The following is a 1,153,433-nucleotide window of genomic DNA, read 5'->3' as shown; positions in this document are numbered from 1 at the left end:
CAAACAGGGTGAATGTTAACGATTTCATAGATCACTATTTCCAATATTCGTCAGACATTCTCGACGCAGTTGCTACGAAACAGCTAAAAAAGACTCCCTTGTAAAACATCCAAACCGTGGTTCAACTGCAACCTTAATGAATAAAGGCATACTTTAAGATTTGCTGAGAGAATCTTTCCCTCCCTCTCAAGCATTGAGGTTGACTAGAAGTGCTAACAATAAACACATTCAAAGATCTGAAGCAGATTACTTTAAGAAACAACTAGATGAAGCCAAAAATTGACCCAAAAAACAATTTGAACCCACAACTCTAAATCCTATTCAGGAGATAAGGGATCATCACATTGTGGAAAGAACGTCTCTGCCCATTGCATGGAAAATATCAGGAAGGTTGAATCAGAACTACTTCTTGCCTCCCAACATCTACTAAACCATTCCCTTTCCAAACTCCTCCCCATTAAGCAACTGGGGAGTAGCCCCAATCCAGCTTCTCTACAAAAAACAATGCTACCTAAAATGTCTTCAAATTTCCAGGTAAAGTCAACATACTCAACATAATAATAACGCTAACAAACTCAACATAATATTATCGCTTAAACCCTCCAACCATGTATTTGATCCTTTGCCCTCTAAACTTACCAAAGAGCTGAAATTCACCATTGTAATGCACTGGATGAGGATTACTAAAACATCCCTATCTCAGAGCCAGATTTCAGACTGTCTAAAAATAGGACGGGTCACTCCTATACTCAAAAAGCCCAATACAGATCAGTATAACCTCACCACCTTCTGTACAATTACCAACCTCCCCACTTTTAGCAAGGGCCCTAGAAAAGTCTATGCAATTGTAACTCTGCAATCATATCCAAAAGTGTCATCTTCCGGACGATTGCCAGTCTGGCGTCAGAAAGGGACATAGCACTGAAACAGTGCTAACACATATTGTTAATGATACCCTGAGACTGCTTCATCAGAATGAATCATGCCTACTTATACTTCTGGATCTATCCTCTGCATTCAACACGGTCAAACAAGACAGCTTGATCGACCTTCTGGGGGCAAGGATGGGGCTATCTGGACCTGTTTCAAGCTGGTTTGTGCCATTTCTACATAACAGATCTCATAGAATAAAGGTCAATCATTTCTGACTCCACTCCGGTCTATATTGGAGTACCTCAATGATTCACGCTTTCTCCTATGCTATTCAATTCATTTATGGAACCCCTCACTAAAATTCTAAAGCACTCAAAAATTCTTTATCACATGTATGCTGACGGCACTAAATTGTCTGGCTCTGGAGCAATACAGATAGGAAGGGGGATGGAGCAAAGGGATGCCCTGTTGCCTATGCTCTTCACTCTCTGTATAGAGTCATGGGCTCAAGAAGTGCCTCCTAAGGCTCCCCACCACAACACTCCCATTTTCCAGGCCAATAAACTAGAATTTTCATGTGGTAGACGCTCCGTGAGAAGTGCCAATTCCCTGAAGCTCACCAAAAAAACAGCATACAACTATTCATTCTTTGGCCTAGCACCTAGAATATGGAACTCACTACCATCCAAAACCAGAACCAACCCCTTGACTACCGCCTTCAAAATAGAAACAAAAAGATTTCAGATGAATTAATAGCTCTTTTAATAACCCTGATTAATGATTCGGGATGACTCTAATGTTGATAATATCTGATCATGATTCAACCTGCTACATGGATGCTAGATGAATGCTCTGCAGTTCTAGCGGTTCTTTCTTGGAACTGTTTGCCATTTACTTTGTTTGCATAACTTGTCTGTGATTTTATCAGTGCACATATAACCAGATGGGTCATGTCTGTGCTTCATAAAGCTCTTAAAATAAGTACAAATTAATAAAGTAAATAGAAGTGCTTACTTAGCAACCATCAGAACCCGTCACTAATATGTAGGAACGTTTATGAAGTAGGATTTGTGGATTTAAGAGCAAATCTATGTGCATTTTATGGGCCTACATATAACCACACCGTGAAGATTTAGGGCAGTAATTTATTCTTAGAGCTGCTGCTGGAAAGGCCTGGCTCAAGAATCGTTTTCTGTTCAGAGGATTAGTTTTGCATATCCGTTAACAAGGTAATACATTGACAAACATGACTAGTACAATGTGCACTGAAGAAAGAAGACCACATTTCGGAACAATGTTTTGAACCTGCTTGTTAACTCAGTCCTGGCAAACTATTATGTTTTATTTGGTGCACAATCCCATTTTACATCTTTGCACATCTTTCGGAGAGAGTCCTGCAAAAGATAAATGCCATATCCACTACATAACCCCTTGTAACTGATATTAGAAAGAGATGACATTGTCTATGCTGAAAATAGTTTGAAGATTATAGCAAGGTAAAGATGCATGTTAAAGGAGTACATCATGGGCTTTCCCTATAGCTTAACCTTACTAATTTCGAATTGAATGTGTTAGATACTATGGATCCTGCTGGTTTGGAAGGACCAGATGGAATTTATGCACCCTGAATTGTACAGAAAATGTCAGATACGATGTTTCCCCTTTTGCTTTCGATATCAAATCTAGACCAGATGAATTTTTTGCTACTTGGGCGCAATCTCATGTCACTTGGATAATATTGTGTGAAGCAAAATTACCACAATTACTCTGTTACTACATATAGAGTAATTAGGTACCATCTGCTGCAAAGAGTTAGTGCAAGCACATGGCTCAACCTGAACAATCAGAATACAAGTGGCTGCTGAATGTGGCAGTTATGTTTTGCATGAAGTGCATCCTCTCATCAATAAAGTACGCAAGCACACATTTTGTGTTAGAATATATCGCCAAATATCAGTCTGGCTTTTTGTGTATTTACACATAGTTTCATGTAGTTTTTCAAACATTTTACACACTCCTATATACCTTTAAACAAATCTATTACTTCGTGATCTCTCCAAGATGTAAAACGTTGTTTTACAAATCTGCTACTCTTAGTGCTATTCTGATAAACATGTGTCTGTTGCAATAACATCCACAAGTAACACAGATATAACTAGTTTCCCCAGCTTAAAGACCACACTCATTGTCAGTGAAGTAAAGTAAAGTTGCTAACTCCAGCCACTCCCTGGAGGAAAATATTTCCAAAATTATCAGAAGAAAACTGTAGATAACAAGGATCAAAATTAGCTTCACAACTACTCATCTGGGGTAAAAAACCATTAGCAGTGGTAACCATTACAGGATCTCCAACTGTTTGGAGGTAATCTGCTGATGGAGGAGATGTTATTTCCTCCAATAATTTTGAAGTAATGGGCAATCTAAAGACAGTTTCTTAAAGGTACACAATAGCATGCAAATACCGATTTTGAACGAAATATTTCAGGCTCCAAAAACATTTTTTACTCCAAATTAACACATACACCAAAATCAGCACTTAGGCGTGCTGTCATTGAAGCAGATTGAGTGAAGCATCAATATTACATTACATATCCACCTATATGCTAAATTAATACGCAGTTCAAAGATCCTGGCCATTGTAGGACTCTGGGATATAAAAGTGAGTGCTTCAGTTTCAAGCATAACTGAGGAGGGGACTTAGTTCTGTTGCTTTTATGAATACTTCATAAAGGAATCATTTTTGCACAGTTGAGTACTCTTTCTGTGTTCACTGGGACTGGCTAAATGAGGAATGCTCAGTTTCCAATGCAGTCCTATAAAACTTTCATAGGAAGAAGCCAGGCTTTTCAATAAACATCATTATCATGGTCAGGGAGAGTCACACATGGCTGCCTGTTTGTACTCCCAACATGGTCCCTGCTATCCTAGCCTGGTGTTGAAGGAATGCTGGGAACAGAGAGAAAACATATTGCATTGTGTAGTTGTGTTCGCTTGGGGAAGCAAGTGTTACTGCCTCTATGTAAAGGTATACAAAGGTACAATTTAGCACACTTGGGGGCATATTTATAAGCCCCTACCACCACCACAATGTCACTTTTCATGACTTTGTGATGGCGCTTGGGGCTTCGCCTTATTCACAAGGCAGAGTTAAGCCACTTAATGTGGCGTAACGCCACTTTGTAAATAAGGCCCTCTTTCACACTATACTTAAGAGAGGAAGGAGTAGGCAATGGGTGTTGTGGTGGGCGTTCCATTGTAACACCTTTGATTTTGACGCTGCCCCATATTTATAAGGGCGGGGTAAACATGGGGCAGTGCCAAAATTAAGACCAGTGAAAAATTGGTCTTAAACCGGCTCACAGAGGAGAAATGTTTCATTTCTCCTTGTTTTTGCTGTTTCTATGTGTTCTGCATTGTGCAGCACACATAGAAACAGCAAAAGACCATTGATTGTTTATGTGCCAGAAGGGAGACCTTTCTGCACATAAAAAATGTTTCCCTACAACCCAGACATTATTGTATTATACAAGGGTGTCTGTGTTGGCACTAGGTAGCTAAAATTAGTGCCAGCTCAGCGGGAAACGCAGAGCTGGACAGTATCCTTGTAAATATGGTACAGCCCTGCGTTTTGGAAGTGGTGGAGGGCGCCAAGGTTGCTAACGCCGTGCTCTTCCACTTCCTCTTTAATATGCCCCTTGGTATAATTTAAGGCCTTCTTTTGATTGTGAAGATAGGTTTCCTCAAATTGAGGGGTGAGAGGTGGGCACTATAGGCTATGGGATCTTGGGGAATACCTGTAGAGAAGAGGCTTGAACCCTTCTTCTACAAATTGCTCCTCCCCGGTGCTTGCAGACACCACTCTGTGGAAAAGGGGCAAAACCTTTGGAGATCTCATCCCCCAGGATGTGAGCAAAGGGCCCCATTGGTCACCTGTCTCTCAATCTAGGTGGCCCACTGATTGTATCATTTTTTTATATTTAACACAGACTTTGTCCACAGAGTGATAATATAAGTGTTTGGTCCTGATGAATGCCATACGCCTAGAAGTAGGATATTAGATTATAATAATAATATGAGCATTTGTAAAGTGCCTGGTTATACCAGATGGTGTGTCCCCGCGCTGTGATGAGAGGCTGGAAACAAGAGAACCTGACAACAGAAGCACCTGAACAATTCAAGAGACCCTACAAGCGCTGAAAGAGATGAGTTTTCAGGTCTTTCCTAAACTTAACCTCCGAGACCTCAAACCTAAGACTCAGAGGAAGTTTGTTTCAGTTCTGCAGAGCCAGACGATGAAATGACCGACCTCCCATCCTAGCCTTCTGGACCCTGGGAACAAGTAGCAAGCCCGTCCCACAAGATCTAAGTAGTCTTGTTGGTAAGCCAAGTATGCGGGACCCATTCCCTGGGAGATGCGATGACATACGCAAAGTTCCTTAAACAGCACCTGTTCCCTAATGGGAAGCCAATGAAGGGTCGCCAGAGCCTTCCTTGAGGAGGCCCGCCTTGGCTGCATGAGGACCAGCCGTGCGGCTGCGTTCTGTAGACATTGAAGTGTATTCAAACATTCAGCCGTAGCGCCCAGATACAGTATATTTCCATAATGAAGGCGAGATGTCACAAGGGCATGTATCATAGTCTTCCTAGCAGGAACAGGCAGCAAACCCAAAGTTTTAAGAAGGCCCTTAAGGACCCCAAAACAGGTCCCCACCACCCGCCTAGTTTGGTGTTCAAAGGAGAGCTTGTGATCCAGCCACACACCCAGGTTCTTCACCTGATCGCTAGGCGTAGGAATAGGTCCCAGACTCTGGGGCCACCAGGCCGATGACCTCACTGACGGGGCTCTTCCCACAACAAGCACCTTGGTCTTATTGCCATTCAACTTCAGGCAGTTATTAGCTATCCAAGATGCTAGTTCTTGCAAACATGCCACGAAGTTGAAGGCTGCCGAGTCCGTTCCTGAGTCAGGGAGACCACCAGTTGCGTGTCATTGGCATAGGACATGACCCCGATCCCGAAGCCATCTGCTATCTTAGCTAAAAGTGTCACATAAAGATTAAACAGGGTACAGCTCAGGGCCGAGCCTTGCGGCACCTCCTGTTTAAGCTTGATGATTTTATAGTAATGGGAGCCTTGCCTCACCTGAAAGCTGCACTCCAACAAGAAGAATTTCATCCACTTCAGTGCAGGGCCTGAGACAATGCCTTTATTCAGACACTGCAGCAAGGTGTGATGGGCCACAGTGTCAAAGGCAGCACTTAAGTCCAACAGGATTAAGGCCGCTGTCTGCCCGGCATCCACACACTGCCTAATAGTTTCCGTGGCAAAGAGCAAAGCAGATTCTGTTGAGTGCATGGCACAAAAGCCTGACTGGGAGCGGTGTAAAAGATGGTGTTTCTCAACATGCGCCATGAGTTGTTTGTTCACTACTTTCTCTGTAACCTTAGCAAAGTAAGGAAGGAGAGATATTGGGCGCAGATTTTCGAGTTGTTCGGGGCTGATATGAGGTTTCTTGGGTAGTGGGAGAACCACTGCTTCTTTCCAACTGCTAGGAACTGTGCAGGTCACAAAAGACAATTCCAAGAGGTGTCTAATGTAGGGCTCAATAGTAGTAATGCTCTCCCTAAGTACCTTAGGGGCAGCCGGGTCTGTAGGAGAACCCGACTTAACACTCAGACAGGTTTGGATTAGCAGCTCTGGCGGGGGATTGAGAAGTTACACATCTCTACTCACTCCCATACCTCTCTAGCCTTTATTCCAGTCTTTTTAGCTTCCCTAGCAGACTCAGGAAAGGTGGAGTAAATTTTGTCAACTTTGTTTGCGAAGAAGTCCGCTACACTGTTGCAGTACTCTACAGATCCCGATACCGGAGGAGCTCTGGTGGCCAAAGAGGAGATCTCCTTATAGATCTTAAACAATTCTTTAGCTGAATTCTCTGCTGCCCCAATTCTTTCCTGATAATAAGAAGCCTTAGCTCTCCTAATGAGCCCATGATATTTTTGAAGCATGCATTGTACTCCCTCCTCCCCTGGTCCAGGAATCCCTTCCTCCATCGCCTCTTCAGGCGTTTGCACTCCTTTTTAGCCTCGCGCCGTTCGGGGTTGTACCATGGGGCAGATTTTTGGCCCTTCCCAGATTCTTTCTCGGTGCCCAAGGGGCAGTACTGTCCAGTGCCTCAATAATGCGCATATCTAAATTGGAGCATGCACTTTCAACATCCGTGCCCCCTGGTGGTCCTCCCTGGGCCAGGGCGTTATTAAATTTTTCTCCAGAAAAGCCAACCCACTTCCGGCAACTAACATCCGGCATTGGTTTTTCCCAGACCCTCGGCTCTGGCACCCATAATGCAAAGGGGATCAGGAAGTGGTCAGACCACGGGACCGGGAGAGGGGCATCGGCTACTATGTCCCCCCAGTTAGCAAAAATGGGGTCAAGTAGATGTCCTCCCTGATGGGTGAGGAGTTCAGATATGAGCCTTAGTTGTAGCGTCACCAATTCCTGGCGTAGAGCACCCGCCCCTCCACTCAAGAGCTCCTCAAAGTGTAAATTTAGGTCACCGTGCACTAAGATTTTGTCGTAACGTAGTGCCCATTGTGTGAGACACTCAATCAGACTAGGTGAGAACCGAGTCGGAGGTCCCGGTGCTCTATAGACCAGGAGCCCCTTCACAATGTAATTAGTATTTACCTTAATCGTAAAAGATCCCACCTCACTATCAGCAATGGTGCTATGTTAAAGCGAGCATTGAAGGGTGTGTTTAAAGATGTGTGCTACCCCACCTCCTCTACCGGTAGACCTGTCAATTCTAATAATCGCATAACCGTTAGGTAATGCCTCTATAATCTCTTTCGCGGAGTCCGAGTCCAACCAAGTCTCGGTAAGGAACAGCACATCAAGCTGACCGTCGGAGAGTAGATCGAAGATCTCTAATCTGTGCTTCCTAAGAGATCTGCAGCTCACCAGGCAACAGTTCAGGCGTGCGCTCATCTCCTTCATCACCCTCCCAGGAGAGGACTTAAATGAGCAATGTTTACAGTTCCAACCCTGGCTGTCACCTAAACTGCTGTACCTGCATAGCTCAGCCAAAGGGGGACAAACGGCACGCAATTTTTGAGAGCTGAACTGCAAGACCAGCCCAGGACAACCAGAGGTTCTGGCCCCAGGCCCCGGACGGCCGCAGACAGGTGCAGACGGGCTAACCTTTGGTGCGCCTTTGGCGCCCCCGCTGCGTGCGGCTGCTGCGCGGCCGTTTAAGCATGTAGCAGAAACATGTTGATCTGGGTATCAGGGTTGAGTTGAAGTCATACCACTTTTGGTTTTTAACAACCTTCTTTGGGAGAACTAATAAGGAAGCAATTTTTACTCTGCCAAGAGATATTTTTTAATTTATCACATTACACTCTGCTATACCCAAACACACTTAATAGCTCACATAAGGTAAAAAAAAGCTGAAGAGCTCCTTCCCATAACTGTTTATAAAGGTTTGTGAGGAGGGACCCTCTGATGAAGCATTCCACCATATGGCGGGTGAAGGTTCTCATCCTTAATATTTTTTCAGGATTAGAAGACTTATGTTTAGGTTTGGTGAACATACTGAAATACCAGTTGGTTTGCCCCCAAATCAGACAACCAACTAAAAGAGCTAGGTTTTAAAGTTCTCACAGATGCTCCGCTTCATATAGCAGCTTCATAGCTGCAATGTAGTGGAGTTCCATAATTTCCGAGCTAGGAATCGGAATGAGCATCCACCCATCCAGGCCCAGTTATATGTTGTAACTTAATGTCAGTAGAAGTTATGAGGAGGTAGTCACCTGGTCGGGCAGTAGGGACTAGTCAGATGTATGCGGTATACAGGACCAGATTTGGATAGTGTACTGTAGGTAAAGCAGAGAGCCCTGATCTGGATGAGCTTAGCAACTGAGAGCCAGTGAAGATCCCTTTGCTGAGCAGAGATATGAGAGCACTTTAAGATGTGGGGTCCTTGCTTACTGTGTCACTGGAACCAAGCTGTACCAAACAGATGAGCCCATAACTCAGGCAAAGTTGGTCCTGGGTTGTTTGTATTCAAGTTCAGGTAGGACCAATCTCAGAAGTTCAGGCTGGACTTTTCCCATTGGAGCAAGGTCAAGACTGATTTGCATATATCTGGATCCAAATTGAGTTGAAAAAGACCTGTTTACACCTCAAAGGCCCTTCTTTGAGGTAATCCCCACTTCAAAAGTACAACTGTGAATAAGTACTGGGTCCCTGACCCTACCAAGAGAGTACACTACCGGATCTGTGAAGAAACCTGTCAAGAAAAAGATCTACAGTGCTGCTACAAGTACTGACACTCTGCTGGACTGCTGCACTGGAAGAACTGTTTTTCTGCTCTGATGTGCTGCCTGTTACCAACTGCTTGTTACTCCCTGCCCTGCTGAGGAAAGGACTGGACCCATCTCACTTGAACTCAGAGAGACTCTAAGGGCTTGTTGGTTTGCCCACGTTCTAAAGTCTCAGGGCCATCAAAGACTTCCTTCAACCCTGCAACAGCACATGGACTCTGCTGTCTGTAAGTCCTGCCTTCCCAAGTAGTGTCAATCCAGTCCTGGGCCCTTGAAAATGCTTGATTTTGTGCTGACAATGCAGAATCCATGTATCAACGGCTTTGCGTGGATCGGAACTGATGCATCTCCCTTCAACGTTGATGCAGCTGCTGCCTGATTACATTGTTTCAACAGACTATGCATCTTGACGATGACGCATTGCTTGCTTCGCAAAGGGGTTCATCGACAATGCACAGATTGGAACAAATGCATCGCCTGCATTCACAGGATTGTCAACTATGCATCATCTTCTCTGCTCCTCTCATCGGTTCCTTGACATTGACGCTTCCTCCATCTAAGGTGCGTTTTCAACAGGACCTGCGCCATTATGTTTTCCACCTTGTGGTCGGTTAGTTTATTAGCGCTTTACCACCCTGCGAGGCGGGTATGCGCTCCGACATCTATAGGTTATCTGATTGTATGTTCACAATCTTTCCCTGTGTATGATGCCTCCAACAAACCCCCTCTGTCCGTGGGGATTTTATTGTTGGGTCCCTTGCTATAACAAATTAATTTCCCTTTTGCTCTCAAGCGCCTTTACCATCCTACGAGTTAGGTACGCGCCCCCAGCCCCGGTATATTGATTGCATCCTCATGAGACACTGCATGCTTTATTAATCATGTTTTTATTGTATATGTGGTGACTGTCTCTTTGATCATAATGTTGCCACAATGTGCATTTGTTTATCCAGCCACGCAATCTGCACACCTTTGATGACACTCACACGCACCTTTGCAACTGCCGGTGCTCCCTTTGACACATTACTCTCACCAGAAACTCTGAGACAGTTTGACTAACACATCCATCCTGAGTTTCAGTCTTTCTTCCCTTCCTTCGCATAGAGCATGAGCACTACTTGCACGAGCGCCTGAAGTCGTCAGTCTCTGCTTCATATACGGCGCCTGTCCATCGGGTTCCCCGCTCGATTCATTCCAGCCTTGCCTCTGACCGATTCATTCCTTGGTTCAGGTACGTCCCGCCCTTCCCTAATACTCCCGCTGTTGTACACACCAAACGTGCTTGGGTTGGCGTGTAACTCCTTTTCCCCGTCATTCTTGCAGAGACCATGGTTCTGCCGACCGCGCACTAGCGTCTCTACAACTCCATTATCGAGGACATTGCAGTTTCCTTCTGTGAGTTGATACCCCCTCTCTTCTTGTTCCAAGACTCTTGTTTGACTCCATTTTCCCCCCATTTTCTTACAGGTCAGATCCTATCTCTCTTTCAAGGACACCAACACAGTCTCCCTGTAAGTTTTTAAGTTTACTCGCTCCTTGCCCCGCTATTATTGGCTGATCATTTTCCGGTTTTTCATTCATGCCCATTTTTTGGTTAGAGATTTAATCATGGTCGCATACGTTGCCCTTGTCTACGTGTGACACTACGCCCACATGGTACACATTTATTTATTTATTACTCCATTGCCGTTTTCCACCACTTTCAGTTTTAATTGGAACCCCTTGGGACCGCCTTGACTGTGTGTTTTCATGTTTTTTGCATTAGGAAGCTTGCCCACCACCGCCCCTGTCCTGAGGAAGGCCCATCCATAAGGGTCCACCTTTACCTACACTTTCCTTGGTGGAAACGTAGACAACTGTCTTCACTGTCAACTTCTATCCCCAGCACGAATTATACTGCTTATTCTAGAAGTCTGGCTATTTGAACTGCATGATCATTCATTGTATCAATGTCAGGCTCTCTTTTGAAGCCATTTGTGAAGTGTTCCATTTCCAATAAGTACAGTTGACTTGTTTCACTGTCCGTACCTTGCACTACCTCCTACCACTTTCACTTCCCTCCCCATTGGGCACTACGAATTTTGATCTTATGAACCCATACTATGTATGTAAATATGCTTGTTAGTACTTTGTGATTAAATAACAAAGTTACTCTGAAGTTGAGTCATCTTTGCTATCATTTTTTGTAATCCAGTTTCATTATTGTGCTTTCCCCCTGTTCCGGGACCCCTTTTCTTCTGTAGTGCTACATACCCAGGTCCCAGTAACTTTCAAATGGGTTCACCCTTCTTTTTGTAACATACAGTTAAAAAGACAGCTGCTTCTTAGTGACATTTAACACACAGCGGTGTTGAAATGTAAGCACAGTGACAGTCTATTTAAAACTCAGGCATTTCAATGCAGTCAAATCTATCGTTCTATAAAGTGTTTTTAGTTCTAGTTCAGCAACAACTGAATTCACTCATATGATGTGAATGCCTTTAAATATCCAATAGAATGTATCTAAGGAAAATGCTGTAACATTTTGTATTTTAGTTTATGTATTGCAAAACACACAATTTCGTTTTTGAGGCCTATTTTATTCCTTTTTTTAAAAATGTTTTTATTTTCATTGCAAGAGAAAGACAAAAAACAGAAAAATTCATTCAATCTAAACACGATATTAAGCATCTCATTGTAAGTTATTAATACAGAGGTATCCATTATGACAATAATTTCATAAAATAATAAAACAGATATCCTAATTGCCTAATTGTACTAGTCTTAACACTTTTTTTCCTTTATTTCCCTTCCCTTCCTTCCCTTTATTTCCCTTTTTTTCCTCTTTCTTCCCTTTTCCTTCTCCTTTTAATAAAATAAATTTTTTAAAAAGTCATAAATTCATATAAACACTCCCCAAATTCTCTCTTGTTTTTTCAAGGAGCGTGAGCCCCTTATCTTTGCAAGTGCTAATTCCATGGTGTAAGTTTCATTGACTAGAGTCCACCACTCCAGAACATGCGGGGGTTTCGGGGAAATCCAGGCCCTAGCTATTATCAATCTTGCACAAGCAAATAAAATAGTGTTTAGATCTTTATGTGGGCTATTTACATCCTGTAGATCTAATAAAATCAAGTGTGCTGAAAGAGGCGGGAAGATAATTTGCTTCTTGATAAGAACCCCTTCAGTTCCTTTCCAAAACTCGACCAAAGCGGGACAGGAAAAAAAGCATGTGCTCCAAATCAGCAGCCACCAAATTGCATTTAGGACATTTAGTACAATCACTAGATAGATTATTTGGTAACCAACTGGAAATTCTTTGAGGAGTGTAATATAATTGACAAACAGTTCTATATAATTGAAGTCTTAAACTAGAAGACTGAACCACCTGGTTAATTTGACAAAGAGACGCAGATATCTGATTTGGTGTTTTATTAAATCCCATTCTAGTGGTCCATTTGGCAGATAATTTACAACAATCATCCACTTTCGTATGGATTAAGTGTCAATAGCCTTCACTAACAAGTGATTTGGTCCGGTCAGAATAGAGACAATTTAAAATATCAGAATGACCAACTTTGTTAATTTTTATTTTCCGGACTAAAAAGTCCCGAATTTGAATATATTTAAAGTACATACCGTCATTTAGTTTGTAAAGAGATTTAAGTGATGTAAAATCCAGTAAGCCATCAGGACCATAAGGATCACCTAAGTATTAACACCACAGCTGGTCCAAAAAATCCCTGCACCGTCCGGAAAAATTCCAGGAAGTCCCGGATTCTCCCAAAGTTGTAATTCTGTGTGAAAGAAAGTGATCTTACCATAAATCATAATTTGATTCCAAATTCTAATGATATCCCTAGCAGTCTTGAACTTAACCCGCTTGAAATAATTTGGATCGTTGACTCTAGCCAGGAATTGGTTACAATCAGGGCCCAGCCTAAACTGATAAAGGAATAACACATTTTCCGTTTTGAGCAAACTTCGAAGACGACCAAAAAAAGTAGCAAAGAAGTATAATTTAAAATCAGGGAAGGTCAGCCCTCCTTTTTCAATTGGAAGTTTCAGCAGCTGGGTCGATCTACAAGCTTTTTTGTACCCCCAAATATAGCTACTGCATATCCTATCAAGTTTTTTTTAAAAAAAGGCTATTGAGTCATAGGGGAATTGATCTAAATAAATAAAAAAATGTAGGAACTATTTTCATTTTAATTAAGTTAATCCGTCCTATTAAGCTAAGTGGTATCTTAAGCCATTTTTTTAATGAGAGTTACTTATTTCAATAATGAATTGTAATTAAGTGCAATTAATTCATCAATATTTGCAGAGATTTTCACTCCCAAATATACAGCATTTGCACATATGCCTTGTACAGGGACTGATGGTTTATAATTAACAATGACCTGTGTTTTATTGAGGTTTAATTGGTAACCGGACATACCCCCAAACCTTTTTTCTTCTCTAATTATCCCCAGAATAGCTTTAACTACATCAGCTGTGAAAATCGCAGTATCATCCGTGTACAAGGTTATTTTTAAAGTGTTCCTACCATGTTGAAAGGGGATGATATCAGTTCGAGAGAGAAGCGCATTTAAAAATGGTTCCATAGAGAGAGCAAACAACAAGGGTGACAAAGGACACCCTTGCCGAGTGCCCCTCGCTATTGGAAATTTAGATGAGCTCATGCCTGCATAGCTAATTATAGCAGTAGGCTGATCATACAGTGACCTACTCCAACCAAGATATTGTCCCTGAAAGCCAAAAGCCTTGAGTATTGCTCATAAGTAGTCCCACCCCACTCGGTCAAATGCTTTCTCAGCATCAAGCATGACCATTCCAAGTGGGGTGGAATCAATTGATGCAACATCAAAGGCAGTAATAGCCATATTGACATGGGTGGTGGTATCTCTCCCAATGACAAATCCATGCTGTTGTGTATTAACCAGCTCTGGCATATGAGGGGCTAGTCAGGTAGCCAAAATCTTCGCAAATGCCTTAGCGTCCACATTTATTAATGAAATAGGTCTATATGACCCACATTCATCTGCAGGCTTTTGTTTTTTAAGAAAAAATACGATTTTAGCAGTGTTCCACGAAGCAGGAGCCTTCCCTGTTTCTCCAATTGAATATATAACTAAACTGAAAAGAGGGAGTAATTCCTGAATAAAAATTTTATAAAGTTCAATGGGAAGCAAATCTTCCCCAGTAGCCTTACCAGAGGGGAGAGAAGCAATTGCTAACCTTATCTCTGTAGGAGTAATATTTGCCTCAAGTTGAATAACTCCTTCTCTATATCATGGGGCAGTATTGAGATATGATAGTATATGATCATTAATGGGAGAATTTTCTGGAGTGTATAACCTACTGTAAAATTTAGCAAATTTATCAAGTATCTACTCGGGCTGATTATAAGTTACGGTGTTAGTATCTTTAATAACCTTAATGAGTGTTTTAGCCTTTTTATCAGCTACCTTGTAAGCTAATACTTTCCCAATTCTATCACCGCTTTCATACTGTGATAGATGATACTTATGGAGTTTACCACTATATTTCTCCCTTAATATCTTCTTAGTAGCTGACTGTAAATTCACCAATTCTATTCTTATCTCATCAACATTAGATTCACCTTGCCGGAGGGCCTCAGCCAACCAAATTTCCAGAGACAAGATATTAGAAGTCAAAGTTGTAACCTCTTGCAAGCGTTCTGAATTCTCTCTAAAAACATATTGTTGGGCAAAACACCTTATACTTGCTTTATGGAAAGGGGCGACCATTCGGTCCCCCCGAACGTATGGCGGAGTACCACGATCCCCCCGGGAAGCCATCTTGGGCGGGAGGCGCGTCTCGGCTAGTATGCCCGAAGCGGCGTAGCCGGGGCGCGCTCTTTTCCCGCCCTGGAGTGGGCTGGCCTAGACACTGACGCGGCCGGCCACGCCCTTTGGGGCAGGCGGGGGCGGGTTTACGCCCGCCCCGAAGACGGATAAAAGGAGCAACAAGTCAGGAAAGCATCCTCTTGTTCCTGTGCTCTAAAGCTGCACCTCCTCGCTGCACGTGAGCTCGAGACGGAACGAAGAGCCAATTTTGAGCGTGGTAATCTTTCTTTTTGTCTTACAGATACTCTGTCGGAGAATGCCTAAGAAAGTCGGAAAGCGAATGACTACCGACCAGATGCTGCGTTTACTCATGAAAGAAGTGACCGATCTGAAGAAACGGATGGCGGATAGAGACGGGGAAGAGGGACCGAAACGACCCTTGGCAGGAGCTGCTCCGGGAGGAAAAGGCAAGAGGCCCAGAAGGGGAGCAGCTGGGGGGGACATCCCGGTTCCCTGTGCCCCACTCGAAGAGCCAACTCCGGTGCCGGCAGAGGGGAATCCGATTCCCGTGGTGATCACCCCCGTGTCCGGGGAGGATATGCCGCCCGAGCTGGCAGCACAATTGGCAGCGTGGTTGGGAAAAGAAAGCGAGGGCGCCACGGCTGACAACGCACGGGTGTTGATGAAGCAACTGCGTGAGACGAGGGAGGCGGCGAAGGCATCATCGCCAGTTATCACGCCGGCTGCGGCAGTAGAAAAAACACCAGGAACAGGTCCAGCCGCAGATACAGCTTCCGGTTCAGGTAAGCGGCCATTGCCGATTGCGAGGGACGAGTCTGCACCTTCACGAAGGGAAAAGTTGGGTCAACATGTCCCTCTGGCTATTAGGGAGAAGATATGGGCAGATGAGTATGTAAACATCTTCTCGTTGCTTACCGATCATTATGAGATGGAGCATGTTAAGAGCCAAAAGGAGCTCATGCATCCGAGTGTTTGGCGCGCAAAGATGGCCGCCTTTAAAGTTGATGAAAACATTGGCACTTGGGGGAAGGCGTGGGGAATTTTTACCTCCATCGTGGGCGAACGTAGACCTGAGTTGCTGTCCGAATTGCCGATATACCAGACACGGATCATGGAATATTCCGTATCATATGGGGGCAATCAGTGGTTCTGTTACGATAATATTTTTAGAAAAGCAAAGGAACACGATAAAAACTTAACTTGGGATTGTTACGATTCTGTTTCATGGTCAAAAATGGAGAGTACTGGTATGTTAAAAGTACCATTAGTAGGGAGTAGCGGGGGTGAATCCTCCCGCCAATATGCCGGGACCCCCTTTCGATCAGGTACAGGTAACGAATACAACTCGAGGCCGATCGGCAACACAGGTAAAAGGGGGATTTGTTGGAACTTCAATAGAGGTAAATGTACGAGGCCCCAGGGGTCATGTAAATTCCGTCACGAATGTGGAGGGTGTGGGCAGCCATCCCATCCGGAGTCCATGTGCAGAGCCAAAACGGGTGATAACGGGGGGAGAGGAGGCGCCAAACAGGTCTAAAATAGTCCGAGGGGCGCCTTTACCTACTCCGGTTGATACCATGGCAATGATTCCTTGGCTCAGCGAATACCCGGATCACTCTTCCGCTGGGGTGTTGAGGAACGGGTTTTCATATGGTTTCCGCATCCCAGTGGGGGAGTTTCGGGGTGTAAGAGAATGTAAAAATCAAATATCGGTCTTGCAACATACGACCGTGGTACAGGAAAAGATTGGGAAAGAGGTTACTCGAGGTCGAGTCGCCGGTCCATTTGATGAGCCACCGTGTGCTAACTTTGTTTGTTCTCCTTTGGGGGTGGTCCCTAAGAAGGACCCGGGTGAGTTCCGACTGATACATAACTTATCAGCCCCACGTGGTCTGTCCGTAAATGATGCAATAGACCCGGATGTGTGTTCGGTGCGGTACGCATCTTTCGATGAGGCCGTGGCCATGTTGAATCGCCTAGGGCCCGGGGCGCTGATGGCAAAGTCAGATATTGAGTCAGCGTTCCGGTTGCTCCCGGTACACCCAGACGATCAGCGTCTCCTTGGTTTCATGTTTCAGGGTCAGTATTACATGGATAGATGTATGCCAATGGGTTGCTCTATTTCTTGTGCATATTTTGAACAGTTCAGTTGTTTTCTGCAATGGGTCTTCACAAGGAAGACGGGTTTACAGCATGTCATGCATTATCTCGATGATTTTTTGTTTCTGGGGGCGGCCGGGGGTCCCGAATGTGGACAGGCTTTGAATGAATTTTGTATTTTAATGAAGCATTTCGGTGTGCCATTGGCACCAGGTAAGACTGTGGGTCCCTCGACTTGCCTCGAGTTCCTGGGGATCGAACTCGACTCTGTGGAAGGTTGTTTTAGATTACCTAAAGAGAAGGTGATAAGATTCAGGGCTGCCCTGGAAGCTTGTATTAGCGAGTCCAAGGTCAGGCTGCATCAGTTGCAACAATTGGTGGGACAGCTGAATTTTGCCCTGAGAGTCATGCCGATGGCCCGCCCCTTTTCCCGCTCGATCGCTCAAGCCATGGTCGGCCTGAAGGAGGGTCATCATCGCACACGGTTATCGGCAGAGGTTCGTCAGGACATGCGCATTTGGTTGGCATTTCTGGCGGATTTCAATGGTCGAATTGTCTGGAACAAACCGGCGGTGTCCTCCGAGGAGCTGGGGCTGTGGACAGATTCGGCAGGGAGCACTGGTTTTGGTGCCATATTCGGCACACGATGGTCGGCTCAAAAATGGCCGTTATGGTGGCATGAGTGTGGACTGACAAGTAACATTGCCTTTTTGGAACTTTTTCCCATTCTTGTGGCCCTGAAAACTTGGCCCGAAGGGTTCAGAGATCACTCTGTGGTGTTTTGGTCTGATAACATGACCGTGGTTGAGTGTATCAACAGCCAGGCAGCACGATGCAAATGGATTCTGAGATTGCTCAAAGAAATTGTGTTATTGTGTATACAGTTGAATGTACTATTCAAGGCAAGACATGTGCCAGGGGTAATGAATAAAGCGGCTGATGCGCTTTCTCGTTTTCGTATGCAGGCCTTCTGGGGTTTTCTGCCCACAGCGGACCCGGTGGCGGCACCCTTCCCCGAAGCTCTCTGGTCTCTCGGTGCCCCGAATTACAGAACCTCGTGGGAGAGAGTTTAGCACCCAGGACGAGGAAGGCATACCAAGGGGCGTTCCGATCCTACTGGGCCTTTGTGGGGGATGCTAGGAGGGAGCTTTGGGGTCAGGAAGAACTGGTAGTGGATTTTCTGCTGTCCCTACATCAAGCAGGCAAATCAGTGGCTACGGCCCAGAGGCATTGGGCCGCCATTTCCTTTATGGCAAGGGCTCATGGGATCCAGGACCCGACTGCGTCTTTCGTTGTGCAAAAAGCGCTACGTGGGTGGCAACGCCTTGAGGGTCGCAGAGTAGATGAAAGGCGCCCGATAGGTCTGGATAGGTTGGCTTTGTTATTATCTGTACTTCCTGCAACCTGTTCATCCCAGTATGAAGCAGTGTTATTCCGAGCCGCTTTTGTGCTAGCATTCCATGGGGCTATGCGGGTAAGCGAACTAGTGGCAAGGAACAAGCAGGATACCATGGGGGGACTGTGCCGAGAGCACGTCCAAGTCAGGGGAGAGACAATGACTGTCTCGTTTGTCAAGTCCAAGACCGATCAGGGTTCGATGGGGGACTGCATAATGGTACGAAGGATTCCCGGGTCGTCCATGTGCCCGGTGGGTTGCGTTGAGGAATATTTAGCGCAAAGGGTGGCATCATGGGGGGGGACCTTGTTGAGACACGCTGACGCCACCCCACTGACGAGGTTTCAGTTTCAGCGGGTGCTTGCGATGTCGATTTCTGCCGCGGGCATGAACCCCGGCGAGTTTGGGACCCATTCCTTTCGGATAGGGGCTGCTACCGAGGCTACAGCCAGGGGTCTGAATGTCGATCAAGTAAAACGTGTGGGGCGTTGGTCCTCGAATTGTTATAAAAGGTATGTGCGGTTGCACATGTTGTGAAGCGGTAATGATGTACTCACGCTTCTTGTTTTTGTTTGGTTTCAGTTGCGCGAGCCTACGAGGCGGGGCGGACTGTGCAGTCGACCCAACACCGGGCCAGCGGTCAGACATCACCGGCTGTGAAAAAGGAGGTGTGGGTCGTGGGCCACTCATACGTGAGGCGTGCCGCGGACGTATTCAAAGCAGGTGACATGATTCACGTGGCTGGAGAATACGGGTACAGTGTGTCCTTCTACGGAAAGGGCGGGCTCTGTATTGACCAGTTTCGATCACTTTTCGAGGGTTTGTTAGGGCGGACAAGGTCACCGCCGTCTGCAGTCATAATACATCTTGGGGGCAATGATTTGGTGACCACTGGTAGACGACTTCTTCTTGAGGCGATGCTTTCCACGGTAACTTGGTTAGCGAGAAGAGTTCCAGGGTGCACAATTGCATGGTCCCATATGATCCCACGGAAAGTGTGGCGGGGGGCTCTTTCGGTCTCTGCTCTGAATCATTCAGTAAGGAAAATTAATAATAAAGTGAGTAGACTGTTCCGTTCAAGTACACTGCATTCTATTTCGCATGGTTGTATTAAAGGGGACAGTATGTATTTGGGGGATGGTGTTCATTTGTCTCGAATGGGGAACGAGTTACTCATAGGAGACCTGATAGCTTGGTTGAAAACTTTAATACATGACCTTTAGGCAGGAGTGTTGTGGGGGGTCCGGATAGCCGGTCAACTATCCGGCCTGTGGCGGTAAGGTCATGATCGGTGAGCAGTAATTGGAGGATCCCTATTGGTGGGCGTCACCCATTACGGATGGGAGCGCTCAAGGGAGGTGGCCATTGGCCCCTCAACGGGGAGGCGGTACCTTCCAAGGATGGGCCGCCGAAAGAAAAGGAAAGGCGGTCAAGGCCCCTTCCTGGGTAGGAGGGGCTACAGCCCCCTCCTGGGGAATTTCCCGGGGCCAGGACATCTGCGACGGCAGATGTGGTAAGTTGTGTGGGGTTTGGGAGGGGGTCTACGCTACCTTCTAGATACCTCACACGTGTCCTCGGACGACCTTTAAATGGCGTCGAGTTTATTGGGGCCCCCGTCAAGTCAAGGGAAATTGGTAAATGCACTTGAGGTACACCTCTGTGCGGTCGCCCCTCACAAGTGAGGGGGATATGTCTGGTTTAGGGATCCTGACACCGGTTACGACCTTGCCATTGGCCCTTAAACGTTAGGATGTACAATTTCAAGTTAAATGTTTTGTAGGATGTTAGTTCGGCTAGGAGAACCTTTGTATTAGAGAATATGTTAAGGTTAGCCAAACATCGCAATGTGGAAATGAAATTGTACATTAATATGAAACTGTTATTTTAATGTTTTAATTTTGTTTCATATTTTAATAAATACGGCCGGGAGGGTCACTCCCTCCCGTCTTCCAAAAGTTCAGAACCGTTTCCGGTGTCCCATCCTTGGGGATTGTGTTGAGAGGGGGTGGCGGGTATCTCAGCCATATGGAAAGGGGCGACCATTCGGTCCCCCCGAACGTATGGCGGAGTACCACGATCCCCCCGGGAAGCCATCTTGGGCGGGAGGCGCGTCTCGGCTGGTATGCCCGAAGCGGCGTAGCCGGGGCGCGCTCTTTTCCCGCCCTGGAGTGGGCTGGCCTAGACACTGACGCGGCCGGCCACGCCCTTTGGGGCAGGCGGGGGCGGGTTTACGCCCGCCCCGAAGACGGATAAAAGGAGCAACAAGCCAGGAAAGCATCCTCTTGTTCCTGTGCTCTAAAGCTGCACCTCCTCGCTGCACGTGAGCTCGAGACGGAACGAAGAGCCAATTTTGACCCACCCACCAGCCCCTGAGGACAGCAAGTTGTTTTGAATAAAGTTTGATGTGGTAACGCTAATTTTTTACAGGTTGTGACGATTGTCGTGATAACTTTGAATATGCAATAAAGAATGGTCAAATTGTAGTTTGTTTTGCAAATAAAGTAATGATGCACTAGTGTTGATCAGTAATCATGCCTTTTAATAAGTGGTAATTGTTACTGTTTTTTAGTAATTTAGTAGTTTAGTAGTTTAGTTAGAATTGTCGTATTTATTTTGGTCGGGCGGTAAGGTCATGATCGGTGAGCAGTAATTGGAGGATCCCTATGGGTGGGCGTCACCCATTACGGATGGGAGCGCTCAAGGGAGGTGGCCATTGGCCCCTCAACGGGGAGGCGGTACCTTCCAAGGATGGGCCGCCGAAAGAAAAGGAAAGGCGGTCAAGGCCCCTTCCTGGGTAGGAGGGGCTACAGCCCCCTCCTGGGGAATTTCCCGGGGCCAGGACATCTGCGACGGCAGATGTGGTAAGTTGTGTGGGGTTTGGGAGGGGGTCTACGCTACCTTCTAGATACCTCACACGTGTCCTCGGACGACCTTTAAATGGCGTCGAGTTTATTGGGGCCCCCGTCAAGTCAAGGGAAATTGGTAAATGCACTTGAGGTACACCTCTGTGCGGTCGCCCCTCACAAGTGAGGGGGATATGTCTGGTTTAGGGATCCTGACACCGGTTACGACCTTGCCGTTGGCCCTTAAACGTTAGGATGTACAATTTCAAGTTAAATGTTTTGTAGGATGTTAGTTCGGCTAGGAGAACCTTTGTATTAGAGAATATGTTAAGGTTAGCCAAACATCGCAATGTGGAAATGAAATTGTACATTAATATGAAACTGTTATTTTAATGTTTTAATTTTGTTTCATATTTTAATAAATACGGCCGGGAGGGTCACTCCCTCCCGTCTTCCAAAAGTTCAGAACCGTTTCCGGTGTCCCATCCTTGGGGATTGTGTTGAGAGGGGGTGGCGGGTATCTCAGCCATACAAGCATCCCAGACAGTTCAATCAATCAATCACAAAGCTTTATTCGATTTTAAGAATTAAAATCATAAAAGCATACAGACAAATACCACAATACATTCTAAAACATTTTAAAATAAATCTCATAATACCTTTAGATTGCACAGTTAATGCATTAAACATACTTTACACAACCTTTAGGCAGCGTTATAGGTCACAGTGTTCTAAAAGATTTAATATTTATGACACAAAAAACTATTATACGACGGTTTGGGACAGTTAAGAGCCACTGAAAAACTACTGCCATTACTTAAATGGGTTCCTCTGCCCACTGGGATGTTATCAAAACCCCGGGGACTAGGGGAGAGCATATAGGGCGTATAAGGGTAAAAGTCATGTAGATCCCAGGTAGAAAGACCATCTCCATTTTGAGGTAGCCATGTCTGCAAGTATGGCACAATGTGTCTGCTCCTAAAACGTATCAGGATCAAATCCCCCAAGATGTCTTTTTTAAGGGGTCCAAGCCATCCCACCCTCCGGACACTTATTATTCGGCCATCAAGATGGTAAGGCAGAGGTCTGTTTTTTGATAGCCAGAACTTGACCTTGTTCATAAGTTCATTGTGTCTCTCAGTTTTGCCTTTTGTTAGTTCAGGGACTCCTGATAGGACTATTACAAAAGGCGCTGCTTCTGGCGGTAAGTGTATATGGGTGGTTCGCACATGTTTAGGTGGGATGTGACGTGGTGTTGTCACTTTCAGGGGGCCTTTGGGATTGGTGGGCAACAAGGAGGTGGTGGTTGGGAATTGAATAGGCGCCGCTTCATAAGGAGTAATCGGGTTAGGTAAATTTGTAAGGGCGGTTGTCGGCGAGCAATCAGTTGTTATGACATGGGCTGATGGTTTCAGGAAAGATTCAATGGAGTTCTCCAGCCCCGTGAGCTTATTCTCCAGTGTATTGATTTTGTCCATCAAGGGGTGTATTAAAGATTTCAGCAAATGCTCGATCATGGTCAAAAGGGCCTGATGGGGAGATGGTGACAAATCGTCCAGACGAACAACAGGTGGCACAGTAGAAGGAGAATTAAGTAAAGGTGGAATTGGACTTAAAGAAAGTTTATCAGATGTTTGAGATTTAATAGGACTCCCATTGTCTTTGTCCCCCTCGATCTTCCTTTTGGCAGGCGTGACCCTGAGAGGTATAGATTTTGTATCAGGAAGAGATTTCAGCTCCCTTGAAGATGATAGTGAGCTGCGGCATTTTCGCGTGGGGGAGAGTGCTGCTGGAACATATTTAACCTTGCACAGACTATTTAAGTCATCCAGCCAGGGACACTAGATGGAGAGTGTGCAAATATATCATCTGGGATTGTATTGGGCAGTTCCCCTACTTTGGGCTTGGGCATGTATTTAAGGAATACAAGTCGGTAAATTACCTCAACAAACAGCCATGAGGGGTGGCCCGTCCCCGTCCTCCTATGTCCGATGAGGGCCGTAGAGGGCCCGCCCTTGTCCCGGGCTTCTCCCAGCGCCGACCCGCGCGCGATCCCGCGACGCGGGGAGTAGGCGTGCTTTATTGCGCCTCCTGGCGCTAGTCAGAGCGGCTTCCTGCCGCTATGGACGCTGGGGACTGTAGTCCCTGTGGCGATCTCGGGCGCCGTTTCTGCTGGGCTCTCTCTGGCCAGCCCCCACTTTCCCCACCAAGCAAGCAGGGCTCCGGCCTCTCGGTGATGTGACCCCTGCTCCACCGGGGGTAGGCGTTCTTTATTGCGCCTCCTGGCGCGAGTCAGAGCGGCTTCCTGCCGCTATGGACGCTGGGGACTGTAGTCCCTGTGGCGATCTCGGGCGCCGTTTCTGCTGGGCTCTCTCTGACCAGCCCCCACTTTCCCCACCAAGCAAGCAGGGCTCCGGCCTCTCGGTGATGTGACCCCCGCTCCACTGGGGGTAGGCGTGCTTTATTGCGCCTCCTGGCGCGAGTCAGAGCGGCTTCCTGCCGCTATGGACGCTGGGGACTGTAGTCCCTGTGGCGATCTCGGGCGCCGTTTTTGCTGGGCTCTCTCTGACCAGCCCCCACTTTCCCCACCAAGCAAGCAGGGCTCCGGCCTCTCAGTGATGTGACCCCCGCTCCACCGGGGGTAGGCGTGCTTTATTGCGCCTCCTGGCGCGAGTCAGAGCGGCTTCCTGCCGCTATGGACGCTGGGGACTGTAGTCCCTGTGGCGATCTCGGGCGCCGTTTCTGCTGGGCTCTCTCTGACCAGCCCCCATTTTCCCCACCAAGCAAGCAGGGCTCCGGCCTCTCGGTGATGTGACCCCCGCTCCACCGGGGTAGGCGTGCTTTATTGCGCCTCCTGGCGCGAGTCAGAGCGGCTTCCTGCCGCTATGGACGCTGGGGACTGTAGTCCCTGTGACGATCTCGGGCGCCGTTTCTGCTGGGCTCTCTCTGACCAGCCCCCACTTTCCCCACCAAGCAAGCAGGGCTCCGGCCTCTTGGTGATGTGACAGTTATTACAGCAGCAGAATTCAAATTAATCTCAATGAATTCAGTGATGTGCCCCTTAAGTTGAGAGATAAAATCTACATCCGAAAAAAGGTATCTAGGAAACGTAAATTGCCTCTACCCCTTGTTTCCTAGTAGAAATGTTAAATTCTAACAAAACGGGGTTATGATCAGAAGTAACTCTTGGGCACAATTCTATGGTGCACCTATCCAAAATTCTGTCTGTAGCCCAAGCCATATCTATTCGAAAGCACAATTTATGGGGCGCGGAGTAATAAGTAAACCCAGCTATATTAGGATGTATTGTATGCCAAATATCTTTTACATTATGCGGACGACTTAGTTCCAATATAGCAGCTCTGATTTTGCGCATTCGCAGATAAGCACCCCGCCTAGTAGTATCTGCATCATAGTTCACAACACAATTGAAATCGCCCATGATCAATAATTCTCCCTCCCAACCTAACAGTTCTATATTTAGCCAACCATACATAATTGGTTCATCCACATTAGGACCATATACCACACAAAACACGTATTTACATTGTTCAAATTCAACATGAATTATTGTCCATCCATCCCTCGGATCAGCAGCCATTCGAGTAATTTCGATAATTAATTGCTCATATCCCAATTTACTCAATAATTTCCTATCCTGAAATCCTATATGTGTTTCTGAAAGCATAGCCAAGTGAGGTTTATACATATTAAGCTCTTCTTGAACCAATCTCCTCTTATTCTTATTGTTCAGACCTGCCACGTTCCAAGCTAGGCATCTAAAAAGATATATCTTCATAAAGCAAATAAGTTACCTTCCTCTGCATTATAGAAAGCCATGATGTAGATATTCTACCTTGATTTCTTTTAACAATTCTGACTCTTGCAATGAAATTTTCATCCCGTTTAACCCAACCACCCTTCAACCCACTCTCTGTCCCACCACCCCTTAGTCCCTTCGGGAGAACACCCCTCTGTACCTTGCTGCCGTTTGATAGGGCAGCACTGCAGAGTGGGAGCCGGGAGGCTACAACCGGCAGACCCTACAAAAAAAAACCCTAATAATAAACCATAAGGGAAAAGAATGAAGGAGAAAAAAAAAACATTTTTAACAGTAAGGAGAGTATGAGGAAGGGCCGAAAAGTAAAAATTAATAAAGAAAGTTGACAACAATAATCTCACCACTAGTTATGGTGAATATAGTAAGCACCATCAATGTGTTTATTCGTTTCTAAGAAAGAAAAATAAGGAAGAGAAACCCTCCATAGGGCCAGCTAAACACATCCTTTAGTCTACCCCATTTTAATTCCTATGCAGGCGCTTCCTTATATATATGACTTAACTGACCCACTCCCCTCACTACAACTACCAATTGACCTACAGTTCATATTCAAATTCAGGTGCTTAACTTAGAGAGTGCCAACTCTGCTTCTTTTAGATCTGTGAAAAAATATACATGGCCACCCTTAATCACCTTAAGGCGGGCCGGTTCTTGCAAATATACATCAAAGCCAATAGATTTAAAGGAATCAATTAACTGACGAAGCTTCCATCGCCTATCCATAATACTTCTGCTTAAGTCAGAGCGAACAAACATTTTTACATTTTCTACTGTGACAGGAGTATTGGGTCTAGCTTTTAATGAGACAGACTGTCTCAGTAGAAAATTACCAAAGTGTATCAAAAGAGGACGTGGAAACTTTGCTTTCCTTGTTTCTTTGAAAAAGGGGCAGTCTATGGACTCTTTGTAATTGCGAATCCCAGTCCCAGTCCGAAAGATCTATAAAGGCCTTCTGAAACAGTTTTACAACATAGGCCCTAGGATCTGCACCCTCTGACCCCCCCGGAACCCCAAAAAGTCAATGGTTTTGCCTTCTTGATCAATTTTCAATATCTTCCAGTTAGGTTTCCAAATTTGTTATTCGCTCCGCATGTTGATTGATAAAAGATTCATTGCGATCAGCCTCTTCCTCCACATCGGCAACTCTTCAATTTCTTGAGTGACCCCACCTAATTTTCTAGACAACTCCAGTAAGGAATTCTGCAATTTGTTGTTATCTTCCCTCAACTGGAGAAAGTGTTGTTGCCCTTCTTGTCGCTGGTCCATGAGGGTCTTCAAGATTAAATCCAAAGAAGAGGTGGGATGATCTGAATCCAACAATCCTTCAGGAGCTAGTAGCTCTTTAGTAAGCGGACTGGCCAAAGTTGGAATTGAGGCATCAGCAGTAGTAGACAGATTGGTGATTGTGATCGAATTTACAATAATAGCTGCAGTGCTGCTGGCAGGCTCACATATTTGATCCGTGCAACTCGATTTTAAACCGGCCTGGGCAAGGATCGGAGACGTTGTACTATACAACAATGGAGGAGTATTTGTTCCTTCTCTTAAGTTAGTATCTTCCACTGGACTCTCCTCTGCCTCTTCTATAGTTAAGTCCCCAGTTTCAGGCATATCGGCAGTTTCACTGGGTTGTTCCACTCTGCCCACGCCAGCCTGCACAGAAAGATCATTTATTAATTTCTTACGAATGCCAGATGCCTTATTATTGTCTGAGCTAACCATTTTCGAGTTCACAGCCAAATCCATACAACTCTCTTTTCTTTCCTCCGGTATTAAATCCATTGCACCATCTGTTTCCACTTCAACTGTGCTTTCACCCGGGTTAGCTTTCCGCGTCATTTCACTTGGCAACTCTGTTAATATAGGAGGTATTTTGCCTCTGTCACTCGCAGTGTTAACCACTCCTACTACTCCAGTCACTGCTGAATCAACACAGCCAGTCACAGTTAAAATATTACCCGAGCGTCCCTTAATGGGAACATTGTTGCCACCACTGTTTCCCAAGTTACCACTGCAATTCGGGTCTGCAATAACAAAAAGCGGAGCACGAATCAGTTGCTTACCCGCTGAGGCCAATGTCTTGTCCACAGTAGAAGACTCTATTATATTGGTGGAGGTTGATTTCGGCGTTGGTGTCTCCGGGTTAGCATTTTTCCCCCCGCCCAAGTAGTCCTGGTGTTGATTTTTGGAACCATTCTCATCTCCGACATTAGCCTGACACTAAACAATCCCAGTTGTAACGGCAGCCGCGACTCACTCGTCTCTCGAAATTCAAAACTTGGCGGGGGTGTGAGCAAGGTAAGAACCCCCCAGCGGATCAGCGGACTGCAGGGCTGCCGAATGCTCGATGATCTCAATTGGAGCAGCCGCAGCCTACATCAACCTCCGACGATACGGAGCATTCGGGAGATGATAAGCTCTGTGAAGGTGACAAAATCGCAACAGAGACATGTCCGAGACCCCTTCTCTCCCTCTCGGTCTCTTAATTCAGCCGAGTCCCTCTCTCATGATATCCCAATGGTAAGGAACCAGGAGCCTCCGAAACTGCTTCCACTCCGTCGCGGTGTCAATCCGCCATCTTGGTTCCCCCGTCGACGAGGCCTATTTTATTCCTATTCATTGTGATTTCTAATTTCATCTTTAGCATTGTTGTAATTTGCACACATGTATAGTGTCTTACTCTGTCGATTTAATAGTAACATGCAGCTATTTAACATATGTTATATAATTCATTTCTGGATTTTTATTTAATATTCATTAAATGACAATTTGCGTAGCAGCAAAACACACAAACAAACACATTGAGCTCATTTCAGACATTTACAGAAGGGGGGTCATACATTCAGAACACACAATACAGCTTCTCAATAGTAGCCCAAAAGATTGCACAAGAACAGCCCAAAGACTGTTCCATTTTGAAGAAGCCAACATACACCAAATTCACTAGTTTTGGCTGTCAGAACACCAAAAAACACTTGCATATTACCATTTATAAAAGTGCGCAAAATAGGATCCTTTTTATGTACATATTTGAATTCCAAGGAGTACTTTTTCACCAAGGAAGAAATTCCTTTTTATACCTAAACCTATTTAGGTATCCCCTCTAGGGGAGCCGGCTGATTCTATTCACATCTTAATATAGTACCTTCAAAAAGCAACACATTCTTCGATGTGCGCTGAAACAGGCATGCCCAAGAATATTGTAAGATATACAATACTATATAGCATTGGCACTTAACACAAAGTGTGCTGTTACATATAATTCACAAATTAGAGAAAAATCTCCTCATTCTCTGCCTACACAAATTGCAATGTACATATTTTCTCACATTCCTATCACATATTGGCCAATTTCCATTTCCATATCACTTTGTATCACTTTACCACTTTGTATCACTGTATCACTTTATATTGCTCTATATCACTTTTTATATCTCACTTTACAACACTTATCTCACTTTATATCACTTTAAAGCTCACGTTATATCACTTTAAATATCATTTTGTATCACTTATCCCACTTTATATTACTTTGAATCTCACTTTAAACTCTCTCTTTGCAGCCGGCGCACTTCTCTCACTGTCAAGTTGTGAATGAACTAACGGTTGGTTTTAGAATACTCACGCCAAAAAGGTTCTCAGTCAGGAGCGGTAAACATGTGGAGGATCAAAATCAGGAAGACCAGAAATATACTGAGTTGCAGAGGCAGAGAATCTCAGTGCTCAGGGTACATCCTTAGTAGATTTCTGTCCTCCTCAGTAGATTCCTGTATCCTGTCAAGACCACTCCCTTAGATAGCTGCTTCTGATGAGGTCCACATTGAGGCGCCATTTGTAGAAAATAGAAACCTTCTCAGGGTTCTCACTGATACACCTTGCTGCCTGTTGGCTGGGAGCTTCTCCTTGGTTTGGCTGTGCACTTCATGCCAGTGCCTCTTGACCTCCTACGGTGTCCTCCTCACCACTCCGAATGCATTGATGTTGTTGACAATGGCCTGCCATATTTCCATTTGGGTTGACAGTGCCGCAGTGGAGGTGCCGAACAGTTGTTGGTAGTGTCCTATGACTTCCGTGACGATGGTCCGGTCTTCCTGCGGACTGAACCCCGTCTTCCTCTTCCTCTTGTCCTTGCCCGTCCCCGAGCACGAGGTTTCTTGCTGGTCCTCCGTGGGGCTTGTGGGGTTCGGCTTGTCCTCTGCACTCGGTCAAGGTGCATCCATGGTGCTACGCAGTTTGAATTTAATGTTTTTTTTTCTCTTTCTTTTATAGTGCATTTTCCCGCCAGACGCATGGAATTAGCAGGCCTGTGTCTGGTTTTCTCCAATTTGTGTACGGCGATTGGCCTCATCGCATGTTTTTTGCGTTCGCGTTTCACATTTTTGCGTTGCGGTGTAGGTTTTCATGCTGATTTTTGACTCGTTATCTGATGACTATCGCATGCTACCGCCTTGTTGTGAATTCCACGTTGACACAGGGTTATTTTCCCGCGATAGGCTGCGATGTTGAAAGGTGCGTTACGCTACTCTTGCGGTAGTTATCACACGTTATTGTGAATATACTCCACAGTTTCTCAAAATGTTGGGTGTGAAGTCGTTTTAATGGCTGCAAAGAAAGACAGATTTACATCCACCAGCTGCCACCACAACAGTATGACTTAACATTCTCCATCGAATATAATAACCTCAGCTCACAGATTAGAAGAGCTGAGTTTAATGGTTGATTTTGCCTCTTTTTCCTTATTCTTACTCCTTCTGCAAAATAGTGGTGCTACAACCGGTTCCGACGTTTGCTCCAAATGTTTCTTCACAGTTCTCACTGTGATGTTTTTCAAGGTAAGCCTAATCTGATTGCTCCCCATACCCTAGATGTTCATATGGTTTTGTTTATCTAGCTGAACAACACCAAGGACATCAGAACTTCCAATGCCTTTTTGTGACATATGGGCGAGCAGAGTGGAGAAAGAAACCCATTACTATGACCCTGAATTGGTGGGTTTACTTTGCACAATATGACACCAGAATATGGAGTAGTTTACTGCCACTCAACAAAAATATTGGAGTCAAAATATTCATGACAAAAATTTCCAGAAGGTAATTATATATGGTTAAGTATAAGTCTACTAAACTCCTCATCTATGTGTTCAGTAATACATATGTATCATTATAGTACATAGATGTGGAATTAAGAATGGTAAGTCTATACTTTACTACAGATTTTGGTCATCTATACTCTGGCTATGATACTTTTGTACTATGATATTCTGCTAGCTGCTATTCTCACATGCGACCCTGCTGTCGTTCAGCAGGCTTATCGAAATGTTGGTGATTTGCGCAGCAGCACACACACTGGGGCATATTACAGCACATCTCCATATCACCGGATTTCATCGCTTAATTAGCGCGCAATTATCAATGCGCATCAGGCAGGCGATTAGAAATCCGGCGAGAGTCAGTGATATGACACATTATAGGTAATAGGGTGTTCCCACCTCCAACCACATTTTACATGTGGTTGGATGTGGGAACGCCCACTTTGCATGTCATTAGCGATGTTTATCGCCGACATGCAAAGTGGGCTCGGCCCAGGCTTTAAAGTCCCCTTGGTAATAGGGCTCTAGCTGTATCGCCGCTTTCTCAGCATAATTCGTCGAGAAAGCGGCAATACTATCCCTTGGTAATATGCCACACTATTACTTACACTTTATTAGTTCATGTTTTGTTTGAATGTGCGCAGTCCTCAGGAGAAGTCATTCGGTTGAAGGGTTTTGACTGTTCTGTAATGCTAATGTAGCTAAAGTTGAGTTTCAAGGTATTTAGCATTAAATACGAGTTGCTGTCTTTGGTGCATTGTTAATTACCAAGTGGTTTACATTATCATTTAACTTTGGATTGGAAGGAGTACGACAGATGAGGAGGTAATGGCCGATTATTTAGTGGTAGTCCTCATTACTCTGAATCGTCAGTCTTCCTCATCCCATTTCTCTTCCACCCTTCCTGTATGTTATTTTTCTTCCAGACACAATGCCAGGATGTTGTATACTGGTATAGGTGGCGCTGGGTGTATTGAGATGGTATCAACAGGAAGGGAGTCTGTTAAAATGAAGGGTCAGTTCTTTTCCATAAATAGAAATAAAACAACTTTAAGATCTTTCTTCAATCGGTTAACAGTCTTCTTTCCAATAATATAGCTTTTGGCTAGCTGTCTCGAGGGTGGGGTTCCTCCCTTATGTATAGAATGGGACGAAGATTGGCACCAGCTGAAATGGTAAGCAATTCGACAATGTTTATTGTTTTTAAAGTTCTCTGGCCAATTAGGCAAAATAACTCAATATTTTCATCTTATACTATGGATGAACTTGAAAACTCCTGCTGTCAGAAACAAAATACTGTTACAATGATTGCCCTTCTCAAGTCGAAGCAATAGTCCATCCATGTACTTGATTATTGGCAAACAAAATCCAAACAAGCTACAAAGAAACAAAAAAGTCACAAATTACTTTGTTCTCAACGTCTCATATTTGTTTGACATCTTTTTTCATGTGTGGAAACAAAGTTAAGTCAAACAACAGAAAACAAAGTTTTACCACAATCTGTAAAATCGTCATGAGCATCTCTGGAAGCAATATTATCGTGCAGTCCTTGTTCTCTAAACGCCCATCAAGCTGTATCTGTGGAAAAAGAGTCACAGGTTGGTGGTGTTTGTTGCGAATTCTTGCAAGGCGAATTCTGTCTTATAAGTGCAAAGCGCAGCGTAGACATAACATCATTTTTGACTAGCTGGATAAAACCTAAAAGGCTTCCCCATATGTATTTTGCAAAGCATCATATTTCCAGCATAATGAGAAGTGTTCGCCTTGCTCATTTAACTCACATCTATATGACATCTGAGTGCACTACTCTCCACGCGCTGCTTTGCAACTATACTCTATGCAGTTCTTTGCTTCACATTTCAAAGTAAGGATGAGCCGGGACATTGCAGGAATTTTGATGTGTTTTGTGATAGAATCAGACTATTTTGAAGATTGTTAGACTTGTGATGTTCAAAGCAGCGTGAGTCTAGCTGAAGCCTGCCGGGCGAGCTCAATATCTGTCAGAAAACTAAAAATCAGTCCCATTTCTTTGGTGATGCTCTGTATTTGATCAGAGCAGTCTCCAGCTGTGCTATACCATAAAACTGTATAATCAACCACAGCAAGGTCAGCGCTCATTCACACCTTCCACATTTTATTGTAATGAATCTTGCCAGACGTCTGTGGGAGAAACAAAATAAACCATGGCATACAAAGCAGAACGTTCGAGAAAATGTGTTCGGTCGGTTCTGAATATTTCCTCTCTACTTATGGGCCGATTAAGTCAGATATGTGTGGTAACCCCTGATACAGCATATGTAGGACTATGGGCTTTTTAAGAAATCACAATTTAGGAAGCGCAATCCCTTATGCATGAAGGAATCGCAACAAATTTGCGATTCCTACACATTCTTAATTGTGACTTGCAAATTGCGATCGCAATTAAGGAATTGCTTCCCATTAATTCATATGGTACTAAAGGCCTATAGGAATTAATGGGAGATTGCATGCGCAATTCGCGAGTACCAAATATGTACTCGCAAATTGCGCATGCAATTTGAAGGGTGCAAGGGGGCCAAAAGGCCACCCTGATGCACTCCCAAAAAAGGTAGGTATGTACTTGTGGTGCACACACATGCCCTTAGGGCACGTGTGTGCACCACAATGCACTTTCAAAAATGCATTTATTTTCATTTTTCATAGGAATTGCAAATTACCATCAACTTGAAGTTGATGGTAATTTGCGATTCTAAATTGCAAAAACGCAATTTGCGATTGCATAATGCATCGCATTTAGGGATCACAATTTGCGATTTCTTAACTGCATTAGCAATTAAGGGAATGGCAAAAAATTGCAATTTCCTGAATTGCGAATTGCAAAAAAGGTTCATGCATCTCAAAAGGCTATTTTGCAATCGCAAACGGACGAATTTTGCAATTTGCACTATTTGCGATCGTAAAATGGTTTGATGCATGTGCCCCTATGACTTTTATGTTAGAGCAATGTCCAACAGGCATTTAGGGCCTGTATGTTTTACTACTTCCAAAACTATCAGGTATGCCGGTTTATTTAGATAAAAAGAAACCAATGGGTAAGAAAATAACTTTCTAAATATCTTAATCTAATCCAGTTGTATTTAAATTTTTATATTGTGAACACTGCAACATTGCACTATGAAGAGCAATTAATAGGAAAAGGAAAAATGAAAGTTTCAGAAGCTACAGTAAACTATTGCTTGCTCCTCTTCTACCGAATGTCAGTTTGTAAGAAGATAATCCAAAAACACTTGGCTGCCTCTTTCAAGAAAAGGAAAACCAGAGGAGGAGCTTAGTCAGTGAGATTCTGGGTGTGTGAATCTCATATTTCCCAACTGAGAAAGCAGTGGCCTGCAGGCTAGGGGGTGAGATGTACCTAGTTCAGATGGGCTGATTCCATGAGGAACAAAGAGAGTGGAACAGTGGGTGGAAAGCAAAGTGTTGGAATAATACCCTGAGCGATTTCTACTGGTTAAACTAAGTTGCAAGAATTCACCCTATTCCTGTTTGGGTGTTTGATTGCCAGTGGTATGCCTGGAAAGTTGAGACTGGTGGAGCTTTACAAGCCTACTACAGACAAAGTTTGTGAACACCAGAAAGTAGCACATTTGCACCAGTTCAAGAGTGCTTGTATAGGTACAGATTTCCTATTTCTTGGTAAACAAATTACTATAAATATTTAAGATAGTGATCCAAAAATTGACAAGTTAAAACATCTTAGTGATATAAGAATGGCAAGAAAAACCAACACAGATATTGCAGACTCAAATCAGGGCCACCAAGCGCTCGACTTGGAATAGCATCTCTGACAAGGACTGGAACACTGCTCTGAATCCCCACTGACCCAAACATAGCAACAGCCTCCCCATAACCATCAAGAATGTAACAATTGGATCACCTCCTGTGCCGTCTCAGTGCCCCCCCTCAAACCAAGCACTACAACAAGATCCAAACCCCAGGGCAGTTGATACACAGAGGAACCCAGACTGATGAAACACCACTGCAAACAACTAGAGTGCAAATTGAGAATCCGCTAGGAGATTGTTAGCAAGGATGCTCAAATTCACTAGAAATTGTACCCCCAGTGACCCTGACTACCAAAGGAGCTGTTTTTGGGATTTCAGTAATGCCAGCACCAACAGAAGCCGCCTCTCTCAACTATTCAGAAACACAACCACCACCATTTACAGCAACTTCAGCCCACAACTGGACCCGACAGGTGTCACCAAACACCTCTAGATATTATCCAAAGAACCAATGCTAACCACATGACAAGTCATCATCCTAAAAGAAAACTACCACCACTTAAGGGCCCTATTGGATCGCTGCTCCAACCACACCAATTCCAGAGGACTCCAATCCATAAAAAACATGTTCACACCCATTCTGAATGCCTCTATCTCTTTTGCAACATTCCCTGATGCCCAGGGCAGTTGATACGCAGAGGAACCCAGACTGATGAAACACCACTGCAAACAACTAGAGTGCAAATTGAGAATGCGCTAGGAGAATGTTAGCAAGCATGCTCAAATTCACTAGAAACTGTACCCCCAGTGACCCTGACTACCAAAGGAGCTGTTTTTGGGATTTCAGTGATGCCAGCACCAACAGAAGCCGCCTCTCTCAACTATTCAGAAACACAACCACCACCATTTACAGCAACTTCAGCCCACAACTGGACCCGACAGGTGTCACCAAACACCTCTAGATATTATCCAAAGAACCAATGCTAACCACATGACAAGTCATCATCCTAAAAGAAAACTACCACCACTTAAGGGCCCTATTGGATCGCTGCTCCAACCACACCAATTCCAGAGGACTCCAATCCATAAACAACATGTTCACACCCATTCTGAATGCCTCTATCTCTTTTGCAACATTCCCTGATGCTTGGAAACATGCAGCTGCTCTCCCATTGTTGAAGAAACGCTCTGCAGACCCTTGAATGCTTGCCAACTACAGACCAATCACCCATTACCATTCCTCACCAACGTCTGAGAAAAATTCATTGATACAAATCTCACGGAACACCTCAATGACCACCAACTCCACAAACTCCTTGACGTCACTCAGTCTGGTTTCAGACCCAACCACAACGCAGTCACTGCCCTTATCATTGCCATGGGTGACATCTGCATGACTATGGATAGAGGAGACAAGCGCCCCTCATTCCCCTGGAATTTTATGCAGCATTTGGTGTGGGCTCAGACCCCATCCTCATCAGCAGCTTACACAAGACTGGCTTCCAAGGACCCACTCTCTGTTTGATCCGGGCATCTTCCTGCACAAAAGCAATCCTAACAGGAATTTAACCACAAGGAAAGAAGAACAAATGAGGCATTCATTGACATTTCAAATCCAATGTGGCACCCAGCAGGGTGTCCATTATATCCTCTTCTATTTGCTCTTATTATATAAGCCATACTTGCAATCATTACACATGAATGTGGGCATCCAGCCTTTGACTTTTGGAGGATGTGAGCTTAAACTGACTGCATATGTTGACAATGTTGCTATTTTGACTTTAAATCCCTTACCTTCACTGGGTCATATTATAAAGGAGGCTGCTAATAAGTTTGGAATGTTTTCAGAGTGCACACTGAATGTAGGCAAAACACAGTTGATGCTGAATTATAAACCAGATGTCCCAACTCAAGCATTAATAAAATTAATATACTACCTACATTTTTATATTTGTTCAGTACAATTCCATTACAGGACTGTAGTGATGACGCTCCAACCGAGGTGAGGTTATGTAGGTTTATTCGACAGCTACATGGTACAGGAACCCAGACTCATTTTTATAAGACTGGAAAGAGCTATTGGAAGTTTCATATGGGGATCTAGGCGTGCAAGTTCTGCCATTTGTTTATTAAAACTCACATATAAGCAACGGGGGGTCACATCTCCCCGATTTAAAGTTATATTTCTGGGCTGCATTTGCTGGACATCTGCTCAGTTTGTTAATGCCGGCAGAGCCTGATTCTATGACTTTTTGACTTGAATTTGCACTAGGGTCAGGGTCAGGTAGTCTGTGGGATCCCAACTACCACAAGCAGGTCCAATTTAAGCATATTATGGAGGTTATTCGCATATGGAAGAAAATATGTGTGAAATACTCTATAAGAATACTGGACAAATACATGCCGATATGCAATAATCCTATCTTTCCACAAGTATTCCATGACCCTGCGGCAAGGCAGTTGTTCTTCATTCAGTCGGCGAAGCTTATCATGCATGTGTGGAAGTTGGCCATGGAGGTGGTAGGGTTATCAGTGAGGGAGATGATGAGTTAGGTGTGATCTGCGTAATATATTATGTGGAGACCATGAGATCAGATAATGTTAGCCTGTGGGGTCATATGCTTTGAAGAGAGTAGGGCTGAGGGATGAGCCCTGGGAAACACCACAGATTATATCCTTGGAATCAGAAGGGAAAGGTGCTAGACAGACTCTCTGTGTCCTTCTCCTGAGGAAGAAGGTGATCCATCTGAGCATGTCCCCATGGCTTTCAATCAGCGTGTGGTGGGCTATGGCATTAAAGGCAGAGGATGAGAAAATTCAGGGCTGCTGTCTTTCCTCGGTCAAGGACAGTTTGGATGTCATTGATGGCCACGATCATGGCAATCTCAGTGTTGTGATTGCTGCAGAAACCTGATTGGGAGCATCGAGTAGCTGGGTCTGCTCCAGGTGGGTCATGAGTTTCTTGCTAATAGTCTTTTCTAGTACCTTGACTGGGAATGGGAGCAAAAGGATAGGCATTTTGGAGTAGGGGTATGACTTCAGCGTGTTTTGTAGGCACCTGAAAATGTTGCAGTGGTAACTGAGGTGTTCGACAGGGGGTGACTTCCTGGCCGATCCTTGGATTTCCAAGGCTGAAGATGTAATGCAGGCATGGGACAGTAAGAGTGCCTGAGTGGATGGATTTCATGACAAAGGTGGTGTCCAGGATGGACAGCTGGTTCCGGGTGGTCAGTCTGTGGTTTGTGTTGGTTGCGGTGAGGGTATATCGGTTAGGGAAGTCCATGGGTGTAGGTTGAGGGTTGAAGTTTATGTATGTGTATGCAATCTTGTCAGAAAAGAGGTCGGCAAGGTTGTTGCAGAGCTCTTGTGATGGTGTGATGTTGTTTTCACTGTCAGTCAGGTTGGACAACTCCTTAAAGATGTTGAAGTCACTGCAGTCAGTGGTGGAAGTTGAGCGAGGTCTTGAAGGGTGCCCTTTTGGGAGTGTCCTTGCCAGTGTGCCATCTCCTCACCAGCTTTTGCTGTCACATTTAGCTGTTCTGAGTTCTTGAGTTTACCAGTTGGCCTTTTTGGATGATCTGCTCTGATTGATGGAGGCAATACGGTTGTCACAGTTGGTGATCCAGGTGTTGAAGTTCTTAATTCCCTGCTCCAGGTTATGGGTGGCTGCTGGGTTGAAGGTGTTGAGGCATCCATCCAGTGGGTCTGTGAAATTTTTCTTCAGCTGCAGAGGGATTTGCTGGCCACCTTGGGGGTGGTGAATTGGGGGCTGGAGATGCTGAAGCGGAAAATAGAGTGGTAGTTCCAAGTGAGTTCTATCACATTGCTGTATTTGATGCAGTTGCTGGAGGTGAAAATAGGGTCCAGCATGTGTCCCACCTTGTGTGTGGGGTTCTGAAGAGTTTGATTCAGTGGAGTTTGCTCATCAAGTAGCTGACTGTGTTATTGTCCTTGGGGTTGTTGAGGAAGATGTAATCCTTGGAGTCCAGGCTGAGGGGTACAATGATGTCTGGGAAGATGTTGCAGGAGCTGGAGTGCAGGACCAGGTATCGATCTGTGTAGGTGCCTCTGATGGTTGTATTTTCATATGTGTGCAGCTTGACATTGGGGTGTTCCATGGGGGTGATGGTATTGTCGTTGGTGGTAAGCATGGGCGGAAAATCCGTTCCACTCGCGGATTTTGCAGATTTTCGGTAAATTCGCGATCCGCGAACGCTCGCGAATTTACCGAAAATCCGAAAATTCGCACGCAGCAGATTTTTTATTCTTGGTGATACAATTTTGCGGCGTGCGGCGTAAGTTCGCAATTGCGAACATGTAGGTGCGGCGGGCAGCAACAATCTCGCACTCGCGAAATTACAACATTTGCAATTCTGCACAAGAAATCCACTGGCAAGCAGCATAGACCTTCTGAAAATGATGATTTTTATCAGAATAACTCCTCAGGTTGACATTTGCCTGCCCTTTTTTGGATTTGAGGCCTTTTGACTTTCTTTGGATCACTTTTGGATTAGAAATCAACTTTCACAAGTAAGTTTGTTTGGGGCATTACATTTGCTGTTCTGCAGAAAAACGAGTTTTGCTAAACTGAAAGCACTCAGCAGGTGCAAAAGTTCAAAATCATCATTAGTAGCCATTCCCTGTAGTGCTTCCTGACTGGGGCCCCTCCAGAGTTCAGTTGCTAGTTGCAACAATTGTATGACCCTGCTCTGACCCTCACAGCCGGATCATAGAATAGCTACAAGTAGGCCAAAGGTCCTGGAAAAAAAAATTGCACTGCAACAGAAAGCAAATTACAGATAAGGAAGCAGGTGCCAGACTGGAATTTTACAACAGTGACACATTAATAAATCAACCCCAAATTAATTCATGTCAGTTGAAGCAGGGCAGGTGTGCTTGCTTTTTCCCCCCATAATCTACAGTGATGATGATGAACCAGAGGGTGGCATTGATGTACCAGAGGGTGGCATGGGTGAAACAGAGGGTGGCAGTGTTGAAACAGAGGGTGCTGTGAACCTGTGATGATGAACCAGACATAGAAACAACAAAGTCGCGACCGTTGTGTGCCGACAAGTAAGTTCGCAATTGCGAACTGGTACAAAATCCTCGTGAACTGGCAGAAACCCTTGCGAACACTATAAAAACAAAAAAACCCGCAAATTCGCGAGAATTTGTGGATTTTGCGGATTGCGAGTTCGCAAATACGCAAATTCGCGAACGCCAGATTCGCAAAATTCGCCCATGCTTAGTTGGTGGTTGTGCACTGTATGGTCTGTTACAGATTATAGCTGTTCCTCCTCCCAGCTTGTTGGTGTGGTATTGGTGAATGATTGTATATCCTGTTGGCAATGGCTGTAGTGAGGCCAGGGGTGGAGAAAGGATTGAGCCAGATCTCAGTGAGGAAGATGATGTCGGGTGCGAGGGTGTCAATTAGGTCCTATAACTCGATGGAGTGCTTGCAAATAGAGCGCTAGTTGAGAACCAGGCAAAGGAGTCTTTGGGATTCTTCTGGTGTGGCTTGGCAAGAGGTCGGCGTGGTGCTCTGCGTTGTGATGTGGTCACACTGGTGCAGGAGAAGTGCAGCTGGCACATGCAAACAATCTTACCATAGAGTGCGGTGTGGGGAGGCAGCAGTGTTCATTAGGTTTCTGGTTTTCAGGACAAGGAGAAGAGTGGCGTCCTACCTGCGAGTGGGCTGGGAGTTAGGTGTCCAGGCAGTGTCTGTTGTCAAGGCATGGAGAGGCACAGATGGGCTTGCCTTAAGCATGCCTTTGGGATGCCGGACATGTGTCCACAGCGCGGCATACAAGTTAAGAGTGCCACAAATGTGTTTTAAGCAAGCAGTGGTCCTGCTGATTTTCTCACTATCATGAGAACAAAACTGGGTCTTGACTCTTAACCAGCAAGGCTAAGCCAAATCAACTGAACCAACGACACAACTGCCAGTACTGGGCTAACTTAATTTCTATTAACCAAAGATCTGTTATGAACAAAACATATCAGTCTGTTGTAACTTGCGTTATTAGTTTATTTTAGTCATTTTTTTCACTAGTCAAAATATTTTTCATTTTTAAAGGACATTTCTAGTGCATATACAAAATATATACAAATATGTACAGATTAATACAGATTTTACAATGACAAACAATTTCTATGTAACTATACAACACATCCACACCAATCCTTTCTCACTACATACATTCAACTCACATTCAAGGAAACAAACAACATATACCTCTGAGGTATAGGTCAATGTCAACAAAAGAACTTCATTAAACCAAATAATTTGATGTAGCCTACAATTTTTTCTTTGATTTATAGGTTCAAAAACACAAAATTAGTCAGAATAGATCTTATTATGTCCTAACCAAGTCCTTCTAATTTTTATTGTTGACAATGGACCCAAAAGGTCGACGCGTTTCAAACCCCCTATTGCGGGGTTCTCCTCAGGACCAACAAGACTTCTACAAGACAAAAACACAAATATACCAGATTAAAATCCCTAGTCTATCTGAAAACGTATTTTCGCTTAACACAACCGCCTACCTTATCAATCCTGTGTAGGGTGTCTCAAGGGACGGGTGTGGATTTGTTCAAATGGTCTAAACATTGAAGACAGAAAAGGACATACTTATGACACACTGTTCCTGCAAATATAGCATGCCCTGTATATGCTATACATGAGGGCTTGGACTCACCTTACAACCGTGGTGCATTTACTTGGGGTGCCTAAACAAAGAGGAGTAGAAAAATATTTGGTTGGTGTCTAGACATTACAAAGCACACTTTGCTCATTGAAAAAGCCTGACTGCACCATGCTTACCCGATCTTCGCGTTGTAATCGCTGAGCCGGGCTTTGGTGTTTAGGAGGGCGTGTCCTTCCTTTAGCAAACAGATTTCCGAAACTCCTAGTCGAGTACACTGTGTCCTAGGAGAGTCAAAGCGGAGACTAATGTTACATCCATTCCGCGAGCGTGTTAATTGAGAGAAACAGTTTGTGTTAAAAGCGCATTCTTACATTTTCTTACAGCGTCTTCTGGCACGGTCCATGCAGCGAGTTGACGATCCTCCCAACACGCCCTTCTTTCTGAGTCTTCTCGTGGTCATGTGACCGCACTGGCTCTTAAGGGGAACACGCCGTTGAATCGTTTCCCAACTTTATTAGTGGTCCCGCTTAGCGGGCACAGTGTGAAATCAACCGACGGGTGGAAAAGGCAGATAGCTAGCTCTCATAAATGGGAAAACGTCCCTGCTTGGTGAATAAAGCCTTGTGATTCTTAAGTCATCGGTAGATGGAGTTCCATTTTTATCCCTTGGGAGGACAAATGGTCCTTTCTCGGGGGAATGTTACCGGCGCAAAGCATTGTGGTATTGTTAGTTTCAAATGCATAATTTTGGCTGCATGTAATAGTGTTGAGGTTGCGAGTCCTAAGGCAATAGATGTTGGTCCTAGCTTTTGGCCACAGGTTACATACATTCTCCAGGTACGTTTGTATCAGTTTTTTATGGGATGTTAATACTAAAAACTTTACAGTGAATGGCCCCTAATGTTGGATGTCAGGTCATTGGTGCTGGATCTAACTTTATTTCATTTTGTCATGGAGTGCCTTTGTAGATTTCTGAAATTTCATTTAGACCTGTCGTGGCAGTGTTGTATTTCATTATTAGAAAAGCTTCCCGCTGTGCCAATTTGGGCTCAATATCCCGTCCTCGTGGATCGTGTTCAATTTTCAAAATGATTGTCCAGCATAGGTCATTCTCTTTGTGTTTGTGCGAACTCCAGTGTTGTACCAATGGTGCATTAGGTACCTATCTTCGTATTCTTGACTTGTGCTGAGTAATTTTCTGCCTTGCTTCCTGCGTGGTTTTTCCAATATATAGTTTTGGAAATGGGCACCAAATCCCATAAATTATATTCCTTGTTAGGCAATTAGTTAAAGTCAAGTGTTTCCAGTGTATTCTGTCAAAGGTGAAAACTGTCCCTTCCTCTGTTGATTCACAACAAGTGCAATTTCCACATTTGTGGTGTCCCACCACTGGAGGTAGTCCCATCATTCCTCTTAATGTCGGCTTTGGTTCCCGGGGTAAAGCTGCCCGCACGATGTGGTTCACCATACTTTTCTCCTTTTTGTATGAAAAAAGGGGTAAGTCCAGTAAGTCGCAGTGCAGATTTTTAACCAGATGCCAATTTTGCATTATCATCCTGCGCAGTTGGTGTGTGTTGGGGCCCAAAGTGGTGACACACGATCCTTTTTTGTTCCTGTCGTATTTTCTTTTGTAACAATGTTTCCCTAGGGACCCACCATGCCCTTCTTAGAGAGTGTTTTAGAAGTTTTTTGGAATAGCCTCTTTCGAGTAACCGTTCCATTAGGCCATTTGCATGTATGAAATATTCCTCCTTGCTGGAGCAATTTCTCCGTACTCTTAAGAACTGTCCAAAAGGCAAGTTTTGTTTAAGGCTCCTAGGGTGGTGGCTAGTATAATGTAATGCTTTGTTCCTATCCGTTGGCTTCCGAAACAAAGTTGTACCCAGTGTGCCTTCTGTTGCGTATACTTGAACATCCAAAAAGGTGATGCTCTTATTAGATGCAGTATGTCCTCTGTCCTCATATTGAGTCATGTGACAAATTCTTTTAATCTGTCCTGTGATCCCGACCAGATAAAAAATACGTCGTCAATGTATCGCATATATTTTGTAATATGTTCAGCAAATAGGTTATTGTTATATATGAATCTGTTTTCATATAAACCCATAAAGAGGACTGCTAGCTCCGGTGCGAAGGGGCAGCCCATTGCTACCCCCTTAATTTGGTAGAAAAATTCAGTATCAAATTGAAAATAATTTTTCTGCAAAGCAAATTTGGCAAGGAAGATGATGTCGGGTGCAAGGGTGTCAATTAGGTCCTATAACTCGATGGAGTGTTTGCAAATAGAGCGCTTGTTGAGAACCAGGCAATGGAGTCTGTAGGATGCTTCTGGTGTGGCGTGGCAAGAGGTCGGCATGGTGCTCTGCGTTGTGATGTGGTCACACTTGTGCCGGAGAAGGTGCAGCTGGCACATGCAAACGATCTTACCATAGAGTGCGGTGTGGGGTGGCAGCAGTGTTCATTAGGGTTTCTGGTTTTCAGGACAAGGAGGAGAGTGACGTCCTACGTGCGAGTGGGCCGGGAGTTAGGTGTTTAGGCAGTGTCTGCTGTCCAGGCATGGAGAGGCACAGATGGGCTTGCCTTAAGCATGCCTTTGGGATACCGAACGTGTGTCCACAGTGCGGTATACAAGTTAAGAGTGCCACAAATGTGTTTTAAGCAAGCAGTGGTCCTGCTGATTTTCTCACTATGGCAGGGGTAGCATCCTCTACCCAAACTACAGGCAGGCGATCTTTGGTTCTGAATCCACTTCTTTATAGAGTAAAGAGAAATCTGTCAAAACGGATCTGTTTTCAATTATCTCTTATGCAGAAATTAGCCTTTTCTAAACAATTAGCCAAGCTCCCTTCAGTCAGTCCTTTGAAACAGAAAATGCGCCAATGTAACCGTGTTGTTGTTGCATTTGTAGACCTCAGAGTAAATTAAATTAACTGGCTTCTTTTGCTATACACAATTCAGAGCATATTACATCTTGTTGACATATGGGTAAAGTAACAGTTTTCAGAAAAATGTATGCTTGATCCACAAGTCTTCATAATGTTCAACTTGGATAATTCTCCAAGGATGTCCTTGTTAATATCATGTTTTCCTAGATTATAATGTACAACAAAATACTTTCTTTTTATGAATGCATGTGTATGCTATAAGAGTTGTTTCTTTGGTTGCATAATTATACTGTGCCAAGTCTGAAGCCAAGATATCTTTTTGGTTAAGGATGATTTAGCTGCTCCATAGATTGCAGGCCTAACTTGCAAATCTCCATAAAAAAATGCCTCTTTTTGCATGGTTACCCCCTACCTTCTTGCCAGGTACCTGATGCCTACTTGACTGAGTGTATGCTAGGACCCTTGCTAACCAGGCCCCAGTACCTGTGTTTTTTCCCAAAACTGTACCCTTGATTCCCATGATTGGCACACCTCTGGGCCACATGTTAGTCCCTTGTAAAAGGTACCTCTGGTACAAAGGGACTTGTGACCAGAGAGGGCCTCTAAGCAATGCAGCATGTATTAGGTCACCCTCAGAGACCCCTCACCTTAATACCCACAAACTGAATTGCAGGCTGCATGTTTTGGGCATGAGTAAGTCACCCCTGTAGCAGGCCTTACAGTCAAGGCAGGGTGCACTACATCATGGGTGAGTGGCATAGCTGCATGAGCAATATGCCCCTACAGTGTTTGTGCCACTCACAGACATTGTAAGTACAGTGAAGACATGTTTAGTACATTGGCTGGGAGGTTGTCATTACGAACTGTACACCTCCATGATGGCTTTACTGAAAACTGGGAAGTTTAGTGCCAAACGTCTCAGCATAATAAACCCACACTGAGGCTAGTGTAGGATTTATTATAAAATGCACCCAGAGGGAATCTTAGAGATGCCCCCTAAAAAAGACCAACCTTTAGTGTATTGTCTGACTGGTCCCCGCCAGCCAGCCACCTTCAGACAGTTTTCTGATCTCATGGGGGAACAGCCTTTTTGCTCTCAGAGGTTTGAAACAAGGCCTGCTCTGGGTGGAAGTGCTTTGCCGGTGCACCATCTCCTCTCCAGCTCTGGGTGGAAGTGCTTTGCAACTCTCCCTGGCAGGAACAGCAACATTTGGCTGTGAGGCTCAAAGGCTCCCACCTTGTGATATGCTGACCTAGGGAAGATGCTTGCCCTCCTGTCCAGGCCCCACTTTTCACAGCTGGACAGATGGGAAAATTAGTAAGCAGAGCAGGAGTGTCCACCTTAGCCTGGCACAGCCCCAGGATCACCAGGAGCTGAAGTGAACCACTCTCTTAGAAATGTCCCCTCTTGAATTGGAGAATTAGGCCAAATAGGAATTGAGATGTGCCCCGTCTCCCCAAAGGGAAGAGGCTCCCAAAGGGTGTAGTCACCTTAGGGGACAGTAGCCATTGGCTACTGCCCCTTACCTCAGTAACTTTCTTAAATCTAGTATTTAATGGCTCCCCTGAACTTTGTTATCAGATTGGATGGACCAAAGAAGAAGGATACTGTTTCCAGACCAGGAACAGAACCACTGCAGACAGAACCCAGGAAGAATCCTGCCACCCATTGCCAATTCAACAACTGGACCTGCTGTTCTTCCTAAAGTCCTGTCAGGCCTCTAAGAATCCCCTGAGACCTTCCAGTCTTCACCAATCTCCAGTAACCTTCCTTTGGGCTAGAGGCTCTAGTCACCTGCGTCCACCAGTACAAGAACTGCAGTGACTGAAGACCGACAATTGTGTTGATGTGACACACCACTGTAAGGAGAACCCCCAATACCGCAACAGTAGATGACTGACACTTGTGCTGACGTGACTCCACCCTGCGAGAAGAAAGCACCACAGCTGGATGGCGGCCTCTCCGAGACAACCCAAATTGGCGAAACTCCTCCAACCCCTGAGCATCTCCATCCCCACGAACACAATGCTGGCCTGGTGGTGCCTCCCTTTGACCTACAGTGACTCACTGATGATGACCGCGACTGTACCGGGGTTGGTGGCCTACTAACCCCCATTCATTCCCATTCCTGTCCATCTACTGCAAGAGCCAACATCCTTGCAGGTACCAACTGCTGCGGTGTGGATACCGAACTCCGCACCTCTATGAGTGTCCCCAGTCTTCATTGACTAGCTTTAGGCTTGGCAAATCCTGCACTTGACTGGCCCCTTGCCGCTGGTGGTGCAGTGCCTACCTTAAAATGACCCTTTACCAGGCCGGCCTTATATTCAAAATGACTGAAAAGGTAAGTTGTGGACCTATCTGCTGGTGCATAACCCTGTTTCCCTTCTTAGGAGTGCACTGCATTGAATCTATTGCATATAACTGTCTATCTTTTTCAAGTACTAAAGTGACTGTTTCGGATTGACAACACCGAAGTATTTCCAAGACCATAATTCAACTTGCCTTTTGGAATTTATTACCTACCAGAAAGGTTTACTTACCTGTAACTAAGTTCAAATTGGTTCCTAAAATAAAAGTAACTAAAGTAATATTTTTGCAAGACATTGGTCTGGAAATAGTCCTTGAGTGTGTGTTCCTGTCTTGTATGAGTGTGTACAACGTATGCATTCACACTACCCTCTGATAAGCCTAACTGCTCAGCCCAACTACTACTAAATTGACAGTAAAGTATTATCTACTTTAACCTCCGCCATACATTTGGGGACTTACTGGACTCTGTGCATACCGTACCTCTCTTTGGTATAGTATATACAGAGCCGGATTCCTACAACACCTGATCAGGAATTTAGAAGGACACAGCCTCACTTTGATCCCATGCCCCATGGCCTTGGTGGGAAGGTTGCAGTGGAACTTGGCATGGTCCATGCTACTATTACCATGGGCATGGGTTTCCTTCCCTCAGATCCCACAAGGTTTGTTCGGTTTGCCACAAGGAGTTACGATGTTGGTCCTGACTTTGTACACATATGCACATCACATGCCCAATTAGAAGTCTGTCTCAGCAAGTCAATAGACTCCTTCAAGTTTCAGAAGAGCGGTGTGCTCCCTCTAGTTTCAAAGGCTATGTTTGTAGCCAGCAAAAATGTCCTTGCTCCACAATCTTCTATACATTCTGTTATATTATAGTCCAGTTGTTGACAGCCCCCAACTGGTCTTCACAATGGAGGGAAAAAGCAAAGTCACCAGTGACATTTTGTCTGCATATGAGGCCCATGCAATTTTAAAACATTGTCACTAGTGGATGGCATGGAACAGTGTTTCATCACATAGAAACGTCCTTTTACATATTACCTAGGTGTCCGCTAGCCATGCCTTGTAAGCAAGTGTGCATGGCCAAGTACCTAATGTGTATAATTGGTGAATTACAGATATTACATAAAGAGTGTACCCACAGTGAAAAGTTGTAAAACAATGTTTGCAACTGTGTGGGTCAACTTACATTTTCCATGAAATGTAATGAATTGTAAATATTATTTTCATTTTAAAATTCTGCCTGGAAAAATGTTAGACTCTTTAATAAGCTGCAAGAAAATGGTATTCCACTTTGATTCGAAAATCTAATTCCATACCAGATGTTTTAAATGAGAACAACCTTTTGAACTTTGATTTTTTGCTTCTTGTGAGTACTGGAACTAAAATAGTTCTATTAGCAGCCTGCCATTAGTAGCTGCAATTAGCATCCCTAAAAGGTGTGAAGTGCTGGCCAGAAAAGGAACAAAGAAGGCACTTCTTAAGACAGAAAGGCTTTTTGGTGTGAAGGCTGATCACTTAGGGCCTCATTTTCATGTCGGGCAGAAAGCCATCCGACAATTCGTCTGAGGCTTTCCCTCCAACATCAAACATCAGTGGTTTCCATTTGATCACTGTATTATGATACCGGCGGTCAGAGGGAAACCTGTGCTGGAACTCCGCTCTGATTCTCACGGGCTTATGGAACCCATCATGGTAGCGGGCAGAAAGGTAATCCGAAAATGGTAGTAGAGCTCTGCCTTTGGGATTTTACTTTCGGCCTTCCCCCAATCATGGAGGTCCAAACGCCATGAAAAGGCATGCGGAAAGTGTCTTTGGGAGCCCCTTCCCCTCTGGCCATCCACTATGAGGCCTGTGGGACCTGGGGTGCCTCTCTTAAAATACCTGCATTGTGCCAGCCACACAGTGCAGAGATGTTTAAAAAGTGTATATTTCCCATTGTGACTTATGCTGCAGCCCACATCCAAGCCGCAATAGAAAAAATACAATTTCCGACCACTGTGGAGGCATCATAATACAGAAAGTGAAACTGCTGACTCCTTGTCGGACGATCCTGTTTCCACTACAATGTCAGTTGGGTGCTCCTCTGACCATCATTGTAATAGGTCCCTTAGTTAGGAAGAATCATCTAAGGAGACAGGAGCGTATGGTAACACAAAGGACAACCACAACAGACTTCCTTTTCATAGGCAAAACCCAAATGCAGGCTAAAGTGGGAGAAACATACTCAACAACAGCAAAAGAGTAAGCTTTGCCAAGAGCACATAGACCAAGTTTACACTCACCTCCATAGGGTAGCTCTGGAAGAAGACACCAAACTCCTGAGGGTGGGCAAAAGAGATTACTGTTTGAAAGATGGAGTACTAAAAAGGGGATTGACTTGTGCTGTGAATTCTGACATTAATGAGTACATGTGATCGCATATCAACTGATTAATGAAAAAATAAGAATTCAACATCTCAACACATCTTGGAAGAAAAACACAACATTAGAATAAATTGGGACTCTTGAGTGTAGGAGGATGCAAGGGCAGAAAGGCCAGTCTCACCCTTGGAGCTGTAACGTGAGAGTTCCTGACAATCACCAGGGAGACTGAAATCACTGGTGTGTACTAGCATGAAATAGTGCTGACTGCCCTGACCTTTCTAAGACAAAGTAGCGGCTGAATTGGGGTAATGCAAACAAACTTATAGTGACTTTCACATCTCACTAGAAATCTGTGTCTCTGGTTTTCCTAATCTTTTTTTAATAGGTTTTATGTCATGTTCTCTGTTGCATTGTATTTATAATTCTAAATTGGTTAAGGAATAATGTTGATTTCTGTTCTTCTCTTTAATATAGTTTTTTTTTTTTCATATAGCGCAAACTCGACCTGAAGATATCAGGTATCAGAGCGTTTTACATGAGCACCAGTTTTGTTACAGATAGATACATTTATTTTTGTAAGGCACTTGGAGATCAAGTGATTTGCCCAGAATCACAGGATGTTGAGCGTCCCTACCGAGACTCGAACCCGGTTCCCCAGCTTCGAGGTCAACCACTCTGGCCCTTAAGGCTACATCCTCTCCCCAGTGTTTAAGTCTATCTGTCAGGGGAAGTGCCCGTTGTTTTTGCCAAAGCTAGCAGAATCTAATTTGAGTTTCTCATTGAAATGTAGCGTGACCTAACCAGATTGTGTTCATTCAACTCGTAGGTGTACTCTCTAACCAAACTAAATCACCAAATTTCTGATACTTTTTAGATGAAAGAACTCGAGTGGTCCTCAGTATCCACACTCGCCAATCATTAGTCGACCTAAGCCATTTAAAAGTAGCTGATGTCTTTACAGTGCAATTGAAACCATGAATTTAACATAAAGAATGCTAGTTTGCAATTTATTGTTTCTTTGATTGCACCTCAACACAGTGTTTAATTTTTGAGAAATTAGTGTTGTGCCCTTGTCAGGACGCCACTGCAGTCTGCACCACCCACTGCCCCTGCCAGCGCTGCCAATGACAGTACCAACACAACTACTAACTATCGCACTCCTCCAAGTGTAACAGTTCAGACCATTCCTGGATCCCAAACATATAATAATGGTTTGGAAGGCAGGTATTAGCCATTTTTTGTGTATATTGAATCAACAAAACAACTGCTATTGTGCTTATCTCTAAATTAGACAAACAGCGCCACCATGTGGCAGACTATCATAAGAGCCTGTGTGAACAAATAAGCGCCTGTTAAGAGTACCAGACACCACCAGCCTAAATTAAACACTGCCTTCATTCTTTCAAGCTACTTCTATGTGTTAAGGTATGAAATGAACAAATATAGTTTAATGACTTCCTATTATACTTGAAGAATGTAAGAGACAGGCAGGAGATGGTCAAAAAAGGGTGGTGGAGCACTCATTGTTAATTAGCTCCCCGCAAATTGAATCTTATCTTTCCTTTTATTTTACTCAAGCCAAACTGTTTTACTTGATTAGGTTCAGGATGGGAATTGCTCACTTGTTGGTTTTGTACCCAAGTGATGCATATTGTGATGCCAAAATTAGATTTGTGTCCATGTAACTCAATTTCTGCACAGAGCACTCAGCGCTTTATGTTTTTCTGTAAATTTTATTTTAACCCAAGACGCACTTTTTTAAAACCATTACTAAGATTTTTAAACATTAGAAAGTGTCAACCTGCATTATGCCACCTACTTCATTTAAATGATGAATTCCCTTGTTTTATGGTTTATAAGTATATCTCCTCTACAGTTCCGCTCCGTAGTATTGTTGGAAAATGAACACTTCGGTATTGATTATGTTGGCTAAAATGTTATTATGTTCATTTTTAGTTAAACAATGTTTTATTTTGCTCTCCTTTGGCTAATATTTAGCTGAATAAAACCCAGAGTTAAAAAAGTGAAAATTTAAACAGTAAAGAATTCAAGATATTCCCACAAAAATTAAGTTCAAAGTGAAACCCGTCTACTATGTGGCTTGCTAAATGGTGACATGCCTCATGTTCAGATAGTGTGCACAATTTAAAATTAAAATCACCCCCCAAAATATTACATAGTCCATTTTTATCTCCTCAATATGCTTCGTTGGTGCAGTTTCTAATTCCTGGATAATGGTAATATTTGCGCTATTAAAATTATTATGATAAAAATTAATGACCACAAGGGTCAGATTTTTCCTAAACAAAATATTAATAATCTGGAAATGCGAGGATTCCAACTGCATTTTCCTAACTCTGCCATTTAATGTGGTGGAAATCAGAGTTAATAGGCCTCCTTTGTCATGACCACCTACAGACGTTCTGGCTGGAGTGTGCACAGAATAAAATTCACTTATGTTGGCTATGTTACGCATCCAAGTTTCCTGTAAGCAAACTATACTAAATTCGCTAACAAACTCTACCCAATCTTTAATGCTAATTTATTTGACAAACCCGCTGTATTCCAGAAAAGACTGCCGTATATAATTACGCTGGTATAAGAGGTGTACTCGCTCGCTACGTGGTCAATGGCTATGACATCACCTACTGGCAGCCTATTTGTTAGTACATTAGAGTCTGGAAAACTAACTGATAGTACATCAGGGTTTGCTGGCAAAGGATCTGACATACCATCACTGATTATATTATCAGGATTAGAACCTGTGAGATATGTCAGATCTAAGATACCAGCCTAGCTGAGATGACAAACACCATTACCCGTTTTGATGTTAAAAAATGATGGTGAAGTTGCTATAGGGGCATGCTGACTATCTCATTCTCTTTTGACAGGGACGTGCAATAACTATGCGCATATGGAACCACCGATATAGTTTCCACACACTCAGAGAATCATCCAGGCACTACCTATATTCTCAGGGAATTACTTAGGCAGTATCTATGCACTCATCCAATCACCAAGGGAGTATTGTTGTACTCAATCATGAACACATGAAGTTACAAGTTTTAGTGAGGAATATGCACTCTTGTAGAACCATCTGGTGAATTATATTTGTAACCTGACACACTGTTTGCATGTACTCGGAAGAATTTGTGAGCTATATGCTATGATAGAGATTAATGCGCAGATTTTTAAATGCAGTGTTTGCCAAAAATTAAATCTGATGCATCTATGTAGAAAAGTACTGAAACACTAAATCTACCAGTGACACAGTGGTAGAGAGGCACAGAAATAGCTCTTATGATGTGTTTTTGGATTTACAGTATTGAAACACTGTCTGTACTTTAAACTTTGGTTGATGTTTTTTTAAAATTCACTACAATAGAGATACTTTGGTCTTTGACCATGTATAAGTGGGAACTGAGATATGGTTCAGTTGTGTTGTAGGAGAGGATGCTATAATATTAAAAGATAATTAATACATTTAGCTTCATGTTTTGCTTTCTGTTTGGTATATTGAAGTAAGCACTTTTAGTTTTGTAGCTTTTTTTTATTGGAATAATTTAGGTTTGCTATCAGATCTGGAATACAAATATCTCTATAACTCAACACCTAGAGCAGCTTACATCTATACTCTACCAAAGGTTCATAAGAACATCACCAAACCTCCCGGGAGACCCATCATCTCCGGAATTGGTGGGGCTACAGAACACATATCTGAATATATTGATACATTCCTTAATCCACTGGTCAGACAACTTCCAGCTAAGGATGTCCTTAATAAAATGGAACAATTCTGCTGGTCTGAAGATTTCATGTTGGTTACTCTGGACGTCAACTCGTTATACACGAGCATACCGATTGAGAGGGGTATGGAATCATTAACTTTCTTTCTCTCTAAGAGGGATGCTTCCCTCTATGAGCATGCCAGGATGTTACTGGAACTCACAAAATTGACACTTGAAAATAACTATTTTCTGTACAATTCTACTTGGTATAGACAACACTCTGGAGTAGCGATCGGGGCGAAATTTTCGCCCTCATTTGCCAACCTCTATATGGGTTATTTTGAGCTTCACCACATGTGGAGAGATTGTCCCCATGATCTGACTAATAACATGATTTATTGGGGACGATTTATTGATGATGTCCTGCTCATCTGGTCTGGCGATGAGTCCTCCCTGGTGGATTTTGTCAAATTTCTCAATACTAATGATTACAATTTGTCCTTTACTCACAACTATAGTAAATCTAGTATTGACTTTTTGGATATCACCTTATTTATCAAGGATGGCATTCTTGAAACAAAACTTTATCGAAAAACTACCGCATGCAAATCTATATTGCATGCGACCAGTGCCCACCCTCACATGCAGATACGGGCAATCCCCTTCAGGGAAATGACCCGTCTCAGGAGAAATTGCAGTACTGAATCGGATTTTGAGAAAGAATTGAGTTGCCTCATTTCACGCTTCCATATTAGGGGCTATAGGACTGGAACACTCAAAGAGGCTTGTTCTCGTATTCGCAAAAGCAAACGTAGTGATCTTCTTAAAACTAATAAAAGAAAAAAAGACAGATCATCAAAAAATCCTAGAGTAGCATTTGTTACTCAATACAACTCTTACGGTAATGAGTTGTTTTGTATTCTACGCAGACATTGGCATTTGTTGCAACTAGATTATGATCTCAACTCCATTGTCAAAAGTAAACCAACAGTCACTTACAGAAGAGGGCGTACATTGCGTAACATATTGAGTCCTTCAACCATTATTCATCATACCAGTGATAATGTTGCTTGCTGGTTACCATCTAAACCTAAAGGGTCTTACAAATGTTCCATGTGCAATGTGTGCCAGTTTGCTTGCAATACAATTAGTAGCTTTTGTTATAATACACCAAAGACACACCAGATACATGAGTTCATCAACTGTAACACCAAATTTGTTGTCTACTGCATTGTTTTTCAATGCAACTTGATATACGTAGGCAGCACTATTAGACCGCTCAAGGAGCGTATCCAGGAGCATGTAAGAGCCATCAGAAACAATGACTCTAGTTATCCTTTGGCTGAGCACTATAATACAGCTCATAGAACAAATGATCAAGTGAATATCAAATTTCATGGTATAGCCACCTTAAGAAATGACCCTCGAGGAGGAGATAGAACACTGGCTTTAAGGAAGCTGGAAGCTAAATGGTTGATTAAATTAAGAACAGTGGATCGCGGATTAAATTCAGACAGAGAAATGCATGTATTTTTACGGTAACCATACAATGACAACATAATAACTAGTCCAGATGGGCATAAGAATGTGTTGTTTGAAAACCCTGCTTTACTTGTGTCAATCATTGTTAACAACCAAGTTTACTTTGTCTATCAAATAAAGCTGCAACTGGTACTATGTAAGATTAATTTCAGGTACATAGAATCATACATGACGCTAATCCACGTACCATATATCCTACCAGAACTCATTTCTACAGTGACTTATATCATGTCTTTTGATTATGTTCTTTTACTGTTGTATATATTGAGTTTTGTTTTGCTTATTATTTTAAGATGTAACAATTGCTATTCTGGACTCTTTTCAGGTGTATTGAATGACAGCTGCTATGTTAGATTTATTTCAGGTATATGGAATCACATAAGCCGTCAGTCCAGTTCTTTATCTCAATAGAACTCACTACTGTAGTGACTTGCGTTATATTTCTTGATCATGTTTCTTCACTGTTATATACAATGTAACCCAGATATATAACTGGATAGTCTCTTTTCGTGCCTCGTGTGGTGCAACAGCCTTGAAATTTTGCATGTTACCCATAGTTGCTAATACTCTTTCTATGTGGCATGATTTACTGTTTTTAAGACAACTGTAAATGTTAAGCCTGTTATTGTATAGTTTTTTTTAATTAGATCAAACATGAAGAATGAATAACTAACTACAAAATGTGTTATAATGAAGAGATTAATTATTTATGAGTTATATGTTTTCTTTTCATATTTCATGCATAAGCTGTATTCTCATCTCTATTGTGCAATGGGGTCTATTCTCGCTATTTTGGCCTTTCTCTTTTCATCCATTTCGTGCTCTGTGGATTTATTTACGGACATCCACACATTTGGATACATTGCCGATCTACTAGGAAGCCGGGTAACCATGGCTTTTCTCGTTTACTGTTGTAGCTAGTCTGCTCGGTTTTCAATATTTTGGTCATTGTAGTCCTTTTTTTGCTTTCATTATAATGACGTGGCACGTCATCTGTCGTCTTCCTCCTTCACGTGACACTCAGTTTCACATGATCACGCCTCATAGTACTTTGGGTCTATTTAAAACGGCGCGCGCGTTGATTACGTTCCTTACATTCTTCGTGTGGGATGCCGTTTTTCTAACACAAGGTGAGTGCAATAGCCTCCACGGGGACTGTTTGATGCTTAGGACTCTGATTATTCTAAACGTGCTATAACTCAGCTTTTATATATTTTTGCAGCTCCAAGTTATCGGATACGGTTACCCGGAACTACACGGAGCCACGAGATGTATATCGGAGTGGTTACATACTTTGCCACTCTTTATTTGATTGGACTTTTTTAGCGCTTGACAATAGGTAGAACTGGCTTGGCTTTCATTTCTTTAGGCGCTTAGTACATGTGTTTTTCAGCCACTTATTGATTGCCCATTAGTTTTCTACTGTGGAACCACATACGGTCTACTTAAGGGGTACATGGGTTATTTCATATGTTTCAAATGGCTCTTTTCACCGCTTACACTTTTAAAACAGCGAGAGCACGCCTCTATTGTATTTAACTGTAATTTCAGTGTGCTCTATAGCCTCTTCTCCACCTATTGACGTGCTCTTTGACTTCCAATATTATTGAGCTTATATATCGACTCTTATTATCTTTACCTTTTGTTTATTCACAGCAATCGTCCTGACCTCGTGGATGATTAACCTACAGATATTTATTAGTTGACGTAACTACATATGGTGCATCTTTTGGATTTAATATTGAGAAGACTTGTGAATATACATCTTTTTAGTCTCCTTGGTGAGCAGACTTATTTTATATACTTTGTTTAGTTGATTAAGGGCCCTTGTACTAGACCTACCCCGTATAATTTTTCATTTTTTATTAAATTGATATTGTTTAGGTACCTCATTACATTATGGGTTTTTTCTACTCCTTTCTATGGGATATAACCATCAATACCCATTGCTGTACTTATTTATTCATGACTTTATGATATTATCACCCTGGCAGTTTATTCTACTCTGCCACTGCCCTGGTTAGACAACAGTGTTTAATATACCCTTGCTGTATTGACTCACATAGTTTTCATTTACTTACATTATTAAATAGTGAGAGCACGTTTCTAATGTATTCAAATGTTGTCTCAGTGTGCACTATAGTTTCTTCTTCATTCAATGACGTGCCTTTTGACATCTAATAACATTGAGTCTCTATATTGGCCTTATTATTTTCACTCTTTGTCTATCCACAGTAATCGTCCTGATCTTATGGATGATTATCTTACAGACATCAATAATTTGACGCTACTACATTTGGTGCACCTTTGGATTTCATGTTGTGAAGATTTGTGAATTTACATCTTTTTAGCCTTCTTGGTGAGCAGTTTCATCCTATATACTTGGTTTCTTTAATTAAGGGCCCTTGTACTAGACCTACTCCGTACAATTTTCCATTCTTAATTGATACTTTCTAGGTGCTTCATTTTTACTATGGGTTTGTCACTCCTTGCTATGGGATGTAACCACCTATACCCATTGTAGTACTCCTTTACTTGTGACTTTGGGATATCATCACCCGGGCAGTTTACTCTACTCTGCCACTGCTTTGGTTAGATAATATATCTTTTTCCAATATACTTTTGCTGTATTGACTTATATAGTTTCATTTACTTTTACAATTTACTAGGAATTACCCGATTTTTTCCTCACCTTCATCAGCTTGTCTTCACAGCAGATATTATCTATCTTCAGGTTAGTTATCTTCTTGTAGGTGACTTGTTACACCATTCTTGCATGTTGCGTCAACTTTGTACACGAGGTGTTTGAGTTCTACTACCATCTAGGACATCTATCTATTGTTTTCTTAATAGATGATTCTTGTATGACACTTTGGGTTATTGTTCACTCTTTTTTATCTTGGGTCTTTGATTTTTGGTAATTCTACTCTCACTCTTTCTTCTCTTGGGTTCGGCGTTTTCTAGTTCCTTACACCACAAATCTTTTACTCTGCTTTTTAACTTTTGTGATCGATCACTTTTTCTCTTGTCTTTCAGACATATTTTTATATGCTTACATTATGAACTGTGTTTATATTGATTGTTTGTATCTTATGTTACAGCCTTGAGAAAGTTATGGTACCTATCTAGTACCTACGAAACACGTGTCGGCTGTTTTCATTATGATTATTTGAAGAATAAAAAGAAACAAAAATTCTCAGATTCTGAAGGATTTTGACAGATTGTTTCTGTCCTGTATTATTCATTGTTAGAAAATATATTGCTTGATGGTGATTACTAGATTCCCTAATTTTTTTAATGCTATTTAGGATGGTGCACGCTTAACCCAGTTCTCTTTTGACACTCAGAGAATCATCCAGGCACTACCTATATTCTCAGGGAATTACTTAGGCAGTATCTATGCACTCATCCAATCACCAAGGGAGTATTGTTGTACTCAATCATTAATACATGAAGTTACAAGTTTTAGTGAGGAATATGCACTCTTGTAGAACCATCTGGTGAATTATATTTGTAACCTGTCACACACTGTTTGCATGTACTCGGAAGAATTTGTGAGCTATATGCTATGATAGAGATTAATGCGCAGATTTTTAAATGCAGTGTTTCTCAAAAATGTAATCTGATGCATCTATGTAGAAAAGTACTGAAACACTAAATCTACCAGTGACACAGTGGTAGAGAGGCACAGAAATAGCTCTTATGTTGTGTTTTTGGATTTACAGTATTGAGACACTGTCTGTACTTTAAACTTTGGTTGATGTTTTTTTAAAATTCACTACAATAGAGATACATTGGTCTTTTACCATGTATAAGTGGGAACTGAGATATGGTTCAGTTGTGTTGTAGGAGAGGATGCTATAATATTAAAAGATAGTTAATACACTTAGCTTTGTGTTTTGCTTTCTGTTTGGTATATTGAAGTAAGCACTTTTAGCTTTGTAGCTAGGTTCCTCTGTAGATTAAAAATTCCAACATAAATAAAAACTGTTTTTGTGTTATGTGTAAGTCAGTAGTAAAGTAGTTGGTACATTGGCTAGAATCAAATTAAAATATACTTATTTTTTTACAGAACAATATCTACATAAATACAGACATTTAGAATACCGACAAAAGCTTGGAGGAAAAAGCAACAGAAGCAACTACAGTATCTATGCAGAACTGAGACACAAAAAGTGCAAAATGAAGAAAATGTGATGGAAGAAAAAAGAGTTTGTAGTAAGAGAACAAAGTCATTTCTTTAAAATATATGTTGACATTTGCAAAGGTTACAAAATAATGAAAATAACATTCAAACTACAGGAAAGAACAAGAGTGGATAAAATCTATATAACAAGAACAGGAAAAAAAGTAACAATTGATGGACACACCTAAACCAAGAGACAGAAGCAGTTTAAGGAAATTAGAGCCAAAATGTTTTGTAGTAGAGTAGTTGTAAATCTACTGAGAACTATGAAGAAGTATAGAAGAAGGAGAGAGACACTGTAACAGAAAGAACAAGTTGAGAGAGTAGTTGATAAGGCCTTTACTTTGAAGAGGAAGAATTTCATTTTGATTATAAATCGAATAAAGACTCTTGACAAAATGGTGTTGTGCATGAGGAGACAAAACCAGAAAACAATATTATTGGATAGAAGTAACTTTTATATAGTTTTTAGCTGAGAATGAATACATACTTCTAGTACAAAGACTTTCTTTAACGAAGAAAGCTATCTCCAGGCTAAGAGATTAGGTCATGCTATTGATGAAAGAGGAAGATGTTATGGAAGGAAAAAGTGCATACGTATAGTGAAAGAGGTAATGGTACCTGGAAATGTAGGACACAGTATTGCAGAAGATGTACAAGGAAGGCATCTGTATATAAATGGAATTGTAGTATTGTTTGCAGTCTTCAATAGCAATCTATTGCTATATTACAGAAATTCCCACGTATCTTTCAAAGATAAAGTTTAAAACACAAAATAAGCACTTTACAGGGATTGTTTGCTTGCAAGGTTAGAAAGCATACAAATTTGCAGGGACACTCACTAGCTTGTTTATCAATGATAGTGTGCCATAGTACCATTCATCATTTCAGGATGATAGCTGTACACCACTCAACAATGCAAACTTTAGTTGGGAGGATGCACTATGTGAAAACTCCTGCTTTATGTGTAGGAGAAATGAAGAGAGCACTTTTGCATGGTACTGAGGCAGACATAGAAAAGGTTTGTGATGAGGTGCAGTTTTGTTTTTTGGTCCTGAGCATGACTATAGGGAAAATGAAGAGTTGTTAACAGGAGGAGTTACAGACCAGGACAAAGATATTATAGTTGATAGTATTGAAGAAGAGATTACAAAATGTAACCGCATCGCTGCGGCGGCTTTTCCCGCTGTGTGCGGCTATTTTCAAAAAGCCGCGTTACATGACGAGCTCAGCTCGTCATCAGCATACGAGCGCCGTAGCTGATGACGAGCTGAGCTCATCATCAGCATCGAAGGGGTTAACACAGTTGCTCTGAAAAAACAAAGTATGTTTGTATAAGTTGTCGTTGCACTCACTACAAGATTCAAACATGGACTGTTGACTTGTATTTAAAAAGCGAAAAAGAAAATATGGATAACTGGCAAAAGTTAGCTGTGTACTTATTTGTAGAAGAACACTTTGACTTGTCCATACAGCAAGATATATATAAATATGTAAGTACTGTTACAATAAATTAAAAGATAATACAATTCCTGCTAGAGTTCTGCATGACAAGTTACAACTTGTTGCCATTCCTGAGGTGCTTCAAGGTTTAAATATTTATGATTCCACTCTTATCCAAAGTATACATCCATTTCAGTCCATAGTCCTTATGGAGCCAAAGATGGGCAAGTTGCCACCAACAGAGCTGCAGAAAGGTCTAAAAGGTAGAGTAGGGTACCCGCCATTATGTTTCAAAATATATTGAAACTGTAGAGGTAGATAAAGATTTAGAAGAAGGACTTGTAATGCTTGTAAATGGTGTTAGTAGATTTTACCAAAGGTAAAAACAACTCTTTATCTGGTGCAACATAATGTTTACTATAGAAATGTAGAAATCCTGCAAGATATCATGCATATGGAGGATCAGACATTTCCATCAGCAGGACAGATTGAGAAGGTGGGTCTGTCCAGAACAGAAAAAAATGTATGAACACTATAGTATTCACTATTTCCATTCTAAAGAGGTTATTGGTGATGCCATTGATCTGTTTCAAATGAAGGAGGTGAAAGGAGCTCTATTAAGTGTGTGGGTGAAAAGTTTAGAAGCTCCGTGTTCCTCACATCTTTTTCCTACTAGAGTAGGTGGCATGTATGACGACCAGCCTTTGCGAATACCTGCAGCTGAATATATATCTACTAGACTTCATTCAGGAGACCCTAGATGTCATCAGTGTATATATTTCATCTATAATTTGAGAGTGACTTTTCTGGTCTCTCATGTGCTGTGAATCATATTGTAAAAACTGGAGTTAATTTGCAGAATATATCAGCAAGAGGATTTCAGGAGAACGTTCAAGAACCAGAGCATCACTTGAAATACAATTTAATAAACCTAACTGCATGTTAATGTGGGACTAATGAATCTTGGTATCGACATCATGTGGAACTCAAGTGCATGTTGAGGAATCTTGGAGCACCGACTTGGTTTCTGACGCTCAGTTGTGCCGAGTATGAATGGGATTACCTTCTAGAATTCTTGCAGGAAACAAACTCAAATATAAAAGACATTCATCTGAAGACGCCAGGTGAATTGTTCTCACTAGACCCTGCAAATATTTTCGAATTTCGGGGGTCCCTTTACAAACAAACAAAAGGAGTTAGCATGGGAGCCTCTTGTGCTCCCACTATTGCTAACATTTATGTAGCATTCTTTGAACATCAGCACATTTTCAAAGAGGAGGCCCCCTTTTTTGAAACAGTCCATTTTTGGTCACGATATATTGATGACATCATTTTTATTTGGAATAATGACCTACCAGTTTTGCTAGAATTCACACAATGGCTTAATCTTTGCGATGAAAATCTGCAATTTACATCTCACTATAGTAATGTAGAGATTGAGTTCTTGGACATCATGATCAAACATGAGAATAGACAGTTGTATGTAGACCTATATACAAAACCAACTGCTCGCAATACTATCCTCCATTATACCAGTTTTCACCCACTAAACCAAAAAAATGCAATCCCCTTCGGGCAATTTCTGCGATTGCGCCGGAATTGCACCAAACTCTCGGACTATGATCGGAGAGCTGAAGAAATGAAGGCCAAATTTGAAAACCGTGGAAACCCTCATCGAATTATTCGACATGCATATACGCGAGCACGTTTTTATGATAGGCAACATTTACTCTCAGGGAATTCGAACACTACTGATCAAAATCTGGTGTTTGTAACAAGACACTCTGTCCTTAACGAAAGGATAAGACAGGTTATTTGCTCTAATTGGCATTTACTAAACATCAACAAACAAGCCACAGAGGCCTTACAAAAACCTATGTTTGCCTATCGAAAGAACAGAAATCTCAAGGACATAGTAGTAAGATCTCGAATGCCAAAAGACAAACCACTTCTCCAACGAAGCATTAGCGATTCACATCCAGTCAATGGAAACTTTAAATGTGGAAAGTGTAAATCTTGTCCACTTGCCATAGAGAGCAGATCGTTTTGCCACAATGGAATAACTGTTGAAAACAAGGGTATGACAAATTGTAAAACCAAAAATTTGGTTTATGTGCTTCTATGTCCGTGTGAAAAGGCATATGTGGGGGAAACCTCTCGGTGTATGAATACCATATTGACTGAGCATAGATCGGCTATCCGCACACAAAAAATGGCTGCACCATTGGTATGCCACTATGTAGAAAAACAACATTCACCAGATGACATACGCTGGTACATACTGGAGAAAATTGTACCGACAGCAGGGCTCTGCTGTGACAAAATAAGAAAAAAACAAGAGGTTTACCATATATTCATGTTTAACACTGTTAATAATGGACTAAACTCTGAGATCCCATGGGATCAAGCGATCATCTAACATAGCAGAAACATATGTATGAATCATTGTTGAACATCTATGTCCCAATATTAAGAAACCCTAAACACCCTTAGAATTAAATCAATATATATACTCAGCAAGAAATTCTGTATGACCTATACCACACAAATATCATGTATGAATACTATGGGCCCGATTCACAGAATGAACTTAAGACTAAATCCTAAACTTACTACTATTTGGTATTCAAAGAATGCACTTACTACTTTTGGGATTCACAGAGTGAACTTACTACTTTCGGGATTCACAGAATGAACTTACTACTTTCAGTATTCACAGAATAGATTTAAGACTACTAACTTTACGTCTGCACTCGGGACGTAAATTCTGGCCCGGAGGTGGAGTTTCCGGCTTGGGGGCGGAGCTTACGGCCCGGAGACGGGGCTTCCGGGCCGGAGGTGGAGATTTCAGCCATGGCTAAATACCCACCTCCGAGCCAGAAGCCCCGCCTCCAAGCTGCAAGCTCCGCCTCCGGGCCGTAAGCTCCGGCCCCAAACCGGAAACTCCGCCTCCGGGCCGGAATTTACGGCCCGAGTGCGGACGTAAAGTTAGTAGTCTTAAATCTATTCTGTGAATACCGAAAGTAGTAAGTTCGTTCTGTGAATCCCGAAAGTAGTAAGTTCACTTTGTGAATCCCGAAAGTAGTAAGTGCATTCTGTGAATACCAAATAGTAGTAAGTTTAGGATTTAGTCTTAAATTCATTCTGTGAATCGGGCCCTTTGAGTGTGGGGCTTATGATAAATAGCAAACTTGAAATATATGAAGGACTTGAGTGACTCAGGGACATCACATGAGAAATATACATAGTATCTAAATAATAAGGGTACCGTAGGGCATGCTATGGTCATAATTGACAACTAGTTTATCAGTTTACTTGTAGGGAATAATCTATTATGATTATCCATATTTTGTAAGTCTTTTAACACAATCATATCGGGTCGACTGTTCTTCATCTCATCTGGCAGAGCAGTATGCTGTATTTATTTTCTATCTAAATCGTTAATATATAATCATTTATTTATTCCCCTTTGCCAGTTTAATATTTCACTTTCCATCTTAATTACAAAACAAGGACAGTGTCAGTCGACTGATTATTCATTATTTTTTATTTTCTATTATTATTGTTTTGAAAAATAATTTCATGTTTCTTTTCCCATTTCTGAAATGTAAATTTTATTATACATTTGTCTGCTCTTCCTTTATTTTCATTTCTATCCCTGATCGATTGAATTACATTATATATCAGTTTTTTACTCAACATGTCTTAAACACTCCTACTAATCCTTCATTTATTTTCTCTATTTTCTTTGTTCGTTACTCCATCTTTAACTCTCAAAACTCATTCACTAGTAATCTTTTTATTCTTTCCTCCGTCATTTCATCAACTCTTTGATTCGTCCAAAAAGACATCCATTAGTCCTCCGTCTATTTCCATCTATTACTTTCGAAACACAGTATTAGCCCTCTTTTTATGTATATTCCCTTCCTCTTCTTAATTGATATCACCTGTAGCATATAAGGTGGCTTACTCTCAGGAGGCGGCTATTTGTATCCAGCGTCCTCAGTCACAGGCGGCCGTTTCTTCTAAATTCCGGGAGCTAGAAACCTTCAGCCATTCTCAGCAGGTGAGATAAAATGTTTACGGCGTTCCCCTCTCTTTTCTCTTCCAATCTGTCGGTTTATCCGTTTGTGCTTGCCATTTTAAATTTATAACTCTATACTCATCCACGCTGCATTTTTTCGCGTTTAAAGGCATGCGCAAACAACAACTTGTTTAAATATATGAGGGCATCTTTAAACTTATTTAGCCACCACGAAGCTCTCAATTTGAGCTAGGATTAGCCAATATTATATGAATTGGCGCTTATAATGATACAAGCACATCTCCATTCGTGTGGCACATACGATGCTGTATATATATATCTGTTTCATGGACTTTTGGAAAAGTGTGTTGTTCATTGCATTCCATATATATCCTTATCCACAGATATGGCAATATGAACGTTAATTATTACACGGATCCCAACTCTCGGGAAGCAATTTTCTGGCTATCCCCAGGTAACCTGTACCCTTTTTCTGTTTTATACGATAAGCATATGTAACATATTCACAGTTGTCGCTTTCTTAACAAATTGACTAAATATATTTCTGTATATATGTCTCATTTCTAGATAATGAATAATTCCTTTGATGCTACTATCGTTTATCTTCATCATCCACTTGCCGTATAACTTAACTGTGAAGGTACATACATTTAAGACTGTATCCAACATCGGTCATATGTATTTAAAATCAACAGAGTAATTTGTTATCGCCTTCTTTTCTTTTCGGGCAGAATCTTCATAGACATCTTTTGTTTTCCATGTTCAGCGAGTTCATTCCTATACTACCCCCAGTGCCAATAAACTGTAGATAACGGACAGGACCAGATCTAGTGACTCCTAGGTAACTGTATGATATTTTCCCTTTTGATTTCTTTATCATATATCATTTATGGGAACATGCATCAGTAATACGTGCTTATTATTTAATAGATATCACCCCCATCCGTCGACAACTACAACACATATGTTCTTCGCTCTCATCTACCTGTGTTTGAAGGTATAACAATATATCATTAACTACTCTATTGTGGCACAAGAAGACAGGCTTCTTAGAGAACTGTTTGTCCCTAATTTCTAATTTGTAACTTTATCCACATTCTAAATGTTTAGAGCCATTATATCAATTAATGCTCTGTTATCCTACATCTATAGATATCAAGAAACCCTAAATATCGACTGACCTATCACATCCTAGCTAAGAATTAGGTCTGAGTTTGCACACATTTTTGTAAGTATGGGTCAAGACCAATTGTTGTAAGTATAGTAGAGTAATCTCATATGATCACTATAGAGTTGGTATATTATGTATCTCTTTATCTTCAAATGCTGCTGCTAGGCACTTATCCACACTATTACTCTGTAATCACGATATGTGTTGTTGCAAAAATCTTACAGGTTTCTGCTTATCTAGGCTTGGTACTATTTAGCTTTTAGTCATAATATCATTTTCAGATCATGTCATGTGATGTCCGTGGAGTTTCCCAACATATTCATCTCAACTTATGTGATAAGCAGCTTTCTTTTACCTTATAGCTTTGCCACAATTAAAGAATGCTATTTTCTAAGGTCACTATACAGAATAAGTTCAGGAAACTGATCAAGTTATGAATGTTCTCAGAATTGACCAACATGTTTCTCTCATTACTTTTTGAATAAATGATTTCGGGGTTTAGCAAAATTGTCATGTATATTAGATAACGCCATTCGCTAATGTCACTATATAGAATATGCTTGTGAAAGTGATCAAGTCAAGTGATGTTCTCCTAATTTACTGATATGTTTCTCTTATGAATTGAGAAAGTATTTGTCTGGTACAAGTATGTTACAATTAGAGAATGTCATTCAATATTAATTTTTTTGGGAATATGAGTTCAGGTCCTACTGCAATTGTCATATCTAATAAATGTTCATTCATCATTTTTTGATATACAGATCATGTAATCATGTGAATATGTAAATAAAAAGACAATATTCAAAATGGTCTTAAAATTCAAATTTGATGGAATAGATCTATATTTGAAAGACATACTCGTTAAATAATGCTCTTACCTTGCTGCTTATATGAAGACACATAGCTGAATAAGTGTATATATTATGTGCATGTATTTAAGTCCACTGTGTATAATATGTCTGTCGTGTAAATGTATTGATATATGGATATATGTTTTTTTACATTTTATAGAGCAATAGACGGGAACCTGAAGAAGGCTCAAGAGCCGAAATGCGCGTTGTGACATCTACAGCTTTGCCTTCAACATTTTGTTCAATCTCATGTCTTTTGGTTATGTATTTTTTTTGTATGCTTTTAACTGACTTTTGTTATTTTGAAAAACAACTATAAGAAAAGAAAAGAAAACAGAAGAGAAAAACACTAAAAGAATATAAAATATGTAAATCTTAAAAGAATTGATAAATGTATATAATATATACCAATGAAACCAAATGAGAATATTTCATTGTTTGAGATTATCTATATATAGTTGGACTTTCCATTCTCAATCTCATATGTAGGCTATATCAACCATGATCTCCATATAAACATATTTTGATTATGTCACTTGGCTATAGACCTTCCTTAACTCACAGGACCACTGCTAACCAGTACTAAAGTGCTTGTGCTCTCGCCTTAAAACATGGTAGAATTGGCTTATACAGGATTGTCAAATTTTATTTACTTGTAATTCCTTAGTAAAGTGGCACTACATGTGTCCTGGGCCTGTAAAGTAAATGATACTAGTTGACCTACATCACTGATTGTGCCACTCACTTAAGTAAACCTTTAATTATGTCTCAGGCCTGCCATTGCAGAGCTTGTGTGTGCAGTTTAAACTGCTATGTTGACCTGGCAAAGAATACCTTTTGCCTGGCTCAAACCTTCCCCAATGGTAGGGTGCAATGTATTTGAAAAGTTGCACATGAAGTTTTAAGTAATACATTTTCTGGTTGTGGAAAACTCTTTGATTTGTTTTTACTACTGCTAGGCCTGTCTCTCCCGTAGGATATAATTGCAGTTAACTAATTACATTTTATGAGTGGAATTTACAAATGGGAAGAGATAACTGGTTCTTTTTTGGTGTCACTGGAATCATAATTTAAAGTCCTAACTTATGATGAAGTCGGATTTTAAATTACAATTCTGAAAATGCAATTTTTAGTAAGTTATCATTTTCTTGCCATAGCCATTTGGTGCCTGGAGTCTGTCTTTGGTTATATGACTGGGTGCAATTGGTAGTTGGGCTTTGAATATTGTTCTAAACAGCCACACACAATGGAAGCTTACGTATGACTGGATGGGCCATCACTTTCAGGATGGGAAGGAGGAATTGGGCCTAGCCTCACACCTGAATCAGCTGTTTCCAGTTCCCACACAAAAGACTTGACAATCCTGCAGTGTCATTTTAGAGAGCTTGGATCCAGAGCGGGATTGGCAGGGAATTCCATGCACTTCAAAGTTAGAAGCTTCTTCCACTTTCCAGAACCAGGAAACAATTGTAAAAAAGAAGGACCTCACACACTGTCCATTTCAGTACACTTATGGACCAGTGGATACTCTACCATGAAGAAGGTCTGCTGTGCTGCACATGGACTGCCACTCTCCTGGACTGCTACTCTAAAGGAACTGTTGCCTTGCTGTGCTGAGCTGCTGCCTGCTGCCATCTTGCCTGAGGAGAAAGAACTGGATTTGCAACTCTTTCTTGAACCCAGGACCCCAGGGTGATTCAAAGAGTTAGTCTACAGGCCTCCTGATCTGAGCCTCATGAACATAATAGGCTCCTCACAGCTCCTGGATGCATCTTCAGTTAGTCCATGACCCCCAAGAGGTACCTCTTAGGTCCTGAGCTCTTGGTGTGGCTCTACAGTTCTTAAATTCAAGCTTTTGGTGTCTTCATGACGCAGAATGGGGCAGGTCAAACTGGAATTGCGTTGCGTGCATGGAAAATAAGTGCAAGCTTCAGTAACTTTGTCTCTTTGTACAGCAATCATTTATTGTGTGTGTAGACCACCAATGTGGGACTCTAGACCACCTGTCCTCATAACATGCTGAGGGCCTCCAACTATGAATGCCTTGCTCCTGGCAATCTTCCACACTAACAGTACCCTTGGCACAAACCTGAGAATGTAAACCTTCAGTGGATCTAAGCTGGGACTTTAGCCTATCCACGCTTCATCACGGTTGGCTTGAACACTTCAGTTAAGTTCAAAAATCAAAGTTTATTTAGGCAATTGCCCTTAAATAGATAAAACATTTAAAAAAACAGTTCAATGTTACATAAAAACTTTAAAACAATACATGGCTTATAACTCATTAAAATGGATCGAACACGGCTTGAGCTAGTCAAAATTTATAATTTGTTTAACTTTTTGCATATATCTCCCCAGTGCACAAGTAATATCTAAATTCATCATTTCTATTAGGAGGACACTTGCAGCAAGTCTATTATGTATGCCGTATTTTTTAAAAATGGGACATAAAATCTCTTTTCGTGGTTCTAAAAGCTTTGTACAATCCAATAAAATATGCATCATATTGCATGTAGTTCCCAATATACACTTACAGTTTCCAATGCTATCTATCATCTCCAATTTTACTCTGGTATTACAATAATAAGGATTCAATCCAGATCTTAGTCTTAGAACTTCTGTCCTCAGCCATCTATTCGGTAGTCTATCCATATAAGGAAAATGTGTGTCTTTTAGCCAGGCCTGGGCCATAAACTGTACCGACTTTTTCATCGCCAAGTAATCTTGGTCCTCGGCTCGGGATACTTCATATCCTACCTCCCTAAGAGCCTTCCTTGTAAGTTCCATTTGGAGGGTCACAGGACTTACATCCAGTCTCAGCAATTTACCAACAATCTTGAGGGAATTTCTAACCCCTTTAGCCCATGATCGTTCACTCGTCAAGGCTTCCCTCCTACACCATTGCGAGACTTTTAGATCTTCCTCCGTGCCCAAGCGCTGCCAGAATCTTACTAATGCCATAGAGCCTGTAATCCTCCAAGAGGTTACACATGTTTCTAACCTTACAGCTTGCACCATTGAACATTTAGGGAGTGAGAATAGATTTTTCAAAGCTTTTCCCTCCCCTACGTCCCAACCATGTTTTCCACCCAATAACAGTAACTCCGCCCCATATAGAAATTGCGGGGGCACCATAGCTAGATATGCCTTTAGTACCGGCCTTTCAGATTTTCTCCATAGCTTCCATTACATTTCTTAAGGCAATTTATTGACGCTGCTGTCCTTGTTCTACATGCATCTAGGTGGGTTGTCCATTTAAGATTTTTCTGAAATTACATACCCAGATACCTGTATTCTTCTACAGTTTCCAGCTTCTCAAGGCCTAGGTACCAGCTATATCTTATTTCCCTTCTCCCAAAACATAGAATCTTTGTTTTGTCCATGTTGACTTTTTCGACTTACAATACTCATAGAAACTGTTCATTTTTCTTTGTAACCCGATCTCAGTTTGATCAAAAATTACCAAGTCATCTGCGTTTAAAAGACATGCTATATGTTCCCCATTTATCTTAGGGCTTGCCCCCCTTGCTCTACCTAAAATTGAGGGTAGGTCTGCTATAAAGAGTGAAAACAGTTGAGGGGCCAAAACACACCCTTGTCTTAGCCCATTTCCAATCTCAGTTTTTCTAGATATACTCCCATCTGTGTCTAAAATAGTCTGTGCCCAGTTTGCAGTGTGCAGAAGTTGTATCAGGCTCAACAATTCTCAGGGAATATCATAGCCAATCAGTGTCTCCCACAGCTTCCCACGGTCCACTAAATCAAATGCCGCATGGAAGTCCACGAAGCAACAGCACAGCTTACCATTCTGCTCCATGGACTTCCCGGCAATGGACCAGAGTGCGAAACAGTGGTCGACCGTCGAATGGCCCTCTTTAAAACCCTCTTGTTCTGGAGGTACAACATGATTCCTCTCTGACCACTCCTTTAGTTTTTCTAAGATCAATTTGGCGAAAACCTTTTCACCTATATCCAACAAATTGATGAATCTGTAATTTTTAGGAGAATTAAGGTCACCTTTTTGTGAATAGGTCTTATAATTGCGCCTCTCCAATTTTCAGGGATTTGGCCTGTTGCAAGTATCCCCTGGAACATTTTTGAAAAGTAAAGAGCCCACCACAACGACCTCTTTTTTAGCACCACCGCAGGGAGATTGTCAAGGCTGGCTGCCATGTCAAATTTAAGTTAGACACAATATTTCTGACATTCTCAATGGAAACGTTATCCTCCATTTCTTTAATCACTCCGCACCATACTATTGAATTTAAGCATTCAGTTTCATTCCAGTCCCCATAAATTTCCCCCAAGTATTTTGCCCACTCATTTTCAGGAATCACACATTTCAGGGCAACCCTTTCTTTATTTGAACTTTCTTGCACAAATCTCCAAAACCCTTTTGAATCTTTGGATTTTATTGCGATCAGCAGTTTATCCCAACAGCTCTCTCTAAAGGATCGTTTTTTGTTCATCATCAACATTTTATAGAGCCTCTTTTGCCTCTGGAGATTATGCCACAATTTCACACTATATTTTACCCTTAATCTTTGTTCCTATTGTCTGGTTAAGTTTTTAGCCTTCCTACATTCCTCGTCAAAGCATCCCCTCGCTGTCTTATGCAGTATACTTTCCCTCTCACCTCTGGGGTTTCTACTTTTATTTTTACCCTCAGAGTTTCCACTAATACTCTAATTGAGTTCTCAAACCAGGAGCTGTCGTATACATTTGGGATGTCTTCTACCAGCAACGTCTGTTGAACAGCTACCAGTTTTTCCAGATATTCCTCCGTAATCCTAGTTGTGAGTCTTCTGGGACACTCAACTTGAACCGGCAACACTGTCTCCCTTTGTTTTTTCTTTTGCTCACATATTTCCAGCCTCAACGGGAAGTGATCACTTCCGCCTTCAGATAACACCTCAAATTTTTTGATCAACTCAAAGTTCCAGGCTTGAGTATAAATATAATCAATTGGGCAGAGTTGCTGGCCTAACTTAAAGGTTTGCTTTGCTGGTCTATCTACATTGAATCTACCATTTGCACAGATCAACCCCAAAGCCCCCAACATTTGGCCTAAAGCCGAGTCATGTTCTGACATTGTCTCTCTAGGAAATATTGCATTCCCTATTTTATAGTAGTTCAATTGCTCCCGACACCAAGGATCAATCCTTGCAGGGTTTAACTTGTGATTAAAATCACCCAGCACTAGCATTGCATCTCTTGGGTAATTCTCGATCATAGCTGACAGATCTTCATTTAGTTTTTCTATCTCTTCCTTGTACGACCGCTGTTCCCCATTTTGAATGTACACATTTACAATAATAAAACCGTCAAACCGAGGGTCGGGGTTCAGCAATAACACTCTACATCCTAAAACCCATTTACATTTTACATTCAACAAAACCACTTCTTTGGCAATTTTTGTTGATACCAATGTCGCTTGCCCACCCGACGGCCTACCAAAGCGTCTTCTTACTGCTACCTTTGTCTGCTGAGCAAACCCTACCTTTACTTGGGTATCGTCACACAGCCAGGTCTCTTGCTGGTACACAATTCCACAGCTATCAATAATATTTTTTTAAATGTGCCTGATTTTCTATTCTTTTAAACCCATATACGTTCCAAGATAACACTGTTAGGCTGTGCAACGACCCAGATACCTAGTCAATTTCATTTAGGCTCCTGTTTATATCATAATCGGGAAGTGCCAAAGCTCTATATCTATTTCCAGCTAAAATTGCTTCTTCCTCTGACTCCTTATCCATATTTCTTATCGTGATCTCTATATTATCCTTTTCTTCCCATCATTCTGACTTGACTTTGTACCAGACATGCATGGTTTATTAGAAATGGTCTCTCCTGTGTGGTAGACCCTTGTGTTTCTAACTTTTTGACCAATCTAATACATTCCTTAAGTAACTCAGGTTCCGCTCTGATTAATGCAGACTTTACCAATTCGGAATACAGCAGAACCTTAGTGACTACGGTCCCCTTTTAATTTACAGAAAACCCCACTCTTTAAGGTCTGCTGAGCTGATGCCACATTAACTTTTACAATTAGCAAGAGAGAAAAGCAGTTGGGATCTATTTAGCGGTTTTAGTTTCCTCACCTTTTTTCCCCCAATTCCCTGGTTACTCGGCTCAAAAAATAACAACAAGTCTGAGTCACCTTTTACCCCTAGCTCTCGGGAAATCCTTAATGGGTCCCGATTGCTTAAGTTTCTTTCAGGGGTGTATTCGAGCTAATACTTTCACAGCTTGCGCTCTCGTAACCTTCCCTTTATTCCATGGTCTGGTGCTATACTTTGCTTACCAGGGTCTTCCTTATTCTTAGGATTCTTAGGATTTCTATTACTTTTTTACTTGTGCCTACCACTTTGGGCACATCAGAGGCAGTTCCTTTACCTTGCTTATTTTCCATTAACTGGGCCGTCCTTACTAACTCTTTTTCACCCTCTCGTACTTTATCACAAGTTCCATTTATTAGCCGCTGCTGAGTCGAAGGTTGGGACTTTCTAAATTTTCTCTTACCCTCCCACACTCGTGGTCGTGCGATTCGTAATTTTAAGCCCCTCCTCTCACTCATTTTTTTATAATCATTGGGTATCTCGAGATATACACGTTTGGTTCGGGATTCTCTAATGGTATATTGGGCGGCTTGCTTCCCCCTTCTCGAAGATCCTCACCAACCGGCATCATCATAGTGGGCATAAGATCTTTAATTTGTTTTAGTTCCCCTATCATAATATTAAACTGAACCCTTTGAGCCTTTATGGCTTTATTATTTAATACTGCTACCTCAAGTAAACCTTGCAAAGTATTTTGTAGTATCATCATCGCATCCAACATTGAAACACTAGTTGCCCCCGTAACCTCTAAATTGGACACTGATGGGCTGGTGGAGTCAGATGTTTTTTCCTTATGGATTTCCGCTCCATCCTTCACCCTCTCATCCCGATATTCTTTTGTATGGCGAAAGATTCTTGGATGCTCCTCCTCCTCTAACCCCCTTTCCTTGCCTCCCCCCCTATCTCGTGAACACTTAGCGAGGCATTTGGCGAGGAATATAGTCTTGGCAACAGTCTTGGGGATAGGGACAGTCTTGGGTCCAATAATGCTCCGAAAAGATTAAGATCAAACAACACCTGTGTGTTGTGTCCTTGACTTACTAAGTTGTCAGAGATTGAACATGCTGTTTTTGCTGAGGCTGAGGCTGGGAGATTCGTATCCATAATTAAAACCCCATCCTTCAAGGTCTTTCCTTTATAATATTTCCCCACAAAGTCTTTAATTGATTTTATAGCTGAAGAACTGCCCTTCGCACTCCTTGGGCGGGGCTGCTGTTGTTGAGTAGTGTCCTGGTTTATTCGTTCCTTCAGCGGGGTTTTTTATGTGCGTGTATCTTGCCTTGTGTATCTTTTGTCCCATCCCTGGCCAACACATTGCCCCTTTCTTCCATAACATCCTCCGTGACCTCTTCTTCCGATATGCTGGATCCGGGTTTTGTTTCTTCTTTTTTTGTATACCTTTCCCGGCTCCTGTTCTCCTGGGGACCATCACCCTCAGTGCCCTACCTAGCTTATACACGTCCTTAAACTTTGTACAAGCGTCAGCTCCTTTAGTACTCCTTTGGTACTCCCACTGTCCAATTAGTGGTCCTCCTTCAAATAGCCACAATTAACCACAACTGTGCACACACTTACCTCTGTTCCACAGCTACATGTTACATGCTACACGCTGACTGACTGCTGTTACCGTAGTGGGGTCCAGCAGGGCTCAGCTTCCTGCTTCCCTATGCTACTGGAAACAAGGACTCTTCTAGTGCAGCTCGGCTCGGCTCAGCTAGGTCCGCCAACTCCCCTTCATTTTGATGCCTTTTGGCCCCTCCTCGGTAATAATTGCGGCCTTTTCTGCGTTTTTTGAACACTTGAATTTGACTTGGTCCAGCGTGACCTACTGGACGCTTTATGCTTTTATGCTTTTATGTACTATATTTTTTTAACTGAGTTTTATATAGCGCGAACTTGACCCAAAGGTATTGGGTATCAGAGTGCTTTACTTTGTACCAGTTGTGTTACATGAGGACACATTCATTTTTTTCTGTTCAGCACGGGGATATTAAGTGATTTGCCCAGAATCACAGGATGTTCAGCGTCGTTGCCGAGACTCAAACCCAGTTCCCCAGATTTAGGTAATTAAATTAAGCCCTAATTTTCACACATTCCCCCTCCCCTTCATTAATGTAACCCCTGGGTGGGATCTCCGGTGCTTGTAATTATTGAATGAGGCCCGGCGGCCATTTAGTTTTTTTGATCCGGCATGAGTCTTGCGAGAGTGCAGCATTTTCTGGTGATTTATTTACTTCTTTGGCCCCAGGGGAATAACTTTGCTTCCCCCATGGGGCTTAGGGGGTCAGGGTATGCCTACCCTGCCACCTTATACAATTATTTTCAACATTTCAGGACAGGGGATCCGTAGCTCTGGCGAGAGTCTATCGAAACTCCTGCAGACCTAACCACCTACATATACAATTATTTCTGACCCTACATTGTCTCAAAAATGACTGAGCAGATTAGATCACATCACAAAACCACAATCTGTGAACCAAGATCTAGCTTCCTGCTAAATATGGTGTAATTCAGTTCAGCAGCTTTTTCTATATCAATCATAAAGAAAATGCATGAGGAATTTAACATTTTGGGTCCTCTTTTTTCTGTCAGCCCCCATTTGATGGATCACTTCAAAGCTATCCAGGAGGGGACAGAATTGGATGAACATTTCTTTGAGAAGGTTTTGAGAAGATATGTCTGATGGGGCCAAAGTTATTAGCAAACCAAAAAATGCTCTTTCTATGCAAAAGAGGACCTAACTTTAACTACATAGTGTCAACCGCTGCTAGGTAATATACATATATATATTCACTGAAAAAACCATAGGTTTCAGGTCATATATAGTTAGGAATTAGCATTTAAAAAACCATTGAAATTGCTCCTATATAGTTAGTTGAACTAACTATATTTCGCGCACCCGCAATCCACTGCTGATGATGTCACATATTACATCATTCATGACATGGTCAGTGACATCACTGATGACATCACTGATGACATCTCAAATGACATCACTGATGACATCACTGATGACATCCCAATTGACATCACTGATCACATCACTGATGATATTATTCATGTGATAATACGATGCACCTCTTCACACTCTAATATAACCTTTCATACACCCAGTGTTAAACACAGTAGTGATTTTTAAGGAATATTATTGTATTTTAAAAGTTGACACAGAAACTTTTTCACATAGAATCACCAATGTTATCCTATGGGAGGAAATTCACTTAGCACGTAAGTATGTTATCGTTACATTTTCTTACTCAGTGGTGGATCCTAGATATAGCACTGGTGCATCTCCTGTAAACAGTTAAAGTAGGGGTCTCCAAACCGGTCCTGGAGGGCCGGATCCATGCCAGATTTTCAAAATAACTACATGTATCTCAATGGGGATATCCAAAAAATCTGGCATGGATCCGGCCCTCCAGGACCGGTTTGGAGACCCCTGAGTTAAAGAATGCGTTTAAGTTATACAGGCGATTTTTAAGGAACATTTGTAGTTTGTGAAAACAGATGCTTAGAAACTTTTCTTGTGAAAACCAGACAATAGATTCCTATAGAAAGAAATACAAGTTACTGGAAAGTGCGCTTAGAATTACTTTTCACGGTCAGTGCTGGGCTAAAAGATGCAGCACTGGGTTCTCTCCTGATAACAGGTGAGTAAATTGCAATTCGTTGTTTGAATGATTTTAGGTGAATATTTTAAAGTTCGAAAACTCAACACTTTGAAATTTCCAAGTGAAACCAGTCAATGTTAGCCTATAGAAGGACATTCAAGTTACTGATAAGTACGGTCAGAATTACTTTTCAGGATCAGTACTGGGCACAAAGATGCAGCACTGAGATATCTCCTGATAACAGGTGAGTAAATCAGAATTCGTAGTTCGGCTGATTTTAGAGGGTCCCTAGGGTCAGAGTAGCCCACTAGGTACCTCCAATAAGTGCCACAGAGCTGTGTTGCAGAGAGTTGTAAAAAGGGGTGTGGCCTCTGAACACCTGTCTGCAACGCAGCTCCCTGGCGCATAGTGGAGATACATGTTGGGCTATTTGGCTCTCAGGGACACTATTGAAATAGAATTAATTCCCCAACTTAAAACCTGCAATAGGGCACAGTGGTGAAGGAAGGGGACGTGGCCTGAGGTGACATGTCTGCAAACACACCCTGTGGCACGTTTTAAGTTAGAGAATTAATTCCTCCTCAATCCTGTGGGTCCCTGGTGGCCAACTAGCCCACCAGGTACCTCCAGATGTTCAAACATGTGGCAATCAACTGTGTATAAGGGAAGGAACTCGCACATCAACAATAATGTATTTATTTTAATACACGAAAAAATAAAAAAAACTAATAGCATCTTTAAAAATAAATAAGGATAATAGGGGTTTATGATAGAGAAGTGTATTAAAATTGTGGACAGAAACTGTACACAGTAACCAATAAATATACTTGTTTTAAAAAATAAATACAAAGGTATTTATTTTAATACTCGTATAATAAAAGAGAGAAAGAATTAAAAGAAAAAGAAAGAGCGAATACGTATGAGGGTATAAAATGAAACAAACTGTTTAACAAGTTTCACGTTTACAAAAACACGTGCGCAAGTTAAACAGTGGAAATGTGGGCACATCAACAATAATGTATTTATTTTAATACACGAAAAAATAAAAAAAACTAATAGCATCTTTAAAAAAAAATAAGGATAATAGGGGTTTAGGATGGGGAAGTGTATTAAAATTGTGGACAGAAACTGTACACAGTAACCAATAAATATACTTGTTTTAAAAAATAAATACAAAGGTATTTATTTTAATACTCGTATAATAAAAGAGAGAAAGAATTAAAAGAAAAAGAAAGAGAGAATACGTATGAGGGTATAAAATGAAACAAACTGTTTAACAAGTTTCACGTTTACAAAAACACGTGCGCAAGTTAAAAAGTGGAAATGTGGGCACATGTCAACTGAAAAACGTGAAAAAAAAAATGGGAGGAACACTAAATTGGTTCCATAGTGACTTCAATAACCAAAACATATATAAACCACACCCGTAGGATAATTACTTTTGTTTCTGTGATTTAATTACTAGTGCCCAAACTACCAGCAAGATAAAGTTTACGATTGTCAGCTTCATCTTCAGTTTATCGTCCATTTCCTCAGAGGGAACATAAAGTTAATGTATATATTGTATTATATAAAACATTATGGGCCAGATGTAGGAGGCCATTAACCGACCGGTAACGGCCGATTTCGGCCGTTACCGACCGGTAAATAGGTATTTGTGATGTAGGTGGCCAATTTTACCGAATCGGTAAATTTACCGATTCGGTAAATTTACCGAATCGATAACATACAGAATCGGTATTTTTACCAATTTGGTAACTGACAGATGTAGGTGGGACTCTTCTGAGTCCCAAAGGCCTTACAGATTCGGTATTTTACCACCCAATCCAATTGGGTGGTAAAATACCGAATCCAGGTGTGCATGCACATGTGTGCATGCACACCTATGCCATGTGACAGACAGACATGCCCTTAGGGCATGTCTGTGTGCCACATGGCACACATGCCTGTATTTGGGGTGCTAGAGGGTGTCAAAGTGACACCCCCTGTACCCTTGCAGGATTCGGTAATTACCGAATCGGTAAATACCGATTCGGTAATGCCCATTGATTCCTATGGGCTTCAAGGCCCATAGGAATCAATGGGCATTACCGAATCGGTATTTACCAATTCGATAAATACCGATTTTTACAGATTCGGTAATTCAATTACCGAATTTACCTAAATCTCCCTCCTCCAATTTTACCGATTCATAAATACTGATTCGGTAAAATTCGGTATTTATGAGTCGGTAAAATATACTTACCTACATCTGGCCCTATGTCCCCTCCAGAGGAGTTGGATGTATGTCGACGGAAGGAGGAAAGAATTTTAAAGAGAGGTAAATTAATGGTATAAGTTTATGTTTTATATATTTTTCTAATGCATATTATTATGATTTCTAAATGTAGTGTGTAAAAGTATATTTGTACTTTAAAAACAAAATGACTTAAGAACAGTTCATGTATTATTGTCGCAAATTAATAATACTACGAAGACACAGAAAAAAGAAGGTTTGAAATATGTAATTCTCTTTTTCTTCTAGAGTGAAAATGGGTTCATCAGTATGTATATTGTTTAGTACTGTGACGTATTTTCACTCATGAAGAACTGGAGGTTTATCGTTACAAGCAGTAAACATTAAAACATATTATTGTCAATTAACAAATAATAAAATAATCCTTTTTAACAGTCAAAATGTTTTCAAAAAGAGTAATTGAAAAGAAATGTAAAAAAAAAAAAAGATGAAGTAGTGAGGGAATGTTTGTAGTAGCACTTCTATTCTACTTTATCTGAAAAAGTAATTCATGCCCTCTTATATTAATAATATAAAATTAATATAATAAAAAAGATTTGAATAGAAAACAGTGTTTGCGGAGAAAAAAGGGAGTGTGTGCATATTTATATAGCGCGTAGTCGACCCAAACCTATATCAGCAATATACATGAGCACCATATTTACAGTACATTTTCAGGCAGGTGTAGATTCTGTAATTTCTCTTGAATAACAGGATGTGGACGCGAATCAGAGGCTCGAACACTGATTTCCAGCACCAAGTTCGATAGTGTACCTGAATGACCACATACATATATATATTATCTGCCCTTCATGTGCCAAAAACTGCATACTAAAGCTTTCATAGCCCTGTATTACTACAGCTACAACACTCCACTGAATTTACAACAAATATTCATATTCGCAGAAATACGTCGTGTCCACCATCTTTTATGTGTGCAACTATGGATGAATATAGGGTCAGTGATACCCCGTATCTTCCATGTTGTCCATGCTGTGGTACTTTACAGATATAATGACACATTTGCGTTTAAGACCCGGGTGACATCAGCACTACAACACAGATACCCGAATCAGTTGATTTCTCATATAGCTCACGACGAAACCACGTCCATAGCTCCAGAATCATGGTTCACAGCCTTGCGCAGCACTGGCATACGTCAGTCCAGCCCACTCCGCTTACGCTTCCAGGAAACCACAACAAATTTCCTAACGCTAAAGCGACGATAATTTTAACGCTGTCCTTGTCTTTTTTTTTTTGTCCTCATATTGCGAAGCTCTATGTGTTCGGAGTTTCAGGTGTCTACCTCTAGTTTTTTGTTCTTTTCCGATTCTGCCCCTTGGTCTCTCTTGTCTGTGGAGTTTATCATCTTCCGGATGATCTTTAGAGGAGTACCCTTAGGCCGTCACATATTGTAAACTCTGGTTTCGAAACGGGGGGAGCTAGCCACTTTGGCTACTCAACAAGTACCATACTTGTTCGCCAGAAGTTGTTTCGCATTAATCATAGGACCGATGTTTCTACCCTGTATTAGGATTTAGGTGGTTTTCAAAACTTTCCCAATACTTAAATCTCTTACAGATGTTTCCCTTTCTATCTAGTTTATTAATCCTTACAGCCGAGTTCATCCACTCTCCATGTGTTGGGGGGGAAGATCCAACCCATTTAATGCAAATCTCCCTCCTTGCAAGTACAATTAACACAAAGAGTAGATTTTCTTGACATTTTTTTAGACCCCCTCCATCTACTGTATCTTCGATCCCAAAAAGAGTAAGGGTAGTACTTACAGTTAGTTGTTTGTTCATGATTATGCTCAAGGTCTTACCAACTTCATTCCAAAATTCTTTTAGTAGGGGGCAGTTTCTAAACATGTGAATGTCATCTGCCTTTTCTTCCCCACATTTCGGCCATTTCTTTGCTCCTGCGTTTTAAAATTTGGACAGCTTTTTTGGCATCCAATAAGCTCGATGTATGGTGTATAGATGGTTTCTTTTCAGTGCCGCAGATTTAAGAGTCGACCAACATTTCCCCACTGACTTTTCGCAAATTAAATCCAAGTCGGCTGTCAGTAAGTCTTTTCCCCAGATTTGACCTTCTATACTCGTGTTTCTATCTCCAGCAGTTATTAACGCCCAGTACCACTTTGCCACTTCTTTAGGTATCGGTGTAATCCTTACCATTTCTTTTTCTAATTTTTAATTTTCCTTGTTGTATGTGGGTATCGTTTTAGACCAACTTAAGATTTGATAGTATTTAAATTTGGAAATTGAATTATTAGTCATCATTTGAAGTCTGACCATGTATTCAGAGTTGAACCGTTTAATAGCTGTCCCCAGTAGTTGATGTTTGCTAGTTTCAAAGGAGTTGCCGATGAGTCTTTTAGGCATTCTGGAGTTCCCGGTGAACCCCAGATGGGGGCTATTTCGCTATAGTACGGGATGTTTAAAGTTACTCTGATTTGTGCACACATTTTTGCTGCCTCCCTTGAGATCTTCAATTTTATTTTTTTGAAATACTTGGGATGTCCGAATTTAAATAAGAAGTGGTCAACTGATTCTGTCGTTACTTGTAGGTGCTTTGGATAGTTTTGATGACTTTTTAATAGCACTCGGATGTTTTTGAAATGAAACGCCCTGTGATACTCCACCAAATCTGGGCTAGCAAGTCCTCCATCTTGCTTCCCCCTCCTAAGTTTTTTCCATGAGATCCTTGTGCCCTTCGAGGCCCATATGAAACTTATGATTTCCCTCTGTGGTTTTTTTAACAATGATTTTCCAAATTCCAAAGAAATTGTATTAAAAAGGAATGTGAACTTTGGTACAATTAACATCTTGATGATGTTGGATCTTCCTATCAAGCTTAGTGGTAAAAGTGGACCATACCTTAAGCAGCTTTCGCACCTCTCCTGCTACCTTGTTTAGGTTGCGTTGCGGAATCTTCCCTAGATCATGATTCACTAAGATTCCTAAATATCTTATTTCTTTCTTAATGTTTGGGCTTTTAAACTGAGTGTTCCAGGTCATAATTTCCGTTTTTGTGTGATTTACCAGATAACCAGAGACCTTCCCAAACGCCCTTATGGTTTCTTAAATCGTTTCCTTAGCTTTAAGATAGTCGTCCGTAAAAATCATTAGGTCATCCGCATATAATGCTATTTTCTTCTCCCATGTTTGATACTTAAATGGAGTGATTCCTTTAGCATTTCTTAGATTATTTACAAGCGGTTCAATATATAGGTTGAAGAGCAGAGGCAAAAGGGGACACCCCTGCCTCGTTCCTCTGCCTATCTTCACCTCATCTGTGAGACTGCCATTGATTAAAATTTTGGATCTTGGTGTCTTATATATTTGTTTCACAACATGCATGAAGGGCTGGCCAATGTTGTTTTTAATCATGACTTTCTCTAAAAAGGCCCAGTTAACTCTGTCGAATGCCTTTGCGGCATTGACAGTAAGCATGGTAAGAGGGGCTTTCTTTTGCGTGGCTATGTCTATTGCAGTCAATCAATCAATCAATCAATCAGTGACACTTATATAGCGCGCTACATACCCGTAGGGTCTCAAGGCGCTGGGGGGGGAGGGGGTGCCGCTACTGCTCGAACAGCCAGGTCTTCAGCTTCTTCCTGAAGGAGAGGTGGTCTTGGGTCAGGCGCAGGTCGGTCGGGAGGGAGTTCCAGGTCTTGGCGGCCAGGTAGGAGAAGGACCTTCCTCCTGTAGTCGCTCTTCGGATGCGAGGGACGGCGGCGAGGGCGTGGTTGGCTGATCGGAGGTGGCGTTTGGGAGCGTAGAAGTTGATCCGGCTGTTGAGGTAGCTCGGGCCTTGGTCGTGTAGGGCTTTGTGTGCGTGGGTGAGGAGGCGGAAGGTGATTCTTTTGTTGACGGGGAGCCAGTGAAGGTCTCTCAGATGTCCGGTGATGTGGCTGGTTCGTGGGATGTCGAGGATGAGTCTGGCTGAGCCGTTCTGGATCCGCTGGAGTCTCTTCTGGAGCTTGGCGGTGGTACCGGCATTAGAGGGCGTTGCCGTAGTCCAGTCGGCTGGTGACGAGGGCCTGGGTGACGGTCTTCCTGGTCTCGGTGGGGATCCACCGGAAGATCTTCCGTAGCATGCGTAGGATGTTGAAGCACGCCGAGGAGACGTTGTTGACTTGCCTGGTCATGGAGAGGGAGGAGTCCAGGATGAAGCCCAGGTTGCGTGCATGATCTGTCGGTTTGGGTGCGGTGCCCAGGGCGGGAGGCCACCAGGAGTCGTCGCAGGCGGAGGGTGAAGAGCCCAGGATGAGGACCTCCGTCTTGTCAGAGTTCAGTTTCAGGCGGCTGGTCGTCATCCACTCGGCTACCTCTTTCATCCCTTCGTGCAGGTTGGCTCTGGCGGAGGCGGGGTCGTTGGTCAGGGAGAGGATCAGCTGGGTGTCGTCGGCGTAGGAGATTATGCTGAGGTTGTGTTTGCGTACGATGGCCGCGAGGGGGCTCATGTAGACGTTGAAGAGGGTGGGGCTCAGAGATGATCCTTGAGGGACGCCGCAGATGACTTCGGAGGCCTCTGACTTGTACGGTGGTAGGCGGACTCTCTGTGTTCTTCCGTCGAGGAAGGAGATGATCCATTCCAGCGCCTTGTCCTGGATTCCGATGTTGCTTAGGCGCTGGACTAGGGTGAGGTGGCAGACCGTGTTGAATGCCGCGGAGAGGTCTAGGAGGATGAGGGCCGCTGTTTCTCCATTGTCCATCAGGGCTCGGATGTCATCGGTGGCGGCGATGAGGGCGGTCTCGGTGCTGTGATTGGCTCGGAAGCCGGACTGTGAGGGGTCGAGGGATCCGTTCGTCTCGAGGAAGGCGGCCATCTGCTTGTTGACGGTCTTCTCGATGACTTTGGCTGGAAACGGGAGGAGCGAGATGGGGCGGTAGTTCTTGAGTTCGGTGGGGTCCGCTGTTGGTTTCTTGAGTAGAGCGCTGAGTTCGGCGTGTTTCCAGCTCTCAGGGAGGGTGGCGGTGTCGAAGGATGTATTGATGATGTCTCGCAGGTGGGGTGCGATGACAGCGTCGGCCTTGTTGAAGACGTGGTGAGGGCAGGGGTCGGTCGGTGATCCGGAGTGGATGGAGTTCATCGTGCGGATGGTGTCTTCGGTGCTGATCGAGGTCCAGGCGTGGAGGGTGGTGGTGGGGGGTGGTTGTTCGGTCATGGTGTGCGTTGGTTGGTTGTTGAAGCTGTTGTGTATGTCCGCGATCTTGTTGTGGAAGTATGAAGCGAGGGAGTTGCAGAGGTCTTGCGATGGGGTGATGTCGTTGTTTCCTGCGCTGGGGTTGGAAAGCTCTTTCACGATGTTGAAGAGTTCCTTGCAGTTGTGTGCGTTGTTGTCCAACCGGTCCTTGAATGCTGTTTTCTTGGCGGCGCGGATCAGCTGGTGGTGCTTCCGGGTGGCAAGCTTGAAGGAGGTCCTGTTGTCCGGTGTAGGTTCCCTTCTCCAGACTTTCTCGAGGGCTCGGCAGTTCTTCTTGGAGCTCTTGAGTTCGTCGGTGAACCACGGGGCTTTCTTGCTGCCGGGTCTGCTGGGCGGGGTCCTCAGCGGGGCAAGCTCGTCCGTGCAGATGCTGATCCACTTCGTGAGGTTGTCGGCGGCCTGGCTGGGGTTCGCTGAGCTGGCAGGAGGGTGCTGGCTCAGGGAGGTGGCGAGCTGGTCTGCTGTGATCTTGTTCCAGCTTCTGCGGGCGGCCTGTTGCTGGTGGGTCGTCGTTCTCTTGAAGGTGAAGTGGACGCAGCTGTGGTCCGTCCATTGAAGCTCTGTGGCGTGGCTGAAGTCGATGTCTGTGCTGGAAGAGAAGACTGCGTCGAGTGTGTGTCCGGCGAGGTGGGTGGGGGTGGACACCAGTTGCTTGAGTCCCAGGTTGGCGAGATTGTCCAGCAGGGTGGTGGTGTTGCGGTCGTTGTTGTTCTCCAGGTGGAAGTTGAGGTCCCCCAGGAGGATGTAGTCAGAGGAGGGGAGGGCAAGCGGGCTGACGAAGTCGGCGATGTCCTCGCTGAATTGTGTGCGTGGTCCAGGGGGTCAGTAGATCAGGGTGCCTCTGAGGGTGGTGTTCGGGTTGGTGTGGATCTGGAAATGCAGGTGTTCGGCGGTGGTCAGGGTGTTGTCGGTGCTGGTCGTGAGACGGATGGTGTTCCTGTGGATGATGGCGATGCCTCCTCCCATCTGGTTGGCGTTGCCGTCCCTCCGGACGATCTTGTAGCCCTCTGGGATAGCGATAGCGATGTCGGGAGCTGAAGAGGCGTTCATCCAGGTCTCCGTGAGGAAGGCAACGTCAGGGGCTGTGGTGTCTAGGAGGTTCCAGAGTTCGATGGCGTGTCTGTGGACGGAGCGGGTGTTGAGCAGGATGCACTTGAGGTGGGTGCTGCTGGTGTTCGACTTGGCGGGTGCTGGTGCGAGGCAGGTCCGGATGCAGGTGAATTTGCAGGCGTGGCAGCTGAAAGGTCCATGGGTACGTCGTGGAGTGGCTTGATGGCATTCTGGGAGTCGGCCGGTGTTGAGTGCGATGAGGGTGGCGGCGGAGTACGTCAGGCGGGTCGGTCGGGGTCTTCGGGGGCCAGGGGTCCTGGCGCTGGTCGCGATCCGGTCGCAGACGGGCGCAGACGGGCTTACCTTTGGCGCGCCTTCGGCGCACAATCGGCGCGCCCGCTGCGCGTGACCGCTGCGTGTTCGCACGGTCGCCATTTAAGGCGAAGTGCGCGGGTGGGCGGAGCAGCTGGGAGGCGGGAGCGGGGAGGGAACAGAAGAGAAAAGGGGCGGGGCAAATGGCGGTGGCGGGAAGCGGGAAGCGGGGAGGGAGAGCGGAGGGCGGCGAGGTAGGCGGGCAAACAGGAAGGAGACTGAAACACGGCACAGAGGTTACAATCAATTAAACAGGCACAAATGGAGGGCAAAATGAAAGGCAAAACAGGAAGGAAAACGAAGTTACGGCACAAAAAATACAGGCACAAATGGCGGGCAAAACAATGGAAAAACAGCTAAAGAAACGAACACACGGCACGAAAAGAAACAAGCACAAATTTAGGGCAAAACAACTGGCGAAAACCAAAGGGGAGCGACCAAGGCGGCAGCGAGGCCGGCGTTGAGGCAGAAGGCAGGCAATGGGGCACACGCAGCAGCTGGTGGCCGTGCGGCGCGGGGGTGTCCCACAAGTGTCCCACAGTCAGAAGCTCTTGTGTGACTTCATGCAGTTGTCTCCCCTTGATAAATCCTTTTTGGTCCAGGTTTTAAGTTGCGGCAATATTTTTCCTAACGGTGCTGCCAAGACTTTAGTGAAGATTTTATAATCCGAGTTTAGCAGCGATATCGGACGATATGACTCGCATCTAGCAGGGTCCTTACCAGGTTTTAGGATGATTGTGATTATCGCGTCGTTCCAGGAATCTGGTATACTACTTTCTTGCTTGAGGATCTAGTTTGCCAGATCCGTGATATGTGGGAGCAGGGTATCTCTTAATTCCATGTAAAACTCATTTGGTAAAGCATCAGGGCCTGCTGCCTTCCCTTTCTTCAAACTCTTAATAACCTCCTCTACTTCACTTGCTAGTATCTCCTTATTTAGTTCTCTCTTGTCTTCTTCCGTTAGTGTTGAGGATGGAACATCCTCAAGATAGGTGTTGATCAGGGTTTCTTGCGGATTTGTATCTTCCGTGTATAGTTCCTCAAAACAATTCCTGAATTCTTTCTTGATTATGTTTTCATTGGTGCTTTCGGCTGTTTGACCTTCCTGGTGTATACTCCTTACTTTATTTCTGGTTAGGTCTGTTTTAAGTTTCCACGCCAGCCACTTTCCACATCCCTCCCCATATTCATGTTTTGGTAGCTTGCTTGACTCCCACTTTTTTCGCACTCTTTCTTCCAGGATGCCTTCAAGTTTTTCTCTCTTATGTTGTCTTTCTTGCAGTAATTCTTTTTTTTCTACTCGTATCTTGTTCCCTTAATATTAAAGTATCTATAGTGTTGATGTTAATTTCCAGATCTGTGATCTCTTGCTTTAATTTCTTGTTTTTATAAGCCACTAGACTCAGCAACTTCCCCCTTACCACGGCTTTATACGTGTCCCAAGTTATCTGTTTTGTGGTGCCTGTTTTGTTAAGTTCAAAGAAGTTTGTTGTTTCGATTTCCAATTCCTTTACAATCTGCTGGTCTTGTAATATAGCCCTCTCTACTGTAAATCTTCTTATCGTTCCTGTTGTTTTAACCTGTAGAGTTAGTTGTACAGCCGAGTGGTCTGATATATGGGCTGGGAGATGGGCTACACTTTTTACACTTCCTGACAGATCTCGGTCGATAAGAAAATAGTCGATCCTCGACCTGTGTCCCAGTTTTTTATTGTACAAAGTGAAAGGTTGCTTAGTTTCTCCTTTATCCCTCCAGATGTCAATCAGCTCTAGGTCTCTTTTATAAAAGCCAATCCACTCTCTCATTTTTGGCAGATTTGCCTGTCTCCCTGGTGGTGACCTGTCTAATCTGGGATCCATTACTAAATTAAAATCGCCTCCCAGTATTATAGGTGAAGTGGCTAATAATAACTGCGAACAAAGTTTTCGTAAGGATCTGCATCATCCAAATTTGGGCCATAATATCCTGCAATCGTGAAAGGATTATTTTCAATCTTTACTCTGGCAATTGCCCATCTTCCTTTATTGTCCACTTCTACTGAGTCCATGACAGCTTTTAGTGATTTTTTTATAATTATCGCAATTCCTTTGATATTGCATTGTTGTGTGGTACAAACATATGTATCTACCCAGCCTAGGGTCTTTGTTATTTGAGCCCATTCTTCTTTCAGGAGATGCGTTTCTTGCAATATTATTATTTCGCTTTCTGATGTTCTAATATACTCTAAGATTTTATTCCTTCTACTCTTCGTCCTCAGTCCATTTACATTCCAAGAGAGTATTTTGATGTCTCTACTTACGCTCCCCATTCATTCTGTTCCTTCTGACACTTTCCCACTTCTGCACATAGCTTATGTCATTGTTTATGAAATGAAACTCCGTTTTGTTTTTACTTCTACTCCAGCGTATGAGGATTTTATTTTCCCTATTTTGCTCCCCACCCTTTTTCTTTTTTGTGATGTTTTTATATTTTCTTTTTTGTGTTTGTATGTTGCCCTCCCCGGGGAAGCCTCCTTCTTCTTTTCCTTCGGTTATCTTCGTAACCCTTTGTGACTCCCTACCCCGTGACTCTTGACTTTGTACATAAAGAAAATTATTGTTAGCCTTACACCGTTATACTTTTAATATTTTATCCAGTATTATGTTTGCAAAGGATTTCTCGTTAGCTCAATGGTTCTTCTGACCTTGTTTGATCCAGCATTAGTTCAATGAGAGATTTAACCTCTTCCGGATCTTTCATGTTTCTCATTTTGTTCCTCCACATTATCCTAAGTGATGGTGGAAATTTCATCTGTACCGTAGCACCCAACTGCTGAAGCTCTGAAATTAAGTTTCCTAGTTCCCATTGCCTGGTTTGGGAGGCCTTCGACATGTCAGATCGTATTTTGAAGGTCCAGGTATCTTTATTAAAGTTACCTTTTTTCAATGCCTCTCCCAAAATGTTGTCCTTTAGCACGTAAGTTTTGAAGTTAACAAGTATTTTCCTTGGTGTTTTCCTCTCTTTGTTTTTCCCAAATGGGTCTCTATGTGCTCTCTGTATATCTTCTTCTAGCAATGCCTCGTCGGCCCAAGGGAAATATTCTGCCAGTAGTGCTACCACATACTTCTTCATGTCTGGTCCCTCTTGATTTTCCGGAACATTCAAAATCCTGATATTGTTCTTTCTTGCCTGGTTTTCCAGTGACTCCACCTTTTCATTCATTATCTTACTTTCTTGCCTCAGGGAATTTATTTCTTTCCGGTTCTTTTCCACCCTTTTATCCAGACTTGTAAATATGACCCCAATATCGTGAGAAATACAGCGAAAATTCATGTTCGCAAGTGAAAACCTTGTTAATATAAGAATGTGCACCTAACATATCAATCCACCTCGCATATTAAACATGTTTAAGTCTACTTCAGAATAGATGTTAGGATCCGACATAAAGCGCAATTAGCAAGAGTTCTGGTATCGGTCCTCAAATCCAAGCACCCCTTGAAACTATAACGCTGTTGTCCTACCTCCCTCTTCCATGTTATATTGTCATAGGAACACCTACCTTGCCTCTAGGAACACCTACATTGCAACTCATTGGAAATACGAGGTGAGCCCTTAGCAAACCGGCTGCTAACATGCATTAATGCATCTTAGCGTTACCTAGTAAATAGGGCGATATATTTCTCACCACAGTCTAGATTTTTTTTAAATTGCGGCGAGAAAGCACTTGTTAATATGCCCTCAAGTTTGCTTTGACACAGCAGGAACCTCAACTCCCATCCTGCCATAGCAAACAGCAGTGTCCCAAGGGTAAGCACCCTGAGACACAGCAGGAGCCGCTCCTGAGAGGCGGTGTTCCCCAAGGCTTTCCACTGCTCCAGAATGGAGACCACGCGGTCCCCCTCCCAAAATATAAAAATCCCCGAAGGGTGGTAATCCCCGGGGTTTAGACGGACCTTTGAGCTCCCTCACCCAGTTATTTTGTAGCAGGAGGAATTACGGTCCCTGGGCTACAGGGCCCCTCTGCACCACCATCAAATGTAATATTTAAGACCCCGAAATTTGACCACCCCAGGTATCTAATTTTTAAATAAGAACAGGATCCCGCGCTTCGTTTTTATTTTTTTTACGGCGGATCCATGCACCCAGCGCACATTTCTACGTCTTTTAAAAAAAAAATCCTTGTCCCACTCATTTGTAGACCCTCGCTTCTACCGAGGCACAAAATGGCTGCCAACACTTCCTGGTTTTGAATGTTGACAACCACTTGACAGCTAATTAGCATTCAGTACGTGATTGGGACAGTGCGCTTAGTGTATGCGCAAGATACGTGCATCCACCGAGGCCATAGATATGTATGTACTTTCACTTGGAATTTTCTCCGAAACACTTGAATGTATTTACACCATTTAAGCAAAAGGCACGAGTCTGAAACGAGGACTACCTCTTTGCCAAACTTGGTATAATTCCGTTTAACCATTCGGGCTGTAGCCGCAATGAACGGTTCCTATGGAAAATTGCATGGGGAAAACAGGTTTTGGGACCCCTCTTTTTTCTCTGCCCCCGCTTCAAATTCAATATTTTAGACCACGGGATTGGTCCTTCCCAGGTTGCTAATTTGTAAACAAGCACAGGAGCCCGCGCTTTGTTTTTATTTTTTTATGGAGGATCCAGGCACCCAGCGCACATTTCTCTGTTTTTTCAATAAAAAGGGGGTTTTGGGGCCCTAGGCGTCCTTGTGGGACCCCCTGAGCAGTTCTAGAGGGTAAAATTATTTCTTACCTGCCCCCTTTATACATTTTGAACACTTGTTAAACTAATTTCTAGATCCTCGCTTTTACTGAGGCACAAAATGGCTGCCAACACTTCCTGGTTTTGAATGTTGACAACCACTTGACAGCAAATCAGCTTTCAGCGCGTGATGGGGACGGTGAGCTTATAGTCTGTGCAAGATGCATGCATCCACCAAGGCCACAGATACATATGTACTTTAATTGTCATTTTCTCAGGAACTACTGAACACATTTACACCATATAAGCAAAAGGCACTAGTCTGAACCAAGGAATACAACTTTGCCAAATTTGGTGTAATTTTGTTCAGCCGTTCGGGATGTAGCCGCAATGAACGGTACCTATGGAAAATTGCATGGGGAAAACACATTTTGGGACCCCACTTTTTTCTCAGCTCCTGCTTCACGAATCACCCAAGACTTCCAGGATAGGAGCGGATCGGAGAGCCCCACCAGTTTTGAATATTTTGCGAAGATTCGTCAACCAGCGCCAAAGTTATTCCAAATAGAATGTTGCGGATTTCCTATGGAAAATACGTCCTAACTGTAACTACCTACTGGCAACCACCAGTAGGTAATATATATATATATATATATATATATATATATATATATATATAACCTACTGGCGGTCGCCAGTAGGTAGTTATAGTTAGGATTTTTTTCAATGCAAAATCTCAAAATTCTATTTTGGAATAACTTTGGCGCCGGTTGATGAATCTGCCTCAATTTTCCTCAAATTTGCCTCGTGGAGCTCCGGTCCTTCCTTGAAAGTTTGGGGGGGATTCGTCAAGCGGGGGCCGAGATAAAAGGGGGTCCCAAAACGTGTTTTCCCCATGTTAATTTCCATAGGGCGGTCGAACTCACTTTTAGCTCGAACGGCTGAATGGTTTTCCACCAAACTTGGCAAAATTGTAGGGACTGGTAGCCCGATGTGCCTTTGTTATGTCTCAAGATATGTGCTCCAGTGGATTTTGAGTAATTTAGATAAAAAAATATATATATATCTATGGCCGCGCCCCAGTACGCGCACCGGGGAGCGCACCGGGCGCGCTACGCGACTTGTGCGTGGAATTCTGATTGGCTGTCGGGTGTCTGTAAACATTCTAATCAGTCCGGAGCAGCCGCCATCTTGTGTCTCGGTAGGATCGAGACACAAGAGGTGGCAAAAACAAAGGGGGAATTGACCATAAGGGGGCAGAGTGGACCCCCCTGATCCCATAGGTTTGATGTGGGGGCTATAAAAAGGCCCCGCGGGGCAAAAAAAATAATATTTTTTTTTTCGATTTTTGCGGGGGGAGCGCCCGGTACGCGCACCAGGGAGCGCACCGGGGAGCGTACCATGGGGAAAAAAGAATGACAGACTTTTCAAAAATTGTATGTTTATTAATTGTTCTTTTTTTTTTTTTTTTTTTTATTTAAGTACCAACATGTAGGTACCAATGCAGAGTCTAAAATTTAATATACACCGTCTCATTTGTAGATATCTTGCATGTTGTTACAGAAGTTATTGTGGTATAAGGAATTCATACCATAGTCTGTCAGGAAAGCAGAAACAACATGGAGGCAGGAGATGATAAAGAGATGTTAAATACACATTGGAGATAATATAGTGGGAGAAAGGAAGTAACTATGAGCAAAATTACTATGTAACATAAAAAAGTTGCATAGTATATTTTAAGTCTCACTTTATATTATATCTATTTTGGTACTATTTCATAATTTACATATAAAAAAGAATAATGTCTCAAACAATTTTTAATTATTAAATAAAAATTTATTGCTGTGATTTTTCAAAATCTAAAAGAATTTCTAACATTAATTCGTCAGGTATGTCCTCATTTGGATTCCATTATTCAATGTATTCTACACAATTAAGTAAGTCTTGGTCCAGAGACTGATCCAAAAAGTCTAATTCATCATTGTCTTCCTTAGGATTGTTTTCCAAATCAATTTCAAATGAAATATTAATTTTATTTTGTTCTCCTTCCATTTTCTTGCTGTAAATTGCATACAATTTAAATATATCAGTAGAGATAAGGCACTGGTGGGTTTAAGTTCAGACAGGTACTTGTGAGTTTTTAACAGTGAAGTTATCTTTGTGCAGTGTATGGTATGAGGTAGGAAGTAGAAATATAAAAAAGTGTATGTGTAGAAGCCTAATATAATTCATAATTATACCAGAGAAGCCTAATTCAATCTATAACTATAACAGAGAAGCCTATCTCAATCTGTAATTATAACAGAGGGACAGTAAATAACTGTCAGAAAACGTTTTTACAAATGAACTTAAAGTGCCCCTTCACAAATTTATAACTTACCTTATAGAAAGGTGATGAAGATAAATGAGTAAATCTTTTAAAGATGTATCTCAGGTAGTTGTAGTCAAAATGGCTGTGTTTCCCTCTCATTTTTCATTCATATTCATGTACATAACCAATCAAATGTTAGGAAAAAAAAGTAGGAAATGAAAGTAACATTTTAATTGGTTGTAAATTCCAACACTTTCATATGTGTTTTTGTCATGTAATTTACCTCAGGATATTTAGACAGGGCTATAGTAGGGTCTATGCTATATTTGGTGAAAGTCTGTCCAGTAGTTTTTATGTAATTTCGTTTCCCACATTTTTTCGGGGAGCGCTCACCGGTGCGCGCCCCGGTACGCGTACTGGGAGCGCTACGGGAGTCCGCTTTTTTGTGTTTCGGTCGAATTGAGACACAAGATGGAGGACAAACAACGTTGGGAATGGGTAAAAGGAAGGCCTGGACTACTCACAATCTGGGTTCAGGCCAAACCACAGCACAGAATCAGCCCTTCAAACAATGACCAATAACATCAAGATGGCACTGGATGACGGCAGCTCTATGATTCTGGTGCTGTTGGATCTTTCCGCCGCTTTTGATACGGTGTCTCACACGGTGCTTCTCAACCGCCTAAGGGAGGTAGGCGTGGAAGGAGGGGCTCTGGCGTGGATGGAGAGCTTTTTGTCTGGTCGATTTCAAGAAGTTAGGCTGGGCTCCCATAAATCCATTCATAGGGAGCTCAACAAGGGAGTGCCACAAGGCTCTTGTCTAAGCCCCACACTTTTCAACGTGTATGTGGCCCCCCTAGCCAACTTAGCAAGATCTTTCGGGTTCACCCCGGTGTCGTACGCTGATGACACCCAACTCATTTTTCCCTTCAAAAACCTTACACCTGCAATAAAAAGATCTGGATGTCATCAAACTGTCTGCAGTGTAACGTAGGGAAAACCGAGGTCATGCTGTTCGGGCGAGCGGCAACACACTGGTCATCTGACTGGTGGCCCCCAGAGCTAGGCCCCGTCCCCATTCCCAAGAGCACGGTTAGGAAACTGGGAGTGCTACTTGATCAGCAACTTACATTTAAAGATCATGTAAATCAAGTTGCCGGTACCTGCTTTCGGGCTATTGGGATGTTAAGACGAGTCTTCCCCTACTTACCGGACCATCATAGGAAAATGCGTGTACAGGCTCTTGTCATCAGCAGGGTGGATTACTGCAACGGTTTGCTCCTTGGAGCAAATGAGGAACAACTTAACAAACTGCAGGTAATCCAAAATACAGCAGCAAGGATTGTCCTGAACGCTCCACCAAGGACTCCCTCCTGTCCCCTACTGACCAGACTCCACTGGCTTCCAGTGAGGAAACGAGTCCAGTTTAAAACTCTATGCACTATCCACAAGAGTATGATAGGGGAGGGCCCTAAATATCTGACTGAAATCTTCCAGCCCTATATCCCCGGGCGCCCTTTGCGCTCCAGTAACCAGCAGTTACTGCAGGTACCTAGAGTAAAGAAGACCAGACAAGGTGGCCGTGCGCTGGCCCATGCCGGACCAGTACTCTGGAACTCTTTGCCCCCAGAATTAGGATCTCTTACCAGTCACCTGATTTTTCGGAAAACCTTAAAAACATACCTGTTTCCCAGTAACTAATTGCCTCTCTTGCCTAAACATCACCACTGGATACACCGCTACATAACACTCCCTTTGCAGCAACAGCACGGAGATACCCCTTCGGGGGTCTATTCTGGCGCTTTACAAGCATATAAAATAAAAATAAAATAAAAAGGAGCACAGTGATGGCGTGGCCAAGATGGCGGCGGAGTAGGACGTGATTCTAGTCCCCTCCGGCGCCAGGCCCTACGAAGCATTGTTTAGCGTAGGCCCCGGGAGTCCCCTTGGGCTTCTGGTCGCTCTGGAGACCTTATAGAGCGGTGGCCAGCAGTGGTGTGATCCCCGACGGCGCAGGAGCCCGTCTTCGCGGTACCGGAGCTGGCGGCGGTGCCTTAGACCGGAGTGGCGCTGAGAGCTGAGGCGCACGGTGGCGGTCCAAAAAGTCCTGGTGTAGTGCGGAGAGCGGAGGCTGGCGAGTCCGCCTGGGCACTGTGGTGGGGTGCCGCGGGGACCTACCGGCGGTGCCTGACCGACGCTGTGTCCTCTGATCCCCGGGCGGAGGCGGAGCCTAACATTCGCGAGCGCCCAAAACCACAACGCGGCCGGCTACCTAATTGAGGCCATGGTCTGCGGCCTGGCTCGGGGAGCGATCGGCGCTGCTCCCGGGACCCGCGCGAGTGAGAGGAGACCTGGACCATACATTGGAGCTGGACCGGCCTTCGGGGGAGTGCAGTCGGCCCCCACAGGAGTGTGTGGCAGCTGGAATGCGGCGGTGAGTACGGCGGCCTTCGGCTGGTCCCATGAGCGCCTGGTTGACTGGGACATTGGCTGGTGACTGAAACAGGGGCACAAGACGGCGCGATGGCCTAGGCCCCCGGAGGGAAGCAGCGCTGCAGAGGAGTGCCGGTGCGGGCCGCAGGTGAGCGCGGCCACTGCCACAGCTATTTGGGGGGTCGGAGAGTCGTGCAGAAGGACATTTGCCATGGGGGGGACCCTATTGGCACCATAAAGGAGGCATTCAATGCGAGCTGATTTCCCCTCCCCCCCCTTCCTCCAGCGCGGGAGCTGAGACCCTGCTAAAGGACAGGAGCAAGCGGGATCGGACTGCTGAGTGGGACCGCGTGGACCCCCGAGGAATGTGATCTGGCAAATCGAGGCACCCGCCAGCGTAGGGGGCCACAGGGGTAGATTGGTCCCCTAGCCTTTTGACTTTCTGGCTCCATTGCGACTGGTGCTGCCGCAACACCCCTGGCTGTTGGAGTGGGGGCTGGAACTGCGGAGGCTGCCTCCACTGGACCTGGTCTACCTACGCCATTGAGTCGAACAGGGGCTGCACCTGGTGACCTGGGCAAGGGCCGAGGGTGTGCGGCAGGGGCCTTGAAGGGATTCTGTCTGGTGGCGGGGGGACACCGTTCGTGGTGTCTCCCAGGAAGTCAAGGGGGGCCGCAATGTCTACCATTTTGCGCAAGGGGAAGAACGGTAAGGATGGCCAACCGAAGAACACCCAGCAACCAGCGTCCCCTGGCCCGAGTTCCTCTCCTAAGAGGTCGGATGACGAGGCTCCAGTTACCAAAGCCTTCATGACTGACCTCTTTAGGTCCATCAAAGAAGACATCTCTGACCTCCGAGCGCAACTGACGTCTGATCTTCGGGAGGTGCGGAGGGACGTGGACGCAATGGGGGAGAGAGTAGCCACGCTAGAGGATCACGATCTCAGCATGGGGAACGACGTCCACCAGTTGCAACAAGACGTTCTGAGGCTCACTGAACAGAACTTGGACTTGAAATCCCATGCGGAAGACTTAGAGAACCGCTCTCGAAGAAATAACATTCGCATACGAGCGGTGCCATGGGATGGCGAAGCGGGTGATCTGCGTGGCTACGTGCAGGACCTCTTCCTTCAGATCCTGGGCAAGGAGGATGTGCAGGAGATTCGGATGGACCGGGTCCACAGAGTTGGTTTGCCGCGGAGGGGCGGAGGGCCGCCCCCTGATATCCTCGTATGTGTCCATGATTTTCAGCTCAAGGAGATAATCCTTAGGAAAGCGCGAGACGCTCCTACTCTGCAGTTCCGTGAACACCGCCCGCAGCTCTATCAGGACTTGGCATCAACAACTCTTCAGAAGCGGCAGGAGTTTAGACCAGTGACGGCGTTTCTGCGGAACCATAACATTCCTTACTCATGGGGTCATCCATTCCGCATAGTTTTCCGTTGGCAGAATAAGCTAGCGCAGATCTGCTTGCTGCAGGTGGCAAAGGAACTCCTGGGCATCGAGGATGAGTCTCCAGCTTCAAAGGCGGGCAGCCCATCTCCGAGACGGCGACATCAATCCTCCTCTTGGCACAGAGTGGGGTCAGCATCGAATCGCGGGCGGCCTGATTGAGCAACCAGCTTACAGGAGAGGGGAGATGCGGTGGCCTCCGTTGTTTCAGCGACACTGATGACTTCACAGCAGAGCTCCGGGGCGGCCTGAATGGAAGGCTGCGGGCCTGAGGGCGCCGGAGGGGCTCATGTTCTCCGGTTCCGTGGGTATGCAGGTACTTTGAGAGAAGACACCCCGGACCGAGGCCTTGGGAGTCCCACATGGAGTCTCCCGTCCCCCTCCCAGTGACTACACGGTGCCCTGCACTGATCTGGGACTCTTCGTTGAGACTGCTAAGTATCTCTGTTTGTTTTTGAATTGGGGTTTGGTTTGGGGGGAGGGACACAGGGGGTGTTGTGGAGGCCTTGTCGGGAAGGGGTTGGGTGGGACGGGGGGTGGTGGTGCCTGGTATGACTGTATGGTATGCTTTTCTCTTTCTGCGGCTAGATTCCTGGGGCTCTTGGGTGTCGGGCCTTTCTGGGAGATTATCAACTGGATGGATGTTGTTTCTGATCTTGAGTTATCGGACTCTGAAAGGGATACAAGGTTCTGTGGGGACCTGGTGGTGAGGGGAATGCCGGGCCAAGCGAATTTGTTTCCTAGGGAGTGGTGGGGCGGGAAGGTACTTGCATTGACTAGCCGGGGGTGGGTGTTGGAATCCCCTTATGGCGCTTAGTATTGGGACATGGAATGTCAAGGGTCTTAACTCCCCACAGAAGCGCCAAAAAGTTTGGAAATATCTTATTGATCATCACCTGGATATTGTGGGACTCCAGGAGACCCACCTGGTGCGTAAAGATGAACTCCGGCTGCGCCATAGACACTTCCCGCTGATCTATAGGGCCTCTGCCTCCACCAAACATAGAGGGGTAGCGCTTCTCTTTTGAGCGTCTCTGCACTTTCAACCTTTGGGGATTAGCTGTGACAAGAAAGGAAGGTGGCTTATGGTCAAGGGGATGCTCGGTGGAGTGACATGTACGTTTGTGGTGGTGTATGTCCCCAACTCGGGGCAGAATGCTTTTCTCCGGGACCTGCTGGACAGGGCAGGGGACTTTGCTGAGGGCCTTGTAGTACAAATGGGTGATTTTATTATGGTTTGGGACGGGGATCTGGACAGCTCTCGGGCACAGAGGGCAGGAGCAGGAGTATTTTCCACTGAGACTCAGGGAATGATTGGTGAACTTGGTTTGGTTGATTGCTGGAGATTCCTGCACCCCCAGTCGCGCGACTACACGTTCTTCTCCCATGTCCATCACTCCTACTCCAGGCTTGACCATATTTTTGCGAGCCGGGCACTCCGAGGGGACATCCGAGATTCTAGCATTTTCCCTCTGTCTGTATCGGATCACAGCTTACTGGTACTAGGGCTGCGCTGGCCGTCTGGGGGGGATGGCATGAAGACTTGGTATTTTCCGCCGGCGCTTGTCAGGGATGACAACTCCTGCAAGGAACTACGCAAGGCTATAGGGGAGTTCCGGACTCTCAATCCGGCATCAGATACCTCCCTCTTTAACACCTGGGATGCATGTAAGGCCTCCATAAGGGGCACATGCCTTCACCTTAACGCCAACCTCAATCGATTGAGACGGAAGGAGTGGGAGGAACTTGAGACGGAACTGGCTGCTTTGGAGCAGGCCCACAAAGCTAACCCGTCTAGGCTTACTCTCAGACCATTGACTGCAGTGAGGGGTAAGTTGAAGGCCCACTACGCCAACCGTGCCAAGTTTACCCTGCTCCGACTTCGACGCACCTCCTACTCCCAGGGAAATAAGATAGGTAGACATCTGGCGCGCCAACTACGAGATAAGCGGGAAAGGGAATATATAGGTGGAATCCTGGACGCTTCAGGAACGCTTCACCACAGTGATGCAGATAAGGCACACCTCTTTGGCCGGTTCTATGAGGCACTTTACAAGGGTGACTCCCTAGACCAAGCAGCTCAGGATCGCTTTCTGGCTGACCTCCCCATCCCAAGGGTATCGAAAGAGTGGATCGAGCTCCTGGCGGCCCCTATCTCTAGAGACGAGGTGATGGAGGCTATCAGGGACCTTAAGCTCCACAAAGCTCCCGGCCCGGATGGCTACACGGCGCTGTTCTACAAATCCTTTGCTACGGAGCTCTGCGAATTTTTGGTACCCCTCTTGAACGAAATGGCGACCACGGGTCGCACCACGGGCTCCATGGCCGAGGCCAGGATTTCGTGATTCCTAAACCGGGGAAGGACCCGTCCCACTGCTCGTCCTACCGCCCGATAGCTCTACTCAACATAGATGCCAAGCTATACTCCGCAATTCTTGCACGTAGACTTCGGGATCTGATGCCGGCCATCATTCACCCAGATCAGGGTTTATTAAGGGGCGTCAAACGCACGATAACCTGAGGAGGGTGATTCACCTCATTGAGAAGGCCACAAGGTTTCGTCTTCCGGCGGTGCTGGTGGGGTTGGATGCGGAAAAGGCCTTTGATCGGGTGGACTGGAACTTTATGTTTCGCACCTTGGAGGCCTTTGGATTCTCGCACCAATTCATTACCATGATTCGCGCGAACTATAACACCCCATGCTCCAGGGTGATGGTTAATGGACATCGCTCCGCCGGTTTTGCTCACACCAGGGGTACGAGACAGGGCTGCCCTCTTTCGCCTTTGCTCTTTGCCCTAAGCATTGAGCCTCTGGCCATCGCGCTGCACGAGCAGGAGCTGATAAAGGGGCTTCCCTTTTCGGGGGAACAACATAAGATCTCCCTTTTTGCGGACGATGTGCTCCTCTCAGTAGGGGACCCGGCGCAATCTCTGCCACACATACAAACTCTGCTGTCCAACTTTGAAGACGTAGCCGGGTTCAAAGTTAATTTTGATAAATCTTATATCTTGAACTTGACGCTCCCGCCGGCCGAGGTAGAGCGATTGCGGTCGCTTACGCCGTTGGCGTGGGCGCCGGCCTCCCTGCTCTATTTAGGGGTCCGACTGACACCTTCTGTTGGCTCCCTGTTCGCAGCAAACTTTCCGCCTATGTTATTGGCTGTACGGGGGGAACTGGACAGGTGGAAGCCGAAATACATTACTTGGCTGGGCAGGATCCATGCCATCAAGATGGTCCTCCTCCCGAAATTTCTGTACCTTTTCCAAGCCCTCCCCATACCAATGGAGATGGATTTCTTCTGACGGCTGAAGACCCTCCTCCTGAAGTTCATCTGGCAGGGTGGACGGGCACGCCTCTCCTATGCGACTCTGAGGCGCCCGAGGGAGGAGGGAGGAGTGGGCCTCCCGGACCTGCACCTGTACTATAAGGCCACGCAACTGCAGGTCTTGGTGGAGTGGTCGCAGCAAGAATCTGAAAAACACTGGCTGCACATGGACAGGAGTGTGGCTGGGAGGTCGATCTGGGACCTGGCCTGGAAACCCAAGCCGGACAGGCCTAGGAATGCATACATCAGCACTCCCACAGGCACTGTCTTAAAGGTGTGGGACACGGTATCAGGGAACGAATGCTGGATGTCGTTCCCCTCCCCCTTCACTCCTCTGCACTTTAATCCGGCTTTCCCGCCGGCGCTACAGGAGGGACCCTTTCGGCCTTGGAGGGAGGGCAGCTGTAGGGCCCTTAAGCATCTTTTCCATGGCACAGAGCCCCTCACCTTCTCTAATTGCATGCGGGACTACGACCTGCCACCCACGGAACAATTCCGGTATGCCCAGCTGATCCACTGGGCAACCTCGCCCAGTCTGAGAGAGGCGGCTACGAGACCACCCTCACCGTTCGAAGCTTTTCTTTTATGGACTGCCACAATGAAGGGAACAATCTCCTTTTTATATAAGCTTTTGCTTGACACAGTGGTCTCTCCTCGTCTCCGCTATATGGACCATTGGGAAGGTCAGCTGGGTAGGGACATAGCGGAGAATGAATGGAAGGGTCTCTGGCGGGACATTAAGAACCACAATCACTCGGCAGACCTGAGAGATGCCCATTTCAAAACCATGTTTGATTGGTATCTCTACCCCTCAAAACTTCATCGCATATTCCCGACGACTTCGGATCGCTGCTGGAGGGGCTGTGACTTACTGGGCGACTTTCGCCACATTTGGTGGGACTGTCCAGTCATTAGACCTTTTTGGACCGAAATTCTATCACATATCAAAGACATGTTGGGGTATCCGATTCCGGATTCCCTGTCCTTTGTTGTCTTGGGTCTCCGAGATCCGCTATTGGAACATCAGACAAAGGCAGACAAACAAATTATGTGGCTGTGTTTGGGGGCGGCTAAACTAACACTAGCTGTGGCTTGGAAAAAACCAACGGCCCCAGCTATGTCATTATGGCACGCAAAGTTATGGAGACTAATGAGCATGGAGAGAATGGAAGACATCTTTTTGGGCAACTTTAAGAACTTTTATGTTCTGCTGGGGGCCTTTGGTCAGGTTTTTGTCGAACGGTTTACCATCTGCTGTCTGCCCATCGGCCCTAAGAGCACTTCACCTTTTCCAAGTCTAATTACCCGAATGATATGAGTGAGTAGTAATGAATGAGAATGTGTGCTGGCGCCACCACCTGGGGGGGAGGGGGGGGCTGTGGGGGGGGTGGGAGAGGAGCATAGTTGGGGGGATTCTGTTCTTGTTGCGGCACTGCAGGACTGAGGAAGGAACTTACCCGCTCGGATATTTCCCGTGACATTTTGTGTAACTGGTCTACCCTTCCTCAGGATAGTTTCAGCAGAGACATTGAGTAATGCCTGGCGGTTGGAACTCTTACCCGCTGCTATCATCACAGACTCCGCTTAGTGTGGCTCGCTGGTGCTTGAGGCTTCTAATGGCTGTATTGGATGCTCCTGCAGGGCTCATGTTTGTACTGCTGCAATAATGCCGCTTGTTTTCCTTTCTGTCTGTTCTACCTCTGTTTCTTCTTTCAAATACAATAAAACCAACTTTTACAAAAAAGGAGCACAGTAGACACCCCTTGACCCTCTAGGTTTGCTGAGGGGAGTTTCGGAGGGGCATATATGTCAATATCATTTTTAATTTGGCGGGGGGAGCGCCCGGTACAATTCCTCTATGCAGCAAAATCTTTTTACCAAGCATTATCAAAAAACATGACACAAACCAACAAGAAAGAAGCTCAATCTGTTTCCTAATCTGAGGTAATGCAGATGACATCATTGTAAAAGGTTCAAATATATTTATTTAATGAGGGAGACACTATTAATTCCTTATGAAAAATATAAAAGCCATTCAATTACCCCAAAGTCGTTTTTAAAATTACATTTTAGAAACACAGCACAGGTCCTATGTACAAGCATTCAATTTCACTACTGAAACTTCACTATTTCACAAAAGACAATTTCTCTATGCAACAAAATGTTTAAACCAAGCATTATCCAAAAATATGACTAATCTGAGGGAACATAGATGACATGATTGTGAAATGTGCTAATATATTTTTTGAATCATGCACATACTATCTAATCAACCTTTTTCTTTGTAATATTCTAGCCTTGAGTTACTCCCTATTACACCTGTTCTCTGGTTTATACCGTCTCTCTTTCTCTTTCTGACTTTTTTTCTCTCTTCCTGTTACACCCTCTGTCTGACCTATTTCTTGTTACATCCTGTCTCTGATTTACTTCCTCTTACACCCTCTCTCAAACTTACTCTCTGTCTCTTCCTTTACAGGCTTTCTCTGTTTTAGTCTCTTTTACAGCCTTTTCTCTTCTAACACCCTCTCTCTGTGTTACTTCCTGTTACACCCTCTCTCTGTGTTACACCCTGTTACATCCTTTTTTTGACTTACTCCCTTTTTTGACTTACTCCCTCTCTCTATTACATCCTTTTTCTGTCTTTCAACATATTATACATTCTCTTTGTCTTAGTCGTTTTGTATGTTTTACTCCTTCTACCTGTTTCTTTGTCTGAGTCTCTCTGTGTTTTTGTGTTACTCCCTCTAGCTGTTTTTCTTTGTCTTACTCCTAGTTATATAGTTGCTGTGGTATAAACTTAGATATGTTGCAGATTAGTGTTTATATCGTTTGCTTATTGTCATTGCTTTGTTGTTTGCTAATAGTGGTCTATAATGTGTTATTTTTTTCTTTACCACAGATTGAAATCAACATTTGAAAAGTAAGCAAAAATGCCGTCAAGGCAAAGGAGAAGAAAAAATACAATACGGAATACAACAAAATCAGCAACGGAATTAAAGGAATCCTCTACAACAAGTACTTCAAAAAACACCAAAAAAGCTCCTGGTAAGACAACTAAGTCTTTTTTTCGCAACATATGTAGAACAAAAACAAATGTTATCAGTAATGAGAAGATCCAGAAGGAGAGAGCAAATTTGAAAAGGAAGGAGAGGCCCTCAAAAAATGTCTCTACTGGAGCAGGAGAGAAGAGTATGGATAGCAATAGAAGGCAAAATGTATTTAGGGACATTCGTAGACGAATGTTTCGCAATAGGGTAGTTTTAAATTTGCTAAAAAATGAAAAGAAAGGTAAACAGAGAGCTGCTTTTTACAAGAAAAAGAAAAGTGTAGAGAAGATTGTTGATCAGGCTTTTAAAGTTAAGAAAAATGTATTTATTTTACTAATCAATAGAATTAGGATACTTAACAAGGCAATTGATGTTTTCAAATCGAACAGTAGATGGAAAAGAATAATCAATCGGACTAATTTTTGTGAAGCATTTTCTGGAGAATGGATGCATAGTTCAAGTTCTGAGCCATTTACTAATGAGGAGAGTTACTTTCAGGAAAATGATTTGGTGCATGCAGTTGACACCAGTGGTCGAGCATAAGAGGTGAAAGATGGTTGTCCGATGGAAAAAGGAAAACTTGTGTCTAGAGATGCAGAAGAGGTGTTAGCTGATGAAGTTTTAGGGAGACGTACTAAGGGTCCAGTGTATACATGGAAGTGCAGTAGTATTTGTAGTGTGCGACAGGATTCAATCGATTTGCTTTGAAATTTCTTACGTACATATAGTAAGAAAAGTGTAAAACAGAAAGTGAAGATCTTGCAAGAGTTAGATCCTTGCAGAGTGAGAGAAAACACAGGTTTGCATGGGCATTCACTGGCTTGTCTTTCTAGAAAAGTATGTCAGAGTGTTTTTCACCATTTTAGGATGTTAGCAGTGCATCATAATAAGGTGAGGAAATTAGTAAGAAGGTTGTATTATGCAAACAGTCCAGCACTTAGCTTAAACAGTTAAACAGTGCTCTTTTGCATGGATCTGAAGTAGATGTGAAGACTATTTGTGAAGAAATTGAGTTTTGTTATTTTGGGAACAAAGAGGACAGTGTAGAAATGGATATAGTAATCGATGGTAATGTGGAAGACAATGTACAGATTTCAAGTAGGGGAAAAGTTTGACGAGGAAATTACCAAGTTTAAGGTGAAATCAAGTGAAAGGCCTAATTTAACGTGTGTGTTGTCGATGGACTCATTATAAGATTCAGACTAGGTTAGTTGATTTATATGCAGAATGTGAATTGGAAAATAATAGTGAATGGAAGGATTTTGTAACTTATTTGTTGGTGGAGAATTCCTTCGATTTGAGTTTCGATCAACGTATTTGTACTTATTGTTTGAAAAAATTAAATGAAAATAGAATGCCTGCTAGAGCTGTTCATAATAATCTTCAGTTGATAGATATTCCTACTGAATTGATGGATTTAAATACTTATGAATCAATTTAGATTCAATGTGTACATCCTTTACAAGCTATTGTTCGCATGGAGCCTAAGATAGGGAAATTACCTCCTACAGATTTACAAAGAGGATTAAAAGGAAGAGTTGTTTATTTGCCTCTAGATGTCAAGAAAAATATTAATACAATTGGTGTAGAAAGAGTAGAAGAGGATCCTCTGGTTATTCTAGTTAATGGGGTTCCGACAAAGAGTAAGAAAATCTGGCAAGATTTAGTGGATGCTAGGAAAGTCAAAAAGGCTACGTTGTAATTGGTCAAAAACAATGAGTACTACAAAGATGTAAGGGTTGGAGCAGAGGAAACCGCTACAGAAGAAGACAGCGATTGTTCAGTTGGCCAAATTGAAAAAGTTGATGTGTCTAGAAGTGAAGAAATATATGAACATTATACTGTTCATCCTTTATTTATTTATTTATTTATTTATTTTATTTAATTTCTTGTATAGCGCAAGAATCGACCCCGGTCGGGGTATCTCCGCGCTTTGCTTGCTAGGATGGTGAGAAAACAAGGGCATTACAGATGAGCTGAGGTTACTATGGTGGCCTTGTCTGGTCTTTTTGATTAGGGGGGGTTTTAACAGAAGTTGATTGCTTGACCGCAGATAGCGGTCCGGTTTGTAAAGCTGTAGTTTTTGGGTTAAGTAGTTGGGGCCGTTTCCAAACAGGCACTTATGGACAGTACAGCAGATTTTAAATTTGACACGTTGGCGTATTGGGAGCCAGTGAAGTTCTCTCAGCAGGGGTCTAGAAGGTGTTCTTGTGGGAGCGTTCAGAATCAGTCTTTGCCGCCGTGTTCTGAACCACCTGTAGTCGATTAATGGCATCCTCGTTAGATAGTATCAGGAGCCTGTTACAATAGTCTAATCGACTTATTACTAGGGCCTGTACAAGGGTCTTTCTGTAGGTGTCCGGTAAGAGAGGAAAAACTCGTCTGAGCAGGCCAATGGTGCGGAAACAAGCTCCTGCAATTACGTTTGCGTGTTCTTTTAGGGTTAGATTTTGGTCCAGTTTCACACCCAGATTTTTGACAGTCAGTTTTGGGGAGGGTACTGGTCCTAAGTCCAGAGGCCACCAGTCGGGAGACCAGAGTATGCTAGCTTTCCCAAAGAGCATTACCTCTGTCTTCCCGACATTACATTGGAGGCAGTTGGAAGCCATCCAATTTGAAACAGCCCTCATGCCTTCAGCAAAATTTTCCCTAACATTAGAGTTAAGGGCATGGAAAGGGTAAAGGAGTTGAGTGTCGTCGGCATAGGACACTGGTGTGAATCCATACTTCCTCACAATCTCAGCAAGGGGGGCCACATACACATTAAATAATGTGGGGCTTAGGCATGAGCCCTGTGGCACCCCCTTCGTGAGCGCCCTGGAGATGGAACGGTAGGGGCCCAGGCTGACAGATTGTGAGCGTCCGGAGAGAAAACTTTCCAACCATGCAAGGGCTTGACCTCCAATGCCCATTCCCTGCAGCCGGCTCAGCAGGATTTTATGGGACACAGTATCAAAAGCGGCCGACAGGTCTAATTTGCATTCCAAAGAAGTAATGGGGAATGCAATTGACTTGTTTCAAATGAAAGCAGCAAAAGGAAGTCCTATTAGTGTATGGGAAGAAAGTTTGGAAGCTTGTTGTTTTCCACAGTTATTTCCAACAGGTCGAGGTGGACGATATGACGATCGACCAGTTCAAATTCCTGCAGCTGAATACCGGACTTTAAGATTATATGCTGAAGATCCAAGGTTTCGTCAATGCATTCCGTATTTATTTCATCTACTGTATGAAAGTGATTTGTCTGGGCTTTCTTATGCAGTTAATCATATACTGAAAAGTGGAGCTCATCTGCAAAATGTTTCGGCGAGGGACTTTATGGAGAAAGTCAATCTGCAAGACAGTATTTTGGAATCTCAGCTAATCAATCTCATGGCATGTCAGCGTGGAACAAACGAGTATTGGTTCCGTCGTCATGGAGAATTGAAATGTATGCTAAGAAACTTAGGAACTCCTACATGGTTCCTTACTCTTAGCTGTGCTGAGTATGCATGGGACGACTTACTTCAATTTCTACGAGAGGCAAATGGAAACATACAAAATATAGAATTTAAAACATCTGGAGAACTGTGTTCTTTGGATCCAGTGAATGTTTGCAGATATTTTAATCATAGATTTGAAGCTATGATGTCTTTTATTACCAACAAAAAAAATCCACCCCTTGGAGAGGTTTTGGATTTCTTTTGGAGGAAGGAGTATCAAGCGAGAGGTGCTCCTCATATACATATGTTGTTATGGATTAAAGATGCACCCAAATTTGGAACTGATTCGGATGACACAGTGTTGAGTTTCATTGAAGAATATTCAACATGTGCTGTTCCGAAAACTACTGAAGAAAACAGTTTAAGGCAACAAGTTTTACGTTTTCAATCTCATCGTTGTGGAAAGTACTGTCGTCGAAAATTTAAAACAAGGAGAAATTCTACACGAAATGTCGTTTTGCGTTTCCACGACCAGTGATTTCTAAAGGAAGAGTAAATAATTTGATGTCTTCTCTGCGACATACTGTGACAAGGAAATCACCAAAAAATACATACAATTTAAAAAGAAACGAAGAGTCCAAGTATATCAACGACTACAACCCAGTGATTTTGTCTTTATTGCTGTGGCTCGATAGGTGACGTCTTACATCACAAAAAAAGAAAAGACTGAACTGAAGGACATGTGGGAAGACATTTCACATGAAAAGAGTGTAAGTAAAAAATTATACAGTTTCAGTCTGAAGATGTTGTCGCATCGAGAAATTGGAGCATATGAATGTTCTGATCGGTTATCATCAGCAAGTCTCTTTGCCAAATCAAGAACAATCATTTGGGTGAGTCTAGGTCTTGCTGCAACACGAAGCTGAGTTTTGAAATCTGTACAAGAAATGTAATATTTGGCGGAGAAAGAACCAAACAGTATAGATATTTTGACGACAAACATGTTGGATACATACTATCCAAATTGAAGTACTCACCTTAAGAACACTTGTTTGTATGAAGTTCTGCAAAACTACAGTTATAAGAGGAACATCACAGAAGATATCAATAATGGAAAATATGCTGTCATTGGGTATGAAGGATGTCTAGTGAAGCAGAGAAAAGGCCATTTGATTAATCATTGAAAATTGAGTTGCGAAGCTCCAGACAAAAGAGAATTTTACTATTTAGCTCTTTTGCAACTCTTTAAGCCATGGCGTACAGAAGAGGAACTACTTGGAGATTTTCTCTGTTATGAAGACTCTTTTAATGCAATCAAGGATACCATAGAATGTCCTGTTTTTCCAAATTATCTGCAAATGTTGAACGAAGAAATAGAGCAAGAAACCACAATTGCTGAAGAGATTGCTAGAGACAGTTCTCAAGACGGTCAGAGTTCCACTTCATTGAGTCAGGATCCAATAGATGGACCAATTATCCAAAATGAAGATGCAACTGCCATGGATGAGGTGGAAAGAGCTATGGAACAAGCTCAAGAGGATGTAGTTAACTTAAAAGATTTGGTAAAGCAACTAAACGTTGAGCAGAAAAAGGTATATGACGAAGTCACAGAACAGATTGAACATGGATTCAGACATGAGAAAAAAGTGTGCTCATGTACATCATTTAAGCCTGTCCGACTGTACGTAAGTGGAGAAGCGGGAACAGGAAAAAGTTTTCTGATTAAAGCCATTGCTACTTATTTGCAGAAAAGGACTGAATCACCGCTGTCTTGTGTTGTAACCGCTCCAACTGGACTGGCAGCACATAACATTAAAGGGATTACTCTACATCATTTACTGATGCTGCCAGTTGAGCATGATAATAAATTGCATTACAACAAACTATCTGGAGATGCGTGTTCTGAAGTTTCCAGAGTCCTGAAGAAAATGAAACTTCTTATCATTGATGAAGTAAGCATGGTCTCAAATCTAATGCTTGCTTTTGTGCATTTGAGAATGCAAGAAAGTCTTAGAACAGAGTATGATGTGTTATTTGGAGGAAAACACATTATTGTTTTTGGAGATCTACTTTCACTCATTTTCCTTTTACTTTCTTCTCTTTCCTGATTTCGTTTTGGTATCTCACATTCTTTAAGTATCTTACTTACCTTCAGTAATTTGTTCTCCTTCTATTTCTTTTTCCCTCTACATTAATTTATTTCTGTTTCTGTATCCTTCACTCTTGCTTTATTTCTTAGTACACTTTTTTTGATTTTTTTACCTCTGGACCTGTTTTTTCTATTTTAAAATATATATTTTACTAATTATAACTTTTTTTTTCTTTTGTCTTTCACAGATATAAAGTGTAGTTTTAACATGCAATTAAGTTTTCAATAATTATATGGTAAGTGTGACTAAAAAATGTAATTTTTCATCGCCCTTTGCTTTAACCTCACTACTTTTCTCTCACCCTACCTCACCCCTGTTTCCTTACTCTGCTTCCCTCACTTATTCTTATCCTCCATGTTGATTTCCCTTTTCCTTACTTTCCTACCACATTCAACTTCTTTCAGTCTTCCTGCTCACCCACACTCTCTCACTTGCCTTTCTTTTCTGGTTCACTCAGTCCCTTTCTATTACTCCTTCCTTTACTCTCTCTGTTCTTCCTCTCTGTCACTCCCTATGTCTTACCCTTATTCACTTTTATCCACCCTCTTTCACCTCTCTTTACTTACACTCACTGTTTTTTCTTTCCCTCCGTCACCGCTGTTCCTTTTCTCTGGTTCCGTCACTACCCGTCATTCCCCATCCTTTACTTTCCTTCTTTTTACTTTCATCACCCATTCACATTCTCCCAGAACCTCTGATTTAGTCTTCTTCCTCTTTCTTCTCTTCTTTTGGTCCCTTAATCATTTTCCTTTTCTTAGTTACTTCCACTTATGTCTTTTCTCTGTTTTACTATCTATTACACAGTCCCTCTGTGTTCTTCCCTCTAGCTCTCTTCCTCTTTACACCACTGTCTCTGTCCCCTTTGCTCATGCTCACTCCTTCATTATTTTTTTTTTTTTTTTGGTACGCTCCCGGTACGCGCACCGGGAGCGCTCCAGGGTAAAACATTAAAAAAAAATGAAAATACTTTCAAAAAAGGTATTATATTAATATACATATATATTCACTGAAAAAACATATGTTTCACATCAGTTATAGTTAGGTATTAGCATTTAAAAAACCTATGAAATTCACTGAAAAAACCATAGGTTTCACACCAGTTATAGTTAGGAATTAGCTTTTAAAAACCTATTAAATTCACTGAAAAAACCTTAGGTTTCACGCCAGTTATAGGTAGCTGGAAATTTTACTGACATAAGACCATTGAAATTCCACGTTATAGTTAGTTGGACTCACTATAACTTGCGCGTGTAATGCACTGCTGATGACGTCACATATTACATCACTCATGACATGGTCAGTGACATCACTCATGACATCACTGATGACACCATCTTTGTGACAGAGTGACAGACCTCCTTTCAGTGTAATGTAACCCTTGAAAAACATAATCAAAAATAGAAACTAACATTTTCAAAAAAAAGGAGATACCCATACCAGTTACAACAACCAATTCAGTAATTCCACCATCTATATACACATCCTCTCATTCAGCAACAGTTCTATATAGTCACTCATACATATACTCACTCATCATATGTAGTGATATACATATACATCCTGTTACACACCGACAGTCATCCAAACGTTACTCACACATGCAAATAAACTATTGAACATCAATTTATTTGAATATACAGCTATACTCTACCAATATTAGAACTGGGGGTCTCTAGTCGGCAGGGGTAAGTACCTTACACCAAGTAGGGACCCTTGCTTCTAGTCAGGGTGAAGGAATAACCCTCTGAGATAACCCCTGCTCACCCTCTAGGTAGCATTGCGCGAGCAGTCTAGGCTAAACAGAGGCAATGTGGATAACATTTGCACTTAATTCTTTAATGGTTGCATGTATGTAGGAAGTCTCTCAATAAAAATGTAGTCTCTAGTCTCTTAGCTCTATACAACTGCAACTGACTAAACACATTGATCAGTTTGATCTCCTCAACCCGCATCAATCAGGCTTCCGAGCAGGACACAGTACGGAAACTGCTATGACCCACATAATTCACGACGCCCTTCAAATCCCAGATCAAAATGATACCTGCCTCCTCATCCTTCTTGATCTCTCTTCAGCATTCGACACTGTTAAACATGACAATCTACTCAATCTCTTGAACTCAAGAATGGGTATATCTGGGACTGTTCTCAAGTGGTTCTCCTCCTTTCTACATAACAGGACGCAGAAATTCAAGAGTAACAACCTGATGTCCTCGCCAATACCTGTTTCATTAGGCGTCCCCCAAGGATCTTCCCTATCACCAACTCTGTTCAACCTAGATATGGAACCTCTCACCACCTTACTACAAGCATCCAATGTACTCTTTCACATGTACAGAGATGACACCCAACTATATCTCAAATTACAATCCCCCAATGACATTTCACTCCTGAACTCAACGATCAGAAACACCCAATCAATGGCTTGCCAATAATCATCTCAAACTCAATGCTCTGAAAACAGAGTTCCTCCTGATCTCACCTCCCGCGAAGATCTCTACCACTCAAACTTGGCTTAAACAGCTAACTGCACTCAATGTCCAGCCCCCCTTAGTGGATTCAGCAAAATCTCTAGGCATAACTCTCGACTCCAATCTCAACATGCAGCAACATATCAGCAAGGCTACTAAAGGAGGGAACTTCCAAATCAACACCCTGAGGAAACTTAAACCCTTCCTGCCAGCCAAAGACTTCCAAACTGCAGTACAAGCAATCCCGCGAATTGAATACGGCAGCATCGCCCTCTGCGGTCTCCCGCTAACGACTACTGCACCCTTAAGAGCTTCTCTAAACGCTGCAGCGAGACTCATCACGGGGTCAAAAAAACACTCACATATCTCCCCTGACTTGAAATCCTTGAACTGGCTGCCGTTTGAAGCCAGAATACATCTGAAAATAGCCTGCATGACACACAAGGCTGTACACCTGAGCTCCCCCGGATACCTCACTCAGAAGCTGTCTATCTCGGGCGGCTCTAGAAACACTAGTGGCTCAAACAATCTTCTGCTAAAACCTCGAAGATTCCGGAAGGAAAAAACCTATAAACGCTCTTTCTCAGGAATGGCACCCAGGATCTGGAACTCACTCCCTCCTGAAACCAGGCTCATCTCCTCCTTCACACTTTTTGAGAAAGAAGTAAAAGCTATCCTCATGGCCAAATACACTTGACCTATTAATGTTGAGCTGTAAAGATTCTGCACCAATTTTTATTATTCTGTTCGATTCCTATGACTATGTGTTTTACCTGTACTATTGGCTTACCTGACTATCTGTGCACACATTTATCTGTAATATTTGCTTTATTGTTGTATCGCTGCTACTTTACTCGTTAATGACCTGTTTTTCATTCTCTTGTTGGTATCCCCTGCATTGTAAAGCGCTCTGATATCTGCAAAGATCTTGTTCGCCCTATATAAAACTTTCAAAATAAATACACACACTACCACCTTACTTCTAAGGAAACTTACACATACTTTCTCTCTTAAACAATCACTTATAGAAACACATACTTATTTAAACAGGAACTCTTTCAATCTCTCACTCTCGCATATACTCACTTATATACATTAATACTCACATATACTAGATTAAAACATATGTAGTTACTGATAAAGGCACTAGTGAGACAGTCATTCACTCACTAACACACACATATACACACACATCCACCCATACAGTCCAGCACATATGCTGTCTTCAAAAGACATAGAAACAGTGAGTCAATCATTGATGCATCTATGTGTTAAGTAACACCCCCACCAAACCATACAGACACTCATACTGATACTAAACAAAACCATCTAATAACCCATATACACACACATGTAGCTACTCACCAACCCATGCAGCCACTTATACACAAAGTGAAACACTATTACAAATATTTAAATATTTAAACAATACTAGCTAACAATAAGCCAGTTAACCAATCAATTTTCTTTTTATAAAACATCCATTAACACCCTTATTTAAACATTTATTCGTCCATCGACCTTTACAAATACATATATAAAACATATTGATTTTTCAGAAAGACACACATTCACTGGATGGTGTCATCAGTGATGTCATGAGTGATGTCACTGACGATGTCATGAGTGATGTAATATGTGACGTCATCAGCAGTGCAGTACACATGCAAGTTATAGTGAGTTCAACTAACTATAACGTGGAATTTCAAAGGGTTTATGTCAGTAAAATTTCCAGCTAACTATAACTGGTGTGAAACCTATGTTTTTTTCAGTGAATTTAATATGTCTTTTTAAATGCTAATTCCTAACTATAACTGGTGTGAAACCTATGGTTTTTTCAGTGAATATATATATATATATATATATATATATATATATATATATATATATATATATATATATATATATATATATATATATATATTCCATTTTCACCTTAATATCCAGCGCGTCTTGAGTGCGAGTAGAAGAACAGCACCACCAACTCCTGTGTAATGAGGTAACTCGTTTTTTATTTTTTGAAGTTTCAAATGGCCTCCATTTCGCACAGGGCCATCACAAGCAAAGTGCAAGAGTGCATACAACTAGAAAAGATGACCTACGCATTTTGACTTGTGCCTTCTACCAAATATATATATAAATATATATATGATGTCATTTGAGATGTCATCAGTGATGTCATCAGTGATGTCACTGACCATGTCATGAATGATGTAATATGTGACATCATCAGCAGTGGATTGCGGGTGCGCGATATATAGTTAGTGCAACTAATTATATATGCGAATTTCAATGGTTTTGTGCGAGTAAATTAAGGTTTTGTAAATGCTAATCCCTAACTATATATGGTCTAAAACCTATGGTTTTTTCAGTGAATTTTCAAGGTTTTGTAAATGCTAATTCCTAACTATATATGGTCTATAACCTATGGTTTTTTCAGTGAATTTCAATGGTTTTTTAATAGCAAACATCAAAAGCTGTAAAATGTCAAGTACGTGGTAGGTAAAAACATTTTCGTATTTATGCACGCTGATGTGCTTGAACGCTGCCCCCCCTCACCCCCTCCTCTTTTCTTTTAGGAGTATTCTCTCTTTGCAGATAGTGAAGGGTAGGTAACACAGGCCTTTGCCCCCGTTGTAATCCGTCGTGCCTGCTTCCCTCTCCATTTGATTGATTGTTATCCTAGCATTTATTGTTTTGGAATTGGTTCTCTTTGGTTCATTCTCTATTTACAAACAAGCACAGAGTCGCAATACTCTGCTTAGTCTTTGCAGATAGTGAAAAATCGTTAAAAAACAAAAGGAATCAAGCAAAATCAGTAGGCCACTAATGGGATCTCTTTTTGACCTCGCTAAAATAGAAACATTATGAACAACCCCTCATGACAAATACGAAACTAGTTAGAGGAACTGAGCTCGACACCATGATGGCTGCAAGACAGCTCGGCTCCGCCGCCCACCCCACCCATAATAACGACAAACACTATGCAAATATTATAAATATATACAACACACCAGCAAAGTAACAGGGTAAAACGTTTTATTAAATAACTATTTACATGGCAGCCTGCTGCAACATCGATCCAAACAAGCCTTTGTATTTGGGACTAAAAAAAAACAATCAATAGTAAGATTTTCATAGGTGAGTGTAGGTTCATGGTTTTCCATCCACAGACTAAAAGCCTGGTGTGGGAGTGAAAGAACAATAAATAGGTAAGAAGGAAAGCAGAGGCTGTGGGAAGGACTCTGGATATGGTATGTTGCTTGGTCCCTGAGATTATTCGATGTCACTGCCTTGCACAAATGACATAAGTCCTGGATGTTGGGTGCCATAGTTGAGGGTTCGGAGCAGCGCTTGTAACACTGTCTGAAGCTTATTTGCACCTGCTGCATTTTCACTATTCTCAAAGTAAGTGGGGGCTGTTTGTGGACCTGAATGCATTGGAAAACAATGTGATGCGGTGCCTCCCTGAACCGCTTGACGGAGGCCCCCGAGATAATTGCGCCTGCTCCACACCTTGTCCCACAATCCGTTTGACCTGAAGACACGTCCTGCGGTGCCCTGGTCCGACCATCACATATACCTGCGCCAGGAGATGGCGTGGGGTGCAGTAGAAGGGAGAGGCGGCGCGAACGAGCCTCCCCCACCTCCCGAGGTGGAGGTTTCTCAGCTACACCCCAGCGCTTCACTCGACCAGCTGACTTGCGCCCGCTCTTGCGACACAGTGCCTCGCTCGGCCAGCTGAATTGCGCCTGCTCTTGCTATTACAACGTCTCACCCGCCATCCAACGGAATTGCACCCAATCTTGCGGTATAGCGACAGGCGGCTGCTACGGAGCTCACAAAATGGCGGTCGACTCCACAGACTTGGACCTGGCCTGCAAAGATGGCTCTGGGCAACCGTGGAACTCGGACGCTTGACTGCTAGGGCATGGGCCCCATTCCCAAAAGAGTCCCCTCAGCCATGAAGATTCTACAACAGTCACCGGGACCCCCGACTCCCGTAAACTTCCGGTGGGGAGCGATTGCCATGATTGCTCGCGGAATGGCCACAACGTAGCCACGAGATGGTGGTGCTCTCATGCTGACGCCAGCTTCAATCTGAAACATCCAGAAACACTGTAGACTACCAATTCGATCAGTTCCGGTGGAGCCCCAACGTGACCCAGTAGAGAAGAACTTGCCCTCCCCTCTTTGATTGATGGTTTTTGTTGCCTGTCCCTTCTCTTGTCATTTAACAGAACTTTTTGGACTGCTGAAAGGGGTTGTGTTCCGACTGCTGGTTGGTGGAGACATTTTGACTATATTCTGGACCTGCGTTGTTGCGTAATGCGTCATATGACGCGCCGCGTTAGCGCACCCGGAAGTGGTCCGGTGCGCGAGGCGCAGCTTCCCGGAAACGATCCAGAGTGCGGCGCGCAGCGCGTAACGTAAGCATAACAGGTCATGTGACTTGTTAATAAAACTTTTCATTGGTTCATTTTACTTTTGTTATTCTAATGATGAAAGGCTTGGTCATATGAACTAAAAATAACTTTTCATTGCTTTCGAATATTTTTTTTTCCCAAATGATAAAAGCCCCACCTTTTTTTTTCTCACTCTGACTTGTAAAGCAAAGGACCCAGATGCATTTACAGTTTATCACTAACAATGTTCCAGGCTAATGTATTTTCCCGGGAAATTTACAACTGTCCTGCAAGTAAAATATTCCTATTTCGAGAAAAAGGGCGTTTCTTCGTCCCATGAGGGATCCGTTGAACATAAGAGGCTCGGCCTGCTGTCTTAGTCGCTGATAGGCATGAATATTGGATTCTTATCGATCACTTTATGTTGCAGGAGTGGAAAACACAACAGCCCTTGACCATTTATCCTTACTGCGTTCCTGCGTATTATACCTTTTAACCGTCATGTAATTGGACTGCTTTATTTCACTTGCCTTTTACTGATTCGAAAACAGTGGCTATTATTCAAAACTTTACCAATGTAGGTACGACTACCATGTTTTGTTTTAAAAACCTTTATTGTGAAAATGGCAGTATACAAATACGGGCCTATAACCACGTGGGCCGGCCACGGAGCAAACTGGAATCGTATATGATGAGGGGACATTTACACTGTAGAAGAACGTAACGGGCGACCCATTAGGTTGCAAGTACTAAGGTGTCTAACATTTGCGGAATCGGTGAACGTACATTTTATAATTAAAGTAGGATAGGGCCAGTTACAATAAAATTATCTAGATATACATTTGCGGGCAAGTACCATGGGTGACGTTAATTCGAACTTTTAATAGTACAGTAATCAATAACACATCAGAACTTAATATCAATAGGGATGTCCAAATGTTCAATCAATTCTCGTCCCCGCCCGCCATGTGCTTCAAAACTGCATACGTATCTCGTGATATCAAGGTTGGGCAACCAGTACACAACAAGGAGTTACGAATCCCATTTATACCGGCGCCATTTTGGGCGAGGCCGGGCAGGTCCAGGATATAGTCAAAATGTCTCCACCAACCAGCGGTCGGACCAGAACACCTTTCGGCAGTCAAAAAAGGTTCCGTTAAATGACAACAGAAGAGATAGGCAACAAGAACAATCAGTCAAAAGAGGGGACGCTTTCGTGAATGGGGCCCATGCCCTAGCAGGCAAGCGTCCGAGTTCCAAGGTGTCCCAGGGCCATTTTAGTGGACCAGGCCCAAATCCAAAGAGCTGGCCACCATTTTGAGAGTCCTGTTGCAGCCGGCTATCGCTGCACCACAAGAGTAGCCACAATTCAGCTGGATGGTGGGTGAGTCACTGTACCGCAAGAGAGGGCGGAACTCAGCTGGAAGGCGAGTGAAACGCTAAAAGGCGCCCCACTGCAGATGAGGTGCCTCCACCTGGGGAGGAGGGAGAGGCCAGTTTGCGCTGCCTTCCCCCCCCGGGCACCCCAAGCCGTCTTTCGGCGCAGCATTGTAGGATGGCCACACCAGTGAAACTTGCTGGACACCACCTCGGAGCCATCCGGATCTCGGCGCGTTCGAGTCACTGTACCGCAAGAGCGGGAGAAACTCAGCTGGATGTCGGGCGAGACGCTGTATCGCAAGAGCGGGCGGAACTCAGCTGGATGGCGAGTGAAACGGTAAGGGGCGCCGCACTGCACATCAGGTGCCTCCACCTGGGGAGGAGGGAGAGGCCCGTTTGCGCTGCCTCCCCCCCCCCCGGGCACCCCACGCCGTCTTTCGGCGCAGCATTGTAGGATGGCCACACCAGTGCGGCAACTTGCTGGACACCACCTCGGTGCCATCCGGATCTCGGCGCGTTGTGCTGCCTTCGGCCTATTCGCACATCGGTCCGCTACTGACGCCGCCTCACAGGCCAACGGATTTTGTAGGCTTTTTATAGCCCAAAGCCGCATAACAGGTCATGTGACTTCTTTATAAAACTTTTCATTGGTTCATTTTACTTTTGGTTTCCTAATGATGAAATGCTTGATCATATGACCTAAAAATAACACTTTTCATTGGATTAAAACATTTTTTTTTCCCAAACGATGAAAGCCCCACCTTTTTTTTTCTCATTCGGCAATCCAAAAAGGTTCCGTTAGATGACAACAGAGGGGACAGGCAACAAGAACCATCAGTCAAAAGAGGGGAGGGCAAGTTCTTCCCTACCGGGTCACGTTGAGGCTCCACCGGAAGTCATCGAATTGATAGTCTACAGTGTTTCTGGATGTTTCAGACTGAAGCTGGCGTCAGCATGAGAGCACCACCATCTCGTAGCTCCGTCATGGCCATTCCGCAAGCAATCATGGCAGCCGCTCCCCACCGGAAGCCTGCGAGAGTCGGGGGCCCCCATGACTTTTGAAGAATCTTCAAGGCTGAGGGGACGCTTTCGAGAATGGGGCCCAAGCCCTAGCAGACAAATGTCCGAGTTCAAATGTGTCCCAGGGCCATTTTAGTGGACCAGGCCCAAATCCAAAGAGCCGGCCGCCATTTTAAGAGTCCTGTGGCAGCCGCCTATCGCTGCACCGCAAGAGTGGGCGCAACTCAGCTGAATGGCGGATGAGGCACAGTGCCGCAAAAGCGGGCGCTAAACAACTGGATGGCGAGTGAAAAATAAAAAGGGGCGCCCCACTGCAGCAGTGGAGCATCCACCTGGGGAGGCTCGTTCACGCCGCCTCCCCCCCGCCCCCACGGGGCGCCCCACGCCGTTTTTCGGCACAGCATTGTAGGATGCCAAGACTAGTGCGGCAAGTAAAGGACATCACCTGGGTGCCGTCCAGATCTCAGCGCGTTGTGCTGCCTTCGGACTATTCGCACAACAGACCGCTACTGACGCCAAAAACAGCAACCCATTGTTGTTTTGTTTAAAAAAAATTTTTTTAACGTGTTTACTGTTTTTGGTGCTTTGTATATATTTATAAGTTATTAAAGTGTTATAATCCTACTACTTTGTTGGAGTGCTATATATTTTTAATGTGACACATAATTGTGAAGACTTTGATGTACAAAAAGGCATCCCTGGAATCTTCCGCTTCAGGCTCGGTCCCACACACCCTCACAGTGAGAATCCCCTCTCCAATCACAATACAGGATCGTTATCAGATAGTAGGAACGTGTGTGGTGTGACGGATCTCATGGGGTGGGGGCCTTGATCTACTGTAACTCCTTTGAAGGGTTGCGATTATTTACAGTTGAGGCCATAAACTACATCCGCAAGGTTAGGTGATAGCCTGGGACCAGCCTAGACAATCGGACACAGAGGAAGAAGAGTGTCAGAGGGTGCGGTAGTGAATAGGGTGAAAGGGAGGTGTCAGGCGGGCACGGGGTGTGATTCTCAGGGAAGAGCAGCGCAGATGGGGGGAGGTTTATGGCCCATGCATGAAAGAGAGAGCGGGGGTGACCAGTGCGTGGGGGAGATGCTTGCGAGGGTGGGGAGCCATGCTGAGGATCGGCGGCATGCAGAGAGTGGGTCTGGTCAAGGCATCTAAAATGGCTGCCGTGCACGACAAAAGTGTGGCATTGGAAAAAAAGCAAGATGGCGCAGACAATGTTTATCAATACGGATTAATTTATAACAATTATTTTTAACAATATATTTACTCGCAGTGTCAAAATGGCGGTCAACACTTCCTGATTTCCTTCGAATCGAACGTTAACAGACGTCACGCAGCAAAAAAAACGCTCACGCGCAGCCGCTGGAAGACAAGTATCAACATATATGAGCATCCTCAGCCACCCTCAGAAAACATAGGGGGTCAGGATACGTCTCCCATACCCCCTTATACCCATTTCTCACATTGTTTTTCCTCCATCTTGTAATTTAATTAAAACGAAACACAAAATGGCGAATTCCCGTTTCGCGTCCCGGTTCGCTACCCAGTTCGCGAACCGGGAAGCGCTTCTACCGCAAAAAATCTAATTTTTTTTATTTGCCCCACGGGACCCTTTAATAACCCCAACATCATTCCTAGGGGGTCAAGAAGGGTCTACTTTGCCCCCTTTCATTAAATTCCCCCTTCGTTTTTCTCCTCCTCTTGTCTCTCGATCCTACCGAGAGACAAGATGGCGGCCGTTCCGGACTGTTTAGAATGTTGACAGACACCGGAGAGCCAATCAGCTTCGCTTCGCAAAGTTCCGTTACGCGAAAAGTTCCAGAACCGGAACGCTACCCGGGACGCTGTCACAGATATATCTGTTTTTTAAAACGTTAATTTCTCAAAATCCACTGGAGCACATATCTTGAGACCTAGCAAAGGCACATCGGGCTAACAGTCCCTACAATTTTGCCAAGTTTCGTGCAAATCCATTCAGCCGTTCGAGCTAAAAGTGAGGCCAAACGCCCTATTGAAAAATGAATGGGAAAAACGCGTTTTTTCTCGGCCCCCCCTTGACGAAACCCCCCCAAATTTCCAGGGGCTGCTCACAAACGAAATGTGCCATTTTCCCAAAATTTTCAGCCGATTCCGTCCACAAACGCCAAAGTTATTAGACATAGAATTTTCAAAAGTACCATAGAGAAAAAATCCTAACTATATATACCTACTGGCGACCGCCAGTAGGTAATATATATATATATATATATTCACTGAAAAAACCAAAGGTTATACACTATATATAGTTAGGAATTAGCCTTTAAAAAAACCAATGAAATTCACTAAAAAAAACCATAGGTTTTAGGCCTTATATAGTTAGGAATTAACATATAAAAAACCATTGAAATTCCTCCTATATAGTTAGCTGGACATTTTATTGACATAAAACCCAATGAAATTCCATATATAGTTAGTTGCAATAACTATATATCGTGCACCCGCAATCCACTGCTGATGATGTCACATATTACATCATTCATGACATGGTCAGTGACATCACTGATGACATCACTGATGACATCATCCAGTGACTGTGTGTTTCTGTAAAGTTTAAATATGTTTTACATATTGAAGAATGAGTGGATATATAAGTGTGTGGATGAAGGATTTAGTAGGTGCGTGACTGACTGAGCGAGTGAATGAATGTGTCTTACTGAATGCATGGGTTAATGACTAAACTGTCTGAAAGTGTGCATCAATATGTCTGTTGTTGTGCAAGCTGCTGCATGTATTGATCAGTAGCTATATGAGTGGCTATATAGCTTATTGGTTGGTTGCCCAAGTATTTGTATGGAAGACTGAGTGTGTGTGTAACTGGCTGGGAGGCGAGTGACTATGTGCAGATCAATGTGTACTCGTATCAGTAATTGCATAAGAGAGTAAGTATGTGTTAGTATATGTTTGGAAAAGTAAGGTGTTCTGTGTTTAACTGTATAGATGAGGAAATCGAAGTGTGATTGATTCTTTACAGGACTGACTAGGTGTGTGAGTAACTCCATGGATGAGTGGCAGTGTGTGAGTGTCTGCATAGGTGTATGAGTGCATATGACAGTGTTGTAAAAATGAGTGACTGTATGTACGAGTGATTGTATGGGTGAATGAGTGAATGTGTGCGTAGACGTAGGAATCAGTGAGTGCATATGTAGTAACTGGTATTGGTGTGTCATGATGTCATCAGTGATGTCATTTGAGATGTCATCAGTTATGTCATCAGTGATGTCATTTGAGATGTCATCAGTGATGTCATCAGTGATGTCACTGACCATGTCATGAATGATGTAATATGTGACATCATCAGCAGTGGATTGCGGGTGCGCGATATATAGTTATTGCAACTAACTATATATGGAATTTCATTGGGTTTTATGTCAATAAAATGTCCAGCTAACTATATAGGAGGAATTTCAATGTTTTTTTTATATGTTAATTCCTAACTATATAAGGCCTATATATATATATATATATATATATATATATATATATATATATATATATATATATATATATATATATATATATATATATATATATTACCTACTGGCGGTCTCAAAATTCTATTTGGAATAACTTTGGCACCGGTTGACGAATCTGCCTGAAAATTTCCTGAAAATGGCCTCGTCGAGCTCCGGTCCTTCCTTGAAAGTTTGGGGGGGATACATCAAGCGGGGGCCGAGATAAAAGGGGGGTCCCAAAACGCGTTTTCCCCATGTTAATTTCCATAGGGCGGTCGATTTCACTTTTAGCCCGAACGGCTGAATGGATTTCCAGCAAACTTGGCAAAATTGAAGGGACTGGTAGCCCGATGTGCCTTTGCTATGTCTCAAGATATGTGCTGCAGTGGATTTTGAGTAATTTAGGTTCAAAAAAATATATATATCTATAGGCGCTCTCCGGTGCGCGCACCGGGGTGCGCTCCAGGCGCGACACGCGACATGCGCGCAGGAAGCTGATTGGCTCTTGGGTGTCTGTAAACATTCTAAACAGTCTGGAGCGGCCGCCATCTTGTGTCTCGGTAAAATCGAGACACAAGGGGTTTGAAAAAAAAAGGGGCAAATGACCATAAGGGGGAAGAGTAGACCCCCTCTGACCCCCTAGGTTTGATGTGGGGGCTAAAATAGGGTCCTGCGGGGCATTACATTTTTTATTTTTTTTTTCGTTTTGCGCGGGGGAAGCGCATGGTACGCGCACCGGCGAAGCACGGGGAAAATCCAGGACCATATTTATGAAGGCCTTGCGCTGCCAGTTTTGCGCCGCCTGTGCGTCAATTTTTGTGACGCACCAGCGGTGTAAAAAAATGCGCATTGTTACGCAATATTTAAAAAGTGACGCATCTATCTAGATGCGTCACTTTTTAAATATAGTGCAACGAGGCACATTTTTTTACACTGCTGGTGCGATGCGTCACTTTTCTGTGCGCACTCCTTATGACATTCCAGATGTGTCATATTTAATGTATGACGAATCATGTTGCAAGGAGTTACAGATACATCAGTATTTCTGACATATCTGTAAACATAAAAGTGACGCGAGGCAGGCGCAAGATTTTGACGCAACAGCATCCTAAAAGTGACGCAGAGAAATCTCATAGATTTCAGTACGTCGTTATTACCAAGCTTTTTGCGGGGGAATGCCCCCTCTGCATACATTATACCTGACGCAGATATAATGTGGCGCAGAGTTTTAAAAAGTGACCCATGTACCTAGATGCGTCACTTTTTAAAAATAGCGTCAGGTATAATGCATGCAGAGGGGGTGTTCTCCCGCAAAAAGCTTTGTAATAGCGACGCAGTGAAATCTTTGAGATTTCACTGCGTCACTTTTAGGATGCTGTTGCGTCAAAATCTTGCGCCTGCTTTACAGCAGGTGTTAGACTGACGCAAGACCTTTCACATGGTGCTTTTTCCATGTGAAAGGACACATTACTGGAGTTGCGTCACTTTTGTGACGCACTCCAGCAATGCGTTACTTGGAATGTCATAAGGAGTGCGCACAGAAAAGTGACGCATCGCACCAGTGGTGTAAAAAAATGCGCCTCGTTGCGTTATATTTAAAAAGTGACGTATCTAGGTAGATGGGTCACTTTTTAAAATCAAGCGCCACATTATATCTGCGTGAGGTATAATGCATGCAGAGGGGGTGTTCCCCCGCAAAAAGCTTTGTAATAGCGACGCAGTGAAATCTTTGAGATTTCACAGCGTCACTTTTAGGATGCTGTTGCGTCCTTTAAATATAGTGCAACGAGGCACATTTTTTTACACTGCTGGTGCGATGCGTCACTTTTCTGTGCGCACTCCTTATGACATTCCAGATGTGTCATATTTAATGTATGACGAATCATGTTGCAAGGAGTTACAGATACGTCAGTATTTCTGACATATCTGTAAACATGAAAGTGACGCGAGGCAGGCGCAAGATTTTGACGCAACAGCATCCTAAAAGTGACGCAGAGAAATCTCATAGATTTCAGTACGTCGTTATTACCAAGCTTTTTGCGAGGGATTGCCCCCTCTGCATACATTATACCTGATGCAGATATAATGTGGCGCAGAGTTTTAAAAAGTGACCCATGTACCTAGATGCGTCACTTTTTAAAAATAGCGTCAGGTATAATGCATGCAGAGGGGGTGTTCCCCCGCAAAAAGCTTGGTAATAACGACGCAGTGCGTCACTTTTAGGATGCTGTTGCGTCAAAATCTTGCGCCTGCTTCACAGCAAACCTTTCACATGGTGCTTTTTCCATGTGAAAGGACACATTACTGGAGTTGCGTCACTTTTGTGACGCACTCCAGCAATGCGTTACTTTTGTGTTTACAGATACGTCAGAAATACTGACATATCTGTAACTCCTTGCGAATTGATTAGTCATATATTAAATATGACATATCTGGAATGTCATAAGGAGTGCGTCCAGAAAAGTGACGCATCGCTGTTTTCACGTAGCGATGCGTCACTTTTCAGAAATGAGGCCTCCAGTTTATTCACTGTGTCATAACTTTCTTTTTTAACACTCACCTTCTTTCATTCCTCCTACTTCACTTCCTTTCACCTCTCATACCTTTCTGTTCTTTCTTACTCATTCTCCTTTCAATTATCAATGCACTATATTTCACTTACTCTTCATTTTTTTAAGAATATAGCTCTTTGATGAGAATTGGAGGTAGTTCTGAAAAGAACTTTTGGTTTTCTTCTTTTAACTGAACAGGAACAAAAACAGGGAATGGAAACTGCTCAACAGGAGCAAAAAGAAAACAAAAAAATTAGGGGTGGGAAGGGCAGCGATGGTTCTCCAATGCTCGAACCATGAGCAGGACACTTTGCTCCCCATAGGTGAGGAGTTGATTGCAGTATCTGCATTTGACGACCCCATGGTTAAATGCAGGTTGTATGTTTGGCACCTGCTCCTGCGATTGCTCTCTCCCAGAAGAAGTTGCTCCTCCGGTTGATGTAGAGGCCCCATCTCTGGGAACCTCTTGTGCCAGAGCCCTGACACTTTCCCGGGCAAAATTCTGGGGGTGCCTCCTCTCCACATGTCGGATCATGGTAAAGTTCCCAAAAGAGTACTTTTTTGGGGGGTTACCCCGTGACAGGACCTGTTTGCAGATCCTGCACTCCACTTTCGGTGCATTCACCTTTTTCTGGTCTGCTGGAAACTTAAAAAAATTCCAAATGAAATGCTCTTTCACCTTTGGTTGAGAAGGCTCTTCATCGATGAATTCAGGCTCATCTTCACTGCTGGATGGTCTGGCAGCCATGATTAACCAAGAAATATGCAAGAGCAAAAAGGCAGGTCTTTCAGTCACAAAAGTGAAAGAAGAAGTGAAGGAAATGGGTGGGGATTTCATTCATTGTAAAAAAAACTGTTAGCAACCAATGAAAAGTGTTATTTTAGGGTCACATGACCCGACGCGTTTACGCTGCGCGCTCCGGAGCACTTCCGGTGCGTTTACGCAGCGCGATCGTAGGCGCTTCCGGGGCGCAAACGTGGCGCAATCGTAGGCGCTTTTGCGTGCGTTTACGCGCCGCGAACGTAGGCGCTTCCGAGGGCACTTACGTTGCGCGCCGAAGTGACGTCATCAAACTTTTACAGAAATGCATAATCATTTTCCTTATTAAAAAAAACTAATTTTATTTGTATGGTACGAAATGTTTTGCATTATTATTAACTTTTCATTCATATTTTTTCTCACGAACGACAGTAGCGCTCTGGGTGCGCTTTCAGATGAGCTCACGGAAAAGCTTACCGGAGAGCTTAGCTGAAAGCTTCCCGGAGCGCGCACCCAGAGCGCAAAAGAAAAAAATTATATAAAAAAAATGAATACTTAAAAAAAAACAGCAAATTGTAAAAAAAAAAAAAAAGGTTAGAAACTCGATATACAAAGGAATTAGCATTTTAAAAACCTATGAAATTCAATGAAAAAACCATAGGTTTCACACCAGTTATAGTTAGGAATTAGCATTTAAAAAACCTATCAAATTCACTGAAAAAACCATAGGTTTAACACCAGTTATAGTTAGCTGGAAATTTTACTGATATAAAACCATTGAAATTCCCACGTTATAGTTAGATGGACTCACTATAACTTGCGCGTGCAATGCACTGCTGATGACGTCACATATTACATCACTCATGACATGGTCAGTGACATCACTCATGACATCACTGATGACATCATCCTTGAGACAGAGTGACAGACCTCCTTTCAGTGTAATGTAACCCATGAAACACATATTCAAAAATAGAAATTAACATTTTCAAAAAAATGGAGATACACATAAAAGTTACAACAACCAATTCAATAATTCCACCATCTATATACACATCCACTCATTCACCAACAGTTCTATATAGTCACTCATACATATACTCACTCATCATATGTAGTGATACACCTATACATCCTGTTACACACCAACAGTCATCCAAAAGTTACTCTCACACATACTCACACATGCAAGTAAACTATTGAACATCCATTTATTTGCATATACATCTAAACACACACTACCACCTTACTTCTAAGGAAACTTACACATACTTACTCTCTTAAACAATCACTTATAGAAACACATACTTATTTAAACAGGAACTCTTACAATCTCTTACTCTCACATATACTCACTTATATACATCAATATTCACATATACTAGATTAAAACATATGTAGTTACTGATAAAGACACTAGTGAGACAGTCATTCACGCAGTAACACACACATATACACACTCATCCACCCATACAGTCCTGCACATATGCTGTCTTCAAAACACATACAAAGAGAGAGTCAGTCATTCATGCATCTATGTGATAAGTAATACCCCCACCAAACCATACAAACACTCATACTGATACTAAAAAAACATCTAATAACCCATATACCTACACATGTAGCTACTCACCAACCCATGCAGCCACTTATAAACAAAGTGAAACACTAATACATATATTTAAATATTTAAACATTACTCACTAATATATGTATTCACTAACATACACTTAATAAGCCAGTTAACCAATCAATTTTTTTTTAAAAACCATCTATTTAGACACTTATTTAAACATTTATTCTTCCATCAACTTTTACATATACATATATAAAATATATTTATTTTTCAGAAAGACACACATTCACTGGATGGTGTCATCAGTGATGTCATGAGTGATGTCACTGACCATGTCATGAGTGATGTAATATGTGACATCATCAGCAGTGCATTGCACGCGCAAGTTATAGTGAGTCCATCTAACTATAACGTGGGAATTTCAATGGTTTTATATCAGTAAAATTTCCAGCTAACTATAACTGGTGTTAAACCTATGGTTTTTTCAGTGAATATATATATATATATATATATACATACACATACACACACACACACTACTTTGTGTCCAAACCATCAACTTGTCATTTTCAGTAAATACACTGTTCGTCCCTGTCTGGCTTTCCACCTAAAATAATTAGTAAATTTCCTCAGAAATGCCCACTTATTATTTTTGTAACATGGCAATTTTTACTGTTAAGACATCTTTTTGATTTTTAGTAAATAGATTTTGCCCCCATACACATTATTTTACAAAATACAATGCTGTTAAAATTATTTGCTTGTACATTTCAATAAATTTACTACTTTAGTACCCACAAACCAGCTTGTGATTTTCATGAAATACCCCTATTTTGTCACAGTATTCTGGCTTTTTATTTTTAGTTGGGTCACACTCATTCTGCCTCATTCACAAATATTGTAAATTTGCAGTTGGTCGTAAAGACATTAGCAACTCTGTAGACTCAATTTGTAATGCAGAAAGATGTTGCAGAATCTCAACAGTAGGTGCCACGCAGAGCTTCCATGCACTTTCGCTGCTCCGCTATTTTGCTCCGCTATTTTGAATAATGCCCTCATCAACAACCTTCAACAGTGGAATTCGAAGCAGAACGTTATAAATGGTCCTAGGCGATTTGCGTTAGGAATACACAAAATGCAATTCTGACAAAATTAAGAAGGAAAAGGCACAGACTTTTCACTACTGAAACCTATGCAGAAACAAACAAAAATATAAAAGTAATCCCGCAATTGCTGACTATTACTGAACCCTACCTGTTGATAACCGTAGGGTAAGAGAGAGTATGTACAGTCAAAGGTATGCCGAATTTCAGTATCGACGATAAAATGCATAAGGTTTAGGTTTTCGAAGGAGGTGTTACTATAACCTCAGCCATGAGCTGCATGGAACATGACATGCAGCACTTCCAATGCATGTAATTACTCTTAGACCGTCCTTAAAAACACTTAAATATGACTTATTTTCTTTCTAAATACGGTTGGACCTATTCGCTAATATATTTTCGAATGTTAAAATAGATTTCCTGCCGAATACAACATCTGCAAGGAATTCACAAAAAGATTCCTGGCAAGTTTAAAACTGCTTCACTACTGTGGATTTCCCTTCCCTTCAAGAATGTGGGGAAATCCCAGGCAAGGGGTGGGAAGTTGGTGTTAAAAGGTAGGGATAGCTTGTTCGTTTGTGACTGTGGCTGGAGTAACTGCTCTTTCAATATGGGAAAAGGAATGGATGTTTTGATATTTGTTGAGTGTAGTGGAATATGTTTTCTCTGCAGTTAAAAAGAAACGGGAAACACGAAAAAGAAACGTGTATTTGCGATATTAGCTCCATTCCTCCTATGTGGAAATCTTCCGAACGATGGGCCAATCCCAGCGCGGCCCTGAGGCGAGCCCCGCAATGACGTCAGAGCTCCTTGACAAATCGGAGCGCGGCTCCTTCGCCGGCCCCGCCCACAACCAGTCGGCGGCCATCTTAAGGCAGCTCGGGCGGCGGCGGTGATCTCGGGGGCCAAAACGAGGGGTGGGCACCCTCGAAATTAAAACAAAAACATTAAAATGAAAGAGACAAACCCCCCAAGCCCCCCCCAAGCCCCCCCCCCAAAAAAAATCGCGAAAAATCGCGGGGTGCGCGCACGCGTTCGCGCTTATAGATATATAATTGATTTCTCTTTTAATTTTCTCAGGAACCACTGGAGGGATTTACACAATTTTACCAAAAGCGTGATCTGCATACCAGACACTACCATTTTGACAAGTTTGGTGTAATTCCCTTCAGCTGTTCAAGCTGTAGCTGAGTCTAAAGGTCCTATGGAAATTAACATGGGGAAAACACGTTTTGGGACCCCCCTTTTTTCTCAGCCCCCACTTGACGAATCCCCCCCAAACTTTCAGGGAAGGAGCGGAGCGGAGCGAGCCATCTTCTTTGAGAAATTTGCGAAGATTCATCAACCAGGGCCAAAGTTATTCCCAATAGAATGTTGGGGATTTCCTATGGTAAACCGTCCTAACTATATATACCTACTGGCGACCGCCAGTAGGTAATATATATATATATATTACCTACTGGCGATAGCCAGTAGGTATATATAGTTAGGATTTTTTCTCTATGGCACTTTTGAAAATTCTATGCCTAATAACTTTGGCGTTTGTGGACGGAATTGGCTGAAATTTTCAGGAAAATGGCACATTTTGTTTCTGAGCAGCTCCTGGAAATTTGGGGGGGGGGTTCGTCAAGGGGGGGCCGAGAAAAAAGGGGGGTCCCAAAACGCGTTTTTCCAATGTTAATTTCCATAGGGCGGTTGGCCTCACTTTTAGCCCGAACGGCTGAATGGATTTCCACGAAACTTGGCAAAATTGCAGGGACTGTTAGCCCGATGTGCCTTTGCTAGGTCTCAATATATGTGCTTCAGTGGATTTTGAGAAATTAACGTTTAAAACAAGATATATATCTGTAACAGCGCTCCGGGCTGCGCTCCGGTTCGCGTACTTTTCGCGTATCGGAACTTTGCGAAGCGAAGCTGATTGGCTCTCCGGTGTCTGTCAACATACTAAACAGTCCGGAGCGGCCGCCATCTTGTCTCTCGGTAGGATCGAGAGACAAGAGGAGGCCAAAACAAAGGGGGAAATGAAGGAAAGGGGGCAAGGTAGACCCCTTCTGACCCCCTAGGATTGATGAGGGGGATATTATAGAGCCACGCGGGGCCCCAAAAAAAAAAAAAAAAATCCGATTTTTTCGCCGTAGAGACGCGTCTTGGTACGCGAACCGGGCAGCTAACCGGGCAGCTAACCGGGAAGCTAACCGGCAGTGTAACGGGAGTCTGAGGAGTAGCTGATAGGCTGTCAACATTGTAAACAGTCCGGAGCGGCCGCCATCTTGTCTCTCGGTAGGATCGAGAGACAAGAGGAGACCAAAACAAAGGGGGAAATGAAGGAAAGAGGGCAAGGTAGACCCCTTCTGACCCCATAGGATTGATGAGGGGGATATTATAAAGCCACGCAGGGCCAAAAAAAAAAAAAAAAATCTGATTTTTTCGCCGTAGAGACGCGTCTTGGTACGCGAACCGGGCAGCTAACCGGGAAGCTAACCGGCAGTGTAACGGGAGTCTGAGGAGTAGCTGATTGGCTGTCAACATTGTAAACAGTCCGGAGCGGCCGCCATCTTGTCTCTCGGTAGGATCGAGAGACAAGAGGTGGAAAAAAAAAGGTGTAAATGAATGAAAGGGGTAAGGCAGACCCCTCCTGAACCCCTAGGATTGATGAGGGGGCTATTAAAGTTCCCTGCGGGGCATAAGAAAAAAAAATTGCGATTTTTCGCGGTAAAGGTGCTTCTTGGTACGTTAACCGGGCAGCTAACCGGCATCGTAACGGGAGTCCGACATATTGTGTTTTTTAAACGTTTGTGATATGTGCACGTGTGGATTTTGTCTAATTAAGGTTAAAAAAATATATATATATCTTTAAGCGTGTTCTGGCGCGGTTACGTTTTGGGTTTGGTTTGCGCTGCAGAGACGATATGTCACGGTTATGCGATGCATCATGAGGCGTCTCACGGGCTACGTGATACGTCACTTAATAAAGAATATATTTTACAGCTATAGATATTAGCTTTTAAAAAACCAATGAAATTCACAGAAAAAACCATAGGTTATAGACCATATATAGTTAGGAATTTGCATTTACAAAACCTTGAAAATTCACTGAAAAAACCATAGGTTATAGACCATATATAGTTAGGGATTAGCATTTAAAAAACCTTATTTTATTTGCAAAAAACCATTGAAATTCCATATATAGTTAGTTGCACTAACTATATATCGCGGACCCGCAATCCACTGCTAATGATGTCACATATTACATCATTCATGACATGGTCAGTGACATCACTGATGACATCACTGATGACATCTCAAATGACATCACTGATGACATCACTGATGACATCTCAAATGACATCACTGATGACATCACTGACATCTCATTTGACATTACTGATTACATCACTGATGATATCATTTATGTGATAATACATCTTCAGACTCTAATATAACCTTAGATACACTCAGTGTAAACAGGCACTCACAGACTGTCACACATCCATGGAGTTACTCACACACCTAGTCAGTCATGCAAAGAATCAATCACATCTCCATTTCCTCAACTATACAGTTATACACACCTTACTTATTCAAACATATAGTAACACATATTTACTCTCTTATACAATCCTTGATACAAGTTCACAATGATTCATACAGCCACTCACACATTCACTGGCTCTTATGTTCAGTTATTTTTATATGTCAACTCTCACATGGAGTGTGTTTTACATATGTACTTACTTTGACATGTAGCACTGAGATATCCATTCACTCACCAATATACTCATGCACACAGTCAACTGTCCATACAGCTGTTTCTACATGCACTTTTGAACCCTTACACCTAGGGAATCAACTGCTCACACATCTATGCACAGAGTTATACACCTCCCAGCCACCCACACACATACTCAGTCTCCCATACAAATACTTGGGCAACCATTCAATAACCCATATAGTTACTGATATAGCTACTGATTTAAACATGCAGCAGTTTACAGAACAACATAAATAATGATTGCCAAATTAAGACACTTTAATCACTAACCCATACACTCAGTGAGACACATTTAATCATTCTCTCATACAGTCAGTCATGCACCTACTAAATCCTTCATCCAGACACTTATACATCCACTCATTCTTCAATATGTAAGACATATTTTAACTTTACAGAAACATACAGTCACTGGATGTTGTCATCAGTGATGTCATCAGTGATGTCATTTGAGATGTCATCAGTGATGTCATCAGTGATGTCATTTGAGATGTCATCAGTGATGTCATCAGGGATGTCATTTGAGATGTCATCAGTGATGTCATCAGTGATGTCACTGACCATGTCATGAATGATGTAATATGTGACATCATTAGCAGTGGATTGCGGGTCCGCGATATATAGTTAGTGCAACTAACTATATATGGAATTTCAATGGTTTTGTGCAAATAAAATAAGGTTTTTTAAATGCTAATCCCTAACTATATATGGTCTATAACCTATGGTTTTTTCAGTGAATTTTCAAGGTTTTGTAAATGCAAATTCCTAACTATATATGGTCTATAACCTATGGTTTTTTCTGTGAATATATATATATATATATATATACACACACACATATAAATATATGTATATATATATATATATATATATATATATATATATATATATATATATATATATATATATGTATATATATATATATATATATATTTATTTATATATTCACTGAAAAAACCATACATAGTTAGGAATTAGCATTTACAAAACCTTATTTTACTCACACAAAACCATTGAAATTCGCATATATAGTTAGTTGCACTAACTATATGTCGCGCACCCGCAATCCACTGCTGATGATGTCACATATTACATCATTCATGACATGGTCAGTGACATCACTGATGACATCACTGATGATATCTCAAATGACATCACTGATGACATCACTGATGACATCTTAATTGACATCACTGATCACATCACTGACGATATCATTCATGTGATAATATGACGCATGTCTTTACACTCTAATATAACCTAAGAAACACCCAGTGTTAAATACAGACTACCATTCTTGAAACCATTGACACACCAATAACAGTTACTACATACGCACACACTAATTCCTAGGTCTACACACTCAGTCACTCATTCAAATAAGGTTTTGTAAATGCTAATTCCTAACTATATATGGTCTATAACCTATGGTTTTTTCAGTGAATTTTAAGGTTTTGTAAATGCTAATTCCTAACTATATATGGTCTATGACCTATGGTTTTTTCAATGAATTTCAATGGTTTTTTAATAGCAAATATCAAAAGCTGTAAAATGTATTCTTCTTTTAAAGGAAAAATATATTTTATTTGTTTTTAATATAATATTTTTATGTATATAATATTTTTTTGTAATTATTTTTTTTGTTTCGCTACCGGTTCGCGCACCGGGTAGCTTCCCGTTAGCTCAATTTGGTTCCGCGACCCACTCCGCGCACCGGGAAACATTCCGTTAGCGGAACTGCCGCGTTCGAAAACAACATTGTGACGCGTCGCGTAAGCGCAACGTATCGCGTTGCCGCGTAATGCGTCTTATGACGCGCCACGTAAGCACACCCGGAAGTGCTCCGGAGCGCGAACCGAGGCGCGAAGCGCAGCACCCCGGAAGCGCTCCGGGTGCGTAGCGGGACGCGTAAAGTAAGAGTAAAAGGTCATGGGACCTGAAAATAACACTTTTCATTGGTTTAGAACATTTTTTTTCCCAAATGATGAAAGCCCCCACCTTTTTTCCTCACTCTGACTTTCAACTTTGTGAGAGGAAGACCTGTTTCTCATTATTCAGTGATGGCATCAGTAGTAGCGGCAGCTGGTGGAACCCCACCACCTCCACAACCTCCTAGGAAGGAAGGACCACCTACACAGTTCCTTCCTAACCCAGAGGAAGAGGAAGAAGAAGAGGAAGAGGAGGTACAGCAGAGACAATTCTTGCCTGAACAGCCCCGGCAATCCCACCACAAAGAAAATTTTATTTGGCAATTTTTTTCTTTCCCTCATGGCCAAAAAAAGGTCAATGCCCGACCTGTGACATGCCTCATTTGCAAAGCAGTTCTGTCCCGAGGCACAGACAAAAAGTATAGTTTCGGAAACTATACTATGCACCGCCACATGCAGAGGTGGCATCCAATTAACTACAGTGTTGCTGAGGTGCGTCACCTCCAAGAAAACCCACCAACTCCTGTGGCCAGTACCTCGTCACAGGAAAGTCTATCGGGACCAGAGGCGAGGGAGACGGTCCCAAGAATTCAGAACAATTTTGCGCACATAAAGCTAGTGTGCATTTATTGTGGTGCACTACTTTGTTATGGGGAGAGGAGTGTCAATTTAATGAATAGAGCATATGAAAATCACAAGTGCTCTAAACGCCCTAAAAAGTAATTTTTTTTTTTTGCTCCTGTTGAGCCCTTTCTAATGCCTGTTTTTCGTTGTTCCCCCTCAAAAAAAACAAAAAAAATGTTCAGAAAAGTAATAAAAAAATATAAAACAAAAACAATAAAAAAAAGTTCTTTTCAGAACTACCTCCCATTTATAAAAAATTGCTAAAATGTTTAGCACTCTAGGAATCTCTTTTTTTTGATTCGCTTCCCGGTTCGCGCGCCGGTGCGCGAACCGGATGCGAACCAAAAAAAAAAATAAAGAGTGAGTATAAGGGAAGGAGACAGAGAGAATAATGTTAAAAGAAAGACAGCTAGAGGGAGTAACACAGAGATACTGTATAATAGATAATTATACAAAGAAAAGATGTAAGAAGGTATAATTGAGAAAAAGAAAATAGATAAGGAAGTGAAAGAAAAAAAGAGAGTAGAAGAATAATAAACACGAGTTACTTGGAGAATGTGAGTGAATGTTCAAATTAAAAAGAAAATGTGTAAAGGATGTGGAGTGAGAGGTAGGGATAGAACCGGACTAAAACAACAACCCTGAGGGAAGGTGTTAAAAAAACAGTGAGTGAAAGTAAATAGGATTAAAACAAGGTGTATGATAGTGAATACGGTTAAAACATGTGGAATGACAGAGAGAAAAAACTGAAAGAAGAAAAGAAGAAGTGACAGAAAAAGAATAATTGAAGCAGCAAAAAAATGTAAATAAGATAGTGTACTTGAACTACAGGGAGAAAGCATAATGAACAACTAGTAAAAGAGTGAAGAGACAGAGACAGTGAGAGTAAGAGAGACGGTCTGATTGAAAAGGAGTGAGGAACTGTGAGAACAGAGGGACTTACAAAAGGAGTGGAAGGAGTGGAGTAAGTAAGTAATTGAAAAGGAATGAGGGAAAAAGCAAAGGAAGGAAATTGAGGGTTAAGGAAATAAAGCAGTGGAACTAATAGAAGTTGAATGTGATAGAGATGTAAGGGAAAGAGTACTAAATATAATTTTTTTACTTTCAATCTGTGAATGAAAGAACAAAAATTCGGAAAATATTAAAACATGTATTTAAAAAATAGAAAAGACAAGGCATAAGGTTGAAAATCATACAATTTTACAAAGAAAGAAAGTTAGAAATAAACATTCAGAAAGGAAAATAAAGTAACGGTGAAAGACAGACAGAGTCAAAAAGAAATAGAAATAGAGTAAATTACTAAGAGAATAAAAAGGAGGATAGATTCAGTGACAGAAAAGAAGGATAGAAGAGAAAAATAAACTGAAGATGTGTAAGATACTAAAAGAATGTGAGTAAGGTAAACTAAATAAGGAAAGGGTGAATAAGGAAAAGAGAGTGAGGGAGAGAGGGGACAGAGAAAGTGAAGGAAAGAGTGTCAGATACAGACTGAGTGAAGCAACAAAGAAAGATAAATGAGTGAAGGTGAGTTATACTAACTGATTGCAACAAAAAAGGAGAACCCAAAAATATTTAATTTCGAAAACAAAGGGAGAAAAGATGGAAAAGAGAAACAAAGCAGAGGGTCTAAAAGCTAGAAAATGGTGCATGAGAGAAAAGAAAAAAGCAGAGTTGGAATAAGGAAACAAAGGTTGAAAGATAAGTGGAGTTAGAGAACAAGGGTGAAAGAGAATAAAACAAAAGGCAATGTGAGTATGTAAAGAGGATTGATATAAGGTAGTAAAAGACAAGTGAGCATGAGACAAGACGAGTACAAATTAAAAATCACAATACAAAATATAGAATTAATTATACATGTTAAATGGTTTATTTTTGCTGTTCTCAGAATATATCAAATTTCACTAAAAACAGTGAGTTGACGGTATTCATCATATAACAGCGGGGAAAAAAACACAATCAAAATGATTGTGTTTAAAAAAACTCATATAATATAACAAATCAGAAATCAGGACTCATCAAAAGTACACTTACTTTCCATGACGTTGAATGATATGCTATCAACAGCTTATACTCTGTTGTGCTCTATAAAATCCGTGCCCGCCACTTTCTGAAAGAAAAGCTCTTTTTTTTTAGTAATATGTTAGAAACAATAAATGACTTTTCGCTCTTTACCGCACTTCTCCTCAAGGCCAAATCGTGCAAGAGCCATTTTAAACTCTTCGAATTCCTCAAAGCAAATCCCGTCATTTTCTTTTTCCCCGACTTTCAGAAAGAAAACGTCCAAAATCACTTTCACAATCTTGTACTAATAATATCTCCCCTTCTAGTTTACTCATGTTTCACATTTCCTATAACATTGATACCACTTACCATGAGGCACACTTACACTACCTCTATGACTTTTCCAATTGTTTCATTCTCTTGATCTCAGTTACTAACAAAGCAATTTAAAACAACAGAGTAAATCATATCAACTCTTTGAATAATTATAGGCCAGTTATGTACCTCTATGACTACTTTACATTTTTATTTATTATGATCACTCTAATTCACAAAGCAATTTAAAACAGCAGACTAAAATTTATCTACTGCTCCAATCTTCGTAGGCCACTTTCCTTCCCTAAAATTTTGGTTGTAAAAACACTAGGTAAGAATTTTTTAAGTCAAATGGTAAACGTTTTTTGAAAGTTAAAACAGAATCATTGCAGAATGACCAGCCGTTTCCAGATTTTAAATAAGCTGTGTAATGTCCTGAAGTTGTTGAAGGACCGTCATGATATATAATTGCTGCAGTTACAAAAGTCCTTCCTGATATTGACAACTGCGAAGCCACAACATTTTTAATTAAAGTTGTCAATTTAGTTCCATCAGACCTACATCGTTGGAACATTAAAATGACATACTGGCCATAACTTCGTATAAATAATGTGGACATCATTGCAGACTTACATTGGCTACACTCCATGTTTTGATCAGCTGCTTTTACTAGCTTATTAAAGGACACTGATTTACTGTCAGGCAAAGTTAAATATATAAATCTTTCTGAGTCTACACTAGTAGTACTTGATAGCCTACAGTTCTCGCAGTCATGCTGCCATTGATAAGAAAGGCCAAACAGATAATCTACATCTACACCTTCGGCTTGCAATACATCAAGCATATACATTAAAAACTCCTGACAATGCTGCTGAATATTTTGAGAGAATTGCGTTTGACCTGAACATTTGTCTAAGAGATTTCGAATTTGAGACACACTTTCTATTTTTCTTCTATCAGTGCTACATTTCCCTAACACAGAATTTAACAAACAGCAAAATGTTTGATCCGAATTGACCACAATCTGTTCTTTTAATGTTTCTAGAGAAAATACAACATTAACCACTACATTAGCATAGCAGTTGACACCAGAACTATTTTGAAATTGAAAACCAACAACATCTTGAACATCATCCATTTTCTTTCTGCTTACAATTTCGGGTTCATCGACTTTTCGTGTTTTTGCTACAACCTCCCTGCTATTGGTTACATTTCTTCGTTTCCGGCCTACCACACATTTTTCAAACAAAGGATATTGAGGCAAATGTGGCGCATACACTCTTCTTAACCTATTGTATTCCTTTACACAATCTAGATCTGCACAAATGTTTGTCTCATCACACTCAATCAAGTACAATCCAGATAAAGTTCTGACTCGTGATAATGCCACATAAGCCATACCCTCCTTGAACACAGAACTGCCAATATTCACCAAATCACTGTCTACACTTAAACCTTGCGATTTATGGATTGTCACCGCATATGCCAAGCAAACAGGAAACTGCTTACGGCGAACATATAAGTCTTTAACAAGCAAAAACCTAGCAGAGCAACGACCAATTTGCTGTACATCCTCAATGCCATCAAATTACATTTTTAAAAATTCAATTCCATCTCTATTTCTGTATTTTTCAAAATCAACAACATTACCCATTGATCCATTTACCAGACCTCTTTCAACATTTAAATTCCTTCTCAAAATAATACGGCAATTTAAGCACACATTCAGAGTCTTTTCAAAACCAGCAGTCTTAGATATAGTCTTCTCTAAGGAATCCAATTTAGATTTCAAATTTTCAGACAAAATAATTGTTGCTCCCATATGCTCAATTCTGTCAATAGCTTCCAGTTTCACTATGTCTTGGTTTTCTATATTCAACATTTTGTTGTTGAAGATGGAAGATTCTTGCAGAGTTGGCATCAAACATATCCCAGATTTCTTCTCAGTAATTTTCTGAAAAATATTCTCTGGCAGAACGTCTTCATCTGGATACAAATTTGACAATAATCGTGCGTGTAAAGCTTCCTTCCCATGCTCGGTCACTTTTCCGATTCTAACATCTTGTAGAATATTCTTATAATCTTCATCCTTCGCCTGACGCATATTTTCACGCAGTTCAGCATAATTGAAGTTTAACCATATATTAACGTTGCCAATGCTCCCTAGGCACTTCCTGGTATCTTCATGCGTATGTAGTTTAAACACTGGTTGTCCTTTCACTGGTGTTGGCTGCAGAAGATCACCGAAAACAATGATGTGTTTGCCACCAAATAACACATCATACTCTGTTTTAAGAACTTCTTGCATTCTCAAATGCACAAAGACAAGCATGACATTGGAAACCATGCTTACTTCGTCAATGATAAGAAGTTTCATCTTCTTTACGACTCTTGAAACTTCACAACAAGCATCTCCAGATATCTTGTGGTATTGTAATTTGTTATCATGCTCCACTGGCAGCATCAGTAGACGATGCAAAGAAATACCTTTAATGTTATGTGCTGCCAGTTCAGTTGGAGCGGTGACAACACAAGACAGCGATGACTCAGTCCTTTTCAGCAAATAACATGAAATTGCGTTAATGAGGAAACTTTTTCCAGTTCCTGCTTCTCCACTCACGTACAGTCGGACAGGCTTCAATGACGTACATGAGCACTCTTTCTTCTCATGACTTAATCCATGATCAATTTGGTTGGTAACTTCGTCATATATTTTCCTATGCTCAACGGTGAGTTGTCTTTCCAAATCTTCTAAGTTAACCGCATCCTCCTGAGCATGTGCCATGGCTCTTTCCACTTCAATCATGGCAGCTTCATTTTCGATAACTGGTCCTCCTAGTGGATCCTGACTCAATGAAGTGGAACTCTGACTGTCCTGAGAACTATCTCTAGCAATCTCGGCTGCAATTGTTGCTTCCTGCTCGATTTCTGCATTTAACATTTCTAGATATTTTGGAAAAACAGGACATTCTATGGACTACTTGGCTGCATTGAAAGAATCTTCATAACAGAGGAAATCTCCAAGCAGTTCCTCTTCTGCACGCCAAGGCTTGAAAAGTTGCAAAAGAGCTAAATAGAAAAACTCTATTCTTTCAGGAGATTCGCAACTCAATTTTCGATGATTTACCAATTGGCATTTTCTTTGCTTGACCAGACATCTCTCACTTCCAATTACAGTATACACTCCTTTATCAATATCTTCTTTGATGTTCCTCTTGAATATGTAATTTTGTAGAACCTCATACAGACAAACATTCTCGAGGTGACTGCTTCTATTTGGATAATATGTATCCAACATGTTGGTCTTCAAAATATCTGTACTGTTTGGCTCCTTCTCCGCCAAATACTCAATTTCCCGTACAGGTTTCAGAACTCGATTACATGTTGCACCAAGACCAAGACTCACCCAAATTATACTCCTAGATTTGGCATAGAGACTTGCTGAAGATAACCGATCAGAACATTCGTATGCTCCGATTTCTCGATGCGACAACATCTTTAGACTGAAACTGTACAACTTCTTACTGAGGCTCTTTTCATGTGAAATGTCATCCCACATATCCTTCAGTTCTGTCTTTTCTTTTTTTGTGATATAAGACGTCACATACCGAGCCACAGCCATACAGGTGTCAGCCACAAACTGTATATCCATGTTAGCATTCCGCATAGACAAAATCACTGGGTTGTAGTCGTTGATGTACTTGGACTCTTCGTTTCTTTTTAAATTGTATGTATTTGTGGGTGATTTCCTCGTCACAATATGTCGCAGCGAAGACATCAAATTGTTCACTCTTCCTTTAGATATAACTGATCGTGGAACCCCAAAACGACATTTTGTATAGAACTTGTTCATGTTTCTGAATTTACGACGACAGTACTTTCCACAACGATGGTTTTGAAAGCGTAAAACTTGTTCTCTTAAACTTTTGTCTTCCTTTGTCTTTGGAACAGCACATGTAGAATACTGTTCTATGAAACTCATCACTAAGTCATCCGGATCTGTTCCAAATTTGGGTGCATCTTTGATCCATAGCAGCATGTGTATATGAGGAGCACCTCTTGCTTGATACTCCTTTCTCCAGAAGAAATCCAACACCTTTCCAAAAGGTGGATTTTTCTTGTTCGTAATGAAAGACATAGCTTCAAATCTATGATTGAAGTACCTGCATACATTGACTGGATCCAAAGAGCACAGTTCTACGGGTGTCTTGAATTCGATATTTTCAATGTTTCCATTTGCCTCTCGTAGAAATTCAAGTGAGTCTTCCCAGCCATACTCGGCACAGCTGAGAGTGAGGAACCATGTGGGAGTTCCTAAGTTCCTCAGCATACATTTTAAGTCACCATGACGACGGTACCAATACTCATTAGTACCACGCTGACATGCCATGAGATTAATCAGGTGAGAATCCAAAATACAGTCTTGCACATTGACTTTATCCATAAACTCCCTTGCCGAGATATTTTGCAGCTGTACACCACTTTTCAGGATGTGGTTCACTGCATAAGATAGTCCAGACAGATCACTTTCATACAGTAGATGAAACAAATAGGGAATGCATTGACGAAACCTAGGATCTTCTGCATACAATCTTAAAGTCCGGTATTCAGAAGCAGGAATTTGATCAGGTCGCTCATCATATCTTCCTCCTCGACCTGTTGGAAATAACTGTGGGAAACACAGAGCTTCCAAACTTTCCTCCCAAACACTAATGGGACTCCCTTTGGCTTGTTTCATTTGAAACAACTCAATAGCATTCCCCATGACTTCTTTAGAATGCAAAGGATGAACACTATAATGTTCATAAATTTCTTCATTTTTAGAGGCATCTACTTTCTCTATTTGTCCAGCACACAAATCGCTGTCCTCTTCTTCACTTAGTTCCTCTTCTGCAACACATACATTCTTGTAGTACTCATTGTTTTTCATCAAATACAACGTTGCCTTTTTGACTTTCCTAACATCCACTAAATCTTGCCAGTTTTTCTTACTCTTTGTCGGAACCCCATTAACTAGGATAACCAGAGGTTCCTCTTCCACTTTGTCTACACTAATTGTATCAATATTTTTCTTCAAATCCAGAGACAAATAAACAACTCTTCCCTTTAATCCTCTCTGTAAATCTGAAGGAGGCAATTTCCCTGTCTTAGGCTCCATTCGAACAATAGCCTGAAAAGGATGGACACTTTTAATCAAAATAGATTCATAAGTATTTAAATCCTTCAGTTAAGAAGGAATGTCAACCAATTCCAGATTATTATGAACCGCTCTAGCAGGCATTCGGTTTTAATTTAATTTGTTAAAACAATAAGTACACATACGTTGATCTGATCCCAAATCAAAACAATTTTCTATCATCAAGTATGTTGCAAAATCCTTCCATTCACTATTGTTTTCCATTTCACTTTTTGCATATAAATCCACTAACTTAGTCTGATTCTTATAATAAGTCCGTCGACAACACACACAAGTGAAATTAGGCCTCTCACTTGATTTCACCGTAAACGTGGAAATTTCCTTGTGAAACTTATCTGTACTGGAAATCTGTACACTATCTTCCACATTACCTTCTTCTACTGGGTCAATTTCAACATTGTTCTCTTTACTAGCAAAGTAACAAAACTCAATTTCTTCACAAATATTCTTCACATCTACTTCAGAACCATGCAAAAGAGCAGTGCTTAATTGTTTAAGCATAATTGCTGGACTCTTAGCATAATACAACATTCTAACTAATTTCCTCACTTTATTATGATGCACTGCTAGCATCCTGAAATGATGAAAAACACTCTGGCATACTCTCCTGGAAAGACAAGCCAGTGAATGACCATGCAAACCTGTCACTTCTCTCACTCTGCAAGGATCTAATTCTTGCAACAACTTCATTTTCTGTTTTAAACTTTTCTTATTAAATGTCCGTACAAAATCACAAAGCAAATTGATGGAATCCTGTCGCGCACTGCAAATGGTACTACACTTCCAGGTGTACACTGGTCCCTTAGGACCTCTCCCTAAAACTTCATTACCTAACACCTCTTCTGCCTCTGTTGACACAAGTTTTTCTTTTTCAACTGGTCAACCGTCTTTCACCTCATATGCTCGACCACTGGTGTCAACTGCATGCACCAAATCATTGTCCTGGAAATAACTCTCCTCATTAAAAAATGCCTCACAACTTGAACTATGCATCCATTCTCCTGAAAAAACTTCACAAAAATTACTACGATTAACTGTTCTCTTCCATCTACTATTTGATTTGAAATCATAAATTGCCTTGTTTAGTTTCCTAATTCTATTGATTATCAAAATAAATGACTTTCGCTTAATTTCAAAAGCCTGATCAATAATTTTCTCTACATTTTTCTTTCTCTTATAAAAAGCCACTTTCTGTTGACCTTTCTTAATATTTTTTAACAAATTGCCAATTATCTTGTTGCGGAACATTCGTCTACGAATGTCCCTAAACTGTTTTTTCCTTCTACTACCATGCACAGAGTTATCTCCTGCTCTAGCAGTAACATTTTTGAGGGGCCTTTCCTTCCCGTTTAAATTGTCTCTCTTCTTCTAGACTAAAACATGTTCTGTAGTGATACTTTTCCGTCTGCAAATGTTTCTTAAAAAAGACTTTGTTGTCTTACCTGGAATTTTTTAGGTGACTTGTCAAGGTTTTATTGTAGAGGACTGCTGCAAAGGTTTACCAAGGTGGAGTGTAAGTCGCTTTGCTTCTTTTCTTGTTCTTTGCCTTGAGGGCATTTTTGAATTTTTCAAAAGATCTTGAGTTGAATCTGTGGTTAATTTAAAAAAAAATGTTATTAACCACTATTGCCAAACAGTAAACCAATAACAGTAGGCAAACAATTAACACACTAGTTGTCAATTCTACCTAAGGTAATTTAGCATTATAGAAAAATTCTAAACCCACAAATAGTAGCAATGGAATGGAATACTTCTACAATAATTTGCTTACTGGATGTGTTTAAAATCGTTTCTTGAAGTCACTTAGGTTTCAGAATATGTACTGCTAGAGTTTCATAGCCAGCATGGGGCATATTTACAAAGCCTTTGAGCCATTTTAAGTCAAAAAACACATTTTTAAAACACATCAAGTAAGAAAATTATTCTCCCAGATTCATGGGGGAAGTGACTTAAAATGGCCTAGCACACATGGGGGCGTATTTACAAGGCCCTTGGACCACTTTTGCGTCACTTTTAACATGGCGAAAATAATGTGAAAGTGGCTCAAAGGCCTTGTAAATATACCCCATGCTGGCTTTGAAACTCTAGCAGTACATATCAAGAAACCTAAATGACTTCAAGAAACGTTTTTAAACACATCAAGTAAGCAAATTATTCTCCCAGATTCATGGGGAAGTGACTTAAAATGCCCTAACACACATGGGGGCGTATTTACAAGGCCCTTGCACCACTTTTGCATCACTTTTAACATGGGGAAAATAACGTGAAAGTGGCTTAAAGGCCTTTTAAATATGCCCCATGCTGGCTATGAAACTCTAGCAGTACATATCAAGAAACCTAAACGACTTCAAGAAACGTTTTTAAACACATCAAGTAAGCAAATTATTCTCCCAGATTCATGGGGAAGTGACTTAAAATGCCCTAACACACATGGGGGCGTATTTACAAGGCCCTTGCACCACTTTTGCGTCACTTTTAACATGGGGAAAATAACGTGAAAGTGGCTCAAAGTCCTTGTGAATATGCCCCATGCTGGCTATGAAACTCTAGCAGTACACATCAAGAAACCTAAATGACTTCAAGAAACGTTTTTAAACACATCAAGTAAGCAAATTATTCTCCCAGATTCATGGGGAAGTGACTTAAAATGCCCTAACACACATGCGGGCGTATTTACAAGGCCCTTGCACCACTTTTGCGTCACTTTTAACATGGGGAAAATAACGTGAAAGTGGCTCAAAGTCCTTGTAAACATGCCCCATGCTGGCTATGAAACTCTAGCAGTACATATCAAGAAACCTAAATGACTTCAAAAAACGTTTTTAAACACATCAAGTAAGCAAATTATTCTCCCAGATTCATGGGGAAGTGACTTAAAAAGCCCTAACACACATGGGGGCGTATTTACAAGGCCGTTGCACCACTTTTGCGTCACTTTTAACATGGGGAAAATAACGTGAAAGTGGCTCAAAGGCCTTGTAAATATGCCCCATGCTGGCTATGAAACTCTAGCAGTACATATCAAGAAACCTAAATGACTTCAAGAAACTTTTTAAACACATCAAGTAAGCAAATTATTCTCCCAGATTCATGGGGAAGTGACTTAAAACGCCCTAACACACATGGGGGCGTATTTACAAGGCTCTTGCACCACTTTTGAGTCACTTTTAACATGGGGAAAATAACGTGAAAGTGGCTCAAAGTCCTTGTAAATATGCCCCATGCTGGCTATGAAACTCTAGCAGTACATATCAAGAAACCTAAATGACTTCCAGAAACGTATTTAAACATATCAAGTAAGCAAATTATTCTCCCAGATTCATGGGGAAGTGACTTAAAATGCCCTAACACACATGAGGGCGTATTTACAAGGCCCTTGCACCACTTTTGCCTCACTTATAACATGGGGAATATAACGTGAAAGTGGCTCAAAGTCCTTGTAAATATGCCCCATGCTGGCTATGAAACTCTAGAAGTACATATCAAGAAACCTAAATGACTTCATAAAACGTTTTTAAACACATCAAGTAAGCAAATTATTCTCCCAGATTAATGGGGAAGTGACTTAAAATGCCCTAACAGACATGGGGGGTATTTACAAGGCCCTTGCACCACTTTTGCGTCACTTTTAACATGGGGAAAATAACAAGAAAGTGGCTCAAAGGCCTTGTAAATATGCCCCATGCTGGCTATGAAACTCTAGCAGTACATATCAAGAAGCCTAAATGACTTCAAGAAACGTTTTTAAACACATCAAGTAAGCAAATTAATCTCCCTGATTCATGGGGCAAGTGAAATATTTGTTTAAAGAAGCAGACACCATTTTTTACTTCTCATAAATTTAAAAAGCATTCCTTTTCCTTAAAAACAATTTTCAAGTCATAATTTGAAAACACAGCACAGCTCCTATGTACAAGAACACCCTGTCAGTACTAATACTTCACATTATCTCCAATTACAATTTCTCAAAGAAACAAAATCTTTTTGTAAAACACTTGACACAAAGCAACATTTTAAATACACAATTTGCTTCCTAATTTTCTCCCTAAAGCATACTAGTCTCTATCTAAATTAAATGAATCATTTCTCATCTTAGCAAATGCTTTTTGAATTTCAAAACAGTCTCAGACACACACTAATTTTTCTTTAGCGGAGCAAAGGGTATGCACTCCAGAGGCTGCAACCAACAATGGCACAGAAATGCTGTAATTCATCACACATATCTCTCATGTCACCCAATCAAAACTCTTCCCTCACTTTTTTCAAATCAACACCCTTCCCCCCTCTGCCCTTTTTGCCTTTTTTCCATAGTAACTAGCTCCTGACAGACCTCTCATGTTTACAAGTTCACACAACAATGTTTCAACTGAACTCTGAACTCTCAGTACACCTGCTTATCCAGTGCAATGTTTTCTTAACCATTCGAATTACATCTTTCAAAGAACACATCCATGCACCCTAACTTTCTGTTTTCAGCAATCAAAATCCACCAATCACTGATACTGAATCATTAGCACTGACACTCCACAGTTTTTTTCATTACAAACTCCTACTGTTTCAACTGCCATTTCATTCCCACACTTCATCTGACTGCAGCAGAACTTCCTCTCACCATGTTTTCTGTCTGGATTGTTGGACATAGTTACATCCACTGGGCTCACAGGTATGCTGATAACAGGAATTTACACAACCTCAATTTACAAAATGTGGAAATCAACTGGATTGGCCAGAGAGGATTGAGATGTCACCAATTGATACCATTGGTGAAAACCTTTTTGCATTTGCCAAACCCTGACCTCATAATAGTGCACTGTGGAGGAAATGATTTGGGCACTTTGACTGGGGTAGGTCTGGAAATGCTTTTAAAGGACACCTTTGAGCAATTGATGCCACTTTTTCCTCAAACTGCCTTGGTATATTCAAATATATGCCAAAGACAGAAATGGAGGTGGTCCAATCAATTTTGTCCACAAATTGAGAAAGCGAGGAAGCATGTAAATAAGTCTGTTTCAGCTTACATGAGAGACCATGGAATGGGCTCCATCTACAACAATAACTTGCGTTACTACATGCAAGATATCTACAGAGGAGATGGTGTGCACCTCTCAGATGAGGGGAACAGAGTTTTCCTCCAGAATTTAAGACTGTGTATTGGTACCTACTTATAAGTACCTAAATCTTCCACAGACCCAAAAGCTCTTTTCAGAGCTACCCTAACTATGATCACTCTAAATAAATTTAAATTGTAACTTTTTTTTTACTAATTTTCACGATTTACGCTTTCCGGAGCGCTACCCGGTTCGCGCACCGGGCGCTAACCGCGCAAAAATTAGATTTTTTTTTTGGGGGGGGCATATATGGGCCTCCTCATCCACACTCACAAAACCTAGGGGGTCAGGATATGTCTCCCTTGCCCCCTTTTACACAATCCCAGCATTGTTTATCATCCATCTTGTGTCCAAATTAGATGTTAACGCAAGATGGCGGACTCCCGTTACGCTACCGGTAAGCTACCCGGGTCGCGTACCGGGTAGCGCTTCCACCGCGAAAAATCGGATTTTCTTTTTATTTTTGTTTTAATAGCCCCCACATCAATCGTAGGGGGTCAGGAGGGGTCTACCTTGCCCCCTTTTATTCATTTCCCCCTTCGTTTATTTCCACCTCTTGTCTCTCGATCCTACCGAGAGACAAGATGGCGGCCGCTCTGAACTGTTTAGAATGTTGACAGTCACCGGAGAGCCAATCCGCTTCTCCTCGCGAAGTTCCGTTACGCGTCTGGTAAGCGAACCGGGGCGCTAACCGGGACGCTGTCACAGATATATATATTTTTTTGAACCTAAAATACTCAAAATCCACTGGAGCACATATCTTGAGACCTAGCAAAGGCACATCGGACTACCAGTCCCTACAATTTTGACAAGTTTCATAGAAATCCATTCAGCCGTTCGAGCTAAAAGTGAGTCCAACCGCCCTATGGAAAACTCAATGTTAAAAACATGTTTTGGGACCCCCCTTTTTTCTCGGCCCCCACTTCACGAAACCCCCCCAAACTTTTGGAGGACGCTCAGAAACAAAATGGGCCATCTTCCTGAAAATGTCAGCCAATTCCGTCCTTCAACGCCAAAGTTATTCAACATAGAATTTTCAGAAATCCCTATTCAAATAAATCCTAACTATATATACCTACTGGCGACCGCCAGTAGGTAATATGTATGTATATATATATTCACTGAAAAAAACATAGGTTTCACACCATTTATAGTTAGCTGGAAATTTTACTGACATAAAACCATTGAGATTCCCACATTATAGTTAGTTTTTTTTTTTTTTTTTTTTTTGTATGTTCTTATATAGCGCTCGAATCACCCGGAGGCATCTCGGCGCTTGCCTTGGGAACCCGTCCTGGCTTTTCCCTGTGAGATAGCCCCTAACGGGCATCCCCAAGGTGAAAGCCAGGCATCCCGCCGCGGGGGGCCGTTGTGGAGATTAAGCAAGCTTAATGCCCAGAGTTGCAGAGTGTGAACCCATGATTAGGTCAGGCACCGAAGCGAGAATTATCGAGTCCGTGGACATTTTGAGCTCAAGACCCTGCCGCGCCGGGAATTGAACCCTGGTCCCGGGTCTGACCTCTGCTTCAGGGTCTGCCTGCTCTAACCAGTGAGCCACACTTCTCCACTCACTATAACTTGCGCGCCTGCAATGCACTGCTGATGACCTCACATATTACATCACTCATGACATGGTCAGTGACATCACTCATGACATCACTGATAACACCATCCAGTGAATGTGTGTCTTTCTGAAAAATAAATATGTTTTATATATGTATTTGTAAAGGTCGATGGAAGAATAAATGTTTAAATAAGTGTGTAAATGGATGTTTTTTTAATAAAATATTGATTGGTTAACTGGCTTATTAAGTGTATCTTAGTAAATACATATATTAGCGAGTAATTTTTAAATATTTAAATATATGTATCAGTGTTTAACTTTGTGTATAAGTGGCTGCATGGGTTGGTGACTGACTCACTGTTTGTATGTGTTTTGAAGACAGCATATCTGCAGGACTGTTTGGGTGGCTGAGAGTGTATATGTGTGTGTTAGTGAGTGAATGCCTGCCTCACTAGTGTTTTTATGAGTAACTACATATGCTTTAATCTAGTATATGTGAGTACTGATGTATATAAGTGAGTATATGTGAGAGTGAGAGATTGTAAGAGTTCCTGTTTAAATAAGTATGTGTTTCTATAAGTGATTGTTTAAGAGAGTAAGTATGTGTAAGTTTCCTTAGAAGTAAGGTGGTAGTGTGTGTATAGTTGTATATGCTAATAAATGGATGTTCAATAGTTTATTTGCATGTGTGAGTATGTGTGTGAGTAACTTTTGGAAGACTGTCGGTGTGTAACAGGATGTATATGTGTATCACTACATATGATGAGTGAGTATATATATGAGTGACTATATAGAACTGTTGCTGAATGAGTGGATGTGTATATAGATGGTGGTATTACTGAATTGGTTGTTGTAACTTGTATGGGTATCTCCATTTTTGAAAATGTTAGTTTCTATTTTTGAATATGTGTTTCAAGGGTTACATTACACTGAAAGGAGGTCTGTCACTCTGTCACAAGGATGGTGTCATCAGTGATGTCATGAGTGATGTCACTGACCATGTCATGAGTGATGTAATATGTGACGTCATCAGCAGTGCATTGCAGACGCGCAAGTTATAGTGAGTCCAACTAACTATAACGTGGGAATTTCAATGGTTTTATGTCAGTAAAATTTCCAGCTAACTATAACTGGTGTGAAACCTATGGTTTTTTCAGTGAATTTAATAGGTTTTTTAAATGCTAATTCATAACTATAACTGGTGTTAAACCTATGGATTTTTCAGTGAATTTCAAAGGTTTTTTAAAAGCTAATTCCTAACTATAACTGGTGTGAAACCTTTGGTTTTTTAAGTGAATTTCATAGGTTTTTTAATAGCAAATTTCTATATCTATGAAATGTAATATTTTTTATAATGAATCCTATAATGTATATTTATATAATACAATTTTTTTATGTCTATTTTTTTATTTTATTTTATTTTTATTTTTTTGCCCTGGAGCGCTCCCGGTGAGCGCACCGGAAAGCGCAGTCTTGCGGTGCATCCCAGGGCGCGTACCGGTGAGCGTCCCTTTAGCGCTTTTTCCGCGAACGAAAACATCATCGTGACGTATCGCGTAGCCGCGTCCGCGTGATACGCACGGCGTAAACGCACCCAGAAGCACTCGAGCGCATACGATCGCGCAACGTAAGCATCCGACACGCTTACGCGACGCGCCCCTGGGCACGCGTCGGGTCATGTGACATAAAAATAACACTTTTTATTGGTGCAGGACAGTTTTGGTTTCCAAATGATGAAAGCCCTGGTCATGTGACCTGCAATTAACACTTTTCCTTGGTTCAGGACAGTTTTTTTTTCCTAATGATGAAAGCCCCCACCTTTTTTCCTCATTCACACTTTGTACTTTGAGTGAAGAAGACCTGTTGAAAGACCTCTCTGTACTTTTTTGGACTGAAAAATGGCTTCAGTAGTAGCAGCAGCAGGAGCATCTCAGCCACCACCACCACCACCAAGAGGACCACCACAACACCACACTGGTGGAGATGAAGAAGAGGAAGAGGGGGAGGAGGAAGAGGAGGGGAGGAGGACATTCCTGCCAGAAGACAATACCCCATATAGGCCAAAGCCACACATTGTATGGGAGTTTTTTTCCATCCCAAGTGGCCTAAAAAAGGTGAATGCGCCAAAGGTGACTTGCCTAATCTGTAACATGGAACTTTCCAGGGGAAACCCTAGCAAAAAATACTCATTTGGCAATAACACCATGATTCGCCACATGCAGCACAAGCATCCCAACAACTATGCTGCGGCAGAGGTGAGAGAACTGGCCAGTAACCCTCCTCAATCTTCACCCAGCACCTCAAAAAGAAAGCAACCCACTCCATCGGGACCAGAGACAAGAGAGATGGTCCCAAACATTCAACCCCAGTTTGGGAAATACAAGATCACTTGTATTTTTTGTGGGAAAACCATCACCTATGGTGAGCAAAGCATAAAGCTCATCAACCGTGCTGGTGACAACCACAAATGCCCCAAAAATCCATAATTTTTTCCTGTTTTTTTTTTGCTCCAGTTGAGCAGTTTTCAATTCCTTGTTTTTTGTTTCTCCCCAGAAAAATAACAAAAAAATATAAAATAGTTCATAAAAGCCAAAAAAGTACAAAATGTTCAAAAAAACATAAAAAGAATATAAAACAACAAAAAGAAGAAAAAAAACAGTTCTTTTCAGAACTACCTCCAATTTATAAAAAAAAGGCTACATTTTTAAAAAACTCTGGCATTCTTTTTCCCCCATGGTACGCGCCCTGGTTCGCTCCGCCGGTGCAAATTGAAAAAAAACAAAAAAATGTTTTGCCCCGTGGGGCCCTTTTATGGCCCCCACATCAAACCTAGGGGGTCAGGGGGGTCTATCCTGCCCCCTTTTGGTCATTCCCCTCTTTGTTTTTGCCACCTCTTGTGTCTCGATCCTACCGAGACACAAGATGGTGGCCGCTCCGGACAGTTTGGAATGTTTACAGACACCCTAGAGCCAATCAGCTTTCCGCGCGTGAACTCGCGTAGCGCGCTTGTTCGCGCCCCGGTGCGCGCACCGGGGCGCGCTTATAGATATATATTTTTTTTTTAACCTACATTACTCAAAATCCACTGGAGCACATATCTTGAGACATAGCAAAGGCACATTGGGCTACCAGTCCCTACAATTTTGCCAAGTTTTGTGGAAATCCATTCAGTCGTTCGGGCTAAAAGTGAGGTCGACCGCCCTATGGAAATAAACATGGGGAAAACACGTTTTGGGAACCCCTTTTTTCTCGGCCCCTGCTTGACGAATCCCCCCCAAACTTTCAGGCAAGGACCGGAGCACCGCAAGGCAAATTTGAGGAAATTTTCAGGCAGATTCCTCAACTGGCGTAATATATATATATATATATATATATATATATATATATATATATATGAGGAGAAATGGAGAAGAATTTTGATGAAACCAAAGAACGATTTCTACAACGTGGATACAAATACCATGATATCATGAAAGGAGAAACAAAAGCCAGAAACAAAACAAGAGCCGAAACTTTACTATCAAAACCGGTCAGGCAGACCGAAAATGAGACAAACATACAGACCGAACCTCCAAGGATGATCATCACGTACAGCAAAGAAAGCTATAAAATACAAAAAATACTTAGCAAGTACTGGCATCTGATCCAAAAAGATCCGGACATAGGTAAAAATGTTGGAGAACGACCACTAATAACCTATAGGAGAGCTCCTAACCTTTCGGATCATTTGGTACATAGCCACTATGAAGACAAAAAAATGAACAACTGGCTAACCGAAAAGAAAAAAGGATTTGTAAAATTCAACACTTGCAAGGCCTGCAAGATAGGAAAAAACACCTAGACGATACAAGATCCAGCAAAGAAAACCTACACAATTAGAGAGTACATAACTTGTGAAACGAGTTTCGTAGTCTACATGCTACAATGTTACTGTGGTAAGAGGTACATTGGGAGTACCGCCTGTCCTCTGAAAAAAAGAATTTTGGAGCACATCCGTGCTATACAAAACAAAGACTTTGCCTATGCCATGGTGAAACATTTGATAACTCACAACAACAAGACATGGAAGGACATTCAATTTTTTGGACTGGCAACGATCCAGCAGCACGAACGTGGTGGTAACAGAAAATTGAAATTAAAGAGACTAGAATCGAAGCTAATCATGCGATTCAAAACCAAACAACCTACTGAATTGAATGGGGATGAGGAACTTTATTTTCATCTCTAATTTTGTGTACTCTTAACACTGCCTCATACCTAAAATTACTAACAACCAATTGCTATTGAGAAACAAATCAATGATTAAAAATAACATCTGCTCTTTTTGATCGGTGCAAATGAACAATGTTGGTGTTTATCAAATGGCAGTGGCAAGGGCACTCAGCCCGAGATATTGAGACTGTAAGCACACATTAATCATGAACCAACTGGGGAAGTTCATTCCAATAGGACCAACCACTTTCGTCCATGTGCACAGTGAAATACACTGCCGAAACACCAAACAATAGTGCTATCAGGACATGTTGCTCATTAGCGGACACTCAGCCGCTAAACAAATAACACATTCTAAAATAATGTAAATATATACATGTAGTAGTGTAATTTGAATGCGAAAAATGCTTTTTTGTAACAAATTAAGGCTCAAAACTGCATGTCCCATAATGCACTTCCAGTTGCACAGATACAAATATCAAAAGTGAAGTAGGACAACTGTGTAACACTGCCGTGAGAAGGAACCATCAGGTTCGAAACGCGTAGGCTGTAACAGTGTGCTGAATAAACCTAACTGCATCTAACGAGCGGAGTGCTGTATTTCTTTCGTGTGTGGATATCTATATATATATATATATAAATATATATATATATATATATATACATATAAATATTTATATATATATATATATATATATATATATATATATATATATATATATATATATCTCCAAGGAAAACCAAGTTCGTTTTGCGCTCTCAGGTAATCAGACAAAAGAATCCAAAGTGTAATATAAGCAGTTTATTACACAACGCGTTTCAGCATAGAAGCCTTGTTCACGTGTAACACAACACAAGTGACTCCGGTATTTAAACAAAAGTTTCAGCGTGGTCAATTTTCAACAACATAAGTGTAGGACTATTGCACAAAAATTATGTAAAAGACTGGCAGACATGTTGGAAAGGTGCAATCAACATCCTCACGCTCTCTACAGACTTCGTATGTACAAAAGGAAATAACTGTACAACACAATAAATGTATAATACATAACGTCAACTCAAAATTCATTGTTAGGTGCTGTATCCTGGCTCATTCATGGTTCTCCGCTGGGCGCTCGCCAGGGTTAACGAATAATAGACATAAATTGCTGTCTAGCGTAAAACAAGGTTTAAGCTATATGTTCCGCAGAATCAAATAGATACTTCAATATAATCTATGGGGGATCGGCCGGTATCATGATCAAATGTAAATCCGACAACAAATCATTAGTCGGGAAACAGGTTACCTATATATAACTCTGTCATAGGCGAAGGCGGGACCTCAGTGGAACCCTACACATTCACAGTAAAATGCACGAAACTATGGTACAGTCATCAATGACAGATGAGAGCTCCAACCCACGTATGGTTGATAAACAGTCAGCAAAGTGTATCTTGTTCAAATGACAGAATGTTGACATGTAATAGCTAGAAATCTATGTCTATAGATGAGCGTTGCCAGGCAAGTACACTGAAGTTCCCACTTATGCATGATGAAAAAACGCTAGAATAGGCGCTGATTACCCGGAGAGTGATATTTCAGCAAAACGTGTGTCCCAAAGTGAAAACAGTGATTCCTGGAGTGCAAAGGACGACTAAGCCTGTGCTAGTGAATTCAATGATAGGCCCAACCTTTCCTCCTGTGGAACAAAACAACATAAACAAATATATGTAAAATAAAATAATGTAATGTATCATGGACAGAAGAAGAGTCATGGCTAAAAATCATGGTTAACAGTTCGGAGAGGTCAAAGCACAACAAACACCAGTGAGTAAAACATCAATTAGCTACTCTCTCAAATGGCTTGCCAATTCCTCATCAATATTAAGCCCTCCCGGGGCTTTCGTCTGGAACTCTATTATGAGCCTGGATTCACGTTGTCTGAGGCTCAATACCCTGTCACCACCCCTCGGGTTTCTGGGAACATGTTCCAATATGAAGAAATTAAAATCTGCAATATTGGAGAAATGTCGTTCGTCAAAGTGGCGTGCAACAGGATATTTAGGATCATGATTGGCAATGGCCCTCTGATGTTCAAGTATCCTCTTTTTGGCAGCACAACTAGTACTGCCAATGTACCATAATTTACAGGTACATTCGATGGCATAGATCACAAAGGTGGTGCTACATGTTAGGAACTGAGTCAGTTTTTTGGTTATGCCCCCATATTCAGCAGAGCCCCTGTACTTACTATGTTTACAGGCCTTACAGTGGCCACAGGGGTAAAAACCTTCAAGCCCATGTTCAGAGATCTTGGGGTATAGAGTGATGTCATTTCTGACTACTAAGTCTCTTATGTTTCTGTTCCTCTTGTAAGTGATCAAAGGCCTATCTGGTATACTCTTGCCTAGGAAAGTGTCGGTTTTAAGGATCCCCCAATTTTTTGCGAGAATCTTTTTGACTCTATCTGTTTCAGAGTTGAAAGTAAGTATGAGTCTAGTGGACTCATCATTCACACTGGTGTCTGTGATAGGTTGTTGCTCAAGAGTCTGTGCTCTCTCTATGTCATTGGCTCTCTCTTTGGCTTTTTTGAGGACCCAACCAGGGTACCCTCTATCTTCAAATCTGTTCACTATGTTGTCCTGCTCTCTCAGGTATGCCTCAGTTGTATTGCAGTTTCTCTTTGCCCTCAGTAGCTCCCCGTAGGGAATACTCCATTTGAGTGCCTCCGGGTGGCTGCTGTGGGCGTGGAGAACACTGTTACCTGCAGTGGCTTTGCGGTACAAGGAAGTACAGATCTTATGGTTTTTTATTTCCAATTGTACATCCAAGAATTCAGTTTGGACATTACTGATATTGCCTGACAAGAGGATGTTGTACTTATTGCAGTTTAACTTGATGATAAAGTTTTCTGCATCAGTTCTGGATCCTTTCCATTTGATGAAAAGGTCATCAATGTAGCGAAGCCACACGATGACCTTCTCAAAGTCCCCCGCTAAGGTGGCACTACTGCGGATTTCTTGTTCCCAGAACCCCATAAACAGATTAGCAAAACTTGGGGCAAAAGAAGACCCCATTGCAGTACCGGTGATTTGCCTGTAGAGGGCGCCATTGAAGGAAAAAATATTATTGTTCAAACAAAATTGCATCATTTCCATTATCATTTTAGAGTGTTCACGATAACATAATAGTCTATGGCTTAAATAGTGATCACATGCCTCTAAGCCATGTTGGTGATTAATTATCGTGTAAAGTGAGTGTACATCTAAAACAACAAACATGAAATCAGATTCCCAAACAATGTTCTCAATCTGGCACAAAAAATCCGTTGTATCTCTGATGTAACTAGGTAGTGTTGTTACAAAGTCTCGGAGAAAATGGTCCACATACTTGGAGATGTTTTCGCTAATGCTACCAATAGAGGATACTATGGGCCTTCCAGGAGGGTTGGTAGCATGTTTATGAAGCTTGGGTAGCAAGTATAGGATTGGGAGTTTAAGAAAGTCTCTTTTCAAATAGCGATATTCCTCCCAAACAAGGAGCCCTTTGTCTTTCCATGTTTCTAGTTGTTCCCAAATGTATGTGATACTCTGGTTATATACATCTGTACTAACAGGTATGTAAAAGTTAGTGTCATTCAGTTGTTTATGAGCCTCATCAATGTAGGCCTCACGATCTAAGATCACAATATTTCCGCCCTTGTCTGCGGGGCGTATCACTATATTGGTATCTTCATATAGTGTTTTGAGTGCTTGTCTTTGGGAAAGAGAGAGATTATGTTTGAACCCCCTATACCTGCTGGTGTTTTTTTTGTTGCGTAGACCAAACAACTCCTTGATAATACAGTCATGAAATGTGTCTATACAATCGTGAGGAAGCATAGGCATAAAGGTCGATTTGACCCTAAAGTTGGATTTAGCTGGTATGTCTTGTGTCAGGTTCATATCATCGAGGCACTGAGTGGCACTGGTGCTCTGATTGTCTGATATATTGTCATCAAGATTGGAGATCACAAGAAGGGTGTCAACATCGCTAATGGCTAAATTGGAAGAACCGGGTCTCAGTTTGTTGGGGTTATTGTTTGAAAAGAGACTTTCTTAAACTCTCAATCCTATACTTGCTACTCAAGCTTCATAAACATGCTACCAACCCTCCCGGAAGGCCCATAGTATCCTCTATTGGTAGCATTAGCGAAAACATCTCCAAGTATGTGGACCATTTTCTCCGAGACTTTGTAACAACACTACCTAGTTACATCAGAGATACAAAGGGATTTTGTGCCAGATTGAGAACATTGTTTGGGAATCTGATTTCATGTTTGTTGTTTTAGATGTACACTCACTTTACACGATTATTAATCACCAACATGGCTTAGAGGCATGTGATCACTATTTAAGCCATAGACTATTATGTTATCGTGAACACTCTAAAATGATATTGGAAATGATGCAATTTTGTTTGAACAATAATATTTTTTCCTTCAATGGCGCCCTCTACAGGCAAATCACCGGTACTGCAATGGGGTCTTCTTTTGCCCCAAGTTTTGCGAATCTGTTTATGGGGTTCTGGGAACAAGAAATCCGCAGTAGTGCCACCTTAGCGGGGGACTTTGAGAAGGTCATCGTGTGTCTTCGCTACATTGATGACCTTTTCATCATATGGAAAGGATCCAGAACTGATGCAGAAAACTTTATCATCAAGTTAAACTGCAATAAGTACAACATCCTCTTGTCAGGCAATATCAGTAATGTCCAAACTGAATTCTTGGATGTACAATTGGAAATAAAAAACCATAAGATCTGTACTTCCTTGTACCGCAAAGACACTGCAGGTAACAGTGTTCTCCACGCCCACAGCAGCCACCCGGAGGCACTCAAATGGAGTATTCCCTACGGGGAGCTACTGAGGGCAAAGAGAAACTGCAATACAACTGAGGCATACCTGAGAGAGCAGAACAACATAGTGAACAGATTTGAAGATAGAGGGTACCCTGGTTGGGTCCTCAAAAAAGCCAAAGAGAGAGCCAATGACATAGAGAGAGCACAGACTCTTGAGCAACAACCTATCACAGACACCAGTGTGAATGATGAGTCCACTAGACTCATACTTACTTTCAACTCTGAAACAGATAGAGTCAAAAAGATTCTCGCAAAAAATTGGGGGATCCTTAAAACCGACACTGTCCTAGGCAAGAGTATACCAGATAGGCCTTTGATCACTTACAAGAGGAACAGAAACATAAGAGACTTAGTAGTCAGAAATGACATCACTCTATACCCCAAGATCTCTGAACATGGGCTTGAAGGTTTTTACCCCTGTGGCCACTGTAAGGCCTGTAAACATAGTAAGTACAGGGGCTCTGCTGAATATGGGGGCATAACCAAAAAACTGACTCAGTTCCTAACATGTAGCACCACCTTTGTGATCTATGCCATCGAATGTACCTGTAAATTATGGTACATTGGCAGTACTAGTTGTGCTGCCAAAAAGAGGATACTTGAACATCAGAGGGCCATTGCCAATCATGATCCTAAATATCCTGTTGCACGCCACTTTGACGAACGACATTTCTCCAATATTGCAGATTTTAATTTCTTCATATTGGAACATGTTCCCAGAAACCCGAGGGGTGGTGACAGGGTATTGAGCCTCAGACAACGTGAATCCAGGCTTATAATAGAGTTCCAGACGAAAGCCCCGGGAGGGCTTAATATTGATGAGGAATTGGCAAGCCATTTGAGAGAGTAGCTAATTGATGTTTTACTCACTGGTGTTTGTTGTGCTTTGACCTCTCCGAACTGTTAACCATGATTTTTAGCCATGACTCTTCTTCTGTCCATGATACATTACATTATTTTATTTTACATATATTTGTTTATGTTGTTTTGTTCCACATGAGGAAAGGTTGGGCCTATCATTGAATTCACCAGCACAGGCTTAGTCGTCCTTTGCACTCCAGGAATCACTGTTTTCACTTTGGGACTCACGTTTTGCTGAAATATCACTCTCCGGGTAATCAGCCCCTATTCTAGCGTTTTTTCATCATGCATAAGTGGGAACTTCAGTGTACTTGCCTGGCAATGCTCATCTATAGACATAGATTTCTAGCTATTACATGTCAACATTCAGTCATTTGAACAAGATACACTTTGCTGACTGTTTATCAACCATACGTGGGTTGGAGCTCTCATCTGTCATTGATGACTGTACCATAGTTTCGTGCATTTTACTGTGAATGTGTAGGGTTCCACTGAGGTCCCGCCTTCGCCTATGACAGAGTTATATATAGGTAACCTGTTTCCCGACTAATGATTTGCTGTCGGATTTACATTTGATCATGATACCGGCCGCTCCCCCATAGATTATATTGAAGTATCTATTTGATTCTGTGGAACATATAGCTTAAACCTTGTCTTACGCTAGACAGCAATTTATGTCTATTATTCGTTAACCCTGGCGAGCGCCCAGCGGAGAACCATGAATGAGCCAGGATACAGCACCTAACAATGAATTTTGATTTGACATTATGTATTATACATTTATTGTGTTGTACAGTTATTTCCTTTTGTACATACGAAGTCTGTAGAGAGCGTGAGGATGTTGATTGCACCTTTCCAACATGTCTGCCAGTCTTTTACATAATTTTTGTGCAATAGTCCTACACTTATGTTGTTGACAATTGACCACGCTGAAACTTTTGTTTAAATACCGGAGTCACTTGTGTTGTGTTACACGTGAACAAGGCTTCTATGCTGAAACGCGTTGTGTAATAAACTGCTTATATTACACTTTGGATTCTTTTGTCTGATTACCTGAGAGCGCAAAACGAACTTGGTTTTCCTTGGATACTGATTAACCGGACTGCTTCGCCGGTATTTGCGCCAACTCCCATGGGTCCCAGCACCCCGGAAGAAGCGTTTCTCTTTTTCTTATATATATATATATATATATATATATTACCTACTGGCGGTCGCCAGTAGGTATATATAGTTAGGATTTTTTCTCTATGGGACTTTTGAAAATTCTATGTCTAATAACTTTGGCGTTTGTGGACGGAATCAGCTGAAATTTTCAGGAAAATGGCACATTTTGTTTCTCAGCAGCCCCCAAAAATTAATGGAGGAGTGCACCGGACCGGCCCAGTGGTGATTTTCGCCGATATTGTGGATTTTTGCGAGTATCGTAACGCATCACCTCACGGAAAAGGTAAGCCGTGCCAATTAAGTCCGTCCCTTGTGTGTGAAAAAATTGTGGTCAACGGTCGGCGGACCGTGTCCACAAGGCTTTCCCCGGGGCAGCGGCTGAACGGCGGGTTTTCCCGATCTGTGAGGCTCCACACGAACTTAACCGAAACTTTATGATTGAGCAGAAGTACGGTTATACACCTTTGAATTCTATCAAGAAGGGCGCTATATTCAGACTGTGGCAGGAGTAACTTCCCATTTCCAGGGAAGGGGCAGCAGACAAAATTGAATCCCATACGAATTTACCATCTGCAGTTTTCTAAATAACACAAAAATGTCGGAAGAAGAGTCGGGGAGAAGAGCGGCTGCTCTCGCTCTCTTTAGCAGGAAACCGAGCAGTACGAACACTGGCAATGTCAAAATATCGGAACCAAAGGGCCAACCCATTGAAGAAAAAGTCAAGAGATTGGAAAAGCTGAAGCGTGCTGAAGTAGCCAAATGGTGGGAAGCTACCTCGCTTCAGAACTATGTAGACCAGTCCATGGTGCCCCGTGGTCTGAGAATCTTCATCACACCCACATACGAGACACCGAACCCGCTTATGCTAACAGAATGGTCAGAACATTCAGCCAGTAGTTCTGAAGGGATGTTAGAAATTCTCATTACGTATGCCTGGATAGACAGGGAGACACTGCTAAAAGAGATTGGAGATGTTATCTCGGAACTATCCTCACTTATGGATGAGGAAACACTCAAATAAACCCTTGAGAACATGAAGGAAAGGCTATCAAAACAAGAAGAAGAAATCAAACTAAGAAAGCAACGCAAAATGAATCGCGATTATGCGTACTATGACTACGGAAGAATACTAACCTTTAGCCGCAAGTACGACCATCTATACAAAAAAGATATTGTTGCATCTGGCTCTGCAAACACAAGTGAAGTGACCAACAACAACCAAACCATCAGTGATAACGAATCGGATACCACAGTGGAAAGTGCATCCAGCGGTGAAGTTGTACGTAGGAAGAATTTTTAGACGAGTTCCGGGTGATGCAGGAAAATCGACAAAAACAGCATCAAACGGAATATGCTTCCCCGAAACCGAGAGGACGAGGACGGGGAAGGGGCAGAGGTCGGGGAAGAGGAGAAACCGCAAGAAAAGAATCCGACAACGTCGGGAATATCGACAAACCAAAGGGCGCAGTGGGAACAAGAAAGACACGCTCAAACAAGGACTACTAATGGACCTCAAAACGGTAAATAAAACTGTCATTAATTTATCTAAAAGGTTCATATCGGATTCAGATAAAAAGACATTGTGCTTAGGTCTCTCTTTCTGCCCCACTACTGGCTTCAATTTCACAGATACCAGAATAGAGGTTTTTAAATTTGTGCGTAAATTAAAACTAAAAAAATGGCACAAATTAAAAAGATTGGGTCAGAATCACAATAACCCCAACAACCTGAGACCCGGTTCTTCCAATTTAGCCATTAGCGATGTTGACACCCTTCTTGTGATCTCCAATCTTGATGACAATATATCAGACAATCAGAGCACCAGTGCCACTCAGTGCCTCAATGATATGAACCTGACACAAGACATACCAGCTAAAACCAACTTTAGGGTCAAATCGACCTTTATGCCTATGCTTCCTCACGATTGTATAGACACATTTCATGACTGTATTATCAAGGAGTTGGTTGGTCTACGCAACAAAAAAAACACCAGCAGGTATAGGGGGTTCAAACATAATCTCTCTCTTTCCCAAAGACAAGCACTCAAAACACTATATGAAGATACCAATATAGTGATACGCCCCGCAGACAAGGGCGGAAATATTGTGATCTTAGATCGTGAGGCCTACATTGATGAGGCTCATAAACAACTGAATGACACTAACTTTTACATACCTGTTAGTACAGATGTATATAACCAGAGTATCACATACATTTGGGAACAACTAGAAACATGGAAAGACAAGGGGCTCCTTGTTTGGGAGGAATATCGCTATTTGAAAAGAGACTTTCTTAAACTCCCAATCCTATACTTGCTACCCAAGCTTCATAAACATGCTACCAACCCTCCCGGAAGGCCCATAGTATCCTCTATTGGTAGCATTAGCGAAAACATCTCCAAGTATGTGGACCATTTTCTCCGAGACTTTGTAACAACACTACCTAGTTACATCAGAGATACAAAGGATTTTTTGTGCCAGATTGAGAACATTGTTTGGGAATCTGATTTCATGTTTGTTGTTTTAGATGTACACTCACTTTACACGATAATTAATCACCAACATGGCTTAGAGGCATGTGATCACTATTTAAGCCATAGACTATTATGTTATCGTGAACACTCTAAAATGATAATGGAAATGATGCAATTTTGTTTGAACAATAATATTTTTTCCTTCAATGGCGCCCTCTACAGGCAAATCACCGGTACTGCAATGGGGTCTTCTTTTGCCCCAAGTTTTGCGAATCTGTTTATGGGGTTCTGGGGAAAAGAAATCCGCAGTAGTGCCACCTTAGCGGGGGACTTTGAGAAGGTCATCGTGTGGCTTCGCTACATTGATGACCTTTTCATCATATGGAAAGGATCCAAAACTGATGCAGAAAACTTTATCATCAAGTTAAACTGCAATAAGTACAACATCCTCTTGTTAGGCAATATCAGTAATGTCCAAACTGAATTCTTGGATGTACAATTGGAAATAAAAAACCATAAGATCTGTACTTCCTTGTACCGCAAAGCCACTGCAGGTAACAGTGTTCTCCACGCCCACAGCAGCCACCCGGAGGCACTCAAATGGAGTATTCCCTACGGGGAACTACTGAGGGCAAAGAGAAACTGCAATACAACTGAGGCATACCTGAGAGAGCAGGACAACATAGTGAACAGATTTGAAGATAGAGGGTACCCTGGTTGGGTCCTCAAAAAAGCCAAAGAGAGAGCCAATGACATAGAGAGAGCACAGACTCTTGAGCAACAACCTATCACAGACACCAGTGTGAATGATGAGTCCACTAGACTCATACTTACTTTCAACTCTGAAACAGATAGAGTCAAAAAGATTCTCGAAAAAAATTGGGGGATCCTTAAAACCGACACTGTCCTAGGCAAGAGTATACCAGATAGGCCTTTGATCACTTACAAGAGGAACAGAAACATAAGAGACTTAGCAGTCAGAAATGACATCACTCTATACCCCAAGATCTCTGAACATGGGCTTGAAGGTTTTTACCCCTGTGGCCCCTGTAAGGCCTGTAAACATAGTAAGTACAGGGGCTCTGCTGAATATGGGGGCATAACCAAAAAACTGACTCAGTTCCTAACATGTAGCACCACCTTTATGATCTATGCCATCGAATGTACCTGTAAATTATGGTACATTGGCAGTACTAGTTGTGCTGCCAAAAAGAGGATACTTGAACATCAGAGGGCCATTGCCAATCATGATCCTAAATATCCTGTTGCACGCCACTTTGAGGAACGACATTTCTCCAATATTGCAGATTTTAATTTCTTCATATTGGAACATGTTCCCAGAAACCCGAGGGGTGGTGACAGGGTATTGAGCCTCAGACAACGTGAATCCAGGCTTATAATAGAGTTCCAGACGAAAGCCCCGGGAGGGCTTAATATTGATGAGGAATTGGCAAGCCATTTGAGAGAGTAGCTAATTGATGTTTTACTCACTGGTGTTTGTTGTGCTTTGACCTCTCCGAACTGTTAACCCTGATTTTTAGCCATGACTCTGCTTCTGTCCATGATACATTACATTATTTTATTTTACATATATTTGTTTATGTTGTTTTGTTCCACAGGAGGAAAGGTTGGGCCTATCATTGAATTCATCAGCACAGGCTTAGTCGTCTTTGCACTCCAGGAATCACTGTTTTCACTTTGGGACTCACGTTTTGCTGAAATATCACTCTCCGGGTAATCAGTGCCTATTCTAGCGTTTTTTCATCATGCATAAGTGGGAACTTCAGTGTACTTGCCTGGCAACGCTCATCTATAGACATAGATTTCTAGCTATTACATGTCAACATTCAGTCATTTGAACAAGATACACTTTGCTGACTGTTTATCAACCATACGTGGGTTGGAGCTCTCATCTGTCATTGATGACTGTACCATAGTTTCGTGCCTTTTACTGTGAATGTGTAGGGTTCCACTGAGGTCCCGCCTTCGCCTATGACCGAGTTATATATAGGTAACCTGTTTCCCGACTAATGATTTGTTGTCGGATTTACATTTGATCATGATACCGGCCGCTCCCCCATAGATTATATTGAAGTATCTATTTGATTCTGCGGAACATATAGCTTAAACCTTGTCTTACGCTAGACAGCAATTTATGTCTATTATTCGTTAACCCTGGCGAGCGCCCAGCGGAGAACCATGAATGAGCCAGGATACAGCACCTAACAATGAATTTTGAGTTGACGTTATGTATTATACATTTATTGTGTTGTACAGTTATTTCCTTTTGTACATACGAAGTCTGTAGAGAGCGTGAGGATGTTGATTGCACCTTTCCAACATGTCTGCCAGTCTTTTACATAATTTTTGTGCAATAGTCCTACACTTATGTTGTTGACAATTGACCACGCTGAAACTTTTGTTTAAATACCGGAGTCACTTGTGTTGTGTTACACGTGAACAAGGCTTCTATGCTGAAACGCGTTGTGTAATAAACTGCTTATATTACACTTTGGATTCTTTTGTCTGATTACCTGAGAGCGCAAAACGAACTTGGTTTTCCTTGGATACTGATTAACCGGACTGCTTCGCCGGTATTTGCGCCAACTCCCATGGGTCCCAGCACCCCGGAAGAAGCGTTTCTCTTTTTCTTATATATATATATATATATATTCAATGAAAAAACCATAGGTTATAGGCCATATATAGTTAGGAATTAGCATTTACAAAACCTTATTTTACTCGCATAAAACCATTGAAATTCCATATATAGTTAGCTAACTATAAGCGCTAACTATATATCGCGCACCCGCAATCCACTGCTGATGATGTCACATATTACATCATTCATGACATGGTCAGTGACATCACTGATGACATCACTGATTACAACATCCAGTGACTGTATGTTTCTGTAAAGTTAAAATATGTTTCACATATTGAAGAATGAGTGGATGTATAAGTGTCTGGATGAAGAATTTAGTAGGTGCATGACTGACTGTATGAGTGAGTGATTAAATGTGTCTCACTGAGTACATGGGTTAGTGACTAAACTGTCTTAATTCGTGCATCAGTATGTTTGTTGTTGTGTAAGCTGCTGCATGTGTTGATCAGTAGCTATAAGAGTAGCCATATGGGTTATTGATTGGTTGCCCAAATATTTGAATGGGAGGCTGAGTGTGTGTGTGGGTGGCTGGGAGGTGCGTGACTCTGTGCATAGATGTGTAAGCAGTTGATTCACTAGGAGTATGAGTTCAAGAGTGCATGTGGAAACAGCTATATGAGCGGTTGACTGTGCATGGGTGTGTTGGTGAGTGAATGGATTTCTCATTGCTACATGTGCAAGTAAGTACGTATGTAAAACACAATACATGTGAGAGTTGAGATATATAAATAACTGAACATAAGAGCCAGTGAATGTGTGAGTGGCTGTATCGATCACTGTGAGCTTGTATCAGGGATTATATAAGAGAGTAAATATGTGTTATTATATGTTTGAATAAGTAAGATGTGTATAACTGTATAGTTGAGGAAATGGAGGTGTGATTGATTCTTTGCATGACTGACTAGGTGTGTGAGTAAGTCCATGGATGAGTGACAGTCTGTGAGTGTCTGTTTATACTGAGTGTATGTAAGGTTATATTAGAGTCTGAAGAGGTTCATTGTATTATCACATGAGTGATGTGATCAGTGATGACAAATGAGATGTCATCAGTGATGTCATTTGAGTTGTCATCAGTGATGTCATTTGAGATGTCATCATTGATATCATTTGAGTTGTCATCAGTGATGTCATTTGAGATGTCATCAGTGATGTCATCAGTGATGTCACTGACCATGTCATGAATGATGTAATATGTGACATCATCAGCAGTGGATTGCGGGTGCGCGATATATAGTTAGCGCTTATAGTTAGCTAACTATATATGGAATTTCAATGGTTTTATGCGAGTAAAATAAGGTTTTGTAAATGCTAATTCCTAACTATATATGGCCTATAACCTATGGTTTTTTCATTGAATTTTCAAGGTTTTGTAAATGCAAATTCCTAACTATATATCCACTATAACCTATGGTTTTTTCTGTGAATTTCATTGGTTTTTTAATAGCAAATATGAAAAGCTTTAAAATGTCAAGTACGTGATAGATAAAAACATTTTCGTATTTATGCACGCTGATGTGCTTTGAACGCTGCCCCCCCCCTCCCCTCTTTTGCCTTTGTTAGTACTCTCTCTTTGCAGATACAGAAGGGTAGTTAACGCAGGCCTTTACCCCCGTTGTAATCCGTCGTACCTCCTTGTCTCTCCATTTGATTGATTGTTGTCCAAGCATTTACTGTTTTAGAATTGGTTCTCTTTGGATCATTCTCTATTTACAAACAAGCACAAAGTCGCAATACTCTGTTTAGTCTTTGCAGATAGTGAAAAATCGTGTAAAAAAATAAAAGTAATCGAGCAAAATCAGTAGGCCACTAATTGGATCTCTTTTTGACCTCGCTAAAATAGAAATATTAGGAACAACCCTTCTTGAGAAATACGAAAATAGTGAGATGAACTGAGCTCCACACCATGAGGGCTGCAAGACAGCTCGGCTCCATCACCCATCCCGCACAAAATAATGACAAACCCTATGCAAATATTAAAAATATAGACAACACACCAGCAAAGAAATAGGGTAAAACATTTTATTAAAAAACTATTTACATAACGTTGGTTTATAAGATGATGTCAGTAGTGGACCGATGTGTGAATAGATCGAAAACAGCACAAGGCTCCAAGATCCGGATAGCAAGCTCCTGGATGTTGGGTGCCATAGTTTAGAGTTCTGAATTTCAGCCTTTTTCAATGCCTGTGCTTTGTTGAATCAAAATGGCGGCTTGACACAAAGCTGACTCAAGCGTTGTTACTGATGCTATGCAGACCAAAACTGGTTTTCAGTTTGTACATTTTTCTAGATTTTTCAATCCAAGTTTGGTTGACTTTGTAGAACGATGGCTTCAGATTTTCAACATACGGTGTGGTGGCGCTGACTGGGAGGGGGCGCTTCGCTCCTGCCCCCTCCCCAAGTAAGATTTTCATACGTGAAAGTACGTTAATGGTTTTGGTCCCCGAGATGCTTCGATGTCACTACCATTCTCAAATAGCATAAGTTCTGGATGTTGGGTGCCATAGTTAAGAGTTCTGAGCAGCGCTTGTAACACTGTCTGAAGCTTATTTCCTCCTACTGCAGCTTCACTATTCTCAAAGTAAGTGAGTGTCGTTTGTGGACCTGACTGCATTAGAAAACAATATGATATGTTACCTTCCTAAACAGCTTGACGGAGGCCCCTGAGGGGCGCTGTGATGGCCATGGACTCGGAGAAGACGCTTGGCTCCGACACCCTCCCCAAGTCTTATAGCACTGGTGTAGCCTGAGATCGCCCCCGACATAGGCGGCCGGCTCCCGGGGTCCGGCGGTACTTTTTGCCTTTTGATGACTCTTCAATTCTGGACCTTGTCCCACAATCCGTTTGACCTGAAGACAAGCTGTAGTGAGGCGCCCCTTTATCGTTTTAGTTGCCATTCCGCCCGCTTTTGCTACACTGTGCCTCTTCCGCCATTCAGCTGTTTTCCGCCCGCTCTTGCGACTACAGCGTCTCGCTCACCATGTAGTTGAGATGCGCCCGCTCTAGCGGTGCAGCGATAGGCGGCTGCCACAGGACTCTCAAAATGGCGGCCGGCTCTTCGGTTTTGGGCCTGGTCCACTGAAATGGCCCTGGGACACCTTGGAAGTCGGACGCTTGTCTGCTAGGGCTTGGATCCCATTCTCGAAAAGCGTCCCCTCAGCCGTGAAGATTCTACAAAAGTCTTGGGGGCCTCCGACTCCCGCAGGCTTCTGGTGGGGAGCGGCTGCCATGATTGCTCGTGGAATGGCCACGACGGAGCTACGAGATGGTAGTGGTCTCATGCTGACGCCAGCTTTAGTCTGAAACATCCAGAAACACTGTAGACTACCAATTTGATCAGTTCCGGTAGCGCCCCAACATGACCCGGAAGAGAAGAACTTGCCCTCCCCTCTTTGACTGATGGTTCTTGTTGCCTGTCCCCTCTGTTGTCATTTAACAGAACTTTTTGGACTGCTGAAAGGGGTTGTGTTCTGAACGCTGGTTGGTGGAGACATTTAGACTATATTCTTGACCTACGTTGTCGCGTAATGCGTTTTATGACACGCCGCGTTAGCGCACCCGGAAGTGATCCGAGGCGCGGCGCGCAGCGCGTAACGTAAGCATAACAGGTCATGTGACTTGTTAATAAAACTTTTCATTGGTTCATTTTACTTTTGTTAATTTAATGATGAAAAGCTTGGTCATATGACCTAAAAATTACGCTTTTTATTATTTTCGAACAATATTTTTTTTTCAAACATATGTTATAATATTCCAGGCTAATGTACTTTCCCGGAAAATTTACAACTGTCTGGCAAGTAAAATATATTCCTTTTTCGAGAAAAAGGGCGTTTCTTCCTTCCATGACGGAGCCGTTGAGTAAAAGAGATTCGGCCTGCTGTCTTAGTCGCCGATACGCCTGATTATCAGATTCTTATCGATCACTTTATGTTGCAGACATGAAAAACACAACTGCCCTTGACCATTTATCTTTACTGCGTTCCTACATATTATACCTTTTATCCGTCATGTAATTGGACTGCTTTATTTCACTTGCCTTTTACTGATTCGAAAACAGTCACTAAAAGTAAAAACTTTACAAATGAAAATACTACTACCGTGTTTTGTTTTAAAAACCTTTATTGTGAAAATGTCAGTATACAAATACGGGCCTATAACCACGTGGGCCGGCCACGGAGCAAACTCAAATCGTATATGATGAGGAGACATTTACACTGTAGAAGAACGTAACGAGCGGGCCATTAGGTGACAAGAACAAATGTGTCTAACAGTTGCGGTATCGGTGGACGTACATTTTGTAATTAAAATACGACAGGGCCACTTACAATAACATTTTCTAGATATACATTTGCGGGCAAAGAGTTACGAGTCCCATTTATACCGGCGCCATTTTGGGCGAGGCCGGGCAGGTCCAAGATATAGTCAAAATGTCTCCACCAACCATCGGCCAGACCAGAACCCCTTTCGGCCCTTTATGTTACAAGATGATGTCTTCCATTCAGAAAATATTGGTGGCAGCATTTTGAAAGGAAACAGAAACAGCCGTTCTCCTAGTGAGTTTCACATTGTTACATTTAGGAAGAATGTTGAAGAGTAGTATGTGGAAAATCTGAAGCCATTTTTCTACAAACTCTCAATCAGACTTGGATGGAAAAAAAAACCTGAAGAATGTACAAACTGAAAACCAATTTTTGTCTGTATAGCACCAACAGTAACGCTTGAGTCAGCTTTGTGTCAAGCCGCCATTTTCATTCAATCAATAGCGTCCCCCTGCACACATTCAGGGACCTGGTCGTGTCTTCAGATGAAACGCATTGTAGGAAAAGAAGCAGAAAGGAAAAGGAAAAAAGTTCCGCCGGACCTAGTGAAGCTGCAGCAGGTGCAAATAAGCTTCAGACAGTCTTACAAGCACTGCTCAGAACTCTCAACTGAGGCACTCAACATCCAGGACTTGCCATTCGGATCTTGGCGCCTTGTATTTTTGTTTTGTTTTTGATGGAAGGGAAAGAACAAAAAACAGACATTGAAAAAGGCTCAACAGTGCAGGGCGCCTTGTGCTGGTTCCGACCTATTCACACATCGGTCCGCTACTGACATCACCTCATAAACCAACGGGGCACCCCACGCCGACTTTCGGCGCAGCATTGTAGGATGGACACACCAGTGCGGCAATTTGATGGATACCACCTCGGTGCCATCCAGATCTCGGCGCGTTCATTCATTCAATAGCGTCCCCCTGCACACATTCAGGGACCTGGTCGTGTCTTCAGAAGAAACGCATTGTAGGAAAAGAAGCAGAAAGGAAAAAGCAACAAGTTCCGCCGGACCTAGTGAAGCTGCAGCAGGTGCAAATAAGCTTCAGACAGTTCTACAAGCACTGCTCAGAAATCTCAACTGAGGCACTCAACATCCAGGACTTGCCATTCGGATCTTGGCGCCTTGTGCTGGTTCCGACCTATTCACACATCAGTCCACTACTGACATCACCTCATAAGCCAACGGGGCACCCCACGCCGACTTCCGGCGCAGCATTGTAGGATGGCCACACCAGTGCAGCCACTTGCTGGACACCACCTCGGTGCCATCCGGATCTCAGCGCGTTCGAGTCACTGTGCCGGAAGAGTGACCGGAACTCAGCTGAACACGCCGTCTTTCGGCGCAGCATTGTAGGATGGCCACACCAGTACGGCAATTTGCTGGACACCACCTCGGCGCCATCCGGATCTCGGCGCGTTCGAGTCACTGTACCGCAACAGTGACCGCAATTCAGCTGGACACGCCGTCTTTCGGCGCAGCATTGTAGGATGGCCACACCAGTGCGGCAATTTGCTGGACACCACCTCGGTGCCATCCGGATCTCGGCGCGTTGTGCTGCCTTCGGCCTATTCGCACATCGGTCCGCTACTGACGCCGCCTCACGTGCCAACGGATTTTCTACGCTTTTTGTAGCCCTATGTCGCATAACAGGTCATGTGACTTGTTTATAAAACTTTTCATTGGTTCATTTTACTTTTGGTTTCCTAAAGATGGAAGGCTTGGTCATATGACCTAAAAATAACACTTTTCATTGGTTTAGAACATTTTTTTTTCCCAAACGATGAAAGCCCCACCTTGTTTCTGGATCATTCAGACTGAAGCTGGCGTCAGCATGAGAGCACCACCATCTCGTGGCTCCGTCGTGGTCATTCCGCGAGCAATCATGGCAGCCGCTCCCCACCGAAAGCCTGCGGGAGTCGGGAGCCCCCAAGACTTTTATACAATCTTCACGGCTGAGGGGACGCTTTTCGAGAATGGAGCCCAAGCCCTAGCAGGCAAGCATCCGACTTCCAAGGTGTCCCAGGGCCATTTCAGTGGACCAGGCCCAAAACCGAAGAGCCGTCCGCCATTTTAAGAGTCATGTGGCAGCCGCCTATCGCTGCACCGCAAGAGTGGGAACAACTCAACTACATGGTGAGCGAGACGCTGTAGTCGCAAGAGCGGGCGGTAAACAGCTGAATGGCCGCCACCTGGGGAGGCCCGTTCACGCCGCCTCCCCCCCCCCCCCCCCGGGCCGCCGCACGCCAATTTTCGGAGCAGCATTGTAGGATACCAAAACCAGTGCGGCAGTTTACTGGACATCACCTGGGTGCCTGTCGTACATGTTGTGTCAGCCATGTGACACTGGACACAGACCGCTACTGACGAGGCCTCCCCCCGCACCACCCGGGACGCCCCACGCTGTTTTTCTGTGCTGCATTGTAGGATCCCTAAACCAGTGCGGCACCCAGGCGACATCACCTGGGTGCCGTCCAGAACTCTGCACGTTGTGCTGCCTTGGGACTATTCGCACAACAGACCGCTACTGACGAGGCCTCCCCCCGCCCCACCCGGGACGCCCCACGCCAATTTTCGGAGCAGCATTGTAGGATCCCTAAACCAGTGCGGCACCCAGGCGACATCACCTGGGTGCCGTCCAGAACTCTGCACGTTGTGCTGCCTTGGGACTATTCGCACAAAAGACAGCTTCTAACCATTGTTGCTTTTTGTGTTAATAAATGTTTAAATGTTTTTAGTTTTTGTTCTGTTCATTATCGTTAAAAGTTAATAAAGTTTTATAACCTTACTTTGTTGGAGTGTTATCTATTTTTTGAAAAACGGGTGAATGGGGCCTTGAATCGGGTTATTGTCATGTGTGGGCTTTGGAAGTGTGCTGCTGCAGGATCGGACATTTCAAACTCAAATGCACGTTCTTTTTCTTACCTTTCCGAAGCATGGAGCGCAATAGCAGGCAGAGAAAGGGTGATGCACGTGTTGAACACTACCTGACCTGGCAAGTTGCTGGCAGTGCCCCCCCGCCCGCTCCTGAAAGAGGGCACACACACACCGCCGCCCCGAGTACTTCAGAAATCTTTAAAAGACCATGCGCTTGTTCATGAGGCTTAAATGGTTTATCACCTCTTCTAGAACCCCTACATCGACCCTCTGACGTTTCATGGAAAAATTACCATGTAACACAATACCAAGCCCTATCAGCTGAAACCCCCAAGGAATCGTGGGGCATATTATCAAGGGGGTTTATCTCTGCTTTTTTGGCTTTAAAAACCATGAAAGCGGAGATAAAATTATTTCCCTATTATCAAGCTGTCGCTAACACCAGTTAGTGACACCTAAAAGGAGATAGCGACCATCTTGGGCCCGGCTTTGCATGTCAGTGATACTTATCACTAATGACATGCAAAGTGGCGTGCCAAGATGTTAGCGACTGGAAACAGTCCCTAACATCGCTACCTTCTATTACCAACTTTTGGAGATATTCGCACTAAGCGCGAATATCTCCAAAAGCTAACACCTGCCCTGAGCAGTTCTTAGCCATGTTATCCAATGGGAGGTGGATAACATGGCTAAGAGCATTAGGTCGATAATACATGAATATCGCTGACTTTTCTGCGATAATAGCAAGGTTTATCTGCGATAAAAATCGCCGATGTGCGGCGATAATTTTTGTCTCTAAACAAGTTATAGACAAAAATTATCGCTAGTTGTTAGTAATATGCCCCCGGGTTTTTGCTTGCAGAAATCGGGAGGCGGGAGACTAGCACTGAAATCAGTACTCACACGCCTGAATCAGGAGAATTGGCATGTCTGAATTCTCTACAGCTGGGGCCATAAACTACATCCGCAGGGGTAGGTGATAGCCTGGGACCAGCCTGGCATCTAAAATGGCTGCCGTGCACGACAAAATTGTGGCATTCGAAAAAAGGCAAGATGGCGCAGCCGCTGGAAGAGATATATCAACATATATCAGCCTCCTCAGCCACCCTCAGGAAACATAGGGGATTAGGATATGTCTCCCGCACCCCCTTATACCTAGTACTTTAATTAACGAAGCACAAAATGGCGAATTCCCGTTTCGCTACCAGTTTGCGGCCCAGTTCGCGGCCCGTGAAGCGCTTCTACCGTGAAAAATCATTTTTTTTTTATTTTCCCCACGGGACCCTTTAATAACCCCAACAACATTCCTAGGGGGTCAAGAGGGGGATACCTTGCCCCCTTTCATTAAATTCCCCCTTAGTTTTTCACCTTTTCTTCTCTCTCGATCCTACCGAGAGACAAGATGGCGGCCGCTCCGGACTGTCACGCAGCAAAAAAAAAAAAAAAGCTCACGCACAGCCGCTGGAAGAGATGTATCAACATATATCAGCCTCCTCACCCACCCTCAGGAAACATAGGGGATTAGGATACGTCTCCCGTACCCACTTATAACTAGTAATTTAATTTACGAAGCACAAAATGGCGAATTCCCGTTTCGCTACCAGTTCGCGGCCGCGCTTCTACCGTGAAAAATCATTTTTTTTTTATTTTCCCCACGGGACCCTTTAATAACCCCAACAACATTCCTAGGAGGTCAAGAGGGGGATACCTTGCCCCCTTTCATTAAATTCCCCCTTCGTTTTCCACCTCTTCTTCTCTCTCGATCCTACCGAGAGACAAGATGGCGTCCGCTCCGGACTGTTTAGAATGTTGACAGACACCGGAGAGCCAATCAGCTTTCTGCGCGCAAAGTTCCGATAAGCGAAAAGTAAGCGGACCGGATCGCTGCCCAGAGCGCTGTTACAGATATATATCTTGGTTTGAACGTTAATTTCTCAAAAACTACTGGAGCACATATATTGAGACCTAGCAAAGGCACATCGGGCTAACAGTCCCTACAATTTTGCCAAGTTTCGTGCAAATCCATTCAGCCGTTCGAGCTAAAAGTGAGTCCAACCGCCCTATGGAAAACTCAATGCAAAAAACGCGTTTTGGGACCCCCCTTTTTTCTCAGCCCCCCCTTGACGAAACCCCACCAAATTTTCAGGAGCTGCTCAGAAACAAAATGTGCCATTCTCCTGAAAATTTCAGCCGATTCCATCCACAAACGCCAAAGTTATTAGACATAGAATTTTCAAAAGTCCCATAGGGAAAAAATTCTAACTATATATACCTACTGGCGAACGCCAGTAGGTAATATATATATATATATATATATATTACCTACTGGCGGTCGCCAGTAGGTATATATAGTTAGGATTTTTTCTCTATGGGACTTTTGAAAATTCTATGTCTAATAACTTTGGCGTTTGTGGACGGAATCAGCTGAAATTTTCAGGAAAATGGCACATTTTGTTTCTCAGCAGCCCCCAAAAATTAATGGAGGAGTGCACCGGACCGGCCCAGTGGTGATTTTCGCCGATATTGTGGATTTTTGCGAGTATCGTAACGCATCACCTTGCGGAAAAGGTAAGCCGTGCCAATTAAGTCCGTCCCTTGTGTGTGAAAAAATTGTGGTCAACGGTCGGCGGACCGTGTCCACAAGGCTTTCCCCGGGGCAGCGGCTGAACGGCGGGTTTTCCCGATCTGTGAGGCTCCACACGAACTTAACCGAAACTTTATGATTGAGCAGAAGTACGGTTATACACCTTTGAATTCTATCAAGAAGGGCGCTATATTCAGACTGTGGCAGGAGTAACTTCCCATTTCCAGGGAAGGGGCAGCAGACAAAATTGAATCCCATACGAATTTACATCTGCAGTTTTCTAAATAACACAAAAATGTTGGAAGAAGAGTCGGGGAGAAGAGCGGCTGCTCTCGCTCTCTTTAGCAGGAAACCGAGCAGTACGAACACTGGCAATGTCAAAATATCGGAAACAAAGGGCCAACCCATTGAAGAAAAAGTCAAGAGATTGGAAAAGCTGAAGCGTGCTGAAGTAGCCAAATGGTGGGAAGCTACCTCGCTTCAGAACTATGTAGACCAGTCCATGGTGCCCCGTGGTCTGAGAATCTTCATCACACCCACATACGAGACACCGAACCCGCTTATGCTAACAGAATGGTCAGAACATTCAGCCAGTAGTTCTGAAGGGATGTTAGAAATTCTCATTACGTATGCCTGGATAGACAGGGAGACACTGCTAAAAGAGATTGGAGATGTTATCTCGGAACTATCCTCACTTATGGATGAGGAAACACTCAAATAAACCCTTGAGAACATGAAGGAAAGGCTATCAAAACAAGAAGAAGAAATCAAACTAAGAAAGCAACGCAAAATGAATCGCGATTATGCGTACTATGACTACGGAAGAATACTAACCTTTAGCCGCAAGTACGACCATCTATACAAAAAAGATATTGTTGCATCTGGCTCTGCAAACACAAGTGAAGTGACCAACAACAACCAAACCATCAGTGATAACGAATCGGATACCACAGTGGAAAGTGCATCCAGCGATGAAGTTGTACGTAGGAAGAATTTTTTAGACGAGTTCCGGGTGATGCAGGAAAATCGACAAAAACAGCATCAAACGGAATATGCTTCCCCGAAACCGAGAGGACGAGGACGGGGAAGGGGCAGAGGTCGGGGAAGAGGAGAAACCGCAAGAAAAGAATCCGACAACGTCGGGAATATCGACAAACCAAAGGGCGCAGTGGGAACAAGAAAGACACGCTCAAACAAGGACTACTAATGGACCTCAAAACGGTAAATAAAACTGTCATTAATTTATCTAAAAGGTTCATATCGGATTCAGATAAAAAGACATTGTGCTTAGGTCTCTCTTTCTGCCCCACTACTGGCTTCAATTTCACAGATACCAGAATAGAGGTTTTTAAATTTGTGCGTAAATTAAAACTAAAAAAATGGCACAAATTAAAAAGATTGGGTCAGAATCACAATAACCCCAACAACCTGAGACCCGGTTCTTCCAATTTAGCCATTAGCGATGTTGACACCCTTCTTGTGATCTCCAATCTTGATGACAATATATCAGACAATCAGAGCACCAGTGCCACTCAGTGCCTCAATGATATGAACCTGACACAAGACATACCAGCTAAAACCAACTTTAGGGTCAAATCGACCTTTATGCCTATGCTTCCTCACGATTGTATAGACACATTTCATGACTGTATTATCAAGGAGTTGGTTGGTCTACGCAACAAAAAAAACACCAGCAGGTATAGGGGGTTCAAACATAATCTCTCTCTTTCCCAAAGACAAGCACTCAAAACACTATATGAAGATACCAATATAGTGATACGCCCCGCAGACAAGGGCGGAAATATTGTGATCTTAGATCGTGAGGCCTACATTCATGAGGCTCATAAACAACTGAATGACACTAACTTTTACATACCTGTTAGTACAGATGTATATAACCAGAGTATCACATACATTTGGGAACAACTAGAAACATGGAAAGACAAGGGGCTCCTTGTTTGGGAGGAATATCGCTATTTGAAAAGAGACTTTCTTAAACTCCCAATCCTATACTTGCTACCCAAGCTTCATAAACATGCTACCAACCCTCCCGGAAGGCCCATAGTATCCTCTATTGGTAGCATTAGCGAAAACATCTCCAAGTATGTGGACCATTTTCTCCGAGACTTTGTAACAACACTACCTAGTTACATCAGAGATACAAAGGATTTTTTGTGCCAGATTGAGAACATTGTTTGGGAATCTGATTTCATGTTTGTTGTTTTAGATGTACACTCACTTTACACGATAATTAATCACCAACATGGTTTAGAGGCATGTGATCACTATTTAAGCCATAGACTATTATGTTATCGTGAACACTCTAAAATGATAATGGAAATGATGCAATTTTGTTTGAACAATAATATTTTTTCCTTCAATGGCGCCCTCTACAGGCAAATCACCGGTACTGCAATGGGGTCTTCTTTTGCCCCAAGTTTTGCGAATCTGTTTATGGGGTTCTGGGAACAAGAAATCCGCAGTAGTGCCACCTTAGCGGGGGACTTTGAGAAGGTCATCGTGTGGCTTCGCTACATTGATGACCTTTTCATCATATGGAAAGGATCCAAAACTGATGCAGAAAACTTTATCATCAAGTTAAACTGCAATAAGTACAACATCCTCTTGTTAGGCAATATCAGTAATGTCCAAACTGAATTCTTGGATGTACAATTGGAAATAAAAAACCATAAGATCTGTACTTCCTTGTACCGCAAAGCCACTGCAGGTAACAGTGTTCTCCACGCCCACAGCAGCCACCCGGAGGCACTCAAATGGAGTATTCCCTACGGGGAGCTACTGAGGGCAAAGAGAAACTGCAATACAACTGAGGCATACCTGAGAGAGCAGGACAACATAGTGAACAGATTTGAAGATAGAGGGTACCCTGGTTGGGTCCTCAAAAAAGCCAAAGAGAGAGCCAATGACATAGAGAGAGCACAGACTCTTGAGCAACAACCTATCACAGACACCAGTGTGAATGATGAGTCCACTAGACTCATACTTACTTTCAACTCTGAAACAGATAGAGTCAAAAAGATTCTCGCAAAAAATTGGGGGATCCTTAAAACCGACACTGTCCTAGGCAAGAGTATACCAGATAGGCCTTTGATCACTTACAAGAGGAACAGAAACATAAGAGACTTAGCAGTCAGAAATGACATCACTCTATACCCCAAGATCTCTGAACATGGGCTTGAAGGTTTTTACCCCTGTGGCCCCTGTAAGGCCTGTAAACATAGTAAGTACAGGGGCTCTGCTGAATATGGGGGCATAACCAAAAAACTGACTCAGTTCCTAACATGTAGCACCACCTTTGTGATCTATGCCATCGAATGTACCTGTAAATTATGGTACATTGGCAGTACTAGTTGTGCTGCCAAAAAGAGGATACTTGAACATCAGAGGGCCATTGCCAATCATGATCCTAAATATCCTGTTGCACGCCACTTTGAGGAACGACATTTCTCCAATATTGCAGATTTTAATTTCTTCATATTGGAACATGTTCCCAGAAACCCGAGGGGTGGTGACAGGGTATTGAGCCTCAGACAACGTGAATCCAGGCTTATAATAGAGTTCCAGACGAAAGCCCCGGGAGGGCTTAATATTGATGAGGAATTGGCAAGCCATTTGAGAGAGTAGCTAATTGATGTTTTACTCACTGGTGTTTGTTGTGCTTTGACCTCTCCGAACTGTTAACCATGATTTTTAGCCATGACTCTTCTTCTGTCCATGATACATTACATTATTTTATTTTACATATATTTGTTTATGTTGTTTTGTTCCACAGGAGGAAAGGTTGGGCCTATCATTGAATTCACCAGCACAGGCTTAGTCGTCTTTGCACTCCAGGAATCACTGTTTTCACTTTGGGACTCACGTTTTGCTGAAATATCACTCTCCGGGTAATCAGTGCCTATTCTAGCGTTTTTTCATCATGCATAAGTGGGAACTTCAGTGTACTTGCCTGGCAACGCTCATCTATAGACATAGATTTCTAGCTATTACATGTCAACATTCAGTCATTTGAACAAGATACACTTTGCTGACTGTTTATCAACCATACGTGGGTTGGAGCTCTCATCTGTCATTGATGACTGTACCATAGTTTCGTGCCTTTTACTGTGAATGTGTAGGGTTCCACTGAGGTCCCGCCTTCGCCTATGACAGAGTTATATATAGGTAACCTGTTTCCCGACTAATGATTTGTTGTCGGATTTACATTTGATCATGATACCGGCCGCTCCCCCATAGATTATATTGAAGTATCTATTTGATTCTGCGGAACATATAGCTTAAACCTTGTTTTACGCTAGACAGCAATTTATGTCTATTATTCGTTAACCCTGGCGAGCGCCCAGCGGAGAACCATGAATGAGCCAGGATACAGCATCTAACAATGAATTTTGAGTTGACGTTATGTATTATACATTTATTGTGTTGTACAGTTATTTCCTTTTGTACATACGAAGTCTGTAGAGAGCGTGAGGATGTTGATTGCACCTTTCCAACATGTCTGCCAGTCTTTTACATAATTTTTGTGCAATAGTCCTACACTTATGTTGTTGACAATTGACCACGCTGAAACTTTTGTTTAAATACCGGAGTCACTTGTGTTGTGTTACACGTGAACAAGGCTTCTATGCTGAAACGCGTTGTGTAATAAACTGCTTATATTACACTTTGGATTCTTTTGTCTGATTACCTGAGAGCGCAAAAGGAACTTGGTTTTCCTTGGATACTGATTAACCGGACTGCTTGCGCCAACTCCCATGGGTCCCAGCACCCCGGAAGAAGCGTTTCTCTTTTTCTTATATATATATATATATATATATATATATATATATATATATATATATATATATTACCTACTGGCGGTCGCCAGTAGGTATATATAGTTAGGATTTTTTCTCTATGGGACTTTTGAAAATTCTATGTCTAATAACTTTGGCGTTTGTGGACGGAATCAGCTGAAATTTTCAGGAAAATGGCACATTTTGTTTCTCAGCAGCCCCCAAAAATTTGGGGGGGGTTCGTCAAGGGGGGCCGAGAAAAAAGGGGGTCCCAAAACGCGTTTTTAACATTGAGTTTTCCATAGGGCATTTGGCCTCACTTTTAGCTCGAACGGCTGAATGGATTTGCACGAAACTTGGCAAAATTGTAGGGACTGTTAGCCCGATGTGCCTTTGCTGGGTCTCAATATATGTGCTACAGTGGATTTTGAGAAATTAACGTTTTAAAAAACAGATATATCTGTGACAGCGTCCCGGATAGCGCACCGGTTCGCGAAATTTTCGCGTAAAGGAACTTTGCGTAGCGAAGCTGATTGGCTCTCCGGTGTCTGTCAACATTCTAAACAGTCCGGAGCGGCCGCCATCTTGTCTCTCGGTAGGATCGAGAGACAAGAGGAGGAGAAAAACGAAGGGGGAATTTAATGAAAGGGGGCAAGGTAGACCCTTCTTGACTCCCTAGGAATGATGTTGGGGTTATTAAAGGGTCCCGTGGGGCAAATAAAAAAATATTGATTTCCGGTTCGCAAACCGGGTAGTGAACCGGGACGCGAAACGGGAATTCACCATTTTGTGTTTCGATTTAATTAAATTACAAGATGGAGGAAAAACAATGTGAGAAATGGGTATAAGGGGGTACGGGAGACGTATCTTGACCCCCTATGTTTTCTGAGGGTGGCTGAGGAGGCTCATAAATGTTGATACTTGTCTTCCAGCGGCTGCGCGTGACCGTTTTTTTTTTGTTTTATGCTGCGTGACATCTGTTAACGTTCGATTCGAAGGAAATCAGGAAGTGTTGACCGCCATTTTGACACTGCGAGTAAATATATTGTTAAAAATAATTGTTATAAATTAATCCGTATTGATAAACATTGTCTGCGCCATCTTGCTTTTTTTCCAATGCCACGCTTTTGTCGTGCACGGCAGCCATTTTAGATGCCTTGACCAGACCCACTCTCTGCACGCCGCCGATCGTGACGTCTGTTAACGTTCGATTCGAAGGAAATCAGGAAGTGTTGACCGCCATTTTGACACTGCGAGTAAATATATTGTTAAAAATAATTGTTATAAATTAATTCGTATTGATAAACATTGTCTGCACCATCTTGCTTTTTTTCCAATGCCACACTTTTGTCATGCACGGCAGCCATTTTAGATGCCTTGACCAGACCTACTCTCTGCACGCCGCCGATCCTCAGCATGGCTCCCCACCCTCGCAAGCATCTCCCCCACGCACTGGTCACCCCGCTCTCTGTCTTATGCATGGGCCATAAACCCCCCCCCACAATCTGCGCTGCTCTTCCCTGAGAATCACACCCTGTGCCCGCCCGACACCACCCTTTCACCCTATTCACTACCGCACCCTCTGACATTCCTCTTCCTTTGTGTCTGATTGTCCAGGCCGGTCCCAGGCTATCACGTAGCCCTGCGGATGTAGTTTATGGCCTCAACTGTAAAGAATCACCCCTCTTCAAAGGAGTTACAGTAGATCAAGGCCCCCACCCGATGAGATCCGTCACACCACACGCGTTCCTACTATCTGATAACCATCCTGTATTGTGATTGGGGAGGGGATTCTCACTGTGAGGGTGTGTGGGACCGAGCCTGAAGCGGAAGATTCCAGGGATGCCTCTTTGTACATCAAAGTTTTTACAATTATTTGTCACATTAAAAATATATAGCACTCCAACAAAGTAGTAGGATTATAAAACTTTAATAACTTATAAATATATGCAACGCAACAAAAACAGTAAACACATTTAAAAAAATTTTTTAAAACAGAAGCAACAATGGTCAGTAGCTGTCTTTTGTGCGAATAGTCCCAAGGCAGCACAACGTGCTGAGTTCTGGACGGCACCCAGGTGATGTCACCTGGGTGCCGCACTGGTTTTGGTATCCTACAATGCTGCTCCGAAAAACGGCGTGGGGCGCCCCGGGGGGAGGGGAGGCGCCGTGAACGGGCCTCCCCAGGTGGAGGCTCGTCTGCTGTAGTGGGGCGACCCTTTACCGTTTCAGTTGCCATTCCGCCCGCTTTTGCTACACTGTGCCTCATCCGCCATTCAGCTGTTTATCGCCCGCTCTTGCGGCTACAGCGTCTCGCTCACCATGTAGTTAAGTTGCGCCCACTCTTGCGGTGCAGCGATAGGCGGCTGCCACAGGACTCTTAAAATGGTGGCCGGCTCTTCGGATTTGGGCCTGGTCCACTAAAATAGCCCTGGGACACCTTGGAACTCAGACGCTTGTCTGCTAGGGCTTGGGCTCCATTCTCGAAAGCGTCCCCTCAGCCTTGAAGATTCTACAAAAGTCTTGGGGGCCCCCGACTCCCGCAGGCTTCCGGTGGGGAGCGGCTGCCATGATTGCTTGCGGAATGGCCACGACGGAGCTACGAGATGGTGGTGCTCTCATGCTGACGCCAGCTTCAGTCTGAAACATCCAGAAACACTGTAGACTATCAATTCGATGAGTTCCGGTGGAGCCCCAACGTGACCCGGTAGGGCAGAACTTGCCCTCCCCTTTTTTGAGTGATGGTTCTTGTTGCCTGTCCCCTCTGTTGTCATCTAACGGAACCTTTTTTGATTGCCGAGTGAGAAAAAAAAAGGTGGGTCTTTCATCGTTTGGGAAAAAAAAATCTTTTAACCCAATGAAAAGTGTTATTTTTAGGTCATATGATCAAGCCTTCCATCATTAGGAAACCAAAAGTAAAATGAACCAATGAAAAGTTTTATAAACAAGTCACATGACCTGTAATGCGGCTTTGGGCTATAAAAAGCGTACAAAATCCGTTGGCCCATGAGGCGGCGTCAGTAGCGGACCGATGTGCGAATAAGCCGAAGGCAGCACGACGCGCCGAGATCCGGATGGCACCGAGTTGGTGTCCAGCAAGTTGCACTGGTGTGGCCATCCTACAATGCTGCGCCGAAAGACGGCGTGGGGTGCCCGGGGGGAGGCGGCGCGAACGGCCCTCTTCCGCCTCCCCAGGTGGAGGCACCTCATCTGCAGTGCGGCGCCCCTTAGCGTTTCACACGCCGTCCAGCCGAGTTGCGCCCCCACTTGCTGCTACAGTAGGCCGAAGGCAGCACAACGTGCCGAGATCCGGATGGCACCGAGGTGGTGACCAGCAAGTTGCCGCACTGGTGTGGCCATCCTACAATGCTGCGCCGAAAGACGGCGTGTCCAGCTGAGTTTCTCCCGCTCTTGCGGTACAGTGACTCGAATGCGCCGAGATCCGGATGGCACCGAGGTGGTGTCCAGCAAGTTGCTGCACTGGTGTGGCCATCCTACAATGCTGCGCCGAAAGACGGCGTGTCCAGCTGAGTTGCGGTCACTCTTGCTGCTACAGTACGCCGAAGGCAGCACAACGCGCTGAGATCCGGATGGCACCGAGGTGGTGTCCAGCAAGTTGCCGCACTGGTTTGGCCATCCTACAATGCTGCGCCAAAAGACGGCGTGTCCAGCTGAGTTTCTCCCGCTCTTGCGGTACAGTGACTCGAACGCGCCGAGATCCGGATGGCACCGAGGTGGTGTCCAGCAAGTTTCACTGGTGTGGCCATCCTACAATGCTGCACCGAAAGACGGCGTGGGGTGCCCGGGGGGGGGGGAGGCAGCGCAAACGGGCCTCTCCCTCCTCCCCAGGTGGAGGCACCTCATCTGCAGTGGGGCGCCTCTTAGCATTTCACCCGCCATCCAGCTGAGTTCCGCCCGCTCTTGCGGCACAGTGCCTCACCCCCCATCCAGCTGAGTTCCGCCCGCTCTTGCGGTACAGCCGGCTGCAACAAGACTCTCAAAATGGCGGCCAGCTCTTTGGATTTGGGCCTGGTCCACTAAAATGGCTCTGGGACACCTTGGAACTCGGACGCTTGCCTGCTAGGGCATGGGCCCCATTCACGAAAGCGTCCCCTCTTTTGATTGATTGTTCTTGTTGCCTATTTCTTCTGTTGTCATTTAACGGAACATTTTTGGACTGCCGAAAATGGTTCTGGTCCGACCGCTGGTTGGTGGAGACATTTTGACTATATCCTGGACCTGCCCGGCCTCGCCCAAAATGGCGCCGGTATAAATGGGACTCGTAACTCCTTGTTGTGTACTGGTTGCCCAACCTTGATATCACGAGATACGTATGCAGTTTTGAAGCACATGGCGGGCGGGGACGAGAATTGATTGAACATTTTGACATCCCTATTGATATTAAGTTCTGATGTGTTATTGATTACTGTACTATTGAAAGTTCGAATTAACGTCACCCATGGTACTTGCCCGCAAATGTATATCTAGATAATTTTATTTTAATTGGCCCTGTCGTACTTTAATTATAAAATGTACGTCCACCGATTCAGCAAATGTTAGACACCCTAGTTCTTGCAATCTAATGGGTTGCCCGTTACGTTCTTCTACAGTGTAAATGTGCCCTCATCATATACGATTCCAGTTTGCTCCGTGGCCGGCCCACGTGGTTATAGGCCCGTATTTGTATACTGACATTTTCACAATAAAGGTTTTTTAAAAAAAACATGGTAGTAGTACCTACATTGGTAAAGTTTTGAATAATAGCCACTGTTTTCGAATCAGTAAAAGGCAAGTGAAATAAAGCAGTCCAATTACATGACTGTTAAAAGGTATAATACGCAGGAACGCAGTAAAGAAAAATGGTCAAGGGCTGTTGTGTTTTCTACTCCTGCAACATAAAGTGATCGATAAGAATCTGATATTCATGCCTATCAGCGACTAAGACAGCAGGCCGAGCCTCTTTTGCTCAACGGCTCCCTCATGGGACGAAGAAACGCCCTTTTTCTCGAAAAAGGAATATTTTACTTGCAGGACAGTTGTAAATTTCCCGGGAAAATACATTAGCCTGGAACATTGTTAGTGATAAACTGTAAATGCATCTGGGTCCTTTGCTTTACAAGTCAGAGTGAGAAAAAAAAAGGTGGGGCTTTCATCATTCGGGAAAAAAAAAATGTTCGAAAGCAATGAAAAGCGTTATTTTTAGGTCATATGACCAAGCCTTTCATCATTACAATAACAAAAGTAAAATAACCCAATGAAAAGTTTTATTAACAAGTCACATGACCTGTTATGCTTACGTTACGCGCTGCGCGCTGAGCGCCGCGCGCCGCGCTCTGGATCGTTTCCGGGAAGCTGCGCCTTGCGCATTGGAGCACTTCCGGGTGTTCTAACGCGGCGCGTCATATGACGCATTACGCGACAACGCAGGTCCAGAATATAGTCAAAATGTCTCCACCAACCAGCGGTCGGAATACAACTCCTTTCAGCAGTCCAAAAAGTTCTGTTAAATGACAAGAGAAGGGACAGGCAACAAGAACAATCAGTCAAAGAGGGGAGGGCAAGTTCTTCTCTACTGGGTCACGTTGGGGCTCCACCGGAACTGATCGAATTGGTAGTCTACAGTGTTTCTGGATGTTTCAGATTGAAGCTGGCGTCAGCATGAGAGCACCCAATTCTAAAACAGTAAATGCTTGGATAACAATCAATCAAATGTAGAGGTAAGCAGGCACAACGGGTTACAACGGGGGCAAAGGCTTACGTTACCTACCCTTCACTATCTGCAAAGAGAGAATACTCCTAAAAGAAAAGAGGAGGGGAGGGGGGGGGGGCAGCGTTCAAAGCACATCAGCGTGCATAAATACGAAAATGTTTTTACCTACCACGTACTTGACATTTTACAGCTTTTGATATTTGCTATTAAAAAACCATTGAAATTCACTGAAAAAACCATAGGTTATAGACCATATATAGTTAGGGATTCGCATTTACAAAACCTTAATTTACTCGCACAAAACCATAGAAATTCGCATATATAGTTAGTTGCAATAACTATATATCGCGCACCCGCAATCCACTGCTGATGATGTCACATATTACATCATTCATGACATGGTCAGTGACATCACTGATGACATCACTGATGACATCTCAAATGACATCACTGATGACATCTCAAATGACATCACTGATGACATCTCAAATGACATCACTGATGACATCACTGATGACATCTCATTTGACATTACTGATCACATCACTGATAATATCATTCATGTGATAATACGATGAACCTCTTCAGACTCTAATATAACCTTAGATACAATCAGTGTAAACAGACACTCACAGATTGTCACTCATCCATGGAGTTACTCATACATCTAGTCAGTCATGAAAAGAATCAATCACTCCTCCATTTCCTCAACTATACAGTTATACACACCTTACTTATTCAAACATATACTAACACATATTTACTCTCTTATACAATCCCTGATACAAGTTCACAATGATCCATACAGCCCCTCACACATTCACTGGCTCTTATGCACAGTTATTTATATATGTCAACTCTCACATGTACTGTGTTTCACATATGTACTTACTTTGACATGTAGCACTGAGAAATCCATTCAATCACCAATACACTCATTCAGACAGTCAACCGCCCATACAGCTGTTTCCACATGCACTTTTGAACCCATACATATAGTGAATCAACTACTCACACATCTATGCACAGAGTCACACACCTCCCAGCCACCCACACACACACTCAGTCTCCCATACAAATAATTGGGCAACCAATCAATAACCCATATAGTTACTCATATAGCTACTGATCAACACATGCAGCAGTTCACTAACCCATGCCCTCAGTGAGACACATTAAATCACTCACTCATACAGTCAGTCATGCACCTACTAAATACTTCATCCAGACACTTATACATCCACTCATTCTTCAATATGTAAGACATATTTTAACTTTACAGAAACATACAGTCACTGGGTTTTGTCATCAGTGATGTCATCAGTGATGTCACTGACCATGTCATGAATGATGTAATATGTGACATCATCAGCAGTGGATTGCGGGTGCGCAATATATTGTTATTGCAACTAACTATATATGCGAATTTCAATGGTTTTGTGTGAGTAAAATAAGGTTTTGTAAATGCTAATCCCTAACTATATATGGTCTATAACCTATGGTTTTTTCAGTGAATTTTCAAGGTTTTGTAAATGCTAATTCTTAACTATATATGGTCTATAACCTATGGTTTTTTCAGTGAATTTCAATGGTTTTTTAATAGCAAATATCAAAAGCTGTAAAATGTATTCTTATTTTTATGGAAAAATATATTTTATATGTTTTTAATATAATTTTTTTATGTATATATTTTTTTTTTATTATTTTTTTTTGTTTCGCTACCGGTCCGCGCACCGGGTAGCTTACCCTTAGCTCAATTTGGTGCCGCGACCCGGTCTGCGAACCGGGAAACGTTCCGTTAGCGCAACTGCCGCGCTAGAAAACTACATCGTGACGCTTCGCGTAAACGCGGCGTATCGCGTTGCCGCGTAATGCGTCTTATGACGCACCACGTTAGCGCACCTGGAAGTATTCCGGAGCGCGAACCGAGGCGCGAAGCGCAGCACCCCGGAAGCGCTCCGGGTGCGTAGCGGGACGCGTAACATGTGACTTGTTCATAAAACTTTTTATTGGTTCATTTTACTTTTGGTTTCCTAATGATGTAAGGCTAGGTCATGTGACCTGAAAATAACACTTTTCATTGGTTCATTACATTTTTTTTTCACAAATGTTGAAAGCCCCCACCTTTTTTCCTCACTCTGACTTTAATTTTTATGAGAGAAAGACCTACTTTCAAAATTTTGAAAAATGGCAAGTGTTGTAGCTGCAGCTGCTGGAGCCACTCCACCACCACCACCACCACCACCAAAAAAGGATGGACCACCTCCTCAGGTCCTCCTTAATCAAGAGGAGGAAGAAGAGGAAGAAGAGGAAGAGGAGCAAGTGAGCAGGCTGTTTTTGCCTGAACAGCCAAGGAGGTCCCATGTGAAAATAAATTATATCCGACAATTTTTCACATATCCCCTGGGCCAAAAAAAGTAAATGCCCGTTATGTCACATGTCTGATCTGTGACAAAGAACTATCCCGAGGGACAGAAAAAAAGTACAGCTTCGGGAATTACACCATGCATCGCCACATGGAGAGGTGGCACCCTATTAATTACAGTGCTGCACAGGTACGTGACCTGCAGGAAAACCCCCCTCCTGTGGCCAGTACATCAAGCGAACTGGCAGTGATGGGACCAGAGGCCAGGGAGACGGTCCCAAACATACAGATGAACTTCCGGAACATGAAGCATACCTGTATTTTTTGCGGCAAATTAATTTCCTATGGGGAGAAAAGTATAACTCTAATCAACAGAGCTTATGAAATTCATAAATGTACAAAACGGCCCCAAAAGTAAATTATCTTTTTTTTTTATTGCTCCTGTTGAGCCCTTTATAATGACTGATTTTCGTTTCCCCCCCCCCCAAAAAAATAAAAAAATATATAAAACCGTTCTTAAAATACAAAAAAAGTAAAATAAATTCATAAAAATAATTAAAAAAAATTAAAACAACAAAAACAGTAATAAAAAAAGTTCTTTTCAGAACTACCTCCCATTTATAAAAAATTGCTAGAATGTTTAGCACTCTGGCAACCTCTTTTTCTTTTGATTCGCTTCCCGGTTCGCGCGCTGGTTCGCGAACCGGAAGCGAAACAAAAAAATAAATTTAAAAAAAAGGAAGAGTGAGTATAAGGGAAGGAAACAGAGAGTAATGTTAAAAGAAAGACAGCTAGAGGGAGTAACACAGAGATACTGTTTAATAGATCTATTTTCCAAAGAAAAGATGTAAGAGGGTATAATTGAGAAAAACAAAATAGATAAGGAAGTGAAAGAAAAAAAGGAGAGTAGAAGAATAATAACAAGAGTTACTTGGAGAATGTGAGTGAATGTTCAAATTAAGAAGAAAAACAGTAAAGAATGTGGAATGAGAGGTAGGGATAGAACCGGACTAAAACAACAAGCGTGAGGGAAGGTGTCAAGAAAACAGTGAGCGAAAGTAAATAGGAATAAAACAAGGTGTATCATAGTGAATAAGGTTAAAACATGTGGAATGACAGAGAGAAAAAACAGAAAGCAGAAAAGAAGAAGTGACAGAAAAGGAATAATTGAAGCAACAAAGAAATGTAAATAACATAGTGTGCTTCAACTACAGGGAGAAAGCATAATGAACAAGTAGTGAAAGAGTGAAGAGACAGAGACAGTGAGAGTAATAGAGACAGACTGAGTGAACAGGAGTGAGGAACTATGAAAACAGAGGGACTGAGAAAAGGAGTGGAAGGAGTAGAATAAGTAAGTAATAGAAAAGGAATGAGGGAAGTAGCAAAGGCAGGAAACTGAGGGTTAAAGAAATGAAGCAGTGGAACTAATAGAAGTTAAATGTTATAGAGATGTAACGGAAAGAGTACTAAACACTTACCTTATAATTGTCGTTTACTTAGTCACTTGTTATTTTTATACTTTCAATCTGTGAAAGAAAGAACAAAAATTTTAAAAATATTAAAACATGTATTTAAAAATTAGAAAAGACAAGGGAAAAGATTAAAAATCATCCAATTTTACAAAGAAATAAAGTTAGAGATAAACATGCAGAAAGAAAGAGAAAGAAACAGTGATAGACAGATAGAGACAAAAAGAAATTGTAATACAGCAAATTACTAAGAGAAAAAAAAGGAAGATAGTTTCATTGACAGAAAAGAAGGATGAAAGAGAAAACTAAATTGAAGATGTGTAAGATACTAAAAGAAAGTGAGTAAGGTAAACTATATAAGGAAAGGGTGAATAAGGAAAAAAGTGTGAGGGAGAGAGGAGACAGAAGAAGTGAAGGAAAGACTGTCAGATACAGACTGAGTAAGGCAAGAAAGAAAAATAAGTAAGTGAGGGTGAGTTATACTAACTGATTGCACCAAAAAAGGAGAACCTACAAATTTTTAATTTAGAAAACAAAGGGAAGAAAGATGGAAAAGACAAGCGAAACAGAGGGTGTAAAAGCTGGTAAATGGTGCAAGGGAGAAAAGAAAAAAGCAGAGTTAGAATAGGGAAACAATGTTTGAAAGATAAGTGCAGTTAGAGAACAAGGGTGAAAGAGAATAAAACAAAAGGCAATGTGAGTATCTGAAGAGGATTGATAGAAGGTAGTAAAAGATGAGTGAGCATGAGAAAAGATGAGTACATATTAAAAATCACAATTCAAAGTACAGAATTAATTATACATATTAAATGGTTTATTTTTGCTGTTCTCAGAATATATCAAATTTCACTAAAAACAGTGAGTTGAAGGTATTCATCATATAACAGCGGGGGAAAAAAAACACAATCAAAATGATTGTGTTTAAAAAACCCATATAATATAACCAATCAGAAATCAGAGCTCCTCAAAAGTAACTTACTTTCCATGACGTCAAAGGATGTCCTATGAACAGCTTATACTGTGTTGTGCTGTTATTATTTTCTGCCCGCCACTTTCTGAAAGAAAAGCTCCATCGTTTCAACAAAAATGTGACATACAATAAATGACTTCTCGCTCTCTACCGCACTTCTCCTCAAGGCCATTTATAACTCTTGGAATTCTTCTAAGCAAATCCCATCATTTTCTTTTTCCACAACTTTCATAAAGAAAACGTCCAAGATAAGTTTCACAATCCTGTACTAGTAATATCTCACCCTTCTTGCTCACTCATGTTCCACATTTCCTATAACACTGATACTGCTTACTATGAGGCACACTTACACTACCTCTATGACTACTACAATTATTTAATTCTCTTGAGCACTGTTAATCACAAAGCAATTTAAAACAGCACACTAAATTATATCAACACCTAGAAATAAGCTGTGTAATATCCTGATGTTGTCAAAGGACCATTATGTCATATAATAACTGCAGTTACAAATGTTATTTCTGAAATCGACGACTGTGTAGCCAAAACATTTTTAATTAGAGTTGACAACTTACTTTCATCCGGTTTATATAGTTGAAATTGTAAAATGACATTTCACCCATAAGTTTCTATAAATAATGTGGACAGCATTGCAGACTTACATTACCTCTACTCCTTGTTTTGATCTGCTGCTTGAATTAGCTTATTAAAACAAACAGTTTTCGCTCTGTACTACACTTATCCACAAGGCCATATAGTGTAGGAGCCATTAGAACCTCTTGAAATTCCTCAGAGCAAATCCAGAGATTCCTTCCCTAAAATTTTGGTTGTAAGAACACCAGGTAAGAATTTTTAAGTGAAAAGGCAATCTTTTTTTGAAAGTTAAAACAGAATCATTGCAGAATGACCAGCCGTTTCCAGACTTCAAATAATTTGTGTAATGTCCTGATGTTGTTGAAGGACCGTCATGATATATAATTGCTGCAGTTAGAAAAGTCCTTCCTGATATTGACAACTGCGAAGCCACAACATTTTTAATTAAAGTTGTCAATTTTGTTCCATCAGGCCTACATCGTTGGAACATTAAAATTACATACTGGCCATATCTTCGTATAAATAATGTGGACAGCATTGCAGACTTACATTGGCTACACTCCATGTTTTGATCGGCTGCTTTTACTAGCTTATTAAAGGATACTGATTTACTGTCTGGCAAAGTTAAATATATAAATCTTTCTGAGTCTACACTAGTAGTACTTGATACCCTACAATTCTCGCAGTCATGCTGCCATTGATAAGAAAGGCCAAACAGATGATCTACATCTACACCTTCATCTTGCAATACATCAAGCATATACATTAAAAACTCCTGACAATCTTGCTGAATATTTTGAGAGAATTGTGTTTGACATGAACAATTGTCTAACAGATTTCGAATTTCAGACACACTTTCTACTCTTGTTCTATCAGCGCTACATTTCTCTAACACAGAATTCAACAAACAGCAAAAACTTTGATCCGAATTGATCACAATCTGTTCTTTTAAAGTTTCTAGAGAAAAGACAACATTAACCACTACATTAGCATAGCAGTTGACACCAGAACTATTTTCAAATTGAAAACCAACAACATCTTCAACAGAATTCATTCTCTTTCTGCTTACAATTTTGGGTTCATCGACTTTTGGTCTTTTTGCTACAACCTCCCTACTATTGGTGACATTTCTTCGTTTCCGGCCTACCACACGTTTCTCAAACAAAGGATATTGAGGCAAATGTGGCGCATACTCTCTTCTTAACCTATTGTATTCCTTAATACAATCTATATCCCCACAAATGTTTGTGACATCACACTCAATCAAGTACAATCCCGATAAAGTTCTGACTCGTGACAATGCTACATAAGCCATACCCTCTTTGAACACAGAACTGCCAATATTCACCAAAGCACTGTCTACACTTAAACCTTGTGATTTATGGATTGTCACCGCATATGCCAAGCAAACAGGAAATTGCTTACGGCGAACATATAAGTCTTTCACAAGCAAAAACCTAGCTGTGCAACGACCAATTAGCTGTACTTCCTCAATGCCATCAAATTTAATTTTAAAAAATTCAATTCCATCTCTATTTCTGTATTTCTCAAAATCAACAACATTACCCTTTGATCCATTTACCAGACCTCTTTCAACATGTAAATTCCTTCTCAAAATGATACGGCAATTTAAGCACTTATTCAGAGTCTTTTCAAAACCAGCAGTTTTAGATATAGTCTTCTCTAATGAATCCAATTTAGATTTCAAATTCTCAGACAAAATAATTGTTGCTCCCATATGCTCTATTCTGTCAATAGCTTCCAGTTTCACAATCTCTTGGTTTTCTAAATTCAACATTTTGTTGTTGAAGATGGAACATTCTGCAAGAGTTGGCATCAAACATATTCCAGATTTCTTCTCAGTAATTTTCTGAAAAATATTCTCTGGCAAAACGTCTTCTTCTGGATACAAATTTGACAGTAATCGTGCATGTAAAGCTTCTTTCCCACGCTCGGTCACTTTCCCGATTCTAACATCTTGTAGAATATTCTTGTAATCTTCATCCTTCGCCTGACGCATATTTTCACGCAGCTCAGCATAATTGAAGTTTAACCATATGTTAACGTTGCCAATGCTCCCTAGGCACTTCCTGGTATCTTCATGCGTAAGCAGTTTAAACACTGGTTGTCCTTTCACTGGTGTCAGCTGCAGAAGATCACCGAAAACAATGATGTGTTTGCCACCAAATAACACATCATACTCTGTTTTAAGAACTTCCTGCATTCTCAAATGCACAAAGGCAAGCATGACATTGGAAACCATGCTTACTTCGTCAATGATAAGAAGTTTCATCTTCTTCAGGACTCTAGATACTTCACAACAAGCATCTCCAGATAACTTGTGGTATTGTAATTTGTTATCATGCTCCACTGGCAGCATCAGTAGCCGATGCAAAGTAATACCTTTAATGTTATGTGCTGCCAGTCCAGTTGGAGCGGTGACAACACAAGACAGCGATGACTCAGTCCTTTTCTGCAGATAACATGAAATTGCTTCAATGAGGAAACTTTTTCCAGTTCCTGCTGCTCCACTCACGTACAGTCGGACAGGCTTCAACGACGTACATGAGCACTCTTTCTTCTCATGACTTAATCCATGATCAATTTGGTTGGTAACTTTGTCATATATTTTCCTCTGCTCAACGTTGAGTTGTCTTTTCAAATCTTCTAAGTTAACCGCATCCTCCTGAGCATGTGCCATGGCTCTTTCAACTTCAATCATGGCAGTGGCATCTTCATTTTCGATAACTGGTCCTCCTAGTGGATCCTGACTCAATGAAACAGAACTCTGACTGTCCTGAGAACTGTCTCTAGCAATCTCGGCTGCAATTGTTGCTTCCTACTCGATTTCTGCATTCAACATTTCTAGATATTTTGGAAAAACAGGACATTCTATGGACTCCTTGGCTGCATTGAAAGAGTCTTCGTAACAGAGGAAATCTCCAAGCAGTTCCTCTTCTGCACGCCAAGGCTTGAAAAGTTGCAAAAGAGCTAAATAGAAAAACTCTTTTCTTTCTGGAGATTCGCAATTCAATTTTCGATGATTTACCAATTGACATTTTCTTTGCTTGACCAGACATCCCTCACTTCCAATTACAGCATACACTCCTTTATCAATATCTTCTTTGATGTTCCTCTTGAAAATGTAATTTTGTAGAATCTCATACAGACAAACATTCTCCAGGTGACTGCTTCTATTTGGATATTATGTATCCAACATGTTGGTCTTCAAAATATCTGTACTGCTTGGCTCCTTCTCCGCCAAATACTCAATTTCCCGTACAGGTTTCAGAACTCGATTATGCGTTGCAGCAAGACCAAGACTCGCCCAAATGATACTCCTAGATTTGGCATAGAGACTTGCTGAAGATAACCGGTCAGAACATTCGTAAGCTCCGATTTCTCGATGCTACAACATCTTCAGACTGAAACTGTACAACTTCTTACTGAGGCTCTTTTCATGGGAAATGTCCTCCCACATTACCTTCAGTTCTGTCTTTTCTTTTTTTGTGATGTAAGACGTCACATACCGAGCCACAGCCATACAGTTGTCAGCCACAAACTGTATATCCATGTTAGCATTCCACATGGACAAAATCACTGGGTTGTAGTTGTTGATGTACTTGGACTCTTCGTTTCTTTTCAAATTGTATGTATTTTTGGGTGATTTCCTCGTCACATTATGTCGCAGCGAAGACATCAAATTGTTCACTCTTCCTTTAGATATCACCGAAATCCAAAACGACATTTGGTGTAGTACTTGTTCTTGTTTCTGAATTTACAACAATGGCTTTGAAACCGTAAAACGTGTTCTCTTAGACTTTTGTCTTCCTTTGTCTTTGGAACAGCACATGTAGAATACTGTTCTATGAAACTCATCACTAAGTCATCCGGATCTGTTCCAAATTTGGGTGCATCTTTGATCCATAGCAGCATATGTATATGAGGAGCACCTCTTGCTTGATACTCCTTTCTCCAGAAGAAATCCAACACCTCTCCAAGAGGTGGATTTTTCTTGTTCGTGATGAAAGACATCATAGCTTCAAATCTATGATTGAAGTACCTGCATACATTCACTGGATCCAAAGAGCACAGTTCTCCGGGTGTCTTGAATTCAATATTTTCAATGTTTCCATTTGCCTCTCGTAGAAATTCAAGTAAGTCTTCCCAGCCATACTCAGCACAGCTGAGAGTGAGGAACCATGTGGGAGTTCCTAAGTTCCTCAGCATACATTTTAAGTCACCATGACGACGGTACCAATACTCATTAGTACCACGCTGACATGCCATGAGATTAATCAGGTGAGAATCCAAAATACTGTCTTGCACATTGACTTTATCCATAAAGTCCCTTGCTGAGATATTTCGCAGTTGTACACCACTTTTCAAGATGTGGTTCACTGCATAAGACAGTCCAGACAGATCACTTTCAAACAGTAGATGAAACAAATAGGGAATGCCTTGACGAAACCTAGGATCTGCTGCATACAATCGTAAAGTCCGATATTCAGAAGCAGGAATTTGATCAGGTCGCTCATCATATCGTCCTCCTCGACCTGCGGGAAATAACTGTGGAAAACACCGAGCTTCCAAACTTTCCTCCCAAACACTAATGGGACTCCCTTTGGCTTGTTTCATTTGAAACAACTCAATAGCATTCCCCATGACTTCCTTGGAATGCAAAGGATGAACACTATAATGTTCATATATTTCTTCATTTTTAGAGGCTTCTACTTTCTTAATTTGTCCAGCACACAAATCGCTGTCCTCTTCTTCACTTACTTCCTCTTCTGCAACACATACATTCTTGTAGTACTCATTGTTTTTTATCAAATACAATGTTGCCTTTTTGACTTTCCTTACATCCACTAAATCTAGCCAGATTTTCTTACTCTTTGTTGGAACCCCATTAACTAGGATAACCAGAGGTTCTCTTCCACTTTCTCTACTCCACTTGTATTAATGTTTTTCTTCAAATCTAAAGGCAAATAAACAACTCTTCCCTTTAATCCTCTCTGTAAATCTGATGGAGGCAATTTCCCTGTCTTTGGCTCCATTCGTACAATAGCCTGAAAGGGATGCACACTTTGAATCAAAATAGATTCATAAGTATTTAAATCCTTCAATTCAGAAGAAATGTCAACCAATTCCAGATTATTATGAACCGCTCTAGCAGGCATCCGGTTTTGGTTTCATTTGTTAAAACAATAAGTACACATACGGTGGTCCGATCCCAAATCAAAACAATTTTCTACCATCAAGTATGTGACAAAATCCTTCCATTCACTATCTTTTTCCATTTCACTTTTTGCATATAAATCCACTAACTTAGTCTGATTCTTATAATAAGTCCGTCGACAACACACACAAGTGAAATTAGGCCTCTCACTTGATTTCACCTGAAAGATGGAAATTTCCTTGTGAAACTTATCTATATTAGAAATCTGTACACTCTCTTCCACATTACCTTCTTCTACTGGGTCAATTTCAACATTGTTCTCTTTACTAGCAAAGTAACAGAACTCAATTTCTTCACAAATATTCTTCACATGTAGTTCGGAACCATGCAAAAGAGCACTGCTTAATTGTTTAAGCATAATTGCTGGACTCTTAGCATAATACAACTTTCTCACTAATTTCCTCACTTTATTATGATGCACTGCTAGCATCCTGAAATGATAAAAAACACTCTGGCATACTCTTCTGGAAAGACAAGCCAGTGAATGACCATGCAAACCTGTTACTTCTCTCACTCTGCAAGGATCTAATTCTTGCAACAACTTCATTTTCTGTTTTAAACTTTTCTTATTAAAATCACAAAGCAAATTGATGGAATCCTGTCGCACACTGCAAACACTACTACACTTCCAGGTGTACACTGGACCCTTAGGACGTCTTCCTAAAACCTCATCACCTAACACCTCTTCTGCATCTGCAGACACAAGTTTTTCTTTTTCAACTGGACAACCGTCTTTCACCTCATATGCTCGACCACTGGTGTCAACTGCATGCACCAAATCATTGTCCTGGAAGTAACTCTCCTCATTGAAAAATGCCTCACAACTTGAACTATGCATCCATTCTCCTGAGAAAACTTCACAAAAATTACTACGATTAACTACTCTCTTCCATCTACTATTTGATTTGAAATCATAAATGACCTTGTTTAGTTTCCTAATTCTATTGATTACCAAAATAAATAACTTTCGCTTAATTTCGAAAGCCTGATCAATAATTTTCTCTACATTTTTCTTTTTCTTATAAAATGCCACTTTCTGTTGGCCTTTCTTAATATCTTTTAACAAATTGACAATTATTCTGTTGCAGAACATTTGTCTACGAATGTCCCTGAACTGATTTTCCCTTTTACTGCCATGCACAGAGTTATCTCCTGCTCTAGCAGAAACTTTTTTGACGGGCCATTCCTTTCCCTTTAAATTGTCTCTCTTCTTCGGCACTAAAACATGTTCTGTGTAGTGGTATTTCTTTGGCAGGGAATTCTTTTTAAAAATGATTTCATTTTCTTACGCGGAGCTTTTTTGGCGACTTGAATCGATTTTATAGTAGAGGACTGCTGCCAATCTTTACCAAGGTGGAGTGTAAGTCACTTTGCTTCTTTTTTTCTCCTCTGCCTTGAGGGCATTTTTGAATTTTTCAAAAGATCTTCAGTTGAATCTGTGGAAATTTTTTTAAAAAATTGTTATTAACCACTATTACCAAACAGTAAACCAATAACAGTAGGCAAACAATTAACACACTAGTTGTCAATTCTACCTACAGTAATTTAACAACATAGACACATTTTAAACTCTCAAATAGTAGCAATGGAATTGAATGCTTCTACATATGACCTGTGCTCTGTTATATGTTAATCTCAACTAATTTTGAGACTCTATTTCACAGTTATATTAAAGACACTTCACACAGGGTGTTTTTGAAAACTTTTATATAATTTTAATTCAACATCTAGAGATTGTTCCTCATCTAGAGATTGTTCCACATCTAGAGATTGTTCCTCATCTAGAGATTGTTCCTCATCTAGAGATTGTTCCACATCTAGAGATTGTTCCACAACAGACATTGTTGATGTTATTGTTATTGACTTAAAATTGCCAAGCACACATGGGGGCGTATTTACAAGGCCCTTGCACCAGGGGGAAGTGACTTAAAATTGCCAAGCACACATGGGGGCGTATTTACAAGGCCCTTGCACCAGGGGAAAGTGACTTAAAATTGCCAAGCAGACATGAGGGCGTATTTACAAGGCCCTTGCACCAGGGGGAAGTGACTTAAAATTGCCAAGCACACATGAGGGCGTATTTACAAGGCCCTTGCACCTGGAGGAAGTGACTTGAATTGGCCAAGCACACATGAGGGCGTATTTACAAGGACCTTGCACCAGGGGGAAGTGACTTGAAATGGCCAAGCACACATGGGGGCGTATTTACAAGGCCCTTGCACCTGGGGGAAGTGACTTGAAATGGCCAAGCACACATGGGGGCGTATTTACAAGGCCCTTGCACCAGGGGGAAGTGACTTGAAATGGTCAAGCACACATGACGGCGTATTTACAAGGACCTTGCACCAGGGGGAAGTGACTTAAAATTGCCAAGCACACATGAGGGCGTATTTAGAAGGCCCTTGCACCAGGGGGAAGTGACTTAAAATGGCCAAGCACACATGGGGGTGTATTTACAAGGCCCTTGCACCACTTATGCGTCACTTTAAACATTTACAATGTGGAGCACCATGGGGCAAAAACGGCACAGATGCGTCATGCATCTGTTCCGCAAAAGTGACGCATTGCAGGAGTCACATCACAAGTAAATAAATTCTCATCAATTTAAAAAGCATTCCTTTTCCTTAAAAACGATATTCTGGTCATAATTTGAAAACACAGCACAGCTCCTATGTACAAGCACACCTTGTCAGTACTAATACTTCACATTATCTCCAATTACAATTTGTAAAAGAAGCAAAATCTTCTTGGAAAACATAATGGAAACACTTGACACAAAACAACATTTTAAATGCACAGCTGGCTTCCTTATTTTCTCCAAAAAGCATACTAGTCTCTTTCTAAATTAAAGGAATCTTTTCTCACCTTAGCACGATTTTTAAACACATCATGTAAGCAAATTAGTCTCCCAGATTCATGGGAGAAGTGACTTAAAATTGTCTAGCACATATAGGGGCGTATTTACAAGGCACATGCACCAGGGGAAAATGACGGCCAAGCACACATGAGGGCGTATTTACAAGGCCCTTGCACCAGGGGGAAGTGACTTGAAATGGTCAAGCACACATGACGGCGTATTTACAAGGACCTTGCACCAGGGGGAAGTGACTTAAAATTGCCAAGCAGACATGAGGGCGTATTTACAAGGCCCTTGCGCCAGGGGGAAGTGACTTAAAATTGCCAAGCACACATGAGGGCGTATTTCCAAGGCCCTTGCACCTGGAGGAAGTGACTTGAAATGGCCAAGCACACATGAGGGCGTATTTACAAGGCCCTTGCACCAGGGGGAAGTGACTTGAAATGGCCAAGCACACATGGGGGCGTATTTACAAGGCCCTTGCACCTGGGGGAAGTGACTTGAAATGGCCAAGCACACATGCGGGCGTATTTACAAGGCCCTTGCACCAGGGGGAAGGGACTTGAAAGGTCAAGCACACATGACGGCGTATTTACAAGGACCTTGCACCAGGGAGAAGTGACTTAAAATTGCCAAGAACACATGAGGGCGTATTTAGAAGGCCCTTGCACCAGGGTAAGTGACTTAAAATGGCCAAGCACACATGGGGGTGTATTTACAAGGCCCTTGCACCACTTATGCATCACTTTTAACATTTACAATGTGGAGCACCATGGGGCAAAAACGGCACAGATGCGTCATGCATCTGTTCCGCAAAAGCGACGCATTGCAGGAGTCACATCGCAAGTAAATAAATTCTCATAAATTTAAAAAGCATTCCTTTTCCTTAAAAACGATATTCTGGTCATAATTTGAAAACACAGCACAGCTCCTATGTACAAGCACACCTTGTCAGTACTAATACTTCACATTATCTTCAATTACAATTTGTAAAAGAAGCAAAATCTTTTTGGAAAACATAATGGAAACACTTGACACAAAACAACATTTTTTATGCACAGCTGGCTTCCTTATTTTCTCCAAAAAGCATACTAGTCTCTTTCTAAATTAAAGGAATCTTTTCTCACCTTAGCACGATTTTTAAACACATCATGTAAGCAAATTAGTCTCCCAGATTCATGGGAGAAGTGACTTAAAATTGTCTAGCACACATAGGGGCGTATTTACAAGGCACATGCACCAGGGGAAAATTACGGCCAAGCACACATGAGGGCATATTTACAAGGCCCTTGCACCAGGGGGAAGTGACTTGAAATAGCCAAGCACACATGGGGGCGTATTTACAAGGCCCTTGCACCAGGGGGAAGTGACTTGAAATGGCCAAGCACACATGGGGGCGTATTTACAAGGCCCTTGCACCAGGGGGAAGTGACTTGAAATGGTCAAGCACACATGACGGCGTATTTACAAGGACCTTGCACCAGGGGGAAGTGACTTAAAATTGCCAAGCACACATGAGGGCATATTTAGAAGGCCCTTGCACCAGGAGGAAGTGACTTAAAATGGCCAAGCACACATGGGGGTGTATTTACAAGGCCCTTGCACCACTTATGCGTCACTTTTAACATTTACAATGTGGAGCACCATGGGGCAAAAATGGCACAGATGCATCATGCATCTGTTCCGCAAAAGTGACGCATTGCAGGAGTCACATCGCAAGTAAATAAATTCTCATAAATTTAAAAAGTATTCCTTTTCCTTAAAAACGATTTTCTGGTCATAATTTGAAAACACAGCACAGCTCCTATGTACAAGCACACCTTGTCAGTAGTAATACTTCACATTATCTCCAATTACAATTTGTAAAAGAAGCAAAATCTTCTTGGAAAACATAATGCAAACACTTGACACAAAACAACATTTTAAATGCACAGCTGGCTTTCTTATTTTCTCCAAAAAGCATACTAGTCTCTTTCTAAATTAAAGGAATCTTTTCTCACCTTAGCACGATTTTTAAACACATCATATAAGCAAATTAGTCTCCCAGATTAATGGGAGAAGTGACTTAAAATTGTCTAGCACACATAGGGGCGTATTTACAAGGCACATGCACCAGGGGAAAATGACTTAAATTTGCAAAGCACTCATGAGGGTGTATTAACAAAGGACCTTGCACCACCTTTAAAGTCACTTTTAAACTTGGGAAAATTAGGTGAATGTGGCTCATAAGCCTTGTAAATATACCCCCATGTTGACTATGTAACTCTTGCAGAACATATTGTGAAACCTAAATGACTTCAAGAAACGAGTTTTTAAACCGACAAACAAGCAAATTATTCTCCCATATTCATGGTGGGAAGTGAAATATTTATTTAAAGAAGCAGACACCATTTTGTCCTTTTCATAAATGTAAAAAGATTTTTTTTTTTTAAACGATTTTCTGTTCATAATTTGAAAACACAGCACAGCTCCTATGTACAAGCACACCCTGTCAGTACTAATACTTCACATTATCTCTAATTATAATTTGTCAAAGAAGCAAAATCTTTTTAGAAAACATAATGAAAACACTTGACACAAAACAACATTTTAAATTCACAGCTGGCTTCCTTATTTTCTCCATAAACTATACTACTCTCTATCTAAATTAAATGAATCTTTTCTCACCTTAGCAAATGCTTTTTGAATTTCAAAACAGTCTCAGAAACACACCAATTTTTCTTTAGCAGAGCAAAAGGTATGCACTCCAGAGGCTGCAACCAACAAAGGCACAGAAATGCTGAAATTCATCACACATATCTCTCATGTCACCCAATCAAAACTCTTCCCTCACTTTTTTCAAATCAACACCCTTCCCCCCTCTGCCCTTTCTGCCCTTTTTCCATAGCAACTACCTCCTGACAGACCTCTCATGTTTACAAGTTCACACAACAATGTTTAAAATGAACTCTGAACTCTCAGTACACCTGCTAATCCACTGCAATGTTTCTTAAAATCATTTTTTCTAAGCATGGGCTGAAAATCCGTTACGCTCGCGGATTTTGCGGATTTTCGGTAAATTCGCAATCCGCGAGATTCGCGAATTTCCCGCAAAATTCACAAATCCGCGCGCTGCGGATTTTTTGCTTGTGTTCGCACTGCTCGCGGCCCGCGGCACGGGCAGCAACAATCTCGCACTCGCGAAATTACAAAAATTACAATTGGGGAGGGGTGAAGGAAGGAAGTGGCCCAGTCTCCAACTTCCTGTTCCTGTCCAGCAAGCTCCTTCCATTGGGGTGGGGTGAAGGAAGTGCCCCAGTCTCCAACTTCCTGTTCCTGTTTCCTGGCCACTTTGGATTCGATCTTGACTGGGAAGGATTACTTTTTGTGGATGCTGCTGGATATTTGGATTTGAGGCCTTTTGGATTACTTTTGGATTCTAAATTTGATTTCACAAGTAAGTTGATAAGTTGATGTTGTTTGTGGTGATTTTTGTGTGTGTTTTTCGACTTTTGGGGTGGTGTTGGGGGCTGGCTATGTTGGTGGTGGGGCCATTTTGAGGCATGGTCCTGCAGGTCCTGGCCATGTGGATGGGGTCAAGCAACCATTTTGAAGTCAGGCAGTGTGCTTTGTGCCATAGGCCCACCCAGTCTGCTCTGATTTCATTCATTATGCACAGGGGCCCTAGAACTACCGCGGATTTACCGAAAATCTGCAAGTTTGCGAGCTGCGGATTTTTTTGCTTGTGTTCGCACTGCTCGCGTCCCTCACTGCAACAATCTCGCACTCGCGAAATTGCACAAATTACAATTCTGCACATGAATTGAAAACCATCAGCAGGCACCATAAGGAGTCCATTTTGTGGGGGTGGGTGGGGTGGGTGGCCACCCCCACAAAAATGGGGTGCCATAGGCCTGCACCCAGTGTGCTCTGATTTCATTCATTATGCCCAGGGGTCCCAGAATCGGTCTGTTCGCGGGTTTTGCGGGTTTTTCGCCACGTTCGCGTCGTGAAGCAACAATCTCGCACTCGCGAAATTGCAAAAATTGCAATTCTGCACCAGAAAACTACCAGCAGGCAGCATAAACCTTCTGAAACTTGATGGATGGCATTGGATTGTGGTGATTTGTGTTGTGTTTTTTGACTTTTTGGAGTAGGGGTTGGGGGCTGGCTATGTTGGTGGGGGCCATTTTGAGGCATGGTCCTGGCCATGTGGATGGGGGTCAAGCGGCCATTTTGAAGGCAGGCAGTGAGCTTTGTGCCATAGGCCTGCACCCATTTTGCCTTGCTTTCACCCATTGTGCCCAGGTTGAGTCAGTGGTACATGAAACTACAACCCTCTCTTTGGGCTCTCTTGGATCAATGTTAAATTCCTGTTTCCCAAAAATTTAGCAATTCTTATTTTTGATATTTCCATATTGTGGTGTGCACGTGTGTATTCATAAATGCCTACTTGCAAACTATTAATTGAAGCGCTACATATGCAACATATATTTAACTGATGTTCCTCTGTCTTCGTTTGCTTTTAGGTGCACAAAGTCAAGAACTCCGCATCATCGTTGAGCATCAGTGCCAGGAAGAAGTCCTGCTGCGGCCTGCTGTTCCGACATCTGAAGAAGATGGGTCCAAAAAGAGGTGGCCGTAGCTCCTCTTGCAAGAAAGATGTCTCTACTAAGGAGAAGAAGAAGCAAGTGGCACCACTTACCAAGGAGACTGGTGCCTCGACCACTAAATTTTTGTGGAAAAATCAAAAGTCCACCATGAGTGCTGCACAGGTAGCCTGTTTAGTGGTTGAATCACCAACGACCAGTGATGTTGGCTCATCGCAAGAAAGTAGCAGCACACAATCAACACAGGTTATAACTCATCTCACAAGTACTAATGAACAACCAAAGCCACAACAACAACTGCATGGGCTACTAGTAGAAGCACAAGTACATGCGCAAGGAGCTGGCCGAGAAGGAGAAGGCCGAGAAGGAACTGGCCGAGAAGGAGCTGGCCGAGAAGGAGAAGGCCGAGAAGGAGCTGGCCGAGAAGGAGAAGGCCGAGAAGGAGCTGGCCGAGAAGGAGAAGGCCGAGAAGGAGCTGTCCGAGAAGGAGCTGTCCGAGAAGGAGAAGTCCGAGAAGGAGAAGGCCGAGAAGGAGAAGGCCGAGAAGGAGAAGGCCGAGAAGGAGCTGTCCAAGAAGGAGCTGTCCGAGAAGGAGAAGGCCGAGAAGGAGAGGTCCATGGAGAGTTGCAAGTAGAGGTCAGTGAAGAGGCCCATGTAGCGGCGCATGGAGCGGTGCAAGTGGCCACAATGGTTGTTCTTCCAGAAGTAGGGGCACAGGAGGAAATTGACTTTGGAGCCGGGGTATCATGTCAGGAAGACAAAGCCACTCCTCCTGATGATTCACTTTCTCCCAGTTCCCCAGCAAGGAAAAGATCAAGGAGGGTGTGTAGAAGTTCCTCTTCAAGCCCCGCTCCATCAGATGATCTGGATCTAGAATGGCAACCATCTCCGACGTCTGAGAGGGAGGCACACCATGAGTTGAGAAAGGTATCAAATGTTAAAAGGAAGGGCCCCGGAAAGCTCATACTTATGGATCCGAACGTCGGACTTGATGAAGTGGTGCATTCTGATGTTGATGAACAGGATGACAGCAATGACCTAGTCATCACACACGTCATTCCAGCAACACTGGCCATGCAGCAGACAGACATTTATACCCTATCCCGACGTCATGCTGAGCGTGACCCTGGCGACGTGGCACTGGTAGCACCACCAACGCAGTCAAGTAGTACAACAAGGTCAACAAAACCTACAGCTCCCATATTTTCTCCCCAGAGGGGACCTCCATCCAGCTCGACTCCCTCAAGTAGGGTTGCTGCAATAATTGCACAACCCAGTAGATGTCTGCAAGGCTCATCCACCACTGCTTCATCTGGCATTGGCAGTATCACCTCGTGCGGCAAAACCAGAAGTTCCAGTCCCCAGTTTGGAACTTTTTTAGTGTCCATGCAAAGCATGATAACCTAGCCATTTGTTCCATTTGCACGACTACAGTTAGCCGTGGTAAGATTGGTACCAACTATGGTACCAGAGGCCAGATAGGTCATCTTGAAAGAAGGCACGCTGTCGAATGGTTTGCGCATGTAGCAAACATCAAGGGAAAGCAATCCCAAAGGGCAAGTGGCCAAAATATACCCGTACTAGGTGTTTCATCTGAAGATGACGGGGAGGTAGAAGAAGCGTCAGACATTTGTCCGGTTGCACCCAGTACCCCTGGCAGCAACACACCCTCCGGAACACATAGGAGGCACACTGAGAGTCTGGGAGACACACCAATGCGGAAAATGTCAACACTGAGCAGAAGTGTGTCGAAGAAGGCATCAGCATCATCCAGTAAATTTGTCCAGCGCACCATTACAGACATGTTCTCCGCAGATGCGCCATTTCAACGCAACCACCCAATTGTGCGCCTGTATAACACTAAGCTGGCTAAAATGCTAGCGGTGGACCTTCTCCCTTTTTCGTTTGTCGAAGGTGTGGGTTTTCTTGCACTCGTGGCAACACTGGCCCCTAAATGGAAGGTTCCTAGCCGGTTCTATTTTGCCAGGGTTGCTGTTCCAGCACTACATAAAGAGGTGCTTGAGTTGGTTGGGGCAGCTTTGCACAAGAGTGCTGTTCACACTATACACCTGACAACAGACATGTGGACCAGTTGCCAAGCCCTTGATTACATGTGCATCACTGCACACTGGGTCTCTTTTTCAGGGGTTGCAAAACAGATAAATGCAGGTGGTGACTTGGTCGAGATTTTTAAGGGTGCTCGTAAACATGCAACATTAGCCATGTTTGGCATGGAGAAAACTCATACTGCAGACAACATTTTGGATGACTTTAACAAAAAGGTCTTGAAATGGCTGTCCCCAAGAAATTGCAAGGTTGGTTATGTTTCTACTGATAATGGCAGCAATGTAGTTAAGGCCATGGCGGACGGTGACTATTTCAGAGTGCCGTGTTTGGGGCACTGTATGAACCTTGTCGTGCAAAAGTTCTTGAAAAAATAACTTGCAGTCGACAAAATACTGACCATCTGCAGAAGAATATGCACACATTTCAACCATTCTTTTAAGGCCCGGAAGGAGCTGAGGCGCCAGCAAAATGTACGTAGAATGCCAGTGAAAGCACTTATCCAGGAGGTGGCAACACGTTGGAACTCAACCTTCTACATGCTTGAGCGTCTGCATGAGCTGTTTCCAGTAGTCAATGAGTATTTCTACAACCTGGGTGGTGATACGACAGAAATGATGCTAGCGGTGGAGCAATGGCAGCTAGTTAAAAGCCTGACAGACATGCTTCGTCCTTTTGAGGTCTTCACGCGTGAAGTCAGCAGGGAGGACTGTTCTTTGAGCAAAGCTATCCCATTGTTGCTGAAGCTCGAGCACCAAGTCAAGGTGGTGTCTTCAGAATTAAAGGATGCTGGAAAGAATGAAGCATATGAGTTGGCGCAGAGATTATTACAACGCCTAGTTAGCAATAAACGGCTTGTAAATATCAAGAAACAACAGCACTACATTTGTGCTACTATTCTGGATCCACGTTACAAAAAGCCATTGTTTGGCAAAGTATTAATTCCTTTTGAAACTTCAGATGTTACAGAGTACAAAGGTTGGCTAGCTCAGTCAGCCATTCGTTTTGAAAGAGAGCGGAAGGAAACTGTAGGAGAAGACAGTACTAGTGAATCAGCAGGCCATCAGGCGCCCCAAAAAAAGCACTACTGTGCCTGTGGCAGAAGTGAGTGTCTTTTCCTCTGAGCCGTTAACCACACCAGCAACCGTATCATCTGCACCAGGCACAGGCAATATGTCTGAAGAGGATTGACTAAGTCAGCTAGGGTTTCCTTGTCCCAGAAAGGACACAGAAGTGCAAAGTACAGGAATCCGGGAGAACATTGTTTCAATGGTGCAGGCCTACCTGGATGACTCAACAGCGGTCAATATTACTGAGGACCCATTGGCGTATTGGCATGGGAAAAGAAACATATGGCGAGAGCTCACCAACCTGGCTATCAATTACTTGTCTTGCCCACTCGCAAGCGTGTCTTCAGAACGTGTTTTTAGTTCTGCTGGTGGCATTGTGACTTCCAAAAGGTCCCGCCTCTTGCCCGCAAATGTGGAGCGGCTCACCATGATAAAGATGAACCAGCACTTCATACCACCAGATTACAAAGTACGAGAATGCACGCAGGAAGAAGAGGACACCAACCTACCTGAGGAAAGTTCTCCTCAGTTACCAGAAGTACTACCGACTGAATTTGAAGAGTATGAGGACGAGTTCTGCTTCCCTGACAGCGAGTTCTGAAAATGAGTCAATGATTCATTAACTTTATTTTTTGTCCTTATTCACTTCTATTCCTGTGTGTCTGTCTTTCTTTGTTTAGCAAGTGCTTGATCCCATTCACAACAAAACTGTAATCACCCAATCAAACAACAAGCCCATCAGCAGAACTGTCTTGATTTTGATGCCGCAGCATTCCTCAGGTTCACAAGTTAGTTGCCAAGAACTCAGTCCTGGTCGTCTATCCTCCTCCTCCAGACTCACCCTATCCATTTCCCGTAATGCTGATGCCTGGATTCCGCACAATGAAGAAACTTACGTTGACGAGTCCCCTAAAGAGGTACTGGAAGTAGTGAGTCCTCATTTAAATACATTTTGCTAAGTGTGGCTTTTTTCCCGGATTTGCTTTTTGGCTGTTTGGGGGGTGTCAAACTTGTTTGCGCTTGGGTTAACGGGTCTTGGCTGGGCCATTGCTGGCAAGGTCTATTAGGGATGAAATTGGTTAGGAGGAAATGGGAGGTGATAACGTTTAGGCGTTATTGCTCGCTTGCCTTTCATAGGGTTGCTGTCTGTGGGGCTTCTAGGGTTTTGGGGTCTGTGAGCACGGCTGCCACATTTCTAATGTTGATTGCTTTTGTTTTGCAGAAAATCCACGCCGGGAAACTCCAGTTGGGGCCCTGCTGCAGAACGCTTTAGGACACTGTGAATTCCAGGTGGAGACAGCCCTCAAACACAAATTACAGATAAGATAAGCGTTTGGATGGTAGGTAGTATAATGGAGTATTAGGAGAGGCGAGAGAGTGACAGTGGTACTAGTAAAGTCCTAGGACTCTTGATTTAAGAAACTCTGTGACAGGCATTTAACTTTGGAAAACATTTGGCCAATTACACGTGAACGTTTAGGCGTTATTAATGCTCGCTTGCCTGTCTTAGGGGTGCTGTCTGTGGGGCTTCTAGGTTTTTGGGTGTGGGTTTTGGGGTCTGTGAGCACGGCTGCCACATTTCTAATGTTGATTGCTTTTGTTTTGCAGAAAATCCACGCCGGGAAACTCCAGTTGGGGCCCTGCTGCAGAACGCTTTAGGACACTGTGAATTCCAGGTGGAGACAGCCCTCAAACACAAATTACAGGTAAGATAAGCGTTTGGATGGGAGGTAGTATAATGGAGTATTAGGAGAGGCGAGAGAGTGACAGTGGTACTAGTAAAGTCCTAGGACTCTTGATTTAAGAAACTCTGTGACAGGCATTTAACTTTGGAAAACATTTGGCCAATTACACGTGAACGTTTAGGCGTTATTAATGCTCGCTTGCCTGTCTTAGGGGTGCTGTCTGTGGGGCTTCTAGGTTTTTGGGTGTGGGTTTTGGGGTCTGTGAGCACGGCTGCCACATTTCTAATGTTGATTGCTTTTGTTTTGCAGAAAATCCACGCCGGGAAACTCCAGTTGGGGCCCTGCTGCAGAACGCTTTAGGACACTGTGAATTCCAGGTGGAGACAGCCCTCAAACACAAATTACAGGTAAGATAAGCGTTTGGATGGGAGGTAGTATAATGGAGTATTAGGAGAGGCGAGAGAGTGACAGTGGTACTAGTAAAGTCCTAGGACTCTTGATTTAAGAAACTCTGTGACAGGCATTTAACTTTGGAAAACATTTGGCCAATTACACGTGAACGTTTAGGCGTTATTAATGCTCGCTTGCCTGTCTTAGGGGTGCTGTCTGTGGGGCTTCTAGGTTTTTGGGTGTGGGTTTTGGGGTCTGTGAGCACGGCTGCCACATTTCTAATGTTGATTGCTTTTGTTTTGCAGAAAATCCACGCCGGGAAACTCCAGTTGGGGCCCTGCTGCAGAACGCTTTAGGACACTGTGAATTCCAGGTGGAGACAGCCCTCAAACACAAATTACAGGTAAGATAAGCGTTTGGATGGGAGGTAGTATAATGGAGTATTAGGAGAGGCGAGAGAGTGACAGTGGTACTAGTAAAGTCCTAGGACTCTTGATTTAAGAAACTCTGTGACAGGCATTTAACTTTGGAAAACATTTGGCCAATTACACGTGAACGTTTAGGCGTTATTAATGCTCGCTTGCCTGTCTTAGGGGTGCTGTCTGTGGGGCTTCTAGGTTTTTGGGTGTGGGTTTTGGGGTCTGTGAGCACGGCTGCCACATTTCTAATGTTGATTGCTTTTGTTTTGCAGAAAATCCACGCCGGGAAACTCCAGTTGGGGCCCTGCTGCAGAACGCTTTAGGACACTGTGAATTCCAGGTGGAGACAGCCCTCAAACACAAATTACAGGCAAGATAAGCGTTTGGATGGGAGGTAGTATAATGGAGTATTAGGAGAGGCGAGAGAGTGACAGTGGTACTAGTAAAGTCCTAGGACTCTTGATTTAAGAAACTCTGTGACAGGCATTTACTTTGGAAAACATTTGGCCAATTACACGTGAACCAACACGATGACAGTGTTCAGTAAAACGAACTTACTGCAAAACCACCACCCACCAGGCTCAAAAGTAGTAAAAAACAGGTTTGCTCAGATAAAGTTTGAAAAAGTATATTTTTATATCCCTAACAAAATAATCTCCCGCAAGACCCTCCCTAACCCCAACAAATAAATAGTCCTTCAAAAGTCCCCAAAAACCCCAACTCCCAATTCCCACCCCCCAAAAGTCTCTAAAAAAGGGGCAAGGGACACTCTAGGGATGCATGGTGTGGACTTTGGCCTCCAGGGCATCATGCCTTAGGGCCAGGGCATCGTACTGCTCCCGGAGGATGGCGTGGTCTAAGCGGAGGCCCTCCAACAAATTTTGATATTCTTTCAACTTCCGGACCTCCGCCTCCAGGTCGGACACTCTGTGCATTGCACGGCGCAAGCGAGCCTTTAGAGTACTGTGAGGGGCAGCCTTTGCTGCTCGGCGGTGGCGTCTGCCAGCCCGGCTCCGTATCGCCGGAGCACTGCGCTGACCGGCAGAACGTGGGGTCACGGAGGAGGATGCAGGTGTCCCATTCGATGTACTGGACTGCGTGTCCTCCCCCTCCAGTTCCACCAGCCGCCGATATTGGGCAACAGTAGCATCCAGCCTCCGTTGCCGGGCCAGTAGAGCCTTCATACTCCTTGATGGTTTTGATGTTTTAGTATTACCAACTATATGAAGAAAGAAAGACATAATCTGTAACCAATGCTCTTTAAGAATATGATTAACACAAAATGATTCAGCAGAAAGTTGTGTCACAGTACAACTAGCAACTAGCCAGCGCAGTACAAAACTATTGAGGCCAGTATCATGGGCGTCCGCACGGAGGGGCAAGGGGGGGCGCTTGCCCCCCACCCCCCCCGGATCGCAGGTCCATCCAGTGCTGGCCCAGTGACAAATTACAATATGGTAATTACAGTAGGCTGGGACCGACAGACAGATAGAGGCAGAGACAGGGACAGAGAGATAGAGAGGGAGATGGCGAGGGAGAGAGAGAGAGGGATTGAGACTGAGGGTGATGGAGGGAGGGAGACAGAGAGGGAGACAGAGAGACAGAGACAGAGGGAAACAGAGAGACGGAGACAGAGGGAGACAGAGAGACGGAGACGGAGGAAGACAGAGAGAGAGGGAGACGGACAGAGTGAGTGAGACAGAGGGAGAGAGAGAGAGGGGGAGAGAGAGCAAGAGAGGGAGACAGGCAGAGAGGGAGGGAGACAGAGAGAGAGAGGGAGGGAGGGAGACAGAGACAGACAGAGAGACACAGACAGAGACAGATGGAGGCAGAGACAGGGAAAGGGGCAGACAGGCAGAGACAGACAGACAGACAGAGAGGGAGACAGAGGGAGGGAAACAGGGACAGATAGCGACAGGGACAGACTGACAGATAGGGGCAGAGACAGGGACAGACAGAGAGGAAGACAGAAGGAGAGAGAGAGAGGGAGGGAGCCAGAGGGTGACAGAGGGAGGGTGAGGGAGGGAGACAGAGAGAGAGAGACAGCGAGGTAGAGGGAGACACAGGGAGACAGAAAGAGGGAGACAGAGAGAGAGAGAGAGAGGGAAACAGAGAGAGGGAGGGAGACAGAGAGAGAGGGAGGGAGACAGAGAGAGAGGGAGGGAGAGAGACAGAGAGAGAGATAGAGAGAGAGAGAAAGAAAGATGTGTGTAATGTGTATGCCAGGTCTGGTGGCTCAGTGGACGAAGGCATCCGCTGCAGGGGCATGAGTTCAACCTCATGGTCATAGTTTTTTTTGTTGCTCTAGATCCACCCCCCTCCCCCACTGACCCTGCCTCCTTCGGTGCGGCCCTTGGCCACAAACCACACTGTCAATTTGGCCACGAGAGAAAGTTTGTGAGGACCCATGCTCTATAACCACATCCTCCTGATTTAGATTGAATTGATTTTTCTGGCATTTTTTGTTTTTCCCTCTGTTTTAATGTAGTTGCCAGGTCATCTGCTGTGGTGCTGCACAAGATTTTTCTCTTCCCCCTATGGGGTTCTTTGTTTATTTAAGCTCTATGTCGTGTTAGATTTAAAAAAAATGTATGTAATACTTGTGCTCAATCATGTCAGGACTCAGGAGATGGTGATGATGTTGCCCCCCCCCCGGAAACATTTCATAGTATTTTCGTAGTTCATCCAGTGACCATCTACTCTCTGTAGATACACATCATATGCTATCTAAGAGTCAGATAGTACCATGATCCAGCTTACCTCTACCCGCCAGCACCACTGTCTGTTTCCTCACAGTCTCTTCTTTGGCCACTTGCGCCGCCTCCTCCCCAGAGTTGTCCTCGGACTCGGAGTCGACCACCACCACCACATCCGAGCTGGCCCCGCCACCAGATGTTCCACCTACAAAGTAGATTTAAGAATGTTAGATTACACCACTCACTAGTATTTGGTCTAGGAATGAAGAAATGTGAAAACAACAGAAAAAGTAATTGACTGTCTACTATAGTCTAAAGTAAAAATGTCCCTCCTTCCACGGAAGGCTGTTGTCTTGCTGCACTTTTTTGTCACAATTGATGAATGCTTGCTTAATTTTAACACACACCATTTTTCTCTGAACAGACAGAAGCTGGACTTCTAAGGACAAGAGCAACATCAACTTCAAACCAGGTGAAAGCTCGGCTCGACCACAAGAAATGTGTTCCATTACTCATCAACTCAGCACCAAGCACTTTTCCATTTCCAGCTAACTTAATTTTAATATATGTGTTTACTTTTACTTTTAATAAAGCTTTTAAACTTGAATAGACTCTGTGGTTTTTGGTCCTCCAGACTAGAGTGACTGAGCGAAAGGTTTTGCAAATTTTGGCAAGGAGGAGTCCGTGCCGCTGACACTACCAGGTTTATACAGTGTGCCAAACACGTGACGCATATGGGAGATGCATCCCATTTCAAAGCCCTGCGCCATAAGGGAGCGTTCCAGCGCAAGGGAGGGCATTCCTGCACAGGAACGCATGCTAAAAGTGGCTATGGGGAATATATAAAATTTCAATCAGTCATTTAGGACAATGATGCGTCACTCAAACCCTGCACCTGCATGAAGCAGACGTACGGCTTGACGCAGCATTGCTGGAGCTGCGCCATCGTTGTGACGCAACTCCATCAATGAGCCGCCTTTACGGCACCGATGCGTAAATGCTTCGGTGACGTTTTGGGACCATGGTGTGTCGCATTGTAAATACGGCGCACCATGGGTGGTGCTGGCGTGCCGCACACTTCGCAGGGATGCGCAGGTAATTACAAATCTGACACTTAGGGGCATACTTACGAGTTCTGGGCTGCACACCTCCAGAGGTGCACCAGAACAAATGCGTAACGCCAAACTAACCTTGCGTCACGGCAGATGCGCCGCAATTACAATGCGGCACACCCTGGCGCAAGGGTAGGCAGATGCGTGACGCATCTCGTGACGAAAGAGGGTCGCATCTCTAGAGTCGCGTCGCAGGCGCTATGCAACTCTAGCAATGCTCAGGGCTGCCCAATCCTCAACATACCGCATCAGTCCTTACGCCTGCTTCAAGCAAGCAGGCATAAAGAATTGACGTAGCAGCGTCGCGGAAGTGCCTGCATTAAATCTTGTAGATTTCACGCAGGCACTTTTGCGAGGCGCACAGCTGCCTGACCGCCCCCTCCCCCCCTGTGTGGGAACGCACCCATTGTGGCGCAGGCCCAGGCCTTAACGTGGCGCATCTCCCTAGATGCATCACGTTGTACATGACTCGCAGGGATGCGCCACGTTTACGTCGCTGTTGCGTCAGGTAAGGCAGCGTAAACGTGGCGCAAGGGGATTGTAAATCTGCCCCTTTGTGTCTAGCATTACGCAGTTCTGTAAAGTACACTCATACATTACTCAGCCCAATTAAATGAACACAAAATAGAAAACAAATAAGCAGTGGCACCGCCACAGAGAAGGAGAGCAGTGCACCTGAAATGCACAGAAGATTTTGAAATATTAATTTACCTCTACTATCAATGTAATCGGCAGCATTATTGCTCTTTGTAAAAAAGTTAAAACAAACATTTGCAATATAACACACAGAGCAGGGGAAAAAACAGAGTAGAGAGTGATGAAAAAATTGCTACTACTACTCACCAAGCCCGGGGACCTCCACTCCCAGCAGGTCGAGCAGGTCGCGCTCCCTGTCCAGGATATCCGTCCAGCGGTGGGTCACCTGGTTGTAGGTGCGCTGGACCCCCGAGATGTCAAACAGGGCCCGGCACACCTGCTCCCACCGCTTCCGTCGCTCCTGGCAGTTGGTGTAGCCAGCAGCGATCCTGCCGCCTGCCGCGATGGTCCTGGGGAGGCGGCGCTGTACATAGAAAACAAGTGCGCCCACCTCCTCATGGCTGAAGATCTCCCTGGGCACCACCATTTCCACCCTTAAACAGCCACATGGGAGCCGGGCACGGGCTGCGGGGCCCGTCTTGGGCAGCTTCACTGCTGGCTTCACCATGGTCTGGGCAGGTGGTAGCAACAAGGAGAAAAACATGAGAAAGAATAAGACTAGGGAAGAAGAAAATAAAAGTTTAAAAAAGTAGTTGAAAAGTAAACAAAAGTAGCCTAAAACACAAAAATATAAAGCTAGAAAACTAGAGGGATAGATAATAATTTAAATAGATTCAAAAAATATTATAACAAGCAAAGGATGGCAGAGATATAGAGAGGATTAGAAACACCACCTAGCCCAGACACAGGAATGAATGAAAAACAAGATGGCGGCCCGATCACGTGAGCGTAAGTAAGTTCGCACGCGATTTCTCTCGCGAACTCGTGCGAACTTGTATTTGCAACGCGCTCTTTCCGCGAGATTACACTTTGCGGGCGGAAACGTCACGCAAACAAAATGGCGGCGCCCATACTCGACCTTGGGGTAATTCGCACGAGTTCGCGGCTTCTACGGTCGATTTCGCACGACGCAGCGCTCGCGAATAGCGAATAGCGCAAAATTACAGAAAAACGATTTTTGCAAAAGCTATGAGCAGGTGCAAAAGTTCAACCTCATCATTTGTAACCATTCCCTGTAGTGCTTCCTGAAGGGGCCCTCCAGAATTCGGTTAGGTTCCTGTTAAAAAAAATTACATTGCAACAAACAGGAAAAGGAAAGGAAAGGGAGAAGACAAGCAGGTGCCAGCCTTCATTAATGTCAGTTGGGGCAGGGCAGGTGTTGTTGTAATTTAATTTTGCAAAACTTAAAGCACTTAGCAGGTGTGCTTTGCTTTGCCACAATAATGTACACTCACTGGTCAACCAGAGGGTGCTGTGATGACACCGAGGGTGGCATGGGTGTGCCAGCCAGAGGGTGGCATGGGTGAACCAGAGTGCCAGTGTTGTCAGAGGATGGCAGTGCTTTGCTTTGCCCCAATAATGTACACTGGTGAACCAGAGGGTGCTGTGATGACACAGAGGGTGACATGGGTGAGCCAGAGGGTGGCATGGGTGAACAAAGAGAGTGCCAGTGGTGACAGAGGGTGGCAGTGATGAAGAAAGGCTTGCAAACAGGCTGGACACGTAGAAACAACAAGTTCGCAAAACTGGCGACCTGACAAGTAAGTTCGCAATTTGCGAAATTGCACAAAACCCTCGCGAACTTGCAGAAACCAGTGCGAACACCAAAAAAAAAAATACGCAAAATACGCGAGGATTCGCGGATTTTGCGGATTTTCGCAATCCGCAGATTCGCAAATCCGCAAATTCGCGGATTGCGAATCCGCAAAATCCGCCCATGCCTAATTTTTTCTTAACCATTCAAATTACATCTTTCAAAGAACACATCCCTGCACCCTAACTTTCTGTTTTCAGCAATGGAAATCCACCAGTCACTGCTACTGAATCATTAGCACTCAAACTCCACAGTTTTTTTTCTTTATAAACTCCTACTGTTTCAACTGCCATTTAATTCCCACACTTCATCTGACTGCAGCAGAACCTCCTCTCACCATGTTTTCTGTCTGGATTCTTGGACATAGCTACATCCACTGGGCTCACAGGTATGCTGATAACAGAAATTTACACAACCTCAATTTACAAAATGTGGAAATCAAATGGATTGGGCAGAGAGGATTGAGATGTCACCAATTGATACCATTGGTGAAAACCTTTTTGCATTTGCCAAACCTTGACCTCTTAATAGTGCACTGTGGAGGAAATGACCTAGGCACTTTGACTGGGGTAGGTCTGGAAATGCTTTTAAAGGACACCTTTGAGCAATTGATGGCACATTTTCCTCAAACTGCCTTGGTATATTCCAATATATGCCAAAGACAGAAATGGAGGTGGTCCAATCAATTTTGTCCACAAATTGAGAAAGCGAGGAAGCATGTAAATAAGTCTGTTTCAGCTTATATGAGAGACCATGGAATGGGCTCCATCTACAACAATAACTTGCGTTACTACATGCAAGATACCTACAGAGGAGATGGTGTGCACTTCTCAGATGAGGGAAACAGAGTTTTCATACAAAATTTAAGACTGTGTATTGGTACCTACTTATAAGTACCTAGAACTTACACAGAACCCAAAAGCTCTTTTCAGAGCTACCTTAACTATGATTACTCTTTAAAAATTTCGAATGCACCTTTTTTCACAAATTTTCACTTATGTTCGCTTCCCGGTTCGCTACCCGGTTCGCGTACCGGCAGCTAACCGCGCGAAAAATTCAATTTTTTTTTCTCGACATATATGAGCCTCCTCAGCCACCCTTAGAAAACCTAGGGGGTCAGGATACATCTCCCGTGCCCCCTTATACCCTATCCCAACATTCTTTATCCTCCATCTTGTGTCTAAATTCATCCGAAACACAAAATGGCGGACTCCCGTTACGCTGCCGAATAGTTTTCCGATACGCTATCCGGAACGCTACCCGGTTCGCGTACCGGGTAGCGCTTCTACCGCGAAAAAATCAAAACTTTTTATTTTTTTATTTTTTGCCCCACGAGACCCTTTAATAGCCCCCACATCATTCCTAGGGGGTCAGGAGGGGTCTACCTTGCCCCCTTTCATTAATTTCCCCCTTCAATTTTCTCCACCTCTTGTCTCTCGATCCTACCGAGAGACAAGATGGCGGCCGTTCCGGACTGTTTAGAATGTTGACAGACACCGGAGAGCCAATCAGCTTCACTTCGCGAAGTTCCGTTACGCGTCAGGTACGCGAACCGGGGCGCTAACCGGAGCGCTGTTACAGATATATATATTTTTTTGAACGTTAATTTATCAAAATCCACTGGAGCACATATATTGAGACATAGCAAAGGCACGTCGGGCAAACAATATCTACAATTTTGCCAAGTTTCGTGGAAATCCATTGAGCCGTTCGAGCTAAAAGTGAGTCCAACCGCCCTATGGAAAATTGCATGGGAAAAACGCGTTTTGGGACCCCCCTTTTTTCTCGGCCCCCCCTTGACGAAACCCCCCCAAATTTTCATGAGCTGCTCAGGAACAAAATGTTCCATTTTCCTGAAAGTTTCAGCCAATTCCGTCCACAAACGCTAAAATTATTCAACATAGAATTTTCGGAAATCCCATAGGAAAAAAATCCTAACTATATATACCTACTGGCGACCGCCAGTAGGTAATATCCCAAAAGACGAAATCCGGCAAAACAGATTGTCCGAGCCCACACGATCAATTTCAGCAGGTAATTTTATTTCGCAAAGCAGATAAGGACGACGCGTTTACAAACCATGTCCGTGGTCTTGGTCACATGACCTCCGCCTCCATTTTACATTTTTTCAAGGTGCACTCTTGAAATTTCATCCATAGACATAGAAAAAATAATAATTACATGTTTTTTCGCCACATTTTAAATTAAAATAGTGCCAAACAGTGCAAGTGCCTAAATAAAATTAACTGCAGGCTGACCAGAATTAAGTGCATATTGTATTGGTATCATTGACTGATTTGGGAGTAGAATACTACTTCTTTTGAATGTTCAGTGGAAGCGACCTGGTGTAATTGCTCATACCATTGTATTGGCATCTCTCAAGAATGAGACCTGCATTTGAGGGTCTAGTGCCCTTTGTGTGCTATTTAGTAGTGCGGAGAGGTGATGTATTGTCTGAACAACAAATTGCACAGTGACGGTATAGTACCCTATTGTGATGTGTTCAGCTATATACGTGACTTGGAGCTGATTAGGTGGCTGCCCAGGACTCTGGTGCTCGTATCATTAGCATTGACGTGACCTTTCAGTGATGGGCAGCATCTCTCTTCTACGGAAAAAACACACAAAGAAAAACCTTTCGAGTTACGCATCCAAATTCAGTGTACAACACATGTTGCATTTATCAAACAATGACTATTATTGAAAGTTTGAACATTCATGTAGTCTTCAGTTATATATATATATATATATCACGCTCCAGCTCCACCTCTCTGCCTCTCTGTGAAGCATTCTTGGGCGGGTGCTGGTATGCAGCTGTTAACTCCGCAATAAATTAACACTCAATTTTCCCATATAATAAAGACAATCTGCACTCTTGGGGCGCTTGAAGAATTTTTATTCAGCAAGCTAGCAACAAACGCATTTCAGCAAACTGCCTTCCTCGGTGTTACTACCACACCGGAAGTGGACATTTTCATTGGTACATCACAATCGAAAAGGGACAAGCGCCTAAGCGCAAACGCAAATGCAGTTTACATTTTCAGTCTTAAATACTGTTCTGCCGCTATCTTCATACTTGTTTTTCAAAATTTACATGTTTATACAAAATCTTCAGTTTGGAAGATTAAAGATTTAGAGACAATGACATTTTATGGCCATCCATCAGTCCCTAGAAAAAACAGTACATAGTGGACTTTAATTCATTTGTTCCTTATTTTGCTCTATTTCAGACTACAATATCCATCAGCCTCATATACATCAAAATATATAAAGATCCACACAATGCCTCAAAGATATAAATTCCATGTAGGACATATATTATGAATACTTTGAAAGCCTTTACGTTTTCATTCCATAACAAATGTTTGCATTTAGATTAGCATCACAATTTTCTGCTTGTAAGTCACAGTATGTGCTATGGGTCATTACCCCAGCAGACCCTGGCCGGCTCAACACCTTCCAAAACAATATATCTATGTATATAGTGTGAACAAAACTAAAATCTTTCAAAAGAGAAAAACTTTATTTAAAATTCATAAGATAAAGCTGTGGGTGGGAAGACATCAGAACACACCGTCCATATATAGTAAGTAGATCAGTTCTAGAGATGGGAGGCATAACCACTGGTTCCTTCAAGGACCAGTGAGAGGTCAATCATAAATAGTTTGAAAAGGCACGAGCGCAGCACACCCTCCTTTTTTAAGCCTTGTTGAGAGTGGATTTTTCTTCACAGAAGGGAGCCATCTCCAAATTTGTTCCTCACCCATGTTTGAGTGTGAAGTGACTCGATGGCTCTGAGCATGTGTGGAGGGATGTTCCAAGTATTTAGCTTCCTCTAAAGGGTCGCTCAAGTTACATAGTCGAAGACTGATGTTTTGTCAGCAAAGCATTTGGTCCAGTAAATTGGACAAGGCCCAGATGTTATTGATTGTGCCAGAACCCCTCCTGAAACCAGATTGTGTTATCGGGATTATTCGATCTATATATGCCCAGGCATTTAGGTCATCTAGAACTAGAGATGTGAAGTATTTTGCATCGCGTTATAGGCGTATAATGAGGTAGTAGTTTTCTGGTGAGGTTTCATCTCCTCCATTGTGGATTGGGTGATACCTGTGCCTTGTCATGAATCAGGTATGACGCCCATGTGAACTAAGTTAGAGAAGAGAGGAGTTAGCTTTCCTGCCCAGTACTGTGGATCTAGATTGTAAATTGCTCGGGGTATTTCATTTGGCCCAGGAGCACCGCCCCTCCTGCTTTTGATGATGACTTTAGCAGTTTCTTGTTCGGACAGTTGTACTCCTTCTAAATAGAGGGGAAAATGTGGATTTGTGTCTGGGGACAGTTGAGCATGTGGGCTGTGGCCCCTTGCCAGGTTTACTTGTTGTGTGTGCCCCAGTTAACATGTTGATCTGCTACTAAGATGACCACTTGCTAGGGATTTAGTGCTGATGAGAGGTCTTTACAGGGAGGGTCTGGGTTGTCTAACAGTGACGGTGTAGAATATGCCTCTAAGAGTGATGTGGACAAGGAGTCACTTTCTGCTGAGGAGTGTTTCTTGAGGAAAATAACGCAGCACTCTTCTTTGATAGGAGTGTTCCCTAAGGTCTGCTGCTGTTGGTTGAGGTTATGCACGGTTGACCAGACTTTTCTTGAGTTAGATTGCCTAGAGTCGAAGAACAGTTTGGCCCTGAAGTTATTCTTGTATTTTCTGTTGTCAACCCAGACCAACTTGGTGTATTCTTTTTTTGTGAACCTTAGAATGTCCATTTTCATTGTTCGTTTTAGTAATACCCTGTCAAGCCAGCCTCTAAGCCTTGTTTCGTTTTTCCTTTGCAACATCACAAAATAATGAATGACAGAGTGTTGAGTACTTTTTAAACACTAACTCCCAGTCACAGATCTGGGTTTAATCCATCGTTATTTTGCTTGCCTTGTCAACCCAGTTTGGACCCAGCCATATCCAAATCAGTCTTGCCCTACTTCCCATGGGAACGGTCCAGCTCAAACTGCCAAGCCAGTTTCTCCTAGGATAAGAAACAAGCATCCTGGGACGAGTTTCAGGGTATTCATCAGCCAGGCTAGCTTGAATCCAGTTGCACGGTTTATGGCCAGGCAACAAGCTACTGATCTCTTTTTGGGGTTATGGCAGTGACCTTGCAGAGCTAAAAGGTATGTTCTGGGCGGGCTGTTCATTTTGCAGTTGTTATTTGCAGTAGTTCAGTCGTGAATTTTTGCCATGTCGCTAGTTAGTGTAGGTGTTTTATTTCAATTTCCTTTAGGCAATCTTCACTACTGATGAGTCAGACAATTTCAATTTCTTATAGTTTGTGGTCAATTGAGAGCAGAGCTTGAGAGGCCGGCTCTCAACAACCTCTCTTCTTAGGTCTAAGACCAGTGATTGTGGGAGGTGGTCGCCCTCGCAATGCTACACAATTTAGAAAGAGGGAACAACAGGTAACAGAGAGATCTATAGGAAGGCATAATCAATAATGGATTTAGATGTGGTCCAATGTAATTGAGATTTGCTGGGCAGTCGTCCCGTGATCTACCATTAAGGTTCTCTCCATTTTTGCCCTTCCGGTTTCTGGCTTTTGGCACCTTGGGGTGTATATCCCGGTGATTGTTCCTTTGGTTGAGAAATTCGTCATTTGTTCCAAAGCTGATCAGGTTCATTTTGAAGTCTCCTGTGATGATGAAGTCAGGTTCCAAGGTGTGGCTCACCTTAAGGGTAATCTACGCCGGCCGAGCTGACCTGACCTGAGCTTCGCTGAGGCGTACCGGCAATCCCTTGTCGGTGGGTGGCGGCCGGGCTTTGCTCCGCCGAGCAGCGAGGAGGACAGTAATCCACATCCTGACTGGCCGGGCTTGGCTCTGCCGGTCAGGACTTCAACCCCCAGCAGCCTTGAACCTGGGATGCCGCCCCCCCCGTCATCAGCCAGCGCTAGGAGGCGCATAAATCAACGAGTGCACCCGAGGACCCTGTGGCTCACCTTAAGGGTAATCTACGCCGGCCGAGCTGACCTGACCTGAGCTCCGCTGAGGCGTACCGGCAATCCCTTGTCTGTGGGTGGGGGCTGGGCTTTGCTCCGCCGAGCTGCGAGGACAGTAATCCACTTCCTGACTGGCCAGGCTTGGCTCCGCCGGTCAGGACTTCAACCCCCAGCAGCCTTAGACCTGAGACGCCGCCCCCGTCATCAGCCAGCGCTAGGAGGCGCATAAATCAACGAGTGCATCCTCGTCCCGCGAGGACGCGGCCGGGACGCGCCGGGCAAAGCCCGGGCAAAGGGCGGGCCATCTGAGGCCCTCAGAGACCGAAAGAGACTGGGCTGGGCCACCCCCCTTGGCTTTGTCATCATACCAACAAAGGTAACCACCCCCCACGACCGAGTTTAACCGGTAGTGGCCAGCCATAGCTTTGATGGAGGCCAAAAGCAGGGCCATGGCCAAAAAGACCCCTATGCATACACGATCAGCAACTAGGAAATTACCATTGGCGCCAACCCCACTACCTACCCTAACCGCAATTGACAGAATGTTGCAGCAAACAATTGGGGTCGTTGTGAATGCGATTGAAAATACTGAGAGACGACTATCTTTACCACCTAGCATGTGCCTAATAACCCAATCGCCAAAAGTAGTAAACTCACCTGCAAATATCACAAACGTAACAACATTATCACATGACTCGATTTTATTACAATCTTATGCAGGTCTGCCAGGGAATGAGTCGATTCAGGTTGATGCACCGCAACTTTTAGAACCTACTGTGTTTGCTGCTAGGGAGAGCAGATTATCATTAACTCCCAAACTGCTAACAAGTGAAATACCCCAACCCCCAACAGTGAAGGATGTGCCTAACGTTACAGTGGAGATGGATGGCTGTGACATCAATGACATTATTCCTATTGCTGATTCAACTAACACCAGTTTGTTAAGTAGTGCGAGCTATAATGGGTCTAACTGGCCCAAATTTAAATCCGCTCAGAGTAGGAAACTGTTGGTTGCTAATAGGCTGGGCAAAAGATATAGATGCAAAAGAAAGAAAGTAACCCAAATAACATTAGATCATGGAAGGGGGGGAGAGGCACTGCAACACAGCGGAAACAAACGCTCAAACGAAAAACTAACCCCAATTAATACAGAGGGACTGGCGCAACATTTAGAGAATATGATAAAATCCTACATTGCACCAGTGACTGTAATGTTAGAATCCCTAAGTAAAAAAATGGAGAATTTGGAAAAACTGGGCATAGCCAACTTAGATATATTAGAACATCTGGGCACGCAAGTCAAGTCATCTATAATTAATGCACCAACTGGGAAACCCAGCAAAAATACGCCAAGCAGTGCAACTAGAGTTCCTAGTATCCCCACCATGGTAGCTACCCCGGTAGCAACCACAAGTGGACCAAAAAAGCTACCCACCATCGCCCCAAATATAACAACGGGCCAGAAAGTCGATGTGGGACAAAGGGAGACAGGCGGCCTCATTTACAACAACAAGAATCTGCCAGCACCTAGGCGCCACACTAACAATATCATCCCTGCTACGATTAACCTCCCACCAGAATGTAGACCGTATGTAGCTATCCTTGCTAATGTCCCTAAACTGAAGCCTACCTAATTTGAAAATCAGGAAACCCTGAAAAACAAAACCTTGCACTGGCTCGTGAAAAACTGTGGATTCCCAACACGAGGGGCACATCAGATTATTTCCACGCAGAGAGTAGGATGGGTGGGACCAAGTAAAAAGGAGATAAATGGGGACTGTATAGTTATTGACTACAGGGCTACCGAATGGGCAAGAGACTTTTGTACAACGCTTGCTGACTCCAGAGCTGGCGCCTCCTTGCTGTCCTGCGGCCTGATCAATGCCAGGTCGCTCAGTTGCCACAAGCACGATGTTTATGACCTCCTCACTGATAAACATCCCAACCTGCTGTTCATCACTGAAACTTGGCTAGATGCCAATTCTGATCCTGATGTTGTCCAGGCCTTACCAGACGACTATCAAATGGTGCGCCTGGACAGACCTGTAGGCAGAGGAGGGGGAATTGCGATCGCCTTTAAACAGCAATGGGCCTGCAAACTCGAACGAGTCAATTTGGCAGGATGCGAGGCAGGTGTTTTCAGCATAAACATTGATGGGAGCACGACGATCAAAGGTCTGCTAGTTTATCGCTCTCCAGGACCTATGTCCAGATTCAAAGGCAACCTTTTAGAGTGTGTCACTGAATCAGCGATCAGGAGGGACAAGTTTCTGTTGTTAGGAGACTTAAACACACATCTGGATGACTCCTTAGATAAAGGAGCGGTGGAGTTCCGGGATGAACTTCACACCCTACAGCTGGAACTAAAGGGGCTGCTTCCTACACACAATCGTGGGCACTTGCTTGACCCAATATTTGCTAACTGGGAGGATGTCTCAGTTGCTCCCCCAGTGCCCCTGCCTTGGACAGACCATTTCTTGGTCCCTTTTGCCATCTTCCTGCCTAAATATAAAGCTAACGCCCCCACCCCTCTCAACTATCCTCGGCGCAGGTGGGCAAGATTCTCCCTGCAAAAGTTTAATAGGGCCCTCACCGCGGAAGGTCCCCCAGGAGGCAATGATGTGAATACAGCGAATAGGTTGCTCAATGACGGTATTACTGCCGCTCTGGACTGCACAGCCCCGTTGGGACGACCTACCAAAGGGGTTCAGAGACAAAGAACGGCTCCCTGGTTTGGCGAGGCGCTGCGTTGCGCCAAAAGGGACTGTAAACGTGCAGAAAGGCAGTGGAGAGTGGCATACGATGACCGGATGAAAGAGGCCTATCTTGCTAAGAGACGCACCTATCACAACAAGATCCGGATAGAGAAGGCCACATATTATGCTGACAGAATCCACGAGGCAGAGAACTCGGCTAGGGAACTGTTCAGCATATATAAAACTCTGGCCACCCCAATAACCTCTACCTTAGAGGAAGATCACTCAGTAGCAGCATGCAACCGCATTGCGAACTACTTTGGGGACAAAGTGTCTAAAATTTACTCTGCTTTTCCCCACATACCTCCTGCAGCGGAAATGCCAGCGGACTTATTGAGTGATGAAGCCGACCAAAATCTGCTACTTAACTTCACCACTCCTTCACCGGTGGATTTAATTAAAATCTGCAGATCTGTTAAATCTGGCTCCCCTCGGGATCCCGCCTCCCCTAAAAGGTTGGGAGACAGCCTGGAAACACTAGAACCTTATATCAGACACTTGTTAGATATCTCCTTCTTATCCAGCTCCATACCAGAGGACTGGAAACAGGCCGTGGTGCTCCCCCTACGTAAGAAGCCCAACATTAGCTTTGAGAAGTTAGATAACCTTCGTCCCATCTCCTTGCTGCCTTATTTCTCCAAGGTAGCGGAGAAGGTGGTAAATAAGCAGCTAATGAAATTTGTGGAAGAAAACAACCTCCTTCATCCTACGCAATTCGGGTTTCGGCCTCGTCACTCTACGGAGTCTGCCCTTCTTAGGGCCACCGAAACCCTTAGGCAAGGTGCGGACGAGGGACAAACCATGGCCTTAATCCTCCTGGACCTCAGTGCGGCGTTCGACACTGTAGCACATTCCATCTTGCTACCGTGTCTGAGCAAAGGGGGGGTAAGAGGGGCAGCACTGAAATGGATTTATTCATTTCTTGCAGGCCGAGGCTTCCAAGTAAGGCAAGGTGACCAGTACTCTGAGCGCATCTCTTTGGATCAAGGGGTGCCGCAGGGCTCATCCCTGAGCCCAACCCTTTTCAATCTTTATGTTGCCCCGATCGCTACCTTAGTAGAGAGTTACGGCCTTCGAATGGTGTCATATGCCGATGACACGCAGTTGGTCATCTCCCTGTCACGTACGCCCGGCCCCTCGGCGGACATCTTCAGAGCGTGCATGCAAGACCTAGCGGCCTGGATGTCCGCCAACTGCCTCAAGCTCAAAGGAGGCAAGACCGAGGTGCTGGTGGTGGGGGGAGACCGATCGGCGTGGACGTCGGCGTGGTGGCCGCCGTGTTTAGGTCCAGCGCCCACCCCTTGCCAGAAAGCAAAGAACTTGGGTATCTGGTTTGACTCTGACCTTACCTTTGGCCCCCAGATCAATCAGGTGGTTGGATCATGCTTCGGGACCCTCAAAAGTCTCAGGAAGGTATTAAAATTCTTACCTATCAGAGCCCGCCAAACCCTGGTACATGCACTAGTCACGTCAAAGATGGATTACGGCAATCTTCTCTACTTAGGAACTCTGGAGAAGAATCTGAGCCGTCTACAGGTTCTCCAGAATGCCGCTGCCAGACTAGTGCTTAGACTACCCAGAAGAGCAGGATCCACAGTGGCCCTCCGGTCTTTGTACTGGCTCCCGATCCGAAGCAGGGTGGTATTCAAAGCACTGTGCACGTGCCACCGGATCATCAACGGGAGATCTCCGCTCCCTTTGAAAGGATTGCTGACACCCTATGAGCCATCTCGATCCTTGAGATCTTCCGGCTCAGGACTCCTGGCAATTCCTAAGGTGTCCAGAGCCCGGATGGGTGGAAGATCTTTTAGGTTCCTCGCAGCATCAAGATGGAACAAACTACCTATGGCCCTGCGATTAGAACCTTCAGAACCAATCTTTAGAGCCAAGCTGAAGACTGCTTTATTTGCACAGTAGTTCTTTCCGCACTTGTAAGTTCCAGCAGGTATTAGCTCCTTAGCGCGGGGACACGCCGTTGTGCGTCACCAAGCGCTCTATAAAACCCCCTAAATAGAAAAATAGAAAATAGACTCGATTTTGAATGCACCTATACCATCTAATCACGAACATAACACCACGTTGTTCCCCCTTGACTATTTCTATAGGAATCAGTTAGGAAGACAAGTCACAACGCAGACTTTTAACCATCCTAGAGCTGTACACCTTAACCATCCTAATGTACCCCATGTACCAGCACCATTGTATAATGTATATGACAATTTCACAATCCCGATCTACAACAGATTTCAGGTGTTTAATTCACTAGAGGAGAACGACTGACTGAAGGTATCATCCATGGTTCCACATTCTGAAACTACTGTATCTGGTGGAATAGCCACAACTGAACAGGGGCTAGGGGGTCAAATTGGGGTAGAAGATGTAACTGTGTTAAATACAACTAATATTGAACAATGTAAAAATAACGATATAATCATGCCAAATGTAACCACCCTTATAGATATAAACCTGAATGTGAGTCTAGAAACACCGCCATTGATTGATCATCCTGATGTTCTACAAGGCAACCCTGTTGACTTTTTCAAGGTCACTACTTGGAATATAGCGGGAATTGCTGCTAAATTAACTACTCCGATCTGGGATAATTTCATCATGCAGGGTCACAACATAATATGTCTGCAAGAGACGTGGCATAGAGCACAAATTCAAGTCGAAGGATACACCTCCTATAGTGTGAATGCAGTAGCATCCCAGGCAGGCAGAGCAAAGGGTGGTTTATTGACTCTGGTATCCACTAACTTAACGGAGTTCAGTACTGGTGGATATGTGGAGGTGGGTCAGCACGCATCAGTTTTGCGTCTGGTACATAGCAAATGTAGGGATCTAGTTATTGTGAACTTTTATAATAACATTGTTGGGCCCAACCGGGGTATGATTGTATTGGACGTAGAGCGGGCAATAGAAGAAACACTTGCGTTATCAAGTAAACGCCCTGTAATACTCTGGGCAGGAGATTTTATTATCAAAGCATGTAGTCACGCTCAGAAGGGGATCTGTGGACATCGAGAGGAGTACTCTGGTAGTGACAACACTATCTTTAATCATTTCCCCCACAATAATTACGGAGGTGCATTGAACAATCTGGTAGCCAATTTAGACCTGGAGTTACTAGAATGTACAAAGAATAAAAATAACGAGAAGTGCCCAACATTTAGAGGGAGAGATGACCACTCAAACATTGATCATATCTTGGTGTCCAATGGTTCTGTCTATTCTAATGTCTGGGTAATAGAACAGCCAGTGAGTGATCACAATACAATGTCAATAGAATTAATGGGTTGGGGCCCAAAAACAAATGTATATGAAAGACCCATCCAAGGGAATAGGGCTGAGAGTCCAAATGGCATGAGGATCAAGTGGATCAAAATAGATCCCACACAATTTATGGTGGATATAATCCATAAATGCAGTAGAGAGGTAAGCTATTGCTTAGCGCCTAATGTGATCCCGTCCACTTATCTTTCTAACTTTTTGCAAATAACTAATACTATTGAGAATTCCCTGGTAGCAAAAAAATAGAAAGCCGAGGAGAAATAAAGCTGTGTGGTTTGAAAAGCACGGTGCCCAGTCAATAAAAAAGCTAAAAATAGCGCTCGATGTTAAGCCGAGAGATAAAGATAAAATTAGAGAAGAGCGACTTAACTATAAGACTGCCTTAGCATCCAGAAAAAAATAGTTGCAAAATGAAGCATGGCTGAAATTGGATATGACTGCAGAAACAAAAGACCACAAATTATTCTGGGAAATTGTAAATAGCCCTTTTTAAAGAATGATAATATCCCTGAAATTAGTTCACATGTCAGTTGCCACGCATGGATTTCCCATTTTACTGGGATTTTTAACTCTGATTTTAATCCAGATGGGTCCATTTTAAGTGTTGATACAGTACAAGTATATTTTTTTGAACGTTAATTTATCAAAATCCACTGGAGCACATATATTGAGACATAGCAAAGGCACGTCGGGCAAACAATATCTACAATTTTGCCAAGTTTCGTGGAAATCCATTGAGCCGTTCGAGCTAAAAGTGAGTCCAACCGCCCTATGGAAAATTGCATGGGAAAAACGCGTTTTGGGACCCCCCTTTTTTCTCGGCCCCCCCTTGACAAAACCCCCCCAAATTTTTATGAGCTGCTCAGAAACAAAATGTTCCATTTTCCTGAAAATGTCAGCCAATTCCGTCCACAAACGCCAAAATTATTCGACATAGAATTTTCAGAAATCCCATAGGAAAAAAATCCTAACTATATATACCTCTGGCGTCCGCCAGTAGGTAATATCCCAAAAGACGAAATCCGGCAAAACAGATTGTCCGAGCCCACACGATCAATTTCAGCAGGTAATTTTATTTCACAAAGCAGATAAGGACGACGCGTTTACAAACCATGTCCGTGGTCTTGGTCACATGACCCCCGCCTCCATTTTACATTTTTTCAAGGTGCACTCTTGAAATTTCATCCATAGACATAGAAAAAATAATAATTACATGTTTTTTCGCCACATTTTAAATTAAAATAGTGCCAAACAGTGCAAGTGCCTAAATAAAATTAACTGCAGGCTGACCAGAATTAAGTGCATATTGTATTGGTATCATTGACTGATTTGGGAGTAGAATACTACTTCTTTTGAATGTTCAGAGGAAGCGACCTGGTGTAATTGCTCATACCATTGTATTGGCATCTCTCAAGAATGAGACCTGCATTTGAGGGTCTAGTGCCCTTTGTGTGCTATTTAGTAGTGCGGAGAGGTGATGTATTGTCTGAACAACAAATTGCACAGTGACGGTATAGTACCCTATTGTGATGTGTTCAGCTATATACGTGACTTGGAGCTGATTAGGTGGCTGCCCAGGACTCTGGTGCTCGTATCATTAGCATTGACGTGACCTTTCAGTGATGGGCAGCATCTCTCTTCTACGGAAAAAACACACAAAGTAAAACCTTTCGAGTTACGCATCCAAATTCAGTGTACAACACATGTTGCATTTATCAAACAATGACTATTATTGAAAGTTTGAACATTCATGTAGTCTTCAGTTATATATATATATATATATATATATATATATATATATATATATATATATCACGCTCCAGCTCCACCTCTCTGCCTCTCTGTGAAGCATTCTTGGGCGGGTGCGGGTATGCAGCTGTTAACTCCGCAATAAATTAACACTCAATTTTCCCATATAATAAAGACAATCTGCACTCTTGGGGCGCTTGAAGAATTTTTATTCAGCAAGCTAGCAACAAACGCATTTCAGCAAACTGCCTTCCTCGGTGTTACTACCACCCCGGAAGTGGACATTTTCATTGGTACATCACAATCGAAAAGGGACAAGCGCCTAAGCGCAAACATGGGCGCCATTTTGTAATACCATGTATTCATACATTTTCGTCAAATGCCGTTTACATTTTCAGTCTTAAATACTGTTCTGCCGCTATCTTCATACTTGTTTTTCAAAATTTACATGTTTATACAAAATCTTCAGTTTGGAAGATTAAAGATTTAGAGACAATGACATTTTATGGCCATCCATCATTCCCTAGAAAAAACAGTACATAGTGGACTTTATTTATCTCCCCGTGGATCGGCTATTGTCCCTAATTTTCATTGCCTTGTGAATTTACTATTATGGCAATGCCTTTAATAACAACTTAAAACCATCAAGAAACCCCACATTTTGTGCAAATTTGTACATGCTCAGAGCTAACACATTTCATCATGCTGTATATCAGCCAATATATTCAATTTTGCGCCACAGAGTATGCTGCATCTTTTTTATGTATGGCCCTAAGGTGTTCCAGTATTCAAATTTTAAGGGGGTTAATCATGCTGCCTATATAATCCAGCCTACAACCCCCCCAAAAAAGGTGCAGCATACCCTGTGGCTCGTCATTTTTTCCGAAAAACATTCTAGTGAACTACAGTTTTTTGGCTTAGATTTTGTACCATTAAATGTGAGTGGAGACGACAGGACCCGAAAATTGCGCAGATTAGAGTTGCAATATATCATAGATCTGCAGACTAAATTCTCGAAAGGATTAAATTGCTGGGAGGAATTGGCCTCACATTTGAGTTTATGAATTGCACAACTGTTGAAATTGAATATATTGGCTGATATTAGCTTGGAATTCAATGCCATGACATGTTTCAACACCTCTCAGGTCGTAATTATACAGCAATATGGAACAGGTGAATTACTTTTCTTTTAAAAGGTGACATGTATAAACAGTGAAAATAGACTTTGGGTGAAATAACTTTAACACCAGTTCGTTTTTGTGCGCTATAATGACATTGATGTATATAAATGCAGTGAAAATACATAAAATTACAAATTGTTGTTAATAATGCTGGTTTAATCCTTCTGCTTTCTTTTGCAGTTCCCAACAAAAAAATTGTTTTCACAGATAATTCATTTGTTCCTTATTTTGCTCTATTTCAGACTACAATATCCATCATGCAATGCCACTAGTGCATATTCGTCCCATTATACTGTTCGCTTAAAATCTCCAGCCTCATATACATCAAAATATATAAAGATCCACACAATGCCTCAAAGATATAAATTCCACGTAGGACATATATTATGAATACTTTGAAAGCCTTTACGTTTTCATTCCATAACAAATGTTTGCATTTAGATTAGCATCACAATTTTCTGCTTGTAAGTCACGGTATGTGCTATGGGTCATTACCCCAGCAGACCCTGGCCGGCTCAACACCTTCCAAAACAATATATCTATATATATAGTGTGAACAAAACTAAAATCTTTCAAAAGAGAAAAACTTTATTTAAAATTCATAAGATAAAGCTGTGGGTGGGAAGACATCAGAACACACCGTCCATATATAGTAAGTAGATCAGTTCTAGAGATGGGAGGCATAACCACTGGTTCCTTCAAGGACCAGTGAGAGGTCAGTCATAAATAGTTTGAAAAGGCACGAGCGCAGCACACCCTCCTTTTTTAAGCCTTGTTGAGAGTGGATTTTTCTTCACAGAAGGGAGCCATCTCCAATTTTGTTCCTCACCCATGTTTGAGTGTGAAGTGACTCGATGGCTCTGAGCATGTGTGGAGGGATGTTCCAAGTATTTAGCTTCCTCTAAAGCGTCGCTCAAGTTACATAGTCGAAGACTGATGTTTTGTCAGCAAAGCATTTGGTCCAGTAAATTGGACAAGGCCCAGATGTTATTGATTGTGCCAGAACCCCTCCTGAAACCAGATTGTGTTATCGGGATTATTCGATCTATATATGCCCAGGCATTTAGGTCATCTAGAACTAGAGATGTGAAGTATTTTGCATCGCGTTATAGGCGTATAATGAGGTAGTAGTTTTCTGGTGAGGTTTTATCTCCTCCATTGTGGATTGGGTGATACCTGTGCCTTGTCATGAATCAGGTACGACGCCCATGTGAACTAAGTTAGAGAAGAGAGGAGTTAGCTTTCCTGCCCAGTACTGTGGATCTAGTTTGTAAATGGCTTGGGGTATTTTATTTGGCCCAGGAGCACCGTCCCTCCTGCTTTTGATGATGACTTTAGCAGTTTCTTGTTCGGACAGTTGTACTCCTTCTAAATAGAGGGGGAAATGTGGATTTGTGTCTGGGGACAGTTGAGCATGTGGGCTGTGGCCCCTTGCCAGGTTTACTTGTTGTGTGTGCCCCAGTTAACATGTTGATCTGCTACTAAGATGACCACTTGCAAGGGATTTAGTGCTGATGAGAGGTCTTTACAGGGAGGGTCTGGGTTGTCTAACAGTGACGGTGTAGAATATGCCTCTAAGAGTGATGTGGACAAGGAGTCACTTTCTGCTGAGGAGTGTTTCTTGAGGAAAATAACGCAGCACTCTTCTTTGATAGGAGTGTTCCCTAAGGTCTGCTGCTGTTGGTTGAGGTTATGCACGGTTGACCAGACTTTTCTTGAGTTAGATTGCCTAGAGTCGATGAACAGTTTGGCCCTGAAGTTATTCGTGTATTTTCTGTTGTCAACCCAGACCAACTTGGTGTATTCTTTTTTTGTGAACCTTAGAATGTCCCTTTTCATTGTTCGTTTTAGTAATACCCTGTCAAGCCAGCCTCTAAGCCTTGTTTCGTTTTTCCTTTGCAACATCACAAAATAATGAATGACAGAGTGTTGAGTACTTTTTAAACACTAACTCCCAGTCACAGATCTGGGTTTAATCCATCGTTATTTTGCTTGCCTTGTCAACCCAGTTTGGACCCAGCCATATCCAAATCAGTCTTGCCCTACTTCCCATGGGAACGGTCCAGCTCAAACTGCCAAGCCAGTTTCTCCTAGGATAAGAAACAAGCATCCTGGGACGAGTTTCAGGGTATTCATCAGCCAGGCTAGCTTGAATCCAGTGGCACGGTTTATGGCCAGGCAACAAGCTACTGATCTCTTTTTGGGGTTATGGCAGTGTCCTTGCAGAGCTAAAAGGTATGTTCTGGGCGTGCTGTTCATTTTGCAGTTGTTATTTGCAGTAGTTCAGTCGTGAATTTTTGCCATGTCGCTAGGTAGTGTAGGTGTTTTATTTCAATTTCCTTTAGGCAATCTTCACTACTGATGAGTCAGACAATTTCAATTTCTTATAGTTTGTGGTCAATTGAGAGCAGAGCTTGAGAGGCCGGCTCTCAACAACCTCTCTTCTTAGGTCTAAGACCAGTGATTGTGGGAGGTGGTCGCCCTCGCAATGCTACACAATTTAGAAAGAGGGAACAACAGGTAACAGAGAGATCTATAGGAAGGCATAATCAATAATGGATTTAGATGTGGTCCAATGTAATTGAGATTTGCTGGGCAGTCGTCCCGTGATCTACCATTACGGTTCTCTCCATTTTTGCCCTTCCGGTTTCTGGCTTTTGGCACCTTGGGGTGTATATCCCAGTGATTGTTCCTTTGGTTGAGAAATTCAGCATTTGTTCCAAAGCTGATCAGGTTCATTTTGAAATCTCCTGTGATGATGAAGTCAGGTTCCAAGGTGTGGCTCACCTTAAGGGTAATCTACGCCGGCCGAGCTGACCTGACCTGAGCTTCGCTGAGGCGTACCGGCAATCCCTTGTCTGTGGGTGGCGGCCGGGCTTTGCTCCGCCGAGCAGCGAGGAGGACAGTAATCCATTTCCTGACTGGCCGGGCTTGGCTCTGCCGGTCAGGACTTCAACCCCCAGCAGCCTTGGACCTGGGATGCCGCCCCCCCCGTCATCAGCCAGCGCTAGGAGGCGCATAAATCAACAAGTGCACCCGAGGACCCTGTGGCTCACCTTAAGGGTAATCTACGCCGGCCGAGCTGACCTGACCTGAGCTCCGCTGAGGCGTACCGGCAATCCCTTGTCTGTGGGTGGCGGCCGGGCTTTGCTCTGCCGAGCTGCGAGGACAGTAATCCACTTCCTGACTGGCCAGGCTTGGCTCCGCCGGTCAGGACTTCAACCCCCAGCAGCCTTAGACCTGAGACGCCGCCCCCGTCATCAGCCAGCGCTAGGAGGCGCATAAATCAACAAGTGCATCTTCGTCCCGCAAGGATGCGGCCGGGATGCGCCGGGCAAAGCCCGGGCAAAGGGCGGGCCATCTGAGGCCCTCAGAGACCGAAAGAGACTGGGCTGGGCCACCCCCCTTGGCTTTGTCATCATACCAACAAAGGTAACCACCCCCCACGACCGAGTTTAACCGGTAGTGGCCAGCCATAGCTTTGATGGAGGCCAAAAGCAGGGCCATGGCCAAAAAGACCCCTATGCATACACGATCAGCAACTAGGAAATTACCATTGGCGCCAACCCCACTACCTACCCTAACCGCAATTGACAGAATGTTGCAGCAAACAATTGGGGTCGTTGTGAAAGCGATTGAAAATACTGAGAGACGACTATCTTTACCACCTAGCATGTGCCTAATAACCCAATCGCCAAAAGTAGTAAACTCACCTGCAAATATCACAAACGTAACAACATCATCACATGACTCGATTTTATTACAATCTTATGCAGGTCTGCCAGGGAATGAGTCGATTCAGGTTGATGCACCGCAACTTTTAGAACCCACTGTGTTTGCTGCTAGGGAGAGCAGATTATCATTAACTCCCAAACTGCTAACAAGTGAAATACCCCAACCCCCAACAGTGAAGGATGTGCCTAACGTTACAGTGGAGATGGATGGCTGTGACATCAATGACATTATTCCTATTGCTGATTCAACTAACACCAGTTTGTTAAGTAGTGCGAGCTATAATGGGTCTAACCGGCCCAAATTTAAATCCGCTCAGAGTAGGAAACAGTTGGTTGCTAATAGGCTGGGCAAGAGATATAGATGCAAAAGAAAGAAAGTAACCCAAATAACATTAGATCATGGAAGGGGGGGAGAGGCACTGCAACACAGCGGAAACAAACGCTCAAACGAAAAACTAACCCCAATTAATACAGAGGGACTGGCGCAACATTTAGAGAATATGATAAAATCCTACATTGCACCAGTGACTGTAATGTTAGAATCCCTAAGTAAAAAAATGGAGAATTTGGAAAAACTGGGCATAGCCAACTTAGATATATTAGAACATCTGGGAACGCAAGTCAAGTCATCTATAATTAATGCACCAACTGGGAAACCCAGCAAAAATACGCCAAGCAGTGCAACTAGAGTTCCTAGTATCCCCACCACGGTAGCTACCCCGGTAGCAACCACAAGTGGACCAAAAAAGCTTCCCACCATCGCCCCAAATATAACAATGGGCCAGAAAGTCAATGTGGGACAAAGGGAGACAGGCGGCCTCATTTACAACAACAAGAATCTGCCAGCACCTAGGCGCCACACTAACAATATCATCCCTGCTACGATTAACCTCCCACCAGAATGTAGACCGTATGTAGCTATCCTTGCTAATGTCCCTAAACTGAAGCCTACCTAATTTGAAAATCAGGAAACCCTGAAAAACAAAACCTTGCACTGGCTCGTGAAAAACTGTAGATTCCCAACACGAGGGGCACATCAGATTATTTCCACGCAGAGAGTAGGATGGGTGGGACCAAGTAAAAAGGAGATAAATGGGGACTGTATAGTTATTGACTACAGGGCTACCGAATGGGCAAGAGACTCGATTTTGAATGCACCTATACCATCTAATCACGAACATAACACCACGTTGTTCCCCCTTGACTATTTCTATAGGAATCAGTTAGGAAGACAAGTCACAACGCAGACTTTTAACCATCCTAGAGCTGTACACCTTAACCATCCTAATGTACCCCACGTACCAGCACCATTGTATAATGTATATGACAATTTCACAATCCCGATCTACAACAGATTTCAGGTGTTTAATTCACTAGAGGAGAACGACTGACTGAAGGTATCATCCATGGTTTCACATTCTGAAACTACTGTATCTGGTGGAATAGCCACAACTGAACAGGGGCTAGGGGGTCAAATTGGGGTAGAAGATGTAACTGTGTTAAATACGACTAATATTGAACAATGTAAAAATAACGATATAATCATGCCAAATGTAACCACCCTTATAGATATAAACCTGAATGTGAGTCTAGAAACACCGCCATTGATTGATCATCCTGATGTTCTACAAGGCAACCCTGTTGACTTTTTCAAGGTCACTACTTGGAATATAGCGGGAATTGCTGCTAAATTAACTACTCCGATATGGGATAATTTCATCATGCAGGGTCACAACATAATATGTCTGCAAGAGACGTGGCATAGAGCACAAATTCAAGTCTAAGGATACACCTCCTATAGTGTGAATGCAGTAGCATCCCAGGCAGGCAGAGCAAAGGGCGGTTTATTGACTCTGGTATCCACTAACTTAACAGAGTTCAGTACTGGTGGATATGTGGAGGTGGGTCAGCACGCATCAGTTTTGCGTCTGGTACATAGCAAATGTAGGGATCTAGTTATTGTGAACTTTTATAATAACATTGTTGGGCCCAACCGGGGTATGATTGTATTGGACGTAGAGCGGGCAATAGAAGAAACACTTGCGTTATCAAGTAAACGCCCTGTAATACTCTGGGCAGGAGATTTTATTATCAAAGCATGTAGTCACGCTCAGAAGGGGATCTGTGGACATCGAGAGGAGTACTCTGGTAGTGACAACACTATCTTTAATCATTTCCCCCACAATAATTACGGAGGTGCATTGAAAAATCTGGTAGCCAATTTAGACCTGGAGTTACTAGAATGTACAAAGAATAAAAATAACAAGAAGTGCCCAACATTTAGAGGGAGAGATGCCCACTCAAACATTGATCATATCTTGGTGTCCAATGGTTCTGTCTATTCTAATGTCTGGGTAATAGAACAGCCAGTGAGTGATCACAATAGCATGTCAATAGAATTAATGGGTTGGGGCCCAAAAACAAATGTATATGAAAGACCCATCCAAGGGATTAGGGCTGAGAGTCCAAATGGCATGAGGATCAAGTGGATCAAAATAGATCCCACACAATTTATGGTGGATATAATCCATAAATGCAGTAGAGAGGTAGGCTATTGCTTAGCGCCTAATGTGATCCCGTCCACTTTTCTTTCTAACTTTTTGCAAATAACTAATACTATTGAGAATTCCCTGGTAGCAAGAAATAGAAAGCCGAGGAGAAATAAAGCTGTGTGGTTTGAAAAGCACGGTGCCCAGTCAATAAAAAAGCTAAAAATAGCGCTCGATGTTAAGCCGAGAGATAAAGATAAAATTAGAGAAGAGCGACTTAACTATAAGACTGCCTTAGCATCCAGAAAAAAAGAGTTGCAAAATGAAGCATGGCTGAAATTGGATATGACTGCAGAAACAAAAGACCACAAATTATTCTGGGAAATTGTAAATAGCCCCTTTTTAAAGAATGATAATATCCCTGAAATTAGTTCACATGTCAGTTGCCACGCATGGATTTCCCATTTTACTGGGATTTTTAACTCTGATTTTAATCCAGATGGGTCCATTTTAAGTGTTGATACAGTACCATGTCCTAGATGGCAGAAAATGCAGTTATCTGTGACCTTAAATGAGGTTACGGAGGCAATCAAAAATAGTAAGGGTGGCAAAGCCCCTGGGCCTGACGGGGTACCCATGGACTTTTTTAAACATGAAATGACTCTATGGGCACAAATATTGACACGTTATTTTAACGCGGCCATAGAAGATAGGCTAACAATAACATGGGGACAGTCAATCATTGTGCCGCTCTATAAAAAAGGTTCCAAGTCTGAAGCACAAAATTACGTCCTATCTCACTCCTGGACTCGTCAGTCAAAATCCTTAGTCGAGTCCTATTAGTGAGATTGGAAGCCTGGGTTGAGGAAAATGACATCTTATCCCCAGTGCAGTATGGGTTCCGTAAGGGGATGGGAACAATGGAGCAGTGCGTGAACCTGGAACTAATAGTCAGCAAGTACACTAAAAGCTAAAGATGGTAATCTATTCTTGTGCTTTGCTGACTTGAGTTCAGCTTCGATCTGGTGAAACACGCACTGCTCTGGCCTATCTTGCTGGCAATGGGTGCCCCAACTGAAATCATCCACCTCCTGGCCAGGCTGTACGACAACCTGTCCAGCAAAGTCAGATTTGGAACAGATTTTTTAAAAATTAAGAGAGGTATCCGACAAGGATGTGTACTTGCCCCACTCCTGTTTTCCCTTTTTATAAATCAAGTAGACCAAAATTTAAGACAAACTAATGCAGATGCACCTATCATTAAAGGTAACCCAATTCCAATCCTTTTATATGCGGATGACGCGGTCCTTCTCTCCAGGACCAAAAATGGATTGCAACAACTGATTAACAGGTTTCATATATTTACTGAAAGTAGGAAGTTGAAAATTAATAAAGGAAAAACCTTCACAATGACATGTGGCAAGAAACCAAGAAAATGCAGGTCCTTTTTTTAGATGCGGAGAAATTAGAATCCGTTAGGAGTTTTTTTACCTAGGCATCACTTTTTCATGAGATGGGAGATGGGCCAATGAACAAGATAGTGTCCATTTTAAAATGGCTAGGAATGCAAGCTGTGTTTTTAGATTTGCTGCTAAACTAGGGGGTCGCAGAATTCATGGGATGTTGTCAATATATAACTCAAGATGTATAACATCAGCCATATACGGGGCCGGGATATGGGAATATAATGCCCAGAGTGCTAACTTGATTCAGCACGAGGCGAACGTGTTTTTAAAACGATTACTTTGTGTCCCGGTTACGGCCTCAACTGAGATAGTACATAGGGAACTTGGCATAAACCATGTTAATGATCTAATTGCTTTACGCCCCTTGTCCCTACGGCGCTCAATCTGGGCAAAGGAAGAGACTAAATTTACCCCGGATGAGATTACTGATTGTTTAAAGCTCGACCGCCGCTCAAATATCCCCTGGTTATGCCACATACAACACTGGTATAAGACACTGTATGGTTATAACATCTTTAAAGATTTAATAACGGGGTCAGTGTTGTCGAAGTGGGAGCTCAAAGTCTCATTCCTTAAATATACAGATGGGATTAGAATGGAAAGATATGTAAAACAAAGTACGTTTAATCTTTATCTGGAATATAACATCAATGAAGGCTTTCAAACTTACCTTACCGTTGTTAGTACCAGTTCCCACCGTTTTGTACTAACCCGTTTACGGTTGGGAATTGTGCATCACCTAGTGGCATTCCCTACAATTAAGAAACCCGGGACATGTTTTTGTCCATGTGATGGTAAATCCAAACAGAGTAGTTGTCACTTTTTGCTATTTTGTAACTTTTATACTTCTTTTAGGAAATTTTATCTGAAACCCTTCTTTTTAAAATATAATATGCGTAGTACAAAAACAGCGATGCAACTGATGTTTAATTTAGAGACCCCAGATGTATGTTTCCATGTGGCCACTTATATTTGAAAATGTATTTTTGCACGGAAATCAATTATCGTATGAACTCAACCAATGATGCATTTTATTGACGGTTTTATACTCAATCAAATTGTTTAGCATAGTCAACCTTTACATATGTGTAGAAATTGAGTACCTCTACCACTTACACCACTTATAGCACTTTATATTGCGAATTTGCACACGTTCTGTTAGTAGAATGCAGTGAGAAACATTCTTAGAGCGTCCGGACAAGTGCTGCTAAATGTATATCGTACCTCAGGAAGGATGGTACAGTCACTTTGCACTTTATTATGCTAGTTTGCACATCTACTACTAGACGAATGCACTAAATAGGCACCTTAAAAATGCCGGACATGTGCTGCTAATGTATATTGTACTCAGGAAGGACGGTATAGCCACTTTGCACTTTATTTTGTTACTTTGCACATGTACTAGTAGAAGTATGCACCAAATAAGCACCTTATTAATGTAGGAAACTTGCTGCTCAATGTAAACTGTACATTTGTAAGGATGGTATAGTAAATTTTGCACTTTATACTGCTAATTTGCACAAATACTAGTAGACAAATGTACTAAAAAGCACTTTAAGATTGCCGGACATGTGCTGTTAAATGTATATCGTATTCGAGTAATGAAGGCATTTGGCAAACCAAAACTGACACAAATGTACGCTGTATTTATTTTTTATGTTTGTTGCTATATGGTTGTATTCATACATATCGAATAAAGCATTTTGAAATTGAAATCGTAGGATAAAAAACAATTTTATTTATTAGCTTTTTGCAATATAACATCAAGGCTTGCAGTACAGGCAAAATATTATTCCCATAGTGTTGAATATACAATACCAGAGACATTCAAACAGAATTAAAGATCGATATTGATTCTGCCCCACTGCGCCCCCTTTGCACACATCACAGTAGTCATGAGAGTCAGAACATTACTGCAATACATCAATCAGCGTGCCTCCTGGCCCTCAAGTTACATACTTTCCAACATACTTTACTCCAGGACTGCCAGTGCACCCTCAGCTTCAGTTCTAAGGTGTGCGGTGAAGGGTTCCCAAATGTCTGCTGGTCTAGGGCACTCAGGCATGAGTTCCCAGTATTTATTGAGCTGTTCCTTATAATACGTGGTGTCCTGTAACCATATATTGCGCGTGGGATCTGGGTGCCGGCCCCAATGCATTGCTACTCTGCACTTTGCTAGTAACAGTAGTACTGCCACCAGCCAGTGAGACACCACAGGTACCTTGTCTATATACCCCAGCATGTAAGTTGCAGGGTGCAGCACCAGTGGAGCCCCATAATGCCACCAATTGTCTCACACACCTTCCCCCAGTCTAAATGGAGGAACAAAGCATCGTTCACAGTTCAACAGGTACAGTTTGAGGTTTCACGGAGCCCTATTTTGTGTAGTTGCAGTGGTGTGTGATATAATTTGCTGAGGTACTCGAAATGCATCAGTCACAGTCCGTAGTTAGGAGATAGCCATTCTGTCTCCCCACAGCAGTACGCCCATCTCTCTTCTGGGTTTTCGTCACCCAGCTCCCATGCCTCGCTCACTCGGGAACATCCTGTTGGGTGGTCCGTATTGTAATTGAGTAGAGTCTGTTTACTAGTTTCCTTGGGGATGCATTAGCACATAGGTGCTCCAGCACCTGCCATGTCAGGGGGGTTCTGGGAAAGTGTAAAATGCCACCCTACAGGTTCCCTGCATTTGGTAATAAAGGAGTGTATCTAGCGCCGTGACCGCCTATGTGGCAGGACTGGGTAACGAGTTGAGAAACTTTCCCCTAGGAACAAGTCTGCAATAGTCTAAAGCTCCATTTCCATGGCCCTGCCTACCACCCCTTTATCCCGCGGGGGATACAGTATTATAGGATAGCTGGGCTGATGGGGCGTGCAGGACCAGGATGCCAGCCTGGTGTCAGAGTCCAGCCTACTCCCACCTCACACATTCCACGGAGTCTATTTCGCCCTGTGGCACCTTATATTTGCTAAACAAGGCCGTCTTCAATGGCAGCCGTGCCGCTCGATCTGTTTCCACCATGAGGCTGAAAGGGGGCAGGATACCGCCAGTGATGCAGGTAGCTCGCCGGTGCGCTGAGGGAATACACCTTCAGGTACAGTGCTCCCATCCCATCCCTCACTAATGGTTGCGTCAGCACCTCATATCGAACCCTGGCTGACGGCCTGCCCACGCCAACGTCACCAAGTTAGACTGTAGTCTTTTAAAAAACCTCTCTGTGAGAGGAATCAGGATGTTTATAAAGAGGAAAAGAAATTTTGGGTGGACCACCATCTTCTCATTTGCGATGTGGCCAGTAAGGGACAGCGGTAGTCTATTCCAAATCTGTATGCGCGATTTAAGCCACTCAACAGAGCGGACAAAGAACACTTCAACAGAGCGGACAAAGAACCCTCCAGAACACTTCCATATCTTGGCTCAGCCAGATTCCCAGGTATTTGACTGGTTCAGTGGCCTACTTATAGGGATAGTCTGTGGGGCTGGGGGTAGTCGACTCAGTGAGATGGAAAAGTATCAATTTGCTCCAATTGATTTTTATACCTGAGTATCCTCCATAACATAAGACCTTCAGCACCATTAGATAAATATTAAAGCAGGGATCTCACATCTATAGTCTTATGTCGTCAGCATATAGCAACAACACTAGTCCCCAAATAGTTAATCCGATCCCGCGCTCTGCATGGTATTGCAGCAACTTGGCAACCAGAGACTCCATGGCGGCGCCGGAAAGAAGAGGAGATAGGGGGCAGCCTTGCCTGGTCCCCTGGTGACAACAAATTTCTCTGACATGTGCCCATTGAGGCTCACCCGAGTAGCAGGTTGAGAGTAAGGAAGCCAGATCTTCTGCATGAAGCCGGGGCTGAATCCCATTTTTGACAAAAGAGTGAAAAGGAATGGCCACTCCAGCGTATCAAACGAATATATGATGTCAGACCGCAGACAAACATCCCGCATACCATCATACCGCAAATTTGATCCCGCAAGTACTATTAGGCCGCAAATAAAGAGAACGAATACTTTTAAAACAAATATGCCTTTAACACGCATGCCTTTACAACAAAAAGGCATGCATATTAAAGGTATACTCGTTGTTAAAGTAGTTAAGGTAAGTAAGAGTACCCTACCCAACCCTACACTACACTGTAATGTAGTACCCCTGCACCACCCACCCTTGACACACAGTCCTTTTCCTACATTTACACAACCTAGCACGACCCCCAACAATACCATAAAGCACTTTACTTCCCTACACATACACCATAACACTACCTTAATACACTACCCCCAGCATGACCCTACACAAACACTACAATACTACCCTGAACCTCTACACCCCAGCATGACCCTACACTACACAAACACTACAACACTACCCTAAACCCTAAAACACTACACCCCAGCATGACCCTACACTACATAAACACCACAATACTACCCTAAACTCTAAAACACTACCCCTACATGACCCTACACTACACAAAAACTACAACACTACCCTAAACCCTAAAACACTACCCCAAGCATGAACTTACACTACACAAACACTACAACACTACCCTAAACCCTAAAACACTACACCCCAGCATGACCCTACACTACACAAACACTACAACACTACCCTAAACCCTAAAACACTACCCCTGCATGACCCTACACTACAACACTACCCTAAACACTATAACAGTTCCCCCAGCATGACCCTACACTACAACACTACCCAAAACCCTAAAACACTACCCCCAGCATGACCCTACACTACACAAACACTACAAAACTACCCTAAACCCTAAAACAGTACCCCCAGCATCACCGTACATTACACAAACACTAGAACACTACCCTAAACCCTAAAACACTAACCCCAACATGACCCTACACTACACAAACACTACAACACTTCCCTAAACCCTAAAACACTACCCCCAGCATGACCCTACACTACACAAACACTACAACACTACCCTAAACCCTAAAACACTACCCCTGCATGACCCTACACTACACAACACAAACACTACTACACTACCCAAAACCCTAAAACACTACCCCCAGCATAACCCTACACTACACAAACACTACAACACTACCCTAAACCCTAAAACACTACCCCCAGCATGACCCTACACTACACAAACACTACAACACTACCCTAACCCCTATAACACCCAAGCACGAACCTACACTAAACAACCACCACAACTCTACACTACACTAACACAACACTACACTACACAATAACCACCCCAGCACAACCCCCACCCCTAAAATATTAACCCAAAACCATTACCTCTCTCGTCATCGTGGTTGTCAAAACGCAAATGCATTTACCATACATGCCTTTACAACATAATTTGTTGTAAAGGCATGCGTGATAAATGCACATGCGGCATGATGGTATGCGAGGTCAATGTCCTTGCGGGTAAATGGTATGCAGCCTGAAAGTCCACGGGATAAAAAATGCGGGATAATGGCTGCTACTGCCGTCATATTTGGGTGAAGGAAGTGCATGACCGAGAAGATGGTTCGCAAGTTTTGTGAAGTCCCTCATCCTGGTATGAAGGCAGGCTGGTCTGGGTGGGCTATCAGGGGCATAAGTGTTTTTAGACAGTTTGCTATTAGTTTTGTATATATTTTGGCATTGATATTTATGAGGAACAGAGGCCGGTATGAGTCGCATTGTTCGGGGGGTTTGTCTGGTTTCCAGATAGTTACTATTAAGGCCTCACGTAGCGACGGTGGGAACGGCCCTATCTCCAGTGACTCGTGGTACATCTCAATGAGGTGTGGGATAAGCAAGTCTGCGTAATTTTTGTAAAAAGCGGGAGTAAGCCTGCCCAACCATGGAGCCTTGCTAGTCAGCAGGGCACCAACAACTCTAGCAATCTCTTCCAGGGATAATGGAGCAACTGAATAAATATTCCCTGTGGCCTGCGTCCAATAACAATAACTCAATAGTGACAATGTATGCCTGTAATTCGGTTTCAGCTTCCTGATACATCACACTCAGGTATGGGGGGGTTAGACTATCCCAAGGGATCTGGCAGAGGGTACTCCCTCTGTGCTTTGTATAGCATAGGTAGTTAGATAGGATTATAACCATATAATCACAGGGTAATATTATCATGGTTGAACTGTTTATCTTTTCCACCGTTCTTGTAATGCTGTTTACAATGCTTTGTTTCTTCTACCTAATAATTGCCCCACATTATTTCTATACAAGAATATAATTGTTTCAATAAAAGTTTGAAAAGCAATTTTTTTTATTTTCTGTGTTTACCTTGGGCATGAAAAAGTAAACAATGAAAGGGTAGCTCTGTTTCCACTTTTTTCTCAGGGAGTAAAACACTGGTCGTGTTCAAGGATGCTGATACCATCTTGTACCCTTTAAAGGTTAGGGGTTCAGATGGGGCACTGTGAACTAGATAGACCCCGGGCCAACAATGTATAATGATATGTGTGAAATAAGTTACCATATTGTGAAGTTTATGTTGGCCAGATACACAGTCCTACTTAATTCTTAGGAACTGTATACTACTGGGTAAAAAAAACTCGGGAGAGCCATGCCACACACCAAACACTGGATATCCCTGGGTGTCTAGTTTTTAAAAAGGAACAGCTTTGCCAGGTTTTACAAGGTGCAGACTGTGCTAGGGCCCAAAATCCACAGCTAGCCACATTGTTAAAAAAAGGTCAGCTTTTATTGAAAAATGGTGATGTGTCCTTGGTGCAATTTGAGGTTTTTCCTGTCACTGGCACTAGCCCTACCCACACAAGTTAGGCACAATTTTTTGTGGGAGACTTGTGGAAATGTTGGGTGGAAGGAAATCTGTGGCTACCCATAGATTCCATAAGTTGTCCTCACAGAAATGTGAGGAAATGTGTGTTTTTATTCAAAGTGTGAGGTTTGCAAAGGAGTCTAGGTAAGAAAACTCTCACCCTCTGAGGCGAAAAGCCGGAGGTTCTCCCGCTCTACCTTTTTGTACACCAGCAGCGCTTCGTTACGCTTGATTACAAAGCGTTTTATGCTCATTTAACTTGCGGGGTATTTTACCTTTAGTTGTTTTTAAAATTAGCGCTTACACTGTGGAATTGTCTCCTCACCTCCCTCTGTTGTCTGGGCCACTCTCAGCTGAGTATCGACGCTGAGAGTTGGTCCCGGGGAGGCGAGGGCAGGACAGCGGCCATATTGGGTCGGGCTGCGCCGTGACGCGCTCCAGACAGTTTAAAAGGGGCTCACTTGTAGAGAACAGGTTAGCTCTTTCACCCTCTGAGGCGAAAAGCCGGAGGTTCTCACGCTCTACCTTTTTGTACACCAGCAGCGCTTCGTTACGCTTGATTACAAAGCGTTTTATGCTCATTTAACTTGCGGGGTATTTTACCTTTAGTTGTTTTTAAAATTAGCGCTTACACTGTGGAATTGTCTCCTCACCTCCCTCTGTTGTCTGGGCCACTCTCAGCTGAGTATCGACGCTGAGAGTTGGTCCCGGGGAGGCGAGGGCAGGACAGCGGCCATATTGGGTCGGGCTGCGCCGTGACGCGCTCCAGACAGTTTAAAAGGGGCTCACTTGTAGAGAACAGGCTAGCTCTTTCACCCTCTGAGGCGAAAAGCCGGAGGTTCTCACGCTCTACCTTTTTGTACACCAGCAGCGCTTCGTTACGCTTGATTACAAAGCGTTTTATGCTCATTTAACTTGCGGGGTATTTTACCTTTAGTTGTTTTTAAAATTAGCGCTTACACTGTGGAATTGTCTCCACACCTCCCTCTGTTGTCTGGGCCACTCTCAGCTGAGTATCGACACTGAGAGTTGGTCCCGGGGAGGCGAGGGCAGGACAGCGGCCATATTGGGTCGGGCTGCGCCGTGACGCGCTCCAGACAGTTTAAAAGGGGCTCACTTGTAGAGAACAGGTTAGCTCTTTCACCCTCTGAGGCGAAAAGCCGGAGGTTCTCACGCTCTACCTTTTTGTACACCAGCAGCGCTTCGTTACGCTTGATTACAAAGCGTTTTATGCTCATTTAACTTGCGGGGTATTTTACCTTTAGTTGTTTTTAAAATTAGCGCTTACACTGTGGAATTGTCTCCTCACCTCCCTCTGTTGTCTGGGCCACTCTCAGCTGAGTATCGACGCTGAGAGTTGGTCCCGGGGAGGCGAGGGCAGGACAGCGGCCATATTGGGTCGGGCTGCGCCGTGACGCGCTCCAGACAGTTTAAAAGGGGCTCACTTGTAGAGAACAGGTTAGCTCTTTCACCCTCTGAGGCGAAAAGCCGGAGGTTCTCATGCTCTACCTTTTTGTACACCAGCAGCGCTTCGTTATGCTTGATTACAAAGCGTTTTATGCTCATTTAACTTGCGGGGTATTTTACCTTTAGTTGTTTTTAAAATTAGCGCTTACACTGTGGAATTGTCTCCTCACCTCCCTCTGTTGTCTGGGCCACTCTCAGCTGAGTATCGACGCTGAGAGTTGGTCCCGGGGAGGCGAGGGCAGGACAGCGGCCATATTGGGTCGGGCTGCACCGTGACGCGCTCCAGACAGTTTAAAAGGGGAAGGCCCTCTCCGCGTAGCGGACGCGTTGCGGACGCGCCGGATGCCCGCCGGAGTCACGCCAGAGTCCAGCCCGTCTGCGCCCGTCCGCGCTAGGCCGGGCTCTGGGCTCTGGCATAATCTAGTTGTGGTGAGCAAAGCAATCCTCTTCATCATGGTCATAGCATATTCCTTTGATGAGCTATATGCATTACGTAATACCCCCAATACCAACTGTTCCATATACCCTTTCCCCCCTACCAAGTTTCGCTGTTCCTTCTGCAACTACTCTTTAAAAAATCCAACTATGTGCAGATCCCTGTGTCATCATGGTAGACGAAATAGACAGGTAACCCCCAGGATAATCCCGCCCCGACCCCCACTAAGTTTTTGGAGTATAAATTGTAGATCCCTACCGCAACATAGATACAATATGCATGATTTTCTGGTTGAACATCAACCTTATGCAATATTCCTGACCGAGACTTGGCTCAGGGACTGCTCGGGTCCGGATATTGCAGATGCCATTCCCTCTAATTATGCTATTCTTTGCCAAGATAGAATTTCTGGCAGAGGGGGTGGAATTGCAATTATCTATAAGAATATATATACTTGTAAATTGGTCGACGCCACCCAAAAAGATTGTGAGTCAGCTCTATTCCAACTGTTCATAACTCCTCAACTTACGCTGTCAGGTTTACTAGTATATCGTCCCCCCGGGACAGCCAGCTCATGGATAACTTCATTACCAGACCTATTAGCCCCAGTCTTGCTTAAAGCATCTAATTTTACTATTCTAGGAGACTTAAACATTCATCTGGATGATAATGAATGCTCTCACAGGAATCAGCTCCGCTCTACCCTGGAAGCCTTCGACCTCCAATTACTTAATACTGGTCCTACACATGATGCTGGACATTTACTTGACCCTATTTTATCTAATCTGCCCTTAGACTGTTCCCGTGAAGCTTTACAAATTACCTGGTCCGATCATCTAGCTGTCCCTTTCACCTTAGACATGGCTGATACAACAGCTAGACCTGCGACAGTAAAACTGGGGCCATCTCGGAATTGGGGGAAGGTTAGCATTCCAGAACTTAATAAATTACTGATAAAAACTCTCCCGTCTATTGATGCATCGGTTACTGCTCTTAATAGTGTTACTGAACTTTGGCTTACCAATGCTGTAGAACGGGCGTTACCAATGACGTCAAAGCCCACTGTCATACATCATCCTCCAGCCCCATGGTACTCGGAACAACTTAAGAGTCTTCGCTCACAATGCAAGATCTTGGAGCGTAAATGGAGAAAAGGCTACTCTCCTTCTCGTAAAATCATATATAAGGAAGCCTTAAAAAAGTACCATAACAGCTGCAAAACTGCTAAAGCAAACTACACTACAAAAACAGTGACTGATGCTCAAAACTGCCCTAAGGTGGTATTCTCTGTTGTGAAGAAACTGACCGGTGTAAATTACATTCCCCCCCCCCCCCCCGGCTCTCGATGTCGTCCAATGTCAGTCCTTAGCAGATTATTTTATAAAGAAAGTGGATCTCATCTACGATCATTTTTCTCCATTTCCAGAGACCACTCTTACCCCTCCTAATACGGCCAAGGAATTAGTGAATACCACCACTGATGCTATTATTACTACCTGGCAGCCTCTAGATGCCACTTCTTTTGTGTCCTGCTTAAACAGTGTGCGATCCGGTTCCCCACGGGATATGCTCCCGGCCAAAATCTTAAAACAATTGGATCCCCTTACCCATCCCACTTTTATTAAACTACTTAACACCTCTTTGAGCGAGGCCCAGGTCCCCCAACCTTGGAAACACGCCATGGTGGTACCTTTACTAAAAAAATCAGGTGCCGATTCTTCAAACCCCGCTAACTTCCGCCCGATATCCTTGCTGCCAATCTTTTCTAAGATATTAGAGAGACACATTAATTTCCAGCTTTCTAAACTGGTCGAAAGCACCGCCTTTCTCCATCCTTCTCAGTCGGGTTTCCGGCCTAGGCACTCTACTGAGACAGCACTCCTGGGGGTAACGGAGAGTCTGAGGCACGGTGTTGACCAAGGTAACACCATGGCGCTCATCCTATTGGACTTGAGCGCAGCGTTCGACACCGTGTCACATTCCATTCTTATTGACTCTCTGAAATCTCTGGGAGTGGGTGGCCAAGCTTTGGCCTGGCTGGTGTCTTTCCTCAATGACCGAAGTTTTCAAGTGTTCTCTCCTAAAGCAGCTTCCACCATCTGTCCATCTGCTCGCGGTGTCCCTCAAGGCTCAATCCTTAGTCCTTTATTATTTAATATTTACGTTAAACCCTTGGCATCCATTGTTGAACAGGCTGGTCTTACCCTGTTTTCTTACGCGGATGACACCCAGATTGTCTTCTCCCTATCAGGAAGAGACGAGAACAACATCTCCGCACTCAAGTCAGGCCTCACTCTTGTGGCCGACTGGATGCGGAGAAACTGTCTCAAACTGAATGGGGAGAAGACCGAGGTGGTCATTCTGGGCCGGAATAAACACCTCTGGGGTCCCGGCCACTGGCCCATTGAATTGGGTACAGCGCCAACACCTTCCACCGCTGTTCGCAACCTGGGTGTCATCATAGATGACAGATTATCTATGAGACAACAGGCCACTAAGGTTGCGGCCATCTGTTTTTCAATGCTGCGGTGGCTCCATAAGATCCTGTGGATGCTTCCACTCTCTTCCCGCAGAACCGTAGTCCAGGCGCTTGTAACATCTCGCCTGGACTACGGCAATATTCTTTATCTGGGCGCAGATAAAGCCACCCTACAGGTGCTACAAGTAGTGCAAAACGCAGCTGCGCGCCTGCTAAAAAACATCCCTAGACGCTCCTCAGCCAAGGCCGCCTTACGTGACCTTCATTGGCTGAGCATCCCTGAACGTATCAAATTCAAGGCACTTTGTTATATGTTCAGGGTTAAGCAAGGCACTGCCCCAGCCTACCTCCAAAGGCTAGTCACACCCTATAGACCTTCACGGCCGCTAAGGTCATCAGACATGGGAAATTTCACCATGCCAAGATGGAAGCTGACAAAAATGGGAGGTCGTTCCTTCGCTACCTTGGGTCCCAAATATTGGAACTCACTCCCATTGACTCTAAAATTAGAGACCAATCTGTTTCGCTTCCGCAAGGCTGTAAAGACATTGCTTTTTTCTCAACGTGCCGAATAGCTTGCCGTTGGCTCAGTTAGGTGAAGCTGCCTCCTTCTTCTTCAGTCTATGCCTAGCGCCGGGAAACCCACTGTGGGTAGCTGTGCGCGGTACAAGCTTAAATATAAATAAATAAATAAATAAATAAAACCTGTTGAGAGTCATGCAAGTCACCCCACCCTGGACTCCCAAATGTGTCTAGTTTTCAAAAATGTTGAGGCTTGCTAGGTTTTCCTAGGGGCCTGCAAAGTTAAGGCCCAAAATCAAAAGCTACACAAATTGAAACTTGGATAATATTTTATGGGCCAAAATTTGATCTGTCCAAGCTGTCTTTGAGGCCCTTTATTGTCACAGGCACTAGGCATATCCACACAAGCGAGTTGCCATTTTTATCGGGAGACACATGAAAATGCCGAATAGTAGACCATTTGTTCTTCCCAATTGTATTTCAGTGGATTTTTGGCTTCCAAATGTAAGGCAGTGTGTAAGAAAGAAGACATTTTGATAAATGCCCTCTGAATCACATGGTAGTATAGATACCTAAATTTTCAGAGATGTACAAAAGACCACTACTCATAAACTCTGTATCTGGGGTCTATTTCATAAATACATATGTTTCTTTAATACCCCTTTTTCACTGTTAATATTTTACCATGTAAATTGCTCTTTTCCCGGTACACAATGAAAATCATTGTAAGGTGCAGTTCAGTTGTTGGCTCTGGGTACCTTGGGTTCCTGGAGGACCTACAAACCCTATATATCCCCACAACCAGAAGAGACTAGCTGACACTATGATATATTTCTTTTGTAAATTGACCTTTGTGACAAGAAGTTACATATAAAAAAGTTATCACAAATGGCTACTTTTTTTCAATAATATTTTATTTCAACAGTTAGGGACTGATTCACAAAGGTAAACTTGCACTTTCGAGTAAGATTTCCATAGTTTGGTATTCACAGAGGGATTTTCTTGTAATATATTTATGAGTTCAGAGCTGGGTCTTATTATCTGTGGAGACTCCACACTCATGGATCCCTCTGTGAATAGCATCAATCAAAAACTTACTCGAAAGTGTACATTTACCTTTGTGAATGAATACACAAATGAACCCTTGCTGAATTCACAATTTTGTTTTCTTTTCAGAAATCTATAACTTTCGGGGATAACCCACAGGTTTGCACCTGGTTTCAACAAAAAAAACATAAGTAGGTTTTTAAGCACAATTATTAGGAAAAATGGACTACATCTTAGAAAAATGTCCAATCTGTGGTAAATAAACTTTTTTAATCATCTTTGAATGTTCCTGACAGCTGGTATAATGGTGACTTTAGCACACATCTTTAGTTGATACTATTTTTAGAAAAAAACAGACACTTTTCTAGGGGCCCTTTTTCCTATTTTTTCCACACTCAAAATTCTTTTTGTTGAATTTTAGCTATTTTCTCAGTCTCCCCCAAAGGAATACACAAACCCTGCGTACCTTTGCAATACCCAGGATTTGGGGATATAGGGCACAAATTTGACATGGATACCTTATGTCGAAAACAAAGGTATGAAGGCCTAAGCGCAAACTACCCCCAAATAGCCAAAAAAGGCCTTAGCATTCTAGGGGGAAAGGTCTAGCACTGAAAATGTTGAACAACTCTGCAAAACAAATTAAAAATAAATAATGCACAAGCAAAGTTTAATACTAACTCAACCCTATTTTAATCATCTTTTTCTATTAGGATATGACGTGGTACAATGTTGTGCACTCTAATTATAAATAGTTAATCGACAGATTTAACACAAACATGCTCTCTGGAAGTGTTAAGAAAACCTTCGTTGAATTTCACATCTTACTAAAATAACATAGTGGAGTTTCCACTGTGGTTGGAATTCTATTTGCGTTCACAGCATCCATCACACAGAAAGCAGACGATTCAGACCAAATCCTGTTTGCTCCCTGAGGGACTACGCAACACTAAACCCACTCTGTTGAGGCAGCTGCTGTTAATGCATAGAGCCTAAGCTCAGTAAAGCCGGGGATCACATTTTGAGTTTGTTATCCACTAGTTAGGCTGAGAAGAAGCAAAGCAATTGTAAGTGGAAATGTGAGTTGGAAACTCCATTTAGAAAAATATATTTCAACTGCTTTTGACGTTATCGTCAGTATTTCACTTCATATGTATCTGTCAATATTCACTGCAAGAATGCAATGCTGCATCCTACTTCCACCTGAAGGTATATATTGTGGATATAAAATCACTACAACACTAAAATTATTGCACCAGGCATCGGTTTTGAGGGTCATATTTATGACCAGGTTTGCGTCACATTTGCATCACACAACGTGGTACATGCGCAAAGCAAACCTTCAGTGAGATTTCGGAAGCCACGCAAGACCACTTTGCATGGCCCCCAGTGGCTCTACAAATCTGGAGTAAAAGCAATGCAGCGGAAATCCCTGCATTGCCTTACTCTGCCCAGGAAGGCATTCTGTGGGTGTTGCGTGGGTGTTCCCAGGCAACGCCCATGGATATTTACCAGAATAGGAAAACCTAGGGAATGCACCAAAAATATACTCCTTCCCAATGAAGAGGAGAAATATCTTTATTTCTCCTCTTTACTTCCTTTTTATATGTGTGCAGCATTCTGCAGTACCCATAGATAGAAGAATGTACCTCTCAGGATTGTTTTTGTGCAAGAAGGTGCCCCTTTCAGCACAAAAGCAATCCTGCATGCACCAGAGGCATGCTTGCACCACAGTATAAAGGTGCCTGTGTTGGCACTAGGCTGTGAAAAGGGCACCAGCTCAGGGGAAAAGGCAGGAATGCACCATATTGACTTAAATAAGGTACATTCCTGCCTTTTCCCTGTCATACAGTGCAACACGTTGATTTGCGCCACACATACACTGCATACATTTGTAAATCTACTTCTGTGTTTTTAATGTAATATGTACAAAAGGTTTTAAAAAATGGGGTGTAATGTGTCCATATGAGTTTTGCTTAGAGCTGCGTAGCATTGCCTAACCTCTTCCTTGTGTAATACGCATCATTTAAAAAAAAAAACGAAAGGGCATATTTACCAGAATTATGGCACAGGGCAGCACAGCAGGTTACCTTGTTGCTCTGCCCTGCATCACAGGTAGAGGGCAGGAATGCACCGTATTTATCAAATGCAATGTATTCCTATGCTTCCCCCCAGTGCTTGTGCCTTTTCAGCAGTCTAAAGCCAATGCAGGCACCCTTGCACTGTGGTTCAAGGGTTCCTGTTTTGTAGGCAGGAGTGTTTTGTGCAGGAAGAGGTACCTTCCTACTCACAAACATTCCTGAGAGGTGTGTTCCTCTTTCTATGTGTGCTGCAGAATATTTAGGAAGCAAGGATGACGCAAGGCTCTCATAAATATGTCCCTAGATAGATTGTGTGAAGCATGATTGTATGTTCATTTGCATGAAAGTGTGAGGAGCCTTGTCTCCTTGTTTACCAAAATCAGGGAGAGACCTGCTAAGTGCATTTTTTATATAGGAGGGGTGAACTAAAATTCAATCACAGTACCCTGTGCTATAACCTCTCACTCCCTGCTAGCAGCAAATGGTCATCATCCCTCATCCCTGCAAACACTGTCAGTGGCTACCTGGAATTTCAGGCTAGCCATATTGCATGAGAATTTACTCTAAAGACAGTAGCAAACTTTTTGTTGTTAGTCAGTACTTACTTCAAACCTCTGATTCTGTAAAGTGGTTTACAGGCACTCCTTCTTTTGGTCCCTTGTGTATGAACACCATTTTGAAAAACTGGTCCCAATTAACATTTTACGTCAGTTATTATGATTGGACTACCAGCTGTTTCTATTTTTTCCTTTATATTCTTTCTCTCCTTCATTTTGGCAGTTTGCAGGCAACAATGTGCTCAAATAACTCAGGGATTTGTTTATTCTAATTACCCTCATATGGCTTTAAATAGAGAAAAATGCCATAGCTGTTTACCTGGTTTTCCTTGATCAATCCCTGAGGCATTTCAAGGAAGGATTGTCAACATTGTCTTTGAAATACTGTGTTTTAGTGATGTCTATACCTTTCAAAGGACTATACTTAATATTTTTTCTTAAAATGTATTCTTGACCACAAGATGACTTCTCTTCCTCTAATCATGGCTATACCATAATCCTATATTTAGATCCTTGTTTTCCTGAGCCTTCTTTAAATTTCTTATTGTGTTTGATGTCAGATGTGGATAGGCCTATCCCTTTTTGTGCAGAGTTCTACGCTCCAACTATGGAGTCTCCACAGTTGTAAAGTTACAATACATTGTTTGTTTGTGAATACTGAAAAAGAGTAAACTTGCACAAAACTGTAAGTTTGCCTTTGTGGATAAGATCCTCAGAGTGTAAATTACTGAAACACTGCTTCCTGCGGGTAAACGGAAAGGTGCAGTTCAATTTCTGATATATTGCACATTGATCAGGATACAGCCCCTGGGGCCTTATTTTGATGCTATTTTATGCATTGCAGCAGTGCATAAGGGGTATGTGCTTTTCTTTTTTCATGTATAGCGCATACACTAACTTTAAAGATCTCAAAATTATGCAGAAAACAGCACCATTATAGGCATTTGGTGGAGATAATTCTTCAGGAAAAACTCCTTTGTGAGGCAGCATTATTTTTGTTTGCAAACGTTGTGCTCTGTGGAGGTCAAACATATCATAAATGCCTCAAACATCAGGCTCTTTCATGGCCCTTACTATCTGAACACATACATACGACACTATACCATACCACCAAACAATCCACTCTAGCAGACAGCATCACTGTCAGCACCAACACAAGCAAATACATCTTTACCATTGTGAAGATTTCACCCCACCAGGGGCTGCCTCAAATCGATTACCCTCTAGCAGGACCCCAGCAACAATCTCTTGCATTACTTTAGCAAAGAAATCACTGCCTTTCCAAGAAGTTCAACCCCAAAATGAACCTGACCTTCCCAAATGCCTCCCGATCGTATCCAGAGAACCACTGCTAACCACATGGCCAGTCATTTCCTCAGAAGCCACTGCCACCATGAAATTTATCCAGTTTGGTGCCCCATGTGACCTGTGCCCCCAATATGCCTACTCCGGAGGACTACAACTCATAAGCGTGATGCTCACACCCATTTTGAAGGTATACCTCTTCCATGATCTTTACAGATGCTTGGAAACACACACTTGTCCTCCCATTGTTGAAGACACCTCCCCCGAATCCTTCAATGCTTGCCAACTGCGGCTGATCTTCCAGCTACTATTCCTGGCCAAGGTCTTATAGAAACATCATCAACAGACGCTTGAAAAAGCACTAGCTCCTTATCACCAACCAGTCTAGTTTCAGACCCAAAGATAGCACAGAAACTGCTCTCATCACTGTCACCGATGGCATCTGCATGACTATGGACAGAGGAGATATAGTTGCCCTCATTCTCTTTGACCTCTCTACAGTGTTTGGCACAAGCTCTCCCATCCCATCCATATGCAACACCAACATGACATCGGAATGCAAGGAGGTGAACGCTGATGAAACTGCCCCTTCTGGACTGGAAGGAGCCAGTCCGTCAGCCTGGCACCATACACCTCAGACAGCTGTGACCTCATTTGTAGTGATCTGCAAGTATCCTCACTGAGCCCGACCCTTCAGCATGCATGCTCCATCTAGCTAGCATCATCATCTCCCACAACATCAACATCCTCTCCTATGTAGATGATATACAACTCATTCTCTCCCTCACAGACAAGACACCCAGTACCCGGATCAGGTTTAATGCCTGGCTGACTGAAATTTGCCCACTGGATGAAGACCAACTGTCTAAACCTGAAAACAGACAAGACTGAAACTATGCTCTTCAGGGAAGAGCACTTCACTCTGGGATTCCTCCTAGTGGCCAACAGAGCTAGGACTTACGCCCAACCCCACCACCTACGTCAATATTCCTAGGATTCACATCAACATGAAACACAACATTAGCACCAAAGTCAAATCTGTCATCCCCTTATGCTTCCATACCCTGAAGATGCAGAGCAAGATTTTCAAATGGCTCCCAATCACACCTGGAAAACTGTCATACACACCCTGCTCACAAGCAAGCTGGAGTACGGAAACACCCTCTATGCCCAGATTTCCTCAAAAATCTCACTAGAGGGTTGCAGCTTCAGAATTTGGCAGCCGGAATCACTTCCAACCTCCCATGTCACACTGACATGACACCACACCTGAAGGACCTCCACTGACTCCTCATACACAAACGAGCACTATTCATATTACCCACCCATACTTTCAAGGCACTACGTAGCACTGGCCTAGCATACCTGAACAATCGGATCTGCTTTCACAAACCTTTAAGACACCTTAGCTCATCCAGACGTCTAATTGCACACATCCCAGACAAACATAAAACGAGATCCGCCAGTTGAGCCTTCTCCTAAATTTCTTCTAATGCATGAAATGACCTGCCACTCCACTTAGGATCCTCTTCCTCACTTCTTGAACTCTGAAGGAAGCTGAAGACCTGGCTTTTCGAGTACTTCCACAAGGCTCTTGGTATGGCTGAACGCACACCTGCTGTGTGCCAAAATAACCTGCTGTGTGATAGTGTGCTCAGCAAATCCATATAACATAACAAAACATTGATTTCACTGAATTTAGGAAAAATGACATACTATTGTTTTCTGTTAGCCATGAAAAATCTATAGTCAGCATTTTGACATGATACTCTAATACAGCTGTATACACATTTGAATTGTTTTTTATTAAATGCTTTCATTAGTTCAAACTTTGTTGTATATGATGTCTCAATACATCAGCTCACGTGCACTAATATATTAATGTAATCCTAAGCAATATTAGTTGAATAACTTTGGACCTGATTCAGGTGGAAAATCCTGCTCCTGATTTACAAAATCGGTACAACTGGACATTTATGCTTTCATAGACATAACATGGGGGGCATATTTTGGGGTATTCATAGGTAGTTTGTAGACCCTTTTCTACCCAGTAAACATGCACAAATGTATTTCCGTAATGAACACAGGTAGTTACTGATTTGACTTTGTGAAAGGAAAGATGACACCCTGATACATCTTGGGAGCAAGAGGAAAGGTGTTTCCAATAGGAACAGAAGTCATGTCTAGTCCGAATGAGGAAGTAACCCGATGCAACACCCATGGATTTTGCACTTCCCCAGATTTACAAGAGCATGTGAACCTGGGGAAGCTCCAAAAGCTTACTCCTCCTGAGGGGAGGCATAACACGGAGAAATAGCTTTATTTCTCCTCGTTTTTTTCTCTTTCTATGTGTGCTGCTTTTGCCTGCTCAAATATAGAGTCTCATTTATCGTGGCTTTGGCATAGGGCATTGCAGCAAGTCACCTTGTTGCACTGCTCTACATCAAAGTGAAAGGACAGGAATGCACCATGTTTTGGCAATATAGATGTAGGTAGCCCAATAGCGGTGGGTAACGGCCGAAAATCTGTATATCTGTGTTACCGACCGGTATTGAGCATTTGGGATGTAGGAGTCCAGAAATCCTCCGAATCAGTAAATTTACCGAATCTGTAAAGTTACCGAATCGGTAAAATACCAAATTGGAAAATATACCGATTCGGTATATTTACCGATTTGGAAAAGTTACAGAATCGGTAAAATTCCGAATCGGTAAATAAGAAGTGGTAACATTGAATAATGAGATGTAGGTAAGCACTGAAATACCGAATTTGGCTCAAATTCTGTATTTAAGAGTCGGTATTTACCATGGATTGGAATCAGGTGGTAACCAGGTGCAACCCATAAAAATTGACCCAAAATACAATTCTTCTTGCACAATGGCGGCATTTTATGTCATTGCAAGACGGCTACGGCTACAGGAGGAAGGAGAGAGGGTATGGCAGAGAGAGGAGCAGGTCTACAGAGAGAGGATCACCCTGTTCATGCTCACAGACGCAGAGATTCTCCAGAGGTACAGGTTGGACTCAGACACCATCTTGGACCTCATCAGGGACCTCCAACCACTGTTGGAGCACACTACCCCAAGGGCACACGCTATCCCACCACACCTGCAGGTGCTGTGCCGCCTACACCTGCTTGCGACTGGTAGCTACCAGAGTGTGGTTGCTGCGGTAGATGGGGTGACCCAGAGCAGCCTGTCAAGGTTTTTCCACAAATTCCTTGACGCCATGTTACAGAGGATGGACCATTACATATCTTTTCCTGCAACCCATGCGGAACTGGTCCAAACAAAATCAGACTTTTACCAGATGGCACGATTCCCCAATATCATTGGCTGCATTGATGGGACGCACATTCCCATTTGTCTCCCTGCTGCCACCGAATACATATACAGGAATAGGAAGTCAACGCACACCATCAATGTGCAGGTGATTTGCAATGCAAAGTGCACCATCACTGACCTTGTGGCAAAATTCCCTGGGAGTACCCACGACTCCTATATATTTCAAAACAGCGGCATCTATGCACGGCTGACTGCAGGGGAATTTGGTGAAGGAAACCTCCTAGGTAAGACACAGTGTGCGACCCCCATAACACCTATCGCATTTAGAAGTACATGTATGCATGCAAGTAATGTATTTCCATTTCCTTTTAGGAGACAGTGCATATGCCCTCCGCACCTTCATACTCACCCCCTACCTCAACCCCTCAACACCCAGCCAAAGGAGATATAACAGGGCCCACAAGAGCACAAGAAATGTAGTGGAGCGTACGTTTGGTATCTGGAAAAGCAGGTTCAGGTGCTTGCACAAGAGTGGAGGTGCAAGGCAGTATACCCCCATCACCTGCTGAAAGATCATTGCTGCCTGTGCTATGTTGCACAACCTTGCTGTGAAGAAGGGTACTGAGGTGGAGGTGTCAGACTATGAGGATCATGACGACGACATTGCTGTGCCTGAAACACAACCTGCTGGAGTGGCAACACCAAGTGACGGCAGATACAGACGTGATGAGATTACATGCAACTATTTCTGAGTAAGTAATGAGACACAGACAGGTTGTGTATGGGAACCACGTAATTTAATGTTGCCACAACGTTCAAGCACGGAAGTGCAACAAAACAAACATTATAAACGTGGGGACTGTATGTCCCGGGATAATTCACCCATGCCCGGTAAAGTCACTTGCGCCCGCGCTTCCCTGAGCCACTAGGATGTTTCTCGCTCTGGTCGGCATTCCCTGCAGCCTCAGCTGGGCGCCTGGTACTCCTCCATGGCTCCAGAACAGCGCTTGCCATGCTGCTCCGGCTGCTACTGTCTTCAGCCTCTGCCACGTCCAGGGCTGGATTCTGTGCAGTGTGTGAAATGAGCATAGCCTCTAGTGCACTTGTGATTCTGGCCATGCCCATGGTGACCTCAGCCGTGTTCTGGGTCAAGGCCTCCTGCATATTTATGCCCCTACGGCAAAGCAAGGATGTGGCAGTGGCCAGACAATTGATGGCCGTATTGTGGACACGGGCCTCCATGCGCCTTGTGTGGGACAGACTGTCTGGTTTTGAGCAGAGCTGTGTAATTGAGTTGCTCATCTGCTGCATCCCAGCTGCAATACCCGCATTTGTTTTTGCAACCTCCCTATTTGACGCAACAATGTCACTCATGCCCTTCCCCATGTCTCCTATTTTCTCATTCAGGACTCTGAATTGGCGATGGCAGGCTTGGATGGATCTGCCCTGCATTCGTTGTATGCGCACCATGCTCCCCTCCAGCCCACGGAACACAGTGCCATCTCCACATCCCCCTGCACTGCTGGGAGTGCGTTGTGATCTGCGCGCTGTGACTGGCTCATTAGTGGACTGCAGTGCTGCAGAACTCACATGTACATTGGTTTGAGCCTCACCCTCACCCTCTGCTGACTCCATGACTGGTAGTGGGGCCACGACACGCCTCCTGACTGGTGGGGTTGCAGAAGTGGGCAGGAACAGTGATGGGGAGGTTTCTGGTGAGAAAATCAGGGGAGGGGATTGTGACAGCTGTGGGGAGTACAGCATCTCTGGGGTCTGTACTGTCTCATCTTCTTGGGAGATGCCAGTCGTGTCACCTTCCTCCTGCGAGGAGGCCTGTACTTGGCTTGGCCCTGCTTCATCACTCTCCTCCCTCGCTGGTGCAGTCCCTTCTGTTGCTGTGGGTCGACTGGCTGATTTTGCACCTAGGTATAAATAAGCGTATATCAACTGTGTGCTACTGTGTCACAGTCACTACAATAAATGCTTTACACATTTCGCTTTCATTTATCTGCATTACTTTCAGTGACTTGCTGATGTCTGCGCAGTTACACACGGTCTGACCTTAGCTGACTACATTTCCCATAATGCATTGCTCCTGTATAGTGCCAGCAGTACTGGACTGGGGTTGGCTTGTCCACAATGAGTAAAGGGAAGCAGGTTGCTATGGGGAGTCATGCTGCACATGCGTCTTACCTTTTTTTGTTGCTCTGGCTGAGCTGTCAACATCTCCAACTCCCGAGACGTTCTCTGGCTCAATGGTTGTGGCCACCAACTCCTCCAGGTCAGTCAGGGGGGGCGCTGGGTTCCTGCCTCCACCGGTGACACCATCCTGCTTCTGTATTTCAGACATCTTCTTCTTGGTGAGGCTCCTGATGTCATAAAATCGTTTTTTTAAATCCTCAATATTCCTGGGTGTGACTCCCACTGCATTGACTTTTTCTGAAATTGCCATCCAGATTTTTCGTTTGGCAGACTCAGGAACAGTGAGGGAGTGCCTGCCAAAAAGTTTGTTGTGCACTTTCACAACCTCCTCTTTCTTTCAGCCTTCTGACTTTCACTGCTGCTTGCCATTTTGATATAGAAGTAGTTTCAACAACACTCTCACTGCTGCTCTGTGTCTCTGCTCTGCTCTGACTGCCTCACCAGAACCTTCTAATTAGTTGCAGCTGCCTGGGTAGCCACTTCCTGGTAGGGAGGGGTAGGGTGGTAGCACATGATTAGCTGTTTTCTTAAGTTTCACTTTTGTTTGCTTTCCGATTCGGTATTTACCGATTCGGTAATTTCCGATACGGTATTTCCCATTCATTCCTATGGACTTTTTGGCCCATAGCAATGAATGGGAAATACCGATTCGGAAGATACCGATTTGGTAAATACCGATTCGGTAAATTCCGAATGTCCGATACCGAATTTTATCGATTCGGTCAATGATACCGATTTTTCCCCTACATCTAATTTACCGATTCTGGAATACCGATTTGGTAAAAATTGGTATTTAAGAATCGGTAAAATGAAGTTGCCTACATCTGGCCCATAGTGCATTCCTGTCCTTCGTCTGGTGCAGGCGCCATATCTGCAGCCTAGCACTAATGAAGGCATCCTTGCAGCATGCTTCAAGGTTGCCTGCATTGTTAGCATGATTGTTTTTGTTCAAGAAGGGGAATCTCCATGTACAGAATCCATCCTCAGAGGTGTTTTTGTCTTTCATGGAAAGAAAAAAAAACAAGGGGAAATACAGTTATTTCTCCTTGTTAAGCTTCACCTCAGGAGGTTTAAGATTTTGCACTTCCCCTGGTTTACATGCTCTCATAAATCTAGGGAACTGTCAAAATCCATGATTGCTGCATGGGAAAACCTACTGCACCATCTACGGAATGCATCCCAAGAGCAGAGTAAGGTAATGCAGTGATTTGCACTGCCTTGCCTTACTCCATATCTATGAGGCCATTCAAAGCCATAGTGGCTTGACATGACCTCATAGATATGATTTTGTGATTTGCCCCATCAGAGCATCACAGAAAATTATGATCTAGTAGTGCAAGGGGCTCGTAAATATGCCCCAGAAACAGGAAAATACCTCTTAAGATTGTTTCTGTGCAGGAAGGTGGCCCTTCCTGCAGAAAACAATCCTGCCAATAATCCAGGCATCCTTCTCTCCATGGTGCAATAATGCCTGTATTGGCGTTAGGCTGCTGAAACGGCACCAGCAGAGGGGAAAAGTACAATGGATGCACAGTATTGTATTGTAGAAATACAGTGCATTCCTGCCCATTCAATTTGAAGTAGGGCAGCCCCAATGTGTGTTAAGGAAATCACTAATGGCCATTATCTAAGTGTATTATGATTTTTGGGTTTGGACTTTCATGCAAAAATCACACTTTAAACCTGCTCACAGAAGTTTCCAGGTAACAAAAAGAATAGTTCCTCACAGCAGATAGGGCACATATTGAATCAATTGTAGATACACTTAGCAATTCGAATAAATACATCACATATATTTTCAGGCTTGTTAATATGACTAGTGAAAACATGACGCAGTACCCATGCATGAAAAACAAACTGAAGAAGGAACTATTGTGCCTGTGATTTAGGTAAGTGATAATTCCTATTGCTTAGGAGGCCACAATACAAATAAGTATTTGTGTTTGCACGTTTCAGTCAATAAACTGATCCAAATGTTCTTTCAAAGACTGCATTTCAAGAAAGAGGTTAGCTGAAATCAGAGGACAGCAAGAAGCATTCAAACTGGTGATTTAATGAACCAAGAATTACAGGGTTCTCGAGCAGTTTCATCTAATCTAAATGCCAGGTTAGAAATAGTCCTTGCTTCAATGAAAACCCATTTAAGGATGGTTGTTGTGAGGGGTTGGGACCTCTAAACATCAATCTTTGGGTATAATCGTTAAATAACTCCCATCACTGGTCTTAAGAACCTTTGATCGTCGACAAGGAGAAGTAAGGAGGAAACATCTAAATAGGAATTAATCATTAAAATACTTTCTGTTAAGTCAGTAAAGGTATTTTGAGTGAGTTAAAGAGTTTTAATTTCAAATATTTTAGTTTTTTATCTGTTTATTCATTAAATATCAATCTTTAGATGTCACCATTATAAGTTAATGTAGTCCATCAATAGATATCTGATTATAAAATGGAACAAAATGTTTATTAGGTCCACAGTTAAAATAGTAATAATACAACAAGTGTGTTCCATCGAAGAAACTCCCTATTCTAAATAGGCTGGAAAAATAAGGAAAAAGGTGTCAGTCCAGAAATCCAATCAAGAGTTCTGACGAGAGAAAGAAATATAGGCTAAATATGAAGCCTTTGCATTATATGCTGGAAAGTGTTCTCATCGGAAAGATGTCGGCAGACAATTCAGCAATGTATAAGTAAGACAGTTTCTTGTGAAGACAAGGCATAAAAAACTCAACAGTGAGTTGCCGGTCAGACAGTTGGGGAAGGAATCCGATGGCTACTCTAGGATCATGTGCTAAAAAAATACACACATGCTATGTTCCAACAATATTTCCTTCCTCTTCTGAGTCCTCTAATAGAATTTCAGGAAACCTCTAGCCAAAAGTAAACTCCCCATTTTTCATGGGTGCACAATAGGCTTTCAGACATGGAACCTATAAGTTAAATTGTTGCTATTTTGCGGCCGAGACAGTTCTTCCCATGAATTAATGATCTGGTTATCTCCTCTTCTCCCGGTGAGAACCCACTATCAGTTATCTAATACATAACAAATTCATTGTCACTAGCCAACAGAAGACTTCTGGAAAAACAGAGCATTTGAAAATAAAATAATTGCAAACAACTATTCTATATGGAAACACAGGCCTTACAGTGTTAATTCATAACTTTTGAGTTGACATGGCCCCAAGAGGCTTACATAAATAACACTTTTATTCATTTGCAGCACTATAACATTTAAGTTTGATTACTCACTACAAATTTTCCATTAAGCATTTGTTTTATTTAAATGAAAACTTTCTACATTATTAGTAAAAGCATTTTGTACACAAATACATTTTGAAATTGGGTTACTGGTTGAAGGTGGTGTAACCGTTCTTAAACAGCAGCCACTATTTCTGTTATGTTGAAGTCAAAAGAAAACCCCAAATTAACCTAAACTTCACTATTATTATTATTATTAAGGGAGATTTATAAAGCGCATGGTTACGCAAAAGCGTGTCCCCGCGCATTCTCTGGAAGCTTACCAAAAAAGCAGTCAGGCACTTAGAGGCAATGTGTAGAGTATTTATGCAGTACTTCTTCAAACAGTAACAAAGTGAAAACACAACACAAGTCAAATCCCACACCGAATTAGAATGATAGAATAAAATGTAATACACTATTTGACACCAAAATGAAAAAAATTCAACCAGTAGAACCGGAGATATGTAATTATAAAGATTTCAGTTCAGTCAAGCACCCGAAAGCACAAAGCACCACTTGCAGTTGTCTGGTTAAGCAAGACAAGTTCAGGCTGATTGCGAAGTCGTGCAGGCCAGATACAGGAACCAGATTAGCCCTCCTGAAAGAGTTAGATTCACCAGCCCTAAATGAAGAGTTCTGTTTATGGTAGAGAGGGCCGCGAGGAGCAGGGAGAGCTTCGCAGATAGTCAGCGATGTAGCACCATAAATCGGCCGGGCGCAGTAGCGGTCGGTGGTGGGAGTGCTGCCGGGTGGTGATGTGGGGTGGGGGATAGTAAACTACGGAATACGGCCTAAAACAGGTAAGTAAACATATAAATAAATAAAACTAATTTTGTTGCATGGATTGCATTGCCAAATGCGATGCAGTGCGCGCAAAAAAAATCATTTTATTTATTTATATGTTTACTTACCTGTATTTGGCTGTATTCCATAGTTTACCACCCACCTCCCTGCCCCTCCCTCACCCCATGTCAACACCCGGCAGCACTCCCATTGATGGAGCAAGTATTTGCATGTGACGCGACTTGCTTGTATCAAGAACCTCGGATAACATTAATAAGCTAATTCAATATGTTTGTCTTACTAATATTGCACTTTTACACTACACAGGGGTGTCCCAGAGACGCTTGCCTATGTGTTTACTAAAAGTAATGACGCTTGCTTCTAATATGGTCGCTGGTTTGCAGGAATCTAGTCTGCGCATGCGTCGGTCATACCCACGTGATGTGAGGCACTCAAAGTTCTGGAGGGAACTTGTTGCTCATGCGCAGTATTGCTAAAATGGCTGCTTTGTTTTTCACATGCTCCGTGCTTGCACTGCTGCTTTTGCAAAGCTGTTTGTTCTGCTTAACTCCTAATGCTATAGTTATTACAAAGTAAGGGATGTTGTATAGCCATTCACGGTATACAGTGTATTCATTTTTTCCTGTGTTTCTAAATTGTTTTCGCTTACTTTTCATGTATCATCCTCGGGGGGCATCTCTAGAGCTTAGTAATTCACTTCAGCAGAGGAGGCTCTGACAGGTCCAGCTGCAAGTCCAGGCAGCAGGACAGATGCCCAGTTGCAGGGAGCCTAAGGAGCTTTGTTAGAAATGGCCCTTTTTTCAGGGTTGTCCCCAAACTTTGAGCTTTTTCCTCCTATTTTTTCATGACCTGACTGTGTTGGTTTTAGGACTCTGGGAACTTTAGCACTGCTGATCAGTGTTAAAGTGCAAGTGCTCCTGTTGTAAATTTTTATTATGGATTGGTGTTTCCATGATTTGCATAATTGATTTACTAGTCAGTCCATGGTAAGGTGCACTAAGTGCGCCAGGGCCTAAATCAAATGCGACTAATGGGCTTGCAGCACTGATTGTGCCACCCACATGAGTAGCCCTGAAAAGGTAACCCAGATCTGCCACTGCAGAGTCTGCACAGAGTTTGTAATTGCCATGTCGAATTGGCAAGTCTACCTACTTGCCAGGCTATACCCTTCCCTTTATTACATATTAGTCACCTCTAAGGTAGGCCCAAGGTACCCATGTGGGAAGGGTTCAGTGCATGTGAAAGGTAGGCCGTGTCCTGATGTGTGTGGCATGTCCTGATAGTGAAATACTGCCAATTTTGTTTTTAACTATTGAAAGGCTATCTGGCCCATAGGAAAGCATGAGAGTTAATTTATAACATCTTATAAATATAACTTCCCATTGGGACTAAAGAATAAATCTAAAGATGCATCTTTTAGTAAAGGAGATTTTTACATTACAATCCTACTTTTAGAAAGTAGGTATTTTCTTGTTTATCCATCCTGTGAGCCTGTGCTAGGATGTGGATCGGATGTTTGGCTTTGGAGTGACAGGGGCTGGGGAGGAGCAGTGGCTCTAAAGAGTCTGAATGGGTCAGGGTTGGGCTGAAAAGACCTGGGCAGCTTTTAGACTAGGTCTGCATCTAACAATGCTGTCTCCACCTCTTGCCAGAAACCTGCACCAGAGAGGACAGAATGGGTTCTCGCTGAGCAAAGACACTCTCTGCCTCCAGTGAACAAACTATTTTGTGGTATAAATATTAGGGCCCAGACCCCAGAACTTTAAAACTCCTTTTGGACCAAGAAGACTGACAAGAAGAAGAGCTGGAGAAGCTGTCAGGAGGAACTACTACTTTGCTGAGTGCTTTGCTGTGTTGGCCTGCAGGGGCTGCTTCTGTATTGGGCAGTAAAAGGACGGGACTGAACTTTCTGCAACCTCTTTATTGAGTATCTCCATGGGCCTGAAATCGAGGTTGCCTCCTGTTCTGAAGTCTCAGGGACTGTAAAGACTTCACCAACCTCTGGGTGCCGCTTCTGGGACCGCTATTTCAGCTGTCACAGAGAAGGGAAACGCAACCGACTCTGTCACCGACTCTGTCACTGGCTCCGTGAAGGCACTGCAGACCACAACCCTGGTCTCATAGACGATGACGACTGATGCTGGCACCACCGAGCCGCTACGTGCACCGTGACCTGTAGGCACCGGGTTCCGCATTGCTCCACTATGCCATCTTGGTCTCACCTACGCAATCACTGCTGCTGGCTTCAACACCCTTGACAGCACCGTGGCAAGGGGCACTGCTCGTAAGTTTCACAATGCACCACCTCGTCCCACACAGCCGTCTGGGCCACCCGACACCAGCTCCCACTAACCAACTCTGTCCCCTGCACTCCAACCTGCCCGTACTGCATCAAGCGCCTTCTCACCCTGCACCATAAGCCTTGGTCTCACCGACGCCGCCTGAGCGATCGTCACTGAACTGCTGCCTGCACCGCATCGAGAGGACACCGTGCCCTGCACTTCTTCCATTTTGCAATGCAACCGCGACAGTTGCCACGACCGGCTCGCACCACCATGTCGGCTGTAACAAGAAAGGTACTGTTGCCGAGTCTGTTCACGCTTTCGTTGGCCCGTAACGATGCGGTCAGCTGGAAATGTTAGACTATGTTGTTTTCAGCATTGTGGTAGCCCCGGACGGAGCTACCGGCTCGTACAAAATGTGTTTTTCAAGTATTCTTGCAAAGTATGCCTTTTTAAGTACTGCATGGTGGATTGTTATCATTTTGGTCGTGTTTTAAGTATATAAAATATTGCATTTTTTTCTAAAACTGGTCTGGTGTCCTTTTGTAGTGTTTTTACTGTATTACTGATGGTTTTGTGCAAATGCTTTACACACTGCCTCTAAGATAAGCCTTAAGCCTGACTGCTCGTGCCAATCTACCAAGGGGGTGAGCAGGTGCTATTTCAGGAGTTTAACTCCCTTTGACTGACTAGAAGGAAGGGTCCCTATGTGAAAAAGGTGCAAACCCTTGCCAACTAGAGACCCCCATTTCTAGCTTGTAATGTACCTGTAGCTCAGAACAAGAGGTTATTCAGCTGACTCTTGGAGTCACTTTGGTCTGGGATAAAGGGTGCAGATCCAGACTTCCTTCATAGCAAGCTGGACGGAAGTCAGCAGGGCAGCAGAGCAACAGGGCAGAAATATACCCATCCTTCTGGTAGCAAAGCAGCACAGCAGCCCACAGTTTTAGAGGCATGGTGACATTTTGGGTCTGAGGGTCTATTATGTATCTCTGGTGCCCACATTGTAGTAGGAGAAGATTCTGGAAGTTTTTCACCCCAGAGGTGTTTGAACTTTCCTGCCTCCCTGCCCTGGCCCCAGCGTGTCTGTGTCACAAAATACTAGTGTCAAACCATTTGTGAGTATGTTGAATAGAGCCTTTGTGATGTGTAAGTGTGCTAGGTAACAGATCCTCCCTCTCATCAAGTCAGAAATTCCAGCTAATACTCCCCTTTGTCTCAATGTCTGGGAGCAATACACAAATACCAACTGTCAACTACACCTAGTCATATGACACAGGAGCAATTTCCAGGCACCAAATGGTTAGGACAAGAAAATGCCAACTTTTAAAAAGTGGCATTTTCAGAATTGCAACCTATAATCCAATTTTACCATTAAATAGGGGTTTCAATTACAATTCTTTAGAAACCAAACCTGACCTTCCTACCTGCAGCCATTCGAAGGTTAACACTTATTAAATGTGATAAGCTAACCCAATGTTATCCTATGAGAGAGGTGTGCCATGCAGTAGCGAAATAGTGAGTTTTTCACTACCAGGGCATGAAAAGTTAAAAGTACACACCCAACTTTTTTAATGCACCACACCCTGCTCTATGACCTGCTAAGGCCTGGCCTAAGGGTGACTTATATGCATTAAAAAGGAAAAAAAGGAAGGGTTTGGCCTGGCAAAAGGTTTACTCTGTCAGGTTGAAGTAGCAGTTTAAAACTGCACAGACAGACTGAAATGTCAGGCCTGAGACATGTTTAAAAGGGCTACTTAAATGAGTGGCACAATAAGTACTGCAAGCACACTTGTAAAAACAACAGTTCATGGACAGAATGCAGAACAATGTCATACATTCACCCCAGTACAGAGATCTGGGCCTAAATCCATTGTTTTTTGCTCACCATGCCATTCCAGTTAGAACCCAGCCATATGCAAATCAGTCTTGACCCTGTACCTCATGGGAACAGTCCAGACTGAACTGCCAAGCCAGGTCCTCCCTGGACTGGAAATAAGCATCCTAGGACTGGTTTCGGGGTTTCACCCCTCTTCAGCCAGGATAGCTTGATTCCTGTGGCATGGAGAGCACGGGACTCACGTCTGAGCATACCTGTCCCACTCGGGGTGACAAATGCAAAAACAACAGTTCATGGACAGAATGCAGAACAATGTCATACATTCACCCCAGTACAGAGATCTGGGTCTAAATCCATCATTTTCTTGCACACCATGCCATTCCAGTTTGAACCCAGCTATATGCAAATCAGTCTTGACCCTGTGCCTCATGGGAACAGTCCAGACCGAACTGCCAAGCCAGATCCTCCCTTGACTGGAAACAAGCATCCTAGGACCGGTTTCAGGGTTTCCCCCCTCTTCAGCCAGGATAGCTTGATTCCAGTGGCATGGAGAGCACGGGACTCATGTTTGAGCATACCCGTCCCACTCAGGGTGACAAGTGCAAAAACAACAGTTGATGGACAGAATGCCGAACAATGTCATACATTCACCCCAGTACAGAGATCTGGGCCTAAATCCATTGTTTTTTTGCTGACCATGCCATTCCAGATTGAACTCAGCCATATGCAAATCAGTCTTAACCCTGTGCCTCATGGGAACAGTCCAGACAGAGCTGCCATGCCAGGTCCTCCCTGTACTGGAAACAAGCATCCTGTGACCGGTTTCGGGGTTTCACCCCTCTTCAGCCAGATTAGCTTGATTCCAGTGGCATGGAGAGTACGGGATTCAAGTCTGAGCATACCCGTCCCACTCGGGGTGACAAATGCAAGTCCAGACCGAACTGCCAAGCCAGGTCCTCCCTGGACTGGAAATAAGCATCCTAGGACCGGTTTCGGGGTTTCACCTAGGCCTGTGCGGCAAATTCCGTTCCACTTGCGGAATTTGACGAATTTGGGGAATTTCGCATTCCGTGGAGAGCATGCAATGTTTTGCTTGTTTGCGTTCTCAAATGTGTGTTTGTGAGATATTTCTCCCAGAGCACGCATCAGCGATTGCGAACAGTAAAAAAGCATCGCAAACAAGCAATTCCACGTGTTCGGGGACTTTCTGCGTGTTAGCGGAGAGTTTTTTCCGTTTCGCAGAGATTTGAGTAACGTGTTTGCACAAATTCCTCCCACCCCTAGTTTCACCCCTCTTCAGCCAAGATAGCTTGATTCCAGTGGCATGGAGAGCACAGGACTAGGGGTGGGCGTCAAATTCCGTTCTGTTCCGTTCGCAGAAATTGCGATAATTTGACATTTTCGCGTTCCACGGAGAGCGCAAAAATGCCCACATTTCCACGATCTGCAGCATACTGTAGATTTTTTTCATGCTCGCTCTTTGAAAATACGTTCTCGCACGCGCGATCACCTTTCCGGGATACCCGCGTTCGCCAGCCATTTTTCCTGATCCGGTCGCGTGCTCCACGAGATGTTAGTAGCTGTTTGCGCTATCTCGCGCTAGCGATCACGTCATTCATCTCGCGATCATGCACCTCGAGAGTACGAGATCTTACACACATCATTCTCCACCGCGAGCGAGAGCGTGAGGACGTGAACACCTCATATCGAACGCGACAAGGAGCGAGAGAACCCGAACACGTCATATCCAACGCGAGAGGGAGCGAGATTACATGAACAGGTCATTTTGGACGCGCCATCGACATCCGGTGGAAGTAAGGTGAAGCTCGAGTACTCGAACATGTAAAATTTTTAATCTGTAGAAGAATAGCATAAAACCTTCTGCAAATGATGATTTGGATTAAAAAACTCCTTAGATTGACATTTGGCTGTCCTTTTTTGTGCAAGGAGTCCTTTTCTTAAATGGGGGAGAGGGAGGAAGTGCCACAGAATCTCCAACTTCCTGTTCCTGTCCAGCAGGCTCCTCCCATTGCTTTGTCCATTTCCTGCTCATTCTGCCTTTGGATTTTGAGCTGGAAAGATCACTCTTTTTGTCTGCTGCATCATTATCATTGGATTTGAGGATTTTTGAATTGGATATTTTACATGTAAGTGGTTGTTGTGTCTGTTTGATTGGGGGCATTGCAGTTGTTGCAACTACACGTTAATGTTGGTACTTATCATTCCTTTTTTTTTTTTTAAATGTTGTGGGTAGTATTAGTCAGTAGGCCCAGAGCTAGTCATGGGTGTTCCTTTGGTGTGTTTTGAATGTATTATTGTTGTGGGTAGTAGTAGTCTGTAGGCCCAGAGCTAATCATGGGTGTTCCTTTGGTGTGTTTTGAATGTATTTCATATTCAAGCATCATTTAGGGCATGGATGGCATTGGATTGAGTTGGCAAATGTGTTTTTTTGGGGTGGGCTTTCTGTTGTTGGGCCTGGCCATGTGGCTGTTGGCCATTTAGAAGCCTAGGCCTGCAAGCTTGTCGGGCCTTGTCTGCCAACAAGCCTGCTTTCATCCAGTAGGCTCAGAGCAGGTAGCCACAGCTGCATTAAACAAAACACTTTGTCCTTGACTGTGCTACTTTAGCACTAAAGAGGACTTTCTTTGAGTTCAAGGGGGCCCTCTTTCTACAAATTGGGGGTACCTCTATGCGGAGCACTTTCGCTCCTAGCGTAGCCGGACTATATGTCTTCGACTTTGAGAAAAAAATAATTTTAGGGGAAGGGAAACCCTTTGGAGAACACATCTTGTTTTGGAAAAGGTATATCGACAACGTCCTTGCCATTTGGCAAGGACCGGTAGACACCCTTAGTGAATTCATCACGTGGATTAACATGTACAACAATAATCTCAAATTCACCCACTCATGTGACAGTAAAAGTATGGTCTTCCTGGATCTAGTAATAACAAAAGAAGACGGGGGTCTACAAACCAGAACCCATCACAAGCCCACAGCTAAAAACAATGCCCTGAGGTATGAGAGCTTCCACCCGAGGGCACTGAAGAAAAACCTTCTGTACGGCCAGTATCTCCACCTGAGAAGAAATTGCAGCAAACTAGAAGATTATCAGAGCCAAGCGAAAGAGCTGACTGAAAAGCTGTCAGATAGAGGCTATCCTAACCATATCCTGAAGAAAGGCCAAAAAAGAGCCAGAAACCAACCTAGGGACGCTCTACTCGAAGAAAAAGTAAAGGAGGACAAACAGCCACCTCTCACGTGTGTCACCACATTCAACACACTGTCAAACAAAATGACGAAATGCATCAATAAACATTGGAAGACATTGAACACTGGGAATCTTCACTGGGAAAACCATTATTCTCATTCAAACGGGCAAGAAGTATAAGAGATACACTTGTACACACCCATCCTAAACTAGGTAGGACAAATGAGGAAACCACAGTACTGAGCGCATGGGGCCTACCTAAAGTCACTGGGCACTACCCATGGGGCAATTGTAGTGTGTGTCACCTGTCCACTGCCACCAAAACCCTCCAATTAGAAACAAGAAAAGTTTGGACACAGCGGACCCATACCAATTGCAATAGTCAAAATGCGGTCTACCTAGTGACCTGCCCTTGTGGCCTACAATACGTGGGCATGACCAGGAGAAAAGTAAAACAACGCATCTGTGAGCATAGGAGCACAATAAGGTGCAAAAAGGCGACCACCAAACTTACAGAACACTTCCTGGCGATGAACCACACCACGAATGACATGAGGTGGACCATAATTGAACTTGTCCAACCAGGCGGGAATACCACACAGCGTTTGTTTGAAAAAGAACAAAGATGGATCTACAGACTTTCCACCAACACATCTTGTTTAAACGATAATATACCCTGGAACACGGTTAGACAGAGATGACCCTTTCACCAACTAATGTGTACAATTTTGAGACTAACCAACACAGTATGTGGCCTCTATCATCATGCCCTTCTAGTAACACACATTGGTATGAACCGTATAGACGCAGACAATTAGCCAAAACACTGTACAGTAATTAATCGTCCACAATATTATCCCCCCGTGAATAATCGCACAGAGTTACCTATTACGCATGGGACCTCAGAAATACAATGTGCACGAACTCATGCTCCTACTTTCTCTGCCATTTATGGGGTAATTACTCCTGGTCCCCCGGGCTTATAGTGTATATAAGCTCTTCCTTAAGGTTGTCGTACAATGGTTAAAGTCGGGCAAGCAAAACAAAACTAATAAAGACTGATCAATAAAGTTTGAATTGTAACTAACACTTCACTTTTTACATGCCCCCTTATTATTAAAATAACCAGTAACTAGATACTTGATCCCTAAAAATCGCTGTGCGCACGCCTTTCGAGCCGCAGTCACCTGACGAGAAACCACACACTCCGATTGGCCAGCGTTGATCAAATCGCATGACACCCTTTAAAATACCCGGAAGTACAGCTCGCACTATCCTCGAGATGTCGTATGGAACGGATAGGTATCTGACGGGCCACTGCCTTTTGACAAGTAAGTTTCGGTAGCCACAGCTGCATTAAACAAGTGTTTCTGTGTGGTCTGTTGAATTTTAGACATCATTTGGAGCGTGGATGGCATTGGATTGAGTTGGGAAATGTGTTCTTTTGGGGTGGGCTTTCTGATGTTGGGTGTCTTAAAGGCATGCTTTTGTTGTGTGTGTCTGGTGTGTGTTGGTGTGCAATGCATGCACCCTGCAGACCTTCTTTGGGCCTGTGTATTTTCGTTTTTGCATTGTATTGCATTAAAAAGGCAGAGCAGTGTTTGTTAGCATGCATCCTTTTCTTGTCTTTTATAGGCCTTTTGTCAGCTCTTGGTGTTTACCAGGCCCCCTACTTGTTGCTTGTGATTTGTGAGTGTCCATGTGGCTGGTGGACTTTTTTTGTGGTGGGAGTTATTAGTGTCTTGCTTTGCCATTTAGGCCTGCATGGTTTTCCTATTGGCTTACTGCTTGCATCCATCCATCCCCTTTGCCAGCAGCAGCTCCATGAATGATGTGAGGCTCAAATAATTTATAGCAAGTAGGGTTCACCCCACTTCCATTACATTTTTATTTTGGTGGTTCTTATTTTCTTTCCTATTCTTCCTGAGAGTGTAGTGTGTACACAGTAGTATAACATAGCCCTTGTTGACAAAGTCTCAGAAATGGCTAGACTATATGTTTTGTTTATTTGTTTGTACTAGTACAGTAGTAACTGAACCACAACAACAAATGCAACATTTCACTGATGTTATTCTCCTGGCTTATTTGCTTTTAGGTGCACAAAAAGCCAGAGGAGGAGGTGTCATCATCATCACCCGTTGTACTCTCAGCCAGACAGAAGTCCTGCTGTGCATCACGTCCTTGTGTGACCATAACTTGTGCACCTGCTTCAGCAGATACGTGTGCAGCAGCAGCCACAATAAGAACAGCAGCAGCGGCAACAACAACAGCAGCAGCCTCAAGAACAGCAGCAGCCGCAAGAGCAGCAGCAGCCGCAAGAACAGCAGAAGCAGCAAGAACAGCCCACAATAGAAGTTATTGCTCCTAAAGTAGAGGCATTCAGGAAATAAAGCTTCCTGCAGACAAAGGGGAGCAAACCACTGTTTTGGAAGATCTATTGTCTTCCAGACCACCAGCAAGAAAAAGGAGGCTTAGTCCATCATCTTCTTCTTCAAGCCCCGCTTCTGATGATCGTGATGCCACTTGGCAGCCACCAACTCAGTCTGAGAGTGATGCACGTCACAAGACAATGCTACTGAAAAGGAAGGTTCCAGAAAAACTTAGAGTTATGGAGGTAGATGTACAAGAGGGGGATGATGTTGATGAAGACGAGCCAGTCATCACACACATCACTCCCGCCCCAAAGGGGATGGAGACCAACATTATCAACCTATCCAGAAAGACTGCTGCTGAGCGGGATGTAGCACGGATACCACCAACACAGGTTACACCACCATGGCTTCCAGCTGCCATATTTTCAAACGCCTGGCAGGGACCTACATCCAGCTCAACCATCTCAGTAGGTAGTGGTAGTAGAAGTCACAGTGTAGCTGCACAGAGTCACATTCCAAGCACACCATCCAGTTTATCTGGTATTGAAAGTGGCACATCCAGCAGCGCCAGAAAGTTCTCCTCCCCAGTTTGGGGCTTCTTTTCAGTTAGCACTAAGGAGGAGAACGTTGCTATATGCTCAATTTGTCGCACAGGTGTTCGGCGGGGTAAGCTTGGTACGAACTATGGTACGGGAGGCCAAACAAGTCATCTCAGAATACACCACACTATCGTGTGGGAAAATCACCTACTTCACTTACAACAAAGTAAAAAAAATCAGCCCATCGATGTTGGGCATGAAGAATCAGGGAACAATATTATTGCTGTGGAAGGTGAAGAAGAGGGAGGCATTTCTAGCCCTGTCCCCAGTAGTGTAGTGGTACCACCCACATCCTCCTCAGCAAAATCTCAGTGGCACCGCAGTAAGAGCCATACTCAGAGCCAGGCTGAGACATCAAGGAGATGCAATGAAACAAAGTGCGTCATTGAGCCTAAGTGGGTTGATGAAAACAACAGCACCACAAAGGAAAGTAATCCAGCCTACCATTGAGAGCATGCTTAGGTTGGAGGGGCAGTTCTAACGCAACCACCCAATGGCACGGTTGTACAATGCGCAGCTGGCTAAAATATTAGCGGTGGACCCTCTCCTACTTGAATTTATGTCAGCTATCTGCCCCAAACCGAAGGTTCCCAGCCGGTCCTATTTCGCAAGAATTGCTGTTCCGGCACTACATCATGATGTGCTGGAATTGGTTGTACAAGCTTTGAAGCAGAGTGCTGTTCACAATATCCTCCTGACAACAGACATGTGAACCAGTTGCGAAGCCACAGATTACATGTGCATCAGTGCACACTGGGTCTTTTTTGTGGGAGTTAGAAATAAGCTATCTGAAGGAGGTGCTCTTGACACAGCACAGATTTTTACAGCTACTAGGGAACATGCAACTGTAGCCATGTTCGCCATGAAGAAATCTCATAATGCTGTAAACATTTTGGAAGAGTTTCGCAGCAAGGTTTTTGAATGGCTGCCCCCAAGAGGGCTTAGTGTTGGTTTTGTTTCCACAGATAATGGCAGAAATGTACTTAAGGCCATGGAGCTTGGTTCCTATTTCAGGGTTCCGTGTTTGGCGCACTGCATAAACATTATATTTCAAGACTTTCTGAAAAAAGAACTCATAGTCAGCAACTTACTGACCACCTGCCAAAGAATACGCACTAATTTCCGCCTTTCTTTTAAAGCTCAGAAGCAGCTGAGGATCATTCAACGTGACTATAAAATGCCAGTCAAAGCACTCATTCAGGAGGTGGCCACAAGTTGGAACTCAACTTATTACATGCTTGATCGTCTGTTTGAGCAGTACATTCCATTCAATGAATATATCATGCGAAGAGGGGATGCTACTATGAAAGGCATGACCCTTCAGATGGACCCATGGTGCCTAGTTAAATGCCTGACTGACATGCTTCATCCTTTTGAAGTCTTCACACGAGAAGTCAGCAAGGAGGACTGTACTATGGGTCAAGCTATCCCATTATCGCAAATGCTAGAGCATCAGCTGAAGGCGGTGTCTGAATCATACAAAGATGTAGAGGGAAAAAAGAAGCCTATGAGTTGGTGGACAGCTTAGCCAGTCACTTAGCTGACAATACAAGGGTGCAAAATAAGATTTTGTCGCAAGAACATTACATTTCAGCCACAATTCTGGATCCACGATCAAAATTGGCACTGAAGACATTAATTCCTTTTTCAGAGATGGATGTGTCCCACTACAAAACTTGGATAGCTGAGGCAGCGAGTAAGTTGGAAAATGAACGGCTGCTAATTAAATTTAAAAGCCCGCTAGATGAACCCACAACAAGTACTGCAGCAGGGCATACGGCATCAAGTGCAACTTCGGAGGCTAAGGGCAGTGCGTTTGGCTCAGAACACTAGACATCACTATCGACAACAGCAATAACTGGATCATTCGGCCCAGTAGAATCTTTACAGGATTGGTAGTTAAATTTAGGCATTGGTCAACACAGTGCTGATGCACAGAGAAAAGACCCGGAAAAAAGTTTAGCACCCCTGAACATTGAGCGGATGGTCCAGGCCTATAAGGACAACCCAACAGAGGTGTACATTGATCAAAACCCATTACGGTATTGGTGTGGGAAAAGGGCCCAATGGCCACTGCTCAGCAGGCTGGCGATAAGCTATCTAGCTTGCCCTGTCGCAAGTGTCTCTTCCAAACATGTTTTCAGTGCTGCTGGTTCCATTGTAACAGTGAGAAGGACCAGTCTCTCACCCAAAAACGTGGAGAGGTTAACAATGATCAAAATGAATCAGCACTTCATACCACCGAATTACACAATCCATGAATCAAGGGAGGAAGATGAGGACAGCGGCTCAGGTGACGGAAGTAGTGTGTTACATGGTGATTACCTACTTCTGGTTGAACCACCAGAGTTTGAGTATGAGCTATACTTCCCTGACAATTAGGCTTGCAGTTACTGTCTTCCTCCCTGATTTTCCTTTATGTCTGTGTCAGTCTTTCCGGTTACAAACTTTGAATCACAACAAATCCATCACCACTGTCTTCTACTCTTTATTTCAATATACGAGTTGCAGCTCTCTGCATTTCACAGTGCAGTCCTTTGAATCCAACTCATATGCTCCATCCTCCTGAATCTCCATAAATGTATTGCCCTCAAGACAGATGATGATTGGATGATGCAAAATAGAAGAAAAAATTAAATGTTTCCTAGTCCCTCCAAAAGATGTGGAACATGATGACTAAGCTATCCTCCTTTCTGAGAGAGACTGCCCATTAACTGAAAATGAGATGGAACAGGTAATGAATGATGCCATGCATTGGACGCAGACTGAGTGATTTTGTTGTTGTTTGTTTGCATGAAGTTATTTCATTGTGCACTATTTGTAATAATCATCATTCTATACACTAAAAGTAACTCAAGGAAATTTTCCCCTTCTTGCAACAATTTTTAATAAGAAATTTGTACTTCTTCTGCAGCTTGATATATTGCTTTTGAATGAATACAGGAAGGGAACTCAATTTGTGCACACTGAGTATGACAACAGCACCGTCCATGATGATGATGGTGAAAGAGACGGCCCCTTAACTTAAGATGACAAGGAATAGGTAAGGAAAATGAATGGCATGCATTGGACACCTGACTCTGAGTGATGGGTGTTTGTGTTTTTGTTGTTTGTTGTGCATGAAGTGAAGTCAAAGTGTACTAGTCTTAGTGTACACACTAAAGAGTGACTCAAGTCAATAACATTTCTAGTGATGTTTAATAACAAAATTGTACTTCTACTGCAGGCCGATCTTCACAGTCAGTCAGTACAAGTATCGGAGATGATTGATGGAATAATAACAAGTCAGGACGTTTCATGAGTGGCATAAAAGGTAAACATGTCAACAACAACCACAGCAGACCTAAATGTCTGTGTTGGAGTGGAGTCCAGTGTAGCGGTGGTATGACTGCAGTGCATTGATTTAGTCAATTAAATTGTAAAATGCTTTGTTGCTGGATACATATGTGCTTTGTCAAACTCTTTAAAAAAATGTACTCTGTCTAAACGGAGGATGTGCTAAGCGACGTGCCGTCACTGTGGGTCTGCTTTGTCCTTTTGCTATTGTAGGTCAATGCTGGAAATGGACTATAGTAGAGATGATGCATACATGCCGCCTCGGAAAGTGTTCTTGTTGCACTATACCATAATTTGGGCATTTTTTTCAAATTTGTTTCTCAATAATATCCCTTTTGTTTTTCCATCTACAATTACAGGCCAGGCCTTACCCTGTGCTATACTTGGGAAAACAATGCACACTTACCTTACCAATAAATCTACATCAGGCAGGCAGTGGCGACACCCAAGATTGATGGACGAGAGGACCAAGAGGAATGCTGAGATGCAAATCCACATTTTTGACCAGGATAACACAGTAACGGTATCAACTTTCATCATCTTTCACATAATTTGTTTCATTTTTTGGTCGACAATCTTTACAACAGTGTGTGTTCTTCTTCTTGTTGTTAATATTATAATTAGGTTTGCTCTCTGTTTATGATTCATCCCTACCAATATTTACAAATTGTATTTGCTATCTGTAAAAGTAAGCCCAAAACAACTGGACAAAAACTGTATGTAATCCGGGTCTCCTTATCAATCATCATCATGCATGCATTTCCTTTTTCTCCCTTAACATATTGATATGGATATGGTAGTCTACAGAGTTTGTTGTTTGTCCATGCGTACTGTTTTTCATTTCAAACCTTTCCCAAAACCCACCTTCCCATCTATTCAACAAACCCTAACCCTTTTTCCCCGGGCTGTGTGACTTTTTGAGGTGTGACTAAATTAAATGTACACCAATAATTTGTCACACGCTTGCTGGGGCGGATGTGGCAAAAGCAACAGTACTTCAATTTCAAGGCAGAGCGAGGATCTTCTTCTACTTTTCCACCCATGAGCAGTATATTTTAGAGGTGATTTGTATTTACCAAAGGAACATATTCATCCGCATTGATTGCCGTCATTGATTGGGTTTGTTGTCATCCTCATACACAGCACTAACTGTTACACTTGTGTTGATAGTACTGTAGGCCTAGTCAAGTGACTCGACACAACTATAGTTTGTAACTCTGTCTAGTAGGCTATCCCCACCACCATTATGTTTTGTTTTAAAATATTTTTGCATATTATTGTTGCTCGGTAAGTTCTGTACTGTACTTCATTCTACTACTCCTCGAACAGTCTCTCTCAGGTGACTGACTGCTTCATTTTCTTTTTTTGCAAATGCTGCTACCCTGCCAGTGTCTACTACTACTGCTTCCACCACCACAATCATGGCATGTTAAGAAAGGAAACCATCATCACCATGAAGCCATCGCTGTGCCTAAGTTAAACATCAAGCAAAGATAAGAGAAGTTTGGGGGAGTCATAATTATTAATGGACATGTTTTTCATCAATTCACACACCCCTTTGAGTCCAGTTAAAGAATGTATAGACTAGAAGAGAGAGACTGACAGTACTAGTAGGAGAACTCAATCAGTTAGGGGTGCAGCATCTATCTGTTTGTGTCTTACACAGTCAGCCAATTATTTAAATCAAATACTGGCTATGGGTGGACCTGCACCAGCAAGGAAACAGTGTGATGTAAAGCAGTAACCCCACCCACAATACATTAACAACATTGTATGTAAAATAGAAATATTGACTAATATAGCCCTAACAAAAATTAACTATGTAAAAAAAACACAAAATCTGACCCACCCCTCTCCCTAACCCCAACCAATGTCCAATTGTCCAAAACCCCAATGCCCAATTCCCACCCACCAAAACAATAAATAAAAAAGGGGCAATAAACAGGGTCTCCTATGTCCGGCGGAATTGTCTTTGGAGGACACACACTGCCTTCTCAAGTAGGGCGACGCAGCGCTTTAGAGAGCGGCACTTGCAGCCACAGTGGGGGGGCACCAGTGATGGAAAGGTGGCGGCGGGTAGCTGACCATCAGACGGTGGTCCTGTACCGCTGTAGGGTGGGGGCTGGGGCCCGGGGCATTGGAGGAGGCTTCCGCTGCTGCCGCCTCCTCTTCTTCCAGGACCCCCAGCCGACGATATTCCAATTGTATGGCCTCCAGCTTCCGGCGCTGTGCCTTGGCGGCTAACTCCTTCCGATCCGGTTTGGAAGGAGTAGTTGTATATCAAATAGAAAAAACAAGACTATTGTAAAATATACTCTTAGAAAAACAGTAAGACAAGTTAATTATACACATAGTGGCATGGTATTACTATAAAGCACAGAACATAACATTTGTGGTATGTATCTATCTGTCAGACGAAGTCTTCCTCGGAATCTGATGTGATGATATAAAGGCCCACCTCTCGATACCTCCAATTCTGATTGTAATAATTACACAGAATGTTGAAGTGATCAAGCGAGGGGAAAAGGGAGTTGGGAAGGGAACAGCTGGGAGGGAGATCTGAAAAGGAAAAGTTAAACACACACTAATACTTAGCTACTTATAAGTCAGTAAACTTTCCTGAATTCAAGCAGCAACTTAAGTATGGAATCTTGTAATCCTACATACATTAATATAATATTTCACAATTAAATCTCTTGCAATTAAAACACTTCACTAATTATAGTGCAGGTGCTAAACAACCTTTTTGCAAATATACTTTCCTTACTTCTCTGAAATTTCTCACTCAGAAAAGATATAATTCACATTATACTTCTGTAAATTATTCTCTACTAAATAGCATCAAAAATGATAAACATTACTTGCAAAATCAAAACTGTGTGTGTGTATTTTGTCTTTTAAACACTCGCATCATTTTCTTATACATAATCACAACCAATTTGCATTTATTAAAATGAATAAAGCTTTGATCTTTTTTTTGTATTAAAACAATTTATCTCTACTCAAAGATATTGCTGGGTTAACTTTCAAATTGAAAACAGCATTAAACTCTTCCTTTTAATATCAAGAATTCTTTAAATTCAAAAGAAACTTAATTTTTGTATATATTTGCCTTCATACCTTAAGAGTACGACCTACTCGCAAGCTATAGGATCAACTGCACCTCTGGACTCCAAAAGAAAGAATTCCACGACGAAATTCTGTCCAAAAAAAACGACCTTCTCAACTGCTGCCAATAAAACTGCCACCTCAGGACTCCTGCATGAAGGTCTGCTCCAGCGCGGGCAACTCGAACTGCTGAAAGGGTTAAAAAAGGTTCCAAAAACACAGAGTCTGCCAGGAATCAACCTCTCTCCTCAAAATCCTAGGAATAGTGAGCATAGAACCTTGGGTGTGGTCACGTACATCAACGTAACCACACCCGCGTATTTTCCCTTCTTGCGGCGTCACCGGGAAGCCTTACGCATCTCGCGGATGCGACAGCATGCCAAATTGCACGCATCTCACGGACGCGGTTGCCAAAGTGCACGCATCTCCCGTACCCTGCCAAACCTCACGCATCTCGCTGACTATAGGGAAACTAAAGGGAATTTAGGGCAAAATTACAGTTTAAGTGTTTAACCTGTCTAGGCCCTATAACAAAGCAGCCACCTATGACCAACTGAGGGAGACCTATGTACCTTCCCACATAGGTGTTTTGGACATGACCGAAGACTACTCTGACCACAGTTGCTGAATGGGGCGGGCCCTAGACCGCAAGCCCCCCTGGGTCTGACACTATCCTCCCACTTGCTTGGGCTTCAACATTTGCGTGATTTTTTCAGGCATTCAACCAACCATGCATCAGATTCCTATCAGCCAACTTTGTAATTTGCATGCTTGCATCACACGTATCCTTCTCTCTGTCAGTCATAAATATTAAATCTCACCCTTCCTTCCTTTTACCCGTCTTTCCCTTTTTAGTTCAACACCAGGTGATCTGATCTGACTTTTAGTCTTCTCCTTAAAACTTTCAAAGCAGGACTTGAAATCAGATAGAAGAGGCCATTGGTTACTCAATACTCCTGCCCCTAATGCCTTTACTAATGCCAAATAAAGGGTGTCTTCACTCTTCAAACGTTCACAACAACTCTTACTTACTTACTTACTTGGGCATCATTAGGATGGCGGGCGGACCTTGTCCGCCCACCATCCTCATGCTAAAAGGTCCCATGGGGGCAATTAGGATTCGCCCACCACAGTGGCGGGCGCATCCCGTATTTTTAACATTGCGGCCGGCGGTCCTGAAATCACCGCCCGCCGCAATGCTAAAAATACATGTTGTGCTTTTCAAAGTGGTGCCTGCCACGTTGTGCTTTGAAAGGCAGGGGGGTAACATAAGTACCCCCCCTGGAGTCCATGGGAGCCCGCAACAGGCCTCCCAAGCATACTTCGCATGCCTTTCCATGGCGGCCATGCCCCCACGTAAAGGCATTCCAAAATGCACATTCTAATAGGTCTGGCGGTGTCTTTCAGACACCACCATCATATTGAACTCTTTTCCGTCCGGTCGACATGTTGACCATGCAGAAAAGCGGAGGGCAGTCTTTCCTTCTGCCGCGGACCCCCCATCCATTGTAATATGGTGGGGGGTCTTTTCTACAGGGATGGCAGGCGGTTTGCCCCTACTGGGCCAGTGGTGACTACTGCCAGCCCGGCGGGGGGCAATCTGCCCGCCATCCTAATGGGGCCCTAAGTCTCAACAGTACAGTATACATACAGTACACCCTTGCAGTGAGTGTAATGTCAATATTTAAGGATTATGAATCTAACTTACCCCCGCCCGTCACTGGTGCTGGCTCGCCCCCTGCAGCTCCATCCGCAACTGCCGCATCCTCACCAGCCGCGTCGCCTCCGCAGCTGGCCCCAGCACTGGTGATCGGTAGTGGGCCTAGAACAAACATTACACATTTTTTAGGTGTCATATACACCTCCCCCTATTGGTCAGTAGCAAGATAGAAAAATGAGTATACAATACATCACTAGTGCAAATCAGGTAGTACTTGAGTTGACACTAGTAGTTATATGGTCCCTAGGGTCATTTGAGTCTTTGCTTAGTTAGCCTGAGCCATGCAACCCTTTTACCTTTGTGTCGTTTATTTTTCCACACGTGAAATTACCTCGCAGCTTGTTGTATAGACACCTTTGAGCCCACATGACCTCATATTGCTACTGTCTAAGCGCTGCGTACAAGGTCAATCAAAACATTAACAAGCCACTTTTTTATGAAGTTTTGGTGTTAGTCTATATTGCTTATCCATAAAAATGCTACACTTTTTGGCACGGCTGAGAAATGCTTGCAATATACTAACACGCACCATTTTTCTCATTACAGAAGGAAGATTACCTTCCCCGAACCAGAGCTTTGCAGAGCTTATGATGTAACAACTACCAGTACTAGTTTCTTCTAAGGTGAGGGGTCCCCAGAATTCGCTCAGAGATCTTCATTTATAATTTTATATAAACTATATTCCTACCAAGGGGATGGTGGTGCTTCCACCACTGTTCAGTTATCATTATTTCCCTTTTTTCCTATGGACTTCTAGTTGTTGTAATGTAAGTAAGTGTAACAATGTTTATTGTTTTAATGTTATGCAATTTCCTGTTGGTGCTGCATTATAGAACAACGTAGATAGCTTGTCAATTCAAAATAAAACTTTTGAACTTACATAGACTCAGTGGTATTTGGTGTGGACTTGCACGAATGAGCGAGCGAAAGGAAGGGTGTGCATGTGCATTGCTTTCACGACTGAGAGGTCGGGTGTGTTATGTTCTGGGTTGTCTACTTATGAAATATCTTGGGGGAGGGTTTGGAGAGCTAATAGTTATATGACAAGACACTACTATAACTAGTCGGGCAGGGGATTGTGGTGGGTTCTGAACTTCTGATTGAGGTGTGAGGAAGGTCCAAACTCCCATCATCAACATCCTATTTTCTTGTGCAAAGTTCTGTATGTGCAAAATCTCTACAACAGTAGTGGTATGTCTTATCCTATCAAAATAGTAATAAATCTGACAGAAAAAGCACGGTAACTGTTTAGGTTTGAGCGCACAGCAGGTGAAGGAATGTCACAATACAAAGTTTAAGTGTGGTGCTCCAGATGAAACGAGTCGGTTACCACGACAAGATCAAAGTGCTATCAGGATAGCTCAAACAAGGCAATTATTTTCATCGAGCACTCAGAGTCCTGTTGTAAATATATAATTTACCGTCTTAATTTCTATGCAGGTAAGTACTTAATCAATAATAACTCAATCGGAAAGAAAGAAACAGAGTCCGTGGTGTTAGAGTTCTTAGGGGTTTTATTCCTTAAAAAGGAATCGTTCCGGAACTGGATATCAGGTTCCTGGCACCACACAGGGTCCAGGAAGGGATAGAGCAATATTTTATTGACAATACATAGCTTATATACTTAATTTACACCATAGGAAGCAATATAGGAGGCGTAACAGCTGAGAGAAGACAAGATAACAGCATCCACGTGTTACTAGTACGTAATCAGTAGGCGTGGACTAGGCGTGAACTAGAGGTGTGTGCTAGAAACGTCACAGGTAGGTGTCACATGGGGGTGGCACTAACAGAAATGTTGCAATGTCAGCAGAAATCAGAGGCTTGGATGCGCGCGCAGCTGCATGACGTGTGATTGACGTGAAACTGGAGGGTGCAGGGGACTTGACATTTACACTGACGGAAAGAGACAGAAGTCTGGCATGTCAGATCAACTTGTACTTCTATCATATCTAATATCTGATGTTTGGGAACCATATTATCAGAACGGCAAAGGTCTCTGGGGCAGAAGCTATTCTATACTGACTGTGAGTGCGTGTATAAGCGCCTGAGTGTCTGCATGAGAAGCGTGGGGGCATGGGCCTTCCATGGGAGCATGGTAACAGAGGCTATGAATTACTTGCACGGAGACAGGCCGGCCCTTTGGCTCTGCAGCTGGGGGGATGTTTACTGAAACTAGTAGGCAGGAATGTATTTTCGAGGAGCGGAACAGATAATTCGAAGGTTGTAGTCAGTCTTGGCAGGCAGCAGGCTGAGCTAAGCGCGGTGGGCCGCGCTGGAAGTAAGTCAGAGTTCACGGGTACAGAGGCAGCCTGGGCTGAGGCTTTCAGAGTCAGAAGCCAGAAAAAGGCTCGATGGCAGAAATTCAGGGCCTACTTTGCCAGAGCTGGAAAACGTGTAAAGTACACTACAAAAAGACGTTGGCATAGCATACTTAGGAACGGACTATTCAACCCATTCAGGGTGGGTCTGAAAGAGGACATGTTAACGTTGGACGCAAATGTATTTGCATCTTCATAGCTGGCACAGGAGGGAAGTTACATGCACTTTAAGCTGGTACATGGAGACGGTGGGGTACACGCTAGGGAACACAACTTGACCATAAAATTTATATTTCCTCATTCCCTCCTTGTTCCCTACGGACCCTTCATGATATATCGATCCTCATGAATCGATCAGTTTGTTCTTGTAACATCATTTGCTCTTCTTTCTTTCTTTCACATTTTGAAAGAAAACTGGAATGTTCAATGCACGATGTGGCACACAGTCCACAAATCGCTGGCCCACACTGTAAGCACAGGCAGCAACTGAATACTAGGACTAGGCCAATGCCTAGGAAGGATAGGATCTTCCATCCCCAAGCGGTTAACGTTGTCCAGAACCAACCGGACCAAGTCCAGGTGCCTGGATTCTGATGTATCAGATTTGCAATTTTATGAAGACGTGTAATAGCTTTGTATACAGATGGCGCGTTTTCTGGAATGAAAACACAGCAACTTGACCCGATGACCTTACAGGCTCCACCTCTATCTGCCAAGATGACGTCAATAACAAGACGATTTTGAAGGACAACAACCCGCATGGCGGACTGCTCTTCGGTTAAGTTACCTAGGGCGGAGGCAGTTTCATTCACTACTGCTTCAAGTGTTCTAGTTAATCTGCGTATTAGTTTACTATTTTGGACAGGACCTAAAAAGAAAAAGAATCCTTTATTAAAATCGGTGTATTGTTCCCATGCCGTTTCTGTGTAGTCGACAAGCGAGAGATCTCTTCTGAGTCTATTCTTTACTAGATTCGTATTCCTGTGATAATCAGGAGGAGCTAGAAAAACAGGTGGCAGAAGGAATGCAATATAACAGGTACCATCCCAATCTGGAGGTAAGCGTATGTATGCGGTATGACCACAAACAAAATAAGAGTGACGGATAGCTTTAAAGGACGATTTACCATGATCACTGAATTCGACCACAGTAGTACATTCACTATGACCTAAGTGTACTGAACCTTTCTTCCTGATACATAATTCACCAGTGACTGGTAATACTGACATAGCGGGCAGAACTGGTGCAGCTTCGGATTCAACAGTGAGAATCATAAGGTTTATTGTGTAGTTACTTAATCCATATACTTCATTTTCTAGATCAGTTCCTATTCTAGTGGGGAGTCCCTCCTTATCAGGGTAACAGACGTCGAGCAGAACTAAGTTCAAGTTTCCCCAAACCCAGCTCCCTTCGAAAACAGCAATATCAGGATCTAAGGAATTAATTATTTTGAACCATGCACCACAGGAGCCATTGTGAGCGAACGGGTACGGAAAGAGGGGCAGAGCTCCCTTGTAATTCTGGTAGGGAGGGAGTCGGCCACATATCCAGCAATTTGTAGCATTATTAGTCTGATGGGAATGATGTAACATACTAATGAATGTGTTGTTGCGCAGCGCAAGTCTGTAAGAAAGTTCAGGTGGAGGTAACTCGCTAAAAGAATGTTCAGCAGAAACATTGGAAGCAGATTGTTCACGCTTGAAAATAGGGCAATAGATAGGAAGGAGTATACTTGCAACAATAATTAGAAGACTTAGAAAAAACATTATTAACAATGCCACTATACAGTGACTACGCAGTGATTTGCAGTATGTACGTTTCTTGAATTGTCTCTCTCTCTCTCTATCTCGATCTAGGGGATACATGTCAGAAACTATTTAACCGATTCACCTAGGGGAGGACTTAAACAATTAAACTGTCTGACTTGCTAGATCGAAGCTTGAGTTTATACTCCTCTTGGGGAGTTTTCTCTCGTTCGGAAACTTTAAAGTCACTGGGCTCGATACAGTCTTTGGAAGGGGTGGACGAGCCTGGGTCTGGTTTCAGTTCATTGCATAGTTTGATATGGCTCGTGTGGATCCACCCCTTTCTGCCCTCCACTTTCACCGCTGTCCTCGTAGTAAGTAGAACGGTCTTCGGCGCTTTCCAGCGGGGCTCCAGCGGACTTTTCCTGTCAAAGTTCCTTATTAACACCAGGTCGCCAGGACGGACATCATGCGGCTTTACATCAGTGTTGTCAGGGAAGGCTGCGGCAACCTGTGAACGACATGATTGGAGTGCAGACATCAAGGAGGCAAGGTAATCTGTCAACATATTGCAATCAACATCAGTAATTTTCTTAGGAATGGGCGTCCCCCACATATTCGGTGGTCTACCAAAGACCACTTCGTACGGGGATAGTCCTGATCTCGAATGGGCAACCATTCTCATATAGAACAGTGCCACTGGCAGGGCGACTATCCAGTCGACCCCTTTCTCTTGACATATTTTACCAAGGCGGGTCTTTAATGTCTGATTATGCCTCTCTACAAGGCCTGCGGCTTCGGGATGTCGGACACAATGGAATTTCCATTGATATCCTAGCAGCAAGGAAACTTGCTTCATTAATTCGGATGAGAATGGCTGACCGTTATCTGAGTACACGACACGAGGCATGCCGTACCGTGGGAAGAATTCACGAACCAGCTGCCTGGCAGTGGTCGGAGCAGTGTAATCTGGGACTGGATATGCTTCGGTCCAACGGGACAGTGCACAAACAATTACGAGGACATATTTGAATCCCCGACAATGGTCCATCTGGATATAATCCATCTGGAGGACTTCAAAAGGGTGATCAGGAGGATGAAATCCACCTTGCTCTACAGGAACGCTTTTACCTGGATTGAACTGACAACAGATCATGCAAGTACGCACTTTCTGTTTTGCTGCTGCTCGTAAGTGTTTGTTGCTCCAAAGATTTTGTAAACTGTCTAACATCGCTTTCTCTCCTAGATGTGCTGGACTATGTGCTGTATTGATCATGACTTGAACTATAGAATCAGGGAGAAACCATGTAGATTTTCCCTTCGTCATCCAACCTTGATCTGTCTGGATCCCTCCTAGTTCAATTCATTTCTTTATTTCATCTGGGGTAGCATGTGTCTGAATATCGATAACATCTAGTGTGGGATCCCTGACTGTCATACAATTTGTCGGTCCTATTGTCTTTGTCATGTCAGTTGTCTGAGTGTGCGTTAATGCTGTATGTTTTGCTGTCTGGTCTGCCAGGTCGTTACCCTGGGAAACAGAATCTGTAACTTTAGTATGTGCTTTACACTTCATGACGGATATGCCTGAAGGCAGATGTATTGCTTCTAACAGTGCTTGAATGAGGGGACCGTGTTGGATCTTGGCACCATGAGAGGTCAGAAAACCTTGTTCTTGCCATAACATTCCGAAGTCGTGTACAACTCCGAACGCATAACGGGAATCAGTGTATATGTTGACATTTCTGTTCTTGGCTAGTATACAGGCTCGGGTCAGAGCAATAAGCTCTGCCGCTTGAGCAGACAGTGTGTCAATACGATGTGTTTCCTTAACTTCGGTTTCAGTGGTCACTGCATATGCGGCCACTAATTCTCCTGTACTTGTTCTCATACATGAACCATCCACATAAAGTGTCAGGTCTGGATTTGTCAGTGGAACATCTGTTAAGTCTCGTCGAGGCTTTGTTACTGCATTAATGATCTCTATACAATCATGCGGGGCTGGATCTGTCATAATTGAAGGTAACAGTGTTGCGGGGTTCAGAATGCTGCAGCGTCTGATTTCTATGTGTGGCTGGAATAGCGTTAATTCGTAACCTGTCAGTCGTGCTATAGTCAAGTGCTGAGTCTGGGTTCTGTTTAAAAGAACCTCTACAGAATGTGGAACTTGTACTGTTAACTGATGGCCTAAAACAATTGAATCGCTCTGTCTGATTGCTAATGCTGTTGCTGCTACTGACTTTAAGCACGCAGGGAGTGCCTGGGCTACTGAATCCAATGTACTTGAAAAATAAGCGCAAGGCTTATGTGAACCTGCTTGGTCTTGAGTGAGGACAGACAATGCTGTACCATCACGTTCTGTAACAAAAAGTGTAAACGGTTTGCTGTAACATGGTGTCGCTAAAACTGGTGCTCGACATAATGCTTTCTTTAATTCCTCAAAGGCTTCTGTGTGTTCCTGAGTCCAAGGGAGGACAGTCGAAGTCGCTGCCTCCTGTGTCGTTAACTGGATGAGTGGTTTGGCTAAAAATGCATATTGAGGAATCCATTGTCTGCAGTACGAGGTGAGGCCTATAAAGGCCCGCACTTCCTTTTGTGTCTGGGGTTGTGGCATATTTACAATTAACTGAATGCGATCGGGAGTGAGCTGTCTCCCCACTTTGGACAGCAAGTGACCCAAGTACACACCTTGCTGAACACAGAATTGTAGCTTCGAAGGAGACACCTTGTGTCCCTTGTCGGCCAGAAAATGTAAAACCGTCAGTGATGCTTGTTCACATTCGGGCTCACTTCGTGCGGTGATCAGCAGATCATCGACGTATTGCAGTAAAGCGGTGTTAACTGGCATTTGAATACAATCTAGCTGTCTTTTCAGTGCTTGACTATAGATGCTGGGGCTTTCTGTGAATCCTTGAGGTGCGCGGGAAAATTTGAAACTTCCTCCATTTAAACTGAATCCGAAGAGATATTGGCTCTCTGGATCAATAGGTGCACTAAAGAAAGCGTTCTTGAGATCAATTACAGTGAAGAACGTTGCTTCAGAATCAATAGCAGTCAATAGGGAAGAGATATCAGGGACCACAGGGTACTGTGGTACAATGCATTTATTCAGCTCTCGCAGATCAATCACCAGCCGATATACTGGCGGTGCATTGGGATCAGTACGTTTAAGAATTGGAATGATGGGTGATTTACAGATATTGGAGTCGGTCTCTACGACCACTCCTTGGGCAATGAGCTCTTCAATGATTTCCAGTAAAGCCACTACAGCATCGGGTGGTAATTTGTATTGTCTGATTCGTGGTAATACAACTCCTGTCTTGAGTGTAACACGGTATGGTGTGATATGCATACAACCTACATCAGTTGGGCCTCTTGCCCACAAGTGATCTGGTACCTTTTTCAATCTGACGTCAAACTCCCTTAAAACGTAATGACCCTTGAAATCCCGCAGAAAGAGTCTAACTCCCTCCGGGGAACAGCAAATTATGGCTCCTAGAGCCTTCAACGTTTTTATTCCTAACAGATTTTCTGGACATGATTTCGTAAGTAACAAGTCTGTAACTCGTGATAATGGACCCACAGCCAGGGGGACTGGTTCTGATACTTCATTTACAATGGGCTGTCCTGAAAAACCAAGGGAAACATTCTGTGAGCCTGAGAGGGGTGCCCCTGGGACTTCGTCATGGCTTATGGTGGTGCGGCTTGCCCCTGTGTCAATTAAAAACTTTCTGTCTTTTCCCAATACTTGACTGTGTACATAAGGACCTTCTTGATCTACAGGAATTTCAATAAGAGGCAAACCCATCTCCCTCTCCAGGCTGTTTCATGCATATCGTTGGTAATCGGGGTAAGCAGCTTGGGCATACTGGTACATCTGTTGGGAAACTTGTTGGGTCGCGGCAATGGGCTGTGGCTGTGATACCGCTACTGTCTGTGCTGTATGGGATGAAGCATGCATAGGCTGTGTGTTCTGCATGGGCTGTACGTTCTGTGAGGTCTGTTGCTGGGCCTGATCTTGTCTTGGTGGATGCGGTCTCTCCTTAGTTTTACCTGTTGATATGTTATGTTTCAGAACTGGACATTCATGTACGTAGTGACCTGGCTGCTTGCAGTAATTGCATGTCCCTTTAACGGGAGCTGCGGCGTGACCTGTCTGGGTCGTACCCTTTCTGTGGCCGTCGGTTGGGACCGACTGGGCTACTAACATTTTCATTTTCGTGTCTTTCATACGTTTCTGTTCCTGATCCTGTTCTTCTCTAATTCTGTTCTGATGGTATTGTAACATTTGTAACATCTGTGATGGCGTATTTGCTTGCCATGTACTCTCAACCTTGTATACACGGTTTTTAACTGCTAACAGGGAATTCTCAACTAACTTGGATACAAAAAGATGCGGGTACGACTCGCTACTTGGTTTTAGACCACTATTAATAATAAAGCATTTCTCGAATCTTGAATAGAAGTCACTAGTATCTTCGTCGGGTTTCTGTTTACATGCTGAGATTGCATCCCAGTCTTCCTTTCTTGTTGTCAGTAATCTTGGCAGAACCTGTACTATCAAACCTGGTAATGCTTTAGTTTTGTCCCCAAGGCCTACCCCTGGGACACATTTGTTCTCTTCGTCTTCTATTTCTGCCCATACAATCTTTTTGTCTCCCACCTCCCACTCTTTTTCCTTTAATTTCTCGTAGATGCCCGTGGGCAGCAGTACCTTTAACATTTTCATGATATCTTCATATGTGTAATCCCCCATCAGTAACATGTCTTTAAGCTCTCTGTGAAAACCTGCAGGGTCTTTATCATGGCACGGGACTAGTTTCTTCATTTCTAACAGTTCTAACTTAGTCAGTGGCGTGTGTACATACACACGTTTCAAGGTATGATCCTCACCCATAACTGGGTGCACTTCTCGTAAGGGGTTCTGACTTTCAATGCCATTCAGACGTTCAATATGATACATTTTTCTTTCTGGGGCCGGAGCGGGAACATATTCGGAGCTTATAAAAGTGTTGTATCTATGTCTTTGCTCTAGAATTATTTGTATTAACTTGGTACTTAGACCTCTCCATCTATCCATGAGTAATGCTTCTAATGTTTCGTGTAAGGGACCTGGATCAGAATGTTGGTTTCTGTATTTCGTGAGGAGGTGCTGAATCATGTATACACCTGCTAATTTCTGCTCGTCTGGGGAAAGGTTCAGGAATGTCTGCGCTACGGTGTCATCATTGTATATATCCGCATTTTCAGTCCATAATATGGCTGACCGGGCTAGTTCTTGTTCATCCATAGAATTGAGTACATGGTACCCCATTCTCTCTCGGAGCCTTTTATCAGTCTCCTGGAACTGATGTTCAGAAGAATTCGGGTTTGTTAAGGCAGAGAGAAAAACTCTCTTGCTTTCTGGGCGAGTGCCTTTCCTAAGGTAAGTTCCCTTACCTACATACGCTATAGTGTCTGTAGTCTTTTCTGGTTCTCCAGGTTCTTCTTCCCCCTCGCAGGAAGCCTTTTCTTTCTCTTCTTTGTGTATGTCTATCACTGTCTTTCTAATTTTCTTGTACATACTGGATATGCAAGTCCCCTTGTCGTGTTTTCCTTCAGATATATTTTGACCCCACTTGTTGAGTGCATCTAATTCACCCTGATCTGTCTCAGGCCTGTCTCGTTCTCTTATTAGGCAATTTATTAAAAAACGTAGTATCTGTCCTTGAACGTCAACTTTCTGATGCTCCATGGCATCCTTAATACTGTCAGGGTCTTTCCCAGTCTGAACGAACTGATATATTCTATCTAGGCGCTCCTTCATTCCTGCAAAGTACAGCAGGAAATCAGTAGCAGATCTTAACCGTAGTGATGCCATCATCATTCTATCGTCTTTGCCGGGTACTGGATCATATCTGCAAACTGAAAGGTTTTCTTTGAGTATGTCGAGGCGGGGTGATTTGAACGTGAAAGGACTCTGCATATCCCTGAGGTTTACTCTGTGTGTTAATGGCGGGGTCCTGAGACCCCCCATCGCACCTCCTGAGGCGGAAGCTTGGACATTATCTCTCTGTGGAGTCTGTATCTGAACTTGAATTTGTCTTTTAGTAGGGTCAGGTAGACGTGGTTTCGGTAGATCAATTTTAGGTACGGGAAGTGGTGGAGGTGGTGGAACAGGAGGAATCTGTTGTGGTACTGGCGGAATATGATCTTGGGGCGGGTTACCACCCCCGTCCCTGTCGTTAGGCAGGGCGCGGACAGGCAGATTGGTGTAAGCGGGTGCTACATCCTCTAGATAGGAATTCAGGAATATGTCTTTAGTGGTCCTGTGACTTACTTTAGTTGGAACCAATGGTGGCGGCAGATTGTTCGGTATTTCTGAAATGGCCTCAGGCGAACCCTCGGCCGCGAGATACATACCGTTTACGAGATTGTTTCGTGCGCGGTCTACTTGCTCTGTTTTTACTCGGATCCCTTCAGTAACTAATTTGTTTTCTTGGGCTTTATCGAATTCTCTAAGTCTGTCTTCTCTACGTAGTTCTTTTTCAGCACGCTTATGTGATTCCTTACGCCAAAACTCTATGGCGTCTTTCTGAGATTGTCTGGCTTTCTTTTTCCATAGTGCTTCCTCTACCTTCATGATGCACTCGGCATCCCATGTTCCTGTAACAGGCCATCTGTGTCTTTCATCTAGATGTTTAGTATAATCGGCCCATAAATCTAGGTATAATATGGCATCTATGCCATGCTTATGGTACATAAAATTTCCTGGAGTGTCCCTAGGGGGGATAGGAATTTCTTCCTCTAGTATCCCTTTCCTAGTTCCTATCTGCTTTAACTTGTTGAAAAACGGCATCTTGTTTACTTAGTACGGAATGCTCAATCCTTGCTACTTAATACTGGATACAGCTAGTTATACAAGAACACAATAATACACATTAAAAAACAGTCACACTCATACCACGACATTAATCACATGAAAAGACATTTGAGACATATATCACTACCCCCTATACCGGATGTACTGCTAAACAGCACAGATACACTGCTAAAACAGTGCAGAAACTTGAAATAACGGATGTACTGCTAAACAGTACAGATACACTGTCTGAAAACAGTGCAGACCGGACTTGTGTACCCAAACCCGTCTAGATACGTCCCAGCAATGGTACTCACCGGGAAGCACGGAAACAGATGGCCTCGGAAAACTCGACTGGACTGGACTCGACTCGACACGTGGATACTTCGGAAAACTTCGGAAAACTTCGGAAAACTGGTGGGCCTCTTGACACCTCGGACCTTGCTTCTTTCGGCTAGGCTCTGGTCGGGATCCTCCGCACTCCTCACCGCCTCGTCTGGGTACTGATCGCAGTCTTCGTCACCTCCGTGGGCCAGAGGGAGATGCAGGAAATCCTGCCGGTACGCGTAGTTTCCTTCTAACTGATGGCAGGGGACAGAGCTTGCAACGCACCAACCGGCGCGTGAGGTGGGGGAGGGGTCCCTATTCGGGTGCCAAAATGTTGTAAATATATAATTTACCGTCTTAATTTCTATGCAGGTAAGTACTAAGCATGAGCGAATTTTGCGGATCTCGCGTTCGCGAATTTTGCGGATTTGCGGATTCGCAATCCGCAAAATCCGCGAATTCCCGCAAATTTGCGGATTTTTTTTTTTTGTGTTCGCCCGTGTTTCTGCCAGTTCGCGAGGGTTTTGTACACTTTCGCAAATTGCGAACTTACCTGTCGGGTCGCAAGTTTCGCGAACTTGTTGTTTCTACGTGTCCAGCCTGTTTGGGACACTCTTCTTCATCACTGCCACTCTCTGTCACCACTGCCACTCTCTGACTACTCATGCCACCCTCTGGCCCACCCATGCCACCCTCTGTTTCATCACCACACCCTCTGGTTGTCCAGTGTACATTATTTTCGGCAAAGCAAAGCACACCTTCCCTGCCTCAAGTGACCTGAATTAATTTGGGGCTGATTAATGTGTCACAGAATATTTTTTTAGCTGGCACCTGCTTCCTTAGTGCGCCCTGATTAGTGATCTTTTGCACTTGCTAAGTGCTTTCATTGTTGCAAAATTAGTTACAACACCTGCCCTGCCCCAGGGGATACCCGGTACCCAACCGCAGCTCATTTGATAAGAAATTCTCTTGACAGAACAAAACACACTTTCAGCTATCATGGCATAGATCATATAGAATCAGATCCCAGAGGGGGTAATAGGATACTTACACTTAGGAGGAAGGAAGTAACATGGTTATTTAAACTGAAAGCTGTAGAAATGGGTCTTAATGTTGACCATGAGTATGAATTTTTCTTAGGGAATGAATAATTGTATATTTATCATGAGATGACCTGACCTACTGTAATGCTTATTAACCAGCAGCATACTTAAGTGTAGTATGTATGTAATCATTACATGTAACGTGTTTGATGGTCTTATTTACTGTAATGCCTATTAACTAGCGCAACATGTTAGATGACAGTAATAACTAGACTTATTCAGAACAGACTGTTGAAATTGTTTTTAGTTGCTGTCAACTATTGTTGGTTATACTGTATAACTTTTACATGACACTTATGTTTACATCTGTTGTTTCTAACACATTCTGAATATGGTACAAAAGGAACCTAAGGAATCAATGATATACTGAACTCGCTACCTCCTAACTTGAATCTCCTGCATTCTTGCATGTATTCCTTAACCTGATTCTTTGCGACTGGATAGCAAGGCAGACTGCTAGTGTCCCTTCGCTTTGCATAAATAAAAAATAAAAAATAAAGAATAGATATTAACTTAAACTTACAATACAACAACTAGTAGAGAAAGAGTTAGGGATGCTCCATCTAGTATACGCGTGCTGTACGAATATATCATAACATTATGAAGAACCTACTCGAACAGTGTATTAGTTGACTAATAGTACTTCATAGACGTACTCGTCGTAACTTAGTCTTAGATTAAAACTGAATATTTCGTAAGCATGGTTAAACAAAGCCCAGACCCTACTAGAGATCGTCTCTCATTTTTGACCATCTTAAGATGGCGACTCTATTTTACAAATATATGCGCCCTACCATGGATTGGTGACAGGTACCGTTACTCTGAGGAGAATTAAGAATAATAGTTAAGTGTGGATACAGTCAATACCACATTAACAATACAATTTTGAATAATACGGTCTCTATAATTGTTCGTTTATGAATTAAGATACGCGATCATGATCCATAAAGCCTTGATCTTACTTGAGACCGACTCTTAATTTGACCATCATAATATGGCGACTCTTGTTTACAGACATGTGCGTTACCACGCTTTGGTGTTATGTATCTTTTTTCTGAGAAGAACTAATAATAATAGCTGATTGTGGATATAGTCTTTATTGTATCAACATAACAAATTTAACAACTCGAATTTTACAACGGTTCGTAAATTCTGAAAAACATGGATGTATATACAACTGTATACATCTACCCTAAATACTTTTGAAAATTAGAGATACACATAGTATAAATAGAGAGGTGACTACTAGTCCTAAACAATAACAACAGTTTACACAATATTTACGTGTTTACCAAGATGGCGCTTCCCGCCTTCATTAACGTATAAAAAGGACTAGCAAGATGGGGCGATACTAGGACACAGACACGGAGATACGCGTTCCGAAGCACGAGTTATCTTTTACGAGGTGAGATTCCTTTGAAGTTATGAGACGGTAACATGAGACTGCGTATATAACGTAAGGAATAGTATCTTTAACACGGGTTCTCGACTTTCTAGGTGACGGAAAGCGACACCTTGATACTACAGCCCGTTACACTTGGGAGATTTTGCGAAGGAAATAGGAAAGAGAGCCAATTGGCTTACTATTAGCGAACATTTACTCAGTTGTACGAAATACAGAGTGCTAGTCGAGAATACCATTAAACTAGACTACTAATGATTATGGAAATCTTTACAGATTGAAGTGCAATACGAATATTGGACTATTTGGGAATTAGAATTAAGCAACGTGGAGGTATATCGGTAGGAAGCCTTGCAGCATGGTCGCATCTTTTACTTATACTAATCCACTATAAGTGACTATATTTAACGGATAAAGAACTAATAAATTAGGTGGAGGCTACATATCCCACCTAATAACAGCATTAAACCTGGGTGTTTCTAGCTATAACTTGGTGGTGAGCAGAAAACTATGACCTATATTTCTACTTTTGAGCACATGTGTGTTTCTGGGATGTATCCCTATGATATTAGGTTACATTTTCAAATATTCTTGTCATATTGAAGGCAAAACAAGAATGTAATGGTGTTACTATACTTTGTTTGGGTTGCAGCCCTGAGGAAGTCTTTGGTCGAACTTGACCAGACGAAACACGTGTTGGCTGCACTTGGGTTGAAGATTGTATTGAAGATTGTTTTCAATGTAGATGAGAATTGAAACATATCAAGAATAAAACTAAAACTACCTTACTTGAAAAAGAATTTTGTGGACTCTGAGTGCTCGATGAAAATAATTGCCTTGTTTGAGCTATCCTGATAGCACTTTGATCTTGTCGTGGTAACAGACTTGTTTCATCCAGAGCACCACACTTAAACTTTGTATTGTGACATTCCTTTACCTGCTGTGCGCTCAAACCTAAACAGTTACCGTGGTTTTTCTGTTGAATTTGTTTTTTTGAGCAGCCGCAAAGGAAACATGAATAGAGATAAGGAAGCTGAAGAACTCTTTAGCAACTTAATGGCAGGTGGATCTATAGGATCATCAGTTAGACCATCTGGAAGTACCAAGAAAGAAGGGCTTAGTGCCAAGTTTAGAAAGCTTGAATCACTAAAACGTCAGGAGCTGAATAAGTGGTGGGATGCTACCACTCTTAAGCAGTATATTACATTGAATAGGATACCCCGTTGCCGACGCTCGCAGATAATACCTGCATATGAAGACTTAGAACCTGATCTATACAATATCTGGGAGAAGGAACTTAGTGACAGCTCACGCAATTTAATGAAAATACTGATAGATAATGTAGATAGGAAGATGGCAAAACTCCTTATTGAAATCCAGAAAGTTGAAGATGAGATTAAATTAATGAACCTTCCAGAAGCTACAATAAAAAATTATACTATAATGGATGAGATTTTGAATGAGGTACAACTAGATATAAAGAGAAGGAAGGCTCGTAAAATTCAAAGAGATGAAAATGACTATCGTTCAGGGAGAGTATACACATATGCGAAGAGATTTGACTACCTGATAAAAAAACACCAAGCAATAGGCAGACAGGCAGCACTACATCACTTAGTGAGACAGAAGCATCCTCTAGTAATATATCTAGTGATGAGAACGAGGAGATACCGGTGACAATAACAACTACCCCCACACCAGAAAATATTTTTTTGGGAAGAGGTTCAATGTCTATGGAGGGGGAATCGAGATACGGGAAGAAATCGGAATACAATTGCAAGAGGACCAGGAGAGGCAGGAGAGGAAGTGGGAGATCCAGGGTCAAGAATAAAAAGGAGTCTGAGATCCTGGAAGCAACAACCTTAAGAGATGATGGAGAAGTAAGTGACATTGAAGTTATTAATTTATCAGACTATCAGCTTTCTAATGATATGATTTGTATACTTAAAAATGCTTAGGCTTCTGTCCAGCTAGGAGATAAGATTGGGTGATGACCAAAATTGATCTTTTTAAATTTACCAGAAGGCTGAAACTTAAAAAATTATTTACCAATACTCCAGAGAAAAAGGTAATACCTGCAACTAGAGGGCTGAGTAACCTCACGATACAGGAATTGAAAGAGATGCACCTCCTATTGTCTTTGACAGAAAGTGATGATGATGCTGTAACGATATCCAGATTAATGGAAGATCTAGAAGTAGAACGTTACTTGACAGAGGGAATTGGTCTTAAGTTACGATCTAAATGGACTCCCCGACTCGCAAAAGGTAACACGATAGATGTGTTCTTTAGAGCAGTCAGCACAGATATAGACAAGGAACTGGATCGTCAACAACAGAGATACCTAAACCCAAGAGAGGATAGTCTATTACCAGGAGAGAGGAAAGCTCTTAAAGAGCTCATGAATAATAAGGAAATTATAATACGTAGAGCTGACAAAGGTGGTAATCTTGTAATACAAAATACAACAGATTATAAGAATGATGTTCTATCACAGCTTAATGATAGACGATACTATGTCAAACTAGAGACGAACCCTATGAAAGATCTAATGAAGACCATTAACAATAAGGTTAAGGAATGGTATGACCTATGTCTAATAGATCGTGAAGAATACCTTTACCTTCAAACTACCTATCCTAAATCACCATGCCTTTATACTCTACCAAAGGTCCACAAATGCCGGGACAGACCGACAGGTAGGCCGATTGTCTCCGGCATTGGTAGGCCTACGGAACACCTATCAGAATACATAGATAATTTTTTGAGAGAATATGTATATAACTTACCATCCTTTGTGGAGGACACTAAGTTTATACTGAATATACTTAATGACATGTTATGGGAGGAAGGGATGATACTAGCTACGCTAGACGTAGTATCCTTATACTCCAATATTGATCATGACTTGGGAATCAAAGCACTAGACTTCTTTCTGAGTAGGAGATCTGCTGAACTATATGACCACTCACAAATGTTACTTGAAATGACAGAATTGGTATTGAAAAATAACGTCTTTCTTTTTGATGGAATTTGGTACCGGCAACAACTCGGGGCTGCGATGGGAGCCAGATTTGCTCCGTCATTTGCTAACCTCTTCATGGGGTGGTACGAGGCGGAGGGTATCTGGGGCCTGGGCAACAGTGAATGGATCCAGTATATTCATTACTGGGGTCGATTCATCGACGATTGCCTCCTAATCTGGACGGGATCGGTAGAGCAATTAAAAGGATTTTTTGACTATCTAAACGATAATTTGTATAATCTACAGTTTACAACTCAGTGTGATTATAACAAAATCACTTTTCTAGATATAGAGCTATTTGTAGAAGAAAGTCATCTCAGAAGTCGGATGTTTAGAAAACTGACAAGTTATAATGCATTACTTCACGCCAAAAGCTGTCACCCAACCAATCAACTGAAAGCAATACCATATGGCAAAATGGTGAGAGCTAAGCGTAACTGCTCCTTAGACTGTGATTTTGAAAAGAATCTGAAAGATATGTCAATGCGTTTCATGAGGAGAGGGTATGAGAAAAAAGTGATTGATACAGCAGTTACTAGAGTTAAAAAACTCAAGTGTAAAGATACGCTAAAAGTTAAGTCAGACAAAGCGAATAATGATACAGAAGTTAAAGTGAGAATGATTACACATTATAGTACAGAGAGCACTAAATTGTACTCAATCCTTAGGAGACACTGGCACCTACTGATGTCAGATCAAGACATTATACCATACATTACCCGATATCCTTCTGTAACGTTTAAGAAAGGGTTGACACTGGCCAACATACTTAGCCCCAGTTACCCTAAGAAACTTGTGAATAAAGACTGGCTATCCAGATTTAGAGGTTTCCACAAATGTGGAAAATGTTCTTCGTGCAGATGGGCAAAGAAAAAAGTAGTAAGTTTCAACTATAATGGTACGGGTGAAAATACCATAGAGAAGTTTATTAACTGTGAAACAACCTTTGTTGTTTATGTTATTGCATGTAGCTGCGGAATGATATATGTTGGGAGCACTAAAAGGAGGCTCAAAGATAGGATGTCAGAGCACTTTAGAGCAATCAAACAGGGGGATACCCGGTACCCAACCACAGCTCATTTTATAAGAAATTCTCTTGACAGAACAAAACACACTTTCAGCTATCATGGCATAGATCATATGGAACCAGATCCCAGAGGGGGTAATAGGATACTTACACTTAGGAGGAAGGAAGTAACATGGTTAATTAAACTGTAAGCTGTAGAAATGGGTCTTAATGTTGACCATGAGTATGAATTTTTCTTAGGGAATGAATAACTGTATATTTATCATGAGATGACCTGACCTACTGTAATGCTTATTAACTAGCAGCATACTTAAGTGTAGTATGTATGTAATCATTACATGTAACGTGTTAGATGGTCTTATTTACTGTAATGCCTATTAACTAGCGCAACATGTTAGATGACAGTAATAACTAGACTTATTCAGAACAGACTGTTGAAATTGTTTTTAATTGCTGTCAACAATTGTTGGTTATACTGTATAACTTTTACATGACACTTCTGTTTACATCTATTGTTTCTAACACATTCTGAATATGGTAAACGAGGAACCTAAGGAATCAATGATATACTGAACTCGCTACCTCCTAAGTTGAATATCCTGCATTCTTGCATGTATTCCTTAACCTGATTCTTTGCGACTGGATAGCAAGGCAGACTGCTAGTGTCCCTTCGCTTTGCATAAATAAAAAATAAAAAATAAAGAATAGATATTAACTTAAACTTACAATACAACAACTAGTAGAGAAATAGTTAGGGATGCTCCATCTATTATACGCGTGCTGTACGAATATATTGTAACATTATGAAGAACCTACTCGAACAGTGTATTAGTTGACTAATAGTACTTCATAGACGTACTCGTCGTAACTTAGTCTTAGATTAAAACTGAATATTTCGTAAGCGTGGTTAAAGAAAGCCCAGACCCTACTAGAGATCGTCTCTCATTTTTGACCATCTTAAGATGGCGACTCTATTTTACAAATATATGCGCCCTACCATGGATTGGTGGCAGGTACCATTACTCTGAGGAGAATTAAGAATAATAGTTAAGTGTGGATACAGTCAATACCACATTAACAATACAATTTTGAATAATACGATCTCTATAATTGTTCGTTTATGAATTAGGATACGCGATCATGGTCCATAAAGCCTTGATCCTTCTTGAGACCGACTCTTAATTTGACCATCATAAGATGGAGACTCTTGTTTACAGACATGTGCGTTACCACGCTTTGGTGTTATGTATCTTTTTTCTGAGAAGAACTAATAATAATAGATGATTGTGGATATAGTCTTTATTGTATCAACATAACAAATTTAACAACTCGAATTTTACGACGGTTAGTAAATTCTGAAAAACATGGATGTATATACAACTGTATACATCTACCCTAAATACCTTTGAAAATTAGAGATACACATAGTATAAATAGAGAGGTGACTACTAGTCCTAAAGAATAACAACAGTTTACACAATATTTACGTGCTTTACCAAGATGGCGCTTCCCGCCTTCATTAACGTATAAAAAGGACTAGCAAGATGGCGCGATACTAGGACACAGACACGGAGATACGCGTTCCGAAGCACGAGTTATCTTTTACGAGGTGAGATTCCTTTGAAGTTATGAGACGGTAACATGAGACTGCGTATATAACGTAAGGAATAGTATCTTTAACACGGGTTCTCGACTTTCTAGGTGACGGAAAGCGACACCTTGATACTACAGCCCGTTACACTTGGGAGATTTTGCGAAGGAAATAGGAAAGAGAGCCAATTGGCTTACTATTAGCAAACATTTACTCAGTTGTACGAAATACAGAGTGCTAGTCGAGAATACCATTAAACTAGACTACTAATGATCATGTAAATCTTTACAGATTGAAGTGCAATACGAATATTGGACTATTTGGGAATTAGAATTAAGCAACGTGGAGGTATATAGGTAGGAAGCCTTGCAGCATGGTCGCATCTTTTACTTTCTACTAATCCACTATAAGTGACTATATTTAACGGATAAAGAACTAATAAATTAGGTGGAGGCTACATATCCCACCTAATAATAGCATTATACCTGGGTGTTTCTAGCTATAACTTGGTGGTGAGCAGAAAACTATGACCTATATTTCTACTTTTGAGCACATGTGTGTTTCTGGGATGTATCCCTTTGATATTAGGTTAAATTTTCAAATATTCTTGTCATATTGAAGGCAAAACAAGAATGTAATGGTGTTACTATACTTTGTTTGGGTTGCAGCCCTGAGGAAGTCTTTGGTCGAACTTGACCAGACGAAACATGTGTTGGCTGCACTTGGGTTGAAGATTGTATTGAAGATTGTTTTCAAAGAAGATGAGAATTGAAACCTATCAAGAATAAAACTAAAACTACCTTACTTGAAAAAGAATTTTGTGGACTCTGAGTGCTCGATGAAAATAATTGCCTACTAATAAATCTGGCTGGGTATTTGTTGGTGGGAATTGTTGAAAAAGAATAAAAAATACTCAAGATCAATAAGACTAGAAGTAGTGCAAGAGGACAACCCAAAGGACTGGACTCAATGCATAGAGCTACTGGTAAATCTGAGCTTAATTTAAAACCTTTTAAATAAAGAGGGACCAACTGGGCAAGCTTAGCTACTACAGACAGACTAATAGTAGTAGTACAGAAAGTCATCATAGCAGAGGCAGTTAGAGGCAGGGATAACAAGAATTTCGAAACAGATAATACAGATCGAAGGATAATTGTTGGTAAAAAATAGCATTAGGAAATGGAAACAATAGTTCCGAAACAATATGGTGCAGTAAAAGTTCTGGAATAAGAATTATTAATATTAAAAACAAGAAGACTTACTAGGGCCAGCAGAAGAGCCCTCTTCAGTGTCCTCCTGTTGCTGCTATTGTGCTCCTCTCGCCGACTGTGACCCTGTGTGCCTGCCCCTGGGTGCTGAGCAGGAAAGACATAAGAAAGAGGCAAACATTGATTATTGGTTTGAAACAAATAAAATATTTTTAAAGGACGGTTAAAAAAACATTTATGTAAAAAACAACTGCAATAAATAAATTGACCCATCTGGTCAACAAGTAGTATCGGGGGATTCGCAGATCGACTACTTACTATTTATCAACACTAATCCAGTCTTCCATTCTGATTCCAGAATACTAACTAAGCCTAATTAGTACGTACCACCTGACCTAGCCCACCTATTCCAGGCGTGCCAATTGTACATTAAGTATGCATTTCCACTTATTTTAGTCCTCATCAATGCAGATGGTCAAATGGAGGACACATGACTACATTTTTGTATACACCAAATTTTTGGTTGATTGATTGATGCTGATGTTCTGCTAGTGCTAAGCCTATTACCACTCACTGCACAAACTAAAAAAGGTTCTACTAAAGACTGGGGTACTAGCAGCACGTGATGTAACAGAGGGGGCGTCACGCATAAATTGTAAATGGATACTTGTATAGCGCACTACTCACCCGCAAGGGTCTTAAGGCACTTGTACGAATACCGCTGTGAAACCCATCCTGGCTTTCCCTGTGAGGCGTCCACTCCTGGGCACCCCCAAGGTGGAGGCCAGGCATCCTTAGCATTGTGGGGGCCGTTGTGGAGATTAAACAAGCTATTTCCCAGAGTTGCAGAGTGGGACTCCATGATTGGAATAGGCACGAGGCGAGAATTATCAGGTCCGTGGAATTTTGAGCCCAAGACCCGTCGAGGCGGGGAATTGAACCCTGGTCCCGGGCTAGACCTCTGCATCAGGGTCTGACGCTCTAATCATTGAGCCACACTTCTCCAACATACCACAAAAAAATTACGAACTCATACATAGTAACTAAACCTAAGTATCAACCCGCCCCTATCTCTTAGCGACAGGACAAAGTAATGACTAGAGTCACTATATCATTATAAAGAAGCAAGTCGGATGGTGGAAACTTTCTTACCGGAGCACCTGACCACAATAGCCAAAATAGTATTTTCCCTCTAAATACAAAAAAGGGAGTAGTGTGCACACTGAAAACCACCCACCATCACAATGGCGGTTCTGTACAGAACTTAAGATACAAATTGTAATTTTAAGAAAGGTGCGCCACAACAAAGAAATGTGCAAACTAAGGTCTTCTAGTTTGTACACAAGAGATATCAAAGAATACATATGGAACAATTTTTTTTCAAAAAAAAGTTTTTCTTTATTCACTCCAAATGTCAAAGGACACAGCCGACGCGTTTCGTCCCTGAGGGGACTTCTTCAGGGCAAAGTTAATCGTTGAAGCTCCTTGGACGCGACGATATATTTATCAAAGATGCAAAGTTGCAAGAAGGATGACTGGTTTGTATTCAGTCTCAGGATCTCTAGCTCAAATCCATAGGGTATGCAGATCAGTATATTATGTAGGACGTTGTTCTGTTATGAACAGTAAGGGGACCCAAATTCTGTGGGACTAGCATCCATAAGTTGATTGGAAAATTCGGATGCGCATTTGTGCTGGAGCATCCAAAGAAGCCAGTTCGTGCAAGGATTGCGGCGAGTCAAGGATCGTGCTGAGCCCTTTATTAAGTGGCTTCAATCGGCAGTTCCTTTTTTAATTTATGACAAAGTACGTGGTGATTCGATTTCAGCGGCCAACTCGCCAACTATGGGATGTTCCCAAATCATGCGCGATCCCCTTCCCGTCTGGACCAGTTCGTATAGAGCCTGGTGGGACTATAGCATTATGTAACTTAATTTCTCTAAAATAAACTCATACATAATCACGCTAAGTGAGGGCAAACGCAAGGATGCAAACAAGTAAGATTAGTAGCGCAGATGAGCACCTGTGTCATCATAACAATCAAAGAAGACTTTTAAACGTAATTTACCTGTAATGTAAGCAGCAGCATTCTAGCTGGTTGGAGAAAAAAAATATTCGCAATATATAACACAGAGCAGAAGAACAGACACAAAGTAGTAATAATTTCATAGTTACTCACCAAGACCCGGGATCTCTACTCCTAGCAGGTCCAGCAGGTCCGGCTCCCAGTCCAGGATATCGGACCACCGGTGTGTCAGTTGGTTCTGGGTGCGCCAGACTCCAAAGCAGCGAAACACTGCCCGGTGCACCTTCCCCCACCGCTGCCGACGCTCCCGGAGCCCGTACCTGGACCCAGGCCTGGCACCAGCTGCCAGGGTTAAGGGGAGGTGGCGCTGCACAAAGAAAACCAGTTCAGCCAACTCCACCTCCCCAAATAAGGCCTGTGCCTGCACCCCTTGTGGGTGCCGCTTTCTGCAAGGAAGGTGGTCGCGGCTCTGGCTCCTGCGTCAAGCCCTTTGACCCTTCGACATGGTTCTGGGGTAGACGGGGCGGCAAAGAAAATGTAACAATTTTTTAAAAGTAAGTAAAAAAATGAAAACGGCAGGCAATAGAAAAAGAGTGAAAAGGTAGTTGAAAACACACAAAAAGTAGACAAAAACCAAAAATATAGAAGCAGGAAAACAGTCAGAGAGATAATAAATAAAAAGGATTAAAAAAAGTGTCTAGAAACAAAGAATTGAAAAGATAGAGGGAGGATTCAAAAGCATGCCCTAGAATCATAGCAATAGTGTGAAAAACAAGATGGCCACGCCTATTGCGACCGCGTGGGCAAGTTTGCGCAATATTTTCTCCCTGAGCACACAAAAAGCATCACAAACACGTAAAATTGTTCCCGAACTAGAAATATGTATCGCGAACAGGCACGAGCATGCAGTGCGCGACCCGGAACAGGAAATAAACATCGCGAGTGGGCTGGACAAGTGAAAATAAGATGGCTGCGCCCATAAGGGACCACATGGGCAAGTTGGCGAGACATTTTCAACGCGATCACGCAGAAAATATCGCGAACAGGTGGGAAAAAAACTTCTGCATCTTTGAAATATTTCCGCATGTTTGCGAAGATTTTTGACATTTTCGCAATGGTTTGCGAAAGTGAATTTAGCAAATTCCGCCTACCCCTACACTGGACTCACGTCTGAGCATACCCGCCCCACTCGGGGTGACAAATGCAAAAACAACAGTTGATGGACAGAATGCAGAACAATGTCAGACATTCACCTCAGTACAGAGATCTGGGCCTAAATCTATCGTTTTTTTGCTCACCATGCCATTCCAGTTTGAACCCAGCCATATGCAAATCAGTCTTGACCCTGTGCCTCATGGGAACAGTCCAGACCGAACTGTCAAGCCAGGTCCTTCCTGGACTGGAAAAAAGCATCCTAGGACCGGTTTTGGGGTTTCAGCCCTCTTCAGCCAGGATAGCTTGATTCCAGTGGCATGGAGAGCACGGGACTCACGTCTGAGCATACCCGTCCTACTCGGGGTGACAAATGCAAAAACAACAGTTAATGGACAGAATGCAGAACAATGTCATACATTCACCCCAGTACAGAGATCTGGGCCTAAATCCATTGTTGTTTTGCTCACCATGCCCTTCCAGTTTGAACCCAGCCATATGCAGATCAGTCTTGATCCTGTGCCTCATGGGAACAGTCCAGACCGAACTGCCAAGCCAGGTCCTCCCTGGACTGGAAACAAGCATCCTAGGACCGGTTCGGGTACGCTCAGACGTGATCCCGTGCTCTGCATGCCACTGGAATCAGGCTATCCTGACTGAAGAGGGGTGAAACTGGTCCTAGGATGCTTGTTTTTAGTTCAGGGAGGTCCTGGCCTGGCATTTCTGGCTGGACTGTTCCCATTGCAGGGTCAAGACTGATTTGCATATGGCGGGGTCCAAACTGGAATGGCATGGTGAGCAAAAAAACAATAGATTCAGGCCCAAATCTCTGTACTGGGTTGAATGTATGACATTGTTCTGCATTCTGTACATCAATAGTTCTTTTTGCAAGCCCACTTGTAGCATTTAATTTACAGGCCCTGGGTACCTGTTGTACTACTTTACTAGGGACTTACAAGTACGTTAAATGTGCCAATTATATGTAATCCAATTTCAACATGTTTAAAGCAGAGAATGCACACACACTTTGCCACTGGTTAGCAGTGGTAAAGTGCACCGGCTCCTAAGGCCAACAAAACGAGATTAGCAAAAATGGAGGAGTGAGGCAGAAAGTTTGAGTGAAGAACACCCAAAGGCCGACAGGTCTAACAATAACAACTATGATTTGGAGAAACCTTCATGCTACTGAGACTAACCATGCAGCTGTATGTAAAGCCTTAAGAGGAGCCAGTGACGTTTTGGTACATCTACCACTACTGTATTTCCCTAGTCAATCTTCAATTGACTTCAATAGCACTAGGGATTGTGCCACTAATGTAAAGCCATTGGTGCTGCTGAGCCAAGTTTGCAGCCTTGACATAGATGACAGAGGCTCAATTTGGTGTGCCTCCCGTCCGGAAGGCTACCGAAATCCAGACTGACGCATTCCCAGGGGTGTTGTGGCTGTGGCTCAACGACTATGGGAGCTTCTCGTGGTGTGTCCCCTGTGACTTGGCAGGCTGCACATTATCTCACCGTGGCCTCCACTAGATCATCCATAAGGGGAAACCAGACCTTGGTTCTTAGTCGGGATTTTGTTTTCACCATACCCTGGTGGCCCACATGAGCCAGCTGTACCATTCGGACCGTCAGAGAAGATGGTATCAACAGTCGGTGGCCTCGCAGCAGACATCCAGTGTCATCCTCGTTGAGTTCCTCACGCACATGGTATAGACTTTCCAGGATGCGTTGTGCTTCTGGTGTCAGGATCTTCCAACTTTCCCTGGCTCGGCGCCAGTTTCCGCTCTGCAGGGCTGCTCGGGCCTTTTGCAGGTATTCATCCGCCTGGGTGGCTGCAGCAATGCTCTCCAGAGACACCGGCATGGGGCAGGATCTGGCTGTGACACACTTCATGTAGGCTTCTGTGTCCGCCGCATCTTCCATCTCTTCCCTGGTCACAGCTCTCGGGTGTCGGGATAGATAGTCCGCTGGATTTCTTGATCCTGGCTGATACTCCACTCGGCAGTTGTAGTCTTGGAGTTGAAGCATCCATTTCTCTATGCGCGGGGGAGGCTTTGTAGATGTGCCTGAGAAGAGGGCTACCAGCGGCGTGTGGTCCGTAGCTACTGTAAATGGCTTCCCATAAACATACAGATGGAAATGCCGGCACCCCCAGTGAATCGTTATTGCTTCCTTCTCGATTTGCGAGTATCTTTGTTCAGTCTCGGTGAGAGAGCGACTCGCAAACGCTACTGGGGTCCAATCTCCATCCGCCCTTTGTCTTTGCATCAAGACTGCTCCCAGCCCCACTGGGCCCGCATCCACGGCGACTAGTGTTAGTTTCCGGGGGTCAAAGAAGGCCAGTGTTTTGGCGTCTGAGAGGGCTTCCTTGATGTCATGGAATGCCTTGGCTTGTTCCGGTCCCCATTTCCATGGCGTGTTGTCTTTGGTGAGGTCTCTCAGCACAGTGTGAGTTTGGCCAGGTCCCGGATGAACCTCCCGCAGTAGTTGACCATCCCCAGGAAGCTGCGGACTTCAGTGACATTTGTGGGGGGAGCAGCAGCTTTAATGTCCTTCACCTTGTCGGGATCTGGGTTGACCCCCTCGGCTGAAAAGGTGTATCCAAAAAATTGCAGCTTGCGTTTCAGAAACTCACACTTCTCACGATGTAGAGTGAGGCCCGCTTCTCTGAGTCTTTTAAACTCTTGTGCTAGTCGGGCGTTGTGTTCCTGTACTGTGCGGGCGTGGATCATGATATCGTCACTGACGTTGATTACTCCAGGTATGTCAGTGATCAGCTCCTGTATCACGTTTTGGAATACCTCCGCGGCACTGGACACGCCAAAGCTGAGGCGCGTGTATCTCCTGAGTCCCACATGTGTGGAGAAGGTCGTGATGTTGCGCAACTCTTCGTCAAGCACTAGCTGGTGATAACCAGATCGGAGGTCAAGCTTTGAGAACCAACTTGCTCCCGCCATTTCACCTATGAGATCGTCAATGGTGGGCGTTATGTGACGCTCCCTTTTGATGGCGACGTTGGGGAGTCGCATGTCCACACAGATTCTGACAGCTCCTGGTTGCTTCGGTTTTCGTGTGACCACTATGGGAGAAACCCAGGGAGTGGGACCAGTTACCTTTTCTATGATGCCCGCTTCGTCTAGCTTTTTGAGTTCCTCTTCCACGAGCGGTCTGAGATGAAACGCAATCCGGCGATGTCTTAAAGCTACCGGCTGGACAGTGGGGTCAATGTGGAGATGTACCTTGTTCCCAGTGAATTTTCCGATGCACTTGAATATGTTGGCAAATTCTGTGGTAAGTTGTTGGAGGGATTCCTGGTGCACCCCAAATGCAAATGTGACAATCCCCAGGTCTTCGGCCTCCCGGCACCCAAACAGCATGCCTTGCCCGTCCTCCGCCACAAAGATGTTGGCCATGATGGAACGATCTCCGTGCGAGATGGACGTCTTGAATTTACCTCGAATTTTCAGAGGGGTGTCTTGGCCGTAGGCAAAGACGGTGATAGGTGACGGGCTGAGCATAGGGGGTGGGTCCATGGTCTGGTACAAAGAGGCCGCCAGGAGGTTGATGGTCGCTCCGGTGTCTACCACAGCCATAAGTTCCTGTTCTCTCACCTGGATGCCACATTGCGGTAATCGCCTGGTCCTGCTGACGGCCGTGCCAATCATGTGTACTCGGTGGACGACCCTTTCTTCTTCCTCGTCGTCGTCCATGTCGTTCTGACTGGGGTCTCCCAATGGTATGGTGTTCACCACTTGTCTTGGTCTCCGATATTTCTTGGACCGACAGACTTTTTCAAAGTGGTTGAAGCGACCACACCCGGAGCACAGCTTCCCTTTTGCCGGGCACTCTGCTGCTTGGTGGGGTGATCCTCCGCAGTATCCGCAGGTCTTTCCTGGTGCACTTGCTGTGGCTCCTGTGGCTCCGGTGCCTTTCTTGTTCCATTTCGTTGGAGGCTTTATGGTCACTTTGTTGACTGGTTCAACTTTCACCGGGGCCTGGAGGGCTGCCTCCATATGGGCCGCTCGGGCCTTCGACAACTATTTGGTGCGCCCTAGGGTCAAAATGTCCACCAGGGGCTTTCCTGATTCTTCCAGGATGCGTTCTCGGAGTTTAGCTGGTGCGAATCCCTGGATTATCTGTCCCCTTATCTCCTCAGTGACGTCCGCGAATCCGCAAGTAAAGGCGAGGTTCTTTAACCGGGCGTGGTACGCGTCCAATGACTCTTCTGGCAGCTGCCGCGCTTGTCTGAAGATGAACCGTTCATAGTCCTGATTGGCCATGGGCTGGAAATACTTGTTCAAGGCTTCTATCAATGTGCGGTGAGTCTTCAGTGACGCTTCTGCTAGAGTCTTTGCGATGTTGTGGACGTCTTTACCCCCAAGATGCAGGACCATGGCCCTTTTCTGATCCTTGTGAACCTTGGTGGCCTCAAAGAAGATTAACAACCTGTCGACCCAGTCTTTCTATTTTGGAGCAAGTGACGATGGCGAACCTTCTACTAGAAAGGGTTCGATCGGTTTTTCGGTGGTATCGTGGCCATGTTCGTTGTGGTGTCGCGCTGATTGTTGGATGTTGTCGGCGCTGGAGGCCTTGCTGGGCACTCCCGGGCTCCCTCTTTGCGGTTTTGCTATTGTTGAGGATTGACAATGACCAATGCTTGTTGGGTGACTGCGGACAGACTCCTTGATTGGAGTGTAGGTGACCTTCGGCGTGAGGCGCCGTTGTGCCCCCGTGTAATGAGGATGTTGTATGGCCTTTTACTTATTTTCTTTAATTTTCCTTCTTGGTGCTGCCAATGCTTTATTATTATTATTTTTTGGTATGTTATTCCTTGGTGAAGAGTCTTGCCACTTCTGCCTGTGGCCTGGTGCTGTGCGCGGTGACTCTGTAGGAGCCTGTTCTACCCCTCCCTGCAGCAGATCGTCACTGGGGCCCTCTTCACGGGCAGCGTGGAGGAGAGGGGAGCGTGGCAGTGGCCTTGTGGCGGCAGCGCGCTTCAGCGCGCCGGCTCTTCTGCCGAGATACAGCGCTGAGCGAGTTCGGCGGGGATCCACGTGCTGGGTCAGCCTGAGAGTGCTGGTGGGCCGTTCTTGAGGTGGCAGCCCTTGCGTAGCGATGCACGCACTGCCGGTAGGCACGGCGGGGCGCCCTGTAGGCTTTTGTGCACCCCGGTCGATGGTCCGGGCGTGCACACCCCTCCCTGCAGGCGCGGCGGCTCACCTTGCGGGTACCAGTGTTCCCCGGTCGACGGTCCGGGCGAGATGCTGAAGAGCATCCGGGACCCCAGGGGCACGAGCGCCGCGAGCCGATGACAGAGCTCGCGCCGCCCCGCAGAAGGATGCATGCACACACACAGCGAGAGTACGCCCACCCTCGTCGCCAGCTGTTGTGTAGTGTGGGGGTCCACGGACAGGGCAAGGTGGCAACCTACTCTCAGGGGCACTCTGGGCTACTATTTAATAGGCACGTGGCACAGGCCTAGAAATGAAGAGACGGACACTGGGGGCTACGTTTAGTTGCTGTTCACGTCGTCGCCAACTGGCGTACGTACGCTCGCAGACCCCTTTTTTTTGCAGGGTCACGTGGGTCTACGCTGTGCGCCTATTGTGCCACAGTCGTAGAACAATTAGAACACAACACCTGCCTCCAGGATGCTGCTCACAGTGAGAGCACATGGCAACTCTTCTTCCCTGCTTCTGGTACACTACTCAAACCATGAGTCCACTCAGTAGCTTCCCTTTCCTGCTGCCAGGCCGTTGCTGAGGTCACTGCCGCCTGCCGGTACTCCCAGTGGCTCTGCTTTAATCCTTATCCGGTGAGTATCATGTGAGTATTATCCTCTTCTACCAGGAAGCAGCTTGGGTCACTGGTTCATTTCTGCATTCCAGTGGCTCTTTAAATTCTGTCTGGCTGCTTCTTTTCCCTACTGTAGTGATGCTGCTCACACCGGGTGTCCGCCTTGCCCTTCCCCTAAGCCACTGCTACTCTTAAGCATACATGAAGGCTCCTTTGAGCTGCATACAGACGTTGGCAATCCAGTAGGTGTAGCTTGTCAATTACAATGTGTGCCAGACCAACCGGTTCTGCAAATGTTGGTTTGCAATGCCTTTATCCATTAGCATAACACAATATTTTGATTGTACGTTCCGCAAGGGAATTTTTTGGTAGGCTGGGTTGCCAGGCTAACATAAAAACACATTATTTATACAGGCATTTATTTTAAGCATTGCTGGTTAAAGTTTTTATTATCATTATTATTAGGGAACAAATTGCTCAAGATTTGGAATGGTAAGTAAAGCTGTGTTGTTTAGTGGCTTGAAAGCAGAGGGTACAGTTTGGCCCGAAATTATAGCATTAGGATGTTTTGATTTCTATTTCTGTCAAAGTCCACATGCAGAAACTTTATTAAGTCTTACCATGCTTCACAGTTTGCCCAAAGGTAATAGAATAATAGTCAAGGATTTTCAGCTGTGTTGGATACCAACTAGGTGTGCAATTTATTTGAAAAAAGCATCATACATGGCAATCATGTCGAATGAAGTATATTATTTTCGGATTAGTGTGCTCCGACTGTTCTTTTTATGTTTCATAGTTTTGCTTATGCTATTGAAAAAGACTGCTTTGTGGCCTGAAGAATATTTTTGAAACATTACAGTTATTTCAGCAGAACCGCCATCTATGGGATTTTACATATTCTTTTCTTCAAAAGCTTTTGAATCACTAAAGTGTGTAACATGCATGGGAGTGAACATCGCTGAAAATAAAATTAGAAGAGCTAAATCAACATGAAACAAAAGAAAAAAGAAACTCCACTTCAAGAAATTAGCAGTTTGGTTCCCCCCTGCATCATCATTTGTAAGCACTCGAGGAGGGGGTGGTTTAACGTCATCATCCAGACCTACGTTTTTCAACATTATTCTAAGCAGTTCCAATTTACATGTAAACTGATTCGTTCTTGTATTGGTAGCCAGTGCTTTCAGCTTTTTTTGCTAACTTTCGTTTTTTACTTTTAAAAATTAAGGAAACATTGTTACCCTTCTTTGCTTTAAATATGATTTATAACAATTGAATACAGTTTAGAATGCTAGAGCTTTCCACTTTTGAGAAGAGCCGTTGTTTTGCATGATCACCCCCATTTTGCTGACCGGTTTTCGCTTGTGTATGTACTGTGACCCCTAAAACACGGTAATCATGGATAATCCCCAATTGACATGTTTAAATTTCCAGTTAGGCCGTACTATATGTTACAGAAATATACATGAATGGATTAGAATGTTAAGTTTCACCTGCAGGCTGCAACACATTTTACGCCCTCCACTAGGCTCAATAACTACAAAACTCAAATTTGCTACACACCTAAGAAAATCTATTCCTAAATAATTAAGGCCCCATTCACAAAACTTCACTGTAGGGGGACTAACCAGTATAATAACCTAGTCCAAAAAAACGGATGTGTTTAAAGCACATTTAAAAAACAGAGTTGTACTAGGTGGTTCATGTTTTCAGCTAGATACATTTGGGGTTGCATCACTTAAACTACCACCATGAGCCACTGGGTGATAATCCAGCTAGCTCCTGCTTCCTCTCATTGGCGGAGCTCCTTATTGCTGAAGGAACCCTTAGAGGGTCCCACGAAAAAAAACAAAAAAAAAACACTACCCTTGCTCTGTGTTCCAACTAACACCAGGGGAAGGGGTAGGCCACAGACAACCTAGAGTGCTCACTGAATCTAAAAAAAAAACACCTACAATTGTGTGCAGGGAACTAAGCCAAAAATAAATTTAATATTTCAGATGGTGGTGGATGGTTAAAAACAAAATCGCCTATTCTGACCAGCAATTATGAAAGGCCCACATGTTTCTTTGCCACTAAAGTTTAAGGCAAATTCATCGGGATTAGAGGGACAGGATGACACCCATTTTTACACCACACCTAGAGCAAAGAAAAGGAAACAGAAACAGAGGCCATCTCGTTATAGCAGCAGAATGGAATTGCGATGTCAATGCACCTACCTAAAAACTATTTAAAAAAATGTATTGTTTGCAAGGGAGATTGTATACAATGAGAATGATGCAATTTATGTGGTTGAACAGAACAAGGTTATTATAAGAAACTGAAGGCAAAAAAAACGACCTCACACCAATGGGTGCATAGATACCCACCAAGAGCGGCTTGTATCGGGGAAAATAGACGGGGCGGGGGAGGAGGGAGACTAACAGAAAAAGAATAAAGCAAAACTTACCTGCTGCCCTCCAGCATCATGAAAAAACAACAAGTGATGGACTGAATGTGAATCAATGTCACACACTCCCCCAGTCAAAAGATCTGGGCCCAAATCCATCGTTTTTTTGCACTCCACACCACCCTGGGTTAGACAATGGCGATATGCAAATCAGCTCTGACCCTGTTGCCCCATGGGAACAGTCCAGTCCGAACTACAAAAGCCATGTCCTTCCCAGAACGGAATCAAGCATCCAAGGACCGGACCGGTTTCGAGGTAACACCTCTCATCAGCCCGGCTAGCTTGACTCCAAATGGTGTGGAGTGCCTGGGACCCACGTCTGGGCATCCCCAGCGCACTTAGGGCGGCAATTGCAAAAACAACAAGTGATGGACTGAATGTGGATCAATGTCACACACTCCCCCAGTCAAAAGATCTGGGCCTAAATCCATCGTTTTTTTGCACTCCACACCACCCTGGGTTAGACAATGGCAATATGCAAATCAGCTCTGACCCTGTTGCCCCATTCGGTCCATCACCTGTTGTTTTTGCATATTCCGCCCTAAGTGCGCTGGGGATGCCCAGACGTGGGTCCCAGGCACTCCACACCACTGGAGTCAAGCCAGACGGGCTGATGAGAGGTGTTACCTCGAAACCGGTCCGGTCCTCGGATGCTTGATTCCGTTCTGGGAAGGACATGGCTTTTGTAGTTCGGACTGGACTGTTCCCATGGGGCACAGGGTCAGAGCTGATTTGCATATCGCCATTGTCTAACTCAGGGTGGTGTGGAGTGCAAAAAAACAATGGATTTGGGCCCAGATCTTTGGACTGGGGTGAGTGTGTGACATTGATCCACATTCGGTCCATCACCTGTTGTTTTTGCATATTCCGCCCTAAGTGCGCAGGGGATGCCCAGACGTGGGTCCCAGGCACTCCACACCTCTGGAGTCAAGCTAGCCGGGCTGATGAGAGGTGTTACCTCGAAACCGGTCCGGTCCTCGGATGCTTGATTTCGTTCTGGGAAGGACATGGCTTTTGTAGTTTGGACTGGACTGTTCCCATGGGGCACAGGGTCAGAGCTGATTTGCATATCGCCATTGTCTAACCCAGGGTGGTGTGGAGTGCAAAAAAACGATGGATTTGGGCCCAGATCTTTGGACTGGGGTGAGTGTGTGGGTAAACAGTCATAATATTGATTCCAAAATATAGAATGGACATAATATCGAAATAAAAATATAGAATGGACAAAATATCGACTGGACACAATATAGTGGTTAAAAATATCGAATTTAAGGTAAGTAATATCGATTTTCAAAATATAGAAGTCAAAATATCGAAGTATACAATATAGGCATTAAATATATCGATTTTTTAATAATATAATTTTTTTTAAAGTGTTTTGTATGTTAGTAAATGTGTGAAAAGTGTATATTAATTTTTGTAATGTATGTTTAATATATTTTAAGTAATGAATTTTATGTTATTTAATGTTTGCATAATGTAATTCTGTAGCGGGTTGTGGGTTTATAGGGGAATAGGGTGGGAAGTAATTTAATTATATTAAATTAAATATTAATTTTTACCAATTATTATTAATTTTTAATTAAATTTTGCTTCTTAGTTCTGTAGCGGGTTGTGGGTTTATAGGGGAATAGGGTGGGAAGTAATTTAATTGTGATTAATTAAATATTTTTATTTATTTATTGGTATTCATTTTGAATTTATTGTTATTTTTTAATTGGTAATTAAGTTTTTATTAATTGCCAATTAATTTGTATTAATTGATTAACTAGTAATTATGTTAATTTTCTAAATTTATTTTCTGTAGTGGGTTGTGGGTTTATAGGAGAATAGGGTGGGAAGTAATTTAATTGTAATTAAGTAAATCATTTTTTTCATTCATTGGTATTGATTTTAAATTTATTGTTAATTAATTTTGAATTGGTAATTAATTTCTTTTTGGCAATTATTTTTTATTAATTGGTAATTATGTTGTATTAATTAAATATTTGATAATTATGATAATTGTATTAATGTATTTTCTGTAGTGGGATGTGGGTTTATAGGGGAATAGGGTGGGAAGTAATGTAATTGTAATTAATTACATGTTAAAAATACTTTTTGTGTATTGATAATTAGTTTACTGTTAATTTTTAATTGGTATTAATTTGTATTATTAATTCGTTTTTGTTATTGAAAATTAATTCGTTGTTAAATATTTATGAATAGGTTATGAATTTTTTAATAACTAATATGTACTTGTATTTCTAATGAATTATTACATAATATTAAATTGGTTATTAATTTCAATTAATGTTTTATTGGGATTGATATTTAATTTATTTTTAATAATATATTAAATCATTACTTTCCCTACTGTTAAACTCACTGGAGTGGGAATAGTATTTTTTACTCCTACGCTATCCAACGCTTTCCCTACTGTTGCACTCTCTGTAGTGGGAATAGTAATTTTTACCCCTACGCTATCCAATGCTTTCCCTACTGTTGTACTCTCTGGAGTGGAAATAGTAATTTTTACCCTTCGAATATCCAACGCTTTCCCTACTGTTGCACTCTCTGGAGTGGGAATAGTAATTTTTACCCCTACACTATCCAATGCTTTCCCCACTGTTGCACGCTCTGGAGTTGGAATAGTAATTTTTACCCACCCGCTATCCAACGCTTTCCCTACTGTTGCACTCTCTGGAGTGGGAATAGTAATTTTTACCCTTATGCTATCCAACGCTTTCCCTACTGTTGCACTCACTGGAGTGGGAATTGTATTTGTTACCCCTACGCTGTCCAACGCTTTCCCTACTGTTGCACTCTCTGGAGTGGGAATATCAATTTTTACCCCTACGCTATCCAACGCATTCCCTACTGTTGCACTTTCTGGAGTGGGAATAGTATTTTTTACCCCTACGCTATCCAACGCTTTCCCTACTGTTGCCCTCACTGGAGTGGGAATAGTATTTTTTACCCTCCCGCTATCCAACGCTTTCTCTACTGTTGCACTCACTGGGGTTGTAATATTAAATGTTACCCTCCTGCTATCCTACGGTAAAATATTGTACATTTTTTATTAATAACTTAAATTAATTATATCTTAATTTTAAGGTTATTTGAGTATTTTTAAGTATGTTTTAGTTAATTATATTTATTATTTCATTAATTTTAAATTACTTTTAAGACATTTAAAAAAAATCGATATTTTGACTGACTATATTTTTTACAGACTATATTTTGGATTCGATATTTTTGTACTTACCTGTTTGTAGATAGGAATTCGATATTTTGGCATTCTATATTTTGGTGACTATATTTTGGTAAGTCTATATTTTGTCATTCTATATTATGTCAGTGATCCGAGTGTGTGACATTGATCCACATTCAGTCCATCACCTGTTGTTTTTGCATATCGCGCCCTCCAGCATCATGTCACGCTCTTGTGCTCCTCTTCTTTGCCGGCAGGCACAGGCTCCCAGTCTGCCCTGCAGCCAATTCTGAAGCTGCTCTGATGCCAAAGAAGCTTCAGGATTGGCCTGAGCGCCAACGATTTGCGCTCCAGGACAGACTGGAAGTCTGTGCCTGCTCTCTCTCCAACCCATCAATGCAGCTGGGCTGGAGAGAGCTTCACTGCGCATGTGGGTTTGGCCAGCCTGGGACCGCCAGCCAAACTCACATGACCTGTAAAGGAAGTGCCCTGCACTCCCCACCCTACCTGTCACCACCCTGGTCCAGCCACCAAACCACAGCAGAAGAAAAAATAAAAGGATAATAACCAGAGTTGGAGATCTGTGGTCTCATATAAAATATCCCCCTCCCTTGCACAGACAAAATTCTGGTTATTACACAGGACCTTCTGGACCACGGCACGCCTCCACAAACTCTCCCTAAGAGAGACTACAGGTTGCTGGAACTGTAACCAGCCTACGTGAGATCTCCCTCATCTCCTCTTATACTGTAGAGCGGACGGTCCATTTTGGGATTAAGCATTTAGCTCTATTCACTCTATCTGCGGAGTCCATTTAGAACAACCTTTTTTAACACTACTCAAGGGATTTTTAGATCCGAACATCGGATCCCGTAACAACAGTCTACTAATCGATATCCTTCTTTCTGCGGTCTGCAAATCCATTTTAAATACTGGAAGAACACAGCTGCCACCACCTTAAGCATCTGGCAAAACTGGATCTCCTTTTTGAGAGGAGCAGATAATACCTCACCTTAAAACTCCCCTTGAATTATGCGAAATACATCTATCTGGAACTCTATTGATAAAAACTTCGCCACCTCCAAACCACCATGATTCTCAATTTCTCACCTCTTATACTCCCATATTTAGAACTGATATCACCACCTTCCAAAAACCTGGGCGTAACTGCTAGATAGGGTGGAGCATACTATCTGGAATCCACCTGCACTTATATGATTTGAGATCTCATTGGTCTTTATCCACTGATACTTGTGTCTTGACCCTATACCTATTAGACCATTCCTTTTCCCCTTCATCTTAATCTTTTTACTTCACTCCCATCACTTATCTTTACGCCAGATCACATACCTTGGGGTTTATCTATTCTCCACATGTTGTTTTGTTCTCACTTGCCAACTGTTACCTGGATTTGCTCTGTATTCTAGACACCCAGGTTATGACAAAGCCTCTAGGACTCATTGCATCTGTGCTGTATATCTAAAATTGGACCCTTGTGTGCTCTGATTGTCTTTTTTCTCCCTGTTGATTTGTTCTTTGAAAAATTGCTTAATAAAATGCATCCTGATAATAATAAATAAATAAATACAAATAAATTACATAATAAAATGGGTTTTAAACCTGCTTTATTATGGTTTTATTTTTCAATTTTTGTTTAAGTGCTGGCAGGTGAGGTGACACTCCTCTGCCATTGCGGAGGAGCAACCGCTGATAGTCACTGTTTGAATATTCACATAATTAGGAGGTTTTATTCAAAAGATAAAGTCTCACTGGTTAGAGGCGGCAGACCCGAGTGCAGAGGACGGCCCGGGACCAGGGTTCGATTCCCGGCACGGCAGGTTTCTGGACCAGGGTCAGCGGACTCGATAATTCTCTCGCCTCGGTGCCCACTCTGATCAGCGATCACACTCGGCAACTCTGGGCATTAGCTTGCCTCATCTTCACTAACGGCCCCACCAGACCGCCGGGGATGCCTGGTCTCACCCTGGAGATACCCATTAAGTGACCATCTCTCAGGGAAGCCAGGAAGGGTTTTGCAGCGGTCGAAGCGCCTTGGGACCCTACGGGTAAGTAGTGCGCTATATAAATGCCTATACATTTACATTTACATTTACACTGTGTCTAACCTCAGTCTGGAAGCCCAGTGCTACAGAAAATTCACCCCCAATTAATCGCTGAAATTCAGCATCAAAAGACTGCTGTTCAGGCCCAAGAAGTGCCTGGCAAAGAACACTGGTGAGGCAAATCACTCATTTGAGGTTTCCTTCAAACGCCCTTCCAACTTACCTATGATGCAGTCTGCTCCACTCTGTTCGAGATCCATACTTCAGCACAAATGCCACACAATAAATGAAGGTGGCTGACTGACTGCAACCCAAAAATCTTCACGGTCCACTAGATGGGCACTTTATAAGATGCCATCTTGAAGTTCGTTTTTGCAACAAAAAGCAATGTTGCGCTGGAAGCCAAGAGGCTCATCATGGCGGATGCACTCGGAACATGCTCTTCTGGCCTATACAATATCCTTCTAAAAATCCTGCCCACCATCGCTGCACATTACTTCCCCGATGATCCTTGGTGCCCTCCTTGCCTGGATGAGCAGCTGGGGCAGCCCAGGGTCCCGTGGTGTGATCGGCGCGGCTTGGACTGCAGCTGGCCAGTGCGCTCGGTCGACCAGGGCCTAGCGGGAACAAAGAAAGACGGGAGATGCTCCAGAAATCCCAGGCTTCAGAGCTGGGAAGCTGACCCTTTTGTACTGGCTGGTTGTAAGGGGCCGATAATTTAAAGAGAGACAGTGAGCTGCTGCTCTGGATTGTTGGAACCAGGGCCCACAATAAGGCTGATACTCCTCGAGGAGGCAGGAAGGAGCACCCTGTGTGGCCTTGGTGACCTCTATTCTGAGGGATTGGCACCAAGGAACCACTGAGGGACCCATACCTGGTACATACAAAATAAGGATCAATAAGGCCTCACACTTTCCTAGACGATTACTGGGCCCTGACCGGACAGCTAGAGGGGCTAAGTCTGCTGTGCTGCTGCACCCACGTGGTTTGCCGGAGACTGTGGCACAGATCCCCCATTAGAGAAAGCTATACCATGTCCCAAAAAAAGGCACCTGGGCTGGGCCCGAAACAGAGCACAATGGACCGTTTTACGGCCACGGGTGCAGTCCACTAAGATGCGGTCACAGTGTCTGATCCTCCTGATAATGTGGCCCTCCTCGTGACTATCACTCAGTCCAATTGGGCACTGGAAACCCAGATCAGCGCGATGGGAACTGTTACACTCCTTCAACAAGACCTCTGTAACACAGTCGAACAGATTACAGCAACTGAGATAAAAATGGCAGAGGTTGAAGATGCCGTAAATACACTACAACATAAAGTTACCTCCCTTGAACAACTGAGCAAGGGACCTTCTAGTGGAAGATGCAGAAGGTTACATGAGGAGAAATAATCTCCGCTCATGGGTTTCCCTGAAAATTGTGAGAGCAACGACGTAGGATAGTTTCTTACACAGTGGCTTAATTCTTGGATCCCGACTGAGGTCCTTTCGCCGTGCTTCATGGTGGGGCGCGGCATAGGGCCTTCAGCAGAAGCCTCCGCCGAGGGCCAAGCCTCCATCCATGATAGCACATATTTAACATTTCCGGGGCTGGGACATCATCCTGCAGCATGCAAGGACACTGACAGATCTTACTTATGAGTCCTAGCAGATCATGATATTCCTGGACTCCACAAAAATGGTTCAACAGGAGCGCCAATCATTCACCGCAGCCAAGGCATGTCTTCGTGATCTCAGATCCCCTACATGCTCCTGTACCCTGCTCGCCTACATGTGGTTTTGAACTCTCGCACCATCTTTTTTGATACCCCAGAGGAAGTCTTTATATGGACGGATTGCTTTATTCTTGGATCCCGGCGGACGTCCTTTTGCGGGGCTTCGTGGTGGAGTGCCCACACTGGGCCTTCAGCAGAGACCTCCGTCGGGGGCCAGGACGTGCTCCATGATAGCACATCTTTTAAATTTCCTGGGCTGGGACATCATCCTGAAAATGGTTCAACATCAGCTCCAATCATTCACCGCAGCCAAGGCACATCTTCATGATTACTGGATCCCCAACATATTCCTGTGCCAGGCCCACCTGCGTGTGGTTTTTAACTCTTGCACCATCATTTTTGAAACCCGGGAGGAAGTCCTTATATGGACGGATGAACAACAGTCTTTGAATCCACATACCCCACCGCAGAGATTCCAATTTCTCGAGTGAGGATTCAACCAGGCCAAAGACTAAGGACAAGCGACGTCACAGGTCCCGATCCACATGGCGTTCCAAGAATAACAAACTAGATGATGAACACATGGTGTCTCAACAGAAATAAGTTTATTTACTATGGGATTTTCCTCTATTGTGCATTCACTGGTGTTTAGGATGAAAATGGGCCCTAAATATAGTCTAGCTCATGTCCTCCCAATAGAATCCAGGGTAATAATAATAATAATAGTAATAAACGTGATAAAGCGCATGGTTACGCCATCTCGGCGTGTCCCCGTGCTAAGTGAGAGGGAGGTGACTGAATACCGATAACAGAAGACCACCTTGCGTTAAATAGTGAACAGGTGGGTTTTCAGCATCTTTCTAAATTTAGTTTCAGAGCATTCAAGCCTAAGTTTGATAGGAAGTCTATTCCAGTTCTGAGCAGCCAGAAACCGGAAGGAACGACCTCCCATTTTGGCCTTCTTTACTTTGGGAATTACCACCTGCCCTGTCCTGCTGGATCTAAGAGACCCGCTAGGAACATGCTTAGTAACTGAGGGGCATATTATCAAGGGGGTTTATCTCCACTTTTTTGGCTTTAAAAGCCAAGAAAGCGGAGATAAAATTATCTCCCTATTACCTAGCTGTCGCTAACACCAGTTAGCGACAGCTAGTAGGAGAAAGCGACCATCTTGGGCCCCACTTTGCATGTCAGAGAAATTTATCACTAATGACATGCAAAGTGGTCGTGCCAAGATGTTAGCGACTGGAAACAGTCGCTATCATCGCTATCTCCTACTACCAACTTTTGGAGATATTCGCGCTAAGCGCGAATATCTCCAAAAGCTAACACCTGCCCTGAGCAGTTCTTAGCCATGTTATCCAATGGGATGTGGATAACATGGCTAGGAGCATTAGCTTGGTAATGCCTGAATATCGCTGACTTTTCAGCGATATTCATGCATTGCGGCCATTTTTTTATCGCATTTGCGATAAACCTTGGTAATACCAAGGTTTATCTGCGATAAAAATCGCCGCAGGTCGCGATACATTTTTGTCTCTAACCAAGCAATAGCGATAATTATTGCTATTGCTTGGTAATATGCCCCTAGGTCTCTTAGATAAGCCGGGCCCACATTTTGCGATATACGACGAAATGTAAGGAGCGCTTTGAACATCACTCTTTTCTTGACTGGGAGCCAATGCAATGAGTCAAGAGCCTTTTTTGACGCTGCTCTCCTAGGCTGCATAAGAGCCAACCGAGCGGCGGCATTCTGTAGGACCTGTAGTCTCGCAAGGCCCTTTGTGGTGGCTCCCAGATAGAGGATGTTTCCATAGTCAAGACGAGATGTAATCAATGCATGTATCATCGTCTTCCTAGCACCTAATGGGAGAAGATCCAGTGTTTTCCGCAGTTTTTTTAATACCCCAAAACATTTCCCCACTACTCATATGAGAGAGTAGTATATGGAATCAGAGTTCTGCCCCTCCCCCCAGTTAGGGATGGAACGCTGTGCTTTCCATGACAGATACTTCAGTTGTTACGAGGTATCGGGTTGGGTTAGGGAGGGGTGGGACTGTTGTGCGAGTTGTAGGTTATATTGTTTTGTTTTATGTATGCTGCATAGTTTGAATGTCCCTGGGATCACACTTTCTTGGTCTTGCTAATATACCACATCATTTTCACATACAACAATGGTGACAAACCTAGCAGGGCCCTCTCCATGCCAGATACACGTTGTGAGCTAGAATACAAGGGGTATGTTGGACTAGCTTAAGCGGGGCAGGGTGCTCCACCATGCTAAACACATAGGTGTAGATGTCCTTCTCTTACAAGAGACACATAAGTTTGGCACAAAGGCCCCCTGTCTTGCCAGATATGGTTTTGTACACGCCGTCCATGCAGGATTTGAGAGGGGCTCCAGAGCTGTTGCTATATTGATTCATTACCTGGTCTCATTCACACTGATACAAAAATGGATGGACCTACATGGTAGATATATTTTCGTACATGCAGAGGTTGCTAGGGAGCAGATGGTATTTGGCAGTATCTATGCCCCTCCACCTCAGGGCTTTCTGGATCACCTGGTCGGGACATAGTGTGGCATGCCAGAGGTTCTGATAGTGGTGGGCAGGGCCTGGAATGATGTAATGTTCTCCTCGATGGATAGGTGGTGCCCTGCGGGAACCACGACAAACGCTTCTGATTCTAAATTACGTAAATTACTCTGACGATGCCCTGATTACTGGCCCTGCTGTGTTGGCTGACGGCTTTGTCGACTATTATCGAGCGCTACATACAGCCAATGAGGTCCTTGATCCCTCTGAAATAGAACAATTATTTATCGATATCCCGCCGGTGGCCCTCTCTGAAGAGGTCCACGAATCACTTAAGGTCTCCCTGTTCTTGGAGGAAATACCCACCGCAATGGCCGACTTACACTTGGGTAAGGCACCAGGTCCAAATGGTCTTCCCAGCAAATGTTATGAAGCCTTCCTAGCCCTGTTAGGCCCTCACTATCTTGAGGCCGTACATGAGGCCACTGAGACCACTTGCATGCCCCCTGACTGGCGACATGCCAACATTGTGGATGCCCTACAGAACTCCACGCATCCTACAGGCCCATTTCTCTTTAAAACGTAGAGGCACAGCTGCTAGCAAAAGCACTTGCCACCAGACTTTTGGCTCAACTACCTGATTTGATCCATCCAGATCAGGCCAGCTTTATGCCCCGGCGGGCCACGCAGCATAATATATGCAGGGTACATAATGCAGCCTTCACCACCCTGCCAACCTTCTGTTAGCCGATATTGATAGAGCATTTGTTTCGGTCAGCAGGGCATATTTATTTATTCTCTTAAAGCGCTTACATTTTGGCCCAAAGTTCTTATCACATATTTGTCTGTTATATCCCGGATTTACCGCCTCCGTGCATGTTGATTGTAGGGTGTCTGTACCATTCCCAATCAGCCGAGGCACTAGACAAGGATGCCCACTCTCCCCTTTGTTGCTAGCTCATTCTATAGAACCGCTAGCTGCTTGGATCCGCTTAGATGCTCAGGTCAGTGGCTCTGAGTGGACCACCGAAATCTCTGACCAGATCACGTTATACGCTGATGACGTCCTCTTCTTAATGACAAACCCTCATAGGTCCAGCCCCCAAATTCTCCAAACCATGTGTATATTTGGCGAGACCTCTGGAATCTTCATGTACATAAACAAATCTACGCTCTGGCCTCTGCGTGGGACGGACAATGATTATAGATGGGCTGGAGACCTCTAAGACCTGAGAGGGCCTTAAAAATGTTAGGGGTTTTCATCACGGATAGGCAGGATATGACATGGGCCTGCAATCTAGACATGGTCCTCACCAAGGTTAAAACAGAATTGAAATCCTGGACGGGCCTACCCCTCTCTCTATATGGGCGGTTAGCAATATTTAAGATTATCTCTCTCACCAGGCTTCTATATCAGCTACAGAATCACCCCATCCCATTCCACAAATGTGGTTCAGACATATGAATTCCATGTTAAATGGGCTTATTTGGGGAGACAGTGAGACAGGCACTCTGCACTTGGTTTCTTTCCTCCTATTGTGGTGGTATTGCAACAGCTGATATGCAGTCATACTATGCGGCCACCCAGCTATAGGTGCTTAATGACTTGTGCTACTGCCCAAGAGATGAACCTGCATACATTGTCTAGAGGTGGCTTTTAGGAGACCCATTGGTACATTAATTCCCAGATGATCGTGCTAACACCCAGGCACTCCCTTCGGCCACAAAGGTGGTTCTCGCAGTGTGGTGGCAGTCTCTCTGCGTATCGGCTGGCTAAATAGGCACGCAGGCAGGGCCCCACTATGGTGCAACCGCCTTCTTCCACAACTACAATGCTTGCAGGGCTTTAAATGATGGGACCAAATTGTGATTTCTACACTGGGGGAAGACCTACAGGGCACTTCTTATAAATCTTCTCAGACATGCAACAGGAATATTCCAAGCCACGCACCCAATTTTATACATATTTACAATGCAGTCACCCACTCCTCCTCTATCTCAAAAATCTCACAGACATTCCCGAATTCGGTCCACGGGTGGAAAACGTCTTGTAGGGTGACCTACAAGACCACAAAATCTCTAAAATATATCAAACCCTGGTTACCCACAGTGCATCGGCCCAATCGATAATGATGACTGGAGGGAGGCTCTGTAGTCCCCCCGAGGATCTGCCATCTCATCACAATTGTGGCTTATAAAGCTAAAATAATTACATGGAATATATTATATACAGGTACAGATTTAAATAGCCAGGCTTATTGTGTCCCCTACATATCTACGCTGTGGTACGCAAGAGGCCACTTTTCTGAAATTAGTGTGGACCTGCACAGTCCTGGACGAGTTCTGTAGGGGGGTTCATAGATGCATATCTGAGGTATTGGGATGGACCATAGGCAGTACACCACGACTAGCCCTAATTCATATTGCAGAAGATATTGGGGGCAATAGGTGTAAGCACCACTTGTTGTTCCTAGGATTAACACTAGCCAAACGATACTGGAAAGCACCCTCTGCACACCTACTAGGTATCTGGAAACGCCATCTAGATTTTTGCATGGGATTTGAAGAACCGGTCTTCAACACCCAGGGCTGCCCTTAGAAACACACATGTATCTGGCAGCATTGGGCGGACTAGGGAGGAATTGAACCAAACCCTCCGACTTCACCACCCACCGTACAGGATATGGAGGTGATTCCCCATTCATAGCGCTGTTTTATATGTACTTCCGCCAAATTACTGACTGAGTTGACAAGCCGAGACAATATCCAGGGACTCAACCATCTTGCAATGATTAATTCCATTCTTCCTCGATCGCAGCTGGTTCTGTGTTTTGTGTGATTCTGGTTTGTTAAATTAAGTAACTGCAATTTTTTGCTAATACATGTCAACATTAATTTTGAACAATGATTGTATACTGTGGCTCTTGGAGCATGATATTGGCAAAAAAAAACTCAATAAAGTATGTTTATAAAAAAAAACAATGTTGGGCGATGTTTTGTAGGGCCAAAATATCACCTTAGGTGAGGGGCATGCTATACCCAGGTACAGATTAATCTATTTGTGTATAATTAACCCCCAACACCTCTACTGAGGCCCTCGCACAGTTTATGGATACTGTTGTGGAACATAGGGGGATATAAGAGACAGTTATCCCAAGACCCCTTTAGTGAAATGCTGAGCAGTTATCAAATATTATGTTTATAGGAGTCCTGGCTGTGTGAGTTACTCGAATCAATAGATGTTTTTTTTATGCTTTCCAACGAGGCAGTACGAATGAATTTAGGGCACCCCTCGGGGGTTGGTATCATCAAAAATTGCCAATAGAGTAATTAAGTTAAAAATTTACGTGGCTATTAGCTAGTCAGATAAAGCTCTATAGAAGTACACGGGCAAGAAGACAAATAATAATATTTTACATATATACACAGCCAGGAGCTATACAAGACTATGAAGAGCAATTAGGATTGCTAGAGTAAGATCTGGAGCTTATTTGTACAACAAAGGCATCACATCCAATACTGATCCTAGGAGATTGTATTCACAAACTGGACGCCTCTACTAGCGATAAAATATTTAAAGACCTGCTAACCACAGCACAGGTACCCCCAGCAACTTTTGCTCGTGCAGGTGGCTATGCACACGATAAATACCTAGCAATGTTTTTGGGATCCATAGGGCTATTTTTTGCCAAGGGACGGGTGAATACTGGCTGCCCTGCAAGAAAGACCTTTCGCATAGGGATTCAGAATTGCCCAATCAATGCTTTTATAAATGCTTGGTAGGTTAAGGACGTACAACGATTTGAGGTATTGCAGAGCAAAGGCAGTGACTACTGGCCTCTACAATTACTAATGAAAATAAAACAAGAAAACAGAGAAATGGTGATACCCTTACAGATAGAACACCTTAGATGCAGTATAACAGAGGACAGCCTGAAGTTGGTTAATAACTTAATATTTGATTATTTGTCGGTTAAAAATGTGGGGCAAAGACGAAAGCCAAAAATGGTATGATCAGGCAATTGAGTAGGTGATAAATTGTCTAAAGATACATGTAAAATCTGGGGCCACATACAAGGATAAAGAGGGAACACATAGTTGGTTTAATAATGAGTGTAGGAATTTGAAGTTGAGAGTAAGAAAATGGGAAAGACAAGTAAGAAAAAGACAGGACAATGAAACAATAGAGAATCTTTGTGTGGCTAAACTTGTGTATAAAACAAGGCTGAGAGAAAGGAAATCAGAATATGTGTCCAAAAATTGGCAAACAATGTTGGAAGTGATAAACACAAATAACACAAAGTTATTTTGGCAATTGGCAAAGGAGGGAAATGTACAAGGGGAAATGTAGTGTTTAGTGGGAGAAGATGATTGGGTTAACCATCTAAGTAACTTGTATTATGGTAACAGGATGAAGAAGACCTCAGAAATAAGGTCTAAGGATGTAGAACATTTAATGCCATATTTCTCTCTTCAAAATATAAAAGAAAGCATCCGATCCCTAAAACTAACGTAAGCCGCAGGGCCAGATAACCTACCAGCAATTATATTGAAAAATGAATACTGACTGGTGGGCAAGCTTTCTAAATGTGACCTTTCGAAATATTTTAACTTCTGGAATTTTTCCAGATAGTTGGAAGGGGGCCATTGTCAGACCAATTTATAAAAAGGAGGATGCCACACTGCCTCAGAATTATCGCCTTATAAGCCTGTTGGATGTGGAGGAGAAAGTATTCTCTAAGAAATTGCTAGGCATGTTGAAGTCCTGGGCAGAACAGTACAATTTGATATCAATAGAGCAGGGTGAGTTCAAGGAGGGCCACTCACCCATAGACCATTGCCTTAGTTTATGGGCAATGGCAAAAAAGGCAATGGAAGTACGAGGCAATCTGTTCTGTTGTTTTGTTGATTTCCAAGCCGTCTCTGACTCAGTAGATCATAATCTGCTATGGACTATGCTAGCAATGCTCGGAATTACCAAAACAGAACTTTCACTAATTCAGGGAATGCACTAACAGAACTGGGCCAGGGTAATTTTGGATAACATGGGAACCATATCTAAGAAAATACAGATAAAGAATGGTTTACGGCAGGGCTGTGTGTTGGCCCCATTGTTATTCTCCTTGTTCCTCTCTGATTTACCAAATATACTGAATAAAGCTGGTGGATTAAGCCCTAAAATGCGGTGAACCCATATATCCTGTCTACTTTATGCAGACGATTTAGTGATACCAGAACCAACAGAATTGGGCCTGCAAAAAAAACTGGACACTTTTTACGATTATTGTTTAAAAAAATGCCTCACAGTTAAAATAGAAAAGACTAAAATAATGGTGGTGGGTAAAAGGAAAAGCTCTTTTTATTGGAAACTGGGAGAAGTCAGAGTCGAAGAAGTGGACAAATATAAATACTTGGTTATGTGGTTCGACAGTAAGTTAGAGTGGAGGGATCACCTACAGTCACTAAAAGTAAAGGCTCTCTCTTCAATGTGGGGCCTCAAACAATTTAAGTGGAAGTAAGGAGGCCCCTCCCTGCGGCCCATTTTATCAGCTTTTAATGCAATGGTCCGCCCACAATTCCTATATGGTGCAGAGGTCTTATTCTTAGGTGGCCAAGTGGATTGGAATTTAGAAGAGGGTAAATGCATGGAACAGCTTCCTGGTTTCCCTCCGTCAACTATGATACAGCCTGTAAGAGTAGAATGTCAACTTGCAGCATGGAGTTTACGGAGATTGCAAGCTTCACTGAACTTTTGGCAGAGAATGAATAGAGAAAGGCCCCCCAAAATATCAAACCTTTGTAAAAGAGAATTAGAAGAAAGTGAATTGAATTGGGCGCTCGAAGCTAGACATAAGTTAGATAAACTATGTGCTAAACTCTCTTTAGAACCAGATAAATGGAAATCAGGGCAGCAGATTCCCAAGCAGGTGCTATGGGCTATTATCAATACCAAAGCCAGAGAAGAAAATCTATCAGCCTGATTCATGATCGGGCCGTTTTGCGAGGCTCAAATAGCGAATCATAAGGAATCGCTATTTGAGACTCGCAAAACGGTAATCATGTAGGAATCGCAATATTATTTGCGATTCCCACTGATTCCTTATTTGCGATTAGCTAATTGCTAATCGCAAATAAGGAATAACTCCCCATGCATTCCTATGGGCCAAAAGGCCCATAGGAATGCATGGGGAGTATTCCTTATTTGTGATTAGCAATTTGCTACTCGCAAATAAGATAGCGATTTAAAGGGTGCCAGGGGTGTCCAAAGGACACCCTGTAGCACCCCTTAAATGCAAATTGAAACAGGTGTTGCGCACACACATGTCCAAAGGACATGTGTGTGTTCAACATGCAACTTAGAAAAATGCTTTTAAAAGCATTTTTCTAAGTTTTTGCTATTTACCGAGAGGTCTGACCTCTCGGTAAATAGCGGCCCAAAATTGCATTTTCGCAATTTTCAAATGCTTCATGAATTGCATTTAAGGAATCTCAAATAGAGATTCCTTTAATGTAATTCCTCGCAATTTAGCGATTTAGCAATTACCGATTTTTGCATTTGGGATGCTGAATCCCAAATGCAAAAATCGCACTCGCAAAGGGCCGGATTCTCAGAATCCGGCCCTTTGCGAGCCGATTTAGCCTTCATGAATAAGGCTGTATGTTATTTGAGTTCTTGGTAAACGGGTGGACTAATGATTACATGTGCCCTTATATCAAGGCCATGCCTAACCCGAAGCATAGAAATTCACTATTGAAATTTAGACTTGGCCTGAACCGATGTAACGCTGATTGGAAGTTAAAATCTGCAATGAAGAATGAACAGGGTCTGTGCACATGTGGATTACAAGTAAAATGTAGTGGCCCGCATATTTTAGTAGATTGTCTGTGGTTCCTAGAAGAACGGAAAGTATTTTTAAAACCTCTGTTTATTGCCTTTAAAATTGAAAGTAGGGAACAAGCACTTAGCTTATTGATAAATATGACTTTTGTGTTATGTGCAATACGAAGATTTGTAATTGCATTACACAAGCTGGTGAATGAACTGGCAATACAATTTGAAATTCGTATGGGATAGGAAAATGATTTTAATATATGACTTGTGAATATCCTTGATGAAGCAGAAAATAGATACAGTATTTAGTTGGATTGTCATTTTGTCTGTTTCAGATTTTGTGAAAACAAGCACCGGAGAGGTAGGATGAGTTCTTCCCCCCTTTTCTATTACAAAGTGACACAGCTTTGGTCGTCTGTTTAGACTGACGTCTGTCTGTCTTCTCATTCACAGCTACGTGGTCCTGAAGAGAATTCCCTTGAATAAAGGGTTTTTGAAACGCGTAGACCGTTTTTCATAACACTAGGACGTTCTAAAAAACATCAACGTCTTAAAACTAATTGATTTGATTACCTGTGTTGTTTTTGGAATTTAACTGTTGTAAATAGCTTTTGTTGTAAATTGATGTCAATTGATTCTATGTTTGCCATGTGGATGTATGGTTGAATGTTTGTATAGAGTGTTAGAAATGTTGGTGTGAATATATGTGGAGTGAAAAAAGTAATGTACATAAATATGTGAATTTTGTATAATATATGTTTTGACTCAAATAATTAAAATTAAAATAATTGATTTATTCTGGACGAAATAGTTGTTCTTAAAATCTACTGTTTAATTCAGTAGGTCGTGTGGTCACTTTCAGGCCCCCATATTAAGTCATTGGCAATATTGGTGCTTTTTTTGGTTGTTGGACAATGCAAAATATAGGCATTGTGACCGCCATGGGGTCGGTCACATCGAAATGCTGAACGTGGGACCACCAACAGCCTGTCGGACAGCTCCAATTCTCAAAAGGGTAGTCCCTAACCGGGCACTTAGTGTTGGCATGTTCCTACAGTGACTAACCTATGAAAGCTATTTTCATTGTAGAATGGTGAAGCTGGTCCTATGAGGAAAACAAAAGTACAGTAAAAAATGTAGTTTTGCTAACTGTGGTTTGGGATGAACTAAAGGAAAGAGCCAATCACTGTTCTAATATTTGCTGCATTCTAATTCAAAGGTTGTTTGATTTTCAAAAGGTATGTAAGAAAAATATTTTTTAAAGCTTAAACTTTGATTGCCTGAAACTTCAGTAGTCTAATTAGCATTATCTCGCCAGCAGCTGATACCTGCCAGTGCTTCCCTTTCATAAAGTGTAAAAACTGCTCCCTGAGCAGAAACAATGGCTTTGGCATTTTGGCAAGAAGGTCTGGGAATGAGGTTTGTGACTCTTCTGAGGTTAGGAGAGGAAGCTGGGGAGGGTAGAGGAACTTAATTAGCTTGAAAGGGCATATCGTGGGGCATATGCATTCACAATGGAGTCTAAAGGGAGATCTGAGCAATAAAAGTCTTTTTTTAGGTGCCAATGGTAGATAGATAGGCACCAACCTGGGGGAGAAAAAGCTGATCCCAGATCCAGTTGGATGTAGTTGAGGAGAAGGGAACTGATAATTTCCCTAGACACATCCTTGCCTAGGTCACCAGGGGCGGAAAGGTTCCGCCACATTGGTTTTACTCTGAAGAGTGCACTGTAGGATAGTTTGTGGTAAGGCCAACAGGATGTCCTGAAAAAATGAGAAGGCTTATCCTTGAACTTTATTTACCATTGCCAAGAGAGTGTTTAGGAGTCACTCTCATCTACTGATGATTGAATCCTACAAAAGTGGCACCTCATTCTCAGCAAATGAGATCAGGACCTGTTGAAGAACAGAACAGGACTAGACCTCCTGTCTGTGATCTGTTGGGAGATATGAAGGGCTGGACCTGCTCCCACCTGTACTCAACTGTATAGCAACTGGACCTGGACTGAACCCTTCTGGTGATCTCTGCTTGAGTGAGTCCAGACCCCCAAGAATTGTCCCTAAGATCAAGGCTGAGGGGAAATGCTTCAGAAAGCCAGAAATATTAAGACTTCTAAGAGCTCCTGAGCTTCACCAGGACCTCATGTCAAAGGTGTCTGCCTTTGAGAGAACATCTTTAGATACAGCTTCCAGACTTGGCCAGCTAGACAATCTCGAGTTTCAAAAAAGAGGCCAAGTTCAACGACTGAAATCGCAATCAGGTGAAGGTGTGAAAATGATTTGACCAACTGGAGCTTGCAAAGCTGCCCCACTTAAAAATCTCAAAAACCATTTGAGATGGTAAAATCTGTGACTTAGTTTCTTACACCACTGACTCCAACACTGCAAATCTGCTCACATGGCCAAGATAGGAATATCATGTTGAAGGTATTTACATTTTCCTTCTCAAAAACCTTCCTAATGACCAAATTCCTCCATTAACTTTCTGTTGTTGCACATTGCGCATCTTTCACGGCTTTGGTTTCTGTGCATAATCTCCTTTAATGCTTGGCTCTCTCTGTGTACCAATTCCCACTCCTTCTAATGTACTGCCAGCTCTCTCCGCCATTGGATTTCTTTTGGTTCGCTCAATTAAAATTGCTGGTTCTCCTTCTATTGCCGACATGTCGCGATTTTTGTACTGTACCAGTTATTGTATATCACCCTAGCCTTTGTCCTATTGTAGTCAATTTCTTTACGCCGGTTTTGGTACTGTAGTGATTATTGTATATAACTAGGGCCTCAACTTATTGTAATCAATTCCCTTCCCATCCTTGTATTTTGCCTATGACTAACCTGTACACTGTATATACCATGTTTATCCCTGTAAAGTGTTCTGATACCCTAATGGGTTATGTTAGCGCTATATTAAACCTCAAATAAATAAATACAATTACACAAAGGTGCCTTTTTCACATCTTCAAGCAAATCTTGGTAATCAAACCAGGTCATGGTTCTTTTGGGGGGGTTTGCTATTCAGGGAAAAATTGATATGCTATGTTTGCATGGATTGTGGTCCATATAACTGCCTAATTATTATAATAGTGTAAATAATTATTGGTAGTGATTTTAACTGTGTCCTTAACTCTAATCTGAATTCTACCAGTTGTCGCATGCCAAATCATATCTTGAATATCTGCAGGGCTCTTTTTAGAATAATAGACATTATGGGCAATGCTCATGAATCAATAAGTTTCTAGTGTGGGATTGTATCTAATATTTCAATAGATATTTGTTCTAAGGACTTTTCTCACTACAATCAGCTATGTACTGATATTTGGTCCCTCAGTAATCTAAGGAGTATCCCTCAGAGGATATCTGGGAGAATATTGCTGAAGGGCTGGAATATCATGTGGAAATGAATAAACATATTAGGGAATTTTTAGATATTTGAGTTGAATTAAGTGATATAGCAACAATTGGGATTCATTGCTAAGGTGGCGGGATGTCAAGGTATACTGATATAGAATTAGTTAAAAAAATAGGCAAAGAAAGCTGTAATTTATGAATAGGGATTTACTCTGTTTGAAAGTTGAACATGTCAATGGTATATATGTTGAACATAATAAATACATTCAGCTTAGAGTTTGGGAGGAATTCCTCCTTCAACCAATACATTTAAGTGTTGCTACTGCTTTATTCACTGGATGGCAGAAGGTATATGAATTGAGCCAGACACTAGACAGGACACTGTGTAAGAGAATAAGAGAAGATAAGGTTGTTGGGCAGATTGAGTTAAATAAAGCTGAAAAGGTAGAGTTTATTTCTGATCCATTAGGGATTTTGGCATAAATCCTGAAGCTTTAGTGGCATGTATATGTGCAAACAAGCTGTCCCATGAAGAAAGAGGTTGTGGTATATAGACAGATGCATATTGTGTAACAGGATTTACTTGCCTGAGTATCTGCAGAGCTAGATATTGCAATATCCTTGACAGTAATATGGAAGTCTTTATTTTTAATTTTTTTTTAAATGTATTTTTGCATTTTCAAATACATACACCATATGTGCTATGCACACAACAAGTAAACCCCCAGTGTGACAACAAGAATCATTGTGGTTACATTATGTTATCATACAACAAGAAGCATTGCATTAACCCATACCATTCCACATTAGTCAAATGAGCTTTTAGGGTGTGCCTCTGACATTTGCAGCATCTTGAGGGTTAATCAGTAGGTAAGTCGTTAGTGGGGACCAGACATCCTTGGGCCTAGAGGGAGCTGGAAGTTCCTCAGCATAACGTGCCAGTTGATCCCTGCAAAATACCAAATCATGCAGCCAGTCTCTAAATTTGGGGGCTTTTTTGCTGTCCCATGTTTGTGCTACTTTCCTTTTAGCCGGTAGAACCTCTATCAGCACCAGTAGTCTATTCTTTGGTTTGAAACGCTTCACCAGCCCCAGCAGACAAACCCAAGGGAAGCACTACACTTCCTCCATTATTATGTCTGCTAAAGCTTGTATGACCAACACCCAGAATTCCTTAATCCTGAAACAATCCCATGCAAGATGAATAAAATCAGTCTTTTGTATCCCACACTGTTTACATATAGCTGTGTCTTGCAGGCCATATCTCTTTAACTGAAGTGGCGAATAATGCAATTGCTGTAGATATTTGAAGTGAATTATGCACAATTTGCAGTTTGCGGTCAGCTAGTTTGGTCTTCAAGCAGCAGAATTCCCAATCCTCTTCAATGAGAGCGATAGCTAGAGCCTGTTCCCATCGCTCTCGTGCCTGGCTGAATACAGGCGCAGTGTTAGATTGCATGTTTTATATAGTCTGGTGACCAGCCTATCTCATGAGGGATCTGCCAATAGTGCCTGCAGGGAACTCAAGGTGTCTGGTGCAGCAGGGTGTTTGTTATTGAAGTCCTCGAGAGCCTCCCGCAATCTATAGTATGTAAACACTGACATTAGCGCTCCCTGATGCCTATCGCTTATCTGTGCTATTGTGATGAAGGTGCCCTCCAGATATATATCACCCATCGTAACTATATACATATCCGCCAGGATCTCCAGCGCCCATTTATCCTGAGTAAGCATGGGCTGAAAATTCGTTCCGCTCGCGGGGTTTGCGGATTTTCCGCGATCCGCGAATCTCGCGAAATCGCGGTAAAATCCGCGAATCAGCGGATACGAATTTTCAGCCAAGCACTTACACGGTTACAGCAGCAGGTGCAAAAGTTGAAGCAAATTTTTTGTAACCTTTTACAAAAGGGTTACAAATAAATTAACTTCAACTTAGGCACCTGCTGCTGTAAGCCTGTAAGTGCTTGCTGGTGCCTCGTTGCCTACTTGCAACTATTCTCTGACCCTGCTCTGACCCTTGAAGCAGGGTCAGAGAATAGTTACAAGTAGGCAATGAGGCGCCTGTCACGAAAATTAAACATCAACAGGAAGCACGGACAGATATAAAAACAAGCATTTGCAATGCAATAGGTCTCGCTTTAGGAAATTTTGAGCTATTGGTCTTGTAAATGACAATTTTTTTTATTTATGTGTTGGTTTTGAAAATAGCTAAATTAATAGCTTTGTCATTTACAATGCCAATAGTTACAACTTTTACAAATGTGACACCTATGGCATTTGTAATGCAACATGTTTTGTATTTACGTGACTTATCTGTATTGATATTACAAATTACAATGGCTTTTAATTTTTATAAATAATTAATACTTAAATAAAAGTGATTTTAATTTATAATGGCAATAGCTTAAACTTTTGTAAATAACTTTTATGAAGATTATGTTCAGTGTATTTTTTTGTGACGAAAATCCAAGAACAGAAGTGAAATATTAACATCTTTTAGTGACATTTGTAATAAAGTTTGAAACATTGAGAGAACATATTTGAACCAGTTATTGTTGAATGGTTGTGCAGATTGATGCTGGGGTGGCGCTGAGTGGTGCTGTGGTGGTGCTGAGTGGTGCTGTGGTGATGCTGAGTGGTGCTGTGGTAGTGCTGAGTGATACTGGGATGGTGCTGAGTGATGCTGGGGTGGTGATGAGTGGTGCTGTGGTGGTGCTGAGTGATGCTGTGGTGGTGCTGAGTGATGCTGTGGTGGTGCTGAGTGATGCTGTGGTGGTGCTGAGTGATAATGTGGTGGTGCTGAGTGATGCTGTGGTGGCACTGAGTGGTGCTGTGGTGGTGCTGATTGGTGCTGTGGTGGTGCTGAGTGATGCTGTGGTGGTACTGAGTGATGCTGTGGTGGTGCTGAGTGGTGCTGTGGTGGTGCTGAGTGATAATGTGGTGGCGCTGAGTGGTGCTGTGGTGGCGCTGAGTGATGCTGCGGTGGCGCTGAGTGATGCTGTGGTGGTGCTGAGTGGTACTGTGGTGGTGCTGAGTGATAATGTGGTGGTGCTGAGTGATAATGTGGTGATGCTGAGTGATGCTGGGGTAGCGCTGAGTGATGATGTGGTGATGCAGAGGGCAGAAAGGCACAAAAAGCAGTCTAACAAAGGGCAGAAGGGCAGAAAAACGAGTCTAATAGAGGGCAGAAGGGCACAAAAAAACAGTCTAACAGAGGACAGAAGGGCAGAAAAACAAGGGAAAAACGAGTCTAACAGAGGGCAGAAGGGCACAAAAAACGAGTCTAACGGGGTAGAAAGGCACAAAAACGAGTCTAACAGAGGGCAGAAGGGCACAAAAACGAGTCTAACAGTGAGCAGAAGGGCAGAAAAACAAGGGGAAAACGAGTCTAACAAAGGGCAGAAGGGCAGAAAAACAAGGGAAAACAAGTCTAACAGAGGGCAGAAGGGCACAAAAAACGAGTCTAACAGGGGGCAGAATGAATCCCGCCCTGCGTGTTTGTCAACGAAGATGCCACCTTTTTGTGCAATACCTCTACTCAACTGGAGTACTTTCTACTGTCTAATAAGTAAATGCTCCCTCGTTGGCTAAATGTATAGGGGCAGATTTACAATAACTGGTGCATACCCCGGGATGCTCCAGTTATTGTGCGCCGCAGCTCGGCCACCCATGGTGTGCCGCATTTATAATGCGGCGCACCATGTGGTAAAAACTGCACAGATGCGTCACGCATCTGTGCCGTAAAAGCAGCGCATTGCTGGAGCTGCGTCACGCTTGCGACGCAGCTCCAGCAATGCTCTGGGGGGCCCTATCTCCCCAATGCTGCATCAAGCCTTGCGCCTGCTTCATGCAGGCGCAGGGTTTTGACGCAGCATTGGCCTAAAAGTGACTGAGTGATATCTTGTAGATTTTACTCAGCCACTTTTCAGAGGCGTTCCTGTGCAGGAACGCCCTCCCCTGCGCCGGAACGCCTCCTGATGGCGCAGGGTTTTACAACTTGACGCATCTCTCAGAATCGTCACGTTGTTAATACCCAGCACCATGGCGCATCTTTTGTGCTGCCGCTACGTCACAAAAGGTCTCGGTAGAGGGTGGCAGTGGTGAACCAAAGGGTGGCAGTGATGAACCAGAGGGTGACAGTGATGAACCAGAGGGTGGCAGTGGTGAACTAGAGAGTGGCAGTGGTGAACCAGAGGGTGGCAGTGCTGAACCAGAGGGTGACAGTGGTTAACCAGAGGGTGGCAGTGGTGAACCAGAGAGTGGCAGTGGTGAACCAGAGGGTGGCAGTGCTGCACCAGAGGGTGACAGTGGTTAACCAGATGGTGGCAGGGGTGAACCAGAGGGTGCTGTGATGAACCGGAGGGTGGCAGTGGTGAACCAGAGGGTGGCAGGGGTGAACCAGAGGGTGGCAGGGGTGAACCAGAGGGTGGCAGTGGTGAACCAGAGGGTGACAGTGGTAACCCAGAGGTGCTGTGATGAACCAGAGGGTGGCAGTTGTGAACCAGAGGCTGGCAGTGGTGAACCAAAGGGGGACAATGCTGAACCAGAGGGTGGCAGTGGTGAACCAGAGGGTGGCATGGGTGAACCAGAGGGTGGCAGTGGTGAACCAGAGAGTGGCAGTGGTGAACCAGAGGGTGGCAGTGCTGAACCAGAGGGTGACAGTGGTTAACCAGAGGGTGGAAGTGGTGAACCAGAGGTGCTGTGATGAACCAGAGGGTGGCAGTTGTGAACCAGAGGGTGGCAGTTGTGAATCAGAGGGTGACATTGCTGAACCAGAGGGTGTCAGGGGTGACCCTGAGGGTGCTGTGATGAACCAGAGGGTGGCAGTGGTGAACCAGAAGGTGGCAAGGGTGAACCAGAGGGTGGCAGTGGTGAACCAGAGGGTGACAGTGGTAAACCAGAGGTGCTGTGATGAACCAGAGGGTGGCAGTCGTGAATCAGAGGCTGGCAGTGGTGAACCAGAGGGTGACAGTGGTGTACCAGAGGGTGGCAGGGTGAACCATAGGGTGGCAGGTGTAAACCGAGGGTGGCAGTGGTGAACCAGAGGGTGGCAGTGATGAACCAGAGGAGGGTAGTGGTGATCCGGAGGGTGCTCTGCACATGCACGACCGCATGGGTAACTTCGCCAAAAAGCCCAGCGAACATGCAAAAAAACCCGCGAACACTGAAAAACAAAAATCCACAAAGAATGAATTCGCGGATTTTGCGGATTGCGAATTCGCAAATTTCGCCCATACTCAATCCTGAGTCACCGAAAGTTTAGGATGATGAACTATTGGAAGAGCCGGGGCATAAACAAGCTGTCTACCTGCAGGTTTCTCCATAGCAGTCACGCTTCTGCAGTGCAGTCCGAAGAGCACATGTCTCTGAAGCGATAGGTAGTGTGCGGTTTCGAGATTAGTGCACTAGCAGATCTGGCGCCATGTCATCCACCTCCACTCCCATGTGTGGGAGAAATGGTGGAGGAAAAAAACAATAGTAGGCAAACTGGGCCTGTGCACATAGATAATAAAAGTACATATAAGGCCCCGGAAACCCCTCCTGTGAATATGGCCTTGTAAGGATACTCCAGCTACACCGGGATTTCCTACCTCCCAAGACCAGACCCAATTTAGTCGAGTGCAACCGTGTGAAGAATGCCCACGTTAACTTGATAGGAACGTTAGGGAAGAGATATAAAAACTGAGGAAGAATGACCATTTTTGTAACCGCTATTCTGTCTGCTAGCGAGAGAGGTAAGCCTACCGATCTATTCACGTGTTCTTCCGTGAAGGTCGGAGCTCTACCAAAGTTTTCTCTCAGGACCATCTCTGGGTCAGAGTGTATCCACACCCCCAAGTACTTGACAGGGTCCGACGACCATTCGAATGGGTATTCCATTTGAAACTGCGGTGTACTAGACGTGAGTGGAAAGACAAAAGATTTTCTCCAGTTAATTTGTTGCCCCGATAAATGTTCATATTTAATGTATTCCCGGATGAGAGGATGCAGATGCACTACCGGGTCTCGGATATACAGAATCATGAGAGGATGTTGAATAAGTGAAGGGCCGCATTCACGTATCTCTGTCGCATAACACATGCCAGAGGTTCCATTACAATGGCGCATAAAATAGGGGAAGTGGACACCCCAGTCTGGTCCCTTTGTGTACGTAAAATGATTGAGAATGGTAGTTGTTAATGCGTATCCTTGCCAATGGTGCTGTATAATGAATCTCTATCCATCTAAGGAAGGGACACGGCAGGCCCATCTTCTTTAGAGTGTCAAACATATACCCCCCTCGGACCGAATCAAAAGCCTTAGCGGCATCCAAAAATACTGCCACTGCTCCGTACTCTGGGTCCAGCTGGTGTAAGACCGTAAACAAAGTGCGCAGGTTATGGGAAGCGGACAGTGATGGTACAAAACCCGACTGATCCGGGAGGACCAGAGCGGGCAATAGTGGATGCAATTCAGTGTCAATAATTTGACCAATTATTTTAGTGTCAATATTCAACAGTGAGAGGGGACAATATGACTCACTGTTGTTTGTCCACTTCCCTAGTTTCAGCAAAGTCACTATTAGAGCTTCCCGTAGGGTGGGGGGGAATTGACCTTTCTTATATGCCTCGCTACATATATTAACTTACTCCTTATAAAATTCCCTGGGCAGTCCATCTATGCCCGCAGCCTTGCCAGATGGTAGCTTATGTATAGCGTCTTTCGCGTCTTTTACTGTGAGAGGTTGCATTAGGTACTCCTGTTGTCCGTCTGAAAGCCAGACTAATGATATGGTCTCAAAGAAGTCCCCAATTTCTTCACCATCAGTTTACTCCCCTGATATATGGGGTCTTATGGTAAACTGTCCCATTCGGCCCTTCCAATTCCATAACATAATCTTGAGTTCTCACCCCTTTTAGCTTAGCTGCCAGGGTACGGCCTGGGTGACCCCCCTCAGCAGAAGCCCTAGCCTTCCAGCGTCTAGACAGATGTTGTATCTCTTGCTCTGCTGTCTCGTTGTATTCTGTTACTAATGTCCTAATCTCTGCTAGTTTGGATGTATTCGAAGAAATGGCATACTCCAGTTCATGCCGCTTTATCTCAGTCTCTATATGATGCAAGCGTGATATCAGTGCGTTTAGAACCCCAGACTGAATCCCAGTACAGGTACCCCTGATGGTCTCCTAGAAGGCTTCCCAAAGTGTACCTGCATCATCCACTGTGCCCACATTTTATTAAAAAAACAATTCATTAGCTTGGTGTATACCTTCCCCAAAGACCAGATCTATGAGAGACAAGGGCTGTAAGCGCCATTGAAATGGTTGATGATGTTAAGTTGGAATGCTAATGTCTAACATCACTGGCGCGGGGTCTGAGGGCGTGCCCAGCATATGCCGCTCCCCCATAACCCAAGACGACATTGGCTCCGAAAGGATGGAATAGTTCAACCTGGACCACGATTTGAGGACTGCAGACATAAAAGTGCCCTCCCTTATATGTGGATGTTTGACCCTCCAGATGTCCCTCATGCTAAATACTTGCATTATATTGTGTACCACTCTGGTCGAGGGTTTATCCTGCCACAGGAGGTAGCGCTTCTATCTGCATAAGGATCTAGATAAGTGTTTAGGTCACCCCCCATATCACCAGATCTGATTGCAACTGAAATATTTGTGTTTTGAGGCATGAATAGTAGTCAGGATCGTCAATATTTGGGCCATATGTGTTCATGATCATTAAGATTGTTCCTGCCAGGTTCCCCTAAACCAATGTGAAGCGTCCCAAAAGTACTGAGTCTATCAAAAGTAGTTTAAATAGCGTCCCTTTTTTAACCATGATTATAACCCCTCTAGCATAATTAGACTATGAGGCGGCAGCCTTTGCCATCGCCCAATGACCACTGATTCTGTCCTCCCCTGCCCTCGTCAAGTTAGCCTCCTGCAATAATGCTAGCTGCACCTGCTGCCTATCTACGTACGCAAACACCTGCCTGATCTTCTTAGGGTTCTTAGGGTTAATCAGTCCCCTCACGTTCCATGTCAACATACGAATGTCACCCTCTTTTAGCCCCATAGATTAAAACAAAACTTTGACATATATACACTTGCCCAGCGAACAATAGACCTGACTTCTACGATCTTGTTGTACCATTTGCATCACACAACTGAATAAAACTAACAAACCCCCACCACCCCCTCCCGCTTCAGCATCCCAATCATGCCAAAGACATATCCCAATTAACATTGCAAAAAAAGAAAGCAAACATCTTGGGTAGCACCCTCTTGGGGGGAGGCCAGGTACCCACAACCCACCTTAGAACCGGTGTCGCCGGGCCGAATCATCTTTGATCCGTCTACTGACAGTTCTCTCTTACTTAGCTGACCAACACCGGCTGCTTATAGCTGATTACCCCTTCCATTATTGACATAACTGTGCATGAACCAAACCTAGGAGAACAATGCCCCCTATGTTGAACATCATACCTTATGAACATGAGTGCAGCAGATGCTACAGTTCCCTCCCGCTAGAGCCACCTTTCAGGGAATCCATAAAAGTCCTTGGCCAAGTGCCATCAATATCCAAATACTGCTAAATCAGGACACTTATTTGCGCACTACCTCTCAGTGTTGTCCATGAGACCGTATACTAAACATAAATTGGAAACCGACTGACTCCCAACCCTTGTAGCCAAACAATTGTCATGATTAGCACCCCCAGCATTCTTTGGGTACACTGAGATATGCACAGAATTACAGATATGCCATGAGGTGGAGGGAACTCCCCCCAACAGCAAAAATAAGAAGTCACCCTTGCAAATGATGTATAGTTGCAAAAACATAGTCCACAAATGGTGACACCAACAGAAATATATACACCATATTGTGATGGGGTAAGCTTTGGTTGCCACAGCTACTTGCAGGACATATCCCCCAAGCAATGCAATAATCTCTGTTGAATGCTAGTCCCACCACTTTCTGTTTAACCCCCAATACAGAGTCCAGGTATCCATTTACATGAGAAGAGCGGAATCCCTTACCATCCTGCATGGCAATCCGAATGCCCGTGCAAGTATGCCACCGCCTTCGTTATTTGCCTCCATAGGCCCTGTAGAATCTGAGCCTCTAGTGTGTGAAGCGTTACCTTACCACCTACCAAGATTCGTTAGGGAACAGTTTGTGGACCGCCATCATGCTTTATTCCTCTGAATCAGATCCCACTGAGGGTGTAGGTGACGTAGTACTCCGAGTTGCTTTCCTTTTCGCATGTACCTGCCTCAAGAAGTCTAGAGCTGCCTTGGGTGATTGAAATATCTTCACCTAGGCATCCATTGTGATCTTCAGCCTGGCGGGGAATAGCATGGCGTATGGTATCTCCAACGCTCGTATCTTTTTCTTCACCTCCATGTTTGCCCTGCGAGCCATCTGCACCGCTGCCGTAAAGTGAGGCACTGATAGCACGTTTTCTGGTTTTCTCTTGCAAGTCAGAGGACCGTGTACTGGTCTCTATAGTTTATTATCTTGGCGACGATGGGGCACGGCGGCGCACCACGGGGAGGCCTGGGCACCAGCGAACGATGTGCCCGCTCTACAATCAGGACATGTGAGAGGTGTTCCACTCCAAACAGGTCCCTCAGCACGCCCTCGATGTAGTCCTCCAGAAGACCAGTGTTCGCACTCTGGGTTTACTCCAGTAATGTATAGGTTACTCCTCTGAGAATGCGCATCCAGGTCCTCGCTTTTGGCCATGATGACCTCCAACAGCTTCTCCATCTCATGGGATTTATCCGCCGTAGTGTGTGACTCATGTTCCACCGCCAAGATGTGTTGTTCTGTGAGCCTTTCACACTGCTTGTCCATTTTTGCTCTCATGTTATCCATCTTGAGGGGCAGGTTATCCATCTTATTGTCAATGGCCTGAAAGCTCTGGTGTATCACCTGTAGAGTGGCCTCCAGCGTGGTGGATAGCGATTGGGGCTTCCACCTCCGACTCAGAGCGAGCACCTTCATGTTGGTTTGCACGTTGAGCTTCAAATGAAATTTTGGTCTGTTGTTTGTTCATCTTGCCCATGGTGGCATGACAGAGGGCAAGTAAGGAGGGTTGGCGTCACTGTGTATTCCTTCTATGCAGTCCAGTAAGCGTTGTTCAGCAGAGGAGTTTCAGGGCCTGCACCACCACATGAAGCTGTGCTAGCCTGTGCCCAGTGGCACTATTTTACCTACCTACTATATTGGTCAAGCGCACGTGAGCAGTATCACACCAATGTTGTTCCAATTGCTTGCTGTCGGGTGCTTCCACTATTTCAATCCAGGCACTGAGATAGGCCGGGCCCCTGACCTGGTGATCACCCCGCAAGGTGCCCAGCTGACTCTAAAATGCAGGCCAAAGCTCCGACTCCAAGGAGATCAGCGCTGCCTGCCTTCCAAGTAAGTGTCCATGATTGAATATCACCCCGGTTCCTTGCAAAGCCTCCGGTACTTGGCTATTTCAGGGAACGTGTGGAGTTCCCCTGCATGTTAACCTCACTGCCGGGATACTACTATTAGGGCAATGCAGCTACAGGTACAGAGCATGCAACGTCCCTTTCTACTCCAGAGCGCGTTACGGTCCTGTCATGCCGCCATCTTGTGTGCCCATGGGGTCGCGGTGAAAACACGAATGTTGCAATTCTGCCTTCACTGTTACGTGGCCTGACACTGCTGCTCTCGAAGCGACTCCCTGGTGATTCAACTTCAAAGCACAGTCATTGTTGGGGCTTGATGGTCAGCGGATCTGCAGATATTTGACGGATAATTATCCCAGCTGGCCGAGCCTCACTACTGTGCAGCCATCTTACCTCGGGCTCGCTCTGCCCCCCCCCCCCCCATTAATATGAAAGTCTATGAAAGCACTTCTAAGTGGTAAGGCCACAGGCGCTGACTATTTCAAGGGTGTTTTATATAGTATTAGCACCAACTTTGGTACAGATAGAATGCTGTGTAAGCTAACTCAGTTGAGCTGCTGTGCTGCAATAATGAACTGTTCTAATATATTTATCTCAGGACCTTTGCAATAATGGAAATGATATTACTGTGGTAAATTTCTCCTCTAGCCAACACTTTCTTCAGGGAGTTTGTCAATAGGGTCTCACAAATGGACATGCTTGTTCCAGGTATTTTTTGATAATGTTCATTAATTTACAATTGGGGTTTACATTCTTAATATTATATCATTATATTGCTTGATATCTGTAATAACTATACCACTCCCCCTATGAAAATCAAACTCCTCTTTACTAAGATTATGCTGTGTTTTTAGAAATGACTTAGAGATCCTTTATGAACTGCAACGAATGGTTTCCTTAAATGCAGCTGTTTTAGATTTAACATCACCAGGCCAGGTGTAAGGATTGAACGTGGTGTCAGCATTCGTTTATAATCTTCTATTAACTTTTTTTTAGGTCTTTGCATGAAAATGTATTTAGATGTATCAACAAAATAAAGAATTTCCTATACAGTTCAAACCTATTAGCTCCTTGTGAGGGTAAAAATGTTAACTCGTTAGATAGCATAATCATGCAATGATGATCTAAGAGGAATTCAGAAAGAAAAGAGTGATATCATGGCTATACTCCAATAGTGTTGTGTCCCTGTCTTCAGGTAGAGTTGTTGATGATCTTGATACCATCTCCTTCCTTATATGCAGAACTTGCTATGTCATCCGTTCTGTTGCTTGTTTAAAAAATTAACAGAACCATGGTTGATAGTTCATATGTTATCAAAGGTTTCCTCCTTCTCCATGTAGGCCATATTTTCCACCATTCTAATCAACTGTTCTAATGTGGCCTCATCTTCAGAGTCTGAGTAAAAGGTACCTGAAAAGGTGACACCATTTCTTCCTGTCAAGCATCTATTTGAATAAGAAGTTGTTCCACCTAAATTTGACTGTTGATAAAACAAACTTGAGCTGGAAATGAATAAACTCACTCATTAGAGAAAAGTTTAAAGTCTTTTTTGAGTTTATCCAACTTTCTCTTCATTAAGAAGTCATTAAATATATCAATTTCTTGTTTTATTTTGTGAATTATTTTCTTTATCTAGAGTGTTTGAGGTTATTATTCTTTCTCCAAACATTTCTATCTCCTTATTGAGGATAACGACTATCTCTGTAGCTGTTTCTATTATTAGAATCATCAAATCCTGAGAACAATAGTTGGAAATCAGGGCCGGCTTTTCTTGAACTTTCCTTATTTTTACAAAGAATATTATGGAACAGAGTGGATAATACCCACCCATACAAACTCCAGCATGAAATCCATTTTTAGATTTTTTGTAATTTCAACTATTCTTCTTTGACTACATTTGTTATAACTAAGGGCTTTTTATGGTGAGGAAGAATTCCCAATCAACAAATGAATTGTTCATCCAGGGATCCAAATCTACCTAAGTAATCCATGCTATCCGGCTTAGGACAACAACAAATAATCAAAAATTGAATCAAATAAAAGAAAAATACAAAAGGAGGACAAAATAAACATCAACCAAAAAGAGAATTTATACAATGGAACACATTAAAAAATATCACACAGAAGTGCACATCGAGGGCTGCAGAAACAGCAGTACTTACACACTAACATATACTAAAACAGGCCTCAAGTCAAATGACTGTAACATTTACACCAAAACCAAAAGGAGTGGTACCCCAACAATGATTTTGTTTGGACAGGATTGGGAGCAGTAACTAACTTAACCAAAAAGAAGAAATAACCACCAATTTAAATCAATTACTCAGAAAAGACCCATTGTATTTTGTGACACAGGTACATATTGCAAAACATTTTATTTGAACAATTATATACAATTATTCACTTAATTATTTTACAGAGCTAACAACATTTTATTTAATTTCATAATGACATTTTCAACATCTTATATACGTTGCACTCCTTCAGAAATCAATCTCATATCCCTCAATCACATACACTTGCACTCTATAGCTCCCTCTCTAATGCCTAATAATATTTTGAAATTGATAGTCCTTTACACTTTTAATCAATCTTGAAAAAAAATGGTGGTATAAAAACATTGATGCAAATCTCAGAGGCCCAAACAGTAAAAAATATGCCATCTCCATCAGGTCAGTATCTTACATTTATCTTCGATATCAGCATATCATACAAAAACTATGTAAGATCATACAGTTATTGAAGTTTGCAATAGCGCATAACCCACATATGAGTTCATATTTCTACAGAAGACTCTTTGAGTCCAACAAGTTCTTTAGAGTTCTTAATCCCTATACTATGCTGCACCTTGAGAATTCCAATAGTAACCATGAATAACTAACCCAACAAATGTTGCTGGGAAATGTTTTCAGTGTTGGTGAGGGTATTTTCTAATATGCTTCTCTGTCTTTTGCATTTTACTAGTCATAGGTGCTTGGTTCTTAGACTTTTTTTAAATGACCAATCGAACCTGCATACAGAATAAGAGAGATATTGAACGTTAGAAGCCTTCTAATAGAACGAATGGTAATTTGCAATATCACTCAACAAAATATTATTCATGTATTTAGATACGCTTAGTTGGGTAATGGAGTGCATAAAATCTAATATCTGGCATCTATTAAAGAAAATCGCCCTCAAACAATTTGTAAAAAGTCTGGATAATAATAATATTAACATGAATGGGTAGTAGTGGTTCTGTTTAAACTAGGTCCTGTATTGCTACTGTCACTTATCATACCTTGGTAACTAATATTATAAAGAAAAAGAGTTACTGATGACTATAAGATATGTTAGAAATTTGGGAGGCTTTTCTTAATTCGGGCAACCTCTATATCTATTCTCTGTCCCAAAAGGCATTTTCTGTATCTACCTGCTTTAGATAATGACTTAATTTTGTCAAGCTGCAAACTCAATTGAAACTGTACTACAAAGGTCCTGCTAACTTTCGACCAGTTGTACTTCATGACCTTCTAAAAAAGATGATAATACAACTTTTGTTTCCTCAAGTCTACTAGTACAAAGTTGCTGTACTCTCGGAATTCATAATTGAAGACAATCATCGGACTGTTTAGATAGTTATGATGGATTAGGAAATGTTTTAGACTTAATGTATAACATCCCAGTACCCTTGTAGTAAAGGATTTTGAATTTAAGCTATAGTAGATGCATAACCAATATTTGACTAAAGACAACATAGAATGTCAGCTGACACTGCAAAGTCAGTACATGCCGGAATTCCAGCTAAGCTGATTCATGCATAACAACAAAAGGGATGTTCAGCTCTATACCAATAATGACAGCCTGATGATACTTACCCACAGATAATAGGGAGTTAGACACCTGGGCAGGAATTTGGAAGATCACTCACACTAGGCAAGACCTGGATAGGGAACGCTAGGCAGGAGTACACTATATACAGTACATATATGCCTGCATATATTCACTACCTCTGCACAATTTTGAAAATGTTCATATTTTCCACTATTCTTGTAATGCTAATTACTCAGATCTGTATCTTTCTATTGAATATTGAAGCACACTTTTTTATGCAAGAATCACAGTGCTTCAATAAATATTGAAACGCCTTGCTGAGCATTTCTTGTGCACTCGTTGGGTATGTATGCAAAGCCAAGCGTTCTAGATCTGTTACCACAATGTCCTCAGGGGATCAAGGTTGCCATGTTCTGAGGTTGCACACACGTTTGTTACCCTGTAGAGTTAGAGGTGCAGATGGTGCACTGTGGGCTAGCAGGGAGACAGCCCAACATATCCTGAGGGTGAGCTTGGAATCAGTCTGGCTCAATCTTGCGGTTTATGTTATCCAACAAATGCACAGTGTTACTGATGAGGTGGAAGCCGTAGGATATGGCACCAACATTTTAGCTTGGGCTCTTGTGTAATGGATCGCCTGAGTATTTTTCTTTTGTACACTCGAAGACCCCTACTCACCTCTTAACAGGAGACGTCCTTGGTGTTAGGGAAAAATCCTCCTCAGCTGAGTAGGTTAACCCTATGTATTGTATGTAGGTTGCAAACAGTGACAGTACATCCTGCAAGGACTGCTCAAACTGCACAACTACAATTGGCTACACCAAGCATTAGTCCACAGACCATCATGGCTGTTACGGGTAAAATTCCCAATAAATGGGAGGCAGTTCCATTCTGGATTGCACAGAAAACAAGTCTGCTTGAAACAGGTTTCCCCACATGGGATCCCAGGAAAGACACAGAATTCTTCCAATATGCTTGCAAATGGGGATCGCTCCCCCTGTGGAGGAACGCGCCACTTGGGGCACAGTCTTCGCTGCAGTATATACCAGGACTCATGGTACAATCTCATTAGCTGTTTTGCCAAAGGTGCTTAAAGAGATTAAAAATTAAGGTAGATCAGCCCCTGCCATGAGTTTGGGGATGACCCTGATGGGCAACTTTGCCACAGTATCCACTGTTATGTTGAGTAACATTAGAGGGGAAGCAGCAGTTTTGGTGATACACCAAATACTGACTAACTAAACTCTAAGAGAAGAAGAACGAGAGTTGCTAAAAATTAGCCAAGAAACCTGTGCATATACAGGCAAAGATAATTTGGGAACAAGACCTTTGAAACCAAAAATTAGGAGTAATTTTGAAAATGATAGCTCAAAGGAAGCACTTGATTCTCCTAAGTTGTCGGGAATAATAAAAAAGGCTCAGTCGTTGGGCTAATTTCCTCAACAAGAGGCCACTGAAAAGCGCTATAATTTGTTTAACCGTGATAATATTAAAAAGTCTGATACCTATCAGGATACTTATACATGTGCAACTTTTTTTTTCACAATACATCCAAAAAATGATTGGAGAGAGGTGAACGGTCAGAACGCAGACCAGAGGAGTATGTGAAACTGAAGATGGAACGATCGTGGGGGTGGGAATGCACACCTTGTTACTCCAATTTTTTCAAATGTAATCCCGGTACTTCTTGATGCGTGCTGAATGGTGTAGTGGCATGCACAAATGCCACTGAATTGAACAGAAACTGAGAAATTGGGGACACCGTCTTGCCCCTCCAAACGCACTGCAGTATGCCAACCTTAGGCGTATTTATATTTTCCATTTTCATCCATGTAATCCATTTAAGCCGTGTTCTCCATTTTAAACTATCATGTTCTTCTTTTCTTAATCATGAATCCACAACTGGAATGGTATGCCTTTTTTACAAACTTCTAATATTCAAACAGTGCCCATCCAGACCTCATGCAAAATACCAATGATGCAGGGTTCATCACAAACAGCTTTATTTGTCAAAATCCCAATGCATTTTGGGCGTTAAAGCGCCCTTCGTCAGGGGTCACTATAAACAATAATAAAAAACGACAATTATCCATTTGCTATTTTGAATAGGAACTCGCATAATTCATTAAGTTAATCCACACAATTGCATGTACAGGTAAAACAGTGTAAAGTGCTCATTATTCTTCATTTATCTATCCGACATTCAAAAATATCTTTTGCGGTGTATTCACTTCAAACAGTTTCTCTACTGTGCCAATCTCTTCACCCAAATATGTAAATATCCTCCTTCCCATTGCCATTCCTCACTTTTCATTCCATCTAACTTCAGCCTTCCCTATTCTCACCCGGTCTTAAAAACCCATTACGAAAACCAACATAATTTCTTCCATACCTGCTGTGATGAAAAACCTTCCAACATCCTCCTTGTTCAAACTCCACTCGTTGTTACGTTTCCCCTCCCCCTTATGAACGTGCTTTCCCTCCTAGCTCTCTCCCAATTGGCCAGTGCTCTGTGTTTCCCGCCATTATATCTGCAAGTTAATTCCATAAACTCCATTACCCATAATGCCATATACCAGTATCCCCATAACATGCGATCGTATGTAAATAGAATTGCTGGTGATAAACAGTTCGACCTCATAAGGTGCTCAAATAGTCCATTTTCTGATGCATCCATCAAATGTTTATGATGAGCCACGATGTTATACCGATGTTGTGGATTCATTTAACTGCGTCTGTATTTCCATTTTATTTACCATTTTAAACAGTGGGTGCTCTCCCCCAATTGGGCACATTTTGCAACAACGATCGTGGGGGTGGGGATGCACACCTTGTTACTCCAATTTTTTTCAAATGTAATCCCGGTACTCTTTGATGCATGCTGAATGGTATAGTGGCATGCCCAAATGCCACTGAATTGAACAGAAACTGCAAAATTGGGGACACCGTCTTGCCCCCTCCAAACGCACTGCACTATGCCAACCTTAGGCGCATTTATATTTTCCATTTTCATCCATGTAATCCATTTAAGCCTTGTTCTCCACTTTAAACTATCATGTTTTTCTTTTCTTAATCACGAATCCACAACCGGAATGGTATGCCTTTTTTCCAAACTTCCAATAATTAAACAGTGCCCATCCAGACCTCATGCAAAATACCAATGATGCAGGGTTCATCACAAACAGCTTTATTTGTCAAAATCCCAATGCATTTCGGGCTTTAAAGCGCCCTTCGTTAGGGGTCACTATAAACAATATTAAAAACTGACATCCGGACCTCATGCAAAATAAGATGGACTCACAATGCTCTTCTGAATACATAAAAAAAAAGGAAGACAAACGTAAACAGTCAAATCCTCAATTCAAAAAGAAGAAGTTAGCTGCACTGAAAGTCAAACATGGCGTGGATGTTGACGCTGCTGCTTCTGAATGGGGAGTAGGCTCTAAACCGCCCTGATCGCAGCCACCGATGGCATCCGAGCCCTCCTAGACAACGGAGAAACAGCAGCCCTCATCCTCCTAGACCTCTCCGCGGCCTTCGACACTGTCTGCCACCGAACCCTAGTGCAGCACCTCAGCAACGTCGGAATCCAGGAGAAGGCACTGGAGTGGATCATCTCCTTCCTCGCCGGAAGGACACAGAGAGTCCGCCTCCCCCCGTTCAGATCAGAAGCCACCGAAGTCATCTGCGGCGTTCCTCAAGGCTCCTCGCTCAGTCCAACCCTCTTCAACATCTACATGAGCCCCCTCGCACACATCGCACGCCAGCACAACCTCAACATCATCTCCTACGCCGACGACACCCAGCTGATCCTCTCCCTCACTAACGACCCCGCCACCGCCAGAGCCAACCTTCACGAAGGGATGAAAGAGGTAGCCGAATGGATGAAGAACAGCCGCCTAAAACTGAACTTGGACAAGACGGAAGTCCTCATCCTGGGATCTTCACCCTCCGCCTGGGACGACTCCTGGTGACCCCCCGCCCTAGGCAACACACCCAAACCAACAGACCACGCACGCAACCTGGGCTTCATCCTGGACTCCTCCCTCTCCATGACCAGACAAGTCAACGCCGTCTCCTCGTCGTGCTTCAACATCCTGCGCATGCTACGTAAGATCTTCCGGTGGATCCCCACCAAGACCAGGAAGACGGTCACCCAGGCCCTCGTCACCAGCCGTCTGGACTACGGCAACTCCCTCTACGCCGGAACAACCGCCAAACTCCAGAAGAAACTCCAGCAGATCCAGAACGCCTCAGCACGACTCATCCTGGACATCTCCCGTCGCAGCCACATCTCCGGACACCTGAGAGACCTGCATTGGCTCCCGGTCAACAAGAGAATCACCTTCCGTCTCCTCACCCACGCACACAAAGCCCTACACAACCAAGGCCCAGGATACCTCAACAGCCGCCTCAACTTCTACGCTCCCAAACGCCAGCTTCGATATACCGGCCACGCCCTCGCCGCCGTCCCCCGCATCCGAAGAGCCACCACGGGAGGACGGTCCTTCTCCTACCTCGCCACCAAGACTTGGAACTCCCTCCCGACCCACCTCCGCCTGACCCAGGACCACCTCGCCTTCAGGAGGCAACTCAAGACCTGGCTGTTCGAGCAGTAGCGGACCCCCCTCCCCTAGCGCCTTGAGACCCTCTGGGTGAGTAGTGCGCTATATATAAATGCTTTGATTGATTGATTGATTGATTGATTAAACATGCTGGACAGTGCAGCGGAAGTCACAATAATTCACCAGAACATGATGGATTGCCTGTTGGCAGTAGCATTGAGTGACTATATCACGGTGGAAACACCGGTTACTAGAGTAAGTATCCTGTGTTTGTATGCAAATAGCAAAACCTGGTACAATACAGAAACGCTATAGAACTGAACAGTCCATGTAGACTGAGGGCCTGATTCACAAAGGCAGACTTACACTTTGTGTAAGCTAATGATTGTTTGATTGATGTGAGTGACAGAACAAAAAGAGAGTAGAGTCGGAAGCAGCTGGCTTAATGTCCTGATGCTCCTACGCACGCATGTGCCTTTCCGCAGATCTGCCACAGGTTTCCAGTTTTGTGGCAACAGCCAAGGGGACAGATGGATACACCAGGATTCCTGGTAGTGCCAGGGGCACCATATTGCCGTGGGCATAGCACCACATAACATCATGCTCAGAACAGCCATGTAGGCTGTGCTGGAGTGTAGTACCTGGCTGCTCATCCTCTATCTAGCTGTGTGCCCTTGCCTGCCACAGTGGTAGGTCAGCCGAGGGACATGTGCAGTAGCTTGGCGAGAGATGGGCCTGGCCATTCCCTGACCGACACAGCATCCCACCAGTGCAGTTCGTCCCTCTAGGGGGTGCTATGGCCATCATGGAGCATGTCTATAGCTCCAGCAGTAGGTGTGAGAGTCTTATGAACAAAGAAGGAAGGAGTCGCTGAGTGATTTGTACCTTAGTGGTGTACAGATTGGAATGGAGCCTAGGAGCTTTGTAATGGAATCAGGAGGCTCACAGAAGGTTTTGGTGAACAAAGCACTTTTATTAAATGGACTTGGTAAGGCTGGGAACTGTATTGATGTTCGGCTGTGCCTTTAGCTCTGATATACAGTTATATAATGCTTGCTGATGATTTTGTTTAGTCTCATTGGAAAGATTCTGTAAGCCCCCAGCTACTACTGGGATGTCATAATAGTGTTAATAGTGTAGGATTTTACTCCTCAAAATGACGATAAAAACACAACTCTCTTGAGTTTTCATTCACAAGCATTCTCAGAGGGTATTGAAGAAGGCAAAGGTGATTTCATCCAAGAATCCAGTGGTATGTATGTTGAGCCTCTAAAAGGATCCGCACTTGAGGGCATTCATTCTAGGGCGGGTACACACCAAATTAGCCATTACTTAACTAGTAAGCAGTCTACTAATAGTCTGGCTAGGAAGGATATGAGTGTTGTTACTGTTCCTCCTCAAGGAAAAAAGGGGAAAGTTTGGCAAGTAATTATGAATCGCTCTTGTTACCCCAGGTTGTGACACAAGAGGGCAAGAAGATGATAAAGGAAAAACTGACTGTGTCGCTCGAAATGTACCTGTGAGTTGCAGTACAGCATGGTACCCCATATGAGATAAGATAGAGGACAAGTTGACATATATAAAGCTCCTTGCATCTTCCTATTTCTTGGTGAATTTATATTCTCTCTTTGATATTCCCATTGTAACTAAGACCAATTCCTCTAGTAAGCTCGCTGCAAGTGGCACTAATGTGTTCATTATTACTTCAGATAACTCCCCGGGAGCTGGAAGTCTAGAAGAAGTTAGCAATGAGTTGTCCGCCAGTCCTGGACTGTATAATATTCCACTGATTCAAAATCTGAGTGATGCTATTGCCCCTGATAGGGGTTATATTATTTCTGAATCCTTATTGGCCCTGCAAAGGATACAGTCTTCCATTTTTACCCTGTTGAAGAAATGTGTAACAGGCTCAGACACTGCCTTTCTGATTTTATCGGAGATTTTACGATTTTTGACTGGTAAAGAAAAACAGAATTTGCAACAGGCTTTCTCTCTGAAGAGAGAGGAAGCAACCCAGATGGATTAAGTTACCATTCCCCAGAACAAAGCTCATAAGAATAAACCTACATATAAAATCCCAAGCATGGTGCCGGGGCTCGTGAATGTTGGTGACAGAGTGCCCCTTGTTATGGAGTTTGGGAATCCATCTATGATGGGTAAAGTGTCCGGACATCCTGAAAGGTCCTATATTGTATCTAAAAGTAGAGGAAATAGGAAAAAAGGGGGGGATGATGTAATGTATTCCCTAAAACATTTATTTAAAGAAAAAGGGGGTATGATGTATGAAACAGGGTGTGAGGGACCAAGTAGGGGAGTTGCATCTATGGCAACTAGCAGTACTCTATTGAACATCCCTCCAGTGGATATTTCCTATATATGGCTGTGGGGGAAAACTCTATGGCTGGAGATCAAAATAAAGACAATATCATCAAGAAGAAGCTGGAGAAGCAGCAGAGAAGGATATCTAGAAAGGGACATCATAGAATGAGGTTTGCCTGCCAGGAATAAGGAGAAAATAGCAGGGAAATCTTGGATCATAGGTCATATAGTGAGGTTTGTCCCGTCACCCCAGGAGGAGCTGAAGTCCACTCTCTGTCTCCTTCTTATACCTCAGTGTCCCAAGCTGTTCTGTTTCCCCTAGTGACGTTAATTCGGTGCCGTCCCAGGCAACAGGAATGTTGAATCCATTGGCGACTCCTATCAGCCTTTTTCACAGTTTGGGTCAGTGGCTGAATCTGTGTATTATGATGAAGATAGAAAGAATGCTGCACAGTAAGAAGCCTGTTTGGAAGTCGAATCTAAATGTAACATTCTTCTTTGGATTTTATTGAGATATTTCCTGATGTTTCTGTCACTTCTCCCCTAGAAAGAGCTCACTTATTAGATATTTTCTATCCGATTCCACAGTTGCGATTACTCACTTCTGTTGATATGGCTTTAGTGAATTCGCTGATCCATGAGCTGATTCATGCAACTATTGTACATGGTTGGAATTTATAACTGGGTATGTGGTTAGATTGATTATGCATAATGTGGCATACTTACATAGGATGGGGATAGATGTTGTACCATATCAAAAATCACCTGGGTCTATGCCCGTTAATGTGCCCAAATTTATTTCCCACCTTCCCACCAGATATTATACGTTATTCAAACAATTTGTACTCACAATGAATAAGGGATAGAGAGAAGTACATGACAGATCCAATAGGTGCAATACAATCAAAGTAAATTCGACTTCCCAGAAGACAACTTGTGGGCATGGCTTCCAGCAGTACTTACAGGCAATAAAAATGCTGATAGGGTACCAATGGACTGAAAGTTTAGGAGAAGGGTTTAGTACAATGCATCCATCTAGCGCATCCAGCCTTAGGAGGAAATTATTGTCTAGGTCAATGGGGAAAGGGGTTCTTAAGTCAGTGAATATTATTAGCTGGAATGTACATGGTTTATGAGATAAAATGGAGGCTATGGAGTGGTTGACTTTCATGGGATCTAAATATATATGCTGCCTTCAGGAGACATGGGCAACCAATGAGATCACCTTGGAGGGCCACCACCGACACTAACTCCGCAGCCAGAGAATTCCACCGCTGGGTCTCCTGCTGCGGCGACAAGCTGGCACCTCTCCGACACACCGCCAAACAACGCCCACCTAAGGCCGCTTGGTTCACCACTGAACTCCAAGAAGCCAGACTCACCTGCAGACGTTTGGAAAAAACCTGGCAGAACCAGAAGACCACAGAAGCAGGAAACAACCACCGGATCGCCATGAAGGACTACCACCAAGGTATAAGGGACACCAAAAGAAGCATTATCAGTGAGAAATTATAGACTAACGCATCCAACATGAAGGAACTGTTCAACGTCATTCAGCAGTTCGCAAAGCCCTCCTGCGAAGCCACCGACATCGTACCCTCCCAGGAACTCTGCGACAAACTCAGCTCCTACTTCCACCGGAAGATCAAGGCCCTCTATGACAATTTCAGGAAGCCCGCAGAAGACTGTCATAAACCTCTACTAGACTCATATTAAGGATTTCAGCCTAGGCCTTTCAGCACGCTTAGTACTGAATCCGGGTCTAAGCCTTTCACAAATTAAAACCCTCCCCTTTCCCGTGCGCCTGCACGCCCGTTTTGTATCAGTGTGATTGGTGTAAACAGTCTTATTAAAGTATGCCAGAAGTCACTAATTTTTGATTTTGTCTAGTAAAAATGTAAACGTTGCAAAAGAGAATGTTTATATGTTCGTATTCACTTTCCTTTGCAATGTCTCTGATTAAATAGCTTGTCCCTTTTATGTGTTGCTCTTATCTGTTTTTGGTATTGCACCACTGAAAACTCGATCAGCGCCCTGCCTCTAGCCTGTGAGGCATACATGCTCTGATTCACTGCACACATCCTCAGCCTAACGTGGCTGTGCGTGCGCTCGTTCTTGGGTGTGACCGGGTGCGGCTTACTATTTAAACCGCACCCGATGTTCCAGAAGGCGCTTTGCCTTCTGCCTGGACTCGAGTGAGGTCGCGTCTAGAATCCCTTGGCTGAGAATCCTGAAACTTACCTGAATTAGCTGAAAGACTTCCATTTCTTCTTCTTCTGTAAAGCGGAACTCCAGATGCCACGATTTCTTGAACAGCAGACCCTGCAAAGACACAAAGAAAAGAAAAGAGATAAGTACTTTTCAGATTAAAAAGGCGCCCAACGAAAAGAAAGGCGACTGGAACAATTTTTGGAATCTCTATTTATAAGAGGACTTTGAACCTGTTCTTTATTTCCTTTGGCAACACTAAGAATTCTGAAAAAGATTTTAGAACAAAAGTGATTTAAAAGTTAATTCTTACATGTTGTTATTTCAAAATGCTTGTCTATTGAGACTTGGTGTATAAGACTGTCAGGCAAAAGAGTTGTTCATGTGAGGGATGTTTGTATTCTCTAGTGTTTTTACTGTTTTATCAGAATAACCAGACTTCTCCAGCATTTTTGAGAAGAAAACAGAATTACATAAAGTAAGTGAGGGTTGTACAGATGGTAAAACTAATTTTAGTATTCCCAAGAAAGGATTGTAATATGTTCTTTTACCTTCTTTAGGCGTTCCCTATTTTAAAGAACTACAAAAATACAACCTGAAGTGACCTGACATCGTACAGCTCATCAATACAAAACAAAGACATACTGAACGTTTGATTCAATACAACTGATTGCAGGTAGGCTAATTTAGAAAGCGTAGGAGTAGAAATTCTTTAGAAATGTTTTGGTCTCTAAAGTGGAAATCATAGAGAAGAGTTAGTGATCTGATTCCTTGATACTTGTTTTATCGCAGGCCGACAGCAAAAATCTTCACGCGTCCAGTACCGACCCTCCTCCCCAATTTCTAATTTTAATCTTGTATTAATAAGATCACAAGTCTAAAGTTAGTAGTTCGGGAAGTTGGTCTCTTGCGTCCATGCGAAATCTACTACGTCATCAAAAAGAGACTAAGGTAAGAGACGATGTAGTATACTTGACAAAGACAGCACCACACCTCCCACCACCACCCATATGCCTACCATCACCTCCTGGGCCACCGTTTCCATCGAGCTCATCTCCTCAACCATGAAGAAGACACACTCAGGAGCCCTAACGGACCAATAACCCCCCTCACATCTTCCACAGGGCCGCTACTGCCATCGCTCCCGAACTAGGACATGCTATCAACTCCTCCCTCACATCCGGCAACTGATGACTGGAAACATGCAGAGGTGAAACCCCTCCTCAAGAAACCAACAGCCGACTCTACTTACCTGAAGAACTACCAGCCTATTTATCTCCTCCCTTTTGCAGCTAAAGTCACAGAAAGACTCGTAAACGCCCAGCTGACCGCCTTCATTGAAGAAAACTCCACAATGGACACCTCCCAAACCGGCATCCGCAGCAACCACAGCACCGAGACTGCCCTCCTCGCAGCCACCGGTGACATCCGCATGCTGCTCGACCAAGAACCAGCAGCCCTCATCCTCTCAGACTTCTCCGCAGCCTTCGATACCGTCTAACATCGCACACTAGCAGCCAAACTCCACAACACAGGAATACAGGGGTCTGCCCTCAACTGGGTCTGATCCTTCCTCTCCGGCAGAACCCAAAGGGTCAGACTCCCCCCTTCCTCTCCGACCCCACTGACTTTGTTTGCGGAGTACCCCAAGGACCTCCACTAAGCCAGATGCTCTTCAACATCTACATGGCCCCCATCGCCGCCATCAACAGAGAGCTTGGGCTTAGCATTGTATCCTACTCTGACGACACCCAACTCATCCTTTCCGTCACCAAGAACCCAGAAACCACAAGACTCAGCTTCCAGGAATGAATGAGAGATGTAGCAGCCTGGATGAAGGACAGCTGCCTAAAGCTCAACTCCAAGAAGACTGAGGTCCTCATCCTCGGACCCTGCACCTCCACCTGGGAAACACCTGGTGGCCCTCCGCCCTCAGAGCCCGCCCACCCGACAGACAACGCTCGGAACCCTTGCATATTCCTCGACTCCTCACTCTCCATGAACCACCAGATCAATGCCGTCTCTTCCGCCAGCTTCAACTGCCTCCGCATCCTCCGTAAGACTTACAAATGGATCCCCCCTGACCCACGCACTCATCACCAACAGACTTGACTATGGCAACGCCCTCTAAGCCGGAATCATCAAAAATCTTCTACGCAAGCTCCAAATCATCCAGAACGCTGCAGCCAGGCTTGTACTAGGGACACCGTGCCACAAACATATGACCCAACACCTGCAAATCCTCCACTGGCTCCCCATGGAGAAGAGGGTCACCTACAAACTGCTCACCCCTGCCTACAAATCCCTCAACAACATCGGACCCAAATACCTCAATGACTGAGTATGTTTCCATGCATCCAAGAGGAACCTTTGCTCCGCCGACCTCACCCTAGCAACGGTCCCCTGCATCCACAGAAACAGAAAGGGGGGAGAGCTTTCTTCTAGATCGCAGCCAAAACCTGGAGTGAGCTCCTGGTCAGCATCAGATGCTCCCCAAACCTCCACACATTCAGGAAAGACCTCAAGCCCAGGTTCTTTGACTGACCTGGACCTACTTACCCCCCCCCCCCAGCGCATTGAGACCCTCTCGGATGAGTAGCGCGCTCTATAAACCACTGATTTATTGAGTGATTGAGGGATACACTACATGTTATGGCCCTACATGTAAACAAAGCATGGGTTGTCCCTTGGGCTGCTTAGTGATATGGGTGCCTGCCAACTTGTCTAGCCTTATAAGCTCTATTGTCCCCATTTGCATTACTAGTGAAATAGTGAATATTTCATTTGATGGAAACCTCCTAAATGAAATGGTTGTCGATGTTCTGAATGTTTATGTATCCCCAGGGAGCAAGGACAGAGGTACACTTGTGCTGGATGCTCTTGAGGAACAGATACTGAAGGCTAGATTTGCTGGTAGTGAATGCTGTAATATGTGGTCATGTCAACATCCTTTTGACTGGTCATAAGGAAGATATTGTACTCTTAGAGGAAGTTCAGGAGTGGGGTATTCCTAAAATAGCTTTAGGAGACCATAAGGCAGGTAAAGTCCACGGGAAGAGCATATGCTCAGATTCTTGCTCTTGTCTTGCAGAGTAAGACAACTGAATAGACTCTCCACCTCTGATACCCCAGTTAATGAGACCTTCCTCGGCCATTAACGATCTTCTGTAATTGACTCCATTCCAATTAATATTGAATCTTGGTCAAAGGTAAGGGATAAGTGGGTTGTACCTCCTCCAGATAGTGACCATAACCAACTTGCTGTGTCCCTTTTTGATGGACCAAACTAGGAAGTGCATACTCCCCCAAGAGTGTTAAAGGAATGGGACCTGAGAAGAGCTGTTAGGTGGAACACTGGAAAGTATATGCACTTTGCACAGGATTTGAGGAATTTAATTCAGGCTAATGCTAAGGAGATAATAATGATGAGGGATGAGTAATCAGATGATGAAAGGGTATTGTTTCTATTTGAGTAAATTATTGAGGGAATTTCTTTCTTCATGATGACCTCTAAGGGCGTGGATTTTATAAATGTTATTAATTGGTTTGATCATGAATGTTGGATGATAAAGGAGTTATAATATCCTCTGATGAGGTGCCATGAAAGTATGGATGTGGATGGTTCATTTGTGAGATTGAGATGGGAGTCAAAAAATCTACCAGGGGAAGAAGCTTGACATGCTTTTTAAGGTCAGGGACAAGGTTATTCAGGTGACTATGCAGAAGAACTCTAGGAATTTTTTAGTTGCTTACCACATGGGGTTCAAAATCAATGTAGGGGCAAGAAAGACACGAGTATGGGGCGCAGAAATGGGTTTTACATTTTACTATTTTCTATACCGCCTTGTGGGGAACAGGCTGGATTTAGGTTTCAACAATCTTTCCTGGGAGTGACCGAGTGGATGGAGGGGTTTTCACTGAAACTGAAGTCTAACAAATCCACAACATTCGGTTTGGGGGCTGGAGGCAAGATGGCGGCTGCTCACTAGCAGCTGTAGCAGGAGTGCAGCGAGGATGCAGTGGACCGGGGCTCTGATGGTTTAGCATGGCCCGGGACCCATCACACTGACTACCGCTGAATTCAACTCAAAAGCGGGGTTGCTTGAAATAAGAAAAGAGATGCAATTTGTGCTGTTGTACTACGGATCGACAAAACAGCTTTTACAGGTTCTTACCACTTTACTGCTGAAGGGGAAACGGCACGATACGGCTGGGAGGCGGAGCAAGCGCCATAAGCATCCACAGCTGAGGAATGCCGCGGCCGCGGCTGAAATCGCATTGAGACCTGCGTGCAAGCACGGAGCTGAGGAGTCCGTAAAGCAACAGTCACACGGGAAGTACGGCGATTGTTACATACTCGGGAAGAGTTCCAGCTTTCCAAAAATTATGGCCCCAAAAGTTAATCTTGCAATTAAACCTCCGGGCACCAGGAAGAAACAGCAGGCACTTCGGGAGGAAGAATTGGCGGAGTCCGGAGGAGCGCATACATCCCTGGCTGACGAGCACTTTAAGAAGAAGCAGTAACAGCAACAGACTGGCGCACGAACCCGACTAGCCACCGCATCAATAGCGGAGCTTTTCGACAAAACCAGTAAGGAGAAGGGGCTGAAGAGACCGGGAAGGATGGTAGACTCACAGTAAATGGGATGGATGCTGCGAATGGAGCTGATGCTGCACCCCCCAAAGACTGCTTAGCGCTTGAAGAACTTAATACCCATGATATGCTTCCTCTAGATTTGGAAAATAAGTTAAAGGAGGGTGAAATACTAACAGTGGCAGACGGGATGAACAAAAATTTGTCCAAAGATATTACTTTAAAAGAAGGTCAGGCACTTCAGGCGGACTTGGAGCTTACACAGAGTAGCACTCAGTGCTCTGTTCCTCTAGTGTCTGATACATGTTTGAGCGCCACTTCTGAAACAGTAATTCAGTCGACCCACGCTGAAGATAAAATGCAGGTTGGGGATGTGCCAAGTGGCGGAGCATGATCGGCGATGGGAAGGAGAGCGTCCCAAGTGAGGCTTTCTTTTCAGCCTCAGACGGCCAGGAATGGTCTGAGGACGGAGAAGTAGGTTCCTTTGATTTAGACTATGAGAGCGACCCTGAACCAGATCAACCTGTCACGGCCCTAAAGGTTTCAGGGGCTACAAGTAAGGGTGCGACCTCTACTGCCCCTGCATGAGCTAAGCTGGGATCATCTTACCGATAAGCCCCTGCAGGATAGCCCTGGCCTGGAGTTCGCCCAGATGACACTTTTAGAGACAATACACTAGGAGATCATCGCTCACAGAGAGGAAACCCGCCAAGATAATCAGAAAATCCATACCTCCATGAAAAAAATGCAGGCGTGTAGTTAGAAAACTATCAAAGATTTGCACCACCACTGGTGATAGAGTGGCAAACTTGGAGGATAGGATTGTCTCAACAGAAACTGAAGTGGCTGAGGCAGTCTCTAAAGTCAGTACATATGGTGCTCAAATGACCGACGTCCACTGGAAGCTCGAGGAAATGGAAAACAGGCTACGCAGGAATAATTTGCGAGTACTGGGAATTCCTGAGGGAGCCGAAGGGTCTGACATTAGGGCATATATAATTAAGTTATTTAGTCAGGCTTTCCCCGAGCTAAAAGGATGGGACTGGTCCACCAAGGTCCAAAGAGTTCACCGTACCCCTTTTAAAAAGATAAGGAATACTAAGGAAGGGGATTATCCAAGGGCGGTCTTGATATTCTTTGGGAACTTCATTCTGCGGCAAGCTATTTCGGACCTTGCAAGGCCAAATGCAAAACGGAGTGCGGAAGGGGTTTCATTCTTCGTAAGGCCGGATTTCTGCCACTCCACGGTGGAAAGGCGCTGGCGGCTGAGAGGAATTTTTAAGCCCTGTCAGGACAAGAATTTTCAGGCTTTTCTGGTAAACCCGGCACTGCTAAAGATCATTAATAATGGAAAGACTCTATTTTTCTCGTCTGAGTTCAAGGTGAAAGAGTACCTTGACTCTCTATGTATGTAGAAGGTCGCTGTTTAAGTCATGCGATTGGGGTCAGTTTGGGTCCGGGCAATGTATGATTGTCTATATATTTACGTATCAGTAATTGTTTTTGGATTTCTTGTTGTTTAAAGGTTATTTTGGTGGTGGGCTCCATAAGGGTAGTAGATAACTGTATTAGTTTATATGCGTCCTCACTGCTCTCACTGCACTCCATCATCTGCACAGACAAGGTCTGCGCGCCTCACAGAGAGGGGAGAGTAGGGGGGTCCGAGGGGTGGGGTGGTAGGTGAAGGGGGTAGAATGGGAGGGGGGTGGGCCAAGGGTGGGGTTCGGGGGGTGGCTGGGTAGAAAAAGGTGGAAAAAGGGAAGTGGTACAGTCTAGGGCAAAGTCATGAAGTGATGGATAATAATATATGGAAGGACTTGACTGCTGAGTTTAAAGCACAACATAATGGCAAAAATTAGAATATGCACTATAAATGTGGGAGAATTGAACGAGTGGAAGAAGAGACAGAAATTGGCATACCTGGTAAAGCAGAAAAGAATAGATATTCTCTGCATTCAGGAGACCCATCTCCCATGGGCCAAACGCAGGCAACTCTGTTTGAGTGGCTTTGAATTAGTTGCATGTTCGACTCAGACATCTACAATCCGGGGTGTTGCTATTTTAATTCGAAAGTCCTTGGGTAAAGTAAAGAAAGTAAAAGCAGATAGTAACGGGAGATGGGCAATAGCTGAATTAGAACTGGGCTTTACATTGTGTGTAATCTATGGTTCAAACTTTGATGAGCCCGAATTGTTTGACTTTCTCGAAGTTGAATTAGTTGGGTGGTATACCCCCCTGATTATAACAGGGGATTTTAATATCTCTGCTGACTGGGCCGGCCCTACACCTTATGCTGGGCGCAAGCCTAAGGTTTACAAATCAATACTGTCCCTGCTGGGCTCTCATGGGTTGCAGGATGTCTGGGGAGCTAAATTTCCCCTGGACTATGGGTTCACGTATTTTTCTAACCCAGCTCAGAGGTATACAAAGTTGGATTATTTTTTTATCTCCTCGTCAGAATTACCCAAAGTCGATATTAGCAAACTCCCCAGACTGGTTTCAGACCATAACCCCTTAATTTTATCCTATGATTTAGGACATATAGAAAGGAAAAGAAACTCCTGGTCCTTCGAGAAAAAACTACTTGCTGATGTTAGATTTACGGATCATTTGAAAAAATGGGTAACACAGTTCTTTGCGGCAAATAGGTACATCACTTCTAGGATTATGGTTTGGGAAACTTTCAAGGCGGCCCCGAGGGGCGAGACCATTAGCTTCTCTGCCAGGTTGAGAAGGGAAGATAGGGAAAAGGTTGAGGTTTTAATGATGGAATTAGCGAAAGCTGAAGAACAACATGTAAAGGATATAGCATCTGGGGTAAATGGCTCTGAAAGTCAGAATGTGCTTTTAGTAGTAAAAGCTGCACTCCAAAAGAGGTAACTTTGAAGGCTATAGGTGAGTATCAGAACAATCGGGTTAAAAGATATGAGACTGGGGAGCAAGCAGGGAGAGCGCTCGCCCTCCAGTTAAGGCAGAAAAAGGCTAGGAGTACTATTGTTCGTATTGAAGAGGTTGGGGTAGAATACACGGAAGTCAAGGATATCCTCAGGGTATTTGAGAATTACTATCAGCGGCTTTATGAGTATGAAGCACCTAGTAAAAAACCTGGCGAGGGACTTCGAGATGCTCCCCCACAACTTGACGAATTAATTAGAAAGAAACTTGACGAGAATATCACATTAATTGAAATCACTACAGCACTCAGGGAGTTAGCCTCTGGGAGGGCCTCAGGTCCCGATGGGATTCCACTCGAAGTATATACAGTTATTGAAGTGTAAATTGCCCCACTCTTACTAGATCTTTTTAATGGAGTTATGGATACCTGACTCTTGGAAAGAGACAAATATTGTAATCTTTCACAAAAAGGGGAAACCGGAGGAAATGGCAGGATCATATCGCCCCATTTCATTGATCAATTCCAACACCAAACTTTACTCAAAAATTCTAGCAAAAAGGTTGAGCAGGGTCATTGGCAGTCTCGTATCCCCGTGGCAGCATGGGTTTGTCCCCAGCGGGGGTACAACTGATCACACTTGTAGGGCAATAACAGAAAGCGTTCAATCGTGTTGATTGGAGCTTTCTCTTGGGCGTTTTGGAGCCTAGAGGATTTGGTCCTAACATTATTGGAGCCCTTAAGGCAAAGTACGTAGAGCCTGTAGCTAGGGTGACTGCCATGGGTGAGAAATCAGGGGTGATTAACATCAAGAGGGGGACCCGTCAGGGGTGCCCCTGTTCCCCCATTCTCTTTGCCTTGTACATTGACCCTCTCATCTCAGGGTTGCTGCATTGTGAGTTAGAGGGATCCCATTATAAAAAAACACGACTGAAGACACTGTATGGGGCATGGCAGGCGTGGAAAGCAATCATGAAATTCTTTAATATCCCAAAACTTAATCCATACGTACAATTATGTAACTGGTCCCTCTTGCACCAATTGAAAGCCAATAGAAATTTACAGATGTGGAAGAGAATGGGGATTTTGTCTTTGGGAGATATATTGGAAGGAGATAAGATTTTGGGATTTGAAATATTGCAGGAAAGATTTGATATTCCAGGTAGTCACTGGCTGCTGTATGGTCAAGTTGCTCGTATGATTGGGGCTGTTAGACCTAAGGTCTCATCGATTACGGACTTTCCGGTGCTGGAGATATTACGTAAAGGATGCAAAAAGATCAAGATTATCTATGATTGCTTAGTTGAACGAATCCAGGATGATATAGAGAAGGTGGAGTCTAATTGGGCTTTAAAGCTGGAGGATCCAGATGTGGATGTGGATCTTTCCCTCTCATTGAACAAAAAGATATTTCGGGCTTCTAGCCTTCGAGCACAACATTATAAAACTATTTTTAATTTGTACCACACACCTGCTAAATTATACGCCTGGGGTATAAGGGAAAATGACAGCTGCCCCAGATGTAATGAAAGTTCTGCTGATATAACACACATGTTTTTTTTCTGTAACCGGTTGGATTCGGTTAAAAATGAGATAATGAAATTTTGGGAGGGGCTGCTAGGTCATGTCATCGACCTATCCCCTACACTAATGCTCCTTGGTAATGATCTAATTTACATCTAGGAGATGACAAAAGGGCCTTAGTGTTTCTATCTGTTGCAGTACTCCGAATTTTAATCTCTGCAGCTTGGAAGGATGCGACTGCTCCATCCTTTCAGATGTGGCTATCTAGATTGTTGGGAATCCATAATATCGAGTCAAGCCTGTACAAATTTAAAGGTACTAAAAAGCGTAAGAAGGGTGAGCGTCTTTGTGCCCCCATAACAAATTGGAGGGCTGCCAGAAGTTGATGTGCTTTTAAAGTAATTATTGCTGTATGGTTTGTTAGGCCTTTTAATGGAATGTCTTTTACTATCAATCTATCATTCCTCCCGATAAAGTTTTATTGCTGAATTTGTGTAAATATATCAACTGTTGTTTTATGCTTTGACCATGGATGTAACTATTTGATGAACTTTGTTACATATTCCCAATAAAAATGTATAAAAAACAAAAAAAGAAACTGAAGTCTAACGAGCTATATTGTAACAAAAGCCTAATAAAGCAGCGGATCCAGATTTTTTGCCCACTTGGTTATGCAAGGATGGATCCCACTTCTCACTAAACTATTTAATGCCATCCTAAGGATCTGGAAAATCACCAAAATCGTGGGGCGGGGCAAAAATTCTTCCTCTAATTAAGAAAGTTAGGAGATTGGACCCTTCCAATTATTTTCCGATTTTGTTGTCGGATGGGGCGGCCAAGATCCATGGGAGGGTTTCCTCCAATCGCATTCATGAATGGTTTGGAGATCTAAAAAATCTAGCAGATAATTTTCCAGGCTTCAGATGGGGTATTGGAACAGTGAAACAGGCCATGAGTCTATATTCCATATGTATCAAATATGTATGGCAAAGGACGGTCCCATTGTTTTTTGTGTTTGTTGATTTGAAATCGGCTTTTGATTTAGTAGGTAGGGACTAATTGTGGCTAGCGTTATAACAGCAGGGTCTGCATCAGTATTTGATGATGGCTTTTCTAAATCAGCATTGAGATACATCTGCCGAAGTGCCCTATGGCTTGAGGGGAGACTGTACACAGAGCTTTTTGAGGTACTAGTGTACAGTAAGGAAATTTGTTGGCCCTTTGCTCTTGCCCCTGTTTTTGAATAATATTAGCCCTTATGTTGATAACTAGAACTGGGATTGCCCAAAACTTGGTTTGAGGACTATGCAGTGTTGCTCTCTCTTACCAAACTTTCCATGCATAAATTGATTAAGGGCTTTCTAGATTATTGTGACATGAAACATTTAACTCTTAATATTCCCTAGACTAAAGTTACGATACTGAAACCAAGAACTGAGTTAAAATGCTCCGTTTCACTGAGTAACAATACCTAAGAAGGAATGTATGACGTTACAACGCATACATTCACAACGCATACCATTACAACTAAATTTTTACAACGCCAAATCCATTACAACGCATGCCATTACAATGCAGGTGCTATTACAACGCATACCATTACAACGTAAGTATTGGTAAGTATTTTCTTATTGAAATTAGTGTATGGTTTTTATTTAATAAAATATATTTAAATGTAATTAAATTAATTTAAAATTAAATTAAATATAATTAATATAAAAATTTAAATTAAATAAAAAATAAATTAAATTAATATTAATTACATTATATTTAATATGGGGTTTTATAGTAGGGTAATTAGGGTAAGTGTTGGATAGTGTAGGGGTTAAAATTACTATTCTAACTCCAGGGGGGTGAAATAGTAGGGTAAGTTTTGGATAGTGTAGGGGTTAAAATTACTATTCAAACTCCAGGGGGGGTGTAATAGTAGGGTAAGTGTTGGATACTGTAGGGGTTTAATTTAAAAAATATTGAAATTAATATATTTATATTTTTTAATTTAATACATTTTAAATATAATTAATTAAATTAAATACTACATTAAATGATTTTATTACTATAAATAAAATTAAAAACTTTGTAAAATAATATTACTTACCCATAAAAATTATTATTTTAAAAAATAAATATTAATTAAAATAAATACTACATTAAATGTAATTAAATAATTTTTATAAAATAGTCTAAATTACTATAATAAAAAATTAAATGCTTTATAAAATAATATTAATTAAAATAAATACTTACCCATACTTATGTTGCGCCAAAAAGCACCTGCGTTGTAATGGCATGCGTTGTAATAGCATGCGTTGTAATGGGTTTTGAGTTGTAAAAATGTCATTGTAATGGTAGTGCGTTGTTCTGCCCGCGTTGTAATGGCTGTTCCCCCCTAAGAAGTAACTTATTTGGAAATGACCAGCAGTGAATGGGGAATAGCCCGAACCACAAAACACAAAATAGAGTGGGACAGGGATTTGCCTCACAACTACTAGAGCCTTGACCTCAAGTAGGTTGTGATGTTGCTTATGATTATCAGTATTTCTTTGAATGTATTAAGGTAGAAATAAAATACTTTATTTTCTTCTAAAAGTAAGTATTTGACTGGACACTGGCTTATTGATAACACTGTATGCAGTTGAAGTTATGAATCGTGTTCACTGGGCTGGAATAGCACTTGGTACAATGCGTACCAATACAACACGTACCATTACAACGCGGGTATTAGTACACAATGACAATTACAATGAAATACCATTACAATGCAATCTTTTACCCCGACTATGCCTTTACCACGCATGCCATTACAACGCAAAAAAATGTGCGTGGTAAAGGTATAGTTGTGGTAAAAGTTTCTAAGGTAAGTGACAGTCCTCTCACTACATTTACACTACCCAGCACGACTCACCTACACTACCCTAAACCCTAAAACACTACCCTACACTACACATACACCACAACACTACCCCAGCACGACCCTTACACTACGCAAACACCACAACACTACCTTAATCCCTAAAGCACTACCTCAAGCATTACCCCCTACACTACACAAACACCACTGCACTACCCTAAACCCTAAAACTATACCCCCAGCATGACCCCCTGACCCCCAATCCTGTCCCTACACTCAACCACTACCCAGCACAACCCCGCCCTACACTACCCTAAACCCTAAAACAGTACTCTACACTACACAAACACCACAATACTACCCCATCACGACCACCTACACTAGAAAAACACCACAACACTACCCTAATCCCTAAAACACTACCCCCAGCATGACCCCCTACACTACACTACCCTAAATCCTAAAACACTACCACAAGCACAACCCCCCGACCCCCAGTCCTGTCCCTACACTCAAACACTACCCAGCAGGACCCCCCTACACTACCCTAAACCCTAAAACACTACACCCAGCACGACCTCCTATATTACACAAACACCGCAACACTACCCTAAACCCTAAAACACTACCCCCAGCACGACCCCTTACACTACACAAACATCACCACACTAAACCCTAAAACACTAACCCCTGCATGACACCCCACCCCTAAAAAAGTAACCCCGACCCCATGCTGAATTCCCCCTACCTCTCTCTCCACCTGGTTCCTGCTTCACGTCGTCTCTGAGGGGCGATGCACATCGTTATGAGGAAACGAACAGCCTCTGTTTCCTCACAACGATGTGTATTGTCTACATTTTTTTAGAATGCATGGTCATTTACTATACATACCTTAACAACGAAATTTATTGTAAAGGCATGCGTGGTAAATGATAATGCAATCTAAAAAAATGCGTCATTTTTTACTTCGTGATGTACAACGCATGCATGATAATGAATGCGTTGCAATGGTATCATGAGTAAAACACTCGAAGTAATGGCTGTTTACTACTGGGCTGTATCTACACTGACCCTCCCCCAAAAAAAGAGCTTTCCCACAGCTACCACTGAGATTTAAGTGCCGAAGAGGAACTTAGCTCAGTTGCTCATGATCCGTAGTAGGTTGTCCCCAGGACATCAGGAGTGAAAGGCCACAACCACCACATTCGGGCAAAGTGGTCCCTGCATGCCCCATTGCCCTCTGAAGGGTAGCTGACAATGTTGAATAATGGTGATCTTAGTCCTAGTGTACATATAAGAATTGTATATAATATGACAAAGTCTCAATACTCTCTGCCTTTTATTAATGAAACTGTGGATAACGGATAAGTGGTAGTTACTGCCTCATTACTTCCATCACATTTGTGAAGTGGCTATGAACACAAACAAGCCCTTTACAAAACAATGTAATAAAACGCTAAGGGGCATTTTCACAAGGAGCTAACGCCAAATTAACGGCCCTTTATCGCAGCCAAAGTCGTGATAAATTTACCCCACCATTCACAAGCTAGTGCTAACAGCCCACAGCACCAGTTTCCCAAGATATCAGCCGCAAAAAACATTGTGACAGAGGATACCCGCAACTATCGCTAATGAGATGCAGAGTAGGCGTTCCCGTGCTAAAAGCCGCGACAACACCACACCTCAACATTCACAACGACCAGCCGGATCGGCGATAAGAACACGAAACACACGATAAGATGCGTTAGCAGCAGGAAATTTACACCGGCACTGACCTTGTGTAAAGTCAGATGGCAGCCTGCACCACAATAGGGAGCCCAGCCCAGAGCCACGCCTGAAGACAAATAGAAGCGTTAGAGCTACTAATCATGCAGCTCGGACACCCAAGAGGGCCACTAACCCACCCGGTGCAACCGTCCCCCCTGACCACCACAGAGGCAGCGCCGGCAAAGACAGCGGCCCCCCAGGAAATGCACCTGCCTCACAGACACAACTTCTGACAATGTCACTGTCCACAACAGGCTGAAAGGGGCAACCATCCTAAGCATCCTGGCCACCATCGCCCAACAGGCAAACGGCACCAACACAGTGGACAACAAACATCACACTCTACACTAAGTTTCTGACTATGCTGCACATGTTGGACCCTGGCACATCCAAACCAACACCCACCAGAGTCGGTGGAGTATCACAGACATCCACATCCAAGTCCCCCACAACTGTCATGGACATCACCATCACCCTGGCACTCCATTGGCCAATGCAATGCGCATGAACCGCTGGAGACCAAGCAAGGACCATACACCATAGCCGGATACATGCACGTGTTGGGGGCAATCCACTGCACACATGTCCCTCCTGTGACCCCCGGTGACACACACACAATCAGCTCAACAGGAAGTACACGTCATAAATCTATGTGCAGGCAACATCAGAACACCGTTGGACCTTCAACATTGTTGCATCCAAATACACAGCCAGTGTGCATGATCCCTTCACCTTCCAACATTCCATCATCAACCTTGCCCACAGCTCCTTGGCAAGTTCCCAATTAACACCCCACTCACCTCAACTCCACAACCATGCAATCCACAAATCTGGCAATGCACACATCACAAGTTCACAACCAACATGCTCACCAACATGCCCACCCACCAGATACGATTGAACAACTTACAATATTAACCTGGGCTAGCCGTGAACATGACCAATCTACGTCATGGCAACTCAGCCACACAATAGACGAATGTGGGGAGAGGAGGCAAGCAGGCATGTGTGAAGAATGCAGTAGAACTATGATTGGGAAAGTACACAATGCCAAGAGTGGTGGCGAAGTGCTGGACAGACCGCAGTGTGCAGAACACAACCATATCCATGGCGACATACACCCCTGCTGAATGGAGTGAAGTGGACAGTGGATGCAACCATGTCAACCCAGCCAGTGAGGGTCCTTGCAGAAATGTTGCCTGTTACGTCCCCCCTGTAAGCGGGAGCAGAGTGGGATGGGCCGATGTAGGCCAGGCCAGCATAGGGGTGTGAATAAAAAGCACGTAGCCCTGGGCGTGGTCCTCTTCTGGAAAGCACAACATCTCTGCCAGGGTGGTGCCTACCAACCCCCCACGAGGCGGATGCCGTCCTCCATAGCGGAGTAGCCTGAGATCCTGTGCACCTGCCGTACCCCAGCCCGCTGGAGCACAAACCCGTCAGGGCCAACCCTGAGAAGCCAGCCACACTGAGCAGAAGTAGACCCTGGCGTGTGTCTAGGAGGGCCCACCACGTGCCAGTGTAGCCTCAAAGCCTGAGGCCCGCGACCCGGAGAGCCTTTCAGACCACCGCTGTCCCCCCGACATTGGCCCACAATACTCATTTCTCATTTACATATTCTACAGTCATTCTCTGCGGCTCAGTGGGTCCCATATGTGTAACCTTGCCCTGGTTAATGAATTGCAGTGACCCCAAATCCGGGACAGCCCAACAGCACCACACTCCCTTCGATCCGTGAGGCAAAGTTTCATATGCGCATCTTGCGCCATGTGATGCCACTAGCCCTGCTCAATGCCATCTGGCGACAGGTGCTGCCACAAACCCTGTTTAATGCCCCCTGGCAACACATGCTGCCACAAACCCTTTTCAACGCCATCTGGTGACACATGCTGCCACAAACCCTGTTCAACAACATCCAGCGACATGTGGATGAGGGACCAGGACTACTCTGCGGACCGGTAGTTCTCACATCCAGCACCTAGTCGCAATTCACGAATGGCAAAGTCCACAAGGAGAGGAGTAAGAGGAAGATGCAGCCCAGTCTGGTCGAAAGCCAGGTCACAGTCACAGAGGTGACCAAATGTGTGGTGCCACTAAACCTGAACTACACAGGCAGGTGGGGCCACCAACCTATGCCGGCGACACTTGGGGAATGGCCCATGCTGACCGCTGCCTCCGGCCTACACTGTGGTTTAGTAGGTCACTGAGTCATGATTCAGCAGTGGAGGAATTCATATCAGTGTACCTGTATCATCGCAGACTGCACCCCCACTCAACACGGGTGCCACTAAGTCTGTTCCCTGACATTCATGGACACTCTCTGGTCGAACTGTGGTGGCGTCTGAGCCTATGGACGAGGGGGCAGTTTTCATCCTCATGTTTCTGATACGGAATTGGTGGTGGCAACGGGGCTGTCGCATTCCACTCCTCCATTTGCTGCTTTCAGATATAATCAAACCTTTCGGCGTCTTGCTCCGGAGGACACCTTCCACTGTCCCCCGAAACACTCAGAAACATACACCTCGGAGAGTGATGGTGGCCCGCTCAGGTCGCATGGCCCATCTAATTGCACCACAAGTCATAGTTCCGTGGCTGGGTGCCAGTGCCGGCCGCAGTGCATCCGGGGCCACTAACTCAGTGCTGGTCCTATCCGGGACTCCTTCTCCGGAGACATTGGCTGGCCCCTGAGGCGTAGGGCTTGGGGTCATCAATGCCATCACCCTGCGGATTTGTGCAGTACACAGCCTCCGGGTCCAAATACATCCCACCAGGGCTCACACACCAAAGCGAGTCCAGACTGGCCCAGGCAACGCATCCCCGCAGGAGGCACACGCCACCACCGCAAGGACCACTTCCTACTTCCATCTGCCAGAGTTGAAGTGGTGCTCTTGACAGACTTCGGACTTGCTCAGGCCTGTTGTGAATGCCATTGTCGGCCTGATACCCTGCTCAGCACTAAAGGTGCCAGTGACTCAGTTTACCACAGGACATTGTCCATTGCTGATTGTGGTTTGTGCTGTGTATCGGTTGTGCAGGTATGTCACCTCAAACAGTGTGGGGGCCCTGAGACGTTGATGGGCAAGATGATGCAGGTCTAACACACCCCACTGCACCTGCATCAGTAATATATCGTAGGGACACAACCCAAGACTTTTTCTTCACATGACCGTGCTCATCTCCAGTGTCCAAAGCCCAGTTCACTGCAACTCACGGACACTTCTGTCTGCATGTTGGCTGTTCTGTAGACTTTCTCTGGCTCACTCCATGTTGCTCAACAGTTGACTCTGTATTGCATTTGTTTTCTGTTTCCGTTCTGTTCAAGTGGTTGCCAGCACCAGACATTCCATGCAGAATGGCTTACACTCACCCCATATACATCCACCTCAGGCGTCACTGTACATGTGGCCCTGTCAATAAATGGGCCAGTGCATGTGCCCATCACCTGTTCAACATGATATCTGCATGTGCCCCTGTGATCTTGTAGCATGCATGTGGACCCTGGGCCCTACGACATTACATTGTGCCATTTACATCGGATGCAGACATGTCACCGCTGGCAGCGGGTTGGAGCTTGGACACGTAGCTTTGTCATCATCCACTCAATTCGTAAGGGGAGTGGCCAGGCCCATTGTACCCTCAGCCAACATGGGTGTGTGACTGCTATTTGCGTGCCCCTGGGAGTGGTTCTGTGCCATGCGGAGCCAGTTGTGTCCTCTGTTCTGCAGTGTCGGCATTGTTCCACATTGTCATCAATGTGGGTGTGCTGTTCGTGGCACTCCCTGTTGATGTTGTGTCAGGTCAACTCGAGCTTTGTCCGTACTCCCTATTCCTTGCACCATATCCACACTGATGACTGTGGCCTGGGTTTCCTCCAACTCCTCCGGGGGCGCTGGACTGCCACCTCCTGTTGCCGTTGCTGCCTTCCTGTTGGCAGCAGGTTGGTGCCTGGTTTAGGTAATCACGTCATGCCGTCACCTATTGGCCTCCTGGATTGGCCTCCTCGGCACTCTGACTGCAATCCAGGTGGTCTGCTAGTGGGTCAGTTGCTGGTAGTGTTCCGTCACCTCCGCGACGCTGGTCTTGTTTTCCTGCGGTCTGCACCCCATCTTCCTCTCCATCTTCTCTTTTGCCTTCCCCGACCCCGTTATTCCTTGCTGGTAGTCTGTGGGGGTTGTGGGGTTCGAGTTGGCTTTTGTGTTTGGTGAGGGTGCATCTATGTTGCTGCATGCTTTGGCTTGTTTCTGGTTTATTTTTTCTTTGGTTTCTATGATGCATTGTCCTGCCAGACGAGTGGGATTTGCAAGCCTGTAGCTGCTTTTTGCTACTTTTTTTTACCGCGTTTGGCCTCATTGCTTGTTTTTTTGCGTTCGTGTATCGCATTTTTGTGGTGTGGCGTTGATTTTCACGCTGACATTGGAGTTCTGGACTTTTTGGTTCCGTCCAGAGGTGTCAGGGATAACACCCGAAGACCCCGGAGTTCTACCTGTCTCGGTGCACAAATAAACAGAAACACGGGCTTCTCGATGGTGGCGTCAAAGACCAAAGGTTTATTACTTTAGGGACACAGAAGCCACAGAAACTACACACGGGCAGATTCTAGGAGCCTGTTCAATTTGTACAAAAAGGGTTGCTCCTTATATACTGAATATTGGGCTTCGGGCAAATTCTTTACATGTTAGTACATTCCAAAACTTTTGTGTCCTAAACAATAAATATTTGGCGTTGCACAGGAATCGTCAACAATATCTGATGTCAAAACATTACGAACGAGGGGTTCCCACTGTTCCATCATAATCCCATGTCAACTTTTCATTCAAGACCCGGTCCGCCTCATCGTAAATTTCGTTACCTCCCCCTAATAAAGGCCCAGAAGGAAAGGAGCAGAGCCAGGTGCAGAAGATAGAAAAGCAGGATAAGAGATGTTTGTGGGTTGTAAATGGGCAAGGCTACCAGCTTCGGCCGCCTAATCATGATCAGGCCAACAAACACGAGAACCAGTATAGCAGGACTGGCCTCGGGCAGAGGAGGCAGTTTCTGTCGAGTCATGTAGCCATGGCGTGTTCTGTTCTAAGGTGCACGTGTCACTAGCAAGGTGAATCTCCGGCTAAAGCTTACGTGTCCTTAAGTGAGAGAGGTCACTGCGTGTCCATTGTCTATGTGAGGGCAAGAAACACAAAATGGCTTCCGTGATCTAAGATGGATGCCATGGGTAGATCAGAAATGTGCTCGTAACAGGAGTGCTCTTGCTCGTAGCTTAGCGAAAACACCAGGATATACTAAATGGATCATTTGCGGTTCACTGATACCAAAATTATGTATTTACGACAATGTTGAAAACACGGGTTCAAATCGTCACGGAACCTCAGACCCTCCTTTTGCCCTTACATAGGCAATTACTCTATGTCCGAGTCCATCTCTATGCTCATCAGGTCAGTGACATGTTGTTGTATCATCATTCTTTCTCGCGCCTTTTCTCCAAACGCAGGTGGTTTTCTGAAGCATGTTGCAGCACAGAGACTACACAAAGCGGGACCACACTGGATAATCAGGCAGCCTTAGAATAGAAATACCAGGATGACACCAATGACCATCAGAACCTTCCATCCCCACGCTGATATCAGAGTCCAAAACCACTCCATGAAGGACCAGTTTCCCTTGTCTACGTGTATAGAGTCGGAAATCTTGTGTAGCTTAGAGATCGCCTCATAGACAGTCGGAGCATTATTGGGAATAAAAACACAGCAGCTCGATTGGATCATTCTGCATACCCCACCTCGATCTGCAAGTATTACGTCTAGAACCATCCGGTTCTGCAACGTCATGAGTCGATCCGCCTGAAGCTCAGCTGTTAGGTTACTAAGGGCACCAGCAGTTTCTGTAATAGTAGATTCAACTACCCGTGTTAGCTGACGTAGATTTCTACTATTGGCCATAGGCCCCCAAAACGGAAGGAAACCTTTGAAGAAGTCTCCAGCTTCCTGACCAGCGGTATCTTCCTTGCTGAAAACACCTCTTGCTACTCTGGTCTTGTGATAATCTGAAGAAGCAGTGTATGTTGGAGGCAACAATCGAGCAATATAACATGAACCTGAAAAGTCAGCAGGCAGCCATGTATACGCTCTGTCCTGACAGATGAAGTAGGTACCCCTAGCAGTAAGGAAGGCAGGGGAAGAGTTAGACGGAAACACGTAAGTCTCAACGCACTCACTCCTCCCTAGCTGAGCTCTCGAATTTCTCCCATTTCCTTGCAAACAGACTTGACCTCGGTGAGGCACGACCCAGACTGGAGTTGAGCTTTTACGCTTGCTTTCTCCCAAACTAAGGCGATATTCTGTAGAGTTCCAACTCAAATATACCCGTAATTCATCTCTAGGGTAAGATGGAGTATTATTGACGTCTTTAATCATGTCAATAATTCCCTGGACTAAAGCTTTGTTAGCAGAGTTGTATTTAGTGGAACGTGGTGGACGCGGAGGATAGGTCTCAAGGGCATAGGCAAAAATGGTCTGGAAGGCCTGAAATGATCCATTATAGCTGAAAGGCAAGACTAGATAGGGAATGCCTTTATCCATAGTGTGGGGTATCAAGCCACACACCCAGCAGTCTGTAGTGTTAACTACCAGTTGGTGTTGATGCAAGAGCTGTACAAAAGTGTTAATAATAAATTCTGAGCGTCGAGCTTGCTCGTGTTCAGGAAACGAGTGAAAAGAATGCATAGAACAAACAGTAGAAGTAGCAGGATCAAGGGGAGGTACTGTAGTTACCGGCATAAAAATCAAATGCACACCAAAGACGATTCCACCCACCAACGTTATTAAAACAATCAAAAACGTAACGGCACATTGCATTAGAAAGCATTTGCTGTGAAGAATTCTGTATAGTCTATTTCTGCGAACATAAATTACATTCTCTCGTTGCAGCTCAGGAAGCTCCATCTTCTACAATCAGCTCGCGACCACTGATGATGTGTACGTAGATGAAAATGCCTCTATCAGCTCTGGGAGTTCCCAGAACTAACAGAAAGATCGACCTTGTGTCTGACCCCCGCAGATTCAACTAGGCACACAGCCACGACCCTACGGCTACCCAGACGGCAAGGCAATTTTTAAAACAACAAAACAATAGCAAACTTCCTGGCTGGAGGCAATGTATCAAAATTCAAATGTATAAAATAGGCAGTTTCCTGCTTTATTTGTCCATATTTTGAGATCGTAAATTGTATCTCAGTTTAGCAGGAGCTGTTTGATCTGGAAACAGTGTATTTTCAGCAGACGTTGCAATGTTCAGGTTCGCAGATGGCAAATGTTCTTTTGTTGCAGATGACAAATGTTCAGAGTTCAAAAGCGCAGTTTCAGGAGGAGAGTCAGAGTTCGATGTGTCAGTGATTAGTTCTGCATCGCTGAAAGGCACAAACCTGGGTATTTGTTCTGTTTCAGAGGCACCGATTCCCTTCTTCACCCAGTTATCGTAAGGAAGTGGCAGGGGCACACGTTTGACGTGTGTCGTGTGTATCCAGTTTTTTCGTCCAGCCACACGAATAGCAGTTCTCGTTGCTAGCAACACCTGGTAGGGGCCGACGAATCTGGGTTGAAGATTTTTCGTCCTTGCAAAATTACGAATTACTACTTGGTCTCCTGGTTTCAGCTGATGACCTGGACTCTCCGGTGGCTTTGGCAATGCATCAAAAACCTGTTGGTGAATAAGACTCAATTTAGCAGTCAAGTCGAAAAGGTAATCAATTAACATTGGGTATTCCAGAGAACAGAATTCTTTTGGCCTTGGCACTCCCCAAACATTGGCGGGACGACCAAAAACTATTTCGTATGGACTAAGCCCTACTCTAGAATGTACAGTCACTCTCGTTGATAACAAAGCCAAGGGTAGTGCATCTGGCCAGGGCAAACCCGTGGATGCCTGTATTTTAGAAAGTTTCAGCTTGAGGGTGCCATTGTAACCCTCAACTAAACCAGCAGACTGGGGATGGTTTGCACTGTGGAACTTTTGTTTAATCCCTAAAAAGGCACACACACTCTGCATAACTTTCCCTACGAACTCACTTCCGTTATCTGACCATACAATCCGTGGCATGCCATATCTGGGGAAGTATTCTTTGAGAAGGATTTTGGCAGTGGACAAGGCAGTATTGTCCTTCAGTGGACATGCTTCGATCCATCTGGAAAAAGCACAAACTACCACTAGGACGTACTTTAAATTGTTGCAACGATCCATGTGAATGAAGTCTAACTGAATTACTTCAAAGGGACAGGAAGGAGGAGCGAAATGACCAGCGGGTGTGGGGATTCCCTTGCCAGGATTATGCATCAGGCATACCATGCAATTTCTCACCACTCTCTCTGCACATTTACTAATCCCATCATTCTTCCAGACTGGAGCCAACATCTTACAAATCCCTTTAGAACTGATATGCGCTGCTCCATGTGCCATCGTTACTACTGCAAGCACATACGCATCAGGCAACATCCAACGCTGTTGTTCTGACAAATCAATCCAACACCCACTCGAGTCCAATTTACCCGTACTCTCTTTCCATGCAAGCTTTTCCTCCTCAGTCGCCTCCTTCTGAATTTCTTTCACACTTTCCACTGTGTCCTCACACATTTCAGACTCAGAAATCCATCTTGCAGACGTAGCAACATACATTCTACTCATCATATTTCTAGCTGTCTGTTTAGCGGTCTCATCAGCAAAAGCATTCCCACGACCAATATCATCCGTGATTGCTTTATGAGCACTGCACTTTACAATCGCAACTTCAGTCGGCAAGGTTAGAGATTCCAACAAGTCGTTAACTAGCTGACCATGTTGAATCTTCGTCCCATGGGACGTAATGAAACCTCTCTCTTTCCACAAACGGCCAAAACTATGGGCCACGCCGAACGCGTACTGACTATCTGTGAACACATTCACTCTCTTTCCCTTAGCTAAAACACATGCTCTCGTTAACACGATCAATTCCGCAGCTTGGGCAGAATTCTGACTTACTCTTGCAGTCTCCACAATCGTACTCAAAGTCGTTACCGCATAGGCAGCAGTCACATCACCATTCTCCAATTTAAAGCAAGACCCATCAACATACAACGTGCCATCTGGATCTGACAACGGGGTGTCTTTAAGATCAATTCGTCCTTTTGTCTCTTCCTCGGTTCTGAAGCAACAGTCATGAGGCTCGTAATCACTCGACTCTTGACTAGTCGGCAACAATGTTGCTGGATTCAATACATTGCATCTTTTGATCTGAATATGACTCGCTAGCAATGTCAGCTCATAGCCAGATAATCTAGCACTGGTAAGGTGTTGCGTCTTAGTTCGGTTCATGAGTGTATCCACAGCATGAGGAACCATGACCACTAGCATGTTGTTCATCACCAAACCAGCAGATTGCCGAATGGAAGCCGCAGCTGCCGCTGTAGCTCTCAAACAACTAGGCAACGCTCTAGCTACCGGATCTAATGTTGATGAAAAATACGCACAAGGGCGTTGTTTATCACCAAATCTCTGTGTCAGAACACTCAACGCACAACCTTCTCTCTCGTGAACATAGAGCGTGAATGGCTTACTGTAGTCAGGTGTACCCAACACAGGAGCTGAACACAGTGCATTCCGTAACTCAGAAAAACTCTCCTGACATTCGGCAGACCATGGCACTGGACTCGGAACATTTTTCCCAGTCAAAGCTACCAACGGTTTTGCCAAAAGAGAAAAATTTGGGATCCACTGTCTACAGTATGAGGTAATACCTAAAAAGGCACGTACTTCTCTCTGTGTGGTAGGAACACTCATCTGCGTAATTGCTTTTATTCTCTCTGGGGTCAACTTCCTTCCCTCTTTTGACAAGAGATGACCTAGGTAGGTCACTTCTTGGCAACAGTATTGCATTTTCGAAGGTGACACCTTGTGATTCAAACTAGACAAATGATGCAATAAGGAAATTGTAGCTGCTTTGCAAGTTTCCTTGTCATCGGCAGCCACTAGAAGATCATCTACATATTGCACTAAAGCAGAACCAGGAGGAAGTACAAAGGAATCTAACTGACTTTTTAATGCCTGGCTGTAAATGGACGGACTCTCACAATACCCTTGTGGAGCACGTTTAAACCTGAAGCTTCGACCTCCTAGAGAGAAGCCGAAAATATCCCTGCTTTCCTCGGCTATTGGAATGCTGAAAAAGGCATTCTTCAAGTCGATAACTGAAAACCATGTGGCTGTAGCAGGAATCAACGTTAACAATGCAGTTATGTCTGGAACCACAGGGAACTTTGGAATCACAATTTTGTTAACCTCTCTAAGATCTATTACAAACCTATAGACTGGAGACTTTGAAGGATCTGTACGTTTCAGAATTGGCAAGACAGGACTGTTACAGACATTTCCTCTAGTTTCTTCTACTACACCTTTCTCGATCAAATCTTGCACAATTAATAAAAGTGCGCGTTCACCTTCACTAGAGATTCTGTATTGTGGGATTCGTGGAAATTTGACATTCGCTTTCAAAGTGACTACATATGGTGGAATTTCTAAAAGACCTACATCGTTAGGACCAGTCGCCCAAAGAGTATCAGGGAGAGAACGCAGCTCTGGTGAGAGCGCATCCATCGACAAGTACATCGGAGAGGTGATTCTTTTACCCAACGTAAGCTGTACTCCTTCCGGAGAACAGTACAATGTCGCATATAGGCGTTTTAACAAGTCTAAACCAAGCAGATTTTCATTACAACCTGTCGTCAAAATCAAGGGTGCTTTCAATTGACGGGGTCCAACAGAAATAGACAAAGGACCAGATACGGGGTTGTAAACAGGGGCGCCTGAAAAACCTACAGAAACATTCGTTAAGCCAGACAAAGGTGCGCCAGGGAGTTTCTCATGTATGATAGAACTTTTTGCTGCACCAGTATCCAACAGAAACGGTTCGACTACACCTGATGTTGCTATTGCGACATAAGGCCCACTCTGATCTACTGGAACTGATACTACTCCCTCTCTTTGTCCATGGCTGTCCTAGTTCTCACTCTGCTGAAATTCGTCACCAATTTCACAATAGTCTTCAACATGATACTGCTGAGATCTATTTTGTTGAGCAGACTGTCCATTTCGCTGATCGAAATAATTAGAAGGGCGATCGTTCGTTTGTGGAGGCATAGCACCTCGTCCTCGACCCCTAGAATTTTGCATATAACTACCACGACCTCTCTGAGCTGCCGCAGCATTATTTTGTGCTAAGACTGGACACTCATTTTTATAATGACCTTCTTTCTTACAATATGCACACTGATTCCACTGGTATTGCGGTCTCTGAGAATTATAATCTGTCCTTTGATATGACCCTTGCTGCGTATTAGTCTGATTCGTGCGAGGCGGATATGCTTGCTGTAAAAGAACTTTAGTTTTTAAATCTTTCGTCTTCTTCTCTGACTTTTCTTTCTCTTCTTTATCCCTATTTTCATAGTACTGGGCAGTCGCAAGTATTTGCGCAGTCGTAGAGACAGCCCACGCACTCTCGGAATCTTTCAATTTATTACTAAGCTCTGGCAACAGATTATGTACAAATTTATCAACGAATAGTCTCTGTCCCCCTTCAGTACTCATATCCTGACCACTATGATCTACGAAAGTCTCTTCAAACCTTGTGAAAAAGTCGGAAACACTTTCGTCCTTCTTTTGCTTGCATGCGGACAATTTGTCCCAATTAACGCGTAATGCTGGCATCAGGGTCTTCATTAAGTCAATTATTCTACCGGGCAAATTAGCAATTAGAGGTTTTGGGTTTGGAACCACCTATTTGCTGACCATCCGCTGCAATTATAGCTGCCCAATCACCACCTAGGGCAACTGGATGATTCTCTTTACGAATTTTAGCCCAAATTGGTTGCGGAACTACATTCCCAAATAACATGTCAATGTCCGCTAAATTCATCACACAAGCTTCAACTGTCTGCGCTAACTCTTTGTAATATCCAGCTGGATTCTTACGTGGATCAGGCAAGGCCTGTTTCACTGCTAACACTTCGGCTCGCTTCCACGGAATGTGTATCCACACTCTCTGGAATTGCGCCGGAGCGGCAGCAATACCACGAAGCGCATCAGCTTTAAGCATGAGCGAATTTTGCGGATCTCGCGTTCGCGAATTTTGCGGATTTGCGGATTCGCAATCCGCAAAATCCGCGAATTCCCGCGAATTTGCGGATTTTTTTTTTTTGTGTGTTCGCAATTGTTTCTGCCAGTTCGCGAGGATTTGGTACTAGTTCGCAATTGCGAACTTACTTGTCGGCTCGCAACGGTCGCAACTATGTTGTTTCTACGTCTGGTTCATCATCACAGCCTCCCAGCACCCTCTGTTTTACCACTGGCACCCTCTCTTTGACCCATGCCACCCTCTGTTACATCAATGCCACCCTCTGGTTCATCATCACTGTAGAAGATGGGGGGGAAAAGCAAGCCCACCTGCCCTGCTTGAACTGACATTAATTAATTTGGGGTTAGTTTATTAACAACACCTGCCCTGCCCCAACTGACAATAATGAATTAGGGGCTAATTAATGTGTCACTGAAAGAATTTAAAGTTCCAGCCTGGCACCTGCTTGTCTGCTCCTTTAGCTGTAAATCAGGACCTTTGTGGCATACAGTTAAGGTCAGAGCAGGGTCACACAAAATAGTTGCAAGCAGGCAACCGAATTCTGGAGGGCCCCCTCAGGAAGCACTACAAAGAATCGTTACAAATCATGAGGTTGACCTTTTGCACCTGCTCATTGCTTTTGCTTTTGCTGAAATCGTTTTTCGTTTTTTTTCGCGCTATTCGCGGGGCGCGGCGTCGTGCGAAACCGACCGCGGAAGCCGCCAATTCGTGCGAATGAGCATTTTATTTTTTTTGCGGCTTGTTGTTTCGCAAGTTTTTTTGCAGTATTCGCGAGCCGCTTGCAGCGCAACACGCGAATTTACTCCAAGGTCGAGTACGGGCGCGGCCATTTTGTTTCCGTGACGTATTTCCGTTTCCGCCCGCTATGTATAATCTCGCGCAGTAAGCGCATTGCGAGTAGAGGTTCGCACGAGATCGCGCGGGAAATCTACAGGTTCGCACGAGATCGCGAGGAAAATCTCGCGCAAACTTTCTTTCGCGCTCGTGAACGGGCGCCGGCCATCTTGTTTTTCATTCATTTCCTGTGTCTGGGCATGGTGTTTAATCCTCTTGGTATCTTTGCCATCCTTTGCTTGTTTTCAGTTTTTTTTTTACGATTTTGCTTCTTATCTATCCCTCTCTTTTCCTAGCTGTATATTTTTGTCTTTTCTGCTATTTTTCTTTACTTTTAAACTACTTTTTTAAACTCTTTTCTTTTCTTCTTCCCTATCCTATTCTTTCTTAATTTTCTACTTCTTCCTACCTTACCGGCCCAGACCATGGTCAAGCCAGGCGCCGTGAAGCTGCCCAGGCACTTGAGGGCCGCAGCGGCGGCGGGGAGTAGTGCTGGACCCAGTGGCAGGACAGCATGCGGGAGATTGAGGGGGGAGCAGGTGACGCGACGGGAGATATTCAGCCCGGAGGAAGTGGGCGCGCTGGTCTACTTCGTCCAGCGCCGCCTGCCCAGGACCATCGCGGGAGGCGGCAGGATCGCGGCCGGCGGCTACAACATGCGGGAGCGCCGGAAGCGGTGGGAGAAGGTGTGCTGGGCCATATCCCACCTCTACGGGGTCCAGCGCACCTACAGCCAGGTCACCCATCGCTGGACGGACCTCCTGGACCGCGAGCGCGACCTGCTGGACCAGCTCGGCTTGGAGATCCCCGGGCTTGGTGAGTAGTAGTAGCCATTTAATCACTCACTACTATGATGTTTTCTCCTGCTCTGTGTTGTTGTATTGCAAATATTTGTTTTTTACATGGAGCAAGCCAATAATGCCGCTGATGACGATTACATTGTAGTTAAATTATATTTCAAAATCTTCTGTGCATTTCAGGTGCACTGCTCTCCTTCTCAGTGGCGTTGCTACTATGCTTATTTGTTTTCTATTTCGTGGTCTCATTGGCCTGAGTAACTATTATGTATGAGTGTACTTTACAGAACTGCGTAATGCTAGACACTAGGGGGCAGATTACATTTACAAGCCCCTTGCGCCACGTTTACGTTGCCTTGCGTGACGCAACAGCGGCGTAAACGTGCCGCATCCCTGCGAGTCATTTACAGCATGACGCATCTAGGGAGATGCGTCACGTTATAAAGCCATGGGCCTGCACCACAATGGGTGCGTTCCTAGTACGCAGGGTGGGCGGTCCAGCGGCTGTGCGCCTCGCAAAATTGCCTGCGTGAAATGTACAAGATTTAACGCAGGCACTTCTGCGACGCTGCTACGTCAATTCAATTCCTTATGTCTGCTCGAAGCAGGCGAAAGGACTGACACAGCATGTTAAGTATTGGGTGGCCCTGAGCATTACTGGAGTTGCATTGCGTTGGCGACGTGACTCCAGCGATGCGCCGCTCTTACGTGACGAGATGCGTCACGCAAGTGCCTACCCTTGCGCCAGGGCGCGCCGCATTGTAAATGAGGCACATCTGCCGTGTCGCAAGGGTAGTTTTGCGTGACGCATTTGATCTGGCGCATCTCTGGAGATGCGCCAGAACGCGTAAGTAAGTATGCCCCTAAGGGGCAGAATTGCAATTACCGTCGCATCCCTGCAAAGTAGCAGGGATGCGCCATTAATTGTGCGGCCCGCTACCACCACCAAACATGGTGCGCCGTATTTGCAATGCGGCGCACCATGGGCCCAAAACGTCACCGAAGCTTTACTGCTGGAGTTGCGTCGCAACGATGGCGCAGCTCCATCAATGCTCTGGGGTACCCTATCTCCCCAATGCTGGGTCAAGCCGTACGTCTGCTTCAAGCAGGTGCAGGGTTTGTGTGACGCATCATTGTCCTAAAGGTGACTGATTGATATTTTGTAGATTTCCCTCAGCCACTATTAGGATGTGTTCCAGCGCAGGAATGCCCTCCCTTGCTCCGGAACGCCCCCTGATGGCGCAGGGCTTTATAACGGGATGCATCTCCCAAATGCGTCACGTTGTTATAATATTATACGCCGCACCATGGCGCCCTTTTTTGTTTAGCTGCTGCGTCACAAAAGTCACGCAAGAACGGCGCAAAAGAGCCGCAAGGGCTTAAATCTGCCCCTTCCTTTGTAACCCTGACAATAAGAAAAATAGTGGCGGTGGATTGATAGTTTGACTATTTAAATGACTGGTAATGTAGCAGGCAACTGTTAGTGTTGTCACTGATCTGACTGAAATCACAATGGAGTTTGTCTGTCACTTTGCGTCTTGCCTGCGGACTGCTGCCTGCCAGTCCTAGGTGAACGTTTCAGTACTTTGTTTAGTGAGTTACGTGACTTTCGAAGTCACAGGTCCGCAAATAAATGAAAAGTAACCATAATCAATATAATTTCGCGGAAATATTTTGTTATTGTTCTTTTGAAATGTTTGATTTGGTTGACATTGACAAGCAACAATCATCCATGTTTTCTGTTCTTTCTTTCATGTTGTACGTCAGCTCCCCCCAGGGGCGAGAGGAGGACACAGGAGCAGCAGGCGGCGGATGCTGTTCAACAGGGCCAGGATCGGGCAGGCGAGGGCTCCTCTGCTGGCCCCAGTAAGTTTTCATTTTAGACTAGTACCTATTTTTCCTAGCGTTCCTCATTTGACTTTTTTCAAAATTGTCTTTGCTCTTCTTGTAGACTGTATCTAAATTCTTATCCTGCCTCTACTATGACTCCCTGTGGTATTACTAGATTATTCTTATTAGTCTGTCTGTGTAGCTAACTAAGATTGCACGGTTGGCGAAACTCCCATGATTCTAGTCAGCAATAGCTCTATCAACTTAGTGCAGTCCTCTGGGATTGTCCATAATGTCTTTTGAAGTGTTCTATCTGGACTCATGCTTGCAAAAATTGCAAAACCTTTCGCTCAGTCACTCTAGTCTGGACCAAAAAACACAGATTGTATTTAAGTTTAAAAGCTTTATTAAAAGTAAACACATTTATTAAAATGAAGTCATAATAAAACTAAACGTTTAACTGATAATGGAAAAGTGGTTAGTGCTGACGATTAATTGAAGACATTTCTTGTGGTCGAGCCGAGCTCTCACCTGGTTTCAACTTGATCTTGTTGTTAGAAGTCCATCTTCTGTCTGTGTGGAGAAAAATGGTGCGTGTTAAAAAAACAGCCTTCATCAGTTGTGCCAAAAAGTGCAGCAAGACAACCTTCCCTGGAAAAAGGGACATTTTTTTTAACTTTAACGTAGACAGTCACAAATTACATTGTTTTCACATGTCTTCATTCCTAGACCAAATACTAGTGACTAGTGAGTGCTTTATTCTAACATTCTTAAATGTACTTTGTAGGTGGAACATCTGGTGGCGGGGCCAGTGTGGAGGTGGTGGTGCTCGACACGGAGGCGGAGGGCGATTCTTCAGGGGAGGAGGCGGCGGCGGCGGCTGTGAGAGTTGAGACGGTGGTGGTGGCGGCCAGAGGTAAGCTCTTATATATTCCTTACTTATTGAGATTGAAGACTAGCTGGGAAGGCAAGAATATGAGATGCATGGCTGGGTGAATGATGAAGCAATGATGGGTGGAAGGACAACAGCCTGGGTGGGTGACACAGAAACTGTATGTGTCCATATACCTGGATCATGCTACTATCTGACTCTTAGATAGCATATGTGTATCTAGAGCAGGGGTACTCCTAGTACGGCCCGCGGGCCGGTGGTGGCCCGGCAAGCCTTCCTTGGCGGTGCGCAGACCTTGCAGACAATCACTGCTCCCCCGGCCCCCACAGAGCAGAGGCTTTTTTGAATTTCACCTGTTAGCGCCCCTGCATCTCCACTCTGACAATCACTGCTCCCCCGGCCCCCACAGAGCAGAGTGGAGATGCAAGGCCACAAAGAGGTGAAATAGAACAAAGCCTCTGCTTTGTGGGGCCGGGCAAGCAGTGATTGTCAGGGTGGAGAAGCAGGGGCGCTAAAACAAACAAAGCCTCAATAATATGTTAATGGTCTTTTAAAGACCTGTTAAGTTCTTTGGTGTTGTTGTCTGTGTGTGCGCGTTGAGGAAGCGGTCTCAACCCGGGCTGAAGGCTGACACAGATAGACACACACACAGTGAGATGACAGAGGGGGAGGGAGAGGGAGGGCAGGAGGGAGAGAGAGATGGAGGGAGGGCAGGAGGGAGAGCAGGAGGGAGAGAGATGTATGTAAATGCTGGGTCTGGTGGCTCAGTGGATGAGGGCATCTGCTGCAGGGACCTGTGTGCAACCTCATGGTCACAAGTTATCGTTTTGCTTTAGCCCCGCCCCCTCTGACTCCGCCCCCACCAGTGCGGCCCTCGGCCCCAAACTACACTGTAAATGTAGCCCCTGAGAGAAAGTTTGTGAGTACCCATGATCTAGAGAGAGTAGACGGTCAGTGGATGAACTAAGTGTAACTTTGAAGAGCATGTAACACTGCACCCGCACGTCCGTTCCAGTGTAGGAAAGGCAAGGAAAAGAACTTTTAATTTTGTCCAAATACTACCATAAATAGTAGCAGTAGTTTGTATTGCAAGCACTGCATAGATCCGGTTATTATGGTGGCCACTCCCTACCTCTCTTAATAAGTTTAGTAGTACTCAGTCATTCATGTGTAGATGTATCAGTGGTCACTCAATAAAAAGCAAAGCACCTAAAGTCATCCCATATATAAGCAAAAACATCCCATGTGAAGTGATAGATAATCAGATTATTTATCTTCTTCAATTTTCCATTTCTAGTACTCATTTCCACTGTAGGGTGAAAGTTAAATTAATTAAGCAGTAGCCCTTGAGTTGTAACAGAGTATTCTCAGTGCCACCCGTAATAGAAAAGTAAGAGCTTCACCACCTGCATGTACTGGACGGGTACAGTAACGCAACGGCAACGCAAGTCTAGGTCACTCCTCATGGCGTGCGTCTCTTTTTCTCGGGTGCAAGTTTACTGCGCTGGCATTATGCCGGCTTGCAGAAAATAACGTACCAATTTTCCAAAACAAGAGATAAGAAGAAGAATAAGACTGGTGTACTTTCATAGTCGACTCCAATGGAAGTCCACAGTGCTCGTAGAATTTGTTCCTTAAACTCCCACTAATGTTAGAGCAAGGATGAAGAAGTGTGAGGTTAGATAGATACTGGCCTCAATAGTTATGTAATGCGCTTGCAAGTTGCTAGTTGTACTGCAACACAAATTTCTGCTGAATGATTGAGTTAATCTTAAAGAGCATTGGTTACAGACTATGTCTTTCTTTCTTCATATAGGTTCTCCTTCCAAACGAACAAGGAGGAAGGAGCTGGCAAGAGCGGCCCGGCAACGGAGGATCGAGGCCACTGTTGCGGAATATCGGCGGCTGGTGGCCCTGGAGGACGTGGAAAGTGTGCAGTCGACAACTATAACAACGTCGTCTGCATCGGCCTCCGTGGCCCCACGGGCTGCCACCCAGCACAGTGGTCCACCCAGACTGAGCCGGGCTGCCAAAGGCAAACGCCACCGCCGAGCAGCAAGGCCAACAGCTGCCTCTCACAGGCATTGCACCTGCAAGGCAGTGAAGGCACGCCAGCAGGAGCTCGCCTTGCTCCGCGAGGAGCATGATGCCCTGGCCCAAAAAGTTAACAGCATCCACCCATAGTGTCCCTTGCCCCTTTTTTAGAGACTTTTGGGGGGTGGGAATTGGGAGTTGGGTTTTTGGGGACTTTTGAAGGACAATCGTTGGGGTTAGGGAGGGTCTTGCGGGAGATTATTTTGTTAGGGATATAAATATACTTTTTCAAACTTTATCTGAGCATACCTGTTTTTTACTGCTTGCCTGGTGGGTGGGGGTTTAACGTTGACTGTTTTCCTGAAAGTTTAGTTCCATTTTCTTCCTTTAAGTGTAAATGCCCAAATGTTTTCAACGCTAAGTGCCTCTCACAGACTAAGTGAAGTGAATCCAAGAGTCCTAGGACTTTAGTAGTACTACCTTCAGTCTCTCGTCTCTCGTACTAATACTCCATTATACCCCCAAACCACCAAACGCTTATCTTACCTGTAATTTGTGTTTGAAAGTAGGGCTAGACCCAGGGCTGGCTCCACGGGAAACACCGAATAACGTTGGCAATCTTGGTCGGATAAAATTTCCTCATAGCGGTGGTACTAGTGGTGTGACACAGTGGCAGTTGCATGCCTATGAAAAAAAAGAAAATGAAATCTGGTTTGTCCTCCTGAACAATTCAACGGTACAACTGATAATATAGCAGGTGACAGAAGTACAGTAGAGCAGTGCCACATTGTAGCCTAACAAATGGTAAAGTATAACTACTAATTCGGTTGACGTTCTTTCACATTAGCAATGGTTCTTTGCCAAGCAGAGTAAGAATATATCCTCGGATTTCTTCACCAGCCTGTTGCTATCACCTTATCCTCCCCACCCAGCAAGTGTGTGGATTTATTGCTGTAATAATAATTTAGTCACACATCAATCAAAACCACACAGCCCGGGGGAAGAGGGTTAGGGTTTGAAAAATGGATGGGTACGGGGGTTTTTGGGAAAGGTTTTGGGAGACAAGAAAAAATAGCACAGCATAGACAAACTATTGTGAACATAAACAAATCTTTGGGTACAAACCTATCCATCAATCTTTGAAAGTGCATGCACTACTGCATGCATGTCAGTGAAAAGTAAGTAGTACATTCGACAACTGTGGAAAAAAAGAATGCGACAGTACAGGGCCTGTGTGGAATTATTGATAACGATATTCAACATAAGGTCTCTGTAGCCAGATACCCGAGAGCCTTGCTGGTCACTATAAATCCATTCACAACAACACTCAATGGGGTTGGTCTGGAAGGTGTCAGGTTTACTCCCCGTGATCCAGTCGATGCAAATATGGTTCCACCTCCAAATGTCACCAACACCCAGAAGTGTAAACACAGGGTGTTCGAGCCATTAGGCGGGGGAGAAAAATAACAAACTAAAATAAAAAATGTGGGATGGGTAAAGGTAGGGTCAGCAGGGAAAGGATACCTGTAACAGAAGACAAGACAGGCATCAGTGAAGTGCTGTCCTAACATACAAGGGTACTCTCATATAGTCTCACTAAATAACCAAGGAAGTAGACAAGTACCTGAGCACCAAGAAAACATGACCTTGGATAGGAAATACTATAGCCCTTCTGCCACAATCTGTGAGGAAGGCCTAAGAAACACATAAACATATAGTTAACGAACACACTCCTGTCGCACCAAACACACTCGCGTTATACTAAGACATCAAACCCACTACTCACAACATACCACAAACTTGGTAGAGGACTCAATGTACAAAGGGGGTTCCAAATAGTCAAAGCAAAGATGTATGGTCCAACAAAAAGGAAGAGGGAAACGGTAGTGTGTAGGAAGCAAGAACTACAACACTGCGCTCTCTAAGTAATGACCCAGTAGAGAATCTTTGGTGAAGGTCAAACAGAAAAACGTAGTTGCGACCACCACTGAATTCTGCCAACAACACACCCCACGGTGCACTACACAAAGAGAACTGGGGTAGCCTGTAGTTACCTCACTACATGCCCAGTTATGGAGGTCCTTTGAAATACACAGTTATACAACGGAGACGCGTAGTTGTCCTTACTACCGCGCTCCGTTTTAATAGTACAAAAACGATCCCCGATGTGAACGCTAACACGTGGTATAGACCGCCACTGTGCTCCGCCACACACAATTCAACCAAACAGGAATTCATCAAAGGTAGAATTCTGTTAGAAAACAGTCACAGAACCTCCCTTAACAATCCGTTCAGGCAGTAATCAGCTGACCGCACGGGCGGCCGAAGAGTTTAGAGCGGCTTTACCTGAAGACGCGTGAAGTCCGTCTACCGCCAAGGACAGAACACGGAAGCGCTCCCCACTGAGCCTCGGGGGGGGGGAAGGTGATAGTCCACAGGAGACACGATAGAAAAGCATGTAGAGCGTCCGCTCTCATGCCGGTGCAGAACAGAAACCAGAATAACGCGCAACAGGAAGCGCGTCTGTTCCCCAGATAAACTTCCTGCAAGTCTCCCGCCTACTCATGGGAAATGTAGTTTCATAGTATAGTAGGCGCTTAGGGGCTGCGTAACCTGACAGAAGGTATAGTAGATAGAAAAGGAGAAATTGCTTTTTTTCTAGGTGTCCCCTCACTCACCAGGGTTGCCCCTTGGTGACATGCTTCATCATTGGGGCCGTCCCAGTCCTCTACGGCCTGGGGCGTGCTGTGACTTGCGAATTACGTAGGAGCACTTACAAATGACTATGTGTGGTGCAGATGTGATAGTGGAGTGGACTAAGTGATGTGTTAAGGGATCAATTTAGAAGCCTAGAGAGAGCCAAGAAATGCAGTCACAGTCAGAGAAAAAGGCAAGGGATACTGTATCTATGTGGTTGTAGTGGTCCTGTTGGAAGTGGTAAGTAAGTTGCCTGCAGAAAAAAAATCCTCCTATTAGCGGCACTCCTCCATTGCAGCCGACGCTTCGTCCATCGATGTTGGTCACCAGAAGACACCCTGTAAAAAAAAGCACAGCATAGACAAACAATTGAACATAAACAATTCTTTGGGTACAAACCTATCCATCAATCTTTGAAAGTGCATGCACTACTGCATGCATGTCAGTGAAAAGTAAGTAGTACATTCCACAACTGTGGAAGAAAGAATGCAACAGTAAAGGGCCTATGTGTAAATTATTGATAACGATATTCAACATAAGGTCTCTGTAGCCAGATACCCGAGAGCCTTGCTGGTCACTATAAATCCATTCACAACAACACTCAGTGGGGTTGGTCTGGAAGGTATAGTAGATAGAAAAGGAGAAATTGCTTTTTTTCTAGGTGTCCCCTCACTCACCAGGGTTGCCCCTTGGTGACATGCTTCATCATTGGGGCCATCCCAGTCCTCTACGGCCTGGGGCATGCTGCGACTTGCGAATTATGTAGGAGCACTTACAAATGACTATGTGTGGTGCAGATGTGATAGTGGAGTGGACTAAGTGATGTGTTAAGGGATCAATGTAGAAGCCGAGAGAGAGCCAAGAAATGCAGTCACAGTCAGAGAAAAAGGCAAGGGATACTGTATCTATGTGGTTGTAGTGGTCCTGTTGGAAGTGGTTAGTAAGTTGCCTGCAGAAAAAAAATCCTCCTATTAGCGGCACTCCTCCATTGCAGCCGACGCTTCGTCCATCGATGTTGGTCACCAGAAGACACCCTGTCCACTGCCTGCCTGATGCTGAATTGTGGCTCGCTACTGTGAAGCCTGACTCCATCCTTTTTTCCCCATTGCAGAGACTGAAACCCGGCCTGTAATTATTCAACGAAAAACAGGAAGTGATATAATATTACAACACCACTGATAAATAAATATAAGGTATGTAGGCTGTGGAGTGCAAAAAGTCACAATTTGTTTTTCCTAGTAGACAGTACAATATTTTTGAAAGTGCGTACTCTGAGTCACCTTTTGAAGGATAAATAAGTATGGGCAAATTAATGTAGCGGATCTTGCCCCTCAAGCTAGGTGTACTGTAAACTGTGTTTTAGAACAAAATTAGATCTTCCTAGCAGTGCTCCCACCCAGACCCTTACTAAAGCCAGTCGCAAAAATGTAGAAGACCCCCAATCAAATCTCAAAAAACGAGGCCTAGCAGAAAACTGGTGACAAAACTTACTTTGAAAGTAAAAGTAGGCCGAAGTACCCCCTTCCTAATTACCCATTACCCACCGTGGATTGCATTCAAACCACTTGCAAGCAACCAAGCAAAAGTAGCCATAGCCAGCATCGCTCCAAGACTCGAAATCCCCCCCACTCAAACACATGCAATAGAAATACTGCTAACCCTAACGAACCCTAAGTTAAGAATAGTGGCAAAGGCTTTCTTTAACTATGCCAAATCCCCCCTTTCCCACCATGGATTTTCTTCAAATGACTTGCAACCAAAATTACACATTCTCACGAGTGCTCTAAGACCCCAGAACTCAGTTGGAAAAATCTAGAACACCCCGAAACACATGCAATCCTGCTGCTAGGGCTAACCCTAACGAACCCTAAGTTACAAAAAGTGCCAAAACTAAAGGCTTTTCCGCGCGGATTTTGTCCCAACCACTTCTACCCGGTATTAGACCTTCCCAGGAATGCCCAAAGACCCGGCAACCCACCCGCCAAGAAGCGTAACACCCCCAAACAGGCCAAAAGCAAAATCTCATACTTGCAATATTTCTGGGCCTTCGGTCCAAACGCGCTGCGTAGCTAGGCCATAAGTCGGGGTTGGCACGACGGATTTCCTGAAAAGCAAATGCAATCAAGATTAGAGTGTCCCAGCAGTGCTCCCAGACCACGAAACTCACCCACAAACACCAGGAAGCCCCCCAAACAGGCCCCCGAAAACGCTACATAGAGCAAAATGTCAGAAATAGCCAAAAAAAAATCGGCCTGGATTTTGTCCCAACCACTTCTACCCGGTATTAGACCTTCCCAGGAATGCCCCAAGACCCGTCAACCCACCCGCCAAGAAGCATAACACCCCCAAACAGGCCAAAAGCAAAATCTCATACTTGCAATATTTCTGGGCCTTCGGTCCAAACGCGCTGCGTAGCTAGGCCATAAGTCGGGGTTGGCACGACGGATTTCCTGAAAAGCAAATGCAATCAAGATTAGAGTGTCCCAGCAATGCTCCCAGACCACGAAACTCACCCACAAACAGACGGAACCCCCCCTAAGAGCACCTCAAAGGCAAGCAAGTCATCAAAAACACAAAAAAAATTCCGCCTGGGATTTGGTCCAAAACACTTTTATCCGGTATTAGAGCTTCCCAGCAATGGCCCCAGAGCCGTCAACCCAGGAGAAAACGAGTAGAAGACCCCAAACAGCCAAAGAGCAAAAGTACAAAAATGGGGACTTAGTCAATTTTTCACAAATTTCCCAAATCACTCCGCGCGCGCTCTGCAGCTAGGCCCTAAGTCCCCTCTGCCACCATGGATTTGCTTCAAACCTCTTGCAAAGTAAAGTATATATAGCCAGCAGTGCTCCCAGACCACGAAACTCACCCACAAACACCAGGAAGACCCCCAAACAGGCCCCCGAAAACGCTACATAGAGCAAAATGTCAGAAATAGCCAAAAAAAAATCGGCCTGGATTTTGTCCCAACCACTTCTACCCGGTATTAGACCTTCCCAGGAATGCCCCAAGACCCGTCAACCCACCCGCCAAGAAGCATAACACCCCCAAACAGGCCAAAAGCAAAATCTCATACTTGCAATATTTCTGGGCCTTCGGTCCAAACGCACTGCGTAGCTAGGCCATAACTCGGGGTTGGCACAACGGATTTCCTGAAAAGCAAATGCATTCAAGATTAGAGTGTCCCAGCAGTGCTCCCAGACCACGAAACTCACCCACAAACACCAGGAAGCCCCCCAAACAGGACCCCCGAAAACGCTACATAGAGCAAAATGTCAGAAATAGCAAAAAAAAATATCGGCCTGGATTTTGTCCCTACCACTTCTACCCGGTATTAGACCTTCCCAGGAATGCCCCAAGACCCGTCAACCCACCCGCCAAGAAGCATAACACCCCCAAACAGGCCAAAAGCAAAATCTCATACTTGCAATATTTCTGGGCCTTCGGTCCAAACGCACTGCATAGCTAGGCCATAAGTCGGGGTTGCCACGACGGATTTCCTGAAAAGCAAATGCAATCAAGATTAGAGTGTCCCAGCAGTGCTCCCAGACCACGAAACTCACCCACAAACACCAGGAAGCCCCCCAAACAGGACCCCCGAAAACGCTACATAGAGCAAAATGTCAGAAATAGCCACAAAAAAAAATCGGCCTGGATTTTGTCCCAACCACTTCTACCCGGTATTAGACCTTCCCAGGAATGCCCCAAGACCCGGCAACCCACCCGCCAAGAAGCATAACACCCCCAAACAGGCCAAAAGCAAAATCTCATACTTGCAATATTTCTGGGCCTTCGGTCCAAACGCGCTGCGTAGCTAGGCCATAAGTCGGGGTTGGCATGATGGATTTCCTGAAAAGCAAATGCAATCAAGATTAGAGTGTCCCAGCAGTGCTCCCAGACCACGAAACTCACCCACAAACACCAGGAAGCCCCCCAAACAGGACCCCCGAAAACGCTACATAGAGCAAAATGTCAGAAATAGCCACAAAAAAAAATCGGCCTGGATTTTGTCCCAACCACTTCTACCCGGTATTAGACCTTCCCAGGAATGCCCCAAGACCCGGCAACCCACCCGCCAAGAAGCATAACACCCCCAAACAGGCCAAAAGCAAAATCTCATACTTGCAATATTTCTGGGCCTTCGGTCCAAACGCGCTGCGTAGCTAGGCCATAAGTCGGGGTTGGCACGACGGATTTCCTGAAAAGCCAATGCAATCAAGATTAGAGTGTCCCAGCAATGCTCCCAGACCACGAAACTCACCCACAAACAGACGGAACCCCCCCTAAGAGCACCTCAAAGGCAAGCAAGTCATCAAAAACACAAAAAATTTTCCGCCTCGGATTTGGTCCTAACCACTTTTAGTGCTTCCCAGCAATGGCCCCAGACCCGTCAACTCACCTGCAAAGAGGTAGAACAACACCCCCACAAGTGCTGAGTCTTTCTTCATTGGGCATAAACCAGCCCTCTGCTTTCATGGAAATAGGAGTCTGGAGGAGGAGGATAGAGGAGCATGTTCTTCTGAACTTGTGAACCTGAGGAATGCAGACTGCGGCCAGGCATGAGCGGATTTTGCGGATTGGCAATCCGCGAATTTGCGGATTTGCAAACTCGCAATCCGCAAAATCCGCGAATTCCCGCGAATTTGCGGATTTTTTTTTTTTTTTGTGTTCGCCCGTGTTTCTGCCAGTTCGCGAGGGTTTTTACAATTTCGCAATTTGCGAACTTACCTGTCGGGTCGCAAGTTTTGCGAACTTGTTGTTTCTACGTGTCCAACCTGTTTGGGACACTCTTCTTCATCACTGCCACTCTCTGTCACCACTGCCACTCTCTGACTACTCATGCCACCCTCTGGCCCACCCATGCCACCCTCTGTTTCATCACCACACCCTCTGGTTGTCCAGTGTACATTATTTTTGGCAAAGCAAAGCACACCTTCCCTGCCTCAAGTGACCTGAATTAATTTGGGGCTGATTAATGTGTCACAGAATATTTTTTTAGCTGGCACCTGCTTCCTTAGTGCGCCCTGATTAGTGATCTTTTGCACTTGCTAAGTGCTTTCATTGTTGCAAAATTAGTTACAACACCTGCCCTGCCCCAACTGACAATAATGAATTAGGGGCTGATTAATGGATTTTAACTTCCAGCCTGGCTCCTGCTTGTCTCCCTTAGCTGTAATTCAGGACCTTTGTGGCATATGTGTAACTATTCTGAGGTTCAGAGCAGGGTCACATAATAGTTGCAACTGGCAACTGAACTCTGGAGGGGCCCCTCAGGAAGCACTACAGGAAATGGCTACGAATGATGAGCCTGAACTTTTGAACCTGGTAAGTAGTTACTTTCAGTTTTGCTAAAATCGTATTTCTGCAATTTCGCACTTATTCGCGGGGCGCGAACTCACGCGAACAGTGCGAGCAGTGCGAGCAAAATCCGCTGCTCGCGGATTTGCGGATTTTTCAGGAAATTCGCAAATCTCGCGGATTGCGGATTTCCCGAAAATCCGCAAAATCCGCGAGCGGAACGGATTTTCCGCCCATGCCTAACTGCGGCACCTTCAAATAAATTAGCAAACAAGTGAAGACAGTTCTGCTGATGGGCTTGTTTTTGTGATTATCTGATTAAAGTTTGAATTATATTAACTGTGCACAACAAAGAAAGACAGACACACAGGAATAAAAGTGAATAAGGATGAAAAAGAAAGTTATTGATTCGTTGTCTCATTTTCAGGGCTCGAAGTCGGTATCACGGTCCAGGAATAAGAATAAGGCTTCGTCATCATACTCTGCGAATTCAGACAGGGAGAGCTCAGTGTCACCTGACAGAGTAGAAATTCCCTCATCTATGTTGCTGGCCACCTCCTCTTCATCCGGCACGCTCTCTCGTACTCTGAAATCTGGTGGTATGAGGTGCTGATTCATCTTGATCATTGTTAACCTCTCCACATTTTTGGGCGAGAGGCGGCTCCGTTTGGGAGTTACAATCCCACCAGCCGCACTGAAAACCCGTTCAGAAGACACGCTTGCGAGTGGGCAAGACAAGTAGTTTAAAGCCAGATTGGTGAGCTGTGGCCACAATTCTTTTTTCCCATGCCAATACGCCAATGGGTCAGAATTAACATAGACCTCTGTTGAGTCATTCAGATAGTCCTTCACCATCGACTCAAGGTCCTCATCCAAGGTTCCTCCACTTTGCTTAGCTCTTGCTGTGCCTCTGACCTTTTGAGAACCAAACCCACGCAGAGCTAGCCAATCCTCTTCAGCCTCCAATGTTTCTGTTGTCTTTCGTGCAGATGATCCGGTTGCCGGTGTCTTTAACGGCTGAGAGGTCACTTGTGCCACAGCCACAGGTGCAGAAGTGGATTGTTTTGACTGGGGATGGCCTGCTGATGTACTGCCATTTCCTTCAATTTCCAGCCGTTCTGTTTCAAACTTCTTGTCTGACAAGGCTAGCCAACGTTTGTACTTTAGAACATGTTCATCATCAAAAGGAAAGAATGCTTGGCCTGCCAGCGCCTTTTTGTAGCGTGGATCCAGAATAGTAGCACAAATGTAATGCTGTTCTGAGTGGATCTTTTTAAGACGTTCATCACCTTGTAGGAGCTCTAATAATTGCTCGGCCAGAAGCAAAGAGTCTTGGTTTTTATCTTTTCTAAACACAGAACACACCTCCTTCAGTTGGTCCTCCAGCATGTACAACAATGGGATAGCTTTTCCCAAATTAGAGTCCTCCTTGCTGACTGCACGCGTGAAGAACTCAAAAGGACGAAGCATGCGTGTCAGGCTTTCAACTATGTTCCATTGCGGCCCACCCATCCTCAGCTCCTCTGCACCCTCTTTAAGGAAATATTGATCGAGTTCCGTATACTGCTCATACAGACGCTCAAGCATGTAGAAGGTTGAGTTCCAACGTGTTACCACCTCCTGGATGAGTGCTTTCACTGGCATTTGATGTTGATATAGCAGGCTCCTCAGCTGCTTCCGGGCCTTAAAAGAATGGCTGAAATGCTTGCACATTTTTCGGCAGGTGTCCAATACACCGTACGCTGCACTGCCTTTATTACCCAAGAATTTTTGGACAACCAGGTTTATACAGTGCGCCAAACACGGCACTCTGAAATAGTAACCGTCCCTCATGGCCTTAACTATATTGGAGCCATTGTCCGTGGAAACATAACCAACCTTGCGTTTTAGTGGGGACAGACAGTTAAGGACCTTTGTGTTAAAGACATCCAAAATGTTTTCTGCTGTGTGACGTTTCTCCAAACCAAACATGGCTAGTGTTGCATGTTTCCGAGCACCTTTAAAAACAATGTTAGTGTCAACACCTGAGTTTAGCTTTGCTTTAGCCCCTGAAAAAGAGACCCAGTGTGCAGTGATGCACATGTAATCAGCGCCTGCGCCACTGGTCCACATGTCTGTTGTCAGATGTATAGTGTGAACAGCACTCTTCTGCAAAGCTGCCCCAATCACCTTCAGAACATCTTCATGTAGTGCTGGAACCGCAACTCGTGCAAAATAGAACCGGCTAGGAACCTTCCATTTAGGGCAGAGCGCTGTCACTAATTCTAGAAAACCAACCCCTTCTACAAAAGAAAAAGGGAGAAGGTCCAGAGCTAGCATTTTAGCCAGCTTAGTGTTATACAGACGGGTCATTGGGTGGTTGCGTTCATATTGTGCTTCTGTAAACAACATCTTTTTAATGTTGCCCTGGACCAATGATTTACGGGATGATGATGATCTCTTCGACCCAGTTACGCTCGCTGATGAACTTTTCCGCATTGATGTCTCACTCTCTCCCACACTCTTAGTGTGGCTCCCATGGGGTGTGCTGCTGACATGGGAACTGGGTGTAAGTGAAGTGTTTGAATCGTCTTCTTCTACCTCATCGTCATCAGCAGATGAAAAATCAACGTTTTCATTACGTGCAATTCCGGCTTTCTTGACCGCCTCTAGGTGCGGAAACCATTGGACAGGGTGCCTTCTCTCAAGATGACCTCTCTGGCCTCCGGTACCATAGTTAGAACCAAGCTTACCACGACTAACTCGAAGCTTACAAAGGCTACAAATGGCTACGTTTTCCTTTTTTGGGCAAACACTAAAGAAGTCCCAAACTGGAGACTTGAAATGTCTTTGGGGGCCGGAGGAGGCGGCGATACTGGTGGTGGTGGTCCTGCTGCTAATGCCAGATGAAGTGGAGGATGTGGATTGCCGAACTTCAGTACGTTTTGCACTTTCACCACCACGAATTGAGGTCGAGGACGAGGTGGGTACCTTCTTGCGAAGAAATATGGAAGCGGTAGGTTTTGGTGTACTACTTAACTCCAAATCTAATGATTCCATTTCCATTGCCTCCTCGCCGACATCATCATCACGCTCAGCAGCTTCTCGGGATAGGGTCAAAATGTCTCTTTGCTGCATGCCCGGTGGGGCTGCAGTGACCTTTGTGATGACTGGCTCGTCGTCATCGTGAGAGGCTTCATCACCAGCAGTATCTGTCACTTCTTGTTGAGCCTCATCACACTCCATAGGTTTGAGTTTTTGGACGACCTTCCTTTTACGCTTAGGTACCGGTGTCAGATCATGGTGTGCCTCACTGTCAGACCGCAGTTGTGGTTCCCAAGACGGATCACTTGCATCAGAAGGAGGTGGGCTTGAAGAAGATGTAGACACCCCCCTTGATCTTTTCCTTGCTAGGGATGTGGAAGACAATGAATGATCATCAGGAGGAGTGGCTTCCAATGATACCTCGGCTTCATTGTCGATTTCCTGATGTGCCCCTACTTCGGGAGGAACAACTATTGTGGGCACTTGTGAACCTCCATGCACCTTTGCTTGCGCATCTCCTTTTGCTGCCTCTCCTTCCACATGTACTTGGGCGTGTACTTGCACATGGTGTTGTTGTTGCGGCTGTGGTTGTTCAACACTTGTCAGATGAGTTACAACAACCTGTGTTGATTCAGGGACATTGCTGCTACTTTCTTGCTTTGAGCCAACATCACTGGTCGATGGTGATTGGAGAAGTACACTGACTGCCTCTGAAGCACTCAAGGGCTTTGACTTAAGTTGGCGTGGTGGTGGAGGCACTGAACCCAATGGAGCAGGGGTGCTGCTCCCAGCTTGGTCCCCAGCAGATCCTGCTGCTGCAGGCGTACTTTTTTTTTTGCTCCCAAAAAAAGTGGCGGGTGGCACACCAGCCTCCTTGGTAACTTGCTTCTTCTGCTCCTTACTAGCAACTTTCTTGCTAGAGGAGCTACGGAGAACTTTCTTTGGGGGCGGGCCATCTTCTTCAGAGCAGGTCAGACAGCAGGCCGCAGTTGCACGAATTGTAGAGTTGTCTGAGGCCAGACGTGACGTCGCGTGACGTTATGCTGCACACACACACCGCTGCAGGACTTCTTCCAGGCACTGGTGGTTCTCTTGAGTCTTGTGCACCTAAAAAAAATGGAAGACAGAGGAACATCAGTTCAGTTATAGAGCACAAAAAAATCGAAAAACACTGCAAAATCAGCACAATCCCAATCCATCCATGCCCTCCATAATGTTTAAATTCAAGACAACCCACAGAAAGACTAGGCCCATGCAAGACTCACTACCCCTGGGCATAAATAAAGGTTGAAAAGTAGGCAAAATGGTTGGAGGCCTAACAACAAAGCCTGCATTTAAAATGGCCACTTGACTGCCAGCACATGGCCAGTGCCTGTAGCTGCACTCAAAATGGCCACCAGCCACATGGCATGTCCCTCCCCATGAACACCCCCAAAAATCGAAAAACACTGCAAAATCAGCACAATCCCATTCAATCCATGGCCTCCATGATGTTTAAATTCAAGACAACCCACAGAAATACTAGGCCCATGCAAGACTCACTACCCCTGGGCATAAATAAAGGTTGAAAAGTAGGCAAAATGGTTGGAGGCCTAACAACAAAGCCTGCATTTAAAATGGCCACTTGCCTGCCAGCACATGGCCAGTGCCTGTAGCTGCACTCAAAATGGCCACCAGCCACATGGCATGTCCCTCCCCATGAACACCCCCAAAAATCGAAAAACACTGCAAAATCAGCACAATCCCATTCAATCCATGGCCTCCATGATGTTTAAATTCAAGACAACCCACAGAAATACTAGGCCCATGCAAGACTCACTACCCCTGGGCATAAATAAAGGTTGAAAAGTAGGCAAAATGGTTGGAGGCCTAACAACAAAGCCTGCATTCAAAATGGCCACTTGCCTGCCAGCACATGGCCAGTGCCTGTAGCTGCACTCAAAATGGCCACCAGCCACATGGCATGTCCCTCCCCATGAACATCCCCAAAAATCGAAAAACACTGCAAAATCAGCACAATCCCATTCAATCCATGGCCTCCATGATGTTTAAATTCAAGACAACCCACAGAAATACTAGGCCCATGCAAGACTCACTACCCCTGGGCATAAATAAAGGTTGAAAAGTAGGCAAAATGGTTGGAGGCCTAACAACAAAGCCTGCATTCAAAAAGGCCACTTGCCTGCCAGCACATGGCCAGTGCCTGTAGCTGCACTCAAAATGGCCACCAGCCACATGGCATGTCCCTCCCCATGAACACCCCCAAAAATCGAAAAACACTGCAAAATCAGCACAATCCCATTCCATCCATGGCCTCCATGATGTTTAAATTCAAGACAGCCCACAGAAAGACTAGGCCCATGCTAGACTCAAATACCCCTGGTGAAAAGGCCACAAGTACAGGCCCAAAAAACGAAAATCACTGAAAAATCTGCACAATCCCATTCCATCCATGGCCTCCATGATGTTTAAATTCAAGACAACCCACAGAAAGACTAGGCCCATGCAAGACTCACTGCCCCTGGGCATAAATAAAGGTTGAAAAGTAGGCAAAATGGTTGGAGGCCTAACAACAAAGCCTGCATTCAAAATGGCCACTTGCCTGCCAGCACATGGCCAGTGCCTGTAGCTGCACTCAAAATGGCCACCAGCCACATGGCATGTCCCTCCCCATGAACACCCCCAAAAATCGAAAAACACTGCAAAATCAGCACAATCCCATTCCATCCATGCCCTCCATGATGTTTAAATTCAAGACAGCCCACAGAAAGACTAGGCCCATGCTAGACTCAAATACCCCTGGTGAAAAGGCCACAAGTACAGGCCCAAAAAACGAAAATCACTGAAAAATCTGCACAATCCCATTCCATCCATGCCCTCCATGATGTTTAAATTCAAGACAGCCCACAGAAAGACTAGGCCCATGCACCACTCACTACCCCTGGTCAAGGCCCCAACAACAGGTCAAAAATCGAAAAACACAGAAAAATCAGCACAATCCCAATTCATCTATGGCCTCCATGATGTTTAAGTTCAAGACAACCCACAGAAAGAATCAGTCCACCCACCACTGAGTACCCCTGGGCAAAAGGCCCCAAAACAGCCCAAAAATCGAAAATTCCAAAATTTTAGTTGCAGCAACTGTAATGCCCCAAACAAACTTACTTGTAAAATTTCTAATCCAACAGTGATCCAAAGAAAGTCAAAAAGGCCTCAAATCCAAAGATCCAGCAGCATCCACAAAAAGTAATCCTTCCAGCTCCACATCCAAATGAAAAGTGACCAGGAGATGGACAAAGCACTGGGAGGAGCCTGCTGAACAGGAACAGGAAGTTGAAGACTATGGGGCACTTCCTTCCTCCCACCCCCCTGCCCCCCTGGCCAAAATGGACTCCTTGCTAAAAAAGTGCAGGCAAATGTCAAACTAAGGAGTTATTCACATAAAAATCATCATTTCTAGAAGGTTTATGCTGCTTGCTGGTGGATTTCTTGTGCAGAATTGCAAATTTATATTTTCGCTCGCCGCATCTCAAATCTCGCAATTGCGAAGTACCGCGAGACGTGATCTCGCCGTACTCGCGTTGACAAACTATCGCTGGCAAGCCGCGATGACGTAATCGCGCTCGCCAATTCCCGCGGGATCACACAGCAAGATCCAAAATGGCGCAGCACTCGCAAACTATCGAAAAAAACAACTCGGCAAACGATGATAAACGCCGCGTGCCGCAAAAATTGTATCACCAACGCCGCGCGCCGCCAAAAAAATCCGCTGCGTGCGAATTTGCGGATTTTGCGGGAAATCCGCAAATCTCGCGGATTGCGGATTTCCCGAAAATCCGCAAAATCCGCGAGCGTAACGGATTTTCCGCCCATGCTTAATCAGCTTGCACAGCTTCGCGCCAAATTGGAGGAACCTCCCTCATTGGATATTGGCGATTCTGCTTCGTACTATGCTTTTCTAACTCCCTCGGTGAACGAAGTGATGGATCAGTCCTATAACTTAAAATCAGTTCCATCGCTTCTTTTATATTATGACCAACTATCATACCTGCAGCAAACTCTTTCTGAACATTAATTAATTCTTCTAAATTTGATTCAGAGTCATCCTCTTCCAATTCTTCACGCAAAAGAGAGCACATTTCATCGAATACATATCTTTGTGTCGGTTCCTTCCACTGCATAAATGTATCTAATACGTCTCTAGTACTATATCTTCCACTTTTCGAAATCCATCTAAGAGCTGTGGAATCTAATATTCCCCGTTCTTCAGTACTGGGAAGCTGACTACGTCTCTGCACAGAGTCAGAGGTAGGAGTCTTAATTAGAGTTTTATAGAAGGGAGACAGAATATTAGAGACAGAATCAGTGATTCTCCGACGAACAGAAAGTGGAGTCATAACACTAGCAGAAGCAGAAAATAAAGTAGCAGTTGGAACAGATAGCACAGGAACAGTAGGGGTAACAGGCAAAGTAGCCTGTGAAACAGCAGGTGTAAGCGATACAGGTATAGGTAAAGAAGCCGGCAACCCTGGAAGAGGGGGTGCCGAAGGAACATTAACATTGACCACAGGAGGTACAGGAGCTTGATTCAGAGGAGCAGGAGCAGGAATACCAGGCTGTCCAGCAACCGGTAAAGGTGGAGCCGTAGCACCCTGTGCATACGGTGGGGGTGACCGTAACAAGTAAGACAACAGAGGATCATTTTCGGGGTCCTCTACTATCTTAGCTGTACTCGATGGCAAGGCAGGATAGCACTTGTCTATCGCTAAATTACGCTCTCTATTGGCCACCTCCATTGCTTTCTCAGACTCGTTGAGTTGCAGCTGCTTAGCAGACTGTTCTAAAGTCAACTCTTGCTCTTTCTGTTCTTTCTTCAACTTTTTAATTTCTCTCTGTTTAGATTCTTTTCGCCAATAACGAAGAGAATCAAACATTGCCGGCCGGGCTTTCTTCTTAAACAATTTCATTTCTAAATTATCAATAACTTGGGGTTCAAAACTACCATGCAGTGGCCAACTAAGGACACCGTCTTTCTCCGTATATCGGACCCACACCTCATTATAAGATATAGGACCCACTCCAAACTTACAATATAGATCATAAAGAGGAGTCCCAATCGGAGGAACCAGACATGAGTCCTCCAACCGGGAATCACTTTTGCAACCAAAACACGACAACATACAATTTTTCCGATTTACCATTTTATAATCCGGAACACAGAACAGACAAAAACACAAACAAAGGTGCGCACTCGAACCAAGAACTTAGGCCTACCAAAGCGAACAAATGTACCGATACCCAGAACTAAACCAAATGATTATCGTAACTAGAACAACCAGTGATAATCTTACGAAACCAAACCAAACCAAGAACTAAAAAAAAGGATTTTATCCTAAAAGGAACAACCCTTACAAAATAACCAGCTAGGAACCACTTAATACTTAACTGAGGCACTGAAGACGTCACCAAGGAGAAACCCGTCTTGTCTCGCTGTACTAAGGACTGCACCTCGGGTCCAAGACAGGGCGACCGTCAAGGCAACGGACCACTGCAGCCGTCCGAACGGGAACCCTCGTGGAAGAGATCGTCGGGCCACTTTTGCGATATGCCGGGATCGATGAAGTGGGGCGCCTCCCTCAGGAATCTTCTCACGAAGCTTCTCGAACTCTTCAGGCTTTTGGACCGGTACCGAATGACGTCGCCCCACGTGGGGGCCAATTGGAGTTCTGGACTTTTTGGTTCCGTCCAGAGGTGTCAGGGATAACACCCGAAGACCCCAGAGTTCTACCTGTCTCGGTGCACAAATAAACAGAAACACGGGCTTCTCGATGGTGGCGTCAAAGACCAAAGGTTTATTACTGCAGGGACACAGAAGCCACAGAAACTACACACGGGCAGATTCTAGGAGCCTGTTCAATTTGTACAAAAAGGGTTGCTCCTTATATACTGAATATTGGGCTTCGGGCAAATTCGTTACATGTTAGTACATTCCAAAACTTTTGTGTCCTAAACAATAAATATTTGGCGTTGCACAGGAATCGTCAACAATATCTGATGTCAAAACATTACGAACGAGGGGTTCCCACTGTTCCATCATAATCCCATGTCAACTTTTCATTCAAGACCCGGACCGCCTCATCGTAAATTTCGTTACCTCCCCCTAATAAAGGCCCAGAAGGAAAGGAGCAGAGCCAGGTGCAGAAGATAGAAAAGCAGGATAAGAGATGTTTGTGGGTTGTAAATGGGCAAGGCTACCAGCTTCGGCCGCCTAATCATGATCAGGCCAACGAACACGAGAACCAGTATAGCAGGACTGGCCTCGGGCAGAGGAGGCAGTTTCTGTCGAGTCATGTAGCCATGGCGTGTTCTGTTCTAAGGTGCACGTGTCACTAGCAAGGTGAATCTCCGGCTAAAGCTTACGTGTCCTTAAGTGAGAGAGGTCACTGCGTGTCCATTGTCTATGTGAGGGCAAGAAACACAAAATGGCTTCCGTGATCTAAGATGGATGCCATGGGTAGATCAGAAATGTGCTCGTAACAGGAGTGCTCTTGCTCGTAGCTTAGCGAAAACACCAGGATATACTAAATGGATCATTTGCGGTTCACTGATACCAAAATTATGTATTTACGACAATGTTGAAAACACGGGTTCAAATCGTCACGGAACCTCAACATTTCCAGCATTATCTGCTTTCTATCACATGCTACCACCGTGTTGTGAATTCCACGTTGACACTGGGTTATTTTCCCACGATAGGCTGCTTGTTCAAAGTTGCATTACGCTACTCTTGTGGTAGATTTCACACCTTCTTGTGAATATACCCCTGAAATGCTTACAAGAGGCTCACCTGTGGTGAGTGAGAAGACATTCAAAATAAAGTGGACCAAACAAATAAATATTTAAATAATTGAACATAAAAGGGAAGGTGATTTTTTTGTGCATATTTCAAACTTTATTTTTAGATTTTTGGTCAACCTGAAAGTTAAACTTTTGCCCCTGAGAAACTTTTGGTTACAGCATTGTAATCTTGCATATATTTCAGTATTTTAAGTTACATTTTTTAACACTAAAGGACTGATTAGGTGTTATTTATCGTCCAGATAAATAACAATACCATGGGGAATATCATTTATTTGGTGCGATAAACACCACCTTTTGCGTGTTTGTTAGAGAATAACATGCAGATTTTGGGGCCATATGTATCAACATATTTCCCTTTAGACACAAAATATGCAAAACCCTTTGATACATCTGGCCCTTGGTATTTAATGCAACAAAATCTGCATTGATACGGTGAATACCATCTACTATTCGCGTAGCTAAATTTCAGGTTTGACCTGCCAAAATGTAATGAATATTGACTTATTTAAGGCATCCTATCATTGTCAAATGCATTAAATAAAACCAAACTCGTAATTCCGATGTGTTTATAAACAGGAGTGTATGAACTGGTCTGAACTGACCAAGCCACTCGTAATTAGGCCGGAAATGCTCGAAATGATGCCATTATGACACATCACTTCATTTTCTGTCTACTCAGGTTAAAACCCTATTGCAGAAATCTGAGAACAATGCAAACGAAGAGATTAAAAGCTTCTGCTGTAAGGACAGTTTGTGATTTAGTGTTTTTTTTACTGCAAAATGTGTCCTCACATTTAAAAGGAATGCAAGGACACATTTCTTGCTATAAAATGGGGCAGGACAGTGTTTAAAGTGTGTGTTTTTAGTGAAACACAATAAATGCTATTGTGTCCTTCCCACCTGAATGTTGACATGTCCTGAGGGGTCTTTCAAGGTAAAAAAAAATTTAAAAAATTCCCACCCAAATAAAAGTACATTTTTTATAATGCATTACTAATTATTAAAAATTATGTATGCACTAAATTAAAAGTAATTACATTGTGTTTAATTAAATGCATTGTTACACTAATTGTTAAATGCAAAAACAGTTAGCGAAATATCAAATATGTTATTAAATATAAAAAATATGTACTATTTTGAACCGTTTTTAACTTTCAGGGGTTCATTAAAGTCTGCCGCTACCCTATCAGGAAACGGGAGCGCCCGCCATAAGGGCGGGGGTCCCGTGGGGGAAATTAGGATGCGGGCGCATCCTGCATTCCTGTCATTGTGGTGGGCGGTGCACTAAGCACCGCCTGCCACAGTGCCAGGAAGGCATGTTTTGCACTTCCATGCACAACATGGCAGGCACCGCAAGGTGCCCACCATGTTGTGCATGAAACAGCTGGGGGGTACCATAGGTACCCCCCATGTGCACCCCCACCCGCCAGAGTACCTTGGGGCCCGCAACGGGCCCCCACAGTCTATTCCCGCATGCCGGAAAGGCATCTCTCCTCACCCATGGTAATATGGCTGGCGGTGTCTAACAGACACCACCACCATATTAAACCCTTTTCCGCTTGGTCAACTCGTTGACCAGGCTGAAAAGCAGTGGACGGTCTTATGGCGGTCTTATGACGGTAATATGGCAGAGGGAAATGGGTGGCGGGTGGGGTCGGATCACGGGCGGATCGCCACTGCCAAGCAGGCGGTGGTGATCCGCCCGTGATTCTAATGGGCCCTTAAGTTACATTTATGCAGTTTAAATTAACATTATTTCCTATAGGGTTTCATTTAAGGGGCTCATTACAATGCCGGTCGGATCGGAGCGGTCGGAGTTGATTCGGACCTTTTAGGACACGTTGGAAGCAGTCGCGCCAACCAACGTATTACGATGCATGTGAATGCACTGAAATCTGACCGCAGTGGACCATTCGATTCCGACAAGAAATAATGTCTGAGCCGACTGCCCAATTACAATGCCCTTTCCAATGAGGCATCTGAGGCGGTCCAAACACATTGTCCGAGCTGGTGGAAAAGGAGGCACAAAAGGTAGAAACTCACCTCCACATAGTCGCTCTCTTCCGGGATTGATATGTTTCCTGCATTACAAATCCTGCCACTCCTGTACCTGTTCTATGTCTAGGAAATCTGTCACTGTCATTGACACAACCAATTTTAAATGACATAACATTCCCTCCAATAAGACCCCATAGCTAATCGATGGTCGCTGTCAATAAGCTGGACCACACCTTTGTTTCACCATTCATGGTGGTAAAAATAATTGTTGATGTCATTACGTAGGGATACATTGAAAACTAAATGTTGTTGTGCAGATGTATGGGAGGGGGCTTTGGGCCTGTCACTGGTTTGGGTCATGAGGGTGCCTAAAGTTTGTTTTCTGGCTGATATCCACTGTGCTCACCATGATAGCCATCACCATCAGGATTACCAACAACACAACTGACTTCAGCAGCTATACTACCCTACAGTATCTGGAATAACACTGCCAAGAGGCTTGTCACAAGACACTCACAGTCTCATTAGTTATTAAAAGAAGCACTTCCAAAATGCACAACTAAGCAATATCTGTTGCACATTGTTCATATGCATCTCACACTCCATCATAATCCCAAGAGCCCTGGAATGACCCATCTGTGAGACGACTTGTATTTTATATCCTGTATCAATTTTAGCTTCTTACAAATAAATGTCAAGTGTCATAAGACATGGTAACAATTACATGTGGCATGCCCCTATCACAGACCCCCACAGGTAGTATCTACCCACTGCAAGGTATTGGTGGCCTGAAGGCTGCTTAAAAAACAGAGAGTTCTACGATCTTTGATAGCAGGTTTTATAGTGTACATGGTCAATTCCAGTAGATTGTCAAAGCTGATGCTCATAATATCCTCCACGTAGCACACATATTGTGAACACACACTGAAAGTGTGCAAAACACACAAATATGCACAAGTAACACCATATACAGCAACAGATGTGCCAACAAACACACCCAAAATAGACCATCACCACTGTTGGCAGATTAGACCTGCAGCATCACCTTAACTAAATGGAAGTACATTAGAGTAGGGTCTTCAACAACTAACAATCATTGGTGAAAGGCTACTCATCTTTTCACCAGTCGATGGCAAGTACGTTGAAGTCTCTGATCTGAAGATGTTGGGCCATGTGACAAAGTTCAATAAGGTGACTGTGCACAACTAAATTCCTTCTCACAGACGCTGAAGTTAGCCCCTCTTGTACATTAACCAGGTGACTGTGATAGTCCAACACCCCCTCCAACAAATGACACTTGCGGATCACAAGAGTAACCAATATAAACATATAACACTGTACATGACCACCACAACATAAAGCAATTCAGCATGTGTATGTGACAGTGTGTAGCACTAACATCATAGTTGGACTTCTACAGACACTGCAGGACACCTGACAAAAGGAACTCATAAACAACACTATAATCCAGTAGCCATCAATAAAAGTGTGGAGACAACACTGTCTACCCCTTAGGAGCCTTAATAAAGTGGACGTGGTTATCGACATTGCATCCCATGTCCTAAACAAACCTATGTGACTTTTTAAGCAACATCTCATAGGTTCTGTTCCCATCACATCTCATTGCTACCACCTATGTTCCAGTAAGGGACTCTGTGCAGACAAAAACTCTAAAATACTACATGTGTGAACATCTGTGCTGTAATTGTAAAGCAGTGTTTTTTATTTTCAAAAACACATACTGGGCAACGATAAAAGCCAATGGCCAGTCCAAATATTTTAATGTAATTCGGAACACTGCTGTGCATCAGAACTTGCCAGTCAGAGCACTGCCAGGGAAACCTCCCCCGGATTGGAGCATCAGATGGGCAGCCCAGGCACCTCTCAGGAAAAAGACTGTGGGGTGGTGGATCACTGCTTGGGAGAATGGGGATTGGGAGGGCTAGTTAGGGCTGTGAGAGGGGCTGAATCAAAATTGGGAGGGCTGGTGTGGACTGTGGGAGTGTTGGTTTTTGGATTGGGAGGGCTTGAGAGGACTGTGGGAGGTGTTGATTCTTGATTGGGAGGGCTGTGGTGCACCAATTGTGGGATTCTGTACCCCCTAAGGGTACTGGTGGGTACAGAGGGGGTGGTGACATTTGGGTATCCAGTGATTTGCTGCTTTGCTGATTTGGTGTGGTGTTTGCTGTCTCTCCTTGGTATTTTGGAAGTCGGTGTATTGGGAACTGTTTTGGAAGTTTTACTTCCCTTACCCACTTGTGTTGTAGAGATTGATGGTTTACTGTAAGGGGCACCTTTTGGGTTTTCTGTTGTGGAAGTGGTAGGGTAGGGTACTGGGGGAAAACCAGCCCTATTGGATTTGGGAATAGAAGTCAAGGGCAAACATTGTAACTGTCCTTGGAGATTTTGGGTTTGGATCTGGGAGGGAGAGGAATGTGAGGTGTGACTTGTGGATGCGTGTTTTGTGCTTTTATGTCTCTGAGTGTCTGTCTCTTTGGCTGGTGATTGTGTGTGTGTGGCTTGGTCGTGTGTGTAGTGTCTGTCTGGTGTTGTGGGTGTTTTGTTTGGCTATGTACTCTATGTTGAAGATGATGGTGCTGTGAGTGCTGTGTCTGACTACATTGTCTGGTGTGCATATTGTTGGTGTGGTGGCTGCAGTGTGTTCCTGTTAAGCATTGGCGGAAAATCCGTTACGCTCGCAGATTTTGCGGATTTTTGGTAAATTCGCAATCCGCGAACGCTCGCGAATTTACCGAAAATCCGCAAATTGGCACGCAGCGGATTTTTTGTTCTTGGTGATACCATTTTGCGGCGCGCGGCGTTTACTTACCGTCATTCAGCGTTTGCCGAGTTGTTTTTCTCGATATTTTGCGAGTGCTGCGCCATTTTGGATCTTGCTGCGGGATCCCGCGGGAATTTGGCGAGTGCGATTACGTAATCGCGGCTTGCCAACTTGCACAGCGAGAGTTTGTCAACACGATTACGCCGTGATAACGTATCGCGGGACTTCGCAATTGCGAGCTTGTAGATGCGGCGAGCAGCAACAATCTCGCACTCGCGAAAATACAAAATTTGCAATTCTGCACAAGAAATCCACCAGCAAGCAGCATAAACCTTCTGGAAATGATGATTTTTATCTGAATAACTCCTCAGGTTGACATTTGCCTGCACTTTTTTTGCGAGGAGTCCATTTTGGGGAGGGGGGTTGAGAGGAAGGAAGTACCCCACAGTCTTCAACTTCCTGTTCCTGTCCAGCAGGCTCCTCCCAGTGCTTTGTCCATCTCCTGGTCACTTTTCATTTGGATCTGGAGCTGGAAGGATTACTTTTTGTGGATGCTGCTGGATATTTGGATTTGAGGCCTTTTTGACTTTCTTTGGATCACTTTTGGATTAGAAATTTCACAAGTAAGTTTGTTTGGGGCATTACAGTTACTGCAACTACAATTTTGGAATTTTCGATTTTTGGGCTGTTTTGGGGCCTTTTGCCCAGGGGTACTCAGTGGTGGGTGGACTGAGTCTTTCTGTGGGGTGTTTTGAATTTAAACATCATGGAGGGGCTGGAGGGCTTGGGATTGTGCTGATTTTTCTGTGATTTTCGTTTTTTTGGCCTGTTGTTGTGGCCTTTTCACCAGGGGTAGTGAGTGTTGCATGGGCCTAGTCTTTCTGTGGGGTGTCTTGAATTTAAACATCATGGAGGGCCTGGATGGTTTGGGATTGTGCTGATTTTTCTGTGATTTTCGTTTTTTTGGCCTGTTGTTTTGGCCTTTTCACCAGGGGTAGTGAGTGTTGCATGGGCCTAGTCTTTCTGTGGGGTATCTTGAATTTAAACATCATGGAGGACCTGGATGGCTTGGGATTGTACAGATTTTTCTGTGATTTTCGTTTTTTTGGCCTGTTGTTTTGGCCTTTTCACCAGGGGTAGTGAGTGTTGCATGGGCCTAGTCTTTCTGTGGGGTATCTTGAATTTAAACATCATGGAGGGCCTGGATGGTTTGGGATTGTACAGATTTTTCTGTTTTTCGATTTTTGGGGGTGTTCATGGGGACAGGCCATGTGGGTGGGGGGCATTTTGAGTGCTGGTACAGGCAGGCCATGTGCTGGGAGGCAAGTGGCCATTTTGAATGCAGGCCTGCAATTATTTTGCCTAGTTTTCAACCTTTATGCCCAGGGGTAGTGAGTGTTGCATGGGTCTAGTCTTTCTGTGGGGTGTCTTGAATTTAAACATCATGAAGGGCCTGGATGGTTTGGGATTGTGCTGATTTTTCTGTGATTTTCGTTTTTTTGGCCTGTTGTTGTGGCCTTTTCACCAGGGGTAGTGAGTGTTGCATGGGCCTAGTCTTTCTGTGGGGTGTCTTGAATTTAAACATCATGGAGGGCCTGGATGGTTTGGGATTGTGCTGATTTTTCTGTGTTTTTCGATTTTTTGGGGTGTTCATGGGGACAGGCCATGTGGGTGGGGGCCATTTTGAGTGCTGGTACAGGCAGGCCATGTGCTGGGAGGCAAGTGGCCATTTTGAATGCAGGCCTGCAACCATTTTGCCTAGTTTTCAACCTTTATGCCCAGGGGTAGTGAGTGTTGCATGGGCCTAGTCTTTCTGTGGGGTGTCTTGAATTTAAACATCATGGAGGGCCTGGATGGTTTGGGATTGTGCTGATTTTTCTGTGATTTTCATTTTTTTGGCCTGTTGTTGTGGCCTTTTCACCAGGGGTAGTGAGTGTTGCATGGGCCTAGTCTTTCTGTGGGGTGTCTTGAACTTAAACATCATGGAGGGCCTGGATGGTTTGGGTTTGTGCTGATTTTTCTGTGTTTTTCGATTTTTTGGGGTGTTCATGGGGACAGGCCATGTGGGTGGGGGGCATTTTGAGTGCTGGTACAGGCAGGCCATGTGCTGGGAGGCAAGTGGCCATTTTGAATGCAGGCCTGCAACCATTTTGCCTAGTTTTCAACCTTTATGCCCAGGGGTAGTGAGTGTTGCATGAGCCTAGTCTTTCTGTGGGGTGTCTTCAATTTAAACATCATGGAGGGCCTGGATGGTTTGGGATTGTGCTGATTTTTCTGTGATTTTCGTTTTTTTGGCCTGTTGTTGTGGCCTTTTCACCAGGGGTGGTGAGTGTTGCATGGGCCTAATCTTTCTGTGGGGTGTCTTGAATTTAAACATCATGGAGGGCCTGGACCAGTGGCGCAGGCGCTGATAACATGTGCATCACTGCACACTGGGTCTCTTTTTCAGGGGTTTAAGCAAAGCTAAACGCAGGTGTTGACCCGGACCAAGTTTTTAAAGCTGCTCGGAAACATGCAACACTAGCCATGTTTGGTTTGGAGAAACGTCACACAGCACAAAACATTTTGGATGAGTTTAACACAAAGGTCCTTCACTGGCTGTCCCCCAAAAAATGCCAGATTGGTTATTTGTCCACGGATAATGGCGCCAATGTAGTTAAGGCCATGGAGCTGGGTCGCTATTTCAGAGTGCCGTGTTTGGCGCACTGTATAAACCTTGTTGTCAAAAAATTCTTGAGTGATAAAGACTGTCCTGCGTACAAGGTAGTGGACACCTGCCGAAAAATGTGCAACCATTTCAGCCATTCTTTTAAGGCCCGGAAGCATCTGAGGAGCCTGCTACATGAACGTCGAATGCCAGTGAAAGCTCTCATCCAGGAGGTGGTAACACATTGGAACTCAACCTTCTACATGCGTGAGCGTCTGTATGAGCAGTATATGGTACTCGATCACTATTTCTTAAAACAGGGTACAGCTCACAAGGACCTGAGGATGGATGCGGCACAATGGGAAATAGTTAAAAGCCTGACAGACATGCTTCGTCCTTTTGAGTTCTTCACGCGTGCAGTCAGCAAGGAGGACTGTAATTTGGGAAAAGCTATCCCATTGTTGTACATGCTGGAGCACCAACTGAAGTAGGTGTCTTCTGTGTTTCAAAAAAATGAAAAAAACCAAGACCCTTTTTTTTTGGCGGAGAAATTATTAGAGCGCCTACAAGGTGATGAACGTCTTAAAATGATCCACTCAGAACAGCATTACATTTGTGCTGCGATTCTGGATCCACGCTACAAAAAGGCGCTGGCAGGCCAAGCATTCTTTCCTTTTGATGACGAACATGTTACACAGTACAAACATTGGCTAGTCTTGTCAGCCAAGAGGTTTGAAAGAGAACGGCAGCTCATTGAAGGAAAAGGCAGTACATCAGCACCAGCAGGCCATACCAGTCAAAACAATCCACTTCTGCACCTGTGGCACAAGTGACCTCTCAGCCGTTAAAGACACCGGCAACCGGATCATCTGCACCAGACACAACAGTAACATTGGAGGCTGAGGAGGATTGGCTAGCTCTGCTTGGGTTTGGTTCTCAAAAGGTCACAGCAACAGCTAAGCAAAGTGGAGGAACCTTAGAGGAGGACCTTGAGTCGATGGTGCAGGACTATCTGAATGACTCAACAGAGGTCTATGTTAATGCTGACCCATTAGCGTATTGGCATGGGAAAAAACAATTGTGGCCACAGCTCTCCAACATGGCTTTCAACTACTTGTCTTGCCCACTCGCAAGCGTGTCTTCTGAACGTGTTTTTAGTGCTGCTGGTGGCATTGTAACTCCCAAACGGAGCCGCCTCTCGCCCAAAAATGTGGAGAGGTTAACAATGATCAAGATGAATCAGCACCTCATACCACCAGATTACAAAGTACGAGAAAGCACGCCGGATGAAGACGAGGTGGACAGCAACGTAGATGAGGGAATTTCTTCTCTGTTCGGTGACACTGAGCTCACCCTGCCTGAAATCGCAGAGTATGATTACGAAGCCTTATTCTTATTCCTGGACCCTGACACTGAGCCCTGAAAATGAGACAATGAATCAATAAATTTCTTTTTCATCCTTCTTCACTTTTATTCCTGTGTGTCTGTCTTTCTTTGTTGTGCACAGTTAATATAATTCAAACTTTAATCACCTAATCCCAAAAACAAGCCCATCAGCAGAACTGTCTTCACTTGTTTGTTTATTGATTTGAAGTTGCCGCAGTCTGCATTCCTCAGGTTCACAAGTTCAGTAGAACATGCTCCTCTATCCTCCTCCTCCAGACTCCTATTTCCATCAAAGCAGAGGGCTGGATTAAGCCCAATGAAGAAAGACTCAGCACTTGTGGGGGTGTTCTACTTCTTTGCGGGTGAGTTGACGGCTCTGGGGCCATTGCTGGGAAGCTCTAATACCGGATAAAAGTGGGTTGGACCAAATTTTTTTGTGTGTTTTTGCTGACTTGCTTGCCTTTCAGGTGCTCTTTGGGGGGATTCCGGGTGTTTGTGGCTGAGTTTTGGGGTCTGGGAGCACTGCTGGGACACTCTAATCTTGATTGCATTTGCTTTTCAGGAAATCCATGGTGGAAAACTGGAGTTATGGCCTAGCTGCACAGCGCGTTTGGACCGAAAGCCGAGAAATATTGTAAGTATGAGATTTTCCTTTTGGGCTGTTTGGGGGTGTTGTGCCTTTTGGCGGGTGGGTTGGCGGGTCTTGGGGCATTCCTGGGAAGGTCTAATACCGGATAGAAGTGGTTGGGACAAAATCCACGCCGATTTTTTTTGTTGCTATTTCTGCCATTTTGCTCAATGTAGCATTTTCGGGGGCCTGTTTGGGGGGCTTCCTGGTGGTTGTGGGTGGGTTTCGGGGTCTGGGAGCACTGCTGGGACACTCTAATCTTGATTGCATTTGCTTTTCGGGAAATCCGTGGTGGAAAACTGGAGTTATGGCCTAGCTGCACAGCGCGTTTGGAGCGAAAGCCGAGAAATATTGTAAGTATGAGATTTTCCTTTTGGGCTGTTTGGGGGTGTTGTGTCTTTTGGTGGGTGGGTTGGCGGGTCTTGGGGCATTCCTGGGAAGGTCTTATACCGGATAGAAGTGGTTGGGACAAAATCCACGCCAAATTTATTTTTGCTATTTCTGACATTTTGCTCAATGTAGCGTTTTCGGGGGCCTGTTTGGGGGGCTTCCTGGTGTTTGTGGGTGGGTTTCAGGGTCTGGGAGCACTGCTGGCTATGGATACTTTAGTTTGCAAGAGGTTTGAAGCAAATCCATGGTGGCAGAGGGGAGTTAGGGCCTAGCTGCAGAGCGCGCGCGGAGTGATTTGGGAAATTGGCAAAAAAATGACTAAGTCCCCATTTTTGTACTTTTGCTTTTTGGCTGTTTGGGGGTCTTCTACTAGTTTTCTCCTGGGTTGACGGCTCTGGGGCCATTGCTGGGAAGCTCTAATACCGGACAAAAGTGGTTTGGACCAAATCGGAGGCGGAAATTTTTGTGTGTTTTTGCTGACTTGCTTGCCTTTCAGGTGCTCTTTGGGGGGGTTCCGGGTGTTTGTGGCTGAGTTTTGGGGTCTGGGAGCACTGCTGGGACACTCTAAACTTGATTGCATTTGCTTTTCAGGAAATCTGTGGTGGAAAACTGGAGTTATGGCCTAGCTGCACAGCGCGTTTGGACCGAAAGCCGAGAAATATTGTAAGTATGAGATTTTCCTTTTGGGCTGTTTGGGGGTGTTGTGCCTTTTGGCGGGTGGGTTGGCGGTCTTGGGACATTCCTGGGAAGGTCTAATACCGGATAGAAGTGGTTGGGACAAAATCCACGCCGAATTTTTGTTGTTGCTATTTCTGACATTTTGCTCAATGTAGCGTTTTTGGGGGCCTGTTTGGGGGGCTTCCTGGTGTTTGTGGGTGGGATTCGGGGTCTGGGAGCACTGCTGGGACACTCTAATCTTGATTGCATTTGCTTTTCAGGAAATCCGTGGTGGAAAACTGGAGTTATGGCCTAGCTGCACAGCGCGTTTGGACCGAAGGCCGAGAAATATTGTATGAGATTTTCCTTTTGGGCTATTTGGGGGTGTTTGTGCTTTTTGGCGGGTGGGTTGGCGGGTCTTGGGGCATTCCTGGGAAGGTCTAATACCGGATAGAAGTGGTTGGGACAAAATTCATAAGGAAAAGCCTTTTGGCACTTTTTGTAACTTAGGGTTCGTTAGGGTTAGCCCTAGCAGCAGGATGTTTCGGGGTGTTCTAGATTTTTGCAACTGAGTTCTGGGGTCTTAGAGCACTCGTGAGAATGTGTAATTTTGGTTGCAAGTCATTTGAAGAAAATCCATGGTGGGAAAGGGGGGATTTGGCATAGTTAAAGAAAGCCTCCGCCACTATTCTTAACTTAGGGCTCGTTAGGGTTAGCACTATTTCCATTGCATGTGTTTGGGTGGGGGGTTTTCGAGTCTTGGAGCGATGCTGGCTATGTATAATTTTGCTTGCTTGCAAGTGGTTTGAATACAATCCACGGTGGGTAAGGGGGTATTTGGGCCTACTTTTACTTTCAAAGTACGTTTTGTCACCAGTTTTCTGCTAGGCCTCGTTTTTTGAGATCTGATTGGGGGTCTTCTACATTTTTGCGACTGGCTTTAGTAAGGGTCTGGGTGGGAGCACTGCTGGGAAGATCTAATTTTGTTCTAAAACACAGTTTACAGTACACCTAGCTTGAGGGGAAAGATCCACTAAATTAATTTGCCCATACTTATTTATCCTTCAAAAGGTGACTCAGACAGAGTACGCACTTTCAAAAATATTGTACTGTCTATTAGGAAAATCAAAGTGTGACTTTTTGCACTACACAGCGTACATACCTTATATTTATTTATCAGTGCTGTTTTTCGTTCAATAATTACAGGCCGGGTTTCAGTCTGTGCAATGGGGGAAAAAAGGATGGAGTCAGGCTTCACATTAGCGAGCCGCAATTCAGCATCCGCCAGGCAGGCAGTGGACAGGGTGTCTTCTTGTCACCAACATTGATGGACGAAGCGTCAGCTGGAATGGAGGAGTGCCGCTAATAACAGGAATTGTTTGCTGCATGCAACTTACTTACCAAATTCAACAGGAGGACAACTACAACAACATACAGACAGATACAGTATCCATTCTTTTCTTCTATGAGTGTGACTGCATTTCTTGGATCTCTCTCTGCTTTTTTTAAAACCTAATTTAATGTAGCCCTGTACTGTCGCATTCTGTCATTCACGGTTGTCGAAAGTACTACTTACTTTTCAGTAACAATGCATTCAGTAGTGCATGCACGTCCTTTATGTCACGTAAAAGATTTATGGTTAGCTTTGTACCCAAAAATTTCTTTATGTTCAATTATTGTTTGTCCATGCTGTGCTTTTTTTTTTCTCTCAACAAAACCTACCCAAAAAGAAACCCCCATTCCCATCCATTTTACAAACCCTAACCCTCTTCCCCCGGGCTGTGTGGTTTTGCTTGATGTGTGACTAAATGACATCAATAATTCCACACACTTGCTGGGGAGGATAAGGTCATAGCAACAGGCTGGTGAAGGAATCCGAGGATACATTCTAGACTTACTCAGCTTCAATACTATTTCTTGTAGTAGTAGCCAATGTCAAAGAAATCCTACACAAGTACAAGTTATACTATCAATACTTTACCATTTGTTAGGCTACATTGTGGCACTGTTGTAGTCTAATGTACTGTCACCTGCTATATTCTCTATCGTACCGTTGTAATGCTACAGTAAGGACAAACCAGGTTTCATTTTCTTTTTTTCCATAGCCATGCAACTGCCACTCTGTCACACCACTAGTACCACCGCAATGAGGAGGAAATTTCAGCCGCCCCGGATTGCAACCTAATCGCCATTTCCCGTGGAGCCAGCCCTGGGCCTAGCCCTACTTTCAAACAGAAATTACAGGTAAGATAAGCGTTTGGTTGGAGGTAGTATAATGGAGTATTAGGAGAGACGAGAGATTGATGGTAGTACTACTAAAGTCCTAGGACTATTCAGGAAAACAAACTTACTGTTAAACCGCCACCCACCAGACTCAAAAGCAGTAAAAAACAGGTATGGTCAGATAAAGTTTCAAAAAGTATATTTTTATAGCCCTAACAAAATAATCTCCCGCAAGACCCTCCCTAACCCCAACGATTGTCCTTCAAAAGTCCCCAAAAAACCCAACTCCCAATTCCCACCCCCCAAAAGTCTCTAAAAAAGGGGCAAGGGACACTACGGCAGGGTGCTGTTGACTTTAGCAGCCAGGGCATCATGCTCCTTGCGGAGGGTGGCATGTTCGAAACGGAGGCCCTCCACCAAGTTCTTATAGTTCAGGACCTCCTGCTCCAGGTAGGACAGTCTGAGGGATAAGCGGCGCCGGCGTGCCTTGCAAATCCTGTGGGGGGCAGCTGCTGTCTTTGCTGCTCGGCGGTGGCGTTTGGCTTTGGTAGCCCGGCTCCGTACCGCTGGAGCACTGCGCTGGCTGGCAGTCCGCACGGAGGAGGATGTAGCTGTCCCAGTGGACGTTGTTGTAGTACCAGACTGCGTCTCCTCCTCCTCCAGGTCCACCAGCCGCCGATATTCAGCGACAGTGGCATTCCAGCCTCCGTTGCCGGGCCATTCGAGCCAGCTCCCTCCTCCTTGATGGTGTCTTGGATTTGGAAGGAGCAACTATATGAAGAAAGAAAGACATAGTCTGTAACCAATGCTCCTTTAGATTAACACAAAATGATTGAGCAGAAAGTTGTGTCACAGTACAAGTAGCAAATTGAAAGCACAGTACATAACTATTGAGGACAGTATCTATGTAACCTCCGACTTCTTCATCCTTGCTCTACCATTAGTGGGAGTTTAAGGAACAAATTCTAAGAGCACTATGGACTTCCATTACAGTCGACTATGACAGTACACCAGTCTTATTCTTCTTCTTCTCTCTTGTTTAGGAAAATTGGTACGTTATCTTATGCAAGCCGGCATAATGCCAGCGCAGTGAACTTGCACCCGAGAAAAACAGACGCACACCATGGTGAGTGAGACAGACTTGCATTACTGTACCGGTCCAGTACATGCAGGTGGTTAAGCTCTTACTTTTCTATTACGGGTGGCACTGAGAATACTCTGTTAAAAGGGCTACTGCTTAATTAATTTAGCTTTCACCCTACAGTGCAAATGAGTATTAGAAAAGGAAAATGAAGAAGCTAAATAATCTGATTCTCTATCAATTCACATGGGATGTATTTGATGACATATGGGATGACTTTAGGTGCTTTGCTTATTATTGAGTGAACAGTGATACACCCACACATGAATGACGTACTACTACTAAGCTAAAGTTATTAAGAGAGGTAGGGAGTGTCCACCGTAATAACCGGATATATGCGTGCTTGCAGTTGCAATACAAACTACTGCTACTTTTCATGGTAGTATTTGGACAAAATTACAACTTCTTTTCCTTGCCTTTCCTACACTGGAACGAACGTGCGGGTGCGGTGTTACATGCTCTTCAAAGTAACACTTAGTTCATCCAGTGACCGTCTACTCTCTAGATATACATATGCTATCTAAGAGTCAGATAGTACCATGAATGATCCAGGCATCCATCCATTCAAAGTATATGCACACATACAGTTTCTGTTTCACCCACCCAGGCTGTTCTCCTTCCACCCATCTATGCTTCATCATTCACCCAGCCATGCACCATACCATATTCTTTCCTTCCCATCCACCTCGGGGACCAAGCAAACACATATCATTCTTCTTTGCCAGTCATCATTACATTTCTCGTCCTTCCACACTTACTTACACCCTTCTTTCGCTTTTCGTTCATCCCATCCATCAAGTTCATCTCAGATCTGATTGGGATTCTTCTCGCCAAAAACTTCACAGCTAAGTCGAAGTACATTTAGAGGGGGCTACTACCTGGTTTATTTATAATACACCCGTGCAAAAAGCACACTCTGCAGTCTTCAATCTCAATAAGTAAGGAATATATAGCTTACCTCTGCCCGCCACCACCGTGTCATCCCCCACAGATTTGTCCGGCACTTCCACCGCCTCCTCCCCAGAGTTGTCCTCGTCCAATGCCACCACCACCTCCGCACTGGCCCCGCCTCCAGATGTTCCACCTACAAAGTACATTTAATAATGTTAGAATACACCACTCACTACTATATAATATTTGGTCTAGGAGGAAGAAAGAAATGTGAAAAAAACAGTATACAATTTAATAATTTGTGACTGTCTACTCTAAAGTAAAAATGTCCCTTTTTCCAGGGAAGGCTGTTGTCTTGCTGCACTTTTTGGCACAACTGATGAATGCTTGCTTTTTATTTTTAACACGCACCACTTTTTCTCCTAACAGACAGAAGCTTGACTTCTAAGAACACGAGCAGGATCAAGTTCAAACCAGGTGAGAGCTCGGCTCGACCACAAGAAATGTGTCCAATTAATCGTCAGCACTAAGCACTTTTCCATTTTCAGTTAAACGTTTACTTTTATGACAAACTTGATTTTAATACATGTGTTTACTTTTAATAAAGCTTTTAAACTTAAATAGACTCTGTGGTTTTTGGTCCTCCAGACTAGAGTGGAAGAGCTAAAGGTTTTGCAAATTTTGCAAGCATGAGTCCGTGCCTCTGACATCATTGGGGAATAATCATCGGTGACTTTGGGAGCTAAATGACTCTGCCACACTCTCTAGTCAGTAAGGAGATTGGGGGTTCAACTACAAAGTTTGTTATCACTGAGGTATGTGGAAAGTCTAACAGCACCTATTATAATTGATAAGCTAAGCAATGCATTATTTTGTGTCCGTAGTTCTGTTTGTGCAGATTTGTCCCTGCAACAGTAGTAGAATGGATTGTCCTCCTATCCAAACCAAAAGTAAAGTAGTATCTTATTCTTTCTTGGTGGTCATTCACCTTTTTATTGTTGGCAATTGTCAAAGCATAAACATTTAGAAGACTTGAAAAGACATTATGGACAATCCAAGAGGACTGCACTCTGTGCATAGAGCTATTGCTGACTAGAATGGGAGTCCAATGGAATTGCCAAATGTGCAATCTTAATTAGCTACACAGACAGACTAATAAGAAAAATCTAGTAATACCACACAGAGTCATAGTCGAGGCAGGATAAGAATTTAGATCCAGTCTACAAGAATATCAAAGACAATTTAGAAAAAATCGAATGAGGAATGCTGGGAAAAAATAAGTACTCTATATTAAAATTAAAACTTACTGGGGCCAGCAAAGGAGCCCTCGCCTGCCCGATCCTGGCCTGCATCCTCAACAGCACCCTCCTCCTCCTCCTCCTGTGTCCTCCTCTTGCCCCTGGGGGAAGCTGATGTACAACATGAAAGAAAGAAAAACAGAAACCATGGATCATATTTGTCAACCAAATCAAACATTTCAAAAGAACTAACAAAATATTTTGGCGAAATAGCAAATAGACAACTATTCCACGGGATATATTATTGACCAATCTCATGTGGTCTACTACGTTATTAGTATTGCTTGATTTGCGGACCGTCGAATTAGAAACTTCTTATGTAACTCACTACACAAAGTACTAAAAAGGTTTGCCTAGGATTGGCAGGCAGCAGTCCGCAGCACGCGAAGTGACATCGTGATTGCAGATCAGCGACAACACTAAAGTTTCCTACTACATTAACCAGTCATTAAAATACTCAAACTATCAATCCACCACCACTATTTCTTCTTATCGCCGTGTGCACAAAGGAAGGACTGGACTTGAGTCTGTAGGGGCTGATTTAGAAGCCCCTTGCGGCTCTTTTGCTCCATTGTTGCGTGACTTTTGTGACGAAGCAGCAGCATAAAAGAGGCGCAATGGTGCGGCGTATATTAACAACGTGACGCATATGGGAGATGCATCACGTTGTAAAGCCCTGCGCCATCAGGGGGCGATCCGGCGCAAGGGAGGGCGTTCCTGCGCAGGAATGCATCCTAAAAGTGGCTGAGGGAAATCTACAAGATTTCAATCACTCACTTTAACGACAATGATGCGTGACTCAAACCCTGCGCCTGCTTGAAAGCAGACGTATGGCTTGATGCAGCATTGGGGAGATAGGGCACCCCAGAGCATTGATGGAGCTGCGCCATCGTTGCGACGCAACTCCAGCAATGCGCCGCCCTTACGGCACAGATGCGTAACGCTTTGGTGACGTTTTGGGCCCATGGTGCGCCGCATTGTAAATACGGTGCACCATGGGTGATAGTGGTGTGGCGCACAATTACTGGCGCATCCCTGCTACTTTGCAGGGATGCGCCGGTAATTAAAAATCTGAACCTCAGTGTGTAGCATTACGCAGTTCTTTAAACTACACTCATACATAATTTCACAGGCCAATGAAATGAACACAAAATCGAAAACAAATAAGCATAGTAGCAACACTACTGAGAAGGAGAGCAGTCCACCTGAAATGCACAGAAGATTTTGAAATATAATTTACCTACAATGTAATGAGCAGCATTATTTCTCTTGGTAAAAAAAAAAATTGCAATATAACAACACAGCAGGAGAAAACAGAGTAGTAAAGAAATAGCTACTACTACTACTCACCAAGCCCAGGGATCTCGAGGCCAAGCAGGTCGAGCAGGTCTCGTTCACGGGTCAGGACAACCGTCCAGCGGTGGGTGGACTGGTTGTAGGTGCGCCGGACCCGAGAGTGGTGGTACATGGCCCGGCACACCTTATCCCACCGCTTCCGGCGCGCCCGCATCCCGTACCCGCCTCCGATCTTGCCGCCTGCCATGATGGTCCTGGGGAGGTGGCGCTGTACATAGAACACTAGTGCGCCCACCTCCTCCGCGCTAAAGATCTCCTGTGGCATCACTAGCTCCCCCCTCAAACGCCCGCACGGGAGCCGGGCACGGGGTGCCGGACCCTTCCCCTTCTCGGGATGCTTCCCGGCTCCCTTCACCATGGTCTGGGCGGAAAGGAATAAAGAAAATAGAATAGGGGAGAGAAGAAAAGAAAAGAGTTTAAAAAAGTAGTTTAAAATTAACCAAAAGTAGCAGTAAACACAAAAATATAGGGCTACAAAGATAGAGGGATAGATAATAAGTAAAATAGATAAAAAAAAACTTCAAACAAGCAAAGGATGGCAGAGATTTAGAGAGGATATAAGAAGCATGCCCAGAACCATAGCAATGAATGAGAAACAAGATGGCCGCGCCCGTTCACGACCGCGCGGGTAAGTTTGCGCGAGATGTTCCTCGCGAACACTCGTGAAATTGTACTGGCGAGCCGCACACTTTGCGAGATTACACTTCGCGCCCGGAAAGTGAAATACGTCATGCAAACAAGATGGCCTCGCCCTTGAACGACCGCGAGGGTAACTTCGCGCCTTGCGCTACAAGCGGCTCGCGAACACGCACAAAACCTTGCGAACTAACACGCCGCAAAAAAAAAGAAATCGCATATTCGCACGAATCCGATCTCGCGCGTGTTCGCGCCCCGCGAATCCCGCGAAATTGCAGAAAAACGAGTTTTGCAAAACTGAAAGCACTCGGCAGGTGCAAGAGTTCAAACTCATCATTAGTAACCATTCCCTGTAGTGCTTCCTGACTTGGGCCCCTCCAGAGTTCAGTTGCTAGTTGCAACAATTGTATGACCCTGCTCTGACCCTCACAGCAGGCTCATAGAATAGCTACAAGTAGGCCACAAAGGTCATGGAAAAAAAAATTGCACTGTAACAGAAAGCAAATTACTGATAAGGAAGCAGGTGCCAGACCTGGAATTTTAAAACAGTGACACATTAATAAACTAACCCCAAATTAATTCATGTCAGTTGAAGCAGGGCAGGTGTGCTTGCTTTTCCCCCCCATAATCTACAGTGATGATGAACCAGAGGGTGGCATTGATGTAACAGAGGGTGGCATGGGTGAACCAGAGGGTGGCAGTGGTGAAACAGAGGGTGCTGGGAACCTGTGATGATGAACCAGACGTAGAAACAACATAGTCGCGACCGTTGCGAGCCGACAAGTAAGTTCGCAATTGCGAACTAGTACCAAACCCTCGCGAACTGGCAGAAACCCTTGCGAACACAAAAAAAAAATCCTCAAATTCGCGAGAATTCGCGGATTTTGTGGATTGCGAGTTCGCAAATTCGCAAAATTCACGAACGCCAGATTCGCAAAATTCGCCCATGCTTAGTTCCTGTGTCTCTTTGGGACTGAATGTGGCTTGGACTTGGGGTGTGTTACCTATATCGGTGTCAATGGGTATTGAAGGGATGGTGGTGAGTCATTGGTGTGTGTCTGAGCTATGTTTTTGTTTCTTACCTTTGTGTTGGAGTGTGCTGTGTGTGGCATGTGACGATGCATGATTAGGTGTGCATATCCATTGGTCAGGTCTGGGCCTATGGATGGTGGATGGAGGATATGCGGAGGAGTGATGGGAGTTTGGAAGACTTTGAAGGCTGTCATGAGTGTTCAGGAGAGAGCCTGAAATGATCTTTCCAGCCTTGTCATGCCAGAGTGAATGCCCTCCTGATATGCAATATCCTGGGTAAGCTTGTTCCCATGGTCCCGGAGGAAGTTCAGCACTGTCGTTTGACTGACAGAGTTCTGTCTCAGGGCATCTACCACCTCAACCCTCAGAGCAGCAGGGGCAGGGGCTGAGGTGCCTAATTCAAAGGAGACTCCTCTGGTTAGAGGCGTGGCCATGGGCACCAGGTTGGAAAGCAACAGGGAGGACAGAGATGGATGGTGGGGTGGTGGACTGAGATCTAGTGGATGGTGTCTGAGCTTGGTCTGACACCACCTGGGAGTTGTCACCGATGGCAGATGAAGAAGATGTTGATAAATTGGCATCAGCTTGATCCTCCAGGCCACTCCCCTCATCCATTGGTCCAGTGGTCATCTCTGAGTCGCTGTTGTGTAGTGAACCACTCCTGCCAGCTGCATCCCCAACAGTCTTGGGCCAATCTCTGTCACTGGCCTCTGTAGTTGCTGGAATAGTAGGTATCAAACTAATGTTTTTGGACAGCATGTTAGCATTACAGCACAACACACATTTGTCTTTGCCACGGCAAACTAGTGGCACTTGGTCGGTACATACCTGTTCCATTAGCATTACAACATGCATTCATGTCACATGACCTGTTTTTGTGCATGAAAAAAGGGGTTGTACATCTTGCCCTTTGAGATGACCTGCTTCATATATTACAATATTTTGAGACAACAAGGGGGCCTAAGAAAATTCAGCCAGGTACCTCAGGTTTCAATTGTTTTAAACTACAATGGGGAAATAGGGATATATGTACATAAATGAATATGGACCCTATCAGTACTATATTGGTTAAACTTGTCCAGCCGGACAGAGGTCTAATATTTAATATTTAGCAATGCTTTGAAATGTGTACAAACAAAAATACAGAGTGTGACACAAGCCTGCATCCTACTACAGAAACAAAAACAAACAATTAAGAAACACTTAAGGGGGCTCAGGCAACGCTCACGGTCTGTTACAGAAAAAATTCTCAGTAGAATAGACAAATCGCAAAGAACACCTTTACATAGTCAATGATAGTATTTCAAGTAATGTATAAGATGTTTTATGGTGTTGACGTTATTTCGATCCATGTGAACAATGCGTGGATCATCATTAGGACATTTAATTAAGCATGCCTGTGTATTATTGCCTTAGATAATTGTTGGATTCATGTGAGGGTACAAGTTCCACGAATGAAAAGCCGGCCTAAGCTACGTGGCGGTCCGGTGGCAGCGGCAGGAATTAGAGGATGCGTTGTGGGAGCCACATAACCCATATAAAATAATAATAACTTTTGTTTTGCGACATAACAAATTCTGCACCTTCAGTCATGTTGTACTGTTTTATGCTAGGGGAAATTAAAACAAAATTTACTAAATATAATAAGTTATACATTTTTATTTAATACACATCCATTTCAGTGAATATACTTACAATGTTTATTTGATGTATTCGGAAAAATCCAGAAAATTATTTTAAGCTTTGTTTTCTATTTTCTTGTTGTTTATTCTGTTGGTAAGAGAAAAAATAATTTTAATAATTTATTAACATTGTTTGTAGTTGATAGGGATTTTAGGGGAACAGCGATATTTGGTTGGGTATTTCAGGGTGTTTAATAAATGAAAATTATATACTCACTTTTTGTTCCTATTTAATTGGTGATTGCTTTAAAACTGATTTTGGATGCTTTTGCAATTATCTGTAGAGGAGATAGGTAACAAATGAAAAATACATTGTTGCATTATGTTCAAAATAATTTTTAGATGGACAGGAAAAAAATATAATATACTAACATTGATTTTATATTTTATTGGCGAGATTGTTGAAATTTTTTTTCTTGCTTTAGAAGATATCTGTAGAGCAGATATAAATGTAAGAAATGAGAGGTTAAATAACTTATGTGTAATAAACAACTTAGGTTGAAGTCTACTACTATTATTATATTTTTAAAGCGGTTTCACTTACTTAATGCAGTACCAAAGATTTCTTTGGTAATGAAAATTGTCTTTCAGGAAACAGTCGGGCAGCGTTTCACCTTCTTCTTTATTGCAGGATAGAAGTGGAAAAGAAATGCAAACATTTCCATGCTTATATAGTGGCTATTCAATTGCTTGCTTTATGTCATTGGTGTATTTTAAAATGTGAGCATTTCATTTGTTCCAGTTAATTGTTATTATTGTTTTGGCAGTTTGTTTCCTTATATAGGAAACGCGAATTAAGATCTTCTTAATAAGAAATGATAATTTTACAGTTTTTTATTTTCAAATGTGTTACTGATTGCTTTGAATGTGACATGATGCAAGAATTATACTTTTAAAGTTTTTATATCATAATTATTAGTATTAATTTAGCAGAAAAGTTTAAGTTTTATAGTTTGATGTGGTTGCAAATTATCATTTTATGTTATTTAAGTGTTTAGTATTGTTAAATACAGAAAACTTATATTCGGTGGATACAAATATATATAATTTGCCTATTTTTAAATAGTCGATATTGTTAAAAAAAAAACTGTATTTGATATTTTGGCTCTTTTGTATGTGTTTTTAAAAATAATCGATATTTAATTCAACGATATTTGATAGTTCAATATTGTGGTGTGTGAAATTTGCAATAGACAATATTGTGTATTCGATATTTTAGTGTTTTTTAAAATAAGTATTTGTAGTCGATATTACTGTAGTCGATATTAAGACGGCAATATTTTGTACAGACAATATTATGGTTGTCGATATTATGTCAGTGATCCGTTTCTTACAACTTCATTTATGCTAACAGAAGGGGAGGACTTTGAGGGGGACATCCTTCTTTGCTGTAGTGGCTTTGCATTCTCATATGTTGATATTTCTTGCATTAATGTGTAGTATTGCACCTTATGTAATAAAGTGATTTTCAAGAAGCACTGGGCTGGTCAATGATGTACTTCACAATGATGTACTGCACTGCTAGCTGTCTGCAGAGCTTGGAGTTTCTTGTACCCCCACATAACATCTCTCAGAAGCCTGTATCTGTTCACCATCCATACTACTGAAAGTCAAGTGCTCAAGGGCTTTTACTTGGTCCAGTTTTAGTGAAGCACATTCACCAATGTTTTAGTAACCTAGACAGAGACTTTCAAACTCCAAAGCTTAGATTTAGGATTAGAGATGGCAAATCCTGATTATCAGTATCCCCAATGGAGGATTCTTTCAGTATTAAATAACATTTACTACAGTGGACGGTTGATCTGTATGGCTTTCCATACTTTTTCGATTGTGGTGGGAAAATGGATGTCATCTGGGATGAAACAGGTGTTAACTATCAAGATTGGGTAATGCAAAATGTTTTACTAACTTTTAGCTCAACAAAGCACAGCAAACAAAGTTGCTTCTGTGCATGAATGGGAGAGAGTAGGCACTGTTTTCCTCTGTCCCTGCGCTGGACAGTTAAGGATCCAGTGCCAATTAGCACATCCTTACACCACAGTGCAAGATTGTGTGCATTCTATTAAGCACTGGGGGCCTATTTTCAAGCCCAGTGCACAGCAAAAATCTAACTTTTCTTGAAGTTACGGTGGCGCACTTGGCTTACCCATATCTACGAAGCCACGGAAAGCCACACAGTGTGGCTATTCATGACCTCCTAGATATGGGGTGAGGCAATAAATGCAAGTCACAGCATTGCTTCACTCTGCATGGGGGAGGTGTGCCATGGGCAGTGTGGTGGGTGTTCCCACTCAACGGTCATGGTTTTTTACACATTCCCAGATTTACATACAACATAGCATTATCAAGGGAGTGCGTTGAAATGGTGTGCCTGCCAAGGGCAGGCACACGGTTTGTGTGAAGGTATGTGTTCCTTCCTGCCTACACCCAACCCAATTTCAATGCAGGTACCCTTGCACCCTGGTGTAAGGGAACCTGACTTGGTGCTTGGCAGCCACTTGTGAACCAGCACTGTGAAAGAGGACAGGCATGGGCTGTATCTCATAGATGTGGCGCATTCCTGCCATTATCTTTTGACGCAGAGCAGTAGGAAGCCTTGCGGTACTGCTTTGTGCCAAAATGTTGTTGCTGAGTCTCTCTTTTTTTATTGGAATACAACCCTTTTAGTTCCATAGCTATACTTTAGTAGTGTTCCCACTTTATATTTGTGCTGTACCATGCAGGACATGTGCACATTTGTAGAAATGTGGAGAGTTTAAAAGACCCAACATGAATATTTATTTTCATGGCATAAAATGGAAGTGCTAGATCTTAAAAGTTTGTCTAAAAAACTCAACCACAGTCATAGGACATGCAAAGAAAGAGATCTCCCAAATAAATTAAAATAGCTTTTCATGTGGAGAAACAAAAAGTGTAACTTGCCTACATGAATAGCTCCATGAGTTTAGATGTTATAGGGATGAATTGCAATCTTATTTTATAACATCGGAAAATATGTTTCCCATATACATTAAAAAAGCTTTTAATATGTAGAAACAAAAAGTGTTACTTGCCTTTATTAATATCTCCATAAGTGTAGATGTGATAAGGATGACTTGCAATCTTAATGTATAAAATCGAAAGATGTATTCACCCTTGTATCCTGTCTTCACTTCAATTAGATTTGTCTGGAATTCTCAGAATAACCTTGCTTAGATTAAAAAATTGTTTCAGCCATCACATTTAATGAGAACTCCTGCTGGCTTAAACTAACTTACAGACTTAGGACCTGATTTAGATCTTGGCAGATAGGGGAACTGCATCACAAACATGATGGATATCCTGTCCACCATATTACAAGTTCCATAGAATGTAATGTACTTGTAATAGAGCGGATGGAATATCCTTCATGTTTGTGATGGAGTATCCCATCTGCCAAGATCTAAATTAGGGCCTTAGTCATGCAGAAAGACATTAGTCGGTGATTTTGTGTCAAGAAGATGGCCAGACCCTAGCACAAACAGTGATGCACAATATTCAGCACAGATGGACGTGGAGGACCAACCCGGCCTTCTGCACAACCTGTGCCTCTCACTGGGCCCACAACGGTAGCTTTCACCTCAGCAGCAACACCACAGCTGACCACTGCCCAAACAACCTGTGCACCAAGCACCAGCAACAACACCGGTACCTCAGTCCTTGGCCCTGCCCCGGAAGTGAGCCCTGACACTGCACACATTGTGGATGGAGGGGCCAGTGGGAGGGTGCATCCTCAACCAAGGCCACAGGGAGGTGGGGCAGGGATGGTGGGAGGGTAAATGTGGGCCAGCAAAGTGAGGACACTGGTCTCACTCAATCCCTGGCTAACATTTCCCAAGACATGGGTGCATACCAGGAAAATCAAGGTCAGATTAGCCAGGCTTTGGAAGAACTCTGGGAAATGCAACAGCTGAAGTGGTCCACAGATCAGCTTTTTGTGATGATCAATGACACTAAGCACCAGCTCATTGTGGTGCTGAGGGACATTAACACCACCCTCTGCAGGATTCTAACCCCCCATCTACCCACTCCTATGGCAAAACAACATCTGGTATTCACATCTGTGGCTGCCACAGGAATGGAGGCCCTGCCTGAGGAACAGTCCTCAGACACTTCATAGCCTGCCACAGTGGATCCCCCCTCAAACGTAAGCGGTGACATCCCAAAAAGGATGTTGGAGATGTGGGTAGTAAGGCACCAACCCATACCAGGAAGTAACGTTACCTCTGATGTCTTCTTTGTGTGCAACACATAGACTTTGTTGACGGGTCCTGTCTACAAGTCATCTTGGAAGGCAGGAGTTTGTTGGACTCAGGACTTCAAACACTGTGGCTGCTACTACACAGATTTCATCAACCACCACTGACAACTATATCCCTGTGTGTTCACCCTTGTAAAATATTTAATTTACTCAAAATAATTATCTTAAAACACCACAATAAATACACTTTGTACACACCCAGTTATCCAGGTTGTCTTATTCACATGTTGTTAACAACTTCTGAAATATCTTGTGTAACTCCGAATATGACTTACGCACAAATTAAAATGCATGGATTGTCAGAGGCAGATTATATCCACATAATCATCTAACACATCACATCAGACACACTCTTTGAAGTGTAGCATTGACACCCATATTTATTCAGGTATGCAGACCTTAGAAGGTTTTAACGCAGTACATAGAGTATGATTAACCATGAGCAAAATGAAGTGTCAGTAACCACAAATGTCATGTCCATGCATTAAATCACATGTTTTGTGAGGAGTCATCAGACAATGTCTAAATCAGTGGAAAGGTAACAAATGTTTGGCATTAGCCCCCAATCTCTCCCGCCAGGGGGGGGCAAAAAACCCACTAGACTGCAGGGATTTTTTGGGGGTAAATTTGAATTAGGGTGGGGACTACCCAAAACGGGCATGCCAATGCACCAACCCACAACAATTACAGCCTTTCTGCCTCCCCTGGGGGCAAGATGGGGCAGTAGCCCCCAATCTGCCCCCCGGGGTGGAAAAAGCCCACTAGATGCCAACGATTATGCTGGCTTTTTTTAAGTGTGGGCGCTGCCCAGAATGGGCGTACCTATGCCACCCACCAAAGAAGAGCCATAGTGTTTCTGCTCCCCTTGGGGGCATATCGGGGCAACCCCCCGATATCCCTCCCAGGGCGGCAGAAAGCCGACTAGGCACGGAGTTGATTTTAGCAATATGCCTACCGGTGGATTTTGGGCCCTAGTGCAGCGGTCACATAAGGATACCTACCACACCTGTAGATTTCTGAAAACTAGACAACGAGGGGAATCCAGTATGGGGTGACTTGACTGGCTCTCACCAGGTTCTGTTACCCACAATCCCTTGCAAATCAAAAAATGTATAAATAAAACTCACATTTTCCTCACATTTCTGTGATGGAACGTTCTGGAATTTGCGTGGATCCACAGAATTCCACCCACCCTGTGTTCTGCAAAGTATTCTGAGAAAAATGGTACCGTACTTGTGTGGGTAGGCCTAGTGCCCGCGACAAGAAACAGCCCAAAACGCAACATGCACACCACATTTTCACTGTGAGAACTGACCCTTTTTCTGCAAAGCACCTAGCTGTAGATTTTGAACCCTAGCTCTGCCAGCACCTAGGGAAACCTACCAAACCTATACATTTTTTAAACTAGATAACCAGGGAAATTCGGGATGGGGTGACTTGACTGGCTCTCACCAGGTTCTTTTACCCAGAATCCCTTGCAAACCTAGAAATGTGTCAAAAACTAAATTTCCTCACATTTCTGTGCTGAAAAGTTCTCAATCCGCATTCCCCAAAGTCTTCCAAGAAAAATGGTACCTCACTTGCATGGGTAGGCCTGGTGCCCTCGAAAGGCAAGGGCCTAAAACCTATTGAGGTGACATCAAAATTACCTATAATAAAACACCTGGTTTTGCAAGGGGGTGTCCCATGAGTTTTTGGCCCGGGCTTGGTGCCCATCTAGGGAAACCTACCGAACCCACACATTTCTGCAAACTAGACACCCGTGGGAGTCCAGCGAGGTATGGCTTGTGTGGATCCCCCAACGTTTTCCTCCCTAGAATCCCCTGCAAACCTCAAATTTAGCTGAAAAAATCACTTTCTTCTCAAATTTCTGTGTGGTAACGTTCTGGAATCTACGTGGATCCGCAAATTTCCTCACATCCAGCGTTCCCCCTGGTCTCCCAATAAAAATGATACCTCGCTCACGTGGGTGGGTCAAGTGCCAGTGACAGGCAAGGGCCCAAACCTATTGATGCGACATCAAAATTTCCTTTCACAAAACAACCTGGTTTTGCAAGGGGGGGGGGTCCCATGAGTTTTTGGCCCATGCTCAGCGGCCATCTAGGGAAACCTACGAAACCCACACATTTCTGAAAACTAGACACCCCGGGGAGACCAGAGATTTTTTCAGCTAACTTTGAGGTTTGCAGGGGATTCTGGGTAGGAAAACATTGGGGTAGCCACACAAACCATACATCGCTGGACTCCCCCAGGTGTCTAGTTTTAAGAAATGTGTGGGTTTGGTAGGTTTCCCTAGATGGCTGCTGAGCCCGGTGCCAAAAACTCATGGGACACCCCTTGCAAAGCCATGCTAATGACCTCCTAAGTGTACAATATGCTACAGACAGAACTTTCGCCTACTAAATTAATAAGCTAGTATCACTAGCATATGCACCTGTAGCTGATGTAGCAGAGCACTACAATATCCTAATAGAGAGCCCTTAGTACAAAAGGAACAAAGACAAATTAACCCCACTCCTAGATTACTTTGAGGACACCTGGATGGGAAGACTGCATAGATCAGGGCATTGAAGACAACCTAAGTTCCACACTTCTTGGTGGAATGTGTACCTAAGTACCTTAAACAAAGAAGCGAAAACAAATAATAGTGTTAAAGGATGTTGTCCCTTCCAAGGAACAACAGGCAGGGGTACACCTACCCTACACAAGCTACTGCAATCTATACAAAAAAAGAACAAAGCTATCCAGAATTACGAATAAAACAATCTGCAAGACAAATAGGGCCAAAATTAACAAAGCAAACTAAAAAAATGTTTGAACTACTCCAAAGTCAGGTTACCCTGTACCCATTAACAAGAGGCCTTAATAGCTAAAAGCATATTATAAACTACATTTTGAGAACTAGGAATATTTTCATTCACAATACAAATACTTTACACACATATATTAATATTATATTTTGTAAATATTATTAAATTGTAATATATATATATTTTTTCATAATAAAAATATCTATTTACAATTACATTTTATTTATCAAAATATACTACATGTCACAATTAATTTAAACAACATTTCCCACCCAGAGTAATAACAAAAAAGGTACTTACAGTTTATGTCGCTGTAGACGATGTATTCCAACTAGTAATAATCCTTCAATCTGTCTCTTAATCCATGTTATTCTCAAACATTGCCCCCAAAAATGCGAAAATCCAACAGGTCCAATATAAATCCAACCGAGATAAATCCAAGTAGTCGAAACCATAAAAAACCCAAAAAATATAAAATAAAATAAAAATAGCTCCAGGAAATCCCGAAAAATAAAAGAAAGTGTGATAAAAATATTAGTTAAACAAACTAATACACATGTCTTTGGAAAAAAACGCTTCTTTCTATCCAACGCAACGTCGATAAAAAATAACCTGCAAAAAATGTAGAAAACATACCCACCCACACAAATACAACCAAATACATTAATTAAATACATAAGCAATAATTTTTTATCACAAATTAACACATATTTAGACATATTATAATGTAGCTACACTATGCCTCAAACACTAATTCACGGCATCTCACTAAAATATAACTAACACCTGCAACACACCAAAAACGCAACGACCCAACAATAATATACTTTCTAGATCCTAACTACACTTAAACATAAGTATTAAGTAAGTTAAGTTAAATAAAATTCCCCTTACCTTGCTTGACGCGATGCAGCTCCCAACCGCGAGCTTCTCGAGTCATAAATGAGCCAAAATAACATTACGCGGTTACAAAATAGTCCCAGTGAAACAAAAATGGCTGCTTAAATAAATAAAAAGAAATAAATTATGTTATAAACATGCAATGCACTAATGTTTATACTTTACATATATTTTTTTATAATGAACAATATTGTATTTATTTTTAAAAATTACTTTTTATGTTTTTTTTACTTTGTAAACTTATAATAATATTTAATATAAAAAATTTATATTTTTTTATTATAATTATATATGTATTATTATTATTTGTAATGAATACCAAATATACATACTTTGGGGCACATTAGGATGGCGGACGGAAACGTGTACCGTCCGCCATGCTCACAGAAAAAATACTCCCGATCGCACTGCGGAGATAACGCGTGTGCGATTAGGAAATGAATGGCAACACACCACGACCGCGGCAGACGGATAACCACAAAGTCCGCCGCCAGCAGACGGAAACACATAAACTGCGTCCGCCGCGGACTAAGACCGCGGAAACATTCCCAACCGCCGCAACACCTGCGGAGTGTCCGTACGCACGATTAGGATCACTCCGCCATCCCAACGGAACTCACCACTTACCACGACCGCTGCGGAAACAAAGCATCGACAGAGCATGGCTGGGGAAGGACCAAACAAACACCACCTTTGCCGTCAAACCAATTTAAAAATGGCGGACGGAAGTAAATAGCATGAAAAAATAAACTCACATCCACCTGCAACACCGACCTGGAACACCCACCTCCAACAACTAGATGCTCCAATGACACACCCCCAGCACTAACAAGTGCACCCAAGCAACCACAAACACAGAACAACTGACTGCCACAAACCATCATTACACAACCACCACACAGAGTATAAAAGGAATCCCTCCCATCACCACAATCCTATGCACATCAGCACAGCATCAACATAGAGACAGAGCACCAGAAACAACTGAGAAACACAAACACACATACAACCTGCACAACAACACACCCACCACACCAACCCCCATAACACCATCCACACATACCACACACCTGCACAACCCACACCTTGCACATCACACACTATGGCACCCAAGAAAAATCCCAAATTCACTGAGAGTGAGTTGAAGGTCATGGTGGATGAGATCATACGTGTGGAACCACATTTGTTTGGTACCCTTGTCCAGCAGACCACCATTGCAACCAGAAATAGCATGTGGGACAGGATAGTTAGCCGAGTAAATGCATCAGGGGTCGTGCCACGCACCAAACACGAGATCCAGAGGCGGTGGCACGACCTCAAGACAAGGGTGAAGGGCATCAGGGCGAAGAACCCCCTGCGGGCAACCCACACTGGCGGTGGCACTCCCCCGGAACCCATACCATACGCCGAATGGGAGGAGAAGGTGTTCGGCATACTGCACCCAGAGAGCCTGGAAGGAATCGAAGAGGGACTCGAGACTGGTAAGTACAACCAATGATCACTAGCACACTGTAATTGTCTGCCGTGCTCAACTGCCAAAATACAACTCCCAGCACACAATCTTTGCATGTGGACCACACAGTCACACAAATGTGAAGGCAAGGGCACAAATGCAGCCAACATGACCAACCACAATGGTAGTCTCCTACGTCCCCAGCCATGCATGTGACCAAGCAGCGAACACCACAACTCCCACCAGTCCCACATGTCTCCAGGGATGGGGTGGGTGGGTCCTGCACTACAACTTCCACCAGTCCCACATGTCTCCAGGGAGGGGGTGGGTGGGGTGGGTGGGTCCTGCACTACAAATCCCATCAGTCCCTCATGTCCCCAGGGAGGGGGTGGGTGGGTCCTGCACTACAACTCCCACCAGTCCCACATGTCTCCAGGGAGGGGGGGGTAGTCCTGGACTACAACTCCCATCAGTCCCACATGTCTCCAGGGAGGGGGTGGGTGGGTCCTGCACTACAACTCCCACCAGTCCCATAGGTCTCCAGGGAGGGGGTGGGTGGGGTGGGTGGTTCCTGCACTACAACTCCCATCAGTCCCACATGTCTTCAGGGAGGGGGTGGGTGGGTCCTGCACTACAACTCCCACCAGTCCCACGTGTCTCCAGGGAGGGGGTGGGCGGGTCCTGCACTACAACTCCCATCAGTCCCACATGTCTCCAGGGAGGGGGTGGGTGGGTCCTGCACTACAACTCCCATCAGTCCCACATGTCTCCAGGGAGGGGGTGGGTGGGTCCTGCACTACAACTCCCATCAGTCCCACATGTCTCGAGGGAGGGGGTGGGTCCTACACTACAACTCCCACCAGTCCAACATGTCTCCAGGGAGGGGGTGGGTGGGGTGGGTGGGTCCTGCACTAAAACTCCCATCAGTCCCACATGTCTCCAGGGAGGGGGCGGGTGGGTCCTGCACTACAACTCCCATCAGTCCCACATGTCTCCAGGGAGGGGGTGGGTGGGTCCTGCACTACAACTCCCATCAGTCCCACATGTCTCCAGGGAGGGGATGGGTGGGTCCTGCACTACAACTCCCATCAGTCCCACATGTCTCCAGGGAGGGGTGGGTGGGTCCTGCACTACAACTCCCATCAGTTCCACATATCTCAAGGGAGGGGGTGGGTGGGTCCTGCACTACAACTCCCATCAGTCCCACATGTCTCCAGGGAGGGGGTTGGTGGGTCCTGCACTACAACTCCCACCAGTCCCACATGTCTCCAGGGAGGTTGGGTCCTGCACTACAACTCCCACCAGTCCCACATGTCTCCGGGGAGGGGGTGGGTGGGCCATGCACTACAACTCCCATCAGTCCCACATGTCTCATCCCAGAGCAAGACGGAGTCCTGCCACCATTAGGTGACCTGTGCATCTTTCCCTTCAAACTCACAGGTAGGTAGCCATCTCCACAGGGGCACCATCCAATAGCAGGACTGTACTATACACATGCAAGTATTGTCAAACCGCCTCCACAACAAGAAAGTGTACACTACTGTGTACAACACAAATATGATGACACCAACAACAATGAACGGATTTGCTACATAGATGTAATCTAATAACTACAAACTTGTCATGTCCACAGCATTGATTCATACCTTCTTGTCCCTCAGGTGATCGCAACTTGACTGGCAAAACCAGCAGACGCCAGCACCAGTCGCCCCCCTCACAGCCAAGTCCCTCAAGAGAGGAATCCCAGGACAGCTCGGGTGCAGAGGACGAGGCTGGGCCCAGCACACAGCCACAGACAACTGCCTCACAGCCCATCCATGCCTCCACCACCTTGGCCACTGCAACTCCAGCACCAACTCCCACTGTGAGCTGTGCAGCTACCGTAACCACCACCAGCACCAGCACCAGCACCATCACCACCACTCCTGCCAGTCACACCCTCCATGAATCAGCGAACGATGATGGGCCCTCCACTTCTCAGACCATCAGGGAGAGTGGACGTGGTGGCACAATGCTGACGCCACAGTGCACAACCAGGAGTGGAGGTGCAAGTAGAGTCCGGAGACAAGAGCCAGCCCATCCTGGCACTGAGACCCTTGCAGCCATCTCCAGGGTGGAAGCCTGCTATGACCGGAGGCAGGCTACAGTGGATAGGGCACACCAGGACTCTGAGCAGACCCGCCAGCTGTTGAGCTCCATGGATGCCCGTATGGGCCAAATGGTGGACCTCATGGGCCAGCAAACTGCTCTGTGGAGGGAGTGGCTGTCCCGCGCCACACCACCTCCGCCAAACCCAAGTGCCCAGCGGGACAGGTCACCAACACCACCACCGCCACCATCACCTGAGGACCCTGACAGGGAGGTGGTCCCTGAAAAACCTGCCCCCACAGCTGGGCCTGCTCCGGGTCCGAGACGGAGGGGCCATCCGAGGAACGACCCAGCACCGACCAGTGATAATGACCCATCCACCCGCTCAAAGAGGGGCCGCAAATGACTTCACCTGAACTTCACCCTGGCCTTCACCCTGCTAACTATCTTGTCCCACAGTGCCATGCAATGGCACAGGTCTGTTGGAGTTGGTGGACACCAACAAATGTGGTGTCTCCACATTCTTTTCATCTGCCATGACCTTTGACTCACTCTCCCCACCCCTACCTATTTTGAATGAAGCACAAACACTTATCTGCACCATGTAAATAAAAACCACTGCAACACTTAAGGCTGTGTGTTCTCCATGTTTATACACAGAATGTCTCAGTTGTTGTGACCAGCATGTTCCGTGATCAATGTTGTTGTCGTTCCTGGATCGGTGTGAGTGACCTAGGCACAATCAGAGAACAAGAAGCACAGGTCAGGAAACAGATCCACAAGCATCACAAATTAACGTACAGCAACAACACAAACACCACAATCATCACAAACTAAGCGGATAACAGGACACACATCAGGGTTCAATTCTGGTAAACCATGTCCCCCACATAATCAAACATGCCATGACAGACAGCAAACACACAACACATCCAACCATCTCCAGCAGACATATGTCACGCATTGTACAGCAGGACAAGAGGCAAGCAATCACCTTCAGGGAAAGTAGCGATCGATGAGCTGACGCCTCTGGTCCACACCTTCTTCCTCGCCACTATCCTCATCACTGGACATGGGTGGGATGGGATGTGGTGCAACCTGTTGTTCATCAGGGTCCAAGATCAGTTCAATATTCTTGCGCAAGGCCAGGTTGTGTAGCATGCAGCAGGCAATCACTATTTTGCATATTTTGCCAGGGGAGTATGGCAAGGCCCCTCCGGTCTTATCCAGGCATCGAAACCTAGACTTCAGCAGTCCAAATGTACGTTCAATCACACGACGTGTCCTCCCATGTGCTTCATTATAGTGCAGTTCACCTGGGGTAGTCGGATTCCTTAAGGGGCTCAGTAGCCATGGTCGGTTTGGGTACGCAGAGTCGCCTAGGTGGGGTGGCGACAGAAATAACATCATCACCAGGATGCTTCTCAACAGCACGGAACACATACAACACAGTAGTCAGCACAGCACACTCACCTACAAGCCAGGCAGGTTCCTGACGTAGATTAGCCATCAGTTGTGGGACGATGCTGCTCCGCAGAATGTGGGAGCCATGTGCGGACCCGGGAAATCTGGCACACACATGGGAGATGATGTTGTCAGCCTGGCACACCACTTGCACATTCAGTGAATGGAAGTGCTTCCGATTGCGATAAACGGGTTCACGATCCTGTGGTGGAATCAGAGCAATATGTGTGACATCAATGGCACCCACTACATGTGGAATGTTGCCCAGGGCATAGAAGTCCCCTTTGACTTCAGCCAGCTCTTCCGGACGTGGGAAATGTATGTAGTCATCCCTGTAGATCTTCATTGCATTCAGCACATCACGCAGCACCATGCTGAACATGGATTGGGACATCCCCCCGGCATGACCAATTGTGTACTGGAATGTGCTGGTTGCGAAGAAGTGAAGTGCTGCCATCACCTTTGCAGTGGGTGTTATTGCTCCTGGATATGTCCTGCTTGGCTGCAGATGTGGTTCCAATCTTGCTACTAGTTCCAGCAATGTCAAGCGGTCAAGGCGGAACTTGCGGATCACCTCCTCTGCAACCATGTCCTCAAGCACAGTGTATGGACGATGCACATTTGGAGCCCTCCTGTGTGGGAGTAGATGGTAGCAGATGTCAATATTCCAAGACCGCACAAATGTGCCACACTATCACATCTAGAACAACACAAACAAAATGATACGAATTGCAGACACTGATTGAATGTGTGACCTCACTTGTATATGAGCCTCTGGAGCCAACTACACACACAATGTACACCACAAACAACATCCTGTTTGCAAACATGTTACTTCAATTGTGCGTCATATCTGCTGCATGCTCAAGGTCCATCACGGTCACACCCTGGAAACGGCATGTCTGCACTACCGCGACGGTGCATCAGTCAAAATACATCACTCACTGGCGTCGCAATGGCGGTGCACGCAATCCGCGGGGGTGGGGCAGGCAAACAGATACATTTGAAAGTGCATGTGGAAGCGGCAGTTGGTACCCCCCTTACAGACACATTGATGCACACACCGTAGACCGCATGTTGCGGGCGGTGGGTGACCGCCCTGTGTTACGATGGTTACATGCACACATGTGGCACACATGTGGTTGACGGTGTGTGCCCGTGATGGCCCGTGCACACGAAGCCAATGGGAACAGGTTAAGCGGGATGCATAAGCCATTTCAAAAGTAGCGGAAGCCGTACACCGCCACAGCAGGTCCAGTCATTGGACAATTTCGAATGAGGCAGTCCGGGGAAACCAATTGCTGCAGACGTGTGCCACTGATATCAGCTCTGGGCCCTAAATATGTGTGGATTTCAGCACCACACATCCACTGCTGGCTGCGCCCATCACCTCTACTTGCTGCTGCTGAGCACTCCGACAACTGTTGCCTGCACCCATCACCTCTACTTGCTGCTGCTGAGCACTCCGACAACTGCTGCTATTGTCCCATACTCCATGATCTTGCCATGTTGAGAGTCAAAGAGATCCGGTCTCGTCCCCTCACCGCAGCGCAGCTTGATGTCCTCGTGGACGGTGTGCTCCGCAACTTTGGACGGCTCTACGGCGCACCCAGACCGGTGGTAAGTGCAGTGGGGGACATGTTGGTGTGCATGAGGTGGTCACTGATTTCCTGGCTTCGGCAATCTTGGCTGTGTGCTGTGGGCCACACACATATGTCGTAATGTGCATGGCTGCTGTAAGATACGTGTTGCCCCTATCTGTGTGACTGGCCAACTGTCCACTGACTTGCCCCCTCTTGTCTCCCATCATGGTAGGTCAAGCTGCACCTTCGCAAGGCTGTGTGGAGGTCCATAGCACGTGATGTACGGGCAGTGGGGGTGTGTAATAGGCGACACACACACTGCCACAAGCGCTGGGATGACATCTCCAGGCTCAGCAAGAATGTGGCGGAGATGACACTGGGGCAGATTCCACGTACATCCCGGCTTACACGACGTACCATGACCCCTCTGATGCACCGTATCATTGCAGTGACGTATGCTGACCTGTCCGCCCGGTTGAGAGGGGAGCAGCATCAGCAAACTAGTGGTAAACACATTGATAGCGTTTGTGACTTGTGTAAGCATGCATGTTATTCTGCTCACACACAGTAGTGACATCCATGGTGTGTATGTGGTGTTTCAATTTCATGTAGGTGCCATTTGCCGACTGACCATTAGCATCCATGTCAGACAGGTGGACAGACCAGTAGAAAAGTTGTGCAGGGTCCCAGGACATCCCGGTGAGGTCTCTGGACCCATGGCATCACATGTGTGGTGGTCTGGATGCACTGTGCAAGGTTATTGGGGGTCCATGTTTCCAAGGCACCCTGGGTTATTTGACATGATGATGTCTGATAGGGGTGGCTCCTGTTCAGGATGGTTGCTACATGTTGTTCATCAGTCAAGGACGTACTGATTGCTTTGTGCTGTACGTGAGATGGTCACTTATGTATATCTATTTCCTATGTTTCTTACAGATTTGGAGGAGCTCACAGAGCCACAAACTATGGAGGTCAGTGGGGGCAATGCATCTGAATCTGAGACAACACAGACACAGACTGAGGCAGAGGTGAGCAGCCCCGGAGAGGGGGACAGGACTGTCCATGAGGACTCGCATGTGGAGTCATCATCATCATCTTCTTCAGACAGTGATGGTGAGTCAGCACTGTTGGTAGACACAGGGAGTGGGCAATCTACACCTTCAGGCGGTACACAGCACACTGGGCCCACACTCCCACCAACTGCAAGTAGTACTGCTTGTGCACGCACAAGTAGGGGGAGCAGAGTGGCCTTTGGTGCAGGCACCGCTGCCCCTGCCCCTGTGACACAAACTGCCCTTTGCGCTGAGCCGGTTGATCTGCTACGATAGCAGTGTGTAGGGCAATCAACCATGACTAATGCGTTCTTGGACCACGATAGGAAGTTAGGGCAGGTGGTAGCATTCATTGAGGGGATGCATGGCGATGTTGCTGGTCTCCACAGGACAGTACAGTCATTATCCTAGACATTGTATGCAGCCATTCAACAGTCGCATGGCCACGGTTCGACTGATGTTCCCCCTTCCTCACCACTTGTCGTCTCAGGGGAGAGTGACACTTCAGACCAGTCCTCGTTTACTGGATATGGCACTAGGAGCAGAGATACGCAGCAAGACAGGGCACGGAGGGCACAGACACCATCCACTTGGACAGGAAAATCTATCCCAGGACAGGACATCAGCCACCCTGGAGTTGATACAGAGGATCCTCAAGGGGTGCTGGGGGACAGGGATTCACATGGCACACAGACATCCCCCTCAAGTACTCATCCCAAGGCAAGGGCACCTCCCAAGCCCAGGAACACTCCCAAGGAGAAGGAGAGTACAAAGTAAGCATGGACACATTTTGCGAATCTGGCGTTCGCAAATTTGCGTATTTACGAACTCGCAATCTGCAAAATCCGCAAATTCTCGTGAATTTGCGGATTTTTTTTTTCTGTTCGCAAGGGTTTCTGCCAGTTCGCGAGGGTTTTGTACCAGTTCGCAATTGCGAACTTACTTGTCAGCTCGCAACGGTCGCGACTTTTTTGTTTCTATGTCTGGTTCATCATCACAGGTTCACAGCACCCTTTGTTTCACCACTGCCACCCTGTGATTCACCCATGCCACCCTCTAGAACATCACTGCCACCCTCTGATTCATCACTGTAGATTATGGGGGGGAAAAGCAAGCACACCTGCCCTGCTTCAACTGACATGAATTAATTTGGGGTTGATTAATGTATCACTGAATTCAAACTTCCTGTCTGGCACCTGCTTCCTTATCTGTAATTTACTTTCTAATGCAGTGCAATATTTTTTCCCAGGACCTTTGTGGCCTACTTGTAGCTATTCTATGAGCCTGCTGTGAGGGTCAGAGCAGGTTCATAGAATAGTTGCAAGTAGGCAACTGAACTCTGGAGGGGCCCCTCAGGAAGCACTACAGGGAATGGTTACTAATGATGAGTGAACTGTTGCACCTGCTGAGTGCTTTCAGTTTTGCAAAACTCATTTTTCTGCAGAACAGCAACTGTAATGCCCCAAATAAACTTACTTGTGAAAGTTGATTTCTAATCCAAAAGTGATCCAAAGAAAGTCAAAAAGGCCTCAAATCCAAAAAAGTGCAGGCAAATGTCAACCTGAGGAGTTATTCTGATAAAAATCATCATTTTCAGAAGGTTTATGCTGCTTGCTAGTGGATTTCTTGTGCAGAATTGCAAATTTTGTAATTTCGCTAGTGCAAGATTGTTGCTGCCCGCCGCATCTACATGTTCGCAATTGCGAACTCTTGCGATGCGTCGCCAAACCCCCGCGGGATCCCGCAGCAAGATCCAAAATGGCGCAGCACTCGCAAAATATAGAGAAAAACAACTCGGCAAACGCTGAATGACGGTAAGTGAACGCCGCACGCCGCAATATTGTATCACCAAGCCAAAAAATCCGCTGTGTGCGAATTTGCGGATTTTCGGTAAATTCGCGAGAGTTCGCGGATTGCGAATTTACCGAAAATCCGCAAAATCCGCGAGCGGAATGGATTTTCCGCCCATGCACAAAGGACAGGGCACCTCCCAAGGAAAAGCACTCTACAAAGGACAGGGCACCTCCCAAGGAGAAGGACTCTACAAAGGACAGGGCACCTCCCAAGGAGAAGGACTCTACAAAGGACAGGGCACCTCCCAAGGAGAAGGACTCTACAAAGGGCAGGGCACCTCCCAAGGAGAAGGACACTACAAAAGGGCAGGGCAGCTCCCAAGGAGAAGGGCACTGCAAAGGACAGGGCTCCTCCCAAGGAGAAGGACTCTACAAAGGACAGGGCACCTCCCAAGGAGAAGGAAACTGCAAAGGACAGGGCACGTCCCAAGGAGAAGGACTCTACAAAGCAGAGGGTACATACCAAGGAGAAGGAAACTGCAAAGGACAGGGCACCTCCCAAGGAGAAGGACTCTACAAAGGACAGGGCACCTCCCAAGGAGAAGGACACTACAAAGGACAGGGCACCTCCCAAGGAGAAGGACTCTACAAAGGGCAGGGCGCCTCCCAAGGAGAAGGACTCTACAAAGGGCAGGGCACCTCCCAAGGAGAAGGACACTACAAAGGGCAGGGCACCTCCCAAGGCAAAGGACTCTACAAAGGGCAGGGCAGCTCCCAGGGACAGGGCACCGCCCACGTACCAGGCACATTCCTGAGACTGGACAACTCCTACGGCCGAGTATCCTCACAGGGCCAAGGGTTCTCCCATGGACACGAGCACCATCAGGGACAGGCATACATCACCCCTGCATGCCCTGAGGCTGATGTTGGCGAAGGAACGTAAAACACATGTACCAGCGGTGGAGTCCCCCCAGACCTCTACTCCCATCCACACCCCGCAGAAGCTGAGGAAGGAGTACACTGTTGTTGCATCCCCTATTACACATTATGCAGAGGGTAGAAGGCAGGGACACAGCAAACGTCAAGCAGGGTCAAGCACGTCCCCAGAGAGCAGACCCACACAAGCACATGATCCACCTTTGTTGGGTGATGTTTCTGATGAGGCTACACCACTCACCAGTCCAGTTCAGTCCAGGGCACCTTTCCATATCCCAAAGAAACGGAGACACACACCAGTGACACCTGCCCACCCCAATGTCGCTCAAGTACAGCTGTCCCCGGCTCCCAGGGCCACCCTGCCTCCTGGCCCATACAGCTCAGTGGCTCATCATTTCAGTGGTCCTAGTGGGTCAACTGCAGTTCACTCTCATGTGTCAGATAGTGCCACTGTGTCTGTTGTTCGCTGTCATGCCTCATGTAGTAGCACTGTGTCAGTTGTACCCTCTCCTGTTTCAGGTACTGGCACTGTGTGTGTCCGCCACTCTCATGTGTCAGATGCTGGTATGTTACATGTTGGACAATGTACAGGGACATGTCCTAGCAGTGTGTATCGGTCTATGGCTCATTTGTCAGGCAGTAGATCTGTGGCTGTGTCTAACACTGTTAATGTTAATGTTAATGTTAAAATGGGACTTTTATAGCGCAACGGCTACTCCAAAGGAGTGTCCCGGCGCTTTGAGCTCCAGACCATGGAAAAGAGCAAGAAACATAACAATAACAGAAAAAGGGGCACACGGAGGGGAAAATTATCCAGCAAACAACCAAGTTTTCAAGTCTTTCCTGAAGACAAGCAGATTAGAGGTGTTTCGCAGGGACAACGGTAGCGCAGTAGATCTGTGGCTGTGTCTAACACTGTTAATGTTAATGTTAATGTTAAAATGGGACTTTTATAGCGCAACGGCTACTCCAAAGGAGTGTCCCGGCGCTTTGAGCTCCAGACCATGGAAAAGAGCAAGAAACATAACAATAACAGAAAAAGGGGCACACGGAGGGGAAAATTATCCAGCAAACAACCAAGTTTTCAAGTCTTTCCTGAAGACAAGCAGATTAGAGGTGTTTCGCAGGGACAACGGTAGCGAGTTCCATAGCTGAGGAGCAAGGAAGCTAAAAGACCGGCCGCCTAGCCGAGCCTTTTTAATGCGTGGTACCCGAGCCAAGGCCAAGGTTTCTGACCTGAGGGATCGTGCAGGTCGATAGAAATCCAGCCTCCTCTGAAGATACTTGGCACCAGTGCCATGTAAGGCCTTATGGGCAAGAGTCATGGTCTTAAACAGTATCCTCTTCCGCACCGGAAGCCAGTGGAGGGATACAAGAAGATTAGAGGCGCTAGTGCGACGATGAAGGCCAAAAATGGCACGCGCAGCAGCGTTCTGGGTGATCTGCAGACGTTGGAGGAGATATTCAGGCAGGCCCAGATATAGAACATTGGCATAGTCCAATCTGGACCCTATAAGGGCCTGAACAGTGATCCTCCGATGTTGCTCCGAAAGAAGGGGAAAAAACTTGCGCAGCATTCTGAGTATCCCAAAACAAGTTCCCGTAAGAGTAGAAACCTGGGATTTGAGCGAAAGCTCGTTATCGATTTTAACTCCCAGGTTCTTAGCCCACTTAGAGGACTGTGTGGGAGGGAACATGTCGGCAGGCCACCATCCTCGCCAGTCTGGTTCAGAAGGGCATCCGAAGAATAGTATTTCGGACTTGTCCGAGTTGCACTTGAGGCTGTTTTGTGAAAACCAGCTGAAAACAGCCCCAAGGCACTCGCGGATCCCTTCGCCATCAAACTCTTCACCCTTGCGACAGGTGAAGAGGAGCTGAGTGTCGTCAGCATAAGAGACGATCCGGGCCCCATAGGACTCCGCCAATGTCGCCAGAGGGGTCATCAAGATGTTAAAAAGAGTGGGGCTCAAGATAGAGCCCTGAGGCACTCCGACTCCCAATGGCGGCATCTCGGCGGATCCGGGTGGGACCCAGACCGTCTGGCGGCGGTTGGCCAAAAAGGAAGAAAACCAGTTGAGCACCGTCCCCCCTAGCCCGATGTCATGGAGCCTGGTGAGGAGATCCTCATGGGGGACGGTGTCAAACGCCGCCGACAGGTCTAGCATAACTAACAACACCCTGCCTCCCATGTCCAGCACCTCTCTTACGATCTCCGAGACTTCCAAGAGCGCCGTCTCGGTGCTTAAGTTGGAACGGAATCCCGATTGGGATTCATGGAGCAGATCATTAGACTCCAAAAAGTTGGAAAGCACGCTGTGCACGTGTTTTTCCAAGATCTTGGTCAGTGCTGGAAGGAGCGAGATTGGTCTGTAGTTGGAGGGTGCCTCTGGGTCAAGATTGGGTTTCTTGATCAGAGGGATGACCATGGCTTGCTTCCAGGTCTGAGGCAGAAAGCCCTCGCTCAAGGATAGATTAAGAATGGGATTGGCTATAGGGTTTATGGCATCTGCCATTTTTGCCAGAAATTTTGCCGGGCAAGGATCTAATGGTGAGCCCGACTTGAGGTTCCTCATCAAGGTTAAAGATGTAGCAGCCGAGAGAGGAGGAAAATCGAGCAGAGCTGGGCCAGGGGGAGACAGAGACGCTGCCTCAATCGGCATCACAGACACATCATCTGGGTCTCTCTGCGGGAAAGAGACCTGGATTTGCCTAATTTTGGTGGTAAAAAAATTGGCAATAGTGTTAGCCCAGGTCTCTGCCGGAGCACCCTGAGTAGAGATGGACCGGGGGCTAGTGAATTCGCGCACGATTGAGAAGATCTCCTTACAGGAATTAGCAGCATCGTCAATCCTTTTGGCAAGATACCGTTTCTTGCTCTGAAGGACAAGTTCATGGTATGACTTCATCGTGGTTTTATACCGTTGTTTGGCCTCGGGCTCATACTGGACTCTCCAAGCACGCTCTACCACTTTACATTGCCTACGAGCAAGGGCTAGTTCCTCCGTGAACCAGGGGGCAGAAACCCGCCGAGCAGCGGACCTGGGTGGCTGTAAGGGAGCGAACTCATTTAATCTGGCAAGAAGCCAGGATTGCAAGCTCTCCAGATCTTTCTCCAGATCCCCAGTGCAGACCACAGGGTGATCAGTCAGAGCATGTGTGAGCATATCTGAGGTCACCCGGTGAAGTGTCCTATAGCTGCTGCCCTGCTGTCTCGTGGCGCTAGCGGGGGAGACCGAGATAGAATGTATTTCAAAGTGGGCCAGAAAATGATCAGACCAAACGATTGGCAAAAGTGTAACATTCATGATAGGTATGGTGGAAAAAACCTGATCGAGTGTATGGCCTTTATCGTGGGTTGGACCAGAAAGATAAGGGGAAAGACCCAGGGTAGATGCGATATCCAACAATTTGATGGCATTTTGGTCATTGTGGTCGTCCATATGGAAGTTGAAATCTCCCGCAAGTAAGCATTGCTCCGATCTCAGGACAAGGACCGACATGACCTGTTGGAGATCATCAAGAAAGGAGCCCACAGGGCCCGGGGGTCTATAGACAATCATGCCCTTCAGTGCTTGTTGCGGCGATAAGGAGATGGTAAAGGCTAATGAATCAGCCCCTTCGATGGTGTGAGTATGCGTGACCGTGCACGGAAGAGAGTTCTTCACAACCAAGGCAACTCCTCCTCCTCTGCCCTTGTCTCTATCCTGTCGATGGATGTTGTAGTCAGTGGGAATGGCAGCCACTATGTCCGGGTTGGAGGAATCATTAAGCCATGTCTCGGTGAGCATCAGACAGGTGGGACTGGTAGTTGACAAGAGATCAAAGATCTCTTGAGTGTGACGATGCAACGACCTCGTATTGAGGAGTAGACAGAGGTGTTTTAAGCTACTCTCCTTAACAGGGAGAGGGGAAGGGAGGGAGCGGACAGGGTGCCAGAGACAAGCAGGGCACTTATGCTTACCCCTATATCGGCCTGGGAAGACTGACAGACACGACACATTCCAGTCGCGCAGCGAAAGGAGCTCCTGAGCGGAGTAAGAAAGCATAGTGGCCAGAGGTACCTGCCACGCCGCACGCCTCCGGGACGCTGACGGGCGCAGACGGGCAGGACTCTGGCACGACTCCGGCGCAGATCCGGCGCGGCCGCTGATCGCGTCCGCTGCGCGGAGGAGGGGGTGAGCTTTTTGTAGCGCTGCTAGAGCGCGAGGGTGGAAGTCCTACCCCCAAGATGGCGGCCAAAATGAGATCCCAGCCCTCGGCGTCAATACTCAGCCGAGGGCGGTCTCAGAGTCCCAGACAAGGGAGGGGGGGAAAGCGAAGCGCTTACAAGCGCTGGGAGATCAAGTAACAGGCAGCGCTGTGCTCCTACACGCTTTTAACACAAGCGCGAGCACGAGCTGCAAAAGGCACACAATAAAATGGTAATGTTAAAATTACACGAGTCGAGTGTTCACAAGTAAAAGAAAAGTAGAGAGACCTCCCGGCTTCCGCCTCAGGAGGGGAGAAGTAGGTTAGTAGTCCTGTATCTGTTGCTGCAAGTGTTTCTGTGGCTATGGCTCATGTGTTAGTCAGAGATGTGTGGCTGTGTCTCACTCTCCTGTTACTGGTGCTGCCAGTGTGTCTGGGTCTATGGCTCATTTGTCAGTCACTACAGCTGTGGCTGTGTCTCACACTCCTGTTACTGGTGCTGGCAGTGTTTCTGGGTCTATGGCTCATGTGTCAGTCACTAGATGTGTGGCTGTGTCTCACACTCCTGTTACTGGTGCTGGTGGTGTGTCTGGGTCTATGGCTCACGTGTCAGTCAGTAGTACTGTGGCTATCTCTCCCAATTCTGTATCAGATCCTGCCACTGAGTCCGGAGCTCGTAGGTCACACAGTCCACCTGATTCTGTGCTGTGAGGTGCAGTTCACTTCAATGATATGTGATTGTTGTAGGTGTATTGGATGTACATTGTGTACACCCTTGCATTATTCGTGTCCATGTTACGTTGTGCCGGACACACGTCCTTGAGCTGCCTCTGATGTAGCTGCTCTGTGCAATGGACTGTTGGTGCTCTGTGCCCCTCTCATGTGCTGCCACTGATGTACCTGCTCTGTGCCTTGGAATGTTGAGGCACTTGGCCCCTCTCATGTGCTGCCACTGATGTACCTGCTCTGTGCAATGGACTGTTGGTGCTCTGTGCCCCTCTCATGTGCTGCCACTGATGTACCTGCTCTGTGCCTTGGACTGTTGAGGCACTTGGCCCCTCTCATGTGCTGCCACTGATGTACCTGCTCTGTGCAATGGACTGTTGGTGCTCTGTGCCCCTCTCATGTGCTGCCACTGATGTACCTGCTCTGCGCCTTGGACTGTTGAGGCACTTAGCCCCTCTCATGTGCTGCCACTGATGTACCTGCTCTGTGCCTTGGACTGTTGAGGCACTTGGCCCCTCTCATGTGCTGCCTCTGATGTACCTGCTCTGTTGGCCACTATGCCCTGTTGCTCTTCTGATACTGCAGTCTGCCCTCTCATGTGCTGCTTCTGATGTAGCTGCTCTGTGCCTTGGACTGTTGATGCACTTGGCCCCTCTCATGTACTGCCTCTGATGTACCTGCTCTGTACCATGGACTGTTGATGCTCTGTGCCCCTCTTATGTGCTGCCTATGATGTAGCTGCTCTGTGCCTTGAACTGTTGGTGCACTTAGCCCCTCTCATGTACTGCGAGTGATGTACCTGCTCTGTGCAATGGGCTGTCGATGCACTTAGCCCCTCTCATGTGCTGCCTCTAATGTACCTGCTCTGTGCCTTGTACTGTTGATGCACTTGGCCCCTCTCATGTACTGCCTCTGATGTACCTGCTCTGTACCATGGAATGTTGATGCTCTGTGCCCCTCTCATGTGCTGCCTCGGATGGACCTGCTGTGTCCTATTCAATGCCCGTGATCCTGGCTACTGTGGGAGTATTTCTCTATTTTGTTTAATAAAGCAAGTTACTCAAGTGTACTGGTTTCTCTGTGTCATTACTGGTTGTCTCTTGTCATTGTTGATATATTGGTGGTATCGTGAATGCAGTATCGACAACATGCACCCCCCCTCCCCACGTCATGCCCCAGGCAGGTACTCTCCTTCGGACAGCGATTGGTGTGTCGGCCTACCTGCGTCGTCGTCGGCGAGCTCCCATGACTTGCTGGTGGTGGAGCAAGAAGAGTATCGGGAAAGCGTTCAGAGCTGGCTCCATGACGGCGAGCAGCCTGTGGTAGGTATCTGTTCAATGATTTGCCTCTCCGCGGGGGTGAATCCGCCGTGTTCAGGATGGTGGTTTTTCCGTTGGGTTTTGCTGTGTCATTTCCGCAATCGTAATCTCGTCGAAGGTCGGAACGTCACTCCGTATGGCGGTCTCTTGGGAATGGTTACGTCCGCCGCGTGGTCGGGTGTGTTTGCGCCACAGTGCTTGATCTTCCGCAGCGTATGGAAATTTGGCAGTGTTTCCCATCCTAATATGGAGGACGGACTGTCAGTGGCTGGCGGACGGAAAAAAGGCATTTTCCGTCCACTCAGGACCGGCGGACGTGCTTCCATCCACCATCCTAATCGACCCCTAAATATGTACAAATGTTAAATGAAAACGTACCTGATTAAAAAAAAATATTTTATGCAATGCAAGAATGTAATAATAATTATTATTAATATGTTATTATTAATATTAATTAATATTAATATTACATGTAATAAACTAATTATTTTCTCAAAATTGCTAAAGTATTGTCACTACATAATTATAATGTTACAATATTACATACATATACAATATATAATCCTTTATGTTATATAAAAATTTTAATATTTTTTGTATTAATTGTATAAATATATTATTATGTTCCAAAAAGTGTTATAAAACAAACAAAATATGTTTTGTATCTCAAAATATATATATACCTGTGTTATACATTTTGACGTTACAAAATGTTATTTTCCTTAAAATACTCTGTTAACTAATACATGTATGTAAAATAGTTCAGGACCCTTAAATAAATATCAGCATATTATATGTGTATTTGCTAATGTGTATTCCATCCTCTAAATAAAAAATATTTTCTTTATATTTCTATCTACTTATCCAAAAATAAAGCTTGTTTGAAAAATAAAAATGTCTATTTATTTTTATATTTATGTATTATTACTTAAAAACATTTTAAATATCTATTTTTGAGCAATGTACAATTTTTAATTGATATTAATAAACATTGTATTGTTTTAATTATTAAAATGCAAAATATAGATTACTTCACAATACAAAAACATTATCACTACACATAATAAAAATATATTTTATTTGCAGACATATAAAAACACATAAGTTAAAATTGCTACAGTAATTTCTGTTTAATTAGTAAATACACTAAAAATAGTATAGAAGTAACTTAATAATCTTAGATCAATTACAAATAAATACAGATTTTTTTTAACATAGACATATATCATGTATTATTCCCACTGCATTTAAATGATAGTCATTGAAGGTGCTGGACATTAACCATATATAATTTACTATTCCCACTCCATTTAGGATTAAGTCAGGGAAGGTGCTGGACACTAACCATATATAAATAAATATTCCCACTCGAGTCAATATTAAGTCAGGGAAGGTGATGGACACTAACCATATATAATTTACTATTCCCACTCCAGGTAAAAATTAAGTCAGGGAAGGTGCTGGACACTAACCATGTATAATTTACTATTCCTACTCCTGTTAGGGTTAAGTCAGGAAAGGTGCTGGACACTAACCATATATAAAATACTATTCCCAACTCCAGTTAGAATTAAGTCAGGGAAGGTGCTGGACACTAACCAAATATAATTTACTATTCCTACTCCTGTTAGGGTTAAGTCAGGAAAGGTGCTGGACACTAACCATATATAATTTACTATTCCCACCTCACGCAATTTTTAGTCCAAGAAGGTGCTGGACACTAAACATATATAAATTACTATTCCCACTCCAGTCAGTAATAGCACCATCGGTGCGGTGCAGATTTACACTGTGCGCTGACCAAAATAGATTCCCATTGTTCATGACGAGCTCAGCTCGTCATGAGTGTACGAGAGGTGTACATCATGACGAGCTGAGCTCGTCATGAGCATCGAAGGGGTTAAGACAGGGAAGGTTCTGGACACTAAACATATATAAATAAATATTCCCTCACCAGTCAGTATTAAGTCAGGGAAGGTGCTGGACACTATCCATACATAAATTACTATTCCCACTCCAGTAAGTATTAAGTCAGGGAAGGTGCTGGACACTAAGTGGTCCTTTAGGATTTCAGGCGGTGGCACCACCGCAGTGCTGGCAGTCCACCATATTAGTATGGCCAAACATAGGCCAATTCCCGTCCGCCGCAGAACAACACGCACCGTCATCAAAGTGCGTTGACTACTGTAGCAGTGGGGGCCAATGGAGAATCACTGCCATGTGGAATGACGTCTGCCTGCTCCACAAATTAGGATTCCCCAAACAAGCAGACGCATAGCAGTGGAGACACAGCCCAAACAGAGATGGAGGAAGCTCGACAGCGGAGCACGTTACAAGAGTCCCGGTCCACACCACCCAGTCATGACCGCCATGGACCCTCCCATACACGCGTTCCCAGTGCTGTACCTGCTACATCACCAGCAACTCATGGCCCGCCGCGGACGCCGCCGCAGGTACTCAACTACACAACACACAACACACAGGCTGACACAGGGTCCAAATCCCCATCAGACACCCTGCTTGGGACAGGAACACATCTACAAGGGCACCCACACATGACCCACCTGCCACCCTCTGAATCCGGGACACACATCTACCGTGATCTTGCAGCAATGTCCCATGTAACATCACCCCAGCGGAGAACACAAGGTAATACATGCACACAATGCAGAAGGCAGGACCAGTCCAAGTCATGGGCAGGCACAAAGACCACAGGGCCACACCTCCTCCCACCACACATTAGCACACCCCATGAAGGAACATGCCATGTGCCCATCTTGTGCACACCCATGCACAACAACAAAACATGTCAAACCACACCCTGCACCACACAACAAACAACAAGGGAGACAGCCACAGCAGGAGTGGGTGCACAGGAACACACAACACACAGCACAGTAGCACAGAGCCAAGGTAACACACACACCACAACAACACCACACTCAGAGAATCAAAGATGAGTACAAGCACCAAAAGAACACATGCAAGGAACAAACATACAAATGGACATACAGCCAGCATAATCACACATACATACCACAGACTGACACACAGACACATACACCAAATGCCAACAGCAAAGGAGCACAACAAATAGGAAAGCCACAGTGGGATGTACACAAATGGAAGGCCATGGGGACACACAACAAGCATGTGCACATCACATGCAGGACAATTAACACAGAACACCCCCTCAGACGATCAAACCACACATGGCTGCTACAGTCAGTGAAGTCAAACCACAGGCTCCACAGTGCAACAACACAGGGAGACAGCAAGGCAAACCAGGTAAATGCACAAGGAACAAAGGAAGGCCTGGAAGTCAAACTGGGAACAGCCACACGTGCATACAATCACCTCACAGTAGTACACCAGCAGCACAAGACACAGGGCCCATTGACATACTCCAAGACTGCCAAACACCAGGAGGAATGTACATGAGAGGCTGCACTGAGAATAGTCCAACACAGCGAAGCAACAGGGCCAGTGGGCAGGGCAAAGTGCACATCAAGTACACAAGAGGCTGTACATGGAATAGTCCAACACAGCAGAGCAACAGGGCCAGTAGGCAGGGTGAAAATGCACAGCGAGTACATGAGAGGCTGCCAAGGGAATAGTCCAACACAGCAGAGCGACAGGGCCAGTGTGCCGGGCAATGCTCTCAGAAATGGATGTAATGCTGATTATCTGTCATGACTGAGCCATTTTAAGGCCACACAGCACAACACCCTGCCTGTGGCTGAGATCTACCAGATGCACAACTAGCTCTTCCCACACCTACGGACATGATGGGGGCACACCACTTGTTGCCACTGACAGACCTGGATGGATCAGGAGGGGACAACCCAGACACTGATTACAACATCACAGTCAACAATGGAAAAGAGCCCATGTCAACCACCATTTTGCACTCTGGTGCACAAAGACTAGTGCACATTGTTGTAAGATGTCTAGGCCTCAACATTTATGGTACATGCAATGGACGCATTGATGAAGTCACACTCAGATTGTGAACACTGATGTTCACTCCCATCTGATTCCCACGACTACCCCAATGCTGAAGAAAGTTGAAGGCACAAATCAGACTGCAATGGGTATGCAAGCATGGAGGCTTACTTTTGTAAGAACAGTTTCGGCAAATGCATGACACTGGCAGCCAGTGCAGCAGCCACTTACACAACACTGCACCACTCCACCAAGATCACATATGCCAGCGCTGGCACAGACCCTGTCTACATGCAGCCGCCCCCAGCCAAAGTCACCCTCATCAAATACACACCCCTGCCTTGCTGCTGATGCTCCCTCAGACATGCATCCGCTCAGGGTGAGTCACAGCGAAGATGCGGCCCATCAGTGGTGTCATGCTGTGCCGTGCCAACTAGCCAGTACGAGGAAGCAGCCCCAAGGTCATCTCTGCCACTATCTTTGCCAACCAGCTGATGTTGTCCCACCTCTTGTGGCAGTGAGTGTGCCTTTGGTTAGATACCCCCAGAGTTCGCTCCCTTGCTGCAATGGCCCTCCACACGGCTTTTTGCTGGTGTACCTTGAGCTGCAGGTATGGGAGACAAGAGGGGTAAATTATCAGTGACACAGTGTCATGTACCAACACCTATCAGTACAGTAGCAAGACACAAACTCTTTACCAAATCTACTATCTGTCCATCCCACACTGGGCTACATCTCACATGGGCCCTCTGCATGGGCTACGCTGATGTGATTGCATGCAGTTGTGAGTTGGTACACAGTCCCTGCACATCTCACACACATGCAGGATGCCAGCACTGAACCCCCTATGTGGCACCCACACATCTCCAGTCCTTTGCATGTCTGGGCACCACATGCTTCACATATCAACCTGTGTCTGGGGGTGGACTCACTGTGTGCAAGACAGTGCAGCACTCAATGTCCATGCAATGTGAATATTTTAGTATGTCATGTTTGTGGCATCAAGGGACATGGACTTACAAACAAAATATTGATCCACACAAGTCTGTTTGTGTGGTATCTACAGGGCTGAGATGGTGCATAACTGGATTAGACCGTTAAACAAACAGTTGTGAGGAATCAGTAAATGAAGTGATGTGACCTCGCCTTGGTGGGCGGGCACTGTGCTGAGCATCTGGGCTCACACTGAGATAGACAACAGGGGCACACACAGCCATTCAGCCAAGCAATCACTGTCCTGGCACCTGAATGACCAACATCCTGCATCACTGTATGGCTGACAATGCAACACACTTCACTCATACCTACAACTGCAGGCAGGGAGACCTGTGACATTGGAACACACACTCCTTCCCCCTGGAGACAGCATGTTTGTCAGTGCATGACATAACCCCACACCCTCAGTCAATCAAACAATCAGAGAATTTGTACTTACCCGTGAGGGCCTCAAGGCACTGAGGAGGGGGGGGGGGGGTGCTGCTACTGTTCGAAAAGCCAGGTCTTGAGGAGCCTTCTGAAGGTGAGCAGGTCTTGGGTCTGCCGTAGATGGGTGGGGAGGGTGTTCCAGGTCTTAGCGGTGAGGAAGGAGAAGGATCTGCCACCGGAGGTCATTCGTCGGATGCGCGGGATGGTGGCAAGTGCGAGGCTGGTGGAGCGGAGCTGGCGGGCGGAGGTGTAGAAGTTGAGTCTGTCATTCAGGTAGGCTGGTCCGGTGTTGTGGAGTGCTTTGTGTGCGTGGGTGAGGAGTTTGAAGGTGATCCTCTTGTTGACGGGGAGCCAGTGCATGTCTCTTAGGTAGGAGATGTGGCTGCGGCGGGGGACGTTGAGGATCAGACGGGCTGAGGTGTTCTGGATGCGTTGTAGTCATTTTAGGTGCTTGGCTGGATTCCTGCATAGAGTGAGTTGCCGTAGTCTAGCCTGCTGCTGATGAGGGCTTGGGTTACTTTTCTTCTTGTTTCGGTCGGGATCCACTTGTAGATCCTGCGGAGCATGCGGAGGGTGTTGTAGCAGGAGAAGGAGATGGTGTTGACCTGCTTCTACATGGAGAGGGAGGAGTAGAGGATGAATCCCAGGTTGTGTGCGTGGTCCGTGTGTGTCGGAGCAGCTCCCAGTGCGGTCCGCCACCAGGCATATACTGCATCTGTCCAACCAAATGTGTGCACCCCTGCTCTAGACCTCCGCCTTTGAGGGCTTACCACAACATTTGGAGCACCATTTAGCCTTAGGTACTGTGCAAGCACCTCGTCCACCAGGACCTCCAGCTCCTCGCTTGTGAATGGACTGGCACGGATCTTCTCTGTCCTTCCCAGCCCTGTGGAAATGGAACACCTGTGGTTTAATTTGGTGGTGAGGGGTCTCAGGCAGCAGTCCCTGGAGGCAGCAGCAGGTGAGGGGTCTCTGGCAGCAGTCCCTGGAGGCAGCAGCAGATGAGGGGCTCAGGCAGGAGTCCTTGAAGGCAGCAGCAGATGAGTGGTCTCAGGCAGGAGTCCCTGGAGGCAGCAGCAGATGAAGGGTCCCAGGCAGCAGTCCCTAGAGGTAGCAGCAGATGAGGGGTCTCAGGCAGCAGTCCCTGGAGGCAGCAGAAGGTGAAGGGTCTCTGGCAGCACGCTCTGGGATCAGTGGAAATGTGAGGCTCACTACCACACATATATAGCCCCCTGGGGTCATTTCAAAGGTGCCCACCTGCAACAATTGGTTGTCCAGGTCTGCCTCATTCAAAAGCATCCAATGACCACCCCCACGGTGGCGGAGCACACCTACCGCAGTTTTCAAAATTGCATCATGCCACCACAGTCATCATTTCAATTGGCTCTAAGGCATGCTCCATGGTGATGATACGCCACAGGGGCCCGGTGCGCGTTACCGCGATGGTGCCTCATTCAAAAGCATCCAATGACCGGCTCCGCGGTGGCTAAGCATGCCTACCACGGTTTTCAAAATTGCATCATGCCAGTGCAGTCATAGTTCCCATTGTCTCTAGGGCATGCTCAATGGCGGTGACACACCGCAGGGCCCAGGCGGTAGCTAACACGATTTGGGTGGTGGAGCATGCCCACCGCCATTTGGGCATGTCTCCATGCCAATGACTCCGCACCTGTGTGATTGGAGGTGCCGGTGACACACCGCCGGGGACAGGCAGTAGCTACCGCGATTTGGGGGCCATACAATGACATGAGGCACCACCATATGTGTTGGGCAACAGGCCCACCAACATTTGGGCATGTCTCCATGGCAATGACTACCGCATCTGTGTGAATGGGGGGTACTGATGCCCCACCGCTGGGGACAGGTGGTAGCTACCACGATTTGGGTGGCGGAGCATGCCCACCGCCATTTGGGCAGGTCTCCATGCCAATGACTACCGCACCTGTGTGAATGGGGGTGCTGATGCCACACCGCTGGGGACAGGCGGTAGCTACCTCGATTTGTGGGACATACATTGGCAAGGGACATCGTGCATACTTCAACAGTGCACAGTGGCCACATGGTGAAGGGCACATCATGTGCACACAATGCCAATAATCCATTGACTCCACTGGTGCCTACACAGTTGTGTGTGTGTGAGATGTAGATTGGTCTGTATTTCCTCACATGTCACAAATAAATCAGGTGGTCGATGAGGCAGGACAGTGTTGTAGTGGACTCTACAATGTGTACACATATCAATGTGTTGAGGTGCTGTGATTACCTTGGCAATGCTTATCTCACTGTATAATGTAGTTAGTTACATGTGCTCTTCTGTCTGCTCATGCACACAATTGTTAGTTTACCGCCAACTGTGGTCATTGTGTTGTGCATGGGTGCCAATTATGATAGATGCATTGAGGAGTGACAGGTACAGCAACTAAGTATAAGACAGTGGTGTTGATTTGTTACACATTGGCTGGATGCCACGCTCCCAGGCGTGCAAATGTGAAATGGGACCATATCACTATGTGCATTCACATTGACGATGTGTTGTTTGAGGGACTTGTGTATTGTAAATAGAGAGGTGTGTACTTTGTGTAGCTCAAACTTCGACCCATGTAACCTGGTGTGTCACTCAATTATCAAGTCAGTCTTTGTTTTTGCTGTGTCATCCAGAACGTGATATGCTCTGGCCATCCCATGATGTATTTTATTGACATCTGTCTACTTTCATCTCAACTAGGAGGAGGCCAAATCTGATTCGTCACTTGACAGTGCTGGAGGACATGGAGAATGTGGTGATCATTTGCAAATTCCGCCGTGATAGAGCCACCCTGAAAACCCTTGTGATATGTTGGAGCCCCACCTGCAGCCTTGCGGAACATACCCAACATCTTTCACCCCAACTTATAAAGTGATGGCAGCACTCAATTTTTTTGCCACTGGATTGTTCCAGGAGACAGTGCTGGTGGGCTGTCTCAACCGATGTTCGGCACGGTGCTGCGTGATGTTCTGTCTGCCATGATGATACATAAGGACAGATATATCCATTTCCCCAGGGGTGCTGAATTGCCAGCCGTGAAGGGGGACTTCTATCCCCATGGGCAAATCCCCCATGTTGTTGGATCCATTGATTGCACACATGTTGCTCTTGTGCCACCACAGGCAAGTGAGCATATATTCCGCAATTGCAAACATTACCACTCCTTTAATGTGCAAGTGGTGTGCCTGGCAGAGATGATCATCTTGCATGTGAGTGCCAGAGTCTCCAACTCAGCCCATGACTCGTACATCCTGCGGAATAGCATTGTGACCCTGCTGATGGCTAATCTTCTTCCAAAGCATGCATGGATTGTGGTTGAGTATGCATAGTTGTATGGCGTGCTGGGTGTGTGACCTGCTGTCCTCTGCCTGCGCATCATTGCAATGTCTATTTGTCATACCTAGGTGACTTTGCACATCCCAACCTTCAGTGGCTGCTGAGCCCACTGCGGAATCCCAGGATCCCGGCTGACATCAGATAAAATGAGTCCCATGGGAGGATGACACGTCATGCTGTGGAGTGTACTTTTGGTCTGCTCAAGTCACGTTACAGGAGGTGCACTGGCATACTCACCCAGGAAGGTTTGTCAGATCGTAGTGGCATTTTGCATGCTCCACAACCTGGCCATTCGCAAGGAGATTCCCCAGTTCCTGGACGATGATGAGGACCCAAGGCCCCGCCTGCACAACAACCTGAGTCTAGTGATGAGAACAGTGGAGAGGAGGAAGGAGGTGAAATGCGTCAACAGCTCATCAACCGCTACTTCACTTGAAGGTGGGTGACAATGTATAACATACCCATTGTCTGGTGATCTTGCTTTTTTCGTGAAGGGCTATGTGCAAATAGTGAAAACTGACAGTCATCAACTCAGCTGTTGGTGGATATGTTAATGTGGCATGTCATCTGAGAAAGTATATGGGATGTTTATGTTGACACTTGTTGCCCATTGTGTTGTATGCATGTTGGCTTATGTAGATGGTCGGTGTTGTGTAATGTCTGTGATGCCACATTCAAACCAGTGAATGTTGTTCTGTTGTGTTTCCCTGGGTGCCTTGAACTTATCCTTGCCTAAATACAGTAGATATTACTGATACATTATGGACATGTTGAAGACTGTACATCCTGCACTAAAGACAAAGCTGTCACAAAAAACGTTTGTAAGGTATTTTATTTACAGTTGACATGTGAGGGGGGTGTGCAATTTTACATAGAGGTGGTGGTGGAGCAGTGAGTTGACAGTCATGGTAAATGAGATGAAAGAGTACATCCCACATTGATGTGGTGACCCAGTCCAACAGACAGATGCCATTCCCAAAGCAGTGTGGGGAAGGACAGTCCAAACAGTCAATGCAGTGGGGAAGAGGGTTGCCATCAGGGCTGGCTCTGTGACTGGCACGTGGCAGGTGCTTTGCCTCCAGAGACTTACAGGCTCTTCTTAGGATGGCCCCTTGGTCGCTTGGCAGGGGTGGGCCCTGCTGTGGTACCAGTGGCGTCTGAGGACTCACTCCTCTCCGTGGGTGAAGGGAAGGATGGTAAACTGTTATCCTGCAGCACCCCAGAGGGAGGTGAAGTTGTTGGTTGTAGCGCAGGCCTTTCCCTCAGTAATGCCACTTGCTGGCACATGAGGTCCACCAATTGTCCAATGCGGGTGTTGATGGACCTCATCAGCAGGATTAGATCACGTAGCAGGTCATCTGACCGGCCACTTTGTCCTTGGGCCTGTTGGTATGCCACAAGGACTCTGGTGACGTGATCCAGGGATTCGGTCCCAGCCTCCTGGTGTCTTGGGCTGACCCTGGCCCTCCCACCTACCCTGCTAAAACGGACCTGTCACCTTGCTACTGTGGGTCCCCGAGCACTCTCACTGCCATCCTCCGTTGGTGGTCTGGGGTGGTCATCTTCTGCGACAGGGAGGTTGTTGCAGGTGGTACTGGTGGTGGTGGTGGCGGTGGATGAACAGGCCATAACAGCAGGGGTCTGCTGTGCAGTTGGTGCTGCAGCAGATATGATGTCCCAGGATGGTGTCCTGGGACCTGTCGCTCCCTGACACACTAGATGGGCCGGCCTCTAGCTCATCGTCCTGAAAATCCTGGGAGTCTACATCCAAGAGTCCATGTACCGGGGAGACTGGCTCTGCAGGTCGTTGGTGTTGTCCTCTGCAGTGAGTTCTTGGTCACCTGTGGATTAGATGGAAAATGGTCATTGTAGTGCACTCTGCAAGCATTATGTTAGCTGTGTGTCATCCATTGTCTCTACACTACACAATTGACTGATCTTCACATTGTTTACTATGTGCACTATTGTGCCTCCTAACATGATGTAGTGGCACATGCATTACTTGTACATGGTGTGAGTTATTAATGCATGCCATGCAACTCGTGCACAAATCATGTTCACAGGGACCTGATGCCATGTAGGGACCAACACAACCTTTTATCATTGTTGCCTCTTTGTTGATTTGTCTACCCTGCAAGACGTCACATCTGGCCCTGGACTAGGCATTGTATTGTCCTGCATACCTTTTTCCTGTCATGTACATATCTTGATTTGTAACCCCACACATGCTTTCTCTATTTTGAAATTGTCATTCTCGGTTGGACCCCATGGCAATGCACCCATCGGTGTGTGCTGTGCATGATTGTGACCAGTCTTCCTTGTGCATCTGCATTGGTGTCTGACTCGGTAGCTGTGACAGTTCCCTTTGCTTACCTGTGCGCACACTGTGCGTGATAAGCGGGTTCAGTGAGCATATTTTTGCAATGAGAGGGCAGGTGTTGATATATGGTGCCATTTCTTTTTTATTTTTTTGGTCGTAAGACTTTTATTGACATCTGCCAAATATACACAGCATTCTGCCTACAACCCGGAGGCCGGCTGCCATATACAGTGATAATTCAAAATAATAATTACACAGCTATTCAGCCGACAACCTTCGGTCCGGCAGCAATTTGTTTACATTTCTGCAAAAAGCATGCTAATAATTTTGAAAGAATCTGAATCCGTCTTACTTTTTTATTTTATAACCATAACTCAACTCGTGACTCGATAGGATCGGTAAACAATATACAACCTATCGACATTTATCTGGTCTCCCACATTAGTAGGTCACCCCAGGCTATCCCACCATCATACCAACCTCAGTTGAGTTTCAAATGTGCTACCGAGCCGGGCGCTCTCCCCACAGCAGGCGGGTCACCACAGCCGTCACCTTCTGGAAATAGGAGGGCGGAACCTGGGTTGGCGTATTTTCTAGTACATAAAGAAGACGTGGCAGCGCCGTCATTTTAAACAGCGCCGCTCACCCCAGCAGAGTCAGAGGGAGGGCCTTCCAATGTCTCACGTCAGCTCTCAGACGAGGGAGTGGCGGTATTAAATTCTGCTCAGTAAAGACCGCACCGTCGCGGGTGACATAGATTCCCAGGTACTTGAACGAGGTGTCTGCTACCGTCAATGGGCAGTCGCTGGGAAGGTCCGGAGAAGGACCCTTTAATTCGTAGATGACGGACTTTGTCCAGTTAATCGTATATCCGGAGTGTTGCCCGTGTATATCACACAGTGCCAACAGCACCGGGACGCCTCTCTCTGGGTCCGATAAATAAATTAGCATGTCATCAGCAAAAAGGGAGACTCTATCTTCTCAGTTATCCCCCCAGCGTATTCCTCTTAACAACGGGGTAGTTCTAATGACAGTGGCCAGTGGCTCCAGGACTAAGGCGAATAATAGGGGTAAGAGCGGGCAACCCTGCCATGTCCCCCTAGCCAGCGGGATCTCGCGGGAGATATGGCCGTTCGCCGCTACGTGTGCCACTGGACTCGCATATAAAAGCCGTATCCAGGAAATAAACTTAGGGCCGAAGCCCATGTGGGCCAGCACCGCAAAGAGATATTGCCATTCCACCATGTCAAATGCCATCCTGGCATCTAACGATAGTATGGCTGCCGGCTCTGTCAACAAGGAGGCTCGCGCCACTGCCCCGTGCACTCTTCGAAGGTTCAACGCCGTACTCCTATGTGGCATAAAGCCCGATTGATCCAGATAAATCAATTGTGTGAGGTGAGGCATCAGTCTGGTAGCCAGTAGTTTCGCCAAAATTTTGGCTTCGGCATTGAGAAGAGAGATCGGGCGGTACGACACACAGTCAGTGGGTGGTTTGCCCGGTTTCGGAATCGCCACAATGGTCGCTATCCGCTGATCAAGAGGTAGGGTCCCCCTCTCAAGACTTTCCATGTACATGGCCAGTAGGGGCTTACTCAGCGTGTCCGACATTGTCTTATACCATTCAATAGGGATCCCGTTGGGGCCCAGCGCTTTGCCGGTATGAAGCGCATTGATGGCCATCTGTATCTCCTGCAATGATAGGTCTGCCTCTAACTCATCTACTGCTTCCCGCGATAGGGTCGGAGCGGGCACATTCCGGAGTGCCGTCATCGCCGCTCCCGCTGTCACTTCAACTTGTGGGGCGTATACCCTTTGGAAGTGGTCAGCTAAGGCTTCTATTATCATCGAAGGGCGCGTGTGCAGCATCCCCCCTGAATCCCTCAGTTGCAATATATTTCTATGACCACCCTTCTTTTTGTCCAAGCAGGCCAGGAGTTTACTGGCTTTGTCCCCGATATCGTACACCCTATGCGCTGTCGCCTCAACGCTCTCAACTGAACGTCGTCTAAGGTGGTCGTCATGTAACTGCTGGCAGAGGTGAAGCGCGTGCTGTGTGTCCACCATCGGGTTTGCCATATGGGCCGCATTCGCCGCTTCAAGTTTTGACTCTAGGTCTAGTAGTTCCCTTTTCTGCGTGCGTCTGTGCCCCGTTATAGTCGTAATGGCCTGCCCTCTCAGCACCGTCTTATAGGCCTCCCATAGGGTCGTGGGGAACGTTACAGAAGCTGTGTTTTCTGCGAAGTAATATTGAGTCATCTTTTTCAGTTCCTTACGGATGTGCGGTATCTTAAGATATCCTGGGAAAATCGGATAAATTATTTTGCGGGCCCTCTCTGAGCACGAATTGAATTGAATTGAATTGAATTGAATTGAATTGAAGGTAGATTTATAGAGCGCAAATTACTGCCCGGGGGCGTCCAAGCGCTAGAAAGTAATAGAGGAGACCTTGTGGAATGGCTAGCAGAGAATCAGTGGGGAGAGTTAAATAGCAAAGTCTTTAACTGCTTGCGGAATGAAGAGAGGTTGGGGTTGGCTCTAAGATGTAGGGGAAGAGTGTTCAGGTCTTGGAGGCATTGTAGGAGAATGTCCGGCCACCAGTCCTAGTCTTTTTTATTCTTGGGGCCTTAGCCATAAAAGTCTGGCTTGAGCGGAGATTTCTGTTGGGTTTGTAGTGGGTGACTAAGTCACGAGTAATCGCAGGACCTGTGTCCCAGAAAGCCTGATGGGCAATGCACATGGCCTTGAAGAGGATCCTCTGGCGCACTGGCAGCCAATGAAGGCTGACCAGACCGGCTCTCACTGATTGCCTGCGAGGAAGCTGGAGCAGTGAGCGAGCTGCTCAGTTCTGCACTGTCTGGAGTCTGCGTAGGGTGTAATCTGGAGCGCCAAGGTAGAGGACGTTGTTAAAGTCTAGGCGAGACTGTATTAGACCCTGGATAGCTACCTGCTTAGCTTCCATGGGTAGAAGGGGGAGGATTTTCTTTAGCATCCTGAGGAGGCCGAAACAGGTGGCTGAAAGTTTTGTGGCCTGGGTGTTGAATGAGAGGGTACTGTCCAGCCACACCCCGAGGCTCTTGATGTTGTCCTTGGGTGTTGGAGGGGTGCCTAGACAGTGGGGCCACAAGGAGTTGAAGAAGCTGGGGTTGGAGGGGCCCAGGAGCATCAGCTCTGTTTTGTCCCCATTAGTTTGAGGGATGATGAGGACATCCAGTTCTTTACTTCCTCTAGGCACTCTCTAAGTCCGCCTAACATTGGCGTGTTGGCCTCTTGCGTCAATGAGACCACCAGCTGGGTGTCGTCCGCGTAAGAAATAATCTTGACCCCAAATGGGCGGACAACCTCAGCCAATGGCCTCATATAGATGTTGAAAAGTGCGGGGCTTAAAGAGGATCCCTGTGGCACTCCACACCTTAGTGGTCTACTATTGGATACAGACTCACCATCAAAAACTCGAAAGGATCTGTCCTCCAGGAAGGATTTGAACCAAAGCCAGGCTTGGTCCTTGATTCCGACACTAGACAGACGGTGCAGCAGGGTGTCGTGGCTGACCATGTCGAATGCCGCGCTGAGGTCAAGGAGGATCACTGCCACTGATCCTCCTTGATCCAGAATTTTTCTGGATTCCTCAGTGACCATAAGGAGGGCGGACTCAGTTCCGTGTTTGGGTCTGAAGCCCGTTTGGGTAGGGTCTAGCAGTTGGTGGTCTTCTAGGAATTTCACCAGTTGGAGATTAATGTATTTTTCCAGGATTTTGCTCACCCATGGGAGCAGGGAGATAGGCCCGTAGTTGCTGAAATCTAAGGGGTCCAAATTGTTTTTTTTTAGCAATGCTCGGACCATGGCCCGTTTCCAGACAGGAGGGACAGTTCCGGAGGTGATAGATGCATTAAGGACATCCCTAATGGTTGGCAGCGTGATCTGGGATGCTGACATTATGATGTCTGGTGGAGCTGGATCGTCAAGGGAACCGGATTTTACTTTCCGAGCCACGGATTCAAGGGTTGCAAGATCCAGGAGGGGCAAGTGGTCCAGGGTGGGTGGAAGCTGAAGGGGGGTGGTTGCCATGATGGTATTGTTCTAGACTGATGGGATGGTAAGTATGGGGGGGAAGGATGAGTAAATTTTGTTAACTTTTTGGTGGAAAAACTCTGCTACGTTATTGCAGTGGGTAGTGGATTTTGTTTCGTGCAGACTAGGTGGGGGTTTAGTAACTTTTTTCACAATTTGAAAGATTTTATTTTGGTTTTGATTTTGCTAGGATGATTCTGTTCGAGAAATATATAGCCTGAGCAGCTTTGATTTCTGCTTTATAGTCGTTGATTGACTCTCGGTAGCGACTTTTATTTCCTAGAGAATAGTCTAAACGCCATTGTCTTTCGGTTTTCCGGCAGTGGCGTTTCTTTTCCCTGAGAGCCTCCGTGTACCAGGGGGCAGTTTTGTGGGAGCGTTTCAGCGTGGTTTTACTTTTGGGGAGGGTGTCTTCAAGAGTTAGTGTTATCCAGTCTTCGTAAGCCTGGTTGGCTAGACCAGGGTCCTCATTGTAGAGGGGTTGGTTGCTGGCGAGCTTGATGGACCATTCGTCGACTGAAAGGCGAGACCAGGCTCCGGTGAATCTTGTAGTGGGTCTAGTTGGTGGGGGCTTAAGTGTGGTCCAGGTGAAGGGGACCAGTGAGTGGTCCGTCCATGGGAGCGAGATTGGTAGTCCGGTCACCAGGTCAACACAGTTGCTGAACACTTGGTCCAACAGGTGGCCCTTAATGTGAGATGGGGTTTTCACATGTTGGGTTAGTTGTAGAGCGGCTAGGTCATCTGCGAGCGTAGTGGCTACAGGTCCAGTGCAGAATCAAAATGAAGGTTGAGATCACAATCGAAGGAAGAAGATTGTGGAATTGCTTAGGGGGGCCTGGGGGACGATAGATAAGTGTTCCTGAGAGCAGTTATTGGGGGAAAGTTCGAGACTGAAAGCAAGGCTCTCCCAGTCAGGAATGGTTTCAGGAGTAACTCGGCAATTAAACTGTTCTTTATAAATATTTGCTAGATCTCCTCCTTTTCCCTCAGGTCGGTCCTGCCGAGTGATTTGGAATCCTGGAGGGAGGGCGGTTACTAGGGCAGGGTCAGAGTCTGTGGTGAGCCATGTTTCCATATGTCCGGCATTCGTTCTTCTAACAGTAGGGCAATTTCCGCTCTGTGTTTCGGCAGGGATCTGCAATTTAGCATAAACCTACGGTAGTCGTGTGTCAGTTCTATGGCCGGCTTAGGTTTGAGGGTTGATTTACATTGTGGACAGGTTTGTGGAATGCTTTCAACGTGATAGCGATGCAGTAGGCAGTTCGAAGCAGAGGGCCTGAGACTGTGGAGAGTTTCAGCACTGTAATACCTGGGCTCTTGTAGCTGAGATGTTGGGGGTATGGCCCTGGGCCCGGACTCGGCGCGGACGAGCGCAGACGAGCTTGCCTTAAGCGCGCCTTCGGCGTGCAATCGTCGCGCCTGCTGCATTGGTCCGCTGCGCTTCCGGTAAATACACATGTTTATAGGTCAGGGGGAGGGTACAGGGGGCGTGTCCCTTGGCTGGGCGTGGGTAATGGCGGCTGAAATTAGTCCAAGAATTCTCCCTCTCCAGCGCTAATTCCGCTGTGTGGGGGTGCCTGCACCAAGTAAATCGGGTGCCAGGGAAGCTAGGTAAGTGTTTTTAAAATGATTCTTAACACAAGTATTAAAAAGTGCAACAAGCGATAGTGACTACTCCCGGCTGAGCCTCAGGAGGTTCCAAAGTTTAGATGCAGCGCTTGTATTTCAGCGCGCTTTTGTACTTGTTGCAGGGGGCGTGGCCTCAAAGTGGGCGTGTTCATTGGCTGGGCGTGGGTAATGGCGGCTGAAATTAGTCCAAGAATTCTCCCTCTCCAGCGCTAATTCCGCTGTGTGGGGGTGCCTGCACCAAGTAAATCGGGGGCCAGGGAAGCTAGGTAAGTGTTTTTAAAATGATTCTTAACACAAGTATTAAAAAGTGCAATGAGCGATAGTGACTACTCCCGGCTGAGCCTCAGGAGGTTCCAAAGTTTAGATCAAGCTCAGAGTTAAAGGAGAGTGGTCCGAGATACCCCTGGGTCTAATCTGCATGTCGCTTATGGTGTGGTGGCCATCGCCCAGTGTAAGAAAATAGTCGATACGAGACAGGCTATTATGAGTTGTGGAGTAGTAGGTGTATTGCTGTCCCTCAGGGTTCAAATGTCGCCAGACGTCTACCAGCCCCTGTGCCTCCAGGAATTTACTGAAGCGGGATGGACCAGGTGTCGGTGTCCGGACCGGGAATCTATCCTGCGTGTTATGCGCCACTGCATTAAAGTCCCCCCACCACAAGGTCGCCCTCCGGGAGCTCTAGCAGGAATTTCCCCAGGTCAGGAAGGGCGACCGCATGCAGTGCTGGTGGAATGTATACAGACACTATATTTAACGGTTTCCCTTCCCATTGTCCATATGCTGCCGCAAATCAGCCGTGATCGTCAGTTTTGGTGGTCTGCAGTATGAACTGGGACGCCTTCCACATCAAAATGCCCGTCCCGCGGGACCCTGAAGTAAAGTCTGAATGCACTATCATGCGATAAACCCGCCTGTCTAGTGCCTTACTAGCCGTGCCCATCAGGTGCGTTTCTTGAAGAAGAACTAAATCAGGACTCATCCTTCTAATACCCTGCAGAACCAGCCCCCACCTAATCTTGTCCCCCAGTCCCCGAACATTCTAGGACATCAACTGCAGTGGTGCTACCGGCCCTAGCGAGGTCCCCCATCTAGGGAATCAGCGTTGTGCGCCATTTCTTGCCTGTAGTGACAGACATGTTTGCGTTGTGGACTGGCACCGTTGCGCCCGATGTATGCCCACCAGTGTGTCAGTACCTTCGTGCCATATACAATCTCTATGAATCAAACAGGTCAAACAACTGAAAACACCCTCTCCCCGAACTCCCCCCTCCCTGCCCCCCCTGCTACACAGACATAAAACCGCCCGCCCCCCCAACTTAGCAGAGTGTTTAACCCATCCCCCACACCAAATACTTGCTCGTAGGGGTGTAGGACTCTTCGGAGTCGGCGGCCTCTCTTACCCTCCTCGGATGCCCTCAGCCCAGTGTCCAGCAGCAGTTCGTCAGGCAGCTCACATTGCTGTGTCAATGTCTCTCGTAGTCACCGGGTGGCTATTGCCCCGTATTGGCATCATCGTCCACGTTTTCTCTCACTGGCGAGCGTTCTTCTCCCATCCTCACTGATGCCTGTGAGCCTGAATGACGTCCTGTGTCCTGATTCTTATGCGTCCTATTCGAACGGCGGGGCTGACTGGCCGGTCGCCAGCCCTCCAGCCATTCCTGGGCTATCTCAGGAGTGTCAAAGAGACAAGTCTTATTTTCAGCTACCACTCTCAATCTGGCTGGAAACAGCATCGAATACGGAATCTCCCGTGCCCTCAGTTCTCTCTTTACATCTAAGAACATCCTTCGGCGTCGAGCGACCTCCGCCGTATAGTCCGGAAAGAAGGCCAACGTGGAGTTTTGGATCTTGACGGGAGGGTACACCCTCGCCGCCTGCAGGATAGCATCTCTGTCCCGAAAATTGAACAGACGGGCAAGTATAGGTCGCGGGGCTGCACCCGGTTTGGGCCGGCCCCCCGGAACTGGGTGTGCTCTCTCTACCGAAAAGAAGGTGGACAAGCCTTTATGCTGGAGCTCTTGTTTGATCAGCTCATCCACATATAGGTCCGTTGCTCTGGTGCCTTCAGATTCCGGAACGCCAAGGATTCTGATGTTGTTCCTCCTCGAGCGCCCTTCCTGATTATCCAGTCTCTCACGCAACGTCTTGTTCTCCCCCGACATCCGTTCAATCGCCGTCTGGAGCTCCGACACGTCTTCCACCAGCGATTTTGTGACCACCTCCATTGAGCTCACCTTCTCAGACATTTTGTGAAAGTCTGCCCTAATTAGAGTAATTTCCGTAGAGATCGAGTCCACTGTTGCCTGCACCTGCGTCAGTGCCCGCATGACGTCATCCAGTGTTGCCTTCTTCCCACCCGCTCCGTCCGTAGATTTACCGGCTGGGGTCCTGCCGTCCGCCGGGGATGAAGAGCCCCTGCCGCAGGCATATTTATCAATACGCGTTTGCGTAGTGCCACCTTTTGAGCCTTTGCCCGCCATTCTTGCTGTTTCCGTATATTAGGCCTCTCGTCGTCGTGCCCTTCCCTTTTGTGTGGCAACTTGGAAGAGGATATGAGAAGGGCCACAGCCTGCCCCTTGCACAAATCGGGATGCCTTTCACCACTCCCTATAGCACTTGATATCAAGGTGTACACACTGCCCATTCAGCTGTCTTCTGGCCGGCGCTATAGTTTCCCACTCTGGCCCTGTGGTGTTGCTATGTCTTAACACCAGTCCGGCAGGGAATCACGCTGTTGCAATCCCTAGTATTTGTGCAATCAGCAATCCAGTCTTATACCCCCAGTGCCGAGTGGTCTGTTGCCTTAGATATAGACTTTTTTGTCCTGCGCCACTGTTAATAGGGACACCTTGCACCTTCGTTGTCCCAGAATATGTGGGGCTGGCATTCACCTCTATTTCCCGTAGCAGTCACGGCTCAAGCGCCCGCACGGCCCCTCCTTGAACCCTGGGCAGTCAACATTCATTCGCGTAGGCTGAGGCCGGTAAGTTAACGGCGAGTCACTTTATGGCCAAAACGGAAGGCAGCACACAGCCAGTCTCGCAGTCCCCACCAATCTCAGGGGTCACCTACATAGGCTGGTCTGCTTGTCCTCCCTAGCATGGGCGTGTGCTTCCCAAAGTCAGCTGCCACTCTTCTTTACATTACTCGGGCCCGTATGCTGGGCTGACGCTCCGCATTGTCAGCGGATCCCGGCAGGCAGCAAGTCCCTGCAGCGCCCCGGTTCCACCCCTGGGTTACAGGCTTACTTGTCCGCCTCTCACCAGCGCTTCCTATAATGCCAGTTTTCTGAGTGTGCACGGGCTCTTCTACACTCTTGGTTCTCTGTTGGGCAGCAACCCATCGGTGCCCCCCTCCGCACTCGTCAGTCCTTGCTGAGGTCCCGCGGGACGTGGTTGTTGGCCGGCACCGGGTGGCATGTATTATAGCGGTGGCTGTTCCCTCGGCCACGGCGTCCACTTTCAAGTCATGTCTTGCCTCCCTCCACGACAGTCACTCGGCGTTGCTCACTCCCCGACTCGGCCAGGGTGCACCAAGATGGCGGCCCAAGTCTTCCCGTTCTTTTTTCAGCCCGCAGTCCGGCTATCTTTTGTTACAGTGGCATCAGTGCTGCCTCCTCACGGTCGATGCCACCCCCTCAGCTTGCTTCGGTCAACAGATACAGCTGTTGGCAGGGTCACCGCAGCCACAGTCTGTAGGCACCGATCGTTTCCGGCGAGTTCCTCCCAGGTCACCGCTACTTCCGGTCGGATTGCTGGAAAGGACAGATCCCGGCTCTCCGTTGTTTCTCAGGCCACAGGGACGCTCCGGACTAATTTTGGCATCCGGTGTCGGATTTCGTCCAAAATTACTGCCCTTGGTCCCGCTCGGTCCTGGGCGTCGGGTCCCTCCGTCGGAGCACCTATATTGCACGGATGGACATGTGGATATCAGGAGAGGCCGCTTGGACTACGGAGCTCTTCCTTTAGGCTGCCACCATGCTCAGCTTCTGCCACGCCCCCCTCTGGTGCCATTTCTTTAGTGACAAATGTGTGGCTGGACGTACTGGCTACTTACCTGTGACGTCCTCACATTTGGCTTTGTGGCGTGGCACATCTGTGTGTGCGCGGGGGAGGATTACATTCTGCTCAATGGTGTCATGGGACTGAAGAATATGTCTACCTACCTAGTGACTTGGTTGAGGTGGTCCCTTAGATGACACATGCATCTTGTGGTATGGTGTGCTCCATCCTGCAGTACATGGGAACAAAGGAGCATGGTAGGAGTATAATTGCAGGTCCCCCACCCACAAACAGCTTTCCCAGGGAAGATGGCTACCTACCGGTTATATCATTTGGTGTACTGCAATGGCTGCCAAGTGCTTCTGGATGGGGTGGGGGAGGGATCCATCCTGCTGTGGTGTGGGCCAGGGGGCATGGTGGGAGTAGTGGTACAGGTCTCCCACCCACAAACAGCCCTCCCAGGGAAGATGGCTACCTACCTGTTATGTTGTTTGGTGTACTGCAATGGCTGCCAGGTACTTCTGGGTGGGGTGGGGAGGGATCCATCTTGATGATCCTATGGGACAGGGGGCATGGTAGGAGTAGTGGTACATGCCTCCCACCCCCAAACAGCCCTCCCAGGGAAGCTGGCTACCTACATGTTAGGTGAAGCTGAACAATGCAATGGCTTCCAAGCGCTTCGGGTGGGGTGGGGCAGGGATCCATCCTGTTGTAATGTGGGCCAGGGGGCATGGTGGGAGTAGTAGTGTCGGCCTCTCACCCCAAATAGCCCTCCCAGTGAAGATGGCTACCTACCTGTTATGTCATTTGGTGTACTGCATTGGCTGCCAAGTACTTCTGGGTGGGGTGGGGGAGGGATCCATCTTCATGATGCTGTTGGACAGGGAGCATGGTGGGAGTAGTGGTGCAGGCCTCCCACCTCCAAGCAGCCCACCCAGGGAAGATGGCTACCTACCTGTTAGGTGAAGCTGAGCAATGCAATGGCTTCCAAGTGCTTCTGGGTGGGGTGGGGGAGGGATCCAGCTTGATGATGTTGTGGGACAGGGGGCATGGTGCGAATAGTAGTGCAGGCCTCCCACCTCCAAGCAGCCCACCCAGGGAAGATGGCTACCTACCTGTTAGTTTGTTTGGTGTACTGCAATGGCTTCCAAGTGCTTCTGGGAGGGGTGGGGGAGGGGTCCATCTTGATGATGCTGTGGGGCAGGGGGCATGGTGGGAGTAGTGGTACAGGCCTTCCAGCCCCAAACAGCCCTCCCACAGAAGATGGCTACCTACCTGATTAGGTGAAGCTGAACAACGCAATGGCTTCCAAGTGCTTCTGGGTGGGGTGGGGGAGGGATCCATCCTGCTGTGGTGTGTGCCAGGGGCATGGAGGGAGTAGTAGTGCAGGCCTCCCACTCCCAAACAGCCCTCCCAAGGACGATCACTACCTACCTGTTATGTTGTTTGGTGTACTGCAATGGCTGCCAGGTACTTATGGATGGGGTGGGGGAGGGATCCATATTGATGATGCTGTGGGACAGGGGGCATGATGGGAGTAGTGGTACAGGCCTCCCACCTCCAAACATACCTCCCAGGGAAGATGGCTACCTACCTGTTATGTAATTTGCTGTACTACAATGGCTGCCAAGTGCTTCTGGGTGGGGTGGGAGAGGGATCCATCCTGCTGTGGTGTGGGCCAGGAGGCATGGTGGGAGTAGTAGTGTATGCCTCTCTCCCACATACTGCACTCCATGGCAAGATGTCTACCTACCTGTTAGTTTGATGGGGTTGTGTAATGGCTGACACATGCTTCTGGGTGGGGTGGGGGGACTCCATCTTGCTGATGCTGGGGGACAAATGTGTCTGGTGGGAATTATAGTGCTGGCCGCTTGTACACATGCCCCCATGGTGATGTTGGTGGCTACTTTTACGGTGAATGGGAGTGGGTGATTGTTGGATCTTTGAGACATGTTTTTGTGAGTGTGTGGTGCAGATGAATGGTATTTATCCTAAGTGGTGTAGCATTGTAGTTGTACAAGACAGTACATATCAGTTTGGTGGTAGTCATTTGTTTGTACTTACCTCCCTTCACTCCCCCGGTTAGTCCTGTGAGACTCTCTGGATGCAGTATGGCAAGCACCTTCTCCTCTCATCGTGTAAGTGTTTTTTGTGGAATGGAAGGGCCACTGCCAGTCCGGTTGGCTAGCTCCCAGTTCTTGCTCCTCTTCTCTTTGACAACCCTCTTCAGGTCATGCCACTGCTTCATGATTTCCTTCTTGGATCGCTGGGTTATCCCTACTGCATTGACCCTTTGTACTATCCTTTCCCACATTTGAGTCCTTGTGCCTAAAGGTGTCTGTTGGACCAGGCTACCTAACAGTTGTTGTTCCACTCTGACTATCTCATTAACCATGACTGACAACTCACTCGCTGTGAATTTGGGCATTTTATGTGTGGACTCGATGTGTGGTGTGGAAAGTGTTTGTGGGTGCAGGGGTGTGGGTGGTGTGTGTGGTGGTGGTGTGGGTGGTGGTGGTGTGTGAGGTGTGTTATGTGCTGGGGACTTGTTGGTTCTGGTGTGATGGTGGTGGTGGTGATGTGTGTGTGCTGTGTTCTTTTGCCTCTCCTCTCAGATTTGGTGAATGCCCTTCTCTTCTGGAGTGTTGGAAAGGATTGTGGTCAGGGTAGGGGCTGATTTTATACTCAGCTCTGTGGGTGTGTCCAAATGGGGTATTACTGTCAGATGTGTTGTGGGTGTTGTCCTGGGAATTGTATGTTTCTGTTTGGCATGTGTTTGTTTCATTGGGATGTGGTTTTGTGTATTTGGGGGGCATGGCTACTTTGAATAGTTCAATGTTTGGCCTTATTGTGGGGTTTTAGCATCGTCCGCAATTTTTTCTACGGATCGTCTGCAGCGGTGGGTATGCTGCTGCTCTTCCGCTGGCTCTCCCATTCATTCCAGTTTGTGATCACCGCGGTCAGAAACAGTGGATCGTACCGTAGGACCATCGGGGATATCCTAATTTCCCGTGGGGTGTCTCCGCTACGTTTGCAGTGGGTTGTTGCTTTTCTGCTGCGTTTCCAGCCACCACGGCCGGTCTTTTTTGGCGGTCAACCCTAATTTGCCCACCGTTTTTTCCACGTTACCGGCGGGCAGTTATTTTCCGCTTCCATGGCGGTCAGGGTGATTTTCAGACCGCCATCCTAATGAGCCCCTAGATATATATAATTTAATATTCCCACGGCAGTTAGAATGAAGTCAAGGAAGATGCTGAACACTAGCCATATATGAATTACTATTCCCACTCCAGTCATTATTAAGTCAGGAAAAGTGCTGGACACTAACCATACATAATTTACTAGTCCCACTCCAGTTAGAGTTAAATTAGGGAAGGGGTTGAACACTTAGGGGGTCATTAGGTTAGCGGGCGGAAAAGCTGCTAACATGGTGGCGGTGTCTGGGAGACACCGCTATCCATATTAGCATAATAGCGGGGACATGCATTTCCGTGGCAGCAACACCACCACAGAAAGGCAGGCAGTTTCTGCCATTGGGGGCCCATAGCGGGCCCCCAGGGATTCTGGGGGCTGGGGGGTGCACATAGGGGGTACCTATGGTACCCCCCTGTAGTTCCATGTACAACATGGCAGGCACCACGCGGTGCCTGCCACGTTGTGCATGGAAGTGCATGACATGCCTTCTTGGCATTGCGGCAGGCTGTGCTGAGAGCACCTCCCGCCGCAATGTCAAGAATGCAGGATGCACCTGCCAGTGTGGCGGGTGCATCCTAAAGTCACTAACGGGACCCCCGCACCAATGGCGGAGGGGACCCATTCCATTGTAGGATGGCAGGCGGACAAAGTCCGCCCACCATCCTAATGACCCCTAACCATATATAGTTTACTATTCCTACTCCTGTTAGGGTTAAGTCAGGAAAGGTGCTGGACACTAACCATATATAATGTATCATTCCCAATCCACCAAATTTAAGTCCAAGAAGGTGCTGGACACAAACCATGTATATATTACTATTCCCACTCTAGTCAGTATTAAGTCAGGGGAGGAGCTGGACATTAACCATATATAATGTACTATTCCCACTCCAGTTAGAATTAAGTCAGGGAAGGTGATGGCCATTAAACATATGTAAATTACTAATCCCACTCCAGTCAGTATTAAGTCAGGGAAGGTGCTGGACAGTAAACATATATAAATTACTATTCCTACTCCAGTCAGTATTAAATCAAGGAAGCTGCTGGACACTAAACATGTAAAATTAACTATTCAAACTCCAGTAATCATTGTGTCAGGGAAAGTGTTGAACACTAAACATTTATTAATTGCAAATATAACTACCTCACCATTTTCCCATAATTACACAACATAAAATTATTTTTTGTATTTTTCAATGTATTCATGCAAAATACTTTTTCTAATAAACTCACCACTCTTATCCGACCCAACATCCCACTCATAAAAGTAAAAAAAAATTTTAATGTAAAATTTAATTTCTAATTATTACATTTTTTCTTAATTGCATTTATTTTTAACGTTTTTATTAATATTTTTAAAACAACCCTCACCCCTATCCCCTATTAACCCAACATCCTGCTCCTAAAACAAAATCATAATTTCACATTTAAAAATTACATTTCTTATTTTAAAATTATTACAAATTTCTAAATTGTAATTTAATGTGTAATTTTAAACTAATATTTTTAATACACTCCCCACCCTTATCCCCTATTAACCCAACAACCTGCTCCTAAAATAAAAATATAATTTCGAATTTTAAATTAAAATTTCTTATTTTAAAATATTTACAAATTTTGAAATTTTTATGTAATGTGCAATTCGATACTAATATTTTTAAAACACTCCCCACCCTTATCCCCTAATAATCCAACATCCCGCTCCTAAAATATATGTTTAAAAAGTTATTTTAATACAATTTCATAAAAAAATAATACAATTCAACAAGCAATAAATTAATATCAATAAAAACTATTACAATATTTAAAAAAAAACGATATTTTACACATTTGATATTTTTTCCCAATATTTTTTACAACACTAAAAAACTATATTTTCTACTATCGATACTTTGACTCGATATTTTATACTTTGATATTTTAAGCAAAAAGCTATATTTTTAACATTAATACTATTTAATTCGATATAATGGTAATATTGATATAAAAAATTCGATATTACTGCAATTAAATATAAAAAATGTGATATTATGTCTAAATACCGTATAAAACAGCACTGCACTGACACTTTTAAGTTCTTAACCTCCTTAGGACTGTGGCATTGCCAGTAAGAGGAGCATATGTTTCAAAGTGCCTACTCCCTCTAGACCAGCTAGTATTGGTGATAGTCACTGGGTATACCTGGGATGAGGTGGTGATGCAGTCCTCCTTCCAAGTGCAAACTCCTTGATAACAACAAGAAATTTGTAGTTTTCATCCTCACACCATAGCAACATTAAAATATACACTCAATAATCATATAAGTGCCAACTCAGTCAAGGGGTTACTAGGCAACTTCGAGGCACCACACAAAGCCAATTAGTGCTTCAGCACACGAGGACAAATCACATAGTTAAAGCACTTCTCTTGTGGATGGTGTAGTCTGTGCGGCATATATTTGACTGCATCTAGGGCTAACGATGCATTCAGTCCATTTAAGACACCCTGAAGCGGGTGCCAAGGGTTTGCAGTGTTCTGCTTTAGCAGCGTTGACATTTTAGACACCACTCAACAAGTGCCATTGTCACACATCAACAATCTCTTTGAGCACAAGAACCAGAGTTGCAGGTTAATGCCAATGTCTTCTTCAGCACAGCAGGTTGATCTGGTATATTTCAGCTAATGTGATGGCAGTGAGGGCAGTGATGATGACGGAATTCACTTAGTCACATTTCAACAGTGCTGCAGATTCTCTGCTCTGATTCAGTGACCAGCTCTGAGTCAGCAGCACTCCAGTCATGCTCTTTTTGTGTCTTTGGTGGATGGAGCACTGCTCCAGGGTCAACCACTATCGTTCACACCAACAATCAGCTTCCCCTGTAGCAACTGCTCACTCATTCTGCAGCCATTAGGGCAGGATCCTCCTGGTGTTTCTTAACAGGAATGCAGGTTTGCCTCCACATCAAACTCCAGCTGATGTGTCCTCACCTCTAAGAAGATGGCTGTCAAACAGACACCAGCTCTTAGTTGGCAGTCGTCCTCTGGTACTCTTTGGAGAAACCAATCCTTAGTCAAAGAGAGTTTGAAACTGGCCCAAACAGTGGGTTAGCAGCGACAGGGGACGTGTATTTTCAGTCTGCACGTTCGGAACCAGATTGGGGTGGTTCACTTTTCATGTGCATTCTTAGACTGTCCTCCAGACTCATCCTCTGTCTTCAGTGATGCTCTTCATAGCTGTTTCCAGGTTGGAGCACCCACACAGGAGCACAGAGGTGTGAACAGTCTGCACCGAACTATGAAAGCCACACCTGACGGTTGTCAGAAAGTAACACAAACAGCTGGATCTTTTCTAGAGATCCTTCATAACTGACAACAAGAAATGTAGCTGAGCCTTAACTTATATTAACCACTAAATGATCAGTCTCCAGGAAAACTAATGAGTCGCCCTCTGTATCAAAGGATCTAATCAAATGTCTACTTTTTCCCTATTTCGGTGCCTGGGATCCCTTTCAACAGTGTCAGTTTTGTCAGCAACACACTTCCGCTCTATGAGAAAGTAACTCCACTTCCATCTTGTGCATAGAACAGACCAGGGCTTCCAAAATAGAACTCAGATGATTGTGCTACTCTGTTTACTCAAACTATCATACTGTGTGTAACTCGTTCATCATACACCATGCATACATTAATGAGATCAGGATCTCAGCACTAGGACTCAGATTGATCACATGCAATGGAATTTACCAGGAGTGGGCTAGCAGTTTTAAATGTTCGTGATGGGGATAAAATGATTTGGGCATGCTATGCTCACTAGAAAATACAGTTGCTGTCACAAATGCACTAGTGACTAGTGACTAGTCCTCTGACTCAATCAAGGACTTACTTGGTGCGCCGCTCCAGATCCAGGACAAGTCAAGACCAGAAACTTTTCACAGGCAGACCTAGGCCTTTGCACACCTGCTTGATTACCATAAGGGTGGGACCAAGATCCAAAAATGTGGTTACCCGATACTGGCAGCTGGGCACACAGGGCAAGGGACAATACTCTACAACATGCAGGTTGAATTATCATTCCAGCAGAATGATAATGCCCAATTTGTAGATGAAGAAAAGAGAAATTGTAGTACGTTTGGGGGAAAATGTTTAAACATACTTCTGTAGGGGGATAAGAAATAACATAGATATCAGATTGCTGTCCTGTTCTCTGCCTAGCGCCAGTTACATATACACACATACTCACGTACACACACACACACACACACATTTGCACCTTAGCATGTGTAATGTCCAGCACGGGGTTTGTACTGAAAAGTTATACTTCCAGCAGAAAATACTATCCTTAGAAACAATTTGAATATGGATGTCTGCTGTACAGTGCAGCATATATGGAAAGGCAGAAAAGTTGTGAAAAATAGAAACATTTCTCCTTTTTAACGCCACACTCAAAGAGACCTGGGGGCATATTACCAACAACTAGCGATAATTATCGCTATGTTGGTTTAGCGGCGATTGTTTTATCGCCGAGCTGCGGCGATTTTTATTGCTTAGGAACCTTGCTATTATCAAGGTATATCTCCTAAGCGATAAAAATCGGCCGAAATGCATGATTATCGCTGAAGTCAGCGATATTCATGCATTACCGAGCTAATGCTCTTATCCATGTTATCCACCTACCATTGGATAACATGGCTAAGAACTGCTCAGGGGCAGGTGTTAGCTTTTGGAGATATTCGCGCTTAGCGCGAATATCTCCAAAAGTTGGTAATAGGAGATAGCGATGTTAGCGACTGTTTCCAGTCGCTAACATCTTGGCACGCCCACTTTGCATGTCATTAGTGATAAATATCACTGACATGCAAAGCGGGGCCCAAGATGGTCGCTATCTCCTACTAGCTGTCGCTAACTGGTGTTAGCGACAGCTAGGTAATAGGGAGATCATTTTATCTCCACTTTCTTGGCTTTTAAAGAAAAAAAGCGGAGATAATCCCCCTTGATAATATGCCCCCTTATTTTTTGGTGGAAAACCCTGTCTGCCGTTGTTTGTAGATACAGCTTTGCATCAAAAGGCTTGGGCGGTTACTTGGGAACATCATGTACCACCCGCACATTTCCCCCTTCATGCAAGTTTGCAGTAGAAAGTAAATTATAAATACACAGTGTGTGGTGGTTTGTTGCACTTCTGTCATGATACTCCAGCACACACTATTAGTAAGCCTAACGCTTGGTTTTGCTGGGTAAATGAATATTATGCCAGACCTCCTTATTTCATCTCCCTGCCACTTGTGTAAATATGACCATGTGCCGTGAGTTTAGAAATTATTGTACTCATGAGTAGAAAAGTAGTCTCCCATTATCATCTCAAGCGACCATGAAATACTTTTAGCTGGGTTAAGCTTATGTAAAAAAGTACTGTTTATGCACCCCTTGTGTGGATTTAAGCTTTCATTGCATGTTGTGCTTGAGGCGATGAATCTTTATAGGTAGGAGTTGCAGAGAGGTTCCTGGATTTCGTTATTCCCATCATAAATTATTTGTATATTTGTAATATAAAACAACTGTCATATAAAATAACTGGGGTCTGGAATGAGCATTGCCATGATTAGAATGTTAGGGACTTGGTCATTGATATTTTTGACTTCAGAATGTGCAGGAGGCATGCCATCATATTGCAAATTACAGAAAATGTGCTTGGTGTCCCTCAAGTGGAAAGAGCTTCAACATTAGCCTCGACAGAAGAGAAGGAAGCGGTGTATTATGTCCTGTTTTACTTGGCAGAAATTAATGAGAGGGACATAGTATCAGCAGAGGCTATATACTCCATGTCAGTCTCTGTACCTCGATATTTTTCTTTATTGGCTGTTCCTGAGAAACTACAGGTAAAAGGAGCTCGCATTGGTTAAGAGAAGAGAATGTAACTTGAAGATCCCCACTTCACACCGCTCTCCACTTTGAGAAATATTTTATAGATAGAGACAGCAGATGGGTTATTTGTATGTCTGAATAGGGCATAGGGTTGGGAACCCTCAGTGCTGATGTTGTACTGAGGAGCCTTGAAAGACTAATACATGGGAAGATTCCAGCAGTCACCTTCATCTCTGAACCTGGAGACATACTGTGGGTGACCATCCCTGGATGCTTGAATTGGCAGAGCTAGTACCTTGTTACCTCCAGCCATGGCCCATGCAGGTAAGAGCAGTGAGGCACTGGGGCCACACATTTTACTTTGTGGTTGTCTGTCGAATCACACTCATCCCTGCCGCACCGCTCTTACCTGCATAGGCAGTGGCTGGTTAGCTCTTTCTGTCCCCTATGTGCGATGTTGAAGCCACTCAACTGTAATGTACCCATGAACTGGAGCGAGATCTGGGTCCCAGAGAGAGGTCCTCGTCTTTAATAGTAAGAGCAGCTCCCTCAACGCCTGGCTAGGCTGCCAGGGGATTTCCCCAGGAACATTCTGATGCCCAACTGTGGTATAAATCTCCCTGGAAAAGGAGTAGATGATTATGTGTGAGGAAAAGAGAACTGTATAATAGCTCCTCATAGCAGAGTATTGCTTGGCTTCAAGTTCCCTTTTGTGCTGAATGGGTGTGCTCTGAGCACAAACCACCTACGTATACTGCAAATATATTACCCAAGAACAGTGCTTTAAATGGAAATTCAGAATTGCTGGTACTCTCTTTTTAGAAAACCTGTTTGTTCCTGAGAAGTGCTGGTACTTCCTATTAAATGTGTTGCCACAGAGCTGAAAAGTGCAGGTACTCTCCCATTCAAATAAAATAAGCCCAGGTTGTTAGTACTGGGCAGTACTTGTCCATTTCAAGCACTGCCCAAGAGGAAGAGTACTTTTAATGAAGTTTTGTGGCATTAGTGCTCTAAGTGTGGGTCTCTGATGTATTGTTAACCACCTATTTAAGGACATGTTTCTGGACGCCTGAAAGCCAGCACTGAGCATGCTAAGCCTCTGCAATATTTTACCTGACAAGACTTTGGAGTGGTCAGCCCTCATTTAAAGTTCTTGCTTGTCCATGCTTTTACATTGACATATTGGTATTTCGTCTCCCTTCTGTCAATATCTTTTTACAAACTTTCTGAATTCGGTGGCTGGTGCATGCAGGGGGTGTACCATGTTTCAGTAATGAGCGATGGGCAATGCGGCATATGATAATAACTGTGTATTGCATTGATGTTTGATTGTTTAAAACTGCATCTGTAGCTTTATCGTGAAGTGGCAATTCCAGTGTTCCTGGTAAATGCTACAGGTTGCTTGCAAGCACATTTTTAATTATAAACGTTATCTTTGCTTATAATAACCATGTGATTAATTCTCCAATGATACTGTGCATAAGATGTGTGCTTTTTTGATCAATAAGTACATACTTGTTTGACTTCTACTGCAATCATGGGATAAATGAGCATGACCTAACTTGTAGGTAGAAACCATTTCAATAGCTGCTTATGTTTACCACAGAATAACATGATTTCCTGTTGTAATCTGTTAACTTTTTTCTGCCATGAAGGAAATGTTATAAAGCTAAACTATTCAGCTTCTTTTCATGCCTTTGTGAAAGCCTTTTCTGATGTACAAATATGGTGACCAATTAATTGTGCGAGTTAATAATTTTGTAGGTTGTATATGGTGACAACTGATGAACTAATGATATTGCACTTTAAAAAAATTGAGGAACCTGATTTATAAGGTTATTTATAACACAGTTTACTAGCAGCCCTTCCCCAGGACTATTATATACTGCATGCAAACCGGCCTTTAGGAAAATCTGGTGGTGGAGTTGCCGCTATCATACACAAACATCATAAGTTTACTTTGTATCTCCTTTGGTCCTTCTGGCGGTGGAGAATATGGTTATTAAACTTGACGCTAGTTCATGAGCTCTTATTTCCGTTCTGATCTATCGGCCCCCAGTCCATGCCTAACTTCCTTCCCTCTCTTTCTGTGTTTACAGCTGGCCAACCTTGCCATGAATTTTGCCAATATTTTACTCGTAGGCAACTTGAACTATTGGCTTAATGAAGCCTCTGGTGGGCCACATGCTGCAGAACTATTTGACCTGCTCCCTAACTTGAATTTTTCTCAACATCTATCTTCTGCCACTCACATAAAAGGCCACGCATTGGACCAAATATGGTCTACTAATCTTACATTGACGGAACTGACTATCTCCCCATGTATATGGTTAGATCACCATCTAATACTATTTACTGTCACAATGCAGTTTAAGATCAAGAACCCCACAGCTGAGGGAGGAGTGACAAGAAAATGGAGGGCTTTTGACAAACAAGGCTATACTGAAACAATGGCTAGCTCAGTACCCACATTTAATCCTGATGTCAATTCCATGGAAGAGAATGTCTCTACTTGGCTATTGTAGGCCTGCATCATTCTGGCTCCACACACTAAATTTACCCGTGCTCGTAATTCTGACACCCAAAAATGGTTCTCCATTGAGCTAAAAAAACAGAAACTCGAGCTCCGTCAAAAAGAAAGAATATGGAGATTACGCTACTCTCCTGAAGACAAGCGCCAGTTTTCATTAGCTCGCAAAGAATTTAAAACTGCCATTCTGGAAGCTAAAGCGGCCTACTTCTTAAATAGAATATTAAGCGCCCAGAATAAGTCGAAGGAAATCTTCTCATTAGTCAGTGACCTATGCAACTCAGAGAAGATGCTTCCTAAACAGACACCCACTCAAGACCTATGTGACTCCCTGAATGATTTCTTCTTGGATAAAACCTCTATCAGTAAAGCCAGTATCTCCACTACATCATACAGGGAACCTTTGGACAATCTGATAACAAATGCATCCACTTTGGATTATTTTCCTATCATCTGCCCTTAGACTTTATCAGAGTTATTGACTTGCGTCAAATCTGGCTCCCCCAATGATTGCAGCCCATCCCTATATCATGAGGGACGCCCTCTTTGTCTTAGCACATAGCGGGTTACCCTTCCTAATGAGTCTCTCATGCAGGGTAAGGTCCCTAGCGCTTTTAAGAACGCAAAAGTGGTCCCTCTACTTGAGAAACCGGAGGCTGACCCTGCAAATCTTTCTAATTATCGGCCTATTTCTCTCCTCTCTTTCTTGGCTAAGATCTTAGAGGCCCATGTCACTAAGAGCCTATCCAATTTTACCGAACAGTCAGAATACCTAGAATGAATGAATGAATGAATTTAGATTTCTAGAGCGCACATAGCTGCCCTGAGGCGTCCAAGCGCTAAGAATACCAACTGAAGCTAAAATAGGGAGAGAGGAGTGTCAGCTCCACTATTTAAGTGGTGAACAGGAGCGTTTTCAGCTGTTTACGAAAAGAGAGGATGTCGGGGTTAGATCCTAAATGCTGGGGAAGGGCATTCCACAGCTTGGCTATATTATAAGAAAAGGAGCGGCCTCCAGATCTTGATTTCTTTATTTGCGGCACAATGGCTAGATTAGCAGAGGTAGAGCGCAGCTGTCTAGTGGGAAGATAAGGTGTGATAAGGGGGAGATTGATTGCTGGACCTAAAGACCAGAAGGCCTGGTGAGCAATGCATAATGATTTGAAATTGATTCTTTCCTTTACGGGATGCCAGTGCAGTTTCCTTAGTCCGGACTTTACTGAGGATCTGCGGGGGATTTGTAAAAGCGTTCGTGCTGCGCAGTTCTGTATCAACTGCAGTTTGCGCAGAGTAAAGTCAGGAGCTCCGAGATATAAAGCATTCCCATAATCCAGCCGTGATTGGATCAGGCCCAGGACCATGGTCTTTCTTGCTTCGAAGGGGAGTAAAGGTAGGATCTTCCTGATGACTCTCAGGATGCCGAAACAGATGGCAGAAAGTTTTATTGCCTGTTGATCAAATGACAGGGAACTATCCAGCCAGACACCGAGGCTCTTAATGGCGTCTTTGGGAACAGGGTCAGGACCTAAGCTGGATGGCCAGAGAGTGTCTATGGAAGATGGTGCAGTGTGACCTAAGAGCATGAGCTCAGTCTTGTCTCCGTTCAGTTTGAGACAAGACTTGGTCATCCAGCTCTTAACCATCTCCAAGCAACCAACAATATCTACACACGCCGAAGATCCCCCTGCCTGTGCCAAAGAGACCACCTGCTGAGTATCGTCCGCGTAGGTAACGATCTTAATACCATACGGACGGACGATCACAGCCATTGGCCTCATGTAGACGTTAAATAGCGTCGGGCTCAATGATGATCCCTGCGGGACTCCGCATCAAGAGGCTTGCTAGAGGAGGTGACATTGCCCTCATACACCTGGAAAGATCTTTCACTCAGGTAGGACCTGAACCACTCCAGAGCCCTGTCAGATATTCCGGTGTCCAGGAGACGCTGTAAAAGGATACAGTGGTTAACGGTATCGAATGCCGCGCTCAGATCGAGGAGGATGACTGCCACCAATCCTCCCCGATCCAAGATTCTCCTGGACTCCTCTGTGACTGCCAGTAGTGCCGTCTCGGTCCCATGCTTGGGGCGAAAGCCAGTCTGGGAGAGATCGAGCAGCTGGTTTTGCTCGAGAAAAGTTGTTAGTAAGCTGTTTATATATTTCTCCAAGATTTTAGCTGCCCAAGGCAGCAAGGAGATCGGGCTGAAGTTGTTGAGATTCTTGGTATCCAGATTAGGTTTTTTGACAAGAGCCCTCACCATAGCCTGTTTCCAAGCTACTGGGAATGTGCTTGTAGAGATCGAGGTGTTGAGTACTCCGAGCAGTATGGGAAGGATGGTCTGTATAGCAGAGACTAGAATATGTGGGGGTGCTGGGTCTCTAGGGGAGCCTGACTTTATTTGATGCATGAGGGAGGTAAGGTGATCCACCTCTAACCGGGGAAACTCCGCCAACACCGAAGGGCATTTGGATGTATTTTCTTGAGGGGGACATAAGGATACTTTGGTCAAAGAAGTCTGCTCTGAAGATGGGAAGGAGGAATAGATGAGATTTATTTTCTGGGAGAAAAAATTGGCCAGATCTTCACAACGGAGCTGAGGATTTTCATTTATAAGTGGAGGTGTGGGGAGGGTGGTAAGGCTTTTTACTATTTTGTAGATCTCTTTAGAGCTGGAGATGGCCTCTGCGATTTGGTTTGAATAATATAGGGATTGCGCACTTTTTATGTCTTTTTTATAAGCCCTAATGGCCTCTCTATAGATAATTTTGTCTGCTTCAGCATATCCTAGTCGCCATTTGCTTTCTAGTCTCTTACAATAGCGCTTTTTCTCCCGTAGTTCATTAGAGTACTAGGGAGCTGAGATTCTGGATCTTTTGAAAACAGTTTTCTTCAAGGGGAGCGTGGCATTTAAAGAATTATATATCCATTCATTAAATGTTTCATTGGCATGTGAAGGAGTCTGACCAACTAAGGGAGTTGATTTTTGTAGCTCCTGAGTCCACTGGGCCAGCGGGATTTTAGACCAATTTCGTGTTTCTTGGACTATAGGTGTGAGGGGTAAAAACTTCTCAGTTATCCATAGCAGCGGGACTAATGCATGGTCTGTCCAAGGAAGTACTATAGGGGAGCATGCCTTCAAATTAGGACAGTTGCTGAATACTGGATCCAGCAAGTGACCTTTCGTGTGCGTAGGTGATGAGACCAGCTGAAGCAGCTGCAAAGCGGAGAAATCCCCGATTAGTTTATTGGGGGTAGAGTTATTAGGTTCATCAAAATGTATATTGAGATCACCCAATAACGTAAAGTTAGAGGGTGATAAAGCCAAATCAGCGACTAGCGGGGGCAGAGATTCGTAGAACTGTTTGGGTGAGCCCGGCGGGCGAAATATAAGTGTTCCAGAGAAACTTATATTGGGGGAAAATTCCAGGATGAAACACATGCTTTCACATTCCGGGAAGGGGTTGGGGGTGCAGCGACAGGTAAAACAGTCTCTGAAGATAATTGCTAAGCCATCCCCTCTTTTATTTTCACGGTCCTGTCTCACGATTTGGTATCCCTGCCCCAGGGTTTGAACCAACTCAGGATCGGAATGAGGAGTTAGCCATGTCTCAGTCAAAAAAAGAGCATCAGGTTTTCTCTCGTCAATTAACAGAGATAGCTCTGTGCAGTGTCTTGGCAATGACCTACAGTTTAACAGGAACAATCTAAACAGTTGTTGTTTGTGTGTGGAGTTTAGACCTGAAATGAGTCTTACAGTCCCTACATTGGGTAGGTAGGTCAAGCGGATAGTACTTATGAGCACAGGGCAGAATTACCTGAGAGTTAATAGCTCGGAGTTCTCTAGAAGTATATTCCCGGATCTTTGTGAAGGGAGATGTAGGGGTTGTGGCCTCTGGTCCCGGCCCGTCGCGGACGGGCGCAGACGGGCTTGCCTTAGTAATCAGCGATCTTTAAATAAGGCGGGCGGGGCGTGGCCTGAAAAGTGGGCGTGGCCAGCAAACTCGCCGGTAATGTCGGCGAGGTGTTTGTCTCTGACGAGGATCCGCTGCGCGCTGGCAGGGAGATGCACAGGTAAAAATTACACAAGAGTTACACAAGAAGTTTTAAAATTAGCAGCAGCTTTATCCTACTCCCGGCTTTCCGCCTCAGGAGGTATGCAATCTAAAGACGCTTGTAATCAGCGATCTTTAAATAAGGCGGGCGGGGGCGCGGCCTGAAAAGTGGGCGTGGCCAGAAAACTCGCCGGTAATGTCGGCGTGGTGTTTGTCTCTGACGAGGATCCGCTGCGCGCTGGCAGGGAGATGCACAGGTAAAAATTACTCAAGAGTTACACAAGAAGTTTTAAAATTAGCAGCAGCTTTGTTCCTACTCCCGGCTTTCAGCCTCAGGAGGCATGCAATGCACCAGGTGGGCTTTCGGCCCGCCCCCTCTACTGAGTCCGTAATTCTGGCAATGTTCGACACTATGAGAGCTAATGCTGATAAGGGTGGCTCTCAGGCTTCTGGATTTGTCAGCCGCTTTCAACACGGTCGACCATAAAATCCTGTTGGACCGTGTCCAGAAGGCCGCCATACAGGGCTCTGCTTACAACTGGATTAAATACTTCTTAGAAGGTCGAACCCAAGCAGTACGTCTTGCTCCTTTCACTACCCCTAAGATCGCTACTACATGTGGAGTTCCACAGGGTTCGTCCCGATCCCCACTTCTGTTTAATCTTTACCACCTGCCCCTGATTCACTCTTTAAAAGACAGGAAGGTAACCACCTTTAATTATGCAGACAACCTTCAGCTCGTCTTCACCCTGGACAACTCCTCTGACTCTATACATCATTTTTAAGGCACTATGCTCCATATCCAGCATTGGATGGACCTTAACCATCTTAAACTGAACCCTGGCAAGACTGAACTAATCCTGCCCGAGAAGAGTCAATCAATCAATCAATCATAACATTTGTATAGCGCGCTACTCACCCGGAAGGGTCTCAAGGTGCTCTGGGAGAGGGGTCTGTTACTGCTCGAAAAGCCAGGTCTTAAGTTGCTTCCTGAAGGAGTGATGGTCCTGGGTCAGCCGAAGGTGGATGGGGGGGGAGTTCCAAGTCTTGGCTGCCAGGTAGGAGAAGGTTTTTCCTCTGGTGGTGGCTTTGCGGATGCGTAGTACGATGGCGAGGGCGAGGCTGGTCGATCGTAGCTGGCGGGTGGGCGTGTAGAAGGTCAGGCGGTTGTTGAGGTACTTGGGGCCCAGGTCGTGGAGCTCCTTGTGTGCGTGGGTGAGGAGTCTGAACATGATCCTCTTGCTGACGGGGAGCCAGTGCAGGTCTCTCAGGTGGCCGGAGATGTAGCTGTTTCGGGGGACGTCCAGGACGAGTCGTGCGGAGGCGTTCTGGATGCGTTGGAGTCTTTTCTGAAGTTTGGCCATGGTCCCGGCGTAGAGGGTGTTTCCGTAGTCCAGTCGGCTGGTGATGAGTGCCTGGGTGACCGTCTTCCTGGTTTCGGTGCGGATCCATCGGAAGATCTTTCAGAGCATGCGCAGGGTTGAAGCATGATGATGAGATGCGTTGACTTGTCTAGTCATCGAGAGGGAGGAGTCTAGGATGAAGCTCAGGTTACGTGCGAGGTCCGTTGGCTTGGCAGTGGTGCCCAGGGCAGGGGGCCACCAGGAGTCGTCCCAGGCGGAGGTCGATGATCCCAGGATGAGTTCAGTTTCAGGCGGCTGTTCTTCATCCACTCGGCAACGTTTTTCATCCCTTCGTGTAGGTTGGTTCTGGCGGTGGCAGGGTCGTTGGTGAGGGAGAGGATCAGCTGGCTGTCGACGGCGTAGGAGATGATGTTGAGGTTGTGTTGGCGTGCGATGGCTGTGAGGGGGCTCATGTAGACGATGAAGAGGGTGGGGCTGAGTGACGATCCTTGTGGTACGCCGCAGATGACTTTGATGGCCTCGGATCTGAACGGGTGGAGGCGGACTCTTTGGGTTCTTCCGGCGAGGAACGAAGTGATCCACTCCAGTGCCTTCTCTTGGATTCCGATGTTGCTGAGGCGCTGCACTAGGGTGTGGTGGCAGACAGTGTTGAAGGCTGCGGAGAGGTCCAGGAGGATGAGGGCCGCTGTTTCCCCGTTGTCGAGCAGGGATCTGATGTCGTCAGTGGCTGCAATGAGGGCGGTCTCGGTGCTGTGGTTGGCTCGGAAACCGGACTGCGAGTGGTCGAGGGATCCGTTTGTCTCGAGGAAGGCGGCAAGCTGTTTGCTGACGGTCTTCTCTATGACTTTGGCAGGAAAAGGGAGGAGCGAGATGGGGCGGACGTTCTTGAGGTCGGTGGGGTCTGCTGTTGGTTTCTTCAGGAGGGTGCTGAGCTCGGCGTGCTTCCAGCTCTCCGGGAAGGTGGCGGTGTTGAAGCAGGTGTTGATGATGTCCCGGAGTTGGGGTGTGATGATTGAGTCGGCCTTGTTGAAGACGTGGTTGGGGCAGGGGTCGGTTGGGGATCCGCAGTGGATGGTGTTCATGTGGGCTTTCCTGGGGACCACACTACTGGCCGGCAGAATTTGGACTCGCCCAGCTCCCTCTCCCTCTGTGAAAAGTCTCAGGGTCATCATGAATGCAGACCTATCACTTAGAGGCCAAGTGGGGGCAGTGGTCTCGTCCAGATTTTTTCAACTATGCAGGATCAGGAAAATTGCCCATCTGCTGACCCCCGCAGCCATTATAGGGGCTTATTCCAATTTCAGTTGGAAGGGCTCTCAACCATGTTCGGAGCCCTTCCGACCTAATCGGTCAGTCCCGGTCGGATTACTACCCGACCGAGCCAATCCGATGGGGTCGGTCGGGAAGGATCTGACTCGTATTTCCGGATTACAGACGACAGGTTCAGAGAGCCTGTCCGCAGTCCGGAAATCCTCCAGTACTCCCCTGGTCGCCTCTGTGCGACCGAGGGAGTACAATGGGAGATTTTCACTGCCTTTTCGTGCCGGTCTGTCCGGCATGAAAAGGCAGTCGGAAGCTGTCTCTGGGGGCCCCCAGCAGGGCCCCTATGGGTGTGAGGCCACCGAATGGTGGCCCGTTTATCCCTGCACCCGGTGGCAGGCACCTTGGGGTGCCAGCCACAGGGTGCAGGGATGAACTGCACCCCTGCTTTCGGCAATGCAAGCATGCTTTCCGGCCGGAAAGCATGCTTGCATTGTAAGGTATACGAATGTGACGGAACCCTGTTCGGACGCATCGTACTACCAGGGCTGTAACCGACAACAGCATGTCGGTCGGTTACAGCTCCTGCCCAATGTCAGACAGACTTAGGTCCATCCGACATCGGAATAGGCCTCATATAGGTGGTGATAGCTTTGGTACTTTCTCGCCTTGACTTCTCCATCTCTATCTTTCTTGACCTCCCATTATTCCTACTCAAACAACTTTAAATGGTACAGAATCAGGCCGCTAGGTTAATCCAGAAGCAACCTAGATGGCTGTCTGCTAGACCTTTGCAGGACAAACTTCACTGGCTACCTATCGCCCAATGTACTGCCTTTAAGACAGGGTGTATAATTTTTAAAGATCTGCACGGCAGGAGCCCCAAATTCATCAGCTGCCTGATAGCAAGGCATGCTCCACTCTGCAACCAACGGTCTTGCCATCTTCAGTTACTGACTACCCCCACCTTTAAACTCAAATGCCAGGGAGGTTGCAGGTTCTCTTATCTTGCCCCAAAATTTTAGAATTCCCTACCATTAGCAATCTGGATATGTGACAACCTGCTGGGGTTCAGAAAGTTGCTTAAGACCTGGTTGTTCGAGCAGGCACATGCGTAATCTGCCTCTGTTTTGACAATTGCCTCGATCAGCGCCATGAAACCTCCTCCTGGTGACCACGTGCTTTAAATTTCTTTATTAACATAACATATTAACATGTCACATTTTTGAGTGAGTCACCATTTTTATTAAAATTGGATGAAGTTTCTGGTGTTCTGTCTACCTTGTTCCTGATCTTTCCCCCTCCTAATCAGAGACTTGTTGAAGTCCATCTCTCCTCGCAGTTTCCATGGACCACAGCCAGTGTGACAGTGATATTCTTGTTAAGAAATAATGTATCATGAATAAAACTTAATTTACTCTATCTAATATTTTGATGTACTTCCATTGTAAGTTCCGATGTAGCCCTGTAGTAGACATTGGTTTATATTCATGCTTGTCTAGCATGTTTCATATTGCATTGCCACATCCGAGACTATGTTTGCTGATGGGGGAATAAAAGATGTATCTTTCTTTAAGAAAGGTGTTGGGGTTAGGAATTATATTTTGTGATACTGCGTCTTCTAATTTGTCCAAGGTGAGCTAACCATGATTATGCCATGCTGAATCTGCAGTTTAGCTAATTGTTTAGGCATAACGTGTATAAAAACCCAATCTGATTTTATTGAGATTTTCCTTGATTAGAATGTTGTCAGGTGGTAGGTGCTGGTCGTGGGGGGAGACCAGGCGGCGTGGACGTCGGCATGGTGGCCGCCATGCCTAGGTCCAACACCTACCCCTTGCCAAAAAGCAAAGAACATGGGTATCTGGTTTGATACCGACTTGACCTTTGGCCCTCAGATTAATCGGGTGGTTGGATCATGCTTAGGGACACACAAAAGCCTCAGGAAGGTATTGAAGTTCTTACTGATTAAAGCCCGTCAAACCCTGGTGCATGCACTAGTCACATCTAAGATGGACTATGGCAACCTTCTCTATTTAGGGACTTTGGAGAAGAATCTGAGCCGCTTACAGGTCTTACAGAACGCTGCTGCCCGACTAGTGCTCAGACTACCCAGAAGAGCTGCCTCTACAGCGCCTCTCCGGTCCCTGCACTGGCTTCCGGTTAGAAGCAGGGTAGATTTTAAAGCACTATGTACTTGCCATCGGATTATCAATGGGAGGTCTCCCCTCCCTCTGAAAGGACTGCTGACACCTTACGAGCCGTCCCGCTCCCTTAGATCTTCCGGCACGGGGCTCCTGTCCATTCCCAAGGTGTCCAAAGCACGGATGGGCGGCAGATCCTTTAGGTACCTGGCAGCATCTAGATGGAACAAACTACCCATGGCGTTGCGCCTAGAACCATCAGAATCACTTTTCAGAGCTAAGCTCAAAACTGTACTATTCACCCAGTAAGTTATTCCGCTCCGGTAGTTTCCAGTAAGCATCAGCTCCTCAGCGCGGGGACACGCCGCTGTGCGTCACCAAGCGCTTTACAAAACCCCCTAAATAGAAAATAGAAAACAGTACTCTTTAAGAGTTTGACAATTATTATAAGTCTGATTTTGATCTTTGTATCTGGGTTTTCATGACATATATAGTCCATTTGTCTGTAAGTTTTACAAATATTTCTCATAATCATTTTTAAATCTATATACTGATCTTGAAGTCAATCATTGAGGGGTAATGTAGTGCTTTAAAGCTAAAAGCTCCAACCTGGGCTTTCTGCTTGCGCTAGACCGGGGTGAATTCAAATGTCAAATGTCCACGAGGGAGTGCGGGTCGGAATTATGGACCAGTCAGGCTGGATTGTTCCCATGAGGAACAGAGTCAAAACTGATTTGCATATCGTTGGGTCTAAACTGGGGTGGTTTGGTGAGCTAAATAATGAAGGATTCAACTCAAATCTCTTGGCGGTGGGGGGGAAGGCATGAGTTATTCAGCATTCCGTCCATCATGTGTTTGCGTAACATGTTTCTAAAAGCAACATTTTAAAAAAGTTTAATGATAAATGTGACTTTGCCAGTAAAGAGGATCCAACATTACCATTCCACTGACATCTGACATGACAGTTTTATTCCTTTTCAATCAGAAATTACAGCTTTTAAAGTGTAATAAGGAATTTCCAGTGTTACCCTATGAGAGGGAAAGGCCTCACAGTAGTGAAACATGATTTACTAACAGAACATACAACACCTAAAAGTACATGTCCTACTTTTTGATTGCACAGCACCCTGCCATTTGGGATACCTGGAGCCTATATTAGGGGTGACTTTTAATTATAAAAGGGGAGTTTAATACTTAGCCACAGGTTTTGTGAGAAACAGGGTTTCTGGTTGGCAGAGTTATGCACCCTGTTCAAGCAGGAACCACAGTCCTAGTCAGGGAAAACTAGATACACACTAAAAGATTGTCTGTGCTCGCCCTCTGGTAGCTTGGCACAGAGCAGTCAGGCTCATTTAAAGAGGCAATGTGTAAAGTATTTGTGCAACATGCACACACAGTAACACAATCAAAAGACCACAAAAAGACTCCACAACAGTTTGGACATATAGAGAATATTTTTAGGGTAAAATAAGACCAGATCGACAAAAATCCAATTAGTAAAAAACAGGGTACCAAATCTTTTGGGATGTGAACCTTTTCTTCTAAAGCGGAAACTGCAGGAACACTGTCACCATTACTTATATACTGCACTTGAATGACTCTAATGTCCAGCTCTATAAGGCTTAGTTCATGGGTCATTCTTCTTTCTTCAATAGCCAGCTGCTTCTCTTCAGGAGATTGCTCCTTCACCCAATTTTGCAAGCTTTTGCTCTTTCTCTAGTTTGGCAAGCTCTAGTTTCAGGTTTCTTTCTTCCCTCCTGTCCTCCAGCTCCTCTGGGGACATGCTCCTAGATGATACACTGCTCCCTGCCCGTGAATAGACTTAAAGTCCTATGAGGATATTTCCTCCTACCCAACAGATTGCATGTCAAAACCTCAGACAGGTTTTGTTCCAATTTTTCCTCACATACTTACTCTTCCTATATGAGTTAGCTATTACTGTATCCAGCAATACAGCATATTTCCCCTGAAGGATTCACTCCCATATGTGAGAGTGGGCTGTGACTTTGCGCGTAAAACCTGGAGAAGAGGTTTGAGCATTAGGTCGAGAAGTTTGGCTTTAAGGATTTTATTGCCAGGTGAGTCACAGTTCCCTTTCCTCGTAAGGACTTCAGTTGGGGTTTGAATGAGTTCTTGTTGTCCAGAACTACTCCCAAGTATTTATAGGTGGTTACCAAGTTCAACCCTTGTCGGTTTATGTGCCATTTAATTATCCTTTTTTTCCTGTAGTTCACTGCCATGACCTTGGATTTATTGAAATGTATTTGCAAAGCATTCCTTTCTGAAAAGGAGTGAGCTACATTTAAAAGGTGTTGAAGGCCAATCGGTGTCCGACTTATCAGCAGCAAGTCGTCAGCGTAGAGCAGATTGGACAGTGGAATTTTCTCTAATTTCGGTGCAAGACAGAGGGATTTTTCAAGTTCCCCTGGTACGTCCACAAGAAAAAGGTTAAATAGGAGCAGTGCTAACACACAACCCAGTAATCCACCTTCTTAAAAAACAATCTGAGTGGCTGTGCTCAGGCTCAATGGTCCAACAGAGCCCAGCTCTACTCATGTGAAGTGGTCCACATGTTTCATGCGTAACGGTCAATACTGATCCTTCGCATTTCATAAGGACCTATACTATTCAGGAACTATCTACACGTTGTAGTGTGGTGGACAACAGTACTCCTACCTACCTCAACCCCTCTACTCTGGTGTCCGTTCCTTGATCATTCAGGGGTACTAGTGTGAACCCTGTGAGGGGAACTTATAGACAACTAAGTGAGTTCAAAATCTAAAAAACTAACCCTCTATTGAAATCAGTCAAGAGACCAGGTTTGCAAATAACATCAAGAGAGTCATGTTATCCCCATCAGCCTTGAAAACAACATGTTATAGTATTCCCAACGCAGGGGGTCAATTAGCACAACATAGACTCACCTAATTATTAGCTGCTACTCACTCCACTCAGCAAGTCGGCGGTGTTGACACCCAAGTGTTGGTGTCCTGATGTGCCCAGAGTGGGGAGAAAGTAGAGTCAACATAGAGATTAAAGCAACATTGAAGAGGAGGGTTAGACCCCCTTGTCGCCCAAAACTGACCCGTACTGTGGCTGAGTATGTTTCCCATCTATTCAAGGTGTTGGGACAGGGCTTTCTGCATCCAAGCCCATCCAAACCCATAACCCTAGACACTTTGGAACTTGTGGCTCCCTTAGTGGCCCCCATGGGCCGCGACACCCCAGTAAGCCCACCGCCCCAGACAACAGATGAGTGAGCAAAGCGGCAGAAACCCCCCGGGCCCGCTGCACAATGGGAAGTTGCCCCGGAAAACACGCCAACACCGGCAGTGTCCAAATGGATGATAGGGGAAGGAAGAACAAGCCCGTCCCGTCCCCCCTGGATGCAGGACCCAAATGGGTTCCTAACTGCACTTAAGCAATCAACCGCAACCCAACACCACATGCTCACCTGTCCTCCTTGGACATTCACTGCATAACCTCCTGCGCGAGGTACTGCTGAACATCCAGGTGCTGTTGTGGCGGCCTCTCACCGTTTATAAAGGTGAACTGGAGTTACCGCAAACTCCTGCCTACCTGGGTGAAGTCACGTGGTGTAGGGTTGGCGTTGCCTGTGCGCTAGTCATGCAGTCTCACATGGTGTTAGAGGTCTAGGAAACAAGATGGCCATCTAATAGTGTGCAAAAAAGCTATCTGTCACCCTGGCTAGTGTTAATGCACATTCTCTGTGCCCTAGCTTACCCTTGGAGGATCATTGTTTGCACACACAATCCAGTAAATATTTTGCCTTGTGGGAACAGCATACCATTCTTGTTGATGTCTGCTGCCAACACCTTCTTCTGATATATCGTCATTTGCTTCCGTAGAAGGGGAGAGGGGCTATCCTGTCTTATTCAATGACAGCACCTTTTAAGATTGATGGACTACTTACTATGCTGACCATATGTGTGTTAGGCATTTTCTCACTTATTGTGGCATTTATATTGCATTCCAGCGCATGATAGTAAAAATAAACATTTTAAACTTTTCTCATATTTCTGTCAGAAAATATTGTGGACTAGTACGAGTTTGAGAATGAAAGGGTGTGTCCTACAACCATGATTCATGAGAGGGTCAGTGGGTTATGTTCTGGGGTGTTTAATCACTTGTGCCACTGTGAGTGAGGAGGAAGGCAAGTGGGACACTATAGAAAGTTGGTCCCTGGCTTATGGGTACTCAGGCGGTTTGATGACTCGGTCCCTGATCCCAAACATAGTTCTGTGACTAGAATCTCGGCAACAAGAACAGGTAGGTTTAACCTAAGAGTTGAGTCAATGTGTAAAGTATTTGTGCAAAACTTCAAAAGGTAACACAAAAAAGACTACACACCATCTTGAAAGAATATCTTATCTTTTCATGAACAAAACAAGATTTCAATGACAAAAATACAATAATTACAGGAGTTATGAATTTTTAAACAATAAATAAAAACTGGGGATTCTTGAATGCGAAAGACTGGGGTAAATCCAAAAGTTCAGGATGATCCCAAAGAAGCACCGATTGCATTCAGGGACCAGCCATGGCCCACTGAAAAGTACCTGGGATGTGTTGTCGACGGAGTCAAGATGTGGCGAGAAAAGAGACAATGCATGATCGGCGAACCACTGGGTTGTATAAGATGCATCAGTGCCAAGCTGCGCAAAATCAGAGATGTGTCAGAAACTGGAGATAATGCGTCATGCAGTCAGTGATGCAATGTCTGCAGTGCATTGAGCAGGGGCAATATGTTGGCGTCAACGGAGATGCACCAGTTCTGATGGGGTCATCATCATCGATGCATGGATTTTTTGTAGTTAAAGCACTTTCTACCCTCTTTCAAGCGCCCAGGGCTGGATTGGCACCATGTAGCAGAACAAGACTTGCAGCAAGCAAAGTTCAGGTACTGTTGCAGGGGGATGAAAAGTCTTTGATTTCCCCGAGACTTAGAACAGGGGGCAAGCCAGCATGCCCTTGGAGTCACTCTGGGTTCAAATCAGATGGGACCAGTCCTTCTTCTGCAGGGAATAGGGTAGCAGATAACAGGGCAGCACAGCAGAAAAGCAGTTCTTCCAGAGGAGCAGTCCAACAGAGTGACAGTCCTTGTAGCAGCGCAGCCGTCCTTCCTCCTGGCAAAGTTCTTCACAGGTCCAGCTGGGTCCTGAAGTGGTTGGTTCAGAAGTCCAGTGGTACCTCTGAGGTGAGGGTGACTTTAAAAAAGCACTTAAAAGTGCACAGAGGTCCTCCCCTTGAGCTCTTGCTCCAGACTCACTCCAGGGGGAATGCAGCCCTTTGTGTGGGGACAGTACACAGCCTATTCAAGTGTAAGTGTCAGATTATCCCTCCCATCCTGCCCAGGATGACCAATCAGGAGATGGATAGCCACTCAGTCACACCTAAGCTACATTTGTGTGTGACTGTCCAGAGGGAATGCACAAAGTCCGGCTGTCACCCACTACAGACATGAATGGGAAACAAGCTACACTCACAAAGAGGAAGAGGTTACAAAAATGCTGTCTTTCTAAAAGTATCAGAAAAGTCAAAACATCTAGCTGACCATTTGTTGGCTGCTAACTTTTAGACAGACTCAGACCAAATTCACAAAACATTTTGTCTATTACGTTTACTTATTCATTTTCAATCATTTCATTTTTATAAATCCTCAAGACAGAGGTCAGATACACATAGCGTCACATTACATCAAACCAAACAAAATTGAGACAAAGTGACAAGTAACAAATAAAAAAACATTTTTGAGATGGTTTCCAGTCCTAAAACAGAAAAAAGTAACCCATTAATCAAATTTTCAAGGAGCACTGATGTTACCAAACAATGGGGGTAAACAACATTTCAGGTAACAAAGGGGCACTGTATTCAATACATATATTTCTATCAGTTGCTACACATTCTGATTTAAATTCTTACCCTGTTGGTTAGAAGTACCAACACTTTTCAGGTCCTACTCTATTTTTGGGGGCTCTCTTCAGGGCTGTGACTGGATTCTGTAAAACAAATAGACAAATGTGTATTGTTTTAGTACACTCTCATCGCCTCTATTACACTTGGAGATATTTCAAGAATATATCTACCTCAAACTGGTCTTCGGCATCCCTCATAGGACATTGGGAGACTGTTATCTTAAAATGACATTGTAATTTAGTTACTCATTGCTCATATTCACATTCGTTATTAATTAGATGGTTGTGGATTAATCACAGATTCCACTTACTTGGAAGAAATTTCCTTTGGCTTCAACAGTCACCTATTCTTCAGCTTAGCGCTATATTTAACATGGCTTCTGGTGCCGATTTGTTTATAAGTCTGCAAACAAAATTGCTATCAATGGTGGAATGGAGGCAAAGGCTTTCGATTGAAAAACTGGCGCTTAAGTGTGAAATCCTTCGTCCTAACACTTACTTGCTATTGAAGTTACTACTGGCAGTTAGTGCTCACCGTGGCAGAAATACAAGGATATTATTCACTCTTGTTCCTAATCGTGGCTTTGAGAACACAAGCAAAATCATTATCGTGCTAAGCATCTCCATTTTACTGCTAGAGTCAAATATTTCAAAGTAACTCGGTGTCAGTACTCACGTTTTTGCAAACTTCTTTCATCATTCCGTCTGCATTTTTCCAGCTCTCTAGAAAGCTGTTTCTACCTGAGAGCTCGTTTTGTTGAAAAAAGGACTTCCTGTTCCAGTTCCATTTGCATTGGAGTTGGGTTGTAGGGCATGCTAGTTAATGTAGTTTTTTATTTATGAAGACTTCAACAGATTGGTGCTTGCTTTGACTGATTTCATTGAAACTTTGAAGCTTGGATGCACCATTTGTATGGTCTTAACATGACTCCAGTTAATTTGTTGGTTGCATCATGATTATTGGGCTTGCATGATCATTGTCAAAAGCGTCTGTGCTCATTTTATTACCTTATCAAAAAGGTTTTTGCGCAGCAAAAGTTGCTCATATTTATTTTGAACACATGTACATATGATGGTTTATTCTGCGTCTGGGCATTTTGCAAAGCATTGGTTCTTCCATTCCAGACACTTTGACAGCAAAGGTCTTTTACCAATGGTGGTAGCACCTGGTAGTTTAGAGTAAGTGAGCACGTATTCACTTGATATATCTTCCCTCATATTCTGTTGGGATTTTTATTAGACGCATTTTCTTACATCACCATGGCCTTCCGATGATTGTTCCCTAATTAGTGAGGCTGTTAAATATCTTTTTTTGGAGGTCATAAAAAAGTTCTGTATTATGTCATATTGTGAAAGAGAACGGAAGCTGTGGTGATCATTCGAAAAAAGGGCCCTTTTCACGTTCTTGAAATTTCCGACATTTCATTCAGGCCTGATATGGCGCTGTTGAATTTCAGGATAAGGTGAGCTTCTTTCTGCAACAAGATTCTTTCAATATCTCCGCCTCTTGGTATTTGTTTGACTACCCAGGGGACTGTCCATTATATATCCTTTTCACAATGGTTAGCTTGTATGAAGTGGCTCACCACTGGAGCATTTGCAACTTTGGTGCGGATTCTTGATCGATGTTGAACTATTCTCAACCGGATCTCTTGGTTCATCTTTCGAATATACAGCTTCCCAGAAGGGCATGTGATCCCGTAGACGTCATTTTATGTTTTACAATTTGAATACATCTTGTGAGTCCATTTCATGGTATTGTGCTCAAACACAGAACCTTCACATGTTGTTTCACATGAAACACAGTTACCACATTTGAGGTGACCCTCAATAGGTTTCAACTTTTAATGGGAACGTAGGTCTTTTTTCTTGGGTGTTGGGGTACAGTCGGCCCTCACCAGTTTTTGACCAATGCTCAATTCTCTCTTCAAGGCAAAAAGTGGTCTTTCAAACCGACACTCCAAATTTTGGAGCAAGTACCAGTTTTTCAGGATGATTTGGCGAAATTTGTTCGTATACTGTCTAAAGGTGGAGACACACATCAATTTAATCATGGGTTCCTTGACTTTCTTCGATAAGAGACATTCCCTTGGTATAAATCGGACCCTCAGTTTGGCATTTTTAAGGAGTTTTTTGGAGTAACCTCTTGCTCGTAGTTGCTCGCACAGAGTTGTCGATTGGGCATCAAAGTCTTCAATCCTTGAGCAGTTCCGTTTAATCCTCAGCAGCTGGAGATAGAGAACATTGTCTCGCAAGGACTGAGGGTGTAGACTTTTGTAATGAAGGATTGTGTTTCTATTAGTTGATTTGCGATGTAGTGTTGTCCTTAATTCATTATTAATGGGCCTGACTTCCACATCAAGGATAATGAGAGAGGTCTTACTCTTAGTAACTGTGAATTTAATGTCTGGGTGTCTCGTGTTGAGCCAATTGTGGAATTGCATTATAGTTGTTTCCGAGCCATTTCAAAGGCGCCAGATGTCATCAATATAACTATACCCCTTTAAAAGGTTTTGTTTGAAAGGGTTGTTGTCATAAACACATTTTTCTTCAAACCTAGCCATATAAAGTACTGCCATCTCCGGGGCAAAGGGACAACCCATGGCAGTCCCTTTCATTTGGATGTAGAATTTTTCATCAAACTTAAAGTAATTCTTTTTTAATGCCACTGTAGCTAGTTGGAGTATGAACTCATCCGTACCCGCTGTAGGTGTTCACGGGTGTCGTGATAAGTTTCAAGTGCTTCAAGTGCCTCTTCTTGGGGGATACTATGTCGAATTACACCAACATTTGGTTTTGGACATCAAACTGGAGGCTTTCTATTTTGTTAATGAAGATCCTTTGTGTCTCTCAAGTACGATGGACCATGTTGGAGAAAAGGTGTTAAAAAGACGTCCACATATTTCAAAATTGGCTCTAATAAAGAATCACACCTGGAGACAATTGGTCTCCCGGATGGGTCCATTAGTTGTTTGTGAATCTTTGGTAGGACTACATCACCGGTGTTCTGGGAAGTTTTTTGTTAAAAAAATCCAATTCTTTCGGCCAGAGTGTTTCTAAGCCCTGATTAAGGGTGGGCTTAATGGATACCTGTATCTCCAAGGTCGGACCATTCTTGACTTTCCTATACCAAATACTATTCTGGGCCTGTTTGAGTTCTTCCTTGAGGTACATCTTCTTTGGCCAAAGGACTAATGCACCCCCTTGTCCACCAGCTTTACCACAATTGAGGTGTCTTCCCTGAGGTCCTTCAAGCCTTGCATTTTTGTGAAGTTAAATTATTCGGTCGAAAAAACTGTCCTCAATCTGTTGTAATGTTGAGAGCACTACTTGTTCATATGCCACAAATTTATTTTGTAACAGTATGTGTATAAGGGATGAATGTAGACTTCTTGGATAGGCCTGTTGTTTCTTTAAGGTTGTGTTGTCCTTGCAGTGAAAAAAGTCACATAGCCTTATTTTTCTAAAAAAATTCTACTGCTGCAATCTTTAGACGGGTGACTTCAGGTTTGCATTTCAGCACAAACTTTGAGCCTAGTTCTAGAACAGATGTTTCATCAGGCGTCCAGTTTTTATTTTAAAGGTTGACAATTGAGGAAGAGGTTATGATTTGCAGAACTGTCAAGTGGTCCTCATTTTCCATGGCTGGGTTTTGAAGCGCACTTTTTGTTGTTGTTATCCTTTCTCTGAAAAAGTGTTCTGCATTTGCTGATTACGGTTCGATGCCCCCTCACCAGGGTTTAAGTCACCCATTGAATTGGAGGAGGAGGTCTCAGAAAAGGAAAGAAACCTATTTTATGATCTGCCTCTATAATCAAATAGGGCTCTTCGAGATTCTGCTTGTGTGTAGAAATCCTCCTTAAGGTATGGATATACCACTTCAATGTTAAAGGACTTTCCGTCTCTTACAAATTGTGACGTTTTGTAATTGATGGTATTGTCTTTAAATTTTGTCAGTTCATTATCAATCTTTTCTAGTAAGGCCTTTGCCTCCATAACTGTTTGATTGTCTTTTATTGCCTGGATACGTTTTTCTACTTCACCCACTTGTTGCTTACAGATCCTCTGGGCAGTATCAATAGTGTGAACCATCAAAACTCAACTGCATTTTGTGCTGTTGAAGTTGAAGCCTTTTTTAAACTACGGGTCTTCAGTGAAGATGACTCGAATATTTTTGATCCTCAGTAAATGATAGTGTATCTTTTTCTGACATGCTTAGGAGGAATGAGGTCCTGAGACCAAGTCCTCCCTTATATCCAAAATTTAATTTGTGCCCAATCCCCTTTCTCCTCTATAACTCTGAGCACTATACAGCCCAACAACTAAATGAATCTGACCAACTGACTTGTTTGCGCAAGAAACTTATTCACACTGCACTTCGTGGGTATTTCCTATTAGAGCATCTAAAGGCAGGTACAATACCTTGGTGTCTACAAGGCAAAAATATTCCAGTCATCCTAGCAGACAGAGCGAATGAAAACACACACTAATGTAGTGTCGGGAGGGCTTAAAGCAGCTTTTACTCCGGACTGTGATGTCAGAGTTGATGCAGGAGAAGAAGGAGCCATCAAGAAACATGGATCAGAGCCGGTCGGAACAGCATCACGACCATGCAAGCATTTGCTGTATCATCTGTACCCCATGTCCATCGAGGAGCAGAAACCCGGTAGATCCCAAGCCAGACCACACTTACCCCTCAGGACTGGGCCAGTTGGATTGCTCCCTCCATTCCTGTGTGTGCTTGGGGAATTGATCTCAGCCAGTTGACCTCCAGCCAGCCATTGGTCTGCCACTAGCCCCTCCATCTCCCTGCAGTGCACAAGTGCATGGGATGTAGTCAGCTCCAACAGAGAGTGAGCCTCAGGTGACCCACAGAGTCAGACGGGCTAGGTCCGAGTGCAGCCAGCGCCCCACCTGGTGAGCCCCACTCATAAAGTGTTACAACAAACAAATGATGGACGGAATTCTGACAATGCAATCATTCTCCTCAAGTCAAAAGATCTGGATTAAATCCATCATTCCTTTGCCCACTAAGCCACCCCAGTTTGGAACCAGCCATATGCAAATCAGTCTTGACCCTGTGCTCCATAGGAACAGACCAAACCAAACTGCCAGGTCAGGTCCTCCCTGGACCGGAAACAAGCATACTGGGACCGGTTGCAGGTTATGTCACCCTTGTTCAGCCAGGCTAGTTTGAAGCCAGTGGCAAAGTGAGCAAGGAAACCACATCTGGGCATACCAATCCCACTTAGGGCCAAATGTGTTACAGCATCAAATGATGGACGGAATGCTGACAATGCAAACATTCTCCCCCAGTCAAAAGATCTGGGTAAATCCATCATTCATTTGCCCACTACGCCATGCCAACCCAGTTTGGACCCAGCCATATGCAAATCAGTCTTGACCCTGTGCTTCCTGGGAACAGTCCGGCCTGAATTTCCAGGCCAGGTCCTACCTTGACCTGAAACAAGCATCCTGGGACTGGTTTCAGGGTATGTCACCCTTCTTCATCCAGGTTAGCTTGAATCCAAAGGCACAGTGAGCAAGGGACCCACGTCTGGGCATACCCATCCCACTTAGGGCCAAAAGTGTTACAGCAAACAAATGATGGGCGGAATGCTGACAATGCAAACATTCTCCCCAGTCAAAACATCTGGGTTAAATCCATTGTTCTTTTGCCCACTATGCCACCCCAGTTTAGACCTAGCCATATGCAAATCAGTCTTGACTCTGTGCCCCATGGGAACAGTCCAGACCGAACCGCCAGGCCAGGTCCTACATGGACCGGAAACAAGTCTCCTGGGACCGGTTTCAAGGTATGTCACCCTTCTTCACTCAGGCTAGCTTGAACCCAGTGGCACAGTGAGCCAGGGACCCATGTCTGGGCATACCATTATAGCATGCCTTCTAGGGCATGACACCAATTTTACATTGCATTTTGTCAAGTTCATCCTGATAGCGGAGAAAAAATTGATCCAGTATGATGTTTTGTCCGCACAATAGGAGCAAGTAGGTGGTCATGTAAGTACCCATGTTGATGTACCGGTGTAGCTATCGCACCGGTATACTATGGGTGGTAGTCAGAGGAAATCCTTATTGTCTGCAATCAGTAAAGTTTATTAGGATTAGTAATTCTTATTTTGTTAATATTATAAGAGCAAAGGCACAGAGATATTAGTAGTTCTTAAGGTACACCCGTATGGGCAGTTTCTGGGAAATGTTTTGAAACATAGTTTTTTTTTCTCTCATGTAAAATTTTAATAAAACTAAGCTGAATACTAATAAGAGGCACTGATGCACTTTATAGATTGTTAATATTCATTATTGCCATACATGCTATGTGTTTGCACTAAATATAGCTCCATCGAAGGGATAGCGCAGCAGCACTTTAATTACAGAGCTGGGCAAGACAACTAAGAATGTTAATGTGGTAAGTATTATCTTTAAATAGAGACATTATCATTAACATAATTAATTATGATATGACCATCATATTATTTTTATGATGGTCTATGTGATTTCAATAGCTCTGTAATATGTGTTATTCCTTTTTCTTTAAATTATATTTTTTATTGAGAGTTCACAAGTATTACAAACTTGCACAGGCCTATTCCAATGTTGGACGGACCTGAGTTTGTCTGACATTGGTCAGGCACCATGACCGACCAACCTGTGTGGTTGGTTACGGCCCTGCAAGTACGTTCGGTCGCACTCGTATACTTCAAATGGGAGCATGCATTCCGAGCGGAATGCATGCCTCCATTGTGAAATACAAAGGTGCACTTCATCCCTGCACCCTGTGGCCGGCACCCCAAGGTTCCTGCCACCGGGAGCAGGGATCAACGGAGGGGCACCATAGATGCCCCCAGGCCACCATTCGGCGGTCTCACTCCCATGGGGGCCCTGCTGGGGGCCCCCAGAGACAGTTTCCGACTTGTTTTTTGTGCCGGACATACCGGCACGAAAAGGCAGTGAAAAACTGCCATCGTACTCCCTCGGTCGTAAAGAGGCGACCGGGGGAGCACTGAAGGATTTCCGGATGGCTGACGGGCTCTCTGACCCCGTCGTAAGCCATCCGGAAATCCGAGTCGGATTCCATTCCGACCAAGCCCATCAGAATGGCTCGGTCAGAAAGGAATCTGGCTGACACATTCCGATTTGGTCGGAAGGGCTCCGCACATGATTCGGAGCCCTTCCGACCGGAATCGGCCCCATAATATTATCATATATAAATACATATACTAAAATATTGAGGAGAAAAAAGATGGGCCTAAGTCTAAAGTGCAAAGTGTTAAAAATGATAAATACTCATTTCAAAGTGCTAAGCAGCGCAATCATAATATTCCTGTAATACAGAAAAAGATCAGATTAAGTTAACCCCTTCCATGCTGGGCCGATTTTCCTCGTGTGCTAGGCTTTTAAAGAATCAATGGCTTTATGACGGCCCCCAGCCGTCATCAGCACACGAGCACTGTAATGCATGACGGATGGGGGCCGTCATCAGCATGGAAGGGGTTAAAGTGCAAAGAGCTAAATCAGGGTGAATGCATACATATGTATTCTATCCTTTTATACCAAATACAAAATTACAGAAAAAGATCACATTAAGATAAAGTGCAAAGTGCTATATCAGGATAAGTATGTACATATATGTTCTATCCTTTTATACCAAATATAACATATTATCCTATATTTCGAACACACTCCAATATTTCTCATATTTTCTTAATGCTCCTGCACTTATCGCATATTTCTTTTCCAGTTCTTGTATATTAGTCAACTTTGCTCTCCATGCATTGAAGGTAGGTACCTTCTCTGCTCTTCATAGTTGCAGGATTAAAGAACTTGCTATTAATGCTGTGATAAACAGGAATTCCTGTGCACAGAGATAGCAGGTGAGCAGCCCAAAACAGCAATTGATTCATCAAGTGAAATAAGGGGATCTATTGTAAATCTGAGATATTTCTCGATCTCCTACCACAGACTCTGAATTTTTGGGCTCGCTTAACTGATATGCGTCCAAGTTCCTTTCTCTGCACAACAGAACATTTATCCTCTGTTTGTGGGTATATTTTATGAAGAAAAGAGGGTGTTATATTATACGTGTTATTCCTGAATTATCCTAATATTTGTAATGTATCTGTTCAAAATGTTTGACGTCTCTGTTTTAAGAAATCTGCTGATTTGAATTATCCTGATTGTACTGATTATTGTTAATTGGACAGTATTATTTTTTTTCATTACTATTCCATTGATATGAAACATGACGATCCACTCCTTCTTAATCAGGAATTACATATTATAAGTGTAATAAGTACTTCCCAATGTTAACATATGAGTTAGGTAGGCCTCACAGTAGTGAAAATCGAATTTTGTTTATTTCACACCTACAACATTCAAAACTGAAGAGGACACATCCTACCTTTGAATTACACAGCACCCTGCCGTATGGGCTTCCTAGCACCTACTCTCTGGGTAATAAAATAAGAGTGTAAGGCTTTGCAAGGTGTTTTACATGCCAAGTATTTATGGCAGTGTAATTTGCACAAAGGCTCTGCAGTGGTCGACCTGAGGCATGTTTAAAGTGCTACTTGTGTTGGTGGCAGAATCAGTATTGCAGGCCTACTAGTAGCATTTAATGTACAGGCCCTGGGCACATGTAGTGCACTCTACTGGGGACGTATGGTAAGTTAAATTGGGGATAAGTCAATCTAATATCGTTTTAGGGGAGAAGCACATGCATTTTAGCACTGGCTGACAGTGATAAAGTGCTCAGAGTCCGAAAGCCCTAAAAAATGAGGTCATAAAAAGAGGAGGAGGTGGAAGGCAAAACGTTTGTTGTGACCCTCCAGAGAGGGCTATTTTCCAACAACCTGTAGTTGTTTTAGTGGATCATTGGCAACGGCATTGCAAGGTCTTGAGTCCTACGTCTAATCCAATGTATGACCCCAGTGATTGGTACATGTACCAGCCACGGCCGGCAGTGGGAGTACCTGCAGGGTGGTGACGTGGTGAGGGGGAGGGGTAGGATGGGGGGTACTAATTTATGGATTACGGAGGTTTACAGATAGGTAAACATTTAACTAAATAAAACAAATTTTGTTGCAGGCACTGCATCGCATTTGGGGATGCAGTGCACTCAACTAAATTCGTTGTATTTATTTAAAAGTTTACTTACCTGGAAAGCTCCGTAATCCATATATTACTACCCTCCACCCTGGCCCTCCCCCTCCCCACGTCACCGCCCTCCAGGTACTCCCACTGCCGGCTGCGGCTAGCATGTACTTTACTAGTTTTAATGGCTTCTACCCTCTTAGTCTGCGTTCAGAAAGGATTAATGGTCACCATTCTCTCACGCACGCAACTCTTTATATGAGAGCACAGTAACATGAGATACAATGTAAAACTTAATAATGGTAATTGGCCTGAAATTCTTCTGTATTCACTATTACATTTAAAAAAAATGATGTTGAGCTCTGCTATGCTCATGGCTTGCCCTGAGCCATTCTACAGGATCCCCTGTCATTCAGTTTGCCATTCTTAAACCGACTTTATGACAAAAAATAACACAAATAGCATTTCTATAAACTTACTCCAGGTTATTTCTTGCTAGTAATGCGGCATGCTGCCAATTAAGAAATATTGTTCTGGCATACAGAAACAATGATATTTCCAACTAACATCTGTAGTTAACCATTCAGTCTGCAAGTGTGCTGCCAGAAACAAATATGTCAAGAAAATGAGAATGTCCTTGAAGCTATTTTAGAGAATGCAATTATCCTATAAGAAAATGAACATGTGTTTCCATGATAGCTTGTAACATCTAAAATTGAGAAGATAGTTTTCAGGCTGCTGGTTATATTGCTCATTAATGGCGCGTCTTATATTTCTGCGCTAGTGTGACAAAACAGACTTTTGACATAACAGACTTGGAGGAATTATGCCCATTGCTATGTTTATTTTTCGCAGAAACCCACTGGCACAACTCCCCCTGCCAGGGACTGTCATCTTGCCTCACATCAGCCGTAGGCTTCTTCCAGACTGACGTGGATATGTTTACATGTCCCTAGACACAATGCATCGCTCTCATTTCTATGCGATAAACATATTTAAACCCATTCTTCTGAAAGACCTCAGTACATTTTTACAGGGGTAACAATTATTATTTATCATTTCGGAACATCGGAAATGAAAAGGCACTGTACTTTTGAAATCAAATGTCCATTTTCAGCGTGATTTCTTTCATTATTTGGCATGTTTGTAGTTGTCATCATATTTCCATAAATAATTTGGGCAAGCATTTTATGGGAAAGCATTGTCAGTCACGTTAAAGTTGTGGCTTTAATGGTGTGAAACTGTAAATTCTACTTTCTTTTGTAGGCTAAGCACACCTGTGAAATTCTGTAAGTTGAATTTTGTGAAAACGGCGGAAATGCGGAAAAGGATAGCAAATTCTTCTTAAAAAAACTATTTAAAGCATTGTTGTTTGTTAAGACCAATCACAATTTTATATTTTCACCTGAATTACAATGTGTGTCCACTGGCACGGTACATTCTCCTGCACTTTTAATCAAAACAGTGTCAAGATTACAAATATTAACTGTAGAGAAAGTACTGAAATAAAGCACTGGTATCATAGCAACTGGAGTCACATTGTTCCCGTGCTGTTCACACGCAGTACACCAAGTCACTGTCATGATAAAAGCTGCCAACTACGCAGTTTGAAAATATACGCTATTCAAACCGAAAAGAAAATATTTTGAGTGGAAGCTTGCAGGCTGGTAGGCTTGCAAGTAATTAGGCTTCGTTGCCTGGGTCACGTTCCTATTTGACTTTGCAAATTTTCATTTGAGCACCAACTGTTACAAAGCATATGGAGTGCCAGAGCCATCCCTGGAGCCATGTGAGCGCTGGCAGTTATCTGTGCTGGTTTCAGGCTGTAATGGGATTACATTGCGATTTTACTGCGAATTAGACAATTTGCAATTACGCATGCTACTTGAGAGACATTCCGCAGAACAATGGCTACAAAAACTATAAAAAAGGTTCCTTTCTTCGTATTCCCTCCTACCTCCCTAGCGAACCCCTGTGCCCATGTTAGCTATAATATTTTAGATTGAAAATCATGGACACTGATTTAACCGTGCTGTATACATACTTAGAAGAGCAATTTGCGATGTTTGATGTTTAGGGCTCCCTGTTTTATGACTTTTTTTTAAAGATTTCCGTCTGTGTTTTTCCATATTTATATTTTGGCCATCCTATCTGTATTTAATCATATTTATATTCTGCTTATTATATGATCCATAATATCATCTATATTACATATATTTGTTACGTGCACTCATACTTTGTTGTCAGTGGAGAATTAGCAAATTAAGGCTCCATGTAGAAGAAAACAATACATCTAAGTTAATTATTAGCATTATCCTTCAAAATGATTCTGACATATGCTGTTATTTAAAGTTCTCGCATCCTCTTTTATTGACGTTCCGTGTTTCTATCTACTCAACTCTCAGCCTGGAATTCTTCAAAGGCAGTATGGACAGCCACTTACAAGAAGCCTAATTTTCAGTATTTTTCCTCTTTTAAAAGTAAATGCAGACAGGTAACACATTCTTTTTTATCTGTATTTATCTGTAAAAATCAGTGAAAAACAGAAACCTTAATAATCTGTAATTGTGCCCTGTGGATTTGCAGAGTTTTTGTGACGTATTTGTCAGTCCAGATATTCCAGCCTTTGCCATATATTAATTATCTTAAACATCTATGCATTGAAAGTTTTAGAATATTGCTAACATTAGTTGTTCTGTAGTATCATTAATTTATTCCGGTGCCCATCTTTGTTATACGCTATTGAGATCTATGGTGTTACCGTATTTTTCAGTGTATTGGAGAAGGTTCTTGTTAAAATGTGCAGATTAATGGTTACTCGGAGCTATGTTTCTTATTTATCTACGGTAATAAAAGTGTTGGCTAGAAAATTTTCATACAGAAGTGACAATGCGGAGCAGAATATAATAGTATGTCAATGAGTCCATCATTCTTAGATCTGGCACAACAATCATGTTTTTTTCCGATTTCTTAACTCAATACAGCATAAATAATAAAAATATAATACATATAATGGGGCTTCGGGTTAGGCCACGCCAGCCATTGCTATGATGGAGCATCAGTCACATTTTGTATCAGGCAAAGGAGACAAGTAGTTCATCAGAGGCGCTAGTTTGCAGGAGCAGTTAGTGTTTTTTTTCTCATGAGCAGAGGCCTCACCAAATAATTTCTTCAGGCAAAGTCTCACATTACTGTATAGAACGTAGACTGTCACGCAAATCAGCTGAGAAAGCTAAACCCATTATCTCTCCTTCACATGTAACAGCGAGATAACTGATACATTTTTCCCACTTGGGGACCGATTCCGATCTCGTCCGGAAAGCCCTCCATATGGCTCAGATCCGCAGGGCTTTCCAGACAGAACGTGCTCTGGGAGACCGGGCGAGTGGGTACCATGTGTCCATAAGCATACAGATTCGATTTGCTCGGACTTCCATTGAAGTCTATGGGAGCCTGCGAACAGATGCGTACATAGGCTCCCATCACAAAAAAGGGGTGGGTGTGGAAAAGCGTGTACACGATGGCAGGCACCCCATGGTTACGCCACACTGTGCCTGCTTGGATCTGAAGGGCCCATGGTCACCCCCATGACAGATTTGGAGGGTTCCAGGAAGGGGGGTCTGCTACAACCCCCCGAAGTACGCTTCCGACAACCGTTTCGTCTCGCTGAGACCGAGTCAAAGCGGCTGTCCACATTGTGCATCGTTCTCGCTCGGTCGGAATCCCGTTCCATTGCACTGAACGATTTGTCTACGAACGAGCCATACGGGTATGTTTTAATTCGCTCGGCCCATAAGCGATCTTTGCATTATAATTGGTCGTTCGGACCTGTGTACGATTCGGTCATAAACAAGGGCTACAAATTGGATCCGGTAAAGCCAAATCTAAATCCAATTCGAAGGCCTTTCGAACTACATCGGAATTGGGCCCTTAGCTGGGAGTGATAGAAGGCTACCTCGCTGCAGCCACTCGTGGGTCTGCTCGGTAGATAAGGTGGCTGCCCCATCAAAAACCAGAATGTTCTGGAATCTTTGGAGATCACCAAAATGCCAACCAACCAGCATTCTTACACTCCTCCCAATATAAACGTCAGCCCACTTGTGTAAGTGGACCTATCAACAGGAAAGGCCTTAAAATGCAATGTGGGAGAGCTAGATTTTAGTTTAGGAATTCAATATTTCAAGGGATATTGGTAGCTATTGTATTTAGGCCTAGGATGGGCTGGCATCCAGGAAAACGTATCTGCCCCTAGTATTTCTGAAAACTAGATATTCCAGTGGAGTCTAGGTTCATGTAGCTTTAGTGCATCCCATTGCATTTTCTTACTCAGTATGCCCTGGAAATGTCAACCTTTGACTAAATTCACAGAATGTCCTCACTTTTGTGTGAAGGGAAATTGCAGTATCTATGTGAATTGACAAAAGTCCCATCACCCTGCATTTCCACGCTTTCACCCAATGGAAATGGAGCCTCACTTATATGGGTGGTCCTATTACCCAGGAACATAAAACATGTGAAGTCAAAGTAGTGTCAATGTAGTTTTGACCTGTTTCCGGTTTTGATCTGTTCCTGCATTAGGTCCACCAATACATGGGGTAGTATTTTTATTGAGAGAAGAGCTGGAAAGCTGAGTAGTTAGAGTTCGACCATTAATTGGAAGTGCTTCTGACTTCTGTCACGTAAATGTGGTTTAATAAGTATTCTTAACCGCACTTTAATGTGCTCAGCTTGCTCTGTGTAGGAAAACATCAAAAACATGCAGGGATACATATAATCCACACCTCCGTTCATTCTCTTGGGTGCTAGTTGTCAGAAAGGCCCAGGGTTTGTAGGGTTCCTAGTAGCCTGTTAGCCTCCAGCTGAAATCTTGCAAACACTCTCTTTGGAAAGAAAGCAGAAGGTGGGTGTTTTAGGTATGGTTCTGAGGTTTAAAGAGCATCCAGAGTTAGACTATATTGGGGGATCCATGCATGTTACAATATGCTTGACACCCTGATAATTAGCTTTCAGAAATAACCAGGGTTGGTGGCGTCTCTATGAGCTGGCCAGCCCCAAGTCAAAATGTTGCAGTTATCCCTCATGGAAAAAGAGAGGAAATTGTGTGCATTAGGGGTATTTTTGATGCTGGAAGGGCATCCTGGGTAAGGCTATGTGCTAAGATTGATGCCTACATGCCACCTTGGATTACCCCAGGTCTCTACTAGGTTTCAGAACTGCCCAGAGTTGGTTAGGTCCCTCCTTATTGCATGACCCCAAGCTGAAATGTTGCTGCAATTCCCTGTGTTTTGGGCATACTTCAATTGTTTGAAGGGCTGTCCATGTATGAAAACATACTGGGACACTCGAAAGCTACACCACCCTTGATTCTCCTAGGTGTCTAGGTTTCAGAAGTGCCCAGAGTTTGTAAGGTCCTTGGGTGCCACCCGACCCTGGGCCAACATGTTGTAGCCATTCCCCACAGGCAGAGAAAGGAAATTCAGATTTCTTTGGGCATAGTCCTGGTATTTGGGCTGAAAAAAGATTGGTGAACCTCGCATACTGCCTCTCCCTGGAGGCAGAAATGCTATCTGATGGAGAATGTTGGGAGTGGCAGAATAGCAAGACAGACCTATGCCCCATCTCTTTCCTTTTATTACTTTTTTCTCTGGGAGTCGGAAGGGCCCTCTGCCCTCCAAATGGACATACTGAGGATTAACTGCCTTCCCTGCCAATCTACAGGAGGGTCAAAATCCCACAAGACTATCAGGGAAAGAAGTGAGCAACAGAAGGGGTTTATGGCTTGCCTATTTGGGCACTGGGCAACAGACAATTGTTCAGCCAATGACTCAGATTATCAGAGGATTTTCCTTATTTCTTCCGGTTTAGGAGGCAGAACGAAAAGATAAAGACAAAGGGGCTCATTAGGATGGCGGACGGAAGTGCGACCGCAGCCCTGGAGTATGCAGAAAAAGGCGTTTCTGTGTCCGCCTGCCGCGGTCACTCCGTCCGCCAAATCAGGATAGGAAAGAGTGTCCAAATTCCGTCCACGACGGAAGAGCACGCACCGCCGCCTAACTACACCCGACCACGCGGCGGACTGAACCAATCCAGAGACACCGCCTTACGGACTGCTGTCAAGGACCGTCCCCCAAATCAAGATGGTGGAAAATACACATAAAACCACTGCAGGAAAACAACCTGCCTGAACACGGCGGATTCCCCACAGCGAAGATACCATACATAGCAGAGATACCCACCACAAGCTGCTCGCCGTCATGGACCCAGCACTACACGCTTTCCCGATACTCTTCGCGATCCACCACCTGCAAGTCATGGCCCACTATCGACAACAACGCAGGTACGCTACAAACCATTTGCTGTCTGAAGGGGAGTACCTGCCAGGGTCGTGACGTTGGGAGGGGGAGTGTCATGTTTGAGAAACCACTTATTTGTCGCGAATACAAATCCACAACTGGAGTACACAAGCAGGAATGAGTACGACAAACCACAACACATGATTGACTTGCTTTATTACACATAATAGGGGTATAATCACAGAGTAAGCTTGAGCATGGGCATTGTGGGCACCAGAACAGGTACATCAGAGGCAGCACATGAGAGGGGCAAAGTGCATCAACAGTCCATGGAATCGAACAGGTACATCAGAGGCAGCACATGAGAGGTGCAGAGAGCATCAACAGTCCATGGCATCGAACAGGTACATCAGAGGCAGCACATGAGAGGGGCACAGAGCATCAACAGTCCATGGCATCGAACAGGTACATCAGAGGCAGCACATGAGAGGGGCTAAGTGCATCAACAATCCATGGCATCGAACAGGTACATCAGAGGCAGCACATGAGAGGGCATACTGCAGTATCAGAACGCCAACAGGGCATTGTGGCCAACACAGCAGGTACATCATAGGCAGCACATGAGAGGGCAGACTGCAGTACAGAACACCAACAGGGCATTGTGCCCAACACAGCATGTACATCAGAGGCAGCACATGAGAGGGGCTAAGTGCATCAACAGTCCATGGCATCGAACAGGTACATCGGAGGCAGTACATGAGAGGGGCTAAGTGCATCAACAGTCCATGGCATCGAACAGGTACATCAGAGGCAGCACATGAGAGGGCAGACTGCAGTATCAGAACACCAACAGGGCATTGTGGCCAACACAGCAGGTACTTCAGAGGCAGCACATGAGAGGGCAGACTGCAGTACAGAACACCAACAGGGCATTGTGGCCAACACAGCATGTACATCAGAGGCAGCACATGAGAGGGGCTAAGTGCATCAACAGTCCATGGCATCGAACAGGTACATTGGAGGCAGTACATGAGAGGGGCTAAGTGCATCAACAGTCCATGGCATCGAACAGGTACATCAGAGGCAGCACATGAGAGGGCAGACTGCAGTATCAGAACACCAACAGGGCATTGTGGCCAACACAGCAGGTACTTCAGAGGCAGCACATGAGAGGGCAGACTGCAGTATCAGAACACCAACAGGGCATTGTGGCCAACACAGCAGGTACTTCAGAGGCAGCACATGAGAGGGCAGACTGCAGTACAGAACACCAACAGGGCATTGTGGCCAACACAGCATGTACATCAGAGGCAGCACATGAGAGGGGCTAAGTGCATCAACAGTCCATGGCATCGAACAGGTACATTGGAGGCAGTACATGAGAGGGGCTAAGTGCATCAACAGTCCATGGCATCGAACAGGTACATCAGAGGCAGCACATGAGAGGGCAGACTGCAGTATCAGAACACCAACAGGGCATTGTGGCCAACACAGCAGGTACTTCAGAGGCAGCACATGAGAGGGCAGACTGCAGTATCAGAACACCAACAGGGCATTGTGGCCAACACAGCAGGTACTTCAGAGGCAGCACATGAGAGGGCAGACTGCAGTACAGAACACCAACAGGGCATTGTGGCCAACACAGCAGGTACATCAGAGGCAGCACATGAGATGGGCTAAGTGCATCAATAGTCCATGGCATCGAACAGGTACATCAGAGGCAGTACATGAGAGGGGCTAAGTGCATCAACAGTCCATGGCATCGAACAGGTACACCAGAGGCAGTACATGAGAGGGGCTAAGTGCATCAACAGTCCATGGCATCGAACAGGTACATCAGAGGCAGCACATGAGAGGGCAGACTGCAGTATCAGAACGCCAAAAGGGCATTGTGGCCAACAAATCAGGTACATCAGAGGCAGCACAAGTACGTGGTGCAAGGTACCCCTCACAAGGACAAGAACAATGCAAATGTCTTTTACATAGACAATATACACACCAACTGCAAATAGATGTGCGTGAAGGGAAACACACCGCACATCACGGAGCACTTGGACCGCCTGAAGTACCTGCCCCTGACACACTGGTAGCACCACAAACTGGAGTGTGAGACACAGCCACAGCCCTAGTGACTGACACATGAGCCATAGACCCAGACACACTGCCAGCACAAGAACCAGGAGTGTGACACACAGCCACAGATGTAGTGACTGACACATGAGCCATAGACCCAGACACACTGCCAGCACCAGACATAGGAGTGTGCGACACAGCCACAGCTCTAGTGACTGACACATGAGCCATAGACCCAGACACACTGCCAGCACCAGAAGCAGGAGTGTGACACACAGCCACAGCTCTAGTGACCGACACATGAGCCATAGACCCAGACACACTGCCAGCACCAGAACCAGGAGTGTGACACACAGCCACAGCTCTAGTGACCGACACATGCGCCATAGACCCAGACACACTGCCAGCACCAGAACCAGGAGTGTGACACACAGCCACAGCTCTAGTGACCGACACATGCGCCATAGACCCAGACACACTGCCAGCACCAGAAACAGGAGAGGGCACAACTGAGACAGTGCCACAACATGATGCATGATAGCAGACAACCGACACAGTGCCACTATCTGACAGCTGAGAGTGAACCTCTGATGCGCCACTGAGAACACCGGATTGATGAGCCACAGGGCTGTATAGGCCAGGTGGCAGGGTGGCTCTGGGAGCTGGGGATAGCTGTACTGGAGCCACATCATTGTGGTCAGGTGTCAATGGTGTGTGTCTACGTTTCTTTGGGATATGTGAGGGCACCCTGGACATGACAGGACTGGCAATTGGTGCAGACTCAAATGAAACATCACCCACCAAAGGTGGAGCATCTGCTGCTGGGGCTCTGCTCTCTGGGGATGTGCTGGACCCTGCTTGTCGTTTGCTGTGTGCCTGCCGCCTGGACTCAGCATCGTGTGTAATGGGGGATGCAACAACAGGGGACTCCTTCCTCAGCTTTTGACGGGCCAGGATGGGAGAGGAGGTATGGGGGTCCTCCACCGCGGAGACATCTGTTTTCCGTTCCTTCAACAACATCAGCCTCAGTGCAGCCAGGGGTGATGTATGCCTGTCCTTGATTGCGCCAGTGTCTATGGGAGAGGCCTTGTCCCTTGGATGTGCCTTGTCCGTAGGAGGAGTGTTGTCTCTGGACTTTCCCTGTTCCCTGGACGGTGCCCTGTTTCTGGCAGCAGACTTGTCGTCTGTGGTGTACCTGTCTCCAGAAGACACCTTCTCCCTGTGTGTGTCCCTGCCCTTGGGATATGGCCCTTCCTCTGTTGTGTGCCTGTCCTTGGGAGTGTCCCTGCTCTTTTGAGGTGCCTTAGTCTTTGGACTGTTCTTGTCCCTGCCCTTGGGAGTGGCCCCTTCCTTAGTAGTGTCCCTGTCCTTGCGAGTGTCCCTGCTCTTTTGAGGTGCCTTTGTCTTTGGACCATCCTTGTCCCTGCCCTTGGGAGTGGCCCCTTCCTTAGTAGTGTCCCTGTCCTTGGGAGTGTCCCTGCTCTTCCGAGGTGTCTTTGTCTTTGGACTGTCCTTGTCCCTGCCCTTGTGAGTGGCCCCTTCCTTAGTAGTGTCCCTGTCCTTGGGAGTGTCCCTGCTCTTTTGAGGTGCCTTTGTCTTAGGACTGTCTTTGTCCCTGCCCTTGGGAGTGGCCCCGTCCTTAGTAGTGTCCCTGTCCTTGGGAGTGTCCCTGCTCCTTAGAGGTGTCTTTGTCTTTGGACTGTCCTTGTCCAAGGGAGTGTCCATGGACTTGGGAGTATCCCTTGCCTTTGGAGTACCTTTTGTGTGGGATGCCTGTGTAGCATGTGAAGGCATTTCCCCCAACACCACTTTTGGATCCTGTGTGGGAACTCCAGTGTATCTGACGTTGTCTTTGTGAACAGATTTTGCTGGCCTAGGGGATGGTGTCTGTGCCCTCCGTGCCCTGACGTGCTGTCTTTGGCTGCTTCTAGTGCAATAACCTGTATTAGAGTCCCGGTCAGAATATTCACTCCCCCCTGAGACATCCAGTGGTGTAGATGGGGGAACAGAAGTAGCACCCTGTCCATGCGACTGTACAATGGCAGACGACACACTGCTTGCCAATGAGTGAACTGTCCTGTGTAGACCTGCAACATCGCCATGCATCCCTTCCATGAATGCCACCACCTGCCCCAACTTCCTATCGTGGTCTTGGAATGCATTGATCAAATTGGTCTGCCCCACACACAGCTGTCGCAGCCGATCAACAGCCTCAGCACAAAGTGCATTTTGGGTCACTGGGGCAGGGGCAGCGGTGCCTGCACCGAACGCCACTCTGCTCCCCCTACTTCTGCGTGCACGAACAGTACATGGTGCAGTTGGCGGCAGTGTGGGCCCTATGTGCTGTGTCCCGACCGAAGGTGTTGATTGCCCACTCCCAGTCTGTGACAACAGTGCTGACTCACCAACACTGTCGGAAGATGAGGACGATGGTGTCTCGACATGCGAGTTCTCTCCGGGGCTGCCCTCTTCTGTGTCAGTCTGCGTGTGCGTAAAGTCTGATCCGGATGCATTGCCACCACTCATCTCCACCGTCTGTGGCTGAGTGCCCTCAGCCAAAGCTGAAATACACAGAAAAGAGGTGTAAGTAATGGGCACACTCACGTACAGAAGGACAAGTAATCTCTAATTCCATTGCTGACAGAGAACATCTAGCCCCCATCCTGCACACGGCCCACCCCTACCAGTCATCCTCAAATGAAATAACCGGTGGTGGCCGTGAAACATGTACAGCATGCGGACAGGGCAAGACCATGTAGGTCTGCACACATGTCTTGCCATGGGGCCACAGACCTCTACGGCATGTGCCTCAGCACTCAACTACTAAGCAAGTGGCGTGTCAACATGCCGGACCTGGATGTCAAATGACACTCCGCCAATGGCACTAAAATGGCATTGCTGCGACACATACGCACCACGGCAGTCACTACTGTGTCTGAGCACCAATACATGCATTGCACTCCCAAGTAACATACACAGACAGTCTGCTTACCGCTAGTCTGCTGTTGATCCACACTCAGCCGGTCGGACAGGTCAGGATGCGTCACAGCAATGATACGGTGCATGAGAGGGGTCATGGAGCGTCGGGCCAGACGTGGCGTTCTTGGAATCATCCCCAGTGTTATCTCCGCTACATTCTTGCTCAGCCTGGAAATGTTGTCCCAGCGTTTGTGGCAGTGTGTGTGTTGTCTATTGCACACCCCCACTGCCCGTACATCACGTGCTATGCTCCTCCACACGGCCTTGCAAAGGTGCAGCTTCACCTACCATAATGGGAGACAAGAGTATAACGTAAGTGGACAGTATGACATGCACATACTACGTAGATAGGCGTATCTACATCCAGCCATGCTCTGCACAACACATGTGAAGGTCCCACAGCACACCAACAGGCCTACAGAAGACAGGAGCCACTGACCACCTCAGGGCCAACAACATGTACACCACTGCACTTACCACCTGTCCGGGTGCACCGTACAGCTGTTCGTAGTGGATGAGCACACCGCCCACAAGAACATCTAGTTCCGCGGCGGTGAAGGGACGAGACCGGATCTCTTGCACTCTCTGCATGGCAAGGTCCTGGACTGTGGCACTACAGCAGCAGTCGGTGGGGAGCTCAGCAGCAGGAGGTTGAGGTGATGGTCACAGGCAGCAGTTGGTGGTCAGCTCAGCAGCAGGAGGTCGAGGTGATGGTCACAGGCAGCAGTCGGTGGTCAGCTCAGCAGCAGGAGGACGAGGTGATGGTCAGAGGCAGCACTGGTTCACAGCGTTGAAAGTGTGCTTTTGGAAATCACACATATATAGGGCCCTGAGCCCATGTCAGTGGCATACGTCGGCAGCAATTGGTCACCCCTGGATGCGTGTTTGTAAAAGGGCCAATGACAGGCCCTGGTGTTGCGGTGCACTGCTTCCGCTACTTTCGATTGGGCATACGCGGCCCGCGTTCCCTCTTCCCATTGGCTGCATGTGAACGGACCGTCACGGTCACACATAGGCAACCGCATGTGCAAGCTTCCGGGACGGATGCTACTTTTGCAACAATGTTCCATCACTGGTGCCACCATGTCGGTGCACGTATTCCGCGGGGGAGGTGCAGGCCAACACATCCTTCTGAGGATGTCAATGGACATGACAGTTCATGACCCCCCTTACAGTCACATTGCATCATCCACCGTACATTAATATAAGGAGCCTTTGTTAAGATTAAAAACAAAAGTACATCCTTATATTAAATAAAATATTTTAAGATCTCTTTATTTAATTTTATTTTTTTCCACCTTCCTATCACTTATTTGGGCAATTTACTTTATATCAATACCAGGGCCATATTAATCTGGCCCTGTTGGCTTCTGTGAAAAAGATATCCAGCAAAGAGCCTTATCAAGTGGATCATTGTGTATTGCAGCACCGGTCCAACAAGAAGCATAGCCCAATGATCAAGCGTGCCTCGATTAGATGGGTGACTGCTTGTGTTCCATAACTATGTTGCTTATGAAACCTTCAGAATGATAATAATAAGTCATTATTTGGAGTAAATGAATCTGTGAATCCTTCACCTCCCTCAGAACTGCAGACTTCGGAGCAATAAATCGAAAAAGGAGGACCCTGACTGTTTTCTATAATAGGTAGAGTAACTCACCTTACTGAAAAGAAATGTAGACCACAGGGAGTGCCCATTTTACCAAAGGTCTGGACAGCTCAACATGTTTCTTGACTTAAACCATCTCCAACAGGATCAATGGCAATTCTACAGGACCAAAATATGTGCCCAATCTACTTAACCCCTTCAGTGCAGATGACAAAGCCAGCTCGTCATGGGCGTTACCTGCGCTACGCGCATGACGAGCTGGCTTTGTCACGTAACGCAGGTTTTTTAAATTTTCAGCGCGCAGCGGGAAAACCGCTAGCGCGCATGCGGATAAGGAGTTCATACCTTCAGAACATGAAGGGAAAAACCGTTTTGTGGTAACTATTATTTGCACTTCTGTGAAAAATGCCCAAAGGTTGTCAACCTTCTTATTCAGACGACTACCAGTAGTGTCTTGTAAGCCTGAATCCTCATAAGGAAAGTGCCCTTTGGGAACTTATGGATGTGTGGACCTTAATATTGCTTGCATGAAGCAGTGAGTGTATTAGCATATTAAGCTACCTTTGTCTCATAGTCCTGGACACAAAGCAGGAGGCAGAAGGCCCTCTAATCACCAAGGATTGTTGTCCAAAAATAGAATGGTTTGAAGAATCATTTAATCTTTCATGAGATCCTATCCATCAGGCACTTTATAGTCTTCTTCTACTTGTCAAAAGCAAATCTGGGTATTTACTTCCTCTCTGCAGGCCCCTATGTAACCACTATGCACAAAGGAATACCTATTTTTTCACTAGCCTTGGGGATGCCTGAAGTGTTCTGTCTCTAGGCCTTGGTAGGTATGAAGCAATGAAAGACTGTTTTAATTCTTGGGATTGAGTGGTATGGCCTGATGCACGGATGAGAATCCACAATCCATTCTTTTAAAAAAAGAAAAAAAACAGAGCAAGAAGTAAACATCAGAAGCACTGTTCCTGTTTTCACTTTGGCACACACTTAAGAGCAAACAGAACCCACTGGGACAGTGCACCCAATTTGCAAAAAAAATATGTCCTCAGAATTGGCACAAATTATGGCAGGTACCTGCTGTGCTGAGGAATGCACAATAATATAATATGGGGCTACAGGTGGAAATTGGGGTTCTGCCGTTCACTTTAGGCAAACCAACCTCTTCGAAGAAAGGAAAGGGCATTCCCTGAAGCAGGTTGTAGTAAATCCATGAGATCCACAATTATAAAAAATAGGATTTATTGTAGAGAGACACAGTACACAGGTTCATCCAGCAGGAACTGGCTAGCTTCTATGTCAGGATCTGTTAGATGGAATACAGAACCTCACTAACCATAGCAACAGATCAGAGAGTACTGTTCAAAGACAAACTATACAACATATATTAAGGTACAGATATAAAACATATGATACAAGAATGCAACACATCTTACCCCTAAAATAAATGAAATAACAAACATTAGAAAGACTCACGGAGGAACATGGCGGCAGTAGGCTAACTGCTGCGGTACTCCGCTCTAAGCCCTAGCGGAGCGTATGTGCATTTTCAGCAAAAGAATGAGGACTTCTCCATAAGACTTTCGTAACTCCCGTAACGTTATGGGGAGTTATTAATTGCTTGAATTGCTAAATTCTAGAAAAAAAAGAAACCTTCTATCGGATGAAAAGTTTGCTCCGGGCCGTTAGCGCGGTCTCTTTTCCTTCTCCATGTGTGTACAGAGGGGCGTGTTCCAGCTTGCTTCGGCGTCAGTCGGAGCTCTATCGTACAGGCCCCCAGCAGGTCAGCCATCACTGCAGACGCCATCGGTGATGTGGACGTGGCATCGAGCTGCCCTGGAGCTCCGTCGTGGGAGGCAATTGTGGTCCCTTCGCAGACACCTTTGTTCCTCTGTGACTCCTGCAGGGAAGGTGATTGAAACCGTGCAGGCGGATGTAGCGGTAGCAGCAGCAGCAGCTTTTGGATTCACAACGGCTGCAGCAGCAGCATATGAACTGCCGGAATCTGCAGCAAAGAAGGTGAAGGGGAGGCAAGGAGGGGGGAAGGCAGTCGACAGCAAGTGTTTGAAGGTACTTAAAGAGGTACTTGAAGAGGGGGTCATTTGACCCAGGGTTGGGGTCAGGTCCGGGCACGGGTCCTAGTGTAAAGCAGAGAGAGAGCAGTTTGGTTAAAACCCCACGTTCTTCTACCCTTAGAAGTTACTGTTTAAACCAAGTCGAGACTCCCCCAAACTTGCATCCAGCAATTACTAACAAGGGCCGTAGAGGGAATAAAGCTAATAAACATCAAAACCTGACTCAAAATAGGGGAGGACACAAGTGGGCCCCCTGTCCTGGAAACTAGGCTGGAGTCTGGGGGAGTGACCCAGGATACTATTGCAGTGGGTCCTGAGCTGATTAAGTCAATCAGTATTAACGCCAGTATTAACGTCAGTAAAACGCCTCCTACAACTTCTTCCTACCTCTCCTCTGAGGCGAAAACCAAACGTGCTAAAAAATCCAAGTTAATAAAAACAGTTCTAGATTCCGGCTCTAAGATAACGCCTTCACTGCAATCTTATTTTAAGGCCATTCCTCAGGTCTTGTATTTGGCGCAGGGTTATCCCCCTGCAGTCTGTGCCTCTCCAGGTATAACCCCGACCACAGCGATATCTGGTTGTTTGGTTCCTTTGGACTCTAGACCTCAAAACATGGAGGAGGAGGCTCGCAATGAAGTTCAACCTGGGGAGGAGAGACGTGTACCCACTGACACTATATCGATAGAGGTTAACTCAGCTCTCTTGTCTACGGAAACATCAGCAGAGCAGGGCATCGAAAATAACATCAGTCTTAGTGGTTCTCTAGTTCTTTGTGAGGCTTCCACAACTCCTGTGGTATTAATCAGTTCTGCTGAAGCAGAAGTCTGTAGCTTCCTGGGTGAGCGCACATGTCTGGAGGTTGATACATGCCCTGAGTCAGAAGATTTAGGTAGTCAACATCTAGAGGCCCACTTAAATGTAAACCAGAACATCCTACTGCAAGCTGCTCATAACCCCCCTCCTATCTCTGACATCCCCTTTAGACTCTCCGCCTTTGCCGCCATTATACCTCCAGATCTCTCACTCTCTTCGATATTACCTATGTTTGCTAAATTATCAGCTGACATCAAACGGGGGTTTGAAGAGTCATCAGAAAGCCATAGAGAGATCCGGTCACACTGTGAGTCGTTAGACAGCAAGATAGATGGTCTTTTTTCAAGAACTGGAGTGTTGGAAGAAACAACGGCTGGGATGTCTCTTGAATTGGAAAATGCTCAGGAGGATATAGTTAAACTCAAAAGAGAGGACACCGCTCTGGCTGATAGAATGGAGGTCCTGGAAAATAATGCGAGGCGTTGTAACATCCGCTTTCTAAATGTACCCGAAGGAAGCAAAGGATCTGACATCAAGCCCTATATCATCCAACTCCTAAAAAAATCTCTTAAACTATCCCACTCTGAAGAGGAATTGAATATAGACATCCAGCGGATACATAGGGACCCCTTCAGGTGCAATTTACAGAGGACGAAGCCCCGGAAGATACTAGTTAACTTTCATACTTTCCTACTGAAGGATCATATCCTCAACTTAGCCCTCAAACAAAAATCCCTATCTGGAGGAGATTTTACTTTTCAAATAAGATCCGACCTTTCAAGGGTCATCCTGGATAGGCAGTGGGAACTGGGCAGGAGAATGGAGGCCTTCAGGAGTTTGGGTGCATCAGTACAGTTGAGCTTTCCTGCAGCTTTGAAGATTATGTTTAATAATAAAATGTTCAACATCCGCTCAGTTCAGGCTGCAGATGAGCTTTTGATGACTATTGATGCACCCAAGGGGGCTAAGGGAAGGTCAGGTTTGGGCTAAGAGAACGGGGGCACGGCCACTTTTTCTGCATTTAGGTAAAGAGCATAGAGTCTGTATGATTATAACCTCACCCCGATCTTTCCCAGCTTTCTGTTTCTCTTTCTCCTATGGTTTCAAAAAGGGAAAATATATATATATATATATATATATCCACAGATTTCTTCTTTCCACGTTCGGTAGAATAAAGACCACGGCACAGCAACAGATGGATTTCAGCGCTTTATTTACACACCAGTGCAAAAAATAACGTGCATCAAATGGACGGTCTACGCGTTTCGGCTCCTGCCTTCCACTGGACCATAGAGTCCCTGGGTCTAGACCTTACTTATATAGTGCAAATAGTGTAAGTACCCTCTACCATTTCCATGGTTTTCTAGACCAACCCAACCCAGCATAGTGTATATACATGGCAAGTACATGTTAAAAGGTATATACACAAATATGTACAATCAACGTAAAGTACATTAGTCAAAAGTCCAAGACCATATGAAAATAAAGTATTATAGCATTCCATGGTCTGTTTTACATATCACTGCGCATATAATTGTAAAGGTATATACATAACTATGTACAATCAACGTAAAGTACAACAAAGTTTTTTGACCAAACATTCAAAATAAAGTATTATCAGGTTTCATGGTCTGGTTCTTACATGTGGTGCGCAAGTTTAGTGTAAAGTACCCCTTTGTAAAGAACCGTAGATTTTCTATAAAATAAAGTATATACAAAAATCCTTATTTACATTTAGATCCATCCCCTATAAGAATGTTAATTTGGAGGATCACTTTGAGTTAAAGATGGTTATAGTTTCTAGAGAAACAATCAGTTTCTAAAGTTTTTACTAGAAGAGAATTTAGGTCTTTACGCTAAATAGGTTGTTGCAAAGTTCACAATAAAGTATCTACAGTATATCTCCAGGATTGAATTTCAAGACAGTATAAAACGTCATTATCAAGGTATCACATGACCTATCGTATATAGCTTGATGTACCATCTCGACCAACCTTGCTGTGCAAACAACCATAGTTCATGTGAAGTACTTATATTCCCAGCCTTTTCTCTTCTAAACATCCAACTATTATTGAACTACCAACCATCATTCCTTTCCATTCATTATCTTCTCAGAAGGGGATGTTAGGATTCTAAATGATTTACCGGTTCAGAGTCAATTAATCATAACATGTACACATTCCAGTATTAAGGGACAACATTTTCCATACTCTTAAGGGTTTCCACAGGTTTGAAATCAAAGTGTTATTAAATTATCTTGGATCAGGAGGTCAAATCACAAATGTACATACAGTTCGGCGTCCAAATTATGACCAAACGGTGCTTCAGTTCTCATACTAAGTATCATTCTCGATTCTAGGCGTCTTAGTAATTGTAACTGGTTACCGCCTCGTTCTGGAAGTTTGCACAGTTTTATTCCAGAATATTTCAAAAGGGTGGTGTCACTCTGATGGTGTTGTGCAAAGTGTGTGGCCATTGGGTAACACGGGTCCTTGTTTTTTATCGCCCTTAGATGTTGTAGTATTCTCAATTTGAGTTTATTTACAGTGCTCCCAATGTAGTATTTGCCACAAGGGCATTGAAGTCTGTAAATTACACACTTAGAATCACATGTGATATGGTCATAAATGGTTTCTTTTCTGCCATCTTGTAGTAGATAAGATTTGATATTCACCCCATGTTCACAGGCTTTACATTTATGGCATTTCCAGAAGCCAGGTGTTGTGAGCCATCTCTGTTTTTTCTCCTCCCGCACTACTAGATGACTTTGTGTTAGAATGTCTCTCAGGGAGGAGGTTTTCCTGTATGTTATACTGGGATGTTTTGTCAGACTCTCATTTAAGGTGTTGTCCAAACGAAGAACTTGCCAATGTTTTTTGTAGGCTTTTCTCATCTCGGGACTTTGATTATCATAATCAACTATCAGTCTGGTTATCTCCCTGCTCTGATCAGTTTCCTGTTCTTGATTTTTTCTAAGTTTCTTGTTTTTTGGGGACAAAAGTTCTTCCCTTTTCTTCAGGTGCATCCTATTTTTTGCAATGGTGATGACCTCCATTGGGTATCCTCTTTCAAGGAATCTGGAACCCATATTCTCTATTTCTATTTATATATATATATAGCTTCAAGAAAAAAAATTTCGGAATAAGAAGCACATACAAAAAAAAACCCTTAAAAAATATTAAAATCTTTAGCAGAGCTACAATACAACACTAATATTAACAAGATGTGAAAAATCACAAATTTATACATCTCGTACCTTGAGGAATTTATCCTGATTTCTAGTGTAGCCACAATAGATTAAACTATTGGCAGTCTTATCCAGTCCACAACATTATAATTAAAACGCTTCATTGGGGCTTAGAATGGGTCAGGGGTACCACAAACCGGACGTGTTCCGGTTGGACATACAAGGTTCCTCAAGGGGGGAGGGCAGGGTTCACTTGGGTGAGGGTTAGGGTAAAAAAGCATAAAATGTTTCTCATTTCCGAATTGGTTGTTGACAATCCTATTTCTATTCTTAAAAAATTGACAGATTTTGTATCTCAGACATATACTAAGGGTTGTATGCTTGTAATGTCTAGCCTCACTAGTCATACTAGCCATGAGTACTGTTAAGATTCTCTCCTGGAATATTAATGGCCTGCGCACCAAACCTAGATCAAATAGGATTCTACAATATCTACGTGATTTTGATGCGCAGGTCATTATACTTCAGGAGACACATCTGGTTGAGGCTGAACTACTCGATTTGGTAAATAAAAACAGATGGATAGATCTTTCTGTTACCACTTCTCAAACAGTCAATACTAGAGGGGTCACCATTCTTTTTAAAAAACTATCACCACTAGACTCATAGCTCAGAAAGTAGACCCCACAGGTAGGAGGGCTATCGCGACCGTCGTGATAGGTGGCTCACGCTTTATGATAGCTGGGTACTATGGGCCTAATCGAGATGACCCCTCTGCCTTGGAATCACTATTCTCCGAACCTTTGCACTTCCCAGAACCTGTCATAATAGCAGGAGATTTTAATATCGTACTTGACCCCTTGTTAGACAAGACCACTTCTAGTCGGCAACATACCTTGTCTAAATCCAGAGCTTTTTTACTTAAAGCTATGTCTCAATACGGAATTATAGACATTTGGAGAGTAAGGTCGGGGCAGAAAACCGTTTTTTCTTTCCGAAATTTCAAATATCATCACCGATCCAGGATTGACTTCTTTCTAGTAAGTAGAGCTTTGCTTAATTCAGTAAAGAGTGTCACTTACCTACCATCCCATCTGTCGGACCACTCCGCAGTCCTCTTAGATCTTGAAGGCCTGATTCAATCTCTGATCAGGTCATGGTCTATTGATAAGTCTCTTCTTACATCTCCAGATGATTTGGAGTGTATTAGAGCAGAAGCGCAAGATTTTTTTCAAGTTAACATTGGTTCTGCGAGCTCTAGCTCTGTATGAGACGCTTTTAAGTGTTCCTTGCGAGGTGTTATCAAGAACAAAACCACTTTCCGAAGGAGGCAGTACACCCAAGAAGTTGCATCTATAGAGGCTAACCTGTTACTAGTCCAAACTGAACTAGAAGCTTCCAGCAATGCTCCTGATTTTATCACACTGGCTATATAGGAGGAGCTGCTGAAACTCAAAGGGCAACTGGCTTCAGTACTTAATCAGCGCATCCTCCAAAAGTGGGAAGCAAGCAAACTAGCCCATTTTGAATTCAAAGAAGGGGCGGGTAAACTTCTAGCTTGGAAGTCTAGAACTGATCGGACTCGTAACAATATTGGGTCTATGATAACTAGTTCCGGTTCTGTATCTTTGGATCTAGAAATAAGATCAGCCTTTAAAGACTTTTTTCAGACTATTTACCAGGAGGACAATAACATCTCCTTTGAAAATATAAAGGAGTGGCTGAATTGCATTTCACTGCCATCACTTTCCTCAGAACAACGCGCCTTTTTAGACCAGGCTGTAACAGAAGAAGATGTAGTGACTGCTATACATAACAGCAAAGGCGGTGAGGCGGCGGGGCCTGATGGCTTGCCCGCCGAGATATATAAACACCTTGCAGGAGATATTGCTCCTTTCCTTGCTGTATTATTTAATCAAGTTCTGCTGGAGGGAGTTTTCCGCCCATATCTTCGGAATAATGCATCGATCACACTCATCCTGAAACCAGGCAAGGTCTCTACTGACTGCGGTTCCTACCGCCCCATTTCAATACTCAACGCTGATTATAAGATCTTCACGTCCCTCTTGGCTAAGAGGCTGGGTCAGATTGCTCTCTGAGTCCTACATTCCAACCAAAAGGGCTTTGTTAAGGGTCGCCAGCTCTTCGAGCTGGCGTACGACCTGATAGGAGCAATTGATATGGCAACTAACTCCTCAATACCCTTGGCAATTCTCACGCTGGATGCCACCAAGGCCTTCGACAGGGTCAACTGGTTGGTCCTGTCGGGGGCCTTGGAAAAATTCGGCGTGGGCCGGGCTTTCCGCAGAGAGGTGGAACTTCTATATCACAATCCATCTGCTTTGGTCTTGGTTAATGACGGTTTGTCGGAACCATTCACAAGGGGCACACGACAGGGTTGCCCTCTATCGCCCCTGCTTTTCGATCTCTATATTGAGCCGTTTGCTCAAAAAATTCGGGAGGACAATAACATCATGCCTTTTAAATATAGAGACTGGGAAAAAAAGGTGTCCCTATATGCCGACGATATTATGATCATGACTTCAGATATCAGCACTGCATTTCCGGCAGCCATAAATCTAGCATTGGAATTCGGTAAAATCTCAGGGTATGAGGTCAATGCCACCAAGACCGAAGTTATGGTATGGAACAGCGTAGCAACAGGGCTTTCTGTGCAACTCTGCAGTAACATGAGATATCTAGGCTTAAGAATCGTTAATGATATCAACCTAATCGCCTCTACTAACTTTGCCTTAGTTGCTAAAGAGGAAGTTAATGGGATCTTGGGGACATCTCACACTGACAGTCCTGGGTCGTGCAAACTTAGTCAAAATGCCCATTCGACCTAAGTTGACTTTTATTTTTAACAGTATAGCACTATATTTTGACACATCACTAATTGCGAAGATGCAGAGTGATATCTCCTCATTTATCTGGAAGAACAAAAGTGTAAGAATAGCCTGGAAGAAATTAAGGCTCCGCAGGGTGAAGGGTGGTTTGGCCGGCCCGGACCTTCAGATTTACGCGTTGGCCTTTCAGATGACACACGCCCGAATGTTGCTAAAAACTCCATCAGACCAAGGCATCGGGTTGATGTTTACAGCATTACTACAGTGTGAAGGACTAGGGCAGTCGGGTTTTCTTTTTAAGTTTGGAGACCCCAAATTTTTCAAGAAGGTCAAACTGAAGGTGTTGCAGGGCCTAGCAAGAACTTGGTACAATCTCAGAGTTGTCACTAAACTAGCATACCATTCGAACAGATCTCCTATATGGGATCTCCCTGCTCCCCCTGGTTGGGTAAACGATGTCCTGGTGATTCCACTAATAGACGCCGGAATTTCAACATTGGGTGACTTATTCGTGGAAGGGGTTATGCTTTCCTGGGAACATCTAGCGAGCAAGGTGGGCCCAAATCTCTCTAGATTTAAGTTTTTGCAAATTTCAAGCTGGGCACAAGCGCAGTCAGTTGGGGCTCCCCGTCGTCCCAACATGCCCCTAGGAGGAAGTAGTCAACTGGAATCTTCTTTACTTGATGAAACACCGGCACCCAACGAGGTTTCCTTTTTGTACAACCTAATCTTGGAGGAGATCGATGGGGAATTCCATCTTCAAGACTTATTATGGGGCTCCTTGTTGCCTTCTTCGAATTTGAACGATTTATGGCTAACCTCCTGCAATGTTCTCTGGGACATAGTCAAACCAGCTTGGCTCCGTAGGAACCACCTGTATACCCTTCACAGGGCTTACTACTCCCCCCAGAGACTGTCTAAATTTTCAACAGGGGAACCGCTGGCGTGTGCCCGGTGCGGCCTACTGGCGGCCTCGGATGCACACATGTTCTAGGACTTTCCACACTTAACGTCTTATTGGCATTCAATAGGCAACAAACTGACATCTTCGATAGGTTCCACCGTGGTTATAGATCTCCGGCTAGTAATCTTTGGTGTAGTAGACCAGAAGTGAAGTTCTGCTAATAACCTTTTGTTCTATTCACTATTGGTGTCCCGACGAGAAATCTGCAAGCGGTGGAAAGAGGCTTCTCCTCCGTCGTTTCATGACTGGTGTTCTTCCATGCTACAAATATCAAAAATGAATATTGCCAGGTCCGGGAAACCAGACAAAAGAGCTTTTTGGCAGATACTCAATTGGTCCCGTTAGTTTGAGCTGGTTTTTTTTTTCCCCCCAGTTCCGATGATTACGAAGCCATGATACACTTTCCCTGCTATAACACCTTCGCCCTCTCTCTAGGCGAATTGGTGATACATTGCTTGTAATGGTGGTAACTGGCTAATGGTAAATATCTGTCTTACAGGTAAGGTAACAAGGTGTAAGGATTAGATGGAAGAACGACATAGCTGTAGGGCCCTGGTGGATCCGTACATCGTTTATACCCCTACCAGTCGTTGACTGAGACAGTATGTCAACTCCCCATATGCCATTCTTCCCTGTCCATTGGTTCGACAGATTACAACCATGGTGGAGAAAAAAAACAACAACAAAAAAAACAAAAACAAAAAACAAAAACAAACATTAGACAATCTTAATTTCTAAACCTAACAGGAATATTTATAACTCTTTCACTAGTTTTCACTCTTGAAGCCACATAATCTCTATTGGATAAAATCTTGGAGTGTGATGTACCATAATCATTTTGTGAAACTCCAGGATCACTATGACACTTAACAACAACGCCTTAGATTCCATACCTTGCCATCATTAGTCACAATACTGTTCCGATTGACTCTCACAACTTTCTGAATCCATATTTAGAAAAACCTTTCACCAAAAATCCAGGCGTACGTATTTTGACAAAATCCCCAACTACACAAATTGGAATCTTCACATTCTGTTTTGCATCATAATACAATTTCATCTTATCTTGGTAGCGTTTTTCTCTCAATGAAGTACTAAGAGAATCAGCTGGAACAGAGTAAGTAAGTTTTTCTTTTATCCACCACGGACATAATCTGGAAACTGGTTCTCTTCCTCTCAATAAACGGAATGGACTCCGTTCCGTAGATGAATGAGGGGTGATTCTATACATCCACAACCTTTCACGCAGCACCCGCTTCCACTCATTAGGACTTTTCCTAGCCCACTCAACACAATCTTTCAATACACGATTAAATCTCTCCACCTGGCCATTCCCTTGTGGTTCGTACAATGGGGTAGTGATATGTTTAATACCACAAGAACTAAGAAAATCTCCTAATTCTTTAGACTTTAATTGTACACCATTGTCCGTTATGAGAACTTCTGGACTTCCTTTTCAAGGAAAAACCTCTCTAAAAAATTCAACAATTATCTGTGAGCTGGCATGTGACACAAATCTGACCTCAGGCCACTTGGAATGATAGTCAATCAAGACTAACGCAAAACGTGCATCTTGAGGTAGGCAATTAAAGGGTCCAAAAATATCAAAAGCTAATTTACTCCAAGGATTTCTTGGCCATTCCATGGGCATCAAAAGAGCTGGATGAGCTCTTAACATTTTATCACGGTTGACACATACTGGACAAATTCTAACAACTCTATCAATGATCTTGTCGATTCCAGCTCACCAAAAGCTAGATCTTATTAACCTCTTCATAGATGACATTCCCAAATGGCTCTCAAGAACAAGTTTGATAATCTCATCTTGCATACCCTCAGGAGGAACCCATTTCCCTTCTTTGAAAATAATATCATTCTCTATCTCCAAATCATTCGAAACTTGATGAAAGGACTTTACCTCAGGAGGAATTAAATGAGTTCTAGGCCATCCTTGCAAAATATATTCCTTCAACAATTCCAAATTTTTGTCCTTGCTAGTATAACTTTTCCATGTAATTTCTGAGATAGCATAACATTCATTTCCTATAAAATCTCCCAAAGAAGCAACCATTTCTACATCATCCTCATCACTTTTAGGATGATCAACCTCAGTACTGGAAGGTAGTCTGGAAAGACAATCTGCAGTTACATGGCATTTTCCTGGAACACATTCGATATTAAAGCTGTAATCTTGCAATCTAGACATCAATCTGCTAATACGTGCTGTGGCATTACGGCACCACCAGGAGATAAAATTGAAACCAATGGCTTATGATCAGTTCATAACAAAAATCGACTGCCCCACAAAAAATTCCGAAAATGCTCTATTCCTCACACACATCCCAACAACTCTTTCTCTATAACCGAATATTTTCTCTCCGTCTCATTCAAAGTTCTTGAACCAAATGCAACACACCACTCATCTTGTCCACATTTCTGCGATAAAACACATCCAAGTCCATACTCACTGGCATCAACTGTGACTACACACATTTCTTTAACACAAAATGGCTTCAGGGTAGGAGCATGAATAATTTCATTCTTGATGAGCTGAAAAGCAGACTCTTGCTTCTCTCCCCAATGAAACACAACCTTTTGCCTGGTAAGCTCTCTCAAGGGTTCCATTTTGGTAGCAAAATCCTTGATAAATGTACTATAATACTCACATAACCCATTAAAAGAAAGAAGTTTTTCTCTGTTATCTGGATGTGGAGCTTTCACAATTGCTTCAACCAAGGATTTCTTTGGAACTAAGCATGGGCGGAAAATCCGTTTCGCTCGCGGATTTTGCGGATTTTCGGTAAATTCGCAATCCGCGAGATTCGCGAATCTCCCGCAAAATCCGCAAATCCGCGAGCAGCAGATTTTGCTCGCACTGTTCGCGTGAGTTCACGGCTTCCCAGTACAACTTCGCGCCCCGCGAATAAGTGCAAAATTGCAGAAATACGATCTTAGCAAAACTGAAACTACTTACCAAGTTCAAAAGTTCAGGCTCATCATTAGTAGCCATTTCCTGTAGTGCTTCCTGAGGGGCCCCTCCAGAGTTCAGTGGCCAGTTGCAACTATTATGTGACCCTGCTCTGAACCTCAGAATAGTTACACATATGCCACAAAGGTCCTGAATTACAGCTAAGGGAGACAAGCAGGAGCCAGGCTGGAAGTTCAAATCCATTAATCAGCCCCTAATTCATTATTGTCAGTTGGGGCAGGGCAGGTGTTGTAACTAATTTTGCAACAATGAAAGCACTTAGCAAGTGCAAAAGATCACTAATCAGGAAGCACTAAGGAAGCAGGTGCCAGCTAAAAAAATATTCTGTGACACATTAATCAGCCCCAAATTAATTCAGGTCACTTGAGGCAGGGAAGGTGTGCTTGCGTTGCCACAATAATGTACACTGACTGGACAACCAGAGGGTGCTGTGATGAAACAGAGGGTGGCATGGGTGGGCCAGAGGGTAGCATGAGTAGTCAGAGAGTGGCAGTGGTGACAGAGAGTGGCAGTGATGAAGAAGAGTGTCCCAAACAGGCTGGACACGTAGAAACAACAAGTTCGCGAAACTTGCGACCCGACAGGTAAGTTCGCAATTTGCGAAATTGTACAAAACCCTCGCGAACTGGCAGAAACCCGCGCAAACACACAAAAAAAAAAAAATCCGCAAATTCGCGAGAATTCTCGGATTTTGCGGATTGCGAGTTCGCAAATCCGCAAAATTCGCGAACGCGAGATTCGCAAAATTCGCCCATGCTTATTTGGAACCACCCCATTAATAGATAGGGTGTGTCCGAAATACTCCACTGATTCCTGAAACATTTTACACTTGTAATCTTTCAGTGTGAGACCATGAGATTCTAACAGCTTACACACTTTTATGATATGATCTTTGTGGGAAACATCATCAGGAGAAAACACAAGAATGTCGTCTTGAAAGCACTTAACAAAACCCTGCAGATCTTTAAAAATATGGTGCATTGTACGTTGAAAGACGGATGCCATAGAGGCTAAGCCAAACGGCATCCTCTTATACTGAAAAAGACCTTCAAGCGTAAGAAAAGCAGTTAGATGTTTTGACTCCTCTGATAACACAATTTGATGGTAAGCTGAGCGTAAATCGAATGTTGAGAAAACTTTCGCTCCTTCCAACAAACAAATAACCTCATTTATGTTAGGTAGGGGATGACAATCCACAATCAAATTGGAATTGAGAGCTCTCAAATCTACACACAATCTTAAACTTTGATCCGACTTGCGGGCCAAAACTATGGGCGAAACCCACTCTGAAGACTCAATCTCCTCAATGATGTCTTCATCAATAAAATTCTCTAACAACAGTCTAAGATCTTCTCTAATGTTAATTGGTACATTTCTCAACTCTTGTCTTACTGGAACCGTTCCATCCCTAATCTTAATTTTGTGTTGGAAATTATGCAATTTTCCTAAATCTTTAGAAAAAACTTTAGGGAACATATCAATAATGTCTTTAATCTGATCTCCAACATCGACCACTCCCTTCACAGTATGATATTCACACTGATCAGTATCAATTACCATAACTGGGTCACTATTCCTAGGATTGAGCATTATCTTTAAACTCCACTGGTCTCTCCAACCAAGAATATTCACACCTTTAGTGGCTACATATAATTTGACAAAAGCTACATGTCCTTTAAAATGCAAATCCACTCCTATGTACCCTTCCATATCAATTATAGATCCGTCAAATGCTTTTCGCAATTATATCAGACTTTTAAAGACCTTTGAAGGGAATTATCCCTTTAAATACTTCACTGAAATACTGTCTAGTGATTATAGTCCAGGGTGACCCAGAATCTGCCATAAGTTTGAGTGAAACACCAAGAGTTTGTACGTAACACTCAGGTTGCCTAAGAGAAACATGAGAATTACATTGTTCTCCACAATCTGTAAAAGATACAACAATTCCTCTTTCCAACACAGATTCATCACCTTCCACATTATTCTCACCGGTCTCCTCAACATTTACATAAGAAAGCCTCCTCTTGGCAGTGTTACTTGTGGAGAAGTTTCTAGAAGGATAATTTTTGCAAACAGTACTAAAATGTCCCCGCCTTCCACATTTTTTGCATTCTCTACCAATGGCAGGACATTTGGGAAACAAGGCGGCATGGTTGATGCTACCGCACCTAAAGCAATGAAATTCTTTATCATATTCTTCTGAAAATGCGTTGAGGATTGTTGAAATTACGTTGAGAAACATTGTTAGCTGAGGAGCTGGAGGAAGAATCAGGTTTAACAGCACACACATCGTCAGATTTGACCTTCGAACTTTTATTTAAAGTCTTCATCCACTTGTCTGATTGTTCCATGGCTTTTGCAGTAGATATGACAAGTCAGGATCCCTCATAATACACAATTGTTCTTGTATTTTCTTACTTTTAGTGTGAACAATGTTTTGCTCTCTAATCATTTCATCAGTGATGGGACCAAAATTACAGTTAGTAGAAAGATAACGTAAACCAGTTAAGAAATCGTCAAAAGTCTCCGTGTCCTCTTGAGCTCTTGTATAGAATTTATATCTATTTAAAGCAACACTGAAAGTAGGTTTAAACCTTGTTTCTAAACAAATGATTTCATCCTCAGACACATTTCTGTCTCCTCCTCCATCATGTTGTGGCAGTGTTCTGAATATTACTTGACCCTCAGAACCAAGTGAATGTAAAAAAAAATTGTTTTTCTTTCCGCAGAAAGTCTATTTCCATCAATGGCTTGAGAAAAGTTAAAAACTCTTCCTTCCAAGGATTCAAGAGAATTGGAGGATCCCCTTTGCTTTGCAAAAACTTCGATGGAGGGTCAAATTGCATGTTGAGTAAAAATAAGTAGTAGTATCAATGAGAATTCCAAATATGCATATGGAACATAAATGTAAGAGAATACTGGGTTTATAAAAGTAAATATTCAAATTTCAGACGAAAGTTTATAAATATAAAAAAAAATACTTATAAGAAATAAAACAAAACTTGTCAAACCTATTGTGCCAAAGGTCTTCAAGATGCGGTTTTCCTTTATCTGCTGCTCGTCTGCCTGAAAGTTTGTCAAATAGCAAACCTCATAGCTTGAAGAAACTTCCCTTCGTGGTTGTCATGGAAATGAAAAAAAAAGCAAAATGGCTCCCACCTACGCGCAATGACGTCATGCGCAGCGTGGGCAATAGAAAATTGAGCAGAGGGAAGGAGCGTCAAGATTAGTTCATCAGGCTAGAGCGGAGAATTCGAAGCAATTCCAAAGAACGTAGCGCAAGAAAGTCAGCGCAACGGACTGTGCTTCGAAACAAAACAAGATCTTCAAAGCGTTTCAAGATAATATTGTAGATAGAAAAATTACCTTAAATTGTGGAATCAACATCAGGTGAAATACTAAGGTGATATTCTTTTTTTTTTTAAAACAATAAAACGGCACAACGGCACAAGGCTGACAAAATGTAGTAAATCCATGAGATCCAAAATTATAAAAAAAATAGGATTTATTGTAGAGAGACACAGGTTCATCCAGCAGGAACTGGCTAGCTTCTATGTCAGTATCTGTTAGATGGAATACAGAACCTCACTAACCATAGCAACAGATCAGAGAGTACTGTTCAAAGACAAACTATACAACATATATTAAGGTACTGATATAAAACATATGATACAAGAATGCAACACAGGTGTAGTGTGGTACTGCACTCACATGCTGGGGGTTGCACAGGCAGTACCTCTCATGACAGTTGTTTGCCTCTGCGCTATATCTGTAATAGATTAGCCCTCCTCAAGTGGGCAGAATGACTGAATGGACTTCAAGGATGGGACAGTATCTAGATGCTAGGACAGATTGGCCCCATGTATTCTTAAAAACAAAAAACACCCCTTTGCACCTAGGGTGTTTTGCGCATGCTTGAGAGGGTGGTTTGATGGTAAATCCCACATTCTGCATTCTATTCAAGTAGAAAGCCTGCACTGGCTTTAGTGGTGAGAGGGTGACCCAATGCCTGGACAGGCTGGCTCCAATCCCTTCTTTTTTATATAACAATTCCAGTGTATGTGTGTGTGTGTGTGCGTATGTATAGCCCCCACTGTGGGGACCAACTTGGACCTCACAGCATGGGTTATACATGCCCACACAACATAACATACCTATTATTATGAGGACCATGGTTAACCGTGTCAGAAACTGATGAACAATATCTTTGTGAGGACCAGTGCATTGTGAGGACCGTCCGCAGTTGTGTGTTTTGATACTTATGAGTGAGTGTATCATAAAACTAAAAGCACAGTTTGATTTGCCTTAGTCTGCTTTATAACCTGACCTACTATCAAAGCGTGCATGGAGCTAGAATCATAGTTACGCACTTCATTATGGTCAATAGCTGGTCCTCATAATATTAGGTATGTTATGTTGTGTGTCTGTGTTTGTATGTGTGTCTGTGTGCTTGTCTGTGTTTTCGTAAGTGCAAATAGAATTTCCCCATGGATTACACATTGCCATTTAAATCAACTCATTATAATTGAACTGTTAACTGCTTGTTTTGGTTCAGTTTCTACATGTGCACAATTTAGAGAATCTTATACTATCAAGTAGCCATTTGCGCATTTCAAGTATACGCCTTCATTCACAGTCAGGATAATCTAGGCATTGGCTGCAATTTGGCAAGTTGTATTAGGTACTCAGAAGGCAAGATGCACACTTTCTAACCATTAGTGTTAGGTGAATTGTAAGGTGCCATTAGGTCCTAGGTTATTAAAGGGGATGGAGAGCAAGGTATGAAGTCAAAAAGATTTAGTAATGCAGTGCCTTGTGAGGTAAAAGCAGTTCATTGAGAATTCCTAGGTTCACAAAAGCAAATGGCTTTGAGCAAAGAATATTACCCTAGAGAGAACGAACAGCAACATTCCCATACAATATTAGTAAACATAAGAAAAATGTGTTGTGCAAAAAAGATTTAAATAAATAAAATCAGATAAAGGGGATCAGGTAATGTTGGCTCTTGAGGAAAATGTCAGAAAGTACCCTGAAGTTCCAAAAAGTCAGTAACATTAGTCGGATTCCCTGCTCCTGCATGTGAAACCCTTGCACCACCATAGATGCGCCATATTTATAAACTGTGTGTTGCAGCTAAGAGCGTTGTCGGCTCCTTTAATACTCTTTGCACTGGTTTGAAGCACACCAGATGGTTATCTGGTGACTCTCCCTCCGATCCAGCACTAATTGTTCTCTACATCATAGAACAGGCTGGAGACTTTCCATCAGCTAAGGAGACAGAGCTCCTCGCTCATTTGGAATTCTTGCGTTCCCCCTGGAGCGCCCAATTAATGTTGACTGGATTTTGATGTCCAGCGCTTACTCGATAGAGCAATGTGATTTCATTGTACCCTTGCCTGATAAGGCCCAGACAAAAGGACCGAAACGCATCGACTACATTGACTGAAGGGGTCCAATGGATTATTAGTTCCTGCTAAGAAATTTGATTCACATATTGTGGATTGATCAGAGGTTGAAGTGTTCACCTCATGTGTGTATCGGACTATCTCGTACTTGGATTAGTCATAGTGATATAGCAACCAGTAGACTTTAAGTTTGGGGTAGGAAGGAATATATGATCATGTGTATTATCATGTACAAGTGAATGTAGTTGATGTAATTAGTTTATCTTTGCGAGCTGTTGTATGGATGTATTTTATGTTTTGATAAAAACAAGAGAACAATTAAAAGGATGTATAAATTGTTCCTATTGTAATCAGAGGTGGTATGTGCTTTAATGTTAGTAAGTCAAATAGGAAAGGACTGTGTACCAAAGAATAGGATTTATTTTGTACTGTATTGATTCCTCCGCATCACTATCTGTGTATAGTTGGATACCGTATTTACAGTACGACGCACTATTGCCCAAGGATTGACAGATGCATCAGAAATTTTGACGCATCTGTCGGCGCAAAAGTCATGCATTGCTGCAGTCGTGTCGCTCGCACTCCAAGCATGTGTTGGGTTATGATGCAGTGGCGTCCTAGAAGTGGTGCAGTGAAATTTAACTATGTCACTTCTACGAACCTTTCCTAAGTGAGAAGTTGAGAACACCCACCCTGCATACATTATACCTGATGCAGCTATAATGTAGTGCAGGGCTTTACAAGGCAACACATCTCCTTAGATGCGTCACGTTGTAAATGGGCATTGTGTACGCTGCGGACGCGTCACAAAAAGTGACACAACAGCTGCACAAAAGTGTTGCAAGTAGCTTGCAAATCTGCCCCTATGTATCTAATCTGGGTGACTGATTGAGTGAGGCCTAGATACAGCCTAGCTATTCACACAGGGCAACAGTTTTTCCATGGAACTCAGACTCTCAGACGTCCACTTTTTTGCAGTTGCTGGTATTCTTTATCCTTGGCATACACACAGCTGCCAAGAAGAAAGGGACAGCTTCTTGCATACCACAGTACAAATTACAGTGATAGGCAAGTCCAATCATTCTCAACTCCAGGGACTAATAACAACCCAGTCACAATTGCCAGGTGATTCTTTCAAAAGATGCTCTTTCATGTCATTTATTTCCCCTGGACTACAGGATGCTCAATATAAGATTGCTGGCTGGACTTTTGAGACATAACTGAAAATCTTGGGAACAAGGTAAGGGAGAACAAGGCTCAGGTATGGTGCTCTCCTAGGAAGACACAACAGCAGACGTCTTTCTCTCTCATCTTCTTACCAGTCAAGGAGTGTTCCAATTCTTTTGTACATAGTTGTAATTCAGCTATAGTTAGTAGTAGGCCCTTCACCTGTCCATAAAAGGTTCTCACACTTAGTTCTATGCCACACATTTTTCAGCACTTGCTCTGGCTATAAACAAAACAACTTTTTGGTGACCTTCACAGATGGCAGGAACCCTTTTCTCCCACCCACAAGTGGCCTACTGCAGTGAGGTAATATCACTTCACACCCCTCGAAAACCACAGAGCGTTAATGCATAGATACACTCTTTTAATAACCCCTCAGCAGAAATACTGCAGCGGCTCGAGCCCCTGTGCTCCTGTGATTTTAGCATCTGCAATGATCAAGTAGCTTCATTGCGGCAGTGCTCGCATTACAGATGTGTTACTGTTATTGCCTCTGGAAAGTCAGGAAAATGGACAGTTGAGTGAGAGTGACTGGTGCTGAAATGAGTGCTAAAGAAGAATTGACTAGTGTCAACTCCCTGTCTTCCACTTATACCTTCGGTTCAGTTGCTTGTGTGATTCACCACAGAGTGTTCAGCTACATTTTCTCAGGGATTGTGGAGCTTAAGAATCTATGGTAGTAGAAAGAAATAATTATTAAAAAAAGCTTGGGTTCAATTTGGTAAAGAAAGCAAAGGTGATTGATAAACCATTTATGAAGAAAGACCTTGTGAAAAACTTTTTTTTTTTGTTATAAGAAATTGGAGTGGTATAGCTAACCCTTCAAAAGTCCCACATGTTACTAAGTTTTGCTTAGAATAGGGTGAGAATATTAAACAAAGCCCCTTCAAAGTCCAACAGTCTCCTTATTGTTGCTTAGATTGAAGTGGGACTAGTAAATCTCATAACTCCAAAGCCCAACCCTTTTCCTGCTGTTGCTTAGATTTCAGTGGGAATAGTTAATCTAACCCTTCCAAAGTCCAGCACTTTCCCTGTCCGTTAATTTAGTTGTAGGCTGAATAGTAAATCTAGCCTTTCCATAATCCAAAACTTTCTGCGCTTTTGCATATGTTGGAATGGAAATAGTAAATCTAACCTCTTCAAAGTCCAATACCTTTCTCTGTGTTATGTAATGTTATCTTATGTTATGTTAAGGTATTTGTAGAGTGCATGGCTGCCCCAGCAACGGGGCGTCCCAGCGCTAAAATGAACACAGAGTGAGATGACAAAACAGAGGAGAGGTTATCATTGGGGGAGTAGCCATGTCTTCACCAGCCTTCTGACGGTAAGGTGATCCGGGGTGCTGTGGATGTGGATAGGGAGAGAGTTCCAGAGGGCTGGAGCCAGCAACCTAAAAGAACGACTGCCTGCTCTGGCCCTGTATCCGAGGAACTCTGGCCAGGAGCAGATCTGCTGAGCGCAGCGCGCATGTAGGCGCATAGTGGGAGCATAAATCACACAAGATTCTGGGGACGGTGCCCACCAGGATTCTGTGGTTGATGCACAGCAATCTAAAGTCCACTCTTTGTTCGAGAGGGAGCCAGTGTAGGCGACAGAGGAGGCTGGAGATACGACAGTGTTTTGGGAGGGGAAAGATTGCGCAAGCAGCAACATTCTGAACACGCTGCAGCCTTTTAATCGCAAATTTGTTTGCTCCAAAGAGAAGCACATTACAGTTCTCTAGCCTTGCAGGGACAGATGATTGAATGATCAGTTGATGAGTCTTGGAGTCAAAGAGACCGTGTATAGGTTTGAGGTCTTGCTACAGTCCAAAACATTTCCCTGCCACTGATTTGGCATGGGACTCGAAAGTAAGATCACTGTCCATCATTATTCCTAGGTTCTTCACCACCAGTTTGGGTATGGGAGAAGCTCTATGAGCAGGAGGCCACCACTCATTGCCCCATAGATTGTTATCTTTGCCTACCAAAAGGATCTCGGATTTGAATGAATTGACCTGCAAGTAATTAGCCGCCATCCATTCCGAGATTTCTGTCAGATCCTGTCTTAATTTCACCATATCCTGTCTGGGATTGTTGAAGAAGGCAAACACCAACTGGGTGTCATCTGCGTATGACACCAGGGAGAAGCCCCTGGTTTTGGCCAGCAGAGCCAGCAGCCTTACATATAAATTAAATAGAGTAGAGCTCAATGCTGAGCCCTGCGGCACCCCACAGGGCAGTGGATGAGTGTGAGAGTGAAAGGGTGGGATCAAAACTTGGAAGGTCGGATCATTAAGGAAAGATGAGAACCATGAGAGGTCCAAGCTCTTGACACCGATCTCCTCCAGACGGAGGAGCAGGATCTCATGGGAGACTATGTCAAAGGCCGCACTCAGATCGAGCAAGAATAAGGCTGTGGTTCTGCTGGCATCCAAGAAGGTCCATAGTTGTTCCTTGACTGCCAGCAAAGCGGACTGGGCGCTATGCCGAGGCCTGAATTCATTTTGAGAAATGTCAAGTTTTTTTTATTTTTTAAGTACAACACTTTTTCTACTGTTGCTTATTTCTGACTGTTATTGTTTTGTATCTATTTTATAAAGTTTATATTATTTAAAAATAAGAATTGCAATTTTTTAATATAAACTATGTGTTTTATATTATGTTTATTTTTTTGTTAGTGTGATCTTTATTTTTGTTAATGTATGTCTTTTTATGTTAAGTGTTTAAGTTATTGGTAATATGTTTAATGCAATTTTTCAAAACCATTTAAATAGTTTGTATATTTTAATATGTACAAAACAACAATAGGAGAGGCAGGGAGATTAAGGAACTCTCTCTTAGTCCCCGGTCTAGTACGTATAAACAAGTAAAGAGAGGTTATATGAGTCTCAAAAAGCCACAGAGACGGAGCGATGCAACTGGGGAATCACACACCCACTTTGGGTGGTTAAGAAAGCCCTCATACACCGACCTAGTCAGTGTCATGCTTCATCATCGGGCCCCACCAAAGAGACCGAGTGCCTCTTTGGTGTGCTACGACGCCAGAAGACTGCGGAGCTGGTTGTGTGAAAAGGGCATGCAGTGAGGTATAAAATTAAAAGTGCCTAAAGGGTATCTGCAAAAAATATTTTAATGAGTGATCCCTAAGACACAGTTAAAAGGAGTTATGTGTCTGAATATGTTGCCAAAGGTAATGGATTGGTTAATTCCGAGTTAAAGTTTTAGTCAGTCTGACTAAAACTTTAACTCATTAAAATTAAAAAAAATTATTACAGTGTAGGTAAATTCAAACATTTTGTACACAATATACTGACACAATATTGAAGTGTCATAATATTTTTGCTCTTTATATTCTGTTATAGAACTTCATCCATGTCTAAATTAAGAGGCAGCAAAAACCCAGTGGCGGTTCGTCCATTGGGGGCGTTGGGGCGTTGCCCCACTAGCCATGGACGACCGTCACTGCATTGATACCAAAAGTAAAATTTACCGAGTCATAATGCATTTTTTTTTAGTTCCGTCGGACTCGGAGTCACTAACTATAGTGATGCCATCGTGATCGGGTGTGGGGGGCGGGCCTGCGGCAGTGAGGGGCAGGCTGGGAGATAGCAGCAGCGTGGCAGGGAGGGCAGGGGGCAGCAGCAGTGTGTGCGCATTTAGGACAAGTCATTTTTATGACTTGCCCACGCATGCGCACACACGCAGTAGCCCCTTCCCTCCTCCTCCTCCCCTAGCACTAACACAGGCAGAGACCCGGGGGAGCCGGGTCTCATTATGGGCAGTATTAGCCCTGCTCTTTAGTCAATCCTGGCGCAGTGGCGATGTTAATGCTGCGCCAGGATTGGCTGACTTACTTAACTTTAGGCGGCTGTCCATAGCATTGTGCCTTCCTCTGCCTCATTCTTAACCTGCGCGCCAGGATTGGCTGACTTACTTAACTTTAGGCGGCTGTCCATAGCATTGTGCCTTCCTCTGCCTCATTCTTAACCTGCTTGAGAGAGGTTTCACACGCGGGGTCACGATACAGATCAGCAACAGTTTTTTTTTTTTTACCTTTCGTTTTAAGCTGTCTGCAGCGTTCCTTCGATGTGCCCTTTACCATCTGGCATGACGCATTGAAAATTTCGATTCAAACTTTACTGTGGCGAGATTATGAATCTGCAGTACAGACTCTGAGAAAGGCGAAATGGGATCATCCTGCTCGTATTTACTTTCAGAGCACACTTAAGGGGGAAGAATTCAGATTTCTTTTGCGTGTTCAGACCATACAGATGACCATTTCTGCTTTTGCCTCTCTTCTCACTTGTTCACTTTGCCACTGTTTTGCACATGAGGGAGGCAGGGAGCGCTGCAAGCAAGACCCCTCCTTTAATCACCTCGTGAGTCCCCTCGCCACTGGACATGTCCCGGGTCGAAATTACAAGCATGTTCCAAGTCACAGAACCGGCGGGCCACAGAGTAAAACAAAAGGTAAACTCTGTTTTATGTTTAAGTGTTTCTATGGTATGCCAATGCCGCCGTCCGTCATCAGTGTTCGAATATGCAGCTGTAGGCTAGTGCTGCTGTTTATTTTTAGGGGTGCTGGCTGCTAATAATAAATTGTGTTTGTGACTATTTATAAATAAAAAGCAGGGGAACCAGGCTTCAGTCTCGGCGTTCGCTCAACCTCCTGTCATCCTGGGCAATCACAATCAAATCTCCTCGTGTGTGCCTAACAATAAATGTATGTGTCTTTGTGCAATGTAACTGGTGCTCATGTAAGCACTCCAACCATTTAACACCCTGATATGAAAAGTTACTTTTGTGTTTTTCTTGCTACTAGGCAGTAGGGCAGGCATTGCTGGCCATGACTCAGACACACTGCAGATTAGAAACTATTCAGATTACAATGAATGTCTGGCCTTTTCCTTGGATGAAGTGTGACTGAATTTATTTACATTTTTTCAATGAGCGAACAGTAAAACAGTGTGCTTTGTTCGCCCTTGTGAAGAGCAGGGAATCTTGCCTTGTCATTATCAAAGGGTACTGTAAACTACAGTGTTTTCAAGCTTCTGTGGTTATGGGGCCTTATCAACTCTCTTTTGTCTTTATTGTCGCTTTATAATTACATATGCTCTATAATTGGGTAAGTGCAGGCCCTTATCTTGAAAGAGATGGTAGTGTGCTGATGTGCCAAAAGTCTCTGACTCCCATGGATTTTGACTTTATTTATGGAAAGGCCAAGGGGCGAGGGAGTCTCCTCTTCAGACGCTGCAGATGCAGACTTGACTGCAAGTGGAACTTTTTCGCTAGGCCTATGAATGAGTCAGCGTTGATCTCCCCCAATAACAAAATATATATTGTAAACAGTGCACTCTACTGTTACAATGAAAATAACTTTGCCTGCCCCCCCTACATGTGTAACTCCGTTCTGTCAATTAGCCTGAGAACTAATATAACCCCATAATAAAATGCACAGTAAATCGCCATGGACTTCCATAAAAATGGTGTGCCCCCTCTCAGCTCACCACTCTCAGACTTCACCAACCACCAGTGACACTTAGTAAGTCTTGCTTAACGAGGCACTTCTGCCATCACAGCATCAGATGTAAGATATTCACTAGCATATTCAGAGGTGTTATCGCAAAATCTGTTATGAAGTTCTGTGGATATACTGGTCAAGCTGCTATCTATGTCATTATCATATGAAATCTTTTGATTGATATCTTAACCAACTTGCTTTTTCAAATTCGCTTTAAAATGCACCATTTGGCTACCCTTTTTTTCAAAATTTTCTCAGGGGGAAATTCCCTGAACCCCTCTTTTGGCCGTCAGTCTCTCTCGCCGCAGATAACTCATGCACAACTTTTACGCCACACCTTTTTCAAAAGTCACCAGCCGCCACTGCAAAAACCCCTATATATTAATATGCTTTCCCATACAGACATAAAAGGTAAAACACCAATGCAGAACAACAGACATAGACCTACAGGCATATGGGCACACATAGGAATTCATGGACATAGCAAAACATCCCTACAAGCATTCTGGCACAACCAAAACCACACATATACAGACATAAAGTAAAATTCAAAGATATACAAAAAGACTTGCAAGCATACATACTGTTGCAAGCTACAAGGTGTAGCTTACATGCTCGGACAGGTGTTTTGATAACGCCTGAAGGTGTATTTATTAAGGGATACATGGGTGTGAGTATAAATAGGAATGATTAAATGAATATATGAGTGTGGATGAATAACAATGTTCATAAGGATGATATGCGGAATATATTGCTGCAAGGCTTGACGGATGATTATGTGAGCTGGGATAACAATTAATATGAGTGTCAAAGGCAAATTGAGAAATGATGGAGTGGACGGATCACTCATTTGCACATCCGCACTTCACCATAACTGTATATGCATCCATTTCCAATTCAAATTCAAAAAGCTTGTTCAGTAAATTTTGAATGACCATAAAAGCATACTAATAACAAAGATAAAAAGTATATTATTTACGCAATCACTAATAAATTACCAATACAGTCCATTTTTAGATAATGGTCCAAGGAAACAGTTTAATAAAAGTTCATAAAAATCTTTTAAATTCAATAATCTTAAAAGAAATACGTAAAGTGCATTTGATTCTAAATATAATGCATTTGAAATAGCGAGCATTATAATTCAATCTTCAGTTTTCATAATTTTCATAAGTTAAAGTCTCCAAATAAGAATAAGTCTTTCTTTTCTTAATAGACATTTGAATAAAATTGCAAGCAGCATTCATAATTAGTTCATTCTCCACGATACATATAAAGTTAAAAGCTTGTTCATAATGATAGAGTTTATTTACTAAAAAAAGATGTTTCAGAGCAAATTTACGAATGTCCCAATAAAAATCACAAAATAATAAAAAATACAACATTGTTTGGGGAGAGTTTCCATTACATGGACAATCTGGTAAAAAGTGGTACCTTCTCCAAGTCTTAGGGAATGCAACTAAATAATGTACGGTACCAAGTCTTAGTCTAGTCAAAAAGAACCTGTGCTGAACATTTCTTATTATAATAAGGTAGGGTTGTATGCCCATAAAAAATAGGCGCTCATAGTAAGAGATATTGGTTTGTTTTGTACTTGATTCACCCTCCCTTACTAAGTCCATTGCAGTAGTAGGCCTTGTTATCAATTAATTTTTACTATATTCTTGAAAAGACATAGGTTCTTTATGCTCTAGAGTAAAATTGCAGCTTTTTAATAAAGTTTGTATGTATTCAAGCCACAGTATTTTGCTGCTGTTATCTAGGGCCAGGCAATCAAGTATTATACTCTTAGTGAACCTTGCTTCTTCTCTCGTCCAAATCCCATGCCATAGAGTTAGACCAGCTGTTTTTATAAAATCACTAATGTAGGGGACAGACAATTCTCTGCGGACTAAACAATTAGATGTAGAACTTGGGACTGCTAGCAAACGTTTTAAAAATGTATTCTCTCGTATTTGGAGGGTTACAGTGTTAGCTCTCCCCCATAGTGCTGCACCAAAGCATGCAGTGGAGCTTGCTTTACTTCTATATAGGGTGAGCATTTCCCTTATGGAATTATTTCCTATTTTTTCTGAGAATGTAAAAATGCTGTCTATGGTCCATATAAATTTTAAATTTGATATGTTAAGATGCGAACCCCATGTACCATTTTCATGAAACAGTAGGCCCAAATAAGTAAAACTTGAAACTCTATCAATCGCGGTACCACCCACATAGTGCTTTTTAATACTTCTTCTATTTTTGACACAAGTCATGACAAAGGTTTTGGTTAAGTTCAATTTTAAATCCTTTTAAGTCATAAAATTAGCAAATTTTTCTATCAAGCATTGCAAACCATTTGCCGTCCTGCATGGGGTGGGGCGAGGTCCTAATTTTGCTGTGTTGGCCTTAAAGTTCTGTAAAAAACAATCAACATTATGTATTTATAGTGAGAATAAAAGAGGTGCTAAAATGCACCCCTGTCTTATCCCACAAATTACCCTAAAATCCGGCGTACATTCTCCCTTTAAGCCAAATAGAACTCTGGATAATAGAAAAGTATAAATCTGGGATAAATGAACGACGATGTCTTTGGGGGCACCTAATTCAACCAGTGTTTGCCACAGTTTATCATGATTTACCAGGTCAAAAGCACTGGTGAGGTCCACAAAACAAAGGTGTAGGGACCCCCCTTTGCTAAGGTATATTTTCCCACCAGAAGATCCAAGTTTACACAATGTTCTTTTGTCCCAATACCTCCCCTGAACCCCTACTGTGCCTCTGGAACAATGCTATTCTCAGCGGCCCAGGTTTCTAGTCTTTCCAGCAAGACTCTCCCCATCAATTTCGAGATGGAGTCAAGGAGAGATATGGGTTGATAACACTTGGCATTCCCTCTATCCCCTTTTTTAAATATAGGAACTATATTACTTTCAACCCAAGATGTGGGCAGCTTTCCATCAAAGGTCGCGAAAAAAAAATCAATAGGATAGGTGACCAGAGTTCAATATCATGCTTAAAAACTTCGATTGGGACCCCATCAGGGCCAGCGGCTTTACCACTAGCACTTTTATTAAGTACCCATTTAATTTCTTCTAGGGTTATCTGTGGTATCCCCTTGGGTTCAACTATTATAAAATTATTTTTTCTCCTTCTGTAGGTTATTTTCCCCTACTGGATTAAAAATACCTTCAAAATTTGTTATCCAGTCCTCTATAGGCACTGGAACATCTATCTTTACCGCTGAAGTTTCTCTGAAAAAAGGATATTTGATTGGTTTCCAAAATAGTGTGGTATCCAGAGTTGTTGCTGCTTGTATTAATGTGTCCCAAGCCTCTTCTCGGATCTCAGTTTTCCTAACATTCAGACCTATATTATACTTTCTCCTTAGGTTTCTTATTTCAGAATTGTTCCTAGGTTTTATTTTTCGGGTAATTTTAAGTTTCTTATTTAACCTTGAACATTCCTGAGGAAACCATAATGGTTCATGATTATATACTTTATTCTTTTGTTTTATTTTTAAATTGTCTGCTATTTTAGTAATAATATTATAGAAAGCGCTAATAATATCTGAGTTATTTGATGAACTATCTAAACAGGTATCAATGTCATGCTCTTTTTTCCCAGTAAGATTTTCCATAAACAAAGTAGGATTTACTCCCAACCATTTTAATGAGACTCCGTTGATACCTTGGGTCACGATGTTAGCATCGACTACCTTCCCTCTTTTAGTCCGAGATGTATTAATCTTTGAAGTCAAGATTAAAGGGTGGTGATCAGTAAATAAGCTTGCACGAACTGTAAAAGATTCCACTAAATCCCTACATTGTTCTGAAACAATAAAATGATCAATAGTCGAAGACGATCTAACACCTACAAATGTATGGGTGGGTGACTGATCATCAACATCTTTTAATTCCATAATTACCAAATTATATTTATGCATGGCAGAATTAATAGCTTCTCCATAAATAACATGTGGAAAATGTGGGATTCGATCTCCGTAGTCATTAAGATGGCCACCTTGTTCTCCTGCTATAACTTCGCATTTTTCAATGTTAAAATCACCAGCCCAGATGAACATATGGTCACCCCCCAATCCCTTTTGGGAAACCATTGAGCTCCTCTTCTAGAGAGTTAGTTACCTTGGATCTTGTATTATCAAAGATATTGTTATAGAAATTAATTGCAACAATGGACTGATTCCCCTCAACTTTAAAATAACATAATTGATAAAATTGTGATGCAATTTATGATTATTTTAAAATGAGGGAAGAGGATACTGAGATTGCGGCTGCTAGGCCACCTTTTGCTCGTCCCATTCTAGATGGTCTGGCATGTGTACATATAGTTTGGTAGCCATTTATAAAAAATGATTCAATATGCCACGTTTCTTGAAACAAGATTAGGGAATGCCGTCTCAAATTTCTTTAGCCATTCCTCATCATTTAATTTGTTTTTTACCCCTGCCACATTCCATGACATTATACTTAAATTTTCATGAGGAAGTTGACATATACCATCCACTTGTTTAGTACTCATCACTTCCTTTTCACGAACTGGAGGCCTCTGTTCCAGGGGTCGTTTCCTAGCACAGTCCTCTTGGGCAAATATCCTACTATCTTTTTCATGATATAAATACACATCATACTGTATCCTATTATACTTGGAAATACATTTCTGGTCATCTGTTTGCAGCCCAGTTTTTTCGATTATTTGTCAATCTTTATCACTACAAAGACTTAATGGGATGTATCTATTAGGTGTGGGAGTAATCCCCATTACCTCCAACCCTCCTAAATTATTTGTTTCAGTGCCGCATTGCTCTTTATTTGGCCTATAGAAATATCCAAGAGGAACAGCAGTAATGTGATCACCCGGATATACAGTGAGTTCTGCTGTAAGTTTACAAAAGAAATCTAACAAGTTACCAACCAATTCCCTACTGCAAAACATTACTACCACATAGTCTCCATGACATGTTTTCCTTGAATTCCCTACCCAGCTCACTCTTCTCAGCATTAAAATGTTTTGCTGTAGTAGGTTAGTATTAGATTTAGACTTCCAATGCACCACCTGAATTTTTAATGTATCATATGATTCTCTTGTGGTTCCCCTCACTTTAGGTACGTTTTTCAAAATTATCACATAGGGGGTTGCCTGTGGGGGTAAATGCAGAGCTTCAGCCAGATTATTAGTTAATATTTTAGGCCATTCTGTCATTTCCAACTTATTTTACTTTAGCTGTAATTATAGAACCGTCTTTGTCCATGCTTTTTGGTTGACCTGATGACGAGTATTTCTGGTAAAATGGTACTTCAGGCATGGATCTTGACTGCTTTTTACCCACTGCAATATGATTCCCAGAGCATTCTTTCTGTATCTCAGCAGATGACTTTGTTTTCAGTAGTTTTTCTGGTATGTTTGACAATGGTAATTCTGAGATCAGTTCTAGTAAGTGTGTGACATCCTTTTCAACTAGATCAATCTCTGACATCTACTTTCCATTTTCACGTGCATTTTTTTAAAGAGGTTTTCAAAATGTAATGTTTTTTAGCATGGTTAGCCATTTTATCTATATGTGTACCCCCTTCGTTTTTTGCTCCTTTCTTAACTTTCGGTTTAGATTTGACCTTTTTTTGCTGACTTGCTGTCAGCATTTCTTTTACTTTAGGAGATTGTTGTTTACATTTTTTAGCCGAGGGGAGACCATTTTCAAAGAGTCGAACAGCACAGAAATTTCCAGTGAGGACGTCATAACATAGGGATTTACCCAGCCTGTGATATTCGCTGTGGTACTTTCGCAAAGACTGATAGGTTCGACCACAGGGACCTTCAGCCTGATTCATCAAGCTTTTTTGCGCTCGCAAAAGGCCAGATTCTGAGAATCCGGCCCTTTGCGAGAGCGATTTTTGCATTTGGGATTCAGCATCCCAAATGTAAAAATCGCTAATTGCGATCTCGCAATTTTGCGAGGAATGACATTTAAGGAATCTCTATTTGAGATTCCTTAAATGCAATTCAACATCCTATTTAAATTTGCGAAATCGCAATTTCTAGGCGCAATTTACCGCGAGGTCAGGCCTCGCGGTAAATTGCGAAAACTCAGAAAAATGCATTTAAATGCATTTTTCTGAGTTGCATGTTACACACACACATGTCCTTTAGACATGTGTGTGTGCAACACCTGTGTCACAGATCATTTGAGGGGTGCTACAGGGTGTCCTTTGGACACCCCTGGCACCCTTCAAATCGCTATCTTATTTGCGATTAGCAAATTGCTAATCGCAAATAAGGAATACTCACCATTCATTCCTATGGGCCTTTTGGCCCATAGGAATGCATGGGGAGTTTTTCCTTATTTGCGATTAGCAATTTGCTAATCGCAAATAAAGAATGTGTAGGAATCGCAAAAAATATTGCGATTCCTACATGAATCCCGTTTTGCGAGTCCTTAATAGCGATTCGCTATGAATCGCTATTAGGGCCTCGCAAAACGGGAGAATGATGAATCTGGCGGCTTGTCACTACCCTTATCCTCACCTTTTAACATTGTGAGCGGTGAGACAGGATGCATACTGACTGTCTCTGACTGCGACTTTTTCATTGCTACATCTAGGGCATCTTTTGTAGCAGCAAGTTCTTCATCAACCTGGATTATTTCGTTGTTAATTATTTCCTCAGCACTTTTCAAAAATGTAGTAATAGGTACATTTTTTGTTGAGGTCTTTCCTCCATTTGATGCTAATTTTCTCTTGCCCATGCTCTACTAATTTATATACTTCACTGGTTTATATGATTTATATCGGCAACTTCTTACCACTAGGATGTTGTTCCGAGGGCCAAGGGGAGTGGCCCAGCCTAGCCTTAGCCTGCTGCGGATGGGCGCAGATGGGCCCGCCCTTGGTCCGGGCTTCGTCTGGGCACGTCCTGCGCGCGTCCCGTGTTGCGGGAGTTCTCGCTTGCTTTTGTGCACCTCGTGGCGCTGCTGGATGACATTGCGTAAATGCGACGCCAGTCGCAGGCATGGCTGGGTCTTGTAGTCGCAGGTGCTGCAGATATGGCTGGCTGGCTGCTTAAGGTCCCGCGCAGCGGGTACAGCTGCTGCTGGTCAGTTTTGCTCACATTGAGAAACTGCGCTGCGGGAGTTCTCGCTCGCTTTTTTGCGCCTCCTGGTGCTGCTGGATGACGTTGCGGCAATGCACTGCTGGTCTGAGGCAGGGCTGGGTCTTATAGTCCCGGGTGCTACAGATATGGCTGGCTGGCTGATCAAGGTCCAGAGCAGCGGGAATGGCTGCTACTGGTCAGTTTTGGTCAAATTGAGAACCCGTGCTGCGGGAGTTCTTGCTCGCTTTTGTGCACCTCCTGGCGCTGCTGGATGACATCGCGGCAATGCGTCGCCGGTCGCAGGCAGAGCTGGGTCTTGTAGTCCCAGGTGCTGCAGATACGGCAGGCTGGCTGCTCAAGGTCCTGCTGCTGGTCAGTTTTGTTCAAGTTGAGAACCCCATCCATTTATTAATAAATGCTTTTACTCATTTATCCACCCGCCCACTAGTATTTTATGCATCAATAGACTCAGAATTATATTTCTTTATTGCATAATTGTTATCTATAAAGCTTGATTGTGACTAATAGACAGCTTGCAGCACTAGGAGTAAAAGGCAATCGGTCTAAATATCCACGCTTTTGCCAGCAAGCAAGTAGTTAATAGACCACCATCAAATGGGGGTTGCAATTCACTTATTGTGGACTTATTTGGCTATATGGCATGAGAGGAGAAGTGAGCTCTGTCCCGCACTAGAGTGCGTTTTCTCAGCATGTGTTGTTTGCCCATGATGCTGAATGGATCACTGAGTCCCCTACTTAATCCTGAACCTGGTGTTTTTTGAGGTTGGTAACTTGGAGCGAGGATAATGTGAGTTTTGAATGCTTTACACACATATGTGACCTTGAGTCTGTGTGCTAATAGTAGCCACTGACATTTTTGGGAGTTGGTGTTTTGTGTGATAATATCTTGTGATGTAGACAAAGCCTTATGAATTGTTTCTCCAATCCCCATATTTTTAATTTCCTTTTTGAGTGCTTAAAGGTAGATTACACTGCTATAGCCAAGTCCTAATATTACCAATGTTATGGGGCAGAATCCTTTTTACAATAATGATTTGGTTGTTGATATTTTTAACTACTGTTAAGAATTGATATGCAAAAGTGAGATCAGTATCAAATGTAGCCAAAGATTTTCACTCAGTTGGCTGGGGCTAGGGCAGGTCCTACTTCTTTGAACTATGAGAATGAGATGATGTCCGCTGACATTTTTACAATTCTGACTATTTCATTTTTTAGACAAATCATTTAGAAGTAATTTTCTTTCAATCAGTAATAGGTGTCTAAACGTTTTTTAAGTGACTTTGAGTTTGTTTAATTTCTTGCCAATTTGGATTTCAAGTTGATTTCCATTTGCATACATTTGAATTGAATGTTGGAGGGGCGGATAACCTGGGCCAAGGGTATCACACAAAATGTTAACGAGCTGGGATGACTTAGGTAAAATATGTGTGGGTCACACATTCAATCAATCAATCAATCAATCAATCAATCAATCAATCAATCAATCAATCAATCATATCACTTGTACAGCGAACTACTCACCCGGAAGGGTCTCAAGGCGCTAGGGGGGAGGGGTCCGCTACTGCTCGAACAGCCAGGTCTTGAGTTGTCTCCTGAAGGCGAGATGGTCCTGGGTCAGCCGAAGGTGGATGGGGAGGGAGTTCCATGTCTTAGCCGCTAGGTAGGAGAAGGATCTGCCTCCGGCGGTTGCTCTTCGGATGCGTGGTACGGCGGCGAGGGCGAGGCTAGTGGACCGTAGCCGGCGGGTGGGCGTGTAGAAGGTCAGGCGGTCGTTGAGGTACTTGGGGCCCAGGTCGTGTAGAGACTTGTGTGCGTGGGTGAGGAGCCTGAACGTGATCCTCTTGTTGACGGGGAGCCAGTGCAGGTCCCTCAGGTGGCCAGAGATGTGGCTGCATCTGGGGATGTCCAGGATCAGTCGGGCGGAGGCGTTCTAGATGCGTTGGAGTCTTTTCTGTAGCTTGGCTGTGGTTCCGGCGTAGAGGGTGTTCCCGTAGTCCAATCGGCTGGTGACGAGGGCCTGGGTGACCATCTTCCTGGTTTCGGTTGGGATCCATCAGAAGATCTTGCGAAGCATGCGTAGGGTGTGAAAGCATGATGAGGAGATGGCGTTGACTTGTCTGGTCATCGAGAGGGAGGAGTCCAGGATGAAGCCCAGGTTGTGTGCGTGGTCTGTTGGCTTGGGAGCGGTGCCCAGGGCTGGGGGCCACCAGGAGTCGTCCCAGGCGGAGGTCGATGGTCCCAGGATGAGGACTTCCGTCTTGTCTGAGTTCAGTTTCAGGCGGCTGTTCTTCATCCACTCGGCGACGTCTTTCATCCCTTCGTGTAGGCTGGTTCTGGCGGTGTTGGGGTCTCTGGTGAGGGAGAGGATCAGCTGGGTGTCGTCGGCGTAGGAGATGATGTTGAGGTTGTGTTGGCGTGCGATGGCGGCAAGAGGTCTCATGTAGACGTTGAAGAGGGTGGTGCTGAGTGATGATCCTTGCGGAACGCCGCAGATGACTTCGGTGGCCTCGGATCGAAACGGGGGGAGGCGGACTCTCTGTGTTCTTCCGGCGAGGAACGAGACGATCCACTCCAGTGCCTTCTCTTGGATGCCGGTGTTGCTGAGGAGCTGTATTAGGGTGCGTGGCAGACCGCATCAAACGCTGCAGAGAGGTCCAGGAGGATGAGTGCCGCTGTTTCCCCGTTGTCAAGCAGGGCTCGGATGTCGTCGGTGGTTGCGATGAGGGCGGTCTCGGTGCTGTGGTTGGCTCTGAAACCGGACTGCGAGGGGTCGAGGGATCCGTTTGTCTCGAGGAAGGCAGCAAGCTGTCTGTTGACGATCTTCTCGATGACTTTGGCAGGAAAAGGAAGGAACGAGATGGGGCAGAAGTTTTTGAGGTCGGTGGGGTCCGCTGTTGGTTTCTTAAGTAGGGCGCTGAGCTCGGCATGCTTCCAGCTCTCCGGGAAGGTGGCGGTGTCGAAGGAGGTGTTGATGGCGTCTCGGAGTTGGGGTGCGATGGTGGAGTCGGCTTTGTTGAAGACGTGGTGGGGGCAGGGGTCAGTCGGAAATCCGGAGTGGATGGTGTTCATCGTGCGGACGGTGTCTTCGGTGGTCACCGTGGTCCAGGTGCGGAGGGTGGCGGTGGGGGCGTTGGTTTGACGGTTGGGTGCGTGGATGGTGCGCTGAAACTGTTGTGGATGTCCGCAATCTTGCGGTGGAAGAACGAGGTGAGAGAGTCGCAGAGGTCTTGTGAGGGAGTGATGTTGTTGTTGCCGGTGCTGGGGTTGGAGAACTCCTTGACGATGGTGAAGAGTTCCTTGCTGTCGTGGGCGTTGTTGTCCAGTCGTTCCTTCAGTGATTTCTTCTTGGTGGCGCGGATGAGCTGGTGGTGCTTGCGGGTGGCGTGTTTGAGGGCGGTCATGTTGTCAGTGGTCTGGTCGAGGAGCCAGGCTTTCTCAAGGGTGCGGCAGGTCTTCTTGTAGTCCTTGAGTTTGTCGGTGAACCAGGAGGCCTTCTTGCTTCTGGGTCTGCTGGGAGGGTTCTTCAGTGGTGCGAGGTCATCGGCGCAGGCGGTCAGCCACTGGGTGAAGTTGAGGGCTGCTTCGTTGGGGTCCGTTGTGCTGGCGGGTGGGTTCTGGCTGAGGGAGGTGGTGAGCTGGCCGGCGGTGATCTTGCTCCAGCTTCTGTGAGGAACCTGTTGCGGGTGGTGGTGGGTTGTGGTTCTTCTGAAGCTGAAGTGGACGCAGCTGTGGTCGGTCCAGTGGAGTCCGGTGGAGTGGCTGAAGGTGATGTGCTTGCTGGATGAGAAGACGGGATCAAGCGTGTGGCCGGCGTAGTGCGTGGGGGTGTTTACCAGTTGCTTGAGTCCGAGGTTGGCGAGGTTGTCCAGCAGGGCGGCGGTGTTGCGGTCCTTGTTGTTCTCCAGGCGGAAGTTGAGGTCCCCTAGGAGGATGTAGTCAGCGGAGGGGAGGGCGTGTGGGCTGATGAAGTCTGTGATGTCTTCGCTAAATTGTGTGCATGGTCCCGGGGGTCTGTAGATGAGGGTGCCTCTGAGGGTCGTTTTTGGGTCGGTGTGAATCTGGAAGTGGAGGTGTTCGGCGGTGGCGAAGGTGTCGTCGGTGTCGGTCGTGATGCGGATGGTGTTCTTGTGGACAATGGCGATGCCTCCCCCGGTCTGGTTGACGCGGTCCCTCCTGATGATCTTGTATCCATCCGGGATGGCGATGGCGATGTCGGGGGCTGAGGAGGCGTTCATCCATGTTTCAGTGAGGAAGGCGATGTCTGGTGATTTGATGTATTTTCTTGATATGTTTCACATACCCTTAATGATTTCTTTGTTTTAGTTAATGAGAGATGGCAAAAACCATTACAGATTTACTATAGTGACCCAGACCAGTTTTCCAGACATTCCCAGAGTCTTCTGTGATCCACTTTATCAAGGACTACACTGTAATAAACTACCTAGTTTGTCTTTAATACTGCTGATGATGATGATGCTTTCCTTTTCTCTCCTTGATCTGAACACTAAATACCTGCCATGGATAATGTTATTCTTCTTCAGGAAGTCTTGTAATTGACGGGTTACCTTTCTTACGATATCTTTGGTATTGAGGATAGATTTGAATTGGGCATGAAATTACTGAGATCTATTTATTGGGTGTAACTTTCTTTAACCCTTTAACTACTGATTTTGTACCTCTGTGGCGGATGTTTTGGTTGTTTTAATTGGCATTAGGTTTTCAAACACGTTGTTGTTCAGTCTCTTTGTGCACCCATAAAAACGATGTTTTTTTCACCACATCCAGGACTATGCAATGGTACAAAACATACAACAATATATCAATGCAACTTGATGATACATTGACAATTATAAAAATCGTTTAATGTTCCAACAATTCAGTTAACTATTGTGTTGCATTTATCAAATGAACAAACATAAATCCCAAAAAGCTAACCAAGAAAATGTTTTCATGACTATTTCATGAGTAGGGCAATACCAAGTACATGTTGGATTTGCTCGAGAATGTAGGCGAAGAAGGTCCCTCTTTAGTCTTTTTGTTCCCCCATACACACAGTGGGCCTGATTAGAGTGTCAGGCAGTTAGACCGCCGACAGCTATTGCAGAGGAAAAGGGGACCGCCAACAAGCATGCAGGCTGTCCTAATGCTGTATTTCTATGCGACCGCCGGGTTGGCAGCGGGAAGTCAACGGTACCACAGCTGGGACATGCTGCAGCCATAGAAAAGGTTTGCAGCAGATTCCGCCGTTCAACACTTCTAACATGTCTGCACTGTGTGCTGTGCACCAAGTCGTGCATGGCACACAGTGCACAGGTGACAGTGCCAGGAGAGGGGGGTATCACATGTGCCCTCAAATACATTTTACTCTGGGATCCATTACCCCTGGGACCCTGTTTGGGGCTCCCTGTTCCCTTTCCGACAACTTATTCATGGCGGGGTTCCCACCATGAAAACCTGTCAGACATGGATATTGAAATCCCGATGGAAATGCCTGTCTCTGCACCACTAGCATTCTGGTATTCTCCTCAGAACGCTAGACCATCTGGATGAAAGTTCCTGGCAGAGGCAGTGATCTTGTGTCTGACAGCTGGGGGTCCGACCCCTAGTTTTTTAATACGGCTGTCTGACTGAAGTGCTGTCGGTGGTCAGACCACCACCGGCAGCCTGTCAGCAGTCTGACAGGCACCATCATAATCAGGCCCTATATGTTTTTTCAGCAAATTCCGAAGCTCTGTCTTTTGCACCCTCTTCCCTGAGTAGGAACATGCTTCTGCTGGTGTCTCAGGTTTGTTCTTGCCATGGGTTCGGGGTGCCCATACACAAAAACTGAGTGTAGTGCATTTTGAAAAATGTGAAAGCAATTGGAAGCAAAACCCCAGTTTAAGGTGCGTGGATTTTTCACATATATCAACCATGGGCTGGTAGGAATCATACCATGCTATTTTATTGTTAGCATTCACATATCTTAAGGCTTATATTAGTGGGTGCTATACCACCCTCACTCTGATTGGCTTGCCATGTGATTACAATGAACATGACTTTTGCCAGATTTCTTGCATTTGTTTCCAAAACATCCCGCCCTGTCTTTCTCGTGCAAGAACATATCCCTGCCAAGGCTTGAAGTCCAAATTCTTTCATCTGAGCATGGGGGTTGCAGATATGTATTGTGTTTTATGAGTTTAGAGTAAGGACGGGCAGCAAACTGGGTGCAATGCATTTTGGAAATTGGTAAAGCAGCTGCAAATGAAATGCCAGTTTTGGTGCCTGTCTTTTAATCACAGAAATGAACCCTAAGCTGTATGGAAACGTATCTCAACTATATATTGCAAAATTATATTTAACAAAATGTTTGTCAGATTTTCCAATTTTTTCGCAAAACATGGGTTATTTGCTTTAGTCTCCCTAATGCAGAATATTATCCCTGCAAAGCTTTACTCTCACCTTTGTTCCTCTGGGTCTTCTGAGCAAAGGAATTCCACAGATGTATGAATTTTCAATAGCTTAAGGGTGTCCACAGACAATAATTCGCTATAGAACATTTTGGAAATTTGGAAATTACTCGTGAAAACATGATTTATGGTACCTGTAAGTTATAACACCTGGGTTAAATGGAAACATAGCACATTATTTACTTATTGGTTGGCTGCAGGATTATTTTAATCATAATGTTTGCCAATTTTTGTTATATTTTTGTTCCAAAAACACAGTCATGTTCTCCATTTTCCCTTGCTTAGTAACATATCCCCTCAAAGCTTGACTGAAATCTCTTTTTCTCTAGGTCGAATGAGTGTGGGGTTACCTGACATAGGGAGAGTTCATGGGTTTTAGACTAGAACTAGACACCAGGGAATACTTTTGATGGTAATACATGGTGCTGTGGCTTGCATGACTAATAACTCATTTAGTTACCCAGAATCGCCTGCAAATGTCAACGTATGTTGGACTTTTGAAGGGTTAGATTTACTGTTCCCACTCTAGTCTAAGCAGCACTATGGGTAGCGTTGGACTTTGCGTGGTTGAAATGTAAATTAGCCACTTCAATAACAACAAAAACAGGCAAAGTGTTGGACTTTTAGGGAAAGTGTTGGACTTTGGGGAAGGAGATTTACCATTTCAACCTTAATCTAAGCAACAGTAAGGAAATGTTAAACTTGGTTTAGAGTTTGTAGAGGTTAGATTTACTCTTCCCATTCCATTATAATCAAAAACATAGAAAATGTTGGGCTTTGGAGTCATTTGGTTCACTAATATCACTCTGATCTGAGGAACAGTATCAAAAGTGTCAGACTTTGGAGTACTATAATTAAATATTCCTACTTCAACATGAACCAAAACAAGTAGTGTTGGACTTTGGAGGTTTTAAATTTACTATTCCCACTCCAACGTAAGCAAAAAACAGATAATGTGTAGGGATGATTTACTATTCCAACTCATATCTAAGCAACGGTCGGTAGGTTTTTGACCTTGGAGGGGTTACATTTACTATTCCCACTCTAATATTAACAAAATTAGGGAAAGTGTTGTATTTTGAAGCGTGTAGATGTACTATTCCAATTCCTCATCTTTTTGCAATAAATACATTAAGCACATAACACAATTAAACTTTCAAATGAAACTATGTTCATTATAGATTAATAAAAGTCTACCATTTAAAACAACTCCCTCCCTCCTTCCCACAAAAAACAAGTACAAATAATTAATAATAAGTAAATTTAACATTGTTAATATTAAAGTAATTATTCAATTAAACACATACAGCTAAATTAAGTGATTATTATTAAGCTATTTTTATGTTCAATAGGTAGAAACTAATCAACGAATTACATTTAATCAATAAAAGAAAAGGTAATTGAAATAACAATGAACCAATTAAATTATGTACATATTTATTAGTTATAAAATTCTCATAAAAGCAATTATTTATATATAAAATAACTATTCTAATCTCCTACAAACCCAATACCAGCCAGCAGATTAAAAAATTATTATTTATATTTAGGAACAGCTTTACCTAAATAATTTAAATATTAGATAATTACTTATATACTTTATATATTTAATTAAAAACTATTCTTTTTAATGAACAAACATTTATTTAAAAAGTTTATATTTTAAATATCTTCCTACCCTAAATCCCTAAAACCCCCAAAACCGCTACTAAATTGAAAATTACTAATTACATTTAAAATAAATTGCAAACTATACTAAAAAACAAATATTGGTATAATATTTTTAACTAAGGATACTATAACAGCTGATATATATTAAATGAATTAAAAAATTACTTTTCAATCAATATATTTACGGAATGTATATTCCTTGATGTTTTTTTAAAAAAAAAAGCAATATTGTATATATCAAAACAATAGGCGCCACATGCATCAAAGTAAGGAATTGCGATTTTTAAGGAATAGCAATCCCTTATGCATGTAGGAATCACAAAAAAATATGATTCCTACACATTCCTTAATTGCAACTTGCAAATTTGCGATTTGCAATTTCAGAATGGATTCCTATTCATTCCAATGGGCCTAGAGGCCCATATGAATCAATTGGATTGCATGAGCCATTTGCGAGTACCAAATCGGTACTCACAAATTGCACATGCGATTTGAAGGGTGCAATGGGCCAAAAGGCCACCCTGATGCACCACCAAAAAAGGTAGGTATGCACTTGTGGTGCACACACATGCCCTAAGGGTATGTGTGCGCACCACAATGAACTATGAAAACTGCATTTATTTGCATTTTTCAAAGGAATTGCAAATTACCATCAACTTGAAGTTGGTGGTAATTTGTGATTCTAAATTGCGAAAATGCAAAATGCAATTTGCAATTGCATAATGCATTGCATTTAGGGGATTGCAAATTGCGATTCTCTAACTGCATTCGCAATTAAGGAAATCACAAAAAATTGCGATTTCCTTAATTGCTAATTGCAAAAAAGGTACATGCATCTCAAAAGGCTATTTTTTGATTGTAAATGGCCGAATTTTGCGATTCGCACTATTTGCGATGGCAAAATTGTTTGATGCATGTGCCTCTATATTTCTACTTTCCATATTTTTTCCCATGACATTCTTCTAATAACACTTTTTTTACACAACATTCTTTCATCACAAAATGTTTTCTTCAATAGTTTGTCAGAATACACCATCTACACGTAAGGTACTGTTTTTATTGGTCGACGTGTGGTACTGCTAGGTGGTGGGAGAGTTGCTTTCCATAATGTCTGGCCCAAACATGCGTTTCTGTGCTTAAGTGAGGAGGTCAATGCTGGTCCTGGCTGTTGATGTTTGTGACTGCACTCCAGAGCAGAGCCTATCGTTATTTGGATTTTTAATGAGGCTACGGTAAAAACTCCAAGCAGGTCCTGGACTCCTGTCTGCACCCCAGTTATCTGCTCTCCAGAAAGAAGCCAGACTCTGTTTGTTTTTGTTTTTTAGGTTAAAGGAAATCCAAGTATTGTCTGGCCGATGCCGAGGCACAGACGCACAGTTTCTTCTCTCAGTACTTCTTAAGGGCAAACATGCACTGGGAGATGAAGGAGCTGTATGTAGCTAGAAGTGGGAATTGGAAGGTGGAGCACTATGAACAATCCTAGTCCATTCTTTCAAGTATCCACATTTTGGTTCATTTTTAAGTGGTTGGGGTCGTGAGAAGGAAGATAGAAGGAGGTGGGCTGCTCCTCTCACTCTCCATCTCAAGAACAGAATAATGAACCTTAGATGGGGGCATGGCTAGGAAGTAGCTCAGGGCAGTAATAACTGCCTTTAGCCCCTTCTGTAGCTCCTCCCAACTGCTTGTTCCATGGATGGAGCTGGAAGAGGTTAGAGAATTCCTCTCAAGCTCATTTGATGTGTGTGTTGTCACTAGTAATGTCACACACACACTATGAGGTTGCCAACAAGAGATCATTGCACCCCCTCTTTATGGTGTTTGCTGATTTTCCGAAAACATCAGGCATCAATACAAAGCTTCTCCCCACCCCATTGTTCCCATTGGGGAGGGGGCAATTTTTAAAAGAAGGCTGCCTCTAATAGCGTATTGACCTGTACATCTCATAGGAGCATTCTGCGGGACTACCTTTCAAGCTGTATGTGCATGTCAATAGAGGAGTAGAATGGTTGACAGTGGTTTTAGAATGGTTTGTTCTGTCCTCAGAACTTTGCCCTTAACAACATTGACATTGATGATATTTGTCTTCGTGTGTTTCTGCAGAGGACCATTATCTAAGATTATGTTATTACTTTGGGAGGTTTTTTCGATACACACTAACTCAACACAATTGGCCTCATTTATGAGAAATGACGTATCGCTGCATGAAAGCAGCGATGTGTCACTTCTCAGTGCGCCCTCCTTGCGACATTCCTGATGCGTCATATTTAATGTATGACGCATCATGTTGCAAGGAGTTACAGATACGTCAGTATTTCTGACGTATCTGTAAGTGCAAAAGTGACGCAACTCCAGCAATGCGTCCTTTTACATTGGGCAAGCCCCATGTGAAAGGGCCTGCGTCAGTCTTACGCCTGCAGTGAGGCAGGCGCAAGATTTTGACGCAACGGCATCCTAGAAGTGACGCAGTGAACTCTCATAGATTTCACGGCGTCACTTCTACGACCCTTCCTCGCATCAATACGCCCCCTTGCATACATTATACCTGGCACAGGTATAATGTGGCGCAGGGGTTTACAAAGTGACGCATCTAAATAGATGCATCACTTTGTAAATATGGCGCAACAAGGCGCATTTTTTTAACGCCACTGGTGCGTCACAAATAGTGACGCACCGGCGGCATAAAAGTGACGCACAGCCTCATAAATGAGGCCCAATGTGATTAAGCTAAAACACATTCCTAAGAGGACCACCCATCTATGTGTGGAACATGCAGCAGACAATTCTCCAGAGAAATGTGTGCTAAATTCATGGATGTCATTTAGGGGTCATCGGGGGTCACAGCTGTGGCCCGTGGTTTGCCCCTTGCGACCCTTTGCCTCAGAAGTGGTAAGTGCAAGTCTTTCTTATTACAATATACAGAAATGGACTTTGATGTCTCCCTTGATAGGGCCGAGCTGGTTCTTCTTGGCCTCTTCTTGAGTTCAGAAGCTGCGAGTCAGACCTTAAGCCCCTGTCAGACTATTTGCCTTCAAGTGATGTTCAGTTAACCTTTCTACGCGTTGTGTGAAATGTCTCCGTATTAGGGGAGGTTGTGTTTTCCAGCTATCTAAATACTTATAATAACTTTCAAATTATTTACATGCCAGCTGACGGAAGTAACACATGTTCATATAGTTTATCATTTTCTATAATATAAAAAATGTCTCTTTCTTCTATAACAGCTAATTGTTACATTATCCAATCTATATTAGCAAAGGAGTTTATTTCCTGCATGAAGACGTACTAGCCTTCTCCCCATTATAGCTAGCAAAGTACCACAGGGCAAATTTACAAGCCCCTTGCGCCACTTTTGCGTCACTTTTCTCATGTTAAAAGTGACGCAAAAGTGGCACAAGGGCCTTGCAAATCTGCCCGTACAAGCCTGTGAAGAGTATCGCCATATTATCCATAGGCAGCACACCTCCTGAGCAGAACATATAAACAGACGTAAAGCAGACAGCACCGTTTTAGCACGAGCAGCTCAGTACAGCAATAATAAGCATCTAACCAGATCACTGTGACCCTTCTTTGTCAACGTGGTTTATCTTTTCCTGAACTCAATTAACAAACAATCATTCTTGAAAAATAGATATAGAAAAAGGACGACGTGTTGATTGCATCTGAATTTGTAGCTATTCCATTAATAATATACCAAATGAAGCTACCAATTTGCATGGATGCTCGCATGCTCAAAGCAGTGGAAAGTGGCACAACACATTACAACCGTTTATTTATTATTAAAAAGGCCCTCGCGAGGGTAAAATTGTGCAACACCATCTAACACCTCACACCCCTTGGTAAATCTAGACCACAGTGTTTAATATGCATCAAACGACAACCAGCAGTGAGTCCAGTTTGCATTTCTGTTCCCATCACTATCCCCTAACAGTAAATCCACACTCTAGCCCCTAGATGCATCAAGCATCCATTTTGCGATTCATTATTAGCGAAAAATAAGGATTTGCTAATAAGGAATAGCAAAATGCTATGCATAAAGAAATCGCTTAAAAAATAGTAATTTCTTAAAATTCCTTAATTGCGAATTGCAAATTGCGATTCGCAATTAAGGAATACCTCCCCATTCATTCCTAAGGACCTAGAGGCCCACAGGAATAAATGGGAAGACATTCTCAATTTGCAAATCGCAATTAGCGAATCGTAAATTGAGAATGTGATTTCAAGGGTGCAGGGGTGTGCAAGGGACATCCTGTTGCACGCCTGAAATTGATCTGTGCACATATGTTGTGCACACACATGCCCTTAGAGCATGTGTGTGCGCAACATGAATCTTTGAAAAATGCACTTTAGTGCATTTTTCAAAGTTTTTGCAAATTACCATGAAGTTCAACTTCATGGTAATTTTCGAGCCCTATTAGCGAAATCGCTATTTTTAAAACTTTAATGCATTGCTTTTAAGGAATCTCAATTTGAGATTCCTTAAATGCAAGTAATCGCAATTTTGCGATTTCTTAATTTGCGATTTTTGCATTTGGGATGATGCATCCCAAATGCAAAAATACCGGTCGCAAAGGGGCAGATTCTGAGAATCTGCCCCTTAGCGAGCGGTTTTTAGCTTCATGCATCTGGGCCTAGGTTTCAGGAACGGGTCATTGAGTCTATGCTCCACTGGACTGCGTTAAATCAAATAATAGCCCCTCACCAAAGACACAGACTAAAATTAACCCTTTTTCAATTAAACCACTTAAATGTGTGACTAATCATTCGAAAGAGTCTCACGACTGAGTAAGCAATCAGAGTAACCTTTTGTTTGTGTTTTATATATTTAGATTTTTCTACATGGATACATATTCCAAGAGACTGTTAAAGTCTAAGGGGCACATGCATCAATCTAGGATTTTGCATTTCCTAAATAGCGAAAATTAAGGAATCGCTATTTAGGAATTGCAAAATCCTATGCATGAAGAAATCCTAATTTTTTTTAGGATTTCTTAAATTTCGGAATTTGCGATTCCTTAATTGCGAATCGCAATTAAGGAATGGCATTACATTGATTCCTATGGGCCTAGAGGCCCATAGGAATCAATTCCGTTTTGCATTTCTTTATTTAGGAAATCGCAATTTGTTGATGCATTGCAAGGGTGCAGAGGGGGGTCCAAAGGACCCCCCCTGCACCCCTGAAATGTATTTTAAAGTGCATGTTTCACACATACATGTCCTAAGGACATGTGTGTCTGTAACATGACACTTTTCAAAATGCATTTTTGTGCTTTTTGAAACAATTTCGCAAATTAACACGAGGGTCAACCTCGTGTTAATTTGCACTTCCTATTTCAAAATTCGCATTTTTAAAAAAAATTATGCATTGCATTTAAGGAATCGCACAAATGCGATTCCTTAAATGCATTTGCATTTTTAGGAAATGCAAAAAAAAGCGAATTTTGAAAAATTGTTTCATGCATCCCAAAAACGTATTTAGGAAGTGCAAACGTCCGAATTTACCGATTCGCACCGTTTGCACTTCCTAAATAGGTTGATGCATGTGCCCCTTAGATCTAGAGTAGATAAACATAATACAATTGCAGTCGCCCAGAAACAAAACAAAAAAGTACGTGTAAATTGTGGTTAGATAAGAAAAAGGGGGCTATTGGACTAAAGATCCAGGTGCGATCTAGTAAGCCATGATGCCCACGCAGTTAGTCAGTCAATGTGCTTCAAGAGAGTTACGACCAAAGAGGGTCATAGTGAGTATAGAATATCTATTGGGAAGTGGTCCTCAGTTTCAGTAGTAGGTTATTCTTCGTGCAGCTTTAGAATGATTTGGACACTATTTAGAGTGTCATTTCCAGATCTTTAGAACCAAACCCCAAAATGAGAGTGTTGAAGAGGACTCTCATCAAAGTTAGTTGTACACACAGCCTAACAGTTTGCTTTCTTAGCTCTGTGTCTCTCAACGGTGTTGGGGGACAGCTCCAAATGAAGGTGACAATTAAAAAAAAATAATATGTGCAAAGCGTTGAAAAATTATTTAATGTTCAGGTAATGTATCAACATACCGCCAGCTTTTATCCATCATTTAATCATCCGCATTGAGCACTGTTCTTAAGGAGCAATTATGGTTCCACTATTGATGTGATGTAAAATTAAAAAATAAAAAAGAAGAGACAAGATACACTGTTGTATTATATATGCAAATACTTATGTATTCACTGTGAATTTGGACACCTGAAAAAATATTGTAATTTGTAAAAAATATTTAAACAAAATATCAATATATTTATCTAATGATATGAAAAAAAATTCTAAATAAATGATGACTAAATAACTCGACAATATTCACATATGTCATGTTGTATATGTTTCTTAACATACACCTAATTGCATTATCTATTCTCTGGGTTTTTTGCCTGCACATATAGATTTAATGTGATTTGCCTAGATTTCTTTTCCAGCAAGGTCAGAAAGCCCCACCGGTATCCTCTCAAATAAAATAGAGGCGCATCATTGCATTAATGTAACAACCATCTTACAAGAAGGGATTCCCAGTACAATCCAGAGGGCTTCTGTCGCAGGGTCATTTCAGATGGGAGTGCTCTAGTTCTTTCATGTGTCTCGCTTACAAAGCAGCCAGATGGGCACTCGCCAGTCTCTGTGATAAACTTCGGTGAAAGTTTTCCAGCTACGAGATGAAGCTCGTCTGTCCATGTATATGTAAGTATTTGTATATTTCCCTTGAAAAGCTGAGTAGGGTAATACAAATGTGCCCAACTATTCTAGAACAGGGTCATGTACTTTTCTGATTTCAGTCCTCAAATTGAGGGGAAAGTGAATTTTCTGGACCCTAGTCATAATTTCAGCATGCATAGAGTTTGAACATGAAATGAAATGAAATTTGATTTGTTAAGCGCATGGCTGCCCTAGAGCGTCCCATCGCTACCTAACTGATAACAGAAAACTCAAAAGGGACGAGAACTTAAGGGGTTTTAGGGAAAAGAAAAGTTTTAAGCGACTTTCGGAACTTAAGATAGCATGGTTCAGTCCGAATACGCCTAGGGAGAGCGTTCCAGTTTTTTTCCGCATTTACAGAAAAGCAACGGCCTCCTGTGCGGACCTTCCTCACTCTAGAAACTATGGCAAGATTATCCAAGTCCGATCGGAGGGCCCAAGAGAGTCTGTAGGGACGAATCAGGCTCCTCAGGGCCGGAGGACCTTTGCCTTGAAGAGTCTTATGGGCAAAGCAAAATGATTTGAAGGCGATTCGCTCATGAACTGGAAGCCAGTGGAGAGCTCTCAGCAACGGTTTGGCAGATGCTCTTCTTGGAGCCCCCACGAGCATCCTGGCTGCAGCGTTCTGCACCCGCTGCAAGATATTAATGGTGGCTTCCGGCGCTGCCAGGAGTAGGGCGTTGCTATAATCCAGTCTGGATAAAATCAATCCCTGGATTAGTAGTTTCCTAGACTGAAAAGGCAGGAGAGGGAGAACTTTCCGTACTGCCCGAAGCAGGCCGAAGCACACGCCCGTGACTTTCTAGGCATGCGTTCTAAAGGTTAGTTAGGGCTCAAACCAGACCCCTAGGCTTTTGATTTTCTCTTTTGGTAGAGGCAGCTCGCCCATACAGGGCGGCTAAAAGGCCTTGGGCAAAGATGTAAATTGGTGGCCCTTGATCAAGATCTCGGTTTTAGCTCCGTTCAATTTGAGCTTTGAGCCAGTCATCCAGGAGAAGATTCCGGTGAGGCAGGCCGAAAGGTTATCCGAACATCCCACTTGTTGCGTCAACGAGACGACTAATTGGGTGTCGTCTGCATAGGTGACGGATTTAATCCCAAAAGGGGCTACCACCTCCTCCAGTGGGGCCATATAAACATTAAACAAGGTAGGGTTCAGAGACGAGCCCTGGGGAACTCCACACTGGAGGGGAGTAGATTTGGACATGACACCATTTTCCCAAATCCTGAATGATCGTTTATTCAAAAAGGATTCCAGCCATCTCAGGGCTGATACTGCAATGCCCAGTCTAGCAAGACGGTGGACTAATATTTCATGGGCCACCATATCAAATGCAGTGCTCAGATCCAGGAGGATCAGAACTGCCGATCCCCCTGAATCTAAGATGCACCTTGCCTCCTCAGCCACCACTATGAGGGCTGTGTCGGTGCCCTGTCCTGGGTGAAAGCCCGTTTAAGAGTCGCTCAGCAGCCCATTACTTTCCAAGAACCCTGAGAGCTGTTGATTAACTATTTTTTCAGCAATTTTGCCCAGACTAGGTAACAGAGAGATCGGGCGAAAATTGGCTAAATCGGTTGTGTCAAGCCCCGGTTTCTTTAGGAGTGTCTTAATTCTGGCCTGTTTCCAGCTGGGTGGGACCACCCTGTTGGTGAATGAGGAGTTTAACAACTCTGTTGCGAGGGGGGCAATGGTGTCTGCAATTTGTTTAATGATGTACTTAGGCGCCGGGTCAGATGGAGAACCACTATTCAGGGAGGATAGCGTTTTACAAAAATCCTCCTTGGTAATGCGTCTGAGAGCATCCAACTGGGGGGCAGTGGTCGGGGCTGGGGGGATGTCATTACCTATTGTGGTGGCAGTTTGTGGTAGACTATCAAGAATTCCTTGTATCTTGATGTCAAAGAACTCCGCTAACTGGTTACACCTTCCTTCAGTACATTCTTGATCAATCATCGGAGCAGGGACTTTAAGAAGTTGCTTAACGATTTTAAAAGTTTCCTTCGAGGAATTGGCAGATAAGTTAATTTTTTTCTCAAAGAAGGTAGCCTGAGTTTTCTGCCGTGCAGCTTTATATAGTCTCAGGGCAGACTGATAGGAGGATTTGCTGTTAACTGCCCAGTCTTTCCTCCAGATACGTTCCGCCTTTTTACAGGCTTTTCTAAGATCTCTGAGTTCTGTGGTGTACCACGGAGATTTAAAAGTACTACTTGATAGTGACCATGCCTGCAATGTATTTCCAGGTGTGTGGCAGTGATAGATGTTGTCTTTTGGGCTAAATAGGCAGGCGCATGTTGAGTTGTCCTGCCGTTTTTACTAATGGCATGCACAACTTTCTGTCACTCTGCTGACACCAGCTGACATGTGACTCACCATTATGCAATAAAAATGTCCATCCCCTAACTGACTTTTAAACAAATAATATGTAAGTGTGGCTTGCTCATTTTCAAGTTAATGCATTCTCTTGAAACAGTATTTAACCAATACATTCATTGTTGCAAATACATTTCATGACATTCAAGTTTTAATAGTAATGCATCTTATTCTCTAATATCTTTATTGCATAGTACAGGTTGAGTCCAGGGGGAGTGTCTTTACATATATGAGTCAGGATCCCCACCAATGGGAGGTAGGATATTTATTCTGGTTAGACCTTACTGACTACCCCAGTTACAGTAGCTTCCTGCAGGTCTCCATATTCATTCCATTTCTGAGCAACAGCCAGGCAAGACCTAGCACACACTCCTTCATTTAGAGTAAGACAGGCCAATAGGTCAATCAGACAGTGCCCAACGGGCTGGTCTGAGAGGTAAGTGCGAGAGACAGCTTTTTGGTTATTTGTGGGACTGTGTTATGGTCTGCTGGGCCCGTGTTTACTGTTTATTTCCCTGATAATGAAACAAACATTGCATGCAGCAAGCTCAAATCCACGCAACCCTCCATACCTTGCAAAACATCAGTACAACATGGTTTTCAAGTTCAAAACTGCCCTAATTTACAAACACGGGCCATTCCTTTATGTATCTAATACACTAATGGGGACCTCTTTTATTTTGTTATCCAGGCCTATTTTCTGTCCCAGTGCCACCCTGTCTATATCCCACTACTTCTCTACGTTCTCTCAGCCACATTCTCTAAGCATTTGGCCACATATGCAGGGATCGGAATGCGCAGGAATCAACAATAAATAATAACAATACAGAAGAGCATCCTCTAAGTTATATTCATGGATGCATATATTGCTTGTAATAAAAAATCAAGGCTTTGTATTTTCATTTCGATTTATTTACATGTTGAGAAAGTATTCCTGCCGCAATCCTATCATAGAAGAATTAATTCCGTTTATAATCCGTGTCATTAACTGCTAAAGTTATTGACTAATTTCAGGCACTGCTATTGCCAAGGTTAACAATGTTTTTGCTACAAATGTGATATAATAGCCAGTAGCGTTTCGACAGAACAAAAAAGTTGACTTTTTGCAACAGAAAAATAAAAGTTCTTCTAAATAGACTCTCCTGCCTTTCTGTTCCTCATATAAAATTATAAAAATCATAAAACAGGATGAAATTAATGTTTCCTTTGACCCTTGGAAAAAGGTACATTGTTTGCAAATAAAAAAGGTATACTTCCATGTAAAAGAGCCAAAACCGTTTCGCGGTGCATTTCCAAATAATCTCCAACCCATAATATTTAGCTGTAAACAATTATTAAAACCATGGTTGATCGCTATTAATAAATTTAGATGGCTGATTTCCAAGAATACACCCAAAGCCTAGCAGAATGTAAAAATATCTGTTAAGGGTTATGAATACTCCATGAAGCATCAAGAAATCTTTTAAGAAAGATGCACTCTGCCCTAGATTCCAGGAGCTTCCTTGTCAGCTGAAAGTATCCACCAGGGAACTAAGAATAGAACAGAGCTCAAGCTACAGAAATGATATAATGGGTCCTCTCGAAAAAAAGTGTATTTTTAGTTGATAGTTCTCCTCAGCTAGTAATAAGAAATAAATACCCGAAGAGGTATAGAAACTTTTAAAAGTATGCAAAGGACTTGACTGCAACTACGATTATTTTTTACCTTCTTCTGATCATTTATTTAACGAAAAGGCTCTAATTTGTATATTACCTTGAAAGCAAATGTAACATTTTTATAAAAGCTTAGAATAAACAGCATCTCGGTAAACTGCAATGGTATGATGTTAAGAGTTCTACGTCATGGAAATATGCACATTTAGTACTGTAAACACTGGGCAATGTAGCACAAATTTAACAAAAGTATGTTCCACAGTGAGTGCCTTTCGTAATTCTCTGCTGAATATCTGTGAGGTGGTTTAGACAGACAACCATATTGTATAGAGTTGAATTTTATATAATTCCTCGTGAACTAGGGGGCATATTAGCAAGAACCTCGTTAAAATTATTGCAGTTTTAGCGGTAGGAAACTGCAGCTAAAACGGCAATAATTGGCTTGCTAATATGCGTTATAGAATTCCAATAGAAGCCCAGTTTAAATGTGCAGCACATCTAACCCGGGCTTCTATTGCAATTCTATAACGCATATTAGAAAGTCCAATAAAGCCGTTTTAGCGGCAGTTTCCTGCTGCTAAAACGGCAATAATTTTAACAAGGTTCTTGCTAATATGCCCCTAGATTCCTTACTGAGGAATCAACTAGCCCACTTTAAGCTCCCTCTTTTAGCTCAACATAAAAGCCATGATTCCTGCCTCCCTTCTCCCCACTGCATTTCACCCCTTGGTCCTGCACCATATGTTCTATGTTTTCTCACTCTATTTTTTTAACCCTATGCCGTCAGCATTTCTGCTTACAGGCACTTTGCCCTTGCTTTAGAGAAACATTCACTAATCCACTTCTCACCGACCATGGCTTCTTATCCAAAGGCTACTTCTTTTTTGCCTATCTCCTTTATTTCTTGAACTCTTATTTTCTCTGTAATTTAAGTCTTTTAAGTTAAATATTTTCGATGCCCATTAACTATGTTTTGGAAAGTGGGTTATTAGTAGTGGTAAAGATGTATCTACCACTGGCAATAAGACCACCAACACAATATAGGGCTCAGTACAAGTCTTAGAAAATTATTCCCATGGACAACACGTGGTAGCTTGGCTGAGAGCAGGCAGGCTTAACTTCAAAGACAGGTAGGGAAAGCATTTAAAAACACCAATTCAGCAAATAATTAAGACACCATACACAATAAAAATCAATTTCCAGAATGCAGCATGCATAGAAACAGGAGAAAATGGGAAGAAAGAAAAATATTTCTCCTTGTTGCATCTGGGGAGGTGTAGGATTCTGATGCATTTCCAGGTTTACAAATTATTTTAAATTTCGGTATGTGGCATAATCCATGGGTGTTGCGTGGGACCACCCACAGCAACACCCAAGGCATGCTCCCTTCACGCAAAGTGCTGCCTGAAAATGGCCCGGATTTATAATGCCATGAAAAGCTAAGCAGAGTGACTTTACGTGGCCTTGTAAATATAGCGCACCACATTACAGTGCCAGTAGCCACGGCCGGCAGTGGGAGTACCTGCAGGGCGGTGACGTGGGGAGGGGGAGGGGCAGGGTGGGGGGTAGTAATGTATGAATTACGGAGTTTTACAGGTAAGTAAACATTTAAATAAATAAAATGAATGTTGTTGCTCGCACTGCATCGCATTTGGGGATGCAGTGCCCTCAACGAAATTTGTTTTATTTATTTAAATGTTTACTTACCTGGGAAGCTCCGTAATCCATACATTACTACCCCCACCCTGCCCTTCCCTTTTCCCACGTCACAGCTCTGCAGATACTCCCACTGCAGGCCCCGGCTGGGTGCCAGTGTGTCAAAAAGAAGAGATGCACCGGAGAGTGCATGGGGCTTGTAAATATGCCTCCTTGTCTTGATTTTCATTTTAAAATTTACTACAGAGGTGATAAACTGTTCTTTCACTATGTTTAAGTGGGAAGTGAGATATGCTGTAGCTGTGTTGTATGCCAGGGTGTTAAAAAGTTAAAGGTAACTAATAAATTAGGTTTTGTGTTTTGCTCTGGGTTTGGTATATTGAAGTAAGTGCATGTAGTAGCATATCTAGGTTCATCAATAAGTGTAAAACTCCAACATAACATGAAAACAGTTTTTATGTTATCTGTAAGTCAGTAGTAAAGTAGTTGGTAGATTGGCCGGGGTAAAAATAGAAATATGCTTCTTTTTTTAACAGAACAAATTCAATATAACTACACACACAGTTAGAATACCTATGAAAGCTCAGACGAAAAAGCAACAGAAGGAAATACAGTATGTTTTCAGAAATAAGTTACAAAAGGGAAAAATGCTTAAAAAGTGGTGAAAGAAAAAAGAGCTAATGACAAGAGGACAACGTTATTTCTTAAAAATATATGTGGACATTTGCAAAGATTACAAAATAAAGAAAATGAAATTATGACTATGAAAAACATTAAGAGTGGACAAAGTGTACATTGCAAGAACAGAAAAGGTTGTAAGAAATATGTTCGCACCTTAACCAGGAGACTGAAGAAGTTTAAGAAAATCAGAGACAGGATTATTCATAGTAGAGAGGTAGTAAATCTACTGAGAAATTAGAAAAAGTATAGAAGAAGGAGAGATGCACTGAAACAGAAAGAATGAGTTGAGAGAGTAGTTGATAAGGCATGTGCTTTGACGAGGAAGCTTTTCATTTTGATTCTAAATAGAATGAAGACTCTTGACAAACTAGTGTTGTGAATGACGAGACAAAGCCAGAAGAAAATATTAGTGAATAGAAGTAACGTTTGTACAGTTTTTAGTGGAGAATGGATACATACTTTTAGTACAGAACCTTTATTTAATAAAGAAAGCTAGCTCCAGGATAACAGATTGATGCTATTGATGAAAGAGGACAATGTTATTAAATGAAGAAGGCAGCCCTATAGCAAAAGAGGTGATGGTACCTAGAACTGTAGAAGACGTTATTGAGGAAGATGTACAAGGAAGGCATAGTCAGGCCCCTGTAGACATATGGAATTGTAGTTGTGTTTGTAGTATTACATAGCAATTCATTGATATATCAAGAAAATCCCTAAGTATATTTCCAAGGCAAAGGTTAAAACTCAAAATAAGTACTTTGCTAGATTCGAATCCTTGGAAGCTGAAAAATCATACAAATTTGCATCAACACTTACTAGCTTGTTTATCAAAGAAAGTGTGCCAACGCATCCTTAATTATTTTAGGATGTTAGCTGTACACCACTCAACAATGGAAACTTAAATTAGGAGGCTGTACTATGTGAAAACTCCTGCTTTATGCTTAGGAGAAATTAATAGGGCACTTTTGCATGGCACTGTTGCAGAGGTAGAGAAGGTTTGTGATGATGTGCAGTTTCGTTTATTTGGTACAGAACATGACTGTAGGGAAATTGAAGAGTTCATAACAGGAAGACTTGCTGAACAGGACCCAGGTACTACAGTTGATAGTTTTGAAGAAGAGATTACAACATTTAATACAGTATGTTCTGAAAAACCAGAGTGAGTTTGTATAGGTTGTCGGCGCACTCACTACAAGAATCAAACATGGACTGTTGACTTATATTTAAAAAGTGAAAAAGAGAGCAATGATAACTGGCAAACGTTTGCACTGTACTTATTTGTAGAAGAACTATTTCACTTGTTCACACAACAAGTTACGTGTGAGTACTGCTACAACAAATTAGAGGATAATAAAATGCATTCTAGAGCTGTGCATAACATGTTAGAACTGGTTCCCTTTGCAGAAGCATTTCAAAGTTTAAATATTTATGAATCAATTCTTATCCAAACTATACATCTATTTCAGGCTATAGTAAGTATGGAGCCACAGACATGCAAGTTATCCCCAACAGAGCTGCAGAAAGGTCTAAAAGGTAGAGTAGTGTATTTGCCATCAGATGTCAAGAAAAATATTGTAATGGTAGGGGTATATAGAGATTTAGAGGAAGGACTAGTATTTCTTGTAAATGGTGTGCCTACAAAAAGATATGGCAGGAGTTAGTAGATGTTACCAAAGTTAAAATTGCAACTTTATATCTGGTACAAAACAATGTTTGGAAAGCCTGCAAGATATCATTCATATGGAAGATCAGACATTTCTATCAACAGGTCAGATTGAGAAGGTGCACCAGTCCAGAACAGAAGAAATATATGAACTTTATGGCATCCCCACTTTGCATTTTAAAGAGGGTATTAGTGATGCCATTGCACTGTTTAAAATGAAGGAAGCAAAAGGAGCTCCATTAAGTGTGTGGGAAAAAAGTTTAGAAACTCTGTGTTTCCTACATATTTTTCCTACTGAAGTAGGTGGCAGGTATGATAAGTGGCCTGTGCAAATACATGCTGCTGAGTATAGATGTAGTATACTTTATTCAGAAGATCCTAGATTTTGTCAGTGTATTCCATATATATTTTTGGTATTATTTGAGAGTGACTTGTCTGGCCTCTCATATGCTGTGAATCATATTCGAAAAACAGGAGATCATTTGCATAATATATCAGCAAGCGAACTGTTAGAGAAAGTTCAAAGAAAAGATGAGCACTTGCAATACAATTTATTAGACCTAATGGTATGTCAGCGTTGGACTATTGAATATTGGTATTGATGTCATGGTGAACTGAAATGCGTGTTGAGGAACCTTGGAGTACCTACTTGTTCCCTGATGCTGAGTTGTGCTGAATATGCATGGGATGAGTTGATAGAATGTTTGCAGGAGGAACATTCAAATACAAAAGGTATGCATCTGAAGATGCCAGGAGAACTCTACTCACTATACCCTGCACATGTTTGCAGATATTTTAATCACAGCTTTCAAGCACTAATCTCTTTCATCTTGAACAAAATGAAACCTCCTCCTGGTGAAGTGATTGATTTCTTTTGGTATAAAGAGTACCAAGCCAAATGTGCTCCCCATGGTCACATGTTTTTGTGGGTAAAATATGTCCCAAAGTGTGTAACAGAGAGTGATGAGACTTTGTTGTCTTTTACTGAGCAGTATGTAACTTACTCCATCCCAAAGGAGAGTAGTGACAACATATTAGGACAAGTTCTACAATTCCAAAATCATAGATGCAGAAAATGTCAGCGAAAATATAGCGCAAAAGAGAAATTTTATAGATGTTGTTTCGGATTCCCACATCCTATCATCTCACAGGGAAGAGTCAACAACTTTTTGTCTGTAGTCAGACATACATATACAAGGAAATCACAAAAAATACATACAACCAAAGAAGAACAGAGGCCTACAAGTACATTAATGACTACAACCCTAAGATTCCGAAGATGTGGATGCAAACATGGATGTACGGTTTGTTGCAGACAACTCAATTGCTGTTGCTCGGTATGTTTCATCTTATATACCAAAGTCAGAGAAAACTGAGATGAAGGAGATGTGGGATGAGATTTCAGCAGAAAAGAGTCTTACAAAGAAATTGGACAGTTTTAGTTTGAAAATGTTCTCTCGCAGTGAGATAGGCTCCTATGAATGTGTAGACCGGTGAAGCTCAGCTAATTTGTTTTCCTAATCTAGAGGAGTTCTGTGGATGAGTTTATGGCTTGCTAATACTCGTAACAGAGTACTGAAGTATTTTACCTGAAATGCAATATCTTGCAGAGTTTAAGCCACACAATACAGATATTCTGAAGAGTAACGCTGGATACATACTATCCAAGATGAAGTCCTCATTTGGAAAGGATGTGTCTCAATGAAATACTTCAACTTTATAATTTCAGAAGTAATGTCAGTGATAACATACATAAAGGTACATTTGGTGTGGCTGGATGTGAAGGATGTTTAGTGAGACTTAACAAAGGAAATGTAATCAACCATCATAAGCTAAGTTGCCAAATTCCAGACATATGAGAGTTTTTCTATTTAGCCTTGTACAGTTGTTTAAGCCATAGCAAACTGTAAGTGTGCTTCGTGGAATATTTGACTGTTATGAAGACTGAATCAATCCTGTGAAAGACGTCATTGAGTGCAGTGTGTTTCCAGTGGATCCTGAAATGTTGATAGAAGAGATTGAGCAAGAATTAATAATTTTTGCTGAGATAGCAAGAGAGAGAGTTCTCAGAGCAGTTAAAGTTATGCACCTGGAAGTCAAAATCCTCTTGGACAGCCAATCATTGAAAATGAAGCATCAATTGCTATAAATGAAGTGAAGAATGCAATGCAGCAAGTAAGATGGGAAACTGTGGATCTAGAACTACTAATACAGCAATTGAATGCAGATCAGAAAGAAATGTTTGAAGAGGTAAAAGGTAAAGTAGAACATGGATTTCTCCACGAGAAAAAAAAGTGTGTGTTGTACATACGAACCAGTTATATTGGACAGAAGTGGTCAAGCTGGAACTGGAAAAAGCTTCTTGATTAAAGAACTGACAAATTACCTACAGAAGACAACAGATTCCAATTTGTCATGTGTAGTCACTGCACCAACTGGCTTAGCTGCTCATAATGTTAAAGGAGCTACTGTTCATCGATTATTAATGCTGTCTGTTGAGCATGACAACAAATTACAATGTAACAAATTATTTGGCGACGCTTATCAAGAAGTGGCAAGAGTGTTAAACAAATTAAAGCTACTAAATATTGATAAAGTCAGCATGGTGTCTAATCTAAAGCTAGCTTTTATACGTTTAAGAACGCAGCAAATATTAAAAACTGACTACAATGTACTTTTGGGAGGAAAACACTTAATAGTCTTTGCAGACCTGCTACAACTAACTCCTTTAAAAGGACAACCTGTATTCAAGAAATTGCTACATAATACAACAAGGAATTCACTAGGAAGCATTGGAAATGTAAACATTTGGGACAATGTCAATACAAAGTTAATCCAAAATATTTGTCAAGCATCAGATATGCATTTTGCAGATATACCAAAGGATATAAGAGTGGCGTCCTCACAAAAGAGGGAAATACAGTATTACAAACCCATCTCATCATAAATGTGTTTTCAAGTCATGTTTCAGCTGCTGAAGTAATGTATAATTTTGTTAAGGAAGAGAAGTCTATTGCTTGTTTGATGCCATTCTTGAGGAGTGTAGTAAAGTCAATGAACAATTATTGCACCTGGAACAAGAAGAGATTGTCGAAATTAGAGCAAATGATAAGATGGAACATCAAGGAGTTACAGTGCTACTAACAGAAAAACTGCAATTGAAATTGGATAGTTTAGCAAAGTCTGTGTAAAAAGCTGCAGGATTAGAAAAAGAGCTACATATCTGTAAAAATTGTTGTGTAATCTTACGTCATAATTTAAGTGTTGAAGAAGGGCTAGCGCATGACGCAATGGGTAAAGTTATGGAATTTATAAATTATCCAAACAGAAATGATGTGTAATACTTAGCCATGAAATTTGATGATTTTGCTGAAGTTAAGCAGATTGGCAGATGCGTCGTACGTTTCCTACCTGTGAAAGATTTGTATGTCCAGCGTAAGCAGTTCACAGTGTCTTTAGCGTATGCAGTAACTATTCACAAATTGCAAGGTTTAAGTATAGATACAGGTTTTGTTTATATTGGTAGTAGAATATTCAAAGAAGGAATGTCATATGTTGCTTTGTCATGAAATAGAACATTGTCTGGTTTATTTCTGAATGATTTTGATGAGAAGAAAGTAAGGGGCCGATCAGGATGGCGGACGGAAACGTGCTCCGTCCGCCGTGGAAGGTGTCAAGATACTCCGGACCTGGCCGCGGAAAAACCGCATTAGCGATTAGGATCAAATGTGACCGAAACGCCGACCGCGGCGGATGGAGCACAACAATCCCCGTCCGCGGCGGTCGAAGTACAGCTGATTCCGCGGCATGCGGACGGAACCCTCAAAACACCGACCGCCGCGTACGCACATGACCAGGAGAACAACAACCTCCCCCGCGATACCTGCGTACATTCCGTGTCCGCAATTAGGATAACTCCGCAAGTACCCCGGTAGTCACCGCGATCCACGTCCGCGGCGGTAGCAATGCAATGAGAAACGGGGCACCACAGCGGAAGTCCAACATCCCTACAGTCATTCAAATGGCATACATACCGACAGAATCCATCACCAAACACAGCAAAATGGACGACAACCCACCTGACACAACTAAACCAAACACAAGACACAATTACCCACCCCCAAGAACTGCATAGACCACACCTGACAACACACCCGCCTATCACCTGACTGCCAATCAACATTCACACAGGGCCAACACACAGACTATAAATTGACTCCCACCCACTCCCGAAATCCTCTGCATCCCAGCATAGCTGACAGCAGGAGACAATACTTGACTTGACAAACAGCAAACTATTTGATTCAGACACATAACCCACACCCAAACACACCCTGCACACAAACACCCACCACACCACACCCAAAGACACCCTGCACACAAACACCCACCACACCACACCCAAACAGCACACACCAGCACCTCCGCACTCCACACAAACACACCCCCCGAGCACCATGGCACCCAAAAAAAATCCTAAATTCTCCGACACCGAGCTCAAGGTAATGGTGGAAGAGATCCTTTGTGTGGAACCCCACATCTTCGGGTCCCTCGTGCAGCAGACGAGCATAGCTCGGAAGAACAGCCTGTGGGACCGCATCGTGACCAGGGTCAATGCCTCTGGGAGCGTTCCGCGAACCAAGGCAGACATCCAGAGGCGGTGGCACGACCTGAAGACCCGGGTGAAGTCTATAAGAGCCAAGAACTTCGTCCGGGCCAACCATACCGGCGGTGGAACCCCCCCGGAGCCCCTACCATACACCGAGTGGGAGGAGAGGGTGCTGACCATCCTGCACCCTGACACCCTCGATGGACTTCCTGATGGAGAAGAGGCTGGTAAGTACCAACCAACCACCACAAACACAACAACACGGTGTGGGCCACACAACTCTGAAGACACATCCCACATACCCCAGCCTTGCATGCAGTCCACATACTCACCAACCTCTAAAGCACTCCTACAGGCCCCCATGTCCATAGAGAGGGTGGTGGTGGTGGGTGGGGTGTGTGAGGGGTCGGAACTAAAACTTCCAACAGGCCCCCATGTCCATAGAGAGGGTGGTGGTGGTGGGTGGGGTGTGTGAGGGGTCGGAACTACAACTTCCAACAGGCCCCCATGTCCATAGAGAGGGTGGTGGTGGTGGGTGGGGTGTGTGAGGGGTCACTAGTCCTACTTCCAACAGGCCCCCATGTCCATAGAGAGGGTGGTGGTGGTGGGTGGGGTGTGTGAGGGGTCACTAGTCCTACTTCCAACAGGCCCCCATGTCCATAGAGAGGGTGGTGGTGGTGGGTGGGGTGTGTGAGGGGTCGGAACTACAACTTCCAACAGGCCCCCATGTCCATAGAGAGGGTGGTGGTGGTGGGTGGGGTGTGTGAGGGGTCGGAACTACAACTTCCAACAGGCCCCCATGTCCATAGAGAGGGTGGTGGTGGTGGGTGGGGTGTGTGAGGGGTCGGAACTACAACTTCCAACAGGCCCCCATGTCCATAGAGAGGGTGGTGGTGGTGGGTGGGGTGTGTGAGGGGTCGGAACTACAACTTCCAACAGGCCCCCATGTCCATAGAGAGGGTGGTGGTGGTGGGTGGGGTGTGTGAGGGGTCACTAGTCCTACTTCCAACAGGACCCCATGTCCATAGAGAGGGTGGTGGTGGTGGGTGGGGTGTGTGAGGGGTCACTAGTCCTACTTCCAACAGGCCCCCATGTCCATAGAGAGGGTGGTGGTGGTGGGTGGGGTGTGTGAGGGGTCACTAGTCCTACTTCCAACAGGCCCCCATGTCCATAGAGAGGGTGGTGGTGGTGGGTGGGGTGTGTGAGGGGTCACTAGTCCTACTTCCAACAGGCCCCCATGTCCATAGAGAGGGTGGTGGTGGTGGGTGGGGTGTGTGAGGGGTCACTAGTCCTACTTCCAACAGGCCCCCATGTCCATAGAGAGGGTGGTGGTGGTGGGTGGGGTGTGTGAGGGGTCGGAACTACAACTTCCAACAGGCCCCTATGTCCATAGAGAGGGTGGTGGTGGTGGGTGGGGTGTGTGAGGGGTCGGAACTACAACTTCCAACAGGCCCCCATGTCCATAGAGAGGGTGGTGGTGGTGGGTGGGGTGTGTGAGGGGTCACTAGTCCTACTTCCAACAGGCCCCCATGTCCATAGAGAGGGTGGTGGTGGTGGGTGGGGTGTGTGAGGGGTCGGAACTACAACTTCCAACAGGCCCCCATGTCCATAGAGAGGGAGGTGGTGGTGTGTGGGGTGTGTGCCAATGCCGACTGATTTTCAACCATAAATACATGTACACGTATAGGCAACATTACTCATCATCACATTATTCTTTTGCAGGGGATCCTGATCTGACTGCCGCCATTGACACCAGGCCTCCAGCATCCCCAAACTCCGAGCACTCATGGGACGATTGTGCAGCCAACTCCGGGGCAGAGGATGGTGCCGGATCGAGCAGCCAGCCAGGTACCTCTGCCACGCAGGTCACACCTGCAACTACAACGACTACGGGCACTGGCATCACAACAACACCGGCGACTCGGACCTGCACAGCTGCCTCCAGCACCACCTCCACCACCACCACTACTACCACCACTTCTGCCCCTGCCGCCCTGCCCAACCCCAACGCCAACGCTGGGCCAGCGCCATCCCAGCCACGCAGGGAGACAGTCAGGCAACCCACTACTGCAAGGGCAGATCCTGCAGGCAGGAGCAGGGCGGAAAGAAGGGCTGAGGACACAACACTGATTGCTGTGCAACAGTGCCATGAAGCACTAGTCCGGGTGGAGGCGGGCTATGCACGTAGCCAGGAACATGCAGACCGGGCCCACCAGGACTTTGTGGACAACACCGCCATGTTGGGGGCCATCGAGAGGTGGCTTGGCCAACTGGTCGACATTTTCAGCGCCAGGGCATCCGCCAACACCACCCCCCCCCTCAAACACCGGCACCGGCCACAACACCGCCACCGCCGACTGCGCCCCTGGCGGCGGATGTGTTACCGAATCAGCCTGCGCCCCTAGCTGACCCCGTGCCGGCACAAAGACGGAGGGGCCGTCCGAGGCAGGAAGTGGCCGAGAGCAGTGTTGGAGCACATGGCACACGCTCCAAGAGGAGCCGACAGTGACTCTTTGGAGTACCTGAGCCTCCGATCCAACCTGGAAAGTATCCGGACCCACCTGCCACAGGCCTGCTGCACTAGGCACACACCACCCTATGTGGTGTCTGCACGCCCATCTCATCTACCATTACCTTGGACTCTCACTCCCCCACCCCTTCACTCCTTTGTAAATATGCACCTACACCTATGCACAATCTGTAAATAAATACCACTTACTCACTCAATGATGTGTTGCCTCCATGTTTATTCACATGATTGCATCAGAAACAGACGTAACCAGGTTCAGGGATCCAACAGGTACAGAATAATGCCGCAACGGAGTGACCTAGGGAAACATAGAACCCGCAAACAGACGTTAGTAAACAGCATCACACTCATCCCAACTCACTGCAGTGCAACTTACAACAAACCACACACATCACTACACGAATGGCTGACACTACACACATCATGGAGAAGTGCATGTACTCATAAATGAAGACACACACACACATGCATACATCACATAACAAAACACATAGATGATCCCCAACACAATGACACCAGAGCAGCAAACCTACACAGGGCATACACAAGCAGCACAAGAGGGGCACACTCACAGTCAAGGGAAGTAGCGTGCTATGAGCTGGCGCCTCTGGTCCACACCTTCCTCCTCACCACTATCCTCATCAGTCGACATGGGTGGGTCGGGAGGGCGAGGAACTTGCTGTTCATCTGGGTCCAAGATCAGTGCAATGTTATTTCGCACAGCCAGGTTGTGGAGCATGCAGCAGGCCATCACAATCTTGCATACTTTGCCAGGTGCGTAAGGCAGGGCCCCTCCAGTCTTATCTAGGCACCGAAGCCTAGACTTAAGCAGGCCAAATGTTCGTTCCACCACTCGACGTGTCCTACCATGGGCATCGTTGTATCGCATTTCTCCTGCTGTGGTGGGATTGCGAATTGGACTCAGAAGCCAAGGCCTGTTTGGGTAAGCCGAGTCGCCTGTGTATGTGGGAATTAGAGAGAGACATCAGTACCTGAACATGTGGCCACACCAAGCCACCCAGATATCACTCCAGTCACCACAGCATACTCACCAACAAGCCAGGCTTGTGCCGGACGCAGATTTGCCATCAGTCGTGGGACTATGCTGCTCCGCATGATGTGGGCGTCATGTGCAGAGCCAGGAAATCTTGCACACACATGTGAGATAATGTTGTCGGCCTGGCACACCACCTGCACGTTAAAGGAGTGGAAGTGCTTCCGATTCCGAAACACCTGCTCACGTGCCCGTGGCGGGATGATCGCAATATGCGTGCCATCAATTGAACCCACAACGTGTGGAATGCCACCCAGTGCATAAAAGTCTGCCTTGACCGCTGCCAACTCTGCCGCCTGTGGAAAATGTATGTACTCATGCTTGTACAGCATCATGGCTGTCAGTACATCCTTGAGTACCGTGCTGAACATGGCCTGTGACATTCCCCCGGCATGTCCTATAGTGTACTGGAATGTGCCTGTTGCAAAAAAATGGAGTGCCGCCATCACCTTTTGGGTGGGTGAAATTGAGCCTGGATAAGTTCTCCGCGGCTGCAGGTGAGGAGACAACTTGTTCACAAGCTCCAGCAATCGACGTCGATCAAGCCTGAATTTCCGGACCACCTCCTCGTCCACCATGTCCTCCAGCACAGTATATGGGCGATGGACATTTTGAGCCCTCCTGTGTGGGAATAAATGGAATGGAAGTCAATTCACATACAACGCATGTCTGTGCAACTCACTCACATGTCACCGCACTCTATCCAACATGTAATAGGCAGTGTACGATTTGCTTATGTGTGACACCTCTGATTGTCACAACAACATGGATTGACGTAGCAATGTGCACCCACCAGCTACATGATGTGTTGCAACATGTCCAATGCACTCTGTTGCACCTCAACATCACTGCCAACAAGGCATGTGACATGACCCAAAAGTGACGGTCATTAGTGGCACACCGATGGCCATGGTATGGAAACCATGGGATAGAGCATGAAGTGTGGAGTCACGCAATCACGCACACAACCCTCATCATGCAGCTGCAGACAATTAAACATAGTGCATCGTGCATCGTCAGCTGACATGCACTCATTGACGCCGCCATGGCGGTGCACTGCTTCCGCTGTTGACGTCTGGCCATACGCGGCCCGCGTTCAACATTCCAATTGTCTGCACGTGCTAGAGACCGGGACGGATGCATCATTTGCAACAAAGTTGTAAGAGTGGCGCCACCATGGCGGGGCACGTATTCGGCGGGGGAGGTGGAGGCCAATACAGCCATAAGCTGATGTGCATGCACATGCCAGTTCATGACCCCCTTACAGTGACATTGCATCAGGCAGCCTACACCGGCCGGCCCAGCTCTACCCACTACCGCCGTGCCAGACCTAGCCCTTGACCGCCGTTGTGGCCGTGCCAACTACCGCCGCTTCAGGCCCCCTCCACTACCGCCGTGCCAGACCTAGCCCTTGACCGCCGTTGCGGCCGTGCCAACTACCGCCGCTTCAGGCCCCCTCCACTACCGCCGTGCCAGACCTAGCCCTTGACCGCCGTTGCGGCCGTGCCAACTACCGCCGCTTCAGGCCCCCTCCACTACCGCCGTGCCAGACCTAGCCCTTGACCGCCGTTGCGGCCGTGCCAACTACCGCCGCTTCAGGCCCCCTCCACTACCGCCGTGCCCTGGCGGCCCTGGCACGGCGGTCATGGGCCTAGGTCTGGCACGGCGGTAGTGGAGGGGGCCTGAAGCGGCGGTAGTTGGCACGGCCGCAACGGCGGTCAAGGGCTAGGTCTGGCACGGCGGTAGTGGAGGGGGCCTGAAGCGGCGGTAGTTGGCACGGCCGCAACGGCGGTCAAGGGCTAGGTCTGGCACGGCGGTAGTGGAGGGGGCCTGAAGCGGCGGTAGTTGGCACGGCCGCAACGGCGGTCAAGGGCTAGGTCTGGCACGGCGGTAGTGGGTAGAGCTGGGCCGGCCGGTGTAGGCTGCCTGATGCAATGTCACTGTAAGGGGGTCATGAACTGGCATGTGCATGCACATCAGCTTATGGCTGTATTGGCCTCCACCTCCCCCGCCGAATACGTGCCCCGCAATAGTGGCGCCACTCTTACAACTTTGTTGCAAATGATGCTTCCGTCCCGGTCTCTAGCACGTGCAGTTGCCGGTGTGTGAGCGTGACGGTCTGTGCAAGTGCAGCCAATGGGAGGTGTGGACATGGGCCACGGTTGGCCAATTGCAAGTACCGTATGGTGTTCACCGCAACACCAGGGCCAATCATTGGCCAAATTCCAAACACGCTCTCACGGCGGACCAATGGCTGGCGCCGTATGCCACTGACATGGCCACTGGGCCCTATATATGTGTGATGTGCAAAAGCAAACTTTCTACGATGACCACCGACTGCTGCCTGTGACCATCACCTCCACCTGCTGCTGCGGAGCTGACCACCGACTGCTGCCTGTGACCATCACCTCCACCTGCTGCTGCGGAGCTGACCACCGACTGCTGCCTGTGACCATCACCTCCACCTGCTGCTGCGGAGCTGACCACCGACTGCTGCCTGTGACCATCACCTCCACCTGCTGCTGCGGAGCTGACCACCGACTGCCGCTCTAGTGCCATACTCCGTCACCTTGCCATGTCGAGAGTCAAAGAGGTCCGGTCTCGTCCCTTCACCGCCGCGGAGCTGGATGTCCTCGTGGACGCTGTGCTCCGCAACTACGGACGCCTGTATGGCGCACCCGGACAGGCGGTAAGTGCAGTGGGGGATAAGTTGTAGTGCATGAGGTGTCAAATGGCACCTGGGCTCTGGAAACTTGGCGGTGTGATGTGTGACCAACTAAAGAATCGATATGTGCATGGCTGCTGAGAGTAATGTGTTGCTCCTATCTGTGTGACTGGCCAACTGTCCACTGACTTCCACCCTTTTGTCTCCCATCATGGTAGGTAAAGCTGCACCTTCGCAAGGACGTGTGGAGGAGCATTGCACGTGAAGTACGAGCAGCGGGGGTGTCCAATAGACGACATACACACTGCCACAAACGCTGGGACGACATTTCCAGACTGAGCAAGAATGTAGCGGAAGTGACACTAGGGCTGATTCCACGGACGGCACGTCTGGCCCGACGCTCAATGACCCCTCTCATGCACCGTATCATAGCTGTGACGCATCCTGACCTGTCCGAGCGGTTGCGTGTGGATGAACAGCAACGTGGCGGTAAGCTTACTGTCAGTGTATGTTGCTTGTGAGTGCAATGCATGTATGGTTGTCCACACACATTAGGGTCTTCCGTCTATCGTGAGTCTATTTCCAATGGCATGTTGGTGACATTGCGACAGTTAACTTTGCACTTGCACATGCGGAATGTTGAGACGCCACCTGCTAAGCTGTTCAGTTGTCATGCACATGCTGTAGTGCTCCGTCACCCCTTGGCAACACTTGTGTGCTGATGTAGTTCCTCATGCCCAGTGTGCATGCTGTACATGTATTACGGCCAACGCCACACAATTCCTGTGAGGATGACTGCTTGGGGTGGGCTGTGTGCAGGTTGGGGGATCGATGGACAGTGTCATCAGTGGCTTTAGGGATTCCGCAGCAGTACTGTACGTGTGTGTGCCCATTACTTACACCCATTTCCTGTGCTTTTCAGCTTTGGCAGAGGGCACTCAGCCACATACGGCGGAGATTACAGAAGGCAATGCATCCGGATCAGACGTCGCGCACACGCAGACTGACACCGAAGGGGCCAGCGGCGGAGAGGGGGACAGGACCGTCCCGGAGGACTCGCATGTGGAGACAACATCGTCATCATCTTCCGACAGTGTTGGTGAGTCAGCACTGTTGTCACAGACTGGGAGTGGGCAACCAACACCTTCGGTCGGGACACAGCACACAGGGCCCACCCTGCCGGCAACTGCACCATGTACTGTACGTGCACGCAGGAGTAGGGGGAGCAGAGTGGCGTTCGGTGTCGGCACCGCTGCCCCAGCCTCGGTGACCCAAAATTCTCTTTGTGCAGAGGCTGTTGATCTGCTGCGACAGCTGTGTGTGGGCCAGACCAATATGATTAATGCATTCCAAGACCACGATAGGAAGTTGGGGCAGGTGGTGGCATTCATGGAAGGTATGCATGGTGATCTGGCTGGTGTACACAGGACACTGCAGTCATTGTCTAACAGTGTGTCGTCTGCCATTGCACAGTCGCATGGACTGGGTGGTACTTCTGTTCCACCATCTACAACTCTGGATGTGTCAGGGGGGAGTGAATTTTCTGATCTGGACTCTAATACAGGTTATTGCACTAGAAGCAGCGTCAGCCAGCACGTCAAGGCAAGTAGGCCTCAGACCCCATCCCCTAGGTCAGGTAACTCTGTTCACAAGGACAACGTCAGATATAGTGGAGTACACACACGTGAGGCAAAAGAGGGGTTGGGTGTAATGGCTACACATGCTGCACAGCCATCCCACACACAAGGTACTACCAGGCCAAGACTCACTCCCGCTTCCATTGACACTACCCTGTACGAGGACAGTGAGAAGACGAATACATCTCTTGAGGGCTCGCATACTCCCAGTGCCAGGGACACTAGGAAGGAAGGTGCCACTCCCAAGGGCAGGGAAAGCAGGAAGGATGTAGGCACTCCCAAGGGCAGGGAAAGCAGGAAGGATGTAGGCACTCCCAAGGCCAGGGACAGCAGGAAGGATGTAGGCACTCCCAAGGGCAGGGAGACTACGAAGGAAGGTGCCACTCCCAAGGGCAGGGAAAGCAGGAAGGATGTAGGCACTCCCAAGGCCAGGGACAGCAGGAAGGATGTAGGCACTCCCAAGGGCAGGGAAAGCAGGAAGGATGTAGGCACTCCCAAGGCCAGGGAAAGCAGGAAGGATGTAGGCACTCCCAAGGCCAGGGAAAGCAGGAAGGATGTAGGCACTCCCAAGGCCAGGGAAAGCAGGAAGGATGTAGGCACTCCCAAGGCCAGGGAGACTACGAAGGAAGGAGCCACTCCCAAGGGCAGGGACAAGAATAGTCACAAGACAAACGCACCTAAGAGGAGCACGGACAGTCCCAGGGGCAGGGACACACACGGGCAGAAGGGGTGTCCAGCTGATATGTACACCACAGACGACAAGTCTGCTGCCTGGAAGAGGGCACCATCCAGGGAACAGGGCAAGTCCGCAGAGTACAGTACTCCTACGGAAATGGAACATCCAAGGCCCAAGGACTCGCCCATGAATAGTGGCGCTGTCAGGGACAGGCATACATCACCCATAGTTGCTCTGAGACAGCTGTTTTCTGGCAAACGGAATACAGAAGACTCAGCAGTGGAGTCACCCCTTACATCCACTCCCATCATGGCCCGTCAGGGACGGATGCAGGTGGACCCTGTCGTGGCATCCCCCATGACACATGTTGCAGAGGCCACAAGGCAGCCACACAGCAAACGACAAGCAGGCTCCAGCACGTCCCCAGAGACCATTCCCCCCCCAGCACATGCACCTCCCATGGTGGGTGAAATTGCTTCTCAGTCCGGTCGACTTGTGAGTCCTGTCCTGTCCAGGGTGCAGGCACATGTCCAAAAGAAGCGTAGACACACAGCATTGACACATGCCCAATCCGATATCGGCCAATTGCAACTATCCCCCGCTCCCAGAGCCACCCTGCCTCCTGGACCATACAGTCCTGTGGCTCATCATTTCAGTGGTCACAGTGGCGCTGGTGCAGTTGACTCGCATGTGTCTGTTAGTGGCAGGGTATCCGTCGAGACATATCCTGTATCAGGTGCTGGCAGTGTATCTGGGTCTATGGGCCATGTGTCAGTAACTCGGGCTGTGTCGGTGTGTCACACTCCTGTATCAGGTGCTGGGAGTGTATCTGGGTCTATAGGCCATGTGTCAGTAACTCGGGCTGTGTCGGTGTGTCACACTCCTGTATCAGGTGCTGGGAGTGTATCTGGGTCTATAGGCCATGTGTCAGTAACTCGGGCTGTGTCGGTGTGTCACACTCCTGTATCAGGTGCTGGCAGTGTATCTGGGTCTGTGGCTCACGTGTCAGTCACTACATCTGTGGCTGTGTGTCACACTCCGGTTTCTGGTGCTGCCAGTGTGTCCGATGCGGGTACTTCACGCAATCCACCTGATAGTGTGCTGTAAGTTGCTGTACTGTGCCCTCTGATGTACCTGCTCTGGTGTCCACACTGCCCTGTTGCTGCCCTGTTGCTGTTCTGATACTGCATTGTGCCCTCTCATGTGCTGCCTGTGATGGACGTTTTCCGTGCAATGGACTGTTGGTGCCCTTAGCCCCTCTCATGTACTGCCTCTGATGGACGTTTTCAGTGCAATGGACTGTTGGTGCCCTTAGCCCCTCTCATGTACTGCCTCTGATGGACGTTTTCAGTGCAATGGACTGTTGGAGCACTTGGCCCCTCTCATGTACTGCCTCTGATGTACCTGCTCTGGTGTCCACACTGCCCTGTTGCTGCCCTGTTGCTGTTCTGATACTGATGTACTGCCTCTGATGTACCTGCTCTGGTGTCCACACTGCCCTGTTGCTGCCCTGTTGCTGTTCTGATACTGATGTACTGCCTCTGATGTACCTGCTCTGGTGTCCACACTGCCCTGTTGCTGCCCTGTTGCTGTTCTGATACTGATGTACTGCCTCTGATGTACCTGCTCTGGTGTCCACACTGCCCTGTTGCTATCCTCATACTGATGTATGCCCTCTGATGTACCTGCTCTGGTGTCCACACTGCCCTGTTGCTGCCCTGTTGCTGTTCTGATACTGATGTACTGCCTCTGATGTACCTGCTCTGGTGTCCACACTGCCCTGTTGCTGCCCTGTTGCTGTTCTGATACTGATGTACTGCCTCTGATGTACCTGCTCTGGTGTCCACACTGCCCTGTTGCTATCCTCATACTGATGTACTGCCTCTGATGTACCTGCTCTGGTGTCCACACTGCCCTGTTGCTGTTCTGATACTGATGTACTGCCTCTGATGTACCTGCTCTGGTGTCCACACTGCCCTGTTGCTATCCTCATACTGATGTACTGCCTCTGATGTACCTGCTCTGGTGTCCACACTGCCCTGTTGCTGCCCTGTTGCTGTTCTGATACTGCATTGTGCCCTCTCATGTGCTGCCTGTGATGGACGTTTTCAGTGCAATGGACTGTTGGTGCCCTTAGCCCCTCTCATGTACTGCCTCTGATGGACGTTTTCAGTGCAATGGACTGTTGGTGCCCTTAGCCCCTCTCATGTACTGCCTCTGATGGACGTTTTCAGTGCAATGGACTGTTGGAGCACTTGGCCCCTCTCATGTACTGCCTCTGATGTACCTGCTCTGGTGTCCACACTGCCCTGTTGCTGCCCTGTTGCTGTTCTGATACTGATGTACTGCCTCTGATGTACCTGCTATGGTGTCCACACTGCCCTGTTGCTGCCCTGTTGCTGTTCTGATACTGATGTACTGCCTCTGATGTACCTGCTCTGGTGTCCACACTGCCCTGTTGCTATCCTCATACTGATGTACTGCCTCTGATGTACCTGCTCTGGTGTCCACACTGCCCTGTTGCTGTTCTGATACTGATGTACTGCCTCTGATGTACCTGCTCTGGTGTCCACACTGCCCTGTTGCTATCCTCATACTGATGTACTGCCTCTGATGTACCTGCTCTGGTGTCCACACTGCCCTGTTGCTGTTCTGATACTGATGTACTGCCTCTGATGTACCTGCTCTGGTGTCCACACTGCCCTGTTGCTGCCCTGTTGCTGTTCTGATACTGATGTACTGCCTCTGATGTACCTGCTCTGGTGTCCACACTGCCCTGTTGCTGCCCTGTTGCTATCCTCATACTGATGTACTGCATCTGATGTACCTGCTCTGGTGTCCACACTGCCCTGTTGCTATCCTCATACTGATGTACTGCATCTGATGTACCTGCTCTGGTGTCCACTATGGGCATGCTCCATCCTAGACTGTGACTTTGCTCCGAATCTGCGTGAATAAAATTGCGATTCATGTGTCGTGCTTTGTCAGAGTCATTCTTGCGTGTGTGATGCTGGTGTGGATTGGTATTTTCTTGGGGGCGGTGGGTTCTGCTCAGGACCCGAGTCCTGCAACAAGAAGTGGGGTGACGCTGAAATCACGACAGGAAGTGACGACACATAGGGTGGCTTCCACTCAGTTGCAGTTTATAGTTATCATGCTCCCTGTTGAATTAGTGGGGGGACGCCGTCCACCCGCGTGGTACCCCGACTTGAGCCCTGGTTGTGCTACGTGTCCCTCTCCCCTACCTGGGTCACGGCCCTTGGAGGCGTTGCCGTACACAGGCATTTGTGCATTTTGGGACATGTCACTCCCCCCTCCCTACGTCACCGCCCTGGCCGGTACTCCTCTCCAGACAGCGAATGCTTAGGTGCCTACCTGCGTCGTCGTCGATGGTGGGCCAAGACGAGGACGTACTGGATCGCGTAGAGTATCGGGTAAGCCTGTAGTGCAGGGTCCATGTCGGCGTGCGGCTCGTGGTGGGTATGGTCGCTGTGGAGCATCCGCCGTGTTCAGGCAGGTTGTTTATCCGCCGCGCTTTTATGTGTGTTTTCCGGCATCTTGATTTGGAGGACGGTCCTAGTCGTCATTCCGTACGGCGGAGTCTCTGGTACGGTTACGTCCGCCGCGTAGTTGGGTGTGGTGGTGCGGCGGACCTTGTTCTACCGCCGCGGACGGATTTTGCCACGTATTTCGTATCCTGATTTGGCGGACGGAGTGTCCGCGACGGGCGCACGGAAAATAGGCCTGTTCCGCATACTCAGGGTATGCGGAGGCACTTCCGTCCGCCATCCTAATGACCCCCTAAATGTTGATGTGAGCTGTGTAACGGAATGTAATCGGTGAAGAGCTCAATATGCTCCTCATTTAGGCCAGTACCCTGTGGTTCAAAAGCAATACTGTGGCCAATTTGGAAAATATCACAGCAGTCTATCAGATTTGGACAGAAATATGAACAAAAAGAAAATTAACAAGGAGAAGAGAAAAGAAAACTACAGCACAATAAATCTGCGAGGGAACTGTTATGCAAATGTAGTGTTAAATGGACTATACCAGTTGCCTCATTTTACACATTCTAATAAAGAAAATGTAGATAAAAGATTGTCTTCAGAACTATGTTGTTTACTTCAAGAATCAAAAAGTGACAGAAGTATTATACATTCGGCTACTGGAATAAGAAAACTCACCTATGACTGTACTGGATCAGTAGTGTTCTCTCAAAATCTTCAGCAGGATGCTCAATAATTTCTAATCGTAATGCTAGGATTATTAGATAAAGAAAATGTGAATATCAGTGAATTATTGGGTTAAACTAATAAATGGACCTATAACTGTGAAGATTTTGAATTTACGTGTAGCACTGAAATCAATTCAGAACGATTCCTCTACTTGACATTACCACATCGATAAGCTGTGCCCTTTGAAGATTTAAATACAAACGCCTATCAAGATATGACCTGTCCAAACTGCAGAACAGAACTTAGGTCAACGGTGTTTCTACAAAGGTATGGAAAATATGTCATAGTCAAGCTACAACAAGGCAGAGTGGATGGTACTAAATTAGGAACTGAAATTACAAACTTTAAAGCTGCACAAATTTCCATCTCAAAAAGAATTTTCACAACTATAGCAATTATATTTAATGAAGGAGTCAATATAACCCTCTGGACAATGAGCTATATATTTAAGATGTTGAACAGGATGGACAGAGTGCAATAACGCAAGTGACATTCAAATCAAGACTATCTAAAAAGTTACAAACTCATATCTGCTATTTCTAGAACCAAAATTCTAAGGAGAATCTACTGTAAAAAAATGTGGTATTGTGTTTATATACATATTACCTACTGGCGGTCGCCAGTAGGTATATATAGTTAGGATTTTTTTCCTTTGGGATTTCTGAAAATTCTATGTCGAATAACTTTGGCGTTTGTGGACGGAATTGGCTGAAATTCTCAGGAAAATGGCACATTTTGTTTCTGAGCAGCCCCTGAAAAGTTGGGGGGTTTCGTCAAGGGGGGGCCGAGAAAAAAGGGGGGTCCCAAAACGCATTTTTCCCATTCATTTTTCCATAGGGCGGTTGGAATCACTTTTAGCTTGAACGGCTAAATGGATTTACACGAAACTTGGCAAAATTGTAGATATGGTTTGCCCGACGTGCCTTTGCTATGCCTCAATATATGTGCTCCAGTGGATTTTGAGAAATTAACATTTTAAAAAACAGATATATCTGTGACAGCGCTCCGGTTAGCGCCCCGGTTCGCGTACCCGACGCGTAACGGAACTTCGCGAAGCGAAGCTGATTGGCTCTCCGGTGTCTGTCAACATTCTAAACAGTCCGGAACGGCCGCCATCTTGTCTCTCGGTAGGATCGAGAGACAAGAGGTGGAGAAAAACGAAGGGGGAAATGAAGGAAAGGGGGCAAGGTAGACCCCTCCTGACCCCCTAGGATTGATGAGGGGGATATTAAAGTGCCCTGTGGGGCAAAAATAAAAAAAAATGTTTTTGCGATTTTTCGCCGTAGAGGCGCGTCCCGGTATGCGAACCGGGCAGCTAACCGGCAGCGTAACGGGAGTCTGAGGAGAAGCTGATTGGCTGCCAACATTGTAAACAGTCCGGATCGGCCGCCATCTTGTCTCTCGGTAGCATCGAGAGACAAGAGGTGGAAAAAAAAAAGGTGTACATGAAGGAAAGGGGGAAAGGTAGACCCCTCCTGACCCCCTAGGATTGATAAGGGGGCTATTAAAGTGCCCCGCGGGGCAAAAAAAAAATAAAAAAATTGTTTGCGATTTTTCGCGGTAGAGGCGCTTCCCGGTACGCGACCCGGGCAGCTAACCAGCAGCGTAACAGGAGTCCGCCATCTTGTGTTTTTGGAGCGTCCGGTTCGCGTACCGGGTAGCGTTCCGGTAAGCATAACAAGGGGAAAACCAAGAGAAACAGTAAAATAAAATTTAAGGGAATAGATTTCCACCAAACTTGGCAAAATTGTAGGGACTGTTTGTTTGATGTGCCTTTGCAAGGCCTCAAGATATGTGCACGGGTGGATTTTGTCTAATTAAGGTTAAAAAAAATATATATATCTGTAAGCGTGCTCTGGCGCGCTTACGTTACGGGTTTTGTTTGCGCTGCAGAGCCGATACGTCACGGTTATGCGACGCGTCATGAGGCGTCTCACGTGGCTACGTGATACGTCACGTAATAAAGAATATATTTTACAGCTATAGATATTAGCTTTTAAAACACCAATGAAATTCACTGAAAAAAACATAGGTTATAGACCATATATAGTTAGGAATTTGCATTTACAAAACCTTGAAAATTCACTGAAAAAACCATAGGTTAGAGACCATATATAGTTAGCTGGACATTTTATTGATATAAAACCAATGAAATTCCATATATAGTTAGTTGCACTAACTATATATTTTGCGCATCCGCAATCCAATGCTGATGATGTCACATATTACATTATTCATGACATGGTCAGTGACATCACTGATGACATCACTGATGACATCTCAAATGACATCACTGATGACATCACTGATGACATCTCAAATGACATCACTGATGACATCACTGATGACATCTCAAATGACATCACTGATGACATCACTGATGACATCTCATTTGACATTACTGATCACATCACTGATGACATCATTCATGTGAATATACAATGAACCTCTTCAGACTCTAATATAACCTTAGATACACTCAGTGTTAACAGACACTCACAGACTGTCACTCATCCATGGAGTTACTCACACACCTAGTCAGTCATGCAAAGAATCAATCACACCTCCATTTCCTCAACTATACAGTTATACACACCTTACTTATTCAAACATATACTAACACATATTTACTCTCTTATACAATCCCTGATACAAGTTCACAATGATCAATACAGCCACTCACACATTCACTGGCTCTTATGAACAGTTATTTATATATGTCAACTCTCACATGTACTGTGTTTTACATATGTACTTACTTTGATATGTAGCACTGAGATATCCATTCACTCACCAATACACTCATGCACACAGTCAACCGCCCATACAGCTGTTTCCACATGCACTTTTGAACCCATACATCTAGTGAATCAACTGCTCACACATCTATGCACAGAGTCATACACCTCCCAGCCACCCACACACACACTCAGTCTCCCATACAAATACTTGGGCAACCAATCAATAACCCATATAGATACTCATATAGCTACTGATCAACACATGCAGTAGTTTACAGAACAACAGACATAATGATGCACAAATTAAGACAGTTTAGTCACTAACCCATGCACTCAGTGAGACACATTTAATCACTCACTCATACAGTCAGTCATGCACCTACTAAATCCTTCATCCAGACACTTATACATCCACTCATTCTTCAATATGTAAGACATATTTTAACTTTACAGAAACATACAGTCACTGGATGTTGTCATCAGTGATGTCATCAGTGATGTCATTTGAGATGTCATCAGTGATGTCATCAGTGATGTCACTGACCATGTCATGAATGATGTAATATGTGACATCATCAGCATTGGATTGCGGATGCGCGAAATATATAGTTAGTGCAACTAACTATATATGGAATTTCATTGGTTTTATATCAATAAAATGTCCAGCTAACTATATATGGTCTCTAACCTATGGTTTTTTCAGTGAATATATATATATATATATATATATATATATATATATATATATATATATATCCTTTAAGCAAAGAACGGACCCCGCCGAGCTCCAGTATGCAGCCAAGCAGTCCAGATACACCACAGCACAAACAGGGTCCAATACGTGATTTCTTCAGGTAAGGGTAATTTTTATTTTCACAACACCATTTCGTGCAAAACAAGGAGGATGGTGTTTCGGCGATTGCCTTCAACTGGACCATATATGGATTATGTGTTTCTGAGACATTATTCAGCCTATTAGGGGTATTGCCCACAGCAAGCTGTTAGAAATCAAGGACTCTTTTTAACTGCTGGAAAGGAAAGTTTAAAAACATTTACTACAGATAACAAGTAAATGGAGGGTCTATATTAACAGTAGACTTAAGTTGCTTGTGAGAAGCCTCTTCACCACTAAAAAAATGTCCCATTTTGTTTCTGCTACACCAACTTCTATGTCGTACTGAGTGTAATGTTTTTCGTACATGGACCAAGAACATTTTAGACATCGCTTGTCCTAACAGGGATGATGTTTACCGAATGTTATTCAAAAATGAAGACTGCTTCATAATTGTTGAACATTTTGTACCAGATATACATTTGAGTATTTGAGTATTGAGTGCTTTGAATAGTATGACATAGTTGTAATGATTTACTGTGCATTTTTTTTTACAATCCATTGATTGTTTTTACCTACTGTTTAAAGATGATGCTTCAGACAAAACACTGTTGAAAGTGTAGAAGTATGAAAGCTGAAAACAGGAAAAAACAGTAAAACATTTGTCTAAGTTGAATTCAAGGTTTGGTTAAAAAATATTGTATTTTTTATGGTTGCTTAATGTTCAAAATTAAATTCTAATACATTTTTGACTTTCTATTGTTCACAGTGGTTGGAGGTCGAGATATATTACGTGTGTCGAATCACTAATCTAGTGATGGATTAATCGAGTTACCCCTCATGTACTCATCCCATCTCCCAAGCACCTGTCCAATCACCCAGCCACTACCGAAGTGGTCATCCAATCACTCAGGCACTGCCCTTGGAGGCATGCATTCACTAATGCATGCCTCCTGCTAATGAGGTAATGCACTACACTTGCACTCTTTCATTCATCCAGGCACTGCACTTGCAGTTATCCATTTACCCAGGCACTACCCATACACACATACAATCAGCCAGGCACTACCCTTGCACTCATCCATTCACACACGCACTACTCATTCAGTGATCTGTTTAATCAGGTACTACCCATTCACTTATCCAATGATCCAGGCAGTACCCTTGCACCCATGCTTTCAATGATATATTACCCATTCACTCATCCAGTCACCCAGGCACAAGTCATACATTAATCTATTCACTCAGGCACTACGCATACATTCATCCATTCACCAAGGCACTGCTGATATACTCAGCAAATCACCTACCCACTAGCCATACAGTCATCCATTCACTCAGGCACTACTCATGCAGTGATCTATTCACTCAAGCACTACCCATGCACTCATCCAATCACCCACACACAACTCATGCACTAAAGCAATCACCCAGGCACTACCCACACACTCATGCAATTAACCAGACACTACCCATACATTCATATAGTCACTCAGGCACTACCTATGCACTATGCAATCACCCAGACACTATACATGCATTCATCCAATCACCTAGGCACTATCTTTTCACTCATGCAATCGCCCTCGCATTACTCTTGCACTCATCCAATCAGCCATGCACTACAAATTCACTCATCCAATCACTCAGGCACTACTCATTCACTCATCTTATCACCCAGGCACTAACCATCACTGATCCAATCACCCAGGCACTAACCATACACTCATCCATTCACCCTGGCACTATCCATGCATGCACCCAATCACCCAGGCACTATTAATGCATTTACCCATCACCCAGGCACTATCCATGCTTTCGCCCAATCACCCAGGCACTAACCTTGCACTCATTCAATTAACCAAACACTACCTTGCACTCATCCAATTACTCAGGCATTACCCTTCCACTCATTCATTCACTCAGGCACTACCCATGCACTAATCCATTCACTAAGGCGCTACCCATGCACACATCCAATCTGCCAGGCACTACCCTTGCACTCATCCATTCACTCAGGCACTACACATGTGCTCATCCATTTACTCACGCACTACCCATGCACTCATTCAATGACCAAGGCACTACTCATACACCCATACAACCAACAAGGCACTACCCAAGCACTCATCCAATCAACCAGGAACTACCCTTGCTCTCATCCATTCAATGGGGCGATACACATGCACTCATCCAATCAACCAGGCGCTACTCTTGCACTCATCTAGTCACCCAGGCAGTACCTTTACACTCATCCAATCAGCCAGGCACTATCCATGCACCCACACAATCACCCAGACACTACCCTTGCACTCAAACAACATTCACTCAGGCACTACCCATACACTCAGCCATTCACTCAGATGCTATCCATGCACTCATCCATTCACCCAGGCAGAGTTAATGCTCACATCCAATCACCCAGGCACTACCCTTGCACTCATCCATTCAATGAGGCACTACCTATGCACTCATCCAATCACCCAGGTGCTGCTCTTGCACTCATCAAGTCACCCAAGTAGTACCCATGCACTCATACAATCAACCAGGCACTAGCTATGCAGTTAGGCAATCAACCATGCACTATCCATACACTCATACAATCACCAAGGCACGATCCAGTCACTCACCCAATCACCCAGGCACTATCCATGCACTCATCCATCAATGCAGGCATTACCCATGCACTCATGCAATCACCCAGGCATTACTCATGCAATCACCCAGGCAATATCCATGTGCTCATCCCTTTAATGAGGTGGTACCCATGCATCACCCAGGCAGTACTCATCCAGTCACCCAGGTAGTACCCATGCACTAATCCAATTACTCAGGCACTACACATGCACTCATCCAATCACCCAGGTACTATCCATGCACTCACCCAAACACCAAGGCACTACCCTTGCACTCATCTCTTCACTGAGGCACTAACCATGCACTCATACATTCACCCAGGCACTACCCATGCACACATCTAATCACCCAGTCACTACCTTTTCAATCATCCATTTACTCAGGCAGTCCCCATTCACTCATCCACTCACTCAGGCACTACCCATGCACTCATTCAATGATCCAGGCACTACCGTTGCACTCATCGAAATTACCCAAGCACTACCCCTGCACTCATCCATTCATTCTTTATTACACCACTCATCCAGTCATTCACTATTGCAAACATTATAGACATTCTTATACACTCATTCATTCAGTTTTGTTTATAATTTTAAAAATGTTATTTATTTTTGGGGAGGTTTGTTTTTTTGGTGATTTTTCAATATATTGTTTTTCTTCTTTCAAGGAAATATTAACTGCAACAGGCAGTGGAAAAACTTCAAGAAGCTCTCAAAAACATGAGAATACTGCAAGGACCTAAAGACAAAATCAACATTTGTGAGTCTTGCAACTATTGTGGAAAGCTGTTATGCTCGGGTCACCAACACTAACCACAACTCCACAGTCCATATAATAACTCACCATCTGGATGCATTCAGCTGCGATATCATGAGACTGTTGTTGAACTTCAGAAGGCAGTCTTTGTCCAGGTGTTGATGCACTTGCTAAAGATGTAGATGGACGTTCAGCTTCTGGTTGTCGCTTCGCAGCTTTTAATCGGTTGTTGTGGAAAGTTTTCAGATGGTAAAGCATTAAAATTGTATCACAAGAGTATTTTTTATTTGTACCTCTCAACAACTTCTGTCTCACAAATTGTGCATGCCATGTGCCGTTGTTTTGGATTCTCCAGAAGGAATTGTGAAGAACTCTCATGTGTTGCTGCTTTTACGAATGCAATTCCTGGACTTTCTTGTTGTTGTTGGTTTTTCCCCTGTTGTTGTTCTGTTGTTTGAGTTACCATTCCTTTAATAAAGTTGTAAAAACTTCACCAGAAAATTCCAGACACATTTGCTCACTGAAGTGCTCTCAGAGAATGAACCAGTAAGGTTTGTGAGTTTTTTCTTCCTATTGTTATAGTTGAAAAGTGTATCATCCAATCATATTTCTTTGTTTCTACGTCGCATGATCATCGCAATGATCAGCGTCATCAGCAAGGGTGTGGTGTGAGGTCCCATCCATGAGGTTTGCGCTTCAAGGATGGGGCATGCAACTGAGGTGATGCATCAGTTACAGAGAACTGTGAGGCTGTAATATGGAGGCCGTTGTCGAGCAGTCATCAACAAGAGATGCAAGGACCAGGGTGGGAGATGTGCTGTGCTGTCAGTGATGTGTTGGTTCCGAAGATAAAGGTTGACACAGACCTTCTGCGTCATGTCCAATCCATGCAACAGAGGTGATGCATTGGTTCTGCTCAAACAAGGAGATGCATTGGTTCATTCTTGAGGATGCAACGCTCAGTAGAGAATATGCATCGGTTTAGCTCACAAGGACTTTAGGCCCACTTGCAAGGGTCCAGGCCTGGGGTGGCACCACTTTTCACGGTAGACTCACAGATGGCAGATTCAGGGTTGATGGAAGCTTGTTATGTCCCTGATGCTTCAGATCAGGAGGCGAGTCAAGTAGTCCTTGGAGTCACTCTGGGTTCTGGGTTGAAGAGATGCAGGTCCAGACCTTCTCACACCGGCAACATGGCAGTAGGCAGCAGGTCAACACAACACAGCAAAGCAGGAGTCCAGCAGAGAAGCAGTCCAGCAGAGTGACAGTCCTTTCAGTAGCACATCAGTCCTTCTTCCTGACAGAGAATCCCCAGTTCCAGAACTGTACTGAAGTGGTGGTTTCTGAGTTCCAGTACTTATACTTAGTGGTACCTTATAAAGAGATTCCTTTGAAATTCACAGGTGTCCTCCCTTCCTATGCAGCCCTTTGTGTAAGGACAGCACACAGCCTCACAACCTATTCCGGTGTTGAGGTTTTGCCTGGCTCGTCCCTCCCATCCTGTCAGGATGACCCCTCAAGTCACACCTAAACTCCCATTGTGTGTGGCTTGGTGGAATGCACAAAGCCCAACTGTCAACTACACCCAGACATTTGATTAGAGACAGGCTGCAGGCACCAAACGGCTAAGGCAAAAAGAAATCCCCACTCACTAAAAGTGGTCTTTTCAGAATTGTAATTTAAAATATGACTTCAGCATGAGTTAGGATTTTAAAGTGGTTTTCCAGAGCACCAAACTTTGCAGTTATATCTTCCCATTTGAAAATTACCACATATAAAATGGGAAAAGATGATCCCAATGTTATCCCATGGGAAATATAGACCTTGCAGTAGTGAAAAATGTATTTAAGAGTTTTTCCATACCAGGACAGGGAAAACTTAAAAGTAAATATCCTACTTTTTACATGCATTGCATACTGCCCTAAAGGGCTGTCCAGGGCCTACCCTAGAACGTGTAGGGATTATAAAGGAAGGTTTGGGTCTGGCAAGAGGTTTAACTTGCCAGGTTGACATGGCAGCTTTGAAACTGCGCACACAGGCTTTGCAATGGCAGGCCTGAGAGATGTTGATAGAGCTACTTAGGTGGGTGGTAGAATCAGTACTGCAGGACCACTAGCAGCCTTTAACTTAGAGACCCTGGCCACATTACCAGGGACTTATAAGTAAATCACATTTGTAAATTGTTGATAAGCCAATGTTAAAGCATTTTATGGAGCACAATCATTTTAGCACTGGTTAGCAGCGGTGAAGTGCGCATATTCCTAAGGCCAGCGAAAACCAAGTTAGCAAAAACAGGAGGTCTGAAGGCAAAATGTTAGGGGAACCACTCCAAAGATGCCAGAAAGATAACAAGTTACTTCTTTTATTGGACTCCATAAGTTTCATTAGAAATTTGTGCCTAATTTTGGTCCATCGATGAGACCAATACAACGTTTTTAAAAAAGTAGACCGTTTTTATATGGGGTGAGTAGCAAGAATAGGTATTTAACCACATAAAGGTTCATTTGCTGTCTGCTCTCCCTTCATAACTATTTTTTTTTTCAAAACAAATTTTATTTGTCACGTTTCACATAAGCTGCATAGCTCTGCATCCCAGAGACTTCTGCACACATCGAGTATACAATTATAATGATGACTTTTGACTTTCATAAAGATAAGAAAACAGCATATTAACAAATGCCTCCCCCATGTCCCCCTAATTGCGCCCACAGCTCAAAGGAAAAAAGGGAATACATCAAGAGCGTAACTGCACACCCAACGACTACCCAATCTAGATAGAACCAGCATATACTTCAGTCCGGCAAACCCACATCTCCCTCCTGAGGCGGATCCAGTCCCAGTCCCCGGTAGTCTGCCCACCTCTTCCAAATCCTATAATATTTGCGTGGGCACCCCCTGGCAATGAAAACCGGCTGTTCGAGCCCCATGCAAAAGTCCATCCCGTTTCTCCACGCAGCCAATGACGAAGCCTGGGGCGCCTTCCAGGCCCTAGCAATATCTCTTTTTGCTAACGTGAAACCTAGAAACAAGAGGTGTCTCTTATAGTGATTGCCCCCCACCCCCAACCGCGGTGTGCGGGGAATCTCCCAACCCAATACCTCTGACAAACAGGAATACACCCCCCTCCATACTGCCCTCTGGGCTGTCCAGGGCCTACCCTAGAACGTGTAGGGATTATAAAGGAAGGTTTGGGTCTGGCAAGAGGTTTACCTTGCCAGGTTGACATGGCAGCTTTGAAACTGCGCACACAGGCTTTGCAATGGCAGGCCTGAGAGATGTTGATAGAGCTACTTAGGTGGGTGGTAGAATAAGTACTGCAGGCCCACTAGCAGCCTTTAACTTAGAGACCCTGGCCACATTACCAGGGACTTATAAGTAAATCACATTTGTAAATTGTCGAAAAACCAATGTTAAAGCATTTTATGGAGCACAATCATTTTAGCACTGGTTAGTAGAGGTAAAGTGCGCATATTCCTAAGGCCAGCGAAAACCAAGTTAGCAAAAACAGGAGGTCTGAAGGCAAAATGTTAGGGGAACCACTCCAAAGATGCCAGAAAGATAACAAGTTACTTCTTTTATTGGACTCCATAAGTTTCATTAGAAATTTGTGCCTAATTTTGGTCCATCGATGAGACCAATACAACGTTTTTAAAAAAGTAGACCGTTTTTGTATGGGGTGAGTAGCAAGAATAGGTATTTAACCACATAAAGGTTGATTTGCTGCCTGCTCTCCCTTCATAACTATTTTTTTTTTCAAAACAAATTTTATTTGTCACGTTTCACATAAGCTGCATAGCTCTGCATCCCAGAGACTTCTGCACACATCGAGTATACAATTATAATGATGACTTTTGACTTTCATAAAGATAAGCAAACAGCATATTAACAAATGCCTCCCCCATGCGCCCCTAATTGCGCCCACAGCTCAAAGGAAAAAAGGGAATACATCAAGAGCGTAACTGCACACCCAACGACCACCCAATCTAGATAGAACCAGCATATACTTCAGTCCGGCAAACCCACATCTCCCTCCTGAGGCGGATCCAGTCCCAGTCCCCGGTAGTCTGCCCACCTCTTCCAAATCCTATAATATTTGCGTGGGCACCCCCTGGCAACGAAAACCGGCTGTTCGAGCCCCATGCAAAAGTCCATCCCGTTTCTCCACGCAGCCAATGACGAAGAATGGGGCGCCTTCCAGGCCCTAGCAATATCTCTTTTTGCTGACGTGAAACCTAGAAACAAGAGGTGTCTCTTATAGTGATTGCCCCCCACCCCCAACCGCGGTGTGCGGGGAATCTCCCAACCCAATACCTCTGACAAACAGGAATACACCCCCCTCCAGAAACTATGCAGAGCAGAGGAACTCCAGACAGTGTGTAAAAGCGTGCCCTCCTCCCCCTGACACCAGAGACACTCAGGGGATCCAATCATTCCTGCCCTTCACAAGCGCACCCTAGTGAAGTACACTCTCTGCAGGTATTCAAATTGTACCAAGCGCAGGCGCGTACTCATTTCTGCCCCCCGTGGGCTCGCCAGGGCCTCAGCCCAGTCCTCCTCCTCCAATTTGCCCACTTCAGCCCCCCAAGCAGTCTTGAGTTTCTGCAGATTGGCGGAAGAGTGAATAACCAATGTTTGGTATATGAAGGAGATCTTGCGGTCCAACAGCTCCCCCATAAAGATCTTGGCGTCAATGGGGCTGAAATCGGTGAGAGACTCCAGACCCTCCAAACTAGGGGCTAGGGCGTGCCGAAATTGTAGGTACCTGTAGAATTGGGATCCTGGCATCTCATATTCGTCCCTCAAATCTTGGAACGATTTAAGTGTCAGATCCTGCATAACATCTCCCAGGATCGAGATGCCAATGGAATCCCATCCCAGAAGCCCCGCAGTGCTGCCAACTGTGGCAACCACCAGTTGCTCCAGAGGGGTCTCCCTGGTCAAGACTTTCCACCACCCCAACCTGCCGCTATATGTGAAATACCACCTGTGTGGCCGGGGGCAAGGGCCTACGAAGCGGTGCAGAGTGTAATAGCATGTGTAGCGAGCTGCCGCCCATAAACTGCTGCTAAACTGCATGCGCTGGATCCCCTCTGTCCCTGTACCACCACTTGTTGAGGACCAGCAAGTGTGCAACTTGATAGTAAAAGAGAAAGTCTGATGAAGCGAGGCCCCCAGAATAGGTAGATAGAAAACAGGTGCTTAGGGCCACCCTCACCATGCCCCACAGGAACCCTCCGAGAGTGGAGTTCACCTGCCGAAACCAGTGGGGTGACACCTGATAGGGCTGGTTCTGCAACTGATAGAGGAGACGGGGAAGCGCCACCATCTTGAGGGCATGTGAGACCATACCTTAAGATCTTCCCGGGTTCGCTCCCACATCGGGATCAAATTGTGTTCCCAGGACACAGATGGCATGTCGGACAGGAAGACCCCCAGATATTTCAGCCCCCTTGTCGCTAATTGGAGGGATGAGGCCCAGGCTCCCATGCTCGGTCAACCCCCAGTACCCACAGCGTGGATTTGGGTGGATTCATATACAGTCCAGAGGTCTCCCTGAAAATCTGCAATATGCGCAGCAGCCACGGCTCGACCTATCTAGGGTGGTGAGAAAAAACAGGACGTCGTCCGCAGCCAGCGCTATTCTGTGAGACCTGGCGCTTACTCAAACCCCACGAGTTGGGCATCAATGCACACCCAGGCCGCCAGCGGCTCCATGGCGAGCGCAAAAAGATAGGGGGAGAGGGGGAAGCCCTGCTGCATGCCCCGCCGGGTGGGGAAAGGACAAGAGATCGCTCCCCCTACCCGCACCAACGCCATCAGACCAGTATAGAGCAATTGCAAAAATGCCAAAAAGCGTGTGCCGAGATTAAGTCTCTGCAGAAGAGCAAACAGGTACACCCAGCTCAGGGAATCGAATGCCCTATCCATGTCGGCCAATAATAGCGCTGCCGGCTCCCCAAGCCGCCCACTGGCCGATACCGTGAAGTGCGTGCGCCTGATATTATGACGGGTTGCCCTCTGGGGCATGAACCCCACCTAGTGCGGGTGTACCAGTGTGGTGATATGAGGTCGGAGCCGGTTGCCCAGCGCCTTGGCCAATACCTTCGCCTCCACATTAAGAAGGGAGATGGGGCGATACGAGGCATACTGTTCCGGGGTCTACCCGGTTTGAGGGACACTACCACTTCTGCGTGTCTCCAGTCCAGAGTGAGCGAACCATGTTCCTGTGCCTCCTTCACCATTGGTCGATAGTGGGGGGCCAGCTGTGCAAAGAATTTCTTGAAAAACTCACTGGGGAAACCGTTCGGTCCCGGAGCCTTCCCAGGGTTCAATTCCCTCAGAGCCGTACCCAACTCCTCATCAGACAATGGCTAATCTAGGTGAGCCTCACCTCATCTGAGATAATCTTAGGGGGGAGGTTGTCTATGAATTTCACAATGACAGCCGCTGTGAGACATTCTTTTGGCGCATAGAGGTCTTCATAATAGGCCGCAAAGCTCTCCGCAATGGCAGGGAGCTCAAGAAGCGGCACCCCCGTGGGGTCCAGGACTCGTAGTAGAGGCTGAGCATGCAATGCACCTTGACATAAACGATGCAGTATCTTGATGGACTTATCCCCCCATTGGTATACCCTACTACGCATTGCCAGCCAATCCTGACAGGCCTCGTCCAGCAACAGGGCTGCAAATTGTTGTTGCGCCAACACCAACTGTCATCTGGCTGGGCCGCCGTTCGCCTCCCGACCCCTACGTTCCAACGCCTCCACCTCCACCTCCCGACGCACCAGGTCCCTCTGCCTCTCCCTGCACGCTGCCACACACCACAAGATATCCACCCCTTGAAGCGTGGGTTTCAATGCCTCCCAGAGAGTCGCTGGAGATTCAACCAACCCCACATTAGCTACCAAGTAATTATCTATCTCCTTGGTCAAGTGTTCCCTGTATTCCTCCTTTTGCAACTGCCACCCTGACATACACCATCGGAGTGGCAGCCTCCCCGGGCTGATCCGGAATGTGAGAGCAACTGGTGAGTGGTCCGACAAGCCCCTAGGCAGAACGTCTGCTGATGATACTCTGTGTAGTAGCCCCCTGGGAATGAACAAATAATCGATCCTCGAGAAAGAATCGTGGGCTGCGGAGAAATAGATATATTCCTGAAGGGGACCATGTATGTATCTCCAGACATCCGCCCAGTCGAGTCCTGTCACCAAAGAGTGTAGTTTGGTATGGGAACCTCCCGCCCCGGCCAAGTCCCCGCTCCTCCATCTATCCCGACCCAGCTCCATCATGTCATTCCAATCCCCACCCACGACTGAGAGCGTGTCCGGCATGCTCCCCCAGATGTGTAAGAGACGTTCCACCAAAGTCCATTGTAATGACGGCGGAGCATACACGCTGCCCAGTGTTAAGACGTCCCCCCAATCCTGCCCTGCGCAAAGATGTATCGTCCCTGCATGTCCGACCAATGTTTCTCATGTGTATATGGGACCCTGCGTTGAATCAGTATTGCCACACCCCTAGACCCCCGTGTGAAGCCTGAGTGGAAAATATGTTGATACCCATACCTCTGTAGGCACAGGTCTTTGGTACCCACCAAGTGTGTTTCCTGTAGCAGAAGCACTTCGGCCCCCGCCCGTTTGGCATAATGGAGTATGCCCCCCAGCTTCACCTTGTCTAGGGCCCCACAGACATTCCATCTGACTATGCGCAAGGAACCAGGGGTTATCTGCATCTCCTTCTGCATGCCCGACACAGCAAGTGAATCATACCATTGTGGCCAGTGCGTGCGTTACCCCACTTATACAGTAAACTATGAGCAACCAGTATGGACGAGCAATCTAACACCCAGAACAAACCCCCACACCCCAACAACCCCCAAACCCCATACCTCCCAAACGTGGAAGCATCTGTCAATGTCGGATAGGTGCCAAATCCCCAACCGGGGGACAGGAACCATACCTACCAATGGATCCCCAACTGACCACCCATACGCTCGGGCCTTACCCGTCCCCACCCACCATCGTGTGGCTGGGATTCCAGCCCCATAGACATGCCTATCTGAACATTAGATGCTATCCCAATCCTCCCAACACGTGCCAGGCCCACTGATCAGTCCGCCGAAGCCTTCCTCTCCGAAGCTGATCCCCCCTGCGGAGGAGCAGAGCTGGACAGAGAGTGACGCCTGGGCCTTGATCTCCTGGAGCCTCTCAGCTGGCCTCGGGGGCCCCTCCGGGCCACCTTGCTTGAAGACGAGTCCGATTCCCTACCTGGTGGTGTGTGCACTCGCACCCGTACAGTCTCGTCAGTCCATTTGAAGACTTCCTCTGGGAAGTCAAAGAAATGTGTATGAGAGCAGAACACAACCCTCAGGCGATCCGGGATACAACAAAGCATATGGGAGCTTGAGGTCCCAGAGGCGTGACTTTGCCGCCAGAAAGGATTGCCACTGCTGCTGCACCAGACGTGTGTAGTCCGGGAATGTGAGGATACGTGCGTTGTCACATGTGAGGGATTCCTGAACCCTGGCCTGTATCAGAATAGTGACCCGGTCCATATAGTTTAGAAATTTTGCAATGATTGGCCGCGGGCGAGCCCCTTGTGGGGGCTTCTGCATGAGCGCCCTGTGGGCTCGCTCCACCACGAAGCTGCGGGAGAGGGCATCTGGAGGGAGCCAACCCTCCAGCCATTGCATCAAGAAGTGCTCCACGCTGTCTCCCTCGCATCTCTCCGGAAATCCCACAAAGCGAAGGTTGTTGCGCCGGGCGCACCCTTCGGCGTCTTCAGCCCACATCACCAACCCCCACTGAATTTTTTCCGTGGCCGCCACTTTCTTCTTCAAAGTCGTAACATCATCCTCCACCTCCGTTATGCAGGTCTCAGTCACTGTGATGCATTCCACCGCATTACCCAGGTCCTGTCTCAACAGCATGACATCCGCACCCACTGCTCCGATATTCGCGTCAAGCATATCCCTGGACTGGGTGATGGCCACGATGAGCACAGCATTGTCTGGCCCCTGCCCCAGGGGGCCCACTGTCCCAGCCTCTGCAAACGCTCCAGTAAATTTGTCAATGGTGCCTTACTTGGTGGACCCCCTTCCCCCTTGTCATGCTTCATCATTGATTGCTGGCGCTCCTTTCCGTTACTCAGGGGTGGCCCCGCAGGAGAGCGAGCACCGAGATAGTCCCACAGCCAGGAAGGGCACCGCTAGTGCAAGGGTCACCCCTTCCAAGCCGCCCGGGAGAGCGCGGCAGCCCAGAGGCCACACAAGATGGCCACAGATTCTCCTTCGCCCCCACCACTGAAAGGCCTCACCTCTGTGGCCCGATCCGGTCACCGATATGAGTGCAATCCTGGGATATACATGGGGTCCATTCGTCGGCATGCCCTTGCTCACCCGGAGTCTTGATCCCAGCACTATTTCAGGCGGCTCCGGGGCACCAGCAGTCTCAGGTCACCATCCCACCACCACCACGGCCCGTTGTGGATGCCGAACAGTTAGAACTGGTCGGCCAGGGAGGGGAGCATGGGGGGGCAGCCAATTGGGTGGGCAAGTGTTATGTGCAGGCGCCCCCTGCTCCACCGTCACACCCCCAAAGTCAGCAGGCCACACGCGGCCGCCCCGGGGCTCCACAAGATGGCTCCCAGCTCCCCGGTGTCCCTACCACTAGAAGGTTCCACCACTGTGGCCGGATTCGGCCACCGATATCCGCCACTTCTCTCCTACACGTGTGGGCACAACCAGCAGCTTCGTTCCTGCCTCCCCAGGTGCTGTGAACCCCGAGGGGGGAACCATGCCGGAAGAGTAACCTGGGCGCCAATCCTCCCGGGCGCGCCTGTCAGCCCGCCGCCTCCCTGGCCCTGTGCCCGGCCTGATTAGTTGATGGAGTTCCCGGCTCCACACAGCGCGTCTCTCTGCCAGGCCGCTGCCGCCCGCGGCAATTCAGGTGCTGCCTTCGCACTCACACCAGCTCCCAGCTCGGGCCGGCGAGCCGAACGCAATTACAGGGGCTCACCGGCGTAGTAGGCTCCGAAGTAAATCACCGTAGGCAGGATATTTATGCAGGATATTGTGGGGCTGGACGGAGCGCGATTAAACCGCGACTGCCATCTTCGTGGTTGAAGCCACGCCCCCCTTCACAACTATTTATTTAAGGTTTGCTGGTTTTTGTTAATCGTAATGCCATTGACTATGGACTAGGAACTGCTATCATGCAGAAGTACATGAAGGCTGAGCGTCCTGTCATGTTTTCTTCTTGTGTCTAGAGGGATGCAGAGAAGCAGTACTCTGTTATTAGGAGTGAAATATTCACTTGTATGTGAGTTGTACAGAAATTCAGGAACCTCTTCTGAGGCACTCAGTTTACAGTTTGAACAGATGACTAACCTTTAATGTACATTTTAGGGAAACCATGGGCACAATTTGAGAGTTTATTAGATGGTTAGTCAAGCTTTAACATAAAATAACAAAAATTCAGCTGCTTGGTTGATAATGTTCCAGGAAAGTATAACAGGGGAGTAGATATATATATATTCACTGAAAAAAACATAGGTTTCAGGGGTGTTATAGTTAGCTGGACATTTCACTTGTACAAAACCATTGAAATTCCTCCGTTATAGTTAGTTGTACTAACTGTAACTCACGCACCCGCAATCCACTGCTGATGATGTCACATATTACATCATTCATGACATGATCAGTGACATCACTGATGACATCACTGATGACATCTCACATGATATCACTGATGACATCACTGATGACATCATGCAGTGAATGTCCCAGAGAGTTCTCAATGATTTACAATATTTAGGTGATAGCTTCACCTTGTGTCTCAGTAGTATTCATGAGTATTATTTGCCTTCTTTGTATCATGTTAAGCAATTCGGACAGTAGGTGAACCTTTGGAACAGGGAAACATAACGGAGGACATGTGCTCCTCATTACTCTTCTGCGACAGCGTAGCAGTGGAAAGCAGGAGCAGATGATTTTGGGGTGCGTACATAACATAAAATTATGGATGGATAAAAAGTGTATTACAGGTATGTTTTCACCTCGGACTTCTGAGCAACATCATAGGCAACTCGAGCTTCGTTGTCATTTCCTATTCGATGTCGATCAGAACCCGCTTTGGTGAAAAACATCCCCATACTTCCCTGTTACCCATCTATAAATCCAGGGCTCGAGTCTGGGTACCACGCGGGTGGACGGCGTCCCCCCACTTATTTTACCGGGAGCTCAATAACTGGAGCAAATGGAGCCACACATTCACTCTTTGGCCTCTCTGGGGCGAGATCGGAGCCTATTCAGAACACTGCTCACGCGCTGGCTTCTCTGATGCAATCGAATCTAAGGGGTGAGTGAGGAGAGGCAATGAGTCTGATGGTGCATGCCACATTTCGTGACGTCACTTTCTGTCATGACGTCAGCCTCCCCCACTTATTTTTTAAAGACTTGTGCCCTGTATAAATCATATATGTTTTTACCGAGTTGTATTTAAGCTGTGCGCTGGTTTGCTTTAGATTTTCATTCTGGAATAGACAGGATGTGCTTCCGGTGATTACTAATCTCTACCAGCATTATTTCTGCTGATCTCTTCTTAACAAGGCCCCTCGTGTGTGTTTGTGATTAGTGTGTCAGTGGTTGCAAACTGAATTTTGAGCAGTGTTTAAGTGCATGGCTCTCTATGAATGCGAATAAGTGCTCACAAGGTTGCGTGTGCATGGTCTGGTTACAAATGCGTGTGTGTGTGTGTGACTAGAACTAGAAAAACAAACATTTGGTTCACTCGGTCTGCTCCTGCGCCATTTATCCAGGTTGCAATACAAATAATTCTGCTCAACATTCGTGCAGCACCTATCACACCGTGCGTTTATCTGAGACAGTTACAAAATGCTGTGCTTTATCTAGCGTGTTCAAACGAAAGATATTACAGACAGTCATTACATTTTACATGATTGCATTTTATTTTTTATTTCTCTTTCATGGGAGCATTACGGCGTAAAAAATATATTTGTAAGAATGCATTTCAGGAAATTAAAGGTAGGCTGGTGCATCAGGCTTTAATAATTTCCAAAACTAACAAACCGTGACCCGGCGCTGAAATCATGGTATAAATGTGGATGAGGAGGTGTGCTTTGTGAACTATGAAGATGGTGAAAAAGCATAAAACCCCTGCAGAATAATATTAAATGTTATTTATAGAGGAGTATAACAGAATTAAAGGTTAGATCTGGCAGTAATGAAAAAGGGAACACCCCGTGGTTCCACAAGGCTCAGTTATTGCTAGATGTATTTCTCCACAGCACATAAATTCCAATCATCTGCGCTCAAATCAAACGGCTTCAAAGGCACAGAAAAAATGAATATATTTAGTTGCCCCGTGAATCGAGGGCCAAGTGTTTCATTTCTTGTCATCACTGGACATCACCAATTGGATTTGTCTTTATATGAGAGGGAGGACATGTCAGTTTATGCCCAAGGGAAAAAAATGAGTGACTCAATTGACGGGACGCCTCAAGTAAGGTAATATTAACTGTTTTTATATTCAGTCTGACAATTGCAAATTATAAGTATCTGAACATTAAAGCGAAAGGGAAAATAATGGCTGCTGCCTTATTACCGAGCAATAGCCTCCTAATTATTGGGGGAACAATATCAATTTGAGGTGAAAGTTTGCTCTCACAAATCCGTGCTGACAAATGGAGCATACCTACGCCCCGGGTGCAGATAGTAGAGGGACTGAGTCACCTCACAAGTCACTGACTTCTAAAAGGTGGGTTAACAACAGCATTGATGTGTACCAGGGACAAGTTAGGTCGTCAGGGAGTGGTATAGGCTCAAATATGGGCATGTTAAGGCCATGATAAAGTCCTCAGGTCACACTAGGTCATGTCTTAAGGAAATAGAGAAAGTACTAAGAAAAAGTCATACTGCCTCAAGTAAGGAAAGGGCCGTCAAGCACATAGCCTGGAATAAGTTCTTTCCCCTTTTCTCTCCAGGTAGAATCATCATACAGAAGATGTTCCCAATGTACCATTGTATGAACACACAATGATCTCATAATGCCTCTTTAGATCTCACTCAAAAGGGCTGGCCTTTTACTGAATTTACATGACAGAATAAGAAAATATACCGGAAGTATGTTATGTTAGGCCGATTTGTAGAGCACACTCGTCCGGGATGGTATCAAGGCACTGAGCAGTTGTGAGTCTAGCCAAACATAAAGCCTAGTGGGACTACTCAAAAAGACAGGTCTTCAGAGGAATTCAAGAAGTGAGAAACAGGCACTTATGTGTATCACCAGGGCCACCCATGCTTTAGGAGTGATTTAGGGGAGCAATGTAGGAGATGCTCGACTGCTGGATCTGGTTTTCCATATGGATGGTTTGTGTGCAAGTATGAGTCCAGATTAGCAGAGGTTTCTGAAAGGTTTGTGGAAGTAGACAAGATTGTTAAGGTATGCGTGGCATGTCTTATGTAGTGGATTGAAAGGGTGGGTGGGTAGATATCATTGTGGTAATTCATGTATGGGGAGCCAGTGGAGCTCCTTCAGGTGTTGTGTGATATGAGTGCGGCATGGGCGGTTGAGAGTGATTCTGGCAAACAAGTTCCAAATTGATTGCAGTGTTCTGGTGAGTTCTTTCTTGATCCTGGTATAGAGGGTGCTCCTGTAGTCCAGCTTGCTTCTGACAAGGGTATGTGTGCCGGTTTTCTGTGTGCTGATTGGCAGCCATTTGAAAACCTTCCTCAGCATCTTCAGGGTATGGAAACATGAGGTTGTGAAGGCGCTGACTTAGCTGGTCATGTAAAGTTTGCCATTGATAATAATCCAGAAGTTGTTGGTGTGGGTGATGGGAGTGGGTGTCCATCCTAGCTCTGTTGGCCATAAGTGGAGTCCCACAGTGAAGTGTTATTCCCAAGAATAATGATTTTGGTCTTTTTGTTCAGCTTCAGTCAGTTGGTCTTCATCCAGTGGGCGGTTTCAGTCATGCAAGCATTGAACTTGAACCAGGTGCTGGGCATCTTGTTCATGAGGGAGAGATTGAGTGTTGTGGGTGTAGGAAAGGATGTTGATGTTGTGTGAGGAATAATGTCTTCAGTACCAACGGAGATACGTGTTTTGGTGTTCAGGACCGTTAGCTACATGACAGAGGGACCACAATGATAACTGTTACATACTGACTATAAGACTGTTAGCATTGTACTTCCTGGTGTGACATTTAGTTGTGAACATATAATTATACTTGCGCCTGATTTTTTCCATTCCAGGCAATTTTAGCAGCTGTGGGATTGCACCCAGTTGCCGGCAAACTGTTGGTAATTTCTACATATTATCAAGCTAAGAGAGTCTCTCTAAGGATGTGTATTGTAATACACCCAGGTAACACTGCATCAATGCCACAGTGGCATGGTGCAGTCTTACTATCAATGTCGTACCATTACCACACATCACATGTTCGGTTCATTGAATTGTGATATTGCTGAATTGGCCCCAAATGACACAGAGGTATATACCTTGCAATCTCTTACATTGGACTATTTTAAACAACAAGGGACCCCAATAGTATCAGCGAGGGACCTCGGGGAACATATTCGTACAAAAACAACAGTGGTCCCAGGCAGGGAAAAAGAATAGTAGCCAAATAAATATAGACCCAGTCAGTTCTATATTGCCAGAGACATGTCCAGCCGGACAGAGGTCTCCGAAGTGTTTACTTGAATAGAAGTTTTGAAACACAAAAATGACACCTTCAGCAATTCACGTGCGTGGGGCACAAGCCTGCACCCAACCACGACAATACATAAACACATACAACTCACAGAAAGGGCTTGCAAGGCAAGAGCGGCAATCTCTGTAGAAATGCAATTATATAGAGAGATTCTTAGAGGTACCATTACATAGCATTGTGTATTAGTTCTTTTTAAAAGTGTATGGTACTTAAACAGTCGACAGCGTTTCGGACCCCTTACTAAATGATGGGGTCCATCATCAGGACAAAACAATAGTTGCCTTAGAATATAAGCCTCTTTAGCCTAGGCTAGGCTAAAGAGGTTTATATTCTAAGGCAACTATTGTTTTGTCCTGATGATGGACCCCATCATTTAGTAAGGGGTCCGAAACGCCGTCGACTGTTTAAGTACCATACACTTGTAAAAAGAACTAATACACAATGCTATGTAATGGTACCTCTAAGAATCTCTCTATATAATTGCATTTCTACAGAGATTGCCGCTCTTGCCTTGCAAGCCCTTTCTGTGTGTTGTATGTGTTTATGTATTGTCGTGGTTGGGTGCAGGCTTGTGCCCCACGCACGTGAATTGCTGAAGGTATCTCTTACATTGGTGCTAAATGGTAAGGAGTCTATCCATGCAGCAAAGAGGAATATGCACCTTCAGACAAGGGTTGTGGAAATACAGTATTATTGAATGGGACTCCATCAGTTAAGTGTCCAATTTCTTCCTGCTGGTAATGAAGCACAGAAGAAAATGTATCCTTTTAATTGGGGAAACTACTTACAGGTTTGTTAATAATGCCACACAACACCAAGTGAATTTACCAAACTACCTGGCAGCATATTGCACTGAAGTCAAAGCATAAAAAATTACAGAAATAACACATTTCTAGGCAGCTTTTAAAAACATCAATAGAGGATGTCAGCAAAGCTAATTATGCCACATGCCTGCCATCCCGATGATTGTGACAAATGGATGCAAATGTCAATAAATATTTTTTAACACTGAAAATAAAAAAGTTGTTTTCATCTCTATAATCAGGCGTGGCCGGCAAAGGTAACCGCGGTAAGGTGGGGGGCAGTCGACCCAAAAAAAACACTTACCTTGCTCGCCGCGGTAAGTGAGTGTATTATTTTTTTTATTTCATTTTCCCTTTCCCATTGTCTGTCGACTTCCCCCTGCCCCACTGATGTTGCCTGTGCTGGCTGCGCCTGTATATGATACGGCTCATGTCTACTTTATTTCTAGATTACATATGTAATACAGCAAGGCCCAATCTCAGGGAATAAAGATTTCATAGACCAAGTAGAATGACCAGTTCAAAATCATCAACTTGAGCCAGAAAGAAAACCCAGATAATACCACAGAACGAGCATCAACAAGATGCTTAAAGAAAGTACCTATATTTTGTTCCAACTTCCAAAATGAGGCATTGTAATGCCTGAGGACAGTTGACATGTTGCAGGTTCTCAAGGCAGAAGGAATGGAAGATGAAGGTATTATTGACCCTGCCTGGGAAAGTGTGAGCTCAATCAGATAACTCAATGTTTCTTTCATGTTAGGGTGGTTAATACTCACATTCCTGTGGTGTGAATGGTTGGCGGAGAGTAATCAAAAACCATGCCTTCAATGGTAAGACAGTGTCACTTGCGACAAAGCAATAAAGAACATATAAGAACACTTGACCATGAACATATCTACCGAAAAACTTACATTTATATCCACACTGTTTTATTGTTTGTTCTTGTACTCCAGAATAATGTGATCTGTGTTAAGATCATTGGATTTAGTGCAATCATTTGCAGGCAGGCACTGTCTAGTGTTGGGGCATGTCTTACAAATATATGTTGCACTGTTTAAATGTGTACCAAAAAACCTACTTACTCAGAAATTATATTGTATTTCCAAGGTGTCTCCTAATCATCTGTTGTGTAGTATGTAGTAGTCGTGTCAATACAGCAAAACATTCGCACACTTCCTAACAATAAACCCACATAATGTATTATCTTTCATTGTGTGTTTCTTGTTTCAGAATGCAAAAATCCACAAGGTCGTATCAGTCAGAAGAGTGAACAAATATGAAATTATTCTCTTGAGTGGAGCTCATTCTTGGCAGTTTTTAAAGACTCTCCTTATGCTGGAAAGCAGCTGTGTGGTTGTGTCTAAATCAACAGTGTTTTGAAGGAAATGGTGGCAGAAAAGTAAAGGGCAAGGGTGTTGCTGCAAATCTGATTTTGTTTCTTCAAGGGCGATGTTATCTTCTCCAAGCAACAAGGTGTTAACAATGAACTTCTTTGTCATAGTTATCTATTCTAATACATTTTTGGGAGCTCACATTCATTGGTTAAAATCTTGCTGGAGCCCAAGGTCTCTCCAAGATGGTTTAATCTTAATATACATCCACTTACAAATCTCGCTGTAGAGAATCCTTGTGGCTCCCAGAGAGGTCAACGGATGTTTTCCATCGTAGGTGAATTAGAGCTATTCCGAATCAATTCAAAACATTAATGATGATTTGAATTTTCACTACCAGTCAAAGATGAGAGGGTTGTAGATGTTTCAGAACCTTTATTTATCATAAGGTTAGAGTATCTAAATCTCTGTATTTGGATTAGTAAATTTACAGATATATAAAATACATTGTTTAGAAGTCAGTATTAGTGAAATTCACAGTGTTCCGTAAAGAAACCCTGTAACCTACCTAAAGGATCTATCGACGCCTTGGAGAGTCCTTCTGGAGAAGAGCGAATAAGGAACTTAGGGGCAGATGTATCAAGCCTTTTGGGACTCGCAAAGGCCGAAATTTGCAAGTTTTGGAATGTATTGAAAAATCGCAATTTAAGGAATCGCAAAAAATTGTGATTCCTTATTTTGCAGTAGCATTTAAGGAATCGCAATTTTTGCGATTCCTTAAATGCTATGTATGTAGCAATTTCTTTTTCACCATTTTTGGTTAAGAATTCGCAAATTACCACCAACTTGTTGTTGATGGTAATTTGCAAATTCTTTTAAAAAAGCACAATTTGTCATTTGTTAAGGTGGCATGTGACGCACACACATGCCCATAGGGCATGTATGTGCACCATATGCACACACATGTACATTTCAGGGGTGCAGCAGAGTGTCTTTGAGACACCCCTGCACCCTTGAAATAATTCTCAAATTGCGATTAGCAAATTGCGAATTCGCAATTTGAGAATTACTTCACAATCATACCTATGGGCCTCCTGGCCCATAGGAATGCATGGGAAATTATTCCTTATTTGCGAATTCGCAAAATGCGAATTCACAAATAAAGAATATTAAGGAATCGCTAAAAAATAGCGAATTTTTACATACATTCCATTTTGCAAATTCTAAATAGCGATTCGCAAAAAATCGCTATTTAGGATTCTCAAAATGGAATCTTGATACATCTGCCCCTTAACTTCTCATAAAGAGTAGTTCTGGAAACTCATCCGAGTTCCCTACAGCTGCCATAACAACTGTAATTAAAAGTGTGATCCTTGTACAGAATGGACACACTCTTGTTAACAATTTGAAATGAACCTTATTACCACATACCCGTCTTATAGCTGGTATGCTAAGCAGAAGTAATCCATTTGTGGGGACTCTGAGCACTGCCCGTGTCTCCAGTTATTAGTCTGGTATACATCATTGCTGAACTGGCTAGTGGCCCGTTGGCTGACCGGCAGATGAATGATAAGAAGTTTGTTTTTCCTTAGGTTTTTATACGGGAGGGAGGTTAACTGGTGGTGGGATCAAGGATTGAATGCTCAACTGTTGCAAAGGGGAGGGATGGAGCGACAAACTCGGTCAAAAAAAGTCATTGTAAACAACAAACAGGGATTGGTAAAGGAGGGGAGTGGACATACAGGGAGAGAAATGAGAGATCAATGAGTCACAAAATGGTAACATGGTGACGATAGCCTCATGGAATATTAAGGGCATGAATTTGTCTCTTAAGAGGCAGAAAGTCAGTAAATTCCTCACAGACCATTAATTTAAGGTGGTAGCGATGCAGGAAACGAACCTTCAAAAACAGAAGAGATGTGACTCTGCCATAAAAGCTATCCACTAATCTAATCTATTATTAAATCATTTTTGGTTTCATTGGTTATTGTATTTCATGGCAATTGGCTTGTATGATTGATTTAATTGAAATAAAGCTTAAATTGAATTGAATTGAATTGAAAAGCTATCCACAAATCTATTGATATTCCGCCAACTCCAAACAAAAGGGGGTAGTCTTGCTGTTCCACAGTTCCACGAAATTCCAAGCAGAGGCCTTTAAGTCCGATTGAGAGGGCAAAGTAATTATGGTGAAGGGTAGACTGAGAGGCAAACTCTTCCTTTATCTTCGCATATGTTCCCAACACAGGGCAAACCGCTTTCCATATTTGCAGAGGGCTCAACGATACTCATGGGTGACTTTAATCTGACATGGCTAGCAGAGATGGACCGTACACACTCCCAGAGGGCAGCCACAAGTCTATTTTCTAAGGGAAGCAAGCAGAAAAGGCAGGCTATGGGCCTTCGAGATGCATAGCGGACTCTCTACCCCAACACCAAAGACTACACGTTTTTCTCACATGTCCATTCAACATATTCCAGGTTAGATTACATTTTCATAAGCCAATCTCTTCTAGGCTCCCTGGAGGCCCCAAAAGATACTACTGATTACGACCTCACATCACAGCTTGGTAACTATTAGTCTGTCTTGGGGACACAATGGGGCAGGCACTCGCAGGTGGTACTCCCCAGCTATGGTGACCAGGGATAGATTTATGAGAGAGGAACTGAGGAAATCCATTTCGGACGTTTTTGAGTCCTGAATAGTTAAGACACATTTAAACGAGCTGAAATCTTCCTTAAACAATCACCGGGGGGAGGAACGAGTAGCTCTAGTGGAGGAATTGGTAAAAGTAGAGAGGGTACATAAGACAGCGCAGTCGCAAATATTGAAGACACAACTCACAGCACTGAGGGAAAATCAAGGCGATATACACTAACCGGGCGGAATACACATTCTTGAGATTGAGACAAATGTCCTATGTGCAGGGGGGCAAAGTGGGGACCCACTTAGCAAGGCAGCTGCATGAAAAGAGGGAGCGTGCATACATTGGGGGTACACAGGACACAAATTGCATTATAGCCCATAAGGTTGACTACACAGCACACATATTTGGTGTCATTTTTTAAAGATCTTTACAAAGACACACAACCGGGTATCACTTTACAACAGCAGTACCTGGACTCAGTAGTGCTCTCTACGATCAGGGCCACAGAGAATGATTGGCTGAATGGACTGATTACGCAAGATGAGGCTAGGACACCAATTCCGAAACTCAAACTGCAGAAATCCCCAGGGGCTGGCGGGCTTACTGCGCAATTTTACAAACTATATGCGACGGAGCTCACACCACACCGTACCATGCTATTTAACAGGATAGCAAAATAATCCCAAGTCTCAAACTCTTTGGCTGAAGTCGCAGTGATTCCAAAAAACATTGAAAAATCCCCATAATTGTACGTCCTATCGTCCCATTGCACTATTAAATTTTGATGCCAAACTATTCTCTGAAATACTGGCTGCGTGCCTAGATTCCTTAATGCCCTTACTAATCCACCCTGATCAATCGGGATTCATGAAATGCTGACAAACGCACAATAACATTTGAAGGACCATTCAAATTGATTGAGAAAGTGGCTAAATTTAAGATACCGGCAATACTGTTAGGCCTAGATGCGGAAAATGCCTTTGATAGAGTGGACTAGTTGTTCCTTTGTCTGACTATGCAAACATTTGGATTTGGGCGCGAGTTCATTAACATGGTTCGGCCTAACTATAGGAACCCACATTCAAGAGTGCAGGATAACAGGTCGCAGTCACCACCATTCTCCCTGAGAAGAGGCACAAGACAGGGGTGTCCCTAGTTCCCTTTGTTGTTCGCTCTGAGCATTGAACCGCTGGCGGCCAGGCTGAGAGTGAATCCTGAGATTAGAGGCATACAATTTGGGGGCACAGAACATTCGACTTTGCTCTTTGCTGATGACATTTTAATTACGTTTACAGATCCGAGATCCTCCCTACTAGCACTACAGACAGATCTAAAGGACTTTGTAGCCGTAGCGGGATTCAAGGTAAATACCTCAAAATTCTTCATACTAAATCTGACAATTCCTGAAGAGGAAGCCTTGCGACTCCAGACCCAAACCTGACAATGGGCCAAACACTCCTCACAGTATTTAGAGATCAACCTCACCCCTAGAGTAGAAGGCCTATATAAGGCAAACTACCCCCCTATGATGACTCAAATACAACAGGACCTCAAATGCTGGAAGCCATTATACGTCTCCTGGTTCGAAAGGATCAATGCAGTCAAAATGACGTAGCTCCCAAAGCTATTTTACATATTCCAAGCTCTTCCGATTCATTTGGATCATGAGCTGCTGCCCAAGTTATGCTCCTTAATTACTAAATGTATATGGCATGGCGGAAGAGCGCTTCTACCATTCCATGTCTTAAGATGCCCAAAGAAGGAGGTGGGGGTCCCTACCAGACTTTGCAGTATATTTCAAGGAGGCCCAGTTGAAGGTTCTAGTAGAGTGGTGTTTGAGAGAATCTGCTAAGCAATGGCTTCAAATGGACAAGGCGATAATGGGTAGGATGATCTGGGATATCCCCTGGCGGTCGAAAAAAGAGAGGCCAGCAAATGCATACATTAGCACCCCGACACACACCACACTCAAGGTATGGGACGATGTCATGAGAGACAGCAGGCTGACATATTTTCCTTCCCCTACACACCGATCCATTTCAACCCCGACTTTCCACCAGCCATGCAGGAAGGCCCATTTGACACTTGGCGGGAGAGGGGAAGCTTGATGGTTTTGGACATGTTTCATAATTATGACATTCGAAACATGCAAAAGAGAATTCCAGGTCCCGAGCAGTGAACATTTTCACTACCTACAAGTCAAACATTTGGTCTCCCAGCCTAAGGTGAGGGTAGCCACCACTAGAGAACGCACACTGATAGAAAAGTGGGTTCAAAAAGCGGGCACTATGAGGGGGGAAATATCTTTCCTTTATGGTGTGCTATTGTCGGCAACACACACCCCACAAGCCTGGTACATGACCCTCTGGGAACAAATCGTTGGGAGAGATATCTCAAGGGAGAAGTGGAAACATCTATGGGTGGATATAACTAAGAACAATCACTCTGGGCCATATGTAGGTGGCCAAATACCGATCGGTAACACCGAAAATGGGTCATTTTCGGTGTTACCGACAAATATTAAGCCATGTGAGATGTACGTAATACCGAATGGATTCGATAATAACGAATCGGTATCAAACATAAGTTACCGACTTGAAATTACCGAAACAATGAATACCGAATCGGTATAAACGATTCGGTAAAAAGCACAAAAATGCTATGTAGCAAAACTCGGTAATACCGATTTTGCCCAAAATCGGTAATAACGAATCAGTATTTAGCACGTTTCAGGAGCATGTGGTAATCAGGAGCAGTCTATATAAACAGACCCAAAATGCATCAGTGTGAACACAATGGCAGGCCTCTATCTCATTGCAAGGCGGCTACGCCTGAGAGCAGCAGGAATGAGGATCTGGAGACGTGAGGAGCGGGTGTACAGATTACGCATCACTTTGTTCCAATTGACAGACCCAGAAATACATGAGAGATACAGATTGCACCCAGACACCATCCTGGAGCTAATACGGGACCTAAGACCCTATCTGGAGCATCAGACGCCAAGGGCCCATGCTATCCCCACCCATGTCCAGGTGTGGTATCGGGTTCTCCAGGCCTACATACTCCGCAGAATACCCTCTACACCATAAGAACTGTTGGCACGGAAACTAGAAAATGCAAAAGACAAGTTTATTAAGACCCCATGGGGTGGTGGTACATTCCTACAGCACCCTTCGGCAATGCAAGAAGTATCACACCGAACATCGGTGTAAGTCCTTCTTTTATACAGTTTTACAGACATTAAAAGGTAGGCGGTACATGGTTACAGAGTTTTAGGTACATATATGGTCATTTTTGGAACACAGCCAACTCATGGGAGGGGTTACAACACCACTGGTCAGTTTGGCGGAACATTCCTAAGAGATGACTGGTCAATCGGAACTGCGCATGTGCGAGCTTGACCGTTACTAAAAATAGCCTGTTGCTCGGCAAACTCAAGTGGTCAGTGGTACGGACAAAGGACTAAAGGGCACGATGAGCACGAGGCGATTCGTTCTCTAAAATGGCCGCCGTAACATACAAAATGGCGTTTACAAGTAAGGCCAAGATAAGGGAAATAACGTGTAGCAAAGCTTAACGCTAACCCAGTCATTGTCAAATTACGACAGACGACCCTTTTAGCGTTTAGCTGAAGCTACCTCATAGTGGACATAATCGGGATACTCATCTTCTATATCGATAGACATAATTTGGGCCACTTCTTTACGAATTATTTGTTCATTTTGGGCAAAAGCTCGTCTGGATGGAATGCAAGCAGATAGACACATAGAACATAATGCAGGGCCACATTGGATACATAGCCATAAGAATAATAATATCCCAATTATTATACATAAGATTGTCAGTAGCTTCCAGCCCCATGTACTAAGCATTGAACAGAACCACCCCGAAAAGGTCCATGTACCATTGTCCGGATGTATCTCAGCAGCAATTTTATGTAATTTAGATATGGCATCATATACAGATGGTGAATTATTGGGGACATAAACACAGCAACTACTTCCGATAATGCGGCATGCCCCCCCTCGATCAGCTAGAACTACATCTAGAACCATCCGGTTCTGAAGCGTTACAATTCTAGATATTTGAAGTTCCTCAGTTATATTCCCCAATGCAAAAGCAGTATCATTGGCAACAGCTTCAACAACACGAGTTAGTCGTCGTATTTTCCGACTGTTCAGAGCAGCTACCACAAAAGAAAACAAACCCAAATTGAAATCTACATATTGTTGCAGTGCGGTATCTGTCTGGTCTATGTCTTCAAGGACTACTGCTCTTTTGACTCTGTTCAGTACAAAGTCGTGGTACAAAATATAATCATTATGATACATTGGCGGGGCAATGAATACAGGGGGCAATACAAAAGAGATGTAACATGTTCCTAACCATCCTAACGGGAGACGATGATAACCTTTATTGCCACATATGAAGTACGTATTTCGGGAGGCTACAAATGAAATGCCATTCGGGCTATCAAAGGTAAGTGTGGTGTTACATTCACTTCTGCCAACTGGGATTGTACCTTTATTACGTATACAGAGATCAGCCTTTGTATCAATGACATTAATAACATGAGAATTGGACATGTTAATATTTCGTTGATTGCTGTAAATTCGTGGTGCAGATACATTATCGGGGCGGTACTCTTCCCATTCGAACCTAGTACCCTCAGCTTGTGGATAGCCGTCCCGATCATTGAAACATATTTTATTTAAACGGAAGAGTAGCCCCCCTTTTGTTGGCCAGCGCAAAGTGAACAGGAGAGTGTACCAGGCATTGCAAGACCCATTGTGGGAAAACGGGAGTGGGATAAGCGGTGTGCCTCCTTTCTTTTGATGTCCAGGCAACATCCCACATACCCAACAGTTAGAAGTGTTCATCATATTGTGGGTGTGATGCAAGATTTGAATGAAGCTATTGTTCAAGTAAGTCTGTCGCTGCCGTTCTTCATAATATGGTAAGGTGAAATGAAAATGTTCAGATGGAGCCGGGGTAGTCGGCAGCAAATGTTCTCGCACAGGTACCACAAGTTCTACTACCCAGGCTATCACAGCTATTACCACAATTGTCAACAGAAATAATACAGCACCAAGGATTCTTTTGTCTCGTGCTGCAGAAGACGCCATAGTTCAAAAGTTCACAATGTCTCGAAATATACAACTAAAAAATAAAAATGTGAGTGCTGAGCTCCGAGGTAGCCGTTGTTTTCTTCTCCGGGGTCAAGACGGGTGTCGCTACTCTTGGCAGAACTGATCCCCCCCCCTTGAGATTCCCGGCTTCCGTTTCACAAACCCCAGAGCGGTAACTCAACCAGTCTTGCACCAAAAAAAATTCTTCTTATCGTGGTCGCAGATCGTATCTTTGTCGTCCAGAAACAGTGTGGTCCGGGAAGGCTCCCTCCGATTCAGCAGACGTTACAGCTGGGCTCTACTCCTCGTCCAAGATGTGTCGGTAGTCAGTCAACGCTGTCGGGCTCACCAGATCCGGAGAGACACGACGGCAGTGAGTAGAGTGCACCCTCCACTTCCTGTTGGTAACTCGCACAGCCGTTCGAGTTGCGAGCAATACCTGCTCAGGGCCACGCCACCTCGGTTCCAAGCTGTTCGTCCTCTCAAACGAGCGGACCATAACGTAGTCACCAGGACGAAGATTGTGAGCCTCTCCAATGAAGTTGTCAGGGAGCGCTTCTCGAACCTGTTGATGAATAGAAAGTAAATCATTTGTTAATCGTGCCAAATAATCGTTCATCATTATACAAGGCACATCATGTAACAATCGAGGCTTAGGAACTCCCCATATATTCATCGGCCTTCCAAACACCACTTCATAAGGTGTGAGGCCAGTTCGAGAATGGGGCACTGATCTGATAGAGAGTAATGCTAAAGGCAAGGCATCCGGCCACTTCAAAGACGTGGATGCCACAATCTTAGCCAACTTTAGTTTCAAAGTAGCATTGTACCGTTCAACAAGACCTGCTGACTGAGGATGGAACACAGCATGAAACTTCTGCTGGATTCCCAATCCCTTCAACACGTACTCCACAATTTTCCCAACAAAATGGGGACCATTGTCGCTCCACAAAAATTTGCAAACGCCATATCGAGGGAAATACTCTTTGAGCAAAACCTTAGCTGTTGTCAAAGCTGTATTATCCTTCGTGGGGAAGGCCTCAACCCATTTGCTAAAGGCACACACCACCACTAAGACATACTTAAGGTTATTGCAACGCTCAAGCTGGATGTAATCCATTTGTAGTACCTCGAATGGTGCAGAAGGTGGAACGAACCCTCCTTTCGGAGTATGCGTCCCTTTTGCAGGATTGTGCTGTAAACATATCAAACAGGTCTGCACTACTCTCTTGGCCGTGTTAGCAATCTCAGGATGCTCCCAAACTCGCGTTAGCAATCGAGTAATTGCAAGAGCTCCAACATGTGCCAACCCTTGTGTCATCTGGACCATCGCTTGCAAGTAAGCTGCAGGCAATTTCCATCGTTCCATATCTTTACTTCTCCAACAACCCTCATCATCCAGTACTCCCTCTGTTGCCCAAGTTGCAAGTTCTGCCTCAGTCGCTGATTTCTGAATGTCTAATATCTCTGCTCTAGCATCATGCCATCGCTCGGCCTGCGACTTCACTACATACATTGGGGAGTCATTTCGTGACATAGCCGTTTGTCTTGCTATACTGTCTGCAAAGGCATTACCTTGTCCCACTTTGTCAGTGACCTTTTTATGTGCACTGCATTTGATTATCGCCACTTTCTCTGGACAAAGTAACGCGTTTAGGAGATCACGCACTAACTCCCCGTGCATAATGTGTACTCCATGCGAAGTCAAAAACCCACGCTCTCTCCAGAGTAGGCCAAAGTCATGCGCTACTCCGAAGGCGTACCGGCTGTCTGTGTAGATATTCACACATAAGCCAGCACTCAGTTCGCAGGCTCTTGTCAAAGCTATCAGCTCCGCTGCTTGGGCCGATTTCTGTGGTATTCGTGCTGTTTCTACCACCGTCTTAAGTGTCGTGATCGCATATGCTGCAGAAGTTGTGCCATCTGGCAGCCTCAAACACGATCCATCAACCCACAGTTCCCCATCCACATCTGGAAGTGGCGTATCCTGTAAATCGACACGACCCTTTGTTTGTTCTTCGGTCAGGAAAACACAATCATGGTGTTCTTCCTCCTGGCCCTCAGCAACCGGATACGGCAATAAAGTGGCTGGGTTCAGGGTAGCGCATCTTTTTAGTGTGATATGTGGCGCCAGAAGTGTAAGCTCATATCCTGTCAAACGTGCGCTTGTAAGATACTGTGTTTTCGTTTGATTTAGCAGGGCATCCACTGCATGGGGAACTAGCACCAACAGTTTGTGCGACAAAACTATTCCCTCACTCTGCCGTATAGCTACTGCTGTTGCTGCAACTGCTCGGAAACACCCAGGTAACCCTCGTGCTACAGGATCAAGAATGGCTGAGAAGGACGTACATTGCCTCTACTTATCCCCGTGTGTCTGCACTAACACTGATAATGCGCACCCATCTTTCTCGTGCACGTACAACGTGAAAATCTTTTTGTAATCTGGTGTACCTAACACGGGTGCAGAGCAAAGGGCCTGTCTCAGTTGTTCAAAAGCATTTTGACATTCATCTGTCCATTCAAGGGGCATTGGTGTAGTTTTGGACAATAACGCTAACAAAGGTTTTATAATGTGCGAAAACCCCATTATCCACTGTCTTCAAAAGGACGTTAGTCCTATGAAGGCGCGTACATCTCTCTGAGTGCGGGGGACTGGTGTATCTAAAATTGCTTGAATTCGATCAGATGTTAATGCACGCCCCTCCTTAGACAAAAGATGACCGAGGTAGGTCACCTTTGGTCTACAATATTGTAACTTTTTCTTAGAAACTTTGTGATTATTCTGAGCCAAAAAGGAGAGCAAAGCAAGAGTACTCTCCTCACATTGTGCATAGGTATCTGCAGCCAATAGGAGGTCATCAACGTATTGAATAAGGGCTACTCCAGATTGCAATTCAAATGAATCGAGCTGTCTTTTTAAAGCCTGGCTATAAATGCTAGGGCTCTCTGTGTAACCTTGAGGAACACGACAAAATCTATACAATTTATTATTTAACGTGAAGCCAAATAGGTATCTGCTGTCAGGATGGATGGGAATGGAAAAGAAAGCATTTTTAAGGTCAATAACAGAGAAAGTCGTTGCAGTGGGGGGGACCAAAGTAAGTAAGGTGGTGATGTCAGACACCACCGGGTACTGGGGAATGACAATTTTGTTTATTTCTCTCAAATCAATAATAAATCGATAGACTTTGTTGTCAGTGTCTTTCTTAAGAATCGGAAGAATAGGACTGTTACAAACATTGTAAGGAACTTCCTCCACTACTCCTGCAATAATCAAATCCTGAACGATGTGCGTCAGGGCAATTTCACCTTCTCTGGATATCTTGTACTGCGGTACACGTGGTAAAGATACTTCCTCCTTAACAGTAATTCGAATAGGCGGGATGAGCATCTGTCCCACATCCGTATCTGATGTCGCCCATAACGTGTGTGGGAGAGAGGCTTCAATTTCCTGCATGGTACAGAGTCTGCCTGAATCTGGGTAATTGTTATTCAAAATAACCCGCACTCCTTCAGGAGCGCAGCGTATCGTTGCTCGAAAATATTTGAGCAAATCTATGCCCATAATATTGTCTGGGGTATGGGGTGACAACAAAAATAGACAAAAACCAAAAAATTTATCGATGCAAAATGCAAGAGGTCGTGATAATGGGCTTGGAGAGGGTGTGCCATCGAACCCTATACATGTTATCGTTTCGCCAGACAGGGGAGCCCTTGGAACCAAGTTTTTAGACAAAGCACTACGAGTAGCTCCTGTGTCAACTAAAAACTGATCAGTAGAACCCAAAACGCCCGCTATACATATGGACCTCTTTGATCTACTGGCACCTCAACCGATTCCACACCCCATCCTACGCAATCCTATGCATGCACATAATCCTGACTCCCCACGTTCTCACCCTCCGATATCTGATACTGATTTCGCCGATCAAAAGTGTTTTGTTCGTCCTGACCACGACCCCTCGCCTCAAACCTACCACGATCACCTCCACCACCTCTCGCTCCCGAATAACTATTCCGTGACCTTCCACCACCTCGACCATGCTGACTATGTTGCTCACGAAGCACCGGACAATCTTCGGCCCAATGCCCAAACTCTTTACAATAGGCACATTGATCCAGTACCCCCTCCTCGCCTGCCTCTGTCATTCCCTCTAGATTGCGTACCGTGAACCTGTGCCAACATCACCTTTGTCTTCAACTCCTTCGCTTTCTTATCTACACTTTCTTTAGCCTCTAATTCCTGCCGCTCGTAATACTGAGCCATAGTTAACAAAGACGCAGAGGTCGCCGTGGTCCAGGAACTTTCACTTGTTTTCAACCGCTTCGCAATCTCCGGTAGGAGATTAGCCACATACTTGTCGACAAACAGATGCCTACCCGTATCATCTGTTAACGATTGTCCACTGTAATCATGAAACGCTTCTTCAAAACGTGTGAAGAAGTCAAAAACCGACTCATCTTGTTTCTGTTTACACGATGCTAACATAGTCCAATCAATCTTTTTAGGGGGAACAAGCGTTTTTAATTTATTCAAAATAGCTGTTGGAAGATCTAAAATCAACTGACAAGGTTTGCATGCAGGCTCCCTGTCTAAATCAGCTTGGCTTATATCTTTCCAAGTTGCTCCAAACATTGTTTGATCATCGAACTTACGAATCGCTCTCCACATATTAGGGGGGAGAATTAATCCAAAGAAAAGATCTATATCAACGAGCGTCATACCACAAGAAGAAATAGCCCCCTCCACTCCTTCATAGAAAGCTGCCGGATTTTTACGGGGATCGGGCAAAGCGTTTTTCAATGCCATAACATCCGCTCGATTCCAAGGCGTATACACCCAATTATATATAAAATACCCCTTTGCATCCCCAGTCAATTTATCACTGGTACCTTGCCCTTTAGGGGGAACATACAAAGGTGCAGCTTCACGCATAGGCATAACATGCACTTTAGAACTCTTATCTGCTCCAAAGATAGAACACTCTTTGGTAAACTCCGTCGACCCCGGCACGGACTGCTCTGCTGCTTTTCGTGCTTCCCGCAATCTGGACGCCTCATCCCGTAGCTGGACGAATTGTAGGAAAAAGGTATCCGCATCTGAAATATCAAATAGACCTTTACGCATATGCTCATGATGAACTGATATATCCTTAGATTCTAATTCCTCTGAATTCTTACGAAATCGGTCAACAACTTCATCTGCAAAAGTACTTAAAAAACACATCTGTTCTCGCTCTGACCACTTATTCCGTTCAGCATTAAGTTCTGACATAGTTATTTTATTCAGATTCAGTTTCCTAGCGAAACTACGCAATTCAGAGGGTCTATTAACAGTTAACCTGGTACTCGAACTATCCCGGTCGTCATCACCGAAGTCCTCGTCCGGAGCCGTAGGCTGAACATACGGAGGCGGAGATCGATCTAATAACGAAAAATCATCAACTTCATTAGTAAGGACAGGATAAAGCGGACGTCGAATAGGAAATTGACCGGTCATTTGCAAATTACGTTCCCGTGCCTCCCTCTCTTTCTTCTCCTGCAACTCCTTCTCCTCCAGCTGTAAAGCTTTATCTCGAGCAGCCTTGCGCTGCTCTTTTTCCGCCTAGGCAATCTCACACTTCATACGTTCACGCACTGCTTTCTCCCACATTCACACACAATCAAACATATCCTGTCTAGACCTGCGCTGAAACAAACATTGCTCCACAAACTGAACCTTTCGTAAATCAAACGACCCATGTAGTGGCCATTGCAACTCGGGATCAGACTTAGTGTATTTATTCCATAATTTACTGTACAATATAGGGGGAAGGCCAAATTTTATGTACATTTCGCGGTTAGGGGTCCCCTCTGGGGGAGCCGGCTGAGATTCGTTTAATCTGTAGGTGGTACCATTTCCAAGACAGCACATCCCTCGGAGTGTGCTTAAAACAGGCATGTTCAAAAAGTACCACGGAAACGTGATACCGTAAAAAATGGCACTTACTATACTTCACACAAATGTGCCGCTCAAAGTACAAACGAAGTTAGAGAAACATCTGTACATGCCTGCCTATGTGAAGTGCACTACACATATAGGATCAAATTCACAAACTCAAACGTTAGCTAACTCAAATCATAGTCATATTCATAGAACCACAGTAAGCGTCCACAGACTACCTTACCATCACAATTCTTACCCAAATCTCAAATATCCAGGTTCCAACTGCCAAGGTCTTTGATCAAATCAGCCAAACAGGCACTGCACAGCAACGCAGACGAGCAGGATCTCAGTCGGGGACCGGTGCCACCTGGAAGGTCAGATCAGAAGGAAGGGAAGAAAACACTGTGGGTGCCAAGAATCGGGTCACTCAGTGGCAGCGTACGCGTCCATGGCGAGTTTCCAATCCTTCGTCACGACCTCTCCTTCGGGCATCCGAGTCGGCGATGAGTCCCTTCGTGGTCGCCAATTTGTGGTATCGGGTTCTCCAGGCCTACATACTCCGCAGAATACCCTCTACACCATAAGAACTGTTGGCACGGAAACTAGAAAATGCAAAAGACAAGTTTATTAAGACCCCATGGGGTGGTGGTACATTCCTACAGCACCCTTCGGTAATGCAAGAAGTATCACACCGAACATCGGTGCAAATCCTTCTTTTATACAGTTTTACAGTAATAAAAATGTAGGCGGTACACAGTTACAGAGTTTTAGGTACATATATGGTCATTTTTGGAACACAGCCAACTCATGGGAGGAGCTATAACACCACTGGTCAGTTTGGCGAAACATTCCTAAGTGATGACTGGTCAATCTAAACTGCGCATGTGTGAGCTTGACCAATACTAAAAATAGCCTGTTGCTGGGCAAACTCGAGTGGTCAGTGGTACAGAGGAAGGACAAAGGCCGTGCTGACCACGAGGCAACGCATTCAGCTAAAATGGCCGCCGATACATACAAAATGGCGTCCGACAACTATAGTCAAGATAAGGGGAAAATACGTGTAGCAAAGCTTAACGCTAACCTGATCACCGTCAAATTACAACAGACGACCCTTTTAGCGTTTAGCTGAAGCTACCTCATAATGAACGTAATCAGGGTACTCATCTTCAATATCGATAGACATAATTTGTGCTACTTCTTTATGAATCATTTGTTCACTTTTAGCAAATGCTCGCTTGGATGGAATACAAGCAGAAAGACACATAGAACATAATACAGGGCCACACTGGATACAGAGGCATAAAAAGAATAATATCCCAATTATTACACATAGAATCGTCAGCAACTTCCAACCCCATGTACTAAGTATTGACCAAAACCACCCCAAAAATGTCCATGTACCATTATCAGAATGTATCTCCGCAGCAATTTTATGTAATTTGGATATTGCATCATACACAGAAGGTGAATTATCTCGCACGTATACACAGCAACTACTTCCGATAATGCGGCATGCTCCTCCACGATCAGCTAATACTACATCTAATACCATTCTGTTTTGGAGCGTTACAATTCTGGTAATCTGAAGTTCCTCTGTTAAGTTTCCTAAAGCAAAAGCGGTATCATTGGCAACAGCTTCTACAACACGAGTTAACCGTCGTATTTTTCGACTGTTCAGAGCAGCTCCAACAAATGAAAGAGGCCTAAATTAAAATCGACAAATTGTTGTAACGCAGTGTCAGTCTGATCGATGTCTTAAAGGACTAATGCTCTTTTTGCCCTATTCAATATAAAATCGTGGTAAAGGACATAGTTATTATGATACATAGGTTGGGGCAATAAACACTGGGGGCAATACAAAAGATATATAACATGTTCCTAACCATCCTATAGGGAGACGATGATAGCCTTTGTTTCTACATATAAAGTACGTATTTCGGGAGGCCACAAATGAAATGCCATTCGGAGTGTCAAAGGTAAGAGTGGTGTTACATTCACTTCTGCCTACTGGGATTGTACCTTTATTACGAACACAAAGATCAGCTTTGGTATCGATAACAGTAATTACATGTGAATTAGACATATTTACATTCCTTTGATTATTATAAACTCGTGGTGCCGACACGTTGTCGGGCGGTACTCCTCCCATTCAAACTTAGTTCCTTCAGCTTGCGGATACCCATCTCGATCATTGAAGCAAATTTTGTTGAGTCGAAAAAGCAGCCCACCTTTCGTTGGCCATCGCAAAGTAAATAAGAGCGTGTACCAGGCATTGCAAGAGCCATTATGAGAGAACGGGAGTGGAATAAGTGGTGTGCCCCCTTTCATTTGATGTCCAGGCAACATCCCACATACCCAGCAGTTCGAAGTGTTAGTCATATTGTGGGTGTGATGCAGAATCTGAATAAAACTGTTGTTCAAATAAGTCTGTCGGTGTCGTTCTTTATGGTAAGGCAGAGTAAAATGGAAATGTTCTGATGGAATCGGGGTAGTTGGCAATAAATGTTCTCGTACCGGCACCACAAGTTCTACTACCCAAGCTATCACAGCTATCACGACAATTGTCAGAACAAATAGTACTGCACCAAGAATTCTCTTGTCTCGCACTGCAGAAGATGCCATAGTTCAAAGTTCAAAATGTCTCAAAAAACACTAAAAAATTAAAATATGAGTGCTGAGCTCCAAGGTAGCCGTTGGTTTCTTCTCCGAGATTCAAGACGGGTGTCACTACACTTGGCAGAACAGATCCCCCCCCTTGATATTCCCGGCTTCCGTTTCACAAACCCCAGAGCGGTAACTCAATTAGTCTCGCACAAAAACAACTGCTTATCGTGGTCGTAGGTTGTATCTCTCTTTTCCAGAAACAGTGTGGTCCGGGAAGGCTCCCTCCGATTCGGCCGACGTTACAGCTGGGCTCTTCTCCCAGTCCAAGATGTCTCGATAATCAGACAGCACAGTTGGGTTCACCAGATCCGGAGAGACGCGGCGGCAGTGAGTAGAATGCACCCACCGCTTTCTGTTGGTGACTCGCACAGCCATACGAGTTGCAAGCAGTACCTGCTCGGGGCCACGCCACCTCGGCTCCAAGCTGCTTGTTCTCTCAAAGGACCGGATCATGACATGGTCGCCAGGACGAAGATTGTGAGCCTCTCCAATAGAGTTGTCAGGGAGCGCTTCTCGAACCTGTTGATGAATAGAAAGTAAATCATTTGTTAATCGTGCCAAATAATCGTTCATCATTATGCAAGGCACATCATGTAACAATCAAGGCTTAGGAACTCCCCATATATTCATAGGCCTTCCAAACACCACTTCATAAGGTGTGAGGCCAGTTCGGGAATGGGGCACTGATCTGATAGATAGTAATGACAAAGGCAGAGCATCCGGCCATTTCAAAGTCGTGGATGCCACAATCTTTGCTAGCTTTAATTTCAGAGTAGCGTTATACCGTTCAACAAGACCTGCCGACTGAGGATGGAACACAGCATGAAATTTCTGCTGAATTCCCACTCCTTTCATCACGTATTCCACAATTTTCCCAACAAAATGAGGACCATTATCGCTCCACAAAAATTTACAAACGCGTATCGAGGGAAGTATTCTTTGAGCAAAACCTTAGCTGTTGTCAACGCTGTATTATCCTTCGTGGGGAAGGCCTCAATCCATTTACTGAAAGCACACACCACCACTAAGACATACTTAAGGTTATTACAACGTTCAAGCTGGATATAATCCATTTGCAGTACTTCAAACGGTGCAGTAGGTGGAACAAACCCTCCTTTCGGAGTATGCGTCCCTTTTGCAGGATTGTGCTGTAAGCATATCAGACAGGTCTGCACTACTCTTTTGGCCATATTGGCAATCTCAGGATGCTCCCAGACTCGCGTTAGCAATCGAGTAATTGCAAGAGCTCCAACATGTGCCAATCCATGTGTCATTTGAACCATCGCTTGCAAGTAAGCTGCAGGCAATTTCCATCTTTCCATATCTTTGCTTCGCCAGCAACCCTCGTCATCCAGCACTCCCTCAGCTGCCCAGGTTGCGAGTTCTGCTTCAGACGCTGATTTCTGGATATCTAGTATCTCCTCTCTAGCATCATGCCATCGCTCAGCCTGTGATTTCACTACATACATTGGCGAGGCAGTTCGTAACATAGCCGTTTCTCTTGCTATGCTATCAGCAAAAGCGTTACCTTGTCCCACTTTGTCAGTGACCTTTTTATGTGCACTGCATTTAATTATCGCCACTTTCTTTGGACAAAGTAACACATTCAAAAGATCACGCACTAGTTCTCCGTGCATGATATGAACTCCATGCGAAGTCAAAAACCCACACCCTCTCCAGAGTAGGCCAAAGTCATGCGCTACTCCAAAGGCGTACCGGCTGTCTGTGTAGATGTTCACACATAAGCCAGCACTCAATTCGCAGGCTCTTGTCAAGGCTATTAACTCCGCTGCTTGGGCCGATTTCTGTGGTATTCGTGCTGCTTCTACCACTGTCTTAAGTGTCGTGATCGCATATGCTGCAGAAGTTGTGCCATCTGGCAGCCTTAAACACGATCCATCAACCCACAGTTCCCCATCCACATCTGGAAGTGGCGTATCCTGTAAGTCGACACGACCCTTTGTTTGTTCTTCGGTCAGGAAAACACAATCATGGTGTTCTTCCTCTTGGCCCTCAGCAACCGGATACAGCAATAAAGTGGCAGGGTTCAGGGTAGCACATCTCTTTAGTGTGATGTGTGGTGCCAACAGTGTGAGCTCATATCCTGTTAAACGTGCACTCGTAAGATACTGGGTCTTTGTTTGATTTAACAGTGCATCTACCGCATGGGGAACTAACACCAACAATTTGTGTGACAAAACTATTCCCTCACTCTGCCGTATAGCCACTGCTGTTGCTGCAACTGCTCGAAAGCACCCTGGTAACCCTTGTGCCACAGGGTCAAGTATTGTCGAAAAGTATGCACAGTGCCTCTGCTTATCCCCGTGTGTCTGCACTAACACTGACAATGCACACCCATCTTTCTCATGTGCGTACAACGTGAAGATCTTCGTGTAATCTGGTGTGCCTAACACTGGTGCAGAACAAAGGGCTTGACTCAATTGTTCAAAAGCGGTCTGACATTCATCTGTCCATTCAAGGGGCATTGGTGTAGTTTTGAACAGTAATGCTAACAAAGGTTTTATAATGTGCGAAAACCCCATTATCCATTGTCTACAAAAGGACGTTAAACCTATGAAGGCACGCACATCTCTCTGAGTACGGGGTACTGGTGTATCTAAAATTGCTTGAATTCGATCAGATGTTAATGCACGTCCCTCCTTAGACAAAAGATGACCGAGGTAGGTCACCTTTGGTCTACAATATTGTAGTTTTTTCCTAGACACTTTGTGATTGTTCTGAGCGAGAAAAGAGAGCAAAGCAAGAGTACTCTCCTCACACTGTGCATATGTGTCTGCAGCTAGTAAAATATCGTCAACATACTGGATAAGAGCCACTCCAGACTGCAAATCAAAGGAATCAAGCTGGCTATAGATGCTAGGAATTTCTGTATAGCCTTGAGGAACTCGACAAAATCTACACGATTTATTATTTAACGTGAAACCAAATAGATATCTGCTGTCAGGATGGATGGGAATAGAAAAGAAGGCATTTTTAAGATCAATTACAGAAAACGTGGTAGCAGTGGGTGGAACCAAAGTAAGTAAGGTGGTGATATCAGACACCACCGGGTACTGGGGCACTACAATTTTGTTGATTTCTCTCAAATCAATAATAAATCGATAGACTTTGTCATCAGTGTCTTTCTTTAGGATCGGAAGAATCGGGCTGTTACAGACATTGTAGGGAACTTCCTCCACTACTCCTGCAATAATCAAATCCTGAACAATGTGCGTCAGGGCAATTTCACTTTCCCTAGATATTTTATACTGTGGTACAAGTGGCAAAGACACACCCTCCTTAACAGTTATTCGAATAGGCGGAATGAGCATCTGTCCCACATCCGTGTCCGATGTCGCCCATAACGTGTGTGGGAGAGAGGCTAATACTTCAATTTCTTGCATAGTACATAGTCTTCCTACATCCGGATAATTGTCATTCAAAATAACCCGCACTCCTTCAGGAGCGCAGCGTATTGTGGCTCGAAAATATTTAAGCAAATCTATGCCCATAATATTGTCTCGGGTATTCGGCGACAATAAGAATGGGCACGGGCCAAAAAATCTGTCAATGTAAAACGTAAGAGGTTGTGACAATGGGCTAAGAGAGGGTGTTCCATCGAACCCTATGGATGTAATCGTTTCGCCAGACAGGGGAGCCCTTGGAACCAAGTTTTTAGACAGAGCACTACGAGTAGCTCCTGTATCAACCAAAAACTGATCAGTACAACCCAAAACGCCCACTGATACATATGGACCTCTTTGATCTACTGGCACTTCAACCAATTCCACACCCCATCCTACGCAATCCTATGCGTGCACATAGTCCTGAGACTCCACATTCTCACCCTCCGATATCTGGTACTGATTCCGTCGATCAAAAGTATTATGATCGTCCTGACCACGACTCCTCGCCTCAAACCTACAACGATCACTTGCTCCACCCCTCGCTCCTGAATAACTATTCCGTGCCCTTCCACCTCCTCGACCACGCTGATTACGTTGTTCACGAATCACCGGACAATCTGAAGCCCAATGTCCAAACTCTTTACAATATGCACATTGATCCTCAGCAATGTCGGTACGAACAGAAGACGTACCATACCCTCCTCGCCTGCCTCTATCGTTCCCCCTTGGCTGCATAGCACGAACCTGAGCCAACATCACCCTCGTCTTTAACTCCTTCGCTTTCTTATCAGTACTTTCTTTAGCCTCTAATTCCTGTCGCTCATAATACTGAGCTATAGTTAACAAGGACGCAGGGGTCGCCGTGGTCCAGGAACTTTCACTAGTTTTCAAATGTTTTTCAATCTCCGGCAGGAGATTAGCCACATACTTATCAACAAACAAATGCCTACCCGTGTCATCCGTTAATAATTGCCCACTGTAATCATGAAACGCTTCTTCGAAACGTGAAAAGAAGTCAGACAAGTATTTGAAACATTATACATCTATATATATAAAATTGAAAGTATGTCTGTTTGTCCTTTATGCATTACTACACCATTCATCAGATCGCCATGAAACTTTGGGAAGTAGTTGAGTACACTCCTGCGAAGGTTTGTGGCAAAACAAAAAAAAAATTGTTAAATATCGGCCCCCCGGCGCCCCAGGGCCCTCATAATCTTTCCAATACTGAACGTTTACAGTTTCCAGTGCGACTTGCTTTTGCAATGACCATCAACAAAGCACAAGGACAATCGCTGCAAATGTGTGGACTAGATTTGGAGAATCCGTGCTTCTCACATTGACAACTGTATGTGGCCAGCTCATGCGGCGGAAAATCTTCTGATTTATTCATGGACGCACCAAACGGAAAAATAAAAAATAATGTGTATCCACAAGCCCTCGAATAAATACACAGAATTAAAACAACACTTTAAATTGTTTTCCATATTAAAACGAATAAGTTTCAATAAAAATGACACAATGTAAATTGAATGTTATCATAACAAGTTTCCTTAAATTTCCTTCCTTCTGAGATAGCAGCAACGCCCGACGGGTAAGCTAGTTTATCATATGCAAATCATTCCCTTCATAAACTTTTCTAGAACCTCTTAAGTACAATTCTAGAAAGGTGTTTAAGTTGTTTTTCTAAATTTTTGCTCCTTTCCACAATCTTGTACTTCTCCTATGAGCATTGCACGGCTATTCCTCCTCTAGTCCTAAGTGTCTTCTGAGAAGCAGCAGTATAGGAACTTTTGCCTCTGCAAGAAATTGTGCAGTGACATTGCCCATAGGTTTGTGAGTGCTGCCTTTGTTGTTTTTCTCTTTTGTAGATCAACTAAATCAACTATCAAAAGCGTGTGAGTGGCGTTAGTGTTATTTTTGTTAATTGATGGGGTCAATTGTGTGGCTTTCTAGCTTCTATTTGGCTTCATTGTTTGGTGCTTTTCCCTGATTTTATCAATCGGTGTATGGCAATCGGCAATGTGAATTCCGCATTTGTTATTTCCCACATCCTTCATTTTGTCTTTGTTCCATGTCGTAGAGGAAAACAAACAATATAGGGATCACCAGCTTGTTTATCAAAGAGCAGCGAATTTTGGTGACTATTCAAATTGAGGAAACTCCTTCTTCTTGAAACTTTTACGAAATCTCAAAAAAAAGAAGGGGAAATAGCAGATGTACCAGATTATAGTAGGAGGAGAATTTCTAGGGCGCATCTAGTGGTTGAGGTTTGTTAGAATTTGGGTTCATGATTGAATGTGGTTTGAGCCCTGGACCAGTATCATCCTCAGACCTAGCCAGGGTTAGGCACCAGCAATCCTTAAATTAACCCATGCTAACCCTCTGGCAGCTTGGCACAGAGCAGCCAGATTTAACTTAAAGGCAATGTGTAAAGAGCTCACTTCAAATAGTAAAAACTGTGATAATGCCACACAAAAAGATCCCACAGCACTTTAATGCAGGCCAACTGAGATGGAATGCAGGCTGGCTACAGGGACCCAGTTAGGCCCACTATATCAAAGTACCTTAGTCTTGGATGCATCAGTGTTGACGATCCTGTTGATTGGGCTTGCAATGCAAAGCTTTAGGCATCATCATTGGGCTGCCATCTACGAGGATGTGGGGAACTTTTGTCCAGAAGAGCAGTTCTGAAGATGGTGTGTCGACTCCGATCCACGCTGCAGCAGTGATGCTCCGGTGCCTATCCATGCAACAGTGGCGAAGCAGCGGTGCTGGTCCACGCAGTGGCAGTGATGCACTGGTTCTCATGTTCACAGTGGCAGTGATGCATCGGTTCTGATCTCTGCAGCGTTGGCGATATATCAGTTCGACAGGGGATATGTCAGTTGTGTTGAAGCAAATACCTTAGGTTCCCTTCACAGGTCCGGACTAGGGTGGCATCACTTGGCAGGGCCGACTCACAGATGGCAGAGTTCAGGTGCAGAAGCAGAGTGGTTGGAAGTCTTTTATGTCCTGGAGATCAGGACACAGCCAACAAGCCCTTGGAGTCACTCTGGGTTCTAGGGTCACTTAATGCAGGTCAAGTCCTTCTCTTCCTGGACAAGGAGGGCAGCAGGCCATAATTCAGCAGGGCAGTGGTTCCTCTGGAACAACAGTCCAGCAGAGTAGCAGTGCTTTAAAAGCTCAACGATCCTTCTTTGCAGAGTATCCACAGGTCCAGAAGAGTACTGAAGTGGTAGGGTCTGAGGTCCGGTTCTTATAACCAGTGTTGCCTTTGAAGTAGGGGAGACTTTGAAGACTGGTCTATGAAGTGCACAGAGATTCTCACTTCCTGCCCTGGCTCCAGACTCACTAAATGGGGGTAATCGCTTTGTGTGCCAACAAGACTCAGCCTATTCAGGGGTAAGTGAGGCAGTCTCAGCTTCCCCCTTCCTATCCTGCCAGCATGGCCCATCAAGTCATACATAAGTTCCCATTGTGTGTGAATGTCTAGAGGAAATATACTAAGCCCACCTGGCATGTCACCCAACTATGACATGCAATCTGAGACAGACTAAAGGCACACATGGCTAAGAGCTGGAAAAATGGCAACATCATAAAATTGGTATTTTAAAAATTGTAATAATAAATCAGTCTTTCCCAATTAACAGGATTTATCATTACGAGTCAGGATGTATCATTACAAGTCCATATATACCAAAGATGACATATCTACTCCCTCTCAATTTGGAATTGCAGCTTATTAAATGTAAAATGGAATCCCCAGTGTTATCCTATGATAGGGGTAGGCCTCAAAGTATTGAAAAGCAAATGTGGGTGTTTTCGCTAACAGGACATGTAAAGCTTAACATTACTTGTTCTACCTTTTACTAACACAGCACCCTACCCAATTTTATGACTTATATGTAATAAAAGGGGAGTTTAATACTTGAACTGGGGTTATAAGGCCAAGTGGACAAGACAGTGTGACACTGCATTAGAGCTGCAATGCCCGGCCTGGGACAAGTTCTAAAGTGCTACTTAAGTGGGTCACACAATAAGTGCAAGATGGACACTGGTAGCATTTAGTCTATGAGACCTGGGTATATGATATACCACTCTACAAGGCACTTCCAAATAAATTAAATATCCCAAATAGGTGTATGGCAATCAAAACATGTTTATGGGAGTGAGCACAATCACTTTAGCACTGGTTAGCAGTGGTTAAGTGCTCATAATCCTAAATTCAACAAAAGAAATTCTGCAAGAAGGAGAGGAGGAAGGCAAAATATTTGAGGGCGACCCTGCAGGAAAGGGTATTTCCAACAAGTATCTTAGGTTTAAAAAAGGGTTGTGGTACAATGAAATAATTTTTACAGTTTATTACTAAAGACTCTGCCAATTGTATGCATGAAATATATTACTTTGGTGTTTTGTTGGATCAAGTTAGCACTGTTCTCCCTGCATATCTGAAATCCACTTTGTATTTTCCAAGGAAGTGTACATATTCTGAAAAACCATGGATGCTGTTTAGCAGGGACTATTGAATTTGGGAGAGTTAAGAATGAACAAAATCCAGTGCTGAAGTTTCAGGACTACAACTGGAGATTAACACATTTTTATTTTGTGAATATTTCCCTTTACACTCTAAGTGGATATTTCTAGAGCCTTATTTACCTTGTTAACCACCACACTATAAAGTATTCAGAAATGTAACAAAGGAACATGGCAGAAATTGAGGGAAATAAATTGAAGTGTAGCAGAAAAAACCTGCACTGTTGACTAGTTTCCTCTGGGGAGGCTTTGAAAGCTAGAAAATAACAGCAATTATATAGATTTAGCCTTACGAACAAGCATAGCAGAGCATGTATTTTCTTAAATTGCTACCATCTCCCCAGCAGAAAAATGTATTTGAACTGAATTCTGCCACTGCATTTGTGTGAAATACATTCTCTTCTCTCATAACCATTTGCAATGTATCTATAAAAAAATAGTTGTAAAATAATGAAGAGTCATACAGTGGTAAAATAAAGATGTGGAAAATGTATCTGCAGAATCTCTGTTTGAAAATACTTTTTTTATCATTTTGCTGTATTTTTTCACTTCATAGCTGATATTGCTGTAAATTGGGTTCCTGGATGAGGGGGATGAAACATTACTAATTGTTGTCAAGGTGAAACACAAGCAAACCCCAAATTAACATGTTTTTAACCCTTTGGTAGCTTGGCACAAAGCAGTTAGGCTTAACTTTAGAAGCAATGTGTAAAATATTTATGCAGCATACAAATAGTAATGAAGTGAAAACACAACACACGAAAAATCCTACACCAAAAAGGGAGAACACATTAATAATCAAAATAAAATCAGTAGAACTAAAGATATGCATTTCCAACATTTAAGGAAAGTATTGCGCCTAAAAGCAAAACACCAGCACCACTCAACGTTATTTGGTCATGCAAAACCGGTGGAAGTTACCCTCCACCTCAGGCTGACCGTGAAGGACTGTGGGCCGGATTCAGGGATCCGGTTGGTCTGCTTAAAAAGTTACATTTAAAAGTCTCGAACAAAGAGTTCCATTCATGAAAGAGTGGGCCATGACTAGGGAGAGGTTCAGGGATAGGCATTGCTGTAGTACTAAGAGCAGGCTGGGTGCCGTGGACGATCATCGCTACAGTGTGATGATTTTGTCGGGCATCGTGGATGGTCATTGCAGGTGCTTGGCATTGGCTGTCACTGTGGGCTTTCGATTCTGTAGTGCAGCTCTCACATTGCCAGTCGTCGTTGGTGGTCGCTGTAGTGTGAAGATTTGTGTCCACCATAGCTTCACATTGCCAGTCAACATGGGTGGCAAGATCATGGCACAAAAAAAGGGTCTGTTCATTATCTCTAAGAGCTCAAAACTTCAAAATCTCCATGTTTCATCTAGGAAGAGCTCCAATGATGAGGCACCAAGGGTCCAGGAATTGAGGGGCACCTCTTGGGGATCAGTAACTCAGTTCAGTAGATGCCAGCAGGTCTCAGGCCCATGGCCAAGAAGATCTAATACAGTATGTCATCTCTCCGATTGCCGAGAGGCTGCTGGAGCTTGCTTTTTCCCTGTAGCTCAGAGCAGGAATTTCAGTGAGCTGACCCTTGGAGTCACTTCAGCCTGGGATGAAGGGTGCATGTCCGTTCGTCCTTCTAAGACAAGCGGGGTAGTTCTCTGGCACCAGGGCAGTCCTTCTTCTGCAATATCCACAGGTCCCACGGTGTACGCAGAGTGAATCTGAGGACCCTATTTTTAAATCTGGTGCCCACTTTGAAGTGGAAGAAACATCTGGACTTCCCCCCCTACAGATGTTTTTGGAATTCTCTGCCTTCCTGTCCTGGTTTCAGTCTGTCTGCAGCCACAATAGGCTTGTGTGTAGTCCTTTGTGTGAGCTAAGGCAGTATCTTTGAAATGAAAGTGTGACAGGTGATAGCTCTACACCCCTCAGCAAGTCAGTATGGCCCATCCGACCAGCACCCAGACCCTCTATTTTGTTGCTGTTCCTCATATCCACAGTACTGTTTAAATACCAATAACAGTCTTTCAAAGAATGCATGAACTGACTCTTTGGCTTCTTGTATTGTCCTGTCTATTTTTACCCAATCTGTCTCGTTTGGTGGAATTTTATTTTTCAAAAACACTATCTCTTGCTCATATTTTCTCATCACTTCAGGTCCAGGAGCACCTGTCACTTTCTCTCGTGGATATTCCTCTTTTGGCCAATCCACCGTAATCTTACATTCTGACCATAAATCTGCTGGTACTACTATGTCAAACAACCCATCTAAATCTTCCCATAAAACTTTTGAAACTTTCACAAATCGATCTACTTGATTATTCCATTCTACTGGTTTCTCTCTTAATCTGGGAAAATCATTTGTGAATGATAAAATATCTTGTCTGCTCCAAGGTACATGTACATATCCTCCTCCAGGTATTTCTCTCATAGGGAATTCTTTTAGCACCTCTTCCTTTTCTCTTACCGGGAAGCTAATGTGGATTTGTCACTGCTTTCCTCTCTTTTCTTTGTCCAAATCATTTTCCACTTATCCATATCTCCCCTTTTTCTCAATAACACAATTAATTCTTTTATTTGAGTATTTCTCCCTGCTGTAATCATATTTTCTATATCTTTGTCAATAAAATCCACTCTATACGGTTTCTGCAATATTTACTATTTTGTAAAATCCACATCCATTTCACTTGCTAGGCTTTCAAATCTTTCATGCATGCTTTTTGTTTTCTACGTAATACTCTTGCACATAAATGTGATCTTGTCATCCTGATAATTTTTCAATCTATCTGTACTAATTGTTCCAATTATTAGTTCTTCCATATCAACTTTTCAAAACTGGCTGCATCTAGCAATTTCGGTTCTGTTGCTTTCAGTTTTTAGGTTTTGATGCAATCACTTAATTCTTGGTCTGTTGGCCCTACTGGAGTTTGTGTTAAATCGATTTTCTCTACACTTTTCTCAGGAGTTACAGAATCGGACTCTGCTCCTGTTGGGAATTTATACTGAAGACTCTGATTAAAATCAAATCTGGCGGTGTCATTTGGTTGGTACGTTTAATTTCTGACAAACCTGGTTTTTGTAATCTCTGATTTAAAGGAATAGTTAAAGATGGCTCTTTTATTTTCTGATTTTCAAACACTGGGATTACAGGACCTATTGTTACTGGAACAGTTACAGCTTCTATATTTTCAGTAAGCTCCTATATCTTTTCAGCTAATTCATTTGTTGAACGTATACATTCAGCAGTACTCTGTTGTGCTTCTGCTTGTTGTTGTACTCTATTTCCCATACTCTTCATTCCATTTCCTTGTTTAGGTGTCCCTCTATATCGGGAAACAACCTTTACAACGCAACTTTTACAACGCACTACCATTACAACAAAACTTTTACAACACAACATCCATTACAATGCATGCCATTACAACGCAGGACACTACAACGCATACCACTACAACGCATGTCATTACAGCGCAATCATTACAACGCATACCATTACAATGCATACCAATACAACACATAGTACCCTTACACTATCCAACACTTACCCTACTGTTGCACCCCCTGGAGTTAGAATAGTAATTTTTACCCCTATACTATCCAACACTTACCCTACTATTGCACCCACCGGAGTTAGAATTGTATTTTTTACCCATACACTATCCAACACTTACCCTACTGTTGCACCCCCCTGGAGTCGGAATAGTAATTTTTACCCCTACACTATCCAATACTTATGTTACATGCAATGTAATATTATGTGTTGTAATGGTATGCGTTGTAAAGGTAATATGCAATGTAATGGAATGCGTTGTAAAGGAATGCGTTGTAATGGATGTTGCGTTGTAAAAAATGCATTGTAAAGGTATGCGTTGTAAAAGTATGCGTTGTAACGTCATACATCCCTGTATATATTGTTCTGATTAATGGAACATCTGGTTTGTATCTCATTTCTACTCTTTCTGAGAGATCTCTAAAATTTGAGAATCGTTTTGGAGTTTCTGCTAGTCTATCCTCCAATTGTGGAGCACTTGGAGTTGTACCCATAGAATTTGCTTGGTATGGCGGTGGTCTCCTATTTAGGATCTCTTCCAATACTGCATCCTCAGACCCACAATCCTCATAAGTCCTAACTTCTTGTTTGTATATTATTCCTCTTTTCTGTACATTTTCGCCCTTTTTCCTCATCTACCAATCTAACCGGATACATTCCATCACACATGTTTGCATCTCTCCATCTTCGCTTCTAGTCTTGTGCGTTCATCTCCAAAATCTATGACCTTGCTCTAAATCATGCATTTCATCTTCCCACTCAGCCAAAGCTTCAAATTGAGTTGGTCTAGGCCTTGGTTCAAGCTTCATCATTTTGTCTCGCAAGTTTCTTAATATCGAAAGACTAAAAGATCTTTCTTCTGGGAAAGCTAATGCATCATCATTTCTGGTATACCATGCCCAATTCTCTAACCATATACATGTATGGTAGCCATATTATGTCATCATATATGATGCAGGCGCTTTCGGCGGAGGAATTATTTTTCCCTCTCTAGTTTCAATTACTTTGTCTTCTTTTAATGCATTGTTAAATTTTTGAAACCATGAAGGTTTCGGTTTCTCCATTCTGTAATAAAATCCCATTTTGTTATTTTTCTCCTGTCTTTTCAAAAGATCGCACACACTTCCGTAAACTGCTTTGTAACACCAGCCCATCGCAGCAGGGTTCACACTATCGCACCATTTAGAACAAGATACGTTTCATTAGTGCTCATCCAATTATTTCGCTGCTTTTGCTGATGCACCAATCAGCCCTTACTCTGTCTTGGTCACGCGGACCAATCCCAGTGCGACACTTTTGACGTCAGCCCTGCTCTGGCTTCTGCAGCTTCGACTGACCCCTTCTTTACAAAATTGATAGGCACACTGCATTTAAACTTTTTATACAGCAAAATCAGTTAGTAACTACATAAAACAACTCCATTGATCTGTTTCGCTAAAACTAAAAGGATAGTTCTTCAATCACACAAGAATTCTGTATTTCCAGTAGACAGTGCTTACCTCTTCTCCTCTACCTTACCCTTCTCTCAAGCTTGGATTAAACTTTATTACTCTCTCCGGTAGAATTTTAAGACAGATTATGCAATGATCCCTGTACTCAGACCTAAGATTTCACAGGTTGCCTTCGCTATACATTCACCACTTTTACACGTAAAGGTCCCTAAACCTGTAACATACGACGATGTCACCACTTTGAAACAGACTATGTGATGTGCGACTTCACTTGCCACACTTCCTCTGCCTGCAGACAGAGTGACCAGCTTCCCACTCTTTCTGAAAGCCTTTTCAAGACTACATATAATGCAATACGAACTCAACAGATGTTAGTCCGAAAATTCTGTACATCACGATTCTATATATTCTATTCTACACATCATATATCCTAGTTAACCTATAGCAACCTATGCTCTGCTACCAAGTATTACTAGTGCAGCGCGGCTACAAAAATTCTTCATAGACCATCACCCTAACCCGCAGCGCTATTTACTATTTTCTCACAACTGGGTCTTTCATTCTTACCTTGCATTCATTCACACATTTACTCTGCTCCGAGGATTCAGTAAGGATCCAAAAGAGGAGTCGCAGTGCTATAGCGGAGTGCCTGAACTAAACTTTATTTATTATTTACAACTGCAGTTTTATTTCTAATACCATGGTTTTCTAAAAGAAGAATTTTAAAACACCCCTCTATTCATTTATTTAATGGTCCTGCTAGTAAAGGACAACAAGACCTGCTTAATTATCCATTCACTTAATTTTTATTCAGAGATTTAATCTCCTAGCATTATCTCTACGTTTTACTAAAATGAAAATATTTCAGGTATGCAATAAATCCTGAAAGAAAAGTTAAATTTCTATAACATTCATTTATTAGCATGACTGCTTTGAAAAATAAGTCAGAGGCATATTACCCAGATATAGAGACGAAGACATCAGCATAGAATGTAATAGTTCCAAACAAAAAACCTCTCTGTCTCTCTCTCTCTCCCAGGAATTTGCACCCATTCAAAACTTAAAGCTCAGAAAAATTTCAAAGTCTCTGGCCATAGGAAAAATTGTGCAGACAGACAGCATCTCGGGGTGCAAAGATCAGGTCAAAAAGTGAGCTTCTTTCAATGTCCCAAATGTCCTCTTTAATACCCCTTTTCACTAACTTATCTGTCAAAATTCGTAACTCTTAAGTCCTAGAATGTGTGTGATTGGTCAATTTAGAGTCGGATGAGCATCACCTCATCGCTTTACAGTTCAATTTTTTGCGGAGTCATCCTTATGTCGCGGAAGACTGGGGTGCCATTGTCCTAATTTTTACTTCCTTCAAAATGTCCGTTAAATTGTTAGTTGATGTACTTTTCCCACGAATCAACATGCTGACTTCAACAAACTTGATTCAGAAAAGGGGGTGGTGATGAACAGAGTGTCTGAATTAAGCAGACCACTCTTACCCAGTCCAAAGATCAGGGCTTGATCCATCACCGTTATTTATCTCACTGCACCATCCCAGTTCAGAACCTGGCTATATGCAAATCAGTCTGTCCCTGGCCCAGTGCATCATGGGAACAGGGCAGACTAAACTACCAAGCCAATTCTTCACCAGAAAGGAGACAAGCTACCTGGGACCGGTTTCTGGCATTTCAGCCGTTGTCGGCCCGGCTTGCTTGAATCCTGATGGTGCAGTGAGAAAGGGACTCATGTCTGAGTATACCCTGCCAAACCTATAGTGGCCAAAAACAATACAGAAAAGGGGGTGGTGATGAACAGAGTGTCTGAATTAAGCAGACCACTCTTAGCCAGTCCAAATATCAGGGCTTGATCCAGCACCGTTATTTATCTCACTGCACCATCCCAGTTCAGAACCTGGCTATATGCAAATCAGTCTGTCCCTGGCCCAGTGCATCATGGGAACAGGGCAGACTAAACTACCAAGCCAATTCTTCACCAGAAAGGAGACAAGCTACCGGGGACCGGTTTCTGACGTTTCAGCCCTCGTCGGCCCGGCTTGCTTGAATCCTGATGGTGCAGTGAGAAAGGGACTCATGTCTGAGTATACCCTGCCACACCTATAGTGGCCAAAAACGATTCAGAAAAGGGAGTGGTGATGAACAGAGTGTCTGAATTAAGCAGACCACTCTTACCCAGTCCAAAGATCAGGGCTTGATGCATCACCGTTATTTATCTCACTGCACCATCCCAGTTCAGAACCTGGCTATATGCAAACCAGTCTGTCCCTGGCCCAGTGCATCATGGGAACAGGGCAGACTAAACTACCAAGCCAATTCTTCACCAGAAAGGAGACAAGCTACCGGGGACCGGTTTCTGGCATTTCAGCCGTCATCGGCCCGGCTTGCTTGAATCCTGATGGTGCAGTGAGAACGGGACTCATGTCTGAGTATACCCTGCCACACCTATAGTGGCCAAAAACGATTCAGAAAAGGGGGTGGTGATGAACAGAGTGTCTGAATTAAGCAGACCACTCTTACCCAGTCCAAAGATCAGGGCTTGATCCATCACCGTTATTTATCTCACTGCACCATCCCAGTTCAGAACCTGGCTATATGCAAATCAGTCTGTCCCTGGCCCAGTGCATCATGGGAACAGGGCAGACTAAACTACCAAGCCAATTCTTCACCAGAAAGGAGACAAGCTACCGGGGGCTGGTTTCTGGCATTTCAGCCGTCGTCGGCCCGGCTTGCTTGAATCCTGATGGTGCAGTGAGAAAGGGACTCATGTCTGAGTATACCCTGCCACACCTATAGTGGCCAAAAACGATACAGAAAAGGGGGTGGTGATGAATAGAGTGTCTGAATTAAGCAGACCACTCTTACCCAGTCCAAAGATCAGGGCTTGATCCATCACTGTTATTTATCTCACTGCACCATCCCAGTTCAGAACCTGGCTATATGCAAATCAGTCTGTCCCTGGCCCAGTGCATCATGGGAACAGGGCAGACTAAACTACCAAGCCAATTCTTCACCAGAAAGGAGACAAGCTACCGGGGACCGGTTTCTGGCATTTCAGCCGTTGTCGGCCCGGCTTGCTTAAATCCTGATGGTGCAGTGAGAAAGGGACTCATGTCTGAGTATACCCTGCCACACCTATAGTGGCCAAAAACGATTCAGAAAAGGGGGTGGTGATGAACAGAGTGTCTGAATTAAGCAGACCACTCTTACCCAGTCCAAAGATCAGGGCTTGACCCATCACCGTTATTTATCTCACTGCACCATCCAAGTTCAGAACCTGGCTATATGCAAATCAGTCTGTCCCTGGCCCAGTGCATCATGGGAACAGGGCTGACTAAACTACCAAGCCAATTCTTCACCAGAAAGGAGACAAGCTACCGGGGACCGGTTTCAGGCATTTCAGCCGTCGTCGGCCCGGCTTGCTTGAATCCTGATGGTGCAGTGAGAAAGGGACTCATGTCTGAGTATACCCTGCCACACCTATAGTGGCCAAAAACGATTCAGAAAAGGGGGTGGTGATGAACAGAGTGTCTGAATTAAGCAGACCACTCTTACCCAGTCCAAAGATCAGGGCTTGATCCATCACCGTTATTTATCTCACTGCACCATCCCAGTTCAGAACCTGGCTATTTGCAAATCAGTCTGTCCCTGGCCCAGTGCATCATGGGAACAGGGAAGACTAAACTACCAAGCCAATTCTTCACCAGAAAGGAGACAAGCTACCGGGGACCGGTTTCTGGCATTTCAACCGTCGTCGGCCCGGCTTGCTTGAATCCTGATGGTGCAGTGAGAAAGGGACTCATGTCTGAGTATACCCTGCCACACCTATAGTGGCCAAAAACGATTCAAAAAAGGGGGTGGTGATGAACAGAGTGTCTGAATTAAGCAGACCACTCTTACCCAGTCCAAAGATCAGGGCTTGACCCATCACCGTTATTTATCTCACTGCACCATCCCAGTTCAGAACCTGGCTATATGCAAATCAGTCTGTCCCTGGCCCAGTGCATCATGGGAACAGGGCAGACTAAACTACCAAACCAATTCTTCACCAGAAAGGAGACAAGCTACAGGGGACCGGTTTCTGGCATTCCAGCCGTCGTCAGCCCGGCTTGCTTGAATCCTGATGGTGCAGTGAGAAAGGGACTCATGGCTGAGTATACCCTGCCACACCTATAGTGGCCAAAAACGATTCAGAAAAGGGGGTGGTGATGAACAGAGTGTCTGAATTAGGCAGACCACTCTTACCCAGTCCAAAGATCAGGGCTTGATCCATCACCGTTATTTATCTCACTGCACCATCCCAGTTCAGAACCTGGCTATATGCAAATCAGTCTGTCCCTGACCCAGTGCATCATGGGAACAGGGCAGACTAAACAAACTTGGCTTGGGCCCCATGAAATTGGCCACGCTGTCCTTGACCCATACTGCTCAGTTACAAGCAGCTCGCATCTCCGATCTGGTGCCTGCGCGTTTCTACCGCCATCTCGGTATTTCAGTCAGCATCTATCTTGATTGGCTCACATAGGCCTCAATTTAGGAACTATTACAGAAACAAACACAAATAAATGTACATTTACGAAATAAAGCCCTTTCTGTTTACCTCCCCTTTTTAATGATATCTAGGCATGGGCGTAAAATCCGTTCCGCTCGCGGATTTTGCGGATTTTCGGTAAATCCGCAATCCGCGAGATTCGCGGATTTCCCGCAAAATCCGCAAATCCGCGCGCTGCGGATTTTTTGCTTGTGTTCGCACTGCTCGCGGCCCGCGGCGCGGGCAGCAACAATCTCGCACTCGCGAAATTACAAAAAAAAATAAAAATGGCGGAGGAGTGAAGGAAGGAAGTGGCCCAGTCTCCAACTTCCTGTTCCTGTCCAGCAAGTTCCTCCCATTGGGGAGGGGTGAAGGAAGTGCCCCAGTCTCCAACTTCCTGTTCCTGTTTCCTTTCCTGGTCATTTTGGATTCGATCTTGACTGGGAAGGATTACTTTTTGTGGATGCTGCTGGATATTTGGATTTGAGGCCTTTTGGATTCAAAATTTGATTTCACAAGTAAGTTGATAAGTTGATGTTGTTTGTGGTGATTTTTGTGTGTGTTTTTCGACTTTTGGGGTGGTGTTGGGGGCTGGCTATGTTGGTGGTGGGCCATTTGTATTACTTTTGGATTCCAAATTTGATTTCACAAATAAGTTGATAAGTTGATTTTCTTTGTGGTGATTTTTGTGTGTGTTTTCCGACTTTTGGGGTGGTTTTGGTGATTTAGCGGGTATTTTGCCGCGTTCGCGTCGTGAAGCAACAATCTCGCACTCGCTAAATTGCAAAAAGTGCAATTCTGCACCAGAAAACCACCAGCAGGCAGCATAAACCTTCTGAAACTTGATGGATGGCATTGGATTGTGGTGATTTGTGTTGTCTTTTTTGACTTTTTGGTGTAGGGGTTGGGGGCTGGCTATGTTGGGTGGGGCCATTTTGAGGCATGGTCCTCCTGGCCATGTGGATGGGGGTCAAGCGGCCATTTTGAAGGCAGGCAGTGAGCTTTGTGCCATAGGCCTGCACCCATTTGTCCTTGCTTTCACCCCTTGTGCCCAGGTTGAGTCAGTGGTACATGAAACTACATGCCTCTCTGTGGGCTCTCTTGGATCAATGTTGAATTCCTGTTTCCCAAAAATGTAGCAATTCTTATTTTGGATATTTCCATATTGTGTGAAAAGCTATGAGCAGGTGCAAAAGTTCAACCTCATCATTTGTAACCATTCCCTGTAGTGCTTCCTGTAGGGGCCCTCCAGAATTCGGTTAGGTTCCTGTTAAAAAAAAATGACATTGCAACAAACAGGAAAAGGAAAGGAAAGGGAGCAGACAAGCAGGTGCCAGCCTTCATTAATGTCAGTTGGGGCAGTGCAGGTGTTGTTGTAATTTAATTATGCAAAACTTAAGGCACTTAGCAGGTGTGCTTTGCTTTGCCACAATAATGTACACTCACTGGTCAACCAGAGGGTGCTGTGATGACACCGAGGGTGGCATGGGTGTGACAGCCAAAGGGTGGCATGGGTAAACCGGAGTGCCAGTGTTGACAGAGGATGGCAGTGCTTTGTTTGCCCCAATAATGTACACTGGTGAACCAGAGGGTGCTGTGATGACACAGAGGGTGACATGGGTGAGCCCGAGGGTGGCATGGGTGAACAAAGAGAGTGCCAGTGGTGACAGAGGGTGGCAGTGATGAAGAAAGGCTTGCAAACAGGCTGGGCACGTAGAAACAACAAGTTCGCAAAACTGGCGACCTGACAAGTAAGTTTGCAATTTGCGAAATTGCACAAAACCCTCGCGAACTTGCAGAAACCCGTGCGAACACCCCCAAAAAAAATCCGCAAAATCCGCGAGGATTCGCGGATTTTGCAGATTTTCGCAATCCGCAAATCCGCAAATCCGCAAATTCGCGGATTGCGAATCCGCAAAATCCGCCCATGCCTAATGATATCCTGGTTAGTATTTACCTAGCTTTAAGCAACATATATGCGTAATTTGACTTACCAATCTTCATGATTTATGCCACAAATAAACAGACAAAAGCACATTCATGCAATTCTCAATCAATTAGATTATAACAAATGCGTACTCCTCATGACACAATATACAACAAATTAGTAAATTATGCTTAGCAGTTCCATGCAAATTTAGTTTCCCACGTGTATTTGTGTGTGTGCATTCTATTCTATGTTGGTTAATTCAAAACCAACACATTTAGTACTGTTATGGAAAGTTAATCTCACAAGGGATGTACAAAAAGTTTGGTTTACACCTTGCTCCATCATAGGCACCATGGGCAGATCTAAAAGCCCCTTGCTTCACTTTTGTGCCACCGTTGTATCACTTTTTGGACACAGCGGCAGTATAAACAAAGCAGCCAATTTACAATGTGACCCGTCTAGGGAGATGCATCACATTGTAAAGCCCGCTCTCACATTATACAAGCGTCAGGTATAATGTATGCAGGGTGGGCGTTCCCACGCAGGAAAGCCTCATAAAGTGATGCAGTGAAATCTACACAATTTCACTGCACCACTTCTAGGATGCCACTACGTCAAAACCTTATGCCTGCTTCAAGCAGTACAATGAGTATAGGCCTCTCCATGCATTGCTGGAGTTCTGTCGTGCTTGCGACAGGACTTCAGCAATTTCTGACTTTGGGCCAACAGATGCGTCACAATTTCTGACGCATCATTCAATCCTTGTGCCACGTTTATAATATGGTGCATCCATGGTGGCTCAAGGGGAGTGCAGGCTGGTGCCAGGAAACTGACACATCCCTACAGATGCATCAGTTTCTTGTAAATCTGCCCCAAATGGTTAGGGCTGAAAAATGCCAGGGGCCTCATTTATGTGCTTTTGCCATAGGGCAAAGCAGAATACTGATTTAAAGGGAACAATATTTACAAGGCAGCATTAAGCCCAAAAAAGTGACTGAGTGCTGCCTGGTAAATTTGGAGCAGGCTTCTGCGTCACTGAACGTCACAAAAAGTGATGTTCCAATGGCGCAAGGAGCCTCATAAATGAGGCCCCAACTTTCTAAAAGGCCATTTGATGAATTGTGGCTTAAGTTCTGACTTTACCATTAAAGAGTGTTTTAAAATATGAATCCTCAGACACCAAACCTGACATTCTACCTTCTTCCAACCAAACCTTTTTAATTATTAAGTATAATAAGATAACCCAATGTTATCCTATGAGAGAGGAAGGCCTTGTAATAGTGAAGATGAATTAAGGAGTTTTTTTCTACCAGGACATTTACAACTCAAATGTTTATGTCCAACTTTGTAAATACAACACACCCAGCTTCACTGGCCTTTTTGTGCCTACTCTTGGGGTGACTTATATGTATTAAAAAGTAAGATTTAGGCCTGGCAAAAGATTTGTTTTAGCTATGTTCTCTCCGAGCACTCAAAAATAACACAAATCCAAAGTAAGTCCACAGTCCAATATCATCAAAATCTCATAATGCAGGAAGAAACATTCAAATCCAATTATTCTACAGTAATCCAGGTTGTCCAGTGTTGGTTTATTCATCCACTTTTGAATCCAGTATGGATTTTATTCATCCACTTTGATCTTCAAAACGCAGCCAACATGTGTTTCATCATGTCATATAATACACATCGACTTCTTCAGGGCTGCAACCCAAACATATAAAATGAATACAAATTACTAGAGCGTTTATACAGTGTGAAAAGCTCAAAACCAAATTCAAAACACAAGAAGAAATCCAATCTCACTAGACTCCCGTGAATAGAAAAGTCCATAAAGTCAAAACCAAGTACTAGTCACCTATTAATTAAATCGTGCTCAAAGACAAAGAAAGCCACCACCATAGTTCAAGACATACAGTACTTATGCCATATATTAGAGACATGATGGCAGAAAAAGTCAAATGGCAAAGAAAATAGTTAGGATAGATATAATCACCTGTCCTATGATCAAAATAAAGCTTCTCAATTATTCCTTAATTGTATCAACACAAAATATTTTATGTGTGATCCTGCAATCATAATAATACACTTTTATCACTATATAAAAACACTCCCCCTTCAACTTCACTCAGGGTATGCGTAATCAATGAAACAATTTTTTTTTAATTATAGTCAATACCGTCGCGCGTTGTCCCACGTTGATATCTGGCAATCTTCTGTATTTATATCAATTACGCACTATTTATTAGTATCTGAAACAACCCAAATAATCGTGTAACTATATTTTTCAAAAAGTTACATTTAATATAGCTAAAATAGCTATAAATGACCACAACTACTCACCCCACGCGTTCGAATTTCAATACTAATCAGTTTCTATGCGTCAGGTCTATTTCTCTGATTGCTGGTCACTAAAGAATAAAATACACCTATTCAAAAAATGTCCTGCTCGTTACTCGTCATGTATATGAAACACACCAACAATGGCTCCTATTACCACAACAATAATTGTTGATAACATCAATGAAATACGAATTATCACTGGTCTCCCATGCACCCATTATTAGTTAAAACGCGGGTTCACATCTATACTCCATCTCCCACGGGTAATAAAATTACCTTATCGACTATGGTAAACAAAATTCTCAGCTCATTATCTTTAATCTTTCCTGTGGCAAAATCTATCCACGAGTGCAGGCTCACTCTGGTAGACAGCGTTCTACATGGGCGCCATCTTGGCTATACCTCTTATAATCATCTACTATGAGCGCCATCCTTAAGTGTGTTCCAATGTCGGTAATGTCGGAATGTGCAATTCAAATGACCTCTTCAAATGTAGGAGATATTAGTAGAATGTATTATTATGATGTATTTTTCCTTTTATTTTTAGATAAGTTCAATGTTCCTCTATCTTTACTTTTCATTTTTTCCTCAATTACTTTCTTGCTCCACTATAGTTGGTTTTATATAATTCGAATGACTATAATATTGACAAACAATGGCTACCCCATGTTATTAGAATAGGAACATTACTATAATATTGTAGCAATAGAAACAGGTTTCTTCTATTGAGTATTATCTTTTCTTTAACTTAATACATACGTTTTTAAGGTATTTACCAGCTCGGGCTTTGCTGAAATTATTGTGATTTACTGAGACGTGCTACTATGGAGATAATTTATTGTATGTAGTAGTGTGCTTTGTTTTGAATGAGTGATGCGTTATTTGTTTTTGTTTTTGACTAACGATCATTTAGATGGACGATCTTTATTGATATGAAGAAGTGGGTACTAGACTACCATAATAACTAACAAGAATTATGTCAAAAGTGCTGTAGTGTAGTTCCTATTTTCCCAATAGGCCCTGCGCATTGGAATAACATAAACAGTAGTATCGACGTAGAAGTGCGGATCTTCCAGGCCTCCATTGACTATGCTAAACTTAATTGGGTTTGTTACCAACTAGCTCAGAGGTCACTGGAAACTTTCTTCTCTGAATAGGAAGTGATCAGCTTCCCTGGTACAGACAAGAAGGGATTCAGTTTTCCAACAACCGTGCAACATGACAACTTTGCTCCTCAGATAAGAGTCAATCTCTAGAGTTGTGTGAACAATAGACAGTTATTTTACTCAGTCAGTTGTTGTGCAGATTACTTTCACAATATGTAGAGAATAGAGAGACGGGCGTTTTCAATAAAGGGTAACATTTATTGAACAGTCTTTCTTCTCGTACAAGAGAAATGAATTGCCACAATTGCAAGACTTGTTATTATAAAAAAGTACGTACAGTAAGATGAGTATTGCGAAATAATACTGTAAAAGCATTGATATGGTTTCTTAGCCATACAATGGTTTAAAATGAATAAAACATATATACATTAGGCTAAAATACTCAACTGGTGCTTCTAACTACGCCTACCCCAGTGTACCTGACCTAAGCCTAATACTTGGGAGGGGAGTAAGTTTAGTAGCTTTAAGTTAAGTTGGTTTTGCCAAGGTTTGCTTCAAGAATTCTCTCTAAGGGTTTAGTCAACACCATACCTCTGGAATAGAATGATGGAGGTCTGGTATCTCCTTCAGGGGCTCGATATCCCAGTCACCCGCAAGGGTAGGCTGGAAACGCCGGTGCTGGATTTCTCTGCAGGAGAAAAGACAGCGTCTCTCTCAGCGCATCGAGGAAGAGGAGGGGCAGCGTCCGCGGGCAGCTTGCATCTGCTGGGCTCTTACAGGGGGACGGCTGTTCAGCTACTAAGTTCACCACACCATCGTTCGCTCATTAGCAGCGATAGCAGTAGCGATAGCAGCGATGGTATCATCAGCAACGAGACAGCAGCTTCAGCGTTTGCTTAAGGCAACGTTGGTAATATTTATACCTGAAAGGTGCCTTGTTTGACGTAAGTTTTTGGACATAAGACGTCAATGATGATGTCACTAGGAAGTGATCGTCTATCAGTGCTCATTAGAGTTCTATTACTAATCAAAACATAGCAAGCGGGGCTTTCCCAGGTTGCTGAGTTTTTATCTTGTTGAAGAACTCGGAGTGTTAATCTAGGAATCTTAGATAGTACTTCTGCTATGTCATTGCACTAATTAGCTGCAAAGGAAGTGGCAGAGGAAGCGATTCTGAAATGCGGCTCTGTTCGTGTGAGGCCAGAGACGAGTTTCTGAATACTGTATTTGATCGGTTATGCCAATATAGTATTTTATTACGTGTATTTACGTATTTCAGGATAGACATGTTTTCCTGTATGTAGGTGGCTTTACATGTCTGCTGAGTGCACTGGTGTGACAGACATTTAAAGACCTGTTTGTGGTAGGATACGTTTTGCTTTTGATTAATAACGTTATAAATCGGAATCTTAGCATTGTCGGGGCACTACTGACATTGGAACACACTTAAAGATGGCGCTCATAGTAGATGACTATAAGAGGTATAGCCAAGATGGCGCCCATGTAGAACGCCGGCTACCAGAGTGAGCGTGCACTCGTGGATAGATTTTGCCCACGGTAAGATTTAAGGAAATGAGCTGAGAATTTTGTTTATCATAGTCGATAAGGTCATTTTATTACCCGTGGGAGATGGAGTATAGATGTGAACCTGCGTTTTAACTAATAATGGGTGCATGGGAGACCAGTGATATTTAGTATTTCATTGATGTTATCAACAATTATTGTTGTGGTAATAGGAGCCATTGTTGGTGTGTTTCATATATATGATGAGTAACGAGCAGGACATTTTTTGAATAGGTGTATTTTATTCTTTAGTGACCAGCGATCGAAGAAATAGACCTGATGCATAGAAACTGATTAGTATTGATATTCAAACGCGTGGGGTGAGTAGTTGTGGTCCTTTATAGCTATTTTAGCTAGATTAAATGTAACTTTTTGAAAAATATAGTTACAAGATTATTTGGGTTGTTTCAGATACTAATAAATAGTGCGTAATTGATATAAATACTGAAGATTGCCAGATATCAACGTGGGACAACACGCGACGGTATTGACTTTGAATGATATATTTTTGTTTCATTGATTACGCATACCCTGAGTGAAGTTGAAGGGGGAGTGTTTTTATATAGTAATTAGAGTGTATTATTATGATTGCAGGATCACACATAAAATATTTCGTGTTGATACAGTTAAGGAATAATTGAGAAGCTTTATTTTGATCATAGGACAGGTGATTATATCTATCCTAACTATTTCCTTTGCCATTTGACTTTTTTCTGCCATCATGTCTCTATTATATGGCATGAGTACTGTATGTCTTGAACTATGGTGATGGCTTTCTTTGTCTTTTGAGCACGATTTAATTAATAGGTGACTAGTACTTGGTTTTGACTTTATTGACTTTTCTCTTCACAGGAGTCTAGTGAGATTGGATTTCTTCTTGTGTTTTGAATTTGGTCTTGAGCATTTCACACTGTATAAATGCTCTAGTAATGTGTATACATTTTATATGTTTGGGTTGCAGCCCTGAAGAAGTCAATATGTATTATATGACATGACGAAACACGTGTTGGCTGCGCTTTGAAGATTAAAGTGGATGAATAAAATCCATACTGGATTAAAAAGTGGATGAATAAACCCACAATGGACTACTTGGATTACTGTAGAATATTTGGATTCGAGTGTTTCTTCCTGCATTATGAGATTTTGATGATATTGGACTGTGGACTTACTTTGGATTTGTGTTATTTTTGAGTGCTCGGAGAGAACATAGATACAATTCTTTCATACCCTTCTCCCCTAGTAGCACCAAGGAAGATAATTAGGTTTACTTTCCCCTTGACATTGCTGAGCGCCTTACTTATCTGGTTACCAAAAGATTTGTTTAGTCAGGTCCAAATGGCAGTTTAAAACTTCACATACGGACTACAATGGCAGGTATGAGAAATGTTTATAAAAGGAATAGCTCACTAGCATCATTTACAACTCTGGGTACATGAAAGAACACTTTACTCTGGACTTACAAGAAAATTAACTATGCCAATTAGGTATTCTTTGGAGGTTGCAACTGAAAGGCTATCTATGTGCTCTCTCGACTTCATGTTCAAGGTTTATCTCTTCCTTGCCCTTCAGGATCGTGTTCCATAGCAATTAAAATATTAAGGCTCTCATATCCGATCCTTCCACGGTCTCAGGAACATAAAAAATTCTCAGGTTGTTCCTGCGGGAATGACTCTCCACTCCCTCAATATTTTTTTTTAAGGTTTGATTTTGCCTTTCTAACTTAGAAATCATAGAGGCACTCTACTCCACATCCTGTTTCACTATATCCACCTCTTCCTCCAATTTCTTTGTGCGATAGGTTACCTCATCCAATTTCTGCATTAGCTTCAGACATGATGCTTGTATGACTAGCTTTTTTTGCTTCTGAGACCCCAAAGCGATTCTTGATGTCCTTTTTGAGGCCCAATAATATGCTCGCCAACGAGGCTTCTGTATCTTTACACAGTTCATACGTTCCTGCATCTGAACTGCTCTGTCTGCTCCCACTTGGCACATGAGCCAGAGCTCCTACATCCTCAGGTGCTGTGAGTACTGTAAACCTGTTACTCACAGGGATTATTACAATGTCTCCTAGGGATTTCCCAGTATCGCCTCCTAACGCATTCATTTCTATGAGACCGCCAGCCCTATTTACATCCTTTTTCAAGTTTTTCGTGTTAATTACAGTTACCTCTAGATTAACACTATTACCGGGGTTCCATGTTGAAATATCGATTAAAAAAATATCGACTCCCTTTACTTATACAGGTAAGTACAATAATATCGACTCAAAAATATTGATGTAAAAAATATAGATGTAAAACATATGGAATTTAAAAAATAACATAACTTAAAATAAATTAGTTAATAGATATCGATATCATTAACAAAATAAATTATATTTAATATATATTTTAACTAATTATAACAAATAAACCTAAGTTAATAAATATAAACACAAACAAATGTGTACATATACATATCTTTACTTAAATACATTTTCTTAACAATTATCTTTTTTTAATTTATAAACTTTTTTAATTATATAAAAATAAAATAAACACATACATAAATAATTTAAAAGAAAATATTCTATATTTAATTAACATATTAAAATATAAAAAAATACATACATTTAATAACAAAATAAAAACATTAGTAGTTAAACCGTTGGATAGCGAAGGGGTAAACATTTCTATTTCGACTCCAGTGAGTGCCACAGTAGGGAGAGCGCTGGATAGTATAGAGGTAAACATTACTATTCCCACTCCAGTGAGTGCAACAGTAGGGAAAGCACTGGATAGCGAAGGGGTAAATATTACTATTCCGACTCCAGTGAGTGCCACAGTAGGGAAAGCATTAGATAGCGGAGGGGTAACAATTACTATTCACAATCCAGCGCCGGATCCCAAAACAATAAAAAACAAAACCATCAACATCTTTATTAAATTTAATTTCCATTATTAACATAATTAATATATATACATTTATATATATATATTAATATTAACAAAGATAATAAAAAATAATTAAATACACATTATTTAACACTATAATATCCACAACAAACTCCTACAGTTAATTACACAACTAAATTTAACAATTACTAATTAATTATTGAAAATTACTTTATTATTTATTAATTAATCAATAACAAATTAATTACTTACCACCCTTCACACAATATACACATATAAATACCACAACACACACCGAAAATTAATTAAACAATTAACCTACTTATTTATTAATTGACTAATTGAAATTAATCAACAACTAACTATTAAACTACTAGCTTACCCGTCGCGCGTTGCTGCGATCTCAGCAGAAAGGAAATTTAAGGAAACTTGTTATGATAACATTCAATTTACATTGTGTCATTTTTATTGAAACTTTTCATTTTAATATGGCAAACATTTTAAAGCGTTGTTTTAATTCTGTTTATTTATTTGAGTGCTTGTGGATACACAGTATTTTCAGTTTTTCCGTCTGGTGCGTACAAAAATAAATCAGAAGGTTTTCCGGTGCGTGAGCTGGCCACATACAGTTGTCCATGTGAGAAGCACGGATTCTTCAAATCTAGTCCACACACTTGCAGCGATTGTCCTTATGCTTTGGTGATGGTCATTGCAAAAGCGAGTCACACCGTAATCTGTAAAAGTTCAGTATTGGAAAGATTATGAGGGCCCTTAGGGGTATGGGGGCCGATATTTAACAAATGTTTCTTTTTTTTGCCAGAAACCTTCGCGGGAGTGTACTCCACCACTTTTAGCGTTTTTTTTTTTTTTGGCCAGAAACCTTCGCAGGATTGTACTCAACAACTTACCAAAGTTCTATTGGCGATCGGATGAATGGTGTAGTAATGCATAATGGACAAACAGACTAAGGGGCCGATTATGATAGCAGTTTTCCCGCATCCTCCGGGCCAGGGGAAGCCACCACCAGCCCGGAGGATGCAGGAAAACCGCTGCAGAGCCTCCAAAGACCCACCGTCATATTAGGATGGCGGTGGGTCTTGAAATCCTTCTGCAGCCTTTCCACCGCGGTCGTCTTCCGACCGCGGCGGAAAAGCTTTAACATGGCTGGTGGCGTCTATTAGGATGGTGTACAATGTATGCTTTTCCCTGACAACTTTTCCGCCGTGGAAAAGCATACAGACCTTCACTTCAGGGGCCCGTTGCAGGCCCCCTGGGTGAAGGGGGGGTGGGGGGTGCACATGGCCTACATTTGCGTGACCAAAGCAGCAGGCACCGCGTGGTGCCTGCCGCTTTGTGCACGTAAATGCGGTGCATGCATTTTTAACATTGCGGCGGGTGCAGCTTGAAGCTGCACCCTCCGAAATGTTAAAGATAGAGGATGTGACCGCCACCCTGGTGGTCACATCCTAATCTGCACGGAGGGAACGCCGCTGCCCATGCGGACGTTCTCTCCTACTCTGGGGTCGCGGACGGACTCAAGTCTGTCTGCGATCCTAATGACCCCCATAGTTTTGTTTTTATATATATATACATTATTACTGACTCAATTAGCACATTAATTATTCAATTCTTTCTATATAATTAAATTACTTCCCACCCTATTCCCCTATAAACCCACAACCAGCTTTGGGCCTGAGATGTATCTGAAATTCCATTTTGAAACCCACATCCGCACATGCGCACCAGAATCCAAAAACACTCAAGTCATGGCATTGAATGAATGCCAAGGACAGTCTTGACTGAGATGCGCCTGGGAATCTAAAACACAAAATTGTAATTTAAAAAATCAAAATTAATTACTATAAATTATTATTTAAATCTATATTACTTCCTAACCTATTCCCCTATAAACCCACAACCCGCTACAGAACTAAAAACGCAGACTTAAACTAAAAATAAATTAATAACTAGTAAATCTCTAAAACGTATAAGATGACAAGCAATTCTCATTAAAAACACTAAAATAAATAACATTATTAATAAATCGATATTTTTGTCAGCTATTTTTTTGTAAACGATATTTATTACAACAATATTTTTGTAATCGATATTACTTACCTGTCACTCGATATTCTTGTCAACTATATTTTTGCTGTCGATATTTCTTCCCCAAGATATTTTTGCATCGATATTTCTGTCACACGATATTTCGCCGTCGATATTCCTACTCTGCACCTATTACCGGGTGTATCTGATCTGTGTTCTTCTATACTAATGGAGCAAGGATTCGCACGTAAAGCGACTTGCTTGGACTCAACCTTCTCGAAATAACTAATAATGTAATAATAAACATGTTTTGTGTACTAATAATTGCACCACACAACGTTATTAGCATCTAGGAGAAGCTTGTCTATGTGTTTTTACTAACTATAATCTGCTTGCATTAAAATGGCTGCTGCTACGTGGGATTTCCTACTGCACATGCGTCTGTCATACTCACTTGAAATGACGTACTACTTTGCTTGGAGGGAAACTTTTGCTTCTGCGCACTATAACTAAGATGGCTGCTTTGTGTTACAGCATGCATGAAGCTTGCACCGCTGCTTTTGCTAAGCTGTTTGTTCTGCCTAAAAACTAAACGCAATAAAAATCCATTTTGAAACCCAAATCTGCACATCCGCACCAGAATCCAGAAACATTCAAGTCATGGCATTGTAAATATAAAAAATGTAAATTGATACTTATATAGCGTACTACTCACCCGCAAGGGTCTCAAGGCGCTTGTACGAATACCGCTGTGGAACCCATCATGGCTTTCCCTGTGAGGCTTCCACTACCTGGCACCCCCAAGGTGGAGGCCAGGCATCCTTAGCGTTGTGGGGGCCGTTGTGGAGATTAAGAAAGCTATTGCCCAGAGTTGCAGAGTGGGACTCCATGATTGGAATAGGCACCGAAGCGAGAATTATCAGGTCCGTTGAATTTTTTAGCCCAAGACCCGCTGAGGAATTGAACCCTGCTCCGGGGCTAGACCTCTGCATCAGGGTCTGCCGCTCTAACCAGTGAGCCACACTTCTCCACACTTGAATAAATGCCAAGGACAGTTTTGACTGAGATGCGTCTGGGAACCTAACCTGATGACCCCAAGCAGAAGACAAGCTGTTAACATTGTATTTTCTATATGAACATTCAATTGTTGGGTGGAATAAAAATGCATGGGGAAATAAATTGAGGGCGGGAACGCTAATTTCAATATTCAGAAGAAAAGTTTCATTTTGGTATGGTGTGATGACCTCTCCTCATCCTTTTGCCCAATCAAAATTGAGGATCCTTACACTTGCAACATTCGAGGGAGGGTATACTGCCCTGAAAAATAGTATAGCTAGAGTAGGCTTAGCGATTTCATTTTTCATACTTGTCTGAATAGCTGACCTGTCACTGACGCAACGCACTCAATAGGCGATCGAGAACAGAGGTGTAGGCAGAGCACTCTGTCAGAAGAATCGATAACCTAATCAGGGTTACTGGGAAGGGAGATTCAAAGACCCAATCGGGGTTTGGCTGTTGGCTGCAAAGATGGTGCAGTGCAGGCGTAGCACGTTAGCTGTGGGTGCTGGTCTTAGCCAGAGGTGGTCCTGTCCTGATCCAATTTGGTCTTTACCTGTCCTGATTCTGGTTTGCACCTATTCTTTCCTGCTGGCACCTGCACTTTGGGGTTTTATACTTTGATCCAGCCTGTGGCCAGGGTTGGTCATCACACCATTCTAGGTAAATATAATTAATGTGGGTTCATCATTGTACTGTTTTTCTTTTTCTACCCTCCCTTTGTTTCATTGCTTAATGAAAGTTTCTCATTTCATCTTACCTTAATCATATTCTTGTTGAATGATCAAGTTTCAATTAATGTAGTATGGACACTGACATAAAATAATTTACATTAGATAAAGAATTTAAACCTTTCCCAAGTCTGTGGTTATTATATGAGTGCAAATGTTATTTTACTACCTATTTTTGCTAACTCCCTTGATCCCTTAGGACTCTAGGTACTGGTGACTAGGATGGGTAAGTCAAATGGTATAGGTCCTGAATGGTAGAAACAAACATTTTTGACATGAGTGTAAGTTTACCTGTTCAATTGTGTATATAGTTTTTTATGGGTCCAGTTGAGTATGGTAACGCGGGTAGGTGAACCTGCACTCTATCAATACTGTGGTTTGAACCATCAGTGCCATCTTTCTGCATACTCTGGAGTGCTCGGAAAAAGGATTTGAGTGAGGGGGTAAGTTTTTCTTTAGAAGATACAGTAATAGATTTTTGGGTGTTTTTCCCCTTGTTAATTTACCCTGATGATGACTTTCCTAATCCCCTGCTTCGGAGGCTCCCTCCTTGTCGTCCCCGTTTTGCCTTAACAATGTTTTTTGCTCCTTGCTATGATTCTAACAATAGGTCCGACGAGATAGGAATAAAGTTTGCCCTACCTCCAGTATTCCTGGTCCTCAATGTGTACCTGGTGGTTGTCTTACCTTCCTTATTAACGCCTGTCTCCATATGCAGGTACTGCCCCACTCTCCTGCACAGCTCTCCCATCTTCCACTCTCCTACTGTGCTGCTCTGGTCTCCCTCCTTGTTTCTTGCTTCCTCAGTATGCTGCTGGGAAGCTCAACTTGTTCTGCCTTTGCCACCCGATCTAATTTCGGTCTCCCAGGCTAGCTTGAGTTCCTGAGCTGCTTCACTTCAGCGCATGCCTGGGGAACCATAAAAGAGCCTCCGGTATCCAGCAGGCCCGCCAAACCCTCTTTTCAAAATGATTGCAGGATTCCGTGAGTTTTAAGAAAGTTAATTACGACTGTAGCAATGAAATTAGCGTGATTTAGTCAAGGAATTACCCCTCTCCAATACTAAAGCTCCCCCTCAATGGTGACCGCTGCCGCGAGTGTCTAGCTTGCAGCTGCCATGTTCACCCTGCTGTAATCCACCATAACAGTGATATGCTAATTAGGTGTAAGCCAGTTCTACCAAATTTAAAGCAAAGAACACAAGCACTATAGCACTGGTTAGCAATGGTAAAGTACTAAGTTCCAACCAAAATGGGTTCAGAAAACAAGGCGGTGAAGGTAATAGGTTTTCGTGTGACCGTGCAGAGTGGGTCAGGTCAACATGACCCCCCCTTCAACCTAAAGCCAAGGTAGACCAATCAAATAATTAAGGGGCTTCCCTGCTCAGGCAATAGAACATGGACAATACCCTTCTACTGTGGGATCACTTCTCATTTGTACAACACTCTGTACTCAGTTGGAACCCTCTGTCTACACTCTGCTGGGTCAATGGACTAACTCATGAGAAGCCTTATCCTCATCTGTGAACCCCATCTGTACAGCTCCTTACCTTAACTTGCTCACAGATGCATCCCCTGAGGAACACAGTACTACCATGGCCAACAACGTGATGTGGCCCATTCCACTCTTTGGATCAGACTTCTGTCCCAACCCAAGGAAAATTCTGCCCATAAGGCAGCAACCACCAGAGGCAACTGACAGCTGTCAGTGTTAAGAGCCAGGCATCCACTCATTCAGGGTTCCCTAACCTCTGAGGTTTTTCATGGTGGGTGGGGCAACATCTCTGAGAGTTAGTCACTCTTCTTCACTCTCCCTCCCACCAGTTCAGGGGTGGCAGACTGTGAATGACCACTCAGCAAAGGTTCTGTACCCTAAAGCTGAACTGGTGAGCCAGAACTTCCAAGGGAACCACCATCCCCCTGAAGGTGACACACTCTTCTGTGTCATGCAGGGGTCCGCCTGGTGTCGGTCACCAGCCCTCTGTCTCTGTAACAGTGAAGAGAACGTCCTCAGGGTACGAAGTGGCCTCACTAGGGATACTCATGGGTTGCTTTGGTCTCAGAGCTGGTAACTCTTCATCCACATTTCAATACCCTAAGAAATATTCTCACCTCCTGGTCCTCAATGTGGGCCTCAGTACTCTCCCTGTGAGATTAGTATACCCCAGAAACCAGAACCTTTGGGCACCCTGGGTGGCTGCCCTTCCTTGCTCTTCTGCTACTTGTAGTAATTAATGTCCTAGAATGCAGTCAATGGGCATCTGGGAATTACCTTTAGCCCTCCTCAGGACCACTTTCCCACCATATATAAGGGGTACCATCACCATGGGTTGTACAAAGTCCAGTCAAAGGGCCTGATTCACTCTACACACCTCTCAGGTATACTGATCTGGGGAAACAAGCCTTTCCACTTCAACGGTCTGGCTAGCACCAGTCTCCCTAACAGCCCTGATATGATTCCATTCACTGTGACCTGGTGGAAATGATGACTCCCACCCTCAGGAATCACCGGATCCAGTGAGTCTATCTCCCAACTAAGGGGGATTAGGGCATCTTCTAGAAGTGGGAATTATGTCTGCCTAAGGCCACATTATTCACCCCTGAAGACTTCCCATCAGTAGGTACCATTTTAGGACAAACAGACTCACCTTTCTTGTGTCCCAGTTGGGAACATTCAAAACAGTGGCTTAGAAATGGGGTGATCTGGGCCTCAGCCCACTGGAACCTACTCTCCTTCTTTCAGAAGAAGCATAGGAACCCTTTTCCCTGACCTTAGTCTGGGACCTGTCTACATCTCCCTGGACCTCTTCTTCACTGTACTGGAGGAAATCAGAGCAACCCTTCTTAGGGTCACCCCCAATGTCCTGATTTTGCATTCCCCATCAGTGCACAGTCATGCTTGTCCTCTTAAGGGTGATTTATGCATGTATATCTCCAGTCCTCAGCATGTAACTCTTCAATCCCTCGTTACAGTAAGGGACACAGAACGAAGCATAGGTTTTTTATCCCCAGTTTGGTGTAACATGTTCTGCATGTCAATGACTTGTTGCATGACACTCAATCTGGCTTCCGTGCAAGCTACAGCATGAAGACTGCTCTGCTGGAAGTGTCTGAAACATGTTAGAGAGGAGCTGGATTGCGTTTCTTCCACTATGATAGTGATACTTGATCTATTGGCAGCATTCAACACTGTAGCTCATTCTACCTTGGTGAATACACTAAGCCATTTTGGTGCTATCATGGATATGATCTTTTTTAAAAGATCAATTCCAATGGGTCTTTATTCATTCATTTTTATCTCCATCCAAACCTTTGGTATGGATGTAGGTGGGCTTGTTTCTCAACAAGGGGGAGGTTGTAGGGGACATACTCAAATTGTTTCTGGAGGTCTGATACCTCACGTAAGACCAGTCTTTCAAATGAGAGTATCTCAGGGGGCATCACCGATGATGGTGGGTTGAAAGTGGACAGAGGATGAAAATGGGGTCTGGAAGTGTATTTTGAGTCTGGCTTATCCATACAAAAAAAATTGTGGACCACTTATTACTTGTCCCACTTAGAGATGCCCGCTTAGCCACATTCTTAGTTATGGCGAATTGACACCTGACGTGCCGCAGTTATTTTTTTCACATGCCGCAACCTTACGAATGTATATCATAAATGTACCCTTGTCCTTACTGAATTTGCTACATACAATTGTAATGTTTGAAAAAGATATTTTTTAAATAGGTCTCCATGTACCATGAACATATGTCACCATAGGACTGTCTATCCTGCCCGTTATCATTTATCTGACCACTCTGAGCCCATTCACATTTGCTGCATACAAATATAATGTTTGAAAAAGATGTTTTTAAATATGTCTCCATGTTACATGAACATATGTCACCACAGAACTGTCTATCCTGCCCGTTATCATTCATCCGACCACTCTGAGTCGGTTCACATTGCTCCCCTTACTGACCGAGAGTCTCTCGTCCATCGCCACCTTTTCCATGCACATCACTGAATCTCCGCCCTCCCCTCAGGACTTGCACCACCCCCTTCTCTCTGACCACGCGCCCGCCCAACGACTTATCCTCCGACCCTTTCCAGCCACACATCAAACATACCGGGTGAGACTGCACTTGACTTGGACCCTGTTACAGCCACCCCCCGCCCCCTGGATTTACTCCACGCCTTGCCAAATCTGCTATAAAGCTAAGCCCAGAGTCCCGCTGCCCCCACCTTGCTCTTTAACCTCGGAGTTCGCCAAACTTACTTTGCTCAATTTATGCCTGACCTTGCCTGCAAACCTCTATTTAACCATTTTGGAGGAACACAGTGGATCGGGGCTCTGACTCTGTGCCTCCGCTCACCACCGTTATTTTGGCTTTTTAGACACCACGTGAGTTGAGCCGCATCTAATGCCCTGCTCCCTCCTCCTCAGCTCCCATGCTCACTCGTCCTAAACTCCGTTCCCCCCCCTCAGAAATGTGGATTCCAGATCACTCAACCCGCTTTGTATGAGGTGCTCCTCACTACCAAGCCTGCTACAATTTATCTAAATTTAAGTTCCTGCTGCTGCTCGGTCGCACCGCTTCCCCCCCTCGTCACCCACCCCTACCTGCTGGGTCCCAGGGACCATTCCCACCATACCCTCACTCCCTATAGTCCTTTCCCGCCCCAGGACCTGCTACCTCCCACCACCCAAGCCCCCATCCCCCCTTTTTCCCCCGCTCCCTTTTTCAAATTGCCCTTCCAACCCACCCCCTCCTCTCCGGCAGTCCCACCTGACCTGCTCCTCCCATACTTTTAGCCAACAACACAGCCACCACAGTGGGTCTCAGCACTGCGTAACTCCCCTTCCCCTGCTCTTTCTGCACCTTTCTACAACAACACAGCCCACCACCATCCTGGTGGTTTCTATGACTGCGCCACTTCCCTTTCCCCTACTACATCACCCTACCTTACATACACCACAGCCTCAGGTACTTTACCCCACTCACGGTCCCCCTCACCCACGACTCCAGCCTCTTCCACCAGGCACCACACTAACCAGCTCCTTTCTCCCCCCATCCACCCCCGCTCTCTTGATGCCCACCGCCCCTCTACCTCCTCTCAATCGCCTTCACCCACCCTCCCTCCTCTCCACGGCCTTCACCCTCCTCAGCTTGCTCTCCACACCCATACTTAGCCCCCCCCCGGAAACAACACCAACCCCCGCATTTCCCCCCTGGCCCCCCAGGCCCCGCCCTGCAGTCCCACCCCACCCCGCCCTACGCTTCACATTGTTTCCACTACACCTGCTCCCCCTGGTCATTCCGCTCCAGGATGCGCCGCGCGCGCCCCGCTCTTGCCCTCTCTTCCCCCGCCCCGACCCTCATGTCTTCCTCTCCTCTCTTATACAGCACGTTGATAGGATTGAAACACTGTCGACCAATCATACAGCGCAACTCACAGCACATTCTCAACTTTGCTTCACAAACAATTATCTGCCTTCCATTCATTGATGACGAACCATTGCTTTTGTATATATTGCTCTTCACCTTGTCACCTTGCGTCTTTCACTGTGTCTCCCACCTGTCACTCAGGTCGTCACTCTTTGTTTCACAAGCACTAAGTGCACAAAGCTCCCTTGGTTTGCCACCACATTTTATGCCAACAGTGTCGTTATAACTGTCCTGTATAAAGTATGAATCCAATATATGATGCCATGAGCACTTTTTAAAAAAAAATACTGGGAGTCTCTCCTTTTTTTGCTACCTTGTACTGTCTTGTACATGCACGTGTATTTGCCTTCCTCATTGAATCCGGTTGAGATAGTGTTGTGCTGTATAAGGCATCTAATCCAGTACCTGAACATTTCCTGTGTACCTGAACATTTCCTGTTTGTTCTCCTGTGACGATTCTTTCAAATTCGGCGTCCTGTTGCCTGCCAACCCCCTTGGCGCCCCTTTTGGCTGGTGGCTGCTCTGTCCCTTGTTTTGTCAGTGCGTCCAAGACCACGCTCCTGCAAAAGACCTGAAAAGAAGAAAAAGACAACATTATTCAGGTATTTTCTGCAATGCGTCTTGAAGTTACTGCATCTAGAACAGGACATCAAACAGAGGTAAACTCTTCCATTATTCAGCGCGTTCAAAGTATTTCTGTTGCAAACACTTTCACGGACGTTCAGCTGTGCACATGAATGTTTAAAAATCTTTGTTGCAGCCTGTATAAACAGGACTCTTTCAGTACTTAGCATCTTGCAAGTGCACAAACAAGGACGTTATTATTTTTCGACTTGTTTTTGTGTAAACTCTCTGGTAATCCCACAGATATTTGGACAATACTTTCTCCCTTTTGAACTGTGTAGTAGGTCCAGAGGTGGGTATTGTCTATTCTATTGTCTATATATACCCTTGAGTGTATTGTGTGTGTAATCAAACTACACAATTAATGCAAGCCCGTTGTATTACAGAGGTCCCAAATTCCTAGACCAAAGAAAAGTGTACAGAGTTGCTTGTAGGGTTTCAAAGAACTCCATTTGGTATGTTTTGGTATGCATTAATGAATCACTGTAATTCACATGTCATCCTTGTTTCCAGGGAGAACTAATCGTTCTCCTAGCTTGCTGATTATTAGGTTCCACGAAAAGTTAGAGAACCCAAACATATGTGACCTCAAACAAACCTGTACGTCATTGAACCAGTCCACAGAACCCACACATATGTGACCTCAAACAATCCCGTACATCATTTATCAAGTCCCAACCCAGACGCAAGTATCCACGAGATGGTCTGCAGTAGCATGCAATCTGACTTTCTTTTGACTCCTTCCCATTACCCCTTTCTGTTTGGGAGCTTCCTATGGTGCTGTGTTCTTAAAGATTCACTGATACAGTTGTCAGCACTCAGAGGGGAATGGGTCTAGTCGTCGCCCAAATGGAACAGATCCAGTGTTCAGGTGAGTGGGTCATTACACCCAGGCACTTTCCTCTGGACCCTGGTGCTGACCCAGTGGGCTGCCTCCTTAGCAAGCTCACTGGGGACAGCGAGCTTACAATTCACTAGGTGCTGGCGCAGCTCTATAAACAATTGCTGAAAATGTGCTCCCTGGCAAATCAATTGTACAGCCCTTGGTAATGCTTTACATCACTGCCCTTCACACAACCATCCAGTGCCTAACAGAAATAATCTGCATAATCAACCCAGGACTATTACAGCAACTTCTGTCCCTAAATGTCTACCTATACTTCTCTAGAGTAAGCCTACAGTTTCTGTTAATAATAATAATAATAATAATTATAATAATAATAGCAATTATAGAGCGCAACAGCTACCTCAAGCTGAGGTGTACCAGCGTTTTGCGGTCAATACTGGTGAGGAAAGATCCAGGGTGACCTTCACAGGGAGGGGTGTTTAGCACATCTTGTCTCCCTTTCCTAGGGTCAACAGGGCATTCCTCTCCTTATTAGTTATGTGTCTTAAGAGAGAGGCCCCCCAATCATTTATAGGGTCATTGTGCATCTCTGGGGCAACATCATAGGCTTCAAAACACTTATCAATGCCAACACCCACAATACAGTTAGGCACCAGATCCCTGTGAATGTGGACCCTCGTGTCTCCAGTGAACACTTTAGATACACTGCCACTGTAGTTGCTGGACTCTACTTGTTTTGCTCTGATATCCACTCTTATAGACGTAGCTAATTGGTTATTCTCCTATCCTACATGGGCTTCTTTGCCACAGACATCCTCCATGGCAGCCTCCAATTTTAATTCGAGCAGTTGTGAAGAACATAGAAGCCTTCTCAGGGGTCTCACTGATACTTGGTCCTTTTAAACCAACAAAGAAGAAATTGGCACAAAAGCTTAAATATAAAAAGAATGCATGTATTCACCTCAGATGAGGGAGACTGCGCCACACAGAAGCCTTAGCAACTGAATGAGGCAGTCCAAGGAGTACAGAAAGCAGAGGACTTATATATGCTTAGGGTTACATAGTCAGCATAAGACCAAGGGCAGTCCTGGCACATGTAAGAATGCAAAATGACTAATATGGGCATACAAGATCTGCTTGCTCAACAAAGTGGGAGGAGCTAACAGTTGCTAATTCTGGTCAACACATCCTGACATTTACAGACTAGGAACAGCTGCAAGGACAGCTGCAAGCTCAACTGAGCATGTGCGAAGGTGGAAGATGCTAAATATAGTTTGTTTCTAGGCAGATTACAACAGCAGTCTACACTGAGGGTGGACAGAGCACATGGCGAGCACGTGGCAGCACATGGCAAACGAGATGGCTGCCAGAAATACAAAATGGCTTTCAGCTCATGCTAACAAATCCCTGAAATATTTAACAGGTGCAGCTGCAACCCTCTGTCTGCTCTCCTTTTCACGAGTTCCTTGAGACAGGTTGTGGGCTGAGATGTAGCTGTAAGCTCAGCATTTTGCAGGGGCCTCAATCTTCTCTGGGGTCACAAACATGGAATTGTCATGACCTCTTCCATCACCTCTTCCTGCTCCTCATCGACATCCACCTCCACATGCTTCTCCTCTGCAGTTTGTAACTAGAAGGCACTAGAGTGGATCATCTCCTTCCTCGCCGGAAGAACACAGAGAGTCCGCCTCCCCTGTTCAGATCCGAGGCCACCAAAGTCATCTGCGGCGTACCACAAGGATCGTCACTCAGCCCCACACTGTTCAACATCTACATGAGCACCCTTGCGGCCATCGCACGCCAACACAACCTCAACATCATCTCCTACGCCGACGACACCCAGTTGATCCTCTCCCTCACCAACGATTCAGCCACCATCAGAACCAACCTACACGAAAGGATGAAAGACGTAGCCGAGTGGATGATGAACAGCCGCCTGAAACTTAACTCAGATAAGATGGAGGTCCTCATCATGGGATCTTCCCCCTCCGCCTGGGACGACTCCTGGTGGCCCCCTGCCCTGGGCAGCGCACCCAAACCAACAGACCACGCACCCAACCTGGGCTTCATCCTGGACTCCTCCCTCTCCATGACCAGACAAGTCAACGCCGTCTCCTCGTCATGCTTCAACATCCTACGCATGCTACATAAGATCTTCCGGTGGATCCCCACCGAAACCAGGAAGACGGTCACCCAGGCCCTCGTCACCAGCCGACTGGACTACGGCAATCCCCTCTACGCTGGAACCACAGCCAAACTCCAGAAAAGACTCCAGCGCATTCAGAACGCCTCAGCACGCCTCATCCTGGACATTCCCCTACACAGCCACATCTCCGAACACCTGAGAGACCTGCACTGGCTCCCCGTCAGCAAGAGAATCACGTTCCGACTCCTCACCCACGCACACAAAGCTCTCCACAACCAAGGCCCAAGATACCTCAACGACCGCATGACCTTCTACACTCCCACCGCCAGCTACGATCGACCAGCCATGCCCTCGCCACCGTCCCCCACATCCGAAGGGCCACAACGGGAGGAAGATCCTTCTCTTACCTGGCTGCCAAGACGTGGAACTCCCTCCCCATCCACCTCCGCCTGACCCAAGACCACCTCTCCTTCAGGAAGCAACTCAAGACCTGGCTGTTCGAGCAGTAGCGGACCCCCGCCCCCAAGCGCCTTGAGAGCCTCCGGGTGAATAGCGCGCTATACAAATGCTTTGATTGATTGATTGATTGATTGAATGCTTCCCACCAGGCCCTGATGACCTTCTGGAGCTCCTGTTTCTCAGCGCCCTTGGAGCTCTTGGACAGCTTCAGATTATTGAGCTCGAACTCCATACTTTCAGTTAAGGTCATGGATTCCTACAGTCAGGTGGAATAGAAGAGCATTTTATAAAAACATGAAAAGCCAATGAAGGATTTAAAACAAAAATCAAATCTGGTGTAAAATTCGTTAATTGAGATTTTAGTGTTTCACTAACCACTGTATGCCATTGCACATCAACAAATCTTACGAGATGTCCCAATCTCATGGGATTTCAGGTCCTGCTGTTTTCAGTGAATCGACCTAGCCCAGATGACCATAAATTAGGGTTTTTAAAAGTGTTCGGGTGCTCAGGAAAACCTGACCTTGGGGATCAGGAATCCGGGTGGATGTGTAAATGGAAGGGGAGATGTGGTCTAGGCCAGGGGTTCACTGACCAGGAAAGTTGAGCTGTAGTCCCCTGAGTGCACCACAAGAGTTGCAGGTTGAGTGGTGCATAGCACTGGCAGGTTTCCTCTTTGTTCTCTTAGCCAGTCAGGAACCAATCTTAGTGGGAGACGTGCTGCCTCCAGAAGTGACTTTGAGTGGCCACAGAGGAGTTGTTGCTCATTTTCCTACCCACACCTCTAGGGTGTGCCCACAGGCTTTGCAGAAGATGAGAAGGGTTTTATCATCTTAGAATTAGACAGAGAGAGGCACTGTGGCATTGTTTCAGTAGGTCACATACGAACTGCTGTAAAAGAGGATAGTGTTGCCTTTAGGAAATGTTACCCTATTTGTTAGGGAGGGGACAGGAGTTACCCACACCCATAGGCTACTACCAGGCATTGATGTGGCACCCACAGTCACCTTTTCAGAAACCTTTAGGACCTGTAGAACAGCAGAAAAGGACTGAGCCTGCTATCTGTGTCATCAGAGGAGCCTAGAAGACTGTGGCTGCTATTGATCGTGTACCCAAGGGAATGAAAAAGGTCTCCAAAGGTCATAAGGATGACCTCCTGTTCTAGCTACAGGGCACAGCAATCTATAAGAGGTCTTTTCTGCAACTGCCCAGCTGACCAGTGGTAACTGGACCTGCCTCAACCCTGCTGCTGGCCTCAGCTATCAAACCCCAGGTGCTGTCTCCAATGTCCTGGCCCTTGGCTGGTGCCAAAGTGTACTCCTTCTAACATTCCCTAAGACCTGGGAGGGGACTTAGACATACTTTGGCTCCAAAGTCCTCCAGAAAACCAAGGCCAGTATACCAAGATGATTCTACGAGGCTAGGCTACCAAGCTGATTTGTCCGCTGGGCCAAATATTCTCGTTGCTCATACTCTGAGCTTTGTTGCAGCAGCAAATCCAATTGAGCTGGAACTCACAGAGTGGGTATCCTGCCATGTAAAGCCCTTTTCGGCTAAAGCCTGCATCCTTGCTCTGCTGGAAGCTCCAATAAAGTAACTAATTCTGAAGGTAGAAATCTGCGACGGCACATATGAATTCTGCCAGCGAGGTGTCTTATTGTGGTATAAAATTCAAATTAATCCTGAGATTTTCTGCTAAAAGTCAACTGCTTCAAAAGGACCTTGTCCAGTGGCTTGGCCACAGCCTGCTGCTTTGCTCCACTGAGGATTTTTGACTTCCATTTTAGAGACTAAGCCCAAAGATAAACCTTCAGACTGTGTAGAATATGGTTTCATTATCCGACCCATACGCCATCTCAGTCAGACTTAGCTTGCGCCTAGGAACACCCAGTTGACCGTGGTTGGCAATAAACAATTTTATTTAAGAATATGTATTCTATCTTTCTAAATTGGTTTGGGATTTTTCTTGTGCTGTGTTCTTGTGCTGGGTTGTGATGTTATTATTATTTTAGTGTTGCATAAAAAATGTACACATTGTCTCCAAGACAAGCCTTTCTGCTCTGTGTCTTAGCTGTCAGGGGACTGCACTCTTTTTCACCCTGACAAAGGTTGTGGTGGTGCTCACCCCCTCTACTTTTAACCCAGTTGTTTTACAATATACTTGTAATAGAGTACATTGTATATCCTTGACATTTGTGAAGGAGAAAGTGGTATTTCTAAATCAAAATCAGGCCATTTATAATGTCACTGTGTGTGCCCTTTATTGAGATTTATATGTCAAAACGTTTTCTTTTTGGCACTCTTTATTGAGTGTACCTTTTATTTTTGACATCTGCAGTATATAACTGATGTGCGCAAATCTATGATTTCTGCTTTCTTGGGCCAGTTGCGAGAACGCCCCCCTACATTTGGAGAGAAGGTGGGGGTTGAGTAACACAAACATTGCTCAGTAATGGCATGTAATGCTCACCGACTTTGGTAAATGTAGGATCACATAACCAAGCCAGGGATGAACTTCTAGAGGCTAGCACAAGAGCTTTAATGCTAAGATTAGGTTCCCAGCCACCAGCTGTTGGATATGTAGACATTTTTTTCTTGGATGCCACTCTGTAACTCTCAGAGAGAACATTAAATATGTTCATAATAACAAAGTAGTTGTGATGAATATACAGTTGAGTACTAGAGCAAATAATTTACTAGGAAATGTGTTAACAAAAAAGTTTGTTTTTCCTTTTTTCATTTGTTTGCTCTTTTCCTCTTACATCTAGGTTGTTTATGTGTTCTGGTCAATCAGACTTGCACTGAAGTTCATTGTCTCCTAGTCCCTCAGCTGATATCAGTGCTTCCGGCACACCTGCGCCTAATATTCCTTCTGATCCAATTCACCCTGGATTCCTTTCACACCTCTGCTCCAGATAGTAGCCTAAAAGTCTATGAAGCTTTATAGAAGTACTCTACCTAACCTACACTTAGGCTGTTTGCCACTAGGTTTGCCGAGAGCTGAAGTCCGGTTTGCCGAGAACTGAACGTCGACCGCTGACCACGGACTGCTGCTGCGTTGGAGAGAGCAAGAGAGAGGTTCCGGTTTGCCGAGAGCTGAACGCCGACCGCAGACTGCTGCTGCTGTGTTGGTGTGACAGCCCGCCCAGCCATGGTAAAAGAACAGCTCCGATTGCGGCACATAGCAGCACAAGTGGCTGACTGGAGGTGGCGGATGCGGTGGCGGTGGTGGTGGTGATGGCAGTGGACAGTCCTCACCTCTACTATACCACCATTTCACCAAATGTCACCACCATTTCACCAATTTTCACCCATCCGTCTGTCCTTTCAAGTAGACCTTGTGAGCTCTGCGGCGCCACCAGGGCAGAGCAGAGCAGATCAACCAAGGAGCCGAGGAGCCATTTGGTGTGTGGAGCACTTTCCATTCATCAGCGACTCCAGATTGGATTTTCCACTGTACCGTAGACAGCAAGCAAAGGGCGAGGCAGCCTTGGAGTGCACTGGAGCAGTGGTGAGGCAGCCTCGGAGCGTTTGGGGCAGTGTTCCAGGACGAGCACCTGGTCACAAATTTTGGTCTCGTAGGCCTGAACCCCCCCCTGCAGCAGAAGCAGTCTTGGAATAGTCCCTGGAGCAACAGAGGGCAGTGGGGCTGTGAAAATTGGTCCTTCACATTTCCTTCACTTCCCCCCTCCCTGTTGTGAATGTGGGCACGTACATCTATCACAAATTTGTCATATGTTTAATTAATTATGATATGAACTCTAACCAGTAGAAGGTAACCATGCAAATCTGAATAAAACTTTTTTGCAGTTACTAGCTTTGTGCTTTGAATCTTTCAAATGTTATAAGTTTGCATCTATTTTGTTTTTTGTCTGGGACCCCTTCCTTTGTAACGTTAATTACCCAGGTCCCTTTGACTATATTGGGTCTAACCCTGCTTTTCATAATCTATTCTGTACAGGCACATGCCTGTGAGGTTATGCTACCTTCAGCTTGGAGGTTCTCACGTGCTGTCAGATCTTTTGTGAAGCTTCTTTTTCAAATTTTTTCAAATTTGTTTATGATTTATCAATATGGTAGATAAAGAAATACTCACCTATACAGAAGACTACATAGATAAACTACTACATGATCCCACCAACAATTTCCTATCAGTAGGCACACCCATTATTGATATTACCCTTAATGAAAAGATCTCCCAGCTAGAGAGATTAGAAAAGAAATTGATCCGTACCAAACTACACAGTCACTTCCTCGCACAGTGTCTCCAAAACAATATTATACATAAAGGCCAGCAAGTCAGAGATGAACCTGCCATCTTCATTGACATTCCTAAATTCCGTGAGGGTTTCAGCTTTGTTGCGAATAATTGTTCCAGACACTGGATGGTGTTGGGGATAGGGACCGCGGCAGAACAGGTTGTGGCCCTGAACAAACAAATATCAGAGTTGAAGGCTAGCATCTCAGGTGACAGCACTCTCACCAATTCCAAAGAGGCACTAGCTAAGCTTGTCGCTACACTCCAAGATTTCGAAACCACAACTATTAAGAAGAAACTTGACAAACTAGCGAGGGATCTTAAATTCTACGATAAAAAGAAGACTATCCTTATGTATCGGACGACTACTTCCGACAGGATCCGCAGGGACGTTTCACAAATCCTGGATTCAGAGGTGGTAGATCAAGAGGGAGATACACCACATTTTCGGATTCCTCCTACAGTTCTGGAGAAGACTCTGAGCAGGCTGGTACCAGCAACGCCTACGGCTATCAGGACTCATACCATCCCCAATATCAACCTAACTCTAATTCTTTTTTAGAGCAGGGCACATGGAGACCGCCTCGTGGACGAGGCAACAACTGGAACCGAGGGACAGGACGGGGACAGCAAGGCCCTCCGTTGCAGTCGGACAACGATGGCGGCAGAGGTCGCGGGATGAAACAGGTCCGCTTCCAACCAGAGGAACACGGGGAACGCTCAACCAGGCGCAAGAACTACAGGTGGTAAGGACATCCGATTCACCTGTCATTAACCTGTCATCTCAACAATTCAATGAAGATGAGCTAAAGGTTTTGAGTAAAGGCTTGTCATTTGTACCAACTACCCCTCCTAATTGCTTCAACACCTTAATGGAACTTTCTAAATTTTTCCGGAAAATAAGACTGCGATTCTTTTTCAAGAACAGACCACCACCTAAGAATACATCAGTAACTGGATTCAGGGTACCATCCACTTTTGTACCTCCAACCAGTACAATGAGCCACCGTATACTGGCTTATGAAAACATCATCACTGGCGAAGTCAAGAAGATCTTGAGTGATAAGACCTATGTGAAGTACAATATTCGCAAGACTGAAAGAAGAGCCCTGGAAACTTTAAAATGCAATCATAATGTCGTGGTGAAACCAGCCGACAAGGGTGGGGCAATCATAATCCAGGATGTTTCAAAGTATAAAGAGGAGATCTGGCGCCAACTAACGGATGGCGTTAGTTACAAAAGGCTGACATCTGATCCTACTAAAGACCTGGCAGCTGAAATCCAGAGGATAACGCAGGAAGGTGTACAACAAGGTTTCCTAACGGATCATGAATACCAATACCTGAACCAAAGCCATCCCCGTATACCAACCATTTACACCTTACCAAAGGTACATAAAGACCTGCACAACCCACCTGGACGACCCATCGTCTCTGGATGTGGGTCGATTTTGGAGCCCTTATGCCGTTATGTGGACTTCTTTCTCAAACCTCTAGCTGATGCTACTTCCACGTACTTGAGAGACACCACACACACTATAACGTTGGTGGATGAGAAACCATTCAATCCTGAGGAAGAACTATTGGTAACCTGCGACATTGTTTCGCTATACACAAGTATTCCCCAGGAAGAGGCCCTAATGGATGCCACTTTAGCTCTGGATAGTCGCAAAGCTCCTGTACAAGTGCCTACCTCATTTATAATCCTATTACTAAAGATCGCTATGATGAGGAATTTCTTTGTGTTCCAAAATGAATTCTACCTACAGACGAAGGGCGTGGCAATGGGGGCAGCTTTTGCCCCGGACCTGGCGATTTTATTTATGTCCTTCTTTGAAAATACTTTTGTCACTTGTGACCACAACCCTTTTAGGCACCAGATACAACTCTGGGTGCGCTATATTGATGATGTGCTGATGATTTGGAAAGGCAATAACATAGAACTTGAAAGCTTTCACTCTTGGTTGAACCTGCAATCTCCTGATATCCAATTTACGATGCAAGCCAGCAATAATAAGATTGACTTTTTAGATATCACTATTGCGGTAGAGAATGGCACATTATTTACCACTCTGTTTAGAAAACCTGCAGAACGTAATTCACTATTGCAATATTCAAGCCATCACCCCCGCAGCCTTCGAGACAACTTACTTTATGGGCAGTTCCTTCGAGTTCGAAGGAACTGCAGTAGGAAAGAAGACTATATGCAACAGTCACATATAATGATGGAACGCTTGATAGAGAGAGGTTACCCTAAACGGCTGATTAAGCGCTCCAGGAAGAGGGCATGGTTTTGCCACCGGGAAACCCTTTTGGAACCCACTTCACAAAAATGCCAATCAGAAGAACGCATGATTTGCGTGACAACCTTTTCAACCAAGAGCCATGCCATTAAAAAGACAATAAACAAACACTGGGGTCTCATTGCTGATGAATTGGAGATTAAAAATGTACCAATGCATGCTTTTAAAAAAGCGAGGAATGTGAAAGACTATGTAGTCTCATCCTTCTTAGAGTGCCACCGGAACCAACCTTGGCCTCATGCTGGAAACAACCACCTGTTGTTGGACATTTTAGTTGTGGAAAATGTAAAGCTTGTCCTTCAACTATCCAATCTAAGGACTTTGTTTTCAAAAACCATCATCACGACCACAAAAGCCACACAAATTGAAACACTAAGAATGTGATTTATGGCATAATCTGCCCATGTGATCTCATTTATGTGGGACAGACTCAACAGCGTGTCAAAGCAAGATTCCTATCACACTGCAGCAGAATTAGATGTAGGGTACCAGGGGCACCCCTTGTTGAACATTGTGAAAAACACAACCATTTGCCTGAAACATTGAAATGGGTAGTTCTTGAGCATGTACAACTAGGCCCAATGGGAGGTGATTTATCTAGTATCCTAAACTTGAGAGAGATGAAGTGGATCCATATTTTTAATTCGGTAGCTGAGGGTTTGAATGAATCTGAAAGCAGTTTCACACAATTAGCTAATCTGTGATCCTGTGTCTCAATTACAGCCCATGTGACAATCCAGGTTACAACCCTTTTTCAGGAAAGAGCTTGTGTGCAGCTTAACTGTTGTTTATGTGTCTAAACTATAACCCATGGCATGATTAAAGTTATCCCCATCTCAAGAAATTGTTATGTAAAGCTGGCTGAGTTGTGAGTACTATAGAGGCACCTGTCTCTATATTTGTTTAATTTGCTAGTAACCTAATTCATTCCTAGACTTGTGATGTCGTCAATAACTATGTTCCGGGATGGAGTCTACACCTTCCTATGAGAAAGGTGCACTCCAGTCCCTCAGATACCGCATACCTTTGTAATGCTTTATTTAAAATACAAACCGGATGAGTTACACTATCCTACGAGACAAGTGCACTCTACCGCTTAGATATGAAATGTATTTTACTAACTTTTACAGGATCATATGTTTTATAATGTATAAGTCTAATGTTTTTGAATTTTGCTTACTTTGTTTTGAAATATACAATTAAGTATACTCTAAAATTTCATACCGATGAAGTCCAAGATGTCTCTTCGATTAAATTCCCTATCAACATGGTCGTACTTTGTATTTAACCCATCCCTATCGGCGCGTTAATCCTTAATAAGAATTTAGTTCCGTTACAATTATATGAAGTTTCGTCCTGACTAGAATATATATAATTTTTCCCAAATTATTTTTTACCCTAACCAACAAGGACCGTGCGACGCAAGTCTTTCTTCGACTTTCATTGTACCCTAGATTCAAGCCCCGCCTCTTTAAAACCAACCAGGAAGCGAGCGCGGTCACACTCTTTGTGGCTGAGCGCAGTGATTTCAATAACACGGATTCCTTCCGGCTTTCTTTTGAACTGACCCCAGGTAAATTATTCCGCGCATCCCCTATGAGGATGAGTGAATGTGGTTTGTAAACAACCGGCGATTAGAACTTAGCGGTTCTTTTATTGTTTCTGTAGGGGCCCCGGGTAAAGTAATACGATTGACGCATTCGTCTGACAAACCTGAACAAAGTGGCGGTAAGCCTTTTGTAACGTATCATGACTGGTATTTTTGTTTTATGGGCATTTCTAATCCAAAGCTTATTTTCTCATTCTCCTAAGTAATTAAACGCGAAGGAACATTCCAGCAAGGTTAGTGGTAGAGGCCACGAAAATCCTTACTTGATCGGAGGTATGTTCTTTCCCGATGGCCTCACGATCTGGCCCTGCCCTATTATTCCATACAACCGTGCCCTTTCAGGTGCCTCCACTTTTGTATTGAGATTAATCTAATAATATCTTTTTCATTTTGTGTCTTTCTTACACAGACACACTACGAATGTTACTTATATTTGGAATTGCCCAGTAATTAGACAGCTGAACACCAAACACAGTCGTTGTAATGGAACAGATCTTTACTGTCTACGTAAGGATTGAGTGCTAGTGGTGAGCTCAATATTTCATTTAATTGGTGCTTTATCTAAACCCAGGCAACTAGACCCTTACTTTTCAATTTAACAGTCGTGTTTTTTTCTGTTCCCAGCGCTGTTCCGTATTTGTTTTGCCCTGAATAAAATTGAACTGTATAAGCATCAGTTTACCTAGAAATAGACCCGCCCTTCCTGAAACGGAATTATAAATAGTGGTAAGCTTGAAACAAGTTATACATATTCCAGAATCCAGACCCTGATTTTGAGTGGGTCAATTGAATAATGCTTTTTTATGATTTTTAAGGTGTCGGGATGATCAACCAGCGCCGTTACGTACCTGTTCTGCTCTGAATAAAATTGACCTGTATAAACATCAGTTTACCTAGAAATAGGCCCGCTCTCCCTGTAACGGAATTATAAATAGTGGTAAGCTTAAACCCGTTATCCATATTCTAAAATCCAGACCCTTATTCTGAGTGGGTCCATTGAATAATGCCTTTTTATGATTTTTAAGGTGTCGGGATGAACAACCACTAAGGATCTTGGTCTATTCATCAGAAGCTCTGAGGAATCTCAGAACCCGTAGGTACGAACTTTTCATCAACATACAGGCAAACATTTCCGAGTTTGTTCATAATTAGTCCACCAATGGTGACTTTGTGTAGACTTAATCCCCTCAATATGGTGATTCATTGCCATTGCATTAAGTACCCTGAACTGATTTAAATCTTTCAATCCCACCTTGGAGCCTGTGAAGTGTATAAACCTCACTTTGATTCAGAATATCAAGTCTATTGAGCCCAACGTAATTCTTTTAGGTCTTCTGTATTTCCTCTTTTTGTCTTACACTGTATAAACGTTGTTTATGACCAGACCTTTGACAGCACGTTTTTAATTGTTATTTGCCCTCTTGAATTCCTGCCCTCCTTGTAACAAGTAACAGGATGGGTGTGTACTATTTTCAATTTCATAAGCTTTTATTCGATTTGAAGTACAAATCATATAAGCGACATTAAAATACAACACCATATATATACAATTAATACTCAATATTCACGTTAATGGTGCGAAAAGATAAGCAATATAAGGATATACAAATGTGTACAGACAGGAAATCAATATATTTAGCACACAAGTGGAGGTTCCTGGCAGCTGTACATTTAAACAAACGGAATCCGAACCGCTCCAAGGGCATAAATAAAGAGTACATATTTGGGGTGTAAAGAGGGACCTTACTATACATACTAGGGACATAAAACACGAATGACCATTTCATATTTGTAGCTAATAAAAACTATTATGTACAGACAGGAATGTATTAAATGGTAGCAACACTATGCATTTCCTGGCAACTGTACATCTCAAGAATTTACAGACAGGTAAAAGTTTACAGTACTATACTTTTCCTGGCAGCTGTACATTTCAGGATATAGGTAGCCACAAAAAAACAGATATCCACATTCTCCATTGAAGATAATAGTATTAGTGCGGTCTTTGAGGTTCGAGTATTGTATTTTATAAAAATGGGCTTAAGGTATTTTAACCTAAGAAAATGATAAAATTTACAAAAGAGTAAAAAGTGGCAACAGCTCTGGCGTGAAGTGTTGTCACACGGGCAGGGAGTCTCTGATCTAACTTTCTGAGTTGGGAACGCAACAAGGTGGTGAACGATACCCAATCTGACACGAGTTAGTACAAATTGGTGAGATGGACGAGTCACGTTCACAAGGTAAGATTGTAGCCCCGGAGTTAAATTCAGATCTTTATAAAACTTCACGGTGGCTAATTTACCATACGCCTTGTCACGCTCCGCCTTTTTAAAGTTTAGAAATGTTAACTTGATCTCTTTTTTGGGAATGGCAGCAGCCTGCTCTGGATCGAGAAAAACATCGATGTCAAATAGGAGATTATACCAGAAGTGAATATATCGCATCCACTGTATACGTAATGAATTGTCAAGACCTATACAATCAAGAATAATCTCTTGAGTGAATCGAGTCTCTGCCTTAGCCCAAATAGAACGCCACAATAAGAGTGGCCGAACGGCTGCTAAGTCAGATATAAACTCGATCCCTACCTCATCATGAATCAGTTGTACTGAGGCGGAGGGAGGAACACATAACAATCTCCTTAGAAATTTGTTTTCATCAGCTTGGAGCGAAGGACCTTCACTGTGGCCCCATACACCTGCCCCGTACAGTGCAGAAGAGACACAGCGAACATTATATATATTAATCATGTCTGGGATACTTCTAGAGCCAAGTTTAGAGGCAAATCGGAATATGCTGCTGGTGGACCGCAACATTTTCAATCTGATGTTGTCAAATTCAGAGATCCAGGACCCACTGTTGTTATACGTAATACCCAGGTAACAAAAAGTTTTGACGTATGACATTTTATCTTTGTCTAAGAAAAAACTATGCTTAGCCTTATTTACAGCCTGCCCGCATGTCATAACATATGTCTTGGATTTGTTCACACGGAGCCTCCTATTTTGAATGAACAACATAAAACTATCAATTAGGCGCTGGAGACCAATCTGTGTTCGGGATAAAAGAACAGCGTCGTCCGCATAAAGTAAAAGTGGGATAGGTTTCCCTCCAATCAGAGGGGCATCTGCAGGAATGTCAACCAAATTACGGTCGACACCATTAATAAAAAGTGAAAATAAGAGAGGAGCCAAAACGCATCCCTGGCGAATTCCACGTGAAACTTTGAAAAATGGTGTACATTCACCTAGGGTGCCGTAACGGACCTTACAAGAAAGTTTTTCGTAGAGCCTAAGAAATGGACTATTTCCTTCGGTGCCCCAGATTCAATTAAAACCTCCCAAAGAATAGCATGGTTAACTAAATCAAACGCGCTGCTCAAATCAGCAAAGCATAAAAAAAGGTTGCCCTTTTTGGCCACAGTATATTTGTTAATAATAAGGTCCAAATTAACACATTGTTCCAGGGTGCCCATTCCTTTACGGAACCCATATTGTACTTTAGTTAAAATATTCGAGTCAGTTGCCCAGGTTTGCAGCCTTTTGAGCAAAATGCGACTCATAACCTTAACCGAGGCATTCAACAAAGAAATCGGACGGTAGTTGGAGGCCTCAGATTTACTGCCTTTCTTAAATAGGGGAATTATAACTGATTGGCCCCAAGAGGGGGGAAAGTTATCCTCTGCCGCGCAATTAAAGATCCGCACCAGGATGGGGGCCCACAGGTGAGGTTCGGCTTTTAGCAAGTCGATCGGGACCCCATCCGGGCCTGGGGCTTTTCCTCCCTGGCTATTGGAAAGCCCATCATAGACTTCCTCCAGTGTTACTCCCAAAGGTATGGGTATCCAAGGTGTAATCTCGGGGGTTAGTACCTCGAGGGGTATCCCTTCCGGATTAAAGATGTTGGTAAAATGGGTAATCCAGTCATTGCATGCGATGTAGGAAGTTAGTTCCGGGATGTCGTCCTTATTGAGAAAAGGGCTGTTAATTGTTTCCCAATATAATTTGCAGTTTTTGGTTTCTGCTGCTTCTTTTAACTTATCCCATGCCTCACACTGCAGGAGCTTTCTCCTGTTGGTAATGGCCGTTCTATAGTTGGCCCTGGATAGTTTTATCCCTTCCCTGTCTCGTGGTTTGGTACCCACTGCCCTCTTTAATTCCCGAAGTGCAACCATGCAAGGTTTATCGAACCAACCTTGTTTTACCCCTCGGGCTAATGAAGGTGCCCTAGTGAAAATACCTTCGATAGTGGTATTGATATTAATAAAATTTAACAGTAGGGACACGGGATTGATTGCATTACTTAAACAATAGCTTATTTGGGTTTTACAGCTAGTTATAACCTCCTTCTGTTTGGCCTTAGAATTAGTTCCAGACCATCTGATCCTTAGACCATTTGGTCTGATAGGTACTAAGTCAGTAGAACACTTTTCTCCTGACTTTGATGACGCTATACCATGACCCAGGAGTGTAATACAGATACTGTTGTGGTCACTGAGACTTTCTTCTTTAATATATAAGTTAGTGAAGTCTCCGGTGCTGGACAACAAGATATGGTCTATAAATGTCCCAGCATCCCTTCCTGTAAAGGTAGGACATGTGACTGCCTGTGTGTTTCTATTACAATTTAACAGGTGGAGGTCTAGCTTAGTTAACAATTTGTTTAGTAGTGTGCCATAATGACAATGTGGAAAATGGGGGAATTCCTCCCTCCCTCCCAGTCCCCGCCATTGATTGGACATTACTACTCCTAGACCACAAGGATTCCCATTGGACAAATGGCATGGCTGAAGGTTAAAGTCCCCTGCCCAAATAACCTCTGCCTTTCTATTCGAAATGCCCATGACCCTTACGATTTCCTTTTCAAGAGGGTATAGGATGTTCCCTCTGGTGGCATCAAAGATATTGTTATAAAAATTAACAATAACCAGATCGATCCCCTTACTGCACTTAACCCTCACCACCTGGCTGTGAGTTCCCACAGTCGTACTACTTCTAACTACACAATTATTCAACCTGTTGGACAGGAGCAACAGGAGACCCCCCTTGGCCCTACCTGAGCTGGATTTGGTAGCTATAAGGCAATGGGATGAGTAACCTTCGATATTAATTTGTTCCTGGCACCAGGTTTCCTGGAGGAGGATTATATCAAGTCCTTCCCCTATAAACCTGGTCCAAAGGGGTGAATCTATTTTCCCTGCAATACCAGCAATATTTCAGGAGATAAGGGTGATACCGGCTGACTTGATGGTATCCTGGATGGCAGCTCCCGGCTGGGTAACGCAGGATAAAGTTGAACTAGTTTCCTGGGTGCTGGCAACTGGGCCTGTTCTAGGAACATCAATGGATGTATTCGCATCCGGACTAATACAATGTGTACCTTTAGAGGGGGGAGTGTTTAAGTTGTGACTAGAAACAATATAAGATGTAGGTTGTTCATTGGAACTTCCCTCTATTACCATGTCATAACGGCTGTCTTCCCGTGCAACAGCGGGTACACAGTCCGGCTTATGGGATGTCCTTACTTAAGCATAGACAGATACTTTGGAGGAAAACACACTAGAAAGTGTTGGGGCACTACGTCAGTCGACCAACTCCAGACAATCGAATCTGTTGCTGGTATGGATACCTTGCCATCCATTCCCCATATGTTGGCCTTTGTTGGGATACCAGGGACGGGGTAGCCAATCCCTATTCCTACTTTTTTGTGTCACCCAGGGGCCTCCAAAACTCCAGGGTTGCTCTTGGGGAATAACCCAATTAGGGGCTAATGTTGGAGCGTGAAAGTTAAATACTGGTGGATAGAAAAAGGAGAGCCGCTGAGTGTCGATTCCCCCTTTCTTCTCCAGCTCTGGCCAAGAACAAATGCGATTCACAGAGGATGCGTCTTCGCAAGTAACAATGACGCAATCCCCCTGAATACTCTTTGGGGTCGCCCCTACCCATGGGACCCTACGAACAGAGGATTTTCTACAAGTATTAGTAGGCTGTAGTGGCCTGTTGATGCTAAGCCATTGGAGAATTTTATTCAAAAGGGACCAGGAGGGTTCATCAGTACCCACTGGAAGTTCCGGAACTCCCGTTAGGATTACCGTGAATGGTGTGGCCTCTGGTGGGAGATGAACTGGACGTTTAGACCTGGGCCCCCTCTTGGCATCCATATGATGTGATTTTTGAATGACCGGGGCTTTATCTTGGGGTGGCAGCAGTAACCCCTGTGCGACGGTGGTATTAGCAACAGGGGGTGAAACTGCTGAGGACAGTTGAGTAGGGTTTTGTTGACTGATAGGATGTGGCTGCAATACAGGTTGTGATATAGATTTAGCACTGGGTTTGGCAGATACATTCTTGTTAGGGGCAGGTAAAGAGGTAGTGGGAGGCTCTTTGGTTTTTGCCTGTACTTTAGGCGTAACCGGCGGCCTGGGTGGGTTAGTCGGTATAGTCCCTGGGTTGGTGATAGTAGGTCCCCCTCCGGTTTTAGTAGTACCCGCCCTGATTTGGTTAGGTAGTTTGGTGAGGAGTATGGCAAGCTGCTTTTCTATTGCCATGATACTCTTCTCCAAAGGTTGGAGGTGGATTTTTAGTATGTCCCTGAAGGTAACAATGAGTTGTGATGTGTCTCTGTCTGGCGAGCTCTGACAGCCTTCCTCGACATTGACCGATTTGGGACGTTGTAGGCTAGAAGGATCTGAAACAACAGAAGTTTTAGTAAGAGAGGTATTCTTAGATGAAACAGTAGTTGACCCTTTCTTTTTGCTGGTAGTATAGGAGTTTGATTTGGTATTCCCCTTTTTGTGCTGTACGGGCTGCTTTGGTACAGCGCCTTCCCTGACCCCCCTGAGGTTGTTAGTTTGTACAGGGTCCTGGACCGGATCTACAGACTGAATATGCTCAAGGTCAGGGGTTATCTCAAGGTTCTCAGTTAAATCCAAATCTAGTGACAGGTTAGTAGCGGATAAATCCTCTGCACTAGGGATGGAGTGAACTTGTGCTATAGTGCCAGATTGAATTAAAATAGGAATTGGGGTAGCTGATGGCAATGGGGTTAGGGCAGTTGCTAGGGGACCCAATGAGGATCTCCGGGCAATCGCAAGGTCCTGAGAGACCCTGCGTTCTAAAACAGCGATATTCTGATTAATAGCCTCAGTTGTTTTAGAAATAAATAGGTCAATAGGACCTGTAAATGAGGCAGCTTTAAGGGCTGTTTTACTTCTTAAACCCCTCGTCATGGTTAAAGCAATTTATGAGCTCACAGTCAGTTAAACAGATGTCCAATGTCAATGAGTAGATAATCAGTACCTTTAGGCAGTGTCCGTATGACAGTGACAAGGGGGGTGGCCCAGCCCAGCCTGGAACGGGCTGAAACGGGCCCGCCCTTGGCCCGGGCTTCGCCCGGCGTCCCGCGAGACGGGGTGATGCCAAATATAAGCGCCGCCTGGCGCTTCCCCGTGGGGCGGAACACCGCAAGGGCCGATGGACGTTGAAGTCCGCCCCTCGCCCGTCTCCTCTCAGCGGCCCCTGCTCCAGGTGACAGCTGAGCAGTCGGGCGGCGGGAGACAGGCGGGCGGGTCCGCCGTAGAATCCAGCAGGCAGCAGAGAGTTCGTGGCTTCGATGAGGCTGTAAGGCAGCTGGCGGCAAGCAAACGAGCGTGGACAGAAGAGTTTCCCACACACAGTGGGGCTGAGGCCAAATTTAAGCGCCGCCTGGCGCTTCCCCGTGGGGCGGAACACCGCAAGGGCCGATGGACGTTGAAGTCCGCCCCTCGCCCGTCTCCTCTCGGCGGCCCCTGCTCCAGGTGACAGCTGAGCAGTCGGGCGGCGGGAGACAGGCGGGCGGGTCCGCTGTAGAATCCAGCAGGCAGCAGAGAGTTTGTGGCTTCAATGAGGCTGTAAGGCAGCTGGCGGCAAGCAAACGAGCGTGGACAGAAGAGTTTCCCACACACGGTGGGGCTGAGGCCAAATTTAAGCGCCACCTGGCGCTTCCCCGTGGGGCGGAACACCGCAAGGGCCGATGGACGTTGAAGTCCGCCCCTCGCCCGTCTCCTCTCGGCGGCCCCTGCTCCAGGTGACAGCTGAGCAGTCGGGCGGCGGGAGACAGGCGGGCGGGTCCGCTGTAGAATCCAGCAGGCAGCAGAGAGTTTGTGGCTTCAATGAGGCTGTAAGCAGCTGGCGGCAAGCAAACGAGCGTGGACAGAAGAGTTTCCCACACACGGTGGGGCTGAGGCCAAATTTAAGCGCCGCCTGGCGCTTCCCCGTGGGGCGGAACACCGCAAGGGCCGATGGACGTTGAAGTCCGCCCCTCGCCCGTCTCCTCTCGGCGGCCCCTGCTCCAGGTGACAGCTGAGCAGTCGGGCGGCGGGAGACAGGCGGGCGGGTCCGCTGTAGAATCCAGCAGGCAGCAGAGAGTTCGTGGCTTCAATGAGGCTGTAAGGCAGCTGGCGGCAAGCAAACGAGCGTGGACAGAAGAGTTTCCCCCTTTGACAGCACGTTTTTAATTGTTATTTGCCCTCTTGAATTCCTGCCCTCCTTGTAACAAGTAACAGGATGGGTGTGTACTAATAGTTCTATTTTTAACCACCCCCTAGGAGGTTGCCCACCCTCAACCCCTTGTCCTGAAGAAGACCCGCCTCGTAAGGACTACCTTCCTACATATAGTTCGGGTCGAAACGTTGACTAGACTACACAACTACGACCCATCTCCTGCCCCAAACAATACCCTATCGGCTGAAGCGGAGTTTGGTTCTGTGCATCAGTTATATGTTGGACTCTTTAAGAGCCTTTTGTTGTGGCCTTTTGGTTAAAGGTACCACATGCACTAATTTTCCGAATAGTGATTGAAACTTGTCACTGAATGAATCGGACTATCCTTTGATCCCACCTTGTCCTTCACATTTCCTTCACTTCCCCCCTCCCTGTTCTGAATGTGGGCATGTACATCTATCACAAATTTGTCATATGTTTAATTAATTATGATATGAACTCTAACCAGTAGAAGGTAACCATGCAAATCTGAATAAAACTTTTTTGCAGTTACTAGCTTTGTGCTTTGAATCTTTCAAATGTTATAAGTTTGCATCTAGACCCCTTCCTTTGTAACATTAATTACCCAGGTCCCTTTGACTATATTGGGTCTAACCCTGTTTTTCATAATCTGAGGTGAGCCTGGGTTCGCCCGCCACTTCCTCAAAGCTTTCATGTGCCCACACGGTCATTTTGAACAGTCCTTTTGAACAGCCTGGACAGGCCACTCAGCTCTCCCCTTCTTTCTTGTTCTCCGGCCAAAGCAAAGGATGAGATCAGGGAAGCAGAGGTCTATAGCCCCACAAAAGAAAAGGAAACGGAGAGAAAAACTTGAGATATCTTGCATGGACACAGAACAGTTACTTAATCTGACGCCAAGCGTTTACGGAAGCACTATAGTTAGCATGCTCCCAGAGCAATCGAAGGAAGCAGGCTTGGCAGGCCAAAACCTATTCAGTAATCAAGGAAAAATAACGTCAATATTTGTCTTCCTGAAAGTCACAGGGTCAGCAGTCTTCTCGAGCAAAATGAAAATTAAGGGACTATCCATTCCCCTTAGCCCCACAGTGACTATCAAAAAGGGAAGTTCAGGTGGTAATATCGAGATGGGCAAATCTCAATCCAGCCAAGCAATAGTCACCATCCAATTTGACGAGTTCACTCCATCACAAGAGGGAGGAGTCCCTTACAGATCCATGCAGAGCAGTTTAGGGGGTCTTGCAGTCACAACTTTAGATAGTTCCAAAACAAAGACCACCTTAATACAATCAATGCCCAGGTGCGACTTTGTAGCCACTCCTGTTGCTAGATTAAACCTAATCTTCAACAACATCGACCCCTTAACTGAATCTAATAGAGAGATAATGAGTGATCCAGCAGTCATCAATACTGTTCCCCCTGATGACAGTTTAAACACAACGGATAATCAGGCTGATCCACCAACAAATCTTTGCCCAAAGGAAAGCATATCTGTTACGACAGAGGGGGGAGAAGCTATTGACATTTCTGCTCCTATACCATCTGTACCACAAGTACTTGCACCCTTCAGGGGGGAGGGAGAAAGTGAATCCGCCCAATGTGTACAACATGTTTCCACCGGGTCTTCGGACTTGCGATGTACGGAGGAAGCTCACGCTGTGGAGGGAGATCTCTCCTTTCTTGAATCAAAAGAATGGGAAAAAATGCTGTCCTCATATGGTAAAAATGCCCCTGACCATTCTAGTTGCCAAACAAGGAGAAGAAGGCGTAGTTTAAACAAGAGAAAGCATGGGCTAGCCCTGGACATCCTCCAAAGGTCAGAGGATGCTATGACTTATCAAGCAAACAAAATGGACATACAAATCAGTCTATTGAACACACTAGCTATGTACGTAGCCAAAATAGATGACAAAATTACAAACTTGAACAACCTGATCAGACGGGCCCAAGCGATCGCAGACGGTCCGCAACAAGGATGCGATTGCTCACCAATAATTGAGAAACTGAGCACGCTCCCAGTAATGATGGAAAAACTATTGGCGGACCTAAAAGAAATTACAAACTTCAAGCCATCTTCTCCAAGTAATAGCGACAGCGAATCATTTCATGCAACCAAGGAAAAGGTGGCTGCAACACCCGGGGTGCGAAGGGATGACATTAATGCCTCGTCCTTACCCTAGGATATACCAGCCTTTGGCAGTGTAAGGAGCGACCAACAAAAGCCCCCACTTGCGGGAAAGGCTAAGTCCACCTCACCATCTCAAACTGATCAAGACATTGAAGACCAGATTCACAAGGTGAAAAGACAAAGGGAGCGAAAAGGCCGAAATAAGATCCGCAGGAGCAAACAAGAGCTGAGCCTTTTCCCTCTGTTTAATACCAACAAATGAGCAGCCGCCACAGAGCATAATGACCCTATAAGAATTGGCGAGCCAAAAAACCAGCAAGAAGTTTAAACCATCCCATTGGAAAGTGACAAACACAAAAGGACTGGCACCTTGTTACCTGCATTAGATAAGGACATAGCCGGGGCAGATCAGGATCACTTTGCAAATAGGGGGAAAAAGGAGTCATTCACACCCCCCTAAATGACACTTTTTCGACCCAATGCCACTGCAAGAGGCTGAGGGCGAAAGTTCCACCAGGCCCACGGACCTTCGTGGTAGCGCCAATCCAGCAAATCCTTCTCAAATCAGCAGCTCACATCAAGATCTTCTGGGCAATTTTACTATATAGGTGAAGGGCAAGGGTGGTGAAGTTCCAACCGCCCGTGGCATAAATCAAAAGAGCTCTAGTGTATGGAACATGACACCTCGCACACCCTCTCATAAAGCTACAAACGTGCAATTATCAGGACCCCCGACAGGAACAGATCGAATGCATTGGGCCCAAAGATCAGAGCCACAAGCAAGGCTTCCGGTGGCCTCCACCCATGGAGACCCAACGTTCTCGCTTTTTTACCCGGAGTATAAGTCCAAAGGCAGCTACTACATATTAAACCGCGGGAATATCATCAAACTGTTACAAACGATAGGTCTGTCTAATGTTGTAACCTCACAGGACATTAATTCAATAGAACTCATCGCACCGGGTCAGGGTCAAATAAATTAAAGCACGAAGATTACTTGGAGCTCGACAGAGGCAATGAATAACATCTTACGACATACAGAAACCTTCAAGCAGTGGGGCATACTCATACTACCCAGCAGGGAACCAGGCTACCCACATGTTCTGCAAGAAACCCGAGGCCTTGAGCGTCCACGTGCCACGTGCCGAAAAAAGAGCTGTCTACTCAGTCTTGAGGAGCCCGTGACAAAACTCCCTCCTCCGTCTTAAAAGCATCAAATGCAAGAGAGGATCAGATCACGCTAAAAAGGGACTTAGATGAGGCTGGTACATGGTCATGGCTGGCGGGTTCCCTAAATTCAACCCGGCTGCTCTGCTGACATCACAATAACCAAACGGCTACAACTTCTGTCCATTAAGGATCTGCTCTTGGAACATTAATGAGTTATCAAGTAAAGTGGGGGACACAGCAATAATCTCCTACTTACGAACATTTGAGATAATACTACTTCAAGAGACATGGTTCATGGAGCCACAACACATAGAAGGGTACAAAACACATTACATTCCAGCCTTGACACCTAAATATTCAGGAAGAGGCAGTGGCGGCTTAGTAATTTACATATCAATTAAAAACGCTATCACCTCTTGAGACCTTGCAAGCCCTTCCCATTTTCTCCAGTCAATAGGAATCTTTATTACAAACAAAGGCCAGTCCAGGTCGATCACTCTAATTAATGCCTATGTTCGTCCAAATTCAGTGTCCAGACAATCCTTCTCAGATGAGGTGACTGAGTTAGTGCTAAGGATGAAATCTGGTCTCTCAATCACAGACATAATTCTATCTGGCGACTTCAACATGTGGCTAATGTCTGACCTAAAAAAACGGGGTTACCAAAACACAGGAAAGCGTATGGGTTATACAACCGCAAGACCTTCTCGGATGGCACAAGGAAGACCGGAAGGGCCGCTCCTTACAAAGGAACCTGGAAAATCTAGGTCTAGAGCCCTAAACAGGCGCTTTCATCCTGACAAGCCACCCGGCCTCTCATACTTATCGAAAAATGTTGCATCCTTAATTGATTACTTCTTTGTTAGCCTTTCTCTTCTGCATCAAATATTAGGGTTCGGATTCGGAAACAGAACAAAAAGTGACCACAGACCTCAAGAAATATCGCTCAGCACTAGTCTAGTGCAACATGCAGAGGCAAGGGCTCAAGCTTTTGAAAGCTATACAATCAATTTAAAACTAATCAAGTGCTTGGTTAAGATTCTACAGCAGGTAACAACGGAGGTAAAACACATTTTTGTGAGCACCAGTAGACAACCGAGGATTACATTGCTAACTGGACGGCATTTGCATCAAAATTGACAGACAGACACGCAAAACCAATAACGTACGCAAAATCATATGGGGCGAATTACATGACCTCTGGGAACCCAGCGATACGATCAGCAAAAAAAACTATGAACCGTCTATGGCAGGAATTAAAAATAAAGCCAATGGACCCTCCAACAATAATCAAATTGAGAGAAGCCCGCAAACACCTGAAGATATTAAAAAGAGAACATCGCCTATCTCATTGGAATTCTTCCTGGGCTAAATTACATCAAGACATCAAGTCAAACTATTCTGCGAGGTTCTGGCGTACCATCAATAGTCTTAGAAGGAATGTCCTGAAAGCTCCTTCATCAAACATACTGGAGTCTGAGTGGTATTCTTTTCTGCACATCCACTTCAACGATCAACAAGAAAACACAGTAGATCAGCGAACCGGAGAAGAGGGCTGCAAAGCTCCAAAAGTGATGGACATGCCTCAAGAGCGATCAATTAAAATGCTAACCATGGAAGAATCTCCCTTCCAAGACCAATTACCTGAAAATCAATCAGTGTGACCAAATTATCCAAGCAGTATCGAACAAAGTCTAGTCCCAGAGGCCCAAATTGAAAAACAGATTAAGAAGGGCTGGAAAGATGGAGCTCCAGGCCCAGGAGGCATCCCTCCAGCTTTGTTCAAGGAGGATCCGGCCTTCTGGGCTTCTAAGTTATCTCCACTCTTCACCTCCATCTTACAAAAGAACATAATTCGGCCCTCTTGGCAAGGTTCAATTCTTGCGCCAATATTCAAAGGAGGGGTAAACTCTCATGCTCCTTAACTAGCCAGCTTTCAGCTGTCAAACCTCCTATACGCCGATGACGTAGTTCTCCTAACACAAAGATTGGCCTAAAAAGACTTATGGACGCTACTGCTGAATATTCACAAAAGAATGAGCTTCAGATAAACAATAAGAAAACGAAAATCATGGGGGTCCATCCAGGAAGGCCCCAGAAGCTGGCATGGGTCCTAAATTCCAAAACTATAGTAGAATCCAAGTGCCACAAGTCACTAGGAGTTCTCTTTGATAACAACAGTAGATACAAAACCCAACTAGAAGAGCATAGAAAGAAGGGAGTAGCACTATCATTTACACTCAGTTCTATTCATAAGAAGCTATTTGGCCCTTTATTCGCCCCTACCTTGCAGGCAGCACAGGCAAAAGTCATTCCTACACTAACATACGGAAGCGAGGTGCTAAAAGGTCTTGACAGTGGCCAATTAGATCAAATCATTGTGAAAATCTTCAAAACAGTGTTCCAGTTACCAACATATACATCACCTGCCCAAATCAGGCTGGAACTAAGTATCTGTAACCAATCACTTGCCAGATTGATGAGCTTCTTAATGTGCTGCCACAAACTAAGGTCATCAAAAGAAGGCAGCTTAGCGCAACACCTATGGTCAAACCTGCACACGAAACGTTGGTGGGCAGGGTTCGATTATTGGGCGATTGAGGATTAAAAACTATAAGCCTAAACAAAGTTTGGGATTTACAAGGCAGTCAAAATGAATTTAAAATGGTAGGAAAAATAAGTGCAAAAAAACTCTCTTCATTAAAAGACAAGGCTGGTCTCGCAAGAAGAAGCCACGGTTGGATGACTCTTAAGACGTACGACCAGCTGACGCCTCAGGGGTACCTAATTTTGCCGTTCACCGCATGCACTGCTTCTTAAAACTAAGATTGGGTGTGATCAACCTGTCCTGCCATCTTCCCAAATGGAAAAGAGATCAAGCCCAACAACACTGTCGGCTTTGTGGAAACCACAGGGAATACATAATACACATCATCTGCTTGTGGCCAAGGTTGCTGAAGGAAAGAAGGTCCCTTTTACCTAGAGGTTTGATGAGGTCAGATCATGCAGAGCCGAAGTACTAGCGTGCTTTGACCCACGGAACACCAACCTAAACTGTGCTCTAGTAAGGTTTCTGGATCGTGCTGCAAAAAAACGCTAGGGGAGGGGATCTACTAACAGCAACCTCCACCAGAAAAACAACTGGCAGATCCACCCTGTAGGCACTCAGGCAAAGGACATATTAATCGTCAGAGGCACCAAACCATCCGAATAGAGGGGCTCAGCATATAGGTTGGCATATTTGGGGACTAGATCTCCAAATCTTGGACACCACCACCAATGCCCCAAAGGGTTTTTACTAATGGGTTAGTGAAAGAGCAGCTATGATTGTGTACGCAGCAAAATGGTGGGCACGGGGATCTGCTACTAATAACTGGGGTTTTCTTGTCTTTTAATGCATAATATTTTTATCTTCTGTAACTTGTAAAGGTTTTTTGAATCATGCAATAAAGTTTTCAAAGTGAAAAACGTCACCTCTGCTCCATCCAAAGCCCCGACCTCATTCTACCACCTGAATCCATTCCAAATCCTGACCCAGTTCCACATCCCACTCCAATGTTATCTTTTCTACACCTCTGTCCTCTATTTCACCTGTCCCAACAACACCCAAAAAACATAAAACCTCCTGTACCCAGAAAGATTCCCATACCTCCAAACCTCACCATTCTTGTAACCCTTCCTACCCAGTACTACCTGGCATTGCCCCTTCTAAGAAAAGTCTGAAAACCTCTCCCTATCATAAGATTTAGGTGGTCGGAAAGCCATGAGCTCCACGACTATGGCGGGTCCCCTGAGGAGGATATTGCTATACATGGTTGGAAATGCAAAAACAACAATTGATGGACAGAATGCAGAACAATGTCATACATTCACCCCAGTACAGAGATCTGGCCGTAAATCCATAATTTTTTTTCACTTCACACCACCCCAGTTCAGACATGGCCATATGCAAATCAGCCTTGACCCTGTGCCTCAGGGGAACAGTCCAGCCCGAACTGCCAAGCCATGTCTTTCCTGGACCGGAATCAAGCATCCTAGGACCGGTTTCTGGCTATCAGCCATCTTCAGCCAGGATAGCTTGACTCCAATGTTGTGGAGAGCACAGGACTCACGTCTGAGCATACCCGTCCCACTCGGGGTGACAAATGCAAAAACAACAATTGATGGACAGAATGCAGAGCAATGTCATACATTCACCCCAGGTGGTCATACATGGTTGGAAGGCACACGCCTAGAGGCATTGTCGTAAATATTGACTGTGGTAGAAAACTATTAGTTTCAAACCGATGCTGGACTTTGTTTTTTTAAAATCATTTTTGGTAAATAAATATTAAAATGCACAGAGGAGGAAGATTTTAGTGGTCCCTTTCTCACTTAAATGTCATTATAATATCATTACCATAAATGTGTCTATTGTATAGCTGAAGGTACATCGCATGTCACAAAAATTGCTACACTTTATTGCATAATCCAATATGTTGGATATGTTACCCATTTACTTCCTTTTCTAAGTCTTACTACTTACCACATTCTACATGGTGGGAGTCCCTTTCCAATGTGTGTTAAAGGAATATGTAGTGTTGTTGTGAGGACCTAGTTTAGGTGACATTCTGAGTGGTAGTGTGCGTGATTTCACACCAATATCTTTAGAAACAAATCTGGGAATAGCTTGAGATATTGAAATCACAAATAGTCTATGCCATCGATTATTTATGCCTACACCGAGGTTAAGCATATCAGTGCAATATCTGGTATGTGAGTGTATGTCCAGCTCTTGATAGAATGTGGCAAAGTTTTAGACACGCTTAGAATGATATGCTGCTACAAATAAGTGCCGCCTCCTCACTTCTTGAATTCTGATAGAAGCTGGAAACCAAGCTTTTGAGTAGTTCCAATAGTAGTGGTGTAACCTATCAGTGACTGGGTAGTGGAAATCTGTACTTGAGGTACATTGTTGATTCATATGATTGTTCAGTGTATGGTAAGTGTGTAAAGTGGGTTGAAAGTTTGACTTTCTATAATGCTAGTGTTTCTGATAAGAACTCCAAATGTAAAATAGTATTAGCATACAATTATTGTGTAAAACATTTGAAACGGCTTAGGTACAGAATGGGACAATTATATGTTAGTGTGAGCATATATATTTCTAAACATGTGAATTCACATACTTACTTTAGGTATGGGGTGGTAGTAAAATGGTATTAGATGAGTATTTAATATGGATCTCATGCAGCTAGACAGGGAGACTGGGTAGCTAGCAGTTAGATACGGCATGGGGTTCCTAAAGGTAATTTTAGTTGCAGTACTCCTTAGCAGTGGGCTTTTAAAAAGCCTTTTCAAAGTTGTACTTACCTTCTATTTTCTTGTGGATTACGTTGTGGCCTATTGATCACTTCCAGATAATGCCTAAGACCTTTTAGTAGTAGGGACATATTATTTGAGTCTGTTCTTGTGGTTGTTCGTGTAGTTTTTGCGTTTTACCTCCTGCACAGGTGTGGAAAAGCAACCGGCAGGTTTCTGTTGACAGAAATGATGCTCTGAATACAATGTATGGAGTAGTGGGTTTTTGTCACTCAGTCAATTGTGTTGGAATATTATACCACAAAAGAAGTAGAAAAATGTAGAGGAGACGGCAGAGATAGGAGGGAATTTTTATCAGTCACCTGGCCATACTCTAAATCCAATGACTGGCCCTCCATGGGGGCACACGGGTCTTTTTTGACAGGACATATAAATCCACCTAACGGTAAATCAGAACCGCAGTTGCAAACCAAAATGCAAACAGCATTGATTCCCTTTTTCATTTCTCTTTTTTTCTTCGGTTTATGAGGGTAGATGCATCAACGTTTTTTTTTGCGATTCCTTATTTGCGAAAAATAAGGAATCGCAAATGTCAATGCATCATTTTTTTCGCAATTTTACTGCGATTCGGTAAAAATCGCAAATTTTACCGAATCGCAGTAAAATATTGCAAATTGCGAAATTACACACATGATGAATCTCATTGATTCAACTGCCTGAAAGCCATTACAGCAATTAGGCACAGCTGCTCCATTTTTTGAAGGTGAGGTTTGACAGTTTGCTTAATGAGCTTTCCCAGGAGGTTGCTGCTGCAGTGTGTGCCTGACAAATCTTTTGAAAAATGGAAAATGAGAATCCTGTTGAAGAGGGGCCAGCCAGGAAAAGAAAAATTACGTTTTCTGATCAAGAGTTGGAAATTCTTATTGAGGAGGTGACTGCAAGACAGGAACAGCTTTTTGGTAAGCTGTCTCTGAAGGTTCCTGAGGCTGTTAAAAGAAACCTATGGATTGCCATACAAGCAAAGGTGAACGCAGAAGGAGTGGCACATTGTAACATAAACAATTTACAAAAAAGATGGTATGACCTGCGCAGTCGTGCAAAAGAGAAGCTAGCAAACAGGATTAAATCAGCAAAGAAAACTGGAGGTGGAACACCTAGGGATAGACCCAACACCCCCCTGGAAGACATGGTGGAAGGCACACGGTTGACTGAGGCTGTAATTCAAGTGATAGACATTGATACTTCTGAGATTCCAACTCCTTCTGAAGGTAATTGAATTGTATATGCTTTTGATTTTCTGAATGGAGCCTAGATATTTCAAGAGTGTTGTGAAAGTAGTTGGATTAACAGCATTGTAATTCTGTTGTGTATGATATGTTATCTGTGTGTTACCAGCAACAGTTATTAAATGTTAGGAAAATGAAAGCAGTGCATTATGGGAGTTGTAGTTTTGAAGAGTCCATCATGCACACAAACAATAATTTGTAATTGAAACTTTATTACTATGAAGAACTATTATGAATGAGACTGGTATCATGTGATCGTGTAGATTTTCACTTGTTATTAATTATTTTAATGAAAGTGCAAACTTTAAGTAACATCATCTTTGCATTTTTTAAACCATAGAAGCACTGCAAGAAATATTTGAGCGGGATTTGAGGGATTTCAACAACCAAGAAGTTGAAGAAACACAATTGGGAAATGCCCCTAGCACATCAGCATCCAATTCACAAACAGGGGAAAGACAGAGAGTGCGACAACTGCTGCAATCTGATTCTGAAACAGAGCAGAATGACAATGTAGCTGAAAGGCAACCTCAAAGCACTCCAACAGTCACAAATAGAAGGCTGAGTATGCGAAGGAGACTTCAGCAGTTTTCTTTGTGCCGAGGTAATGTGAGAGAAAGTGGTCATTTTGGAGAGGGTCCCATCACTGGCAATCTTGTGGAAGACAAAATCCTAAAGGTACAGCGCCTGCAAGGCAAAGACATAAGAATAATTAAAGGAAAACTGGGACATATCAGCAAACAAATGGGTTCTTTATCTACCTGTATGAATAAAATGATAAATGTAATGAAGACAGGCCATGAAACATCTTCATCGAAGCTTGACCGCATTGCCAATTCTTTGGAGACAATGTGCATATTGATGCAAAAACAGCAAAATATAAGTGGCAAAAGGCAGGTACGACTACTGACCAACATGCAGGCTCATAACAGGCAAATGACTCGCCTTTCCAATTGTACACGTGGCCTCTGCAAACAGACCCTTTCAACCCAGGTACTCTTGATGAAAACATTTGAACATCTTCAAAAGGGAATGGGGACTACCTATGATCCATCAGGAATTTCACAGTCTAATGCATTCCCAGAAAAGCAACTACCAATGGGGGAGAGTGGTGCCAGCAGTGCTGTGAGTGGCACACTTGAGCATTGCTTAAGTGGCACACAGCGTAGTAATAGAAATCTGAATGATGCAAGTAATATGGCCATGCACAGTGGAAAAAATGCAGGGAAGTCATTAGGAGTGCGTGGCCATAAGAAATGACATTATGTCTGTGATGCCTCTTGATTGGTATTAATAATGTCAAAGTTGTCAATGGTTCAATAATTATCATTTGAACATTTCTGATTTAAAGTACAGTATTAAGTGTGTGATACAGTGAAAGTCCATGAAGTAAATACATTTCTGTTTCACTTTGAATTAAAATTTACATTGATTACAAAACCCAAAAAATCAGAGTATGTTTCCTACCTCATTCAGAAGTAATGCTGTGTGATCTCTGCCCTTCTCCTTCTCCCCTCTGCTGCCTCTGGTCCATGTGCTCTTGCTTGTGGTTGAGGAGGCTGATTGTCATTTTGAGGTAAAACATCTTCTTCATCAAGTTCTATGCCTCTCTCAGTTGCTAGATTGTGCAGCATTGCACATGCTGCTACTATTTTGCAGCAAATGTCTGGTTGATATTGCAATGCTCCACCAGTTTTATGAAGTATTCTAAAGCGTGATTGCATCACACCAAAGGTCCTCTCTATCACATTCCTGGTTGTTATGTGAGCCTGGTTGTAGTGCTGCTCTTTCCTGGAAGTTGGATTTAGGTATGGTGTTAAGATATAAGACCTTACTGATTAGGCACTATCTCCTGTAATAGAAAACAATGTAATTTGAGAATTACACAGAAGAAATGTGTGAAGATGAAGGGAAAGTGTGTTTAGAAGAAAAATAAATTTACCAAGCAGGTATCCATCACCAAATTGACCTGCAAGCAGTCTAGCATGAATGGCACTGTGTCTAAAAATGTAGGAGTCATGGGCACTTCCAGGGTAACTTGCAACTATGTCTGTGATAATGGTTTTGGAATTACAAATTGCTTGAATGTTAAGGGAATGGAAGCATTTTCTGTTGCGAAAAATATACTCATTTTCAGAGGGTGGGCAAATGGGAACATGTGTGACATCTACACAGCCAATGACATGTGGGAATTGAGCCATGTTGTAGAAATCTAGTTTGGTTTTCATCAACTCCTGTTGTGTGCTAGGAAATTTAATATGATACCTTATTCTTTATAACATGGCATTTAGAAAGGCATTAAAAATCTGGAATGTGAACTCTGGGAGACACCACCAGCAATGGCTATTACACCCTGAAATGACCCAGAAGCAAGGAGGTGCAGTGAACACAATACCTGCACATGGGTTGGTATGGCTTGTGTCCTGCGTGTTTGCCTCTGCAAAATTGGGTCAATTCTTGAATTAAATCTAATATTAAAGCAGCATTTAGCCTATACTTAGCAAATATCTCTGATTCAGTCTGCCCTAGTAAGGTTATGCGCACTCTGAAGATTCTCTCTTGTATGAGCCTTCTCCTCCATCCTGCAGCTACTCTCAACCTCTGCCTGCGAGCCAAAAAGAAAAGTGCTGCCATCCTGAAAGGCAAATTCAAGGTCTATGAGGTCCTTATATGCAGCACTGATGAATGACAGCTGTAGTTCAAGAAGTTAGTTAAATTAGCACCAGGTTCAACTTCTTCTAATTTTAAGAATTCCAATTTGCGATTTCTTAAAAAATTGCAAATTGCAATGTTTCATTCATTGCATTTTTTCGCAAATTAAATGCGATTCGCAAACTTAGCGATTTTTTTAAGAAATCGCAAATATTTTTGCGATTCCTAAAAATGCGAAAACACGTTAATAATTGATGCATCCCAAAACCATGAATTGCATTCGCAAACGGCCGAATTATGCGATTCACACCGTTTGCGAATGCAATTATGAATGATGCATCTAGGCATTAGTCTCACGTTTCATGTTGCTGTGGCAGTTCTTAATACATTACATTAAAAAACATGTTGTTTTTGGTAAAATCTGTGGGTCCTATACTCATCAGTTTTTGAGTCATACTAGTTTAGTTCATTATCACGATTTCATGCTGAGCTGCTCCTTTTCTCTACACGGTCCCCAAAATGTTTAATCGGCATGACCAATTTCATTCCATGTTCTGTTATGTTGCGACCATTTCTAATGACAGTTTTCAAATGTTCAAGTTAGTTAGGATGTTGAACCAATTATACTGAGCCTGTGACAAATTTCGGTCCAAGTCACTGACGTTCCACTTAAGTTTTATAACCCTTTCCCTAAAGGATGCACACTAGGATCAAAAAGAGTTTCATAATGGATTCGTATATTCTATATTTTTTAATAAATGTTTTAAAATATATATCTTTACGTCTATTTATTATCCTGGATGACATAAACAAGGAACTTTTTTTTGCAGCAAATATTAGAGCCATGCTAGTACAGTCAACATCACATATAATGTTACATTATTTTTACAATAAATGATTCTCTAACCTAGAGGTAAAATGCTTGTACAGGGATGTAGCAAATGGGTCTCCAATGAGCAGCTTGGAAGCCACTGGTAGCTCACTAACACCGGATGGAAAAATTGTCCGTATGGAACATCCAGGGCACTTAGAGATGGGCTCCAATACAGACAATTTCTCCGTCTCCGCAGGAATTGCACACACAAACAAGACTACTTGGTAGAAGCAGAAATACTAAAAGAAAAACTACTTCTAAGAGGATACCCTAACAAAATTGTCAGACGCTCATTGAAAAGAGCTTGGTTCTGTCCCAGGGAGGAGTTTTTGAAACCAAGAGAAAAAAAGACACAAGACAAATTGATCTGTGTGTCTACATTTGGTGTACACACAAACAAAATACGCGCCATGATCCTTAAACACTGGCACTTAATAAAAAGCATAGACAGGAACTTAGAGACTCCTAAGTTCGCATTCAAAAGGGGCAAAAATATTAAAGACCATTTAGTACACTCTTCCTCAGAAATGGCCAAACCCAACAATGCCACCATACTTTCCACTTGGAATCTACCAGAGGTAAAGGGGCATCACAGATGTGGTAACTGTGTAGCGTGTCCCTCTACCTTTAACACAGACCTTCCAGTTCTTTTCAAATTGTAACACACGAAATGTGGTTTATTGCATTTGGTGCCCTTGTGGCTTACCATACATAGGCCAGACCCAGCAGCAAATCAAAGCAAGAATTGGGCAGGACAAGAGCCACATTCGACGTTCAGTATCCAATGCCTCATTGGTAGACCACTTTGCAGAGAAGAATCACACAGTAGATGACATAAGATGGCAAGTCATCGACAGGCCACCATACCGATGAGGGGAGGTGATATGACGCAGATCCTACAATGGCTGGAGTGTCGTTGGATCGAGAAAACTAACTCGATAATCAAGGGCCTAAATTTTACAGAGGAGTGGAGAGGCTTTGTTACTCTGTTAGCACCATGATAAAATTTAGTATCCACCACAGACCACCGCTTACGAGTATCCCATCACACATCCATGAGTCCAAAATTATGCAGATGTGTATAACCCAGCGTTATCATGCATGACCTATAAAGATGATATGTGTCCCACTGGGTATCGTAATGAATGAAACAATCCACCTGGCAACATATGCATAGTATCCAATGCGGTGAGAGTGTGTACCTCCCAATATTCTAATGAGTACTCCAGGCAATCATGTCTCACAGGTTTGGTGTGAAAATTGTTCCAATTAAGACCCTTCCTTAATATATGCCCTTCCTGTTACCATCCACCAGGCAACAAATGCATAGTATCAAATGCAATGGCAATGTGTACCTGACAATATGCTAATGAGTACACCAGGCAATTATATCGCACACTAGGTTAATTGTTCCTCTACATTCTGAATTATATTATGTACTGAACTATATTGTGTGCTAATATATATGATGAATCATAAGACCTTGCAACCTTCTAGATCAAGCTTACGCTTGTAAATAATCTGCTCTGAAAAAATAATGTGGAAAATATCTATTTTCAAATACAAATGCGTATTATTATTCATAAGAACTTGCTACCTTTTAGATCAAGCATATGTTTGTAAATAATCTGTTTACAAAGGCTAATGTGAAAAATATCTATTTCCAATTGCTGTTATGTGAAGAAGCTAGATCATTTCTTCCAATTCCATTTGTTTACTGCATATATATTTTTAAACATATGATATGTTGAGAATCTGTACTTGATCTTTTCTGTATACATGTTTTTTAAAACACACAACATGCTTAACTCTGGGCCACATATCCTATGAACCCGGTCTTTCTACTCTTTCCTCTTTCTTTGCCTTGTGATTTTGACGAACGGCATTCTGCATCACTACGCTGCGTGAAATCCTGTTTGCGCCAGTTTAAACTAGTTGATCGCACCGCTGTTCATCACTCGCTGTCATCGTACCCGGCAGCAACTACTGGAAGAAGGTGTAGCGGCTGCATGTGTTTAACCCCTCCCCTGCTGATGACGGAACCGCCCCGTCATCAGCTGCGGTGGCGGTGTGCTGATGACGGAGCGGTTCCGTCATGGCCTGTCCGAAGCTCCTGCGCGGCGTGAATTCCGCGCCTGCGCTGAGCGTTCTATTGAGTGGGCGGGGCCATGACAGAACCGCTCCGTCATAAGCACAGCGCAACCGACGCTGGTGACGGAGCGGTTCCGTCACCAGCATGCGCCCGCCTCATTTCCGCCCGCCCCCTTAGCACTGCGGCAGAATAGCCACCGCAGTGAAGGGGTTAATACAGGTTCATTTCAAAGGTGAGCGCCCCGACCATGGGCCAGTAAACGTTCTTTTATTTTTCCCCGACTCTCTAAATAGATTCCGCGCTTCACATTAATTCCTTGAATAATGGAGATTCCACTATGCACCAACATTTATGTGGTACATTAGATTAACAACCAGTTCAACCACGCCACTTTCCTGCCGCATTACGAGTAGAACGCCTATGTATATGTGCCATTGCGCTTTATACATTGATCGATTGAATTGTTTATTGGCCTTTTGACCCGGCAATACGAGCCAACTAGACTATGTCATATTTCAGCGCCATTTCCGCTCCATCTTTCTTATCAATAGAAAGCTGGCATTTATGCACAGGTCAGCCTGTTATACCCCTGGGCCCTCCATCAAGGGACTGAGTATGTGTTAATGTTGACACAAGAATAGCAAACAAGGGCCCACCACGCTTGATAAACACTGGAAGCGGTGGTTTGATAATATTGAGTATTGTATTATCTGACAGCAGGTGCCAATGCAGCATTTACTGAACACACCACACTTTTTTAGGACATAACCAGCCAGGACGTATCCAGTTCCTGCGCACACTAACAAAGTATCTGCTCCTTCACCATTTACTGCAAAGATTTTCTTCAGGTAAGGCCTTCCACCTATTTACCATGGAAGGACACGCATAACTTAATCGCAGCCAATACTAACAGTTTCCTCTTGTCTACAGCGGATCACTTCCTGTTGTGCCATCAGCTACCACGCCTGCCTTACATCATCCGTTAGCGACAGCCCTCAGCCCGCCCTCCCGCTTCCCTCACACTGAGGTAAGCAATCCCAATGATCATTGCATACGTCATCATCTATCACTTGTAAGATCAGGACTTCACTAATTCTCTCATGTCACTACATTTTCTTTTCTTAGTTCCAATTTTATACTGGGAACACTTTGCACCTATCATTTTGTACATAAGAAATTGTTTTTCTCAAATAATTGATATAAACTTTTAAAAATAAGAACAGTGTTCTCAGCTACCTCTTTGTCTGACATCCACTTGACCCAAGCATATTGCCATTGCACCTCTCTTCAAATTATCCATGTACCCAACCAATGTTTCCACAAGAACCACTGTTTCTTGATATATATTGCTAGGAAGGGGCTCAAAATGTAATTCAAAGACCTGAAGGATTGGTAATGATAAATCCAAATATTTGCCACTATTGAATTTATCAAAACTAGGGGCATATTATCAAGGCTTTAAAAGCCAAGAAAGCGGAGATAAAATTATCTCCGTATTACCTAGCTGTCGCTAACACCAGTTAGCGACAGCTAGTAGGAGATAGCAACCATCTTGGGCCCCACTTTGCATGTCAGTGATATTTATCACTAATGACATGCAAAGTGGGCGTGCCAAGATGTTAGCGACTGAAAACAGTTGCTAACATCGCTATCTCCTATTACCAACTTTTGGAGATATTCGCGCTAAGCGCGAATATCTCCAAAAGCTAACACCTGCCCTGAGCCGTTCTTAGCCATGTTATCCAATGGAAGGTGGATAACATGGCTAAGAGCATTAGCTCGGTAATACATGAATATCGCTGACTTTTCAGCGATATTCATGCATTGCGGCGATTTTTATCGCATTTACGATAAACCTTGGTAATACCAAGGTTTATTTGCGGTAAAAATCGCCGCAGCTCAGCGGTAAATTTGTCACGCTAACCAAGCAATAGCGATAATTATCGCTATTGCTTGGTAATATGCCCCTAGTACAGAAAAGAAGTTATAGAACTTTATTTTCTATAAGCAAACATCCAGCCTTCTAGTGGCCTCTCTTGATTAGTCAGCCTAAACCAAGCTGCTTTGATGAGGTGATAAGTGGCCTCATAGAGTAAAGACTCTGATGGAGAGAGCATGGGTCATAAAAGAAGGTTGGATAAATAAAGCTGGGCTTCAAAGAGAACAGAAAGGAATGACATGAATCCTGTACCTCCAGTCATATGGCAATGCCAGGAAAGGAATTTGCAGAAGGGCAGCGGGAGTACTAATGGAAATGAGCCACACAAGTATGTTGAGTTAGCCAGAACCTTCTTTCTTGGAGACAATTCCTCCATCTTGAATTTTAAAGTGCAGTGCTCTGTGGGTCAAGAAGATACCACACTTGTGTGGAACTCTGCACCACAATGGACAGGGGTGTCCCTTTGCTTGTCACACAGATCATTGAATAAATGATGAGACCTGCAGAACAATTCAGTTCTGAATTTGAATTTGCTGCCTGAAACTACAAGAAAAAAGATTGCTCTGCTGGAACCCTGGTCTGCACCACAGAGGATTGCTCCCTGAAGGACTGCTACTATTTGTACACTTGAAACTACAGCCCTGAGGACTTTGCCTTGTTTAAAAAAAGGATTAATCGTTGGACTTCCTGAAAGCAACAGGTTAAAAGAGCTTGCCTGCACCTTCTCCAAGATGTCCTCAGAATGGAGTATGTCAAGTGGACCTTTAAAGATGTAGCCAGGTGCATTGTGGGAACTGTAGTCCAAACTTCCAATGGCCATCTGAGAGCTGCTAGACCCTTGGATTTGTGTTTTGGACATGTTGGACCCTTCCTTAAAAATTTCTAGAAGTTTAAAGAAGTTTGGATGATCTTTTGGAAAATGTTCCATAAGTGGACGGGCACGACATCGAGAGTTAAACCAGCTACCTTTAAGCATGACACGGCCTGGACTTCAGGTTAATACAGCTGAATGCTCCGAAGCTCCAGACTTCCAGGATTTGACTGAGACCTCTCCAAAACTCAATCTGATTATGTTGCATCAAAATAGGCCTTTTGGAGGGGATCGCTTGAAGTTAAGAGAAAATCCTCCAGAAACGTTTCTAAGTGTGAAAGTAAAATTTTGACCGAGGCCTCCCACTTAGTCTGACTGAATTTGGCTCCATTACCTTAAAATGCAAATGGAGGAGGTGGAAATCTACATACTACGTGGAGCACAGGATTTCCACCTCCTCCATTTGAATTTTAACATTTTCAAGGGACTAGGGCCTAATCTCTCACTTAACGTGGGTGCTCGCACAATTTTGATTACATTATCTTTATCACTAGATTACTGTTTTAATTCTCTAAATAATAGGTGTGCTGGCTCACTCCTGTTATTGGTAATTCCATTACGTTAAGCCTCAAACTTTGACTTTGTCTCATTCAAGTGTGACCAGATGTCCCAGGTTATGCTTTAAAAATTCATAACTCTGGTTCCCTACATTGGATTTTTTTCTTTTTCATGTCATTTTAAAGATGCAACTATTTCCTATTTTTAGAAATTGGTGTGGGAGTTTTATTGCGTGTGGTATCCTACTTATTTAATGTATTGACATTTTTTTTAATGCTTTACATACCTGTATTCTGAGTTGCTTGAGCCCAGCTTCCGAGGGTTGAGCCAGGGGCTAATGTTTTGAGACCTTGTCGGGACTTTATATGGAGTGGGTGGCCTTGTTGCTAGTGGTAGTTGCACACCTACCCCTACCAGTAATACATCCTCCAACACTTCCTATTCAGCTTTCAAGCACATGAACCAGATTAAGCAGTTCAGCCCTGCTACCTTACACATAAGCCTCATTCATTGTAAGCGGACATGTCATGAAAGATCCCTGATCCTCCTGGTCCAATGGGGCTTCAAGGGAGTGATATATGCTGTTAAATCTCTTCTCAGTGAAGATGCTGAAATTGTGTATGTGAAATAAACAGCACTGTTTTGTTGAAAACAGAGATTTGACACCATTCTGTGCACAGACCCAGAGACTGAAGTAATAAGAAAGCAAAGTGCTCCTCAACACTTTAGGAGGTTTAAATGATATATTGATGATTGTTCTCAATTATCCATACTCTTCTGCATAAGTCAATAAAGTTCTTCACAATCAGAAATAACACAACTCAACAGAGTCACATGTCAGTGTTAATATGGATGTAAGACCTATTTGAGTACCATAAACTTTGAATGCAATCGGAGTCCCTTTTAAAGTAATACGGTTAAATAAACATTTTCAGCATAAATATGGGAAGGAGCAGTGATAGGATGCTCTAGATGTATAAACAATAATTACATACAACAATTATCTTCATCCAAATTTTTCATAACTTAACTCATGTGAATATGAAAAGAATGGGTAAAGGATATCATTTTAAATGAACACTGTTAATGTGAACAGTTTTTAACCATAGGAATTGATGAACCTAAGGATTACGTCTAAGTCCACCTACCTTGGTAACTGATCTGAACCATGGAAACAAATGTAACAATACTAAACACTTTCCGGGCTATTTACAAAATGTAACTTGCACATGTGGGCAATGTGTAAACATAAATATACTCTTACACTTTCGATTAACTTTACTACTTTTGACTATTCACAAAATCTCAAAGTAATGTTACTCAAAAGAGTAAATTTACACATCTCCACCATCTAAAAAGGGGGTTGAGAGAGCAGAACTTACTCAGAGCAAGATGGAATCTGTGTGAGTCCTCGTCACTCGGTCGCTCACGCTGGAGGCGTTATGCTTGGCCAGCCCTGCGCAGACTCGACAGATGCCAGAGCGAGAGAGATGCAGAGGCTAATTCTGGCTCGGCGAGGTCAGAAACTGATTGGGACCCCGAAGCTTTCCCTCCGAGTGGGGGCTCCCCCGCAAATAATACTGGCGCTTGAGATCAGTAGCTTTGTGCGGGAGGTGCTGCTTTTTCTCGCTGTAACTCTTGCTGGCCCACAGGCGCGAGTGATCCTGCTCTACATCGCGGCAGCAAGCATTTTCCAAGCCGCTTTTTCCCCGGCTGATCTCCCGGTTGCAGGCTGAGTGTACCACAGCTTGACTTCGCACAACAGCCGGCGCAGGAGCATCATGAACGCCAGAGGAGTGCGGAGAGGCTCCAAAACAAAGACACCAGTCGCCGCAAATGACTCCAACAGCTCCAAAGATTCAGCTGTTGCGGCTGTCAGCACTGCTACGTCAGGAGGAGCTGCCACTCACCTGAGGTTAGTTCTGGGCCGAAACAACAGGGGAAACCAATGGCTAAACTAGTGGGTTGCGCCTAAAGACTCAAAAAACTCGGATGTAGCTCACCCCCCTCCGGCAAAAATATTTTTGGGCACTAAAAAGACTCACAACAATTCCACTCTAAACTTAAAAGCCCAAGCAGCCTCCCAGCAATAGGGGAATGCCATAGAATAGAGCTCCAGTGGAGGGCCTACACTCGAACCAGAAGAAACTGCACATTGCACTGCCTAACCCACAGTACTCGCTAAGGACACAGATACTCTCTCTCAAACCTCCCTGCCAGATCAGCCCTCCAGTGACCATTCTTTACCTCTTGTAATGGACAATGGCAGCAAATACCCCCGCCCTGAGACTCCATCTCTCGCTCCTAACCCACGGGCGATTAGGGACTTACAGTCGGAAGGGATTGATAAGGTCATTCAAAATTTGGTGGTGCCCTTCAGCTCACAAAACCCCTGGACACCTGAGGCAGGACTGGAACACTTTTACTCTGTTTCAGACGGCACCCCTTCATCCTCAAATGATGATGCGCCCGAGGGTGCCAGCGAAGGGGACAGTGAGGTTTCACACAAGGACACCGGCACTGTTCAGCAACCTACAAAGCCCAGTAGCAAGAGCAAGCAGCGCAGTCAGTTGAAGTGGGACTACTCTGACTCCCAAATGTCGTACCCAGCTGATGAGGATGACCACAATTCGATTTAGTGGGGGAGCTCAAAGAATCTGCTGGCTGATTCCTCAGAACCCTCCTTAGCTTCCATACTAACTTCAATCAAGGAGTTCCACAAAGAGGTCCGTGCAGATTATCACGTAGCCAAAAACGCTGCTAAAAAACTACAGGTTGGGCTAAGGCATCTGAACAAAACCTGCTCTGACATCAGTGATCATGTCACCATGGTAGAGGCACGAACTGAACATTTGGAGACAGAAAGCCTTGCCTCCAAGCAACTTGGGGAGTCCAATCCAACACAGCCTGCATGATTGACCTGATGACAAAGCTGGAGGATCAGGAAAATCGTCAGCGCGAAATAATTTACGCTAAGTTGGCATACCTGAAGGGAAGGAGGGGGACGATCCAAGACGCTTTATCGTCAAGCTGCTTCAAGAGTCCTTCCCTGACGAACCAGGCTGGGATTGGGACCGCGAGGTGCAGAGGGCGCATCGCTTCCCCTTCCACTTAAAGCAACAACATAACCCAGCTGGAGGACATCCAAGAGTGTTTCTGGTGTATTTCGGAAACTTCCTTCTTAGAGAGATGATCTATGACAAAGCTCGCTTCAAATCTAAAAAAGGAGCCAATGGAATAACTTTCTTTGCTAAGACAGACTTCTGTCACCAGACAGTTGAGCGCAGATAGCGCTTAAGACAACTAATTTCACCTTTTCAGCAACAAGGGGCGGATGTTTATCTCATGAATCCCGCCAGACTTAAGGTGATCTCCAATGGAACAACCAAAATCTTCCGCTCCGAAATAAAAGCAGGGGAATACTTGGACGAGCTGAAGTCCAAAAGAAGTAACAGATGAATCAAGTATGAGTTGACACTGCCCGCCCTGGCTGTGTGCGTTCTATACACTACTTCTAGTTTTTTGTCGCTTACACACACCGATGCCTCTTTGTCATATTCTTTTTTGCTTTATTTCTGTTTCTTTCATTGTCAGCCTACGTAAACAATACGAGGGCTTCTGGCCATTTAGAGAAGGGATTTAGCACAGGCCTTTTCTCTCATTTCGGCGTGGCTGGCGGCCGGGGCTCATGGAGATTGCCATCATTCAGGTCTCACCTGATTGCTCAAAGAAGGGGGGGAAATGCACTTTTATTGGAAAAATGGGCACAGAAATCTATGGTAATTTACCTTGTAGTCACCTTGTGAACATTCAAGTAGAATTTATATTCTATGGCACTGGACAGCTACTGCAATCCCTTTTAAATGGCTAACATAGACATATTAAGAATCGTTTGTGTAAACATATGTGGGTTGATGATCATTCCAAAAGGCAAAGTGTGCCACAGGGTCTCAGAACTTTGAGGGGTGACATCTACTGTCTGCAGGAAACACATTGAAGGCTCACAGAAATACCTGCTTGACTCTTTAGGGTTCAATATTTTGGGGGCAACTTCTCAAGGCTCTAAAACCAGGGGGGTGGGCATCCTGGCTGAAAAAAGACTCCTTCTTAATACTCCTCGGGTCAAAGCGGACTCTCTCGGTAGATGGGCAATAACCGAATGCCTCCTTCCTGATAGTCCCCCCTTTACACTATGCTCAATTTATGGTAGTAATACGGACGATCCTGGAGTTATCAACCAAGTATCAGGGGAATTAGCCCACTGGCCTACTCCTATAATTCTCTGCGGCGACCTCAACCTACATTTGCCCAGTAATTGGGTGATTGACAACAGCTGGATGTACAAGGGCAGAAAGCCCCTGGTTTTCAGGCCCTGATTAATCTGGTAGAGACACATGGCTTGAAAGATGCTCGGGCTAACCTGAATCCCTCCCAGCCCTGTTACACTTTCTATTCTGCTCCTGACTACACCCTTGTCAGGTTAGACTATTTCTTTATCTCATCCTCTCTCATCAACAACAGCACCATTGAGATAGCCCCACGCTTTATGTCTGATCACAACCCTCTTATCCTTAACATTAAGGGGCTGGGAAAACCTATATTGCCATCTACCTGGAGTTTTGAGAAGGCCCTACTACAGGATCTAACATATCAGACACATATGCGGGGTGGATACATGAATTTCTAGAAATAAACATGGCTCAGCCCCCTTAGCTGTCGTCTGGGACACACTTAAAGCAGGTATCAGGGGCGAGACACTTGGATTTTCAGCGGGTAAAAATAAAAAGGAGAGTCTTCTGATAAGTAATCTTCAGGAGAAACTCAAGACAGCTGAAACCAAACTAATCCAAGCTATCCAAACAGGGCTAAACACCGAGGATATCCAAGATGAGGTAGTCCTGGCCAGAGCAAGAATAGGAGCGATCGTTTTGGAAAAATCTGCTGCAAAATGGGCTAGTACACAGCAAGAAAATTATGAATGTAGTGACCGCATAGGGCACCTTTTGGCGGTTACGACCCGACAACAGGTCTCGAGCAACGATATACACACAATTAAACTCCAATCAGGAGAAGATACCAAAGATTTCGACATGATACATAAGGTCTTCCAGGACTATTATTCTAAACTATACACTGAGGAGAATAAAGATCCGATCGATATAATTGAGAACGATATCTCGAGATATCTAGATGAGATCAATCTCCAAACACTCTCCTCCGACATTAGCGACTTATTAGACCTAAATCCTACCTGGGAAGAGATACTGGAATCTCTTAATTCCCTTCCTGACAGGAAAGCCGCTGGTTTGGATGGTATCCCTGTGGATTTTAATAAGGTCTTTGCACCTCAAATCAAAACAATATTAACTGAGATAGTTACATTTATTTTTAACGGGGTTTTGCTCCCAGCCTCCTGGTCTAATGCCAGGATAGCAATATTCCCCCAAAAAGATAAATCCCCGCTAGAAATGAGCTCAAATAGGCCAATAACACTCATCAATTGTGACTCTAAGATCTTTTCTAAAGTATTGGCAACTCGAATCTCCTCAGTGGTGGAATCCCTCGTATCAGAGTGGCAGCATGGGTTTATCCCGAAAAAGGGCACAACAGAGCATGTTAGGCGAGCCATTACCCTATACGACGCCGCACAGGCGGCAGGAGACCCGATGTCATTAACACTCTTGGACACCGAAAAGGCCTTTGACCGGGTCTCCTGGAGATATCTGTGGGCTGTCATGAACAGGATGGGCTTTGGGGCCAAAGCTTATACAGGCCATACAAGCGCTCTACCTAAAACCTTCCGCCGGTGTCTCTATAAATGGTCAATTAACCGGGCAACTAGAGATCTCCCGAGGCACCAGGCAGGGCTGCCCCTGCTCCCCTCTATTGTTTGCCCTGTATCTGGACCCTTTTATTAAACAGATCGAAAGCAACCACAACATCCCCCCGGTTAGTTTCCAAGGTTGTAGTACTATAATTCTAGCATACGCGGACGACCTGGCCACTACCTCACCAGATCCTTCAAAAGCCATACAGGGCGTGGAAATGGAGGCAAATAAATTTGGAAAGTTTTCTGGCTATGCCCTAAATAAAAACAAAACCCAGGTAATAACAAATAGTCAAATCTTTTGGGTTGACCATAGGGTGGTACCTAAAGCCAAATATTTAGGTGTTTCTATTTCTTCTAATCTAGATGAAGTCGTCTCCAACAACCTACTTCCGCTCGCTACACAAATCAGGAAGGCACTGAAGCAAATAAATAACCTACTCCTCACCCTAGTTGGCAGATGTAATGTCATAAAAATGAGCTATTTCCCCAGACTTCTATACTTTTTCCGTACTATACCTTTAGAATTTAGTAAAGCTAACCTTTTGAAATTTCAACAGATATTTACACAATTTATTTGGGCATACTCACAACCCAGGAGGGCACTCAGACAACTACGTCTGCCAAATGACCGAGGAGGCTGGGCCTTTCCCAACATCACTCTGTATTATTGGGCTGCAGTTATGCAGTACAGCTCTGAAATAGTAAAAGAACATCCTGCTATTTACACTACAGAGCTGCCTTTCCCCTTCCAACTGCTGGTTGGGGAGCAGCATTGGGGGTGCCTGTTACGAGAAACTACCTTCAGATACTTGAAACGGGTGAGATTCAAGACTCTGTTTAACTCATTTAAGGTTTTCCGAAGCATCCGTAGATGCTTTGGGATGGGCAGATATAATCACTACTCCCCAATTTTAAACAATAGTAACCTCCCGCTATTTTTGGAAGGGCTTACTCTCTGATTGGTATAGGGCTGGCATCAGAAAATTAGGAGACCTAATTACCAAAGAGGGAGTTATACCCTTCTCTGATCTATTAGTCAAATTTAGCCTCAAGAAAGAGGATGCTTTTAAAAATCTGTCTATATATGATTTTCTCTCTAGAGAGACCGGGGCAGCCTCCGGATTCATGGAGGTTGAACTTCTTAATGCTCTGCGTAAACCTCTGACCCCTGGAATTGGCCTCCTATACAGTACCATAAATAGACAGACGCCGGAAGACCTACAAACTATTGCAGGCAAATGGCATATCAAACTTTATTCTCCTAGGAAAGTTTTTTTTAACTCACTCACTCTTTCTCAGAATATTTTACTTTCACCTAAATTACAAGCTCAACACTTTAAAACTATCTTTTTCTTATATATCACCCCTAGTAAAATCGCAAAGTGGGGGACTGGCCAGGGTACTCATTGTCCTAGAAGCTCTGAATTTGGGGTCAACTCTATACACATGTTTGCTTCATGTATAAAGCTTTCACCTACACTGAACCGAATACAGGGACTTTTAAGAGAAGTCACCTTTCAGCCAATAACCTTGAATCCCACCACCATTATGCTTGGAACATAATCAGAAACACCACACCTAAAAAGTGAGGGCTTAACTTTCATAGCAATGGCGGTTTGGAGGGTCTGTGTGGCTATAGCTTGGCTAGATCCAGAGCCCCCTTCATTTTCTCAATGGCTTGCTAGATTTGTGGCAACATATCATCAAGAAATAGCTGTAAATACCAAAAAGGGACGCAGGGGCCGGAAGAAAGGCCTTAAGGTCTGGGAAAATCTTACTAATTGGCTGACCCTGCCTGATTAGCTTAAGTATTCTCGTCTTTCTATTATTGGGTGTCTGTCTGATAGATTAGTTTTTTCTTTTTCTTTCTTCTTTCCTAATTTAGTGGCTCTCAGCTCTTTGTTTCCTCCAGCTATTTTTCTCTTCCTTGATTTCTTTTTCTCTCTTTTTTCTAATTGTTCCTTCTTTAGTGCACAATCGCGCCTTTTTTCCCAATTACATGATGTATTATTGTTGCGGGGGGTGGGGGGATTGACGTCTTTTGATGTGAATTTGTATTTGTAAGCACTTTGCAATTTGAAAATAATAAAATAAAAAGTGAAAAGGGGGTTGAGCCTACCTTACAAGTGTAACTTACTACTAAAAAACAGTAGCAAGTCTAGCACCAGGCATGGCCAACCCCTGGTAGTACAACACACAATTAATAGAAAATATTGGAGGTAGAAAGAAAATTCCAAAGAAAATAATGATAATTTAAGTTACATTATTTCAAATAGTTAAAATATAAATAAATATAATTAAGTGTTAAATGCATTTTATAAAAGTATATCTTTTTTATTTAATCATATATTTTTTTAAAACTTTTTTGTATAAAAAATATTGTTACTGTAAATTTGTATAAAATATTAATCAATTACTTTAACTATACATTACTTTTATTATTTATTAATGCATAATAAATGAAAAAAACATATTTTTGAACTAGGTGGGAATTCAATTTGAACTTCCCAAAAGAAAAAATGGGATGTCATTTCTTATATTTACAATAATTCAAGATTTATTTTGATTCAAAATTAGTTAATAGCACTGTAACTTTTTTCTAGTTCTCTGCACAACTTTAACTATTAATCCAACATATTTTGTGTATGTTCTCTTATTTTGATTTTTCCCTGATTTTATTCCGGTAGTAAAGATCCCTAATATGTTTAACACTGCCTTTGCAACCTTTGGCCTCAGAGATGATGAAAGCAGTGTGCAGAACAGAAGCTAAACAGTGCCCTGATGAGCACTGTTTTACAATACAGTTTCCCTCTGGTAAATTAAATGAATCCAGCAGTGGAGTGCTCATTAAACGCAACATGAAATTAAACAAATGAAGAAACACATGCCATGCCTCGTTATTGTGAACGCACAAAAACAAGCAATGGTAAAGCTAGTGTATCTGGCTTTGGCAAGCTGTTAAAATTGTTATTATCAAAACAATACTTGTAATAACAATTTTTAATAAAAGAAATCTATGGATTTAATTTAATTGAACACTATGGGGCCTATTAGGGTGGTGGGCGGACTTTAGTCCGCCCGCCACCCTAGTGGTGCTGGGACCGGCCGCCAGTGGTGCCGCGGTTCCACACCTGCAATTAGGATGCCACTGTGGTGGTGACATCCTCCATTCCCAGCATTGTGGTGGGCGGTGCTCACAGCACCGCCCGCCACAATACTGGGAATGCACGTTGTGCATTGTCAAGTACAAGGTGACAGGCACCGTGTGGTGCCTGCCATCTTGTCCGTGACAATGTAGGGGGGTACCATAGGTACCCACCATGTGCACCCCCAATGCACTGGTTGCCCGCAACGGGCCCCAAAAGCAAAATCTGCATGCCTCTCCGTGGCGGAAATGCAGCACAGAAAGGCTGCTTCCTGCTTCCATGCTAATATAGATGGTGGTGTCTAGCAGACACTGCCACCATATCCAGACACTTTTCCTCTCGGTCAGCTGGCCGACCTGTGGAAAACCGGCAGCCGATCTTCCATCTGCTGGGTCCCCGTCATACTAATGTGGCGGGGGGGATATGGGGGGCGTGCAGGGTATGATGTAGGGCGGATTGCCACCGCCATGCGGGCGGTGGCGATCCGCACTACATCATAATAGACCCCTAAGTGTCATTCCTAGCAGACAAATGCACGTGGAATGATTAGGAAAACCCTTTATAGTTTTTATGCATGTTGAAGGGAAACATAAGTCTTATTGATGCAAAGAAAAGGTATTATTGAATCCAATGTACTGTACTCTGAATGTATAGCTTAAACAGACAAGGATGACTAAAAGCTAAAGCTGTATCACAAGGTACTCAGCTGGAGCATCCACAGCAAAAGAACTTTGAGCTAGAAGGTTCACTGATAGAATATTGATGGTAAAAACATTGATGGTAAAAATTTTGAAAAAGAAATATAGATAGGAAAAATAAATTCAACATATTAATCATATAAAAAGATCACATATTATGGTAATTACATATAACAAAAAGGTACAAATATTATTTTTCAAAAATGTATAAATACTTTTATAAACAATATTTATTTAAAATGAGAAAATATTCACAAACAAATTATTTAAAACATAAATGTATGTATCTTATTTCCAACCCCTCTAACTCCACACCAATAAAAAATACATCAACTTTTTTATTTCCATAATTAAAATAATTAATAATGAATTTTAAAAAATGATGAATAAAAACAGATACTAAACATTCCTTGAGTACACATTCTTTGACATTAAAATATTGCAATACAAAAATGAGATTAATTACACAGTACCATCATTAAATACTAAATAATTAATTAAAATTAATTACCAAATAATTAATAATTCATCAATAAAAATAAATTACTTCCCAGCCATCACACCATATACACATATAAACACCACAACACACACATAAAACTAATTACACATTTACCATAATTAATTACTAATTAAATACTTTAACACAATAACATCACAATTAAACAAATATTAATAAATACAAACTATTTAATACATTTTATAAAATTAAATTACTTCCCACCCTATTCCCCTATAAACCCACAACCCGCAACGGAACTAAAAACGCAAATTTCAAATAAAAAAATAACAATTACTATAAATAATCAATACATTTTATATAATTAAATTACTTCCCATCCTGTACTCTGCACCTAGCTAGAAATCATATCTTAGGTTGTGGACTAGGGTTAAAAGACACACAATTTTATTTGGAAAATTCCACAAGCAAACCCTTATAAATGAACATTACATTAAGTTAAAACTTGCAAGAAATGCACTCCCTCAACTCTTTGGATCTCTTCTGTAATGCAACACCACACAAAACATATTGTAACACAATATATTATTATAGAGCACACACAACACAACACTGAACAAAACAATACAACATCATAAAAGAGTGGAGCAGAATGAAAAACATCATATTATGGTGGTATATACACTCCATTGAGAGTCCATATTTCTTAGCAATACTGCACATACATTTCTAAGAACAAACACACAATTGAGTGTTCTACTGTGCAAATGAATGGAAATGACAGGTCACCCAGTGTTATTAGATAGCCAACTGGGTCCAGGGACTTTATGTCTGCTTGTGCTGCTGAAGCAGTTCATGGAATACCATGAAACCTATACCATGTAAATTGAAGGAAATTGTTTCCATGCAAATGGCAAACATATTACAAAACGTTAAATGTACAGCTCTTTTCTAATCACAATTAAGTAATTTTGGGCAAGATGTACAAACATTAGGAATACTGATTTCCTAGTTGGGATTCTCTCTGAACCACAATTAGAAAACTGTTTTACCTGATGTATGAAACTCATTGAGTTTCATTTAGGGATTGCTTGTGTTTTGCAAATTGACCTACCTCTTGAATATTAATGAGGTAGGTCACAGTATGTAACCCATTAGGAATCTCAGCCATCACAGGGATGGTAGTCTGCTGAGGTCTGCAGACCACCACGTCTGAGATTGCTTTTTAATATATATTTTTTTAATTGCAGCCTGTTGAGAGGTTAAGATGCTGTCCAGATATTCCTATACTACTTGGCGGCGCAGCTAGTGCCTATTAATGATTGGTTTATCGGGGTGAGATGACCAGGTCTTTTGTCTGGCAATCCAATTGGTGGGCTTTGAGGGACTTATTAGCCTTCTCTTTGCTCTCCATTGCCCCAGGCACTCGGGGCGTTGATCTTGTGCTGGAGGGCGACTCTGCATTTTGTTTATTGGGACCGCTGCCTGACGAGTATGACTCCCCTATGGCGGGGTACCTGCCTCCAGCAGTTTTCCATCCTTGGGGGTATCACCCACTGGGACCGCATAGGCATCTCATATTTAGGGGATGTCTTTAGTGGTGATAATTTGATGTCCTTCTATGACTTAAAAGACCAATATACCCTCACCAACACACAGTTCTACTGATTAATTCAACTGCAACACTCATTGTTCTCCCATATTCCCACAACCAGTCTTCTGCCTGAGTATAGCCCACTTAAGGCCAAAATTTTCCTTGGGCGTCTGGGGAAGGGAGCCATTTTCACGATCCATATGTCCCTGATCATCAATGCCCCGACTGCTTTGACTCCCTCCACCAGAAGTTGGTAACTCGAGTGAGTGATCTGGATGAAACCGACTGGAGAGTGGCCTACCTTGAACCCTGAGAGTTGATGATTTTCTCCCATTTGTGCACGGCTCAAGTGGAGGATCTGCGCAGCACTTACATCACCCAGGTCTGCATCCAACGGATGTCACATTCAACCCAGGCTTCCAGCAACCGACTTCTTTCGCATGGTCTGGCATTGCCCCACACTGCGTCCTTTTTGGCCGTGGTCGGCTGATAGCTTTAGTGGACTTGGGTCATTCTCTTGAGTTGATCCCCTGTGCTACTCTACTTGGGATGGTGGAGGAATTGGGGGGGGGGGGCACGCTCTGAGCAGATCCTTGGCAGAGTGGCCTGTCTGGTGGCCAAACGAGATGTGGTCCGATCATGGAACCTACAATCTCCTCAGTCATGAGGTGGTAAACAGAAGTGGACTGGTGCCCTTAACAATAAAAAAAAAATTATGCTGCACAAGGATGGCCCCCCAAGCACGACAGGGTACGGTGACAATGGTGTTCCGCCTATGGACAATTGCTGTAATGTTGTGTTTTTCTCTACTGTCATTATGCGAAATTGAGATATCACCCATTGCACTGCTCTAATTGCTTCTGAAGATGGATGTACTTGTTGTAAAACTTGAATAAAGTTTGCTATCAAAAAATAAAATGCAGTTCTTTGTCCTTAAAGGAAAGCAGGATGTGTTTAAAAAGAAAAAATTAAAACTATGGGACCACTGCCTACTCTTAAACAAATTATTATTTACATTCTCAAAGGGTAGAGGTCCTTTGGGGACCCTTTCCCCATTGCATATGAGTCAATGCTAGTTTTAAACTGGTGGTAAAGTATTACTGTTTTGAGACTGGAATTCGAAACAGTAATACAAATCACACCGATTCTGCATTTGGAAGGGACCCCCTAAACACGCCCCTTCCAAAAACCGAATCCCAAATGCAAAATGTGATTCAGTAACAAGTTACCGATTTTCATTTTGCAGTTGAAAAAGCATTTTTCCTGTTGCAAACAGCCTGATTCTCTGAGTCAGAGTGTTTGTAACCGGAAAAATGCAATGTACTTCTGGCCCAAAGTTTTTTATCTATATTTAAATAGAAAACTAATTCTTCTGCAATTTTGATTCAAACTAAGGGGTCTATTAGTGTATTGGGTGGATCGCCACCACCCACATGGCGGTGACGATCTGCCAGTCCTTTACCACCGCCCGCATGCCATTTACCCCTTCCATATTATGATGACGGGGTACTGCAGCGGACAGGTAGACCATCCACCGCTTTTCCGCTGCTCGACTCGTCAAGCAGGCGGAAAAGGGGTATAATATGGTGGCGGTGTCTGCAAAACACTGCCATCCATATTATAATGCAAGCGAGGATGTGCCTTTGGGAAGGCATGCAGTGTCTGCATGTGGGGGCCTGTTGCGGGCCCCCAGGCTGTTGTGGGAGGGCACATTGAGGATACCTATGTACCCCTTGCATTTGCATGCACAACCTGGTAGGCACCTTGCGGTGCCTGTCACGTTGTGCGTGCAAATGCACAGCATGCCTGTTTAACATTGTGGCGGGTGCTGAATTCAGCACCGCCCGCCACAATGTTAAATATAGAGGATGTGACCGCCATGGTGGCGGCCGCATCCTGATAGGCACAGCAGAACCACCGCACCTCTTGCGGTCGGTCCCGTTGACAGTTACGGTGGCTTAATAGACCCCTTAATGTTTATTATCAGTACATGGATTTGTAACCTCTGCCTATTTATCTGGAAAGCCAAAATAAATGGTTTAAAATGCTTCTCTAAAATTCTCCTAGTTTAGTCATTGAAAGTACTGAAACTTTAGAAGTTACAAATTGTATAGAAATCAAAAACCACTCTGGATACAATGAAACATAGTGAAAAGGGCCACCCCCTTATGTATGAATACATAAATGTTTCAAGAAGGAATCCTCATCAATTATTCTCTAAGGAATTTCAGCAACTTTCAAAAAATATTGTGCCTCCACGTGTCCGTCCCCAGTGGACTGCAGAAGTGTTCGCCGCTAATTAGCTCACAGTTGCACATCTCCTCTGACAGTCTCCTGGCCTGTAGAGTCACAGTACATGACCCCTCTCAATATACTCTCGAGAGGCAAGCCTTACATTTGGATATAAGTCTCACGAAGTTTGTATTTTAGTGCTGCTGAGCATTTGGAATACAAAACAGCATCTTTCTGTACGTAAAGTATGCACCTCTGAATATGCTTTGTTTCCTTCCTGTATAATAAAGGTTTTACATCATAGGTGAAGGGAATTGTAAAATATCACAAAGGATATCAAACATATATGCATCCGAATATCTTTGCACAGTAGGGTTTTTCTATGGAACCGTGTTATTGTGAATAGCAGCACTTCACTTGTTCATGACCAATTAATATAGTATTGCAGCCTGCTGCCGAGGGTTATATTGGTTGTAGAAGTCCCTCTAATGAAGTTCTCAGCCTGAGCCGGAGGTTCATATGAAAGAAATGCATTAAAACTTTGGAACAGAAAGTCTGTATCAGTCATTATACCAGCCTGTCTTGGCCCTCTGCCAAACTTATTGTCTTTATGGATCTCTAATCATTGATTGTAAACAGTAATGTGCGGGCTCTTGGATCATGTTAGTTCCTCCACCAGCTGGCACTCGAAGGCCATCGCCAAACCGCAGCTTATAAAAATGACAGTGCTGTCAGAATCTGAGTAGTTATATAGTCATGTTGCTGTTACGATAATGCACAAATAAGTTCTTGATTCTGATTAGAGGGCAGAAAGATGCATCCACATTGCGATGCCCTCTAGAGGAATGTTGTTCAGAGGGTTTTTCTAAATAGTGCAAATGCCCTCGCCCACCCATATGGCACTATTTGAGCTTTATGTATTTGGGGACATTGTACTATGATTCTTTGAAATGTGTTCCTCACACTCCCCTAGTGTGTGCTATCACTGTAATGCCATGTTTATATAGAATTTCATAGATGTCATCACTTGTGACTCACCAGATCTTGCAATAAGCCAGGAAAGTTGGACACTTCCATCTGGCCCTTGTGAATTATAATTGCTAATTGCTCTTGAGTTATACTGGCTAATCATTGTGACTCGGGTTACCTACTTTGGTCAGGATGACTTCTAACATACGTTGTTTTCATTACAAAACCTTCTAGTCACCAGTGAATAGGACGGGCACTTGGGTAGAATTAATCAGACTACACAGGAACACTACGGAGCATATACACAACAAAATGTTGGAGCACGGAGCTGCATCAAATTGGTCAGCAATACATTCTGACATTAACAAAACGCAGGGATGTACTGAATTTACTATAATATGGCGACCCCTGCATTTTCTCTAGCGCTGGCACTAAAATTAGCTGCCTAGTGGCAATGCAGGCACCACTGTGTCACGTCGCCTCGCACAGGAACACTCAGGAGACGGTAAGGTGGTCAGCGTCAATCTTTATTTGGATATGTACATGGGCATCTGCTTCGCGCGCTCGTGGTCCCCCGACCTCTCACCTCATCGTCCTGCAGGCAAGTGATCCCTGACCCCCGCCCCCTGACCGGATGTGGTGTCCGGTGTCTCTGTCCCGCTGACCCTGAGCCCCAGGGTCCTAGTGTCATCATGCGGCCACGACATCTCCCCCCTTGTTGCAAACAAAGTTTCTTGCCACTTGTCCTCGTGACTCTTGTGATTGGAGAGAGAGAGAGAGAGAGAGAGAGAGAGAGAGAGAGAGAGAGAGAGAGAGAGAGATATCTGTGTGGAGGGGACAGTCCCCTCACATCTCTTCGATCAGTCTCTTGGTCTTTTTGCATTCTCGCCTTGGTCGCTGTTCTCCGACTGCTGGTGATCGATCTTCCTGCCAACTCTCTCTGGTCGGTTCTTCCTTTGGCGTGTCTCCTTCCTGTTCAGTTTTCACTTCCTTAAAGTGGGAGCTGTTTCTTGTGATCTGGTGTTGGCCGGCGGCAGCTGTGATCATGGGCCCGTTCACTTTCACCACCTTTAGCGGATCCTTTGCGAACGCGCTGTCTGACTTCCTTATCTGCCGCTGTTTCACGAGCACCATGCCCCCTTCCTCTAGCTTGTGAGGCGTTGCATGCCTTCTTTGATCGGCGTATTCTTTCATTTTTTGCTTTCTGTCCCTTGTCTCTGATGGCGACGTCTTTCTGTTCCGCTTTTTCTCCTTCCTTCATCTGCGGCAGTCTTGTTCTACTCACTCGCCCTAGTACCAGTTCAGCGGGGCACTTCCCCGTAAAACTGTGTGGTGTGTTCCGATAATCCCTCAGTACCTGGCACAGGGCTTGTCCAATCGATATTTGGGTCAGCTTTGCTCTTTGCACCGCCTTTTTGATGGTCCCCATGAACCGTTCAGCCATCCCATTTGCTTGTGGCCACAGTGGCGTTATTCGCCTGTGATGTATTCCTAAGTATGCCATGAACCTTTTGAATTCTTCGCCTGAGAACGGTGGGCCATTGTCTGTTTTCAGTGTCTGTGGCAAGCCCCATGCTGCGAAAATGTCATCCAACACTGGTAGCGTAGCGTTCGCTGACGTTGATGACACTGGCTTTACTAGAGGGAATCTTGAGTATTCGTCTATCACAACCAGTAAGTAGCCTCCTGTTTCTAACGGCCCATAGAAGTCTGCTGCCAGCTCGGTCCAAACCGCCTGTGGTAGCGGGGACATTTGCAGGGGTTCTGGTTTTGACGGTGGTCCTGTTATTTGACATATGTGGCACTTTGTCACCATCTCTTCCACCATGCTGTCAAGTCCCGGGAACCACACTTTTTCCCGCAGCATCTTTTTGGTGGCTACTATACCCCGGTGTGACTCGTGTGCCAACTCCACTGTTCTTCTTCTTAGCGTTTGGGGCATCACTATTCTCGTGCCTCTCATTATTGTTCCATTTTCGCATTCTGACAACTCCTTGTTTATTCTTTTGAATGCCAGCAGTTCTTCTTTATCTATTCCTCTTTCTACGCACATGTTGTTGTTCACGTGTCTCCATCGTTGCGCTCTGTTGATCCTCATTGCCTCCTGCATGGTGGCGTCCCGTTTCGTCTCTTCGTTCAGTTCACTCTCTGTTATTGTTGCCGGTGTACTGAGTTTCAGTGCGAAGTTCAGGTATTCTTCTGCCATTGTGGTCGCTTGTGAGTTTTGTGGCAGGGGGTGCCTTGACACATAGTCTGCTGGGTTTTGCTCTTTTCCTGGCTTGTGAATAATTTTGAAATTGTAGTCCATGAGCCTGATTCCCCACCTTTCTATTCTTGGTGGTATCTTTGCATTTGGGTTTCCATAGATTGTTATCAAGGCCTGATGGTCAGTCACAATCGTGAACGGTTTTCCGTATACGAACAAGTGTTAATGTTCACAAGCCCATACCACTGCCAGACTCTCTTTCTCGGGTTGTGAATATCCTTTCTCGACCTCTGTCAGGCTCTTGCTCCCGTATGCGACGATGTGTCTTGGGGAATCTCTTCCGGGCTGATGTTGTGCTAAAATTGCTCCCAGCCCTACAGGGCTTGCATCCACTGTCAGCTCTGTGCATAACTTTGGGTCAAAGTAGGCCAAATGATCCACTGCTGTCACTGACCTTCTTATCTCTTCGAATCCTTTGTCACACTCGCCGGTCCACTGAAACTGTTGCCCTTGCTTCGTCAGCTCTCTCAGTGGCGCACTGACGGTGGCGAAATCCTTAATGTAGCGTGCGCAGTAACTTGCTAGCCCCAGAAACGATCTCACTTCTGCCACGTCTGTGGGCTTCTTTGCTCTTTCCAGTGTCTCTACCTTGCTGCGGTCTGGCTGCATTCCTTTTTTGGAAAAGATGTGACCGAAGAATACTAGCTCATTTCGCCCCAGTTCGCATTTTTCTTCATTTAGCGTTAGACCCGCTTCTTCTAGATGTGAGCATACCTCCCTTAAGGCCGTGTCATGCTCCTCGTCCAACTTGCCGAACACCAGGATATCGTCACTGTAATTCAGGCTGTTCTTGACCGGCCTGATGACTTGACGAATTGTCTCCTGAAATATTTCTGCAGCCGATGAGACCCCGAAACTCAACCGTTTGTACCTAAATAGTCCGAGGTGGGTGGAGAATGTCGTGATGTATCGTGACTGGGGGTCTAGTTCAAGTTGGTGGTACCCCTTGCATAAATCCAGTTTCGAAAATCTCCTCGTGCCTGTGAGACAGCTAATCATGTCGTCTAGATGTGGGCCTGGATGTCGCTCACGTTCGATTGCTTTGTTCGGTATTCTCATGTCCACACATATTCTTATCTTCGATTTGTCCTTCTTTGCGACGGCCACGATGGGTGACACCCACGATGTCGGTCCATCCGCTCGTTCTATGATGTCTTGTTTTAGTAGGGCCTCCAGCTCTTCCTCTTCTTGTGGCTGAAGGTGTATGGGCACCCTTCTGTGATGTTGCGCGACTGGTCTTATCAATTCATCTATGTGCAAAGTTATCTGCCATCCTTTCAGCTTTCCTAACCCTTCTATCAGTTTGGGATACTCTTTTAGAATGTTTTTTCTTTCTGACATCTGATACGTCATTTCCATCAGCCCCATCACTTGTGCCGTGACGTTGCTCAACAAGCATGGCGCTGGAATGTCTCCTTTGAGCACATGTATCTGCTCCACTAGCCTTTGATCCTTGTATCGTAATTCCTCTTTGAATTTCCCCAGGTTGATCACTGGTCGCTTTGCCCCCCATGTGAATACTTTCACTCGGGATGGCTTCAGAGTCGGCTTCACCTTCATCTTTTCATATTCAGAGACGCACATGATATTGCACGTTGCGCCGCTGTCCAACACGAACGTGGTATCGTGTGGCCCCACTTTTATTGTTACGGACTCCGTTTTCTTTATTTTTTTCTTGTCCACCAGGCATATTGTTTCGTCGCACTCTTCTTCGTCTTCCTCTGAGTCGGTGTTGACCTCTGTCATGAGGTATAACCGCTCTGTTTTCTCTTCTTCGCCTTCTTCTCCTGATTCTGCAGACAAACTCCTCACTCCTGTCTCGACATGCCTGATGTGTCTGCGCGTCGGCATCCTTCCTCTACTTGTTCTTCCGCGGTCATTCTTGAACTGTGCCCCTTGACATACGCTTGCGTAATGGTCTTGTCCGTTGCACTTTCGGCACGTCTGGCCAAATGCTGGGCATGGGCCTCGGTGTGGGAACTCGAGTCCGCATCTGTAGCACGTTCCTTCTTGGAGCTTCCTCCCTGCCTGGCCGCCTCTGTCTTGTCTCCAATTTCCTGTTTTGTTGTTGCTTGCCATCCGATGAATTTGTTCTCCACCTCTTCCTTTGCCGCGTTCCATTTCTTTCGCGTGACAATTGTGTACTTGACAGGATTGATGGTTTTTTGTTGGAATATGAAGAGGTCTTGACTCCAGATGCCATTGTACCTCCTTTTCCTGCTGCCCCTATCCTTTAACTCCTGATTCTGTGGGAATTCAGCGGGCAGTATCATCTATTGAGAGTTTTCAATCTCTGACAGTAGAGCTCTTTAACAGCCTTGCTCTTAGTGTATCTTCTGGCTTCCCCTTTGACCCCCTTCCTCATAAGATCTGGAAGGAGTATGGGCCAGAGCTATTTCCCTGGATGTGACTGATCTATTGCCAGTCACTGGAGGAAGGAGTAGTGCCGGAGATATGGAAGCAGGCAATGGTAACACCCCTACTTAAGAAACCCTCACTGGACCCAACTATCCCAGCTCATTTTAGGCCTATATCCCTCCTGCCCTACCCTATAAAAATTCTGGAAAAGGCTGTTAATAGATATTTGTCGAGCTATCTTGAAGATAACCGCCTACTGGATAAGGATCAGTTTGGGTGCCGCCCAGGCCATGGGACTGAGACTGCGTTCGCTACCATGCTGGACACACTGCGAATGCGAGCCGACAATGGTAATTCATCAATACTAGTGTTGTTGGATATGTGGGCCGCATTCGACCCGGTAATCCACGCAGTCCTGCTAGGCAGACTGGAGAAACTGGGGGTGAAGGGCAAAGCTCTGACATGGCTACAATCATACCTGTCAGGTAGACAACAGGAAGTGACCATGACTCCGTATGCTTTTCCTAAATCCCTGGTTCACCATGGAGTGCCACAGGGCTCGGCGATCATCCCTATCCTTTTTAACATATATTTGTGGCCTTTGATCCCAATTATAAAATCTTAAGGGATCGACCTGATCAATTACGCTGACAACACCCAATTGGTGTTTTCCCTTGAAGGGAAACATGCAGTGTCTATGGACACATTCCAGGAATGCATGTGTCAGGTTTCTGGTTGGCTCAATGCAAATTCCCTACAATGTAACGAGGGGAAAACGGAGATAGTCTACTGCTCGACTGCGAAATTGAATCAGCAGCCACAGTGTCAGCTTAGGCTCTCCTCGGGGGCTGATTTATGTGTCCCAGTTAAGACAGTGCGCAACCTGGGAGTATTGTTTGATGAAGATCTTCAAATGGTATTGCAAACTAACAAAACTATCAGCGTCTGCTTTGGTCTGCTAAAAGCACTTAGACAGATTCTCCCTCTTCTCCCCGTCGAGACCAGACCCCTGGTGGTAAGTAGTATAATCTTATGCAGACTGGATTACTGCAATTCCCAATATTTAGGTGCCCCCTAATATATCTTACAGGGACTGCAGAGAGCCCAGACCTTTGCGGCCAAGCTGGCACTTAATAGACCACGTAGCTCCTCTACCACAATGGCTCTGAGAGACCTCCATGGGCTGCCCGTGAGGGACAGAGTCACATATAAATCACTGTGTATTGTCTATAGAGCAGTGCACAGTACGGGCCCCCTACCAATGCAGGAGAGATTTACATGGTACAAGCCCACTAGGCCTCTTCTCTCCTCTAGTCTGAGTCTAGCAACAACTACCAGATTCAAGAGAACCAGGATAGGAGGTAGGGCTTTTTGCACAGTAGAGTCCCAGCTGTGGAATGAGCTGCCTCAGATCATCAGGCAAGCCGACTTCCTGATAGGTTTTAGAAGGAGCCTAAAGACCTGGCTATTCGCCAAAATCTGAGATTTCAGTACCCACTATTCAGCCCTGCCATCGGCCTGCTCCATCTGATTAGGTTCTCTCAAAAAGCGCTAGGATACCCGTAGGGTGGCAGTTGCGCTATACAAGAACTATATACAATACAATACATTTCCAGGGATGTTTTTGAGATCCAGGGAACAGGGTCAGGGTGGGGAACAGACCACAGTTGCTCAGTTAGTACTGTGCTCTTCTTCCCCCACTAAATATTACTGCTTCACCTGTGCCCTCTCCCCCTCTGTTGTCTTGAATACTAATTACAATGTGGTGGATGTGGCTGATTTTCCTTGAAGTGATCACTTTGCTCCCTTGAGTGATTTACAAGTTGAGCAGATAAATGTTCTTTAAGAAGTCATTGAAGGTTCAAACCACGGACAACATTTCATCGATTTGCTAGCGTCTGGGTGTCACACTAATACTAACACTAATACAAAAGAAGTATTTCTTATCTTCCTTGTTCAATCCTTGAAGGAGGAGGTGGGCTGGTTTTATCTATTAACGTCGACAGTCAATACGTTACTAACTACTAACTGCTAACAAGCCTTCAGTAACCCCTAATCTTTGACTGAGCTCTCCTTCTTCTTCCTCTGGACCTTTACTCCCTACATATACTCCACTAAATAATCTGGTAAAACATACTATCGAGAGATTCCTACCCTCATCTGAAGCACAGTCCTGTAGAACAGTGTGGGGGGGGGAGTGGCTTAATCACTGGTTGCTCCAGTTCTTCTGGCATCAAGCTCCAGTCACACAGGGAACCATCTCCATCACCAACCTGGTTCATGTTCCCAGGAACCCGCATGATAATTATTTAAAGATTAATTTACCCAGAAGCAGGGGAAAAGATCCAGCATATGGCTACATTACAATGATAAACATCCCCAATCTAACACCATGCTCGAAAGTAGAGACAGAAGACAGTTTAAAAAATAAGATGAGCCATTGGATCAGTCATGTTCAGAGATTTCATGTTCGGGGATGTCGCACTGTTATAGGAAACAACGTAGGTAGTATTAAAAGTTCGGGATGTCCTAATTCTGGTTTAGACCTCCTTGACTTCATTTTGGGTTCTTCTGATATGGCTGGCAATCTATTCGGCATTGATTATAGAACTAACCCACCAGGTAATTCCGACATACAGTTCAAATATACTAGACATTGAGACCCTGATGGCACCAATGGCCCTGCTTCACCTCTCAGTCTCATAGATTGACATGGAGAAGCATACCAGGGAGACTTAGAGGAGACCAGGTTATTGCCACCAGGTAGGACTAGTACAGAGTCAGACCCACTTCTTAATTCATGCTTCATAAATACTCCTAGTGCACTTACCCCCACTCCAGTTAATGTTATCATGACGGGGTGAAAGGTACATATGGCATGGTGTCACACCAGAATGTTGTTTGTAAGTAAGGTTTCTCACTGATTTGCTGGAATCTGTCTGAAGTTAAATCAAAACTCATTGAGCAAGAATGGTGCTTCTTTATTAGAAATGTTAATGTTTGGTTATTTCAGGAGACCTGGGCACTTGACAAAATCTTAATTAAGGGAATTGTTTCATACAGCATGGAAGTTTTACCACCAAGAAATTCAGGGCTGGCGGTGGGGGGGCTTATTGATACTGGTAAAGTCCAATATTATGTGTACCCAAGAATTATTGAAAATAGACTCATCTGATATAATGGGGGTAAGGCTTGAATTTACAACTGGTCCGAAATTGATGTTAATAAATATATACGCTAGGTCTATGCCTTCAAATACTGAATCACTGATATTCTCTGCCCCATTAGTCCGATTTGGTCTTACCACAGACAGAGGAGGACGTGATGTTTTGATTAGAACGAGACCCACGCGGTGCACAAATTGCACACTATGAGAAATGTTCTTAGTCATGAGATGGTTGCAAGAATGGGTCACAACTTTTTTAATATCATAGTAGACATGAAGTGGAACCCAGAGGAAGCATCCTTGTATTGGTGTATATATTTTAATGTGAATGCATGGTGGTATACACCGCAGAAGAAATCTAACCTTGATGGACATTCCTGGTAATAGTGCAATTTCACTGATATACCTGGTTGGTGAGGTGTATTAGTATGGCCTCAAGTGGGAATGTGTCTATATGGTTGGAAATAACTAATGAGATGCACCACCAATAGGGGTGACAACACAAGAAGTAGAGTAGGCACTCCTGGAGTACCTTTTGTATGACATGATCCTGTTGGGATTAGTGAACGGGTGGGGAAAACAAATAGGCCACAATTTGGTAGTGATTATGGATATGTGTGAATTATCATGGAGAAAGTTATAAGTCCCTTATCTGTTCAGTTGTATAATTTTGAGCATTGATCCAGATCCCGACCTTGGCATTACCCCAGCATAGATCGAATGCACACTGCTTGGAGGTAGGTTTTAAATCATTCAGTAATTTTATTAGTACAGAATACACTAATACAAAGCAAATCATACAAACTTCTCTTTATACTTTTTGCAATGTTAGGTGAAATGTCAGAGGGCATGTTTGTCCTGAAGAAACCCCTATGAAATAACACGAGGGTTGAAACGTCGACTATTTTTATTGAGATTATCTGATTCTTGTAAGTACATTTTGGGCAGGAATCTATGATTGTGTCCTGGACTGTACCTTGCTCTGCTGGAAAGTCTTAGACTTTCCATTGAATATATGTATCGTTGTAAATATTGCACCTCATTGCACCATTTGAGCTCTGAGCCGTCTGCTTTTCACTTGATTGTACTGACATTCATATGTTTGTCTAAGAATAAATAGAGATATATTGTTTGATAACATAAAGTGTGTATTTGCTTTGGCATCTACACAGATAAAAAGAGAGCCACGGAGCCATTGTTGTTTAATTGCATAGCGTACCTTGGTTCTCATTAGAAATAAGGGGTTGATCCTGTATATTTTAACATCCAAAATATTACAGGCACAGTTTATTCGGAAAGGAAATGTCTAGTTTGTGATTGCCATAAATTCATTTGTGGAAATGACTGTACTTCCGTCATTTTGTTCAATATTAATGTGTTGCTTAATATGTACATCTCCCATTACATTGTCAACTTCATGTAAGTTAAAAAAAATAAACTTTTAACATTAGCAATCTGCCAATTTCTACCTGGTTATTGTGGCTTCTCCCATTCAATAATTAACATTTACATGATTTCTCTTTACATGATTTCACTCAGAAAATGCTGTCCCTCAATGTAAGCATTTAGGATCCTCAAGGAAGAGCGTATGCTAGCTGTCTAAAATGTTTCGCAAACAGTAAGCCGTATCAGCGCAAATAACATAATTTAAAATGGATTCCTTGCGAAATCAGACACAAATTGGCTGTAAATGTCTCAGTGCTCTGCCAAAATATTGGTCTCATGAAAAATGGAATTCCTGTGTTGAATTGTAGAATTGCATTATATATTTTAATGAACAATGCATTCTTCTATTCTATTGAATTCTATTTAACTGTAATTCACAAAACGTCGCCCTGTACAAGCGATGATAAGGTAAACCTATTTAACTGACATCAGACTCTAAGGTGCTTCATGAAGCATCATACATATTGGAGACCTTTCGGTTTTCATGTCATCAACACACCTTTTATGTAAAACAAGAGCTGTTTTGTCTTCCATAATTACTTGCCCTTTCTGCACATTCTCTATACAATACACTTAAGTATAAGATCTAAATTGCTATTTAAACAGGACAGCGCAGCAGTACAATCTAGAAAATTGAAACTGCTCGCCATCCACTGTAGTAAATACTATTTGTCAAGGATGTTTGGCTCTGAGGCTATTTTCCTATAGATACATTCTGCTTCATTGTGTGTTGGAAAGGCTGTGAGGATCAACACGGCTTTGGTTTTCCTAAAGGGCATCCACATGAGTGACATGTAAAGACGAAATTTAAAACTCTGGCACTTTTTTGCTAGTAGGGTAGATTGATTCACTAGCGTTGTCTAATTTAAGCCTCTAAAACACAAACCTCAAGAGTAGTGACATCTCCGTGCCTGCATGGGATGGCATAAGGCATGGGTACTCATAGTACAGCCCGCGGGCCGCTGGCGGCCCGGCAAGCCTTCCTTGGCGGCTCGCGGACCTTGATAACATCGTACCCATGTATTATTTTTTTTTTTTAAAGTGTCTGCTGCAGCGCGACTCTGAGAGTCTCTGCTGCTCTGTGGGGGCCGGGCGATTCTTGCATAGCCAGAGTGGAGCTGCAGGGGCCTAAGATGAGGTGAAATACAACAAAGCCTCATTAGCATGCAAATGGCCTTTAATCACCTGTGAAGTGCTTGGGTGCGGCTGTGTGTGTGTGTGCGCCTGGAAGCTGTCTCAGCCCAGGCTGACACACAGGCAGGGTGAGATGACAGAGGGTGACAGAGGGAGGTAGAGAGAGGGAGGGAGGGAGAGAGGGAGGGAGTGAGGGAGGGGGAGAGCGAGCGAGGGAGAGAGGGAGGGAGACTGGGAGTGAGACGGGGAGTGAGAGAGGGAGAGAGACGGGGAGGGGGAGGTGAGGGGGGAGTGAGAGAGGTTGAGAGTGAGAGAGGGAGGGAGTGAGAGAGGGGGCAGGGAGTGAGAGAGGGAGTGAGATAGGGGTAGTGAGGGAGGGAGTGAGAGAGAGAGAGGGAGCGAGGGAGGGAGAGAGAGGGAGAGAGGGAGCAAGAGAGGGAGCAAGAGAGGGAGCGAAACAGGAAGCGCAAGAGGGAGGGAGAGAGGGAGGGAGGGAGGGAGGGAGAGAGGGAGGGATAGAGGGAGCAAGAGAGGGAGGGAGGGAGCGAGGGAGAGAGAGGGAGCGAGAGGGAGAGAGGGAGGAGAGAGTGAGTGAGGGAGTGAGTGAGGGAGTGAGGGGGGAGTGAGTGAGAGAGAGAGGGAGTGAGAGGGAGTGAGAGAGACAGACAGACAGAGGGAGGGAGGGTGGGAGTGAGGGAGAGAGAGAGAGAGAGAGAGGGAGCGAGGGAAGGAGAGAGAGGGAGAGAGGGAGCAAGACAGAGAATGAGGGAGGGAGAGAGGGAGCGAGATAGGGAGGGAGAGAGGGAGAGAGAGAGGGAGGGTGAGAGAGAGAGAGCGAGAGAGTGAGTGAGGGAGGGAGAGAGAGAGATGTGTGTATGCCGGGTATGGTGGCTCAGTGAACGAAGGCATCCACTGCAGGGATCTGTGATCAACCTCATGGTCATAGTTTTCTTTGTTGATTAGCCCGCACCCTCCCCCACTGACCCCGCCCCCACCGGTGCGGCCCTCGGACACAAACCACACTGTAAATTTGGCCCCGAGAGAAAGTTTGTGAGTACCCATGGCATAAGGCTTTTAAGAGGAGTTGAGCCTGTCCAGGTGCAAAGCGCCAGTAGGTGGTTGAATAACCTTATGACTAGGCCACTGTGCCCCTCCAAAACCCTGTCCTCCTTTGAGGTGCAAGCTATTTCAACAGATGAGAGAAGAAGGCAGGTTTGAATATTCATGCCCTAAAATGAGGCACAAATTGATGCAGCATGTGCAAGTTACGTAGAGAAGCAAACAATACCGAATGAAAAGATAAGGGTGACAAATAAATAAATAAATACAAAAAAATCATTTCAGCTGCCTCAAAACAGGATAGAATAGGTTGATTCACCAGAAAATTAGACGCTTCTCAGGCCGTTAAGCAAGTCCTACAGTGAAAAAAATATTGTATACAGCGTAGCTCATAATAAAGAACTTAAACTACAAAATATGACTCCAAGTATCTGGTCATTGGGCGCTCATCGAGAATAGTGCGCTGATCCATGTGGATCATTAGAGTTACATTTAAAAACAAACTTTAAATAATATTATAGGACGTATTTAATTTAAGGCCTCCTGTACGACGACAAGAGATAGAGGCATCACATACAAAATCAGCAACACTCCGCATGCGCCATGAGAAAGTCAGATAGCAAGCAGCAGAAGCTGAAGTTTCCGAGTCAACAGCCACAAGACCTATGTGACGTCACAATCAACCAAGCCTCATCAGAATATGTAAAAAACGATCCTACACGAGTGAAACAGAATGGTCAATGACATGCAAAGCATCTTTGCCAACATTTATAGGAAAAGAGATGCGATGTCATTACAGATGAGTAAGATATCTGAGTGACCTGATAAACAAAATTTAGAGTCACATATTTGTAACATGGAAGATGATGACCCGCTGGCAAGCAACAAATAGTTTCAAACAAATGGAATAAATGTAAGAGAATATCAAAGTCAAAAATGGTGATCTTCAGGTAAAGTAAATGAAGGAAGGCTCTCTGAATTCTGTTAGGGTGAGACTCCAGAGACACAATTCGAACGGAGAAGTTTATTGAGAATGTCGGATGCCACCTTTTTGACATAGAAACTGGCAGGCTTGTTCCAAGCTCAACCCTGTAAAGATGCAAATGCGCGTGTAGTTTAATACTGACTTGCGCTCGTGTGAGAGCACGTGTAACACATGTGCACATATTACAAACCCCTGTAACAAATACTGCTGCCCAGAACCACTTCCTGGAGCGTTGGTCAGACGGATGAATCCCAGAATATTCAGCTTTTGAATGAGGTCCAGTATTATGTCTGGCACAGGGAAAAAACAGTATAAAAATTCAAACGCAGCATATCAATAAGTCCTGATTTCATGTTTGCAGTTCAGGAAGATTCGGAAACATTGAATCCAGTCATGAAAAACCTTCCGGAGGCATAGGTAATATGTGCATTGCTCTACCATGCTAGCGTGAAAAAGCACTTACCACAGAAGACCCAAATATTCTGAGACCCTACGAAAGCAACGTTGACAGCTTTTACCGCTATGAGAAACTATGCAACACTCAATCTTGCGTGCAAAGAACAACATTCTAAAATATATCTAACTTCGAGCACTGGCATGTCTGTAAAATGATCATAGAGAATTACAATCAGCTCCTATCATGATATAGGAGTTTGGAGCAGCACTGAAAGTCCTCTAATTGGGAAAGCACTGGAAAGTGATGGTCTCCTGGCTGTGATATGATCATCATATATTTTCTCTGTTAGGTATACCCCTTCTTGAATTCTATTTGATCCATTATTTAGGTGAATGTTTCAGGTATAAATGCATATTTAATACTTTTGTTGTTCATTGCAACATATTCATTCCAGCCTGCCTGAAAATGTTCACATTTGTTTGATATGGTTTGAATTTTATTTTCCAGTGATGATTTTAAAATATTGAATGTTAGACTTGCGGGTCTCTAGTTGGCAGAGGTAGGTACCGTTGACCAAATAGGGACCCTTGCGTCTTATCAGGGTAAGGGGTACACTCCTAAAATAGCCCCTGCTCACACCCTTGGTAGCTTGGCACGAGCAGACAGGCTTATATCAGAGGCGGTGTGTAAAGCATTTGTGAATACCTACAGTAATACAGTGACAGCACTACAGATGGAAACCACACAGGTTGTACTATAAAAATAAGTATTTTTATAGAAACTTAACACAAGACCACAAATTGCAAAAATCTGCAATACTGTACTTCAAAAATGGTAGAAATAGCTTAGTTCTCCTTAGATGTAAAAAGCAACACTTTGAGTTCAATGTACCTTTGGATGCGTAACGCTATACAATGAAAGTGTTGCAGGGAAGGTGTTGCTTTGGTTCCTTACACGCAAGAACTGTGATACGTCGGGTCCCTACTGCTGCATAGGGGATGTGTTGGTTCTTCTCGGTGTGGGGAGGTGATGCGTCGGTTTCTTACTGCGCTTCCATGGCAATGCGAACAGCAGCACCATGATGCAATGAAGATCCGGTGCAATGAAACAAAAATGGCATCTTCTCCTCGATGCGACACGATGCGTGCACGCTCGATGGCCGTGCAGCGACTCAACGGTTCTTTTGAGCTGTGACAGGCCCTGCGACGCGCTTCCGGGTGATACGGCGGTGTCTGATTCGACGTCGATCTTCTTCTCCGGCAATGCGAGGCGCTTCAGCGATGCGATGAGACAGCTGCAGCTGCGACACCCTTCTCCAGCAATGCGCCAACAGCAGCTGCAACACGCTTCTCCGATGATGCGGCGGTGTCTGATACAACGTTGATCCTCTTATCCAGCGATGCAAGTCGCTTCTGAGTTGCGAAGCGACAGCGGCAACACCCTTCTCCAGAGATGCAACAATAGCGGCTGCAGCGGCAACATGCTTCTCCTTCGTGAGTCGCACTTCCAGCTCCTTCCGACACGCAGTTCCTCAGAAGGCCCAACACCACAGCAGGCCCTTCAAAAGAACACTTGGGGAGCTTGTGGGTGTAGTCTGTTGTCCCTGAGACTTCAGCAGGAGGCAACCTCTATCTCAATCTCTTGGAGATCCTTCACACGTAGAATGAAAGTAGCACAAACGACCTTTCTCCTTTCTTTGGCAGTAAGGCAACCACTGCAGTCCAGCTTAGGGATAGTCTATTTGTCAGTTCCTCTGGTTCCTCCCTTCAGCAAAGGTTTCTTCTTTTTTCCCAAAGGGATCTAAAGTTCCCGGGTCTGGGTCCCAATATTTAAACTAATTTTCCCTTTATTCTCTGAAGGCAGAGAGCCTTTCCCAAGTCCAAACCAGTTCTGGTCAGTCCTGGAGACCTTTGTTGTCAAGATTCCTTTATTCTTTTCACAGTGTAGACCAAGGACATCAGACGTACCACAGGTGGTGGAGCCGGCATTGTGGAGGGAAGGCACAGCCCAATTCAGGTCCCAGGTGCAACTCCTCCCACCCATCTACATGCAGATCTTTCTATTCAGCCCTGTGCTGACTCACCCTGCCTCCTGGAATCCCCCAGCCCCTGTTACTCAAACTGCAGACAAGGAATTCACAACCAGCAGAGGCAGGCTTGGATAGTTAGACAAGAAAATATCTACTTTCTAAAAGTGGTATTTTCAAACACAGAATGTTGAAATCAACTTCACTAAAAGGTGTATTTTATGATTCTGAGTTCAGGCATATGAAACTCAAATTTCTACCTAGTTCACTGGGTCAGTTAGGATTATAAGATGTAATAATCAAACTGCCCATTCTGGCCTATGGGGAACAGGTAGCCGTGCAATAGTGAAAAACGGAAATGGCTGTAATTCACTATTAGGACATACCACACACACCAGGGCATGTCCTACCTTTTACTTACAATGCACCCTACCCTTGGGCCTGCCATAGGGGTGACGAATATGCAGAAAAGGTAAGGTTTTGGGACTGGCAAGTGGGTGCTCTTGCCTAGTCAGCATAGCAGTACCAGACTGCACACAGGCTCTGCAATGGCAGATCTGAGACACACTTCTACAGGCTGCTTCTGTGGGTGGCACAACCAGTTCTGCAAGCCCAGCAGCAGTATTTGCTTTACAAGCCCTGGGCACACTCAGTGCACTGTACTAGGGTCTGACAAGTAAAGCAAACCAACCAATCATGGAATCACTAATCCATACATCAATTTAGCATAGGGAGCGCATATGCACTTTAGCACTGATCAGCAGTGATAAAGTGTCCAGAGTCATAAACCAACAAAAACAGGTCAGACAAAGTACAGGAGGAAGGCAGAAACTTCAGGGATGACCCTGCAAAAAGGGCCAAGTCTAACAATGAACAAGGTTTTTCTGAAATTGATCTCTTTTCTTTTGACCATTGTCTTTAAACAGCTTTTATACTAGCTGTTTATTCTTATTATGTTCAACAATGTCCAGGCAGAATATTCAAACTTGAACAAAATGTTATTAGAAAGAGAGGAACGCTCAGTGATTTGAGATTGAAGGTCATACAGAAGTTGTATTCACTTTGCCTTGCTGAAGGCTGCAGGGAGGGCACATCCAGGCTTCACTTAGCTTATCGGCCAACTTGCAGTCACCAATAGGGGCACAAGTTGCAGTTTCTTTGCTGAACTTTGTTTTCATTGTTCAGAAAGGTTTTGGTGTGTGAAGTGTCTATGAAACTTAAAGTAGGCCTCTTTTGGAGCAATGTTTAGCTTAGTTAGTCTTGAGAAAGAAGGGACCACGGATAGTGATGTAATTACGCTTTTTGATACCATTATAATGTTAAAATATTCCCTATTGTTCTGCCTTTTGACAAGTATTATTGACATTATCTTGTTTATTTTTTTAATAGTTACTATTTATACTGTGTGTTTTAAACCAAGATTTTAATTTTAATAAAACCTTAAGGTAATAACCTACTTTCCTAAGTTGTACGGTGTGTCTATTCATGATGAAAGAACGGTTTGCTTATATGAACTATCTCTGTGAAGTCTTACAAGACTAGTTGCTAGCTAACAAACACCTCAGTTATGTAATGTGTAGTGGGTTTAGGAGTGGTTGCAATCCACCAGGGTTTTGTCTCATATTGGTACACTGACCAAGTCATTACTCTCAAAGGGTCAATACCAATTCTGGGCGGTGTTCTAAAAAGAAGTACAGAAAACATGCTATTGGTGCCCAATGTGGGACATGATCTTTGAGTAATCTGGGATGAGATGACAAATTCAAAATGTTACCAATTACCACAATTAGTCTATTGTAATATTGTTTTCCCCCTCTATTTCAGATATGTGCACCTTCTCAGTTGTGGCCTATTTAAGAGCTTGACTTATAAATGATTATACATCCAAACACATTAAAAATGTTACAGACCCTAAGGTGTTTTCTTAGCTTTGGAAGTGCTTACTTGTCATATTTTGGTAAGTGCAACAAAAGAAAAATATTTCACAACGTCCAAATATACTACTCACACATGAGTATAATGGAAGTGCTATACTGACGGCCACTCAGAGTATGTGCTTGACACTAAAGAGAACTACTCCGAGTCTTTTGCTGCAGTCAATGGAGTTTTGAAGATGGAAACTTGAAGGCAGTACACACATACTAAAGTTCTAGGTGATTAACCTGCAAAGCTGGCATGATTATACGTCCTACTACTTGTGCTTCAGTAGGTTTATCAATCCATTCCCACACGTTGGCCCTGATTCACAAAGGTAAACTGAGAGGAAAGTCAAACTTTCCGACTTTCAGTATTCACAAATGGCAATTACTACTCGTAAATGCCCTTAGTGGTTACCAAAAGTCGAACTTTACGACTTTTTGTGTTCACAAAAAGCATTTACAAGTACTAAATACCGTTTGTGAATACTGAGAGTCATAAAGTTCGAATTTAGGATTTTTGGTATTCACAAAAGGCATCTACTAAATTCCCTTTGTGAATACCGAAAGGCGTAAGGGTTGACTTTCCACTCAGTTTACCTTTGTGAGTCGGGGCCTTGGAGTAAAATCCAGCCTGATTAACAAAGGTAAACTTACACATTTAGCTTAAGTTTACTATCTTTTTCTTGCTATTCACAAAAGTAAGTTATTAGCAGTGCATTTACGACTTCCGCCTCTCCACTCTCCAGGAGACTTTACCCCGACGGCAGAGACTCTGCAGTCATAAATATACTACATTTGTGAACAGCAGAAAATAGCAAACTTACACCAAATATGTGGGTTTACCTTTGTCAATCAGGCCCCAAGTCTATTGCAATATTGCATATAAATGTGAAGGAACGAACACAACATTAAGTGTTCGGATGTGCAAGTGAATGTCCATTAATGTGATTAGATATCCAACAGGCCCCGGAGGCTTTCTGTCTACTTGTGCTACTGACACAGTTTATGAAATGACATGAAACCTACACAACACAAATTTGCAAAAAGTAAATGTATTACAAACATTTCAAATGTGCCACTCCACTTCAAGTATTTTTGTTACTTATTTATTATCGGAATAAAATGATTTCTTCTGCAACTTTGTTCACAATTATTGTTTATTATCGGTACATGCATTTGGAACCTGTGTTTAATTATCTCATAACACCTAAATAAAAGGTTTAAAATGCTTCTATAAAATTTTCCTTATATTTTGAATGGAAGTACTGAAACTATACAAGTTACAAAGTGTATTCAAATCAAACACCACTCTGGCTACAATGAGCCAAAACATCCAGAGAATGCCCTTATGTAAGAATACATCAATGTTTCAAGAAGGACACCTCATCAATTATGTTCCAAGGAATTTCAGCATGCTTCAAAAAATATTGTGCCTCCACAAGCCCATTCCCGGTGGACTGCGGAAGTGTTCTCCTCTAATTAGCTCACAATTGTACATCTCCTAGCAAAGTCTCCTGATCTGTAGATCCACAGTACATGATCCCTCCAATTATACTCTCAGGAGGTAAGCCTCATGCTTAGATAAAAGTCTCATAAAGTTTGTATTTAATGCTGCAGAGCATTTGGCATCAGTATCAAAGCAACATCTTTCCATACCTTAAGTATTCACCCCTGAATATTCCATGATTCCTTCACCTATAATAAACGATTTGCACAATTGGAGAAGGGAATTGTAAAGTATCACAAAGGATATCAAACATGTATGCATCCGCATATCTTTGCATAGTGAAATTAGTATACAGAACTGTTGGACTTGGCCCTTTTAGCAGGTTCACCCCTAAAGTTTTTGCCTTTTAATGTGACCTGATACTAGTAGTCTTTGAACTCTGCGCACTTTAGCACTGTGTCCCAGTGTAAAGTGCGTGCACACTCTGAGTGAGTGTGGTGAGATTAGCCTGCCCTCCCATAAGGATACATGGCAGATATGTGTGTCCATGGTAATTCCTGGTGTGAGAGAAGTGCAGGGGGGAGTTTAGTATGTGCGAACTCGTGTGAATAAATGCAGGGCAATGGTGTGCACAGATTTATTGTGACCTGTGGAGAAGTGCCACTTTTAGAAGTTGGCACTTCTGTGTGCTCTGCGTCTGCCTGCATGATGTGGAATTGCATGTCTGGCTTGTGATTGACAGGGGCTGGATGGTGTGGTTGGCTCCAGGAGCAAGGATGAGTCTGCCTAGTGGTGAATAGGGAGATCTGCATGTGGATGGGCGGGAGGAGTTGCACCTGAGACCTGAATAGGGCTGTGCCTTCCTTCCACAATTCTGGCTCCGGCCCCTGTGGTGCGTCTGAGCATCTAGGCCCCACCTCACAAAAGAGAGAGGAGCTGAGCACAACAAGGTGCTCCAAAGCTCCCCCAAACCAGTTGCATCTGGTTTTCCCCCAGCCCTGTGTGTGACAAAGGAAAGGGGTGTATAAATGTAAGGGCTGTGACCCCAGTGCTGTGCTGTGCTGATCCTGACACTGGGGGCTGCTGTTGCTCGGCTCCAGGAGGAATAGCCACAAGGGACTGCCTCCCTGCTGGAGGGCCCTGTGTCCTGGCCTGCCTGAGCCCAGCCTTGTGCCCCCCCTTCCTCCTGAGGAGATTCCTCTGGACTTGGGACCTCACTTCTGGTGCCTTGGGAGTGCTTTGCTTTTAATTTGGATAGCGCTTGGTTTGTCATTTTGAGGAACGCTGTGTCTTCCTGTCCCTGAGGGCTCTTCACTTTTGCTTCAGGGAGCACTGGTGGCCGCAGCGCAAAGCTGCAACGTGTGGGATCCCTCCACACTGCCTTTCTGAAGCGGGTGCCACCCCACGTTTTGAGGACTTTGGCAGGTGTCCACCCCGCTTTGTTGCCGGTTTTTAATCATATTTAAAAAGCGGGTGCCCACCCCGCATAATTGCCTGTTTTGGGTTTGTTTTTGACCAGGTGCCTACCTTGCTCATTCTTTTATAATTGTGTCCTAGAGGGTGCTCACCCCACTTTATATTACAATTAGAGAGGGAGCCTACCCCTCATTTGCGCCAAATCACCGCCGCGGCCCGATCCCAAAACAGGAAGTCAAGCCCCTGTGCCTGACTGTCGGCGGGTCCTGCCGACGAATGCGAGAGCCTCGCTGGCTCAATATCCGCCCCCTCTGCTCCTGTAGCCGGAGGAGAGCCGCAGGAAAGGAGGAGAGGGGCTTCAATTTATCTGTGGGGCTCCCATGGTGAAGGGAGACCCCCGCATAATTCCTGCCTCCTCTGAGTCTGCCAGAGTGACCGGCGGGCCACAAGAGAAGACCGGGAGGTGTGGCTGACAAAGGAACACTGCCGGTGCCCTCCCCCTGCCACAACGTCATGACCCCGAGGAGCCCTGGTGAAGGGGGGCTCCCCTCAGCATTGTGGGGGACAGGAGCGGCCCCAAAGCAGAGTGGAGGAGAGGGAGTCGGCACGTCTAATGCCCGGGTAAGTGGGGTTAGAAAGGGAGCCCGCATTTGGTGTACCCGGCCCCTCGCACCAATTAGGTAACAGCGATTGGCAAAATCTCCTCAATATGCGGAAAAAATTAAAACGGATAGAGTCTCATGCATTTTACATGTTTGAGTACCTCAAGGCAGGAGTAATCCCTACAGGATTGAGAGTGCGTAATGCCCCAGCTCTATTTGTCGACATCAGAAAGTTCCTGGAGCGGTGGTCCCTTATTTCAAACCGCTGCTCCAGGGACTGGATGATGCTGATAATAGAAACAGCCAAAGATATAGCATCTACACTCTCACAGGAAATTAATGACTTAGAAACCAAACTTAATTCATCCACAGCAGTGGATGAAGCTAAGAGCAGCCTAGAAAAAATACAAACCGAAATGAAGGACTTTGAAGTTTACTTAACTAATAAAAAGACAGAAAAGTTGAGAAAGGATGTTAGGTGGTTTACCAAGGAAAAGATCTATCCTTATCTTACTCCCAATTACTATCAGGAAGGAGCACAAGGTAACTATAATCCTAACTTCAATAGTCACCCCGGGAGGAGATACACTAACTTCTCAGACTCTGGCTCCTCGGGATCAGATGGAGATAATTATCAGGAAATGAACAATGGGCAATACAACTCCAGACCATTCAGAGGTAGATCCACCCAACGCCCGTTCAATGGAAGGGTTTTTTTACCCCGGGGCCAGTACAGAGGGAGAAACGTACGATGGCAGGATCAAGCACAAGCCCAAATGAGCCCTCAACCTCCACAACAGTACGTGAGGACACGCAATCAGCAGTACTGGTGGTAGGTAATATAAAGGACCCTATCTCCACCACTGAAGAGAATCTACCCATTTACAACTTGTCTTCCATACCACTTAAATCCGAGGATATACAAATTCTAAGCAAAGGACTATCTTTTGTCCCAAGCACATACCTGAATAAATTTAAATTACATCAAGATTTGTTTTCCTTTTTCCGGAAAGTGAGATTAAATAAATTCTTTTCTGATCGACCTCAACAGGAGGAAGATAATAATCTCTCAGGGTGCAAACCACCATCGACCTTCACCCCGACATTAGACATGGTTAGTGCTGACGTAGGGATATTCGAACAAACCGTTCTCCAAGATATTGCAAAGATTGTGAAAAACCCATACAAACCTAAATCTAATCTATCCAGTTCAGAAATCGCATCTCTTAATGACTTGAAAATTAATTCTTCGGTCATTATTAAACCTTGTGATAAAGGTTGGGGAATCACCGTATTTGATAAAGCCAGCTATGATGAGAAAATGTTGGAGATGTTATCAGTGACAGACCATTATAGACCAGCTCAACGAAAAGAATTGGAAAGATTAAATAAGCATATTCAAGAACTAACTCGCGAGGCATTCGCAGATGGGCTCATCTGTGATGATGAATATGTCTTTTTAAATAAATCTTCCCCTGTGACTTCTGCCCTTTATGGCTTGCCTAAAACTCACAAATCAGAAACAAACCCACCCATGCGACCTATAATATCGACCATTGGATCCTGTACGGAACCACTGTCAAAATATGTGGATAGATTCCTCTGCCCCCTGACCCAGAAGTATACCTCTTACATCCGAGATACTGGGGACATAATCAACAAGATAGAGGGCCTACCATTTAATTCCAACTCAGACATCCTAGTGACGCTCGACATTGAGGCATTATACACCAATATTCCTCAATGCCGAGCGTTACAGGCGGTCTCAGACCTTCTACAGAGGTATCCGTCGGACCGTCCCGACATGTTCATTTTACAATGTCTGGAGGTCGTCTTACTGAACAACTTCTTTGAGTGTAATGGCCGCCTTTACAAACAGATTAAAGGGACATCAATGGGGGCTTCTTGTGCCCCCAGTGTGGCTAATACCTTCATGGGAGAATGGGAGCTCAAGAATATTTACAACGAACTAGCCCCATTCTTTGAAAATGTTTCCATTTGGAAACGTTTCATAGATGATATTTTTTTTATTTGGAAGGGCCCAGAAGAACTTTTACAATCATTCATTCTTTGGTTGAATGCCAGTGACACGAATTTGAAGTTCACAGTGAACTTTAACAAACATAAAGTGGACTTCTTAGACATTAGCATTGAGGACACCAACGGTTACCTGTCAGTTAGCCTCTTCAGAAAAAGCACGGCCAAGAACACTATTCTCAAGTTTGACAGTTATCACCCAAACTGCCAAAGGGAATCCATCCCCTTTGGGGAATTTTTGCGCATCCGTCGCAATTGTACGTACATGAAATCCTTTCATAAACATGGAGATGCCCTCCAGGATAGACTACTCAAAAGAGGATATCCCCATCGCCTTGTACGGCATGCTTATAAAAGAGCCAAATATTATGACCGGTCAGCATTACTTCAAGGCACTAAAAGGATGAAACAAAATAGGATTACATGCGTAATCAATCACTCCACCCTGAATTTTAAAATCAGGAATATCATCAATAAAAACTGGAGAATCCTAAATTGTGATGAAAACGCTTCCCCTTTACCACCACCATTGGTAGCTTACAGAAGAAATAGAAATCTTAGGGACATGCTAGTACACACTAGACAAAACAAAACTGTCCCTTCAGAAAACTTACGTTCAATTACTGGCTTACCGGTTGTCCTAGGTAACCACAGATGTGGCTCATGCCACGCATGTGATGCAGCGATTACCTCTGATACCATAAATTATAATGACAGAACAATTAAACTACGCCATTTGACAAACTGCCGCAGTAGCAACATTGTTTATATTCTCTTCTGCAGCTGCGGCCTGGCCTATGTGGGAGAAACGGGTCGTGAATTTCGCGTTCGCTATAGCGAACACAAGTCTGCCATCAAGACAAAAAAATTGTTGGCACCCTTGGTCCAACACTGTTTGGATAAAAATCACTCTGAGCAGGACATTAAATGGTCGATATTGGAGAAAGTAACCACTAAAATAGGTCAGCCCAATGAAGTGACTCGCAAGAAGCGAGAAACGTTTTGGATATACCATCTTGACAGTGTGAAACATGGACTGAATGAGGAAATTTCGTGGTATGTTACAAAATAAACATACACATACCTAACTCTCATCCAATATCCGCGTTCTAGTACTCAGCCCGAGTGACCCTTTTCTGAATACACCTTACAACCTTGGTTCTCTTCCATTTCTGTGTTATGTGTTACCGAGTGACCCTTTTCTGAATACACCTTACAACCTTGGTTCTCTTCCATTTCTGTGCTACGGTGTTACTTTGCACACATAATCACCTTGTAGAATCATGCACCAAATTATACATAAAGGATCATTCTACCATGATATTTAATTCATGCTATTTTCTTAACGGACCTTTTTTTGAACGTACCCATTTAATTCTTTGACCCCTTCACTGATATCCAATTGATCCTGTCAATTCGCTTAGTCCACTTTCCTCTAACCTTAAACTCGCTCCTAGATAAGGTTCCAGCGTTACAGGCATTGACCCTTATGGCCATGACGCCCTGTTAGAACATAGGCGATGGAGAAATGTTTTGAAATTGACTACATATGAGCGTTCAGCTTCTGTTCTTATTCGATTAAAATAAGAAATCAGTGTCCACTTTTTGTGTTTGGTCTCGCTTAGCTGAGTAAACAAACTAGTGTCCATCTTTGACGTTTCTGACACTTCAAGATAAGAGTCCTTCCTTTATGTTTATCGTTACCCGATAATCGCCTTCTCGCGTCACACTAGGGAGGCGTTTATAAAGCGGACTGGAAACACTGCAAGTCGTTTACCGCCGACCTTCATGTAGACTCTGAGACCACGTTTGCGCAGGTATGTAACCATCTGGGACGCTGCCCGTTTGTTAACTCTTTCAAAACCCCTGCCGTGCACGCCGCGTAAAAAACTAACACAGCTAGAGCCTTCATGTTATCGCACTTTAACTGTCTCTTCAGCGCCAAGACTTTACCGCATTCTTCCTGCTATAAGCAGGGGAGACCTCCTTGTTAAAAACCTCGCATGACTAAAGTCCGGATGCTATCTTGCCTTAACGGTCCGACTTTAGCATTTAAACCACACCGAGTTTTTTTATGTGCCATAAATGTAATCATCTGAGACGCTGCCCGCTCGTTAACTCGTCTAAAACCCCTGTCGCGCCCGTCGCGTAAAAAATCCTACATGACTAGAATCTTTATGTTATCGTTAACTGTATCAGCTCAGCTCCTAGACTTTACCGCGTTCTTCCTGCCATAAGCATGGAAGACCTCCTTGTTAAAAACCTCACATGATTAAAGTCTGGATGTTATCTTGCCTTAACGGTCCTATTTTAGTATTTAAACCACACTAATGAGAGAGACCTTAGATGGTTCAGTATTCTAAATCCATCTTACTGCTTCCGTATTTACAAATATCGCCAACTTCTTTACTCATCAGATGGATGCAGTATAAAGAACAGGGTTATCTATCAAATTGAAATAAGTAATATCTTTACTCCCGGTCCGGAGAATGGCGGCACATCTCTAACTAAACAAAGGAATAATCTCCTCATCTGTGCTACTATCAAGACGTAAGTCCATTCTATCAGTATTCACTTGTAGAACTCGCTGCACCAAAGCGCAATATATCTGATGAAATGGGGTTCTTGTGTCTCCTTTTTCCACTCGTGTAGACCGCAACTGTTGAGACCACATCGCATTGGTTTTGTACCGCAGAGGACATCATCAGCCACTAAAAGGTATATTAATAAACACCTTATCATCTAGGCAGGATATATCCCGGCTATATAGCGTATTCACAAATTGAAGGAAGAAACCAAATATTATACATGGACACCCTCTTGCTTTGCAGTTTTTAATTGACTCCCTGGAGAACAGATAACAGTCTCTGAACAGGTTGGAGTAATTGAACCCTGTCTAGCAATGCGAATTGGTAAGATCGACTGTCCGTTGGGTATTTTATGTTGTGCGTATTTAGTTATAAATGACAAAATAAGGAGCATTGTATCCACCTTGCAGGTGTCTCTTAACAAGTATCCGGTCCTAATAAATCTAGCAACTGAACACACAAGGAACTCATATCGGCCTACATTTCCTTGTGAGTAGCACTATATCTTGGTATACATGACAACGTCTTATCTCAAATGGGCATAGAGGGATCTCAGTTATACGATACGAGCAATATGTGTTTTTTAATCTCATGCAATTAGAGCCTTATATTCAAATTACTGTGGATCTATATCACAGTAAATTAATCATCTATGATCCATCTGTATCGGAGTAATTGGCTTTAGTGTATTCTTACTTTATTGGTCATGTGAGGAGCAGCCATGATAGATCTAAACAATGTTCTATATTGTTGTGTTTGTTTTTGTGTCTGTAAATCAATAAGAGAAGGGTTGGTGACAGATATATTTTTTGTCTTTTCTTGTGAATAAACCTTTTAGGTCCCCTGATATCTTTGACCCACAAGAGAAAAAAAGGTCCTGAGGAAGGTGGTTCATCCACCGAAACGCGCGTTGACCGACCATGTGCGGGGGTCTCAAGTTCTTCTGGGACCCTAGAATTTGACAACTTAAGAACTTGTCAATCAATACGTAGTTTCTCCCTTTTTTCCCCTTCTGGTAGTATGGTTGTGGTATGCATGTGTGTATGTTTGTAAATTGAGTAGAGTACTTTAATATCAGGTGGCCTTCTTAAAAATTAATTATTTATTATAAATTGTGTATAAAAAATCTTTTTCTACTATTGGTGTGTTATTAATAATGTGTGTTCTAAAAAGTAAAAAATTCGAGTTTGAAAAATGTATTTATGATGAATCATGTATTTTGTATATGACAAACTGAAATGAAAAAAAAAAAAAAAAAAACTTAATTAAATGAAAATAAAAACTATGATAAAGTAAACACGGTTATATAATTCTGTCACCTTTCTTAAATTATTTGATGTATACTGCTTATAGATACATATGACCACTGAAGGAACAACTTCCTAGAACAAATTTCTCTCTTCCCCTCTGTTCCTTGGTCGTAAATTAATTTCTTGAGGGGGTCCCATCTTTCATGCTGCTGCCTAAGCCCCATGGGGCCCGCACGCACATTGTTGGTGCCTGCTTCGGGGCACATTGTCAGTGCTCACAGCTGCTCCGCTTGTCAGAGGGCAGCTGCAACGCATGGACAAAGGTTTGGTTTCCTTCTGAGTCCCAGAGCAGGACTCCGTCACTTGCACCGTGGTGCCAGCACTCTCTTTGGCCTTTCCTTTTTAGAAGTCCCAGAGAGGGACTTGGGGGTCATTTCAGTTTAAAAGTCCCAGTATGGACTCCTAAAGCCCCCACAGCGCCAGTGACACTTTTTCTTAAGAGGGCGAGTGGTGTGACGAGCGGGGCTTAATGGCACTGTAGTGCCAGAACTTGTTTTCACCTAATTTCCCAAGCTCTCCTGCGAGAGTGCAGGCAGCTGCAACGTTCAGGGCACAGTTATTTTGTTAGAGTCCCTGTGGGGGACAGAGATTGCCGTGCCCATCTTTTGATTTCCCAGCTGCCCAGCAAGTAGTGGGCAGCTGCCACATTTAGGCCTGATTTTTTGCTTTGGTGCGTGCGCAGCCAGCCCGGACATTCTGGATATCGAGCATTTGAGCCCCTCTGAGGGGCCAGTTTTCAGGTGCTGTGCCCCCGCTTGAGGCACACTGTGTTTATGCCTAAATGTGATGTTTACTGCGCAATGCCTTTATGCCCTGTATTATGCCTCTGAATGTGTTTTATGATTAGGAGGTCGTTTTGCATATTATGGTTTATGCTAGTGAGATTGTTTCACTATGTGATTTATGCCTAATGTGATTAATATTGCATAGTGCTTCCTAACGTTTACCAGTAGTTACTGGTTGTGCTCTACATTTATTATCTGTGCTAAATTTACAATTGGTGATTTGTGATTGTTCTGACAGTGGCCCAATTGGTCCTGTCAGGTGTATATAATCCCCTTTAGATACTGCACGGTGCCAGTTGGCACAGTGTATATGTGTGAATATAATCAAACGTGTTTATGGTAATGCAAAGGCTATTTTTATATATAACCTTGTGTGGACCTCCTTTTGTGGTGACTAGAGTGGTGGTCTCTGCCTGGCTTTGGCGCAAGCCATAGCCAACCAGAGATCCCATTTCTAACAGGAACCATTTAATTGAGAAAAGCAGCACTTCACATGTTCATGAAACAAGTAATATACCTTTATAGTCCACTGCTGAGGGTTATATTGGTTGTAAAAGTCCCTCTAATGAAGTTCTAAGTCTGAGCCAGAGGCTCACATGAAAGAAAAACATTGAAACTATGAGTCTGAAAGTCTGTACCAGTCATTATACTAGTCGTTCTTGGCCGTCTGCCACTTAATTGTCTTCAGTGGAACTCTCATCATTTACTGTAAACAGTAATTTGTGGGCTCTTTTGTAGCATTCCAGTTTCTCCACTATTTGGAGCTTAAAGTTTGCTGTAAGTCCTCAGTTTATTGAAATGACGGTGCTGTCAGAATCCGAGTAGTCCTGTAGTCATATTACTGTTACCCTAATTCACAAATACGTACTTGATTTAATTTAGAGGGCAGGTAGATGCAGCCAAATCGCAGATATCTTCTTGAGGATTGCTGGTCATAAGCTTTCTCTAAATAGGGCAAAGTCCCTCACCATCCAGGAAGCATTATTTGTGCTTTGTTTATTTAGAGAATTCGTACTATTTTTTTGGGAATGTGTTCCCCACACACCCCATCGTGTGCTATCTGTCACTATAAGGACATGCTTATCTAGAATATCATATATGTCATAACTTTTTTTTCTTATTTGTAAAGCTCAACACTTTTCCCCTGGGTAGATGCCCAACTTGTCCACTGAGCGAGTTTCATCAAACCAAGACTGGAATGTCCTATCATCAATTGACCAGGAAAGGGCCAAGTTTTCAATTATTTCCTAAACCTAGTATTATTATCAACTAAATGGATGTCCAGGGGGAAAAGGTTCAATTGAAATGCAGCCAAATAAGAGAAGGAGTGGCCTCCTGAATTGAACGTTCCTATTCATTTAGTTTTGGCTAAAGCCAAACTGCGGCATTGCAATTTGCGAGTAGGTCTGTAAAATTCCATTCTGGTTTTGTGAGCAAAGCATAACAGTTTAAAATTTGCCCTCTCGAGTGTAGGCAACCAATCCAGAGAAGTTAATCAGGCTGAAGCAGAGCCAAATCTATCCATATTGCAGATAAGCTTGGCCACTGCATTTTGAATTACCTGCAATTTAGTGAAAAGGTAATCAGCCATCAAATAGAGCATTACCAAAGTCCAATATTCTAGCTATGAGGACCTGAACTATGGTTTTTCACCAAGCAATTGAGATCCATTTGAATATTCTTCCTAAAAACTTGAGAATGCTGAAGCATTTGCCACACGTAGTTCTGACCTGATCTTGCATGGAGAGTTGGTCATTAATGATGACCCTCAGGTTTTTTGCTGACTTCCTAGGAATGGGCATCCCTCCCAAAGGCTCAGGCCCCCTGGAGACATCCCAAATCCAATGCGCACTACAGAACAGAAGGATTTCTGTTTGTTTTGCATTGAGTTTTATGCAATGCTTTGACATCCATTCCACTACTTCAGTGATATCAACAAGTGGGTATCACCTACATAAGAAGTTGCTCAAAGCCCCAATTCCTGATAAAATATGTGGCTCGCCAGATCTTGCAATAAGCCAGGATAGGAGCTCACTTTCATCTGGTCCTTGTGATTGATGTATTTTAAGCTCTACTGGCTATTCAAGTGCGCATTACCTTGTGCCTATTAATAACTCTTTTGTTCAGGATGACTTCTAACATACTTTGGTTTTATTCAGAACTTTCTAGTCACCTTTTTCTCCAAGAGAGTCTTTTGAACTTTGTTTTCCAGTGAATAGAACAGGTACTTTGGAATAATTATTTTGACTACAAAGGAACACCACATATTTTTAATTTAGAAAGTATTTCTGCTGGTACAATTTGTTTTTGTTGCCATTTGAAGCCAGAGTAAAGATCTCTTTATCATGTTACCGCTTATCATGGTATTGCTGGATCAGACATCTTGCTAGACCAGTTGCTTTTCTTTTTACATGACACAAAAGGATGTTATACATCTTGTAGATGGAGACAGTACAGTAAACCACCGCAGAAAATCCTCACACTGGTGCTGTGAATATAAAGCACCTGGGATAAGGGAAATTTGATCTCAGAAATTGAAAGGTATAGAAGAGTTCCTTGAATACCTTATCAGGGCCATATAATACAGCAAGGGCCTTCAAACTGTGGGGCACGACCCCCAGGGGGGCCGTGGAGCGATGCAAAGGGGGTCGCACCTTCACCTTCACACTTCTGCACAGGCCCAAGGGCTTCAGCCCCCTCCTCCCTCATCATGTGTCTCAGCCCGGCTGCTGCTGCACTGAAACTCAAGCTGCTGGGGGCTTGACTGGGCAGTGTCTGGAGTCATCTCCAGCAGCCCAAGTTTTTCACAGGTCTTTAAAGACCATTCAAATTTTTATATGGCTTTGTAAACTGGTTAAAGAGGCTTAGTTATTTTCCTGGTTCCAGTACCCCCTGGGTCCCGTCTCTGCCTGATCCTTACATTTGTATTTCACAATTACTGTTGTACTGTGAGAATGCATTTAATGAAAAGGAATATAAAGTAGGGTTCCCAAAAGAAAAATGCCTTCCTGTTTTGTTTAAAGAGTCTGGAAAGACCTCCTCTTGACACTAAATAGACTTATAATTACAAAAGTATGTATGCATTCTTTATGTGACTTTTTTGTCTCTTTTCTCTTTGTCAGTCATGGATCATTGAGGCAGCCCTAACACACAATTAAAAGTGTTTTCTTTTTATATTTGCTGTTTGAAGTATGCACAGATAAGTGCTAAAAATACAGCTTTACGTGACAGCTTATTTTTGTACTGACTGGGCAATCAAAATAATCTGCTGGCAACGCTAACCATAGGACTGTAAGTTTGTTGCAGGATCAGCACATTATTTATTTCCTCCACGCTAAATCCCCGATTATTGCCGCAATAGTTTAACTTAGATCTTAAACCCTACGCCTCCATCAATAACATGCTGAGTTACTTCAAGTGTCTGGGATTGCACCCTGCATTCAGACAACTCGCTCCTCATTCTCGCCCTTCACTTTCACGCTCACCCTGCACTCACACTGATCACCATGCACTCACACCATTCACCCACTCACCCTGCACTCACAGTGATCACTCTGCACTCACAATGCACTTGCGCTGTTCACCCTATAACTCACCCTGCAGGCACACGAGTACACTACTCATCCTGCACTCATGTGACACTTCACCCACCTGTCCCCCTCACTGCTCAATATGCAACTCACTCAAACAAGCCCATCAGTAATCATACATTCATTCATCCCATTCTGAACTTGCATTCACACCCAAATTCATAAATTCATACGCCACCTCACTCACCCTGCAGTCACTCCTCTTACCCTACTTTTGCACTGTTGCATCGCTCACCGCGCACTCACATGGGCACTCTTGTCACCCACACAGTGTGCAGAGGGTTATTGTGCCTGCTACAAAGAACGTGTACCATGCAAATCACAGAACTGAGTGAGTAAACTATGAGTAACGCTATAAAAAAAATGAAATGTTTGTTAGAAAGGTGCTATAGAGAGATGAGGTGCATTTTGGTGAGTGGCATTGAAGGAATTCATGGAGGAGGAGGAAACGGGGATGGGGCACCAAAAAAGTCTGTTGCACTGTGTGCAACCAGTGTTAGGACCAGCCCTGGCTGGGATTGTTAGTCCTCTCCAAATTTCTGGTCTAGTGACCCCCCAGCTTCTGGCTATTATTATTATTTACATTTGTAGTGCGCTACTGTTACCAAAAGATGTCCTGGGACTAATAACCATCTTCTGCCTGTAGGCAAATGAGAAACACACAGAAGGAGATGGAGATCCAGCCAAATGAGGTAACCTACAGAGCAGAGAGAAAGGTTTTTATATCTTCCTAAAGGATAATAGATTTTTATTGCAGCGAAGCAAAGGAGAGTGCCAGTTCCATAACTGCGTGGCCTGCACCAAAACAGCGAGACAGACAACTCATGTCTTCTGGAATTAGGGAACAATAAGCAGAGTGGCACAGGCCGAGAGGACCATATGGGTCCGACCCATATGCTTGGTGAGGAGAGATTAGAGGATGAGAGAGGACAGCAAGGGAGTGAGAGAATTCGATTGAAGAGGTCCGGGATGAGGAGAAATGTGAATTGCCGAAGAGAAGTGTGGACACACAAGAAGTGAGTGTGAGCCAAAGGTGAGGGCTTCTGTTAGAACAAAGGGGAGATGTGAAAGTTGAATGGGGGGACTGTAGAGGTGTAAGATACAAATAGACACAAATTGAATGGAGAGACGAGGTGAATGTGAAGTGCTGAGGGGCACGGGAGGTGACGGGACCAGAGAGGACATGAGATAAATGCGAGAGACTGTAAGAGATGGGGGCAGTGAAAAGAAAGAATGGCAAGAGGTGATTAAAGGTGAAGTGAGAGGTTGAATAGGGAGAGTTCAGAAGTTGTAAAAAAAGGGGTGAAAGAAAATAGTCTGCAAAGTGAGAGAGGGATCTGGGGTTAGGAGAGGAGAGGGGGATGGAAGGGAAGGATGAGAGGAAACCTGCATGGGTAAACTGCTTAACTCTGCACAAAACCTCCAGGTTTTTAAGGGACCCCTGCTTCTCCTGGCCAGGGCCAGGTGAGCTTCTAATGTGGCAGCACGTATTCCTGCGGAGTGGAAGGTCCTTCTCAAAGTTGACTAGAAATCTTTCTGATGTTAATTGCTGTATTTGGGTTAAAAACGGGTACTGATGGGGTGAAATCTTTCCTCAGTGTTACTGTGTGTAAAAAATGTCAAAATAATGAAGCAATGCTATCCCAAAATACGTGGCATCACATAACACCACTTACATTTTCTTCCCACACATTTTAGTCAAGCCTGTCGTGTAATTTGGTCCTTACCTGTCTCATAATTCTAGTAGCCCTGCCTATAGGTTTAGAATTTTTTTTCCGGAGGGGTTCCTTACACCTCAAAATGTTGACTGGGGGGTCTCGGCATCCAAAAGTTTGAAGACCTCTGTTATACAGTATGCCTTTTGGGTGCATCCGCTTTGTACGCCTGAGTGTAAAATTTTGCAGAATTTGGGGCCTCCACACTATGGGGCCCATCAGGATGGCTGATGGATCTCCCTGCCGGGCCGGCAGTGGTCACCGCTGGCCCGGCAGTGGCGATCTGTATTAGGATGGCTGGGGGAGCAGCGGTGGACGTAAAGACCGTCCACCCCTTTCCTGCCGGTCGATAAGCCGACTGGCGGAAAACATGGTTAACATCATGGCGGTGTTCGCAAGACACCACCACCCATATTACGGTCACTGTGTAAAAGCATGTTACCTCTGCCTTTGGGGGCCCGTAGTGGGCCCCCAGAAAGTTGAGGGGGTGGGTGGTGCACATGGGGAGTACCCCCCTGCATTGGCATGGACAAAGTGGCAGGCACCGCGTGGTGTCTGTCATCTTGTGCATGTCAATGCACAATGTGCATACCCAGCATTGTGGCGGGCGGTGCTGTGAGCCCTGCCCACCACAATGCATGGAATAGGGGTTGCCACCCACATGGTGGCGGTGGCAGTCTAATTTCAGGTGAAGGAACGCTGCACCCCTTGCGGACGGTGCCACCTGCCATTGCAATGGAGCCCTATGTGAAGTGCGCAAAGTTCCAGAAAATCCCACCATCTGCCACATGTTGGCATGCTCAGCACTTGTGTTAGCCCACAAAACGCTGTGCACGTGGGAGCGGAGATCAGCTGGGTCAGAGAGGCTACTGGGAGACTACAACTCCCTTCTAGTCAAGTGCCTAGAGGCGCTTCAAGACACTGATGCCGGCGCGCAGCGTGGTGTAGCCCGCAATACGCTGTGCCTGTCCCCAGGGGAACGGTTATCAGCTATGGCAGAGAGCCGACAGTAGGGGCTACAAGTTCCATCTTCCCAAGTTTCTGGAGGCGCTTGAAAACACCTACGCCGGCCCATGGGGCAGTGTAGCCCGCAAAACTCTGTGCCTGTGCACGGGGGAGCAGAGATCAACTGGGGCATAAAGCCTATGGGAGAGACTACAACTCCCATCTTCCCAAGTGCCAGGAAGTGCTTAAAAACACCAATGCTCGCCCGTGGTGCACGCACAAGCAGGGACAATCCCGGGCCATGCCCAGGCTGAGGGCGGGACCAACCATGCTCTGAGGAGGCGGGGCTTGCCCCCACCCTAACATCTTAACTCTAAAATCATGGGGAAAAGAAAGGCCACTCTGGGAGATCAAGGTGTGGACGTCGTAATTACTTTGAATGCTTTCCTGCTTAAAGCGACAGATGTGCTGTTGAAAGAAATCGAGAGAGTGGAGGGAAGACTGTCAGAAGGTGAGGTGGATTTTGTACCCCCATTACCCCATAATCCTGAAACAAATGTGGATGAACGATTAGATGCTGGTAGTGTCTCACTTACTCAAACCAAGGCCCCAATAATAATTCCCGACTCCCAGGCCAATGATATGGTTGGGCAAAACACTCCTGACTCCCCTATGGAACCACCTCTGAAAAAAAGAGAGGGGATAGGCCACAAAGACTGAATAAAACAACTGCTGGTCCGAGTGGGGGAAAGGGCTCTCCTATGGCCCTGGGAAGTTTGTACAGTCCACGCAAGAATTGGAAACTATCCTGGCACGTTTACTACAACCTGTAAAAAGAGGCTTGATAGTATTGAGGCTGATATAGCAAACATTGTGAAAGAGGGGGATGTGCCTGTGCCTGCACATGTAATAGCAGGACAGCAGAACCCATACTAAGAGTCAATCATGCATGTCAGTGTAAATATAACAGGTCTTCACACATTAACTTGCAGCCAGTGCTTATCTCTGAGAGTCGGCCGGATACCTCAACTACCCTAGCTATTAGAGAAAGTTCTGCAAATTTGGGGAAGGTGCATAGTGTCGATAATATACATGGTATGGCTGATTCATTAGCAATGAGTCATTTAAATAACTATTGACCTAGTGCAAATTGTCCACCTTCTAGTGGTCCCCATCCCCTTACCATTCCTGGTCCCCCCACTACTCATTGGGAAGTACCCTTCCAAAATCAGCAACAAATACATTCACATAACAGTGCAGATTCTGTTAGACAGGCACAGGTTGCCAAAGGGGAAGATCAGGGACATCAGGGACATCAGGGACTATATCAAAGTCATCACAAGTTTAACCTTCACCTCCCCCAAGTTGCATGTCAGTTCATGATGATTTTAGTAAATACCCCACCTTTGCATTATAGACAGACGGAAACCACACATGAATTGATGAAATGAAATGAAATGAAATAAAAAGGGGATTTGTATAGCGCAGCTGCTGCCCGAGGGCGTCCAAGTGCTGAGTAGAGGGTGTAGTACTCTGAGGGGGAGAGGGGTGCCTAGTTTTTAAAAAGGAAAGTTTTTAGTTCTTTGCGGAAAGAAGAGAGGATCTGGTTAGATCTTAGGGAGGAGGGAGGGAGTTCCAAAGTTTAGCAGCGTTGAGCTCAAAGGACCTGCCTCCTGCCCTGCATCTTTTGATTCGGGGAACTGCGGCCAGGCAGGCATTTGATGAACGAAGTTGTTTACCGGGGCAGTAGGGGGTGAGAAGGGAGTGGTTGATCTCAGGGCCAGCTCTGTAGAAAGCTTGGTGGGAGATACAGAGGGCTTTGAATTTTATTCTCTCCCTGACAGGGAGCCAGTGGAGAGATCGAATCCCTGCCTTAACTGATTATCTACGGGGTATCTGGAGTAGGGTCCGAGCTGCATAGTTCTGGGTCCGTTGAAGCTTTTCTAATACGTATTCTGGTGCTCCCAAGTAGAGGGCATTGTTAAAGTCAAGCCGAGATTGAATAAGGCCCTGAATGACGATTTGTTTGGCTTCGAAGGGGAGGATAGGCAGGATATTTTTTAGCATCCGGATTAACCCGAAGCAGATTGCTGATGTCTTAGTTGCCTGAGTGTTAAGAGTCAGGGATTTATCGAGCCATACTAATAAGCTCTTGATGTCCTCCTTCGGGGATGGGGGCAAGCCCAAACTGGAGGGCCATAGCTGGGGGATGGTGGTGGGGGAAGGGGGACCGAGCAGCAGGATCTCGGTTTTATTCCCATTCAGCTTTAGAGAGGATGCCGTCATCCAGCTTTTTATGTCTTGCATGCAAGAGGCCATGTTGACCTGCGGGAGCCCGCTGTTCTTTTGTGCTAGAGAGACCACGAGCTGTGTATCGTCCGCATATGATATGATCTTAATACCATATTGTCGAATGATCCCAGCCAGCGGTCTCATGTACACATTGAACAGCGTGGGGCTTAGGGAAGAGCCCTGGGGCACCCCGCAGTTCAGAAGTTTGCTGGTAGTGCCCGTGTCACCATCGAAGACCTGGAAGGTCCTTCCGCTCAAGAAAGATCTCATTGGCTGACTAAATTTGTTCCAAACCATGAATCCCCTATTGTTGCTAGTCATATCATCATGGCAAGAAGAGTTCCCTGGGTTGGTAAAACTCCAAAAACAATTGGGGGGGATTGTGTTGTAATTAATTTTAAGACTCAACATCTTGTGAAACGTCTTCTTGATCGGACCCCTAATTCTCTTGTTACATCTACGCAAATTCACCATTGGGCATTAATCATCTGGCCAGGAGGATGAATACTACTCCTGGTCCAATATAAAACATATGGAGTGGTGTGGCTCACTGGTTAGAGGCGGCAGACCCGGAAGCAGAGGACAGCCCGGGACCAGGGTTCAATTCCCGACGCGGCAGGGGCGTGCACCAGGGTCAGCGGACTCGATAATTCTCGCCTTGGTGCCTACTCTAACCAGGGATCACACTCGGCAACTCTGGGCATTAGCTTGCCTCATCTCCACAACGGCCCCCCACATAAGCCGGGGATGCCTGGTTTCACCCTGGAGATACCCAGTAGGGTCCATCTCACAGGGAAAGCCAGGACGGGTTCCCAGCGGTCTACAGCGCGGAGATACCCCATGTGGGGTGATTCATGCGCTTTACGAAACATCATTACATTTGCCCCCCCCCCCCCACATCTGCACGCCTCTGTTGCCTTCCCTACTGGAGAGAATATTGTTATAGGTATGCCACTAACAAATAAATGTGCTCCCCTGGAGGACCTAGAAGCATGTGATTGATAGTGATGAGACCCAGTACCAGCAGAACCATCAGGAGCTGACACTATGAAAGCTTTAGTCTGGAATATAGCGGAGCTGAGGTCCAAGATGGAAAATGAAGATTGGTCTCTGATTATCAATCGTTATGACCAAGTGTGCCTACCTGAAACATGGGAAGCGGGTGCATTTTGATGGGTATCGTGCAATTCATTCACCTGCAATTCCGTCCCGGTCAGGAAGAACTAGAGGAGGCTTACTAACGCTGATAAGAAACATCTTGTGTGTAAGGTTAATTGAGGTGGATGTGCAGTCCTCTTATTACCATTTAATAGTATGTTGTGGTTCTGGTGTGGAGGATATGCTTCTAATCAATTATTCTAACAACTATTTTGAAGGCAATATGGCAGAGGTCATCTACTCACTTGAAAAAAATATTTAAAATGTAATAAGCACATATTATACACCCTTACATAAAGTGTAGGTGGGTGATTGTAATGCTCATAGCTACCCAGAAATCACAACACTGCTATGTGGATTGGTAGATGAAGAAGGGGTTACACCTTACTATCTTACACACAATCCATATGGGTATGCACTGAACAGCCTCTTGGTTACAAGAAATCTGGAAATTCTCAACCCTGTAGATGAGTAAACGGGCACTTTGGTAAAAACCTTTTTTTGTGATCAAGTTGAATTGACTTTTATAATTCGATGGAAGGGATGTTTTAATAACAAATTTACAAAAGTTCCAGCACCAAGAATAGCAAGAAGAAATGGCATAGTGTCAAAGTGGGCAAAAATAAGCAAAGTAACTTTACCCCCTGCTGTAATTGGGAGTGCTCACAAAGAAATTGTAACATCTTGATTTGTATAGTGACCCCCAAAGTATAGTCCGGGCTTTTGTCTCTCTCCTGGGTATGGTGGAAGGAAATGTAAAATCTAAAACTGAAGGATGTTTAGTAAAGACTCCATGCTGGTTTGATACAGCCTGTACAACAGCCCTTAATTGCCAAGGAATACTGTCTTGGTTAGACTTTTTCGAGCCCAATATAAAACATGAAGGCGGGAGAGACTCATGTGCTTAAAAGAGGAGGCTTGGGAAAAATTAGAAATTGCCTCACTATTAAAAAGCTCTGAAGAGTTCTGGGAAGTAGTTTATTCACCTTTTCTGAGTCAAGACACAGATCCTTTCCTAAGCATAAATGTGGGGGAAGATGCTTAGGTGGACCATTATACCACCATACTTGGGTTAGCTGCGAATAGGGTAAAAATGAATGATTACCACCCAAATTGTGACATAGGTATCCCCATTTCTTTCTCAATGATACAAGTGGAAAATGGCCTCAAACAATGTGGTAGCACAAAGGCTCCAGGCCCTGATGGTTCCCCTGTAGATTATTTTCTTTGAACACTCAGGTCTCTGGATTCCATTCCTGACTAATGTTTTTAATGCTATAGCTAAAATTGGCCACCCGGCCTCATGGACAACAACAGTCAGTGTCCCAATATTTGGAAAAAAGGGGATAAAGCGCTCCCTAAGAATGCTAGGCCTATCACTCTTGTAGATGGAACATGTAAATTAATCGTCCGCTTCCTGTTAAATAGACTTGAGGAATTGGCTGCTGATAAAAATATTTGAATTCCAATATGGTTTTAAAAAAGGAATAGGGACATTAGATCAGTGCCTACATTTTAGTCTAATTGCAGCAAAGTATACCAAGCCAAAGATGGAGCCATTTTTATGGCATTCATTGATCTTTCCGCTGTGTTTCATTCTGTTTTGCATAAGAAATGATGGATCGTTTTAAAAGAGATGGGAGTGGAGGAAAACATTATACTCCCAGTCCACTGCATGCGTTAGGTATGGCAACTAGGGTGAGTCCACAAGGCCCTTCCCAATCCTTCGAGAGGTTAGGCAAGGTTGTGTCTTAGCCCCTCTTATTTTTTCATTGTATACTAATGGTGTGGAATCAGCAGTGAGCTCTGAGGTGCCTGATCTACCAAAGGTAAATAAGAAAAAGCTGCCCATACTGCTATACACTGATAACACCGTATTGGTTGCAAGTACAGGTATAGGTCTGCAAAAACGAATGCATAATTATGTGTCATATATGGCGGAACTAGATCTATAAGTAAATGAAACAAAAACATTTGACTTAATAGTAGGGAAGCAGCCCAAAAAAATACCAGCTTTTTTATTGCTAAATGGAAAATCGAAACAACAAAATTTTTTTTTCACTTAGGGGCACTTTTTAATAGTGGAGAGACCTGGACAAATGTGGATGAAAACAAATGTAATGCATTTGAAAAGAATACCATATCTATTTGTTCATTTTCAAAAACATTGGGCACAAAATTACTGGAACCAATTAAAAAAATGTATGGCACCAAAGCTGATCTATTATAACATAAATAAAGACAGGTTCTTCAAAAAGCTGCCCTCCCTTCTGAAAGGTTGCTCTAATTATATTATGCACCAAGAGTTGAATGTCCCATTTGTATCTGAACTGAATTCTATAGCTCCGGTCCTACTTTGGCACTCAATTTGATCCAGAGATACAGTGGGACTCACTCAAAATATTATCCAAGATGGCTTATCTCTTGTTAAGGCGCTTCAGGTCCCAAGGTTGCATTATGTAAAGAATACATTGTTGAAGCTGGATTTAGTGACCTTATACACACATCCACTTACATGTTGGGTATGTCAAAGGTGGAAATTAAAACATGTCCTAAAGAGTATAGGGTAAAAAAAGATATGGTATAAACTGTAATAAAACCATGGTGGCATTATATCTGGCACTTCCATCTATCTCAGGGGAAGCACATTCATATTTGTAATCTGTGACAAATGCACAATATAGATTTGTACTCCTGAGATTCAGACTAAATTTTATTCTGTGCATGCTGGCCTTCCCATCAAGGATGTACTCAGTTAATGAACTCTCAGTTTGCTTTGCGATGCCACAATTATTCAATCTAATTTACATTTCATATTCTTTTGCCAATTGTAGTCTTGTCTAAGGAAAAAGTATATTTGTCCATTGTTTTAAAAAAATAAATTTGTACAATGTCGCTCAGCCTTGTTCTTTCTCCAAATGCTACCAAATCCTTATGTAAACTTTTGTGTTGCATCATACTTATGTATGGCTTTATCAAAAAGGAGACAAATGAGATGAGAGATTGTATTTTAAGTGAGGATGGCACTATTTAGCACCTTATATGGCACATTCTTTGGTGATCATTGCTTGCAAATGAGTCATTTTTAGCATTGTACTAAGCACTTTATAAGATATTGAATGAATTTTACATACTTTAATCAATGTCTTGGAAAAATGTTTTTATATGGTTCCTAACTGCTTCTTATCATGTGTTTCTTAACAAAATGTTTTGTTGACATATTGCACTTTAAATTAATGTGGCACTGTTAAACACTTTATAAGTCATGTTGTTTGGTGATCATTGATCATTGATTGTAAATGAGCCATTCCCAGTATTACACTAAGCACTTTAGGAGTGAATTTTACATGTCTTAAACAATGTCTCTGCAAACTCGTTCATATGGTTCTTATCTGTCTTTTAATTTGTGTTTTATTGCCAAAGTTTACTGGTGATGTATAATCATTTTAACAGCTGATTAATGTATTTACTTTGCACTTTTATGATCTTAATACTTAAGATTGAATAAAGGTATATTGATGGATTGATTGACTTGTTTTGGAGCTTGCCGGCAAACGCTTTGAGACTTGCAGTTCGCATGTGAGTGCACACAAGATTTGCCGCCCTCCAGAGCGGCTTCCAGCCACAACAGTTAGTTCCAGCACCTTTTATTTGACAAAAGCAAGTGTGAGCGGCTGCAGCTGCACTTCAAGCAGATTCTCTCCTTGAGAAGCATCTAAATCTACTTGAAATTATATTTTCAAGTTCATATTCTACCGCAACAGACCATTTATTTTGCGTTTTAGTGCAAGAACCCTTTTTTATTCTACTTTTTTCCAACAAGGAGGAAGTGGCCCAGATACGCCAACTTCCTATTCCTGTCCAACAGGCTTCTCCCAGTGCTTTAGTCATCTTCTGGTCACATTTCATTTGGCTTGACAACTGGAATGATCACTCGCTTTGCCTGCTGCATATATACCATTGGATATAGGTACTTTGGTTTTGTAATATCACAAATAGGTAAAAAAAACTGTTTTGTAAGGGGTGTAATTTATTTGATAGAGGGCATACACCAGGATATATTCTTACTTGTATTACATTTTTTAAATGTACTGTGATGGATGGCCTGCAGTTTCAGTAGGGACCTAGTTATTGTTTTACATTTCATTATTCTTCTATTGTAAAGGAAAAATGTTGCACAGTTCAGTACATTTTCTCAATGTTGATTAATACATTTGCAATGCTAATTTATTTTACTCCCAGTACTAGTAATGGGTGAATGAAGCAACTGTTTCTGTGGTGCCTGTAGAATTGATTAAAAAAAATAGGTCAGGGGTTGTATTGGATTAAATTAAACAAATAGTTTTTTGGGGGGGCATTTGATGTTTTTCTGCTAAACGTATATTGGTGGGATAATATATATTTTATGCCTTGGGGGATCTGTGTTGTTGTAAAATTTGACAGATCCGTCACTTTGCATTTTCGTCATTGCTGAACTAATGCTAGTGTTTTCTTCAGTGTTACCATACCTCCTTTCTCTGGCCAGTGTGTGAGTGTGTTTATCATAGGCCACCATCTGTCTTTGTTACCCATGCCATGGGGCCATTTTGCATAGTTAGTGTCTATAGGCCTGCATGTCTTCTTTGTTTTCCATGCCTTCTTGCTTGTTGTTTGACCATGTTTGACCATGTAAGTCGGCCGCAACATCGACGCCCCCATATACCCTCTTGGACCACGTGTAAACTCCAATTTGAAAGCGTGCTACAAATAGAAATTTGATAATAATGTACTATGTGTAAATATTATATGTGGCCAAGATATGAGTAACTGGAATTAATGCACCAGTTCATGTTTCTTTTTAAAAAATGTCACCAAATCTTGCTCTTTTTACTCACCCCCTTTAACTCCCGAGCACTTCTTCTTTGCACGTCCTTTTGAGCATCCCCTGTTGTACCTAAGTGTCATGAACTACTTTTGATATACATTTTTGGATTGAATACTATGAGCAAGTGAAGGAAAGCTCACAATAAGAAACTTATAATTATAAGTCTGATTAACTCTATAAATCAATTGAGGTCTAGGACCATTGTTTCTGATACCGCACTGTACCTAGGTCCAGGACCATTCTGGGTCACCCCATTTTTGATAATGGCCCCCTGTGTCTGTAATAAAGCTGATGTCCAAACGAGGTGTCTGACTTCACCCCTTACTTTCTTATGAGAAATGTATGTGAAAATTCTTAGGAGCAGTAAACAGAGATAAATAGCTGTGTAATCGAGTTTCAGAAGTGGGTACTGGGGAATGTTATTAGCCGAACAGCATTTCCTAACAAGGAAATAATGGCTGTGGTAGACCCTCTAGTGCCTTTAATCTGCTGAGATGTAGGCAATACCGGTTACATAAAAAATATAATATTTATAGCTGGAGAGGTCATTTTATTCTGGTATTTTCCTTCGGCCAACTTTCTTAAGCTTTCATTCTATTACAGGCATAGTTTATTTGGAAAAGAAATGTCTATTTCATGATTGCTATTGCTCCCTCTGTAGAAATGACTGTACTTCAATAATTTTGTTTCATATAATTTGTCAACTTATTATATATATATATTGTTAGAAATGGGGGTCTCTAGTTGCAATAGTTTGAACCGTTGTCCAAGTAGGGACCCTTCTTCGTAGTCAGAGTAAGGGGGAGACACTTCTAAAATTACCCCTGCTCACCTAGGTAGCTTGGCACGAGCAGTCAGGCTTGTCTCAGAGGCAGTTTGTAAAGCATATGTGCACACTTACAGTTACTCAGTGAAAACACTACAAATGTACACCACAGTTTAGAATAATAACCAAACAAGACACAAAATTACAAAAATCCACAATCCCGTAATCAAATTATGACTTTTAAAAGGTAGAAACAGTTTTGTCCATAGCAAACTGTAGATGTAGCACTTTCAACACAAAGTATCTTGGATGCATCAAAATCAAAAGCAAGAACAGCCGCAGGAAAAGTGATACTTCAGTTTCTTTCGCAGAGGGAAGGAGATGCATCCATCCCTTACTCCAGGGAAGGTGATGTGTAGCTTCCTTACTGCCAAGCAGGGGAGGTGATGCATTGGTTCCTTACTGAAGGGGAGTGGTGCGTCGGTTTCTTGCTATGTGGGGAGCCAATACGTTGGTTTATTACTGCGGTCCCAGTGTCCTTTCATACTTAGCACCCTGGTGTGATGCGTGAGGATAGGGGATGCATCAGCAGCAATAGCGCTACATTGATTTCTGCAGCCACAGTCCCACGAAGTGTTGGTTCTTTCCGCCACACAGCATGGCCTGCGTCGGAATCGGTGCGGTGATCTCTGCCTTCCTAGATCGGTGCACTCGATGAGGCATGTGGCGATTTCTCCAGCTGCAGGCAAGCGTTGCATTGGTTTCTTCGGCGAAGCATTGGAAACAGGTACAGATGCGTCATGCTTCCCCCTCGTTGCATTCTTTTTCAAGCTCCCAACAGCAGGAACATCCTCCTGAGGCCCAGAACAGCAGCAAGCACCTCTTGGGTGGTAGGGGGGCTGGGTTGAAGACTTTTTATCCCTGAGACTTCAAAACAGGAGGCAAGCCCTACTTTAAGCCGTTGGAAATCTTCTTCAAGCAGAGGACACAGCACACAGCAAAGTCCTTGTCCTCTCCTTGGCAGAAACAGCCACTGCAGGCCAACCCAGACAGCACACAGGAAAAGGGCAGCACCGCTCTTCAAGTTTCTCCAGCTCTTCTCCTTGGCAAATGTTACTCTTGAATTCCAAAAGTAATCTAAAGTTCAGGGGTCTGGGCCTCAACATTTAAAGTCCATTTCTCTTTGTTCTCTGGTGTCAGAGAGGCTCTGTGCTCAGTCCAAACCAGTTCTGTCCTCTCTGGTGCAGCTTCCCAGCAGGAGGTGAAGACAGCATTGTGTAAGGCAGACCAGGCCCATTCAGGTGTGAAAGAAATTGCCTCCCCCTACTCTGAATGCAGCCCAGGTCAAATCAGCCCAGCCCTGACTCATTCAGGAAAGGCAGGACACACACCAACTCCCCCAGTAGCTGGATGCACACTGGGGGAGATTGCACATCCCCAGCCCCTGTCACTCCAAAGCTCGACAGTCAATACACAACCTAGCAGAAGCACACTGGATGGCTAGGCAAGAAAATACCCACTTTCTAGAAGTGTTATTTTTCTTTTTTTTAAATGTTTTTATTGAAGATTTTTTCACATATAGCACAGCGCAGCATATAATGTAAGAGAAAAGAATAAATTAAAAAAAAGATAAAATAAAAAAGGTACACACATTATTTATTTATCCATACAGAATAAAGTGTTCCCAAATATATAGAAAATTATATATGATTTAGCATAATCAGTCGTAGATACCATAAAGGAAGACTCTTTACTCGCCTATTCCATTAGCACAGAGCGGGATCTACCCATATACCGTTACTAGCACCCCTCCACTATACCTCCACCCAATCCCCTTTCCACAGCATCAATGGTTTCCAAATCTTCTTACCTAATGCCCTACCCCTTTTACCTTTCCTTTCATATATCCCTTTTTCGAGATTGTAAATCGCCAAAAGACTAGCAAGCCAATGCTGCATAGCTGGGGAAGTCTTTTCCAGCCATGCCCTAGCGAGCAACAATCTTAAAACATCCATAGCTAAGAATAGAATTTCTTCGTACATACTATTATGTTCTGTTGCCACACCTAACAACATTAACTCTGGAGTAAGGACAATGTTGGCCTCTGTGACCTGTGATAAGAATTGCTCAATACTTTTAACCAGCGTATACAGTTGCGGACATGTAGAAAAGATATGTATAATGTCAGCTTCTGGTGCAGCACAACGGAAGCACGTCGTCCCTGAAGTGCCGCCCCACTGGGCTATTCTAGCCGGGGTATGGTAGAGCGAGAAGAGCGCTTTGTAATGCTGAGATTGCAGCGGGGCTGAACACAACACTGTACAACCTAACTCCAGGGAATCTTGGAATCTGGCCATCTCGATCCCCAGCTTATTCGCCCATTTACCACCATGCTTCTCCATATCATCTGGCTTAGTAGTAACTAGATTTGCGTGTTTACTACGGATCGTCACCCCCCCCTCCTGTTCCTACCAGGTCCAATAAACAATTGTTATTAAGTCCTGCCACTCCCCCTCATTTCTTGCACAAGAAACTGCATACCTGCAGGTATTTAAAAAAACTGTTCCTACTTATATTAAACTTATCCTGCAGTTCCACAAATTGAACAATCCCCTGGGGGCCCATCAAATCCCCCAGTTTTCTTATCCCTTTCCCTGCCCATTCTGCTATGACTGAATCTGAAAAGATTTCTAAGGGGATGAATCTGTTTTTATAAAGCCGAATATATCTATTATATCTTCCTAAACCCGCTCTCTTCAAAAAGGACTCCCATACTTTGTATGCAGCCTGTACTGTCTTGAATCATGTCCTTTTAAAGTATGATGAGTTCAAACGATTAAGAAATGCATTCTCCGCTTCAGACCCAAGAACAGTGGCACAGACCTTGGTGGAATTGGCTGTGATCCTTGGACCCAGCCCTCCCCCTCCTATCTGACCCTGGATATATTGTATTGTAGCCGCCCAATAATACAGTCTGTAATCTGGGGCCCCCCATCCTCCTCTATCCCTGGGGAGAGAAATGAATCTATAAGCCCTCCTTGTCTTTCCATAGGCCCATATAAACTTATTCAGAACCGCCTTTAACTTGCTAAACCAGCTTGATTAAAAAAACAATGGGATTGCCCTAAAAAAGTATAAAAACTTTGGCAAAGTAATAAATTTGATCACATTCGTGCAACCTACCAGAGTTAAATGTAAATTATTCATTCGTACCAGATCTGAGGATACTTTGGCCATTAGCGGTGTCATATCGATTTTGACAATGTCATCTAAATCTGCGGTGATCTCCACCCCCAAGTATACGGCAGATTTCACTACCCGATGATCACTGCACACGGCGTATGAGTTTTTAACAATCTGGGTCTTCTCCCTATTTATTCTGTATCCTGAAGCCTCTTCAAACCACTGGGCTTCCGCTTCTATCTCTTGGATAGCTAGTGTGGGATTAGAGGAAACGATTGCCACGTCATTCGCGTAAGCGAATGTTTTGAATTGCCTGTGGTTTATGGTCACTGCCGGTATGTTGATATTGGCTTCTAACCTCCTAACCATGTACAGGGCAAATAGTAGAGGTGAAGAAGGACACCCCTGTCTAGTCCCTCTATGAATCTGCACCGAGGCTGTGTACCCCCTGTTGACCTTTATCCTGGCCCTTGGCCCTGCGTAGAGTGCCTGAATCGCTTTAACGTATCCTGCACCTATCCCATATCGGATAAGTACTGCCCATAGATAGTCCCAGGAAACCCTATCGAACGCCTTCTCTGCATCTAAAAAGAGAGCTGCGATAGGATCCCCTGGCACCCCTGTGGCGTCAAACAGGGTGATTACCTGCCTGATGTGCTGCGTGGTTCCCTTCCCAGGTATGAACCCATGCTGGGTGTCACTAACCAAGCCCTCGATCACTTTTGCTAGTCTGTTGGCTAGTATCTTTGAGTACACTTTTGAGTCGGCGTTCATCAAAGTGATTGGCCTGTAAGATCCTGGGGCTGTAGCGATCTTCCCTTTTTTTTAAATGACAATGACGTCTGCCCCTCTCCAAGACATTGGTATCGAGTTGCCCTGTTGGGCCTGCTTCAGCACATGCAACATCTAACCGATAATCACCCCTTGAAATGTCTTATAAAATTCCACTGGCAGCAGATCCGGGCCTGCTGCTTTCCCAGCTGGAAGATCACCTACTGCCTCAAGTACTTCTTCTAGGCCGATCGGGGCTTCTAACAATGCCTTCTCTTCATCCAAAAGATGCGGGACGTTTTCACCTATGCTCTGGTCAAGATATTCCATTATACCTACTCCTCCATATCCATCTTCTAAATTATATAAGTCTGCTTAGAACTGCCTGAAAGCATCTCTGATTCCATCTGTATCCCTCCTAAGAGTCCCTTGATTATCCATGATCTCCTTATTCTCCCCCAATGCCAATTGCTGTCTGGTTCGGATTGCCAGGATATGCCCGACTCTTTCGCTAAGTTCAAACGCTTGCTCTTTCTTAACTAAATATTTCACTGCTACCTTGCTGCTGATTTCCTCTAGCACCTCTGCTTAAAAGTGTTATTTTTCAAACACAGAATGTAAAAATCATCCTCACTAAAAGATTAATATTTATATTCTGAGTTCAGGCATAGTTAATGTTATCTACCTACCTCATCCCAATGGGATGTTACATTTATAAGATGTCATAAATTAACTCCCATTTTATCCTATGAGACAGATAGCCTTTCAATAGTGAAAAACGAAATTGGCAGTATTTCACTATCAGAACACACCACACACATCGCATCATGTCCCAACTTTTAAAGACACTGCTCCCTGCCCACAGGGGTACCTTGAGACTACCTTAGGGGTGACTCACATGCAAGAAAAGGAAAGGTTAGGGCCTGGCAAGGGCACCCAGTCGACATGGCAGTACCAAACTGCACACAGCACTGCAGAGGCAGATCTGAGTTACATTTACAGACTGCTTATGTGGGTGGCACAATCAGTGCTGCAGGCCCACTAGCAGCAATTGATTTAAAGGCTGTGGGCCCACACAGTGCAATCTCCTAGGGACTGACTAGTACATTCTCATCAAATAACTTTATTTTGCATTTAAAAGAAATGCATAAAAGTACATAGTGCAAAAGACAATTCAATAAATTAAGCTAAAAGGCATCATAGGCATAGATTCTTTCTTAAAAACCTGAGGCGATAATAAAATGTCACTTAAAATTCATATCTATTTAAAATATCAATTTGATCAGCAGTTAACTAGGTTGAGAGTTTTTACGGCTGCACATAAAAAGGAAGCAGTTACAAAACTCACATGAGGCGTCTCTAACTGTTGCATAATGGACAATGCGGTCATATAACTACAGAGACAATTTTTTTTTAAAAAGGGGACAATACATCTCTTTCTTTCCTTTACATACAATTGGCAAAAAAATCAAATATATACAATTGATTGTTTTGACATTTTGTCACAGGGGCAACAGTCCAACTGATTTTGCGAAAAGACATTTGCAGGGTAGCCCAACATTAATGTCACATAGTTAAAATGCAATCTTGTCAAGATAAATCAGTGGTGGTTATTTTCTACAAAGGTAAGATATGAAGATGGACCTTGTAAAGTTGGTGGGATTGCATTATAGGCAATTATTGTTACTTTTTCTCTGTATCTATTCTACCTATCTGTGCACATTTCTCTAGAAAAATTCTTTTTAGACTGATTTTACTTCAAGATTCACAACGTTCCGGTTGAGCATACAGATTCCCCAACCCCATCAATTCAAGGGTACACCTAACATATTGAAGCCAAATGACTTTTGAGGCATGCTCCATTTTCGTTACGTCCCTCAGAATTAATTGGTTTGGCTGTACCTCCTCCCATTTCCATATAGACAACCATAGTAGTAAAGGGGCTAATTTAATTGTATCCATAATGTATTGTAATGCTAACTCCTTATGGAATATTTAATTTGTGGAAGCCTTTGGGACAGACAGTAATCTTTTTGCAAAACTGTCCTCTATCATTTGTAAGGTATCCACTTGAGTTGTGCCCCAGATTGCAGCCCCATACGTTGCTACGGAAACAATGTTTGCCAAATAAATTCTAACCATCTAATGGATTGGTTTATTACCCAGGTTAGAAGCAAATCTAAAAAGTGCAGCTATACTTTTCCTCATCTGTGTAGCTCTTGAGGTCACCGCAGAGTTACAATCTAGCTTAGTGTCAAAAATCAAACCTAGAAAAGAGTACATCTCTAAATTTTCTTCATTCAATATTATACTTTACATTTGTTAACCTTCTTTTCCCAATGGACATAACAAAAGACTTTGTTTTGTTAACATATAAATGTAGGTTCTTCATGAAAAGGGCATAGTTCGTAATACTCTTTTGTAAGGAAAGGGGTGTTCGGGCAAAAACCACATCATATGCATACAAAACAATTGGGAAATGGGTTGTATTTGCTCTCGGCGTATCTATGGAATTTTCCCACCAGGTTGTTAATTAGGGTACTAGTATGGATGTATGTCGTTACAACGCATACTTTTACAACGTCTACCTTTACAACACATTTTTTACACCGCAACATCCATTACAACGCATTCCATTACAATGCATTCCATTACATCAAATTCTTTGAAACTACCTTTACAACACATTCCACTACAACGCATACTACATTTACAACGCATACCATTACAATGCCTACCATTACATAGCATGTATGGTAAGTTTTGGATAGTGTAGGGGTAAAAATTACTATTCTAACTCCAGGGGGTGCAACAGTAGGGTAACTGTTGGATAGTGTAGGGGTAAAAATTACTACTCTAACTCCAGGGGGTGCAACAGTAGGGTAAGAATTGGATAGTGTAGGGGTAAAAATTACTATTCTAACTCCAGGGGGTGCAACAGTAGGGTAAGTGTTGGATAGTGTAGGTATGCGTTGTAATGGTATGCATTGTAATGACTGCGTTTTAATGACATGCGTTGTAGTGGTATGTGTTGTAGTGACATGCGTTGTAATGGTTGCGTTGTAATGGCATGCGTTGTAATGGATGTTGCGTTGTAAAAGTTTCGTTGTAAAGGTAGTGCGTTGTAAAAGTTGCGTTGTAAGTGTTGTTTCCCTACTAGTATATAGCAAGAACAGAAAGGGTGCAAGTACACAGCCCTCTCTTACACCATTTGCAATAGTGAATGGTCTGGTGCACTCCCCTTGTTTACCATGAGGGACCCTTGCTGAGGCTTATATATACATTTGTCTAATAAAGCAGATAATTGCGATATCCACCCCATTTGCTCCATAATATGTCACAACTTATTGTGATTGACACAGTCAAAAGTGGACGAAAGATCCATAAATGCCATATGTACACTTTCTTGCTTGGCCTGGGTATATATTCCTGCTAGGAGAGCCAAGTTCAGGCATTGGTCCACCGTTTCTCTGACCTTCCTGAACCCATGTTGCACTTTAGCAAGTATCTCCTTTTCAACTGCCCATTCTTCCATTCGATTCAACAATACTTGTCCTTTACTTTAGCGGTACTGTCAATTGAAGCAATTGGACGATAAATTACAGGATCTGCACCATCGCCTTTCTTATATATTGGGACCATTATCAATTCTTTCCATGATGGGAGAGGACCTATAGTACTGATGGTGTTGAATACGAGTGTAAGGAAGGGTACCCATAGTGATCTATTTGTTAAAAATATATCATCAGGGACCCTGTCTGGGCCTGCTGCTTTAAGAGGCATAGTTTGTGTCAGTGCCTGCTCTATCTCTTCCATTTAAAAAACCAAGGGGCTAATTGCTGCCGAGGGTTCAGACCATTCGTCCGTACCAGCTTCCTTATGTTTTTGGAAAATGTTTTTAAAGTGGTCTACCCAGTTTTCCTTGTCAACGAACACATGAGTCATTGGACCTCCCATTGCCTTTAAAAAGGTTGTATTTACAACCTCCCAAAATGACTTACTGTCGGTATTAATGCCTGCTGCCCTTAGTTTCTCCCATTCTTCCCATCTCAGTCGTTTTTTCCACTACTCTATGTGTGATTTGTAAATTGCTCTGAGATTTGTCATTAGTAACTTATCCCTAGGTTTTTCCTTTAGAGCCTTATGTAAGTTACTAAAAACTTTCGAGCACGATTTGTCAAACCCGTAATTATTTTTTCAATTTCGTGCACCAGATAGCCCAATCTATTGTGTGTTATTACTATCTAGAATTTTAATGAATGCTTCAACTAAAATGTTCATTGTTTGTTGGAAAATCTAAACATAACAAGATCTCAATATGATTAGTGGATATTAACTGTGTAAGAAAAGATCTTCATCAACTTTATTCCACCTGAATGAATAACCATTCCGCCTGGCAAGGATTGGTTTAGGAATTGTGACCATGTTTTCTATAGGCCCTTGCTCTTTCCATGGGAGGGCAGTGAAAATGATTGCATTATCACTAAATTCGGTCGTCTTGACGTTTATTTTATTAGAGTTGTTTCCCTGACTTTTAGTTGTTGTTATATGGTCTATTGACGAGAACCCTGATCTATAAACTGTAGGGACCATTTGTGCTTTGTTATCTACACTATGGATACTAAGAGCTAAGTGCCAGACCATTGATATATTATTCAAGACATTTCCGTATGGGTAATGTATAAAAGATTCTCCTACTTCATCAGGATGTACGAGTTGTGTGCACATACAGTGGTCTTCATTCATGCATTTTGTTATATTAAAATCACCTGCCCAAAGAATATAGGCTGATTTTACTTGAGTTAGGATTACTAAGACATCTTCAAGTTCAATTGCTACAGCCATTGGGTCTTCAAAATTGTTATTGTAGTAACTTATTATCAACCAGTTGTGACTGTAGTTGCTATTTACCACAATAATATGGTAAGAAGGTGATTTATTAATAAAGCTTAGCAATTTCAACATCATTTTATTAGTAATGCATGTTAAAAGGCCACCGTTTACTCTCCTGTTAGATTTGGGGGTCTCTAGTTGGCAGAGGTGGGTATCTTTCACCAAATAGGGACCGTTGCGTCTAGTCAGGATAAGGAGGTACACTCCTAAAATAACCCCTACTCACCCCCTTGGTAGCTTGGCACGAGCAGGCAAGCTTATCTCAGAGGCAGTGTGTAAAGCATTTGTGAACACATACAGTAACCCAGTGACAACACTACTGATGGACACCACACAAGTTGTAGTATAAAAAATTTTATTTTTATATAGACTTAACACAAGACCATAAACGACAAAAATCCACAACACTGTATCAAAAATAAGTAGGCTTTCCTGTTTTCAGTTTCCATTTTTGGTAAATTCTGGAGGTGTTTTTTCAGTGTTTTCCAGTGATTTCAATACCTCAAAAAAACAGTGCTTTTCAGTGGTTACTCGTTTTCGCGCCATAAAAAACAACTTAAACAGTGTTTTACCCGGTGTTTATGGAACGCTTTGCTTTTATTATTGCTTGTTTCTGGAATACATTTTGTGCAACCATCTATGCTACACCTAGTCAAGCAATCCCTTAACAGAGGCACTACAGAAGGTGCTTAACTACCAATTCTGAGGGTAAAAGCATTGGTCTGACGCCTACTGCGCTGCAGCACGTTCCTCCCACAGACACTTATTAATAAATGACTGCCAAAAAGGTGCTCGCGAAGAGGTGGATATGGTGTGAGTCTCTAAACTTGACTGTGGTCGCGTACCACCAGGGCTGTAGATGGCTTCTCAGTCCAGCCCTATTCTGAGATACCTCTCAGTCTATGTGTTGTCAGAGACAGGCATCTCTTGTTGTGTGTGCAGTGTCCATATGTCGAACCTGTTGTGCTCTGGGCAGTGTCTTTAAGTAGCGCCTCTCCTAGCAATGCTATCAGAGCGAGGCACCTCGCATTCATTGCACCTGAGAGACACTGTCCTAGCTGCCGCGCCACTGGTCAAAGCCCGGAGCACAGGGCATGCCCTTGACCTTTCGTCAACCAATGGTTATAGCAGCTGGAACAATGGCATGATGACATCACAATGTGTGCTGCTTCGATAATTTCCTTAGGCGTAAATTGTTGGAGGTCTATAGATCCGAAGGGAAGGACTTGAACTAACAAGATTCAAAGAACTTACAGATGAGCAGACAAGAGGGGGTCCATATATGAAGACAAGAAACCTTGAACCCCAAAATGCTTGAAATTTTCAATGCCTTGGACACCCACATTTCAAGTTAAGGTGTCCATGAAGAACACCATTCTCCTATACTGGTCTTATCGGGAAACTGAAGGACTGATTGGCCTCACTTGAAACATCTGGACTACAGTTCTGGATCATGCTAGATTGCAGAAGGAAAAACTGGACTGGAATATAAACTTGATCCCTCCCTCCCCCATTGGGGGCTCTCCATAGTAAATCTGATGTATTGACCCTACAAGCTTGACTCCTAAACAATGCGTAATGTGGATTGCAAATGACAGTCTAACAGCCCACGATCACCCTGCAACCTTAAAATTAGCATCAGGCTGGTTCCATGAGCTCAATGTAAATATTATCCACCATGAACGAGGGCAAACAATATAGAGGGACTGAGGTTCAGCATATACTAGTAAACTCCTCTCACCCCTTGGAGCACATGCCATTTTAGAACCGCAACATGGCTGTAAAATGGTGCTCCTCACCAGCCCGCTCAAGCACACAAACACCCATAATCCCCGCTCTATTTTTATTATCTGCTGCCTTCACTGATAAACGGCTTTCTGCACTTTGTACTCTGAGATCTCATCTCAAATCTGGGGCTGTGGATGTGTACCTTTCTAATAAACTACGTTTCAAGCCACATGAGACAGCGAAATACCAGTGTTCATGAGTACTATTTAATATTATCTCTGGGAAGGGCCTTAAATAGTCGCAAGCAAATAAAACATTGATTGATGCTCTGTAACATAAAGGGTTTGTTGTTGTTGCTGTAACAGCATTATCTATCTCACATATGCTTACTTCGGGGATATTTAAACATCTAAAATTGACTTTTGAGAACAAGAAAAGCTGCTATCTAGATTTAATCTGTTTGGGTCTGTTTTCTTTTAGGGTAGCATAAAATAACCACGTTACTGAATGTCAGACTACTTCATCTGAAATTCATAGTATCAGATACTGATCTCATTGAATTTGGCAACGTCTTGGCCCGAATCACACTGCATTTTCTGCACCCACGTTTAACATACTCTTGAAATAAGCCAAGGTCGTGTGTGTTTCCACTGAGGGATTGACGAAGGAACCCAGAGGCAGGCGCGCAACACCCATTGGGCTCACGGAGCTTCAGCCCCCCCCCCGTTGTGCCTGTCAGCCCGGGCTGACACAGCTTCGCGGGCTGGCGAGCTTGTAATTGCAGCCGCACCCGAGTACTTAACAGGTCTTTAAAAGACCATTTAGTTGTAAATGAGGCTTTTGTTGTGTGGTCACCCCTTCTCACAGCCACTTTGTCCGTGGTTGGAAGAATTAGCCCCTGCCGAAATATTTTCAGCCCTCCCCCCCCCCCTGAAATTTGCCTCTAGTTGCCCGCCTGCCCAGAGGCACAACTAGACTTAAATTTCGGGGGTGGGGGGCTACTAAAAATTACGGGGGGAGGTGAAAACACAAAAAAGCCTTGTTGGCAAGTAAATGGTCTGTGTGTGCGCGCTGGGAAGCTGCCTCTGCCAGGCTGATACACGCAAAGGGGGAGGTGTGGGGGGCTGCCTGAATCGGAGAGGATGACAGGGTGAAACATTTGAGTAACTCGTAAGGTGGAAACGTGGTTGAGTGACCGAAGTTTACGGTCGGGGATATTGTTATTGTTATTGTTAGTTTAGATTTATAGCGCGCCCAATCACCTGCAGGTCTCTAAGCGCTTGGAAATCGATGTCATTACAATAACTTGGCTCACTCCTCAGAGAGACGCAGTTACAGGACTACATTGCGATCAGTGCTCTTCCAAACAGCAGGGTTTTCAGTGATTTCCCTGAACCGTAGGAGATTCACCTCCCTGCGTAGCCCCTCAGGCAGTTTGTTCCATAACTGGGGGGCCAGAACAGAGAAGGCTCTCCCTCCCTTAGTCACTAATTTGTAGCGGGGGCAGACCAATAACTGAGAATCCGATGATCTAAGTATTCTCTTCGGGTTGTATACTTCCAGGCGAGCTTTGATGTAGGCCGGCGCATGGCCGTAGATCGCCTTGTGCGCTATACAGAGGCTCTTAAACTCAACCCTCTCTTTAACAGGGAGCCAATGAAGGTTTTGGAGAAGAGGGGAGGCCTTTGTTCGTCTGGGCAATCCGAAGATTAGCCGTGCGGCGTCATTCATTACGACCTGGAGTCTGTTTGTCAATATTTTTGGGAGGCCAAGATACAGGGCATTCCCATAATCGATCCGTGAAATGACGGTTGCTGCTACAATTGAGCGCATCATAGAATGAGAAAGGAAGGGAGCTAGCTTTCTCAGTTGTCTGATGATGTTCGTGCAGTTTCCAACAACAGTGGAAATTTGACTGCACATTGACAGGTCACAATCTAATTTAATCCCCAGGCTCTTTACTTTGGCACTAGGTTTTGGGGCTGATCCAAGCTCTGAAGGCCAATACAGATCACTCCAAGGTGAGGTGGTAGATGGAATTACCAATACCTCGGTCTTATCCGGGTTGATCTTTAGTAGGTTTTTCGTCATCCACCCTACGGTGTACCTCAAGATGTTTTGAGCTTGGATTTGTGCTGTCCCTGTGTTATCGATACTCAGCACTAGCTGAGTATCGTCAGCATAGTTGTAGACTCTGCAGCCCATCTCGGCCAGGGATGCAATCAAAGGCTGCAGGTAAAGATTGAACAGAAGTGGGGAGAGTGCGGAGCCCTGTGGAACTCCGCACTCTAAGAGCCCCACTTCAGATATTGACTCCCCTAGTTGTATCCTCTGAGTCCTTCCTGAAAGGAAGGATTGCAGCCACTTGAGGGCCAAGCCTTTGATCCCAAAGGCCTCCAGTCTTCCCAGGAGCAGGTCATGGCTGACGGTATCGAACGCCGCTGACAGGTCTAATAAAATCAGGGCGCTCGGTTTTTTGCCGTCAGCCATGCCTCTCAGTTCGTCTAACACCGAGAGCATTACTAGCTCGGTGCTATGGTGTGCTCGAAACCCCGCCTGTCGCTCATGCAGTAAGCCATGGGATTCAAGGTACAGGGACAGGCACTTCAGCACGTGCTGCTCTAGGACCTTTGCAAGGAAAGGCAACAGGGAAATCGGCCTATAGTTCTTCAGGGCAGCCGGATCTGCGCCTGGCTTCTTCAGCAAGGGTCTAACTCGCGCCTCCTTGAGGTCACCAGGTAAGTACCCTGTTTCTAGGGACCTATTAAGGAGAGAGATGATCCGAGCTTCCAATAGCGGGCGTGCCACACGGAAGATACTCGGGGGACATGAGTCCGCTGGGGAACCAGATTTAGTTTTCCCCATTAGCTGCTCTAGGCTCAGCTCATCCAACTCAGGGAACTGTACTATAGAGCAGTGAGCAGGATTATGGACCTCAGAATGTATAGTATCACAGTTCACCATACTATTCTTAATTTCCAGGATGATAGTCTTTACCTTTCCTAGAAAATACCCCTGGAAGGTGTTACAGTTTATGGGAGACTCAGAATTCTCCTGTTTTTTACTCAATTCCGACAGGATTTGGAACGTCTCCTTCTGGGTATTCCTGGCCTTCTGTAGGCGAGACTCATAGTACTCCGCCTTGGCTTGTGAAATAAGTTTTTTATACAGATGGAGTGAGTCTTTATATTGGTTCTTTGCTGTATCCTGCTTAGTTTTCCTCCAGATTCTCTCCCGAGCTCGGAGCTTTCTTTTTTGTTCCCTTAATAATGGAGTAAACCATGGAGCCTCTTTACCAGGTCCTTTAATTGGCTGAGTTTTTTCCGGCGCTATCTGATCAATAGCTATGTTCAGGCTCTGGGTTAGGTCCGCGTATTCTACATCCAGGCTTCTATCTGAATTCGTCAAACAAGCCATTTTCGGAAGCACCGAGGTCAGGGTTTTTAAATAAACCTCGACCCATTTGCGGGTCCTTCTAGTACCTCGGGGTAGGTGCTTTAAATGGTCTTTAACGTTTACCTCACAGGTCACCAGGTAATGGTCAGTCCAGACACAAGGAACCACATCCTTAAGAAAGACATTTGGGTCTGTGGACCATACTAAGTCAAGAGTGTGACCCTTGATGTGTGTGGGTACTTCCACAAGTTGGCTAAAACTCAGAGCGGACATGGTAGTGTCTAGTTGGCGTGTTAGTAAGTCCCATTGGGGGCTATCCCAATGCAAATTAAAATCTCCTAATATCACGATTTTTTTGTACCTTGTACATAGATCTGATATAATGGGGGCAAATAAATCATTAAAAAGTGGGGATGAGTTGGGTGGGCGGTAGATCGACAGAATCACCCAGCAAGAGTTGTTTAGGGAAATCTTTATTCCTACTAGATCAGCTAGATCCAGTGTTTCTGATATTATTTCTTCCACAGATAGGGTTTTTTTTAAATAAAATCGCTAACCCACCCCCCCGAGCCGACCCTGCGCGGTTCTGCCAAATTGCGTCATAGCCATTAGGGAGGGCAGCAATGATGTCCGGCATGGAGTTTTCACCCATCCAGGTTTCTGAGAGTGTCAGGATATCAAGGTCTCTATCCTGAAGTAGATTATAGATCTCCACATGATGACTGTGAAGGGACCTAGTGTTCAGACTACTTTTCTTAAGTACCGGGTATTGGGTTCTAGAACTCAACTCAGTCATATTTTAGTGCGTGAAATCATAGGTAACTTCACTTCTTCCATGCGCATCAAAATAGTTTTGCAGATTGCTGGATAAATAAATGAGCAAAACACTAAACTGCTTACAATTAAGTTAGTAACAAAAACATTTTTTTTTCTGTTGCCCATGCATCCACGGAAAAATATCAATTATTGTAGCATTAAATAGCACCTCTGAGAAAATTAGCTCAGACCAATCATTTGGTTTGCGTGCATCACTCCCTCGGGCCCCTTTACGCCGACATTGCTAACCTTACTTCAGTAACTCCCCAGCAAGTGTGCGAGGTCCGGGAGGGGCTGCTGCAGGCAGCCGTGTGAGAGGCCCGAGTTCTGGGAAGTTTATTGTTCTTGTTTTCGTGCTGTCTGCCACTGCACACAGGACAGGGGTCAGAGCCCAGCCTCGGTGACAAGGCTCAGAAGCCAGTGATTCCCAAACCCTCCCCATTTTTGTCGTGTGCTAAAAAGGAAATGAAAAGTAAACCGTAAAAGGTTACTGCAGGGAAAATAGAAGCGTGCGTGCCCGGCTCCCTGCCCATTGTGGGCGCCAGGGGTTAATGCTATTCTGGGGGCACAATGGTTGCTGCTCTCAGTCCCAAAATGTAACATCTCGGCGCAAGGCTGCAGATACCATGCCCCCTACCCCCACCCCGCAGCAAAGCGTAGCGGTGGCTCTTCTTTAAAGCCCATTTATATTTAGGTCTGCTATGCGTTGGCTCCACCAATTGGCAGAAAGGTGCAACAGCAATGAAAATCAGTGACACTCTGTTTAAACCGGGTCAGCTGATTTTCATCCGGGAGGGTATAATCGAGCAGAGTCGGTTTAAACCGAATTCCGGACAGCCTAAAAATAATGCTTTTTGTAGGAATACTTGAAAATCAAAGTTTGTACGAGTCAGCTACCACGATGTTAAAAACAACAGAGTCTAGCGATTCCACCTGACCGAGTCGATACGGGTCAGCACCAGCATGAACAGACTTGTTAATAGTACCTGTACTCGTTGCAGCGGGCACGGGCATTCGAGCCGGATGTGGCAATGTCGCGGTTGCATTGCAAGATGAAAGTGTTGCAGGGAGCAGTATCTTCTCCATGCGGTGCAGGCAGCGACTCAGTGATGTCGTCAGGATGGTGTCGGTGAGACCAAGGCATGCGGTGGAGGGCGAGACGGTGCTCGATGCGCTGCTGGCAGGATTCACTGCAATGACAGGGCCTGTTGGTGGGAGATGGCGTCCGTCGGCCCGATGCAGTGTGGAACGAGGAAGTGCATCAAGAAACTTACAAGCAGGGCGCCAGCCACGATGCAGTTTCTGCAATCGAAATCAGCAGCAGCGACTGCGTGGGTCAGACCAGTTCGGTTTGGTGAAGCAAGGCAGTGCGAAGTGCGGTGAACACAGGTCATGGTGCAAGCAGCAGCTCAGTGGCAGCGGCATCGGATGTCGTCATCGGTGAAACTAGGGTTGCGGAGCGAGATGCGGATGGTGCTTTGGGCGGTGCCGTCAGGGCACAGAGGCACAGAGCCGGTCATCGGAGTCGGTCGCAGCTCCCTTTCTCTGTGGCTACTGGAACAGCATTTCCAGAAGCGGTACCCAGAGGTTATTGAAGTATAATAGCCTTGAGACTTCGGTCAGGAGGCAAGCTCTCTCTCAAGCCCTTGGAGATCCTTTACAAGTTGATAAAACTAGTAAAAAAGTCCTTTCTTCTCTCTTTGGCAGTCAGGCAACCACTACCGGCCAATCCCTCAGGCTTAGGGATAGTCTCTGAGACTGGGTTTTGGGCACCTCGGGACACGCAGCCCCACACTCACTCCATCTCCACTGAGAAAGCATGTGAGCCCCTACACCGCTCCCACTATGCTGGGACCTAGCTGGGCTACACTGAACCTCTTCCCCCAGTCCGGGATGGAAGATACCTGAGCCACTCCCCTCAGATCACTCCCCAATCCCTCTCCAGACCCTCTGGAATCCACCAAAAGGGTTGCCTCCAGTGTGAGCTCCCTGAGGTCAGAGAACTCACTCTCCAACAGGTGTTGGCATAGCTCTGTAAAACAGGGACTTACAATATACTCTCCCACAATTGGATCACACAGCCCCCTACAGGGGTTAACCAAACTATCCTTCGCCTCTCCATCCAGTACCTCGCATACATACTCCACACCACTCTCCTGAGATTGGTAAGAGAGTATCTGACTGTCTCTGTCACTCAACCCTCACTCTTCTGGGTGGTCTTTACACTCACACACCAGGACATCAACCTTGGGATAACTCCTCGTCCTGCACCTCTCATCAAGAGTCAGTAGAGTGTCCCTCCCACCACTAGGACCATGAACGCCTGCATCATTTTCCCTATTCTCCTCAGGGACATTAAGCACTACTGGAGCTACCTCATGCCCTTGAACCTCCTGGTGTTAACCCCCTCCTTCAAGTCAGGGGCCAAATCTCTGGGTGTGTGTACTTCTACCTCAGCACTTCAGAATTCAATTTTGCTTCCACCATCTGAGCTGGACTCCACCTCTAACTCCACTTTCTGAGCTCCCAAATGTCTTCTTCTTGGGCTAAGGCCCTGTTGGCCTCATCAAGCTGTTGCAGCTCCTCATCAATCTCTAACAGCTTCTGTTCACAAGCCAGAAACCAGTCATATTCTTCTGTTTCTTCCTCATTTTTAGACAACTCCTCCTCCTTAGACTCACCTGGTAGTGTTGCCTTCCAGCGGGGCACCTCATACTGAAATAGGGATCCTCCCTGGACCTTCTCTTCACAGGCAGACCTCTTTCCTTGCAAGACAAAAGTAGCTCCTTCATTTTGTAGATAAACATGTGCCAGAAGTCGAGTTACATTTTGCAACAACCAACCAGAGACATAGTATAACAAATACGTCCAGGAGGACACCAGAAAACAGAAAAACAGTATGTGGATGCGTTTGGTCTGCATTCACTAGTAGTGTTCACCAATCACTGTATATGAGTCACAAATGGAAGTCCAGAATCCCACCGCTGCCACCAATGTTAGATTTGGGGGTCTCTAGTTGGCAGAGGTAGGTACCTTTGACCAAATAGGGACCCTTGCGTCTAGTCAGGGTAAGGGTGTACACTCCTAAGTAACCCCTGCTCACCCCCTTAGTAGCTTGGCATGAGCAGGCAGGCTTATCTCAGAGGCAGTGTGTAAAGCATTGGAGAAAACATACAGTAACTCAGTGAAAACACCGTAGATGGACACCACACAAGTTAAAGTATAAAAATAAGCATTTTGATATAGTTTTAACACAAGACCATAAACAACAAAAATCCACAATACTGTATCAAAAATAATGCTCTTTGTAGGAATACTTGAAAATCAAAGTTCGTACAGGTCAGTAGCTTCGTCCGGCTACCACGATGTTAAAAACAACAGAGTCTAACCATTCCAGCTGACCGCATTGATACGGGTCAGCACCAGCGTGAACAGACTCTGTAACAATACCTTTACTCGTTGCGGTCGGCACGGGTGTGCGAGCCGGATGTGGCAACTGTCGTGGTGGCTTTGCAAGATGGAAGCGGTGGGGGGCGGGGTGTCTTATAGATGCGGTGCAGGCACCGGCTCGGGGATTTCGTCAGGGTGGCGTCGGTGAGACCAAGGCGTGTGGAGCAGGGCGAGATGGTGCTCGATGCAGTGCTGGCAGGTTGAGTTGCAGTGTCAGAGCTGGTTGGCGGGAGCTGGCGCCGGTTGGCCCAGATGTGGTGTGGAATGAGACGGTGCTTCGTAAAACGTACGAGCAGGGTGCCACAATGATGTGGTCTCTGGAATCAAAGTCAGCAGCAGTGACAGAGTCGGTCAGACCAGTTTGGTTTGGTGTAATGAGGCGGTGCGAAGTGCGGTGCCCACAGGTCACGATGTAAGTAGTGGCGGCGTCGGACGGCATCATAGTTGAGACCAGGGTTGCGGTGCGAGATGCGGACGGTGGTTTTGAGCGGAGCCATCGGGACAATGAGCCGGTCGTCGGAGTTGGTCGCAGCTCCCTTGAGGTAATTGAAATTTTTTGGGTCAATTGTGTCCCCTAACGTAGACCCCAACGGCTCCATATACGCACTTCAAGTACATGTAATTTCCCTCCACAACCGAATCTGAAGACGCAAATACATTTGCGTCCAACGTTAATATGTCCTCCATCAGATCCACCATGAATGGATCGATAATTCCGTTCCTAAGTATGCCGTGCCACCGTCTTTATGTGGTGCGCTTTCACGTTTTTCCTGGCTCTGCCGAGCTAGGCCATGATTTCTGTCTTCAAGCCACTTCTGCCTCTGTCTCTGAAAGCTGCAGCATGGAGACGCATCCCTGACCTCTGCCTTACTTCCTGCCAAGCGAGCGGTGCCCAGCTCGGCCTGGCCTGCCTGCCAAAAACAGTATTTTACCTTCAAGTTATCAGCGTAGCCAGCTCAGCTCCTCGAAAACACATTCCTGTCTAGTGATTTAGGTAAACATATCCCCGGCTGCAGAGCACAGAGCAAGTCTCCCTGTCTCCGTGCAAGTAATTTACAGTTCCCGTTACCAGAGTAGGCCCATGGCCCCGCACGTAGACACGCAGACACCTATGCACGCACTAACATTCAGTATAGAGTAGCCTCTGCCCAAGAGACCTTTTACTCTAGATTAAACATCCTCCAAATACTAGATATCAGATATGTTATAGGGACAGGTCGATCTGACATGCCAGACTTCTGTCTCTTCTACTAGTGCTAAAAGTCAGACCCTTAGCTTCCTCCCGTTGCACGTCAATCACACGTCATATTAGCTGCGCGCGCATCCAGGCCACAGGTTTCAGCTGACTCTGCAAGATTTCTCTAAGCATCCGCCCACTTGTGACACTTTTTTGTGACGTTTCTAGTACACGCCTATGTGCACACCCATGTTCACGCCTTTTTGCTACGTACATGTGTTCTTATCATATACATTTCACTTGTCACGCCTACTGTATTCAATGCTATTGTGTCATTTTGCTATATATGTCATGTACTGTGAATAAATCGTTGACATCTTTTCCTGCCATCATGGCATACCCGAACCCTTGTATTGATGGATTAGATCTCCATTGACTCGAGTCATTTAGTCATCATTTATGATTAAAGCCCTTATGACTCAGACACCACGGACTCTGCCTCTCATTTAATTGAGCTATTTTCTTTAATTTTCCGAAATTATCTGGCAAACTCGTATACGGTAAAATATTTACCACATAATTTGGCGCCCGAACAGGGACCCCTCCCCCACCCCACGCGCCGGCGATGCGTCGCAGGCTTTGCCCCCGACTACAGCTGTGACGGACCCCATGCGCATCTGCAGGTTTTCCTGTATCTCCCTCAGGCCTACGGAGGTGACGGAGACTGCGGCCGACATCCAGACGAGGCGGTGAGGAGTGCGGAGGATCCCAACCAGAGCCCAACCGAGAGAGCAGTGTCCGAGGTATCGAGAGGCCCACCAGTAGTGTCGAGGCGCATGCGTAGTGCGCAGCAGCAGCAGTGACGTCGTAGCGGTCCAGTCCAGTCGAGTTTCCGAGGCCTTCTGTTCTGTGCTTCCCGGTGAGTACCGTTGCTGGGGACGCATCTAGACGGGTGCATTAATTTGTGTCCGGTCAAGACGGGTTTGGGTACACAGACCCGGTCTGCACTGTTTTAGCAGTGTATCTAGTACTGTTTAGCAGTGCATCTAGTATCCAGATATCCAGTTATTTTTGTTCGTTTCAAAATGTTTCAATGTGTTTTAATGTCGTGGTATGAGTGATTGTTCGCATTTTTCTTACTGTGTTTATTGTGTATAGTGTTTAGATCGAGGTAGCAATGCCTTTATTCTCGAAATTACGACAGATAGGAACTAGGAAAGGGATACTTGAAGAAGCTGTTCCCATCCCACCCAGGGACACTCCTGGGCATTTTATGTACCACAAGCACGGCTTAGATGCCATATTATTTCTCGACTTGTGGGTGGACTACACAAAAGACTTGGCAGAAAATCAGAGATGGCCCATTACAGGGACATGGGATGCCGAGTGCATCATGAGAGTAGAGGAAGCGTTATGGAAAAAGAAAGCCAGACAATCACAGAAAGATGCCATTGAATTATGGCGTAAAGAATCACATAGACGGACAGAGAAGGCGCTCAGAAAAGTAGAGAAAAGCAGAGAAGATTCCGAAAAAGCTAAAGAAAAAGAACTACTAGAAGAAGGAGAACGAGTCAGAATAGAACAACACGAAAGACAGAGTAATGCCATTATGACAGGATTGTATCCAGTCCTGGCCGAGGGCCTGCCCAAGGCGACCCCGGAAATACCGAAAGATCTGCCCCCTCCATTGGTTCCGACTAAATTACGTCACAAAACCGCAGCAGATATCTTCCTTTCTTCCTATTTAGATGACGTAGCTCCCGCATATACCAATGTACACGTACCACCTGTACCTGTACAACTTGTTGATCATCTGCCCCCAGGTCCGCAACAGCAGACCCCTCCCGCACCACTTCCCACACCTATTGTCATTTCCCCTATTGTTCCCCCTGGTATTCATCCGCTTAATCCTTTTGGGTCTGCCGCTGCCCAGGTTCCAACCCCGTTACAGATACCGACCCTACAGCCAGGTTATGCTCAAGCCTCCGCTTCAGGAGGTGCTACAGGAGGTTACCGCACCCCGCCACAGGTACAACGAATGACAATGAGAGAATTAGCAATGCAGCGTACACCTAAAGCAGCCCCAGCCGAAAAGCTTAAAGAACAGCTTACAGATTGCAGATATGACACAGTGCCTGGTAAAACAGGACCCATGATGTTAGCATCCCTACGTTTAAGACATGTTACAGATTACTTGGTGTTATTGCCAGAAATGCCAGACCATCTAGACAATATATATCATTTTATTAGAACAGGAGAAAGACCGGAGTGTGTTGGTGAAGCCATGTCACGTCAGAAAGTTGAGACACAAGGTTTAATAATGCGATTTTTGGTTAATTGTCTGATAAGGGAACAAGATCAGCCTAGCTTTCCACAAGAAGAGATGGACAGATTGTCAAGATGGAGTCAGAATATTGCCGAGGGTAAACATGATAGAGAGAGAAGTATACATGCTATGGTTAGAAAGATCCGTAAAGAAATAATAGTAATACATGCCCGTCGAGAATCTGAAAGGCATTCTGGGTCAGACGATAAAGAGACTTCAGATGAGGAAGAACCAGAGAATACAGCAGAAACCTCGCAACAGGCGGGGGGAGACATGATGGCATATGTAGGTAGAGAGAAAATACATAGACAGTACCCTCTTGATAGGCCCTTCGACAGACCCATTCGTTTAGAAAACAAGAAACGTTACCTTTGTCCGATACCAGAACGATGTTCCCTTGAACATATATTTCAGATTACTGATAAAGTACTGAAAGAAAGAGTAGGTTATCACGAACTCAATACCTTACGTGATCAGGAACTAGCCCGGTCCGCGGTACAGTGGGTCGGGGATGACAGCATATATAAAGATGATTCAGTAGTGCAAACATTTTTAAGTCTTACTCCAGAAGAACAGCGACTAGCTGGTATATACATGACCCAACACCTCATTATACAGTATGAAAACCAAGCATCTGACCCAGGTCCATTATATAATTTATTGCAGGACTTACTCATGAAAAGATGGAAAGGTCTAGGTACCGATCTAATTGAAATAATTCTAGAACAACCTCACAAGTATAGAACCTTCTTAACTCCACATCTTGTTTCCGTCCCACCCCCAGTCAGGCAACCATATCACCTAGACAAACAGAATCCTTTACGAGAAGTACATCCAGTCAGGAAAGCCGATGATACCCTTGAACGCGTGTTTGTATACACGCCTATAACTAAAATGGAATTGTTAGAAATGAAGAAAATAGTGCCCAGTCATGATAAAGACCCTGCAGGTTTCCACCGTGAAATAAAAGACATGTTACTCATGGGAGACTATACCTATCCCGACATTATGAAGATACTGAAAGTGTTATTGCCTGCCGGTATTTACGAGAAACTCAAGGAAAAAGAATGGGAGGTGGGAGACAAAAAGATTAATTGGGCTGAATTAGAAACCGAAGAAACTGGTCGAACCCCAGGTTTAGGTCTTGGGGCGAAAACTAAAGCATTACCAGGATTGTTAGTACAGGTCTTGCCAAGATTATTGGCAACTAAAAAGGAGGATTGGGATGCAATCTCAGCCTGCAAACAGAAACACGACGAAGACACTAGTGATTTTTATTCCCGATTCGAGAAATGTTTTATTATTAATAGTGGCCTGAAAACAAGTAGCGAGTCATACCCACATCTTTTTGTGTCGAAGTTAGTTGAGAATTCCCTGCCCCAGGTTAAGAACCGTGTACTGAAAGTCGAGAGCACATGGCAAGCTAATACGCCTTCCCAAATGTTACAAATGTTACAGTACCACCAGAACAGAATTAGGGAAGAACATGATCACGAACAGAGACGTATGAAAGACACGAAAATGAAAGTACTAGTTGCTCAGTCAGTTCCAGCTGATGGTCATAAAAGGGGTACGACACAATCCAATAATTCAAATTCAGCAGCTCCTGTTAAAGGGATATGCAACTATTGTAAACAGCCAGGTCACTATGTAAACGATTGTGCAGTTCTGAAACACAACATAGCCACAGGTAAAACTAAAGAGAGACCGCGTCCTCCTAGACAGGACCAGGTCCAACAACACGTTCCACAGAATGTTCAGCCTATGCAGGTTCCACAACAGACCGTAGCGGTACCACAGCCACAGCCCATTGCCGCAACACAACATGTTACACAGCAGATGTGCCAGTATGCACAATCTGACTATCCCGATTATCAGCAATACACATGAAACAGCCTAGAGAGGGAGGTTGGCTTGCCCCTTATTGAGGTTCCTGTAGATCAAGAAGGCCCTTATGTACACAGTCAGGTATTAGGGAAGGATAGAAAATTTTTGATTGACACCGGGGCAAGCAGAACAACCATCAGTCATGAAGAGGTTCCAGGGGCACCCCTCTCAGGCTCACAGAATGTTTCCCTTGGATTTTCAGGAAAGCCTATAGTCAATGAAGTATCGAAACCTGTTCCCCTAGCAGTTGGTCCATTATCTCGTACTACAGATTTATTACTCACGAAATCATGTCCAGAAAACTTGCTTGGTATAAAGACCCTGAAAGCTCTAGGAGCTGTAATTTGTTGTTCTCCGGAAGGAGTAAGATTGTTTCTTCGTGATTTCAAAGGACATTATGTATTGAGAGATTTTGACCCCAGGTTACAGAATGTTCCTGCACATTTATGGGCACAAGGCCCCACTGATGTAGGTTGTATGCACATTACTCCATATCGTGTTACACTCAAGCCAGGAGTAGTACTACCACGTATTCGACAATACAAGTTACCACCAGATGCTGTAGTGGCTTTACTGAAAATCATTGACGAGCTCATTGCACAAGGAGTGGTTGTAGAAACCGACTCCAATGTTTGTAATTCCCCGATCATTCCAATTCTTAAACGTACTGATCCAAATGCGCCTCCAGTTTATCGATTAGTCATCGATTTACGAGAATTGAATAAATGCATTGTACCACAATATCCTGTGGTCCCAGACATTTCTTCCTTATTAACAGCTATTGATTCTGAAGCGACGTTCTTTACTGTAATCGACCTCAAGAACGCCTTCTTTAGTGTCCCCATTGATCCGGAAAGCCAATATCTTTTCGGATTCTGTTTAAATGGCCGAAGCTTCAAATTTGCACGCGCACCTCAAGGATTTACAGAAAGCCCCAGCATCTACAGCCAAGCATTAAAACGACAACTTGACAGTATTCACATGCCTGCTAACACTGCCCTACTCCAATACGTCGATGATCTATTGATCACCGCCCGTAGTGAACCAGAATGTGAACAAGCATCACTGACAGTTTTGCATTTCTTGGCGGACACGGGACACAAGGTGTCTCCTTCGAAGCTACAATTCTGTGCCCAGCAAGTGGTGTACCTTGGGCACTTGCTGTCCAAGTGGGGTAGGCAGCTGACACCTGAACAAATTCAGTTAATTGCACATCTTCCGCAACCCAAGACACAGAAAGAAGTACGAGCCTTTATTGGACTCACTTCCTATTGTAGACAATGGATTCCACAATATGCATTTCTAGCTAAACCACTCATACAGTTGACAACACAAGAGGCAGCGTCTTCGACTGTCCTTCCTTGGACTCAGGAACATACACAAGCTTTTGACGAATTAAAGAAAGCCTTATGTCAAGCACCTGTTTTAGCGACACCATGTTACAGCAAACCTTTTACGCTTTTTGTCACAGAACGCGATGGCACAGCGTTGTCGGTTCTCACTCAGTTACAAGCAGACAAACACAGACCGTGTGCTTATTTTTCGAGTACATTGGATCCAGTAGCACAGGCCCTGCCTGCGTGCTTAAAGTCAGTTGCAGCAACAGCTCTAGCAATCCGACAAAGTGATTCCATTGTATTAGGACATCAATTGACAGTACAAGTTCCACATTCTGTAGAGGTTCTCCTGAACAGAACCCAGACTCAACACTTGACTGTAGCACGACTGACAGGTTATGAATTGACGTTATTCCAGCCACACATAGAAATCAGACGTTGTAATACATTGAATCCTGCTACACTTTTACCCTTGAGCACAACAGACCCTACTCCACATGATTGCGTGGGTGTAGTTGACACAGTTACGAAACCCAGACAAGACTTGACAGATGTCGCATTATCCGATCCAGACCTGACACTTTATGTGGATGGTTCATGTTTAAGAACAAGTACAGGAGAGTTAGTGGCCGCATATGCAGTGACCACTGAAACTGAAGTCATAGAAACACATCGCATTGACACCCTGTCAGCCCAAGCAGCAGAGCTCATTGCTCTGACTCAAGCCTGTACACGAGCCAAGGACTTGAAAGTAAATATATACACAGATTCACGTTATGCATTTGGAGTCGTTCACGACTTCGGTGTCCTCTGGCAAGAAAGAGGTTTCTTGACCTCTCACGGAGCCAAGATCCAGCATGGCCCCCTCATTCAAGCTCTGTTAGAAGCAATACATTTTCCTACAGCTATAGCTATCATGAAGTGCAAGGCACATACGAAAGTCACCGACAAGATTTCTCAGGGCAACGATTTTGCAGATCGAATAGCGAAACATACAGCACTGACTCATACTCAAACAACGGACATGACAAAGACTGATGTAACCTCACTGACACATAGTATGACAGTCAGGGACCCCACACAAGATGTCATCGACATACAGACACCTGCTACTCCAGATGAAATAAAGAAATGGGCTGAACAAGGAGGGGTCCAGACAGGCCAAGGATGGATGACGAAGGGAAAGACCACATGGTTTCTCCCCGACTCTATGGTTCAGGTTATCATCAACACAGCACATAGTCCAGCACATTTAGGAGAAAAAGCTATGTTAGACAGTTTACAGAACATCTGGTTCAACAAGCATTTACGTGCAGCAGCCAAACAGAAAGTGCGTACCTGCATGATCTGTTGTCATTTCAATCCAGGAAAAGGTGTTCCCGTAGAGCAAGGTGGATTTCATCCTCCCGACTACCCTTTTGAAGTCCTCCAGATGGATTATATTCAGATGGAAAGATGCCGAGGATTCAAGTATGTCCTCGTAGTTGTCTGTGCCCTATCCCGATGGACAGAAGCATATCCCGTCCCAGATCACACTGCCCCGACCACTGCCAAGCAGTTGGTTCGTGAGTTTTTCCCTCGATACGGTTTGCCCCGTGTTGTGTATTCAGATAATGGTCAGCCATTCTCATCCGAACTTATGAAGCAGGTCTCGCTTCTATTGGGGTACCAGTGGAAGTTTCACTGTGTCCGACATCCAGAGGCAGCAGGTCTCGTGGAGCGACACAATCAGACTCTGAAAACGCGCCTTGCAAAAGTGTGTAAAGAGAAGGGGGTGGATTGGATAGTAGCATTGCCAGTTGCTCTTTTTTATATGAGGATGGTAGCCCACTCTAGGACAGGGCTATCCCCGTATGAGGTGGTCTTCGGGAGACCTCCTAATATGTGGGGGACGCCTCTGCCTCGAAAAATTACCGATGTTGATAGTACTATGTTGACAGATTACCTTGCTTCCTTGATGTCTGCACTACAATCATGTCGTTCACAGGTCGCAGCAGCCTTCCCAGACAACACCGAGGTGAAGCCACATGAACTGGTCCCGGGCGATGTTGTCGTCGTTCGGAACTTTGACAGATCGAGCTTTTTGGAGCCCCGCTGGAAGGAGCCGAAGATCGTTTTGTTAACAACAAGGACAGCTGTAAAACTGGAGGGGCGCAAGGGTTGGGTGCACTCCAGTCACGTTAAGAGATTCTTTGGACTTCCGCCAAAATCTGAATCCCAGAACTTCCACGTACCAGTGACTGATACCAAACTCCCTCTTCTAGAGAAAACTCCCCAAGAGGAGTACAGACAGAAATTGAGGTCTAGTAAGTCAGACAGTTTAATTGTTTAAGTCCCCCTCGGGTGAAGCGGTTAGGCAGTTTCTGACAATGTACAAGTTAGACCCAAATAGAGAGAGAGATAGACAGGAGACCAAGAAACGAAATTATTGTAAAAGTCTCCGGAGCAGATGCGTCTGCACATTACTTATTATGTTTTTTCTGAGTCTTACGATTATTGCAATGAGTTGGATGTTATACATGTATTTTCCTCTTGCACATTCTTTTTCTAATGACACTGTCGAGCACACGTTTAGTGCTCTTCCTCCACACGAATTGTCTTATCGACTTGCGCTGCGCAACAATACATTTATTCGTATGTTACACCATTCTCACCAGACCAACAATGCTACTAATTGTTGGATATGTGGCCGACTCCCTCCCTATCAGAACTACAAGGGAGCTCTGCCCCTCTTTCCTTATCCGTTTACACATAATGGTTCCTGTGGTGCATGGTTTAGTTTAATATCCTCTATAAACACCGAGTCTAGAGTTTCCCAAGGCAATTGGATATGGGGAAATCTGAACACAGTCATGAACAAAGCATGTTTCCCGAACGAAGAGGGTCTTCCACAAATGACAGGGACCGATCTAGAAAATGAAGTGTATGGATTAGGCAATTTTACACTTAACCTCATGATTCTAAATGTTCAGTCAGAAACCAGTCCAGACTTACCATCCATATCAGTTCTACCAGTGAAAGGTGTATTATGTGTGAGAAAGAATGGTTCAGTACATCTAGGTCACAGTGACTGCACTACTGTGGTCGAATTTAGTGACCAAGGCAAGTCTACTTTCAAAGCTTCCCGACATTCCTATTTTATATGTGGTCAGACAGCCTATGTCCGTTTACCTCCAGACTGGGATGGTACCTGTTTCATTGCATTCTTATTGCCACCAGTATTTCTAGCCCCATCTGACTATCACAGGAATTCCCGCCTTAATATTGTTAGACACAGGAGAGGCATCCCAATAGTTGATCAGACTGAAACTACATGGGAACAATATACAGATTTCAATAAAGGATTCTTTTTCTTTGTAGGTCCTGTCCGGAATAGTAAATTGATACGCAAATTAACTAGAACGTTAGAAGCAGTAGTGAACAAGACTACTTCAGCTTTGGGCAACTTAACAGAGGAGCAGTCTGCTATGAGACTTGTCGTTCTTCAGAACCGCCTTGTCCTTGACGTCATCCTGGCCGATAGGGGCGGGGCTTGTAGAGTCATCGGATCCAGTTGCTGCGTGTTTATTCCAAATAACGCACCATCAGTCTATAAGGCCATTACCAGACTTCATGAAATTGCCCTTCTGATACACCAGAATCCAGGCTCCTGGACTTGGTCCGGTTGGCTCTGGAGTGTAATTACAGCCCGGGGATGGAAGCTACTGTCATTCCTAGGAATCATATTGGCCATAGTATTCAGTTGTTGTCTATGTCTGCAATGTGGGCCAGCGATTTGCGGCTTGTGCGCCACAGCTTGTGTTCCCCATTCAAGTGCACGTTCCCATTCCCGAAAACAGAGAGAAGAACAGATGATGTTATATGAACAGATTGATGGTCTCATGAACATCGACATATCATGAAGGGCCCGTAGGGGACAAGGAGGGAATGAGGTAATTGAAATTTTTTTGGTCAATTGTGTCCCCTAACGTAGACCCCAACGGCTCCATATACGCACTTCAAGTACATGTAATTTCCCTCCACAACCGAATCTGAAGACGCAAATACATTTGCGTCCAACGTTAATATGTCCTCCATCAGATCCACCATGAATGGATCGATAATTCCGTTCCTAAGTATGCCGTGCCACCGTCTTTATGTGGTGCGCTTTCACGTTTTTCCTGGCTCTGCCGAGCTAGGCCCTGATTTCTGTCTTCAAGCCACTTCTGCCTCTGTCTCTGAAAGCTGCAGCATGGAGACGCATCCCTGACCTCTGCCTTACTTCCTGCCAAGCGAGCGGTGCCCGGCTCGGCCTGGCCTGCCTTCCAAAAACAGTATTTTACCTTCAAGTTATCAGCGTAGCCAGCTCAGCTCCTCAAAAACACATTCCTGTCTAGTGATTTAGGTAAACATATCCCCGGCTGCAGAGCACAGAGCAAGTCTCCCTGTCTCCGTGCAAGTAATTTACAGTTCCCGTTACCAGAGTAGGCCCATGGCCCATGGCCCCGCACGTAGACACGCAGACACCTATGCACGCACTAACATTCAGTATAGAGTAGCCTCTGCCCAAGAGACCTTTTACTCTAGATTAAACATCCTCCAAATACTAGATATCAGATATGTTATAGGGACAGGTCGATCTGACATGCCAGACTTCTGTCTCTTCTACTTCCTCTGTGGCTACTGGAACAGCATTTCCAGAAGCGGCACCCAGAGGTTGGTGAAGTCTAATAGCCCTGAGACTTCGGTCAGAAAGCAAGCTCTCTCTCAAGCCCTTGGAGACCCTTTACAAATTGATGAAAGTAGCACAAAAGTCTTTTATCCTCTCTTTGGTAGTCAGGCAACCACTGCAGGCTAATCCCTCATGCTTTGGGATAGTCTCTCCTCAGTCTCTCTACATCCTCTCCTCAGCAAAGGGACTTCTTGTTTCCCAAAAGTGATCTGAAGTTCTGGGGTCTTGTTCCCCCTATGTATACACAGTTTCTCTTTGTTCTCTGAAGAAAGAGAGGTCTTTGCCTAGTCCATACCAGTTCTTGTCAGTCCTGGAGCACTCTGTTTATATGACTCCTTCTTTCCTTTCACAGTGCAGGGCAGGGACATCCGACGCACTACAGGATGTGGAGCCAGCTTTGTGGAGGGAAGGCAGAGCCCTATTCAGGTCCCAGGTGCTACTCCTCTCACCCATCTACATGTGGATCTCTCTATTCAGCCCTGTGCTGAATCACCCTGTCTCTTGGAATCCCCCATCCTCTGTCACTCAAACTCCAGACAAGGAATACACAGCCTAGCAGAGGCAGGCTTGGCTAGTTAGACACAAAAATACCTACTTTCTAAAAGTAGCATTTTCAAACACAGAATGTTAAAACCAACCTCACTAAAAGATGTATTTTATCATTCTCAGTTCAGGCATACTAAATTCAAATTACTACCTAGTTCCCTGAGTTAGTTAGGATTATAAACTGTAATAATCAAACTGCCCATTCCGGCCTAATGGGAAAAGTTACCCTTGCAATAGTGAAAAAAATTAAAATGGCTCAATTCAATATTAGGACATGCCACACACATCAGTACCTACAATGCACCATGCCCGTGGACCTACCATAGGGGTGAATAATGTGCAGAAAAAAGAACGTTTAGAGATTGGCAAGTGGGTGCACTTGCCCTGTCAGCATGGCGTAATCAGACTGCACACAGGCTCTGTAATGGCAGACCTGAGACACACTTTTACAGGCTGCTTCTGTGGGTGGCACAACCAGTGCTGCAAGCCCACCAGCAGCATTTGGATTACAAGCCCTGGGCACGCTCAATGCACTGTTTTAGGGTCTGACAAGTAAACCAAACCAGTCATCATGGAGTCACTAATTCATAACATTAGATCTGTTAATGCCGCATATCTGTTACTCATAGAGATAGTCCGACATTCCCCCCTATCTGTCCTGAGCTTGTTTTTTTCCCCTGATGGCATACACTATTCAAAGAGGATCCTTGTGTATATAAAGGTTTATAAGAGAAACCTGGTAGAACTGCGTATATTTGGGAGCTGGGAGTATTGCCTAATGGGAGCTGGACTAGCAGTTCGCCTACAACAAATCTATTATCAAAGTTTAGCACAACACAGTCACCATCAACCACTTTCTCAGATGTTCCTACCAATGGTAATCTTCTGGCCATGATTAAATGATCATAGATAGACAGCCGAAATGTGGCAGTCTTAGCTATTCAATGCCTCGATTTGTCCATCAACTGGGTTGTTGTTTCTTGCTGCTCTTCTCTAAGGGGTGGCACATTTACCATGACTATAACTAATGGACAGGTGGCTGGGGGAAGACATAAAAATGGATTTTGTTAGGGCCTTCTCGTTTAAATAAGCTAGTATCATTGGGCAGTGAAGTGCCTGTCATAGAGCTTAACCTGTCCTCCCTTTGAGGGACAGTTGTGCTTACCATATTCTGAGATGCCTTACCCCCCTCGGTATTCCCTGTTCCCATTGGTGCCCCATTACTCGCTTTGTCTCGGGAATTGAGTTGCTCGCAACTGGGGTTCTGCCTCCTCCTTTTTCAGATTGCTTATCAGGAGGGCAAATTGACATTCTACATTATTATTTAGTAGAGGACTTACATTACAATTGTATTGCATTTACATTTAGTTAGAATGTCTTCTCGTCCAACGCAGATTCGAACAATTCTTCTAATAAAGTCAATTGTGCCCGTATTGGTAACAGGGAGGATGAGATTTTATTTCACATAATTCTTTCTAGAAAACGATTATTCAGGAGTTCTTTATTCTGTGAATGGCTTCCAAGATCCATAGCCGGTGGTGTAGGAGACAGCTTCTTTGTTTTTTACTTTGCTTTATTGGGTGAAAGAAGTCTATTTGTCTTACATTTCTGCTTTGGTGGAGCCTTTTTCAGTACTGGGTCAGACGGGTCAGGCATACGGCAAATTGGAGATTTTCTGATCACTACTGATGGAACTAAATCTGAAGCTGTGGGGTCAGACAATACATTTCCCTTTAGTGAATTATCAACTTCCACTGAAAGTTCATTTATAGTGTCATTCCCACCCAGTGACAGCCTTTTTCAGTTAGAGCAATCTGATTTGAGATAGCTGTAGTGGCATTCTGCAAACATGAGTCTAATTTTGAGATTGTTCCTCCCCCCAATTCCCACTGATGTCACCTTTTTCTTTCCCATGACAATCTAGAAGACTCAAGTTCCCGGCGTTAGGTGTTCGAGGGGTGCCCAGTCCAGCCTCCTTTGGGCTCCGACGGCCTGTCTTTGGCCCAGGCTTAGCCCCAGGTGCGGCTCGAGCGTGTCCCTTGCCACAGAAGCTCTGAGCAGATTTAATGCACCTCCTGGTGTGTACTGGTGTCATCAGCGGCTGCGAGGGTCACGTAGATGCCTGGACCTGTAGTCCTGGTCCCCTCTCTCGTGGCACAGCAATCAGGCACTTGAAATGATGGGCTACCGTGCTGCAGGAGCCCTACGCAGATTGAAAGCACCTGCTGGTGCGTACTGGTGTCATCGGCGGCCACGGGGGTCGCATAGGTGCCTGGGACCTGTAGTCCTGGTCCCCCCTCCGGTGGCACAGCAATCAGGCAACTTGCAATGACAGGCTCCAGTGCCGCGGGAGCCCCAAGCAGATTTACATCACCTTCTGGCATGTACTGGTGTCTTCGGCAACTGCGAGGATCACGTAGGTTACTGGGACCTGTAGTCCTGGTCCGCCCTCCAGTGATACAGCAATCAGGCAACTTGCAATGACAGGCTCCCATAGCGCGGGAGCCCTGAGCAGATTTAAAGTGCCTCCTGGCGCGTACTGGTGTCACTGGTGTCGGCGGTCGCCGCAAGGGTCGCAATGATGTCTGGGACCTGTAGTCCTGGTTCACCCTCCGGTGGCATAGCAATCAGGCAACTTGCTATGACGGGCTAAATGTCAATAAACATACTGAAGCCCCTTCAAAAACTCCACAAATAAGCATTACTCCCAAAGGTGCCATTTCAGTGGCAGTGACCTCCCTCTGTTTCCAGACCAGTAAATAAAATATGCCATTCATGGAATCACCAATCTATAACAACAATTTACAGAGGGAGCACCTGCATTTTGTCACTGAACAGCAGTGACAAACCAGCAAAAGCATCTAGGCCGGTAAAAGGTAGTCCAACACACAGCAAAATAACAGGAGGCAAAGGCAAAAATACTGGGAAAACCCATTCCAATGATGCTAGGTCTAATACGTGTCCCCTCAAGCTGAAATGTGGGGAGAACTACCCACCCTCTTGGGAGTTCTCTTCACTAAGATGGAAAAATCTGGACAGACCATCAGCATTGGTGTTCTGTAGGGAAATGGACCACCTCAACAACTTTGGGTTCTCACCCCTCATTTGTATCAACCATCTGAGGCGTATGTGGTTTGTCTGAACCTGGAAGTGAGTCCCAAACAAGTAGGGCCTCCGCTTCTTCAGCTCCCAGACCACGGCAATTGCCTCACGCTCAATCACACTCCACCTCTGTTCCAGTGGAAGTAACCTCCTACTAATGAAGGCTACAGTCTAGTCCAGGCCCTCCTCATTTAGTTGTGAGAACACAGCCCCACCACCATGCTATGAAGCATCTGTCTGCACCAAAATTTCCTGTGAGAAATTGGGTGCCTTTGGGAATGGGCGCTGTGCACACAGGAGATTTCAGGACATCAAAAACGTTTTGACAGCTTCCTGGGCTGCTTCCTGGAAGTCATCTCTGTCAAGAGGGCAACAATGATGCCATACCCCTTGACAAATCTAATGTACTTTCTGGTGAGGCCTAAAAAGGCTCTCACCTCTGTCTGGGTCTTCAGGGGTTCCCAAGCCAGAATGGTGTCAAACTTTGGCTATAGGGATGCCACCTGGCCACTTCCTACCTGGTTTCCTAAGTACACCACTGAACTCTGCCCGATATGGCACTTGCTTGCCTTGCTCATGAGGCTTGCCCTCTGCAGATCCTTCAACACTTCCCAGAGGTGGTGCAGATGTTCTTCACAAGTGGCACTGAACACTGTGATGTCGACCTGGTAGGCAGTACTGAAATCCTCTAATCCAACACCTGGTTGACCAACCTCTGAAAGGTGTCAAGGGCATTCTTCAACCCAAAGAGCATCACCCGGAATTGGTTGTGCCCCTCTGAGGTTGAAAATGTGGACCTCTCCTTGACCCCATCAGTTAAGGCAATCTACCAGTACCCAGACATTAAGTCAAACATACTGAGGTACTTGGAAGCTCTCAAACAATCTATGAGCTCATCAGCTCTGGGGATGGGGTCTACACTAGTGCCGGTGACTGAATTGAGCCCTTGGTATTCCACACAGAACCGGAGTTCTGGTGTGGCACCGGGTATGGCAGCCTTTGGGACCAAGACCACTCGGCTGGCCCAAGGGCTGTTTGAGGGCTTAATCACCCCTAGCGTTAACATCTTGGAGACCACCTCCTTGATGCAAGCCTTGACCCTGTAAGGCACCCTGTATATTTTGTGTTTCACAGGAGGACTGTCCCCAGGGTCCACATCATGGGCATAACACTGAGTGATACTAGGGCTCAGGGAGAACAGGGCAGCAAACTGTCCCAACAGTTGGCGACAGTCACTCTGCTGTTCAGGAGTCAGTGTAGTGGAGAGGGTTACACCGTCCACTGACCCATCATGCTCCGTAGCAGACAGGAAGGTATCCTTCACAAAGGGTTCCTTGGAAACTACAAGTCCACCAGATTAGTGACTATAATGTTGCGCTCCACCACCTCAAATGGCCCAGTCCACTTATTCTGGCACGCACAAGGCTCTACAGGGGCAATGAATCACACTTACTGGCCAGGCTGAAACTCGATCAGAGTGGCATTCTGATCATATCACAGTTTCATCTCTTCCTGGCTGGCTTCCAGATTCACGTGAGCGAGATGTCTGAAGCACTTAGTCTGGTTCCTGATGGTCAGCATGTAGCTATATACATCCTGGGGAGGTTTACTTGAGCTTTCTCCCAGCCTTCTTTGACCAGACTCAGAGGTCCTCTTACAGGATGCCCATATAGGAGTTCAAAGGGACTGAAGCCTAAGGACTTCTTTGGTACCTCCCTGTAAGCAAACAACAGGCATGGTAAGAGAACGTCCCACTTCTGCCTCACATGCTCACCAAGACCCATATTAATTTCCTTTAGGGTCCGCTTGAATCTCTCAACCAGCCCATTGCCTTGGGGGTGGTAAGGAGTGGTGAACTTGTAGGTAACACCACACTCCTGCCACAGGGACTTCATATACATAGAAATGAAGTTGGTACCCTAGTCGGATACCACCTCTCTGGGGAACCCCACATGGGAGAAGAACCCCATCAATGCCCGACTCACCACGGGGGCCATCACAGTCTAGAGAGGGATAGCCTCAGGATACTGGGTGGCATGATGCACCAAGACCAGGATGAACCCGTTGCCCATGGCTTTCTTGGGATCCAGTGGCCTCACAATGTCAATACACACCCTCTCAAAGGGGGTACTGACTACAGGAAAAGGTTGGAGAGGAGCCTTGCACTTCCTCCCACTCTTACCACTTGCCTGGCAAGTCTGGCAAGACATACACTGGGTGTCACAGTTCTTGCACATTTGGGGCCAGTAAAAGTGGGTGACAAGCCTTTCAAATGACTTGCCTTGCCCCAAATGCCCTGCCAAAGGCACATCATGAGCCAGACCAAGTAGGAAGGCTCTGCAGCGCTGGGGTACCACCAGCACACGGGCTGACCCTGACTCTGTAACCTTATGCTCACTATGTAGTAGTCCATTCTCCCAGTAAAGCCAATGTGATCCAGACTGATCACCCGCTGCCCGGTTTGCAGCCTGCTGCAGCAAACCAACAAGAGAAAGGCATTCCTGCTGTTCCTTGCAGAATTCCTCCCTGGAGGGGCCCCATTCCTGCTGCCAATGGGTCAGCTCAGGCAGGTCCCCCAGTTCGGCCACTTGCTCCCCTGTAGGATCCATGGCAACCGCCTCAAGGTTTGCCTCCCCCTGGACCGTGGGAACATCAGGGTCAGTTTCCTGCGCCCCCTGCCTCTTCTCTTTCTGGCAGGCACCTGGGCCACTCTGTCAGGCTCCCGGTCATCTTGATTGCCCTTACTGGCTGCCATAGACCGAGTGGCCACACAGGCTCACTCAAGCAGACCCAACATCTCCAAATGAGACTTATACTCTACCTTCTCTCAAGGGGAACTCTCCAGATCATTGCCTAGCAGACAGTCAAAAGGCATGGCTGGCTTTGCAACTAATTTTAAGCGACCTTAGACCCCCAACTCAAAGGAAATCTGTGTCCCTTTGCGAGGCACTCTGAGTTGTTAGCTACATCTACTGGGTAAAGTACATTGTGGACCGTCTGCTGTTCAGACTCTAGCTGACAACTGACAGCTGTCACACTGGCACCAGTGTCTCGCAGAGCCTGCGCTCTAGGGCCATTTATGGTCACCCACTGCCCATATTTCTTAGTGTAAGCAGGCATATGGGTCCTTGGGATCATCTTACTATCTCCTAGTGAGACCCTGGTACTGACCCAGTGGTCTGCCTCCACAGCAAGATTCCTGGGGTCAGTCAGCCTACTGTCAATCAAATGCTGGCGAAGTTCAGTATAACAATTAGCTAACAAATGCTCCCATGCAACCAAATCATAGATCCCCTGAAATCATTTACCTGGCTACCCTTCACCCTTACCATCCAGTGTTCTGCAAAAATAGGACACATACTCCACCCAAGTGCTTGACTCAAGCTTCTTACAGGCCCTTAACCTCTGACTATACAGTTCTGGGGTCAAACCATACCTCCAGATTAAGGCTTCTTTCATGGGGGCATAAGACATCTGGTCCTCACCTGGTAAGGCTAGCAAACTTCTGTTACGAAGCGGCTCTACACCCCGCTACACAGTCTCTCTCAGGGATTCTGTGGGACTAATGTCCTCACTCTTTACAAAATCCATAATCACTTCCTTGGGGATATGTTAACTCTCCTCTCCTGGCACTGGCAACAAGCTGCCACCATTGGAACGGCATCACAAAAAATGGGGAACCCAATAGACCCCTTACGGCTTGGGCAGTTTAGTATGAGCAGGTGAGGACGCCTACAAGGGATTTGTTCAAAGATATTTTTTAGCAATAGTTGAGCAATTCAATTTCGGTAAGCTCTATTCAGGTAACTCACAATAGGATTATTCAGATAGCAATTCAATTAGTTTGTCAATAAATAAATAATGTATTAAAGAATTAGAAGAAACACAGGTGTGAATATTCAAAAAATTATTTAGCATTCATTCAAGAAGTTTTGTTTACAAAAGGTACATAAAAAACAACACAATATAGCCAGAAGTGAAAATTACATGAGATTAAATATCCTTCACGGTCACATTTGTGGACACCTTTTCACAAAATGTTTTTAAGGCAATCTGAAGAGTTTACACAAAACAAACATTGCCTACAATACATTAAAGTAAGGAATAGGTGTAGTAGTCTACGTTTTGGTCTAATTATGTCTGTGTCCATTAGACCATCCTCAGGACCTTGAATATGATGATTAAAAAAAGACCCTTCACACTCTGGGCCTGATTCTGATGCGGTTAGGAAAGCATTCCCACCTAGGGCCTGATTCCGATGCGGTTAGGATGGCCTCCTAATGGCATTTGCTCCTTCCAAATTGGATTGGGAACGTGTCTTCCCAACCCAGGGCCGAATTATGATGTGGTAAGGAACATATGCTCCCATTGAAGTCAATAGGAGTCCACCAAATCGTATCTGGAAGCATACGATGCATCGTATTCGGTAGGTTGGACTCTACCGATCCGAGTGGGTTGGAAACCATTTCCAAACCGATTCGGTCGGGAAGCTTTCCAACCTACATCAGACTCGGGCCCTAAGTAGGGATTTTATTTGATATTTCAAAACAACAATTTGTTGGATGACAACAGTTTGTTTGTTCCAGCATATAATGGTTGTACATACTTAAAGCAAGAATCCAGTTGTTTAAGGGCTCTTGTAGTGGACTCAGACAACAACTCTGTATTCCAAATAAGAAAGGTCCAAAAAGTTCACACTTGCTTTAAAGTCGGCCATTGAACTGGAACTGGGTGCCACACCCTTCCTTTATGTCCAGTTCATTTAAACCTCTCTCGTGCTCTTAAAGCATCCTCTTTTCCTCCATGGCCAGTTTATGCCTCTCTAACTACCATTCCTTACTCTTCATGTCACTCTCCTTTCCCAGCCTGAGCTTTGTAAGCTCCCACTCATGACCTCTGCTTCTCTCCCTGACCTCCAGTTCCTCTAGAGACAGTCCCTTTGAAGATACACTGCTGACTTTCTGGACGGCAACTTCCCTCCAGGCAGACCCAATAGTCCATCCTGCTGCCCATCTTTAAATTCTCAGCCTCCACTATAGCCTCCTTGGTATGGTCACTTGCATTCCTTGATTCCAACCAGGCCCTGAGTGCCTTTTGGTATTCAATTTCTTGCAGACAGCTTTTAAATGTGGCACAGTGTAGGTTTCAAACTATCCTCTTCAAACTCAATATCCACAGATGCAAGTGATGCTGGTTTTGTTTTTTAAGGGTGAAAATTGGTAGCTCTCAAGTTGCGAAAAATTCCTAGAAGACAAAGTTCCACCAGTTGTATGTGGTTGCGTGATGGTCCGCACTATACTAGTAGTGTACACCAATCACTGCATGTAAGGCACACATGCATGTCCAGATCCTCACCGCTGGCCACCTATGTTAGGAATGGGGGTCTCTAGTTGGCAATGGTTTGCACCGTTATCCAAGTAGGGGCCATTCTTTGTAGTCAGGGTAAGGGGGATACACTTCTAAAATAACCCCTGCTCACACCCTTGGTAGCTTGGCACTAGCAGACAGGATTATCTCAGTGGTAGTGTGTAAAGCATTTGTACACACATACAGTAACACAGTGAAAACACTACAAATGGACACCACACCAGTTTAGGAAAATAAGTAATCTTTATCTAAACCAAACAAGACCCAAAACGACAATAAATCCACAATATTGAAATCAAAATATGAATTTTAAAAGGTAGAAACAGTTCTGGTAATAGCAACTATAGATGCAACACTAAATGTTGTTACTCCAGGAGAATGGAGTAGATTACTCCATTCCCTGTGTGGTGGTACCATCCGCTGAATTTATAAATGACCACCAAGCTGACTTTCATTTATAATGGATTAGAAGGTACAGCAATCACAGCGGTTCCAGTCAATGTTCTTCACTGTTTGGGGCAGGTCTCCAACTATATGTTGGAAATCTGCACCAAATATTTTTCTTTTTTCTTTTCTAGAAGCAAATCCCAAGATGGGACAGAGAGTAAAAAATGTCTTTATGTCTCCCTATCGTAATTGGGTGGGTTCACACATAGCCATTTCTCTGACAGCCTTTAGTCCATTGGGCCATCAGAGAGCTTTGGCTATGGTGGTGATGGAGTAGTCACCACCGTACCAAAACCTCTGGTTTTCCTGCATCTAAATCAGGCAGGTGGACCATTATCTTGGTGGTAATCATCCTTCATCAAGGTTGTGATGGAGTATGCTTACCACCTTGATATAAATCGGGCCCTATATTTACAGATAAGGGACAGCCAAAGAAATCTAGGGCCCGATGTAGGTCAATCTAATTTACCACTTCTAAAATACCGAATCATACCGATTCGGTATTTAAGAAGTGGTAAATTAGAGGGGGGGAAATGTAGGTAATTCTGATTCGGTAAATACCGAATCTTTAAGATTCGGTATTCACCGATTGAAGCCCATAGGAATCAATGTGGAATACCGAATCGGTATTTACCGATTCGGTAATTACCTATTCTTGCAAGGGTGCAGGGGGTGTCACTTTGACACCCTCTAGCACCCCAATTACAGGCTTGTGTGCCATGTGGCACACATACATGCCCTAAGGGCATGTCTGTGTGTCACATGGCGCAGGTGTGCATGCACAGATGTGCATGCACACCTGGATTCGGTATTTTACCACCCAATTGGATTGGGTGGTAAAATACCGACTCCTGAAGGCCTGTGGCACTCTTCAGAGTGCCACTCACATCTCTATTTACCGATTCTGTACATTTACTGAATCAGTATTTTACCGAATCGGTAAATGTACAGACCCCTAGATGCATCAACGTTGTCATTTGCGATTCCTTAATTGCGAAAAATAAGGAATCGCAATTAAGGATTCGCAAATGGCAATGCATCATTAAATTCGCAATTTTATTGGAATTCGGTAAAAATCGCAATTTTTACCGAATTCCAATAAAATTGCGAGTTCCAAATAGCGAATCCGATATTCCCATTCATTCCTATGGGCAGAAATGCCCATAGGAATGAATGGGAATTGCGAATTCGCAATTTCAATTCGGAATGCATCAAAGCCTTTCAAGGGTGGAGAGGGGGGTCCAAAGGACCCCCCCCCTGCACTCATGAAATGCACTTTTACATGTGAGTTACATACACACATGTCCTAAGGACATGTGTGCCTGTAACGTACACGTTTAAAAAATGCATTTTCATGCGTTTTTAAACATTTTTGCAAATTACCACGAAGTTCAACTTCGTGGTAATTTGCATTTGCAATTTTGGAAATCGCAAATGTTTTGGGGATGATGCATTGCTGTTAAGGAATCGCAAATGTGCGATTCCTTAACAGCAATCGCATTTTTTGGAACTCGCAAAAAAAGCGATTTCCAAAAAATGCTTGATGCATCCCAGTAACCAATTTAGGAAGTGCAAAAGGCCGATTTATGCGAATCGCACCGTTTGCACTTCCTAAAAAGGTTGATGCATCTGGGCAAGAATCTCTAAAATTACCGAATCTGTACTTATGTAGCCCCCTACATAAGAAAACCGTAATACCGGTAGGAAACGGCCGAATTCGGCCGTTTCCGACCGGTATTAGGCCTCCTACATCGGGCCTTTAGTAATTTGATTTGTTCCCAGCACTTCAGGTTACACATACCTAGTTTACAATGAGGCTAGACAATTCCCATAGCACATAGATCACGCTTGTGTTCCTCTACCAAGGAACAATTTACTCATATTGAAAACATACTCAATGTAGTACAAACAGCTATTAGGAAGGAGCATCTTCTTGCATAGGGAAAACAAATATTATTTTTTCTCCCTCACCTACATTAGTATTCCAAATGCATGCGCTGTACACCTTTGGCGGGTGCAGAGGAATACTTCTTTAAATGCACAGATGTAAAATTTTAATATATTTCAACACTCTGTACCTAAGAATATTTGAAAAAAACAAAACATATTTCACAACCTTCAAATATACTACCCATACATGAGTCTACAGAATTGCTACAGTGCATGGTGTTTCTGAAGATGACATAATACTAGTAGTAACTTAACTTAGTGAATAGCAATAACGTAGTAAACTTACACCAAAAGTGTTAATTTACCTTTGTGAGTCAGGCCAAAAGTCTACACCCATACTGTATATACATTTAAGAGAACATACACACAATGAAGTGTTCTGCTGTGCAGATGCATGGCAATTACAGTTCCATTGTTGTGGTTCAATAGACAACTGGACCGAGGGGCATTATGTCTGTTTGTACTGCTGACACAATTCATGAAATAACATGAAACCTATACAACACAAATTAGGGGCACTCGTTTCTTTTCAAAAGGCAAATGTGTTACAAAATTGCAAACGTACAGCTCCTACCTAGTCATTATTAATTGTTTTTATTTTTTATCTATAGTTCTGAATTCAACAAATTCTTCTGCAACTTTGGTTTAAAACTAATGTTTATTTTCTGTACCTAAACAAAAGGTTTTAAAATGCATCTACAAAATTCTCCTTATATTTTCATTGAAAGTACTGAAACATTAGAGGTTAAAAATTGTATCGAAATCAAAAACACGAATATGGCTACAATGAGCGAAAAAATCCCGAGAAGGGCCTCACCCTTATGTACGAAAACATAAATGTTTCAAGAAGGAAACCTCATCAATTATGTTCCAAGGAATTTGAGCATGTTTCAAGAAATATTGTGCCTCCACAAGTCCATTCTGGTGACTGCAGAGGTGTTCACCTCTAATTGGCTCACCGTTGCACACCTCCTAGCGCATTCTTCTGACCTAGAGAGCCACAGAACTGACCCCTCCAATTATATTCTCTAGAGGTAAGCCTCATGTTTGAGCACGTGTCCTGAAGTTTGTATTTTAGTGATGCTGAGCCTTTGGCATCAGTACCAAAACAGCATCTTTCCATACCTTAAGTATGCACCTCTGAACATTCTTTGTTCCCTTCCTTTATAACAAACGCTTGGCAACATGAGAGAAGGGAATTGTAAAATATCATAAAGGATATCAAACATGTATGCATCCGTATATATTTGCATAGTGACGTTATTATACAGAACCCAGTAATTATGAAAGGCAGCACTTGACAGGTTGATGAAACAAGTGATAACGCATCAGCATGCTGCTGAAGTTATTTGGTTGTAGAAGTCCCTCTGAGGGAGTAGTAAGTCTGAGCCAGAGGCTCACATGAAAAAAAAGCATTGAAACTTTGGAGCTGAAAACTTGTTCCAGTCAATGTACTAGTCTTTCTTGACCCCCTTCCACTCTAATTGTCTTTATTGGAACGCTCATCATTAATTGTAAACTATAATTTGTGGACTCTTTTGTAGCATTTCAGTTCCTCCACCAGCTAGCATTCGAAGGCCTCTGCCAAACCTCAGCTTATGGAAATGACAGAACCCGAGTAGTCCTGTAGTCTTGTTGCTGTTTCCATAATGCACAAATACGTTCTTGATTCTCATTAGAGGCAGGTAGATGCATCCAAATTGTGGATGTCTTGTAGAGGAATTGAGGGGCATATTATCAAGGGGGTTTATCTCCGCTTTTTTGGCTTTAAAAGCCAAGAAAGCGGAGATAAAATTATCTCCCTATTACCTAGCTGTCGCTAACACCAGTTAGCGACAGCTAGTAGGAGATAGCAACCATCTTGGGCCCCACTTTGCATGTTGATATTTATCACTAATGGCATGCAAAGTGAGCGTGCGAAGATGTTAGCGACTGAAAACAGTCGCTAACATCGCTATCTCCTATTACCAACTTTTGGAGATATTCGCGCTAAGCGCGAATATCTCCAAAAGCTAACACCTGCCCTGAGCAGTTCTTAGCCATGTTATCCAATGGGATGTGGATAACATGGCTAAGAGCATTAGCTCGGTAATGCATGAATATCGCTGACTTTTCAGCGATATTCATGCATTGCGGCGATTTTTATCTCATTTGCGATAAACCTTGGTAATACCAAGGTTTATTTGCGGTAAAAATCGCCGCAGCTCAGCGGTAAATTTTTGTGTCTAACCAAGCAATAGCGATAATTATCGCTATTGCTTGGTAATATGCCCCACGGTTTCCTTAAATAGGGAAAATTACTCACCCACCCACAGGGCGTTATTTGTGCTTTATGCATGTAGGGAGGTCGTATTGATTCTTTGAAATGTGTTACTCACTCTCCCCTATTGTCTGCTATGTGTCACTATAATGACATGTTTTTCTAGAAATCATAGATGTCATCACTTGTGGCTCACTAGATCTTGCAATAAGCCAGGATAGGAGATCACTTCCGTCTGGCCCTTGTGATTGATGTCTTTTGAGCTGTACTGGCTATTTGAGTATGTATTATCTGGTGAGTTTGAATAACTACTTTCTTCAGGATAACTTCTAACATATTTTGGTTTTATTACAGAACTTTCTAGTCACTTTTTGCTCCAAGAGAGTTTTTCCAACTCCACATTTACCAATGAATGGGACAAGTAATCTTGAAGGATGAATTCAACTACAAAGAAACACGACATGTTTCTAATTTAGAGAGTATTTCTGCTGGTGCCATTTTATGTATAGCTATTTGAAGCCAGAATAATGATCTGTCTGTCATGTTATGGCTTATCCTAGTCCTGGATGAGACATCTTGCTAGCCCAGTTGCTTACCCTATTACATTAGACAAAAGGACACTGGTGCTGTGATTACAAAAGCACCTTTGATTAGGTTACTTTGATCTCAGAAATTGAAAAGTATAGTAGAGAGCTATGAATACATTCATGGGTACTTTCCATATCTGGGGCTGTATTATACATTGTGCCTAGTGGGTGCACCCGCTTTGCGCACCTCCAGGGCACAATGGTATTACAAAGCGGCTACAGATAATTGTGTGTTCCCTTCTGTAATACTGAGAGTACTTTGGCACATGTAGCACCTGTGTTTTCATGAGATGGTGTTCCCTCATTTGCATGGGAGTGTGGCCCTATGTAAATGTGGAATTTCTTTGCCTCATCACCCTCGCTGTATTATAACTGCGGGTGCAGACACAAACACATCCTTACGAGTGCACTCGAAGTGTTCCACAAAATGTGCTGCACTCTCACTGTGCCTCCTGGAGGTAGTCCTTTGGGGCGGTTAAGGGGTTCACATGGACCCAACAGATATACCCTGCAGGCGGGTTCAGTCCCTCACTGCACCTACATGCAGGGGGCTCTCTCCCCTCTTTAAAGTGCAATTACGTTGTCACCTACACTTTGAAACACGGAGCACCTGTGAAGCAGCCACTCTGTATTTCACTTGAATGCACTGTCCCCAGAGCAGCACAAGTTTGCGCCTACCCTGAGGGCATAGCATTCATCAGGGTACACTTTCTCTGTTTGCATCCAGCGCACCTATTAAATGGTGTGGTGTGGGGCAAACAGGGAAAGTGGGCCCTATTAGTAATATGGGCCACGGTTGTGCTGCATGTGTGTTGGCACCCTGCAATTGATGTGGTAAGTCCACATGCATGATGAAGGGCCTTATTTGCAAAGGTAAATGTAGACTTTAGGGAACATTTACGAATTTTAGTAATTCGCAATGGAATTTTATGATTAGTACCTTTATGACTGTCTATCTTTTTATCAGTGGATTCTCCACCATGAGTCCAGAGACTCCACAGTCGTAAAGATAATGCTCATAAAATTCCTTTTTAAATTGCAAAAAATCGTAAGCTTACACTAAAGTGTAAGTTTACCTTTGGGAGTCTGGCCCATAGTGTGTGTGAGAAGCAGCATCAGCTTGATGAATGATTTTCTAAATGCATAATATTAAAAAATCATTAACTGTACAAAAGCTATTTTTTCCCAAACTGGTGATGTAGTTTACATGTATCTACAACATTATTCATGCAAACACACTTCTTCACCTAATGTATAATTGTTTTGGACCATATTGCTTATCGGCTCGTCCTCGGTCTGGTTAAAGAATGATCAGACACGCATAATGTTGTGTTTTCTCCAGAAAGTAGACTTTGCTGATAGTGGGCATCTTCCTCCTTTGTGTCACATATCCAATTTTCAATTTCCTATTGTATAGGTGCTATGTCCAAGATAATATGCCATTGAAAATTGGAGAGACGGCAGTCCTGCAGTACCTAGGGGCATTTCTAATCTTACCAGCACTTAGAACTTAGAGTCTCATTTTTAGTATCTGATTTCTAAGCTGGATGCTACAAAATTCAACACATGCTGGTTAGATCACGTCAGTACAGAAGTAAAGTTTTTATGCACATCCTATGTGTTTTTTTTTTACTATACATCATTACCTTGTCTTCAGTGTTGTATAGTAATTAATCCTTTCTTACTCTTTCTATTATATGACATCATCTTCAGTGGCATGCTGTGAAGAATGCTCACAGACATGGAACACTAGCACATTGCGCATGTCTTTGTGATGGACTTCGCTGTCCAGGCTAAAACTTTCTGAAGCTGAAACTGACAGGCATGGGAAGTTACTTTGTGTGCCCACTTTCACACCAAATCCAAACCAAGATTTTGTTACTATATATATTTTAGGCCTAGAGGGTAATACCACTGCCTGCAGTGGTATTGTTTGCAAAAGGATGATAATTGAAGGGTTTTATGTGTGCCTTCAGCCTTACATGTTTGGTATAGTCTGCAGCAAGGATGTACAAGCCTGTATAAGCACCAGGAGTTGACATTGACAGCTGGGTAACCCATCAGATTGTTCCAGTTGAGGGCTATATCTACTATTATGTGCCTGCTTAGGGAGCATTGCATTGCTGTTAGCTCACTGCAACTCAGGTGTTCTAGTTCTGAAGATTTGCAGAGCCAGTTCAACCTCTTACTGTGATCAAGAAGAAAAAGAAGCCCAGTAGCCACAGAACAGTATATAGAAAGTAGCAATGATAGTTTTGAGCAGTGTCTCAAATACACCCTTTCAGTGGGGCGCAAGCGGCGCAGCTGCAGTGCAACTACATCAAAGCTTTTTTTCTCATGAAGTGATTGAGAGGGGAGCTAATTGCCCTTTAGCTCTCACCTGCAGGCATACAAGCTGTTAATGAATTGTGGCCCCTCGTCTGTAGCTTATGCCTCAAATCGCATGGACAGGTAGATTACTGCTATTATTGCCCACCCATGCAAATAAAAATTCTTTTTCGGTACCCTTTTAGAAAAGTTAGGAGCTGGACAGCGAATGAGATAATCTCTTTCTTTACAATACCTATAATTATGGGTCCAGTCGGGGGTCATGGTTGCCACCTCAATATCCTTGCAATGTGCTTTGTCACCTTGGCCTACCCCACCACATAACTCCCATCTTAGTGCCTGCTTGGTCCCTCCCCTTTCCACTTGATGGAGGCTTGCTTTGGCCTATCGGAGAATGAGTGTAAGAGTTGTCCTTCAGTGGGGGTGGTGGATAGGAGGGGGCAGGGTGAAAAAAAGATGCCTCCTTAGATCAAGCAGAGCAGGTAGGGTGTGCCTGTGAAAGAATTCCAGCCGCAAACAAGGTATCTGACTCAACCTCCTACTTTCCTTATGAGAAATGTATGACCAAATGAAATAAACAGTGGTTCCGTCTAGTTTCAGAAGTGGTTACTGGGGAATGGTAATAGCCTTACAGCCTTTCCCTGCAAAGTAATAAAGGCTGTTAGTCACCCTGTTCCGCCTTTACTGTGCTTCATCACAGGCAATACTAGTTCAAAGTAATATTTGGAACATCTTTCTAAGCAATAGAGTAGCGAAGGCGATGGGCCGCAAGGCAGGGGCTCTCAACCCAGGACCCGCCAGAGCCCTGGCCCGGGCCCCATTCCATGCTTCTCAACCCAGCGAAGCAGGTGTAGCCTCGCTGGGCCCATGGGACCCCGTCCGCTGCCCATTGTGATGTGGCAGGCTAGGGGACAGAGCCCCAGACCAGAGCACCCACCCCGTGGCCCAGCAGGGGTCCCTTCAAATCCTCATAACCCAACCATACAGGGGCAACATCCCCTTTGCGACTCCACAGGCCGGCGAAGGGAACCCAGAGTCCTGGTGGGCCCGCAGATGCAAGCCTTCCAGCTCCCTGACCTTGTGGAGCCCCAACCTGTCTGCCCTGTTGCTCTAAAGCCCTGACCAGGGCCACGGTCAGGTGTTTCCAACCAAGCAGCCCAGAGTCACCAAATAGGCCCAACTAGGAATGGACAAGAATCAAGTCTGGACCTTTCCCAGACAGGCCGCCCTGTCCGTGACCACAGAGCCCATTTTCCCCCACTGCGTGCTTGGCAGCACAGAGGGCCAGGGCATGGAGCCTCGGCCCCACCAGAACTATGACCGAGGGTGCGACAATGGCCTCCCTTAATGCCAGAGAAGGGAGGAGAGGGCTCCATGGGCCTCCTGATTCCCCTTTGACAGGCTCTGCTTGTTCTTAGGAGAACAATAAGCCTTGTACCAGGCCTTCTGACGGTACCTTCTGGTTGGCATTGGACATCAACAGTAGCTGCCATTCGAGGCCAGGCCCAGGCATCTGCTCAGGGCTTCTCAGACCTATCCAAGGCTTGTGTTCCAGCTCAGCACCCTGAGGGCTGGGATCTTCATGCAGGGCTGGTCTTTGCTCTTTAACCCAAAACCAAAGGGGGACCTAGAAAGTACTTTCCAGGCCTGCAGCCACCCTGCCCTGGGTACTGACTGTCCTGCCATACAGTGGGCTCAGGGTACTACTGTCTACCTTTCTGGAGCCCAGGGAGCCAAGGATGGTTAAGCCCAGGCCACATCCTCTCCCTGCGAGCCTGCCTGGGAAGCCCATTTTCAGCCACTATTTTGGGCGGATTATAGAACCCAGGAGTTAGCCTAGTATACTGACCAGCCAGGCAGCCATCTGGTCACCCGGCCTGCCAGGCCAACTGGTCGCACAGCCTGGTGACTAGATGGTCCCGGGCAAGCCGACCCAAGATCCAGTCACACGACAGTCTGACAATGACACGGTGGTCATGCACTCTGAGGCCGGTGCTTGGGATGCTCCTTCTTAGGGCTGCTTGCCTTCCAGCAACTTGTGCAGGTGTCATGGGATCCTGGTCCAGCCATCTGTTCACCCTGCAAGAGATCATGTGCCATCCTTGCACAAGCGGCACAGGGACATAAGGGAGAGACCCCAGTGCTGGTCAGCACGTCATTGAAGCAGCCTCTCACATGCCCACATTTCCCACTCCATGTCCCTTCTGCCGGCCTCGAGGTGAAGGGAACCACACCCAGGTGTGGTGGAGGGGGTTGCGGGCACTCATTGATGTAATCAAAAGCTTGGCTAAGAGTATGACTTTCAATAGATCGCAGCAAGGTAGCTGCTCTGCTACTTACCCTGACCCAGAATCAGGTCGTCTAAGAATTACTTAGCACTGGTTCACCCCTGAACATGCAGTGCTCTAAGGGCAATGGAAGCGGCCCCTTTCTGTCTACACTCCCGTCCCCATGCGAGCAATTCTACACACTGGCCCAAAGGGTTGGCTATCCCAGCCTTTTTTCATGGTCCCTGCGAATGTTTTCCTAGCTGAGAGGCAAAAACGTTTTCCACTGCTTTCTACACATGTGGATTTAATTGAAATATAAACTATAATGGTCTCGCTTTAGAGACTTATTTTTTTGTGTGTGAACCGCTGCTGAAGTCAATATGTTTATAGACTCCTTTTGTTCCAGTTAGTTCCCTTTCAGTAAAGATAGCTTCATTAGTGTTCAGCAACACAGGCTCTCTCTTCAAGATTAACATTTCTCGTGATTCTCCCTGACAGAGGTTTTACTTTAAGAGGCTCTGCTTGATGAACAGCACAATTGTCTAAAGGTAAGCTTTTAGTGTCTCTGATGGTACTATATTCAGCTGTGTATTAAACAATAATATTACCCCAATGTTTTCAATACACCAGTAAGAATCCGAATGCAAATTGCTATTGTGCAACTCAAAAAGTTGTTTTTGAGAGTTCTTTGATACAACTGGTCTGTAATGTTGAGATTTGATAAAGTGAATTCGGCTGAAGTCTCAAGCCAGTGTGTCTCACTTCTGGAGGAGTCAAAGTTCTTCCAGGTATTTCCCATTTTACTCTTATGCTGCTCATTCACAGCATTGCGTTTGTGAGACACTATCACATTCAAAGTTTTCTCTACATTACACTGGGGGCAACATCCATTTGTCATCACTCCAGGGATTCATTGTGTCTTTTTTTGTGCCTAATTCTCTGTGAACTCCATTTATTTAAAAAATGCAATTTACTCCATGGAGAACTTTCTCGAGGATTGTATGGAGAGAAGCGGCCTTCCAAAAAACCACACGGTCATTCTTTCATTGTGTTTCGGTTGATTCCTAAAATATCGCAGCAGCATTGATTCTAATTCTGGGTAAGTTAACCTCAGTATTTAGGTGCTGCTGCGTCACTTAGCTCAGCTTGGCTTTGGCTCTATCTAAGGTTAATTTGTTGGCTCACCCACTCAAACATGAAGGAGCTGCTCTTTGCAGCTCGGCTCCTTACAAGCAGCCAACTTGTCTGAAGACCTGAAATCACGATTACGTTGTTGTGATGTGTGTACATGTGTGCTTGTTTTTATAATAGCTGTCACATTTGCTTTTTTGCCATCCAGCCCCACACGGGTTCACTGCGGTGGTTCGTGCTCTAATGCTTAGTTTTGCAGCTGTGGGATTTAGCACATGCGCTTTAGCTCACAAGCTGATCATAAACTTCATCAGTTTCTATATATGTCACTGCCCCATGGGTAAATGTTCCTATTTACCACTGTATATATAATATAGCTAGATTTATTACCTCAGTGAGAATGGCTGCTTAATTACAATAAAGCTTAACTACCCGTGTACTCAGTGTGGCAGAGGTGTTCACATTTGCTTCAGATTAAGAAGCTATCTACACCAGAGATATGTTAAAGTGAACCTCCGTGCTATAAAAGGGAACATATGCAAGTTGCACCATTTTTGATGCACATGTCCTGTGAAATGGAGAGCTCATGTTTTTATTCGTAAACTTTGTCTGGACACGCAGTGTACATTTTAGACAGGCAATCTGTAAAGTATGACATCCAAGTAAATTGAAGAAATAGGGATTTAATATGAAAAGCACAGGAGCAAGGTAGGACGCAGCCTACACAGGACTTAATTCCCAGCAACTGTCCTGCTGGACCTGAATAGAATACCCAGCTACCAAGGAATTGAGAACAAAAGAAAACATTCCATGACTATGTAAATTAACACACAAAATCGTCTATCCACTTGAGTTTAACTGGAATACGTTTCTTAAGATTATCTACATTGCTATTTACAACATTCCTATTTACAAAATCAGAATTTGATAAGATATCATTACTAGCAAAAGAAGCAGCACAAACAGGATCATGCGAAACCTCATTGTCAGAAAGACCAAACCCAAAAGTGGCATCTCTAGAAGGTTGGACCACCGCAGAAACTTCACAAGATGAACCCACACACTCAGAAGGTTGGACCACCTCAGAAACTCCACTTGATGAACTAGTACATTCTGAAACAATAATGCCACCATGATCCTCCTTTTGAGGAATATGAAGCTCTCCAATTTCAGAAGGCAAAGAAGAGGAAGACACAACAGGGTCATTCCTAACTTCATTCTTACCTCTGAAAATGGCTGTTCTTTGTAGATTCCATACTTTACCATCTCTTAAAAGTACTGCATTACGTAATACTTTCTTTACTAATAAGGGTTTAGAAAATTGTGATTCACCTTTTCTTACTTTCCAAGGTTTTTTGACCTTCACCCACATCCCTGCTTTAACATCGACTAAACCATTACCGAATTTTTTATCAAAATTACATTTCTAATGAAGATGCTTCTCAAAAATATTATTCTTAACATCATTCATATTGATATCAACACATGATTGCTTATGTAACCAGTTAGGATTGTACTTAGTTCTAGCAATTCGACCTCTCATTATCTCAAAAGGTGACATTTGCAATGCATCATGAATATTAGTCCTGTAAGACCAAACTGCCTTAAACACATGCGCTTCCCAATCCTCACCTAGGACACCAGCAATTTGGATAGCATTTTTGAGTACTTTGTTAAATCTCTCGCAAAGACCATTCCCACTCGGATTGTATAAGGATGTGGTTTTATGAACTATACCAGTTCTTTAAAAATAAGATTTAGCCAATGTAGACATAAACTGCACCCCATTGTCACTCATGATTTGAACTGGAAGTCCCTCTTGAATGAAAACTCTGTCCAAAAATTCCAAAACTGTAACAGAATCAACCTTATCCACAATGGTAATGTTGGGCCACCTTGAAAAAACATCAATAATGGAAATGATATATTTATGAAAATCTCCCAAAGGCCCCATGATGTCAATGGCAACAGTATGCCACGGGCCATCAGGAATGATGGGCTCGCACATATCCGGTCTCAAAGTATTGAGTACCTTGTCAGAATTAGCACAAGTGACACAATCACGAACAATTCTTTCAGCAGCTAAGTCAGCACCAAGCCACCAGTACCATCTCTTAACATTTTGTTTGGTCTTCACTATTCCACAATGATCCTTATGACATAATTGAAGAATCAAATTCCTCAAGGCAATGGGAGGAACTGCCCTTTCACCACAAAAAATCGAACTATCCACAACCGTTAACTCATTCCTAACTTTCCAATAAGGTTTAACCTCAGAAGTTAAATTATTTTTATCAGGCCAACCATGATAAATATAGGAAATGACAGAAACCAAAACATTCTCTTTTAAATATTCTTCACTCCATTTCCCTTTATCTATGCAAAAAGAATTCTCATCATGAACTAACGCCACCTGTAATGAATCCCATTCATTCACATCACACTCTTGTAAATCAGAAGGTATGCGGGATAAAAAAATCCGCTAGAACATTGCTTTTCCCAGGCACATATTCAATTTTAACCAAAAAGTCTTGAAGACGCATAGACATCCTTGCAATCCTGGCTGTAGCATTGTAAAGTCCATCATTTGAAAGAAGTTTGGTAAGAGGTTTGTGATCTAATCTTACAACACATTCTTTACCCCAAATAAAACTGCGGAAATTTTCTAAAACCCAAACTACCGCCAATGTTTCCTTCTCAATCACAGAGAATTTACTCTCAGGAGTAAATAGAGCTTTAGAAGCGAATTCAACAATACATTCTTTTCCATTTGTATCAATTTGAAAAAGTACTCCACCCAAACCTTTGTTACTAGCATCTACTGTAATTACAGACTTCAAATCAGGATCAAAAGGACTCAAAACAGGTGCATGGATGATTTCCACACAGATTGCAGACCATACAAATTTTACATTGCTTTTGAGTAATTGTCTGTTAAAAACCTTACTTGAGAATCCTTTAATGAATTTCGCATAAAATTCTACCATACCTAAAAATGAACGAACTTCATGTTTATTTGCCGAAGGAGGAGCTTCTTTTATGGCATCCACTAATTTAGGTTTGGTAGAAACACCATCAGAACATAATACATGGCCTAAGTATGTGACAGATTTGACATGAAATTTACATTTGGAATATTCTATGGTCAAACCTTTATTCTCAAGAATAGTCAAAACCTCTTCCAAAACAGTATTATGCTCAACTTTGTCCTTACCAAAAATAAGGATATCATCCTGGAAGAATCTAACGTTTGGATGCTTGCCAAATAATTGATGCATTATACGTTGGAAAATGGCAGCGGCCGAAGCCAAACCAAATGGCATTCTCTTAAATTGATAACACCCCATAGGTGTGATAAAAGCAGTGAACTGTTTACTATCCTCATTGAGTAAAATTTGGTGATAAGCCGAGGATAAATCGAGTGTAGAAAATATAGTAGCACCATTTACTGAAAACAACATTTCTGAAATGTTAGGTAGAGGGAATTTATCAACCACAATGTTGTTGTTCAAATGACGAAGGTCAATGCACAGACAAATTTTTCCATTGGCACGTCTGGCAATGGCGACTGGCGAAATCCATTCTGAGGATTCAATAGGTTCAATTATGTCCTCATTTACAAGCCTATTTAACTCTTTTCCTACTTCGTCACAAATTGAAATAGGTATGTTCCTAGCTTTAAATGTTTTGGGATTGGCGTCACTTTTTAAAACAATACGGTGTGAAAAACCCTTAAAAGTACCAATTTTACCACTAAAAACAGTTGGAAACTTTGATAACATATGATTTCCAATTTCCACACCTTCGTTAACAATGAGAACAGGGTCAGGACTATTGGGGTCCAACATGATGTCTAAATCTCCTTGGTCATGCCAACCTAGGACAGAAGGTCCACGTTTGGCAACATATAATTTACCAAGAGACTCTCTTCCTTTATAACTAAATTTCAAAGGTCTAAATCCAATCATATCAATTTTCCCTCCTGAAAATCCTTCAGGTGAGATATCAGCTTGATAAAGAGTGTTACCCAGGTAGCGTACAAAATCTGAGTTCTACACCTTCTCATTCACAATAGTATATGGCGAACCAGAATCTGCGTATATATTGATTGGAACTCCACCTATCAACATGTTACAAATAGTTTTTTTCCTGATTTCCTTATTGAAAGAGTCATTGATGTTAAAAATAAAAACTTTTTATAAAGGTTTAGGATCACACTTTTCCTCCATAGAGCAGTGCATGACTTTCTTAACAATACACTCTTCATCATCTGAAGAGGAGTCACAAATAACCTTCACTTTTTTGTTTTTTGTTCTATTGCATGCTCTAGAATAATGTCCTATTAAACCACAGTTGGAACATTTCTCTTTTAGAGCTGGGCATGACTTGTTATTAGCTAAATGGCAGTCACTGCCGCAGCGAAAACATCTAAGTTGTTCAATCTTTTTGGCTTCGTGAGGTTTACCTTCATTCAGAATTTTCTGTTTCAATCCAGATTTATTTTGAACTTTAGAAATGGTTTAATCAGTTACGGTTTTGTCAGTAACCGTTTTATCATTAAGTTTAATGGCTCTAGCGCTTCTGCCATATAATTCAGCCCTCCTGACGATGCCTAAAACATCTTTGAGGTCAGAGTCCCCATTAATCCATAACCTATATTGAATAGCAGGATCTGAAGCATGCATAACAACTTGATCCCTAATAAGCTGTTCTTGAAGGTGATCAAATTTACAGTCTTCTGCCATTTTCTTAAGTTCAGAAACATAAACATCAATGGTTTCCCCAGGGAGCTGTTTTCTGCGAAAAAAATTATATCTGGTAATACCTATGCAGACCTTTGAGGAAAAATGATTATCAAAATCTTTCAATATATCAGTGAATACATTAGAATCACCACCTCCAACAGTTGTACTCATTTCATCATAAATCTTTAGACCACAAGCACCAACAGAATGTAAAAATTATTTCTTTTTCCTTTCAGGTTTAATTTTTCTATCTTCGTCAATAGTCTCAATGAAATTAAGGAAGTAAGCTTTCCATTGTAACCACTTCATGCATGGTTCAGAACCTGTATGCCAAAAAGCTTGAGGCGATTGAATTGTGAAATTTTGTGAAGACATAGTAAACAACCTAAAATATTAAGGATAAGTGAAAGAAATAGAAAAATCTTAGTAAAAGTACTTATACCAGAGTCTTGGAAGAAAAAGATCCTCTTGTACGATGTTGAAGACTTTTTTTTTAAACAAATTTAAACAGTATAATGATATTAATCTGTTAATAAACAAAATGAAATACTGTAGAAGATGAATTGCTGAAACAAACTGGAGAGTTGTTAACACGAAAAATAACTGCACTCGGTTTCACCGTGTTGTGATTTCGTTGTCACGGAAACTTAAGATGGCCGCCGACGTCTAGCGTCATCACGCAAAGTCATGTGATCAGCGTAGAAGATTCGACGTCAACAAAAGAATGCTCTCACAGCTTTGTGGAAATGGAATGGAGACAGCACAAATGCCTCGCGCAATCCTTCAACGAGGTAAGTGAACTTTCAAAAGATGCGCAGTGAAGTTTAAGGCAGTAAGATGAAATTCCAAAACACAAATCAACAGTTCCAGACGGGCATGAAATTAATGAAAAAGTCTCTCGTCCGTAACAGGTAGTTAAATAGTAAGCTCGTCAATCAGCAAAGAAAAGTTAAATAGCATGGAACATATAAAGTCATTCATCCATAAAGTTCTCTGAAGAGTACTCACGAATTTCTATTATTCAGAAATCGTTGAAATCTTGAATTATCTTGAGCAGGAATCTTGAATTGGTTTGAAAAAAAATAATCCAATAAATCAAGAAGAAAGTAGAGAAATTCAAAAATTAAACTGTTCAGGGATTCCTAGTGCTTCTTCTTCCACCGCGTCACCAATTGTAAAGTATGACATCCAAGTAAATTGAAGAAATATGGATTTATTATGAAAAGCACAGGAGCAAGGTAGGACGCAACCTACACAGGAATTAATTCCCAGCAACTGTCCTGCTGGACCTGAATAGAATACCCAGCTACCAAGGAATGGAGAACAAAAGAAAACATTCCATGACTAGACAAGAAATGCATTTAAAGCAACATGACACTATCCCACAATAAAAAAGACTGTTGTGAAAAATCACCATGTAGAATAGTAATAACACCTAAGCAATTCTGAATGTATTTATAAAAATCTTTCTTTAGAGGACAGTGGATTATTAAAAAATGTGTAGAACTCTTGCAGGGGAGTAATGGTACTGATATTAGAAGTGTAAAACTGGGTATCATTTAGACATGTAATATTTGTGTTTCATAGGCAGACAGTAGTTTGGGATGGGGGGGCCAGTAGCTGCCAAAGCCTGCATTCCATTTCTCTCTACAGCATTCAGTGGGTGACAGGTTGTCATTGATGTGTGAGTTGGCTTTGAGCCAGCCCCTTGCTCTTGATTGGATGGCATTATCGTCTAGCTTAGAAGTCCGCTCTTGCTTTGATGGCTTTTTTCCCTCTAATCTTGTGTTTGGCCTACCCCAAAACCTTTTTGTTTCACATTGTACTAACTGGATAAGTTGCATCATTTTATAGCATACTTCAGAGACTAAATGGGAGTGCATGTGGTTCCTTGCTGTCTCTACCTGTACTAGTTTAGAAGATCACCAATGTATTTTTATTTTCTCAGGCACCCTGTCCTCCTCTTCATCCTAGTCATCTTGGATTGACACTTTTAACACTCTGCACAAACCTTTGTCTAATTTTTCATCTTTCAAATTATGGTTCAAACATCCAATTTGCACCATTTTTCTGACTAGTATCATATATCATGAATAAACAGATTTTGATTCGAGCTTGTTCTGCACAGTATTGCGTAAAATATTGCACTGGGGCAATAAAATGTAGGGAACCTCTTTTGTTATACAGACCTCTTAACTTATTATTGATCCAATTGGCGAAACAATGCATTTGCAAGTGCTTGTTGTTTTGCCTTTAAATTTTGCATAATGGCATGCAATGCTGTGGAGTTTGGCTTCCTTGTCACATTTTGCAAAATGTTTTAGCCTTTGGCAACAGGGTCGAAATGTCAACAATCCCCCCAGGGGCCTACAACCAACATCAACATCCCCCCCACCACTGCCATCAGAGATTAAGGGCCCCATTAGGATGATCGGCGGACTTTGTCCGCCCGCCATCCAGACGTATGGGCGGCAGTCCTGTGGATGCGCCCGCCACACTGGCAGGTGCATCCCGCATTTTTAACATTGAGGCGGGCGGTGCTTTCTGCACCGCCCGCCGCAATACTAAAAATGCACATTGCACACTTCAATGCACAACATGACAGGCACCGTGCAGTGCCTGCCACGTTGTACAGTGAAGTGCAGGGGGTACCATAGGTACGCCCCATGTGCACCCCCCATCCCCCGGTGTCCCTAGGGGCCCCCAAAGGTCCCCCACAAGACTGCCTTTCAGGGGCGGCAAAGCATGTTCCTACCCACATCCTAATATGGATGGCGGTGAAACCATTTTCCGCCCGGTCAACGAGCGGCGGACGGTCTTTCCTTCCGCCGCGGTCCCCCGCACCATAGTAATACGGCGGGGGTAAATGGGTGGTGGGCGGGGAAGGATGTCGGGCGGAACTGCCCGATATCCTAATGGGGCCCTAAGTCTCATTTTACATATTTACTAGTGATATTGCAAATGTAATTAGGGGTAGGCCTGTCTTTGTTTGTAGTGGTATCAGCTTTATCAGTAATATTTTGGCCAGATGCCTCGCTTTGGAATATTTTAACGTGTTCTGTGTAAATATCCCTTGATTCACTCTTATTTCTTCTTTTCTATATCACACATGAGCACTTATCTTTCACTCCTTTCTTTTGCCTTGCAAATAATCTTGCAAACACACGAAGTCCCATGTATGTTCTCCATTTTTGGATGTAAAGAATAAATTGATGTTTACAATTTAATTATTTTCCGATGACCATTTAATTGCTTGTTGAATGTGCTTATACTTTAAAATATTATGCTAGATGGATTAAATCCACAATATACTCACTATTTGGAGTATATTCAGATGTACTAATATGAAAAATGGAGGGAAGAGGATAAGAAGTCCATTCGTTTCCCCTATACAAGTTACTAATAATCAAAGGAGAATGGACACTAGTTTCTACAAAACCATTTGTTTTTTATCGAAAACCCTCATAGACTTCCTGGTATTATCGTTGCGGTATATCTTTTTTTCGCCCCATCAGGAGTCCTGGTATAGTCATTGGGTCAACGATTAACGTGCTGGATGCCTGCCTCACCCGAGGCTACTTCTGGTGCATGTAGAAGTGTCCAGAAATCAAAAAAGAAGAACAACTAAGCTAAAAAATAGTGTCTAGTCAATAAGGAAAAATTTTAATATAGAAAGAACTTGTCACTATTATTAAGAACCATTGTGATATGTAGGTAGTTGAGTTATTGAGCTACCATATCTTTTTAGAAAAGTGTCGACATGTTTCAGCTCACAGGGCCCACAGGGGTCTAGGGAGCTTTCGTCAGGACAGTGAACAAAAAACAAACATATATAAAAAATGAGAAAGTAACACTCACACCTTTTGTGTGTGGTTCAAAGTGGCAAACGGAATTTCCGAGCTGTGGAGAAAACCAACAAATAATCTTGTATCAGTTGGTATAATTGCCAGGTAAGTAGGCAAACAAATGCACATAATAAAGCATTATTTTATGCTAGAAAGATTAACCATATTTATGGAATTAATCAGGAGAGTGGAGGAAGTAGGAGAGACAGTGGGAGGTCTGAGAAAGGGAGTAGTGGATAGCCCGGGGGCTGCTCACTATCAAGGTCCTCGGTGTACTTGAAACAATCACAAGGTATTATCCTTTACACGATTGACATAATATTTATCTTGTGTGGGCTAGTCTATTATCAAGCCAAATCAGCGAGTAGTGTGTAGGTGCAGTCTCGTCATAGGCGCATGTGGTAGGTATGTGAAAAAGTTAAACACAGTTTTTTAGGTTTATTTTAAAACCCTTTCCGGTACATACTGTCTAGTCATATATACCGTTATTAGGTCAAAAACAGGGTCCAGGAAAGAAGATTACGTTACATTGATGTTTTCGAAACCTATGCAACAAATGGTGTTACTACCCGGCATATTGGTTTTCCGTGATAACCCATGCAAAACCCAATGTTTACCTTTTTCGTTCAACATTAATACTTCAACAGGGACTGGGAGTCGCTTCTGGTTTTATGTCATGGGCGCATGTGGTAGGTATGTGAAAATGTTAAACACAGTTTTTTAGGTTTATTTTAAAACCCTTTCCGGTACATACTGTCTAGTCATATATACCGTTATTAGGCCAAAAACAGGGTCCAGAAAAGAGATTACGTTACATTGATATGGATGTTTTCAAAACCTATGCAGCAAATGGTGGTACTACCCGGCATATTGGTTTTCCGTGATAACCCATGCAAAACCCAATGTTTACCTTTTTCGTTCAACATTAATACTTCAACGGGGACTGGGAGTCGCTTCTGGTTTTATCCTAGGTGGAAGACAATGGAGAGCCTGTGCTTAGTTTTAGGGGCGTTCTTACCCGTTCTCCTAGAAACACAGGAAGGCGCCATTCTTACCCATGCGGTCCGGTTTTCGTGCCTTGTGCTGACTCTGCCCCCGGCTATGGGCAGGTCTTGGTTTTCCGGCCTTTATACGGAGCCTGAACACTGAAAAAGGACTTTTGTTATACATAGGGAATATCCATGTAAAATGGCGGAAAATCGGGTGGGCACTTCGACCGGAAGAGAAATAATGATACATTATAAAACAATGTCAAAGGATTTTAGTAGTTGTTGCGCAAACCTAGCAGGCGGAGGACAGATCGCCAAATCTTGGTATTTCTTTTGGATAATGTGAAACAGATGAGTGATCATAATTTTATTGGATGTGGGCTCCAGTAGGTCCACATTGTCTCTGTGTGGTGAAAGACATAAGGATTAATAAAATTAATTCGTTATTATTGATTAGCACATATACTCTTTTAGGTCTTGTTTCAGATTGAGTATAATGTGTATTATTCTTGGCACAGACGCTTTTTACAAAACAGAAGTAAGTTCTATATTCTGCATCTGATCAGATAAAGTCAGTAAAATTGATGCCATGGGATGTGATCGTTCATTCCCACTATGTCTGTCTTTAACCGATCCACCCAACTTTGTTCTTTATTGAATAGAACTTGTTCTGCATTTTGATCTTTGGCTTCTAGCATTTCAAGAACTGTCCATTTAAGATCGTCACAGGTATTGCCTGCCTCTACAAAGTGAGTGCACAGTTTTGTTGTATTTTTCTTCAACCTGACATTACTCCGATGTTCTCCTATGCGGAGTTTGATTTTGCGGCAGGTCATGCCAATATATTGTTTATGGCATGGACACGTAATTAAGTAGATGACGTGTGTGGAGTTGCAATTTGTATGGCTTCTTTGGGTCCATAATAAGTTGTCATTCAGTTGTAAGGTCTTAGTACTGGAGGTGAATTTGCAGACTCCGCATGTGCCGCAAGGGTAATGTCCGGTGACTGGCATCATGTGTACATCTCTGGTAATTGATTTGGATGGTATTTTCTTGGGTCTAGTATGGACGAGGACATCTTTTATGTTCTTCGTTCTTCTATTCGCAAATCTCGGCTTCGGCCAATTCAAGGTTCCTGAAGTTAGTATCTGCCAGTTCTTCCTTATGAGTCTCTGGACATCATAGGTAGCAGGACAAAAGGTTGTGACGCAGGTGACAAGGTCCTTGACTGGTTCTCTACTCGTATTCTGCAGTAGGCAATCTCTAGGTTGATGTTTGGCACGTTTTTCGTACTTGGATATTATTGCCGGAGTATAGTTTCTCTTTTTTAGCTTGCGACTTAATTCTTGTGCCTGTTTTGTATAGTCTTCCTTTTTGCTGCAGTTACGCTTATGTCTCAGAAATTGACTATAGGGGAGATTGTCTCGTAGGGGGCGAGGATGGTAACTGTAGTATGACAGTAAGCAGTTCTTGGCTGTCGGTTTTGTAAAAGTCTTTGTCTCCAATCTTCCATTTTCAGAAAAAATGGTGAGGTCCAAGAAATCAATTGTTTGTTTGTGTGCCGTGAAGGTGAATTTCAACCATTGGTCTCTACCATTTAACCATTCCATAAAAGAGATGAGATCAGATTGTGTATCCCATATGAGTAGGACATCATCAATATAACTTTTCCAGTATTTGATACTGGAAACGTATGGATTGGTGTTGTGAAGGATGCATTCTTCTTCCAAGCGGCTCACATAGAGGCCTGCTACCGGAAGCGCGAATGCACTGCCCATGGAGGTACCATGGCATTTTACATGGATATTCACTATGTATAACAAAAGTCCTTTTTCAGTGTTCAGGCTCCGTATAAAGGCCGGAAAACCAAGACCCGCCCATAGCCGGGGGCAGAGTCAGCACAAGGCACGAAAACCGGACCGCATGGGTAAGAATGGCGCCTTCCTGTGTTTCTAGGAGAACGGGTAAGAATGCCCCTAAAATTAACCACAGGCTCTCCATTATCTTCCACCTAGCATAAAACCAGAAGCGACTCCCAGTCCCCGTTGAAGTATTAATGTTGAACGAAAAAGGTAAACATTGGGTTTTGCATGGGTTATCACGGAAAACCAAAATGCCGGGTAGTAACACCATTTGCTGCATAGGTTTTGAAAACATCCATATCAATGTAACGTAATCTCTTTTCTGGACCCTGTTTTCGGCCTAATAACGGTATATATGACTAGACAGTATGTACCGGAAAGGGTTTTAAAATAAACCTAAAAAACTGTGTTTAACATTTTCACATACCTACCACATGCGCCCATGACATAAAACCAGAAGCGACTCCCAGTCCCCGTTGAAGTATTAATGTTGAACGAAAAAGGTAAACATTGGGTTTTGCATGGGTTATCACTGAAAACCAATATGCCGGGTAGTAACACCATTTGTTGCATAGGTTTCGAAAACATCAATGTAACGTAATCTTCTTTCCTGGACCCTGTTTTCGACCTAATAACGGTATATATGACTAGACAGTATGTACCGGAAAGGGTTTTAAAATAAACCTAAAAAACTGTGTTTAACTTTTTCACATACCTACCACATGCGCCTATGACGAGACCGCACCTACACACTACTCGCTGATTTGGCTTGATAATAGACTAGCCCACACAAGATAAATATTATGTCAATCGTGTAAAGGATAATACCTTGTGATTGTTTCAAGTACACCGAGGACCTTGATAGTGAGCAGCCCCTGGGCTATCCACTACTCCCTTTCTCAGACCTCCCACTGTCTCTCCTACTTCCTCCACTCTCCTGATTAATTCCATAAATATGGTTAATCTTTCTAGCATAAAATAATGCTTTATTATGTGCATTTGTTTGCCTACTTACCTGGCAAATATACCAACTGATACAAGATTATTTGTTGGTTTTCTCCACAGCTCGGAAATTCCGTTTGCCACTTTGAACCACACACAAAAGGTGTGAGTGTTACTTTCTCATTTTTTATGTATGCTTGTTTTTTGTTCATTGTCCTGACGAAAGCTCCCCAGACCCCTGTGGGCCCTGTGAGCTGAAACATGTCGACACTTTTCTAAAAAGATATGGTAGCTCAATAACTCAACTACCTACATATCACAATGGTTCTTAATAATAGTGACTAGTTCTTTCTATATTAAAAATGTTCCTTATTGACTAGACACTATTTTTTAGCTTAGTTTTTCTTCTTTTTTGATTTCTGGACACTTCTACATGCACCAGAAGTAGCCTCGGGTGAGGAGGCATCCAGCACGTTAATCGTTGACCCAATGACTATGCCAGGACTCCTGATGGGGCGGAAAAAAAATATACCGCAACGATAATACCAGGAAGTCTATGAGGGTTTTTGATAAAAAACTAATGGTTTTGTAGAAACTAGTGTCCATTCTCCTTTGATTATTAGTATATTCAGATGTGTCAGAGACCACTTTCTTTCCTTACTGCCCTGAGGCCCAGCAGCCCGCTGGGACCAAGTCAGAGCTCTTGGACCCGGGCACGAAGGGGAGGCTTCCCCAGGACCCCAGCCGTGGTGCTTGGACATCCAGCTGGCCACAGGATGAGACTTTTGAGCCCAGCCAAGCCAGTGAAGCCTCCCAAGGCCTGATAGACCCCCCCCATCCCAGGTCCTTGGCGGTGCGGGACGCTGGAGGTCGGTGCTCATGGACATATGGCTCACCCTGGGAACCAGCAGGACCGGACCTAATCGGAGTTCCTGGACCTGGCCACACAAGGAAGACCTCCACAGGAACAGACATGGGCCATGTGGTCGTTGGATCAGAACCACCTGACATCGATGGGGTCTGTGGCACCCGGTCCCTAGAAATCTGAAGGAAGAATACCCCTCTTTCTTGTAATCCATATGCACCAAGTGACAAAGCGGACCAAAGGTGCAGATACACCCGGCCTCCTGGATTACTGGCTGGGCCAGAGGAAGCAACTAGCCCTCAGTGGACTTCCAGGGCAGCTGGGCTTTCTGGTCGCCCCATTGGAAATAATGACAGGTAGACAGGCGGCCAGGCTCAGGGGACTCATTCACCCAGGTGCTCAGAGCTACAACTGCGTCTCAGGCACAGGGCTGCATGAGGGGCCCTAATGGAGCTTTGACCCGGTGCCCACAGGCAACTTAATACACAGGCAAAGCCGTGGACCAGATGGCCTAAGACAAAGGCCCAGGACCAAGGTCCCATGATTCAGGACCCAAGATTCAGGACCCAGGTCCTGGGCCCAAGACCTGGGACCATGACCCCAATTGACCCAGACACCATGGGCCAGGACCCTGTTCCAAGTACCCAGGCCCCAGGACTGATGACTCAGTCCTCAGGACCCCCATACAGGGTCCTTGGCGGTGCAGCAGGCCAGAAGAGGGAGCCTGGGGTGGGATCACCTGCCCCGAGGCCTGGCGGGCCCAGTACGAACTCCTGGACCCAACCACTGAGGGGAAGCCTTCCTGAGCCTGGACAATTGAAAATCACACTTGTTTTATCTTGTTTGCTCCCCTAGATTTTGGACCCAAGCTCAGCCAGCACCTAGGGAATCCTAGGCAAGCTAGGAAGCTCCAGTGGGGGCTGACTTGCGTGGCTCTCATCACTTTTTAATTTCCATAATCCCTTGCAAACCTCAAACTTTGACTAGTAAAAACACATTTTCCTCACATTTCTGGTATGCAAACTGATAGAATCTGCACAGAGGCACAAACTTCCTTCCACTCAGCATTCCCCCAAGTCTTCTGATACAAATAGTCTTCCACTTGTTTGGGTAGAGTTAGTGTCCGCATCAGGTAATGGCCCAAAACGCATCTTGGACACAGTGCATTTTTCCACGGAAAACAGACCCTTTGTGTTCCAATGAGCCAATCCTCTCATTTCAATTTCAATGCAATGACATCAGTACGCCATGGACGTTGATCATCCTTACGCTCTTTAAAAGAATGCATTCGGAGGCAGGGGAAGTTTTTCCACTGCTCCTGGGAATTCAAAATTAAACAAAAGAAATCCCTCTGTTGTAAAGAGCACAGGGATTTTTCTGGATGTGTGCACATGGCCAGCATGGTGGAGGACATAACTGTTACGTCCTTGGGACAAAAAGGGTTAAATAACAGATTGCCTAAGTGCAAAAGTATAAACAAAAACGTCAGATGGCGTTCTTCAATATTTGTCAACTTTCATGGGAATTAAAGTAAAACACACTTAACATTAGCACTCTACTTGTTGCCCTCTGGTTACTGAGGCTCCTATCTTTCAATAATTAACATTGACTTGTTTTCTCACAGAAAGTATTGTCCTTCAATTCCAGTGCTTAAGATCCTCAGAGAATAGCCCACGGGCAGCTGTCTAAAATATGTCAGGCAAACAGTCACCCAGAACATATAAACGCAAATAGTATGACTACGGATGTATTCATTTCAAAATCAGACATAAATTGGAAATTAATGTCTTAGTGGGCTGCCAAAAAGAAGTCCCTTGAAAAATGTAATTCTTGTCTTGAAATTATAGAACTGCATTAAATATTTTAATGAGCAGTGCATTCATTCTTTCTATTGTATTCTATTCAACTGTAATTTACAAAATATTGTCCATTATGCGTGATGATAAGGTAACTCAATTTAACTGGCATCAGACTGTAAGGTGTTCCACTGAAGCGGCGTACATATTGGAGACCTTTCGGTTTGCATCTCATCAAAACATCTTTTATGTTAAACAAGACATGTTTTGTCTTCCATAATTACTTGCCCTTTTTGCACATTCTCTATACAATGCCCTGTTAACTATAAGATCCAAATTACTATTTTAAGTTTGACAGCGCAGCAATGCAATCTAGAATATTGGAACTGCTAGCCATGCACTGTAGTAAAGGCTATTTGTCAAGGTTGTCTGGTTGTAAGGCTATTTTTCTATTTATCCATTCTTCTTCATTTTGTGTTTGAAAGACTACGAGTAGCAACATGGATTGAGTTTTCCTCAGTACGATCCAGGTGAGTGTCATGCAGAAGCCAAATGTGGAGAGCTGTGGCACCTTCATGTTAGTAGGATAGATTGATTCACTAGCATCCTAGGGCCTTATTTATGAAGGCCTTGCGCCAGTTTTGTGCCGCCGGTGCGTCACTTTTTGTGACACACCAGCGGTGTAAAAAATGCGCCTCGTTGCGCCATATTTAAAAAGTGACGCATCTAGGTAGATGCGTCACTTTTTAAACCCCTGCGCCACATTATACCTGCGTCAGGTATAATGTATGCAGAAGGGGCGTTCCCCCGCAAAAAGCCTCGTAATAGTGACGCAGTGAAATCTATGAGATTTCACTGCGTCACTTTTAGGACGCTGTTGCGTCAAAATCTTGCACCTGCCTCACAGCAGGCGTAAGACTGACGCAAGCCCTTTCACATGGGGCTTTCCCCATTTGAAAGGACGCATTGCTGGAGTTGCGTCACTTTTGTGACACACTCCAGCAATGCGTCACTTTTGCACTTACAGATACGTCAGAAATACTGACGTATCTGTAACTCCTTGCGACATGATGCGTCATACATTAAATATGACGCATCAGGAATGTCGTAAGGAGTGCGCAGTGAAAAGTGATGCATCGCTGTAAATGACGCATAAATGAGGCCCCAACAATTTAAGCCTCTAACACACAAGTTTCAAGAGTAGTGACAGCTCCTTGCACACATGGGAAGGCCCTAACTGTGGCTGCTCCTTCGCTGAGGCGGACGAGCGTCGCCCAACTGCTATTCCTGCAGTGAAAAAAAAGAAAATGACAATAACAAATCCTTATTATCATTATCTTTTTGTTTCGGGAGTCGGGTGGGGCTGGCTCCCTGAAGCCAGAGCAGGGGAGGATAGGTTTCCACTCCTCCAAACAGGATGCTCAGGCAGGCCAATCATGATGCTGCTGCTGCAGCGTCATGCTTGGCTAGGAGAGCCCAGGACCCTGAGTGCTTGCGGTGCTTCCAACATAGGAGGAGCGGCTTGCGGCGTCGGGAGAGGCATGCAGCGGACAAGGTACGTTTTTTATTTTTGTTTTATCCCTCTGCCTCACCACCCCTTCCGAGCAAGCCGCCACTGGGCCCTAATGCTTTTAAGAGCAGTTTAGCCTGTCCAAGTGCAAACCCCAGTTGGTGTTTGCAGGGCTCGAGTCGGGGTACCACACGGGTGGACGGCGTCCCCCCACTTATTTTACTGGGTGGTCACCATCCCCCATGCCCCAAAGCTGGACTTTCAATGATGGCGCCGTTACTTGCCAGCACGGCCTCTCTGTCATCTCCCAAGTACAGGGATTCAGCCAGCAGCGCTTCTCGGCCGGTCCCCTGTCTCTGGACAGGAAGGATTTCTCACGCCAGGAAAAAAAGGCTGCAGGCTGTCCCACATTAGACCCACGTCCCTCTTCGTGCACTTTCCTCGACAGATCAGCTCTGCACTGAGCTTACGTTGCTCGTGCTAGCTCGCAGTTAGTGAATACTCAGCTTTCTGGAAGTCAGAGTTTCAAACTTTCAGTCCTGTTGCTTCAAGGCTATTGTGTCGTCCCCAAACACCGACCTGACAACCGCCTTTCTGGTTTAGGAAAGTGAACTTTACCCCAGTCTCTAGAGTCTCTGTGTGGGCCCCACCACTCCTTCCGGTTAAGGTCACGACTTCTGCGTGAGCTAAAGAGGCCTTTTCTAGACTCCCCTCTTTGCCCCCTTCCAGTGCCCCTCCCACTTTGACCTGGGTTATTTTTGGCCTTGTAGAGACATCTCTAGTGCTCTGGGCTGCCGGTCCCCTCTGTTCTATAGAGACATTTTTGTTTGTAAGAGTTTTAAAAACAGGGTTCCTATCTGCAAGGTGTTGGGATTGTACATATGCTCACACGAGCTGTCACGAGCGTTCAGGTGTGTCTGGCAGCTCGTGACAAGTCCGTGCTTGCGGGGATATTGTGTTATGGTTTGAACATGTAGAACGTGGACAGTTATGCTGTGTCTTGTTATCGTTATTACTGACTTGGATCTCATGACTAGAGGAGCGGAATAAACTTTGTCTACCTTCAACCAACTTCCTGTGTGATTTATGACTTTCCTACACTGGCGACGGGCGGGAGCTTCGTTACCTGCGTAAGAGGAACTTCGGTGGAACAGGATTTTTTTTTAATTTTAATCTGATTTCACCGCTGCTTTGGAATTGTCCAGCGCTACCAAGTTTTACTGAACAGTGCTGGAATACTTCTACATCAAGAGAAGCGGAAACGGAAGATTTTTTACTTTTACAAGATATTTGATTGTGAATTACTTACTTTTCACTCGCATCATTTGAAATCCAATTTCAACTCGTGAGCAACATACGCGTGCAAGGGTTCGCGCATGACTGTTGGAACAACGCTGATCAACGCGACGTATGAAGTCATCGCGCAACGTTCGGAGCAGTAGAGACGAGATTTCTTAAAGACGTCCCTTCAAGTTTTCCGATCTCGTTCTTCTCAGACGCTTTACCAACAACCACGCGGATTTTGCAACAACAACGCTAATTACAGCAAGGCTCATCATAGTCATCGCTGAAGGAAAAGCATACATTGGAAGGTTTTCAGTGACACGCTCACTGCGTGTTATGCAATTTAATTCATTATTGTGACTTTAAAATATTAACCTCTAATTAATTCAGTTTGTTTTCAATTTATTATTTTTATTTTTTTATTTTATTCTGCATTTAAACTTAAACATAGTGTGTTAAATATTTTGAATTAACATGTCTGGTATTGTTCCTCCTCCTTCATTTCTGTCATCTCCTGGTGAACCACCTATGGCTTGGGAGATTTGGAAACCTGTCTTCTTAGCTTATGTAGATGTATTGGAAGAAGGGGAGTGTGAACCAGAAAGAAAACTGTCACTGCTTAAACATTGTTTGGGTGGTATAGCTTTGAAAGAGTTCAAAACATTACCAGCACTTGTAAATCCGGGGAATATGTGTATGAATATGCCTCATTACAGTTAAGCTTAAGATATGGTAAGAAAAAGAATATTGTCATGGAGAGGTTTATCTTTTATTCTCGGAAGCAACGTTCTGATGAACCTGTAGAGGATTTTGTCTCAGCTTTAAGATCCTTGGCTGTTACATGTGATTTCGAACACATATCTTATAAGCAAGTATTAAGGGACCAGATTTTGATGAGAACTAATAACAAAAAGGTGCAAGAACGTCTTTGGACAACTTCTGACATGTCTCTTAATAATGCCATAGATATTGCGAAGTCTATAGAACACTCAGAGAAATTTGTCAAGGAGATTAGAGGCAATGATAAAAGTGATGTTTTTAGTGTACCCAAAGATTTGGATAAATCTAAGAAAACTTTTTCACAGAGAAGTGAGTTTCCTCACAGAAATGATAACAAGTTTAGAAATCAGAAATATGAGAAGAAAACCTCAAAACTATTATGTTTTAGGTGTGGGAGTGATGGACATTTAGCAGACTGTAAGAATTGTCCTGCCTTAGGGAAAACATGTTCAAAGTGCTACAAGAAAGGCCATTTCACAAGATTTTGCAGGTCATCACAGGGGAAGATGAATTGTATACATGAATGTTGTGATAGCTATCAATCGGATGATGAAGAAACATTTCAGGTTAATACTGTTATCAATGTTTGTGAGGATGGGGATTGCACTAAATTTCCATCTTGCTTTATAACTATAGATGAAGTGAGTTTCGAAATTTTCGTAGATTCATGTGCTTGGTACACTATCATCTCTTTGAATGTCTTTCAAGAAAAATTCCCGAATAAGAAATTACTTGAATCTGATGTATCTCCTGGCGGCTACACAGGCCACAAAATTGATCTAATTGGTTATTTTATTGCTAATATACAATTTTCGGATCGACACATTTCTGGGAAAATTTATGTGTCAAGATCTGGGTTATCGCTTTTAAGTTGGCCACACCAATACCAATTGGGAATGAAGATTGACCCCAGAGCTGATCCTCCTGTTTATGTTGTGCAACCGTTGAATACTTCAGGTGTTGCTGGGGATAGTTCACTGCTTGTAGAGGATTTACGCAAATCTTTTCCTACTGTTTTCAGTGGGACTTTGGGTAGATATAAGGGATTCGAACATGTCATCAAGTTAAATGAGAATGCCATTCCTGTAAGGCATAGAGTAAGGAATGTTCCTTTATCTTACAGAGTTAAACTTAAAGAAATGCTAAAAGACCTATGTGAAAAAAACATAATTGAACCAATAGAGTCGTCACCTTGGGTTTCCCCCATTGTGATTTCGGTTAAGTCCACCGGCGAACTTAGGTTATGCATTGACCTCCGCAGTGTCAATGGTGCCATTTGGGTGGACTCACACCCTTTACCCAATCTTCATGAGATGGTTTCGACCCTGGCTGGTGCACAAGTCTTTTCGTGTGTTGACCTTGCCAGTGCCTATCATCAGGTGGTTTTGGCTGATGAGTCTAAGAACATAACTGCATTCATCACGCCTGAGGGCTTATACAGGTTTTGTTGCATGCCTTTTGGGTTGGCGAGTGCAGCCTCAGTATTCCAGAGGTTAATGAAGGATACCTTGGAGGGTTTGAGTGGTGCCATAGCATTTCAAGATGACATTTTGGCGCATGGAAAAGATGACATGGAACATGACAATAATTTAAGGTGTGTGATTGCTGCTTTAGCGGAGAAAGGTCTCACATTACGTCTTGACAAATGTAAATTTAGACAAAAAGAGGTGGAATACCTAGGTCATACTATTAGTGGAATGGGAATCAAACCAAAAAAAAATCATGTGAAGAGCATTACAAATGCCCCTGTGCCCACATCAAAAGAACAACTTGTGGCTTTTCTAGGTCTCATCGAATTTTATGCTAAGTTCATTCCTAATTTTTCGGTAAAGGTTGACCCGTTCAGATGTTTGTTAAAAAAAAATGCTAAGTTCGTTTGGACTAATGAAAAGACACGTGCTTTTCAGTCTTTGAAAACGTTCATTGTGAATGCTCCGTGTCTTAAACCTTTTGTGGTTTGCGTGAAGTGTATCATTATGGTGGATGCAAGTTCTTCTGGTCTGGGTGGAGTACTTCTGCAGAAGGATAGTGAGAAGGAATGGGTTGTTGCATATGCGTCAAGGGCTTTGAGAGATGCAGAAAAGAATTATTCTGTTATAGAAAGAGAGTTACTGGCTTGTGTTTGGGGGGCTGAGCACTTTAGACCTTTTCTATGGGGTACGAGATTTTTAATAAAAACTGATCATAAGCCTTTGGTGTATCTCATGGCTCCAGGTGGTGGTAGAACAATGTCGGCACGTCTTGCAAGGTTAGCTTCAAGATTGCAATCTTTTCAGTATTCTATTGAATATGTTCAAGGTAAAGCGAATGTACATGCTGATTGCATGTCCAGACTGATTTCTGATACGAGTATCTCTGAAGTGGTTAGTGAAGAGGAGTGTGAAGTTGCTTTCACCTTTCGTGATGTTAATTTAGTGTGTGGCGAACGATTTTCCTTGCAGGAGGACTTTTGGATGGAAGAGATGAGTAAGGATTTGGAATTAGGCAGTGTCAAGAATTACCTTGTGCATGGTTGGCCTGAACAGAGGAAGTTATCTGGAAGTATGATGGGTTTTTGTAAGGTTCAAGAAGAACTTGCTGTGGAAAATGGTTTAATTATTCGCGGTGATAAGATTGTACGACCATTTTCTATTAGAAATACTCTACTCGAAATTGCCCATGAGGGACATTTGGGGATTTCCTTCACCAGAAGACGTTTAAAGGAGTCTTTCTGGTGGCCAGGTATTGATTCGTGTGTAGATCAGTTTGTGCGTTCCTGTTCTTATTGCTCTAACAGTGACAAAACAGCTGTTGCTTTACGTCCTGAACCATGCCCCATTGATTTACCTTGAGGTCCCTGGCGGAAACTGGGGATAGACATCATTGGCCCTTTAGGTTGTTTACCAAAACAGGAAGCCTTTGGTATTGTACTTATAGACTATTATTCCAAGTGGCCAGAAGTTAAAATGGTTAAAGAGGTCACTTCTCGTCATGTGATAGAGTTTTTAGATGAGATTTTTTGCAGGGAAGGCATTCCTCAGGAAGTTGTGACCGACAATGGTCCACAGTTCGTGAGCAAGGAAATGGAATTTTTTTTTGTTAAATGTGGTATCATTCATAGGAAGATTGCAGTTTTCCATCCTGAAGCAAATGGCCAGGTTGAGCGCTTCAACCGTGTTGTCAAAGAAGCCATACAACTTTCTATCAAGGGTAATCTAAATTGGAGAAATGCTTTGCAATCTATGTTGTTAGCTTACAGGACTTCTCCCAACTCAGTGACCTTGGTCACTCCCTTCGAGCTTTTAAGAGGACGGAAGCCTAGCACAAAGTTAGTTCCTTGGTGGCTAAAAAAAAATGTAGCTGGTTTTGAAAATTGTTTAAAAGTGGATTTTGAAGCTGTTCAACACAGGGTTCAGTTGTACAAGGATAAGATGAAACATGATTTGGGCAAAAGAGTTGGTTCTACGTCCTGTCGTTCTATTAAGGTGGGAGATTCTGTCCGCATTAAAAAGAAAGAGGGTGTCAGTAAAGGTTTACCTGTTTGGTCTAGTCCAAAGAAAGTTATTGAAGTATTTAGAAATGCGGTCAGGGTTGATGGTGGTTCTGTGTGGAATTTGAGCAGAGTTTCTTTATTTAATGGACCTAGTCAATCAGTGGATGATTTGGGCAGCAATGTTTTCCTGGATGTTGGGGAACAGAGAGACAATGGGGAACTCTTTCATGCTGAATGTAATCCTGACAATACTAGGGCTACACGTTCTCATCGTTTACCTGTTCGGTTTGATGATTTTGTGATGAACTGATTTTTTTTTTTTTTAATTGTTTTTTTTTGTTTTTTTTTAAGGGGGGAAGGTGTGTTGGGATTGTACATATGCTCACACGAGCTGTCACGAGCGTTCAGGTGTGTCTGGCAGCTCGTGACAAGCCCGTGCTTGCGGGGATATTGTGTTATGGTTTGAACATGTAGAATGTGGACAGTTATGCTGTGTCTTGTTATCGTTATTACTGACTTGGATCTCATGACTAGAGGAGCTGAATAAACTTCGTCTACCTTCAACCAACTTCCTGTGTGATTTATGACTTTCCTACACAAGGTTTATGAGGTAGCTATCATTAAATACTAGGCCATCATTACGTGTTCCGGTATTAGGTGAAGTGTTGATCACACCTGATAAATAATGGTACAATGGAGTATGTATTTACCTGGAGAGATGAATAGCTGATATTTCAAGTTGCTTTCCCTAAAATGTGACATCATGTAGATTTTGTTGCTTACTACACCAAAATCCGCATGGTGCGGTAATGTCAGGTCATTTGGCTCTCTTTTAAATAGCCTGGTTTGTTTTTGCTCATCACAACTTGACGTCACTTCCGGGGACACCACTTAACCTGGAGCGTCCCCCCCTTCTTTTTTTAGGACTCGAGCCCTGGGTGTTTGACTACCCGTATGACTAGGCCTCTGCGCCCCCTCCAAAAACCCTGTCCTCCTCTGAGGTGCAATCGATAGCAACAGACAGGAGAAGATGGAAGCATGTGATCTGACTGTACATGCCCTGTAATGAGGGACAAATGGAGGCAGCATGTACAAGCTATTTAAAGGAACTAAGAATACCCGGGTGAAAAGATAAGGGGGCAAATAAATAAATTAATACGAAAACATCAATTCAGATCTCCAAAAACAGGATGGAGTAGGTTGACTTACAAGACAATGAGTCACTTAGCAGGTGGCTTAGCACGTCTTATAGTAAATAAATAATGTCCATGCAGTGTAGCTCATTATAAAGAACTGGAACTAAATAAAGATGGCTCCACATTTCTGGTCATTGGGCGCTCCACAGGAATAGTGCTTTTCCTCCTACTTCAGTGCATGGGGATCATTAGAGTTACGTTTAGAACCAAACATAAAATATTATTATAGCACGCATTTAATCAAAGGCCTCCTGCACGACGACAAGAGATTGAGGCATCACATACAAAATCAGCAACATTCTGCACCGCCATGGGAAAATCAGATAGCAAGCGAGCAGAAGCTTAAGTTTCCGATTCAACAGCCACAAGATGAATGTGACGTCACAATGAATCAAGCCTCATCAGAATTTGTAAAATAAAATCCTCCACGTCTGAAACAAATAAACGATCAATGACATACAGCACACGTTTGCTAAAATGTATGGGAAAAGTGATGCAAATATACGTATTAACAACATGTCTGAGAGACATGATAAACAAAAAAGAGAGTCAAGTATTTGTAACATGGATTGTGGCACATTAGCAAGTAAACCAAAAAACTCCAAAAATGGAAAAGTTATAGAGAATATCACATACAAAACTTACGATAATAAGGTGAAGTGAAGGTAAGAATATTCTCTGAATTCTGTGAGTGTCAGAATTCAGTGACAGTTCGGATGGTGAGGTTTATTGAGAATGTGTGATGCCACCTTGTTGACATAGCAAAACTGTCAGCCATTTTCCAAGTTGAACGTGCTACCAAACATTGCTGCCCAGACCACCCCCAGGAGCACTGGCAAGACCGATAAATTCCAGAATATTCAACTTTTGGAACTAGCCCAAGATTACGTCTGGCACAGGAGAAAAGAAAACTGAAATATGAAGGCTCCATATCGATTTACCCTGATTTTATGGTGACCATGCAAGAAGCTTGAAAAACATTCAATCCAGTCATGAAAAAGATTTAGGAGTCACAAGTAACAATTGCCTCGCACTACCCTTCTAGAGTAAAAACAACTTCCCGCCGCTGCTCCCCTGCGGCCCGCCCCTTTTTGCCTTCTGTACCCCGTGCCAGTTGCCCATTGGCCACCCCGCTCCCGCCTCCCAGCTGCACCTCCCTCCCACTTCGCCTCCTATGAAGGGCGCCGCGCGGAAGTGCAGCAGACGCACGCCAAAGGCAAGCCCGTCTGCGCCCAACTCCTCCCTCACAATGACCAAGCAAGTCAACGCAGTCTCGTCCTCATGCTTCAACACCTTGCGCATGCTCCGTAAGATTTTCCGATGGATCCCCAACGAACACCCACGCACACAAAGCACTCCACAACATGGGCCCGAATACCTCAACAACCGCCTCTCGTTCCACACCACCACCCGCCAGATCCGCTCCACCAGCCTCGCGATCGCCACGTTCCCACGGATTCACAGAGCCACCACCGGAGGAAGATAATTCTCCTACCTGGCAGCCAAGACATGGAACTCCCTCCCCGCACACCTACGACTGACCCAGGACAATCACACCTTCAGGAGACACCTCAAGACCTAGCTATTCAAGCAGTAGTGGCACCCACCCGACCCTTCAGCGCCTTGATACCCTCACGGGTGAGTAGCGCCCTCTACAAATGTATTGATTGATTGATTGACCTGGACTTGTCGTGCAAGTTCCATACCAACTTTACTGTCAATTGGGGATAACGCCACCATCCACAGTGGTTCAGCCCAGCAGAGATGGTTTCGGATGAGACCTACGTCGCAGCAGGCCCTGTGCTGCCTTATCCCTTATCCCCTGCACCAGGAAGGCACCACCTAATAGCGAGCCCTCCCCCTGTGAGGGAGACATTCCTGTGGCACAGCCTGTGAGTGAGGGGTGCCGTCAGGGGTGAGTGACCCACTCCATGTGCACACATGAGTCACCCTCCAGCATCATCTTGCCCAGTGGAGTGGTGTGGCTCACTGGTTAGAGGCGGCAGACCCGGAAGCAGAGAACGGCCCGGGACCAGGGTTCAATTCCCGACGCGGCAGGGTCGTGGACCAGGGTCAGCGGACTCGATAATTCTCGCCATGGTGCCTACTCTAACCAGGGATCACACTCAGCAACTCTGGGCATTAGCTTGCCTCATCTCTACAACGGCCCCCCACATTCAACTTGGAAATACCCAGTAGGGACCATCTCACAGGGATAGCAGGACGGGTTCCCCAGAGGTCTACAGTGCCACGACGCCTCAGGGCAGCAGTGCGCTTTACAATACAGATACATTTACATACATACATATGGCTGGCAGCTGGCAGCAGAAGTGAGGACCTCACTGAGGTTACATACCTGCCATTACCCTCACATCTGTTGCACTGTCAAGCCCAGTACATGTTACCAGGGTGTGACTACCCAGCGATCCCTGGCCTTAATTACACCTGTGGGAGACCCAGTGGAGCTCCTTCAGTCCAACAGCGGAGACCCTCTGCTAGGGACACTTCTGACCATGGTCCTGCCCCTTGACAATGAAGGGAGGGTGATCTTAGGGGGGTATACAGAACAAATAAACAGTCCTTTACATCACCTTCTGCTCAGCCCAGCTGCACCCACCCCATACCTCCCCTGCCAGAGAGACTAATACCGGTAGTCAGATCCACCTGAATTCTCTTGCTGTGGGCTGTACTGCATGTCGGCTCAGAGACCAGCCCATCAATTCCTATTCTCCAAAGTAGTGTGTTGTGCGCAGCCACCTGTTAAGTCTAAATTTGAAGAATCTGGCACCACCAGGAAGACCTCCCTCAAAGAAATCTTGGCCATTAATCCAACATCACTGCCATGGATGCCAAGATGATGGCCCTACTGACCAAGGTGAAATCAGTCAGGCAAGGTAGGGCCGCCATCAACACCTGCTTGGACACAGTAGAGCACAGACTAGAAGATTTGGAGGGTTGCAGCAACCGTAAACTGGAAATCGACTTCTTGATTCACGAAGTGATGGACCTGGAAGACCAGTCCAGGAGAGACAACTTCAGGATACATGGAATCCCAGAGGGAGCATAGAAAATTAACATGGTTGGCTACCTTAAGTCGCTGCTGCAGGACTACCTGCACCTCCAACTGCAAGTATCCCTGGAACTGCAATGGGCCTACTGCGTCTGCTTCCACACCCTATCATAGCTTGCACTCTATGCTATCAGCATACATGGGTCATACTCTCTGCTGCCATGCGCCACATGACACCCCTACATATCGATGGCAACCACATTTCTTTCTAGGGTGAGTTTTCTGTCAATACTAACTTCAAAAACAAGCTTCCTGTCGCTTTTCACCTCCTGTAGCCCAGTGGCATCAAATACGAGCTCATGGAGCCTGCACAGATAGTGCTGATGATGGATGGTTCTATGAGAGACTTCATGGACTGTGGAGATATTAAACTGTTCCTGCACTTGCTGACAGCCCTGCCATGGACAGTGCTGTAGAGGGCAAGCTGGTCACCACTCTCTGAGAGAATTGCCTACCCCCTTGGAAGCCCACGTACCGTCCCAATCACATCTGAACTGATAGACCACTATGGAGGAAGCCTGATTGTGAGGGCCTCCATCACATCATGGAGGTGCTTCCCAGGGACAGAGACAAATCCTTATCACTATTGAAACAAGGGGAACCAGTTGCTAATATCTAGAGAGTCTTAATTATATCATTTGTTCTGCAATTACTCTTTTTCCTTCTCTCTGATTCCTGCTGATATAATTAACTATCCCTTTTCTGCTCATCTCTTTATGACCTTTCACTGCTGTTGTTCTCCAAGGCCCATAGTTGGGCATCACCCACTGGGGGCCCTTATGAAGCGCCCGCATCTTCTTTGACAAGAGGCCATGACCCCATGCTCCCTCTTCCCTCCTAGGTGATTCACCTTTGGCAGAATCACTTTGACTACATGCAAGGGGGCTTACCTGTGATCTTTTGCCAGGTCCTGGACACAGAGTGCTCATGCTGATACATACTTTCCTAACCTGTGTATAAGCCCCCTTTTTCCCTCACTTCAACATGCCCACCTTCGAGGTGTCTGATGGCACCTGTGGGAGTGGCCCCTTCTCCATCGCGCACTCTCACCTCCATACTTCTGGTTGCATGGATTGGATGTCCACAGGTACCATCCAGTGCAGGCATGAGTTCAGCTCCAAAGCCGAGTCTCTATCATGCTAGGATCCCCATTGGACTTTTCCTACCCCTAGTTAATTCCTTCCCCTGCCCCCCATCCACTCAACCCACCTAGTACAACAGGGACCTATAATCTATTACCCTCCACAGCCTACATCCCAACCACTCTTCCTCATTTCCACCCAAGCACAAATATCACACCGTCCTTGACTGCCCTTTGCTGAGGAACACAGCATCCATTCTGTTCCTGTAATGTCACCCACCCCTCACCCTGATTTCCATGAATGTTAATTGCATGTTGCACCACCTCAAACACATGAAAATGCTGCACTACCTACACACCATACTAGTGGATGTGGCCATGCTGCAGAAAACCTATCTATCCCAAGCTGAATCTGCTAAGCTCATATGGGAATGACTGGGCACATTCCTTAGCAGCAGTGAGTTTGTCTCTAATCATGACCCCCCTCCCCTATACGTAACTGATCAATAAAATGCTGGATGGCTATCCTCTTAAAGAAATCACTAGGTTGCACTATACTTAAGTCATGGGTAGACAATGGAAGCCACTGGGTGTTGGCAAAGCTATGGATCCTAGACAGAATCATCTTTCCATGCTTTTGTCGTCACTCAGTAGAACACTAGTGCTGGTTGGTTGCTATTGGAACCTGGCATCAAACTCTTTCCCGGACAGGTCTGGCAGGGAAGATGTTCACAATAGGTGGGATAGGGCACTATTTGGGGACCTGGTGACTGATCAAACATGAGTGGTTGTGTGGTGTCTACTGCACGAGGTACCAAGAATATGCCTTCCTCTCCTACACACACACAACTCAGTCTCGGATCCGTTACTTCATGCTGCATGGCCAGCTCCTGCCACGTGTCACCACTTGCGACATCCTAGAGGTGGGGCTTGTTGACCATAGCCCGGTCTTACTCGGGCTCAACATCGAACGCGCTAAATAATCCCCCACTGTTGGCGCAAGAAAATCCTTCACCTATTGGAAACCTAAGGGAAATACCATCTGAGCATCCATTTACAGTCCTACCTCTCTGACAACGAGGGCTCTATGACGTCTCTTAAAGTGCTGTGGGCGGACAGAAGGACAATACTCTGGGGTTCCTCTGGGGTTTCATGATGACAGACTCAGCAGCCACAAACCATGAGGAAAGCACTGAAACGAAGCTCCTGAAAAGAGAGAAGTGCACTCTTATGGTACAGTATATGACCTCCCCACCTGGTCTCTTCTTAAACAATTTGAACTCACCAAAATGTAACTCAACTATTTTGCGAAAGACGCAGTGAAGGCGTTGATCAAACTGCAGTGGCAGCAATATGACTATCGAGAAAAGGCAGGTCGGCTGTTGCCACGCAGCTGAACCAAAAGGAATCACAACTAGCCATACGGGTATTATGGGATCAAAGATGGTCTCTGTTTATTCACATGTGTTACATTGCCTCATGTTTCTCTTCCTTCTATGACTCCCTCTATACCTCATAACAAGGGGCACTGATAAAAAAATTGGATGCCTTCCTGGGCCCCTCTCCACCTGCCGGTGCTTTGTGACAACGGTTGGGATTAAATATCAGAAGCCTTAACTGAACCCGCATGTTTTATATGGGTTGTTAGTATGTCCTCAAACATTCAGGAGTGTCTCAGGATTCCAGATTGGTGCAAGGGTACTATAGTATGGGATATTTAGCACTTTTCTAATCTGGTACCAGAGTTTACAGTAGACCTTCAGCCTAATTTTATTTTAGGTACTTAGGGTATCCGAACTTGTGTAGGCAGAAATCTCTTTCCAGTATGGTTTTGCAATAGGGAGTGTAGAAAGACTGTTCCTTAAGTAGTACCCTAATATTCATAAACTGGAAAGCCTTGTAATACTATAAAAGATCTGGGCTAGCAATACCTCCTTGTCCTTTTTTACTGGGCAGTTTTTTCCATGCTATTCTGACTCCTTTCGAAGCCCAAATGAAACTATGTAATCAACCTTGTATCTTCTTAACCCATTGTATTTTGAATTTGAGAGGAATGGAGTTAAAGATAAAAGAGAATTTAGCTAGAATAGTCATCTTTATTGCATTGGATCTCCCCATGAAAGACAGTGGTAAGCCACTCCAAATTTTCGGAGGTTTCCTAGTCTCTTTCATTCTCATATCACAATTTACTTGAGCGAATTTGTCGATGTTCTTTAGTATCTCTATTCCTAAGTACTTTAATCTACTTTTTGCTATCGGATAGGAAAGTGCGGGGTACCATTCCATGATTATCTTTTTTTGAGGATTGATTTGGTACCCTGAAACCTCTCCAAAGTCATCTAATAGATTTGTAATATTAGGTAGAGACACACTTAGATTGCTAGTAAACACAATTTAATCGTCTGCTTAAAATGCCACTTTTTTTCCCACCCTTGAAAGTTCAAAGGGAGAACTCCTTGTGTTGCTCCTTTTGGAATTAGCTAAGGTCCCAATATACAGGTTGTATGAAGATGGTGAGATTGGGCATCATTGACAAATGCCTCTTTTAATTTTTATTTCTTTGGTAAGATTGCCATTTACCAATATTTTTGCAACAGGGGATTCGTATATATTTGCCACCGCCTTTAAGCATTTTTCTCCTAGTCCATATAGATTTATTACTTTGAGTAGAACAACCAATTTACTTGGTCAAAGGCCTTCGTGGCATCAAGGACTGTGAAGGGAATATTCTCGGGTGGCTATGTATATTGTTTCAATCAATTTGTGGGTTAAGTCGTGCAGCTGTCTACACTTAATAAATCCTTTCTGGTCCTCATGGACCAGGTGGTTTGTCGTATGTCACTGTCTTGTTGCTAAGATCTGTGTGTAAATTTTATAGTCAATATACAAGAGAGATTTAGGTCTATTTGATTAACATTTCAAGGGGTCTTTTCCTGGTTTCAAGATGATGATGATGGTGGCATTGTTCCAAGATTTTGGTAAAGTTAGCCCTTTAAAAAAAATATATATATTTATCAGATTCACTTGTATGATGGACGACAACATGCTCCCACTAGTGGATCACACAAAACACGATTTTAAGAGGTGGCCACACCTGCATCTCCCTCTACGCGGCTGAGTGCAGGCTGTTAAGTTGATGATGGCTCCGTTTATAAATTACTTGTTTGGAATGCTGTCCTTACGAATACTGCAGACCTTGCATGTGAACATAGATGTGGATATCCATGCCTACATCTGGAGTGGGCATAAATTTAGGCTCTGGGTAACTCATCCCAGGGCAGATACAGAGGGGTGTGGGCTGCGATTGTCCCACTTGAAATCATTATACATAGTTTTCTAACTCTCCGAAATCGCGGCCCAATGGAGATTGCAACAGGACACCCCAATCTGGATACAGCTAGAACATCTTCTAATTGGTGTCCTGTGCCTTCATCCACTATATCTGTCTCCCTCCCAAGGGCAATTGAATCTACTCCAAACCTGGTGGTTGCTGCAGCAGCATAGGAGGAGGACCTTCACACCGGGGGCATGCTGTTCTACTGGAAGCCCTGGAACATAAATGGGTTGCACTCTGTGGACCGAATGTATGATGGTAATCTATTTAGGATTTTCCCAGCATTCCAAAAGGAATCTGGCCTCTGGCCCAAGATCTTTGATAATACTGCTAGCTGTCACAGGGCTCACCTTGGACCAGGACCAACGGAACTCACCAACTCACCTGTCCTCCAATAACTCCATGCCCTGGCCCGTTATTGGGGTGTGGTTTAGGGCCTCTGTGGGGTCCGTATTAAATCCCCCATTCAGGGCCATCCAGTACTATGATATGATTGTAGTTGCAGATGACTCTCTGCAAAGTCTACTCGCTGGAGGTTGGGGTATCTTTGCTGGTTGGACATGAGCGAGCCCTCTGGGAATTACAACTCAAATTCCTTTACTTCAAAGTTTTACATGATTGGTACTAGTCACTGTGGAAGCTCAACCGGCTCAAGTTGCTACCACATTACAGATGATGGAGATGCGACATGTTCAACATACTCTGGAAGGGCCCACATCTTGAGAGCTACTGGAAGAACACATGGTCCCTGCTCCATCACTACTGCTCCTTTCTTATTTCCCCATCTCCCTAACTTGCCATTCTACACAACACCTCTGATCTTCAAGATCTAACTCCTCATGAACACTGATGGATGTCAACCACCCTTGCTGTGGTAAAGCTCTGCATCCTTCAGAATTGCAAGCAACCTACTGTACCTACCCCCTACAAATGAGAAAATAACTCCACAGAATAGCCAGCCACAAACACGTGACATTTAAACTCAATAACAATCTGGGTACCTTTAATGTGGTTTGGATCTTCTTCCTCACCACTGATGCCACATAGCCACCCTGAAAAGACAACTACTAGGCCACACGTAGAGCTACACTCCCCTCTGCTGCACCCAGACATTACTCAGACTATACACCCAGACCCACCCCCAGCATTTCCCCTCACATTCATGCATTAGACCAATGGACCTCACAGACTCTCCCTTCTATCCCACAACACCCTATTAAACCCACACCCCAAGATTTGAGGCCCATGTTCTTGCTTTCTGGAAACATGACTACATATCTCATTGCATACTGATGAGGAAGAGTTCCTATGAATTCACTGCTGGGCCCAAAACCCAGCTCCACTCATTCGGAAATGTGCATAGGCCATTTCAGTACCCTAGAGCTTTAAATATATCCATTAGCTTCCATGACAAGTTATACATATAATGTGTGTAAGTAAGTAAAAAACGTGGTAAGGCTTTGCTATTAGTTGCCTATTTTCAATATTTTCAACAATGTTCAGTCAGAATATATAAACTAAACCAGAGCGTTAATAGAAAGAACAGTAGTTTGTACCAGGGATTTGAGAATGAGGGTGGTCAACTTGCCTTGCCAAAGGGTACAGGGTAGGCACATCCAGCATTCACACAGCTTATAGGCCAACTTGCAGACATTGAACTTTGCATTGTTCACAAATATTTTGGGGGAGGGATGAATCTATGAAACTCAAAGTAGGCCTCTTTTTGAGCAATGTTTAGCTAGGTTAAGTTAGAGAAAGGAGAGACTAGGAATAGTGATGTAATGAAGGTTTATGATACCATCATAATGTTGCAATATATTATATTATTCCACCTTATGACGATTATCATTGACTCTAGCTTGTTAATTTTTTATATTAGTTATCATTTGTTCTCTATGCTCTAGAAATGGATTTTCTTTTTAATTAACATTTAAGGTATTATCCTAGTTCCCTATTTTGTACGTGTTTATTCATGATGAAAGAGAGTTTTGGTTTCACTAACTATCTCTGTGAAGTCTTACAAGACTATTGGTTAGCTAAATGCACCTCAGTCAATTAAAGCTCAGATGGTTTTGGAGAGGTTTCCCACCAGGTGTTCTGTCTAATCTAGGTACACTGACTAAGTCATTAGTGTCAGAGGGCTAACACCAATTCTGAGCCATGTTCTGGAAAGAAGTCCAGAAAACATGGTACTGACGCCCAATGTGGGGCACGATCTATGAGTAATCTGAGAATTATTTCACATAGCCCATTGTAATAATGTTTTCCCCCTTTAGTTCAGATAGGTGCACCTTCTCAGCTGTGGGATTGTCAGGAACTTGATAGATAAGTGATAATTTCTCATTTTGATTTCAGTTTTGAATCTGTTCTAAATTAGAGCAGCAACCTATTCTGATGGGAGTCAATTTTAGGTCACCAATTACACAACACCTCTTGGCTAGCGGGGTTCTCCTATAGGGGTAACTTTTGCTGTAAACACCCATACTGCATACCATGCATATATTTTACTCACGGTTGGATTTTGATGCTGTAGATAATTTCATACATAAAGATCAGCTGTAATTCATGCTAATTATGAGCCCTATCACAACTTGGAAGTCTTGTGAGGATATTATTAGCATCAATTATTAATTGGGAAATAACTACCCTATGTACATCAACATGTTAGAATGGGCCCCTTGAATAACGAATGGGTTACCTTGGCTGTATTCCCAGGGTATACACCATATCATGAAAATAAATTGGACACATCCAGGAGTAAGGCAGTCACTAAACCAATTAGGAGCCATTTATAGGTGAAATTGACAGTTTGTTTTACAATTTACTGTACAGAAGTAATTGCGCTTGGCCCTCTACTATAAGTGCATCCTGTGGTGCTGATAATTAGTCCACAGATTATTAATACTGTTTGAGCAAGGCGCCCACATAGTGAGATGAGAATTAATTTTGGATTGCTTGTATAACTAATCAGCAAGAAGCAATCTATTCTCACACAACATCCCAAGATACATCTACGAAGCTAACATTGGTATGTTACCACTTATTGAAGAATGTACTACACGGGGAACAAGCTTTGTGAGTATCTATACTACTACGCATGGCACATCCTCATTAGTGGTGTTACCGAAGGAATAGATGTTAAAACAAATACAAAATGGGTATGGGGCTGAAACATGGTCTTACTTTAAGCATGAAATTATGGAATTTTGAAATTGTTACATTGATAGATCTGAATCACATTTGAGGAAAAGCAGCAGTAGTGGAAGAGAGCCAATGGTTGGCAAAGGTTCTGGTTTAAGATCATGAACAGGATGTCCTGAAATATTTCAGAAGTTTACACAGAAAAACAGAAATGGATTCCCTGCAACACAAAAGTCCTGTAGGAGTAGATATAATTTGGGGGACTGTAATAAAATTAGAAAGCCATATTGATACCAATAATCTGCTAACTGATCTTCCCATTCTTTATTGGATCTGGGAACAGTAAAAGGACAGAAATGAGTGGACACACTGCTCATTACAAAAAAAAAGATATGAACCAGAAAAATGAGGTGGTGCATGAAGTTGGAATTAATAAAAAAGGAAGAGAAAGGTACAGACTCAAAAACACAGTTTAAGAAGAAGGGCATAGCTGGTTTAGCAAAAAAAATGCTTTGGTGGCTATGGGTGTTTCTGCGGAATTAGACCAGAGCAGTAGAACCTCTAGACAGTGCAACAGTAGTGATAATAGCTCAACAGGCTCTCAGATGCCATTGGTGCTGACTCTGATTAAGGTATATATGCAGGTTGAGACATTGAATTGATAAGTAAATCCTCCAGATATGATTTATAATGTAGAAATACATAGTGAGGATGATATATTGTGCAAACTCAAAACTATATTCTGGTCTTATTTTTTGGATGCTTTTGACATCATACTCGCAGAGGATGACTGTCTTCTGCTGTTCATAAGAGTTTCACCTTGTGGTGAGCAGGTAACAATGCAAATATTTCCATCCTTAGTACCTGTAGAGGTCAGGGAAAATTATGCACGCAAAGGGCTTTCAAGCAGTCTCCTATGCTATAGAAAAACCACAAGGGCCGGGCTAAAGAATCTGTGCCACAAGTGATTCCCTGAAGGAGTAAACACCAGGTTCAGGCTCATTATCTTCTTAAACCAGAAGCTATGCACAATATGAAAGCTATTTTAAATCAGTTACTGTATCAATGAATACTAGTGCCTTATCATTCCACCATGAACATTCCTCTTTTTTGGTATTAAAATCTGACAATTCATACAGAGTAGTTTTGGATTACAGAAATTTAAATGCAAATAGACACTCAAATGCCGTGCAAAATGTTCAACGCACTGGACTAATCACAAATCTAGTTAAAAAGTGTATAAAACAACATAACCTACATTTAATGAATTCTGTTCTCAAAATGTAGCTCCTGAATCCCATTCTCTAACTGCTTTTTCATTCAGTGCTTTTCAGTATGTGTTAGACTTGACATTCATGGCATAGTATACTCTAAAACATTTTGCCTTCTCTGTTGCATTATGGCGAATTGATGTTGTTGGTTTGAGGAGTCTGTGCACTTTCCAACTGCTAACCAGTGCTGAAGCGCTTATGCCTCCTCCTTTAAACTTTGTAAAATTAGCCTACACCTAACTGGCACATTAAATGTGCTTTTAAGTTCCTAGTAAATGGTATGCATGTACCCATTGTCTGAAAAGTAGGTGCTACTAGTGAGCTGCAGCTCTCATTGTGTTATCTGCTAAAGTATCCTTTTATAAAATGACTCAGGCACTGCACTGCCAGGTCTATACCTTCCTTTTTACAACATGTACCTCATGCCTAAGGTAAGTTCTAAAGACTCATAGAGCAGAGTGTACTGTATTTAAAATGTAGGACATGTCTACTTAAGTTTTATATGTCCTGGGATTGAAAAACTCTAATTAATGTTGCTGTAAGGCCTGTCTCTCCCATTGACTAACACTGGGGTATCTTATTACATTGAATTGGTGCTAATTTTGAATAAGGAGTAGGTAGATATATACTGCTTACACTCAAATGAATTATAATATAAACCCCTCTTCAATGGTGAGGTTAGAGTGTAGGTTAAAGTTCTCAAAATACCACTTCTAGAAAGTGTGCATGTTCTTGTCACAGCCATTTGTGCCTGCTGACAGACTCTGTCACATGGTCACTGGGTCACATGAATGTGAATAAGTTCGCTGTTGGTGTTTGTGTGCATTGCTTCTAAACAGAAACACAAAGGGGGTTTAGGTGTGGGCAGGATGAATCATCCTGGCAGGATGACTGCAAGGCGCTCTACCCAACCACACTTACACTTCAAATGGTTTTGTCTCATGCACACACAAAGGAATATGACACCAGGTCTGCCCTGCACTTTGTCCCCCATGACAGATTGGACCCTTGACAGGAAGGGGATGAACTTCCCGGAACCAGATGCAGGGTAGGAGAAGGAAATCCCCAACACAAAGAGTGGCACCAGGTATAAATATTGGACATGTAGAACCATTCTTCAGAACTTTCCTGGACATATGGAAGATACAGAATAAGGACTGTTCTGCTACTTGAAAGACTGCCTTGGAAAGGAACCGTTGGCTGATCTCATGTGTGAGCTACAGAGACACAACAAGCTTTAAAGGCCATGTTTGAGCCCTGTTGGACTCTGCTGGAGGGTGCCCATGATCCTCAAGTGGTGCCACTCCAGGTACTGGACCTTTGGCTGTCATCAGAGTGTAATCCTTCACAAAAATGGTATAGATCCTGAAGTTTTGGCTCCTCACAACCCTGAACAGGTTCAAAGAAGTCAAGAGTCTATTGGCCGTAGATACTGCCAATGTAAAGCTCCAGGGAGATTTGTTCTTTGATTTAATTGTGACCACCAGCGACAACCAGCAAAGCAAGACCAGCACTTTCTGCTACAGCCGTGAAAGCGACCATCAATGCGAAGCTACATCAATGACAATTATTGACACTTAACTGGCTCTTCGCGCTACTTTGACTGCTGTCTAGATGCTTCTTGTGGCCTCCTCCAATGTGAACAGAACTCTTCATGTAAGGCTTGAGAAGGTAACCTTTCAGTGAGAATTACCTGATCACTGTATCTGAGCTTTGCTGCATCGCCATTGGCTTTCAGGTTATCTTTTTGCATAAAAAATAAAAATTGAACATCGCCGGTTCTACTGATTGGATTGCTGTCATTCTGGTAACATTTGACTTATTATTCTTATTTTATAAATTAGTTATAGATTTTTCTTGTGTTGTGTTTTCACTGTATTACTGTTTGCATGCTCCATAAATACTTTACACATAGCCTCTAAGTTATGCTTACCAGCTTTGTGCCAAGCTACCAAAGGGTTAAGCAGAGGTTAATTTTGTGACTTTTGTGGTTCACCCGTCAAGGATTGTTGGTTTTGCCTGAGTGAGGCTTCCACCCCATTCAACCAATACCTCAATGTCTTACAGTACGTTTATACAAGATTGCACCATGGGTATTAGTATACCCTGGACTCTAAGCAGCAAGAATTGTAGAGACCTTTTAGGAAGAACCAGAGGTGGTATCATACATTGACGACATCTATATAATCAAATCATTGCTAGTGAAGTTCTTGGCATGACATGGGCATAAAGCTTATGTAAAAAATAAAATGCCTGAATTCCGACAAGTATGTCACTTTACAACCTCCAAACAAATTAAGAAAGTTACAAACCCTAATGAGGTTTCCTAACTTTGGCCATGCTTACATGTCATATTATAGTCAATGGGTTAAGACTTTGTTGTAAATGAAAAAGACCCACATTTTTGTAAAACAATTATTAAATGAAAACACACACAGCTATCTTAAGTGGACTTCAAGCAGAAATCTTAAAGACTAAGGGGCAGATTTATGTCAGACTTGCGCCACGTTTACGCTGCCGTTGAGTTACGCAACGGCGCGGAAACGTGGCGCATCCCTGTGACCTATTTACAACGTGACGCATCTAGGCAGATGCGTGACGTTGTAAAGCCCTGCGCCACATGACATGGAACCTGCATCAGGTTTCATGTGGGCGTTCTGTTGCAGGGTGGGCATTCCCTCGTAGGAAAGCCCCGTAAAACTGACGCAGTGAAATCTACAAGATTTCACTGAGTCAGTTTTACTACGCTGCTGCGTCAAATCCTTACGCCTGCTTGAAGCAGGCGTAAGGAGTGACGCACCACGTTATGTATGGGTGGCCTCTGTACATTGCACGAGTTGCGTCGCACTTGCGACGCTACTCCAGCAATGCGCCACCCGTACACCACAAGATACGTCACGCATCTGCCCTTCCTTGCACCATGGTGCGCGGCATTGTAAATGCGGCGCATCTGTGGTGCCGCAAGGAGGGAATTGCGTGACGCATCAGTTCTGGTGCATCCCTGCTGATTTGCAGAGATGCGCCAGAACTCATAAATCTGCCCCTATGGGCCCGGTTTATATTTTGCCAGACGGCCCATTTTACCACCGGGGGGGGGAGATTACTCCATCCCCCTGGTGGAGGGACTGCCTGCTGACTTTATAAATCAAGCTGGCGATCATCTATAAAGCATTGGCAGGAACTGCCACCACAGCAGTTCCTGTCAGTACTGTTCACTGTTTGGTGCAAGGCTCAGGCTACATGATGGAACCCTGTTACTTTTTCAAAAAAGAAAAATTCTGAGATGGGATTTTCATTTTTGAAAATAAAAAATAAAATACTACCCTTGCCATGCATGAGAGTCATCTTTCATAGTGAGGGGGCAGTATTCCCTTTTTACTGTGTTTCATCACCAGGGTGTATCTGCCTGAGAAAGACCGTAAAACACATGTCTATATCTCCACCTATTCTAAAACTGGGTTGGCAGACATATAGCCATTTCTTCAATGGTCTTTATCAAAGCTTCCAAAAAAAAACTCAGCAGCAATGCAATATTTGCCCAAAAATATAAAATCCTATACTTGTGGGACCAGCATCTACTCCCTTCACTGTCTCCTCTAAACCCTTTGGGGTTATGTAAATCAACAATAATGGTCCATTACTGAATGTCAATCAATATAGGTGCGTGTTGGTTGAGATCAATTTCGGTTCCTGATTTCTTTGTGTTTGCCTCTGTTTAATTAGGCAAAAACAAAGACTTGCAGTGCTTAGTAATGAAGACAATTCATATATTCCATTTGGTCTGCATTCGCTGTCTAGGTATCTATGGATGCTATGTCTGCTCTGTGAACATTGGGCCCGATTCACAGAACTAACTTAAGACAAAATCCTAGACTTACTACTTTCGGTATTCACAGAAGTTAGGATTTTGTCTTAAGACAGACTTAAGACAGACTTAAGACAGACTTAAGACAGAATCCTAACTTAAGTCTGTCTTAAGTCTGTCTTAATAGGATTTTGTCTTAAGTTAGTTCTGTGAATCGGGCCCACAGTCTCTAAATTCACACCCATTCAGCCTAGAATCAAACGGTATTGTAGAATAAGCTAACAGTATGTTAAGTAAACCTTGACCTCTAGGGTATTTCATACAAGATTGCTAGGACTATATTGTCTTTATGAGGTACAGAAAGCAATGCATATTTTTCCTAGAGAGGTATTAGTTTGTTACCCCCCATATGAAGGGCTCTTTGAAGTACCACTATGTATGCCTGGCCTTTATCTCCCCGGAAAGTTGGCAGAGTAAAAACCAAAGCACCACACCCTATTTCCCAGTTACATTAATTACAGACTGTTCAAGAAACTAGAACTACATTGTCCGACTTGAAGAACTCTGACTTTGCCCCTGACTAACATGAGGTTATGAAAACTGATGAAAGGTTGCTCCGCAAGGGGAGAGACCTAGTTCAAGAAAAGATCACCGACAAGCACATCTTTGGGGAATTGTACAGACCACCTGTTCCAGTTCTTAAAGTAGAAAGCCCTGCAATAGTAATTTTCCACCACTTCCTGGTTCAAACAATAATTTTAAAGTGTTGATCAATCGCATCAAAAATCACCATGTGAACAATTCTGTTAAACAGATCTCCTTCAACACCAAAGTGCCTCTAGAGAAGATCAACACATGCTCTCCCTACTCTAGAAGAAATGCCCTAAGAAGAGTAGAGACACATGAAAATCTTATTCCTGATTTCGGAGATTGAATAGACTGTTGTCTCTCCAACTTTAAACCAACTGCAAACAACATCAAATGATTAATCAAATTATGCGATTCAATAGCTTGGTTCAACACATACACCTGATGCTGCAATATCAACAATTGTAACCTTTCAACTGTGGTTTATTATAACAGAAATCACATCAATTGAAATAATACCACTTCAGGAAATTATGTTATACGTAAACGGCTCTGACTCAGGATTTGATTCTCAAGTCAACTGGCACTATGGAAGGCTTCTTGTTTGTTGTTGTTTGTGTTATGGTAGATACCTTTATCCACCACAGTAATATATCAAGATTTCTATTGGAGTTCTAGCTATTCCATTGAGAATTATAATGTGGGAACAGTTGTCCTAATTCACAAAGGGAAACATGATTTTGTGTAAGTTTATATTTGTTTGAAATTCACAGAACTGCATTTTAATCATAAGTTTACTATTGCGGAGTTGGGGCGAAGAACTCCATACATAAAAAGGTAGGTGAGACCCCCCCCCCCTCCCCCCACCCACCCCACTGAGGAGTCACTGCACTCATAACCGTACGAAGAAAATGCTGTTCTGTGAATTCCAAACATATGTAAACTTACACACTTACACAAAAGTGTAAATTTCCCTTGTGAATCATGTCCTATATTCGTTATCAAACATTGTCATTAACTGAGGTTCTAAAAGAGCAACTGCAGTCCTCTTCTCACAGAGCACAATGGGACTATCATGTTGTGAACATCACTGTGTAGGCTGTGCTGGATGTTGTTGTTCTGGAAACAGTTCCTTGTAAAATTATTTATTTCATTGTAATGATTTAAACCACTATAGTTAAAAATCTACCTAAATTACATCATAATTCATGTCCAATTTGGAAATGTTCATATGCCCCATTGGACAATGATGATTACTATGTTAATACAGACAATCATCGGGAGCTGTTTTGCTTTCATCATCATAGAGAAATAAATACTTACACACAGTTTATGAATTGTCAGACCCTGCCCATAATTGGTCCTAAATATTTCCATTGAAGGCTTTCCGAATTTAAAGATGAATACACGTCTGATCCACCCGACTTTTATTATTCACAAGAATTGGAAGAATTGAGAAAGGTTCTGATCACTAATCACAGGTTCATTCACGCCACACAGTTTATAGATTAATTTGCAGAACAAGGCTATGTATATAGGAAAAAATTAATAAATCAAAACAGTGTCTGGAGACTAAATTCTGGCAAATTGAGGGTCTGATATCATGTTTAGGGCATGCGAGATTCCCAGAGAAGTAATATTTCTGAACAAGACAGTGCAACATGCAACATGCATTGCCTCTCTTCACGATATAAAGACAGCATCATTTGCAAAACGTACATTTTACACACTATTCAGAAGCAAAACATCGCAACGGAACATTTAGCAGAAATTTTACAGAATGGAAAATTTAACCTAACTATGATTCATTTAGATAAATCGCATTGTGGCCAATTGATACAGATGTCCGTATGAACAGATTCCCATCTAAAGCTACTGATCCATTAGCAAAGAGACGAGACCCCTATGACTGTGACTGAATAACATGCTGGCCTCTTATGCCAAAGACGGTGTCTTGTTCCACTTTGAATGCTGTGAAAGAAACCTGTCAAAACTAAGCAAATATATCAATTTAAAGTTATTTTCTCCTGGGGCCGCCTCCCAAAAAACAAAATAGTTATACATGCTCCAATACATGATGCTTTAAAAAAAGAGCTTACATATTCCGATAGGGAAGATGCAGAAAGAATTAGAGAAACTGATAAAGAAATAATAGAGTACATTTAAGATTATTGGAAATGGTTTTCAAATAATTTCAAAATGAAATTACAGTTGAAATAATTCTTTCACTCTCAATATTTTAAAAGAAGATTTGAATCTCTTTCAACAAGCACACTCTTGCAAGTATCATTGCTACTATCTTGTTTATTTTTATAACAGTTACTATTCTTATTTCAAGCACTAGAGTAGGACAGAATAGGATTTTGATTTTAATAAATATTTAATGTGTAACACAAGTTTTGTATGTTCTTGATGAGTGTTTGTGTTCCACTAACTGTCCGTGTCTAGTCTTACAGGGCTGATCTTTATGTAAAACGCACAATATTTAGGTGATTTTCAATGAGCTGTAGGTGGTTGCATTCCACCAGGTTTTCTGGTTCAGGATGGTACATTGACTAAGGGCCTAATTAAGAGTTTAGCAGTCCAAAGGACCGCCAAACTCACAGTGGAGATGTGGTGGTAGTCAGGTAGTGCTGTATCACTGGTCCAACCCCGAATTACAACTACGGCAGACGGACCGCCATAGGATCGCCCTAAACACCAGGGATCTGGTGGTCCTGATTTCAAGAGGATGGGACCCCCATGAAACCTGTAGTAGTGAGGAAACTCAAGGGTCCCTACAAGATTACCCATTCCCTCATGGCTTGAGGATGCATGTAGGAGTGCACATGGTGTGCCCCCCTTTCTGCATGCACCCCTTTCCTGCATGGCATGGACAGTCCATGGTGTGCAGAAACAGGCATTGGCATTCCCATTGCGGTACCTTTTTATTATGCACCTCCGTAGGAATGCCAAAGGACCACCCACCAGACCACAAAAAAACTTGTAATCTGGATGGTGGGCAGTCAGCCGAGAGGTTTGGAGGTATGGGAGCGGGGCGGGGGCATGCCACCACACTTCCACACTAGGGTGACCAACCGTCCGTAAATTTCACGGACCATCCGTAATTGGGACCTCACGTCCGTTGTCCATGAGGATCCCTTTTACGGACGCCTTTTGTCCGTAATTTTGCCCATTACAGGGAGCAGCGCTGCTTCCCTGTGAGAGGCCTCACACCCCCCCTGATGAGGCCGCCTCGCACTCTTCCTGAAGCACAAGAGCAGCCCTACCCGCCCATTGTCATTCTGTATGTCGGGTAATTGCCACATACAGAATGTCAATGGGGCAGTCTGGGGTGTCATAGCATGTGGTGGCCTCCTCCTGCCTCAGTGTGCAGCAGGGCATTCTGTTAGAAAATTGGTAAAACGCCAATGCTGCAACGTGAAAAAACTGTTTATTTAATGAAGCCTGAAAAACAAGTTAAAAAGAGCAGGTTATCGTTCTTTTACTGTCTGGTCATTTTAGAACTGAAGTATTTTCAATATAATATTCAACAAAGACATGGTTGCTGCTATTTTTATTTTAAGGAACTAGCAACCATTGACAAAGCCAATAGTCCTGGTTTGTTGTTGGTGTAATGATACTTGCTGTATTATGTGTATATATATGAATGCAATGACAGAAATAACATAATACCATTCAGGCGCAACACTATGCTAAGCACAGATTTGTAGCCAGGTGTTTTAAACCACACTCTTAATTACAATAAACACCCCCTTTGAAGAGACCCACCAGTTTTTTTTACACCACTTAAAGCCCTGGAAACAACACCATGTCACAGTCATCTCTGGCACTGTGCATCATGCATGACTCATGACTTCTACGTTTTCAGTCTGCCTATGTGCAGGGGCATAGTGAATTCTCCCCCACTGCAGCCACCCCATGCTTTAGGAACCACAGCAAGGTGACGTTCTTGATGGGCCTCTTCTGTCTGCAACTCTGCAGACAACGGCTCAGCTCATAATCTGAAAAGGATGGTGAGTAAATAAGTGAAGGAATGTGTGAATGGCTGGATGGATTACTGAAAGAATGAATGGATGAATGAAAGGGGGAATGGATAGATAATGAAAGAAAGGATGAATGGATGAATGAATGAGTGGAAGTATGGATGAGAGAAAAGGTAAATAGATGGATGGATGAATAAAAGGGTGGATGGGTGTGTAAAATGATGGATGGATGAGTGAAAAGGTAGATGATGGGTGAGTGAATGGGTGGATGGATGAATTGATAAGTGAAATGGTGAATGGATGGATGAGTGAAAGGGTGGATGTAAGGATTGATGAGTGAGTGAAAGGGTGTAGATGGACAAAAGGATGGATAGATGAGTGAAGTGAAAGGGTGGATGGATGAGAGAACGGATGGCTGGTTGAGTGAAAGGATGGATGAGTAATAGGATCAATGGATGGATTCATGAATGGATGAGTAGATGGGTGAGTGGATGGGTGGATTAGTGAAAGGGGGATGAGAGAGAAAGGGAGGATGAATGACTGAAAGGGTGAAAGGGTGGAAGGATAAGTGACTGGGTGGATGGATGAGCAAGTGAATGGGTGGATGGATGAGTAAGTGAATGGATGGCTGGATGGGTAAAAGGATAAATGGCTGGATGGGTGAGTGAATAGATAGATGGGTAGAAGAGTGGATGGATGCCTGTACGGGTGGATGGGGTGAAAGGGTAGGTAGATGAATAATGGATTGATGGGTAAAAGGGTGGATGAAGGGATGGATGAGTGAAATGATGGATGGAAGGATATATGGTGGATAGGTTTGCAAATGGTTAAATGCGTTTGGATATAGATCGGCACACAGATAGAAGGACAGAATGAATGGTGGAAGACTGAATGATGAATGAAAGAATGATTACACCTTGTAGCACCCATTATCCTAAGTAACATTTCCTATACATTGATTTTCATGTTAATATGAGTCATTGTCTCTATATAATGTGTGTGTGATCTAACACACTCCGACACCCTGCGCTACATACTTGGGATGAGTAACACTATAAAAGAAATTAAATACACATGAGAGACCGTCTAAGTGAAGATGAAGGGCACCATTGGAGGGTGGTAGCAAGGCCGGACTGGCCGGACCGGGCATCAGATGTCTTCCTGGGAGGCTGGAAAGGGGGTGAAGGGTGGTTTTGTTACTGGGGGCTGGCACTGCAAAGTTCCTTGTATATCCAGTAGTTTTCAATCAACAATAAAAGTGGCCTCACCTATATTCAGGTGTGGTTCACCATTGTCTGGTGACTAATGTACCTGCTGGAGCGAGATGCGAATTTTGAATCGTCTAAGGTAACAAGCTGCGGCCATACTGAAAAAACGTGAAGTGCATGATTGTCTCAACCTAATATAAACTTATTTAGACTTGTACTTAGGTGGTTGTTTATGTATTTACTTATATACTATTGCTTGACCACCTCTGACGTGTCTGTTAAGCGTACATTTTGTCCCGAAGTTTTGTCCTGAATTTTGACCTTTTGTCCTGAATTTTTGTCCTGAATTTAGTCCCTTTGTCCTGAATTTTTCCACTCACCGTCCTGAATTCGCACCTATGTCAGTTGGTCACCCTATTCCACACTGTCAAACTCCTACTCTGGCCGTGAGTCCTCAGTTTCTGGAGGTATAAAAGATTGAATTCTGTGCTGTGCTCCAGAAAGACATTCATAAAACGTTTCAGCTGAGTTATCCAAAGAAAATTTAGATTTCATTATAATACACCAGGTTTAAGTAACGTTATAGCTAGATGAAATGTTTAGTAACAACATATTGTTTTAAACTAAAGAAAAAAACAGAAATGTACCTGTTACAGTTAAATCGAGTAACTATAAAATATACCCTAAGGTTACTATAACTTCCGCCCCAGGCTCTGTGCTTGTTTTTTTAAAATTTCTGCCATGGATTTGTGGATCCTCCACAAATTTGTGGCTAAATTTCAAAAAATTTGGTTTAGCCCAAGTAATGGTCCCCTTGTACTCTACAACCAGGCCTTTCATTATATTGCATTTTTAGGGCTCAGACTGTGTCTCGATTCTTAAGATGGCTGGCACAACTTCCTGATTGATGTGATGGAAGCCAATCTGGTCTCAGCAGGAGATTGATTGGATCTACAGAAGCTCTGCATCCTACATATACAAAGGTGCATTAATTGCTCAAAAACTACTAAATGGATTTACACCAATCACAATTATTATTTTACTACAATTTGTTTTTAATCACTACAATTGGCTTCCAACCCTCCCTCAGACTGCTGAGGGTTTAGCCTGTTGCTGGAGAAACACACCAGCAAAAAAACTACAAAAACATTTACATATCAGCGCTCTCCCATGTCCATCTGCAGTGCACCAAGTAGTTTGTTGTCCAGAAACTCTTGATAATACTGGAGCATGAAAAATGTTAGACTTTGTAGTGATTAGATTTACTATTCCTATGCCAAAATAGGCAAAAGCAGAGAAATTATTGCACATATGGACATACGCAGCGATTGAGGCTGCGGGTGTGTGCTGGTCCCGCTGACTTATTTTACGCTGATTTTAAAGCTTATTGGGAAATGTGAATTGAATTAAATAATTTACTTGGTGCACTGTGTTGTGGCTATCAGAACCTCCTTACCTTTCACTCTTCCGCTCTCGGCCCCGTTCCGCCCCAGCATTGCACCGTTTGTGCGGAGGGCCGTCCTAGTGAACGCCATTTTCCACCTCCTTACACCACTTCCGCCCTGCCCTCCACATCGTAGGTTAGTTGTCTAGTGGCCACAGGTAAATTTTCTATTTTAGGCGCGACTTGCACATTCTCCTTGACATACGCGGCGATTGAGGCTGCGGGTGGTGCGGGTCCCGCTGACTTACTTTACGCTGATTTTAAAGCTTATTGGGAAATGTGAATTGAATTAAATAATTTACTTGGTGCACTGTGTTGTGGCTATCAGAACCTCCTTACCTTTCACTCTTCCGCTCTCTGCCCCGTTCCGCCCCGACATTGTGCCGTTTGTGCGGTGGGCCGTCCTAGTGAGCGCCATTTCCCACCTCCTTACACCACTTCCACCCTGACCTCCACATCGCAGGTTAGCTGTCTAGTGGTTCACTACCAGGTAGCACATATGGTACCATGGCGGAAGCGCAGCGGGAGCGCCGACTTCGCGCCGAAGTCGCGCCAAAGTTAATTCCGTCTGCACCCGTCCACGGCCGATCGCGGCCTGGGGCCTGTGATTCTGCCCAACTCATTACTTATTCTTCCGCAGATCTTTTTAGTCTCTGCTGCTCTGCTCCCCTACAGGCTCACACTGTAACGACTGCTATGGATTGTGGCATTTTCGTTTCTCCGAGTACCCTCAGACCAGAGATTTCTATCCCTCGTCCTGAGCTGATATCCTCATGCCCTACACCACCATTACCTGGGGCTACGCCATTGACCCTGATATACCTCAATACACGGTCAATGGGGAAACACCAGCTGGAAATATTTCAGCTATTAGATGATAGAGCTGTAGATATTCTCCTTTTATCTGAGACTTGGCTGACTGAGGATTCTGTCCCTGACATTCTTGCCGCCATCCCCGTCGGCTATTATATCCTGCAATCTAATAGACCTCCGGGACAAGCCGGTGGGGGGGTGGCGGCCATCATTCGCTCTCAGCACACCTTTACTACCTTAGCCCGTGCGACGATCCCCAGAACAGATAGTCTCATTATTAAATTCACTTCCCCTAGGTCCTCTTTCACGATTGTCCTTGTGTACAGACCCCTGATCCTATGCCCTCGTTTCCCAAACAGTTTGGAGATTTCATCTCCCAAATTATCATTAACCATGCCAAGGTTATGATTATTGGAGACTTCAATTACTGGCCTTCTGATCCCCGGGAAAGCCACCTCTCGGAGGAATTTTCAGACCTTTTATCAGGTCTAAACTGCCACCAGCACATTACAAAGACTACTCATTGTAAAGGCCACATTCTAGACCAAGTGTGGACGGCCAATCTTGAAATTTCACCTCCTGTTGTGACCCCCTGCTCTTGGTCAGATCATTATTTTATTTCTTTCTCTCTTAATCTGACTACCCCCAGTCGTCCCTCCCCTATGACCAATTTCACGTCTCGTAACTGGAAGAACACCAATCTGGTGGAACTCCATTCTTTATTGGCCTCTACAGTCCCTCCAACCTCCGCTTTGGTGACTCACCAGGCCTCCCTCTTAGAGCAATGGCTTTGGTCTGCCTGTAATACTGTCGCCCCTTTAAAAACTATAAAAACTTGGCGTCCTCATGACGCCCAGCGGTGGTTTACGGACCAATTAAAACAAGATAAACTGGCCCTACGTCAGGCTGAGCGTCGTTGGAGGCGTCATTATGACCATCAATTAAAAATTGAGTTTGTGGACTGCTTGAAAGCCTATAAAAAACTCCATCCTACTGGCTAAAACAACTTACTTCTCCCAAAAAATCATGGAGTCTGCTTCTAAAGCAAAGTATATTTTTTCCATTGTGAATGAGCTCTCTCTACCAGACCGCGTTACTCCCCAACCCCAACCTTCACAGTTTCTGTGTGACTCACTTAATACCTTTTTTATTGATAAAATCACTACTATTAAGAATAATATTCCCCCGCCTTCGTCCTCCCTTCCCCCTCCCCTACCTCCCAGAAATCTATGCTGCCTGGACGCTTTTCCTCCAATTTCCCTTTCAGAATTCTACTCACTATTGCATAAAGTGAGTTCTGGCTTCCCTAATGATTGCTGCCCTCCGCAGGCTCTTAGGGAAATCTTCTTGGCCTGCCCTGACCCTCCCCTGGCTTTACTTAATAACTCATTTGCGACGGGGGTGGTCCCTGACTCCTTTAAACAAGCAGCTATGATACCAATTCTAAAGAAGACCAATGCCGACCCTACGGTCCTGAGCAATTACAGGCCCATCTCCCTTCTCCCCTATTTGGGGAAGATCTTAGAGACACATGTCACTCGCTGCCTGAGTGCTTTTATTGAGAGCTGGTCCTTCTTAGAGGCCCAGCAAGCCGGTTTCCGTCCTCTCCATTCCCCTGAGGCGGTCATCGTGGCTGTTATGGATACCCTAAGAAAGGGCGCCGATAATAACATCTCCCAAGCACTTGTCTTGTTGGACCTATTGGCGGCTTTTGACACGGTCGATCATGCAATATTGATCGACCGTGTCAAAAATGCTGGTATCCAGGGCATAGCCCTTGAATGGGTTAGATCCTTTTTGGACAGGCGTTCTCAGGCAGTGCATCTGTCTACTTTCTCTGCTTCCTGTTCTTCCCTATTCTGCAGAGTCCCGCAGGGCTCCACTTTATCTCCTTTATTATTTAATTTGTATATGCAGCCTTTGATTGTCTCCTTGCGTAAATCCGCAGCCACTATTTTTAATTACGCAGATGATTTACAGTTAATTTTTCCCACCGACACTTCCCTTTCTTCCCGTACCAGCTTTAATTTTACTATGCTTGAGATATCGGAATGGATGTGTCATAGCCAGCTCAAATTAAATCCTACAAAGACTGAGCTTGTGCTGGTGGGTGGAGCAGCCAACCCATGGAATGACAGCTTTTGGCCTCCCTCACTGGGGCCTACTCCCTGCCCCGTCAACTCAGTGAAAAGTCTTGGCGTAGTCATCTCCAGTGATTTATCTATGAGGCCCCAGATTAGTGCTGTTACGTCATCCTGCTTTTTCCACCTGCGCAGGATACGTAAAATCTGGAGATTTCTTACCAGAGATGCACTTATCCTTGTCATCATGGCCCTCGTCACGTCGAAAATCGACTACGCCAACACTTTGTATGTGGGAATCCCTGCTTATCATCTCCACAGGTTGCAGCTGGTGCAAAATCAGGCAGCCCGCCTGGTCTTTCACCAGCCTAAGCACCAGCATGTTTCACCGCTACTGCAGAGCCTGCATTGGCTTCCGGTGGCCAAGCGCTGCATCTTCAAACTTGGCTGCACAGTCTTTAAAGCCCTGACTGACCTGGCCCCTGTTTTCACTTCCTCCAGTTTGAAGCGATATATCCCCTCTAGAGCTCTTCGTTCCTCCTCCCACAATCTGTTAGTGATTCCCAAATTTACACGTAAAAAACATGGTGGCTTTTGCTTCTCTTTCCTGGCCCCTAAGACCTGGAATTCCCTCCCGTTTGCCTTTCGGCATTGTCCCACCTACGACTGCTTCCGTAGGATGCTGAAAACATATCTCTTTCAGTCAGCCTACCAGTAATTCCCGCTCTCACTCCCCGCATTTGCCAAATACTACACAGATCTGATCAACTCCAGCACCAATTGCTCCTAAACCATTTTCACCTTAGTAAAGGATCTGACCAAGATACCGGAAGGCCCAGGTAATTTAATTGTGTCCGATGTCCAATGTGAAGAGTTGGCCTGTTTCTTTGTTTTGTAGACAAAGTCAAAGGGATTTATAACTCTCTAACCTCAGATGGACCCAGTGCTAATTCCAACCTTATGGGGTCCATCGACTTGCCATTCTCACTACAATATTTACCACCTATTGAGCAAACTGAGATGGACTCTCTGATCAAAAGAGTCAAATCAGGTTCCCCGGAAGATCCTGTTAAGCCAGAATCATTCAGATTATTCCAGGACTCCATCTTGCGGGAAGGGCGGATGTTAATTAACAACTCACTTCAGTCGGCTACCATTCCCTCATCCTGGAAACATGCTAAAGTTGTCCCCCTTTTAAAAAAGCCATCACTAGATCCCACTAGATCAGACAGCTTTAGACCCATCTCCCTGCTCTCCTATCTTGCCAAGGTGATGGAGGCCCATGTAAATTCCGTTCTAACTACCTATTTGGAGTCGAATGGAATATTGGATGAATCTCAGAACGGCTTCCGTGCTAAACATAGCACGGAATCTGCCTTGCTAGCCGTTACGGAACATCTGAGGGAGGGGCTGGACCAGGGTGAGACATCTGCCCTGGTTCTGCTGGACTTGAGCGCGGCCTTTGACACGGTCTCCCACAGGATCCTGCTTGCGAGACTGTGGGATATCAGAGTCAGGGAGAGAGCCTTGGGATGGTTCACGTCGTTCTTATCTGACTGCTCCTTCCAAGTGCACGCCCCGCCGTACTCATTCAGCATACACCCCCTGGACTGTGGAGTCCCGCAGGGCTCTGCGCTCAGCCCCACATTGTTCAATGTGTACGTCCGCCCCCTGGCCATGCTGGCCAGGGACCGTAACATCAAACTAATATCATACGCGGACGATACACAACTCATTTTTTCCTTTTCTAAGAACAGTGGGGCTGACCAAATTAAGTTCCAGGAAGATATCCTGGCTATATCGAATTGGTTGACACAGAACTATCTCCAGCTAAATTCTTCCAAGACGGAGATACTCCTTGTAGGTAGGGACACCCAGAAATGGGATGCACATTGGTGGCCTCCCACTCTGGGACCCTCTCCCGCCCCCAAAGAGGCTGTCAAAAACCTGGGTGTGATGTTGGACAACTCACTCTCCATGGAAATTCATGCCAAGAGAGTGGCAGGCACCTGCTATGGTCGCCTGCGCTCTCTTAAACCTATCCTCGGATTCTTTGAGCCTTGCATCCGCCAGACTATAATTCAGGCCTTAGTCTTATCCCATCTAGACTACTGCAATGTCCTGATGCTAGGTTCTAACTTGACGGTGATAAACAGACTACAGAGAGCCCAGAATGCCGCGGCTCGCATTTTATTTGCACTGCCAAAAAAATGCCACACCTCCCCTATCCTCCATCGGTTACATTGGTTACCGGTTAAACAACGTATCCAGTTCAAAAGTCTATGTCTAATTCATAAAATCCTGTATAATACCGCCCCTCAAACCTTGCAGGGACTCTGTTCCTTCTATGTCCCCTCGCGTGCCCTTCGTTCAGCCGACCTGTCACTGGCACGCACGACTAAGATCCGAAGGTGCCGAGCTGGTGGTCGCTCTTTTAGGCATTTGGCGCCGAAGCTGTGGAACTCGATCCCTCTCGGGGCTCGGGCCACTTCTAACCACCTGCTGTTCCGTAAACAGATTAAAACTTGGCTGTTCTCTTCCATCTAACCTCACCTTCTCTGTTGTGTTGCACTGCTCTTAGGTATGTCCGCAGCGCTGGGACGCCCCATTGCTGGGGTAGCCATGCGCTATACAAGCAGACTTAACATAACATAACATAACATGAGCGCCATGAAACCATTTGGTGACCGTGCGCGGAATAAGAAATTTTACCATAACATAGCACAACATTTGAAGGGTTAGATTTACTATATGCACTCCACCTAGCTACAGAAGGTAAAGTGTCGAACTTTGAAGAGGTTATATTTATTATTCCCACTCCAAGCTGAGCAACCGTATTACAAGTGTTGAAGTTTGGAGGGGTTAGGTATATAATTCCCACTCCAATCTGAGCAACAGTATCAATATTGTTGAAGTTGGCAGACTCCGTTTTACTAATCCCACTCAAATGTAAGTAAAAGCAAAAGCAGGGAAAGTGTTTGACTTTGGATGGGTTAGATTTGTTATTGACACAGCGCCGGCCAGAGGCAACGACGGACAGGTAAGCCATTCATTTGCTCGATCCCATTGGTTTCCACTATGTGGTTATGAATAGATCCTGCTGTCTACATCTTTTATAGCAGGTTAATCTCACCAGGGTATGTTTAAGGGTGTTCATTGCTGGACACTTAGTAAAAAGGGCTATCTCATTAAGATCTAACTATGGCCTGTTGAATTCAGCATTACATCATAGCTGCTATACTGGAAGGGTTGTGGTCTGTGTCTTGGTGGATTGATCCAAGTGTACTGGACTATGATAGGTAGTCAGCTCTGGGAGTAAGCTGCATGATAAACCTGTGCTAGGTATATACGAGACAGAGCAGGATAGGCTTATTCTCTCTGCTGTATTTAAGGTCAGGTTATTTTACTTCAGCAGAGCGGGGTCTCACAAGTCGTGAGCCAGGTCCAGGAGAGGTGAGGTCTGTTCCCCGGGCAAACTGGGTGAGTAGATAATGTCCTTATTGTGTAATATTTTGGACATGTGATCTTTTACAATTAATCTTTACAGTGGGGGCACTGTGTGATTTTTCTATTGTAGATGTAACAAACACACCAGGTGTCACCGAGGAGATTTAACAGACGTCGGAAAATATATCCTTTGCTGTTATAGAGTGAAACTCACGATTGCTTTATGAGATTTTTGCTTTGGCACATTATTTGCACTATACGCAGTAGCAATACTATTTAGAACAGAGGCCCTGAAGAAAGCCTGGGTCCCTTTTTCCCATTAGGCTGAAACATGTTGGCCCCCAGGCAGATATTTGGTTAAACTGCCATGTTATTCGGCTGTTCTTGGTTTTAACAGGAAGAGACCTTCCCTATTAAAAATTTCCTCCTTAGGTTCTCTATCCTATTTTAAATCACCACTTTTTATATTTTTTGCACTGCACCAGATCCCATCATATCAATATCACATGGTCCAACAGTGATTGCGGGTCGGATCCCTAATCCACCATAGGGTACAATCTTTGTCTCAATGATCCAGAGACACACGACCCTAAGGACGACCAAATGATAACATTGATCATCACAAGTCTTTGATGGGAATCCTATAAAAGGTTTTTGATCTACAATCACTGGTGGCCCCCTGCTTTAGGTTTTTTGTGTTCTGTCAGAACTATTTAGTCTTGACTTTAACTAGATGTACTATGCTAGACGTCGGGTTAAGTAAATAGGAATTTCCATAATATTTTCCTGTAGAGACCCCTAGGTTTTCTTGTTGTTCATTTGACTTCGTAGAGGGGTACAACCTAGGCTGGTCTGTAAATATCGCTCAGGCCCTCCACTTACGTATTGTTATTTGTATTTGTGTTAGATTTGTTATTCCCACTAAAGTCTGAGCAGCAGTAAGGAAACAGTAGGGAAAGAGTTAGACTATGAAGGAGACAAATTTACTATTGCCATTCCAAAGTAAGCAAAATCAGGGAAAGTGTTGGACTTCGAAGAGGTCCCATTTACTATTCTCATTCCACTCTGAGGATACATAGGGAAAATGTTAGCCTTTGGAGGGGTTAGATTTACTGTTTGCACTCCACTCTGAGCAACAGTAGTGGACGTGTTAGACATTGAAGGGGTTGGATTTACTACTCCCACTCCACCATAAGCAAACCATTGTAAGTATTGGACTTTGGAGGGCTTAGATTTACTATTACCACTGCAATTTAGCAACATATGGGAAAGTGCTGGACTTTGAAGAGGTTAGAATATTATTCCCACTCCAAGCTGAGCAAGAGTATTAAAGGTGTTGACTTTGGAGGAGTTAGATTTATAATTGCATTTCCAACCCCAATTTGAGCAACAGTAGGGAAAGGTTTTTACACTGGAGGGGTCAAATGTAATATTCCCACTACAATGCAAGAGAAAGCAGGAAAAGGGTTAGGCACTGGAGAGGTTTCATTTACTATGCCACTCCAAATTGAGCAAATACAAGGAGAGTGTTGGACTTTTGAGGAGTAGATTTACTATCCCCTCTCCTATATGTGCAACAGTAGTTAAAGCATTGGACTTGAAAGGGGTTAGATATACTAGTCTCTCCAATCTGAGCAACAGTGGAGAAAGTGTAAGATTTGGAGGGATACATTTTACTATACCTACTCTGATGTAAGAAAAAGCAGGAAGTGTGGGACTTTCGAGTTGTTAGATTTACTACTCTTACATCTGAACTACAGTAGCAAAAGTGTTTGACTTAGGAGTGCTTGTATTTACTATTACAACTCCTAAACCTTTTTAAAAAAACATTAACATATAAAGCAAAAGAATATTTAGAGATGTATAACATAAAAAGCATAGTCCAGAGCACTATCCAGATTTTTCCGGCTGAGAGGGACACCAGGCAGGGCTTTCCCCTACCTCCATAGTTGCTTGCTTTGGCGCCAGAGCCGCTGGCACACTGGATTAGGATAGACCCGATGATCTGAGGCATCGCAGCACTAGGGGGATAGCAGAAGAGTATCTCTTTGTATGCAGACAACATAATCCTGTATCTCTCAAGGCCATATCACTCCATAGCATGGATTCTGCATATCATTGAGTTGTTTGGGAGCTTCTCAGGATATACTATATATTGGACCAAGTTAGTGGTGTTACCACTGTCTAGCCCCCCGAAGCTGCTGACAAGGTGTGAATCCCCAGTTACTGTGGAAGGTTTTAAATACCTAGACATTCATATAACTCTTGATCACCAATTGTTCCTTCAGAGAAACCTTGGGCCTCATTTATGAGAAATGACGCATCGCTGCTTTCACGCAGCGATGCGTCACTTCTCAGTGCGCACTCCTTGCGACATTCCTGATGCGTCATATTTAATGTATGACGCATCATGTAGCAAGGAGTTACAGATACGTCAGAATTTCTGACGTATCAGTAAGCGCAAAAGTGACGCATTACTGGAGTGTGCCACAAAAGTGACGCAAATCCAGCACTGCATCCTTTCACATGAGGCAAGCCCCATGTGAAAGGGCCTGTGCCAGTCTTACGCCTGCTGTGAGGCAGGCGCAAGATTTTGATGCAACGGCGTCCTAAAAGTGACAGAGTGAAATCTCATAGATTTCACTGCGTCACTTCTATGACCCTTCCTTGTGTCAATACGCCCCCTTGCATACATTAGACCTGGCGCAGGTATAATGTGGCGCAGGGGTTTACAAAGTGATGCATCTACCTAGATGCGTCACTTTGTAAATATGGCACAACAAGGCGCATTTTTTACGCCACTAGTGCGTCACAAAAAGTGTCGCACTGGCGGCGTAAAAGTGACGCACAGCCTCATAAATGAGGCCCCTTGTCCCTCAGCCGGATAGGCTCCACACAGACATAATATATTGGTGCACCATGGTACTGTCTTTAATGGGCAGAGCTGCCCAATACAAAATGATGCCCCTACCTCACTTCCTATATATCCTACAGAACACTCCATACCCGGTCCCCTGGCAGTCTTTAAGCGTGTGGTGCAAATGCTCTGTACATTGCTATGGCAGGAAGGCATACCTAGGATAGCCCTACATAAGTTGCAGAGAGGGGTGTATGAGGGGGACTTGCTCGTCCACAACATTAGGCTATACTACTGGGCCTCACAGCTGCTGGTTATAAATGACTGGGTTTATGCGGACAAGAAAGAAGCAGCCCATAGAGTAGATTGAGATGTGATGCTGGGAGGGAACTGCAAATTATTCCTCTACCCCTGCAAGACATGTCCAGAATGGCCTGCACACACAGCAGCTGTGGTTACATGTTGGATCGAGGCAAACATGTTTCTGGGTTGGCAGGGAAAGTTGACTGGCATGACGCCCCTATGGCTCGGAGACCAACTGAGGGAGGTGACCACACTAGGGGGACTCAGGGTCGGGCAGACTATAGGCCTTGAACACCTTGTGGATGTGTGGTGGAATGGTGCACCTCTTCTTATGACACCTACAACAATAATATGGCCTGACACCGGTTCAGAGTTTTCCATACCTGAGGCTGACACATACCCTACAAAGACAGATACTATGGGGCACAGTTATTCCTGACCACTCCCCTTTGGAAGACAGGCTGCTGGTCGACCCCATTCCTGAGAAAGCAACTCCAACAATATACCGCCAACTTATAAACATTGCCCCCTAGCTTCCCTCCACAGTGCCTGGGTTGACAACCTAGCTCATATAGAGGACAATGACTGGATAGAGGCCCTGAAAAGCCCAGAGAAATCACAATCCACACTATATTCAAGCTAATACAAGTCAAGATACTTCATCGCTCCTACTACCCACGCACACTCCTTCATAAATGGAGTAAGGCACAAACAATGCTTTGTGTCAGGGGCTGCAAGCAGGAAGGCTCCTTTTTTCATACCCTATAGGAATGTCCCAAGATCAACTCATTCTGGCAAAGAGTCACGACAATATTGACATGGGTATCAGGGACGGAGGTCCCAATGGACGCCAGGTGGCTCCTTTGGATGATTAGGGGAGAGGCAGACTGGCCTAGTCATGTGGATCTCTGGCTGACACTGGGGCAGGTATTGCAAAATGGAACATCACCAGGTTCAGGGGTTCTCCCCTTCCCCCCATCGGTGGCGAAGTGCTGGTGCCAATGAGCAGAAGAGGTAGTATATAAAAAGTGGGGGAGTGTGAAGAAATGGGAAATAAATGGTCACCATAGCGTAGATATAGAAATGCATAGTGGGGTCTGGGACATGTGACCCAGTGCCATTTACTTTGTAATGTACGAAAAGCCTCTATTGTAACTCACCTCCTGGCCTTGGAAATAATTGTTACCCAAAAACTGTGTTTATTTCAAGGACAGCTATGTCTGCTTCACCTCTTTAATGTTGTATTCTAGTTGTCAATCAACCTGGTGGTGTACATGCATATGCTCTCAATAATGTACCGCCATATGACCTAGTTCAATAAAAAGAGTTAAAAAAACTTTGTCAATAAAGAGAAATAAAAATGTAATTATATTAAAAATGCACATTTTATATTACAAATGCAATTATAAAATATTTAAAATTTAAAATATTTAAAATAAATATCCTTTCTCCACCACCCAATAAACACTAAAGAGCAATTCTAATTATTCTAAACAAAATCTAAAAATTAAACATTATAAACATTATGTTAAATATTAAAAAGAAAATAATAACTATATGATTCATGCACAACATGTTTAAGATCAATCACTTAACAATGATTTAAAAATAATAACAGATTAATATAGAAATTAATCAATCATGTATTTTAAGTATGTAATTATCAATTAATATTTTTCTCCACATAAGATATAATTTAAAATGTGAAACCAAAATTGACATTTCATCAACTTTCCACTCTAACTCATACAAACCCAACACTCCTCTTCTAATTTAAACAAACAATATTATAATACCAATAACATAATAATATGATATCTAATATATATATAAATTAAATCAATATTTTATACAATGTAAAAATAAATATATAAAAAGATATTTAAAAAACACTATTATATATCTATAATAATAGATTTTTAACGTCTATCTTTTTGAGTTGGCAATATTTGTCACACAATATTCATGTAATAATATTTTATTCATCTGGTGATATTTGGAGAAGTGAGACAGAATGGAACTCTTCCTCCAAAGATAAGGGACGCTCTAGTATTCACTCTACTAAAACTAAAATAATTACCTACAGCATTAGACCCATACAATCCACTATCACTCATCAATACAAACCACAAACTATTAGCCAAATCCTTCCTACTAGAATGCTCATTCTCATGCCAGACACAGTACTGTCAGAAAAGGAAGGGTTCATTTCACATTGATTGAGAGCCCTTAATCTTTGTGTTTTGTTTACAATGATGCACCAAATCAGACAAATGTAGAAGCACCTGTGCTATTCGTGGACACCACCAAGACATTCAATTAGATCACATGGCAATTCCTGTTTGTAGCATTTGAGTGAATGGGGACGAAAATAATTGTTATCCTGGGTAAAACTGCTCCACTCATACTCTACTATCAGAGACAAAGTAGATAGATTAATATTTGTGTAAGGAAAAGTAAAGGAGGCCCATTTACCCCCATTTTATTTGCACTAGCAGAACCATTTGTAGTAACCCTACAGCAACATTAAACAGACATAGCATGCTCTTTAGGAATGGGGTTTTCTGTCATTTTATGTAGGTGATATGTTTCTGTTCATACAAAACCTGTAAAAAGTTCCCCCATAATTACACACCTCATAATTTTTGGGGAGTTAGCCCACGTCAATATAAATTCGTGCAAATCTAGCTATGGCCAGGATGGAGCTATAATTCGAAAACAACACAGCAAACTGTCTTGGGATGCAAATAAACTGCAACACGGAGTGAAGATAATGAGCACTGATGATGTATTATCTAATAAACTGACCACCATAGTGGATTACTAGATCAAACTACCACTGGACATGACTAGAACGAAAATAACTTATCAGGTTGGTGTTATCACTCGGATAGGTCTATTTATACAATAATATCCTCTCCTATTCACACAGAGATATTTTTAGAAATGTAGTTTGTTGCTGATCTGCTTGACATGGAGAGGTAAACAACTCTAATGAAGTGGGGCCCACTCAGACAACCGTGCAATAGATAAGGCATGGAAGATCATGATGTTGCACTGTATTAATATTGCACCCAGGCACAACACACATTTTTGATTGCATCCACCACAGCACACGAAGGGCCTAATTATGAGTTTGGCGGTCCATTCTACCGTCAAACACGCAATTGCGGTGCAATGGATGTTGGGGACCACTGCATCAGCGGTCCGTCCACTGTATTAAGAATACAGTGATCAGACCTCCATGGGACTGCTGCTACCATGAGGAATCCGTGATCCCTGGTGTGGCAGTCTTGCGGCCACAATATGCTTGCTGGTGCCACTGCAGCACCTCCAAGCAAATTACAAGTTTCCTCACCGCGAGCAGACTGGTGGTTCTCACTCCTTTAAACTGTTGGCGGCGAGGAAACGAAGGGGGCTCTGTACTCTTGACCCTATGCATGAGGGTGCATTCAGGGAGACATGTTGTGCTCCAGTGTGTGCATGAACCACTGTTCCTACATGGGGACAGTGAATTGGTGGTCCCACAGCATTGCACTTCTAAGGCAAACTCACAAGCCTTTGTACTGCACCACTGCAGGACTCCCATGCCACCCACTCGCCAGACCATGAAATGATTTGTAATCTGGTGGGCAGGCAGTGTGGGATTCAGTGGTGTGGGAGCAGAGCAGGTGGTGGCATGGCAGCCCGCTCCCACTCCACCAAATTCCTAATAAGGCACTAAATATTTAATTCAGAAGAGAGATATTGTCACTCCATCACCATTAGAGATCGTATAGTGGCTGAATGATAGTTGCCTTCCTAGAGTATTCAATGCAATAAAATGTACCAAGTGAGCCTGTAAAACTATGAGTCTAATTCATAAAGGGCCTCCACACTCGTGGAGGAGGCCCTGCAGTCATAGTGGGGGCCCATCCTTGTGGTGGAAACTCCACAATGGGTAACTGCAGTAAAGTAGTCCCGCCACAATTGCAGGGCCCCTGCCACGACAATGGGGCCTCCGCCACAAGTGCAGAGGCCCTTTGTCAATCGAGCCCTATATGTGTATGCTCGTAATGCCCTGCTGTACTCACCTGTTGCCCTAGTCCTGGACATGCAGCTTTCCTCATTGACTTCTAAACTCAGTGTCAAAGCACACTTAACAAAACTATGTATTCACACAATGGGCCAGATGGAGCATTTATTACACTACAGTACATTAAAAGGAGTGCCTAAACAACCCACCTGTTTGTCTTCCTACAGTCCTAGGAACCACAATCACTAATACTTTGACAGACAAGCTCACCAACATCAATAAACTCAAACTGGTTACCCATCTCCACAACCTCACAGAGGCAAATATTAAGGATGTAGAAACACTCTCCGGATCAGCATGGAAGAGAGGTTTGTGCAGACCCCAACCCAATGAGGAATGATATTCAGTTGTCCCCAGGTGGGGGAGTTTCACTTAATATCATGCATTGTCTGATACACTTTAAAGTCATCTACAGAGTATATTACACAGAACCGCTCATGCATTAAATGAGACTCAGGGGTACCTCCAGATGTGAGAGAAGCAAGACGGATGTGGCCAATTTCATACATTTAGCATGGGCTTGCTCAGTAATACAAGCCTATTGAAGAAAAATGTTCCATGAAGTATCTAATATGACTAACAGCTTACTACATACATCTATCTTGTGAGTCCTGCAAAGGGGTGAGAGACCTAGACCGTTTTGCTCAGACACTTGTGCTCTCTTTTGCTCGAAGAAATATAGAAAAAAAACCACAAAGGGACATTTTCAATAGTTACTAAACCTAATTGATACTTGTATAAAAATATGTGCTGTAATGATCAATAAACAGAAACAGATGAAAATTATAATAAATGTCTGTTGTGTGCCTGAGTTAGACCCATGTAGCAATGCTGCACATTTTCTTAAATTGCCCTCTTACAGCACAATAATGTTTTTTACGACAACCTTTTGCACATATTTGTGTGTGTGGCAATGTTAGATTAGTTTATCTGAAACAGCTTTGCTTGCACATTTGGCTTCACAGCACATTATCATGATGCCTCGAACACCTAGTACAAGGTCATGCACGCTGTACTTGTCACTCTATCTTCATCCGTGGGGCGACTGTGCAATCTGCAAACCTATAACAATGCTAATTTGTATATACATTGCAAGGATGCTTTTTATTATAACTAAATAAGCATTTCTGAGGGGTTAGACAGCGGAGACCGTGAACGTGAGTGGACGCAAATCTGTGAAAAAGCAAGAAGAAAATAGGAAACAGACATATGCCCAGGCTTCTACGCTCTAGCAGTGCGGTTGAATTGGAGTATGTACCTAAGGCTCTCAGCCCAGGACAGATGAGGTTTTACACCAGACTGTTGCTGGTTTTACCTGTGAATCTGCTGAACTACCAGTTCACTGGTTTTAGTATTACGCACTGACATTTCCTATCTTCTTCCTGTTTTTTCACAGGTTTGCGTCCATTCAAGTTTAGCAGTAGCCAGTAAGAAATCCTGATGAAAGCTGTGACACTAATATAGGTCAAGAGGTGAAACGTGTCGATCACTTCTTAGTGCTGCTGCCTCTAATGATGACAGTTACACTATACACCATCTGTTTTTAATCCTAGCACATGGTAGCAATAATACATTTTTTTCGGTGAACCTCGTAGCTAGTTTTAATTCACTTTTTTGAGCACTGCACTCCCTACACCACACATCACACTCTCATTGGGTTTTATGAATACCCTCTTGAAAACATCCTAAGCTCCTCCTTCACAGCGAGGGGGTTATAGCCCGCATCACCAGTAGGTTTGTGACGCAAGGAGGTATCCCTATGATGAAGCATGACACTTCTGGTGTGTGAGGAAAACCGTCCTTAAAAGGGAATCCCCCCTCCCACCCTCCTTTTTTCTCAGCATAGTGTTGTCCATCCACATACCTGCTCGCCTGCCTCCCGACCCTTGGACTCCTTGTGTGTTTGGTTAATAGATTGGGGAGTTTTCTCACTCTGGTCCTTAAATCTCAAGCCACCTGTGTGACTTCTTCAGCTAGTCTGATGCCAAGGTAGAAGAACTCAGGTCCAACTACCTTAACGTCGGCCCTTATGGATGCTGCCACAGTCAGTATGCCTAAAGGAGTGAAGACATATACCTAATTATATTTCCAAAGTACGTACTTGCAGCCTCTCTCAGGAAAAAACATTGTTATATGTATTTTCATGGTTCATCCCATTTGTAGCCATCTTTTGTGTGGAATGTGGGATACTGGACACGAAGCTATGCCATTCCCTATATCTAAACACATTTTGCCAAAGCTAAACTACTTTAAAATGTAACAAAAATATGAATTAATACTACACATATGTAATAATTTACTAAACCCGGAATTTGTAACTTTTTACCTCAAATTTTGACTTAAATTGGAATTACCACGCAGAAACAGCGTGTGGGCATGCTGTATTTTAAAAAAAACACATGTACCGCCATTTATTAGTTGATGCTAATGGGGATGGCTTTCGTTTGTTTGTAATAGGTATAAATAATCTCCAAAAGGTGAAATTATATATACTCCAAAGTAAGGACAGCTTTTGTGCACATCCGACTTTTGTTAAAATGAAAGTAGCTGCGTTCCTTCTCATTAGGAAAGTTCACCAATTCAATGTTAGGTGGCTTATTTTGCAAAATGCTGTTTTGAATGTAGTATATGATGTACCCATGTATTTTTTGTATACTAAATGTAGAAGACACATATACTCATGCAAAAAATTGTGTGTTTTAAAGAGAAGTACTTTGGTTATGAATTTACTATTACCAACATTTCCTGCCAACATTTTTTACAATGTTCTCTAAAACAGGGCAAAATCCACATCTGACAATTCTGTCCCATGAGCCTTTCTTCCTCATTTCAAAAAGAATACGTGTTTTTTTAGCATTTGCTTTTTATAAATTCATGGCACGCGTTGTGCTGAAAAGCACAGCTAAACAAAGAACGATTTACTTAAAATGGTTTCCCAGCTGGTTACATGTAAATACCACTTACTATTTCTGCAGGTAGATAGAATTCCATTACTGAGCTGGTCTGCATGACAACAATCTGCTTTACCTTTCAGCACAATTGAAATTCCACTTGAAACTCAATCGAGACAGTTAGTATGCAGGAAATAGAAACGTGCAGATGTATTTGAATCCAGGAAAGTAATGAGGAGCTTTAGCAGTAATCACATTATCAGTGCAGTCCTTTGCTATTTCTGATGCAGAGGCTGGGTTCATCTAGTCTCTATGACAACACTCACTTGTGTCTTAGATTGATCGAGCACATTAAGCACAGAGTGTTCTTCATTGTGGCATTGCAGAAAAGTTCTTTCAACTTCTATGACTTTACATTTAACATAGCCAGAACTTGGCTCTCTCTGAAATTGACAAACAATTTCAGTAGTAGCACTGGCGTAAATTTGTGCCATGTTTGTGAAGTGACGGAGCTTTATGCATGGGAGTTATTTGGAAAAAGAAAAAAGAAGAAAAGAATAGCCCTGTGGACAGACCAGATAAGAAGTTTAGTCTCCGTTAATTTGGCATGTTCCACAGCTGCCCTCACGCTAGCATTTGGATTGAAAAGCACCTGGGCACAGGGTCTCGTGCCATGGGTTTGACAAAGAGTGATTATAGTATACTTAGGTTCTGTCTTCGAATTCTTTTTAGAAGGTTTTAAAGAACAGTCATTAATATTTCGAAACTTTATGACTGTGATTGATTTGTTGCAATTTGATCAGTCCTTGATTTTTACTTTATGGTTGTTGCAGCAACAAACCATCCAGAAACAGGCCACGTGGTCTATAAGTTTCTCGAGGGATAGGGAAGCTTGCATTTTAAAGAAGGCTAACCATCTGGTTATTGACGTCTGCTTGATAAATAAAGTACAGGCATATATTTCAAGGAAATTGCAGCATGGAGTGCACCGCTTTGGGTTACTATTGAGGCAGGGTATATTCCCTCTAAATCCTTTACTGGTAAATTGGTATGGTTCATCACCTATCTGTAATCTGTGCAATAACGGTCTCCAAGATTTTAATATTCTATTACTTATCTGTCCAGCTTTGTTACTATGCTGACGGAAATGGATGGGACAAGATCGTCCGGAGGGACCGAAACGCCAACCAGATGGGAGGAGGCATCGCCATCATCCACAGGAGCACCATCCGTCTCACGACCAGCACCGACAACTCCCTGACCACCGCCGAACACCTGCATTTCCAGATCCACACCAACCCGAACACCACCCTCAGAGGCACCCTGATCTACCGACCCCCTGGACCACGCACACAATTCAGCGAGGACATCGCCGACTTCGTCAGCCCACATGCCCTCCCCTCCGCTGACTACATCCTCCTGGGAGACCTCAACTTCCATCTGGAGAACAACAACGACCGCAACACCAGCACCCTGCTCGACAACCTCACCAACCTGGGACTCAAGCAACTGGTGTCCACCCCCACCCACCTCGCCGGACACACACTCGACGCTGTCTTCTCATCCAGCAAGGACATCAACTTCAGCCACACCACAGAGCTTCAATGGACGGACCACAGCTGCGTCCACTTCACCTTCAAGAAAACAACGACCCACCACCACCAGCAACAGACCGCCCGCAGAAGCTGGAACAAGATCACAGCAGACCAGCTCGCCACCTCCCTGAGCCAGCACCCTCCTGCCAGCTCAGCGAACCCCAGCCAGGCCGCCGACAACCTCACGAAGTGGATCAGCAACTGCGCGGACGAACTCGCCCCACTGAGGACCCCGCCCAGCAGACCCGGCAGCAAGAAAGCCCCATGGTTCACCGACGAACTCAAGAGCTCCAAGAAGAACTGCCGAGCCCTCGAGAAAGTCTGGAGAAGGGAACCGACACCGGACAACAGGACCTCCTTCAAACTTGCCACCCGGAAACACCACCAGCTGATCCGCGCCGCCAAGAAAACAGCATTCAAGGACCGGTTGGACAACAACGCACACAACTGCAAGGAACTCTTCAACATCGTCAAAGAGCTTTCCAACCCCAGCGCAGGAAACAACGACATCACCCCATCGCAAGACCTCTGCAACTCCCTGGCTTCATACTTCCACAACAAGATCGCGGACATACACAACAGCTTCAACAACCAACCAACGCACACCATGACCGAACAACCACCCCCCACCACCACCCTCCGCGCCTGGACCCCGATCAGCACCGAAGACACCATCCGCACGATGAACTCCATCCACTCCGGATCACCGACCGACCCCTGCCCTCACCACGTCTTCAACAAAGCCGACGCTGTCATCGCACCCCACCTGCGAGACATCATCAACACATCCCTCGACACCACCATCTTCCCCGAGAGCTGGAAACACGCCGAACTCAGCGCCCTACTCAAGAAACCAACAGCGGACCCCACCGACCTCAAGAATTACCGCCCCATCTCGCTCCTCCTGTTTCCAGCCAAAGTCATCGAGAAGACCGTCAACAAGCAGATGGCCGCTTTCCTCGAGACGAACGGATCCCTCGACCCCTCACAGTCCGGCTTCCGAGCCAACCACAGCACCGAGACCGCCCTCATCGCCGCCACCGACGACATCCGAGCCCTGATGGACAATGGAGAAACAGCGGCCCTCATCCTCCTAGACCTCTCCGCGGCATTCGACACGGTCTGCCACCGCACCCTAGTACGGCGCCTCAGCAACGTCGGAATCCAGGACAAGGCGCTGGAGTGGATCACCTCCTTCCTCGACGGGAGAACACAGAGAGTCCGCCTACCACCGTACAAGTCAGAGGCCACCGAAGTCATCTGCGGCGTCCCCCAAGGATCATCTCTGAGCCCCACCCTCTTCAACGTCTACATGAGCCCCCTCGCGGCCATCGTACGCAAACACAACCTCAGCATAATCTCCTACGCCGACGACACCCAGCTGATCCTCTCCCTGACCAACGACCCCGCCGCCGCCAGAGCCAACCTGCACGAAGGGATGAAAGAGGTAGCCGAGTGGATGACGACCAGCCGCCTGAAACTGAACTCGGACAAGACGGAGGTCCTCATCCTGGGCTCCTCTCCCTCCGCCTGGGACGACTCCTGGTGGCCTCCCGCCCTGGGCACCGCACCCAAACCGACAGACCATGCACGCAACCTGGGCTTCATCCTGGACTCCTCCCTCTCCATGACCAGGCAAGTCAACAACGTCTCCTCGGCATGCTTCAACATCCTACGCATGCTACGGAAGATCTTCTGGTGGATCCCCACCGAGACCAGGAAGACCGTCACCCAGGCCCTCGTCACCAGCCGACTGGACTACGGCAACGCCCTCTACGCCGGGACCACCGCCAAGCTCCAGAAGAGACTCCAGCGGATCCAGAACGCCTCAGCCAGACTCATCCTCGACATCCCACGAACCAGCCACATCTCCGGACATCTGCGAGACCTTCACTGGCTCCCCGTCAACAAAAGAATCACCTTCCGCCTCCTCACCCACGCACACAAAGCCCTACACGACCAAGGCCCGAGCTACCTCAACAGCCGAGTCAACTTCTACGCTCCCAAACGCCACCTCCGATCAGCCAACCACGCCCTCGCCGCCGTCCCCCGCATCCGAAGAGCGACTACAGGAGGAAGGTCCTTCTCCCACCTGGCCGCCAAGACCTGGAACTCCCTCCCGACCGACCTGCGCCTGACCCAAGACCACCTCTCCTTCAGGAAGAAGCTGAAGACCTGGCTGTTCGAGCAGTAGCGGCTCCCCCCCCCCCCCCAGCGCCTTGAGACCCCACGGGTATGTAGCGCGCTTTATAAGTGTCACTGATTGATTGATTGATTGATTGACTGTCTACATCTATCTAACTTCTCTGCCTCAGCAGTAGTAGAAGCTCCTTATGACCCCCCTAACTAAATGTTCTGTGTAGAATATTTTACGTTTAAGTCTATATCAAGGTACATTAGATACGTAGAGAGCAGATGGTGATATTTGTTTTATGTGGACGATTTTATCTTTTATCTTGTGATGGTATTTCATGGTACATAAACTATCTTATGTTATCTTCGAAATTTTGTGCATTAATGGCATGGACACTTCAATACTTTATACTATATGATATGATACTATGGGCATCATTAGCTTAGCGGACGGACTTTGTCTGCCTGCCATAGTCTCGTGAAATGGGTCCGCCCGCAATGCACGCTGCGGTCCCGCAGATACAATTTGGATGCGCCTGCCACACTGGCGGGCACATCCCGCATTTCTAACATTGCGGCGGGCGGAGCAGAAAGCACCGCCCACCGCAATGCCAAAAGTACAAGTTGTGCATTTGGATGAACAACGTGACAGGAACCGTGCGGTGCCTACCTCGTTGCACATGCAAATGCAGGGGGGTACCATAGGTACCCCCCATGTGCACACCCCACCCCCCAAAATACCTGTGGGCCCGCTACGGGCCCTCAATGTGTAAGACCGCATGCCTTTCCGTGGCGGCGTTCATAAAGGCACATCCTCACATGCATCCTGATATGGTTAGCGTTGTCTAACAGACACCACCACCATATTAAATGCTTTTCTGCCCGGCCGACTCATCGACCGGGCAGAAAACCGTCGGACGGTCTTTTCATCCAGCGGGGTCCCCCCCATAGTAATATGGTGGGGGGAATTGGCATGCGGGCGGGGCAAATGTCAGGCAGATCACCACCACCATGGGGGCAGAGGCGACCCGCCCGACATACTAATGCACCCCAATGTTTTTAACTGAAAATCATTTGATCGTTGCATTTTGTTTAGGAGTCTCTGATCTCTTGTTCGGGAGGAATATTCTTCTGTGTCTATTTTATTGCAAAACAAAATCGTTTTTTCATATGTTGGTGGTTTCGTGATTTATGTGGACCTTTTTAGAGTCCGTAATCATAAAGAAATAAACTTGACAGCCCAGGGAAGGGACAATGAGACCTGAATTTGCAGGAATACTGCCCAATAAAAAAAGATCAACTGTGTTGCTGCCAGAATGTATCCAACAACATTCAAACTGTTCAATGCGTAAAATGGAGGGTCAGTCTACTATAAGTTGAACTTCTGAATGATCAGTGCACTGAGCCCATACAATGATATATTTAAAACCCCTTCATGAGTGGTTGCACAGTGGCATAAATTAGGGAAGCTGTCCTAAAATAATTTCCTTCATCTTAATGAGGCCTGACCAATGGGCCTAAAAGTGTTTTTGCTTGTAATCCTCACCTTCTCTTGTTTTGCCTTCAACTTTAATTTCTTCTTGTTGCCATCACTTCCATCTTACACTTATACCACAAATAGGCTGGATAAAAATTGTGAGTCACCGTGGCTTATGCTTTTTCCATGCTACCAGCCCACACATCTACAATCTAATTCTATGCTGTATGTGATTATGGTCTTATCAGTGATGACATCATCAATAATGCAATTTGAGATGTCATTTTACATTTCACAAATGGTGTAATATGTGGGCTTTTATATATATATATGTATATATATATATTTTCACTGACAAAACCATAGGTTTCAGACAGGTTATAGTTAGGAATTATGATTCAAAAAATCTTAGAAATTTACTGATAAAACATAGATTTCAGACAGGTTATAGTTAGGAATTAGCATTTAGAAAACCTTAGAAATGAATTGAAAAAAACAGGGGTGTTATAGTTAGCTGGACATTTCACTCGTACAAAACCATTAAAATTCCTCCGTTATAGTTAGTTGTACTAACTGTAACTCACGTGCCCGCAATCCACTGCTGATGATGTCACATATTACATCATTCATGACATGGTCAGTGACATCACTGATGACATCACTGATGAAATCTCAAATGACATCACTGATGACATCAGTGATGACATCATCCTTGTGCCAATCAGATACACCTCGTCATACACTAGTATAGCCTTTCATCACTCACAGTAAAGTACTATAATTGAATCCATTGACACAGCAATACAAGTTTCTAAAAACCCACTCAGTGATTCCTAGATCTACACACACATCTAACTTCTCTGGTTAAAGAAAGAGCTAAGTTTGTATGCTAGTGTATTAAAGTTTATATGAATGTATACATACTACATATTTGAGTGAAAGAATACATTTGTAGTGTATGGTAAATGTATAACTGTAGAACTATAAGCTGTAGCATGATACTGTAAGCTCTTTACCTAAAGCATGCCAAGGTACTTCTGAACCACAGGGTTGCAACATATATACATAAATATATTGCAACTCTGTGCTTCTCTCTGCACTGGTGCTTAAACTACATCCATGTGGTGACATAGGCACCCTTGCAGCATGGTGCAAGAATTTCTGTGTCATCTGTAGTTTATTTGTGTACAAAAGGCTAGCCTTCCCGCACAAAAACAATCAATGAACACATGCTTCTCTTTAAATGTATGGTGAGCATTTTAGCGTATATTGAAGGAGAAAAAATTAGGAGAAATTATAAGAATTCTCCTTGGTGTGCATCGCTACATCAATTGGAGGATGGTGCAGTATTTATACACATGTCCAGACTTATCATTTATGATGAATCTGGTGATGTGTCTTGTTTTGTGAGTGTTATGCACAGCAACATCTATAGAACGCCCTTTCAACATAAAGTGGTGTGTATGATGAAGTCGTATTTACATGGAAAAGAAAAGGTACACAGACTGCCTTTTCCTCTCCTTGTAAATATGAAATATTTTTTTACGCTATCACTATGTTACAAAAAGTGACATATTGTTGGCATAGGATGCTTTCTATACATATCTGTTGGGTTAGTTGGTCCCCAGTGACACTCTGGGGCAGATTTACAAGCTCTCTGTGCCACCAGTACATCACATTTCATGATGTACTGGTGGCGCAGGGGGCTCCTCCATATTTACAAGGAGAGGAAAAGTCACCCTGCGTGAGTTTTCCTTTCCTTGTAAATACGACCCCTTCACACGCAGCACTTTGCGGTGATTGGGCGTTTCGTGGGTGTTGCTGTGGGTGTTCCCACGCACTACCCATGTAACAAGACACATCTCCAGATTTACGAGAAATTGTCAATCTGGAGATGTGTCTGAATGCTACGCCACCCTAGAGGTGGTGTAGGGAGGCGCAACGAGGAGAAATGTTTTCATTTCTCCTCTTTTTTTCCTCTTTCAATGTGTGCTGTATTCTATACACGCATTGAAAGAGTAAAAAGCTTTTAGTGATTATTTTTGTGCAGGAAGGTGCCCTTCCTGCACAAAAACAATCTACCCATGGCACAGGCATCCTTGCACCATGGTGCAAAGGTGCCTGCGCCGGCGCTTGGCAGCTGTTTCTGCGCTAGCGGAGGGGAGAGCACAGGAATGCGACATACCATTGTAGATATGTCTCATTCCTGTGCTCTGAAAGTGCCGCAGCATGGTGCAGCCAAAGAGCTTGGGGTGCCAGGCTGCAGCACTTTCTTCTAGATCTGCCCCTCAGTATACATGTTAACTTTATCCTGTAACTTAAAACACCCAGAGAGCATCTTTCACATATATCTATTCCTTCTCTATTTTCTTCACCTGTGTGCAAACACAGGCTTTTGTGCTTTTTAATACTTACCTGTACAATATTAGAAATAAAAAATGCTAGAAATGTTCTCAGTTTTTTTTAAATAAAATGGATTTGAATAAATTTGATACTTTAGAATTGGAATCTGTAAAAGAGAAGAAAAATACAGTTATAATACATAGTACTATACTTTTTAGGAAACAAAATCATTTTTACATTTCACAATTTATTTTCTTTGCCTTTTTTGCTGTTCTCAGAATATATTGAATTTCGCTAGAAACAGTGATTTCAATCGTACGTATATAAAATGCTTACTGGTAAGAACATTTTATGCCTTAAATTTATAAACACTGTAAATGCTCTTGCTTAAAACTATACGCCGAGACAATGTGCAAGAAAAAGTCCATAATTCAAATAGACACCTTTCCTCAAGGCCAAAATGGTATTCTTGAAATCCGTTATTTTGAAATTTTGCAACAGTAATCGTATTAATACATATTAATAAATTCCTCAGAGGCCGAATTTTGTTCCTAAAACTTTGGCTTTAAAACATTAGGTAGGAATTAGGTAATTTGTTTGGCAAACATTGTTTAAAAACAAACTGAGCATCATTAGAAAGTGTCCAGTCTTTTTCACATTTTAGATAGGCAGTGTAATGTCCAGATGTTGTGGAAGGACCATCATGGAAAATTATTGCTACTGCTACAAAAGTCCTTCCTGATATTGATAGTTGACTTGCTACAAAATGTTTTATTAAAGTTTCTAATTTTCTTCCATCAGCTGTACAAAGTTGCATCATTAAAATTATATATTGTCCATATATTTGTATAAATAATGTAGATAACATTTCTGATTTGCATTGGCTGCACTCCATGTTCTGATTTATTGCTTTAACTAGTTTATTGAAAGACACTGATTTACAGTCTGCAATGCGAAATATATACATTTTTCAGTGTCTATGTTAGTGCTACATGTATACATACAGTTTTCACAATGATGTTCCCATTTATAACAAAGGCCAAAAAGGTTTTCAATATGTATACCTTCATTTTCCAATATGGTTAGCATATACATTAGAAATTCCTGAGCATCTTGTTGGATATTTTGCGTAAATTGTGTAGAACCAGAACATACATCCAAAAGATTACGAATATCACAAACACTTTGTATTTTACTTTTATCAGTTCTCAATTTTTCATAAACACAATGCAACAAAGAAAAAAATCTTTCTTCCCGATTTTCTATAATTTGCTGTTGCAAACCTTCGAGAAAAAAACAACATTGACCACTACATTAGCATAGCAGTTGACACCTGAGCTATTTTCAAACTGATAACCAACAATCTCTTCAACAGTGTCCTTTTTCTTTTTGCTTGCAATCACAACATTATCTTGTTTCTTTCCCTTCTCTATACCTTCACTACTGATGTTCCCATATCTTCTTTTTCTTCCTACTGCATGCTTTTCAAATACAGGACATTGACCTAAATTAAGAGCATAAACTCTTCTTAACCGATTATACTCTTTTACACAGTTTGCATCTGCAGTAACCTTTGTGTCATTAAAACAATCAAAAACAAACCAGATAAAGTTTTGACTCGTGACAAAGCAACATATGCCAGACCCTCTTTAAACACAGTATTTCCAATGTTCACCAAAGCACTTTCTACACTTAAACCTTGAGATTTAGAAATAGTCACTGCATATGCCAGAGAAACTGGAAACTATTTCCTACGGACATATAAATCTTTAACAGGCAAAAAGCAAACTGAACAACAACCAATTTGTTTTACTTCTTCAATCTAATCAAATTTAATTTTTTAACCTCTTCAGTGCTAATGATAAAGCCAGCTCGTCATGAGTGTTACCTGCACTACACGGATGACGAGCTGGCTTTGTCATGAACAATGGGAAAGTAAAATGTTCAGCGCAGGAGGGGGAAACGCCTTAGCACCCAAGGTGTTAAAATTCAATACCATCTTTATTCAGATAATTAACAAAATCCACAATTTTGCCCATTGCTCAATTAACTAAACCTTTTTCTACACCCAAAATATGCCTTTAAGTTACCCAACAGTTTCTACATACATATAAATCCTTTTCTAAACCAGAGGTTTTAGATATCCATTTTTCTGAAGAATCCAATTTTGTTTTCAACTTTTCTGTCAAACTAATAGTGATTCCTTCATGCTCAATTTTATCAATGGCTTCCATTTTTAGGATTTCTTCATTTTCCAGCTTCAAAAGTTGTTTGTTGAATATAGACCACTCGCGCAGAGTTGGCATTAAGCAGATTACAGATTTGTTTTCTGCAATTTTCATATACATTTTCTCAGGGACTACATTATCATTTGGAAACAAATTGGAAAGTAATCGATTCTGCAACGCTTCTCTGCCATGTTCTGTCAGTATGCCAATTTTTATATCTTGAAGAATAGTTCCATAATCAACATAATTTGCCTGTCGCATATTTGTAATGAGATACTTTTATTCAAAATATGACCAAATGTTTACATTTCCAACAGTACCCAGAGACTTTCTGGTGTCTTCATGCGCAAGTGTTTTAAATACTGGTTGTCCTTTTACGGGAGTAAGTTGCAGTAGATCTTCAAAAACTATGACACGTTTTCCTCCAAATAAAACATCATACTCTGTTTTAAGAATTTGCGGCATTCTTAAATGCACAAAAGCAAGCATTAAGTTTGTGACCATGCTTACCTCATCAATAATCAAAAGTTTCATTTTCTTCAGCACTCTTGAAACTTCACAACAAGCTTCTCAAGATAGCTTGTGATATTCCAATATGTTTTATTGCTCCACAGGTAGCATCAGTAAACGATGTAATGTAATTCCTTTAACGTTGCATGCTGCTAACCCAAGCCAAATGTGACTCAGTTGTTTTCTGTAGATAACTGGTGATTACCTTAATTAAGAAACTTTTTCCTGTTCCAGCTTGTCCACTCACATACATTCGGATAGGTTGAAAAGATGAGCATGTACATTCTTTCTTTTCATGAAGAAATCCATGATCAATATGTTGTCTCACTTGCTGATATATTTCTTTCTGTTCAACATTTAATTGCTCTTCTAAGTTTGCTAAGTCCGTTACATCTTCTTGAGCTTGATGCATTATTGTTTCCACCTCATTCATGGTGATTGCTGCTTCATTTTCAACAATTGGTTGTTCTAGTGGATCTTTACACAGTGCAGCAGAACTTTGACTGTCTTCAGAACTGTCTCTCGCAATATCAGCTGCAATAGTAGCTACTTGATCAAATTCATTGTTCAACATTTTCACATAATTTCCAAAAGCAGTACATTGTATGTTATCTTTACAAGCATTGAAGTAATTTTCATAGCTCTGAAAATCTCCAAGTAATTCCAACTCTGAACGCCATGGTTTGAACAGTTGCAAAAGAACTAAATAGTAATATTCCCTTTTATCAGCAGTGTCGCAACTCAGCTTCCTGTGATTAATCGAATTTCCTTTTGTTTGTTTTACCAAACATCCATTGGATCCAATCACTCTATATTTTCCGTCATTGATGTTCTCAGTAGTATTCCGTTTATTAGTGTAGGTATGCAACACTTCATAGAGACACATGTTCTCAAGATGATGAATTTGTTTTGGGCAATATGTGTCCAACATATTTGTTTTCAAAATATCTGCACTTTCTGGGTCTTTTTCTGCTAAATACTCAATTTCTTGCACAGATTTCAGTACTCGATTTTGCATTGCAGCAAGACTTAGACTCACCCAAATAATTCTTCTAGATTTGGAGTATAGACTTGCAGATGACAACTGATCTGAGCATTCACATGCTCCAATTTCTTGATGGGATAATATCTTCAAACTGAAACTGTATAATTTCTTACTTAGACTCTTTTCGTGAGAAATCTCTTCCCACGTTTCTTTCAATTCCGCCTTTTCTGATTTTGAAATGTAGAACGTTACATATTGAGCAACAGCAATGAAAGTGTCCGCAACAAATTGAATATCCATGTTAGCATTCCACATGGACAGAATAACCGGATTGTAGTCATTTATGTATTTTGAGTCTTCGCTTCTTCCTAAATTGAAGGGATTCTTTGGATGCTTTCTTGTGATGACATGTCGCATAGCTGACATAAAACTGTTCACTCTTCCTTTGGATATTAAAGGAAGTGGAAATGCAAAACGTCATTTGGTATAGAACTTATCCTTAGACTTCTACTTTCGTCGGCAGTATTTTCCACATCGATGGCTGTGGAATTGTAAGACTTGTTGTCTTAAGTTGTTTCCTTCTGTACTTTTGGGTACAGCACATGTGGCATATTCTTCAATAAAAGACAAAACAGTATCAACTGAATCTTGGGGCATCCTTGATCCATAATAGCATATGTATATGAGGAGAACCTCTTGCTTGATACTATTTTCTCTAAAAATAATCCACAACTTCTCCAAGAAGAGGATTTTTTTTGCAGATAAAAGACATCATAGCTTCAAATCTATGCATATATAAACTGGATCCAAAGAGCACAATTCTCCAGGTGTCTTGTATTCAATATTTTTTATATTGGAATTTGCCTCGCGAAGAAATTCAAGTAAATCACCCCAAGCGTATTCAGCAAAGCTTAGGGTAAGGAGCCATGTAGGAGTTCCTAAGTTCCGTAGCATACATTTCAGTTCTCCATGACGACTGTACCAATATTCATTAGTGCCATGCTGACATGCCATTAGATTAAACAGCTGAGATTATAAATGATCATCCCTCTGGTACACTTTATCCATACAATCCTTTGCAGAAACATTTTACAGATGTACCCCTGTTTTTAATATGTGATTGACTTCATATGAAAATCCAGACAAGTCACTTTCAAACAAAAGATGAAATATATAAGGGATACATTGTCTAAATCTTGGATCTTCTGCCTATAATCTTGTTGTCCGATATTCAGATGCTGGAATTTGCACAGGTCGTTCATCATGTTGTCCTCCTTTTCCTGTTGTTCCTGCGGAAAACAACGAGCTTCCAAGCTCTCTTCCCATAAACTCATGGGACTTCCCTTTGCTTTTTTCATTTGAAACAACTCAATAGTGTTCCCCATCACTGTAATGTTCATAAATTTCTTCACTTCTTGACATATCCACTTTTTCAATTTGTCCACTTGACGTTTCAGTATCTTCTGCTAATGTATTTCCTCTTCTGTGATATACACATTTTTATAGTACTCATTATTTTTTATTAAACACAAAGTTGCCTTCTGCACTTTCCTAAACATCCACCAACTCCTGCCAGATTTTCTTACTCTTAGTAGGAATACCATTAACTAGAATAAATAGTGGTTCATTTTCTACACACTCTACACCAATAGTTAAAAAAAAATTCTTTAAATCTAATGGTAAATGTACAACTCTTCCTTTTAATCCTCTCTGTAAATCTGAAGGAGGTAATTTTCCTGTTTTAGGCTCCATACAAACAATAGCCTGAAACGGGTGCACACATTGAATGAGAATATACTCATAGGTATTTAAATCTATCAATTCTGGAGGAATAGCAACCAACTCTAGATTATTATGGACAGCTCTAGCGGGAATTTTATTCTCATCTAATTTGTTATAACAATATTTACAAACACGCTGATCCGAACCCAAATCAAAACAATTTTCTACCAACAAATAAGTTGCAAATTCCTTCCACATATCATTATTTTCTCTTTCACTTTTTAAATACAGATCAACACTCCGAGTCTGATTTTTATAGTGAGTTTGCTGGCAACAAATGCAAGAGTAATTTGGCCTTTCAACTGAAATCGCCTTAAACTTTGTAATTTCACCTTCACATTTTTTTGTACAACTATGTTCAACATTTTCTTCAACATTTTCTTCTATTAATGTTTGAGTTTCTTCACTCTCTTGTTGAGGAACAAAACGCAATGTCATCACAAATCTTCTTCACATCTGAAACTGACCCACGCAAAAGAGCACTGTTCAACTCATTTCACTTTAGAGCTGGATTTTTTGCATAATACAATCTAGGCCAAGACTAACTTCTGATTTGAGTATGATGTACTGCCAACATCCTGAAATGATGAAAAACACTTTGACATACTTTTCTAGAAAGACAAGCCAGAGAATGACCGTGCAAACCAGAATTTTTTCTCAATCTGCAAGGGTCTTGTCCTTGCAACATCTTAATCTTTTGTTTAACACTTTTTTTACTATATTCTCGTAAGAAATTATTTAAAAGATCAATAGATTCTTGTCGTACGCTACAATACTACTGCAATCCCATGTGTACACTGGAGCTTTAGCACGTCTGCCTAGAACTTCATCAGCTATCACTTCTTCTACATTTCGGGGAACCATTTTCTCCTTCTCAATTTGACAACCATTTCTAACCTCATAAGCTCGACCACTGGTGTCACTTGCATGCAATAAATCATTGGTCTGAAAATAACTCTTCATTAAAGAAAGGCTCTGAACTTGAACTGTGTTTCCATTTCCCCCAAAAAGTCACAAAAATTAGTTCTGTTAATTACTCTTTTCCTCTTACTTTTGGTCTTCATTGATCGAAAATAAATAGTTTTCTTTTTACTTTAAAAGCCTTTTCAACGATGGATTCAATATGCTCCTTCTGTTTATAAAATAGTGATCTCTTTTTATATTTCTTCAAATCTTTCAGCAAATTATGTACTACTCTATTATAAAATATTTTCTTTTGAATCTCTTTATACTGATTTTCACTTCTTTTACCAAAAGTTGATTTTTTTGATTCTACATTTGCTTTTTTTCCTTTCCTTTTAATTCGATTTCTTTTTCTCGTTGAAACGTCATCACTGCTTTCAACATTTTGGACCTTATTTTTCCGTCTAGAAACATTTTTAATAAACTTCTTAGTAATATTACCAGAAGATTTTCTCTTTTTGGCTACATACTTGTTGTTGAGTTTTCTTCAAGGAAATATCCTTAGGCGCTCTTTTTCTTTTTTGACCTTTTTCAGGCATGATTACGTTATTTTAAAGATGATAAAAAATATCTGTAAAAAATAAACATAAATAAAAGTATATTACTAATCTTATAAATTATACTTTTCTATTACTATGCAAACACATTCTATATAGATACTGACAGAGAAATTGTATACTTTAAATACAAATGTGAAAGTGGTTACACTACACCACATGCATAGTGCATAGGAGTTTGAAGCACTCTGTGCCCTAAAGCCTGGCTCACTATATGAGTACATGCATACTAGCTGAATAATTCGAATAGTACAAGATAAAACACTAAGTGAATTTGTTGAATATTACTTTACTGAATGGATTAAAACATAGTACTGAAAGATTCACTATGGCATTGCAAGAGCAGTAACAGGGTGTTTTGCTGTAGTGTACTTATACTGACAAGACAACTTTAGGCCTGAAACACAAATGTAAAGGTGATTAGACCAGTACATGCATAGTGTATAGGAGTTCAAAACAGTCCATGTCCTAAAGCATGTTTTAAAAAAACCAAAAAACTGAGAAATGTGCGCAGGGCGCATGGATCTGCCGTAACAAATAAATAAAATGAAGTACAGGCTCCTGTGCTTGTTCAAAAATTAGCTACCTGGGGAGGGCCAAATCCCGGGGTCTAAAATATTACATTTCATTGGGGTTCAGAGGGGCCCTGTAGCCCGGGGACAGCCATTCCTCAGTGCTACAAACTAAATAGGGCAGAGCTGTGCCCCACAGCCGCAGCCAGGGCGACTTATGCTGGACGCTGGGGATCACGGTTCAATCCCCAGCTCCAGCAGTAGGGGTCTGCCCAGCACCATGCAACTTTGGGCAATAGCTTGCTTAATCTCCCCAACAGCCCACAGTGCCGAGATACCCCTCCTGGGATGATTCATGCACTATACAAGTACTGGATTTACATTTATATTTACAAATGTGTGGGGAGACTCAAAGGTACTCCCCAGAAAAATACTTAGGTAGGACGGCCTTAAAGACCCCGTCCAGCTCCAGGAACCGCTACTCTTTAAGGTTTTGAAAAACAATGGGTCAGAAGGCTCAAAGGTCCCTCTAAGCCCCGCTGATCTCCACCCTCTGTGGCTTTTTATATTGTAGGAGAGAGGGCCACATGGCCCCCATTCTGGAGCAGTCAAAAGCCTTGGGGAACACCACCCCCCAGGACTGGCATTGCTGTTTCCTCTGGCAAGGCAGAGTCGAGGTTCCCACTCTGTCAAAGCAAACTTGGGGGCATATTAACAAGTGCTATTTCACTGCAAATTTTTTTAAAAAGCCAAAAATGCGGTGACAATGATATCGCCCTATTTACTAGGTGACGATAAGATGCATTAACGCATGTTAGCAGCCTGTTTGGTATCGGCTCGACTCATATCTCCAATGAGTTGCTATGTAGGCGTTCCTAGAGGCAAGGTACGTTTTCCTATGACAATAGAACATGGAAGAGGGGAGTACGATGATAGTGTTGTATTTACAAGATAACCTGCACCTGAGAAACAATACCAAAACTCTCGCTAATTGCGGTTTATGCAGGATCCTAACAGCAGGCACACTTGTAATTCTAGACAAGCAACACTACTACCTGGATTTTACCGGGAAAAACATATTAATTATATTAAAAACAAAAACCTCACATAAAACTCTTCACAGATTACTAATTTACCTTTGAAATTGATTTGTAGATTATGAACAATTTCAGTAACACACCAGATTTTTTTATAAAGAATCTCTGTACTGCACTACTTAGCAAAACCAAAAATGGCAATGTTTCCCTCTCCTTCTGCACACATATACATGTAAATATCAAATTATATTGCTTCCCACATTAATTCAAAATCTAACACACATTTCTATTGGTTTCACATTTCAGCCCTTGACATAAGTTTGAGCCCTACCCCCAATCTACTTATTGCCTGTTACCATGGTAGCATGCAACACTGAACTAAGCACACAGGTCACAAGTTCAGCACACAATGTTGCTAATGCAAACAGGAAGTGTGCTTGACTTTTCAAAATATCACCTAATCTAATGTAATGTTCTATTCAAAGAGTTTTTCTTAACCAATAAGAAATATGCTTTTAAAAAACAGAAACATGCACCCTACTTTTCAGCCTAGAATGTTCTTAAATAGCCAATCAATTCTATTGTTTTTTTAAAACTACACCTTATCCACCATTTTAGAAAAATCTTGCTTTTCATACTGCCATTTCATTTACAGAGACCATCTCAGTGCATCCAGAACTCCTTTCAAGATGCTTATTATGGATTGTGGGACACAGCTATATTTTCTGGAGCCAAATGTTCGCAGAAAATGGAACCATTGACAAAGACCTAGGTTTACCAAATGTAGACATTAAATGGACTGGACAGAGAGGGTTAAATTGATGCCATTGGTTAAATCCTTTTTACATCTCCAACACCCTGACCTCATAATTGTGCACTGTGGTGGCAATGACGTAGGCACTTTGACTGTGGTAGGTCTGGAAATGCTTATGAAGGAGAACTTTGGAGAATTGATGTCACTTTTTCCCCAAACTGCCTTTGTATATTCTAACATATGCAAAAGTCAGAAATGGAACTGGTCCAATCAATTTTGTCCACAGATTGAGAAAGCTAGGAAACATGTCAATCAATCTGTTTCTTCTTTTCTCAGAGATTATAGAAGTGTGTCCATTTACCACAAAAATCTGCGTTTCAATATGGATGGCATCTATAGGACAGATGTGTACATTTTACAGATGAGGGTAACAGAGTCTTCCTCTTGAACTTTAGACTCTGCATAGGTACTTACTTGTATGTACTAAAATTCTCTCAATAAACACAAGGGCTCTTTTTAGAGCCACCCAAAATCTAAACACATAAGCTTCATGTATATCTGAAAAATATTACTTTTTTTCCCCCTTGGAGTCGCGCACCCGACATGTTAGAGTCATGCACCCAACGCGTGCACACCAGAGAGCAAACAGAAATGGCGGTCCCTAGGACTGGAGGAGTCTTTGAGCCCCCTCAACCATTTTTGAAAAAGCCCCAGGGGGTAGCGGGCCTTTAAGCCCCCCACCCATCTATTTTACAGGTGGGTTAGGGGTTGAGCCACCCCCACCACCCATTAATGTTTTAGCCTCGGAGGGTGGCGATCTCAACTATTCGATCTCATCAAGTTTCCTAACTACGCTCTCCCAACCTCCAAGTTGGAGGATTCTACAAAGAAAGCAGCGGATTTTGCTATATTCTTCAATGAAAAAGTAAAATCACTTGTGGATCAGGTTGCTCATCCTACCCCTCCAGAGGAGCGCAAATCCTCAGCCATTTGGCAGAACTTTGACCCCATATCTGAAGATGCCCTTCTCAAGTGCATCCTCGAAACAAAGCCCTCCAACCATTCTCTGGACCCCATCCCCAGTGCCATTGCCATTGACTGCTATACCCATTCCCTTTCTTAATGGATGACTCTGGTCAACCTCTCCCTCTGTCAAGGTTCCCTTCCTGTCTCCTTCAAAACCGGGCAGGTCACCCCTCTGCTAAAAAAAACCACTGCTGATGCAAATGACCTCAACAACTTCCGCCCCATCACCAACCTACCCTTTCTTGCGAAGATCACAGAAAGATGTGTAGCGAAACAACTCTCTCGTCATATCAAGGACAATGATCCTCTTGACAAATGTCAGTCCGGCTTCATTCAAAACTGCAGCACTGAAACAGCCCTACTGCAAGAGGTTGATGATGCGCTGAGGATACTCAATTCGGAGGGGTCCTGTCTTCTAATTCTCCTTGACGTTTCAGCAGCCTTTGACACTGTCAATCAAAACACCCTCCTCAACACTCTTCAACAGGGAATGGGCATGGAGGGCACTGTGCTTAAATGGTTTGCTTCCTTGCTCTCTGATAGATCCCAAATTATCAAAATAGTGAACAGTCGTTCATCCCTTGTGGCGGTAGGTCAGGGTGTTCCTCAAGGCTCTATACTTGGGATCCACTATCATCTCTATGCAGACGACACTCAAATCTACCTTAAGGTTGCCTCCACTCAGGATCTCTCCATCCTAAGCTCGACTCTCGACTCAATTCAAAACTGGATGTCAACTCATCAACTGATTCTGAATCCCTCAAAAACTGAATTCCTCCTCCTCTACTCCTCACTCTCTCCTCCCCCGGTTCAATCTTGGATGGATCAGATGAATCTACTTAACAATAAACCCATCATTGTCAACAGCGCAAATCCCTTGGTGTCATACTCGACAAAAAACTCAATCTAATCTCCCACATCAATTCCACTGCAAAGTCTGCTCGATACCAACTGCGCCTTCTTTGGGGAATTCTTGGCTTCTTCCCAGAGCAGGACCTTAAAACCCTGGTGCAATCGCTGGTCCTCTCCAGACTGGACTACTGCAATTCTCTTCTTACTGGCCTCCCCAAATTCCACTTGTCCCCCCTTAAATCTGTTCTCCATTCAGCAGCTCATTTCAATTATGGGGCCAAAAGAAGCGACCACATCACACCGATGTTATCCACCCTCTTCTGGCTTCCCATTGAGGCGAGAACTGGTGAATAAACTGAAACTCTCTGGAGGCTCTAGACCTTCACGTAATGCGAAAAATCCACTGCTTGCTCCCAATTTCAAGAAGGAAAGATCGATGGCCCAATCCTTTTCAGGTAATGCAGTGAGAATCTGGAACTCCCTTCTGCCTCAGCTCCGGACCACCACCTTCTCCCAGGCCTTCAAAACGGACCTCAAAGATCTCCTCCTCCAAAGACACCTCCAAAAGTAATTCACACCCTCTCTATTATCTGAAGGAAGACCTCCCATTATTCAATATCCTATTCTCATTGACTTTGGAAGTGCCTTCCCAGTGTGTTCTTGAGGTTGAAGTGTTTGCCATTTATTGCAGTATTATCCTTGTACCTGTGTTTGGTACTCTTTTGTAATATGCACATGCCACTTTTCTCTTGTAACACACTGTTTGCTACCTCTCACATTTTGTTTGCTTTTAATACTTGCACAAGTGCCTCCATTGCCTACGTAACGTTTGTTCTTGTGCCTGAGTGTCCAGCATATATTCCAGTATTATACCTCTAATTGTACTTTGTTTTCTCTTGTAACCTGCACACTTGTCACTTTTTCCTCCTGTAATGCACTGTTTGCTACCTCATGTATTTTGTTTGCTCACAATTATCACTTTTACCTCATGTAACTTAATGTCTGCTTTTGAAATGTGTTCACTTGTAACTTTCTCCTCATGTATCATCACTGTTCCTATTGTGAAGTGCTCTGACGCCTTCGGGTAAAGTCCGCAATATATGAAAATGCATAAATAAATAAAATAGCAACGCTCACTTGGACCCCATAAAATGTAAACCTTTTGCCCCGGGAATTTGAATCCACTGTAGCTAATTATTAAAGCCTGCGCTTCCTTTTATTTTTTTGTTTACGGCATGATCCACGCACCATAAGCACACTTTGCCATTTTATTTCTACCCTACCCCCTTTATACGTTTTCCACACTTCTTTCACTGACTTCTTCAACCTCGCTTCCACCGAGGCACAAAATGGCTGCCAACAATTCCTGGTTTTGAATGTTAACAACCACTTCACAGCCAATCAGTATTCTGCGCGTAATCGATACGGTGCACTTATAATCTGCGCAAGATTTGCGGATCCACCGAGGTCATAGATATATATGTATTTTTAATTGTAATTTTCACAGGAACTACTGAACGGATTTATACCATATAAGCAAAAGGCACGAGTCTAAACCAAGGATTACAACTTTGCCAAATTTGGTGTAATTCGGTTCAGCCGTTCGGGCTGTAGCCGCGATGAACGGTACCTATGGAAAATTGCATGGGGAAAACATGTTTTGGGACCCCCCTTTTTTCTCAGCCCCTGCTTCACGAATCACCCCAAGACTTTCAAAGTAGGAGCGGACTAGAGCGCTGCACCAGGTTTGAAAATTTCGCGAAGATTCGTCAACCGGTGCCAAAGTTATTCCGAATAGAATGTTGCAGATTTTCTATGGAAAGTAGGTCCTAACTATAACTACCTACGGGCGACCGCCTTATATATATATATATATATATATATATATATATATATATATATATATGTATATATTCACTGAAAAAACATAGTTTTCTGCCATGTTATAGTTAGTAATTAGCATTTAAAAAACCTTAGAAATTCACTGAAAAAAACATAGGTTTCACGCATGGTATAGTGAGCTGGGCATTTCACTCATACAAAACCATTGAAATTCCCCCGTTATAGTTAGTTCAGCTAACTATAACTCACGCGCCCGCAATGCACTGCTGATGACGTCACATATTACATCACTCATGACATGGTCAGTGACATCACTCATGACATCACTGATGACATCTCAAATGACGTCACTCATGACATCATCCAGTAAATATGTGTCTTTCTGAAATATAAATATTTTTTATATATGTATATCTAATGGTCAATGGAAGAATAAATGGGTAAATAAGTATCTAAATGTTTTCTTTGTAAAATTGATTGTATAACTGACTTATTAAGTATATCTTAGTGAATACATGTATTAGCGAGTAATGTTTAAATATGTAAATATCTGTATCAGTGTCTAAATTTGTGTATAAGTGGCTGCATGGGTTAGTGAGTAGCTACATGAGTGTCTATATGGGTTATTAGTTGGTTTTTTGAGTATCAGAATGAGTGTCTGTATGGTTTGATGGGGGTATTACTTAGCACACAGATGCATGACTGACTCACTGTTTGTATGTGTTTTGAAGACAGCATGTGTGCAGGACTGTATGGGTGGAAGAGTGTGTTAGAGAGTAAATGACTGCCTCAATAGTGTCTTTATGAGTAAGTACATATGTTTTAAACTAGTATCTGTGAGTATTGATGTATATAAGTAAGGATATATGACAGTGACAGATTGGAAGAGTTCCTGTATAAATAAGTATGTGTTTCTATAACTAATTGTTTAAGAGAGTAAGTATGTGTACATTTCTGTAGAAATAAGTGTAGTGGTGTGTGTAGAGCTGTATATGCAAGTAAATGGATGTTTATTTGCATGTGTGAGTATATGTGTGTATAACTCTATGTATATGTGTAGGTGTGTAACAGGATGTATAGGTGTATGAGTACATATGATGAGTGAGTACATGTATGAGTGACTATATAGAACTATCTGTGAATGAGTAGATGTGTATGTAAATTTTGGAATTACTGAATAGGTTGTTCTAAATGGTATTGGTATCTCGATTGTTTTGAAAATTTTAGGTTCTATTTTTGAATGTGTGTATCAAAGGTTATATTAGGGTGAGAGGAGGTCTGCCACTCTTTCACAAGGATGATGTCATCAGTGATATCATAAGTGATGTCACTGACCATGTCATGAGTGTTGTAATATGTGACATCATCAGCAGTGCATTGCGGGCGCGCGAGTTATAGTTAGCTGAACTAACTATAACGGGGAATTTCAATGGTTTTTTATGAGTGAAATGCCCAGCTATCTATAACTTGTGTGAAACCTATGGTTTTTTCAGTGAATTTCTAAGGTTTTTTAAATGCTAATTCCTAACTATAACTGGCCATGTCATGAATGATGTAATATGTGACATCATCAGCAGTGGATTGCGGGTGCACGAAATATAGTTAGTACAACCAACAATATAGGAGCAATTTCAATGGTTTTGTATGAGTGAAATGTCCAGCTAACTATAACACCCCTAAAACTTATAGTTTTTTGAGTGAATTCAAAAGGTTTTTTAAATGCTAATTCCTAACTATAACGTGGCTGAAACCTATGGTTTTTTCAGTGAATTTTCAAAGGTTTTGTAAATGATAAATTTTAAATTTTAAATGTATTAATTGCTATATTTTTTTATACCAATTTACTACATTGTTTTAAAGTATTTATTTTTAAATATTAAAATTTTAAATTACATTACATATTTTCAATATAAATTTTAAAAAAATGTTTTCAAAAATATTGAAATTATAATATATATTTTTTTAATTTAATATTTTTTTAATTTATATATATTTTATATAGCAGACAATGATATCCTATGGAAGGAAATTCAAGTTACTGGTAAGTACAGTTAAATTTATTTATCAGGAATAGTAGTGAGTTGAAAGATGCAGGCAGCACTAAGGTATCTCCTGATAACAGGTGGGTAAATTGGAATTCGTAGTTCGACTGATTTTTGAGGAATTATTTTAAGTTCCAAAACTCCACACTTTGAAGAATTTACAAGTGAAACCAGTCAATGTTAGCCTATGGAAGGAAATTCAAGTTACTGTAACTACGATTAGAATTACTTTTCATGATCAGTAGTGGGCTGGAAGATGCAGCACTGAGGTCTCTCCTGATAAAAGGTGAGTAAATCGGAATTCGTACTTCTACTGATTTTTGTGGAATTTTTTAAAGTTCCAAAACTGCACACTTTGAAAAATGTCCAAGTGAAATCAGTCAATGTTAGCCTATAGAAGGATATTCAAGTTACTGTTACTACGATTAGAATTACTTTTCAGGATCAGTAGTGGGCTGAAAGATGCAGCACTGAGGGATCTCCGGAATTCGTAGTTTGGCTGATTTTAGAGGAATATTTGTACGCTTAAAAAAAAACCACTTAGAAACTTTTCTGATGAAAACCACACAATAGATTCCTATGGAAAAAGTTACTGGTAAGAACGATTAGATTTACTTTTCAGGGTCCGTACTGGGCTCAAAGATGCAGCACTGACATCTCTTGTGATAACAGGTGAGTACATTGGAATTCATAGTTCCGCTGATTTTAGAGGAATATTGTGCTCAATAGTGAAGGAAGGGGGTGGGGCCTAAGGTGACATATGTGCAAACACGCCCAGTGGCGCGTTTTAGATTGGGGAATTAATTCCTCTTCAATCCTGAGGTCCCCTGTGAGCCAACTAGCCCTCCAGGTACCTCCAGTATGCGCCAGGGAGCTGTGTTGCAGAGAGGTGTTCAGAGGGCACGTCCCCTTTTTATAACACGCTGCAATGCAGCTCTGTGGTGCTGAATGGAGGTACCTGTTGGACTAGTTGGCCCCTACGGAACCTCTGGTTTGAAGAGGAATTAATTCCCCAACTTAAAATGCGCCACAGGGCATGTTTGCACACATATCACCTCAAGCCCCGCCCCCTACCTTCACCACTGTGCAAACGCGCCCCGTAGCGCGTTCTAAGTTGGGGGATTAAATCCCCTTGCATACTGGGGGTCCCTGGAGGCCAACTAGCCCACCAGGAACCTCCAGTATGTGCAAGGGGGCTGCGTTGCATAGAGCTGTAAAACGGGGCATGGCCTCATTACATCTCTCTGCAACGCAGCCCCCTGGCGTGTTTGCAGAGGAAGAACTAATTCACCTTGCATACTGGCAGTCCCCGGGGGCCAACTATCCCACCAGGAACCTCCAGTATGCACCAGTGGACTGTGTTACGCAGAGGTGTAATGAGGCCCGCCCCTTTTTACACCTCTCTGCAACGCAGCCCCCTGGCACGTTTACAGAGGGAAACTAATTCTCCTTGCACAGTGGGGGTCCCTGGTGGCCAACTACCCACCAGGAACCTCCAGTATGTGCCAGGGTGCTGCGTTGCAGAGAGGTGTAAAAAGGGGCGTGTCTCTTTCAACGTCTCTGCAAGGCTGCCCCCTAGCACATACTAGAGGTTCCTGGTGGGCTACTTGGCCCCCAGGTACCCCCACTATTCAAGGGGAATTATTTCCCCCTCTGCAAACGCGCCAGGAGTTCAATTTGCAGAGTTGTGCCTTAATATTTTTGGGGGGATCGGCAGGGTACGCGTACCCTGCACGTATCCCGGTATTTAAAAAAATAAAAAAAAATTGGGGGTCCTTGGGGGTCCTTGTGGGACCCCCTAAGCAGGCCTAGGGGTCAGGAACGTCTAGTATGCGCCAGGGGGACGCCTTGCAGAGAGGTGTATAAAAGGGCATGGCCTCTTTACACGTCTCTGCAAGGCAGCCCCCTGACTCGTTTGCAGAGGGAGAACTAATTCCCCGTGAATACTGGGGGTCCCTGGGGGCCAACTAGCCCACCAGGAACCTCCAGTATGCGCCGGGTGGCTGGGTTGCACAGAGGGCGTAATGTTGTTTTATATATATATATATTTTTGAATATTTTTTACTTTTTTTTACTTTTCTGAACATTTTTTTTTTTTTTAAGGGGAGAAACAAAAAACAGGGAATTCTAAAGGGCTCAACAGGAGCACTTGTGGTTATCCCAAGCATGGTTAATAAGTGTGATGCATTGCTCTCCATAGCATATTGTTTGTCCACAAAAAATACAAACCATTTTAAAATTGGAAAAGTTTGTTTGTATAGTGGAGCACATCTCCCTAACTTCCGGTCCTGATGGAGTGGAAACATTAGTTTGGGAGGTGCTGGCAGAAGATTTGACAGGGTTTCTGGCCAGTTCCCTGACCTCTGCCCTAGCATAGTTATTTGGATGCTTTCGTAGCATATGTCTGATCATCGTGTGGTTGCCGAAGGAGTATTTTTTGTTGGGATTCCCCCTTGACAGCTCCTGATGACATATTAAGCAGGTTGCCTTAAGCGCATTTACTTTTTTTTTGTCATTGGGGATTGAAAAAAATTGCCAGATGATGTGCTCTTTAGGTTTGTAGGTAATATTGTCCTCTCGGACGAATCTCCTCTCCTCCTCCTCTTCATCCTCCTCCTCTTCTTGATCTCCACCACTGTGAAGTTGTGGTGGTCCTTGTGGTGGTGGCGGTGGTGGAGATGGTGGTCCAGAAGATCCAGCAGCTGCAGCTAATGTAGCCGTTTTCAACTGAAATAACTGCAGGTCTACCTCTCTCAAAGCAGAAAGTTAGAATGAGGAAAAAAGGTGGGGTCTTTCATCATTTGGAAAAGAAAACTGTTCTGAACCAATGAAAAGTGTTATTTTCAGGTCACAAGACCAGGGGTTTCATCATTATGAAACCAAAACTGTTATGAACCAATAAAAAGTGTTAATTTCAGGTCTCATGACCCGACGCGCTTACGCTACACGCCCCGGGGCGCGCCCCGGGGCGCGTCGCGTAAGCACGTCAGATGCTTACGTTGCGCGATCGTATTCGCTCGAGTGCTTCCGGGTGCGCTTACGCCGTGCGTATCACGCGGACGCGGCTACGCGATACATCACGATCATGTTTTAATTCGCGACATTGGCGCTAACGGGACGCTTCCCGGTTCGCGCACCGGGGCGCTTCAAAACACTGCGCTAAATATACATTTAAAAAATTGTTTTAAATAGAAATATAATATAGGATTCATTTTCTAAAATATTACATTTCATAGCTATAGACATTTGCTATTAACAAAATTTTGAAATTCAAAGAAAAAAATATAGGTTTGGGGCCTTATATATAGTTAGGAATTAGCATTTAAAAAACCTATGAAATTCACTGAAAAAACCATAGGTTTCAGACCAGTTATAGTTAGGAATTAGCATTTAAAAAACCTTTGAAATTCACTGAAAAAGCATAGGTTTCAGACCAGTTATAGTTAGGAATTAGCATTTAAAAAACCTATTAAATTCACTGAAAAAACCATAGGTTTCACACCAGTTATAGTTAGCTGGAAATTTTACTGACATAAAACCATTGAAATTCCACGTTATAGTTAGTTGTACTCACTATAACTTGCGCGTGTAATACACTGCTGATGACGTCACATATTACATCACTCATGACATGGTCAGTGACATCACTCATGACATCACTGATGACACCATCCTTGTGACAGAGTGACAGACCTCATTTCACTGTAACCCTTGAAACACATATTCAAAAATAGAAACTAAAATTTTCATAAAAAAGGAGATACCCATACCAGTTACAACAACCAATTCAGTAATTCCACCATTTATATACACATCCACTAATTCACCAACAGTTCTATATAGTCACTCATACATATACTCACTCATCATATGTAGTGAGACACCTATACATCCTGTAACACAACGACAGTCTTCCAAAAGTTGCTCACACACATACTCACACATGCAAATAAACTATTGAACATCCATTTATTTGCATATACAGCTATACACACACTACCACCTTACTTCTAAGGAAACTTACACATACTTACCCTCTTAAACAATCACTTATAGAAACACGTATTATTTAAACACAAACTCTTACAATCTCTCACTCTCACATATACTCACTTATATACATCAATACTCACATATACTAGATTAAAAGATATGTAGTTACTGATAAAGACACTAGTGAGACAGTCATTCACTCACTAACACACACATATACACACTCATCCATCCATACAGTCCTGCACATATGCCGTCTTCCAAACACATACAAACAGTGAGTCAGTCATCATTGATGTATCTATGTGCTAAGTAATACCCCCACCAAACCATACAGACACTCATACTGATACTAAAAAAAAATCTAATAACCCATATACACACACATGTGGCTACTCACCAACCCATGCCGCCACTTATACACAAAGTGAAACACTGATACAAACATTTAAATATTTAAACAATATTCGCTAATATATGTATTCACTAAAATACACTTAATAAGCCAGTTAACCAATCAAATTTTTTTTTTTTTAAACATTCATTAAGACACTTATTTAAACATTTATTTTTCCATCGACCTTTACATATACATATATAAAACATATTTATTTTTCAGAAAGACACAAATTCACTGGATGGTGTCATCAGTGATGTCATGAGTGATGTCACTGACCATGTCATGAGTGATGTAATATGTGACGTCATCAGCATTGCATTACATGCGCAAGTTATAGTGAGTCCAACTAACTATAACGTGGAATTTCAATTGTTTTATGTCAGTAAAATTTCCAGCTAACTATAACTGGTGTGAAACCTATGGTTTTTTTAGTGAATATAGATATATATATATATATATATATATATATAGATATATATATTCACTGAAAAAAACATAGGTTTCAGGCACGTAATAGTTAGGAATTAGCATTTAAAAAACCTTGGAAATTCACTGAAAAAACCATAGGTTTCACCCATGTTATAGTTAGCTGGACATTTCACTCATACAAAACCTTTGAAATTCCCCGTTATAGTTAGTTCAGCTAACTATAACTCGCGCACCCGCAATGCACTGCTGATGACATCACATATTACATCACTTATGACATGGTCAGTTACATCACTCATGACATCACTGATGACATCTCAAATGACATCACTGATGACATCATCCAGTGAATGTGTGTCTTTCTGAAAAATAAATAATTTTATATTTATGTATTTTTATATATGTATATCTAAAGGTTGATGGTAGAATAAATGGATAAATAAGTGTCTAAATGGATTTTTTTTGTAAAATTGATTGTATAAATGACTTATTAAGTGTATCTTAATGAATACATGTATTAGCGAGTAATGTTTAAATATGTAAATATTGTTAACACAATAACATAGGCTTCTATGGGAATTAACAAGGGCGTATTATCAAGCCCATTATCACAGTTTTTATCGTCAGTTTCCTGCTGATAAAATGGCGATAATTTTAACACTGGTCCTTGATAATATGCCCCCCATCCACCGGACCTCAAATCTAACGTTGCGGACCGTGGGAAGAGCCCCAAAGCCTCCACGGTCCCAGCCGTCTCCGTACTTCCTGCAGGAGCCGGCATTATTTTTCATCACATAGAGCAGCTTACATGCTTACTTTCTACTTTCAAACATGATTTTAACTATTATACATTTTATAAAATAATATAGTACTGCACGCTAAAGGACAAAAGTCAGCACAATTATAATAGCGTAGAAAATACTTCTACACTTAACTAATTTATAAGCACACTTTGCAGTTTAATTTAAAACCACGCTACCACAAGTAGTTTTTGAAACGCATTACAAAATAAAATGCATCACAAAATAGACCACATACATAGTGACTGTATCATAATGTCACATAGGAAAAGAAAGCCACTCTTATGCTACCAGGAAACCACAACAACACTATGAGGCCCAAATTTCCATTGTAGTGATTTCTTAGTTACAGGTCTAGTTTTCAGATCGACACACACACTCCCTCATGGCTGGTATACACCCACACCTCACCCATTCACCGTATTCGTCCCTACACACGTGACCATATGTATAAAAAAGACGGAGCGCACGTGTTGTACGCCATTTTAGAGTTGTTCTCAAAGCACCGAACAAGTGGCTCACTACCATATGCGTGGCCTCTTTAATCACTGAGTTAGTGGTGCCCAAAGCACTGAGCGGGTGAAAAACCTGCGATGATGATGATGGGAACACAAGTATGTTGTTACCCATACAGACATCAAGACTCTGCACCATATATGAGATTTTTTGTTGGAGATCGAGACTACATCATGAAGAAGGTCTCTTTTCCAGGAAAAGGTGAGCAGTGAGGCTTGAGTACGCATCGGAGGGAGGCAAAGGGTTGTGGCTAACTACATACAAAAATACGACTTAGTGTTTTAGACAAACGTACTCCTCCATAGGCTATTAATTTACATGTTTACAATTTTTTTTCCCAATAGCACTAACATTTTTATAACTGCTGAAATGGCCGGAATATATTCACAATACAAACAGTTCGTAGAAATGTGACAATCAACCTCTCAGAGCCGGTCTGGCTAACGGCCATTTTGACATTCTGCAGAGCTGGGGATTGATGTCACTGCGGTAGGGGCTAATTTCGTAGATGGAGACCTACGTCTGCTTCGAGAATAAACAATGCAAAGCGAATTTCGTTTTGCACACGCAGGTGCCAATCAATGAAATCAGTCATCAGCTCTGCAAAATGTCAAAATGCCCGGTAGCCAGTCCGGTGTTCTAACTATATGCTCACCCCGTCGTTTTGTACACCACCTACGTCAGAGGGGTGCCGATACATGCAGGTTCTCCCTGTCTATTCCTGCTCCCCCGTCTGTCTGTGCACACCCTACGCGTAGATAGTCCAAAATGCGGTGCTTCAACGATCAAAATATCCTTAATAATGATGGAATATTCAGCGTTAAACCCGTGCCCTAGAGAGACCCGCTTAAAATATAGAAAGAAAACAACTTTTCAATTCAGTTTTATGTACGCGGGCCGCCATTTCGACCTGTAGCATGGATGATGCCATGGCACATCATCGGAACCTACAAAAAAAGTTGTATAATTGTAACCAACATAAAAAGGTTCCAGGGTGAAACAATTTATAATCTGTATTGCGAAATAGCTTTCGGTCCCATCTACCGCTCTCTATTAATGTATTGTATTTGAACTTAAATCACAACCGACCACAGTCTTAATGAACTCCACTTGTATACTTTAACTCTGAGTGGTGAGCTTAAAACTACATGCATCTAAGACATGGACCATAGTGCGGCTGTGCAGAATTATCCGCATGCCTGGAAATTCGGTCGGGGGTTGTACAGACAGATGGGATGAGGCTATCGATAGAACACCGACCCTGCAACGTCTATAAAGGCGCGATATTATCTAACTCCAAATTAATATTGTAATAATTACCAATCATAACATCTTTCTTTTAATATCCTTTAGATGTCCAGCTTCACGATAAATTATGTAACACTAATGACGACAATAGCACAAGGTGAGCCAAGAAGCTTGTTTCTGAAACAACGACAACTTATCTGTCAAAACAGCGAAACTGTAGTATACAGCAAATGCAAAAAAAACATTGCTGTAACTTGGCTTCAGCTACGATGACATAGCTTCCTGGACCCAAACCCAGTCGCACCCGAGTATGTCACAAGTCATTCAAACACATTTTGCTTGTTAATGAGGCTTTGATATCTCCCCCGCTTACAGCCCCTGCAGCTCCACTCTTCCTTGAACTTGAGCCCCCACCACAAATTTTTGCTAGCCCCCCCCCCCAATATTTTTCACTGTATTTGCGCCTCTGGCTTCACGTACCCCTCCCCTATCGTGTGTGTCTCTCCCACGTTTTAATATCCTTTTTTTCATTTCTCTTTCTTACTCTCTCACATCGTTTCTCTTTTTTTCTTAAACTTTTCGACTTTGCTATCTCCACTCTGCTCGATACAACATTATCTAAATTGAAATGATTAACTCTCTTGATTACAGTGAAGGCTTCTTCCACACGTAGAGCACCATCTTTCAATCATTCTCTGTGACATCATTTCTCTTTCTATTTTAAACTTCTAGAAAATGCTGCCTCCTTCGACATGTAGAAGAAAATGTAAGTTCAAGTTGTGAATTCCACTAGCCGCAGTGTTTAAACAACGATAAGGACAGAGGCTAAATATACAATGCCTTCATTACAATCCATTAGAAATAACTCGGCCTATTTACAATCCCGTTCTGCCACTTTTGTGTCACTAAATAAAAGGGACTTCCATATAGACACCACTTGAACACTGCACTATAACAGAACTGTAATGTACTAGGCACACTGCACACGTTTAACTGTAGTGTTACCTTCATTTGTGAAAGGAGACAGTCGGTAGTGTGCAACATCTTCACTTTGTAAAATCTATAATTACCTCCGAGCAGTGACAATAGATAGGTTACAACAGTCTGACAAACAGATCTACAAACTTATTACGACACTTTTGTATCACTTCTAATATGGGAAAAGTGACACAAGCAACTTCTAAATCTACGTCTGACTTTTGAAGAAAAAATCTCAACTCCAGACTCTACGAGACAGTTTTAATGTTGTTTTCTCTCGCTTTCTCTCTCTTACTCTCTGGGACATCATTTCTCTTTCTCTTTTAAACTTATAGACACTGCTGTCTGCTTGGACCTGTAGAAGATCAGCCCAAATGAAGTTGTGACTTCCACTGGCCGAAGTGTTTGTCCGCAGTGTTTTACAACGGTAAGCACAGAGGCCTAGATATACAAAGCCTTCATTGCAATGCATTAGAAATAAGTCGGCATATTTACAATCCTGTTGTGCCACTTTTCCGTCAGTAACGCAGTAGGCACTTCCATTTAGAAATCACTTGAATGCGGCACTATAACAACTGAAATGTACCAGGCACACTGCACTCATAAAAACGTAGTGTTACCTTTATTTGTGAAAGGAGAGGGTACGTAGTGTACAGCAGCTTCTCTGTCTATAATGTATAATTACCTCCAAGCAGTGACAACAGATAGGTTACAACAGTCTGACAAACAGATCTACAAGCTTATTACGCCACTTTTCTGCCACTTTTAACATGGGGAAAGTGACGCAAGGAGCTTGTAAATCTACCTCTGACTTTTCAAAAAAAAAATCTCAACTCCAGACTCTGCGAGACAGTTTTAATGTTGTTTTCTCTCTCTTTCTCTCTCACTCTTTGTGACATCATTTCTCTTTCTTTTTTAAACTTATAGACACTGCTGCCTGCTTGGACGTGTAGAAGATCAGCCCAACTAAAGTTGTGAATTCCAGTGGCCGAAGTGTTTGTCCACAGTGTTTATACAACCGTAAGCACAAAGGCCTAGATATACAAAGCCTTTATTGCAATGCATTAGAAATAAGTCGGCATATTTACAATCCCTTTGTGCCACTTTTCCGTCAGTAACGCAGTAGGCACTTCCATTTAGAAATCACTTGAATGCGGCACTATAACAACTGAAATGTACCAGGCACACTGCACTCATAAAAACGTAGTGTTACCTTTATTTGTGAAAGGAGAGGGTACGTAGTGTACAGCAGCTTCTCTGTCTATAATGTATAATTACCTCCAAGCAGTGACAACAGATAGGTTACAACAGTCTGACAAACAGATCTACAAGCTTATTACGCCACTTTTCTGCCACTTTTAACATGGGGAAAGTGACGCAAGGAGCTTGTAAATCTACCTCTGACTTTTCAAAAAAAAAATCTCAACTCCAGACTCTGCGAGACAGTTTTAATGTTGTTTTCTCTCTCTTTCTCTCTCACTCTTTGTGACATAATTTCTCTTTCTCTTTTAAACTTATAGACACTGCTGTCTGCTTGGACGTGTAGAAGATCAGCCCAACTGAAGTTGTGAATTCCACTGGCTAAAGTGGTTTTCCACAGTGTTTATACAACGGTAAGCACAGAGGCCTAGATATACAAAGCCTTCATTGCAATGCATTAGAAATAAGGCAGCATATTTACAATCCCATTCTACAACTTCTGTGTCACTAACGCAGCAGGCACTTCCATATAGACACCACTTGAACGCGGCACTATAACGGAACTGAAATATACCAGGCACACTGCACACGTAAACTCTAATTTTCTTTTTTCTTTTGCAGATTACCAATCATACGTCTTTTGGAGTCAACTTCCCACTTTGTTTATGCTATTGTTTTTTTAAAGTTATTTTTCTAGTTGTTTATTATATAGTTAGCATTAAGTTTTGTTTACAGTTATTCTTTTAATAAAACTTTTTAAAAAACCTATATACTACTTTTTCTTTGTGTGGGGGGTGGCGATCCACAATAAAAATATTTATAATCTTGAAGTACTATAGTAAGATGTTAAAGACTAGCATTGAAAACTACTGAGATATTTTCTCTGGATACACTACAACATGGTAAAGAAATCAAACTAATACCAAACAATGTGTACCACATTTACAAACCTCTTGCGACATTTCCCCATTGAATGCCTACCCCCCTACAAAATTAAGTGTGTGGGCCTCCATGACGCTCCTCAAACCACGGAAACAATAACCCCACAAAGACTTCTATATTGTATGAGAGGGGCTGTGTGGCCCTCCGCCTGGTGCCCTGGAGTCCACCACGCCCAGACCCGGTTACTACAGTGTCCTGGGGGAAACAGTCATTACAACGCCTGATCATCACCAAGAAGCCATTACCACGCATATGGCTTTACCACACATGCTTTTCCATCCACTATGCATTTACCACGCATGATAAAAGCATAATCCTAATAATCTCTTTGTGTTGACGAACACGCGTTGTAATGGCTGTGGCTTACGTCCTTCAAATTAGTTTCTGGGTATACGTGTGACGAAGTCTGATAAGATCGGAGGCCAAGGACAAACACCGTGGTGTCTGTGGCAGGAAATCTCATTGATCACAGACAACATATGTGAATGGTAAAATGAAAGTCACAGGTATAATAAAAATAACTGAGGAAAACTACTAAAATGACGGTTCGACAGAGTATGTAATCAACGTTTGGTGGCCCGACACTACATTCCAAATAAATACTGATAGAATATTTTTATTAATAAATTACAAAACTATAGCAGCGAATGACACACATGACCCGGAAGAAGAAAGCAGCAAATTTAATAACTGAAATGAGAAGAGGTTTGCTTGGCAAACTTGAAGAAAAAGAAAAAAAAACGTGCGCTTGGAAACAAGGCTGCGCATGCGTAGAGAGTACGTCCTTCAAATTAGTTCCTAGCTATATGTGTTACCAAGTCTGATACGATTGGAGGCCAAGGACAAACAAGGTACATCATTCGTGGTTATTGAAAAATACCCATCAGTAGCTCTTCCTTGACGCCCTTTTCATCATGTGGGTTCCTTCTAACCATGAAGGATGGTATTTTAATATGGTCAATATCGACAGCATAAGGACCAGTGATGGTATAACTGGGTCACAGGGAGCTGCTGAAAAGCAGTGCGAGGGGGTGTGTAAAAGTGCAAAAAGTGCAGAATAGTGATATATTAAAATTAGATAACTATGAGGAAAAATTATTTATTAGAGACCTCAGTGTTTCTAAGAATTAAAACGAGCGAAATTGGCAGTTTCACCTAATAGCTACCATCAGTAGCGTCAAGGAAGAGCTACTGATGGGTATTTTTCAATAACCACGAATGATGTACCCTGACTGGTGGACTATTGCCACTGATTCTCATACATAGTCGTCTCTTTAGAAATTCGCTTTTTTGACCCTCTACTATTATTTGTATTTTGTTCAGTTACCCTCGGGGAGTATAGTGTTGAGTGGTCGTAAAATATTATCCCTGGGACCCAAATAACCCTTGTCTTATTAAAGGCCAAGGACAAACACCATGGTGTCTGCGGCAGGAAATTTCATCGATCACACTGAAAATTTGTGGAGGGTAAAATGAAAGTAACAGGTATAATAAAAATAAAGGAGGAAAACTAATAAAATGGCGGTTGGACGGACTATGTAATCAACGTTTGGCGCCTCAACACTACATTTCAAATAAACAGAGATATAATATGTTTATTAATATACTAGCAGCCCGTCCAGATGTTGTCCGGGAGCAAAAGGCTGCTTCAGGGCCCCCGCCTGCCCCGCAGAAGAGTTGTCTGTGCAATCCTGGCCCTGTTCAACTGATTTGGCCCACTTGCGTTATTTTTTTAATTCATATGTATTGTTTTCCGCGTTTTATTTTGTCCGAAAGATGTGAGGAAAGTGTTGTGTCACCTGTTTAATGTTTTTTTTTCTTTCTTTCCGTGTGTTTATTTTTGTATCCCTTCACAGAAGTTCCCCTTTTGTTTTTTCAATTGTGTGGTGAAGTCCTGGCAGTGCTCGAGTGATTATGGTCAGTTGTTTTATTGTCGTTATTCGTATGTCTTATTGTAAGCATTTTATCTTGTCCGCAAGATGTGAGGGAAGTCTTGTGAATGCGCAGTCGATTGCGTTTCTCCGTTAAGATATGTCAGCTTTTTTTTGTTCGTGTTTACCCCCCTGTGACGTCGTTGGTCAATTGCCAATGGTTAAAGACTTTTTTTTGGTAAGCCGAAGTTGTGTGTGTGTTTTCTTTAGTGCCTTGTGATTGGTGTAGTATGCGATTAATCCTGCCCCCTGTGTGGCGTCATTTGACATTCCTCGTCGATGGAAGGCCCGCCCGGTTTTTAATGCGAAGGCGTCAATGTTGTCTGGGTAACTGCAACAAATGTGTATATATTTCTTATAGCGTGCACCTCTGCTGTTTTTGTATATTGGTGTTACCGCGCTGTATGTGTGAATTTAAATTCATTGAAAGCGCATTTCCGCTGTATGTGTTGGGATTTGCAAATGTTTGTTAGAAATTCATTGAAAGCGCATTTTCGCTCTATGTCTGCATATTGTGCGTTCTAAATTCAGTGAAAGCGCATTTCCACTCAATGTGTGCATATGTAAGTGTGCTGTGAAGACGCTTGGCCTATGTTTGTTATTTGCACTTGGCACGGCCCTGTAAACGCCCACATTTGTTGTTTGAGACGCCCACGGCCACGACCACGCCCCCAAGGGACTACTTTACCACTTTTGGCGTTTTTGCTTTTTTAATGTATATGGTGTACATATCTATAGCCTATGTCCTTCTGCCCATCTCCCCTTTCAAATGGTGTATTGGGTGTAGTGATTAGTGCATTACTTTTTTTAGTTTACCTGGCTCAAAGGTTTGTGTTCTCTCTTTATAATAGTAGTATAGATTACAAAAGTATACCAGCGGATGACAAACACGACCCGTGAACAAAAAGCGGCAAATGTAATACCTGAAATGAGAAGAGGTTTGCTTGGGGAACTTTGAGAAAAAAAATGCGCTTGCAAACAAGGCTGCACATACGTACAGAGTACAACTGGTGCACACAAAAAATGGAAAGTTTTACATACTATCAAAGAAATATAGCTCTAAAAATTTACACCTAATGAATGCTTCAACTTTTTTTTCCCTTTTCCACCGAGTACCATACGCGTACGCCATGATTTTAATCTCTTTTAAAACAAATTTGACTCCATGTACGACCCCCTGAGCAAGCCTACAGGGTCAGAATGTTTACACCCGTCCCCCTTTCCTTATTCCTCAACTTTGTTTTACTGTTTTCTTGTGACTCGGTTCTAGGGATGAACAAGATGGCTGCCAACACTTCCTGGTTTGGAGTGTTGACAGACAGTTGACAGTCAATTAGCATTCGGCTCGTGCTCGTAAATGTACGAATTTCCATACGCGTGCAGAACTTCGTCTCTAGATATCGCTATGATTTTACTTTTGATTTTCTCAGAAACTGCTGAAGGGATTTACACCATTTAACAAAAAGCACAATCTGTGAACCAAACTCTACCTCTCTGCTAAATTCTGGTGTAATTCTGTTCAGCCGCTGGCTAAAGGTCCCTATGGAAAATTGCTTTGGGAAAACATGTTTTGAGACCCCCCTTTTTTTTCGGCCCCCACACTTGAAGAATCACCCCCAAACTTTCAGGAAAGGAGCGGAACCAAGCAGGCCATTTTCTTGGGGAAATTCGCGAAGATTTGTCCACCAGCGCCAAAGTTATTCGAAATAGAATGTTGTGGATTTCCTATGTAAAATAGATCCTAACTATAACTACCTACTGGCGACTGCCAGTAGGTTATATATATATACATATACATGACTCAAGTGGCAACACTTTCTTCATTTTCTGAGGGATCGGATGCCGCAGGACCGCCTCGGATTCCAGGCTGGGCAGGTGACCACTGCTAGCAACAGTTCGTGACTGCACATGAAGGCTGGATCATTCTATCCATGCTTTATGGCCCTACCTGGCACTGGCACACCGAGGCAGAACGTTGGGGACCCGAGGAGTATTTTGACATTATTTACAGGTGCTGCCTTGAAGTACATTATCCCCCCTTTGTGCTGGTATTCCAGTGCGCATTGTGCCAGGACTCCGCCAGGGTACTTACCTGACTGTTGCATGATGGAAGCTGTAGTTTTTCAGCAATCTGATTACAGCTGCAGGCAATTTTGGTTGGGGTCAGCTGACTTCCCTATCGGGGGAGGACTGCAGAAGTACAAAAGGAGGGGTTTGGCGGCACCCTGTGTTTGCTAGAGCGTCTGAGGAAGGCATTACTGCCGAAATGCATTACGCCTTTGCAATTTGTCTTTTTAAAGATTTCTCCATAAGTTCCCCGTTGTGGCCCCTGATCTCTTCAACTGGAGTGGTCTGTTGGTGATATTTTCACGTGCCTGTCAGCAGCGCGTGTAAGGGGTCCCGTTCTCCAAGAGGCTTGCGGCTTTGCTGACTCAAGTGGCAACACTTTCATCATTTTCCGAGGGATCCGATGCCGCTGGACCCCCTCGGATTCCAGGCTGGGCAGGTAACCACTGCTAGCAGCAGCTCATGACTGCACGTGAAGGCGGGATCATTCTATCCACGCTTAATGGCCCTACCTGGCAGTGGCACATCGAGGCAGAACGTTGGGGACCCGAGGAGGATCTTGACATTATTCACAGGTGCTGCCATGAAGTACATTATCCCCCCTTTGTGCAGGTATTCCAGTGCGCATTGTGCCAGGACTCCGCCAGGGTACTTACCTGACTGCTGCATGATGGAAGCTGTAATTTTTCAGCAATCTGACTACAGCTGCAAGCAATTTTGGTTGGGGTCAGCTGACTTCTCTATCAGGGGAGGACCGCAGAAGTACAAAAGGAGGGGTTTGGCGGCATCCGGTTTTTACTACAGCGTCTGAGGAAGGCATTACTGCCGAAATGCATTATGCCTTTGCAATTTGTCTTATTAAAAATGTCTCCATAAGTGCCCCGTTGTGGCCCCTGATCTCTTCAACTGGAGTGGTCTGTTGGTGATATATATATTACCTATAGGTAATATATAGTTAGGATTTTTTCTCTATGGGATTTTTGAAAATTCTATGTCTAATAACTTTGGGAGTTTGTGGACGGAATTGGCTGAAATTGTCAGGAAAATGGCACATTTTGTTTCTGAGCAGCCCCTGAAAATTTGGGGGGGGGGTCAGAGAAAAAAGGGTGGTCCCAAAACGCGTTTTTCCCATGTTAATTTCCATAGGGCGGTTGGCCTCACTTTTAGCTCGAACGGCTGAATGGATTTGCATGAAACTTGGCAAAATTGTAGGGACTGTTAGCCCGATGTGCCTTTGCTAGGTCTCAATATATGTGCTCCAGTGGATTTTGATAAATTAACGTTCAAAAAAATATGTATATCTGTGACAGCGCTCCGGGTAGCGCTCCGGTTCGCGTACTTGACGCGTAACGGAACTTCGCGAAGCGAAGCTGATTGGCTCTCCGGTGTCTGTCAACATTCTAAACAGTCCGGAGCGGCCGCCATCTTGTCTCTCGGTAGGATCGAGAGACAAGAGGAGGCCAAAACGAAGGGGGAAATGACCATAAGGGGGCATAGTAGATCCTCCCTGACCCCCTAGGTTTGATGTGGAGGCTTTAAAAGGGCCCCGCGTGGGGAGCACCCAGTACGCTTTTGTGCAATGGGCGGTGGTAATCTAAATGATGAGGAGGGGGGGGCAGCGTTCAAAGCACATCAGCGTACATAAACACGAAAATGTTTTTATCTACCACGTACTTGACTTATCTCCCTGAGATGCATTCCCTTGTGTTTCGGCAATGGTAGTCTGTTCATTACATAGATCGCCCGAGGGCGGTAGTACAGACCGCGCGTAGGAAAGGGTCAAAAGCCAGGGGTATAGGAGTATGTAACAAGCGAGCCATTTAATTGAAAAAACTAAACGTGACAAACGGGTGCAGGATCAGTGAAGGTTGATTTTATAATTGAAAGTATAACAGGATCAGTTACAATAAAATCGTCCATACGCACACCATGGGCGAGTATCATGGGTAACATTATTTCGACGCTTTATTAATACAATAATCAATAATGAAAAATCGACATCGATAGGGTTGTCTGTATTCCCAGTCAGTACCCTTCCCTGCCCGCCATGTGCACAAAGACCGCATACATCCCCCATAACGTCAAGGCTAAGTAACTAGAACGTCATGAGGAGTTGCAAGTCGCTCCCATACTGGCGACATTTTGGTCGAGGCCAGGCAGGTTCAGAGTATAGTTCAATGTCTCCAATAAGTAGCGGCAGGACCAGAATCCCTTTCGGCAGTTCTGGCTTCGTCATTACGAGCACTAGAAAACAAGACATTCTGGGCAATACCACCCTTGACGCAGCCCTTTATTCTACAAGATGGTGTCTTTCAAAAGCCAGGGGTTTAGGAGTATGTAACAAGCGAGCCATTTAATTGAAAAAACTAAACGTGACAAACGGTTGCAGGATCAGTGAAGGTTGTTTTTTTTATTGAAAGTATAACCGGATCAGTTACAATAAAATCGTCCATACGCACACCATGGGCGAGTATCATGGGTAACATTACTTCGAAGCTTTATTAATACAATAATCAATAATCAATAATGAAAAATCGACATCAATAGGGTTGTCCGTATTCCCAGTCAGTACCCTTCCCCGCCCCCCATGTGCACAAAGACCGCATACATCCCCCATAACGTCAAGGGTAAGTAACTAGAACGTCATAAGGAGTTGCAAGTCGCTCCCATACTGGCGCCATTTTGGTCGAGGCCAGGCAGGTCCAGAGTATAGTTCAATGTCTCCAATAAGTAGCGGCAGGACCAGAATCCCTTTCGGCAGTTCTGGCTTCGTCATTACGAGCACTAGAAAACAAGACATTCTGGGCAATACCACCCTTGACGCAGCCCTTTATGCTACAAGATGGTGTCTTCCATTCAGAAAATATTGTTGGCAGCATTTTGAAAGAAAAGATAAACAGCCGTTCTCCTAGTGAGTCTCACATTGTTACAATTATGAAGAATGTTGAAGAGTAGTATGTTGAAAATCTGAAGCCATCATTCTACAAACTCTCAACCAGCCTTGGATGGAAAAATCCTGAAGAATGTACAAACTGAAAACCAGTTTTTGTCTGCATAGCATCAGCAGCAACACTTGAGTCAGCTTTGTGTGAAGCAGCCATCTTGATCCAATCAATACCGTCCCCCTGCACACATTCAGGGACCAGGCCGCAGGATGTGTCTTCAGGTCAAACGGATTGTGGGACAAGGTCCAGAATGGAAGAGTCACCAAAAGGCAAAAAGTTCAGCTGGACCCCGGGAGCCGGCCGCCTAAGTCGGGGGCGATCTCAGGCCACACCAGGGCAACAAGACTTGGGGAGGGGGCAGGAGCCAAGCGCCCCCTCCCAGTCCGCGCTACCACACCGCCCCTCGGGGGCCTCCGTCAAGCGGTTCAGGGAGGCACCGCAGGCAGCGGTTCTTCAGATCAGTGGCTTTCACCGGCAATGCTCCCCTCCATTAGCAGCGATCGTTGGCGCTGTGGTTACGGCCGGAGGCCCCCCCTAGTCAACACCCCGGCCTCTCCATGTCATAGGCTGCAAGAGTGGGCGCAACTCAGCTGGCTGAGCGAGGAATACCGTCCCCCTGCACACATTCAGGGACCAGGCCGCATTGCGAGGGCGCCGCAGGACGTGTCTTCAGGTCAAACGGATTGTGGGACAAGGTCCAGAATGGAAGAGTCACCAAAAGGCAAAAAGTTCCGCCGGACCCCGGGAGCCGGCCGCCTATGTCGGGGGCGATCTTAGGCCACACCAGGGCAACAAGACTTGGGGAGGGGGCAGGAGCCAAGCGCCCCCTCCCAGTCCGCGCCACCACACCGCCCCTCGGGGGCCTCCATCAAGCTGTTCAGGGAGGCACCGCAGGCAGCGGTTCTTCAGATCAGTGGCTCTCACCGGCAAGGCTCCCCTCCGTCAGCAGCGATCGTTGGCCCTGTGGTTGCGGCCGGAGGCCCCGCCTAGTCAACGCCCCTGTCTCTCCATGTCGTAGGCCGCAAGAGTGGGCGCAACTCAGCTGGCCGAGCGAGACTTGGGGAGGGGGCAGGAGCTAAGCGCCCCCTCCCAGTCCGCGCCACCACACCGCCCCTCGGGGGCCTCCGTCAAGCGGTTCAGGGAGGCACCGCAGGCAGCGGTTCTACAGATCAGTGGCTCTCACCGGCAAGGCTCCCCTCCATCAGCAGCAATCGTTGGCGCTGTGGTTGTGACCGGAGGCCTCGCCTAGTCAACGCCCCGTCCTCTCCATGTCGTAGGCCGCAAGAGTGGGCGCAACTCAGCTGGCCGAGTGAGACTTGGGGAGGGGGCAGGAGCCAAGCGCCCCCTCCCAGTCCGCGCCACCACACCGCCCCTCGGGGGCCTCCGTCAAGCGGCTCAGGGAGGCACCGCAGGCAGCGGTTCTTCAGATCACAACACAGTCTCACGCTCGATCGATTGAGCTGGCCGAATCAGGCAACAAGAAGGTGTGGGGGGGCACCTCTTGCTTAACCACCACCTGAGGAGGTGGTACTCTCTTCCTAGGAGGTGGTGGTGGTGGTAGTGGGGATGCACCAGCTGAAGCTACAACACTTGCTATTGCTAAGTGATGAAAAAAGGTCTTCCTCTCACAAAGATGAAAGTCAGAGTGAGGAAACAAGGAGGGGTTTTCATCATTTGGGACAAAAAATAGTTCTAAACCAATGAAAAGTGTTATTTTTAGGTCACATGACCTAGCCTTACATCATTAGGAACCCAAAAGTGAAATGAACCAATGAAAAGTTTTATTAACAAGTCACATGACCTGTTATGCTTACGTTACGCGCTCCGCGCCACGCCCCGGATTGCTTCCGGGAAGCTGCGCTTCGCGCCTCGCGCACTAGAGCACTTCCGGGTGTGCTAACGCGGCGCGTCATATGACGCATTACGCGACAACGCGATACGTCGCGGTTACGCGACGCGTCACGATGTTGTTTTCTAACGCGGCAGTTGCGCAAACAGAACGTTTATCGGCCGGGCATATGGAATACATACACATTCATACCATACAATCTGGGCATGTACGCACAGTCACACCATACAATTTTTCACGTTCCCAGTGATGGTCTGCACTCCATGCAATATCTCACAGCGCTTGTCTATGTCTTTCCTTACATGGAGCACGGTGCGGTCCATGTCCACTCCATTCTTCAGTCGGAACTCCGATGTAACCTACAGAGGAGAAAAGAAAGGGGGGGGATACAGCATTCAGAGGATGTCAGCGCACGCAAACACGATAAAGCTTCTACTTACCATGTATCAGACTAGCTGCAGGAACGTGTGATACAACAGATCTTGGCTATCCCTTTCGCATTATTTTTCTGTGTAACATATCCTCCCCTTCTTATGATGCCAAAAAATGTTTCATTTTGTTTGTCTCTAAATTCGAGTTCCCTCTTCGTGTATTTGTTTCTCAATTAGTCTTATTTTATGGGACAAAATACCACACCTTACATTCGGCAGATACCTTAAGCTACAGTCGACCATTTTCTAACAATTCTGGAAAAAGGGCTGGTGTGACGGATACAAATTTCAATCAATCCAAAATTCAGGCAAAGGGTCTGCATTATCTGTCATCTATTCTTTGGGAGTAACAGCCATTATTCTAAAACCCTACCAACCTAGACGATTGTTATGACGCTGATTCCATACTTCCTTCGAAAACTCTTTTTTGCAAAAATGTCGGTATACAAATACGGGCCTACAACCACGTGGGCCGGCCACGGAGCAAACTGGAATCGTATATGATGAGGGGACCTTTACACTGTAGAAAAACGTAACGGGCGGGCCATTAGGTTGCAGGAATTAAGGTGTCTAACAGTTACAATGAAATTATCTAGGTATACATTTGCGGGCAAGTACCATGAGTAACGTTAATTCGAACTTTCAATAGTACAGTAATGAATAATACATCAGAACTTAATATCAATAGGGATGTCCAAATATTCAATCAGTACCCGTCCCCGCTCGCCATGTGCTCCAAAACTGCATACATATTTCGTGATATCAAGGCTGAGCAACCAGTACACATCAAGGAGTTGCGAGTCTCATTTATACCGACGCCATTTTGGGCGAGGCCGGGCAGGTCCAGAATATAGTCAAAATGTCTCCACCAACCAGCGGTCGGAACAGAGCAGTCAAAAAAGTTCTGTTAAATGACAACAGAAGGGACAGGCAACAAGAACCATCAGTCAAAGAGGGGAGGGCAAGTTTCTCTCTACCGGGTCACGTTGGGGCTCCACCGGAACTGATCGAATTGGTAGTCTACAGTGTTTCTGGATGTTTCAGACTGAAGCTGGCGTCAGCATGAGAGCATTCCGTGGCTACGTCGTGGCCATTCCGCGAGCAATCATGGCAGTCCCTCCCCACCGGAAGTCTGCGGGAGTCAGGGGCCCCGGTGACTCTTGTAGAATCTTCAAGGCTGAGGGGATGCTTTTGGGAATGGGGCCCATGCCCTAGCAGTCAAGCGTCCCAGTTCCAGGGTTGCCCAGAGCCATCCTTGCAGGCCAGGCCCAAGTCTGTGGAGCCGACCGCCGTTTTGTGAGCTCCGTGGCAGCCGCCTGTCGCTGTACCGCAAGAGTGGGTGCAATTCAGCCGGATGGTGGGTGAGACGCTGTAATAGCAAGAGCAGGCGCAATTCAGCTGGCCGAGCGAGGCACTGTGCCGCAAGAGCGGGCGCAACTCAGCTGGCCGAGTGAAGCGCTGGGGTGTAGCTGAGAAACCTCCACCTGGGGAGGTGGTGGAGGCTTGTTCGCGCCGCCTCTCCCTTCCAGTGCACCCCACGCCGTCTCCTGGCGCAGGTATATGTGATGGTCGGACCAGGGCACCGCAGGACGTGTCTTCAGGTCAAACGGATTGTGGGACAAGGTCCAGAATGGAAGAGTCACCAAAAGGCAAAAAGTTCCGCCTGACCCCGGGAGCTGGCCGCCTATGTCGGGGGCGATCTCAGGCCACACCACGGCAACAAGACTTGGGGAGGGGGCAGGAGCCAAGCGCCCCCTCCGAGTCCACGCCACCACACCGCCCCTCGGGGGCCTCCGTCAAGCGGCTCAGGGAGGCACCGCAGGCAGCGGTTCTTCAGATCAGTGGCTCTCACCGGCAAGGCTCCCCTCCGTCAGCAGCGATCGTTGGCGCTGTGGTTGCGGCCGGAGGCCCTGCCTAGTCAACGCCCCGGCCTCTCCATCTCGTAGGCCGCAGAGTAGTCGGGTAGAAATCCCGGGAACGGCGGCATGCATTTGGATCGATGTTGCAGCAGGCTGCCATGTAAATAGTTATTTAATAAAACGTTTTACCCTGTTACTTTGCTGGTGTGTTGTATATATTTATAATATTTGCATAGGGTTTGTCGTTGTTTTGGGTGGGGTGGGCGGCTGAGCCGAGCTGTCTTGCAGCCATCAAGGCGTCAAGCTCAGTTCCTCTGACTAGTTTCATATTTCTCATGAGGTGTTGTTCCTAATGTTTCTATTTTAGCGAGGTCAAAAAGAGATCCCATTAGTGGCCTACTGATTTAGCTTGATTCCTTTTGTTTTTTCTAACGATTTTTCACTATCTGCAAAGACTAAACAGAGTATTGCGACTCTGTGCTTGTTTGTAAATAGAGAATGAACCAAAGAGAACCAATTCCAAAACAGTAAATGCTTGGATAACAATCAATCAAATGGAGAGGGAAGCAGGCACGACGGATTACAACGGGGGCAAAGGCATGCATTACCTACCCTTCACTATCTGCAAGGAGAGAATACTCCTAAAAGAAAAGAGGGGGGGGCAGCGTTCAAAGCACATCAGCGTGCATAAACATGAAAATGTTTTTACCTACCACGTACTTGACATTTTAAAGCTTTTGATATTTGCTATTAAAAAACCATTGAAATTCACTGAAAACACCATAGGTTATAGACCATATGTAGTTAGGAATTAGCATTTACAAAACCTTGAAAATTCACTGAAAAAACCATCGGTTATAGACCATATATAGTTAGGAATTAGCATTTACAAAACCTTATTTTACTCACACAAAACCATTGAAATTCCATATATAGTTAGTTGCACTAACTATATATCGTGCACCCGCAATCCACTGCTGATGATGTCACATATTACATCATTCATGACATGGTCAGTGACATCACTGATGACATCACTGATGACATCTCAAATGACAAGGGTGGTGTAATCATATTAAAAGGTTGTGTGTGTAAACGGGATTATATGGACCTTATCATATTAGAGGTGTATGTATTGGTTGAGACAAAAAGGAGTCATTGTCCTGAAGTTGAGGATATGTCAGGATTCTTTTTGCCGTAGCAGTTTTGACCTCCTCTGTCAGACAAAGTCATTGTTTCTATGCCCCAAAATCGCAGCATTTTACAATCCCCATTGTGATGGGCCTCCATATGTTTTGCAACAGCGTTGCTCCTGTCCCTGTGTACTGTTGCACAAATGTGTTCTAAGATACGTTTTTTAAGTTCACAGATGGTGCTCCCGATGTATCTTAGTTTACAGGGGCATTCGATCATATAGATTGTATATTGGCTGTTGCATGTAATGCATTCCCCGATTTGCAATATTTTTTTGTTGGGCATTGTTATTTCCTTTGTCGGCCTGGCGACTTCACACGCTTTACAGTTGTAACACTTGATAAAGCCCTTTGTTTTTAACCACAGTTTTTCCTGGGTTATTTTTTTGTAATGGCTGTGAATCAGTTGGTCTTGTAAGTTTTTTGCCCTTCTGTAGGTGATGACCGGATGATTGCCCATTCTTTTTCCAATGATTGGATCTAGCTGCAGAATTTTCCAGTTCTTTTTTAGCATCTGGTTTATCCTTTTCGATTCCTGGCTGTAATTCAGAATCAATCTGATTGGTTCTTCCTCTTTATTGACCTGATCTGTCTTCTGTTTTAAGCAATCCGTTCGTGATTTTTGGTTTGCTGTTTCCCAGCATTTTTGAACCACTTTCTTGTTGTATTTTCTTTTTTCAAAGCGTTTGATGGTATTTTTGCTCTGTTTATTCCACTCCTTTTCCTCGCTACAGATTCTCCTGAGACGGAGAAATTCCCCATACGGTATGCTGGATATTAGTGATTGTTGATGAAAGCTTCGAGGGTCGCATTGATAGCTGTACTTTTTCGGTGAAGTGTTGTTTCTAGGTAGTTGTTTTTGGTGTATAGTTCCCTATCCAAGAAAATTGCTTTTGTTTTGTTTATTGTATATGTGAATTTTAGACACGGGGTACTGGTGTTTAGTATTTCAAAGTGTTCCAGAAACTTTGCTTCACTCCCGTTCCACACTATAAACAGGTCATCAATAAACCTTTTCCATGTTACAATGTGTTGGGTATATTCATGATTTTTCTCGTTCCATGCTATCGTCTCTTCCCACCAGCCCATCGCTATGCAAGCATAGCTTAGGCTGAAAGAAAAGCCCATTGTGGCTCCATTCTTTTGTTGGTACATCAATTCTCCAAATAGAAAGATGTTGTTGGTAAGTAGGTTGTAGATCATTTCCAACAGCATGTCGTTGTGATCTCTGTAATGAATGTTGCATTCCTTAAGGTAGTGTTTACATGCATTTATACCCAAATCGTTGTCAATATTGGTATATAACGCCGTCACGTCCATGGTGATCATTAGAAAGTTGAGTTGCCAGGTAAGTTCTTTTAAGACACATAAAAATGGAAAGGGGCGACCACTCGGTCCCCCCGAACGTATGGCAGGGTGCCCGGATCCCCCCGGGAAACCATTTTGGGCGGGGGCGTGTCTCGGCTGGTATGCCCGAAGCGGCGTAGCCGGGGCGCGCCTTTTCCCACCCGAAAAGGGGTTGTCCTAGACACCTACACCATGGTCACGCCCCGTAGGCGTACCAGAGGAGGGTACACGCCCTCCCGAAGAGGAATAAAAGGAGCAACAATCCAGAGAAGCATCCTCTTGTTCCTGTGCTTGGAAGCTGCACCCTCTCGTTGCACGTGAGCCCTAGACGGAACAAGGAGCAATTTTGAGAACTTGTAATTTTTGTGTTTCTCTTCCAGGAGCCTTCTCTCCCAGCGTCTTCGGACCTCCCAATCCAGGACCTCGTCGAGCAGCTAAGCAGCAAGGGTCGAGTATCTGACAACGATGCCTGGCAAGAAGGTCAGAAAGAAGGCAGGGACGGAGCAGATGCTCCGCATGCTGGTGAAAGACATGGCGAACATGAAAAAGCAAATGGCGGCAATGAATAATACGGGCAGACCGAAGAAGGTCATCGGACCAGCATTGCCGGGAGTACTCCCCGCAGGGAGAGGTAAAAGGGCCAGGAATAGGGCGGCAGGGGGGGAGTCCCCAGTTCCCGAGTCACCCCCGGTGAGCCCGGTGAGTCCAGTCGAGGCCCCGGTACCAGTACCGATCCCGGATGCAGGCCAACCGATTCCGGTAGTAGTTACGCCCACCAGCGAGGAGGAAATGCTCCTGAGTTGGCCGCCCAGTTGGCCGCGTGGCTTGGAAAGAATACCGAGGGTGCAGCGGCGCCCGGAGACACGGCTAAAGAGGCTAGGTTACTAATGAAGCAGTTGCGGCAATCGCGAGATGCTGCGAAGGCGAATGTCCCTCTTGTCCCCTCACAGATTCCCTCGGAAGAACCAGCGGCTGGCGGTGGAAAATCAGCGGGACCAGCTATGGAGTCTGGTAAGCAACCATTGCCAATGGCAAATGGGGGGTCTTTGCCCTCAAGGAGGGAGAAAGTAGTTCAGCATATTCCTCTGGCCACGAAAGAGATGATTTGGGCTGATAAATATGTAAATATGTTTTCGCTCCTGACTGATCATCATGAGATCGAGTATGTTAAGGCTCAGAAGGATTTGTTGCATCCGAGTGTGTGGCGTGCAAAAATGGCGGGCTTCAGGGTGGATGAGACGATCTCTAATTGGGCCAAGGCCTTTGGAATGTTTACTGCTATCATGGGTGAACGTAAGCCAGAGATTATGACGGAATTAGCCTGTTATCAGACACGTATAATGGATTTCTATGAGACATATGAGGGCAATCTATGGAGGGGTTATGATAGTAAGTTTCGTAAGGCCAAGGAGCACGATTCGTCTCTGACGTAGGACTGTCTCCACTCCGTCTCTTGGCAGAAGCAGCTCTTGCCGGGCACGACAAAGTCGTCCTCGCTTGGCGAGTATGGGTCGGCGCCTTCCCGCCATCAATCGGCGGCGCCCTTTCGAGCAAACCCCGCAGGTGATCACCAACCCAGGAGTGGTGGGAATGGGGGTAGAAAAGGGGTTTGCTGGAATTTTAACAGAGGCAAGTGCACGATGCCACATGGGACGTGTAAATTCAGGCATGAGTGTGCAGGTTGCGGACATTCTTCACACCCAGAGAGTTCGTGCAGAGCCAAGAATGGGGATACCGGGGGTAGAGGAGGTACCAAACAGGTCTAATATCGGCCAAGGGGTACCACTACCTACCCCCGTAGATATCATGGCAATGATCCCCTGGCTAAACGAATACCCTGATCATGTCTCCGCTGGGGTGTTACGGGACGGCTTCTCGTATGGTTTCCGCATCCCGGCGGGGGATTTTCGGGGGGACTCACTGTGCAGAAATCAACTGTCCGTTCAGCAGCACCTGATGGTGGTAGAAAGCAAGATTGCGAAGGAAGTTGCCCGGGGCCGGGTCGCCGGCCCATATAGGCACCCGCCTGTTCCTAATTTCATTTGTTCACCGTTGGGAGTGGTCCCCAAGAAGGACCCAGGTGAGTTTAGGTTAATTCATAACTTGTCGGCTCCTAAGGGTCTTTCGGTAAACGATGCGATCGATCCAGGAGTCTGTTCGGTGCGGTACGCATCCTTTGATGAGGCCGTCGCCATGTTGAATCGCCTGGGGCCTGGAGCGCTGATGGCTAAATCGGATATTGAGTCAGCATTCCGGTTGCTCCCGGTACATCCTCAGGATCAGCGTCTGTTGGGTTTTGTGTTTCAAGGACGCTATTACATGGACAGATGTATGCCAATGGGTTGCTCCATTTCTTGTGCTTATTTTGAGAAATTCAGCTGTTTTCTGCAATGGGCGTTCACCAGAGCTACGGGCTATACGCAGGTTATGCACTACCTAGATGATTTTTTGTTCTTGGGGCCAGCCGGGGACACGGAATGTGCACAGGCTTTACTGGAATTTTGCAATCTCATGAAACGATTCGGCGTGCCATTGGCACCGGGGAAAACTGTGGGGCCATCTACTTCACTCGAGTTTCTGGGAATCGAGCTCGATTCAGTGGAGGGATGCTTCCGTTTACCCAGGGACAAAGTTATGAAATTTAGGGCCTCGCTAGAATTGTGCATTAGCAAAGAGAAGGTAACTCTCCATCAGTTGCAGCAAGCGGTGGGCCAGCTTAACTTTGCCCTCAGAGTGATACCAATGGCCCGCCCCTTTTCCCGCTCTATTGCACAAGCCATGGTCGGTCTCAAAGAAGGACACCACCGCACAAGACTGTCTGCAGAAGTTCGCCAGGATATGCGCATATGGTTGGCATTTCTGGCGGATTTTAACGGTCGAGTGGTATGGAACAAACCACCAGCATCCTCGGACGAGCTGGGTTTGTGTACCGACTCGGCAGGGAGCGTGGGATTTGGCGCCATCTTTGGTAATCGATGGTCGGCGCAAACATGGCCGACGTGGTGGCACACCAGTGGGCTAACAGGTAACATTGGGTTTCTTGAATTGTTCCCCATTTTGGTGGCCCTGAATGCATGGCCGGACAATTTCGGTGATCGCTCTGTGGTATTTTGGTCCGATAACATGACTGTGGTTGAATGCATAAATAACCAGGCAGCACGCTGCAAGTTGATTTTGAGATTGTTAAAGGAAATTGTACTACGGTGCATGAGACTGAACGTTCAGTTTAGGGCAAGGCATGTGCCGGGTGTACTGAACCAAGAGGCTGATGCACTCTCTCGTTCCCACATGCAGGCCTTCAGGGATTATCTACCTTCTGCGGATCTAGTGGCGGCACCCTTTCCTGAAGCTCTCTGGTCACTCGGTGCCCCGGATTACAGGACCTCGTGGGAGCCAGCTTAGCCCCCAGGACATGGAAGGCGTATGAAGGAGCGTTTCGTTCCTATTGTGCATTTTTGGGTCCAGCAGGAGGGGATAAGTGGGGACAGGAGGAGTATGTACTGAAGTTTTTAGTAGCACTCCACAAGGCAGGCCGATCAGCAGCGACGGCCAATAGGCACCGGGCCGCCATTGCATTCATGGCGCCGGCTTATGGCATCAAGGACCCTACATTGTCCTTTTTGGTTAAGAAGGCACTACGAGGGTGGCAATGCCTCGAGGGTCATAGAGTAGACGAGAGTCGCCCGATTGGGTTAGAAAGATTGTCCCTGTTGATGTCAGTGCTCCCCGCGACATGTTCCTCCCAGTCCGAAGCAGTGCTGTTCCGGGCCTCTTTCGCATTAGCATTCCATGGGGCTATGCGGGTGAGCGAGCTGGTGGCAAGAAATAAGAAGGATGTGGGGGGAGGTCTGTGTCGGGAACACGTTCAGATCAAGGGTGATTCAATGGTAATCACAATAGCCAGGTCTAAAACCGACCAGGGTGCGATGGGGGACAGTATTGTGGTCCAGCGCATGCGAGGGTCCCCCATGTGCCCGGTGCAGTGCTTTGAGGAATACCTGGCACAAAGGGCGGTAGCATGGGGGGGAAGCTTGCTGAGACACACCGACGCCACCCCACTGACAAGGTTTCAGTTTCAGCGGGTGTTAACTTTGGCAATCGCGGCAGCGGGCTTGGACCCGAGCGATTTTGGGACCCATTCCTTCAGGATAGGGGCTGCTACAGAAGCTACAGCCAGGGGTCAAAGTGTGGAAATGGTGAAACAATTGGGACGATGGTCCTCGAACTGTTATAAAAGATATGTGCGGTTGCACATGTTGTGAAGCTAATGTCATGCACTCACGCTTCTTGTTTTTTGTTTGGTTTACAGTTTCGCGAGCTTGCGAGGCGGGGCGGACTGTGCAGTCGACCCGATACCTGGGAACCTGCGGTCAAAGATCACCGGCTGAGGAAAGAGTGGTATGGGTCGTGGGCCACTCATACGTGAGGCGTGCCGCGGACGTATTCAAAGCAGGTGACATGATTCACGCAGCTGGGGAATACGGGTACAGGGTGACCTTCCTTGGAAGGGGCGGGCTCTGTATTGACCGGTTTCAGTGTTTTGTCGAGGAACTGTTAGGGCGGACAAGGTCACCGCCGTCTATAATCATAGTGCATCTGGGGGGCAATGACTTGGTGGTGCTCGGTCGGTGAGTACTCTTCGAGCGGGTTCTATCCACCGTTAGCTGGTTGGCAAAGAGGATTCCGGGGTGTACGATAGCATGGTCACACATGATTCCAAGGAAGGTGTGGCGGGGGGCCCTCTCTGTGTCAGCCTTGAATCATTCAGTAAAGAAAGTTAATAACAAGCTGGGTAGATTGTTTCGTTTAGGACAGTTGCACTGTATTACGCATGGATGTATCCGGGGGGATAACATGTATCTCGAAGATGGGGTTCATTTGTCCCGGGAGGGAAATGTCTTACTCATAGGAGACTTCATAGCATGGTTAAGGGGTTTGTATAGTCATGACCTTTAGTAGGAGTGTGGGGGGTCCGGATAGCCGGTCAACTATCCGGCCTGTGGCGGTAAGGTCATGATCGGTGAGCAGTAATTTCAAGATCCCTAGAGGGGGCGCCACCCATTATGGATGGGAGCGCCCGGGGGGAGGCGGCCATTAGCCCCTCACACGGGGAGGCAGCACCCACTAAGTATGGGGTCGCCGAAGGGAAGGCGGTCATAGGCCCCTCCCAGGGGAGGAGGCGGCTCGATGCCCCTCCTAAGAATTTCCCGGGGCCAGGATATCCGCGACGGCGGATGTGGTGAACAGTGTGGGGTGGGAGGGGGGTCCACGCTACCTTCTAGACACCTCACACGAGTCCTCGGACGACCACTAAGATGGCGTTGAGTTAAATAAGGGGCCCCCGCTAAGACAAGGGAAGTTGGAAGTTGGCACAGAGGTACAGTCCTCTGTGCGACCGACCCTCACACCGTGAGGGGAGCGTTCTGGTAGTAGGGATCTGACACCGGTTACGACCTTGCCGTTGGCCCGTAATGTTAGGATGTACAATTTTTATTTAGAAGGTATGCATTTGCAGGATGTTTAGACTCGGCTAGGAGAACCTTTGTATTAGAGATTTGTTAAGGTTAGCCAATAAACGTGACTGCAGTGAAATGTATAAAGGAAAAATTGTACATGATATGAAACTGTTATTTTAATGTTTTAATTTTGTTTCATATTTTTAATAAATACGGCCGGGAGGGTAACTCCCTCCTGCCTTCCAAAAGTTCAGAACTGTGTCCGTCTTCCCATCCTTGGGGATTGTGTTGGGAGGGGGTGATAGGCATCCCGGCCATATGGAAAGGGGCGACCACTCGGTCCCCCCGAACGTATGGCATGGTGCCCGGATCCCCCCGGGAAACCATTTTAGGCGGGGGGCGTGTCTCGGCTGGTATGCCCGAAGCGGCGTAGCCGGGGCATGCCTTTTCCCGCCCAAAAAGGGGTTGTCCTAGACACCTACACCGTTGGTCACGCCCCGTAGGCGTACCAGAGGAGGGTACACGCCCTCCCGAAGAGGAATAAAAGGAGCAACAATCCAGAGAAGCATCCTCTTGTTCCTGTGCTTGGAAGCTGCACCCTCTCGTTGCACGTGAGCCCTAGACGGAACAAGGAGCAATGGTATATAACGCCGTCACGTCCATGGTGATCATTAGAAAGTTGGGTTGCCAGGTAAGTTCTTTTAAGACACATAAAAAGTCTGTTGTGTCTTTTATGTAAGATTTTAGTTTTTTTACATAAGGGTTCAAGTAATAGTGAATAAAATTGGCTAGAGGTTCAAACAATGATCCCTTCGCTGACACGATGGGTCTCCCTGGTGGTTTAGTGGGATTTTTGTGTATTTTAGGCAAGAAGTATATTGTTGCCGTTCTTGGAAAATCCACTGTTAGGTATTTCTTTTCATCAAAGTATATTAAGCCTTTTGTTTCCCATTGACTTAATTTTTGGTACAACTTTATTGGTTTTTATAAGTTGTGGAAACGCACTTCAGAAACTGACCGTGACCAAGACAGCGGAGGCTGTCGAAACGCGTTGGTTATTGCTTTGTTTTGATACCCTAGTGGATTTAAAAATAAATTAACACAAACTTAATGTTGTGTGGATTACGATTCATTTACTGCGACTCCAAGCTTTTCTCCATCCGGAGGAATCGTTGTTGTGAAGTATAGCGGTTGGGCTCAACCGCAGGAGTAACGCTGCCACGCTGGTTGGATATAAATATATATATATATATATTTATATATATATATATTACCTACTGGCGGTCGCCAGTAGGTAGTTATAGTTAGGACCTAGTTTCCATAGGAAATCCTCAACATTCTATTTGGATTAACTTTGGCCCGGTGGATGAATCTTTGCGAATTTCTCAAAGAAGATGGCTCGGTCTGCTGCGCTCCTGAAAGTTTGGAGGGGATTCGTCAAGTGGGGGCTGAGATAAAAGGGGGGTCCCAAAACGTGTTTTCTCCATGTTATTTTCCATAGGACGTTTAGACACGGCTACAGCTCGAACGGCTGAATGGATTTATAAGAAATTTGGCAAAAAGGTAGAGTCCGGCTCGCAGATTACGCTTTTGTTTGAATTGTGTAAATCCGTTCAGTAGTTGTTGAGAAAATTAAAGTTGAAGTCAATTATATATCTATAAGAGCGCTCGGGTGCGCGCACTAATGCGGCTGTGCACGAGCTGAATTTTTTTTTGCTGTGTGACGTTTGTGAACGTTCGATTCAAAGGAAATCAGGAAGTGTTGACCGCCATTTTGCATTTTGTTAGTGCGAGTGAATATATTGTACATTTCAAAGCGTTGGAACATGGAAAGGGGACAAGGTAGAGATTGTCTGGCCGCATAGGTTTTCTCAGGAGGTGCAGTAAGGCCCTTGAACGCGAAAATAATTTTTTATTTTTTTTAAAAAAGTTGCGGGCTGCGCGCACCCGGTCGTGCACACCTATTTACAAGAGTGTGAAAATGGAGATAAAACAGAAGTTTGAGTATTTAGATATAAGGTGACTCTGAAAAGAGCCTTTGTGTTAATTGAGTTTTTTCTCCATTTATACGTAAGTACCGATGCAGAGTCTCATGTTACAGAGGAAGATTCTGTTTCCCTCATCCGTGAAATGAACACCATCTCTCCTATAGATGCCTTGCATGTTGTAACGCAAGTTGTTGTGGTAAATAGAACCCATGCTATAATCTCTGAGGAAAGCAGAAACAGATTTATTTACATGTTTCCTTGCTTTCTCAATTTGTGCACAATGTTGATTGGACCAATTCCATTTCTGTCTTTGGCATATATTGGAATATACCAAGGCAGTTCGAGGAAAAAGTGTCATCAATTGTCGAAAGGTGTCTTTTAGAAGCATTTCCAGACCTACCCCAGTCAATGTGCCTAGATCGTTCCCACCACAGTGCACAATTATAAGGTCAGGTTCTGGGAGATGCATAAAAGTTTTCACCAATGGTATCAATTGGTGACATCTCAATCCTATCTGGCCAATCCACGTTATCTGCACATTTGGTAAATCAAGGTTGGAAATTCGTCTTCTTGCTGCATATTTTCCACTCCAGTGAATATAGCTGTGTCCTAAAAGCCAAACCTTAATTTTCAAGGCAGATGCACTCGTACTCCGATGGGTTCTGGAAGTGGAATGGTAGTTAGAAGCTGAAAGTCAGGATAGAAAAATGGATGAGGCTTGGTGTGGTTGAAAAAATAAAAATGATTGGTTGATTGTAATACCTCAAGATTGAAGACTACGTTGCATGTTAATGTTTATGTTAAACGAAAAGTACTATTAGGTGTCAAAAAAATGACATGTAACAGAGCTGTGGATAGGCAGGTGTTTTTGGAGGGAAATCAGCATTCTTGGTTTGATGTAGAACGTTGAGATATGAACTTTTGACCTGTGCCTTCAGCCAGGTGCAGAATGAGGTGTTACCATGGAAACAGCCAGAGAAAGCAGTGGGTGATGGGTGACCTTTATGTGACAATGAAAATATTGTAAGGGACAACCAACTGAAATGTAAATTTGATTTCAAAATTTTGCGGGAAGAAATATGATTGGTTGAAGACACATATATGAGTCTGTATTGACAGGATATCTGTGCCATTGAATTTTGGTTGCAGTGATAGAAGCATTATTCAGAGTTCCGCAAACGAATATCTGTTTTGTGACTGTAACTGTTCTACATCGTACAAAGCATTGGTAAAGGTAAGTCTGTAACTGTTTGTTTTGTCATGTACTGTAAAATGTGGTTTAGTCACTAAAATTGGTTCATTTCCCTCACAGTCTCTGAGTAACCTCATTTTTGACTGTGATAATGTCTTGTATTTTTAAAACTATTTTTCCATTTCGTTTCATCACTCTTTAACGACATTATTTGTTTGCAATTATTAGTTTAAAAATTTTGAATAATAAATTGCAATAAGGTAAATGGTCTTCAGTCATGTTCTTATGTAATCTTTTACTGTTAGTTTTTTTAATTCACTGTCAGTCAGAGACGAAACTGTAACGAAATTTTGGGGGGGTCAAATGAAAAAAATGTTATTAGGCGTACATGAATGTTTAATTAGTAGGCAGAGTAAAGCTGCAGAGGCTTTTAGAAGGGGTAAAATAACTGCAAGGCCTAATTAACATTCAAATGGATGTTTACAGAGATGTGAAACGTTCAGGTGCGGCGGTGTGTGTATCTAGAATATATATGTTACCTTGGGCTGCCACACCAGACTTGAGGGGGCTGGGGGCCTGAAGTCCTGTGAATTTAATGGGAGTTGCGCGCCTTTTTTTCACATTCTTTCAAGTGTAAATTATAGTTTTGTATATAATTTTGGTGAACAGCAAAAAATGGAATATAAAATATGTTTAATATAGACAGTAATTATTTGTGTGATTTTGAAGCGTTTACATATAATGAGAGAAGTTGGTTTTGAGATGAAAAAATGGTATTAGCAGAGACATAGATAATGCAGATAGAGAGAGAAATGGTACATTACATGTGAAACCGTCGTCAAAAAGTGCTAATGCTTAAGGTATTCATAAACTTTCTGTCAGATGACAAAATTACAGTGTGGTTTGTGGCCGTGGCCTGCACTGGTGGGGGTGGGGTGAGAGGGGGAGGTGGTCGAGTAAAATAAAATGAAAAGTTGTGACCATGAGGTTGTACACAGGTTCGTGTAGTACACATGTGAAACCGTCGTCAAAAAGTGGTAATGCTTAAGGTATTCATAAACTTTCTGTCAGACGACAAAATTACAGTGTGGTTTGTGGCAGCGGGCTGCACTGGTGGGGGTCGGGTGAGAGGGGGAGGTGGTCGAGTAAAATAAAATGAAAAGTTGTGACCATGAGGTTGTACACAGTTTCGTGTAGTATATGCCTTCATACATTGAGGTAGCAGACCGAGTATACATAGATCTTTCTCCCTCCTGCCATTTGACTCTATCTTAATGTCATTCCTGCTTTCCGTGTCCGTTGCCCTGTATTATCTTACTGTGTGTGTGTCTGCTTGTGTCTGCCTTCAGTCCGTGCTGAGGAAGTTTGCTGTGGAGGCACACACAGATAGTCGTATCAAAGTACTTGGCAGGTTTTCAAAAAGCTATTTATATAATTGAGATGCTTTTTTGAAGCACTAGTGAATGTCTACTTTCACAATTACTGCTCGGTTGGCTCCACAGAGCAGAGGGTATGTCGTATTTGACTTCTTAGTGCCTCTACATCTGCACTCTGTTCTCTGGTGGCTGGCGGAGAAGTGTTTGTTATTGCAGAGATGAAAGCGTGATAAGTAGTGAAATACGACATAGCGTCTGGTCTGTAGAAGCGGGGGAGCAGTGATTAACACTGAGTGAAGAGGAACTGTGGTGGTGCTTGGTAACAGTATTAAATTATTTTCTTACAGAGGTACAACTGTTTGCATGGTCCGTGAGCCGCTAAGAAAGGCTTGACGGGCCATCATAGGCCTGCGGGTTCTAGTATCAGTAAGTCAGGTCGAGAAAAAACAACATGAACTTAGTACAGCTGAGGTTACGTGGAACACATGAATACTCTTTTAGTATACAATTATTTCAGTTGACAATATGGATTAAAAGAGAGAACGTGTATATTTGAAATGTTTATTCAGAAATGCACTGTTTTCAAGGCAAGTTTCTTATCTAATACGAGTACAGATATTGTAAGAAACAAAGTAATCGGTATAGTCACTAGTACATAGAATACAAACGGTATAGTTGATGTAAAATGAATATGGTTTAGCAAAATTAATTCTACACCGTTATGAGGAAGTACATTATATTTCATTAAATCCAAGAAGGTGTCTTGCCTTTCAGTTTAGGAACGAAACATGAAAATGCTAGTGGTTAGACATCAGCTGATTAACAATCAGCTCTCTGCATGCGAAGCACTATCAAGTGTGTGTTATGCTATTGTGTAAGAAAAAAAAAAAGGCGCCAAAAGCGGCAAGTTGGCTGGAGGTGCATGTATGTAATCTGTTGGAACGTTCGCAAATTAGTGTTGAGAAGAACTACTGTATTGACATATCTTTTGAAGGTTTCAGTACTCCATCTGAAATACAGCACGAAAAGTAATGGAAATATTAGTGAAAGAACATATTTTTCTCGTATGCATTAAAAATATTTCAGTATATGGAAAACTAAAGCAGCAGAGGTGTGTGAGGCGCAAAGAAGTAGTTGAAAGGAGAAATGGCGTTTACACTTATAAAAAACTCATGCTACCTTTACACATTAATCAGGGCACATGTAGCATATATTACCCTGTTTTGCTCCGAGTACGTTTGAATTAAGATAAGATAAGATATGCAACTCAATTGTTGACAGTAGAGTTTAATAAAAAGTTAAGTTCCAAATCGAGTAGCTGAGGAAAAAAAATTTAGTCCACATAAAACACGAAAATCTGACCAGCAGGACATTATAATGTCCACTGTTAGTAAAGTCAATAGGTCTTTTGATGTGAAAAAAAATCCAAGACAACGTGAAAAAGATAGGGAGGCAAAACAAAATGTAGACGTCAATGGCTTGCATAAGAGTCATCCAATAATTGAGTAGGCGAAATAAGCAGCTACCGCTTCTAAAAGGAAGTCACTGTTATCATCCGAAAACATGTCAGCCATCCAATTGAAAAGAGGAAAAGAACATACATGGTCTTTAATTACCGGAGCCTCCAATACCATCAGAGGGCAACTCGGTGTGTTTTCAATGTAGCTGTGTGCCAAAAAATCTTGCGCCGCTGCGAATATATTCCAATGACCCAGAACTCCTTGTATCGCTGCAAAGGCCATAATCTCTCCGTTGGAACAAAGCTGTTCATGATCAATTAACGGATTTATGAGATGATTGTAATTCACTTCAGGAGATACCAAGTTGCAGAGACATAAGTCCAGGGCCAACATGAAATCACAGCTCAGGCAATGAAATACAGGCTGCACACAGGTGAAATAGGAAAATCGAAATGATAATCGATATGATGCACTCAAAGTCGAGAGTGGTAGGATGCCGTAGTACTCAAGCATCCTCTGGCGAAATAGTTCTAAGTGCTCCGGCTCATTTGCGAAGACAGGAGGGACATCCATTTTGTAATAAACAAAATAGGAACACAAAAGTCGCAGCACTGGTAGTAGAACAGGAAGTCCTGAAAAATAGGTCACCGACTATGGAGTGAAGAGTAGCAGAATGACTTCAAATAATTTCTGGCAGACAAGTCACTAAACCATTGCTTAGTAGTTATAAAAAAAATAGGGCTGCCTTGAAGTGGAGGATGCGTTAAAAATTAAGGGAGTCACCTCTGCAAATTGTAAAGGAAGGTCACTATTTTATAAGGAATGCACTTCTCTGTGAATATTAGCTAAGTGAAAGAGATATGTTTGCGAACAGATGGTAGGGTAACTTGTTTTTGTGACAATAAGGCTGTTGTTCATGTCTTGTGATTCAAGGCCGGAATTCGCGGCCAGATGGAAACATCAAGGTTTCCATGCGGGGGTAGATAAACTACATTCTTACAGGGAAGCATATGCAGAGTGACTATTACCACGTAAGCTTTGCCGTTTAAAAAGTCATAGTAATTCTCATTACATGAAAAAAAAAATAACCACTGTTGAAGAATAAGGAAAAAGTCGGCATTATAGCAGGCACTGGTGTATCTTTGAAAAGACATGCAACATTATAGCGGTTCTACTTAAATAAGTCATGTAATTGAAATTGTCTGCATGTGAACGACTAATTACATGTTTGAGTACACTCATTTCTATAAAGATTTAGGGGCAGATTAACATGCTCCGTGCAGCAGTTTTGCTTCACTTGTCCCATGTTAAAAGTGATGCTAAAGTGGCGTAAGGGGATTGTAAATCTGGCCGTCATTTTTTTGCCGTCTCAAAGGCATTTGTAAGTGAAAGGGAGCGACTTGGTTTTATGACTGTAGGAGGTATTGAGCCGCTGGTATCTATTTATGTGATGACATTTATAGAATTTGAACACTGAAAAAACGCGAAATGTAGACTAATTAATTCGTGCATTAGTTATGTCGTAGTTGCGGCTTCGGATACTAAAAAGGGAAAAGTGTCTAGGCGTTGAATGTGGAACATTGAAAAAAACGTGTATCATGGAAAGCAAACGTGATTTGAAAATGAAATGTAAAGGTTTTAAGCAGGGGTCTCCAAACCGGTCCTGGAGGGACAGATTCATGCCAGATTTTAAAAATTACTAAATGTAAATGTAAAAATTACTACATGTAACTCAATGGGGATATCCCAAAAATCTGGCATGGATCCGGCCCTCCAGGACCGGTTTGGAGACCCCTGGTTTAAAGAAAGAGGAGAAAATTAAGATAGTTTCAGGGCTTTAAGTTGGCCCGGTCTGTTCGAGTTTCAGCACAGGCAGTTTCTTAAAGGTAGGCTTGCTGTCTATCGGGCTGCACTTTTGAGGCCTGGCGTAGGCAGACTTTTTAGTTAACTTGTGCAGGTATTAATCTGTGTCAAAGGTATTAGTACTTAGTTGCTGTAGGTATGATGTTACGTGTTGTACCATACCTACATGTAAAAAATTGGAGGGCAAAATTTACAGTGTGGTTTGTGGCCGAGAGCTGCAATGGTGGGTGAGAGTTCAGAGGGGAAAGTGTTGGGGCTAAAGGGAAACAAAGAGTTGTGAGTTAAGATTAAGCAGAAGTTCCTGTAACAGATACGTTCTTGCACTAAGTTAGTGGAGTCAGTATACATATATCTGTGTTGCTGTTTTCGTTTTCTCAACATACTGCGTTTGTGCTGCTTACTTCATATATTTTAGTGTGTCTGTCTCGCCCTCTGTATCTCTGTCTACTGTGTAGTTTTTCTCCATGTTGCCTATCCTTTGATTTTTACCGTTCCTGTCTTCCATACATTTTCTCTCTATGCAGTTGTTGTTCTCCCTCACATGGGCCTTTAATTATGAAGGCCTTGCGCCGGTGGTGCGTCACTTTTAACATAGGAAAAAGTGATGTATCTGTGGCGCAAGGCTTTCATAAATGAGACGCTTTGTGTCCTATTCTTTTTGTTTCTCTTGCTCGCTCTGTCTTGGTTGTGCTTTTCACTATATTTATTCATTTCTGTGATTATTTTATTTTCTGGCCTGAAAGCACTCTTACCTTCACTGTCCCTTGTGATATCTGTGTCCTGTTCTCAGTCTTCCTCCTACATTGTCTGTATGGTGGTGTATATCTCTTTTCCTCTTATTCACTCTTCTTCTCTCCATCTTTCTCTCTCTTCTGCTTTGTTTGTCCATCTCTGTGTTCCTTCTGCTCTCTCTCATCCTATTGTAGTGTTTGCCTGCTGTCCTCTCTGTCTCTGTACCTCCTGTTTTTTGTCTTCTTTGTTCTCTGTCTGTTATTTCTACTCTGTGACTCCGTCTGCATGGTCATCTTTTTCTTTATTGTACCTTCCCTTTCTTTCTTGACTTTTCAGTGGTGGTGTTATTTTTCTGTCTATCTATTTGTGCTTTGAATGCTAGTCTGTCTCTTTATGTTCCTCTTCCTGCTACTGTCTTTCTCTTTCCTGTAGTCTGTATCTCTCCTGTCTTGTATCTATCTTCTACTCTGTATTTGATATTGTATTTCATATTTAGTTATGTCATGTGTTCAATAAACAATTATTGAACTTAGTTAGGCATTAGGATATCTAATGGTAGAGAATCTTAGGGAATTTATCTGGTAGGCTTGTTCTGTGCTACAATGGCTCTATGTTGTGTAATAAATATGTCTGTAATATGTTAATTACATTTCATTATTTCTCTTTTTTATGTGTGTGGTGCTGAACAGCAACAATCTGCCTTCCACATCGCAGAATTTCAGGAATTATATTCTTTTTTTCAGTTGAGTTGGTATTTTTGAAAGGCAATTTTTTTGGGTGCACATTAAAATAATAAAGAAGATTTTTTTAAATATTTGCAAAGTTTCAGTTTGGACCATGATTTTATCTTCTATTTTTGCCATGTCTGTATCTGCTTGTACTAGATATGTATTTTGAGATATTTTTCCACTGACAGTTGATAGTATATAACTTTTTATGGGCCTGGTGCATGTGTTCTTTTTGACGGAGTTCTGGTTTACGCATCATTTGACTATAATTCTTTGCGGTTTCCATGGAATAATTCTTACTAAGTGTTCATTATTTTTTAAACTCATGCTGTATTATCTTTGGCAGTCTTTTTTCTTCATTTACAGAGGGGTATTATGATATGGCTCTTGGTGTGATGGGCATCTTTCCTGCATATCTGTGACTGTACTATCTGTAGGCACTGTTTTACATATATTTGCAGAGCTTTATTATGATGTGGTTCTTCATGGTTAGCATGAAATTTTGTACATGCTATGAAATTCACATGCTGAGTATGCTGTTGAAACATAAAAGCAACTGTCTCTGTGGGAAGTAGTAATCTGTTAAGTGAATGTTATGGTTTGTACAATGTGAGCCTCCCCTTCAGACTGTATATAGTTTGAATAGCACTTTGTAGTGGTGAACTCAGAAAATGGATCCCTAAAAATTAATTATAAAGTTTATCAATAGTTGTGATATCTAGAAAATCTAAAAACAAATTTTACAGTAAAATGTCTTTTTACAGCAGTAATTATTTAATGCAAAAAAAAGGAACAGTGTTAATGTCTAGGGTTATAGTGTCAATTTATTTTCAAAACAAGAGGAAGGTGCTATCTTAATCTCATAACGGCTATGGAACGTCCAGCTCCAGTGCTGAACGTTCCATTGCAGCTATGAGGTTCGAACGTTCAACGGCCTACGGCAGGACTCATGAGGTAGTGGTGCCATCGGCCGTCGAACGTTCGAAGCACTTAAGAGGTTATTATATGTAGTTAATGAGTTAGAAAGTATAAAAATATATGTAGTTTAACAATTAGTAAAGGTACTTTTAAGTTATATATTTATGAAAAAGATATAATTTAGTCTTTATATTTTTTTAAAAGGATACAGAAGAACGAAAACTAAATAGAGATGGAGAATTATTCAGAACAAAAGGAAATTCATTTTGAAATTGTAAATGATCTGATGGAGGACTTATTAGAAGGAGTGTTTGAGGAGAAAAAAAAACAATGAAAATGAGGACTTTATGGACATATCATTGGACAGTGCTTATTTAGAGATGGTGGAAGGGGAAGAGGAGAGGTTGGAGGATGAAGGTTATGAAATGGAAGAAGTACCCGATGACATTATGCTTCAAGTTCTTTTAGATTATGAACTTTTAAATAAATAAAATTAATTTTGATAGTAAAGCATTGTTGAAGACAGTTTTCTTATCCTATTCGTCGTTGATCTGCTTTATGAGAGTGACAATACATGTTTTCATGAAGTGTATGAGAGATTATAGTAAAAAAAATTAAAGCACTAGGATGACTGACAGTTCTTGAAAAACAGTGTACTGTTTGTATGCTTTAAAAAATAGAATCAGAAAATACGTCTATAATGTTAACACAGCTATGGACTGTCATAAATTTAGAACCAACATTCACTACATGATTTCCTACTCTGTTCAGAGACTGTTTCTTTGTCTTTATTCTACTTAGAAAATGAATCTGTGGTTTTAATTTGTATGTTATATGCTAGTAACCAACTATAATATTTGTTATGGTTGTGTTTTACAGATTGTCATTTTCATCAGAAAATAAATTAGTATGCCGACCAGAATTGACAAAAGAAAGCTGTATAAACGGACATACCATTTGAAGAGGAAGGAATTACAAGAATTATCCGAACAACAAAGGATGGATAAAAAGAAGAGTGCTCCTGGTAAGAAAACCAAAGCATTTTCAAGAAGATTATGTCAAAGGAAAAGTATAAATGAAAATGTTCAAAAAGAAAAACAGTTATCAGTATCTAGAAGGACAAATGCAACAAAAAATAAAAATGTTTCTGGAATCAGCAGGGAGGAAAATTTATACAGCAAAACGCGTACGAATCAGTTTACGGAAATCAGGAAGCGTATGTTTTATAACAGAGTAGTTTCGAATTTATTAAAAAAGGAGAAAGTTTGTAAAAGAACATCTGCTTTTTATAAGAAGAAAGAACATATAGAGGGTGTTGTTCAGCGCGCGTTTGAGACAAAAAGAAAATTATTTATTTTAGTAATTAATAGAATAAATACACTAAATAAGGCAATCAGAGTTTTAAAAGCTAAGAGTAAATGGAAGAGACACATAAATAGAAGTAATTTTTGTAAAATGTTTTCTGGGAAGTGGATGCATACTTCAACTTCTGAGCCATTTTTTAATGAAGAGAGTTACTTTCAAAGTAACAATTTGTTGCATGCAGTTGACACCAGTGGTCGAGCATATGAGGTTAAGGATGGTTGTGCAATTGAGAAAGAGAAAATTGTGATTAGAAATGCAGAAGAGGTGATGGCTGGAGAAGTTTTAGAGGGACGTCCTAATGTTCCTGTTTACAGTTGGAATTGTAGTGGCATTTGCAGTGTACAACAGGATTCAATTGATTTCTTTCACAATTTCTTACGTAAGTACACTAAGGAAAGTCTTAAAAAACAAATTGTAATGTTGCAAGAATTAGATCATTGCAGAGTGCGAGAAAAATAGGTCTGCAAGGCCATTCTCTGGCTTGTCTCTCTAAAAAAATATGCCAGAGTGTGTTTCATCACTTCAGGATGTTAGCAGTACATCATACGAAAATGAGAAAATTAGTGAGAGAGTTATGTTATGCAAAAAGTCCAGCACTTAAACTTAAACAGTTAAATAGTGCTCTTTTGCATGAATGTGAATTAGATGTTAAGAAGATTTGTGGAGAATTTGAGGTAAGTTATTTTGGTCCAGAGGAAGATAATGCAGAAACTGATATAATTATAGAAGGAAATGTGTTGGAAATTTTAATATTGAAAATTTTGAACAGGAAATAACAAAGTTTAAGGTCATTGCAGGTGAGAAACCAAATTTTCCTTGTGTGTGTTGTCGACGCATTCATTACAAAAGTCAAACTAGGTTAGTTGATTTATATTTAAAAAGTGAAGATGAAAGTAATAGTCAATGGAAAGATTTTGCAACTTATTTGTTGGTAGAAAACTATTTTGATTTGGGTTTTAAGCAACGTATTTGTAAGTATTGTTATAATAAATTAAATGAAAATAGAATGCCTGCTAGAGCTGTACATAATAATCTTGAGTTGATAAATATTCCATCGGAACTGATGGATTTAAATACTTATGAGACTATTCTGATTCAATGTGTATATCCTTTTCAGGCTATTGTTCGTATGGAGCCTATGACTGGCAAATTAAATCCTTCAGATTTACAAAGAGGATTAAAGGGTAGAGTTGTATATTTGCCACTTGCTTTAAAAAAAATATGGAAACAATTGGTGTTGAAAATGTAGAATAGGAACCTCTAGTTATTCTAGTTAATGATGTACCTACAAAGAGTAAGAAAATCTGGCAAGATTTAGTGGATGTTAGAAAAGTCAAAAAGGCAACGTTGTATTTAGTCAAAAACAATAAATACTATAAAGATGTATACGTAGAAGAAGAAGAAGTAAGTGAAGAAGAGGACAATGATTTGTCTATTGGACAAATTGAAAAAGTTGACTTATCAAGAAGTGAAGAAATTTATGAGCATTACAGTGTTCATCCACTGCATTCCAAAGAAGCAATAGGCAATGCTATTGAATTATTTCAGATGAAAAAAGCAAAAGGAAATCCTATTAGTGTATGGGAAGAAAGTTTGGAAGGTCGTTGTTTCCCACAGTTATTCCCTACAGGTGAAGGTACACGATATGATGACCGACCTATTCAGATTCCTGCATCTGAGTACCGGAAAACAAGATTATATGCAGAAGATCCGAGGTTTCGCCAATGCATTCCATATTTGTTTCATCTTCTGTTTGAGAGTGACTTATCTGGTCTTTCTTATGCAGTAAACCATATCTTAAAAAGTGGAGTGCATCTGCAAAATGTTTCAGCAAAGGAATTTATGGATAAAGCGCAACAGAAAGATAGTGTTTTGGATTCACACCTAATTAATTTAATGGCTTGTCAGCGTGGTACTAATGAGTATTGGTACCGTCGTCATGGAGATTTGAAGTGCATGCTTAGAAACTTAGGAGCACCTACATGGTTTTTAACTCTAAGCTGTGCAGAGTATGGAAAGGGGCGACCACTCGGTCCCCCCGAACGTATGGTAGGGTGCCCGGATCCCCCCGGGAAACCATTTTTGGGCGGGGGGCGTGTCTCGGCTGGTATGCCCGAAGCGGCGTAGCCGGGGCGCGCCTTTTCCCGCCCAAGAAGGGGTTGTCCTAGACACCTACACCGTTGGTCACGCCCCGTAGGCGTACCAGAGGAGGGTACACGCCCTCCCGAAGAGGAATAAAAGGAGCAACAATCCAGAGAAGCATCCTCTTGTTCCTGTGCTTGGAAGCTGCACCCTCTCGTTGCACGTGAGCCCTAGACGGAACAAGGAGCAATTTTGATTGAGAACTTGTAATTTTTGTGTTTCTCTTCCAGGAGCCTTCCCTCCCAGCATCGGCGGACCACCGGATCCAGGACCTCGTCGAGCAGCTAAGCAGCAAGGGTCGAGTCTCTGACAACGATGCCTGGCAAGAAGGTCGGAAAGAAGGCAGGGACGGAGCAGATGCTCCGCATGCTGGTGAAAGACATGGCGGACATGAAAAAGCAAATGGCGGCAATGAATAATACGGGCAGACCGAAGAAGGTCATCGGACCAGCATTGCCGGGAGTAGTCCCCGCAGGGAGAGGTAAAAGGGCCAGAAATAGGGCGGCAGGGGGGGAGTCCCCAGTTCCCGAGTCACCCCCGGTAAGCCCGGTTAGTCCAGTCGAGGCCCCGGTACCTGTACCGATCCCGGATGCGGGTCAGCCGATTCCGGTAGTAGTTACGCCCACCAGCGAGGAGGAAATGTCTCCTGAGTTGGCCGCCCAGTTGGCCACATGGCTTGGAAAGAATACCGAGGGTGCAGCGGCGCCCGGAGACACGGCCAAAGAGGCTAGGTTACTAATGAAGCAGTTGCGGCAATCGCTAGATGCTGCGAAGGCGAATGTCCCTCTTGTCCCCTCACAGATTCCCTCGGAAGAACCAGCGGCTGGCGGTGGAAAATCAGCAGGACCGGCTATGGAGTCTGGTAAGCAGCCATTGCCAATGGCAAATGGGGGGTCTTTGCCCTCAAGGAGGGAGAAAGTAGTTCAGCATATTCCTCTGGCCACGAAAGAGATGATTTGGGCTGATAAATATGTAAATATGTTTTCGCTCCTGACTGATCATCACGAGATTGAGTATGTTAAGGCTCAGAAGGATTTGTTGCATCCGAGTGTGTGGCGCGCAAAAATGGCGGGCTTCAGGGTGGATGAGACGATCTCGAATTGGGCCAAGGCCTTTGGGATGTTTACTGCCATTATGGGTGAACGTAAGCCAGAGATTATGACTGAATTAGCCTGTTATCAGACACGTATAATGGATTTCTATGAAACATATGAGGGCGATCTATGGAGGGGTTATGATAGTAAGTTTCGTAAGGCCAAGGAGCACGATTCGTCTCTGACGTGGGACTGTCTCGACTCCGTCTCTTGGCAGAAGCAGCTCTTGCCGGGCACGACGAAGTCGTCCTCGCTTGGCGAGTATGGGTCGGCCCCTTCCCGCCATCAATCGGCGGCGCCCTTTCGATCAAACCCCGCAGGTGATCACCAACCCAGGAGTGGTGGGAATGGGGGTAGAAAAGGGGTTTGCTGGAATTTTAACAGAGGCAAGTGCACGAGGCCACATGGGACATGTAAGTTCAGGCATGAGTGTGCAGGTTGCGGACATTCTTCACACCCGGAGAGTTCGTGCAGAGCCAAGAATGGGGATACCGGGGGTAGAGGAGGGACCAAACAGGTCTAATATCGGCCAAGGGGTACCACTACCTACCCCCGTAGATATCATGGCAATGATCCCCTGGCTAAACGAATACCCTGATCATGTCTCCGCTGGGGTGTTACGAGACGGCCTCTCGTATGGTTTCCACATCCCGGCGGGGGATTTTCGGGGGGACTCACTGTGCAGAAATCAACTGTCCGTTCAGCAGCACCCGATGGTGGTAGAAAACAAGATTGCGAAGGAAGTTGCCCGGGGCCGGGTCGCCGGCCCATATAGGCACCCGCCTGTTCCTAATTTCACTTGTTCACCGTTGGGAGTAGTCCCCAAGAAGGACCCAGGTGAGTTTAGGTTAATTCATAACTTGTCGGCTCCTAGGGGTCTTTCGGTAAACGATGCGATTGATCCTGGAGTCTGTTCGGTGCGGTACGCATCCTTTGATGAGGCCGTCGCCATGTTGAATCGCCTGGGGCCAGGAGCGCTGATGGCTAAATCAGATATTGAGTCAGCATTCCGGTTGCTCCCGGTACATCCTCAGGATCAGCGTCTGTTAGGTTTTGTGTTTCAAGGTCGCTATTACATGGATTGATGTATGCCAATGGGTTGCTCCATCTCTTGTGCTTATTTTGAGAAATTCAGCTGTTTTCTGCAATGGGCGTTCACCAGAGCTACGGGCTATACGCAGGTTATGCACTACCTAGATGATTTTTTGTTCTTGGGGCCAGCCGGGGACACGGAATGTGCACAGGCTTTACAGGAATTCTGCAATCTCATGAAACGATTCGGCGTGCCATTGGCACAAGGGAAAACTGTGGGGCCATCTACTTCACTCGAGTTTCTTGGAATCGAGCTCGATTCAGTGGAGGGATGCTTCCGTTTGCCCAGGGACAAAGTTATGAAATTTAGGGCCTCCCTAGAATTGTGCATTAGCAAGGAGAAGGTAACTCTCCATCAGTTGCAGAAAGCGGTGGGCCAGCTTAACTTTGCCCTCAGAGTGATGCCAATGGCCCGTCCCTTTTCCCGCTCTATTGCACAAGCCATGGTCGGTCTCAAAGAAGGACACCACCGCACAAGACTGTCTGCAGAGGTTCGCCAGGATATGCGCATATGGTTGGCATTTCTGGCGGATTTCAACGGTCGAGTGGTATGGAGCAAACCACCAGCATCCTCGGACGAGCTGGGTTTGTGGACCGACTCGGCAGGGAGCGTGGGATTTGGCGCCATCTTTGGTAATCGATGGTCGGCGCAAACATGGCCGACGTGGTGGCACACCAGTAGGCTAACAGGTAACATTGGGTTTCTTGAATTGTTCCCCATTTTTGTGGCCCTGAAGGCATGGCCGGACAATTTCCGTGATCGCTCTGTGGTATTTTGGTCCGATAACATGACCGTGGTTGAATGCATAAATAACCAGGCAGCGCGCTGCAAGTTGATTCTGAGATTGTTAAAGGAAATTGTACTACTGTGCATGAGACTGAACGTTCAGTTTAGGGCAAGGCATGTGCCGGGTGTACTGAACCAGGCGGCTGATGCACTCTCTCGTTCCCACATGCAGGCCTTCAGGGGTTATCTACCTTCTGCGGATCTAGTGGCGGCACCATTTCCCGAAGCTCTCTGGTCACTCGGTGTCCCGGATTACAGGACCTCGTGGGAGCCAGCTTAGCCCCCAGGACATGGAAGGCGTACGAAGGAGCGTTTCGTTCCTATTGTGCATTTTTGGGTCCAGCAGGAGGGGATAAGTGGGGACAGGAGGAGTATGTACTGAAGTTTTTAGTAGCACTCCACAAGGCAGGCCGATCAGCAGCGACGGCCAATAGGCACCGGGCCGCCATTGCATTCATGGCGCAGGCTTACGGCATCAAGGACCCTACATCGTCCTTTTTGGTTAAGAAGGCACTACGAGGGTGGCAACGCCTCGAGGGTCATAGAGTAGACGAAAGGCGCCCGATTGGGTTAGAAAGATTGTCCCTGTTGATGTCGGTGCTCCCCGCGACATGTTCCTCCCAGTCCGAAGCAGTGCTGTTCCGGGCCGCTTTCGCATTAGCATTCCATGGGGCTATGCGGGTGAGCGAGCTAGTGGCAAGAAATGAGAAGGATGTGAGGGGAGGTCTATGTCGGGAACACGTTCAGATCAAGGGTGATTCAATGGTAATCACAATAGCCAGGTCTAAAACCGACCAGGGTGCGATGGGGGACAGTATTGTGGTCCAGCGCATGCGAGGGTCCCCCATGTGCCCGGTGCAGTGCGTTGAGGAATGCCTGGTGCAAAGGGCGGTAGCATGGGGGGGAAGCTTGCTGAGACACACCGACGCCACCCCACTGACAAGGTTTCAGTTTCAGCGGGTGTTAACTTTGGCAATCGCGGCAGCGGGCTTGGACCCGAGCGATTTCGGGACCCATTCCTTCAGGATAGGGGCTGCTACAGAAGCTACAGCCAGGGGTCAAAGTGTTGAAATGGTGAAACAATTGGGACGATGGTCCTCGAACTGTTATAAAAGGTATGTGCGGTTGCACATGTTGTGAAGCTAATGTCATGCACTCACGCTTCTTGTCTTTTGTTTGGTTTACAGTTTCGCGAGCTTGCGAGGCGGGGCGGACTGTGCAGTCGGCCCGACACCTGGGTACCAGCGGTCAAAGATCACCGGCTGAGGAAAGAGTGGTGTGGGTCGTGGGCCACTCATACGTGAGGCGTGCCGCGGACGTATTCAAAGCAGGTGACATGATTCACGCAGCTGGGGAATACGGGTACAGGGTTACCTTCCATGGAAGGGGCGGGCTCTGTATTGACCGGTTTCAGTGTTTTGTCGAGGAACTGTTAGGGCGGACAAGGTCACCGCCGTCTATAATCATAGTGCATCTGGGGGGCAATGACTTGGTGGCGCTCGGTCGGCGAGTACTCCTCGAGCGGGTTCTATCCACTGTTAGCTGGTTGGCAAAGAGGATTCCGGGGTGCACGATAGCATGGTCTAACATGATTCCAAGGATGGTGTGGAGGGGGGCCCTCTCTGTGTCAGCTTTGAATCATTCAGTAAAGAAAGTTAATAACAAGCTGGGTAGATTGTTTCGTTCAGGACAGTTGCACTGTATTCCGCATGGATGTATCCGGGGGGATAACATGTATCTCGAAGACGGGGTTCATTTGTCCCGGGAGGGGAATGTCTTACTCATAGGAGACTTCATAGCATGGTTACGGGGTTTGTATAGTCATGACCTTTAGTAGGAGTGTGGGGGGTCCGGATAGCCGGTCAACTCTCCGGCCTGTGGCGGTAAGGTCATGATCGGTGAGCAGTAATTTCAAGATCCCTAGAGGGGGCGCCACCCATTATGGATGGGAGCGCCCGGGGGGAGGCGGCCATTGGCCCCTCACACGGGGAGGCGGCACCCACTAAGTATGGGGTCGCCGAAGGGAAGGCGGTCATAGGCCCCTCCCAGGGGAGAAGGCGGCTCGATGCCCCTCCTAGGAATTTCCCGGGGCCAGGATATCCGCGACGGCGGATGTGGTGAACAGTGTGGGGTGGGAGGGGGGTCCACGCTACCTTCTAGACACCTCACACGAGTCCTCGGATGGCGTCAAGTTAAATAAGGGGCCCCCGCTAAGACAAGGGAAATTGGAAGTTGGCACAGAGGTACAGTCCTCTGTGCGACCGCCCCTCACACCGTGAGGGGGGAGTTCTGGTAGTAGGGATCTGACACCGGTTACGACCTTGCCGTTGGCCCGTAATGTTAAGATGTACAATTTTTATTTAGAAAGTATGCATTTGCAGGATGTTTAGTCTCGGCTAGGAGAACCTTTGTATTAGAGATTTGTTAAGGTTAGCCAATAAGCGTGACTGCAGTGAAATGTATAAAAGAAAAATTGTACATGATAAGAAACTGTTATTTTAATGTTTTAATTTTGTTTCATATTTTAATAAATACGGCCGGGAGGGTAACTCCCTCCCGCCTTCCAAAAGTTCAGAACTGCGTCCGTCTTCCCATCCTTGGGGATTGTGTTGGGAGGGGGTGATAGGCATCCCGGCCATATGCTTGGGAAGATTTACTTGAATTTCTTCGGGAGGCGAATGCAAACATAGAAAATATAAACTACAAGACACCTGGAGAACTGTGTTCGTTAGATCCGGTTAATGTTTGCAGATATTTTAATCAGAGATTTGAAGCTATGATGTCTTTTATTACAAACAAGAAAAATCCGCCTCTTGGTGAAGTACTGGATTTCTTTTGGAGAAAAGAATATCAAGCAAGAGGTGCTCCTCATATTCATATGCTGTTATGGATCAAGGATGCTCCTAAATTTGGAACAGACTCGGATGAGACTGTACTGTCTTTTGTTGAACAGTATGCCACTTGTGACATACCTAATAGTACAACTGATAAGGACTTAAGAGGAAAAGTGTTACGCTTTCAAAGTCATCGTTGTGGAAAATATTGTCGGCGAAAATTCAAATCAAAGAGTAAATTCTACACCAAATGTCGTTTTAGATTTGCACGATCGGTACTTTCAAAAGGAAGAGTCAACAATTTGATGTCATCTTTGCGACATAACATCACAAGAAGGTCACCTAAAAATACGTACTATTTAAGAAGAGGTGAAGAATCCAAATATATAAATGACTATAACCCAGTCATTTTGTCCATGTGGAATGCTAACATGGACATACAATATGTTGCAGACAACTCTATTGCTGTGGCTCGATATGTAATGTCTTACATCACAAAATCTGAAAAGACGGAACTGAAGGAGATGTGGGAAGACATTTCTCATGAAAAGAGCCTAAGCAGGAAATTGTATACGTACAGTTTGAAGATGTTGTCTCATCGAGAAATTGGAGCATATGAGTGTTGTGATCGGTTATCATCAGCAAGTCTTAATACAAAATCAAGGACTATCCTCTGGGTGAGTTTGGGTCTTGCAGAAACACGAAACCGTGTTCTGAAACCTGTGCAAGAAATTGAATATTTAGCACAGAAAGAACCAAACAGTACAGACATTCTGAAAACAAATATGTTGGATACATACTATCCAAATAGAAGTACTCTGCTTGAAAATATTTGTCTGTATGAAATACTTCAAAACTACAGTTTTAAAAGGAATATTAAAGAGAATATTGATAAAGGTGTACACGCTGTAATTGGACATGAAGGATTTCTGGTGAAACAAAGAAAAGGACACTTGATTAATCATCGAAAACTGAGTTGCGATACACCTGACAAAAGAGAATTTTACTACTTTAGCTCTTTTGCAACTGTTTAAACCATGGCGTACAAAAGAGGAACTACTTGGTGACTTTGATAGATATGAAGATTCATTTAACGCATCTAAAAGTAGTATCGAATGTCCTGTTTTTAGTAATTATCTCCAAATGTTGAATGATGAAATAGAGCATGAAACAACATTTGCAGCGGAGATTGCTAGAGACAGTTCACAAGGTAGGCAAAGTTTGGCTTCATTAAGTCAAGATCCACTGGGACAACCAATTATCCAAAATGAAGCAGCCACTGCCATGGATGAGGTGGAAAGAGCAATGCAGCAAGGTCAATAGGATGTAATAAACTTAGAAGAATTAAAGAAGCAATTTAATCTTGAGCAAAGACAGATATATGATGAAGTGACAGAGCACATTGAGCATGGCTTTCGTCATGAGAAAAAAGAATGCTCATGTATGTCATTTGAACCTATTCGACTATATGTAAGTGGCGAAGCTGGAACTGGTAAAAGTTTCCTAATTAAAGAAATTACTACATATCTACAGCAAAGAACTCAGTCAACACTGTCTTGTGTTGTTACTGCTCCAACTGGATTGGCAGCACATAATATTAAAGGTATTACTTTACATCGTTTACTGATGCTGCCAGTTGAACATGAAAATAAATGACAATATCACAAGCTATCTGGAGAAGCTTGTTTTGAAGTTTCTAGAGTACTTAAAAAAATGAAACTTCTCATTATTGATGAGGTAAGCATGGTATCCAATTTAATGCTTGTTTTTGTGCATTTAAGAATGCAACAGATACTTAAGACAGAGTATGATGTGTTATTTGGAGGTAAACATGTCATCGTTTTTGGAGATCTACTGCAGCTAACTCCTGTGAAAGGACAACCTGTATTTGAAACTGATACGCATGAAGAGACCAGAAAGTGCCTGGGCAGTATTGGAAATGTGAATATATGGTCACATTTCAAATATACTTAACTGATTCAAAATATGCGACAGGCAAAGGATACTGAATATGGAAATATTCTTCAAGATATAAGGATTGGAAAACTAACTGAAGATGCGAAAGACACTCTACAAACACGATTACTTTCCAAGCTGTTTCCTAATGAAGATAATGTACCTGAGAAAATATATAGTAAAGAGGTAGCAGATAAGTCAGTCATTTGCTTGATGCCAACTCTCAAAGAATGTTCGGTTTTCAATGAAAAAATGTTGAAGTTAGAAAATCAAGAAATTAAGAAACTGGAAGATAAAGATAGAATAGAGCATGAAGGTAGTACTATTGTTTTGTCTGAAAAGTTGAAGTTAAAATTGGATTCTCTTCAGAAATCTATATCTAAAACTGCTGGCTTAGAGAAAAATCTGTATGTATGTTTAAATTGTCGGATAGTTTTACGGAGAAATTTACATGTAGAAAGAGGATTGGTAAATGGAGCAATGGGTAATGTTGTTGGTTTTGTCAATTACTCAAATAGAGATGAGATTGAATTTTTAAGAATAAAATTTGATGGAATTGAGGAAGTTCAACAAATTAGTCGCTGTTCAACTCGTTTTTTGCTTGTGAAAGACTTATATGTCCGTCGGAAGCAATTTCCAATTTGTTTGGCATATGCAGTGACTATTCACAAATCTCAAGGTTTAAGTGTAGATTGTGCTTTGGCAAATATTGGAAGCACTGTATTCAAAGAGGGTATGGCGTATATTGCTTTATCTCGAGTTAGAACTTTATGTGGACTTTATCTAATTGATTTTGATGAGACAAAGATTAGTGCAGATTTAAATTGTGTGAAGGAGTATAATAGGTTAAGAAGAGAATATGCTCCAAGTTTACCTCAATATCCTTTAATTGAAAGGTGTATGGTTGGTCAGAAGAGGAGAAATGAGGAAAAATGTACCAAAGTAGTAGAGAAACGAAGAGAAAAAGATGTAACTGTCATTGGTAAGAGTAAGACAAAGGTTAGTATTGAAGAGATTGTTGGATTTAAGTTTGAAAACAGGTCTGGTGTCAACTGCTATGCAAATTTTGTAGTTAATGTTGTTTTTTTCTAAAAAATGTTAAGCAACAGATTGTACAAAATCGGGAGCAAACATTTTGTTGTTCGGTAAATTCTGTATTTGAAAAATGTAGCAGTGGTAATAGTGAAGTAGCAAGTGTTTCAGAACTAAGGAATGTTTTAGACAGCAGGACTAAATCAATTTTCTCAGAATATTCAGCAAGATTGTCAGGAATTTATTATGTATATGTTTACAGTTTTGGAAGATGAAGGTGTAGATATTGATAGTCTTTTTGGCCTTTCTTATAAATGGCAACATAATTGTGATAATGTTCATTTTCTAGTACTTCTGATATACACAGTGAAAGATTTATATATTTAACATTACCAGACTGTAAAGAAGTGTCTTTTAATAAACTAGTTAAAGATGCGCATCAGAACATGGTCTGTTCTCAATGTAAGTCTGAAATGTTATCAACTTTATCTATCCACAGAAATGGACAATATGTAATTTTAATGTTTCAACGATGCAGAGCTGATGGCAGTAAATTGTCAACTTTAATTAAAAATGTTGTGGATTCTCAAGTATCTATTTCTAGAAGAACATTTGTAACTGTAGCCATTATTTTTCATGAAGGGCCTTCAACATCATCAGGACGTTACACAGCTTATTTGAAGTGTCCAACAGGCTGGACGCTTTTCAATGATAGTCAATTGACTTTTAAGAAACGTTTGCCTTTTGACTTAACTAACTCTTATCTGCTATTTTTGCAACCCAAATTTCAGTAAAATGACTTGGTGTAGGAAGATTAATACTGTAAAGATATGAAACTCTGTTGTTTAGAAATATCTTGTGACTGAGGGTGAGCAAATCTAGAAATGAAATTTGTATTTGGCATAGTGATAGCATCAGGTACAACTTTACTTAATGTTTGATGGTACAGAACACGTTACAATTTTTAACTGGAAAGGTTCAGAAAAGAATGGATAAGACTAAGATTAAGAAATTTGCGAAAATAACTACTTAACTCATACTATTCGGCCACGCGGAAAAATATGAGACAAGAAAATGAGTACTTCAGATAATTATTTTAGAACATATATGGACAGAAGTTTTTTGAGAGGTATTTAAAAAATAACGAGTTAACTGTTATGTGTACCTAAGATTTTAAAGAAGATACTTGTACGGGGCTTTGTTGAGACGTATTTAAAAATAAGTGGTATAGTTTAATTAGTTTGTAACTGTGGAAGATGTACTGTGCTTACTCAAGAAATTGCGAATTAGAGAAAAACATTTAAGACATTTTTTTTCAGGTATTTATATTATGTATAGAGATCTTGTATGGGTTTTTTAAACACAATCATTTTGATTGTGTTTTTTTTTCCCCGCTGTTACATGATGATTACTATTGAAATCACTGTTTATAGTGAAAATCAATATATTCTGAGGACAGCAAAAGTAAACCATGTAATATGTTGTTTAAGTTATTTTGTTACATTGGATTTAGAAATATGTATTATTACAGATTTTTTAACTGTCTTCCACAGATATTACATTTATAAGGTAAGTACAACTAATAACATCCGAGAGTTTTGTCTGTCTCTCTCTTATCCTTATTATTTTCATCCCCTTCCTTTCTCAGTACTGTTCAGTCACGCTTATTCCGTTTAACTCATTCACATTTTGCATTGTTTATTTTTTCTCCTGTTTCTCTAACATCTTTTCTGTCACTATCTTATTCAGTTTATCTATCTCTTCAGTTTGTTTCTACTGTTGTCTCATGGTGACTCACCTTTATTGACCTTGCATCACCTTTGTTTCTAGAATCTTAATTCGTTTGTCTTACCGTATCTAATATTTGTTCCCTTACTCTGCTTTCATTTATTATAATCAATTCTTAAACTTAAATGTAAAGAGCCTCATTTATGAAAGCCTTGCGCCACCGATGCACCAATTTTTCCCATGTTAAAAGCGACGCATGGGCGGCACAAGGCCTTCATAAATAAGGCCCATACTTTACTTCTCTTACCCTACCTTATTTCTATTTATATGTGTCTTGCAGTGCTTGTCTATTTGTACTCCGTTTACCTTCTGTTACTCACCCTTTTTCACTCTGTTTCTCTTACTGTTTTTCCTTTATTTTATTTATCTCCTTAAGATATTCCTGTACTCTTACTGTGTTTCTTTAAGAGACTGTTTACTTCGTGTACTATCACTGATCATACTCTTATTTTCTCTCTCACTTTAGTTTCGTTTAGACCCTCATTCCTTCAGTGCTATTATCTTTTTCAATTAATGATGTTACTTATTGATTTATATACTAGACATTCTGTCTCTGTCTCTCTCTCTCTCCCTCAGTCTTTTTTCTTTTACTTTCTGTTTCATTCACTCCTACTTTTTTTTGTTTCATGAAATGTACATTATAATCTTATTTTTACATTTCTTCCACAGATACTGTTTTTAAAAGAAATTTACTTTTACTTTGTTACTATTTCTTAGGTAAGTATAAAAAATAAAGAAACTTTTCCATCACTGTGTCATTTCTTTGTCTATCCTGGTTATACAAGTGCCATGTTTTATATAAGCACTTCCACTCAGGATTGGGTGCATTGTCATAAGGAGCGCCTTAAAAGTGATTTAATGAAATCAGCGACAAGTCACTGAGTGAGTTCAGCAACGCTGATATATGAAAACATTGGAGGTAAATGATATTAAATGTTAAATGGTGTTGTTTCCAGGACTTTAACTCCTTTGCTGCAGTGGCAATTCTGCCGCAGCGCTAGGGGGGCGGGGGGATGAGCGGCGCTCGCATGCTCATGATGGAGCCACTCCTTCACGAGCCGCGGTTGAGCTGTGCTCATGACGGAGCGGTTCCGTCATGGCCCCGTTCACTCAATAGAACGCGCCGCGCAGGCGCAAAATCAGCGCCGCGCAAGCACAGCGGCAGGGCCATGACGGAACCGCTCCGTCATGAGGACAGCTCAGCCGATGCTCATGATGGAGCGGCTCTGTCATGAGCATGGGAGGAGTTAAGAGGTGTTAAAAAAACTAGGGGGTCTCTTCAAAGAGAGTGTTGGTTGTAATTTAGAGGGCAGTTTAAAACACATAGGGGCAGATTTATGATGCCCTTGCGTCTCTTTGCGCCACAATTCCGTCACTTTATTTGACGCAATGGCGGTGCAAACAATGCGCCATATTTACAACGTCATGCATCTAGGAGATGCGTCACGTTGTAAAGCCCTGCACCATAAGGAAGCGTTCCTGTGCAGGGGGGGGGGCGTTCCTGTGCAGGAACGTCTCCTGAAAGTGGCTGAGTGAAATCTATAAGATTTCACTCAGTCACTTTCAGGCCAATGCTGCCTTAAAACCCTGCATGTGCTTCAAGCAGGCGTAGGTCTTGACACAGCATTGTCAAGATGGGGAACCCCCGAGCCTTTCTGGAGCTGTGTCACACTTGCGATGCAACTCCAGCAATGCACCACCTTTCCGGCACAGATACGTCACGCATCTGTGCCGTTTTTGCACCATGGTGTGCCGCATTATAAATGCGGCGCACCATGGGTGGTGGAGCAGTGGCGCACTGTAGTGCACATTAACTGGGGATGTGCCAGTTAACATAAATCTGCCCCATAGGCTAAAAATGTGTGCTTAGCAGAGTGTTGCGCCCGTCTACTGTTATGTTTTTTCTGTCATTCTATGTAGATATGTAATATTGCAAGTTTTTTTGTCAGGAAAAAGAAGCCATGACTATTGGCTTTGTGAATGATTGCTAGATTCTTAAAATAAAAAAGCAGCAACCATGGCATTGTTAAATAAAGTATTGTAAATACTTATGTTCAAGAATGATGAGAGAGTAAAAGAGGGTTAACCTGATCTTTTAAACTTATTCACAGGCTTCTTTAAAGGAAGTGTTCTATATCATTGTAGCGTCGGTGTTTCACTTTTTTATACCTAACACAATCCATTCTGTATGCTGTAGCAGGAGGAGTGCTACATACTTGAATATCCTCCAGTGCCTATTTTCATTCACTCAGTGGCAATGAGACCGACACAGAAATTCAAAGGGCAGGAGGGGCTGCTCCTGTGCTCCTGGAGGAGTGCGAGGCCGCTGCAGCAGTTGGAGTGAGGCCTCTCAGAGGGGAGCAGCGCAGCTCCTTCTGATGGCCACAAATGCAGATAACAGGGTATGGATGTCCGTGAAATTTATGGACAGTTAGTCACTCTAGAGTGTGCGCGGCACCCCTGGCACCTCATTACGGCGCACAGGGGAGCCGCGGTGCATAGTTTGAGAATCATAGACTTAGGACATAAACTTTCATAATAGCAAGGCTCCTAAGCAATAAAAATCGCCGCTGCTCGGCGTTCTAAATATCGACACTATGGGCGGAATTTTCCACGGTGTTAGTGCTTTAATATCAATGGGAACACATATGTGATAGTAAATGCTGTAACAGCCGCGGTACTTAACATTATCGCGTGAAAACAAACGTTGTTTTCACACAGTAATGTGTGCCTTGTAAATAGGGGACGGGTGGGTTTAGTTTTATTTTCTACACTCTTATGTTAACAATGCCGAATGTTTGATTAGAGCAGACTTTAACAGTCCTGCGATAAACAAGTTTATTCCACCTCTTTTCGTGATAGGGTGTTTTCCCCTCCATCCACATTTTGCATGTGCTTTGACCTATGCCCACTTTGCATGTCAATAAGTTACTGTGCGCAACGTATGCAAAGTGGTCTTACGGCAGGCGATGTAATGCCGTTTTCAAGAAGGTGCAGCAGAATATTTTCAAGGATAGATAAAACATTAACGCCGCTTTTATCGGCAGAAAAGTGGCGATATAGCGGCGATAACGGCATTGATAATATGCTCTATGAATTGCAATCGAATCTAATGTTAGATGTAAAGACAACTAACGTAGGTTTCGGTTGCAATTCATAGATCATATTATGAAGGCTATTATCGTCGTTTTATCTGCAGTGTCCTGTCGATGAAACCGAGGATAATGCATTACGTCTCCTTCATAATATGCCCCAAGTATCGTCGCTTTTTTGCATAATTGTCCTGAAAAAAAGCGTTGATACTTCAGCTTGTGAATAGAGCTCTTTTTGGTACAATGAGTTAGTTCTGAAAAGAACTTTTTTTTTTAACAAGTCTTATATTGTTTTTTATTTTTAAAACTAGCACCGAAACTGTAAAACTGTGACACAGGATCAAATTGAAATGAAAAAAATTATCTTTTGTCGGAGCATTGATGACTCTCAATTTTTATTTTAATAAGAGTGAGGCTCTGCTCTCCGTACAAAAGAATTTCTCCACACAAGTTGAATTTCATATGCACCTTTGACAAATATTGTCTCAAGTCCATCTCTGCACTGGATGGAGATGGATGTCGTCCACCAGAAGATGTGCTGGCCACCTCTGATGGTAGTTGCGTGGCCAGAGCTCTTGTCGATGCCTGTGCAAATTTCTCAGGATGCACTTGTCTCACATGCCTCATCATGGTATGTATGGAAAAGGAATACTTTTTCGACGGATTTCCTCTTGAAAGAACTGCTTCACATATTGTGCAAGTAACTTTGGGCGCATTCACTTTTTTTTGATCCTTAGGATAAGTGAAAAATTGCCAGTTGAAAGATTCCTTCCTTTTTGTTAAAGGTAGTCGATAATTTTCCTCAGATTCAGAAGATTAATTCTGTGCAGCAGCCATTTCACCGAAGTCTTCGGAAAGATGTAAAACGTTGTTCTCTCTTCAGAGTACAAAAGATAGTGAGGGAACTGGTTGGAGTGGTCCGTGAAAATTCCAGAATAGAAACTACTAAGAACCAATTGGAAGTGTTGTTTTCGAGTCACATGACTTCACATACACGCATAAGGACGTGTACGTTGTGAGGGAGGGAAGTGGGTGGGATGTGTGAAAATTGAAGAACAGAAACTACTAAGAACCAATTGGAAATGTTGTTTTGAAGTCACATGACTTCACATGCGCGCATCAGGACGTGTACGCGGTGACAGTATCTGGTCACGTACGTCATTTGTAAGTAGCGGTCTAATTTACTGAAGTAAACCTAAACACATCCTGATTTTGTACATCTTCTGAGGGGGATCCAAGCACAAAATTGTTGAAGTATAAAACGTTTTATGTCTTTGAAAAATACTGGGGTGTGTGCATCCGGTCACGCACGAAAGTTTAAAAAGACGTTCGGCTCCATTTACTGAAAAGTTTCAAAACAATAAAAAAGAAGGCTAGGTACAGTCTCTTTGACCTATTATAACTTCTTTGAGGGGTCTATGAAGAAACTCGATGAGTTGGAATTGCAATGTTTTCCCGAAATATATAGGAGGGTGCGCGTGCCCGGTCGCGCACGAAAGTTTACAAAGGCGATCTCCATTTACTGACAAATTTCAATACGTTCAAAATAAGGCAAGGTAGAGACTTTCTAATCCACTAGCGCTTTACAAGGAGTCCCTATACAACTCTGACAGTCAAGAAAACTGTTTCTTTCTGAAAAAAATATTTGCAGATATTCATTGACAAAACTATAGTTTGCATTCACGATATAGTTCAAAATTAGCATTTAAAACACCTATGAAATTCACTGAAAAAACCATAGGTTTTAAACCTGTTATAGTTAGGAATAAGCATTCAAAAAACCTATGAAATTCAGTGAAAAAACCAAAGGTTTTAAACCTGTTATAGTTAGAAAGTAGCGTTCAAAAAACCTATGAAATTCACTGTAAAAACCAAAGGTTTTACACATGTTATAGTTAACTGGACATTTCACTCATATAAAACCAATGAAATTCCCCCGTTATAGTTACTTCAGCTAACTATAACTCGCACGCCCGCAATGCGGGGTCGCATACGCGGCGCGAACGTAGGCGCTTCCGGGGGCGCTTACGAGGCGCGCCTAAGTGACGTTTTGATAGTTTCACGGAAATGCAAAATTATTTTCATTTCCTTATTCAAAAAAACTACTTTTATATGTATGGTACTAAATGTCTTGCATTATTATTTACTTTTCATTCATATTTTTTTTACACAAACGCAAGTAGCGCTCTGGGTGCGCTTTCCGGAGAGCTTACCGGTGCGCGGACCCAGAGTGCCCCAAGAAAAAATGATAATTTAAAAAAAAAATATTATTATAAAAAAATAATAATACTAATTAATACTCTCACAAAACAGCAAATTAAAAAAAAATCGTAGGTTACAAACTCGATAAAGAAAGGAATTAGCATTTAAAAAACCTATGAAATTCACTGAAAAAACCATAGGTTTCACCCCAGTTATAGTTAGGAATTAGCATTTAACAAACCTTTTAAATTCACTGAAAAAAACATAGGTTTCACACCAGTTATAGTTACCTGGAAATTTTACTGACATAAAACCATTGAAATTCCCATGTTATAGTTAGTTGGACTCACTATAACTTGCGAGCCTGCAATGCACTGCTGATGATGTCACATATTACATCACTCATAACATGGTCAGTGACATCACTCATGACATCACTGATGACACCATCCTTGTGACAGAGTGACAGACCTCCTTTCAGTGTAATGTAACCCTTGAAACACATATTCAAAAATAGAAACTAACATTTTCAAAAACATGGAGATACCCATACCAGTTACAACAACCAATTCAGTAATTCTGCCATCTATATACACATCCACTCATTCACCAACAGTTCTATATAGTCACTCATACATATACTCACTCATCATATGTAGTGATACACCTATACATCCTGTTACACACCGACAGTCCTCCAAAAGTTACTCACACACATACTCACACATGCAAATAAACTATTAAACATCCATTTATTTGCATATACAGCTATACACACACTACCACCTTACTTCTAAGGAAACTTACACATACTTACTCTCTTAAACAATCACTTATAGAAACACATACTTATTTAAACAGGAACTCTTACAATCTCTCACTCTCACATTTACTCACTTATATACATCAATACTCACATACACTAGATTAAAACATATGTAGTTACTGATAAAGACACTAGTGAGACAGTCATTCACTCACTAACACACACATATACACACTCATTCACCCATACAGTCCTGCACATAAGCTGTCTTCAAAACACATACAAACAGTGAGTCAGTCATTGATGCATCTATGTGCTAAGTAATACCCCCACCAAACCATACAGACACTCATACTGATACTAAAAAAAATCCATATACACACACATGTAGATACTCACCAACCCATGCAGCCACTTATACACAAAGTGAAACACTGATACAAACATTTAAATATTTAAACATTACTCGCTAATATATGTATTCACTAAGATACACTTAATAAGCCAGTTAACCAATCAATTTAAAAAAAAACCATCCATTTAGACACTTATTTAAACATTTATTCTTCCACCCACCTTTACAAATACATATATAAAACATATTTATTTTTCAGAAAGACACACATTCACTGGATGGTGTCATCAGTGATGTCATGAGTGAGAATTAGCAAAAAAGTCAAGGAGTACCCATGCAGAACAGGCAAAGAAAGACCGAGTAGAAAGATCACAAAACATCTAAACTGTAACTCAGATTTTACAGTCTACTGCTTGGTCTGTCCGTGTAACAAACGTTATATAGGAAGCACCATAAAACCAGCAAAAATGAGGATTTTAGAACACATGAGGGCTATCGTGAACAAGGACAAGACATATCCGATAGCCCGTCATTTTGCTGAACATCACAACAGCAATAGGGATTTACTAGCATACTATTGTATAGATCAGGTTCCAAAGACAGAACGAGGGGGGGATAGAGAAAGATCCCTACGTATACTGGAATCACGGTATATCCAAGACCTTAAAACAATGACACCATGGGGTCTTAACAACGATGCTGAAATGTGGGTGCACCTATAAAATAATCTGGGACTTACAAGGAGATAATTGGTCTGCGATTAGAACATGGGATTACTCCTTGTACATCTGTAAATAATAACTGATGCTTGGCTTGTAAATACAGTTTCCCCTCATTTGGACAAATGAGAGAAGAGAGAACAGTGCAATATAGATACCAGAACATCATGTCAGGCTAAATGTGGCATAATCATAAGTCAATATGGTACCAAATAACAATCCATAAGCTCAGCTGAAAAGTATTTTTTAGAAATGTAAATACTTTAGAAAAATGCATACTCAGCGGACATGGGGTTACAAAGTTGGTAACTTGTATATTTTTGTATATGATATGCACACTATTTAGCAATGTATAAATTAGGGGATACACCCCTGCACAACTGCAGAGATGTTTAAGAATTAGGCGCAGTGGGTCTAACAACGTACCACATACAATTATACAATCTGCACAATGCGCCCTGAATACATTAGGAGATACACCCCCGCATTAACATCTGTGACGCATGTTATTTGCTGAAGCACTGTTCTCGGTATCAAAATTGCAATTAATGTAAATACGTGACAGTCTCACAACATATTTTTTGTCAATTGTCAAACTTCACTTTATATTTTATTTGCACTGAGCACTTTTTATGAATCGCCAATTTTAAACTGTGGAAATAACTGTGTATATATATACTACAAGATGGCCGCCACCAATCTGTGTTAGATACCATCGTTGATGTCTATGACTCCCAAAAGGGCGGACTGTTTAAATATGGTGAGTAGGTTTGAACACTGACGACACTGACGAAGCCCTGTGCGAAACGCGTCTGTCGAGGGTGCTGGGGGGTTTGGAAATAAAATAACTGAAAGAACTAAGACACTGAAGTGCTGGCCGTTTTTTCTTGGAACCGATTTCTAGGAACGTGCAACGATATATATATATAGGTATGTACTGGAAAAACAAATGTTACAGGGAGGACATCTCAAATTACAATACTGAAGACAGCACTGATAGCATCATCCAATGATTGTGTTTTCTAAAAGATTATGAGTGTTTATTGTATGTGCTAAGCTACTACAAAAATAACATTTGTATACTTTGTATACTGCTATTAAGTGATACTATTTCTAACATACATTGTGTGAGTGACTGTGCGACTGTGTGTTTCTGAGTCTGAGTAGGTGTGTGAGTGACTGGGTGTGTGAATCAATCAAATCAGTCAATCAATGGCTTGCATAGTGCCACTACTCAACCGTAAGGGTCTCGAGGTGCTGGTAGCGAGCTGCTGACCATCAAGGTCTCGAGGTCCTTCATAAATTGAGGCTGTGACAGAGATTGCCAGAGGTGGAGCGGCAGGGTGTTCCTGGTCTGTGCTGCAAGCTAGGAGAAGGATCTTCTTCCAGCTGTGGCCTTGCGTATACATGGGACAGTTGCCAGGGCCAGTTGGGTGGAGTGGTGTTCTCTGTTGGGTGCTTGGAATGTGAGGTAGTGATTGAAGTATGCAGGTCCTCAAGAAGTAGGGCTTTGCAGGCATGTGTTAGGAGCTTGAAGGTGATTCTTATGTTGATTGGTAGCCAGTAGAGGTCTATTAGGCATCTGGAAATGTGGCTGTGGTCAGGGATGTTGAGGATGAGTCTGGTGGAGGAATTCTAGATGTTCATGGGGATCATCTTTCTGGACTCCGTGGTGATCCATTTGAAGATCTTTCAGAGCAGGCGTAGCGTGTGGAGGTAGTATGATGAGATGGCAATCAGGATGATGCTGAGTTTCCGTGCATGGTCTGTGGGGAGTTCCAAGTGCTGCAGACCACCAGGAGTCACACAAGATGGAAGGGGTGGAGCCCATGATGAGGACCTCTGTCTTCTTTGAGTTAAGCTTGAGGCCGCCGTTCTTCCTCCAGGCACAGACAGCCTTCATCCCATTGTGAAATTTGTTCTTGGCGACTTTGGGTTTGTTGGTGAGGGAAAAAATCACCTGGATGTCGTTGGCATAGCAGATGATTTTGAGTCTGTGTTTCCTGACGATGGCTGCAAGTGGGGCCATGTAGATGTTGAAAAGCGTGGGGCTCAGGAAGGAGCCCTGAGGTACTTTGCAGCTGATCTATGTGGGATCAAAGAGGAATGAAGGTGATCTGACTCTCTGTGCTTTTCCGGTGAGGAAGGAGCGGATCCATTTCAGGGCTTTGTCGTGGATTCCGGCATCATGAAGTCTTGTGGATAGGGTGTGGTTGGAGATGGTATAGAAGACCGCCTTGAAGTTCAGGAGAATGAGGGATGCAGTTTTGCCTCGATTTAGGTGGGTGCAGATGTTGTCTGGGAGTGAAGTGAGCGGTCTCGCTGTTGTTGTTGTTTTGGAAGCCAGACTGGGAGAGGTCCAAGATGTGGTTCACTTCAATGAACTCTGAGAGTTGGGCGTTGATGGCCTTCTCAGTGACCTTGGCTGGAAAGGGCAGAAGAGAGATGGATCTAAAGTTCTTGCAGTCCGTCTAGTTGGCAGAGGGTTTCATCAGCTGAGGGTTGATCTCTGCATGTTACCAATCTTCCATAAATGGCAGTGTGAGTTGTAGGGTTAAATACATGGGCATGGGTGAATAAGTGCATGTGTGAGTGGCTGTATGGGTGTCTAAGTGTCTTTGTCAGTGACTGTATGGGTGAGTGACAGGGTGCGTAAGTGGCTGTATAGGTGAGTGAGTGGCTGTTTGAGTGGGTGTTTGGTTAACTGAGTGGGTGTGGGAGTGTTTGTATTGGAGACTGACTGTATGAGTGGCTCTATGGGTTAGTGAGTAGATGCATAAGAGCTTGTATTGATTTGTGAATGGGTATGTAAGTGGTTGTGTGTGTGACTCTGTTGAGAGGCTGTATGGGTGAGCGACTGGGTGTGTGCGTGGCTGCATGGGAAATAATTTAGAGTGGGAGTAGCTGTATATGAGTGTGTGGCTGTGTGAGTGAGTGGATGGGTGAGTGAGTGGATGTGTAAGTAGGTGTATGGGAAGTGAATGCTGTGTGTGTAAGTGAGTGGGTGTGTGAGTGGCTCTGTGGATGCGTAAGTGGATGTGTGAGTGGTTGTATGGGTAGCACAGTGGGTATATGAGAGGTTGTATGGGGTTCTGTGGATGATGTCATCAGTGATGTCATTTGAGATATCATCAGTGATGCCACTGACATGTCATGAGTGATGTCATATGTGAGGACATAAGCAGTACTTTGCAGGGCCTAAGTTATACTTAGCTCAGCTAACTATAACTGCTGAATTTCTCTGGTTTTGTATGAGTGACATTTGAACATAACTATAATGTCTCTGTAACCTTCATTTCTAGAAGTGAATTTCTAGGTTTTTTTAAATTCTATGTCCTAACTATAACATCCCTATAACCTTTGGTTTTTCAGTGAATTTCTCAGGATTTTAAAATGTCATTTCCTAACTGTAACTTGTAACCTTTGAGAGTGAGTGTGTGTGTGAGCACATGAGTGTATCAGTGGGTGTGTAAAGGAGTGTGTGAGTGTGTCAATATGTATGTGAATTTCTGTATGAGTATGGGAGGTGCTGCATAAGTGTCTCACTGGGTGTGTAAGTGGGTACATGAGTATCTGAGTGGGTTTGTAGGTGAGTGCATGAGTTTCTGACTGAGTGACCGCTTGAGGGTCCTTGAGTAGGTGTGAGAATGTCTGAGTGGGTTAGTGAGTGCCTCCATGAGTGTGTGAGTCAGTCTGTGAGTGAGTGCAGGAATGTCTGAGTGGGTCTGTAAGTGGGTGCATTAGTTTGTGAGTGGGTGTGTGTCTTTGAGTGGCTCAGTGTGTGGCTGTATGGGTCTGTGAGTGATTGCTATAGTATCTGAGCTGGTCTGTGAGTGGGTATATGTGTATGAGTGCGTCTGTGAGTTGATGTATGAGAGTCTGAATCAGTCTGTGAGTGGCTCCATGGGTCTTTGAGTGGGGGCATGAGTATCTGAGTGAATGTCTGAGTGTATCTTTGAGCGGGTCTGTCAGTGGGTATCGGAGTGCCTGAGTTTATGATAGTGGCACGCATAGAACTCCACTCTACTGGCAGAGTCGGCTGATTTTTTCCTACTCTGCTTCCCACTCAGAACACAGAGTTTAGGGAAAAACTCCAACTCCGCCGCGGAGAGGTATTCTGAGCCCCTGCCCCACCCTTAGCTCCCCGCCTCCACCTACCTAATAAATATTTTTTTAAATAAGACTTAAAAAATGAGATAAAAAAATGTACCTTTATACGTGGAGTCTTCAGGCTGCACTCTTCCACCTCGCTGTGCAGCCTGAACATGACATACACATGATGTAGATGTTTTCAGAGACCACAGTGAGGAGGAGGAGGGCAGCCCGGAAAGACTCAGCGTATAAAGGTAAGTGTTTTAGAATAAAATCTTATTTATTTAAAAAACATATATTTATTGGGGATCGAGGCATGGAGCGGAGTTCCACTGAGTTTTTGGCGAACTCTGGGGAACTCCTTGTAGAGCAACTATGCCAGCTCCGCCTGGGCCCGGTGTATGAGTAGGTTTCTAAGTGTCTTGGTTGGTATGTCAGTAGCTGTTAGAATGGTTCAGCCAAAAAGGAACCACACTTGCCCTTTTATCCAAAAAGAGTCCACAGTTTTGTACAAAATATCTACCCAAGTGCAGTTGTTTATACTGGTTAATTACTCAGTGCTACCTCCTTGGCTAAATGACCAGGACATATTCTACACTACAGCTGCATAACGGAGCACGAGGAAATGTCGCCAGTGACCTTTTTATGTGTTTTGGCAATGTGATTGTTCTTGGTGGGTTGTTATCTTGAAATATGTTATAACGTGAATCCTCCAATAGTGAAGACAACAAGACTACAATGCGATAAATCTCCACCAAACAAGGGTCCTGCCTCTTAACTATATGAGGTAAGGGCTTCTTTGTTTGGTGGCGATGGCTTCATATTCTTCAGCATCAAGAACTCCTCACCTCAATCGGTGGGAAATATGGTGAGGGGCCCCTTGTTAAGCTGTTAATCCTAGCAAACATTGACAGGGAGAACCATGGACTCCGCTCTCACCAGGTCAGGACAACAAAGAACCCACCGGCTTGCCAGAGTCACTACAGATTGTACACCAGTAGATTTCCAATATGGAATTTCCAAGAAAACTCACTTGCTTTGCCTTGTCCTAGCCCAGAAGTTAGGATCATTTGTCCTTTATAGAAGTGGAACTTCAACTGGGACATCTGCTATGTTTATATTGTAAGTGCCTCCTGTTGAGGTATAATTTCTGTAAAATGAGCATTGGAGCCAAAAAAACCCTGCAAATTCTTAATGTGAGAGGGGGGCCTTGGCCTAGGTTTTCTGTTGAACTTAGGGGTTGAGGTTAGGGTTCTGATTGGCTGATCGGTTTAGGATTCTGATTGCTTCCTGAGGCTAGGTTTTCTATTGGACTCAGGGATCTAGGAATCTGATTGGTACTAGTACTTCGGCTGTGATTCGTTTTAAGGATCTGATCTACTATTGGTCCTAGGGTTTAAGGCTAGTGTGCTGATTGGTTAGGGTTCGTACTAGGCTTACCATTGGCTGAAGGTGCCACCTGATCATTAGGGCAATTTAAGCTTAGGCCTCATGGCATCTCAGCGCAGGCATTGATTATAAGGGCAGAGAGCACAAGGGAAGTTGCCTGTTTGGGCCTGTTCAGTACAAGTTGGGCCTAGCAACAGAGATGCTGTGTTTTTTTTCTCCAGCCTCAACCTTAACCCATCCACAAACATATTAACAAACCCACAGCAATTGCATCTGACTCATGCACTACAAACAAACCCTAACCACATTTACTTCTCTCATAAACAATTAAAAACTCCCACAGCCCACACTTACACACCCTTCTACCCCACCTGCCACACAATGGCACCTTCACTCTCCCAAAACACACCACTCTGTCCCATACCACTAACATATCCACACGTCCCCAACAGAACACAAAGCCACATTATACATTCCCTGAATTTATCCAGACATGTATGCCATGTTCATACAAAGCACCAGCTCTACCCTCTTCATGCTCCTACCAGACCCCTTTCTTCCACCACCAAACCTATACTCAGCCCTATACAATTTCATTGACCAACACCATACTCCTCTTTTTACCAAAAACAAACAGCAAAACAATCCTGACTCTCTACTCTACCACACATATTACCTCTTCCATCTATCAAATCTAACACAAACACTCAGAACATATACTCTTTTCCAAAACACACCACTTCCCCTTTACCATTCAACTTCCACTCACCAATACATCACATACAAATCCTGTACAGAAAATCACATCATCTCCTCTCACTACTTCACAAATACAATATATAACACATACGCACCAGCACAACCAAATAACACACACACAACCTCATAATACTTTCAGTCACAAACTAGAAGCATACACCCACTCCCACCCTCCAGACTGCTCAAATGATGCACATCCTAAACCATCTTTACTTCCAACTTCCCCACAGCTAACACAACTTCATAAACACAGCAAAATAAGCATCACATTTAAGACCTACTCATTGACAAATAACCTGACTTACTCTTCCTAACTAAATCATGATTGGGAAATGACATGGCTCTAGTGTTGCATGAAGCCATTCCTCAAGGATATCAAACTATCACAAAACATCGTATATGCAAAAGAGGAGGTGGACTAGCTGTTATATTCAAGTAAACAATGCATCTCACTAAGCTGACAACTTTTCCATACCATATTGTGAGACCATCTTCACCTGATGTAACCCTACATCAACTTCCTTCTGTAACTTCCTTCTCCTTTACAGACCTTCACCTAGCAGTGCAACAATTCCAGACACATTTCTATGCGCAGTTTCAAACACAATAACACTACACTCGAACCTATGCATTCTGGGTGACTTCAACATTTGGTTTGAAAAGCCCACCATGCTCCATCCAAAAGATATCACCACTCACCTTGACACACTGAACTTGTATCAGATTATCCACAAACCCACAACCATAGCTGGACACATCCCATATGTAATTTTTGCAAATCTATAACTTGTTATATTTCAAATGATCACTCCAGTCACATGGTCAGACCAACATTTTTTAGCTTTCCAACATAAAACACTTCAAAGCAATACACCTAAAACCACCTTACTTGCATCCACCTATCAACCGTTGAACAAACATGCTTTTTAATACTTAGAAACACAACTAACATCCTGACAGATCTAAACACAATAAATTCTGTTAAAAAACGATATGACTCACTGATAGAATATCAATGTAAAAAATATCAATGTTAAAAATATTGAAGATAATACAGTCTACAAAAAAATTGATTTCCATACCTATGCAGGTAAGTACAAAAATATCTCATTATGAAAAGTATCAATGTTAAAAATATAGATCTAAAAAAATATTGATTTAAAAACATATATAAAATAAAAATATTATATATTAAATATTTTAAATATGAATATGAATTTTAACAAAAGAAAGTAAAAGTAATATACATTTTTACCTAATTTTACAATAAAATAATAAAAATAAATAAACACACAAACATAATATTTATACATATTTACTTTGAAATATTTTCTCTAATTTATTTTAAAACTGTAAAATTATATAAAAATAAAATATACATATATAAATAATTTAACATATGAAAAATAACCCTTCTAGAATAAATTAAAACATGAAACTATAAACATATTTAAACTTAAATTGCCCAATACAATCAGTGCAACAGTAGGAACAGTGTTGGATATCAAAATATTTAAATTTACTATTCCAACTCCAGTGAGTGCAACAGTAGAGAAAGTGTTAGATAGCGGAGAGGTAAAAATTTCTATTCCCACTGCAAAGAGTGCAACAGTAGGGAAAGTGTTGGATAGCAAATGGTAAAAATTACTATTTACACTCCAATGAGTGCAAGAGTAAGATAAGTGTTGGATAGCAGAGATGTAAACATTTACTATTCCCACACCAATGAGAGCAACAGTAGGGAAAGTGCTAGATAGCGGAGGGGTAACATTTTTTATTCCAACTCCAGTGAGTGCAACAGTAGGGAAAGTGCAGGATAGTGATGAGGTAAACATTATTATTCTCACTCCAGTGAGTGCAACAGTAGGGAAAGTGCTGGATAGCTGAGGGATGAAAATAACTATTCCAACTCCAATGAGTGCAAGAGTAGGGAAAATGCTGGATAGCGAAGGGGTAAAAATTACTATTCATGCTCCAGTGAGTGCAACAGTAGGGGAAGTGTTGGATATTGTAGAAAGAAATACCATTTTCACTCAAACACTTAAAAATATATATATTTTGAAACATCAAAAAAATAAACAATATTAAACAATTAAATAAAATGTATTGAACATGTAAAAAACACATATTATAATGTTAAGTACATGTAACAAAAACTTACAAATACTAAATATAATAAAACAGTAAATACATTTAAACATAAATATTTGTTTTATACTTGAAAATATTTACAAACAAAAATATTATTTAAAATATAAATGTATTTATTTTATTTCCTAATCTATAACACCACATCAATATTAAAACACTTTGGATGTATTTATATAATTAACATAATTGATGATCAATAACAAAATATTTGTAATAAAAAACATAAACATTATTTGACTACACGCACATTAACACTATAATTTCCACATCACGCACACCTAAATTAAGATATAATATTATAAAACACAATTAAAACTTATTTTAAAATTAAAAAAAATTACTATCAACAACTAATAATTAAATAATTAAAATGGATTTAATACCCTTTACCCCTTTAAAAATAAACACAACCCCCACAAATCTCTCTAATTAACATTATTAACAACTATATATTATGAACTGGTCCTTTGATGGTAAACACGTCGACGTTTCGACCCTTGAACGCCTTACTTCAGGGTCTAGGGCAGGTCTTCTTCAGGACAATGGGTGTGGGGTAGTGAAAGTGCGCCTATGGGGTATTCTTGAATTCAGAACAACGTGGGTGTTCGAAGGAATCACCCATCCAGTCGAGCCGTCCGGCTTCAAGAACGCGTGGTTCCTGTCAATTCAGTATATCCATTGTCTATGTGGTTTTTCAATCATTAGACGGGACATTCCTCATCTATGTCTCAGCAGCAAATGAATTGGTCAACCTGCTGTATTCTTTGAAGCAGGTTGACCAATTCATTTGCTGCTGAGACATAGATGAGGAAGACCCGCCCTAGACCCTGAAGTAAGGCGTTCAAGGGTCGAAACTTCGACGTGTTTACCATCAACGGACCAGTTTATAAACATTCAGTCCCTAAGGCCAAGTGGAGTGGCGTGCGGAATGTATTATAACTTAATATAGAGACTGGCCTGTAAAGTCTTTAGTCTAAAACACCACGAACCTTCTCCCCTCCCACTTGTCACTCACTTGCTGTAAATTATTCACCTCTTCAAGAGTACACCACATGTCACTTTTGCATGCACTGTATTCATATGCGCCGTTTATTATGAAATATTGTTCAACTGTTTTGATTAATTTATGTGTATAAAAAGCAAAGATCTTTAAGAATATAACTAATACAGTGATTAAAAATTATAGTGTTACACTGTTCTTCTTTGTATGGGATTTGCTTTTTGGAGAATAGTGGTCATCTCATAATTCTATAGAATAATCCTTTGATTGAAACAAGGAAAATCTTGGAAATAGTAATATATGTTTTGAAGTAATCAGTTGGCATGCCCGACAGAACCATTGTATTGACTAAATCGTTCTGCCCAGGTTCTGAGGGATACTGGGTTACCCCATAGTGATCTACATTATAAATGCTGATGCATCCTTGGGTGTGCAGCGGAAACGAGGAGCAGTTAGACATGCCTCTGCTGATGTTTGTGGTAACTCAAGTTACCTCAATCCTTAAATTGTTCTATACTTTCTTGTTTTTAACTTTGCCTCATTACAATTGTTTTAAAAAACAGTTTCTTGGGGTGTGTGTGGACTTTTATTTCTGCACTACTTTCCCTGCACTTTTTTGCCTCACCTTTCCATGCAAGTGGGGTTCCACCTTTCCCCTCATTTCTGGGGTCACCTTCTTCTGTCCCTTATTCCCTCAGGGTCTCTCTGGTCTGCCGCAGGTTTTCCTGATTGCGCAGAGAGAGCGCTTTTCCCTGGCTGGCTTCCATTTTGGAGGTTGGCGGTCCAGCCTTACATATGCTTCCGGGTTGGGGCTTTAAATGCCACCGCAACCCTAGGCACTCAGAGGACGTAAGCCCGTCTGCACCCGTCCATGCCTAGATGGCAGCAGGGGCAAGGTACGCTGCCCGTTCTTTCCCAGGAAAGATGGTCGCCCCAGTAAGAACTTACTCCCGGGCTGATCTCCTTGAGCTATATCCTAAAATTTTTCACGGGTGTGCAGCTAAGTTTGACTTCTCTGTTGAGGAGCAGGTGCATTGCCAGCATTGCAATTTCAGACCCACCAATGGTCTGGCCCCTGCCCTTGGCTCGCATATGGGGCCCCAGAAACTGGGGGGTGTAAAGAAAATAGGGACCAATGCGGGTCTCAAGTCCAGTTTTATTAGGGGGTGCTGATAATGCTCGGTCCATACCTAAACATAAAGCTGAAATTGCTTTGACTATCCAAGCACTCAATTTGGACTGCTTATTTGTCACTGAGACATGGGCCAGGGCAAATTCACGTCCCGACCTGGTGAGTGCTGTCTCCCCTGGATATACTATTCTCCGATGTGGCCGCCTTGATCGCAGAGGTGGCGGCCTGGCTTTGAAGCTCAGGGCTCTCTTAGTTGCAACATCACCATGGTGGAAGGGGACCCTGGTTCTCTATTGGAAGCAGCTTCTTTCAGAATTAAGCTGTTTAACAACTATGATTTTTCTGACTTGCTAGTGTATCCCCCGTCTGGTCCTAGAACCAGGTTTACAGAATCTTGGTGCAAGAAACTGGAACCATTCGTCACCACCACTCACCTTACCTTTTTAGGAGATTCAAACTATCATCTCGAAAACAAACAGGACAATGACTTAGTACACTATGTAGTACGCATGACATCCTTGGGACTTAAACAACCTGTTCAGTCCCCCACCCACACCTCCAGCCACACCTTAGATGTCATTTTCACTAACCAATATAACCTAGTGATGGATATTCCTTTAGGTGGGGCAAGAAAGACCCTGCGGTGATGAACACAAAAATTATCTCAAAGGCCCTAGAACTGATCGTAGTATGTTTGAAAGAAGACACTTCCCACATGGACACCTTAAATGCGTTTACGCAAATTTTACAGGTTATACAAAATACTCTGAGTATCCCTAGCAAGATGCCCTCAAATAGGAATAATGGTTGGTTTGATAGTCAGTGCACCAAAACGTATTCCCTTCTTAAGGCTGCACTTTGTAACCCAGAGAGGGATGGCAAGAAAATTAGAGCCTGCAGGAAAGCCTACAACCTTGCCAGGAAAAAAAGCAAAAAAGAAATTAACGAGCAGGCGTCGGATAATCTCTACGAGGCCTCACAGCGCAGAGACTGCTATTCTTTCTGGCAGGCAGTTAAGGCCCCATTTTTTGTTAACTGCGAGAGTGCGAAGGTAGAAGTCGTGATCAATGAAAACCCCATGATCAATTTCTTTCCTAATGTATATAGTAATAAGTCTGCTGATCCTTTAGGTCAGGATGATATTTTAGACCTGCAGGGTGATCAATTGGCTTTTGTACCGATTGATATTAAGTTCTCCCTTGGGGAAGTGCTGGTGGCCATAAATGCGAGCAAAGGAAGTAAAGCCCCGGGCCCCAATGGGAATCCCATTGACCTATATAAATCCATTACTGAACTTTAGGCCCCTCTTTTAACACATGTTCTAGAGGCATCCTGTGCAAAGGGATTTATAAAATCCTGGTCCGAATAAGTTATTATACCTATTTTTCAAAAAGGGGACCGGGAGAACTCAGGGGCATATTACCAACAACTAGCGATAATTATTGCTATGTTGGCTTAGTGGCAATATTTTTACCGCCGAGCTGCGGTGATTTTTATCACTTAGGAACCTTGCTATTATCAAGGTTTATCTCCTAAGCGATAAAAATCGGCCGAAATGCATGAATATCGCTGTAAAGTCAGCGATATTCATGCATTAACGAGCGAATGCTCTTAGCCATGTTATCCACCTCCCATTGGATAACATGGCTAAGAACTGCTCAGGGCAGGTGTTAGCTTTTGGAGATATTCGCGCTTAGCGTGAATATCTCCAAAAGTTGGTAATAGGAGATAGCGTTGTTAGCGACTGTTTCCAGTCGCTAACATCTTGGCACGCCCACTTTGCATGTCATTAGTGATACATTTCTCTGACATGCAAAGGGGGGCCCAAGATGGTCGCTATCTCCTACTAGCTGTCGCTAACTGGTGTTAGCGACAGCTAGGTAATAGGGAGATAATTTTATCTCCGCTTTCTTTGCTTTTAAAGCCAAAAAAGCGGAGATAAACCCCCTTGATAATATGCCCCTCAGCGTGCTACAGACCGATATCTCTCCTAGACTCCTTCATGAAAATTGCAGGAAGGGTATTTCTTAATAAACTTCAGACATGGGCTGAAGATAATAATATTTTGAGCACGGTCCAGTATGGGTTTAGGGAGGGGATGGGTACTATAGAACAGGTTTTAAATTTTATTTTAATTCAAGGGAAATACACCCATGCGTATGCAGTATTTGTCCTCCTTACTGCCTCCTTTGATTGCGTGGACCATAGTAAGCTATGGAAAATTTGAGAGGATTTAAGGGTAGAACCCCTGATTGTGCAATTTTTGTGACAATTATATGCGGGGGCTTCTGCAAAGATGAGACATGGTTTCAAGGGGAGTGCACAAAGCCGTTTCGCGTGGAGAGGGGTGTTAGGCAAGGCTGCGTATTGGCTCTGTTCCTCTTCTCCTTATATACTAATGCTTTGGAGGAGGAACTGAGGGCCAATGTAAGAGACTCACCAAGACTTAACAACAAGCAGATTGTCTCCCTTCTCTATGCGGATGATGTGGTGTTAATGGCTAGAACCAAGATAGGCTTACAGAGAGCACTTTCCACTTACATTGAGTTGATGGCCAATAGTAGTCTAAAGCTCAATGCGAAAAAAACGTTTGTGATGACGTGTGGGAAGGAGGAAACCAAATGAAGAAGCCTAGTAGCGGGAAGTGATAGAATTGAATCCACCAGAACATTCTCGTACTTTGGTATACTGCTTGAGGACACAGGCTACTGGGGACTAGCAGTCAAGAGTAGGACCCTTATGTTTAAGCGTTTGACCGCGGCGGTAATGAACTTTGCATTAAAACTGGAAAAAAGGCCCCCAGGGATCCTTTTAAATATCTACCTAGCAAAATGCAGAAGTATTGCAATCTATGGGGCGGGTGTTTGGGGTTTTTATAATGTAGCTTCTTTACAAGTCGTAGAAAATGCCTTTTTAAGGTTTATTGTAGCAGTTCCCCAGAGTACAACTGTTTTTAATTGTCATAGTGAGCTGGGAATTGAGCATATTACTGATGTTATCAAAAAGCAACCTATTTTATTTTGGCATAGAGTCTGGACATCGCCTACACTAGGCTTAAATCACGAAATTATTAAGGATATAATGGCCCTGGATCATGCTAGAAATATTCCCTGTTTAAACTATGTTAGAAACTTATTTAATGATCTGAATTGTTCAGAATTGTATGATATGCCAGATTCCATTTGTTCCATATCCAGAAAAGACCTGAAAACACTATGCCTGAATCACTTTGAGCTACTCAGATTAGCAGTTGAAATTAATAAAACAAATCTGTGTTTTGGCAACAAATTACCTTGGCCAGTTATTCTATCGAACCTTACCTGCTCTATTGTTTAGGGGGTTTCAATAGATACATTTTGACCAGGTTTAGGTTCGATATCTTTCCTCGCTTGGTAACCTTTCCAACTATAAGTGACTGGTCTAGGGATCTTGTCTACTGCCCATGCGATAATGTTTCTTTGCAAACAACTATGCACGTGGTACTATTTTGTAAATTGTATGCTAGGGAACGTGCAAGATGGATTGCGCCTTATCTGAAGCAAGGTGCATGGTGGCAATTACGACCAGCTTTTTTATTTTCACAGTTACTGGATAATGGATATTGTACTGGAATTATGACTGGCCTTTTTAAGAGTATTCTGAAAAAGTGGAAAACTATTACCTGCTAGTTAACTTAAAGGAAAAAAATTATATTTACATTTATCTTGATGTAATTTTAGCTTTTTCTTGTATGGAATGTTTTTTAAATGTACTTTTGTATGAATTTGCTTTTTTTTTCTAACTGTTAATTTTATGATTTTATTAATATGGTAAAATCGAATAAAGCATTTTCTGACTAACCTAGTAATTGAGAGTGTTTAGCCTCTTACCTGAGTGGTCCATTAGCTGAATGAATGCAAAGTCTGTCCTACCCTTCCCATTACTGCGAAGGAGAGGACCTCACCTCACTGTAGAGGGTTGAACATGCTCTCAGCCTCCAAATGGGAGGCCCCCTTGGCCACGGTCCCTTCCACTGCAGAGGGTTTCCACAACTGGATCAATGAGGCCCTTGACACTGTTGCCTTTTTAAAAACTGTGTCTTCAGAAGAGCCCCATGGTTCTCAGAAAAATTTAGATCCCTCAGAAGGGAGTGCCATAGACAAGAACTTAGATGTAAATGTAAATGTAAATGTAGAGTATTTATATAACGCACTTCTACCCGGAGGCCTCGTAGCGCTGTATTTATACCGCTGTGGAACCCACCTTTCCTGTGAAATGTCCACTCCTGGGCACCCCCAAGGTGAAGCCAGGCATCCACAGCGTTGCTGGGGCCGTTGTGGAGATTAAGCAAGCTATTGCCCAGAGTCACAGAGTGGGACCCTTAATTAGACTAGGCACCGAGGCGAGAATTATCGGGTCCAGGGAAATTGAGTCCAAGAGCCGCCGAGGCGTGAATTGAACTCTGGTCCCGGGCCAGACGTCTGCATCAGAGTCTGCCGCTCTAACCATTGAGCCACGCTTCTCCACCGCAGGGACTCTTGTGCAAGGGGAAAAGCCAAGCAGAAATCTTTGCTGTAGTGGTTTAAACTCACCATCTTCCAAGCTAAATCCCATTTCTTTACCAAAAACATCCTTGCAGCAGACAATTCCTCTAGCATTCTATGCAAGGTCATTAAGGAGATCTCTGAGCCACCGGGGACACAGTTGTCCCCAACCAAGATTTCTGTGACACTTTAGCTACTTTCTTCCATGACAAGGTCCTTAAAATCTTTCAGGAATTCGGTCATACGGAAATCAAAGAACCTGGTGTTAAAGAGGTCATTTGGGCCCGGGAGAAGTATGCTCCCTGCGCTCCTAATGCCTTCCAACAAATTAATGTTCAGCAAACCCAGGATCTCCTAATGAGCCTTAAATACGGCTCCCCTTCGGACCCCTGCACACCTCTCACACTCAAGCTGGTTCCCTACCCCGTTGCAGACTTCCTGAGCAGAGTGTTTAACAACAGTCTCCTATCCGGTAGCTACCCAGGCACTTTGAAGGAGGCTATTGTCACACAACTCCTCAAAAAATGCAACGCTGACCTTTAACTTTTACCCCATTTCCCTTCTCCCGGTTCCCGCAAAACTCTTAGAGAAATTCATCAACACTGAGCTGATGAATTACGTTGAATCCCAGTCTCAAAAGGGTTTCTGCAACGGTCACAGCACAGAGTTTGCCCTCATTGCTGCCACTGATTATATCCGCATGCAGGTAGATCAGGGGTGGATCGACAGTACTGATTATGCTCGATCTGTCAGTGGCATTCAATACCATCTCTCCAATGTGCATGGTTCAACGCTTGCAGGAAGTGGGAGTTTTGGGCAAGGACTTGCGGTTTCCCCACTCCTTTATGACAGGGAGAATGAGTGTAGTCAGCTGCGGAGGTTTCAGAGATAAGGTCTTTAACCTTCCTTTCAGGGTTCCCCAAGGCTCATCGCTAAGCCCCAATTTCTTTAATAGTACATGACCCCTCTAGCTGAGTTGGTGAGATCTATTGGGTTCCAGGTGATCTCTTATGCAGACGAACCTCGTCATTGTTTCCATCTCTAATGATTTGCAACTGGTCCCAGAAAAATGTAGCCACTGCATGGCAAACAGTATTGGCCGGATGAAGAACAGTTCCCTTAAGATTAATACAGATAAAACAGAGATTCTAGTTTTTGGGCCACAGAATTCTATCTAGTTGAATGGCTGGCGGTCGGCAGATTGTGGTCCCCTTCCCATCCTGTTTAGGACAGTTAAAAACCTGGGATCACTTTCGACGAGGGTCTGACCTATGAAGCTCAGGTCAGTCGCACTGTTAGCACCTGTTTCTACATCTTGAAAACCCTTAAAAAGGTGCTTCTGTAAATTCCATCTGAACTGCATCAGCCGACTAACATTGCACTAGTCACTTCCCAGCTTGATTACTGCAATGTGCTGTACCTCAACATCAATGTGGCCTCCCTTAAGAAGCTTCAGGTCATTCAGAACTTGGTGGCAAGGCTGATCCTTAATATTCCAAAGCATCTATCAGCCAGAGGAGGGGATCCGTGGCCTGCATTGGCTTCCCATTACGCTGGGTATCTCCTTCAATGTCCTTAATACGATCTAAAAGGCCTTGCATAGTAAAGGCTCACTGCTGCTGACATCCATGTTTCAATGGTGCACCCCCAGGAGGACCCTGTGATCCTCTTCCCAGCAAAAACTGATCTCTCCTAAGTTCCGCAGGGTCAGATGGGGTGGACGCTTCTTCTCTGTGGTGGCCGCCAAGCTCTGGAACACCCTGCCCCCCTCCAACTCCAATACGGAAATCTTTCCAGTGTTCATAAAGCTGCTGAAAACATGGCTTTTTTCAACATAGTTGGCTGATTTGTGCCTCTCTTCTCCTCTCCGTCTGCATAGTGCCTTGACTACCCCGGGTATTAGTGCACTTTATACATTCCTATCTTTTCCTATCCTTACCCCAACGGGGATTTCCACACAAAGGCCAAGCTGCTATCTATTTTGAACTGTCTGAACTTGTTTACGCCAATGGCCTCTACCACAAATTATTTTTATCAGCTATGTAAGGACTATAGCTGATTCAGAACTCTGCTGTCAGACTACTTCTATATGTAAAGTCATAAGCCCATATCTCCCCTGCCTTGGGGGCCCTACATTGGTTACCGGTTGCCTTAAGACCAACATTCAAGCTGCTTTGTATCATCCACAAAGCAATACATGGAAAAGAACCACTTTTCATCAGGAATAAAATCACCAAATACATTCAACAATGGAACCCCCACTCCAGATTGGTACCTCGTGTCAAAATCCCACCATACAAGAAAAAAAAATAAGGTGGTATATTTTTCTCTGTTCAAGTAGCCAAACAATGGAGTTCATCACCCCCAAACATAAGATCCACAGATAGTTATCTGATCTTCAGAAGACCACTACATATCACCATACTCAAACAGAAATGTACAGCATATCCCTGTGTATATAAACATTTAATAATTTGATTATATGTATGTATCTAGGTATGTGGGTTTCTAGATATATGTATATTAATATCTACTTATGTATCTATATATTTATTACTTTATTCCTGCTGTAAAAAAAACGTTGACTCTCCTAAGCACTACCCTATATTTCACCCATTACCTCTCTATATTTCCTCTACCTCCACTCTCTGCCTTATTCCAAACCTCATTCTACAACTATGATCTCCAAAGTAACCTTTCTAACTCTTCCTTCGTCTATTTCTCCTTGGATAACCCCAAACCTGATTTAATACTATGATCTTTCAAACAACCCTTCTAAATTTGTTCTTCACTTATCCTTCCTTTGACTCATCCCAAAGCTCATTTTACCAATATTATCGCCCTCATCCATTTCTAGAGTTTCTTCCCTCCTCCATCTCTCCTCATACTCATCCCAAACCTCATCTTACTACTATGATCTGCCAATAAACACCTTCTAGACTCGTTCATCTTCTATTCCCCCATTATCATTTTCAATTAAGGTAACTGACTCGCATGCCCACCGCTCAAATTAACTCAAATTTCACTATACTAATCCACCACTAATCCATTTTAGGTTTCGGAGTAGTGTGCTACTCGCCAAAAAGCACTTAGATGCTTTATCAGGGGTAGTAAGCACTTTATGAATACAATCACAATTTCAATGCTTTAAACTAACAAAACCACAGAATTTCAGTGGTTTGAGTTATCTGAAGTAACTACAACATGCCCAAAAGTAAAATAATACATTTTACGACTTGCAGGGCCAAATAAAATACACATTATTTGCCAATTCACAAACTGCATTTTGTATTATGTTTAGTAGTACTACAAAAGTACTACTAACTAAGTAAATAATAATATTCACAAACTGCATTTCTGAAGTTATTACAACCAACAATGGTTCTAAAAGAGTAGTAAGTTTCTGCAGCTCAGAGCTGAAGTCCAGCACCACACATGGGCAACCACTAGGACAGCTACATCCAAACATAGGAAATACTGGAGGTAGAGACTTAAAATTAAACCAAATAAGTAGAAAATGTTCAATTAAATTATTGAAAATATCTAAAACAATAAAACAAAATATTTTAATGTTAAACCTATATATAAAACCATATCTGTTGTTTAATTATGACATATTTGCTCATTTTAAAAATACATAATTACATTACTTTTAATTTATTCTATACATTACCTTTAATAACTAATAATGTTAAAAACCTTATTTTATTTGTTTTACAATGTTTGCGTATTTTAATATATTAACATAAATTAAAGGTTTAATGAAAAATTAGGTTAAGAGTGGTGTAGCATTTTTTTCCTAAATACATTTAAAAGAATAATTTACAATAATAATCAACATACTAGGCCTGGGTGGGTTTCTCTGAGTTTTCCTCAACGAAGCTCCGCGAAGTGCCAGAAAAACCACCACCCTCCACAATGTTCCACCCACGGCGGAGTTTGTTAAGACGCAGAGCTTGCACTGATTTTTAGCACCAGAAGTTTGTTCTGTGCTGTAAAATCACCGCGAACTACACTAAACGTCGCACCAGAGAGCTGCTGCTTTCTGCTGCTCGACTTGACCTTCTACTTGAGGGGCAGTTTCCTTAATGTGAGAATCAGATTTCTCAATGCGATCAGTCTCGACCTGCTGCGTCGGGCCGCGTTGACATTTTTTGCCGGAAGGACATCAAGCTGGCAATTTTGTTCTTGCGAACACTTGCCAACTTAACAATGGTGAACCACTTGAGAGAAAAAACTTGGGGGCTCATTAGTATGGCGGGCCGCCCGCAATAGCCATGAGAAATGGGAATGCCCGCAATGCATGCGGTCCCTCAATTACAATTAGGATGCGCCCACCACACTGGCGGCGCATCCCGCAATATTAAAATTGCACCGTCTGCCGCAATGCCAAAAGTGCAAGTTGTGCATTTCAATGCACAACGTGACAGGCACCGGGCAGTGCCTGCCATTCTGTACATTTAAATGTGCACCTTTACCCCTCCTAAAATCGCTAGGGGCCCGCTACATACCCCAATGTTGAAAACTGCATGTCTTTCCGTGGTGGCGCTGTGTTGTCGCCAGGGAAAGGCAAAACCCTGCATGTATCTTAATATGGATGGGTGTCTACCAGACACCGCCACCATATTAACAGCTTTTCCGCCCGGTCAACTCATCGACCGGGCGGAAAACTGGCGGACGGTCATTCAGTCTGCCGGGGTCCCCCGGCTATCGTAATATAGCGGGGGAATTTGCATGCGGGCAGGAGGAAATGTCGGGTGGATTACCACCGCCATGCGGGCGGTGGCGATCCACCCGACATACTAATGGGCCCCTCACATTCACTTAGCAGAGTTTATTGGAAGTCTGTGGTCTGAGGGAAAAACTCAGTGAACTCCGCCAGTAGAGTGTTACATTTTGCCCATCCCTACAACACATTTTTACTTTTCCATATATTTGACCTCAGCGAGACCCAGCAGCTGAGGCAGAGAACTTGGGGTATAGCATTTTGGAGTACATTCGCAGTACTATAGTAGTACCACTAAACATACAACAAACCACTGTTTGTTAATAGGCCCCATTGTTTATTTTTCTAAGCCAATATCTTTTTAAATTAAATTTCCCCACATAACTGTATATCAAGTTGAATTTTTTAAATACATTTTAACATAAATTAGAAGGTTATTTAATGTTTGAACCTGGGGAAATGTTTGTAATTTTTTTACTTTTTACTTAGAACCAAATGTTGAAGATTTACATAACAAGGATTTTAACACTTGCAAAACACCTGTTAATGAAATGAGTGATTCTTTCCCACTCCACCACCCATCTCTAGCTGAAACTAATTTCTACAACAGTCAATCACAGGCTGAGCACATTTCATTTAAAAAAATCTTTATTCGGTTTTTCAAGCAGGGAAAAAACCATAAAAGCACATTGTCCAATATTACATATTACATTGTAAAAACATGGTATACAAGCATAAAATACCCAGATAGTACAATATATATTAATGATACCAATCACAGATGAGCAGGTATGAAAGTGAAAATAGCAGCAGTACTTATACAGTTAACTTTCCCTACTGTTTCTAAGTCTTAGGGCAAATTTTAAAAAAACAGTCAGGAATAAAGTGCTTTCAGGGTTTAACAATTGCAAATAGTAAAGGGCTGGTCTGACCTGAGTGAAGTTCAGATTTTTTAGCATTGGCTTTAAGTAGAACCTCCGTGGTAAATCGTAAAATGGACAGATAAATAAAAAGTGCACCAGGTCCTGCGGAGACTCATTGTCGCAGCCGCAGGATGGTAGCACTTGGCCTCGGTGAGAACCCCTAGGAACAGTAACAGGAGGTGATAATAATTCAGACGAAACCTAATTTACAAGTGCCGCTCTAAACTCAACATGGGCCGGGATAGATAAGGCTCCATTGAGGGTGTAGTTTTCAGCATAGCATTGTTAATTCCACCTCTTCCTGATTCATTTGTAGTGACAAAGAGAAAGTTTTCCTCACAGAGTCTACATTAGCGAGTCTAGAGATAGTGCTTCCCTAAGGAGTAGATGGTTTAAGATCAAGTCTTTGTTTAGCCAACATTTTAGCCAAAACATTAGTGGCCGTAGTGCTAAAGTATCACTAATGAATGGTGTGCCAGTTTCATCATGCACTATTACGTTGGAAGTCCCCATTTGTACCCCCAACAGTTGCTTCAGAAAGATGTTCTCTGCCACCACAATATCATTAGCTGCCGCGTACCCCCAGAGTTTGCTACCGTAACTCCCTATAGCAACGCTCTTTGCCTGCTAAATCTTTAAAAGTGTGGCAATAGGTCGTTTGCCCATTTTCCTGGCAAAATTAAATATAGCAGCGTTTGCCCGGGTGATCTCGCCCCTTTTCCTTTGAATTAATGGTCCCCGTTTTAACTGGTCATCGAACAGGACTCCCAAGTAAGAGAACCTTCTGGTTATGGGGACCCGCTCCGTGTTAACCCTGAATGGATATGGCTTATTATTGCGCTGCCCCACCTGCATTATGTATGATTTGGTGTTGTTAATGGATAAATTGCGGGCATCCATGAAATTATAAAAAGCATTTAATAGGGTTTGTAGGCCTCTTGCGGTCCTAGCCAGGAGGACGGTGTCGTCCGAATACAATAAAACAGGCAAACCCTTACAACCAACACAGGGATAATCAGCACCAGTATTTAGTAAGAACTCCTCCAAATTAATAATATATAAGTTAAAAGGAAAGGGGGCTAAAATACAGCCCTGCCTAACACCCCTGTGGACACTAATGTCCCTGGACACCCTTAGATCTTACGAGTATCTCACATTGGCCTTAGTATCCTGATGCATGTCCCTCAGGAGGTTGACCAGATTAGGCTCCACCCCCATTTCTCCCATGGTCTCCCAAAGTTTCCCCCGGTTGACACAGTCAAACGTGGAGGAGAGGTCCATGAACGCCATGTAGATGGCACCCTGCCTGGCCAAAGTATACTTCCCCAGGACCATGTACATATTGAGGCACTGCGCTACTGTGGAGTGGCCAGGCCGGAACCCATATTGGATTTTAGAGATGACCCAGTGTTCATTGGAACAGGTTGTCAGTCTGTTCAGGATTACCCCTCCCACTACTTTGACCACAGAGTCAATGAGTGAGATAGGCCTGTAACAGGTAGTGCTATTACGGTCACCTTTCTTAAATACTGGCACTATCGTGGATGTACCCCAAGACCTAGGGCAGCCATGCTCAGCTGCTGCGTTAAGCACAGCGGTAAGAACCCGCGCCCAGAGAGATTTGTTCAATTTGAATAAATCCGGGGGCATACCATCTGGACCTGGAGCTTTATTACAAGATAACCCTAAAATGCCTTTCTGAACCTCATTAATAGTAAAAAGTGGGGGAGTTACACTTTGTTCCCCTCTAGCCACTTCTGGCTGCGGAGTATTACTGTTATAAATAAGACTAAAATAGGATACCCACTCATCTTCAGGGATGTTGGTCATGATTGAATTGGCCCCTACCACATCAAACAGAGGTTTATTAATAATACCCCAAAATTGTTCACTGTTACCGAGGGTATAAGGGTCTAACAAATCTTGCCAAATGTTGTCCTTTATTTCTGCCTTGCGCCTAACCAAGGCCTTTTTAAAGGATAGCCGCGGCGACCTAATCAGTATGGGGTCTCTGGGAATAGTTTTTAGAGCCACCTTTAGCTCACGGCCTACCTTTGAACAGGAATGGTCAAATCATTTGGGGTCCCTACAACAAGGGCCCGAAGATGGTACAGTTAACATATCGCCTACTTTTGAGACGATCCCATCAAATGCAGAAAGAATATCTGGCGGGAGGGACGTAGGTGATACACATAATGATAACTCTAGGGCACATGATTTAAAGATCTTATCATAAATTGTGTCCGAGTTCACCTTAGACCATTTTAAACGCCGTCTACCGTCTGAACATTTAAGAACACCGCAATTTGGGAACTTTTCACGTAGATTTAAAAGATTGCCAACCAATGAAATGCAGGCAGTATTATGGTCGCTATATATGGTTTCCTGGATTTTAAAGCCAGATATAATTGATTGTAGCCCTTCGAGAGCAGGATGTGGTCGATGAAGAACCCCTCCGAATGCCCTTTAAATCTAGGAACGGGTTGGCAAATACAAGCATCGACCAGGGACATAGCAGAGATTAGGTCGAATTCATTTGATAGCTGATTCAGCATATCTCCCCGGCCAGAATGTTCAAAGTTAAGGCCTCCCATTCTATGACAACCCATTACGGTACTCATGGGGTCCCCACATGGGTGCACGTTAAAGTCCCCCGTGATAAGGATCCGATGGGAGAAACTTTCACAATGGTGCCTGATGAAATCGCCCAAGTCAACAATCCTACATTCCCATCTGACATTTACAGCGTTATAAAAGTTAATCAAGGACACCATTTCATTCCCTCTTTTTATGGTCACTGCTTGGATGTCATTGTTATGTGTGGGTATTGTTTTAACTACACAAAGCAGGGCTAAGTCAATATACAAGACCAAGCCCCCTTTGGCTCTACCACTACGTGACGGTTCCACCGGCACAAAGAAGCTTTTGTAACCTTCTAAGAATATATCATAAACCACTAGCCAAGTTTCTTGTAGACAGATCACAGAGAAAGACCTCATGAATTCTACCAATTTTGGATCTTTAGCCTTTCTCGCCAGCCCAGCGATGTTCCAGGAATGACATTATAAGCCAATTTCTTACGTACAGGTATTTGAAGCAATCTAGTTGCACCCATACTCCCTATTAAATTAGCATTATTATCCACAATAACACCCCCGTTGGGTGATGGGGGCACACAAGATGTTTGGGTGGTAAGTGACTCAGTTGCTCCCACAAGGTGTATAATGCTGCCACTAACGAATTCCAAGCGGGATTCATCCCTGGAATGGTGGAGTCAATCTACCATTTCTAACCCGCTATACCTATTTTGTGTGTGTATGTAACTAGGTATATGCGGTTGCACGTACCGGCCCCCAGCCGACCTTTCCGCACCCCGATGTTTTACCAGTGTCCAATCACTTTCCAAATCTGGGGAATGGGGTGGGGGATAAAAGTATGATAATGGAAGGGGTTGGATTGAGGACCCAAGGCTGTGATGACTCCAGTTACAGATATGCCCCACAGTGCGCTAGTCCCTAAAATTCACCAGCAAGCAGTCCACTTGTATGGTTTTAGGTCTGTGCCCCACCGAGGACAACCTGCGCACCATCAGAATTTCACTAGAGATGCTACGCGGGAGTGGTCTATTCCTGTTTAGCCAATAGGCTGCTTTATTTTTCAAAGAGATGAACGATTCGTTGGTCGGATTACTTATTTCTGGGACCCCAGTTAAGACTACCAGATATGGGCTTGATTCCGGCGGTAAATCAATTCTAAGGGCCCCAACGGGCAAATCCCGGCAGGTTTCTTTAGACTTTGCAACATTAGCCCCAGTTATGATGTTAGCAGGGGGTGGCGCAGGAGTCAGAAATGTAGTTGTGGGTACATTTAAAATGGGAGGTGCTGGAGGTGGAATGGGGTTGTGTGTCCCGACCACCCCTTGTGCTTTATTCAATTGAGCATTACCCCGGGACAACGTATTTAACTTGATATTGTCCACAATCTCCAATGTTGCTTTCTCAATCTTGGTTAACTGCTGCTCAATCTGTACGAGTCTGTCCTCAAAAGATTTGAAGGATGACTTTAGCAGTGCTCCGAGATTGACAGATCTAGGACCTCCAGTGCCGATGTTGTAGCAATGGGTTTAGGGGCCCCTATAGTAATTTCAAAAGGGACTGGCGAACCGCCTCTCTCTACATGTGTCAGGGCCTCAGTACCCAGGCCGTTTGATGTTGTGTTGCTGTCACTGACACATTTGGCAATTTTAGGCTTCCTGCCACCATTGACTGCATTAGCCCCCCGCTTCCTCTTAGGTATCCCCCCCTCGCGCCTCCCTCGCAATTGCCTGGTGTTTGGTCTCTCAGGGTGAGCTATTGGTAGACACCATGGTGTTCTCTGTAGCCATGGGTGTTTGGAGCTGGTCAATTAATGAGGTAAGTCCCTGATCCAAAAGGGTGGGCGGACTATGGACAGTCACGGAACCATCAATGATGTTTGCACGTAAAGTTGGATCCGGGGTATGGGCATTGGCAAAATGTCCCATGGAGGATCTTTTAGCAAGGGCAAGATCTTGAGAAACCCTGCGCTCCATGAGGATGATCCCTTGGTCAATGACTGAATTGGCCCTGAAAATGAAGTTGTCCAATGTCCCTGTAAGGAGCCCACCTGGGTTCGCTGCTTTACTTCTGTTTTCATGCGCTGACATTTTACAGTACAGGTGACCAGTCAAGCAGGAACTTACAGTTCAGCTAAATGTCCAAAGGACAGGGACTCCACATAAAAGAGGGGTGGCCCGGTCCGGTCTCTTTCAGGCTCGAACGGGCTAAAACGGGCCTGCCCTTGGCCCGGGCTTTGCCCGGCGCGTCCCGCGATGCGGGATTACGGGGCTGATTTTAAACCCCTGCGCAGGGCGTGGTGGGAGGGTCGCTCTCTGCCCCGGTGTCTGCTGGGCACTGTAGTTCCCCCTCAGCTGCTGCCATGGGACTCAAAAACTGCAAGAATTTCGAAACGCGAGGGGTGCCCTGAGAGTGAAGATGGGGGGAGCGTGATTTTCCTCCAAGTCGCGGGTCCCTCTGCTGCACCAACAAAGTCTGCAGGTATTTCCCGCGATGCAGGATTACGGGGCTGATTTTAAACCCCTGGGCAGGGAGTGGTGGGAGGGTCGCTCTCTGCCCTGGTGTCTGCTGGGCACTGTAGTTCCCCCTCATCTGCTGCCACGGGACTCGAAAACTGCGAGCGTTTCCCACAGAGAGGGAAATTCGAGAGGTGTCCTGAGAGTGAAGATGGGAGGAGCGTGGTTCTCCTCCAAGTCGTGGTTCCCTCTGCTGCACCAACAAAGTCTGCAGGTATTTCCCGCGATGCGGGATTACGGGGAAGATTTTAAACCCCTGGGCAGGGCGTGGTGGGAGGGTCGCTCTCTGCCCTGGTGTCTGCTGGGCACTGTAGTTCCCCCTCAGCTGCTGCCACGGGACTCGAAAACTGCGAGCGTTTCCCACAGAGAGGGAAATGCGAGAGGTGTCCTGAGAGTGAAGATGGGAGGAGCATGGTTCTCCTCCAAGTCGTGGGTCCCTCTGCTGCACCAACAAAGTCTGCAGGTATTTCCCGCGATGCGGGATTACGGGGCTGATTTTAAACCCCTGGGCAGGGCGTGGTGGGAGGGTCGCTCTCTGCCTTGGTGTCTGCTGGGCAATGTAGTTCCCCCTCCGCTGCTGCCACGGGACACTAAAACTGCGAGCGTTTCCGCAAGAGGTGTCCTGAGAGTGAAGATGGGGGGAGCGTGGTTCTCCTGCAAGTCGTGGGTCCTTCTGCTGCACCAACAAAGTCTGCAGGTATTTCCTGAGCACATAATAAATGGGGTAAAACACTAAAAAAATGTTGGCAGGGCGTGGTGGGAGGGTCGCTCTCTGCCCCGGTGTCTGCTGGGCAATGTAGTTCCCCCTCCGCTGCTGCCACGGGACACTAAAACTGCGAGCGTTTCCGCAAGAGGTGTCCTGAGAGTGAAGATGGGGGGAGCGTGGTTCTCCTGCAAGTCGTGGGTCCTTCTGCTGCACCAACAAAGTCTGCAGGTATTTCCTGAGCACATAATAAATGGGGTAAAACACTAAAAAACTGTTGTATTCACTATGTCACTGAATGTCTTTGGAGATTTGACCCTTGTTGAGAGCAGAAACTATTTGAGAAGGGGAATGAGAGGGTGTACAGGCAGAGGATCAACATCTTTGGTATGACCAGGGAAGCTGTAATTGCCACACACTGCACTCATCTGATTTTATTCTGGACATGGTTGCTGACTGAATTCACCTACTGCCTGCTCCCAGGCTATCCCAGCCAATGTCAAAATATTGCTTGCACTCCATTTCATGACTATTGGATTTTTTCATAGGGTCTCCTCTATTAACGCTGCCATCTCACAGGCAAGCGTGTCTGAACAATTGCGTCAGGTACTGAGATGCATCAACAGAAAAGTGTACTACAGTCACTTGCGGAAAGACAGATGGGAAGAGAATTTCATTTGTCCATTTCCCTTGTGTGCTAGGTGTAATTGACAGCAGCTACATGTTACTTCAGCCATTTTATCGCACAGCATACTTTTTCTGCAGCAGACACTTCTGAAAATTCATTAACGGGCTGGCTGTTGATATTGTGGCTTGAAGGATTAGTATATTCTCTCCTTTGATTGCCCACCTTCTTCCGCTGGTGGGTTGTTCAGCATCATTGCCAGGTTCAATGTCCCCAGTACCTAGAAGAAAAAGATTTCAACAGATAAAGTACATCATATCCAGTGTGTGTCAAAAACACTGTACCTTAATAACATTGTTGTGATTATAAAGGATGAAGTCAGTATAATATGTGCATAACACACAAATAAATGCAATTAGGGGGGCCATCCACGGATGAATTTAGTATATCTCAACAATATTATCTCACATGTTACAAAGATAATTTGTGGGAAATCCTTGAAAAAGTCAAATTTTTAATCTGGGTCATTGTAGCTGCCATTACCAAACTATGGGGCTCATTACGATGCAGGACAGAAGCCTATCCGTAGTGTTGGTGGTGGCGGAAAACAACTTTTTTATGCCCGATGCATATATTGCGACCACAATTTTTAGAATGGGCCAACAGAGGCCATTGTCCGTCCGGCGCGGTCTTCCCGGCTCCGCACATTTTCTCGGGACGCAAGGGTGGCAGACAGAGCCTATAGAGCAAGACCGGCGTGCGTAAAGACGTTCCGTCCACCAATCTGATTACGATGTAAAAAACAGCTATTCCCACCGCGGCGTAAAAACCACCGCATTGCGCATGTCGGAAGAAGAACTACAGAAAGGATAAGCCAACCCAAAACACATCAGACCAGCTGAGCCACCGTGGATCCAGCACTACAGGCCTTTCCGCTGCTCTACCTGGTGCACCTCTGGCAGATAAGACACCGCTGTGCTCTACAACAGAGGTACGTCCAAAACACCTCCACGCATGCAACCCCTGTACAACTACAAATCCCAGCAAGCGTGCAGGCCGGGCGGCTCCAGGATGTGTGTGGCAACCTTACAACTGCAATGTGTGAGACTCACCCTAATTCACATGAGTGACACCCTCAGGGCTACTGAAGGCAAGTGCGTTCAATGTCGTGTCCCGCAGATCCAGAGCGCACACCCCGCGTCATTCAAAACTGTAATCCCCAGGCGGCTCCCATTGGCCAGATGATGCTTTCACATAGGCAGTGCCAAACTGCATCGGCCAGGAAGCGCCATCCGCAATCCTGTACCACTCAATTGGGGTCATGCGTGTTTTTGCTGTGGACGCCAGCTATCACGCCTGTAAACACATCAGGTATTTGCATTGTCGCCATGCAAATTGCATCACAAACCCCAAAACATTAGCTGGAAGTGATGTGTGCATCCAGTGAAGGCATCATAGAGTTTGACCTTTGATTCAAGTCTGCTCACACATCGATTGTCCAAGAAAAGGAGAGTGGAATTTCATTCTTTATCATGCCTCATGGCCAGCATGGCCTTAAATGAGTCAAGGAGTCAAAAAGTCCAAAGACCTCTCTCACTGTACCAATCTTGTGTAATGAAAGTAACAACCTGTTAACACTGCCTGTATGTCTCTGGCTATGTGATTAGCAAATCCTTGGCCATGGGCCGTCTTCTGTAGGGCCAGTGATGTAGGCTGACAATTCGAGGTGTCCATTCTCTGCAACTCAGACACACTGGTAATCCCTAGGACTTCCAAGACACGTACTGGTGTGGCATGCAGTGGGCCAAGCTGCCATTGCCTGTAAATGTCTCACACACGTCATAGGAGTGCACATGTGTAACAATAAATCATCTCCTGGACGACATCATCTGCCATTCACAGCCATTTGTTCATGGATACACAATCCATTTTTGTATGTACCTAATGAAGGTGAACATGGCATTGTCTGTCAAGCAAAATCACTACACAGTCTACACTACACTGACCCCATAATGTTCACATTTGTCTGCCAACTGTGCTGAATATACATGTTTCATTGTCCAGATGACACTCACTGCCCTCATTCATTAATGTAGTTGTGTATTGTGAGACTGAAGTCTGAGGTCGTGCAGTGACAGCAGCTACAAGCAAATTTGCAGAGATGCCGCAAAACTTAAGTGCTGTGGCATCTAACCACAGGGCAGCTCAAACTTGTTGTAGCAGTATACTATATGCCATACAAACCTAGCTACTGTGGATGTTGAACTAGTCAGTATGTTGGGTGAGTGAAGAAAAGCAATGTCTGAATGCGTGTCACTTGTGCATGTCACATGTGCAAGAGTCAAGGCAATGCTGTGCTTGTGTGAGTCTACGCTTAAACTGAGTACCACATCCATCATCTTTGACTCATCTCATGCACGTGTACCTTGACAGGATACGTAGGATGAGACTACCTATCTTTCGACTTGTCCCACACCTGGCGACGATGGAGGACATCAACATTATCAGGACATTTTTATTTGGATCGCCTCACACTGCAAGAGCTATGTGCTCATTTGAAGCACCATTTGAAGCAAAAATGAACATATTCGGAGGCATTGTCTGCTACAGTGAAAGTGATGGCTCCACTGCATTTCTTCACCACTGGGTCTATTCAGTATACTGTGTCCAGTGCTGGTGGGATGTCACAGACCATGTTCAGCATGGTGCTGCTTGACGTCCTGTCAGCATTGATGCTGTACAAGGACAGCTGTGCCCACTTTCAGAGGCGGGATGACTTGCCAGCTGTGAAGGGGGATTTCTTCGATCTGGGGTGGGAACTATTGATGGAATTCACATTGGCCTCGTCCCACCACAGGCATGTGAACAAATTTTTTGCAACCGAAATCAGCACCACTCCATTCATGTGAAAGTAGTATGCCAGGCGGATCAGATAATTTCACACGTCTGTGCAAAGTTCCCTGGTCCTTCACATGACTCCTACATCTTGCGGAACAGCAGCATACCACAATTGATATCTAATCTGCACCCAAGTTAGCCTGGCTTATTGGTGAGTGTGCTGTGTCAATGACTGTGATGTATTTGTGCCATTCTGCTCTCCTCACATATTCTGATTGCAATGTTTGTCTGTGTTCCTCACAAATAGGTGACTCATTGTATCTGAATCTTCTGTGGTTGATGGCCCCACTGAGGAATTCAACCATGCCCAGGGAAGTCCTCTCCAATGAAGCTAATGGTAGGACACATTGTGTGCTGGGGCGCACTTTTGGACTGCTCAAGTCAAGAGTTGGGTGTCTAGAAAAGAGTGGTGGTGCAATACTCTACTCCCACAGAAGGTGTGCCAGATAGTAGTCGCCTGCTGCGTGCTACACAACCTGGCCTTGCGCAGGAAGATCCCCCTGATTCTGGATGATGATGAGCAGTAGCAGCCCCCTAATCCAAACCAACACATGCCCAGTGACAATGACAGCATGGAGGAAGAAGGCCTTGATGTGCGTCAACATCTCATCGCCAACTACTTTCATTGAGTGTAAGTTAAGATTGAGCGACTATGGCTGTGTCCGTGTGCTAATCTGTTGTCTACCTAACCATGGTGATTGTTGCAAGGATTCTGTCCACAAACACAACTATGAGCAGGATTAGAGGACTTGGGCAGGCAGGGCACCCTGAAGCACTGGACCTAATAGCCATAGTTCCTCACTAGCTCAAACACTCACTGTCAGTGATACAAGCGCACAGACACCCCAGGACACAACACTCTCAGATCTCTCAGGAATATTGTCAACAAGACACACCCTGTCACACTGACTCTTATACTTGTCCACAATGGGTTCATTTGAAGACAAGAAACGGTTCACAAGTTTTATTTTAACTGCAGTGCAAGAACATGCAGTATACGGCACAAAAGTATTTTAAGAAATGCATTTTGCACAAAAATATTTAGCAGAGTAACATGTCCACATATCATTAGGTATGATGGTATATCAATCAGCCTTCTGGGTGAAGCCCTACAAACCCACCCCTCCTCCCCCTGCTGGAAGAACCTGAATCAAATGTCATTAAACTATGGGCTTTGGGAACAGCCAAACCCACTCCTCAGCCCATAGATGCTGAAATGTACACCACATGTGCTGTGTCGCTCTTCTCTCTGGAAAGACCCCTCCGCAAGTGTAGTGCAACTAGCCCGCTGCACCATAACATCTAAGAAGCACCCGTGGTCACTCACAGCTGTGAGACTCTGTTGAGTCGTGGTGATAGGGCCTGAACAGAATGACAAGGGACATTGTTCTCGGACCACGGGCAGAATGTGCAGACAGAACCCCAGGAGTGCGGAGTGATCAAGCTATTTGACAGTTCCCATGTGACAGGCACAAACAAAGCTACTTATAAGAATTCAAAGTCAGGGATTTACGTGTGCGTTAGTTGCATGATGAAATCCAGGCTCATACTATGCAACAATTACCCCGACAGACATATGACAGCCTCCCCTTCCTCAGTTCTGTGGTACCAAGCCAAACAGGCAGCAGAGGTCAGCAAAGTCAAAGCTAATGCAGACAGGGCCAAAGTCAGAGTTGTCTGACAATCTTTGTCAGAAGGAGGTGAGAAATGTTGAGACAATATTGAATTAATTGCAGGCAGTTCCAGTTGCTAGTAAGTAGTTACGGACCAAAGAAGGCACATGCAGCTTTGAAGGCAAGCAGTTCCAAAAGACAATCCAAATCAGCTTCAGCAAAAAGGACCACCATTCAATCCAGTAGCATGATGAAATATATGTGCTCCTCATACCACAAGGATGAAAGGAGCATTTTATGGCAAGCAGGAAGTGGCTAGATGTAGGCAGGGCACAGGAGCCGTTGCGCAAATGCACAAGAGCAACTGGCAATCTGTCTGACACGTAGAAAGGCATCCCATAAACGGCTCTCCCCCAAACAGGGCTGGTCATAGGCCAACAAAGGACTCACCCACAGGTCAAAACCAAGATCTGCACAGCATGTGCTTGAAAGGCAGACATCCATGGCCCTTTGAAAGGGGCAATGTCAACAGTAGAACACAGATTACACACAGCTGAAATAGGCATAGCGGAAGGTCAGCCTATAACTCATGTGGAGCACAGCCAATGGTATACATCCGAAGACAAGCTGCATCTGTTCACGGTATGGTTGCAACAGACGGTGGTTGGCCTGGACCATTGAACAGGTTGCTATTGCATGAGAGTAGTCAGGAAATCTGTAATCTGCAGTACTGGCAAAGGGTTGAAGTGTAACCACCAAATGCAGTCGGTAAATATGAGGAGTGACACCCGGTAGGGCTTCAATAATAGTGTGCAATGAAATGACAAGGCCGGAGCCTACAAGTAGAAAAAATGTGCAAGGTCTTCAGTTTAAGATGCCATTGATATTTGGTTTGTCATTAGCCCAAAAACAAGTGGGAGTGTTGTGTCTCGCAGACACTGAATCGTGCGGGATGGTCAATACAACTGGGATTCGAAGGTCACACGGTCTGATGTGAGATTGACTACTTCTTGAAACAAAAGCCCATTGAGCCTGCATCACTAGATGAAGTCTGCTTTCATTGTGGGATTGTGAGGCCACATCTGACTATCTTCAAGTGCATACGGGTGAGTAAAGAGAACATTGCTACAGCAAGTAACACGTAGTTCAAGTATTCCTAGGGATGCCTAACCATAAACCGCAGCACTTTTGGTCATTCAGGATAAGATATCTTCCATTGACAAGTAGATTTGGCATGGGTATGTCGTCAGGTATTGTTGTTTATGTGGGTACAAATGCAAAACTACTAGACATGACCCATGAAATGCCCCGTGTAACTACTTGAGTTTGTGTATGCGACCATATCACCTTTGGCCACATGACAGGATGTGTTTTGATGCTGGATCTTGTGGGAATCATTGATCAGTGCTGTGTGTTTTGTGACAACTTACTTCATGTCCATATTGATGTTAGTAAGAGAATGGGAGCACCCTACTTCACCTCTCAGCACAGTTCACCCCTTGGCATTCGGGTAAAAGCAGTTCTGGCAAAATGCTTACTTGCAATGTAGCTTTCAGTGTTTCACCTGAGCTGGGCAGTGAGAGGTACATAGTAATGAGTCTATTGTGGCAGCTTTCTCAGCAGACACCGATCTCAATTTATCTTACAGCTACTGATGTCGTTTAATGTCATGCAAAACATGTGTCTAGGAATTGACAGCACTGACCTGCATCCTGCTGTGGTGACTCATTTCCATGGAAAGACAAGTAAGCATTTCAACTTCAGTGCATTTATCAGGATGTGGAGGGGTAAACTGTGCTGGGAGGTGTTGTGTGCTACCTTCCCCCTTCTGTCCATGTTGATGATGTTGGCCCGTGTTAACTGGTATGCATCTTGTACAGTGTTGCCTAGTGGAGTGCTTTTTCTGTATTGCCATCAGATGTCAAATCACTCTCTTTTCCTTGTGCCATTCCAGGTTTCTCTACTCTGTCAATGGAGAGTCGCATTCACGTCGCATGATCCATTGCAATGTGAGTTAACATGATACTTACAATGATAAAACGGTCATCTAGATACAAAGCCATATGGCTGTGTTTTGTTTTTATTTGTCAATGAGTGACAGGTGAGGGTTGAAGTTGAAAGTGATGGAACATGGATAGTTCAGGTAGAATGTACAATGGTGGAATTCCACAGTCTGACAGTACACTCCCGTCCTTGTGGCAATGTGGGATCGGATTTACAACGAAGTCAATGCTTGGTGTGACACTGGTGACATCAACGTTGGCTCCGAGAACTGGTACGGCGCGGTGCTTTGCCACGTAATCCTACCTGGGAATTCTTTGGACACCCCCTATGCTGTTTGGCCTGGGGGGAACCTGCTGCATGCTCAGAGGTGTTGGAGGATTCACTGTGATGTGATTCAGTGGAGTGGAGTAGTGTGGCTCACTGGTTAGAGGCGGCAGACCCGAGAGCAGAGGACGGCCCGGGACCAGGGTTCAATTCCCGGCGCGGCAGGTTTCTGGACCAGGGTCAGCGGACTCGATAATTCTCTCGCCTCGGTGCCCACTCTGATCAGCGATCACACTCGGCAACTCTGGGCATTAGCTTGCCTCATCTTCACTAACGGCCCCACCAGACCGCCGGGGATGCCTGGTCTCACCCTGGAGATACCCATTAAGGAACCATCTCTCAGGGAAGCCAGGAAGGGTTTCGCAGCGGTCGAAGCGCCTTGGGACCCTCCGGGTAAGTAGTGCGCTATATAAATGCCTATACACACCTATACACACATTCACCCCTCCCTGTGGCCGCTGCTGAGGTGTTGTAACTATCATCTGGCTGGAGATGGGTGTATGTGATGTTGTGCTGTGTGTGTAAATGGTGTCCTGTTTTTTTGTGTCAGCTTCTGGTGTGCACAGGATGCTGTTCCAGGAAGGGGTTGGTTTTATGCAGTGGTATGTGGGTGGGTCGAAATGTGTGATGTCCTCCAGATGCTGGGCATGGGTTACATTGCCAATGTACATTTGGGATGTATAATTATGGTGTGTGTGATGTGATTGAGGGCAGCGTAGAGTGCGGGCACACTTTGTGCATCGCTGTTCAGTTTGTTACTGCTGCCATCCAGTTGGTCTATGCACGAGCAAGGAAATAGGAACACAATGCTCCGTCCTCCAGCTCCATGGTTTCATCGTAATTGGCCATGCGGTCATTCCATGGCAGTAGCGGCCATTTAAGTCCCTTGAACTGCTTTCCCCCTATGCTGCGGTCGGACTTGCAACCTTTCCGAGCATGGCGGACGGTCATTTGTGAGTTCCATCCGTTGTGGTAGGATTTTCCGTACATTGCATCATAATTTGACTGATGGAGATGCTGAGGGTCATGTGGGTGGATTTTTGCCACGAGCAAGGCGGATGGAAGCCTTTTCTGTACGGCATCGTAATGGACCCCTATAACCAGATAAGCATCTGTGGAGATACAATTGTCAATTTATGTCATTCATCATGACCAAAAATGCAGGTTTATTGGAGAAATATACAGGACTATATAGACCACCATGAAATATGTCTTTTAACATTTTATATTCTTGATAGATGTAGATGTTACCATCATATGTACCCAAACTTACCTATCCGATGGATAGAGGCTGTCCCTTGTTGTGTTAGTGGAAGATATGTTCAATACTTACACCAGGGGCTATTTTATGACAGACGCTAACAGGAAAGAAAGTAATATAAGGGACTAAGTCACTACAAACCAAACAAGAAGATGTGTGGTACATGTTTTCACTATTCATTTTGGCACAGAGATTGTTATCATGCAAGGAAACACAATGTCTAACATTTCTTATAATGCTGCCCTTACATTGTAAATATTCAGGGCCATTATTATGCAAATATTAATATCTGAAAGAATAGTAAGACATATTTAGCATGGTGGAAACAGGGAAGGGGGACAAATGACATTCAACTACACTTTCAGTAATAATTAAAGGGTTAGATCCTCAGGGAAAAGACCAGAGATCTAACTTACCAGGGTATACCATCTTTCTGCTCTGTTGTGCCAGGCTAGGGGTTTCTGCACTGCTGGAAACAGAAGTCGATGTTGTTGCAGGTAGTGAATGGGACAATACAGGACCTTAAAAGGTAAAATTGAAAGTAGCAGTAGTAGTATATAATGCTATACATGACAAGGTTAGATACAAGTACATTCACAATTATTTCACCACAAATTTACTATGAGGTCTATCTTGTCTGCATTATTCCAGCAAAATGTGGTGATTGCAGGATGTGATAGCTGAAAAACAAAGAAAAGATCCTATGGTATGTGCAGCATTTTCGTAGAATGTGTGTCAAGTGTGTCTGATTTCTTTAAGGTGTATAAAATGTTCCTCTTCACTGCCGTGCGGTGGTCCTCTATTCACTGTCATGCAGAGGGTCTGCCATGAGGGTGAAGGCTTCGCCCTGAATGCAAAGGTTCCATTAGACAGAAAGTACTGTCATAAGTTAGTTGTTGTAACTATACAGTCATAAATTATGATTATTCAGACTCCATCCCCTAAACTGAGTGGGTCGAGAAGTGTAAGTGACAACTTTTGAGTACAGATTTACTGAATTGCTAAAAGTAGTAAAGTTACTGAAAAGTGTAGCAGTAGAGTTACACATATAACTTTCTCACAAGTAAAACTTTGAGAATTGCCCCCATACTTTTGAAGACTGCCCTGAACATCATTCTAAACATATCTAGAATGATCAGCAATAAACAGCTCATTGTTGCACAATAACAAATATCTAGCTGCAAGCAATTTAATATATCTTTAGAATAATGATGCATATTAATCACAACTAGTTGTATAATAACCAAATAAAGAACATATTTTCAATGACACAAACATTTCTTTTTCAGGCTCATAAATTGAGTAACACAGAATCTAGAGGACTGTATTCTGTAATTTAAACATATCTGAAGACAGACCAATTTAGAAGAGGATTTTGGAAGTCTCTTCAATATGAATCATGATGTATATTTTAGGAGGAACTTGGCTATCATTCTAAATTATGTACTGGTGCAGAATATTTACTATCCATCCAAAAAACAGTGATATATATCTTTAAAAAAACATTTTCTGGTCATAATGTTGTAGGTGAAGGAAATTATCTTCTCCAGAGGTGTCTGGAGAAAACGAGGTAGAAGTTTACTTCTTATTCACATTTTATGTAATCAAATAGACCAACAACATTATAGCTCCAGTCACAGTTCTCTTTTGCCATCATCCACCCTCAGCTGTAAATGAATACTGGAATAGCTCCAGCCATCGCCCCTCAGTATTTCATGCATGGTGACATTCTCTTACCATTCCACAGAAAGTCCACAGAGCTCATGCATACACCCACACCAAGTCTCTACATCATACTTTTTCTTAAAACATAGAACAAGACACCCTTACCCATTCATTAAACATAGAAGTTTAACACATCAAATGAAAAGTTAATTAACAGAAAAAGTATCATTCAAGTATACTGTGTGTGGATTTGCGTATATGTGTGATCACTGCACCAGCAGTGTTAGAAGATTATTTGTGTCTACATTGGCATAAGCCACATCACAACTTACAGCCCTATGGCTACTCTGTGAACATGTAACTGATCCATTGCAGGTACCAAAAATCGCTCTTTTATGCCCTCAATTCTGTACCTGTTATGGGACTAGGTATCCACTTCATGTTTGTTATCTAGGAAATTGTAATGAAAAATCTTCTTTAATGTTAAAGTTGAATTTCTAAGTACAATTTTAAAAATTGCACTTTCAGAAAGTTCACATTTTTATCCCTTTGTGCCTGCAGCCTGTCTTGGGTCACATGAGTGGATGTAACTGGCAGTTAGACTTTGTGAATTCCTCCCAGATGATCACATCTGAATAGGACATCTGCTGTCAGGATTTGGGGTAGCACTGGGCACTGCCCCACTTGCAACTTGATAGAGTGTAGTTTGCCTTCACATAAATGGAAAGAGGATGTGGCCCAATGTCTAGATCAGTCGACCTTGAAGCTGGGAAACTGGGTTAGAATCACGTCAGGGATGTTCAACATCCTATCCCCACCTTGCCTAACAAAATGAATGTGTCCATCTGTAACACAACTGGTGCTCTTGTAAAGTGCTCTGATATCTTTTGGTCGAGTTCACGATACATAAAATTCAAAACAAATAGGACCTCTCACCTCCATATTGTAACTGCAGCCAGCTTGGAGCTAGAGCAGGGGAAGCATGGAATTAAATGCACTCTAGAAAAACATTCTAGAAGCTTCTCCTCCCTTCCAAAGGAAGGGTACCAGATTATAAAAATAGGACCCTCAGACCCACTCATAAACTCACTTTCTGGACTCAAGGAAGGACTCTCAATGGACGGCCTGCTGTTCTGACCTGCTGTGCACTCTGCAAGACACCTGTTCTGTATCTGGAATAACTACTATGCTGTCTGGAACCTACCTTGAACCTTAAGCAGCCAGGCCTGCTGTTGAGCCCTGCATCTTCACCTGAACCTGTTGCTGCCAGATTGACTCCAAAGGCTAGTTTTCTGGTCTCCTATTCAGAGCCACAGGGACACAAAAGGCTCCCACCATCTTGAACCCACAATTGGACTCTCCCTGAGGGAGTCCTGAACCATCAAGTGGTCTCTCATCAGTTCTGGTCCCTTGGTTGTGGTGCTAAAATTGCCCAGATGGCAAAATTCTAAAACTGAGGAATTACAAAAATGGTGACCATAAACTTCTCTGAGAACCAGGAGACGCGGCCAACCTGCTCACCTATCTGGCTTAGGTGCATCACCAGTCATATTGACTTTGCTGCATCTCCCACAATGTTCTATGCATTAGCAAATACTGTTCAGCAGTCCTTCCCCAAAGGAATATCTGAGCCCCTGGAACTGTCTTCGGCTACAGCCTTCTGCCGCACCCCACTGGAGATTTTCAACTTGCAAAAAAGAGACTAAGTCAGAATGTAGAAATCTCCCACATGGGTTTGACCCAAGACAATGTTCCCTCCTCAGACACCACCTGCAACTTTTCCCCACTGAACTATACCTTCTCAGAACATTTTTCTTAAAATTTCTTGTAAGTCCGAAGATAAGCGCTGACAGGGTGCAATCAATTTGTAAGTGTACCACACTCCATTTTGGTCAGCCATATTTTTAAATTTTGCTCTGCGGCTAGATGACCATGGTTGGCACTTTGATCTTCAAGTGCTAGTTAAAAAAAATTTATAACTCCAGTTCTACTAATTGGATTTTTGTACAATTGTTGTCAAATAATTTAGCAAAGTGTATTATTTCTTTCTAAACTGGTGTGGAATTTTTCTTGTGTTATGTTTTACTTTATTACTGTTTGTGTACTGCATAAATACTTTACACATTGCCATTAAGTAATGCCTGACTGCGTTTTGTGGCAAGCTACCCTGGGTTAAGCACAGGTTATTTTAGTGACTTAGGGGCCAATTATGGTCGCGGTTTTCCTGCATCCTCCACCGGAGGATGCAGGAAAACCGCTGCGGAGTCTCCAAAGACCCACCGCCAAATTAGGATGGCTGGTGGGTCTTGAATTCCATCTGCAGCTTTTCCGCCGCGGTCGCCTTCCGACCGCGGCGGAAAAGCACTAACATGGCTGGCGGTGTCTATCAGACACCGCCAGCCGTATTAGGATGGAGGGAATCACATGCTTTTCCGCGGCGGCTTTTCCGCCGTGGAAAAGCATAGAGACATTCACTTCAGGGGCCCATTGCGGGCCCCCTGGGTGAAGGGGGGTGGGGGGTGCACATGGGGGGTACCTATGGTACCCCCCTGCCTTTGCGTGCACGAAGCGGCAGGCACCACACGGTGCCTGCCGCTTTGTGCATGCAAATGCACTGCTTTCATTTTTTACATTGCGGCGGGTGCAGCTTCAAGCAGCACCCGCCGCAATGTAAAAAATACAGGATGTGACCGCCAGGGTGGCGGTCAAATCCTAATTGCCATGGAGGGACCGCAGCTGCCCATGCGGATGGTCCCTCTCACTCAGGGGTGGCGGACGGACGCAAGTCCGTCCGCCATCATAATAGGGCCCTTAATTTGGTTCACTCTGCAAGAGAATGTGGTTGTTGCTTGACCAGAGCTGACACCCTAGTCAACCAATAATCCAGTTTCCCACATTGATGTTCAGCTGTGTGGAACAAGACTTATGTGTGTGCAGTATCATACAGTGATTTGTGTTACACAAAAATCCCAGATAAATATTTTGATACTGGGGGTGACCACTTTTTATATTCTTCCTAGTTTTCCATTGCCTATTTTCTCCCTTTTACACTACCTACAACTTCAACACCCTCAGCAGGACTGAGCTGCTAAAACTCTACAAAAAGAATGGAATGAAATCAGACAAAAGGGTTACCAAGTTTAATCTTCAGGTAGCTCTCAGAGCCTTTGAGGAGATGCAGAGGTGGCAGTCTGCCTTGGGAGAGGATGATGGTATTGACAATGAAGAGGAGGAAGGAACACCAATAGAGGATGAGTGGAGAGAAGACCCAGTCCTGGCTACTGATCTGCAAGGAGAGCACAATTCAACCCCAGCAAATAACCGGGATGTCCAGGATGGAGCAGGGAGAAGTGTATCTGCCAGGGGTCTGACCCCAGAGGAACTGGAGGACTAAAAGGAGGAGAGGAGGCCCAAGCTGCAGCTTGCCCAGATGAGCTAGGAAGCAGAGGAGAGGAAGGCTGAGACAAACGTGATGCCATATGAGTTGGGCATGAAGGGACTGGATCCAAAACCAAGATAGATCCCAGAGTCCAGCAACAATGGTGGCAGCATATATGCATGGTCTACTGGAGAGGTGAGGGCTCACATTGCCAAGGAGCTTGTACCCCCTTATGTGGTGTGGGGAGAATATTTATAAGTTGTTTTCTGTGTATAAGATAGCTCTAAAGGGCACACAAGGTCCTAGAGGAACACTGGCAGGAGGTAGCTTTTGGAGGTACATACCCACAGTGGGGTGGGAAACACTCTTCACACTTGAAGTAGTGGACCGGGCCAAGTGTGCCCCTATGAAGACTATCCTTTTTTCCACATTTGGGCTGGACCCTGAGAAATACCATCAGAGGTTCAGGAACAGCCACAAACTCCCAAATCAGTCCTGGGTGGACTTCCCAGACTATTCTAACAAGGTATATAAGGGCTGGGTGGGGGGCAGCTAAGTAGATGGATTTTAGGGATGTAAAACCTGATTCTAAGGGAGCACATGCTCAATACCTATATTTACAGAGCTGCATCAACACCTGGTAGGTAGCAAGCTGACTGACAGCAGGAAGCCTGCTGAGGAGGTGGACCTTGGAGTCAGCACCAGAGTGTTCAAAAAGGCATCTTGGTGGGAGGAGGGGTCCTCCAAGACTGTTGAACTTTATCATATGAGGTAGTTTAGAGGAAGCAGGAGGCCACATACTTGGTGGATCTCAAACCCCCATCAAATAAAATCCCTGAAGGGTACTCCCTATTAACTGCCTCAAACCACACTATGAGAAGAATGAGGTCACCATGCTGCTGGTAACAGATGATGGGGAGGATGATCAAAGTGAACTTCTCCCTGACCTTCTGTCATCAAAAGAGAATGTTGGGTCAGTGGAGGGTGTTAACCTCTACCCTACACTGACCGAAGAGCAGCAGAGAGACTGTCACCAATTATTTGAACAGTTCACCTCTCTCTTTTACTGCATTCCTGGGCTTAAATCTGTGTACCCATGACATTCATACTGGAGCCAGACCCCTGTCAAAAATAGAAATTACAGGCTCTCTGAGTGAGGGGCAGCATTCAAAGAGATCTCTGAGATGTTGAAACTATGGATGATTGAGCACTCCAGTGGCCCCTGGTCCAGGCCAATGGTGCTAGTACCAAAGACTGCCCCTCCTGGCACTGCCACAGAACTCTGGTTCTGTGTGGACAGAAGACTGACTCTCACCCCATCCCCAAGCTGATGGGCTGATGAGACGTGGGTCACATGCTGCCAAGTTCCTGATTACATTTAATTTGACTTCTGGTACTGGCAGATTGCCCTAATTGAGGAGGCTAGAGAGCGGTCGACCTTTTCGACTCCGATGAGAAGAGCCATATTATTTGTATGCAATCTCCTGGAGGCAAGAGTACAAAAGAAATAATTACGGAATATTTAGAGTTTTGTAGCCACACCTCTGACTGGGTCTTCGCATCCACCTACCTACAGCCCAGTGTCTCCGCATTGCACTAAAAATCCCCCATCCTATGCTTTTTATATACACTTTCCCCACTTGTTACTCAACGCTCTATACTTATTGCAGCTCTCTCTTTTAATGCTCCTCCTTTGACGCATATTTGTGTGTAGGTGTTTTAGATTACTTTCTGGGCCCAATTTTTTATTTACAGCATATATTAAAATATGCAAATATTCAATAAAAGTGAATTAGTCATATGTGCTAGTACCTCCTCTAACGTAATAGGAAATTCAAATCATGTACAAACTTGGGAGAAGACCATTTTCAGAATCAAGTTTTTATAAAGAGAGCCATTTGAGAAGTTAGCTATTATACAATAAGCACTTGTGTACTTAATGGGTAGATGGATATCAGCGATGTTATGAATATTAGGATATTGCTGTAATATTTAATTTACATGGTATTAAAGGTTTATCAATAATGTAAACGTAAAAGAAGAAATGATGAATGGGAATTGGAAGAAATATTGCATTTTCTATAATGAGTTTCAGGGAATGTAATATTATATGGTAGCATACGTACAAAAACTTGTTTTAATATGCACACGTTTCAACAATGCAATACTAAATGCAGCAAATGTGGTTCCCTCCATTCTAAAGCAGATGTTTCTCAGATTTAGAATTAGATTTGAATATATTTCATGTATCAGCATAAGAAAGAACCGGAATTTACAAAAATTGGGATAGCTACCTTAATCTGCAGGCAGTAATACACACAACGTTCAATATGGTCGGAGAATAGGAGACCTTTGACATCATGCCAAGGCTGATGATCCCTATTAGAGGAAAACGGTCCTGGGGTGCTTGTGTTCCAGTTCAGGTATGATCTGATCTGGCAGTTCAGGCTTTACTGTTTCTTTACACCAGGGTCAAGACTTATTTGCATATGGCTGGGTCCAAACTGAGGTGGCAATGTGTCATGGTGCACAAATTAACAATTGATTGAGATGGGACCCAAGTAATTATCGGTGGCTGACATTGATTGCTTTTGTATATATAAGTGTGATGCCATAAATGGGATGATTTTGCCCAGACATGGGTCCTGTACACACTGTGCCACTGCAATCAAGCTATACCCGGCTGATGAGCCCTAATAAGTGCAAAGTTAGTCCTAGTTTGCTTATATTCCAGTTAAGGAAAGACCTGCCCTGGCAGTTTGGACTGAATTGCTTCCATTGGAACAGGGTCAAGCCAAATTTACATATGGTTGGGTTCAAACTGATGTGGCATGGTGTGCAAAATAATGATGTACTGGAATGCAGCCCCAAGTATTTCCAAGTGGCTGAGATTAATTCAAGCATTCCATCCATTGCTTTTTTGTATACTACAGTGTGACACCCCAGGTGGGACAGGTATTGCCATATGTGTATCCTGTGCACACTGTGCCATTCATACTAAACTATACACTGCTGATGAACCCTAATATGGGCACAACTGATCATGGGTTGCTTGTGTTCCAGTTCAGGGAGGACTTGGCCTGAAAGTTCTGAATTACGTTTTTCCATTGGAGCAGGGTCAAGACTGATTTGCATATGGCTGGATCCAAATTGAGGTTGCATGGTGTGCAAAATAAAAATGGACTGGGGTGCAGCCCCAAGTAATTACTAGTGGCTGAGAGTAATTCAAGTGTTTCATCCATTGCTCTTTTGTATACTTCAGTGTGACACCATAAAATGCCGAGACGTGGGTCACATGCACACTGTGCCACAGGAACCAATCTATACCTGGTTGATGAGCCCTAATAAGGGTGAAACCAGCCCTGGGTTGCATGTGTTAGGGTTCAGGTCCTAAAGTTATGTCTAGACTTTTGCCATTAGAACTAGGTCAAGACTGATTGGCATATGAGTGGGTCCAAAATGAGGTGGCATGGTGTGCAAAATAACGATGGACTGAGATGTGGTCCAAGTAATTGCCAGTGTTTACATTTAATTTAAGCAGTTTATCCATCACTTTTTTGTATACTTCAGTGTGATACCCTAAGTGGGAAAGGAATGGTCAGGCGTGGATCCTGTGCACACTGTGCCAGTGGTACCAAGTTATACCCGGTTGATGACCCCTAATAAAGGTGAAATCAGCCCTCGGCTGTTTGTGTTTGGGTTCAGGTCCTGTAGTTCTAAATGGACTGTTTCAATTGAAGCATGGTCAAGACCGATTTGTATATTGATGGGTTCAAATAGAGGTGGCGTGGTATGCAAAGTAACAATGGACTGGGATGCTGTTTGAGTAATTACCAGTGGCTGAGATTAATTCAAGCATTCCATGCATCATGTTTTTGTATACTTTAGTGCAACACCCTAACTCAGACGGGGATGCCCAAGCATGGGTCCCGTGCACACTGTGCTACTGGAACCAAGTTATACTCGACAGATGAGCCCTAATAAAGTTGAACCCAGTTCTGGGTTGGTTGTGTTCGGGTTCAGGGAGGGCCTTGCAGTTCGGACTGGACTGCTACCATTGGGGCAGGATCAAGACTGAATTGCATATGGTTGATTTCAGACAGAGGTGGTATGGTGTGCAAAATAACAATTGAATATGATGCTGCCCGAGTAATTACCAGTGCCTGAGAATAATTCAATCATTTCATACATTTTGGAACACTTCAGTGTGACTCCCTAAGTGGGATAGGTATGCCCAAGCAACACTCCTGCACGCTCTTTGATACTGGAACAAAGGTATATAAGGCTGATGAGCCCTAGTACGGACAAAACCAGTCACAAGTTGCTTGTGTTCTGCTTCAGGAATGACAAGGCCTGACAGTTCAAAACGGACTTTTCCCATTGCAGCGGGGTCAAGACTGATTTAAATATGCCTAGGTCCAAACTGAGGTGGCTGGGTGTGCAAAGAACAATAGACTGGGTAGTGGCCCAAGTAATTATCAGTTGCTGGGATTAATTAAAGCATTACATCCATCACTTTGTTATATAAGTTAGACCTCACATACTGGGCATTGTGTTCTACCAAACCTTTTCTCTTCACCCCTCCAGTTTTGGTCAATTTGTTTTTTGTTGGCTTTATGACTCCATGCACTTTACAACTGCTAACAGTGCTAAAGTGTTTGTGTTCTCTCCTTCAAACATCGAGAAATTGATCTAAAACTAATTGGCACCTTTAATTTCCTTGTAATCCCCTTTTAAATGGTACAATATTCCACCAGGGTATGTAAATTAAATGCTACTAGGGCCTGCAGCACCCATGTTGCCACATGCTCATGCGCACCAATATTTTTGTAGTAAATAGAAATACAGCAAATGGGCAACTAGAAAATAAAGGAACTCCAGTAATATTTCTTAAAATCCCGATACTAAGGGAGTATCTTAAATCGGTGTCAGATTTTATATAGCTTAGACCCGTATTACGGACATTTACAAATGGCCGACGCTCTTTACAGAGACAGACCATAAAGAACCAAGCATACATGCTTAATGATGGAAAACATTGCGCCCAATCTCCCAATAAAAGGGAGCTCGTAGCAAACAAAAGCATTCCATGGGGAAGCTGTATGAGGACCAGGTGACAGGGAGGCGATACGCAGGAAAAAGGTAAGAACTATGGGATAAATGCTACCCTTTAATTAACGATAGAATATCCTTGAACCATACATCATAGATGTGGGTCATGAACTAGGACAATACAGCAGCGCCCCATTATATATTTGCATAGGTAGTAGGGGGACTGTGGAAACAGCTTAGCGGTATACAAACAGAGCCCAAACAGAAAAGGTTGCGCGCATATTTATTTAAGAGAATTCATACTCTACTTAGAAACCAGTAAAAATACAGCGTGCCGTGATATGTTTCAAAGGCAAACAACTTGTATCCTGGCAAAAGCTCCTGCCGCCAGGAATAGTATGGGTAGTAAATAGTCTGTTCTAATTTAAATGTACACAGTAAAACACCAAGAAAGAAGGACACCCGGCTAAACTGGTACAACAGAACCACTAAAAAGAAACTAAATTGGAACAATAAAGTGATACATTCTTATGTTCCAATTAACTAATAAGTCCTTAAAGCCCATAAAGCGATAACCGATGTAATTGGGGTAGCCACATTACTGCTCAAATGTGTTATAAAGACTGAAGAGATAACTAATGGTTCAAAAATAGCTAGATATTTCATTGATATCTATTTCTTGCATTTATAAACAGCGCTATTCTGAAAATCAGGAATGAATAGGAAGCGAACTGGTAGAAGGGAATGAAACAAATTTGAAGACCTCTACCCTCATAAGACAAGTTGGATCCTCCCCAACATTACACAACTAAAGGTAACATTGGTAGAAATTAATTTTCTGACCTCTAACCAAAAAGACTCAAGTTACGTCTGGTTCAAAAATTGTGATTTAACAAAAGGAACATTGTATTTCTGTCCTTTGCAGTTACATGTTGTATAGCTGAAATGATATACGGTGGTCACCCCTGATACAGCACAGATAATATAAATGAATACTTATATCCAGGTAATGAACCTTTTCATTTATCATGGAGTAAGAATTATAGTAAGCATAATAGAATTTGGGTCTATCTGATTTATGAAATTTACCCTCTAGGTGGAACAATTTTATCTAAACAACATCGAATGAAGATAAGCCCATGAGAGTCAGATTAATGATTGAAAAAAACTGTATCCTCATGAGACTTCATATGCCCTAAATCCCTCAAAATCTCTGAGGTAGGTTAATAAATGCTGACTGATAAAATAGGGAGTGCATGGGACAACAAAGATAACTAGAAGGCAGCACAGAGTTAATCTTGTTGCGACAAAAGGGTATGTGTGATGCAAGCAAACAATGAATTTATAGAAGGATCAAACCCTGATTTAGACAATATCTCTGGTTACCAGGGTCAAATGTGGTTACTTGTATCAAACACTCAATGAAGGGTTAAATAACAGAGACCCTAGACATGATGTAACTTTACCTGGTGTTTACATCTGTAACAAATGTATAGAAAATAGGGATTGTCTCTCTCTGTATACAAATGTGAATGTAGGGATCACGAATGTTTTTAATTTATGTGCACAGTCCGTATTTGTGATAATTTTAAGTCAATGCTAACGTCAGTATATAATAGGCCCCTGTTGATTATGTTTCTGTAATCTTGCCTTTTAGAGATTTTTTTAACTAAAAAACCCCGTCCTGAAGAAGGTGTTATCATCAACACAAGACACCGAAACGCCGCGTCGACTCTTTAGTTTTTTTAATAAATAATGTCTATTCGAATGTATAATTGTTTTATGAATGCAAACTTTAACTGTATTGTTTTTAATAAACTGTTTTTTACACTGGTAAAGATTATAGTCTCCTAACTAATGTGGTGATTTGTAGACAGGGTTCCTACACTGACTGTTAGCTTGTATTTGAAAATTATGTGTATGTTAAGTGAAATACTATCTTGTCCTTGACAGCATAGATACCCCTTGAGCCTTCTGGTTGGGTTAGTCTACACTGTAGGGTATACACCCCCACCATCTAGGGACTTCTTGTGTTTTTTTTCATATTTGTTTACCCGGTCCCTCACTGGTCTTTAGGGTACCTCCCTCATTGTGTTGTGACACATGCTCATGTAGCCCTTTAAAACATATCTCAAGCTTTCCACATTTAGGGGCCTATTACGATTGCGGATTTCCCGCATCCTCCGGGCCGGCGGAAGCCACCGCCGGCCCGGACGATGCGGGAAAACCGCCACGGATGCTTGAAAGACCCACCGCCAAATTAGGATGGCTGGTGGGTCTTTGAATCTGTCCGCCGCTTTTCTGCTGCGGTCGCCTTCCAACCGCAGCAGAAAGGCATTAACATGGCTGGCGGTGTCTATCAGACACCGCCAGCCATATTATGATGGAGTAGAAAGTATGCTTTTCCACGGCGGCTTTCCCGCCGTGGAAAAGCATACGGACCTTCACTTCGGGGGCCCGTTGCGGGCCCCCTGGGTGAAGGGGGGTGGGGGGTGCACAGGGGGGGTACCTATGGTACCCCCCTGCATTTGCGTGAACAAAGCGGCACGCTGCATGCCGTGCATGCTTGAAGCTGCACCCGCTGCAATGTTAAAAATAGAGGATGTGACCGCCACCCTGGCAGTCACATCCTAATCTACATGGAGAGACCGCCGCTGCCCCTGCGGACGGTCCCTCCTACTCTATGGTGGCGGACGGACTCAGGTCCGTCCGCCATCATAATCGGCCCCTTAGTCTGTAATGCAGCTGTAAAAAGCCATTTCAACCTGGCAAAATAAACCTTTGCCAGGCCTAAACCTTCCTTTTCAATACTTAGAAGTCACCCCTAAGGTAGACTCTGCAGGCTCATTGGGCAGGGTGTATTATATTTCAAAGGTAGAGCAAGCGTACTTACGTTATACATGTCCTGGCAGTGAAAAACTTCAAAAGTAATTTTTCACTATTGTAAGGCCCCCTATCTCTCTCTCTGACTAACACTGGGTTCAAATATCACATTTAATAAGTTTGAAAGTTCTAACTTTAGATTGGGAAAAGATAGAGATAAGTACTTTGGACTTCAATGAATTGTAATTCTAAATCATCTTCAAAGGTAAAGTCAGATTTTAAGTCACTATTCTGAAAATGCTACTTTTAGAAAGCTAGGGTCCGACTCGCAGAAATAACTTAAAACAAAATCCTAAACTTACTACCATTTTGGTATTCACAGAAGGCACCTACTCATTTTGGTATTCACAGAAGGCACATACTCATTTTGGTTTTCACAGAAGGCACTTACTTATCAATGAGTAAGTGCCTTCTGTGAATACCAAAATGAGTAAGTCCCTTCTGTGAATACCAAAATGAGTAACTTACTCAAGATTAGGATTTTGTCTTAAGTTAGCTCTGTGAATCGGGCCCCTAGTGTTTTCTTTTCCTCATCATTTGTGCCTTCTGTCGGTATCCTGGGTCACATAACTGTGAATGGCTCTGCTGTTGGGGTTCATGCATTTCTGTCAGACAGTGAAACAAAGGGGTCTAGGTGTAGGCAGGATGGGCTACCCTGCCTAGATGGCTGGGGCCGGAGCTGTTTCCTGCCCCATTCACACTTCAAAAAACTTGCCTTCGGCACACACAAATGTACCTTACACCAGTCATTGTCACCCCAGACATCTTTGTAGGGGAGGGGGGAAAACTTTTCAGAACCAGATTTGGGGACCGCCCAGGATGTCCTCTGTCTTCAAAGGCTGACACCCTATAAATATTGAACCCTCAGAAACCATTTCAATATACTCTTGGACCTGTGGAAGATTTGAGAGGCACTGCCTGGAACTACAGAGTACTACTCTGCTGCTACCAGAGGACTGTCCTGCTGCTTGAATGCCTCACTTGCTGCTTAAAGGAGAACTAGATGATCTCCTTGAACCCAGAGCCATCAGAAGTGACTCTAATGCGAACTGGCTGGGCTCCTGTGTTAGCTACTGGGACAAAGCAAGCTCAAGAGACATCGAACCATGCAACTGGCATGAGTCTTAAACCCCCCAAGTGGTGCTCTCCGTCCTTAAACCCTTGAAAGTGATGTTAGAATTACTGCTCTTAACTAACGCTAAAACTTGGGACTTGGAAAATGTATTACCAAAAAGTGCCAGGAGAACTGACAGAAGACTGGGACCTACTTGACAGCTGATTTGTCCGCAATGCATTGCCTGTTGGCCTGACTGTGCTGTAGCTCCCTCCACATTCTTTCCTGCAGCAGAAAATCCTGTTCAGTAGGACATCTCGACAAATATATCTGGCCTCATGGAGCCCTTGTCTGCTGCAGCCTGCAGCTTTGACCCACTGGAAATTTTCGCCGCCCCCAAAAAAAGTTAATATGTTCGAAGGAATACTCCACTCAGCCCAGCAATTCCCAGACAATGACGCTTCCTCCTCGAACAGTCTGGTCCTTGCCTCGCTAAACTCTATTCCCTCAAGACCTTTCCTCCAAAATTTCTTCTAAGTCGAAGGTAAGCCACTACCGGGCAAATCCACTTCATGTATCTGATTCTACTCCATCATAGTCTGCCTTAACATTTGACTTTTGCCTTTGTTTCGCACTACCAGATACATGCAGTTGGCCATTTGATCTTTTAAGAGCGATTTTGCACTAAAACCTTCACATTCATAACTCTGGTTCTCCTGATCTGATTTAATTCATTTTAATCATGTTTTATTCATTGAAATGTACTCTAGTATTCTAAATTGGTTTGGTACTTTCCTTGTCCTGTGTTATCACTTTATTACTGTTTGGGTGATGCAAAAATATTTCACACATGGCCTCTAAGTTAAGCCATTTTTTTTTGGGCTAAGCTACCAGAGGGTTAAGCACAGGTTAATCATTGACCCTTGTGGTTCAGCCTGACAAGGATTGAGGTTGTTGTTTGAGTAGGGTTTTACCCCCTTAACAAATACCTGATTTCCAACATTGGTGTTCGAAGGTGGGATCCTGTGCTAGTGTTTGTGCAGTGCTGCTCAGTGATTTGTGCATCACTAAAATCCAATATAAATAATCTGATATCTGATTTGAACCTTTCTTTTTCCAAATTCTATTCCTGCCTTACATTTGTGCACCTATGTCTCTGCCTGCACGGGTGGAGTTGGATATAGATAGGCTGAAAGCTGCAGTTGGGCAGAGATGATAATGTTGTGTAGGGAGAGGGGCTTAAGCCAGCCAAGGTATCTAAAGAATTGGAGTATGAAATAGCCCTACCATCCTGGGAGCAGGTCCACAGAATGCAAGCTGCAGCACAAGAACAGGAGGCTGATGATAAGGAGTAAGAAATAGAGGAGGATGAGATAGAGGGTGAGCAGGATAACTTTGCACCAGGTACAAGGCTATAACGAGAGAAGAATCTTCTGCTTCTGGCCCCAGAACCAGAAGAAAATGGCAGACCCACAGAAGTGAGTTCCCCATCTGTGTCGAGAGCACAAAATGGTGTGTCCTCTCACTCCCTGTTTCCTAGGGAATTGGAGGACAGGAGTTCAAGCTGCAGCTGGCCCTGCTGGAACTGGCTACAAAAGTGGCAAGAGCTGAGGCAGAAATAGCCCAGGAGAGGGCTAAGGATTTTATAGCCCTAGCATTGTAGGAGAGAAAGATAGCTCTCTAGGAAAGTTAACTTTTGTAGGCGCATGAGATAAGTCTAAATTAATTGAACTTTAAGTTGCAGAAGCTCACAGAGTCCAGTAGTAATGGAGGGGGCAACCGTAAGTTCTCTAATGGAGCCAAGGACCTGGTGGCTAACTTCGATTTTGTGAATAACATAGACAGGTGGTTCAGGGCATATGAGGTAGCCTTATAGATGCATGAAGTCCCTGAGGAGGATTGGAGATCCAGTCTCTGGAGGCTTATTCCCACTGAGGGGAGAGATTACGAGCATGCCCTAGGGAAGGGTGACAGGATAAAGTAACCTCCTAATGAAGGCAGCCTTTTTTCATAAAATATGGACTCACCCCTAACAGGTTTGTTTGAGGTGCAGGGACAACCCTAAATTATCTCATCATTCCTCTGTTGATTTTGTGGGCTACTTAAGTAAGGCACAGGATGATTGGATGAAGTGTAGTGAGATTAACACTCATGAGAAGCTGTGCAATCTGTTTGCAAAAGAGCACATGTGCAGTCTTTGTTTTTCAGAGCTATGCCAACGTCTAATTGAAAGGAAGCTCACTGACTTCCAGGGAGCTTACCAAGAAAGCAGACCTCTAGCTCAGCACCAGGATCTATGAGACAGTACCTGGGAGTAACCCCGATAAGGGCGGTTCCGGATCTCCCCAGCAGAGTGAGGGGGAGGTCCACAGTGACCGAGACAGGCCTAAGAATAGAATGAGAGGAATGGATTTCAAAGCCCCATCTACCAATATTGGAAAGGTTCTGGTGTGCAGTGGCTAAGGGCACCCCATTTCCATTCCTGGTACTTTGATTGTACTCAGTGGGGATACAAGAGAGAGGATCTGATCTGTACCAAGTACATCACAAGGTATGGGATAAAAAATCATTACCCCACCAGGGTGAGGTATTTACCACATGTGGTAAATACCTCCAGTTTCAAGTTTTAAATTGGAAAACTGGCATAACATGCAGAACCGGTTTTTAGCACATAAGATTCCTGATGTCTTCACAATTTTTCTAGGACTTTTCCCCTAATACATTTCAGCAGGTTTCACCCTCCAGAATTTATCAGAGGAAAACTATGAGGGTGTGATAATTGCCACACAACTCTCACTTTCAATCCTGTGAAAAGAAGTGTTTGCAGAGCGATTGGAATTTATAATGACAGAACTTGTATTGAAGTCCTAAATGTATGTACATTTCATAGGGGTAAAAATGTATTGGAATTGTGAAGATGAGAGCTAGATGACCCTGAAGAACAAGTTGACAAACTATAGGTGCTGTCTTGAAACCATAGAAGCTAGGGTGTATATTTGTGCGGGTGGGGGGGGGGGGGGCATATGAGAACTGGTCTCGCTATTCGCTATTGTGTTTAGGTACTCTTGTGCAAGTATATAAAAAAACCTAAAAGTGTATATATTGGCCTATTTCCATTTCATAGCCTGGCATGCTATCAAAGCCTGTGTGGAGCTAAAATAGTAATTACACACTTCATTACAGTCAATGGCAGGTCCTCATAATGATAGGTTTGTTATGTTGTGTGTGTTTGTTTCACATTACATATTTCATCACGTTGGGAGATTAGTGCCACAACAGGGGACATCGCTGCTTGCTTCTTTCGTGATTAGCAGCAATCTCTTTCTAAACATGGATCTAACATTCTAAAAAAGTTCTCATGCTCTTCGGCCCATTTTTTTTAGAAGGTATTACGACACACAATACTAATCTTCAAAAATATTGACTAACTACAACGAATGTGACATTTCCAGTATTTACATATTTCTTCTTTAAACTCTTTTTACAGTGGTGCACCTACTGTGACCACTTCGTTCCATGTCACCATGAAAACCGATTCCAGAGCTCGGCTAAATGTGGCAACATATTGCATTCTGGAAAGTGTAGCCTTCGTTTGATCCCATTAATCTTATTAACCTCTCACCTGAAATTATAATGTTCTGTGTGTTTAGAATCCAGGACTGGGAAAAGTGTCGTTGAAGACATCGAGTGAGTTTGTCACCTTAAGTGCACTCAAACATTTTAGTTATTTAAGTCTGTAAAAAAGCACTGTTTTTACTCACCTAGTGTAGGAGGCATTTGCATGAAAACCGTAAGTTCTGCAGAAAAGGTTTTACAAAACGCTTAACTAGTACAATATTGCCTTTCTAGAGAGATTAGTCAAGACTACAGGGCTCTAATAAATACAGTAGCATATTCAATGTCTCCAGGCCGAACCAAACATGCAGTCCTGTGTGCACTATGCAACAAAAGCTTGCCATGTACTTTTAGACAGAGGAGAAAAACAAAGGAAGTATTTGTTATCCCAAGGATTTGAGATATTTCCACTCGAGCGCCATCTGCTTTTCTGAGCGATCTTGAAGGCAAACGCAGGGTTTAGGAGATGATCCCTTTTATCCTCCCTTGTGAAGGTGTTTGCCTTTTTCAGCGGCTATTAGTGTAAATATCCCATTAGAGAGAGCTGCAGATGGTTCACAGTGTATGCTGGCTGTCAGAATTACTCCAGAGAATAAGGAGCATAGACGTGCTTGGCGAAAGACAAAAGTATAACAGCAGACAGCACAAAATAAAATAAGTACTACAAACCTACATCAGTACAACACTTGCATAGGACTCGAGTGAAGTAGTAATTGGTTGGCATCGGATGTACTTATTAAATCAGCGATCTAAAATGCAACTAAGCATTGAATATAATTCAGATATTAAGCTGACACTGTCACGAGTAGGATATACAGTTACACTCAATTGTGTCTGTCTTTCTGTAAATCCGGGTTTTTCAGTATCTGCCCACATGCCTATATGTCTGTATGCATATTTACCATGTCCCTGCTTGATTGCCTGCTCTGCTTGTTGTCATTCTAGTTATCTGCCTGTCATTGTGTATATCAGTCTGTATAGATTTCTGTCTTCCTGCTACCTTGGCAGATTGAGGGTTCTGACTATAAGCTAACCTGCCTCTCCTCCTGATGGACAGTTTAAGTTCCTGTCACTTGTATGTTTATGTGCTTGCCTGTGTAGTAGGCTGCCTTTATGTCAGACGCCCTCATTCAGAGGGCTTAGAGAGCTTTCGCCTAATTTCCATTTCATGGCTTGTGAAATGACCACATTCCTGGATTTTTCATGTGTATCAATTCCTCCAAGTATAACGGGAAACAATTTGCATGCATATCGAAAACGGATCGGTGATTTCTTTTAGCATATTTCGGGTGCAGTAAAACCACATCTTCATGGTATCACCCAATCCAAGGTGAACAACTTGAAATAGACCTGAGTCTCCCATACCTCACAGATATTCATTAACCTTAGCCTTATTGGGGGGCTTGAAGGCTGGGGGGGTGCATGGATTAGTGTTACAGCCCTGCTGTTAGTCTTTTTCCCCATTGGCCCTCAGATAACATTTGCACTTTCCTACTTCATCAAGATGTACAGATTCCATCCAATCGAACTCTTTCTACTTTTGCTGTCTTATTATCCAGAGCATGGTTTCATTCATAGAACCTGACACATTTTAATACTATACTCGCTATATTACTGAATTAACGGATAAATAACAAAGTGGACAGACCCAGTGAGGAATCCAAATGCAAGGATGACTTAATGTCATGCACAGAAAAGGAGAAAAAACAGGAGATTTTTAAGAAGAACCCTCACCCACCAACCTAGTTGATCGCATGCTTCATCATTGGGTTCCCAGATGGGCTGCCGAATGCAACCCAGCTGTGCTACGACCCCTGAATTACAGCGATTTTTTGTGTGAGAGGGGTGTTTTTAAGTGTGGTTTAAAAGTACCTCTGGAATCCTCTGTCGCCATTTTATTCCTGAGGTCCTAGGGCACAGTTAAAGAGTGGGGATATTGCGAAGATAAAGTTGGTCTTCATAGCATGATTTTTGTATTTTGTACCAGTCAATTTCAACTCACTTCCGCCTTTATTTTCTAAAAGTTTTTTCAAGATCTAGTGGTTCATAATCAAACCACGCTTCCGAAGCAACTTGGCACGTTGCGTCTTCACGCCCCCAGCCTCTTCCGGGATGCTCATAAATAGGTACGCCACCACACCTCGATACCGTCGGGATCCCGTGCAAGACGGCAGTAGGTATCGACGGCAGATGGACGTCCTTGATTAAGTAAATCTTTTTTGGGGGCCAGGACAGGTTGAGAACTGACTTATATCTCTTACCCTGTTCCTTGGCTACCAACCTCCAGGGCTGACTTTCTCCCATATTCCTTTCTCTGTAGTGTGTGATAACAGGAGTCCGCCCCCTCCGGTATCATTTTTAGCTGCCTAATCTATGTAGCTTTAGTAAGACTATTTTTTCTTTTCTTCCTGCCATGTTATCTACATATACCTAGCATGGCACTAGCCATGATTTCTTAATGTAATAGGGCTCGTATTGCCTTCGCCTCCATTCTCCGATCTAGCAGGCTATTCTAATTTGACCAATTACACCTATAGACCACCTAAGTTTGGTAACAGGTCATTACATGGCATTATGGCTTCACCCTCATTTACGGGTTCACTATCACGTGTACTCACTTCACTATGAGGCGTGGTTGAATGCACTACCCACTATGTGTGATTTTAGCATACTCAGTGTGTATTTTGCATGCCCATGTGTGAAGTGATTTACCAGAGAATACATAGTCTGACTCAATGACTGCACTCAAGTATAATTGCAAGCACTTCTTCACACATCTGATGAGTTGGCAGCACAGCTGCAGTCATTTATATTTTAAATGCATTTGTTTTGTATGTCTTTAATGTTGTGCTTTGATTTTTTCAGATTTTAATCCTGATGGTGGGAACCATAAGTACGGCCACACCACTGCACACACTGCACACCTTAGCGAGTGTGCTGAAACAATTCACAGGGTCACTCATCTCTTGACACACTTCACTTGCATTGGTCCTGAAGAAAGCCTCAGTACCACTGTTGAAACTGAAACATGTCGACCATTCTATGGTGATAATGAAGACCAAAGTTATCTTTGCAATATCCCTGCTCTGTTTTCAGCAGCCCAGCTGGGAACCCAACGATGAAGCATGCCACCAACTCGGTTGCTGGGTGAGGGTTCTTCTGAAAATCCTCCTGGTTTTTCTCCATTCCTATGCATGACATTGAGTTATCCTTGTATTTGGAGTCCTCACCAGGTCAGTTCACTTTGTTGTTTATCCATTGAATTTGGGGATGTTTTTACTCGCTCTTTGTTGTTATTAAATGACAGTATTGTCATTTATTTAAGATATGCAATAATAACATCACCTATAATTATTGCATTTCATTTTAGGCTGTGTGTTTTAATAGCTAATTAAACATCATTTAAATCTGTATCTTGAAGGAGCATCTGTAAACTCATTGCTAAAGTCAACTGAAGACATCCCAGGCATTCTGTACTTGACTGCTTCTCTGAAAAACATCCAAATTGATCTTTGGCTGGTAATATGCCTGTTCAACTGCCTATATAAAACAATCAAGTACTATTAGAATGTTTGGAAGAGATGGTTTGAAGGTCATCCACAGGAACTTCTCTTAATGACCCGGTTAGTCATAACACTTCTTTCAAAGATTATAAGGGGTAAGCACAAGGCCATCTTCCACAGTGATGGCACAAAATATCTAGGGCCTTATTTAGGAGAGGCTTGCACCACTGCAGCATCACTTTTTTTGATGCTCTGGTGACGTAAGTCTCTCATTAATATCTATGAGTTGACGCCAAGCCACTCTGCATGGCTTTGCATGGCTTCATAGATGTGTAGTAAGACAAAGCAGCGCAAGTCGCTGCCTTGCCATACTCTGCACCATTCAGGTGTTCCATGGATGTTGCGGTGGGTTTTTCCAGGCAACACCAATGGATTTTGAACTGCCCGAGAGTTGCTTAATCATGTAAACCTGAGACAGCAACAAACCTTATGTGTCCTCAGAGCAGGCGTAATGAGGAGAAATATTTTTATTTCTCCTTGTTTTTTTTCTTTTCTTTCCATGTGTCCTGCATTCTGCAGCACACATAGAAAGAGGAAAACACCTCTAGGGATTGATTTTGTACCGGAAGGTGCCACTTCCTGCACAAAAACAATCCTGCCAGCAACACATGGCACCATGGCACAAGGGTGCCCTCATTGGCACTAGGCAGAAAATTGTGTGCCACGGCAGGTGTAAATGAAATGAAAATTATTCTTATATAGCGCATCGCTACCCGGAGGCATCCCAGCGCTTGGAGCCGTAGAGAGAAAAGCTAAGATAGTTCTTATGAAATCTTAATTATTTGGTTTCTGGGAAAAGCCATGTCTTTAGTTTCTTGCGGAAAGTGAGGAGGTTGAATTCTTGGCGAAGGGAGAGGGGCAGAGAGTTCCACAGCTTTGATGCATTGTAAGAAAAGAGGCGACCTCCGGAGCGAGACTTACTGATTCTGAGAACTTCTGCCAGATTGAGATCATTGGACCGCAGATTTCTGGACGTTTTGTAGGGTCTGATAAGGTTGGCGAGAATTGGAGGACTTTTGCCCTGAATATTTTTATGGGCGATACAGAGGGCCATAAAATGCATCCGTTCTTTTATCGGTAGCCAGCGGAGTGATCTTAACGCTGGTTTGGCTGAGGAGCGATAATTAGTGCCAGTCAACAGTCTCAACGCTGAATTCTGGACTACCTGAAGCTTACAAATCACCGAAGTCGGGGCTCCTGGGTAGATCGCGTTTCCATAGTCAAGCCTGGATAAAATCAAGGCCTGAACTAGAATTCTTTTAGCCTTGTCAGGCAACTGGGGAAGAATTTTACGTATAGATTTTAGCAGGCCAAAACAAGTGGCCGCTGTTTTCCTGGCTTGTACTTTAAACAAGAGATCCTCATCTAACCAGAGTCCTAGACTCTTGATCTCACTTTTTGGAGTAGGACCAGGGCCCATAAAGGGTGGCCATAATGTAGAGGCATTGAATGATGCCTGCCTCCCTAGTAGCATAAGTTCGGTCTTCTCACAGTTGAGTTTGAGATGTAAAGGACAGGAATGCACAGCATTTAACAAATATAGTACAAATATAGTGCATTCCAGCCCTTTCACATTGCCGTAATAATAATAATTATATTAATAATAATAATAATAATAATAATAATTATAATTATGTTGTTTTTAGAAGTGTGGTGTTGGATTTGCCGAGGAATAAGGTGGGAAGTTAATTTCAATATAAATAATGTTATGTTAATTTTGTAATTTATCATTTATTAGGTACATTGTTTTAGATGTAATTGTTCTTTCATTTAAATGTTACAGAATATTTCAATGTTAATCTTTTGTAAGTAATTTATATATTAGTAGAATAAGTTGTTGGTTTTGTAGGGAAATAGGGTGGGAAGGTATTGGAGTTATACATTTGTTTACTTGCATGCTAATAATATTTAATAGATTATTTGATCATTATGAGTGAATTTTTTAATAGAGGGCATATCTTGTACATTATTTTTATGTATTTATTTATTAATAGTTGAGTGTTTTTAATAATAATGTTTGCAAACTTTACTTTTAATTTATGTGTATTTTAAAGCTATTTTTATATGTATTTCATTTTTTACAATACATTGTGTTGGATTTAATATTTAAGGTATGTTTACTCGTTTTCTGTTTGCTTTTTGTAGGTAGGGAAGTAAAAAGGTATTTTTAAAAAATTTCTAGGTTATTATGTATTTTTTTCTAAACTATGGTATATATTATGCAATTTTTATTTATAATATGATTTATTTTAGGAATGTATATGTTTTGGATAAAATGATTAGGAAGTGGAATGGTTTTTGTGGTTCCTCCAAAGTCCAAGATTTTCCCTACTATTGCTTGGACTGTAGCGTGAATAGTATATCTGACCCCACTGTAGTACAACAATTTCCCTATTGTAGTCTCTACAGGATTGGAAAAAGTAAATCTATCCCCTCCAAAGTTCAACACTTTCCCTATTGCTTTGTAGGCCAGAGTATGAAAAGTAATTCTAACCCCTCTGTAGTCTAACACTTTCCCTATTGTAGCCTTTACTGGATTGGGAATAGTAAATCAAATCCCTCCAGATTTCTGCACTTTCCCTACTATTTTTTAGACTGTAGGGGAAATAGTAAATGTTACCCCTTCGAAGTCCAACACTTTCCCTACTGTTTTGTAGGCTAGAGTATGAAAAGTAACTCTAACCCCTTCGAAGTCCCACATTTTCCCTACTGTGCCTTAGACTGGAGTGTGCAGAGCAAACGTAACCCCTCTGGAGTCCAACACTTTCCCTATTGTTGCTTTGAGTGGAGTGGGACTATTGAATGTACCTCCTCTGGAGTCCATCACTTTCCCTACTGTTGCTTAGGCTGGAGTGGGATATGTATATCTACCTCCTCCTGAGTCCAAAAGCGTCCCTAATATTTCTTAGACTGGCATGGGAATAGCAAAATCTCTCCCCTAAAAGTCCAAAATGTTCTCTACTGTTATTTAGACCGGAGTGTGAATAGTAAATGTAAGCCCTCCTGAGTCAACACTTTCCCTAGTGTTGCTTGTAATGGAGAGAGAATAGTAAATCTGACCCCTCAACAGTCAAACACTTTCTTTAGTGTTATTTAGACTGGAGTGGGAATAGAAAATCTAACCCCTCTGGGGCCCAATACTTTCCCTACTTTTAGGTGGAGTGCAGTGCTAATTCTTAATCTAACCCACTGCAGTCCAGCACATTCCCTGATGATGCTTAGACTAGTGTAGGAGTAGAACATCCAACCCCTCTAGCATTCAACACTTTACCTAATGTTGCTCTGAATGGAGTGAGAAAAGTAAACCTAACTTTCCAGCACTTTCCCCACTGTTGCTTTTACTGGATAGCTAATAGTAAATCTAACCCCACTGGAATCCAACATTTTCCCTAATGTTACTTAGACTGGAATAGGTTTGGAATATCCACCCTTCCAGTGTCCAACACTTTCCTTATTGTTACATAGAGTAGAGTGGGAATAGTACATATAAGTCCTCTGGAGATCAACACTTCCCCCAATGTTGTGTAGACTGAAGACAAAATAGTAAATCTAACCCCTCCAGAGTCAAACACAATTTTCCTTCTGTTGTTTAGACTGGAGTAGGAATAATACATCTTACCCCTCCAGAGTCCAGCTCTTTCCCTAGTTTGCTTAGACTCGATTGGGAATCATAAATCTAACATCTCCTGAGTACAACACTTTCCTTATTGTTGCATCGAGTGTGAGTAATAAATCTAACTCGTACGGAGTCCAACAGTTTCCCTACAATTGCTTAGACTGAGTGGAAATAGTAAAGCTAACGCCCCTTATTCTAAAACGTTCCCTAGCGTTGCTTAAACTGGAAAATCAATAGTAAATCTGAACTCTCCAGAGTCCAACACTTTCTTTAGTGTTTTTAGATTGTAGTGGGAGAAGTAAAAGTAACCTCTCCTGAGTCCAACACTTTCCCTACTCTTGCATAGACAATGGTGGGAATAGTAAATCTTACCCATACGAAGTCCAGTGTTGCTTAGACTGGAATGAGAATAGTAAATCTAAACCCTTTGGAGTCCAACACTTTCCCTAGTGTTGCTTAGACTGGAGAGGGAATAGTGAATCTGACCCTGCAAGAGCCAACCACTTTCTGTTGTCTTTTTTAGACTGGAGTGAAAAAAAGTATATCTAACCCCTCTGAGGGTCAACACTTTTTCTACTATTGGCTTAAGTGGAGTGTCAGTAAGTCAGTCAATCCACTTTATTCGATTAATTAAAATCATAAAAGTGCGAAAAAACAAACAACATACATAGACAGTATTACAAATCATTTTGACAAAATATTTCAAATAGATAGACAATATTACAATTCATTTGAGCGTAATGTTTGAAAACAGTATCACAGAATAAAACATCTTATTCAAGTTAACAAAATTAAAAAAATTACAACAATCCTTAGAGATCTTAATTAGAGAGAATTCATCATCAAATTTCTTTTTTCCTTTAGCCTCACAGCAGCTATAAGAAAAGATGCAATATTAAAGATATCTCCTGGATTACACAATGACTGTAGAAAAACTAATGTTGGTCTGACCTGAGAAAAACGCCTTCCTCTCAGGATAGGTACCAGAAATCTCATGCGAATATTAGAATAGAAGTCACAGAACATCATAAAATGTAAATCATCCTGGGATGAGAAATTATCGCAATGACAAGGTTCTACTTCCTCAGGATTACACCATCCCTGTTAATCTCCCAGTGTGAAGTGAAACAAATTAAAGCGGAGCCTAAGTAGGAGCCAGCGATGGTAAGGCTTGTTAACCATTGATAGGTAGGTTTACAAATTAATTGTTGTTTTTAGGAAGGAATGAGCCCTAACTAAAGGTTTGAATAGCTCCTGTTCTTCTCGGCCCAGCATAAAAAAATTCTTAAAATGCTCTTTTACCCACGTCACATTCTCCTTCCGGATCTTTTCAGAGGCCTCAAAAAGTTCTGGGCGTCTTATTTTAAATAACATACTTTTAACATAGGACAGCCACTTAATTTTAACCCCTTCCATGCTCATGACGAGCTCAGCTCGTCATGAGGTAGCCTGGAGCTGTGCTCATGACGAGCTGAGCTCGTCATGACACCAGCAAAATGGCAATTCCCAGCACAGGAGGGGAATTGCCTTAGCAGCCATAGTGTTAAAAGATTTATCTAACTTAAAGCAGTCCCGCAAAATCCTATGATTCAAGGTTAAATCGGGATTCAGCCAAGTTTTGAACCAACAAAGCACCGGAGCTGTACTCAAAATATCAGAGATATAGCCTAGCTCTAGTTCCTGATGTATAGCATATGTTGGGGTAGATTGTGGTACAGACAGAAGAGTCCGTAAAAAATTATTTTCAGCTATCTGTATCGCAATGGCCAAACACTTTGCTCTATAGACCTTTAGAATGACCTCTATCGGTCTAGCCCCCAGACGCTGTGCAAACCCTAAGAGAGAAAAGAAGATTGTGTGACTGCATTCTTTTTTCTTTTTGTTGAAAACTCAAGATGACCTATCATCAAATAAAACCCCTAGATAAGTGAAAGAGGACACTAAGAAAACTTCCACCCCATTACAATAAAAGATTTACAGCCTGATTCATCAATGGTAGGTTTTGCGAGTCTGAAATAGCGATTCATAAGGAATCGCTATTCCAGACTCGCAAAACGGTATTCATGTAGGAATAGCAAAAAATTTTGCCATTCCTACAGATTCCTTATTTACGATAAGCAAATTGCTAATCGCAAATAAGGAATTACTCCCCATTCATTCCTATGGGCCAAAAGGCCCATAGGAATGAATGGGGAGTATTCCTTATTTGCGATTAGCAATTAGCTAATCGCAAATAAGATAGCGATTTGAAGGGTGCCAGGGGTGTCCAAAGGACACCCTGTAGCACCCCTTAAATGCACTTTTCAACAGGTGTTGCGCACACACATGTCCTAAGGACATGTGTGTGTGTAACACGCAACTTAGAAAAATGCTTTTAAAAGCATTTTTCTAAGTTTTCGCTATTTACCACGAGGTTTGACCTCGCGGTAAATAGCGGCCGAAATTTGCGATCTCGCAATTTTAAAATGTTTCATGAATAGCATTTAAGGAATCTCTAATAGAGATTCCTTAAATGCTATTCCTCGCAAATTTGCGAATTTCTAAATAGCGATTTTTGCATTTGGGATGATGAATCCCAAATGCAAAAATCGCACTCGCAAAGGGCCAGATTCTGAGAATCTGGCCCTTTGCGATCCGATTTCAGCTTGATGAATCAGGCTGTTAGTTTTTCTAGCTCTGTGGCTTATTGACATAGTGTGTGACTTTCCAATATTCACTATCAAATGCAGAGAGTGCATATAAGCCCGAAGGCATCTAAAAGCCGCTGAAGGACTACCACAGTGCGGGCTAAAAGTACAGCGTCATCCACGTATAGGAGAACAGGGATTGGACAGTCTCCTACACACGGAATATCCAGGGCTGCCTCCACAAGTGATTTATCCAGATCATTAATGTAAAGAGTAAAAAGCAGGGGTGCCAGAATGTATCCCTGCTGGATGCCCCTGCATGATTTAAAAGATCTAGTACAATCACCAGCCTGGGATATCCTAACCAATGCTGTAAGGTCTTGATGAAGATTGTCTAAAACATAAACTACACAGGGATCAAGTCCTTTTTCGAACAAGATATCCTATAGCTTTGACCTGTTAACCAGGTAAAATGCCGAGGATACAACCATAAATGCCATCCTCAGACAACCCTCTTTATCCATGATATATTTGCTTATTAGTAGATACAGATTCCTGCACGGATCCATAGTGCTCCTCCCACGTCTAAATCCATATTGCAAGTTAGACAAGATCTCCCTCTCATTTGCCCAATCTGTAATTTTAGTTAAAATTATTACATTTCCTAGAATTTTCACAGAGGAATCAATGAGGAATATCGGTCTTTAACACCAATGATCCCCTCTCTGCCCCTTTTTAAAAATAGGAATAATAATTGATTTTGACCATGATGCCGGAAACCCACAGCACTGAAAACATTGGCAAGGATTTTAGCCCAGAATTGAGGTTTACTTTTAAAGAGGTCTGCAGGAATATAGTCTGGGCCCAGTGCTTTATTACTGGCCATATCTCTTCTGGCTTTCTCAATTTCCCCCTTTTTAAACTCGATTGGGGCTCTAACTTGGTGAAATGAAGACCAAGGGATGCAATCCGACGCTCCCTTGGACTCATAAATCGCCTTGAAATGGGAAAGCCACTGGGTCTCTGTAATATTACATTCCTGAACCTCATTTTCCTCACAACACAAAAAAATGGTGTTTATAATAGACCAAAATCTACTACTGCCCCTTAACACATCGACAGATAATAGTGTATTCCACGCCTCTTCCTTTGTCTCTGTTTTCCCGCTATGCAATGCTATCTTATACTCTTTCCTCAGCCTGGCTATCAATTCCCTACCACAAAGTTGTTTTTTCAAGGCTAAGATTAGGAGCGGTGGGCATGTGAACATTTCTCATCAAACCATCTTGGGCCACATGTGATTCTCGATTTTGTGTTCACAGTTAGGTCGCGGGCTATCTGACTACAAATGCCCTTAAAGGCACTAAGTACTGAAAACCTTAGTACGTAAAGGATCGGTGCAAGTTGTAATATTATGTGTACATTTCTCAACAGGCCCTTAAAGAAGGTATCCGGGGTTATTTTAGCCCATCTAAGACTCCTCCCCTGATCACATGTTACCCCCCTACTAGGGACCTGGTTCCTTCATCCTTTGCCCAGAATGCCACTGGTATTGTCCAAAATTAAAATGACAGGGTTATGTTCGCTGAAAGGGGATTCTCAAGCATTATTAAAAAAAAACTTGATTAGTAGCATTGGGGACATAAAAATGTAATCTATAACGGTGTTTCTTGTCTTAGATTTACACGTGGGACACCGATCTTGGAAGTTGGCAAACCCGGGTTAAAAAAGATCGGCATCAGTCAAAAGGGACTCAAGGCCCTCGCCACGTGTGGAGTGTTCAAAGTGTGGGATCATGGCATAATTAAAAACAAACGGGTCATCAGTTAAACAATACAAGTCACACAAATGAGTATTACAATCACCCATTCATAAAACATGATAAAAAGTGGATTGCTTTGTCCTATATTCATCTAGAAAATGATTCAGAGCACTGAGGTGCTGATTCACGTAATCACACTCCCCCGAGTTATGTATGTTCACTAGTAATAGCTTTGGACAGTTTTGCTTACTAACCTCCAATATCATACAGTGGAAAGAATCTATCTCTAGCCTTTTTATAGAGCCCCTTAAATTCAGAGAAAGGAGAAACACAAGGCCACCTGAAACCATCCAGCCAAAAGTTATCCCCCTGTCCCAGGTCTCCTGGAGGACAATAATGTCATATGTTTTTATGAAAGATAGCCAGCTGGGGTCGTCTCTTTTAGATCTTAAACCCACAATATTCCAGCTCAAAATTCTACAATTATGGGTATGCTTGCCAACAAGTTCATCCCTATACAAATCAATAGGACATGGATCAGAATTACTGTCCTCACTACCCCTGTTAATACCCTCAGATTTAATGGGACTTGCTACTTTTAAACTTAAAGATAACTGGGGACTTGAGTCGAGCACGGGGGCAGCAGCGGATTGGATAATAGATTTCTTTATCTGGTACAAATGCGGGTGGCAGTCAATCGCAGACATCTAAGCTGGACAAAGGGGCAAATCTATTAGCTAGATCAAGGTCAAAAGGTCTGCCTATGGGCCTATGGGATATACTTCGACCTCCCCTCCCAGCAGGGGAAAATTACTGGGTCTGTAAAAAAAAACCTAGAGGTAGGAGGGAGATTTCCCCACGATGGTACCCTTGCTTCCTGCTCCCTAGGTGCTCTGATAGGAGTCTAACGATGTACTCGTTGTTGAATTTGGCAATTACACAATCTCCGCCCATCCTTCATGGAGTGTCCTCCCCACGATGCACGTCTTGCCATTATGATTTGATTACAAATGTCCCAATCCCATACCCCGGCTTCCTTCAGTTGTACCGTGAGCCAATGCATTGTTTTGGCCATTAGCTGATCAGTAGATTCTAACTGCCCAGCATGTAGGGTAGGCACGTTCGTCAGGACCACTACCAAAGGGGCAGCAGCCGGTGGGAGTTGTACGGCCCTGGAACCAGTTTCATCTGAGCTATGGACCGCACCATTTTGCAGGGCTGGGCGATCCCGGACAGACTGCCCATAAACCAAAGTCGACTGATTACCTGAGCCACGATTAGAATGATTTTGAATAATATTGCTTGTGGGGACAACGCTGCTGCAATTTACCTGCTGGAGGGTTGATTTTGCCGCTTATTGGGAACATCGGTCTGGGGCCCTGACGATGTTGGTCTTCCCTGCCGCCACCGCAAGCACCATCGCGGGGCCGCAGCGGGGGAGGACTACAGATCCCAGACCCCTCGGCGGACACACCCACTTCCTGCAATCGACCGCGCACGGAGGCGCATAAAGAAGGGCAGCTTCCACGGAGGAGCGGGGGAAAACGCTGCTGCAATTTACCTGCTGGAGGGTTGATTTTGCCGCTTATTGGGAACATCGGTCTGGGGCCCTGACGCTGTTGGTCTTCCCTGCTGCCACAGCAAGCACCATCGTGGGGCCGCAGCGGGGGGAAAACTACAGCTCCCAGACTCCTCAGCAGACACACCCACTTCCTGCAATCGACCGCGCACGGAGGCGCATAAAGAATGGCAGCTTCCACGGAGGAGCGGGGGACAACGCTGCTGCAATTTACCTGCTGGAGGGTTGATTTTGCCGCTTATTGGGAACATCGGTCTGGGGCCCTGACGCTGTTGGTCTTCTCTGCCGCCACCGCAAGCACCATCGCGGGGCCGCAGCGGGGGAAGACTACAGCTTCCAGACTCCTCGGCGGACACACCCACTACCTGCAATCGACCGCGCATGGAGGCGCATAAAGGAGGGCAGCTTCCTCCTCGTCGTGGACGCACGCGGACGTCGCCGGGCGAAGCCCGGGCAAAGGGCGGGCAGTCTAAGGCAGTGGTTGGCAGAAGGAGGCAGGGCTGGGCCCGGCCCTTAACAACGTGACATGGGTAAGCGAAAGAACATAAGCAATGGCGATGAGAATAGTACGAAAGCTAAGATGCCAAGACACTCACAGTCTATTCTAACATTTCTTTCCACGGCTGTGGGGGCTCTCAATAAAGAAATTGCTAATGCTGAACTTGAATTGGGTCTGGGACAAGCTGCCCCCCCAACCATCACACTTAGCTCACCAACACCAGTGGAACCTGCTGACCCAGCAGCCTGTGGCGATGTTCTTATTACCCCCGCTATTCCGCTGGAACCTTTGGTAATAGTCACACAGCCAGCAGCCGCACCTACCACCATAGCGGGTAATCCATCGGGTCCCCTGCAGTCACCACAACTTACCACCACTCCTCAGCCTGGTGATCCATCTAAGAGGAAAAAAAGGGGGAAAGCTAAACATTTGCCAGGGCCCACAAGAACATCTATCAATACCCTGGAGGTCCAGATGGAGGCGCACTTTGTTGCCCGAATCGAACCGCTCCTTGTGGCCATCGCGAAGGACATTGTGGATACTCTAAATACTTGTTTGGAGGGACTCCTTAAGAAATGTGTTATTATTGACAAATGGTTACTGATCACAATTTGCTCCTGGATAGACACAATGAGGGCCCTGCTGGGTCAGGGCTGGGAAGCTCAACAAGGGAGCACATGGTGACCCTGTCGATCCTATTGTAGCCACACTACCCCCCACCCAATTGGGAAAATCTAGGGTGCCACAAAGGCTGCCCACTGTAAGAAATCCCACGGGAAGTAACATTCATCGTGATCTACCACCAGAAGCAGCTCCGCTAGTGGCAATTTTTGTGGGTACTCCACCCTTGAATATAGGAGAGCGCGAGTGCACTAGTGACCTCATAGCTAAAGCACGAACCTGGTGCACTGCCTCATGTAGTGGGAGCAGTATCTACAACAGGATCATTTCTGCCAATAGGGTGGGATGGATTGGGAGGGTACCGAAAATGCCCGCAATGTGCTTCTAGAGGGGGTAGGAGTGTGCCGCATCCAGTAAGGGTGGGGAGGCCAGGATTGCTAAACCCCCGCTATCAAGCACCAACAGGAGCGGGCCGACTGATTCACATTGGTTTAAACCCCCCCGAGCCATGGCAGCACGCACCCCCTAGTCACTATATACCTGGTACCACAGATGGGGGTGGGTTGGCTCTCAGCAACTGCTTTTCCTCACTCTCAGGGATAGAGGACACAGATTGACTACCTGCACCACCATTAGTACACCCAGTAGAAGAACCTAGTCGCATTTCTGACACAACGGAAACATGCAGGCTACTGAGTTGGAATGTGGCGGGTGTTAGAACAAAAAGGGCCGATGAGGCTTGGCTTGCCTTTATTTCCTTGTATGATATTGTAGCCCTCCAGGAATCTTGGGACACATCACCTAGTTTCAGTCTAGATGAGTTCTCCAGTTTTGTGGTGCCCGCTGCCCCTAGCGCTGCGGGCAGAGCCAAAGGTGGTCTCATTTTGCTTTTCTCATTAAAACTTAAGGGGGCACTTAAAGTAATTAACCAACCTTCACCATACCTTTTGTTAGTGGAAAGGGTGATCTCCTCAACCCAGAAAACCATTTTTATTAATTTTTACAACACAGGAACCCAGGATAATAGTAACGATAACCTTGCCATCCTGGACCAATTGTTGATAGAGGTCAGTCAAGACACACATTTTAATATCGAATTCGTCCTCAAGGGCGATTTTAACATTCATCCATGCACTTTGTTATGTGGTACTATTGATTATTTGGGACTGAGTGGCCCAGATATTACGCACTTTGAGCATTCTAAAGGGGAAGAGGCACTAGAGGAGTTATTGGCTAATTCCAACTTGATGGAACCTGCCTGTAGCTCAGACGTACCGAGGCTCAATACTTTTAAAGGGTCGGACCCAGGTTCCATTATTGATTACATATTTGTGTCACCGGCTATTTTACATAGTGTCGCCTCATATAGAACCCTAACATCCCCTTTTAGCGATCACAATCCTGTCCTATTGGAAGTTTACTGGGGTGATTCCATGGGCTATATGCCGCCCCCTGTTAATCCCAGGGTGGGAACCCTAAATGTGGTGGACCAGGGTAGACGGCTCAAGTGGGCCAACGAGGTGCCCGATGACTTCTATAAAGCTTTGTTCCCTAAAATAGAAAGTGCGGTGGCAATTTGCCAAAATCCTAGTTCAGAAAAATGCGAAATCCTGGGTGCCTATGAGGAAATTTACTTACAGATCTCAAACCAGCTGACAGTCAGATTGGGGAAGAGTGGTAATAAACAACACCGCTGGTTTGATTCCAAATGCTCTAAATCACACAATGCACTCCTAGCAGCCTTAAACCGTAATCCTAGAAACAGGGAGGCTGTATCTACCCTAAGGAGGGAATATAAGCAGGCCATCAGAGAGCGTAAGGAAGCCTTAAAGCAAGAGGCTTGGGAGAAGCTACTCTCAGTCGAAGTTATGCGGGATAGTAGTCTATTCTGGAAAGTGATAAATCAGCCCCTGTTTCTGGCCAGGAAAACATGCCTATGAATTGTGTTATCCCTGACGACAGGTGGCTTGCCCATTTTAAAACAGTGTATGGAGACTCATCGCCTGGGATACAGGGCCCCCAAGCTATAACTCCTGAGTATGCCCGCTAGTTTTTACTACTGACGAGGTCGAGATAGCTGTTTTGGAAACCTCGAAAAACAAAGCCCCAGGCCCAGATGGGGTCCCCGCAGACTTTTACCGGCACTCCCCGAAGCTATGGGCACGAGTGCTATCTAAAGTTTTCAGAGCCGCCAATGGTAACGTTACCCCCATTTCCTGGGCCACCTCAGTTATAGTACTCATTTTTAAAAAAGGACAGAGGGAGGACCCAGGGTGTTACAGACCCATATCCCTCTTAGATTCTGCCCTTAAAATTCTGGGCAGAGTCCTTCTGACGAAACAAAGGGATAGTGTGGAAAGTAGTGGGGGCATAGCCAATGCCCAATATTGGTTTAGGGAGAAGAGAGGCACGGTCGAGCAGTGTTCAAACTTACATCTTTTGCTTGCTAAATATACTGTAGCCAAGGAGTATACTGTAGCCACGGAGGGGTCTTTATTTTTGGCCTTTATGGACCTCTCCTCGGCCTTCGATCTGGTAAACAGAACTAAATTATGGGACATCCTCTTGAAGATGGGTATAGACGGTGCCTTGGTAAATTTTATGGCATCACTACACCAGGAATTGTTTGCTAAGATCAGAAGGAGGGTAGATGCACGACCTCCTTTAGGTCCATGCGTGGGGTGCGCCAGGCCTCTCTCCTCTTCACACTGTACATTAACGGCCTAAGTAGCTATCTGGAGGCGGGACAGGGTGATTTTCCGCGTATAGGAGAGGCTAAAATACCCGCCCTCCTTTACTCGGATGACGCAGTACTTATAGCTCGTACTGGTGTCGGTCTACAACGGCTGTTGGATGCTTTTGGGGTCTTCATGGACCAACTTGATTTAAAAACTAATGACAACAAATCCCATACCATGGTAGTAGGCCTCCACTGCAGAAAGGGAAAAAGGATGATTTTTAAATGCATGGAGGAGGTGGTTTCTAGGGTGGCCGTTTTTCCCTACTTAGGAGTACTCTTTAATGAGAGAGGCTCATGGAGACCACAGGTCAGAGCCAGAGGTCTAGCCGTGGCAAGATCAACTGCTTCACTTATGGGGTTTTCTAAAAGGCTGGGGGCTAGGCCGATGCAGGCAATGTTAAAGATCTATAACTCCAAATGTGTAGCAATTACAACATATGGTTCTCCTTTATGGGGTTACATAAAAGACGACACCATCCAGAAGGTGAAAAATAGGTTTTTACGATCGCTGCTGTTGGTCCCTCAGTCTACCCCAACCTTCTCGACACATGTGGAGCTGGGGTTGGATTTTGTTTCCGATAGGTTAAGGCTATCCCCAATAATCTTCTGGCTAAGGACCTGGTTGAACAGTGAATTATCCCTGAACCACTCTATTATGGCTGACGTCATGTCCTCAGATCATTCCAATAGGGTGTCCTGGCTGGAGTACATAAAAAGATCTTTAGTTGAGATGGGTCACCCGGAACTATTTTATTCACCCTCTTGCATTAGGAGGGAGGACATCGGCATGATCAAAAAACATTACATGGAGGGGGCCAGACTGGCACGGGAGGAAAGGGAATTGATGAAGCCAACTGTTAGATCTCATTATTTGCTTCTACATTCCCCCTCAATGGAACCATATCTTGCCATTGTCACCAAACCATTTCATAGGTTCCTGCTGACCAAGTTCCGTTTTAATTTAATCCACTACCAGTTGGACAGTTACCCTAAATGGGTGAAACCGGAGGCAGCCCCATTTTGTAAATCTGATAATAGATCTGTACAAAACACAATGCACTTTACTATGTTCTGCAGGTTTTTCACTGTGAAAAGGGCTACATTTTTGCTACCTATTTTAAGAAAGGAAGGCTTCAACCAAGCAAGGCCTGCTGTAATTTATCTTCAGCTCCTAGGTAGCACTTATGTTATATTTAGTGTTGCTAATTTCTTGGTAGCCGCAACAAGAACAAAATCTTGTATAATAAGAACATGATTTTATTAACATTTGAACTGTTTACATTCCTTGAAAAGAAATCTTTATAATCAATTGTACCTTTTTATAATCCTTGCTGCTAATTTGTTTTTACTATGTGTCATCCTGTATTTGGAATGTATGTACATTGAACTTTTATACCTTTTATGATTTTAACAATCGAATAAAGTGTACTTGACTGACTGGCTTGCTGGTCTAGCCGGAGGTCTGTTTCCCTCCTCCCTTGGGGTACTCGGAATGAGCTGAGCAAATTTATTAGAGATGTTCCCTAACTCACCCACATGGCCACCAGCGAGGCTACCAGCCTAGCATCAGGATCTGTGCCTACCCCACCAATTCTGCTAGATGGTAAAAGCCTAGAATTGCATGTTGAAGGAATAGGGTGGGGGGATTTTGGAATTACAGGATTGCACAATACATTTGTTAGAATTTCAGAGGGCCGGCCAATTTTGGTCAAAGAATCTTCAATAGTACAAAGATTGGACACAACATACGATTCAAAATTAGTTCATCTTTCTTCGATTCGTGTTAACCTATCAAGGATAGGGGAAAGAGATGATGCAATTAAGGCCCCCATTTTGACCCATAAAACCTCAGAAGCTTCAGGGGGAACACCCAGTGAGTCAGAGTTCAAAGTACCAGGGATAGAGGTAGCCAACTGAGCTCTGTTATCAATGGGTGTGTCATAGTTACTGTCCCGCCATACTTATTTGTCTTCTGCAATTTGGAATTTTTCTGCCATTGCAGTCCCCCTCCCCTCTTCCTCTTTGTTGATGGCTCCGGAATTGGTTCCATAGTTTCCATAATTTGAGTTTTAGATTTGGGCATGACCTTGTAGCAATACGTGGTAATATGTCACTGGATGTGCCCTCTCGAACCAGTTCATCAGGAGGGGGGCTATTTGGAACCTCTGCTATTGCAGAAAAATCCACTGGGACGTGCGGGGTCTGACTAGCACATCCAGCTGGATCATAAGAATGAGTGCCTGCTGCCAAACAACGATCAGGTGCACGAGCAGATGTCAGACCGCCCAATGATGATCGTTTAGGGTGCAAAATATCTAGAGATAGATGTCGCTCAGTCAGTGGTATCTCATGGGCTAGGACAGAGCTGACTCTGATTAAGAATTGGTCCAGATTCCTTGCCACACATCCCCCGGTTGGTGCAGTTCTAGTCTTTCCCTCCTGAGTATTCATTTTAAGCTGGGTATTTTAACAACAAAAAACCCAAGATGTTAGTATCCAGAGGGAACAGCAAAAAGCAGTAACAAACTAACCTGAAGGCCCGCTGTATTCAGAGGGGGGCCCGGCCCGGCCTCATCAGGTCTCTAACAGGCTCAAACGAGCCCACCCTTGGCCCAGGCTTTGCACACGCGCGTCCCGTAAAGCGGTTGCGGCGAGCAGTTAAGTAGGCAGGCAGGCAGTTGATGATGTCAAGCAGGCTCAGGTGCGGCCGTAACTGGTGGGCTCCCTGGGACTTGCAGTCCCTTACAACACGGCGTCCTCCTTACTCCCTGCTCGCGATGCGGCTCCCGCGAAGCTGGAGCTGCGAGCAGTTGAGTGGGCAGACAGGCAGGTGATGATGTCAGGCAGGCTCAGGTGCGGCCGTAACTGGTGGGCTCCATGGGACTTGCCGTCCCTTACAACACGGCGTCCTACTTGTTCTCTGCTCGCGATGCTTAAGTGGAGTGGAAAAGTACACCTAACCCATCTGTAATCCAACACTTTCCCTACTCTTGCTTAGACTGGAGTGAGAGAAGTACATCTAACATGACTGGAGTCCAAAACTTTCTCTTATGTTGCTCAGACTGGAGTAGGAGCATACAATCTACTCCCTCAAGAGTCCAAGACTTTCCCTACTGTTGTTTAAAATGGAGTTGTAATATTAAATCTAATCCCTCCGGATTCCTGCACTTCCCCCAGTGTAGGTTAAGTTTGATTGGGCATAATAAATCTATCCCTTCCAAAGTCCAACACTTTTCCTATTGTAGCTTTGAGTGGAGTGTGAATAGTAAAGCTAACTGATCTGGAATCCAAAACTTTCCCTACTGTGTGTGGGAATAGTAAATCTAACCCCTGTGATGCCAAACACTTTTGCTAGTGTTGCTCAGACTGGACAGGGGATAGTAATCTGATTTCTCAATTGTCTAGCACTTTCTTTAGTGTTGGTTAGATTAGAATGGTAAAAGCAAATCTAACCCCTTCGGAGCCCAACACTTCCTCACTGTTGTTTAGAGTGGAGCGGGAATAGTAAATCTAATCCCTCTGGAGTCCAACACTTTCCCTACTGTTGCTTATACTGGAGTGGGCATAGTAAATGTAATCCCTCTAAAATCCAACACTTATCCTACTGTTTATTATGAAAACATGGGATTTGTAACTTAAGCCCTTGCAAGGTACATATTTTAAATAAAGTTTGTTAAACTGAATTTATAATCATTTTTATTGGTGTTTAAAATTGTTTAGTTTTATTTTCGTAATACTTTGTATTGTTTACTTTACATAATTTTTAGAAGCTTTTGTTTGTTTTTAAATCTTAATATTTTATTTTCACATTTTTCACCAAGCTGAAGACCATGATTGAGTCGTGAAAGCCCTCAAAAAGATTCCCTCTGAGCCCGGCAAAAGAACATTGCAAAACGATTTGCATCATCGGAGGAGATGAACCCTGGAAACAGGAATCTAATAGCCTCACCTACCACACCCGCTACTGATTCACATCAATATCCTGCTATCCATCTCTCATTAGGCAGGATCAAGCATGAAGCTCAGAAGTATGCTTCACAAAAAAGCCTCAGACAGCATAACACAAGAATCCTCAGAGTTAATAATCCGATAGGGAACAGTAGAAAGCTACCAAAACCCATTTTAATCTACTCCCAGAAGCCTGCCTTAAGAAGCTATTTTGGCCAGCGTACTTGTGAATGCACACTCATCCTAAGAGACAACCAACCTTTTGAAAAATAAGGGGTGCTGTTGGGTCTCCAGGCATGCCAGTTTTAATATCTCATATTATGCAAATATCCTATTTGTGTGAACAGTGAATTTGAGAAGCCAACTGAGGAAGAATATTGGTGGAGATTGTGTTGTCTTAAACTGTAGATACCCAGCTCTGTCACTCTGGCGTTGATATCATATCTTACATTCTTAGGGTGGTCTTCCTGCCAACCTTACGCCTACAAATCCATTTTTCTGAGCATGTTTTGCTGGCTTTTGGACTCTGTGCATTTTACCAGTGCTAAAGTTCTTGTGCTCTCCCCCCAAACATGATACTATTGTCTCATCTCCAATTGGCAGATTTAATTTACCGATAAGTCCCTAGTAAAGTGCACAACATGTGTCCAGTGCCAGTAAATTAAATGCTATTAGTGGGCCTGTAGCACATATTGTGCCACCCACTTAGGTAGTCCTCTAACCATGTCTGAGGCCAGATATTGCAGAGCCTGTGTGTGCAATTTACAGTGCCATTTCAACCGAGAAAGATAAACCTCTTGCCAGGCCCAAAACCTTCCCTTTTTATACATATAAGTCACCTCTGAGGAAGGCCCTGGAAAACCTGGAGGGCAGGGTGCAATTTATTTAAGAGGCAGGACATGTACTTCTAAATTTTACATGTCCTGGTAGTGAAAATCTCTCAAATTAATTTTTCACTACAGCAAGGTCTATCTCTCACATGTTATAACATTGGGGTTCCCTTACTACATTTTATTAATGTAATTCCCAATTGTGAAGCAATCATCTTTTTAAGTTTAATGTCTCTGGAATCAAAATCTAAAATACAAACTAATTGTTAAGTCGTATTTTAAATTGCAATTCTGAAAATGCCACTTTTAGAAATTGGCATTCGCTTACTTTAGCCATTTGGTGGCAGTTGCCTAAATCTGATAGATGTCTGGGGAAAGTGACAGCTGGGCTCTATATACTCCCCCTAGACTTTCACACACAATGGGAGCTTAGGTGTGATTTGATGGGCCGTCTTGGGAGGATGGGAGTCGGATCAAGCCTCACTTACACCTGAAGAGGCTCTGTCCTGACCCACACAAAGGACTGCAAACCCCTCTGTAGTGAGTCTGGAGTCACCGCCACTTCAGTATGCTTCTACACCAGGAGAACAACTGTTGTGCTGCTGATGTACTGCCATACCACTGGACTGCTGCTTTTCTGGACTCCTGCCTTGCTGTGCTGCACTGCTACTTGCTGTTCCCCTTCCTGTGTGGAGAAGGACTGGACCTGCATCACATGCATCGAGAGTGACTCTAAGGGCTATCTGGCTGGCCTCCTGATCTGAAGTCTCAGGAAAATAAAATACTTCCAACTCATCTGCTTCTGCACCGGGACTCTGTCAACTGTAAACCTGCCCTGCTAAGTGGTGCCCACCTAGTCCTGGACCCTTGGAAGTGAGGCCTAAGGTGCTTGCTTCAACAAAACCCATGCATCCACTGTTGAACCGGCGCATCAGCGCCATTAAATGGATCAGTTCTGCTACATTGCCCCTGTTGGGTGGATCGAAACTAGCGCATCCCTTCTGCTGTGTAACCAGAACTTGTGCATTACCTCTACTGCGTGTATCGTCCCGCCTCATTGCCCTCAGAACCACTACTTTGCAAGGTATCTGCATCTCCATTGATGTCATCCTTGATGGTGATGCTGAATCTCCACATCGCAGCTCTCCGCTCTTTAGAGCCGATGCATCATCGCTTCTTCACTGTTGAGGACTGTCGCATGGCCACCACTGCATGGATCAACAATGACTCATTGCTTCGACTGCACTCTGTATACAGGACGTCGACACAGCCAGGATCAAGATACTTTTATTTAGCGGGCCTCACTGGGTCCCTGTATCCTGCCCGCACTTACAGTTTATTCTTTAGAAATTCATATCTCAAGTTGAACTTGTAGGATTTTTGTTGTTCTGATCTTTTTTATTTAGTAAATTGTGTTCTATTTTTTTCACCTGGTGTGGATTTTTTTTTGTGTAGTGTTTTCACAGCTTTTACTGTTTGAAGTGTTGCACAAATACTTTGCATGGTGATTCTACATTAAGCCTAAATGCTCAGTACCAAGTTACCAGAGGGTGAGGATGTGGCAGTCCCTATGCCAAGAAGCACATTTGCCTCCTGCCTTTGTACTTCTTCTATTGATAGATGAAACAGCTTTAAGTCACACACCATCTGGAACATCATTCAATTTGGTTCCACAAACATTAGATTCAGTATTGTTCTGCAATCATTTGTTTTCACTATCAGACCTGAGTTATATGGATTGACAGGATTGACAAAGCAAGTCTATCATCAACATGAGGATGTGCCACTCATGCCGGAAGGAACAGCTTCTGCTGCTCTCCTGGTTCTATCTAATTCTAATTGCAAGATGTCATGCCTTAATATGATATGCTGAAACACTGCCGGTATTGCCACATAAATTTCCAATGAGGCCTGGATGAATTGCATCAAGAAATACACCATCATCATGCAACATAAAACTTGGGACACTAAAGACATTGTATGGAGTGATTACCATAGCTACTGTATGCCAACAGCTCCATCTGTTTTAGGCAGATTGGGGGCAAGGCGTAGCAACTTTCCTTCTGGCGTCCTTGGTCCCTTTCTCACACCTGAATATCCAAGTTTTCTGCATTTTATAGTCCTTGATCTTTAGTTGTGTTGTGATATTATTTCAATGCTGTAAACAAAAGAGACAAAAACTGTAATATTAAACCTTGTTTACTGTTATTAGAATTTTGAAGCAAAGATCCTAATTTATACTAAATTGCTACAGCATAATTATATGGGTGATTTTTATGCGAAGTTTGGAACTGGCATATTCATTACATTTTTGTAATTGTTTATTATATTTCTTGTTTGTCGTTCTCTCACTTTTCTAGCACAGCATAGATAGCACTGTCATAATCTTTTGCTCTGCCCGAAAAATAGACATTTAAGTTAGGCAGATTTAGAGTGTTGATTGCGTTGTAGATGTGCTTTAACAACAGCAGCGCTCCATCTATAGTCCCTAGCCTTCTTTTTCGTCATGTATTCAGACATGCATGCGTGCGCAAACACACATACACACACACACACACACACACACACACAATACACATATTTGTATGTATAGATAGATAGAATATTGAAATAATTTTAATTATAGTATTTTATAGCCTATATTTAATAAAGAAACTATGGGGATCATTACGATGGCAGTGAACGCAGAACCGGCAGGCTGCCGGCGGCGTATTCACTGCCATCGCAAAGCCCTTTTGTGCCCGCCAGATTACGATGGCAGGTGGTGTGCATGGCAGATGGAAAGTTCATCTGCCACGGGTCCGAAACAGGTAATCGTAATGATTGCCTGACGGACCCATCCCGCATCAACAAAATGATGGCAGTGCCTAGCAGGCACTGTTCACCATATTATGATGCTGTTTCAAACCAGCCTTTGAATGGCGGTTCCTCTGCCATTCAAAGGTTGGTGGAGATTGACTTCGGGGGCCCATTGCGCTCACCCCCTCTGAAGGGGCACTTCCTTGTAGCACTTGGGGGGCACCTTTAATGACATCATCGGTGACATTGCACTTCAAAGTTCCATAGACATTATCAATGGCATAACTATGGCTACAGTATAGTTTCTGTATTTCATTATCTAACGTGTTATAATCTAATAATGTTGTGTTGTCAAGCCCAGTTGCTTACTTATAGCTAGAGTTGCTGCCCTTAAATATTGATTTGAGGTGTTTTAAAATAATACTTGAAATGAAAATAGCGTTGCATCTGCTTTTCTTCAGCTAATGTACACAACACTCGCATGCGCACACACAAACACACACACACAAATAATATATAATTTCATTGAAAAAACAAAGGTCAAGGGGGCATATTATCAAGGGGGTTTATCTCTGCTTTCTTGGCTTTAAAAGCCAAAAAAGCGGAGATAAAAGTATCTCCCTATTACCTAGCTGTCGCTAACATCAGTTAGCGACAGCTAGTAGGAGATAGCAACCATCTTGGGCCCCGCTTTGCATGTCAGTGATATTTATCACTAATGACATGCAAAGTGGGCGTGCCAAGATGTTAGCGACTGGAAACAGTCACTAACATCGCTATCTCCTATTACCAACTTTTGGAGATATTTGCGCTAAGCGCGAATATCTCCAAAAGCTAACACCTGCCCTGAGCAGTTCTTAGCCATGTTATCCAATGGTAGGTGGATAACATGGCTAAGAGCATTAGCTCGGTAATGCATGAATATCGCTGACTTTACAGCGATATTCATGTATTTCGGCCGATTTGTATCGCTTAGGAGATAAACCTTGATAATAGCAAGGCTCCTAAGCGATAAAAATCGCCGCAGCTCGGCGATAAAAATATCGCCGCTAAACCAACATAGCGATAATTATCGCTAGCTGTTCGTAATATGCCCCTAAGTAACATTATATTTAGGTGAAAATTTCAGTGACAACTTAATGCAAAAACATTGAAATTCATGAGTTATATTCATCTCATATAATTATAACTTGCACACTAAGGTAACTATAACTTGCACCCTGATACCTATAGCTTGTGAATTGCAAAATAGCAGAAAGGACTTTCATAAAATGTGGCAGGAATATATATTATGATGTGGAAATGGCCCTTTATGTTATTTGATCTAAATTGGTTTAGTAGTTTTTAAATGATATGGGACAAAATCTTAGTAGTATATTGGGATGCAGTGTACCCTGGTACCTTCACGATATACCCGGGTACCTGGTGATTTCGAAACACAAGAGGATTGGTTAATGAAAGACCTTGCACAATAAAAAGACAGCCATATTGGTTAGATCAGGTGTTGCCTTTGTTCTGTGTTTTAATGTTAAATATAGGCTTTTCCTCTTGTTTTATTGTAGACGAAGAATTGAGGCAGTTTAGCAAACTTTGTAGAAGTAGGAAAAATGTGTTATACTGATTTAAATATTTTTCAAATTTTACAGAGAACGGTGGTACTCTGGAAAAAGTACTGTGGTACTTATTTAATTATAAAAATTGTTTTATATGGCAGAATAACTTTAGACATGATATAGGGTGGCTCTTAATATATTTTGTCTAGCAAAGTTTTTAATGTTCAAAATGAAAATATGAATTCTATATATGGAAAGCTGTACACCATCTGACCGATACAGTGCTGAATTGCCAAAAGGGGACAATTATTGGCATAATAGCAATTTGAGCTACTAATTTACCAAAATACTACAGAAACTAAAAGTGAGGTAAGAAAATAAACTATCATGCAGGAATGACATTTACCAAGTATTAGAAAATAATATTAAACATGCATTTCTGGTCACAAGACAATGAAAACAAGATGAGAAAAAAAGTAAATAAGTAATGCAATAAGTGATTGGTTAATACATCAACTGGGCTATAAACAGATCCCAATGCTACCAAATACCACAAACAGCCATCGAAACTCTGCTGACTGTTGGAAGATAACACAAAGTTGCCTACAAACACAGCCCAATACTACTAAACGCCACCAGCCATCATAAAGACTCTGCTGACTGTTGGAAAGCAATAGAGCTCCATTTGGATTGAACACAAGCCCAGAAACAATATCTTGGGAATCAAAAAATGAAATTATACTAAAGAGAGGAGAAAAGAAATATTGCACAGAGAGAAGGTGGACTCTCGAAGAAAAACATCAGTACTGGTAAGACTAAAACAAATGTGAATGTTTCTACACATCCTAACCAGCTAAGAAAATACTGCTAATTCCCCCAAAATATGGTTTCACAAGAAGCGCTAGCATAAAGAATATAACTTCAAAGCCTTATAAAATATGTGTTCGGGGAGGGCGTGGTCTCGCCGCAAATGGCGTGAGACGTGCGCCGTGAGAGCTCCTGTAAGCTGCCACCTTTTTCTGCCTGCAACGCGGAGCTGGGACTCCATTGGCGCCGCAATTCGGGCCACACGGGCAGCAGAGCAGTTGGGGAACCTTCAGGAGAGCAGACAGCGGCCCAGGTCAGCCTGGTGAAGGGGAGCAGACCTCTGGCCCTCAAAGGCCCGACCCGGCAACAGCGACTGCCATTGTCCCTACTGTGGTCCCGGGCCTCCTCCAGTGCTGTGAGCTGCTGCTTGCCTTCCGCGGCCCCTATGATGAGTCGCAAGGACAGCGGGGCAGCTGGGGCATCCCCGTGTGAGCAGACAGTGCCCCAGATCGACCCGGTGAAGGGGCCCGGGCCTACTGCCCTCAACGGCCGGACCCGGCGGCTGCCATTTTGTCTATTGTGGTCCCGGGCCCAATCCAATGCTGTGCATTACCGCTTGGCGTCATCAGCCACACTGACAGGTCTCCTTCTCTGAGGTGAGCAACGGGCCCAGCACGGGGCTCACTAATGCCTGGGGCACACCTGAACTATAGGACATCCTGGTATCCTAGACTGATACGGCCTTCTCCTACCCCCGGAGCAAACGTGATGCAGAGAACGGCTGCCATGAGCCCCTGAAGCGGCGGCCCACCCTGACACCGGCTGGCAAGACTGAGTGGAGATATTGAGGGTGCCCTGGTGACCAAGGGCCCTTGGAGCGGCTGACAGTGTCCCTGCAGCAACGTGGCCTGGAAGTAGCTGCATTCCGGCCTGGTGGGTCTGCGGGCCGGCGTGAACCTACATCCCTCCTCCCCCAGCACACGCTGCCTTCTTGCTGGACTCCTGTGAAACTGACTCTCTGTGCAGGTGAGGTGTAGGGGTGGGGGCACCCCTGCGAGCTGTGGCCTTGCTGGACTAACCTGCTTGGATAGGGCCCTGTGCACTCTCCCCTGGACACTACGGTTTGCTGGCTGCGCGTGCTCCCAGTGCGTTGAACCTGCCCGAGGTCTACCCCAATGGCGCTCTAGACATGCCAACGGACCGCTCCTTGTACGACTGGGAGTTCGATAGACCCCGATGGTGAGGGGCCTTCAGTGGCTGATCCTTCTCTGGCTGGGAGGTCCTCTGTATGACCCGACTTCCCGGGGCCCTTGGCCCAGGTGGATGGGGCCTGGCCTGGGGGGCCTGCTAGCTAACATCCATCACGCGGGGGCAATAATCTTTGCACCCTCTACATCCCTGGAGACCATCGCTGGCCGGCTGAGGGTGGTCCCTTCACCCCTCATCGTCTAGTGGATCCAACATGACTACCTAGCTTGCTGCTTTGGGCATTGTGAAGTGACATTGGTCCTCAAATCCTAGCGACATCTCTACAACTTACTTGCAGCATGGTCCTCGGCAGCATCGGCCCCTACAATTTGGCTGCATAGCGACTGGCATCCCTGAAGACAAGGTCTCCACAGCATCACCGACCCCCGCAACCTTGTTAGTCCACCCTCCTCCCGTATAGCCGGCAGTTCATCCCCTTACAGTGCTCATTGTAACAGCTTGTGCCCCTACCACCTGGGAGCATCAAGTACTCTTAGGTGGCTCTCAACATCCACCCGCTTGACTCTGCCTCCCTGCCAGGGGACTGGAGAGTGCTCAGCCTTGAGGGGAGATGATGTGCACAAAAGCAGGGAAGGACTCTGTGACATCCCAGAAGGATAACCCGGTTGCTGCGCTCTGGAACAAGCCGGCCCCTGCTGCTCCTGGTGCAATGGCATCATCGACGGGGAAGATTCAGCGCCGATCACGCAGTCCTTCATGGCCAACTTTATGCTGGAACTCAACTCTGAAATTAGCTCCTTGCGTTCAGAGGTCCATTCCTGTGTCTGGGAACTCAGAAATAGGTAATTAACCTTGGCAAGAGAGTGGATGGCCTTGAATAGATGGTAAACGCCTGAATGGAAGATCTAGAATACCTCTGGCAGTGACTTGCCACCCTAGAAGAGCAGCATATTGATCTACAACTAAAGCAAGAAGATTTGGAAAATCGGAGTCGCCACAACAATTTCTGTATTAAGGGGATTCTGCCTGGAGCTGAGGGGTCAGACATCATGACATTTGTTGCAAGGCTGTTTCATGACATCTGGGGCGATGATGATGCCTCCCCACCGGCCTTAGATCGGCCACACCGAGTCTCAGGCCCTTCCAGCCACACGGGCCTGGCCCCTGACATCTAGACTCGGGTCTAATTTCTTACAGAAAAGGAGGCAATCCTCAAAGCGGCGCGCTCCAAACCAAAGCTCACTTACAAAGGTACCAACATACAGGTTTTCCAAGATCTTGCACCCACCACGCTGCGCAGACGATGAGATTTTAAGCCAATAACAGATAAGCTGCAGCGCCTAAACATCCAGTACCAATGGGGTCACCCTTTCGCACTCATTTTTCAATGGGTGTCCAAACGCCGGATGGTGCGATCCTTCCATGAAGCGGCACAACTTCTGCACCTCTCCATCACGCCCCCATCAAGCCCAACACGCTTACCCTCCCTCACTAGGGAACCTGCGAAGCTAACTTGTTCCAAGGGGAGAAATCTGCTTCTCAAGCCAAACAGGACATCATTCAGCACATTTGCTCCATGGAAGAGAGCTGTTCCCCAGCTAGCTCTCGCTCCGCCACACCCTGAACAAACAGATACGCTTCCCTACCTGTTCCGCTCCGATGCACCGCTCACACCTGATACCTGGAAATGATGAGTCGTGCCCTGCTCTGTGACTGGCGAGCTCCACACTTTAGGGGCTGGTTGCGCAGAGTTGCCCTCCTTGCTGTCACGCTCTAAACTTGGAAGATGCACCTCCAGCTCCTGGGAGAGTGACTTCTCTGGGATGACCTGTGCCTTTTAGCCGTGATTGTCCCTAGACTGAAACAAAACAATATGGCCCTGTTGGCCAACATTGTGTTTTATATATTTTGATTGCTTATTTTTTTTCTCCCTCTCTCCTTTTTTTATTCCTCTCTATGGCGGGTGGGGGTACCCCTCAAAATGATCTTTCCCTCTCAACAGGAGTGACATCTCTCTGCCCTTCCCTCCTGCTACACCACCCTGCTCCTTACAATGGCATAACAGATCGCTTCAGGCCTTGACACAACCATGGCTACTGCCCCTTGCTTGATGATCCTGTACCTCAATGTTAAGTAACAAACGACACCAGATATGGCACTACCTCTTGCAGCAAAATCCAGACATCATCCTCCTCCAGGAGACCCACCTCATAAAGGTTGATATCTCTTGTGTGGCTCACCCTCGTTATCATCTTCAATTCTGGCTTCAGCCCCCTCTAAAATGGCTGGAGTGGCAATACTCTGTAGACCTGGCATCAGGCAGGGGGAATCTAAGGTATTTCGTAGTCAAGACAGCCGCTTTGTCTTGTTTGGGGTCAGGATCAGACACCGCTCCTTTACTCTGTGTAATATCTATGCGCCTAATCAGGTGCAGGCCTCCTATCTCCCGACAATCTCCTGGTGCAATGGCATCATCGACGGGGGAAGATTCAGCGCTGATCACGCAGTCCTTCATGGCCAACTTTATGCTGGAACTCAACTCTGAAATTTGCTCCTTGCGTTCAGAGGTCCATTCCTGTGTCTGGGAACTCAGAAATAGGTAATTAACCTTGGCAAGAGAGTGGATGGCCTTGAATAGATGGTAAACGCCTGAATGGAAGATCTAGAATACCTCTGGCAGTGACTTGCCACCCTAGAAGAGCAGCATATTGATCTACAACTAAAGCAAGAAGATTTGGAAAATCGGAGTCGCCACAACAATTTCTGTATTAAGGGGATTCTGCCTGGAGCTGAGGGGTCAGACATCATGACATTTGTTGCAAGGCTGTTTCATGACATCTGGGGCGATGATGATGCCTCCCCACCGGCCTTAGATCGGCCACACCGAGTCTCAGGCCCTTCCAGCCACACGGGCCTGGCCCCTGACATCTAGACTCGGGTCTAATTTCTTACAGAAAAGGAGGCAATCCTCAAAGCGGCGCGCTCCAAACCAAAGCTCACTTACAAAGGTACCAACATACAGGTTTTCCAAGATCTTGCACCCACCACGCTGCGCAGACGATGAGATTTTAAGCCAATAACAGATAAGCTGCAGCGCCTAAACATCCAGTACCAATGGGGTCACCCTTTCGCACTCATTTTTCAATGGGAGTCCAAACGCCGGATGGTGCGATCCTTCCATGAAGCGGCACAACTTCTGCACCTCTCCATCACGCCCCCATCAAGCCCAACACGCTTACCCTCCCTCACTAGGGAACCTGCGAAGCTAACTTGTTCCAAGGGGAGAAATCTGCTTCTCAAGCCAAACAGGACATCATTCAGCACATTTGCTCCATGGAAGAGAGCTGTTCCCCAGCTAGCTCTCGCTCCGCCACACCCTGAACAAACAGATACGCTTCCCTACCTGTTCCGCTCCGATGCACCGCTCACACCTGATACCTGGAAATGATGAGTCGTGCCCTGCTCTGTGACTGGCGAGCTCCACACTTTAGGGGCTGGTTGCGCAGAGTTGCCCTCCTTGCTGTCACGCTCTAAGCTTGGAAGATGCACCTCCAGCTCCTGGGAGAGTGACTTCTCTGGGATGACCTGTGCCTTTTAGCCGTGATTGTCCCTAGACTGGAACAAAACAATATGGCCCTGTTGGCCAACATTGTGTTTTATATATTTTGATTGCTTATTTTTTTTCTCCCTCTCTCCTTTTTTTATTCCTCTCTATGGCGGGTGGGGGTACCCCTCAAAATGATCTTTCCCTCGCAACAGGAGTGACATCTCTCTGCCCTTCCCTCCTGCTACACCACCCTGCTCCTTACAATGGCATAACAGATCGCTTCAGGCCTTGACACAACCATGGCTACTGCCCCTTGCTTGATGATCCTGTACCTCAATGTTAAGTAACAAACGACACCAGATATGGCACTACCTCTTGCAGCAAAATCCAGACATCATCCTCCTCCAGGAGACCCACCTCATAAAGGTTGATATCTCTTGTGTGGCTCACCCTCGTTATCATCTTCAATTCTGGCTTCAGCCCCCTCTAAAATGGCTGGAGTGGCAATACTCTGTAGACCTGGCATCAGGCAGGGGGAATCTAAGGTATTTCGTAGTCAAGACAGCCGCTTTGTCTTGTTTGGGGTCAGGATCAGACACCGCTCCTTTACTCTGTGTAATATCTATGCGCCTAATCAGGTGCAGGCCTCCTATCTCCCGACAATCTTGCGGGAGCATGTCCCACAGGCAGATCCTTCACTAATCATAGGGGGAGATTTTAACATGGTATGGGACGCCACAATGAATCGCAGCGACTCTTCATTTAATGGGACAGGGGCTATGTTGTTGGCTCTCAGGAGGCAGTTATCAGACCATGGCCTACTAGACTCCTGGTGCTACCACTCCCCTGAAGTACGCAAATACTCTTACTACTAACATGTGCACCGCTTTTACTTGCCCATTGACCACATGTTTATCTCCCATGCCTGGATCAGCGAATTGCTCTCGGCCTCTATGTCCAACATTTCTATTTCAGACCATGCTCATATCGAACTCCTCCTGAGAGATCTGTCTGCCTGTGCCCCTCGGACCCCTCACTGGCGCTTACCTCTGCATATCCTTCGGGACCCAGTTGATGTGGCAAGACTGCGTACCGCCATTGAGTCTTACTTTGCATCTAATGACATCCCAGAAACTCCCTTCCTTGTGGTGTGGGATGCATTCAAGGCCACAACCCGAGGCCATACCACATCTCTTGCGATTGCACGGGCGCAAGAAGAGCGCCTCCTGGAAAAGAACCTCTCTAAGGACATCAAGTCCCAAGAGAGACAGGAGCCCCCCTTACTTGTGCACAAATGACACCTCCGAGGCCAACTGCGCTCCCTTTGAACTATTTAAGCTGAGCGGGCTCTCCTAGTGCTGCAGCAACGCTATTTTGAAGGTGGGATAAAGTGGGTATGGTCCTGGCTAGATGCCTGCGATCTTGTTTTGCCAAAGTACACATAGCCAATGTCCAGACTGGTGATGGCACGTGAGCCACTACTGAGGTGGCTGAGCGCAACGCCTTTCACGCATATTTCCCAGCACTTTATGCTGAGGACTAGCCGCCTCCAGGCTGGGTGCAAGCCGTTCTGAATAATTGCTCCTGGACACCAATCAGTCAATATCACGCTCAGGAGCTGGAGGAACCCCTCACTCTGCCCCCTGGGAAATCATGGGGCCCAGACGGCCTCCCCCTGTCGCTAATTCTTGCCACAGCTCCAGCCCCATCTACTGAGACTTTTTAATTTTTTAACCATTACGACCGGACCGTCCCCCTCTATGAGGCTGGCAGAGATTGCCATCATTGCCAAACCGGGCAAGGAGTCCACTTTATGCTCTTAGTTTTGTCCTATAGCCCTCTTGAATACTGACCTTAAAATATACACTAAAATATTGGCTAAGTGACTTGATCCGCATCTACCCGGACTTACAGAACCGGACCAGGTTGGCTTCATCCAGCATTGTCAGGGAGCAGACAATGTGGTTGTATTGCTCATCTTGTAGGCAAGGCCCACCATTGGAACATACCAGCATGTTTGCTATCGCTTGGCATGGAAAAAGCGTTTGATTAGGTGGACTGGACCTTCCTTCGAGCTGTATTGCACAAAATTGGACTGGCCCCGTCCATGATATCCAAGATCATGGCCCCCTATCTCTCCCTACAGTCTCGAGTTAATGGCTAACTCATGAACCTCATCTCCATACACAGAGGCACACAGCATGGGTTTTAGGCGACTTGCTGTGTAACACCTTGATTGATACCCATTAGCTGCATTTAGCATGCCTCCTCTAAATAATGAGGCCGGCCCTACAAAGGGTTGTGGGCCACATGCTGTCTATATGTAGACCCTTCCTTTGGTTCTCTTTTGAAAATAAAAACAGACTTAAACCAAAAACATGTGTCCTGAAAAACCTGCTTAAAAGACTACTGGGCATATTATCAAGGGCCTTATCGTCGCTTTAGCGGGACTTTTTCCCGCTAAAGCGGCGATAATTTCATCACCCTATTAGCAAGCTGTCCCTAACAGCAGTTAGCGACAGTTTGTAGGCAATAGCGAGCGGTTTGGGGCCCGCTTTGCATGTCAGCGATATTTATCGCTAATGACATGCAAAGTGGGCGTACCCAACCTGTTAGTGACTGAAAGCAGTCGCTAACATCGCTATCGCCTATTATCATGCAGGCAAAGCGATAAAAAATTGTGCTAAGAGCGAATATCGCCAAAAACGAACGCCTGCTCAGACCACTTCTTAACCTGTATATCCAATGGGAGTTGGATATTCAGGTTAAGACCCTATTGGCGTTAATGCCTGAATATCGCTGAATTTCCAGCGATATTCACGCATTGAGCCGCTATCGCCGGACATTTTATCGCATTTGAGATAAATGTTGCTAATAGCACGTTATCTCTGCGATAAAATCCGGCGATGCGCGGTGATAAAAAAGATATCGCTAAGCTCATTTAGCGATAAATATCGCTAGTTGTTGGTAATATGCCCCTACATTTTATAAGGGAAAAAACTGAGACTCTGACACAGAAACAATATGTACAACATGTTGTTGAAAAAGCAGTTCATATCAGAAGAAAACTCTTAATTTTCATAATCGAGTCAACAGCCTTGGCCATTTAATTTCCACCTATAAAACATATAAACTATGGAAGAAACCACTAACAAGAATAAACTATTAAAATAGTTTCCCAGGGAGTTTGAACATGTTCACACTCACTGAACCATACTGTAATGGAGAGAGTTACCATTAACAGTATACATTGCCCTTTCAGTCACACATGAAGGTTGGTGTTATGAAGTCTAAAAAGGGAATGTAGGAGGACAGAAAGGAAAAATCAAACAAAAACCAATATGTAATGAAGACTTACAGAGCAGAAATAATACAACCCTGTATATTAATGGAAATGCATTTCTGTTTGTCAGAGACATATCAGTTCTGAAACGAAGGACATTTCTAATGAAGTATAAAATATCATCAATACCTAAAATTCAGACTTCTCCAATACATAAACATCTACCCATTTCGGAGCATTAATAACCTCCAAGGACATTCCTTCAGTTGGTCAAAAAATCACATGTGACGCCCCATTCCATATTATCAAAATGCTCTGTACATATCATTCAACAGAAAGAAAATTTGCGTGGACCTTACGCTTTGTCATAACACCATTATTGCAATTGGAAGAACTAAATTATTTATTTTATTTATTTATTTTCGAGATTTTTATTGCGCAAACAAATACCCGAAGGTGTCTCGGCGCATGTGGCGGATAGAGAGACCGAGCAGCAGGCTTACTGGTTGAACAACCATGTCTTTAAGAGCCTACGAAAGCTCATCAGATTGGGGGCAATTTTTATGGTGAGTGGCAGAAGGTTCCAAAGTTTGGGTGTGGCAACCAAGAAGCGCCTGTCTCCCCAAGTTGCTGCTCTCGTGCGAGGTACCGGAAGTAGGCAGGCGTTGGCGGATCTCAGCTGTCTCTTGGGGCTATACAACTGGAACGCTTCAATCAGAAACTTTGGACCGACGCCATGCACTGCCTTGTAGGCGATGCAGAGGGCCTTGAATTTAATACGGCCCTCTACTCTAAGCCAATGCAGATGACGAATGGCTGAGGTGGTTGGCTGACGGCGGGGGATGTCAAGAAGAATTCTTACAGCTGCATTCTGTATGGACTGCAACTTAGATAGAACGAGTTTCTGAGTATTAAGGAAGAGGGCATTCCCGTAGTCAATTTTGGAAAACACTAGGGTGGAGACCAGGGTCTTCCCAGCTGAGGTGAGGAGGTAAGGCAGTATTTTCCTGATTTTCTTTAGAATAAAGAACGCAGATGACACAACCTTGTCGACATGAAGGTTAAATGACAACTTGCTGTCAAAAATGACTCCCAGGTTTCTAGCCTTTTCAACTGGGACAGGTGGAGAGCCCAGCTGGTTAGGCCACCAAGTGGAAGACCAGTCCGGGGAGAGTTTACCAAAGGTCATGACCTCGGTTTTGTCTGAGTTAAGCCTCAGACAATTGGAGGACATCCAGGTACTGACAGCAAGCATGGCCCTTTGGAAATTGGCTGCCACCGCTGGGCCGTCCTTGTGGATCGCCAGAACCAGTTGGGTGTCGTCTGCGTAGGATGTAAGTCGCAACCCATGGGCCTTTATTACCCTCGCTAAGTCTGCTACATAGATATTAAATAGCGTTGGACTTAGCGAGGAACCCTGTGGAACTCCACAGGGGAGTGCAGAGACAGGAGAATAGAAGTTACCCAACTTCACTGTCTGGGTACGGTTGGCCAGAAAAGATGAAATAAGATCTCTAGCAGTACCGTTTATCCCCAGGGCTGTGAAACGGTTGACCAGAATAGATTGTTTGACCGTGTCAAAGGCTGCGGACAAGTCCAGAAGGATCAGGACAGCCGCACCTCCCTGGTCCATAATAGCTCTGATCTCGTCTGAGGCCTTTATTAAAGCGGTCTCGGTTCCATGCCCTTTCCTAAAGCCAAACTGCGTTTCGTCGAGAAGTTGGTAAGTATTGACGAACTCTGAGAGTTGTTTGCTCATCAGAGATTCGCATATTTTGGCAGGAAAGGGGAGATACGCTATTGGTCTATAGCTGGCCAGAGCTGTGGGGTCCAGGGAGGGTTTCTTCAGAAGAGGTTTGATCACGGCCTTCTTCCAAGGATCTGGATAGCGACCAGTTAAGAATGCAGTGTTACAAATTTCCATAAGTGGACGAGAGATCACCTCGCTGAGGTTAGCCATCACTGAGGGAGGACAGGGGTCTAAGGGGGAGCCAGACTTGGTAGTATAAGTGAGTCTGCTAATTTGATCTTGCGTAATGGGAGCAAAGGAGGAGAAGGGATCATGGTCAGTGGCTGATTCTTCACCACTGCTGACTCTGGATCTTGTCCCTACATTCCCTGCAAAGGATGAGTATATATCTGCGACCTTAGTAGTGAAAAAGCTGGACAGAGCATTACAGAGAGACTGAGAGGGTTCAACACCAGGTCCCGTGGAGGGGGTGGACAGAGAAGTGACCACTGAAAACAATTCTCTAGCAGAGTTCCTGGCATTCTCGATCTGAGCCGAGAAAAATGCACTTTTTCGGGCAATGATAGCCTTTTTGTATATTGTCAGGGCGTCTTTGTAGGAATGCTTGGCTATGGGGCAGTAAAGTTTCCTCCAGCGCCTTTCTAAGTTCCTGCAGTGTTGTCGGTGGAGCCTAAGCTCTTCGGTATACCAAGCCGCCGATGGGGATATTCTATTAGGTCGCATAAGCTTCTCCGGGGCCACTTGATCAGCAGGGTTCCGAATCCAATCTTGGAAATCGGAGGCTGATAAAGCAGGATTGGCTATCCCCATAGGAGAGGATAGTGTCAGGATATCTACCATCTGATGGATATCCGCATTTTTCCAAGCACGGGTCCCTAACCTAGTTCGTGGCCTGGAAGGGGGAGGGTTAGCGTGCCGGGTATGGATCCTAAAGATAATGGCCTTGTGATCTGACCACATAAGAGGAAGATTATCCAGTACAGAGATGTCTGAGTTGTTGGTAAACAGACCATCTAGAGTGTGCCCCGCCTGGTGTGTAGTTCCCTTCACCAATTGTTGAAGTCCTAAGGTTAGGAAATCAGCAGTAAGTTGAGTGGTTTCGTGGTTGCCCTGTTCTTCCAGAGGGAAGTTAAAATCTCCTAATATCATGTATTCCGGTGAACTTATGATGTGATCATTAAAATCAGAAAGTGTGGCAAGAAAAGAATTTCGGGGGCCAGGAGGTCGATATAGCAAAATTCCCTTGAGGGCCTGTTTATGATTAATATTAATAGCAAAGGAGGCTGCTTCACAGTTAGTGGACTGTATAGGATCGAGTGTAGTACGGTACAGATTCTTATAAATAATGGCAAGTCCGCCACCTCTTCCTATATGTCTGTCATGCCTAGCGACACTGTAACCCTCAGGGGTTGCCAGGCAGAAGTCCGGTCCTGAACCATCATCTCCCCAGGTTTCGGTTGCAAAAAGGAAGTCAAGATCATTCTCTACTTTCCTCTAATCCAGCACAGGTCAACAATATTATGGGCTATATTCATTCTAAGTGGTTTCTTAATTTTGTTCTCCCCACATGCACAAAGGCCGAATCAAAGCCCCTTATAAAGCACTGTGAGCCGGAAAGCATATAAAGTTTATGCCATTGCTCTTATACAAGGTAAGACATGCAGGAAAGCTTGTAGTGTGTGCAATGTGTTCCTCCTTCCCCCTCCTGGCCGCGAGTTGGACAAAACAACGCCAGTGCACTATGGCCACCTCTACGCCATGACCATCCACCAAAGTGGAGTGAGAGAGAGAGCCTCATTTCAAATTAAGGCCATCCTGCTCCACTGTAACATCAATGGCCACACATAAGTAGATACTTTAAACTAATCCAGTTCCCTATTTCCCAGAAGCCAATTACATGCAGAAGATTTCTTTACCCCCGCCACAGATGACAGACTGAAATTTCCTCTTCGGGTAGAGGCTAGTATTTTACAGCCTGATTCATGAAAGACCCATTTTGCGAGTCTTTAATATCGATTCATAAGGAATCGCTATTACAGGCTCGCAAAACAGGATTCATGTAGGAATCGCAAAAAAAATGCGATTCCTACATATTCCTTATTTGCGATTAGCAAATTGCTAATCGCAAATAAGGAATAACTCCCCATTCATTCCTATGGGCCCATAGGAATGAATGGGGAGTATTCCTTATTTGCGATTAGCAATTAGCTAATCGCAAATAAGATAGCGATTTAAAGGGTGCCAGGGGTGTCCAAAGGACACCCTGTAGCACCCCTTAAATGAAAATTTGTACAGGTGTTGCGCACACACATGTCCAAAGGACATGTGTGTGTGCAACATGCAACTGAGAAAAATGCTTTTAAAAGCATTTTTCTAAGTTTTCGCTATTTACCACGAGGTTTGACCTCGCGGTAAATAGTGGGCCGAAATTGGGAATTCGCAATTTTAAAATGGATGATGAATTGCATTTAAGGAATCTCAAATAGAGATTCCTTAAATGTAATTCCTCGCAAATTTGCGAAATCGCTATTAGCGATTTTTGCATTTGGGATGATGAATCCCAAATGCAAAAATCGCACTCGCAAAGGGCCAGATTCTCAGAATCTGGCCCTTTGCGAGCGCAAATCAGCTTGATGAATCAGGCTGTTAATCGCTTGTGACTTTGCTACAAATTACAACTGTATATAAAGGTGACTATGACAAAGATGCTTACCTTCTAAGGTGTGACATACATTGTGTGTCTTTTATCTCATGTGCAGTGTCTACCATGAAATTTGGTAAATCCTGATGAAGCCCTTTGCAAAAAATGGGTCTTGTTTACAAGGAATTTACACCGCCAATGAGTAAAAAATTTTGGTGAATTGGTAATACTCGATGTTTACAAGGTCAGAACAGTTTGGCAACCAACTACACCATGGAGGTGCTCATTTTGCAGCTGGGAGTTGTACCCACCCACCCCATCCCCCCTCACCACTACAATGGTAACGCAGGAGAAGGGAGCATGTTTATCACCTATGGACCACCCTATTTGGATTTAGGGAGGTAATTACCTATTACCTGCTGAGGAGTGAGTCCATTGTATAGCTGCTGAGCCAAGACTCCAGCCAACAGATGCCAGGTCTGCCAACATCCCTCAAATATGAAGCTAATGGTGGTACTAAACATGCTGGCATTGGGCTCCTTCCAGATAAAAGCTGCCAGAGTGACCTGAATCTCCCAGCTATCGTTCTACTCATTCCTTCCCTCCTTCCTGGATACCATCCTCCTCATATCACACTCTCACCCCTCTTCCCCAACACCAATGAACTGCAGCTGGAGACAAAGCAAGTCTTTTATGGCATCGCTAGGTTCCCAAACGTACTGCCTGCCATGGACTGCACGCATGTGCAACTGTTTAACCCTGCTGCAACATCCAATCTCCACCAGAACAAGAGACACACACATCCATCAATGTGCAGGCCATTCTCAACCACTGTGGGAAGTCTACAAATGTGCTGGCAATATAACCCAGCAGTGTGCTTGATGCATACATGTTCTGCAACTCCATTGTAAATGACTGCTTCCAGGGTGGCTGATAAGGGAATGGCCTACTTATAAGTAAGAAAAACTCAAGTACCTAATACAGGGGTCTCCAAATTCGGTCCTGGTGGCAAGATCCATGGCAGATTTTTAAGATAACTAGATATATCTAAATATGGACCTAACAGGCCCACTAACAATTTGGATTGGAAGCCACATGACTAATATCTGTGTCTGTCAATGCCGATAGGGACATAAGTATGAAGGGTGTGCTTCATGCATACACCATACATCATCACCTTGAATGGACACCCCAAGATTGAGCCAGAGAAGGCATGCACCCAGGCAAACAGCAACACACTCAGCATTGTGGAGAGAAGCTTTGGCCTACTCAAGGCCAGGTTCCGCTGTCTTGAAATCTCGGACGGGAGACTACTCTACTTGCCCACAATGGTGTGAGAATATTGCTAGTTTGTGCTACTCTGCATAACATAAGTGTGCAGACCAATGTCCCTTGGGACAGGGACCAACAACAGCAGGACCCGATGTAGTAGGAGGAGACAGATGGTGGAGACGTGTGTTACATCCTCTTACTTTTTCCCTCCCTTCCTCTCCCTTCTTTCCTCTTGTGCTTTGACCCTCCTTGGAACATGGAACTGAGAACTTGCGTGCACATCCTGTATTCCATGTTCCAGAACCCCTATTTTGACAGTTACTGCCTTGGTTTTACTTTTATGCCTGTACTGTGCTAAGCTAATAATAAACCTCTAATTTACCTTCTTTACCGGAGCTTTGCGGCTTCACAACAACCACAATACCATGGTTGGAATTCATAGACGCACGCACAGAATGCAACATTTTTTTGACTGAAAAACCTGTTGTGGAATGAGCCAATATGTGCTGAAGGTCCAACATGACAAAAATGTTTGAGCCCAATACTTCCTTTGACCTCATGTCTCTGGCCTACGAAAAACAAATGCCAACAAAATACATACCTAGATTAGTGGCAAGCATCATACAGACTTGGACTCAATTAGATCAAGTCAAGATATGTACAATTGACAATATGACCTTGTATGTCACAGCAATATATATTGCCTGTCCTAGTGTCCACCACATGAAGGATAGAGTCACACATATGTACATTGTTGACTTACACATGTAACACATCCCAAGCCTACAAGCATGTCAGCCAAGAAATTATGAGAAGGAAAAGTGAACCTCGGGAGTGTTTACCAGGATTACACCAATCAATACACCGTACCACACACAAAGGGCTAGTTGCATCAATGAAAAAAGTACACATTTGTCTATAGTGTGAGGGATTGCACCCAGAGCTTCATTAGGAAGCCAGCCATAAACGTCAAATCCTCAGAAGCAAACCATTGTGAATCGCCATGCGTTGTATGTAACTGCACCGTGGCTAGTTTGCTAGCGATGTGTCAGAAATAAACAGATCTTTAGTAGGAAGCATGACACTTTAGTAGCAAACGTGAGACTATAGTAAAAAACATAACACTTTAGTAGGAAATATGACAATAAAGTAGGTAATATGAGAATATATTAGGAAACGTGACACTTTAGTAGGAATAATGACACTTTAGTACGAAAAGTGACAATATCGTAGGAAACTTTAAGCTTTAGCAAGAAACATGGCAATATAGCAGGAAACATAACACTTTAGTAGGAAACGTGAGACTATAGTAGGAAATGTGACACTTTAGTTGGGAACGTGGGAAGGGTGACCTAGTAAACAAGACGCTTTTATAGGAGAAGTCTTGCTTTACCTGAAAATGTGACGCTTGAGTCAGAAAAGTTGCTTTCTAGTAGGAAAGGTGATGCCTTTGTAGTAACCGTGATGCTTTTGTATGAAAAGTCATGCTTTCCTTGAAAATGTAAAACACACAAGATGATGGACGGAATGTTGCACAATGCCAAAACATTCACCCCCAGTGACAGATCTGGGTTTAATCCATTGTTATTTTGCTCACCAAGCCACCCCAGTGCAGACATGGCCATATGCAAATCAGTCTTGACCTTGTGCCTCATTTGAACAGTCCAGCCCAAACTGCCAAGCCATGTCTTCCCTGGACCGGAATCAAGCATCCTAGGACCGGTTTCTGGCTATCAGCCATCTTCAGCCAGGTAGTTGACTCCAGTGGCTTAGTGAGCACGGGACCCACAACTGGGCATACCCTTCCCACATAGGGTGAACAGCAAAACACACAAGATGATGGCCGGAATGTTGCACAATGGCAAAACATTCACCCGCAGTCACAGATCTGGGTTTAATACATCGTTATTTTGCTCACCAAGCCACTCCAGTTCAGACATGGCCATATGCAAATCAGTCTTGACCCTGTGCCTCAAGGGAACAGTCCAGCCCGAACTGCCAAGCCATGCCTTCCCTAAGCCACTGGAGTCATTACCTATAGTGTCTATTACCTGCAAGATATATAAACAAAATGGAATCCACTCTGGTAGTGGTAGTGATCCCTACAATGGTGGGGAGCACACAGTGTTGTTTTAATTACCCCTCACACACCAACAGGCCCGTTGGTGTAAAAGATACCTGGCTCGTAGGAGAAAAAATAATAAAAAATTGCGTCAACATGTTTCGGAGTGTAAAAACTCCTTCTTCAGGATGAGGATATGCACAGTTATCCTCACCTTACTAAGTGTACTCTACAAAAATTTAAAAGGTGAAATGTACCTATTCGTGTTATGGCGAATGAAGTCTGTTGCGCCCAATTGGCGTTATTAGTACAGAACTTATGGACAAAGGCTAACTGGCCTCATGAGCCAAAACGTAGTATTGGGGGTTCTTTCTTCCTGGTAGGCTGTCTTCCCCTCAACGCGGCTCCGCGTTGAGGGGAAGACAGCCTACCAGGCTTTGCAGTAACCGTTGCTACATTGAGCAGGAAGAAAGAACCCCCAATACTACGCTTTGGCTCATGAGGCCACTTAGCCTTTGTCCATATGTTCTGTACTAATAACGCCAATTGGGCGCAACAGACTTCAAGGAGTTTTTACACTCCGAAACATGTCGACGCACCTTTGAGGTTGAAGTACCCTAATCAATGACAGACAACCTCACCCTGCACCTTTTTAACGATACCAGCCGAGGGCTTAATAAAATGTTTTTATTATTTTTTCTCCTACGAGCCAGGTATCTTTTAACCATCACTTTCCATCACCTCACCACTCACACTTATTTCCCTCACACACATCACCACATAGTCCACTTTCAGTGCTCCTACGTAGTCATGAGTCGTAGCACGCCGCATCCCGTAGAGGGGTGCGAAGACCCTGATGATGAAGCATGACACCAAGGGGCCTGTTGGTGTGTGAGAGATATTTAAAATAACACTGTGTGCTCCCCACCATTGTAGGGATCACTACCACTACCAGAGTGGATTCCATTTTGTTTATATAAATTGCTAAGGGAGACAGAATCAACTTCCTCCTCTCTCTCCCTCCTCCTGTTATTCTCTTATTACCTGCAAGATACAGCACAATATACTCATACATGTGAGATGAGAGCATGCATGCACACACTCATCACATGAATTAAGTATGAGTTGATGTGCCTCTCGGTAACAAATTGTACAGAAATTTATGGTCAAACCTTTGGGTATGTGAAGGGCCACATACCATTTGCAGGTTTCCAGTCTGTGGCCTAGGTTAAAGTGTTCCACGCATGTTCATCTGTCATCCTCGGGGAAGTATCAAACAGGTCTGTTGATTTGGAGGTAGCGAGCCACACTCTTTATATGTCTCAACTAACTGGCACAGTGTCAATCTATGCTGCAATCTGTGTGGCCTTGTCTTTCTGCCATAACATAGAGTAAGCGCAAGCACGTCAGCACTGTTTAGCAGCAGTTAAGTGCACAGAGTCCCAAGGTCCTCAAGACGGTCTTATTATATTGGCAAATTGGTTTACTGCTTATAGAAAGGGAAACCCCGTGATCAGGGAATGTTACTGAACAGACCCCTACAGGTACAGGATAAATACAGTTGAGAGGCACTTTATCAGATGGAGTTTTGTCCTGAGGAGACCCGTTGAAATTAGCTTGTGGGTCAAAACTTTGACACTGGAGTGTTGATTATCTAATATTGAATTTGCTTTTATTACAGTATTAGTATTTAAACTGGACTGAATATTTGAAAGCGTGGACACCTGCGACGTACATATATGATATTTCATCGTTTCACCATTGCCCTTATGAGCACTGTGCCATCTGCACTTTATTTATTGTCTAGCACCTTTCTGGAAGAGCAATAAGTTGTGATTTTTGTTGACAATTAAGATGTAAATGCATGTTAACCTCATGGGTAATCTTGATTTAGACCCATTGAACCACGACAGACACATACAAAGGGACCTTAGGTGTGACTGATGAGCAATCAACAGTCTGATTGGCCATTCTAGGCAGGATCGGAGGGAGGAACTGATATTTTCACCTGGAAATGCTATGCCTGTCCACACACAAAGGGCTGAACGCTCCCCTGTAGTGAGTCTAGAGCCAGGACAGGAAGGGCAGGGACCCTGTGCACTTCAAAGACCTCTCTTTGAAGTCCCCCCACTTCAGAGGCACAATTGGGTATAAGTACTGGACCTTTGATACCACCACTTAAGTGCACTTCTGGATATGAGAAATGAGGATACTCTGCCAGGAAGAAGGACTACTGTACTGCTGAAAGAACCGTCAGTCACTGGACTCTGCTCGACTTTACTGGAATCCTACTTTGTTATGGCTGCCCTGCTGCCTAGTGCCTCCAAGGTCTTTCTGTCTTGCCTCTTGTTCTGAAGTTCCAAGGGCATCAAAGACTATCCAACAGCAGCTGGACTCTGTCAACTGGGAGTGTTGCCCTGCCAAATGGTGCCAATCCAGTCCTTGGCCTTTGGAAGTGTTTTTTTTGGTGTACTTGCAAAATCCATGCATTGCGGTTGCTGCACCAGTCGTAACGGACGCATCTCCCCTCAACACTGACATATCACTGCTGCCTCCAAGGATGAAGACAACTCATCGACAACTGCATGGCTCAACGATGACGCATCGTCTACATCCATAGCTGTTCAGCATTGATGCATCTCCGAGTGCACAGATCAATGAGAATTTTTGCATCTCGTCCTTGACGTCAATACATCCTGCCAACAGGGTATGTTCTCTGCCGGACAAGCTTGGTCCCTATATTCTAACCATGCTTCATTGCGGTTGGACTGAACTTTTGAATGTACCCAGGTCAAGCGTGACGAATTGCTCTTCATGCGTTTGAGCACGATATTTGCAGATATTCTCTAAAAATGAACTATTCCAGTTGTACTTATTGGATATTTGTCATTTCCATCTTGTTTTCTCCATTACATTAAAATAAATTAAGCTCTATTTATCTAATCTGTTGTGGTTTATTTTTTGAGTTGTGTTTTCAATTGTTTTACTGTTTTAAGTGGTACTTAATACTTTACACATTGCCTCTTTAGTTAAAACTGACTGCTCTATGCCAAACTACCAGTGGGTGAGCACAGGTTAATTTAGCGTGTGTATCTGACTTATCCTGACTAGGATTGTGGTCTCTACTTGGACAGGGTTCACACCTTTACCAACTACAGCCCCGATTTTTAACAAAGTGCTTTTAACATTGGGACTAGCAGAGACAATACATGCTTGTTTTATCTTAATGTTATGGAGCACTAAGAATGTCTCTTTACAATGAGGAGTCTGTACAAGCTGGCATCTTTCACTAGAAAACCCTATTAAGTTTACTTCGAAAAGCCTCTGTTATGTGTCTGAGTAATGCCCATGCAGCAACGCTGCCCGTTTTCTTAGATTGTCCTCTTTTCTACACAATAACATTATTGCTGTGACCTTTGCACATATTCGCGTGCGTAACTATGTTGGATTTGTTTCTCTGAAACTGCTTTTTTTACACACTGGGCTTTGCTCAACATTATCACAATTCCTTGACCACGGGGTACAAGGCCTTTACACATAATGTACAAGTGCCATTTTGACTTCATCCACTAGGCGGCAGGGCTATCTGCATATCCATAACAATGCTAATCTGTGCATACATTGCAAGGATGCTTTTTATTATAAATACATAAACATTTCTAGGGGTTGGCAGAGGAGACACGTCCACTCACACTGCAAGGTCCTGCATGCTGAGGTTTCGCTAAGCAGCTATCTAACACATCCGTCAGGAGTGTCAGGTTTTTGACCAAGACGTGGTCCTACATTCTTTCTCGCCAGGTAATGAGGTTGGATCATCCGATGGGGAAGATTCTTGGCTTGACACCTACATACACTCCAGACATATACAGAGTAGGAATTGCATAGTAGGAGTACGCCTGATTATTTACTAACTTGTTTGATATGCCTGCAAATGCACACTGTTTTAGCTCCATGGTGGAAATATATCTACTATTTACTCTTTTGGTGCTTGTAATCATTTTCACCTGTTTCTGTCTGATTATTGCAGCACATTTACTCTCCATGAGAATAACATTTGTTCAATAAATATATTGAAAATGTCCCATTGTGTATTCTCTGAATAATTCTCTAAGATCAAGAGTGCATGAGTGACTGAGGGAAAAGGTTCTAGATCTATTACCAATAACCCTGAGGACTCAGAGTTGTCATGTTCAAAGGTTGGCTGAATTTGTTCGCTCCTTGTTTGGGTTGGGGGGCTTATGGTGGCACTGTGAGCTAGCTGGTCTCTAGGCCAAAATATACTATGCAGGTGCATGGATTCATTCTAGGCACCTCACTCAAAGTATATATTGTCCACAAACACAGATCCTAGGGATTAGTGGGAACATCACAACACCTCACTTGCATAAATGGTATATTAGTGTCTTAATAGCACATATGCAAACATTAATATTTGACCTGAGGATATTATGAGTAGATAATTGCCCATGCCACCTGAGTCACTTCTCATGCCCTTAATGAAACATGTGTGGGTAATCCTAGTTGCATAGTCCTTATTCATAACAGTAAAAATAATGTCTTCAATTTGTAAAGCCATGTCAAAATATGATCCATTGCATTATGTCAATTAACCTCCACACCAGAAATGTCTTGGAGAAGCGGAGCTCAATGGTTAGAGCGGCAGAACCTGATGCAGAGGTCTGGCCCGGGACCAGCGTTCAATTCCCGCCTCGCCGGCTCTTGGACTCAATCTCCCCGGACCTGATAATTCTCGCCTCGTGCCTAGTCTAATCATGGGTCCCACTCTGTGACTCTGGGCAATAGCTTACTTAATGTCCACAACAGCCACAGCAGCACTTGGATGCCTGGCTTCACCTTGGGGGTGCCCAGGAGTGGACACTTCACAGGAAAGCCAGGAAGGGTTCCACAGTGGTATGAATACAGCGCTACGAGACCTCTGGGTAGAAGTGCGCTGTATAAATACAAACACATTTACATTTGGTAATTTACAGCGAGGTAGGCCATATTCTTGAGCAAACAATGTGCTCACAGACAGTGTTACTTTCATGTCAGGTCGATGCGAAGCAGACTCAGGCTTTAACCTATTTTGCTCTGTCCTAATGTCTTGGCTAAAATAATGTTTGTTGTTAATAAAAAAAATGTATACGCTATACTAATATCTTTTGGTCAACTTTCTCTTCAACCCTTGCTAGCATCTCAATTCAGTCAACAGGTGCATTTTAATCTCATTTAGTTTCTATTCACCTGTATGGTTGTATTCTGCTGATCCTTTGGCATGCATGAGGGTGCATGTTATAAAGAGTAGTATAGTCAATTACCAGAAATTATTTTTTTGAAAGCACAACCACTAACTACCCATTTTTGTTAATCTCTACGACTGTCTTGCTGCTTAATTTCAGCACACTTGGCTCCGCGTTAATCACAGCCGGGTGGCTCTCTCCTCTACCACTGAATTTTTTATTTTTTTATTTATGTGTTTTTATATAGCGCAGACCTTACCCGACTGCGTCAGAGCACTTCACAAAAGGAAAAGAAAATTACAAGTGAACAAATTACAAAAGCAGACGTTACGTTACATGTGGTAAAAGTGACAATTGTGAGCAAACAAAATACATGAGGTAGCAAACAGTGCATTACAGGAGGAAAGAGTGACAAGTGTGCAGGTTACAAGTGAAACAAAGTACAATTACAGGTAATATACTGCAATATATGCTAGACACTCAGGCACAAGAACAAATGTTACGTAGGCAATGGTGGCACCTGTGCAAGCATCAAAAGCAAACAAAATGTGAACGGTAGCAAACTGTGTGTTACAAGAGAAAAGTGGCGTGTGCATGTTACAAAAGAGTACCAAACACAGGTACAAGGATAATACTGCAATAAATGGCAAACACTCCAACCACAACAACACATTGGGAAGGCACTTCCATAGTCTTGGAGAATAGAGTTTTCAGTAATGGGAGGTCTTCCTGAAGATAATAGAGAGGGTGTGAATTTCTTTTGGAGGTGTCTTTGGAGGAGGAGAACTTTGAGGTACGTTTTGAAGACCTGGGTGAGGTAGTGGTCCGGAGCTGAGGCGGAAGTGGGTTACAGATTCTCACTGCATTGCCTGAAAAGGATTGGGCCATCGATCTTTCCTTCTTGAAAGTGGGAGGTTCAAGCAGTAGATTTTTCGCATTAAGTGATGGTCTAGAGCCTCCAGAGAGTTTCAGTTTATTCGCCAGGTAGTGAGGAGAGGAGGAGTGCAAGGCTTTGTGGTTGATACAGGTAGTCTTGTAGATAGCTCTAGCCTCGATGGGAAGCCAGCGGAGGGTGAATAACATCGGTGTGATGTGGTCGCTTTTTTTGGCCCCATAAATGAAACGAGCTGCTGAATGGAGAACAGGTCTAAGGGGGGACAAGTGGGATTTGGGGAGGCCAGTAAGAAGAGAATTGCAGTAGACAAGTCTGGAGAGGATCAGCAATTGCACCAGGATTTTAAGGTCCTGCTCTGGGAAAAAGCGACAAATTCCCCAAAGAAGGCGCAGTTGGTATCGAGCAGACTTTGCAGTGGAATTGATGTGGGAGATTAGATTGAGTTTTTTGTCGAGTATGACACCAAGGGATTTTGCGCTGTCGACAATGATGGGTTTATTGTTAAGTAGATTCATCTGATCCATCCATGATTGAACCGGGGAAGGAGAGAGTGAGGAGGAGAGGAGGAGGAATTCAGTTTTTGAGGGATTCAGAATCAGTTGATGAGTTGACATCCAGGTTTGAATGGAGTCGAGAGTAGAGCTTAGGATGGAGAGATCGTGAGTGGAGGCAACCTTGAGGTAGATTTGAGTGTCGTCTGCATAGAGATGATAGTGGATCCCAGGTTTAATTAGGAAATTTCCCAGTGGTTCTAAATAGAGATTGAACAATGCGGGTGCAAGTATAGAGCCTTGAGGAACACCTTGACCTACCGCCAGAGGAGCTGAAAGACTGTTCGCTATTTTGATCATTTAGGATCTATCTGAGAGGAAGGAGGCAACAAACCATTTAAGCACAGTGCGCTCTCCATGCCCATTCTCTGTTGAAAAGTGTTGAGAAGGGAGTTGTGATTGACGGTGTCAAAGGCTGCAGAAAGGTCTAGGAGAATTAGAAGACTGGACCCCTCCCCCCCCGAGTCGAGTATCCTAAGCGCGTCATCAACCACTTGCAGTAGGGCTGTTTCAGTGCTGCAGTTTTGGATGAAGCCGGACTGACAATTGTCAAGAAGATCATCGTCCTTGATATGATGAGAGAGTTGTTTCGCTACACATCTTTCTGTGATCTTCGCAAGAAAGGGTAGATTAGTGTTGGGGGGAAGTTGTTGAGGTCATTCGCATCAGCAGTGGGTTTTTTAAGCAGAGGGGTGACCTGCCCAGTTTTGAAGGCGACAGGAAGGGAGCCTTGACAGAGGGAGAGGTTGACCAGAGTGGTCCAATAGGAAAGGGAATGGGTATAGAAGTCAATGGCAATGGCACTGGGGATGGGGACCAGAGAGTGGTTGGAGGGCTTTGTTTCGCGGATGCACTTGAGGAGGGCATCTTCAGATATTGGGTCAAAGTTCTGCCAAATGCCATGTACATGAGCGGCAGCTCCTCACCTTTTCCGGCTGGGACGATGTCCATACCGTGACCCAACAGGTCTTCTATCCTGCTTTTGGTTATTGGCAAAGCCAACACGTGTGACTTGTAAATCCCAATAAAAGCCAGAGCTCTTGATTTGCTAGTAGGATTTTAATTTAAAATGTATTTCTAAAGTCTTGACATGTATCGTTTGCGTCAAAATGTAAGACCAATTCCAGTGCAATGAAATTCTTCAGATGTCAAAAAAAAGTGCTTGTGTTTGCACTGAAAACACAACAGTGCCTTATTCTCAGTTGAGTAACTTTACATTTAGAATATAACGTTTTGATATGATTTTTTTTAAGTTAGGGAAGAAAGGTTTGTCGTGTTTCTTCAGGTTTACTGGACTTAACATATAGAAGGGTGAGAAATCTGCAAATCAAATCCAGAACTTTTGCAACATTCGGGGTATTCTTGCTAAATGCATGTCATAGGTATCTCAAGTAATTTTTCTCTTTGAGAGTATATCATGAGTAAAGAATTCTCAAGAGAAACCAGGATGAGACTGGTTCAAGACAAAGGGGCATGTTTATGAAATAGTGACGTAGCACAGAAGAAGCAATTCCCCTTGCTGCGCTGCATCACCGAGAAAGGGAAGGAATGCTCCATATATAAGGCATACGCTGCATTACTGACTTTTCCCCAAGTGCTGGCAAACAAGGGGCTGCCTAGCACCACCACAGGCACCTTTGCACCGTGGTGCAAGGGTGACTGTGTTTCATCACAACTATGACGGTGTAGGGTCTACCAACGTACGATTAAGGGGGGGTTTCCACAATAGTTATCTGCAAAAAAAAAACCCTTTATCCTGTTTGCATACTCAACCTCCCCGGGGTACACCGTCTGACCCCCAACTACAAACCAAAAAACTAAATATTGAAGGGAGTATGTAAAAATATCTCTTTAGCTTAATTTCAATTGACAGATATTTACAATATTGTATGAACTTAAATGCAACGGAATCAACACCTTTGTCAATATCTTATTCTAGTTCTTTTCTTTTTATTTTAAAGCGTATACTTTGTTCCAATCAGCCATTTGTAATCAACAATTCGTCAGATGATACAATAATTCAAATATACAGCTCAAACAGTATATTTTCTGAACAAAATAACAATCAAAATAACTGCCTCTGAACAAACTAATAGTCAAATTAACAGCTAACGCGTTTCGTCCCTCCCTGGGACATCATCAGGGCTGTAAACAAAAAGAAAAATGAAAAAATATCATGAATAAAATTTTAAGTTTTCTTAATTTCTTAAACATTCTGACCAAGTGTCAAAGTTAATCTAGTGTAAAAGAAGAAACAGTTATATCTTAACAATCATTTATCTATTTGCTTGAAGATCCATAAGAACACCATCCTACCTATTTAACATGCTAATACACTTTGTCTGAGCCTTAACATATTTGAAACACAGAATTTCGATTTTATTAGTTTTTTAATTTTTGTTCCCGACATGGAGATCTTGTGTATTTTAGTTAAAAAGGATGGTTGGGCAGCCCACTCAAAAACCACCCATTCTCTATACCATCATAAGTCCTCCCCACAGTGTTTACTACTCTGTTTACTTGAAAGTGCTCACCTCCACTCAATGACCGATAATTTGTATGTAATGAACCCTCCTCCTCTTCAAGGAAATTTACACCCTTCCTGCAATTCGTCTGATTTCTTGTTCATTCTGTATTAGAAAAAACGTAATGTTAAATTTTAACTTCCCTTTCATCTCTATATGCCTTTTAGATGATCAAAAAGGAAACCATATCGCCTTTTTTTTTTTTTATTAAAATGCTCATTGTCCCCCAAGAATCTCACCTACATTTTATAATTCCAGATATCTCAGGGTGAGTGATCCTGTTTCTTATTCTGTTTCTTCTATTTCCTGTTCTATCCTTAAGGTTCGTTCAACAAAGAAAATTATCTATAAGGAAACATAGCAAACTCAATATGACTCCAAAGTTCCCACTGATTCCCTCCTAAAAAGTATCAACATTAATCTGTCTTACCAATAGAAGATTATAGCTGCAGTAGTATTCAACTTCGCACCCTCTGCTGTTTGCTATAATGACCACAATTCCATATGAGATCCAATATTTCTTAGGCTTAATGCCAAACTCCAAATTCCCTGGACAGAGGAAATAAGCATGGCTAAATAAAACTGAACCATAAGTGAAACTTATTATCAAAGCCTGACCTTATCTAATGGTCATTTTTCCCACTTACGAATCACCTTACCTCAGTCAAGTTTATTTCAGATTCTCTATCCTCATGCGCTCGTCAACGTGGTCTTGGCTCCCGGCCCGATAAATCCGGAATGCACTGAGCACCCTGTTGCCCTTGTTTCTCTACTGTGCGTGGACCAATCAAATTTGGATTAGCACAAACCACATGGTTTGCGCATACTTCCTTCAATCGGTTCCCATTCCCGTCCACCTATACGCTATAATGAGATAAGGACAATCCAAACTTGATATTTGTAGCAAAAAAGGTCACATATTTATTTAAGACAGTCGAAACAGATCATCCTAATAAAAGCACTTAAACCTAAATAATTGACCATTAAAACATTTTTCCAAAACATTTCCTTACTAGTTGTCTATAACCAAAAACATTCCCAACAATTTTGTAATCACAAATTCCCACAAATTGTACCAAAACCAGCATTGAGTTATGTCATCATTTAAACACCATCTTCAACATTTTCCTCCCCTCCCCCCACCCCCGAGGAAAAGGATAAGCCCGCTCTAGACTATCCCAGACCCCCACACAGCGCCTAAAGAAATATAAAGAATAGGATAAATGTAAACTGTCTTCAATGTGACAATTCCTTTTTTTTATTATTTTGTTTTTTTTAAATAAATAAAATAAAATAACAAAAAAGGGAAGGGTGGGTGGGCCAAAGCTCGGATGCCACCTCTAAACCTCCTCCCGCTGACGTCATTCCCGCCCTCCTCCCCTGTCTATAAGCCAACCCACTAGACCTGCTCTTATAACCTCCTTAAACCAATCACACGGGGGATTGCTCCCACTGCGCAAATCCTCCAAGGGGGACACCGGCTCGCGCCCCGGTCCCCCTGGGTCCCATTCCCATCAAAGTATCTCGTAAAATTCCCCGGTCTATTTCGTTTTTGGCTCATGTGTCCTATTGTATGCGGTTCTGACTACCTCACTTCCTGTTTGTCGGCTGTCCCAATCAAATTTTATTTCCACTGCACCTCCTGGACCTTTTCAAAGACGAAAATAAGTTTCCTTTCTATTGGTTATCGTCCTTACGTAAATAATAACCACCCCCACGTTATTGGTTGTACTGAAAATACGGCTACCAGCATTCAGTTCTCTATCTGGTCCACCCTGTTTCATGGCTATCAAAATCCAGCCTTTATTCACTGCACTTCCTGAACCTTTCTAAGACGAATGTTGGTTTATTTTCTATTGGTTATAAACCGCACAGGAATATTCACAGCCTCCACATTATTAATTGCAATGAAATTACAGATATAAGCATTTATAATATCTATCAAGTCAGCCATTATCATGTCAAGGTGTGTGACCCTACGAGTGACCCTTCATATATGCGCACTGTATACAGTCGACAGTGCCACCGTGTGCTTCCGTCCCCTTAAAAATAGTGATTTTTTTTACATCCAATGACATTTTTAAATTATGTTTTTACCACAAATATCATTCTCATTTGTTAAAAACCCCATTCCAGAACAAGTATTCAATCTATAGTTTATTCATCACAACAAAATCACACACACTAATTTGTTGGTTTCTAAGACTAATAGTACCAAGTATATATATGATCTATATGGTGTTATAATAAACAGGAGCCCGCTGGAAAGGAAAGGTTACAGAAATATCCAAAAAATTAAACAAAAGAGAAAAAATATGAAGTAAAAGGTGGAAAGAAGGAAAAAGCAAGACACTGGAGAAATCACGTAATTTGATTCACAGTGCAATGTGATGTTATAGAGTGTATCCACTACCCATGTAGTAAAAAAGACAGAAAGGGAGTGAAGAAATATAAAGTTGTGGTTTCACTTGTCCATGTGGCATCTGATGGTGAGAGTAAGATGGAGAAATTAAATATCTTTAGAAAAATCAAAGGCTAATTAAGACTAAGGCCAGTGATATGGCGCAATGTTAAGCATTCGCCATGGCTACTTACATTCTCTCAGCAAACAACAATACCATTTTCCAGGGTTTGGAGCTTTAGATGGGAAGATGCACATTTGACAGTAAGTATTTATGGTACTGTCTAAAAGGCAAACCAGAACTGTAGTCATGCAGACTGAAGGACACTCTGTGACAAGATCTCTTCAAGGGACATCTGCTATGTTCCCAAACTGTCATGTGTTTTTCATCCAACAGAATGAAACGTAGTTCTGGATTTTTTTAAGTCCATGGTTACAAACGACATCACCTACAATAAACTGCCAGAATTATCCTTGATAAATATTCATTGTAATTCTCTCATTACTTTTTATTTAACAATAGTTATTTTTGCGTTTCCTTGTACGCCTGCCAAAGAGATCAGTACATCTAGGCTTTATAAACTCTTTTTGTGTTGAAGAACGCCCACCACAGCTTCCGTGATCTCTTCAGAAAGAATGTTAGCTGAACTATGAAAACGTAGGATCTCCTGGCATGGACGGATTCCTAGCCCTCAGATTTATAGGGATGCGATGATGAAAGCAAAAATTACCTTTCAAATGTGGGTTACCAGAAAGAATTACAGGAAATGTTTCTGGCAATCCTGGTGACACGTTTACAACTGGCCGGCACTGGAAAGAGTGCAACTCCCCAGATATCAACCAAAGGATCCAAAAAATCCTTGATTTAAAAAAATTCTAAAGAACATAGAGATGTCCCACGAAAGACAAACATTTCTAAGCCAGAATGGGCAAATGTTAATGGCTTGAAGTGTCTCAATATAGGGAAGAGATCGCTGGGTAATTGTTTCAGATTATTTCACATATGGGTAAAGTCATAAGCAGCAAATCCCCTCAAGAAGAGGAAGAAACCCTGACCTGAATATATGATATGTAAATGCTTGAGCAATATGCTTGAAAATAGGCTGCCTGAAAATAAAATAAAAACAAATAAAACAAAAACAAATAAAAGGAAATGCTACGTCTTAGGAGTTGGGTCAAAACAATGCCTTTGAAAAGCTCTGCTAAACCACTTTGTAAATATGAATGAGCAGCAGGCCAATACTAGAGAAGTACGTGTGAAGTCCAGCAAATGTAGATCTTCTTTTATAAATGTGTTTCCGCCGAAAAGGCATTCGATAGGGTCGAATGGTCCTATCTTTTCCACACTCTTGAATGGTTTGGCTTTGGTCCCAAATTTATTTCCTTAGTTTCCCTATTGTACTCTCACCCACGCGCAGCGGTTTGTACGAATGGTCAGGTCCTTTTTTGACCTTGGTAGAGGTGTTCGCCAAGGCTGCCCCCTATTCCCCTTTCTTTTCAACTTGGCTTTAGATCCTTTTTTGTCTAAACTCTGTCAGGATCCTAACATTCATGGTTTTCAGACCGCGGATTCCCATGTTAAACTTGCTGCTTATGCAGATGATATCTTACTCTTCATCTCCAACCCTACAGACTCAAATCCTGCTTTCCTGGAGGAAGTGCGGAATTATTCCCTGATATCTGGTTACAAACTTAACAACGATAAATGTGAAATATTTCCCCTGACGAAGTTCACTTTTAAATCTGATTTCTGCACTTCCAATTTTACTTGGAGCCCCTCACATATTAAGTACTTGGGCCTGCACATCACTCGCTCTATCTCAGATACTGTTTCTCTCTGTTTAAACAAATGCATCCAAAAAATATCTGACTTAACCACTAGGTGGCACCCTTTTTACTTGTCCTGGTGGGGTTGTCTCGATACCATTAAGATGATGCTGTCCCCCATAATTATCTACACAATTTCCAATATCCCTGTGTCCATCCCTTCTAAATTTTTCAAGAAAATCAATTCTGTCTTGTCTTCCTTTCTGTGGCAGAACTAAAAATCCAGAATGTCCCTTGCCAGACTAATTCGCCCCACTTCAGAAGGTGGAGTAACTTTCCGGACTTTCTGGCCTATCACAAAGCCTTTTTATTGCGCCAAGCTTCCTTTTGGTTACCGGACCCCACTTCCACTTGTCCCTTGTGGGTTAAGGTTGAGAGCCTTTTCCTTTCCCCCTTCTATTTTGCTGAATATATTTCTTTCTCGCGCAAGCCCTCTCTGACTCCCACTCCCATTCATAAATTTACTGCCAAACTCCTCTTATCCTCCAGTCCTCTCCCCCTGCAACCATTGCTGACTTCCTTTCCTCCACCATTTGGCATAACTTGCATCTTCTAATCCATAATAAACCCTTTTACTGGAAATCATGGAGGTACAAGTGATTGGTCTGGATCTTGCAATTATTCTCAGACTCTACTTTTCTACCCTTTTCAACTCTTTGTTCTTCCTTTGATTTACCTACTTCCTTTGCCCCCAAATACCTTCTACTTAAGACAGCGGTGATGGCAACTTACACTCGAGTCTCACGAGCACAAGCTTCCCCCTCCTCTCCAAACCCCTGCTTTAAGACGTTGCTCTCTCTTGCATACTACTCCCAAAGCTTCCACTATTTACAAGTACCTTCATGCTGATGAATCTATTAGACCTAAATCTAAGGCGCAGGAGCAGTGGGAACATGACTTTGCTACATCATGGCCAATATCCCTGTGGGCCAAGATATGGACTAAGGTCCGCAAAACGTCCAGAGCGGCGACCTTGAAGCAGTCTATGTTTTTCATATACAACAGGTTGCTTCATACCCCCTTTACCCTAAACAAACGCTTTTCTACTGTTCCGGATGTTTATTGGTCCTGCTACTCTCCACAGCTACCTTGTTTCATCTGTTGTTCCTCTGCAACTCTGTACATGCTTTTTGGATACAGGTTTGGGCTCAAATTAATGTCATTTTCCATACTCGTATTCCCTTGTCTCACACTCACATCTTCCTTGGAAGCCTATCGCCTTGTTGGGAGGGAGTTGACCTTAATGTTCGTATTGTTGACCTACTGTTGGCTGTTGCATTCCAACAGATTACTATCAATTGGAAAGCTTCATCTAACATCTCCCTTAAAGCATGGTGGTACAGTGTTTGTCATAACCATAGGTTGGATACTGCTTTTGTTTTCCCTATTCAATTGGCAACGAAACGTGCAGACATATGGCTTCCTATTACGTTGTATCTGGATAACTGTACTACTCGTTTATTTGGCCCACGACCTGCCTAACAAGAGGTCTCCAAACCCCCCTGAATACCCTTTGTATTTCTGTAGTAATCATGGAGACAGCACACTAAGATGGCTTGTAGTCTTGGTTTAATCAGCTTAGGAGAAGCACAGCGACAGAGGAGCAGGAACAGCTTTCAACTGCCAGAAGGCAACATTCTCACACAAAGCATAGAACATACAAGTACAAAGGTTCTAACTACAGGTGCCTAGGAGGCACAGCACAGTGAATACTACATTATCCTCTTTTCTGTAAAACAAAAGAAGAAACAATCGTAGATGGAAATGGAGAGAGAAAAGGGAAAGAAAGGAAAGGAAGAGAAAGGAAGAAAGAAAGACCAGAAAATGAGACAGGTAGGAAAAAGGAAAGAGGAAAACTCCACTGGATGAGAAGAGGAAAAAAACAGAAGCAAAAAGTTATCTGAACCTGGCAGGAATCTTACACACTCTATTACTCCTGCGAGGACCAGGTACAAAAGCAACATCAACACTACTGCCATTTCCGTTATTATCAGCAGTACTAAAACGTTTGTCGTTTAAAACAGAGCTGGGATTGGACTGAGGAACACAAGGAAAAGCATCATTACCACTAACCTTCACAATTTTACAGATGTTCCACCAATCCTTATTATTCACACGTACAGCATTCCCGCAGACCTTATCAACCACAAATGGCTGAGAGAATTTGCTTCTACCCTTGGTGACATGAACAGGATTTTTAATGCGAACGATATCACCTGCACAAATATCATGGGGAGCAGATCTCTTCCGTTCATCAAAATAGGTCATTTGCTTCTTTTGAGCTTCAGAGACATTGTCTCTGACAAAATCATCAACACCATCCATAACATCCATCTTCACCCATTTTGACATCCAGCCCGGACAAATTTTAGTAGAAGGTTTTCTACCCCTCAGGAGTTCAAAGGGAGAAACCCCGGTAGAAGAATGGGCTGTTGTACGGTAAAACCATAACATGGAACGCACAGCATTCTCAACCACACACTTACTGGCAATGGCCCACTGGACACAGTTGTTGAGAACACGGTTCATCCTCTCAACAAGGCCATTGGCCTGGGGATGGTAAAGAGAACTTTTTTTATGAGTCTCACCACCCTGTTTCAGGAAAGATTCAAATTCGCAACTGACAAATTGGACACCATTGTCAGTCATGACAACTGAAGGAAACCCTTCTCTCAAGAAGATGTCTTTCAAAAAGGAAATAACACTAGCAGAAGAGGGTTCACTGATAAAACGAATTTCCGGCCATTTGGAGTAATAATCAATGGCAACTATGGCAAAACGGGAACAAGGAGGTAAAAGATAAAAAGGACCAACTAGATCAACTCCAATCTTTTCCCACGCCCTTTCAGGAAATTGAACGGGTTCCAAAGGGGGAGACCTGACCTTGTGACTTTTGTCTGAGGACTTGCAAATTACACAATTGTCAACTAAAGTATCAACACAAACGTCCATCTGTGGCCACCAAAACACATCTCTCAACCTACGTTTGGTGAAAGTTTTCCCTAAATGTCCTTCATGTGCACCATCCACCAAACGCTTCCGCAAACTCTCAGGGGGAATAAGCCTACCACACCGCATGAGAATGCCATCTTCAACAGTGAGTTCATCAGCAACTTTGACAAAGGTTTGTTAAAGACCAGAAACATTCTTTTCCTTAGGCCACCCAGACTTCAGATAATTCACAACCTGAAGGAGTACCACATCCTTCAATAACTCCCTTTTCCACTCAACTTCACTGATAGCACACATACCTTCAAGATCCGAAGCCGCAACAAAACAATCCTCAAGATCATCCTCCTTTTCAGCCTCTGAATCATTATCAGCTAATGGGAACCGAGAAAAATAGTCAGCTCTGACATTCTTCGAACCTGGCAGATAAACAACCTCAAAGTCATACTGAAGGAGCTTTGTGGACAACCTAGCAATCCTAGGGGTATGCTCTTTAATCTTTTCTCCAGACAAGATAGAAACTAGAGGATTATGATCCGTGCGAATCGTGAAATGACTACCCCAGAGAAAGGGATTAAACTTCCTGACCGCCAACCAGCAAGCTAAAAGCTCCTTCTAAATGACGGAGAAGTTCACCTCAGCCCCACGCAAAACCCTTGAAGCATATGCAATGGTGTTATCGATTTGCCCATTCCTCTGAGTGAGAACAGCCCCAAGTCCAAACCCACTTGCATCCACAGTCACAACACATTCTTTGTTGGGATCAAAAGGTTTGAGGATGCTGTCCCCAACTAACTGTAACTTAATCCACTTGAAAATTTCTTGGCAGTTTTTATCCCAGACAAAAGGCACATTCTTTTTCAATATGTTAGTCAAGGGTTGAACTTTTGACGCATAGTCTTTGATAAATCTTGAGTAAAATTCACTGAGTCCAATGAAAGACTTTAAGCCAGATTTATCAACAGGAGGCGAAGCATCAACAATGGCTTTCACCAGACCAGGACGTGGTTCCACACCTTCATGTGAAACAACATGACCCAGGAATTCCATTTTTTCTTTTAAGAAAACACATTTCTCCCTCTTTAATACAATCCCTTTTTCTTGCATGATTTCCAGAACCTGATTCAAAGAAAAGTCATGATCCACCTTGTTTTCGCCAAAAATCAAAACATCATCCTGGAAAACAATTACTCCAGGAGTGTCTCTAAACATCTGACTCATCAACCTTTGGAAAACTGCAGCCGCCGACGCAAGGCCAAAAGGCATCCTGCAGTACTGGAAGCTGCCAAAAGGTGAGACAAACGCAGTCAGATGTCTAGAAGATTGACGCAACACCACCTGGTGGTAGGCGGAGGCCAAATCCAACTTTGTGAACCACCTAGCTCCTCTGGTAAGAGACAGCAAATCTGTGATTTTTGGTAAGGGGTGTGAATCAATCCAGATGTTTTTGTTGAGACTGCGCAAATCCACACAGACGCGCAAATCCCTATTCCTTTTCCTGGCGACAACAAGAGGAGACAACCACAAGGACGACTCAATAGGTTCTATGACTCCTTTCTTGCATAACCCCATCAACTCCTTTTCCAAATCATCTCTCACGCTGAAAGGAACACTCCTGACCTTGTGTTTTATAGGGATAGCACCATCTTTAACTCTAATCTCATGGTTGAAACCCTTAATGATGCCAAGGCTATTCCCGAATACAGTGGGGAACTTAGAAATCAATTTCTCGACATAGTCATTTGAGACAATGACTGCCAAACTCTCAACGTCGCACAAGATTCCTCGATACTAATCTGTTCTTTAGAACCAGGTCTAAGGATCATCTTAAACAATCCCTGGTGGAACCACCCCAAAATGTTAAGGCCTTTTAATGAGGCATAAACTTTACCCAAAATCCTCCTTCCCCTGAACTGAATGATGTCTTCAAAAAAACCAAGAAGAGCTATCCTACGCCCTTCATAAGAAACAGGGGTTCTGTCAGGTGGTAGGAGGTTCCTTTCAGGCCAAGTCACATCAAACAGTTCTTGTGTGATCATAGTTACTCTAGCGCCTGAATCTACTAACAAGGTGATTATCTTGTCACCCACACCAAAATCTTCATAAGGATCAACACAATCAGAAGGATCGCCGATAATGACACATCATCCCGTACCACCACAACCATGTCCCTAAGGTCGTCTTGGATGGTGTTCATAGAGTCAGATTCATCACCAGTACTTCCATAGGACTCTGAGAGATTCCCAACTGTATTGACAGTACCCAGACTCTGGGACTTGTTGCTGAAAGTAGAATTTCCCTGTTTAGAGACTTGACATATCTTTGCAAAATGGCCAAACTTTCCACAGTTCCGACAGGTAGAGTTCCTGGCAGGGCAGAACTTGTTATTTTTGTTATGAGAAGGATTTCCACATCTGTAGCAAATGTCACTTCTAGAAAAAGCATTTCTGTCAAAACGCTGTGAAGCAGGAACATTGTTTCTATCAAGACGTTGTTGACCAAAAGCTCCTTTATTGTCCTTGTTCTCCTTGGTTCTGACAATGGAAACACCTTCATCACATTTCTTTTCAAGTTCCTTTACTTCTTTTTTTGACAGTTCTATACTCTTGGCCATGTGAATAGTCTCTTCAAGAGTAGGGTTTCCCAAAGTTAGTAGCTTCTGTTGAATAGACTTGTCAGAGCACTTACAAACATATTGGTCTCTAATTAATTGTTCCCTAAAACCTTCAAATTCACATTCAGCACTTAGTTGCCTAAGACTAGAAACGTAGGTCTCAACATCCTCCCCTGGTAGTTGTTCCCTTTTGAAGAATTTGTGTTTTATTACAACAAGACTAGGCTTGACATCAAAACGCAATTCAAGTCTCAACCTTGTCTCGGTATATTCATCTACGTCCTCTTCTGCATTGTTCCTCACCAAGGGGGGTAAGTGTTTGAAGATCTCTCTACCCTCAAAACCCAAAGAGTGTAATAACAGACACTTCTTCCTTTCTGCGCGATATCTTGATGCGCCTATAGCCCCCAAATAGGTCTCAAAAGCATCGAACCATTTTTTCCAGATTATGGGAGGATTGCCTGGGGTCTCCAGAAAGGGAGGAGGAGGAGAGACCGATTGCATACTGACTGAAATGCAGTGTTTTTTTTTTTGTTTTTTTTTTACTAACTCTGTCGCTGTGCTGGAAAAGTTAAGTGTGTAGAATTCGAATTTTCCTTCACACACTCTTTTGAAAATTCCTACACACTCTTGTAGTCAAAGACCAAGTAATTGTTCCATTCACCACTAGATGGCAATGACGTGTAGGGGTATAAACCACACAAACACCCCGTAATGTTTTATAAAGAATGAGTTCTTCTTTATCACCACGTTTATGTAAATAATACTCCTTCGTTTTTTTTTTCCTTCTGCAGATGGCACCAAAGTCACATTCAGGACCAAGCCACAGTTTTAATGATCCTTCTCGCGTAAGAGCAGGAGAAGACAGAGCGAAGCGCGAACAGGCTCAAGGGCGGCTCAGACGCAGCGAGGTTTGGTTGTCACGGAGACGCGTTTCGCTGCTCGAGTGCGCGTCAGAAGGTTGCTTTGGCAACAAGCGCGCAGGAACAGAGCGTGGTAACGCTGGAAACCACACGCTCGCGCTGAAAACGATGACGCGGGAAGCAGCGCACGCAGACAAACGCTCGCGCTGGACGTTCTGAGCCCTCAATTAAAAATGTACTTTTGAGCCTTAATTGAAGTTAAAACGCGCATAGAGTAAAGCGGAACACTTATCTTGGGATCAGTCGTCCTCGGCTTGTAGATAAAGGTTTAGAAAAGGTCGGTCTTCATGTGCACTCGGTCCACGGTGCTCTTTCCAGAGGAATACGAGGAGAAACGAGGTAAGGCAGGTTCTTTTACCTTCTCCTAAGCAGCATCGTCGCCAACAAATTTGTAGTAATCATGGAGACAGCACACTAAGATGGCTTGTAGTCTTGGTTTAATCAGCTTAGGAGAAGCACAGCGACAGAGGAGCAGGAACAGCTTTCAACTGCCAGAAGGCAACATTCTCACACAAAGCATAGAACATACAAGTACAAAGGTTCTAACTACAGGTGCCTAGGAGGCACAGCACAGTGAATACTACAATTTCCTATTTTTTCAGCATTACTACATGTTTTGAAACAAAATGGAAGGTGCACTCAAATGAAGTCAATAAAGGAAGTAATTTGTAAATGTCTTCTTCTTTATTCAAAAGATATTCATGAAGCAAAGGCACAGCTGTGACATTTAGAAATTACTTCCTTTATTGACTTCATTTGAGTGCACCTTCCATTTTGTTTCTTTGCATTGTGGTAAATTGCACATCCTACGGCAGCGGGTGTTGGAAGTGATTGCACCATCCTAACCTTAAGAACTTTAAGATCCGTTGTGCTTGACCTTGTCTGTTGCTGTTGGTCTTTTGGTTATATTACTACATGTTTTGTATACATTCTAACCTGAATGTGATTTGCAACTACTGTATCCCCTATATTTAACTTTATTGCCCATTATTATTTTTTTACATTAATCTCTTGTAATGTTTTTCCTGATTGTTTTGCTTCCTTATCCCCCTTCCTTTATTTCTCCCAGCATTTTTCATGTACTATGTATTCATGCCTTATTTTATGATTAATACAATTCTTTTTGAACTGAAAAAAAAATACAAAAATAAAAAAGTAAATGTGTTTCCTCATCAACAGGGTTTATTTCTACTATCAGCACATAGTTGTGATAAAAAACACACATTTGTGGCTTTTGTGATGTTGTTGATGATATCATACATAAGATTATGTGTCATGTTTCCTCTGATGCTGCAGAAGTTGTCATTTGTGAATTAAGAAGTGCATTGTGTGTATTACGGTTGCATAGCTTGTCATAACTGGGATCCAATAACTAGGGAGGTTTAGTCAAAGTCAATAAGCCAAGATTTATGTGTATAATGATTTAAAATGTACTCATGAAGAGCTACTATTCGATTGTCCTTAGTTTCTGCAAGCATGAAGATTTTATTTGTAATCCTTGCTTCTGAGAAGATGAGATTTTCATTGAAAAGTACTACTTTTTTAGTATGGCAATTAAGGAAACAGTAATAGGAAGGAATTGCTTTTTAAAAAGAAATATAGAATGTGCTTTACCTTGATAATAAAACCTTCAGTTTAATGTCTCTATATAAATGCATTGTCAGTGTTCCAGTCTGTACAACACATTCCATTTTTAGTACATTTTCTTGCCTCAATTAACTAATAGTAAAACAAAAATAATAAATATGTATTAGACACACTAAACTAAGGCCTCTCTGCACTGGGAATTACGTGACTCTGCAGATGCGCCATTTTCTATTTAAATATAAATTTATTACACTTGCACATGATCCACCATCTTCTGCATATCTCATTAAAAATGAGTCTGGCTCAAATGGATCAAAGTCCAACAAAAAAAGACCACACGCTGTGCCATGTTATATCAGAATCTTTGCAGGTGTTAACCCCTTAACTCCTGGGCCTTTACCCCACAGTGCTAACATTTTGTCCACATAAATTTTCCATGCCAAATTTCCCTCCCTTTCTTCCAAATTCCTGACCAGTCTAAAGATACACAGGGTTTGTGGATTTCCCTGGTAGGGACCAAGAAAAAAGCCAAAATTTAGAAAAAATAGCTCTGGATAAAAGTGTCTGTTTTTTCCCAAAAAAAGGCACTAATTAATGTTTTGCTGTGCTAAAGTCACCATCTTCCCATCTTTCAGGAACATGCAGCGCTGAATCAAAAAACACAAGAGGTAGCCCATTTTTCCTATTTTTTGTGCTGTCAACTACTTCCAGTTTGTGATGGAAACCGGATGAAATCCGTGGGTGATCAAGGAAGAAATATATTTCTGAAAAGTAGACAAAAAACACATTTCAGCTAGGGGACATATGTGTAGATCACTCAAAGTTTCCTTAAAGAAACTAACTGTTGAAATGAAGAAGTATTGTAATGAGTAGGAAAATACTGCCATTTGTGACAATGTTTTTACCTGTACATTTCTCTCATAATGTCTGATTTACAGAAGTAATATATCGTTATGTTTGCTAGACCCTTTTGGTTGTGGGTATATGCAGGGTTTGTAGATTCTCCAAGAACCCAGGGTACCCTCAGCCAACAACTGAGCTGCGGAGAGCAAAACATGAGAATCAAGGTAAACTATGTATTTCTGAAATGGGCACAAATTCCAGAGTTTTTGATCAGTGGTTATTTTTACATTTCTGAATTGGTGGACATACCCGTGTTTTTCAAAATGTTGTCTTTTTCACACACTGGGTTAGATTTGGATGGCACAAATGCAGCAAAACGTAATTCGTAATGACAAATATTCTATTATTTTATGCTCCCACCTGTCTTCTGATCAAAATTGTACTGCACTTGTGTGGGTAGATCTAGTGCCTGCAAAAGGAAATGCCATAAACGCAACACAGATACATCACCTTTTTCTACTCAAAACTGACCCAGGTTTTTCAAAGTGGGTAGTTGTGGATTTTGGGCCCTAACTCAGTCAGCACCCAGGGAAACCTAGCAGACCTATACATTATTAAACACTTGATACCTGGGGAAATCCAGTGTGGAATGACTTGTGTTGTTGTGTAGTTCCTAGGAATCCCCCAGGACCCTCACGTTTTGGATGACATAAACTGAGGGCTTGGTTTCCAAACTGTCTCCGGAAGTCTCTCTCTCTGGTGTCAAAGAGACAGGAGCAAGCTTCTAGGTAAAAGGTCACCTGTTTCGAATCATTATTGTTGTGTGGATGGGACAGATGTATGTAAAAAAAGGGTATACAAGACAGGACTAACCTAAAAGACATGACAGTGTGGCTCTCACCATGTTATTTTACCCAGAATCCTTTGCAAGTCCCAACCCATGACTAAAAAAAATAAATTTTTTCTCATATTTCTCTGATGGAAAGTATGGAATATGCACAGAACCATAAACATTCTTCCACCCAGCATTACGCTAAGTCGTCCGATAAAAATGGTAACTCACTTGTGTGGGTAGGCATTCTGGCCCAATAGGAAATGGCCAATAGGAAATGGCCCAAATCACATTATTCCACTCAAAGCTAACCAATTTTATCCAAAGTGGGCAGATGTTAATTTTGGGCCCTAACTCAGATGGCACCTCGGGATACCAAGGAAACCTGCACATTTTTAAAAATTGGTGACTTGCGGTAATCCAGGGTGGTGTGACTTGTGTGGTTCTCACCGGGTTGTTTTACACTGACCCCTTGAAAACCTCAAACTTTAACAAAGGAAACACATTATCCTCTGACTTCTGTGAAGGATAGTTCTGGAATCAATGGGGAGCCACAAACGTCCTTCCACACAAGATTCCCCTAAGTCTTCAGTAAATATGGTCCCCGGGGGGGCAAAAAGACTGAAATATAAAAATCGTCAATGGGGGCACAAGCCCTTGCCCAGTGGGCTGTGTAGTATCCTGCTTTGTTTCTATTATATGTTATGCGTTTCCCCTTTAACTTGCTTGTATTCATTTCATTATCTGTGTTCTATGTTCCATGATTTAATCGCTGTGAGGACAGTTACTCACTGTTGATGCTGGCAGAAGATCTGCATGGATGTGCTCTTTCTCATGGAATAAACCTAACTTTATTTTACTTCAATTCTTCATTTAATTCATTTTCAAGATACTACAAAATTGGGGACGATCGGGATTTCGAAGCAAGGTTCTACAGGAAAACCTCAAGACGTATTTTTATCTACTTTGACAATTTTTTTATTACTTGATAAACTTCACTGGCTAGCTACTTTTCCTGCATAATTATCTTCTTCTAACAGTGAGTAGATTGAAGAGTTTATTATTTCTGCTCCATTCTTCAAAGAAATTACACAATTGTTTTACAATTGTTTACCTTTAAAGCGTCTTTGACTGTTGTTCTTCCTCGAGCGTTCACAGACTCTTAAGTGCACAGTGCGCATGGATCCAGCGCTCGCACGTGTCACGTTGAAAGGGTTGCTTGGCAACTGATGACAACAGCGCTCGCGCACTGATACAGCGTTTGCGCTTACATCACACGCCGTAAAGGTTGCTTAGCATCTGGTAGCTACAGAGTGCGAGGATTGCGCAAGGATTACTTAAATTTCAAAGGTCACGTCACGCAAGCTGCGCGTTGTACGTGCATCCATTTTAAAGCAAAGTGTTTATCTACATTTATAAACATCGGAAACAGTCAGAACTTCGTTTTTATTCTCACGCAGTTAAGGAAAAAGGTACAAATTAATTCAAGAGCACATCTTTATACTTCTTTCTTCATGCTACATCGTTTTCTACAATTTAAAGCCACTGTGTAAGTACTTTCTTCGTGTTTTCACACACTATTTCTACAATTTAAAGACAGAGTTTAAGTACTTTCTCACTCTGCTTTCTGCAATTTTGAAACCTCAGTGTAAGGTTATTTTCAACGATTTTCTTATTGACTTTGCATTATTTTTCATTATTAATTCATAACAACATTTGATTTTCAAGTAACTCACAAGTAAAATGTCTGACACTAATCCTAGTGTTAATCCTGCTTCTACAAGGGCTTCTTCTATCAATGCTAATTCTGCTTCATGTATTAATATCAACATTAGTACTCCAAAAGAATTCTTAATATCTCCTGGTGAACCTATCATCAAATGGCCTGAGTGGAAGGAGTATTTTCTTAATTATATCGCTACTCTTGAGGATAATGTTGTAACTTTAACTCCTGAGCGTAAAATTAGGATGCTTTTACATAGTCTTGGCCCAGAAGGTTTAAGAGTGTATAACCAAATGACAAAACCTGATAGGTCTGGAGATTTAGATATTTTGAAGACTGAAATTTTGGATTTGAATGAACTTTATTCCCCTACAGTGTGTATTGGAGTCACCAGACGTGCTTTCGTCAAAAGGAAACAATTAGAAAGCAAATCTGTGGAAGAGTACGTTTCTCAATTAAAGTTGTTAGCAATGCATTGCAAATTTGGAGTTTTGCATGATGAACTTATTCGGGATCAAGTTGTAGTTTGCTCAAGAAATAAAAGCATTCAAGATAGACTTTGGATTGAAGGTGAATCTTCTCTGAAGGATGTTATTGCTTTATTAAAAATAGCTGAACTTTCTGATAGAAGTTCGAGAGCCTTGTCAGAGCAATCAGAGTCTATCACTACTACTTCTACTCCTATTGTTAATAAGGTTTCTGTCAGCAGAAATAGTAAGAATACATCTGTAAAAAGGAGTAACAGGAATTCTTTTTACCAGAAACCGTCTTATAAACAATCTTTTAATAGAAATGAATCTTCTTTTGCTTGTTTTCGTTGTGGTGACAAGAATCACAACGCTGGATGTGAAGAATGTCCTGCAAGATCTGTTAAATGTTCTAATTGTGGAATTTTCGGACATTATGGTAAAGTTTGCAATAGGAGTTTATCTCAACGACCTAGAGTTGCTTGTATTTCTGATTCTGATTCTTCTGAGTACGATTCTGATGTCAATGTTGATGAAAATAGTTAAATTTAACCTTTGGGGTATGGTTTAGTTTGGCAGAATTTCTTTACAGGTTGCTGCGAACTTGTGTTTGCCCACATTTAAAAAAAAAAGGTTATACTTGTAATTATATAGAACTGTTGTAGTACCATTATTTAATATTTTTATTTAGAAAAAGTGCTGTGTTTTGCTTATTGTATTTCATTGCTGGGGGTCAGTATATTCTCGTGTGGAAACATCTTTACATGTTCTTCTTATTTTCAACAGTCCAGAACTAGTTTTAACTACTGAAGTTTGTGAAGGAAAAATGTTTTGGTCTCAAAATGGTCTTCCAACGTTTCCTCAGGTAAGATTTGTAAATTCAAAGGATTTCCACATAGGGGACTTTTCTAAAAAAGCTTTCTGTGGGTTAAAGTCCATTTTATTTTATGAAATGATGTGTACATGTACCTTTACCTGAAGATAATCCTAGTTGAATGTACAAGAATGAAATGTTTTATATGATTTAGATGTGGTCAACGATTTTTATGGAGTATTTGTTTTTTATTTTATTTTTTTAAGAGAAAGGAAGAGTTGTGTTTAATGTTTTTGTTTTTGGAAAAGGGAGGATATGTAGTATCCTGCTTTGTTTCTGTTATATGTTATGCATTTCCCCTTTAACTTGCTTGTATTAATTTCATTATCTGTGTTCTATGTTCCATGATGTAATCGCTGTGAGGACAGTTACTCACTGTTGATGCTGGCAGAAGATCTACATGGATGTGCTCTTTCTCATGGAATAAACCTAACTTTATTTTACTTCAATTCTTTATTTAATTCATTTTCAAGATACTACAGGCTTCTCCCCCTATCCCTGGTGGGTTGTGGGTGCATCTCTGCTTGGGGATAGCTCTCCTGTGAAGATCCCAAAGGGGGATCCAAGGGCAGATGTACTATTGGAAATGGGAGAATCTCCCCTTTCCAGCCATGCATCTCTCAGGAGAGTCAGTGATCAAGGGGCTGAGATATTCTACAGAGTACTGATCCAGTGAAAGTAAACCAAGCCTATCAGCTCCTTTTGCATCAGCATGCCTTGCAAAAACAAAAGGTCTTCCCAAGCAGCCTGATGAAAAGAAATTAAACAACTGCCTCTTGTGCACAGCACCAAATGGGCCTTTATAGGTCAAGAGATTAACTGGTCACCTTTTCGATACTGATTGCTGCTGTCAGGAACAAAAAATTGGGTTACTAGTTGTAGCTCAAGCAGCAATCACAATACTTGTCAAGGTGAAACACAAGCAAACCATAAATTAACCTGTGCTTAACCCTCTGCTAACTTGGCACAAAAGCAGTCAGGTTTAACTTAGTAGGCAAAGTGTAAAATATTTATGCAGCACTTCAAACAGTAATAAAGTAAAATTATAACACAAGAAAAATCCCACACCAATTTGGAAACATGGAGTATATTTTAATAAATAATTTCAAACCAACATGACAAATATTTAATTAGTATAACCGAAGATATGCAATTTTTAAATGCTTATTAAAAAATAGTGCTTAGAATCCAAGGAAGCAGCGGCATAAGTGGCAAAAGCAAAGACAGAATACATGGCCGCTTGCACTGACCTCCGTCGGTACAACTTCAGGGCGTATGCAACCTGGATGCATAAGGAGTGGGATAAAACTGGTACACTATTGTCGTGGCTGGTTAAACAAGACACAGATGTGGAACCCATTACTGAAGTGCTTGACACCCTTGGAAATTTGGTACAACTCAAGTGGAAATCCTCTGGCGTTCCAACAATAATACTCTGAGGTCTAACGTAGCCCACCACTCACTAACTAGGCAGGAAGTACTAGACCACTTTCTTGACCCATTGAGGATCCCCAAAATCACAAAGGGTGAAGAGAACTGTACTAGACGCAGCAATACAATCCACCAATATCACCCAAGCACTAAATGCATTGGCTCACAAAAAAGTTCCGGGGCTCGACGGTTTCCCCCTGGAATACTACACAACCTTCTCCCCCCTGTTGGTCCCCCACCTTGTAAAGGTGTTCGCGACCATGCTAGAGAAAAGAGAACTACCAAGATCCCTCCGGGAATCAGTTATTTTAAACTTCCTGAAACCGAATTGCGACCCATAACAGATGGCCTCCTACCATCCCATCACGCTTCTGTCCGCAGACTGTAAGATACAAAGGAAGATATTAGCAAACAGGTAAACACAAATCCAACAACCACTGGTTCCCCCAGTTCAATGTGGTTTCGTTCCGGGCAGAGACACGTCCCAAAATATACGCCGCCTCTTCTATATCCAAGATCAAGTGGGTGCCGCATTTCCCAGAGCAGCCTGTCTTATCCTAGACCTTGAGAAGTCCTACGATACCCTCACATGGCAATACCTGTTCACGGTCCTAAAATGAGCAGGAATTGGTCCCATCTGTAGGAGAGTAGGATCTGCTTACTATGGTTACCACCACTTTATGATGGTTTCGACTTTAGTCTGGCTGGGGCCCTGCTATTCCGGACCCCAGCCTAGCTGCTTCCTCTCTAAACTGATTGCATGTACTATAGGTACACTCCAGTTTGGTTACTGGGGTACCCTTGTGAGTCCCTAGTATATGGTACACTAGGTACTAAGGGCATTCGTACCCCAGAGGCCTACCAGGGGTTGCAGCATGTTTTATGCCACCCCTGGGAAGCCTTCCAAAATTATACCACAGGACTGATACTGCAGCCTGGGTAAGGTGGTGCATGCAACTCTTACTAAGAGATAGGTTACCTATATCTACCTTAAATCACTGTACATAGAAACCAGTCAGCCCTTTGGCAGGCCTTATCAATCCTGAAGGCAGGGTGCTTGATTTCTTGTGAGAAAGTGCCCATGCATTAGCAAAGCCCCTCTGCAGCCTTCAGATTCTATTTTCTGTGGCTGTTCTGTGATGCAGTCAGACCATATATTCTTAGGTGCATTATAACCTCGCGGTAAATGCTAACTTTGGAATGGCTGCATGGAAACATGTCGTGTTTGGTGCCAAACACTTTGGAATCCTACCCACCCCCCCCACCAGTCCTGGCGGCGGGGGTAGAATTCCACCCTTCTCGAGGGATAGACATGTACACCCTGGTTTACCCAGTAATAGTTTAAAAGAGCCCTGGCATCATAAAATGAATGTCGCAGCCACAGACACAAGTTTGGCCTCCTGCTGCTGACCGAAACCCTGGCAGAGGAGGCCTGGACGATAGGTTTCCTCTCACAGGAAGGTGCATTCATCTCCCAGACAGGCCTTAGTCCAATGGGGCTGTGTGGGTGCACTCTGAAAGTGCTTTGAAGTCTGCACTGGGGGCACAATTGATGTCCCTGTGCATAGCCCAGTTAAAACCGGTTGCAGGGGCTACCTGCCCTTGCTCTGGTGCAAAACTGGACAATGGAAATGGGTGTAGCCATTCCTCTTTCCGGACTCTCCCATAGGTGAGTCCCCAGAGTACGTCAAACCCCTTTCTTAGGTTTAAGTAACGAATCCCTGTAAACAGGACTTTAGATTACACCTGGATAAAACACTGAAACTGAATCCTGGAACTTCAATGATCTACTAAAGACTAGAGGATGGAAGAATCTCTCTTGGGGTCAAGGAGTGAATCCCTGCTTGGCAGGCACCAACAAAGCATATTGCTTGTCTGTATTTCTGAAGCCCGAACTGGACTACGAAGTATTTGCAACACAGGAAGAGGATTTCCCAACTTTGCAGAGGTTGACCTGAGTCCCCAGCAAATCTAAGACCTGCAGCCGTCACGAGTGATGTGGAACCGGAACTCCTGGACACCGTGCACATTTGCTAGTGCATTAACTTCTCGACGTCTCTTGAAGTTGTGCTTTAAATTACTTGTAGCCCAAGCACCGAGCAACATTTGCACCAAAGATTGTGGGCCAACACTCAACAAGTGTTCTGTGAGCTTGCTTCTTGCATTTCCGCTTGAGGCTCCTTTGCAATCCCTGGTCCGTTGACTGGTGGGTCCCTACAAAGGCAACTCTGATTTTCCTTAGAATTCCCTGGTTGCTCCAGATGTGCCCTGACTCCCCACCATGTGGTGAGTCTCTCAGACTTTTCTGGTCCACACCAGAGCATTTCTTTGATTCCTGCATGGGTTGCTGTTGCCAAGGCTTGTTGGGTCCAATTAGGACACCAACACTACAGTACTAGACATCCTTTGTGAGAAAGCTTAATTCCAGATACTAGTTGTCATCGACACCTCCTGGTCCTCGTGGCTTAAGAGTCAAGCTTCACCTTTTTCACCTGAAAGCACTCGCTATTGGTGGGAATTCGACTATCGTTTCCCTGGTCACTGGCAAGTGACCCAAACTCTGTCCCCTCTGCTTTCATGTTCTTCTAATCTTTGATCTAGGCTTGGATCACACCGGACACTTTCCGCTTGGATGGCAGCAGCACTTTGCAGCAGATCGCCATTGAAAACGACGACGATTCCGGACACCAAAAGACACCTATGCACCCTGCTTCCCTGGGTAAGGTAACTCAAGTACCCTGGTGCCTCCATGGGTGTTGGCCCAAGAACCCCATAAGTCTAAAGGGGTTTGCTCAAAGTCCTCTCCTAAGTGTCCTCAGTCTTTAAATTTCCAACCGTGACTTTCCACATAGAAGCTAACAGTGATTCGCGGCGGTGTTCTCATACTGCACACATCCCTTGTGGGTCCCCTATGTCACTACCTTGGGTGGTTCCTTGAGGGCCAAGCGATTGTACAGGCTCTAGGCCTTGTGTCTAGTCAAGTCGTGGTTCTTGTACCACTTTCTTAATATATGGTTTTGTACGCCCCTACTGTTCCACGTATATTGTGCTAATATACTGTGTGAAAATAAGTGTAACTTACTTGTTTTGACCTCTAGCCTCTTAAAGAGAAACGTAGGGTGCATTTAGAATAAATACATATATTTTATATATATACCTGGTGTGGTTCTCTTTCATTTGGTCATTCATGAGTTATAGACTAGTAAAACAAGCTGCTTTACATTCCTTCAAGACTTAGTCTGAAGGGTGATCTCCATAGCTAAAAGTCACACACAAACTTCTTGGGTCTAGCAAGACTTGGAAAACAGTGAAGGTTCAAGATGAAGTGCTACTGTATCTCAAAGAAAAAGCCTAGTTGGGAAGCAATCCCTTTCAGGACGAATGCCCTCACTCACCAAAGGTGACATGCTTCATCATATGGGCTTTCTCCACCCAGTGGGAAAACCTTGTCCCACTGAGGGCTACAACCACCCCTCTGAGAGGTGGTAGCGCAGGGATGTTTTTGTTATTCACTAGGCATATGGGAATAACTAGAGACCCAAATGCGAGCAAACTAGTAGAGTGAGGGTGCAGCGCTAGAGAAAAGAAGTAAAACGTGAATTAAAACTGCCTAGTGCAGATGAAAATGAACTTTATTGGTACATCTGGGCTGGCAGGATTAAAACGCAGTGCTACGCAGTGTGTGAATAAACTGCTAGATCGTAAAAGAAGGTCGACATGTTTCAGCCAATGGCCATCTAACAAGTATGTTTGGCTTTCTTCAGGACCACATAAAAAAGCTGTTGCAAAAAGTGAAAGAAAGAAAAAAGACTGAGTATCTGATACAAAACCAGTAATCCTAGGTGGTCAAGTGGTATCACTGGAACTCGTCTGGGAAAAAATCAGATACAGGAGAACGTAATCAGACCAGACATTCCATAGGGAGTCTTTCCCTCCCTATGGAAGACGGCGGTTGTAAAACCGCTCCTGAAAAAACCTGCCCTGGACCCAGGCGTCTTGAAAAATTTTCGCCCCATCTCCTTTTTTTCTGCTCCCGCAAAGATGCTGGAGTCCCATCTAAATCTCCACCTATCTTAGGGACTTTGTCCTCTTGGATAGCTCCTAACATGGTTTCAGGAGACACCATAGAACGGAAAATGCTCTCACTGCAGTCTTTAACAATATCCGTTCTAAGGTCGACAAGGGCCATACCACTTTCCTGGTCCTGTTGGATCTTACAGTGGCCTTCGATGTTCTGTCTCCTTCTATATTGGTGTCACGTCTTAGGGATATAGGTGTCGGGGGCCCTGCCCTGAGTCTTCTTGCCTCCTTCCTCAATGAAAGAGAACAGAGAGTAAAACTGGGTCAGTTTCTTTCTGCCCCTAAACCCTTGCACTGTGGGGTCCCTCAGGGCTCTTCATTGCGCCGTACACTTTTTAACTTCTATGTGGCCCCCCTTGCAAGGGTAGTGAGATCATTTGGGTTGGCGGTGCTGTCCTACGCCGATGACACCCAAATATTGGTCTCTCTTACTCACTCAGTGAAGGACTTCGCCCAGAATTTCATGAGCTGCATGGAGGCTATCTCTCAGTGGATGATTCAGAACTTCTTGAAATTGAACGGGGAGAAAACAGAGGTATTAATCTTTGGGGGTAATCAGAAAATCTGGTTGAGGGATTGGTGGCCGCTCTCACTTGGTGAATGTCCCCGCCCAGGCCAGTTTGGTACCAACTAAGGGGTGTTAATGGACACTGCCCTTTCCTTTGACTGTCAGGTAAACAGGACCGTTGCCACCTGCTGTGGAATCATCAGGATCCTTAGAAAGATCTCCCATTATCTTTCCCCAGATGCTCAGAAACAGGCCACGCTTGCATTAGTCTCTTCCAGACTGGACTATTGTAATGCTCTTTACTTGGGCTTTAACAAGAGTCTAATTCATCGTCTTCAAATGCTCCAGAATGCTGTGGCGAGGATGGTATTGAACCTCCCTAGACTTGCCTCAGCAGCACGTAAGAACTTACACTGGCTTCCGATGCACTGTAGGATCACCTTTAAAATTCTATGTTTGTCCCATGAAGCCTTCTATGGCACTGGCCCGGAGGATATCAAGACACTTGTTCATCTTTATACCCCCAGTAGATCTCTTCACTTTTCCAACAAAAAAATTCTTGCGGTTCCCAGGTTTGCCAAGGCAAAATGGGGTGGTAGAGCGTTTTCAACTGTGGCGCCCAGATTGTAGAATACTCTCCCTCCAGAGCTAGCAGGGCAGCCCTCTCTCTCTTTGTTCCGTAAGGCCTTAAAGCCTGGCTTTTTTCTGAGGCATATTTGTAAAGCTGCCCTCTCTGATTTGTATGTTGGATGACCCTCTCTAGAACCTTGATGCCCTTGGGCTAAGTTGTACTTTATAAGACTGCATTCATTCATTCATTCATTCATTCATTCATTCACATTCTGAGGATTCCAAACAATATGTAAATGACCAATAAGTCATGACATATAAGGGAGTCCAACAAGGTACTAAAAAAACACTCACCCAAATTTGTAGGACAAGTGAACCCACCTCAACCTGGTCACAACTCAGGGAAGGGAGCCCTGCTCTGAAACAACATGAAGGTATCACAACACTATCATTTGTAGTACATGCGCGGACCTATGTTATTAAAAGTCGTGTAAAGGTCATGTTAAAAACAATCAAACAAAGCATAAATCAACGTGTTGGTGCAACAAAGGCAATGGCAGTCAAAATATCCTATAAAATGAGTGACACTAGATATAACTACACAATGACAGCTTTAACCAAGCTGTATCCATTGCAGGCAAGTGAAATCCAGCATTGTTCGTAAACAGTGGGCTAAAGATACAGCCAGTATCAAAAGGTGCACAACAAAAACACAGCTAGTGAATAAAAAAATATCCACATGTAGTCTCCTCATAATTAAACGCTCAGGGTACCAATGTAGTTTACAAGGCTAACCAATAGTGAATCCAGTCAACTTGGAGAAGGACCTTCAATAGTACGACCAAATGACGTTATAATGATATTGGTAAGTATAATGTGTAAAAGCTTCTGCTATTACCGGTATTGATGTATCAAGAAGTCACATACATATGGACTGTACTCTATAGGGTGTGTAATGGGGGTGCTGGTTTCAATTTGACATCTAAATGGAAACTAGTTTATATTTGCATCACTGGATATCGCATACCGATGCATGGAATGTATCAGTATTGGAACTGTAAATGATGAAAATTAGAATTCAGGTACAGTCTATACGGACAGCCAAGGGATATCTTCGTTAAGCCCTGTGACATCACTTTTTATTCTGAACAACCATCGTTGCTCTCTTCGGAAGAGAAACCTAGAAATGTCCGTGACATGTTTGGGTATCACTGGTTGTTCCAGGATGGTCCATCTCAATTTGTCCGCTTGGTGGTTGAAGTCCAGGGAGTGGTTGGTCATTTTGGTTGACCTTTTTTTGCACCAGATGGTGCTTTTGTGTTCTGATATTCTTGTCTTCGCTTTGCAAGTGGTCATCCCCACATACCACAAATCACACAGACAGGTAATGAGGTAAATTGCTCTTTCGCTGTTACAGTTTGAGTGTACTTTCAGAGACCATGGTCTCGCGGTCCCAACATCCACAGCTGTCATATGTGTCGTCTGGGGAGAGACCGCGCAGGTCCCACATGGATAATGTCCCACTACCGGTGGTAACCCCCATATTGAAGTTTGATCCAGGCCTTTCTGTTTTACTCTGGGCCTTGTGTGGACAATCTGGTCCTTGATATTGGGACCTCTTTTGAAGGCAAATAATGGAGGAGGTAAAGATGCGGAACCAATGTTCAAAATCTTCCAGTGCTTAAGAATACTGCTCTTGATTTTGTTCGAATAGCTGCAAAAGGTATTAACACAGGTAAGTCTGGATAATTCCTCTTTGGGTCCAGCCATTTCAATCAGAGCTTCCCTATTGGTATTTGCAGCCCGTTTATGTGATCTGCTAATAGTGTGCAAGGGGTAATTTCTCTCCTTGAGATTTCTTCCCTGAGTTGTGACCAGGTTGAGGTGGGATCACTTGTCCTACAAATTTGAGTGAGCGTTTTTTGAGTACCTTGTGGGACTCCGTTATATGTCATGACTTATTGGTCATTTGCATATTGTTTGGAATTCGCAGAATGTCTGGTCTGATTACGTTCTCCTGTATCTCATTTTTTCCTTGACGAGTTCCAGTGATACCACTTGACCACCTAGGATTACTGGTTTTGTATCAGATACTCAGTCTTTTTTCTTTCTTTCACTTTTTGCCGCAGCTTGTTTATGTGGTCCTGAAGAAAGCCAAACATACTTGTTAGATGGCCATTGGCTGAAACATGTCGACCTTCTTTTACAATCTTGCAGTTTAATCACACACTGCGTAGCACTGCCTTTTAATCCTGCCAGCCCAGATGAGCCAATAAAGTTCCTTTTCATCTGCACTAGGCAGTTTTAATTCACTTTTTACTTCTTTTCTCTTGCGCTGCACCCTCACTCTACTAGTTTGCTCGCATTTGGGTCTCTAGTTATTCCGATATGCCTAGTGAATAAAGAAAACATCCCTGAGCTCCCAACTCTCAGAGGGGTGAGTGTAGCCCTCAGTGGGACAAGGTTTTCCCACTGGGGTGAGAAAGCCCATATGATTAAGCATGCCACCTTTGGTGAGTGAGGGCATTCGTCCTGAAAGGGATTGCTTCCCAACTAGGCTCTTTCTTCGAGATACAGTTGCACTTCATCTTGAACCTTCACTGTTTCCCAAGTCTTGCTAGACCCAAGACGTTTTTTGTGTGACTTGTGTATGTGTTTAGGGGGAACTACTTCTTGCAGGTCTTTAAAAATGCTATCCCTCGGACCCCCCAATATAGGTTCTCTGTGTTATGTGCTCTCCATAGCTACCACTAGGATAGCTTTTAATAAGGTTATCTTTAACCCATCACCTCTAAGGGGTTGTTTGGACTAGTGCAAGGTGCCCACTATAACTAGTGGACAGCATATGCCAGGCCAACTTCTCACATTGGTGTGCAGCGGTTGGGATTCAAGCTTACAAGTGTTTTACCAGATAATCTCAAGTGTTTGACCAACCAGAAACCACTAAAGGTAACCAAGGTACGTATAATCAAAGCTTAAACTACAGTAAGTTCTACTGAACTTAGAGTTGTGTGTCAAGGGCTTAACACACCCTTTCTACAACTCAAGAGAGTTTAGTAGGCCCCACTCGAGTAGGTAGATGCATATACCACACCACACTAGTAATGTCTTCAAGGCCAGGAACTAGTGGGTCCCTGCCAGATGTCAGTATGTTACAGGTATCCAAGTATGACACATTCCCATTCTTAGAATTGTGGGCATTATGTACTGTGAGGAAATTGAAAACAAGCAAAAGTGCTAACATCCAATGCCTCAAGGAGGTACTACTACTAGATGATCTTAGATAGCCTTCAAACCTGAAGGATCAGGTAGTGGGGAAGGGGCAGAAGAGGAGGAAAGGCCCAGGGTCGGGATGACCAGGACCAGGACTCTGATGCTGGCCAGGAAGGTGGCAATGACCTTGACCTGGGTAATGCAGCTCCTATTGGAGATGAGAAGGAAGGCCAAGGTGGTTCTATCTTTGTGTCCCAGGAAGAGTTGGAGGTACACTTAGAAGTCCTGGATCTCCCTCTGTGGAATCTGACCATTCTGGTGTATCTATGTGGACCTCTGTCTCTTCTCATAGGAGGAAATTCTCCCAGAAGATCAAAGAAAGACAGATGAGGCTTAAAGAAGCCCAGCTGAGAATTAGAAGGCAGCAACCTTAGAAAGGGAATCCCTAGAGCTTGAAAGAGCTAGAAAAAAGGGACTAGAGTACCAGGGTGGCAGCAACTTCCCTAGTGGTAGTGAGAGATCTCATGACCATAGGAATTTAAACAAGATTGTCCCTCCCTACCAGAGTCCCCCAGGAGCAGTGGGCAGCTATCTTGTGGTTCTCCTTTGCTTACAAAGGTGGCGACAAGCTCCTCATTGTTAGAGAAGAGGATGCTGATGGTTACACAATCCTGAAGAGTACTCTGTTTGAGGGGGTTGGACTAACCACTGAACAATACAGGATAAAGTTCAGAGATATCCAAAAGGCTCAGACTTAGGACTGGGTTGACTTTTTTGAGTGTGCTACTAAGGTTCTGGAGGGCTGGTTACTTGGCAGTAAGGTGTGTGATTTCACAGGATTGTATAACTTAATTATGAGGGAGCAGATCCTTAATACTTGTCAAAATCAGCTGTTGCATCAGCTCCTGGTAGACTCTGATCTGACCTCTCCCCAATAATTGGGAAAGAAGGCAGACAAATGGATCAGAACCATGGTGAAGCAAAAAGTTCAGAACTAAGGTGATGACCAGAAGAAGCAAGATTTTAAAAACTCTGATAAGGGTGGGGAAAAGGGTAAAGATCAGAAGTCTACTCAAGGTCCCCACAAATCTGTACCTGGTGGGGAATCCCAATCATCCAAAAGAAAAGGGAAAAAGAAACCATGGTTTACAATCTGTAAACAGAACACCCATTGGACCAGTGATTGTACTAGGCCCAAAGACTCAACTCCAGCCACCATTGCCCCTAAGGCAACTGTTCCCGCTAGTTCTGCTTCAGATGGTGGTACTCAGAATAAGGGTGTAGTAGGGTTAACTCTGGGTTCTGAGTTGGACTCTGGCCTAGTCAGAGTTCCAACTCAGGCTGTACTGATCGGTGATTGAGGCATGGATATGTCCTCCTTTGTGAGTCCCAGTAATTTCTGCAAATACAGACAGCAGCCTTTGATAAATGGAAAGGAGGATTTAGCCTACAGGCACACAGGGGCAAGTGTCACAATGGTAACACATGACCTTGTGGCTCCTGAGCAGATCGTACTTGGTCAACTTTACCAGGTGACCAATGCTAGTAATGTCAGGACTGACCATGCCCTGTCAGTTGTTGATTTCTACTGGGGAGGGGTAACTGGCAGTACAGACCTCCCCATTGAATGCTTGCTTGGCAATGATTTAGAGACTTCAGCCTGGTCTGAAGTGGAGCTCAGGACCACATGTTAGGTATCCCTGCACATGTGTTTGCTGTGACTAGGTCACAGGCTAAAATGTCAAAAGCTGAACAGGCCCTGGATCCTGGAAGAATGGACCAGGTGCCTTCCAAGAAAAGGAGCAGTAGTCTTAAGGCAGTGCCTTCCCCCCTGACTCAAAATACAGATACGTCTCTTGAGGGAGATGATTGTAGTCCTGAAGAAGGAACTGTCTCAGATGAGCTTGAACCAGATCAGGTTGAAATCTTGGGGCCAGGGGGCCCTTTCAGGGCAGATCTGAACCAGGAGCAGCTGAGCTGCCCTTCTCTTTAACCCCTCAGAGATCAGGCTGCTGCTGAGGCTGCTGGGACTGCTAGTGGTACCCATAAGATATATTGGGATGATGGACTCCTGTACTCAGCGAGTAGAGACCCCAAGCCTGGTGCAGCAAGGAGGTTGGTTATACCTCTGGAGTTCAGGGGCTTCCTATTAACACTAGCCCATGATATTCCCTTAGCAGGACACCTGGGCCAAAACAAAACTTGGGACAGGATTGTCCCTCCCTTTCATTGGCCCCACATGTCTGAAGACACTAGGGAGTTTTGTCACTCCTGTGTCACCTGTCAAGCCAGTGGTAATGCAGGTGGTACAACAAAGGCCCCCCTTATACCACTACCTGTAGTGGGGGTTCTTTTTGAAAGAGTGGAGATTGATATAGTTGGTCCCATGGATCCTCAGACAGCCTCTTGGCACAGATTTATCCTGGTGGTGGTGGACCATGCCACTAGGTACCCAGAAGTCATTCCCCTTAGGACCACCACAGCACCTGTGTTGGCAAGGGCCCTCTTGGGAGTTTTCTCAAGGGTGGGTTTTCCTAAGGAGGTAGTTTCAGACAGAGGTACATACTTCATGTCTAGTTACTTGACTGCTATGTGGCAGGAGTGTGGTGTGAATTACAAATTCACCACACCCTATCACCCACAATGCAATGGTTTAGTTGAAAGGTTCAACAAAACCTTAAAGGTTAGGATCAAGGGTCTCCCAGACAGGGGTTGGTCACAGGCCTTTTGAACTTTTGTTTGGGCATGCTGTAAGTTGCCCATTGTGTCTGGTGAATGAGGGATGGGAGTTACCTCTCAAACTCCCGAAACAGGACATAGTGGACTATGTACTTGGTCTCCGCTCCAGGATGGCTGAGTATATGAAAAAGGCAACCAAAAACATTGAGGCTAGCCAGTAATTGCAAAAGGCCTGGCATGACCAAAAGGCTGCACTGACTTTTTACCAGCCAGGACAGAAAGTGTGGGTGTTGGAGCCTGTGGCCCCAGCAGCCTTCCAGGACAAGTGGAGTGGCCCCCATACAATTGTTGAACAGAAGGGAGAGGTTACCTATTTGGTAGACCTTAGAACTCCCAGGAGCACAGGTCAACAGACTGAAACCATATGTTGACAGGGCAGACATGGGCTTGCTCTTGGCTACTGTTGAGGGACAGGAGGAAGGGAGTGATCCACTCCCTCACCTGCTCTCACAGCACCCTGATGATGGGTCAGTGATGGTGTAGCCCTGGCACGCAGCCTCACTCCCCAGCAGCAAACTGATTGCAGACAAGTGCTTAATCAGTTCAGACATATGTGCTCCCTAACTCCAAGTCAGACTACCTGCTGCAGTCATGAAGTGGACACTGGGGACAGTCTTCCTGTTAAAAATAAGATTTACAGGCAACCTGGCCATGTCAGGGACTGTATCAGGACTTAAGTCCAGAAAATGTTAGAATTGGGAGTTATTGAACCCTCAGATAGCCCTTGGGCTAGTCCAGTGGACTTGGTATCTAAACCCTGCACCCAGGGTGGTAAGAGAGAGATTATATTTTGTGTAGACTCCTGGGGTATCAATGCAGTCACTAGGACTGATACCAATCCAATACCCAGAGCAGATGAGCTGATAGATACTTTGGCTTCAGCCAAGTTTCTAAGCACATTTGATCTGACAGCTGGGTACTGGCAGATCAAACTAGCTCATGATGCAAAGCCTAAGACAGCATTTTCTATCCCTAGTGGGCACTACCAGTTTGTGGTGATGCCCTTTGTTTTGAATAATGCACCTGCCACTTTTCAAAGGTTGGTGAACAAAGTCCTAACAGGCCTGGAAGACTATAGTGCAGCATATCTAGATTATAATGCTGTCTTTAGCTCCACCTGGGATGATCACCTGGTCCACCTGAGAAATGTTTTGGAGGCCCTGCAGAAAGCAGGCCTAACTATCAAGGCTACTAAGTGCCAGATAGGACAAAGTCAGGCTGTGTACCTGGGCCACCTTGTACGCCCAGACTCAGGTCAGAGCTTTCTTGGGCCTGACTGGGTACTACAGACGATTTGTCAAGGGGTATGGATCCATTGTGACACCCCTGAATGGTTTAACTTCCAAGAGAATGCCCAAGAAAGTTCAGTGGACAGTTGGCTGTCAAAGAGCATTTAATGACCTGAAGCAGGCCATGCGCACTGCTACCATTCTCCAAAGTCCTAACTACTCCAAAGAATCCATTGTCCAAACAGATGCATCTGAGTTGGGGGTAGGGGCCGTGTTATCACAATTGAATGATGAAGGTCAGGACCAGCCAATAGCTTTCATTGGCAGAAGGAATGACCCTTAGAGAGAAACATTGGTCAGCTATTGCGAGGAAGGCCTTTGCTGTGGTTTGGGCTCTCAAGAAACTGAGTCCATACTTGTTTGGCACTCACTTCACTGTTCAGACTGACCATAAGCCCCTCGTATGGCTAAAAAAGATGAAGGGTGAAAACCACAAACGTTTGAGGTGGTCCATTTCCCTACAGGGGATGGACTATGCAGTGGAACATAGACCTGGGAGTAACCATGCCAATGCAGATGGACTCTCCAGATATTTCCACTTAGAACATGAAGACTCAACTGGTCAAGGTTAGTTTAATGTCCCTGTGTTGGGGGGGGGGGGTTGTGTAGGAGAGTAGGATCTGCATACTATGGTTATCCCACTTTTTGCTGTTGTTTCACTGTTTTTTACTTTAGTCTGGCTGGAGCCCTGCTATCCAGGAAAGCAGCCTAGCTGTTTCCTCTATAAGTTGATTACATGTACTATAGGTACACTCCAGTTTGGTTACTGGGATACCCTTGTGAGTCTCTAATATATGGTACACTAGGTACTAAGGGCATAGGTATCCCAGAGGCCTACCAGGGGCTGCAGCATGTATTTTGCTACCCCTGGGAAGCCTTCCAAAATGACACCACAGGACTGCTCCTAGGTTACCTATATCTATCTTAAATCACTGCACATAGAAACCTATCAGTCACCTCTATGGCAGGCCTTATCAATCCTGAAGGCAGGGTGCTGGGTTTCATGTAAGAGGGCGCCGATGCATGAGCAGAGCTTCTCTGCAGCCTTCTGAATCTATTCTCTGGGGCTGTTGTGTGATGCAGCCAGACCATATAATCTTAAGTGCATTATAAACTTGCGTTAAATGCTAACTTTAGAATGGCTGCATGGAAACATACCATGTTTGTGTCAAACACTTTGGAATTACCCCCCCCCACCCGTACTGGTGGCAGGGGTAGAATTACACCCTTCCAGAGGGAGAGCCATTTACACACTGGTCTACCCGGTAATAGTTTAAAAGAGCTCTGCCATCACAAAACGGATGCTGCAGCCACAGACAAGACTGGCCTCCTGATGCTGACAAAACTCCAGCAGGGGAGGCCTGGACAATAGGTTTCCTGTCACAGGGAGGTGTAACCACTAGGCCTGGGCGGTAAATTCTGCTCCGCTCACGGAATTTGCAGAATTTGAGTAATTTCGCATTCTGCGGAGAATGCGAAATTGGCCAAAATTCTGCGTTCCTCGGCTTCGCAAAATGTTTTGCTTCTTCGTGTTCTCAAAATGCGTGTTTGCGAGATATTTCCCCCGAGCATGCAAACAGCGATTGTGAACACGAAAAAAGCATCGCAAACAAGCAATTCTGCGTGTTTGCGGAATTTCTGCATGTTCGCTGAGATTTTTTACTGTTTCGCGGAGATTTGAGTAACGCGATTCCGTAAATTCCGCCCATCCCTAGTAACCACCTCCCAGACAGGCCTTGGGGCTGGGTGGGTGCACTCTGAAAGTGCTTTATAGTGTGCACTGAGGGCACAATTGGTGTCCCTGTGCATAGCCCAGTTCAAACCAGTTGCAGGGGCTAACGGCCCCTGCTCCGGCGCGAAACTGGACAAAGGAAATGGGTGTAGCCATCACTCTTTCCAGACACTCCCATAGGTGAGTACCCTGAGTATGTCCATCCCCTTTCTTAGGTATAAGTAAGGAATCCCTGGCAACAGGACTTTAGATTACACCTGAACGAAACTCTAATACTGAATCATGGAACTTTGACGCTCTACTAAAGACTCGCGGATAGAAGAAACTCCCTTGGGGTCAAGAAGTGACTCCCCTGCTTGGCAGGCACCAACAAAGCATCTTGCCAGTCTGCATTTCCGAAGCTGCCGGCGGACTCCAAAGTATTTGCAACACGGCCCTCACGATTTACGTGGAACCGAAACCCCTGGTCACTGTGCCCATTTGCTAGTGCATTGACTTCCTGATGTCTTTTGAAGTTGTGCTTTGGGTTACTTGCAGCTCACCCCCGAGCATCAGCTGCATCGAAGATTGTGGGCCTACACTTCACAAATGTTCCGTTAGCCCGCTTCTTGCAGTACCGCTTGGGGCTCCTTCGCGATCCCTGGTCTGTTGACTGGTGGGTCCCTAGGAAGGCAACTCTGATTTTCCTTGAGCTTCCCTGGTTGCTCCACACATGTCCTGACTCCCCACAGTGTGGTGAGTCTCTCAGACCTTGCTGGACCACACCGAAGAATTTCTTTGATTCCTGCGTGGATTGCTGTTGGCAAGGCTTGTTGGGTCCAATCAGTACAATAACACTGCAGCACGCAACATTCTTTGTGGGATAGTTTAATTCCAGATCCTGGTTGTCATCAACACCTCCTGGTCCTTGTGGCTGAAAAGTCAAGATTCACCTCTTTCACCTGAAAACACCCGATATTGGTGAGCATTCAACTATCGTGCCCCTGGTCACTGGCAAGTGACCCAGGCTCTGTACCCTCTGCTTTAAGGTTTTTCTCATCTTCGATCCAGGCTTGGATCACACCGAACACTTCCACTTGGACGGCAGCACTACTTTGCAGCAGATCGTCATTGACAACGACGATTCCCGACACCAAAAGACACCTATGCACCCGGCTTCCCTGGGTGAGGTAACTCGAGTAGTCCGGTGATCCCATTTGTGTTGGCCCTAGAACCTCTTAAGTCTAAGGGGGTTTGCTCAAAGTCCTCTACTAAGTGTCCTTAATCTTTAAATTTCCAACCGTGAATTTCCCCATCGAAGCTAACAGTGATTCGCGGCTGTGTTCTCACACTGCACGTGTCCCCGTGGGTACCCTCTGTCACTACCTTCGGTGGTTCCTTGAGGGCTAAGCGATTCTACAGGCTCTAGGTCTAGTTTCTAGTCAAGTAGTGGTTCTTATACCACTTTCTTAATATATGGTTTGGGACGCCCCTAGGGCTCAACGTATATTGTGATAATTTACTGTGTGATATTAAGTGTAACTTATGTGTTTTGACATCTAGCCTCATAAAGAGACTAATAGGGTGTGTTTAGAATAAATACACATATTTTATATATATATATATATATATATATATATATATATATATATATATATATATATTACCTACTGGCTATCGCCAGTAGGTATATATAGTTAGGATTTTTTCCCTATGGGATTTCTGAAAATTCTATGCCTAATAACTTTGGCGTTTGAGGACGGAATCGGCTGAAATTTTCAGGAAAATGGCACATTTTGTTTCTGAGCAGCCCCTGAAAATTTGGTGGAGTTTCGTCAAGGGGGGGCTGAGAAAAAAGGGGGGTCCCAAAACGCGTTTTTTCCATTCATTTTTCCATAGGGCGGTTGGACTCACTTTTAGCTCGAACGGCTGAATGGATTTGCACGAAACTTGGCAAAATTGTAGGGACTGTTAGCCCGATGTGCCTTTGCTAGGTCTCAATATATGTGCTCCAGTAGTTTTTGAGAAATTAACGTTCAAACCAAGATATATATCTGTAACAGCGCTCCGGGCAGCGATCCGGTCCGCTTACTTTTCGCGAAACGGAACTTTGCGCGCAGAAAGCTGATTGGCTCTCCGGTGTCTGTCAACATTCTAAACAGTCCGGAGCGGCCGCCATCTTATCTCTCGGTAGGATCGAGAGAGAAGAGGTGAAAAACGAAGGGGGAATTTATTGAAAGGGTGCAAGGTATACCCCTCTTGACCCCCTAGGATTGTTGTTGGGGTTATTAAAGGGTCCCGTGGGGAAAATAAAAAAGAATGATTTTTCACGGTAGAAGCGTTTCCCGGGCCGCGAACTGGGCCGCAAACTGGTAGCGAAACGGGAATTCGCCATTTTGTGCTTCGTTTTAATTGTTTAGAGACAAAAATTATCGCCGCACATCGGCCACAATGCATGAATATCGTTGAAAAGTCAGCGATATTCATGCATTATCGAGCAAATGCTCTTAGCCATGTTATCCACCTTCCATTGGATAACAGAAAGCTGATTGGCTCTCCGGTGTCTGTCAACATTCTAAATAGTCCGGAGCGGCCGCCATCTTATCTCTCGGTAGGATCGAGAGAGAAGAAGAGGTGAAAAACGAAGGGGGAATTTATTGAAAGGGGGCAAGGTATACCCCTCTTGACCCCCTAGGAATGTTGTTGAGGTTATTAAAGGGTCCCGTGGGGAAAATAAAAAAAAAATTATTTTTCACGGTAGAAGCGCTTCTCGGGCCGCGAACTGGGCCGCAAACTGGTAGCGAAACGGGAATTTGCCATTTTGTGCTTCGTTTTAATTGTTTATAGTCAAAAATTATCGCCGCACATCGGCCACAATGCATGAATATCGCTGAAAAGTCAGCGATATTCATGCATTATCCAGCAAATGCTCTTAGCCATGTTATCCACCTTCCATTGGATAACATGGCTAAAAACCGCTCTGTGCGTGGTTTTTTTTTTTTTTTTTTTTTTTGCTGCGTGACGTTTGTTAACGTTCGATTCGATGGAAATCAGGAAGTGTTGAACACCATTTTGTCACTGCGAGTAAATATTTTGTTATAAATGAATCCTTATTGATAAACATTGTCTGCGCCATCTTGCGTTTTTGTCCAATGCCACAATTTTGTCGTGCACGGCAGCTATTTTAGATGCCTTGACCAGACCCACTCTCTGCACGCCGTCGATTCTCAGCATGGCTCCCCACCCTCGCACGCATCTCCCCCACGCAATGGTCACCCCCGCTCTCTCTCTCTCATGCATGGGCCATATACTTCCCCCATCTGCGCTGCTCTTCTCTGAGAATCACACCCTGTGCCCGTTCGACACCTCCCTTTCACCCTATTCACTACCGCACCCTCTGACACTTCTCTTCCTCTGTGTCCGATTGTCCAGGCCGGACCTAGGCTATCACCTAGCCCTGCGGATGTAGTGTATGGCTCCAGCTGTAGAGTATCCAGACATGCCAACCCTCCCGATTCAGGTGTGAGACTACTGATTTCAGTGCTAGTCTTTCGCTTCTCGATTCCTGCAAGGAAAAATGCGGGGGCATATTACCAACAACTAGCGGTAATTTTTGTCTCTAACTTGTTTAGAGAAGAGGCGAATTTTATCGCACATAAACCTTGCTATTAGCAAGGTTTATCGCAAATGCGATAAAAAACGGCCGCAATGCATGAATATCGCTGAGAAGTCAGCGATATTCATGCATTAGACAGCAAATGCTCTTAGCCATGTTATCCACTTCCCATTGAACAAGCGCATGGTCTTTTAAAGATTTGTGAAGTACTCGGGGCGGGGGGGGGCACTGGCACAATTTGCAGGCCAGGCAGTGTTCAACACGTGCATCACCCTTTCTCTGCCTGCTATTGCGCTCCATGTTTCGGAAAGGTAAGAAAATGAACGTGCATTTGAGTTTGAAATGTCCGATCTTGTAGCAGTACACTTGCAAAGCCCACACATGACAATAACCCGATTCAAGGCCCCATTCACCCGATTTTTTAAAAAAATATAGTACTCCAAGACAGTTACATTTTAAAACTTTATTAATATTTAAATATAACGAACGCAACAAAAACTGTAAATATATTTAACCATTTTTTTAAATTAACCAGAACTATAACGATAACAACAACAACAACAATAATATAACTTTTATGTATAAATTACGCAAACATTTAGCTAATCTGCTAAAGGGGGGAGTCGCCATTTCTTTACAATAATCAATAATGAAAAATCCACATCAATAGGGTTGCCCGTTTTGTCGATGCAGCACTATAGTGCAATATACACAGCACCTGGGGTGTCAAGAGTGAACAGGTCTTTCTTTGTTCCTTAAGATGTTATCTCCGAGAATGCTGATGCATTGGTGTCTGTACACTTCTTTGTCAATTCTGTCAAGATGATAACTGCTTTATAAACAGACGATATCTTTGTTTCGTCATTAGTGTTAAGTGTGTCTGAAACTACAGTGCCCTTCTGGTTTTTTTTCTTCAGGCTCTACAGAGTTTTGTGTGTTGTTCTTTTGAGCGACAATTATTCCAGAGGTTTCAGGTTCACTTGATTTGTTCTGCAGTGAGTTAACAGCTTTAGAGAGTTCATGTTTATTTGCTATGTCCTGCTGTTCGTGAACTGCTTCAGAGACGTCAGCCTCATTTTTTATGTTTCAGTAGATCCTGGACCTGCCCGGCCGCGCCCAAAATGGCGCCGGTGTAAATGGGACTCGTAACTGCTTGTTGTGTACTGGTTGCCCAACCTTGATATCACGAGATACATATGCAGTTTTGAAGCACATGGCGGAGGCTTGTCTGCTGTAGTGGGGCGCCCCTTTATCGTTTCAGTCGCCATTCCGCCCGCTTTTGCTACACTGTGCCTCATCCGCCATTCAGCTGTTTACCGCCCGCTCTTACGGCTACAGCGTCTCGCTCACCATGTAGTTGAGTTGCTCCCACTCTTGCGGTGCAGCGGTAGGCGGCTTCCACAGGACTCTTAAAATGGCGGCCGGCTCTTCGGATTTGGGCCTGGTCCAGTAAAATGGCCCTGGGACACCTTGGAACTCGGTCGCTTGTCTGCCAGGGCTTGGGTTCCATTCTCGAAAGCGTCCCCTTAGCCTTGAAGATTGTACAAAAGTCTTGGGGGCCCTCGACTCCCGCAGGCTTCCGGTGGGGAGCGGCTGCCATGATTGCTTGCGGAATGGCCACGACGGAGCTACGAGATGGTGGTGCTCTCATGGTGACGCCAGCTTCAGTCTGAAACATCCAGAAACAAGGTGGGGCTTTTATCGTTTGGGGAAAAAAAATGTTTTAATCCAATGAAAAGTGTTATTTTTAGGTCACATGACCTAGTCTTACATAATTAGGAAAAGAAAAGTAAAATGAACCAATGAAAAGTTTTATTAACAAGTCACATGACCTGTTATGCTTACGTTACGCGCTGCGCGGCGCGCTCTGGATCGTTTCCGGGAAGCTGCGCCTTGCGCACCGGAGCACATCCGGGTGCGCTAACGCGTCGCGTCATATGACGCATTACGCGACAATGCAGGTGCAGAATATAGTCAAAATGTCTCCACCAACCAGCGGTCGGAATTCCACCGCTTTCAGCAGTCCAAAAAGTTCGGTCAAATCTTAAGAGCGGGAGCACCTCAACTACATGGTGAGCGAGACGTTGTAGTCGCAAGAGCGAGCGGTAAAGAGCTGAATGGCGGAAGAGGCACAGAGTACCAAAAGCGGGCGGAATGGCAACTAAAACGGTAAAGGGGCGCCCTGCGACAGCGTGTCTTCAGGTGAAACGGATTGTGGGACAAGGTCCAGAATGAAAGATTCTTCAAAAGGGAAAAAATTCCGCCGGACCCCGGGAGCCGGCCACCTATGCCGGGGGCGATCTCAGGCCTCACCAGGGCAACACGACTTGGGGAGGGGGCAGGAGCCAAGCGCCCCCTCTCAGTCCGCGCCATCTCACCGCCCCTCGGGAGCCTCCGTCAAGCGGTTTAGGGAGGCACCGTATCACATTGTTTTCCAATGCAGTCAGGTCCACAAATGGACCCCACTACTTTGAATAGTGAAGCTGCAGCAGGTGCAAATAAGGTTTAAACAGTGTTACAAGAACTGCTTAGAACTCTGAAGTATGGCACTCAATAACCAGGACTTATGCCATTTATTTAAGGCAGTGACATGGAAGCAACTCTGGGACAAAAAGCATGAACGAACATTCACGTATGAAAATCTTATTTGGAGAAGGGGTAGAATCCAAACGCCCCCTGCCAGTTCGCGCCACTAAACTGTATGTGGAAAATCTGAAGACATCATTCTACAAACTCTCAACGCTTGTTATCAGTGCATGACTTTCATGCTCGATCGATTGAGCTAGCCGGATCGGGCAATAAAAAGTATAAAATAGTTATGTAAATAGTTATTTAATAAAATGTTTTATTCTGTTTCTTTGGTGGTGTGTTGTGTATATTTATAATATTTGCATAGGGTTTGCCGTTATTTTTGGCGGTGTGGGTGGCGGAGTCGAGCTGTTTTGCAGCCCTCATGGTGTGGAGCTCAATTCATTTCACTATTTTCGTATTTCTCATGAAGGGTTATTCCTAATGTTTGTATTTTACCGAGGTTAAAAAGAGATCGAATTAGTGGTCTACTGATTTTGCTCGATTACTTTTATTTTTTTACACGATTTTTCACTATCTGCAAAGACTAAACAGAGTATTGCGACTTTGTGCTTGTTTGTAAATAGAGAATGATCCAAAGAGAACCAATTGTAAAACAGTAAATGCTTGGATAATAATCAATCAAATGGAGAGACAAGCAGGTACGACGGATTACAACAGGGGTAAAGGTCTGCGTTAACTACCGTTCACTATCTGCAAAGAGAGAGTACTACTAAGAGAAAAGAGGGGAGTGGGGGGGGGGCAGCGTTCAAAGCACATCAGCGTGCATAAACACGAAAACGTTTTTACCTATCACGTACTTGACATTTGACAGCTTTTGATGTTTGCTATTAAAAAACCATTGAAATTCACAGAAAAAACCATAGGTTATACTCGATATATAGTTAGGAATTTGCATTTACAAAACCTTGAATATTCAATGAAAAAACCATTGGTTTTAGGCCATATATAGTTAGGGATTTGCATTTAGAAAACCTTATTTTACTCGCATAAAACCATTGAAATTCCATATATAGTTATAAGCGCTAACTATATATCGCGCACCCGCAATCCACTGCTGATGATGTCACATATTACATCATTCATGACATGGTTAGTGACATCACTGATGACATCACTGATGACATCTCAAATGACATCACTGATGACATCACTGATAACATCTCATTTGACATGACTGATCACATCACTGATGATATCATTCATGTGATAATACCATGAACCTCTTCAGACTCTAATATAACCTTAGATACAATCAGTGTAAACAGACAGTCACTCATCCATGGAGTTACTCACACACCTAGTCAGTTATGCCAAAAATCAATCACACCTCCATTTTCTCAACTATACAGTTATACACACCTTACTTATTCAAACATATACTAACACATATTTACTTTACTCTCTTATACAATCTCTGATACATGTTCACAATGATCCATACAGCCACTCACACATTCACTGGCTCTTATGCACAGTTATTTATAGATGTCAACTCTCACATGTACTGTGTTTTACATATGTACTTAATTTGACATGTAGCACTGAGATATCCATTCACTCACTAATACACTCATGCACAGTCAACCGCCCATACAGCTGTTTGCACATGCACTTTTGAATCTATACATATAGTCAATCAACTACTCACACATCTATGTACAGAGTCACACACCTCCCAGCCACCCATACACACACACTCAGTTTCCCATACAAATACTTGGACAACCAATCAATAACCCATACAGTTACTCATATAGCTACTGATCAACATATGCAGCAGTTTGTAGAACAACAGATATAATGATGCACAAATTAAAACAGTTTAGTCATTAACCCATGCACTCAGTGAGACACATTTAATCACTCACTCAATCAGTCAGTCATGCACCTAGTAAATCCTTCATCCAGACACTTATATATCCACTCATTCTTCAATAAGTAAAACATATTTTAACTTTACAGAAACATACAGTCACTGGATGTTGTCATCAGTGATGTCATCAGTGATGTCATTTGAGATGTCATCAGTGATGTCATCAGTGATGTCACTAACCATGTCATGAATGATGTAATATGTGACATCATCAGCAGTGGATTGCGGGTGCGCGATATATAGTTAGCGCTTATAACTATATATGGAATTTCAATGGTTTTATGCGAGTAAAATAAGGTTTTCTAAATGCAAATCCCTAACTATATATGGCCTAAAACCAATGGTTTTTTCATTGAATATTCAAGGTTTTGTAAATGCAAATTCCTAACTATATATCGAGTATAACCTATGGTTTTTTCTGTGAATATATATATACATATATATATGTATATATATCTGGTGTGGTTCTCCTTTCATTTCGTCATTCATGAGATTATAGACTGGTAAAACAAGCTGCTTTACATTCCTTCAAGACTTAGCCTGAAGTCTGCTCTCCATAGCTACCACTAGGATAGCTTTCAATAAGGTTGTCTTTAACCCATCATCTCTAAGGGGTAGTTTGGACTGGTGCAAGGTGCCACCTATAACTAGAGGGCATCATATGCCAGGTCAACTTCTCAGACCATCCTCTTGGCATACACACAACTCCTGTTTACCAAACTAACCTCAAGAATCCGCATGTGGTGATACATATTGCGGGAATTTGGGGTACAGAGAGGCACAAGGCAGGGCTGTCCGCTTTCGCCGCTACTCTTTGTCCTGGCTGTAGAACCCCTGGCTATATGGCTGGCATGGGAGGGGGAACATTGGGGCATTCCTTTAACAGATACCATATATAGCGTTTCCATGTATGCAGACAACCTCTTACTATATATCTGGGACATTACTGCGAACCTAACACCCATCTGGGCAACACTGATGGAATTCATGGAGGCCTATGGGCTCAGGGTAAACTGGGACAAATCCACAATGTACCCACTACAACCAAATCTCCTCCCTTGTGATGTGTGGCTAAGTGACCAGAAAGTGACCTGGAGTGCAGGTGCCCCCTATACCTTGGGATCCGTCTCTACCTCTCCCTGGCCGACATATTTGAAGGCAGCCACCATAGGGCACTGGCCAGAATCCGATCAGCGGTCAGTTTCTGGAAGAACATCCTGCTAGCTCGGATCGGCTGTGTGCTGCCAAGAAATAGGATCCGTCCTTCGAATCCTATTTCTTGGCAGCACCATTACAGTGGCTCTCCTACTGTTCAGCAGGCAGACACGTACACGATGACTGGCCAGGTACCCATCCCAGAACTCCGCCGCTTGCTTCTGCCAAGCAGCAAACCGAGGCGCACATACCCTTTACAAGTAGTAGGGGCTCGCAAATGCATGCAAAGGATACACCGTATGTCAGCTGGGACGCCTCCGTACTCCCCTCTGATGCCGCTAGTTGGCTGGCCCAAACAAGAGAAATATTGCACAACTAGCATGCTTCACGCATGGAGAGACCATGGCCTGACCGAAATTGAATCTCTGGTTGCGGACGGACAGCTTAGACCATACCACCAGCTTATGGACGACTATAACCTCCACCCTGGCCAGTTTCTGCTTCACCGCCGACTCCTAGAAAGCTATCAATCATAACAAGACCTATCGACGGGCGAGCCAGCAACTCACCCGGTCATCCACACAATCATACACATGGTGGTGGGGCGACACCTAACCACATGGCTCTATAAAGCCATTAGGAGCTCATAAACAAATCCCTAGAGGCCCTACGGGCCACTTGGGAAGAGGAACTAGGGCGCCAACTACATGAAAAAGAATGGGAGATGGCCCTCGAAAACCCCAAGAAGGTGTCCAGAAATGCTCATTTAAAAAATATACAATACTATATCCTACACAGGGCGTATCAAATGTCAGCACACCTCCAAAGCTTTTACCCAGACACCCAATTCCTCTGCCCGAGATCTCAATCACAGGAAGCAGATTTCTACCATATGTTCCGGAGTTGACCCCACACTACAGCCGTATTGGAACAATGTTCACAAGACACTCAGGGATCTCACGGGGCTTTCACATCTGAACACCTGGGAAGCCTGTGCAATAGGTATGTTCCTGAAACAGAAGCAACACAAAGTGTCACTCCACTTTGTTTCATTGGCAATATTGCAGGCTAAAAGAAGTATAGCTATGCATTGGCAATCTCCCATGGTTCCCTCTATGGCGGCATGGGTGGGAGCAGTACACAAATGGGCAACGACGGAGGAGGAACCACTAAGGGAGGAGGAGGTGGAGGGGATATGCAAGCACCCCATTTCTATGAAGTGGACCCTATTATTGCACCAATTCAAACAGCCATCAACACACGATGATCCAGTTGATTCCCCAAACACCCTGGTGGACCCACAATCACAAGCCCTGACCAAAAGCACACATGCCAACTCTCCAATAATAGCAAATATGTAACGCTGCTCGATATTACCACCACAAACCTGACGTGACTCAAAGATAAGATATAAAGGCTGGACAGAACCAACCCTCTAGCAGCACTCAGACACATCAACAAGCGAGATACATATTAACCCTGACACCCTATCCGATACATATACCCTGGATCCCATGAATGTTATCTCAGTTTTGCATCTCAGTTCTTCATAGGAACTATTTAGCAAACAACTTCAATAAAGACAGAATACGTGTCCACTTGATGCGAGGATAGCAATGTCCAATAATGCAAAATGCATGCAATGAAGTCATATTACATGTATCTTAATGCAATCTGTCTTTGGAATATGAAAATGCAAATAAATATTATTTAAAAAAAAACAGTGCTTAGAAACAAAAAATGCCAATTGTGGTCATCTGGTTGTGCCGAACTGGGACAAAGTGACACATTTCAAGCTGACTGAGATAGAGATACAGGGACCAAGTTATGACCGCTGAAAAAGTACCTTAAATCCTAGTTGAAGAGCATCACGAGGCCCCGTATCATGGATGTGCCATACAGCAGCTATTCTAAGGAGCTTCGGGACTGCTATGTGCAGTCCTGCATTGGGGATGTGTCATGCAGTGACAGTTAAGAAGAGCTGTGGGACTGCAATGTGTGGTCCTGCATCAAAGATGCATCCCACACTGGCATTATAGGGGAGCAGCAGGGCTGTGACACAGGGTCATGTGTCTAGAATGCACCATTCAACATCAGTTTTGATGGCCTGTGGGGTCCTGCATATGGGGGATAGCACGCATTGGTGGTTCCAATGCAGGGCTGAGAGGTGATGCATTGATTCTGCTAAGACCACAGCTGGGCTGTTAGAGCACCTTCAGGTCCAGTTGCAAAGTTCCAGTATTGGGGTGGCACTACTCGGGTTGTTAAGACTCATAGCCCGCAGAGTCGAGGTGCAGGTTTCAGGATGGCTGGAGACATTTTTTGTCCCTGAGTCTCTGATCAGGAGGCCAGCCAACTAGTTCTCTGGTGGTCCTGGATTGAAAATGCAGGTTCAGTCCTACTCACTCAGGCAGCAGGGCAACATAGCAGCAGAGTAGCAGTTCCCTCGCAGCAGAGAAACCCAGCAGTCGTTCTTCTGAGTCTCCATAGGTTCAGATGTTTACAGAATTGAGTTGAGGGTCCAGTATTTATACCTGGTGCCACTTTGAACTGGGAGAAGCTTTTGGAGTCCTCCGCCTATAGGGTTGTATGGAATTTCCTTCCTCCCTGCCCTGGTCCTAGCTTGTCTGGGGGCATAAAAGACTAATGTTAAGCCCCTTTTAAGCCTTTTTGATGTGCAAGTTTGGTACGTGACAACTCCTCCTCCTCATCCTGACAGAGATGGCCCATCCTACCAACATCTGTTCTCCTTTATTTTACCATCTGGAAGTAATACACTAAGACCAACTGCAAGCTACACTTAGTCACGTGACCCAGGGTACATGCTGCAGGCACTAAATAGTTGGTACAAGAAAATAGCAACTTTCTAAAAGTGATTGTTTCAGAATTGTGACTTAAAATGTGACTTTACCGTTAAAGAGGGTGTTATCGTAAAATTCTTTAGTGATCAGACCCCACTTTCCTACTTGCTCTCAATTAACAGTTATTGCCTAATAAATGTAATAAGGTAACCCAATATATCCTATTGGAGAGGTAGTCCTTGCGACGGTGAAAAACACCTTTAAGAGTATTTCTTTAGAAAGACATGTAACCATGGAAAGGTTAAAAGTACATATCCAACTTTTTAAATACACTGCACCCTTCACTTTGGTCTGTTTAGGGACTACCCTGGGGCGGCATGTGCATTAAAAAAGAAGGTTTAGGCCTGGTAAACGGTGTATTTAGTCAGATCAACATGGCAGTTTAAAACTCAACATACTAGCTTCAATGGCATGCCTGAGACATGTCTAAAAGATTACTTAAGTGGGTGGAATAATGAATACTGCAGGTCCACTAGTCACATTTAATTTTTAGGCACTGGGAATAAGTAGCACCACTTCACTAGATACTTACAAGTGATATAAATGTGGAGATTGGGTGTAAGCCAATTTAAAAAATGTTAACGAGAGAGAACAAGCACTTTAGCAGTGCAAAGTCCTAAGTCCTGCAATAACAAAGTCAGCAAAAACCAGAGGATAGATTGAAGGCAAAAGGTTCAGGGAAACCATGCCAAAGGCGTCAGTCCAACATCAGGTATGAAAGTTTTGTCAGAAACTTATGTCACATTAAAATGTTAAAAAGTCAAATTAGAGAAATAATGCTGGAACAGGAAATGTCACAAATTTGCCTCATAATTTGTCTTTTCATGCCTGATAATTAAGTCCTTGCTACATCAAAACATGGCCATCAATTGCTGCCCATTTCTAGTGAACATGCATATGAAAAGGTAGGAAATAAGAGTTCATTTGAAATTATGTTCAGTGGACAACTTTTCAATGTGCTGTTTAATGCAAATGGTAATATCTACTCTACATTTTAGTACGACTGGAAACAAGTGACTAAACTTCATTCAACCTTTGTACGCATGTTCTTGTGCATGTGGGCCTGATTCACAGAACTAACTTAAGACAAAATCCTAAACTTACTACTTTTGGTATTCAAAGAAGTTAGGCTTTTATCTTAAGTTTGTCTTAAGACAAACTTAAGACAGTTTTAAGTTAGGATTTTGTCTTAAGTCTGTCTTAAGTCTGTCTTAAGTTTGTCTTAAGATAAACTTAAGACAAAATCCTAACTTCTGTGAATACCAAAAGTAGTAAGTTTAGGTTTTTGTCTTAAGTTAGTTCTGTGAATCGGGTGTCTTTCATGATACCTCTTTAATTGAAAAAAAAGCACAATTATGTTTTTGTTTTAAATGCAGAATAAATGTAACTCTGTGCAGGATTTTCTTTTATAGTTTTGATCATTCATCATGCAGGTTTATAATGAGTGCAAAATTACTGTGCAAGACAAAAGACTTAAGATTTGAGAGAAACATCTCTGGTCTCAAATGTAATGCCCATGGCCATCTATATTCAGCCCAAAATGAACTAACTTGAGTCCTGTGCACGGGAACTTTCCCTGAAAAATCTAATGAAATTGAACTGTGACACTTCTTATTATTCATAACTTCAGCTATCACATTTTGTTGGAAGATATTTATGGAGTGGGTGAAGCAGAAGCACTTGGCTATATGTAAGATGTCTAAAAAATACGAGCTAACAAAAAATTTGATTCAAATAGAACAGGAAAGTGGACTGTTACTGGGGATGACATTGAACATGAACCTAGTTTCTGAGAGTGAAGAAATGCAGGCCCACGTTTGTGGGAAAGAAATACTTAGGTGCAGTTGGCAAAAACTGTATTTGATAAAAAAAATTCCACTATGGAAAAATGTTCTTGGACTTTGATAGGCAATATGCTTGCAAATCACACACATCAAAAGGGGAATGCTTTTCCTAGGGAAACATCCTTTACAATGAAACTTTTACAACGCAGTGCTATTACAACGCAGGTTTTACAACGAAAACCATTACAACGCATTGCGCTGGGGGCGCTCTAGGATAGGGAATAGATTTAATTTACTACCCAACACCTTCCCTAGTGTCCACGGGGACTGGAGTTGGAATAGTAAATTAAACTATTCACTATCCAGCACTATGCGTTGTAAATGTTTGCGTTGTAAAACTAGCGTTGTAACAGCATGCGTGGTAAAAGCATGCGTTGTAACGTCATACATCCCTTTTCCTACCTTCACCTTGTCAAGATTTCAGCCCTCGAACTTAGGGGCACATTAGGATGGCGGGTGCACAAAGTCCGCCCGCCATCTCGTCGTACAAAGAGACTGCCTGCCACAAGCGCAGGGTAAGCATGGGCGAATTTTGCGAATCTCGCGTTCGCGAATTTTGCGGATTTGCGAACTCGCAATCCGCAAAATCCGCGAATTCTCGTGAATTTGCGGATTTTTTTTTTTTGTGTTCGCGCGGGTTTCTGCCAGTTCGCGAGGGTTTTGTACAATTTCGCAAACGCGAACTTACCTGTCGGGTCGCAAGTTTTGCGAACTTGTTGTTTCTACGTGTCCAGCCTGTTTGGGACACTCTTCTTCATCACTGCCACTCTCTGTCACCACTGCCACTCTCTGACTACTCATGCCACCCTCTGGCCCACCCATGCCACCCTCTGTTTCATCACAGCACCCTCTGGTTGTCCAGTCAGTGTACATTATTGTGGCAAAGCAAAGCACACCTTCCCTGCCTCAAGTGACCTGAATTAATTTGGGGCTGATTAATGTGTCACAGAATATTTTTTTAGCTGGCACCTGCTTCCTTAGTGCTTCCTGATTAGTGATCTTTTGCACTTGCTAAGTGCTTTCATTGTTGCAAAATTAGTTACAACACCTGCCCTGCCCCAACTGACAATAATGAATTAGGGGCTGATTAATGGATTTGAACTTCCAGCCTGGCTCCTGCTTGTCTCCCTTAGCTGTAATTCAGGACCTTTGTGGCATATGTGTAACTATTCTGAGGTTCAGAGCAGGGTCACATAATAGTTGCAACTGGCAACTGAACTCTGGAGGGGCCCCTCAGGAAGCACTACAGGAAATGGCTACTAATGATGAGCCTGAACTTTTGAACCTGGTAAGTAGTTTCAGTTTTGCTAAGATCGTATTTCTGCAATTTAGCGCTTATTCGCGGGGCGCGAAGTTGTACTGGGAAGCCGCGAACTCACGCGAGCAGTGCGAGCAAGCCATAAAATCCGCTGCTCGCGGATTTGCGGATTTTGCGGAGATTCGCGAATCTCGCGGATTGCGAATTTACCGAAAATCCGCAAAATCCGCGAGCGAAACAGATTTTCCGCCCATGCTTAGCGCAGGGGTCCCTGCCATTAGGATGCGCCCGCCACCATGGTGGACGCATCATGCATTCCTAACATTGTCTAGGGCGGTGGACTCAGCACCGCACACCACAATGAAAGGAAGGCATGTTGTGCACTTCTATGCACAACATGGCAGGCACCGCGCGGTGCCTGTCATGTTGTGCATGGATCTGCAAGGGGGGTAAGGTGCACCGCTCCAGCCCCCGCCAGAGTCCCTGGGGACCCGCAACGGGCACCCCAAGCAGACTCTGCATGTCTTTCCGTGGCACTGGGCCAGGGTCAGACTAATTTGCATATAGCCAAGTTCTGAGCTGGGATGGTGCAGTGAGCTAAAAAACGGTGATGGATCAAGCCCTGATCTTTGGACTGGGTAAGAGTGGTCTGCTTAATTCAGACACTCTGTTCATCACCACCCCCTTTTCTGAATCATTTTTGTCCACCATAAGCGTGGAAGGGTATACTCAGATGTGAGTCCCTAGCTCATTGCACCATCAGGATTCAAGCAAGCCGGGCCGAAGACGGCTGAAATGCCAGAAACCGGTCCCCGGTAGCTTGTTTCCTTCCCAGTATAAGAATTGGCTTGGTAGTTTGGTCTGCCCTGTTCCCATGATGCACTGGGCCAGGGTCAGACTAATTTGCATATAGCCAAGTTCTGAGCTGGGATGGTGCAGTGAGCTAAAAAACGGTGATGGATCAAGCCCTGATCTTTGGACTGGGTAAGAGTGGCCTGCTTAATTCAGACACTCTGTTCATCACCACCCCCTTTTCTGAATCATTTTTGTCCACCATAAGCGTGGAAGGGTATACTCAGATGTGAGTCCCTAGCTCATTGCACCATCAGGATTCAAGCAAGCCGGGCCGAAGACGGCTGAAATGCCAGAAACCGGTCCCCGGTAGCTTGTTTCCTTCCCAGTATAAGAATTGGCTTGGTAGTTTGGTCTGCCCTGTTCCCATGATGCACTGGGCCAGGGTCAGACTAATTTGCATATAGCCAAGTTCTGAGCTGGGATGGTGCAGTGAGCTAAAAAATGGTGATGGATCAAGCCCTGATCTTTGGACTGGGTAAGAGTGGTCTGCTTAATTCAGACACTCTGTTCATCACCACCCCCTTTTCTGAATCATTTTTGTCCACCACAAGCGTGGAAGGGTATACTCAGATGTGAGTCCCTAGCTCATTGCACCATCAGGATTCAAGCAAGCCGGGCCGAAGACGGCTGAAATGCCAGAAACCGGTCCCCGGTAGCTTGTTTCCTTCCCAGTATAAGAATTGGCTTGGTAGTTTGGTCTGCCCTGTTCCCATGATGCACTGGGCCAGGGTCAGACTAATTTGCATATAGCCAAGTTCTGAGCTGGGATGGTGCAGTGAGCAAAAAAACGGTGATGGATCAAGCCCTGATCTTTGGACTGGGTAAGAGTGGTCTGCTTAATTCAGACACTCTGTTCATCACCACCCCCTTTTCTGAATCATTTTTGTCCACCATAAGCGTGGAAGGGTATACTCAGATGTGAGTCCCTAGCTCATTGCACCATCAGGATTCAAGCAAGCCAGGCCGAAGACGGCTGAAATGCCAGAAACCGGTCCCCGGTAGTTTGTTTCCTTTCCAGTATAAGAATTGGCTTGGTAGTTTGGTCTGCCCTGTTCCCATGATGCACTGGGCCAGGGTCAGACTAATTTGCATATAGCCAAGTTCTGAGCTGGGATGGTGCAGTGAGCTAAAAAACGGTGATGGATCAAGCCCTGATCTTTGGACTGGGTAAGAGTGGTCTGCTTAATTCAGACACTCTGTTCATCACCACCCCCTTTTCTGAATCATTTTTGTCCACCATAAGCGTGGAAGGGTATACTCAGATGTGAGTCCCTAGCTCATTGCACCATCAGGATTCAAGCAAGCCGGGCCGAAGACGGCTGAAATGCCAGAAACCGGTCCCCGGTAGCTTGTTTCCTTCCCAGTATAAGAATTGGCTTGGTAGTTTGGTCTGCCCTGTTCCCATGATGCACTGGGCCAGGGTCAGACTAATTTGCATATAGCCAAGTTCTGAGCTGGGATGGTGCAGTGAGCTAAAAAAACGGTGATGGATCAAGACCTGATCTTTGGACTGGGTAAGAGTGGTCTGCTTAATTCAGACACTCTGTTCATCACCACCCCCTTTTCTGAATCATGTCTTTCCGTGGCGGCGGCATTTCAACGCCCACATCCTAATATGGCAGAGACACCGCCACCATATAGAACCCTTTTCCGCCCGGTCGACATGTTGACTGGGCGGTAAAGCGGCGGACTGTCTTTCTGTCTGCCGCGGACCCCCCAGCCATTGTAATATGGCTGGGGGTAATTTCTACATGGATGGCGGGTGGATCGCCCCCCCGGGCCGACGTTGAATACCGCCGGCCCGGTGGGGGCGATCCGCCCGCCATTGTAATGGGCCCCTTAGTATTTTTTATGCAGCAAAAAATCCTCCAGCTGCGCAAGCGTGAAGCTTTGTCTGATGAAGTCACATCAAAATCAGACACTTTTGCTACAAAGTCCCTCTGACTATGTAGAGGTCTTGGAAGTTTAAAATATTTCTAAGTTTAAACTTTGCAGATTTTCTGGGGTAGCTCCTTTTAGCCACTTGTAAAGTTCCCTGGACCTCAGGGACAGAATTTAGGGGCCTCAAGGACGGGTTACCAGCAAGGTATGAGTAACTATTAAATTCAGGAAAAAGGCCACTTGCAGCTTGGTATGTATATGTGTAGCCACAGAAGAGGTCAGCTAACAGCCCCGTGTAGTCCACGTTTTTGTCCTGGGCACAAGTGGTAGCAGGTCCAGCACTTCAGGTCTCTTTATGGGTTACAGACTGCATGTCTAGTCCTATTCTGCTGTAACATAGTTCCTGAAAATGTTCTGAAGAGCTGTGGGTTGGTGCTACTTTTGTTTTTGTTCACTTCACAGGCCAGAGGATGGGGCTAACTCCTGGGCACTTTTCTGACCGATAAACAAAAAGTTCCAGAGGGCAAACCTTTCCACTTTTGCATTACATCCTGTTTGGTACAATACAAACTATATCAAAGTGCCCAATTTTCTGTAAAATCCATCCTGACAAATATTTTCGCCCCTTGAGGTATACTTAGGTGTGTGTTTCAGGTAGTGAACTAATACCCTCCCACTCAACCACTATAATCTGGCTCTGGGGCCATAACCCTCCTTCACTGAAATTAAAGGCTTACGTTTTTTTGTGACCCCCTTCTCCTCCATGCCTCCTTATAAAAATAATATATGGTCCCTTTCAAGACATTGAAGTTTCTGGACACTGCTAAACTACCCTGCTTGGGTCAAGGTGGGTCACTTTCCTCCACCGAGCCTTCCTGCCAAGTCCCAGCCATTGTCTCTGCACTGAAAGCAGTAGTTCACACCTCATCAATGCAGAACTGACGACAAGACCACGCTAGATGCCAAAATATAGGCGGTTGACATATCCTGCGCTATCCGCGCGTTAGCCCGAAACAAGGCACCAGGACAGGACGGTCTGCCCCTCGAGTACTACAGTACTTTTTCCTCCCTATTGGTCCCTCGCCTGACAGAAACGTTTGCGGATGCTTTTGAGCGGGGTGAGCTCCCAAGCTCCCTGCGCGAATCAGTCATAGTGACGTTTCTTAAGACACTCCGGGACCCACAACAATTGTTTTCTTACCGCCCCATAACACTCCTCTCCGCGGACTGTAAAATCTTGGGGAAACTTCTAGCAGACCGTTACAAACAAAATCTATGCCCCTTGATCCACCCAGACCAATGCGGGTTCTTCCCTGGCAGGAACACGTCCCAAAATATAAGGCGGATATTTCATGTCCAAGATAAGGTCAAGGACTAGTATCCCTATGTGGCCTGTATAATCTTCGCCCTCAAAAAAGCCTTCAACACTTTAACGTGGCCTTACCTCTTTGCCGTCTTACAACGTGCAGGAATAGGTCCAACTCTCCTTCGATATACGAGGCTTCTGTATGCCAACCTTAACTCTCGGGTCAGACTCAGCCGATACATCTCGTCTCCATTCCGAATTGAAAGGGGTACTAGGCAGGGCTGCCCCCTGTCACCCCTGATCTTTGCTCTGGCAGTGGAGCCCCTGGCGATCCGTTTGCGTCGGGAAGGGACTACATGGGGCATACCCATAGCTGAGACTATCCACTGCGTGTCCCTGTACGCGGACGACCTCCTCCTGTACATCTGAGACATTACTATGGACCTGACACCCATATGGACAGCCCTGACGGAGTTCGCAGGGGCATCCGGGCTCCAGGTAAATTGGGATAAATCCACAATTTACCCATTACACCAGTCCCTTGCACCAGGGGAGATTCGAGTGGGCACACAGACCCTGCCTTGGGGCTCGGGCACCCCCGATATCTCGGTGTCTGCTTTTATCTCTCCCCCGCTGACATCTATGAGGACAATCATCGCAAAGTGTTAGCAGGCATCAGATCATCGGTAGGCTTCTGGAAGGGCCTCCCTTTGGCCCTGATCGGTCGAGTAGCTATAGCCAAGATGATCACCGTGCCCTGATTATTATACTACTTTACAAATTTACCGGGTATTCCACCCAGAACTTTCTTCCGTGAACTCGACACGCTCCTTCGGACACTCATATGGGGTCTGGCCAACACCGGATAGCTCTCCCCAAACTGCAGCTACCCACTACACAGGAGGGTCTAGGTGCCCCGGCCTTCGAGTCATATTTCCTGGCTGCACAACTCCAATGGCTGTCGTATTGGACGGCGGGTAGACATACCGGGGAAATGCACACAACACAGGGTCCGGTCCCTACTCCCGAACTCCGCCGTTTGTTGCTCCCGGGTACCAAACCTCGACAGACATATCCATTGCAGGTGATGGTGACTCACTGCAAAGAATCCACCGCATAGCGACGGCGACCCCATGTTACTCCCCTCGGCTGCCACTGGTTGGCTGGCCTAAGCGAGAAACCTATTTCACGCTCGCCACGCTCCGTGCCTGGAGGGAATACGAGATAACGGAGGCAGAGGAGCTATGTCTGGATGGGCAACTTCGCCCCTACGACCAGCTTATGGAAGAATATAACCTCCCCCCGGGACAGTCTCTAACACACCGACAGCTCATAAACAACTTTCGCCCACACTGTGATCTTACAGTTGGCGAGCCAGCAAGACACCCGGTCGTCCACACCATTCTGTACATGGGTTCCGGCCGTCACCTGGTTGGTTACCTGGCTATATAAGGCCATAAGAGAACTTGCAAACAAGTCACTACATAAACTGCGAGCCACCTGGGAGGACGAATTTGGGCGACAGTTACATGACAGAAAATGGACTAGAGCGTTAGAATTCCTGAAGAAAGTGTCCAGAAATGCACGCTTCAAAAACATAAAATTCTACATCTTGCATAGGGCATATCAGACTCCAGCGTGCCTCCAGCGGTTCTACCCAGATACACAGATCCTTTGCTCCAGGTGTCGCTCCCCCGATGCGCAATTCCGACACATGTTCTGGAGCTGCTCCACTCTGCGACAGTACTGGACCACCATCCTAGACGCAGTCCAAACACTCACAGGTCTCACGGAGCTATACTCCTGGGAAGCTGTGGCTCTCGGAATATTCTGAAGGCCGAAAACGCACAAAGTGCAGATCCGTTTCGCGGCCCTGTCCCTACTCTTGGCCAAGAGGAACATCGCCATGCACTGGCGAGCAGCATCAGGGCCCCCAATAGAGGCATGGATGGGAGCGGTGCAGAAATGGGCGAAAGCCGAGGAAAAAACTCGGAAGGAAGAGGAAGCAAAGGGGCAGAGGAAACATCCCATATCGATGGAATGGGCCATGCTACTCCACCAGTTTCAACAAACACACACACGTACGACCCCAGCCACCACTCACAACGATCCTACAGCCCTGACAACGCAAACCTCACAATAGAGCGTATATCCTGCGGCCCCTGGATCCCCAGGCCATCGAGTGCCATGTGAATACGCCGCTACGCGCTATCATCCCTGCTGTGCCCTGTAACACTCCTTATCGGATAGCCCATATATATATATACAAAACAGTAACCCGCTGACAGATGGCTGCCGGCACGATCCACAAATCCTCCACGAGTTTCACTCCTTGGCCCCCTCCCTTCCCACCCCCCCACATTACATTCCCAGTTTATCGTCCCTTTTTCCCTTTTGAACTCGCATTACAGCAAGGACAAGTGGACTAGTACTTCCGGTGCTTCTGCCTGATACAAGCGGCGTGCCCGTTGGTTGAATACCCATACTCTTGTTGCCTAATTATACGTATAGCAATGTAATGTGAGCATATTTGAAAAATGTTAATACACATATTGAAAAAAAAAATCAATGCAGAACCGACAGGCCGGCTCCATCCATCAATGCTAATTAACATGCAGGGGCTTTAGGCAAGGAAAATATAACTTCTTTAAAGTTACTTTTCCTATTTTTGTATCAGAAATCCAACTTCACCATTAAATTGAATGCTTAATAAATATTAAGAACAGTATTGAGCTATTACTGTATTTTATTCCAAATCCAATATACAGATATGACATATAAACAGTACTTTAGCTTTCTCTCCACAGAACTACCTACAGCTCTAACAGTGAAAATAGGTTTTGTAGGTTAGTAAAAGAAGGAACATGCCAACATTACTTTTAACATGTTCCACTTTTATATATATGCACCCCAGCCATTTGGGCTGCAAGGCCTACTAAGGGGTGACTTACTTATAATTTAAAAGTAGGGTTTCTCTCCAGTCAGAAAGGTATAATTTGACAGGACTACCAATAGATTTCTAAGCAGGAGTCAAATCCACATAAGAATCTATGTTTTCCTTGTCAGCCTTGTCAATGACACAATGGATTCTGCATTCCACAGGTGATATTTGAATATCTATGCCTTTTTTATTTATCTACCCCATATACTGGAAAGTTAAGTATGTCAATTCAGAATGACCAATTTTACCATGTTTTAGGGGTCAGAATACATGCACCAGGACTGGACAGAGGTACCCTAGTGCACAGGGTTAAAAAATATTAAATCATCAATCCACCAGAAAGGCAAGTGACCACGCAAAAAGACACTGTTTCTCACAATATCTAGTTGCAATAAGAACTCAGGGACGTAGCTGCCATTTTCTGGACAGATGCCATTGTGTACCCATTTATATTTAATGCTTATATGGAATAATGCTCAATACGGCAGTGCACTGAAGAGCATGGCAATATTCTGAGGATGATTGGCATTCATCTTGTGTTCCATGGAGAACTAAATGTGATAAGTTTGGGACTGTTACACTATAGAGAAATCTCAGACCCAACCAAAAAAGGGGTGGTAACTGTATGTTTTTGCAACTCAAAATGAGCCTCAATGTGGTTTAACATTTGTCTTTGTAGGAAAATTACAATCCTTTAACTACAACAGTATGCTTTATTTGTCACATTCCATTTGTAGAGCAATAGGGAATTCTAAAAATGTTTACTCAGGTGAAAGCGGGCACATTAGCAACAACATGGGAATTAATCGCTGAATATGAAAGCTAAACAATGTTTCTTTAAGGTTTGACTTAAAATTCAAGGGTTATTTGAGGTTTTTATGTCACATCCTATAATGACCATTTATAATTAGGTTCAGTAAACATTTACATAATGTTATTTAAGTTTTTCACTTCGACAACATATACAGTCATGCAGATGGAGCGAAATAAATGTTTTGATTGAAATTCAATACATAATTAGATGGAAAAAACAAATTCACCATTGCATTGCTTCAGTTAAAATTGATCAATGGTTTGCAAAACCTTTCAGTAGCAGTAATTACGCATTATCTGATTTGAAGATTTCTACCAATTGAATAAGCTTAAAGATCTGAGTAAATCAATGCAAGATAAAGCTTCGGCTAATTTCCTTTTCTCGTGATGAAGTGATCGAACAAAAAAATAGAGCATTTCCCATTCTCTACTCAACAAGTATCAAACAAGATTACAAAATGAGCCCCATAGTTTGAGGATGCTGTGTTTGTTTTCAAAGCACACTTTGATTGTCCCCTTCTCAAAGTCAGATTTATAGAATATATTGGGAGCATAGTTAAAATTAAATCGAAGTTTCTCTGGCTAAATCTTTTTGTCAAATGTTCTCATGATATGTTTTTCAGTCGCCTGAAAATATTGCACTGGTAGGGCCTTCACCAGGAAAGACAAATCCCCTTACCGCAGTAGAATCTTTAATGGAAATTGTGCGAGATGAAAAGTAGGGAACTACAATAAGTATCTATAAATGTATGTATGCACTATTTGAGATCTCATATTTCTACATGTTGTTTTGTTCTTCAACCTTTGTTTTAATTACAAAAAGGGTTAATGAGGATTTCTTTGAAGGGAGCAGGAAGGGATATCCACAGTTGGAGCACTGTTTGTAGACGGCACTCTGGCAGGCCACAACAACTTCACCCGGGCACAGGGGGTCCCTTCGACACTGTTCCTCCTTCACGCCACCATTACTCACTACATCAAGCGCCACTGGTCCCCTGATGGGGTAGAACCCCCCAAAAATAAACTTGTGTATGCTACATACTTGATGGGTGCTGGTCGACATCTTACCCGATGGCTTTATAGGTGGATCCGCGCTCACTCAGGGACATCTGTGGCCCGGCTCCGGGCGAAATGGGAGGCGGGACTGGGCAAAGAACTCACGGACAGGGACTGGTCGACTATATTGGAGTTCCCCAAGAAAGTCTCCCGGAACACTAAATTTAAATATATACAACACATGATCTTACACAGGGCCTATCTGACCCCACACTGACTGAACTGTATCTACCCAGACGCCCAACTTTCCTGCCCTAGATGTCAAGAAGCGGATGCTGATCTTATCCACATGCTGTGGTCTTGTCCACGCTTGCAAACTTATTGGCAAACAATAGCTTACAGGGTCCAAGAGGTCACGGCCACGGCCGACTGGACAGCTGTGGATAGCTGTCTACTAGGTCTGCATAGACGCCCCAAGACATTGAAAGTGCAATATAAATTTGCAGACCTAGCCATGCTTCTTGCGAAACGGGCAATCACCATGAGGTGGAAATCTGCCCACCCCCCTACAGCAGCGGCTTGGCAGGCGGAATTGAGCAGGAGGGGCGCCGCAGAAAGTGCTGTCATTAGCCAGGAAGCATATCGAGCCCACCGCAAAACCCTCATTGTTTTGGATTGGGACCAAATACTTGCGGCGCTTAAGGCCCTTGTTACACTGACCCCCCCCCCGATGTCGCTGCCTAAGCCCATATCATCATCTGCACCCCCTCCCTCCCCTGTGACTGAATCGTTTGACACTGTGTAGTAATTTATTATGATTTGTTGCTGATGCCCAGGATTGTATGTTATGGCCTGCTCCACCTGTTGGAGCTAGATTCTCACTTTAAACTCCTTTTATAATTGCGACGGTGTACACATCCACCCCATCTTTTCCTTTTCCTAAATCATATTGTATTGTGTGGACAAATGGACCAGGGTGGGGAGGGGGGTGTTTTTGTGTGGGATTTCTCTTTTTTTGCCTATATATGTTCTGTGGTTCACTTATGAAGAAAACCTAAGTTTCGCCTCTTGCTCTGATGGCCCTGCTCGGACAGGGGCAGCTATACCTGTTCGTCAAGATGTACCGAGATGTTACAATGCCATGGACTCGTTAACTTACTGAGTGTGTACGCATATTTACGAAATAAAACTCAATAAAAAACTGTGTTTAACAAAAAAAATGAGGATTTCTTTAAAAACCATTCTACAATAATTATGTGATGTTCCATCACCTTAAAAGTAATATCCAACTTTCCTCACCTCAAAGTAATCGGCAAAGTTTCGAAATCGGATCTAATGTTTTAAAAACGTATGGGAAGGTTTTTTTGCGCTTCCGATTCTGCAATTTCTGCATTCAAGAAATGTTATGTGTGAACAGAAATGGAGAACCATGTTCATAATAATTCACACACATGTTCAACGAGCTGCTTCATTTGTGTGCTATAATAGTTGAAAACATGCTTGATGATGCTGAATGACTGAAAGACGTCCTAATGACATCAGAAACACTAACACAGAAAGGAGTGTATATCCAAGTAGTTGTGAAAAAAACCTCACACATAACAACTTTTGCATTTTATTTTATGTTTGTACCGTGCTCACTACTAAAAATTCTTATTCACTACAGACAGGGCACGTTTAATCGCATTCACTATTGTAACAAAGTTCATTGCTAAACCTTTTAATTGCAACTGTGCTCCATGAGATGTAAAACAGAAACCTTATTCTGTTGCCACAATGCACAGGCTCGACAGTGTTACATTGAGACAAGGGGCAGTATCACATAAAGTGAAGACTAGAAGCTTTAAGTTTAGATTCAGTCTGTGGTATAGTTTTGGGCTCACTGGTGTCTTAAGTAGTAGAAGAGTTGGAACAGGGCTATTTTACCAATTTAGAAAGTGGTAATTGTTTGCTTGCCATTTGAACTTTAAAGTAGAGTGCTGGTTTATCTCAAAATGTAGCAGCATTTGTGGACAAACTTAAAGTAAACAGCAGAATATTGCACAATAGCACAACGCACCATAACACCACATTTAAAACATAACACCAGAAAGCAATCTAAACAGAACACAACACAACTACTGCTGTACAAAACAAGAAAAACAAATTATAAAAATGCAGCAAAATAACACAGCAGCAAAAAAAACTGCAGAATACTTCGAAACCATGACAAGATAATACACAAAGTAAATATGCACAAACGTTTGTGTCACACATTAACACCTACGGAATCCTGTTTTCATTATACAGTGGTAAAGGTTGTTTTGTTGAAGCAATACCTTAACTTACTGCCGAAGACATAAAATCACTACAGTTAAAAATGTTTTGTGTTCCTGCTCAGTGGTCATTTTGTAAATCTGGCAACTCGACATTGATTCTGCACCCACAATCCATGAAATAAAGAAGAACACTGTTGATGAGACTTTAGCAACAAAGAACCTATTGTACAAAGCCATTGTGTGGTCACAAAATCACAGGCTTTATTAACACAAAATGGCTATTTGTTATGCACTGGACCCATAATGAATCAGTAATCGGAAGGTGCATATTTAGGGCATCCCCTTCAAATCGCTATTAGTTAACAGATGTATCAAAGCTTTGCAGCTGTACTTTGGTAGCAAAACTTTGAAAAGTTACTGATAGCCAAGGTGGTGTAGTAACGTATTTACAAAAGAGAAGGAGTCCTTTTGGTACCCCTTCCTCTTTGTAAATGTAAAAAAATGTTGCTGAGCAGGCAATTGTCCAGGGGACCGTGTCCAAATCTAAAAAAAGTTTGAAAAAGCTTTACTTTCATAATTCAATACAGTTTGTTTTGAGGAAAATGGCCGAATTAAAAAAATGTTTACTTCATTAAAATGGAATATCAGATATGGTAGTGTGCTGACGCCAGAAGGGCACCATCCCTGTGATAGCCTCTATTCATAAGAAGTAACAGTTTACGACCAACCTAATGAATATTGATGAGGTAGGTCTGATTGTGACCCACTATGATTCGAAATTTTGTGAAAAAACATTTTAGTACATAGGTTGGTTTACAATTTTGTTCTCATTTGCAAAATGCTTGCATTCAATTTGTGGCAACTTTTTTGTGAATGGAAATGTCATACATCAAGCCCTAATGTATTTGATTAAAGTGGCACACTTCATTTGGAACATTACTTCATATATACTTAATGAAATCAGCATTATGGGCCCAATTATGCCTTTGATGGTGCGTGGACCTTCATGTACCTGGCGTAGCGACGGCCGTGAAGGCGGTGGTCCCCACCACCCTGTTACTAGTTGCCACACATGGCTTTGTGTGGACTGCCATCGATCTGCTGATACCTCCAGCTATCTCAGACCGCTCAGTTGCAGGAAAGGGCCAATGAGGCTCCAACCGCCAAGCCAACCTTCCACCCCATTGAGAGTTGCATCACAGCAGACGGAAGTGTGATGGTATCACCTCCAGGCAAGAAGAGGTGAAAAGGGAGGTATATAAGTAAAAAACTCTTCTCTACACACCTCCAAACGTCCTCTGCCACCATAGAGGTCATCCTACCCCTCATTACCACTGCTCCCCAATCACCTCCAAAAAAGAACCCTTCAAGTACTCATTCTTTCCTATGCAAATCAATGTGTCACCATTAAACAAACAATGAAGTTGTACTTTAACACCTTCGCTGCTAGGCATTTTCCCCCCTGTGCTAAGCCTTTTTTGGGCTATTTGAGGTAGTTCCTACTTAGGCCCCTGTAACTTTTTGACCACATAAGGTATCCACGCCAAATTTGCGTCCTTTTTTTCCATTATCATTGGGATTCTAAAGGTACCCAGGGTTTGTGGATTCCCTTGCAGGGGACCCAGAAATTAGAAAGCGTCAGTTTTTTTCCTGCAAATGGTATAAAAAAAGGGGTTGTGGTGCTGAAATCACCATCTACCCAGCTTTCAGGTAGACTAGCAGACTTTTGCCAGAAAACCCACATGTTTTACACTGTTTTGGCATTTTTCTGGGACATAGCCTATTTTTGCTATTTTTTGGGCTTTCAACCTCTTTCCAGGTAATGGTGGAAATGGTTATGAAAGCAATATTGTATCCTGGAAATCTATACATTTTAGAAAAGTAGACAACATTATGAATTTAGCAAGGGGTCATTTGTGTAGATCCTTTAAGGTTTCTTCATAGAAACTAACTGTTAAATATACGAAAAATTGAAAATTAGTTGAAAAAAACAGCCATTTGTGTCAACATTTTCACCTGTAACTTCTTCTAATTATGATAGCTGTTTAAAAGCAATATACAGGTACATTTGCTTTACCTTTCTGGTTGTGGGGATATAAAGGACTTGTAGGTTCACCAAGCACCCGACGAACCTGAAGCCAATAAATGAGCAGCATCTTGCAATGGTCTTTTATTGTGTACCGGGTATATAGCAATTATTTTGGGAAAATGTATGCATATAAAAATTGGTATGAAAGACACCTATGTATTTCTAAAATGGTAACGAAATATAGAGTTTATAAACAGTAGATATTTGCACATTTCCGAAATTGGGAGTACTCATAATAACATGAGAATTACAGGTAATTTTTCAAAATGCCTTCTTTTTTACACATTGTCTTTCATTTGGAAGGCAGAACTGCATCGAAAGTAAATAGGTAATAACATTTTTCTACAATTCTGTTTCACCCTAAGTCTCCCAATAAAAATGCTACCTCACTTGTGTGGGTAGGACTTCTACCCACAACAGGAAACGGCTCACAATGCAACATGGACACACCACATTTTCACAATGAAAAATGACCCTTTTTTTGCAAAGTGCCTAGCTATAGTTTTTGAACCCCAGCTCTGCCTGCTTCTAGGGATACCTAGCAAACCTATACATTTTTGTAAAACTAGACACTCAGGGAAATCAAGGATGGGGTGTCTTGACTGGTTCTCACCAGGTTCTGTTACCCAGAATCCCTTGCAAACCTAAAAAGATGTAAAAAAAAACACATTTTCCTCAAATTTCTGTGGTGGAAAGTTCTGGAACCTGCGGTAATCCACAAAATTCTACACACTCCACGTTCCCCAAATTCGTACGAGAAAAATGGTACTTCACTTGTGTTCACTTGTGTGGGTAGACCTAGTGCCGCGAAAGGAAACGACCCAAAACCCAAGGTGGACACACCACATTTTCACAGTGAAAAATGACCCTTTATTTGCAAAGTGCCTACCTGTAGTTTTTGAACCCTAGCTCTGCTGGCACCTAGGTAAACCTAGCAAAGCTAAACATTTTTGAAAACTAGATACCCAGGGAAATCCAAGATGGGGTGACTCGACTGGCTTTCACCAGGTTTTGTTACCCAGAATCCCTTGCAAACCTAAATTTTTTTTAAAAAACACATTTTCCTCACATTTCTGTGGTGGAAAGGTCTGGAATCTGTGTGGATCCACAAAATTCCACTCAACCCCGCTTCCCGAAAGTCTTCAGAGAAAAATGGTACCTCACTTGTGTGGGTAGGCCTAGTGCCCACGACAGGAAACGGCCCAAAACGCAAGGTGGACACACCACATTTTCACAGTGAACAATGACCCTTTCAAGCAAAGTGCCTAGCTGCAGTTCTTTAACCCTAGCTCTGCCAGCAGCTCAGGAAACCTAGCAAACCTATACCTTTTAGAAAACTAGACACCCTGGGAATTCTAGGGAGGTATGAATTGCGTGGATCCCCGTACATTTTCTTACCCAGAATCCCCTGCAAACCTCAAATTCAGCTGAAACAAATCACTTTTTTCACACATGTTTGCATTCACCCTAGTCTACCAATAATAACGGTGTCTCACTCGTGTAGGAGGCCCTAGTACCTGCGACATGCAAGTGCCCAAAACGTATTGAGGCAACATCACAATTGCCTATCACAAAACGACCTGGTTGTGCAAAGGGGGTCACCTGGGTTTTTGGCTCTGTGCTCGGTGGCCATCTAGGGAAACCTACCAAAACTACACATTTCTGATAACTAGACACCAGGGGTATTCGACGGAGGTATGGCTTTTGTGGATCCCCAACGTTTTCTTACCCAGAATACCCTGCAAACCTCAAATTTAGCTGGAAAAAACACTTTTTTCATACATTTTGTGTGGGAAAGTTGTGCCATCACCGGGAGAACACAAATTTCCTACCACCCAGCGTTCCCCCGGGTCTCCCGATAAAATTGGTGCCTCACTTGTGTAGGAGGTCCAATTACCCGCGACAGGCAAGGGCCCAAAACGTACTGAGGCAACATCAAAATGGTCTATCACAAAACGACCTGGTTTTGCAAGGGGGTCACCTGGGCTTTTGGCCCTGTGCTCGGCGGGCATTTAGGGAAAACTACCAAACCCACACATTTCTGAAAACTAAACACCTGGGGAATCCAGGGAGGTATAGCTTGCATGTATCCCCCAATGTTTTCTCACCCAGAATCCCTTGCAAACCTCAAATATAGCTGAAAATATCAATTTTTTTCCAAACATTTTGTGTGGGAAAGTTGTGCTATCACCGGGCTAACACACATTTCCTACCACCCCAGCATTTCCCCAGGTCTCCCGATAAAAATGCTGCGTCAGGAGGCCCAATTACCTGCGACAGGCAAGGGCCCAAAACTTATAGAGGCAACATCAATATTGTCTATCACAAAACGACCTGGGTTTGCAAGGGGGTCACCTGGGTTTTTGGCCCTTTGCTCGGCGGGCATTTAGGGAAAACTACCAAACCCACACATTTCTGAAAACTAGACACCTGAGGGATTCCAGGGAGGTATAGCTTACGTTGATCCCCCAATGTTTTCTCACCCAGAATCACTTTTTTGTCACACATTTTTGTGTGGGAAAGTTGTAGCATCACCAGGCTGACACAAATTTCCTACCACCCAGCATTCCCCCCCCCGGTCTCCCGATACAAATGGTGCCTCACTCGTGTAGGAGGCCCAAGTACCCGCGACAGGCACGGGTCCAAAACGTATTTAGGCGACATCAAAATTGTGTGCGATCGGCATTGCAAAGAAAATGTAAATTGGCCTCTGGAGGTTGGGGAAGCTCCCCAGCCTCCTGAGGCCAATAAAAAAAGGGAAATCCCTCTGCTGATTTCCTGCCCCTGTCCTCATGACGGAATGGTTCCGTCATGAGCACTGGAGCACACTCCTGTCTGTGTCTAGAAATCAACGAGTGTCATCCAACATGAATGAAAATTGCTCATTACACAAAAACAAACAACACATCCTCATTTGTCATATGTCAAATAGAAAATTAGTATTTTAGACATGTCTTTGACAATCTACACATGTATACATGTATGCCGAGTTACAGATGATACCTGTGTTAATCCTAGGTATTCTCAATGTCTCATATACCCCAGTTATTAAGGATAATAAGTCTCCTTTGTGCACTGCATTTTATCTCACGTGTAAGAGATTTCCTATAAAACATACAAAGTATTGTGTAAGCAACGCTCCTATAATTGAAAAGACACGTTGTCTGTGTGGGACATCTCACCCACCCACACAACACATCAAACATGTGTACGTGACATGTTGCATCACTCATTCAGGTCTCACTACAAATTCAAATCTAGTCATGTGACTACACTCATCTTTGGATTGGGTTCATAAATCTTGTATAAACAGCTTGGATCCTGCTCACTACCTATACGTGCTATGATCCAAATCATCCTTACACCTATACTCACCTACATAAATTGTTCATGAACTGGCAATCGCAGGGCCTATACAAACCATAGACTCTGGAATTAGACTCATCTAACAAGCTTATGTCTGTAATCTAGTTCACATCTACATGTGGGATATGTGTGCTAGGTAGCCACACACACTTGGAAGATGGTACAACACTGATACAATGGCCAAATGCATGGTATGTCAGAACATTTACTAGCCAAATCCAAGTACCACTGTAAGTCCACAAAACTGTAAAATGTGTGAGGTTTGGACATTTGTCAAAACTACATTTCACACAACTATTCTTGAAGAGAACATGGGAATAGACACACACATTTGTTTTGCACAACCACTTGTCTGCATTCATGTCAATGAAACATTACAAGGGCTACACTGAGGAACAACCTTTAATATTTTAGCAACATCAATGACATACTCAATAGTCCTTGTGCGCATATGTTCAATAGGTTCAAACAGGTGTAAGAGTATACATGCTCACAAATAGTCCCCAAAACAAAACTGTGCAATTAAACTCAACATTATTTACTGATATCCATGGGTCTGTATAACAGTGGAAGATCAGTTGATAATAAAATAGAAACATTCCCTTAACGATTTGTCTTAGCCAAATTCATATGTAATGCAAAGTGAATCCAGAAAAACTTTGTGCCTGCATATTGTTTGTCATGGAAAAGTATGTTAAGAAGGATTGCACACCCCTTATGTTAAAGGCTTTAAATTTATAGACACACTGTCAGCATGAACAAACATAATTAGGTCAGCAGAGGTACCTCTGCTGCATGACTTCCGGAAATATTGAAGCATCCTTGCGGGATACAGACAATGCAACATTTGTCATGGACTATCATACATACATATCAGTCCATGCATGCTCACTGGACTAGCATTAACCAACTGTGTGTGAGGCCCAGTAGGCAGTGTCAAAGGAGTGGAGAACAATTCATTGATGCAAAATAGGTTTGATAAATGTTCTTTTGCTGAAAAAAGGTACTCAGCATTTGTATGTATGTTTCAAGGACCTAAAAGGTCTAAACATCATGGGAATAAGTGGCCATGTAAATGTCACAAATATGTTTGGAAATATTGGATATGACTGATATACATGAGAGCCAAAGCTTACTCAAAGGGACCGGATCAATGAGCAACTTCAAATTAGCATAGTCACAAACCAAATCCTAACAATTTGTTCTGAAAGGCTAGTGTATGAGTCCACTCATTTAAACTAAATACCATGCAGAATGAGAGGGAAATAATACTAAAACTAAGCACCAGAAACATATGCCAATTCCGTCACGCTGTCTGGAAGTCTCAGCACACTGAAATTCAGGCTAACAGAAAAACATGTATGTCTAATATATCTACTTTGCTTGTGTAGGACAAAAGGCATTTGAGATTCACAAACTGGTTCCACAAAGCACACAACATAGAGACAATTTACATCTCTGTGACAAATAGTAGATGCAGCCTTAATGGTGCAAGCAAATGCAGAAAGAGGTTCCAAAATAACAGGTCCAAGCAAGTCAATAGAGCAAGTATGTTCCCAGCCTGTTTCCACTACAGCCCCAAAGGGAAGGATTTCTCGCTGATGTAGTTCCAATGTCGAAGTATATGGACCAGGTGAATCCCCGAATGCTTAAAAAAAAGCATTAGGCAACATTGGTATACGCTGGGGACAACTAGTCAAATGGGGATCCAAGGTGCCAATTGTACTTTCATGCATGAAGAAACTCCGAATGGCTAACCGAGACTCAAATCCAGTGTAAATTTGTACATGCACAAAAGACAGTAAACCACAGGTTGAATGCAATGAAGCCATACTGTAACAAAGCACTGAACCATCCATTTATGGCAAAGCAGCATCAGTTTCAGTGTTTGTTACATTTTGTCTTGAACTGGGACATCCATAGCAGGTTTAAAATACCACAATCACAGTCCCTGCTGCCAGGAGAATCAGACGCGGAATGCCTTCATGAAAGATTCAAAATTCCAAATGTGCAATAGTAGGAATTACAGAGACCTGGATCTCAAAGCAGCCAACAACACCAGAGATGAAAAAAAATGGAAGGCTACATTGGTATCAAACATGTACTAGATACGAGGAACCAGCTCCCCGACATTCTATGTTAGGTTGGTAGAACGTACCGTCTCTATCTTGGATGCCGACCTTCAAAATAGGAGATCAAATGTCTCTCTGGCAGAGGGTAAGGCCATAACAGTTGGAAACATCATGTCCTTCAGTGTGTGCAGAGTATCAAAGCTTTTTGAATGATATTGCACAGGCCACAGTATAACCTGCCTGACAGTTTGGGCAGGTGCAGAAATTAACTAGTGTACATCAAGGCTAATTTGATTGAACTTACAATGCACAAGTAATGGGAGCTTGCATAAAACAGGCAGTCTTGATCGGGAGACAGAACTTCAATGTCTTCCGAAAGTAAAGTAATACATAGACATTTCACGTCTGCATGGGAGAGTCTCTGGTTCATCTTTTCCACATATGACATTGAAGTACAATTGAAAACCTACATAGCTGCACTTTTTTATATCTCACATAATACACAGTGGACACATAACTACCATTCAAACCTGTTAATCAGAAAGCTGTTTGGACCAACAGAGTGAAGAAGGTATGTGACGAACATACCTGCTTAACCAGTGAGACGTAGAGTTGACTGTAGTGGGGAAGGGCCTTTTCAACCAGGGAATCCAGCTCCACTGGCTAAAAATGTGGGGCCCTTGCACCTTCTACGCAGATCATGATCGCTCACTGAGATAGCAAACAGCAGCTGTACTAGAGGTGGTGTAGATCACAACAGTGTCAGGAGGCAAGTAGGGTGTATGGTAAAACCGCAATTTTTTTGTGCACAGCGTAGGGTGCCTTAGGCTGTCTTATCCATGCACGGACAAATTCACCAAAGTGAAACAAAGGCTTCAGCTACCATATGCGAGACCGCCTTCCTCATGGCCAAGTTTTGGTGGCGACCTTTGATTTTTCAATGTCCGGGAACCGATGCCAGGCAGTCACCATTTTGGCTGCTGTTATTTTTCAAAAAATCAAATGACAATCTGAAGTCTTGCATTCCCAGCAAGCAGGATTACAGGTGGGAATTTCAAACTGGAGGTTTTCTGAAAGGTGAGTGGTGTCACCCCGGCTTATCAAATGACAACATTTGGGAATCATGAGTGATTACATAAAATGACATCCCACTTGTTCATTGCTGAGTTGCATTGCAATATGAAAGTTCATATAAATGATATGTGCCCATGAAAATGTATTCACTACTGTAATTGTAGATGTGTATTTTATTGTAAAATGAACAAAACAAAAACGTTTGTTGATCTCATCTTTGTATGAAAACCCGTACTTGAGGCACATGAAGAGACAGTGACAGGAATCAAAGGAGTCTTGGAGAGTACACTTCAGAGACTGTGAAGGCTGATACTGCGGCACATATGCAAGGGTATGCGAAGCCGCAAAAAACTCGGCAATGCTATGCGCATGCTCGCAAGATGTTTTTGATGTTCGGCAACGCAGATTGCGTGTTCAGGTGGAACTATCGTGCAAACATCACCACGCGGTTGCCAATGTGCAGTGTCATCTTGTTACACTAGTCTTTGGATGGTACTAGGGCTTGTTTATCAATCCCTCTCTAATCTTTTCAATCCTTTGTTTTTACACTGGTTTTATGATCTTTTTTATTTATTATCTATCCCTCTCTCTACCTAAGTGTAGATTTTACATTTCATTTCTACTTTTACAGTATTTTTGACTTTTTTACTACTATTTAGATTACTTGCTTTTTTACTTTCCTATGTGTTGTCCTGACTTTATTTATTGCTCCTACATTTTCTTTTCTTCCCCCCGCCCACCCAGAACCACAGCTGAGGGCAAGGCTACCTCTACTGGCTCTAAGGGGAAGGCACCTGCACCCAAGCGCTGCCTTCCTTGCGGCAGACGGCGCCTGGAAGTGGTGCAGCCCGGGCCCTTTTCACCGAGGCGGAGGTGGCTGCACTTGTTTTTTTGTGCAGCACCACCTCCCCTTAACCTTGGAAGCAGGCGGCGGGCCCGGCACCTGTTATACTACCCAGGAGCATCCCCGCCGGTGGGAAAGTGTGCACCCAGCAGTGTTTCAATGCTCTTGGGTCCGGCGCAACAATAACCAGCTGACTCACAGGTAGTCAGACATCTTGGACCGGGAGCAAGGCCTGCTGGACCTGCTACATGTTGAGGTTGTGAAGCTTGGTGAGTAGCTAGTCATTTATAACTATTGTGTGTTCTGTTCTGTGTTATTGCGAATATTATTTTTTCCCAAATAGCAAGAATGCTGCTGCTAACATGTTGGTAAGTTACTTTTAAAAATCTTATGTGATTGTTATTCTTCTAGACAACACTAGACAGGTGCTCGGCGCTACTAATCTTACTTGTTTGCAACTTTGCGCTTGCTTGGGCTGACCATTCTGAAAGAGAGTTTAGAGAACTTATGTTGTGTAATGCTAGAGAGACTCCGGTTCTTTCCTTTGTCATCCTGTCAATAAGATAGTGGTGTATTGATAGGTAGTTTAGTTACTCAGTATTAGTTGGTAATTTTTTAGAGGTCTGTGTGACATGTCCTCCACCACGTCACTCTGCTGAGTGCTGGCTCCAGTCCTCCTTAGTAGAACCTTTTGTAGTTTGTTAGTGAGTGAGTAATTTAGCAACTAAGTCATCAGCACATCAGCAGCAACCAACCATCAATCTGGTGTATGCAAATTTATGCATGCGTCCATCTACGCATTTTTGAAGACTAAAATAAATGGAAATGCAGACTTAGTGAACAATTGGCCTGTCAAAGGGGGTTGATTCATTGATGATTTTGAAAGAGATTGAATCTTAGAAGAAGCAAATATATTTTTGGCAATTTATTTCCAATGTCTTTGGAATAGGTGAGCTGGGTCAGGTGGAATTTAGGTTTAGGATTCTGGAATCAGAATGGAACACTGGATTAATAATTAATAACGAGACGGTCCGCGAGTCCCGCGATGCTACTCGTCGATCAGATTAGATAGGTCACTGTTATTACAACTGTTGTTTCTAAAAAAAATTATAGAGCGTTTTTTAAAATATTGTATTTGTTTCACACCAAACATCAATGTTTGTCTCTTTCTTTATTATATCTTACATGATCAGCACCTTGGGGCAAGAAGAAGACGGGGTCTGAGGCGGGAGCTAGAGATGCCGCCTAGGGCACGGAATGCTTCTCTACCGAGGGCTCTTCTGTTGACCCCAGTAAGTCCCCTTGTTGTTTATATTAATAATTATATTTCCCTAACTTTTACTGCACCTTATTTTTCCGAACTATTATTTCCATTTCCTAATTCAATTTTTTACCAAATCTTCTTTGATCTATATGTTTCTAAATTCTTCTTAGCCCTGCCTCTAACTGCCTCTGATTCTGTACTACTACTAATAATCTGTCTGTAGCTTCCCCAGTTGGCCACTCTTATTTTTTTAAAGTTTTAACACTCATATTCACCAATAGCTCTAGCCACCGAGTCCAGTCCTTTGGGTTGCCCTCTTCTTAATCTTGAGATGCTTTTCCACAATTGCCACTACCAAAATGCCCAACCAGATATTTTACTATTTTTTGATAGGATAGGACATACTTCTTCTGTCTACTCTACTCTGTCTAGTACCTGATTTGTACTAGTGATGTATGTATGTATTGCATTAACTATTTTCAATCTTGCTAGTGAAAAATAATAAATAGGGGGAGACGTATATGGCATCTAAAAATTTTGTAATTTTTTTTCTAGGCGTAGACCACCAGTGACAGGGCCAGCGGCAACGCAGGCGATGCCAGCCAGGAGGGAGCAGCGGATGTGGCAGCTGCCGCAGGGGTGGGTGAGCCAGCAGCATTGATGGGCGGTGGTAAGTTATACTTATATTCATTACTTATTGACAATAGTAGTTACACACCCGCTGCAAGGTTGTACACTGTATGTTGAGACTGAGACTAAGTTGTTATGAACAACGGTTGAAGAAGAAGACACCCTTTACTTGACATTACCAATAGCATTAGCGGCGGGAGTTGAGTAACAAATAGTCTCTTTTATCTGACTTCAACTCAGCTGGGCAAGTTTTATGGAGAAGACTAAGAGTCAGACGACCATGACGGATGGGTTGAACAAAAAGGGAAAGATGGATGGAAAGAGGAGGGATGGGGAAGATATAATATATGATTGGCAGAGACGGATACGTAGGATGCATAGGTGGCTGATAGGAATCGGATGCATGGGTGGTTGAAGGATGGGTGGAAGGTGAAAGAAAAGATGCCTGCCTGGGTGGGCGAAACTGTATGGGTGATAGGAAGAATCCTACGGGGGGTTTCATGGGTGAAACTCAAAGGCAAGCAAGGAAGGATGCATGGGTGGTGGTTTAAAAAAAAAAAACAAGTATATATTGTTGGTGAACCTAGGTTTTGATGATAGACATATTTAATGTGGAAGCCTGGATGGTATTCAATCATCATAGCATAGATGGAAACTGTCCCTGGATGAAGAGTCTTTGAAGAGAATGTAAAAGAAAAATAAACTGTGCCAAAGTAGCAAAGCCAAGGAGAATAGAATATAGAATAAAAAATATATAAGCTAGAATAGCAATGCAATGATTGATAAATGGAAAAATCGCTGGGAAGAGCAACAACAGGTCTGTTTTTTGCAAGGTTTAGATTCAAGGTTGTATTTTTAGAATACTACCTTGAAGCAAAGTAGTTTGCAAGCACAGCATATATATTGTGTATGTATGTAATCAAGCGCCTCCCTCCAACTCCGTGGCCCACTCTCCAGCTATATCATTTATTTTCAACTTTGTCTGCCTGCCATGGGTGGCCTATCAGCTGCATGGCACAATCAATCAAAAATACCTCATGATGTTCCATATATATTCAATGATCATTTGGATCAAATATCATTATCATCTGCCTTGATGTAGCAGTCAAGGTGAACGTGAAACTGAACAGTTGCCATTGATGTAACATAGTATGGCCACCCATAATAGAAAAATAAAATAATTATGTAGTTGTATACTATAGCTTCCCCACCAGCAGACAGTAGTAAATAAAAATAATGTGAGTCAGTGACACAAGTATTTTTGTCTAGGGCACAAGGCGACTGAGCTAGCATGCCTACAACAAGTTTATTTTAGCTAAACAAGAGAGAGAAGACTGTCTACTCCATAGTGCCGAGTAGTAGGGATGCCTGAAACTCTCACAAATGTTAGAGGCCAAGGCAGTAGGAGGATACCACAAATGGTATGTACCTTGCTTGCTAGTGCTACAGTGCCACTATGTGTAGAATTAATTTTGTGTTACTGTTTTGCTAAGAGTTTTGTTTACAATTGTCTTTTGTCTTTCTTGATATAGCTACTTCTTTCCAACCAAAAGGACCACTGAACAGGAAGGAGTTGGCAGCCACAGCCTGGTCCTCGATTCTGGAGGACATCTGCAAAGAATATCAGTGTCTGCTGGTTCTGGCGGAGAAGGAGGAGGAGGCAGCAGCAGCTGCAGCCTCCTCCAATGCCCCGGGCAACAGCCAGGTCCCCCGAGTTGTACGGTACTGCAGTCTGGTAGCTGCCTGCTGTGCTTCATTCAACACTGCTGCTCCCTCGTGGATGCAATTGTAAAACATTCAAATGCCACATGCTCCTCCGGGTGACGCCCTTAGAGGAGCAGATAAAGGTCCTGGATGGTAACAAGCGAGCCCGCTGCTGGAGCTCCGTCGCATTGCCCCCATTTTAATCTTTTTTTTGGTAGACTCGAGAGGACATTGGCTGGACTATTTCTTTATCTTTGGACATTGGTTGGGGAGAGGGGTGGTTCAGGTGTTGATGGATTTTTATATTAGTTTATTTTGTATGGGGAATACATTATTTATACTTACAATATAAGTGTTTTGTGGGGTGGTTATTCTTTTACTTCACATGGTTTCCTTTGCTGCTGCAGGGCTGCAGCCAGTTTTTGATTTACAAAATCTTCTGATAGTGTAACACACGAACAGATAGATGCGGTACCCTCACTTGTGAGTGACTTGTCCTACTAGTACTGTCAGTCTCTCCTCCTAGTCTATGCAGTTTGCAACTGGACTTGGAACGGGCGGGTGTGGGTGTGTGAATTGATTAATTAATTTCCATATTATTAATTATGCTGCCCCAAACTTCTTCTTTAGTAGAACAAAGTACAGTACGCAAGAAGACTGCCAAACAAGAAACCATGATGGTAAGCAATGCTAAAATAAAATTAAACATAATGGTGTTGGGGATAGCCTAGTACAAGTTACAAACTGTAGTGGACTCGACCTATGAAGTGGACAAACATAACCTTTAGTGCTGTGTAAGATTGATGAATTGATGCCGGCTATAAATTTTGATGGATTATGTGCCTCTAGAAAAAATTTGACTTATAAAAACTGGGCATGGGTGTGCAAGCAGAAGAAGATCCTCGCCCTGCCTCGAGTTAGTGTTGCTTTTACCACATCTGCCCCAGCAAGTGTGTGATCAACTATTGGTGTAAATTAATATAATTTAGTCACACTTCAATATAAAATCACACAGTCTGGGGGAAGAGGGTTAGGATTTGATGAATGGTTGGGAAACGGTATTTGGGGGAAAGGTTTTGAGACAAACACTACACATGGATAACACACAATCTTGGCAGGTGACCATCATAAATCTGTTAAAGGAGAGAAAGGAAATGCATGCATGATGATGACTTGATGGTTAATGATGAGCCAAGTAGTACAGGCCAGGGCAGCATTATATTAAAAATTATTATTATTATGCAATAGCATTGCATGTCTGCCCCCAGAGAAACCCAAATTACATACATTTTATGTGCTGTTGTACCGGGTTTCCTTTTAAAGCTAGCAAAGAAAATTACAAAATAGCTTTAGGGGTCAAATATATAAATAAGCATAGTAAAGAACCACACGCACAGTCGTAAAAGGGTTGTTGAAAAAAAATGAATCAAATGAAATAAAAGAAGACGATACTATAAGTCAATATGTTTTGGTTAAATTGGGAGTTGCATCTCGGTATTCCTCTTGCTTCTTCCTTCCATGGACGCTCAGTCTTGGGTGCCACTGCCTGCATGGTGGAGGTGGATTGGTAAGGTAAGCGTGAGTTGTTTTTCCCAGTATTGCACTGGGTAAAGGCTGGCCTGTAAGTGTAGATGGAAAAACAAAATGGATGTTGAAAAATCAAGGAGAAAAGTAATGTTAAAAAATGCATACATTATGGAGGAGTGCAACAAGATCACTATCAGAGGAGGCATGGCTAAATCATGCCTACTCTGTTTCCATCATTAACCTACAACAACAGCAAGACAGAGCAGGCCCACAGCGCCCACCCAACCTCCACTTAGCTTAGATTTTTGAGCCAGACAGAGCAAGCATATACAGCAACATAGCTATCCCAAATTAAGTAACTAAATCAATGCACCATTTTCATTCATACCACTATACTCATCTCCACCACTACACAGACATGTAGGTCTGCTGTGGTTGGTGTTGACTTGTTTACCTTTTTGGCCACTTCATGAAACACCCAGAGATATTCCATTAATCATCTCCGATCCTACTGACTGACTGTGACAATTATAGTATGGTCATCATGGTGTTCGACTCTAGTGTACGGAGTGATTCTAGGTTCCATATTAAAAAATGCAATGGATCTGCCAGCAGTAGAAGTAGAATTTTGTTAATAAACAACAAGAAGGGAACATTTACTGGAGCCACTTTTTTGTGCGTAGAATAGAATAAATAATAGTACACATCATGCACAACACAAACATTCATTGTCAGCGTCCAGTGAATTCCCTTCTCATTACCTGTTCTAAAGGGGCATTCCCTCTCAGCTTGGAAAAGAGGATAGCTATAGTCAGTTAGTCATGTTCTTTGGATGGACTCGACGAGGTAGGCCCACATTTCTTGTACTATTCTCTATCCAATGTTTGGCTTGAGGGAAATGGATTTATGGCGAGTCAGGAAGAGTGGACAGGAGCAGGACTCGGAGGAGTGGACTTACTTCTTTAATGACTGCACAGAGCTGCAACTGCAATCCAGGAACAAAAGAGTAAAACAGGGTGATGGAAGTGTTGTGATTCGAACCAGAGACACACACAAATAATAAAAAATAAATAAGGAAGAAAGAAAGTAACATGTGGAAATCCGACTTGTTAAGGAAGTAGAACTCGTCCCTAAACTCTGGTGGTTCACCCAGAAGTAGGTCATCGAACACACTACTTCAATGACCTGCTCAGCCGCTGTCATCATCTTCCTGCTGTGCTACTTCAGGTATGGTGTACGCCGGTGGTATAAAGTGCTGATTCATTTTTATCATGGCTAACCTCTCCACGTTTTGGGGTGAAAGACTCGTCCTTTTCACTGTTACAACGGCACCAGCAGCACTGAAAACACGCTCAGAAGAGACACTTGCGACAGGGTGAGCCTGATAGTTTATCGCCAGCCTGCTGAGCACTGGCCATTGGCCCCTTTTCCCTAACCAATACACCAGTGGGTTTTGATCAATGTAGACCTTTGTTGGGTTATCCAGGTAGGCCTGGACCATCCGCTCAATACTCAGGCATGCACCGCTTTGCTCTGCCTCTTTTGCCTTTCCCTCAGCACTGGACCTAACAAGTCCTTGCCGTACATACCCTTCCTGTGCTGATTTCACTGGGGCTGGTCATCCTGTTCTTGCTGTTGTTGATGTTTGTTCTAGTTGTTGTTGGTGGTTCTGACTGCTGTGAGCCAGCCGCACTGCCCTCAGGCTCTGAAGTTGAACTTGATGCCGGCTGCCCTGCAGTACTTGTTGTGGGCTGGAATAGCGGGTCTCGTATGCCCAGCCATTCTTTTCCTAAGTGACAGGCTTCCGCAGCTATCCAAGTTTTGTACTTGGCAATATACACTTCTGAAAAAGGTATCAATGTGTTAGTGTTCAGTTCTGCTTTGTACTGTGGATCCAGAATTGTGGCAGAAATATAATGGTTGGATGACACAATGCCTCTTTGCACCGTTGTGTTTTCAGATAGGTGAAGGGTTAGGCTCTCCACCAACTCATATGCTTTTTTTTTTCTCCACACCTGCGTACATTGCAGACACCACATTAGCTGTTCCTTAAGCATGTGCAACAATGTGATAGCTTGGCCCATAGTACAGTCCTTCTTGCTGACTTCACATGTGAAGAGCTCGAAACGAAGAAGCATCTCTGTCAGGCATTTAACTAGGCCCCATTGGTCCACCTCTACTGTCATGCCTCTCACAGTAGCATCCCCTCTTTGCATGACATATTCATTGATGGGTCTGTACTGTTCAAACAGACGTTCAAGCATCCAATAAGTTGAGTTCCAAACATGTTGGCACATCCTGGATGAGTGCTTTAACTGGCACTCTGTGCTCATGTTGAATGGTCCTCAGCTGCTTAATGCTTTAAAAAAATGGCTGAAATGTCTGCAAATTCTTCTGTAGGTGGTCAGTAAGTTTCTGACTCAGTCTTCTTTTTTTAGAAAGTCTTGTACAATAATGTTAATGCAGTGCGTCAAACACAGGACCCTAAAATAGCCACCATCGTACATTGCCCCAACTATATTACTGCCATTTTTCCGTGGCAACAAAACCAATGTTGAGCCCTCTTGGGTGCAGCCATTCAAAGACCTTGCATTTAAACACCTGCCGATATCTTTTCTCGAACCCCCACAAAAGAGATACAGTGTGCAGTGATGCACATGTAATCAGTGGCTTGGCAACTGGTCCACATGTCTATTGTCAGGTGGATAGTGTAAACAGCACCTCTGCTGCAAAGCTTGTCCAAGCAATTCCAGCATGTCATGATGTAGTGCTTGGACAGCAACTCTGGCAAAATAGGACCAGCTGGGAACCTTCCACTCAAGTGCTATCATTTTAGCCAGCTTTGCATTGTACAAATGTGATGTTGGGTGGTTGCTTTCATACTGTCCCTCCGGCCTAAACATGCTGACAATGGTAGCCTGGAGGTTTTTCTATTCTGTTCCCACTGATGCAGGTGACATCTTCTTGATGCCAGATGTTGTTAGGCTCAGCAAAAGTTGTGTTGCAATACTCTTTTGCCTGGGGCTGGGACCCCATGGACTCTTGTGCCACTGCGGTGTTACTGATGTGGATCTGACCGGGATCATTGCACTGCTGGGGACAGGGCTACTTTGTGTACCAGAGAAAATGTCCCTCTCTTGTTCACCTTCCACCGTGATTGGATTTTCTACTCCTTCATCCCACCAACAACAATGACTGCAGTTTTTTGGCCGCTAATGTGCGCCTTCCACTGGATCAAGTGGTGATTTTTCAGATGAGTTGTTTGGACTCAGGTGCCATAGTTTGTTCTAAGCTTACCCTGACTAACAACTTGTCCAAAAATGGAGCATATTGCAATGTTCACCTCCTTCCTGACAACCGAAAAGAAGTCCCAAACTGGGGAGCTGAACTTTCTAGAGCTGCTGGTGTCACTTTCAATGCCAGAGGAACTGGTAGGTGGACGTGGAGCTTGACATTCTGCAGTACCTACTTCTATTGCGGTGGTTGTGCTGGAGATAGGTCCTGTCGGGCCTTTGCAAATTTAAATATGGAAGCTGGGGGTGGTGTTGATGTTATCTATGTTGGTGGTATCCATGCCACATCCCTCACAGCAATTTGAGGTGGGGTAATGTCGATCTCCACTGGGGCGGGACTAGTGTCCATGATGACTGGCTCATCATCATCATCATCCTCCTCTTCTACATCTACCTCCACAACTTTAAGATGTTCTGGAACCTTCCTTTTCCCTGGCCTTGTCTCATGGTGTGTCTCACTCTCAGACTGAGGGGGTGTCTTCCAAGTGGCGTCTAGATCCTCAGAAGAGGGAATTGTAGAAGAAATCAATGGATTAACTGTCCTTTTTCTTGCTGGGGATCTGGAAGACCATGGATCTTCTGAAAGAGTGGCTTGCTCTTCTTCCTCCTCTGCGGGAAGTTTGATTTCCTGAACTGTTCCTAATTCGGGAGGAACAACTACTATTGTGGGCGGTGGTTGCGGCTGTTGTTGTCCAGTTATCTGAGTTTCTGGCATTGATTGGGTATTACTTTGTGGTAACGATAAGTAAATTTCAACATCACTGCTCATTGGCGTTGTCATGATTAGACTGGCTGCCATTAAGACAGACACAGGCTTGGACCTAGGTTGACGGGGTGGGTCCACTGATGTGTGGGTCCTGCTTCCAGCTTGCTCCCTGAACACCGCTGCTTCAGGTGCAATTTTTTATTTTCCCAAAAAGATCTTGGGCGGCACTCCAGTCTTGGTAAGTGGCAGTTCTGTCTTCCCACTGGCAACTTTCTTGGTGCTAGAGGAACTGGTACCTTTTTTTGGCGCCATCTTCTTCAGATGTCAGCAGCACACAGTGGCAAAAGTTGAAGAGATATCTGTGGTCACACATCACATGACGTCATGTGCAGCAGGACATCTGTCTGGCAATAAAATGGGTGATCACTGATGATGACGCCTCTCCTCTCTTGTGCACCTAAAAGCCAAGAAATAAGTAGAACATCATTGAAATTAGGCATTTATTGTTGTAGTTCAATTAATACTAGTAGAAACAGACAAATATAATATATCACTTAGTGTGTGGTCACACTTGGTAGTGTTATTAATATTATCAAATGTTATTAATTCAGTTATTAAAAAAACATAACAAACGTGTAGCCATTTGTGAGACTTTGACAGCAAGGTCTTTCATGGTGTACTGTGTACACTCAGGAAGGATAGGAAAGAAGAAGAACAAAAACAAAAATACAAATGTAATGGATGAAACCTGTTTGACATTGTGCATCATGTGTGATGCAGCATTCAGGGAGCTGTAGCTGGCAAAGGGGATGGAAGCAGTAAGCCAAGGGGAACAAAGGAAATACATGCAGGCCTATGGGCTGGCAAAAGCAGCACTCTAACTACCACCACACAATGGCCACCAGCCACATGGTCACTCACAACAAGCAGGAGGCCTAGAAAACTATGAACTCATGCCAGCCTATATGGCCAGACAACGGAGGCATGCTAACCAACAATACAAACATGAAAATCAACAGGGCCAAAAAAGCACACGCACACACATCCAACAAAGGCATTTATTTAACAAGCATGAAAAAAGTGAAATACCTCAAAAACACACATTTTGCAATTCAATCCAATGCCATCCATTACCTAAATGATGTTTAAATTCGACAGACACCACCAAAACAGTTGCTTCATGTACCCCAATGAGAAGCTCTCTGCCTTAGTTGAAAGAACCATTGGCAGACTAGGCCCCATAGTGAATCAATTCAAAACAATAATATTGCAGATGTATTATAAAATGTAGTGGACTGTGCTGCATTTTTTGTTCGGTAAAAGAAGAAAAAAATAATGCAAAACAACAAGGCATGGCCACCACAAAGAAATCTTGCAGGCCTAATGCAAAAGCACACTGGCTGCCTTCACAAAATTGCTGCCAGCCACATGACCAGGCCACAACAACAAGAAGAAGTAAACCAAGAGGAACAAAGGAAAGCCATGCAGGCTTGTGATAAAAGCAGCACACTAACTATCACCAAAAATGACCACCAGCCATATGGTTGCTAACAACAAGCAGGAGGCCTGGAAAACAATTAGGTCAAGCAGGCCATATGGCCAGACAAAGGAGACATGCTAAACAAAACAGCTTTAATGCAGCAATGCAAAAACGAAAATCCACAGGGCTAAAAAAGGTGTGCAAGTTACACAACAACCACACCACACCACACACATCCAACAAAAGCATTTATTGAACGCACACGAAAAAAGTGAAATACCCCCCAAAAAACACATTTTGAAATTCAATCCATTGCCATCCATTCCATAAATAATGTTTAAATTCAACAGACTCCACAGAAACAGTTGTTTCATGCTCAAAAGAGTTGCTCTGAACCTACTGGCTAAAAGGCCTATAGTATTGGCCGACTGCTGGGTTAGTGAATTAAATAAATATTGCAAATGAATTCATTTCAAAAGTTGGAGAAAATGCAATGAACTGTGCAACATGTTTCCTTTATAAAAGATGAAAAAATACTTACAAAGAAACAACTGGGCTTCTACTGAACTAGAGGACACCCATCATAATAAATAAATAAAAAAACGTTTAAAAAATACAAACAAATGTAGGTACAATGCCCCAATCAAACAAACAACACCTATTTTCCTACTTACTAGTGAAATCTCAGATTCAAAAGTCCTCAAATCCAATGATATATAAAACAGTGATCCTTCAGGCTCCAAATCCAAATGGAAAGGTAACAGGAGATGGACAAAGAACTGGGAGGAGCCAGCTGGACAGAAACAGGAAGTTGGATACTCTGGGGCACTTCGTTCCTCTTAAAAAAAAGTTAAAAAAGAAAAAGGTCTCCTTGCACAAAAAAGCACAGCTAAATGTCAATCTGAGGAGTTTTTTTAATCCAAATCAACATTTCAAGAAGGTTTTGATGCTGCTCGAGATCGATTCTTCTCCAGATTGCAAATTATGCGTGTTCGGGATCGCAATCTCCGCAAAACTTCGGCCGGAAGTCTGATGGCTCACCCGAATGATGTGTTCAGGATCGCACAATCTCCCGGGAACATGCGGCCAGCTACCAGTTCTCGTGGTGCTTGCGATTAGATGAGAAATCTTGTCTGCGATCACAGGCTCCTAAGTAAGTCGCTCCTGTACACTCGAAAATGCATTTTGAGAGCTCAAACACAAAAAGATTCCGCTCCTTTGTGGGGCGCTGTCAAGATCTCACCTATGTTTCCGCAGGAACGTCATGGACATAAAGGAATGTCCTCAACTTCGCCAAATCACCTATTGCACTCAACAAAGTCAAAGTGACAATGGTAACAAGGGGAAGAATGGAAACAAAACAAGGCAGGATAAGGATCATGCTTCAGCCCCAGGCTGCGACAGGATCAGACGAAAACAAGGCACAACATCTGCAGACAAGAGAAAAGAACAGGTAAGTGTATAGGAGGTATTATCTGTTTCTAAATCTCTCTAATGTTTTGTTTACTACCTTAAGGTTTCCCTTCTTCCTAGTTTATTAAGAGGCTAAGGTTGTCAAGCAAGTGTATGGTTCTGGTAGGAAAAAACAATAGGGAACTATTAGTTAGGGGAATACTAGAATAAAGGAATTAATAAATAAGGACCCTAAGCTAGAACCCACCTCAGTAACCAAACTCCTGTAGGAAAATAAAGTAATTGCGAAAAATCAAATAACCTTGTAATCCAGGCAATAATCTAATTTCTATGTTCTTTCTTCTTACTCAGATTACCAACACCTCATAGAGAGAGAAGGAACAAATGTCCACAGTGCAAGAAAAACCAAATCAGATAAGTGTACAGGGAAGAGAATATTTGATAAAAATAGCAGTGCAGAGCGCTGATACCGTAGTGTGGCAGTAAAGTAGCCTTCTGTTTTTTTCTTCTCTGTCCTTTAGGAGAGCACAGAAATGAGGAGGACAGATATCTGGAGGGAGAGCGGGGGTACTGAAATCTGGAACACAGGAGGGGAGCGAGCACCAGGAATAAGAACAGGACCCCACGGAAGCAGGACGCTGAGGGTTGCTGAAGTCAGGAACACTGAAGGGGGGAGAGAGCACCAGAATGAAGAACAGCACCACACAAAAGAAGGACGCTGAGGGATTCGCAACGCCACGGACATGACGTGGAAACCCGGAAGGTAAGCCCCCAAACTCCAAAGGCTGGAAGGTGAAGTGTTGCAGAGTGGGGATGGCTGTGCTTTGACCTGTCTCGTCCGCTTATGCGCATGCATGTCCCTGTGCAGCGCCCATTCCTGTAGTTTACGCGCTCCCTGTCTGGCAGCTATGACAGGCGCAGTGTTTTCAATAAAACACTATGTTCTACGCAGAATGCAGAGTTGCCAAAAATCTGCAAACTCCGCTAGCGGAGCAGATTTTACACCCAGGGTTACTCACCACCAGCATATCAGTACTTGATGAGCTGATTACCAGGAGGACTCTGGCCAAATTAAGCCTAGAGTACATGCATATCGTGACATGTCTACAGAGGGGGCACACTTTGTTAATGAGTGGAGCAATGTAGATACTGCTACTAAGAAACGTCTGTATGATTTATCAAACAAAGCTGTATATTGGACCATGGTTAATATGACAATTATGTGAAAAGGAGTTACCATGTGACATGTGAGTGTGGTTGTTCCATTTAGAGTTTGTATACTATGAGCAACATACAAATGCACAGATGTAGAGGTCAGATGATTGAGATATGTGAAATCAATGTTAAAGGTATGCCAAAATATAAATCAATGTGAAAACTGGGATTTTTTTAGTGCTGAAAGGGTGTCTTACAAGTGTAGCAATTTGCCTTGTTTCTCTCACACCAGTCACTGGGATCGATGTGCCCGGCCAGTTCTCAACATTCAATACTTCAGGAGTTGGTTGGTCACTGAGGGGTTCTTTATCTTGGTATTCAGAGTGGCTCTTTTGACTTGCCTCCATCTGCTTTGCAACTGTTGTCAGGTCAGCTATAGATTAAAATGGAAATGAAAGTAATAGGAGAAATTATGGTTGTCCAGCCCATTGTGGAGCTGAAAACCCAATATCTGTTAGTGACTTCATTCCTTTTTTGCATTAGTACTTAAGTTCTGCAAATATATCATATAACTAGTTCACATGTGAAATCCTCAATCTCTGGAATTTGCTGTTCCATCATTTAAACACCTGCCGATATCTTTTCTCGAACCCCCACAAAAGAGATACAGTGTGCAGTGATGCACATGTAATCAGTGGCTTGGCAACTGGTCCACATGTCTATTGTCAGGTGGATAGTGTAAACAGCACCTCTGCTGCAAAGCTTGTCCAAGCAATTCCAGCATGTCATGATGTAGTGCTTGGACAGCAACTCTGGCAAAATAGGACCAGCTGGGAACCTTCCACTCAAGTGCTATCATTTTAGCCAGCTTTGCATTGTACAAATGTGATGTTGGGTGGTTGCTTTCATACTGTCCCTCCGGCCTAAACATGCTGACAATGGTAGCCTGGAGGTTTTTCTATTCTGTTCCCACTGATGCAGGTGACATCTTCTTGATGCCAGATGTTGTTAGGCTCAGCAAAAGTTGTGTTGCAATACTTTTTTGCCTGGGGCTGGGACCCCATGGACTCTTGTGCCACTGCGGTGTTACTGATGTGGATCTGACCGGGATCATTGCACTGCTGGGGACAGGGCTACTTTGTGTACCAGAGAAAATGTCCCTCTCTTGTTCACCTTCCACCGTGATTGGATTTTCTACTCCTTCATCCCACCAACAACAATGACTGCAGTTTTTTGGCCGCTAATGTGCGCCTTCCACTGGATCAAGTGGTGATTTTTCAGATGAGTTGTTTGGACTCAGGTGCCATAGTTTGTTCTAAGCTTACCCTGACTAACAACTTGTCCAAAAATGGAGCATATCGCAATGTTCACCTCCTTCCTGACAACCGAAAAGAAGTCCCAAACTGGGGAGCTGAACTTTCTAGAGCTGCTGGTGTCACTTTCAATGCCAGAGGAACTGGTAGGTGGACGTGGAGCTTGACATTCTGCAGTACCTACTTCTATTGCGGTGGTTGTGCTGGAGATAGGTCCTGTCGGGCCTTTGCAAATTTAAATATGGAAGCTGGGGGTGGTGTTGATGTTATCTATGTTGGTGGTATCCATGCCACATCCCTCACAGCAATTTGAGGTGGGGTAATGTCGATCTCCACTGGGGCGGGACTAGTGTCCATGATGACTGGCTCATCATCATCATCATCCTCCTCTTCTACATCTACCTCCACAACTTTAAGATGTTCTGGAACCTTCCTTTTCCCTGGCCTTGTCTCATGGTGTGTCTCACTCTCAGACTGAGGGGGTGTCTTCCAAGTGGCGTCTAGATCCTCAGAAGAGGGAATTGTAGAAGAAATCAATGGATTAACTGTCCTTTTTCTTGCTGGGGATCTGGAAGACCATGGATCTTCTGAAAGAGTGGCTTGCTCTTCTTCCTCCTCTGCGGGAAGTTTGATTTCCTGAACTGCTCCTAATTCGGGAGGAACAACTACTATTGTGGGCGGTGGTTGCGGCTGTTGTTGTCCAGTTATCTGAGTTTCTGGCATTGATTGGGTATTACTTTGTGGTAACGATAAGTAAATTTCAACATCACTGCTCATTGGCGTTGTCATGATTAGACTGGCTGTCATTAAGACAGACACAGGTGTAGCAGGGTTTCCGTTCTCCCACAGAACTGTGCATAGAGATCTAGAACCTCAGTGAGTTAGGATGATCCAAAAACTCATCTCAGTGTCAGAAATCCCCTTACCTAGCTAGCTACAGTGTCTCATGGATCATTATGGAATGATCCATGTCTTAGACAAACCAGAACATGATCTTTAGAATACCTCAGGAGTCGTGGAACACATGAACACTCTTTCGTTATATAATCATTTCAAACCAAAACTGAGAGTCAAAGAACACAAGTGCAAGTTTGAAATATTTATTATTCAATGCAAAGTTCTCAAACGCAGTATCTTGTATAATACCAAAATGCAGATTATAAAAATCAGAGTCAGCAGCATAGTCACTAATCCATAGTAAGCAAAAGGTGCTAGCATGTTATAATGCAATTTCTATAGAAATCTATATCACCTATATTTCGCGCACCCTATCTAGCATATTATTTTATATCTAAGAAGGTCTCATTCGGGCTTTAGCAGGGCGGCCCCATACCTCTCAATGTCAGTAGGAGCAGATCACATCAACAGCTACCAGCTCTCTTCATGCGCAGCACCAAGTGTCTACGTTCATTCCGTGTAACTCTATCTTAAACCCGCGTAGAGCCCAAAATGTTGGCATCAACATTATTTGTGTTATGTCTAATGTGGTGCGAGGATCAAGCCTCCCAGCAACCTTGTGTTAGGTTAATTTTTAGAGTGTGCAGCTCTCAGTGTGCAGACAGTTGTACCAAGTGTACCAGGCAAAGCTGATAGCATAGAAATAACATATTATTCTCAAATAAACCACCTCACCGCTTCTAGGGTGAAGGCGACAGCAACAAGTATGTGTCGTGTGCAAAACTGAAGCCGAAGGAAAAAAGGCTGTTTAAACATGTAATGCACTCATGCTAACTTAACGCAATATATGTAACGAAGTATCCATATGACACCCCCCCATTGGTCCGAGCACCGTCAAACATAAGGGAAAAGGCAATACTAAATCAGATACAAAAATTGAAAGCAAAGTTCAATAATCTTGAGCTAAAATAAGCTAAAAATATGTATGAATGAATATGTATGAATGCCTACAGTGGCCTCAAGTCTAAAAATAAAAACAAAACTTTCGAACCAAAAGTTATTCGCCAGGTCTCAAAAATATGAAAGTAGGACCAGGCCGCATCAATCCAAATGTCTGTAAGAGAAAAAACAAGGCACTTATCCGATATCCAAAGTCATGTGCCACAATGACGTTATCCTCAGCGACATCACGTGATTGAATTCTCCATCAGCTGAACACACTCCATCTCTCCAAGTCAGCGAGGGGAAAGTCATATTTCACAACAAAGCACTCCTCCCAGGCATGTCATGAATGGAAAGTATATGCAAAGAAAGTTGCAACAGCCTCCAGTATGAAATCACTGCCATCATCCGAAAATAGTTCAGCAATCCAATTCAGCAATGGGAAAGAACATACGTGCTCCTCCAGCATCGGATCCTCCTGTAACGCCAGAGGACAACTCGGTGGGTTCACCAGATCGCTGTGTGTCAGAAAGGCATCCGCCGCTGCAGAGATCTCCCATTGGCCCAAAACTCCATTTATCGCTGCCAAGGCCATAACTCTTTCGCCAGAACAGATCAGCTCATGAGCCACCACGGGACGCATTAGTTGATCAAAATCGACGTCAGGAGCAGTCCTCAAGCATAGGCACAAATCAATGGCCCAATCGAACTCGCAGCTCAGGCAGTGAAACACAGGTTGGACACACGTGAAGTCGGTGAACCGAAATGACAATCTATAGGCCGTGCTTAATGCTGCAAGCGGCAATGTTCCATAGTAATTGAGCATCCGATTACGGCACAGTGTCAGGAGGCGTTGAACGGCGTCTTGCGCAGGATGGGCATCCACGTTTTATGAAGAAAAACACCAACAGAATGCCTGCGGCTACAGCCAGCAACACAGGTAGTCCACCAAACAAACTCGAAAAAATAGTGTGGAAAAACGTGGGAATGATACCAAAAACTTTTTCAAACGTAGTCACGAGGCCACTGCTTACTAACTTGAAAAAATGTGCAAGCCCAGTCGTTGAAGAAGCATTAAAAATCTGGTGTACCAGCTCGCAGAAATGAAACGGCAAATCAGTATTTAAAAGCGCCTGCACCTCCGTGCGGGTGTTAGCTATGTGAAGGACATAAGTTTCCCGGGCCCAACTCAGGGTCACTTGTTTTTGAGACAAAAGGGCCCTTATTCTGCTTAAACCATTGAATTTTGCTTCCAAGGTTGGAATCCGTGGCCAGATGGAGACATCTAAAGACCCATGCGTGGGTGGGTATAGAACATTCTTGCAGCACACCACACGCTCTGATACAGTTACCACATAAGCCACACCAATTAATAAACCACAACATAATTCGTTGTTTAAAAGCAAATAACTACCATTAGCTAATAATGTGAATGTGGGAACCACTGCTGGAACTGGCGTGCCTTTTAAAACACATGCTAAATTTGGGCGGTCCTGATTACAAGAACCGTGTAACTGAATGTGTCTGCATATTAATGAATGGTCAGGTGACTGTGTGCATTCCTCACCATTAAGATTCACTTCTTTCCCATCCTTCAGACATCTGTATGTGTATGGTAATGACCATGCCTCATGTAGGAATGCATTGCCTAGTGGTTCATATCGTCCTATAGCAATATACCGCATACAGTTAGTAAATTTATATAAAGGAAATGGTAATGTAATTAAACCATGAATAAGCCACGTGGCAGTAGTGGTTTCAGCAACAGAAAAAGGCAAGGATTCTAACTTCTCAATATGTAACATAGAAAATGATGCATCACGCATTGAAAGCATGCGCTGTTTTTCAGTAAGATTAAAAGGGGCGAAAAGGGATGAAACGTTCAATGAGGTCCAGGGAACTCGACCAGCCTTAATTGTCTGTAGAGTCCAGGCAAACTGCATTACAGAACGCAATTGATTTTGACCATGGTATAACGTGGACACTTCATCATGTACAATATCAACAACAGAAGAAACAATATTATCCAATGTGTAAATTCTGGAAGAAAGCATGTTAATACTGTTATCGACCACTGCAAGCACTTTTTCCAAATTTGCTTGATCAATAGCCCTCAGGCGTTTAGCTGCTTCAACTTGTGAAAATTTCCAAATTTCATTGTAAACAGCATAAATAAAGCGTTTAGACCTACCCCTAGTCGGGCCTTTTATAAAATCATTTAGCTCTATATTCTCATTCAACTGGGACAGATGCAGTTTAACTGCAGCTAAAGTGGAATGTTGTAACCAGTTCTGACACAATTTGCCTACTGAATAAGTTGTAACAGTGTGATCTGTTTCAAACCTGGGATCTGGCCTGATGTGTGTAAAACCTTCAGACAAACCCAAAAAACGACGTTGGCAAGAATCAGAGCTTCTTTGCCACAAAAGCCACCCATCTGGATCAAAACTGGAAATATTAAAGGAGGAATTCTGCAAAAGTGCTTGTATCCCACTGATGGATAATGTAGTGAAATTACTCCAACCTGAATATTCTTCCAAATCAGGGATAGTAGGGGTATTTAATTTTTTAGATGTAGCCAATCCAAAACATGTTGTTTGGGAAATAGTAGAATTTAAAAACAACATGTGATTCGGGATGAGACATGCACGATGCAAAGCCTCAGTGCCTTGTACCTGCCAATCTTTGGTACCCCAAACCGATTTAAGGTCAATAGCATCCTTCCATAACTCATAGCCATCCACAGATAACCTTTCTAGAAAGGACTTTGAATACAGCAATTTTGTATCAGTTAGTCTAACTTTG

The 1,153,433-nt window shown here is 43.8% G+C and overlaps 1 protein-coding gene, 1 long non-coding RNA gene and 1 pseudogene across 2 annotated transcripts; 2 read left to right on the top strand and 1 right to left on the bottom strand.

The window, feature by feature from the left end:
* Positions 1-46,315: 46,315 nt before the first annotated feature.
* LOC147707838 (large ribosomal subunit protein eL33 pseudogene) lies at positions 46,316-46,747 on the bottom strand (annotated as a pseudogene).
* Positions 46,748-205,345: 158,598 nt separating this feature from the next.
* On the top strand, positions 205,346-206,597 carry LOC147707837 (uncharacterized). Its single transcript, XR_015296474.1, has 4 exons — positions 205,346-205,443; positions 205,732-205,829; positions 206,118-206,215; positions 206,504-206,597. It is a non-coding gene; the product is annotated as an uncharacterized LOC147707837 (long non-coding RNA).
* Positions 206,598-698,611: 492,014 nt separating this feature from the next.
* Positions 698,612-700,316, top strand: LOC147707836 (uncharacterized). Its single transcript, XM_086925679.1, has 2 exons — positions 698,612-699,038; positions 699,397-700,316. Exons 1-2 carry the CDS (start codon positions 698,612-698,614, stop codon positions 700,314-700,316), a joined length of 1,347 nt encoding a protein of 448 aa, XP_086781805.1.
* The last annotated feature ends 453,117 nt before the right edge of the window (positions 700,317-1,153,433 follow it).

The sequence above is a fragment of the Lissotriton vulgaris genome, chromosome 6, assembly GCF_964263255.1.
Source record: "Lissotriton vulgaris chromosome 6, aLisVul1.2, whole genome shotgun sequence".
Classification (NCBI taxonomy): Eukaryota; Metazoa; Chordata; class Amphibia; order Caudata; family Salamandridae; genus Lissotriton; species Lissotriton vulgaris.
Note: the sequence above shows the minus strand (reverse complement) of the source record. Positions and strands in the feature narration are given on the sequence as shown.

Bases quoted from the DNA above. Each gene is read 5' to 3' on its own strand.
- LOC147707836 (XM_086925679.1), top strand. From the start codon at position 698,612: ATGGAAAATGAGAATCCTGTTGAAGAGGGGCCAGCCAGGAAAAGAAAA. The intron at 699,039-699,396 runs GTAATTGAATTG...TTTAAACCATAG, and splicing joins GATTCCAACTCCTTCTGAAG to AAGCACTGCAAGAAATATTT.